Source organism: Carettochelys insculpta, chromosome 2, assembly GCF_033958435.1.
Source record: "Carettochelys insculpta isolate YL-2023 chromosome 2, ASM3395843v1, whole genome shotgun sequence".
NCBI lineage: Eukaryota > Metazoa > Chordata > Testudines > Carettochelyidae > Carettochelys > Carettochelys insculpta.
Window position 1 is genome coordinate 167,692,400 of NC_134138.1, and position 1,153,433 is coordinate 168,845,832.

Genomic DNA, 1,153,433 nt, shown 5'->3' on the forward strand with positions numbered 1-1,153,433 from the left:
CCGTCTTCCAGCAGGGGGAGGGCAGAGCCTGGGGGCCCGACTCCTTTGGGCCAGGCCTAAAAGCCCATATATTGCCAACTAGAGGTGCACTTGATTAATAACACCAGTTGATTATTAGCTTATTATATATTAATTAGTTTCATAGTAGTTTTAATAGTAGTGCTCTTAGTTAGTTACAGTTATCAAAGTAATGTCCTGTCTTAATGCCATATGTCAGCTGGGTAATAAACACTTGGCCTATTGCCGTATGACAATGCCATAAGGCATACTTTAGGTGGTGGGAGCAGAGCCACCTTATTCCCTTTAACCATTTTATTCCCCTCTTTCTGCATTTATCCTGGTGTGGGTCATAAGATCCCCAGGAAACGGTTGGGGTTTTGAAAGAGGTTGACACGGGTAGCATCCCCGGCAGTCTCTACCACCAACCACTTGGGCTGGGAGTAGCGCCCCAGCCTGGATCCTCTTACCCTTTTTCCTTACCCTAATCTAATAACTTGGTTTCTTGCTTTCCGGAACAATAACGTTAATTGCACAGGTGTTCCTCATGGAGCGTGTAGTAATAACTGTAAGTGTTTAGTTGTGTATAGTTAAGTTAAGTATAGTTAAGGGTTATTCTTTATAGGAAACTATTATGAGTTGGTTCACGTGTATATTCTACACTTGTTGTATCTTCGCCTGCTGTTTTTTTGTTAATAAATAGTTCACTAGTTGCACATTTCAATCTGCGCCTAAGCCTCACTTCCTGTTCCGGCTGCTGCCTGCTAAGGGGGTAGGGTGGACTGGACCTTACATGCATTTGCATTGCTCCCATTCACGGCTGCGCTCTCTCCTGCTTGGCAGGGCGGGTGGGTCTGGCCCACTCCGAGAACCAAGGGTCCCAGCACCCGGCTCACCCACACGATTTTGGCCACTGGGCCAGGAGAAACCACCGGTTTGTGCGGCAGAAGCCAAAAAGAGACAATGATAATGTGCAACATTCCTAAAAATCTGCAAGCAACGCAGGAATGGACGTTTTCACAGCAAACCACTTCATTATTGTTAAGGTGACCACATTGCCCTCTGGGAAATACAGGACACTGGCCTCTGGGGTTGGAAGCTACCATTCCATGCAGGGCTCCTCAGCGATGGGGGCAGCTGCTCCACAGTGAAGCACCAGTGATGGGGGCTCCACAGCCTGCTGATGAGGTGGAGGGGAGGTTGGACGTGTCACAACCTCCCAGCAGGAGAGAGCCAGAGAATAAAGAAGCTGCCCTGTGGCAGAGCTCACCAGCAGAGGGAGGCAGCCTGTGTGAGGTGCCAGGGAATGAGGCAGCCACCCACAAGCCCTGTGAAATACTGGACAATTTGCCCATTTTCTTAAAATAAAGGACTGTTCCAGGAAAAATAGTGGTCACCTTAATTAATGTGGACAACTGTTCAGATTTCTGATAACTAGACAAAGTGTCGGACACTACCACAGCAACCACCATAGGAAAATAAGCAATAAAGCATTTCAATAGGCAATGCCCAAAACTGTGTTGTTACAGACAACATACCTTAGTTCACTGGCTGTGAGTTTGTGCATTTTACCTGGAAATGGGAATTCAGTCATATGACATCAGTACCATATGACAGCCAGTCAAATGGCAAAGCTAACTCAGCAGTTAAAAATCACTAAGGCTCCATCAAAGAAAGTGTCAAACAGCAAAGAAATATATGTTAAGCCATTTTTGAATGGGGAAACATCCCACAGACAGAAGCCTAATGCAAGGCTGGGTATTAAGGCAGATGTTTAGTTTGGTGCCTATGACCCCAGCATTACTACAACTAGCAGCTGTTGCAGGAGCAGTAGATAGAAGGGAATCAATACACACTGGTGACTGAAAAAAGCAGAACTCTCAGAACCGTAAATGGGAGACCCTGTTTTCTAAGGACAAATCATGCACTTGGAAGCAAGCTACATGTCTTGAACAGATACATCCCTCATTCACATAGCCTAGCAGTAGATATACATATGTCACCAAAGCCACAAAACACACATGCCCTTTACAGACTGTGGCAGGGTACCCCTGTGTCTTGCCAGGTTCCACGCCTCTCCCTTTGGCTGGAGGGTTTAGGCTACACACACCTCTGTCTGGGGCAGTTGGTCAGTCTATTCCCCTGGGCCATGGCTGGAGGGGGCACAGGCACTTACCAAGGGAGGGGAGCCCAGGTACTCTCTTGTCAAGTTACTCCCTTTCTCCCCTGCTGTCTTTTGTAAACACTGCTGGTCTCCTTATCTGTCTTCCCTCCTCATGATTTATTCCATTATGAGATTTCATGGGACAGACCCACTTCTTCAGATCAATCTCATTGCCAATACAGACTAACATACATAAGTACAGAGGACCGAAAAAAAAAAAAAGGCAATAAAAACCTGACAAATCAAATAGATTGAAGGAAGGGGGTCAGAGGTGTGGGATGTTAATTGTCCTGCCTGAGATCCTTCAAGCATCAAAGGAAGGGAAGCAGTCCTTGTAACATGTGAGGTGGTTGATGGCTCTGTTCCTACCACAGGTCTGTCCCACAAAACCTCATCACCAAATAAATTGTTTTGTTAGTCTTTAAAGTGCAACATTTCTGCTGCTTTGTTTTGTTGGAGTAGAGACTAACATAGCTACCTCTCTGTTACTTCACTCCTCATATCACTCTCCACTGCTTCCCTACCTCATCCACTTCCTCTCTCACTCTCCCCTTCCCTGATTGGGATGGCTTTTTAAAAGCCCAGCCAACACACCAGCTGTGAGATCAGCTAGCCCTCATTGATAAATTAGAGTCCCTCCCTGTTGCTTCCACCTGGGTGCTTAACCAGCTCTCTCTTTTTCCACTAGCTGGGACTGCATCCTAAGCTGCCTTTCCCCCTTCCTACCATGGTCTCCTGGCCTGACCCTGTTACAAGACAAAACCAAACCACAAACATGGAGGACCATGACATGCACTCCTCTGAGACTTGATCAGGACATAGAAGGAACACTGCACAAGGCACAATCAGTAGCTATTAGAAGGGACTCTCAAAACATCATGCTATCAGAGGAACGCAACACAAGGCCATCTGCTACCCTCTCTATTGGAAGGCTCACTCACTGCAAAATCAAACCACCTGCAAGGCAAGTACAAGACTCAGTACAGAACCAAGGCATGAAAGAAGAACCCTCTTCCCTCTCTCTCTTTTTATGCTTGAAAACTCAACACAGGGACTGTAGAACCTATTCTAATCCAAGGGCTGGATTAGCAGCAGGAGGGGGATGCAAAGATACCCTGTGCTCTGCCTTCCTGTTTCTTCTTCTCTCCTCCCCACACCCTGCCACATAGTGCCCTGCAGTCACATGGGCCTTGCAAAGGGCAGTGTGGGAAAGAGTTTCACGCAGGAGGAAGAGTGATATGTTGCTTTTTGGCAGTACTCCCACTAAAGAAAACATAGTCTGGTCTTCAAAGGAGAACTTCCCAGCCTTGGACGACAAAGCTGTGTCTACACGTGCACGCTACTTTGAAGTAGCGGCACTAACTTCGAAATAGCGCCCATCACGGCTACACACGTCGGGCGCTATTTCGAAGTTAACTCCGACGTTAGGCGGCGAGATGTCGAAGTCGCTAACCTCATGAGGGGATCGGAATAGCGCCCTACTTCGACGTTCAACGTCGAAGTAGGGACCGTGTAGACGATCCGCGTCCCGCAACGTCGAAATTGCCGGGTCCTCCATGGCGGCCATCAGCTGGGGGGTTGAGAGATGCTCTCTCTCCAGCCCCTGCGGGGCTCTATGGTCACCTTGGACAGCAGCCCTTAGCCCAGGGCTTCTGGCTGCTGCTGCGGCAGCTGGGGATCCATGCTGCAGGCACAGGGTCTGCAACCAGTTGTCAGCTCTGTGTATCTTGTGTTGTTTAGTGCAACTGTGTCTGGGAGGGGCCCTTTAAGGGAGTGGCTTGCTGTTGAGTCTGCCCTGTGACCCTGTCTGCAGCTGTGCCTGGCACCCTTATTTCGATGTGTGCTACTTTGGCGTGTAGACGTACCCTCGCAGCGCCTATTTCAATGTGGTGCTGTGCAACGTCGAAGTTGAACATCGACGTTGCCAGCCCTGGAGGACATGTAGACGTTATTCATCGAAATAGCCTATTTCGATGTTGCTACATCGAAATAAGCTATTTCGATGTTGGCATCACGTGTAGACGTAGCCCAACAGTGGCAGATAACAGTATATGTTCTGCTGCTACCCAACACGGACTGTCACAGGAGTCAAATGAGTTCCAGTATGTTGTCTCCTCACATTTGCTGCCTCTTTCCTATTCCGGAAAAAAGCATTTCTCAGCCTAGCAAGCGTAAAACACCCTATTGTAGACCCACTCGCACGTCATCGTGCTTGTTTGGCTGCTTGTCCATTACAGACAGGTGCACAACTCGTGGAAGCCTCCAGTTCCTCACAGATGCTTCACCTGCCCACCTGCCCTTCCTATCCTCTTCTCTTCTGCCTTGTCTGCCGTACTCCTTTCCTTACAATTTAGTTACTCTCCACCTAAGTAATCCCCTACTCTCCAAAACTGGATAACTAACAGTCCATCTGCCTCCCTCACAATGTTCACCCTGCTTGTTTGCTCTGCCCTTTCATGCAGTCTGTGTCTGTCTTCTCTATTCAGAATAGATTGTAAGCTCGCTCTGGTAGGAACCATCTGCAGCCTGTGTTTGTACAGTGCCTGGCACAATGGGGACCCAATTTTGAGAGCTGCTTAAGCACTATCATAATAAACATGCAGAAAGGCTGATGGCTGTCTCAGGGCATGGTGGGAGGGAGGCCTGGCGCCATGCCCTGGAGTGGGTGGGGCCAAGAGCAAACAGGGCAGGGCTAAGGACAGTCAGTCCTGGCGCCACCTCCATTCCCTTAGAGCTGTATGCAGCTGGAGCAGCACTGCCACAGAATTTCAAAGGGGCCTGGAGCTCCAGCCACTGCCAAAGTAGCAGCAGCTGGACCTCTGAGAAATGCTGGGTCAGGGGGCAACTGCCTCATTTGCCCAGCCTCCCCACTGTCAGCAGGCCTGTGAACATGATAAATATAATGCTCCATGAGGTTTTCCAAGATTCATAGATCTTAAGTCCAGAAGGTCCCATTAGTCTTGTAGTCTTACCTTCCGTGTGTCACACCCATTAAAGTTCACCTTGCTACCCTGTACTGAGCCTAGTATGATATTGCTCCACAGTGTTTCAGTTTGTTGTCTCTCTCGTCTGACTGAGAATTACCTGTGAACAAATTCAACAAGTTCAACTCAGGACATAGACACCTCCTTCAGCTTTCATGCTTGTTCCTTCTTACTAGCCAGGTTTTTCGTGGTGTGTGTTGACGTTCATATCGATGATCAAGTTCCTGAAGACACAAATGTTGCAGTGTTGTGCATACAGGAGAACCCTCCTCCTGCAAAAAGATATGTCTTGGAGCATTATACAGGCTGCCACATGCCTTGCTTATCACTTATGTCCTAAAGCAAAGCTTCAGCCAACCCTTGATGATCAGTCACTGTGACTTGTAAACTGATGAGTGTTTGTGAAAGCAACAAGACATGTATATGTAATAGTTAGGAGTGTCCAGGACAGGGTTATCTACTGAGAATATTTAAATGGTCATCTGGGCTGAGAAACTGCTCCAATGGGTATTAGGCTGTTCAATCACTAATCAAGCTGTGTTTGCTTTAATTTTAAATTGTATGAAGCTATTGTCTGTTCAGAAAAGGCAAAATGAAGTTCTGAATCAAAATCACTCTCTCACACCCAAGCAGTGGGTATGGTGAGGAGGTTTCCATAGAAACTAGGCAGGGAAGGCATGCTCACCACAAGATCACAGACTGAGGGACAAGCTGCTCTGTGGATGCTATGAATTCATCTTCCTCTCCATCCCTCTGTAGCTGCAAGTGAGAGTGAGGATTATTGTCATGAGGGTAGGATGCCAGTAGAGAGATATTAGTAAGCATAATGGTCCCTTCTAGCCTTGAAATCTAGAATTCATTACAGGGACTTGGCTATTGGCATATTGGGGTACATTAGGAGAAGCATTTCCAGCAGATCTTTATTAGGCACTGGTGAAATCAGATCCAGAGTATTGTGTCTAGTTCTAGGCCCCCCAGTATAGAAAGGATGTGGATGCATTGGAGAAGGTCCAGGAGAGGCCAACCAAAATGATTAAGGGCCTGGAGCACATAGTCTACAAGGAGAGGCTGAGGGATTTGAGATTATTTAGTTTGCAGAAGAGTGAGGGGTAATTTGATAGCAGCCTTCAATTTCCTGAAGGGTGGGGGTGCTCTAAAGAGGATGGAGAGAGGCTGTTCTCAGTAGCGACAGATGGCAGAACGAGGAGCAATGGTCTCAAGTTACAGTAGGGAAGGAGTAGGTTAGGCATTAAGAAAAACTATTTCCCCATGAAGGTGGTGAAGCAGTGGAATGCATTGCCTAGAGAGGTGGTGGAATCTCCACCCTGAGAGGAAAGTCCTGGCTGGGATGATTTAGTTGGGGTTGATCCTGCTTTAGGCAGGGGGCTGGACTTGATGACCTCCTGAGGTCCCTTCCAGCCCTAGGATTCTATGACTCTATGATTTATGGAGGACTGCTCAGGGTGCAGGAAAGAGGAGTCTTATTTAGATGAAATTTCAGCCTCCCAAATGTTTTACCAAATAACTTACAAAAAGTGAGCCTGGAGCATTTCCCCCTGAGCCTGCATTGACCTCAGTCACCTGCATCCTCCCAAGAAGAGGAGCCTAGTGCCAGGACTAGGGGTCTGGGGATGAGGTACTGGTGGGGAAAGGGCAGCAGAGAGTGAGAACTGATGAGAAAGGGAAGAAGAAAGGAAAGTTGATGAGAGGGAGTGGTATGGAATAAGGGAGGGGATAGAGAATTGCAGGGTAGAATCCTTGGGACGAGGGAAATAATTGAAGTACTGTAGGGAAAGGGAAACTTGGTAGAGTGAGGTGTGGGAATGATTGATTGATAAATATGAGTAGGTGAAGTATATTTGTGGGGAGTTCTCCAGTGGGCTCCCATTTTGGAACTATTATGCAAATATGCACACTTACGTGGAAAACTTTCTTGGGGTTTTCATTGAGCCAATGGCAGGTCAGTCCTATTGAAGTGCCACTGACTTTAGACTATTTGCATAAAAGTCCATAGGTGAATAAGAATTTGCACAGTGAATGAACTGAAATATTTCCATGGATGTAAGAAGAGTCATAAGGCTGCAGGGCTTCAGGAAGGCAGAAGTACTAAGACAGTGTCTTCACTCACCTACTTTCTGCCAATAAAATTTCCTAGTTGTGAAAAGTGAAGAGAACCTGACACTGACCCAACGAGGAGTAAAATGAGGAAAGAGCTGATCAGAACAAGAGTTATTCATCACCTGTTCTCTTAGTACAATGTTAGGGAATTTGTCAATAAACCCGTCTCTTTCAAATTAGCTAAAATGAGACACATGTGTACCAAATGGGCTCACTGGTGCACCACTGATCACCTGGATTCAGAGTCAGTCAGTTCTTTCGCCTGGGATGAGCTGTGCTCCAGGGAAGGGATAGTCATTATTCAGTCAGCCCACTGCGTTTCCTCACTTCTGGAGCCTCACTTCTGCTTTCTCTGGAGATGTTCTTTTCTTAGCCTCACAAGCGCAGCAAGCTTCATTTATGGAAATAACTTCTTGGTTGCCACACAGATTTTCCCAGGCTCTCTGCTCTAGTCAAAATATTTGCAGACAAGCTGACTAGGCTGCCCTTTTGGTGCCTTTTCTTCTTGTGTTACCTAAATTCGTCCCTACCTATACTTTTCTCAGAGGTACAGTTTAGTCCAGGCAGTTAATATGATGGCTGCTGGTATGTTTAATTTCCACTGGAGAAACTGAAGAAACAGTCTTGATTGGTGCCTTCTGATTTTACCAGAGAAAAAGATCAAGGATACTTTTTAAATCACATATATGTGTGTAAGCTGCTTGCATATGGATGCATTTAAATGTTTAAAGAGCTAGATATTTCCTTATAATACATTCGTGTTACTATGGCTACGTCTACACGTGCACGCTACATCAAAATAGCTTATTTTGATGTAGTGACATCGAAATAGTCTATTTCGATGAATAATGTCTACACGTCCTCCAGGGCTGGCAACGTCGACGTTCAACTTTGACGTTGGGCAGCACCACATCGAAATAGGCGCTGCGAGGGAACGTCTATACACCAAAGTAGCACACATCGAAATAAGGGTGCCAGGAACAGCTGCAGACAGGGTCACAGGGCAGACTCAACAGCAAGCCACTCCCTTAAAGGGCCCCTCCCAGACACAGTTGCACTAAACAACACAAGATCCACAGAGCCGACAACTAGTTGCAGACCCTGTGCATGCAGCATGGATCCCCAGCTGCCGCAGCAGCAGCCAGAAGCCGTGGGCTAAGGGCTGCTGCACATAGTGACCATAGAGCCCTGCCGGGGCTGGAGAGAGAGCATCTCTCAACCCCTCAGCTGATGGCTTCCATGGCGGACCCCGCAATTTCGATGTTGCGGGACGTGCAACGACTACATGGTCCCTACTTTGACGTTGAACGTCGAAGTAGGGCGCTATTCCCATCCCCTCATCGGGTTAGCGGCTTCGACGTCTCGCCGCCTAACGTTGATGTTAACATCGAAATAGCGCCCAACACGTGTAGCAGTGACGGGCGCTATTTCGAAGTTAGTGCCGCTACTTCGAAGTAGCATGCACGTGTAGACACGTCTTATGACAACAGCACTATTTATTCTGATTCCTTCTGACATTACTGATTCAATGTCTTAAGGTGATTTTTTACTGTACAAAATATTGCTCCACAGATACTACCAACAATAAACACAGGGGGCCAGATTATGTTTACATTTACACAGGTACAAGCCATATTCAGCAGAGGAGTGTGCATCTGTGTAACTGAGAGTAACACTTGCACCTTCAAGCCTATTATTACACATTAGGGTAAGTTGGAAATATCCATTAAAGCCAGGATGAAGCCATGCGTGATTATTTGTTTTACTGAGTTCTGTGATAGAAACAGAAACTTCTGAGGTCAAAAGATTAGATTTTCACCTGTAGAGGACGAAAAAGCAGATTTTTCCTGCTTCCTAGAAGCTTAGTGCTTCAGGTGCCGCGCAGAAAGTGAAACATTTCACGCAGATCTAATGGGATGCATTTATTGATTTATTATTAGGTGTTTTCACCCTAGATACAAAGGCTGCTTTAAAACAAAAACAGAAAATTACCAGGACCTACCCTGAGCATTTTACATTCTAAGTAAATCAAAACACAATAGCATGACAACAGATTGGTGAAAGTGAGTTGAAGGGGAAAGGAAGAAATGAGAAAACAAAGTGATCTTAGCACACTCTAATTTGCCACCCGCAGGCCGTCTGGGAAGTCAATTAAATTGGAATTCGTTGACATGTAGCTTAGACCTGCATCTCTGGCTGATCATCAGTGGAAATGTAATTTACAGAGGAGATGACTGGCACATCAGAACAAGCATTCCAGGCCTGAGGGTCAGCATGGGCAAAGATGACCAGGGGAAAGAGGGAGACCAATCTTAAGGGATTTGGTGGGAGAGTCGAGAGACGTGCCAGCAATGGGAGAGGTAATAAACAAGTGACAGCAGGTGCGGGGAGGCAAGGCTGTAACAAGGGCCAGGCCAGTGAGGCACTTGCCTGGGGTGCTGGGCTGAGGGGGGCACAGCAAACTGCCATAGAGCGGCATGGCAGCTTCTTCCTTTGTAAAAGATTTCAAGAAAATGTGCCTATGATTGTGTTAATTCAGGCAGGGAGGTTCCTGTGAGTGCTATTGGTTTAATCCTATTACTAACTGTATTTGAAAGGGAGCATCCCTTTCCAAGTTTCTCTCATGCAAACCATGCTTGCCTTTTGGGGCCTGCCCAGGTTGCCTTGCTGGACCTCCCCCAAACATGCATTATTACAGGAGAAAGGGGTTTCTACTAACATCGTAAAAAGACACCTCTGGCTGTTCCCTCAAAAGAAACTTGGAGGAGCAGGGGCAATTTAAAAGCAGATTTGACCCTAGCTGGAAACTTAGCTGCTGCCTGAAGTCATACCACAGGCTCCTGCCTCTCCTGGCTTGAGAATACCCCCCTGCAGCCACCATAGGGATTTGCAGGGCCAATCTGAGTGGGGGAACTCCTGCCTCATCTCTTGCTGGATGCACTGCTCGCTGGGGGTGCTAAGTGAAATTCACAAGTCTCCCCACAGCTGTGAGCCAGCCTGAGCTAATGCCTCTCTGCCCCCTCAGCCACCCCCTGCTGAAGGTAGGGGCTGGTATTTTATCTGAAGGGGGCTTTGAAGGCAACACACACAGGGCTCAGGATCTTGGGCCAGCCCTAGCATGTGTCACTTTGTAGGAAGAAAGTGCAACTGACTGCTCAGCCCAAGTCCACAGCACATCAAGCCAGTTTGCAGCCAGTTCCCAGAGGCGGTCCGGGAGTGTGGGGCACATGGCTGAGCAATGTTCTGCGGAGATCATCTCACACGCCCCACACCCGTATGTACCATTTACAGGGAGATGGGACTGGCAGGTTCCAGCAGCTCCTCAAGTTTGAAGGGGACAGTAGAATTCCTCCCCCCATCAGAGGAAGGGCTCCTTTATTGCACTTACACTGTCCCAGGTGCAAGGGGGTATAGAAGACTGACTCTCAGGGTCACTACTGAGAGCTGTAGAAGATTTGAACACAGTCCATCTGTCAGGATTTTGTCAGAGAAACCCTAAAATTCCCCTGCTACTTGCATGAGTAAACGGAGCTAGAATACCCCACCACCCCAAACACTGACACTTCTGCCTGAACTAGTGCCTTGGTGGGAGTCAGCTATGCCAAATATTTTATCTACGACTAATTTGGATCTGCTACAGTTAATGCATGAATATAATCTGGTCTAAGGTTGCCAGATGTCCCACAATCTGTGGGACAGTCCTGGATTTCAATCGGCAGTCCTGTGTCCTGCTTTTATTCAAAAGTGTCCCGCAAGACGATCATCTGCGCCCCAGCCAGCTTCCAGCCATGGGGTTGCCAGGGTCCCAACCTTCTGTCCAGGTTTTTGGAAATCTTTTGCACAGGCAGCTTTGGCTGGGGTCCCATGGGTAGGGGCAGCCTGTCCTGCATAAATTTTTCATAACTCTGCCAACCCTAATCTGGCCAAATCTTACTCAAATTTGGAAATTGCCCTTCAAATATTTCTATGCTATGCTTGCCTGTGACTGTGGCTTCTAAAGACATTTTAGAAAACTAAAATTAATTAAGAACTACCTTTGAGTATCCAGGGGTCAGAAGAGACTATCAAATATGTCCATCTTATCAATTCTATAATTATATGTATTAGTATATAGACTATATGTATACATTATAATTATATGTATTACGATATATGTATTAATTGATTGTTTATCTAACTCTCGTAACTATAATAAATATATTATATTATAATTATCATCCTCAGCACCCTCCTTTATGGCAGCGAGACTTGGACCCTGTATGCCTGCCAGGAAAAGAGGCTGAACTTCTTCCATTTGCACTGCCTCAGGCGCATCCTTGGAATATCAAGGAAAGACAGAGTGCCCAACAACGCCATCCTTGAGCAAGCTGGAATCCCAACCATGCACACCCTCCTCAGGCAGCGTCGGCTCTGCTGGCTTGGCCACGTCCACAGGATGAATGATGGAAGGATTCCAAAAGACATCCTGTATGGTGAGCTAGCCTCTGGCAAAAGACCTCCCAGACGCCCCCAGTTGCGCTACAAAGATGTCTGCAAGAGAGGCCTCAGAGAGGTAGACATCGAGCTGGACAACTGGGAAGAACTAGCAGACAGCCACAGCAGATGGAGGCAGGGGTTACACAAGGGCCTTCAGAAGGGTGAGATGAGGATCAGACAGCTAGCAGAGGAGAAGCGAGCACACAGAAAGCACACTAAGGACTTGCCAGACACCCACCACATCTGCAAGAGATGCAGCAAGGACTGTCACTCTTGTGTGGATCTTCATATTCACAGTAGACGCTGTAAATGAAGTCCTCAATTGAAACTATAAAGGGTGCGATCCATAGTCTATGCAGACTGAAGGATGCCTACTACTATTATAATTATTATGTGTTTTCCCTTTTTCTATGAAATAACTACTATGAACACATAAACATGAGGGGCGCAATGTTATATTCTTGCCTCAGGCGCAAAATTAGCTAGTTATGGCACTCACAGGAGGAGCACCAAAAGGAGTCTCCTACTCACTTCTTTGAGCCTAAAGAGTGTTGTTCAGTAGGTATAACAGAAATGGTCAGAAACTGAAAGCTTTGCCTTCAATTTTTTTTCTTGCAGTTTGCTGGAGCAAATAATTGCAAAGGTACACTGGGAGGTATTTTCAATATGGAGGAAGACTGGAATATGAGACAAGAAGATCTGGATGACCTTGTAAACTGGAGCAATAGAAACTGGAATAAATGTAATAGTGCAAGGACTTGCAACAAGAATTTTTGCTATAAGCTTTGGACTTTGGATGTGACAGAGGAGGAGAAAGACCTCGGTGTGATAGTTGACCAAAGGATGGCTAGGAACCATCAATGTGATGCGGCCATGATAAACTCTAAAGCAGGCCAGATAATTCCAGTAGAGACAGAGGTGTGTTATTAACATTGTACAGGGCACTGGTGAGACCTACTCTGAAATATTGTGTAAAGTTCTGGTCTCCCATGATTAATAAAGGTGACTTCAAATCAGAATGGGTGTAGAGAAGGGCTACTAGAATGATCCAATGAATGGAAACCTACCATATGAGAAGAGACTCAGAGAACTTGCCTTGTTTAGCCTAACCACAACAAGGCTGGGGGGGGTGTGATATGATTGCTCTCTATCAGTACATCAAAGGGATAAATTCCAGGATGTGAGAGGAGCTATTTAAATTAAGCACCAATGTGGACACATGAAGAAATGGCTATAAACTGGCCATCAAATTTAGACTCAAAATTAGACAAAGGTTTTTAACTACTAGAGTAAAGAAGTTCTGGAATGGCCTTCCATGGGAAATTATGGGGGGGGGGGGGCAAAAAAAAACAACTTATTAGATTTGAGATAGAACTTGAAAAGTTTATGGAGGAGACAGTAGAAATGGGACTGCCTACAATGGCATGTGACCCATTGACAACTGCCAGTAGCCAAAATTTCCAATTGCTGGACAAGGCACACTAAATAGGGAGGGGTTCTGAGTTATAATACTACATTTCATTGGTGGTCTTCCTCAAAACACCACCCTGGCCACCATGGATGCAGAGGCCTTTTACACCAATATCCCACATGAAGATGGACTTCAAGCTGTTAGGAATATTATCCCTGATGAGACTGAGGCACAAATGGTGGCGGAGCTTTGAGACATTGTCCTCACCCACAACTATTTCGGATTTGAGGACAATTTGTACCTTCAGATCAGTGGCACTGATATGGGCACTTGCATGTCCCCACAGTATGCCAACATTTTTATGGCTGACCTGGAACAACCCTTCCGTGGTTCTCATCTCCTAGCACCCCGCCTCTACTTGCGCTACATTGATGACATCTTCATCATCTGGACCCATGGGAAAGAGGCTCTTGCAGAGTTCCACCAAGACTTCAAGAGTTTCCACCCCACCATCAACCTTAGCCTGGACCAGTCGACCCAAGAGACCTACTTCCTGGACAGTACTGTGCAAAAAAGTGACGGTCACATAAATACCACCCTATACCAAAAACCCATGGATCGCTATGCTTATCCACACACCTCCAGCTTCCATCAAGGGCACACTACACTATCCATTGTATACAGCCAGGCACTAAGGTACAACAGCATTTGATCCAATCCCTCAGACAGAGACAAACATCTATAAGACCTTTACCAAGCTTTCCTGAAACTACAATACCCACCTAAGGAAGTGAAGAAAGATTGACAGACCCAGACATGTACCTAGAAGCCATCAGCTACAAGACAGGCCCAACAAGGAGAACAAGAGAACACCACTGGCCATCATATACAGCCCCCAGCTAAAGCTTCTCCAGTGCATCATCAGTGACCTGCAACCCATCCTGGACAACGATCCTTCTCTCTCACAGACCTTGGGAGTCAGGCCTGTCCTTGCCTACAAATAGCCTGCCAACTTTAAACAAATTCTCACCAGCAACTATACACAACAACACAGTAACTCTAAACCTGGAACAAATCCCTGCAACACACCTCACAGCCAGTTCTGCTCACATATCTACACCAGCGATATCATCACAGGACCTAACATCAACCATCCCAACAGGGGCTCCTTTACCTGCACATCTACTAACAAAATATATGCCATCATGTGCCAGCAATGCCCCACTGCAATTTACATTCTACCTAAAAGACAGAATGGATACAAATCAGACATCAGGAATGGTAACATACAAAAATCTGTAGGAGAACACTTCAGTCTCCCTGGACACTCAGTAACAGATTTAAAAGTAGCCATCCTACAAAAAACAAAATTCAAAAAATGCAAAGAGAAATTGCAGAGCTGCAATTCATTTTCAAATTTGACTCCATCAACCAAGGATTGAACAGAGACTGGGAGTGGCTGGCCCATTACAAAAGCAGTTTCTCTGCTCTTGATGGTCACACCTCCACATTAGCATGTGACAATGGGCCACATCCCCCTGATGAAGTGACTTGTTTCTTCCTCTTGATGTTCGCTACTCCACATGAACTGCTGAAAATGGGATAATGGGCCATTTCCACCCTGATTGAATAGACCTTGTCTGCTCTGGCCCTCCCCTTTACTGACACCCCCTCTTTTTAAATCCTACTCTCAACCCCCCCCGCCCCCACCACTCATGCATCTGATGAAGCAGGTCTTTACCAACGAAAGCTTATGCTCCAAAATTTCTGTCTATAAGGTGCCACAGGAATTCTTGTTGTTTTTGAAGATACAGACTAACACGGCTACCTCTCTGATATGAGTTATGATACAGAATTCTTTCCCAGGCATCAGCATGGCAGGTCTTACCCACATGTTCAGAATCTGAGTGACTGCCATATCTGGGAACAGGAAGAAATTTTCTCCTAGGTCAGACTGCCAGAGACCCTAGGGGGTCGGGGGAGGAATTTAGCTTTTTTCTGCATCATAGGGTACATACAAGTCACTTGTAGGTTTAAACTAGTGCAAATGGTGAATTCTCCATCACTTAAAAAACATGATTTGAGGACTTCAGTAGCAGCCACAGATTAGAGGTCTATATCAGGAGTTTATCAGGTTCCATGGCCTGTAGTATGTGGTCAGACTAGATCAAGGGTTGGACACTTTCAGCAAACAGCCCATCAGGGTAATCCATCAGGGACATGCTAGTCACTGCTTCCCACAGCTCTCAGGAACGACAAACCACAGCCACTGGGAGTTATATGGGGGAGGTGTGTGCCTGATGGTCAATGTAAATAAAATATCTCACAGACCGCCAGTGGATTATCCCGATGGATCACCTGATGAAGATTGTTGTCCCCTGGACTAGATGATCTCAATACGCCCTTTTTACGTTAAAGTCTATGAGACTTTAAAGATGTGTAGCAGTTTCACCATCTGATCTGTGGTGTCGTAAGACATTAATGTGTATGTAGGTAGTCTAAACTGCACCTTTAAATAACTGTTGGCACAAAATTTACTTAAACAATTATTTGCCCCTGCAAAACTGTGGGTCAAATACAGAAAACTGATCGTGGAAAAATTGGCCTAAATGTTGCAAGTGAACTATTTTTTGTTTCAGAGAATGAGTAACAAAACCTAGTTCAGTCTTTTGACCAACTCAGAAAATTATATCTCGTTTTTAAGTCAATAGTAAAAGCCTTTTGACATTAAATCAGTTTCTAATGTAATAATTAATAATGAATTCATTTGAGCCATTTTATTTGTCTGTGGTAACTTTCCACAATGAATTCCATTTTGTTCTTCCATACTGAACGAAAATGCAGATTGTGCCATGCATATTGGACTCACAGTCTTTTAACTGGGAAGACTTTTCTTGGAATAAAGAGTAGACTGTAACGAAATACTAGCTCCTGTGTTTCATTTGATACTATATACATATTTGTCATATGTGACCAGTGGGTGTATGCAGTGATGTTTTCCTTATATCACAGACAAATAAAATCCTCTGTTAATGGCATTATATAAAAAGACACACATCAACCTTTGAAAACCCTACCTACCTAAGCCACGTAATGTAATTTCAGAATCTCTTACAGACAACAGAAATCATGTCCAAGTTTCTGGTAGAACTTTTAAAGTACACGAATACTTAAACACAGTGTATGAAATATCAATATGTGGGACAGAAACTTTATATACCTAGTGGAACTGTTTAATACCAGACGAGACCTTTGAGAGTTTTCAAGTAAGTTTTCAAACAAGAAAAAAAAACAAAACCTACTGAGCTCATGCATAGCTTCTACTGCTTTTTGCACTGAAAGACGTTTTTAAAGACCCCATAAAAGAGAAGAAAGACATTTTTATTGGGAAATCTGTCTGCATGAAGGAAACAATTCACCAGCATTGCACAAACTATATAGCAGTTAACAAGTATTCACAAGCACTGAGGTAAATTTGCAGTGTGCGGGGTGCCTACCCATTTGAGTTGCATTAACATTAAAGGAAGTTCTGCAGCACCATCCCTGTGCAACCTGCTAAAAACTGACCCCTTGGAAGTTTAAATTGCAACAAAAATATTGTCAGCCTGAAACAATACATGGTAAATTAACAGATGGGAGCGTGGGGACTTAGATGCCAAAATCCTGTTAACAATAGCAAGAGCTATGAGTTTGACTCCATGTGCTCTTAGCAGTAAACACAGCCTTAAATGGCTGTAAGCTCTGCAAAAATAAGAGCCATCATTCAGAACCAGTCCTAGAGATGTAAATTGTGTGCTCACCTGTGACAATTCCTGGACAAGCCATATGGTACTGAAACAAGGCCTCACCGGCAGTCACCACAAGACTGCTTCAGAATGTGCCTCTTCTAGACAAACAAGCACCACACAAACACTGCTGCCAGGGCTGGCCCCAGAGCAAATGGCACCCCAGGTGAGAATTGAATTCAGTAGTCACCCTCCCTTTATTACTCTTTAATACCTTAGATTTTACCGCATTTATTGCCCATTTCATGACTTTGATGCATGATTAGCATGCATGATTTATTCCTGTCTTAAAAGACGGTGCAATTGCATGCTAGAATCTGTAAAACTGTATTCACATCTCGCTGAGGGACTGGTGATGCCTTGCACCTCACATACACATACAGTCATACCCTGAGATACGCCCATTCGGGCTACGAGAATTCAAGTTTACAAGCAGCTTGGTTAAGGACCACTACTTTGCCTTACGAGGCATTTACTTGAGTTTATGAGTGACTCAGTGGGACACGGACACCCCGCAGCTGGAGAAAGTCAGCCCATCCTGGCCCTGCCCCTGCTGCTCGCTCCTCGGGTGGCTGGGGGGCCGCCTCCGCTCGCCCTGCACAGCTGTGCCTTGGGTGCCTCTCGCCGCCTGGCAGCGGTTTCCTGGAGCCCCCAGCCCAACCTTTACCTGGGGCTGGTCTGGTCTCCGCCTCAGCGCTGCAGCAGTGGCATGCCCGGCCCAGCCTGCGGCTGCGGGCTCCCAGGTGCTCCTAGGAGACGTGGCTGCTGGGCGCACAGTCCATCCTGGCCCCACCCCTGCCACTCGCTCCTTGGGTGGCTAGGGGGCCGCTGCCACCTGCCCTGCATAGCTGTGCCACAGGCGCTGCTCACTGCCTGGTGGCGGTTTCCCAGAGCCCCCAGCCCAGCCTTTACCTGGGGCTGGTCTGGTGTCCGCCTCGGCGCTGCAGCAGTCAGCGGCCGCTCCCAGGCACTCCTGGGAGACGTGGCTGCTGGGCGCGCAGGCCATCCCGGCCCCACCCCTGCCACTCGCTCCCCGGGCTGCTAGGGGGCCACCGCCACCCACTCTGTGCAGCTGTGCCCCCTGCCAGGTAAGCGTAAGTGGGTGCAAATTTTGGGGCTCAGAAATGCATAATTTTTTTTCCCATTGAAGTTAATGGTAAGTACATTTTTGACTTACATGAATTCACCCTAAGAGGAGTTTTTCAGAAACGAATTACCCTTGTAAGGTGGGGGAAGACTGTAATGCATTGGCTGACAACATACTAGAAGGTTCAAGGAAAATTTTCTTCTCAGAAACCCTGAAAGGTTCCACAAGATTCCACAAAGGTCCAAAACATGCTAGGAAGTTTGTGAAAAATGAGTCCACATTTTGAATATCAAAAACATGTTACTTCAAAGCTCTATTTTCCCTTTGGTAATGTAGCTGGACAGAATCCCGCCCCCCCCGGCTCTACTCCATCTTGCCCCTCTTAGGTGCTTCGGAGCACAAAGGAGCAAAAGGAAACAGCCCAGTCTTGGAATGCCTGAGAGCACAGATGCGCTAATCTCAAGCACAGTCTTTGACGCCTCAGAGCACAGACTCATCATGACCCTGAAGGGACCGAAACCAGACAACAAAAGACAAACGGGCTAGCAGATGACCAGGGCCTCAGGCTGCCCTTGGCTAGTACCGGTGATTGATGCACCTACACATCATCCCAGGAGAGAAATCTCACGCCCATATGAAAATAATGTCTAAATTATCTCCACCTCGCAGGTGTGAATTAAGTCTCTGAAACTCCCCTGTGAGAACTAGCATCACGAGATGATCTAACACAATTGGCATCTTTAAGATAAGGAAGAGTATATGTGACCCAAGCGGTATAAAGAAGGGTCTGGCAGCCCCCTCTAACTGAGCTCCAATTACCTATACCTGCCGGTCAGGAGGTCTTTGCCTCCCGAGGTCCCAGGAGATGCCCTCCTCGTACTCTTCTTCCCGAGGAATTGAGTGACAGATGCTGGCCATGCCAAGTCAGGCAATGAAGGGGTGAGAATAAGACCTGCTATGTGTTTTTGCTTTTTTGCGTGCATTTAATAATAGATCTGTGAATTAAAGTACTTTTGTTATATGCTAGCTGCTTGTAACCTAAGAAGTGAAATATAAGCCTTGTAACCATAAAAGTTAAGCTTTCTTATCAGATAAATAGTAACTGTATAAGTTGTAACCTGACTCCTCCTGTTACTGTGCAAACCAAACACAAATAAAAGAACCCCAGCTGGTTTTCGGCTGTATTAGTGTGGTCACTGGTGAGGTGTACTGAGAGCTGAGCGCTGAATCATGCCGCCTCCACGGGGCAGACTCTTGGAGCACCCGTCAGCCTCCCTGGCTGCCCACTGTGAAGGGACTGTCTGTCCTAGCAGTCAAAGACTCGGGTGAAGGAGGCTCTCAGTACAACCTTTGGGGCACCCGTCAGCCTCCCTGGCTGCCCGCTGCAAAGGGACTTTCCATCCTAGCAATTAAAGACTCAGGTGATAAATCCTTGGGGCATCCATCAGCCATCCCTGGCTGCCCGCTGAGAAGGGACTGTCTGTCCTAGCAGTTAAAGACTCAGATGAAGTGAGGGCACACGTGGTATCTTGCTCCTGGCCATCGGCTAACAAATTGACAGCAAAAAAAAAAAAAAAAAACCACCAAAAACAGCACTCGAAGCCCAATTCACTCCAGTCAGAACCACAGATGGTTGCTTCAGTTGCCTGCCCCTAAATCCAGGTATGGCTGCTGTCTTTGCCTGCAATGGTTCCGCATAGACAACGGTGAGATTTTTTTTTCCTCCTTATCCACCCATTACTGTTCCTATAGTAGATGAGATCAGATTAAGGCCTGTTAAATATCAGAGCCTTATGTAACAAATAACACACAGTAGAGAGAATGCTGCGGTACTTCTGGTGAGGTTCTACTGTAAAAAAAAATACCCTGTAAATAACCATTGAGTGGCTTTCAGGCATATTACCCTTCAGTTACTTGAACATCAAATCTGAACATTTAACCAGCTAATAGGCAGTGTGTGTTATGTGTTCACACAACAGCATATATGGATCTGTTACACATCTGCCACTTTGCCTCTTCTCTCTCCAGGCTAAAAAATGCAGGTGTTTTATAACATATGGCAAAACTTATAAATCAATTTTTTTGCCAAAAAATTAATTTTTGTTGAATGATTCATTCCTTGAATTGGGCTTGATTTCACTAAATTGTTTAAGTTAAATAAAATAGTAGCTAAAAAAAGCTGAAAAAATGAAACATTTTACTTTGTTTTTTAACTTTGAAACAATTTTGTACTACAAGTTTATTTTGAAAAAAACTAAGTTTAAAAGATATAAAAATGAAGTGAAACAAAAATATATACTTGTCAGCTTTTTTTTCAACTTTTCAGTTCAGCAGAAATTAAAACAAAGTTTTGGCTTGATCGAAAGTTATTGTTCCTTGTTTGAATTTTTCAAAATGGTGAGTAAACTGAAAAATCGGTTATTCTCAAAATTCTAGTCTCTACAACTTCAGCTACAGAACTAGGTGCTCAAGATGAAGCTGTAATACGTTGATAACCTCTGTGGATTGGAAAGTGAGCATAACAGCAGAGGTAACCAATGCATCACACAAACTCAACATAGGACCTGAAGTCAGGCTGTGGACTATGACACACAGATTTCCAGTCAAGATTCTGCAAGTAGAATGTAGTTTACACAAAGTTTGTTCCTGAGGCACAAAACAAAATAGACTGTCACTCCCTCTCTTAGCTATGTCCCTGCATGTTTACAAATACAGGTTGCAACTCCTAAAATCAGCACTCTCTGGTCCAGCAATATCCCTCATCCAGCAGGTCCAGGGATGCTCCTGGATAACAGAGCCTGGGCCCGGTGGCAAGCCGGAGCTATGCCAGAAATAGGACATGAACAGCCTCTTTCGTGGTTTTTCAGTACTTCTGCTTCCAATCACATTCAAATTATTAAATTCAGAGAAAGAAAAATAGTGGAAATGGCTTTTTTTCATTCTTAACAAAATAAACTAAGCTTGAATTGGGTCAACTTTTTATTTTGATCTACTTTGTTATTTATTGTCAGAGAAGGAGATAATATGCCTTTCATGCCAATATTTGATCGCATGCTTAACACCCTGAGAACAGACAACTTCAAGTCGATGGGTGCCATTACCTACCCGACTTGGCCTGAACTAAAACTGAGCCACATCCAGTATGCATCATTTGGCTGAGATAGTTCTTCCTGCAGTTCTTATTGATGAGGTACAAAGACAGATGAAAGTCGAGTATTAGGGTACACTATTGGAAGTGGTTAAGAACTGTAGTATTGGTGTGAACAAGAATAACACAGAATAGCAATGTAAGCAGAAAAGGAATAGCAGGTTGTGAATGTGATGATAGCTCTTGGTACTGAGCCATGCCGTTTTTGCTGGCCCAGTGCAGGGTTGGCACACCCCATCACACCTTTGTCAGGTTTTCCTGCTAATACACAGAGTCGCAGCAAGGTGGGCCCCTCAGGTCCTGGACTGAGACTGACACCCACAAATGGCGTCCTGGCCCTTTGCATGGGGCAGAACAATAATCAGCCTGTAGCTCCTGGGTGGGGCAAAATAGACAAGCATTCTATGGCCCCTAAGCCTCCTAGCTGGCTAGTAGTAATTAAGGGTATTGGCCCTTTTTGGGCAGAGCAGACCAGCACGGTCTCTGTAGCCTCTGGCTGGGGCAAATAAACAGTTTGCAACTGCCAAGCCTCCTGGCTGGGGCAGGCACTAGTAAAAAGGGATCTGGCACCTTGAGAAGAGCAAAACAGCAGTCTGTGGCCCCTGAGTGGTACAAAACAAATGAATCGTCTGGAGCCTTTGCACCTCTGGGCTGGGACATACAGCAGACAGCAGTCATGCCTGGGGGCTCATGGAGCTAATAGGGGAATCCAGCCCCACCCTCTTCACTAAATTCCCACAAAGGGCCCTCCCTGATAGGGTTTCAGACATCAGTTCCTACTCCCCTCCCTGGGTCACTTCCTACCACAAGCCCTGAGCAACTCCTCAGATGGTGGCAACTTGGCTTCCCCAGCAGTCTTCACAGTCAGTGAGTTGCCTGCAATGTAGTCCAGGACCTTGGGTTCTGTTACCCAAAGTGTCACAGGCCCCTCTGCAGGAACCTCCAGTACACATGCTTCCTCTTCCTCAGCCAGCCCCAACTAAGCTGGGTTGCCTCCTTTTATCTGGAGCGTGTGCAGAATGGCAAAGGGGGCGGGCCTCTGAGGCCCCCAGCAATTGGTCTGTTCCTATGGGTACAGAGCAGGGTCAGTTAACCCCATGACACGGGTAAAGGAAAGGAATCAGTGTTACAGGGCTTGTAGCGGAGTGGTGTATGGAATATAGGAAATACAATCATGTTAAACTTTGGAATAAACTACTTGCATAATGAGAAACATGATCATTTGGCATGTGTTGGAGTCAGCAGAGCTTGCTATGAGAGATTTAAAGCTAGCCAAACTTTTATGGATCACATAAAAGATTTGGTTCAGGTTCATTTTGGTTTTTAGGTGAAGGTTCTGCTTTTATGTGCCTCTTGCCTGTGCAGAGCCGTCCTTAGGAATATGCAGCATATGCAGCTGCATAGGGCTCCTGAAAATTTGGGACCCTAAATTTGCAGGTGCCCTTCACAAACATGTGCTTTGTGTATGTCTATGGACTGCCCTGAATATTCCTACTAGTTCCTGTCTGGCACAACCCCCGTGCCCCCCTTGGCTAGTCTGTCAGCAGGTGACAGCAGGGCTGAGTTCTCTTTGCCCTCTCCCCGTCCATCCGCTTGCTTCTCTCAGCCAGCCAGCCACTAGCTGAGGGCTCCCTCCTGCCAGACTGGGGACAGAGAGGAGCCCTCATCCTCTGCATCTCTGCTCCAGCATGTGGGAAAGCCCAGCAGAAGCTATGCTGGACAGTTGTCAGAGGGAAGGGTAGTGCTGGGTGGGAGGATTCTGGGGACTGCAGGCAGGCAACTTACATCAGCGGGAGCTACATTTTAATGTAGATACTTACAGAGTTAGGTCAACATAAGCCCTGTAGTGTAGACCAGATCAAAGTTTAAGAGTTATTGTCTTACCCTCTGTAAGTACGTGTGATAGTCTCAGTTACATTCCTAACATTTACCAAGTTTGCATACATTATTATTTAAAACACCCCAGCTGTTTCCAGTTATTTCCTAGTTCAAGGATAGTGACATACTGTAGCATTTCTGGTACCTTGGCGGGATAATTATTAGCAAATGTTGGGACATAACCTCCACTGATGTAAATCAAGGCTCCATTCATTTACACACACTGAGGCTATGGCCTATTGTCATTTAAATGGCACCCACACTATGCTAATCATCTGTTGTACATTCATCACTGCTGCCTTTGTAATTGTTTATTAATTTGTGTTTGGTCAAGCCTTTACAAACAAAGGGTGTGCTTTGTTTGACTGTGCGTTCCGTCTCCCAGATTTGGTGAATGGTGGCTGAATTTATGTTTGGCCATGTGGACCAGCAAAGTGCTCTAAAATGATATTAGTGGAAAGTCAGGGAGTTTCAGATTAAGAACAAAGAGGAAAAAACAAAAAGGAAAAGCACATTTAAATTTGAGCTGAAGGTTCCTTTTGAAAATGACAGCCTTTCTTGCCAGACAGGATATTCTAATGCTGTTTTTGTGCTGAACTGCATAAAACATCAAACAAGTCACTTTGCAATAACATGGGTGGATCTAATTTTCTCCACATGCACATTTTTCAAGCATCATTGTTCAATTAATATTTCATATTGTAAAAAAGTAACACAAGCATTTCAATTGGAAGTATGATCAAAGATCAATCACAGCACTTGTTGCTGAATATTGTGGTATCATATGAGACAGAATGTCAGCAGACTTCCATTTCCAAACATCTCTTGGACTAATAGTTTGAGTGTCTGTGAAAAGTTTGCGAAAGATGAGGAAATGATATAAAACCTCGAGCAAAACAGAAACTCCATTTTGGAGGAAAAGTAATAGAAATCATGTAGGATTTTTTTTCTTCATCTTAGAATCTGAAATGAGCATGATGTCACACAAATTGTTGAGATGATTTTGAACCAAAAAAAGTTTTATTTTAAATGGGACAAGGTCGTTACTTTTCAAGCAGTTAACATTGTGCACTGTGATAACAAGCAAGGAAATCCTGTTTGCTCATTATATTGTGTCTTATAAAAATGATCAAAGACACAGAGATAACATTAATCTATTCATTTCATTGAAATGCAGGATGTTCTGGCCAGAAAAGTGACTATATATGCAAGTAGCCACTTCTTACTCTGTCTTCACGGCTTTCCTTGTGTATACAGAGTAGTATCTACATACTTTAGACATTAAAATGGGTTATCACTGTGTTTAGCTGCTGGCAATACCATGTTAAAGATAATACCAGTTTTACAAACCTGGTCTCCATGAGCAGGGTGAAAGGATGATCTTGTGATTTAGGCACCAGACTAAGAGTTCTAGGTTCAATTCTCATTTCTGCTATGAGCGCATTTGAAACAAAATTACTGCTTGCTTCATTTCCTTCTTTGCAAAATGAGACTATTACTTTCCCTACCTCACAGAGCTCTTCTAATGCTGAAATCGATTACTGGTTGGGAGGCTCTAGGATGTGTTGGTGAAGTAGACTGTATAAGTAGGTAGAGTTTAATTTTGCTTTCAATTAATGAAGAGTTATATTCTCCTTTAGATGAGTACAGAGAACACTTATTAACATTAATGTAAATGGCATATATCTATTCAGAGGAGAAGATACTGAGATCATGATAGCAAGCACAATGTATTCTGTTCTATTCAGCTTCTTTTCCCATGTCTATTTCCATAGCAACAGAGCATCTATGTAAGATATAACTTAGTATGCTTCCACACAGAGACAACTGATCTTTTGCCGCACAGTTCTGTACTGACAATCATCAGTAACAACACTGGGATTCTAGTCATAGGTCCAAAATGTCCCCTCTGACTCAGTGCCTGAAGGGACAAAATAGATGGAGCCACTCCCAGCATTAGAGAAAGCAGGTATGACAAATCTGAAGCATCATTCATTTCCTTTTCCCCAGACCCAGAGGCAGGCCCCACTTGGGGTTGTGAATCTATGTCTTGTGAGCATTGTTTCATATGTAAAATGCAGTATCTTCCCTCTGGTGCATGCAGCTCCCTTTGGTGTAAAAACATCCAAAGCTTGAATTAATTCATCCAGGTGACAGGATTATATTTTCTGCTATCCAGGAGACTTGGATTCAGAAGTACCTTATTCACTCATTCTTCAGATTAGTGGATGCAGAGGCCACAATGGGCCAGATTTTAGTGAGGTATATATGTGCCTAAAGATGCAGATTAGTGCCTAGTGAGATTTACAAAAGCACCCAAGAAATCCACTTAGCTGCTTTGGTAAATCCCACTTGGCATCTATGTGCATCTGCAGGCACCTAACTACCTATCTAAATCTGGCCTGGTTCTCTCCTGAGGGTGCTGGACTGCAGAGGTTCCACCTGTAGTGTGAAAGTTGCACCTTATAAGTAGGGAACACACTAATTCCACTTGGCTCTATAGGCAGTTCTCTGGAGCTACTTCCTATCCTGTCCTGTTGTGCAGCACTCCAGGCATTTCTGAGGTTTCTGGATTCCTTAGCTGAGCCAGTTCCCAGTAGTTCTTTTCTTTCTGGGGCATCTTTCATTGTCCTGGTGTCTGCCCAGGTCTCAAAAAGTTTGGCTTTTGCGCGTTATAGATTCATCAGTTCCCAATCTTCATCCTCCGTCCTTAGTAGTCAGCCACAACTAAGCTGAGTCTGGGTTGTAACAGAGTCAACAGGGTGTTGCCTTCTTGACACATGGGGTGGGATTAAACCCTGCTGAACCAGTGCAGTGCAAGCACACCCCCTCACTGGCTACTGTAGGATAAAAACTTTATTGATTGCCCCATCCCCCAGTGAAAACCTTACATGCAGGAATGCCTGTCCCATCAGTTGGAGTGCTGCAATAAGGGTATATATGCACATGCTCACATGAAGAAATAGCTAGGGTGACCATCCATCCCATATTTGGTGGGATGGTCCTGTATTTGGGACGCCAAAAAGGAATCCGTACTGATTTTTTTAGTTTTTATTTTTGTCCCATATTTGGCCCTCCCCCCTGACCTTTTTCACCAGAAGCTGCCAGCTGGACAGTACTGGGCTACCGCATCCGTGGCACTTCCCAGGGACTCTGGGGGCGAGAGCGGGTGGCTGCCATTTCCCCAGGGCTGGAGGTTGGGGCAAGTGCCGGCAGCTGCCGCCTCCTTCTTGGCTCCTTGGGGCTTGGTGGAGCTGGAAGGAGCTGCCCCTCCCTACTCCATATCTCTCTGTCCTGTATTTGGAACAGGGAGATATGGTTGCATGAGAAATAGTTATTGCCTTGCTGGTTGAGCTCTCATTGGGGTGGAACTAGGAAACAAAATGAAGAATTACTACACGTCTATTACTTTTTGGAACCATAAGTTGCATAATTAATTTATGCTTCTGCTTCACTGCTTTAACCTGTAAATAATTCTCTCATTTCTTTTTCCTAATTAATACTTAGTTAATTTACCATAGGATTGGCATCCAGATTGCCTTTGATGTGATATCTAAGGTACAAATTGATCTGGAGAAAGTGTCGGGTGTTTTGGGATTGGAAACAACCTAAATTTTTTGTGATTTTTGGTGAAAGTAACAATTTATCAGTAAGTCCAGCTTGCCCTGGGGGCAAGACAGACTGTAAACTCCCAGGGCACTGCCTGTGACTCCATGGTAACATTGTAATAGTGATTCAGGAGTTCACATTTGTTACTGGTTTGGTGAAATCTAATTAGAGACTATAACACCAGTTTGGGGTGTCTGCCCTGCTTTTTTGACAGTGAGCCCTAAGGCTGACACTCACTGTCATGAGCCACTCCCGAGAGCATGACCAAAGGTAGTAGGAGGTAGTCCATCGTGTCTGACGATGACGTCTTGAGCTTGCACAGGCTCATCGGTTGTAGACTCGCATGTGGCTGAGGAGTCCAAGCTTCGAACGGCATGGGCATTCACAGTGGGGGCAAGGGAATTGTCCTGGCTCTGTTGGTGCGGCTGCTGCTGTTGCTTTCTTCCTCTCACGAGCATCAATGAGGCATTCGTGTAGCTGCTCTTCAAAGTTGTCATACGCGTGTCATACGAGAGCACGCCAGCCTGTTTGGTCTTTTTCATGCTGCTCTACCTGATCCGGTTTTAAACCAGCATGAGCAATGTTGGCCTTCGTGCAGTCTTTGTATCTCTTGCAGGGCCTGCCTTGATTCCTTTTGCCCTGGGAGAGTTCACCATAGAGGAGTTGCTTAGGGATTCTTGATTCCCCCATTCGTATGATGTGCCCTGTCTAGCGAAGCTGAGCTTTCAGAATCATAGCTTCAATACTCGTGGTTCCTGCTCTGTCCATGACTTCTAGGTTCGTAACTCTGTCCTGCTATCGAATGTGCAGTATTGACCCCAGGCTGCGTGTGTGGAAGTGCTCCAACAGTTTTATATGTTTTCTGTAAAAGGTCCAGGTTTCACAGCCATACAGGAGACTGGTCAGGATGACAGCTTTGTACATTTTGGCTGTGGCCGTACGAGCAGCTCATTTCAAAAATTATTTTGAAATGAGGGGCAATTTCGAAATGAGCAGGAGAGCGACTACACAGCAATTACTCATTTTGAAATTAATTTCGAAATTAAAAGGCGTTCATTTCAAAATGGTTATTCCACTCCCATGTTGGGAATAACGCCTCCCTTCAATTTTAGTTTCGAAATTAAATGTGTGTAGACGCTCCCTGGCTGCCATTTTGAAATGAAAAGTCTTCCACAGAGCCGGCCCCTCCCACCAGCAGCCGGAGCTCTATGGCTGTCAGCTGCGGGTGCCTTAAAGCTGCAGGGACACAGAAACCCGGTGCAGGAAGCTGAGAGTGTGCTGGCAGCCATAGGATCACGAGGTCATAGGACACTCCCTAGCACCCCCAGAAAGCGACACCCCTCTGTGGCCGGACTGATGGCCAGCAGCCAAGACCCCCAGGATCCCTGTGGAGCCAAGGGGTCCGGGTGGCGAGGCTCCCAGGGCTCTGGGCAACCCCCAAAGAGGAGGGGGGCCCTCTGGCTGGAAGCTGAAGTCTGGGACCTGCTGGCTGTCTGGGGGCAGGAGGACGTCCTGCTCAGGATGGTGGGCAGAAGAAAAACGCAGACACCTTCGCCCGCCTTGCCAGCAACCTCGCCTCAAGGGGCCACCCACTCTGGACCCCCAACCAGGTCTGCTCCAAAGCGAAGGAGCTGCAGCAGGGCTATGCCCGAGCAAGGGACTCATCCCAGCAGTCAGGGGCAGCACCAGCCACCTGCCCCTACTTCAGGGAGCTCCATCAGCTGCTGGAGTCCAGGGAGGCTGCACGACTCGAAGAGACCCTGGACACGACCAAGACAGAGGGGCAGGGTGAGGAGCCCCAGTCAGGACCCTCGATGCTCCCCGCCACTGCAGGCCCTGAAGTACCTGCTGGAACTGGGGACAGTGACACCGGGAGCGAGGGACTGCTGTCCATTGCCAACCCCTCTGAGGGACCTAGCCCGGTTACCTCCAACTGGGTCTCCCCTGAACCACTGAGGAACCCTCAGGTAGGGCCAGGCGTGGGGTGCCCTGGTCATGCGGGGGAGGGGGCAGTCCCTGATGCAGCTGGTGTGGGCCTTGGTACACGGCCATGGGCCAGGGACCCGGGGATGTCCATCATCACTGCCAGGTGGGGCCCGCCTGGGGCCATGGACAACCACACTAATGGCCTCACTTTGACGGACCCCACAGAAGACAGGCCGCTTCACGAGCACAAGCGCCCCCCTCACCACAAGCAGGCTGGGAGGGCGGTGGGGACAAGGCCTCTGGCCCATGGCACTTGGGCTCATGAATGATGGGGCATCACCCTCTCGCCTTATGTCATTACAGCCTTGGCATCTGCTAGCCACCCTAGCCCCCTGGACATGCCCAGGAGCATCGCAGCAGCAGAGGAGAGCGAACGGGTGACAGCCCCCAGGACTGGGTCCTGTGGTGGGAGGAGCCGCTGCTGCAGCTGGGCGGATGATCTGGTGGCAGCCCACACGGCTGCATGGCAGAAGCAGAACTGCTTGCTGTGGGAATGGCTCTCCATGGAGCGGGCAGCCTGAGACTGGGTGGCTAGGTATCTCGACACCCTGACCCAGGCTGTTGCCAACCGCCTAGCCCAGCTGCCTGGCCCATGGATGGCCTTTCCAGCAGCATCCCCCTCTGCCCCAGCCCTCCCCTTCCTCCCTGGTACCCTCCTCTTCCCCACCACCTCCCTCTGCCCCAGTCTCCCCCTCTTCCCCGCTACTCCCCTATTCCTCAGCTCCTCCCTGTTGCCCAGCCCCTCCCGTGCCCCTTCTGCCCCCCTGGCTGTTGCAGCTCTGCTCCCAGCTGACATGACCCCAACTGAGCGGTGGGAGCTGGTGCACTGGCTGTGGCCAGGTGAGCCCTGCCCATCTGTGGCTCTCCCCTTCCTCCCCACAAGTCTGAGCCCCTAGATACCCCAGTCCGGTCCTACCTCCCTGTTCCACCTGCCCCATCCTGGCCTCGCTGTGGTTCCCAGACCTGGGGTGGTCGCGGCTCCAGGGGCCGTCATGGCTCCCAACCAGCCATTCTGATGGAGGATTGAGGGCCCCCGCCCCCTCATGTATATAGTTCACCCCATCCCCCATGTAAATAGTTCACCCCCACCCCCTCCATGTAAATAGTTCACCTCTGCCCTCCCTGTAAATAGTCGTACATTCTTTATGTTCCAAACATAGCAGTTGAATTTATTTAATGGAGCTATGTGTCCTGCTCAGGTGAGGATGGCAAGGGGGGGCAGGTCTGAGAACCGGGGACCGGTTGCGTGGAGTGAGCCGGGCCAGGTCATGAGGGTCCCCAGGCAAAGGTCTCCCGGAGCGCCTTCCACACGCGCACCCCATCCTGGTGCACCTGGCGACAGGGGACCGCACCTGGCTGCTCATAGTGCGGCACAGCCTAGGCTGCCCAGTGTGCCACAAAGAGCTCCTGCTTGCTCTCCATGAGGTTGTGCAGTGCACAGCAGCTGCCCATGACTGCAGGCACGCTGGGCAGGCCTACCTCCAGGTGCATCAGGAGGCACTTGAAATGAACCTTCAGATGGCTGAATGCCCGCTCCACGGTGTTCCTGGCCTGGTTGAGGTGGGCATTGAAGAGGTCCTGGCTCTCATTGGTGTGTCCCATGTAGGGGTGCATTAGCTAGGGATGGAGCGGCGAGGCAGCATCGGCAACAATGCACGGGGGCATGGTAATGTCCCCAACCAGCAGCTCCTGTGGGGGATGTAGGTGCCCTCTGCCATCCTGCATCCGAGCCACGCGTTCCACAGGACCTGGGCATCATGGGCCCTGCCTGGCCAGCCCACACATATGTTGGTGAAATGTCCTCGGGCATCCATGAGGGCCTGGAGGACAACAGAGTGGCAGACCTTTTGGTTGATGTACCATCCCCGGCTGTGTGGTGGGGCCTGGATAGCAATGTGGGTGCTTTCCAATGCACCGATGCAGTTGGGGGATCCCAGCTGTTGGAAGCCAACCACGTCCCCAAGGCGGATCAGGCGGCACAGGAGGATCCTGTTGATGGCAGCGACAACCTGTAGGGTAGAGGGCACAGGCGCCCATGAGTGTGTGGTAGCATATGGGGGGGTCCCCTCCCTGGGGCCCTGCTCTCTGGGACCCCCCCTACCAGTGACCCCACTCCCTGGGGCTCCACACCTTGGGACCCCTCTCCCCAGGACCCCGCTGTGGGTGTGTGGCCCCAGGTGCCTTACCTCAAGGAGGACGACCCTGACGGTGGCCTTCCCCACCCCGAATTGGTGGCCAACTGAGTGGTTGCTGTCCAGGGTGGCCAGCTTCCACAGAGCGATGGCCACTCTTTTCTCCAGGGGGAGTGCGGGCCACATGTGGGTGTCCTGGTGATGAAGTTCTGGTGCCAGCCAATGGCACAGATCCATGAAGGTGGCCCGAGTCATCCGGAAGTTGCGGACCCACTGGTCGTCATCCCACTCTCCAAGGATGATGTCATCCCACCATTGCCTGCTGGTGGGGTACCGCCAGAGGTGATGGTGGGGCTGGAACAGGGGGTGCTCCAGATGCACCATGGGGGGAGCCTACAGGAGGCAGGCCACGTATTGGGCAGCACGTAGCCTCATATGGCAGGCTGTCAGGATGTCCATCAGTGTGGCCACGATGTCCAAGGTGTCCCCGTCAGTGAAGTGCTGCGGGTCCATGGCAGGCAGTGGTGTGGTGGCTAACCAAGCTTTGCCGAGTGCTGTGCTGGAGGTTGTGTGCTGCAAGCAGCCAGGGTCCTCAGCATGTGCACAGGGGATGTGTTTGGGAGGAGCCCTTTAAGGGTTTGGCTCGCCCGTGCTCCAGGAAGGGCCTGTCAGCCATTTAACCCTGCCCTCACCATTTCCTGCCCTGTTATTTCGAAATGAAGCTGTGGCTGTGTAGCTGCTCCATTTTGAAATGACTGGGAGTCTTTTTGATGTTGTGGATTGCAACATTGATCTGCATTTCGTGTGTAGTCGCTTCCATAGCACTTATTTTGAAATAGCTTATTTCAAAATAATGGAGAGGGATAAACCATTTCAATGTCACTCTCTAGTGTGCCCACAGCCTTTCAGTTTAGCAGACTGTTGGATATTGTGCTGATTAAACACTTGCGCTCTCAGATGTCCTAGTGCCCGGCTGGCCTGGCAGATTCTGGCATTGATTTCTTTGTCAAGGGAGCCATCATTGGCTATTACGCTGCCAAGGTACTTGAACGCCTCTACTGTTCTTAACTCTCTTCCTCCAATAAAGATTGAAGCAGGGAGAGCAGCAGATACTGGAGCAGGTTGAAACAGTACCTCAGTCTTTCCTAGGCTGATGGTCAAACCAAAGAGGCAAGTGGCATCAGCAAACTTGTTGACGATGAGCTGGAGATCAGATTCCTTGTGTGCCATAAGTGCACAGTTGTCAGCAAAAAGGACTTCAAGGATGAGCCTCTCCAGTGTCTTGGTTTTAGCATTCAGACCAAAAGCTAAAGCAGGTAATACATACAGAAATGAGATATGTACTCTGAAGTTACAAGATGTGATAGTAGCTGCTATAATATGCAAGCTTTTGCGTGTCTTTTAGGGCTAACCCAAGTTACAAACTTGTGAGACTTCCTATATGTTCAGTTAAACAGAACTTGTTAAGTTATCTTGCCCCTTTACAGCCCAAGCACCAAAAAAGAGAAGTTACTCACCTGTGTAGTAACGATGGTTCTTCGAGATGTGTCCCCGTGGGTGCTCCACAGTAGGTGTCGGGCTCGCCCCGGCGCCGCAGCTCGGAAAATGTTCAGCAGTCTCCGTTGGGTCACGCATGCGCCGATGCACATTGGCTCTTCGCGCGCTTACGGTCACGTGCGCGATCCGGTCCCCGCCAGTTCCTGATCAACCACTCTGGACGCCCTTGAAAACACACAAACAGAGCTCCGAAGTGGGGAGGAATGGGTGGGTAGTGGAGCACCCACAGGGACACATCTCGAAGAACCATCATTACTACACAGGTGAGTAACTTCTCTTTCTTCTTCGAGTGGTCCCCGTGGGTGCTCCACAGTAGGTGACTACCCAGCAGTAACCCCCCCCGAAAAAGGAGTTGGGTACTCGATTTATGCACAGCTTGCCTGTGAAAGGACTGCTGTCGACAGGCGTGTATCCTCATCAAGCATCCTGTGCATGGCGTAGTGCTTGGCTAAGGTGTCATAGGAAGACCACGTCGCCGCTCTGCAGATATCTCTCAGTGCGATGCCTTTGAAGAAGGCCGTTGATGCCGCCATCGCCCTCGTAGAGTGGGCTCTTGGCGAAACTGGCAGAGGAGTCTTGCGACTCTCGTAACACAGTCTTATGCAAGATACAATGTGATTTGAAATCCTCTGCGAAGATAGCGCTTCTCCTTTTGACCTGGATGCAATGGACACCAGGAGTCTGTCCGTTTTCCGGAAAGGTTTAGTTCTATCGAAGTAGAAGGCCAGTGCCCTTCTTACGTCAAGTAAGTGCAACCGTGCCTCTTCATTTGAGTGTGAGGCTTAGGATAGAACGAGGGCAGCACTATTGGTTCGTTGATATGAAAATCTGAAGAGACCTTCAGAACGAAGGCTGGGTGTAATCGTAAGACCACCGCTTCTTTTGAGAAGATCGTGCAGGGTGGTGTGGACATTATGGCCGCGAGCTCACTCACTCTGCGAGCTGACGTGATTGCCAGGAGGAAAGCCGTTTTAATGGTAAGTAGTTGGAGGGGGACCGTAGCCAATGGTTCAAAGGGCGGTCCCGAGAGGGTATGTAGAACTAGGTCTAAACTGCATGACGGCGGTATTGGTTTCCGAGGGAGGTACAGGTTCACCAACCCCTTTAGGAAACGCGAGACAACAGGATGGGCAAAAGTGGTTGATCCATCCTCTTCATGCCGAAACGCTGATATAGCCGCCAGATGCACCTTTATAGAGGATAGCAAAAGTCCATTTTGTTTGAGTTGTAGCAAATAATCCAGAATCGTAGGTATGGTGGCGTCCTGGGGTATTAGTTGCCTGGAGGAACACCATTCGGAAAAACGCGACCATTTGTGCTGATAAGTCTTTCTGGTGGAAGTTCTCCGACTATATTCAAGGACTTGTTGTACTCCCTCTGAGCATGTAGTCTCTAAGGCGCTTAGCCATGGATTAGCCATGCTTGTAGCCGAAGTCTCTTCGGGTGCGGGTGCAGTATTGACCCCCGAGCCTGAGAGAGAATGTCCGGTACTGTTGATAGGGGAAATGGCTGATGTTGAGCCATGCACAAGAGCAATGGGAACCACTGTTGTCAGTCCCAGGTTGGGACTATGAGTATCATGCGTGCTTTCTCCCTTCTGGTCTTCTCCAAGACCTTGTGTATAAGTGTCGTGGGAGGGAACGCATAAAGTAGAGGGCCCTTCCATGGGATCATGAAGGCGTCCCCCAAAGACCCGTGTCCCATGCCCGCTCTGGAGCAGTATTGGGGACATTTCTTGTTTTCTTGGGTGGTGAACAAGTCGATTTGGGGAAAACCCCATCTGCGGAACACTTGGTGGAGTAGGTCTGGATGGAGCTGCCACTCGCGAGTGGGCGCAAAGTGTCTGCTGAGCTGGTCTGCCTTGACCTTGTGGACCCCCAGTAGGTATGAAGCCTTTAGGGTTATATCGTTGGCAATGCACCAGTTCCAGAGCCGGACCGCCTCCGCGCAAAGCGTACAAGACCTGGCTCCCCCCTATCAGTTTATATAAAACATAGTGGTGGTGTTGTCGGTATTCACGCCGACTATTTTTCCGTGCAGATAATTGTGAAAATGCCTGCACGCACTGAACACTGCCCTGAGCTCTAATATGTTTATGTGCAGTGTCTTGTCCACGGGGGACCATAATCCTTGAGTGGTTTTGTTGTCCATGTGAGCCCCCCCCATCCCATATGGGAGGCATCTGTTGTAATGAACACCGTAATTTGCGGTTGGCGGAAGGGCACCCCTGTTAGGAGATTCTTGGGGTTTCCCCACCATGTTAGCGAGCTTCGTGCCTCTGTTGTAAGTGACACCCTCTTGTGGACTGAGGGTTTGTATACGGTTGCCAACCAATGCTGCAATCCTCGCATATGCAGCCTGGCATTTTGCACCACAAACGTGGTGGTTGTCATATGCCCCAACAGTTGTAAGCACGTGAGAACTGTAACAGTGGGGCTGTATGTTAGTAGTTGTACAAGAGATTCAATGGCATGAAAACAAGCCTCAGGTAAATACACCCTTGACGTGACTGAGTCTATCGGAGCCCCTATAAACTCTATATTTTGCATGGGGTCGGTCTTTGATTTTGAGAAATTGATGATGAGGCCCAGTAAGGTAAATGTGTTTGTGGTGATGTGTATCATCCGTAATACCTCCTCCCGGGAAGTTCCCTTTAGCAGGCAATTGTCCAGGTACGGGAAAATGAAAACTCCCTGTCTGTGCAGGTATGCTGACACCACCGCTAAGGTCTTGGTGAAGATTCTGGGTGCTGAAGAGAGTCTGAATGGGAGGACTCTGTACTGGAAATGATCCATACCTACAAGGAACCAGAGGAAAACGCCTGTGGGCTGGATGAATTGCGATATGAAAATACGCATCCTGTAAGTCAAGGGCTGCAAACCAATTGCCATGGTCAAGTGCCGTGATTATTGAAGCCATCGTAGTCATTTTGAAGCGCTGTTTGCATAGGTACTGGTTCAGTGCGTGTAGATCCAAAATGGGTCTCCACCCTCCTGTCTTCTGCTCCGTCAGGAAATACCTGGAGTAGAACCCTTTGCCTTGAAATTGTTCCGGTATTCTCTCCACCGCCCCTATGAATAGGAGGTGGTCCACCTCCTGCCTTAATTCCGGTAGGTGAGAGGGGTCTCTGAGCATGGGTGCGGTGGGAGGATTTGGTGGAGGTAAAGACTGGAAGGGGATCATGTATCCCGTGTTTACGATCTCCAATACCCACTTGTCCGACGTGATGCTTTTCCATTGTGGGTAAAATGGCTTGAGTCGGTGATGGAACATGTACTGAGATTGGCACTGAGGTACAGTCTTGGCTTCACGGCCCTTGACATATCCGTCAAACTTGCTGTCTTGCACTTTGCCCTGCGGAGGCGCTGCCCTGCTGAGGCCGGCGCCTAGGGCCCTTATAATGTGTTTGTTGATGACGTCCCTGATCATACCCCCGTTGAAATTGGGTACGTTGCTGTTGGTAACCATAACGGCGTTGCAGAGGATAAAATTTCTTCCTTCTGAACGGTGGGGTATATATCCCCAAAGTCCGAAGTGTCGCTCTGGAATCTTTGCTGGAGTGTAGGACTGAGTCGGACGATTCAGCAAACAATTTTATTTTGTCGAATGGGAGGTCTGCAATTTTGACCTGTAACTCCTTTGGAATGCTGGATGTGTGAAGCCATGACTCTCTCCGCATTACCACTGCAGTGGCCACGGTGCGGGCCACTGTGTCCGCCACATCCGGTACAATCTGCACGCCTGCTCGAGAAGCCACGTAGCCCTCTTGCACAATTGCTTTAAGAATTGGCCTTTTTTTTTTTTTTCCCTTGGAAGGAAGTCCATGAGGGCAGTAAGCTTGGAATAATTGTCGAAATTGTGATTCGACAAATGAGCGGCATAGTTGGCCATGCGAAGCAACAGAGTAGAGGAGGAGTAGGCTTTTCTACCCAGAAGATCCAGCTTCTTTATGTCCTTGTCCAATCCCCCAGATTTGTACTGGGACAATTTGGACCTGTGTTGGGACGATTCAACCACTAGAGAGCTTGGCTGTGGATGACTAAATAGAAATTCCATACCTTTCGCAGGGACGAAGTACTTTTTGTCCGCTCTTTTGTTGTTAGGAGGAGCGGATGCTGGGGTCTGCCATATATTAGTGGCTGCCTCCATGATTGCATCATCCAGAGGAATAGCAATTTTAGAAGAAGATGGAGGCCTGAGGTTTTTAAGGAGTCTGTGGTGTTTCTCCTGCACCTCCGCCACTTGAATATCTTGGGATTGAGCTACCCGTTTGAACAGTTCCTGGAACTGTTTCAGGTCATCTGGGGGAGAAATGTCTCCAGGGACCACGGGCTCGTCTGGCGAGGATGAGGAGGCATCACTATGGTATCTCTCCTCCAATTCCTCTGGATCCTGGCCGTACTGATGTGATTGCCTTTGTGGAATTTCGAGGTGGGGTTCAATGTCTTTAGACCCAGCCTCTGATTGGGGAACCCGTGGTGTTCCCCCAGGTGGAAGCAGAACACTGTGGCATTGAGGAGTGGTCGACGGGGATCCATAGTGAGACATCGACCTCCTATGATGACGCCCTGCATAATGATGGCGGTCGTAGCAACAGGGACAGGGGCCCAGCGATGGAGACCTGGACCATGACCCAAGGATGTAAGGGTGGTGCCTGGAATGTCGAGACCTCTGAGATGATACTGACGTACGAGGAGAGCCTCTGTGAGAAGACTCGTAGGGATCTCTGCTAGATGCTGGAGAAAAACGTGCAGATCCCTGTGATGGGCTCCGAAGAAAAGGAGAAGGACGTCTATGGCAGGCTGAAGGTGTTGCTGCCCGTCGAATCTCCGGTGGTGATCGTGGTGACAGAGGCAGCGCAATTACCTCAGAAGAGGGGCTGCAGTGCCTGGTCTTCATTTTAGCCTTTACCCTCTCGGGTGGTCCTATTGGTGAACTTGGTACCGGAGCAGGTGTCATGCTGATTTCCACTGCTCCCGGTGCCGTTGTTGCCGGTGCTGTCATCGCTGGTGCCGTTGATCCCGGTGCCGTTGTCGCCGGTGCCGTCGATCCCGGTGCCGTTGTCCTCGGTGCCGTGGATCCCTGTGCCGTCGTGTTCGGTGCCGTCATCCTCGGTGCCGATGTCCTCGGTGCCATCGTCTCCGGTGCCTCTGGGGAAGTCTCGATCAGTGCCACAGTAGCCGGTGCCGAACTAATTAGTGCCCACACGGCTCTCGGTGCTGTCTCCCTGGTAACTGCAGGGCCTTGAGTGGTTGCAAGCGCCGCGGCTTTACCAGTGGAGGAAGCCAGCATGCGCAGGCCCTTTGCTACACTCGTCCCGCTCCCAACAGTAAGAGGCAGGGATCGAGTAGGCGAGGCTCTTCGCGGGCCCTTTGTTACACTCGTCCCGCTCCCAACAGTAAGGGGCAGGGATCGAGTAGGCGAGGCTCTTCTTTTCTTCTGCACAGAGGAGGTCAAAGAGGCAGCCTTCCTCTTGTGCGGTCCTGAAGAGCCCTCCGCATGCGTTGCCTTCGATGAGGCAGGCTGAAGTGCTTTGTCAACTAACAGCATCTTCAGCCTCATTTCTCTATCTTTTGTAGCTCTATTAGTCAACTTGGAACAATGGGAGCACTTCTGGGGAACGTGCGTCTTCCCAAGGCACCGTATGCATCTGCTATGGCCATTCGAAGCAGGCATGGCCTCCGGCAAGATTCACACTTCTTAAGCCGGGGGATGCATTGTTAAAACTTAATTCTGAGTCCTTAGGTGCTAATAGCACACTTAACAGTATGTTAGGTGATGTTAATAACCGTTGGCCTTTGAAGGCCGACAAACAAAAGCAGCGGGCCCGCCCGGAGGCGGCCGCTGCGGTTTTAAGATAGTCTTTAACTTTTAACAACTTTTAACAGAGTAACTAACTATAATAACTATAGGACTGCTAACTATAACTGTTAAAAACTATTAACACGAGAAAAAATAAGACTTATCTGTCTCAGGAATTGGAGCCGGAGAAGATTCCGTCTGCAGCCGTTGGCGGTTGAGAAGAAACTGGCAGGGACTGGATCGCGCACGTGACCGTAAGCACGCTAAGAGCCGACACGCATCGGCGCATGCGCAACCCGACGGAGACTGCTGAACATTTTCCAAGCTGTGGCGCTGAGGCGAGCCAGACACCTACTGTGGAGCACCCACGGGGACCACTCGAAGAAGAAAGAATGATGCTTCTTTTTCTCAGGGATTTTTATTTCCTCTCCGGAGTCAAGGCTGATGAGTTCATGTGTATGGATCCTTGTTCTGAAGTGGTGAGGAACATCATTAACAAAGCGTTTGTACTTTGACGTCTCACAATGGCTTAGCTGATGTCAAAGATCTTGTTGGGCAAGTTTTAACATCTTTCATAAGATGACAAAAAGCTTCTTTCCTCTTTGAGTTACAGAGGTTTACAATGAAAACAGTACAAACTTATGTGATTGACTACAGAGGTTATAAGTGAGGTCAAAACATGCAACGTCCTACAGATCTAAAAACAGTCTTATCAATATAAAATATATATTTAAACATGTATTTTAACCCACAGTTAAGCCAAACTCATTTCCAGCTATGCCTCGGTCAGTGTTAAGTGGGACCTAGGGGGTCTAAGCCTGGACTAGCACCTGGTCAGCCAACATCATGGATAGTGTTACAGTTAACTTTACAAGTTCTGTTTAACTGAACATACAGGAAGTTTTAGACCATACAAGAAATGCAATGCTATTGAGTTAATGTAGAATGCAGAAGTAAAGTTTAGTCAGTGAACATGTTTCTTACTGGTACACAAGAAATTATTCAAAGCTGCTGCGTACCAGAAGCTCATACAAAACCAATCATATTTATACATACAAATGCTTTCCACCACTTATGGATCTTAGTTCCCAGTTGTTTCTTTAAGAATATGCTCTTTTAAGAAGGAAATCTTAACTTAGGCTACGTCTAGATTATGAGATAAATTCAAATTTATTTATATCCATTTTCTAATTCTGGAATTTATACATTCAGTTTTGACCATCCTTACTTCACACCGTGGTCCCATACACACATTGGCTACGTCTACACTAGCCAAAAACTTTTTTCGAAGTTTACTAATGAAACGCTGAAATACATATCCTATCCTATGAGCAGATAGGAATAAGGGGACTTCAAAGTAGCTGGGGTCCTTTCGAAAAGGAGCCCCATTTGGACGAGCTGCATGGTGGCGAGCCGCGTCAATTTCAAAGTGCCGCAACCACCCGCATGCTAATGAGGTGCTGAATATGTATTTCAGCGCTTCATTAATAAACTTCGAAATGGCCATTTGCATGGCCATTTTGAAGTTTTGGGTAGTTTAGACACGGCCATTGGCTAACATCAACTGTTGCAGTAGTGCATTGTGGGAAGCTTTCCCACACTTTCCTCATTCCCGTAGCATTCTGGGTATGCTTGCTGGTCTTTGACATCATCTTCCCCAACTGAATTTTCATCATTCCCCTCCAGGCCCCTGAACATATGTCGATATCTGGAAATAATGCAAAAGACACTCAAAATTAGAAGAAAGAATGTTTGGTTTCCCCCCACGTTACATTGCCAAAATGGGTGCAGTGACAGTATTCTCAACTGTACAGCCACTGATAATTGCATGCCTGTGATCCCTGAAAATAATGCAGGGGCCCAGACTGTTTTTTAATTTGAGAGGAATGTAGGAAGAAAGAATTTTTGATTTCCCCGTTCATTATATTGTTAATGGAAAAGGTATTTGGCTTTCCAGGGCATTATGCGGCTTCTGTGCAGTGACAGCATCCTCAACAGGCCATCCACTGAGTATCCCACCTCCCATCATTGCAGAAATGTGATCCCTGAAAATAAAGTAGGAGCCTGGAATGTTTCTTACATTGAGAAGAATGTAGGAAGTAAAAGTTTTTGGGTTCCCCATACCCTATATTGGTGTTGGGGACAGTCTTGATGCAGGGTCCCGGACAGTTTTTGAAGTTACAAGAAAGGGGGTAGAAAAGTGCAGGAAAAAAAGAATTTTTGGTTTTCCCCCAGTGGCAGCAAGCCCAGATATAGGTCAAGGGGAGGCAGGGTCAGTGGATGACCAGTTGAAGTGGTCCTCCCCCAGCAGCAGAAAGCCCCTTAGCCACCGGGGCAGACTTTTCCCTAGTGGCAGCAGCAAGCCCAGATATGGGCCAAGGGGGAGGGGGAGTCAGTGGTTGACCAGCTGAGTTGTTCTTTCCCTGGAAGCAGAACCAAGCCCTTTAGCTGCCCTAGGAGACTTTTCCCCAGAAGCGACAGCAAGCCAAGGTATGAACCAAGGTGAGGGGGGGTCAGTGAATGACCAGATGAGCTGTTCCTTCCCCAGGAGCTGCAGCAAGCACTTCAGCCGCTGTGGGGAGACTTCCCCATGGTGGCAGCAAAGCCCAGACTTTCTTTCCCATGCAACTGGCAGCATGGTGAGCACCGAACGTCAGGCACATCCTTTTATTGGGTTGGGTTGGGGGCTACCCACATGGTGTGACTGAGCACGGGAAAGACCCAGACTATGTGGCACCTGTGGTGGAAGGAAGGGAGTTTGCACACAAATATAAACCACTGAGAAGAAGTTTCTCAGCATGTTATGCAAGCATGACCCCCAGCACAGCATTGTGGACACATGGTAAAGTGTGACAGGTGCTGGCACCAGGCAGCGCAGAAAAAAATAGCAAGTGTACAGACACAGGCACGAGCTCCCTGCAGGGGATATTTGAACGTGTAGATGCACTCACACCTCAAACAGCATAGAAAAAAAGAAGCCATTTCTTAGGCTGTCATACTAACATGAGCCTACAGCTAAAGGCTCACTTCTCCTGCTCGGAAGTTCAGGCTCTTCCTGTTGCTGGAGAACAGTGGCCAGAGCGGAGCACTGAAAGAGGCATTATGGGTCGCACATGGGGCACCTCTGAAGGCTATTCACTTTTAAGATGTGACGTTTCCACACTTGCATTTAATCGAACTTCTGAATTTGAGCTTGAAGCTATACCCATCAGGTAACTGAGATTTTATAATCTCAAGATTAGTGCAAGCAAAATCAAGCTAATGGTCTTTACAGTGTAGACAGTCACATGGTAAAATTGAGCTAATTGAATTAAATTGAAATTTATCTCTTAGTGTAGATGCAGCCTTAGAGTCAAGAGGATGTTTTGCATTAACTATAAGATCCACTGGCTTACAAAATAAATGATTTTTATATTTTCCCCTCCAGCTGTGGTCCTCCTGACCAACCCAGCAGAATTAATACATGTGCAGTATGTGAGGCAGTAAAACTAAGCCTCTGGTGAAAATATTTCTATTTTTTTAAAAGTACAAATTTCTGATAAAGTAGAAGCTGACGTTGGTTCAAAAATCACAAAGTAAAACCAACAACTGTTTTATGCCTGTATATAAGAATCTCAAGAACTATGGGTGAAATCTCACCAAGTGAAGTTACAGCCAAAATTCCTATTAACTTCAGTGAGGCAAGAATTTCACGCTAGGATTCTAGGTTGTGCCTGAACTGCATTTTAAAATCTTCAGCATCAAAGCTAAGGGCATAGGTAGAATTACTGGGCAATCCACCCTGTCACAGTTAACCTTCCGGGGTTCAGTTTTGCATGCCTAATGGGGACACATGAAATAGAACTCTCAGGAGTTGACAGTTGACCCCTGTACCCCTCAATCTTGCAAGGAGTAAAGGAGATCGACAGGAAAAAGTCTTCCACCTACCTCCATCAGCGAGGACAGCCAAGCAAGTCGATTGTAGATAAGCTGATTCCAGGTACAGAAGTGTCATAGCTGGAATTGCGTATTTGAGGTTGATTTTCAGGTCTAGTGTAGACCTGGCCTGAAATTGAAGCTATGGAATCTCAAATCACAGGTGAAAATGTCTGACACTGTGACCTGTTCCATGATTTTATAGAAATGATTGAACCATAAAGTCAGGGAAGGGACGTAATGGGAAACACAAATCCTTCCCCCACCTCACTACAGAATCCAAATGGGCTTTTAGGGCGCAACTGACAGGCAACTCTCCCCACTTTGAACATGAGCATCCCTGATTCCCCTCATATTTTTCCATGGGTCTGTTGAAGACAGCAGCTGCCTTGCAGGGGTCCAGATATTACTGGCAGTGTCATGTGACCATTTATTTCCTCTGCCAGGGGTCTACTAACAATTTTGCACATAACTTTTAACCTGCTGCCTCCCTCCATGGCAAGCAGCCAAAGGAAACATAGTACCCTTAATGAACAGCAATTTTGTAAATCGATGTCAGAGACAGTTTTGACAGACATTAGGCCTGCAAGTGTTAATGCTCTGGAGATGCAGGGTGGAAGTCTCCAGCTACATATATTTGGGTGTTAAAATAAGAAAAGGGAGAGGAGATACACTGCTATAAATTAGGCTGGGCCATAATAAGGTCAGTTCTGACATTCGTTGCTAGCCAGCCACTAAAACTATTCTGTGGAGAGTATTTGAATAACTGTGTCTCTGTTACCAGCTGTTCACCAGATGTTCTGCAGAGTTACGTATTTACAGGTAGTTGGTATTATTATAATTTCCAGCTACCAAACAGAAAAGGGAAGAAAGAATGCCACAGATTCAAGATACAACCTATACTATTTGTTTTTACTATAATTGAGCATATCAGAAAGCACAGTATAAGAAATATATATTTGCACAGAGAAACACACAGTATCATATCTATATCCATATATATATTTGTATAGTTTCTATGGAAACACACAATATTGTGTGTGTGTGTGTGGGTGTGTGTGCTGGGCTGTTTGCTGGGGAGTGTCCCTTACCCAGCCCCAGTGTTCAGCACCCATGGCTCTCTTCCCCAGGCCTGGCATAGCGGCAGAGCCACAGATGTGGCTTTTTTCCCCAGCCCCAGCATGGCAGCAGTGGGGGCGGGTGTCAGCTCTGGGTCTGTGGCTTTCTGCTTCATCCCTGGTGCAGGAGCAGCATGGGGGGCGGATGGGAGCAGAGCATCTGAGCTGGGGATGAGCCCAAGACTTTTTTTCCCTGGACCCAGCACAGTGGCAGTGAGGGGGTTGGGGCTGTTTTCCCTGGCTCTGGGGAAAGTGGCTCGTGGGGGTACCTGGCCTGGGGCTGAGCCTGGGGCTATGGCAACTTCCCTGGCCCCAGCATGAGCACGGGGAGAGGGCAGGGTTAGGATTTGTGACCCCAGTGTCTTGGGGGTGCTAATTGTTGGGGGGGTTGTGGGGAGGGGCAGCAGGGCACCCTCTGCACCACTGTGGCTGAGTGCCAGGGTAGGGCGTTGGGCAGAGGGGCTCTTACTTCTCTTGGCAGAGTGGAGAGCCCTGTCTCCATGTGACCACTGTTTCCCTGCTGCTGCTGGTCCCAGTAGTCACTCTGCTGTATTGCTGTTCTCTGCGCTCGCTGCCCCCAGTGGTGATTCTGAAGTATGTTGTCACTTCTGTTCTTGTGCATCTCTTCCCATGTTCTGGAAAATCCTGGGGTTTCTGGCATTTCCCACTTTCCAAGCACAACAAAACCCTGACCTTGGTTCAAATTAGGGTAAGAGGAAGCTGTATACCAAATGTCATGGTCATCGCTCTGAGGCTATACGTGCACTACAGCACTCTGCCAACAGAAGTCACTGTCGGAGGAGATTTCCCCACAAAACTTCTGTTGACAGAGTGCGATCACACACAAAAACCAATCAGAAGAGCACTCCGCTCCATCAGCAAAACAACTGGACTGCCTGTCCGCTCTAGCAACAAAACAGGCACCCAGAAGCGCAGCAGACAGGGCTGCCCATTGTTCTGCCTGTCTGTCGAGAGAAGTCCCCCCGAGAGTGTCCACACAGCCTTTCTGTCGACAGAATCTGTTGACAGCAGCATTATGCCTCACGGCTGAGAGGCAGAATGCTGCCAGTGAAAGTGCTGAGTTTTGCCAACAAACTGCCAACAAAATGCATTTTGCGTGTGGATGTTCCACCGATTTTGTTGACAAAACCCAGGTTTTGTCAGCAAAACTCTCTAATATAAGTGTGGCCTTACAGTTTAAGAGGCGTTCTTGAACAAATCTAGCACCGGCAGATAGATACACTCTAAAATATATTGAAGCTAATGTTGAAGTGTAAAGACAAATGGTTGCCAGATTCTGACTAGTCCTTGATAAATGAACTTCTCTGATGACTAGTACACCAAAGTGGTATCGTTCAGTAGTGACATATTCTGAGCGGTTTTCTCACTCTATTTACTTCCATCTGTAACTAAATTATTTGTTCTTTTATATTCCTACTTACATTAAAAGTAGGACAAGTAATGTAATTCATGACTTTTAAAAATGTGTTGCTTTTTAAAGCCCAAGGGCATCATTCTGGAGATTCATCACTATAAAAATGTCTTTCTGCTTTTGCTCTTATCTTGCCAGCTGTAGCTTTAGAAGTTTAATGATCTGAGATAATATTTGACTTACTTACAAATTCCTTTGTGAGAAATATTTCTACATTCCCAATTGAGGGTTTTTTTAATTGAATTTATCATTCTAGAGCATACAACGGTCATCAACTTCTTGAACTGGTTGATTAGGCGCAATCCCAGAAACTAAATCTTAATCATGACACAATCATGTCTAACTTTGTTGTTGCAGTTGTTGTTAAACAGGTGAAGTGATAATAGTAGTCTCTAGGGATGAACATAATAACAGTGTAGGTGCCCTAACACTGTGGTAGCCATTTTACAACCCATCATCTAATGCTCTCTGGAAATGTGGGCAGGACAAGGTAAAAGCCTCCTCTTAATAAATGCACTGTTACCTACTAGTTTTGTGTTTTTGGGGAACCAGAGTATGACTACCTATCAGTCCTGTGCTCTTGGGGAGCCAGGGAGTGACACTCACGGAAAACAAATCCCCTTCCCCCAGGCTTCTGCTTGAATCAAAGACAAAGCACTGAGACTGGCAGGGGTGGACACACCTAAATCCCACCAACAAGGGTAATTGGATTTAGGAAACACTCCTAGCCTCATCTGCATTGAAGATAGAGCAGAAAGACATCTGTATTGGCATAATAAACGGAAAACAGCTCTTCCAAAGCAAGAACCGCACTGAACTATTGGATACCGAAAGCAGAGAAGCACTACCTGATGGGAAATCTCTGTTCCAGATGATAAAGAACCCTGGCCTGCTCATACCCAAATTAATCATTAGCAGATCAATTCTAGTAATGGATCCTACTGATACCCAAAATACTGAAACTTCCTATTTGCATTATGAGCTCATTCAAGGAACATCACCCATAGCCAGGCATGATCAGTCTCTATCGTCTCACCTCTGTTTACCCACAATCAAACCCAGTGTTCTTCTTGAACCATTGTCCTGGCTTTACAAAAACAGCTACCCTTGTTCAAGAAACTGTTCCAATGCCTGGATGTAAACTCTACATCAGTTCCATTAAGCATTCGTCATCTCCTGTCTGACTGTGCTAGGGGCTCTGCTTGTCTCCTGCCTGCCTACCATCACCATCTGGGACTCCTGATCAGTGCAAGCTCCACAGAGTGGTGAAATCTCTCTCTGCCTTTCCCCCCAGAGCAGTTTTCTGGTTTAACCCTGTAGCCGCATCTACACTAGCCCGCTACTTCGAAAGAGCAGGCACCACTTTGAGCTACTTGGAAGATGAAATCGCTGTTAGGTGCCACAGATGTCAAAACCATTATTCCAAACAGCAAATAGGAATAGGGAGCTCCTTTGATGACTAACTTCAAGAAAAAGATGTCGGGAGATGCTCCATATCCTGCTGCTTCGAAAGAGCAGGGTCCTCCATGGTGGCAATCAGCTGGGATGCGGAGACATGCTGCTCAGCCTCTGTGGTCTCTGTGCACAGTGGCTCTTAAACTCCGTGGCAGGAAGCTTAGAGCATGCAGGCAGCAGCTGCTACACGTGCTGCCACTGCATGCCTCAGTGTGACCCCCAGCAGCCCACAAAGAGTGATGGAGACCAGCCAGCTATCTGAGCAGTCCCAGGGCTCGCCCTCCAAGCAACCCAGGACTCTCGAGGGTCCGCCATGGGGAGAAGAAGCGTGGCCCCCTCCTGGAGTAAGGCTGAGCTCCACGACCATGTCAGGAGTAAGTTTAAAGAGCCTGTGGCAGGGTTACACCCAGCCTTGGGACACGGACAGCCAGTCAGGTGCTGTCCCCCACTTCTTGCACCTATTACTGGGAGCTCAGGGCCATCCTGGGCCCCCAGGACACCACCTCCCCCCGGCTGTCCCCGACACTGCGGCTGAGGAGCCCCAGCCAGTTGAAAAGCAGGAGCTGGGACTGGTGGCCAGCCCTGCACCACCAAGGCCAGAGCTGGAGCTGGGCACTAAGGCAGTGAAGTCGTCCAGTGAGGAGGGGGACCTGATCATTGACCTCCCCTCCCACACCTCTGGCTGGGCATTAGCCAGACGGGCTTCCCCCAGCCTCGGAGGTGGACCCTCAAGTATGCACCACACAGGGCACAACCTCCCCGGGTTATGGGGTGGGGGTACCATACAGGGGTACACACCCCTGGCAGACCCCAGCCCACCCAGGCCAAGCCAGACCATGGCCCTGGCCAGCACAGCTGCCAGTGCCTGTCAGAACCCGCCCCCACGGACAGAGCTGTGTCCCACCCCTGGGGGGCGGTGGCCCACACAACGGGGCTGGCCACAGGGCCACCGCATCTATGGATGGGGGATGGGGACCTAGTGCCCACGGGGGGTGGGGGGGCCACAGGGCAGGGGTTGGTATGCATCGCCTTTTTCTCTCTTCCCTACTGTTTCCATAGCCACACCATCCAAGGGCCAGGAAAGTCTTACCCTGTCCGTGGTCCTGGACAGCTCCCTGGAGGCAAGGGACGGTGACCATCTGGAGCCACCACCAGAGCCTGGATGGGCCCAGTGTTGGCAGAGCCTGAGGTGGCTGGCCGAGAACCACCATATCATTGCCTCTATCTGGCACTAGGTGGAGCGAGTGGAGTGGTGCCTCCGTTTTGAGGAGTGGGAGGCCACCTGGCGCCGGGTAGCTGGGGTAGAATTTATGGCTACCTTTAAATATATGGTGGGCTCCTACCAAGAGCTTCTGGCCCTTCTGCCCCCTACCACCATCCCCTGCTATTCCTCCTGCTGCCCTGCTTCCTGCCCCTTGCTGCCCCCCTGCTGCCCTGCCTGCTGCCCCTCCTGTTTTGGCCCCACCTGCCAGTCCCCCAGGAGAGGAGCCTGCTGGGGCAGACTGCTGGTCCGAGGCCGATCTCTGGCCTTATCTCCCCATACTCCGTGCCTCCACCCAGCCTACCCAGGGACCCCAGACAAGGGGAGAGCGTGAGACCTGGAGTTGGCAGGTGTAATGGTTCTCCAACCCCACCCTGGAGTGACGGCCCATCACCCAGGCCACCTAGGTCCCCCTCCCTCTGTGTATACTTATTCCCACCTCCTGTAATTATCCCATAATTATCCCCCCTTCCTGTAAATAGTTGTCTCCACCGTCCTGTAGTAAAAAATAAGTATTAGCCATAGTTTTTGTAGTTTTTAATACACAGGTTTATTTTACCCAAACCACTGTGTGCCATGTGCTCAGTGAGGGGTGTGTGCAAGAGGCCTGCTGGGGATGGCCAGGGCAGCACTCACTGGGGCGCCTGATCGAAGTACTGACAGAGGGTTTCCCTGATGCAGGTCCCATCCTGGTGAGCCTGGCAGCTAGAGGCATTGGCTGGCTGGGTGTAGCCTGTGCCAGCCTCAACAGCCCACCCCTGCATGAAGGCCTCTCCCTTACGCTTCATGATATTGTGGAGCATGCAGCAGGTACCCACAACCTGGGGGGACATTGAAGACACCCGTGTCCATGTGGGTGAGGATGCACTGCCACCACCCCTTCAAGCAGCTGAAGGTGCGCTCAACCCCGGGTAGATATGGCAGAGCTGGCCATTGAAGCGGTCCTGGCTGGGGGTGAGATGGCCCATATAGAGTTGAATGAGCCAGGGCTGGAGTGGGTAAGATGAGTCAGTCACCAGGCAAGGGGCCATAGTAGTGTCCCCCGGTGGGATCTCCCTCTGGGGGTATATAGGTCCCTGCCTCCAGCTGGTGGCACAGGCCCAAGTTGCAGAAGACCCACGCATTGTGGGTGCAGCCAGGCCAGCCCACATGTATGTCCTGGAACCAGCCCCAGCTGTCCACCATGGCCTGCAGGACCACGGAATGGTAGCCCTTCCAGCTTATGAATTGTCCTCCGCTGTGCTCCAGGGCATGGACAGCTATACGGGTCCTGTGAAGGACCCTGAAGCAGTTTGGGAACTCCAGTGCACCAAAGCCCACAACGGCCACATCCAGGTCCCTGATGCAGGTGACCCTCTGGAGGAGCATGGCGTTGAGTATGCGGACCACCCTGCAGGGAGGGGACATAGGCACCCATGAGGGTGTGCTTGGCTCCCCTTGGCCCCACTCCAGCCCCACCACCCTGTCCCCCATCTTGGGCCCCCACCCCGGGCCCCTGCTCCCCCCCCGGTGTGTGTATGCCTGGGCTTCCTTACCTCCATCACGATGGCCCCAACCATGGCATTGCCAACACCAAATTGGTGTCTCATGGAGCAGTAGGTGTCTGGAGTGGCCAGCTTCCAGACAGCTAACATGACCCTCTTCTCCAGGGGGAGGGCATGCCACATCCAAGTGTCTTGGTGTCTCATGGCGGGGGTCAGCCAGTGGCAGAGGTCCATGAAGGTCTACCACCTCATCCGGAAATTCTGGAGGCACCGGTCATCATCCCACTCCCCCATGACCAGTTGCTCCCACCACTTGGAGCTGGTGGGGTGGCTTCAGAGCCGGTGGAGCACACTGGGGAGGGGCAGGAGGGCCTGATTATCTGGGACATTCCCTTCTGCCCCGGAGGGGGGAGGTCCCTTGCCAGGAGCTGCTGGGTAGCCACTCGTGTTGCAGCTAGCAGGGTGCCTGCTCCACTGGTGGCAGTCAGAAGGGCATTGAGCTGCTGCTGATCCATCACTGTCCCTGAGGGCACTGTGTCTGCAGGGCTCGTGGCAGCTCCACAGGACTTGTGCTGTGCAGGCTGAGGGTGTTGGGGAGGGGGCCTTTAAAGGAACTGCTTGCTGCAGCCCCGGAAGGGCTTGGCTACCCTGCAACCCCATCCACAGCCTTTCCTGGCTCCTTTTGAAAGAAGCCACTGGTATGTATAGACACTCTCTTTCCACATCCAGGGTGGCCCCTTTCGATGTGCTGTGTGGCCCTTTTGACGTCACTCATTGAGAGCACCAGCCCCAGCACATGTGTAGATGCTATACATCAAAAGAGCATCATTCAATCATTCTCTTTCGAAAGACACTCTTTCGAAGTAGTGCTCTAGTGTAGACGTAGCTTATAGATAGTACTCGTATTATGCAGTAAGAGTGGTTATATAGGAGCCTATATAAAATTGGGGAACAGTCCAAAATATAGACAACCCCTTTTTCTCTAGAAGTGAAACAGATAAAGTTGTGTTTGAGGTCTTGAAAGAGCCCAGTATACAATCTGAAGATGTAGAAACTTACACAAATACTTCTATCTTGGAAAGGGGCTGAGTCTTATGGCTTTAGTTGGACTTTTATGTTCATGCTTAAGTTTAGTACTACTACAAATAGAAAGGACATTTGCAATTGCATAGCACTTACGTATATTCTCTTTGTGAATAGAAGGGAATGTTCCATTTCATGGATCATCTGCAACTTTTTACAGTCAGACAGTTTTAAGAAAAGTTAATGAAAACAACTACATCAACCAGTCACGGCCTACTTCTGTTCTTAAATTCATTTTTGTTTAGAGATGAGCCTGACCTACAATGCCCATCTTAAAATCCGGATAAGAACTCCCTTAAAGTTTGTGACACCTGAACGTTCGTGGACAGTCTATGATTGGATTCCTGATACTGTGAATGCCAGTGAAAATGAGGTAGGTTAAGAAGTTAAAATAGGAAAAGAACAAGTTAAATTAAATTACTTAGACCGGTTAGATGTTTTCAAGTTATCAGGGGAGTGATGAAATGCATCCTAGAGTACTCAAGGGGCTGACTGAGCCGATATCTGAGCCATTAAATATTATCTTTGAAAAGTCATAGAGGATGGGAGAGATTCCAGAAGACTATCAAAGGGCAAATATAGTGCCTACCTCTAAAAATGGGAAATAAGGACAATCCAGTCAACTTAACTTCTATACCAAGAAAGATAAAGAAGGAAACAATTAAGGACTCTATCTGCAAACATTTAGAAGATAATAAGGTGATAAACAATAGTCATCATTGATTTATAAAGAGTATATCATGTCTAACCAACATGATAGATTTTTTTTATAGGATAGCAAGCCTTATGGATAAGGGAAAAGCAGTAGATACATTATATCTAGACTTTATTAAAGCACTTTGTACTGTGTCACATGAGCTTCTCTTTAATAAACTAGGGAAATACAACGTAGATGAGGCTACTGTAAAGTGGGTGCATAATTTGTTGCATACCCATTCCAGAGAGTAATTATCAATGGTTCACAGTCACGTTAGAAGGGCATAACAAGAAGGATTCCACAGGGCGCAGTTTGGGACCAGTTCTGATCAATGTCGTCATCAAGTATTTGAATTACTGCATAGAGAGTACTCTTACAAAGTTTGCAGATGATACCAAGCTGAGAGGGGTTGCAAGTGCTTTGGAGAATAGGCTTATAATTTAAAATGGTCTAGACAAATTGCAGAAATTATTTGAGGTAAATAAGATGAAATTCAACAAGGACACATGTAAAGTACTTCACTTAAGAAGGAACAATCAGTTGCACACTTTCAAAATGGGAAATAACTGTCTTGGAAGCAGTATTACAAACAGGGATCTAGGAGTCACAGAGGACCACAAGCTAAATATGAATCAATAATGTGAAACTGTTGCTAAGTCAATCTGGGATGTATTAACAGGAGTGTTGTAAGCAAGACACAAGATGTATTCTTCTGCCATGCTTCTGCTTGATTAGGCCTCAAATGGAGTATTGTGTCCAGTCCTGACTGTCACAGTTCAGGTAAGATGCAGATAAATTGGAGAAGGTCAAGAAAAGAGCAACAAAATGATTAAAGGTCTAGAAAATGTGACCTGTGAAGGAAGATTGAAAGAATTGGGTTTGTTTAGTCTGAAGAATAGAAAACTGAACAGAACAACAGAATGGCCAACCGGAAGCTCAGCAATAGGGCTGCCCGATGAACTAGAAGACCTGTCTGTCAACAGAGGCCCCCCAGGAGCATCTGCATGACTTTTTTGTCAATAGAAACTGTCAACAAAGGTGTTCTACCTCATCCCGGAGAGGCAGAATGCTGTCAGTGGAAGTGCCAAGTTTTGTGTATACATGCTCTTCAGATTTTCCCAACCAAAGCTTGGTTTTGTTGACAAAGCCCTCTTGTGTAGACATAGCCCTCAAGGCTGAAGTCTTTAGTTTAACAGTAGCACAGCACCCAGAGTGACAATAATTTTTTTTTCCAGAGCCAATGTATCTAATCACTTAATTTTAGGGACTACGTTTTGGGGCAAGAGCACAGTCTGGCCTCCACTCTCTTCTGTCCTTCATATTGCATATCCTAGGCCTCTTTGACACTGAAGTTGTAAACTCTAGTGGAGTTTTCATGTCCCCACTACATGATTCTTTCACCCAGTTTTAACCAGAAGATTCCCCTCACTTCACAGGCTCAAGACACCATGTCAGGATGACCTCTGTTGCCTGAAATAGGGCTGCTTTTAATAGTCAAGTCAGCACAGAGTCACATGGGTTGCTTCTTCCCCTAGGCAGTCTCCACAGTACTCCTTCTCACAGTCTGCCCTGACAGCACAAGGACATAGTATTGAACTTTGGTCTCCTCCATGGCATTGCGATATGAAAAATGAAAAAAAAAATGGTGGGGAAGAATGAGACCCCCTCAAGGAGAAATATCAGTACAGAATCCCTTCAGGTACGGACCTTGCTCTGAATGTTTTAGGTCTCTGTTTCTGGTATATTTTTGCTCTTGTCACATTGAGGCTAATGATACCTGAAATTCAGCCTGCCTCACCTGAACATAATAGATACACAAACTATCTTTAAAAAGCTTTCTCATAATCATGGCCTCTGTGACAGGCTATCTCAATTTTGCAACATGAACAATTCAGTCAGCAGGGACAGGCTCATTCTTTACTCATTTAGTCTCTGTTCCAAAGCCTATTAAATGCAATGTGAGGTTCTCCGTACACTTTGATAGGGAATAGATTAGCTTCTTGGACAGATCTCTTTACACGTCAGAAGAGAAAACCATTGCTAAAAAAAGACTAGCACATTCATAGGCATGGGAGCAGTAAATTCTCTTTGTGCGGGTTTAGAATCAGGACAAAGGAAAGTCAAAAATTTGGACAAAACACTGGAAAATTTTACAGTAAGATGTTTCACAGAAATTACTTGCTGTTTTCCATGCAGCTCTAGTTGTCATTGTTTAATGTTTTAGGCAGCAGCTTCATATCTTTGGGCGAGACTGTCTCTTACCTAATGCATTTACACAGGACAAGTGTACATCAAGGAAATTATTCCCCTGAGCGGGCAGCTTGCACCACAGGTCACAGCTTAAATGGGGAAGAGTAAATTATGTGGGGTTGCTACACCTCATCTTGAATGGTGGTCCGGAGTGGGAAGGCAGAGCATGGGAATAGGTGCACTTGACAGCCAGGTAAATGTATGAATAATCTACACACACACACAGACACACACAGACACACACGCACACACACTTCGAAGCACCAGGAGAATCAGGGACCTGATCATTGACAGGATAAGGAACTGTGTGAAAGAGAGGGAGGAAAGTGGAACATTTCTGAAACTGCTGTGAATTTTGCCATAGTGTTTGTAAGCAAGTTGTTCACTCAGGAACTGCGTGTTTCACAGAGCTGAAATTTTTGGTGACCATTTTATTCCTGTCCTCTTTCCTAATCTTCAGTTTCCACATATGGATTCCCTGCAAAATAATCTTTTTTTTTCTCTGGGAAACAAACACAAAAAGCAAAATTACGTGGTGCACAATTGTCTTAAGTTTACAATTGGCTTAAGTTTCTTTGTATAAAGAATTATCCCCACACCTCTGTAAAGGTGAAATACAGCTCTGTGTGTAGTATCAGTGCAAGAACTATGTGCCGAGTCCATGTTTTTAAATCATATTTTGAAGTTAAGCAGTGAGGGCCCACCATGTTTGCCTCCTAAGCAGGGCAGACTTTCAAACCAACATGGCTGCTGAGAGTGGATTGCTTTTTCCTAGTTCAAAGTTTCCTGGCCTTACACTCTCACCATTGAAATGTATACTGAAGGAATCTGCCCAATGATCTAAGCCCATTCTAGTTATTCTGTAGCTTTTACTGCCTCCTCCCCTTTTATTATTGCTTCCTCCCTCAGTTTGGTATCTTCAGTAAATCTTTTCCTCTCACTGCACACTTGTTTGCTGTTATCGGCAGTGTCTTAATAAAGGGTCTTGTACAACAGATAGCCATCTAATTAGTACATTGTGAGCTGATTTACTGGAGGATTTGGCACACCCTTATCTGTTTTGCATTTCAAGCCAGAAAAACTTCTTCAGTCATAAAATTTGCACTTGTAGATGTTGCCAAAGGAGTTACCATTGAAGTCTATTTTTTTTTTGCCAAAGTTCCACAGAATTAAACCTTGAAAGATTTTATACAGTAAGGTGGGTTGAATTTTTACTTTTCTCCCAGATTTCACATTAAATGTTACATCTAGGGCCTCCTTGCTCACAACTGTAAGTACACAAAAGTACACTTAATTACACACCCTATTTGTTCATGTCCAAGATGAAGTAAAAAAATCAAGTATTTCTGCATGCAAATGGACAATCAGATGCCTAACTTACCTTCTACATACCTTGTCATCTACATGCACATACACAGTAACAATTCAACACATGGGCAGTGTCTACACTTACAAAAACTTTTGACATGGCCATGCTAATGGCCAAATCGAAGAATACTAATGAGGTGCTGAAATGAATATTCAGCGCCTCATGAGCACGCTGCCAAGTGCTGTGGTTCGCTCGCCCACAGCTTCTGTACACAGGGGTCTTTTTCGAGAGGATCCTGACAACACTGAAATCCCCTTATTCCTATCAGTTGATAGAAATAAGGGGATTTTGATGTTGGCAGGATCATTTCAAAAAGGACCCCTGTGAAGATGAGCCATGGGCAAGCAAAATATGGCACTTTCGAAGTGCCACAGCTGGCAGCATGCTAATGAGGTGCTGAATATTCATTTCAGCGCCTCATTAATATTCTTCAATATGGCCATTAGCACGACCGTTTCAAAGTTTTTTGTAAGTGTAGATGTAGGCACGGTGTCATTTTAATCAGGTCATTACTTTGCTTGCCTCTGTACTAACAGGCAGTTTCTACTGAGGCTACGTCTACACTAGCCGGCTACTTCGAAGTAGCTGGCACAACGTTGAAATAGCACACGTCGCGTCTACATGCGCCATGTGCTATTTCGACGTTCAAATCGATGTTAAGCGGCAAGATGTCAAAATTGCTATTCCCATGTGTCCTGCTACTTCAAAATAGCAGGGTTCACCATGGCTGCAATCAGCTGAGGTGTTGAGACATGCTGGCCAGCCCCTCCAGGGCTCTATGATCTCTGCGCCCAGAGCTTGTCCCTATTACCGGGACCTCAGGGCTATCCTGGGCCCCTGGGGCACCTCCTCCCCCGCCAGCCACCCTTGACACCATGGCCGACGAGCCACAGCCAGCCTCAGAGCCAGGGTCAGGTCCGGAGGCCAGCCCTGCCCCCCATAGAGTCAGGGCCCTCCACCCCAGCCACCGAGTAGTGCAGCGAGGGGGGCGGGGGGAGCTCGTGCTGGACATTCTATCCCGCAGCTCCAGCCAGGTGTCTGCTAGATGGGCATCTCCTGATCCCGGCAGTGCACCGTCAGGTATGTACTCCACAGGCACAACCTCCCTGAGCATGGGGTGGGGGGCACCACTTGACCGGGGGCCCCACACATCCCCACAACATCCCAGCCTGCCACAGCCCAGGAATGGTGCCACAGCCACCAGTGCCCAGCAGCACCTCTACCCATGGACAGTGCCGTGCCCCACCCCCAGTGGGAGGGGAGAGGGGTGGACCACTGGAAGGGGCTACCCACAGGATCACTGCACACACCAATGGGGGATGGCGGGGGACACAGGCCCTTGGGGGGATGGGGGTGGGCCACGGGTCAAGGCCGGGTACTCACGGCCTCCCTTCCTCCTTCCTCCTATTTCTGCAGCTGCACCATCCGTGGTCCCAGACAGCCCTCTGAGACCACTGGACCACCAACGCCCGGGGTTGCCCCCTGCACTGGGACAGGCCCAGCCCCGCTGGGGCCACCGCCGCAGCACACATGACCCGGAGGTGGCTGCAGCCCTCCAGCACCAGGCAGACCTCATGGAGCAGAGGCTCCAACTGAGGAGCAGGAGGCCACCTGGCGCCGGGAGGCCTGGCGGGAGTTTATGGCCACCTTCAACCAGGTGGCCAACACCTTTGAGGAGCCGGTGGCCCATCTGCCCCCACCCAATGTCCTCCGTGCTGCCCTCCCTGCCGCCCCGCCTGCTGATGTCCTGCCTGCTGCCCTGCCTGCTGATGTCCCGCCTGCTGCCCCGCCTGATGTCCCGCCTGCTGCCCCACCCACCAGCTCCTCAGGGCAGGAGCCACCCGGGGCCGAGGAACCACCTCGGCCATACCTGCCCATCATCCCGGCCCCCAGCCGGCCTCACCGGGGACCACGGCTGAGAGGGGCACCGGCCAGCCGAATGCTGCAGGGCTCACGCCCTTCTACCCCTGCCCCAGAATGATGGGCTGATGTGTGGCCTTCCCACATCTCCCCCTGTACATAGTTGTCCCCACCCTGTATATAGTTATTTATAGTTGACCCCCCTGTACATAGTTTATTAGAGATGTCCCCACTTGTATATAATTATTATTATTGTTATTTGAATCTGTTTTATTTGCTAATATTATTATATGCCGAAAAGAGGCGACATTTTTGTTCCTGTAAATAATAATGATAGTTTTATTTTTCCAAAAAGCTGTGTCCCATGTGCTTTTGGTAAGGGTGGGGCATGGGTGCTGGGGAGGGGTTCAGGGATGGCCGGGGGTTGCTCACTGGGCCCCCTGGTCAAAGTACTCCGTTAGGGCCTCCCTGACCTGGACCCCGTCCTGGTGGGCCTGGCAGCTTGGGGAGGCGGCTGGCTGGGGGTAGGCTGTTGAGGCCTTCTGTGCCCAGCCCTGCATGAAGGCCTCCCCCTTGCTTTCCACCAGGTTGTGGAGTGTGCAGCAGGCCCCCACAACCTGGGGGATGTTTGGGAGGCCCAGGTCTAGGCATGCCAGGAGGCAACGCCAGCGGCCTTTCAGGTGCCCAAAGGCTCGCTCGACACTTGTCAGGCATGGTTGAGTCGGGCGTTGTAGCACTCCTGGCTATCAGTGAGGTGGACTGTATAGGGCCACATAAACCAGGGCTGGAGGGGGTATGCCACATCCCCCACAAGGCAGAAGGGTACGGTGGTGGTATCCCCCAGAGGGGGATCCCCAGCCTTTGGGGGATCTCCCTCTGGGGGATGTAGGTCCCTGCCTGCAGTCGGCAGCATAGTCCCAAATCCCGGAAAACGTGGGCATCATGGGTAGATCAGGGCCAGCCCACGTTGATGTCCTAGAAGTGGCCACGGCTGTCGACCATGGCCTGCAGGACCACAGAGTGGTAGCCCTTCCTTTTGATGTAGCACCCACCACTGTGGTTGGGGGCACGGATGAGGATGTGAGTCCCATCAAGGGCTCCAAAGCAGTTGGGGAATCCCATGGCAGCAAATCCCTCGATGGCCACGTCCAAGTCCCCAACTCGGATGACCCTCTTCAGCAGCAGGGCACTGAGTGCATGCACCACCTGTGGGGAGGGAACATGGGTGCCTGTGAGGGTTTGCAGAGTGTGACCCCCCTCACCTGGCCCCCCCTCCCCAGGCCCCCTCACCCAGGCCCCCGCTTCCCAGGGGATTCAGGCCCCGGCCTCCTTACCTCCATAAGGACAACCCTGACTGTGGCCTTTCCCACTCCAAACTGCTGTCCCACGGAGTGGTAGCTGTCTGGAGTCACCAGCTTCCAGACAGCTATTGCGACCCTCTTCTCAATGGGGAGGATGCACCACATCCGGGTGTCATGGTGCCTGAGTGCGGGGGTGAGACACTGGCAGAGCTCCATGAAGGTCTGCCGGCTCATGCGGAAGTTCCGCAGCCACTGGTCATCATTCCATTCCCCCATAACCAGGTGCTCCCCCCACTCGGTGCTAGAGAGGGAGCTCCAGAGTTGGCGGGGCACCCAGTGGGGGGGCGCAGGAGGGCCCAATGGTCAGGGGCGTCTCCTGGTGCTCCTGGGGAGGGCTCCCATTCCAGAAGCTGCTGGGTGGCTGCCCAGGCAGCATCTAGAAGGGTACCTGCTCCACAGGAGGCGGCTTGTAGGGCTTCCAGCTGCTGTTGGATGTCCATGTCTGCGGGTTCAAGGTCTGTGAGGCTTGTATCACCAACGCAGGGCTGCTCGTGTGGTGCAGGCCGAGTGTGTCTGGGAGGGGCCCTTTAAGGAAGCAGCTTGCAGCTGGCCCAGAAGGGCTAGTGTGCTCTGTGACCCAGTCCGCGGGCTTTCCTGGCCCCTTATTTCCAAAGAGGGGGCTTATGTGTGTGGATGCTCCGTGTTTCCTTCCGGGGCGGCTCTTTTCAATGTTCCCCAGCACTACTTCAACGTGGAACGTTGACGTTGCCAGCCCTGGAGGACATGTAGATGATAATCATTGAAGTAGCCTATTTCGATGTTCTTACTTCGAAATAGGCTACTTCGACATAGTGTCCTAGTGTAGACATAGCCTGAGAGTATAGTTTATGAATCCGCAGCATGTTCCTCATGTTTTATCTCCACTCTGCCTCCAAAAGCATTAAGAGATCCTCACAACCTTCTGGTTGAGTGGGGTAGCAAATTAGTTCCCGTAAGTGTCCAGTTTAGGAACAATCCTTTTAAGAAAGCCATTGTGTAGGGAGCAGGGTGCTGTCCTTGCAGCACCACTTATAGACTTTTTTGATTGGTCAGCATGGACATTGGACCACTAAAGCTGATTGGAGATCTTTTTTCCCTCCCACTGAAAATTTACACCAAAGCACCAAAAAAAAAAAAAAAAGTTTTCATCAAAAAAAAAATTTCAGTGGAAAATTTTGAGTTTTCGTTAAAAAAAAGGCAAATATTTTCTGACGAAAACTGAAATAAAAATTAGTTTCCAAAAAAATGGATATTTTTGAATTTAGCAGACATCTTCCATGAAAACTTTTAGTCAAAAATGTAATTTTCCATGAGGTTATGTCTAGAGTAGAGGGTTTTGTTGACAAAACAGCCATTTTGATGACAAAACCCACCGAGCATCCAGCTTGCCAAGTATGTTCTGTTAACAGTAAGTCAGCAGAATGCAGCACTTTTGTTGACAGCTGTACCCCACTCACCATGAGGAAGAATGGTGTCTGGAAGTTTGGGAAGGGAGGGGGTTTTCTGTCAACAGAAAAGACCTCTGGGGCGCCATGCAACCTTGTCTGCTGTGGTTCTGGTTAGCCATTTTCTAATAAAGTGACCTGGCCCTCTGGCCACTCTCTATCGACAAGGCAGATCACTCCTTTGATCTGCTCTGTGGTCTGGGTATGATTTGTTGATAGAAGTTTTGTCGCAAGATATCTTCTGACACAAACTTCTCTTGACAAATCTTTCTAATCTCTACATAGCCCCAGATAAAAAGGGTTTGATGGAAAGTGTTGAACTAGTCCACCTAGCCAGATGACTGTGTGAGCTCTTTGAGACTCAGCATTCTCTACTAGCATAAAGGTGGTCCGACCCATACCCTGAACATCAAGGAAAAGCAGAGCTCAGCTACGTATCCGCAACATCTGGGCTGAAACTACTGACATGAATAAACATCAGGAAGACCATCTTTTCACAGGAACAACATCTGCTACAAAATAAAATAGCACATCACCTTACTTTGTTTAGATGGCAACAGATGACAGAGCAATTGGTGAAAATAGGACAAAGCCACCCAGCAACCTATTGAAGTGGGGTTACTGCCTGTGCTAGACTGTACTGAATGGCTGAACTGCTGTTTGGCATACCCCTGCTCATAATGACAGAGTTAAGAGCAGAGTATTGTATTACACAGTGTTCACAGAAGACTGGACCAGTTGGCAATTTTCATTTGGTTGCTGCTCTGTGTGTAATGTCTGAAATACCCATTCAAAGTGCCAACAAGGGAGCATGCTGGATTGATCGTGAGTTAAGAAGTGACCTTCCAAAATCTTGTGTATAAAATGTGTGGTTGGTTCGATAAAAGATTTCTACACCTAGCCAATAAGGACCATATGAACATAAAGGACTGAATTAACAAATTATTTGATTGGTGAGCTTGGGGCACTGTGTCTCAGGATCTGCACAGTAACTTCTTCTAGGAGTTCTCAGCTGCAAAAAAGGCGTAATTTTGTTTTCTGGAAGTTCCTTCTGAAAACTTAAATAACACCAGCTTGAGCTTAAAGATGAAATGCTAGGATAATATGTATATCACTGTGGCTGTTGTAAGGAGGCAATGCTCCCCACTCACGAGCATGGATTCCAAGGATTTAAAGCAGAACATTCCTAGAGGGAGGGAAAAGGGGGGGAGTGAAAGACTAAACTTGAGAAAGCCAGCAATCAATAAAATAACAATCCCTGTTAGCTAAGGTTTCCTACCCTCCTGGGTGTCTCAGCAATAGTTACAACATCACTCCTCCTCTTGCCATTGTGTTTGGCTGTTGTGGTCTAGAATCAGCTGAATGGGACCTCTCTGGATACAGAAAGGGTTTATTGTTTGATCATTCAGGAAAGGTGGCAGACTGACAAAGTCAGGGAGAGGATTTCAAGAGGAATAAACCTTTCTTTCTTTCTTTCTTTCTTTCTTTCTTTCTTTCAACAAAGCTGAGAATCTCATCCAGTTTAATATACAAGACATGCCTATCTAGCTATTTAGTCTGACAGACATTTGTGCAATGGGTAGGGGGGAGGTTTATTTGATATAATGCCACTTTCTCTCTACTTTTAATACATCTTGTTTTTTTAGGATTATGGCTATATGAGTAATCAAACACAGACATCCCCAAAAGAAAAGAGACTTCCATGACCTGTAAGGAGTGGTACTAAAAGCTGAAGTTTCTGGGACTTGAATGGTGCCCACCTCCCCTCCTCAGTCTTCGCTAAGAGGTGAGGATGAAAGTGTCCTATATCAGTGAGTTGTTACCCTAGGGTTATGGTTGGTGAACATAACAGGAAAGGCCAAAAGCCCAAGCAGGGGTGGGAGTTGATGATGGTGTTATCACAGGTGCATTATAGTCCCTTTCAACAATTTCGGCAAGAATATCCAGAACCTATTCAGTAGGTAACCTGATCACTGGAAATATGGAGAGAAAATGTTGCCCTTATGTAACTCTTTTGCCGGAAGGCCTCAGCAGCAAGCAGGGCCAGGTTCACCATCGAGGGGTTCCTTTTCATCCATCTCACACAGAACTGCCTCGAGCCCCTACCCAGTAGCCTGGGAAATTCACACACCGCTGGACACCTCGGACTAGTGTCCGAGTGTGGAAGATAAACTTTTAATGAAAGAGGCAGAAAAGTCATATGGCATTAGCTTGGGAAAAATACCACACCCAGAGTTCATAACCAATCCTTAAGTAACTGTCCCAGCTCAGATAGATTGAGCAGTGTCCTTTGCCTCTCAGGCTCACCAGTCCAATACTGTGAACAGCCAATCCACACACCCAAACTTTCTTCGTACTCCCCTTTCAAATGCCCCACTTACAACTTGGTCCCATCCATGCAGGCCCTGACACGTCACCCTGATGCATTCCCTCATTGAACCTGAGGCAACGCTACCTTTATGCTGGTTCGGCATTCCACTTGCTCCCTGCCAGCTGCCCCACTGGCCGACCGCCAGTTGCTCCTGCCAGCCACTCGCTGCTTCGCCTGCCGGCCACCCGACACTTCTTTTACCAGCCATCTGCTACTTCTCTTACTGGCCATCCACCAGTCATGCCTGCTGACCACCCACTGCTCCTCTTGCCAGCTGCCTGCTGTTCCTCCTACTGGCTGTCCACCGATTGCACCTGCCAGCTGCTCCTCCTACCAGCCAGCCACTGCTGTCTTGTGGTTTTTCTGTAGGCAAAACCCTGTGATTCCAGCTCTCAGAGATTTCAGCTCATAGTGGCATTCAGCTCTGGGCCTAGCCACAGCATCTCAGTATCCATCAAGGTGGATTCGCACAGAATAACTAGAGACCCATCTTTAGGTCTATTGTTGAACAGTGGGAGAAGAATTAGTCAAACCAGTGTTACAGTTGTATAGCCAAAAGGCTTCCAGCCAGCTGGTTCAACCACTATGCCTCTGCACTTTTTCTTCACAATGCTTTTGGGGGGGAGCCCTCTGCAATTCATGTCTTAAACCGTAGTGATGACTGCCCTGTACACCTCCCCCCAACTTCAAGCATTGTCGAGATTCCACAATTCCTACACTGAATGATAGCATAAATTGTGACTGTACAACATGTTGTTTACAATACACACAAACTCATTGCGTCACCTGCTCCCATCAGGCTTTGTTTACAAGGCTTTGCAAGGTATTATATATGCACAACTTTGTATTTTCATGCAAATGATCTCTGAAGGATACATTCCATAACTCCTTCAGCAGTATTGAGCTCCTGCTGGCGCATGTCTTACACTCATATTTCTGCCATATCAGTCACACCTTTCTTTTTCTTATTGTTTTTTTCGGGATCAAGAACACTGCAGTGTAGTAAGAGCAGGGTAGAGATCACTGTTGTCAAAGGGCTGAATTTCCTAGCTTTGAGGTGTCAAGGGTCAAGCGTTGTGGAAGAAAAATCTGGTTAGCCATCCTACATAGCTCTAGATAGTTTGGAATTAGTTACCAGAAAGTTTCTTTTCTTATGTCATATTGTTGTAATTGAAATCAGCAGAAACATGTGAGCTGGAGTCCCTTTGTTATAAACAAGGGAAGCTGTGGTAAGACAGTCTTTCAGGGTCCTCCCTGTACTCTGGAATTTGCTCCACTTCATCAAGAAGAATCCAAATTTAGTAACATATTGTGCACTGTAATGCCCATCTCTTTCCCCAAGTCTTTGGGGGTAGACAATGCTTGAAGGATCTGTGTGCACTGTGAAAATGTCTTCTTCCGTTATATTTGATATATTTGTTTGGTGGGATGGTTATTGTGAGAAATTATTATGAAAGGGCAGCTAGGGCATATGGTTAGCAACTTTTTTTATTTTAGTAATCTCAAGAAAGGACAAAAAAGAAAGTACGGGTTATGAAGGTTTGCTTTGGATCATAAGACAAGAGTCTCAGAGAAGAGTTATTGGAAGGCACGTGTTATCAGACATATAGTTTATGGTTTTCCATTGTATATTTTAGGAAGATGGGATAGACCAGCCCTGACCATAAGTATAGGCACTATAGAAAACCTAAGTTTAAAGAGACTGTCATAAGGCCAGATTTGATCATGGCAGTAATAAAGAGGAAGCCTGGCAAAAAGAAACTGTAATATTCATCTCAGTGGAATGGTATTATGTCAACAATTGGATGAGTTGACAGTACTGGCATACACTTATGACTCAAGTGTGTGCCTTCACATCCTCTTGCTCACACATTGTGTTCAAACCAGATGCTTAACAGCCTGCTACCCACTTACAGTCACAGAGCTGGAGGGTAAAAACAGAACTGGAGAAATGTGCTGGGTTTTGTCAAATCAATAATATGCCCTAGAAAATAATGCATCACCACTTTCTACGGCCCAAAAGGAAAGAACAATAATTTAAGGTGAAAAGTAACAGAGAGAAAGCCGTGCTAGTCGATATACTATCAAAACAAAAAAGCAATCAAGCAGCACTTTAACAAAATAATTTATTAGGTGAGCTTTCGTGGGACAGACCCACTTCTTCAGACCTTAGCCATAGCATATTGAGTCTGTTCTGGTATAGCTATGGTCTGAAGAAGTGGGTCTGTCCCACTAAAGTTCACCTAATAAATTATTTTGTTAGTCTTTAAAGTGTTACTTGACTGCTTTTTTTTTTAAGGTGAAAAGTAAGAGAGGGTCATGTAGCAGATACAAAGGAGGATGAAGAGTCTGACATGCAGAGATATTCACATTTCCATATTTGCACCTTCTGATTCATTCAGATCTATTTTTACCAGCGGAAACTAGTAAGGACTTCAGAATTTGCCCCATAACTGAGCAAAGCTACATGTCAACTAACAATAAAAGTTAACCAAATTGATATGAAATAAGAAACTCCTCCAAAAAGTGATAGGTGGGCATTGGTGGCCAGGCAGCAAAACAGCTTTGCATAGCCATGTGGCCTCCTACACATGCTACCTGAGTATAGAGGCCAAGTTCCAAATTCAGATCTCACACTCTTGTATGACAGTCAGTGGAGCTGTACTGGCATGAGTGGGAAAACAATTTGGCCCTGAATCTCTAACATATCCAGAAATAGGTACTATAGTAAAGTAATGAATCTCTCCTGCTGACTGGCAACTTACAGTAACATCACATATTTTTCTATGGACAGGTGTAGTTAAACTGATCATGCCATATTATGCAAGTAACTTTCCCAACAGCCAGGTTATAGCTCAATGACTAGGAAATGAAACAACTGGTCAGGCTCTCCCAGAGAATGATGGAGACTCAGGCTACTTTGAGTTTAGAGGACCCGGTCTAGCACCAGTCCCAGGCCCCTAATGTACCTAAAATTTTCATCCACAGGACCATACTAAAACCAAAAGAATGTATGAAAATGAACACTCAAAATATTTATTTGTTAACAATTTAGTCATTATACCAATAGCATGAATATTAAAAATGTAACTTTAATTGTGAATTTTCACTGCAAGCAAAACTTCATTTTAGGAATGTTTTTCTGGCTTTGTTGTGTGCAAGCCTGTTTATTATTGAAGAAAAAGCTACTTTATGTACAACATGATTACTAATGTTATGCAGCGAGTGCCCATTCAAATGCTCGTCCGATTGTAGAATGATGATAGTTCTTTACTTGTTTTAACATGTTGAATGTGCAGTCACATGAAACCACTGATGTAGGGAGACTGACAAAATATGCAGTGCAATAGTGATATTAGGAAATGCACTTAGGAGGCTTCAATCAAATATTTCTTGAAGCGTTCTTTTGGCCTGCAGTACAATTTGAAGTTGCTGGAATGTGCATGTTGGAGGAAGACAATTGCATCACAAAGATCACTTGAAAAGTTGTTGTTGTAGTACCTTGTTGAAACTGTTCAGCTGCTGACTATAGATCTTCATCACTTCATTCTCTGAATTCCCAAGGGAATCCAAAAAGGGTACAAATTTGTCGCAGTAGCTCAAATCTATGTGTAAGGCCAGATTTAATGGCGTCAATAATAACAAAAAATCCCATTCACTCAATAGTGTCTTTCCGCATCAGATTGATATGTTAGGTTGTGATTGGTGGAAAACTTTAACAAAATATCAATACCCTGTGCGACTGATTTGGACTCAGAAAGGATTGCATCCCATTGATCATGAAACGTTTGAATATCTTTAAGAAGATGTGCAGTGTCTTCAACATCTAACAGAGCATTATGTGCTTCAATTTCAAGATAAGTTTTGTGGATTGTTTTTAGCAGCTTCATCCACATGGATAACGTTAAAATGCATCAAAACTTGGATGTATACATCTGAATTGACTTCAGCTCAGTGTGCGCCTACGCTGTGAGAGAAAATGATTCAGACTCACTTGAAGCCTCTCTCACAAGCTGCATCCACACTAGCATGGTCTTCCAAAAGATAAACTGAAAGCCAGAGACTTTTTCTAAAGATCCTGCAGGGCATCTACACACAAACTGTGTTCTTTTGAAAGTAAGTTGAAAGAACACAGCCCTGCTTTCAAAAGCACGTCTTTCAAAGGAGTGCTGTAGTGTAGACGTAGCTACAGAGTGCAAATGCTGTGCAACTGGTTTAACACATATATTTTCTGCTGACCATCTCATTGCTGACATGCCGTGGAGGGAAACAGACATATGCTGCTTCAGAATTTCTCACTTTCGAGAATTACTGCTGAAGAGGTTGTACAATTGCTGGATAGTTCCAAAGTATGTGATTGCTTCTTTGCATGATTCATTGTAGTCAGCGTTGACAAGATTTAGTGTGTGGTTGCCACAAACAGAGAAAATACAGTTTGGATTTTGCTCAAGAAGGACTGCACATACTCTGTTATACTTCCCAGTCACATTGCATCCATTGTGATAGGCTTGACCAATGCAGACTTGAAAATTTAATTTGAAGCTTTCCAGAATTTTAAACACAAGAGCGGTGATTTCTGCCCCTCACTTTTTTTTGTAAAATTATCAAACAAAATTAATCATTCTTCAATTGAAAGCTTTGAACTTGCAATTTTAACATACTGAACAACCAAGGTCATCTGTTCTTTATGAACAATCTGGAGTCACGTCAATAATAATAGAAAAGTACTTTGCATGTCATATCTCTTCAAAAATTTTTGTTTGCACAAATGTCCCACACAGCTCAATAAACTCATTTTGAATTCTGGCAGATAGATAAAGGACTTGCATGCATTTTCACTTTCTTATGATTCCTGAATATGCTTAACATGGCCTCATAAAATGGGTCTTACTTGCTAAGAAGCTTATTGAGTAAGTTTCCATTTGTAGGGTCACTGATACGTTAACTGGAACTAAACAAATCTAGTACAAATTCAGAAGGAAAAAGAATGCCATTCAATAGGAGCCGAAGGATTTTTTTCTAGTTATCAGTTTCTGTGTTTATTTCACTCAGGAGTAAGTTTTCAATTGAACTGCCAGCTAGTGTTGCTCTACCAGCTGATTTCCCTGTAACATCTTTATGTGACGCTGAAGTTTCATGTGCAGGTATTTGGTCTTTCAACTTACTCCATTCTTTAATGATGCTCCAGCCAGATGGATCAGCGAGTATTGATTCATGTGTATGTAGTATTACTGTTAAAAATGAAAGAGATACTCAGTATGGAGCCTTCCTTTCCATGCTCCAGCAGAACCTCTCTCTTGTGTAGATCTCTCCATTTGGAAGAGTGCTTCTCAGCAGAAAAACACAACTTTTATCATCTTTTGGCATGTTACTCGGAATCTGAAAACAGCTAACGTTGAGAAACAACTGCATTTGAGCAACATTATTCTTGTCAAGAAACCCAGTATCAGGTTCTGATTCCACTTTTGTTACACTGTGTCCTGTGCTAGTCATAAGTTCTTGCTTTTGCTGCACAGCATCTCCGAGGTCCTCATTTTTTGCCTGCACAGGCTCTAAATCGAGCATAGATTCTGCGTCTATTGCTCCTGTTGGTGTTTCTGTATCTTGATCAATGACCTGCTCATTTTGAAGCAGTGGCATTGACATGTCATTTGTGAGTACAAAGTTTTCATCAGCGGCACAGGAAGTTTCATTGTGTAATGGCCGAGGCACCTTTTCCATGAGAAATTATGTTATTGGCTTTAAATGCTTAACTACTGCTTCATGTGGTTGCTTTTGCCATCTCTCACTTGCACTACTTTCAAATCTTTGTTTCATTTTTTATAAAGTGGTGCTCTTAAAACATGATACCACACTATAAATTAATTCACTAAAGGCTATTGGTTATACAACATTTTAATTATATCTACTTCACAATGAATATTATATAAGAACAGTTTTGTTCTGTTATTTACTAAGCCCTGATGGCCTTTAATCAAAGTCTTAATATTTCATCTGTTACTTAGGGCTGTGAATTAACATGCATTAATGCCTGAGATTAATGCAGGGCAGATTTAGCACAGTGAAAAAAATTAACGTGTGTTAATGCTTCTTAATTGACAGTCCTACTTTACTCTATCCAATACCTGAGGCTGTTGTAATGCAAAGCAGAGACAAGGTCCTATATGACTGCTTGCTTTGTTTTGTACTGCAGCAGAGAATGTTTTGCATTCCCTTAGCTCATTTAAATGCTAATTTTGCAAGCCCTGATTGGCAGCAAATTTGCTATGCCATTTATCACCTATGGCAAAAAGTTTGTGTGTTGATTGGAAAGTAAGTTAGTAGGTTCTGGGGGACAGACAGAGGGCAAAAAGGTAGAGGTGCCAGAATTAACTCTTGAAAAACTGCTGGCTTGCAGAATGGTAGCCATGGGAATGCTTCCGTGAAGGTGCAATATATTGTCTAGTGAGCTTGAGAGTACTCTCAAGAAACTGATTAAATTTTTTAAAAGGCCTGGAGCATACAAATATCCTTTGTAAAGAAGGTTAATTAATATTGTGCCTCAGGGCACAGGCTGGCAGCTCCCATGTCTCAGGCAGGAATTCCCCTTACTCCTGTCCCCACACATGGGCCAGGTTCATCCTGGCTGGTTCACTTTCCTGTGTCAGAAATTGGCCTCTCCCAGAGGTTCAATACCAATAAAATCCTGGTCCTGCCATGAGAATGGCTTTTGTGGATGCCTTTTCCCCATCCTAGGATTCTGCTTGGGTTACCTTAGCAGATCTCATTGTAGGTGTAGCACTTATAGAAAATCCTGAGCACATTGGGCAAAAGTGCATACTGCACCTCCTGCTGTATTGCTAACCTCAAGCATTCAAAAACTGGGAGATTTGATTTGCAAATCAGGAGATTTATAGAAAAATAAAACTTGGGTTCTGTTTGCTTTCTGGGTTCTGATTCCTAAGGGTTCCCATGTTCAAACTTTGTTCTCAACAACCATAAAGCTACAAAACGATTTTCGCACACACATACCTTTCAGAAATGTTTCTCTTTTGTGAAGAAAATAACCATCATCGACCTATTTCAAAAGTAATTTTTTTTTAAAGTTTCAGCAAAAAAATCCCCTCAGCCATTTGCCTGGTAAGTGTCAGCGAATATTAACCCACAGTCAGACACACAACCACTTTCTATTTTAAAGAAATGTAACCAAACTTTTAAGAGAGGGCAACATCAAAAGTTGTTAGAATGGGAAACTTGAAACTTCACATACACATAAACAATCCTAGTGAAAAAGTGATATGAAAAAATAAAACAATGTTGATTAAACAATATAGCCATGTAAAAACTACATACTGACTGTTCATTTTAGGTATGTGCCACAAGTCTAACAGTTTGAACTTAAACATGGATGGACTCTGTATGCATTCAGTTTACTAAGGCTACAGTTACACAACAGTGCTCCATGAACAGAAGTTACTGTTGGAAGAGATTTCCTGACAAAACTTCTGTTGACAGACCGCAGCCAAGTGCAAAAACCAATCAAAAGAATGCTCCATTCTGTCAACAGAGCTGCCGAACTGCACATGGGTTCTCTCGACAAAACAGGCACCTGGAAGCACAGCAGACAGGGCTGCCCTTTGTTCTGGATGCCCTGTCTCTCGAGAAAAGGTCTCCCCAGAGCATCCACTCAGCTTTTTTGTCAACAGAATTAGTTGATAGCAGCATTATGCCTCATGGCTGAGAGGCAAAATGCTGCCAGCATACGTGCTGAGTTTTGTCCACAAACTGTCAACAAAATGCATTTTGTGTCTGGGTGTTCCACCGGTTTTGTTGTCAAAATGAGGGTTTTATCAGCAAAACTTGCTAATGTAACTAGCTTAAGTATATAGAGAGCTATAGTGAAATGCACTTTCTGGTTTAAGCGATATACAAGATGGCTGGCTCCCGGTTTTCTTTTTTCTCCATCGGCCATGTCGACACTAGCCCAAAACTTAGAAATGACCATGCAAGTGGAAATTTCGAAGATTACTAATGAAGCGCTGAAATACATATTCAGTGCCTCTTTAGCATATGGGCAGCCGCGGCACTTCGAAATTGCTGCAGCTCGCTGCCACGCGGCTCATCCAGACGGGGCTCCTTTTTGAAACCACCCCAGGAACTTTGAAATTCCCTTATTCCTATTTGCTGATAGGAATAAGGGGATTTCAAAGTCGGTAAAAATATGTTTCAAGTCACTTGAATCTGCCATTTGCATCGGGAAAAATTTTGTCTCACAAGTTTTGCCTAATTCTAAATCAGTTGGAAAGCTGGAAGTTTAAGGCAGTTCCAAATTTAAGCTTGCCCTGGCAATCATAACTCAGTCATACTGGGCATATGTTGGATTTTAAGTTAATTTTTCTTACACTAAATTAAACCCTAAACTATTACTTCTTACTTATTGGCGTGAACTAAATGGCCAGTGAATTCAGATGGGCAATGTGTCTAAATGGAAGTTGCTGGAGCAACATTATTTTCTGGAATTACTTGTCTGAAGCTTGCATCTTATATAACTCTAATATTGTAATATCACTAGCTGCTTGCATTTTAAAATGAACTGTGCTAAGAAGAACCTGCAAAAATTACTGTGCTATGCATTCAGTTGTGAGAATCATCTGAATACAAGGGGCCTTGTGGTGACATTAGATGACACTCATGCAACACAGGACACACAACAACCCTCTATAATTCTGAATCTTCAGGCACCATTCAGTCTCAGTACAGAATGCAAACATATGCATATGTGGTGAGAGTTAGGTCTTTCTATGAACATTCGTCTCTCCCACGTATCCCTCGTATATAACAATTACATAATATCTAAGGAGAACAAAATGGACAACACTGTTTGCTGCTGACATTCCCATCAATCTTGCAGCATTACAGTTTTCTTCCTGTTATCCACAGAAGAAATTGCAGGTTTTCTGAGCCTTCCCAGAGGACAGGTGGTGAGTTGAGGTATAGTGACACTTCAACAGCTGCACCCACAGCCATCTGCTGTTTTAATTTGGAAAGATTCAAATAAGAGCAAGAGGGAAAGTTCTTTTTCTCATGGAGGTCTAGTTCTAATTCTGGCAAAAGAAGTGCAAGATATCTTGCTGTGGGTCCAGGTGGAGATGTGAATAAACCCAACATTTATAGCTTAGAGTGATTTTTTACGCAGAAATAAGACTTAGAACACTTTTTTGTAGCCAAATAATGTCCAACTGTTAATGGAATTACTGGGTCTCTGATTATGAATAATCAAAAAGGAGATGAATTTTATGGCCTCACTGGCAGAACAATGTAAGTACTTTCCTGCATTCATTTTGTTATCCTTAGATTTTAAATTTTCTCTTCTCCAGTCCTCTGGGACTTCATTAGTCCTCCCGGACTTCTCAAAAAGAATTGCTTATGGTTTGGAGATTGCTTAAATACTCCAGGAAGACTTTCCTTTAGATTTTCATCCCGTGGGACCTTATTTACAAGTTCAGAGTTTAGCAAAGTTTGCTTTTTATTTTTAAAGCCTATTGTCTTAATTTTCAGCACGCATACCTTGACTCAATACATTCCAAGGACAAACACTGGAAATTTTGTTTTGTTGCTTTATTTTTCTAAGAGATATCTGGGTAGTTAAAGAACCCCATTATTACCAGGTTTTTTTGTTTTGGATTTTTTTGTTTGTTTGTTCTAAAAACCCTCTTTCTTATTTGGTGGTCCAGAGTAGATGCCTACCCCATCACCACTGCTCTTTGCCCCATTTATCTATACCCAGCAACTTGTAATTGGTCTGTCTTTCACCTCCTTCTGGATGTGAGAACAAGTGTGTATGTTACTGATGTATAATGCAATACCACTTCCCTTTTTATCCTTGCTCTGTCCTTCTATCACAAATATTCCAGCCCTGCAACTTATGCCATGGAGTCTCTGTGATGCCAATTAAATCATAATTTTCTGTATATACATTGGAGAGCAGATGAAATCTAACATAGTTGTACTAAGTTTTACAGACAAATATACAAAATCAATGTTCCACACTCCATTCTACCCAAAGTTGCCAAAATATTTTATTTGCCTATAGTAGGCCTATTATCTACTTTCACACTTGAAAAACCTTTCCAATAAGTGGTGGCTTCTTTCTTCTTTCTCCTTGTTTGGATTATTTTATGGGGAGGTGGTGGGTGGGGGAAGCATCAGGAGAGGTACTTGGAAGCCAATGGTTTCACAAACCTTACCTACAAATTCACGGATTCATGGATTCCAAGGCCAGAAGGTGCCATTGTGATCATCTAGTCTGACCTCCTGAATGACAGAAGCCAGAGAACATTCCTAAAATACCTAAAGTGTATCTTTTTAGGAAAAAAACCCTATTCTTTATTTAAAAATCATCAGTGCTAGAAAAATCACCATGACTTGGGGCAGCTGATGAAGACATTCTAGTAATTACTGGGATACTGTTTATATCTATCCAGTGAAGCACTGCAAACAGCTCTCATTTAATTTAAAAGAACTTGACCCTGTACAAAATGTTTACATTATTGCCCCCTCTGACCACCATCCAAAAGTGAATCAATAACAGAAGAGGTTTTTGCTGTTTTTAGTACTAAGTGACTTACTTCTTTAAGGTTTGATATTTTGTGAACCACCAGCTAAAAGCAAAAAAAACAAAAAAAATCTTCATCCGACTGGAGAGCTGGGATTTTGAGCTTTCTAATCATATATCTAGTGTGGCAGATCATAAGGGCTCAGATTTTAAATTCATGACACACATGCACATTAAAGATTTTATTCTATACCATTTTTAGTTTTTAAAAAATGTAATCTAATAATTGCTACTATCTGTTTACAGTTACTAAGACAAACTGGCGTTAGAGACAAGGGATTTAAAAAAGGATCCAATAAAAATATTCCAGCTTTCAAACTCCTTTAAACATTTTAAAAAGGTGGATAAGCAAAACAAAGGTGACAGTACGAAGGTTGGCATAACCTGCCTAACTAACTGTTGGCTTTGCTGTTTATTGGCAATGTAACTTTTCCACATTTCTCCAGTCAAACCTGTTTACAGCATCAATCACTGATGTATAGTCAAAGGCCACGTGCGAAAAATCCTTGCCCTTTGAGTTCATTTGCCATGAATATTTGAGCTATCAAGTTTTATATGCACATGTGGCATTTGATAGGCAATTTTAAGCTTGCAAGCAAAGCCATTAATGGGAATTGAATATCAAATTATCACTAGGAACCTAACTTTTAAATTACACTCATCCACTCAGGGAACAGAAATGATGACTGGCATGAACCAATACCAGCAAGTCGCTACCCCCTTCATTCTAGAGACTCTCTTGTGTCTTGGGGGAACTGTTCCAGAAATTCTCTAAGCAAAAGTCTAAAAACTTCAGTGATTTCATTATAAACCAGATTTATTTAGAAAAAATGATAGAAAATTATATGAAAACACAAGAATCTGCTTTTATGTTGTAGCTAATTTGAGCATTACACAAAACTCGATTTGGCTATGCTTTCTTTAGCTACAGTGCAATAAGAAGAAAATATATTCATTTCAGAGCACAATGTCTTCTCTCTGGCCTTTGACTTGTCAAAATTATTTCCTGGGTTTCTGTTTTTCAAATCCTTGGTCAGTGTGATTATTTCAGCTCACGTGTGTTAGCATTCACTATTATGTCAGTATAGTTACATCACTATTTCCACAAAGTATTGTTGGATGATCCCATGTTGTAACTGGAGTCAGTAAACTAGATTGTCCTCTTCATACTATTAGTTCCTGCTAATATGCCCTCTTTCCTAAGCTCTTGAAGTGTGCCCCAATTTCCTGATTCCAGATTCAGCATGTCAGTGATAACATTGATATTTTTTTTCCTTCTCTGGTGGCCATCTGAAAAATCAAGGTGATTGAATGCTGGTTTGCATACTTTTATTAGTGACTAGAGGTGATGATAGACTGTTAGCTTAGTGTATCTATGAACTTTGGCTGCTTAAGAGACAGGAGTTGGAACTTCATGTATCATGACTATATATTTAATACCTATTGTCAGAAACCAAATCTTCAGTGCAGCTGTATAAATAATCAAGGTGAGTCTGTACACACATAAAGCCACACTGATCTGATACTTGAGAAAGTCCCCAGATTCCATTTTGTATCCCTGGCTTTGGATTATTTTTTACATAAGCAAGAGTCATTGCACCATTAGATGGATGCTGAAGAGCACGTAGCCCTAAAAACCAAACTGGTGGTAAAAGGTGCTAAACAGCCCCTAACCCTGTGAGGTAGGTGGAATATAGGCTGAAGGTCACATAATAGAATAGATTGTTAAAAATGACTGACAGATAACAGAAAAGTGGTGTGATTGTTTGGTAGCCATTAGCAAAGTAGGGTGTAAAAGCCAGTGGGACAGCAGTATGCAATTCCAGAACTGATGGCACGATGTGGAGCTACTGTTGAAGAGAGTAGCAGCCCCCAGAATCTAGCAATGTTTCTCTCACTCAGTCTGGGCTCAGACCAGTAGACCAAGGAATGCTAACTCAGCCCTCAGATGAACTCCACTCAAACTTTCCTTATTCCTCTCAAGCCTGTCCCGCCCATGCTGGGTACTGCTTGACAGTGGGATTGGCGTGTCCAATTGCAGCTAGCTATGCCTTGAATATGCATAAAGGATGTGTCCCCAGCCCAATGGAACCAGAAGCACCTAGCTCCAGAGTTAAAAGGCCAGTGTATACATCAGTAGGACTGTTTCTGTATACCTGCCACCAAAGCAGTGGTTTATGAGCAGCTGCCTGTCCCCAAAGATATCCGTCAAATTCTGTTGAGGAAGTAGTTTTCTGTTACCATCACCTGAAGCCACAAACTAGCCACATATCCCCTAGCTTGAACGCATGAGGAAAAGGTGAAAAGAAGTCACTGAAGTTATTTCTTTCATGACACCCCTAAGTTTTAGGGTGCTTGATGGGGGGAAGGGTAATGGTGGCAGGATTGCTGGCTTGTTTCATTTTGCTTTTCCATTTGATGCTTCTCAGATCTGACTATTAGGGTTAACGGTACAAAGGTAATCAAACTATGAGCCAATCTATCCAGCCCTTCCTCAAAGCTAGAGTAGACTGTAAAGCCTATCCTGGTCAGCTGAGGCTGAGCATCTCAAACAGATGTAAAATCTGTTTTCTCTCAAAATTCAAATCAGAGTGCTGCTGATTTCCAATTACAAAACTGAGGTGGAAGCCTATGAAAAGAACAAGGTGGTTCAAAATACACTATACTCAAGGGGCAGGTTACTGCACAACAGGATCCTAGAATAAATTTCACTCCTCCCATCCCCCTGACTCTTGCTCAAGAGGAATGTATGTGTGAATTGGCTGGGTTTCCCTCCATGCTTCCCACCTGCTGCACTGACATCAGTGTTGGAAGGAGCTGCTTTCTCTGTTCCAGATGAAGGCAAAACATGCCAATAGCATCTGCCAACAAGGAAAGGTAAGGAAAGAATAAGGGGGGATATATAAAGAAAAAGGGGTACAACATAGGAAAGAGGAAAAGGATAAAAATCAGGTTTAGTTAGATAATGCAGTCTATGGCTTTGGGAATCATCAATGCGCAGATTGAACCTCTCTAATCCAGACCACTCTCATCTGGCAAATGCTGTAATCCAGCACGATTTTAGTTAGCTGGATGACTATTTATCATGGGTGTGGCCAAGTTTACAGCAGTCACATAAAATTTGTTTACAGCCCCCAGTGCTGCTGGGAACCCCAAGGAAGTGGCAGGGATGGGGCAGCTGCGGCTTTCCACCCCGCCGCCAACCCCCGAGGAAGCAGCAGGGACAAGGCAGCCGCCCATATGCCCTCCACTTCCCTGAGCCCCAGGGAAGGGGAAAGTAGACTAACCTGCAGGCTGCCTGCTCTCCAGCCAGCAGCTGTGCAGCTGCCGGTGGAAAATACAGGACAATTAGTCCCTTTTCTAAAATAAGTAGGGATGCACTTTTGGTGTTCCAAATTCAGGACCTTCCTGCCAAAAACAGGACAGATGGTCACCCCAATTACAGAACTTAGGCAGTGCTTTTCTCTAGAAAAAAAAAGTGCCAGAACTCAAGTCGGATGATTCCTCACAGGGGTTAGGGTGTTCAGTTGTAAAGCCTCTGTCCCTGTGCTGCTGCAGGGTAGAAGGGGCACATGCCTGGTTCCCACTCCTTCCCCAGTGCCTGTGCTGCTGCAGGGAGATGAGGGCTCTTGCTCTTTCCCTGCACTGCTGTGGGGCAGTGGGGGCTCATGCCCTGTCCCTGCACTGCTGTGAAGCACGGGGGCTCCTGTCCGGGGTGGTGGGGGTTCCTGCCCCAGTCCTCGCACTGCTGCAGGGTGGCGGGGGCTTCTACCCCAGTCCCCAAACTCTTGCAGAACCAGTGGGAGCTCCTGCCCCATTCCTGCACTGTTGCAGGACCAGCAGCGAAAATTCTTCTGGTGTTCTGATGCAAAAAGGGTGCTGGAACTCTGTTCTGTTGTGTTCCACCAGAAAAAAAGCCCTGAGCTTAGGTAACAGAAACCAAACTTACCCCAAATTACTGGGCGTGGGGAAGTCTGACTTAAAAGGTTTAGCTCAGAGCCTTGCCTAAAATTTGATACTGGGTAGATTGTTCCTAATAATAGTATTTAGTTTAGAATTATTAGGAATATATTTTATTTAGGGCTGTAAATTAGTTGTGGTTATCTCACAAGATTAATTCAAAAATTAATCATAATGAATCAGTTTTTAATGCCCCATTAAACAATGGAATACCAATTGAAATGTATTAAATGTGGTTGGATGTTTTTCCATATTTTCCAATATATTGATTTCAATGACAACATACAAATCAAAGTGTAAAGTGCTCACTTTATTACAAATATTTACACAGTAAAAACAATAAACAAAAGTAACAGTGCTTTTAATTTACCTTATATAAATACTGTAGTGCAATCGCTTTATTGTTAAAGTGGAACACTCAAATTTAATTGTTTTGTTACATACCTGCATTTAAAACCAAACCAATGTAAATCTTTAATACTTACAAGTTGACTCAATTGTTCTTGTTGTTCAGCCAATGACTGAGAGAAATAAGTTTATTTACATTTTTGAGAGATAATGCTGCTTGCTTCTTATCTATGATTTAGCCTGAAAACAAGAACAGACATTCACATGGCACTTTTTTAGCTGGCACTGAACAGTATTTACATGCCAGATATGTTAAATATTCATATGTCTCCTCATGCTTCAGCCACCATGCCAGAGGACATGCTTCCATATTGACGATGCTTGTTAAAAAAATGCATTAATTAGGTTTGTGACTGAATTTATAGGAGGAGAATTGCATGTTTCGTGCTAGTTTACCTCCATTCTGCCACATATTTCATGTGATAGCAGTCTCAGATGATGACCCAGGACGCATCCATTTTAAGAACGCTTTCAATGCAGATTTGACAAAGTGCAAAGAAGATACCAACGTAAAATTTCTAAAGGTAGCTCTGGCACTCAAGCCAATATTTAAGAATCCAAAATCTGGGAGGGATGAAGTCTAGCGCATGTTTCCAGAAGTCTTAAAAGTGCAACACTCTGATGAGGAAACTACAGAACCTGATCTACCAAAATGGAAAATCAGTCTTCAGTTGGTGGCATCTGATTATGATAGTGAAAATGAATATGCATGGATCTGCACTATTGGACCACTATCTATCAAAACCCATCAGCATGGACACATGTCCTCTGGAATGATTCTGGGAGCACGAAAACATCTGAATCCTTAGTATATCAGGCACATCAATATTTTGAGACACTGGCTATAACCATATGAATGCCTGTTCTTGTTTTCAGAAGACACTGTAAACAAGAAACAGGCAGTATTACCTCCTGCCAATGTAAACAAATTTGTTTAAGAGATTGTCTGTTCAAGAAATAGGGCAAAATGGACTTTCTAGGCTCTAAAATGTTACTTTTTAATGAAATTATTTTTTAACACAGGTCTGCATTTGTGAGTTCAGCCTTCATGATAAAGCAGTTGCACTGCAGCACTTGTATTAGGTCAAATGAAAAAGACTATGACTTTTGTTTACAATGCAAATATTTGTAATAAAAATAAATATATAGTGAGTATTGTACATCAAAATATTTGAAAATGTAGATGCTACCTAAAATATTTTATTGCTCTCTATTATTGTGTAACAACGCAATTAGTTGTGCACTTTTTAATCATGTGATTCATCTCAATTAAGTATTTCATCTTTTTTCCCCAAGTTTCACTGTTAGTAATCCTCTTCCTGATGACTGTACTCTACATGAGATCTATGAAACAGAAAGCGTTCTTCAGTTAATTCTGTGTGCTAAGCAAAATCTCCCATTTAGAAGGAGCAAGTAAGTGCTGTTATGTCAATTTTGTGCCAGGCAAATGAGCCATTATAATATTCTGTAGTTGGCATTCCATCAATCTTTAAAATTCTTTGTTCACAGACAACTTCAGTCACAAAAAGGTGCAAAATTCCTGCCTGCCTTTGAAAATAGTAGGGAAAACACTTTCAACCTTATCCTTAAAGTGCAAAGCTCATATGTGTGAAGTTATATTGTACAAGACATTGTAGATGGGTTACTAATAAAAAGCAGTTCATCAATATAATGTGGTAGTGATCAGTACAAGCACTGGTAAACACATCATTATAAATAGAAACTAGCTTTTGTGATGCAAGTTTTTAATCATATGCTGAATTGTGTCTGCACATAGTGGTCATTCAAACCAAAGTCCTCCCTAACAAAGTTTTGCTTGGAAGGCAGATTTCATTTCCACGTATCTTTTGAAACCTAAAGCCAAATTCTATCTTAATTTGCATGCCATTAACACTTAATAAAGTCTCACATAATATAAGGTAAGATACAGTCTTGCTCAAAATGGTTAAGCTGAATGAATGGAAAGGGGCACAGTCAGGGAAATTATACATTGTACATATAGGGAGCAACACATTTTTACAGTTTTATCTTTTGCCTATTAAAAAAAATGTTATCACCGAATTAGTACAGTGAATACCATAGTCATTCTGATTATTTGCAAATGTGAACCATAATATTTCTGCTGGTGACCACTGTAAATTAATCCCTATTTTCCCTATAATTTTTAAACACAGATGGCATAGTGCCCAGAATGAGGTAATTCCTTTTTTATCCTCCATAATGAGATCCAAAATAAATTAATCACTGAATTGGAACCTGATGAATGTGTAGGGACCAGTGACTATGACCTGTTTCTAATCTAACATTTAAAGTAACTGAAATTTCAAAATGAAAAGTCATCTTGAACCAAAAAGTGAAACTTTTTATCTGGAAAATGTCAAAACGACATGTTTTTCACAATTCCACAATTTTTTTTGTCAGATCCTTGCAGTTTTACTTGGGACAAACTAGCATATTTCTGATAAAAATAAATAGCAGAAAAATGCCCAATGAACTCTTAAGAAACCTACAGAATCCCTTTCCTACTGCTGTCCCTGTAAATGGCATTAGTGTGCCTTGTGACTGAGTCCAATTCTGGTGCTCACATTTTTAAAAAGTATCAAAAAGTGTACAGGGTGTAAAGAAGAGCCACAAAAATGATTTGAGGACTGAAGACAAGTGCCTTACAAATCACGACTGGATGCCTTTCTGCAAAATATGCATTAGCCAAACCACAAATAATATTTTAATCACAGTTACTGGGCTCAATAGAGGAAACTTAATGGCTTGTCATATAAAAGAGGTCAGACTAGAGCCAGTAAATTCTTCTGTCCTTAATCTCAATCAATTTACGTACAATTTGTAACAATACAATAAAGGAGAAACAGAAGTTTCAGGTGCACCAAAGTTCAGTGGCCTAAATGACATTTAGTGCAGATGATCACAGCAGTGCTTTGTGGAGACAGGCCTCAGTGACAGTTGAGGTGAGATGGATAAGTCAGCACATACCAAGAGCTAATGGAGCTGCCATGTGTGAACAATGATGTCCACAGGAATCAATTTCTATTCGCTTTGCCTGTTGCTTTTTTATCATCTCCACTGCCATGGTGAATGAATATACTGCCAGGGCCTGAAACATCCAATCACTGCCTGCCATGTCATAGTTATTTTGCTTTCAGGTGGTGTAATACACAAATACTCAGTCTAACAATAAGATACTCCCCCAGCTGTTCACTTCTAGGAAATCACAGAACACCTTGGGTGGTTAAAACTATCTGTTTTTGGACTCATGTCTGATGACACATTCCAGCTGTAGTGTTAGATTGGTGAGTGTCCAGCAGCATAAATTGTTGCTTTACTCACTTGTGTACTACCTCACCCAAAGAAGTCTTGATGCAGGTTCACAGGTCCTAAGTGGTACTCCTGTAAATAAACCACCATCTGTCAGATCATTATATTAAATTAGTTAGAAAGAATTTGAATTTGTGCATGTGGTGGTCATTGATTGTTTTCCCAACCCGTACACGTTCCTTTAAAAAAAACAACAAAGAGCAATAAAGTGGAATTCGATAATTGCGACTTTGTATTGCAAACAACTAGCTCTTATTGCCACTGAGCCATGGACGCTTCAGATGGTCAGGCAGAAGAGACTCTTTCACACAATTTCGTTTGTGCTGGTTTTAGCCCATTCAAGGCCCCAAGCCAAATTCTCCCCGTCACACACATATGCGCACACAGTTTCCATTAAAGTGACTGGCAGTTTGCATCTGTAGCTGAAAGGAGAACTTAGCCGCTTGTCAACACCTGGCTGGAAGATAATGTGGCTAGTCTTGGCTGCTATAGCTCCATTGACTTCATTGGCGTTCTGTTGTTTTACATCATCATCTTAGAATCTGGCCCAATATTGCTAGCCCTTTTCTACTAGGTGCTTTATCAGTGTGATCTTTTATAAACCATTCAAGATCTTTCATCCATCACAGAGGATAATAATATATCTGTTCTCTTCCAACAAGCTACAATTACTGTCTGTGTGACATCATCAGTAACCACATTTTTCCTTTTGGACCACTTACATAGCAATTCTTCTTGTGTCTGTGATACTGTGTGTGCCTGAAATGCTTGTTTCATTTAATCCTGGTTACTTGTAAATAGAAACACAATTGGCATACAATTAAACATGAAATCCTTGATCGCATTCATCAAAAGAAAACAATTCTAGGCTTGACAATTTTAAATAAAACATCAGCAATAATGAGTCCATTATTTAGCAGCTTATATATAACTGTTTTTGCAGCCTCACACAGAAACTTTGCAAATTCATACGGAAAGGACACAAAAGTTAATTTAAGAAAAAATGGCCTCCAAAGATTTATGGCCTATTTCAATGTCAATTACCCTTTGGCCATAAATATGTTAATGAAGTTTACCATGGCCAGAAACTGCAGCCCTGCAAGTTGTGAGGGCCATCAACCACATGCTGGTGTGGCATCTGGTGAGCATTGGAGGCAGTCATTGAGGGCTTCACTGTGCTTGGGTTCCCCCAGTGCTTCAGGGCGATCGATGGGACACATATCCCCATCAGAGCCCTGGACCACAGTGGTGGCTGATACTTCATCCCCAAGGGGTACCACTCCATTGCGCTCCAGCCAGTGGTGGACACCCAGGGGAAGTTCACAGACATTTATGTCAGCTGACCAGGCAGGACACATGATGCGCAGATCCTGAGGAATTCCGTCCTGTTCTGCAAAATGCATCCTGGGACATTTGTGCCCCGGTGGGAGCGTGCCGTCGGGGACATCATGATGCCTCTTTGCCTCGTAAGTGACCCAGCCTACCCACTCCAGCCCTGGTTGATGCGCCCATACACGGGCCACCCCACACCCTCCCGGGAGCTGTTTAATGCCCGTCTCACACAGGCCTGGTATCCTGTTGAGCATGCTTTCAGCTGTCTGAAGGTGCGGTTCATGTTTCCCCTCACGCACCTCAATGTGGGGGTAGAGAACGTCCCGCAGGTTGTGGCCACCTCCTGCACGCTCCACAACCTCATTAAGGCACATGAGGGGACCCTGCCCCAGGGCTGGATGGCGGAGCTGGCCCCCCTCCAGCTACCAGCAGCCCGCTGCGGCCCCCCCGACAGGTGGCTCGACCGTGATGGGCTCGAGGTCTGGGAGGTGCTTCATGAGGCATTCAGCCGAGAGGACTACTAACCCCTGCACCCCTTGCCATGGCCCCCCACCAACACACCCCCCCCCACGTGCAACCCCCACCCCCCCAATCCCCCCCACAGATATCAGGGCCACAGGGGGTGCTGAATGCTAACATATATTTAAACCTCAATCACTAACAACTATGAGCAATGTAAATACTAAATGGTGAATTTAAAAATAACAACCAAAACTGATAGGGAGTGAACTATATACATGGGGGGTAAGGGGGCAGGGGCACTTAAACCTGGACAGGGACTGGGGCAGGAATGGTAGGGGGCCATAATTAAGGGAAAGGGTCGAAGGTCGCGAACCCCAGTGCCCCTCCCACCCCAGGTGCGTGGTCCCCTGCAGGGCGCTGATGGGGCCAGAAGCACTGGCAGGTAGGGCTGGTCAGCATCTCACCCAGCCTCAGCAGAGGGGGCTGGAGGTGGGGGGCGGGTTGTGGCTTGGGCAACCCTCCACGTGCCCACTGTGGCCACGAGCCATGCTGTGAGATCCCTCAGCACAGCATTGGGCAGGCCCAGGGGCAGTAGTGTGGCAGGGCCTCCGGGTTGTGGGCTGGGGCACGGGAGCAGCTGAGGGGCCAGTGTGGGGGGGCAGAGAGGGGGAATGTGGGGGGAGCTGCTGGGAGGGGCTCAGGGGGCAGTAGCAGGGGCCTTGGGGGGCACAGCGGGGTGGGCCTCAGGGGGGGACCTCTGGGTGGAATGCTGAGGGGGGCTTTGGGGGGGGTGAGACCTCCAGAGGGACTGTCGGGGGGGCTGGCCTGCTAGGGGCCTGCACACAGTGCAGAGCATCCCCACCATCTCCCCCCATGTGTCCTGCCTCCACTGCAGCTCAGCCTCGTCAAGGGCCAGCCGGCTTCGGCGAGGGCATTCTGGTGGCCACAGCACAGTGGGGGGCTGGTATGGGCCCAGCTGGTGGGCTTCTGGGTCCTCTGGCCTGGATGGAGCTGGCAGGCCCTGGGCTCCTCGTCCGGCTGCCCCGGCCCTCGGATGGTACCGCTGTTAGGGTCGAGGGGAAAGTTACTGCCACATCTGGGACCTGGGAGGCACAGCCCCAGTCTCCTCAGCTGGTTACACCCTCCATGGACCCATGGGACGGGCATGTACCAGAGGAGGCCACCATGTGGGCTTGGCTGCACTCGCTGTGGCAGCCACTGGAGCATGATGCCAGAGCCAGGGAGCTATCCATGGTCGCCCACCCTGGCAATGGGCTTGTGGGCTGGCGGGGGGGGGGTGGCTCAGCCATGAGGGGTTCTGGATGCATCTCTGCTGCCCGGCGGGGGGGCCTCAGCCTGCTCGAGAGGCACTCCATGAGAGAAGGAGCCAGGTGCTGCTTGCAGGCATGGGTGTGCCCTGGGCCCTGACCAGGGACGGGCTTTAGAGCCCGGGGCTGGAGCCCAAGTGTTCCCCTCCCCCCACCACTGTGCTTGCCCAAGGTGGCCTCATATATGTCAGGTGATGTCCAACTGGAGGGGGTCTGGCTGTGGGCGGTGGAGGGCACTGCAATGACGAGGGACCCGTCTGTGGACACCCTGTCAGCTGGGACTTCCACAGTAGCGGGTCCCTTGTCCTCCTCCTCTGGTGCGGTAGGGGACTCGCGTATGGCTTTCTCCATGGTGATGCGGGGTGGTGGGGTGTTATCTGCAGCCAGGAGGTCCTGAAGGTTCCAGCAGAAGGGGCAGCTGGCAGGGGCCTGGCCGGATCTGTGGGCACTGTCCTGGGCCTACATGTACCCCTGCTGCAACTCCTTCACCTTGCACCTGACCTGCTCCAGTGTCCAGGAGGGGTGGCTATGGGCAGTCAGGCCCTGGGTGAGGTGGGCGAACACTGGGGTGTTCCTCCAGTGCCCGCTAGTGTTCCAGAGGACCTCCTTATTGTGCCAGAGCTCCAGGAGGACTTGGAGCTCTGGCTAAGCCCAGCAGGGGGCCTTCCATTTTGGAGCCTGGTCAGGGTCTTGGCTGCCCTCGTCCAGGTTCCTGGGGCTCCGCTGGCCAGTGCAGGGTGCTGGCCGGCTAGCCATCCCTGGGGGTCGGGACTCGCTGGGCACTGCGGGGCCTGGGGGAGTGTGGCAGGCAGCCTTGCACGTGCTGCCTGTCTCACACACTCAGCTTCCTGCCACAGGGTCTCCAGGTCCTTTTAGCTTTAAAGGTTGTAAGGACCTGGGGACCATAGAGACTCTCTGGGGATGTCTACAGCAGCCTCACTCTCCAGCAGGCTGCTGCCATGGAGGACTGCTTCTTCTGGAAGAAGTAGTCAGGGAACATCTACACATGCCTTCTTCCAGAATATTCTTCCAGAAGAAGGTCCTCTTCCTGATTCTGAATTGGAATACAGAATCCGGAAGAGCGGGCACCTTCTTCCGGAAGAAATCTGAAAGTGTCTTGCATGTGTAGGTGCTCCTCAGATCTTCTGGAAGAAGGCACCGTTCTTCTGGAAGATCTTGCCTGTGTAGAAACGGCCTTTGAGAACAACAAAAGTATCCTGCAGACTATGGAACAATATGAAAATATTCATGGTAATTTTAGTTTAAAATGGAGTATTTTGAATGTTTTCCCCACTAGAGTGGTCATTGTTAGAAAATCAACTTTTGCAACAAAATGGGTCTTCAGACTATGTGGCTAATTCCTGGTCTGAATCCAGATGAAAACTCAGGTACCTCAGATACTGCTAGTAGTAACTGTTAGCTCATGATGATTACTTCAGATTTAGTTCTAATTAAAGATTTGGAGTTCTACTGATAAGCCACTTCTTAGATAGGATAGAGAGAGTAAATGAAAATACTTTTTTTACATGATGAACCAGAGGAATTCATTGCCATAAGGTTTAACTGCTAACAGTAGGAAACATAGCAGACAGGGCTGCCCAGTGACCTGTTAAACTTTGACATAGGGCACTGCTCCATTCCTGGGTATGGGGTAAGGACTTTAAAGTTGGCTCCCTACTTTGAAGTAATGGAAAATGTGTGTAGACTCTCTTCTGGATACTTCGATGTAGTGCCTAACTTTGAAGTTAACTTCAGAGTTAGTTCCTAGTGTAGATGCATCCAAAATGTTTAATTTTGGGGAAAACACAAATATGTATGTATCCAAATCATCATAATTTCTTCTTGTAGGTTTTTTATTAATAAAATAAAGAATGTAAACTTCTATATTCTTAACTGGACTTAAACTGAAGAGAAACGTTCTTGTCTTTTGTTTCTCGTTTTGTTTTTGGCTTAAAAAAAGACTTGCTAGCTAGTAAGTCTGCTACTGTGAAAGTGTTATTTGCACATGTGTTAATATCACTTTTCATAGCAGACTTACTAGCTAGCTGGGAGGCCGTGAAAAGTTATAGTAACAATCATACAAATATCGGCATTCACAGCAGACTTACTCAGCCCTGGCAAACCAGAGGTCAATGAAGCCCTGGATGGAGAGGTGGGCAGGGAGACAAAGAGGTCCAGTGGGGATAGACTGGCTGGGGCTGGAGGCAATGGGAGAGAGGCGAGCTCAGGGTCCAGGGTTGGAAGCACAAGTCCGGTGGCTGGGAACCCTGTGAAGGCCAGGGACAATAAGGGGTGGTGAGCTCAGACCAACACCTGCTGCCATGTGGCTGGGGACAAAGGCCAGAGCCCAAAGCCCCACACCCAGAGCCTGCCACCTGCTGCTCCAGGGCTGCAGCCTGAAGCCCGAGACTCACTGCCCCCAGGAAGGTGGGGAACTCACTGACTGCCTGCTCTTCCAGCATTTGTGGCATGGAGGAGTGGAAGCAGGAGGGAGAGGGCCTAACTTCTCCTGATGCACCTCTTTGCAAGCCCCTCAGCCCCATCACTGCCCAACAGTCCATGGCCACAAGAAAAGCCCTCGAGAGCTGCATGTAGCCACAGTGCCTGCGGGTGAGAAACGTTGTTTTAATGCATCAACCGGTTAGAAGAGGGACCAGTTAATAAATGGCTCCACTTTCTGTGGCCATATAATCCTTCTTCTCTCCTCACTGCACCTGATTTACAGTATCCATGTAACTATAGCTTCACCCTTACAATTTTCAAAATTATACATATAGCTCAAAATAAATTTCAAGGTGATAAGATCCACTTGCCTACTGAAGTGCACGATGTCCAGTGTACTGTAACACTGCCGAACACGCACTACAAATAGATTATATCGCTTGCTATGCAGTACAACTAAAAATATCTACTTCCAGCATCCACATACAAACCTCTACCAGGTAATCAAACATTCCATAACCACAAACCAACCAACCATCCCAATTCCAGTTCTAAAAATACTCTCATTCACTACATTGCATCACATGAACTAACAGCACAACACTTGCTGCACCATGGAATAAAGGCCATACAAATCAATGTTGTATACAATCTCCAGCATGGTTCCATCACAGAACACAACAAAGGGACAATGTTAAGGCTGTCTGGATTGTTTAGGTTTGGCTGGGATTGTACCAAGGATTATAAGGTAATGGTGTTGACTAAAACTGGGGCCTACAACCTTTTTAAGCACGGGATCACTGTTTGACTTGCAGTGATCAAGAGCTTAACATACTTAACTATTCATTTCCCCTCCTTACTGAGGCTCAGAAACAAGGTATTGTGGTGTGGGAGGTTGTGTGGATTCTGGGAGAAGGTTGGCATATGGGGGGGTGAGGGGTTGGGAAGGGATCCCAGGGCTGGGACTGGCTGCAGGAGCAGGTGTGAGGTGTGGCACTCTGGGAGCGAGTTTGTGTGCAAGGGGTTTCAGAGCTGGGGCAGGGGTTGGAGAGCAGGAAGGGGTTCAGGATGTGGCTCCTGCAGAGTGCTGCTTACCTCAGGTGGCTCCCAGCTAGTAGCACAGTTGGCCGAAGGTTGGCTTTCAGTCTGCAGCTGTCATTGGCTTTGCTTCCCTGGTGCTGGCCAATGGAGGCTGAAGTGGGGTGGGGGGAGGTGCCTGCTGGTGAAGGCATATTGCTGAGACCATCTGCCACCTCCAAGGCGGCCATAGGGACAAACCAGCCGCTTCTGGGAGAGGTGCTGGGCCAGGGCAGGCAGGGACCTGCCTCAGCCCTACTGTTAGTGGCTGATTTCCTAGTTTGGCTGCAGGAGACTCTGGGCGATAAGCCCAATTCCAGGTGATTCATAGGCAGTGCGAGAGGGTGGCACTCCTAGACTGAGACCAACTGTCAGAGGTTCCACAACTAACCAGTTGATCACAATCTGCTGGTTGATTACCACAGCTCCAGAGTCTCTTTTTCAGCCACACCTGTCAGAGCAGCCTCATCACACTGATGCTCCAAGTGCAGAAAACAGGGGGGGGGGCGCTGCAAAAAAAACAAACCTAAAAAATAACTGGTCTTTAAAGGCTCTGCTTAAAAAGGCTCACCAAGGCCACAGATTGAATGACCCTGGGAGAGGGGGCGGTAATTGTTGCCACCACCCAAGTGAGAAACACCCCTTTAACCCAGGAAGACACACTTAGGATGGCTCCCTGTGGGGGTAACCTCCAAGCTCTTAACCCTCCCTTAGGAGAGAGCTTGGAAACAAAGAGCTGTAATCTGGCAGCTGACCTTTCAGTCTGAGGCATCAATATACACAGACCTTCCTCTAGAGCACAGGAATTAAATAAAAGAAAGTAATATCTTCACAAAATGAGCAAAAACAACTCAAACCATTCTGGGTGCAGCACAGAGAATTACTTCCCTGTGATTCAACTTAGAACTTACTTAGAGAGTATAGGGGAAACAACCAACAAGCCGGAAAAAAACCACACCAATTTCAAAATAATCATAACCTGACTGTGTCTGTCTAAACATTTCCTTTCTACTTCCACATCTATGGCCGATTATGAGACGGTCAGGGAATTTACTGGATTCATTCCAGGTTCCTAGGATCAATCATTTGTGTCTATCTTCTCGATATCAGCCACACAGGCAAAGACCTCTCTGAGTGCAAGTGTTCTCAGTTCAAAAGAGTTTTTCTTCCTCCCATTGGCTTATCTGGCCGCCCCCTGCAGAGAGCTCTGTTAACCCTTTATAGACATTCATTCATGACAATAATGTTTGGGGTTCTTCAAAAGGTGTAAAATGTTTGTAAAATAACCTATTGGTTTTGGGCATTAGCTGGAGTACACTAAGCACATTCTTCATACTGAACTCTTTTCTAACATGGTTTTGTTTTGCTTTGAGAGAAAGTTTTCAGTGTCAGCTTTCCGGCCATATCACACTATCAAGTTTTTAAAGAACTCCCACAATGAAGTCAGTGGGATTTAAAAGCTGTTGGAACTCTGTCAGAGAAATGCTCTAAAACCATCATCAAGTTTATTTGCTAATAGCCAATAATAGAAATTATTTTTGGGACGTGTTCTAACACCCAGTGAAGTCAATGGGGATCTTTCCATTGATGCCAGTGCTGGCTTCTTTAGGCCTTTTCTAATTTGCCACTAGTGACCACTATGTGATATTTACTGTACCTCCCTTATCACTATGCATGTAACTAAATATATTTAGAGCACCACAGTTGATACTTTTATCCTTTAGATTTTAATGTATTGTCTTGACTAAACTTGTTGTTCCTTGTAATTAATAGCTGTGAAATGTTCCAGCCAAACATATTTGAAACCTTCTAAGAGGACAGTCTAGTTCCTAGTCAAATATTCATCTAAATGTCCTGGCATTGCATTTAGCAAGAATAGATTTTTTGACTGTGCTATGAGGTCAGTAATTTTCCACAATTTTATGTGGGGAAAAAGGTTGTTAAAAAGATATGCAGGGCCTCATTTTAACAATCCCTTTCCTTTGCTAGTTCTTGCCAAGATTATTTAAGCCTCCCTTTATGCATTGGATGGGGGCAGGTCAGGGGGAGAGCCAACTTTTCAGTTCTCATTCAGAAGTTGGAATCTTTCATCACTTTATTTAGAAGGAATTTTCACTATGATGTCATTTTTGGATGTGGCATGTACCAACATCATAGAGATCTGAACTTTCACCAAGTGGCTTTTTTGTATACTTGTATTGTGCACCTAGGGTGACATTGGTGGCCTGTCATATTAGATGTGAGTCTTTAGAAAATTTAGGCCAGTATCTGACATTTTTAGGTTTGAAAGTGTGTCACGCCTAAAGGTAAAGCAGAAGAGCCTTTCACAGCAAGGGTGGCAGGGGATAATGGACAGGTAGCTGGGTGGTAGAAAGGAAAAAGTTTCCATCTGAATGTTAGAAGTGGAGTGATAATCTTGAAAACACATCATTCTCCTCTACAGATACACTATGCAGCTGTTCCAAAGCCATCCAGAAAAAGCTAGCAGTGGGGGTAGGGAGTCCTCAACAGCATGGAATCTAATGTAGATGCTTTCCATGCAGGATTTCCCAGCAGAAGTTGGTCTCATCAGAGTGTGGTTTAATACAATACAGCAGTGATTACTTACTTCACATAAAGAAATTCATTAGAAGCAATAATTTCTGAATAGAAAGGAACCTTCTTTTCCAAAGTATATTTCTATCAGAAAATGTGGAGATGTCATAAAAAAAAAAAAGAAAAAAAGTCTTTGCTCAACATATTACATGAATTTTCATGGTGAAAATATTATGAAAGAGCTACAGCAGAGGTAGTCGACAGATCAATCAGGCCAAATCCGGATTGCCAGATGCTTTTGAAGGGATTGTGAAATATGTTTACTTATTTTTCTCACTATTATTTATTATTTTCTCTGGGGTTGGGACCTTGACTATACCTTGAAAATTTGGACTTTGACAAAAAACAATCATTTATCATTGGGCTACACAGCATCACATGCAACTCTGCAGTGGATAAGCTATCGAGACATTTGTTCTCTGACTGGAGTCCAGAGGCTTCCCTCTGACAAAAAATGAGTCCTGAGTATTGAGTCTGAAAAACCTATGTATGTGTTGTCACTGCACATCTGGAATTTAGGATTACTAATGGATATATTGTGATAGAAAAGTGTCTGGCCAATAAACTTCTTTTATATATTTATTTTAAAAAGCATTACCACATTTCTGGCTAGCAGCCTTTTATCCTCCAGACTTTACAACAGCACAGCTGGAATGCTAAGCAGCTCTTTAAGAGATACACGTAGATCCTGTGGGGCACCTTTTGCCCACTCCTGTTGGTGGGCCTGTATTCATCTGAGTGCAGAAAAGTCAGGACCTGCATTTATAAACCATTGGCTCTTTTCACAAGCCATGGGATTCACAGGCTTCTTTAACGACGACTATCTAAAACCCATCAACTACCAGCTCTGCTTAATTTTTGTCAGGGCTGAACCCCAGCACCTCTATGCTTGGGAGTTCATAGCCCTGGTGCCTCTCAGGTCACCACATCTGTTATGAAATGAAAAAAAAAATGCTTGATTCCTGGCACTGCTTTCATTACCAATTAAGCACTGATAGCAAGGTAATGACAGCAAGCAGCTGCCCATCATGCTTGGTGGGGTTTCATATTAGGCCATTACAGTCCTTGAGAACTGAACACACACATGCGCCCACGCACACACAAATTTACTTCACTCCAGATGATGCATTCAGTTCAGTCTGCGAAAGCAGAGGTAAAAGGTTAGCTTTTCATTGCCAGACCACCCAGGTGGTTTCACAATGACATTTGGATGTTTGTGTGGTGGCTTCATGCATGAATAAAGAATAGAAAAATTGAAGAACTAGCCAACCAAGCGCCCAGTGGTTGGATACATCAACAAAATCAGCAGCCAACACAGACAGTGCTCTAGAAAGCTTTATTGCAACATGTGTTTACATAATGCTTTAGAAGTGAGCCTTGTTACTACTTATATCAAGAAATTTTGGACACGGGTCTGAGGTCAGTTTCTCATGTTGACCCTGCATGGCACGGAAAAAAGAGACTGCATTTTGGAGGATGCGAGGAAGGGATGGGGTAGAGGAGGAGAGGCAGAAGAGGGGTGTGTTAAAAAGGAAAAATCCCCCTTGGTTATACACAATGTAGTGACAAAGCTTCCTAAGAATGGATACAAATGAAGGAGTGCTTGTGTGTAGTAAATTCTTAAACAGTAATTCAAGTTATTTTATGCAATAAAACTGAGAAACAAAAAGCAGTTTCATGAACAACTAAATTTAACATGTAACAAAATATCTTTACCTAAAATGAGAAAAACAAACAAATGAAAAAAAGGACCTGTAGATAATACCTTTGACCATGCATGGCTTGTTTTTAAATTACAATTCACAGAATAACACTGCTGAAAAGCCTATTTTACACTATGCTACACACAACATGAAAAAAACATGAGTAGTGACATTTACACAATTTTACAGTATTTGTCCTTTGTCTAACAAACATGTCCTTTTCTACTTTACAATTTTTTACAATTCCCAGCTCTCCCTCTCTCTCTCACACACACACATGCAAAGGAAGACACAGTCTGCCCGGAGACAGTCTTTAAAAAGGAGAAATACACCCATTGCTATCAATAAACCTTTTCTTTCCGAGAAACCTCCAGATTTCATATCAGTTTGATGTAATCAATGGTTAGGCAATAGTTAAACATTATGTACCTCTGTTTGCCACCAAATGTGAAACCAACAAATTGTAAGCATATGGAAGATATATATTTTGCATGAACATAGAACTGTAGAACCCCTCAAACATGTCTGAAGTATTTGTTCTATAACCATTAAACAACTTTCACTTAATATTGGATACAAAATTCAATTTATTCACTTGTCTCAAAACATAAAAATAAAAGGGAAAACAAAATAGGTCTTATATTATCAAGTGTTTACAAACAGGTTTCAATAGTGTTCCCTTATCAAGCATCATTTCCTCTCACCATCAGGAAAATACCATGGGATGTTTTTAATTTTTGCGCCCATTCATTATTTATTTTGTTCCTTCAAAACTCCAAAGTACTTAACTAGAGAAACTTCAGCATTTATACTCCTTGCAGTTTATATGCCAGAAATCCAGAACAATCTTAACTCTATGCTGGGCCAATTTCTATCCTCACACCAAGTGGGGCTGACAGCCACCACAGGACCCAGGGCAAGGTCGGAGAAGGGTCTGGCTTTGCGCCCGCAGAATGGACATGGCCAAGAGCATAAGGGGTGGGCCCTTAGTGCTGCCTGTACCATGACACTGCCTCTCCCAAAGCCACATGTGCGCTGCTGCACAGTTCATAAGGGCCAGGAGCTCAGTTCTCCTCCACTGCCATATTAACACTGGTGGCAGCCAGAGCTCCGGGCCCCTTTGAAATACTGAGCCACTGTACAACTGCCCGCTTGCTTCCCCTCCCTCCATTGGCAGGCCTGCTCACACATGCATGCAGAATTCCCCTTGAAAACAGCACTGGAAGCTGTATGTTCATGGGACAGAGCAAGAACTGGCTCTTGAGTGCTGCTTGTCATGTCCTTTTAGCCACTCTTCTAGCGACAATTCAAAAACCGCAATCAACAAACAAAAGGTGACTCTACATTACAGATTAATAACTTGCTAAATATGGCAGCAGAAATGCAGCACTTTAAAGACAAACCAAATGATTTATTTGGTGATGAGCTTTCATGGGACACACCAAGCTCATCACTAAATAAATCATTTGGTTAGTCTTTAAAATGCTACATTTCTGCTGCTCTGTTTTGTTGGAGTACAGACTAACACGGCTACCTCTCTGTTGCTAAATATGGGCTTTCAAATTTAAGCTGTTCTTAAGTTACTGGAATGCATATATTTTCAGGCACTGGGTGGGGGCAATGGATGTGAAATTGGTAAATTACTACCTTTTCCTGCCCTAATCAGATTTAAAATGATCTATTGCATAAATTGCCACCATCTGTTCTAAGGAAGTATTAATCCTGACTCACATTGTTTGTCAAATGAATCACATTTTTAGTGTTAATTTTTAAATCTCTGTTAAATGAGGGGGATGTAAAGCAATTTGGACAAGCAAGCTAACTGAAGCTATGTCTACACTAGACTAAGAAAGTCGACCACAGATATGCAATTCCAGCTGTGATACCAACTGCATAGATTAAAACGACATAATTGTGCTCTGCTAACTTGGCTGTCTAGACATGGGAAGGTTGACTGAAGAGTTTCTCCTCTTGGTGTCCTTTACTCCTCAGGTCTTGCGAGGAGTACAAGGGTCAACAGCAACCCCTTATAGGTTGATTTTGCACATCTCTACTAGACCTGGCCTGAGAGACATTTAATTTTAATGAGACTTGGGAAATGCCACTAAAATGCAGTCCCCAAACACAGGAATTGCTTCCTATTACTACATTCAACTTGTAGCAATTGTTGCATTCCTCCCTTATTAACTAGATGTGGAGATGCCCATTGTCTGGGGTACATATACAGCACAGTATGCAAGGAATTTATAGTTCAATGCTGCCAAGGATCAAGTATAAGGAATGGGACTTGAGCACCTGGCAGCAGGCCTTCAGCACCCAGCCAGATCAGGACTCAGATTCAGATCTGTTTTTAACTAGGATATGAACTGCATTCCAAACTACTCATTCAGACCTCACTGACTTCCACAAACCCCCAATACCTCCTTCATCTATATGTTTTACGCAACCCGGAGCAGAAATACAAGAAAAGGTACGGAAAGGCAAAATGTTGTTTCATGTAGAGATCCTTTCCAAAACCCAATGGTAACACATAATTTCTTTAAAAATGAGACGATGTAATTCAATAAATTCTGCTTCCTTCAGTTTTCTGGTCAGTCCTTTCCTCCTCACAGCTTTCAGCTCATACTTTGTTTTATTAGCCAACCAATGACTGGCTTCTCCTCTGTTTGCAAAATCCATTTGCTAAACTACACTTACTGCCAAATAGCAGGAAAACAAGTTCACTGATGTCTTTAAATTCAACACAACATTGTAACAACTAGGACTCCTAGCAAGGCCATATATTTACTCGTGGAATGGATGGGTCATGGCCCCAGACAACCATCAGTAAGGACTGCAGTCCAGTGGCTAAGGAAGAGAATTACATAGATGGGAGTTTTCATAATGTATTCAATTTAGTTTGATTATACTGCCTATTGATTGGCTTCCAGATTACTTGGGTGCTATGTTCAACATAGTCCCCTACATATATATGAAATTTTACCTGGGTGGTACCTTATCCTTAGCACTTCTGATCCTCAAAGTGGAACACAATGTAGGCATCAATACACCTTTAGCCCCAGCCCAGAATCACAGAAAGAGCCAGTCTAATCCCACATTTCCTCACAATTCATTCTTTAGTACCATTATAACTAGATATACTTGGGTGCAAAATGTTCCTCTTGTTTTCACAAGATTGCATTCCCCAGGAAATTGTTTTGGCGGTGGCAAAAGCCAGGTAGAAGTGGATTCAGCTCAAATTCACAGAGATGGATGCATTTCACAAGCAAATGAGCTGGTTAAAGGATATTTTAAAATGCTGTCTGGTTTGGACAATGGAGCGTGATATTTTATATGGGGAAGTGCCAAAACAGAACACACACTTACCCTCACATATACATTGAAAATGTTTACAGAAATCAATTAAAAGCAGTGAGATAAAGAGGAATGAGAAAAAAGCAAATTCCTTGTGTGAGAAGAAGAAGGTTCACTGTGGTACCCTTGCTATTTATTTTACTGATGTAAAAAGCTAAAGCATAGAGGAGTTTTAGCAGGGCCATTTCATGTTCAGTTCAGTTGGTTTGAATCTAAATCCCCATTAAGCTATATCACACAGAGAAAAGCAGCATGAAGGGCTCAGGCAGGTGAACAAAGCTTCTTGATGTTGGCAGCAGAACCTCTTTATCTAGCACGTAGATTGTTGGCGTAAATTTCTGAAATTGTACAAAGACTCATTATGCCTAGAGTTCAGCAGTAGGAGGTATTCTGTGCTGTGCGTGTACAATATTAGGTACAGTGTCCACGCATATACACACACACAACAGTCAGAATCCTAAACATTCCACCTGCTTTGCAGGGTATTTCCTGTCCTGCAGGGTGAATTCCATTGAATGGCATTGAGTTCCTGCGAAAAGACACTCCTTTCCTGAACAGCAAGTGGAATTTTAAGGTCCAGGAATAAAATCTTGACCCCTTTGACTTCAGTGGGGCTAGGATTTTACCCAAGGACTCTATATGAATGTATAAAAACACACATCCATACTGTACAAATACATAGGTACACATACATTTTTACATTCTTTGGTGGTGAGATAAAAATAGGGTTATGAAGATTTGTGTATGTCTGGCCAATAAAACAACCATAGGAAGAACATAACAACTGTAAGAGAAGTGATTTTGCCTCTTTAAGGACTGTTCTTTGCACTGACAAAATGCCATACTTTACAATTACTAAAACAGGCCATGAGGAAAGCCAACGTAAACATAGCTCACACAAAAAAGATAACTCAGGAGAGTCCCCTAACACCCGCATCAATGCATCTTGAGATAACCAAGCTATAAGTTCTCACCTACAAACACTCCTTTTTGTATCTGTCAGGTTTAGTGCTGAGCTTTGACACATGCTTCTTTACCCTTTTTGTTTTCTTTTCTTATGTATCTTATCAAAATTAAACTAACAGAGGACGGGATGTCAGGAGCAGCAGATGTGGCTGGTAGAACAATGCCACATTGAATGGTTGTTAGCCCGTGTATCACCAGTGATGGTTTTGCTTGTAGCCACCGCTGAGGCTTTCACACTTGCATCTCAGAGGTGCTGATGAGGCCCAGTGCTTTTGCTTCTTCTGGTGTCAGTCCACTCTTTAGGGTTCTTCTTACTGCACAGTCACAAAACCCAAAGAGAAGCAAAAAACAATTAGGAGTAATATACAGAACTACTGGCTGCAATAGGTATTCTAACACAATAACAGAATCAAACAAACAGCAGCTCTATAAGACCCAAGTTTCAGAACAACTTAGCACTCTCATCTAGCAATTCCATGGGACCATAAGATACCAAAAAACTATGAAAATCTTTCTATAATATAGATCTATGGATCTATACCTATATATAGATATGGATTCAAAACAATCCCTTGCATATTTTCAAGTCTTGTTTTTAAGTAAAATCCCACAGGACCTAACAAAGTCAACTTTCTTCAGAATTCTATTAAATTGCTTTTATACTCCAAGGAAGGAACTGGCATTCTCATATAGCTTTTTACAGAACTTTTTATAGAACCATATGTATTTTTTGTCCCTGTTAAATTTGAAAGGACTTTATCACATGAGGTTTTAATTGTTATTTTTCTGATTCTGTAATAGCATAGAAGTGAAAGACAACCAAAAGTAATCATATTACAAATAATCAGAATCCTTGTAAGTGTCGGGGATTTTTATCTCTAGGACATAATCGCCCCTGTGTGTCAGGGGAAACAAGCCTCTGGCTGAGGTAAAACCTATACAGGGCCATGGACAAACTAAAAGCTTATAGGCCGCCATTTTGTGGCCCCACCTACGGCCATTTTGTGGCAGTTAGCTCCCCCGGTAACTTGAATCCATGAAGCTAGGATCCAAACAGAGCCCTCTGATTGGCCGAAGGGAGTGGGCTTCTGCCAGCTTCCAGAAACTTCGGCCGAGAGAGAGGACCTGATTGAAAACCATAACACAAATCATGAATATGGAAATTACCTTATGAATAATCATGTAAACCCCCTATAAATATAGGGCTCTCAGCCCATTCGGGGTCATTCTGCCTCGCCTTCCCGGACTGAACACTTGTCCTAAGAAGACTGCAATCAAGACCCCTGCAGCATTGGGACCAGGGCTGCGGGGTGAAATCACTGAGGCAGCAAGCCCTCTAGGTGACTGTGCCTCAGGAGCTAAAAGAAATCACTGCGGCAACCGCCCTCTGGGTGGCTCTGCCAGAGCGAAATCACTTTGGCAACCCTCCTCTGGGGGGGGGCTCTGCCTCAAGAGCTAGAAATCACTGTGGCAGCCATTTCCCTAAGTGGCTTTGCCTGAGAGCTGTAGAAATCACTGTGGCCTCAAAGCTGAGGCATTGCTGCTGTGCTCACCCTCCAGAGGGGGCATTGTTTTGAGCTGCTAAAGCAGTACCACTAAAAGAGCTTCACTGCTGCTTCAGCTCCCTATAAAGGGAAGCAAGAAGCAGCGAAGCGGCGCCGCTGAACAAGCGCCTCTACACACCCCAGCACCGCGCTTGCATCTAGGAGTGGCAAGTGGGTCCTCAGGAGTACCCACCGGGTGGCGAAGTGGCCCGTGGCGCCGGCCACGGGTACTGCGTGCCCGGTGAGGGAAACCTAGGACCCACCAACACCATCGCAGCTCCACCTGCCACGCCAACGCACGCAAGCAGCGCCGGTGGTGGGGTACTTCCTAACCACACCGGATTGGACAACTCTTCGGACTCGACCAAACACCGGATTGGACACCACCCCACAGGACACGTAATTTGATTGGGCCTACGGTGCAGCCGGGCCACAAACATCATACTAGGATTAACACATATTCAAGACACTTGGTGGGCACCAGAGCCCCTTAGTGGGGAGTGGGAGATACGCGGCTCCCACTGTACCGTCTCTGTACGGGGGGAGGGTAACACCTGGGGGTCTGACCCCTCAAGGCCAGACTTGCTAAGCCTACCGCGCTTAATTAAGAGTATTTAGTTTAGATTTGTTATAATTATATGGTATTGCAGTTTAACATTGTTTATGGTTTCATACATATATATATATAGATAGATAGATAGATATATCAGTTTAAGGTATTAATAACTTAAATAGTAAACAAAGAGAAGTTCTAACAAGCTTATGAAAACTTCCGTAAGGAAATACCTATAACCCCTTTCCTCTCCCTTTCCCTGTCTATTTTTATTCATACCGAGTGGGCTAAAGGTCCCGGGAAAAAGGGTGGGGTTTGGAGGTTATTCAAGGGCAAAAAGACCCAGTTGCCTCCGTCACTATCCATTTGGGCCGGGAGTAGCGCCCCGGCCCAGGTCTCCCTTCCCTCTTTCCATTTCTCCCCTTTTAATTAATCCATTTTCCTTTGCGGAGAAATAAATATACCACCACAGGTCCAAGGATGGATCACGCATCCATTTTTGTAAGTCAGAGTGTAGTCAAAAATAGAGCTGTTGAACTAGTTTATATGTTTATGTTGTTGTTGTGTTTTGTTTGTTAATAAATTTGTTATTGGTTCCCTTTTATACCTGTGTTGGTTCCTTCTCTCCCTGATTGGGTGCCTGCCTGCTAGGGGGTGGGTGGACCTTAGGTGGAGTTCCATTGCCCTTTAGTGACTGCGTTACTCCTCCTGCCGGTGGGTGTTGGGACTCCCCCTTCCTCGAGGACCCTGGGTTCTGGCCCCGGCTCACCCGCACGTCAGTTGGCCACCACGTCGCGGGGGGAAACCACCGGGCGCTGTCAGTAAGTAATGCTCCAAAACCAGATTTCCTTTCCCCCACATGTTCTGTTGTGCCCCCTTGCTTCATCCACGGACCGGGTCCACAACGTACACTATCAGCCACAGTTCAAAGAGAATTTGCAGTGTATATGACCTCATCTTTCTCATTTTTTTTTCTGTGAAGTGTCTGGGAAATCTGTCCTGCCACAACAATATTAACAGCTGCACTGGTAAGTATAATTTGACACATGAAACTTATATTTGAATTTATTTCTGTTTCATAGACTCAGGGTTTGTCTATATGTTATGATAACATACATGAGTGGGGAGTGAATTCTAAAGTCCACCAACTGTTCCCTACTGGACTTTAACATGGTACTGTTGAAACAGACTGTGATAAGAAGAAACTGGTACTGCATGCCAGTGAGGTTCACATAGCCCAGACAGTGAGTGGCATTTTGGTGTGCTTCTGAATTCACCCCCTTTGTTATGTGTCACTGAACCATGTAGACAGGCCCTTAAAGAAGAGTTTGCCATTTCTTTAATGGAAAATGGAATCTCTGACTGGGCACCTTCTTGGCAGTTTTGTTACTATGGGCTGCAGGTAAACACACCTTGTTTCTGAGTGGGATGGGATGTCTATAGACTGACTGCTCACTCCAATAGTTTGTTGTCTAGGCAGACATGCAGAATGCATATTCATGCATTGACTACATATCCAAAGTTCAAACTATAATTTATTCAGATCAAAAATACTCAGCACTCCAACAGTGAAGTTAGCCAGAAGAAGACACGTGGCTCTGGAGAAAGGAATTACGGAGCATGGTTAGAACTCCTTGGCTTTCAGCATTGTTTTTATGCACCATAATTAAGAGCTACGATTTACAGAAACTGACTGGTCACAGACATGGGTCTAGCAGGAGTGAAAGGACTGAATGGATTGTTATGGAAAACAACTGAGACAAGAAAGAGGAAAATAAAGTCATGGTCACCATGTCACAAATATGGGAGACAGCATGATTTATATTTAAGAGCTAAACATCTTGCTTCAGTTATCTGGGATACTTAGGTGAACTGGGAATATTCCTTCACCTCCTAATCCCTCACCTAAAGAGTCCTTCAAGGCTCACTCCTCTCCCCAATATTATTTAACTTTCATAGAAAGCCAATGGAAAAATGTGAGAAAATGCTGCATGATACCCAGCTCCATATCTCTCTTGCTTCAAATATAAGTCAGCACCATCTCCCAACTTCACCAACAGTTCAGTGAGATCTGTACTGGAGAGCACATGGCTAAAGCTGAATCCAGGCAAGACTAAGAGGATGCTGACAGGAATAAAGAAGTGCTTCACAGGCATCCTCTGCTATTCAGATCACCTGCCTTAGATTATGTGGGGGTCCTTTTTGACTTCTTGGAGTTATTGGAATCCCAGTCATGGCAACAACAACAACCATAACAACAAAAGCACTCCCAGCTGTGAATTGCCAGAAGATTTCACTCCAGCCTATCAGGAATGGCCACGAAAATCCACACACTCATAACTTTAAGGCCTGAGTAACAAAACACACTATATCTAGAAATAAAGTTACACCCCCACTCCACCTTGAAAAGCTGCAACTGAAACAAAATTCTGTCTGCTTGGTAACAAAGGTTGCCATATACTCTTTGCCCCCTAGCTCTGCTCTCAGAACTGGTTTTCTGATGAACAGATAATACAGTTCAAATTCTTTGTCCTCTTATATTCAAGGCTCTCCATGGGACTGGCTCAAGGCTTGGTCTACAATAGGGAGTTAAATCAATTGCAGATTCACAATTCTAGCTATGGCAATTGTGTCGCTAGAATCGATTTATCTGCAATCAACTTACCTGGCTGTCTACACAGAGGGAGGTTGACGGGAGAAACTCTTCTATCAACCTCCCTGACTCTTTGTGTATCGAAGAGTACAGGGATTGACTGCCGACCTCAGATAGTTCGATTCTGCATGACTCTATCAGGCATGTGAAATTGAACTCTGGAAGATAGACCTAGACCAGGTCGATCTTCCCAGTACTGTCGATATACCCCTAGTTAGTTACAAGATCATCTTCCCATCTGTGACCCTGAACTCCAAAACCAGTTACATTCCAACAGAGCCGTAAACCTGTTGACCACCAGAGAGAGGCATATGAATGCAGAAGAGAGAACTTTCACAGACGCTGGACCTAGAATGTGGAACTCACTCCCACAAGAAATGGGAATATACCATTCTCAGAACTTAATGTAAATTTCATTTTTTCATAACCAAAGTCGAACAAGAAGAATGTTACAAACTAAGCAAGCTATTTTTTCTTACAAGATGGCAAGACTGAAGTAAAGACACAGAGACCAGCTGTTATGCCTATTTGTAAATACTTAGTAGATACTTGGACACTGTAATAATGGGGCTAGAACAGCTAGAATAAATTCAAAGCCCACATAAATTTTTAAGTCAATGCAGTTGTTATTCCACATATGCAACTGGGTAGCTGAAAAAGAAATAGAAGGACGAAAAATAAGTGGCTCTCTTTTCGACTGAAAAAAGCTCCTCAAACCAGAAGACAGTGAAATTTCAATTTCCACTTTACTTAGAAGCCTGCACCTTCACCATGAGAACCAATGTAAAGGGAATGCCAAATACATATGTAACAACGAATTGGTCTTTAGGGAAACTATACGCAGAGTACTCAAAAAAAAAGTCAGAATACTGTGGAGGAAAAAGCTTATTATGAGAAAATGTGAAAGAGAAATGCAGATGTAAATGTAAGAGAGAATTATTCATATGCATCTTAATATATACCATGTTCTGAATTTACTGGTGATTCAACTTAATAACATCACTAGATGGCGTATGATCCCAAAATGATGTACAAAAATATTGTAAACTCTTCAGAGGAGGGGCTCTGTTCCATCCTAAGACTATACAATACCTGGCACAATGGAACTCCAGCCATTAGTTGGGGAGGTTAGCTGCTAGGATAGCAAAAATAAATAGTAATAGCAATATTCAATCAGTACTTGGCCACATGTAGAAATAATTGACCAAAAAAGGTTTTCTTTACACATTCAGCAGGATTTTGCTGAGCTACCTCAGGTTTCAGCAATAACACTGAAAGGTAATTTAGATTTAGACATGTCAGTGCCTGGGCCTTTTAATTTAAGCAGACAGGAGGAAGCAGCTCCAAAGACAGATAGACTTTAGGAGATGTAAAGCTATCGTCAAGAAGATGGTTAATAATGGAAAAACAGAGATGTAAAGAACCAATCATTGCAGAAACTGAATGATTCCAATGAACAGGATCAACTGCAATGTGTATAAACTAAGCATATGAGCAAAACACACCAAACGTTGCTCTCATTTCCGTGAGGATTAAGAATGTCTTCCCGGAAAGAAAATCTTGAAGGAACCACTACCTGTGTTCAAGTTTGTGAGTCCTTGACCTGGAGAATGATGAGCCATTCTGCAGCACCATGCACCATGATTAAATTTAGTCCTAGAATTTTGGTATGATAGAGGATTTGTTCATGTGAGCCTTATTTGAAGAGTAAGGGTAACACAATTACATTTCTGAGGCTACATCTACACTTACTGGGAATGTCAATGGCTGCTGTGCAATTTTAGGTACTCCAATTGTGCACCTAAAATAGATTTTGCAGCTGTCAACATTGGTCCCTGACTTCACTGCAGAATATCAATTGGAGCGTTCCTCCTGCTGACACTCCTTATTCCTTGCGGATCGCTAGGAGTTCCGGCTTCGACATTAATCCTGGAATGCGCCGTTTCAAGCATGCATGAAACAGCATCCTGGAAGATCAAACCTATGCATTCAATCTTCCGTGGCTAGTGTAGACCTAGCCTCACACTGCAAATCTAATGAAAAGCTCTCCAGTGGACCTCAATGAAAGGATAATCAGGCCTTAAGCAAAAAGACTCAGCAAATAAGCCTAGTAGGCCAGCACTGAAAATGGTTCTTTATGGTATACTGTGTACTTTATGAGGTACTGTGTGCCTACGTGACTACATGCATCTGACAAAATGGGTCTTTGCCCATGAAAGCTTATGCTCAAAAAAAATCTGTTAGTATATAAGGTGCCACAGGACTTCTTGTTGTTTGTGCACCTACTAGAACACCCAAACTTATTAAATAGGAGAGTGTCTACTCTGGATTTAGGTGGCAATTTTCCAAGCTTTATGGCCTTGTGTGTCCATATGGTAGCAGATTTGGAGGGCTTGTTGCTGTGCAGGCAAACGTGATTTGTATCTATCGTGCCTGTGGACTGGGCAAACCTGAGATCCCTTCTGTGAAAATATTTGCTGTTCAGTGTTAAACTTCTAGTTACAAAGAACCTTGATCCAGACTCTTCCTGGCTTTTAAATGAGTGTGTTGTGAGGACATGGAACTCAAGGAGGCCTTCCTTACCTTAATGTGTCCCTTTAGGAATCAGGTGGAATTTAAGTCCTTCCACTTAAGGAAGAGCAGCCTTAGGCATGAGGAGAGGTGGAAAGAAGGGGACAGCAGAGTCCTGTCACATTTTCCCCTGCTCCTTCTCCCTCTCCCATCCTCCCCACATTGGCCTGTGGAGGTGGCTGAAACAGGGGAAATCTAAGTGCACTATATAAAGGCAAAACTACGCTACTCAAACTAGGTGTTTATTCTCCCTTTTTTGCTGAACTTTGGGGCATGTCACTTACTTGACTAGACATAATATCTCGGCTTGTGAAACTCTTGGCCTGCTGCAGCCCATATTAAACTTAGCTATGGAATGCATTCTGGAGGCAATGGCAATAAAAATAAAGCTTTCTAATGACCTTTTGTGCTCTTTAAGCAATCTTTAAAACATTGGCTAAATAAATATAAAATCATAAAACAGGAAGAAACTAACTTTATTCTTGTCACAAGAAAGCCCTGCTGAGATCTCATAACTCAAAAACCAAATGTTGTTTTTTGGTGGGGGGGAAGAGGGAAGGAGATGATATTCTTTACCAGTCAGGAAATCTAGAACTTAATTTGATATTGTGGCAGAAAGTAACCTGCCGATGATGAACTTGATGAATTCAGCTGAGCACACTGGGTCAAAATACTACAAAGAAAAGCAGAACTGGGAAATTTAAAATATAATAAGAATCCCCAAAGCACAAGCATTTCTTAGCACATAACTATTCTAAAGCACATAACTATTCTAAAGCAGTTGTTTTTTAAAGGGCACCTAGCTTCCTTGATTTCACTAGAAAAAAGGAGCAGTAAAAAAGCCAGGTTGGCTCCACATATATGACTTTTGGCATATAGGTATATACCATTTCCTTGTGAGCACTATTTTCATCGCAATCGTGTCCCTTTACATAAACATGTGTACTTTGTCTGCTTTAGGGATGTGTAATTCCCTGGTATGAATGGACAAAACTCTCATGGAAGTCTGTGGGCTAAATTCAATGATGAATTAAAGGATGACAGTTAGTCAGAAAACAAGTTTAAGATGCTGTAAGTTATCTATGGGGGGAAGGAAGGAGTTTAGTAGGAAAAGCAGCCTATAGGAGGATATGAGACTGAGCAGTATCATGATCCTGTTTTAGCTTATGCACCTTAGTTGCATTTCCCATTAAACACTTCTTTCTGCCCATTCACTTACACCTGTTTTCTAATTAACTTCTTTTTCTTTCCCTTTCTCATCATCTGGAGTAAGGTCATTGTGCAAGCATGTGTCAACTTCATCTGTCTGAAGTCTACCTGCTTAACACATTCTTTGAGGCAATCCATTCATCACTTCTTCAGCTTTCCTCAAGGTCTCTTTTCTAGCACCCTCCCCTTTCATGTTATCTGTCCAGGGTCCTTTTTGTTCATCCTTGCTCTGTGTTCAAACCAGAAAAGCCACATTTCCTCAATTTTACAGCCACGTTATGGACATCAACTTCCATCCTAACCTTGCATTTCACAATGTCTCTTTGTGTGACTTTATATTGTGTATTTTTAGCTATAATGTTCTGAATTCCTTTACTAGGCCTCAGGAAGAACGCTGCATATACCTGAACTCTTTTTTATATTGCACAAATGTCCCATTTCAAACACCTGTAGGTGGTTGAACACCTTTTCTTCCCATGTCGGCACTACTCAGCATTGCAGGGCACACCGTTGGTTCAGACAGGTTGGTTTTCAATCTCACTGACACACGCTTGTCATAAACAACCCCAGTGATATAATTTCACTCTCTTCCAGCTTCCCCCTGTCTGGAATACAGCTCATGGTAAAGCTCACCATCTTCTGTAACCCATCTACCAACGTACTTGAATTGCTAGGTCTGGTTTAGTCATACTCCGTCCATCTTTATATTCACTTTCCGTGTGCACCTCTTTGGACCAACATGACCTCAGTCTTCATGATGTTCATCTTCATTCCATGAAATTTTATTTGGTCATAGCACTAGACCAAATTTTATTTGGTCATTTGGATTATTATTTCTTTCAGAGCTTCTTTTCAGGACACCCTTATTACTATATTGTCTAAATATAAAAGTTAGTACGGTAAAAGGTATTACCACGCCCACCTTGTCTCTCTAATATCTTGGGCCCAACAGGTCTACAACAACACTGCATATAGCAGCTTCCTACTTTTTGCCATTGCGATCTTCCTGCTAACACTGTCTATCAAATATGATAAAAAGCAGTAGACTGAGAGCTGGCCCTGAGGCAATCTGACTTACACTTCAAAGGGGCTTATCTTCTAAAACATGTTCAGATCAGTGTTTTAAGTGAGCTACGTAATCCCTTTCTAATCAACTTACACCCAATATATTATGCACACCGCCATTTAAGTCTTCTCTGATTTTACCCCCATCAGTCAGGCACTGGCAGATTAATTATGTGAAAGATCAGTTCAGAATCTCTTTGTCTCCCTCATCCCCTTCCATTGTTTTCTTACATGATATATTTTTTTTCATGTCAATGTATGCATTAAGCTTCACCAACATTAAATGAGGCATATGTCATTGTTGAGCATGAGCAGAACTAAAATGCCCAAGTGGTGGTGGTGCATAGAGAAAAAAAATTTTATAGGATTTGTAAGTGAATTCCTGGATCTCATCCAGAACCACTTTGAAAATGTACAGACAACTGAAATATGCAGCCTTTTCAGTCAGGACTGTCAGTATCAGACGTTGTCCCAAAAAAATGTCATAGATACGGCCAGTCTCTGCTAACAAATAATTATTTGACTATTCAGCCATCTCCATGAAATGATACAAAGGGGAATCCAAAATTTAAAAAAGAATAAAATATATCTTTATAAAAGAATATTAAAATGTGCATGGGCTTTCAGTGGGTTACGTTCTAGAGAAAAACAAACGTTTTTTCTGAAGAATTTGGGTGAAGAAAAAGATTTTTTTCCTACTCAATATTCAGACTACTTTTTAATTACTAACTAAAATGGTTTGTATCTCTGGCCCCATTTTAAGGTGGCAGCATCTTCCTCACTTATTAACTTGATTTTTATAGTGCCCACAATGACCCAGGTCATTGTACAGTCCTGGATGAAGAACACAAGCTTAATAAGCTTAGAATCTATGGTCCTGAAACAGGAAAGCATCCTGGTTCAGGACAGCACATACCTAAATGCTAAACTGAACTGGGGACCCATGCAGCCAAAGCTGCAGAAAAACTTACTATTAGGAGAAGTCTCCTGAGCAACTCCCTCCCACTTCTAGTAACTTAAGAGTGACTCCGTTAACATTAGCAAGCAAAATGTTCCATCGTTATTATTGCATAGTACTGGGATCATGAGTAATGAATGTAAAGTTCACAGGACACACACACACACACACACACACACACACACAAAGGCTGGGTCTACACATGCCCCTTCCTTTAGAAAGGGGCATGTTAATGAGCAGGTTTGAAAGATGCTAATGAGGCACTGCAATGAGTATGCAGCGCCTCATTAGCATAATGGCAGCCGCGGCGATTCGAAAGTGCAGCTTTTCGAATCACGTGCTGCCCGTGGAGATGGGACCTTCCGAAAGGACCCCCCCCAGTTTTCGAAAGCCCTTCTTCCGATCACAGATAGGTCCTGTCTTCATGTGCAACGCGCAATTCCAAAAGCTGCACTTTTGAATCACTGCGGCTTCCATTATGCTAATGAGGTGCTGCATATTCATTGCAGTGCCTCATTAGCATCTTTTGAACCTGCTCATTAACATGCCCCTTTCGAAAGGAAGGGGCACATGTAGACCCAGCCAAAGAGATAGGGGATGGAAGTTAAAAAAAGCAAGTGGATTTTAGCAGAGATATGAAGCATACACCTTCGATCAATTTATTATTTAATAATAGATGTGTTTGAGGCAAGAGCTAGGGCTTATAAACATAGAACTGTGTGCTCAAAAAGATAATGAGGAAGAGAAGGGCTGTTATCTTTGAACACATGAATTCTATGGAATTGAAATCTCAACCCAATAATCTCTGCCTCTCTTGACTGAAGTCTTTGCTGGGGAATAAAGAGGATTAAAAAGAAGATCTGTAAAACTGACAAGATAAATTGACATAAAAATGGTGCAGATGCTGATTATTCAGGGTTACTCTGGAGAAATTCAGGTGCCAGTAGTGGCGGGATTGTGCCCTCACCACCTGCGTGCTGTGCTGCTTTGAGTCAAAGCAAAATGCAAGGTAACTGCTGTGGGAATTTGTTTTGCTCCTCCAAACAGAGACATCCCTCCAAATGCAACCTCAATACTCTGACCAGTGCTGAAATTCTTGCCCTCATGAATAATCGTGTGAAATTTCTATTATTTCTATTACTTCCCTGAAGCCCCTTCCTCAAGAACTATTAGATCTTAAAAGCCAACAACACACTGCTTCTGATTTCTCTACCCAGATACTGGAAGGAAGATATCTCCTAGAAGGAAGGAAGAGTGATGTAAATACAGGCATATACATCTGACCTTGTGTAAACCAGAAGTCTTTATTAAGATGGACTGAAACCAAACTAAATCAAGTATATTTGAGGCCAACAGTGTAACCAGGCCACACATTATTTTTCAAATACCCAAGCAATATCTGTACTCATTGTGCCAAGAATTCAAAGAAAGAAAAACCTTTTAAACCTTTAAAATATACTACAGAAGAAAGAAAGATTAATGTGATTAAAAAGACGTTTGCTTTGCCAATTCAGAACAAAATAAATAACTAGAAGCAATGAAATAGTTCTATCGCTTGGAAGAGGTAAACTAAAGATGTCAAAATCAACTTCTGCTGTGAATGCCTTATACGGTATTACTTCTCACCATTCATTAGCAAGAGATAACACTGATTACTGATGATGGGGAACCATAAATACATCACCTCCTCATCATTCCTCTACAGAGCTATACTTCTACCTGAATTATCTAACATCCCATCACTTCACATTTTCTATGCATCTTTATCTTGCCAAATCCTGGATTCCCCACATCACCTTCACTTGGTTCTGGCCACATAACTAATATGCATCACTCAGTCAAGAAATCTAAGACCCTGCAGTACCAATGGGCTTTATTGGGCAATATTTTGGAAATCTCCATTCATCACCTGTTCTTTGATCCATTCTGTGTCTGGCTTCTGTACTCACTAGAGACCAGATATACACTTATAGTCAAAAGGACAGGTCAAAAAATTCACTAATGTTCTGGTAAACCCTGTCAGGGATCAAGCTGGGAAGCAAAATGGCTTCTCTTTAAAAACAATAACCAACCAAACCTACTAATACACCCTCAGCCTCCAAACTTGCTTTAACTGCCCAAAAGTCTGGTTAAAGTCACACAGCTCTTTGACTGGATCCCCTCTTTGGGAAATGACTATGGATTCTAAAGGTATGTCTACATTGAAATAAAAAACCCATGGTGGGCATATGCCTGCTGGCTCAGGCCCCTGGGCCTGTTTAACTGAGATGTAGATGTTCAGGATCCGGCTGGCCTGCAGGAGCTAGGACCCTGTGAGGTAAGATGGTTCCACGTTGGAGTCTGATGCCAAATGTCTACACCACAGTTAAACAACCTTTTAGCTCCAGCAGTGCAAGCCCCAGTCAGACAGCACAGGCCAGTCATGGGTGTCTCACAGAAGTGTAGCCAAACCCTAAGGGACAGACCGGACCAAGGAGTCATCTACTATAGGTTGAACCTCTGTAATCCAAAACTCTCTTGTCTGGCAAACTCCATAATCTGGCATGATTTTAGTTAGCTGGATGACTGCTTATCATGGGTGTGGCCAGGTTTGTTTTGTGATGTTATTTAGTGGTAATTTACCCCTAAATGTCTTCTAAGAGCCCAGTAAGCAGTGGAAGTGTTGGTAATGTGTGAGAAAATGTTGACCTCCCATCATCTGGCAAATTCTCTCATTTGGCAACGAAGTCCCATGGGTGCCAGAGGAGAGAGGTTCAACCTGTACTTGCAATGTAGCAGTGGAAGGGCCTGCATTGGCCACTTCTGCTCCCAGTACATTTGGCTGTCCTTGCCTCCCACTGAGCAGCCTAACTCCTAACTGTTCAGGGCCCACTTCCAACCTTTCAGCAGTTGGTCGTGCTGAATGACAGCAGCCCCAGCATGCTAGGAGACCACTCATTTGGGCAGCTGCTATCTCAGGATTGTGAGGGGTTTGGGGACCACAAGACCTAGTGTTACTGATGCCTGAGTCACTTCTGGAGGAAGTACTTGAATATGATTTGACTTGCTGTGTGCTTGGGTTTGTAACATACTACACGTGGGTTTGTGAACATCTATGTATTGCTCTATTCACCCACCCCACCTGTCTTCTCTCCACAAGCTGGAATAAGCAAGCATAAATGCCATACAGTGTTCCATGAACACCAACACCACAGATCAAAAAGGATCTTCTCTTCAAACACTCTTTCCAGCTATTGTATTAACCTACAGCAGACAAGTCCAGAAAAAAAACAGATGCTGTGACATCAATGTACACCAGTATATCAGCTGATAGAAAAGATCAGGATGTGACAGTTCAGACTTAAGCACCTACACGTGAAGAAGGTATTTTAAAAACTGACACTTATTTCATCAAAGACAAGGCTGTTTCCCATTGAAAGCTTAAGGTTATGGAGTCCAACCTAAAAAAATAAGCAATTAGTGCTTGGGAAGAAGCTCAGTGCACTGAAACAATATTCTGGATGTCAGTTGTTCTGGAGCTCTGGCTGCAAAATAAATTTCAGCTACCCTTAACAGGAATACAGGTTTACTAATCTTTTAAACGTAGTTGTCAGAAAACCTCTTGCTGAGACGGAAAAATGCTTCCATTGAACTGTGCTGGATTATAATAATTTAATTTACTGGGACAAAACATCAAATAAAAAAAAAACGCAAATGATACATTGTGCAGAGAAGGATGCATGTTCCCTGACCTTGCCAAACGAGTACAGCAGGTATAAATTTGATTAAAAAAAGAAGTTACTTGCCTGGTGCCAGTGCATTTATTCTTCTTAATGACGAGTAATTTTAGAAGAAATATATCTTTTTAGTATAACATATTTCTATCACTAGATTTTAAGGCTAGAAGAGACTGGACACCTGTGCAGAGAACAAGAATATCCAGAGCAATCATCATAATGATGCTGCAATATTTAGGAGGGATAATAATCTCATGATTAACACCTTAAACCAATGTTCAACTATTAGAGATCAGGATAAGACCTAATATGGGTGGGGGAGCAATTCACCCCATATCTGCAAATTGTGCAGCTCATACATTCTCCTCTGAAGCATTTGGTACTGGCCTTTGTCAGAGACAGGCTACAGAGCTAAGTGGATCACAAAATAGCCATTCCAGAGTTTCTATCCTCTAACCTGAGCTGCTGCATATCATAGGCATATTACATCCTGTAGTTACTACAATGATCTCAATAACACCTGCACAAACAAGATTATTTCTTTTAGAAGACATTGAAAATCTACTAGCTATCTGAGAGTCTATATCCGCTACTAAATCCATCTCCCATCTTCCAGAGTTTTAGCTATTTCATCTAATAGTATATTTTCCAATTCAATTAAACTTTTATTAGCTTGATGCTAACCCCATGCAAATTATTAGGATAAGTCTGTTTTGTTATGATAAATAGCATTTGATTAGTCATAATATCTATTCAATGTTTACTTATTGTAATTGTACGTAATTGTGACTAAGTGTGCATGAGTAACTTGATTGATTTGCTTGCTCTTTCTTCTTCCCAACTCCTTTCCTTACTGGACCCAGCAATTGTGGACATAGCTGTATATTCTAAGCAAAATCGCTTGGGATTTTGAAGTTTATATCATCTTTTTATTGAAAGACATAAAAATGTATAATTTCCATTAATTCCTGGTTTCAGTCAAGCCATAAATATCTGGATAGCAGGCTCTTTTACAGTATTTTGGCACTTTTGTACCTGGCCTTGTCCAGAAAAAATAAGCACTCAGACATATGAAAATGAAACAGAGAGAAAAAAAATTAACTGAGGTGTAAGCTGGTGGAACTCACAGCCAGCTCCAAACAGAAATTATATACCTGAGGAGTCAAAAGGTCATCCCCTTTCCAATTTTTATTCGATTAACATGTGTTATTCCAAAATAACACTGCATGAAATCTCAGCCTAAACTTCCTTTTCAGAGCTGGATCTTTGCAGGATTGTTTCTGACATCCTAGATCCCTTTCCTAGCATGCTATTCCCACCTTGTTTAAATTCAGGGTGGAGTCTAACCAGACAGGCCAACAATGGGATATTGTAGTAGCTAAGGCACTAAGACAGGACTTGTCTCTCATCTTATACTTGTCTTTCATTTAATATCTTCTCTACCAAAATACCTCAATTCCCACCTCTAGTTTTCTCAGATCTTCAGAACCTCTTATTGTGCAACTTCTATTTTTTATTCTTTACAACTCTGTGTTTCAAAGTCTGCAATTGTAACAGTGATCTTCAAATTCCTAAAACTAACTCAGTTATCCTTCTTAACTGGATTATGTTTACTGGAATTTGGACTGACACAAAGTGATTCTTAAAACTTCCTCATTTTTACTTTTCTCTCATATTCATTGTTCATTATGAATAGTGACAGAGAGATAGTGGTGTTTGTCTGTATTCTATCAAAACAAAGCAGCAGTCATGTAGCACTTTAAAGACTAACAAAATAATTGATTGGGTGACGAGCGTTTGTGGGACAGACCATCTGATCTGAAGAAGTGGGTCTGTCCCACAAAAGCTCATCACCCAATCAATTATTTTGTTAGTCTTTAAAGTGCTACCTGACTGCTGCTTTGTTTTGATTGTTTATTATGGTATCATTTCTGAAGTTCATCCCAGTCTGAGAGGAGAACCGGATAATCATAGCTATAGTATCACCTATTTTTCTACCTGGTTGGATAGCTGTACATCAGGGGTCAGCAACCTTTCTGAGGTGGAATGCTGAAATGTGACCTTCTGACCTCTGTGTAGTGTCCGAGGACCAGTGATACTTTTTAAAGATACTAATAGTCCTACTTCCAATTAGCAGAGTAGACTTCTTGTGACCCCAGCATTGCTTTATGCAGGATTAGTTAAAAAGTATAAAGGGTCATTTCTTGCTGAGATCTAAAATGTTTTTTCCCCACAATTATACAAAAGTGCTGACTCCAGGGGGTCACCATGTGCTGGCCTGCACTCCAGCAGGGGCCCCAGCCCTGGCCCCGGCTCCAGCCCCATGTTCCAGCAGGGGCTCCTGCATCCCACCCATGCTGAATGTGGGTTCGGGAGTGGGGCTGAGCTCCCACTGCATGCCAGTCTAAATCAGCTTGGGTGCCAACAATGGAATGTGTGCTGGGGTTGCCTGCTCTAAATGATGTTATTAAAAGACAGAAAGCTGCTGTCAGTGTATGGCAATGCAAATAACACACGTCCACCCTCTCCATTTTTATTTAATGCTTGTGAAACATGCTGAATGGAGAACACTAGAGACTGGAGTCTTCATTTGTATGCAGAACAGGATTATCAGAGGAAGGAACAGTGCAAGCTTCCCATGGCAATTTAACTTTGAGGGCTCAGATCTAGGGATGAGACATGATAATTCAGTTTCTGTGGTTCATTCAATCCTTGCACTTTCTATTAATGCTTCCAATGAGAGTATCAGATGGTGAGGCTGTGTTCTCCCACACTCTCTGGTCCAAAACATATGTCATATTTATTTGTGTCTATTTTCTTTATCTTCTCGTCTATGAAAGATATTGATAGAATCACGGGAAAGGTTTGCAACACAATCATGCCTAACTCATTTATGTTTCTAGTTTTGCTCAAAATACAAACATCCAAGTGCAGATTTATTGAAAACTTTGCTAATCTTTAAATGAACCTGGGCAGATTCATGGTTCTGCATTAAAATCCTGACAATTTTGTGGTTTTCCATGGTTGCTAAACAGGTTGCACCTTCTTTGTGTGGTACTCTTTGGACCTTGGTGGTCCCGGGTGAGGGATTTTGCCAGACCAGAGAAGGTGAATGGTTCCTGGCCACTCCCAATGGCCTGTCACAGTGGGCTCCCTGGCCCTGCTGCCCCAGCTTGGCTGCAAAAAGGGCTGCCTGGGGACACTGTTGTCCCAGTCTGGCCCCAGCTCCCTTGGGGCTGCCAGGGGATGCTGCCTCTGGATCCAGCCTGCTGCCCACTGCAGGGCTGCCAGGAGGCCAGCTTGACTGGTCCAGGACAACCTGTACAAACCATGATGCAATTCAAGTTAGTTTCACTTTGACATTTTGAGTTTGACTGAACACCATCCTAGCTTTTACTGTGAGTGTATGTGTAGGGATGGGTCTCGCTAACCTCTGTGGCTCAGAACAGCCATCTACTCTGTCTTTTGCTCTTTATGCAACAACGATACCTAAAAGTCTACAGTGCCAACCCATCAAAAGCTCTAGTTTCGAATATAGTCATGCAGATCTGTACCACTTTTTACTGACCCTTGACCGTGCACAGTTCAGAACAGCTTTTCCCATTTTTTGATCTTAATTTCTACATTAATATTGATAGGGTCCTGCTTAGTTCCTTGGAGAGAAAATGCAGATTTTTTGTTATCTCTTCAGCTCCATTGTTTTTCAAGCCAAACTATTTTATATATTAATTATCCAGGTATATCAAGTACCACTGAAGCAGTTCAGTTCCAGAAGTGCCTTACCCTAAACTACTGAACTTTAAATGCATTTTCAAATTGTCCTTTAGTCAACTTAAAAGGGAAGCCGAGGCCTTGAAGACAAAACAAGTGAGACACCTGGGATCTATCAAGGCTAATCACAATGGAAATCAATCCCAGCCTAAACATTTACTGAGTCCTTAATCCCTGTTGATGTTTTCACTAAACATAAATGAAAACTGGCCCTATGGAAAATATATAGTATTTTCATTATTATCCCTTTTTCTGTAGCAAGTGGTTCCCTGGAAGAAAGGTGCCTGGCAAAGACAGTGAACATATGGCTTTTCTGTGTATATGAGGAGAGGATTGCTAACAGAGGAAATAGTTTAGCATGGGGTAAACCACAAAAATATGCAAACATACAGGGAATCTGTTTGATATGCATGAGTCACCTACAGCAATCAGCACAAATGGAGAGTGCAAGTGCATTCGGGGAAACAGGTGGTGGCTGTGGATATACTGCTGAGAGCTGTGGTGTACTTTGTGACAGAAAATAAAATAGATAATCCAGTGTCAGCTGATTATCTTTGCTGGAAGGCTTGCTCATTGAACTGGAAAGTCTATTTCATTTTTAATTTCTCTGAGGAAGTTGCCACATGCAAAAATCCTTCTTTTGGCATTCTGGGAAGAGTGAATGTGTTTTTGCCATATGCTAGCTAACAAAAAGCAAGTGCCGTGTGCACAGAATGCTTTCGATCACCAACAAGGTTAACTTAGCAAAAATAATTCTACAGAAAAGTATGCTTGTTACGATCTTTCACTCACTGTTGTTGTTTCTTCTTTGTTCTAACTTCCTGGAAATGCTAAAAAATGGATGAAGAGGTGGTCACAAAGCCACAAACAGTGAATATGATTAAAATCTCACCTTTCCCACGGTACTTGCAATATTCTCCACGCTTAGAATGGGGACTATCACAAATAATATTGTGACTTAAACTACTGCATTCAATAAACATCAAGGCCAAATTTCTGAAACTTGGATGACTACTGCAGTTTTATTCTCAGAGAACAGAATTTCAAGATAATTTCCCTTAATTAAACCAGCTTTGTGGCTGCTTTAGCTGCAGAAAGATGTAGTGATAAAGGGAAAATCAGACAAATGCCTGTCAGGGATGATCTAGATGGTACTTGGTCCTTCCATGAATGCAGCAGACTGGGGTAGATGACCTCTCAAGGTCCCTTCCAGTCTTATGATTCCATGTTTAAATTTGTGAAATAATACATTCAACAGTGGCTTTTAATAGTTCAGACACAATGTCATTTGTTTTTGTAGAAAAAAGTCAAGTACAACAGGGCATATTATGTATTCTGCATATACAGACACAAATAATTTTTTCATTAATATACACTGCCTGCCTGCAATTTAATTTTGTTTCCAGTTGAGTTCTTTAACCGATTGCTGTACCCTTTTGGTGTGCACTGTGATAACAGAAACATTGAAGCACTCCCTCTCATTGGACTCCTTTTCCTACTAAAGACTCTTGAGTTCTCTAGTAGACACCTACTGCCCACCGTACAAAATGGTTATTAATCTTTCTATAACTGTTCTTTGAGATGTGTTGCTCATGTCCATTTTCACACAGGCGTGCCTATGCACTATTGCTGGAAGGTTTCTCCCTCAGTGCTATCTGTCAGGTTAGCTATGGTACCACCTGGAGTCACATCTTCATGGCACTGTATATAGGAGCCCACTGACTTAAGGCCTCCTTGTTGGCAATTCAGAAAGAGAGGTAGGAGGGCAACTTTAGGAATACACATGAGCAACACGTCTTGAAGAACAGCAGCTGTGGAAAGGCTAGTAACTGTGTCTTCTTTTACAATGTGCTTCCTTAAGTCTGTTCCCGTGCAGGTAGTTCCCAGGCAAAGGCTGGAAATGGGTTTCGGAGTTCAGCAACAGACTGTACGAAAAAAAGGAATTGAGACAGCACCGGGTCTGCAGGCACCTATATAGAGTGTCATGAAGACCTATATGGAGTTTTGGAGCTGACCTAGCAGACACCACTCAGGGAAAAACCTTGTGGTCAGAGAGCACATACATCTACATTGGAATGGACATAAGCAAGCACTTGAAGAAGAAGAAGAATAGATATGGACTTGTACATCCAATACCTCATTTTATCATATAGGTAGCAAAACTATCTACATTTTGAAAGCCAGGTTCAAGCTGTGAAATTTTTTTTACCTGATATTAATTCCATAGAGTATTTTTGCCATTATGTTGTATGCTGTTTTGCTCAAGCAAAATATCTAATTCCAAACTTTCTAAATGCTAAGTGGATTTTAAGTCATGATAATAGCCTATCACTTATATGTAAATTTTAAACTGTAACATTTCAGGACAGAGCCTTAGGTGCACAGATTTCAATAAAATCACCAGAGTTAGGTAGATTCACGTGAGCTATGGAACTGGCCCTGTATATTTACACACCTATATACATATAGGTGTGTATATGAAAAGAGATGGATGGACAGATGGCTTTCCTCTCCATTGGTACAAGTTCATCAGTAGTACTCACATGACTTCCTGTTTGCTCGTGACCGTTTCCTCTCTCTAGGCACCGCTCGCTGACTTGGCACTTGGGTGGCTGACTTTACAATGCGATCCATGATCTCATCAGCTGCATCATCTGTAGCATTAGGTGAATCATCGGCAGAAGCGTTCCATGAACTGATACGACCTGGAAAGAACCGAATTCTTAGTAAAAGAATCTCCCTGCACACATCACATTTGTTTGTAGGTGGATCAGGGCAGAATAATGGCAGCCAGCGCACCGATCATTGTTTTGAATTCGTTGGGGTGAACATCTCTACTCTTTGTTGAAAATTTTAGATAACACCCCAGCTACTCAGCAGCATCACCAGAGAGCATGAGCTATAAGGGAATTGCACACTGACCTTAACTCATGGCTCTGCTCTAGATTATGCAGCTGGCAATAGTTTCACAGAGACTATCTACCAGCTGGGGATTGGTGGAAGGCAGTATGCTCTCCTCACATCCCCTTTAGCTCCCTGCACTGGAGTTAGAGTAGGTGGCACAGAAGTCGGTGCCACACCTGTTGCCAAGCTTGTGGCACAAAGAGGTTGTAGTGGAGTAAAGAACTGGGTTCATTATGGTTCCCCCACCCATCCTTTGAAGGGAAGAAATGACCTTTTCACTGCACAGTTGGCTATTTCCCAGCACAACTGTATGTGCTCTATGAAAAGCAGAAAAGCAAAAGTAGTTGCCAGCATGCTAGGACTGAAAAGCTATACAAGCAATTTTGATTAAAACCACATGCACGTACCAAAATCCCACCAGAGAGCCATGTCACTGAACCCAAGAGATCCACGAAATTTTGGCCCACTCTGCTGCTCAGAGGCCTCTTTCAGGCACATCTCTGGTTTCTCCACTAGCTATTACTATTTTTTAATCATGGAGTGGTTAGTTGGTCAGAACAATAATGATGAGGAGCTTTCCAAGAGAGATGGCTCAGTAAACACAGTCAGCTTTGAGAAACATCAGTAGTGAGACCACCTTTTGACACTTCAATGTTCACAGAAAATAGCAGTCTTGAGTAGCAGCATATCCTGCTGCTTATTTTCCTGGCTCCTGTCAACAGCAGTTCCACACACTCTTTCATATCTGGCATTTGATCGTCTGGAACTCTCACATCACTGACACTGTAACCCTAAGTAAATTTTAGTTACATTTTCCAGAAGTACTGTATAGGGAAAATAAATACAAATAAATACAGCAAATACAGTGTAAGTTTCCAGCGTACTACACTACCACTGTTGGTAAATAAAGTACTCCACACACATTTTTGTTTGTTTCTTAATATCTAGTCTTGTTTTCTTCTTTAGTGTTATGCATTGCTAGGTATGCCTCTCTATTATCCAGAATATTTGGATATCTGGCAACCTCCTGGTCCTGGGGTTGCCGGATATGAAAGAATTTACTCTATTAGGACATGGATCCTAACAGGCTGCTGTGTGGCTCACTCTACAGCTGCCTCTATTGTTTTTTAAGCCAACAGGAGCTAAATCTTATTACAGACCACACTGCTCACTAACACTTAATTCATTATGTCAGCTGTTTAGCTTACTGCAGAGCCACTTTGAGTTGTTTATTTCTTTGTAGCTTAGCTACTCTGCCTGTTTTTTAAATGGGGGCTTTTGGAGCCAGGCATCAAAACTTTAATAACATATACACAGAAAATGTTTCATAGAAGAGTAGGGGCTAGAGGCATAGTGATACCAAAAGGAATCAGTAATAGATACCATTTCCATACATGATGAAAAGGATATCTATGAAGAGCAGGCCTTACTGTCAAGAATTAATGACTTAAATTTAGGTGAATGGTGTGTACTCCAGAACCACATTCTGGGAATCAATTAATAAATCACAGTTGTGAGAATAAATGTGAAAGGTAAATTAATTAATGAGCCCACTATCTGTGATACGATTCAACAACAAGGAAGCGGCTTGCTTTCCATGCTTCTTCCAGTCCATTTCTCCGAGGAAGTGAGTTTCACCCGTGAAAGTTTGTGACATAATAAATCTGTTGGTCTCTAAGGTGCCACAGAACTGTTTGTTATTTGTGGTGCATATTATGAGTAGCAATCCCAGCGGATCACATGATGAAGAAGAAATGAAGCCATCTCTTTGTCGGGTATGGTTGAACTACTGTAAGCCTTTGTCAGAGTATTGGGTCTGCACACTGTAAACTGGGATAACATTTGGTTCCCCAGGATTGAGTTGTTAGAACTGAAAAGTGCTGACACTTGCCAACTGTTGGTTTAAAAGGAAGAAGAAATAGCCATGATAGTTGCCAGCAAATCCATGGCTACCTATAGAAGGAAGATGCTCTGCCACCAATCTGCTCTCTCTTTACCAGCTGGTATCACTGGTCATAATAGGGCACTAAGTGGCATCAATATATACATGCATCTGGCACAGATACAAGCCTGGGGTGCATTATGCTTTACCCATGGATTATTAGTGTTCCCTGTGGAATGATTTCCATGATTGGTATGACTGATTCTTCATCTTCCATTTAATTTTTAAACTGGTTTTACAAAAACAATACCAAGCTCGTATATATGGTGTAGACTCACATCTTCACTATATGAAAGAATTCTGTGCGGTAGGATAAATCCCATAGCAGGGAACTATTTATACATTTACAATTATCTTTTCCTTCAAGAACTTTGTGGATTCTTCTCCACTTTCCCCACCATTCCTCATGAGCTTTGATGCCCTTTAAGTAACACTTTGTGGTCTAACACGGCTACTTTTGACTTGCTTTTATTGGACTATATTATGTAGACCTCAAATAGGTTTCATAATAAAAAGAGACTAGAGGAATACAGACTGTGCCTTAAGCGGGAGCGTGACTCACGCAGGAAGGAGACTGTTAATTTTACTTTTGTAACTCCCACTGTCTCAGCTGGAGACCACCTGCCTGATCCCAGACAAACCACCCTAAGTGTCTGTGCCCCATCTGTAAAATGGGGGATAACAAAAATTGCTTTTTCTCATTTGACTCTTTAGATTACCAGCGGTCCACTGGGCTGGTATGACCTCAACATCTTCCTGCAATACACACCGTAAACAATACCAAGGCCCAAAGGGAGTTGAGAAAACAAAAGCATATTGTTTACCTCTGCTGGCTCTGCTTCGAGTACGAACTCCTGGCACAGTGGTGCTTTCCCCACCGACAGAGGAAGTCTTCAGCACAGCCTTCATGTTCTCGTGCTCTGCTGCATCTTCAGCATACTGCAGGCCCTGGGGCTGGCTCTGAGATGGAGTGGAGTTACTGGAGAACTTTCCAGACTGCAGAAGGAAAAATATATGGTTGTTTAATAGACACGCTGTATGTTAGACAGCCAAGTTGGGTGAGGTAATATTTTTTATTGGACAAACTTCTGTTGCTGAGAGTGAAGCTTGTGAGCCTACACAGAGCTCTTCTCTGGGTCTAGGAAAGGTATGCAGAGTGTCACACAATTATAAGAAGGCACAAATAATAAAGTATAAATTGTTAACATGTATTTCAAAGGACCATTCAAGGTTAAATGGCCCTTTAACACTATTCCAGTCATAAGGAAGAAAGGAAAAGGGGATGACAACTGGAGCGAAGGTTATAAGTGGAGTTACATATTGTTGTAATAGACCATCAATCCATCGTCTCTATTCAGTCCATGATTTGTAATTGTAGCAGAGTTATCAGTTTCATCTCCCAGCCTTGTTTTTAAAATTGTTATGCAGTTTCTTCTGAGGATGAGGACTGACAGGTCAGCTTTTGTGTGATTGCTTTGTGAAAAGCATTCATCCACAGGTGACAGGGGGTTTTTGTCTTTTGTCATTTTCCTGTAAGTTCATGCGACAGCTTAGTGATTGTCTGGCTTTATCCCTATACTTGCTACTATGGCATTTAATGCACTGGATGAGGTGTACCATGGACCTTAAAAGATGTGTTGTGGGTTACCGTTCATTGTAGTAACAGAGATATGTCTTCAGGCTTTGCCTCTGTTGTTCCGGCAGGATCTGGGCTTACTTTGAGTTGGTGTGCCCTGGTGTGTGCAGCTTGCTTCTGATGAGTTTGCAGAGACCGGGGAGGTTATATGAAGGCCAGAAGAAGGGATTCAGGAAATATTTCCCTCGGGATGGGGACTTTTGGAGTATGTGTTGTACCCGTTTGACAATACCCCTTATGGATTCCAGTGGAGGGAGTTAGGTGTCAACTAGCAGTGCATGGCCACGGGAGTTCTGTTATTTAATTCCAGAGATTGAAAACAATAAAGAAAATATGCCACTTGTTTAACACTGCACATCACATGCTGAGCAGTAGGCACACAATTGGAGATCCTTGTCTGTGTGGACTCACTTGTAGTACAGGCTGTCTCAAAGAGGCACAATATTCACTTCTCCAAGAGAACAGACCCTGACAGCTATAAGAACAAGGGAATATGAAGGTGCATATAAAGTCCTCAAAAATCCTAGGCATAAGTGTGGACGTTAATGTTCATACTTTTTCCATTAGAGTATAGGGTATGAACAGTGGGGTAGACTCAATGACTTCCTGAGGTCTTTTCCAACCCTATGATTCTGTGAAACAAAGGCCTGCTGTGGGACCCTGTGTAAGGGCCTGCTCTTGGGACTCAAATACCACAGTGATGGGCACACTAGAGGGATGACGTTTGCTAAGCAAGGAGAAGGTAGGGGGTTTTTTTTCTTTCTTTTTTTGGAACATCAATCAACTACTGCTAACTTGGCAGAGCAGTAATAGTTTCACTGTCCATGAAAGGAGACGTTTTCCTGCTGTCCCTAACTTCCCCCTCTACTCCTGCCTCCCACATTTGTATGGACAACCGTCAAGCAGTTCTAACAGCAACTGCATACAGTAAGTTAAAAATACATTAAGAACAACACTGAAGAAATGCTGCCAAATAATTTCATGGCTGGAGAACAAAAATTGCAGGCGGCTGTAAGAAGAACAAACAAATCCTTAAACAGATTTTGGAGTCTGCCCTTCACTCACTGAGTCTGCATATGATTTCTGTATTATCAAGACAACATTAAGAAACAGATTCTAAATTAGCTGCACATAGATAACATAAATTAATGTAATACTAAGCTGAGGTTTTATCAGTTACCAGAGAAACCTGTCTGGGGGATGAAGTCAGACAACATACAGCAGGATCAAATGATCTCTAAGAACTTCTACAGAGCAAAACACTTTAAGAGAGCAAGATGTTTTCAGGGGAGAAGCATGTTATATTTCTATTTCAGACTATGTATGCTAAGGTTAAAATATGCCACTCACTCTCATGGTTCACTGTCGGAAAGAACATTTAAAGTATGTTTCTACTATGAAAAGTGATTACGTAAAAATGGTAACTTGTTACTTAATACTCCTGCCCCAGTGTTATGTTCAGAGTCAGATTTGCAAGCATGAGGGCTAAAATATTTTCACGTTTCTCTCACTCCTGTTAGCCCTGGAGACATAACACAGAAAATGTTGAATACTGAATGTTTATTAATCTCCTATTGTAAGGCCAGTCAGTTAGACTCCAGAAAACTCACTGACCCTTTATTATTGGTTATATTTTTGGAAGGAAAGAGCCCAGCTTGACTCTCAGAGCCTATGTTGAGCTTGCAGGGCTGATTGTAAAGAAACCTCATTGGTTTACCTGAAAATTGAAAATATTTGATCCAGAAATTTCTGGGAGAATGACACTACTTAAACAAAATGATTTGTCAAATTAGACCTGTAAATTATCCAATAAGAAAACAATAATACTTGTGAGGCACTGAGCTAAATACATGAAGTTGAGATGTATTACTGATAGTGCATGCCTAGAATTTGCCTCATAAGTGCTAGAATCTCACACATTAAGATAAAAGTTAGAAAAATATTTGTGATAAACTTCTACTGCAATGCATGCCAGTCTTGGTTTAAAAATAATATTGAGAGTAGGTTGAAAATTCATCAGATACAAAATGTCACAGAAAAACCAAAGAAGACGATCATTACATAACCATTAGTGAGAATACACACATTAATCAAATATTCATGCACAAATGTTCACACAATAGCATGCATTGTTCCAGCTAATGGGTTCAAATCATCACTCCCTTGGTGATTCCTCATGTTCTGCCCCACTTAAATGTTAGGTTATAATCTTTGGGGAAGAAGAAGTCCCACATAAGTAGCTTCCTACCTATTTTTTATTTTCAAATGCTGGTGCTTCACTTATCCACAAAGACTAGTCCCTTGTACAAATGACTGTCATTATGAAGCACGGGGCATTCAGCCAATCAAATTGCTTGGTTAGATAAACTGGGTAAGTCAGTTATTTTTGAATATAGATTGCATTACACAATGAGATGTTGTCCATAACAATAGAGTGTTTCACTGGGAATACAGCAGGTTTGCCAGCTGGTACATTATTTATTTACTTTCAGAGTCGGGTATTAAGAGGAATATTAAGAAGTCCAGAAACTACACCATAGTTCAATTCTTTGGGATTCACAGTGCAGATGTTTAAGAATTTCATGTTGCATTTTTATAGACAGGTATTTGAACTGTTCATAACATAAACATTTGCACATATATACAGGTCAACACTGATTATTTTGTTGTCACAGGAATCTTTATCCAAAACGGAGTGGTTTTCCCCACAACACTCAGATTATTGTGATTTAGGATAGTTATAGGAATTATCAACTTAATTACTAGATTTTGGGAATAGGAGAAAGAAAGTTTTAGATAATTAAGGCCCCCAAATCAGGATTTATAGCAGAGCACTTACGTTCATAAGAAAAAGTACTTTCTAGCTATACTCTTAGGACAGAGTCAAAAAAGCCATGAGAATGAGTCACAGTTTCAGTTGAGCTAATGGTCTTGAACATTCCATACTATCTGAGTTAGAACTGGGTCTCACAGCACACAGGGGATGTGGAAATGACATGCTCTTTCAAAGAATCATACCTCTACATCCTCCTCTTCATCCGTCTACCAGAGGAGACAAAGGAGAGAACAGAGAAGGAGAAAGAGCATTGTTTAGCAAGTACAGTAGAATCAAACCATGGTACTGTTTAAGCAACAAGAAGGATTCAAATGTTTATGAAAACCTCATGCTCCTCACAGGGTTTTCTCAGTGAATGGACACAGAATGCCTCTCATCCTTTGTATTATACTGAAAATGGGTTTTTGTTTCTATGCACAGGTAGGGAAAACTCCTGGCTTGTAGTTTCTTTTTTTACCTTTATGTTTTCCTGTTGTTTGTTATTGCCTCTCATGATTTCTCATTCAGAGTCACAATATTGCATAAGGCCAAATGACTGAGCCCTGATCTGCATCACTGGCCAAAGAGGGCGGGGCTGACAATCCCCCCTTGCTTGAATGGGCCATCACTGAGATATTAACTCTTAGTGACTAACCTCTACTCCCTTTCCATAAAGCATATGGTCAATACATTATTCTTTAACTATTACCCACATGTACATCTCACAATGGTTATAAATCTTGATGAGCTCTCTGTAGATACCTTGTATATTATGCTTTCTGCATAAGTATGATGTATGATGTGTTTGGTGTAGTGAGTTTGGCAGATCTGAAGTGCAAGATGCTTGCAAAGAACAGGGGATCCTATGCTACATAGGTCTTTGTGTCACACTCCTCCCAGTTGATGGAAAGAAGGCTATCTGTTTTTCCCCTTTCTCTATTAGCAATCAGCAGCACTCTCTGTTTTTTTCCATGTTCAAACAGGGAGAGGCACCAAAGGAGAATCTGGCCACTCCTTTTCCCTAAGGAGTGATTGGTTTCTTGGTGGCTCATTTTCTCTACATTTTGCTATCATGAGAAGAAGTTGAACCGGGAACCCCATTGTGTCTTTTTGCTTCATGGTTGGATCTCTTCTGCATTTCTAAAAAAACCACATTATGTTTGGAAGCCAGGACATTAAAAGTTTACCTTTGAAAGAAACCTCTACATTTTGGAAAATGTGAAAAAGGCAGTGTTAATACTCTCTTCAAACAATTCTGCCTGTGTGTTCGCATCCGAACATCCTAACTCCCAATCAAAAAAATGAGATGAAAGTTAGCCTTCGCACTTCAAAACTGGATCTTAAGCTGGGTAGCACAAGCTACACTGGACATACAAGCATAAAAGTTTGCACATAAAAGTTTGTATATCAAACACTGCACATAAAAGTTTGTATATCACTCACCATGTATTTGACTGAGAACACTAGACTGAATTCACTGTCCCTTAGATAACTCCACCACCACCATCACAGTCACTCAGAGAGATGGGCTTCTGGTTCAAGCACAGGAATAATGGTTTGGAGACCTAGAATTTACGGTTGGCTCAGCCAGAAATTTTCTGTGTGAACTTGGGCATGTCTCTTAAACCGATGCTTCTTAAACTATGTTCCACGGACCACTGGTGTTCTGTGAAAAAACTTGCGGGTGTGCTGCGTCTAACACTTTTTTGATATCATAGACGTATGGTCTATATTTTCTGTTATAAAAACTACACACAATGTTACTTCTTCATGGCTATGATAACTGATTAAATTACTTCATTTTGGTTTTGCTGTTTATGTTGCTTTTTTGTTATTGTTGTTGTTTTGGTCTGACAACAATTTTTTTAAGAATATTTTCGTAGGTGTTCTGCATAAAAAATTCTTGTTTCGTGTTCTGTGGTCTCAGAAAGTTTAAGATACACTTTATTAATCCATCCGTGGTTTATTTACAGTGATACATGGTTACCTAACAATGATGCTGTGAAGCTAAAACTTAGACATTTATAAATAACTTTGAGATTCTTGGATGTTATATAAATGGCATAGTCTAACAATAACTATACTTTATAAACAAACAAAAGAGCTATCTTGATGCTACCCAAGACTTCTGAATTTAGGCCCCATCTTAACAAAACACTCATACATGCGCTTAAATTTAAAAAGGTTATTTTTTTTTCTCAAAGTGCTTTCATGGACTCCCTGGCATCAGGCATTGGAAAGCCTAGAAACATATCCATTTCTCATCATGTAGGTGGTGCACTCCCTGCAATTCAAACACTTAAAATGTAGCATAAGCCTGCAGTTAGGCTCCACAGATCATGGTGGATATAGTTTATGACATCTGGAGCCAACTATATGAATTTTCAGATTTTCTCAAATAGGTAGACTTCAGGCCCAATGATCTATGTATCAAGAGTTAAGCTGCCAAATTTCAGGGATAGTAACTGAGAGGGAGCCATGTTAGAGTACAGACTAACAAAACAAAACAGCAGGAATGTAGCACTTCAAAGACTAACAAAATGATTTATTTGGTGATGAGCTCATCACCAAATAAATCATTTTGTTAGTCTTTAAAGTGCTAAATTTCAGGGATGTTTTTCATATACCCATATGAGTCATGGTCCTTGGATAGGCTGCTCCTTCTATGGTCCCTTTCTAGTGACAAGCCCATACCTCCATTTTTCCTTGGGATGGGATCCTGCCATTCAGCCACTGATGGCCGCTCCAGATTATCCACGTCTAGTTGCCAATCAGGATGTTTAGCAAGCTCAATGGTTTGGTGTTTGCAGTTTTTCTTTGGGAGACCACACCTGAGATACGTCTACGTTAGCATTCTTCTTTTGAAAGAGGAATGCAAATGAAGGAAATTGAAAATACAAATGAGGTATAAATTTACATATCTGGCTTCTCATTTGCATATTCTTCTTTTGAAAAAAGAAAAGCAGTGTGGATGTGGCTCTTTCGAAAGTAATCCCCATCTTCAAAAGACCCCTTCTTCCTATTTTTTTTTTTAGGAAAAAGGGTTCTTTTGAAGATGAGGTTTACTTTTGAAAGAGCCATGTCTACATTGCTTTTCTTCTTTTGAAAGAAGAATATGCAAATGAGGTGCCAGACATGCAAATCTGTGCCTCATTTGCATTTTTGATTTCCTTCATTTACATGCCTCTTTCAAAGGAGGAATGCTAGTGTAGACATAGCCCTGGTGTTCCCCTGAAATGCCTTGGTAGATGTGACTTATCTTTGATGTCCCCTTTCTCTTAGTACCTGTTTACTGCAGACATTCTCAGTCTACGTGTCTCCTTGCATCTTCTCACCAAAACTCTCTGGGCAGCCTCTGCTCACCCAACCTGTCTCCTGTTTCTAGGCCCAATGCCCTCTAATGGTTTAGTGTCCTCCCACAGAGGGTGTGTCTACACTGCACTGCTTTGAGTGGCCAGGATGTGTTGACACAGCCCTGTCACTAAAAGTCGGTGCATGGGAATTATTTCTGTTGCCGCTTTTGCAGACAACATACTTTCAACCCCAACAAATGGGTTTCGCTTTGTTGGCAGGAGAGGAGCAGCATTTGCAGGTTCACTTGCCGTGGCAAAATCTTATAATTCACTGGGGGCGGGGCGGGCTTGTTCAGCAAGTGAAGTGTAGATATAGCCTTTGTATTGGGAAGATTGTAGAAAAAAATTCTGTGTCATTTTCTTATAAGCTTGTATTAAGTCTCTATAGCATTTGCTTATTATGTCTTTTTATATTAAAACCTTGTAATTCCTGAGCCATTTTCTTATTAACTTTGTATGTGCATGTAGGTGTATGTATGTATGTGTGTATACACACACACACAAACACACACACACATAAACATTTTCTATTAAGTCCTTTTACACAGAAACTTTGTATTGTCTTTTGTATCAAATCTTGGTATAATACTGTTATCATAGTTGTCATCTTCATCATCAAGGTGCCACAGGACTTCTACTTTTTAATGAATGAAGTGTGAATGAGAGGTGTGGAAGGCAAGCGCCTCTGACGAGCTGCAACAGTCAGAGAGGGGAATAGGACCAGATCTCAGGATCGTAAAGACCTGTCGGGTGGGGAAGATCAGACATACTGATGCCCCTGGGATCAAAAGAAAGCACCTTCTTTTGAAAGCAGATTCCAAAAGCCCTCTTTAAGGATGAAATGTGGCAGCATCCAGAAGAAAGCGCCAGTTATGACTAAATGGCACAGCCAAGAGTGCCTAGGTTTTTGCATATGCATGGGATGACTAACTGGTATAGATCTGCTTGAGAGAAAAGCCACTATAAATCAAAGGTATCTTGCAAGGGGACCCCAGGTTTCATCTTGTCAACATCAGAGCATCGATCTAGATCAGCAAAAACCTGGCTCCACTCCTCCCCCATCTAGCTGATCTAATTAGTCAAGTTAGGGGGAACAACAACTATATAGAGTGTGCTTGTGTGTGTGGGTGAGTGTCTTATATTATATGGATATGATAAAGTAGTGATTTTTATATATATATATATATATATATATATATATATATATATATATATATATAAATGTGTTGTTTTGCTTTATCCCCTGGCAAAAGGTCCTGCATAATTCTTTTAAATGCAACAAGATTAAACCTGGATGAAGTCACCAAGAAGACATTCTCCCATTGTTCCCTGCAGGACTCTTATTCAGGTTACTGTTTTTGGCCTTTCTTGTTTGGTCTTTTTAACCACCTGTTCGATTTAGCTCTCTTCTAACACAAACACAACACCTTCCATTGAAGAAAAACAACACATATATTCCTCACATGAATGGTAGTAGAGAAGGACATTTATGTATTTTATTAATGTATTTAAATTGGAAATTTTGACTTTCTAGTTTTTTATGTATTGTTTTCAAAAAAAACACTGTTCCATAATTCCCCATTCCCTGCAAATTATTAATACATATTTTCTTATCTCTAGCTCAGTAATGATTTTTTGCCTGGGATTGATACATTCTGTTCCCAAAACACTGATCATTAAATATGAAAGCCCCATTTGTTTTGGCACTCATCTAGTTTTCAGCACACTCTACATGACGTGGTTAGCTATATGAGAGTGCTGAGAAGCACATTCACATGGCTTTTTAAGGATATGTTTGGTTCAGGGAATGAACTGTTTGTTTTTCTTTGGGCATAGTGGTACTGAAATTCAGCCAGACACTTTGCAAGGGACCTCAGCAGGTATAGCCATTTTGTTGTTCGCACTATGGTAGGGCTTTTTTTCTTGGTTGTTTTTTTGTTTGTTTGGGAGGGGGGTTCCCCGCCCCCAGCACTGTCTGGAGCATGCTGCTTGGTGCTCTGCAGTATGCCATGCTGGGCTCCGTCAGCAATGTAGAGTGCTCAGGTCTCAGGCTGCTTTGAATCATCGGGACCAAAGGCAACTACTCTGTTTGTCCCCATCTTTCCTCCAACAGCAGGCCTGCTGGGATGTATTAAGAGGAGTTCTGTAAGCAAGACGTGAGAAATAATTTTTACACCCTACTCTGCACTGATTTGGCCTCAACTGAGTACTGTGTCCAGTTCCGGTTGCCACCTTTCAGGAAAGATGTGGAGAATCTGGAGAAGGTCCAGAGAAGAGCAACAGAAGTAATTCCAGTGATAGTAACAGCAACATACTACCAACCACCTGATAAGGTGACTAGTTACTGATAAACACACAGAGAGATTTGAAAGACTATAAAATAAAAATCCTTCAACAGTCATTCATATTGACTAGGTACACATCACCTCAGGATGGGATGCAGAGATAAAATCTCATGACATTTTAAATGAGACAGTCTTGGAACTCACAATAAGACTTGTAAGTGGATCATAAAATCTGGTCTAAGAAGTAAATATGATTGAACTGCTTGGTAATAGTGCTCATAATATAATTAAATTTAACATCCTTATGGGATGGGGAAGCATGCTACAGAAGCCCACCAACATGATTGTATTTAATTTCAGAAAAAGGAACTGCACAAAAATGAAGTCATTAATTAAACAAATTAAAATATACAGTGCAAAAAGCAAAATCCCTGCAAATTGCATGGAAAGTTTTTAAACACACCATAATAAAGCTCAATTGAGATGTCTACCCAACTTAAAAATCAGAGTAAGAGGATCTAAAAAGTGCCACTAAAGCTAAATAACAAAGTACAACAAGCAATAAGAAGCAGACATGTGTCATTAAAAACTGTAAATTAAATCCTATTAAGGATTACAGAAAGGAGCAGAAACTCTAGCAAATGTAGCATAAAAATATAATTAGGAAGGCCAAAAAAGACTGAAGAAAACTAGCTAAAATTAAAAAAGTAATAGCAAAATAATATGTAAATACATCAGAAGCAGGAAGCCCGTTAAACCACAGGTGTGGCCCCTGGAAGACTGAGATGCTACAGGAACACTGAAGGATGGATGATATGGCCACTGTGAAGAAACATTCACTCTGATTTAATTAGCACTGATGCCACTGTATCCCCTCCTTTTTCTCTTTTCTCCTCAGCATCTGAGGAAGTGAGCCATACCTGATGAAAGCTTATATTCTAATAGCCTAATAAATTGGTTAGTGTTTACAGAGCTACCAGACTCCTTGTTTTCCCTGAAACAGACTAATATGGCTCCCCCTCTGAAACCTGGCTATGTGAATTCTATGCATTTAATCATCAGTCTTGAAGAGGCGATGGAAATTCCAAAACATGAGCCATTCTTTTAGAAGACAGATCTGAGGAACTGTCCCTCTTCCTACAACAAGCCCTTTTGGGGAAGACTCAATCACTTTCTCCTCTGTTTTCACATCTTCAGGAAATGGCTCACCTCCATAACTCAGATCTTCAGTGAATGACCACTGGCTTGTACTTACACCCTCTTTTACTGTGATAGGGTCAGCAGGCAGGCCCACTTCCTCTCTCCATCTCTAGATATTTCTGGTGAGAAGATGACTGGCCACCTTTCCCTCATTTTCTGAAGAAGAAGGACTTGAAGAAGTTCCTTCAGTACTGTTACTCCATTTATCTTGGTACTTTAATACAGTAAGTGCTGCAAATGTAAGGAAATGTTTTGCTTACAGCACTCCATAAGCTCCTTGGCATAATGACTTTTCAGGAACCACTCCCCTCTTGTCATTATCTGAACTGGTGGAAAGCACTGATCCTACTTGGCAAATTAAATGTTTAATTTGGCAATTATTTTGGTGATCAACCAAAATAATACTGAGAAATTTAAAGTTTCAGTTCCTTAATACCAGTCCTGAAATTTTGCATGGCTATCTTAAGCCATCTGCATAGAATCAGAGTTCTTCCTTTACTTGAGACTAGTCCAAATGGAAAATCTTTTGAGATAATAATGTGGCTCTAAAATTCTCTCTCAGATGAGGCAGATCTCCAAAATCTGAAAGATTATTGCCAGGAAAGATCTACAGATGACTGTGACTCAACAACTTAAATACAATCCCAATATCGGTCTGATGGATTTTTTTTCTTTACCTAACTTGTCTGAGATGTTTGCCAAAAAACTGTAATCAGCTTTGTGTTTTTCATGCCAATGGCAGGATAGGGGTAGCTTCATAGGTGATGAACCACTCATGTTTAATTGAAACTCCAGATTTGGATTTTGAGAAAGCTGGAAACTTTTATTAAGTACTGGCACTTCTTAAAACTTTATTTGGACTGAGTGAAACTGTGTCACATTTTAAAGGAAGGTAAAAAGAAATCAGAGGATCTTTAAAGATGAAGAGAAAGTTCATCTTATTTTTACCAAATTAGCAAGACCACTGTCAGCAAAATTTATCAGATAACAGGTCAAGAGAATCTAAATTTGTAATCTATAATAAAATCTGAAAAAGGCTGCATTTTACCTTTTTTACCTAATAAGAAAATAGATACTATACATATTCAAATGAGAACCTAACATTATACACTTAAATTCATACATAGACACCTAAACATGTGGTTAGTAATCTGATACATGGTATGATTTGGAAGCCTAATTTTAGGGTTGAGTTGCTATGTTATTGGCAATATTTTTCAGGAAGGTGTCTGCAATTCTTACTTTATTCTTTATTGAAAATGGACAGGATGCATGAATTTGTCTAAACAACAACATGTGGAAGATTTTCTTTATGTACACTTAATTTTATTTTGTTCAAGTCAAGAAGCTGCTATGAATCCAGAAGCATTTATAGTCAATGACAAAGAAAAACATAGTACTGATTTACAAAAGAATACAGAATAGTGGAGGGAATGCTTAAAGGAAGGTTAGTGGATGAAGCATAACATCTAAAGTATGCATTCACTAAAAGGAAAGCTTCACAAATATTTGCCACAGTGGATTTGATTTTGCCACTTACATCTGTGATCATTTTTCCCCTGGTCTTGTTTCTTTCCCTGTGGTTGGCCCGTTTCTGTTTCTGCTGCAAAACTCGTTCCCTGGTAGTGCGATACTCCAAAGCAAATTCACTAATAATTTTGCAGAACTTATTGATATTGACTTCACGGATTGCATAAGGAGGATGGCCCATAAATAACAAAAATGCATGAAACCTGAAAAATAAATTCATTAATGGCAGGTTTTAAAAATGAAAAAAAAATCAAAAACTTGCAAAATTTCTAGTAAAACATATTCCAGTTGATCCATTTATTGTCTTATGAGAGAGCACTCTTTTTTTACTGTGGAGTTTTCAGAGATGCCTTAAACATCACTGGCATGGCTTACAATTAAAAATGTAATGCAGATAAATGGCTAGTCTGTGATAACTTTATCCCAACCCACTTTCTCACGCTGATATAAGAGATAAGATACTTATGGAGCTCCATTCATTTTATTTTACTAATTTGGTATGTGAATGAACAATTTCATTTCAGATACTGGAAAAAATGTTCTGTTTTAATTCCATTTGTTTGTATTAAGCAACTTCAAAGAAGCAGTTAAGAGGCTGGGGAAAGTCTAGACAAGAAGAATGAAGATTTACAGGCTAGCAACACAGGAAAAGAAGTATTTCTAGTTCAAAAAGAAAACCATAAAATGTTGTAACATCCAAATACTTTCAGTCTGGGGCGCTTTGAGTTCACAACTTTACTGTCAACTCAGTTTTATTCACAGCGTTTTTTATTATTTGAAGCTTTGCTGATACTTCTGTACCACATTATTCCCAATAGACTATTGATTGTATGGATCCTTATCCAGTGTGTGCATGTTAGCATTTTCACAATAGAAATGAAATATGTGACTGAGTAAGATATTTTGGAGAGCATTAAGAATAGTACATTATGGAATTTAAAGTAAAGAAAACACTATTCTACAAATTCAATAGCTATATTTGGGGTACAACTTACTTGGTAGTATTGAATTAATCAATGAGGAAACAGATGGGCTGAACTAACATTACAGAGCTATTCAGTCACACATTTGGAGATTCCTTGGTAATTCTGTGTACAAATATATAACATTTACCCATCTGTAAAATGGGGATACTGATGTCATTCTCCCTTGTAAAGCAATTTGAGATCTATGGAGGAAAAGTACTACATACAAGATAGATACTATTATCATTATTGGGCACAGGAAAATCAACAGCATGGGATTCAGAATCTGGAAATATATTCACAGTGGCACTTATGTATATATAAGCACTAGCAGATTGTGCGAGATATGTAAACTTGAAGCTCCAGATACAGATCTTGTACTTAGTCTTTACTATGGCAAACATCTCATTAAAGACAAAAGGAAATTACATGAGTAGGATTTTGGGATTTTACCATAGCATGTAGTAATATGTAAAAATAATTGTCAGTCACCATTTTTGTCAGCAAAAATATATTATCCAGGTGAAGATAGGAAATACCCAGAACAAATGAATATCTGTTATAAAGAACTCACAACAGATATGTTGGTAGACATACTTCTTGGAATGTGGTTTGAAGCACAGTGAAATAAGTCCCTAAGGTTGTTCCCGTCAGTGCCCTAATGCTGTACCTGTTAATTATTCTTCTGTGAACAATCTTTAGGATTATGATTCTTTCTGCACAGTCTTTAAGGAACTCAGACATTTTTTGCTTCAGATTTGGCTTCATTTCATGCTTTGCTACTGCCTTAAGGTGATCCCAGGATGCTTTGCACCTTTTCTCCATCTGACATAAATTGTCCTGAAGTTGTTCAAAGTCAACCTAAAAACAAGTAAAGACATCAGCCACTTAGATATCAAACATCACAGCGGTAACCTTGTGTATCTGAACTGTTCCATCTTTAAACAAGGAGGTGGCTGTGTGTAGGGGGGTGGGTAGGAGATGTAGCTTCAGTGAGACTGATATATACATTAATAAGATATTAATAATTGTCTGTGTCTCTACCCTCAATGTAAGTTACAGAAATCTTAGAAAAATTCTGAAACAAAGAGAAATAGAACAACGTATTGTTGCCATATAGATGCAATATCTCAAGAAAAAGAATTTCTTAATTTTCTGCTACATTTATAAAATATATTTTAGTAGATCTTCCTTTTTACAGTCAATTGCATGAGAAACTATGATAAAATGAGTGCATGAACCAACACAGCAAAAAGGTTTCTTCTTTCTTTCTCATTGCCACTTTACAGCTCTTTAATGTCTGCCAAGCTCTTCAGTGTCTAGATGACAATGCTTCCCTTTGGGTATCTCCCTTTCTAATGCACTTTCTTGTTGAAAGACTATGTTGTATTCCAAATGGTCAGCTCATGTGCCAGAACTTCACGTTTTATTCAGAAGTGTTATCTAGTGATCTCAGTACAAACTTGCATCTCTTGATACACGTTATGACACTGTGAGTTTATAACAAGAACTTTTTAATAACTTTGAAAGTCTGTGTCAACACTGTTAAAATAAGTTATTACATCCTCAATAACACTCATCAGTAGGGAGGCCAATAAATTCCCTAAGAAGGTGAACCAGAGGTTCTCTTTTACTCATCAACCAAAAAAGGTGTTCATATTGTAGTGGTCTATACAAGCCATTTTGCATATGTTAAAAAAAAAAACAAATAAAAAATACCTTTAAGGCAGAGTTTACTGTAGATGGATCTCACTCTGAGCTTTCTATTTTTAATACATTCTTGACCTTGTTTCAAATTAAAGGTTGTTACAGATGGAATAAAGTTTTCAACTATATACAGAACCTACTGCTGAGAGTCATACTGAGTTTAGGCATAAGAAATGTATTATTAAAAAACCTCCCTGATATAACCTGGTATTGATTTGATTAATTTTTGCTCTGACTTACAAAGTGATGAATTTTTCCTCTGCACAAGGAAATAAAAACATCCTTTGATCCATTCTGCTATTCAGAACAGCCCTGCAGGCAAGGCAGCTGTGGGGGGTTATATTTTTGTTAGGGTATCAATGCCTGTTTTTTTAAAAAAAACCTCCCTCTCCAGGTCGGTATTTTGACTGCTGATGACAAACATATTGCAGCTCACCACAGATTGGAAATGTAAAATGCCCAGAGCAGACAAAATACCACTATCCACTTCAGAAAAAAAGGAGACCAGAAGATGGCAGGAGTCAAAATTTGGAGAATCAAAGAATTTTCCAGCCACAGGAGGGAACTCCCCTAATTCCTCCTGTGTACATTGCAGGAATTTTCATTAATTTTCATCTCATGTTGCAACAGCTTGCATTGAAATCAGTGAGAGTTCTGAAATACCAGGTTCGTAGAGGACAAAAAAGACAATGTGTTTGGGAGAGGAGGGCTCCAAAGAGCAGAAAGTCTAGAAAAGGTTGTCCTGAGGTGGGGTGGGCAGGACTCAGGACAACACCCCACTGCAAGTCTTCCAGGCATTGGTATCAGGGTGACCCCTGCATGTTGCATGCCCTGCGCCTTCCCCGCTCCACTCCCACACTGACCCTCGGTCTCCTCCCCAACCAGGCTGGCCAGGGATTACCTTGGGCAGGGGGCAGGCAGCAGATGGCAGCAGCCACGGGGCTTCACCATCCCCCAGTCTCCCACCGCCACTCACCACATGGCACTCCACCACACCCTCCCAGCAAACTGAGTCCCACTTCTCCACAGACAGCTAGGAGTGGAGGCCTTCTAGCCATGTCCAGAGAAGTGGGGCTCAGTGGGCCAGGAGGGAGCAATGCGGTGCTGCAGAGCAGGCTACCGCTCACTCTCTGTGGTGTAGGTGAGGAGGCTGAGGGGTGGTGAGCCCCTGCAGCTGCTGCTGCCACTGCTTGCCCCCACTGCCTGCACCTGGTCCCAGGTAATCCTCCACTCTTCTGTCCATAGGATGGTTGAGGCAGCTTCTGTGGGGCCCCCAAAAGTTCAGAGCCTGGGCTGCCCACCCCACCTCACCCTATGGTGTGGCTGAAACCTGTGCTAGAACCTTTGGTACAGTTTGAGCCTCCCAGTTTCTGGTAGAACCTCTGAGGGAGCACAGCAGTGAAAATACCACCTGCTGTCCCATGGGAAGAACTGAGCTCAGCTCCCCATACTGGTACTGAAAGTGCAAATGACTGAAACTGGAAAGCCAAACTAGGGTACCCTGGCTGTACATTCTGAGCGTGACTGATGCTAACGTCCGAAGGAGTGTTGCCAGGAGAATGTAACAGATTAGCTTGGTCTCTAATGTAGCCTGGGCCACCACCTCTCAAGAAGTTGGCTTGAATGACTGGTCATTTTTAAGGGACAGAAACAGCCCATGTCTGGAAATTTTTCAGCATTTGGATTTGGAATAGTAAGAGTTAAAAGCCCTATGAGACAATCATGTAGATTAGTTTGTTTTTTCCAATGCACTGTTTGCCCAGTTTAAGTTTCTGAAGGTATCATCACTTCCAATGAAACCCTGGGATAAATAGTGCTTATATGCACAGAATCCAAGGCATCACCATAGGATACCTGCAATAGTCTTTAATGCGAAGGGATTAAGCAACGACATTCACACATTACCTGATATAAACTATCTGCTTTCCTTTAAACATGCATCATGATCCAACAAAATGCCTCTCTAAAGAGCTCTGACTAATGAATATGGCTAAGTCCCCAGATATTAAAAACAACACCCCCCCACCCCCAAATTGTACTTTCCAATATGTTGATGGGATTTTTCCTGCCTTCAGCTCACAGAACAATTCACTATACCACCAGACTGGGTAGGCAGGGATACAAAAATCTGAAGTTATGTAGAAAATTTGGACTCTTCTAGAAAATGAGGTCAAATGACTGTGTTAGTATGCTGTGTTAAAGAACCCACTGTGCAATGTTTCAAACCACCATCAAGGGATTTTTTTCAAGTCTCAAACGTAATAAACATGCTGCTGTCTAATGGGCATGACCTGGAGTGACACAAAAACTGTCACCCTCACTGTCCCTTCTTTCCTGGGTCTGTCCCTGTTCTTCTTGTTTCTTGTTCTACTTCCCTTTTCTTCTCTTACTCTCCACTTCTTTTAGTTTCATAGGTTCTCTGCTGCTTCCTTTTCTCTTGAGTACTGTTGTCCCCCTCAATTTCTGTCCCCTCTACTCTCCAATACTTCCCAGTCTTGCTTTAGTAGCAGTTCCTCTGAGAAGCAGAGGACTAATTGGTTACAGTTCACCCCCTAAGGCCATGTTGCTTGCTCCCATCTGCATACATAGCCAATTCCACCGGCACTGTATAGGGAGAACAGAACACTGGCCATGCTTTCTCCCTGCCAGCTTTGGGGTGTCTTTTGCCATACAAAAGCAGCCAATGCTCTCAAGAGATCACCAGTATGGACAGTACTTGGCTGCTATGAGGGAGTGTGGGACTCCTGTCCCTCTGGCTACCTCTACACTACACCGATCTTTCAAAAGAAGGACTTCCAGAAGATGTCTTCTGAAAGAACTTCTTTCAAAAGAGTGCGTCCACACGCTAAAAGGCAGATCAAAAGAGAAATCTGCTCTTTCAAAAGAGAACATCCACACAGCCCCCACTCTTTTGGAAGAATGGGCCAGGGATAGAAAATCAGGCCCCATGAGGACTGCTCTTTCAAAAAAAGGGCCCGTGAAGCATCTACACGTTTTCTTTAGAAAGAAGCTTTCAAAAGAAGGCCTTCTTCCTGAAATGGGAGTGGAAGAGCACTTTCAAAAGGAGTGTTGTGTCTTTTGAGTTAATTTTGAAATAACACTTTTTGTGTGTAGACACTGTAGTGGATATTTCAAAAGAGTGGATATTTTGAAAGAACTTGCTTGTGTAGACATGGCCTCCGAGCACCCATTAGCAGCTGAGGCCAAATATACCCTGGGCAACATCACCTTCTTTCATCATTTCCTACCCTTTCTCAGACCATACAATAACATTTAGACTCATACATTCACCTCAGCTAGTGCTTAACAGGGTAACTCTCATCCATTGAGGGAACTCTAACCAATGTGTTGAGTTGCTGTGGCCATCAGCTCCACTTAGGCCAACTATCCATGACATCAGAAGGCACACAGATAATGATAACAGAAAAGGCCTCTCTGCTACTCCCTTCTGCACACCAATGCACACTATCTCTTTACAAATGTATGGAAGAAGGAAAATCTAATTCCCTTCATCATCTACAACACAAGGTTTGCAGGGGAAGTTTAAATTCTGAAGGACAGCAGATATGTTTGCATACTTCCACGGGCAACATCCAGCTCTATATCACAGATGTGGAAAAAAACAGTCCAGCAACTAGCGTGAAGGCACAATGACTAAGCCCAAGATCCACTAATTACTCCATATCTTCCTCTGACCTGTCCCCTACTGTATGTACTAATCTTTATCAGTACAGAATGGAATTGCCTTAAGTAGTGTTGCAGTGTTGTTGTAGCCATGTTGATCCCAGGATATTAGAGACACAAGGTGGGTGAGGTAATATCTTTTAATGGACAAATTTCTGTCAGTGAAAGAGAAGAGAGAGTCCAACAGAGGTCGGTCCAATAAAAATTATTACTTCACTCATATGTGCTCAGCAATATTATTATCTTTGATGCATTCTTACTCCACTTTGGGGTTAGTATTTGTCTGATATCAGGTGCTATCAAACAATTGAATTATACTCCAAGGACATGTAAGATCTTAAAGGTGCATAATGTAACCTGGGATCAGAATTAACAAGAATAGAAAGGGTACTGATACAGGGACAGTTATAAATAAGGAATGTTTACACAATAAATACAGTACATATATCACATGGTATAAAATACCATACTGCTTCCCTGTGGACTATTTAGTTCACACTGGGTTCCCAGGAGGCAGGGCAGAAATAGGTCCCTACTCACCATTTATACGTCACCTTACTTCCAACATTTTAGTTAAAAAATCAAGTTACATAATGGTAGAGAGTGAGAATGATGATTCATTTTCTTATTGTTGAAAGGAAATAGGAACAGTACCTGCTTCCAGCTGGAAGACAGCACTGTGACTAACATGGCATTTAAGTGGATTTCACATAAAATTGTGGTTCCATGAGACTGTAGAAAAGGTAGTCCTGTGAGAAGATCTGTTCTAATAGAGTTTTCTAATTACATTGCATTGCCTAAAGAAAAGAGAAGGATGGGCATTTCAAATAATCATTCAAGATTCCCTCTTTTGAACTGTGTGCAAGACACATCAATCAACTCTATTCTTCTATCCCAATTAAACCCTTTTCTGGGTCAAGTTCAGCACAGCCACAATATGCACATCTCCTCCAATGCTAAAGAGATTGCACCTGCTTATGCTGGCAATGAATTTGCTCCTTTGCAGTTACCTAGATATTTTGAACAGGGTTGGAAACCCACCTTCATGCCTGAGGTAAAAATAAGATGGAAGGAACTTGATGAAATAAGCTCAACTTTTGTAACGGCATTGAAGTTTCCTAACTGTGCCTGAAGAACTCAAATTGAGAATAAAACAAATTACTACCAATATCACTGTAAGTTATTTTGAGTCTTTTTTGAAGTTTCTGCATAAGTCCTGTTACATATTTTCAACCTCCCTGACAGCTTTCTGTTATATTATTATACTTATGATTTGCTAACTCATCCCAGCTCTTTAAACTCTGTTACTATACTGGTAGACACATAAGCTCTATACATTTTCGAAACAGGAACTGAATGTCTCCCTATCTTTGCCTTGCCCTACCTAGTGCTATTAACTCCAGAACAAACACATTCACAGGTGACATTTTTTCAGTCGAATTTCATAACTGAAAGGATAATTTGGTACACATACACACATTTAAAGTAACAGATATGCCACTGTCACATATATGCCACTCTCCAGAAGGCCCTAGGTGACAGGCCTGTTCTCTCCTATAGACAAATTCCCAACCTTATGAGGATTCTCACCAACAGCAACAGTCTATACCGCAGGAACACCAGTCCTGGAACTTTTCCATGCAACAAAGCTCGATGCCAGGTCTGTCCACATATTTATTCTGAAGATATCATCACTGGACCTAACCAGGTTATTCACAGAATCACAGGCACATTCTCATGTTCCTCAACTAACATCATATATGCCATCATGTGCCAACAATACCCAGATGCTTTGTATATTGGACAGACTTCACACTCTCTTAGACAAAGAGTTAATGGGCACAAAACAGACATAAAAACACTCCTGATCCACAAACCGGTCAGCCAACATTTTAATGGAGTGGGCCATTCTGTTAATGACTTAAAAGTTTGCGTGTTACTGAAGAGGAATTTTCACAACTGTCTGCAAAGAGAGGCTGCTGAAATCTCTTTTATATTCAAATTTGACACATTAACATGTGGTTTGAATCGGAATGCGAATTTTCTGGGTCATTATAGGGGCTCTTTTGCATACTTGGCTTAATCTAATTCTAGACTTCCCCCTCCCCTTCTGCCCCTCTACTCTCTGATTTGCTCACCTTCATAATTTTTTTTCTGATTTGTCAACCTTGACTACTATTTTTGATTCTCTGTGCCTTAAATATCGAGTCTGTTCTGGTCTGGCTGTGGTCAGAAGAAGTGGCTCTGTCCCATGAAAGCTCACCTAATAAATTATTTTGTTAGTCTTTAAAGTGCTACTTGACTGCTTTTTTGTTTTGAACATATAAAGTCAGCTTTTCTCCCTTCTCAGATAGGTCATTTGCTACCACAGACCACAGGCCAGTTTAAGTTGTTTATAATTTAGGTCAGACAGATCATTTCTACATTATTACAGGGATGACTTTTGATGTGGAACATGGCATTCACCTCTTCCTGCCCTTGTTCATAACCAAGGGGAGTTCTGATCATTGATGGAGTAACAAAGAAGCCCAGAATGCTTTCAAAGAGCCTTCAGATTAGGTCTTCTTAAAAAACATTTGTAAAATTAAGGAAGCATATGTTATTGCAGAGCACTGGTGTTCACCTAGTGTTTTCTTACATGTTACCCGTGCACTTACAAACACCATTGTGAAGTTGTGATTCCATATAATATAACAACTATCTTTTTAATCTTGCATTTTTAGGCACTTGTCACAGGATTCATTTCATTTCATTAGTGGTTGGCAGAAAAGCAAGATAAGATGCAGTTACTACACTCCATTTGCTAAGAATACAGGTACAGGAAATCATGTGGTAGATTTGGTAAGTTCTTCTGTCTGCACATGCTATCTTATTAGTAACAAAGAAACTTCTTATATAAAAATTGGGAAGAAAGGCAAGAAGGTCAGTACTAATAACAGTAGATTTTTTTAGGAGGTGTAGCGTTAAAGGACTGGGATTTTTTGTTAATGAAACCTCACTCCTAGTTTGTTTGGTTTTTTTTTGTAAACAGCATCCGCAGTTGGTAAGACTCAATTGTTGATTAGATTGCGGTTGGACATGAACCATGAGCAGAATGTGTATGGCACTGAAGGGATCTAGCATATTTGTGCTAAATAAAGCTTCATAAATATATTTAATTAAACAGAAAGACACCAGAACATTTTATATCTCATAAACCAGGTTAAGAGAATTAGACCCCTGGAGCTTCAGAGCAGTCAGTGAAGAAGGCATGCACTTAGATCCAGCAGACATGATGAAAGGGGTCTTTCACATATGTCATTGTCTGGAATCTGGCCAGGGGGAGGGGGCGTGGAAAGTGAACAAAAGTAATTTTTTTTCTAAAGGTTTTTCAGTGACTGACATGAGATGAGTTGTTGGCGTCAGCCCAAGTTGTTTTGGACAGGTGAGGTATGTATTTGCTTATTCATGCTAATATATGATTAAATGATTACTAACACTAATAATAATCACCCTGATGTGCATCTTTGTCACCCTATCATAATGTAATTCCTTGATATATTAGCTCAGCCTCTGCTCCCATGTGCCCATATACAGCTCACTTCAGTGTGAGTCATGTGAGGGTATCAAAGCATTTACCTTATCTTCGTATTTGTGACCAGAAGTTTAATGTACCTGCTACCAACATATTTAAAAAAAAAAGGTCAGATGCAAGTAACTGATTAATGAATGAATGGATTGCATGACCCTCCTGGTCATCTTACCCATTATTCCCATTTATTTACTGGCCAGCGCCATCGTACCTGAGCACCTTACAAATCTAAAATAAATACACTAAGCAATCTTTTCACAAATCCTACAGAAACCTCTGTGATCAGAAACTGAAGGGAATACTTTGTTGGGGATGGCAATCTAACTCTGGGTTGCTTTAATGGACATTATAATTCTATGGCACCAACAATATTCAGATCACTTATCTGACTTGCACTATCAGCGAATCAAAACAATACTACTAGGAACTTAATTTTTCCAGACAAAACATGTAAATTGCCATCTCTCTCTCTCTCATTCTGTGTGTCCCTCTCTCTCTCTCACACTTCCAGCTGTGGAAGTCATCTGAGATATTGGAGCTAGTGCTTCAACATTGCTCCAATTAACCTGTTTCACTAATTGACGTCCTTGCACATGGCATCATATTTGTCAGAAAACGCACAGTTTTTTTGTCTTACAAATACTTATGCAAAATATACTTTAATAGTAAAGGACATTAGACCACCATTTCTTCCTCCCTTTCCACCACGCAAAGAGACATGAACAGATATCCCCGAGTCTAAGCCTGAAGCACAGTTTCTCCTTCCCTTCCCACCATTACTACCCTGACTATGGTTAATATTTCTCTCTGCTTTTGGTCAGATTAAACAGGAGCCATAACATACGAGAAAAGCACTTGTGTTTCACCTTCCTCCTTTTCTCCATAAATCCAAGCTCAGTCCTTTGGCTCATTCTGCAGCTAGTTGAAGACTTCCTGTCCTCCCAGTGTATGTGTCAGTATAATAATTACCAGTTCTTTCCTGAAAGTAATTGCTACTCCCTTGTGTGCGTTGCTCCCATTTTCTTATGCTTATTCTTCAAAATCACCTGCTTCACCACTGTCTTGTATCAGCAAGTAATTTGAGAGTCTTGCTAGAAGAATCAAACAGAGCCTGGAAGTGTGTAACTGTATACGTAAGTAAGAACAGGACACTTGTAAGTTAGTTCTACGGAGCTGGCTTTAGACCTGATGCATGGAGATAATTAATGGAGATTAGAAAATTCCCCTAATATCAATTGACTCCAAAGAAAACAAAGGATTAAAAAGAGTAGCTACCCACAGGCTGACTTGAACCTGGGACCTCTGGAGCTTAGCATAGGAGCCTCAACAGTTTGAATTACCAGCCAGCTAGCTCTCAGCATAGACTGTAGAGGATACTCATTCTGACTCCGTGAAATGGTCTAGGTATCATTGTGTGGCTTACATACTTCCCCAGCGGAGGAAGCATGTCCCAAGCTTCAGAGACCCAGTTGAAATCCTGGACGAGTCCCCCAGGTCTGTTTTGAAGGAAAGGGTGTGAAGGGCTAGGGGGATATATGTCTGTTGAGTTATATTACCATTACTTTGTATTTAATTGACTATGTATGATATGATTATAGCGTTGCATACAAAGCTTGGCACAACTCCAAGGCCATTTCTACACATGCCACTTGTTCCGAAAGGGGCATGCTAATGAACAGCCCGAAGATGCTAATGAGGCACGGATGTAAATTTCCAGCACCTCATTAGCATATGGTCACATGATTTGGGGTCTGGAAGAAGCTCTACCAGACTCGAAAATAGCTGTGTAGAAGAGTGGCCCTGGAGGATTTCCCAGAAGGAGATTTTCAAGAATACAGGGTTTCCAGAAGGAGGATTCCCTTCCGTGAGCTCCCTGGGGGCCACGCTTCTGCATGGCTATTTTGGAGTCTGGAAGAGCTTCTTCCAGACTGAAAAACATGTGACCATATGCTAATGAGGTGCCGGAACTTTACATCCGCATCTCATTAGTGTTTTCCAGGCTGTTCATTAGCACGCTGTTTTTGGAACAAGTGACACGTGTAGAAATGGCCCAGTAGTTTAAAACGTCAATGGTCCCGTGCTACACAATTTTGTAGGGCAATGACATGGATTTGTTCTGTTTTAGCCTTCTGTAGTGAGGTTCCACTCAGCCAAGTGTGTTCTCATCACCATTTCTGAGAACTGTGACTTTGTTTAGTCCTTTGGAGAGGAGCCATAGGCTTCACAAGAGATTTTACAGCCTTGTTTCATGTCTTTTTAACTCTTTTCAGATGTGACAGGCTGTGGGTTTTTTAAAAATAACGTTTCAGGAATTCTCACATTGATGTTCATCCCTAGGGAAGGGGCATCTCTGTTTTTCTACATGATGGAAATTGTTTAGGCTTTGTGGTTTGGGTCTCCTTGAAGTTTTAGAAAGACACTTATAGATGAACTGGAACCCGAATTGCAGTGTAATCCGCAGTGAAATAATGATTCTTCACTTATGTCACTTTTCCTAAACCAGATTTCACATACTCTCTTCAACCATTCCATTGAAGAAGTCAGGTTGGAAGACTTCCATGTGCTAATACTTTGATTTGTGGTGGCTGAGATAAAGAGGGAATAGGGTTTAATTCAGTAATCCATCACTGGTACAATATGTGCAGGAAGGAGGAAGGCCTTGAGTATCATGGGGAGGATTAAGGCCATAATTTCACTTATTATGATTTTGTCTGACCTTTTAGAATATCATCTACTTTGGGCAGGGCCACTCAGGGTAGCAAACCACAGACTGAAATGCTGGGTGCAGCTCAGTATGGCTTTGGATTTAGAAACTCACAGAAAGTGCAAAAGTAGGTCAGGATTTCTTCCACTTCCCAAAATTGCAGGATACAGACTTCTTTGCAGAGCCCAGAGATACAAAAGCTTATGATAGATTTTGGAGGATTAGTTCTTATGTTTTCAACACTAGTTTTGAAGGTTTTTTTTTAAGTAATTAACTGAGTCACCATTTAAACTGTGCTTCAACTGCTAAACACAAAAATGAAGTGAGAAATATAAGAAACAAACCAGTACTGCTAAATGGCAAGGCATAAGAAAGTTATCTGAGCTGAAAAGAGATCCTTCAGAAAAATCTAATTGTACTGAAGCCAATAAAAAGGAGCATAAATTATGAAAGTTAATATAAGAAGAAAACTAGAAGACCTTTGATGGAATCTAAAGAGTAAGTAACTAAAAGTGGAAAAATAAATACCCCAAATTACTTAAATATATTAGAGGCAGGAATCTTGTCAGACAGTCTATGGGTCTGATGGAGTATGAAGGATGAAAGGCAGAAATTAAGGAAGACAAGGACATTGCTGAGAAACTAAGTGATTTTTCTGCACCAGCCTTCACAGCAAGGGATGATAGATAAGTACCTACCCCAGGCTCTGTTCTTTCCTGGTAATGAAAATGATGTACTTCCAGAGACTGAAGTGTCCAAAGAAAAGGTATTAGAACAAAACAATACATTAAAAATGAACAAACTGCTCGGATTAGATGCTGCTTACCCAAAAATCTGATGGTACTTAATAAGGTGACTGAACTGCTAGCAAAACCAGGCAATCTCTCATGAAAATCAGCTACTATGTTGGATGATGAGAGGGTAGCAAATGTTCCTGTATTTTTAAAAGTGTGAGGGTTGATCCAGAGAATTACAGAGCAGAAAGCCTTACTTCTGTGATTGCTAAACTGGTTGAAATGATATCAAAATACAACTATAAAACATTTAGGCTGCGTCTACACGTGCACGCTACTTCGAAGTAGCGGCAGTAACTTCGAAATAGCGCCCGTCACGTCTACACGTGTTGGGCGCTATTTCGAAGTTGAAATCGACGTTAGGCGGCGAGACGTCGAAGTCGCTAACCCCATGAGCGGATGGGAATAGCGCCCTACTTCGACGTTCAACATCGAAGTAGGGACATGTAGACGATCCGCGTCCCGCAACATCGAAATAGCGGGGTCCTCCATGGCGGCCATCAGCTGGGGGGTTGAGAGATACTCTCTCTCCAGCCCTTGCGGGGCTCTGTGGTCACCGTGGGCAGCAGCCCTTAGCCCAGGGCTTCTGGCTGCTGCTGCTGCAGCTGGGGGTCCGTGCTGCATATACAGGGTCTGCAACTAGTTGTTGGCTCTGTGTATCTTGCACTGTTTAATGAAAGTGTGTCTGGGAGGGGCCCTTTAAGGGAGCGACTTGCTGTTGAGTCCGCCCCGTGACCCTGTCTGCAGCTGTGCCTGGCTCCCTTATTTCGATGTGTGCTACTTTGGCGTGTAGACGTTCCCTCGCTGTGCCTATTTCGATGTTGGGCTGAGCAACGTCGAAGTTGAACATCGACGTTGCCGGCCCTGGAGGACGTGTAGACGTTATTCATCGAAATAGCCTATTTCGATGTCGCAACATCGAAATAAGCTATTTCGAAGTTGGGTGCACGTGTAGACGTAGCCTTAGATGATTATGATAGGATAGGATACAAACAGAACAGTTTCTGCAAAAAGACGACCATGTTTTACAAGTCAACTCAAAGTCCTTCAATGTGCCAAGAAAACAGGGATAAATGAGAACAATTAAACAACATTAATTTAGACTTTCAAAAGCCCTCTGAGAAAGTCCCTCCCAGTAAGTTAGTCACAAAATTAAGATGTCATGTGATGTGAAGCAAAGTACTGTCACTGATCAGAAATTAGCCAAGAGGGAGAAAACAAAGCATAGGAATATATGGTCAATTTTCATTATGGCACAAGATTAGCTCAGATGTCACAAGGTTTTGCTCTATAACTTTTTTGTTTATGCAGCTAGCAGAGGAGAAGCGAGTGCACAGAAAGCACACTAAGGACTTGCCAGACACCTGCCACATCTGCAAGAGATGCAGCAAGGACTTTCACTCTCATGTGGGTCTTCATAGTCACAGTAGACGCTGTAAATGAAGTCCTCAATTGCAACTATAAAGGGCGCGATCCATAGTCTATGTCGACTGAAGGATGCCTACTTTTTGTTTATTACATTAATTGATATATGGAAAAGAAGGTGAGCTCTTAGAAGGCAAAATCTCCAGATAAGAGAAATTTATTTAGACTAATCAAGGACTCAGAAGATCACAAGGAACTGGCAAGATCTAATCAAGCTAATTAAATAGACAACAGTGTGGCAGATACAATTCAGTGCTGATAAACGCAAAGTAATACACAGCAGAGTGAATAACCTGAGCCGCTCAGACACCTAGCTGAGTTCTATATTAACTGTACCCATTTAGAAAAACACCTGGCCGTCATTATGGAGCTCAATAAAGACTACCGTAAAATATGCAGCAGCACTCAAAAAAGCAAACAAAAATGTCAGGATGCTTAATGAAAGGGATGGAAAATAATATGGGATATATTATAATACCACTATATCAATCAAAGGTATGGCGTCACCTGGATTACTGTTTTGAGTTTCTTTCATCTCATGTCAAAAAAGGATACAGAAAGACTTCAAACACAGATGTGAGAATAATTAGGGTAGGGAAAAATGAAGAAGAAAGACTGAAGAAATTAGGGAGTTTGAATTGGACAGTCAGTCAGTAAGTCCCCAGAATGAAACTGAAAGCTGGCAGATTCAAAATTGATATAAGGAAATACTTTCCATTTGATGCACAATTAGACAGATATCGACGAAAACTAAAAAAAAGCAGGTTGCAGGATGCAAAAGAAGATTAGATGTCTATATGCACAACAACGACACCACAACAAAGAAAAAAATCTGTAAGAATTGCATTCTGGATTCCCATGTTGATTTTTATCAGAGAGGCAGCTGAGTTAGTCTGTATCTTCAAACACAACAAGAAGTCCTGTGGCACCTTAAAGACTAACAGATATTTTGGAGCACAAAGTTTAGTGGGCAAATACCCACTTTGTCAGATGCATGAGTGGGGGGGCGGTTCAGAGGAGGATTTAAAGAGGGGGTGTCAGTAAAGGGGAAGGCCAGAGCTGACAAGGATATTCAGTGGATGTGGCCCATTATCGGCAGTTAATGTGGAGCTGTGAACATCAAGAGAGGAGAAATCGAGTCAGTTCAGTCAGGGAGGATATGGCCCATTGTCAGCTGTTAACGTGGAGGTGTGAACGTCAAGAGCAGAGAAAGTGCTTTTGTAATGGGCCAACCACTCCCAGTCTCTGTTCAAACCTTTGTTGATGGAGTCAAATTTGCAAAGGAATTGCAGGTCTGAAATTTCTCTTTGTATTTTATTATTAAATTTTTTTTGTTGTAGGACTACTACTTTTCAATCTCTTACTGAGGGTCCAGGGAGATGGAAGTGTTCTCCTACAGGTTTTTATATGTTACCATTCCTGATGTCTGATTTATGTCCATTTATTCTTTTACGTAGAGACTGTCCAGTTTGGCCAACGTAAATTGCAGTGGCGCACTGCTGATACATGATGGTACATACTATATTTGTAGATGTGCAGGTGAAGGAGTCCCTGATGGTGTGGTTGATGTTAGGTCCTGTGATGATATCGCTGGTGTAGATATGCGAGCAGAGTTGGCAGTGGGTTGTTACAGAGATTAGCCAGACATGTACCCAGAAGCCACCTGCTACAAGACAGGCCCAACAAGGAAAACAAGAGAACACCACTGGCCATCACATACAGCCCCCAGCTAAAGCCTCTCCAGCACAACATCAGTGACCTGCAACCCATCCTAGACAATGATCCTTCACTCTCACACACCTTGGGAGGCAGGCCTGTCCTCGCCTACAGACAGCCTGCCAATCTTAAACAAATTCTCACCAGCAACTATAGACCACAACACAGTAACTCTAAACCTGGAACCAAGCCCCACAAAAACCTCACTGCCAACTCTGCTCACATATCTACACCAGCAAAAACATCAAAGGACCTAACATCAACCACACCATCAGGGGCTCTTTCACCTCCACATCTAACATAATATATCTAAAAGTAACTTAAATTTCTTATTTACTGTTATATTGCAACTCCCCTGGGGGTGTGGGGGCTGTCATAGAACAGCACACCATAAGAAATTGAAGAGAGTGGTAGAATGCAGGGGGGCTCAAAGCAGGGGGTTGAGGTACATCTGGGCTGCAGGAGTTAGGGCAGGAGACTAGACGTGTAGGGGAGCTTAGGGCAGGGGGTTAGTTGTGTGGGGGTGCAGGGGTCAGGGCAGGGGACCGAGTGTGGAAGGGTACTGCAGGAGTCAGGCAGGGGGTTGGGGTGGGTATATTTAGGGTGTTGTTCAGGATGACCCTGCCCCCAGATGCTTCTATTCCTGGCCAAATGGGAGCTGTGGGGGCAGTCCCCATAGGCATGGGAAGGGAACTAAAGGTGTGAGGGATGGGGGTGCTGCAGCAAATATGGATTCCTGGCCCAGTTTCTGGGGTCCTGGCTGCCAGCCTCACATGCCTGGAGTTCTGCTGCTGGCCTCACATGCCTGGGGCTCTGCTGCCAGCTCCACATGCTGGAATCCCATCCCCTGACTGCCAGCCCCACACACCAATGTCCTGCCTGCTCTCCTGATCCCTAACATGCTGGAGGCTCTGCTGCAATCTTGTGTGCCAGGGTCTCAGCTACCAAGCCCCACCTGTTGGGAGCTTTGCTGCCAGCTCTGCACACCCAGGGGCTCTCCTGACAGCCTTGCATGCCAGGGTCTACACTGTCAGCCCCATACACCTAGGACTTTGCTAAAGTGAACTTTGAACTCTCTAGGTCCCACTGATGCAGACAAATCCAATGTTCCCACAGAAGTGACAAGACTCTTCTTATATGGAATGCTATGGTAGCCATGTTGGTCCAGGTGGGAGAGAAGGTGGATGACCTAAGATCTTGTATACATAACAGCCAGTCACTCATATTCCAAAAATTATATTCTGGGGAGAAAGTCTGGGATATGGACTTGTCATGCCTACCCTGTCCCATGCTTTATGAAAACTGGCTTCTGAATAAAAATATGCATAACTCAAAGATGCTGTTTATGTGACATGCTATTTTTAAAGATGTCATCTGATGAATCTGCATATCCTATTTGTGTGCATGTATCTTTCTTGTATGCAAAGTTAGAAATATTAAGTGGAATCCAATTTATTAGGTCAGATATTTTAGTAAAAGTCATTAGTGATACTTTATAAACTTAACAGCTGGGTGATCAAGTCAAAAACCTGTGTATGGTTTTGTTTTTCCTATAAACCTAAACTGTGACTGGTCCTACAAAGACATGTGGCTAGGCCACCTAATGCTGGAACCCATTTTGAATCTGGCATTTTTCTAATCAAGGTGAAAACATTTGAATGTTCCCAGGTTGGTCAACAGGGATATAAAGGAGGAAAACCAAAGAACAGGAGAGTGGCCAGACATAAGGAGATCCCCACTTACCACTCAAGATGCCTGCTGGAAACGTGTAAGATTGGGCCCAAAGAAGGAGGCTTCCTAGCTTGTGAAAGACATGAGTAGAACAGCTGTTAGGGTAAGAATTTTCACGTAACAAGTTTCTAAGTGTATTGTGATTAACTGCTGTACTTCGTTTACATTGGTTTAGTAACTTAATTTGATTTGTCAGTTTTCATTTGCAGTTACTTAGGTACAACTTTTTACACTTAATAAAAACGCATTTGTTTATTATCATGCTACATGTAAATAATTGTTACCTGGTCTTGATAATAAACAAGGAGGTGAACTTATAAGTTTTTTTCTGTACAAATACTTTTATACACAGTAAGACAGATTTATTTGGGGTTTTAGTCCTCTTTGGGGGCTGGATCCTGAAAGCTGTCAAGAGCTTTTATCAGAGGGGTAGCCATGTTAGTCTGGGTCTGCAAAAGCAATGAGGGGTTGACGAAGTGGGTCTTTGTCCACATACATTTCTGTTAGTCTGTAAAGTGCCACATGACCCCTTGTTGCTTTTGAAGAGCTTTATAGTTGAACATTCCTTGGCTGGGGGAGACCAGAGCTTCTGCCCCAGCAGGATAGAGTGGTGGGGAGCCCCAGAGAGCAGGTTAGCAGGCTCAATGACATGACCAGCACACCAGGTGACAATCCCAAGGGGATCTCTGCAATCTAACCTGTCATATACACCTTAACACACTTAAAACCACTGTAGGGTGTGAGAAGACTTTGTAACAGTCGAGAGTGCAGTCCGACCCCTCTGTGAATCATCAGGTGAATTCCAAACAGACCAGTCTGTGCAAGGAGAAAGCTGCAAAACAACTAACCCTGCCATGGCAACAACTGCAAACAAGGCTTGACTGCAAAGACTTCAAGGCTACGCTGGCAGTAGGCCACAAGAGATAGGGATAAGGAATGCATAGGCAATTTTAGGCAATCTTATGTTAATGAGTTCAGCTTTATCAGCTAGTGTTAGGAGGCCTGTTACAGAGTCTCTCCCTGAGTGAAGCTCCGATGCGTCGGGTTTTCACCCCACTGGTGACTACAGCGTCTCCGGGGCTCCCATCGCGGGTGTCACACACTTTCAATAAACCAAATATAGCACTCGCCTTCTGGGTGCAGCCTCGTTTCTGGGAAACCCGAGCCTGGTTGGCTACAACCACCTTCACCAAACTAGGACAGTCTACCAGAGAAGCAGATAACCTCATGGAATGGTCTACCCAAATACCCCAAGAGAACCTGCTTCCACAGAGAAATAAAACCTCTTCGGACTGCACACCTCTATTTGTCACCTACCATCCATCCCATACTGAACCTCCTACAGGGTACCATTACACCACTACAACCCATAATTGATGAGGACCACAGCCTAAAATAAATCTTTCCTAAAACCACTCTTTTGACTTTCAAACAATTCTCCAACATTCCCAAGCTCATCATGAGAAGCAAGGTCCCCACAGACCAGGACTCACCAACTCTAAGCGATATCAGACTCTGCCAGAACAACAAATGCAAAACCTGTACACATATCCCCACTTCTAAAATGATGAACACCTCCCATAGGGGACTTTCCAAGGTCCATGACTTAAATACATGCCCATGACAACACGTGGTGTATGTCATGCACTAAATGCCACAGTAACAACAATGTGGGTACAATCAGACGATCACTTCATTTCTGAATGAATTTACACAAAAGATAAAAGACAAATACCATATCACCCATGGGTGAACACTTAGAAAACTATCAGCTTTTATCTGGCCACTCAGTCCACACCCTCGAAGAAAACCTGTGTGACACTTTGAAAATACGAGCCTGGGAACTTAACTAAGGTCGCTAGACAAAAAAAAATTATGGATGAAGACACTCTGGATTTGTGGCTTACTACAACAATTTGCTAACTGCTAACCTTTCCCATCCCTAAGCTTTCCCCCCCTGCTTCTACCCACTATGAATGGAGAGGTGCTAACTGACCATTTCACCTTGAGTGGTCCCTTGAAATATCTGTTCTTGACCTATGCTAACCAATCTGTTTCATCTTATATTTAGTTTCATTCACGGAACGTCTACATGGGGATTAAATCTATGTGGCATGGCTGTGGCAGGCCGAGATCAGCTGACTGTGCTCAAGGAATGTGGGCTGCAGGGCTAAACTTTGTTGTAGAGACATTTAGGCTTGGGGCAGAGTCTGAGCTCCAAGGCCCCCAACCCTCACAGGGTCCCAGAACTCAGGCTGTGGCTGTAACCTGAATATCTATTAGCAATTTTTTAGCCACAGATCTTGAGCCCTGTGAGCCCAAGTCAACTGACCCAGACCAGCTGCAGACGTTTTAATTCCTGTGTAAACATAACTTGTGAGTACATTCTCCAGACTTGAAGATGAGCTCTGTGTAAGCTTAAAAGCTTCTCTCGTTCACTAACAGATGCTCACCCAAAAAAAGATATTATCGCACCCACCTTATTTCTCTAACATTCTTCTGAAATAGTTAAATTTATAAAAGAAATAACAAACAAGTCCTCTGAGTCTCTTAATAAGTCTGAAATCATTCCATAAATATATTTACTTTAAAAATCGCTTCCTCAATACTAGAAACTAAACATCGGGTGATATCAATAAAATCAAATACTAGCCTGAAAATAGGTACAAACAAACTCACAAAGATATGTCCATAAATACTGTAATAACAATAACGTCATAATAATCACATCAATGATTTCTAGAATATCTGTATCAGAACACATCAAAGGCAATGAATTTGTTTCAGGTTTATGGATGATGTAGTAGTCTGTCTGATGAGGACCACAGCCTAAAATAAATCTTTCCTAAAACCACTCTTCTGATTTTCAAACAGTTCCCCAACATTCCCAAGCTCATCATCAGAAGCAAGGTCCCCATAGACCAGGACTCACCAACTCAAAGTGGCATCAGACTGCCAGAAAAACAAACACAAATGGGTAGACAAAGATACAGCCTGATAGAGCAGATACAGCCTGATAGAGCAGAATGCTGGTATTTTTAAAATTTCATACAAGTGATATGGCAAATCCACAATCATAAGAAGTACTGTGAGGAGGGGAGGAAGAAAAAAAAGAAAAAAACAAACATTTTAATGTTACATTTAAAACATTTTTGTTTGTCATGGAGACTGATAAGATCTGCCATCTGTAGCAAATGCAAGGAGCTTTTCTTCTTTTGTCCTCAGACATACCTTGGCTGACCTAGTGATGGCCCCAATTTCTGAATAAAGATCTGTGCTGTCTGGGAATTTTTCCACCACCATAGTGCAGACATGGTGCAGGAGCGACTGCTTATGCACTGTGTCCTTGACTTCTGGAACCTTCTCGAGGTAGCTTAACTCAAAAGCTTTGGCCTGCATAGGAAAATAATTTTTTTGTTTTTAATGAAAGTAATATATTTTGTCCATGCAGATCTCCTAAAAGAGAACATTTTAGTAAGTTATACAGTGTGTGAGGAGGTGAGGGGAAGAGATTATTCTTTTTAAACAATCCCAGAGCAGAAAGAATACATGGTTCTTTCTGACACAATTTTACATACTTCTGGAGAGTCAGTAGATGGCTAGACCATTACATTTCCAAAGAAAAGAACAAAGGAGTGATTCTGATTCAAGAACAACTTAACTGCAGGCAATGGGATTATGCTGGTGTAAAACTGGTGCGTGAACAGCAGGAAATCCCAAATCTCTTTGAGTTTATTCTGAAAGGGAGAAATAGGGTTCATAAAACTTACAACGTAGGTTTTGTTTTTTTAAAAACATTCCATGTATGTGTTATACATATGTACTGGTTGAAAACTGGGATGCTACATGAGGTACAGAAGTTCATGAGGAAACTGAGAATAGTAGTAAAATAACAAAGCAACAAAAGCTTACATTGGTTCCATTTAGAAAGTTCCCAATGGCTAGCAAAGTAGAAAGGATAAATCCCAAGGTTTTATTATGTTCCAGCTGGTCCATTCCTTCTTTGAGGTCCAACAACGGTTCTGCAACTTCCTATCATTTAAAAAAGTGACAATTTCAGGCTCTCACAGATCCTTCTGACTTATTTCTATGCTTTAAATTACTTATTGCAGAAGTTTTAAACAGTGATCCTGCACTGTCTTTTAGACTATTTGTACAGAGAGGTGGCAGTCATATGGTACTGGCTCTTCTTGTGAAATAACATAAAAAACCCAGAAGAGAAATAAATTAAATATTTCCTAAAGTGGCTTGTTCATGTAAGCGGTTGGTATCCTTGTCACAGGGATGTTAGGTGATTGCAAACAGAAGAAATGTCACTGCTGGGGGCTGCCATATTTGAGTTGGAGGCTTAAAAATCTCCACTGATGGAATGTCCTAACTCTGGCTTTTGTGATCGTCCAAGAACAAAGAAAACCTAGAATATTCGGTGACTTGACACCTTTAACCTGTCTCTATGGGTGCCTATGGATGGTAGCCACCTCTGCCCTGCAGATGTGACTTTTTTTCACTGCCACTTTAAAACTCAAAAACCACTGCAGTGTCAAGCTTTACAAAACTGACCTCTGATTTTAACCTTTTAACTTGCAAACTCTTAATGTGCCTGCTATCCATGCTAGTTATCTGTAAGCAGGCATGTCGACTGACAGACTTGGAAATGTAAATTCTCCTCCACTATCTCAGGAAATGGACTACTTTACATAGTTCAAAGGAAGAGAGATACAGTAATTGAAATAAATGATCTTATTTATGTGTAGCCAAGGGCTGTCTATTTTTGTACATACAAAAGGTACACATAGTTCTCAGTCCTTTCTATCAGCAAATTTAATCTCAGTCATCTGTAACTAGCATTCTTTTTCCACATTATAACCATGTTTATGATCTGAGCAGCCAAAATTAAGCCTTGGTATTTCAGGCCAAGTGGCAAAATAACTCAGAACATCTCCACCTAGATGAAACATGATGGGTTATTTGCAGATTATATGGATATTTTATCATAAACACGTGCAGGGCTCATTAGGAGATTATGTATTAACAATCACGATCATATTACTTTGTTGTGTAAATTGAAAGAAAAGGAGTACTATAGATTCCATTTTGGGCATATTCACAGTGACAAACAAATTCAGAGGTGATACAACTTACACATCAGAACAGGAATGTAAAGGCCTTGCCGACACACAAAAACACACACACACACTGCACCAATTTAAAGTTACGTCTAACTAGGTGAATCTGCAGCTAGGTCACTGTAGCTATGACAGCAGAAAACCTCTAATGTAGTGGTTTTCAGTCTGGGGTCCATGAAAAGTATAAAAAGATAAATGAAAATGATCACAGAAAATAAGTTTTAAATAAATTGCAAAATTATTATCAATTTTTATGTTTAAATTAAATATCTTCTGGTCAGGTTATTAACTGCCATCTGAAAATCTATGGTGTGGTTTCCTTTTTTCATTTAATCAAGTGTACATAGTGCCTAGAATTGGCTTTGATGGGGATCCGCAAACAGTTTGGGGGAGTGATTAGGAGAGCGCAAATGGTTTTGGGGAGGGGGGACTGGTGGTCCACACTAATGAAAAGGTTGGGAACCACTGCCTAGTGCAGACACAACCTCTTCACATAGAAGTGCTTCTTCCATTGGTGTAGGAACACTACTTCCCCAAGCAACAGTTGGTATGTATGCCAAGGGAAGCATTTGCCTGTTGACATAGGTGTATCTGCACTGGGGGGCTGGTGGGTATACTAATTGGTTTGATTTTTCATACCCTTGGCCAACATCATTAACTTGGGCTAACTGGAATGTGTATACCAGGCCCATAGAAAACTGATTTAGTGAAATTGGTTCAAATTCCTATGTGGACACACTTTAAACTGGTTCACAAGCATATACTGACTTAAGATATGTTTATTGTCCTGTGAAGATTGACCCCCATCAGGGTTGATCTTGAATTCGATTTTATGCATCTGGTAAAAACTAGTAAAGACATGCAAACTCAGTCTTTCTGAGGTCAGCAGTCAATCCCTGAATTCCACGCTATTCCATGGAGTAAGGGAGGTTGACTGGAGAAATGCTCCTGTCAACCTTACTTAGTTAGGTTAGTCAGGTAAGTCGATTTGCAATACTTCGATTCTAGCTATGCAATTGCTGTAGCTAGAATTGTCTATCTGAAATTGACTTATTTCCCTAATATAGCCTAGCCATTATCTTTAATTGTTAAATTAAGGAATTACGCTAAATCAGTACAGGCCAATTGTAAACCCATGGATTTTCACCGGTTTAACTAACTTGATTTGAAAACTGATTTAAGATCAGCTGTGTGTATAGACCAGCCTTAAAATGATGTAACTTAATTGATACTTGGCTAGATAGCAAAGTAACTCCTAACAAGTTCATATTACCTATAATAAATTTCATCATCATCATCATCATCATCATCAATAACCGTGGGCAAAATTTGCTTCAGATAAATTAATGCACACCTTCACCCAGCCAATTCATGTGTAGATTAAAACATCTTAGAATGCTTTATACTCATCAGGTGATTATTTTTATCTTTTATTATCTGCACTAGGGCAGTGCCTAGAGGCCAAGAACATGGTTCCTCTGTGCTAGGCCCTGTACAAAGCATATAAAAGACAGTCTGCCATTAAGAATTTACCATGTAAATAGACAAGACACACTTATGATAGGGGAAAGGGCTAAAATACCATTATACAGCTCCTAACACATTGTGACAAAACTTTATAATTTTCATTTTAAAGACTTAAATTTTGTGAAAAAAGTGAAATTTCCTTAATGACTGATGGTATATGGTCTCCCATTTGGCCAGGATTTGGGTGTAACAATTTTACTCCAAAGAGAAATGAAAGGGAATCCTTGTCCTTCCCAGTTTAAGTCCTCTCATTATTACACTTGTTTACACTCATTTACAATCCTTTAAGATTGTCAGTGCTGAAGCACACACTGTTCTGAGCTAAAAGATTTTTCTTTCTTGATTTAGGACAACTATGTGAAAAACTGTATTCCTCTAATAACTTCAGATTTGTTCCAAGATGTGATTTCTTTTAAGATGTCAAATATTTGTATAATTTAATGGTATCCAAAGCACTTATAATTTGGTGCAAAGAACTAGCATCAATGCAACATCCATACTGAGGAGCCAAGCACAGAGATCAGAAAATGAAGACTAAAGTTGAAAATCACACTTAACTCTGCCACTCTCCCCTTGTATTTATGCCTTAAAATATGATCTCACTTTACAGTGGAGAATACAAGACAAAACACAACCTGAGATCAATTTCCCATTTTAAACGCAGTAAAAAACCATTGTTTCTTCAATACTTCTGTGTTATATGTCTGGTAACCTTGGCATATACGGATATTTTAATGGTGACTCCTGTATACATACACAGGTTTTTTTTAAGTTTGACCCTATGGAAACATTATGTATGTATGTATTTAATTGTACATGCATACAGACATCAAAAACAGTAGAATTACTTTAGCTCAGATCTGATAAAACAGGATAAGAATTCAAGAGGTAGCAAATATGTAAAAGGAAGAAACAAACTCTAACTGCTGATGAAATCTTGGTATAGAAACTAAAATGCTAAGATCAACAGAAGAACATTTTTTTCAAATGCTTAAGGAGGAAAATCCTTAATAGCAGGGAATTTGCAAACTCTGTTAGGAAATCTGTATTCTAATACATCATTTCTTGCATTTATTTTCAGCATTGGATATTAACATCTAACAGGGAAATAAAGAGATTTGTTATTGATTGAGCTACCACTTACTAGGATGAAGGTTCAAGCTTATTGTTAAGTATAGCTTCAATTAAAGTAGTTACATCACAGGTGAATTTGCCCAAAAACATTCATTCCAGATTGATATTGTTTATCTCTTTTTTTTACCAGTCATGATCTTTACCAAAGCATAAATAAAAAAGTGCTCAAAGCTAGCAAGTGAATGAATGAAATCAGCTAAGCAATGTTCAATCTTCCTCACTCATCAATCAAAAATATACCTGTCAACAGTTTGCAGAAACAATTCACAAAATACTTCTATACTGTTTGAATGAATAGTATACATCAGAAAGTTCAGCAATGTTGTGCCTGCACACAAGTCAGTCTGTTAATGAGCATAATTAGAAAAACATCTGAAAAGCAATCATGGTTTTTCCACTTTCAAGAATTTACAATAGCAATAACAACTTTGAACAATCCCAGGGATTTTATAAATTAACTAAAGAATAAATATAGCGATTACTTCTCTCCACTGGTCATAATAAGCCACATCCTGATGCATTAACTCTTTACACAGGCAAAACTCCCACTCAGTTTAACAAATGTTTTGCCTGAATAATAACTGGTTAAGAAGTGAGTGGGGATTGGACCCTGATCCCCAGGAAATTCATTGTTACTAAACCATTGTTTCTTAATTACAGGAAGGAACACATAATCCTCAATTTTTTGTTAAAAAAAAAAAGCTAAAATGTTTCCTCTTTACCCATCCCATCCCCTGCTGGTTACCAAAACAAAAGTTAAAAAAATTCGTTCACCTACCCACCATGTTGCCAGCCACATAACAATATAGAGACTTAATGAGCTGAAATAAGGGCTTGAAATTGCCCTTTCCTTTGATTGGGACGTTTACCTTTTCCACTATTTCATAATCCATTTTAAAGGCCCAGAGCTGGAGTCTGGGAGAGAGCTCACTGATGGAGGAGAGGGTGAGGAGGAACTGCTCTGCACTGCCCAGCGGAACATCAGGGTTGGCCATTTGGGCCTCCTGGATCTTCTGCTTTTCTTCCTCCGTGGGAATCATAGTTAAAATTTTCTAGAAAAGACAAAAGACATTATTTTCAATCAGATCTACAAGAGCAATAATTTCACCCTCCTTTTTTTTTCATGGAGGAAAGGAAAAGGCAGAAAGCCAAATACGTACAGCATACATTTGGAAACCCTCTTCCCCCAGTCCCTCAGGAGACTACTTTTAAAAGTATCATACTAAGGGCTTGACACCAGCTTGACATTGTGGTGATGGGATCTGGGACTCAAACAGCTGTTAGCGAGAGCAGAATTGTGTTCTGATTACACGCAGCACAAAAGCTTCACAAGAAACTTAAACCATAACAAGGCAATCTTGAACGCTTGTGGTAGGTCTAAAATTGTACTTAGAATTCCTTTTTTGTTTCTCTTCTTTTGATGCAATGAGAGAGATTTGCCATTGGAACAAACTAAAAAGGCAACTTATAGTTTGTCCATCTACTGGTGTCTTCAGGTTAAGACTTGAGTCCTTTCTGCAAAATATGCTTTAGTAAAATGGAAATTATTGGCTAAAAACAGGCAAAATGGGGTGACATTCTTTGGCTTTTTTTACACGTTGTCAGACTAGATGATCTAATGGCCAGTTTAGAACAACAAAATAATTCAGACACAAGGTACAGCTGAAGATATGTTGTTAACAATGTATGATGAAAATCCATAAAGGTGCCCACATGCCAAACCATTTTTGGGTGAAAGTGGGAAGGGTAAATAAATTATATTAAATGTATGATATTGGAAGATTTATTATCCCTCCCTACTCCACCCTTATATGTTCATTTTTCATGTAAAGTCATAACACTATTTCAGCATGTGTAGGTCAATCCTAGAAATATTACCTTTGTTTCAGACAATTACTCGATAATGAACTATTGTTAAAGTTTTAATTAAAAGCATTCACTGTGTAACAGATCCTATTCTTCCATTCATCTGACAGGTTTATTGTGTTGATGAGAGAGGATTTTAATATGCTCATTTGTGGCTGTTATCAGTATTGGTTGAGAAATTTACATTTTCCTTTTAATTCATTGATTTCATATTTTTCTTTGTGCATGGCAACTTCCCATCTGCTTGCTCACCTGGGTCACTCTTGGAAATGAGATGTTGCTTTGTAATAAGTCTTTAAATAACTAAATGCAATTTTTTAAATAAAAAAAAGTTCAACATAAGCACATCAAATAAGTCAGGACCTGTGCCCCGTTGAACACTGCGCCAATAAAAGTACTATGACAGACTTTCAACAAGACCTATGTTCACTCACTGGAAAGAACATTAGGCCTTTGCTGTACAGTAAACCCTTGAGTTACGGGGGTTGTGTTCCTGCAACCCCCACGTAACTCAAATTTTCGTGCAAGCTGGGGGAGACAGAACCAGGTTGCAGCCTAGTTCCTGGCTCCCCTGGGCTTGCAGGAGCCAGGAAACTGACCAGCCCACCAGGGTTAGTCAGTTTCCTGGCTCCCAGAGTGGCAGGGAGCCGGGAACCAGGGAGCAGCCTGGTTCCCATATTTGGCTGCTTGTGGGACATGGGAAACTGACCAGACATGTGCTGGGCAGTTTCTCGGGTGCTGCCAGTGCAGGGCAGATAGGAACCAGACTTTGGCTTGGTTCCCAGCTTCCTGGCACTTGGGGGACCCAGAATACTGACCAGCCATGAGCTGGTCAGTTTCCCGGGTCCCACAAGCAGCGGGGAGCTGGGAACCAGGCAGCAGCCCAGCTCCCAGCTTCCATCCCCTTGCAGAGCAAGGAAATTGACCAGGGCAGCAGCCTTGGTCAGTTTCCTGGCTCCAGCCAGTGGAGAGGGGCCAGGAACCAGGGGTAGCCTGGCTCCCAGCTCCCCTCCACTCCTTGTAGCCAGGAAATAGCCTGGGTCAGTTTTCTGGCTCTGCAAGCAAAGGGGAGCCAGGCTGCTGCTTGGTTCCCCTCTCCCCTCCACTTGTGAGACCAAGGAAACTGACCAGACCATCAGGGCTGGTCAGTTTCCTGGCTGCTTCTCCCTGCCTTCCCCCCAGCCACACGGCTGTCAGTCTGGCAGCAGAACTGCTGAGGGAACGCAGGAAAAAGTGGTTGCTAGCTTGCCTAGCTGCCCACAGCCACGGGCACTTAGGCAGACTGACAGCTGCAGAGCAGCTTCAAGTTGTGCTTAACTTGCATTAAAGTGAGTTATGTGCAACTTGAAGCCACGTATTCTGAGGGTTTACTGTAGTCTTTTGTCATGGTCGAATCATTTTGGAGTGGTGAAAAAGTCAAAGAAACACAGGCTCTGCCATACCATATAACACCGCTGATCCATTCAATCTAGTGTCTTGTTCCAGAAATGCCCAAGTCTGATGCTTCAGAGGCAACTGTTCCCCCACTCCACTGTTGCATCTGTGAATTCCCATCTACCCAGTGTTACCTGTAGCCTGAGCACTTGGGTAGCCACTCAGGAAGGATTCAGGTGCCACCCAGCTAATTATCAGAGTGCTCAGAGCATGTGTTTCTGCAGGTGGTGCACACCCCATATGCCTTGGTGCACATGGCAAAATTTATTTCACCCAAAGATGGAAAAAAATTAGAGGGAACCCTGCATTCAACCTCATCAGGTGACAAATGACCTTTGATTCATCAAAATATTTTATCTGTTCAAATCCAGCCTTTGATCTCGTCAAATCTAGTCTTTGTCCTGATGACCATCTTCCTACAGCACTGAATTCTGCATAACGGAGAATTTCTGCTGGCTTTGAACATGTTACCTTTCAGTTTAACACAGTGTCTCTGTTCTTACACTATAAAAAAAGGCAAACCTGGTTTCCACCTGCGTTATGCACATGGGAAGCATAAAGTCTATACTCATTTCAACGTGGGAGTGGAATCATTTAGTCTATTTTCATTCACTTGGAACAGAAGAGGGATAATCTAGAATTAAATTTCTGTGCTACTTCCCCCAGTTATTATTACATAGTGTTTATACTGCACTGGAAGACAGTTACCCCATGAAACAGCTTGCAATACAAAAGAGAATATAATCACCATCGGGGGGATGTAAGGGGATGTAATATCCAAAAAAAGGGTCAAGGTGATAACAAGGGTGAGCAGTTTTTGTCCTGGAATTTATATGTAAAATACAATTTGAATCCATTTCCTTTCTTTTGAATTCTAAGTTGTATCTGTTTTTTCCTGACACCCCAGGGGCCACACCTCTACACATTGTTTTGGAGTCCAGAAGAACGTCTTCTGGATTCCAAATCATGTGACCTTATGCTGATGAGGTGCTGCGAATTTGCACCCATGTCTCAATAGCATATTTGGGCTGTTCATTAGCATGCCACTTTCGGAGGAAAGTGGCATGTGTAGAAACAGCCAAAGACTTCAGAAAAAAGAGGGACAGATTAAAGACAGAGAGAGAGAGAGAGAGAGATGGGCAGAAAAGATAAAAACCCTAAATGGAACGAACATCAGGAGAACTCAGTAACTCAGGAAAAGCGAGATCTTCCAACACCTAGTCCTTTCTTTCACTTTTAAAAGATGACAAATTTCAGTGGCGTTGAGAGGCTGAATGAAGGAGCCAGTATAGTTTGCGACCGGATTTATTTTAACATTCTTATATGGCTAATTCAGCAAATATGATAGATGCACAAATGTTTTTGATATTTTCTGGTCCCAGGAGGGAATGTTGCAATACTGTCAATGACCTCCTACCAATAAACAGGGCACCAAGCTTTTGGCAATCCACAAGGATCCTCCTCCCTACTTTGTTGTTGTTGTTGTTAAAATCATCCTCACTACAGGGATTTTCCAGCAGCCTTAGGGCATTTTTACCAGAGCACTGAAACAATACACTGTATATCCAAAGGGACTTGCTTGGTCCCTTAGCTTTGCGTAAACAGAGTAGGCCAGATAGAGCCCACAAAGAGCATTCAGTCCAAGCACTGATACTGCTGAGTGGGTCTATGTGGTATGTGAAAAGGAAGAGCAAATCCAAAATGCCTTATTTGAAGTCTAAGCTTCAAGGATCATCCCGGCCATTGAATTACTGCCCTGATATAATCAGAGCTTCTGCTGACTAACTGGCTGATGTCACACTAGTTGCACTGAGGGTAGAACAAAGCCATAACAACAGGCTTTCCACAACACTTATAATCCACTCCAGCAGTCATTTTTTATCCTGCTGATTATGACCTTCTTTGTGTCTTCCTGACAAAGCAAGAAAATGTTCTTATTTTTGTTGTTCATCGTATGACTAATTTGAACCATTCCTTGAGTACTGAAGATGGATGAGGCTACCATCTGTCATCTTATTATTATTTTTTACACATAACTGACAAAAAAGGGTGTAAAAACACAGTAGGACAGACAGTTACTGGCACAACTCAGAACCTTTTTTTTCCCACCACTAGAGCCTAACCAGCTTTGAACTTAGTAACTGTCTCATAAAACCCACTCAGGCCTGCTTTGGGTAGAGAGCAAGGAAAAGCTTACCAAGCCCCATAAACAGTCTAGGCTCATATATTTCTTGCTGGTAGGGTGTCACAGTCCAGTATAAACTACAGATTCCATGCCCATGCATATCCTTGTAATCATTTGGCCCAGAGTGCATGATTCCAGAGAAAAGTCTGCCCAATATAGTAGTATTTTTATGGATACAAAAGATTGGCTTTGGCCACCTGGTTCATATGACATCATGGTACTGATCATTTTAGTATTTGACTTTAAAATATCCCTCAGAAGCTCATTTTTGAACACCATCAAGAAATCTGTGGAGAGGAGGAATTGGGGGGAAGAAACATTATAAAACCATTACTCTTCTAGGTTCAGTAATTCTGAGTCTGATTTCCAAAGTCTCTGATGAGAATGCTTCATAAAGTTCCATGTCCCTTCTTGAATCTAGGCATTTTACAGACACACATATATATATATTCTGACATCTTACCCATTCTTTCACAGTCGCTTTTGCCTTTCTAACACCCATTAACAGGATAGATCAACAATTTATATAAACTGGAGGAAAAGTCCAACGTTCTACTTTTACTGAGTATGACCACCTGAATTTATTATATTTGATTTGGATTCTCAAAACAACATTCAATTACAAAGAGAAGAAACTTTATCCAAAATACTTTTAATGTCAGTAATATTTAGAAATCAGTAACTAAATACCAGACTTATTTCATTCAAATTGGTTTGCTTCTTCAACTATTTACCAGCTATTAATTTAAAGCTAGGCTCCTATGTACCCAAATCACTTTTGAGAAAAAGGATTTAATTGCTTTTGAAAACAGGTCATAGGCACTTTTGAATTTTCCCCCATCAGTCTTTAATTTCAAGTAATCGTAACCAAAAAAAGGCTAAACATGTAATACATGAGTGATGCAACAAAACATCATATACTATTTTCTAGAACCTTAGATACACACTAAATTGTGACAACCAGAACTTGTCTTCCATTCGTCTCATTTCCAGGCCTTCCCTCCTTCACAGTATGACCATGGCTTTTCATGATAAAATCTTCCCATTTATTTTGAGATTGGCCAAACAGTTGTTTCTGTTCTCATGGGTACTACTCAAGTGACAGTCTTAGTTCACTGATTGTCAGTGATTGTCGCTATGTACTCTGCCCATCACCTTTTACTATGCCTGCTCAGTGGTGATGTTGTGCACTTCACTCTCTTGTCTGAGCACTTCACTGGGGACTCATTCAAGGATTGAAATTCCCAGAATTCTTCTTTCCATTGCTCTCTTCATGACAGACAATTGCTGCTCCTCTGTTTTTGTCAGCACCCATGTTTTGCTGCTGTGCAACACTGCTGGAAGCTCTGATGAACTAAAGAAGCATGCACATATTGCCTTGTGGAGTTTTCCATGGGCCACGTCCTTGATAGAAATGAAGGCACACCAACCTACTTTCTTTCTACAAGAGAGTTCATCCTCCTGATCATGGTGCATGTTAATTTCTCGGGCGTAGATGTGTCGCTCAACTTTATTCTATTTTAATACCTTGATTGTTATTTGGACTTTGGACAAGGTTTTGGACCTCATAAATGTAGTTTTGGAGCTGTTAATTTTCATTTTGACTTGTCTGCCTTTTGGGTGGAATTCTCAAACCACTTTCTGTAGTTTCATAGTATTTTGGGTTGTCAACATAATATCATTCATGAATCTAAGATGGTTTAATTACTCTCTATTGCTGTTGATTCCACCTTTCCAATTCCTTCATCTCATTACCATTTCAAGGCAGGCTGTGAAGAGTTTTGGTGAAATTGTATCTCCTTGTATCACACCTTTAACTGGCATGCAAAGGAGAGTTGCAAATAAAGTTACATTTGTAGCACAGTAAGAATTAATTAATAGTTTGATATAGCTTATGTTGATGCCCTGCAAGAGCTTTCAATACTGTATTGATATCTGTGCTGTCAAATACTCTGTCATAGTTGACAAAGGCAATTCATAAAGAACGTTTGTAATTCCATGAAATAGGTTATGGTGAAAATGGTCTATTGTGCTGAAATTTCTTCAAAAGCCTGCCTGCTCTCTCCGCTGCTGCTCCTCCAGACTCTGACAGATGGTTAATTATTATTTTAGTGAACACCCTGTTGAAGTGTGAGAACAGGCATATTAGAGGACAGTTGTTTAGATCTTCACAGCCACCCTACTTGTAGAGAAGAATGGTATTGGACTCCTTTCCGCTGGATGATATCCTCTGCATTTCCAAAATACAGATAAATCTCTAAGCAAGGATTTTATAATCCTCATCAGTTATCTGTACGACTCCAGTCTTCCCTGGAAATGTTCACTTTCAAGGTTGCCTTGTTCCATATTTTTGGCCGTTTCTTTGATTTGCCATCAACTGCACTCTCTTCTTCAACCTTTTGTTTTACTTCAGTTGTTCTCAGAGCAAGCAATGTTCACTACCAGTGTTAAATGACGGTACTAATAAGACACCCTGTACTACCCGTTGCTTATCAATTAGGGTTTAGTCAATCTCATTCCTGTTCTTTGATTTGGGCACACTCTATGTTCACTTCCTCTTGGGCCTTCTCCTTAAAGCTGGTGTTACTAGTGAACATATATTTCGTCTCCCCCAAAGTTGCCTGTTGCTCTCCTCAAGGATTCTGTTCACTGATGCCATAGCTTCCAATTAACTTTTTACCCGCTTCCATCCTTGGCATTGAAATCTCCCATTTTGATTGTATATGTGAACTTCTGAAAAAGAGTTTCCTCAAGCTCTTGATAGAATTCTTCCACACTGTCCACTTTGCATAGCTCTGAATAATCTTGAGGGTGCTGTTACTGTTCAGTTGAAGGTATAAGTACCCTGATGTGGGACGACTTAAACTTGCAAATGATTGTTGAAGATCATTTCTTGTTGATGATGAACCTGATTCCTCCAATGGTTTACGCACCTTTTCCTTTTCCCAACACAATGGCACTTTCATCTTCCCAGTTTACTTCCATCTCCTTTCGTCACTGTGTGTCACAGAGACTAAGGATGTCACAGGCTATTCTGGTCTTCTACATTAGGTGGTTGACAACCATTTCTTGTTTGTGTCCTGAATTAATAGGTGAACACTGAGAGGCTAGTCCTTTTTAGTGGCTCTAGAGAGCCTCTGCACACTAAATTTAATACACCTGCTTGCTTAAAACCAAGCAATGTCTCTTTGTTGCTCTCTTCTTTACATCTCTGTAATGAAATATTCAAAGCTCATGGGTTTAAAGTACACTGCATACAGCCACTCCTTCTGCTGACTATTTGAGCAGTAAGTCAAAAGGATACCACGATTTGCCTTTATTTAACAGTGCAGAGCTTGCAGACTACTTAATTTTTACCTTTTGATTTTGGTTCTGAGTGTTTACCATTCCAAAGGTTTTTCATGGTCATATTTTACAAAAATCTGCTGCCTCTTCTGCTTTATATAATGCCACCCTCAGAGGGTCATTTAATGGTTCTCATGTGTATCTGATTTTAGCTCAAATCTTGGAATGTACTAGCTGTGTGAGCTACACCTACATCAGTGAAAAGGGAAGAAGGTGCTTTCAAAATCAAATGGGAAGAAGGGGCTTTTGAAATCGGGGATCCTCTTGAAAGGCCCCTGTCTACACAGGCAGCATGCATTTTGAAAGCTCTTGTTTCGAATTGCATGTGGCCACCATTATGCTAATGAAGCGCTGCATATTCCTGGCAGCATCTCATTAGCATCTGCTGAAATTCCTCATTACCATGCCCCTTCCGAAAGGAGGGGGTTAGTATAGACATGGCCATTGAGCACATGAAGCTACACATCACAGCGAATGGCAGGCTGGGGCCATATTGTGGTTTGTAGCTACGTGCAGGAGTAAAAGAGTCTGGTGGGAGGGACACAGTTGGCAACATTTCCAGCAGCTACTTGCTGAGGAAGCCTTTCCCCATGTTTCAGCAGTAAGGAGGCAGCAGGGTGCCATACATCTCAAAATAGCTCTAGGATCCTGGGGCTCAAGATGAGCCTGAACATCTACTTTTCAATTTTACAGAGCTGGAGCTTGAGTCACACAAGTTCAAGTCAGCTGACCCAGGCCAGCCTGGGGTATTTTACTGCAGCACAGACATACCCAGAGTGGCCACGCTGCAAAGCAACAGGAGCGGCACACTGACTGAATCTGCAGCATGCTGACTGGATCAGTGCCTGATGAGTTGTGCCAGCTGGAGTTTATTGGTTGTAACGTACCCATGGCATTACTATCTCAAACACCCACATCACTTGCGTTTTTGAACTAGAAGTTGTGTGCAGTGGAGCTAGTTTAGGGGCAGCGCTCCAATGACACCTTGAGCAAACACTGCTGTGAAGATAAACCCCTAGAAATACAGCATAGACTCTCAGCACCAGGGAAGGAGGATAATCCTGGGCTCGAGAGGACCCTGGCAAACTTCACAACATCTAAGTGAGAGTTGCCTGCTTGGGCTGCTCTACAGGCTGCAGAGCTGCCTAGTTGCCCTTCAGCTCTGCATTATTCACCCGTACCCCAATATATCTCTTCTAGTTTATCTCCAGCACAGCCCCTGGCTCAGGGCTTATGACAAGCCCTTACAGCAGTGTATGGCCATGTCTACAATACAGTGATCTTTTGAAAGATGATCTTTGTTCAAAAGAGCATGCCCCCACACAAAAGAGCAGATCAAAAGAGTTATCTGCTCTTTCAAAAGACAGCATCCACACAGCTCCCGCTCCTTCGAAAGAACGGGCCAGGGAGCAAAAAATCCAGCACCATGAGGACCGCTCTTTTGTGCAAAGGGCCCCTAGGACATCTACACATGCTTTTTTCTGAAACAATCTTTTGGAAAAGGGCACTCTTCCTCATTTGGGAGAGGGAGAGGCCTCTGGAAGAAGTGCTGCATTCGTTTGAAAGGAATTCAAAAGAGTACATTTTATGTGTGGACGTTTCACTTGTTCTTTCAGAAGAGGGTCTGATTTTCCAAAAGGACTTGCTAGTGTAGACATGGCCTATCAGACTATCCCTGCTGGTGGAATTCTCTGGAGATGGGGCTTTGGAGAGTCTCTTATGTCACTCCAGTCTGTTTAGCAGACGTACAGGACTACAGGGAGCATGAGAATTTCAACCCCTTTTCTTATGTGAAACTTTCCAGCAGCTTTTTGCAGTAGTTTCCTCACATGAACTGTCTCTAGACAAATGGAAAAGGCTAAAATTCTTATGTATAAAATGCACTCCTTGATTCTTTTGCAGATGTACAGTTTGCTACAACAGTAAAGGCTTATTTTTCCGAATTTTGCATGGCATGGACAGTCAAAAAACCAACAAAACAAGAGAGCAGCCTCCAATCTGTCATACAGAAACACAAAGTTGACACTGATGAATGGTACAAATTTTGATATTAAGGTAAGACTACTTCTGCAGACAACAAAAATGAGACAGAAGATGGCAATCTGAGTGAGCAGCCTTCATTAAAGTCTGGCAAATTAATACAAAAGACAGTAGCTTGTCTTTTTATAGGCAGAGATTACAGCAACGTGTGTAGACAAGTTACTTCATTTTAAAGGCTCATTTTCCATTGCTTGTGACTTTTTCAAGCTTCAATTTTCTTTCAGAATTTGGCCAGCGTGTTTTCAATCTGTTGGCAATGTGTTTTTTTTTTTTTTTTTTTAAATGAACAGTTTTAGCACAGCAGGGACAGATGGCAAATACTTGAAATCAAGCAGGGAAAAATTCCCTAAATTGTAGATGGGCTTCTCAGAATACCTGTGAAAACTGATTACTATTTGTCAAAGTTGCAGGATTTTAACAATCATATTTTGTTCCTGGCTGGAGTTTGCCATCTCTTACTGGTTAGCCAGTTTTCTGAGGGGCTTGAATGGGAGAGTGTTGATTGGGAAGTCTGTTGGTCATTCAGGCTATGTCTGCACTAGAGCGCTACTTTGAAGCAGTGTATTTCAAAGTAGCGACATCGAAATATGCCACTTTGATGCGTGGCATCTACATACCCTCCGGGCTCGGCACTGTTGCAGTTCAATGTTGATGTAATGATGCACTACATTGAAAGGGGCCGCTCCAGATGCAGAAAGGAAGTGTCTACACACACAGGCTTCCCCTTTCCAAATAAGAGGCCAAGAAAGCCCGGGGATGGAGTCACAGGGCAAACTAGCCCTTCTGGGGCAACAGCAAGCTGCTTCTTTAGAAGTCCCCTCCCAAATGCACTCGGCCTGCACAGCATGGCTACGTCTACACGTGAAGCCAACATCGAAATAGGCTATTTCGATGAATAACGTCTACACGTCCTCCAGGGCTGGCAATGTCGATGTTCAACTTCGACATTGCGCGGCACCACATCGAAATAGGCGCTGCGAGGATACGTCTACATGCCAAAGTAGCACACATCGAAATAAGGGTGCCAGGCACAGCTGCAGACAGGGTCACAGGGTGGACTCAACAGCAAGCCGCTCCCTTAAAGGGCCCCTCCCAGACACAGTTGCACTAAACAACACAAGATACACAGAGCCGACAACTGGTTGCAGACCCTGTGCCTGCAGCATGGATCCCCAGCTGCCGCAGCAGCAGCCAGAAGCCCTGGGCTAAGGGCTGCTGCCCACGGTGACCATAGAGCCCCGCAGGGGCTGGAGAGCGAGCATGTCTCAACCCCCCAGCTGATGGCCACCATGGAGGACCCGGCAATTTCGACGTTGTGGGACGCGGATCGTCTACACGGTCCCTACTTCGACGTTGAACGTCGAAGTAGGGCGCTATTCCGATCCCCTCATGAGGTTAGCGACTTCGACGTCTCGCCGCCTAACATCGAAGTTAACTTCGAAATAGCGCCCGACGCGTGTAGCCGCGACGGGCGCTATTTCGAAGTTAGTGCCACTACTTCGAAGTAGCGTGCACGTGTAGACGCAGCTCATGAGTCCTGCTTTGGTGACACAAGCCTCGCAGACACAGTGCCTGCAGACATGGATGTCCAGCAGCAGCAGCAGCAGCTGGAAACCCTTCAAGTTGCCTCCCGCAGGGCAGGCACCCTGCTAGATGCAGCATGGGCGGCCACCCAGCTGCTCCTGGCAGGGGAGCCCTCTCCAGGGGCACAAGGGGACACCCCAGACCACACAGCCTTCCTGCTCCCTCCCGCTGGGTGCTCCATCAGCTCTGGAGCTACCCCACCAGCTCCCAGTGGTGGGAGCACCTGGTCATGGGCAAGTGGGACAATGACCAGTGGCTGTGGAATTTCCGCACGTGGCGGCACACCTTCATGGAGCTCTGCCAGTGGCTCACCTCCTCACCAACGAGAAGAAGGTCACGATTGCTGCCTGGAAGCTGGCCACTCCAGACAGCTACCGCTCTGTGGGCCACCAATTTGGTGTTGGCAAGGTCACAGATGGGGCTGTTGTGATGGATGTAAGGAGGCCTGGGCACACACCCACTGGGGGCTGGGGAGGCAGGAGTTGGGTTGGGGGTCCAGGTGAGGGGCCTGGGTGAGGGGCAGGGTGCACCCTGCACACCTTTATGGGTGCCCATGTCCCCTCCCTGCAGGTGGTCTGTGTACTCAATGCCCTGCTGCTCCAGAGGGTTGACTGAGTTGGGAGCCTGGATGTGGCCGTCGTAGGCTTTACAGCCATGGGGTTCCCGAATTGCTTCAGGGCCCTTGATGGGACCCACATCCCCCTCCGTGCCCCGGACTACAGTCGCGGACACTTTATAAAGAGGAAGGGCTACAACTAGGTGGTCCTGCAGGCCATGGTGGACAGCCGGGGTCAGTTACATACCATGTATGTGGGCTGGCCCAGCTGCACCCACGATGCCCGTGTGTTCCACAACTTGGGCCTGTGCCCCTGGCTGGAGGCGGGGACCTACATCCCCCAGAGGGAGATCCCGCTGGGAGACACATCTGTGCCCCTCTGCCTCGTGGCAGATGTAGCCTACCCGCTCCAGCCCTGGCTCATGCACAAGCCACCTCAACACCTGTCAAGAGCACTTCAACTCCTGGCTGAACCACACCTGGCAGGTGGTCGAGCAGGTCTTCAGGTGCCTGAAGGGTTGGTGGTGCTGCCCTCTGGACTGCCTGGATGTGGGCCTCCCAAACATCCCCCCGGTTGTGGGCACCTGCTGCAGACTCCACAACCTGGTGGAAAGCAAGCGGGAGGCCTTCCTGCAGGGTGAGCGGTCAAGGCCAGGAAGGGGCTGCACCCAGTCAGTCACCTCCCCTAGCTGCCAGGCCCACCACAAGGTGGTCTGGGTCTGGGAGGCTCTGCGGGAGTACTTTGATGAGGTTGCCTAGTGAGTGCCTCCCTGGCCATCCCTGGCATGGCCCCTGCACACTTCCCCTACCACCCGCACACTGCCCCCACTGAAAGCACATGCAACACAGGGGTTTGGGAAAAATAAAATTGTGAATTCTTGTTAACAAATCAAAATGCTTGACTATGATTTTGGAAGAACAGCAAATATCACAACTACATACATGGTGTGGAGATAACTATATACACAGCGGGGATAACTATATATACGTGAGGGGGAGCACACAGATGGGCTGGCTGTTGGCTCATCACTCCATGGCTGGGGTGGATGGGTGTGACCCCCCCCATGTCCAGGTTGCTGCCCCCCCCCGCTTGTCCGGGGTCCCTGGAATGGCTGGCTGGGAGGATGGGGAGGTACGGCTGGGGTGGGTCCTTGGCCTGGTTGTCGGCCCTGTCGAGCTCCTGCCCTCGGGGGCTGGCAGGTGGGGCAGCAGTAAGAACAGCAGGTGGGGCAGTGAATGGGGCAGCAGGGAGGGTGGGGAGGCGGCCACACTATTGAAGGTGGCCTTATAGTCCTGCCAGGCCTCCCAGTGCCAGGGTGCTTCCTGCTCCTCGAAGCAGAGCTTCCGTTCCATGATGTCTGCCTGGTGCCGGAGGGCGGCAGCCACCTCAGGGTTCATGGAGGTGCGCCACAGCCCAGGCGGGCCCATCCCGGTGCCGACAGTGCCCCCAGGCAGTCGTGGTCAAGGGATCTGGGGAGGGGCTGTCTGGGTCCACAGATGGAGCCATGCTGTCCTGGCCCTCAGATGGTGCAGCTGCTGAAACAGGGGGGAAAAGAGAGGGAGGTTGTGAGTACTGAGCCCTGACCCATGGCTCACGCCCCCCATTCTCCTGTGGGCATCTGGTCCCCATCCTGTGCCCCCACATCAGTGTATATGGCGTCCCTTTGGGCAGCCACTTGGTCCACATCCCCCCCCTCCACCTCTCCTCTCAGGGGCTGGGTGCAGCACTGTTCACATGTGCAGGTGCTGATGGACACTGGCACCTGTGGCATTGTCCCGAGGCCATGGTGTGTTCAGGCACTGGCAGGTCAGGGTCTGCTAGGGGTATGAGGGGCTCCTGGTCACATATGGGACCCCCGCCCCATGCCCCAGGGGTGTATGCCCTGTGGGTTACGTACCTGAAGGTCCACCGCTATGGTCGGGGGAGGCCTGTTGGGTAGATGCCCGGCCGGAGCTGTGGGAGGGACATCCAGTACCAGCTCCCCCTCCTCACTGGACCACTATGATGGTGGGTGGATGGTCCCGGCTTTGGCTCTGGGGGTGTGGAACTGGCCTCTGGTCCCAATTCAGGCTTTGCGTCCTGCTGTATCTCTTTGGCCATGGTGTTGAGGACTGCCGGGGGGAGGAGGTGTCATGGGAGCCCAGAATGGCCCTGAGCTCCTGGTAACAGGGGCAAGCAGTTGGGGCAGCCCCAGACTGGCTGGATGAGTCCCGCGCCTGGGTGTAACCCAGCTGCAACTCCTTGACCTTACTCCTGACATGGTCAGGAGTGTGGGCAGGGTGACCCTGGGCAGTCAGGCCCTTGGCCAGTGGGGCGAATGTTTGCACTGCTTGCTCCCCATTACATGGAGCACCTCCTCCTCACCCCAGAGCCCCAGCAGGTCACGGAGCTCAGAGTCAGTCCAGGAAGGGCCTCGCTTCCTACCCTGCTGGCTGGAGGCCTGAGAGCCCAAGAATGGCCTGGAGGGGGAGTCCTGAGGGTGCCTGGGGGGCTGGCTGGCTGCCATCACCTTGCTGCGGTCTGTGCAGGAGTGCCTCATGGCATGGCTTCTGCCTGCACGGTCTCAGCTTCCTGCTATGGGGTTTCTAGGTCCCTGCTGCTTTAAGAGCCACTGGACACAGAGATCAAAGAGCCCCACAGGGGCTGGACAGCACATCTCTGCCTAACAGCTGATTGTCGCCATGGCAGACCCCAATATTTCGAAGTAGCAGGATGCTGATCATTTACACGTCCTACTTCAACATTAGAAATAGCGGTTTCAACGTCTCCGCACCTAACGTCGATTTCAACTTCGACGTAGTGCACGGCACGTGTAGATATGGTGCACGTTGCTTCGAAGTTGTGGTCTGGTGTAGATGCATCTTCAGTGCTTTTATCTACAATTAGTGAAAATGAAAAGAGGAGGAGACAAGATTCTTCCATATACAGAAGGAGGCCACAAGGATTGTGTGAATACCATAGGATAGAGTATTGTACAAATTCAACAAATAGTTGATCATGGTGAAATTTTTATATTTTCTTTTTTAAAAATGTAGGAAATTCCATTAAAAATCCTCAAACCTCTGTCACCAGAAGGTTAAGATTGCAAAGGGAAGTGCACAGAACTCAGGACATTATAAAAGGTGATTTCCTCAGACTGAGCTCTACCCCAGTCTGAGTATCCATTACAATAGGATATGTTACTAAATGATCATAAACAACTCCCCCATCCCCACGAGCCCTGTTCCACATTCAGGATATTAGCTGGCAATGGACAAAACAGCATAATGGAGAGAACCGCTTTGCTTCGTTCACTGCAGCTGAGATATGCAGCTCTGTGTAGCAACCTGTTGTCCACAGAATTGGTCTCACATTCACTGTAAATTATATGGTGGGAGGTGTAGTAAATGAGGAAGGTCTCTAATGGAAGGAGTGGGAGGGATGTGAAGTAAGTTCATTGGATTGAGATTTAAGATATTTGGGTTCTATTGCTGCTTATTTGACTTGGGGAAGTCACTTACAACTTCTTGCAGCACAGCACCCCATGTGTCCAGGCCTGGCACAGCAGCTCTCGCCCTAGGCCGGTGTTCCCTGCTGATAGTTGCTCTGGTGCATTAGTGGTGTCTGCCATATGACCTGGCCCTCCAGCGGGGTCACTGTATTTAGTCCACAACTTTTGGGAACCCAACCATCCCAAATAAATTCACAAAAGGGGGTAAGAAAAAATCCTTCTGTCATCTCTAGGGCTCTTCCTCGGGCAGTCCTCAACTCAGTCTGCTGCCCTTTCATGGGGCTCAACAACTGTTACAAGGGGCTTTCACACTCCCCCTCTCCTGCCTTGGGATCACCCCAGAAACCTAGTCACTTCCCTGGTTACTCAGGGTCTCTCTCTGCCTGGAGAGCTTTTCAGTCTCTTCCCATATTATTAGCCAGGGTCTCTGCCAGGCCTTCATATCAGGAGAGCTTTTCTTGCTCATTCTGTTCCCTTTCTTTTCCCTCCTCTGCTGAAATAGGGCCTGCTGAGAATCTTTTTGCTCCCTCAGTCTCTACAGCTGCAGATACCTTTTACATAGGAATCACCTGATTTCTCACAGGTGAGTCCCATCCTGTAATCAGAGTTGGCTTAGCCCCAGACTCTCCAGCCCAGAGGGCAAGCAATGGATTTACACTCTCTGAATAACTCAGCTTAGTACACCTCCGAAATGGGGAGTATTTCCCTGAGATGCCGTGAGGATGAATTCATTAAAAGTTTGCAAGATACTCAGCTATTACAAATGGAATGCTGCCAGGGAGGGGGGAGAGACAGACTTTATTCAGAGCAAGGTTTAGATAGTGCAGTAAAAAAACCTGACAGCCACACGTTAAAAAAAGGAGGAATAAAAGAAATACTGAACAGCTGTTTCCTTGAGCACCATCCGATCTGTGCACTGAGGGGTTGACAGCTACCTGTAGGTTACTAGCTTGGAGGTTACTAAGCACTCTGACTCTGATCCAGGAAAGCATTTAAAGGATGAAGTTATCTTCAGGCACATGAGTAGTTGCACTGCAGCCAGTGGGAGTACTCTCTTTCTTAACTTCAAGCTTACGTTGTTGCTGAAATGGGTGCATAGTACTCTGCCCTGTGCTGTTTGTGCCCTAAATTTGTGAAAAAACAGTAAGGGGCATGTGATAAGAGACTGTATTTGAATGCATATGAATAAGGTGAAAAGTAGAGCTTCTGTGTAGGCAACAGTATGTGATTTCTTGACTTGTGAAGGCTTCACTCTGCAATCTTCCCTCCTTTAACATACACTTTGAAAAAGAAACTATGGAGTTCTGGAATAGATCAGTGTGTGAGTGGAAAGGCTACCTAGAAAGGGTGGAGGTGGTCAAAAACAATCACTACCCTACCAGTTGGAGCTAATGTAGACACAACAGCAGGCGGTACTGGTTGGAAATGTGAGTTGTCCAGAGCAGCTGGTGAGGGGTTGAGTCTGCAAGGGAGAGTGGAAATCCAAGGGAGAAGTTGCATTCAAGATTGTTAGCATCTTTGCTATGCATTCTGTTTTGGGACTTCTCTAGAGTCACAATTAACAGAGGCTCAATTATTTACCTGAAGTATATGAAAACCATACTATGGGATTCAAGTAACATGTTACTGGGAAGTACTTGCATTCCACCTGAGGAAAATCAGGCCCTGACATTAAGTTAAAACAATAGTTTTTTTCATTTTACTCTTTGCAGGTCTGTTTTCATATTATCTTGTTTTTCACCTTATCTTTTCTACTAAATATGGGGAGGAGGATGAGGGCAAAAGAAAAGCATAAAACTGAAATATTGAAAGATGATCTGTATGTGACACATTCAGTCTGGTACTGAGATTTTAGACAAGGTCTCCGAGCATTCAGCTGACTCTTACTGTAAACAATAATTATTAAAACATTTAAAATAAACTTAAAAAATCAAAATTAAAAACCAGTAGCAGAAGTTGCTTTATAGACTTCACAAAGGAAATTATGATAAAAGAAAAACAGACAGAGTTCATCTTGGATCATGGTAAAGACATCTGAAAAGTCAAACATGTAATGGTAAAAATTACATCATCTGTAATCTTTTTACCAACTGGCTTACTTCAAATAACTGTAACACAGAGATGCTATTTTGAGGACAACGCGCCATTGCATTTGTTTTCCATTTGATACACAATCTAGAACAAGTGCAAAAGCAAACCACGCATGAACTTTATTAAACCTTGACAGTTTCCAATAGTTCTAGGAACTATGAATTTACCCCTTGTTGATAGCTGAATGGGCAAGTGTTCAACAGTTATTTTTAATGTCTGTGTATGAGGAATGGGATGCAGGATTTTTAATGACTTAAATAAATGTGAAATTAAACTCTGAAGGAATACACAAAGATATGGGACTGCTACCTTTCTGGAAATCTTCACATCAATTTAGGTTAAAATTTTCTAACAGCTAACCACTAAAATCCATATTTTGATTCTTAATAAACAACTCAAGGTTCAGGGAGGCAGAGGACCTTCAGTTTCTCTGGGACACCAACTCGATTCTGAGTAATACGCGCATCTGAAAATCCTAAACATGGAATTAGAAACTACACTTAGTGACTCAAGTCTTCTAAAGAAATCAAACTTTCAGTAATAAAGATGCAGGTTTGAATGCAATAACCCACAAGTATGTATAACCAATTTCAAACCCCAATGATGAAAATAAGGCATATATTTCTTTACACAGAGATGAACTACAGTACATATAATATTTGGGCAAAAGTATGTGCTCACAATTTACCCCAACCATATCTTACCTCTATTCCCTCTTTGTTTAAGGCATACTCATCAAAGTTCAAAATAGCAATCTTGATGGTCCTTGGAGGGGGTAACACGGTCAATCCAATATTAATAGCATTGCTTCGTTTCGAGTCCAACACAATGATCTCTTGTCTCTTTCCATCTGCAGCAGTTTTCTTCATAAACAGGTAAAAAGAATAAAATTAACTCTGATGCAATTCTTTGATAATACAAAGCAAAAATTTACATTGGTTGTCAATAAATTGGCCTTCTATAATGATAGCAACACTGACAATAAAATCTAGTGCATCTATAAATAAACCACGGGGTAAATTCTACTGTCCTTTACACTCAAGCATTCCCACTGAAGTCAATAGGTGGTTGTCAAAGGTTATATGAGAAGATAAAAATTAGTCTTATAACTATACAAAATGAATATAGTATGTGCTTACAGCTATGAGTCTTGGAATACAGAAATTTGGGGAAGGACTCAAACATTTTAAAGTCTGATGTCAGTATAAATTGATAGCTCTGTCCATCTGACAGAAATTAAATGGTGTTAGAAAGTGCTAGAAATTGCAAAAATACTTAATGGGACTGTGTTCTAATGGTTAGAGCTGGGAAGCAGCCCTCCTGAGTTCTGTTCCTGACTGGTTTTGTGACAGTGGATAGTTTAACTTTTACCTTAGTTGATTTATTTATAAAACATAGACAGTAATACCTATCTCAGAGACTATATGTGGCTTGATTGAGGATGGTTCTATTATGGTAGAAAACAAAGGCTCCACACTTGCTCCCAGAAAGAGCTCCAACACCTCCTTTCTGAAGGTGCAGCATGTGTCCTACCTGTGCTTTGGCCGATGAAGACATAACACCATCCCACTGATTGTGGTGAGAGAACTGCAGCCGATCCTTGTGTAGCGCAGTTCTACTTTTCCTTCTCACCCCCTTTGCATGCCCCTGTACGGCTAGACATAAGCTAGTCCTCAATATGTACAAAAGGGCTTTGAGATCGTCAGATGAGATGTGTTAGAAAACAGCGACAATACAGATAATAATGAAAACGCAAAATATATTTTGCAGACCTCAGACAAGTATACATTTTTTTTATAAAAATGTAAAAAACCAAAATTTTGCTACCCAACTGTGACAAAAATGCCTAGCCAACTGAGGGCACTGATCTTCAAAACATGTATAGGAGAATATAAAATGTTCTGTATGGTCTTCTTTTAGGCAACTTGTATTTTATTTTATCATCACACTGCACTGGAAGAGACCTTTTTTGGAAAGCCAAGGATGTAATTGAATATTGAATATAGGATGTAGGACTCTATTACTCAGTGGACTTTGTAAGCATATTTCTTTCTTTTTCACCTTCTTAGCTAGCATACAGTACGAAGTGGGAAGATTCTGTTTTGATCCGTATTTGGATCAAAGTTAGGGGTTTAGGTTACAGACTAAAGTCTCTTTTCAGCAAAAGCATTTAAGCACGTACTTAACTTTAAGCTTTGGCTCCACCCACGAATGCGTCAGTTCACGCAGCTGTCCCTGCAAGGAACAGGAACAGGAAGAGGAAGTAATCTGTGCATGGTATAAAACTGGGGGAACCAAGAACCAGATTGTTACTACTTGAGTCTCAACCTGTTTCCTAGCCTACTTGCAGGTCAATGCAGCTAAGCTCTGCCATAATTTGGAGCTTGTGCCAAAGCCATAACTGGAACAACTATTCTAAAGCCCAGCTTACGCACCTTCTCATACTGACATAATTACATGTGTTAACAGTATGATTCTTTCAGCGTGAATGCAGCAATGCCATTTTAAAGGGGCCTTTTACCGCTGTAGGTTATTTGCCCTTTTGTAAGGCAATAGCTTTAATGAAATAAGCACTTTTACACCAGTATAACTGGTCTACAGTCAGGCTGACGCAATGGTACTGTTAAAGTGATACAACTGCTGTGTGTGCCTAAGAGAGACATTGCTTAGATGAAACATCTAGGGCTCAGGGAATTCCATATATTAAATGCATATAAGATCTTTAACTATATAATAAAAGATCTTGTAAACATTTAAACACGAACTGAAATGGCCCAATTTTGTAATCAGCAACATACAGCTTGTGGTGACCAAAAGTAAACATTGCTCTCAAGTTTCTAGCTCTGTTTTGTCAGATTCATTTTCTTCCTGACATCTGCCAAAAACACTACAAGCTGCCCTTGACCTCTTTTCTCACTTGTCTCTTTGCTGAGGATCTAATTTAAGCATATTGTACAGTCATTTCTAGCTTCAGGACCACAGATCCAGTGAGTAAATGGCCAACCCCCATCGTAAATAAGGCTGTGCTCACCTAAGACTGCTTCCTCTTGGGTCTCAATCAAGCTAACCCTGCTGCAAACAGCTACTTTCTAACTTGTATTTCATTTTACAGAATTCTGTAATGACAAAAAACTTATATAGAGGGACTCAGTGGGAGGAATGGCATTCACTTTAGGCTTCTCACAAGCAACATAACTTCTCCTTCCAGTAGGGACTGTTTTTATCATGGAAGTAGCTGTTTAGTATTAAACAGCAAAAACCAAAGTTACATTATAACACCATTAGGAGGAGTCAGGTCACGTTTTATCAGACCCTTAATGCAGAATGATCTTGAACGATTACAGGCCCAAGGCTAGCTTGCACACAATTTGTGCATGCATGGATCAATATAAAGCATGTATGCTGAACATAAGATATAAGGTGCTGTGCAATACATCCTGCTTATTATTTATTTGGTATGAATAGTGAAATTATAGCTGTTCAAGATACTAGAAAGATTTTGCCTCCTAACTGTATGTTGAGTAGCCACATGAGTACCTGAGTAAGGTAACATTAACGTGAGTAAAAGTGGTAGAAGCAGGCTGAAAAAGAAGGTAGTCTTTGCTTTGAAGAACAGACAATCTAAAACAATGATACAGAGATGACGGTAAACCTGGAAACCAAAGGGAATAACTTGAAGGGACATTTTTGTTTGGTTTTATATTTGTTATGGACATTAACAAAGACATGAAATTTAACATAAGTTTTCTAATAGCTTTTATTATCCAACATGAAGAAAAATATCTTTTTCCCCAAAAGGAACCCCTACATATACAGCATTTAAACTGGCAAGACAATTTGAGATGCTGGACTTTGCCTCAGTTATATGGAAGATGTTGCACTGTCCCTGGATTGTCAGAAAGCAAAGAGAACATCTCATCTACTTCCATCTTGATTAATTAGGATTACTCGGATTTCAAAAGAAAATGAAGGGGATTTGGAGCTCTAACTCCCTTTCACTCCTTTGGAAATCCCGCCCACATGTAATTTCCCCCAGCATTCACCGATGTTATGCACCTGCCTTGGTTATCCTTGTGTATGCAGATGAAAATGTATTCCTAAATTATTATCCTTACTGGTTTCTCAGCCTCCAGGAACAGTAAATTCAGCCATATGCAATAGGAAACGAGACATCAAATTTCTAAACTATGCACTGCAGACAAGAACAGGGTTGCATGATAACATAATTTAGCAAAGCAGAAGTGCATTTCTTTTCATCTCTATGCACAAAAATATAAATAGTTTGGACCTTTTTGCCTGCATATCTGCCCTGTTTGCATTATGAGGAAAGAAATCTTCAGACTTACTCCGAGAGGAAAGACTATCTCTTTTTTTATGCTTGCTAACAATCTGTCAGAACCCTTCGGTTCAGCAAATACATAAACTATCTGCAGTGGAGGATGCTGTGATTCATGTAATCATGCAGTAGTCTCTCTTATGTTCCCAATTTTCTGCTAGGAAACGCAAATATCTCCACATGTTACATTCTGCTGTATAAAGTGTATTTTATTTTATTTTATTTTGTTGTAGTCTATTGTGTTTAATGAAAAACTTATTGTGAGCCAGCATCAGGAAGTGGCTGTTTATAGCAGTGTTTTGTGGAAATCCCTGTTAAGGATTAGAAACAGAAGTAAAATTGGTTGCAGCTGTATCAAGGAGCATATCTTGTAAGACGGAGCCAAACAATGCATGCCTCATCCTCTCTTCTGATCTTAGTTTTAGTCTCTCTTTCAATTTTCTGAACTATTTGTTTGATGAGCAACTGACGACTGCAGTGAAATCTGACTGGCTAAATTTTTATTCATTGGTCTGTACCCTGATTTTAGGGGAATCAGCTGAACTTGTAGGATCTCTGATACTATTGTGAAGTAGAATTAGAATGTAGTCACTGGACACTATAAGTTAGGCACAATGGGAAGTAGTCTCACTGGAAATTGGCAAACTGGTCTGGCAGGAGTCAGAGTTGGGCTAATTTGAGCATAATCATCAAAGCAAAGCTGAGGGAGGGGTACACTTGTGTACATGTATTTTTTTTACAGATGCACTCCCATCATTTTAATTACTCTTACTTGATCTAAGATTTGCCATCCCTGCCCTCAAGAGGTTTGATGATATTCTCACTAACCCAGAGTGAGTCTCAGAAATCAGAAAAATCTATGCAGGGCTATTTTTTGTTCTTCATTACATTTTACATGATCCAGGCTTCCTAGAGTCAATACTCTGTGATAGTTTTGACTCACAAAAGTTCCTGGGTGGTTGCGATTGGAAGACAACTGCTAGCATGAACAAAGGAGAGATTTTCCCCATCCTCTTAACTTAGATTTGTCAGCAGGTGAGGATGGGAAATAAGCCTAATCTTGGACCGGACATGCAGAAGACTGGGATTTAACAGGCAACGCCACCATCAGGTGGGGTGGAGACAGAAGGCCTGAGCCAGTGCCCTTTGAAAATCGTAGGACTCTTGGCACTGGCTTCAGTGGGATCAGGAGCACAGAAAGCACAAGTCATAAAGTACAGCCCAAGAGACTCAATGTACTCTGTAGAAGAAAAGAAATCATGGAAGTGACACAGCATCACAGGGGCTCACATCATAGGTGTTAAGATGCTCTGGATAAAAAGGGGAAAGGAAAAAGGTCTGGTTGAGTAGAAGGAATGATACTGAGTTACAGAAAAAGGGAGATGCAGGCTTCAAAAGTTTGACTGTACATCAACACTTCAGCAGGCTTACTCAAAGTTTGTCCGTTAAAACATGAAGTCTTAAAATATCACTGCGCTCTTCTGTGTGAGGATAATTAAACTAAAATCTTGTATTGCAGAAGGGACATTATGGAAGTTAAACTTGTAATCTCTCATCTAAAGAAGTCCCTACCTTTCACAGGTTGTTAAGAGCTTTGGTACACCATCTGCGGCTTGGCTGGGAAGATGAGTCTGGAGGTTTCTTTGAAGTAAATACAGCTCTGAATTCTGAAGAGTGACTTAGATGACCAGTTTTCTCTTGGAGATAAAGTCACTGAGACGAGCCTCAAAGAGAAAAGTCAACATCTCGATTCCTCTTCACAACTCAAGGCTACACTGATTTTAAAGAAACCTGCTGATTCATCTTGCCAGCTAAAGAGTAGATGCGATGTCAAAGTGCCACGGAAGACCTATCAAAGGAACACCTATCAATTCATGGAGAAGAAGGAAGGAAGTGTGTGTAGGATGGGGATGAGTGAGGAGAGCTTGGGAATCTACCTTTGGAAAGTCAGGTAATCAATCAATTGATTAAAATAATCTCAACTTTTATAATAATTTATGGTAAAGGCAAAAGGGTAAAAGAAGGAAGACCAAGTCATCAAAATATTGGCATTATAATGTTTGCAACAACTTGGAGGGAATGGAAATATATTATAACTCCATATTCAGTTCAGGGAATGATTTGCTTTATGGCTCCTAGACAACATTCTCATTCCTTCTGCTCCAGTCTACACTCAGAACGATAGATTTATATTTACATGGAAGGAGTAGGAGGACTAATACACCACAATTTCACAGTCTCTCCTGAACAGTAGAAAAAGTAGAGGGAGTGAAATTAAGTTCTACATACCCAGAATTAATCATCGATTGGTTTTATTTTAAATTCTACATGAAATAAATTTCAGATGTATATGCATTAAATCATTGAGCTATTCTTGTACCACACATAACTGAATTTAAAAGTACAACGTCTGTGGAATTTACATAGTTCATGTACTTGTACTCCTACTATCTGCTGTGTAAATGTTTTCAAAACCATGGCTGTATTGTCCATATTACCAATAAAATAACCAGTAAGACATCTGTAATTCTGAATATTTTGACTGGAATGATTACACTATCAGATACAGCCCAAGGTTCAATGTCGGCCATACAAATTACTCAGCAGGACCTTTGATTACAATTTTTTTCAGTGGGGGGTCGGGCCCAGTCTTTATACAAAGTGACAGGAAACAGAAGTTTTCTACTTAAACCCAAAAGCAAAAGCAGTGTATGGCAAGCTTCTCTGCACTGATACAACATCTATCAACTCTCACCTGGACGGATAGTCTCTAGGAGTGGGAAAACTGTGCAATAATTGAGATCAGTTGAATCCTTGCCCTATCAGTTGAGTCAGTCAACTATGATGTGTCTGGCTGACCAAGAACATCAATATAGACTGTTAAACTGCCATTTATAATGATTTCAAATATATATGTACCAGTGACCTAGAAATAAAGGACCAGAGATCTAATTTCCAGCACTTTAGGTCATTCAGACTCCTGGAACGTGTTTTTTTTGAACACGTGGCTACTTAATAATTTGTATGAGTTACAGAAAAGTAAAATGACCATGGTACTATGTGGTTTTTCAGAGTTGTTATAAAACTTGTACTAACATGAGAACTTAGGCATATATACAGCAGATACATCGGCAATGAATGAAGGTAAATTTCTTATATGTGTCCATACAGTGTATCTTTTATTAGTACTAAAACTGGAAATGAATTTTGTTTCTCTGATCACAATTACTGTACTTATATTAATGTATCAAAACCAATGTAATCATGAACAGCTAGGGTTCTAGCTAATAACTTTTAAAGGCTAACTTTAAATCCTCATTAAATTCAACCACAAGAGATGTCATAATTTCTTGCTGAGTTCAGTATGAAACAACTATGTTACCAGCCTTTGAGGCTTAATTTTATGATAATGTTCCTATGAAAGAAAGAATTCTTAGCAAATCAAGATTTTCTCTCATGAAATTTTCATCATTAATTTTCTCATCATGAAATTTGGATAGTCACAGAAAGAGAAGTTACTCACCTGTAGTAACGATGGTTCTTCGAGATGTGTCCCCGTGGGTGCTCCACAATAGGTGTCGGGCTCGCCTGGCGCTGCAGATCGGAAATCTTCCAGCAGTTTCTCCTGGATTGCGCATGCGCCAGCGCGTGCCGCCCCCCTGCATGCCCCTGGCCACGTGCACGATCCGGTCCCCGCCAGTTCCTTGACCAACCGCCTCGGATGCTCCTGAAAAACACTAGACAGAGATCTGAAGTGGGGAGGATGGGCGGGTGGTGGAGCACCCACGGGGACACATCTCGAAGAACCATCGTTACTACAGGTGAGTAACTTCTCTTTCTTCTTCGAGTGGTCCCCGTGGGTGCTCCACAATAGATGACTACCCAGCAGTAACCCAAGTAAGGAGGTGGGTAATTGGTTTATGTGCAGCTTGCCCCCGAGAGGACTGCTGTCGACAGACGGGTATCCTCTTAGAATACCTGAGGCAGGGCATAATGCTTGACGAAGGTGTCATAGGATGACCAGGTTGCCGCTCTACAGATGTCTGTTAACGTGATGCCCTTGAAGAAGGCTGTTGACACCGCCACCACCCTGGTGGAGTGAGCCCTGGGCAGGGCCAGCAAAGGAGTCTTTCGAAGTTCGAAGCACATTTTTATACAGGACACAATGTGCTTTGAGATTCTCCGGGAAGAGAGACCTTCTCCTTTTGACCCGGGAGCAAGAGAGACTAGAAGCCTGTCTGTTTTCCGGAAGGACTTAGTTCTGTCTGTGTAGAAGGCCAACGCCCTCCTCACATCCAGGAGATGCAGGCGTGCCTCCTTGCCGGAGCTGTGAGGCTTCGGGTAAAACAAGGGTAAAACTATTGGCTCGTTAAGATTGGACTCCGAAGAGACTTTTGGAACAAAGGCTGAGCGCAGCCTTAAGGTTACCGCCTCCTTTGAGAATACTGTGCAGTGCGGCGTTGCCATCACTGCTGCGAGCTCACTCGCCCTGCGGGCTGACGTAGTTGCAAAGAGGAAGGTTGTTTTTATCGTAAGGAGACGTATGGGAACTGTGGCTAATGGGTCAAAAAGGTGGACCCAACAGCATGCTGAGCACCAAGTCCAAATTCCACGATAGTGGAAGCGGTTTCCGAGGGGGGGTACAGGTTTACCAGCCCCTTCAAGAACCTGGTAGCGATAGGATGGGCGAATACCGTGGGCCCTTCCTCTGTATGCCGAAAGGCTGATATAGCGGCGAGGTGGGCCTTTAGCGAGGATAGAGAAAGCCTGCCTCTCTTGAGGTCCAATAAGTATTCTAGTATTACAGGTATAGGAACGTCAAGGGGAGCTAACTGCTTGGCGGAACACCAGGCTGTGAATCGAGTCCATTTCTGCTTGTAAGTCCTCCTGGTGGAGGTCCTTCGGCTATATTCCAGGACTTGTTGTGCTCCTTCCGTACATGTGCTCTTTAAGGAGCTGAGCCATGGATTAGCCATGTTTGTAGGTGCAGACCCTGAGGGTGCGGGTGCACTATGGACCCTTGAGCCCGCGTGAGTAAGCCTGGTGCCACCGGTAGAGGGAGTGGTGGGCGGTCCGACATGCGCAGAAGCAAGGGAAACCATTGCTGCCGATCCCAAGCGGGACTATGAGTATCATGCGAGCTCTCTCCCTTCTGGCTTTGTGTAAGACCTTGCGGATAAGCTCTGCAGGGGAAATGCGTAAAGTAGGGAGCCCTTCCATGAAAACATGACCAGGGACCCCCGCCCCACTCCTGCCCTGCCCTGGAGCAGTACTGGGGACACTTTTTTTTTTTTTTTTTTTGTTATACTGGGTGGCAAACAGATCGATCTGGGGAAAACCCCCATGTACGAAGAATGCACTGTAGCAGATCGGAGCAGATCTGCCATTCGTGCGTGATTGCAAAGCGCCTGCTCAGCTGATCTGCGTTCACGTTGTGAGCACCCGGCAAGTACGAGGCTTTCAACGTTATGTTATTGGTGATGCACCGATTCCATAATTGGAAGTGCTTCCGCACATAAGGCATGGGATCGTGCTCCTCCTTGTCGATTGATGTAGAAACATAGTGGAGGTATCGTCGGTATTGAATCCCGACTACTTTGCCATGTAGGTAATCTCGAAAATGTATGCAGGCGTTGAACGCTGCTCTGAGCTCCAGTATGGGTATGTGCAGTGTCTGTTCCGCAGGGGACCATAGCCCTTGCGTTACCTTGTCGCTGATGTGCGCTCCCCATCCCATGTGGGAGGCATCGGTAGTAAGAAAAATAGAAATTTGTGGTTGGTGAAAAGGCACCCCCACTCGCAGATTCTTGGGGTTTTCCCACCACGCCAGGGATCTGCGCACCTCTGTTGTGGGCGACACCACCCTGTGGACAGTGTGGGATGCCGGTTTGTAAACGCTCGCCAGCCAATGCTACAGGCTTGACATGTGCAACCTGGCATTCCGTACCACAAACGTCACTGCCGCCATGTGGCCCAGCAGCCGTAGGCACGTTAAGACCGGCACCGTGGGGCTGTATGTAATGACTTGCACCAGCGAACTGATTGCGTGGAAGTGGGCATCGGGTAGGTACACCCTTGCTGTGATAGGGTTTATGCGTGCCCCTATGAACTCTGTATGTTGTGTGAGTTCGGACTTTGACTTTGCGAGATTGATAACTAGGCCCAGCGAAGAAACGTGTCCGCTGTGACGCATATCACGCGTGAGACCTCTGCCTTCGAGGTCCCTTTTAGCAGGCAGTCGCCCACATATGGGAAAAATAAACCCCCCCGTCTGTGCAGGTAGGCTGACACCACTGCCAGGGTTTTGGTAAAGACTCTGGGGGCCGAGGAGAGGTCAAATGGAAGAATCCTGTGCTGGAAGCGCTCCTGGCCAACCGTGAAGCGGAGGAAGCATCTGCGTGCCGGGTGGATTGTTATAAGAAAGTAAGCATCTCATAAGTCGAGTGCTGCAACCCAGTCTCCATTGTCCAGTGCCGTGAGTATCAAGGCAACTGTGATCATCCGAAACCGTTGCTTGCGCAAGTAACGGTTGAGGCCCCGAAGATCTAAGATGGGCCTCCGGTGTCCTGTTTTCTTCCCTGATAGCAAGTAGTGTGAATAGAAACCTTCCCCTGGAATTATTCTGGCACTCTTTCCACCGCCCTTATGAACATAAGGTGAGTCACCTTCTGCTTGAGCCTCGCCTCGTGGCAGCGTCCCTGAGGTGAGGCCTGGTGGGAGACTTCGTCGGTGGAAGTGACTGGGAGGGGATCGCGTAACCCGTGGCTACGATCTCCAGCACCCATATGTCTGTGGTGATCTTTTGCCATTGGGAGTGGAACGGTCTGAGGTGATGATGGAACATGAGATGGGAGTGGCATTGAGTGAGGGTATTGATAGTGCAGCCCCCGACATACCCATCAAACTTGTTGCCTTTGGGCCTGACCCGAGGGCGTACGGCTTTGTTGAGAACATCGCCTAGGAGTTCTGTACTGTTGCCGCTATTGATAGCGCCCTTGGCCATAGCCCCGTTGATATTGAACACGCTGTGGTTGTAAGAGTAGCGTCTTTGCTGACGATAAAATTTTTCCCTCCTGTATGGGGGAGTATAAATGCCTGAGGTTCTAAGTGTAGCTCTCGAGTCCTTACTGGAGTGAGGGACTGAGTCGGTTGAGTCTGCAAACAACTTTTGTGTATTAAAGGGAAGGTCCACGATCTTCGCCTGTAGTTCCCTTGAGATACCCGACGTCTGGGGCCAGGATTCTCTATGCATCACCACTGCTGTAGCCGTTGAACGTGCCGCCGTGTCCACCACGTCCAGGGCAATCTGGATACCTGTCCGCGATCCTGCGTAGCCCTCTTGAACAATCGCCTTTAACACCGGCTTTTTATCTTCCGGAAGTGGATCCATGAGGGGAGTAAGGCCGGAGTAATTATCAAAATTATGGTTTGCTAGATGTGCCCATAATTTGCCATTCTCAATAGCAGGATAGGAGAGGAATATACCTTCCTGCCAAACAGCTCTAGCTTCTTAGCATCTTTGTCTGATCCCCCGATTTGTTTTGAGAAGCCTTTGACCTCTGCTGGGATGACCCGACCACCAAAGAATTTGGTTGTGAGTGACTGAAGAGGAACTCCATGCCCTTTGCCGGGACGAAGTATTTCTTATCCGCTCTCTTGTTCGTAGGCAGAACAGGGGCCGGAGTCTGCCATATAGTAGTGACTGACTCCAGAATGGCTTCGTCCAGCGGAGTAGCAATTTTGGATGAAGCCGGGGGTCTCAAATTTTTCAGGAGTTTGTGATGTTTCTCCTGCACCTCTGCCATTTGAATGTCTTGCGTGAAAGCCACCCTTTTAAATAGCTCCTGAAAACTGTTTAAGGTCATCCGGGGGAGAGACATCCCCGGGGGCCACAGCCTCATCTGGGGAGGATGAGGAGGAACCACTAAGGTAAACCTCCCTCAAACCCTCGGGTTCCTGCGGTCGATGATACACTTGCTCGCTGGAGGACTGTGAAGGAAAGTCTCGGGGTTCTAAAATTAACTCCCCCTGAGACAACTGTGTTTCCGTCCCCGATCGGGAGTGCCCACGGGGGTATTGAGCGGCCGGGGGGGGGAACCTGCCCCTGGGTGTAGGCTTGTGGTTTGTCTATGTCCAGCATGATAAGGACGACCATGGCAGCATGGGCAAGGGTCCGGGGATGGAGACCTGGACCACTCACGGGGTGTGTACCCCCGATGTCTGGGAGAGCGAGACCTCCATGACAACACAGATAGAGGTGAAACTGGCTTGTGATAGTACTCCAGGGGATCCAATCCCAGAAATGGTGAAGGTGGCCCAAGCCATGGTGACATTGGTTGGAGGAACGGAGAAGGAGGTTTTTTTTTTTTTCTTTTTTTCTTTTTTACGGATGGGCCAGTGGAGACACGGGCCTTCGGTGCAGCGTGTGTATCACAGGGGGAGGGCTTGGTGCTAACAGCAGCGCAGCCCTGTCCAGAGATGGACTGCGGTGCTGGGCTTTTGATTTTGCCTTGCCCCTCCCCTGCGGGGCTGGCACCGCCCCCTCCTGTGCCGGGGATCTCGGCCCCGCTCTCAGCGCCGCGCTCGGCACTGTCAGCTGCGGTGCCGCGCGGGTATCCCCCTCCGGTGCCTGCAGGTTCCGTGCCTGGCGTCCCTGCACCGCTGGTGCCGCGGGGGTCTGTGCCGGTGCCACCGGTTCCGGCGCTTGCCTGGCTGACGCTCTAGGCACCGCGCTTGCTGGCTGTTGTATAACCAGAGGCTCAGCCTCTGCCACGTGCGCTGCCACGCTGCCGCTTGCCTGAGTATGCGGCTGGTGGCTGTGTGCTCCGCTCGTCCTGCTCGCTGCAAACGCACAGCAAGGATCGAGCCAGGGAGAGTCTCCTCCGTTTCTGCACTGAGGGGGTCAGAGAAAAAACTGCCCTCCTCTTATGCAACCCAGCAGGCCGTTCTGGGTGAGGCTTCTCCAGCAAGGTAGCCTGGAATTCCCCCAGGCATCGGATGCCTTCACTATGCCCCACGGAGGCCGGCATAGCTTCACGGCATGACTCCCGCTCTGTAAAACCTGAAGAGGCCATTGCGGTGAGTCCTTTATTGTTAATAGGGTACTTAGCACTTAATCTGTGCCTTTCCACCCCAAACAGTGATCACTGGCCTGCGGCAGCGGGCGGCCTAAATGGTCTTCACGTCCGCTCTTCTCTTCTCCGCTCCTCTCTTTTTCCTTTTTTTTTTGATGATATTCTCTTTGTCTTTGCTTTCTCTCCTTTTTTTTTTTTTTTTTAATAACCGAAAACAACAAATTACACGTGGAAAAAAAACCACTAAGTAATCTGACTCTGGCCTTAGCCTGAGTGGATTCCGTCTGCAGCCGATGGCGGTTGAGAAGGAACTGGCGGGGACCGGATCGTGCACGCGGCCAGGGGCGCACAGGGGGGTGGCGTGCGCTGGCGCATGCGCGATCCAGGAGAAACTGCTGGAAGATTTCCGATCTGCGGCGCCGGGTGAGCCCGACACCTATTGTGGAGCACCCACGGGGACCACTCGAAGAAGAATCTAAGTTAAGGGTAAAAGCATTGCTGAGCAAAAGTTATTGAAAAAGGTCACTCATGCATGTTATTTATGCATGAAAAGAGAACCAAGTTGGCTTTCAGATGCTAGGTTATGTTTGCAGGGTTTGGCAATATGACAAAAAATTCTTCTGACATGTAATCTTAACACATGGAACCACAAGATTATTTGCACTTTTCAAAGCAGAACTGCACTTTAGTGTAATATCACTTTCAGGAATAATTTCCAGAATGATTATGAAAATATTATGAAGATATATTACATATATGTTATGAGAATATATTACAATGATTTCATGTGATGTCTAATTATAACAAGCCCTGTTTGGCCAATTTGAATTACCCTTCTTTAGTATGTGATGGGGACAGTATTCTAAAATGTAAGTGCTTTAAGCTTTTAGGCATTTATATGGGTTTGTTTACACTGGGACATACAGAAAAATTAATCCAGATTAATTTAAAGGTATAAATTTGAAGTTTATGCATTCAAATTCTGTGTGAACACTCTTGTTCAGAATTAAAGTGGCCTTGACTTAGCACAGTTTAATTAACTTTGTAAGTGAATTAAGCCAAATCAAATTAAGGCCACTTTAATTCTGAATAACAGCAGCTATACAGGGATTCAATGTGGTTTCACTAATCTACGCCAATTCATTTGAATTAATATACCTGGATATCACCAGATAGATGATGTACATGTGAAAATTTTGGCTATGAAATTTAGAATGCTAATATTCCCCAGGTAAAGTGAAATCCAAAAAGCAGTATAAATATATAAAAGAACACTATGGCATAGGGCTACATAGATATAGGTTGACCCTCTCTCGTCTGGCACCCTTGGGACCTGTCTTGTGCCAGACTAGAGAATTTCGTGGATGATGGGAGGTCAATATTGTCTAATTTGGTGCATTATTAACATTTCCCTTGCTTACTGGGCTCTTAAGAGACATTTAGGGGTAAATGAGAGCTAAATAACAGCACAGAACACTGAGACACAGGACTGGTGGCTGTAAAGAAACTTTAAGGGAGTATGAAAAACTTGGCCACACCCATGATAAGTGGTCATCTGGCTAGCTAACATCGTGCTGGATTACAGAGTCTGCTGACTGAAGCAGTTCCAGATTAGAGAGGTTCAACCTGTCTATTGTTTTGGGTTGAGCTCTTACAGTGAGCTCATAGAATGTCTGTCTCTCTAGCATACTTAACCTATGTCCACAAATATAGAACACATATAAAACAATTTGGTTAATTTCTTTTGCTTTTTTCAAGTTTATAAGCAGAAAATATTATCTAAATTAATCTAAAATAAACTCAAAATTAGTTAAAACTAAAAAAAAAAAATAGAAATACCTTTGTGACGGGCAGTTCCTTGGATTTAGACTCAAAGAGGTGTTCCAGTTTGGAAGTGTCCACCTTAATGGGTTCCAGTTTCGACCACAGGAATTCTTTACAGCGTTTGTTATTTTTACACTGCCACTCAAATGGCCGTACCTCATTCCAAAACAGACGGATGGTCTTCTTCTTCTTCGTGAATGCTGGCTGACCCCTAGGAACCTGGGGTGACCCTAAACCCTGAGGAGTGCTGAACAGTGGAGGAGGAGCCAATAAATTACCCGAGGGTGGAGGTGGACATCCAAAGAGTGGCGGAGGAGGTGGAGGAGGCAAACCCAAAAAGGCAGGTGGAGGCGGGGGAGGGGGCATTAGGGAGTCCCCAGGACCCATATCAAAGTCCAACACATCTACATCATCCTCATCCCCCAAGTCTGTAAAATCCATATCTTTGATTTTAAGTTCCCTAGGATTAGCCATGAGCTGATCCCAAATGTAGTCAGATTCCTTCTTGGGCTGTGCTGGTGTTTTCTCAGGGACCTTTTCATCGAGCTCACCCTCAGGCAATACGGTCCCCTTGGCCAGCTCACCACTGTTGAATTTTTCTGCAAAGGCCTTCACGCTGCCTTGGTTGTCCAGATTTCCAATCTCCATCTTTTTGACACTTTCATCTTTGGCTTGCTTGCTGGCCTGCAGGATAGAGATCCTACTGGCTAGGCTGGTGATTGATTCATCACTTTCCTCCGTCTTCTTCTTCTCCTCCTCCTCCTTCTCCTCCAACTCTTTCTCCTCTTCATCCTTGGGCTTCTTATTATGGGCATACAACATATCCAGCATGAACCGTTTGTTGTTGAGAATGTTGCTGCACTGCTCATTCACACAAGCATCTTGAATGGTCTGTGACCACGGACCTGTAATCACACAAACAAAGATAACGAACAGAAAAACATCAGGGTGTCAGGAATTCTAAAAATAGCACTAGAAATGTCTTTGGTGATGCATATACAGTTAAAGGGTAAAGGGCCTGTCTGCACAAAAACCAAACGTTCAGCAAGCTGTGCTGTTACTCTGTCTCAAGTTGATTGTCCACTGCCAGCATGCACTGTGTATTAGTGCACTTTGATGTACACCATTTTCAAATGGCAGCAGATCACAGTGCGCTAGGGAATGGTTAGCATGGCATCAGCAGATTCTACACACACTGACAGTGTGCAGATGATTTTTACACTGTGCAGGGTAGAGTCACGCTTCAGGTTGTGCTGAACTAAATATTTAGGTAGATAAGGCTAAAGTTTCAGAAAATATTTGGAAATGACATATCAGCAACAGCACAGATCTACAACCTGATTCTGCAAGTCGGTATTGCTCTGCGAAGAGCGTAACAGCTATTCAAGTAGTGTAAGCTGAAGGTGAAAGTGCTCAGAACACCTCAGGAGGTACTCAGTGAATCTAAAGACACAGGCCAAACTGCTTCTTTGAGGTCCTCTTTTAATTAGATACAGCAAAAATAATGGGCTACAGGTTGATAATTGCTCACTGAGGGATTCTGGCCCATGTTATTTTACTGGACAACTAAATGGTCAGATTCTTTGACAGCCCATCAGTCCAAAGGCCACAGAAGGAGGGATGGCACTTGCCACTGTTTCCAAAGTCTACAAACTTTCTGCTCTGGCCTAGGAGCAGAAGTTGGAGGATTAAAACCCTATCAGAAGGGCTGTTTCTGTGGGATTTTTGACATGGCTCGAAACAGCTGTTACTCTAGCTGTTTCCACTTGATTTTGAGGCCAACAGAGTTTGGATATCCATCCACCGTACTCTGAAGCACCACTGGCTAGGGGAAAGCAGCTTTAAACTGTGGCTACTCTCAGCGCAGAACCTGAATGTGTTTGCCATACTCACTGGGGTGACATCCGGGATCCCTGGCAGAGTGCATTGTGCATACAGAGTAAAATTTCAAAAGCACCTGAGTAACTTAAAAGTCAAAGTCACATTTTCAAAAATTAATAATGCAGTTAGGCTCCCAAGTCACTTGGGTGTTTTTGAAAATGTTATCTGCTGAACAAAATTACTGACCCACATTTAAACTGCAATGAAATTGAAATATAGTGACCTCTGCCCACCTTTCAGCCAGATATAGCAATACATAGTGCACACTAGGGTGTACAAGTTGCAAAATTAACTAGGGACATCATCATAAATAATTAAAACCAAACAATGATAAAAATAGATAATCAAGTAGATTGTAGGATGTATTTGCTTCTGACATTTAATACCTCTTAACATCTTCCCCAACCTGTGTGGGATTCGGTGTACAAAGTATGTCCAAAATATATCAGATCTCCTTTTATTAAAGGGCTTTGAATGAGATCTGCCTTATTTCACCTCCAGTATATTTTCTAATTAAAATGGATGATGTAAATAGTTCTTCAGTACTTACCATTATTTGGGTTTTGGATCTTTCTTTTCCCTTCTTACACATGTAATTCTAATCTAACTTTTTATATCAAAATTTAGTTTATATTTTACTCCTGCCTTCTTCTCTTTACTGGTATAACTTTTTAAAGTTCTCTTCCTGCATTTAATCTTGAATTTCACATTTATATTCATTTCTCCTTCTACTGTTCTGTCTTCTCCTTGTTCATGATTTTTATGTTAGCACTTTAACATCTTATTTTCTTTCTGTAATACTAAGGCCCTTCCTTCTGCTCTGGGCACTCTCTTCCTTGGCATTCTCAGTGGCCACATCAACACTATGGGCAAGAAACTCAACCCCCAAACTGGTCTAGCTGAATCATTTGTTAAAATTAAATATAAGTTAATTGGGGTTTAAAAATTCACTATGCCTAGGGAGCAGACTTCCAGCCTAGGAATTCTAGCCTGGATTTCTAATGTTGAATAGTTTATGGCCCTGTCCATATTAGCCCTTACTTGCATTTGAAGTATTACTAAAAAATACTCATCTTACATAGAAATGATTTTGGACCTGGATGCATGAAGTTCTTGTCTTTCTTCACTTTGTACTTTCCTGAACACTTAATCTCTTCCTTGCCTCATTTTTTTCTTTGAGACATATATGGCAATTTCCTGGAAAATCTTTGGGAGACCTAATGTATTAAGCTTATACATCATTTTGGGCCAAGGACTATATGCAGTTCTCTGGAGGAGAGTGACCACAGCTCTTCCAGGAGGTAAGAATAATGGGAAGCAATTAGGCAAATTCACTCCGTTTGTAACTCTCCAGAGAGCTACCACGAGATGGAGAGGCTCACACATCCTAATTCAGACTGTATACTCCAGAGGCCACCAGACAAAGGAAAGTATTTTGTGGTTAGAAAGCTTGACATTAAACTGACTGAAGACTTTGTTCCTGATCCCACAAAGAGACAGGACTTCTGTCCAAGTCGGGCCCCAATCATTCTTATAGAGGACTGGAAGGACTTTGGCCTACTGAGACCCCATAAGATGGATAGGTGAGCTCTGCCAAGCAGTTAGCATGGATATAGGAACTTCTATTGTTTTCATAAGTTTTCTCTGTAACGTTTTTACCTTAAGATTAAATTTGCTTGCTCATAAAGGAGTGTTGTGGTAACTTATAACCGTCTGCAACTGTGCTGCTCATAAGCATGCATGGAAAAAGCACAGGGCAGATGCTGACCTGATTAAGCAGTCTGGTTTGCTCAGGGTTACCAGAGTGTAGGTAAGGAACTGTGAAGCCTGCTCAGGAGGGCAAGAAATGCAGGTTTCCACCCAAATCAGGAGATGGCTGAGGAGCTGGGAGTCTATCGTAGGTACCCTCACGGGACTACAGAGAAGGAATAGAGGGGCAGTTGCCCCAATCTGTTACATCTTTTACTCATCCCTTTACCTCAACACCCCATCTACAGGATTGCTCCCTCACTTCTTCTCACTCCGAGATGTGCTACTTGATTTTTCTGAGGTTGCCTCCCAAGAAAATCTGACCTCCTCCAGACTCTCCACCTCCCTTTCACTATGGACTTCACAAAGACCAGTTTCTCCATCAGATTCAACTGCCTGAAGACATCAGAACTGCTCAAGATTTCCCACAAAATGCTACAGGATTTAGTCCCTCTCCAGAATCTCACCTCCTGTGTCTCCCTAGATTTGATTCCTTCCAATATTACTCACTCGAAATTCTCCAGTAGTGGCTTTACCCCTATTTTAATCTCTCAAAATCTATTCAGTCCTCAACACTCCACAAGATTATCCATGTAAAGCCTCCTGCTGCTGCTGCTGCTGCTGCCACTACTGTACAGATTCCTTCCCTCTGTTCCTTCACACTACTACTCCTGGCTGCTGCACTGCAATGCTACTTCGTAGCAGGGGGACTGGAAGAAGGATATCTCAATGTATTCAAAGCTAAAGGAGGAGGAGCCAAAAACCAAGCACTTCCTTTCCTTGTCCCTGCTGTGTCTGGGCAGGCACCGCAATGTATGCAGTGAATGACACCTTCTTTCCTGGAATCTGAGAACTGCCTGAGAAAGCACAAAAAGCCTAGGGATGCAAAAATAACTCATGCAGACTGAGGACTCTGCATGATGTTGACTTCTGCATTTGCTCCCTTACCAACTAAATGGCAAACTTTCATAATTCACAACACATTGCGTATTTCAAACCAATGAGCCTTTACTATACTGCTAAAGCTTATCAACTTTAAAAAAGTTGGTATTTTATTCAGCTATGGTACAGTCGCCAAATGATAACATAGAAGAGTATGAGATATAGATGGAGTGTGTCAAAAAGTTAACGTTAATTATGATGGAAACAGCCGGGATTAAACTCTGCTGAGTTAGCTCCTCCTTTATGTTTGCATTATGCCACAGTGTAGTGAGCAGCGTTCCCTCTAATTTTTATCGTCCCTAGGCAGAATAAATTTTGTCATGTGCACCAAAGCATATGCAAATGTGCACCAGTATAGAAACACATGCTGCCGGCTGTGGGCACCTTAATCTCTCCTCAGTGGCTGCTCGAGCGCTCATCTTACAGGGTGAGCTCACCAGGGGTGAGAACCATGGTCCATTTCAGAATCTATGCCATTTTCAATGAGCACCATCTGAGTAATCGGTAACCCTGACAGTCTGAACATCTTGGCTGCAAGGAGGGAAGGAAGCAGAGAATAATCCACATCCCCTGTCTAGTCCCAGCCTTTCATCAACTACTCTGAGGCTATGTCTACACTAGAGAGTTTTGTTGACAAAACCTATGGAGCGCCCACATTACAAAGGCATTCTGGCTACTGTAAATCAACAGATCGCAGCACTTCTGTTGATAGTGTTCTGCTGTTCCCCCATGAGGCAGAATGCCTCTCTCAATAGATCTCTGTCAACAGAAAGCCAGTGTGGATGGTCTGGAGGGTCATCTGTTGAAAGAAAAGTCCTCTATGGTGCCAGGCAGCTACCCTGGGGGACGCCCTGTCCACAGCAAGCAGAGCTCTATGGTCTCTGCTTCTGGACATTCTGCAGGACAAGCTGCAGGAAAACTGCAGAAAGCTGAGAGAATGGAAGCAGCCCAGGGTTAGGGTTAGGGCTGTCTGTCCCCTCGCCCTCGGAGCCACTCCAGAAAGCAGAGCTCGGTGAGATGGCAGAGAGCCAGAACCCTCAGGACCCCACCAGGCCATTCCAGGGAGCAGGCTGAGGGGACAAAATGTAAGGCTCCCTCCTGCACCGGGTCCAAGATCCAGGACTTCCTAGACGTGGCACGAGGAACACACCCTCCTTAACCCCTTGGCCAAGAGGAGGAATGCACCTGCCTACACCTTCCACCCTGCGCACACCATGAAGCAGGTGTCGGCAAAAGTCAAAGAACTGCAGTGGGGTACAGACAGGCTTGTGATGCAAGGAGCAGATCAGGGTCAGGGCCGGCTACCTGTCCATAGTATGAGGAGCTGCACGAGCTCCCAGGGGGTTATGAAACCTACCCCTCACCTGCCCCGTGGACACTGTGGAAGAGGCTATCCCTCTGCAGCCAGAGCCCAAGGAGGAGGAGGACCAGGTGCACCCCAAGACCCAACCCCCAGCAGAGGAAGAGGTGGACACAGGGTCTGAGGCCAGCAGCAGCACCCTGGTCATCACCCTGGACTTGGGCTCTTCCAGCCAGGCCAGCTCCAGGGCACCCCCGGAGCTGAATGACGGTCCCTCTGGTAAGTACCCCACGGATCACAAACCCCAAGGCATGGGGAGCAGGTGCAGACAGGGTGTGCTGCGAGCATCACAAGGCTGTTTTGGCTGGGGCTTTCAGCTGCTGTCCAAGCATGTGGAACTATGTGCAAGGCAGTGTGTCCCACCCAGACCCAGAAGACAGCCCCCAGGCATGGCTGTCAGCCTGCTGCCAGCCTCACGGGAAGCTAGAGAAGCCCCAGGCCCTGGGGCAGGGAGGGGCTGTCAGCCCTTGTCATGGCTGGAAGTGCTTGCCATATATACACTGACCTGACTCCAGACATATCAAAGAGTGCAACTCCTGGCACACGGGCATGCCCACAAGTGAGACTCAGCACCCCCACCTGCAGACACTACTGTGAGTCACACGTCTGTGAGGGGGCCCTGGGGAAGGGCAGGCTGCAGCTGGCTCACCTGCCACACATGCAGGGGACCCCTCTGTGGCTGGAAATCCTCCCCCCCAGCCACTAGCTTGTCAAGGAGGCGGGGCCTGCAATGGTCAGCCCAGAGTTCCCGTGCAGCAGGGCCCATTGTGGAGGCTCACATGCCTACCCATCTCCAGTCCCAAGCCCCCTTCCCCACTGGACATAGTTCACTGTTCTTTCACACTGTAAATAGTTTTTTATTACAAGGTTTATTTTCAGACAGTTTATCTTGGTTCTATGTTGGGGAGGGGTCAGGGAGAAGTGAGTGGTTGATGGGAGGGGTTGTGGTGGGGATGGGGTAGGGCTGCAGGCCTGAGGCTCCCCACTGGCAGTGCACTGGGGAGGGTCACTGGGGGCCATGGGTGAAGCTTCCCTTTGGGCCTCACAGATCTGCAGCCCATACCTAGGGGCTTGGTGAATGCAAGCTGTTCCTGGTTGCTTGTTGCCACAGCTAACATCCACCCCCATGCCCTGAGAGGAAGGCCTCCCCTTTCCACTCCACAATGTTGTGGAGGGCACAACACACTGCCACAACTTGGGGGATGTTGTGCTCCCCCCATATCCCGATGGGTGAGGAGGCACCTGAAGCATGCCTTCAGGTGGCTGAAGGCACGCTCAGCCTGCATCCATGCCTGGTCAAGTTGAGCATTAAACAGTTCTTAGCTAGGGTCCATCTACCCAGTGTAGGGCTTCATAAGCCATGGCATGAGGGGGTAGGCAACTTCCCTCACATTTCACAGTTGCATGTGCACATCCCCAACCAGCAGCTCCCAGTGGGGGACGAAGGCAACCACCGCCATCCTCCCACTCAGGCCAGAGCTGTGGCACACCCATGCATCATGTGCTTGGCCTGACTACCTGACATACACGTCAAGGAACTGTCCATGGTGGTTGACCAGGATCTGCAGCATGATGGAGAAATATCTTTTGTGGTTGATATACTTGGCCATGCTGTGGTCCAGGGCACGGATAGGTTGTAGGTCCTGTCAATATCCCTGCAGCAGTTGGGGAACCCCAGGGCCATGACGGCATCCACATCTGCCAGAGACCCTCTGCAGCAGGAGTGTGTTGATGGTTGTCACAGACCTGCAGGGGAGGAGACCAAACACACATCAAGGACTGAGGGAGGGAGCCCCAGAGCCCCGGGAAGGGGTACCCATCCACCTCCCGTCACCTCCAACCCAAGCTCCCTGGGATCTCCCTGGGTCTGGCCACTCCCCTGGCTGCAGGTCTATGTGAGGGTGGGGTGGCATGGTCCCCTGGAAATGGGGCTTCTCCCTCACTTTGCACCCCCCATCCCTAGTCCCCAAGGGCCCCAAGAGTGCCTTACCTGCATGAAGATGGCCCCAGTGGTGGACTTTCTCACACCAATCTGGTTTCTGGCAGAGTGGTAGTTGTCGGGGGTGGCCAGCTTCCATAGGGCGATTACCCACTTCTCCAAAGGGAAGGTGGGCCATATTCAGATGTCCTATCTCCTGAGGGGGCGTGTGAGCACATGTGGGTTCATGCAGCAACAAGGGCACGCTCTTCAAAGGTGGTGTCTGGGTCATCCTCCCTGGGGACGACGAGGACGATGGTCATGATGAGATTCAGCAGAAGCTGAAGCATCTCTGGGTGGGGCCAGTGCAAACCTAAGGGCTGCTCTGGCACCATGGCTATGGGGAAAGCGCTGTGTCTCTCTCAGAAAGCATATGAGTCTTGCTGTAGCAGCTGTGCTGTCCCTCGTGGAGGTTGGCAAGCCTCAGCACGGACAGGGAACGGGCATGGTGGGGTATGTACCTTTAATGGTATGCTTCACCGGAGCTTCCAGAAGGGATTGATGGCCACACGACCCTGTCAGAAATGTTCCAGGGGGCCATTCTGCTGAAAGAGTGGCTGAGCAGTCATGTTGCCCTCTATCGACAGAGTGGATCAAAAGAACGATCTGCTTTTTTGTCTGGCCTCAATCTGTCGACAGAAGTTTTGTGAGAATATATCTTATGACAGTAACTTCTGTTGACAGATCACTCTAGTATAGACATAGCCTGAAATGGAGACTCTAGAAGCCTTAAACTGGTAGAGGAAGATGGTAGGGGGAAGAAGGAGGAAGTGAGTGTGAGTTTTTATGATGTATCTCCTACGCTTGTCTCCTCACAACCCAACTAAGCCATAGCGCTGTAGGTGTAAAGGAAGCATCCAGTCCTAGAAGCTACTTTCCATTATCACATAACCTCTATTGACCTGAAAAAGAAAGGAGCCATACTTATGAGATGACTGTCCTTGAAACTGACTCTGCCCTTCTCAGGTGGAATAGCTGTCTCAAATAGATAGTTTGTTGGGACTAATTCATCAACTTTGAGGTTTATATTTTGACACAAACAATTATCTATCCATCTTCTTCAAGGGTATAATGGTATTCAGAGAGCCATATACCAGCTTGGACCAATGACATCAAGGGGACGTCTACGCACTGAAGAAAAGAATAGGTGACCCTTCATTAGTAAAGCAATTGTGAATCTATAGCATTTTAGTAACATGCTCCTCTTAAAAGGAGATGGGGTTTGCCACCACCAGCAATATAAAAATCAATACTGGATTTTTTAAAAGATATCTACTAGTTCAAAAAGAACTGTTTGGGGGAAATTGTGTGCCTTGAGTTACACATGCAGTCAGACTAATTGATCACAGTGGTCCCTTTTGGCCCTGGAATCTATGGTTAAAAAAAAAATAAACTTCTGAAGGCTGGCTATGATTTCAAACAATTCCTATTTTATCAGGAAAGTATGACTATATACTTCACATGTTACCATATTTAATTTATTTTAACGTCTAAAATATTCTACTTAGAACAATGCAGTCCACGTCAGTGCCCCAGTGAGATTTAGAAGCCACTTTAACCATATTACAGCTATTCATTCCAGAATAAACAACTGCATAAGAATCAAATTACTAAAGGCCAAACTCTGCCATTTAGTCATCAGCATAGGCTGCTGGCCGTGTGAAGAAAGACCTCAAAGAGGGAATTCTAGGTGGCACAACCCTTCTCCACCACTCAAGCAGAGGCAGAGGGTGCATGTGCAGAGTGTGACATCACTTAAATGTGCTAGGAGGTTCACCCAGCCATTACTGTTGGCTACTGGGGAAGTGTTCCTTTTAATACAATGCTCTCCTGATGTCTTCTCCACCCAAAACACGGTCAGGTAGTTCTAGTTCTACAGCAGAAACTTCAAAACAACATCTCCCTGAATTTCTGATACTTGATCAAGACAGGAAATATGGACAAAAAGAATGAAGAGCAGAGAACCACTTCTCCTAAGCTCCTGTAGTATAAACCTTATGGTTACCAGTCATGATAGAGAAGAGCACGAAGACAGGCATTCACATTCTCAGAAACTAACTTAAGCATCTCTTACCATTGTTCTACCACTGGAATATCTGACTGAATTCACTGCAAGCATTGCAGCCTATTGACAGGATCAGTCTTTAACAAACGAATAAATTAATTATTGAAGGAAAAATTGGTCTTGTTGAGAGGGAAATCTCATATTACTGTTTCTTCTGCCACTCTGCGCACACAAACCCCACTGAAGTCAACTGAGTTCCACACAGAGAGCAGCTATGGATTTGGGCCATAACGGAAAAAATACTAAAGAGGGATAGGTTTAAAAGGTTGTTCATTGACTAGCTTTACACCAAAGAACCTGATTTAACATGTTATTTGTGGAAAAGCCTTCATTTATTGAAAATGAACTTCACGTTACCAGTTTCATTGTCACTGGTTAACTTCTCCTCTCTTTCTTCCCTCTCTAAAGTGCTGCTTGCTGAGGATATGCTGGATGCAGAACAGTTGTCTTTTTCATTCACTTCCTCATTCTGTCTTTCTTTTTCACTGAGTATTGCACTTTCTTCTGGCTCTCGCTCAGGACCTTGCTCCACCTCACTTTCTGGTCTCAACTCCGTAGCCTCTACTTCCTGTGGTGACTCCGTTCCCTGCTCAGCCTCTGCCTCAGTTTCCTGTTCTGGTTCTGTCTCTGGCTCAGGCTCTGGGTCAGGTTCACTGGCACTCACTGGTGGAGAGAATAATGGAGAAAAAAATTCACTTAACAACAATTTCTCTTGGTCATTTAGACTCACCCAGCCAAATGAGTGAGATGTGAAAAATTTATGAGTGTTTTGCCCATGGAGAGTCTAGGTTTTGAGCGAGAGACTGCTGATTATTGTGTGCAGACAGAACCAAACATGGATGCAACTTGGCAAGTGTTGCTTGATTTATGTTGGCTTACAATATGAACCTAAATCCATAATGCTTTACAGATAGTTCATCAGAAGATTGGCCATTGTGGTCACAGAAAGAGTCAAGCCATCAGAAAATCAGCACACAGCCTGAGCTATGAGGAATGAGTTAAACAAAAAAATAAGTAGAGAGTGCTTTGTAGTTGAATCCTCTTGGTTTTCTGAAGGAATTTTTATGGTGACTTCTTTTACACCTGATGTGGAGTGCTTCAACAAAAAGATACAAACATTAGTTTTATATGCACAATAAATGGCAGAGTCTGGAAATGACAGTGTCATACAAATTTGGCTGACAGAAAGCATATGTTTTTCATGCACATTTACTTCAGAATAGCCACATCAAAACTGAACTGAGCTTCCAACGGCTTGGCAGATGGCATAAATTTAGCTTCCAATTGGATGGCATATGGCATAAATTTAGCTTGTAATTGGTTGGCAGATGGCATACATTGTTGATGGTGAACTTGGTTTCCTCCTTCTTGCTTTACCACTGACACAGTGAAATTAAGTCATTCACCTAAACCAGCAGATTTTACATGCAAGAATTTTTTTTATGTGGTGAAGACACTGGAAAGCATCCATACATATTCACATCAAGCAGCCCACTACTCTTGGCAAACCAAAATGGCCATGCAAAAGTGTTGAAAATGTACATGCATATTGGGTCTGCACAGTTTGTGCATCACCTGTGTATTAGATCTTCTGCAAGATGGTTGCACTACAATAGCTTATTCAAATTAGTTTCTTTCCCTTGTTGCTTACTTTTCATTTACAATATTGCAAGACACACTTCAGGCCCCCTGGGGATTTCTGGACTCAGCTATGTATGAATGACATTCCGAGAACTAAAGAGATTAGAATTCAGTTGACCCTTTGGGTGATACAGTGTAACAAGGAAGCACAACCTGAAAGTTTCCGTCCTTTAGAGAGTAGGTAAATGGATTTAGCCTGAGAAAACATACGTCCAGAACAACACCCAAAGCCTAGGGTAACCACTACCTCTTTTCAAGACAATCCCGAAGTACAATACTCCTGAGATACAACCTGAAATTTCCTTAAGAAGTCAGGCTGTGTCACACTGAACTAACACAATCCTGAGATATATGAGACAATTTAAGAATCTTCCACTTTGTAATAATAACTGATTATACCATATACAGAGTCTGCTGTCATCAGCTAGCCCTCAAACGACTGGCACATGGACAGAACTTTTGACCTTTCTCTCTTTGATGACTGAAAAGTTGTTCCCTGTTGACTGAAAGAAACAGTCCAACATTTGCCCAGATCTGGCTTTATTTATGATATCATGGTCAGGTGGCTCCATCAAAGATGTTAATTTAACAGGAGAAAGCATTGGGAACATCTGATAAATATTTAGGAGAGGAAAAACTAAAGAGAAAGTAGCTTAGAATACATTTTTACGCATTACATTTGCACTAATAATAGTCCCCATGTAACAGATGGAAGTGTTACATTACAACAAGCCTATATATATAAGTGTAAATAGCAATATACCATCTCGGAGTATGTTATTTATCTTCTTCCTAGTTCAGGGAGTGCCTTGTATTCTGCCCTTTCTAATGCTATGGCACAGCACAGCATTGCCAGAACAAAAGATGGAAGTGCTCTTACTCAAACACTTTGATGGTGTCTCTTCAGCTTCTCACATAATGTCAAATGATCTGAGAGGTACCAAAACAATGTAATCAATACTATAAATCCACCAACACCTCTGGCAATGAAATTCAAAAATATGAAACATTCAACAACAGAGAGAATAAAAATATTGAGCTCCCCATACAACTGTCTCTTGTATTTGCACTCTAAGGGCCATATTGATATTGGAGAGCATATATGCTGATGTGCTAAACTTCTTTCCCCACAGATATCTATTTGGTGATCTATGTGAAATGAATTGTTGGTTTCAGTTCAGCATCTACTGGATCCATTTACCTTTTAGAAAAACCACCATGACAATTGGCACACTGGTTGGCAGGCACACTACGAAGACCAAGACTTTAATCTTCTGATCCCTTTAAGTGAGCCCTCCATATACGTGTTGAAGCATGCTGGTGGGCATGGGGAAGCATGCATTGTCACAAAAATAGCATTGTGCTTATAATTATGCTTGTGACTTGATGGTTTTGGTTCCAAGAGGAAAGAATTTGATTTAAATTTGGGCTAATGGCAGAAAAGTAGATTTTCCTTAAGTACTGGTGGGACATTGCCAATTTTATCGGAGCACTTATCATGTTTTCATCTCAGCAAGATTCATTTTGTGTGTGTGTGTGTGTGTGTGTAAATCTTGCTGAGAATGAGTTGAATTTACTAGAATTTTTGGAATGGTATTGGCAGCCTTTAAATGACCACCCCCTTCTATTAAAATTCGATTTCATTTAATTTTTACAATTAAAACCAAGTGAATAAGTTACTTTCTTTAAATCAATGGGAGTTATGGTTGGATGTACCAGCAGGAAGGAAGCTAAAGAGGTTTTCAGATCTGGTTATTGTTTCTGCTGAAAATTCAACAATACAAGTCTAACACAGGCAAAAAGAAAAGTGAAACACTTCCAGAGTAGTGAACACTGGGGACTTGCAGGGCTCTCTGGAAGTCATGAAACCCCACTATAGGTACTATCTCATTCCAATACAGCTGCGGTAAGTTCTGGGCAGCAGGTGTTCAGATTTACATTGTTGCTGCCGATGATGACGAAAGAGCAATCCGTGTTGTATGTTTCCAAAGCAGAAGTAAAGAAGATGATTTCCTAAAACCTAAACATTGTTAGCTGTACCTGCAGGCTCAACATAATTCAACTTAACTGTAGTGTATAAGATTGTTAGTGTACACCGTCCTACTTTCTGCCACCTATCCTAAGTGTATGTCTAACCTTAGCAACACGAGTCTCACTATAACACACAGACCTCATTCTCTACTGGTGTCTCCTCTCTCTTCAATCTACTCAAACGCCTTTCCCTGTTCATTAAGAAACAGCAAGGGATGTTTGCTGCCCTGCCTTGCTTCCCAATGCTGCTTTCCTGAGGACTGAAGACCTGAGAAAATAGTCCTTTCTGAGGCAAAAATCCCACTGAAGTACACACATTTCAGGGCCCCTATTCTGATACTACCCTAGCTACCTAAAGAACGCCTGGACTTGCCTCCTGCCAAAAGTTGCCTGCTACTGCCCTGCCCATGTGCTATAGGCCTGCTGTTGCTTTGGCCAGTTCCAGGAACTATCTTTTTGGCTGCCCCATGTACCTGTTTTTTGTTAGCTGTTTCACGTCAGATGCCCTGTGCACCTGCTGCCTGTCTGATGAGAGATTCTCAATTGTCCAACGGCCTGGAGTTGCTCTCTGCACATATTCTAAACACATGCTCCATTTTATAATGTCATTGTTAAAATGCTTCCAGGGGAAATATGTTTAAATAATCATCGTAAAAGAGACACTTCTTCCTTACCCAGTCGTGAAACCCTAATGGTGGAAAAATCTAGCTCATTTGCTCTAACAGCAACAATGGACTTGAAGAACTGTGATTTAAAATATTTTGAAAGAAACATTCCAGCTAAATAGCCATATTTTATAAGCAGTTATTCCAGAGAGATTTGTGCGGGCTCTAGTATTCAAAGAAATTGCTAGTGTAATAAAGAAATCATGTAAACTCTAAATAAGCTTGACTTGAGATTTAATGCTATGAGAGTAAATATACCCAAAGTTGGAGTGTAACATCAGTATCTTCTTTCATAGTTGTATTGTTTTACAGCAGGCTTCACAGCTATGATACCCAATAAAACCAAGCAGTGCACATTATAGAAGCATTAATTACCAAGAGCATGTAGCAGGGAATCAAATCAAAGAAAAGAAAATTATAGCAATAATTTATCCGCAACATGCACTGAGGCTCCCAATGTTAATGCAGAGTCACGTGGCAAGAATATACATCTCTGTAAGTTTGGGGGCTTTGGAGAAAGGGACACATGATGCAAGTGGTGGAATGATGTGCATGCATAATAGCACTAGGCACCAATAAATTACATGCCAATAAATAAACCACATAACATACTAAATTCTACTCTCCTTCTTCCTAATTGCATTTGGTCCCCATGACTAGTTTTGCTTCAACTTTAAGTTTTTTTGTGTGCATTAAAAATAACAAAATAATTTCCCTTAAATTCAATATTTCTTCTGTTTGCCAGATTCAGCCTGCACTATGCTGGAAGGTTGTTAAAATCCTGGCATTCAGCATCTGTATTTCTTTCAGAGAACTCACATAAGCAAAATGTGTTGGCAGGAGCAATGTTGTTTTAGTATTCAGTAACTACTGATATACCAGGAACATGATGCTAAAATAAGATCTTCTGTATGTTGCATTTTCTAATTATTTTGTTTTAGTAACAGGCAGTAATAACTATACACAATAACAAAAATGAATTACAAATATTGCTAGTATAAATAGCTCAGAAGGCAGTTAAAAAAGCAAGAAAAAAATTTCACACAGACAGCACAGAGCAAGGTGTCAAATAAAGACCCCTGAAATAAATCTTGGCACCTCGAGCTTACATTCTCGATTTCATGCACAAAAACTCACTAAACAGAGAGGTGCAATGATGAAAGTAGCACTTTTCTCCCCATCCTCCCTTGCACTCACCTTCAGAGGGCTGAGGTGTCCCACGAGGTGTCACAGGGGTTTTCAGATCCTCCTGGGACTCTATAGATGCTGGGCTGATGCACTTGGGAATAGGAGAGGATGGCGCCGAAGGAGAGCTCAAGTTCAAAGACAGCTCACTTCTGCCACGGCATACACTCCGACTTTTCAGCTCCTTCTCATACTCCTCAGCTGCCAACTTCTCCAAGTATTTGTATCTGAAAGTCAAATTCCAAAGGGTTTCCGTAAAGAAAGAAGAGCCAGTGGTTGATGCTTGTTTATGGATGAAGCACCTGCAGAGAATGAGCTGCCTTCCTGACACAGGGGAGAAAGTGCTAAACTGACTGCTGGGTCAGTCTGCCAGGAAATGTGCACCCAAGTACAAGGCATTAACCAAAAAAATGTGAAGATGTTCATGACAAAACAAAAATGGTAACATTAAACAACCCTTAGAGATTGTATCCTGTCTACACAGTTCTGCCTCCCTGTTTTTGAAAGCATTCTCCTATCTTGCCCCCCCCCCAAAAAAAATAAACCACTGAAAAACCCTAACCCCCCTGAACTGATTGGAATAGCCAAAATCCTAGATTTGCTGCAGGGAGTGGGAAATGTGGTTCAATCCAACAGACGAAAGCAGCTCTCCCTGAAAATAATACCAATAATAAATGTTTGGATTGAGGACTATCTAAGGCTCTGAACCTGCTTCTATTTGCTCGAAGAGCAATACACTGGAATTCACTTTGTTCTTTCCAGAGTCTACAATGGAAACTTTTCTCTTTTTTTTATTCTAAAAAATTTCTCTGTCGGACTCAGACATCCAATAGCTTGGACCTGACGTCACATATAGTTTATTCATCAAAGTCAGTTTAAAAGAACAAAGATACATCTGTTTTGCATTTTAGGCAGGCAGAACTCACTAACTGTTTATTAAGACCAGCTACCAATCATATTCTTCATACTGAGCTTTATACATTTGGACCAAAATAACTTTGGACTATGTGCCTCTTCCAGATGTCTGCTAATTTTATCCACCATTATTTGCTCAGGAATATATTTACGAATACAGCTGTAGCATGAGCCTAACTCTGTGCTACCCACAAGTGAACTGTTAAACAGGTTAATCAAGACTGCTCCCTATGTCCCTGAAAGACTATGTGGTGATCCTCCAATAACCCACTGCTGTAAACACATCATAACAAGGAACACCCCATTCCCCAGTCCTGCCTCACTCAAGGCAGAATTACTGTACACGTGTATATTAAATTCAGCAAGGACAAGAAAATCAGACATACATGGTAACAAACATGCCTAGTGTTTACAGTAATCATGCACATTTACAAGTGTAACTATACAGCACATAACGATGTTTTTGAAGAGCACTTCTTGTGCTTGCTGATGCAAGTTGCATTATTATAAACCACAATAATGAAGAACAAACTCATTTTCTTTTATTCCTCTGGAGGTATAGGCATGCTTTCAACTGAGATTTTGCAAGAAAAGGAACCCCTACAGACTTCAGATGAAAATATAACAAGCCACATACTTGTATGGTTATAAAATAAGATCTGTTTACAGTTCTAGCATGAAGCCAATTCTAAAGAATGGTTTTTTTTTCCAAAAGAAGAGAAAGCCCTTCACAAACATTATCATAGTGTTTTGTTACATAGTTAACGAAATCAGCTCTCATTTTAACCACAGTCAGTCAGGTATTCTGCCTTCCCGTTCCCTACAAACTGGGCAGATGGAGCTCTGGACTCATAAAGACACAGTGAAATAGATTGTTTAGCTAAACCAGGTACCGAACAGCTGGTTGCACTGAAGCTTTCTGCAATATGCTAATTTACTACAGAAATTATTTGGACTGACCCCCCTCCCCAGCCCCACCCCGCAATATGGGTAACTACAATATTTTATTGCCCTCTGTTTTCTTTTAGCTGTTTTCACATTATAGCTTTTGTGGTATTTTGTGCTGCAGAATTAAATTTGCCAGGAAAATAGCAGCCTGTCCACATACACAACTGTATCTATTCACAATCTAAAAACTGAATCACATAGCAGTAGCTCTCACATGCATTGGCACTGCAAGTTACCCTGATCTACAGGATTATACAAGAAACTGAAGACAGAGAATATTCAGATTTAAGACTCAGGTCGATACTGGATAACTCAGGACCTTAGTGAGGGTTTCAAAGGTGCTTTTTACTAACAGGCAACAAGTATGAGTCTTGATCACAAGTTGTTTCCATTTCACACGTGTTCAGTGAGTGATGTTAAATGAGTGGGTGGTTTCAATTCAGTTCCCAGTGAGCAGGTATCTACATAAAAAAAACCCACCATCATATAAGATGCCTTGTTAACAGACTTATGAAGACCAAGGTCTGAATATATATAAAGAATGAATAACTGTCTCTCTGCTAAGTGAGGATCCTCCAGTCCATGGCTAAAGTACTGCTGCCATAATACATGATTCTATGTTCCCCTGGATTGGCATAACATGCAGTGCCAGTGCATATGTGGAACCCTGTTCTGCGACTAAAAGGCAGAAATCCCCCCAGGCTGTCAGTTTGGTAAAGCTTCATAAGCAAAAAAATTCATTTACTCTGTTTATGAGAATAAAAATGTAATTGAAAGTTCTCTAGATCTGTGAGCAGTGCCCTGGGAATTGTATGTAACCCTCTGCATCAGCAAAGTCAACAGCTATATGGTGGGATAAGAACAAGAACTGTTTCCATTTGAACTCTAAACATCTAGGAAAGGTTCTGGGAGGGTTCCTTTGCAAGGACCTTTTAAAACTATCATTGCCAACCATCCGCCATCAAACACAATACTACATGAAAATAATGTTGCTGACTCACACCTGCAAATCAAAGGAAATACAGAGTTACACTTCCTCATTCAGGTTCTGATCCAAAGCCCACTGACGTCAATGGGAAACTTTGCACCGACATTAATCAGCTCTGGCTCAGGGCACAAATTAGCCTAGGTGCTGCACATGGAGGTTCATATAATATGTGCTATTACCAGTACTTGCCAATACTGAGTGCTGGCACCTTGGCAGACCTAGCTGCGGTATTGCTTGGGGGCATGGGGAGCCATCTGAGTACCAGCTTCATTTCTTACCTTTTTCTTTTTTAACAAAAAAACAAACAAACAAACAAAAAGCACTGGCTATTATAATACTGCTCCAAGAATCTGGACAAACTTACACAAAGATTTTAACATGGCTTTTGTTATAATGTATGATATAGGTTTGCAAAAATAGCCCATAAAAGTACACTGTCAGAGCATGTCTGATGCAAAGGAATTTATTTAAAAAATTAGATAATGCCAATGCAATGAATGACTGATTACTGATCTCTGTTGTAGGATCTTCCTCCATAATTTGCATAGTACTGAGAAGGAATGTTTCTTTCCTCTTCATGAGAAGGAACTAAAACTTAGCTTCTCATTTCAAGATGCATATACATCAAGATGTATTGCTAATGATTGGTAAAATTGGCCCAGATGGCAAAGCAATGATGCCCTGCTGGTGAACATTTCCAAAAAATACCCCAGCTTACTTTAGTACTTTCCATTACAACTTGAAAATGTTGGAGGACTCACTTCTAATTTGTTTCAAATCTAGCTGACCAGCAGGATTGCTATAGCTTTTACCCAGCTAGGATGAGTATTTGGTATTTATGTGGTCAGATGTGTTTCATTTCACAAGGTGCTTTAAATGGCTGCATTTTTGGCTGTAAAGAGGAAGGAAAGCACATCAGCTTATGTTTGAATTTAGAAATGTCACAATCATTTTTAATAGTGGCCATCTTAACCACAGTAGAATTGCTGCTTGGTCAGGCTCTATGTCTGAAGGAGGAAATTGCCTCCCATATGATCAGTTTTATTGCTAGACAGAAATTCACCAGTTGGATGATTTCTAGGACTCCCTTCACATTAAAGCAATTAAATACAATTTGTAAAGGTTCCATGGGCTACTTTTTCTAGTATTCTTCCAATGGCAAGGATGCAGCATATGCTATGCAAAACAGAATTGTAGCTCTTGATTTTTTTCTGTTATCTACTTAGCAACATAGACATTTTGCAGATGAAAACAGGAATTCCATTTAATCTTTAATAACAACTATTGAAAACAGAGGTTGAACTGCTACAAGACAATTTATTATTTGAACGCTCCTTGAATTCCTTCTTTCATAGGCATAAGAACCTAATTTCTTACTAAAGATTTCTTAACTTTTCTGGTTGGCAATCTTTTAATTGGAGTACAATTTTGTTGCAATTCCCATTATATTTATTATGAATGAGTAAAAAAGTTAACTATCCTAACCATGTTAAGTTTATATAATTTATTTTTGTGGTTTGAGTGGTTCTGAGAAAATACTTGATACTGAAGAATAAGGCTGTGTGAGGAATGGAGGAATGCAATTTTTTTTGTTGTTTGCTAGCCTATTTTCTTTGCTGTTGATAGTAATAAAGTGTGCACTGTCTCATGACCATATAACTGCCGTTCACGACATCCCCTGAAAAGTCATACCCATTGGTTGAGAAACACTGATTTAAATGAACTATAACCATACTAATATTTTGGCAAATTTCTGGTGCAAATCTAATTCTAGCTATTATTTCCCAAATCAACAGATAAAAGTTATGCCAATCAACCAATACCATGCATACCATTCCTGCTAAACTTTTATTTATTCGTATGCCCATGACTGGACTCACTTCTCAGTTAGTGAAACCACAACATTCTTATAAGCTTCTTTTTAAACACAATTATCACTTGCATGCCTGGTTAAAAGTGTACTTAGACAGCCACAAGCCACACAATAATGGACATAGTAAGCAAGAAGAAAAAGATACAAACCTCTCTTCTCTTGCTTGTCTTAGTTCCTCTCTTTTGTCTAAATAATCACGGCTAAAGTTGCAATAAATTGCAGAGGAAATAAAGGAATAAGAAGGAACAGGAATAAGGAAGGTAACAGATAAACAGTAAGAGAACCAAACAGCTAATACCGAGACTATTAAGGGTAATGAAGGTTGACTATCTTCATTGAAAACATTTGTGTCTGCTCTCTGAATGAAAGTGGAAAAGGGTGGATATGTGTTCATATGTATATACAGTATATATCACCATTGTACCAAATATGTAGAGTGGGGAAGGATACTAAGCTTAGAATAAAAATAGGCAACTTTGAATTATAGCTTTAAAAGCCCAAAATAGAATTTCTGGCACATAATTCTATGTTTGCCTATTATTTTTCATGGCCCTGACTTCTGGAAAAGTTGCAAGTCCTTAAATGTCACAGCTTACATCTGTCCTCACATTTCTGCTGTTCTTTCTCCTATAGTTCCTCTTACTCTCTCCTCCTACAACTGCCCAAGTAACTCTTTTCTTTCACTGTTGCCAGATCAATTTTACCTGACACTTGGCGTAGTGCAGTTACTGGGTGTGATTTTTATTCCTGAAATGTTCTTTATTTTATTTGCAGCATGTTTATCTCACAGGGTTATATAAGAAGTGCAGAGGTTAGAAATCCTCTTTGAACAACTAGAACATCGAGCCCACACCCCGATGAAGCAAGATCAATCCCTATAGTCCATTTAACAGAGTTATGTCAAGTGTTTAGACAAAACTGATGGGACTTTCATCACTTCAGATTATTTCTGAACCTGTAAGACCTCAGTGCCAGGAAGTTTTCAAAAAATCTGTTACTTACTGACTACATCCCTTTATTCCTTGTTATAGACTGTGTATCAAATGAAATTACTTACCATCCATGGTGTATGCACTAAACAACTGAACACAGTTACAATATCCCTTCCCTTGTATTCACATACAGAAGTTACCCTTAAAACCTTCGTAAATTTGTACAAATAGATAAAAATACTTAAATATTTTCTTCTCCTCTAGACCAGTGTTTCATAAACATTTTGAGACCATGGAACACCAAACAATACATTTTTATGCAAAACAGCTATGAAAATTTTCTTCAAAAACACTGTCAGACCAAAAAAAAAAAACAAAACAAAACCCAAAGCAACATAAACAGCAAAACCAAAATGAAATAGTTTAATCAGGTATCATAGCAATGAAGAAGTAACATTGTATGTGGTTTTAATAATAAAAAAAAATACCATCAGTGATACCAAAAAAGTGTCAGACACTCACAGCACATCTGTGAGTTGTTCACAGAACACCAGTGTTCCATGGAACATAGTTTAAGAAACACTGATCTAGACCTTCCTTAAAAAAGGGTGAGTCCCTTCCGGGAGAAAGAAACTGATCTTGCTGCCCTTCAATCCTACTGTTAAGGCCCTACCCCAAATGAGCACTCAGAGCAGACTGTGAAGATCTTCCTACTATGATACTTCATTTCTGAAATGCTTTGATAAAATAGTCAATAATGCTGGCATTCATCACCGGCTTTGGAATAAGCACCCTTAGAAATGAAAGATGCAGTGCATATCTTACAACTGATGTTTCAGTCTCTTTGAAACTCAAGGCATCATCAATCTGTTTGTTACAGATTGGTTCACAGGCTCTACATATTTTTTTTTGGTAACCATAGCAGCTAAGAGGTTAATGTTAAAAACAATAGTTGAAATTCTGGAGAAAACTGAGGGTATTTGTACACTGCAATTAAAAACCTGCGGGTTTCCCATTCTAACTGACTCAAGCTTGCAAGGTGCAGGCTAAGATCCTGTTTACTTGCAGTGTAAATACTGGAGTTTGGGCTGGGGCCTAGGCTCTGGAACCTTGTGGGGGATGGTCCTGGAGCTCAGGCTGCACCCCAATTCCAAATGTCTTTACTGCAATTAAACAGTCCCTTAGCCCGAATCCTGCAAGCCCACGCCAACTGGCATGGGCCACTAATGGACATCTAACCACAGTGTAAACATTCCTGAGAGGCTTCTCCATTCACCCCAGGCTACTCCTCTACCTACACCCTTCCCCACCTCGGAAGCATGTGTCCTAGGCTATGTATAGATTACAGTGATTTGTAAACAGAAGTTTTTGTCAGAAGATCTCTTCTGACAAAACTTCCGTTGTTAGATTGTGGCCATACTGGCACGGGGATTCATTTACTGTTGACAGAATGCATTGGGAGTCTGGACACTCCACACAAAATGCCAGTTTGCATGGGTACCCAAAGAAGTTATTTAGTTATCTCAACCTTCGTTTTAGCTAACTGAAAAATTTTAATGGCAACCATTGTATTTAGGAACTCAGGCTGCCCAGCACCTCACAGGATTATAGTCTTGATTTAACAACTTTGAGGGGCTCATGGAATGGATTTAAGATTTTCTTTTTTACTTCAATACTTACATGTTCTCATTTTTCTAACCTTAGAAACTACCTCCAATGGCAACACTACCACTGCATGTTTCTGGTGAGATGTGCAGATCTGTAATTCAAGCTGCCAAATGCTCTATGGCGGCTTTTTTGGTCTGGGAGTTTCCTTTGTGGAAGCTGATGTTGGCTGTCTCATGACTGCAGGCTGTAGCAATATGAAACCATTTGGAGGGAGAGTTTTGGAAGGGGCCAGAGGATGGGGTTCTGATTGCTTCTGTTTCAGAAGAACTTGGACAGCTTTTGGTTGCCAATTTTTCTTTTGTGATGCCCTAGTCCTTGCCTGCCTCCTCTTTTTTCCTTCACTGAACTCTTATGGAGCCAGAAGAACAGCTCCGCTGACTAAAGAAGGCTTGTGGTAACTTTGTTCTTTGTTTCCTATTTATGATTTAATAACCACAGAGAAAGTAACTTCTTTCACAGTGTCACTATAGGCACAATCAATTGTTTCCATTTGTTTAGATGTTTACTAAAACAGAAAATCCTGCATCATAGTACCCAAATTTACATGAAAATTACTGCCAAATTTGTATTAATATATATTCAAGGGGTATAAAATAAATGCTTTAAGTAGGAGATAACATCACTTTCCAGCCTATAGCATGCTATACTCTGACTTGTTTTATGAGAAATGCCCTTTCCCTCGCACCCCGATTATAACATAGAGAAAATTGTTTCTCATGCTCAGTTTGCAGAGAATACTTCATACGTGCCGGTAGACAAGGATGAGATCTGCTATCTGTGCAACTAACAAAGAAAGTAACCACATTTTTATATGTGGTATTTCAAACTTCTGAAAGCTCCCAATTGAGCATACTGAGTTTGAGGTCTTTGGCAGACTATTTAATTTAGAATTATTTGATTTCTGCCTTTTGAGAGAGACTGATATAAATTTTAACTCCATGTGCTTCATCCAAACTGTCATCTTTACATTAATGTCGGGGGCGGGGGTGGATTAGGCCCCATATTTTGTTTGTGTTCTTATTCTGAGGCCTTTGTTTTCTGTGAGTCTCAGGAGGCAAAGTATAAAGTGCAATATTTTGAAAAAGTACCAGATGCTCCTAAAGATGACATGTATTTAATAACTGAGGGCAGCCCGAGACCTCTCCCTCATACCTGTACATCTTATAAACACTGTGGTTTGAGGGAGAGTAAACTGGCTAGTGAATCGGGTCCTGTGCCATTGCCAAGCCTGTGTAATTGGCTGGATATGCACAGGATGATAGTGTCATTAAATGCTACAATTTATAATACCCTTTGTTTTTATATATCAATCTTTAAACATGTTTACATCTTGGGTCACGGAGGAAGAACACTGTAGTGTAATTTCCCTATCATTTAAGAAAGTATTGCATTAAGGCAATAAATCATTAATGAACACTATTATCTCCTACTTGAATTTGTTTCTCTCCTCCCGTTCTATCCTTTGCAACCTCTCTTCTCTCTCCTGCCGTCGCCTCTCTCTTTCTGCTGCCAAGGACTCTTGGTGCTGCCGATAAGATGATGTAAGGAGACCACCCAAGGCTGGCCTGCAGAACAAAGACAGATCACATTTCACAGTGCGACTTTTATTGATTACACAGACAGAAATGGTTAACAGTCATCACTCCTGAGAAATGGAACAACATGGAAATAGTCACTCAGAAATGCATCAAAACACTCATACAACATGCAATTGCTAAGTACTACTTCATTAAGGTGTAGGTATTTTAGAATTTTTTTATGTTAACTTAAATCTCTGAGGTGTATGCAAAATCTTCTTTAGAATTGTTCAGCACATTTTAATTGCAATATGACTTGACAATACACCATCATACCTCTAACACAAAGGACAAACTCCATAATGGGATGTGGAAATGAAAAAGAATGCAAGGCTTTGCTAGCACTTCCAAACACGTTATGCAACATTGCTTATAAAAGTTGCTGTACCATACACACCAAAGGAATACTGTACACCGAGAAGCTAAACTAAAAGAAGATAACAGAACTAACACTTTGGAATCTAAATGCAATTTAGGATTAGGTTTAGGATTAGAAGTGCTAACTGTTATGACCTTGGTTCATTAAAGGCACAAAGGGCTTAGTTTTGCTATATCAAGTTTATGATTTGATTGTTAGACAGTTTACAACCAGAGTGCAACAGTGTTAAACACACTAGGAATAATAGGTATCAAATCCTTAGCTTTTGTTCAACTGCCTGCTAAAATAACATCAAAGGCGCAAGCACAGCTGAGTAAGTTTCCAGCCAAACAACACAGTCCCTTTCATCAAGGATGAACACTAGCTACAGCTACTAGAAACCAAAGCAACCACTTGTGGAGGGTTTATCAGATGCTAGCTTTGCGAGATAGACTGCTGCTGTAATTAGTGGATAAGTTTAACGAGTAGTCACCACTGAAAGCAGATGTGAGTTCTCAAGTCTTTGGCCAGGTCTACATAAAGTTTTTGTACAACTATTTTGGTGAGGGGTGTGTTGTTCTACCAAAGTAGTTATATATTGATACAAATCCTCGTGTGTATGCAGTTATATGAATGTGCCTTACAGCAGAGCAGCTTATTCCTCTACTTATATGGAAATAAGGAGAAGACACATTTATGACAATATAACTGCATTCACACTAAGGGGGTAGCACTGCTTTAACTATACCACTACAGTACAAATGGCACACACTTTTGTGTGGATAAGCCCTTGTTAAGTTCCTAAATGATGGTAAGGTGAGCTTTGGAATAAAGGAATCAGCAGTTGTAAGAAAATGAATCTCTTCTCTGAAAAGTAACCAACCTGCTTAATCCTTTCAGAGTCACAAATTTAGCAGTATAAGAACGAATATACGTCCACTGCCTTTACAAACTCACATACTCTTCTAATTATCATAGCTCTCAGCATGCCTATCACTATACTATCTAGGCACTCAATCACTAGTGGTCACAGCTTCACAGGTGAGGCCAAGAGCAGCAAAAGACCAAATTTTTCCTGTAAAGATTTTTTGTGTGTCTACGTTTAGGCAGAGATGAATCCTGCAGAAGACAACTGTTTCAGTCACGTTGGCAGCAGGTCAGGGAAAGTGTAATTTCATGAAATTCAATTTCAATATGGCATAGGCCATCCAGATAAACATTATGTAATAGGGTACAGAACTTGATATCCTATAAGCCTGGCTTCTGGCACTCTGGCGAAGTTTCAGCAAAAATGCTGGATCATACTCAAAATCATAAAAAATTCCAGTAGTCTCCAGTACTACCTTCACCCTTTTACACTTCCCCCCCAGCCCCCAAAAGAGAGAATCCAGCTTGCACGATACATTTTTCATTGGAATGCATTTTAAACAGCTTATGACCTGTGACCCTTCAACCTGCCTTCAGAAGGAGGTTCAGCAAGAAGTAAAGATTCAAAAGGACACAGCTCTATTACCGAATGGAAATGAAAGGCTCTGGTGAATTATGGCTACACTCAGAGACTACTCTAAGAATGGGCAAACTGGGCAGTGTCTCCAGGTGTAAACGTCTGTAAATCAAACAAGAGAAATGGCAGGAACTGTGAGTTTTGACTCTGCCATTTGTTCAGTTTTGTTTTGTCCAATCACTTGAAACCCCAGGTAGCTGCCTTGAAGGCTGAAGGCTCAACATGCAGCCAAGTGCAGTTACAACTGAATGAAATCTGAAGAAACACTAGAAGCACATTAAGGGAAAAAACCAGACTGCCACCGTGAGACTGTAAGCTTTTTGGCAGGGAGTATCTTTTCACCACATTTTATGTCAGCATAAATTGGAACCCAAGATCTCTGACTGAGGTCTCTGGGCACGTAGTACAAATAAATAATACAATGAGTAATACAAATAATAACTATTTAGAGGATCAGGGACATACTTATGGGGAGACAAAGTGTTTAGTCTCTCACAGAAGATTGAAACCTAGATCTATCCCTGACATTCTTCTGTGAGATCTAGTGCGTTCACAGCCCAGGCATCATTAACATCAACAATTATAATTGTTAAGAACAACTCTTATTTGATGAGTTGGAATTAAGTTAGCTAGGTCAAAATGACAAGAGCTACCAGGCATCATGCTTGAGCGTAAGTTGATCACTAGCTGGGATAAAAAAAAAAGCACTCCTTTCCCCAAAACTATGACATAATATTTCCCAAAAGATGCATGGTGAGTGAGTGTATTATACCCTCTCTGTAGTGTACCAGGTAATGGCCCCTGTTAGACACACTAGTATGCTTCATAGAATGTTGCAGTCTTTTAATATGAAGTTTCCTATGCTCTGAAATATTATAGTCTAGAATTCAGTTGAATCAAACAACAATCCTGATACGAATTGTGACCAGAGGTGAAAGCAAAGGGTGCTCTCTGGTGCACATCTCCAGCAGCAACTGTTTGAGCCGTGACAAAAGCCAGACGAGAACTATATAAAGAGCTATTTAAAGGACCCAGGTTGTAATAGGACAGTGCATGTAAGAAATTTTAAGTTACTTTCACCCCTGCTTGTGACTAATATTTTTATAAGTTTTACTGTGTTTTAATAATCTTGCACTCAATTATGTGTTCAGAACTTGAAACCCTACGCTTCCGGCTTTTATTGGAAAAAAACACTGACTCCATGCAGCATACTTCAACGATGCTACACAGCAATCTGAAGTGATGCATGATGCTCAAAGAACTGTTTGAAAATTAGGTGCATACAGTACATGAATTTGTAGCTTTTTATGTTGGTAGAAAACAGATGGCTTAGCAAGTGGATGGAATAAAAGGGTAGGGTTTGTATGCACTTTGAATAATATTTAAAAATGATTTTAAAATGACAGAATTACTAATTACTAAAGTGATAGAAGAAAAATCTATTTTCATAATTACTAGTGTGATAAAAAGCAAACCTGTCACTTTAGTAATTATGCTCAAGGTAAACTTCTCCCATGCTGAAATCTCATAATGAGGTGTAACATGACCACACAGAATGCTTGAGACAAGTCAATAAATGATACTGGCATTATTACTGTTATTATCCACGTAGCTACAGAGAGGTAGCCGTGTTAGTCTGCATCTTCACAAACAAAAAAACAGTCCTGTAGCACTTTAAAGACTAACAAAATAATTTATTAGGTGATGAGCTTTCATGGGACAGATCCACTTCTTCATATATGTTAGTCTTTAAAGTGATACAAAACTGCTTCTTTATTGGAAGAAGACTTTGATATATAACAGTGGTTATAAATCACAAATACGTGATGGTGCCCTGCATTTTGAACTTGCCTGCCAACAAGCAGAAGAGGACAAGATGCGCAGGAGGAAGGAGAGACTGGCTTTCAGTCATGGTCAACATCCTCCTGCCATACCTGGAAACATCTGTCCTCACTGTAATAGAACTTGTGGTTCAAGAATAGGAAGAAGACAGGGGGGAGACAACAAAAAGGAAGAGAAACCATGGAGACCCTGGAAAATGTAAAAAATTCCACATGCAAGCTAAAACTCCTGTAAAGAAGGACCTAACCTAAATGAACCATTGCATTTGCTACAGTTCAAGTTCAATGCATCACATGCTGTGTTTTGTTAATTGTTACACATATATTTCTGTTTAAACATTTCAGGACAATACTTCTGTGATGGACCCTCCCTCCAAGCTTCATCAAAATTGGGTTATGAATATAAATATGCATATCTCAGGGTCGCAATGGACAAAACACCTCTTGTAACGTATTATTAATGTTATAATCTGCTGAATCTGAGTATCATATTTTGGTGCATGTATCATTCTTGTATGTGAAGTTAGAAATATGGAGTGAAAAAAACCAGAAGCTTGATATTCAAGGATTTTTCAAAATTTAACTATGACCAGAACCATTAATAGCCTTTATAAATGAGCCTTAATTATCTATTTTCCACAATATCCCTGCTTCTGCAGCTATGAAAATGTCATGAAAGGAAAACAGCACCAGACTACTAGCCTGAACAAGACCTCACATATGTCTAAATGTCTCTTGGCTCTGACATAATAAACCCACTGCCCAGCTAGAAAGAGAAAAAAGAGGACCTGGAGCTGCCAAGAGGCACATTGTTCTTCACAGTTACAGATATTATCTGTGTCTGACAGGATGGATTCAAACACATGTTGATATAACAATTTGTGAACAGACTAAACATAACTTTGGAAATCTTTACAAAAATGCTCTTGAAAGGAAACAAAAATTAGAGAGATAAAGCTACACATTAATATTTCCTTCAAAAGAGAAACTTGAGATGCACCAGAAGAAAAGGACTTGATTAATATCAGACTTTTAACTGGCCCGCAAGACGATGTGAAATGAAGCTACGCTGACAGGGTAAGTAGAGTAATTTAAGGTCAGTGACTATCTTTGACAATGGTCTGCAATGAATAAAGAATTTCCTCTATACACGGATGACTATTTAGAATGAAGATCTGGTCTACATACAAGTTTTGTACCAATGTAAATATTTTGTTTAGGGATGTGATTTTTCTACTCACGGTTATATCAGTATAGTCCCTATTTCAGCTGTATATATATAAATATAGAAGCACCTTATACTGATATAGCATATTCCCCTCCCCATAAATAAGGAACAGGTTAGAGTAGTATAAATGCATTCATATTAGGTAGTCTGCACTGCTTTAATTATCCCAGTATCGTTGAAGAAAGGACCACAACCCTGCAGGTGCACAGAGGTGCTTACCTTTAATTTGATGGGACTACTCTTGTGATTAAAGATAAGCAAATATGCAAATCTTTGTGGATCAGGACCAAAATTAGCAATTACATGTGTGCCTGAAATGCAATTTGCTATGCTTCTCTCAATGTACGTGCAGCCCACCTTCATAGCATCAAGACTCAATCTTCAACACATGCTTTTATCTATGCTTTGAGGCACAGGCCACAGCCATCAGACAACCGCTGAAACAAGCACTGTCATGTCCTGATGTTGTTTTAATACAGCAAGTTCAACTAAGCTGTGCCACTGCTTGAGAGAGAGCAGTTGCAAGTCACTGAATTCTGTGAGCAAATACATGCAAAAACAATGTCTTAGAAGATACCATTTGCACACTTGAAACACATGATTTCGTTTTAATTATTTAAGATACAATTACATCATATACGAACTGCAGCAGCACATTTTGCAAAGATAATGAAGTTTGGTAATATTAGACCCCTCTACAGCTTCCAAGCTATAAAATCTCTTTATTAGAAAGAAGGCATTGTCATTTTACATGAATTATAAAATGACCAGAGGAAGGTCAGAGCCTCTACCTCCTTAGATATTATAACAATACCTAGCACATTTCGGGTTTTACCAGACTATGACTACTAGTAAGTTTATTCTGTAAATTGTTCAGGGTTTAATTCAAATAATTTATTTTGAAACAATTTTCCTTCTGTTCTGAGAGAAACCTCAGTAGATTTACCATTAAAAATGGGGAAGGAGGGAACATCTAGTAAATACGGGTCCTTTTCATGCTTTTCAGGGGAAACATTAAAATTTCATGGTTTTGACCTGAAATAAAACTGAACTTGGCTTTTGTGCTTTATTTTTCCGTTCATTTTGTGTTTTTAAATGTGTAAGTTGAAGTTCAGTTGGTTGTGAAGATAAACCAGAAAAAGGCTTGCCCCAGACTCTGCTAACTTATACTACTGAGCTTAGTACACCTCTGCTCCTATCATGCTCTGTTCCAAGCGCTGAACTGGTGTTAAAACTAGAGGCAAAATTCTGTGATGAGCACAGCAGACCACTTCATGTCTATTCAGCTTTCTTGACTAAACTAAATCACTTTCCCCAAATGCTCTTGTTGGGAGTTACACATGAGTTCCTAATAGGAGCATGATAAGGAAGGCTGTGTAACCACCAGAGAAACACTTTCAGATGCTACCCACTGAGGCTACGTCTACACTAACACCTTTTTTCAAAAAGCCGGGCCTTTTTCGAAGAAACCTGTGGAGCATCTACACACAAAACGCACTCTTTTAATATGAAATCAAAAGAACGCAGAGCTTTCTCCAGTGGCCCTCTTCTGCTCCCGCATGAGGAAGAAAAGCTTTTTTCTGAAAGATTCTTTTGGGAAAAAAAGCATGTGTAAATGCTCCAGGAGCCCTTCTTTCGAAAGAGGAGTCCTCCATGGTGCCAGCCAGCTGGAGCGCAAAAATGTCTTGGCCAGCTATATTGGAGCTCTGTGCTTTCTGTGTCTGGCTGCCTTAAAGGCGCAGGGAGCCTTGGAGACCCTGTGGCAGGAAGCTGTGAATGCAGAGGAAGCAAAGAGCTGAGCTCAGCAGCCCCACTCCTTCACAGCCCCCCTGCAGTGATCGAAGTGACCATGTCAGCCAGCCAACTGCCCCGCAATCCCCAGGAAGCCAGCAGAAGGGTCCCAGGAGCCTGCTCAGGCCATCAAAAGGAGGGTCCTATCATGGACTGAACCTGAACTCAGGGACTTGATGGGCCTGTGCCAGGATGAGGACATCCAGAGGGCAACCACAGGCACGAGGCAGTATGTCCCTGTCTATGGCTGGCTGGTCACTGGCCTGGGGGTCAAAGGACATCCCACCCAGACTTTGGAGCAGGTCGCTCCAAGACAAAGGAGCTGCACCACAGGCGTGGCCAGGCCAGGGATGTGGACAGGCGCTCAGGGGAAGGACTGGACACCTGCACATTCTACTGGGAGCTGCATGGCCTCCTTGGGGGCAAGGACAGCTCTCCCCCACACCTGCCTCAATGCAGCACCAGAGGAGCCCCTTGTGTTGCTGGAGGAAAAGCCAGGCCCAGATGAGGACCAGACAGGACTGTCAAGCTGGACCACCCAGCTGGATCCAGAGCCAGACACAAAGGCCCCCTTAAATGAGAAGTAATCTGATAGGACCCTGGTGATTGCCATTCCCTTGGGCTCATCAAGCCAGGCAACCTTGAGCAGGATGTCCCCAGACATATTCAAGGGACGCACCCTCTGGTAAGTGCCCAGTGCATCGCACACTCCGGGGCACGGCGCAGGGCATCCGCCCCTGCCACGTCTAGAAGTGGGCCAGTCACACAGGCAATGGCCCAACCCCAGACACACCATTGAGGAGTGAGTCTCCAGCATGCGAGCATGTCCACAGGTGACAGCACCTGCCCCTGTGGACAGTGCCATACGCCACATGCATGTCGGGGGTGGGGGCCCGGGAAGGGCCAGGCTGCGCCCGGCTCACCTGCCACCCATGCGGGGACATCTCTGTGGCTGAACACCCCTCTTGCGCAATAGCCCATTACCTGGGAACGGGGAGGGGGCCCACCATGGTTGTCAGCCCTATCCCAAGGTATCATGGAGTCCATGTGCAACAAGACCAGAAGGACAAATTTAAGTAACAATGACCAGTTAATTGTTGTTGTGGCTGGCTGAGTGCAGTGGGCTATACTGGGTAGAGGAGAGAGAACCTAAAGTAAGGTAAAGGGGAAACTGCTCTTGGGAAAGCAATATTTTTATAGGGCAGAGGATCATATAATTTGTTTGGTTTCATACATTTCCCGTTTTTCTTTAATATTGAGATACAAGAGTGGCATCAGAAGTGCTGGACTAGAGATTAGCAGGGGAAAACTAGTCAAAAGAAGTTAATTTTGAGAACCTGTCAGGAAATGTCTTCCAATAGCTCTTCCCCAGTGGTGTAGTCAATTACAACAACAGTTAATTTCAGTAGAAAAGCTAAACCAAGAGCTGTTTATCATGCTTAATTATGATTTTTAAGAGGCACTAAAACAGCAGTTTAAAGATGCACCCAGATTGCCAGGAAATCATTTTTGCAGGCACCTGGGGACAGGCAAGTACTCCAGGAGAAAATATTTACAGGCTTTGTCTGCATTTCCTCCTTCAGCTTACAGTTTCACTCAAGGTAGCTGAAAAAATATCTCCATACCATTTTACACCAGCAGACTTGTTTATGAACATCTGTTACAAAATGACAATGGCTGGATAGCTAACCCTGATGACATGTTTTAAATCAACTGTATTTAAATATAGTGCAAATCAAAAAGTCCTAAACTGCTAATGAGACCATTGGATTGAACAATAAATATTCAACACCTTATTTTAAGAAAGTCCAGTGGGAATATGTGTCCTACGTCAAATAGTAAAAACCCACATATTCTAATAAAATTTAGGAATGGGACAGCTTAGTTGATAAAACAAAAATGAAAACTCATTAAAGACAATTACCACACCAGAATATTGGAAAGTAGCAAATTATATATATATAAAGAAGGCATTCCAAGAAATTACAGATTAGTAAACCTTATTTTTTTTTACCTTGTGAACTGCCTGAAATGGACATTAAAACTAGAACTATAAAACATCTAGATCATCAGAACGTATCTAATCAGAAGGGACTCTGGGAAGGATAATTGTGCCTTAAAAACCCTTTGGAACACCTCTCTCATTTTATCTGAATGAGGAGGCAGACTGTAAATAAATTAGAGGTGATGAAATGGATAAAACAGAATCCGCAAGGGTCAAAATCACATTGGGGAAGAAAGGTAACAATGGCTTAAGAGAGTGTCTGGGGGTCGCTACAAACTCTCAGGATCCACTCTGAATGTAGCTGAAGTGTGTGTCACCCTTGGATTCACATTCAGCATTGATGAACTGCTCTGCCCCCTCAGTTCTCCAACCTGGTGTGCCTTGCACAGTGTTTTGCTGTGAGAGCAACCACTCCTTGTGGGCTCACACACAGTCTTCAGCATGTAAGTTATTTTATGTCAAACTGATCACAGTCCTGCGAAAAGGGGTGACCATGGACACAGACCATTACACAGAGACCGCTTTGATGTGGTGACTTTAAGATAGAAGAAGGCCAGAGAAGCCACTCAAACTCTTTGGCAAAGCATACAGCAGACAATGCACAGACACACAAGTGTCACTGAGGAGTGCAGACTTTTAGTAAAGCTGCTGCTGCTGGCTTGTACTGCTCCAACCAATTTCATCTCCCAATCAACACTTGTTTCGATGCTACCCTGTGCCACTGAGCTCCAGTCAGTGTGCCTTCCCATTGGCTGATTGTTGGGAAGGTCAAAGCCAATCAAGTTCTGGCCAGGCCCTCCATCAGTGGTCAGGGCAAGACACACCTCTGTCAATGGGAAAGAATTAATCAGAGCAGTGTGGCATGGGATAGAGCTGGAGCCAAGTGCCTGGGTCTCCATGTGGTAGAGTCTGTGTCCATAGTGGAGGAAAGCAGAGGCCCCAGGAGCCAGGTATCAATGCCACTCAGATTTGGTCACATTGCCCCTCTGTCTTTCCAGGAGGTAACAGGCTCTGTCATTATACCTCTTATTGGCACTGGTTACTGTTCCTCCATCGGAACAGGTGTGCCCTGATCTGCCCTTGGTGGGCCAGGAGGGTTTGGCCACAGTGAGTTTGGCTGTCAGAACATGGAGTCTTTGGGATGTCCACAGTAAGAGCTAGGAGGTGTGTGACAGGGTTTCCTCCCCTACCTGAGTGGTTGGGCCAGATCCCTTCTGCCATCCTGCCAGCCATTAAACTAATTAAATTGAGTTCCATTATTTCAGCGCAGCGGGGCAGGGGGGCCAGAGGAGGAGTCAGCGGTTACAGCATCCAGACTTGCAAATGGCTTCTTAAAGAGCCACATGCTGCTCTAGAGCCACAGGTTGCAGGCCCTGTGCTCCACAGCTGGCTATCAAAATGATGCCACTGACGGCTTCATGGGCTGGCTAAAAATGCTCTGCGGGCCAGATTCTGGCCAGCAGACTACATGTTGGCCACCCCTGGGCTAGAATGTCACACCTTCTTCTGCCTCACGCATGCTCACAAACTGGAAAAGAAGCAATATTCCTTTTCTTTTCATAACATGGTGAGCTTAGAGTGTGCTGAAGTTAGTCTTCCTTCACCAGGATTCCAGAAGATGTAATACACACTTCACACACATGGTTATCCACAGAAGTACAGAGAAATGAGATGGAGGAATAATTTTTTAAGCAGGAGCTGGCAAGATATACAGCTGAATTTGCAAACTGTCAGAGTCAAATAGCTTCTCTTTCCACTGTACAATCACAGCGATGCTACCATTACCACCACCAACAAAATATGCTAAACACAAACTGTTACTATTGCACTGAATTATACAATTGCTTTTATTCAGTATTGACTTTGGGCAACAACTGGTTTTAAAAACACTTCCTTCAAACTCAATCTTGTTTTCATAAGCAAAATTCAGCCGAAGTTTTGAAAACTCCATCAGTTACATCAAACTCAGGCTAAGTCATGCAAGATAGTACTGAGACACACTCTACCAGAAATCATATATGAAGTGCTTAATAGGTAATTCTTCCCTAAGTGATAGGAAAAGACAAGGATAGAGAGGAGCTCAATTACGTAGTCCTTCAATAACTCTAAAACTGTAGAAAACTTGCCTGCCTCTTACCAAGCTTTGTTAGATTCAGTTTTTTACCACCAGGAGATAGGAAGCAGTGTCTACATAAGACAACATATATACCTCAGATGGAGGTCACTGAGAGGTTTTATGGTACCCTAGTTGGTGATTAGTGTAACAGACGTGAAAGGCCACTGTTCAATGAGCAAAATTCCACTCCAAGAATCTTCAGCGTGCACCTCTGCAAGTTATGAATTTCACAAGTCCATCAGAAAAGCCTGAGTCTGCCCTTTTTAGAATAGGACTGTTGCTAGAATTAAATGTCTTGTTCACCTGGAATGACAGTGCACCCAGCAATCATGTGCATGATATGAGATGAATCCCAAACCTTGAAGATGTGTGTATGCTACATCAAAACAAACTGGGGACTCAAAATCCTTCAAGAAGTCGTTGCCTATAATGGTGCATCTAACAATCAAAAGAAAGCTGTTAGATACACACTTTTCACAACTCTCACCTCCACCTGAGGGTCACACATAGAAGTCATAAATCAAGGATAATCACATTGATCTGAAACACTTCGTCAAAGACTTTTATGGCTTCATCCTGTAAGGTCCTGGGCATTCTGGCTACAAACCAGCAAAGCACTTAAGGGCATGTTGAAAGCTAAGTTAGAGTGCTTCGCTGGATGAAGGCCAGGGTGCTCAGGACCTCACAGGGCAAACCCCCATAAACATAAGTTATTCATTCTTTACAGATTCTTTAACAATTTCATCCCTGCTATGTTACCTACTCCTGCTTTTCAGATTCCCTCTGTCTCTTTCTTTCGCTTTGATTTTGGGACAGTGGTTGCTTCACAGCCCCTTGAGTTCAACCTACTGTAAATGTTGTTCTTTTTAATTTTGGTCATCTCCCAGATACATGACAGTAGGTGTTATACACTACATAGGCCTATCCTGGAATCTTTAGTCATATAAATAATGCTTATTCATGGTTATAAAAAGTCACAGGCTCAGGTCCCAGAAAGAAATGTGTGCATTACACTCACTCAGAGAAATGTATTCATTATTATTATTATTATTATTAGTAGTAGTAGTAGTAGTAGTAGTAGTAGTAGTAGTAGTAGTACATATCAGTAGACATTTTGATACTTAATATTTCATTGAATAACTAATCCACTTTTAATATTAGTTATCAATGCACATTTAAAATAATTTTTCCTACTGTTTCAGAAAACCAGATGCCAAGCAGCTTAACAAAATGAAGATTGCTTTCAAAACAAAGGAAGAGTCTACTGTACTTTGTAATGCTTAATTTACCGATTAATGCAATTTCTAGTCATTATATAGCTAGAACTATAGCTCAAGCACAGTACAAGAAAGAAAGACTTAGATTTGGACTGAGATACTTGGCCAAATATTGGCTGAACAATGACCAAAAGTTTCTCATTTGCAGAGCTTTGCAACCCTTCCTCAGCCAGGTCCCCAAAAGAAATCAATGCTGGGCTTAGAAATAAGAAAGAGTTTTGTTGCACAACTTTCTTCAACTGAGCTGAAGTCTGACCTGTATAATCATGGCTCAAACTGAAGGAGAAAATGAAGGGCTGACTGTTGCTTTTATGGCAGAAATTATAATATACATATGCCATGTGTAGAAGAGAAATCCATTTGATGAGTTGCAGAGCCAAGAGATAAAATGAATTCATAGCGTACTCTGAGCCACTTACATACTGCCCCAGGTCTACTTCTAACATATCAAAGTCATGAGCATCTTCAAAGAGCCACTTTACTTTTGGATATCCTGACACAGAACTTTCTTTATCCTCCCAACCCAATTTACACTCATCACAGGCAGTATTCAGTCCAGCATCAGTGACAGGTTATTGCCTGATAGGGCTAGAAATAGATTTATACTGCTGGAAGGTCCAGAGATGTCTTTTAAGTCACAACATTTATGCACAGATGTATTAAAACTAATAAAATAACACTTCAATGTATAAATGTTGTGATTTAAAATATTCCTCTGGATCTTCCAGGAATAGAATCAAGCCCTATAACACTAGCAAAATGGATATACAGCTGGACTCAATAGGCATACAGCTTGACTCAAAGGATTTTACAAACCTACATATAATGCATATGGACACAAATACATAAGTAATTACAGGACAAAAATGAAGGGATGTTCCCTTTGTGAAAGGTTTAAATTTAACCCTAATTTAGCAGTAATTTACTGCTGTACACTACACTTACAAAGAGCTGCTTTTAACTCTTTGAAGTAGCCCAGGTTGGTACCTATGGTACAACTTGGTCTACTAAAATCAAGCTAAAGGCATTACTCTGTGTCTGCACTGGGAAAATGATCAAGTCAGAGTAATGCCTGCAGCTTGATTGACTGTCCAAGTACAAATACATAGGTACCACTTTTCCTAGTCAAGACCAGGCCTCAGAGGGACACACCGAGCCCTAATTCCAAAGTTGACCTAGTTTTAGGTGTGAATAAAGAAGCTTTTCATGGACCTAATCCCAATGTCTACTACATATGCAAGACAAGTATTACCTTCCCTCATTAAACCTGTTCAACAAGCAACTAGAAAAAAAACCTGTAGTTTTTACAGAAGCTTATTACTCAAAAATCCTCAATAGACTCAAAATCACAGGGTTTGTTTGGAGACTTTGGTTCTAGTTAAACATGACAATGATTTGACCCAGACTGGGAAAGACAAATCCAGCAAAGCTGCTATAGGAAGATGAGCAATGAATTACTGTTTCTTTCACCATGCATATATTTAATGTAATTACTCACTTGAAAGCAGGATTAAATCAATACCTTGTGCTTGGAAACATTTACACACGCTAGTCTGACTTATACCAGACGGTGGAAAGATTCAGTGAAATAAGAAATCAAAAATATAACAAAGGGAACACCAATGAAAATTAACGAGGAAATAATTAAATGAAAACCGAGAAATGTAAACTCAGTGGCATGTACACTAAGGACCTTGGGGAAAGATATTTTAGTATGTTAAAGCACAGGTACATCGGCTAATAAAAATTCACAGACAAATTCACAGACGGAGCAAAAATCTGCACTAACCCAAACAGAGGCTAATGGCCAAGTTTATATTTCAGGTTTGGGGTAAACTAGGCCTTTGTAAGCTGCTAACTTGCAGAAGGCTTTGGAAGAATTAGACGCCAATCTGGAAACAAGTGAATCTGAGCCCATCAAGCCCTGTTGGAAATTATTTAAGGTTAACTGGTCTTGACAGCAGCATAATTAAAGTCTCCTACCTCTCTCTCTTCATCCCAGCACGATATCCTTTGGAGTTGTCATTTACTTTCAAGCAGTAGCAGTAAGTTGCTTTCTGGTGGTCTAAACCTCTTGCCAAGTGGCATTTCTTGCACATATCCATAACATTCTTTCTTTCTGTATTTTTCCTACATACCTTGGTGGACCAAAGCTCACCATGGTATTTTGAAAGCTTGTAGACTGACTTTTTTAAAGTTAGTTGTAGGTTACTATGTTATTCCCTGACTTATTCTGTAAAACCTTTTGCTTATGATTTAAAAGCAGTAAGATAAATGATGCATTTTCAAGAAAATTAAGGGCCAAAATTATGCCACCGGGAACTTGGACATTGTAGAGTCTGATGAAGTTAGTCTGGATCTGCCTTATTGTAAATTAAACTAGAATTGTGTAAGATGTTTCAAACATTGGAAAAAATAAAATTTGTTCTAATTAGCTTTTCAAGTATTTAAACTCTCTTGTAACCATTGGAGATGGAAGCAGTAGCAATGGGATGGAAATAGATCTGGTTGTTACAGTAATTTAATAAAAAGCCACTTAGAATGATGTAGGGAGAAAATTTGTTTTAATTAGCCTTTCAAGTACTCAAACTCTCTTGTAACAATTCTAGATGGAAATAGCAGCAATAGAATGCAAATTGATTTGGTCATTAAAATAGCTTCACACAAAATCCACTTAGAATGACTGAGGGAGCAAATTTGTCTTGCTCTGGGTAAATTCTCTCTCCAAATGTTAAGATCTGCCTCGGATAAATATTTTAAATACAAGTACAACCATATACACAGTCACAACCATTATTTCCTCCCTTTCTGTATGTAGGCATAATATTAAATGCAGATTTAATTACTAAGTCCTTTCTTACAAACCTTTCAGATTTGGTCTCCTGAGGTGGTGACAGAGTTGTCCCATAACGAGAAAGAGGTGTTGTAGGTGCACTTAGTCCAGAATAAGGTCTTGCAGAAGAATAAGAGTTGTTGCCATAGCTAATGTTTCTGGTTACCAGAAGAATAGGAGGCAGGAGGAAAAAAGGAGAGAGAAAGAGAAAGAAAATCAGTCAGCAAGCACACGTGGCAGCAAACCCTCTTTACCCATAAATGGGGAGAAAAGGATGTTTTACCCCAGAAATCCACAAAATTTCAGCCATATCCTCATCTTAATAAAGAAGTATATCACCTCACTTTAACATAACCCGTAACAAGGACATGCTTAATATTGGCCGTTTTAAACTGTTGGTATGGAGATTAAAAGAAGGATTACAGTGTTTCTTCACAGTGACAGCTGTTCACTGGAATACCTAATTGACTGCTCAGTTACTCAGGAATTTATTAGCTGGTTTGGAAGCTGATTATCTACCACTAGGAAAGAAACCGAAAAGATCAATGTCAGCAGTATTTGTTCCAAGTGAAATAAAGGAAAACACCAGTACGCCCCAAGTATTGTCAGGACACGGACTCAAATGACTGGCTAATGCTTATGTTATAAATGCAAAGCATCCAAATTCTTTTCAATTAAAACATAAAATATTTTCTTTACCCACCCTTTATTCCCCAACATAAGTCATAGCTTATGTGCCATTTCTTACGATGTCTGTAAGAAATCATAGCCACAGTTAAAAAAGGCTTGTCTCTGGGAGCAGAGCTTTAGGAATTTTTACCATCCATTCATTCTACTAGAAAAAAGTTTGACTTCAATGTTAGTTTGTTGATCAAAGAAAAATTGTTTCCAGGGCTCTTGGAATGGTCACCTCCCAAGAGCCCCAAGTATCAATGTCTTCATCCTGGCTTTTCTACTGAGCAGCAAGGGCGGCTGCACAGCTTTCATGTGTCCTTTAACTGCCCCACCATCATATGTAACCAACATGTTATGAGTACACAAGGGATGCTGTCTTTGGAAATGTTTTAACCTCTCTTTCCACTTTTTGAAGCATACAGCATATAGTAGTTAAATTATTTCAAGAAGCTGACCCACCCAAATGACAAAATTCCATGAACAAAAAGCACATTGTCATTTTCTTTTTTAACCACTCAGAATATTAAATATACATATTTTATTTTATCACTCCTCTCTTGCCTCAAAATGTGAACATTGCACAACTTCATTTCATTCACGTGTGCTACTTGGAAGTCTTGGTGTCTACTGCAGCTCCACTTACCCCTATCATTTGCTTATGGAAAACTTTTATATAAATGTCCAAATTTCATTTGGGCTTCAGCCTGAAGTACTGATTGCCATGACAAGATTTACACTGTTAGAGTAAATTTAAATTAGGAATCTTTTATAGGGAAGGGCCTTGGTATGAACAAAATGTATCATATTCCCTTTCTGTAGCCCCATGTCGATACATATGGTAAATATCTTAAAGAACTTCCAAACACTTATTTGTAAAGGCTTTATATACTACTCCAAGACTACAAAAATACACTACAAAAATTACTTCAAAGTACAACTTTGAAGTAAAGAACTTCGAAATTGAGCATCTACACACCCTTCTTCAAAGTTATACGAAGAAGTAGGGCACTACTCCATTCCCAGGAAAGGAGTAAGGACTTCAAAGGTGGGCACCCTACTTTTAAGTTAACTTTGCAGTGGGATAAGTTAACTTCAAAGTAAGGGAAAATATGTGTAAACTCTCTGCTGGCTACTTCGATGTAGTTCCTAACTTCAAAGTTAACTTTGAAGTTAGTTCCTAGCATAGATACACCTCAAATGGAGCAGGAATCAGAGGAAAAGAATTGAAATTCACCTTTCTAATCAGGGAAATGAAAGGGCCAGTTTGAGAATGCAACAGCTGTCACTGCACCCCTGGCAAGAGAACAGACTGAGAAAGAATATTCTGGGACTGTCTGTATAACCTAGGGCCTCTTTGGTCATACAGGCCTAAAGTTACCACTGGTCTTGCCTCTGATACAGATTAAATTGGCTGCCACAAACCAGTAACACCATCTTTACCTTTTCGTTTTCCAACTAAGAAATCAAGATAACACTACTTACATCTCTCTCATGGGGTGCTGTGAGAGTTATATGATCCCTGTGAAAGGGAAGGGAAAATCCTTTGAGAAAGGGAAGCGCTCTCTATGTTTCAAGTACTCTGCAGTGGACTAGTAAAACACTGTTCCTTTTAGAGTCTTTAGGGGCTACAGACCATATTAACTAATAAAAAGAGACTTCAACATCAAAGGTTCGGTAGTCTGTCAGAAGCAAATGAAGTCAACCGAAGATCGTACACTCCTTATCCCACTGCAAAGATAAACATCTACATAACTGTTAGTATATATCATACAATGGAGGTAAGTAGAGGACAAGGAAATGAAGTTACTTGTCAAATTTAACAATTTTGTACAACAAAATAATCCAAATAAATGTAAATATTTTATTAGGTAAGACTTTTACTATATGCAAAATATTTACCAATTGCATATTGAAAACACATGCATTGAGGATTTACTACGATGCTCAGCAAGGGCAGTATAACCACTAATCAGCTGTTAAACCACAAAGTGTTGTGAATGATCAATTATTTTATAAACCTATAATACTGTAAGTAGCTTATTAAATCTCACTCCAGTGTGTAGCTGGAAATTTTAAATGAAAGTGTGGTGTTTCCTTATTTTCACTTGTACAATAGCATTTTTTTAGGATGAAACCTATGCTAAATCTCTTGTGGCACACAGTTTGGAACTGCAGAAATAAAAGCTACGGCTGTAGCTATACCTAAGCGGGGCAATACAAGAACAGTGTGTGGGGGGGTGTAATCCTGGCCCCACTGAAATTAATATGAGTTTTGTAATTGATTTAATTGAAACCAGGATTTCACCCTACATTATTTTAGAGCCTAATTTTGATCTCACACACGCTTTATATTAGTATAACTCAATGATATCCTTGAAATTACTGCTGTAAATTAGATCTATCAATGAAGCAAAATTGATGCCCATACACGTTTCCCTCAAAAGATGCTTTTATAGTGTTTTTCTATTGTCACTTACAGGATCCCAGCTATTCACTACGCATCTTGAAGAGGAATAGGATGAAATAATAGCATCAAAGACCAAGGAAGGAGAATCAATCAAGTTAAAATATAGGCTTACAAGACTAAAACTAATACAGTATGTTCTAGAAACAATGCGACACAGAAGAATGTAAATAGTACAATAAAACTTTAGAAATATGTTATTAATTCCTCTAAATATTAATGCCAGCTGTACAAAATCTACCTGTTTTCCCTCATAACCTCTGAATCTTTTTCCGCAACAGTTGTTGGAGACTCTTCAAAGTCATAGGAGAAAAGGTGAAAAGGGCTATGTGGTACATAAGGCAACTTCTCTACAGTTGGAGACACCTTTGGAGTAATAGATGCTGATGAATTTTGGGAGGAGTTAAGTGAGATTGATGCAGGAGAGCATGATGATGAATAAACAGAATAATGGTGTGAGACAGATGTATCAGGCACCAAAGATGAGCTGCTGGATGGACTCTTGGCGTTAGAGTACGAGGGAGGCCTCTCGGCTTGAGAACCTGTACTCAAGACAGCTGAAGAATCAGAACTCTGATTCTCATTCTGAAGCATCTCATTTGCAACTTGGTTTATATCTGGGACCTTGCTGTAAAGGAAGGTGTGGAGAGGAGGGAAAGAGAGAAAAGGCAAAGCAGGAAAAGGAGAAAAAGGATTAAAAATCATAGTTGGGGGTGGGGAGAAAGTCCAGAAGAGTAAAATGAAAACTAAAACTCCGCAAATGTAGCCAACTGCCAACACTTTTAAAAAACTAACAAGCTCAAAGCTTTGTATGCTAGAGGGATTCTTCTTAGGGTTGGAAAAAATGTGGACTATTGAGATATGGTTTTAGAGGAAGGGAAGTGCTTTAACCCATGGTAATTCAGAACCCTGGAATTTAGTTTTCATGAGTCTTTTCCGCTACAGTTCTCTGTACTATCCTCAAGTGGCCAATTAAACCCCAAAGCAGCCTCACCATAATGGGTAATCAGCCCAACAGGAATTTATGATGTGTGCCAAAGTTTAATGGCCAGATACTTCAGTACCATCCTGTATTCTGAGACAACATTCCCGTAGAAGTACATTGAGATCTAATGACAAAAAGTGCTATAACAGAGCCAGGTGTTGTTATGTACAACTCATTTACCAAAGATGACCCAAACCAGTTATATACAACTCATTTACCAAATGACCCAAACCAGTTTTCCTCTATCAAAACAAAACCCTACAGTGGATTTAAAAGCCATGTGCTGCCAGTGTGTTTATGAACCTCTTTAGCTACTTTCATGACATTTCTCACTCTCTGAGTGTCAGAACAAGGCTTCCGCCCCATTTAATCCCTACCCAGAGGCTACATGAGGGGACTGCAAGCAGCACAGTTGTGCACAGATGCCTGTGCACCCAGAGCAGTAGAAAGGGTTCTTTGCATTGCCCCTGCACAGTTTACTGTTATTATAATAAAGAGAACCAGAATCAGGATGGGCAAAGAACCACGAGAACTGCATTTGTTCAGGTTGGTCAGCCTCGATATCCAAAGCCCATAGGTTGGAACAGCAACTACAGCGGCTGGTACTGCTTTCTTGAGCTGGGTCACTAGCTTGGTGGGTTGATTTTACCACTCCTGCCCCTCTGAACTTCAACTGTGTGGCACCTGAGTACTCGGGATTTGAGAAACTGAAGTGGATTTCACCCAGTAAATAACATTCGCTACAGTGAATTTGTAACAGATAATCATGGCATTAACCAGTTTTGAAGAAGCATTTCCACAGAGAATTATGAACAGTTAATATAATCCATCTTCTCCACCTCAAATCTACTGACACTAAATTATAGTGAAGATACCAACTTGATCGGACTAGAGCAACAATTTGTGTTTTTCAGGAGCAACTTCCCATAAGACCAACCTCCTCAGCAACCTGGAAATGTTCATCTACTATGCCAGTTAAGAACCAGCTATTCCCAGAATCCCTGACAAAGTGCCCTGGAATAAATTTCCAGAGCATGGGTCTTACTCAGTTAATTTACAATGGCAGTTAAAGGGTGATATTTTGATCAATGATCAGACTATCATTCTAGATATATCAAAGTGCACATTATTTTAAAAATATGAAAGTTACATATGCACAAAACATGCCATGCATGATTACTCAATTACACATTTTTTACATATTGTTTCATATTCAATTAATTAAACACCTGAGTTTTTAGCTCCTACTTTTAAGCCTTGGATTTGAGGAAATTATCACTTAATTTTAAATTTTCAGAAGGCGATTGGCTAGATTTGCAGACTGGAAGACATTAATAACAACATTACAATATTTTCTTTGGAATTTGCACATTAAACAGTTTCCTTTCCTCCTTCAACACTGTAGAAGTCTGTGTGAGTGCGGTTAAGTAAAATACATATGTATATCTCCAATCTCATTTTGCAGAATTGCAGAGCCAAACATTTTAACTTAAATCAAATGGCTGTCCAGAAGAGAAAGCATATTTTCTTTTCCTGATTTATTTATTAGGATAAAGTTACCATTGGCCAAATCCATATGAACCTCAGCAAATAAATGGAAAATATTACATTCGAACAAGTGATATTGGTAGCTAGAGTTTGTTCACATATATACACACAAATACATGTCTATATCCAGCTTTGTGTCTCAGTTAAGTATTTTTCTCCTATCCATTTTTTAAAAAAATCTAAAATAACTAGTTGCCAATATTCCAGAAATGGTAATATTTTTACATAAATGTTCAGAAAAAAAATTACAATAATGAAAAAAAGCACATTTTTGTCCGTGTTGATGGATGATGGAAATACTAACAAAGGATGCTCAGGAAGAGGTGAACAGGGGCCCCAGCTCAGCAAAGGACTTCAGCATGTGATAAATTGCTTTGCTGAAAGGGAAGAAATTAGGCACATGCCTAAAATTCCATCATCAGATCTGTCTGTTAATTCTTTTGACCCAAAGTAGTGTAACTAATGTGCAGCCCATTGGATTTTTATAATTAAATGCATTTCAATATTTTTATAAATACATTCAAGGCTTTGTTGGGTCAAAAGGCTTTCCCTAAGGTATTTTTAAAAAGCACAAATATGCTTTCAAGGCTAGGTGACTACTATAATTCAGTAAGGTGAATTCATGCTACAAATATTGCAGGTGAGGTAAGGAAATGTGAAGGGAGGGACACTGAACCCCGGTACCTGGCTTTGACCTGCCTACTGGCCTCTTCCTCACCCTCATCCTCAGTATTAGGCTCTGTGACTGGTAGCTCCTCTTCCTTTTCTTCATCCTCCTCCTCTCTGAGATCAAACCAAGACAAGAGGCATGCAATGGAATGGAAAGAGAGAACATGGAAGAGAAAAAAAGATAAGTTGCCCCCGAACATCAAACTCAATAATGTTAGAAATGGAAGGAAAAAAAAGACAGAAGGAGTTCAGACACTACAAGAGAAACTATTTTATCTGTACCAAATCTACCGAAAAATAAGTCTACTGCAGAAAGTCAAAGGTATTGTTTGCACTATGTATTTAAACGTCCAGGACATAAAAAGCCACACTGATGTTATCACAAAGGGATTTTTAATTCATTTATTTTCCCTATTTATATCTATTTAAAAATATTTCTACAGACTGTTCCTTTCTTTTTTAGACCTAGGATACAGCGCTGTTGTGGTGTTACTTCCATAGACACCTGCGTAAGTTATTCTCCCATTTCATACAAATGGTCAATTTATGTTGCATTAAACTATGTTCATTTGGCTTAAAGCACCAGACACAATGAATCAATGTGGTATGGCATGTGATAATAATAAGAGCTAAAAATAAAATATGTTCATTAAAAACTGACTGCATGTAATGTGAAAAGCACCTATTCAACCAGAAAAATCAAGGATGTACACCACCAGGTTAAAAACAACTTTAATAAAAATGAACAGGTAACAGTGTAGAATTTTTTAGTATTTATAAAATGTTGTTATATTATTATCCATTAATGGGAAAATGGGGAATCATTAGCATTCCACAAGATATGTATTTCTGACCCAGTGATGAGATAAAAAATTACTAGTCACAAATAAAAACCACTATAAATCACAGCCCAACTATAAACTCATTTGTTACATAACACTCCCTCAAATAAAACATCTATGGGAAAGTTTAAAATAAATTGTTTCAGTTTCTCCTTCTTCTTATATGCCAGTTAGTCCATTCTCCATCTGAGTTACTGAAGAGTGCCATTATGTATATTATGTACAAAAGACACATCACTTGAACCGCAATACCACACATGGCAATGCAATTTCTAATGCTCTCGTATTCCACTTATGTTTCTAATTAAAAGGTTTTTCTTTTTAAAATTCTAGGGTGATGCTCTATGGTTTGGTGCTAGAAAAACACTGAATGCTGCTAATGTAAAAAAAAAAAAATCAGTGGCACTTTTGAGGTGCAGTACAACTGTCTTAATATAAAATATCCAGGTTAAAAATGCGAAATGCTGTGCCACTGGTCAAGAGCGGGAGCAAGATCAGGTCCAAAGTTTATTGCACTCACACCGATTATGTTATAGTCTAAGCTTGTTCTATTAATATTACAGGAAGATGGTTGCAGTTGAAAACCTTTTCTGAAACCTCTGGCAGGCATCCAATCATTCTCAAAGCATGCTGAATGCAACACCAATGCCATCAGCAGCTGTCTTTAACCACTACTAAGGGGTCTTGGTGACAGAAGATAATTAGGATTATGCCAAATATGGAGGGGGTCATTGTTTTCATCTTTTCCTTACGACAGACCTCTCACGACTTCAAATATACAAATCATACAATGCAAGCAGCATGAAAAACAGCCAACTGAAAGCATTCCTTTTGCCTCCTTTACCTTACTAGCTGACAGCTGACCACTAGCTTCAGAACCATCTGACCTCTTGTCCTCCTGTTAAGGGGGGATGCCTATGGCAGCAGAGCTGGACTTGTTGCTACTCCTGCACAAGACTGGCTCGAAGTACAAGAGCAGCTGTTTTTAGACCATTGTTCAGAGATTTCAGTGCAATGATTTACACTGTCAATTCCTTAATGGCATAGTCACTGCTTTCTTTAACAAACTGTTACGTTTTTATGTTATCTTGGCAAGGGGCTTTAACTGTGCCATAAATACTTGTTCTTGGGTGAGTTTTGCAATATATATCATAAGGAATGTACCAGCAGGAACTCAATGTTGCTGAAGTCTGGGAGGAATGTGTCTCCCAGAGATCATTTGCATGAGAATGCAAACGTTTTTTTTTTTTCCCATGGACTACTGACACGTTTAGCCTTCGAACCTGTACAAAGTATGACCTTGGTGCTTCAGTGCATAAACTACATCCATAGTAGTCACAGTCTTCCGCTTAGCATGCTCAGTATAAGTGACAGCATCTCAGACCACGTTCTCCAGAAAGACCTTCAGCACACGCCGAGTCTCCTCGTAAATAAGACCTGAAAAATGCTTGATGCCTCCACAGTGAGCTAAATGGCGAATAGCAGGCTTTGTAATACTTTGAATGTTATCCCTCAACACCTTCCTGTGGTGTTTAGCACCTCCTTTTCCTATTCCCTTACCTCAGCCAGACATGATCTCTGTGATTTCAGACGGAGCTGCACATGTGTGATACCTTGCTGAAGGCTGGGAGGAATGTGTCTCCCAGAGATCATCTGCATGAGAATGCAAAGGTGTGCATATGTGATACCTTGCGTCAATGCAGCATTGAGTTCCTGCTGGCACATTCCTTACAACAGGTTCAACCATAAGGCAAGTTATCCTCTTCATCTTAATACTGTATGCTATAATTGCCTCATATGTAAAGGAGAAAGCAGACTCATTTCTTTACACATACACAGAGTTAGCCCCTGAATGTGCAACTCTTCTTTGGGTCTCTTTTATGTAAGCAGAACCACTGGCATACAGCTGTTTGTCCTAATAAATGCTCACGAATGTGAGAAAGGGTGAGGTTTGTTAATTCCCCTCAGGAGATCTTTGAATCAGTTTTGCCAAATACCTCTTTCAAGAGAAAATGCCTCACATTTCAACAGAAACAGGAACAAAATACATACTGCAACAAATCAATATTTAAATCAATATTGTAAGTACCAGCTTTATGCTCCATGGATTGATTTTTACAGGTTTTGGTCACAATTTTCAAAATGAATAGTAACAGAGAGTAAGCCGTGCTAGTCTATACACTATCAAAACAAAAAGCAGTCAAGTAGCACTTTAAAGACTAGCAAAATAGTTTATTAGGTGAGCTTTCGTGGGACAGACCCACTTCTTCAGACTATAGCCAGACCAGAACAGACTCAATATTTAAGACACAGAGAACCAAAAACAGTAAGCAAGGAGGACAAATCAGAAAAAGATAATCAAGGTGAGCAAATCAGAGAGTGGAGGGGTGATTTGCTCACCTTGATTATCTTTTTCTGATTTGTCCTCCTTGCTTACTGTTTTTGGTTCTCTGTGTCTTAAATATTGAGTCTGTTCTGGTCTGACTACGGTCTGAAGAAGTGGCTCTGTCCCACGAAAGCTCACCTAATAAACTATTTTGCTAGTCTTTAAAGTGCTACTTGACTGCTTTTTAATTTTCAAAATGGATTTCCAAATTTATTTGTAACTGAAGAGGGTGAAATGAATGGGAGAACTCCCATTGACTTCAGCAGGGCAAGACTGCATTTTTCTGTAGTGTACCTTGGAGCTGTCAGTCAATGTAATGGAGCCCAAGCTAAAAGAAAGGAAAAATCATTATCACATAACAGCTATCCAGAGGTCTACAAGTTCATGAACTTAGCCCTTCTAGCTCCAAAACCACCAACGCAGTCAGTGCCCTTACTGGTGGTTTCTGGAGCAAGGCCAAGACCTACATGGGCCTGAATGAGAATTACACACTTTCTCTCCCTGAGTGGTGGGCCCATCAAAGCAGGGTTCAGGAACAGGGACTTATGAAGATCTTATGTTTCCTCTCTCGTTCTACTTCTTGTACATAGACACAGAATACTTCAAGTTTCTAGTGCAAGTCACCTGGCATGTTTTAGAAGCACTGACATCCCTTTAGGGGTTCAAATATAGTCTGTTTTCTTACATGTTACTGCTTGTGTGATGTCTGGGCAGGCCAATCAAAATAGTCTGGGAGCTTCTAGCCGTGTCTACACATGCACGCTACTTCGAAGTAGCGGCACTAACTTCGAAATAGCGCCCGTCACGGCTACACGTGTTGGGTGCTATTTCGATGTTAACATCGACGTTAGGCAGCGAGACGTTGAAGCCGCTAACCCCATGAGGGGATGGGAATAGCGCCCTACTTCAAAGTTGAATGTCGAAGTAGGGCACGTGTAGACAATCCGCGTCCTGCAACATCGAAATAGTGGGGTCCGCCATGGCAGCCATCAGCTGAGGGGTTGAGAGACGCTCTCTCTACAGCCCCTGCGGGGCTCTGTGGTCACCGTGGGCAGCAGCCCTTAGCCCAGGGCTTCTGGCTGCTGCTGCTGCAGCTGGGGATCCATGCTGCATGCACAGGGTCTGCAACCAGTTGTCGGCTCTGTGGATCTTGTGTTGTTTAGTGCAACTGTGTCTGGGAGGGTCCCTTTAAGGGAGCGGCTTGCTGTTGAGTCCGCCCTGTAACCCTGTCTGCAGCTGTGCCTGGCACCCTTATTTCGATGTGTGCTACTTTGGCGTGTAGACGTTCCCTCGCAGCGCCTATTTCGATGTGGTGCTGCGCAACGTCGATGTTGAACATCGACGTTGCCAGCCCTGGAGGACGTGTAGATGTTATTCATCGAAATACCCTATTTCGATGTCGCTACATCGAAATAAGCTACTTCGATGTAGGCTTCACGTGTAGACGTAGCCTCTGTTATCACTCTCTGCACTAAATCGGGCTGTGAACCTATGGACAAGTCATTTTGCAGCACAGCTTCTGGTCACAAAATAACCAGCAATTCAGACATTTGTGTCTTGTTTCAAACTATCGCATGTGTCAAATGATCTGCACCTGGAGCATTCCTGTGGCGGTACTTTATGGTTACAATTGGTTATTAAAACATATGAAGTTAACCTTTTCTAAGCTGCTCATTTCTAAAACAAGAGCTTTGCTTTTTGTGTAAGTAAAATTGAGACAATAAACGAGGATATTAAACTTCTTGGTAAGTGGATACATAGGCGTGCACATAGGCACGTGGTTGCCATGTCCTCTGTGAAGCTCTCTTGGCTTCTGGATTATCCTCAGACAGGCTATTGAAGTAGATACATTATCAGCGCAATTGATCCTGTAAATGTGGTGGTGGGGGGAGTGGTGGTGGGGAGCAGAAGTGAACTGAAGCTGCTACACATGCAAGAGATGCTGAGTGCCTTGACTGAGGCACAGAAAATCACGTCAATGAGTTCTTTCACTCCCTTCCCCCCGCCTTAAAGTAGCCTTGCATTAATGTCAGCTGTGTGTCTCCTCCTAAATATTCCCTCTAGAGATGCAGTAATACCTGTGAGGCTCCAATGGACAATACAAGAAAAGGGATCCTAATTTTTGAGGGAGTGTGAGAGGAAATCTGTTGCAGTGGGTGGATTGGAGAGCTGGAAATTGATGGAGCTGTCTCCTCTTTTCTCCCCAGCCATCCAGTGGTGGTGAAACAGATTGACGAGTCCAAACCGTGCTCCTTACACGATGGCTTCATTTTAAAGACACGAGACAGCTAGAGCTCTTCTCAGATCATGGTGACCCTCCTTGTGTACTCTTCCACAGTGGCAGCAGCCCAGAAGTAATTTGGCCTTCACTGGGATGTTAGAAAGGCTCAGTGACTCTGTTGATATCAGCCCTAGCAGGATGAGCTACATATGGCAGTTGGGCTGTGAAGAAGTGGTTGGTTGTTCCCTTCTCTGTTTTGAAGATACAAGGGGCACTGAGAAAAGAGGATGGAAGAAAATATGCACTGGCTTTTGTAGCAAAGGAGACAAACTGGACTATGCCATCTACTGTGGAATTCACACAGTGTTAAAAACTTAAGTGACATATTAAAGAAGGCTAAAGAGACAGAATTTGACCTCCAGAGTTTAGTTGTTATGAAAGTGGGTCTGATTCATGCCCAAGATGACTGACAATCCAATTCTTATAATAGCACAGAATCAAGTGGCATTCATTTCTAAATTCAGAAAATATGTCCTATGCCAGCTGACTTTTAATATTGATAGAAAATAGATCTTCCCCTTATATATAGCTAACATAACAGCTGAAACAGGATGTCCTCTGCAGATTATTTAAGCAATGATGTAAAAATGGAAAATATAATCCAAAATATTAGTTAAAACTGGAAAACAACTAAAAAGATAGGGAATGTCATGGATATAATAAAATATGGTAGAGGCAAACAGAAGAGACAGATCAAATGGAAAGAATCAACAGATTTCTGAATACACCTGACAGTTCCAACAGAGCCTTCATTATTAAGTATATGTTTATTTTTGTGTGAATAGGAGAAGGAGTAAGCTGGCAATATTTTCTTTTTCTCTGTACATATATATGCAGATTTTATGCCAATACAATAATATAATTAGATTAAGAAAAATGAATCAGTGGAAACTATTCAATGAAATTAAGCTGCAAACCCTGGAACAATTTTCAGCAATGGCTTAGCTTCTTTATTAAGTTGAGCACAAAGCAAATATTTATCTCCACAAAACCTACAGCTAGCACTGTATGGACTGGCATGTTTAACCAACATTAAGGCCACCATTAAAACAAAAAGCAGTCAAGTAGCACTTTAAAAACTAGCAAAATAGTTTATGAGGTGAGCTTTCGTGGGACAGACCCACTTCTTCAGACCATAGTCAGACCAGAACAGACTCAATATTTAAGGCACAGAAAACCAAAAACAGTAAGCAAGGAGGACAAATCAGAAAAAGATAATCAAGGTGAGCAAATCAGAGAGTGGAAGGGTGGGGGGGAAGGTCAAGAATTAGACTGAGCCAAGTATGCAGACGAGCCCCTATAGTGACTCAGAAAGTTCCCATCACGATTTAAACCATGTGTTAATGTGCCAAATTTGAATCTAAAAGCCAGCTCGGCTGTTTCCCTTTCCAGAACGGTGTGACAATTCTTCTTCAGTAACACACATACCTTTACGTCATTGTGGAATGCCCCATTCCACTTATCAGTAATAGATCAGAAATTTTGCAATTAGTGCTTTAAAACTGTAAAAACAAATTGTAAAACAACAGATACATTAAATTTCAGCTTTAAAATGGCTTTCTGTTACCCACCAAAGGGGGGAAATACTTTTAAGAGATTATCATCAGACAAGGGAACTAACAGACTTCTAACAGGGAAAAGTCATTGCTTGGTTAATTCCATGCTGAGAACCCAAAGTTAGACAGGGAAACATTAACAGCCACTTTAAAGTACATGTAGGTTTAGCAAGATTATAAAGTGTAATTTATGGATACAAAATACATCCAGGGAATTGAAAAGCATTGTAGCCACAACTTTAAAAGTAATGGGTAATTTTTCTTTTTATTTAAAAATAAAATAAAATCTGAATCAATCAGATTGTTCCTGTTGCTGACATAAAATAGCCTCCTTAAGTTAATGACGCATAAGCTTTAAAAGCACACAGACTGAAAAACAAGAAACAACTGAAGGCCTACCTGCAAGATTATTTAAATAGGAAAGGCAAAATTAGTAAACTGATACCTAAAGAAAGTAACTCATACACAGACCAACGACTTGAGGTTTCATTTACGGGACCATTCTTTGCTTAAATCCAATTTGTAAATATTCTTTAGTAAGTCACAAAATATTTGTATATTCTATGGTTAGGAGCAATCTCTGAGAATGAAAAGGAAAAGGAGGCTTGGATTACAAAGAATAGCAGTACAACCAGAAGATAACAGATCTGACGTAAAGTATTCAAAAACAAGGTGTTTGAAAATCCTGAAGTCTTTGGCTGCATCTACGCTAGCAATGAACTTTAAAGTTAATTTTGAAGTTAGAGACTGTTTCAAAATAGAGTGTGGGGCGTCTACACATATTTTGTGTTACTTCAAAATTAACTTTGAAGTAAGGGAGCGCAACTTCGAAGTCTTTACTCCATTCCCAGGACTTTGAAGTCCTTACTCCTTTCCCAACACTCTATTTTGAATAAGAGAGGTAGCCGTGTTAGTCTGTAGCTTTGAGAACAACAAGAAGTCTTGTGGCACCTTATACACTAACAGATATTTTGGAGCATAAGCTTTTGTGGGCAAAGACCCACTTCATCAGATGCATGAGTGGGGGGGGTGGTTTCAGAGGGTTATTTAAAGAGTGGGGTCCCAGTAAGAGGAAGGGCCAGAGCTGACAAGGTCTATTCAGCAAGGTGGAAATGGCCAGTATGAACAGTACATATTAAAAGAGGAAAAAAGTCAGATCAGACAGGGGGATGTGAGCCTTTGTCAGAGTCTAATGGGGAGCTATTAGCGAGAAGTCAAATTTGCAAATAAATTGCAGCTCAGAGATTTCTCTCTCCATTTGATTTTTAAAATTTTTTTTGTTTCAGAACGGTCACCCTTAAATCTGCCACTGAGTGTCCAGGGAGATTGAAGTGTTCCCCCACAGGCTTCTGTACATTACCATTCCTGACATCTGATTTATATCCATTTATTCTTTTACGGAGAGACTGTCCAGTTTGGCCAATGTAAATTTGCAAATTTGACTCCATTTACCATGGATTAAACAGAGACTGGGAGTGGCTCGCAGCTTACAAAGGCAGTTTCTCTGCTCTGGCTGCTAATAGCTCCCCATTAGACTCTGACAAAGGCTGAGAACACCCCCCCACTCATGCATCTGATGAAGTGGGTCTTTGCCCATGAAAGCTTATGCTCCAAAATATCTGTTAATCTATAAGGCGCCACAAGACTTCTTGTTGTTTTCGACCTTATTTTGAAGTTTAACTTAGAAATAGGATGTGTGTAGATGCTCTGCAACTGCTACTTCAAAATAGTTGGTTCACCATGGTGGTGGTCCCGCAGGAACCTGGAGATGCTCTGGCCAGCCTAGGTGGGGCTCTACCGACATTGACAGCTGCACGTCAGGAAGTAGCACCCCAGCAAGCCCAGGCAGCAAGCTGAGAGCGTGGCAGAAGCAGGGGAACCATGAGCTCCTTGCTGCATGGCGCCCTCTCAACGCCGGAGGCAAGCCACACACACCCAGCCAGCAATATCATCAAACCATCACATAGGCACCCCTGCTGTGGCCTGGGGCCTGGATCATGATGTGTGTTCCATCCATCATGCCAAAACAGTTTGGGAACCCCAGCTCCGCAAACCACGAGAGGGTCACATTCAGGCCTCCAACGTTGATGACGTGGTAAAGGAGCATGTTATCTATTTCTCAAAAGACCTGCATAGGGTGAAAGAAAGACACGTTCCTGAATGCCAGGCTGGGTGGTCCCCTGCCACCCTGCCCAGCAGGGCCCTCTTCCTCTTCCCTTCGCCCACCAGCAGGGCCCCTTCCCCAGCCCCCCTTGCCCGGTAGCCTCCTCCCCATGGTGGGTCTGTGGTCTGAGCCAGGCTTACCTTGAGTAGGACTGCCCCCGATGATGGACTTTCCCACCCCAAACTGATGGCTGATGGACTGGTGGCTGTCTGGGGTGGCCAGCTTCCACAGTGATATTGCCACTTTTGTCTGCACAGGAAGTGCAGGTCGCATTCCCATATAACGATGCTGGAGACTGGGGTGAGGCAATGGCAGAGCGCCTCGAACGTCTGCCTGGTCATGCAGAAGTTTCTCAGCCACTGCTTGTCGTCCCAGTCCCCCAGCACTAGCTGGTCCCATCATTCTGTGCTGGTAGGGAAGGCCCATCAGCACTGGATCACTAGGGGCTGGGGGCGATGCAGCAGGACGCAGCCCAGAGCCTGCAGGAGGGGGCTTATGTGACCAGCCCTGCCATGCTGCTGGAACACAGCAGCAAGCCACCATGGCCAGCAGGCTGGCTGCAGCTGAGAGATACCCCTTGGGGAGCAGCTGGTGAGGCATCTTGTCCCTGGCTAGCTCTGCTCCCTAGCATGTGGTTTGCCCTTCTGTGTGCAGCCTGACATTCCTGAGCATGTGCAGAGTGGGAGGTGTTGGGAGGGGCCCTTTAAAGAAGCATCTGGCTGCGAGCCCAGAAGGGCTTGTCAGCCATGTGACCCCTGTCCACATTGTTTCCTGGCCTCTTATTTCAAAAGAGGGGCTACTGCTAGGTAGACACTTCCTTTTGAAAGACCAGGATGCTATTTCAAAATAAGGCCTAGGGGTTTTGTGTGTGTAGACATGCAACTTCGAAAGCAACTTCAAAGTTGCTGTGTAGTGTCGACACCGCCTTTGACTCTGATCCTTCTGCATTATGATATGTTAATATAATAAAATGTGAGAACCCAGAGATGAAGAAAACCTGTTTAGTTTATCTACTCCATCCTCCAGTCAGCACAAGATTGCCCCCTATGGTACAGAGTCTAGTACTTCAACAAGCTCAGTTTTTAGTGCCTCAATGTGCTAACAAGCAGCTTGAAACACAGAGAATCTGAAGGAAACAGCTGGGAAGATAGCTGGGAGAGCTGGTGTCCTTAGTAACAACCAGACTCTTCACGAAATAAGGTATTATTCATTATGGATAAGAGTAGCAGGATCTGGTCCACAACACAAAGGAATTGGCAAAAATATGTTTTTGTAAAAATGTTTATTTTGAGTTTTCTCACCATAAATCATCTGGTTTGCATGCGCAGTTATGAACGACTTCCTGAATGAGATCTCTGTTCAATATTTGACTCTTATTCTTTTAGGGCCTGGGTCAACTGTCATTACAGTTAGCAGAGTTTAAAGTCAACCTCTTACTTTAACAGGCATTAGATCAGGGCCTCTGTCATTGATTCTTGAATGTGGTTTGGGGACCAGTGGCCTATAGTCCTTTCTAGACGGCCTGCAGAATTAAGTATTTCAAGAGCCAAGAAAGGGAAGGGCAATGAGATGTTGGAAGATGAAGTAATGAGAGAATCTCTTGCTGATGAAGTGGTCCACAGGAGGATAAAGATGGGTAATCACAGTTAAGTTATAGGATATTGTACTTCCACTTCTCTAAATCCATACGCCTGCCTTTGTGTATTGCTTACTGGTGATGAGGAAAAGCTGGAAACAAGGTGTTTGAAATTCTAAAATCTTTGACTACGATCCTTTGAAAGTATCAATAGAATGTGAGAACCCAGAGATGAAGAAAACCTGTTTAGGTTATTTACTCCCACCTCAAATTGGCACTGAAAGTATAAAAATTAAGGTATCACTGACTCTTCATTTTAATTTCTTCAAATTACCACATTTTAATACTCACTGCATACTTCTGCCCAAGCGCACTGACCTGAGCTAATATAACTACTCATATTGTCTCTCCCAACATTATTTTTTAAACAAAAAAGGTCCTTTACTTTTCAGATGTTTTTCCCCATTCAGATATCAGATCTGCTTTCCCTCTCACAAAGCACTCTGAAAGCAGCTTTTCTGAACTTCTTACAGGTGAATAAATAGAAAATGAAAAATGTTCATCAAGGAAAGACCTTTACAAGTCATAGTGGGTATCAATTTTATTTCCTTCCAGGATTGTTTGCTGCTGTCGTAAATTTATGGCTCAAACTCCATTTTTTTAGGTTAAATATCTCAGTTCATGGTTAACTGCCTCAGCACTTATAAAACAAACAAATGCTCTGAAGCACTTCTGGTCATTAGAGGCTTTCCTTTTCCTCCTTTTATGAGCATTTTGGTATACTCTTTCCTTTCATGGATAGAACAGATTTAATTAGTTTTAGGTGCAAGGCAAAACAACAAAAAACAGAGTTGCCAATATTTCAAATTAATCAAATTATGACTCCGAGAAAAAAGGTTATTTACTAGGGCTATCAAGAGATTAAAAATTAATCTCAATTAATCACACAATTAAAAAAAATTACACTGTTAAACAATGTTATTTTTTTTAAATTTTGCCTTTACGGTTATGGAGAAACTTATGTCCACAAAAGTTGGTTGTGTACCCTAAGTCTTGTTGGGAGAATTCAGTTGAAGTATTTCTGGGGTAGACTTTCTTTGTGTAATAATGATGAAAAGGAAGCACTTGGTCAGATTTTGTGGCAGAGGCTCATTGCTGTGCTCATCTGAAAGATGAGGGAGCAGCAGTTCCTGATGTACTGTTGTGCATAGATGTACCCAGGAAGAGCATATTGCATGAGAACCATAGTGAGGGATTCCACTGCTGTGATGCTGCACCTCAAATTACACGCCTTCAGCTTTCTTAGGCTGCACCGACATTACATTCCTGTTTTGACAGAGGAATGCAAATGAGGGAAATCAAAAATGCAAATGCAGTGCTGACTTACAATCTTGCACTTCATTTGCATAAGCTCTTCCAATCAAGTTTTTGGAAGAGATTTTTTTGAAAAAAAAAAAAAAAAAGGCAAGGTAGATCGTCCATTTTTGAAAGATCTCTTCTTCCTGAAACAAAATAGGAAGAAGGGTCCTTTCGAAAATGGGTGGCTTTTTTTCTGAAAGAACCCCATCTACACGGCTTTTTTTTTTAAATGTTCTAAAAATATGATTGGAAGAGATAATGCAAATGAAGTGCAAGATTTGTAAATCCACACTTCATTTGCATTTCAATTTCCTTCATTTGCCTTCCTCTTTCGAAAGAGGAATGTAGTGCAGAAGCAGCTTTAGTGTGTGAGACCTGAAAGTGTACTTTGGATTCATATGATTTCATAGCACCAAGAAGTATCATCTATTCTAATAGAAAGTCAGCAGAGCATAAAACCCTGTGACTAGAGCTACAATTCTGGCATGATAAATTGGGTGGGGGGGTGGAGTGAGACTTAAGGACTGGTTATAGTCAGAATGTCAGAAACCAATGGATATCATAACAAAAATTGCAAAAAGTCTTAGCTGTACTTTGGGCATTCTTCCCCCTGGAGGCCTGGCTCGCCACAAAAATTTGTGGGCTATTATGGCCAAAACTATGGGCTGTGCAGCTGGAGAGAGTCCAAAGTTAAGCAGAGAAACCCTCTTTAAGATCTCATATTGATATATAGTTTTCTGGTGAAATCAAAAAGTGTTCAGATGTAATCCCTTCATACTGCTGAATGGTTTTCCAACATCAAAACATATTAACACACGACAGTTCTAATGTTCACACACTCCCAGTCCTGTTTCAAGACAGTACACCCCTATCTTTCCTAAGAGGCTTAAAGGAAGTCCAACTCCCTTCTAAGGCTCAGCATCATGTGGGATATCTAGGCTAACTCTGAGTTACTCTCAGCTCACAGAGGCTCTTCCAGGTGGGACTCTGAAAAACCTTGTACAGATTTAACTTCAAAATCCCGATAGCATTGTCTAGCTCAGAAGGGCTTTTGCCCAGTGATACTACAGGGCCAAATGCATCTTGATTGTGAGGTCCTCTTCTACGGGGTGCCAACAGACATGTACACATCTCACAGAGATGGAAGGGACCTTCGGAGGTCATCGAGTCCAGTCCCCTCCCCTCTTGGCAGGACCAAGCACCATCCCCTCCTCCTTTTTTTTAAAACAAAATCTGTTTTCCCCAGATCCCTAAATGGCCCCCTCCAGGATTGAACTCACAACCGTGGGTTTAGCAAGCCAACGCTCAACCACATCACAAGTACATCATGTCTCTTCAGTCTCTAGCAACTGCTTCTTTCCTCCTCTACAGAGTCCTCCTGTAGAAAAAGCTGCTTTAAAACACAATATAAGTTTTAGGGGAGACTTACAACAACATGGATTTATGGGATACACATGGGATGCACTGTTTATACCGTCAATGCTGGTGTCCCCAGTATGGGCATGATAGTTCAACAAAGAGAGCAAGTGTGAACAACATCTGGCAATTTTTGTTTTGTCGACTTCTGGGTGTCAACATAAGTTTTGCCAACAGAAGTTGGTAGTGTAGACATACCCTAAGTCTTGTTGACAGAATTCAGTTGAAGTATTTCTGGAGTAGATTTTCTTTGTGTAATAATGCTGGAAATGAAGCACTTAGTCAGATTTTGTGGAATGGGCTCATTGCTGTGCTCAATGCATGAGAACCAAACCAAAGGATTCCACTGCTACGCTGCTGCACTTCGAGCTACATGCCTGCAACTCTGTCAGTGTGAGACCCAAAATGAAACAAAATCAGTCACTTGACTTGTCTATTAATTCTTCAGTGGCATACCAGGGTGTAAAACAAAAACTCCATTATCATGCGAGAACGTGCCACTTTTTATTGTATCTTTTGACTCATTGGTATTTCTGGAAAAATCTAGAGTCATACATAAAATAAAGCATTACAAATTGAACCACTCTCATCCAGAACTGCCTTGTCTAGCAACATCCACAATCTGGCATGATTTCAACAACCCAGAAGACCATTTATCATGGGTGTGGTCAAGTTTCCCACAGGCCCATAAAATTTGTTTACAGCCACCAGTGTTCTGTGCTGTTATTTAGCTCTAATTTACCCCTAAGTGTCTTGAAAGAGCGCAGTAAGCAGTGGCAGAGTTGGTAACACTGCTAGACAAGATTGACTTCCTTTAATCCTGCAAGTCCTCTTGTCCAGCACTGGTTAGGTCCTGAGGATGCCGGATTAGGGAGGTTCAACCTGTATTAAATTCAGAGCTGGATAGAAAAAAGTTCATAGAGCGCCAGCCTGAATCATTCTAAGCGTCATATTTTAATAGGATTAAAGTATTTCCTAACTTTACTGAGCTCACCTCCACAGTGGAAGGAGAAAGTGTGTAGTGCAAGGCAGACGTGTGAGTGTCAGGCTTACAGCAAAATGTCTGTCTGTAAGTCTCTCATCCTTCAGACACAATTGGTATAATTTTAGTTAAATATTTGTAATGGGTATTTAGAGATGTGTTTTGCCTTCTGCTAAGCATGCTGAAAGAACAGATTTTTTTTCCTTATTAATTTTGAACCACATGGAAAACAGTGGTGCATTTACTTTGGTTGCCAAATTGATGAAAAAGATCTACTTATTCTCCACTTGGTTGCCCTGAAATATATATAGTCTGAGCTTTTCCCAACTCAAAACTAAAACCGTGCTCTCACTTACACTGGTGTAAATGAGAGTAACTGTAATGGTTTCAGTGAGCTTTGCCGGATTTACAGCATTGCAAATGAAAACAGAATTTGGATACTATTGTCTTTTCTGCTTTACTGCCACCATAACTTTCTCTTTTTAGAAGATTCATTTCTATGGCATTGCAGGAAATCTTACCTGTTAACATAAAACAGATAATTCTGAACAACCTGTTTGATATGGTAAACAAAAGCAAAGTAAGTGCAAAACCATGTGAATGAGTCAGATAGAAAGGGAAGAGCAATGCTCTGCAAAGAAGTTGTCTGAGGAATAACCTGGAGTTTGCAGTGATTTAGTGAGCACATCCCTGGTGATATATGTACAATGTACCAGCAGAAGCAAGGAAAAGAAAATTAGGCTGAATAGCAGCAAAGTTGTCCAAACGGTGAAGCAAATTTGGAAGAGTCTCCAAGGAACGTGGCCAAAGCCTCATAGCTGGGGATATTTAAAAACTAAAGCAGACATCTGCGAATACTCCATGAATAGTGATCCTGCATTTGCTAAGGGATATACTCGGGACTGGATCCAATGCCCACTGAAGCGGGGGTCCTTCTATTGACTTCAGTGGGCCCTAGACCTTGCCCCAGGTGAACACTTAAGTTTTTTCCTCCTGTAATTTCTAGCGGGTGAATTAAGGGAAACAAAGGTGCTACCAGGCTGTGGCAGCTGGAAATATCATGTCTGCAGAGCTCAAGCAATGACAATTCTTTTAGAGGGGAAGCGCGCTCATAGCTGGCTTTTGTTATATCTTTGTAGATGCAGGCCCACTAATGATGGTGGCAAAGGGAGCAGTTGCCCCAAGGCTCAGTGTTTCAAAGGGGCCTGGGGCTCTGGCCACTACTGCTGCTACTTTGGCAGCGGATGCACCTGCAGCTCCTGGCCCTTTTGAAGTGCTGTGGCAATGCTGCTCCACCACTGTGTGGCTCCAGGGTATGAGTGCGTGTACGCCCAGCACCGTGGGCCAGGCGGCAATAGGGGCTGACTGCCCTTGGGCCTGGCCCTTCCATCCTTGGCTCTGCACCCTTCAGGGGCATAGAGACAACCCCCCCACCCCACCTTGGCCCAAGGCCCACAGTGGCTGTCGGCCCCACAGTGTAGAGGCAATATGCCTTTTATTAAGACAACGCTCCAGATAGTTGTTTGGATGGGCAGTAGAAGTGGGACTGCGGCTGCATACCAGATATGCTCTCGTGGGGAGTGGGTAAGAGAGCTGGCTGCTTGCTGATGTTTTTCAGAATTGGAACACTGTTTATTGAAATTGCAATATTTTGATGAAAAACAACAAAAATATTCTGAAGACGTTTTTGCAGGGGTTTATTTGCCATGTTTCTACCAGCTCTGTCACTAAACTCAGCTACAAAATGAATAAAGACCTGCTAAGATACTATAGGAACCATATTTCTATACAAATGGGGGGCAGGGGAAGATGTCCCTGTTAAGTTTCTGAGCATAATATTGTTTTGCTTAGTTTTGAGTCCAGCAAATGGCCCATTAGAAAATAACAGCCATACTTCCTAGACAAACTGATTAACCCACAAAATTTTTATTTTGAAACAAAAGTCCATAATATCTTCTCCATATAACAGCCCTGAGAGGGAAGAGAACATGATATTCCTAAGTAGTAGCTTATAAAAGAAAGAGGTCTTGTGCTAGGTGTGGCAAAAACCTGACCCAAAGTTCTAAGGGTCAAAGTTCTAAGGGTCAAACTCATGGCCATTAATCCACTGGAACCTCTGTCATGCTTCAGACCCTGGCAGAGGGAGGAGGAAGCACCTCCGTGCACTCAGCAGTGCAGCACAATGCTTGTCCAAAGGCTTTTCTCCCACCGCTCCCATGTGCCCTGGGGAGCAGGGTGCCTGGTAAATGCTTCACCCAAATCTCTCTGATGCCCAGAGCCCACACGCACATCCCCCTCACGCACTCTCCCTCCTTCACAAATCCCACACTCCACCCCAAGTGTGCTCCTGCACCCTTCCTCTACCCCAGAACCTCTATGCACTTCTGTCTATGTTACATGTGAAAAAAATTCACGACTTTGCAAAATGTTTTAATTTTCACCTTCAAACAAAAAGTACATATGAATATCCATGGTCTGGAAAATTCCATAATCCAGCATAGCCTATTTACCAAATTTGCCAGATTAAAGGGGTTGAACTGTACAGAGACATGGCCCACCTGAGTTTTTGGGCAAAACCAGGCAAATATTCTGCCTTGATCTGAGGGATGAACCATACACCTTAGTCTCAGCCTAATGCTGTTAGTTAAATTTAAAAACAAAACTAAAGTCTGAGACTAACAGATGCGTGGTACCTAGATGTTAGTTTGATGCATTAATGCTTACATCTTGGAAAGCAGGCTGCAGCCAATGCAAACAATGAATCGGCATGGTTAGCTAGGCTTCTAAGTATTTCAGGGCATTCTAAGAACTGTATTTTACATTGTTAGCTTTTAAAAACCCTTTATTCTAATATCACACTCAAGGATACAGGCCACTTCTCTGAATGCCTGGAAAGAAACATTACCATACGGATGAGTAGTCAACAAAGCAGGATACTGAATGGCTGAAATTTTGAGATTTTCCAGGAGTAAAGACACTACAGGTCCAATCTCTGCTATGAGAAAAATCAAGTGGAAAAATTATGTATGGTACCTTGTTCCCACCCCCTGGCAACACATCCAGGACTGGGATCCTAAAACTCACCAAGAGAAGAGTACATCAGGAAGGATGATTCCCTGTACTTGTACATCTTTGATCACAAGAGAAGAATCAGTCCAGGATCATTGTGGAATAAAAATCATTGAAATAAAATGCAGTTCTTCCACCAAATGTACCAGCCTAAGAACTCAATCACATCCACTGCATGTGTTCTGGCCATGCCAATAGGTAACATAAAAGCCCAGAACTCCGTGCAGAGTAGCTGCAATCACACTGGAGGTTCTTGAAGTTCAGCTACCAATGCACTGTCATCCTTGTCATCAGTCTGCAAGACCATGAGGGTGTAAGGCTAGAACTGACGACAGACCCAGCCAAAACCAAGCATGAAGGAGATGTCTAAGGAAAACAGGGAATGATGACACTGGACACAGAGAGCTGGTCTAAATTACTGCTTAAGTCAATGTAACTTACAGTGCTTAGGAATCAGAAAAAAATATCCCCCTGAGCCATGTAAGTTACATTGACTTAAAGCAGGGTTCACACCACTCTATGTTGGCCACCCCTCGTGGAGGAGGAGTAATTATGCCAATGGGAGAGCATTCTCCTGTTAGCATGGTGTGTCTTCATTGCAGCAGCTGTGCTGATGTAGTATAGACTTGCCCTCCATCTACTGAGAAGCCACTATGCAGCATATGACATACCAATAGTACTTAAAAGGCCTGGAGCCTTACATTTTCACGTATTCTGAAGAAAGGTCTCCTCAGGAGGAATGCATTGTTATTCTATGAAATTTAGTAAGCAAGGTATGACGTTTCCTACGTGAATTTTCAGGCAGAATTCTGAGGCTTCTGGTTTGTTAGATAGTATCTTCCATCAGAAATGCTCAAAGAACTTCATTGTTTATCAGCTTTATGTGCTTCAGTTTCTGGTTTCCTATCCTGAGATCCTTGGTATCTGGTCCCCACAGAAGTTGAACTATCTGTAGCTCTAACAAAACCCTGTGCAGATAAATTGGGCTGGCACTAGCAATTAAGAACATTCAAAACCCTACTGATTTTCATTTTTGTCTTATCATGACAATAAATACCTCAAGCAGTACTAGGTACTAACCAGCTAATCTTAATAGCTAATCTTGTTCCCAGGGCACTGATTCCTACCCAGTTGCTTATTTATGCATCTCATTTGTTAACATCATATTTACTCAAAATGGCAGCTCAGCCTTGAAAGAAAATATGAATATATATTTTGGAGCACTGATTGTAAAAAGAAAATGCATCACATGAATTTATTCTAACCACACAACCAATAACTTTGCACACATAATAAATCTTGATGTTTATGATCTCTTCAGGACCTCCCTGTAGAATTTGATGCTTTTACCATATGGATCTGTCAGATGGAAATTCTGTCCATATATTACAACGATGAAAATTCTACCATTAAATGTTATTAAGATCTCACTCTATGAACATTCCACTTCATGCTGTTCACATCCATCCCTATGGGACAAATGGCAACAAGATTGTATTTGTTTATCTTACAGCTCACTTTGAAGGTTTGTCTTTTTTTCTGAAGAATAATGAAATATAGTATTGACAGGTTTCAGGGGGAATATATGTATCTGAAAGTCAGGTGAATATAGTGAACCAGTGATCTACAAATCTTTCTCTTTTTAAACCTCCAGTAGTGTTCTGTTTTGTGTCTACTGAGAGGAACTCAGAATAAAGAAAGAAAGGAGGGGGAGAAGGAAACAACTGAATGGTTTGGCATGATGAGAGTCAATAATGTGCAGTGAGCATAATGGAAAGGCACAGTATTGGGAATAAAGGAATGTTTCTTGTATCAAGTACTTACTTCTCACTAAGATCTTCTATACGCTGCCCGTGACCGAACATGAAGTTTGGGTTTGGGTGACTGCAAGGACTTGCAGGAGCTGATAAAGTGCTTTTGATACTCTGGGCTGAATGTCTGCGACTTCTCCTGCGCTCTAGTCCCCTTCGTTCATTGGAGCCAAGACTTGCCCTTCTTCTGTCTTTGCGCCCGTTAGGTGGGGGATCAGCAGTCTCATCTCCATCCTCATGTCTCAGTGTCATCTGAAGGGAACAAAAGGGGAGGCTCGTCACATGTTACCCCTACGATCCCTATGTTTTCACTCACGTTTTATCAATGAATATATAGCTTCATGTCCTCCCCAACCATGAAATCACTGGGTCCTGCATAACTTAATCTTACTATACTATTCCTCTTTAGCTGCTTCATATTTATCTTACTCATGCTATTCATATGGGCTATGCCTACACTAGCTGCTCCTCTTTCGAAAGCGGGATGCTAATGAGACACTTTGGGATATGCTAATATGCACTGCAATGAATGTGCAGTGCCTCATTAGCATAATGGTGGCCACGGCATTTTGAAAGTGCCACTTTCGATCATGTGCAGCTTGTCTACATGGGGTCCTTTTTGGAAAGACCCCGCACACTTCAAAATCCCCTTATTCCTTGACCCAAATAGGAATAAGGGGATTTCAAAGTGTGCAGGGTCCTTTTGTAAAGGATCCCGTGTAGATGATCTGTGCATGATCGAAAGCAGCACTTTCGAAGTGCCGTGGCTGCCATTATGCTAATGCGGCACGGCATATTCATTGCAGTGCCTCATTAGCATATCCCAAAGTATCTCATTAGCATCCCCCTTTCGAAAGGTGCAGGCTAGTGTAGATATAGCCACGGTGGGATTGCATAGAAACACCTCCCCTGTGCAGCATTTCATGAGCTTTGCAAAAAATTTGGCTGGGATTTTCAAAGCGTAAAGGAGTTAGATGTCTCGCTCCCATTGTATTACAGTGGGATCTGAGCACTTCATTCCCTTAAATCCATTTGAACATCCCTGAGGTGCATCTACACTTGCATTCCTCTTTTGAAAGATAGATGCAAATGAGGTAAATAAAAATGCAAATGAGGTATTGGCACCTCATTTGCATATACTAATTTCAAAAGAGCTTCTTTCGAAAGAAGAAAGCCTGTGTAGACGCTGCTCTTTTGAAAGTAAACCCCATCTTCGAAAGAATCTTTCTTCCCATTAAATAAAGGGAAGAAGGATTCTTTCAAAGATGGATTTACTTTTGAAAGAGCAGTGTCTGCACTGGCTCTCTTCTTTTGAGAGAAGCTCTTTTGAAAACCAGAATATGCAAATGAGGTGTCAAGTATGCAAATATACCTCATTTGCATTTTCAGTTTACCTCATTCACATGCCTCTTTCGAAAGAGGAATGCAAGTGTAGGCACACCCCTGGAGAAAATCTGGCCCTATTCAAGTCAATGGCAAAATGCCTATCCGTTTGAAAGGGGAGAGGATTTTACCTGGAGCCTGATGAATTCCCTACCACTAAAGGTAACAACACACATTCCTTGCTGTATAGATTGAGAAACTGAGCCACAAAGATTTTAAGTGATTCACCAATGCCTCACAGGAAGTCTGGGACAGATCCATAAACAAACCCACATCTCTTGAAACTCAGTCCAGCCTCTAGATTTTTCCCTTCTCTGGAACGAAGTTATGTGAGAACCAAGGAGATATTGTACACAGCGTGCTACTTCAGAGTGGTACTAATGTTGCGATAATTTCTGCTCAACCAAGGAAGAAATTAACAGGTTTGCATGCCAGTGTACTATCTGAACCTGTTTTTACCACTCTTTCAATAAAGTTGAGAAAATCTGTTCATGGTATCATGATGGATTTAGAAAAACAGTGATGTTTTTTCTGGACCACATTCTTTGGTGAGCCACCCAAGTTTTCAGCTAGTGTGACTACATTTAGGCTACGTTTACACTAGCCAAAAACTTCAAAATGGCCATACAAATAGCCATTTCGAAGTTTACTAATGAAGTGCTGAAATACATATTCAGTACCTCATTAGCACGCGGACAGCTGCGCACTTCAAAATTGACGCGGCTCGTCCAGACAGGGCTCCTTTTCGAAAGGACCCCGGCAACTTCGAAATCCCCTTATTCCCACCTGCTCATAGGAATAAGGGGACTTCAAAGAGCTGGGGACCTTTCGAAAAGGAGCCCCGTCTGGACGAGCTGTGTGGCGGCAAGCCGCGTCAATTTCGAAGTGCCGCGGCCGCCCGCATGCTAATGAGGCACTGAATATGTATTTTAGCACTTCATTAGTAAACTTTGAAATGGCCATCTGCATGGCAATTTTGAAGTTTTTGGCTAGTGTAGACATGGCCTTAGTGATGTAATCAGTGGAGCATAAGGACTACATACATATGTTTGGCCTGTCTCATCTATCACTGGTGAAAATCAGGAGTAGCTTCACTAAAGTCAGTAGAGTTACCAGAGGGTAAAGCTGCCATAAGAGAAAAAAAATGTAGGCCCAGTATCCCTGCAGCTGGACTTAGTACTAGAGGCAGTAATTTCACTTCACCATCCCATAACATAAATTCACATGCCCTTCATATTACTTTCAGCCTAAAAAAAAGCAAAGTCTGAAAAGCGTCTGATTGTTAAGTAACTAAATATCCTATCTTTGCACATAAATATTTCACAGGTGGTGAATGTGGAGTCAGTCATTACCCAATCACTGCAAGTTGGGTAGGAACTGATCCAGTATAAACTTTTAAACAAGGACTGACTGGGCAATCAGTTGTAGAGAGAGCTGTGCATGTGAAGTTGATCTAAGCTGAATATTTTTTGTGTGTGCTCTGAATGCTTCTGCATGTGGAAGGAACTTTACTGGCTTAGCAGCTCTGCTGTGTAACTAGCAGTCTGAGAGTTTTAATTGCGCACAGAACTGCCTCTAAAGAGGCTAGTAAATGTGCTGTTTTAACTTGACATATAACCTTCATCTTGTATGAAATGCATTTGTACTGCATGTAGTCATGTACCCAAGTAGGTCACATATATGAAAGAGAACAAGACTTCCAGCAACCAGATGTTTTTCTTTTAAAATGAAATAGATAACCAAGTTTCACCTAGGTTACATTCACCCCATCCCCTGCTTTGAAGTTTGCACAAGTTTCAAGATGCATAAAACAGGGCATGCTATATTACCTCATAAATGTTAAATTGCTCAACTAAGTCCAAGTCTGTTCCTTTCTTGTTCAAGTGTCTCTGTGAAATAGCTTCAATGCCTAGCTCTTCCAGACTGTCCACCACATCATAGAAAGAGTCCTGATCTGGCAATCCCGACAGCGTCTGAGAATCAAAGAGAAAACATTGACATCTAGTCATTTCAAGAAGAGAATTAAAAAAGTTTTACAAGAGTTTGTAAGTGGAAGTGGACATGTTTCTGATTAAACAAAAAATAAAGAAAGGAGTTAGGTGCTGCTAGGAAAATAAAACATCAAGACTGTGTCTACACAACCTCCCTATATCGAAGGGAGGATGGTAAGTAGGGGGTCGGGAGATTATTAATGAAGTGCTGTGGTGCACATGCAGCACTTCAGTAAGCTAATTCTCCTTCACGGCAACTCTGAAGTGTTAAACTTCAAAGTGCCGGCTCGCATGTAGCTGCGGCTAACCTGCTGGTACGTCGAAGTGCCTGGGCAACTTTGAAGTCCCTTTACTCTTCAAAATTTTGAGATTTAACACTTCAGAGTTACTTACCACCCTCCCTTCGAAGTAGGGAGGTAGTGTAGACAAGCCCCACGTGCAGCAAAGTCTAACACAAACTGTAAAAATATGTAAAAAAAAAATAAACAGAATACACTCATATTAGTTCTTACGAAACTATGATATATGTGGATATATATTTGGATACTGCCCTGATTCTGCTTAACTGCAGAACTAAAGACTACATTCTACACTACTGCAGAAGATCGACCCTCTCAGGGTAGATTTTCTGGGGGTTGATTTTGCACATATATGAAATCAAGCTCTCAGGGGTCACGGTCGACCCCTGTACTCCTTGCGAGATGGGAAAAGTAAGGAAGGCTGAAGGTGAAACTCTCCTATTGACCTTCCCCTGTTAAGACAGACGTTAGCCGAATGTAGATACGTAAATTTTAGCTACAAAATTGGCATAGCTAAAATTGCGTATCTGCAGTTGACTTCTCTGTCTAGTGCAAATTTTTATTAAGCTCAAAATAAAAGCAGAGAGACAGAAATACAAAAAAAGATGTGTCAGAGCAAGGTAAGCTGGTCCCCTACTGATCCTTGTCTTTTTGGCCTTATGGAGAAGGGTGCACCACGCAGCTGACTGATGCTCAGCCAGCAACAATCATTTCCAACTATGTGCCTATTGTCTTTAAGTCCTTTGGTAGCGGTAGTTTTCTTAAAGTACAAGTCTAGACAGCAGAAATATTGTCTCCTTCCTTCCTATTCGTTCTTTAAAATCTTAGTGAAGGCAGACTTGCTACATTGTCTAAAGGGTCTTGTTAATAGAGTTCCAACATATATAACATATTTCTAATTATGGGACAAACATTTTCCATGAAAATTAGAGAAACACTTTCACACCCTTGAAAATCAAGACTGTTTAAACAAAAATAATTTATGCTACAATAACTTTTTGAACTCTCATTCCTTTTTGTTTCTGGCTTTGATACAGGTACTTTTCTTGTCATAGTTTAGACTTCGTTTGGTGGCGAATTCACAATGCTTCCGGGAGCCACACACTGCCATTGTGCAGTGAAGTTGTGAATACAAGGTGCTGAGCCAGTGAGAATCAAGCACAAATGCACTTCAGAGCCCAATTCTACTACTTAAGTTGAATAGCACCTTATGATAAATATTGCACAAGACCCTTTGGAGCATGGTTCCACCCAACATGAATAAGTGTGGCAGAACTGATCTCGTAGACCAGATCTACACTCTACACTCTCTTCCTAAAAAAGTGACAGGGAGGAATGATGGGCTCAGAACAATAGCCTCTCTAATTTTTCCCATCCAGGTGAGCAATAAATTTTGTGATGTGCTCTGCCAGCAGAAACACCAGCTGCCAGTGGTGTTGCAGGGAGTGCTCTGCTAATCAGCTGGGTGGCATCTGAATCTCTCCTGGATGGCCACCCACATGCTTAGCTTACAGGGAACACTGGCTCAGACCTAAATAAATCAATTGTGGGATGAAAATAAGTCAGCGTGGAATGAAGTAGTAAAACAAACCCTAGTGGCTGACAATACCCAGACAAGATTAAGAGGTATAACCCCCAGAAAGAGAGAATCCAGTAGAAAATAAAACACGGTATGAAATGGGCCTGAAAAAAGATTCCCACTATAGTGGGAATAACATAAATATGTAATTTGAGAGATGCCTTTCAGAAGGCTTCTTACCCTAATGAAGTCAAGGGGAGCTTTGCCACTGATTTCAACAGGACTAGGGGTTGACTTTAAAAAAATGTCATGACAAGAGCAATGCTATTGGCAGAGCTAGGCCTACCTAGCAGTTTCCAAATGCAATTCCAAGCATTAAAGGAGAAACTAGTTTATCAAAAAGCTTTTACTGTAGCCATGAACAAGAGCTTAAGAAAGTACTAAGCAGTAGGAGTATATTCACTTTCTGATTTACGGCCAGAACTGACAAACTGAAGGCACTTGAACGAATATAATGAATTTAACAGGTCAGAATGTTAGTAACACTCTGACCTGTTAAACAAATCCATAAAGCACAATGATATTTTGGTTCTTAAACACACTCTGGTTTTCCATCTTCTTTAAAAGGTCAGTTTTAAAAACCTGACTCATTTGATGATTGTGTTAGAGGTTAAGAACTTTTTTTCTGATGAGCTCCCCATTTTTATGGACTTCTGGTTTTCTTTTATGAATGTATGTAAATATCTTAGATGTTAGATTTTACAATGGAACAGCTACATGGAATAAAAACCTTTGAAAATGACAAACAAGTAAGGAAAAGTCATGACACTTCTTAGTTATTTCTTTTTGAACGGAAATCTGTTTGTTAACATTCAGACCTGCTAAATTCATTATACTCGGTGCAGACAGAGAAAAAAACAATCAGATGTTTTGGAACCACCAAACAGTGCACAAAGCTAGCCTAAGTTGCCATTGGATCATATTACCATTATATTTGTATGCCCTGTCTCCTAAAGTTTGTCAAACTTCTTGGATGAGCCTTGCTTCTAATTACAATTTGAGCTCTTTGAGACAGGAACTGTCTTGCTCTATGTGTTTGCACAACACCTAGAAAAATGGAGCCTGGAACCTGGTTAGCACTGTTACATGAATGATAAATGACAAGAATAACCATTAGTTTTATTCAGACTGGGAGGTTGGCACAATGCTGTGATCTAATTTCTGAAAGATGCTCCTGAATCTATTGATCCACAAACTGCCACTCCCACCTAGTGCTCACACTACTGTCCTTCTGTGTCAAGTAATAAATCTCCTGCCCCCTCCAAAATCCCTGCCTGCACTATCTCAGCCACTTCAGGCTCTCACATTCCTATTCCTATTCCTATACCCCTCTCTCTCTCTGTCTAAACCTCACACCATCTCAAAGCATCACAACATTCACCTTAAGTGAATATGCTCTCATGCCTCTTCCTCTATCCAATTGCTCAGCCCTTTATCCCTCCAGCAATTGATTTGAAAAGTGACTTAACTTCCTTTTCAGTTACCATAATACCTCATTTTATACTCTAACCTGGAGATCTGGTAGTGCTCTAAGCAATGGAAAGAGAAGACTCGATTCTGAATTTGTTGCATTAAGATTAATTTGTGTGAGGATATTGTATAATATACTCAAAGACATATTTACTACCATGCACCATGGCATCTGCTGTTGTTAATGTTACATTTACAAAAACAGTTTGCAGCGGCAGACAAAGGCACAGCATTAAAGTGACAAGTAGTGCACTCAGGGCTGCTAGCTGGTGGGGAGGCAAAAGGGGAGGATACACCAGGGCCTGGTGATTTAAAAGGGCCCAGGTTTCCTGGTGGTTGTTCCCATTACCACAACAGCAACCAGAGTCCCACGGCCTTTAAATTGCTGCCAGAGCCTTAAGTGGCCTGGGAAGGGCAGTGCTGAAGGGCTGGATGGGGTGGTGTTGCATCGCGTAAGCAAGGTACAAGAAAACATCTACAGAACTTTATTTACACAAGTGAAACCTATTTACAAAGCTGCTGCACCATTCTGTAGCTCTCTCCTAAGTCCCCAGCTCATCTCCCTTCTCCTTCCTGTTTCCTGTGCATCCAGACTCTCAGCAGCCTGTGCTCTCATTTCTAGCAATTACAAACAGTGTTACATCTAAACACCACAGGAGGCTAACCCCAAAACATTTCCCTTCTGCTTGAGACCCTGTCCCTTCTCCCTCAGACCTGCCCCTTCTGCCTGGGATCCTGCCCCTGCTGGGTGCTTGGAGCTGTTTCCCTCGCATCTTGCCCAGTGGCTCAGCAGTTCTGACAACAATGCTGAGGATTGTCAAGATAAAGTTTATCTAGTATGGTGTTATTTGGATTGTTCTGCAAGATCTTGGGCAAGACTTGTCTTGCTATACAACTGACAAATGCCAACGACATCTTCGATGTAACTGTAAATAAGTAAGTACTAATATTGCTAATTATACTAATGTGTTAAAACAAACCTTGTTAACTAGGGTCATTGCATAAACCAGCAGTTCAGTGTCAACTCCATCCTTTTCCTCTAGGATCTCCATAATATTGGACCATGGCTTGGCTCCTAAGAGTAAATCAGAAACCATTGGTAAAGCAGAGGGAAAGCAGTGGCTCATTATGTAAACTAGAAAAATGACAAGTTCAGACATATGTACCAGAGATTCATATTAGCAAATATTTAGATAAATTGGTAGACAGCTAGTTTGTATAGTTCTTTGATGCATCAATATTTATACCTACATTTCTAAGGATAATGTTTAGCTCTGCCATGCGTAGATGATCTCTCAAGGTCATGTCCAGTCCTATGATTCTATGATATTATTGTTGTATAGTATATTAGGAGGGGTGTCTATATCAAGATAAGTACTGATGATTGAAATAAAGAGGACTGCATTGAATCCCAGTTTATTCTTCTTAGATAAAAAAGCATCAGTGTAAGAGTAATCGGTCCTCATTTTTATGTGAATTATTTTACTAACCACTCCTTACATCCCCACACACACTTCAAAGGTAATTCTTTCAGTTTTACTCAGTTTGTTCTGGATCATATATTACAAGATCCCTGAAAAACAAGGTGGATTAATAGTTGATTGTTCCAAATAAAATTATTTTATTAGTCTTTAGAAAAATGGCTGTTGGACTTAAGCTAGAGTTTTTTCTGACATACTCTACAAAAGAATCACATTTATTGGACTAAACCTTTGGTGGATACTTAAGAAAAAGCCAGAACTAATCTACCCAGGAAACTGAACCAGAAGATGAAGGATCAAAGTTCAAACAGTTGTGTTTGAAGTAAATGTGTAGGACAGGAGGGTAATCAGAAAACAATCAACTATTTACAGGACTTGGAAAGACGAAGTCAACTAAATGAGCAGCAAAGAGGAGAAGCATTCTCCTGACTGCAGAGAAATGATTCCATTTCAGACCAATCGTCACAGAAATCCACCACCAACACGCTATCCACAGGATACAGAGTGACAACACAACTCCTATAATGAAACTTCAGAGTCTCTTCATCAGAACCTGTCATTGGCTGATCAGTGAACCCAAAGATAGGATACTGTAGCCTAATAAATAATCCTTTTGTGGCTATCATGTACACCATATGGGTTATCATCATTGCACTGCAAACAATCTCTCATTGACACAACATTCAAATATATTCCCTGCCACTCACATACAGATTTCCCATTTACATAATTGAGAACACTATTAACGAAGTGATGGCGGGTTACAGAGTGCAAAATTCCTTACTGATGAACATTTAGACAGAAGAATTTTTCTTTTTCAGTACCTTTCTTCTGCTGATACCAATATTCTCATATCCTTATTGCAAACAAAACAGAAAAGCTTTTGGTAGCCCATATCATAAGCAAAGGTACAAAATGTCTGGGGATACAGCTTCACAGCTCAATATTTTTCTTATGCATTAATTGGAGCATTATACTGTTCCACTAGCCCTCTCTGCATTTGCCCCTCTGCATAAACAGACATTTTTTGTGCAGGAACACATGTTCAAAAGACATGTGGAACAAATTCCCTCTGCTCAAATGAGATATATGATCAGTACGAATGATATCCCACTACAAAAATGTCTTCCTGTGGTTTCTAATGAAAAAAGGGAAGAAAATGAGAGAGAGAGAGAGAATTATATTATTCTGAATTAGAACAGTGCCATTTGTAAGGAAGTGAACTGCCAGTAACATGACAAATTAATTTCTTAATTCTTGGGTTATGATTCAGTGAAAGATCTTTGGGGGAGGAGGGTGCCTTTAATTCTGTGGCCGGACAGTCCTCACTTTTATTTGAAGAATTCCATTTTGTTTTTAAATGCAGTATCTTGGTATTCTATCATGTCACATTCTCCTGCCTGTTTCCATGTAAAGATGACAACCATAGTTACCCATGAAAGCACAAACTTAGCTAGCCTGCTCCCACTTCTTTGCTGATTTCAGTGTGTTTCATTTTAAACTGTCAGTTGGGCATCCTTATCAGCAAGCCAGTTCAGCAATACTTTTTTATTCAGAAGATAATAGGCTGCTGTTTACAAAAGGCCTGACCCATGACATGGAAATTCCAGAACAGCTGCTTAGTTGGTATAAACTTATGCATCAGGTCTGTCACTGGTGTACAGGGTGACCATTGGCAAATCACTTCAGGGGGCTTAGGACAGGCTCAGTGGTTCGACCATTTGCTTATAAACCTTAAAGTTGTGAGCTCAGTCCTTGAGGGAGCCTTTCAAGGGTCTAGGGCAGGTTAGACAAATTTAAAAAAAATCTCAAGGATGGTAATAGGACCTGCTGTGAGGGCAGGGAACTGAACTCAATGGCCTCTCAAGGTCCCTTCAAGATATGTATAGTTCCATGTTTCACTTCACCTCTCTGTACCCCAATTTCTCTATCTGTAAAAAGAAGGTGATGACACCGAGTCTCTCTGGCTGTGTCTACATTACAGTGATTTGTCGACAGATGTTTTTGTCAGAAGACATCTTCCAACAAAACTTCTGTTGACAGATCACAACCAAACCGCCAAGTGGATCACAAAAGTGATCCACTCTGTCAACAGAAAGTGGCTGGACTGCCCAGCCGCTCTCTCGACAAAAAGGCCATTTGAAAGCACAGCAGACAGGGCTTCCAAGTGTCCTGGAAACCCTGTCTGTCAACAGTAGGGCCCCCTGGAGTATCCATATCAACTTTCTGTATCTCTGTCAACAGAGGTGCTATGCCTCATGGGGAGTGGGATAAGACTGCTGACAAAATCACCATGTCCCGTCAATTTACTGTTGACAGAATGCCATGGGAATCTGGACACTCCTCCGGTTTTGTCAACAAAACCCTCTAGGGTAGAGACAGCCTCTGCAAAGTGCTTTGAAATCTGCTGTGGAATAAGAGGTACATGCTATTATAAGCATGAGATTATAACTTCCATGTAGTTCCAGTAGTAAAACTGATGAGAGAGAGAGAGAAAAAAATCAGGCTGACTGTCTTGAACTGGTTGACATTTCTTTTCTGTTTTGCTACTGAATGGAATTAGAACTCCTCTCCTGTGTGTGATACACTTCCTATTACTGACAGTTGTTGAAGATTCTCCTTTAGTTGAAGTGCTGTGTTTTGGGGGTAGGATCATTTGGTCTTCATCCACATTGCTATCACTAAATTCAGAGTGGCTATGGAAGGCATACAACACAGTGATAACCAGAAGATCCTAGTTCAGGGGGTCAGGAACCCCTGGCACAGTGACAACCAGAAGATTCTAATTCAGGAGACAGCACCCTCTGGCACGGGTGCCAGTAGTGGCACATGAGCTGATTTTCATCGGCACCCAAAGTGGGAGCTCAGTCTCGTCCCTTCCCCATGCAGCTGGGAGCTGGCTCAAAGCCATGCAGCCTGTGGATTGACAAAAGACCAGCTCGTGCTACCAACCACCACCCAAGTGGTAAAGCTCTGCATCTTAATTTATTTAGTAATGAAGCTGGCTGTAAGTAGGGCTATTATAGTGACTTTAAAAAGTATCACCTTCACTCAGGCCACCCACAGAGGCAAAAACATCAAATTTTGGCACTCTGCCTTGGAAAGGTAGCTCACCCCTGTCCTAGATGATTCAGGATACATTAAATATGGTACATAAGCCAAATAGTGTATCTTCCTGAGTTTATTTTTTGGCCTCTCTATAGAACTGTGCATATGAATGTTGTTCAAATCCAGTAAAAAAGGAACATGAATTTGATGAGGTTAGTCAAGCCCTTATGTACGGTATCTACATCACAGGGCACCCATGCGAGGAAACACAGATTTCTGTGCATGAAAAGCCCTAGAGAAGACTATCACAGAGGCGATGAGTAAGGATCAATTGGCACTGCTGTGTGAGAATTCATCCACTGACAGAGATTTATCTGTATTATCTCGAGTAGTCACAAGCACTAATAGGTGACAACTTTTACATCTGGAGATGCCTCTGCACCTTTTATATTTTTTTATCTAAACAAGTTTATTATGTGTCTGTACATACATTCATTCGATCTTGAGAATGCCATTATTAATGTCCTGAACATCGAACTCTGTTTTGGTAAGAGAGCGAAACACGGACTATTCTGATATCACAGGCTGCTTACAAGACATATAAGATCAGCCAAAGCACCAGAAACAAGCATAAACAGGATGCTAGTGTGCTCAGTTCAGACACAATGCATTAATCTCTGTATTAAAAAAAGATGCTTGTGATAAAATGGCAGCTGGAGGCACTGTAGAATTCCTACTCCACTTTCCAGCAACTGCACACATCACAGATGAGTTTTAATTGAAAGGAGAGAGTTTCCCTTTAGCTCAGAAAACAGCAGGAAAAAAAAAAAAAAACTAAATGAGGTAAGCAATAAGGTGCTCTGTATGTTCTAGAGATTGTGCAGTTTCTCACCTATGAGTTGCCTTTATCCATTATTAAGACAGCACCTTTTATGGAGCTTTGTACTTCAGTTTGCATATGGATGTAGTCTAGCAGAGAAACCACAGATGGGATCACTTGGAAAAAGGGTTGAATTATTAAGGGATTTTTTGTTGTTGTTAATCATGTGTGGTACACATGTTCAAGAATTATGTAATATTTCATCGCCTTGCATGTGAATGAAAAATAGGGCTTTTTTTTTTCAAAGCAGCACTGAACTTAATTAGTTAGCTCCAAGATTTATGATGAAATTTCCAAAACAAGGCAAGTAACATATTCTCTCTCTTTTCTTCCATCTGATAAACAAATAGTTTAAAGTAGATCTGCCACTGTTACAAGCCAGCAATTACCAATTTACTTTGGAGGAATTTCTAATATAATTGTGAAGTTTTTTTTTCAAAGCATAGAGGATATGTAAAGATAACACATCATTTGTGAATCCATGATACAATATACTTCCCCACTGATGTGAGGATTCCAATAATCTCCCATTTTACTTCCAAAATAATCTATATAATCATAACCATCCTTTTTTCAAAATGTTATATTGATTTTGAAGTTGTTTTATTACTTTTCGGAGGGACCAAAGTGTAGGCCTAAGGCAAGCCTACAGGATATAAAAAGGGATAGCATGTGGTAGCATGTATCAGAGAGGCAGCCATGTTAGTCTGTATCTTTGAGAACAGCAAGAAGTCCTGTGGCACCTTATAAACTAACAGATATTTTGGAGCATAAGCTTTCATGGGCAAAGACCCACTTCATCAGATGCATGAGTTGTGACTTCATCAGACTCCCAATCTGACAAAGCAGGTCTTTGCCCACCAAAGCTGATGCTTCAAAATATCTGTTAGTCTACAAGGCACCACAGGACTTCTTGTTGTTCACATGGTACCATGTTTTTCCCCTTTTCTCCACACCCCCCACCTTATTCAATGGTGTTTGCTGGTATGGAAACAGATGGTGATTTGAACATATTGAGAATATAAGTGAGTTCAGAGAGCTGAGGAAATTCTTCAATTGGCTGTAAAAATAAATCACGGAACTCACTATTACATGAGCACTATATGTACATTTCTGCTGTACAGCATTCTAAGGTTTATGGCTTTTAATTCAAAACAGAAAACCAACCTGAACAGCCTACATTTTTAAAGTATCCCTTTGCCTTCCAACTAGCCACAGAGGATTTATAGCTCTTGCTTTAATCTTTTCAACACACCCATACTGATAGTTAAGAGTGAAAACTGGTAACTTTCACTTCTCTCCCCAACATCATGCACCCTATGTCTGTCCCCACCAATCATTTGTTTTATTTTAACCATAAAGAGTCATTTGAAGACGTTCAGCAGCAAGGCAAACATTCCAAGGATGGGAAATTTGTTTTAATCTCCATGTGTGTGAGACCACAACAGTAGATCTGCAACCTCCCAACCCTTCATGGAGTCAAAGGAACAGTTCAAACCAAAAGAGCATGCCCTTGGAATTTAGCAATACTTTTGTGGGAAGAAACACACAAAAAATCCCATCACTACATTTTTGTTGTTTGCTCATATGCAAATTTTTAAATTCAAGTCTTTTTTCCAGGAAGTAAAGAATGATAGGTCTCAGCATAATGTCTGCTGGAGATTTAAATGTGATGTAACAACAGTACATTTTTTTATGTATATTCCATACTAGCTCTTACGCTTTTTTGGACTACAAAAAACAACACCGATGACATTTTTTCTTCATGTTAGATGGCTGCTTCTAAGTGTGAAAAGAAAGCACGGTCCTGCTAAGGTGTTTGCTTACAACTTGGGAGACCAGTGTTCAATTCTTTGTTTGCCAGACTTCTTGTGCTACCTGAGACAAGTCACTCAGCCTCTCATCTGTAAAATGGGGATAATAATATTCCCTAATTCACAGAGGTGTTGAGGAAATTATTCCTGAAAATTAGTGAGGCCCCTTGACACCTCAGAAATGAAGGCCATAGACATACATGTGGGATCTTAGACTCATTATGGAGAAGTTCCATATAGAGTTAAGAGTCTTAGTAACGTCTATTGGCTGATTACATTGAAGACAGGTTTGACCAATGTGTTTAATGTATATTTTCAGTATATGCCAGATTCTGATATGCTTATTCATGTCAAATAGTCTCTCACCCCACCAGCAACCCTAAGAAAACCCACCACATTATTTAAAGAAAGTACTTCTCACAGTGGCTACGCCTACACAAGCCCCAAACTTCAGAATGGCCACACAAATGGCCATTTCGAAGTTTACTGATGAAGCGCTGATATGCATATTCAGCACTTCATTAGCATGCGGGCGGCCGCGGCAGTTCGAAATTGACGCGCCTTGCCGCCGCGCATCTCGTCCCCACAGGGCTCCTTTTCGAAAGGACCCCACCTACTTCGAAGTCCCCTTATTCCCATCAGCTCATGGGAATAAGGGGACTTCGAAGTAGGCGGGGTCCTTTCGAAAAGGAGCCCCGTAGGGACGAGATGCGCGGCGGCGAGGCGTGTGAATTTCGAAGTGCCGTGGCCGCCCGCATGCTAATGAAGTGCTGAATATGCATTTCAGCGCTTCATTAGTAAACTTTGAAATGGCCATTTGCGTGGCCATTTCGAAGTTTGGGGCTCGTGTAGACACGGCCAATGTCTCCTGTGCTGTATTAACACTTTAAATATATTTTTAAAAATTAATCAGCAGTTTCATGAAAGTAACATGGGACTAATAATTATTGAGGAAGACTCTTTTGGGATGAAAAGACAAACACATCACAGGTGAAAGCTTGGCCTCAACAGGATCAATGGCACAACTCTCAGGTGAGCCAAGAGTTCACCCTAAATTATCAGCTACTCACCTCTCTTATCATCTACTGTGGACACTGCCTGAATTAAAAGTGGTGCATTGGATTCCGTATACTCCACAAACACCAGCAGCAATTTCAGTGCTGTCTTTACCACCAGACGGAACTGAAAGAAGAGAAAGTAACTTGTCATTTAGCAGCTCGCAGTATTTCCAGATGTGCTGCATGCCACTGTACCAGATGTAAGCATTGCATTTTGGCTTTAGGCAGCAATAGCAACAATATATAGAGAGAGAATAAAGCTTTTGAGACTTGTTGATAGAAAACACTCTCACAATTAGCTGCAGCTAAGCTTTAGCTCCAAAACTGGTCCTCCAAAGTCCATAACAGATGTGACAATACATTTCTCACAACCTTTTAAAGTCCCTGGCCAAATCATGGCAGATACTGAATGTACTGATCTGACAACCTAATTTTCCACCACTGTATTGCTAATTGCTTGTGAGTGTTTAACATAGTCAGATTTCAAGCTCTTTTTCCTTCTCCTATAATAGGAAATAATTTTTCCCTGGTTTCTTTTTTCATTTCGTATAATGTCTCTATTTATGAGATGGAAGTTCATTAAGCCTGGGAACTGGGAGAAGTGTGTTTATTCTTAACTGTCCAAGACAACACTCACATAAAATGAATACTTTGTACTCCATGTGAAGAGAGCACTGAGTTTGTAACCTACTAAGAAGGAAACCAAAAAACTATTTCAATGAGTGGGTTCTCCCAACATTTATTCTCTGAGATCAAAGAAAGTTCTACTTTAACTCTGAGGGTGAAATTCTGATCCATCTGAAATCACTTGTAATTCCCATGGACTCCAGTAGGGGCAGAATTTCATCCGTATCGTTTTCAATAACAGAGAAGAAGATTTGTCTATGAGATAACATCTAAAGCAGCTACATGCTATCATATAAACATGGCTTGTTTCCTGAAAGGTAAATTTCAACAAATAAGCAAGAGAGTGTGACATAGACAGTGAAAGAAGGAGAACTTTTGAACAGATAGGACTGTGTACGGCTTATGGATAGGAACTGTTTCAGGATGGCTATCATGGGTTAAAACTATTGGAGAATAATTGACACAGAGATTATCCCATTTATTAAACACATTTGCCTCATTCCAAGAAAAATCATTGCCCCAACAGCTATTGCTCCTAGGAAATAAATAAAGCTGGTCTGTCCTAAGTTGCCCAGCCCTGCTGCAGAAACATACATCTCATACTCACTGGCTCTCTTCAAGGTAATACAAATTCACAAACACTGTCATTTCATTAACAGAAAATTATATACACAGCTCCTGTTATCCCAAGTGGAGTTTCTTAAACATTTTGATACAAACACAAAGGTTTAGATAAATCAGTAAAACAAGTTTATTAACTATAGAAAAACAGAATCTAAGTGACTACAGGTAATGATATGTCAGAATTAATTATCAGAAAAGTAATATACATATTACTCTAATATAACAATCTAGGAGAATTCAAAGTAAAGCCTTTCTTGCCTTGTTTCATTAGTTTTATTGGCTGAATCGCTTTCATTCAGTATCCCTCCCCTAGTTCAAAGCAGTCCCTTTGCTCATCCAATGCCAATCGTAGAAAGAAAGAGAGGAGCAATTTGAGGCATCTCATCTCTCCATTTATAGTTCTTTCTCTTTGTGAATCTTCTCCACTTGAGGTTAAGAAGACAGAAAGTCTGAGTGGACAAGACACCCCAGCCGTTTCTTTGTCAAAATGTAGATTTTCACACACATCCTCTTTCCTGCCAAAGAATGGCCACTTAACCAGGTGACAGTTCATTTTATTTTATTGATACATCATTGTCCAGCCTCTTGGGAACTGGTTTCTGGCTACTGCACCAATACGCAGAACACTTTTAGTAAAACCATACAGAAGAATCCTATAACTTTGCATGCAAGGCTACCACACATATTTTACCTGGACACTGATGATCAGCAAACTATGAATTTTCAAATGACAAAAGGGTTACTTTTACCAGACTGTTCTAAATTTTGTAAAAGGGTGAACATAGGGGTACAGACTGTCACACTCAGGCACCTAAGTCACTTTTGAAAATGAGACTCAGGTTTCTAAGACAGTTGGAGCTGCAACTCTGAACAGTGCAAACCTACATACCTTTAAAAACCTGTATGCAGTGCTGTGGTAGCTGGAGGAGCAAGGCATAAGCTTGAAAACTTGTCTCTCACTACCAGAGGTTGGCCTAGTAAAAATATTTTCTTACCCAGCTTGTCTTTTTAAAAAATTTAGGCCTATGTTACTTTCCTAAGGTTGCTCGAACAGTTCATGGAAGAGCAGGTTAGCTGCCTCATCCTGTCTAGTGTCCTCCTAGTTTCAAGAAAGCAGTGAAAGGACTAACAAAAATCAGACGGTTAGCAGTAGTCTTCTAATAATGTGCCAAACTCAACTGGTTATATAAGGCACATTGGGGAATTATTTTTATTGCTTAATTATCATTTAAAGTTATCAATTCATTTTATATTGAGTTAATCCCCAGATCAAGGTATGTTGAGCTATGTACCACACAAACATTTCAGCAGAGTCTCTTCCCTGAAAAGCTTGCAGCTAAAGAACCCAGGAAATCTTACTTTAGACCATAACTTTTGGCTTTCCTTAGAACGTCAGGCTCAGTCACATGGGTCATTGCTAAATGGATACATCAGCAGATATCTGGGATCAAAACCACATAGGCTACATCCACACTACAGGGATCTGTCAACAGAAGTTACTGTCAGAAGAGAACTTCTGGCAAAATTTCCGTTGACAGATCAGGTCCACACACCACACAAGTGGATTGAAAGAGCAATCCACTCTGTCAACAGAGAGGGGCTAGACTGCCCAGCTGCTCCCTCAACAGAACAGCTAACTGGAAGCGCAGGAGACAGGGCTGGCCAGTGAACCAGAAGTCCTGTCTGTCGACAGAGGGCCTCCTAGAGCATTTACACAGCTTTTTTGTCAACAGAGGCATTATTCCTCATTGCAGAGAGGCAGAAGGCTGTTGGCGGAAGTGCTAAGTTTTGTCAACACACTGTTGACAAAACGCATTTTGTGCATAGATGTTTTGCAAGTTTTGTTGACAAAATTCCAGTTTTGTTCACAAAACTCTCTAGTGTAGATGTAGCCATACAGTTTCCAATAGACAAAAACACAGTGTGAGGTTTTGAGCTTTAAAAAAATATCCATCTGTAATTCCACTATCTCCTCCAAAAAGCAGAGGAACATTTGGTGATCGCAGCACGCTAACTATTGGTCATGGCAATCCACAGTAGTCCAATAAGTCCATTTATTCTTCCATTCAACTTCCATCTGCTATGCTACAGATCTTGTAAATCTTTGGGGCCAATGTGACTGTGTGAGACTAATAAAGTTTCTGTAAGTGGGTTTATTGAAGCACAAGGAGCCTAACTTTCTGAATGTTCTTTGCAGCTGTTAGCCGACTGTGCTTCATTGGAGACCAGACCATCATATGGCTGCTGGGCACAACCCAGCAAGCAAGACCAGGAGGAAGAGGTGGTTATGAATTTTTTCCCTTTCAAACTGTAGTTTACGGCCTCATATAATTTTAGCAGTGGGAGGATGTTTTAAATTCAGTTATAAAATTGCACGTTTTCTCAGTTCATTTTATTCCTAACTGAGTAAAGACAAAATAATTAATAAATATTGGGGAACTGCATGAAACCACATGCCCAAACTAGTTGGTGATACTACTCACTTTAGTGGACTGTGGATTTAAATGCTATTAACTGCATTCTTCTCTTTGTCACCAAAATTTATTGGCAGGAGAGGAGGCTAAGGGGGTAATGCACACTTCAACACTGAATTACACTGAAACCCTTTAATTGCTGATTTGCCCCAATGCACAATTTTTATTGAGAATGGCCAACTTGCCCCCCCAAATAAATTGTTGGGAAGAAAAGAAACAAATCATGAACTGTAATCAAATCTGCATGAACTAGAAAAAAATCGGATTTTTAAAAAAGCCAAAATGGCTGGGTTTTGCCATTTTGAAATGAATCGTTGTAAATTGTTATGAAAGAAAAAAGGGTACCTGCATAACTGTAGTTCTTGAAGAGGCAATGAAGATATGTTTGTGAGTGGGCATGTGCTTGTGTGAACCCAGAATACTGGAATCAGAATTTTTTGCTTAGAGGGATAGAGGGGCAGTCATAACACCTCGTGGCCATAACCCCTCTCCAGGTATAGGAGGTGGCACCATCATCACTGTGTTCCTCTGCATCAAACACACAGAGTCGGATTCAGAGATGACAGAGATGATTTTGGACTACACGCTTGCATCATGTCTTAGAGGACCACAACTACAACAACGAACACTTTCCTCTTCTTCAAGTAGATGTAACCATGTATTCAAGTTAGGTTACTCACAGATAGTAGCACTAGGAGGTGAGGAGGTCTACGATCTGTTTAAATGAGGACTGTAGGACTGCTTTCCCTAAGTTTGCACATAGTCTGATGTCACAATAATGACATAATGGTTTGTAAACAAATGTACGGATGACCATGTAACAGCCCTGCAAATATCCAATATGGAGATGTCATCCAAAAAGCTAATGATGAAGGAAATTATCCATGTACAGACTGCAAGGAGACTGCCTGGTTTTTCTTCTGGTCTGCAGACAACACATATAGATGAGACCAAGCCCAAAAAAGGTTTAGTCTTGTGCACAGAAAAGACCAGATATTGCCTATATGCAATGTGTGAAGACATCACCTTCTCGAATGTGTCAGAACCCTAAGGGAAATATATCACTTCGTTTAAATGAAACTGAAAGACCACTTCAGACATAAATTTCACATGCAACATCACTTTGTCCTTGGAAAATTGCATACAAGAAAGCTCCACCATCAAAGCTTGCAACCTATTCACTCTCTTTGTAGACGTTATATTCACAAGGAACGCAGATTTTTGTTAGAAGAAAAGAAAAGAAGAGAAAGTCAGATGATCCAAAGGCAGTCTCATCAGAACCGCTAAGACCACATTAAGATCCCATAAGTGAATTGGTTTCTGCAACAGTGGATGGAGAAAAGGTATTGGAAAACACCAATCTTCCATGAAAGGGCAGATGAGGGACAGAGATCGCATGAGCTAAGCGTAGGCCCAATGATTGCAGAGGCAGCAAATACTTCAAGATATCATGGATATTAGTCAGCATTGGCTGAACTCTGTGGGCCAATGGCCACATTGAAATTTTTTTCCACTTGGCCAAATAGGCCTTTGTACTACTGAGTAGGACTACTGAACAACTGCTAAACACTGCTTATCATCCTCATTCAGCCATGCAGCAGTCTCACGAGGAGGTGTAGAATAGGCCCATGATTCTGCCTGACCAGATCAGTATGGAAAGAAAGGAATATGGGAGACTGAACTGACAGAGCAACAAAGCTGGAAACCAGCACCATCTTAACCATGGGGGAAAATATCAGTTTCTATTCAACCAAAACTGCTCCCACCTTTCCCTGCCTCCACTTGGCTCCAATCTGCGTACTTTGGTACAGCAATGCTCTGGGAGTGTCTTGATAATTCTGGTTCTGCATTTTTATATATTACACTGCTTAGAAAGTTGCTAAAGTACACAGCCAAGTAATAGATCACAGAACTACAGAGGCAATAATTAAATTACTACCCATAATGCCTAACTTTTTTAGTGCATTGATGCTTTGCAGACATAAAGAATTAGGCTTTTTGTATCTTCACACAATGAATGCATGGTCCCTCCCAAACCACTCATGAGAATGTAATGACAACATGCAGATGATTTTTTCACACCAAGAGTTAGTATCAGATAAATAAACAGGAGGATGCCCGGGTGGAACCTAGAGTCCTTTCTGAAATGATACAAGAGAAACAGACACTGAAGTAGAATGAAGAATGAAATTCAGCCTATCTGGAACACTGGTTTCAGGGCAGAAGTCAGAAACAATGACTTAGAAGCCTAGCACAATGGCAATTCCAACTTCAGTGCCTTCCACTTATATAAAAGTATAAATGCATTCCATAAAAATGCTCACTGAAGGAAAAAAAAGCATTCCAACAGCCACAGCTACAAAGAACACTAAATTAAATCATCTCACTAAAGCTGTGTCTACACGTGCACGCTACTTCGAAGTAGCGGCACTAACTTCGAAATAGCGCCCGTCGCGGCTACACGCATCGGGCGCTATTTCGAAGTTAACTTTGACGTTAGGCGGCGAGACGTCGAAGTCGCTAACCTCATGAGGGGATCGGAATAGCGCCCTACTTCGACGTTCAACGTCAAAGTAGGGACCATGTAGATGATCTGCGTCCCGCAACGTCGAAATTGCCGGGTCCTCCATGGCGGCCATCAGCTGGGGGGTTGAGAGATGCTCTCTCTCCAGCCCCTGCGGGGCTCTATGGTCACCGTGGGCAGCAGCCCTTAGCCCAGGGCTTCTGGCTGCTGCTGCGGCAGCTGGGGATCCATGCTGTAGGCACAGGGTCTGCAACCAGTTGTAGGCTCTGTGTATCTTGTGTTGTATAGTGCAACTGTGTCTGGGAGGGGCCCTTTAAGGGAGCGGCTTGCTGTTGAGTCCGCCCTGTGACCCTGTCTGCAGCTGTGCCTGGCACCCTTATTTCGATGTGTGCTACTTTGGCGTGTAGACGTTCCCTTGCAGCGCCTATTTCGATGTGGTGCCACGCAACGTCGAAGTTGAACATCGACATTGCCAGCCCTGGAGGACGTGTAGACGTTATTCATCGAAATAGCCTATTTCGATGTAGGCTTCACGTGTAGACGTAGCCTAACAGAGGAAACCATGAGAAAGAGGAAAAATGATCTATCATCTGATGAGAATTTAGTCCATCAGAACCCCGGGTAAAGTATTTTTAGGAAGTAGCGTAAGGCATGTTTCATAGAGGTACCTGTGCAGGTCTGTTTTAGCAAAACACCTAAGGAGTCCTAATAAATTTGTTAGTCTTTAAGACATCTCTGGACTCCTTAGTGTAAAGCACATTTGGTAACACTGGATTTCAATTTTTCCATAAAAGGCCCGGGGTAGGATTTTTTCCCCAACCAAGGGGTGAACAGAGTTGAAGCAGGGACTGCACAGATTGTTGGCAATCATTTTAATTGATTTAATGCCTCCGGATACTATACTGATGAGTTCAGTAGAAGAAGTCCTGTGTTCCAGTCCCAACTTCCTGTACCATTAAATTCCAATGAAAACTGTGTTTAAATCATTGAAGCTGTTTCTGAGATATATTGGCCTTCTTATACTTTACAATAAAAGAGGAATAGTTGTTTCCTGTAGAATTTTAAGTAACTAGCCAAATTAATGGAAAAATCTGTAGGATACTTACAATTTTGATTTAGTAGGCCGTGGTGCAGTAATAAGAATAATAAGCATAAACAGACTGCACAGGTACAACTGTGGCTTAAAGAGAGACAACAGAATCAGCACAGTGTAATCAGTTTGCATTTGATTAATTCCATATTTTTCCTGCTTTTCTTAGGGAAAAAAATATCAGCCCGTCAGGATTACAATTATATCCACAGAATAACCCAATAACCCAAATTACACGTACTACATGATGGGGTCAAATTTAGCTACGACAGATCAGGAAAGGGATCTTGGAGTTATAGTGGATAGTTCTCTGAAGACATCCACGCAGTGTGCAGCGGCAGTTAGTAAGGCAAATAGGATGTTAGGAATTATTAAAAAAGGGATCGATAACAAGACAAAAGATATCATACTTCCCCTATATAAAACTATGGTACGCCCACATCTCGAGTACTGCGTGCAGATGTGGTCTCCTCACCTCAAAAAAGATATATTGGCATTAGAAAAGGTTCAGAAAAGGGCGACTAAGATGATTAGGGGCTTGGAAAGGGTCCCATATGGGGAGAGGCTAGAGAGACTGGGACTTTTCAGTTTGGAAAAGAGGCGATTGAGGGGCGATATGATAGAGGTATATAAAATCATGAATGGTGTGGAGAAAGTGAATATAGAAAAATTATTTACCTTTTCCCATAATACAAGAACTAGGGGACACCAAATGAAATTGATGGGTAGTAGGTTCAAAACTAATAAAAGGAAATTTTTCTTCACACAGCGCACAGTCAACCTGTGGAACTCCTTGCCCGAGGAGGCTGTGAAGGCCAGGACTCTATTAGGGTTTAAAAAAGAGCTTGATAAATTTTTGCAGGTCAGGTCCATAAATGGCTATTAGCCAGGGATAAAGTATGGTGCCCTAGCCTTCATAACAAGGGCAGGAGATGGATGGCAGGAGATAAATCACTTGTCTTCTGTTCTCCTTCTCTGGGGCACCTGGCATTGGCCACCGTCGGCAGATGGGATGCTGGGCTTGATGGACCTTTGGTCTGACCCAGTATGGCCGTTCTTATGTTCTTATGTTCTTATGTAACCAAGGAAACAATGTTTCAATAACTGCCAACCAGGTTTTGAGATTGAGCCTGGATTCTTAAATCACTGAACTCCACAATGTTGATGTTTTTGTCAAGGTTGCTGGAGGGGACTGAGAGGGGGAAGTGATGTTCACAAACTATTCATTTTTTATCACTTGCCAGCCAATCCACAGAGAGGAAATGATATTAGCATTTTCTGGCTAAAGATTAAATGCAGATACCATTGTACAAGGGAGGAGGGGAAAGCAAGGAAGTGAAGAATAATAAATGTTTCCTTTTTAGTGTCTTTTACACTGTTTAGTGAGTTTGGCTGTTCCTTCCTGTTTTCTTTCTTACATTAAAACAACAGGAATAATATGTTACAAAGCTGGCCAAACATACCATACAACAGAGATTGCAAAATTATTTGTCCAATGAAGGATCTCATTCCAAATATTAATCATTCCTCTAGAAAAAACTTAAAACTAACAGGGGAGGATGAGAAAAGGTACACTAACTAGGACTCCAAATAATGTTCACTTTGTGCAATTTTTAGCTATTTAGGATTCTTACTTTTTGAAAATTTTAAATGAATTTCTAACAGCCACTGTAAATTTGGAGTGCTCATTGGATGCAGCTAGAATTATACCAAAATAACTGAACTATGAATTTAGTTCATGGCCTTTTGTAACTTGAGGGCTGAGTCAAATTTTGGCATACTGAAATCATTGGGTGCCTTTCCAGTGTGTCAGGCATTCATCATGTTACCATGCTATATAACAGTTCAAGTTGTCCCATGAGATGTGTAACTCAGACCAGCAGGTGGCAGGAGTGTAGAAAAGCTAAAATTCTGTTTTTAACTGGGGAGGTTTACCTCAGAGTTAGGAATACCAAAGTTTTGAACTGACTGACAACCATGTCTCATTTAGAAGTGGAAACAGGCAACTGGACAGCAGCGTGCGCGCGCGCGCGTGCACACACACAAAATTGAAAGGCAAAGGTTTTAAAGAAGACTTGACAAGTTGAGGAAACTGTCCGTGTGTTTGCTTCATTTAAATTAAGAACAGTAAAAGCAGAAATTTTCTTCTGCATGGTAAAGTTTTCACAGCCATATTAAGCCAATGTTCAGTTGTAAACTTCTGACAGGACAAAGATAATGTGTTTTTTCAGAGTTACAAACTTTTAAAAAATATGAACAACCTCCATTCCCAAGGTATACATAACTCTGAAATTCTTTACTCTCAGCACTTTCTAGCTCCACGAAGCAGTTTCCAGAAGTGTTGCAATTATGTTTGGCTGCAAGGCTGCTGTGGTAATAAAGGTGCTAATTATGCAAAGCTGGAGAGAACACATTTGAAATACAGTGATCTAGAAGTTATACTAAATAGCGTAGCCCCCCTTCAGGAAAAACTGCCTCTGGCATGTAGAGGAGATTTGCTTGAGTAAAACTGCAGTATTAGATTCTCAGATGATTGGGGAAAGGTTCTCAATAACTTTGGTGCAAAGTGGAGTAGAAGGAGAACAAGTCAGATGTTGGGGTGGTACAAGTGGGAGACTGCATCTCAGAAATAGGTGGAAAATAAACATGTTCAGGAAATAGTATCAAAGGGTGCCATGTTAAGTCTGTAGTTTCACAAATATCAATCTTCCCATAGCACCATACACACTAACAAATGTATTAGGTCATGAGCTTTTTTGGGTAAGACCCACTTTTTCAGACAACTCACTGTGATGTATCATCTGAGAAGCGGGTCTTACTCAAGAAAGCTCATGACTTAATAAATCTGGTAGTCTCTAAGGCAGGGGTCAGCAACCTTTACAAGGCGCAGGGACAAAATTTGACCTTTTGACCTCCATGTAGAGTTTGAGTGCTGGTGATACTTTTTAAAGTCACTGATACTCCTACTTACAACAGCTTCATTTAATAAATAAATTAACACACAGAGCTTTACTGTTTGGGTTGTGGTTGGTAGCATTAGCTGGTCTTTTGTTAATTTACAGGCAGCATGGCTCTGAGGAAACTCCTGGCTGCAAGGGAGAGGAAGGGAGGTGCTGAGCACCTGCCTTGTGTGCAGATGAAAATCAGCTCACATGCCACTCTTGACATCCATGCTGAGGGTTGCTGATCCCCACTCTAAGGTGCGACAGGACTTTTTGTTATATATTATGGGAATGTAAAATCAATGTTTATCGGTTACACGGTACACTTTTATTATTATAAATATATAAATTATGCCATTTAAAAATGCATTTGAATAATTTTTATATCCAAAGGTCCAACTTCAAATTGCAGCTTCTACACTAGGAAGACAAGCACTAAATAGAATATTAAAGACAATTCTCTATTATAAAATGATGGCAGGACAAAAATGTTCCATAGACAATAGTCCAGTTTACATCCACAGTTTATTGTTTTAATTTTATTTACTCTAACTATACACTTGTTTATGTGAGATAAAATGGAAGGGGAAGACCCGAAATGTTCTATGATGTTAACTGGCACATACTTAGAAAGACAAATTACAACATACAGTTAGGCTGTACTATCAGAATTAGTGCTGATTATTATACTGCCCACTGTTTTTCAAATCCACTAAAGACTATCAGCTAACAGTAAAAGAAGAAAATAATTAATTTGTTTTGCAGCAAGCAAGAACCCAAAGGCAATTCATTATTTATTAAAATGAAGTGGAAGAGGAACTATAAAATACTTGAAGTCAAAGGACAAATTGCTAAAATATTTGCTTCATGTGCAACTATTTCTGAGTCTAACAGTTTCATGGCATCAAGGTCAAAATGATATTATTTGCATGCTGTAGCACTGAGAGGCCCCAGATCTACTGTGCACTCTGCAAAGGTAAGGAGGAGCTGGATTCCCAAAGAGTTTCTAATATACGGAAAATACCAGACACAACAGATGGATACAGCAGATAGAATTAGATGATAATTGTCAGCTTCATAAGCAGCAGTCAAAACCGACAAGACCCCATATGTTTCAGGAGTTTGTAAGCATGATGGTGGGGAAGAGTTTCATATATTTGATCCTAATCCTTAATACAAAGAATTCTGCTCTCCATATAGGTTGAAGAGTCAGCTTTCACTATTAATTCATGACTGTTACTAATTAAAAACACCACAGGTGTGCCAGGTGCTTCACAGGCATATAAGATGCGTAGTTCTGAAGATCTTACCACCTGAATAATTAATCCTAGAAGGGCATTTTCCTCTTTTAATTAGTCATAGGAAGGGGGACTCAGCTTCCCTCTGCTTTAAGGAAGGACACCAGCCTTGGTATATAGGGGCAGGTATGGCTATGGGACCTGAGTTCCAAAGCAGATTCTTGAAAACTCCATCACGAGTCCCAAAGCACTGTTATGCCACACACTGGTTCATGTGCACAGCTTGCATTTTTTACTGTAATGAGACATGAAACATACTCTGCATTTCTGCTGACACAGCACTTTGCCCTTTAGAGATCAGAATGTATACAGAAGACCTAAGTTACTCATGAGAAGAAGCTCAAGCTAAAAATAAAATGTGGCAACAAGCTAGCAGACAACACCATTCTTTCCAGAGCAAATAATTTACTCTCTCTGCACTGGATTCTCAGCTGGTGTAAATTGGTGTACCTGCATTGATTGAATGCCATCTGATGACTTCTTCCAGCTGAGAATCTCTCTCACTGATTTCTCCTTTTTCAAAATGAACAAGTTGGGGGGAAAAAATCTTGAGTTTGATACTCCCCTATGTTATGCACAGCAAGAGCAGACAAGGATAAACTGTTGGTGGATTTGGATGCACACTGGCACCTCCCACTGAATTCGTTAGGAGTGGTCAGAGATGATGACCACTGAAAATCTGGGAGACAAGGTGGGTGACCTAATATCTTTTATTGGGCCAACTTGTATTGGTCTCTCTACTACTCTAGGAATAACACAGCTAGAACTATACTCTATACTATACATTTCAAAACCTGATCATTTTTTACAGGTGACTAAATACTGATTTAGGCAGCTATTACTATTTATTATAAATTATTATTTGAAGTATTGTAGTAACAAGGAGCTGAGTCAGGGAAAAAGACACCATTGTGCTAGGTGTTGTATGAAAGCAGAACTATAAAGTTCACGGCCCCAAAGAGCTTAAAATGTAAGTCATTTTAAGCATAACCATTGGAAGTATGTGTGTGTGTGTATGAACAAACACACACACATAAGTCCACACATGTCCAAGCACAGGAGGCCGTTAATGGTTTTCTTCGTGTTTAATTTCATCCTAGCCTTTTGTTGCGTTGCTGAGATGAAAAAAAAGAAAAGCATTACATTTTAGTTGTGTTATTTTTGTGATCACCTACAGATTATTGCTGTATAACAATTGTAACATTGATGGAAACTATAAAGCAGATGATTTAAAGTAATGAAATGATAAATAGCTATTCTAGTTACCCTTTTCTTTTGAAGAGGTATAATTCTGTGGTTTCCGTAAGAGCTTCCAAGAAGAACCACAAACACACAGACCAGAAACAGAACAGGAAAATGTACCCCTTCATTAGGATATGCAAACATAACAGCAATCAGCTTGGTCTTATAGCAGCTATACGCAAGTTCATCAAACATATCTACCAAGAACAGAGTACACCCCATTCACAACTGTGCTGGTTTTCCTTATATTCTCTGGATTATAAATGTTCCTATATTCCTGCGCTCTGTCATTCATATGATGTCTTGTCTGCTCAGTTAATTAAGTCAGAGCAACCCTGTCCATAATCTACTACTTCTCTTTAGGATTATGTGCCTCTGATAGAAATTCAGATGATATATTCATAGACAGAAGACAGTAAAGGAGAACGAAAGGATTTTATACACGGATCTGGGAAAATAGTGGTGAAATTATTTTCGAACATGTTTGCAACTCACTCACAGACATTGGTTTACATAAGAACATCCAAACTGAGTCAGACTAAAGGTCCATCGTAGCTCAATAACCTGTCTTCTGACATTGGCCAAAGCCAGGCACTCCAGAGGGAAAGAACAGAAAAGGTAATCATCAATGATCCAGTCCCCTGTCACCCATTCCCAGACCTGAAAAAGAGAGGCTAGAGACACCATCCCTGCCCATCCTGGCTAATAGATATTGATGGACCCATCCCCCATGGTTTTATCTAGTTCTTTTTTGTTAAATTCCTGGCCTTCACAACATACTTTGGTAGCGAGTTCCACAGATTATGCACTGTGTGAAGAAATACTTCTTTTTGTTTATTTTAAACCAGCTAGGTATTGATTTTATTTAGTTACCCCAGTGCTAGTTTTATAGGAAGAAGTAAATAACTTTCCCTTATTTACTTTCTCCACACCAGAAATAATTTTATAGACCTCTATCATGTGCCACTTTAGTCACCTCTTTTCCAAGCTGAAAAGTCTCAGTCTTATTAATCTCTGCTCACATGGCAACTGTTCCACGCCTCAATCGTTTTTGTTGCCCTTTTCCAAACCTTTTCCAATTCCACTAAATCTTTTTTGAGATGAGGTAACCACATCTGCACACAGTACAGGCACTTATATTGCCATGTCTAAATTTCAGCAAGCATTTCCCAGTACGAGCAATTATAGATGCTTGCCACGTACTAAATAAATTCAGCATCTAATGATCCAATCCTGTCCTACAAAACACCATGCAAATATATTATATTAGTACACTTGTGTAAGGTGCCTACATTTTGTGTCTATGCCCAGAATTGTGTCAAGATTTTTATTAGGGATGTAAAATCTCATTTTATGAGTTAAACACCAAATTTAACCAGTTAAATGATTAAATGGGGCGGGGGCTAGGGAGGCTGCTCCAGGCCATCTGGGATGGAGTAGCTCCACTGCCACAGACAGAGGTTTCTTCATTTGGACTGGATAATCCCCGTCCATGGCACACCAGGGACAGGGGTTGCTCCGGCCTGTCTGGAGATTCCCTGCCTGCAGCGCTGCCACAGGTGGAAGGTGCTCTGGTGTGGCTGGAGCCGCCCCATACACAGCAGCCCTGCCCAGAAGCTTAGTGGGCAGAGGCGCTCCAGCCCAACCAGATAAGACCCTGTCTGTGCCCGGCGTGGGTGCATTGCGGGAGGGAACACACCAGCTAAGCAGGAGCAGCCCACATACCCAGCATGCTCCAGCCCCTACCTGTTAATTGTAACCTGTCAGCCTCATCCATTTTGAGTGAGCCTTACTGCGTAACTGGTTACACAGTTGAACATTAATGTCCCTATTTTTTGTTTATTTGTACCTGGAACACTCCTTTCCTTGTTCTCAGAGAAGCATCTAATCTCTAATCTTCTCCAGAGGGAAACGCAGAATGACTTCTTTAGCCTGCTCTTGGCACTAACTCAGATTACTGTTGCACAAATAAAGATGATAAGATTTAGTGCCGGTGTAATATGAATTGCTACCTGGGAACAGGAGAACTCATTGGCCTACATTTCCCAATCAGTTAATCAATGCCAGGTACAAACATGTTGCATCTGAATGCCCCATGCCAAGGATGCATCTCTGACCATAGTATAACTGCCAAGCTTCCCAATTTAATAATGATCTGGACAATAGGCTGTTTCTTTCATGTGAAGAGCACAAAACACTTCAAAAAACATGAGTTAAGTCACCTGCAAAACACCTCTGTGTCTTCAGGTAAGTGTAATTATACTCAGGGTCCCTATTGTTATGAGATAAAACTCTGATATTGAATGGCTTGCTGACGTTCCAGCCCCAGTTTTACGATGCATGCACAAGTCCTCACCTGAGGCAACATTTTACTAGCCCCCTTTCAGATCTGTGTGTGCTAGAAGGTAGATTTACTCTGATTCCAGTCAGTCACCAACTTCTTTAAGGTTCAAAGGTTGATCATAAAAGGTGTTTTGCTTTGCTGTTACAAATATTTCCCTGAAAAAACACTTCCTTTTACTGATCACAGAAACAAAACAGCCTTTGTCTTCGCTTTATTCAAGCTATCATGCCACAACAGCACAAATTAGAGCATTTGTATCACCTTTGTTATGCTAGTAGCTGAGACACATCAGTTGCTTCAGTTAGTTGTCTTTTTAAGCAACTCCTTTTTGTTTAAATAACGTTAAAGTAGATGGCTTTGTGGTGAAGGCTCTGATTCAATAAAGCATTAAATATAAACATAGCCTTCAGTGTGTGGAACAGGACTTCTCATGTACTTAAAGTTACACACAGGCTTAGCTAGTTTGCTGACTCAGGACTTAAGACACAGAATTGTAGTCATGAGATCCAGGTTCCAGACATTTGTAGTGACATACTGTGGGTCTGCTTGGACAAATCATTTTCTCTGACAGTGCCTTGATTTCCCCAGCTAGGAAATAGGGACAACACCACCTAGCGCCCGGGGTGGGGACAGGCAAAGTAACTTAGGAGGCTGTACGCCTTAGTGCTGGAAAAACAATTTGATATTCTCAGATGGGTTCTGAAAAACTATTAAGAAAAAGCTTTTGAAGTATGCATGTCCCTTTCATCTTGATTTCTATGTACACTGATGGAATGGATGACAGGGCAATGCACACATATACTGCTCTCAACGTGAATGTTTCCAAACATTGCTAATGAGCCCCATAAAGATTCCAAGGCCTGCAGACAGTCGCGTATGTGGTGCGCAGCTTTAATTTATCTGCTGTGAGACTTCAGACATTCAGAGAAAGAGGGAAATTAAAAAATATGTACTCCTGGCTTACCACCAGAAAGTAAGAGCAAGTGGTGATCAGTGAGTGGTCAACAAAAAATAAATAAAATAAAATGGTTCATGCCTGGAAATAATTATTTCCATCATCAATCATGGTTGAGAGAGAGGAATAAAACAAACCAGAGCAATTCCTACATACAAGGAGGCAAGTTATACAAAAAACCCAAACAAATTATGAGTCAATTCTGCCCTGAGATAAGTATGTACAGTTTCAATGGGAGTTTTCCATGAGCATCTGAGGGGTGGGGGGAGACTCTGAGCCTAATTTAGGATGCTTTTTTGACTCTGATCAAGTCTAGATACACTTCTAGACATCATATGACAAACTACGGGCTCAGATTTAATTATCTAGGAAGGAACTGCTGCACCTCTTTTGTAATAAAAGGTGTTCTCTCACTAAATCTTGATGATTATCTTTCAGGAGAAATACTATAGACTGAACCTCTTGAGTCCAAATATATTATTAGGAATGTCTGTAATGTAATTTTAATAGGATTTAGGACCTGGAAACACATAGGAAGAATCAGCACCCGTCTGACCAGCCAGCTCTTCCCCGACCACCATCAAAGGACATGCCACTGGCCACTGTTCCAGAACTGATGATCTACAGAGAGCATCCTAAAGGTATCTGTTAATCAACAGAGATCTTCAAAATACATCACACTTCTACAATCTTTCATTTTTGATGATCGGAGTTCATTCAAGATCACGCAATGCAAGTCATACACTGTACAGCAAACATCTGGAGTAATTTTGAAGTAATAATCAACAACCGCATGAAAAGCAATAGGAATGACATGCTTCTTAATATGCAATCCCACACACAGAAGAATTTGCTAATTAAATTTAACAGTAGAATCCAGCTATATTTTGATCCTGCTGTTGGGTGTGTGTCTGAGTGAGAGACAGATGTGAGCAATGTATATTTCACCTCCCTTTAAAAGCTGTAGCTGTCAGATGCACAGTTTTCTCACTCTTGCTCACACATTAGCCTTGAACTCTGTTGCCCCACACATCTTTGCAGTCCAAAAATGCACTGGGTTGGACCTCTGGGCTGTCATTTTCTGGCAACAAGGGGAGATGTAGAGAAACAGCAGTTTCAGCAACTTTTTCCGTGGGCAGGGACAAGCTGATACTTCCTTAGTTGAGTTCCAGAAAGCAGAGGGGGAGAGAGGTTTCTGTGGGACTATTCTATGGATAGATTGTTTTGCTCTCCCCTTCCCAGTAGTCAGGATCACACTATAGCATCTTCTCTTTTGTTATGAAATTTTTTGTCATGTTTTGAGGGCTTTTTTTTAGGATGCTCAATATAAGACAATGTGCAGGAACAATATGTACTAAATATTAAGTTCAATGGGATCCAAAACAATACTAGTTCAGAGAAGTATTACAATATTATATTTACATACTCACAATACTGATATAGCAGCATTTAGTTAAGGATCTTAAAGTCCTTTGCAAACAATTAATGGTGTTTCCGAACACTAGTGAGCGGCAGGCACTATTATCTTCATTTTGCAGATAGGAAAACTGAAGCAATGTGCTTTAGGGGACATAGCTATGATCAGAAGTAGAATACAACATTGCTTTCTCTCAAATGCCTACTGTAGCCACCCAATCAGAAGTCTGACATTAATATATTTTCAGGATTATTTCACATTTTTTTAAAAAAATGTACATGAAAATTACAGTTACATTATTATTTTTTTAAATACCATCCCTACTTAGCAGACTAAACTGACTTTTTTGGGGGGGACTTTGTTCTAGATTGCATCCCTTTTCTAAAACAAATCCCTCTTACTAGCAATGTATCTGTGATGGGTTGGAACAAAGAAGTCCCCTTTGGTGTGCTGATCAAGCTACTGAGCCCACCTTCCTCACCTGTACCCTTTCCCTGTTGGGCCAGAAGTTCTGCCCCCGCCCCCAGCCAACGTACAGAGTTGGGGTAACTGCCTCTTGCCCAGAATCAGACACTGAACCAGCTCAGTTATGGGAGGGTTCAGCTATAGGCCATTAACAGCAGCCAGGAACTCAACCCCCCCAAAAGGTATCTAAAACACCAAACTACTCTGTATAAAAGTTTTACTCAGAGAAAGCTAATTCATTTCACCCTCTCCCTCCCAAAAGAGATATAAACTGTGGCTGTTCTCTCCCCTTGGCCCAGGTAACAGTTATTTATGCTGGGCTTAATAATAAACAAGATTGTTTTTATTAAGTATAAAAAGTAGGATGTAAGTGATTGCAAGTAAAAATAGACAGATCAAAGTAACTTATTAAGCAAAAATAAACAAAAGGTATCAGCTAGTCCTAATACACTAAGAAACTGGTTAAATGCAAATTCATACTGTAACAGGTGTTTTAACTGTCTCTCACAAGCTAGGCAGCATCTTAGCTTGGGCCCAATCCTTCCCCTTCTTCAGTCGTAGATGTTTCCAGCAGGAATCTTGGGTATTAAGCAGGGTTGGTGGTGGGTTTGTTCCTAGAGGGAGGTCACTCCCTCTATTGTTTGGTGTCCCCCTTTATAAACCTTTTTCCCAAGGTGGGAATTCTTTGTGTTCTTTTCAGACTTTCTTCATCTTGAGTGGGAAAGGACCAGATCTAAAATGGGTTCCAGCATCAAGTGGCCTGGCCACATGTCTTTGTAGAACCAATGACTATTTGGGCTTAGAGGAAAAACAAAACTATTCACAGGCCATTGACTTGATCACCTAGCCATTACATTACAAAAGTATCACTAATACTTTTACTAGAATACCTGGATTAATAAAACAGGTTCCCACTTAGTATCTCTAAGCCTATGGCTACACTGTAGCTGTAACTCAAAATAACTTATGTAATTTGTGCAACACAAATGGCGTAAGTTATTTTGAGTTAACTTATTTTGAACTCATTGCCAACCAAAGGGAAGAGACATTTGAAATAAGGGGCTATTTCAAGGTTTCCGCTACCCCGCTCATGACAAGGAATACCATGCTTGAAATAGCAACAAAGGGTCCTGTGGCACCTTATAGACTAACAGAAAAGTTTTGAGCATGAGCTTTCGTGAGCACAGACTCACTTTTTCAGATGTCTGTGCTCATGAAAGCTCATGCTCAAAACTTTTCTGTTAGTCTATAAGGTGCCACAGGACCCTTCGTTGCTGTTACAGATCCAGACTAACACGACTACCCCTCCGATACTTGACACCATGCTTGAAATAGGCGCTATTTTGAGCGTAGTGTTTAGCCCCAGAGTTGCTCTTTTGGGATACATTTTTATTCCAAAATAACAACAATAGTGCAGCCATAGTCTAAGTTCGTAGACAACAAATATAGATGAAAACAATAGAATTCACAAATTCAGGAGATTACAACTTTTAAAACATGAGGGGGATATGACAGTATACAGAGTGAGTGTGCAATACGGATGAAGCTTAGTCTTCTCATAACTGTGGCCAGACCATCTACGTTCATGCTCCACACAAAGGACAAACCTCATAATGGGGTCAGGTTCCTCCTCTGGCCAATGCACGGTCAGGTTTTGATGGGGTACAAAAGGACCCAGAGACTCTGTGGTGCAATGCTTTCAAGGGTTACACTCATGTTAGAAGAAAAAGAGGGAAAATGAGAAGAGTACTTGAGTACATTCCACTGCACCCTCCTCAAAAAAAGAAGTCAATCATAGGACAACTGTGAAGATAGCTCCATTTCTTAGATTGAAGTATTTTAAAAGCATGCTAGTTAAATAATGGCAAGGCTGTGTTCAAGGGTTTTGGGGAGGAAGGAAATATTTGAGCCCATAAGTATAGTGGAAAACTATTCTGTGGTTTTATGCATATGACATTTGTTCTTTCAACACTTCCATTAAAACTCACTCATATTAAGTACCCAAAGGGAAAAAAAAAGACTATGTTTAAATAACTTTACCTGAAAACACTAGTAAATTTAAAGATACTGTAGAAAAGCCTTTCTTAATACTATGCCATCTTACAGACAACGTATTTCAACATTTTTTTTAAAAATAAGTGCATCTGAAATAGTGAAAGTGGTTAAAAGTAGCATGCTATCTAAAGTTCCAAACCAAAATATATTCACTTTCACAGCAGATCTTGCTTAAGCAAATTACTAGTAAGAGGTTAACCTTTCTGTGCACCCTAAAAAGCAAAGTACTTGTGGTTTTATCATTCCAACAGTTCAAACTGTTGAAAGAACAAATGTAATAGGTATAAAACCAGGAACAAAAACACTACAAACCCTTCTCATAAGAATACCTAATAAAGGGAAACTGGGGAAAGGATATATTTTTCCACTTATTAATTTAACTATTAAGCGAACAGTATTTCACTGTATGTATGGACTAGAATATTTTCTCCACACTCAACCCCCTAAACATTTCAGTGACAAAAAAGAATGGCCTGACTACAAAAACAGACCCATCCTTTTTATCTTCGGCTTACTTGCCGAATGAACTCAATGAAAGAAGCTGGCTTCTGAAACTCCTAGGTATACACTAGAACATTTTCCAGAAACCAGCCACATGACATAGCTTTCCAAGTCATAATGCTAATATTCACAAAATCTTTAGGCCATGTTCATGCCTTGCATCAAAAATGTTATTGGTCTACATAAAGATACTACACAAGTGGATTCTAGGCTGCATCCTACTTTTTACGGTCTAACATGACAGGTCAGCAAAAAACATTCTCAGAATAATGACAGAACATAAAATTTTGCTCTTATATCACGCTTCATTGAAGGCTTTTATGCCACTTTGTATAATACTTTCATTAAATCTCAGATTGCCTTTGAAAGGCAATATACATTTTATTACGTGACGTTTACAGGTGATTAAATTGAGGACACAGAATTTTAGTATTTTGCTCAAGTCGACAAACAAGTAAATGGTAGAACTAGGAATACTGCTCAAGAGTCCTAGTTCCCAGGCTTCAATTTAATGCATTAGATATCAGCATCTCATGAAGGCCCTAATCCTGCAACATTATCTACATATTTAACTTAAACTTGAAGTCAACAGGATTATTCATAAATTTTAAAGTTCAGCACATGAATAAGTGTTTGAAAGAATGAGGCCCTGCAATTCTTTGATCTTTACTGGACAAAACATGCAAGAAGTGGCCTGTCAATAGGAGCTGATCATCCCTCTCAACTTGTCAAGTTTCAAATGTAGGGCAACATGCGGTTGGAGTACTGAGATCACAGTTTACCATGCTGATCATCTTGTCTCTGTCTGTTGTCTCTTGACTTACACTTAGATCATAAATGTTTTGAAGTAGGGACTATATTTTTGTTCTGTGTCTCTAAGGCCGTGTCTACATGTGCACGCTACTTCGAAGTAGCGGCGCCAACTTCGAAATAGCACCCGGCATGGCTACACATGTTGGGCGCTATTTCGAAGTTGAAATCGACGTTAGGCGGCGAGACGTCGAAGTCGCTAACCCCATGAGGGGATGGGAATAGCGCCCTACTTCAAAGTTGAACGTCGAAGTAGGGCACGTGTAGACAATCTGCGTCCCGCAACATCGAAATAGCGGGGTCTGCCATGGCGGCCATCAGCTGAGGGGTTGAGAGACGCTCTCTCTCCAGCCCCGGCGGGGCTCTATGGTCACCGTGTGCAGCAGCCCTTAGCCCAGCGCTTCTGGCTGCTGCTGCTGCAGCTGGGGATCCATGCTGCATGCACAGGGTCTGCAACCAGTTGTCGGCTCTGTGGATCTTGTGTTGTTTAGTGCAACTGTGTCTGGGAGGGGCCCTTTAAGCGAGCGGCTTGTTGTTGAGTCCGCCCTGTGACCCTGTCTGCAGCTGCTCCTGGCACCCTTATTTCGATGTGTGCTACTTTGGCATGTAGACGTTCCCTCGCAGAGCCTATTTCGATGTGGTGCTGCCCAACGTCGAAGTTGAACGTCGACGTTGCCAGCCCTGGAGGACGTGTAGACGTTATTCCGATGTCGCTACATCGAAATAAGCTACTTCAATGTAGCGTGCACGTGTAGACGTAGCCTATAGCATCTAGCACAAAGGGACTCTGGTCTATGATGAGGGCTCCAAGGCACTATGACAACACAAATAATAATGATCAAAAACATTCATGAAGAAAATGTAAAAATGCTGTGGAAGTTGATTCTTTAGCATAAGTACCTACTCTCTCAGTTTCCCAGTACACCCACATGTTCCACAATCTAGCTTTCCTCCTCCACTGCCTCTGGTTTCTTGGCAATGATCACCTGAACACAAAATCATTAGATGTATTTTAGTTCTGTCACTGCCCCCTCATCTTCCATCCTTCTGCTCTCTCCTATATGGCCTGGTCCTCCCTCCCCAGCCCTTTTCCTTACAAAAAGATAGGCAGTGGTAAGAACCCACACAGTGAGGAGCTAAGCAGAGGATGACAGAACTAAGCAGAAACTGACACTGAGTCACTGAAGGCATAATCTGAAGTGGGGACACAAATGAGGAGGTTTGGACAAGGGTGGAAATAGCGCCTCAGAACTGAAGCCCCCACCCCTCATTTCTGAGTATACATTTTTGACCCAATCAAATTCTTATGCACTGACTTTGACTTCTTCTTTCCCCATATATCTACAGTATTGGGGGGCAGGTGAGTGCCAGGTATCTCTTCCCCACCTGTAAAAGGCAGCATGAAATGAGGTCATTTTGGAAATCCCCTGTTTCAAAATTACTTACACACACAATTTCATATGCTTCCTATCCTGATGTGTATGTTGTATCATCAATATACTTCAAATCTTTTACTTAAGATCAACAAAACCACAACCATTCTAACTTCCCAATTGCAGAGACTTTTTTTTGTTCAGTAGCAACATATTTCTAGTTATCAGGGGTTAATCCTTGGCCAAAATGTGGCCTAAATGAGTTATGTATATCTCAACTAAAGGGCTGTTAAAATGTAAGAATTATGTAGAGAGAGCAAGTTTCAAAAGGTTCCAATTCATCCACTTGAATCTCCAAAAGATTATACTGTCGTTCACTGAGCATCTGCTAGGGTTCATGTCCCACTGAAATATGACAGAAACAAATAGATCTTAAGTTTGGGATTTTCAAGATTTCCCCATGCATGCAGCTCCTGCATACAGCTGCCATATAATAAAGGAATAGCCAAAAACCTTTTCTTTGCCATTCGTATCATTTGGTATCCTTAGGAAAAGCATGGCTATGTCTCAGCTACAGAAAAAAGGCTGGGGAAATATTCAAAAAAAGAAAACAGAATCCAGTATTCTAGCCCACCTCCCCTCACCAAGGCCCACAATCACAGCTCTCAGTTGCTACAGCAATCTAAATAAGCAAACAAACAGGGAAAGGTGGATGTTTTGATTGGACTCACGCAAAGGGGAAATAGATACAGCAGCATCCACCAGTTCCTGTTCAGATAATAAAACTGGAAAAATGTTTCTATCAGACCCTTATCTAGGCTTTCAAAGCATGAATTAATTCACATCCAACACCTGCCACTGTGTAAAAGACTTGCTGTGAGGAGACCCCATCAACTTCAGGGTCTGCCTTTTCCCTATCAGGACTGTAGTATTAGTGGCCAGATGCAGCACTATTACCCTCTGAGCCTTGACTCACCCCAAACCAATTTATTAAAATTTATTATCCACTTGATTACAAAACACACAGAGGACTACAGTTATTACATTTTTCTTCTTAGACCATGCACTAGGGCTGCAGCAGAGAATGAAAGAAGAGAATCAGGAGAAATAAATTTATACAATCAAAGCTACATCAGAAGAGGGAGAGATATTTGAGAAAAGTAGGGGGGAAAAACAAAACCCCAAACCCCTCTCTTTTATTTTCAAGAAGTCTTGCACCCTCAACACAGTTACTCACTCTCTTTGTCAGGTTTGTGTGTTTGCACATTTGCGTGCATGCACATACATGAAAAAAATCCATAATCTTTGCTACATTCACAGGATTAGGATGGTTTCTTAACCTAGGAATAACAGGTCACAACTGTATGACAGTGTACTGGGATACTGTGGCACTGACCCTGCACAAATATCTGAAATGTAAATTTTGGTTAAGCACAGACCCACATAACAGCAGACTTCAACTTCCTGAAGGGAGGCTCAAAAGAGGATGGAAGGAGGGTGTTCTCAGTAGCAATGAATGGTAGAAAAAGGAGCAATGGTCTCAAGTTACAGGGGGGGAAGTCTAAGATGGATAACAGGAAAAACTATTTCCCTAGGACGGTGGTCAAGCAGTGGAATGCATTACCTACAGAAGTGGTGGAAACTCCAACCCTAGAGATTTTTAAATCTCGGCTTGACAAAGTCATACCTGGGATGATTAGTTAGGGTTGGTCCTGCTTTGGGCAGGGGGCTGGACTCAATGACCTCCTGAGGTCTTTTCTCATCCTAGAATTCTGTGATTCTATGATAATATTCTCATATGGACAATAGAGCATTACAGTCTAGATGAAATTACTGGAAGGCGGGTATACAACTGGTTGTAAGACTGTTCAAAAACTAGTTATCAATGGCTCACAGTTACAATTGGAGAGCATATCTAGTGGGGTCCTGCACTATTCAATATTTTCATTAATGACTTGGATAATGGAGTGCAGAGGATACTAATACAATCGGTATATGACACCAAGCTGGGAGGGTCTGCATTCATTTTAGAGGACAGAAATAGAATTTAAAACAACCCTGACAACTTGGAGAATTGGGCTGAATTCAATATTTAATTCATTAAAGACAAATGTGTCATACACATCCACTTGATGACAATTCCCCGTTTACAACTGCATTTGAGATCTATCAATTACCCGGTTATTAATCCATCCAAGCTATACTAATTAGTGCTAATTTTATATTGATTGATTTTTTCAATCAAAATTATGATATCAACTGAACAGCATTACAGGCTCTAAATACATACTGTAAACACCATGACCTTTACAAGTGAAACTTATTATATTATCAAAAATTATAGTAAATTAGTTTGGTAGGATTTATTTTTCACAAACCCATGCAGATTTTTATTAATTGCAATACCCTCTTCTAATGCTATATTGAGTCCCTTATCAGTCACTCCATTACTCTGCCTGGGATTAACATCAAGGGGACTAGTTCATAATTACCTGAGTAATCCTGTTTACATATTTTAAATACTGGGATAACAATAATTTTTTCAGTCTTCTGGAACTTCTCAAGTGCTCCAAGATATACTGAAAATCAATAGTTGTACCAGAAAGCTCCTCAGGCATCTTTTATAGAACTATTGTATGCAACTCATCTGGATCTGCTTATTGCAAGGTAGGCATTGGATCCAGCCCTTGTAGCTTGACTGACTCTCAAAGGTGCTGAGTGTCCTCAGCTCCTGCTGAAATGAAGTGCAGATAATCACCGCCTCTGAAAAATCAGGCCACTAATATTTATATGCCACAGTTGGATCAGCCGCAGAATGAGTTTAATAATACTTAGCTTAGGTCAGGTTTTTATTCAACTGATTATATGCACTTTGAAAAACTATGGTTGGCATCCACCAAATGGAAAGATGAATGAGGAGGAACTTTGCAACCGATCTAATGCAGAGGTCTCTAAACTTTTCTTATTGTGTGCCCCCTTCCAGATATACCAGCTGCCCACATACCTCTACCTTTTATTTGTTCTTCTTAATACTGCCTGTGAACATATTTCACTGACACGTACATGTAAAGTTATAATGTGATGTAGACAACCAAAAACCAAAACCCTCCATGCTGAGCTCAGTTAGACTGAACATCTGCTGGGCAACTGAACCCACACTGTATGGTGAAGATGAGGACTCTGTACATCAGAGTCTCTGGGTTTGTGTGTGCTCCCTGGCATATCTTAAAGTAAATTAACTATCATATTTATATAACAAATTCCCAGAGCGTTTTAAAGCTTCATCAGTGTAGCTTATGAACATGCAATAGATAAAACAATAAATAAAATCCACCATTATACTATTTCTCCCATGAATATGCCCCCCGAGATGTCTTGCGTGCCCCTAAGGTGCAGGTTGGGAACCCTGATCTAATGCTTTGAACACCCTAATGTATATAAACCTGGGTTCTGCCACTGACTCACATGTGGCCTTGAGGCACTCACAAAACCTCTGTCAATTTCCCATCTGTACTATGGAGACAACACGTATTTACTTACCAACGGGTTAAATTAGTTAATTTTTTTAAAGTGCTTTAAACATACAGCACCCGTCAAACATACAAATGTTAAATATTATTGATGGCTCGGAGGCACTCTATTGTCAAATTTCAGAAAGCTAAAACAGCAACAGTAACAAAGAAAAATGCTACTAAAAATACATCCGTCTCCTCCACTTAGGATGAAAATGTCTTGTGTGCTCCTGAGAATATATTTGGACCTATTGCACATATCAGATTAATTTCAAAAGGTCATGAAAGTCCACAGTGCAAGTCACAAAGAACTCTCTATATCAGAAGCTATTAACAGAAAAATGCTTTGGAGTCCAGATGTCTCTTCATTTGTTCCTTTCCTTCCCAATAGCCATGTCTACTTCAAATCCAAGCATTAAACACATTTGACCAGCTTGCTGCAGTTTTGGATGTGCCTTTATTGTGGTATTGTTTAATATACATTTCAGTTTCATTCTTGTCAGAATGAAATGTATTTGAGATGTGCTGTTTGAAATTTATTTTGCATCTGGGACTTGTATAAATTTTAGCCAAGTAATTGCCATGGTCATTCAAAAGAGCTGAATTCACTGAAGCATGAGATCATAATCAGTAGTGATTTGGCTTACATCATAGATCAATCGAGAGTTGTTTTTTCAGTTCTTTGGAGTGGTATATGACCAAAGGAAAAAATAAAAACCTTTCCTGTTTCTAATGTAACCACAACAGATTACCACCTATGCTTTTTTAATTTTTTTTCCTCAAGTCTACAGGAGCTCCAGGCAAGGCGAAATCCAGTAAGTATACAGATACTCTAATGAGGAGCAGCAGTTCATGAAAGTAATAAAATAAATGGATGCATAAAAAGAGCCTTCATATTCCAGAAACCAAACCAAAAAATACTGGGGTAGTTTTATAATGTCTGATGGGAAAGGATTATGTACATTCAGCCAAAAACCTATTTAACTGAGTTTTGACCCTTTCAGCTCAGTATCGTATTGTCTTGGAAAAGTGGGTTTATCACCATTTAAATACATCAAGATCTCTTACCTGTCATGTGCAGGACAACTGATGGAGAAGGAGCGGGGGAAGGGACAGCTGCCCCCAGGCCAAGTGTTTCAAAGGCGCCCAGAGCTCTGGTCACCACCACTGCCACTTTGGCAGTGGCAGCAGCTGCAGCTCCAGGCCCCTTTGAAATGCCATGGAGTACTGTGCTGTTGCTCCACGTGTGGCTCTGAGAGAGCATAGGGGGAGCAAGGGCTAACTGCCCTAAGCCCCACCCCTTCCACCTTTGGCCCCACCCTCTCCCACCTTGCCCTGGGGTCTGCGGTAGCACCACTGACCTTGTGAAGTTGTTATTCTTACTTTTCACATTTCATGGAAAGCTCTCAAACTGCTTTGCTAATGGTATTTAACTGTCAATACACTTCTGTCTGACAGGTAAGTATCAGTATGGGGAAACTGGCCTGGAGACTGAGTTAGAAATTCAGAGCACTAGTGTCCCATTTGGATGTCTGAGGATAGGCATTTAAATTTGACCAAAAGAAATCCTTAGTTTGTATTGGGCATGGGATACAGATTAATCCTTTTATTTTCAGTTTTTATTTTAATTTCCTGGGGTTTGATCAGTGTTCATTTAAAACAAAACAAAAAAACAAGTATCTCACAGTTCAGGGTAACTGCACCTGTATTTTCTGCAAATTATTCAGCAAAGGCATGTGCTCTTCAGCTTCCATTTCCCCAGCCATGGCTTTTATAGAGTGTAGACTCACAGTGTCTCTCTCAGTCTCTCCCCACCACCCAACTCTTTCCCCAAGGTATTTTCAAGATGAACAGTTTCCTGTCTGCATTATGTTATCCCCAGCAAGAAAAAAGTCTGCCTAAACAGGCCTGCTTACTTCTCCCTTCCAAGTTGGAAGAGTGTATTTGCTACAGTTATAAGTTACCATGCATTGCTTTAGAAGCAAGCTTATTTTATTCCTAAAGTAGAAAGCATTTCAGAGAAAACATCTGAAACAATAAAAGAACCTACCCACGTGTTAATAAGCTTACCAGAGATTAACCCCGCCGCCCCACCCCAAAGCACCGCCATCAACCATTTCTACAAGGGCTTTAGTCAGTGTCAGTCTTTCCAAGCCCTTCCTTTAGGACCGGGACCCTCCATGGAGTCCATCTGCTGAATCAGAACAGAATTCCTCAGTCTTTAACGCTAGGCTATTTAACCCAAAAGCCTCTTTTGTGGTACACGGAAAATCCAGTTTGAACTAGAAATGAGGTGGCTTTCAAAGGGCTCATAAATGGAGGAGCTACTTGAGCACACCTGAAGTTGCATACCATGTCACAAAAACACATATAGAACTGAATTTTAATACAATGGACCCCTGACTCATATGTAGAAACAGCTCTAGCAAAACAACACCCAGTCACTAGGGTTTATCCAAAACATTGCACAACATTGTCACAGGTTGGAAATCGTTAAATGGAAAATGAAAGGCCAGTGGGGGGTTGGGGTGCATGTGTGCTGCCTCGCACTCACGGGAGGGAGTTAGCAGCAGGGCAAAGGGAAGCCCCTTGTTCCCGGCAGGTCTGTCGCTGCAGCACTAGGTAGCCTCTGCTACCAAGATGCAGCTTTCTGCTCAACCCACTCCCACACTATGCTGGGAAGCCGACAGGGCAGCACTGAAGTGCTGGGCTCAGGAGGGACTCTGTCTGGTAGGAAAAATGGATGAGGGTTATGACTAGGGAAAGAAATGGGAAGCAAGTCCCTCTCAGTTGTTGGCATTGAGCTCATGGTCAACCTCGCTCTCCTACAATGCAGCTGTCACCATCAAGCATCAGCTACCATCTTCTGAGCAGGCGCACTGTGTCCTCCAGAGGGAGATCTGGAGAGGTCCAGCATTTGCAGAGTTCAGGTTAAAGCATGTAACTCCTGAATCGGTGCGGTTTTTTTTTCATAACCTAAGTGTGTGTGGCGGGGAGTTGCGAGGAAGGTTAGTAAAACCAAAAGGCCCTAGGTTTAGACAGGGGTAAAGGTGATCTAATTTTCAGCGATGATGAACAGACACACCTATTGACTTCAGTGGATACCACAGTAGCCTAGCACCTCTAAAAGTCAGGCTACTTTAGGGTGCCATTTATGGAATTAGTTGTCTAATTTTAGTTTTGAAATTTGTGTCTTAAAGGACTTTCCTAAGGCCATGACGCTTTCTCCCTGCTTTAACCCACCTTTACTGAGGGGCAACTCAGAGTAGCTGTTGTTCAGCAAGTCTTCATAGAGGTCCTACCTTTGGAGTGTTTCTTTGACTGTGTCTGAAACCTACCCACCCACCTCCTAATTTTGGGCAGTCTCCCATGAGTCCGTATGTTTCTATTTCCACATGTGCAGGTGATTTATTCATTTACTGGGGTGATATTTGCAATGTGGAAATTGAATGAGAATAAACAAGAGTAAAGGAAACGAGGAAAAAAAAAGGGAGTTGGACTGGAGTTTACTGAAGTTTTACAAATAAAGGCCTCATCGATACTGCAAAAGTAACTGAGTTCCAGGACCCATCCATGCTAGGAGGCAACTGAGTTTAACAATGGGTTTTTAAGTCAGAACATGCCAGCAGGTGCAGCTCCACTTGGTTCCTCATGTGTTGGTGGGTGGGTTGTGAACTGGATTATACTCAGTTTTCAAAATCAGTGCTCTATCCAAACACCCCATCATGTCTTCTAAACCTGAATATAAAGCCCTTTGGCTACAGTTACACTAGAAGCATCTTATGTTTCTGTCACAAGAGATTTTTCAACAAAATGTCTGTTAACAGAGTGAGGCCACACACTAAAGTGGATCAAAAGAGAGATCCACTCTATCAACAGAGTGGTCAGACCACCCGTCCACTCTCTCAACAAAACAGCCAACCAGAAGCCAGCAAACAGGGCTGCCCAGGGTCCTGGAAGCCCAGTCTGTTGCCAGATGGCCTCCCCCAGTGCATTCACACAGCTTTTTTTGTTGACAGAAAATGTCGACAAAGGCACTCTTCCTCATCTGAGAGAGGTAGAAGGTTGTCAGCAGACGTGCTGAGTTTTGTCGACAGGCTGTCAACAAAACTTATTTTGTGTGTGGACATGCAGCAAGTTTTGTCAACAAAACTCCAGTTTTATCAAAAGAAAACCCCACTACGGTACCCGTAGCCTTTGTGACCACGAGACAGGACAGACCTACGTGAGAACACCGGGAGTTTAACAAGTGTTGTTGACAAGACGAACAAGTCACTGAGTTTAAAAAGACAAGTTACTCTTAACTGGGCTTGTAGTAAAGGTGGGGCCCAGAGACTCTTGTTCAAAGAATGAAATATAAAAATGAAGGACTCAGTTCATCACAGTGTAGCAGCATGTGCCAAAACTTAAGTTGGTACTAAGGTTGTCAACTTTCCCAAAAGGATAGACTGGACACCACTGCTGAAAATGGTGTCTGGTCCATCCAGCAGGAAAAGTTAGCAAGCCTAATGCAAGCCTTAAGCGTGCATCAAAGGCAAGTGTACCGAGGACAGTGGAATATAATAACCTGTTTGAATGAAAGGCCCATTTGGCCTGCACCAGATACTAAAGAGAAGAGTTACTGTGTGGCATGCAACTCTCCTTCAGTGTTACATCGTCACATCTCATTTTATTCTCCCTCATCTTCAGTCTCAAACTTTTTTCTATCTCAATTCAATTTTATCTGCTAGATGGCGCTGTGGGATGATTTTTCCAATGCAGACAAGGGAGGGGAAAAAAAAACCAAAAAACAAAAAACCAAACCCTCTTCTTTCCACATTTCATGTGCTGTGTTGATCTTTCTCTCCTTGAGAAGCACCCAGAGGTCTTTCTGCTTCTTGGTGGCACCAGATATATGCTAGTCTGGTTTGGCTTGATATTTCCTTGGCTGCCCCCTCAGTAGATTCACACAAAATAAATGGGAGGGAGAGAACCCATGGGAGCAGCTTGTAGGTGTGCGCGCAAGGGGATAGGTGGGGAAACAGAACGTCTGTCAGGATTTTTGAAAGGTATTAACTTTTTTTCCCCTTTCCTTTAGGACTACTACAGTGCCAGTAGCAGAGGACTTCCTAGCAACTAGATTTTCTGAGGACTACAACAGGCAATGACTGGCAGCTGGAGTTCGGGTACGGGTTAATTCTAAAGCCCTCTGAAATCATGCCCCTTTCTCTCCACTAAACTGGAACTCACTCTCACTTCCTCTGGGGCCAGCTGCTGCTGACTGCAAAAGCCCCTCCACCAAGCTCCAGCCCAGGGCCCTGTTGGTAGCGGGCGCATGGCCCTGGCCACCTGCTCAGCGAGGATTCCCAGACACAACGCGCTGAGCCCCTGAGTTTACTCTCGGTTTTCTGACCTGGGCTGATTCCTGCCCATCTCTGATTACATGCACTGCTCCAGCTCTGGTTGCGCCTCCTCGGAGTACTGCACACAGCTGTCACTGTCACTGCTCCTTGGGCGGCTGATGCTGCTCAGGCTGCTGCTTCCAGCTTCCGTCAGGAGCTCCTTCCCCCCTGCTGGCCAGCCCCAACTGACTGGTGTCCTTGGCCTTTATACTTCAGCAGCAGATGGAACATGCCCAGCAGGGCTGTGGAGAAGGGTCTTATCCATCCAGCAGGCCTGGCCCCCAGCGCTTTGGTTAGTGCAGGGTTGGTACACCCTGTCACACTCAGAGTGACACTTTTTTGGCACGTTATGCCTGCAGCTTAAGTAACTCATCCAGTGCTGGGAAATGCTATGCATGGTTCAATATTCATTGTATTATAGTTGGTTTAAATCAGGATCCAGCTGCTCAGACTGAGACCACATGTTGAGCTAATGACTTGAGGAAAATTAGGTAAAAATAAAACCACAGCCCTTATTTGTTAGGCTCGTTATGTCCATTTGTTCTGTGTAACAATCCTCCCAGTTTAGCTAAATAACATAAATAATTACAGCTTATTCTTGTGGACAAGAACAGCAGTCCTGCTCCCTACAAACAAACTCAAATAGCTATCATCTGACAATAACTCCTGTGTTCACTTTACAAGTGCTGTAAACTATTTCTGTTTGCAGCTATTTTCTATACAGGGAGCTGCTGCTACTTCTTAAAGACAAACTTAGCTAAATGCAAAATTTTGCTCTTTGATCCACACCACAGGTCTCTTCTAGGCGGTACAGTTTTCTGATGGGTGATCCACATTCATTCTTATTTAGCTCTTCTGCTAACAACAGAGGAAAATCTGACAAAAATTTGATTACTGTATGGTGGCACTTGTCCATATTCTAGACATTGGAAACACAGAACAGAAGAACACAGAAGATAGGTTCATGTTCTGCAGAAACTGTTCTAAATGATGGAACTGATGGATAAGTGGGGACAAACCATAGACCAGGGAAGGGAACTGAGGCTGTGAATAGCAGAAATAACATTGGACCCAATCCTGTGATCACATCTGCAATTGTGCAGATGGATGCTTACATCTATGCAGAGTCCAAAGTGAAGTCAGTTGGGTTCCATGTAGACCCCTGGGACTACCCTAGAAAATCCAAATGCCAGATCAAGATCATTGACTACTATGTCTAGATCAGGAGTCTGCAACCAAAATAGCGACAAGAGCCATTTTTTTTCAAATTCAGTTACAAAATCAATCGTTCAAGAGCTGCAATACACATGAACAACCAGATGGTCCTTCATAAATATATAAAAATAATAAAGTCAGACTGTACTTTGTGTAATCCCTATTTTAAGAACTGCGCACACACAATGATTTGTACCAGATAGGAAGTTGTTATGCCACTGCCAGCTTTACCCCCCATCCCACAAATTGACCCCCCCATCAGCACCAAACTGCCCTCCCAAACCCAGGATTTACTAGCTCAGATGAGGAGCTCGGTGCACTGCTTACCACTGCCACCTCTTACTCTGTGCAGCTCCACCACAGCAGGCTCAGCAGCCCCTCCTCGCAGCTCTCCTGCAGGCTGACCTTACCCCAGCTTCCTCTTCCAGGGCTCCCTGCCCTGCCACCTCCCCCTCTGCCACAGCCGACTGCTCAGCAGCTCTGGAGGCTGCCACCACTTAAATAAAAAAATTAAGTGGTGGCAGCCTCTGTAGCCACACATGGAGTCAGCGGCAGTGCCTGGGAGCCGCAAGTGGCTCCTTAAAGAGCCGCAGGTTGCGTACCCCTGGTCTAGAGATTGATAATGCATGTAAGCCATGTACAACACAGAGTCAGGAGCAAAATTTTGTGCTAAAAGACAGTTAGTGTCCTTTCTTGCATGTCCACAGAGACCCTTTAATGCAGCAGCCCCAGTATGCTTCTACTACCTGTAGGAGAAGAGTCAGGCAGCAAATTAAAGACCACAAAATGTATGGCGGCAGTGACTCTGCAGACTGAGCACCTCAAACCACTACTCAATTACAACTGCACTGCAAAGGAGATAATGAGGCAGAAGCACTGTGGAGAGTGTCTACACAGATGGCCAATGAAGGTTTCAAGCAAGGTAGGAGGATTTGGGATGAAATATCAAGTCACTCCATGGAGAAAGAATCCTTGCTCCCCTTGAATTATTTGGGGGCAAGATCACTCACGGATTTCTGCAGTTTTCCCTTCTCACTTGTCTCTTTTAATAAGATTTTTGTGGGAGATTAAACTCAAGGCCCTTGTAGCTAAGTCTACACGTGAATGCTACATCGAAATAGCTTATTTCAATGCAGCGACATCGAAATAAGCTATTTCGATGAACAGCGTCTACACTTCCTCCAGGGCTGGTGCCGTCGACGTTCAGCATCGACATTGGGCAGCACCACATCGAAGTAGGCACTGCAGGGCAGCGTCTACACGCCAAAGTGGCCCACATCGAAATAGGGGTGCCAGGAACAGCTGCAGACAGGGTCACAGGGCAGACTACCACTTCTGGGGCAACAGCTAGCTGCTCCCTTAAAGGGCCCCTCCCAGACACACTCAGCCTGCACAGCACGCGGTCTGCAGAGCCATAGGCACGCACACCTCGGCGAAGCAGTATGGACCCCCAGCAGCAGCAGCAGCAGCAGCAGCAGCCAGAGGTCCACACAGCCGTCCCTGAAGGAGCAGTGCTCGCCCTGCTCAATGCCACGCAGGAGGCAGCTGATCACCTTCTAGTCACAGAAGAAGAGGAGCTACCCCCAGGGGAGGAGGAAGCAGCCCCAGACCCTGCTGTCCTCCGCTTCCCCCCGCCGCACACGCCGCCGGCTGTGGAGCTACCCCATGAGCACCGACTGGTGGGAGCGGCTGGTGCTCGGCGAGTGGGACAATGACTGCTGGCTCCAGAACTTTCTCATGAGCTGGCAGACATTCCTGGAGCTCTGCCAGTGGCTCACCCCCACACTGAGGCACCAGGACACCTTCATGCAGTGCCCTCAGCGTCAAAAAACGGGTCGGCATCGCTGAGTGGAAGCTGGCCACTCCAGACAGCTGCAGATGCGTGGGGCAGCAGTTTGGCGTGGGCAAGGCCACCGTCGGGGCTGTCCTCATGGAGGTAAGAGGACCCACGGGGAGGTGGGGGAAGGGAGCCCTGGGGGGGAGGGCCAGACACACCCTACACACCCCTCACTGGTGCTCTCCCATGTCCTTCCCCTGCAGGTCGTCCGCGCCATCAATGCCCTGCTCCGCCACAGGCTCGTGCGGCTTGGGGACCCGGATGCTGCCATCGCGGGGCTTGCCACCCTGGGCTTCCCAAATTGCTTCAGGGCTCTAGATGGGACCCATATCCCCATCTGAGCTCCAGAGCACAGTGGAGGACACTTCCTGAACAGAAAGGGCTACCATTCGGTGGTCTTCCAGGCCTTGGTGGACAGCCAGGGCCGCTTCCTGGACATTTATGTTGGCTGGCCTGGCAGCACCCATGACGTCTGGGTGTTCAGGAATTCGGGCCTGTGCCACTGGCTGGAGGCAGGGACCTACATCCCCCAGTGGGAGATCCCTGTGGGGGACACCACGATGCCCCTCTGCGTCGTCGCAGATGCAGCATACCCCTTCCGGCCCTGGCTCATGCACCCTTACACGGGCCATCTGTCAGCCAGCCAGGAGCGCTTCAACACACGCCTGAACCATGCACGCCAGGTGGTTGAGCGCACTTTTGGCCGCCTCAAAGGGCGCTGGAGGTGTCTCCTCACCCGCCTGGATGCAGGCCCCACCAACATCCCCCAGATTGTGGGCGTGTGCAGCGCACTCCACAACCTGGTCAAGAGCAAGGGGGAGGCATTCGTTCAGGGCTGGGCTGTGGAGGCTGGCAGGGCTGACGTGCAGACGCCCGCTGCCCCCAGTCACCAGGTGGACCCCAACGGGATCCAGGTCCGGGAGGCCCTGCACACCCATTTCGACCAGGCCACGGGGTGAACACTAGCAGGCCCCCCACTGCACCCCCCCATCCTCCACAACACTCCCTGACCCCACGCCCACACCACAGAGCACCCAAGAGCACCCCCCCCCCCACTTTTCTTGCAAATAAAAGGAGACCTGTTGTTTTTGAAACCACAAAACAGTGAATTCTCTTAATATTAATACAAATATATATATATAATAAATAGTGGAACAAAGGGGGGAACTATTTACATGGGGGGGCAGGTATCATAAAAGAACAGGGGTCTAACACAAACTGTATACAAAATAATGGGGATATGTACAAAGGAGGGGGGGGCCACGTCCTGAGCCCCGCACCCCCTACTGTCCAGTGCCTGGGGTTGGCGGGCGAGACCCTCGCCTTGGCCGAGGCTGGCTGGGGGCCGGGCAAACCGGCAGATACGGCTGGCGGGTGTCAGCAGGCCCCAGGTCCCCCTCGGCGGAAGGCCCCGGGGTGGCGGATGGTGGTGGGACGGCAGGTGGAGCAGCGGGTGGAGCGGGCAGAGTGGTGGGCAGCGCGGCATGGGGGGCCAGGTAGTCAGCTATGTGCTCAACAGTGCGCATAAAGGCCCCCCATGCCTCCTGGCGCCAGGCCAGTGCCCGCTCCTGCAATTGCAGGCGCCGCTCGTCCACCCACAGCTGCCGCTCCAACCCCTCCAGCTGCCGCCGGAGGGTCGCGAGCAGCTGGGGGTCTGTCGTCATCCTCTGATGGTGCTGGGTCCGCCGTCGGCCCCACCCTGGGGCTGGTCGGTCCTCTGCTGAGGGGCTGGCCTGCAGCGATGGCCCCAGTGGGCTGTCCGGGACCACTGACACCTCGCCAGTGCTCTCCGGGCCCTCCGATGGTGCAGCTGCAGAACACGGGGGGGAAGAAGAGTGGAGACAGCTGTTAATGTGGCCCCTGAGCCGTGGCCCTTGTCCCCCAACCCCTCTGCTGCTGGTTCCCCATCCCCGTCCCTGGGAGATGCTGCTGCTGCTGCTGGGTGTCCCACCCCACTCCCGGGGGACCCTAGGTTCCACTTCCCCCATCTCCAGGGATGGGGCATGGCACTGTCCTGCTGGGGGGGCAGGGGCTGATGCACTCTTCTGAAGGACATGCCACTGCTGTCCTTGAGGCCACGGTCATCTGGGCATGTGGAGGGCCCTGGTCATGTCTCTTGTCCCCGCCCCTCAACCCTGGGGGTGTGCACTGGGGGCGGTACATACCTGACGGTCTGCTCCCATGGTCGGGGGACACCCTCTGGGCGGACGCCCTGCTGGAGCTCCGGGACGGCAGGATTATTTGGAGCCCCCCGTCGCTGGAGGAGGAGTCCCCCTCCTCCTCCTCCGGTGTCTCAGGGGTGGGCTCCTGGGGGGGCTGCTGGGGTGTGGGGCTTGCCTCCGGGGTGGACTGTGCCTCTGGGGCTTGCTGGGGCTCGTCGGCCGATGTGTCAAGAGTGGCTGGCAGGGAGGAGGTGTGCTGGGGGCCCAGGATGGACCTGAGCTCCCTGTAAAAGGGGCAAGTGGCGGGGGCGACCCCAGATCGGCTGGCCGCATCCCGGGCCCGGGTGTAACCCTGCCGCAGCTCCTTAAGCTTACTCCTGATGTGGTCAGGAGTGCGGGCAGGGTGACCCCGGGTGGCCAGGCCCTCGGCCAGCCGAGTGAACGCATCCGCATTCTGCCTCTTGCTCCCCATTACCTGGAGCACCTCCTCCTTGCTCCAGAGCCCCAGCAGGTCCCGGATCTCGGCCTCCGTCCAGGAGGGGCCCCGCTGCCTCTTCCCCAGCTGGCTGCCAGCCTGGGAGCCCTGGCTCCCCTTGCGGGGGTGCCCTGGGGGCACTTGGGGGGCTGGCGGGTGGCCATTGCAGCGGGGGGGTGTCTTGGGGCTGCAGGGAGGCATGCAGGCTGGCCGCGTGTTACTGCTGCTGCCTGCACGTGCTCTCAGCTTCCTGCACAGGAAGGCAGGGGCGGGGAGCTTTAAGGGGCCGCTGCACGCGGTGACCATAGAGCTCAGGGGCTGGAGAGAGCGTCTCTCAACCCCTCAGCTGATGGCTGCCATGGCGGACCCCGCTCTTTCGATGTTGCGGGATGCGGATCATCTACACGTGCCCTACTTTGATGTTCAACGTCGAAGTAGGGCGCTATTCCCATCCCCTGATGGGGATAGCGACTTCAACGTCTTGCCACCTTACGTCGATGTCAACTTCGAAATAGTGCTCGCCACCTGTAGATGTGGCGGGCGCTATTTTGAAGTTGGCGTGACTAATTTGAAGTAGCCGGCATGTGTAGATGCGGCTTGTTAGAATACTGAATCTGGGAAAGTGTTAAAATGACAAGTCTGGAAGTAAGTTGTAGTTTTCTACAAAATAATAACAGCAACAATTGAACTTAAAAAACTATCAGAGACAAAAGGGGGATAAAGTGACTTCATAACTGAGAATTTTAATATCTAAAGGGGGAAAACTAACTAACTGAGTCACAAACAACTGTGCTAAACAATTGTGCTGCAAATGCAGGGAAAACATGAGGGCAACAAAGTATGAAATGACCAATGTTAATCAAAGGGGTTTCAGGCTTTTGCCAGTATATCAAGAGAAAAAAATTCTTAGAAAAAGAGAGAGAGAAGTCTAAAAAAGTGGAGGGAAATTAAATTAATGATTACAAACTGGCTGAGATATTGAACTGTGTTTTGTTGTCTTTAGGAGAGAGAGAAAAATAGGTAACTAAGTAGTAAGCAATTAAGCTCTTGATATTCTGTTGCTATTGACACAAAACAGATGAGACTACTGGAAGAACTAAAACAGGCCCAGATGAAATGAATGTGAGTGTCTTATGTGAGCTAGCTAACAAATTTACTGATACAGTGGATATTATTTGAAAAGAGCATGAAGCTCTGAAATGGATTGGAAAAAAGCAGTATTGTAAGAGTCTACAAAAGTTTTTTGCTCTTTGTGCCTGATAATGTCAATCCCTAATGAAATAATCCAGGACTGCAAATTTCATCAACCACTTTTTTAATGAAATGACCAAGCAAGCTATCCAGAGGAGGATGATACAAAAGATGTAGGAGACACCTGAGGTAAATGGTTAAAGAACCATTAGCAAAGGATAATGCTGAAGGAAAAGAATGGCTTGATGAACACAGGGTGGTCAGGCACAAAGAGTTATCATTTGTATAACTAATTATGCGTATAACAAATAGCAGCTTTGTACTTACCAGGTTTTTATGTGTGCTTTTCACTTTTGTCTGTACATTTTTTATATATTGCCAAAGTGTCTTAAGCTAAAAGTAGATGCTTTAAAGAAGCTGAAGTCAATAAATAAGTGATGATGAGTTATGGGAGATGTCCAGTGCAGTTTAATAAAATTAGTGTTATGACCAGTTTTAGTGTATATGCATTTGTTGTATAAGGCTATCTATCTTTCCTAGGTACTTATTGCAGTAGCTGAGCATCTCACCATCTTTTATGTAGTTAGCCTCACAACACCTCAGTGAGCTACTGAAACATCTCATTTTAAAGATTGGGAACTGACACAGAGAGTTACAGTTACAGGGAAATAAAAAAAAATTAGCAGCACTGAGTCTCCATCTGGATCAATTAACTTGGGCTCACAGGCTGCAGGGTTTGGGTTGCAGGGATAAAACTAGCAATGTAGACTGGGCTCTGAGACTCTTCCCCTCCCTACCTATGGAGTTTTGAGTCCAGGCCGAAAATCTACACTGAATTTTTCCACTCCTGCAACCCAAGACCAGTGAGGTCAAGTCATCTCTACTGGGCCAGCTGCTTCCATGCTGTGGGTCTTTTATTGCAGTGTGTCTACACACAGAGAGGTTACATGACTTGGCCAAGATCATGGAGAAAGCGATGGTGGAGAAACTCCCTAACCACCCTTGGTCTAGAGTCCAGTCAAGTACTGGCACTTTAATCATTATGTCAGCTAAACTTGCTCAGAGCAGGTCTACATGTCACTTGCATGGAAATATTGGGATCTGACAGCACCTTTTAGCTGCGTCTACACATGCACGCTACTTCGAAGTAGCGGCACCAACTTCGAAATAGCGCCCGTCGCGTCTACACGCGTCGGGCGCTATTTCGAAGTTAACTTCGACGTTAGGCGGCGAGACGTCGAAGTCGCTAACCTCATGAGGAGATAGGAATAGCGCCCTACTTTGACGTTCAACGTCGAAGTAGGGACCGTGTACACGATCCGCGTCCTGCAACGTCGAAATTGCTGGGTCCTCCATGGCGGCCATCAGCTGGGGGGTTGAGAGATGCTCTCTCTCCAGCCCCTGCGGGGCTCTATGGTCACCGTGGGCAGCAGCCCTTAGCCCAGGGCTTCTGGCTGCTTCTGCGGCAGCTGGGGATCTATGCTGCAGGCACAGGGTCTGCAACCAGTTGTCAGCTCTGTGTATCTTGTGTTGTTTAGTGCAACTGTGTCTGGGAGGGGCCCTTTAAGGGAGCGGCTGGCTGTTGAGTCCGCCCTGTGACCCTGTCTGCAGCTGTGCCTGGCATCCCTATTTCGATGTGTGCTACTTTGACGTGTAGACGTTCCCTCGCTGCGCCTATTTCGATGTTGGGCTGAGCAACGTCGAAGTTGAACATCGACGTTGCCGGCCCTGGAGGACGTGTAGACGTTATTCATTGAAATAGACTATTTCGATGTTGGCTGCATGTGTAGACGTAGCCTTTCTGTGCTAAGATGACAATCACCAGTGACAGTTGTAGTATAAAATTTTTCAGGGGAAAATCAAAAAGACTAGTGTAGTCAATGTCTGAAAGACAGTACTGTATTCATTGAGATGCAGTTCGCTTTCAGAAGGCAGTCTTAGCTACGCAAAAGAGAAGCTACTTAAAAACAAATTAGAAAAGTATTGATTTTGGAGTGCAGGAATAGATGTGGATTCTGAGCTATTTTTCAGAGCTGCACACACTACATGGACCTGCTAAGAAGGGTCTTGTGAAAATAAATTCATTCTTACTCGTAGACAGCTTTAAAATCCTTGGATAGACAAATCCGCTGAGGTATTATTATGTATAGACAACATTTGATCTTTATTAATGTTTTATGCCTAAAATCAGCAAACTGAGAATTCTTTTTCTATATTTCTACAAACAGCTGTTTTCCTTAGAAATAAAGTCCTAACAAACAAAAAGGTTCCAGTGTGTTGTGGAGAGAAAAAAATAGCATGAGAACAAAGGTGAGTTTTCAGTAGCCAACATGTAATTGTCGTCAATGGGAAAAATATAATGATAAGGGAAAAAAACCACTTTGGCCACCTTTATATTTAATACTTAAGACTAGGCCGTCATAATCTCTCTTTTAATGTATTTTATGTTAAATATAGGGGGTAAAGCTGGTACCCAAAGCTTTGATAACAAAAGCAGAGATCATCAACCTGAATCAGATATCAGTGAATATGACAAAATTAACTATACTGATGTGTAACAGCTGTACAGAACCAAAACTTCTAAAATCACAGGAGAGAATGTGAATGTTAACCAACTCTCTTCTTCCAGAAAATTGCATAACTCATCCCTACACTCACACCTGCAATCTCTGCTGGCGGAGCAGGCAATGTCCTATCTAAAACTCAGAACACATGATTAAAGTTTAGGGTCTCTGGAAGCAAGGTGAGGGTCAAGGAAAATTAATTTGTGTTTTTATACTGAGCTTACCAAGACGGGGGAAAGGGAAGATGGAATTTCTTTAATTACCTGGTCATAAGTACTGGATTGCAGAAGTATAGAGACTTGGCATGTTCTGGAAGATTATTCGCTCAAGATTGGCTTGTTTTGTTTTTCTTTTTAATTTGTTATGTGCATTTTTTACCTTCAACCAGTGAAGCAGCAGAAAACAACACCCAGCTCTGAGCCACTGGGGGCCTCTCATTCCATAGAATTACATCTACTAATTGCCCATTGAAAAGAGAGAACAATCAGGACTTAAACAGTGGTTCACAGGAATGGAGCATGTGAGGTCAATGGAACGGGGGATAAAAAGAGAGAAGTGCAAGATACATTTATTACTGACATGAGCCTAGCCAAAAATCAACATTCTTTATTATTCATTGCCCATCTAATCCCTAGATCATGAGTGTAATTGTATAAACTAGAATAAATTGTCCCACTGATTGGCATAGCAGATGGACTTAACTACAACCATATTTGGAAACGTGCTAGACTGTCTCAGTGTGAAAATGACTGAGAATCTACTCATGTGCTCCCCTATCATTTTTCTTTCAACACCAGAAACTGTTAAGTTTGGCAGTGCAAACTGCTGGTCATCAAGGGTAAGACAGGAGAGGAGTTGATTAGTAACTCCAAAGCAGAGTGACTGTGCTTCTGCCCAAACACTATGTAGCTCTGTGGATAATCAGTAGCCTTCTCTTGTACGATTCACATCCTATTTCTGCAACAGTGGAAGTTCTGTTATTGTCATAAAACTCTGTGAGTGAAGGAAACCATCTTAGATAGAATACATTTTCATTTTTAAATAGGAAATATTTTTGCAGAATAAAAACATACCACATTCCTTATTTATGGCTAAGACCATTACTATAGTGTACAAGCACATGCACATTGGCAATAACTATACTGACCTTCTTTGTAAAGTACTTTGAGAGCTAAAGATAGAAAGTATTGCATAAATGGCATTGTTACTATTATTTGTGAACTTCTGCATCTCCTAAATGATTTTACAAAATGACAGAAGCACAGAGAGAATGTTTTCTATTGGCCAAGCTGATTTCTAAATTCAGATACACCAAAACAGCTTATGAAAGCATATACTGTGCATTTTATATTCTGCACTGTAAACTTGGACTACTGTAATCTGCTTTTCACCCTGAGAGCAACATTGGCTTGTTGCTTCTCTCTTTCTTTTATCTAGCCTGATGTGTCAAATTTTTCTCTGGAAATTTGCATTTTTTTTTTCCTTCAAGAAATTAGATTCACAGTCAAAGAATCTCCAGATATGCACCTTGCCAGAAGTTTGATGGGTATAAACATGAAATAAGACATGCTGGTTCCATTTCTTTCTTCTGGTACTGTGATAATATGGACAGATAGGCCAGACAGTGGGATATCCATGCCCCTTCTTGCAGCTTCCAACAGGCAAGAATGGTGATCTGCAGCCAGTTGGAGCTGCAAGTGGCTGTAACTGTGGACATGTTGGTAAACAAAGTGCTGATGGCCTGCCAGGGACTAACCCTGGCAAACCACATCTGGGCCATCTCTGGGATGGATTAATGTGAATGCATCGTGCGCTCTACACTGGCTGCTTATCCAATTTCAATCTGATTCCAACTTCCTGACCTTTATCATCAGACCACTAAAGCAATATGTACAAAATACATTATGTTCATGCAACATCACAGACACAAATTTAGGGCTTGATTCAAAACACTATACAAAGGTTCTCATTGATTTCATTGCGCATTGGTTAGGCTCTTAAATATCAGGAAATGAAAAGTTAAGGGGAGGTGTTTGTGTTCATACCGCACAGATGCATTTTGGTTTTTTTTATAGAAGTTAGATAGCTAAACGTAATACCAAAACGGGTTGGATCCTGGTATAAATGGATGTCTTTCCAATGAAGTCACAGGAGCAGCACATTTCTACATCAGCTGAGTATCTGGTGCAAAGAGTGCGGAATGGGTAAGTGGTTATATTTCTTTTAGGACTTTGTGTGAGAGTCTCACCATTGCTCAGAGCCCCTCTGGCCAGGCAGCGGGGCCAGACAGAGATTTAAACATCTTGATAGAGGATTAATCCAATGCAGTAACTTATGAAGACAGAGACAAGACTTCTTTGTAAAGCCTGATGTAGCAGAGCACTTTAGGGTCCCGGCCAGAGAGAGGAGAAAAATCCTCATGGCCTGCATTGGGCTGCAGAGATTCTCAGAACTTACGATAATGTACACTATGGAGGTATGACTTCTAACGCACACAAATATGGTGTGCATTTATTGGCACTCTTCTGGTGTGCCCTAACTGTCCACTACTGCGCTTCCTTTAGTTTGCATCACCAGTCCCTATACAGATCAATTAATGCGTAGCATGTTGGTGCACTTCGGAAATCACCCCTGCAGCGTGTATTACCCCACCAACTACACAAGCATTGCAGGTTGCAGAGCAGCTTATTATCCACCTGGGGGGAGGGTGAGCATGAGAAGTAATTTACAGCAGCTCTCAGAGCTGCCTAATTTATTTAGACTACCATGCCAGGCCCTGCGGCAGTCCAGAATCCAGCAAGTGTGAAGCTACCTGAGATGCTTTCCCTCTGAGCTACAAGTTCTGTGCTGTGTCTCTTGGACGCACATTGCAGTTTCTCATCTTTCAGCTTTGGCCTCACCACCTGGCAGGCCTGCTCCTCTCCCCAGTTATGCAGTAGCAGGAGCACCATACACTTCTGCTGAGGGCAGCAGCTGGATCCTATTGAATAGCACAGACACATACAATGTTATGGATACATGCCAACTGCTGGACATACACTACACAAACAGAGGAAACAAATACCTTCATAAGGAAACAATGAACAATCACAGATAACCAGGGCTTTAGTTCAGGTTAGTAGGAACACACAGAGTATATTTTGTGTTTTGTGTGCCATTAAAATTGAACTGTATTAAATGTTGTTATAAAGTATTGTAAGTACCTCTTCAAACAGGAAGAAGACCAAACACAAACTGTACTATCTGTATATTGCAAGGGCATGGCAAGTCAGAATAAGATGATATAGAATTAAATCCCGAGTTCCTTATTCATATAGATGCCAGTGATAAATGGTCTAAGTAAGAACTCAGTGATAAGTGCTCAGAAGCAGAAACAAAAGTCATTTTGTTTGAGGTAGTGCATAGACAAACAGCTCCAAAGATACATAACAACTGTTAGATAAACCAAGCAGAAACAAGATTAGAAACCAAACTTCTACCTTAGTAATAAGGAGGTTATGTGGAACATGGAAATTCCATCGAAGGAAGATATCAGTATTTGGTTTTGGTTCAAATTGGAAGGAAACCCAAACATTCAAAACTCTCTAAAAACTTTGTGTTGGATCAATAAAGGCCTGTTATAAAAATCACTTTTTTATTTTATACTAATTAAAACAATTCAAAACCAAAGTAATTTAAAAAAATTGTTCTAAAAATGTTTAAATGGCCCATTTCTGTATGTTTAAATCTATTTTTTGCTGTCTGCCATGCCTCCAAAATGAAATGTTGGCAAAATCAAAATAATTTCATGGTAAATTTCAAATTCTGAAACAAAACATTTCTGTCCAAATTTTTCCTACCAGCGCTAGTGACAAACTACTATGCTAGCATTTATGTCAACTCACCAAACAATAATTTTAAGAATGAATCTTTATATCTTTCCTGGGAAATACCAAATAAAGTATTATTAGACTCATTTACAAACTGGATCAGCAATAGCACAGAAGAATTTAGGCCCCAGTTCAGCAAAACCTTGAGCACAAGCTTTAAGTCAAGCCAGGTCCAGTAATGCAGTTAAATATGTGCTTAACTTTAGTCAGAAGGAGGGCAAGAAAGAAACCTTCAAAGACTTGACGGTTTGACTTCTCTAACTGAGCCCATCAACTTCAGTGGATTTAAATTTGGCCCCTAGTGAGGAGTGAAATATATTTACCTCACAGTCATGTGACTTCAATTCAGAAGTCAGTAGCAGTTCTCCAGATCTCAGTGGGTTTGTCTACACGAGCTCCCTACTTCGAAGGGAGCATGGTAAGTAGGGTGTTGGGAGTTTATTAATGAAGTGCTGCAGTGCATAGGCAGCTCTTCATTAAGTAAACTCCCTGCCCCCGTCCCCATGGCAACTTCAAAGTGTTAAACTTCGAAGTTGCTGCAGGGGGGAGTTTGCTTAATGAAGTGCTGCCTATGCAGTGCAGCACTTCATTAATAAACTCCCAACACCCTACTTACCATGCTCCCTTCCAAGTAGGGAGCTAGTGTAGAAAAGCACAGTGTGTCTCCAAATCTTTCTGGGACATTTGGGCATACAGCACCTTCAGAATACAAAATAACTCTGTCTTCTAACAAATATGAAGCCATACAAGACAAAGGGAAGGCCACAGAGTTAAGATTCATCACTGCCCATACAATATTGGACCCATACAGAAGCAAACTGGGAAACAAATTAAAACAATGTATGAGAAATAAATCTTTACTAAATCTTGCGATGTCAAACGAGCATTGTACTTGGTCTTCTGAAGTTACACACATCATTTTAAAAATGGATTACTTTTCACCAAAAACAATGATAAGGGCTTTCAGGTCTCCTGGGTGGAAAATTAGAGACACTGGCGTCATCAAATAGAAAAAAAAAAAAAATCATGCTTAACATTTGCACTCAGAAAAAACAAAACAAAAAACAAAACAGAAAACAAAAAACCCCACAAACCCAGAACTGCACTAGAGCTTTAGAAACACTTAACGCTGTTTTATGTACAAATTCTACAGCATGAGGTCAGTGGTTGAGATCTGTGGGTTTGCAGAGCAACACAAACTGTATAGGATATTTTTTCCCCCAAAGGCCAATGACTTATTCCAGTGGTCTGTGAACAGAGACAGGGTAAAACATCTGTATGAAACTGGTCCTCCAACATTAGCAGTCTTATTCAGAATTGTGGCTACTGCAGGCATTTAGAGTAAATATACACACGTGCAGATTTATATACAATTTATATGTACATATGTTTATTTCAACCAAAAAATCATTGTGAGTACTTTAAGTTATTCAGTACATATCCCTTTTACTCCATACCATAAAATAAATTAATATTAAGTTAACAGAAGCATCTCCCACAGTCCACAGATATCACATAGATATTGTAGGTGATGCACTACAGGGAAAAAACACTTTCACCAGTATATACCCCAGAATCCTTCACAGCCAATCTGCATGTAACTTGAACTATGATGCAAAGGCTTAAACTCTGGCCTCAGTGACAAGAGACAGAGTTAGCAGAAACTTGGGGACAGTGCCATGGCTTGACTTGTTAGAGGTCTGCAACAATTTTTACATATGTTGGAATTCAGGTTTTGCATTATAGAAAAAAAAGGAGAAATCTGGCAGAATCATTTAAATATTAATCTCTAGGGGTTTTAATTTTATTTTGAAGTTGCAGAATTGTTGTAAACGAAGTAATTTGGAGGGCAGTGCTAAGAGGAGTCCACTGAAACACACTTTCACTACTTACTCTGGCATGACATTGTTTTAATGACTGCCAGAAGTTTTAACCATCAGCTCTTCTTTGTTTATGATAAAAATAATGGACCCCAGCTTTGGCCCCAGTATTACTTCTCTCCATCATTCCAGAAGTATTTAGGCACTAGAACTTAGCTGCTGGGGCTATCTGCATATTCTCCTGGTACAGTGGGAATCCCCATGCCGTGCAGAGCCACAATAGTGGCTCTATATCACTCCCTTCATGAGCTCTAGCACAGGGGATGCTGCCAAAGAAAAGACAAGAGTCTGAAATGTTGCTGTACTCTGGTGATCCCCAGCTGCCAGAATAGCCCATTGTCGTATGGTTATACAACAACTGAGACCAGCTTCCCAGAACAGGTAGATAGACTCATGTTGACTCCACTCAAGCTAGCACGCTAAAAAATAACACTCATCAACTGAGTACTCTCTCTGCGCTTCAGCATGTGGTGGGACTTTTGGACACATGGAAACAATAGTAGAAGTGCTGATGCAAACTACCTGCTGGAATTTTAACCACTGTGTCCTCTAACTCTTTACGCAGCACTTCTAGGCAATGCAGCGATAAAAATGCCAGTGATGGAACTGCAGTACTGTAGTAAGAGCAATGGCAAGGAATATACACTCATCCCTCGCTATACGGGCACAATTGGTTCCCATCTTTCTCCTCGTGGTGAAAAATCATAAGGGGGGGCACTAAATTATCATTAAAATACACATAAAAGTCTCGGATTGGGTCCTAGTGCTCCTAACTCAGGGAAGGTGCAGCAGCACATGGCGCTGCTTTGGAAAGGTGAGTGAACCTTGGGTTTGGGAGGAGGAAGGCTGGGGAGGGTTTAAAGGCTGGGGGCAGTTTGGGGCCATGAGCGGGAGGGAGGGTTAAAATCTGGTGGCGGGTTGGGTCCGTGGGGTGAACGGGGTGGTTAAGGCTGCTGCAGGTTGGATGTGTGGGGCTGGTGGGGGGGGGGTCAGGCTGCAGTGGTTTGGGGCTGTAGGGCTGGTGGGGTGGCTCAGGCTGTGGCGGTTTGGGGCTCCAGGGCTGGTAGCAGGGGAATGTCAGACTGCCACAGGTTGGGGCCATGGGGCTGGCAGGGGTTTCAGGCCGCTGCAGGTTGGAGCCACCGGTAGGGGGGTAAGGCTTATATTAGTGGGGAGAGTTCACTCGTCTAGTGAACAAAGGTAAGTACATGTGTCCCTCATTGAAGTGAGTATTCATAAGTAAAGTATTCATTTAACGAGGGATGAGTGTAATAGAAAAACAAAAAAACAATGCAGACAAGTCTACAGGGTAATACTGTTCAAAGTGAGTAAGAAAGCCAGAACCACAGACCAAATGAGCAGAATTTAACAAATAATATCGAATTTGTCCAAAAAATTTTCAGTGAAAATTATTCAGTGATAATTAGCTGATTGAGCCTCTGTGAAGCTTTTAGGTAAAGCAAGAAACAACACCCAGTCATGCTAAAGTACTGCACTAAATGATATGTTGTTTACCCTTCCCATTCCTTCCAAAAGGAATTGTTTCAATAGCTACATTGCAGCTTTAGCAACTTCACCATCCTTTTTTGCTCATAAATGTTAAAACAATTTCCCCTTTGTTGCAGAAAAAGAAGTAGTTTAGCTGGCCTGTAAATTAGACTATAGGCATGTTGCAAATTCCACAGATTGATTTTCATGGAGAGCCAAATTCACATTTAAGTGCATAAAGCAGCCATCATACCACACATTCTGCTATTGAGCTTGTTATACCTTTGATTACCTTTTGGCACACAAACAGGGGCCCAGATCTCTTCCAAGGCAGTTAAATAATAATGAAACAAAATCACTTTGATGCTACCTTAAACCAAACTATTCAAAACACATTGCCTGCATTCCCTAGCCTCAGGCCTTGAGCCAAGATATGGCTGAAGATGGGGGAAAAGAGAAACTTGAAGACTGGAGTGTTATGTACAACCAACAAACTTCATATCAGATCTGTAAAATAATGCTATGGAATTTCCCACACTGTGATAGAATTATGACAAGTATCAGAGAGGTAGCCGTGTTAGTCTGTAGCTTTGAGAACAACAAGAAGTCTTGTGGCACCTTATAGACTAACAGATATTTGTTAGTCTATAAGGTGCCACAAGACTTCTTGTTGTTGTGATAGAATTAGGGGATTAGCACACTCAGTGACCTACTACTTATTTTTCTTGCTTGTTTTTTACTTTTATATGTTTCATAGGAAACTAGAATCCATATCCACTGAACGATCCTTACATCTATATTGGTATCCTCTCTCTGAGAGTGGTCAGTCTTGGAACATCGAACATCTGGAATGATCTACATGGGGGAGGGAACAATCTTTTCTGATCATTCACCCAATTACAAGATGCTCAGGAAACCTGAGATTAGTCAGCCTCATCATTATCTTACTATTTATATCTACCAATACTGTTTGCCCTCTGAAGATGACCCAGAATTTACAGTAATCCAACCCTTGTTTTTGACTCAGTCTCTTGCAGCAATGAACTTTGTGCAATGGAGAGTGCATCACAATGGTTAAAGACAGTCTGGGACTGAGGCCTACTATGCACTTCTTTATGCTGCACAAATATCTGGAAACAAGTAAAGAAAATCCCTTCTGTATAGCCTCATCATATCCAAAGAATTTCCCCTCATTTCCCACTGCTACTAACACCGGTTCAGCTTCACCTAGTGTTAACAACTTTTGGTAGCCTCAGTGTAGAGGGGTTACTAATGCCATTCCAAGCATTGTGACAGTCTTATTCTGAGCCGGTACAGGTTGCATCTCTCTAGTCTGGCACTTTCTTATCCAGCAACGTCCATAATCCGGCATGATTTTAGTTAGACAGAGGAACATTTCTCATGAGTGCAGCCACATTTCTCATGGTCCCATGAAATTGGTTTACAGCTACCAGTCCTGGCCCTCAGTGTTCTGTGCTATTGTTTATCTCTAATTTACCCACAAGTGTCTTCTAAGAGATACTTCATATTTCATTTTATTTTTGTTTTCTATCTCTGTTATATATTCATCATGCCAGTTCATTTTCAGCACTAATTTCTGATCTGACGAAGCAGGTCTGCCCCACAAAAGCACATCACTTAATACATTATTTTCTTAGTCTTATAAAGTGCTACAGGACTGCTTTTTTGTTATGTAAAGATACAAACTAACACGTCTACTTCTCTGCGGCTTTCCAAGAGTCTCGTGAGCAGTGGAAGTGTAGGTAATGCTGCCAGACAACTTTGACCTCTCATGGTCTGGCAAATTATTTTGTTTGGCACCAGTCAGGTTCAGAGGGTGCTAGACAGGAGAAGCCTGTATAGCTCTTACACATCAACCCTTGCTTTATGGGGAAGCAGCAAATATTGTGGCCTATCACAGATCCTATTGAGGTCCTGCCTTTTCTCCACCCTGTCTTTGAACTCCCATATAGGAAGATTCTATAATGCAGGGCTCTGCACTTTAGAACTGATCTACCTCTCATTAAAGTTAATGGGAATCTTTTCACTGACTTTAACAGGAGCTGGTAGGGACCTATGGAAGCACTGATATCCATAAGCAACCCCCTACTGGTTCCTGCCTCCACAGCCTGAGGAACTTCACTGGTTCCAGATCAGGGGACCCTTTGCATGTATAGAGACAGGGAGAGATATTGACCCTTTCTGCATCTTTTATTAGGAGAATGCAGTGATCAGGTTCTTCTATGGTGGCAGTTCACCACCAGGGTAAGATGACAGGACAAGATGCAGCAAAGAACTTATGCTTGTAATGAGGAGAGAGATTTCCACATACCACCCCGGCAAGATGAACATTATGCCAGAAAAGAAAAATGCTCTCCCCATGGTCAAATGTACACTGGCTACAGAAATGAAAGCAATAGAAAGACATCCCTTATAAAATATGGAATTTATCAATAGCATGAAATACCAGGAATGAAATTATAATCCAACCCACACTGGGATTCTAAACAGATACTTACTAAGTGTGTTAGGCCTAATCCAAAATCCACTAAAATCAAAGGGAAGTCTCCAATTGATTTCAAAGGATGTTGGATCAGACTCTGAAACAGGTTACCACTTATATAAGCTTGCAGTAATCGTATTTTGATTGCCTCTACTTACATATAGTCACTATGTACAATATGGGCCTGAATTCAAATTTAGACGAGAGTAAAAGTCCTATGGTTAACTGCCATATAAGGTTGGTGGAAGAATTAGCTCAAGTCGCAACATTCTTGCTTGACGAATGAATGATAGGGTGAATGATGCCTCCTTTCTCCAATCTGCTCCAGTTTGGTCTGAAGATGCTTTCGCTTGGAGTCTTCTAACTAGGAATGGATGTCATTAGGAAGGACTGGTCTCATATAACTACAATTTATTTGATTGGGCACAGGAATTACTGGATGAAAATCAGTCAATATGATCAGAATGGTTCCTCAGACCTTAAGAGTTACAAGTCTATGAAAACTGGCCATTCTGACTGGATGCTGAACAATGGATGTAATTATACACAACAAATCCAGTATATTTTGCCAAAAGACAAGATGATCTCAGACTAAGTTAAAATATATGATACAAACCACTATTGCTGTAACAAATTATATTAATATAATGGACAAAATTATATTTAGGAGAAGGCAGAGATCTCAGGCTCCTGAGTCTTCTTACAATTTATTTTGCTTTATGAACACTGCAAATCTCTAAATTATCTGTAAAACTTCCTTGTATCCTTCTAGCCTTAGTTTACAAAATGGCACAAATTCATTTCAAGCAATCAGTATTTAATTTTCTTACTGGAATTCCTACAGCCTCCCCACCCCCTGCAAATTCATGCACAACTATAAGGAAAAATGTTCTTAAAACAGTTCTGATGTATAAAACAAATAATCTGCAGATTGTCTTACCTTTGACCCAATGAGAGTATATAGCCATTGAATGGTTTCATTGTGATTTATTACTCCATTCATCCCATCTACATACAGCATAATCTGTCCCAAAGCTATAGTAAAGAAAAAGACACAGAAAGTAAATCAGACCTAAAGTCCTGATATTTACTATCATTATTATTTACATAGGTTCATATTGCCAAAAACTTTACTGACAAAACACTCAGAACTAAAGTCTGGTCTAGATTACACTGGTACTAATTTGAAGTAACTTCACCGACTGCATTCACTTCAGATTTGCACAATGTAATTGAGGGCAGATTATAGTTATCATCAGCCCTTTCCTGAACGTTTCTACATTGTGTTGGCCCAGTCTTGGAAACTTGCTTAGTGTTTACTATCATCAATGGTCCCATGATCTTCAATGGGCTACACTTTACCAGTGTGAGCCAATGAATATATTCATGGTTGGCAGTAGTATGTTGTGTATTGAATGTTTCAGATTTGGAACCTATGTGGATTAAAGCTATCTTTTATTAAGACAGCCATTCTATTTGCCAAATTTCAGCAACTCACAATTCTAGCATGGTAGTTACTGCAAGATAGCACAGTGGAATGCTACTATTTCAAAAAGCTAGCCTGTGAGTCACTGGATTTTGAATGTTAGTCAGGGAATTTAAAAAAAAAAGATAGGAGAAAACATCACATAATATGCTTCATGATAACATTTCATATTTTGTTTGTACATACTTTGTACATACTTGATCAACTGGCACCATGAATAACTCGCATAACTCACAGCCATGTAGCTCTGGTCAGTGGACACCACGGGAGAGTGGAGAGAGCAGAGGAGCTTGCCGGCTGCACTCACAAGCAGCACAGAGGGATGCAGGGCAGAGCTGAGTCCCTTCTCCCCCCCTCCCCACAAGGGGCAGGGCATTGCCTTCACACTAAGTGCACAAACACCAGCCCTGGTGTCCCTTCTCTTCTGCTCGGCGGACACCGGGTGGGAGTGTGGAGAAGTGGTGTCAGAGCTGGGGTTTGTGCACAGAGCATGAGAGCAATACCTTCTCCCCTTGATGGGGGGAGGCGGATTGCTCAGCGCTGCCTTGTGTCCCTCTGTGCTGCGTGTGAGTGCAGCCGGCAGGCTCCTCTGCTCTCCCACCCAATGTGAGCTACTCACGCTGCCCAGAGCTACTCAGCCAAGGTCATGTCCTGGTGGCATTGGGTAACAGTCTTCTAATGTCTGTAGATGCTAGTGGAAAAAGTCTGGGACCAATATTCTGCATATATTTTCATATATTTTTGCTTGTTTCTTAATATCAAATCTTGTTTTTCTTCAGTGTTATGCATTGCTAGGTATACCTCTCTATTATCCAGAATATTTGAATATCCGGCAACCTCCAGGTCCTGTGGATGCCAGATATCAAAGAGTTTAGTGTATCTCTCAGCAATCAAAGAAAGGTCTTATTTCTTATATTTGCTTCTTTTCAGAACTAAAACATTTGGCTACAGATGAGGGTGAGATCAATCCATGATAACATCACCATACCATTCTTTTGTAGTGAATTCCTTGGTTAAGGGGTGAAGGGATTTAATTTGAATGTGAAACAAATGTGCAATGAAATTTATTCCTGGCACACAATTTCCAAATTAATAAGAAAGAAATGAAAGACAGCACAAAGTCCGCCTTTAAAACAAAAACATTCAATTTTCCAATGAAACAACTTTCCAATTTGTGCTCAAGTTTGACTGGATGCCTAGGTGAGATCTGGGCTACATTACTTCCCAGATTTTTAAAATATGACTGGTCCTAACAACACTTAGTTAAGGCACATTAGCAGGTAACATGGAAAGAAGGAGCATCGAGATTCCTGACAATTTTTGTCTGCTACCACAAAACCTTTGTGTGTACGTGTGCACCTTATCAGCCACTTCTCCAAGACTAATAATATCTGTTACAGCAATGGGACAGTTCTTTGGGATCTTAGTGGAAAATTCTAAACACATGAAAGTAAATCCACTAGACACTCTGGCAAAGACTGACAAAAGCAGTACAGGATAGAAAATATTTTACAGAATGACACTGAGCAGTTTAGACACAAGATAACTTTTTGCTGGTGCCAGGCTGCCTGTATAGAATTCATGTCTACAATGATTATCTGTCACACATCAAGTTATCAGCTGCTGACAGTCTCTGGAGCGGGGCTTCGCAGTTTACTTGCTGAGTAGTATGTTATTTCCTGTCTCTACTGGTCACAAGAACAAAAGTGACACTCGGGGAAGGTGGGGCTGGAGTGAGGCATCTACTTTCTGTAGGCTGAGCACTGAAAATACATAAATTTAACTGGTTTCGTGGACTCATGCATTTTAATGTTGCCTTAATCTTTCTGTCCTCAGATTGAATTCCTTAAAAAAGAAACAAAGAATTCTTCAAAGAAAAACAACAAACAAACAAACAAACCGCACACACAATCCCCCAGACTTGCACATGTTCCATTTCCAAAGCTAAGTCCTGCTTATGTTGCTTGGGTATTCTGATGGAAAAAAGAAAACACCTGAAGAGAATGGAACAGAGTGGAGGTGTAGCACGAACACTATCCTGGGAACCAGGTTAATGCACCTGCTGCTGCTACTTCACGGATTACATCTGCTGGACCATCCATGCTTTGCGTACTACACAGATGGCAGATTGGCCATCAGAGTGCTCTTTATCGAGAGCAGCAGCGTGTGTTCCTGTCAGATACTCTAAGGAACTTCACCCAATATCAGCACAACAGTTTATGTTTCGCTGACCAGCTGAAACCACTCCACGCACAAACTCGGCACATCAGTGGCACAGCGTGGTGGGCAGGAAGTGACTCTCACACCCCTCTTTGGCCACATCAAGGTGAATGTGTGTGGTGCCTTATCTAATTAATAGATAACACAGAAGGTGACCTGTCATCTCCTGGCCCCAGCTCTGCCACTGTTCATAATCTGGCTTTGCTACTGCCCCGCACTTGAAGGAAGAGCATGGTTTTATGCTGTGGAGACAGGTTCATTTTAAAAGGGCTCCATTAAGCCAATAAGTCTGGTCCATCACAAACAAGCTCCCCACTTGCACATTCCTCTAACCAAACTGGCACTCTCGTTGAAAAAGTGCAGGTTATTTAATCACATTTCTGTACTAACTGGAATTCTACTTTGGAAACGTATCAACAAGGAAAGCGTGCTATTGAGCAATGGGGGACTGGCAGGAGGGGAGGAGGTTAAGATGAGCAGGCTTAATTTGAAATTCCTCTGGTTTTGATGGTTTAAGTGAAACTCTTAATCATTTTGAACATTGTGAATCTTAATCATTGTGAATTTACCCAGGGCTATTTTCAAGTGGAACACTGCTGGATTTCTTCAGTTAGGTTTATGTTGGAAAAGAATGGAATAGGCAGGAGTTTCATAGATTTGTAAGTAATCAGAGCTTTGAAAAATTTCTAAAAATCTTGCCAGTATTGAGACTTTTTTGAACTACAGATAAGAAGGGTTTACAAGACTAAACAAGCAAAAAGCTAGCATAAAAACCTCACCATTCCAATCATTTTAATAGACATCTTATAGTTACCCACCTATCATTTCAAGCTTTTCAAAGATGTTTCCAACCTGTCATGTTCAGACATTTTAAGCCTCTCTGGCTTGCAGCCTTACTTCTTCTGTCTAATTCAACTTCACACCACACTAATATCCTAGTTAAAATACCAGCATCAGAGTCAGCAGAATTTCTATTTTATTTCTACTTCCTCCAGTCAAAATATAAGTAATCGTGCCAGATTTATGGTACAAATCTACTCACTGGCTGTGTCTACAGTACCCCCTCTTCAAAGGGGGCATGCTAATCAGCGTGAGTGGGGCATTATAATAATAAAGTGCTGTAATGAATAAGCAGCACCTCATTAGGCTAATTCTCCATGAGGCAACTTTGAAGTTGCAAATTAAATTTTTGGGAGTAAGGGCACTTCAAAGTTGCATGGGTACTTCAAAGTGCCCACGGCGACATGGCACGCTTCAAAGTTGCCTCAGGGAGAATTAGCCTAATAAGGTGCTGTGTATTCATTGCAGCACTTCATTATTATTCCCCGGTCAGGCTGATAACTGTGCCCCCTTCAAAGGGTTTTTTTGAAGAGCCAAAGTCAGACCTTGTTTAAGAGGGTTCAACTCTGACAGAAGTTTCTGGGCAAAGTTCAGTGGGGATGTCATACACAGTGGTAGTGGTGCAAGTTACATATTGGATATAAATTGGTAATAAAATAGGTGGTTTAAGTAGGTGTAATAGAAATAGCATTATCTGGCATTCTGAGATTTTCAAAAGAAGAATAAATCATTCACTCCCAGTGCAGAAGGAGAAGATGGCCTGGAAAATAAGCATCAGGGTGTAAGTTTAAGTAGAGTTGTGATCCTTTATATTATACCTCCTGCAATTCTTTTTCTTCCCTGCCTTTTCTTCTGACTCCTTACAATAATTTTACACATCCCATGAATGTCATACAAGTAGAAGTTATATTAGTTTATCAATTGAACTTATGTTTTGAATAATTAGCCAAATTCTGAACTTGCTGGAGAACATACTCATTAAGAGTACTGCATACTCAGCTTTTATGAGAAAACTGCTTTCCAGCTGGCTAGAGCTTTATCTTATCTTTTACCAACAAAGCAGGGTCAATTAAACTACAGCTACCTTGCATTCAGTTTTGTATAGTATATATAATTATTACATAGCCCACTCTTGAGTCACCAACTTTGCCAGAGACTATTATAAAGTCTCCCACAAACACATCAAGTCCCTTATCTAGTAAAAGCACCTTAATATATGAAGTGTATGGAGATACTGAAAATATATACAGGCTTTTATCCAAGATGGAAAGAAATATATCTTGGCTTTTCTTTGGAAAACATTTATCTGTGTAAGCTTTTTGTTAGGTCCCTAATATTATTATCCAAAGTGCCAACAGTATCTCATGATGAAATAGGTTATTTAGAAGAACAGTATCCACCCCAAAATTCCTGGCTCTTATTTCCTCCCTGCAAAGGAGATGGTATTAGGTTAGAGAAGTAGATTATTTAGAACAGTGGTTCCCAAACTTTCCAGCATGATGCCCCACTTTTGATTTCTGAGAGACCCTCATGCCCCACCACCCCTTCTTTACCATCATCCAACCCCCCATTAACAAAAAGTCAATTAATAAGTTAAAATAAACACAAAAACTTGATATAAAATGTTATTTAATAATTAAAAATAAGCACAAATAGTTTTTCTTGACCCAAAAATCTAACAAAAATGTAATTTATCAGAAACAGCAGAAACAAAATGAATTTAATGTGAGGGACGACGCTGCATTTTCTTCACAACTTCTGAAATCCTAGGTTTGAAAGATGAAAGTGTGCAAGGCAAATTGGTTTTGATGTCCAGTTGATTTCTTTGCTTTGTTTTTAATGTGACTAAACTCAAAAAGCTTTTTTCCACACAGGTGTGTTGACAAATATGGAAGAATAATACATAGCACTTTTATCAACTTCAAGTATGTTGGGAAATATTTTATCCAACATTCATCCGAGCTTCAGTTTTCAAAATTCTTTTGCACTTGAATCATATTTTATTTCAAGTGCTTGTTCTTGCAAAACTTCTGGCAATGTATCGACATTGTCACTGAATGGATTGCTTACTAATTTATGAATGGGGTTGCCAGAAAAGTTGTCTGGAAAATAGAGGATAGCAAACGCAATAGAGCTGTGCTGCCCCAAGCTGCACACCAACCACCGAAGCCTTAGTACCTCCCCCATCCCTGGGACCCCCTTACCTCCTGCTGGACCCTGACTCCTGCTGGGCTGACACCAGTCCAGACACAGGCTGCAACAGCTGGTTCCAGCCCCATGCTGGACATGGCCTAGGCCCTCTGGCCACCAGCTCCACCTCAAATGGGCTGCTGGCATGGCCCCAGAGCTGCAGACACAGCCCGGGCCCTGCAGAAACCAGCTGGAGCCCTGGCTGGGGTGCCAGACACTGCGCTGACCTCTTTCCAGCCCAGAGTCTTACTATGGACCAGCCAGGCTAATAGCACAGCCCCCACCTTGCGGATGCTTGGTGCAACCCCAGCTGGCTAGCTGCCTGAGCCCCATGCCAGCTGCCAGAGCTGCCTACACCAGCTACCCACCACCTGATCCCTGCACTGCCAGAGCTGCCCACCCTCCCAACAGCCATGGGGGTCAGCTGCCCACTTGACAGCCTTCCAAGCTGTTCACCCAAACAGCGGGTCAACCCCCTGAGCCCCGCACTTCTGGGACCAGCCACCCACCCACCAACCCAAGCTGTGGCCAGCTTCCTGAGGCCCACAAGCCACCCACTTGAACCCCTCCCCTCCCCCAAAGCCAGGCACCACCAGTCCCCCATCTAACCCCATCCTCCTCCTCCTCCATCCCCCACAACTCATACTCCTTTGCAGGAGGCAGCTAGCTCCATGTGGGTCTTTGTTGGCAGCCTGCTTTTTCTAGCAGCTGTGCCGGGTTGCCCACATAAAGTAGCAGGGGCTGAGAACTGGAAGCAAAGGCCAGCTCTTTCTTGGAGTAGGGGAATGATGTAGCCGGGGGAGGGGAGAGACTGTGTTTCCTGACTACCCACCCTCTGGAATTTCTTCACACACCCCAGTTTGGGAAACCATGATTTAGAAGAACAGTATCTACTCCAGAATTCCTGGCTCTTATTCCTTCACTGAAAAGGAGCTGGTATTTGGTTAGAACAGACAATTTACGGTTAAATAACCCATGAAGTTCTGCAACTTGATCTATGGAATTTCCAGAAAGTTTTGCTCATAACCATGTTTGGTGCCCAGTGCTGTGTGTTGAAGTATAGGATATTACCAGCATAATTCCCACAAGTGGCAGGTCTAGAGTTATTTTAAAAAGATGTCTAAAGTATCATTGTTAATGCTTAATATGCATTTCAAGTTGGTAATATTTCCACTTGGCTTGCCATTTACTACAGACATTTCCCTTTCTTTCTTAAACAAATCACTATCAGGAACGGAATAACACAAATAAATAAATAAAATAAAAGCCAGCCCTCTGAAAACAGTTATTCAGATCCAGGTGTGAATGAGTTAAGGTAATTGTTACCAGTCTGTATGTACAGGTTTTGTTCCCAATGTAAACACACTGCATTTTTAAACACACTTTTTTTGCCACTTGGCTCTGTGAAAAAACACACAAAATCATACTAAAACTTCTCATCTCTAAAAAGTAAGATCAGAGACAGCAGTTATTGAGGTGGACTCACTGTTTCCTCTTGTAAAAACAATCATGCTAAGCAATAGCTTGCCAGCCTATGGACAATGTATTTATTCAAGAGGGAGAAACTTGGCTCAGATTTTTCAGATTTGCTTTTACCGTGTTTTAGAGATATGGTCAGGTTTAGTCTGCAATACCAAGTCAGTCACTTGTGCACATATTCAAGTCATTTATCACAGCCAAGGATGTCAGCAATGCCTTACAGGAACCTAAAAGAGAGTTTAGTGATGCTTAGAAATGTGTGATTGTTCTGCGGCTCAACAAATCCTTCTTACAGTTCATTTCCTTGTCTAATCCTTTTGTATAAGGTCTGGACATTTGTTCAGAATTATAGAGCTGAAATGCAAATAGTGCTAAGAGATTAGCTTTTTAGGACTCCTTTTTGAATCCATTATCTATGGCAGAGTTACAGTTTTCTAATGAACAGCATAAATGTTGAAATAGATAGACAGTTTTATTCCAAATATAAATGTATCATAATATTAATGTGTAATGCCAGCCACCTTGGTAGTTGTCATTACTGGGGATCCAATCTGGCACCTTTTGAGCTTAATGCATGTGCCTCTATTGCCTGATCTAAAAGACATACATCTCTTACCAAGGCTATAGCAGGTTCATGAATCGCTATCTAGCCTAGCCATCATTAGAGGCTCAGAGCCACATTGAACAGACAAGAGATACAAATGTAAATCAGCAATTTTTGTAATAGCTGACCCTTCCATTTCTAAGATCTAGCATTCACTTCCATGTCTGGCCAGGGAGTACTTTCCTCAAACCAATAGTTGTGTGGGAAACGCCATACCAGGAGTCAGCAACCCCCAGCACGGGTGCCAAGAGTGGCATGAGAGATGGCTTTCATTGGCACATGAAGTGGGAACTCAGGCTTAGCCCTCCTTATCCCACGCAGCCGGGAGCTTGCTCAAAGACATGCTGCCTGTGGATTAACAAAAGACAACCTAATGCTATGACCCACCACCTAACTGGTAAAGCTCTGCATCTGAATTTATTTATTAATGAAGCTGTTGTAATTAGGGCTATTAGTGACTTCTAAAAGTATCACTGGCACTTGGACACACATAGAGGTCTAAAAGTCACATTTTGGTACTCCACCTTGGAAAGGTTGCTGCTCTATACAGTAATTTCAGCTCTTTGGCAATATTTTAAGTTTAGGTCTTTTTGCAGTGTTATGGTTTTACTCTTCAGGAAGAATATACAGAAAAGGTTTCAAGATAACCACCATATGCAATTTTTATTCTTCTAATTTCTTAAAATCCTTACCGCAAAGCATACAAAATATAATAAGAAAATGTTGATAACTTGAGAACATACTTAACACAGTGGTTTTCAAAGTGGGGTACAAGTCCTGCTGGGCTACACGAACTATCTCCAGAGAGTACAAGAGAAAATCCTTTAACAATGGCCAGGCCAGAGTCAGGAGGTGAGTGGGAAGATGCACATTTGTGCAGACTCACCTGCACAGGCTCTGGAAGGCAGGGAAGTGGATGCAGCATTGGCCTTAGGAGAGGACCACATGAGCTACTGTGAGGGGCTCTGCTGTCAAGAAGTAAAGGAGCAGGAAATACTTGGGGCGCGAGCGCATGGACGTGAGTTTGGGGCAATGCGCTGGGCGGGAGAAGGCAGTACTTAATTTGTACTCTGGGGCGGCTGGCCAGGAGCCCAGAGGCAGCAAGTGCCCAGCTCTGAAGGCAGCATTGTCACCAGTAGCAGTGCAGAAGGGTTGCAATTCAAAACAATGCGACCCTTACTTCTGCACTGCTGCTGCTGCTGGCGCTGCCTTCAGATCCTGGCACACAGCCAGCAGCCATGGCGCTCTCCTCTGCCTTTTGACTGGTTGAAGAGTGAAGGCTAAGAGTCCAGAGCTGATGGATTTGAAAGCCAAACCAAAGAATGTTAGTCAAAGATTTTTCTCTTCTGGAGCATCATGAGCGTTAAAATGCTAAACTGTATTTCAGCAAATATAAAAGGTCAAATTGTCATTCAAGTGCATGCCAAAAGCATCCACATTTAAAATATGCACCAACAAGTATGAGAGTATTTTCACAGATATATTATGACCCTATCTCAGGTGTGGGGGGGGGAGAGGGAGGAGGTACATTGTAGATGAAGGTATTTGAAAGGGGTATGAACCCTAAAAAGTTTGCTCCCAGATCCTGCAGGCAGTTGGAGAACAAAGAGAATCCCTTTAAGTTGTTGAGTAAACAAGACGGGCAACTAAGATTTTTCACCTGACTACTGGTTCAAATGAAGCTGCTTTCCAGAGATTGACTCGCAGGATACCAAACAAAACAGGAGGCTGAACATGCTGTTCTTCAGCACAACCAATTCATCTTTCTGCTGCCCATACAGGCAGTGACATTTAGAGTGGGTACTTCAACATGCCATAAGTTGCAATTAAAAATACAAATTAGTTGAAAAAAGCGAGGTCAAATTCATGAAGAATAAAACAAACTTTCTTTACTGAACAGCTCAAATGTGCCAGTGCTAAGGCCTTTTGACATTATTTTGCTTTTGAGGAAAATACAGCTCTATTGTGGGACTAGTTCAGGTTGTTAGAACTCCACTCCACACATTGTGTTAAAATATGGCAGTTTTTTTTTTTCCTCAGAAGCAAAAGCCCACAGGAAATTCGGAAAAGAGAGTTATAATTCTGACATTTCTGGCACAAAACAGAGACCTTCAGGACCATGTTATTATTATTCTGTTACACCTAATTATCTGCCTTTAACAATAACCTCAGTCTCAGCATTCCCCACAGACCACTGTCAAAGAAAAGCTATTTCACTGCTGATTATGGTAAGAAAGTGAAGGTTAACAGGCTGCCAATTCTAGACTTGGGACAGGACATTGATCTGCAAAGAGGCTGAAAACAAGATATCACATTTAAGTCTTCCTTACATTCACAATGATTTTCAGTGCAAATACCCAAAACTATTCCACACATACAAAAATGATAAATATTTTCCAGTCTCAGGTAGCTGTGCCAGTAACAAAACATCAACAGTAAATAAGAAAAGCCTTATTAATTATTTTCAAGGGAGAGAGGGAGGTCCAAGGACCTTCCTTTTAGAAATGTACCTGAGCTGTCAGCTGCCCTTCTTCCACAGCACTAAGAGAACCCCCTGACAACTGAAACCCTCATAACCATATTATCTAACTCAAAAAAGCCAGCTTTATAGCCTCTTTCTTTAGGGCCTGATCTTTTCTCCCCGCTTACAGAAATCCAGAGCATTCTTCTTCTTCTTCTTCTTCTTCTACAAATGTCCAGCACACTGCAACATCAGGCCCTTGAAAGTGCAAGGAATACCCTTGTAATACATTCTCCTTCAGCTAATGTTTGTCATCGCTCCATTTTTAAAAACAACACAGTGAAAAATTCAAAGGTAATTTTAACCAAACAAAATATTTCTCCCACCTTAAGGCCTTTGAATGGAAAGAAAAATATTAATTTGTCAAATAACAGTAGATGACAGTGCAAAACCTGCAGCAGCACATACATCAGCTACATGAATGCCAAAAGAATTCATCACAGTCATAGCTATTCCAAGAAGTCACGCACACATTCCTAGAGATGGGGACTTCCTACATTGTACCAGCTCTCAGTAAAAAACAACAATCGATCCTTGGTGGACCCTGCCAATAGTGAACAAGTTAGTGAAAATATTTGTATAAGAAATGGAATCCAGTAGCAACCATTAGGTAAAAACCTTATAAAATCTTTGCAGGGATAATAATCACCATTATTTAATGTAGCATTCTTTACTTATACAGCATGTACAATATTATAACGTTTTACAGAATTTACAGAAATAGATTTACAAAATTACCCACATTAAGAAAAAATAAAATTATTTGACAATTAAAACAATTCTCTAATAAAACAATCCTACTTAACAAATGAACAAACCCACTTTAGCCTGTGACTACCAATTTGCAGGCATAATAACAGAAACATATGTACCAGAGTTGTGTGAAGTTATTTTTTTTATTAAAAAGCCAAAAATTTAATTCTTTAGTCAACCCTAATTCTGGGATTTCCTAACTTTGGAGGGTTCGATTTTGCAAACTTCAAAGTCTTCATATGATGTAGTAAGTGTGTAATTCATACGCGGATTGAGTCTCCTAAGAAAATGTTTTTTTTAAACTCTTGTCAAAGGAATGTTTCACGGTGGTCTGGATTTGAGGAACCCAGGAGTAGGATATTTTGAACCAGAAGTAGGCATATGAGAGGAACTCACTATTGTGAAGAGGTATGGAAAGGGACGAAATAGATGATGGGCACTGTCATGTTTTTGCCCAGTGCTCTTATGTTTGCAGCTTGAGCTACAGTTTTTCCAGGCTGGGTGTTCTTTCTGATGATGCAATCAAAGACTAGGCTATTAATTATTACAGATGCAATTACATCACATTTCAGGCCTGGTATTCTGCCCCACTTTCACATGAACGAAATCAGCTTCGAGTCTGATCCGTTATGAAGAGATTCATCTCCAACAAAATCTAAACTTTTTCCAGTAGATTTATCATTCTGAATCATCACACAGTGCTTTGTAATATCAGTAAATTATATAATCTACTCTACAGAGGTAATAGTTAGTTAAACTCATATAAAAGCAAGTAAACCAAGTATACTATAAATGTAGAATTAAATGAGGGATAAGATGGTGATACTGCCTGTTTCAATAGGCAATGAGTTCCACACACCACACGCATAGTGGTGAAACAAACAGCAATCCAAAGGAATGTATTTCAGGAGTGAAGACACAATGAGAATCATATGAATGATCTTAACTGGCAACTGAGTACTCAGTTCCAGTTATGTGTTGGATGGAGTGGATTTCAGTGCATTCCACTCCCCACTAATCATCATGAATGTAAACCTTTGTGGGGAAACGCCACTAATCCTGACTTTGGAGGAACAAAGCCAGGAACATGATTTGCCAATCCAAATTATAAGAAACATAATTTTAATACCTCTCCTTCTTGAACTCTTTACAAAGCTGTTTATACAGCAGGAAGGAAGGCCATGCAGGTGCTAGCTGTCTTTTATCAATCACTATCAATTATGTACAACACATCAACTTGGAATTCCAATTTCTCCTTTAAATACTAGAAAGCTAAGCTGTTTGCCTGAGATTTAAGGAAGTACTCAGCTTGAGACTCACCAGGAAAGACAGATGAGTGTTTTGAAAAACAGGCTATCTACATTCAGTTATAACAAGAACTACAACTCTCCTGGATTGGCAATCTCTGTGAGCATCTGAACTGGGACACAGAAAGTCTGAGGAATGGTATGAAACAAAACTCTTGCTACTGTATGAAAATAGGAAATTAATTGATTTCAATCCAGTACTTCAACATTAAGAAGAAAAAAGGAGGCCGTCATGAGGTCACTGACTCTTGCAGTTCACGTAAATAAAGAAAATATAAGCAGAGCTAGCACAGCTGGGCTGCTTAAAGAGGCAGGAAAGAAGTAGCCAATACAGTGAACCGTTTTTTATCCTCAGCCACATTATCTTGTTATGACAAAAAGTAAACCTTCAAGGACAAAACTTGGGCATTTGCTGAGGGAACAAATCCTGGAATCATTGTTTTGTTAAAATACAGACATATGTTACAAAGGATTTAAATATTTGCATGATTCCTAAACAAAGGGCAGGATTCCCTGAAAGCAAAAAGAGAGGAAACAAATGGGGGTAAGTAGGTGGAAATGCCCAAAACCAATTTGCAATAGAAAACACTAGGAATTTGTCTTGTGTATGTGAAATCCTGGCCACTGCCTACTTGGTTTATAACGGTCTCCACCCAGAACTATTGCTATTCTAATTAATGTTTTTATTACTTGAATTTCTATACCACATACAGTGAAAGTGATGCTCCCTCACTGTAATCAGCATCAATATTTCCCAGATCCTTATCACCTCCTACTCAAATATCCTAACCCAGTGACACCTATCGGCCGACTTAATCCAATGCTCATTTATATCAATGGGAGTCTATTGATTTCAAAGGATGTTGGATCCTAGGTGCACTTAGGTGATGGACATGAGATGAACCATTCCTGTTAGAAGCAATCAAAGCCTGATCATGCAAAGCACTTAACCATGTGAGCAGTGCCACTGATTTCAAGAGAATTACTTGTGTACTGAAAATTAAGGAAGCAGCACAGTACTACCAGTCCTTCAACATTTTATCATATGCTGGTCCCTCCCCCGGCTCCCCCCAAATACCTCCCAATTGGCTTAAAAACCATTAGAGGGTTCTATAATAAAACATTTAGGGTTCTTTTTTTGTTTGTTTTCTGGTCTCTGAGCTTCTATAGTGGACTCAGGTCACTTTTTTAAAGCTCTGCTCTCCACTCACAAAAGCTAGAAATGTACTTTCTTTGAGAAAAGAATGACGAGATTTTCATGCAATCGCTTGAGTACAAAAGCTGACAGGACTGCAGAAGTTGGCAACACTGTGACATCTGCATAAATGGATTGCTGGATCAGGATCTTAGCAAATGACTCAATTACACATGGACGATGCTGAAGAAGGAAACTAATGACTGTACACAGAAGACACTTCTCTGTTTAAAGTACTGCACTTCTTTGGGTAAATAGAGATCCTGAGAAAGGTGTGTGCACATGGGTGCATGTGTGTGTGAGAGAAGCAACGCAAGAAGAAATGGCTGAAGAAGCAGCAAATGATGAAAATGACAGCCTTGCTGTTGTTATCTCACATAATTTTCCCATTGCAACTTTTATGAGACAGAATAAAGGAGCATTGGTGTCAACCCACACCACCCTCTACCTTCAGTCAAGAGCATGAGGGAAGATACTGCACATCTGCAGGTCAGTGGATATTGTTTGGAGAAAATTGTGGACTGAGGTGCATGGCACACATGAACTACGCATATGACAAGCACTCACAGAAGTGGTAGTAAGTAAGTAGATCTCATTTAGTCTAGCACCTCACTAAAATAGTTTGCTTATCCTAACTAATTACACAGTGAGAGTCTGGGGCATAGGTGACTCATTCCTGATAGCATTTTGGAGGTCCACTGCCCCCTATGGTTCTGCAAAAATTTAAATTGCTATATGGGATGTCCCACATGCTCCCTTCCTGCCTCTCTGGGTGGTGGACGGTCCTCCAACTACATCCTCTTCTTGCAAGCACCAACTGGAGGGCTACAGTTAAAAGCAACAGAGCGAGAGAGAGAGAGAGATCACTTCACTAGATAATCTTGCTTTGTAGGAACTAAGACTCGGGAAGCCTTTAAAAATCAGCAAAGTACTTTTTAAAGAAAAAAAGGGCATGGCTTGTAAAGACAAACTTTTACAAAATCAAAATTAAAAGTATTTCCAGGAAACACAACAAGTGCCCCTAAAACAGTATTAATTTTAATATTACTCTACAGTATTTCCAGTGAAATATTACAGCTGGTGTAACATTATGTGACCCAGAAACTTCCAGAATGGTAGATGTTGCAGGCCTCGGAGCAAGATGTGTGGGCAGAGGGCTGGCTCTGCACCTTGAAATGGGTGGAGCCAAGAGCTGGGCCTAGCGTATTCAGCCCTCAGCATCACCTGTAGTGTGACACTGGCCTTCCCCTCATAGCTGTGCTCAGGAGCACTGAGGTGGCAACTCAAAGGGGGCCTGGAGCTCTGGCCACCACTGCTGCCAAAGTAACAGTGGCGGTGGCTGGAACTCTGGGCATCTCTGAAACACCAAGCCTGGGGCAATTGCTGCCATTTGCCCCATCCACCTTCATCAGCGGGTCTGACAAAGAGAAACAAAAGTAAACCGATCATCTACGTTCATTGTCTCAGCTGAGAGAAATGCAAGAAGTTAAAAAAAAAACCAGCAGTAAATTATATTTATTATATTTTCTGAGGCATCATAATATTGAAATATAGTTAATAACAGAGGTGAAGAAGTTTGCTTTTCAGAATAATGTCAAATTGCATACAACCTTTCTTTGTTTGGTAGATGCGATTGCCACTGTGAAACCAACGTACTGCACTCTCATTGTCAAGAGGGATGTAGAGAAACATTATGACATAAAACTTCTTTTTCCAAACATCAGCTGCATGACAACACACATCACATTCACCATGAGCTGTACTTTGGTAGCCATATGCTCTGCTTACATGGAGCTTAAGGATAGAAAGCATAAGAAAGGGAAAGAGTTAAATAGGGTTTGGGTCAGGCTGTTTTCACCAGAGCAAGATGCAGAGGCCTGAAAGTGCCCTGGCCCCAAGCAAAGCTCTTAAACCTTCATTCATTAGCATATGAAATTTACATCCTAAAGCTTCAAAAACAAAGAAAAGGCAGGGAAGTAAGGCACTTTTCTAAGAAGTTTCCCAAGTCTCCTTTCCATGAATGGTGGCTTAATCAGGGGCAGAATGCAACAGCGAGGAAATACGCTTGCCTGAATGAAGATCCATAGCATTATGCATTCAGGGATGCATTCCAATGTAAAGTGATGTTAAATAAAAGTATTCGTCATTAATGATCAGCTGAGCTTTCATAACAGAAATACAACTTTAAAAAAATGATTATGCCCTTTTTTCGGCTTATACCATTTCTCTAAATCATAATTATAGTCTAACAGACAGCACAACTGAACCTAACATTCCTGATATACAAAGACTTCCCATTTTTTATTGCTATGCAACATACTCTGCTTGTATCTAATATCTCACAGAGACTCCACCCTGTATCTGTGGTACTGTATGTGTCATCAAGGAATTCACTTTCATCTGCTGAAATTATGCTTTTTAGGGCAAATTAATGAAAGAGGCTTTTCTTTACATACTGGCTACACAAAATCAGCACCAGCAGGCAAACTGGTACATTTATTCAATGGACTTTTCTTGTTGTTTTGTTTTGTATTTGTCCATGGTCATGTAGAATTTACGGTTAACAGGTCTCCTCAGAAATGTCTGAGAAAAAAAATGTGCTGGTATCACAAGTTCAAGTCTCCTACCTGGAATGGACTTCTAAGTAGGGCTGGCCAGCCATATAGGCAAACTAGGTGATTGCCTAGGGCCCCAGGCTTTAAGGAGCACTGAATTAGACAAAAGTGATATTTTTTCTCTATTTAAAATGCATTATTATGTTATCACTTATAAACAAAAATATCAAATATTGTACTTGTAAAACAGTGTATTATTGCCATATTGAAAGCTGAGTTATATTATTTATTACACATCATGGAGCATGGCTGTGTATGTAAACACAATTAAAACGTGTCATGGTAGAGCTTCAAAAGAGCACCACCTGGATTTTCTGCTTGGGTATAAGATCTGGCAGTTCAGTCAGTCAGCACTGGCCAGTCATGCAGTTGAGTTAGTGTTGCTCGCTGCTTAGTGAAGGCTGATCACTGACTTGCAACAGCTGTTCTATTGTGTTACAGTCTTTGATCCCCACAAAAGTTGTATCCAAGAAGAATTTGTTTTGTGTTAGACTTAAAAAATTTGGTAAGAGGCTTTAACAAGATTGTATAAGAATAATCACAAGTACTTTGTTAGGTTGAGATTATTATTTCACATTGTTCATTTTGAAGGCAAAGTAAATAAATGTAAAATTTCATTCTAGAGGTCTCATTTTCTCTATATTGAATATGGGTCTGGAAGGGAGCACCAAAGTCATACGTTTCCCAGTGTGCCAAAGACCCTTGGGCTGACTATGCTTCTCAAAAGGTATAAAAAGAGATGCCATTGGAAATCTCTTTCAAGTAGGGAGAATGTGTTTTTCCCAAACATTCTTATTAAAAGTCCTTTTCTGCCACTTTACTTCAGTTCACCTCATATAATGAACAAAGATTACTTCCAAATTAGCCATAATACTCCTCCAATTCCTTCATTATTTTCCATTTTTTTAAAAAACATCCACATTTACATCAAAATTATCAGGAACATGAGTCTCCTTACAGGAATTCTGAAAGCTTTTGATAGTGTCACAATTAGGAGATTTTTCTGTTCCCTCATAACTTTCAATCGGTTAATATTATTCCACTGTTGGCTCCCTGCCCCAGACTTCCACCCAGGATTCTCACCCAATCCAGGATGTTGATGAATATATGTCCCATCCCCGCTCCCTAATAGTTCCCTGTCCCAGTCATCTTGGCCAGGCAGTTACTGTCTCTCCCCACCACCAGAACACTTTCAGGCCCCTCTTTCCCTCATTCACTTCCATATCAGCCTCCCTGCCCCTCCCCACAGTCTCTATCTTCTTCCTCTCTCCTGTCTGAATCTTATCGAGTGTTTGAACCAAATTACTCCTTTCCTTTCACCCCAGTTGAGGTGTTCTCTCCTATATATTCAAGTCAGGCAGATCCCTCTCCACGCTGTCTGGGTACCAGCTTGCAATCAATGAGAACATAGGAGACACAGGCTTCATATTTCCATTTTGGTGCCTGGCACAATCCCAGCATGAAGGAGCAGTACAGTGTGGTTGTATCCTTGTAAACCCTGTTTTGTTGCATACTCAGCTGTTCTCTGGGATAGCAAATGTTAAGTCTGGTTTCTCTATGAGCTGGTTTCTCTATGAGACAGAGGCATACATGGTGATGAAAAGCTCTTCAGAATTTTGAGCTGCTAAACTCTAAAGCATCTCTAACTGAGTAATAGCCAGCGTGAACTGAGATTTTTTTAAAGGCTTAAAATTTGACCAAATTTTGGCAGATATTTACAGTTACTGTCCATACCTGCCAAATTTTAAGTCCTTGCTTGAAAGCATGGGAGCAACTGAGCTTCCAGAAAAAGAAGTTTGCAAAAAACGTTTGTTAACGACAAAACAACCTTAACTTCATTCTCTACAGTGGTAGAGAATTTTGACTGAAAGGTTCCAAAAACTTCATTCTGAGGCAGACACCCAGCATGGAAAATTTCAGTCCAAAATATTTAATTTTCGCGAAGTTAAAATTAACTGAAAATAGGATCTCATAATGAGAAGCTTCAGACAATCTTATTATTAGATCGTGCTACTAGCCTCATATTTAACAGATGTTGGGGTGCTTAGCAAAAAACTCCTCAAAATATCTAGTTAAAGGATTAAACACAATAAAACTAAACAGCAGAAATGTAGCACAGATGAAGTGGGTCTGTCCCACAAAAGCTCACCACCGAATACATCTTTTGTTAGTCTTTAAAGTGCTACATTTCTGCTGTTTTGTTTTGTTGGAATACAGGCTAACACGGCTACCTCTCTGTTACGGTTAAACACAATAGTAACAGAGAGGTAGCCATGTTAGCCTGTACTCCAACAAAACAAAGCAGCAGAAATATAGCACTTTAAAGACTAACAAAATGATTTTTTCGGTGATAAGCTGGCGTGGGACAGACCCACTTCTTCAGATCAATTTAATTTCCAATACAGACTGACATATGTAAGTACAGAGGACCAAAAATTAAAAAAAACAAAACAAGTAAAACTGACAAATCAAATGGAATAGAAGGAAGGGGGTGAGAGGTAACATCCCCCCACCTCTCACCCCCTTCCTTCTATCCTATTTGATTTGTCAGTTTTTACTGCATTTATTTTTCCTTCTGGTCCTCTGTACTTATGTATGTCAGTCTGTATTGGAAATGAAATTAATCTGAAGAAGTGGGTCTGTCCCACGCAAGCTTAGCACTGAATAAATCATTTTGTTAATCTTTAAAGCACTACATTTCTGCTGCTAATGGCCAAATTGAAGTGTACTAACGAGACACTGAAATGAATATTCAGTGCCTCATTAGCATGCCACCAGCCGCGGAACTTCTAAAATGCCATGGTTCACACACCTGCAGCTTGTCTACATTGGGGTCCTTTTCGGCTGATAAGAATAAGGGGATTTCAATGCTGGCAGGGTCCTTTCGAAAAGGACCCCGGTGTAGACAAGCCGTGGGTGAGTGTACCACAGCACTTTTGAAGTGCCGCGGCCAGCGGCATGTTAATGAGGTGCTGAATATTCATTTCAGTGTCTCATAAGTACTCTTCAATTTGGCCATTAGCATGGCCATTTCAAAGTTTCCTGTGAGTGTAGACACAGCCAAAGTATGCTGCCAGGTTATTAAATCTCACACTCATTTGTGAAACAATGATCTGATAAGTTTAGCATCTAGGCCTGAGTGCACAAAAGAAATTAGATGTTGTGAGGCTCTGTATGAGCTTAGGTGTCAAAACACTTATATGCCCCTGATTTCTTAATCACTCTTGGGCTGAGTTATGAGATGTGTGCCTGGGCTTATAGATAGAAGCAGAAACATAGGTGCCTAGGGAATTTTTACTTCAAAAAGCTCATTGATTGGTGCATACATCTTTGTGCATGCCTTCCAGCAGAACGATCCAATCACACACCAGTTTGCTGTACAAATGCTTCAGCCATTATCTCGGTACTGGTGATTTCAGACTAAATTTCAGACCAGAAAGAACAGCTGCTGTACGCTGCCACTGACTGTAAATCTACAGAGTCCTCCTTTGTCTTATGCACAGAGAGATAGAAGTGTATGAAATGTAAAGGAGCACAAACATACAAAATCCAATAACATATATTTTGTGCTCATACTGAAGGGAAACAACAGGAAACAACAGGCCTCAGCTGTATAGGAAAACTGACAGGAGCTGTTCCTTCTACCTGTTGAATAGTGACAGAGAGATAGCCATGTTAGTCTGTAGTCTATCAAAAATTATTCATAATTTTGTTAGTCTTCAAAGTGCTGCATGATTGCTTTTTTTGTTCTTTCTACCTGTATAATACTTTGAATGAAAATCTGAAAGAGCTTTACAAAAAACAACCCCTGATAAATAAGGCTGAGCAAAATGAGCAAAAAGTGTTTCACAATGATATTACACAATAAAGTGTCTCCAAATTGTTTTACACCTTTAGAACACACTTTTAGCCTCAGAAAGCAGTATACTTTGACATTTTGGGGACTGAAAAGTTCCTCCCAGATTTTTGTAAGCTAACCTCTGAAATTCATGTGTTGTTCAAAACCACCTGATTTTTCTATTTTGCACTCTCAAAACTTCAGGCAAAATACCATGGTCACTATTTTTAGCAGTTTAGGCTTGTACATAGAAGATCTGGAAGGACAAGGCAACACACATACATATTTTATATTTACTTACACACACACACACATAATGTGTCACTGCAGGGACGGAATGCCTCGACAAATATAGATATCAAGTATTAAGGGCAAGAAGAAAATGAATATTGCTGATGCAAAGGAAACAATTGTTTTATATGTTGATTAATCGTCTCTGAAAATTAATACACGGAAGCCAGGTTCTTAATATTCATCTCCAGAAAAACCTATAGCTATGTCCCCACATAATCTTCCAAACTTTTCTGATGTTGACTTTTTGCAAGGAAATACTAGTAGTCTCTGGAACCTCTGGAGTATTGACTGCTTTCCCTTGCAAAGTCTTCATGAAGGGGCTGCTGGTAAGGACACTAGCCTTATAAAGCCCTGGAGGCTAGAGAGTGGAGATGAGAAGTGAGTCTTCCCACAATGTAAGAAAGAGCCCCCCACCTTGCTGTCAGTGCCTTTGGTTGTGGGGAGGAGGGGAGGCTTCTGTTTCTCCTTCTGACCTCAGGAGGAAGCCTCAGAGAGTCTGGAAAGTAGATTCAACATCATGTGAGTAATCTCAATCAACCAGCCCAGATGGAAATGTAAAAAAGGAAACCTGTAACACCTGGGAAAAGTCACTTTGGTAGCCTTACCTTTTTGTATAATAATTAGTTGTGAGGGTTTTTACTTATTTATTTATTTATTTATTTATTCATTCATTCATTCCTTGATGGGTTGGCCTCAGGCATAAAGTTCTTTTACTTTAGCTTTTGTTTATACACTGCATAGAGGATAACACACAAAGAATCCTTTGCAGGATTTCCAAAACATAAAAGAGTATTTCCTGAGCTTTTAGGAATGTTCTAGTTTTTCAGGATGATACATAATATGGTCTCTTATTTATGAAAAGCCAAAGGAAGCACTTAATAAAATGTTCTCATAAGTTAAAGGGCTAAGAGAGCACTAAAGGAAACAAGCCAACTAGCAAAATAGGCCTGATCTCCCTGCACTCTGCAGGTGCTCCAATGAGAGCAGAAGCTTTGTGCAAGTAGCACCTGCAGCACAGCTAACAGTTCAGTGTGAGGTCTTTTCACCATCCGCCTAAAAACCCTTGTTCATAAATTCTGCATGGAATAACTGTGTATCTGTTCCAGGCACTAAATAACACACTCCACTTGCTTTCCCCTCACCCCCACTATTTCTAAACACTGGAAAGCTCCACAAGCAGGAATGAAGAAAATAACAGTGTGGGTAAATTTCTGAGATCTAAGAATTACTGTCAGTTCCTCTGAGGGTTTGAATAGATGATACTTTGTAGCCTTCTAAAGTAAACTCTAAAGCAAAGCTATGGTAGAGTGCTCACATCCCAGACAGATTTCTGAAGGTTGGTTCACATTCATGACATACCAAAATGATCTGTACGTGGAGTTTTTAATAAGTACAGGGGTTCAAATATTTCAGCTTACCACGTTTGCCTCCTTTTTAACCTGCCACCTTTTTTTCATAGGGATTTATCATTGCGATGTGATTTGCAAACTAAATTGTGTGAGCTGGGCTTCCAGTGATGCCACCTACTAGTTAGATCACCGAGTCCCAGCTCTCCAGCCGTGTCTACACTTGGCCAAAATTTTGAACTGGCCATGCTAATGGCCAAATCAGAGAATACTAATGAGGTACTGAAATGAATATTCAGCGCCTCATTAGCATGCTGCTGGTCACGTCACTTCAAAAGTGCTGATAGGAATAAGGGGATTTTGACGTTTTCAGGGTCCTTTTGAAAAGGGGCCCATGTAGGCGAGCCACGCACGAGCAAAGTGCAGCACTTTTGAAGTGCCACAGCTGGCAGCATGCTAATGAGGTGCTGAACATTCATTTCAGCGCCTCATTAGTATTCTCTGATTTGGCCATTAGCAGGGCCATTTCGAAGTTTTCCCATAGTGTAGCTGTAGCCTACGTATGAAGAGTGTCTAAATTAATCCACATGGTTCTGGCTCACATATTCCTGGAGGTTAAGGCTACAAGGGACCATTGCTTCACGGGCAATTTTGAGGTTGTTTGATTAAGTAATCAGAATTGAGGAAATAAGAAAGTCAAGGTTGCACAGTGACAAGTGACAGAAGCAAATCTACATATATATTTTAGAGAGTTTGTGCATCTGTCTGTCTGTGAGTCCATTTCTTCAAGAACTCCTCCTAAACAGGAAGAGCTAGGACCATCAAATTTGGTATTCAGTTTCCTCTTATCCCACCTTAAATTAAGGTCAGGGTTTGTGCCAGGAAGACTGGATGGGCCTAGAATGGGATTGTTTTCCATAGAACAGAAAGTGAGGGGGCTTACAGGTGAGACAGTTAAATTGCAGAGCGACCACAGGAAGGTGGCTGCACCAGGAGGAGAGTGGTCAGCTGTGGGTCTCCATATACCCCGCCAGTGGCCCAGATAAGTGGACCCCTGACTCCCAACACCCCCCGCCCCAGCTACAGTCCCACCCCCTGAATTTCTCCTGGAAGAACCCTGCCAGTGGCTGGTACTGAGCTACTTAGGCCCGTCCCCTCCACCCCCTGCCTCTCGCAGAAGAGTCCCACCAGCAGTTGGGGCTGTATTCAGCAGTCCGCTCCCACCTCTGTGCCCCACTGGTGGTTGGGCTAGGCACCACATCTCCAGCTACTGCTGCACAACGAGGAGACCACAGTCAGGCAGTGCAGTCCTGGCTCCCAAGACCTTCCAGCTCCCTGTCCTTAGCCCCCTGACCTGGGCTCCCCAAACCTCACACCAACTGCCTTGACTCCTGCACCCCCTACCTGCTACCTTGAGCGCCCCCAAATCCATGTCCTGACTCCTACACCTCCCACATTGCCGCCCCTGCATCATCTTGAAGGACCAGAGCAATGCTGGGTAAGTCTTCTGGTACATTAATATGACATAAATTTCAAAAACTACCAGGGATAAAAAGTTTAAGACCAATGGCTTTGTTATCTCAATTTCTGGGTGTCCATCATGATGGAGTTTCAGACTGAATTTCAAAACAGCACATAACCTGTATTTTAACGTAACAGTTCTGGTTTTTGTTCTGAGAAGATACACTTCAAAGACACTATCACAATAACAAACACACAGAACAGAACTTCTAACAGACTTTAAAGAAAAATGAAGATTCTGAAAAAAAATATTATTGGCCATATTCACTGATTACAGACACCTGCTTGTAACATTAAGTAATCATGAATGTTATAATTTAATTGTTTGTCAAGGACCCCTCCATTTCCAGGAAGGAAAGAGTAAATTATTTCCGATGAAGTTTAAATTTACACATTGCAGCATCAAAGCCTTCACTACTTTAAGAGCAGAAATAATTATAACAATAACAGCAATGATGACATTCATGGCCTGGTGAAAAGACCCATATTTCTGCAGATGATGAAATCTGAATAGATACTATGATCAAAATTTATTATATAAGAAGCACTTAGCTTCTTGTTTTTAATGCTTTTAGCCAGAGCTTTATAGAGATGTTTGGCAGGAGTATCGTGAGCAAGACACAAGAAGTAATTCATTCTTTCACTCTACTCTGCACTGATTAGGCCTCATTTGGAGTACTGTGTCCAGTTCTCAGCATCACATTTCAGGAAAGATGGGGAGAAATTGGAAAGGGTCCAGAGAAGAGCAACTAAAATGATTAAAGTCTAGCAAATATGACCTATGAAAGATGATTAAAACAACTGGATTTGCTTCATTTGGAAATGAGAAGGCTGAGGTGGGACCTGACAGCACTTTTCAAGTACCTAAAAGGGTGTTACAAGGAGGAGAGAGAAAAATTATTCTCCTTGGCCTCTGATGGTAGGTCAAGAATCAATGGGCTTAAATTGCAGCAAGAGAGATTTAGGCTGGACATTAGGAAAAAATTCCTAACTGTCAGGATGGTTAAGTACTGAAATAAGTTGCTTTGGATGGTTGCAGAATCTCTATCATTGGAGACATTAAAGAACATGTTGGATAAATACCTTACAGGAATGATATAGATGGTGCTTGGTCCTACCATTAGGGCAGGGAAAAGGACTTCGTGACCTTCAGAGGTCCCTTTCAGTTCTAGTATTCTATGATTCTATGACTGATTAACTAAAATAATATTTTTAAAAGCCTGGCTGAAGTTAACCACTGAAGCAACATACAACTACCATGCCTTCCTATTCTTTTTGTCTGAATGCTGTTCTGAAACAATCTGAAAAGAAGCATGCAATAGAGCAAATGTCAAAACCACTGTGCTCCTTCCTAATAACTTATAGCCACTTCTCTTTGCTTCTGGGGAAGAAAATTAATTATAGTAGCAGAGCAATTTAGCATGACTATTTACCTAAACTATGCCAGAGTCTCCAATACATTAGAAAACAGATTTCCTGGAAAATAGTGAAGGGACTTTCCCTTGGACAACTTCCAGTATTGTCAGCCTGCTTACATTTTCTCCCTCAAATTTTCATGTATTTGTAAGGAAGCAAGACTTTCAATGTAAAATCTCAGCCAAAGCACTGAATTGACTTTTACCTCCCATGAGGCAGAAATTCCTCTTTTCAAGGCCACAAATTAACAACGACAACAGATGAGGGCTCTGTGATGACTGCTTCTCCAAGAAATCTCACAGACATATACAGATGCACAAATAAATCCCAGCAATAGCACTGAATAAAAGTTAGTATTATCAAGGTCAGAGGCACGCAGTCAGAAGTTTCAATAAGCGGCGTCTCAGTTGTTTGAGGTCCTTTCTATAATGAAGGATCATTACAGACAGACGTGGTAAACATAGAATCCACTTGTCTGTTTAGTACTGAAGTGGATGATGATTAATCCAGATGCTACTGTTTCCCTTTAGTATTGTGGTAATTAGTATTGTGATAACATCTGAAAAGATGTTTGTTTAGTTTCTGAAACAATTCACCAAAACAAGGCCTTAAACTTAGTTGATAATAACATGATGCTTCCCAGAGCTGTACATCAGCATAGCTGCATTGTCAGCATTATTATCCCACCACTGGAAGAGGTGGAAGCTATGTTACCCACTGACACAGCGCCAGTGTTGACAGTGCTTAGGCTGATGTCACTTGTTAACATTCGTGATCCCGAGCCATGTAAGTTACATCGACTTACGCCATCTTTTAGATCAGTCTTAAGTCTCAGGTTTTTGCAGTTGGGCACTGTTCTACAATAAAACACAGTTTCAGTTTTAAGAAATACTTGTGACAGGATAATCCAGTTAAGTTTTATCCCAGATCAGTGCCCTGTCTGAAGTTTGAGCAATTGTGAATGACAAAGGTGTCCGCTGCAGAGGGCACCAGTTAAATATTACTTCATTGTATTTTTGGGGATGATGTTGTTCTATCGTTGTATGAAGAATAAAAATAGTTAAAATACCTTTTCTTTACTTGCACATTTACATTTACATGTCACAACTACTATCCTGTGCAAACAGATTGGTACACAAAACCTTAAAGGCTGATCACAGTAATATCACTGTTTTGTAAAACTGAAGCAGGCTCTTTGACTAGTGTATGATGAATATGGTTTGCTGGAAGTTATGGCAATCTAAAGATGATTTGAGATATCAAGGGGTTGAATTCTTAACACTGAAAAGATCTGAAGATTAAAATCATTTTGTCTGTGGAATCAAAAACCTCCCAGTTTTGCTTGACAAGAAACAAAGCAAAAATCATTTTGGGAAATAAGAGTACAAGGCTTTTCTTCGTCAACAGCAGGCAGCTTGATTTAGGTTCAGAATTCTTCCAAGCAAGTAAAGCATATACAAAGCCTTCAAGCAACCCCAATGTGGTTCTTTTTGGAAACATTGTAGTTTGGCGGGGAGAGGGGGAACACTCAGGAAGAAAACAAGAGCTATGCTTGGAAATACCACAACCCTATATATTCTTGTTAAAATACAGTGAGATGCATAATGCCATTTCAAAATATGCAGTAATGTGTTTGTGGTTCTCACAGATAGCCCAGTAAGCAGGAAGTTTTCGTTTGTACAGTAAAAATGTTTAAATAAGCAAGACTGAACTCTGTTGAAAAATGAGAGCTTCAGAGAAGGCTCTCGAGCAACACTGCAGTGCTCCACAGAACGCTGGTGTTCATTCACAGAGGGATCACAGTTTTTTCCAGACTGTATGTGTACGGAGCTGTATGTTTGAAGGGTGATTATTGTGCTTCCACTGAAGCAATGGCTAGCTCCCGTTAACTTCAACAGAGGCAGTATCAGGTCTTCAGTGATTAATGACACAAACCTCATTACTTCTAAGGATCAACACACTTTTCTATACTGTAGCTACATGACAGCCAAACAATGCTGGCAGCTTGTTTTGTTAATAAGCCTTCTAGTTTAGATGTACGGGCCTGATTCTCCTCACAGAGCAATGTACATCAATAGAAACTCCCTTTGAAAACAGCAGAGTTACAGTGGAATGAATGAAAGGAGAAACTGGACCCACTGTTTCTGCACTTTGTGTATGATGATGAGGACGTCACAACCCTCTGCATGAAAGACTCATTCCAGTTTAGAGATGGAGTTTGCCTATTTCTGGCATGGTATAGATGTGAATATAAGGGAGTGCATGCAAGCTGCGGACATGCTTCAAGTCAACAAGGGAGGCTGCTGTAGGGAATTCCCATCTGGAGCTGGTAGTGTTTGCACCACCACCCTGTCTGGGGTTCTGCTGGGAAGAGCAGCTTCAGTGTTGCCAACTCTTGTAATCTTATCAAAAGTCTCATGGTATTTGGTATATAGCCCCTTGAAGTACAACAAAGTCCGCAACCCTTTCAAGGAGAACTGTCGAAATTTGACCTTTTGACCTTTATGAACTGTCCGAGTGCCGGTGATACTTTTTAAAGCTTTTACAACAGCTTCATTAATAAATAAATTAATGTGCAGAGCTTTACCATTTAGGTGGTGGTTGGTAGTATTAGCTGGTCTTTCGCTAATCCACAGGAGGCATGGCTTTGAGAAAGGAGGCATGTCTTTCATACGGGAGGACAGGTGGCCTCAGCTCCCACTTTGTGTGCTGATGAAAATTGGCTTGTGTGCCACTCTTGGCACCCATGTAGGGGGCTGCTGATCCTTGACCTCCAGTGTTGTAATTACTTTTGAATATCAGCTTTCATGTAATAAAGGAAAAAAAAACGGTTCTAGCCCTAATGGTTGTGGAGTCAGACTTGAAAGTCATCATCCAAATTCAGCCTAAAAAAATTTCAGAGACCTATAAAGAGCCCAGTGCTTATTATTTTTAACATGTGACATTTTGAACCAATCTCATGATTTTGGAACATTTGGGCTTGACAGCACAGCAGCTTGGACATGTAGCCAGACAGCATCTGCCTAAAAGACATGTTGAATAAGTGCACCCCCAGGCACATTGGTCATACTCTCACCCCCACCCAGCATTGTTCAGTTTGTGGTGATGCTAGCTGGCTGACAGCCTCCCAGAAAACTGGAGTTACAGATGCCTCGCTCCACTGCAAGAGACCTCAGGGCAGACTTTGTGTTAGTGGAAGCTTGGGATTACATCCAGCCCAGCTAAGTGAATTGTTCAGAACACTAATCTGGAGCTGTAAATCAACAGTACAGTCAGTACTGGTAGGCAGTCGTCCCCAGAACCAGCCAAAGCTCTCCACCAGAATTACAAGATGTTAGGCAAGTAAAGGCAAACAAACTCCTCCCTACAAAGAGACCAAATGCACTACCTAGATTTCCTTTTCTTTCTAAAATGTGTAGGGCAAATAGCTCTGTAAATGAGAGGAGAATCTGAATCAATAACAGTATGTGCAGTCATGCTTTGACCAAAAAATGAAGATAATTTATATATTCTATTGCAAAGAAGCAATTACTCTCCATAACATGGCACACAAGCTCCATATTTACTAATAAGAATAGTATCCAAGCATTCTTTTTGTTCTTTATCCACATATAAAGTAAACATACAGACCAGCATTATTTTATTCCTCTTTCCTTGTCATGGCCTTGGCAAGAATAGAGAGAAACAAATTGTCATACTGAAGCAAAGACTGATTACTTTTACCCTTGAATAATTGTGGGTCTTCAAGATACTGTAGCTACTGTGGGTCCCATTACTGGTGTGCATGACACTGGATTTTTTTTGTAGGAATGCCCGTTAGGGCATGTGTGAACCCTGTGCCCGCCCTAATAATGGACAGAATGGCAGTGCTCTCCCTCAATTCCCTCCCACTTCAAAATCCATGTTGTGGAGGGCTCTGAAAAGTAGGAAGGGATATGCGGTCATGGAATCCACATGAGTACATTACCATGAAGAATCACAGTTACTATAAAGTAAGTAACTGTTCCCTCTTCTTGGAGTATGTCAGTGGCAATTCCAATGCAGGTAAGCAGCATCACATCCGGGTGGTGGGGATGAGGAGTTTCAGCTGCATCTGTCACATAGGGACTGTAGTACTGCTCTCTGTCCCATCAGCTAAATCCAAGACAGTGTTTGATAAATGTCAATGAATAATTCCACATTTGTGCCTTTCAAATTCCTGGTATTGGCAAATTCTGGTAGCAGGCTGAAGATATTGCTCATGCTCTGGAGGAGTTAGCCTTGGTGTTTGGTGGGAGAGGTACAGCAGCCAACTAGTAACACGGCAAGATGCACTCTGTTACCTGTTTCAATATTGTATGCAATAAGATGATCTGAGCTTTAGAATTCCAGGCCACAACTTAAAACAGATGGGACAACAGTTTAAATGGCTTAGTCTTGTCACTCTTACAAAGCAAACCCTGGATACATACAGCTTGTGTTATATCTTTTTTCCCCAATGCCAAGTCTGGGAAAAGTGGGGAAAGTTAAGCCAGGTGAGGTTCCTGAACCCTCGGGGCCTCTACAGAATGCTGCATGAGGGATCAGGCATAACTGCTAGAAGCTTACTCCTTCCTCTGGCCCACGTGACAGCCGGCAGAAAGATAGCCTTTACAGTGAAGTAGTGCAAGACACAATCTGAGAAACGCCCAGTGGAAGTACCATGACTAAATTGTGTTTCTAGGCAGGCATTTTCTTACCTATGGATAATCAACATTTGCTCTCCCTTTGAGAAATTTCTAACCATAAGTGAATGAGCACGTCCTACTCAAGGTAGATGTTTTCCTGCTCTGTATCAGGAGTTCCTGGACCTGAAAGAAGTGCCCTCAGTCTGTGGTAATCAGTCAGCCAACAGATATATATCAGGTGCAATGTCTTTGGGTTTGAATCTATCCATCGTGGTGTGACATGAAGTCTAAGTGGTCTGAATCGGCATGTATATTCTAAACACCAACAAAGCAAAAAGAATTCTCATAGTCACAACTACGGCCAATACCAGATGGTTTGTCAAATGGAAACAACGCTGCCTGTAGGACTTTGCTGGCACACATTTGGCCTTCTTTACTTCTGTCTCTTAATTTCATTAATGTCCTGCACTCTTTTGGCAGTAAAGAAGTCACCATTCCCATATCAGGAAATATTTGGCAAATATTATTGATAGCTTGCCACATGGAGTTGCAGTGAGTCTGATGAGTAAGCTTTACACTCAAAAGGTCTGTCTTTGGGGGTCTTTGTCCCTAGGTGTGACATTTATCAATTTTGACTTTTCCTGCACTGCTGCAATAACCAATGACTTTGGGTTGAGTGGAAGGGTGTAATGGTACTTCAAGCTATTCAGAAGTACTTGAAAATGTTTCTCCACAGTTTTAAACAGGAGCTGATTGGTATCTGGGATTTGCCAGTATCTCTTAGCTGGCTGAGATAAGCTATCACTGATGAGGAGAATGATTATAGCTGAGGCTCCTGCAGTCAATATCAAACAGGTTATGAAATTTCTCATGCATGACCACTGTTTCAATATGTACAATATCTCTACAATGTAAACTAGCAGATCCTGAAAGGCTTTAAAATAGTCAGCTGCCAGGTCAGCTATTGGTGCAATGTTTTTTTTCCCCTCAAGCAATGATGACAATTCTTCTGGCAGAAACTGCTATTCTTCTGGTGTTCCCAGCTCTTAGATGTTGACAGCAGGTTCTGGTGTTGCTGGCCTGCATAGTGATGTCATAGGTAAGGTTGATTTTCTTCTCTTTCAGGACTCACAAGGACAGGATCTGCTGCAAGAAATCTGAGGTGATAACCCCCAGTAGGGCGAGGATTACCAGGTAGTATGTTTTATTGGTACTGACCTCGTTTTGGATGGTCGTCCCAATGCCACTCATATTGCTTCTGTAGTGGTGCAAGAGGGACCCCTACTAATAGTTCTACAGATGCTCAGCACTGAAGGCATTATCCAACAACCATGGATAAGAGTAAGATTCTTGGAATGGCAGTGCCATAGAGTGTGGTTCCAGTGCTGGGTACCATCCTGGTATCAATGACTTCCCCAAGGGGATGTTCCATAAGGGTATAACCTGGGCTCATAATCAATCCCCATTTTCAATGTTAGTATCTTCACTGATTAATGTCATTTTACCATGCATTGCTCCTTCCTTAGTGCAGGATAGATACACCCTGTCCTTGGAAGATTGATGCATCTTCTACTTACAGGTCAATGTTGTCTGATGCTTGGAGATATATTTGGGTTCTGCTTGGTCCTGAATTTCAGTCTCTCCCTTGTTTTGGTGTGCTGTTTTCTTCCCCATGATGATACCGTCAGTTCTGTGACAAGTGCGCCAGACGTGTTGGTAGCAATACAAGTGAAGCTGATGTCAGTGTAGTTGTCACCAGTAGTGTCAATGTAGCCAATGCAGATTTTTATGATATTGTACTTCATGCCTTCCTTTCATTGCTGGACCTCTTAGGGGTACAATGTGTGTTCATGGAGTCACTCACCGACAATGACCCTTTTGTATGTTATTTGGCAGTGGTCGCCTCTTCTGGATCTGAAATGATGCAGATCAATTGCTTGAGTAGGTGTGGCTTCAGTCATGTGCTTCTAGGTTTGCAAATCCTCAAAGAGAAGCATGGGCACATCAAATATCTGTCAGGAATGGGACTCTCCCCAGGAAAAACAGAGTTCATTTATGCCAGGGATGGGAAACAGAGTATAAATTATGAAGGCTTGAAGTCTGCCATGAGACTAGTAGTTGCCATAAAGCATCTTGCCCCACCTCACTGAATATGGGGCTTACCTACAGGGGAGGGGGGGCTGGGGCGCACCGATTACTTTTCTTCCCTGTGTATGTGTGTGAAAATAAAGATTTCTTTACAAAGTGGCTTGAAAAGAAAGGAATTAAAATCTCAAAGAAGTGTAGCAGGATGCAGATTCCATGAATTAGGTCTCAGTGCCATGGAAGCAAAAGGAATCTCAGGGAAGGTTATGGCTGCTCTGTCCTTTAAGACCTCAGGTAGGAGCACAAAGCATCATAGGGCAGGTGTACAGCTACTGCAAACAAAATCTCATGCACATCAGGATAATATGCACCAACAGTGAAATTAAAGTGGACACATATTCAAAGAAATTCCTTTACAGATAAAATTATTCTGCTCTGCATAAGCATATCCATCCAAATGTGATAATAATCAGTGATGCTGAGCTGTGCAGTCTGGTAATAAACACATTACAGTCTGGTAATCTCTAGCTATGAGGATTGTTCCAGCACTAACAATGGAGCAATGATCTCCACTAATCATGGTTTGCTGTATGTAATCCACAGCACAAAGAGACTCTTTTAAATTACACTTAAACAATTAACTGTACAAACACACTCCAGGGACCCATTAGTACTGTAATCAATAAAATATTTTTAAATGCATACATGTTTTTGGTACCCTTCTAATACATTACGTCAGATCAATATTTTGCACTACTAATTCATTCTGAAGACTTTAGGAGTTGGTTCTTTCCATTACAAGCCCAATTAGTTTGATATTTTATCAAGGCCAATAACCAGCACCTGTCTTACCTTTTCTTTTTCCCTTAAACAAAACATTAACAGCAAATTAGTCCACTTCTTCAGATCAAGAAGCTTTTTCATTAAAATGAAAAAATATTTAACTGGAATTAACTTAACAGTCACCCCATTAAACTCACATCATTTCAGTTAGCAAATGGAGCAGAGCCATCATCAACACAGCCTTTAAATCATGTATTCACTCTTTTGCTCCTGACTAATAAAAACAGCACTTCTATCCGCATTTTCCCTCATTAAAAGAGAGAGTCATCAGATCCATGGAAATAAAATGAACTCATCATTATTATAAAGAAAGACAGTATTATAACCTGAGTCTGAACAGACCAAGCATGCAAAATGATTGGTTAATGAAGACTTCAATGTACTTATGTAGTATCTCCTGGACCTTGATGTTCTGTTTATGTTTAGCCTAAATTCTATGGCATTCTATACCAAGCTTGTGTGACCCAATACTGACACATGCACCAAAGTGCAGCACATCAAGAAACATTACAAATAATGTTTTTTTTTTAAATGGTGTTCTTTGATAGGAAAAATTGCTATAATTATGGCTACTTAAAGCCATATTCTGATACATTTTTATACTTTAATTCTTGTTAAGTAGACTTTTAATCATTGAAGTCAATGGAATTACATATTTTTGTTTTCACAAGTGTCAATAATAGTTACACAAGCTAATCCATACTGAAAATATTATCTCTATAACCCTCCATTTTCACTTCCTCTTTACATTTTGGAATATATTCCTGTTGGGTTACAACTTTCCCTCACTGGTCAGAGACCTAATCTGTTGTTTTAAAAGAAGTTTGAGAAAAAAAATGTATTGGGCTCCTTGCTGTATGGGAAATCAACAAAACAAAGCACACCCTTAGGGGAAAAATAGATGTTTTATTATAACCAACAACTCAAAAATGCTGATTTCAAAAGCCACTCATTTTTGTGTGAAACTTGCATTTACAAGGGTCTCTGTGATGGCTTGTGGGATGAATTTTTTAAAGATATGAACTACTGAAAAAAAATTCCTCCTGAGTAAGGCCACTGGTATCTGCTACTAATCTCAGCGGGGTAGCCATGTACGTCTGAAGCTTCACAAATAACAAGCAGTCCTGTGGCACCTTAAAGACTAACAAATTTATTTATTAGGTAATGAGTTTTCTGAAGAAATGATCTTACCCATGAAACCTCGTTACCCAATAAACAAATTTGTTAGTCTTTAAGGTGCTACAGGACTGCTCGATGTCTGCTAACGTTTTAGCAGCCCAATGAAGACCATGTCCTATATCACATCACTAGGGGGCAGGAGAGCTACACAGTTTCTTAGCTGGCTTGGCTGCTGTGATTATTTAATTCTTTTTGTTTTAAAATCTGTGACAGAAGTAAAGAGCTGCTGTACAAAAAAAATATACAGCCTCTCAACTTTGGAATCTCTCCACCATTTCTTCTGCAATTCACAAGTTTCATATTATTTTCTGGACAAGAACACAATTCTACAATCTGCCCCAAGTAAGGGGCAGTGTATAACTGCACATTCCCAGGAGCAGACAAGAGAATCATGGTACTCTCCACAATCTTGCTCTAGGGACAAAGCAATCTTTGCTACTGGTCTATACTTACAGCATCTTATCGCCTCCTCTACGTTGGCTCAGCTCGGCTAGATAGCGCATCCAGGGATCTGCCTACATCCCTCCCTTGTCCAACTACTTGCAGGGGGGCAGAGAACAGCAATTGCAGCAAGACTGCTTTCCATCTGTTATTGCACCCAGCATGGGTCAGCTTGTTTGGGGTGATATGCGACAGCAGATTACAATCCCATTCTCCATATTTTGGTAAAAGATGAACACGTAGAGTGTGTTTCCTTGTACAGACTCAATAGCTATGTCTACACTAGCCCCTTCCTTTCAGAAGGGGCATGGTAATGAGGGAGTTTGGATGATACTAATAAGGCACTGACATGAATATGCAGTGCCTCATTAGCATAATGGCAGCCGTGCGTGATTCAAAAGGATGGATTTGAAAGGATTCAAAAGGACCCTCTGGACTTTGAAAGCTCCTTCTTTCCAAAACCAAATAAGAAGAAGGGGTTTTCAAAGTCGGGGGGGGGGGGTCCTTTTGAAAGGCTCACATCTACATGGGCGGCATGCGTTCCGAAAGCGGCACTTTCAAAGTGCACGTGGCAGCCATTATGCTAATGAGGTGTTGCATATTCATTGCAGCACCTCATAGCATCTTCCAAACTCCCTCATTACCATGCCCCTTCCGAAAGGAAGGGACTAGTGTGGATGGAGCTAGTGTGGATGGAGTAATTATACGCTGATGTGCCCAGGTCCTGGTAACTGAGCAAAACATCTACAGCCAAACAGCAGCACCCAGGAAAAGACTGAATTCAGCACGCCTCCACCTGTTCTCCTTCACAGAATTTAAATGTCAAAAGATCATGGCAATGATTTTTATCCTTACACTATTAATCACTGGATATTTATTTAAATAAAGAACCAACTATTAGATGGAAAATAATATTCAAATTTAAAACACTCAAGTCAGGAAATGGAAAATACATTCTCATTCTCTCATTAACTTGAGCTCTTTGAAAATACTAAATATATAGGCTGATATTTATTTAACAACCTAGTTACTAACCAACTTGTTCCATATACACTACATACACCTACTAATGTGACTAGCAGCACCTTCTTGCTTTCATTTCTTAACCCTTTCCTGCTTGAATTCATTATTCTCTTGAATGATTTTATTAAGAAAACAATAAGAAATCCCAGTAAGGACTGGAGCTCTAGTTGTTGAGCAGCACACAAACCTGAAATAAATAATAAGCTCTTCCTCAAAGACCTGACAATATAATGCTCTGATTCTGCAGTTGGATCCATGGGAGCAGACCCTATGAAAGTGCCAATGTAATGTATTTTCATGTAAGATTAAACTCTGAAAAAAAACAAAAACAAATTGAAGTGTGGCAATGGACACTTAAGAAACCCAAAGCACTTTAAGTTTGAGTAATAGTTATGTCATGCAACGTCTAGAAAAGAGGTCAGCAACCTTTCCAAAGTAGAGTGCTGAAATTTGATCTCTTGACCTCTATGTTCAGTCCAAGTGCTGGTGATACTTTCTAAAGTCATTAATAGTTCCACTTACAACAGCTTCATTAATAAACAAATTGAGACATGGTGCTTTACCGCTTAGGTGGTGGTTGCTACATTAGCTGGTCTTTTGTTAATCCACAGGAGGCATGGCTTGGCTTTGAGCAAGCTCCCAGCTGCATGGGGGAGGAAGGGAAGGGTGAGCTCACACTTCATGTACTGATGAAAATCGGCTCTTGTGCCACTCTTGGCACCCATGCCGGGGGTTGCTGACCCCCGGGCTAGATGGTTAGAAATGGTACATAAAGGTGTCTGTAGTCTTCAATTATTTTAAACTGGTTTTAAAAATACTTTTGAGATTTGTTGTTGCTGTTGTTGTTCATGGTGTCTCACGGGGTATAACTAACTATTTCCCCATCCCTGAAAATTCCTAACTTCTTCCACTAGCCATGATCAGGGTATCTTCCTCCTAAAGGCAGCACTTCAGTCCTGAATATTTTTTGAGATACCATACCTGTTCTAGAAGTGTATCAGAGCCCTTTGCTTTAAAGTGGCAGGGATGGCCAGAGGTAAATCTGTTGTTTTCCCAACACTGGCCAGTAGTTTATGGTTTGGAGTATTAACAGTTAACACCCTACACAACTACCTACTACAGGCATTTGGCACTGTGTGTATGAGCATACCCTTTACTCCACGTATATACCCACTAACAAGTCATTATTGGTATCCAGCAAACTCAAAGATTATAGGAAAAAAAATCCCCAAACAGAAAGCCCCACAGCAAGAGGGGGAGAACTGCTCTCATGCCATGCCAGTTCTACCTTCCTTCCCCAACCCCACCACTCACTATCATCAGCACATTGCTAGCAAAACTGGTTCCATCCAAAATGGCTTTAAAGACCCCAGAAACTGCTTTTCAGGACCAGTTACTCTTTGCTCAGTACTTAAGGATGTGCATTTTTTATGGTTCAGTTCCTCATTTTTACAAGGTCTGCACAGCCCAAAGTGTTGCATTTCATGGGAATTTCACAAAGTATAAAATTACACAAAAACTGATGATTAATTTTCATGCACACAGAAACCAAATCGAAGCCTTCCAGCCCCAGTCAGCTTTAAAAACAAGGGAAATCCATAATTTTATGTTGTTATTGCTTAATTCCATGTAGAATATCAGAACCTCATATCTTCCCCATCAGTAGTCATAACATGAAAGGGCATTTCATATTGTGCACAGAGGAAGGAACAGCACAGTTTATTTGTAGACTTGTAAATTACTAGATGGAGGTTAAACTTATGAACTCAGATTTGTTTCAGTGCCAATTCCCATCTCAGACTAGGAAGACAAATACTTTGTACAATCTGTATTAGGATAAACAGAGTCATTTGCAGATGGATCATAGATCAGAATCATATCTAGGGATGAGAAAGGCAAAGATCATTTTATAACCTAAAAGATATTTCAAACTTTTTTGGGGGGAAACTTGTCATGAAATGTGTTAGTAAATCAATTTTAATAAAACGTAATTTAAAAATATTCAGATATGAACTGTAGAAAGGAAATGGTTTTATAAGCATAGGGGAAAGGGAAGAAGAATGCTTTCTGCCTTTTTTTCTAACTACTTTTGTACAAATAAACAAATTCAAATAGTCTTAAAGAGACATTCAGAGTGGTGCCAGAGGGGCTCAGCTACTGAACCAAGATAGCCCACTGTACCTCTGAGTAATCACACTGATGGTATAATGTGCCCTCTTTTTAGCAAAGCAGAGTATCAAATTCACATTTCTTTCTAAAGCAATGGACTGATGAAACTCTGTCCTTATCTCATGCACATTAGCCAGTCTCAGAAGCACATAAGACATAATGGTAATGGATCAACTGCAGTCACACTACTGTAATATGTTCAAATTAGAACACAAATATCTTGAAGTCCCCCTTAGGATATAGCAATAGTAGGCTTTGAGACCACATCTGTCTGCTTGTCTTTCAATCTCTCCACATGACTATTAGGTAATCTTAGAACGATAAAGACTAAGATGTCACTCATCATAGGAGTCCAGGTATGGAAAACATCTGTTTCCATGGAGAGCTCTTCTGTGTTAAATCCAGGAGAAAGTAATACAGTTGTGCCAGATTATTTTATTATATTGTATCTTTCATGCTGATGATTACACTCAGGTGGTCATGTTATGATATACAAAGATCTTGTGTTGGTGGTTTCATTACGGTTGCTGTTTGACAGCCTTTAATAAAAAATGAATAAATGGTACTCTCGTATAATTTCCAGCAGACAAGATTCGACATCTCTGAAATTACTGGCATCCTTGTTAGCAGGCTCAGCAGAGGAACCAAAAGTGGAACCCACCGTAAGAATGAACTGTCAACTCATACTTGGTGGTGAACTTCCTACACAGTCAACCTTTAAGAATGTTGCTGAGCGTTTGTTTTTTTTTGGTTTGGTTTGTTTTTTAGCAGCTAGTAAAGACACACTTGTGTTGTGTTTGTTCTGTGACCAGAACTACTCATTGTAGGAGACTTGAATACTTAGGAGAAAAATGGTCAACTTCACAATTATGCACTGAATAGAATAATGAATGCTGTAGAGAGTCACAGAATGGAAACAGTAAGATTTGATATCAGGCCCTATAATATGAGAGATGAAGGCAGGCTTCTGCCAGTAATGTGCTGAATTCTCCCAGTATGCTGTTTGGGGTATGCATATCATTCTAAAAGATGCTAGACAGTTTCTGGTATCCAGGTTTCATTTACAAGGAAAGGGGAAATAAGAAAATGAGATTACCGCTCCAAGATATTTGCCTGTACTTTCACTAATACACTTGTATTTGTGACTATTGGTTTGTCTCCTGTGGTCAGCTGAGTCACAACATGGTGAGACACAGCTAACTTCAAACCAGCATGCTTTATGATGTAATTTGTTTATTGATCATCCATATACAAAACAAGCATCATGCACGAAGCTAACACAGCAGTGGGCAAATTTTTTTGATGGGGAACCATTCCAAGAATTTTATAAGTGGTCAAGGGCTGCACTCTTTCATAATATTAATGGAGGAGGCGCAGGGTCTGGGATGGAGGCTGGGTACAGAAGGGAGCTTGGGTGAGGGACTGGAGTGTAGGAGGGAGTGTGAGATCTGTGAGGGAGTTTGGGTGAAGGAGGGAGGTTGTGATCCAGGGCAGGGGACTGGGGTGCAGAGGGGCTGTAGGGTCCAGAAGGGTATATGAATGCTGGACAGAATTCCGGTCTGGGGAAGAAGTGTAAGAGGAGGTGCAGGGTCTAGGAAGGAGTTATGACTTGAGGGAGGAGGGGTCCAGATGTACTGAGTGGTGACTGGGGCAGGGGATTGGGGTGCAGGAAAGGATTCTGGGAGGTGGTTGTGACCTGGTGCAAGGGTTTGGATTGTGACCTGGGGCAGCAATTGGGGTGCAGGCTCTGTCAGGTGGTATGGGTACAGGAAAGGATTTTGACCTGGAGGAGAGGTGAAGGAGGGGATACGGGGTCTGGCAGGGCATTGTGACCTGGGGCAGGAGTGCAAGTGGGAGTGCAGGGGTTTGGGTTGTGACCGGGGAAAGGGGATTAGGGTGCAGGGTCTGGGAGGGTGTTGTGACCTGTAGGAGGATGTGCAGGGTCGGGAAAGGAGTTTGGGTACAAGACCAGGGTGCAGCGGGTTTGGGTTATGTGAGGGAGGAGGGTAAGAGGGAAAGCAGAGGTTTTGGGGACGCAAGGGCTGGAGTGCCAGAAGCAGACTCTGGCCAGGAGGCACATACCTGGGTGACTCTTGGCCAGCAGTTTCCTTAGCCAGACTCAGGGCCCCATATGCTTCTCTGAACTGAACATTGTGAGTGGGAAGGACTGGTACTTCACATGCCGTCCTGCAAACAGGCATCTCCTATTGGCCAAAAACCAGCCAATAGAAACTGCAATATTCTTCTTGAGGTGGGGACTGTGTGAGAAGCTTCTCCTCCCTCCTCCAGGCTCACATCATTCACAGATTTTCTGAGTGCTGAGCAGGGGCGAGGCAGGCAGGGAACCAGCTACGGCTCCTGCAGGCCAGATCCAGAAGCTTGGTGGGCCAGATTTGGCCCTTGGGCCATATTTTGCCAAGCCCCAAGCAATGGTCCCTCTAATCTTTTCCATCCACGTGCAGATTTTTTTCCAGCCATGTGTGGGATAAACATTTTTATGTGCATCAAGATGTGCAAATGTGCACCATTGGCATAAAAAAAAATCCTAGCCGTGAGTGCTCTGCTAAGTCTGGCACTTGAATTTCTCCATGAGTTGCCACCCAAGCACTAACGTTATTGGGAACACTGGCCCTGTACTAATGTAATTTGTTTCAATGCTTCACTCAAATTAGAGAAAGAGTTGCACTGTAAAAAAGCAAACATTTCACGCAGCACTTGGGTAAGAGCAGAAATGTTCTCAGCTAGCAACAGCTAATGTTTCGATTCTGAAACAAGATCATTTTAATCATTTGTTTCCATTGTCTTCTAACAAAACTCCAACCCTCACTTTTTGCTTCCACAAACCTCACCTCAACACCTTCAGGCATGGCATGTTCAGCAACAGATATTAACCAGAGGTTGTTCTACAGCAGACCCATGGCCCAGAGTAGTTTCTAGAATTTGATTTCCCAGAATGTACAAGAATAGAAGTTTGTTCTAAAGCTGCTGTGCAGCTGACATTACATGCCTCTTCTTTTATAAACTGACGTAACCGCTGGGGGCATTAGTACAAATTCTGAGATTAAACTGATGGGCTGCTACTATCAGGATCCATAAAACATCAGATGTTTGAGTATCTACATGAAATTCTGGCTTATGGAATTGCTGGTAAACCAGACTACTGTATTCAAAATTCATCACCAGTTGCGAAATCTGTGTTCTGCCATTACAAATAATCATAATGCAATTGATCTTGCATATTTTGCTCTTTTTGCTTTGATAAGCTAGATAATATTATTTCACTGTTGTAAAAACAAAGATACTAGAAATACACTGTGACAGCATTAAGGCAGTACCTGAATCTGAAGCAGGCAAGATTTATCATTTCATAATAAATATTTTCTCACATTTACAATATGCTTTTTTATCCAAGAAGCTCAATGCTGAGCTTTGCAAAGTTTAGTCTCATTTACATCTCACAAAACTGAAGCAGAGAGTTCATTGGCATCATGCCTATAGTTTAAAATCAGATTTAATTCAGTGTAAGTACTTGGCAAGCACAATTTTTGGCATGTAATATAACTACTTTTTGCCTAAACAGTATGAATTGGGGACCAGAATTTGACTCATTGTGTTACTTTCTCTATAAGGGAGGATAGTATATTTCTGGGTTTCCTATAGTCATTTCACACTTCTTTTCAGGGCTATTGGTAAATTTTCTAAGACAAAGGCTATCGCCACACTAGCCCTCTCCTTTAAGAAGGGGCATATTAATAAGGGATTCAGAAGATGCTAATGAGGTGCTGACATGAATATGCAGTGCTTCATTATCATAATGGCAGCTGCACTCGATTTGAAAGTGCCGCTTTTGGATTGCCGCCACCCATGTAGATGGAGGCCTTCCAAAAGAACCCTCCCTACTGACTTCAAAAGCCCCTTTTTCCTATTTTGTTTTAGGAAAATGGGCTTTTGAAATCAGGGGGCTCCTTTCGAAAAGTTCCCGTCTACATGGTTGGCGGCTTTCCAAAAGCAGCACTTTGGAATGATGTGTGGCTGCCATTATGCAATTGAGGTGCTGCATATTCATGTCAGTGCCTTATTAGCATCTTCTGAAATCCCTCATTAACATGACCCTTCCAAAAAGAGGGGGCTAGTGCGACCACAGCCAAAGTGATTTAAAATTCATGGAAGGCCTTCTAAAATTAGTCGGATAAATACAATAGTCAATTATGAAGCCTTATCACTTCCACACAATGTATCTCACCCATAACATTTCAAATAAATTCCCCAAGTTTACAGGACAGATGGGTACAACATGTGAGTATCAGCTATTGTACAAGATTGAAGTGGTACGTTTATCAGGATGTTCAATCGGGTTTAATCTTATTAATCACTATGTCACCATGTCCAAGAGTATTTTAGTTCCTTATCCCATTTCTGTCACAACAACTTAGTGCTTGATCCCCAGTCCACTAACATCAACAAGACAACTCTGGTTTACTTCAGTCAGTGAGCTCTGGATCAAGCCCTATCACAGTGACTTCTGCGGCAGCTCAACTCCTCTGACCAAGTACCTGTATTGAGCACAGGAATTCAAGCACTAGAAATGACACATCTTTGGTTTTAGATGGTGCTTAGTACTTTTTTCACCTCCTATATGTAACTAGTTTGACTATATTCTAAAACATTCTCTGTGGGTTATTTAGAGCACCAAAATAACAAGGTCTGGCAACATGCAATCATGGGCAATCTTATATCTCTGTTTCAGACTAGAAAACAGCCCTTTCAGGTTCATTGCAAATTTATTTTCAGGGGTATTATTGTTGACCAGAAAATACAAATTGGTCAATTCAGGACATTTTCTTTTTATAATTTGTATTACAGTGGGACATAAAAGTGTCAGTCAAGATAAGGGAGCCACTGTGCTAGATACTTTATAACCTAAAGTGGGACACGGTCTTTGCTCTGAATATTAGAGCTTGTCTTTACATAAAGCACTGCAGTGTTGCTGCTGTTGTACTGTAGTCCTTTAGTTAAGTTGCTTCTGTGCTTATGGGAACACTTTTTCTCTTGGCATAGTTAATCCATATCCTCAAGAGGTGATGGCACTGTGGACAAGAGAAGTTAACAAAATAAAAAATAAAATAATTTATAAATAAAAAAAAAGTTGACATAGCATGCTCTACAAGGGGGATGAGGTGAGAGTTAGGTACATTTGATTACGTTGCCTAAGGTGTGGATTTTTCTCATTCCTGAGTGTTATAGTTATACCCATATAAGTCTGTAGTATAGTAGGGTGTCAACATTCATGAGGGTTCCATGTTGAGAACCCTTGTAAATGTGGAATTTCATGCTTATGTCAACCCCTGGCGGCTGGTGCTCCTGCCCAGGGAAGTGGCGGCTGTCAGTGCTCCTGTCCAGGGCCCTGGGGAAGTGGTGGCTGCCTGTGCTGCTGCTCAGAGCCCCGGGGATGTGGCCGCTCATGGCTGCTCGTGAATAAAGTCAGGAAAAAGGTGGGAGAGGAAACAGAGCCACGGGGGGCAGAGACGTTACCAAAGGTCACATATGAAATCAATGGCAGAGCTACAAAAAGAACCGGGTGTCCTAAATCCCAGCCAAATGCCACATCCACTGTACTACATATTGCCACTCAGAGCTCACCTTCTTTGACACTTACCTTGTATTTGTGCACTTGAGCTGCTACACACAAGGTTGCTAAATTCCAGTGAGAGTGACAGAACGTAAATATAACACTGGAGTTACACAGCGTGATTTATAAACAGTCCTGCAGCACCTAACAAATTTTTAGGTCATGAGTTTTTGTGGGTAAGACGCATTTCTTCAAATAATTAGCGTAGACAATTAGAATCCAGGGTTTATATAGTGAGGGGTGGGGAAGAAAGAGGGGAAAAGGGGTTATCTGCAACTAGCAGGACCAGTAGATGAAGAAAATTAAGTTAAGTACAATGTGTGCCATTCCTGCAAATATCAAAAGTGGGGAAATTGCCCTTGTAATGCATAAAATCGTTGAAATCTATGGTAAGGCCAAATTCAAATGTGTCAAATTGCCAAATGAATTCCAATTGAGACATCTTCCTCTGTAATCTTGCAGTGAAATCCTTTTGTAGAAGAATGGCTAATTTAAACCCATTATTGAATGTCCAGGGAGGTGAAAGTGTTCACATGCAGGTTTATGTGTATTCCAGTTCCTGATGTTGGATTTGTGTCCATTCATTCTTTGGTCCAGTGACTGTCCAGTTTGTCCAATGTACATGGCAGATGGGCACTGCTGGCACATAATAGTGTATGTCATTTTAGTGTATGTGAAGGTGTATGAGCCACTGATGGTGTGGCTGATGTGGTTAAGTCATGTGATGGTGTTGCTAGTACAGATATGTGGACAAAATTGGCACTGGGGTTTGATGGAAGGATAGGTTTCTGGATTAATGTTTCCTGGGGTCTGTGTGTGGCTGCTGGTGAGTATTTTCTTGAGGTTAGACAGCTGTCTATATGAGAGTACAGGCCTGTCATCACCCAAAACCTGTGCGAGTGAAGGATCATCTTGCAATATAGGTTGTAGTTGTCAATGATGCACTGGAGGAGTTTAAGCTGAGGACTACGCATGATGACAAATGAAGTTCTGTGTTCTGCCTATTGTGAAGGTGACTTCTGTGTACTCATATGGCTTTATCAGTCTGTTTCTTTACTTGCCCAGGTAAGAAGTTTTTTGAATGCTTGAAAAAGATCATGTAGGCTTTTGTCTCTGTCTATGGGATTGGAGCAGATATGGTTATATTTTAGAGCTTGGCTGTAGACAATGGATCATGTGATGTGTCTTGGATGGAAGCTGGGGGCATGTAGGTATGAACAGCAGTCATTGGGTTTCCAGTGTAGAGTGGCATTAATGTGACCTTCATTGATTTCTACTGTAGCGTCCATGAAATGGATCTCTTGTGTGGACTGGGCCAGGCTGAGGGGTTCATGCTGTGGTAGATATTGCTGAAATCCCTGTGGAATTCTTAAAGGGTCTCTTTGCCATGAGTTCATATGATGAAGTCATTGATGTAACATAACTAGAGGAGTGGTCCTAGGGAACAGGAGCTGAGGAAACGTTGTTCTATATCAGCCACATAAATGTTGACATATTGTGGGACCATGAGGATGCCCATAGTAGTGTCGCTGATTTGAAGTTATAAATTGACCTCAAATCAGAACTAGTTGTGGGTGAGGACAAAGTCAGATAGGTCAGCCACCAGATGTGTGCCATGGCATCATGGGGGATGGTGTTCCAGACAGCTTTGTAGTCCATCCTCAGGTGGAATATTGGTGTAAAGAGCTTCTACATCCATGGTGGCGAGGGGTGTTTTCAGGTCAGCTCCCAAGCGGATTGGCAAAGGTGCTCAGGCTACAATTATCCATGAGCCTTTCCCAGTTCTGACTGTGCCATGCTAACAGGTACCTCAGCTCTCCCCTGGTGAAAGAGAACATTTCACAGGGCATGGCAGCAGGGCAGGAAACTGGTTTCCCTCTGTGAAAATGCAGCAAACAAGACACTGCAGAGACTGTGAGGCTCCTCCGAGCCACACGCTTTGGGAAGTGGTGTGGGGGAAACCCACGATATGGCTATTTGTGGTCCCTCTGAGGCTCCTGTTAGCATGGTGCAGGCACCAGGGTCTGCGGGGAGGGGGTCAGCCAAAATGCAGCTATGGCCAGGGCCAGCTCCCAAAAATCATTGTCATGTGGGGAGACTTCCCCCAGCCACAGCCAACCCGCAAATCTTCCCGGTCTTTGAAGCCTTCACTGCGCATAAGCCAGGGCATGCTGCTGTCCGGAAGCATGGACCACAATGCGCAGCAGGTTTTTATTGGGTGACAGACTAGCCATGTGGTGTGATTGGGCTGGAGATAGACTCCCGACCACATAGCACCTGAAAGGGACAGGGGTTGCTCTGTAACAAATGTGACCTGCAGAAAAGAAGTTTCTTGGTCTCTCATACAAGCATGACACCCATAGTCTAGGTGCCATATGCTGTGTTGGCATGGGGGATAGCTCACAAGAGGAAATAAGTCCCCGGCTCTCCTGATGGCTCCATGATGGAGCTCTATAAAGTAGCTACCTGCGATCAACACACTGATGATAAATGAATTCAAAATGCCAGGCTTCCTGTTTCCTACTTCCTGCTCACCTGGGCTATGTCTACACTAGCCAAAAACTTCGAAATGGCCATGCAGTTGAAATACATATTCAATATGGTATTCAATGGCCATGCAATTGAAATATATATTCAGCGCCTCATTAGCATGCGGGTGGCCGCGGCACTTTGAAATTGACACAGCTCGCCACCGCGTGGCTCATCCAGATGGGGCTCCTTTTCGAAAGGACCCCGGCTACCTCGAAGTCCCCTTATTCCTATGAGCAGATATGAGTCCTATGAACAGATAGGAATAAGGGGACTTCGAGGTAGCCGGGGTCCTTTTGAAAAGGAGCACCATCTGGATGAGCCACGCGGTGGTGAGCCGCATCAATTTCGAAGTGCCGCGGCTGCCCACATGCTAATGAGGCACTGAATATATATTTCAGCACTTCATTAGTAAACTTCAAAATGGCCATTTGCATGGCCATTTTGAAGTTTTTGGCTAGCATAGACATGGCCCTGGAGTGATGACGTGAAAGGACACCTTGAGGTGATTTTAACCCTGGTTAATCTACACTGTTTTAGCTCAACATTGCAAATTTGATTTTTTGAGTAACTTCATTGGGAAGTCTGCAGTACAGAAGTCGGTGTTACAGCCACTTAGAATCAACTTATTGACTGCTGGGGTATAGACAGAGAGTTTATAAAATCAACCACATACACTTACATTCGACTTTATCTCTTAGTGTAGACGAGCCCTTAGTGAGTTATATTAGCTACTGCATTAAGTTCCTGTAGAATCCATATTGTCCAAAAATAGTTAATTCCATTTTAAAAACATGCTTTTAAATAACTATTACCACTGTAGGGATCCATGGGAAAATTTTACTCAAGGTTATTATGAAGATTTTGACTGATGGTCCCACCTTTCCTGTCACCTTAGTCTTTTATTCTACTCTATGGGGATATATATTTTGACTAGGCATGGCCTCCCATTTAACTACATATTTTATGCCTATATAACGTGGTATCACAGTCTACCTTACTTGACCTTTATCACCCAGGTAATGATTTCAAACCAAAGTAGACAGTTAGGGATACAAGTCCCTGCTCCTATACCAGGTGCCGTGCGATGGACCCACTGCCAGCTCCTGGCCCTGGCTCTTCACCAGCCTCTGGCCTTGCTCCAAGTACCCAGCCACTTATACATAACCAAAGAAAGAGATTAGAATTTGAGGCATCAGCAAAATAAATATACATTTATTATTTACACATACATATTTATATCTCAGTGTTGCAAGGTTTTTGTATATATATGCATGTGTGTGTATATATATAACCTTACAACACTAAGGCTGTGTCTACACTAGCTCCCAACTTGGAAGGGAGCATGGTAAGTAGGGAGTTGGGAGATTACTAATGAAGTGCTGCACTGCATATGCAGCACTTCATTAAGCTAATTCTCTCCCGCGGCAACTTCGAAGCTGTAAACATCAAAGTGCAAGCTTGCATGTTGCCGCAGCTAACCCACCAGTACTTTTGAAGTACCCGGGCTACTTCAAAGTCCCCAGGAGTAAAGGGACTTTGAAGTAGCCTGGACACTTCAAAGTACCGGTGGGTTAGCCGCGGCTACACACTAGCCAGCACCTCGAAGTTTGCTGCTTCGAAGTTGCCATGGGGAGAATTAGCTTAATGAAGTGCTGCATATGCAGTGCAGCACTTCATTAGTAATCTCCCAACTCCCTACTTACCATGCTCCCTTTGAAGTTGGGAGCTAGTATAGACACAGCCTAAGATTTGCTCAACTTCACCCAAAAAATTCAAACACCATACTATCAAGGCTAGTTTTGTAGCATTCAAAATATATTTTCAAATTTTAAATGGCCTCTATTAACTGGTAATCCCCCACCAAAATCATGATACTTGCACTGCTTCTTCTGTCCTCCGGTCACATACCATTGGACTCAATATACTGCTAAGATATAGAGTAACAGCTGTATTATCTGGCACTTTACCAACTGGAAAGCTCTGGAAATGCCTGATCTTCATTGAAAGTTCAGTTTATAGTGTAGTTGGTGCGGGGCTGGCAGGCTCCCTACCTGGATTCCGGTTGCTCCCCAGAAGCGGCAGCATATCTCTGCTGCTCCGGAGTGGAGGAATAGCCATGACGGCTCCATGCACCATCCCATCCCATAGCTAATGGGAGCTGCAGGGGCATTGTCTTAGGTAGAGGCAGCATGCAGAGCTCCCAAGCTGTACCTCTGCCAAGAAGCTTGCAGGGACATGATCAAGATGGGCGCTGCCTGGACCCAGCATCCCAAAACCTCACCCATGCCCCAACTCCCTGTCTAAAGCGCTCTCCCATATGCAAACTTCTTCCCAGGGCTCATGCCTCACACCCCTCCCACATCCCAACCCTCAGCCCTCACTACCTTCCAGATTCAAACTCCCACCCTCTTAGTTAACTGGAATTTTTTGATTTACTGGAACTCCCCATTTTCCCAACGTTTCAGATAACATAGATTTTATTGCAGCTGGAAAACTCAACAATATAACAGATGTTCTAGTATATTCAGCAAAAAAATAAAATAATAAAATGCCATATCTTTTTTTATTATTTTTCAGGTATGCCCCAAAAGGAGACTTTTCTTGTTCAGTGTTTAAACGAGTGCTCTATTCTTGAGTATATTTCATATCTTTAGTATTTAACAACTAGTGGCATTATTTCTTCAGCGTCCATCCATTCAAGCTCTCTATTGACTTTGTCAGGTTTTTAATAAGGCCCCTATTGTGTAAAAGTTACTATTTCTGATGATAACAAAAAAAGACAGCCATGCAGCACTTTAAAGACTAACAAAATAATTTATTAGGTGATGAGCTTTCATGGGACAGGCCCACTTCTTCAGATCTATAGCATTTCCAGTCCTGACTCACCAACTTCTGTACTGCTGACTTCCCAATGAAGTTACTTAAAAAATCAAATTTGCAATGTTGTGTTAAAACAGTGTAGATTAACCAGGGTTAAAATCATTGTATATATGACTACCTTTTTGTTTTGTTAGAATACAGATTAACACGGCTGCTTCTGTTTCTGAACATTATGTTTCCAACTAATACAAAGGAACACTTTCAAGTAACTGTAGCTCCAATGGTTGTTAACTGAGAATGAATAATCACTACAGCTAAGTAACCATTAAATGAGAAGTAAACAAAGAGAAAAGGCACTCGCTATTATTGTTTCCGGACTTCCTGGAAACAAAGCAGTTTTTAGTGCGCCAGTGCACAGCTCTTTGAAGGATGAAAACAAAGAAAATCCATTTTATTCAGAGACAATGTTGCTTTGTGGGGTACCAGCCAGCAGATAAAACCAAATATTTTTACTAAAACTGTTGCTGGTTCATCTGTATTCTGTGCAATACACACACTTTTATTGGCTACTCATATACTAAATACAGATAAAACTCTTTCGACTAGTGGCAGTCATTCTTCTGGCAGCATCTTCTGCCTTGAAATGCAGTAGACTATTCTAAACCGCCCAGAAAGGGAAACCCACAGAAAGGAATCTTTGGGATGAAACAGCAAATAAATCTTTTTTTAAAAACAGTTTGTCCCCATGAAATTAGTTCCAGAAAGCAAAGACTGCCATTAAACAACCTAACAATGTTAACGTGATTTTTGTACTTTCACTTGCTTCTGGAAAATTAACGCTTGACATGGATGCAGGAATCCAATTCTACAGAAATAAATGTCTCTGGGTAACCCCTCTTTATCTCTTCCATCAAAAATTACTAAGTTGATGTTGCATGCATATGCACTAAAAAGTCAGGAAATGTCCTGGTTGGAGTTGGAGTTAATAGCAAGTTAGTTGAAATATGAAACTTGGGCCAAATCATATCCTTTCTTTGTAAGCTGAACACTCTCCAGAAGGAGGGAAAATTTTTTAGGGGACTGATGCATGCTGTGTGTATTCTCGAAGCATTCAGTGACACACACTATCTCATTATATTGACACATTTGCATCACTTAGCGTGATGTCCAAAGCCATGGCACTGTCTCAGCTTCTCAGGTTCTTATTCTGATCTGATGCATTTTTAAATCCTTATGTTCAAGCAAAACACTACATCTGTACATTTTAAAACATCATATTCTATTTATATTACATGCCTAGCTATCATGAAAAACCTTAAACCATTTCCTACCGTCATTCAAAAATGATAAATCAGAAAAAATACTATTCTCACAAGATGTATACTTTATGTTTCTTCTCAACAGCCTCCTCATATTTTTGGATAGGACTGGATGCACTTTACTTGCAAACCTATCTTTATCTCACTCCACATACAGAAAGCACATACTGGTTCCTGGAACTAAAAACAGCTGACAAAGCCTCAAAGAAGGAAAGAAAAAAAAAGGAATTTAAGCAGCTTAAAAGTAAGTTAGGATTTAAATTCAATTTCTAAAGAAAACACAGATACAGGAGAATATTAAAAGACACTTAGTTTTTTTTCTTTTTAACTGTAGGCTGTGTCTACAGAAGCCCCCTCCTCTTGGAGTATGAAAGATGCTAATGAGGCGCTGCAATGAATATGCAGGGCCTCATTAGCATAATGGTGGCTGCGACAATTCGAAAGTGCCACTTTCGAATTGTGTGCCATCCGTGTAGCTGGGGGCCTTTTGAAACAACCCCCCTGTCTTCAAAAGCCACTTCTTCCCAAAACAAATGGGAAGAAGGGAATTTCGAAGACTGGGGGAGTGTTTTGAAAAGCCCCCAGCTGCATGGGCAGTGCACAATTTGAAAGTGGTACTTTTGAATTGCTATGGCTGCCATTATGCTAAGGAGGTGCTGCATATTCATGGCGGTGTCTCATTAGCATCTTTTGAACTCCCTCATTAACATGTCCCTTCCAAAAGGAGCGGGCTTGTGTAGACACAGTCTTATAGACATAAGGGTAATTTGATCCACCCGCAAAACATTAAAACATCCTAACATCAACCCTACTTTAAGATGTGCCTTGCATGGCTCATAGTCCTACAACTATTTAACAGCCAAGATTTTCATCCATACATACACACAATGATATTTTATTAGAGGTTTTTTTTATTTTTTTTTTTTCGTTTTGTACCGGCCTACTTAGTCACTGGTTAATAACAAAGCAGTAGGCTGGGATAACAATTTTTTGCAGTCACGGAAAAGAAAACTTCATATACTCACGCTATGAATATCAGTGTTATTGGTCTGTAGTAGGACAGCTGTCCCACGCTGCTGAAGGGGCAAAAGCAGCTTAAGAGAGGCTGCGGAGAGCCCTGACAAGAGGGAAAAGGCTTACTGGAAGTCAGCCAAGTGAAGGCTTGGAAGCAACCAATTGGGCCAGGCAGGGCCCTACAAGTAGGGCTGCTGGGCAGAGAGGCACTCAGTCTCTTCATGGAGAACAAGGGAGAAGAACTGACTGCTTAGAACAGTGTTAGGCAGGGTCAGGGGAGCAAGTGGAAGCTCCACCCTGACTTGGACTCCTGATACAAAGTGCCAGGAAGGTGCTGTGGTGAAATGGTCCAAGGAATCAGATAGAGGGGTTTGCAGGTAATGTAGCAGGCGGCTGCCACCAAAAGGTCCCTGAGTTGGGACATGGAGTAGTGGGCAGGCCTGAGGTGAGACTTTGGGCTACAGTTGCCTGCTGAGGCTGACGCAAAGAGTGAGCATGGCCGGTTCCCTTGAAGTGAGGGAGAACAGAGTTGGGCATAGTCACAAGCCTATGTGCTGAAGAGAACATTGCAGTCTGGGAGAGACATGGGTCCCAGATCCTGAAGAACGTGGAGAAAGGGAACAGACAACTGGCAAGACACCATCTGAAGAAGGCACATGAGTGCTGGACTAAGCTAACTCCCAGAAAGACCAGCAGCAGGCACCACAGTTGTGAGCCCTAACCCTGTCACAAGATCTGATCCAAACACAGCCCACTGAAATCAATGTTTAAAAAAAAACAAAAAACGAAAAACAAACCTCAGGCTAATTAACACATGCAGCTTTCCCAAATGAAAATATAGAACACACGCACCAAGAACTGGACCATTTAACCCTCCTAAATCTGATGGCATTGGAATGCCCTTCTGGGAATACATATTATTTAGTTATTGTTGGAAAGCAGATGCTTTGAATGGATGTGTTACTGACATTCATTCAACCAGTGAATGTCAATGACATTCCAACAAGATGAGGGGTAAAGAGAACATGCTGTGAGCTTCCATACCTGAGGCCACATCACACAGTAGTTTTTTTTTTTTTTAAATCTGAAACCCTTAACTCCACTTCATGCAAATATCTTCCTCAAGTATGGAAGACTTGCTGTAATCCCAAAGGAAAATCCATGTTCCTCACTAATTTATTTCGCAACTACTCTTGGATATTTCCTCAGTCCAAAATGCTTACCCTTTGTAAAGTCTCTAGAGACAGAGGGCCAGACTGTTAGCTAGTGTTTATTAGTGAAGCTCCATTCCAGTGATTCTCCACCAATTAACACCAGCTGAGAATCAGATTTTTTCCCACTGTATTTATTTTCTTTTTCCCTTTTCTATTTTTTCCTCAGTATAGTTCTAGCTAACTGTTTCTGCATAACTTGTTCTTGGAGCTTTAAAGAAAGGATCTTAGGTAGTTTTGTTTTTGGGTTTTTTTTTTGTTTTTTCATTTTGTTCTGTGAATTTCTTCAGCTTCACTTGTACTATCTCAGCATGTACTTCACCTACTCTCCATCCAACAAGTACAGTTAGTGTGCCTTTACTACTACAGAAACCGGCAGTATTTGTTTTTTAACACATGATGCTGTTTTATCAGGCCTATCTTCAAGTGTCATGCTGAAAGGGATACTTTCAATTCAAATGCACTATTACAAATAACATAGATCTAGAATCCCTTGCTCTTAAGCCATCTTTCTGTCTATTCATGTGTTTAATTCTTATTTGGCTTCTCCCTGTGTGGTTTTGTTTTCTGTTGGAGTTTTATGGAAGGTAAATGAACCACGCTGATAATAGCAAAGACTCTTGTAAACAGCAGCATGAGAGTATTTCAGTGGAGCATCTACCAAACATGCACTTTTCCTCAGCCTCCCAGTTTACCAAGAGAGGCTGCTGCTGGTGGAGACATCAAGATTGTACAGGTCCTCTTATATGATCACTCTCCCAGCTACCCCTTTCACCTGAGAGGGAGGCAAGAAGAAGCTATAATTGACTGGAATGCTTATTTGGTGGCTAAAAGTATAATGGGGTAACCATGTTAGTCTGTATCCACCTTATAGACAAACAGATATATTGGAGCACAAGCTTTCGTGGGTAAAGACTTGCTTCGTCAGGTGCAATGGCCCACAAAAGCTTATCATGCAATATATCTGTTCTTCTACAAGGTGCCACAGGACTTCTCAAGGTTTTTGGTGGTTAAAGAAGAGCAAAGACAAACTGGAGTAACTGACTGCTTACAACATGAGCTGTTTTGTAAAGGGCAAGATGAACAACTGCTACTTCTGAGACAGAACAGAGTGAGTTTTAAATTGATACTGTGAGTGATATGGCACCACACACAGAGCTACAAAGCCTTTCCAACTCAACAGGTTAAATTAAAAAAAGATCCTGTAAAATTGTGTCTGCAATTATTTGTATCAACATTGGTTCAAGAGTGAAGAACAGAAGCTGACCTGATTACTCCAACAAATCAGGTAGCTGAAAGTTGTTTCCATGAAACCTAATTCCAGAGATAAGGACTCCTTGCTGCTCGTCCCATGGATTGTAGGATAAAAATCCCACAACCTAAGGAGAATAACTTTGCTCTGTTCCTTTTTAAATTTACAGTCACCTGATCCAGGACAGGGCATTTCTTTTTGATTAGGACTGACGTATTCTAAGAGAGCTTAACACTTAGTCATGGGAAATGACAGAAGGAGGAGAGGAGAGAATACAACTAGCATTGTTTAAATTTTCCAGCTCTCCCAGACAGTGATATGTTCATTTCTTGAACTGCATCCTGTGGAATTTAGATCACTTCTCCAGTTGGTCCTGGTCATTTTGACTTATATTTCTGTTCTCCAAAGGCCAACCCGTACCAGCTTGGTGTCATCGGCAAATTTGATAAGCATGCTCTTCAGTCAATTATCCAAGTCATTAATGAAAACATTGAATAGTCCTGGACCTAAAATTGACCCCTGTGGGATGCCACTAAATACACCCATCCACCAGCAAACCACTGATAACTATTATTTAAATATAGACTTTCAGCCAGTTGTGCACCCCCTCTCCCATGTAAATTCATCTAGACCATATGTCTCTAGTTTCATTATGAGACTGTCATGTCAGACTGATGATAAATTTGCATGTAATCTGTTCCACAGTTTTAAAGTAACTCTCTTTCACAACATATAAAAACTCACACGCTGGAAGGTCCACTATGAATAACTAACCACTGCAAATTATTAATACATGTCCGAGTCCTTGATGTAGTAGGTCGGAGCAGATTTGTCAGTGAGATTCACCACAACAAAAGCAGCTTCTGAATTCACTTACTGTACCTCTTAAGATGTAGTTCTGATAGTTCTGGTCTGCCTCAGCTCCCACTTTTATCAAGCAAGTCAGGCCTTCAGCCACAACAAACTCATGAACCAAATCCTTGTCATCCTGCCAGAGGAGAAAAAAGGGAGAGAAAACAGATTCTACATTACAAATCTCAAAGACAAGGAAACATTTTTTGTCATAACATGAACTAAAATATACGGTCTGTGGTTTTTACTTTCCATTCAGATTAAATCAAATAAGCTTACTCTTTCCTATGAGTCGGAATTAGACCAAGAATTTTTTCCATCAACCATGGTCACATTCTTACTGGAGGTTGGGTTGGCCAATCCATGTTACTCAAGATGTGACATTTTTCACAGCCCAAAGCAACACAGCTAGGTCTATCTAATTTTTAGGTGTAGACCAGACCTTTATTGTATGTCTACATTACAGTTGAACAACTGGAGCTGGTCCATGGGTTCACAGGGCTTGGGCTGCAGGACTATAAAACTGCAGTGTATATGTCAGACTTTGGAACACACAGCCTCTCAGAGTCCCACCGCTCAGGTGCCAGTCTGAGACCACACAAGTACTCTGTAATTTTACAGGCCCATAGTCTGACCCCTTCAAGACCAAGACCACCACTTCTGTCTCTTGGCGTAACTTCAACCTAAGAATTTATAGTAGGTGTAATAAAATATGGCCATTTACTACACTATAATACTTACTTTTATCACAGTATTTGTTGTATTCAACTTTAAGTGAGTAAGACCAACACTAAATTTAATGAAGGGGGAAGTTAAATATGCTTATATTTTTGTGAAAATTCACATAAAATATCATTCAAAATGATTTTTGTTCTTGTCAATAACCATTCTTTAGCATTTACTAGATAAGTATATCTCTCCTATGAAATTTTTGTAGACTACAAAATGAGTAAAGATTTCAAAATCTGACCAAAATTTGCAATTGGTTGGTTGATCCCTTTAGATCGGAATATAATATAGAGAAATGAGGAAATGAAAGAATCCAGGGAAAAAAAATTTAGGTCTAACCAGAGTTAGATTTTTCCATTAAAATTTCTATCTATTTCTTAGACTATTAGCTTAGAAAGTTCTTTTTCTCAAAATGTAGGGATTGAATGAAATCCATTTCAAATTGTAAAATTTTGCATAATGCAAAAATCAGTGTCACATATGGTGGCTACCACTGAAAAAGTCCTCATTTACAGTTACCTCAGAATAGTACTGCATGACCTTAATATTTATGTTCCTGGCACTTAAAAAGTCCTTCCCCCCTGCAAGGGAGAATCCTTTTCCCAGGAAATCATCAGAATTCACTCTACTGCCGACGCATAATTTTAAATTACATGATTCATGCATTTAGTGGTAGTTTCATATTCACCTTTAATAAATTGTCTCTATGACACTATACTGGTAAGATGAACAGTCCAAACTTAACAGAAACTGGAAAAATAGTAAGTTCTAACATCACAAGTTCTTGTTGTTAACCATTAATTATTATGGCAACAGTAATGTTTGTTGACTTAGGAACCAATACCCATAATTATGAGAATAATTAACTATGCCTGTGCCATTCTGGTTAATACAATACCACTCCTGGACAGTGGTTAACAATTTGCCATTAGTTAAATTTGCTTGTGGTGATTTATGCAAGTCACAAGTCTCTTATTCAGCATAATCTAGTGATTATACTACCTGCTGCTGAAGAGATGCAGGCAGTATTTAGAACATCATGCCCATAGAACAGGGAACCAGATATGTATACATAATAAAAAGGAAGCCATTCAAAAACATGCCCAAATTTGCAGTAAGCTTCTGGACACTTAATTAAGTAGCAGTTGACAGCTGACTAAATCAATTAACCATGGAAGTTGGTGTGGGATCTTCTCACTTGTGGGCTGAATCCAGCCCCGACTTAATTTCGTCCATTTTACTGCAAATCTCAGTACCACAGACTGGAAGACCCAGTATGTCTCCGGAGCTCCAAGGCACAGGGAAAGCAAGGCAGCTCTGTGGGCGTCAGTCCTCACACCCAGCACTGACTTTGCAGCTCCCATTCAATGGGAACTGTGGGATGGAGCTGCTGGGTGCAGGTGACATGCACCATGGAGTGCCACTGGGCCCTCTGCCTAGGGCTCAAACATGGCATAAAGAGATATTGGCATAGAACGTACGCTTATTAAGTTTGCAGATGATACCAAGCTGGGAGGGGTTGCAACTGCATTGAAGGATAGGGGCATAATTCAAAATGATCTGGAAAAAACTGGAAAAATGGTCTGAGGTAAACAGGATGAAGTTTAATAACGGCAAATGCAAAATGGAAGGAACAATCAGCTTCATACATATAGAATGGAAAAGGACTATCTAGGAAGGTGTACTCTGGAGAGGGATTTAGGGGTCATATGGACCACAAACTAAATATGAGTCAACAGTGCTGTTGCAAAAAAAGCAAACATGACTCTGGGATGCATTAATAGGAGTGCTGAAAGCAAGACAAGAGAAGTCATTCTTCTGTTCTACTCTGCACTGATTAGGCCTCATTCGGAGTACTGTGTCCAGTTCTGGGCACCACATTTCCAGGAAGGTGGAGAAATTGGAGAAGGTCCAGAGAAGAGCAACAAGAATGATTAAAGGTCTCGAGAACATGAGCTCTGAGGTGAGACTGAAAGAATTGGGTTTGTTTAGTTTAGAAAAGAGAAGACTTAGAGGGGACATGATACTGGTTTTCAAATACCTTAAAGAGCGTTACAAGGAGAAGGGATAAAAATTGTTCTCTTTGGCTTCTGAGGATAGGACAAGGAGCAATGGGCTTAAACTGCAGGAAAGGAGGTTAAGAGTAGACATTAGGAAAAACTTCCTAACCGGGAGGGTGGATGAACACTGGAATAAATTACCTAGGGAAGTTGTGGAATCTCCATCACTGGAGACTTGTAAGAGCAGGTTAGACACGTACCTATCAGGGATGGTCTAGACAGTGTTTGGTCCTGCCAAGAGGGCAGGGAATGGGACTTGATAACCTTTCGAGGTCGCTTCCAATTCTAGTGTTCTATGATTCTATGGTGGCTGCTTCTGGTGGTGGCATAGGACCAGGGCAAGCAGGGAGACTGCCTTAGAGTACCTCTTTACTTATCGAAAGATCAACTGGGTCAGGGTCAATCTTATCAGGTTTAATAGTGCACACCTAATGGGGACATGCAAAATCAAGCCATTAGGACTTGATAGTTGACCCTGGTACTTCTCATTTTTGCAAGGAGTAAGGTAGATCAACAGGAGAGTGTCTCCCATCAACCTCCCTCTGTGGGGATGGCCTGATAAGTCAAGCTTAGATATGTCAGTTCCTGCTTCACAATTGTCATAGCTGGAACTGCATATCTAGGTTTGACGTTCAGGTCTAGTCCTGTTGCGTCACTGACCAGAAGTCACCTCCCCAGGAAAGCACCACCTAGCCAGAGTCCAAACTCCCTGTCCCGGTTCAGAACTCCCTCTTGCAACCCAAACCCTTTATTGACTCCCAGAGCCTGCACCCTAGCTCTGGAAACTGCCATATGGAGTTCTTAATTTAACCTATTAAAGTATAAGTGCAAATAGCATATTTGATGAAGGGGACTAACTTTTTTTTACAGACTTTTGTTGACGTTCAAAGTTTTAATGTCATTCTACTTCTGTGTTCAGCTCAGTGCTAATGGTTGAATCAAGAGGATACTAAGGGATTGGTCAGAAAGGAGGACCTTAGAGTACAGAGAAGTCTGCTTGGTAGTACTGGACGAGAGAATTTGACGGATGAGAGAGTGCTGGACTAGAGAGGTTAATTGCCTAAATTATGAGACCGTGTGCAGTTAACTTTGAGATCAAAGATGCCAAATATTGCAGGAAACTAATAATATTATCTACTTTGTCTGATGCATAGGCATCTCTGTTATAATGGAATACTGACTAGGTGCCTTATATGAATGAGTGTAACTTCTGTTTATCTGTGTATGCACAGGAAATAAAAGATAAATTTCAAAGAAACAGTCCACAGGCAATCTGCACTGTCAATTTGTTCATGAGGAAGGCCCTACTGTGACAATTTCTCTGAGGAGGTTTGTCAGGCTGCGAGAAGAACTATAAAAGAGAAGCCTTGGGCCTGATCCTGCCATCTCAGCTCTGCTTAAATTTTAAGAGGGAAGGTATAAGCCATATGATTGAGGTCTCCATGTAGTCACCTGAATTATCGTGGAACGCCCATGGGCCAACTCTAATAGACTCTACACCTGAACTACCTATAGGATTCTAACCCATTCAACAAATTCCAGAGAGACTTTTGCAAGCTTCCAGATATACATCACTATTACCATCCTGATCTATGAATGGAAAATGTCATTTATATGTATTTTGACATTCTAACTATTTATAAATCTCTTCTTTCGCTTTCCTTTTTTAATAAATATTAGATTTACCTAAGGATTAGCCGCAAGAGTATATTTGGAAAAGATCTAAAATGTTCATTGACTTGGGGAATTGTGCGGCTGATCCTTTCCATGGGTGGCGGGGGGGGAATCTCGCAGTTTATGGTGACTATGACTTTAATGACTTCTCACTAGACTAGACATGACTGTCTAGCTAGGAGCCAATAGATAAAATGCCTAAATGAAACTATGTTTGGCTTCGTGTTAACCAGTGTGGCATGAAAGAAACTTTCTTCTTACTGGCTTTCTGACTCCAATTACAGAATAAATCATCAGCTCTGGCGACGGTCTGCACTACTGCCTGCAGTCTGCCCATCCAGCCACAGCTGTCGCATAAGAGAGTTACAAGAAAGGAGGAATGAAAAGACACGGTTGCTGATCAGCGAAGGCTAGTGCAATGCATGATGTTCATATGAGTGAATGAAATTTCTTCATCAGAAACCCAGCCTTCCTTCCAAATACACAAACCTATGTGATTGTTTATAAGGCTCCATGCTGGTGTGACAGAGAAAAGAGAATACACGTACCTATATAACACTTCTTCTCTCCTGACTTCCCTAATATAAAAGCAACAGAAAAATTCAATCTATATCCATACACACTCAGTTACTTATACTCAAAGGAAGCAATTGGAGTAGCCTCTAGGTCCTCTAACATTCTCAAAATTGTTTTCCAGAAAGTTATAAAGCGGTTGAAAAAAATTAGCAATAAGCGCTAGAACACATCTGCTCAGCTTTCTGTAAGTTTATCCATGATTAAAGCAAAAATATATCTTCTGAGGCCTTTCTGATTCACTAGAGGGTGAATACCATTCACAAATTTTGGCAAGCAAATTATCTGAGTTGCCAAAATCAATGGTTAAACAAAGCTTTGTGGTACTTCAACATACTGCAAGAATTCAGGGCCCAAGCCTCACAGGGGGAAAAAAAAAGGCGGAATAAAGGTGTTACTCAAAATTAGCAGTGTAAGAGTAGATTTGCCAAAGGTGCAAAAAAGAAACTTGTTCAAAATATTTTTCCGGCAAACTTTTTGACAAATGGTTATTGCTTTTATTCAAATTAATAAAAAATAATATTAGAATCTTAGCATTAATTTAGAGACAACTGACATGCAAGAAACACAGTAACCAAATACATGTTACCAATAGCAATTACAACTGAAATCAGTTCAATTGGTGGTAACTATCTTTTCCAGCATGCATGTCTTTTCTGTTAGAAATATCTTACGGACATCTTCCTAGAAAGCTTGGTAAGAGATTGAGCCTTTCCTGAACAGTTTCCAATGGCTATGTCTACAGATCCCGCTCCCTTCCGGAAGGGACATGATAAACAGCAAAGGGAAATATTCAAATGAGATGTGGATTTAAATATCTAATACCTCATTTGCATACTCCACAAGATTTCACTTCCGGAAGAGCCCTTTCTGGAAGCTACAGAGCCATGCAGATTGGGCTGTTCTGGAAGGAACCCTCCCTTCCAAAAGCCCCCTTATTCCTCACTTCCAGAAGTGAAATCTTACAGGATTATGCAAGTGAGGCATGAAATATTTAAATCCGCACCTAATTTGAATATTTCCCTTTGCTCATTATTATGCCCCTTCTGGAAGGGAGGCAGCTGTGTAGACACGGTCAATGTGTTTGAGCTGAGAGACAAAACAATCCATTTTGGATTTGGTAAAGGACAAAATAGCACAACTAGAAATACTGAAAAATATGGCTATTACATTCCAGTATTTATAGAATATATTTAACATGTCAATTTTGGAAGAGCTATAACATCCAATAAAGATACCAAGAAAGCCCAAACCAAATCCCACAGAACTCAATAGGAATCTTTCTACAGATGTCAGTAAGCTATAGCTGAAAACCTTCAGGTGCATAAATAAACAGAGATCACCAAAGGCAAAATATGGCAGTTAGGTGCCCATCTCCGATTAACTTTCATTAGAAGATGGGCACCTAATTGTCCTTTATACCTTAGGGCAAGTCCACACTAGAAACATGACTGATGTACATTGTAGCATATCAGGTGAAGACATACTAAGCTGATAGGAAGGAGTGCACACATTAAAATAATAAAAATCAGCTTCATGAGAGGAGATATCTATGTTGGTAGGAGACTTGTGCATGTCAGCTCTTAGGTTAGTACAACTTGGAGCACTTAGGGAGGTGGCTTATTTGCACCCTGAGTGACATAAGTCCACATTAGAGGTAATGTGTACAAGTCCTTAGAAATCTCCCTCTATATCTTTATTGGAAAGGATGCATAGATATTTTGTGTGTGTGCTTCTAAGGGAATATAATTCACAAGCAAGAAACCTGACAACATCATTCCACTCTCAATGTGATGTGCAGTATGTATTCTAGTTTGGTGGTGCAGCTTTTTCTTTTATAAACGAAATCAAGAAAGCTGTTTTTTTTAATGTTATCAAAAGGGCTGAAGTAGTAGGGCTGTTCAAAGGGGCTGATTACCCTGTAGCTTCATCCTTGACTGAAGTGAGACATTTTGGGACTGCAGAGGAAATGAAGGGGATGAGGAAATTTTAATAAGACTACTTTAAAAAATACTGAATAAACACACCAAAACTGAATGTAAAAAAAAGAAAAAGGCTTCTAAGGAATTTCTCCTTTCTCCAGTAAAAGGAGAAAAGGTGTAATGAAACAGAGTATAAACACATCATACTGTAGAGGTATTTAAGATGTAGGGAAAGAAGGGAAAGAAGCAAACATCTGGGATGTGCAAAGAAAGATGAAAGGAATCCAAAACCACATATCCTAAACTGAAAGAAAATGTTTATATCATTGCTCTGCTAGGGTAATCTTTTCAAACCCATTAACTCACTGACTTGCCAAGTCAGGTGACCTCAAGAATAAAGGCTGTGCTACCAACGGTAGATGGTTTGCTGTTTCCTGAAAAAAGAGCATTCATTCTGTAGATTATAAGGAGCAGCACCAATGCCTGACAAGTAATTGCAACATGTGCGTGATAACAAGTAGAGGGGATAGAGGAAGGTTTGTCATTTGGTAGGGAAATATTGCTAAGATTTATGGCCCCTTAATCAGCAGACACTAAAGCACTGATGAGAAAAGCAGCAAAATACCATCAAAGCTCCATAAGCTTCCTTCTAAGCTTCTAGTCGTAAAGATTGTGCAGGAACGTGGAGATCAGCTACTTATGGACTTTACAAAAAGATGCTGGTGGCCCTGTCAGCTAAATATATTTTAAACGCCCATTAATAAGTATGGAAAAGATAAAACCCTAAAACAAAAGCGAGGATTTCAGGATCAAAACCAGGATCAATTATATTTACATACCACTTTTTAATTTTACTGTACTTTTTTCCAATAGGGCATCAAACAGAACACTGAATGTTTTTAAACTATTTAAAGTTTGTTTGTTAAGTGAGTGGTGGGTAAATGCAATACATAAATATTTATAAACAAATTCTTCTACTTAAACCTTTCCAAAGCCTGCTGTTTCCATAGGCCATGTGTTTTAAAAGTTCCTCTATGATGTACTCTTTTATTTCTCTCCTAGAAAATTTGTTTCTTAACAGAGATTTTTTCAGAAAACAGAATATAGTAAACCTTAAAAAAATTCAGCTCTAACAAGCGCTGCAAACAGCTGTTTTCTAAGCATTTGGGGATGTTGGATTAGTTATTTGCTAATCACATTCGGATGTACACATTTTTGTTTTACATGACCAACAGCTGTGCAATTTACTAAATGCCTCCTTCCCACAGGAGCTTATAAAAAAAGAGAGTGAGTGATTGAGAGCTTGTGTGCATGCCAGGAGGATTTCCAGCAAAGAGCAACTCATTTTTATGCCTTTCCTTTCTCTAAGACAACTTCCTTATCCTGAGGACTCCCATCTCTATTCCGTTCCACACATCTTACTCCCGCTGCCACCCATACAAGAAAACAAAGCTTGCAATTTGTCCTTTCCCTGATGAGGTATCACTGCATAAGCAGGCAGGTGCACTCTGTACCAGCCAACTTTCCAGTTGCAAATGTACAGCACATTGTGGCAATGTAGTCAGGAACTGGCAAAGACATGGATAGTCATGGGGATGACCACATCAGAAAGAAAAACCTTGGAACCTGTTAGCCAATCACAAATGAAAAAAAAAAGTCACTTTCGATTACTGTTTACAAGACAGGGACTTTTCTAACAAACCTGACCTGGCCATATATACCCATTCTCTTTCTCCACTGTGCAAAGCCCGAACCTGGTTCTTGTTAGGGGCAGACTAGGGCTGGGAATTAAACCCCAGTTTAACTACATGTAGGCTGTCTTTGTCATGGATGTTGCAGAAGTCACGGATTCCATAACAATCTGCAACCTCCATGACTTCTGCGGCAAGCAGTGTGTCTGACCCCAGGGTTGCCTGAGCAGCTGGCTCTGGGCCCAGCTTCTGGGGTTCAGCTTCTTTTAAGCTGCTGTTCCAAGGGGTGGCCAGAAAAGCCACGGCTCAGTGACATCCTGGAGTCCCCACAGAGCTGGGGAAGCTGCTTCATAGCATCCCACAGCTGCTGGGACACTGGCTCTCCCTCCCCAGAAGTAGCCCACCCCACCTCTCTACACCCTCCCAACAGCAGACCCCAAAGTACCCGCAGAAGCCACCCTCATGAAATTTAGTCAGGGGTATACAGTATGAGTCATGGACAGATCATGGACTGTGAATTTTTGTTCACTTCCCATGTCCTTGTCCATGACTTCTACTGAAAAATATCCCTAGATAAATGGTGGCCATGACTATAGTTCCTGTCATACAGGATAAAATCTTCATGTCTGAACACGCACTCTGTCTCTTAATATCATATTTATTCACATTCCCACATTGTAAGATGTCACTTTGTCCTGCAAAGTTCTCATGCAATGTTTTGCTGTAGGGAATGTGGCAGAAGGAACGCAGTGCTGCTAAAGGCTGGGAGAAATGAGTCTCCCAAAGGTCATCTGCATAAGAATGCAAAAGGTGTGCATGTGTGATACCTTTTCAGGCAAAGCCTAATGGGTAGCAAGTAAGCCATGAGATCTGGTCTATTGTAAACATGTAGTTGTAAAATCACAATTTAAGCTGACACTTCATGTGGAAGTTGTGAGATCTCACCAATGCTCTGGGTTGTTGTGGGGGACAGGCCAGTTGCCTTAGCTGTGTAAGACATTGATTACACAGGGCTCCCTGGTTTAAAGCATTGTGAGAGAGGAGGGGAGGGATACTGGTTGAGCCAGCTTGCTGAGTGCCTTGGCCCTGCCTATGCCTTGGCCATATAGCTATAAGCCTGGCTTGACTAACCCTCCCCACCTGTTGAAAGATAGAGCTGGATACTAGGGTGTTTGTGAAACCCCACACTAAAGATACCAAGAGCTACAATCACAGAGTGGCAGCTGAGGCCACACAGAGCTGAAATCACTGGGTTCTGCCTTAGGGCAGTCCCAAGCAGTGGGGTTAGGACCGGCGGACAACAGCAGGACCAGCAGGTGGCTGGTAGGAGCGGCGGCAACTGCTGGGCGGCCGGTAGGAGCGGCAGCGAACGACGGCGACTGGCGGGCGGCCGGTAGGAGCGGCGGCAGCGGAGCGGCGGCAGACGACGGCGACCGGCGGGAGGCTGGTAGGAGCGGCGGCGGACAACAGCGACCGGCGGGCGGCCGGTAGGAGCGGCGGCGGACAATGGCGACTGGCAGACGGCTCGTGACAGCAAGGGGAGGCTACAGAGAAGTGGACAGCTAGTATTGCCCTGGTAATGTATTTGTGGGCTTTGAGTTTGGGACTGCACCGCAGAGGGTACACCCTGTAACTGTGTGTGTGTGGAAAAGGGCCAAGAGCCCCAGCAAGAGACTGGGTTCTACTGCATATGGGGATGGTATCTGGGTAAAAGGGGTTTTGTCTCTTCTGTGCTGAGATATACTGCATCTGTCGCTGTAACCTTGGGGTAGGGTTACGGTCATTAAACAAGCCATTTCTATCTCAGACTCTGTGCTTGCGAGGGTGGGGAGAACCGCCTTACAGGCACCCAGCACGGGGGTGAAATTGTCCCAGGCCACTGGGTGGGGGCTCGAGTTGGTTGGTTGTATCCTTGATAGGAAAACCCCACAAAAGTTGAACCTGGCCCTTCTGGCAGGCATCTGGCGTTAACAAAAGGGTTACATTGCAAAGTGGGAAAGTTAAATCCTACCTGAAACAATTCAGGAATTAGGGGCAGACTTACTGTCATCTAACAGTTCAACAAGATTTAGTGTGACTTGGTAAATGTAAAGACCTACAATTAGCTAGTGGTGTTGCCTACTCAGAATTTAATGTGACGTGCTATTGAATTTTCTACTTGTAAGACAGGGGGACCGAAGGAATCGTTGTTAATACTTGCGCTCATTAACAGTACTCTTGCAATTGCCTCTCACACACTGCTGCGGTAGCTAAGCTGTTCATAGAAGAGTCAATGGCACAGTCTGGAGCAGCTAGGCTCTGAATAGGGGACGTTAGGTACTTCCACAGTCCAAAATAATAATATTAATAATACATAGATTCTTGCATCTGCTCTGAAATGTTATTCCATCAGATTTACTTGGGGGTGGGGGTCCTGTGTCTATTATTCCTCATTTACTTTCATATCAAATGTTACCAGTTTAGAAGTAAAATGATGTGTTTTCTCTAACTGCTGACCCTACACATTCAACCTAGGATCAGAACGTTGAGCTGGGTTTAGGAGGATTAGGGCTGAGGATAAGGATTTTCTCACTGGAGATATAAGTGAGCTCCAAGAGAGCTAGAGATGACTGGTGAAAAAAAGGGGAAGAAAAAGCACAGTAAGTAGTACAATGTAATGAATGCTTTGTTAGGACAAATTATCTAAGTGAAGAAAAGTATACAAGGCATGTATTTGCCCTATAATCCATTTACTGTTAAGTGTGAGAATTCCACTTTGGAATAAAATGAGATACTATATTCCCAAACAACTGAGAAAACTTTTGATATTAGCGTCCAAATGAGGCTGAATGGTGGGATTCAGTCTTTTAAAAAAGATAGTAGATAGCAAGCTCCTTTGGCCCACTCTGCCCCCATTGTGCATTTCTGTAGCACACAAGGAACAGACGTAACCATGTCTCCCTTCCTGAGGATTCCTGTTACTTTGAGCAACCCCAATGCTTGCAGAACCATCATAGGAGGCTCCTACGTGACTATTCCCTGTAGACCCCAGTGTAGTAGGAGTGTGAGGGCGTGGACCGATTATACAGGTTGACTCTCTCTGGTGTGGGACTCTCTTGTATGTCAACATCCTTGGTCCAGCAAGACAACAAATGTTGCTGGACCAGAGGCCATGGGGGCTGGGAGTGGGGGCTAGTTGGGAGTCCAGTGGCCAGGAGCATACCCGATCCAGTGGCTGGGGGAACTGGCACCCAGGAGAGGAGCCGGTGCAGTGGCCAGGAGCCTAGCTAGGGAGTTGGGTGCTGAGCTGGGCTTACAGTGTGGTGGCAGGGAGCCTGGCTGGGACCAACAGCAGGGACTGTGAAGGAGCCTGGCTGAGAGGCTGGTGACTGCTCCTGAGAGAGTCTGGAGGCTGGCAGCTGAAGGGCTGGAATTGACCTTCCCTGGTCCAAACAACTCTCTCACTTGGAAATGAGCAGAGCCTGAGGGTTCCAGACCAGGGAGGTACAACCTGTATTGTACTCTGACTATCTCTAGCTGGTGTATATCCCCTTTGTGGTCAAGAAGCAGCTAGCATAGGTAACAACAACCTATGGGGTTCTCTAATACTGTATATGCTGAAGTCTGTGCAGAACCAGCAACCAATTCCTTTTTGTCCTCCCCAATTACACAGCTAGAAATTTGCCCCATAGACTCCTTTAAAATGCACCACAGAAGTGTCAGCACAAGAATAAATATTTGTAATTACCCTTATCTGCTCCCAGCATACCTTGTGTGCCAAATCCTCTGAAGTTACTGACAAAATTAACCCCGTCAACTTCGCTACACTCATGTTGAAACCAAAGAACATGTTGGGTTCAGTTCTGTGTCATATATCACTTTCAAACTTTCAGGTACATCCCAAAGTCCAGAGTTGCTGTTGGTTCCATTTTTTTTTAATTGTGTAAGTGTGATGAGGCTGTTACCCTATATTGGGAGTAAAAGGGTTCAAGCAGCCCTCACGAAAGTTGTGTGAATACTAACCAATGGAAGGAGAACTTGTAGAGAGCCATTCAGGAGAAGGCTTGTTGGAGGAGCCACTTAGGACCACATAAGAAGGGCTGCTCAACAGAGCAAAATCAGTTCCTCCCTAGAGTGCAAATTAGAAGGACTGCCTGCCTTAGAGGAGTACCTCAGATGGAGCAGCACCAGGCAGGGTCAGGGGAGCAACAGGGAGCTCCAGCCTGAGATGTGCCAGCCTGAAGACCCAGCTACGAAGGGCTAGGAGGGTGCTGGGGCTACCAGGATGCGTCCCAGGGAAACAGATGGTGGGAGTAGGAGGAGTGGCGGTATGTAGCTGCTACCTATAGGGTTCTTGAGTCGAGACCTGGATTAGTGGGCAGGCATGGGTCACTCCTTACTCCTACTTGCCACTGGGATAAGTGGCTGGACTGCGGACTATGAAGTCTTTGAGGAGAGGAAAAGAACTGAGTGGGGCATAGCTAGAGGGCTGTGCCCAAAAGAGGACGCCATGAACTGTGGAGCAATGCAGGTCCCAGTGGTGGCAGAGGTGACTGTGGGTGAGACAACATTACAGAAAGGCGCATAGTTGGACTGCAAGGCTACCTTCCCAAGATGACTAGCAGGAGGTGCTAGGGGGTGAGTCGTGTGCCCTGATACAATATAAAACAATTGTATTTTCATATATATTTATGAATTTGAATTTTCAATTCAAGTTTAATTTAGAAAAAAAACCTCATTGACTGAAGTAGTATCAATATGGACTACCACAATATATTTTAAAGTCACCTCGTATTTTATAGTTATATTTTCTGGATTATGAAATTACAAGTGTAATTAAAATATCATATCACTAATCCAAAAGTGCCTAATACCGTACACCTGTAATCCAATCATCACTGATTGCTTCAGTATATTTTAGACTGCTTCCTGGCCATGTCACCTACTACACAAGCTCCTTGAAGCAAGACGGAAATCAAGAAGTTTTAAAGTTCTGTGTGATGTCTTGATGACCTGCTGGTTGAATCTAAATTATATAAAAAGCACCAGAGATAGGCTTTTACAAAGGGACCACCTGTCCTTAACTAAATCACTGATTATAGGATTCATTATTGAAACCTGTGTTTTGCACTGAGGCAGATAATTAGATTTAAAATACAAACAAAAATGTGAACATAGAGCCACATATGATCAGTTACTCACACTGTCCAGAAGAAAGTAGATCTCTAAGTTCATGTTTTTTAGTTCTGTACATTATATGGCATTGGTGAAAAAAAAATTCTCCTAGAAGGGTCTACTGGGAAAATGCTAGTAGTGATTCTCGTTGTTTTCTACTTCTGTTTTTATAGGCATTTGTTAATATATTCCCATGCAACTACCCTGTTTATTTTCTGAGACTGTCATCAATCTTCTCATAACTACGGCCATGTTTTAGTCACAAGTATTTTTAGTAAAAGTTATGGGCAAGTCATGTGCAGTAAACAAAAATTAACAGCCCTTGACCTGTCTATAACTTGTACTATATACCCCTAATTAAACTGTGCTTTCAGGGAGCCATGGGTGCTTTGCAAGGGTGGAAGAATGGGCTGTGGCCTAGGAATACTTGCTGGTACTGGGAGAAGAGGAAAGGGTTAGTGTGGATGGCAGAATCCCTGCCCAGCTCCACACAGTTCCCGGGAAGCAGCTGGCATGTCCATACAGCTCCTAGAGGGAAAGGCCAAGAGTTCCTTGTATTGCCTGCACCATGCCCACTGGCACTGGAACTCGCATTGGCTGGGAACTGCAGCCCACAGGAGCTGCAGAGACGGTGCCTGCAGGCAGAGGCAGCACACAAAGACCCTTGGCCCCTCTGCCTAGGAACTACAGAAATATGCCATACACTTCCAGGGATCCTCCCCACCACAGCTTCACACCCCAACTACCTGTCGCAGCCCTGAGCCTTCTCCCACACCCAGCTGCTGCTCCTGCTGCTCGGGTAGGGTGCTGTGGCCTGAGACCTCCACAACAGCAGCTGATGAGGCTGGCCTAGAGGCTTGCTGAGCTGCTTGGGCAGCTCCAGAAGCCAGCGGCTGCAGAAGTCATGAGGTCACAGGAAGTCATGGAATCTGTGACCTCTGTGTCAGAAACACAGCCTTATTCATAATGTACACCGCCAGGAGTTTTGAGCCATTTGTGAATTAGATGGTTGATTGTAACTTTCCAGGGGGATAAAACTGGATATTGGCAGGAAATAGTGTGCTTATGTATATAATTGAGAACTAAACTGTGACTGCTGCAGTATAGCCTCTTAATATATATCATTACATGTAATGACATCTATGAGTTTGAAAGTAATTCCCTAGTCATTTTATATACAGGCTGTGGGAGAGTTTCTCAGAGGAAATGGTAGAAGACCTATTTGCTCAAATCATTTACATATCTTATTTATGGAAAAGAGATGAATAATAGGATACATACATACAAAATAAGGAATGGCACAGAGAAGGTGGAGTTGTTACTCCTATTTGTCTTTTTGTTCCTACGCTATGATAAAGAGCAATCTATGAACTTTAAAGACCATCATATCAAAACTATTTAAACACCAACCTGTGGAACTCTTTATCACTGAGTATCATTGAAGACAAACATTACAGAGGATTCAGGAAGGATGAGATATTTACACAAACAATGAGTGCAAACACAGGTGTATTAGAAAATTTGTGTAACATAAACTTTCAAGCTTTGATACATAAGCCAGCCTCAAACAGAAAGGGCTAGAAAGTAACTTTGCCTACTGACAGAGTTGTTTATAACTGGCCACTATTGTGTATCTTGAAATTTCTTCTGATCGGACCACTGGTAAATCCATTATGACAGTTTCTATTTATGAGTTATTACATTATTTATTGCATCTTAAAGATTAAATTTAAATCTGAGGAAATGGGTCTTACCCATGAAAGCGCAATACCTAATAAAAAATGTGTTAGTCTTTAAGGTACTAAAGGACTGCTTGTTAGTTGTGACATTACAGACTAACATGGCTACCCTTCTGAGTCTGCATTATTTATTATTAATCTGTAACTCATCTGTACAAAATACTCAAGAATCTACTGAAAAGAATGAGTATGAAGGGAAGTGGATAAGATGACCTAGCTTTGCCTTCCATGCTTCTGTAATAAAATGAAACATGAATAATTGAAAAACAGCCAATTTAGAAAAGGTCTTAATCTTCCCTTACCTGTCAAACAATGCTTGTCTTGGAGATGGAGCAGTAAAAATGCCTCGTAACTCTGAGTCAAACACTGTGTCCCACGTTCCCCAGGGCAGTAAGTCTTTAATCACAGCACAGTACTATGTTGTTGCTATGCAAAAGTGAAGAGGCCAGGCAGGGGTACCATTCGAAATGTGGAACTGTGCTGTCCCTCGCTCAGCAGCACGGAGGAAGAGTGTATTGGGGATGTCATCAGAGCAAGCTGGGGAAAAGCAGCTCTCCACATCCACAGGGCTAAACCCATTACGAACACACACAGGGCCCAACAGTTATCACACAGACTAACAGAGCAGAATAGTGACAGTAGAGGAACTACAAGATGACTTTTAGCCAGTCTGCTGGCTTGGAAAAGGACACTTCCTTTCCTCCAAACTCTTAGACCCCAGTTCCAAGAGTTCTCCTTTTAGAGATGTTTCCTGCAGACAGGTATCCAGGCCCTTGTGGTTAGCCCCCACTTAGCCAGCCCTCTGAGCGAGGTGAAGAAGAGACAACCCTAGAGGCAGGGCCAGCATCTGGGAGCAGATATTTAACACATTTCAGTTAGGGACTGGGAGGAGCTGGGGCAGGAGCAGAAGCAATGGGATGTGTATGGGAAATGAGGTGGCAGGAGTGAAGTCTGCTTGGACACAGGATATGTAATCAGGCTTTGATTTAAGCTTTGGCTCATGACCTCCCTTTCTTCCTGCTGTTTGGCTGTTTTTTTACATTATGTTCCCTTTCCCTACTTGTCTGTTCTACTTATACTATTTATTTCCTGGAAGAGATCACCTATTCTTGAGTGTTCATACCGTTCCTAGAGCATATACCAAAATGGGGCCCTTACCCTAGCCAGTACCTTTGGGAATGGCTGAAATAAACATAATAAACAATAAGTTCTTCCCTTCTTCAGGTATCATAGAATATTTAGAAGCAAAAGAAAAAAATCTGCTTTATTGCTAGATCTTAGATACCTATAGGGCCAAGTGTAAATTATAAACAGTATTTTGACCTGCTTTAATTAGGCTTTTCCCCCTTCTTTTATAAACACCCATGAATAAAGTAACATTCTGTACTCACATCTCCTGGAAGTTTGAAGGACAAGGATGTTCAGGACGGTCTCGCAAAAGAAAATTAAGCTCTAAACAAATGGTGACTTGTGACATGTTTCATTTTCCCTACAAGCCACAACACTACCCCAGGGTTGGGGGGTGGGGGAGAGGAGAACCTGCTACAACACAAAACAGCATTTTGTCTTAGTATGTGTTTATAGCTAAGATATTCCCAACAACCACTACAAGGCAATAGGTACATCTCTAACACAGGTAAGCAACTCGTACTGGGAGCTGCAATCGTAGATCCCAGTACACCATACAGAAAACTTATCCTTAAAATATCAATGTCCCAGCATAGCATTGCAATGAGTCAACTGGCTAGTTATCAAACAGCAAATGACAGCGAATTTCTTTCCCAGTCTTATAAATATCTCCAGAGTAGTTCTGCTGCCAGCTAGTAGAACAATCTGACATTAATATATTAAAAGACCCGAAAACTTCTTGCCAAGTTGAGGACACTTTAAATATACCACACTATTGCCGGTAACATATTTCCATCTTGCAATAAATGAGTGGGCATCAAAATTTGCTGAAAAGTAAAACATTGTATTATAGCCATTAATCCCACATATCTGATTTCCCACTTCAGGATAGCACATGAACAACAGATTGTTTTAAGGACTACATTTTGAAATGCACTACAGAAATATCATAAAACCCCCCCAAAACATAAAATCTGTTGGTGTGGGATACTAACAAATACATAGAACAAAATACAATTCTTGCTAACTTCCATATTCCATGCTCTCCACCCCCAAAAAAGGTATGGTGTTCTCTTAGCTATTTTCAACTGTTACCAAATATGTCATTTTACATAATATTTTGGATAAATGTGGTTGTTTTAATATTAATCACTAAAATACCAGGAGGAATGCAAATGAAGAGTTCAGTGTAACAGTTAAGACCCAGAATGTTGATTAAAAGCTAGCTAAATTATGAATGCCTTCCTAGCCATTTTCCAGTTTGTATGTGTGCAACTGATAGTTCATTCCCAACTGGAGTGTTTCGCATGTGCCCTTTGCATTTCATCCTATTCACCTCAGACCATTTCCCCAGTTTGTCTAGGTCACTTTGAATTATTGTACTATTCTTCAAAGCACTTGCGACTCTTCCTACCTTGTGCAAACATTATGAGTATACACTATAAGCCATTATCTAAACGATTAATGAAGATACCAGACAAAATTACTGCTATTTATCTGAACGTGAAATAATATTTACAACTTTGAAGAAAAGACATTCTTCCATGAAAGTATTCCTTGTGTGTTCTCTGGAAAGGATGTATGCCAGGATGGAACTGCCAGACATTTAAATGATACAATCACCAAATATTAACTATCCGGCCATCCTAAAAGCCACCAAACATCACAGAGAAAAGCCATATAGCTTGGCACATTACAAGCAAGACTCCTTCTTCTTTAATTTTTCAAAACAAAAAAGCAGTCAAGTAGCAATTTAAAGACTAATAAAATAATTTATTAGGTAAGCTTTCATGGGACAGACCCACTTCTTCAGACCACAGCCATACCAGAACAGACTCAATATTTAAGGCACAGAGAACCAAAAACAGTAATCAAGGTGGACAAACCAGAAAAAAAGGATCAAAGTGAGCAAATCAGAGATTAGAGGGGCAGAAGCGGGGGGGGGGGGGGGGGAGGAGCCAAGAATTAGATTAAGCCAAGTATGAAAACGAGTCCCTATAGTGACCCAGAAAATGCCAATCTTGGTTCAAACCACGTGTTAATGTGCCGAATTTGAATAAAAAAGAGAGTTCAGCAGCCTCTCTTTGAAGAGTGTTGTGAAAATTCTTCTTCAGTACCACGCAAACTCTTAAGTCATTAACAGAACGGCCCACTCCATTAAAATGCTGGCTAACAAGTTTGTGGATCACGAGTGTTTTTATATCTGTTTTGTGCCCATTAACTCTTTGTCTAAGAGAGTTTAAAACCTGTCCAATATACAGAGCATCTGGGCATTGGTGGCACATGATGGCATATATGATGTTAGTTGAGGAACATGAGAATTTGCCTGTGATTCTGTGAATAACCTGGTTAGGTCCAGTGATGGTATCTCCAGAAAAGATATGTGGACAAAGCTAGCAGCGGGCTTTGTTGCAACGAAAAGTCCCAGGACTGGTGTTCCTGTTGTATAGACTGTGGCTGTTGGTGAGAATCCTCATAAGGTTGGGAGGCTGTCTGTAGAAGAGAACAGGCCTGTCACCTAGGGCCTTCTGGAATGTGGTATCCTGATTAAGGATAGGTTGTAGGTCTTTAATAATTCGTTACAGTGGTTTGAGTTGGGGGCTGTAGGTGATGACCCGTGGTGTTCTGTTCTTGGCTTTTTTGGCCTATCCTGGAGTAGGTGGTCTCTGGGTATTCGTCTGACCCTGTCGATTTGTTTTCTTATTTCTCCTGGTGGGTAGTTCAGGTTTATGAATATTTGGTAAAGATCTTGTAGCTTTTGGTCTCTGTCAGTAGGATCAGAGCAAATGCGATTGTACCTAAGGGCTTGACTGTAAACAATGGACCTAGTTTTGTGTGCAGGATGGAAGCTAGAAGGGTGTAGGTAAGTATAGCGATCAGTGGGTTTCCGGTAGAGCATGGTACTGATCCGGCCATCCTTGATTAGTACTGTAGCACCCTGGAAATGTCTCTCTCGTGTGGAGTAATTGAGGCATAAGTTGATGGTGGGGTGCAGATTGTTAACAGAATTTTCACAACACTCTTCAAAGAGAGGCTGTTGAATTCTCTTTTATATTCAAATTTGACACATTAACACATGGTTTGAACCGAGATTGGAATTTTCTGGGTCACTATAGGGGCTCGTTTGCATACTTGGCTTAATCTAATTCTTGGCTCCCTCCCGCCCCCTTCTGTCCCTCTGATCTCTGATTTGCTCACCTTGATAACTTTTTCTCTGATTTGTCCACCTTGATTTCTGTTTTTCGTTCTCCGTGCCTTAAATATTGAGTCTGTTCTGGTATGGCTATGGTCTGAAGAGGTGGGTCAGTCCCACATAAGCTCACCTAATAAATTATTGTGTTAGTCTTTAAAGTGCTACTTGACTGCTTTTTTGTTTTGATAGTATATAGACTAGCAAGGCTTTCTCTCTGTTCGTATTTAATTTTGCAATGTGATTGGTTAGAGGAGAGCAGAAAGAGAAAAAGAAGCAAGATCAGTCATCCCATATACTGGGTATAAACAATGTAACTGGTACATCTTCAGGCTTAATTTAGGGTAACATAACAGCATTGCCAACTAAAAGGAATTGTTCTGTCCTATTTAAGGAGAATATAGATGTCTTCTGTAAGACATGGAAACGCAATATGATTTGAAATACATATGAATTTGCCCAACAAGCATGCAATCCACAAATTATTTTTTCCCAAAAAGCCCACTACTCTTCTGTTTACTAAGGACTGTGTTACAGCTTTAAATTGAGGGCTGAATGTAAGTCCTACTGAAGTCACTGACACAATTCCCATTGGTTTCAGTGGAGCTGGTGCACATACTTGGAAAAAGATCATGCTAAATGTTTACAGGGATTTTAAATTTAATAAGTCAGTAAGTGAACTCTTAAGGGATGCCTGGACTATGAAAACTAGTTGATATATATTTTAGGGTTATCTTGAGATTTTCCCTAGTATAGACATGTTAACATCTTGTGCCTCAGTTTAGCTGGCTAAGAACTATGCTGAGGTGAGTGTCATCCAGCTAAAATTGAGATACAAGTGTTAACTCATGTCTGTACTAGCAATGGAGTCAACCTTTGTCAAAAGTTGGTAAAATGTGTGACCTAACTCCAACCACTTTAACTGATCTAGACAAATCCTTAGTGTGATAATACTACAGATATTGCATATTGGACTTCGTTATAATTTGGTGTTGTGTATGAATTCTTATGTATGCCATTACTCGAAAAATTTAAACAAAACTAAACCAAGTATTAGAAAGTATCCTGGAGGGCACAATCCTTCACTCATTGGAGTGCAAGTAGAGTAGATAGAAATGCTTTACAAAAATATGTAATGTCTAATTCTGTAGCAATGGAGAGGAGATAGCTTAATGTTCAGTAATATGCTGTAGACAGCTATAAATACTTGCAGTAACAGCAGATTAGCAATCCATGTTTAACAGAGACATATAAGGGAATATTTTGACATTGCGGAAAGATTCAATTATCTAGTCTTTTCTTTGCCTCCTTTGCTACGTGAAGCACTTAAGTTCATCCAGCCCTTCTTTCAGAAGAGGAACATGGGAATAGAGGACTGGAACAGAGTTTGTGGGTCACCAAATATAGTCCCCTATTGTTGCAGGGCATCTGATCACATAATGTCACTCATAAACCTATCAAGCTGCAACTTATTAGGTTGTTTACTACCACTACTTTTAAGAGAAGTCTGTTTCAGAACTTCAGTTCTATGATGATCAGAAACCTTCTAAGTTCCAGACTAAATGTATTCGTGGACAGTTTACATGGCCCCAAATTGAAAGGCAAAGATAATGTACTGGATAATTTAATGTCTTCCCAGAAGATGCTCCAGTACTCATTCAATTACTGATGGTGGAAGTGCAAAAATTATACATAATTGTACTGCTTTAGATATTTTATTGCCTTGGCAACTTTAGTTGTTCAAAGCCTTTCAAATCAACAGGAATATTTTCTTTTGTTTTGTTTTTCCCCAATCCATACCTCATTTCTGACATATACAGTTGAAGGCGGGGAAAATAAAAGATACCATATTTCAATCTGAAATTAATACTGTTGCCTCTTTTTAATACAAGCAGCTAATCAAAGTTTAGGACTCTGGATTTTCCAGCTGAGAGTAGAAATTGATAGTAGTCCAGAATTGCTTTGATGTGGACCTGTTTATTTACAAGTAATGTGCAAAGTCCATGTCTATGAATGCACTGGATCCAAGAACAAAAAGGAGCAGTTACTTAGGTTACCAGCTCTCCCAAGTTCCTTTAACCAACACCACACACACAGGCATTCTCTACCTTTTTCCAGTGCCACAGTGTGCTTAAAAGCTTGCGCTTGGCTTTTTCTCACCTCCTTTTCCTTTACCTCTTCTCCGTTCTTGTCTGTTTACAGTTCTACATTTAAAAATGTTACAGCAACACAGATACATCGGCGCAGCTCCACCTTTATAGTGCTTTAGTGAAGACACACTACTATGTTGATGGGAGTGCTTCTCCAGTCAGCATAGCTGATCCTCCTCCATAAGAGGCAGTAGCTTTGTCAATGGGAGAAGCTCTCCCAATGACAGAGCACCATGTTCAACATGGCTTAGAATCATAATACACCAGAACTGGAAGGGATTTTGACAGGTCATAAAGTCTGGTCCCCTATCCTCACAGCAGGACCAGGTATTGTCTTAGGTCATCCTGATTGTGTTTATCCTTAGATGTTTATCTACCTTGCTTTTAAGTATCTCCAGTGATGGAGATTTCTCAACCTAAAGCACCACCTTCACAGATCCTTACCAGCTTAAGTGGTATACCTCAGCAGCAGGCCGGAGCTTCCTTCTGTACCCAAACTCCATCGGAAACCCCGCATCCCCTCCACTAATACAGTAAAAATGTGGGTGGCTTACCAAAATTTGTGAAGTGCCCCTCTCATGAAAATTACTGCGCACTTCTGCTATTGCTGCATTTCTCAGGAGTGTGGATTTTTCACTTTCTTGAGTGATGTAGTTATACTGGTATAAATTTACAGTGTAAACCTGGTCTAGGTATCAGTTTGTTATCTCACATATTCACATGATACTACCCAAAATAGCACTCAAACCAACAGCTCTATCTTAGGTAGGGAATATGTTTTAAATTAGTTGTTCACTCACCTTTCAGTTAACCTCATTGATAGATTTGATTTTCCACACAGCTCATAACAATACATATCCATTAAAATCTGATTAGATGGGGTTTCAAAAAATATTTACAATGATCTGCTCCTAATGCAGGCAAGTGTTATACCTACACCATTCTGAAATGAAGTGAACCAAAAGTAACTGTTAAACTGTTTCTATTTCTCACCCCAGTCCATGTACTCTGAAGACCAACACTTCATTCCTAAGGTAGATTGTGGATCCCTTGAAAAATATGGCCACTGACTTTAGTGGTACCAAAATTTCATCCCTTGGGTCTTAAATGAAATTGTAAGAGAGGTTCTATATTGTGACTCTTTTTTCCCTTCATTCTGTAGAGCAGACGGCTGCTAGAAAAATATTTCACTAAGGAACAGGGTTGCAAGCCATCAGTAAATTTACGGACAGTCTGTAAAAAAAAAAAAGAAAAAAAAAAAAGGCAGAAATTGAACCTGTCCGTAAAGTCCATAAAAATATTTAGGTGTCCGTAAATTTCGCAAAAGTGCAATAAAATTTGAAAAAAACAGAAATTATTCTATAGCAATTAAATTTCTTCTGTGCTGCTTCAGCCATTTTCCTGTTCTTGAAGGATTAATGACTGTCAGAAATGGGTCTGGGACAATTACTTCAGCTATGGTTAATAGCATCAGTGTTCTGACATATGATCACAAAATGGAAAACTTCCAGGACCATGACTAACTTAATGAAAGGGAGTTAAATAGCACATTGTTCTTGTGATGTATGAATTATAATGATTACATTTCACTTTTGGCCATTTATATTGTCTTAATATAGTATAAAAATTATGCCCATAAAAAAATTTGTCTGTAAATTTTTCTCATTCTGTCTGTAAATGAAATTTCTGTAGATTGGCAACCCTGCTCAGGAAGCATGTGGAAAAACATTCTCAGTGCAGCTTATTAATAAGTAATGCCAACTCATGGGACAGTAAATGCATAGCAAATCAACTAATAATTTCATATTGAATTCCAAAGGAATGCAGAATAAAGTAGGTAGAAAACATACAAAATTAGTTAACCTGTGCTACATTATTACAATTCAAATAGACATGAATATGTCAGACACAAAACTTTGTGCGTTTTAGGACCGCTGCCCTAACCCTGATATTTTTATCAGAGAGGTAGCCATGTTAGTCTGTAGCTTCGAGAACAATAAAAAGTCTTGTGGCACCTTATAGACTAACAGATATTTTGGAGCATAAGCTTTCATGGGCAAAGACCCGCTTCATCAGTTGTTGTATCCCCTTGGAAGAAAGAGCACAACTGTATAAAATCTCTTACTGTGTAATCTGATAGCCAATAATACCGCTGAGGCCAGAGTAAGACTTCAGCTTTGGATGTGATTTTGTTAAAGGAACTTCTTTTACACTTGGGGTTATACAGGTGATTTTTGAGAGCAGTTTTTTTTTTTTTCACATTTGGGTGAATATGAATGAGCAAACTCTGGCCTATGAGACTGAGAAGTCAGGATAGGGAGAAAGGTTCTCATATATTGATGATTTCTTGCAATAATTTTAGCTCTAAATGGGAGGTCTCGAGATCTGAGTTTAGGAAACTGTCTCTGAGAAATCCACAGGGCTTTCCATGCCATAACTGTGGCTCCTAAGCTAAGTGTCACATGTTTCAGTCCCTAAGAAATCATCAATCACTCTTAGAAGAGCAGAAGGATTACTCTCCTTGACACATCTGCTTCCTCAGATCAGTGAGGCAAACAGTATACTTCTTCTACTCTTCTAAAATTGATTGATGATTTCCTTACAGATACCCACCTCTTTTAACATTTTAAACAAAGCTCCAAGGTTATACGATAAATGAATTTGTGACAAATATACATGCAGAATTTATAACTGAGTATGCCCAACATGCAGAAAATATCAAATAAAAGTAAGGATTAATCAAAGAAGATGCAGTGTTAAACACTTCCTTGATTTGAACAGTAGCACTTTTATGGAAACAATTCTTTAGGTAAAATATTACTTTCTCTAAGCCAAAAACTGATGCACTATTCTACCATTATCCTCTACTAATGCTTGCTTTCCACAAAACCTAGTGCACTAGTGGATCAGCATCTCTTAGTTTCTCTGAGCATAATTTTTTCAGTTTCGTTAAGTGTTGCAGTACTGCTACTCCTATGAAATAAAATTCCTTAATAGAATATAAAATAGATATACTATTATACATTATTTATTTTTGCCTTTAAAACTGATAAAATATTAATAACATTTTTAAATACAGCTATGTTCCCATTTTTTCAAGTCATGACAAAAACTGACTTGTTATTGTCTTATGCCATGTTTTGCTAATTTTCTATTTAATTTAAGACCAGATTTTGATACACTCCCTCAACTGACTACTAGCATACTTATGTCACAAGTGTTCCTAGTGAAGTTAATAGGGATATTTGTGGAGTATGGCGATAGTAAAGCAGAATCATTTCAAAGGTACACCTTACCAAGACCTTGTTGGAAATAGACAATAATCAGCAATAGAGCTAGTCCTTCCTAAGAGGATAATACGTAGACACTGAACACATAGCTACACAATAGCCATTACAATGACACAGCTAAAGTACTACATGCTCTCAAAGATTGGCTGCCCCAAAAAATTCATTAGCATCTTGAGGATGCTTCATGACAACATAAGTGCCACAATATTGAGCAACAGAGGATCCCAAAGTGACCCCTCTGAGGTCAAAATTGGAGTCAAACGATCCTGAGTTATTGCCCATCACTGTTCAGCATCGTCATCTCCATGGCCCTTCACCTCATTGATGGAAATCTTCCAGATGGTGTGAAGATTGTCAGTAGAATGAATGAGTAGCTTTTCAATCTCAGGAGACTGAAGGCTAAAAGCAAGACCTCCATGACCTTCATCATGAAGCTCCAGTAAGCAGATGACAACATGGGTGATGCTCTTTCTCCCACAATCCTGGAAGATCTTAAGTGCTTCACTGGAGCATACGAAAATCTTGGCCTCACACTGAACATCAAAAAGACCAAGGTGCTCTACTAACCCTACAAAATCTACTAACCCTCACTGAAGGGAAAATCTCCTGTACCTTCTACTGAAGTCAATGGAGGACTGCTGGAAAATTTGCAGCACTTCCCATACCTTGGAAGTCACCTTTCTGCTAAAGTTGGTATTGATGTGGAAATCCAGCATTGTCTGAGCTGTGCAAGCTCTGCTTTTGACTTCCTGAGACAAAGGGTCTTCAAGAGCTGGCATATCTATCCCAAGACAAAGCTCCTTGTATACCATGCAGTGGTTGTGCTAATGCTACTGTATGCATGTGAAACCTGGGCAACACACAAGTGTCATCAGAAGGCACTCAAACAATATCATCAATGTTGCCTCAAGAGTATCCTAAATATCTCTTGGGAGGATAGGTGCATGAACACTAGCATCCTGGAAGAATCAAACATGACCAGCATTGGAGTCATTATCATTCATCTACAACTTTGTTGGACAGATCGCATGATTCAGATGTCTGATCAGTGCCTCCCAAAACAGCTTCTGTTTTCTGAGTTGGAGGAAGGACAGAGGAGTGATGGGGGGCCAGCAGAAGCGATATAAGGACATGCTGAAGGTACGTGTGAAAAAGTGTAACATCGGTGTCGAAACTTGGGACAACCTCGTCCAAGGCCATCCCCAATGGAGAATGGTAATCTAGGAGCCGGTGGTGCAATTTGAGAGGTCCCACCGCAGTGCAGATGAAGAGAGGTGGGGAAGAAGAAAATAGTGTCAAAAACTGCCCTGTGACTCTCTAAGCTTCCAGATGGTGTGAAGATTGTCTATAGAATGAACCGGAAGCTTTTCCATCTCAGAAGACTGAACAACATCTATCAACACCTGCCCCTTCTGTAACAAGATCTGCAGCTTCAAATAGGACTGTGCAGCCATCAATGGACTCACAAATAAGAGGGTGACATGAAGACATCCTACTTATTATTGAGTAACTGCCAAGAGAGACAGCTGTGCCACCTGGGTAGACAGGTAATATAAGAACTGACAGGTAATATCAGAACTATCAATCTTGCTTGTCTACTAGTTCTGAACCTCACCTCTCCTGCCTCAGGCAACAAGTAGCCCTAGGGTGACCAGATAGCAAGTATGAAAAATCAGGACCACAGTGGAGGATAATAGGAGCCTATATAAGACAGAGCCCAAAATCTCTGGACTGTCCCTACAAAATCTGGGTATCTGGTGACCCAAAGTGGCTTTACAGAATAAATTTCTTAAAATAGAAGACATGGCACAGGTATACCTTTTAAAGACTTGTTTAATATACTGAGCCTCTGTCTCAGCTCAAAGTGCCTTTTCAGGCAATGCTCCTAAGGAATCTGAATATCACCTCAAGGTGGAACACCAGCTGGCAAGAATAAGCTTTAAAGGTAACCAGTGCCCATCTTGTATCACATCCAACAGTTAAGCCTTCTCATTTCTATCTTCCTCACCAGCTTTGGGTAAAGCTCAATCACTTTGATAATAATAATACTTTGATAATAATACTGGCCCATAATATCTGGAATGATCAGATATGCTGCTACTGAATCTATTCAAATGGTGTGGAATATTATTTAAAGTGATTTAAAGAGTGGTCATCAGGAAATGTGCGGGGGGAGCATAGAATTGATAGACCTGCCTTCTCTCCACACACACCTTGCAGTTTCCTCACCCCCTCCAAATTTCAGTGAGTGTTGGTGTGACTTGGGTCACAGAGTTGCTGCAGTGTTCTGGTTTGATCCATGGTTGGGCCATGAATTAGGAGCCCCCCACCTCCATGTCTCTGATAAGTGGAGTCTTCACAGCTTCCCTGCTTCCTACTGTGGCCGCAGAACTTGCTAGCTGAACCCACAGGGGCAAGGAGTACCTAGTTCTCTCTTGTGTTTGACATAATACCTTTCCTACAGATACCAAATGGTTGAAACACTTAGACTAACACACTTGACATGATTGTCAATGTGTATCCAATCACAATCTATAGTAAATGAAACTGATGGTATCACAATTCACCCCCCAAAAAACTGATTGGAAATGTTAATGTTTTAAAATAGATAACTAATTAATAGGAATGGTGTTTATTCAAAAGAAAAGTCCCCCTTTACCCTTTGAATGAATTCAATCATCATCAGAAACACAATTGAAATTCCTGCTCTGTACAAGTCATATGAATCATTTTTATTTATGATTTGAAACAATGGCTTTGTATTTGCCAAGCCTTGCTTTATTTTGCTGAGGCCTTACATGACAAACAAAAGCATTGGTTATTTTGATTTCATATTTATGTTCTGTTGAATGACGTATAAAACCTGGGCTCTTTCCTTCTTACTGCAAACAAGAGATGCATACCATCCTGAAACTTTTTTGAATGGAAAAAAAAATGGGCACAGGCTCTTTCGCCAAATTAACTCATTTCTAATTACATCATTACAAAAAGATGCTGTTCTGAGATCTTCTGGCACTTTTCTTGGAGAAGATGAAATCTCTACAGTTTTCTGAAAATTATCACAAATGAGCACTGCATGAAAATAAAAATAATGGCACTAGCCTGTAGGCCCAATTTTTTGTAACACATTCTAATAGGGCGGGGTATTTTTTTTTTCAGCAAGTAGCTCTAAAGGTGTTTTATTACTAAATCCAGCAGATGGAAGATGTATGCTGAAGATTAACTTTTTCTTAATTTTAGCACAATTACAGATATAACGATTTCTAATACTACCATGTTTTCATGGCACTGGTGCCACAAAATTATGTCTCCTGGCATCATTTGGAATATGCACTTTTGAACAGAATTATCTTAATTCACACACTTTCCTTCAATGTTTTTAAATTAACATTCAAATACACAAGGTTCTCATCTTTCGAGAAAAGTCACAGAACATGTGTTTTCTCCTTGATGGTTCTTTTTAAAATATTCTGAAGGCACCATTGGACTATATCTTCACAATATTTGTAACTAGTGGGAAAAGTGACAGAGATAATATAGAAATATTGTAGTTAATCTTCCAAAAAGTAACTGGTAAAACACAAATCATTTACTTCACAATGTTTTCTCCCGCATCTTCCATTTTGGTATCAGAACAACTTCAGACATTTGATATAGATCCTCTCTACTAAAAACTGTACTATTTCTCTCCAATCTCCCAGTGACGTGTCATTAGGCTGACCATATTTCCTTGTGCCAAATATAGGGCACCTTGTGGGGGCAGCTCCCCAGCTGCAGCTGCCAAGCAAGTGTAGCTTCCTGGCTGCCACATGACTTGTACTGGAATAGGGCTGCCACCTCACAGGAGAGATCGCAGGGGTGGTTGCCCTATGTAAGGTGGGGGGTGTTAGCTGGCTGTCCCACACCGCCAGGCTCCAGGAATGCTGCAGAGATGCTCCTGGGCTCCAGTGGTGGCTACCCTCGGGTGGCTGCCACCCTGTATGTGTGGTGGGGGGGTGTTCCTTGGCTGCAGGGAGCAGCTGCAGCTCCCGGATGCCCCTTGTCTCCAGGCACTGGGAGTGGGGTGGCAATGGGCCTGCTTTGGGGCACTGGCAATGGGACTGCCACCCTGTGGGAGGCGTCTCCGGCTGCCCCACACCTCAGGGCACCAGTAACAGGGCTGCTGCCCCACGGGGAACCTCCCCAACTGTTCCACACCTTGCAGCACTGGCAACGGGGCAGCTCCATGGCTGCTGGAGCCTTGGGGTGCTGGCAACGATGCTGGTGCCCCGCAGGAGAGCTCCCTGGCTGCAGGGACTCCTTAACAGTAGAGGTGGCTGCCCCATGGGGGGTGGGAGGCAGCTACACAGGAGGCTGTCCTGCAGCGGGGATTGGGCTACGTGCCCAGCATTGCTGGGGCACTAGTTCCCCCTTAAAATTTGGAGGGGGGGACAACAAAACATACTACCTTACCCGCAACACACCCTATGGCAGGGCCCCTGGCTCCATCTCCTGCTGCTGTCTGTACTAGCCACTCAGTACATGCTGCAAGTGCTGTCCAGCCAGCTCCTGATTAATTTTACTGGCAGCTGCAGATGTTATGACTTGGGGAAAAGGCAGCTCAGCAAGGGGGAGTGAATATACGGGACAATGTGCTTTTTTGTGAAAAACAAAAAAACAAAAATCAAACAAAAAAAAAAGGTAGGATGCCTGCCTAACATACGTGACTGTCCTGGTAATAACGGGACGGAAGGTGACCCTCCGTGTCATTGTATTATTAAAATTTCTGTGCTGAAATGTGATGGCAATTCTTCTAAGTTCACCATCATTCAGTAAGACTCCATAAATGAAATGGCACAGATAGTTCCCAACTTGCTCTTTGGAATGAACACATAATAAAGAAGGAAACCCAAGTTCTCTATGGAATCTAATTCTCTCACACCATTAGACTGCCTCAGTCAGCAAGCTAGCTCCATCCTTAGTGGAACTACAATGATCTAGCTTAATTTTATATTTAGTTTAAAAGTAATTTTATGTTTCCATCACAAAAATAAAAAAAAACCTCTTCCCGTCTTTTTCTGTGCTTAATTACACACAAAAAGTGCATTAAAAGAAAATTGTTACCCTTGCAAAGTAAAGAACTCAACAGTTAAGAAATGCCAAAAATAAGGTTCTCTGTGCATATGCATTATGATTAAATGTGGTTGGGAATTTTCCAGCTAGACAGTTTTGCAATTCATCAAAACAAAACATTTTTGTGGGAATATACCAGGCTTGACAAAATTTTAACTCAGGACAGTTTTGCTGGTTCAGGATGAAATGTGTTCTCAAAAGCAGGGAAAAAGAGCAACCCCTCCAACACAGAATGAGATAATTGGGTGGTTCGGACTCTTATCTCAGATGTGGAAAACCCAAGTACAAGTAATTGCTTAAGTCAGGGACTCCACAAGCAGGTCTTCTCCTCCAAAATGAGTACTGTATGACATTATTGATCTTGTGGGATGGTTATCTCTAAATATTTTCTATTCCCTTTGTCTTAGTTTGTATAAATAATTACATATCATTGGAAGAAGGGTTATAATGAGCCTTTCACATCCGTGTCCTGGCCAGCAGGTCATAGCATTAATATAAGTTACACAATGTAATATTGTAGAAAATGGAGCTGCACCAGTAATATATTAACTTACCTGAAATATTTGTTTCAAAGAGAAAAGTGCCCGTCTCAGCTCCCGGCCATTGGAGTTGTAGAGTTTTTCTGAAATAACAAAAACCAAAACCCCATCATTAACAAGACAGCCAAAACGGAGCAACATAGAAGGGAGCAGGTGATGGATGGTTGCTCTGTCCACTAAGTCTCACACTAGCCAACCTTTTTTCATAGCTATAATACTGGCCCATCATAAAGCACAAACAAAACAGTTAACTATTCATGTCCTGGGTGAAATTTCCCAAAAGAACTTTAAAAAAGGTCATCGATAAGTGAGACTATGAGACTTCTGCGGGTGTAATTGGGTCCAGCTAACTTCCTTTCCTTTTTAAGGTAAATTTAGAGACTATGAAAGGTACCGGGCTGGAAGCAATGAAGACTTCAGAGCAGGGGCCCTGTAAGCTTCTCCACGATGCCCCACTAATGAGCCTCCATCCTGTCCAGTCCTCTTTCAGGGAATGAAAGCAGACTTCAATCCTCATGCCTATGCAGTCTTTGACCATTGTTCTGTAAAGGTTAATGATCGTGCTAATTAGTGCTTGATGATTTGGAAAAAAATCTAATGGAAAGTAGTTTGAGGGGACATCCCTCGTTTTATACAGCCTACCAACCAATGGTGGTGAGTTTATGTTACTACCATTCCACCTATACTTGAGCTAGAGACTTACAAATAATAGCACCTATCACCCTATTATAAATCTTTGAACCACTGAATTCCCCAGCTGTTCCCTTACTGAGTCTATGTGAGGATATGTAATACCAGAAATGTCAGGACAGTTTGTTCTGAGTAGAATTCAAAACTGTGTTTTTCTCCCGTAAAATAAATCTCCATTTCTCTCTCATTCATTCTCCAAATATATATCTATATAAAGAGATAGAGACATACAGCACAGACACTCTTTTAATCATCCAGTAATAAAACATATTACGTGGTTTGTGCTCCTATTAAGTCACGGTCACAGAAAAATAGTGAAAAGTGGGAAAAATCATCAGTTTTTAGGTGTATTGAATTAACCTGTTATAAAGGCAATTAATAAGAGAAGCTAAGGTTTTCTGATGATCTTCTACGATGCTCTTAGCTTTTCCCACAGGCTATCACATAGAGCCTAGCCCTGCAAAGGATGGGTCTGAATGAAGCTCAACAGATTTAAAAAGGGACTCAGAGACTCATAGGATGAGGACTAAAATGACTGCAGACTGTGGATTCAAGAGTGTACAAATGACTTCAAAAAATCCCCCCCACCCCTTGTCCCAATTCCCTTTGCCTATTTATGTACAAAACAAAATAGTGTACAAAATTCAATCACCATATTTTCTTTTCCTTTCTCGGAAGAATGCAGAAACAATAGACATTTGAGGATTTCTTACATTTTTGCTCAGAGATTCTCCACTTTCCCTTTAACTCTAAGAAACTTAATCTGAGAAGACCAGAGTGTTAGTGTGATTAAACACCTTCTATTCCCAATAATCTCATCCAACCAGAAAGTAAAACTCAATCAATCATTTATAAGCTTCATAAAGCATTTTGGTCATCCCAAACTTTGGCTTTCAAGGAAAAATGTGTACAGCTGACGTGACTATTTTAACTGTTATAACCATTTCTCTTCCTTGTAGAACTTATGGATTCCCAACAAAAACACGGGAGGAAGGGATTTCACTTAAAACTACAAACTGCAATCTTTGATTATTTTACCTCAAAAATGCATAAGTGCATGAAATTCTTGGCTTGATAAAGAGTCTTGTTAGGAAAGTTTAAAGAATAATATGGGTTTCTTTAAAAGACCTTGCTTGCTGACTTTACATGCTACATAGCACAACATTATTTGTCTGTGAACTATACTTCCATCTGACCTTTGTTATACCTAACTTCCCTCCATTAATATAAATCACTGGTATCTTTATAAACAGAGTCCCTCCAAATGAGGCAATGCAGCATCATCCTAATTAAGAGAGGCACCATTTCTTGTAACACTGGCAACTTCATACATAAATATCAAATTTGTACATAAATATCAACATTTTAAACAATGCCATCTGTTGGCCCATCTTTACAGAGGACAATTCTTGCCATAGCCAGCCTGGAGGAAATAATCAACAATTCTTAAAATACAACAGTGTTTGCCTCCATGGGTGCATGAAGTTTTTGGTACTTCTCTGAGAAGTGTACAGTTGAACTATTTATCCTTGTTCTTTTGTTCTCTCTTTTCACAGATGTGGTGTAAGAACATCCAGGGCTACAAGGAGACACAATGTGTCTGTCAGTTGTTTAAGTGAGGTACTGGAGGCAGAAGTCAGTAACTTCTCTTCTGAAACTAGCGGCTTGAGCTAAACCTCTCTAATCCGGAATTCCCTCTTCCAGCTACATCTGTAATCTAGCATGATGTTAGTTAGCTGGACAACCACCTATCATGGGTAAGCCCAAGATTCCTGTGGTCCCATAAAGTTTGTTTACAACCACCAGTCCTGGCTCTCAGTGTTCTGTGCTGTTATTTAGCTCTAATTTACCGCTAAATTTCTTCCAAGAGCCCATTAAGCAGTGAAAGTGTTGGTAATATGCTAGACAACATTGACCTCCTGTGGCCCAGTAAATTTTCCTATCTGGCACCAGTCATGTCCCTAGGATGTAGGACCACAAGGTAACCTAATCTAACACATCAGCAGATCTGACTGCACTTAGAGAGACTTAACAATACATATTAGATGAGAGTCAGAATGTCACATAGGCCATATGCAGCAAACTGCAGCAAACAGGCTGACTAATGTTCAGACTTCTCTTCACTCATAAGATGAGCTTGTCTGTTTAAGCTGATGTAAGCTATTCACTCACAATTCCAACTGCTACAGTTTATTCTGACAAGATTTTATGCACACTGGAAATACATGGATGTTCTCCTCAAGACTTGGTCCCCCTCAAGGAACCAGGAAAAATAAGAAACATTTACAGACCCATAATCCAGAGGCTAAGTGAAATAATCATATCTTTCAGAGTTATGCTACAGTAGAAAATTACATGTCTTGGTTTGTACACAAAGTAAGGATGTAACTCACCCTCAGCAGAGAACTCTGTATAAAGCAAGTTTTACAAAGCTTTTCTTTTCCCTGTGGTACTATGCGATTTTCTCCAAAACACTAAATATAAATTTATCTACAAGATAAACATTTAGGTCTATATACAGCCCTTAGGGCACAGTAGAACTCCCGCAGATGTCAAAAGGAACATGAATTCCTCATGTGAATTAACAGTGTGTTTCGATGCTTACCCCACAAGCTTCATATATGAAGAGTGACTGCAAACATTAAAATGACAGTAGATTCTCCACTAACCAGGTATCTCAAACAGCTGAATCTTTAAATGCAATATCATATATGGTAAAACTTGTGATAAAACTACTAGAGTTGGCAACACAGCCACCATCTGTGTGCTAAGAAAGGGTCAGATGTACAGAAGCAAGCTAGCATTTATCATCCATTCCCTCTAACAAAGGGTCACCTAAAACCAGGCAAAACCAAACCAATGAAGGTGGATTTCTCTCAGGTGAATACAAATAACAGTAGATCACTGAAAGGAAAACTCCAGTTATTTATTCTGCAATTAGCATATTTTACACTGAGAAAATGAGCACTAGGTGTTCTCGCGCATGACCTTTGGAGGCTTTCTCTTGTAGTACAAAGGACTTACATTTTTTTTCCTTTCAGCATTATGAGAAAAATAAACTAACAAATAAAAAGTAATTCTATGTGTACGTGATCAATTAAATTTTCACTTTCTTTTAGTGTCTACTATGGAAATCACATTTTTATTCACAATTAAAAAATAATACTGTAGCTAACATAGTCCCAAGTGTAATGCCTAATCTGTGAATATAGAGGTATACATCTCCTCCTCTCTCCATCGATCACCAGCTGAATTAGTCCCTGGGGTTCAGTAATTTACGAAGCAGCAGCCTTTTGGTTATTGGCAAAAGGCAAGCAAACATCTGGCTGAGCACAAATGGGAGTTACTCTGCTTCACTTGCTACTTCCTGAATGACCTTCAGTTTTCCCATCCATGTCCTCCTCCTTCACACTCAACTTTCAGAGATGAAACATCTTTTGTTACAAAAAATGAGAAGTACACTACACTTTATACTATATTACATTACCAGAGGCCACACTGTTGACTCAGGAAGGACATTTGAAATAATTCCTGTTATTCCTCTGTAAAATCCCAATACATGAAGTAGGAATAGCAATATTCTCTGGCTTCCATACAACACCCAAAATCATACCAGCATTTAAACCTAAAAATCATTTCTCAACCTAAAAACTAAGCAACCCAAATGTCTCAGAAATGCATGTATTATCCGCACCTTCATTGGCGCTGAACTATTTGAATCAAAGGCAACAATTTGAATTTTTCCACAGAGAAAAGAGTCGGACTTTTCTTGTTTTATTCTAAGAAAACACTTCATTCTTGCTGTGAGTACTGACTATCATATAAAGTCTGATCCACCAGCCTGTTTCATGCCAATGAGATTCCATTTGCCTCAGAAGCAGTACATTAACATAAAAACAGAACAGCTACAGTAAATTAGGCCCATGCATCCAGTGCTCAGGCAACTTTGCTACTGACTTTGATACAAGTCTAAATTGGGCCCATGGGTACAAACAGATTCTCAGATCCATAAATTTGCTGTTTATAAAAACTAATTAGTGGAACACTCCATTCCTTCATTGCATGTCAGACAAATTAAAGTGGCACACCAAGACCTGGAGTAATGCCAAAAAGGGTCGTCTTATTATTGTTTATGTTCACAAAAGCCGATAATAAATGTGTTAGCAAGACAATATACTTTCTTTTTCCTCCCAGACCCCTACAAAATATATGATTTCAAGAGGGGAATCATTCAAAAGCAGACTGCTCACTATTAAATTAACATAATTGCTGTTTCTGTTAGTCACTCAGTTTTGTATATTACAAATCTTGGATATTTTTATCTAAGTATCCACATATAAATTAATAAGTTATTAACTATTCATTTGTGCAATATTTGTAGATTGTAAACTGAATCTCTATAGTCTGTCATTATTCCAACTGCAAATGGTGAATATTTGGTGAGGAAATGCAGTTTTTGACAATAAAGCGCAGCCTGATGAAAAGCAACAGGACAAGAAAGGACAAGAACAAAGTTTAGTATTGGCTTAAATGTAATCTTCCTATCACATGTACCTGGGACAAGGTGGGTTATGATGCATTAACCAAGTTCAGTGCCCATTATTTGCCCATTACTGTGCACTGCATATGACTTACGTGTTTTATTTCATACCCTATGCAATTCGGCTCTTCATTCATTGTAAACATTCACTAAATAAAACTCTTCAAGCCTATGTGGCTGCCTGCACTGATTGATTCCAAAAGAATTTTCAGACTGCTTCAGAAGCAACTCATGGCAGAGTAACAATAAGAATAAATTCCACTTTTGTTTATTTTTATTCAGACACAGCTGCATTGTTAATTGGGGCGGGGGGAAATGTGTCACCTCCTAAGGCAGAGAAAAAAGGGATGTAAAAAATCATGATCTATCAGGCCTAGGTAAGGGAGTGCTCTCTTGGGCATTATTTCCCTACTTCCCAGCAGAAACTGTTCTGTAGAGATGCTGTGAAATGCAGCATTTACAGGTGGGGAGGAGGAGGACAGCCATCAAGGTAGCATTTTATAAGCCCCACCCCCCTCCTCAAAACACATGGGACCTTTGTAAATAAATTAATCCTAAATCCTCCCCTCCCCCTGCCAACTCCTTCAGGCCCCTGCAGAAGCCAAGCTGATCAGGAACAGATGGTAAGTGCAGGGAGCCAGCGCAGAGAGGGCATTGGCAGATCTTGGGGGAATTCATGGATTTAGAGGACGCAACCCCAACAGGTTCCACAGCATGGACCAGGCATGGGAAGGAAGAGTTTCACTTTCCAGAATGCAAGAATTACAGGGCAAGTCTACACATCTCAAGAAATTTCACATCTGTACATGGTAGTTTTGCAGTCCTCCCCCTGAATACTCTGCTTTGGAATAATCATCCACTGGGTCTCCCTCAAGGAGACTCTATAAACAGAGATAGTGTGTTTTGGAAAGAGAGACCTCAAAGAGGAAGGCTCTCTGCAAGGACTTTTGATAGGCTTCCTGGGTTAGGATAGGCAACCAAAACAAGAAATGCTTACCCAAAATCCAAAACTTTGGTTATCTTTCCAAACATTACAATTTTTGTTATTTTTACAGTATCAGTTAATGTTTCATACAGCGCTAACATCTGCAAATTATGTTTCACAGTCAAAGTTACTTAAAATTCAACAGAAAGTACATCCAATCCCCAGGAGCTAGTGAACACCAGCTGCACCTTGACTCCCACCCCCTACAGTGACACAGGGAATGAGGTCACTGACTGAGGGGATTAAATGATTTGGGGAGGATAGACAGGAAAATGAGAGAGGACAAAAAGCAATAAAGGGATACAGTACTGCAAAATGACAGACAGAGGATAAAAATAAGGAGCTAGAGGATTAGGAGAAGCTGATTTAATCAGGTTAGATAAAGAGAAAATTTGGGGAGGACAGTACAGAAGACAGACAAGAGATAGCTATCAAGAAGGGAAAACAGGTGACAAGGCAGAGAAAGGTAGACTACCCTTGTGGTCAGAAAGCAGCATCTCTTGTGACACACACAGGAGGGGCTTGTGGCAAGAGGAGTAAATTTAGGAATTGGAAAATGGAGGAGAGATAAGGCAGGAGATGGAGAGCAAAGAAGGAAGTCTTCAGAAGGGTCCTATCTTGCCACATAATTCCTGTATTGTATACCATAGGAATCCACACTCCAGGTTCATTAACGTACAGAAAAAAAATTAAAGTGATACCTAAATGGTCCAGTTGGATGTGAAAGCAGGATTTTTTCCATATATTCTTGGCAGCTGGGGTTATCACCTTCCACTGCTGAGGCCTGAAGGGATCATATCAATCCCTCCTCCAATGATTTCTATCAAATTCCTGCTTATTCAGACTGACTTTTTGCAAGTATAAATATGCTGTGGATAAATCAATAGCAAGAGTCCCTTCTTTACAAAGTCCTTTAAATTATTACTCCCCTCCCTCCCATATGCCCCTCTATATGCATGCAGAACTAGCAGAAAGAACCATTTATCACACTATCCCTAAATACCAAAGCAAATAAATGCCAGGAGTTTACAGATTTACAGTAAAAGGATGTGCTGAAACTTGGTACGTGTTTATACACTTAAGTGAAATGGGAAACCTTTGTTTTTCATCTGCTGAGGTTGGGGAGAAGAAGATATAGAACCCAGAGCTTTGCACACTCTGTTCCTGCATCACACTGAGAATAATAAATACTTCTGCAAACTGACAGCATAACAATTTCCTTTGTGTATTCCCCCTTCTCATTCACCTTTGTCAAGCGAGGTCCTGCTTGCTAGTAGAAAATGGAAGGCAGAAATCATAACACTCGTGCCAAGAAAAGGCAAGAAGACTGTCTTGGACAGAGCACTCCTATTTCAGTCTTAGTTTTGTACTCACACCTGAAGCAGCAGTGTGTGTATTCCCTATTCTATGCTGCAGAAGCCTGTCTCAATCTACTCCTGCTGTGGCCTAGAACAAGTGCAGAGGTGAGAAATGGACCCAGCATGAAGTGACAATAGCAATGTGGTTTGTACCTAGATGGGTAACAAAAGAACTAGAACTGGAAAGACACTGTCAGAGTGAATGCGTTAAGGCAGAGCACAGTACTGACTTTACAAAAGAATAAATAAAGAGAAAGGTGGGCAGAGTAAGCAGAGCAACAACAGCCTTGTGACAGTTGTGTGGTCTAAATACGGCATCTGTAATAAAAAGTAGGTTCATTGAGCTTGGTTCCCCATAACACAGGTGCACAGAGTCCAGGGGAAGGGGGGCTCCAATGCCAAAATATTCCATGGAGCTGGCTTTTGTGGCTGGACGGTCGCTGATAAGCCTTCACAAGTTACCAAAAGGCCAAAACCACAAACTCACTCTGAAAGCTGAGAAGTAGGAAGAGCAAGGAGAGCAGTGCACTTTCAGATGTGCTTCTCTATTTCAACTCATTACAGCATTTCTCTGTATTTCCAAACCTCTTCCCCTTCCTACTTTCATTTACAGTTTCGAGTTATGAAAGCTACAGTTCAAGATCTCTGCTATTCAGCTATAATTAGCAGTGGTATGTGAGGGACTGGGTGAGTATGTGCGTGTCTGGGGGAAAGACAGCTGCACGCAAGTAATGAACATTGTAACATACTGACAAAAGGAAATAGCAAATACATTACTTGCTATGATGGTATCCCCACTGTAAAGAACTACGTACAGGCCGGGAACGAATTATACACGGAGACTTTATACGGGCTTGTGAAGACATCCCCATTACCAGAAAGCAAGTTAAAAATTTGCTCACATATTGACTAACTAAGGCTTCTTTTACCATTCAATGGAGTTACAGCAGTGATTAAGTTGGCTCTTTGACATGTCCTTCTGTAATAATGTATTCACACAGTGCCTCTTGACTTGAATGCAAAGGAATCAGTTCTCATTTTAATTCTTGAGTGTAGGAGATGAACCTGGGTTCATTTTAGCATCATAATTTAAAAAAAGAGGGATATTTTTAAAGTGTTTGAATGTTGTGTTGATTGTTCTTTTGAAAACTTATGTGCATGAAATAAAGTGTTTGAGAGGGCAATAGGGAGTATGGCGTTAAAGTAACAAAAGCATATATTGTAGCATGATATTATAGAAGGTGGTGATGGAAAAGAATTAAGAGGTCATCTTGTTCATCTCCCTAATAATGCAAAATTGTTCCCTAGAGAATAACACAGTAGGAAGGCAGTAGTTATCCTAAAACATGGGTTACATGATTCAAGAGAATGAAGCCAGAGAAAATTGCCATAAAAATATAGAGCAGCTCATTGTTTTCTTTAGAGATTATTGTAACCAATCTGCGGCTAAAAATATAATTATCAAAAAAATATGTAAGTCAAGGCAAACCTTTAATGTTTGTTTCAGTTTACAACTTGGTCTCTGAATTGCTGAACTGTACACTAGTATAAGCACAAAAAACTACACCAGTGCCTCCTGGTTTTGAGAATTTAACAATCTCATTCTAGAGTGCGCCAAAATGCTGCCAGCCCTTGCTTACTCTCTAAATACTACTAAGCCAATGGTGAAGTGCAGCTTTAGCATGTTCTCACTAAGAAAATTCAAAATAATCAAGCCACATTACTGCAGATCTTCCAGTTATGATCATATTTTTTATCTTTGCTGACGTCTTGGCAAGAAGTAAAATAACAAAGTGCAAAGAGAGCTCAGATTTATGGAAACAAGTTGGATTCAGTCCTGGGCTTCAGGGTCAACCCAAATTTTAGCATTACAGTAGATGTGCCAAAGTACGTCAGAGGATAAGGGTACCTCCAAGGCAAGTAATCCTTGCATCCTTTTCAGGCAATGTACTTGTTCACTAAGTTAATCCCCTTAGCTTCAGCTGCCTTGTCTACAATTGTGCCTTCTAACCCAAGGGTTCACATCCTTTTTGGGCCCAGAACACATTTGTAAATGTTTATGGCCTGTCACAACCTGCACAAATAGTCTGATGGTGTGTTTCAGTCAGATCCTGCCTCTCAGAAGAGTTAGGTCTTGCACAGCATTCACTCCTGTGCTGTAGGGCTAGCTGAACTAGGCTTTCCACTCCGGGCATGACAACATCCAGGACTGCAGGGATGCTCAGGTTTTGACGCTGCTTACCTGACCAAATCTATGTAAGAATAGTTGCAATAAGGCTCACAGGGTTGCAGTATCACTCACTCAAATTTGACCTACGAGGATGCCTGTTATCATGACACTGGGCCAAATATGACTGTCACTGAGGCCGCGTCTATACTACAAGATAAAATTGAATTTAAAATAGCTCAATATTAAAATGTCACTGTCTTCACTGTAAATACCATTAGCTCAAATTAGTGAGCCCTACTACCGATAACAAAATATTGACATTACCAGACAGGTATCACGTCAATTTCAAATTTCAAATTTCAAATAAAGGCTAGTGCAGAAGCATCATGTTTTTAATTTGAATTTTTTGCCTCCAGAAGTGTCCCGTATGTATCCCACAATGCTATGCAGTGACCCTCCATATGCGGTTGCTTCCTTTTCTGCTGCTCTCCATCCAGGTGCACAGGAAGAAGGTTTCAGGAAGCCTGTGAATTTTTGATTGAATTAGAATTAGAATTTGAATTCTATAATGCCCTGGCCTGCAAATATAAAGGTCCAGATGCATGGCTGATGGAACCGGGTGAGGGTGGACAGGGCTGATAGCACAGCTACCCACCCCATGCCAATGTCTGCAGGGGACGTGCAGCACAGGGGACCTGGGCAGGTTTGGGGGAGGGCTGTACCCACCACTATGCCAATGTCTGCAGCGAATGCACAGCTGACGGAACCAAGCAGAAGTAGACAGGGCTGATAGCACAGCTGCCCTGCACTATACCAACATCCACAGCAGACATGCAGCAAAGGGAATCTGGTTTGGGGGAGGTCTGAATTCTGTTACTGGGTGCCCTATATTCTGGAACGGTGTTTTGCATTATGGGATTCTAGCATGAAACACCCACAAGCAACCAGGGCTAAGGCACTGTGGGATAGGTACCCACAATACACCGCTCACACTGTTGAACTTGCATAGGGCAATGGGGATGCAGAAAGTCGACATGGAAAAACTATGGGTCAAATTTCAAGAAGGTTTCTGGGCACATAAATTCGAATTCATAAGAACAAGTTTAAAAAATCAAATTTATTAAACATTGAATTTATCTTGTAGTGTAAACAAAGCCTGAGACTACAGAAGTTGCAGTCCCTGGAACAAGAAGGCAAGTCCAGCCAACCCTGAGGGAAAGGAGCTGCTATGTGACCCTTTGAAACATTTTGGCAACTGAATTTGGGGTTCTAGGTCCTGGGTTGAGAAACCCTGTTCTATCACACCATGAGATGCTCAAAAACTCAGACAGCCAAAATTAGCACACACAATTGGCAGTCAGTAATCATCAACCCACCAGAGAGTAGTACAGAACCTCAACATTTTATCTGCTATGATGTTGTCAACTCTCACAATTTTATCATGAGACCTACTGTGTTAGCCTCAAACCATCAGCTCATGGAGTTATGTAATTACAAATGATCATCCATTTACACACACATGCACACACACAAGATTCTAACCTTCATGGTTGGGAAGAAAAGTTTGAAAGCATGACACATAAAGGAAAAGAAAGCAAGACAATGAACAGGAAGATGCAAAACAACATTCTGTTTATGAATTCTGATTATATTTATGTCAAATTCATGATGTGGTGTTGGTCTGACTCATGAGTTTTGAACACTTGTGCTTGGCAGTTCCAAGTATTCATCAAAAAATCCTGATGTATGAGTAACAGTACATGACTCTGCGGTTGAGAATCCTGGCAATCATACACAAAATCATATTTATTTATATTGTGGTAGCACTCAGGTGCCCCTCTCCTCATTTTGGATGAAGATCCCATTGTGCAAGGTGCTGTACAAATGCAGAACACTAAAACAATCCAAAAGAGTTTATGATCTATGGGGAAAAAATGAAACAGGAAGTTGACTAACCTTCTTGAACAACAAACCAAACCTGATCTCTCTCTCTATATATAATGGAATCTTGCTGTGGTTTCTTTTGTATGCAAGACTGAGAGCTTGTGAAGAAATCTCATGCCAGTTTGCCTGTGGCATTTGTTTCTTTGTTACAGGTAATGCATCCCTTAGACAGCATTTTGTATTAATTATAAAGTCAAATTCAGAAAAATGTATTATGGAAAGGAGGAAAGAGTACCTGGGAATCTAAAACACAGGATAAAAATGTTAAATTTTAAGGAAAGCTCAAATTATGTTTGTATTAATTTTAAAAAGCTAACAGAAACTGGTTTGTGACAACATGAAAGAAACACTGAAATATCACAGATGTAGGAACAAATGGAGAGAATGTGGTGTGAATGGTTTAAACAGATGTCACAACACCTTCTGGTAAGTAAAGTAGCACATCACTCTGAACAATAAAGCTGACAGTTCTGAAGAAAAGCAGGCATCATCCTGAAGACTGAAGGGCAGTAATCTTGTTATTGTATTTACATCACACTACAAGAATTTACAAGGAAACAAGAAGGCAGAATTTCTTCTTGTGGTTATTTCTATTATTATTTTCTATCTGTATCATGGCAGCAAGAGGAGCCCCAGTCAGGCTACAATTTCTCCAACTGGTTTGAACTCACCATAAAATTATCTCACAAGAACAATGTGTCAGGCTCAGGAAGTTTAAACAGGTGTGTTAGGGTGCTAAATCCTCCTGCTTAGCTCTCATCTTTACAAAATTGAGAGAGGCAGTTTGCCTTTTTTGTTATTTGTATGTTTTCTTCCACTTCTGCAACTGCCACCACTGTGATCAGTGGAGATTCCCAAATATAGCCCACTCAGGTTGAGAGAGAGAGGAAGCAGCTGGCAAGGTGTTATCTCTGAGGGGGCCACACATTTGGAATTCCTTTCCTCCTTACTCTGACTAAAATATAGCTTGGGATTTCAGGAAGCAACCGATATGATGATGGTTGGCACTCTTCCTACTGATGTTCAAGACAGAAAAAGAAATGGTGGACTGCTTTTTTAACTTAGCTTGGAAGCCAGGAAGGGAAGCCAGTTCTCACTTAGCTGCTTGTTTTCCTTTTTAATATTTGTAAAAATTATTTTGAGCTTTGCACAGGAACTTTTCTTCTTATTTAAACTGAGTGAAAGAACTTGTCAGAGTTGTTGTTTTAATTGAATCTTGAGATATAAATAAATATATTGTGCTATATTTTTTCGTACACTTGCATGACCTACTGATGTCAGTGGAGTTGCATGGACGTAACAACATTTGTTCCATATGGCTACGCCTGCACCAGAGGGTTATTCTGACATCAGCCTTTAGTTGGAAAAACCCACAGAACATCTACACACAAAATGTGCTTTGTCGACAGACGATTGACAAAACCTGGCACATCTGCCAGCAGCATCGTGCTTCCCCCCATCCAGATATAACTCTTTGGTGACAGTTGTCTGTTCACCAAAAAGCCATGTAAATGCTCTGGCACCCTTTTGTCAACAAGACAGGGCTTCTGGTTCCTTGGGAAAGCCCTGTTTGCTGAGATTCCAGTTGGCCATTCTGTCAAGAGAGGGCCATGTAGTCTGGTCGCTCTCTGTCGAGAGAATGAATTGCTCTTTCAATCCTGTTTTTATGTGCGGACGTGATCTGTTGACAGAGGTTTTGCTGGAAGATCTCTTCCAACAGTAACTTCTGTCAACAGACTGCTGTAGTGTAGACATAGCCCATATCTTTACATTTCTGCATCAGTGGAACTTCAGTAGAGCCCAGGTTAGTGCCTAAAACACATGTGGAGGAATTCCATGAATAATGAAAAACACCAGATACTCAAACGCACAATCCAGCTGTAGTCCACTATGAGCACTTTAGTTCTGAATATAATGCTCTGTAATATGGTTAAGATCAACATAGGCTGAGAGGAATGATGATGGAGCAGAAAGGGTGTTAGCCTTCGACTCAGAATACCCATGTTTAATTCTCTACTACACCAGATTTCCTATTAAACCCTAGATGAATATATTTTTAACATATTTATGGCATGTATGTTATACTTTGTGACATCTTCAGTTCAGAGAGTTCTATTTTATAGTGTTTTCATTGATATTTCGCCTGTAATTAATCTGTTCCTCTATTTCACTTCTGTAAAATGAAGATAATAGTACTTTGCTACCACAAAGGCATGTTAAGAGGAGATTTTATCCATCTATAATCTGATGTGCTCAGATACGAAAATAGTGGGATCATACAAGTACCAATGATGAAGAGCAACATTTTAGTCAAGACTCTAATCAGAGTTCTCAGCTTCACTTAAACTGATTTCCTGACTACATTTTAATTTAGGATGTCTGCAGTGTTTTTCTATCACACCTGAATTTAGCAACAGCTTACTCAAAAAAGGCTTCAAAACCACACGCTTTGAGAGCTGATTTAAGTCAAGTTAGATATCTATGTTCAACCTCTGAGTAGGCATCAAAGGTGCACTTCATAGCTAAAAGCTGAAGATTCCAAGCAGTCTTGTGAATGAGAATGAGTAGCAATGAGAAGTCCACAGCTCTGTGTTTAGAAAGACTAGAGTGAAAGGTTATTCTTGAAGCTGGGCATATCTTATGCCTATTTTTCTCACATTTTAATAGAAAATATTTATAATACAATGGCTCTGGTTATAAATACTACAATGTGCTATGCAAGTCATTATTTGTTCACTTTCTCCCTCCCCTCTCTTTCATCCCCTACCACTCCCTGGTGGTCTTATAGTTTGAAACTAAAAGTTTCAAGTACTTATTTCAACCACAGAAAGCCAGAGGGCTGGACTGAAATCAGACGATTGAGCTACATTACATGTCTACTTGAGGCTTTATTTTTTCTCCCTATTATATAACAGAGAGGAATCATAAGAGCTTGATGAAAAGGTCTACAACTTGGCCTACCATTTGGTGCTCCCAGTGGCACTGATGTCACTTAGCTCTTTACCTGAATTCTGAACACCGTCCATTGCCCCACACTGTTGTCCTCAAAATCATGAGCAGAAAGCAGGGAGGTAGCTTTTACTAGGTATCATGAAGGCCAGAATCTAGGTGAATCTAAGTCCACTTTAAATCCATTAGTACATCATAGGGTTTTATTTATGCACTTTGAATACACCTGAAGCATCGTAAATGTGGATTCTTACTGCCATGGGTGATTCACTACCAGTGCCCAGTGCAGATCACTGACCTGTCTCTGACACAACTATTTTAGTGATACATGCTCTGAAGACTATTTACTCTTCATGCACCCAGGCCCACCAACTGGGAGCGGGGGGGTGTGGAGAAATGAATAAAGGCAGCAGCTGCCCCAGAGCCTACTGCTTCTGAAACAAATGGAGCTCCTGGCCTCTGCCACTTCTAATGGAGGAGTGGCAATAGCTGGAACCCTGGGCCTTTCAAATTAATACTGGAACGCTGCATGGTGCATGCTGGGAAGCTTTAAAGGCTGGAGAGAACTCAGCACAGTGTACTCATGTGACGCTGAGGATCAGCTGCCCACAGCCCCGCCCCTTCTGGTTGAGGCCCTGCCCCATTCACAAACATGGAATAAAGCCTCACCCACATTTTGCCCAGGGGACCAGCATGTCTGTCAGCCCCACTGTGTGCGCTATGTCAGTGCCTATAGTTCTCTTGTTCCATTCTGCTTGGTCAAACAGATACTTCATTGTTGTCCCCTTTGCAGCCTTTCAGACTTAAATGTGCAATTCACAGAAAGCATCAGAAACATGATTTCTTAACCCTTGAGCACAACTCACCCCAGAAGCAGGAGCTGTGCTTAGTATCCACAGGAAAATGAGCAACATTTTTCATGACAATGGTGAAAAATACACACCAGTCAGTGTTTTTTTTTTATTTTTGAGAACATCCAAATATGATGCTTAGTAACTTTTGTCCAAATCTGTACTTGGTTTGGTATTTTTTCTAGTTACCCTCCCCACCCATGCCACTCAGAAACTATCTGCTACATTGCTGGCTCCAGGACTGCTGAAGTTCAACCTCCCTGGCTGCTAAACTAAGCTAATGAGCAGCTCCTGACTCCAGCTGATGTTTCTAGTTTTAAGCCCATTAGGAACGTTATTGGCCTTTTCTTAAGTCTTTCTGCCAGCAATAGCATTTGTAATGGGAACTTCAAACTAATTTAATAGGTCAATAAAATGCTGCACTTTTATACTCCATGGCTACATCTACACTTGCCCTTTTTGGGGAGTAAAGGCTTCCTGAAATTTTGGGGAGTAAAGGCACTTCAAAGTAGAAGGGGGGAATTAGCCTAATCAAGTGCTGCATATTCAGCACAGCACTTCATTAGTAATCTCCCATCACCCTGATTACCATGCCCCCTTCGAAGTATGGGGCAAGTGTAGACATAGCCCATATTCGTGACATCAAACACTTAAATGCTGAACTCCATTTCAGAGCCTCAAAACCTCAGAACAAAAGTACAAAGGTAAAATGGGCTGTTTGTGCTTAAGTCTAAAGTTTCCACCTCCCCGCAGCCTCTGTCTCCAATACATTTTTTACTTTGTATTATTTGTCTAGATTGTCCTTTTGACTTCCATATTGCACTTTGGGCATAAAAAATACAGGAATTAGTGCTTCCTGAACATCCAAATCCACCGTGATATCAGTTTCAGACAATGTAATAAAATTATTCAGAAGTGAAACTGATAATTAACTCCATAAATTTCCTTTTTCAGTTCTTCTTTCTTCCTATTCTATCATTCAGTGTTGATAATTTAATACTAGAAGTGAAGTCACTGCCATTCTCCAAGCTGTCTAGGATCCAGTGCCCCTGAAATGTGATGATTAGAGCTGGCTGTCAAGTCCTCCACCACGAAATAAATCCTCAAGGAAAACATAGACCCTGAATATTTATGTGCACGTTTTCCACAGATCAATGTTTTTCTCATTATTTGTTCAGGGTGCTGACAGCCTGCAATTATTCCTATTAGAAGGAGTTACATTGTATCAGGTGATCCATTTAATGTATTATATGCATCCAGCACGGTATACAGTTATACCCACTCCATGAAGATTCCTGAATACATAATATGCCTGGGAAAGCTACCAGAAAAGACAGCAAGTTATAGACAGCCAAAAGGCAGTCACTCAATTCAAGTGATTTTTGAGATTTTGTTGCTCAGATATGAATAATTTCTATAAGCACTGTGGTCAAGGTTTATAATCACTGCCAAGGATGAGTCAGTTTTAGGTAAGTGATGAGTTGTCTTCAGAGAGGCCAACTGAGAGTGGCATGAAGACACCCATAGCAAGAGAAACAGCTTGCAGAAACTGCATTGCTCAAAAGAACTTACAGTTTCAACTAAACTCAGAATACTCCTCTTTCATATGCTGTAGCCAGAATATTGTAGCGCTTAATGCCCAAGGCATGTGCAGCAATACTGTCTGGGAGAAGTCCAGAGGCCATTACATGTGGCTGGAATGAGTAAAGGCAAAGGACACATCATCCTGTAGGTCTTATATAAAGAAAATTAATCCTTTGGCTTGCCAGACCTATCCTCAACTTCCTCATTCAGTGCTGCTCAGATCCTGCTAAATTTCATCCAGCAGAATGGGCTGTAATCCTACCATGGGTGCCTAGATCAAGTAATTCACTGAGGCAACAAACTCACAATTCATACTTCACACTCAGAAATTAGTCACTTTATTCCTAAGTGCATCATCATCTATGTAAACTTGAACCATAAAACCAGCTCAATGAAATACGTTAGTAAGAGTCTGACTGCAGCAAACACAAGAGAGTCACCAAAATTACATCTTCCATTAAGCAAAAATGTATACTTTGACTCATCTTCCTTCAATGGCCTGGGAAAAATAGCATGCCTATTTCAATCAATCATTTATGTAGCTATGCTAATTCACAGGAAAAATCTGCATGGAATCTCTTTTTTGAAGTGAAATTTCTTATTTGCCTAAAATGCCATTTGTGACAGCATGTAATAATTGGTTCTTTTCACTCTAACAGCACCCAAAATGTGCTAGGCTTTATACAGACGTATGGGAGATACAGTTCCTGTCAGAGCTTACAATCTTAAATGATCTCAGTGTCTTCTCTGAAGGCTGTCTCCACCTTTCAAAGGCAGTCTGCGGGTGGCTCACAACCCTACATGTGGTAACGGATCCCCACGTAGCCAGATACTCCTCCTGGATGCTGCTGTCTGGGAGGTGTGCTTGGGACAGATCCCTGTATGGTTCCTTGTCCAATCACACTCTGTTATGGAAGAAGTTCAAATTCTGTAATCTAAGCTCTGTCATCAATGGAGATAAGGATTTATATGAATGAGTCCCAGTTCCAAAAGAGCACTGGCTCTTCTGCCTTCCTGGGAGAATAGGCCCCGTACCTCTGGGAGGTCTGGCTTCTCTTCTCCCACTCTGTGTCAATTCACAAATGTTTCCATAATCAGCACAGCATAGCTTTTAACTGTCCCTAGACTAAGGGTGAATATATATTTATAGGAAGATTGACGTGCTGCAGTCAATCTTCCAGAGTTCAGTTTTGCACATCTGGTATAGACACAGCAAACTGACCTCTCACATGGAGTAAGGGGCATCGGCATGAGATTAAAGAGGCTACATTATGGAAAAAAGTGAATTCTGATACATCAATTTGAGCTACGCGAATGGTGTACCTAGTATTACGGATCTGACATCAACTGCAATGCCTAGTGTAGACATCACTTAACATCTCTTTCACAGTATTTAAGATGCTCTACCAGTAGTTTTAGTCTATCAGTCTATCAAACTCTATATGACAACACCCTAAATTATTATTGTGTTCTACATTTCATTCAGGATAAATCCTCTCAATATTGATCTCTCATGAGCTATTACTTAAAATTGATTTAACGTCTAGCTTGCAGTATTTCAATGTAGGTCAGTTATGGAAATTGTTAAAAAAAACCACACAGTCAGTGTGGTAGCAGGTATGAAATCTCTTTTGTATTATAAAGGGGACAACTACATAAGGCTAGGAAAGAGCCTCTGACAGTTTCACAATGAGTAGGACCCTGGAACATGTAGTAGAAAACTCACACAAATAGACTGTTTTTCTTCTAATAGAAAATTGATATTATGCACATATATTTCTTTTACAGTTAAAGGGAATGATATGTTCAGCCACTCTCTTCACAAAGAGGAGACATTGCAAGTTTAACTGGCCTTCCTGTTTAAGCTTGCAGTGAGAGTAATTACTGTTCACAACAAACTTGTTAACTAGAAGATAGCAAACAAACACAAAACAAAGCTGAAGGAATGATGAGCTTAATCATCATTCAAAAGCAATATTTGTTTTGTACGTCAGTTGCATGTTAGTAAGAGTGAAGGCGTGAAATGGCACGTAAGGCCAGGCATGGTGCAGGAAGCAACTGCATAGCTCTTCCAGTGCAGCCCAGTTCATTCTTGACTTGTAGCTACATGTTAGCTACAACTGTGATGAGCCTTTGCTCAGGGCTGCTGATGGAATGGTGCAAGGGAGGGTAAAAGGTGATTTAAAGGGGTGCAGGAATCCCAGCCACTGCAGCTGCTACTTCAGCAGTGGCATCCACCGGAGCTTCACACCTGTCAAATAGCCACTGGCGGCACACACACTTTGGCCCTGATGGTGCTGAAGGGCTGGCTTCCCTCAGTGCCTGGTGAAATCTCTTGTCAGCCCTGCCTCTGCTAAGAAGAGAATGACAGCAGAGCATTAGGTTATAGTGGTTTTGCGAAGCACAAAAACAAACTATAGGGTTGAGGCTAACATCCCAAACTCATTTGCACTTCCAAATCCAGGTGAGAGTTTAAAATTGGGTCTCCTGAAATAAAATAAGCCAAACCCATGTAAAACTCCAAATTAGGGCCTAATATCACTCCTTCAGATGTCGCAGTTTTGCCAGTAGGTTCAGCATCAGGCTCTTGAAATACAAGTCTTATTGTGTAACTCTGTGTACTCTGTCAGCATAAGACAGTGATGTATAGTATTTCTTTTAGTGTTTTGTGCAGTCAGTTTAAATGATGAGGCATCTTTTATTTTTATTGGCATATTATTCCACACTATTATTCACTATTAAGAAAATTTCCCTAACATTTAACCTTAATTTTCCTTTGTTCAGTTGCATCTTCTTGCTTCTAGCTACAATTGAACTGTCTTTGGGTTTTATTCTCTTCCCATTATGTGTACAATTATCTTACATTTCCTGGTTCTAAAAATCTGTGTCTCATTTGGCCACAGTTATTTTCCACATCCTTCAGAAGTTACTGGCAAGATGATTTTCCATCTGTTGAATTTTTAAATGTACATGTTTGGTTTCTGCAAATCATTCCCTTGGACATGCCAACAACTTTAAATGGATTCTGTTCTTCGAACAAGCAGTGGACTGTGTTGCAAACCCTAATTATGTTTTTGAAGCATTTAAAATAATTTCAGGATTCAGGATTTTTAGAGATATTGTAGCTTTTTTTTATGTCCTATACTTCAAGGGCAACAAGACCTGATTCTACAGCTCATTTCACTGCTGCTTGATAGTGGTATTTCCATTGTACTAGCTTATTTACTTGTGTCATAGATCAGGGAAACTATATCTGTACTCCCCTTTTATGGTCTAAGAAGGACACACAGTCTAGGTTCTCACTTCTTCTCTTGGGTGGATACCTGTGAGTTTTTTCTCTCTGACAGGAGTACTTCCAGATTGCCTAAAATGAGTTTTCCACACCAACTCAGATTGCCTCAGGTGTGGAATAAATCCTTCTACCAAATATGTCTCATGTCTTTGCATCTTTGGCCTCTGGGATAGAAAAAGTCCATCCTTGATTCATCTTTCATTTACTGCCAAGACAATTAAGGACACTTGCAAAGGATGTGTGCAAAATATTCATAGTCTTGAGGGTGGTTATGGTTCCTTCTCTTAATCCTCATAGCTGCTGGAAGCAGAAAGTCTGGCATTTGCCATAAAGGTTCATAAGGTCTCAAATGCATCATTTATAGACAGAGCCACTGTAGAATCACATAAAATTAAGTGACATTTTGTTTGACAGAAAATCAATTGCACTCTTCTGCACAAGTTCCAAAACGGTGCCCCAAAATACTGCGTGAGTGTGTGAAAATCTTGTCACTTCTCAGTCACTGGAACTCAGGGGTTTGCATGTCTGGAACAATCTTATTTTTTCCGGTATTTTATTAGCAGCCCATTTCTACTAAATGCCAGGTGGCAAGATGCCCAGAAATCATTTGCCAACTAATCCTGCAGGTTTGGGCACCATGCCATTCAGACAAAACCCTCAAATGTTTTAACTCATTGATAATGGGCTCATAAATCAAATTCAGCAACCGCACTACTAGGAAGATTTGAAATGTATAGCTGTAAATAACTTTCATACTGAAATATGCAATACAGGTAGTGAGGGGGAAAAAAGGCTTTCCTGCCCCTTTTTCTCCATAATGTGGACCAGATTAAATAAGAATCTGCAGTGATTTCACAGACATTAAGAAAGTCGGAGACAAAAAATAGGACTTCTGGATCTCTGTAAACATAACCATTGCATATTTGTCTACTGTGGTTACAGTACAAATGGGTTTCATTTTACCAGGAAAATCGCAAAGTGCAAAGATAAACTCAGCTTTCTTCCTCCCAGAATTGCACAGTTCTTTGTAACAGTGTGCTAAAATTTAGGACAAGCTCTGCTATACCATCATCATACTAGGGAGAGAGAGAGAATTTACATATGAATAGCAGTCACTGAAAACCTTCTGTTTCTATGACAAGCTTTAAGTTTTGATAGGTTAGAAAAACTCCATGTAACAATGACATTAATCCAGCATTTTACAACCTTCCTTTAGGACTTTAAGGCAACACTGAAAAATTAAGGTGATCCAACTACATACCCCAGGCACAAGGCATGGGTTTTCCACGCTGACAAGAGAATGCCTCCCATCAGTGTAGGCAGTATTGGCTACGCTGACGCATTATAATGGCATTAGTTAATAAGCAATAAAATTTCAAAACTCTTTTCCTAAGTTCCCATAAAACAAATGAAGAAGAGGAAAAGGAAAACAAGGGAGGCAACCTTGGACAACTCTCCAAATGCTGTCTTTAGAAGGCATATCTCTCTTATTTACAGACTTTTCTATTCTTTCAAAGAACAGGATCCTGTAGAAGGGAGTATTTTTCCTTAGCCTTCCTCTTAACTCTCCATGAAAGACCCATAAATCCTACATGCACATAATTATTACATCAATATGCTTTGTATGATGATTCAATTCTTTGGCTGAAGCTGACTGCATAGTTCAGCTCTAGTTTGGTGCTCCTAAGTGTCATTTATTTATTTATCTTCACTACCACAGTCGCAAAGCAGCACAAAGGAATTTAGTTGTGCAACCTTTCTTAGCATCTTACATGCAACTGCCATTAAAATTTTGGAGACTGTGAATTTGCGCATCTGTGTGTGTCAGTGGTTTCATCCACAAATGTGGGTAACAACAATCATTTTCCTGCTTCACCCAGGTGCTCGAAGGATAAACCTAATTAAGCTCACAGAGCAGAATCACAGAGAAATATATTTAAATGTTATGACTAAATAGTAATTTCTGACTGTTACTCTGTGCATAGCAGTTGGTAGCGAGTGTAGGAAACAAAAGTGACACTACACTCTTTCACTGATCCTAGATCTAGGAAAACGTGCATATTCGTGGCAAGATTTAAAAGCATGCTTAAAGGCTCTCCTCAACAGGGATGGATTTAAGCATATGTTAATTTGGAGTGATTAAGATTCATCAAATAGCAAAGGATTATGGGGTCTCCAACAGATATTCATGCTAGCTGAGAGGATTTTATCTTCAATATTTCAAAATGCCGGGTCGGAGTAGGACATAGATGTCCAAAGAATATCAAAATGGCAAGGAAATTGTTCTCTCTTTTCCTTTGCTGATTCAACTTTATCCCTTTTATTCATGCAGTCCCTGTTTCTCGGAACAGCTAATGATCACGAGAGCACACTCCTCTGTACCACCACACAACTTCAGAAAACCCTTGTATGGACTTCTACTGTTTACCCTCCTGTGGCTTTATGGCTTATTACCATTGACTAAAGACTGCACAACTCCACTGGCTTAAGCGCGTAGCCTTTCCTGTTTCCCACATCAGAGATTTTGGCCATTAGAGTATAAACACTGCAGGGCATGCACTTTATTTCTTCAATAGATTTGACACTGACATCACCACATATATGATCAAGTCTGAACAACAAAGACAAGTCGAAATTTCTGCAGTTTTCGTTCAAGTATGAACGTTGTCTTGCCTTAATACATTATGGACAGTGTAACTCCCTCCCTCCCTCCTCATACACATTTACAACTTTTGCTATCTGAAAAAGTCATCTTAGATCACATTCCAGAGGACTCAGTTCTAATAAGAGGCTCTCCAAAATGATATAAATATTACAAAAGTGATGAAATAGTGTGTCAAAATGAGAATCTTATTATTGTATCCATCAGATACAAAATAGCTTTAGTGATGATCCAAAGTTGATATCCTTGAAGCTTCTAGCCATGCAGCTCATTTAGATAAAATACCCGAATAAATTAACTTCTGTTTTCATGCCATTCTCAACAAGCAGAACTGCAGTAAAGATGCTCAACTCCTATTTCATGTGTGAAGTCTCTGCTTGAAAGCCATAGGGACAACACCTCATGGGTGGCCTGAACACCACAGCTGCTATAAAACAAAGACTTTCTATATTAGACGCAGTTCATAGGAGTTAGTCTGGAAAAAAAATATGCCTCGTAGCAATAAGGAAAATAAGGAGAAGATGGGGAGTAAAAGATTGGTTCTCCAGCCTAAAGTGGCATTTGAGATTGTTTTACTGAGGAGTCTTCACCATTGATAATAGGAATAGTGTCTTGGAAGTGCTTATTCACTGCATTCCAGCAACCCTCCAGAATTTATACTTTGGATGTCACTAACTGAACTAGTAACAGCGAGAAGCATTAGAATAGGCAGCAAAATGACCAGAATTAACGGCATGTCTTTCTTCACATTTCCACCTATCAACCAATGGTCTTAAAACAATAGGGATCACCTCAGTAATGTATAATGAAGGTGGTGATGTGGCAGAAATTCAGACCACATTTCCTCTATGAATATTTCACTGCTATTTTTTTCAGGGCAAGTTTGATTTTATTAAAACAATGAGCAGAAGCAAATGTCTGTAAACCCCCTAACCCATTCTTGTCAGTGTGCATTACAAAGATCAAAATAAGGGAAACCTTAATTCCATAACCACATAACTCCACAGATTATGATTTTTGGCACAGTACAGAAACCCTACAGCTTGCAGATTCAGCAGCTGATTTTGCAAAGGGTGTTTATTATCAAATGGCTCAGCTGTACTTGAGGTTTATGACTGTCTTCCTTATTTAACCTATTTGTTGATGTTAGGACTGTGATATCTGAGAGACGAATGTTAGTTATTTTTTTCTGGAATATGAATATTGGACCTGAAATGGACAGAACTTGATTTGGGAAGTCTGCACTACAGCCGAAGGTGTAATTTCCAAGTTGAAAAGACTACACCACTCTGACTGAGCTGGTGCATGGCAAGTAGTAGCCTAATTACACTGCTGAAAGTATTGTGTTTGGGGTGGCTAGTCCATCACAACACTCGTGCCACCATGTGTACACCTTCATTTTTTTCACACTAGCTTGATCAGACCTAATGTGGTTATGATTACCTGAGCTGGGAATTACTCCTTCTGCTCCAGTGTAAACACAGACAATGATGATTATAAAATTCATATGCAAAAATGTAGCACTGTAATGTATGACAGTCCTATCTCATAAAGCTGGAAGGGACCTGCAGAGGTCATCAGCTCCAGTCGCCTGCCCTCACAGCAGGAACTATCACTCTCCCAGACAGATTTTTTTTTTAAATCTATTTGCCTGAGGTCCCTAAGTGGCACCCTCAAGGATTGACCTCACAATCCTGAGTTCAGGGGTGCCAATGCTCAAACCACTGATTTAGCCCTCCCTATTTAGTGTCCTTTTCTGACACTGTATTTTGTTTCACAAAACTTTAATGGTAGTAAGAAACACTCTCAGTTACTGCACCACAAATGTACAAATACGGTGATGGACTGATATAATCTAGTCACAGTAGTCTAGACTTCAGGTTCTCCACAGAATACCCTCATATTTCTGATATTCATGAACACATTTGGGCCTGATATACTTGCAAGAGCCATAAAGATACATCTATCCCAGAAACTGACTGTTTTCTTCCACCCCTGAGGAGGCCTAGAGCACCTGTTAATCGTTTAAATGTCAGTTGTAACTAATGTAAGATCCACTTGGTTTGGACAACAACATACAGCTGACTGACAGCCAGGTCACTTCATATTCTCCTTGTGGAAAATGGGGTGGGGGTAGGGAAGGTGTGAACTTTAGGTACCATTATGAAAGGAGAAGAGAGTTTTCCCCACTGTGGAGCTCTCAATGCTACTGGGACCCAAAACCTTTGGATCCTGCTAGGTCAATGAAGAATTGGAGATACTTGTCCCCATGTGGCTCTCTAGTTGCAGGGGACTCCTCTGTCTTCCACTGCTCCAAGAAGTCTTTGAAGGGGATATGCCACAGGAAACAAAATGAATAAAATAGGCGTTGGGTTCCCTGCACGCGCAGGTCACCAAGGTACAAACTAGTCCCATAAGATCAGACCACATGCTGAGGACAGGATTCATTCTTCTAAAAGAGTAGCAGAACAGCAGCCAGAGACACACAGTGCAGATCTGAGAACAGAACTCAGACTATGAAAGCTTAGCTCATACTCTGATGGAAAAGTTGCTTTCCTGTCAAATACTAGGGCAGAGCAGTGGAAATAGGTCAGCAGTAAAGCTATATAGCAGTAAAGCTATATTACTGCATGCGAGACTGCAGCATGCTGGCAAAAAAACATCACTTTTGGTATTGGTATATTTTATTCATTTGTACCCAGAACAGTCGCAGCTGAATGAGTAGCTGATCCTATCTTTTTTGATTTGGAGAGGCTGCATGGGTTAAATCACGAAAGCTGCATCTAAACTAGCCAGTTTTTACAAAACAGCAGGCCCCAGTTCGAAGTCACGTGTGACGCATCTACATACGCCTCGTGCTCTTTCAAACATGAAATCGACGTTAGGCACTGCGAGATGCAAAACCAATTTTCCAAACGGAAAATAGGAAGAGGCCCCTCCTTCAACGTCTTTTTCGAAAAAGGATGTGGGTAGATGCTCTGTGTCCCAGTTTTTCAAAAAAGCAGGGTCTGCCATGGTGGCAATCAGCTGTTAGGCAGAGACGTGTTGCCCAATCCCTGGGGTCTGTGCGTGCAGTGGCTCTTAAAGCTGCTTGGACCAGGAAACCCATTGCAGGAAGCTGAGAGTGTGCAGGCAGCAGCCATCACATGTGCTGCCCCTGCACACATCAGCCAGACCCCCCAGCAGCCACCAGAGTGGCATGGCCACCAGGCAGCCATGCGAGGAGCCCCAGAGCCACCCCCTCTGAGTGCACCCAGGACTCCCAAGGGTCCAGCCAGGTGGGGGAAAAGCATGCCCCCTCCTGGATGGAACATGAGCTCCAGGACCTGCTGCGGCTCTGGCAGGAGGAGGAGGAGGTGCTCCAGGTCATGGGCACGAAGGGGAGGAACAAGGCCACTTTCACCTGGCTGGCTGAGGGCCTGAATAGCCAGCATCACCCTGCCCATACTCCAGGCCAAGTGAGAAGCAAGATCAAGGAGCTCCGGCAGGGTTACACCTGGGCTCGGGACTTGACCAGCTGGTCGGGGGCTGCCCCGCTTCATGCCCCTACTACCAGGAGTTCAGAACCATCCTGGGCCCTCGGGACACCTCCCCGATGGCTTTCCTGGACACCTTGGCCGAGGAACCTCAGCCAGGACAGGAGCAGGAGCCAGGACCATTGACCAGCCCCACAGTACCAGCACCAGACATGGAGGCAATCTCAGTTGGGGACTGGTCCATTGAGGAGGGGAACCTGGTAATTGACCTCCTCTCCCACACCACCAGCCAAACATCAGCCGGATGGTCAACCCCCAACTTCGGCAGTGGACCCTGAGGTGCGTACCCAATAGGGCACACGTCCCGGATCATGGGGCAGGGGCACCAGACAAAACCGGGGGCCTCACACACCTCCAGCAGACCCCAGCCCACCAGGGCCCAGCCAGACCATGGCCCCAGGATGGTGGCACAGCCAGCAGTGCCCATCAGCACCTGCTCCCACGGTTAGCACTACGCCCTGCCTCCAAGGGGGGGGGGGGCGGCAGACCATACAAATGGATGCCCACAGGTTCACTGTCCCCACAGACGAGGGACAGAGGAAGGGGACCCCATGCCCATGGGAGGACAGGAGGTGTGCACAGGGTTGGTACTCATGGCATGTTCCTCCCTTCCCCGTTTTCCACAGTAGAACCATCCGAGGGCCAGGAGCGTCTCGTCCTGTCAGTGGTCCCGGACAGCCCCCAGAGGCAAGGGACAGTGACCAGCCAGAGCCACCACCAGCACCATGACAGGCCTGGTTACGGCAGAGCCAGAGGTGGCTCACAGAGGACACCTCTCCTCACTGCCTCCAACCGGAGCCAGGTGGAGCTGGTCGAGAGCCAGCTCCTGTTGGGGGAGGGGGAGGCCACCTGGAGCTGGACACCCTGGGGGCAGTTCCTCTCCACATTTAGGGATGTGGCGACCATGTACTGGGAGCTGCTGGCCCAGCTGCCCCCTCCTGCCACCCCCGCCACACCCCTGGTGCCTTCACTGCCCCTCCTGCTGCCTCTCCCACCATGGCCCCACCCTCCAGCCCCCCAGAAGAGGACTCCGCTGCCCTGGATCACTGGCCCGAGGCCAATCCCTGGCCCTACCTCCCCGTACTCCCCGCCCCCTCCCAGCCCCACTGGGGAACCCGAGGGGGGGGACACTGGACCTGGGGCCGGCACAGGTCGCACCGCTCCACCCCTGCCCCGAAGTGATGGCCCACCTAGGTTCCTCTCCCCCTGTAAATAATTAGGGCCCCCCCACAAAATAGTTGGATGTTCTGTTATGTTTACCATGAAGTATTACCCACACATTTTTTGTAGTTAACAATACACACATTTATTTTTCCAGTATCTCTGTGTGCTGCGTGGGAGGTGTATGTGTGTGGGAGGTGTGGATGCAGAGTGCGCAGGGTGGGCGGGTGTGTGGAAGGCTCACTGGGGCCCCTCCTTGAAGAATCAGTGTAAGACATGGATCCCGTCCTGGGGGGCCTGGCAGCTAGGAGCGGTGGCTGGCTTGGGGTAGCCCGTGCCACTCTTGACCACCCATCCTGTGGGTAGGCCTCCCTCTTACTCTCTACAATATTATGCAAAGTGCAGCAGGTGTGCAACACCTGGGGGACACTGAGGATGCCTACCTTCAGGCAGGCCAGGAGACAGCGCTGCCTCCCCTTCAAGCAGCCAAATCGGGTGTGGGTGACCTGGCTGTTGAAGTGTTCCTGGCCTGGGATGGGGTGGGCCATATAGGGCCGCATGAGCCAAGGCAGAGGGGCATGGTCGTGTCCCCCAGTGGGATCTCTGTCTGGGGTATGTAGGTCCCTGCCTCCAGCCGACGGCACAGGCCTGAGTTCTGGAAAACCCATGTGTCTTGAGTGCAGCTGGGCCAGCCCACGTGCACGTCCTGGAACTGGTCCCGGCTGTTCAACATGACCTGCAGGACCACCGAATGGCAGCCCTTCTGGTTTATGAACTGTCCTTTGCTGTGCTCTGGGATGCGGATTGATATGTGGGTTCCATTGAGGGCCCTGAAGCAATTTGGGATCCCCAGTGCAGCAAAGCCCATGAAGGCCACATCCAGGTCCCCGATGCAGATGACCCTTTGGAGAAGCGTGGCATTTAGGGCACATACCTCCTGGGGGCGGGGAGACATAGGCACGTGTGAGGGTGCGTGGGTGTTCCCAGAACCCCATGGGCCCCACCCCAAACCCCTGCCTCACTCCCGGGCCCTACTCCAGAATCCCCAGGGCCCAAGCCTATCCCCGCCACCCCCCACTAGTGAGTGTGTGGCCCGGACCTCCTTACTTCCATCACAACAACCCCAACTGTGGCCTTGCCCACACCAAACTGGTGTCCCATGAGCGGTAGCTGTCTGGAGTGGCCAGCCTCCAGAAAGCTAACATGACCCTCTTCTCCACAGGGAGGGCACGCTGCATCCAGGTGTCCTGGTGTCTCAGGGCTGGGGACAGCCACTGGCAGAGCTCGAGGAAGGTCTGCTGCATGAGGAAGTTCCGGAGCCACTGGTTGTTGTCCCACTCCCCCTTGACCAGTTGCTCCCACCACTCGGCGCTGGTGGAGTGGCTCCAGAGCCAGCAGAGCATCGTCAGGGGGGAGAGCAGAGGACCCCAGGGTCTGGGACTTCCACTTCTGCCCCTGGGGGGTGGCCCTCCCAGGAGCTGCACGGTGTCTGCCAGTGCTGTGGCCAGCAGGGCGCCCACTCTGCTGGTGGCAGCCAGCTGGGTTTCCAGCTGCTGCTGGTTCACATCTGTTCCTTTGGACGCTGCGTCCGCAGGGCTTGTGGCAGCTCCACAGGTCTCGTGCAGCACAGGGCAAGGGTGTTGGGGAGAGGCCCTTTAAAGTGGCGGCTTGCTGTGGCCCCAGAAAGGCTTGGCTGCCCTGCAACCCCACCCGTGGCATTTCCTGCCCTGCTTTTTTTTGAAAAAGGGCATGGGTGTGTGTTGATGCTCTTTTTCAATGGCCTGGACAGCCCCTTATGACGTGTCACGTGGCCCTTCCAACAGCGCTCGTTGATGGTACCAGCTTCGGCCAGTGTGTAGATGTTCCCCTTCGAAAGGGCGTCTTTCAACCACTCGCTTTCAAAAGGTGCTCCTTCGAAAGAGTGCTCTAGGGTAGACTTAGCTCAGGTGATACTATGAAGGTGCCGGTAGCAATTCTCATAGTTAAGAGCAAGACTAGGTATCCATTATAATTCCCATTTTCTTTCTCTCTTACTCACACACACACATACTTTTTGATTGTGTGAATTGGTCACTCCAATCTGGGATACACTTAAGCTAGGACATGGAGGGTTTTTATTTTTTTTCTTTTCTTTTGTTCTTTTTTTCTTGAGAATTAAGAAAGTGCAGCGTTGATGACATTTGCTATTTTAAAATTGCTTGCTTTTTCATTCCCTGTCACAGGCATTATGCTTTTGGGGCTTCTGTATTTCCTATGGAAGTAAGTCTCTCCTATCAATATTTCCCACTCACAAGCTGTGTCTACACGTGCACGCTACTTCGAAGTAGCGGCACTAACTTCGAAATAACGCCCGTCGCGGCTACACGCGTCGGGCGCTATTTCGAAGTTAACTTCGACGTTAGGCGGCGAGACGTCGAAGTCGCTAACCTCATGAGGGGATCAGAATAGCGCCCTACTTCGACGTTCAACGTCGAAGTAGGGACCGTGTAGACGATCCGCGTCCCGCAACGTCGAAATTGCCGCATCCTCCATGGCGGCCATCAGCTGGGGGGTTGAGAGATGCTCTCTCTCCAGCCCCTGCGGGGCTCTATGGTCACCGTGGGCAGCAGCCCTTAGCCCAGGGCTTCTGGCTGCTGCTGCGGCAGCTGGGGATCCATGCTGCAGGCACAGGGTCTGCAACCAGTTGTCGGCTCTGTGGATCTTGTGGTGTTTAGTGCAACTGTGTCTGGGAGGGGCCCTTTAAGGGAGCAGCTTGCTGTTGAGTCCGCCCTGTGACCCTGTCTGCAGCTGTGCCTGGCACCCTTATTTCGATGTGTGCTACTTTGGCATGTAGACGTACCCTCGCAGCGCCTATTTCGATGTGGTGCCGCGCAACGTCGAAGTTGAACATCGACGTTGCCAGCCCTGGAGGACGTGTAGACGTTATTCATCGAAATAGCCTATTTCGATGTTGCTACATCAAAATAAGCTATTTCGATGTTGGCTTCACGTGTAGACGTAGCCATAGTGCCCTCCCTGACTTTTTTTTTTTTTGGCCAATTATGATGGCTGAAGATTTGTTGATAGTAAAAGCAGATGTTTATGGCCAAATGTGGAATGTTTCCTTGTATACAGTGGCTTCTACTTTACGCTGCATTAGTAAGTCCATGACCTATACCATAAGTATCACTTTGGTTAGTAGGTGTTTTAAATCACATTGACAGTAGACGGCAATTATTAAAAGTCACTTTAAAATTAAGAGGGATTTTTTTTCCCACACATGTTCTACAAAGTTTGTTTAAAAGTGGTTTTTAAAACACCAGTTTTACATTACATATTCCCCATAACCAACATATGCTATCTGCACTTCCTAGTGAGTATTTATGGACAGAGTTAGATTGTTTGAAGTATGTAGTTGACTAAGGATGCACAGAGATGTTTAGTGGGATTTTTAAATTGCCTAGGCACCTAACTCTCATTGAAATCAAGCAAGAACACGGGCTTCTCAAAACTGCCCACAACGTGGGAAAGACATTTGTTTAGTACACGTGACTGAAGTTCAAGAGCTAGTACCTGTACCACTGCTTTTGAACAACAACCGATTTTATACCACAATCATTCCACATGCACTGGGTTGGCAGCCATCTTTTTAAATCACAGGGTAAACAAAGCATTCCATCTGACTAAAAATTGAATGAATCCAAAGGCCACTCCCCAGTCCAACTCTCCAGCAATGTACTGTGCAATGACATTTTGCCACACGGTCAGCCTTGAATCTTAGAGTGAAACCATAGGGACAAAATGCTGGTTAAGCAGAATATGAGCTTCTGACGTCACTTTTGGAAAGCACTGGCATCTCTCTCTGGTGCATATTTTCCCTACCTAAATTACTTATTACTCTTTCTCAATCTCCTTATTCAGTTAATGTCCATGAGGACATCATTTGATGAGGTCCATCATTTTCTAACATTATTCCATAAAGCTCCACTGGGATTTTAGTTTAAACTTCTCTATTACTCCGTAGCAGTCACATAAACATCCCATTCATTTCAATTTTTGATACCAGAAACCTGAGTTTGGAAGTTCTGTCCGTGAATGAAAATCCCTACTATTCTAAAGCTAAAAGGGAAATCAAGGTTCCTGCTTATGCCCACTAGGAATCATGAAGAGTTACAAAATAATTTAGAAGCCAAGAAAGGACAAAGAATGAATAATGTTATTGCTGAGGAGGAGCGTGGCTAGTAGGGGAAATCAACTGTCACTCAAGGTGGAAAGAGATGTGGGGTGAATTGTGAGCTGACTGAGGGGCTCTTGCTTTATCAGACTCAACAGGCTTCTGGAGCACATGGTATTTTGAGTTTGGTCTGAGATTACCTTACCACTGCATGTAGCAGTGTGTAAATGGCAATAATTTATTACTGTACTTAAAACATAAAGATAAGGAATTGATAAGGAGTGAATGGCCACGTCTAATTGATGCCAGTGCTTCGAGCATGGGTGTCTCCACGACCCACTGTGCTGTGGCTTAGTTTGGAAGAATGTGTTTGTGACGCACAGATTGTGGTACGTGCACAGTTCAAGGAGACGCTGTCCATTGTCATTCATTTTTCCCACACCGAAGTGTCCTAAGCAGGAAGGCCATGAGGCCCAATCATCTCCAACTCTTGCACTGAAGTCACCCAAGATGTACAGTTGTTCATGAGCAGGTATTTGCGCTACAGCAGCACTAAGTACATCACAGAACTTGTCTTTTACTTCTGGTGTGGCGTACCCAGCAAGCACTTAGAGTGGCCAGAAGAACAGTACAGCAGACAGCCAGGCACTGTTGGCACTGTGCCAACAACCACTGGCTCCAGCTATGCAGCAGCATCCAGACCTGTGCTGACTTTGGTAATCTCAGAGGAATGTACGAGGGTATGAAAAAGGCATTAGGACCCACCCAGAACAAGATGGCACCTCTGAAATCCAAATCTGGTGAAGTCATCGCTGATAAAGCCAAACAGATGGAGCGCTGGGTTGAGCACTACTCCGAGCTGTACTCACGCGAGAACGTTGTGGTTGACACAGCCCTCGATGCCGTCAAGCTCCTACCAGTAATGGACGAACTGGATCAGGAACCGACTGTGGATGAACTGAAGAGAGCCATCAACAGCATTGCAGCAGGAAAGGACCCTGGCCAGGATGGTATACCACCAGAGGTAATCAAGTGTGCTGCGGACACACTCCTGGAACCCCTACATGAGCTACTGTGCCTGTGCTGGAAAGAGGGTGAGGTTCCACAGGATATGCGCGACGCTAACATTGTAACATTGTATAAGAACAAAGGAGACAGAAGCGACTGCAACAACTACCATGGAATCTCCCTCCTAAGAGTCACTGGTAAACTGTTTGCTCGCGTCATCCTTGGCAGACTCCAGAAGATTGCTAAGAGGGTGTACCCCGAATCGCTATGCGGATTCCGTGCAGAGAGGTCTACCGTTGACATGGTCTTCTCTCTAAGGCAGCTGCAGGAGAAGTGCAGGGAGCAGAGGAAGCCACTCTACATAGCCTTCATCGACCTGACCAAGGCCTTTGACGTGGTCAGCAGGGATGGTCTGTTCAAACTGCTCCACAAGATAGGCTGTCCTCCACGGTTACTCAAGATGATCCAGTCATTCCACGAAGACATGAGAGGAACCATCCAATATGACGGCGCATTATCAGATGCTTTCAGAATCAGGAGCAGCGTCAAACAAGGATGCGTGCTTGCTCCGACATTGTTCGGGATCTTCTTCGCACTCTTCCTGAAGCATGCCTTTGGATCTTCAACAGAGGGCATCTTGCTGCACACAAGATCTGATGGGAAACTGTTTAACCTTGCAAGGCTGAAAGCTAAGTCTAAGGTGTAGGAAGTCCTCATCAGAGACATGCTGTTCGCAGACGATGCTGCTGTAGTGTCTCACACAGAAGACCTGCTTCAAAAACTGCTGGATCAGTTCTCCAAAGCGTGCAAGGACTTTGGGCTTACCATCAGCCTAAAGAAGACAAATGTACTTGGTCAGGATGTTGCTGAATCCCCATCAATCAGCATTGACAACTATATGTTAGAGGTCGTCCACGAGTTCGTTTACCTGGGGTCCACCATCACTGACACCCTGTCATTGGACACTGAGCTAAATAGGAGGATCGGAAAAGCGGCCACAACTCTGTCCAGACTCAGCAAGAGAGTGTGGAATAACAACAAGCTGTATACTCACACCAAAATGCAAGTCTACAGAGCCTGCATCCTCAGCACCCTCCTTTATGGCAGCGAGACTTGGACCCTGTATGCCCGCCAGGAAAAGAGGCTGAACGTCTTCCACTTGCGCTGCCTCAGGCGCATCCTTGGAATATCATGGAAGGACAGAGTAACCAACACCACCGTCCTCGAGCAAGCTGGAATCCCAGCCATGCACACCCTCCTCAGGCAGCATCGGCTCCGCTGGCTTGGCCACGTCTACAGGATGAATGATGGAAGGATTCCAAAAGACATCCTGTATGGTGAGCTAGCCTCTGGCAAAAGACCTCCCAGATGCCCCCACTTGTGCTACAAAGATGTCTGCAAGAGAGACCTCAGAGAGGTAGACATCGAGCTGGACAACTGGGAAGAACTAGCAGATGACCCCAACAGATGGAGGCAGGGGTTACACAAGGGCCTTCAGAAGGGCAAGATGAAGATCAGACAGCTAGCAGAGGAGAAGCGAGCGCACAGAAAGCACACTAAGGACTTGCCAGACACCCACCAATCTGCAAGAGATGCAGCAAGGACTGTCACTCTCGTGTGGGTCTTCATCGTCACAGTGGACGCTGTAAATGAAGTCCTAAAGTGAAACTATAAAGGGCGCGATCCATAGCCTATGTAGACTGAAGGATGCCTACTACTCCTAAGGAGTGAATAGCAACTTGATACCAGAAGTGTTAATCAAAAATTGATTACCAACTCATTGCTACATACAGATCCAGCTCCCTCACGTCATTCTTTTTCAAGTCATGGAGTTTTTACTATATCTTCTCATTATTCTCCTGAAATCCCAATTTTGTTTGCAATCTTCTTCCTTTCAGCAACAATGAGGTATAGTATTAACTTCATAGGGTGGTTTTCAGCACATTAGTCAATGAACTAGAAGAACTCAAATTGACCAAACATTTCAGTTATTCCAGGGCTTTGCCCCTCACCACTGCCCCAACCTCTCTCTGCACACATATTAAAATCCCAGAATGCTATCATAATTCAATCTGTCATCCAAATTCATATACCAAGCCCAGCACCAGGATCTCTGAACATCAAAAAAAAAAAAAAAGGATCAGGGAACTCTGTTGTAGAAAATACCTCTCCTGGTAATCTGAGACCTACTACTAAAGAGGATTCTTGGTTCGGGCCCACAGGTGGGCTAAATGAATGGTAGTTACACTGAAGTCCAGCACCCTCTGCTGACAGCTTCATTGACATCAGTTGGAAAACATATTGCATACATTTGCTTACTAACATGAATAATAATTAAAAATAATATATAATAAACAAAAACGCACAAAAATGCAGTGAAGAATCAGGTCTAGGAAAAGATCTCACCGCCCTATCATGAGTCAAAGTCAGGTATTATGCAAAAAGCATTTATAAAAGAAAAAGTACTTATGTCAGAGGAAAACACTGAGAACATCGAAATGCTTGACTCAGAACACAGAGCGGGAGAAGTATATTCCAACTAATATTGATTTTCATTTTGGCATGATGACAACTTGCCACATCTCTTGGCCTCATGGAAAATTACTGACCTCCATGAAACAGCTATAGTTCAAGCAGCTCCACGACAGAACCATTAGTCAGAGGCTAACATTCTATTATGGTGGAAGGCCCAATAAGAGCTTGCAGCTGTTAATATACCTCAGGCACAAACATTGATATAGCTCATCCTAATGCATCAAGATAGGTTGTTAGATGCTAAAAGTGGATATTTTTCTATCTACTGGTTAGTATATAGCCCTGAATTTACAGGGGAAAATAGTATTATATTGTGCATCGTCATGCCTGAACTGTGAATAATAGCTGAGCAGGAAGTGATTTGAAATAAATTTCTGATGCTGAGAGATGGATTGATATGCAAGGTCAAGTTACAGGAAGAAGGGAGAAACCAGAAGAGACTAAATACTCTTGAGTCCCAAGCTTTATGACAAGATGACTAAATGATTTTAAAATATAATGATTCTGCTGGTGATAATGACTGGTGTTAAATGTGCATTCGTTCTTTGTTGGCAGTGTGTTCCAATGGAGAGATTACACAAACTCTGTCTTGAAGGTGGGCGTATTTCTTATGAGCGGCTGAAACAAGGAACACTGTATCACAGTTGTCTCAAGTATACATGTGAGTATCTTTAAAATGCTATTAGTTACATATTGCAGTGCTCTAGTCTGGCTTTAAAGGCTTTCCCCGAGGAAGTGGTGCTATCCAAGTAAACTCAGTGTGAAAGACAGATGCGAACCAAGAGATCAAATCCTGCTCTCACTGAAGTCAATAGCAAATTTCCCACTGATTTTACATGGAACAAAATCTGGGCCCATGCATATTTTATCTACTTAAAAAAAAGATGCCTACCCTGTCTGCTGCGAGTGACTATTTGAATTCTTCTGGATAGTTTTACACTACTTGGCTGTGAAGTATGTTAACTGCACTTTACCTTGGATGACAAAATGGCTGTGGGAATACAGTAAGCTATACCCTCTACTTATTATAGAAATAGACCTTGTGACTTTCTCCATGAATAAGACACATCACAATCTCCTGTGAAGACCTCACATGTACCATATAATTAGAATAGCCCCAGTCGTCTCTATCACCGTGCCAACTAGATTCCTGGTCTGGTTTCTCATTTAACCTTACTGTGTGCCTTCCACTGTCAATAAAAGGCTTACAGCTCAAGGCTTCTTACCGACTCAGAAAATCCGGTCACTAAGGGTTAACAAGCTTAAATGTTCACAGGCCTGGTTCTAAACAGGGTGAGTGACACTGCCTATAATTAATACCAAATTGTAAGTCCACCTGTTCTATTAAGCTTGTTGGTGCTCTGGTGTCTGTTAACAGAGAAGATTTCTGGGACAACATATGTAGCACATGAAATCAAAAAATGCCCAATTGCATAATTCTGTACATGAAACGAGTCTTTTACCATTCAGGTTTAGCCATATCAAGCAGATGCTAACGGAACAAAAATAGTTTGGCACTGATAGACAACAAGAAATACCATCAATGTTATCATACATTACATTATAAATAGCACTGGATAAAATATTACTGGAAAATGCTGTGCCAACAACTCTGTTAGGATGGTACATTCAACTGTAACAAGGCACTGAAACAGAATATAGCTATTTAGCTCTTGTTTAAATATGTGCTTAGGAACCCAACTTTATAAAGGTCTTCTCAGAACATTGAGAGATCAACTATATATCACTGAGGTTGCAATTGGAGGGAATAAAACATTCACAGCTATTTGAATCCACACATTTATAAACAATCATTATTCCCATTGCTTATTATTCCCATTGCCCAACTGCTGCTGCTTCTCTGCAGGAAATAAGGATGCTATTTCACTGGAAACAGCCTAAGGAGACAATGTCTACATGAAAGACAAAGTTACAGAGTATAATTTTTCTACCCCCTTAATGAATGACTGAATGATAAAACATAGTTGAGAAACTATCTGGATAACCATTCTGTGTTAGTAGTTGTCATATAAAGTAATATAATATCCATTTTGGGGTATCTAAAATAACCCCACTACCTTTTTGATCTACTAGATTTATGGTATCTGAGATTAAACAATTTAAGTAGTTGGACTGAGTTTCATAAAGTACCCTACCTAACCCAAATTGAATTTATTTTATTCACCAATGAAAAAGGGGAATCTGTTATCTACTCCCATCGTCTCTTGCATTCCTTAGCTAACTGCAGGTCCTTTCCAATTATCTAAGTCAGTTTCAGTTTCTGCAATTCTCACATGCCTCATAACTCCACAGTTCTTAGGCAGACGTTTTTGTTTATTCAGAACCAAAATCTAAATGTTTGGGATAATCTGAGAAACATTTGACTAATCAGGGTTTACTTGCCACTGCTTATCATAAATCTACCCCTAACTTGCGAATCATTTTATGGTGATTTGGTGGCAAGTCCACCGTTAACGTCAAAGGGAGTCAGTGTTCTAGTGCTGAAGTCTCTGAAAATAATATATAAAATATACATCACTTTTTCTGATCCTATTAAAAGCCATATTAATTAATACACATGACTCAGGTTTTATCTTCAAAAATGGAACCTTCAAATCTCAACTATTACAGCATTTTGGACACCTATATTGTTCTCCAGCAATTTAAACTCTACATGCGCACTACAAAAATGCTTTTGGAAACCACTGTAAAAATCAAGTTGCACACATTTCTGAGCAATAACTCATCTTAAATCAATTTTCTTCCAAAGTTACAATCTGCATAGTGTAACTATTTTATTTTTTTTCATGTTATTCATTTCAAATTAATGTTCAGGATATCACACCAGGGAATTATGCAGATTTAAGGCTAAATTATGCCTCTTGGTAGATCTGTGGGTGTCACTTGAAAATTTCAGCTCATCCAGCAGTTGACCATGGTAGTGAGATACATACTGTACTTTGCCCTTCAGAAGGGTCCTATCTTGCCACATAATTCCTGTATTGTATACCATAGGAATCCACACTCCAGGTTCATTAACGTACAGAAAAAAAATTAAAGTGATACCTAAATGGTCCAGTTGGATGTGAAAGCAGGATTTTTTCCATATATTCTTGGCAGCTGGGGTTATCACCTTCCACTGCTGAGGCCTGAAGGGATCATATCAATCCCTCCTCCAATGATTTCTATCAAATTCCTGCTTATTCAGACTGACTTTTTGCAAGTATAAATATGCTGTGGATAAATCAATAGCAAGAGTCCCTTCTTTACAAAGTCCTTTAAATTATTACTCCCCTCCCTCCCATATGCCCCTCTATATGCATGCAGAACTAGCAGAAAGAACCATTTATCACACTATCCCTAAATACCAAAGCAAATAAATGCCAGGAGTTTACAGATTTACAGTAAAAGGATGTGCTGAAACTTGGTACGTGTTTATACACTTAAGTGAAATGGGAAACCTTTGTTTTTCATCTGCTGAGGTTGGGGAGAAGAAGATATAGAACCCAGAGCTTTGCACACTCTGTTCCTGCATCACACTGAGAATAATAAATACTTCTGCAAACTGACAGCATAACAATTTCCTTTGTGTATTCCCCCTTCTCATTCACCTTTGTCAAGCGAGGTCCTGCTTGCTAGTAGAAAATGGAAGGCAGAAATCATAACACTCGTGCCAAGAAAAGGCAAGAAGACTGTCTTGGACAGAGCACTCCTATTTCAGTCTTAGTTTTGTACTCACACCTGAAGCAGCAGTGTGTGTATTCCCTATTCTATGCTGCAGAAGCCTGTCTCAATCTACTCCTGCTGTGGCCTAGAACAAGTGCAGAGGTGAGAAATGGACCCAGCATGAAGTGACAATAGCAATGTGGTTTGTACCTAGATGGGTAACAAAAGAACTAGAACTGGAAAGACACTGTCAGAGTGAATGCGTTAAGGCAGAGCACAGTACTGACTTTACAAAAGAATAAATAAAGAGAAAGGTGGGCAGAGTAAGCAGAGCAACAACAGCCTTGTGACAGTTGTGTGGTCTAAATACGGCATCTGTAATAAAAAGTAGGTTCATTGAGCTTGGTTCCCCATAACACAGGTGCACAGAGTCCAGGGGAAGGGGGGCTCCAATGCCAAAATATTCCATGGAGCTGGCTTTTGTGGCTGGACGGTCGCTGATAAGCCTTCACAAGTTACCAAAAGGCCAAAACCACAAACTCACTCTGAAAGCTGAGAAGTAGGAAGAGCAAGGAGAGCAGTGCACTTTCAGATGTGCTTCTCTATTTCAACTCATTACAGCATTTCTCTGTATTTCCAAACCTCTTCCCCTTCCTACTTTCATTTACAGTTTCGAGTTATGAAAGCTACAGTTCAAGATCTCTGCTATTCAGCTATAATTAGCAGTGGTATGTGAGGGACTGGGTGAGTATGTGCGTGTCTGGGGGAAAGACAGCTGCACGCAAGTAATGAACATTGTAACATACTGACAAAAGGAAATAGCAAATACATTACTTGCTATGATGGTATCCCCACTGTAAAGAACTACGTACAGGCCGGGAACGAATTATACACGGAGACTTTATACGGGCTTGTGAAGACATCCCCATTACCAGAAAGCAAGTTAAAAATTTGCTCACATATTGACTAACTAAGGCTTCTTTTACCATTCAATGGAGTTACAGCAGTGATTAAGTTGGCTCTTTGACATGTCCTTCTGTAATAATGTATTCACACAGTGCCTCTTGACTTGAATGCAAAGGAATCAGTTCTCATTTTAATTCTTGAGTGTAGGAGATGAACCTGGGTTCATTTTAGCATCATAATTTAAAAAAAGAGGGATATTTTTAAAGTGTTTGAATGTTGTGTTGATTGTTCTTTTGAAAACTTATGTGCATGAAATAAAGTGTTTGAGAGGGCAATAGGGAGTATGGCGTTAAAGTAACAAAAGCATATATTGTAGCATGATATTATAGAAGGTGGTGATGGAAAAGAATTAAGAGGTCATCTTGTTCATCTCCCTAATAATGCAAAATTGTTCCCTAGAGAATAACACAGTAGGAAGGCAGTAGTTATCCTAAAACATGGGTTACATGATTCAAGAGAATGAAGCCAGAGAAAATTGCCATAAAAATATAGAGCAGCTCATTGTTTTCTTTAGAGATTATTGTAACCAATCTGCGGCTAAAAATATAATTATCAAAAAAATATGTAAGTCAAGGCAAACCTTTAATGTTTGTTTCAGTTTACAACTTGGTCTCTGAATTGCTGAACTGTACACTAGTATAAGCACAAAAAACTACACCAGTGCCTCCTGGTTTTGAGAATTTAACAATCTCATTCTAGAGTGCGCCAAAATGCTGCCAGCCCTTGCTTACTCTCTAAATACTACTAAGCCAATGGTGAAGTGCAGCTTTAGCATGTTCTCACTAAGAAAATTCAAAATAATCAAGCCACATTACTGCAGATCTTCCAGTTATGATCATATTTTTTATCTTTGCTGACGTCTTGGCAAGAAGTAAAATAACAAAGTGCAAAGAGAGCTCAGATTTATGGAAACAAGTTGGATTCAGTCCTGGGCTTCAGGGTCAACCCAAATTTTAGCATTACAGTAGATGTGCCAAAGTACGTCAGAGGATAAGGGTACCTCCAAGGCAAGTAATCCTTGCATCCTTTTCAGGCAATGTACTTGTTCACTAAGTTAATCCCCTTAGCTTCAGCTGCCTTGTCTACAATTGTGCCTTCTAACCCAAGGGTTCACATCCTTTTTGGGCCCAGAACACATTTGTAAATGTTTATGGCCTGTCACAACCTGCACAAATAGTCTGATGGTGTGTTTCAGTCAGATCCTGCCTCTCAGAAGAGTTAGGTCTTGCACAGCATTCACTCCTGTGCTGTAGGGCTAGCTGAACTAGGCTTTCCACTCCGGGCATGACAACATCCAGGACTGCAGGGATGCTCAGGTTTTGACGCTGCTTACCTGACCAAATCTATGTAAGAATAGTTGCAATAAGGCTCACAGGGTTGCAGTATCACTCACTCAAATTTGACCTACGAGGATGCCTGTTATCATGACACTGGGCCAAATATGACTGTCACTGAGGCCGCGTCTATACTACAAGATAAAATTGAATTTAAAATAGCTCAATATTAAAATGTCACTGTCTTCACTGTAAATACCATTAGCTCAAATTAGTGAGCCCTACTACCGATAACAAAATATTGACATTACCAGACAGGTATCACGTCAATTTCAAATTTCAAATTTCAAATAAAGGCTAGTGCAGAAGCATCATGTTTTTAATTTGAATTTTTTGCCTCCAGAAGTGTCCCGTATGTATCCCACAATGCTATGCAGTGACCCTCCATATGCGGTTGCTTCCTTTTCTGCTGCTCTCCATCCAGGTGCACAGGAAGAAGGTTTCAGGAAGCCTGTGAATTTTTGATTGAATTAGAATTAGAATTTGAATTCTATAATGCCCTGGCCTGCAAATATAAAGGTCCAGATGCATGGCTGATGGAACCGGGTGAGGGTGGACAGGGCTGATAGCACAGCTACCCACCCCATGCCAATGTCTGCAGGGGACGTGCAGCACAGGGGACCTGGGCAGGTTTGGGGGAGGGCTGTACCCACCACTATGCCAATGTCTGCAGCGAATGCACAGCTGACGGAACCAAGCAGAAGTAGACAGGGCTGATAGCACAGCTGCCCTGCACTATACCAACATCCACAGCAGACATGCAGCAAAGGGAATCTGGTTTGGGGGAGGTCTGAATTCTGTTACTGGGTGCCCTATATTCTGGAACGGTGTTTTGCATTATGGGATTCTAGCATGAAACACCCACAAGCAACCAGGGCTAAGGCACTGTGGGATAGGTACCCACAATACACCGCTCACACTGTTGAACTTGCATAGGGCAATGGGGATGCAGAAAGTCGACATGGAAAAACTATGGGTCAAATTTCAAGAAGGTTTCTGGGCACATAAATTCGAATTCATAAGAACAAGTTTAAAAAATCAAATTTATTAAACATTGAATTTATCTTGTAGTGTAAACAAAGCCTGAGACTACAGAAGTTGCAGTCCCTGGAACAAGAAGGCAAGTCCAGCCAACCCTGAGGGAAAGGAGCTGCTATGTGACCCTTTGAAACATTTTGGCAACTGAATTTGGGGTTCTAGGTCCTGGGTTGAGAAACCCTGTTCTATCACACCATGAGATGCTCAAAAACTCAGACAGCCAAAATTAGCACACACAATTGGCAGTCAGTAATCATCAACCCACCAGAGAGTAGTACAGAACCTCAACATTTTATCTGCTATGATGTTGTCAACTCTCACAATTTTATCATGAGACCTACTGTGTTAGCCTCAAACCATCAGCTCATGGAGTTATGTAATTACAAATGATCATCCATTTACACACACATGCACACACACAAGATTCTAACCTTCATGGTTGGGAAGAAAAGTTTGAAAGCATGACACATAAAGGAAAAGAAAGCAAGACAATGAACAGGAAGATGCAAAACAACATTCTGTTTATGAATTCTGATTATATTTATGTCAAATTCATGATGTGGTGTTGGTCTGACTCATGAGTTTTGAACACTTGTGCTTGGCAGTTCCAAGTATTCATCAAAAAATCCTGATGTATGAGTAACAGTACATGACTCTGCGGTTGAGAATCCTGGCAATCATACACAAAATCATATTTATTTATATTGTGGTAGCACTCAGGTGCCCCTCTCCTCATTTTGGATGAAGATCCCATTGTGCAAGGTGCTGTACAAATGCAGAACACTAAAACAATCCAAAAGAGTTTATGATCTATGGGGAAAAAATGAAACAGGAAGTTGACTAACCTTCTTGAACAACAAACCAAACCTGATCTCTCTCTCTATATATAATGGAATCTTGCTGTGGTTTCTTTTGTATGCAAGACTGAGAGCTTGTGAAGAAATCTCATGCCAGTTTGCCTGTGGCATTTGTTTCTTTGTTACAGGTAATGCATCCCTTAGACAGCATTTTGTATTAATTATAAAGTCAAATTCAGAAAAATGTATTATGGAAAGGAGGAAAGAGTACCTGGGAATCTAAAACACAGGATAAAAATGTTAAATTTTAAGGAAAGCTCAAATTATGTTTGTATTAATTTTAAAAAGCTAACAGAAACTGGTTTGTGACAACATGAAAGAAACACTGAAATATCACAGATGTAGGAACAAATGGAGAGAATGTGGTGTGAATGGTTTAAACAGATGTCACAACACCTTCTGGTAAGTAAAGTAGCACATCACTCTGAACAATAAAGCTGACAGTTCTGAAGAAAAGCAGGCATCATCCTGAAGACTGAAGGGCAGTAATCTTGTTATTGTATTTACATCACACTACAAGAATTTACAAGGAAACAAGAAGGCAGAATTTCTTCTTGTGGTTATTTCTATTATTATTTTCTATCTGTATCATGGCAGCAAGAGGAGCCCCAGTCAGGCTACAATTTCTCCAACTGGTTTGAACTCACCATAAAATTATCTCACAAGAACAATGTGTCAGGCTCAGGAAGTTTAAACAGGTGTGTTAGGGTGCTAAATCCTCCTGCTTAGCTCTCATCTTTACAAAATTGAGAGAGGCAGTTTGCCTTTTTTGTTATTTGTATGTTTTCTTCCACTTCTGCAACTGCCACCACTGTGATCAGTGGAGATTCCCAAATATAGCCCACTCAGGTTGAGAGAGAGAGGAAGCAGCTGGCAAGGTGTTATCTCTGAGGGGGCCACACATTTGGAATTCCTTTCCTCCTTACTCTGACTAAAATATAGCTTGGGATTTCAGGAAGCAACCGATATGATGATGGTTGGCACTCTTCCTACTGATGTTCAAGACAGAAAAAGAAATGGTGGACTGCTTTTTTAACTTAGCTTGGAAGCCAGGAAGGGAAGCCAGTTCTCACTTAGCTGCTTGTTTTCCTTTTTAATATTTGTAAAAATTATTTTGAGCTTTGCACAGGAACTTTTCTTCTTATTTAAACTGAGTGAAAGAACTTGTCAGAGTTGTTGTTTTAATTGAATCTTGAGATATAAATAAATATATTGTGCTATATTTTTTCGTACACTTGCATGACCTACTGATGTCAGTGGAGTTGCATGGACGTAACAACATTTGTTCCATATGGCTACGCCTGCACCAGAGGGTTATTCTGACATCAGCCTTTAGTTGGAAAAACCCACAGAACATCTACACACAAAATGTGCTTTGTCGACAGACGATTGACAAAACCTGGCACATCTGCCAGCAGCATCGTGCTTCCCCCCATCCAGATATAACTCTTTGGTGACAGTTGTCTGTTCACCAAAAAGCCATGTAAATGCTCTGGCACCCTTTTGTCAACAAGACAGGGCTTCTGGTTCCTTGGGAAAGCCCTGTTTGCTGAGATTCCAGTTGGCCATTCTGTCAAGAGAGGGCCATGTAGTCTGGTCGCTCTCTGTCGAGAGAATGAATTGCTCTTTCAATCCTGTTTTTATGTGCGGACGTGATCTGTTGACAGAGGTTTTGCTGGAAGATCTCTTCCAACAGTAACTTCTGTCAACAGACTGCTGTAGTGTAGACATAGCCCATATCTTTACATTTCTGCATCAGTGGAACTTCAGTAGAGCCCAGGTTAGTGCCTAAAACACATGTGGAGGAATTCCATGAATAATGAAAAACACCAGATACTCAAACGCACAATCCAGCTGTAGTCCACTATGAGCACTTTAGTTCTGAATATAATGCTCTGTAATATGGTTAAGATCAACATAGGCTGAGAGGAATGATGATGGAGCAGAAAGGGTGTTAGCCTTCGACTCAGAATACCCATGTTTAATTCTCTACTACACCAGATTTCCTATTAAACCCTAGATGAATATATTTTTAACATATTTATGGCATGTATGTTATACTTTGTGACATCTTCAGTTCAGAGAGTTCTATTTTATAGTGTTTTCATTGATATTTCGCCTGTAATTAATCTGTTCCTCTATTTCACTTCTGTAAAATGAAGATAATAGTACTTTGCTACCACAAAGGCATGTTAAGAGGAGATTTTATCCATCTATAATCTGATGTGCTCAGATACGAAAATAGTGGGATCATACAAGTACCAATGATGAAGAGCAACATTTTAGTCAAGACTCTAATCAGAGTTCTCAGCTTCACTTAAACTGATTTCCTGACTACATTTTAATTTAGGATGTCTGCAGTGTTTTTCTATCACACCTGAATTTAGCAACAGCTTACTCAAAAAAGGCTTCAAAACCACACGCTTTGAGAGCTGATTTAAGTCAAGTTAGATATCTATGTTCAACCTCTGAGTAGGCATCAAAGGTGCACTTCATAGCTAAAAGCTGAAGATTCCAAGCAGTCTTGTGAATGAGAATGAGTAGCAATGAGAAGTCCACAGCTCTGTGTTTAGAAAGACTAGAGTGAAAGGTTATTCTTGAAGCTGGGCATATCTTATGCCTATTTTTCTCACATTTTAATAGAAAATATTTATAATACAATGGCTCTGGTTATAAATACTACAATGTGCTATGCAAGTCATTATTTGTTCACTTTCTCCCTCCCCTCTCTTTCATCCCCTACCACTCCCTGGTGGTCTTATAGTTTGAAACTAAAAGTTTCAAGTACTTATTTCAACCACAGAAAGCCAGAGGGCTGGACTGAAATCAGACGATTGAGCTACATTACATGTCTACTTGAGGCTTTATTTTTTCTCCCTATTATATAACAGAGAGGAATCATAAGAGCTTGATGAAAAGGTCTACAACTTGGCCTACCATTTGGTGCTCCCAGTGGCACTGATGTCACTTAGCTCTTTACCTGAATTCTGAACACCGTCCATTGCCCCACACTGTTGTCCTCAAAATCATGAGCAGAAAGCAGGGAGGTAGCTTTTACTAGGTATCATGAAGGCCAGAATCTAGGTGAATCTAAGTCCACTTTAAATCCATTAGTACATCATAGGGTTTTATTTATGCACTTTGAATACACCTGAAGCATCGTAAATGTGGATTCTTACTGCCATGGGTGATTCACTACCAGTGCCCAGTGCAGATCACTGACCTGTCTCTGACACAACTATTTTAGTGATACATGCTCTGAAGACTATTTACTCTTCATGCACCCAGGCCCACCAACTGGGAGCGGGGGGGTGTGGAGAAATGAATAAAGGCAGCAGCTGCCCCAGAGCCTACTGCTTCTGAAACAAATGGAGCTCCTGGCCTCTGCCACTTCTAATGGAGGAGTGGCAATAGCTGGAACCCTGGGCCTTTCAAATTAATACTGGAACGCTGCATGGTGCATGCTGGGAAGCTTTAAAGGCTGGAGAGAACTCAGCACAGTGTACTCATGTGACGCTGAGGATCAGCTGCCCACAGCCCCGCCCCTTCTGGTTGAGGCCCTGCCCCATTCACAAACATGGAATAAAGCCTCACCCACATTTTGCCCAGGGGACCAGCATGTCTGTCAGCCCCACTGTGTGCGCTATGTCAGTGCCTATAGTTCTCTTGTTCCATTCTGCTTGGTCAAACAGATACTTCATTGTTGTCCCCTTTGCAGCCTTTCAGACTTAAATGTGCAATTCACAGAAAGCATCAGAAACATGATTTCTTAACCCTTGAGCACAACTCACCCCAGAAGCAGGAGCTGTGCTTAGTATCCACAGGAAAATGAGCAACATTTTTCATGACAATGGTGAAAAATACACACCAGTCAGTGTTTTTTTTTTATTTTTGAGAACATCCAAATATGATGCTTAGTAACTTTTGTCCAAATCTGTACTTGGTTTGGTATTTTTTCTAGTTACCCTCCCCACCCATGCCACTCAGAAACTATCTGCTACATTGCTGGCTCCAGGACTGCTGAAGTTCAACCTCCCTGGCTGCTAAACTAAGCTAATGAGCAGCTCCTGACTCCAGCTGATGTTTCTAGTTTTAAGCCCATTAGGAACGTTATTGGCCTTTTCTTAAGTCTTTCTGCCAGCAATAGCATTTGTAATGGGAACTTCAAACTAATTTAATAGGTCAATAAAATGCTGCACTTTTATACTCCATGGCTACATCTACACTTGCCCTTTTTGGGGAGTAAAGGCTTCCTGAAATTTTGGGGAGTAAAGGCACTTCAAAGTAGAAGGGGGGAATTAGCCTAATCAAGTGCTGCATATTCAGCACAGCACTTCATTAGTAATCTCCCATCACCCTGATTACCATGCCCCCTTCGAAGTATGGGGCAAGTGTAGACATAGCCCATATTCGTGACATCAAACACTTAAATGCTGAACTCCATTTCAGAGCCTCAAAACCTCAGAACAAAAGTACAAAGGTAAAATGGGCTGTTTGTGCTTAAGTCTAAAGTTTCCACCTCCCCGCAGCCTCTGTCTCCAATACATTTTTTACTTTGTATTATTTGTCTAGATTGTCCTTTTGACTTCCATATTGCACTTTGGGCATAAAAAATACAGGAATTAGTGCTTCCTGAACATCCAAATCCACCGTGATATCAGTTTCAGACAATGTAATAAAATTATTCAGAAGTGAAACTGATAATTAACTCCATAAATTTCCTTTTTCAGTTCTTCTTTCTTCCTATTCTATCATTCAGTGTTGATAATTTAATACTAGAAGTGAAGTCACTGCCATTCTCCAAGCTGTCTAGGATCCAGTGCCCCTGAAATGTGATGATTAGAGCTGGCTGTCAAGTCCTCCACCACGAAATAAATCCTCAAGGAAAACATAGACCCTGAATATTTATGTGCACGTTTTCCACAGATCAATGTTTTTCTCATTATTTGTTCAGGGTGCTGACAGCCTGCAATTATTCCTATTAGAAGGAGTTACATTGTATCAGGTGATCCATTTAATGTATTATATGCATCCAGCACGGTATACAGTTATACCCACTCCATGAAGATTCCTGAATACATAATATGCCTGGGAAAGCTACCAGAAAAGACAGCAAGTTATAGACAGCCAAAAGGCAGTCACTCAATTCAAGTGATTTTTGAGATTTTGTTGCTCAGATATGAATAATTTCTATAAGCACTGTGGTCAAGGTTTATAATCACTGCCAAGGATGAGTCAGTTTTAGGTAAGTGATGAGTTGTCTTCAGAGAGGCCAACTGAGAGTGGCATGAAGACACCCATAGCAAGAGAAACAGCTTGCAGAAACTGCATTGCTCAAAAGAACTTACAGTTTCAACTAAACTCAGAATACTCCTCTTTCATATGCTGTAGCCAGAATATTGTAGCGCTTAATGCCCAAGGCATGTGCAGCAATACTGTCTGGGAGAAGTCCAGAGGCCATTACATGTGGCTGGAATGAGTAAAGGCAAAGGACACATCATCCTGTAGGTCTTATATAAAGAAAATTAATCCTTTGGCTTGCCAGACCTATCCTCAACTTCCTCATTCAGTGCTGCTCAGATCCTGCTAAATTTCATCCAGCAGAATGGGCTGTAATCCTACCATGGGTGCCTAGATCAAGTAATTCACTGAGGCAACAAACTCACAATTCATACTTCACACTCAGAAATTAGTCACTTTATTCCTAAGTGCATCATCATCTATGTAAACTTGAACCATAAAACCAGCTCAATGAAATACGTTAGTAAGAGTCTGACTGCAGCAAACACAAGAGAGTCACCAAAATTACATCTTCCATTAAGCAAAAATGTATACTTTGACTCATCTTCCTTCAATGGCCTGGGAAAAATAGCATGCCTATTTCAATCAATCATTTATGTAGCTATGCTAATTCACAGGAAAAATCTGCATGGAATCTCTTTTTTGAAGTGAAATTTCTTATTTGCCTAAAATGCCATTTGTGACAGCATGTAATAATTGGTTCTTTTCACTCTAACAGCACCCAAAATGTGCTAGGCTTTATACAGACGTATGGGAGATACAGTTCCTGTCAGAGCTTACAATCTTAAATGATCTCAGTGTCTTCTCTGAAGGCTGTCTCCACCTTTCAAAGGCAGTCTGCGGGTGGCTCACAACCCTACATGTGGTAACGGATCCCCACGTAGCCAGATACTCCTCCTGGATGCTGCTGTCTGGGAGGTGTGCTTGGGACAGATCCCTGTATGGTTCCTTGTCCAATCACACTCTGTTATGGAAGAAGTTCAAATTCTGTAATCTAAGCTCTGTCATCAATGGAGATAAGGATTTATATGAATGAGTCCCAGTTCCAAAAGAGCACTGGCTCTTCTGCCTTCCTGGGAGAATAGGCCCCGTACCTCTGGGAGGTCTGGCTTCTCTTCTCCCACTCTGTGTCAATTCACAAATGTTTCCATAATCAGCACAGCATAGCTTTTAACTGTCCCTAGACTAAGGGTGAATATATATTTATAGGAAGATTGACGTGCTGCAGTCAATCTTCCAGAGTTCAGTTTTGCACATCTGGTATAGACACAGCAAACTGACCTCTCACATGGAGTAAGGGGCATCGGCATGAGATTAAAGAGGCTACATTATGGAAAAAAGTGAATTCTGATACATCAATTTGAGCTACGCGAATGGTGTACCTAGTATTACGGATCTGACATCAACTGCAATGCCTAGTGTAGACATCACTTAACATCTCTTTCACAGTATTTAAGATGCTCTACCAGTAGTTTTAGTCTATCAGTCTATCAAACTCTATATGACAACACCCTAAATTATTATTGTGTTCTACATTTCATTCAGGATAAATCCTCTCAATATTGATCTCTCATGAGCTATTACTTAAAATTGATTTAACGTCTAGCTTGCAGTATTTCAATGTAGGTCAGTTATGGAAATTGTTAAAAAAAACCACACAGTCAGTGTGGTAGCAGGTATGAAATCTCTTTTGTATTATAAAGGGGACAACTACATAAGGCTAGGAAAGAGCCTCTGACAGTTTCACAATGAGTAGGACCCTGGAACATGTAGTAGAAAACTCACACAAATAGACTGTTTTTCTTCTAATAGAAAATTGATATTATGCACATATATTTCTTTTACAGTTAAAGGGAATGATATGTTCAGCCACTCTCTTCACAAAGAGGAGACATTGCAAGTTTAACTGGCCTTCCTGTTTAAGCTTGCAGTGAGAGTAATTACTGTTCACAACAAACTTGTTAACTAGAAGATAGCAAACAAACACAAAACAAAGCTGAAGGAATGATGAGCTTAATCATCATTCAAAAGCAATATTTGTTTTGTACGTCAGTTGCATGTTAGTAAGAGTGAAGGCGTGAAATGGCACGTAAGGCCAGGCATGGTGCAGGAAGCAACTGCATAGCTCTTCCAGTGCAGCCCAGTTCATTCTTGACTTGTAGCTACATGTTAGCTACAACTGTGATGAGCCTTTGCTCAGGGCTGCTGATGGAATGGTGCAAGGGAGGGTAAAAGGTGATTTAAAGGGGTGCAGGAATCCCAGCCACTGCAGCTGCTACTTCAGCAGTGGCATCCACCGGAGCTTCACACCTGTCAAATAGCCACTGGCGGCACACACACTTTGGCCCTGATGGTGCTGAAGGGCTGGCTTCCCTCAGTGCCTGGTGAAATCTCTTGTCAGCCCTGCCTCTGCTAAGAAGAGAATGACAGCAGAGCATTAGGTTATAGTGGTTTTGCGAAGCACAAAAACAAACTATAGGGTTGAGGCTAACATCCCAAACTCATTTGCACTTCCAAATCCAGGTGAGAGTTTAAAATTGGGTCTCCTGAAATAAAATAAGCCAAACCCATGTAAAACTCCAAATTAGGGCCTAATATCACTCCTTCAGATGTCGCAGTTTTGCCAGTAGGTTCAGCATCAGGCTCTTGAAATACAAGTCTTATTGTGTAACTCTGTGTACTCTGTCAGCATAAGACAGTGATGTATAGTATTTCTTTTAGTGTTTTGTGCAGTCAGTTTAAATGATGAGGCATCTTTTATTTTTATTGGCATATTATTCCACACTATTATTCACTATTAAGAAAATTTCCCTAACATTTAACCTTAATTTTCCTTTGTTCAGTTGCATCTTCTTGCTTCTAGCTACAATTGAACTGTCTTTGGGTTTTATTCTCTTCCCATTATGTGTACAATTATCTTACATTTCCTGGTTCTAAAAATCTGTGTCTCATTTGGCCACAGTTATTTTCCACATCCTTCAGAAGTTACTGGCAAGATGATTTTCCATCTGTTGAATTTTTAAATGTACATGTTTGGTTTCTGCAAATCATTCCCTTGGACATGCCAACAACTTTAAATGGATTCTGTTCTTCGAACAAGCAGTGGACTGTGTTGCAAACCCTAATTATGTTTTTGAAGCATTTAAAATAATTTCAGGATTCAGGATTTTTAGAGATATTGTAGCTTTTTTTTATGTCCTATACTTCAAGGGCAACAAGACCTGATTCTACAGCTCATTTCACTGCTGCTTGATAGTGGTATTTCCATTGTACTAGCTTATTTACTTGTGTCATAGATCAGGGAAACTATATCTGTACTCCCCTTTTATGGTCTAAGAAGGACACACAGTCTAGGTTCTCACTTCTTCTCTTGGGTGGATACCTGTGAGTTTTTTCTCTCTGACAGGAGTACTTCCAGATTGCCTAAAATGAGTTTTCCACACCAACTCAGATTGCCTCAGGTGTGGAATAAATCCTTCTACCAAATATGTCTCATGTCTTTGCATCTTTGGCCTCTGGGATAGAAAAAGTCCATCCTTGATTCATCTTTCATTTACTGCCAAGACAATTAAGGACACTTGCAAAGGATGTGTGCAAAATATTCATAGTCTTGAGGGTGGTTATGGTTCCTTCTCTTAATCCTCATAGCTGCTGGAAGCAGAAAGTCTGGCATTTGCCATAAAGGTTCATAAGGTCTCAAATGCATCATTTATAGACAGAGCCACTGTAGAATCACATAAAATTAAGTGACATTTTGTTTGACAGAAAATCAATTGCACTCTTCTGCACAAGTTCCAAAACGGTGCCCCAAAATACTGCGTGAGTGTGTGAAAATCTTGTCACTTCTCAGTCACTGGAACTCAGGGGTTTGCATGTCTGGAACAATCTTATTTTTTCCGGTATTTTATTAGCAGCCCATTTCTACTAAATGCCAGGTGGCAAGATGCCCAGAAATCATTTGCCAACTAATCCTGCAGGTTTGGGCACCATGCCATTCAGACAAAACCCTCAAATGTTTTAACTCATTGATAATGGGCTCATAAATCAAATTCAGCAACCGCACTACTAGGAAGATTTGAAATGTATAGCTGTAAATAACTTTCATACTGAAATATGCAATACAGGTAGTGAGGGGGAAAAAAGGCTTTCCTGCCCCTTTTTCTCCATAATGTGGACCAGATTAAATAAGAATCTGCAGTGATTTCACAGACATTAAGAAAGTCGGAGACAAAAAATAGGACTTCTGGATCTCTGTAAACATAACCATTGCATATTTGTCTACTGTGGTTACAGTACAAATGGGTTTCATTTTACCAGGAAAATCGCAAAGTGCAAAGATAAACTCAGCTTTCTTCCTCCCAGAATTGCACAGTTCTTTGTAACAGTGTGCTAAAATTTAGGACAAGCTCTGCTATACCATCATCATACTAGGGAGAGAGAGAGAATTTACATATGAATAGCAGTCACTGAAAACCTTCTGTTTCTATGACAAGCTTTAAGTTTTGATAGGTTAGAAAAACTCCATGTAACAATGACATTAATCCAGCATTTTACAACCTTCCTTTAGGACTTTAAGGCAACACTGAAAAATTAAGGTGATCCAACTACATACCCCAGGCACAAGGCATGGGTTTTCCACGCTGACAAGAGAATGCCTCCCATCAGTGTAGGCAGTATTGGCTACGCTGACGCATTATAATGGCATTAGTTAATAAGCAATAAAATTTCAAAACTCTTTTCCTAAGTTCCCATAAAACAAATGAAGAAGAGGAAAAGGAAAACAAGGGAGGCAACCTTGGACAACTCTCCAAATGCTGTCTTTAGAAGGCATATCTCTCTTATTTACAGACTTTTCTATTCTTTCAAAGAACAGGATCCTGTAGAAGGGAGTATTTTTCCTTAGCCTTCCTCTTAACTCTCCATGAAAGACCCATAAATCCTACATGCACATAATTATTACATCAATATGCTTTGTATGATGATTCAATTCTTTGGCTGAAGCTGACTGCATAGTTCAGCTCTAGTTTGGTGCTCCTAAGTGTCATTTATTTATTTATCTTCACTACCACAGTCGCAAAGCAGCACAAAGGAATTTAGTTGTGCAACCTTTCTTAGCATCTTACATGCAACTGCCATTAAAATTTTGGAGACTGTGAATTTGCGCATCTGTGTGTGTCAGTGGTTTCATCCACAAATGTGGGTAACAACAATCATTTTCCTGCTTCACCCAGGTGCTCGAAGGATAAACCTAATTAAGCTCACAGAGCAGAATCACAGAGAAATATATTTAAATGTTATGACTAAATAGTAATTTCTGACTGTTACTCTGTGCATAGCAGTTGGTAGCGAGTGTAGGAAACAAAAGTGACACTACACTCTTTCACTGATCCTAGATCTAGGAAAACGTGCATATTCGTGGCAAGATTTAAAAGCATGCTTAAAGGCTCTCCTCAACAGGGATGGATTTAAGCATATGTTAATTTGGAGTGATTAAGATTCATCAAATAGCAAAGGATTATGGGGTCTCCAACAGATATTCATGCTAGCTGAGAGGATTTTATCTTCAATATTTCAAAATGCCGGGTCGGAGTAGGACATAGATGTCCAAAGAATATCAAAATGGCAAGGAAATTGTTCTCTCTTTTCCTTTGCTGATTCAACTTTATCCCTTTTATTCATGCAGTCCCTGTTTCTCGGAACAGCTAATGATCACGAGAGCACACTCCTCTGTACCACCACACAACTTCAGAAAACCCTTGTATGGACTTCTACTGTTTACCCTCCTGTGGCTTTATGGCTTATTACCATTGACTAAAGACTGCACAACTCCACTGGCTTAAGCGCGTAGCCTTTCCTGTTTCCCACATCAGAGATTTTGGCCATTAGAGTATAAACACTGCAGGGCATGCACTTTATTTCTTCAATAGATTTGACACTGACATCACCACATATATGATCAAGTCTGAACAACAAAGACAAGTCGAAATTTCTGCAGTTTTCGTTCAAGTATGAACGTTGTCTTGCCTTAATACATTATGGACAGTGTAACTCCCTCCCTCCCTCCTCATACACATTTACAACTTTTGCTATCTGAAAAAGTCATCTTAGATCACATTCCAGAGGACTCAGTTCTAATAAGAGGCTCTCCAAAATGATATAAATATTACAAAAGTGATGAAATAGTGTGTCAAAATGAGAATCTTATTATTGTATCCATCAGATACAAAATAGCTTTAGTGATGATCCAAAGTTGATATCCTTGAAGCTTCTAGCCATGCAGCTCATTTAGATAAAATACCCGAATAAATTAACTTCTGTTTTCATGCCATTCTCAACAAGCAGAACTGCAGTAAAGATGCTCAACTCCTATTTCATGTGTGAAGTCTCTGCTTGAAAGCCATAGGGACAACACCTCATGGGTGGCCTGAACACCACAGCTGCTATAAAACAAAGACTTTCTATATTAGACGCAGTTCATAGGAGTTAGTCTGGAAAAAAAATATGCCTCGTAGCAATAAGGAAAATAAGGAGAAGATGGGGAGTAAAAGATTGGTTCTCCAGCCTAAAGTGGCATTTGAGATTGTTTTACTGAGGAGTCTTCACCATTGATAATAGGAATAGTGTCTTGGAAGTGCTTATTCACTGCATTCCAGCAACCCTCCAGAATTTATACTTTGGATGTCACTAACTGAACTAGTAACAGCGAGAAGCATTAGAATAGGCAGCAAAATGACCAGAATTAACGGCATGTCTTTCTTCACATTTCCACCTATCAACCAATGGTCTTAAAACAATAGGGATCACCTCAGTAATGTATAATGAAGGTGGTGATGTGGCAGAAATTCAGACCACATTTCCTCTATGAATATTTCACTGCTATTTTTTTCAGGGCAAGTTTGATTTTATTAAAACAATGAGCAGAAGCAAATGTCTGTAAACCCCCTAACCCATTCTTGTCAGTGTGCATTACAAAGATCAAAATAAGGGAAACCTTAATTCCATAACCACATAACTCCACAGATTATGATTTTTGGCACAGTACAGAAACCCTACAGCTTGCAGATTCAGCAGCTGATTTTGCAAAGGGTGTTTATTATCAAATGGCTCAGCTGTACTTGAGGTTTATGACTGTCTTCCTTATTTAACCTATTTGTTGATGTTAGGACTGTGATATCTGAGAGACGAATGTTAGTTATTTTTTTCTGGAATATGAATATTGGACCTGAAATGGACAGAACTTGATTTGGGAAGTCTGCACTACAGCCGAAGGTGTAATTTCCAAGTTGAAAAGACTACACCACTCTGACTGAGCTGGTGCATGGCAAGTAGTAGCCTAATTACACTGCTGAAAGTATTGTGTTTGGGGTGGCTAGTCCATCACAACACTCGTGCCACCATGTGTACACCTTCATTTTTTTCACACTAGCTTGATCAGACCTAATGTGGTTATGATTACCTGAGCTGGGAATTACTCCTTCTGCTCCAGTGTAAACACAGACAATGATGATTATAAAATTCATATGCAAAAATGTAGCACTGTAATGTATGACAGTCCTATCTCATAAAGCTGGAAGGGACCTGCAGAGGTCATCAGCTCCAGTCGCCTGCCCTCACAGCAGGAACTATCACTCTCCCAGACAGATTTTTTTTTTAAATCTATTTGCCTGAGGTCCCTAAGTGGCACCCTCAAGGATTGACCTCACAATCCTGAGTTCAGGGGTGCCAATGCTCAAACCACTGATTTAGCCCTCCCTATTTAGTGTCCTTTTCTGACACTGTATTTTGTTTCACAAAACTTTAATGGTAGTAAGAAACACTCTCAGTTACTGCACCACAAATGTACAAATACGGTGATGGACTGATATAATCTAGTCACAGTAGTCTAGACTTCAGGTTCTCCACAGAATACCCTCATATTTCTGATATTCATGAACACATTTGGGCCTGATATACTTGCAAGAGCCATAAAGATACATCTATCCCAGAAACTGACTGTTTTCTTCCACCCCTGAGGAGGCCTAGAGCACCTGTTAATCGTTTAAATGTCAGTTGTAACTAATGTAAGATCCACTTGGTTTGGACAACAACATACAGCTGACTGACAGCCAGGTCACTTCATATTCTCCTTGTGGAAAATGGGGTGGGGGTAGGGAAGGTGTGAACTTTAGGTACCATTATGAAAGGAGAAGAGAGTTTTCCCCACTGTGGAGCTCTCAATGCTACTGGGACCCAAAACCTTTGGATCCTGCTAGGTCAATGAAGAATTGGAGATACTTGTCCCCATGTGGCTCTCTAGTTGCAGGGGACTCCTCTGTCTTCCACTGCTCCAAGAAGTCTTTGAAGGGGATATGCCACAGGAAACAAAATGAATAAAATAGGCGTTGGGTTCCCTGCACGCGCAGGTCACCAAGGTACAAACTAGTCCCATAAGATCAGACCACATGCTGAGGACAGGATTCATTCTTCTAAAAGAGTAGCAGAACAGCAGCCAGAGACACACAGTGCAGATCTGAGAACAGAACTCAGACTATGAAAGCTTAGCTCATACTCTGATGGAAAAGTTGCTTTCCTGTCAAATACTAGGGCAGAGCAGTGGAAATAGGTCAGCAGTAAAGCTATATAGCAGTAAAGCTATATTACTGCATGCGAGACTGCAGCATGCTGGCAAAAAAACATCACTTTTGGTATTGGTATATTTTATTCATTTGTACCCAGAACAGTCGCAGCTGAATGAGTAGCTGATCCTATCTTTTTTGATTTGGAGAGGCTGCATGGGTTAAATCACGAAAGCTGCATCTAAACTAGCCAGTTTTTACAAAACAGCAGGCCCCAGTTCGAAGTCACGTGTGACGCATCTACATACGCCTCGTGCTCTTTCAAACATGAAATCGACGTTAGGCACTGCGAGATGCAAAACCAATTTTCCAAACGGAAAATAGGAAGAGGCCCCTCCTTCAACGTCTTTTTCGAAAAAGGATGTGGGTAGATGCTCTGTGTCCCAGTTTTTCAAAAAAGCAGGGTCTGCCATGGTGGCAATCAGCTGTTAGGCAGAGACGTGTTGCCCAATCCCTGGGGTCTGTGCGTGCAGTGGCTCTTAAAGCTGCTTGGACCAGGAAACCCATTGCAGGAAGCTGAGAGTGTGCAGGCAGCAGCCATCACATGTGCTGCCCCTGCACACATCAGCCAGACCCCCCAGCAGCCACCAGAGTGGCATGGCCACCAGGCAGCCATGCGAGGAGCCCCAGAGCCACCCCCTCTGAGTGCACCCAGGACTCCCAAGGGTCCAGCCAGGTGGGGGAAAAGCATGCCCCCTCCTGGATGGAACATGAGCTCCAGGACCTGCTGCGGCTCTGGCAGGAGGAGGAGGAGGTGCTCCAGGTCATGGGCACGAAGGGGAGGAACAAGGCCACTTTCACCTGGCTGGCTGAGGGCCTGAATAGCCAGCATCACCCTGCCCATACTCCAGGCCAAGTGAGAAGCAAGATCAAGGAGCTCCGGCAGGGTTACACCTGGGCTCGGGACTTGACCAGCTGGTCGGGGGCTGCCCCGCTTCATGCCCCTACTACCAGGAGTTCAGAACCATCCTGGGCCCTCGGGACACCTCCCCGATGGCTTTCCTGGACACCTTGGCCGAGGAACCTCAGCCAGGACAGGAGCAGGAGCCAGGACCATTGACCAGCCCCACAGTACCAGCACCAGACATGGAGGCAATCTCAGTTGGGGACTGGTCCATTGAGGAGGGGAACCTGGTAATTGACCTCCTCTCCCACACCACCAGCCAAACATCAGCCGGATGGTCAACCCCCAACTTCGGCAGTGGACCCTGAGGTGCGTACCCAATAGGGCACACGTCCCGGATCATGGGGCAGGGGCACCAGACAAAACCGGGGGCCTCACACACCTCCAGCAGACCCCAGCCCACCAGGGCCCAGCCAGACCATGGCCCCAGGATGGTGGCACAGCCAGCAGTGCCCATCAGCACCTGCTCCCACGGTTAGCACTACGCCCTGCCTCCAAGGGGGGGGGGGGCGGCAGACCATACAAATGGATGCCCACAGGTTCACTGTCCCCACAGACGAGGGACAGAGGAAGGGGACCCCATGCCCATGGGAGGACAGGAGGTGTGCACAGGGTTGGTACTCATGGCATGTTCCTCCCTTCCCCGTTTTCCACAGTAGAACCATCCGAGGGCCAGGAGCGTCTCGTCCTGTCAGTGGTCCCGGACAGCCCCCAGAGGCAAGGGACAGTGACCAGCCAGAGCCACCACCAGCACCATGACAGGCCTGGTTACGGCAGAGCCAGAGGTGGCTCACAGAGGACACCTCTCCTCACTGCCTCCAACCGGAGCCAGGTGGAGCTGGTCGAGAGCCAGCTCCTGTTGGGGGAGGGGGAGGCCACCTGGAGCTGGACACCCTGGGGGCAGTTCCTCTCCACATTTAGGGATGTGGCGACCATGTACTGGGAGCTGCTGGCCCAGCTGCCCCCTCCTGCCACCCCCGCCACACCCCTGGTGCCTTCACTGCCCCTCCTGCTGCCTCTCCCACCATGGCCCCACCCTCCAGCCCCCCAGAAGAGGACTCCGCTGCCCTGGATCACTGGCCCGAGGCCAATCCCTGGCCCTACCTCCCCGTACTCCCCGCCCCCTCCCAGCCCCACTGGGGAACCCGAGGGGGGGGACACTGGACCTGGGGCCGGCACAGGTCGCACCGCTCCACCCCTGCCCCGAAGTGATGGCCCACCTAGGTTCCTCTCCCCCTGTAAATAATTAGGGCCCCCCCACAAAATAGTTGGATGTTCTGTTATGTTTACCATGAAGTATTACCCACACATTTTTTGTAGTTAACAATACACACATTTATTTTTCCAGTATCTCTGTGTGCTGCGTGGGAGGTGTATGTGTGTGGGAGGTGTGGATGCAGAGTGCGCAGGGTGGGCGGGTGTGTGGAAGGCTCACTGGGGCCCCTCCTTGAAGAATCAGTGTAAGACATGGATCCCGTCCTGGGGGGCCTGGCAGCTAGGAGCGGTGGCTGGCTTGGGGTAGCCCGTGCCACTCTTGACCACCCATCCTGTGGGTAGGCCTCCCTCTTACTCTCTACAATATTATGCAAAGTGCAGCAGGTGTGCAACACCTGGGGGACACTGAGGATGCCTACCTTCAGGCAGGCCAGGAGACAGCGCTGCCTCCCCTTCAAGCAGCCAAATCGGGTGTGGGTGACCTGGCTGTTGAAGTGTTCCTGGCCTGGGATGGGGTGGGCCATATAGGGCCGCATGAGCCAAGGCAGAGGGGCATGGTCGTGTCCCCCAGTGGGATCTCTGTCTGGGGTATGTAGGTCCCTGCCTCCAGCCGACGGCACAGGCCTGAGTTCTGGAAAACCCATGTGTCTTGAGTGCAGCTGGGCCAGCCCACGTGCACGTCCTGGAACTGGTCCCGGCTGTTCAACATGACCTGCAGGACCACCGAATGGCAGCCCTTCTGGTTTATGAACTGTCCTTTGCTGTGCTCTGGGATGCGGATTGATATGTGGGTTCCATTGAGGGCCCTGAAGCAATTTGGGATCCCCAGTGCAGCAAAGCCCATGAAGGCCACATCCAGGTCCCCGATGCAGATGACCCTTTGGAGAAGCGTGGCATTTAGGGCACATACCTCCTGGGGGCGGGGAGACATAGGCACGTGTGAGGGTGCGTGGGTGTTCCCAGAACCCCATGGGCCCCACCCCAAACCCCTGCCTCACTCCCGGGCCCTACTCCAGAATCCCCAGGGCCCAAGCCTATCCCCGCCACCCCCCACTAGTGAGTGTGTGGCCCGGACCTCCTTACTTCCATCACAACAACCCCAACTGTGGCCTTGCCCACACCAAACTGGTGTCCCATGAGCGGTAGCTGTCTGGAGTGGCCAGCCTCCAGAAAGCTAACATGACCCTCTTCTCCACAGGGAGGGCACGCTGCATCCAGGTGTCCTGGTGTCTCAGGGCTGGGGACAGCCACTGGCAGAGCTCGAGGAAGGTCTGCTGCATGAGGAAGTTCCGGAGCCACTGGTTGTTGTCCCACTCCCCCTTGACCAGTTGCTCCCACCACTCGGCGCTGGTGGAGTGGCTCCAGAGCCAGCAGAGCATCGTCAGGGGGGAGAGCAGAGGACCCCAGGGTCTGGGACTTCCACTTCTGCCCCTGGGGGGTGGCCCTCCCAGGAGCTGCACGGTGTCTGCCAGTGCTGTGGCCAGCAGGGCGCCCACTCTGCTGGTGGCAGCCAGCTGGGTTTCCAGCTGCTGCTGGTTCACATCTGTTCCTTTGGACGCTGCGTCCGCAGGGCTTGTGGCAGCTCCACAGGTCTCGTGCAGCACAGGGCAAGGGTGTTGGGGAGAGGCCCTTTAAAGTGGCGGCTTGCTGTGGCCCCAGAAAGGCTTGGCTGCCCTGCAACCCCACCCGTGGCATTTCCTGCCCTGCTTTTTTTTGAAAAAGGGCATGGGTGTGTGTTGATGCTCTTTTTCAATGGCCTGGACAGCCCCTTATGACGTGTCACGTGGCCCTTCCAACAGCGCTCGTTGATGGTACCAGCTTCGGCCAGTGTGTAGATGTTCCCCTTCGAAAGGGCGTCTTTCAACCACTCGCTTTCAAAAGGTGCTCCTTCGAAAGAGTGCTCTAGGGTAGACTTAGCTCAGGTGATACTATGAAGGTGCCGGTAGCAATTCTCATAGTTAAGAGCAAGACTAGGTATCCATTATAATTCCCATTTTCTTTCTCTCTTACTCACACACACACATACTTTTTGATTGTGTGAATTGGTCACTCCAATCTGGGATACACTTAAGCTAGGACATGGAGGGTTTTTATTTTTTTTCTTTTCTTTTGTTCTTTTTTTCTTGAGAATTAAGAAAGTGCAGCGTTGATGACATTTGCTATTTTAAAATTGCTTGCTTTTTCATTCCCTGTCACAGGCATTATGCTTTTGGGGCTTCTGTATTTCCTATGGAAGTAAGTCTCTCCTATCAATATTTCCCACTCACAAGCTGTGTCTACACGTGCACGCTACTTCGAAGTAGCGGCACTAACTTCGAAATAACGCCCGTCGCGGCTACACGCGTCGGGCGCTATTTCGAAGTTAACTTCGACGTTAGGCGGCGAGACGTCGAAGTCGCTAACCTCATGAGGGGATCAGAATAGCGCCCTACTTCGACGTTCAACGTCGAAGTAGGGACCGTGTAGACGATCCGCGTCCCGCAACGTCGAAATTGCCGCATCCTCCATGGCGGCCATCAGCTGGGGGGTTGAGAGATGCTCTCTCTCCAGCCCCTGCGGGGCTCTATGGTCACCGTGGGCAGCAGCCCTTAGCCCAGGGCTTCTGGCTGCTGCTGCGGCAGCTGGGGATCCATGCTGCAGGCACAGGGTCTGCAACCAGTTGTCGGCTCTGTGGATCTTGTGGTGTTTAGTGCAACTGTGTCTGGGAGGGGCCCTTTAAGGGAGCAGCTTGCTGTTGAGTCCGCCCTGTGACCCTGTCTGCAGCTGTGCCTGGCACCCTTATTTCGATGTGTGCTACTTTGGCATGTAGACGTACCCTCGCAGCGCCTATTTCGATGTGGTGCCGCGCAACGTCGAAGTTGAACATCGACGTTGCCAGCCCTGGAGGACGTGTAGACGTTATTCATCGAAATAGCCTATTTCGATGTTGCTACATCAAAATAAGCTATTTCGATGTTGGCTTCACGTGTAGACGTAGCCATAGTGCCCTCCCTGACTTTTTTTTTTTTTGGCCAATTATGATGGCTGAAGATTTGTTGATAGTAAAAGCAGATGTTTATGGCCAAATGTGGAATGTTTCCTTGTATACAGTGGCTTCTACTTTACGCTGCATTAGTAAGTCCATGACCTATACCATAAGTATCACTTTGGTTAGTAGGTGTTTTAAATCACATTGACAGTAGACGGCAATTATTAAAAGTCACTTTAAAATTAAGAGGGATTTTTTTTCCCACACATGTTCTACAAAGTTTGTTTAAAAGTGGTTTTTAAAACACCAGTTTTACATTACATATTCCCCATAACCAACATATGCTATCTGCACTTCCTAGTGAGTATTTATGGACAGAGTTAGATTGTTTGAAGTATGTAGTTGACTAAGGATGCACAGAGATGTTTAGTGGGATTTTTAAATTGCCTAGGCACCTAACTCTCATTGAAATCAAGCAAGAACACGGGCTTCTCAAAACTGCCCACAACGTGGGAAAGACATTTGTTTAGTACACGTGACTGAAGTTCAAGAGCTAGTACCTGTACCACTGCTTTTGAACAACAACCGATTTTATACCACAATCATTCCACATGCACTGGGTTGGCAGCCATCTTTTTAAATCACAGGGTAAACAAAGCATTCCATCTGACTAAAAATTGAATGAATCCAAAGGCCACTCCCCAGTCCAACTCTCCAGCAATGTACTGTGCAATGACATTTTGCCACACGGTCAGCCTTGAATCTTAGAGTGAAACCATAGGGACAAAATGCTGGTTAAGCAGAATATGAGCTTCTGACGTCACTTTTGGAAAGCACTGGCATCTCTCTCTGGTGCATATTTTCCCTACCTAAATTACTTATTACTCTTTCTCAATCTCCTTATTCAGTTAATGTCCATGAGGACATCATTTGATGAGGTCCATCATTTTCTAACATTATTCCATAAAGCTCCACTGGGATTTTAGTTTAAACTTCTCTATTACTCCGTAGCAGTCACATAAACATCCCATTCATTTCAATTTTTGATACCAGAAACCTGAGTTTGGAAGTTCTGTCCGTGAATGAAAATCCCTACTATTCTAAAGCTAAAAGGGAAATCAAGGTTCCTGCTTATGCCCACTAGGAATCATGAAGAGTTACAAAATAATTTAGAAGCCAAGAAAGGACAAAGAATGAATAATGTTATTGCTGAGGAGGAGCGTGGCTAGTAGGGGAAATCAACTGTCACTCAAGGTGGAAAGAGATGTGGGGTGAATTGTGAGCTGACTGAGGGGCTCTTGCTTTATCAGACTCAACAGGCTTCTGGAGCACATGGTATTTTGAGTTTGGTCTGAGATTACCTTACCACTGCATGTAGCAGTGTGTAAATGGCAATAATTTATTACTGTACTTAAAACATAAAGATAAGGAATTGATAAGGAGTGAATGGCCACGTCTAATTGATGCCAGTGCTTCGAGCATGGGTGTCTCCACGACCCACTGTGCTGTGGCTTAGTTTGGAAGAATGTGTTTGTGACGCACAGATTGTGGTACGTGCACAGTTCAAGGAGACGCTGTCCATTGTCATTCATTTTTCCCACACCGAAGTGTCCTAAGCAGGAAGGCCATGAGGCCCAATCATCTCCAACTCTTGCACTGAAGTCACCCAAGATGTACAGTTGTTCATGAGCAGGTATTTGCGCTACAGCAGCACTAAGTACATCACAGAACTTGTCTTTTACTTCTGGTGTGGCGTACCCAGCAAGCACTTAGAGTGGCCAGAAGAACAGTACAGCAGACAGCCAGGCACTGTTGGCACTGTGCCAACAACCACTGGCTCCAGCTATGCAGCAGCATCCAGACCTGTGCTGACTTTGGTAATCTCAGAGGAATGTACGAGGGTATGAAAAAGGCATTAGGACCCACCCAGAACAAGATGGCACCTCTGAAATCCAAATCTGGTGAAGTCATCGCTGATAAAGCCAAACAGATGGAGCGCTGGGTTGAGCACTACTCCGAGCTGTACTCACGCGAGAACGTTGTGGTTGACACAGCCCTCGATGCCGTCAAGCTCCTACCAGTAATGGACGAACTGGATCAGGAACCGACTGTGGATGAACTGAAGAGAGCCATCAACAGCATTGCAGCAGGAAAGGACCCTGGCCAGGATGGTATACCACCAGAGGTAATCAAGTGTGCTGCGGACACACTCCTGGAACCCCTACATGAGCTACTGTGCCTGTGCTGGAAAGAGGGTGAGGTTCCACAGGATATGCGCGACGCTAACATTGTAACATTGTATAAGAACAAAGGAGACAGAAGCGACTGCAACAACTACCATGGAATCTCCCTCCTAAGAGTCACTGGTAAACTGTTTGCTCGCGTCATCCTTGGCAGACTCCAGAAGATTGCTAAGAGGGTGTACCCCGAATCGCTATGCGGATTCCGTGCAGAGAGGTCTACCGTTGACATGGTCTTCTCTCTAAGGCAGCTGCAGGAGAAGTGCAGGGAGCAGAGGAAGCCACTCTACATAGCCTTCATCGACCTGACCAAGGCCTTTGACGTGGTCAGCAGGGATGGTCTGTTCAAACTGCTCCACAAGATAGGCTGTCCTCCACGGTTACTCAAGATGATCCAGTCATTCCACGAAGACATGAGAGGAACCATCCAATATGACGGCGCATTATCAGATGCTTTCAGAATCAGGAGCAGCGTCAAACAAGGATGCGTGCTTGCTCCGACATTGTTCGGGATCTTCTTCGCACTCTTCCTGAAGCATGCCTTTGGATCTTCAACAGAGGGCATCTTGCTGCACACAAGATCTGATGGGAAACTGTTTAACCTTGCAAGGCTGAAAGCTAAGTCTAAGGTGTAGGAAGTCCTCATCAGAGACATGCTGTTCGCAGACGATGCTGCTGTAGTGTCTCACACAGAAGACCTGCTTCAAAAACTGCTGGATCAGTTCTCCAAAGCGTGCAAGGACTTTGGGCTTACCATCAGCCTAAAGAAGACAAATGTACTTGGTCAGGATGTTGCTGAATCCCCATCAATCAGCATTGACAACTATATGTTAGAGGTCGTCCACGAGTTCGTTTACCTGGGGTCCACCATCACTGACACCCTGTCATTGGACACTGAGCTAAATAGGAGGATCGGAAAAGCGGCCACAACTCTGTCCAGACTCAGCAAGAGAGTGTGGAATAACAACAAGCTGTATACTCACACCAAAATGCAAGTCTACAGAGCCTGCATCCTCAGCACCCTCCTTTATGGCAGCGAGACTTGGACCCTGTATGCCCGCCAGGAAAAGAGGCTGAACGTCTTCCACTTGCGCTGCCTCAGGCGCATCCTTGGAATATCATGGAAGGACAGAGTAACCAACACCACCGTCCTCGAGCAAGCTGGAATCCCAGCCATGCACACCCTCCTCAGGCAGCATCGGCTCCGCTGGCTTGGCCACGTCTACAGGATGAATGATGGAAGGATTCCAAAAGACATCCTGTATGGTGAGCTAGCCTCTGGCAAAAGACCTCCCAGATGCCCCCACTTGTGCTACAAAGATGTCTGCAAGAGAGACCTCAGAGAGGTAGACATCGAGCTGGACAACTGGGAAGAACTAGCAGATGACCCCAACAGATGGAGGCAGGGGTTACACAAGGGCCTTCAGAAGGGCAAGATGAAGATCAGACAGCTAGCAGAGGAGAAGCGAGCGCACAGAAAGCACACTAAGGACTTGCCAGACACCCACCAATCTGCAAGAGATGCAGCAAGGACTGTCACTCTCGTGTGGGTCTTCATCGTCACAGTGGACGCTGTAAATGAAGTCCTAAAGTGAAACTATAAAGGGCGCGATCCATAGCCTATGTAGACTGAAGGATGCCTACTACTCCTAAGGAGTGAATAGCAACTTGATACCAGAAGTGTTAATCAAAAATTGATTACCAACTCATTGCTACATACAGATCCAGCTCCCTCACGTCATTCTTTTTCAAGTCATGGAGTTTTTACTATATCTTCTCATTATTCTCCTGAAATCCCAATTTTGTTTGCAATCTTCTTCCTTTCAGCAACAATGAGGTATAGTATTAACTTCATAGGGTGGTTTTCAGCACATTAGTCAATGAACTAGAAGAACTCAAATTGACCAAACATTTCAGTTATTCCAGGGCTTTGCCCCTCACCACTGCCCCAACCTCTCTCTGCACACATATTAAAATCCCAGAATGCTATCATAATTCAATCTGTCATCCAAATTCATATACCAAGCCCAGCACCAGGATCTCTGAACATCAAAAAAAAAAAAAAAGGATCAGGGAACTCTGTTGTAGAAAATACCTCTCCTGGTAATCTGAGACCTACTACTAAAGAGGATTCTTGGTTCGGGCCCACAGGTGGGCTAAATGAATGGTAGTTACACTGAAGTCCAGCACCCTCTGCTGACAGCTTCATTGACATCAGTTGGAAAACATATTGCATACATTTGCTTACTAACATGAATAATAATTAAAAATAATATATAATAAACAAAAACGCACAAAAATGCAGTGAAGAATCAGGTCTAGGAAAAGATCTCACCGCCCTATCATGAGTCAAAGTCAGGTATTATGCAAAAAGCATTTATAAAAGAAAAAGTACTTATGTCAGAGGAAAACACTGAGAACATCGAAATGCTTGACTCAGAACACAGAGCGGGAGAAGTATATTCCAACTAATATTGATTTTCATTTTGGCATGATGACAACTTGCCACATCTCTTGGCCTCATGGAAAATTACTGACCTCCATGAAACAGCTATAGTTCAAGCAGCTCCACGACAGAACCATTAGTCAGAGGCTAACATTCTATTATGGTGGAAGGCCCAATAAGAGCTTGCAGCTGTTAATATACCTCAGGCACAAACATTGATATAGCTCATCCTAATGCATCAAGATAGGTTGTTAGATGCTAAAAGTGGATATTTTTCTATCTACTGGTTAGTATATAGCCCTGAATTTACAGGGGAAAATAGTATTATATTGTGCATCGTCATGCCTGAACTGTGAATAATAGCTGAGCAGGAAGTGATTTGAAATAAATTTCTGATGCTGAGAGATGGATTGATATGCAAGGTCAAGTTACAGGAAGAAGGGAGAAACCAGAAGAGACTAAATACTCTTGAGTCCCAAGCTTTATGACAAGATGACTAAATGATTTTAAAATATAATGATTCTGCTGGTGATAATGACTGGTGTTAAATGTGCATTCGTTCTTTGTTGGCAGTGTGTTCCAATGGAGAGATTACACAAACTCTGTCTTGAAGGTGGGCGTATTTCTTATGAGCGGCTGAAACAAGGAACACTGTATCACAGTTGTCTCAAGTATACATGTGAGTATCTTTAAAATGCTATTAGTTACATATTGCAGTGCTCTAGTCTGGCTTTAAAGGCTTTCCCCGAGGAAGTGGTGCTATCCAAGTAAACTCAGTGTGAAAGACAGATGCGAACCAAGAGATCAAATCCTGCTCTCACTGAAGTCAATAGCAAATTTCCCACTGATTTTACATGGAACAAAATCTGGGCCCATGCATATTTTATCTACTTAAAAAAAAGATGCCTACCCTGTCTGCTGCGAGTGACTATTTGAATTCTTCTGGATAGTTTTACACTACTTGGCTGTGAAGTATGTTAACTGCACTTTACCTTGGATGACAAAATGGCTGTGGGAATACAGTAAGCTATACCCTCTACTTATTATAGAAATAGACCTTGTGACTTTCTCCATGAATAAGACACATCACAATCTCCTGTGAAGACCTCACATGTACCATATAATTAGAATAGCCCCAGTCGTCTCTATCACCGTGCCAACTAGATTCCTGGTCTGGTTTCTCATTTAACCTTACTGTGTGCCTTCCACTGTCAATAAAAGGCTTACAGCTCAAGGCTTCTTACCGACTCAGAAAATCCGGTCACTAAGGGTTAACAAGCTTAAATGTTCACAGGCCTGGTTCTAAACAGGGTGAGTGACACTGCCTATAATTAATACCAAATTGTAAGTCCACCTGTTCTATTAAGCTTGTTGGTGCTCTGGTGTCTGTTAACAGAGAAGATTTCTGGGACAACATATGTAGCACATGAAATCAAAAAATGCCCAATTGCATAATTCTGTACATGAAACGAGTCTTTTACCATTCAGGTTTAGCCATATCAAGCAGATGCTAACGGAACAAAAATAGTTTGGCACTGATAGACAACAAGAAATACCATCAATGTTATCATACATTACATTATAAATAGCACTGGATAAAATATTACTGGAAAATGCTGTGCCAACAACTCTGTTAGGATGGTACATTCAACTGTAACAAGGCACTGAAACAGAATATAGCTATTTAGCTCTTGTTTAAATATGTGCTTAGGAACCCAACTTTATAAAGGTCTTCTCAGAACATTGAGAGATCAACTATATATCACTGAGGTTGCAATTGGAGGGAATAAAACATTCACAGCTATTTGAATCCACACATTTATAAACAATCATTATTCCCATTGCTTATTATTCCCATTGCCCAACTGCTGCTGCTTCTCTGCAGGAAATAAGGATGCTATTTCACTGGAAACAGCCTAAGGAGACAATGTCTACATGAAAGACAAAGTTACAGAGTATAATTTTTCTACCCCCTTAATGAATGACTGAATGATAAAACATAGTTGAGAAACTATCTGGATAACCATTCTGTGTTAGTAGTTGTCATATAAAGTAATATAATATCCATTTTGGGGTATCTAAAATAACCCCACTACCTTTTTGATCTACTAGATTTATGGTATCTGAGATTAAACAATTTAAGTAGTTGGACTGAGTTTCATAAAGTACCCTACCTAACCCAAATTGAATTTATTTTATTCACCAATGAAAAAGGGGAATCTGTTATCTACTCCCATCGTCTCTTGCATTCCTTAGCTAACTGCAGGTCCTTTCCAATTATCTAAGTCAGTTTCAGTTTCTGCAATTCTCACATGCCTCATAACTCCACAGTTCTTAGGCAGACGTTTTTGTTTATTCAGAACCAAAATCTAAATGTTTGGGATAATCTGAGAAACATTTGACTAATCAGGGTTTACTTGCCACTGCTTATCATAAATCTACCCCTAACTTGCGAATCATTTTATGGTGATTTGGTGGCAAGTCCACCGTTAACGTCAAAGGGAGTCAGTGTTCTAGTGCTGAAGTCTCTGAAAATAATATATAAAATATACATCACTTTTTCTGATCCTATTAAAAGCCATATTAATTAATACACATGACTCAGGTTTTATCTTCAAAAATGGAACCTTCAAATCTCAACTATTACAGCATTTTGGACACCTATATTGTTCTCCAGCAATTTAAACTCTACATGCGCACTACAAAAATGCTTTTGGAAACCACTGTAAAAATCAAGTTGCACACATTTCTGAGCAATAACTCATCTTAAATCAATTTTCTTCCAAAGTTACAATCTGCATAGTGTAACTATTTTATTTTTTTTCATGTTATTCATTTCAAATTAATGTTCAGGATATCACACCAGGGAATTATGCAGATTTAAGGCTAAATTATGCCTCTTGGTAGATCTGTGGGTGTCACTTGAAAATTTCAGCTCATCCAGCAGTTGACCATGGTAGTGAGATACATACTGTACTTTGCCCTTTCATTTCTGCTGATCTCTGTGTGGCTATGGGCATGGTCTGTATGTCTGAACTTCTGCCAAAGATTATGAGTATTCAACACACAGACAAGCTTAAATATGATCTCTGCTTTCAGATTTGTGTGGCTATCATGTGCCCTTTTCTAGCTGTCCAATCTAGAAGAGACAGCCCTCTTTTTTTTCCCCCTACTGCCCAGAACACAATAATTCATATGAGCATTCCACAAAGAAAAACAGTGAGCTGACAATGCCTTGGATGTATCATAAAAACAAATCTGCTCACAAATTGTCTCTTGTGTACATAAGTAACCAATATGTGCATGCAAACATGGGTTCTGAGGTCACAACATCAACTTCAAATGCAAATTTTCTAGACATGTATAAGGTAACCAATTCTGAAAACGTGACCCAGTATATTTGCAACTCAAAAGAACTGCACCAAAAACTGTGGTTGTTCATAATCTCAATATTCTTCTCTCAAGCTGCTCAGCACTGACAATTATGACCTCATTGTCATAAGAGCAAAACTGGGAGGCCTCTTTCATCCAGTTTTCAGTTCATTTGCTTCCTGCAGTCTTCTCTTAAATCACTGTCTCACTTCAACTAGCTTTAAGTTTTGAAACATGTTCTGAGACACCTGAAATGAAGGATGCTATATAGGTGCAAAAGTTCACTTGACACCTGTGTTATTGGAAACTGCCCATCCTTGAAACGTTACTGGAGGGTAACCAATCCTATGCTTTACTCGGACTAGTTTCTCTTAGCTCTCAATTACACACTATTTTTGTCCTCTTCACAGCTCACAGAAAAAAGCAGCACACACACATTTCACTATGTTCCATATATGGGGAGCCTGCAAAATGCCTGTGGTGGAATCCATTTGCTCTTATGAGGAGTCAGCATCAGAACCGTCATTAAAATGTACCAACAGATTTCAAAACAAGCAAAGGTATTCATCAGCAAAATCCATTACAAAATTATCTTCCAGTACAATGGCGAGGTACTCCAGGGTATTTCAAAACACATTTCTGCATTCCCAATGGATTGTATTAACAAACAACTGGGCAGCAATTTCAGCAGGTAGATGACAGGATGAGTGCACATAGAGAGTGAGGTATGCTGAGCAGAGATCCCATTAGATCAGAGTAGACAACTGAGTCATGTAGTCAGGGGTGTTTGGAGAAGCTTTTTCTACTATTGCCTGGGTTATACATATTATGGTGATAAACAGGATATTTCAGATGCCAGCGTTCTCAATGTGAGCAGTCTTTGCAAGTACTCAGCTCCACACATATAAGATTGAAAAAACAAAACAAAACACTTTGCCCATTGTACTTTGAATAATATAATTTGGCAAAACAATGGACAAGAAGCTAAAACATTACACATATTTGTACACCTTGGGATAATCATTTCTAAGGAATGGATGAAACTGCCATTACAGCCATCAAAGGCCACAGCTGGCCGCTGACTTAAAATTTTTCAGACATATCTGAGACCAACACCATAACGAAATGTTAGTGTAGATTTTGGGTAAAATTTTCCAAAACAGCCAAGTGACTCAGGAATCTAAGATCCATTGTAAGTTCCATTAAGTAAAATCTAGGCTTGCAAATGCCTAAGTTACATTGGAAAATGGGACATAGCTATCTAAGCCACTTAGGCCATGCAACACTTTATAAAACAATCCCTGAGTACCTTTAAAAATCTGGATCTTAAGAGTAAATCACATCAGTGCTTTTAAAGTTTTATTCTTTTATCCTTTGTACACGCACCAATTTTTATAAATATCTCTGCTGTGAAGAGTTTGCCTCACATCTTACAGGTATGAGAAAATGCAGACAAAAAAGATTCCCTCCTGTCCTCATTCCTTTAGGACATAGTGCACTACAGACAACTCTCAAAAGCACCTGATGCCTCAACCTTAACTACTGCAATCAGCATAGGTATAATGGATTTGTATTCTGATAGAAACAGGGCTTTTTCAGTGAGTACCAGCAGCTCGGCAGCCCCAACCATTGGGTTGTCTAGGGGTGGGAGGTGGGGAGCTGTCTGAGTACTGGCTCCTCTTCATTTACAAAAATAGGAATGGGATAGAATTACGAATAAGCCCTTGCATTGGTACATGGGTACAATGGGAACAACCTCCAATTCAGATGTCAGACAAAAAAAAAATCTCTGACCTTTATCTTATTGTTGGAATATGTATAGAAATTGTCATTGACTCCTATTGACAAGAACACAGAACTAAAGTCCATGTTGGCTAGTTTTGCTTAGCAGCAAGCTAGTCAACAAGAGAGAATTTTGTTTGTTTTTGTTTCTGTTTTTTTTATTTTGTTTAGTAATACAAGTTAGTATAGTAGCAAATAAATAATTTATATTATACTTTCTGTTTGGATAAACTGTGTTAAATTTATAGTAAGAAACCACAACCCACGATCAGGGTGAAGATAAATGAGAAGGTTTAAATCTAACAGGGTATGAAAGTTGCAGTCAATAAGATTATAATTAATATTCTCAAAGGGCAAGAGATTATAGAAGACTCTAAGAAGAGAACATGTCACATGCTGTAGGAGATATCTAGAGCTGTGAACTGGTGTGTTACCTCTTTGCCTCAACAGGAGTGAACCTAGCTGGAGATTAGATTGCGTGTCAGCTCCCTGCCACTCCAGTCTGCCTCATCAGACAACTACTACTATCAGTGTTCACCTGGTCTGGAAGATAACAATCAATAAACTCCAGCCCCTAGCTCCTCAGAGATACATCTCTGCAATGCACTCCAGGGCTACATCAACACTAGCAAGTTCTTTCAAAAGATTTTTCAAAAGAAGCGGGCTCTTTCAAAAGAGGCTGCGGAGTATCCACACACAAAAAACTTTATTTCAAAAGTACGCAGCACTCCTTTTGAAAGCATTCTTCCTTTCCCATTTCAGGAAGAACACCTTTTGAAAACTTCTTTGGAAAGAGAACGTGTGTAGATGCTCCGCAGGCCCTTCTTTCGAAAGAGCAGTCCGCATGGCACCTGATTTTTCAATCCCTGACCCATTCTTTCGAAAGAGCGGGGGCTGTGTGGATGCTCTCTTTCAAAGGAACAGATCACTCTTTTGAGCCACTTTTTTGTGTGTGGACGCACTCTTCTGAAAGAAACTCTTTTGCAAGAGATCTTCTGGAAGGGCTTCTTTCAAAAGATCGCTGCAGTGTAGACATAGCCCCCATCAGTGTACATTCACAGAAAATACTAAGTGTATCACTTCTTTAAAGAATCAGTATGCTGCAGTTCATTAATTTAACTGGTGTTTGACAAAGACTTTTATGTCAATCACAACATTTAATTGGTTTGTAGTAAAAATGAAACAAGTCTGTTAAGAAAAAAGTTTAGGTTTAATTGATTCCAACGATATAGTGTAAAGACAGGAAGGATTACAAAGAAAGTATGGTGAATATGTTTTCTAATGGCTAAGACTCAAACAAGTCACAATCTTTGTTCAAGGTACTTTTCTCACCAAACTTCCTTTTCCAGCAATGGCTGACTAGCTTTTAACCAGGGTCCCCACGGAGTCCAAGACACTGGCCTTCCTCATCTCCTCACATGAAGGATAACCCAAAGTCTTTGTGTATGTACTGGGATATCTTAAAACTGCCTTTGTTTCAAGGGTCAAAGTGATCCCTGGGGTTCTGTCACCTTACTCCTCAGCGGTGAAGGGACAACACCATGCTGATTAAGATGTTGTCTGGTATGATTCAATGTAATGTTTCCTGCTGAATTTTTAAAATGCATATGCTCTACTGCAGTTCTGGGTGCCATATGACTAGGAGTTGTTCTTTCTTTCAGATCCTTGCATGCTGACTTCCTAACCACCTTGTTAACTTTGTTGGTTCTCTTTACCACATTCAGAAATTGTAATCCCATTGTCCCTGGTGAGCCTTGCTTTACTTGCTTTTGAGACTTCAGCTGATCTGTTTTTTACTTTGTTCAAATATGGACTTTAGAACATAATACCAAAGGACATCTGTAACTTGATATATAGAACTGTCACTTATCCTTCACAACACAATTAGTGATCAGAATATGGTTAACTCTCAATTGGTACCTCATAAGGCATATTTTATACAAATATCATTACAATAGCATGTACGTTGTGAACACCAGTGTGCTAGGGTCCCAGAAGAAATGCGTACGAACTAATATTTACAACACAAGAAAAGACTGTTTAGGATTGTTTGCTTGTGTTGTGACAACTTCTTTACGTATTTTTATCAAAGCTGTTTGTGTTTATTCTCTTAGGCTGTGTCTACCCTTGCATTCCTCTTTCGAAAGTGGCATGCAAATGAAGGAAATTCAAAATGCAAATTAGGCACAGATTTACATATCTGGCACCTCATTTACCTATTTTCCTTTTGAAAGAGCTTCATTCAAAAGAAAAATAGCAGCATAGACACTGCTCTTTCAAAAGTAAACCCTGTCTTTGAAAGAACCCTTCTTCCTATTTTGTTTTAGGAAGAAGGGCTCTTTTGAAGATGGGGTTTACTTGTGAAAGAGCCACACCTACACTGTTTTTTTTTCTTTTGAAAGGAGAATATGCAAAAAAGAGGCCAGATATATAAATCTGCACTTAAGTTGCACTTTTGATTTCCCTCGTTTGCATGCCTCTTTTGAAAGAGGAATGCAAGTGTAGACACAGCCTTAATGTAGTTCGTTCTTTCCTAATTGGTCTTCTGAAACAGCTGTACTAGCAAATATTTGCATCCTCACAACATGGAAGCCTCAGTTCCTGCTCCACCCAAATCAGAAGAAACTTAAACTTCCTTCTCTCTCTACAGCTGTCAGCCTCTTAGCCACCGCAGCTCCACGTGCTCTGATTAAAAAAGATCTTGAAATCCTACTCATGCAAGAAGCTGTAGTTAACTCCATATCAGTGGCAGGTCTTAGGACTATACTTCTGTGCTGAGGTATTTAGCAAAAAAACCTAGTAATGCTTGGAGTGGCTCGCCTTTTATCATCACCTTGGGAACACTTCAATAGTTGGTTTACTGGAGAGATTAAATCCCAGGGGACTCAGGTTTTTTTTTTTTCCTCTCCAAGTCCACTGTCTTTTCCTTCTGCTTGAGGAACACTTCCTTCCTGACAAGAACGGAACTAATAAACTGTGGACTCTGTCTGGTCCTTTTCCTCCCCTTGTCCAATCAACATAGAACAATCTATTCCCATATCACAGCCAAGACAAATTTGGTTAGATTATGATATCACTATCACAGATATGACTGAGTTGATCCAACACACTTGTGATGGTGTGACAGAGGAACTTAAATACATTAAAATAAAACATAACAAGAAGCTCTGTGGAGGGAAGACACTGAAATAAACACCAACAAAAATAATACAGAAAAATATGTATTTTCCATTTAGAATAAACTTCCTAATTTTTGCATTTTGGTGAAAATCTTCCTTTCAAGATCTCAGCTACAGACTTAATGTTAATATAGCAAAAGAAAAAAATCATTTTCCTGTAGTTTTAAGTGTAGATGTTCTGCAAAAAAAGACCACAAAAGGAAGAAAATAATGAAAAGAACATGATGCCTGTACATTCTCTAATTGCATTTCAGCTGTTGTTCGATTAATTTCCTCACATTTGAATTTTCAAGTAAAAACAATACTGTATTAAAGGCATGAAAAGTCAAGTAATTTTATAAAGTTGGCAAACCAGATTTTTAAAAAAATGTACTGATGGATAATCCTGCGCTTTGTCAGGCACTGGAGAAAAGCATACCAATGACTGATCCTGGCTCAGCACATTTAGTTTTAAAGATAATCCCCACGATGAAAACAGTGAAAAACAGAATGGTTTTGGTGAGCTGTTTGGTAGCTTCATCAATGTGGTAACACCTTAATAATTCTTCTTCACTAACTATTGACGGGTGATACAGGAATATTTCTTTTGTGTCTCATGAATTGTTGCTGATAAACCATTACTGTCATTGCTCGAAGAAAACACAGGCATTTCTAATAGCAAAACATGACTATAATTCCTACATTGCTTTAAATAATTTATGTTTTATTTTTGATTGTCTGATTATGCTGGAGCCCACCACGAATCTGGACATGTATGACAGCAGCAAGACTCAAGACCAGGATGAACGCTCATAAATGTAGATGAATGGAAAAATCACCCACTGATGCCAACTGGGAATTCAAGGTCAATGGAGGGTCCAAGAGTTCACTATACTGTCAACTTCGTTGGCAAAAGCTGTGTAATTTATGTGTAAAGTCCACAGATTTGTGTGGATACACCGGAAAAAAAATCTTCTGAACAGAAAAGTCACCACTATCAAGTCAGGATTCATGAGAAATACAATAAGAAATATATGTGCTAACAAAGAAAAAAATGATGATGAAACATGGCCTTCAAACACCCAAAGAAAACCTCTCTCTCTCTCTCTCTCACACACACACACACACACACAGATAACATTCTATCAAAACAAAAAGCAGTCAAGTAGCACTTTAAAGACTAGCAAAATAGTTTATTAGGTGAGCTTTCGTGGGACAGACCCACTTCTTCAGACCATAGCCAGACCAGAACAGACTCAATATTTAAGACACAGAGAACCAAAAACAGTAAGCAAGGAGGACAAATCAGAAAAAGATAATCAAGGTGAACAAATCAGAGAGTGGAGGGGTGGGGAGGAAGATCAAGAATTAGATTGAGCCAAGTATGCAGACGAGCCCCTATAGTGACTCAGAAAGTTCCCATCACGATTTAAACCATGTGTTAATGTGCCGAATTTGAATATAAAAGTCAGCTCGTCCACTTCTCTCTCTCAAACGGTGCGATAATGTCTCTTCAGTAACACACTCTTGTTAGTGTTAGTTGCTGTTAAGTGTTAGTAACTCACTCTTGTGTTACTGAAGAGACATTATCCTAGTGTCTTAAATATTGAGTCTGTTCTGGTCTGGCTATGGTCTGAAGAAGTGGGTCTGTCCCACGAAAGCTCACCTAATAAACTATTTTGCTAGTCTTTAAAGTGCTACTTGACTGCTTTTTGTTTTGATAGTGTATAGACTACCACGGCTTACTCTCTGTTACTAGATAACATTCTAGTTTGTGTGATTTCTGAGTTTCAGAATTTAAGATATGTTACAGTGGACTCTAGTATAAGAGCTTCCAGTACAGAATATTTTGTTCAGTTCAAAAGTCCCATTCCAAAATATTTAGCAGACTACAGTGAGTTGAGTGTTGTAAAAAAAAAAAAAAAAAAAAAAGACAGTTTTTTCCCAAAAAGAATGGGCAGCCAAATCTCCATCTGTAATTTAAACATGACTGTTGCCCTGTGGCTTATAAATCTAATCTTACTGCCCACAGATCAGGCTTAGCTGTCACATATTTATTTTTAAAAATTCCTCTCTTTCTCTGTTCTTCAAAGACTTACTCTTCATTAGCCACTGTTCATGTGCTTCTTAGGTGCCAAAGGGAGCATTCAATCATTGAAAATATCTTCAGAATATACTGCAGTGCTCAAAAATTTACCTTTTTTCCTTCTACTGTGTGGTATCTCACCATATGCTAACTGAATCTGCACCAGATTATTGTGGCAAGTATATTATAATTGTCTCTAGGGTGACAGTAATCCCTCCATTGGCCCAAATATAGAAATGTTTAAGATGCAGACAACTTCAGTAAGGTCACGAGAGCTGCATTCACTTACACAGAAATTGAATATTTCTCAGTCTTTATACTGAGAGACATGGGACTAGATCTTAATTTTAAGACTGTTCCTTCATTTTAATCCAAGTTTCCTGAATTTTTATTCTTACGGTGTTGTGCTAAAACAGAGGTGGCAGTAAGCGGCAATCTGCAGCCAATGGGCCCTGCAAGCAGCCATGCATGCAAACGTGAAGGTAAATAATGTGCCTGGCATCCCATCAGGATAACCGTGGCAAACCACATCTGGCCTGTGCCCACTGCTGTGCTAAAAGAAGACAAGTAACTGTTTCCAGGTTATGGCATATTGTGTGTGCACATAAGCACTGTGGCTGATTGGGGTTTTCTGCAGAACCCAGATACAGTAAACTTTTGCATATCCAACATTCTATTAGCTGGAACTCTCAAATAACCAGTCTAGTGTACCAACATGTTGTACACATCTGTGCTAATACATTCTAAGATCATGCACACTGTAGTCTCCACATCTATCTAATTTATGAAAATGAGACCACAACTCAGTGATGACAAGGGACCCTGGAGTATTCAGTATCATTCCTGGATAAATAAAAGAATAACCAAATAATGAAAACATAGGCAATCCACCGAACCACTTTTTTTTTATCTTAAGCTACACTGCACTTACATGGATTAACCAGAAACAAAATTCTGTCTTCTATTATTTCCAAACAATGGTTTCCTGTGGTCAACAAATAGAATAGTACTAAGGATTAGGGAGCTCTCTCACAGAAATCAGCATGAGTACTTATTTACCATAAGAGACTGACGCAGAGGAAAAAAATTGAAAAATCTGACATATCCTACTTCTCCTACCTCAGCCGGCTATGTGGTTTTCCCTACTATCCAGCAAAAGTATCACACTATTTGGAACCAGAAACAGTACAGCCAGTAACAGACACTTGCAAATACTTGCTCTCTGTATGAGTCATAAAACAATGTCCAACAGTGAGCTTAAGGATTTTCTGCGCTCACAGCTCTGGAGATGCACTTCTCTAGTGCTGAGTGAAAAAGACAGCTACACTGACAGGAGAGATTCTTCCACTTCCAGAAAGGCATTAGCTAGCTTGACAGGTGAAGCCCTCCTATCAACATAGTGATGTTTATACCTGTGGTTAGGTTTATATAACTAACCACAGGGGTGTAGAACATCTGAGTGATGTAGTGATACTGACATAAGGTGGTAGTACAGATCAACCCTGAGGCAAGGGTGTGTTGCTAATCCTAAAGATTTTTCTACAGGCAATGCAATTTCTTCATCATCTTTTACCTCACTCTGGCTACGTCTACACGTGAAGCCTACGTCGAAATAGCTTATTTCGATGTAGCAACATCGAAATAGACTATTTCGATGAATAACGTCTAAACGTCCTCCAGGGCTGGCAACGTCGATGTTCAACTTCGACGTTGCGCGGCACCACATCGAAATAGGCGCTGCGAGGGAACGTCTACATGCCAAAGTAGCACACATCGAAATAAGGGTGCCAGGCACAGCTGCAGACAGGGTCACAGGGCGGACTCAACAGCCAGCCGCTCCCTTAAAGGGCCCCTCCCAGACACAGTTGCACTAAACAACACAAAATACACAGAGCCGACAACTGGTTGCAGACCCTGTGCCTGCAGCATGGATCCCCAGCTGCCGCAGCAGCAGCCAGAAGCCCTGGGCTAAGGGCTGCTGCCCACGGTGACCATACAGCCCCGCAGGGGCTTGAGAGACAGCGTCTCTCAACCCCTCAGCTGATGGTTGCCATGGCGGACCCCGCTATTTCGAAGTTGCGGGACGCGCAACGACTACACGGTCCCTACTTCGATGTTGAACGTCAAAGTAGGGCGCGATTCCTATCCCCTCGTGGGGTTAGCGACTTCGACGTCTCACTGCCTAACGTCGAAGTTAACTTCGAAATAGCGCCCGGCGCATGTAGCCGTGACGGGCGCTATTTCGAAGTTAGTGGCACTACGTCGAAGTAGCGTGCACGTGTAGACACGGCTTCTGAGTGTATTCTTCCCTTTTTCCAAAACAATAAGGTTTTCACATGCAACTTGTACTTCCCTCAGACTCATTAATGAAAAACAGCTGCATTCAGGATAGCCCTTAAGCACATCTTAACTTAAAGACTGAGCTTTAAGCAGATGCTTATTTTCTTTCTTGATTCAGGCCATACGAATATGTCTACATTGTAATTTAACACTCATGGCTGTCCCAGGTCAGCTGACTGGAGCTTGCAGGGCTCAGCCTATTAGGCTGTAAAACTGGGGTGCAGACATTCAGGCTCAAGCTGGAGTTAGGTTCTGGGACCCTGCGTGCCAATTAGGAAAGTTCACTAATGTCTTTATGCCATACAGCTGTAAGTACTTTGCACTGAGCACAAGAAGAGTTTCAGATTATTATACTCTAAAATCTAACAAAACCAAAGTCAAGGAGCATTCAAAATCATCAGCAGTTTGGTTCTGGGAACTGAATGAACAGTTCATCTCATGATTCCATGAACAGTTTGAAGGAAATAACTGTAAGTCAAAGGAGTTCAAATGAAAAATAAATAAATAAATAAATAAATAAATAAAGTAGGTTCTTAGGCTCAGGAAAAACTCCAAAAGCTAATATAGCTAAAAAGGGCAGTGCTATTAAATCCCAAAATATACTGAGCATCAACCCACAAATTAAGTTTACAAAATCATAGGCAGGATTTTAAAATCAAAACAGAAAGCTACTGGGAGCCAATGTAATGACTCAAACTCAGCAGTACCATACCGAGGGCTTGGCTATGCTTACTGGAAGATCAACGCACTGGTGGTCGATCTTCCAGAGTTTGATTTTGTGCATCTGGCGAAGACACGGAAAAACTGATCTTGCTGCCCTCAGTCGACAAGAGGCCACAGAGGCCAGGTCTTAACTAGGGAAACAAGTCGCTTCTGATATGTTCATTACAGCTATGCAAAAGCCATAGCTAGAATTGCACATCTGAAATTGACTTATTTCCCTAGCATAAGCTTACCCTGAGTTGACATATTGCTGTAGCGAATCCTAGTTGCCAGTTTTCAATAAACTGTAATCTAACAGATCAAACCCACACATTCTGTCATCTGTTTGTATGGTTGGACTAATAACCCTCCATGCTTTGCCAAGCAAGTAGGAGTAGTAGCCCAAAGGCATAGTTAATAGGACCAAGATGAAGCCAGGATTTCAACAAGAGCATCTGTCAGAAAATAAGTCTGATCAGCATAGCAAGATTGAGAAATGAAGCACTGAAGTAAACAAATCATGGTGTCATATTTAAATGTCTATAATAATGTGATGGATATTCTTGATGTTATGCTGAATGCTACTGCAGAAGAAAGCTATTCTAACTACAGAATTTTCTGCATTCTACCTCCATGCAACAAATCCATGAAAGAGACCATCTTACTTGGCAGAATATGAACCCAGATATTACAACTAAAAATTCTGCGAATTGGCAATAAGGCACAAAAGAGCGTGACTTCTGTATATCTAAAACATCTATTATATTCTCTTTCCTTTCATTCAATTTACCTTACTGATATAGTTTCCCTCATCTGTCTTCAAAAGAAATGGAAAGACAAAATTCACTTCTCCACATTAAATCTCACACCAAATAAAAAGGTATTGTCGCTACATGAAACTCATATACTTTGGGACTGGATCTTTAGCAAAACTGCAGATTCAGAAAGCTTACATATCTGAGGCTATGTCTAGATTGCAGGGTTTTGTTGGCAGAAGTTTGTGTCAGAAGATATTTTGCAACAAATCTGTCGACAGAGCTCATCCAGACAACAAGGTGCATCGAAAAGTGATCCGCTCTATCAACATCCTGGCTGCTCACTCAACAAAACTGCCACACAGAACCACGACAGCTAGGGCTGCAGGTCACCCCATCCTTCCAGGAGCCGGTGCTGGACTCCTGTGAAGATGAGCGCTTCAAGGAACTCCTCTGGATAGCCCCTCCCTGACCCTGCTGCGGGCTCACCTACACTTGTAAGGGACAGTAGAACTCTGCAAGTGCTCGCTGTGCTTGCCCTGCATTTGGAAGTGACACAGTCAGTCCCTGGATGCCATGCCATTGGAGCTGCCTCTGGGATTGAGATGGCCCCACACAGACATTCTGCAGCTTGCGCTGAACTTTCTGGAAGATGTCCTCCTGTTCCTCTATTAGGGTGAACGTGAGAGCACCTTCAGGGCTGGCGCCCTGGCTGCAGGACTTGCACTCCCGCTCCCCCCGCACCCTTCCCTGGTGCACAGGAGGCTCTGGAGGCACCACAACACTTCAGACTGGTAGGACCAGCTGGTCATAGAGCAGTGGGACAATCAGAAGTGGCTCCAAGACTTCTGTCTGTGGAAGACCACCTTCTCGGAGCTCTGTGCCTGACTTGCCCCTGCCCTCCTGAGAAACGACACCCAGCTGTGGCCCACCATTCCCCTGGAGAAGCAGGTTGTAATTGCCCTCTGGAAGCTCGCCATCCTCAACAGCTATCAGTCAATGGGCAACCAGTCTGGCATGGGGAAGTCCACTGTTGGGGTCCCCCACATGGAGATAACACGCTCTCAGGCAGTGGTCCCTGCATAGGGAAGGGGCATCCCACTAAAGAAGGACCTTTGGAAAGGAGTTGAGGGGTGGGCTTGGAGGTATTAAGGTAGGTCAGGGTGGAAGCCTTGTCCCCAGGAGATCATGCCATCCTGCCCTCACACAGCTTCACTACTGGGGAGGGGAGCAGCCTTAAGGAGGGCTACAGGGAGAGGCTGGGGGGAGCTGACAAAAGGGGTCCAGTACTTCCTCCCTCAGTGCTTGACTGAGTCCACCACTAGGATGAGGCTACTTGCCTCGGAGTCCATCTCCTGCGGGGGTTGGCCCTCTGCTGGTTGCTGCTCCTCCACCTCCTCCATGGTCTCCTGCTCCACTGGGGGGTAGGCTGAAGCCCCCTGTGGAGGGTTAGGCCATGGGGTGAGGTACTCCCCCCCAGGATCTGATTTAGCTTCTGTAGAAGGGGCAGGAGGGTGGTTCTGCGACCAACCAGCCCGCAGCATAGACCTGCCTCAGTTCCTTTATTTTAGCCCTCACTTGCTCAAGGATGTGACGGGGTGGCCCCGTTCAGCCAGGTCCGCAGCCATGCAATCGTAGAATTTGGCATTGTGGTGCCCAACTCTGAGGTCCTCCAAGGTTTCCTCCTCTGCCCCCAAGTACAACAGGGCCTCAATCTCAGCCCCGCTCCAGGAGGAGGCCCATCTCTTGTAGCCCCAGGGACGGTTCTGGGAGCCCTGAGGCTGCTCCCTCGAGGGCCCAGGGTGGTCTTGGGCTCCCTGCTGCTCTGCAGTGCTGCACAAAGGATGCAGCTGTGATGGCATGGGGGGAATGCAGGTGGTGGCTCTGCTGTTTGAACACTCTCAAATTCCTGCCAAGAGGTTCCCCATCTTTAAGAAGAGACAGAGTCAGGAACAATAGAGGACTGATTGCTGTGGACAGGGTGTCCCCTGGTACACCTGCACAGTATCCTTGGAGGTCTTTACTGGTGCCAAAGAATATAACAGCAAAGTTAAAAGTTATGGAGAAATCCCATGGTCCCTTCCAAAGCCTTGTAAGACAAAGAACCCAAAACAGTCCATATTATAAATGTGGACTATGATTTTTATTTAGAAATGTGAATAAAAAGAGAAAATATCCAAAAGCAATTATCCACTCCAAAGTTCTACACTATCTTCGGAGCAGAAACAGACCAGATGCAGGGCTGAGATAACTCACAAACGCAGCACACCCATTAGCATACTCAGGCACTGAATGCAGCATTTCTGAAATGGCATATTGTCTGCTGTTTGCCAAATATTAAACGTCGGACAAAAGCTAACACCCAGCGCTAAGGTTTTTGAGAAGAGCCCCTGAGCATTAAAATCTGGAGCTGATTCAGGCTGGACTGTGAGATTGCAATTCAAATTAAAAAAAAATGGAGACTACACAGCTCCACATATCTTCAACTACTTGTTTGGTATGCAGAAAATCTCATTAGCATACCTACCATTACAAGATTTCAGCTGTATCTGAAATAGAAGGTATACTCTTATCCAAGCCAGGCCTGAACTGAAGTAAAACAGGAGTGAGATCTCATTCAAGTACAGTATGGATTTGAAGTTCAGTTCCCAGACAATTTCTGACAAGCATGACTATTTTCTGTTCTCATTACCAAAACCCCTTCTTTGTAATAAGCACATGCCATATTTTCCTTGGGCATTTTAACCAAATTTCAAACCACAGATCTATTGTGTAAAAGCAACAAGAAGTCCTGTGGCACCTTAAAGACTAACAGATGTTTTGGAGCATAAGCTTTCGTGGGCAAAGACCCACCTTGTCAGATCAACAGTTTTGACAAAGCAGGTCTTTGCCCATGAAACCTTATGTTCCAAAATATCTGTTAGTCTATAAGGTGCCACAGGACTTCTTGTTGTTTTTGAAGATACAAACTAACTCGGCTAACCCTCTGATAATTGTGTAAGAGACAGATGAACATTTTGATGCAACTGACTAAGTGTCTTTAAGGTAATATTTCATTTTGAAATTAACTAGATTTTCTGCACTCATTAGCTATATCTACACGTGAATGCTACATCGAAATAAGCTATTTTGATGAATAGCGTCTACACGTCCTCCAGGGTTAGTGCCGTCGACGTTCAACGTCGACATTGGGCAGCACCACATCTAAGTAGGCGCTGCTGGGGAGCGTCTACATGCCAAAGCAGCACACATTGAAATAAGGGTGCCAGGAACAGCTGCAGACAGGGTCACAGGGCGGACTAGCACTTCCGGGGCAACAGCTAGCCGCTCCCTTAAAGGGCCCCTCCCAGACACACTCAGCCTGCACAGCATGCGGTCTGCAGAGCCATAGGCATGCACACCTCGGCGAAGCAGTATGGACCCCCAGCAGTAGCAGCAGCAGCAGCAGCCGCCAGAGGTCCACCCAGCCACCCCTGCAGGAGCAGTGCTTGCCCTGCTCAATGCCATGCAGGAGGCAGTGGATCACCTTTTATTCGTGGAAGAGGAGCTGCCCCCAGGGGAGGAGGAAGCAACCCCAGACCCTGCTGTCCTCTGCTCCCCCCCGCCGCACACGCCGCCGGCTGTGGAGCTACCCCATGCGCACCGACTGGTGGGAGCGGCTGGTGCTCGGCGAGTGGGACAAAGACCGCTGGCTCCAGAACTTTCGTATGAGCCAGTAGACATTCCTGGAGCTCTACCAGTGGCTCACCCATGCACTGAGGCACCAGGACACCACCACGCGGCATGCCCTCAGTGTGGAGAAACGGGTCGGCATCGCTCTCTGGAAGATGGCCACTCCAGACAGCTACCGATCCATGGGGCAGCAGTTTGGCGTCAGCAAGGCCACCGTCGGGGCTGTCCTCATGGAGGTAAGAGGACCCACCGGGAGGGGAGGCAGCCCTGGGGGAGGAGGGGAGCCCTGGGGGGGAGGGCCAGACACACCCTGCACACCCCTCATTGGTGCTCTCTCATGTCCTTCCCCTGCAGGTCGTCCGCGCCATCAACGCCCTGCTCCTCAACAGGCTCGTGCAGCTTGGGGACCTGGATGCCACCATTGCAGGGTTTGCCACCCTGGGCTTCCCAAATTGCTTCGGGGCTCTGGATGGGACCCATATCCCCATCCGAGCTCTGCAGCACAGCGGAGGACGCTTCCTGAACAGCAAGGGCTACCATTCAGTGGTCCTCCAGGCCTTGGTGCACAGCCGGGGCCGCTTCCTGGACATTTTGTTGGCTGGCCTGGCAGCACCCACGACGCCCGGGTATTCAGGAATTCGGGCCTGTGCCACCGGCTGGAGGCAGGGACCTACATCCCCCAGCAGGAGATCCCTGTGGGGGACACCACCATGTGTAGCCAGACATGAACTCCCCATTTGGCCTTTTCTTCTTCCCCCCCCACTGGGAGAGACAGAGAGAGAAATAAGCAAGGGAGACAGGCGGCCTTTGATGTCCTGGGAACACAGGTGTGCTGTCTCGCCCAGCCTCTCTACTATACACAAAAACCAGACAGTGGATGGGCTAGCTAATGGCCACCCTTCTGGCTGATCTCGGTAATTGACACGCCTTGATCACTTCCCCAGGAAGGACGGGGAATCCCCGCCCATCATCTCCAAAGGCGCCCAATTGTCCACAATTCACACGTGCAAATTGAGCCTTGCACCTTCCCTGGGAAACCTGGGGTTCAAACATATTCCTCCCAATTGGCCAGTTGAGACCAGGAAGAAGCGTATGTGACAAAAGGAGTATAAAGGGGCTTGGCAGACCACCTCCTCCTTTGAGTTTTCAATAACCTACACCTGCTGGTCAGGTCTGGAATTAACTCCCGAAACTGGGGACGCCTGGTTCGTATCTACTTCTTCCCGAGGGACTGAGAGAAAAATTCTGGGTCACACTGGATCTAGGAGGCAGGGGTAAGAATTACAGCTGTAGTACACTTCTTTCCTATAGGAATTGAGGGAAAGACTCTGGTTCCACCAGGTCCAAGAGGCAGGGGTGAAAATCACACCTGCAACTTGCCTTTCTTGTGTACACATTAATTGTATTAGTTTAAGCTAGCTAGTTTGTCTAAAACTTTTCTTAAGTTAAATTGTGTTGTTTCCCCTTTAAAAACTGCGAGTACTAACTTGTACTTAAATCATTTGTCTTACTTAAATTGTTTCTATCTTTGTATAAACAAAAAGTAACTGTTAAAGCCTCTCTAAGTGTAATTTTCCTCTTGCTGCTGTACCCGAACTAAACACAAACCAAAGAACCCAGCCTGCCCTGGTTGCTTAGCGTGGCTGCTGGTATGGCATCACCCCCTTTGCCCCTCCAGACCCTTAGCTGGCACCTGGGAATCGGCTCACACCATGCCCCTCTGTGTCGTCGCAGACGCAGTGTACCCACTCCGGCCCTGGCTCATGCACCCTTACACGGGCCATCTCACAGCCAGCCAGGAGCACTTCAACACGCGCCTGAACCATGCGCGCCAGGTGGTTAAGTGCACTTTTGGCCGCCTCAAAGGGCGCTGGAGGTGTCTCCTCACCCGCCTTGATGCGGGCCCCACCAACATCCCCCAGATTGTGGGTGCATGCAGCGCACTCCACAACCTGGTGGAGAGCAAGGGGAAGGCATTCTTTCAGGGCTGGGCTGTGGAGGCTGGCAGGGCTGACGTGCAGCCACCCGCTGCCCCCAGTCGCCAGGTGGACCCCGAGGGGACCAGGGTCCGGGAGGCCCTGTGGGACCATTTTGACCAGGTCGCAGGGTGAAAGCTGGCTGGCCCCCCACTGCACCCCCCCATCCTCCACAACACTCCCTGCCCCTACACCCACACCACAGAGCACCCAAGAGCACCCCCCCCCAACTTTTCTTGCAAATAAAAATAGACCTGTTGTTCTTGAAACCACAAAACGGTGAATTCTCTTATTATTACTACAAATGTATATATATTATATGATAAATAGTGGAACACATGGAAGGGGAGAACTATTTACATGGGGGGCAGGTATCATAAAATAACAGGGGTCTAATACAAACTATACACAAAATAATGGGGATATGTACAAAGGAGGAGGGGGGCGCCACATCCTGGGCCCTGCACCCCCTACTGTCCAGCGCCTGGGGTTGGCGGGCGCGACCCTCGCCTCAGCCTCAGCCCTGCTGGGCGAACCGGCAGATACGGCCGGCGGGTGTCAGCAGGAACCAGGTCCCCCTCGGCGGAAGGCCCCTTGGTGGCAGACGGTGGTGGGACGGCAGGTGGAGCAGCGGGTGGAGTGGCGGGTGGCAAGGGCAGGGCAGGCAGCGCGGCATGGGAGGCCAGGTAGTCTGCTATGCGCTCAAAAGTGCGCATAAAGGCCCCCCATGCCTCCTGGCACCAGGTCAGTGCCCGCTCCTGCAGTTGCAGGTGCCGCTCGTCCACCCGCAGGCGCTGCTCCGATACCTCCAGCTGTCGCCGGAGGATCGCCAGCAGCTGGGGGTCCGTCAGCGTCCGGGGGTGGTGCTGGGTCTGCCGTCGGCCCCGCCCTGGTGCTGGTCGGTGCTCCACCGAGGGACTGGCCTGCAGCAATGGCCCCGGTGGGCTCTCCGGGACCACTGACACCTCGCCGGCGCTCTCCGGGCCCTCCGATGGTGCAGCTGCGGAACACGGGGGGGAGAAAGAGTGGAGACAGCCGTTAGTGTGGCCCCCAAGCCGCAGCCCTTGTCCCCCCACCCTTCTGCTGCTGGTTCCCCATCCCCGTCCCCGGGAGATGCTGCTGCTGCTGATGGGTGTACCACCCCCTCCCCCAGGGGGACCCTAGGTTCCGCTCCCCCCACCCCCAGGGATGGGGCATGGCACTGTCCTGCTGGGGGGGCAGGGGCTGATGCACTCTTCTGAGGGACATGCCACTGCTGTCCTTTGGGCCATGGTCATCTGGGCATGTGGAGGGCCCTGGTCATGTCTCTTGTCCCCGCCCCTCAACCCCGGGGGTGTGCACTGGGGGGGGTGGGTACATACCTGACAGTCCGCTCCCACGGTCGGGGGACAACCCTCTGGGCAGACGCCCTGCTGGAGCTCCGGGAAGCCAGGATGATGTGGAGACCCCCGTTGCTGGAGGAGGATTCCCCCTCCTCCTCCTCCAGCATCCCAGGGGTGGGCTCCTGGGGGGGCCCCTGGGGTGCAGGGCTTGTCTCCAGGGTGGACTCTGCCTCTGGGGCCTGCTGAGGCTCGTTGGCCGAGGTGTCAAGAGTGGCCGGTGCGGAGGTGGTGTGCCAGAGGCCCAGGATTTCCCTGAGCTCCCTGTAAAAGGGGCAAGTGGTGGAGGCGGCCCCAGATCGGCTTGCCGCATCCCGGGCCTGGGCGTAACCCTGCCGCAGCTCCTTGACATTACTCCTGACGTGGTCAGGAGTGCGGGCAGGGTGACCCCGGGTGGCCAGGCCCTCGGCCAGCTGAGCGAACGCATCCGCGTTCCGCCTCTTGCTCCCCATTACCTGGAGCACCTCCTCCTCGCTCCAGAGCCCCAGCAGGTCCCGGATCTCGGCCTCCGTCCAGGAGGGGCCCCGCTGCCTCTTCCCCAGCTGGCTGCTGATGGGGATAGTGACTTCGACGTCTCACTGCCTTACGTCGATGTCAACTTCGAAATAGTGCTCGCCACGTGTAGACGTGGCGGGTGCTATTTCGAAGTTGGCGTGGCTACTTCGAAGTCGCCGGCACTTGTAGACGCGGCTATTATGTCCTATTTCATTTTATAAATGTTGCTTACCTATGGGTATGTCTATGCTTCCAGGAAGATCAAACTGGTTAGGGTCTATCTTCCAAAGTTTGATTTTGCGCATCTGGTAAAGACATGTAAAATCAATTTCTCTGGGGTTGGCAGTGAAGCCTTGTACTCCAGGGAGGTCGATGGGAGAGTATAGAGGCTAGGTCCATATGACAGAAATAAGTCAATTCTGATATAAGTCAATTCTGGTCCTACCATTGGGGCAGGGGGCTGGACTCGATGGCCTCTCGAGGTCCCTTCTAGTCCTAGTGTTCTATGATTTTATGATTCCATGATATGTTGATTCTAGTACACAAATGCCACAGCTAGAATTCTGTATCTGAAATCAACTTATTTCCCTAGTATAGACTCAGGCTATGCTGTTTCAGACATAGCACAGGCTACCATGAATGCACAGTGTTTGTTCTGCTGTAACACGAATGTTAGTTATGAACATACAGATAAAATCTGCAGAATTCTGGAGTCAGGGTGTCTTAGTGAAACTATGCTATCTGGTTGTCTGCCACAGAAGCAGAGCAAAATATTACAAGATCTTTCATTATGGTCAAGTATACCTGATTTGTCACCTGATCAAGCATTTCTATTCATAACAAGACTTAAGCAGTCTCTTGCCTGTAAGTGTGTACTTAAGTCCCACTGAACTCAAGGGGACTAAAGCACATGTCCCGAGTAGGATGTAGTTAAGCATTTCATTAAGTGCTTTATGGAAATAAATGTTTGACTAGCTGAATGGGCACTTGGGATAAATGATGTAGAATAACTGTCAGGCGATAAAACAGTGGAAATGTCACACTTTAAAGATGAACAAGATGATTCATTCAGTGATGAGCTTTCGTGGGACACACCCACTTCATCAGCTCAATCTCATTTCCAATACAGACTGATGTTTATAAGTACAGAGAACCAAAAAAAAAATTGCAATAAAAACTGACAAATCAAATATATAGGACTGAAGTCAGTGGAAGAGGGATGGGGGATGTTAAGTGTCCTGCCTGAGATAATTATGAGCATCAAAGGAAGGGAAGCAGTCCTTGTAATGCTTGATATAATTGGTGTGTCTGTTCATACCACGTGTTAATGTGTCAAATTGGAATATAAATTCCAACTCACAAATTTCTCGGTGTTACTGGGTGTGTACAATTAGAAACTTTTGTTACAGTAGCAAATATCAGCTGTGTTGCATGTTTTCCACCTTGTCACTCAATGTTATGGAACTAGTAAACAAAACATTCTTTATTGATTAGTTTGTTTTCTCAGTTTGTTTCCATCCTCCAAACAAACTTGTCATCTCCTTATCCTAAGCTGTATCACTAAAGAGTTGGCAACAATGATTAATTCTCTGCACTAAAATAGCTGCTATTTTTTTCAAAGTAAATAAAAATATTTTCACATACTGTAAGTACTAGAGCATCAATGCATAAATTCTCCAGCCAACAGCTTCTTTCTATAACACTTCCTCTTTCAAGAGAAAAAAAAAGGGTAATTAAAGTCTGAAATACTACACCTCCCATGCTATTCATCCTGGAAACCTGCCAGCTTCTATTTTCCATCACAGTCCATTTATTTTGCTTCAGGTTTCCAACAATACTTTCTACAAAGACAAGTCATGGACAGAAAGAGAGTATTACCACTAGCAGAGCTGTGTTTGGGTATTGGTGAATGTACATACTCCACTGTGGAGGAGCTTGCAGCTAAACCCTTATCCGTTTGATCAATCAAGATTAAGGCACCTGGACAATTTCTCCAATAAAGTTTAGAACGTGAATTATGATGCTGGATTTAAGGGCACCATAATGACAATCCTGTTTTTCTCAGGGCTTAACAGCTCTTTCCCCAGAGCAGGGCTTTACCGTAAGGTTTTTCTGCTGCATACTTGATCCATCAAAATAGTCAGTAGACAAGCTCTCTTGTCTCTTCTCTTAATGTTGTGTGTATGTGTGGGTACCTAGCACACTGTGAACTGTGCAACTTTCCATTTCAGCCAACCACTACAAAGACAAAACCCAAGTTGTGATTCTGACAGACCAAACAACTTGGTTTGGTGGAGTCTGTAGTTGGATCAGAGACATCTGAAGTATATCTACAAGCTGCAGAAAAAAAATTGAAAAAGATTCTGTAAACGTTTCTCTTTCCTCTGACGCATGACTGAACCAAAGCCTCCCACATGGATAGGACACCATGCTATCCTTCTTCAGATCATTAAATCAAAGTTCAACCACATATGTGGTCATGAAAAGTTCAGTTTTTGAAAGAGAAGAAAAGGCTGCTCTTTAAAGTGGTGGATGACAAGCTTCTGTAAGAGCTTTTGGACTAGTTTGGAGGATGCTTTGGATCTCTGGGGACCAGAAGGTACTGTCACATTTATAATAGTATAATATAAAGGAACTGCAGTGCATTCTGGTTAGAAGGAGTTCTGATAAAATGCTCCCTTTGTTACAGAACTCCGTTTGAATTAGTGTACACACACTACCTTGTAGGACACAGGATCCACTTGGGAGTAAAATAAGAGGGCTCATAACAGTTACAATCTTCTTTTTAAAAGAAAGAAGAAACAACATTTGTATCCTGATGTACTGGCACCACCAGAACTCCGTAAAGAATGGCAGCTCTGCTTCTTACTTTCAGCTTTCTTCACAACACAGCATAGATGCGGAACACCGCATATTACTGTCATTAACATGGCTTCACAAAAGTGCACCACTAACACAACAGTAAGTCATGGCGGTCAATACTTCTTTCAAGCATTCAGTATAATCAGGGCTTCTTAGGAGTGCTGAAGCTTGGAAATATGTTTAAGCCTCGTACAATCTTTGTAAAAAATTTCACCATAGCTTGGTAAAAGAAAAAAAATTAGATTGTATATCCCAAACAGTACCCTCATTTGAAGAGGCAGTTGAAAGCCCTTTCATATTATGTTTGTACAGAGATTAAAAAAAAAAACAGCCAAGCTGACCTGGAACAGCTGACTTGGTTTTGTAGAAACAACAGAGAAGTCCTGTGGCATCTGACAGACTAACACAACTACCCTTCTGAAACTTGGTTTTGTAGGGCTTGGACTCTGGGTTGGAAAAATTGCTGTGTAGATTTTCAGGCATGTGCTGGTGGCCAAGATCATGGACGATGTAAGGGTGGAGGGTCCCCAAGATCAGGCTCCAACCTGAGCCCAAATGTCTACCCAGTGACTTTCAGTCCCACAGCCTGAGTCCAGTGAGGCTGAGCCAGTGGACCCATTTGCAGCCATGTTTTGTATCTTTTATCCCTGCGTAGATGTACCCTCAATGTCCTCCTTTCACTGGTTCTCACTCTGTGTTAGTTCTCTGCCCTTTCCTCCACTCTCTGCAGTTCATTATCTAAAACCAAGTTTGAGTGCAACCATTAGACTGATGCCCTCTATGGCCCATTAAACTCTTCCACTAACTTGTTTTCCCCCACTCAGCCCTTTCAAATGAGTTACTCACTGGATCTTGTTTAAGAAGAAAGGCAGTTCTCTACTTATTTTTCATGAAGAACCCTTCTCAAAAGTTTAGTTAAATCAATGGTATCCCCCTTAATTTTGACTTGGGCCTAATGCTTTTCAAGCCTTAGAAACTCCCACAACAATTAAAAAACTATCACTCACAAACATCACAGATTTTGTTTGATTCTTTCATTTATTTATCAAACGAAAAAATGTGTGGACACAAGAGAACTAGTAACATCTTGGACAAGCTGTGGCCAGAGAAAGGGAACTGTAAAAAACTCTCTTGTAAAACAAACTCACTCGATGAATGGTGAATAGATAAGTATGTCAAAGACAAATCAATGGAGCCAACAAAGTGTGTGTACATTGCGATAATTGTCATTATTTAAATTGCATTATTGTGACTCTGAGGCCATTTCTACACAGGCCACTTTCTTTGAAAGTGGCATGGTAATACATAGCCCAAAATATGCTAATGAGGCATGGATGCAAATTCCCCATGCCTCATTAGCATACGGTCACGTGATTTGGAGTCCGGAAGACCATTCTTCCAGATTCCACAACGCTGTGTAGTAGCACAGCCCCGGAGGAGCTTCCGGAAGGAAGTCCTTCCGGAGGCCCCTTCTTCCCAAAAATTTTTTGGAAGAAGGGGCCTCCAGAAGAAGGACTTCCTTTCGGAAGACCCCCCTGGGGGGCCACACTTCTAAACGGCGCTTTGGAGTCTGGAAGAACAGTCTTCCGGACTCCAAATCACGTGACCATATGCTAATGAGGCATGGGGAATTTGCATATTTTGGGCCATGTATTACCATGCCACTATCAAAGAAAGTGGCCTGTGTAGAAATGGCCTGAAAGTTTCTACGCAAGAGTGGCAAACATAATTCTCAGAACTGCATGTTATATTGTTTTAAATGCAACAAAACAGACAAGGTAAAGTCAGAAAATATCAGCATTTACAAAAATGACACGCAATCAAGAACAACAACTTTTATTTTACTAGGCCAGCATGGTAAGACTTCATTTTTCCTTTTCCCCTTTTACACTGACTGTTATTTCACTAAGCAACCCTGAAATCATTTGTTCCTGATTCTGTGAACTAAAAAATCAGAAAGCATCTATTTGGACTTCCTTAACCAAAGGCATCACTTTATGGTGCAAATATTCCAAAGTGCAACGTGTCATAAAAGCCAATATATTTTTATTCATCAGGTCTAAAGTTTTCAACAGGGGAAAAAAACACAAAAACAGATTAGCCCACCAGTGCTGGTAGATTACAAGTCAAACAGCCGAGGGCCAGCAGCGGGTGGCCAAGGACAAGATCATTAACTTCCCATTGTCCAAAAAAATCCCTGATTCAGGACCACTGAGGTCCCAAGGGTGCTAGACCAGGGAGGTACAATCTGCACAAGAAAGTGAAGTCAGCTACTTCCTCCACTGATTCCTGAGGATGCTGGGCTATGGGAATCATAAAGTGCAAAATTAAACTCAGGTTTTATTTTTGCATATTCATGTGGCTCTAGGGCATGCTGGAACATTTCCATCATCTCATGTCCCAGTTTACAGCATTATAATAAGTGAAATCCTACTGCTCCTGTTTCATTTATTTGCTGCTTAATAAGATTTTTCTCCTGTACCTTCCATAGCCACCTCAGGAGCAGCTACATTCTGTGTCAGTAAGAAACTCACGTCTCTGAAACACAATGCTCTCATTCCAAGATCACATGGGTCAATATTAGTTCCTGATCTAATTTACCACTTGTCCTGCCTTAAACATTTTGGCACTGCTTAGGCTGCATCTACACTATGAGATAAGTTTGATATATATTAAAATCACATACTAAATCTCGATATCATGAATTCGAATAAAGTGTCCACAAAGCTTCTTGAAATTCAACCCACCTTTTCTCTGTTTTGAATCTTTGCATCCCCATTGCCCCGTGCAAGTTCGAAAGCATGATTACTCCATCGTGGGTACCTAGCCTACAGTGCCTTCAGACTGGTGGGGTGTTTCTTGTTGGAATCCCAGAATTCCAATCACTATCCCATAATTTACTGCATCAGTAACTGTGCAAAAAAAGAATTGGAGCTCACGCCATTTCCTGCTGCAGCATTCCAGTTCAAGCATGGATCCACAAACGCTCCAACTCATAGCACGGATCATTTCAGCAACCACAGAACATGTCATGCAATTTGTCCTTCAATTACAAAGCTCAATGATGCTTCTCTACCCTAGTGCTGCTGCTGGTGCTGCTGCTGCTGCTGCTGATGATGATGATGGTGTTTTGGGACAGCAATTGTGCCAACTGCAGACTAAGAACGCCAAGCTGGTGGCTGCAAAGACTGCATTCATGACAGTGGAGTGGCGTTTTTGGACTCAAGAGACCCGCACGCGCTGATGGGCTCACATCCTATTGGAGTCCTGGGACACCCAACAGTGGGTGCAGAACTTTTGCATGTGCAAGTCCACCTATAAGGAACTTTTGTGATGCACTGACACCTGCCCTGAAGTGCATCAACAACAAAACAAGGCAGGCTTTAACGGTACAGAAGCAAGTGGCAATTGCACTGTGGAAGTTTGCAAACCCCAACAGTTATGGGTCAGTGGCAAATCAGTTTGGGGTGAGCATATCTGCAGTGGGGTCCATGGTGATGGAGGTGGCCCATGCAATCTGTCAGTGTCTCTTCAGGAAGACTGTGAGCCTGGGGATGTACAGGCCATAGTGGATGGCTTTGCTGCCTAGGGCTTTCCTAACGGTGGTGGGGCAATAGATGTCACGCACATCCCCATCATGGCCCTGGCACACCTGCCATTGGACTATATTAATCGAAAGGTGCAGTTCTCCATGGTCATGCAGGGGTTGGTAGACCACAAAGGTAATTTTACTGACATTGACATTAGATGGTTGGGGTGGTGTTCACCAGGTGCGTATATTCCAAAGTTCAGGACTATCCTGAAAGCTCTTGGATGGGACTCTTTTCCCTGATCAGAAAATCAAGACTGGCAACATGGAGATGCCCATTGTTATATTGGACAACACTGTTCACGCTCTGCTTCCCTGCCTGATGAAACCCTACACATGAGCCCTGGACCCCAGTAAGGTGGAGAATGAGCAGGTGCAGAATGATCGTGGAATGTGCCTTTGGATATCTGAAAGGGAGGTTCAGATGTTTATTGACCTGTTCGGACATTTCTGAAGCGAATGTCCCCACTGTTATTACAGCATGCGCTATTCTGCGCAACATATGTGAATCAAGGCGGGAGAGTTTCCTGTCTTTACGGCATTCTGAAGTGGAGGCAATAGGCATCTATGTGCCATCCACCAGCAGCCACATGCAGCCTGCAGCAATAAGGGATGCTTTAAAAACCAGCTTTATGAATGATCTGTAACACACATGATACCCATGTATGTCTCTGCCATAATACCAATAAATCAACCATGCCATAACGAATGAATGCTCTTTTTTGGTGGGACAAGGGAGATTCACTGCCCCTCCCCACCCCCATGCCCCACCTGGTTCCCTCAGCTGTGTGTCTGCAACAGACCAGGGAGTTTCACTGCCCAGCTGTGCCTTCAGCAACACTCACCCTTCACTGCCCAGTTCCCTCAGCCGTGCGTCCCCGGGGACCAGGGAGATTCACTGACTAGCTGTGCTTTCAACGGCACTCCCCCTTCCCCCAACTGCCCGTTTTGACTTGTGTCCCCTCCCCCCGCACTCCTGCAGGACAAATAATCACACAGAGCTCAAAGGAATGATTTTATTATGGGGGGTAGGAGAGGTTTAAGTGGTCGAACAAAGAAGCCTTTTCAAGGGTGCTTGAATAGCCTTTTGCAATGGCCCTTGAAGCTGGAGCGGCAGGGTAGCCTTGCCCTCCTTCCATACATGACGGGACCCCGACGACAGTGGAGGTGTGACCTCCCCTCAGGGTACTTGTCACGCAGATCACAACGATGGGGAGCGGGTGCCCTCTCCGCAGGGGACTCTGGCCAGTGGGTATCAGCTGATGCCCTTCTGGTTTGGGAGTCCCTCTGCAACTCAAGCAGGGAGTGCAGGATCTCTGTCTGCTGAGTAATGGTCGTTACAAGCTTTGCAGCAACCTTGGTCTGCTTTGTCATGACCTCAGTATGCTTTACTGCAGCCTCATTTCTTTTGGACAACTGCTGCTGCTGCAGGTCAAGTATTCTCCCGTTGAATTTTACTTGACTCTGACGCCACTCAGCAGTGTCCTTTGTCAAGTTCTTACACTCTGCACGAGTGTCTTGCATGTGCTGCATAATCATATCTTGTTTTCCTTTTCTGCGCCCCCTGGTTTTTGTGCAACACCAGGCAGAGGGTCTGGAAAATGAAGGTCAAAATTAAGATACAATTGACCTAATGTGTTTTGAAGTGCAATGAGTGAGTCTTTCTGTGTACTATCACTGAAAGTATACTCTTGAAAGACACATGGGTTATTAAGGATGGGACAGTAAGTGTGCATTTCACAATACCTCACTTGCCATCACTTCTCCAGCACATTGCTTTGTGGATATTGTAAGTTATAAGCAATTGTCCTCTTCTGGTGGGAATGGGAAGGTCTGCAAAGCAGGGGCAGCCACCAGCTGTCCTACCTGGGTGCCCTGTGGCAGTGACAAATGGACGGCTGCATGTGGGACTTTGATGCACAATAAAAATAACGTAAAGAAAAAAATATCCAAAGAAAGGCTGGATGTAAAGGGACATGGCAGAGGAAAAGCACAGCAGACAAATGCCCCACGTGGCACAGGGGGATTCCTGAGAACTGAAAATAAATGGTGCTTGGTAAGGGACATGGAAAGGGAAACGCCCAGCAGAGCCCTGCAGCCACTTGGCACCTGGGAGTTCTGCAAAATCCAAAGAAACACTGGGGAAAGGGGGATTGGGAGAGGAAATGCCCAGCAGAGCCCAGCAGTAGCATGTCATGTGGGCCAGCATGAAAAATGAAAAGAATTGCTGGTTGAAAACAGACATGCAGGGGAACCCCCCTCCCTCCCCAGAGCCTGCAAACCATCTTGTGGCGTGGAGAACAGAGCACCCCTCCTCCCCCAGCTGTTGCAGGCCAATATAAAGGGGCAGGAAGCATGTTACAAAAAAAATAAAAATATGCGAATTCCCATACTTCCACAGGTTACTAAAGAAGACATCACCCTCCTAAAAGATATGGAGAAAGAGCAGCTACTCTTGCTGTGCGACCAAAAGCCTGAAAAATTTGCTAAAACGCTGTGTGGCACCGTGACACCAGATGGTTATCTGGTTGCCTGGCGTGGCAAGGTGTACTACCATGGAAGCTGCAACAAGTCAGGCTCACCCAAGAATCTCCTGAAAAAAATACAAGACTGCCTGGATGAGGCCTTCGAGGAGATCTCCAAAAAGGAGAAGCGCTCCATTCCAAGAAATATTAATATGCTGTTCTGAGGGGCACAGAAGCACAGGTTGCAAACTTGTTCCTATACACAACCCTATAGCTGTACCTACCCCCAACCTGCTTCTTGCTTGCAGAATAAAGACTCACCCGAACCGCTTGCTCCAGAGGGCTCAGGGACTGGCATGGAGATGACTGCCATGGAGGGCACCAGTTCCAGGTCTATGGTGAAGAGCTCAGGGCCGCCTGAAACAGCTTCCTTTGTCCCCTGCTCATTGCTCCCTTCTTCCTCTCCATTGCCCTCTTCCTCCAGGCCATGCTGGTCCTCCATGCTCAACCTGGAATTTATACCAGAGCCTCCACAAGTATTGTAATTCATTTCAGGCTCCAGGGCGCGGTTGTTCCCTATAAGCATGTGGAGATGTTGATGATAGGGGCAGGTCAGTGGAGCCGCCCCATCCACTGGTTGGCTTCCCAGACTTTTTGATAGGCCTGCTGGAGTTCTTTCACCTTCACCTGGCACTGTATAGAGTCCCAGGAGTAACCTCAGGCTACCACCTCACGCACCATTTGATTATAGATGGCCGCATTTTTTGTGGCAAGCCGAAGTCTGTTTGCCACCAATTGGTCTTCCCAAAAGGCAATGAGATCCAAAATCTCCTAGTGGGTCAAGCCGGGGCTCTCTTGCAAGCCTGAGAAGTGCTAATCAGATCACCACCCTGAGTGCTCATGACTGCAGTACAGGGCTACTGATAACTGCTACCAATGCAGTGCGATGGCTACTGATCCAGTGCAAAGTGATGGGCAAACGGATTTTTCATACTGCACACTCTTTTTATTTGCAAGGTTGCGCTGCTAAATTCCAGTTCAAATTTTCATTCAAATTCAAATTTAATCCAAACTTCGTGGGCTTACTTTGACCTTCCTCCTGCACACCTGACAGCAGTGCACAATGAAGCGGCCACACTTGGAGAATCACTGCGTATCTTTGTGGGATAGATACAGGACACTTCTGGAGGCCAACAAATTCGAATTAAGGACATGGTGCTTTCACACTAGCCTTTATTCGAGATTTTTAAATTTGAGATAGATGCTACATCTGTTCCGCAATATAGTTGTTCTGTAATCAGCATTATGTCTCAATAAATCGAGTAAACAGGAATACTTGTGAAGAAAGTCACGTTTTAATATCCAGCTAAAGCCTTGAAATTCAACTTTATCTGTCAGTGTAGACGCAGCCTTAGCATGCGCAAGGAATGTACAAACACCTAATTAAAAAAATGATAGAATGCAACAGGCCTATGAATTGGATTCAGCTAATAAGGTATTATATCTCAAGTTCTTCATCTCTGTTCAACCTTGACAAGTGAATATTTGCTGCAGAGAAACCCTAGACGTCTCTGTAAAGTTCACATGTTTTTAGACATGGCGAAGGCCTTGAGGAACTTTAGGCTTCAAAGTTGGGTTACATGGGCCTAAGGCTCAGTAAGCAGAGGTGTGCAACTGATTTGTTTTTCATCTATCTTAGTTCAAGATGGGCCTTTCCTTGCAAGCAACATAACTGGCCTGAGAAAAGATCAAAGCAAAATCAAAAGAAAATTATATGAAAATGATGGCTTCTTCTACCAAATCACAGAGATAATTCCAGGAAGAGTCTCCATAGTTTAGTATCTAACCTAGTCCAGTTAGTACCTAACCTCTATAGTCTGGCACTCTCTTACCTGGCAACACCCAGAATACATCATGATTTTAGTTAGCCAGATGACCTCTTAGGTGTGGCCAAGTGTCCTGTGGTCCCACAGTTTTTTTGTTTTGTTTTGTTTTGTTTTTTTACAGCCACCAGTCCTGATTCTTAGTGTTCTTTGCTGTTATTTAGCTGTAATTTACCCCTAAATGTAAGAGCCCAGAAAGCAGTGGAAATGTTGATAATGCTGCTGGATAATATTTACGTCCCATGGGCCATGTCTACACTAGCCCCAAACTTCAAAATGGCCATACAAATGGCCATTTCGAAGTTTACTAATGAAGCGCTGAAATACATATTCAGTGCCTCATTAGCATGTGAGGGGCCATGGCACTTCGAAATTGACGCGCCTCGCCGCCGCGCGGCTCGTCCCGATGGGGCTCCTTTTCGAAAGGACCCTGCCTCCTTCGAAGTCCCCTTATTCCCCTTATGGCCATTTCGAAGTTTGGGGCTAGTGTAGACACGGCCATGGTATGTCAAATTCTCTCATTTGTCATTGGTCAGGTTCCAATGTGCTGGACTAGAAAGGTTCAACATATAGGCTATGGCTACACTAGCACAAATCTTTGAAATGGCCATGGAAATAAGGGGATTTAGAAGTTTCCGGGGTCCTTTAGAAAAGGACCCCTATCTGGACGAGCCGCATGGCAGCGAAACGCAGCAATTTTGAAGAGCTGTGGCCGCCGGCATGCTAATGAGGTGCTGAATATGCATTTCAGCACCTCATTAGTAATCTTCGAAATGGCCATTTGCACCGTCATACATATATACACAGAAACAGACAGAGAGAGGGAGAGAGAGAGAGAGAGCATAAATAAGAAATAAAGGGAAATTCATATTCTGCAATATTGGAAAGATAAACTAAAATGCTTTTTTTTTTTTTTTTTTTTTAAATAAATAAACCAAACCACCTGAGATTCTAAATCATTAACGGAATACAGGAGCAGAAATTACAAAAACACAAATAAATGCATTTATAATATCAACTCAAAGACTTTCATCTGCAAAGAATTGACCTGAAGACTATGTATTTATCCTGGAGCAGCTGATGACATCATTAATGCCTCATGGAATGTAAGGAATGCAGCTTTCTGCATATTTTCAGTGTCAGTGATTATACCAGCTCATACAGGGGAAAACAAAGATCCCTGAACTTGAGAACTGGCAGGTAAACAAGGATCTAACTATGGGAGACGTTAAGTATGTGCAACTCATAGAAGAGTTAATGAGGACCAGGTTTCCAAGGGCTCAGCACCCATAACTGGGACCAGATTTGCAAGAGAGCTCAGGACCCAATCGTCTAAAATCCTTTCACAAATCAGTGTGCTACATACACAGGAGTGGAGTAATTTTGGAAAATCTGGCCCTCTGGTTTAAGGTTGTACTGCATAAAGCCCAAAGGAAGGAAATAATTCTTCAACTAACTTTTTTTTTCTTTTGAACATACCATTACACTCCCACTTATGATTCTAGAGCTATGTATACTAATGATATGAGATCTTAAACAAGTTTTATAATGTAGGTAATCCGCCGTGTCTGATGATGACGTCTTGAGCTTGCACAGGCTCATCAGTTGTGGACTCGCATGTGGCTGAGGAGTCCAAGCTTTGAACGGCATGGGCATTCACAGTGGGGGCAAGGGAATTGTCCTGGCTCTGTTGGTGCGGCTGCTGCTGTTGCTTTCTTCCTCTCACGAGCATCAATGAGGCATTCGTGTAGCTGCTCTTCAAAGTTGTCATACGCGTGTCGTACGAGAGCACACCAGCCTGTTTAGTCTTTGTCATGCTGCTCTAGCTGATCTGGTTTTAAACCAGCATGAGCAATGTTGGCCTTCACACAGTCTTTATAACTCTTGTGAGGCCTGCCTTGATTCCTTTTCCCCTGGGAGAGTTCACCGTAGAGGAGTTGCTGAGGGATTCTTGACTCCTCCACTCATATGACGGGCCTTGTCTACAGAAGCTGGGCTTTCAGAATCATGGCTTCAGTGCTCGTGATTCCTGCTTTGTCCAGGTTCGTAACTCTGTCCTGCCATCAAATGTGCAGTATTGACCTCAGGCTGCATGTATTTCTTTAGAAGCATTTTAATTCATCTTTAAATTTCAAGCACAATAAAACATTTCTGCAACATTTACCACTGAATCTACTCATTGCTGCAAAATTGTGCTCTGGAATATATTTTTCCCTGTTTTATTCAAACTGCATTTCTAGTTTTCCTGGTTGTGAAAACAACCTTGATAATGTGAGCAGAGCAATGATCAATGCAGTGTTGTCTTTTCAGGCTGTTAACAGCCTGAAACAATATGCCTGAAACATGTCAGTCATAAATCACTGGAATGTTAACTGGGTAGCCTATTGATGACTCCTGCACAGATGAATAATTTTATATCAAATATAACAGGAAGTATTTTGTACTAATGTATTGTTTCATATTTATTCATTCAATTTTTTTAAATTAAATAAGGTTGTCATGGAGTTTCCTATCAGCTGCACATGAGTGACACAGAATTTAGACTCATAACAAAAAATCAGTAAAGTAGCACCTTAAAGACTAACAAAATAATTTATTCGGTGAGCTTTCGTGGGACGGACCCACTTCTCCAGACCATAGCCAGACCAGAACAGACTCAATATTTAAAGCATAGAGAACCAAAAATAGTAATCAAGGTTGAAATATCAGAAAAAAATTAACAAGGTGAGCAAATCAGGGAGCAGAGGGGTGGGGGTGGGGATGGGTGTCAAGAATTAGATTAAGCCAAGTGTACAAAAGAGCCCTTATAGTGTCCCAGAAAATTTGCATCCTGGTTCAAATCATGTGTTAATGTGTTGAATTAGACTCAATGTTCATGAGGTCTTGTTTATAAAATTCAGAGAGGCAGCCGTGTTAGTCTGTATCTTCAAAAACAACAAGAAGTCCTGTGGCACTTTATAGACTAACAGATATTTTGGAGCATGAACTTTCATGGGCAAAGACCCATTGCATCAGATGTGTGAGGTGGGGCAGGGTTCAGAGGAAGATTTAAAGAGTGGGTCTCGGTAAAGGGGAGGGCCAGAGCTGACAAGGTCTATTCAGTCAGGCTGGAAATGGCCCAATATCTGCAGTTAATGCGGAGTTGTGAACATCTTCTCTTGATATTCACAACTCCACATTAACTGATTTTGCTTTGATCTTTTCTCAGGCCATATCCACCCTGACTGAACAGACCTTCTCAGCTCTGGCCCTCCCCTTTACTTAGATTCCCTCTTTAAATCCTCCTCTGAAATGCCCCCACTCATGAATCTGACCAAGTGGGTCTTTGCCCATAAAAGCTTATGCTCCAAAATATCTGTTAGTCTATAAGGTGCCACAGGACTTCTTGTTGTTTATAATATTGCTTACCTTAATATTAGGTGGTGTGTCCAAGTCTGAATTGCTAACTCGTAAAGTTTATATCAGAAGCTTCCATAAGACAGATGCTTGTATCCCAGGTTTTACTTGACCTTTCATGTCGCTGACAATTACACTGTAACCTGAAGGGATTAGAGAAACTGATTTTTTTCCTGATTGTTTCTGACTGTTTACGTGGTGTTTCTGAGACTATTTGGGGTATATATTCTGTTTCATGGTTGTTGATCTTTAGTCAGTTTCATTCTGTTGTTTGTGTGGCTCTTTCACACAGCAAAAGGAAGAAAATTTGATTTTAAATGAATAAAATATAATGGAAAAGACACTAAATTTGCAACAGGGACTCAGATATATTAAGTACTTGAAAAGATTTTCAACTAACTATTTTTATTTGACTAATTTTCACATTATTGCTGTTCCTTTAAATTTCTAACCTAAGGTGCTTTCCTAAGTGGTACCAAGCTCACTCAGTTCCTATTTACTTCAATGGGAATGGAAGCTATTCAGTGTTTTGCACAGGACACATACATACACCTCTGGGACCAACGAACAGAGAAATGAAAGCAGAGCAAAACAATATCCTAGGCAGTCCAGGTTTTAAAAAAGTGTGGGGGGGAGGGTGTACACTCTACAAGTCCTAAACAGAGATGATCAGTAAGGTTTGAATCCTAAAGTAAAAATCCTGAATTAACAATTAACTTCCTAAAATGATTCTATGTTAGAAACCTGTCCACTCGTATCAATCAATAGGAAATCTTGATTAGACAGTCATGCACCCTCAGAAGCTAAACTGCTGAAAATCTATCTGCAGTTAAAAGGACTGAGTCTGAGGCTCAGCAGTTAATTATAATGCTGCCAGCAGCCCTAGATTTTTGCTTTATGTCCCAATCTGTTGTCCTATATAAGAAAGTCCCAGAAGTCTCACCCCATCAGGCACCACTCATATAAACACCTTTCTCTCAGCAGGGGGTCTGACAAACACTCCAAAGGCCCAGATAAGCAAAACAAACTTTAACCAGCAGAGACTTCTCATGGCACAGCTGACCAAACCCCCTAGGGAGAATTCAACTTATCATCCTTTAGAAATATACAAGTAAAACCAATACTATGTGGAGGAGGCTAGAGGCATTTGCTTAACTATTAAGTGATCAGAATAGAGGAAGAAAACAATTTAAAAAAGTAATTCAAAACATGCCTGTAAAACTCTCAAACTTGGCAAGGAGACACAAGAATGGTTTAGTACTTGAAACAACCTTTTTAACAATATTCCCCTCCTTGTTTTTTTTGTTAACCTAACTGAATCTCAAACTCACACAGGCCCTTTAACAATGAGGTGTAATGACATGTGGCAGAAGGGGTAAAAATGACACAAGGATCTACCTATGGAAAGCAAAGTGCAGGATATGGCCTTAAAAATCTGAGGCCCCAAATTCTGCAATGACCATGCCTAACTAAATGTCTGTGATTATTCCTACCACATTCAGCATTTGTTTTGTAGGATCAGAAAACTTTTACTACACAATGGCTGTGTCTAGACTAGCCCCCAACTTTGAAGGGGGCATGGTAATTAGGGTGTCGGGAGAGTACTAATGAAGTGATACAGTGCATATGAAGCATTTCATTCAGCTAAATCTCCCCTCCACCCCCCGCTGGCAACTTCGAAGTGTGAAACTTTGAAGTGCCAGCTTGCATGTAGCCGCGGGTCAGCCGTGGGTACTTCAAAGCCCTTTTATTCCTCAAAATTTTGAAGCACTCGCGGCTGACCCACGGCTACACGCAAGCTGGCACTTCAAAGTTTCACACTTTGAAGTTGCCACGGGGTAGATTTAGCCTAATGAAGTGCTGCATATGCACTGAAGCACTTCATTAGTAACTTCCCAACACCCTAATTACCATACCCCTTTGAAGTTGGGGGCTAGTCTAGACACAGCCTATATGGGAGTAAAAACCAATAGCATGGCTGTGTCTACACGTGCCCCAAACTTCGAAATGGCCATGCAAATGGCCATTTCGAAGTTTACTAATGAAGCGCTGAAATGCATATTCAGCACTTCATTAGCATGCGGGTGGCAGCCGCGCTTCGAAATTGATGCTTCTTGCCGCCGCGCAGCGCGTCCAGACGGGGTTCCTTTTCGAAAGGACGCCGCCTACTTCGAAGTCCCCTTATTCCCATGAGCTCATGGGAATAAGGGGACTTCGAAGTAGGCAGCATCCTTTCAAGAAGGAGTCCCGTCTGGACGCGCCGCGCGGCGGCAAAGAGCGTCAATTTCGAAGCGCGGCTGCCGCCCGCATGCTAATGAAGCGCTGAATATGCATTTCAGCGCTTCATTAGTAAACTTCGAAATGGCCATTTGCATGGCCATTTCGAAGTTTGGGGCACGTGTAGACACAGCCCATAAGAAATATATTTGAGCTTTTATGTCCCAATAGCTGTGTCTACACTACAAAAATAACTTCAAAGTTGCTTACTTCAAAGTATAACTTCAAAGTTGCTTACTTCATAGTATAACTTCAAAGTAAGCAACTTTAAAGTAGAGTGTCTACACACACCCTAATTTGGAGTTAAACTTCAAAGTAGGGCACTACTCCATTCCCGGGAATGGAGTAAGTTGGGCTCCCTACTTCGAAGTTAACTTCAAAGTAAGGGAAAATGTGTGTAGACTCTCTACTGGCTACTTCAATGTAGTGCCTAACTTCAAAGTTAACTTCAAAGTTCCTAGTGTAGATGCACCCAGTGGCTATGTCCACACTAGCCAAAAACTTCGAAATGGCCATCTCAAAGTTTACTAATGAAGCGCTGAAATACATATTCAGCGCTTCATTAGCATGCGGGCAGCCGTGGCGCTTCGAAATTGACGCGGCTCGCCGCCATGCGGCTCATCCCAACGGGGCTCCTTTTCGAAAGGACCCCCCCTACTTCGAAGTCCCCTTATTCCCATCTATTCATAGGAATAAGGGGACTTCGAAGTAGGCGGGGTCCTTTCGAAAAGGAGACCCGTCTGGATGAGCCGCATCAATTTCGAAGTGCCGCAGCCTCCAGCATGCTAATGAAGCGCTGAATATGTATTTCAGCACTTCATTAGTAAACTTCGAAATGGCCATTTGCATGGCCATTTCGAAGTTTTTGGCTAGTGTAGACATGGCCAGTATGATTGGGTAGGGCTAGATGAAGTGTAATGGACTTTTTATTCATGCCCTCTTCCTGTGGTTTACCTTACCTTTTCCCCCTCTTCTCCTTTGTTCTTTGCTTTCCTAATCTTCCAATTTTGGCCTTTCTCAATTGTACCTGATTTGGACATTTGTAATGGAAGAAACTGTTTTTCTCCTCTTGTGACAGGAAAAAGACATGCAATTGTATGTATTTGTTTGCATTATTATCCCAATAAAACTGCATAGAAAAAAAAGCAAACAATTGTACAGTACCTAAATTATATTGAAGAAATACTCAATACACTACTGCGAAGGAAATTACTATACTGCTACATCATGGACTAGTGAGGCCATGTTGGGAATTTTCATTTCTTCATCATAGTTCATTATTCCATGTGTCTCAGGCCTCATATAACACCAGCAACATTTCCTTTATATTACCTTCAATACTCTTTGCCATATTATTTAGAAAAAAGGCTTGGCCACCAACTTTGTGTTAAGATACTATACATGGATTACTCAGGTTCTACTGAGTATGCATATGTATGAACAACTTGAAGCAGTTGTTGAAGACATGCAATTTTGACTATCATATTTGACACTGACATCCTTAAGACAATGTACCACTCTGATACATAGTACAGGTTGCACCTCTCTGGTTCGGCATCCTCAGGACCTGACCGGTCCTGGACAAGAGAATTTGTTGGATTAAAGGAGGCCAATATTGTCTAGCAGTGTGACCAACACTGCCACTTCTTACTAGACTCATAGAAGATATTTTGTGGTAAATTACATCTAAATAACAGCACAGTGCACTGAGAGCTAGAACTGGCGGCTATAAACAAATTTTATGGGACCACAAGAAATATGCCCACACCCATGGTAAATGGTAATCTACCTAACTAAAATCATGAGGAATTATGCAGTTTGCTGGTCAAGAGACTTCTGGATTACAGAGGTTCAATCTGTGATTTTGAAAGTGACCTAATTTAATCATCTCCACACAAACCTCCAAAATTGAGACGGAAGATGTCTTTTTGTTTACAGTCAACAGTTTAGCAAATTATTATTTTACATCTGGACAAAGGAGAAATGAAGAAAAGAGATCAGAAGGGGAAAAAAAAAGGAGACCGCCCACAGAGGGAATTCAGTAGGGTTGTCTGGGGAATTTCACTGAAATAAACCATTCTAAAACCATAATCTGCCAAAACAGAAAGCAGGATCTCCCCAAAGGACAGAGACAGTCCAGAGCTAAGGGGACAAATTCTTCCCCGGTGTAATCCCACTGACTTCAGAGTTACATGAGGGATGCGTTTTGCTTAAGGAATGTAAAGATGGACCCTGACCAGTTTTCCCTCTAAGTAGGATTCAGATCTGTGGCTTCCTGTGTTATAACATTGCTTTGGCTTTGTTACACAGTTACGTTCTTCATCAGAATTGTTTTACTCATGCAGAACAGTTAAAGAACTCCAAACCAGTAGCATCACCTGATGAATATCAACTGCTCTTCAAAGCATTTGTCTTAATATCCAAAGTTGGATCTGTTTCCTCCCCTACTCCAAGCTGGTATCCTAACACAGATGAGTTCATTGTGTGGTCTGTCTGGTTAAATCTGCTGCTTAAATCCAGCCATTCATAGCTCAATGGTAATATTTTCACCAAGTAGAATTTGATTTCTTCCAGTGTGTATGTTTCCTTGCTTCTTTTGAAAACTTTACACTTCCGTGTGCAGTGTTCCTGTTGCTGGCAGATAGATACACTGTTGACTTTTTATGAGACAAAAAATCCTTGTCACATATCAAAAGCTAGGCGGTGAAAACATAAACAGCCAAAAAGCTGTAATTAATTCATATTTATCAATTCAAAAGAATCAAATTTTGCAATGACTTATCATATTACAGCATCTCAGAGAGACAGTGCATAATTTTTCACTCTACCCAGTTCCCCTTTAGTTCTCCTATAATGAGATATTCATGCAGGTTTAACAAAACACAGTCTTTATACACTTTGCCAATTCCTAAATTTTCAAAAGTAAATTGACTACACTGGTGGTGGGAGGCTGCAGCTTGGGTCTCAGTTTGCATTCACTTTCCCTTTGCTTTTTTCATTCCATTTTATAAGTCTGATACCTATTTTTCTCCATCTCTTGCAGGATGTCTGCTTTCTATCAAGCACAGACACACAGTGGGACTGGGCTGCTGCAACTGCACTTTCTGACGGAGCCACATTTTACAAAAGAATTTCTCTGAATGCAGTGCCAAACAGTGCAGGCAGGTGATTATGTCTGCTTCAGCCTTAGTTTCAGCTTTTGTTCTCTTCTCTCTTCCATTCACCCATCCCAAACCCCACCCTGGTTAGCAAAATGATTTCTTGCTAAGGAAAGACTCGTTCACTAGGCCAGGGGAGAGCAAAATAGAATCCACAGGCTGAATTTGGCCACCAAGCGTTTGGATCCAGCCTGCAACCCATTAGGAACCCCAGACATGTTCCCTAGGACATTCAAAGTGACCAGCTGCTAGTCCTCTGTGCCTTTCCGCTCTGAATGCCAGTGGGCAGCAGCAGCAAGAAGAAACTTTGTTTGCTGCCCCCACCCCCAAAACAATCCTTGCCACTCTGATTGGCCAGAAACCAGTCAATGGAAGTGGCAAGGGTTCTGCTGGGGGCAGGTGCCATGTACAAACACTCTCCCACCAAGGTGCACAGCATAGAGAGGCACATGGCCCCAGCAACTAGCTGCTTAGAGTGGTCTAGGGCTGCAGAAGGCAGAAAGCCTGCTTGAAGGTTCCACTGAGCTGTTGGCCAGGAGCTGCCTCGGTAAGCACTTTCTGACCACAGCCTGAATCTGGGACCTCACTCCTTTCTGCACCCCAATAGCCTGCTCAGGGTCACCACCCAAACTCTCTACAACCTCCAACCTCCTCTCACAGGTTGCTGTGACTCATACAGAAGAGTTAAAGAACTCCAAACCAGTAGCTTCCCTTCCCAGATGCCATACCTCCTCCTACACCCCTCCCCCCAGACAGCATCCTCGCCTGCATCCATATACCCTCCCTGACTCTGGAGCACCTACCCATCCCTTAAGCCCCTGCCTCAGGTCACAACCCAAACCTTCTGCACTCCCTACTACACTAGCCCCCACGTCACAACCCCCCCCTTCACTGAAATTCCCTCAGACCCCAACCTCCTTTCCTACAGCCTAGCCACCTACCTCAAGCTCTCTTCTGGACCCAGCTTCCATAGAAAAATGCAGTCCTTGATCACTTTTCTAACTCTTGCATTCTCCTCTCATCAAAAGCTATTGCTCATCCCTGCACTGGGCCATGCACAGAAGTTCAGTATCCATGTTTAGGGCTGTCAACATTCTAATCACACAAAACTGAACACTCTTTTCCCAGCCTTTCTTGGAAGCCATGTTCCCTGTTCATTCCATCCACTGTTCCCTCCATTGCTCACTCTCTTTCACCCTCACTCCCTTTAACTGGGTTGGGGCACAAGCTGGGGTATGGAAGGGAATGAGGGCTCCATGGGGGGTGCCGGCTTTGGCGTGAAGCGAGAAATGAAGGGCTCAGGGTTGAGAAGTTGGTCCCATCCTGGGGCAAGGGATTGGGGTGCGGGTTCTGTCTGGGCAGCACTTACCTCAGGGGCAGCTCCCAGTCAATGTGTGTGGTCAGGACCATGTTTTCCGGACACCAGCTCCCTGGGTCAGTGGGGACTGCCCTTGCTGCCCTCCTGTGGTCATTCTGAAGTATAACTGTCCCTAATATCAGAGCTATCCCCTGATGAGAAACAAGTGCACTACAGGCACACCCCATTGTCCTGGCACTACTAAACCCTGACCTTGCTTTAAATTATAGTAAGAGGAAACTGCCTACAAATTTGATGGCCTCTCTCTTACCATTTAGGAAGCATTCTTGAATAAACAGACTCACAGACAGATGGACGGACAGACAGACATACAAACTCTCTCAGATACATAGTAGATAATTTTACTGTGCTCCCCGTTATTGGTCAGTCTAAAGTGAACAATCTAAATCCTGTCAGTCTCTTATCATAGAAGACTTCCCCCCCCGCAGGCCACTAGCCATGCTCATCTTTCTGTGAACCACCTCTAATTCTGCAAAATACTTTTTGAGATGCAGTGACCAGCACAATAAACAATATTCCAGATAAAGTTGCACCACTGAGTTAGGTACAGCACTGAAATAACATTTTCCACTTTATTCTATTCCTTATGCATCTCCTCACTTCTTATTTGCTTTTCTGACCAGTTTCACCCACTGAACAAAACTCCTGATTGTTACCTGGCTCCATTTCGTGAGCTGACTGAGCTCATTTACAAGTTTATAGGCTTGTGCTTGATCAGTTTAATTTTTCCTATCAATGCCCATTACTTTGCAATCATCAGCATTAAAGATTTTCTCTGTCAAAGATAACGCATATGCTCCTGAATAGAATAACTCTACTCCAAGAAAACAAACAAACCCAGGTAAATTCCCAGGCTCAAAAGAAGCACAGCAACTACTAACAAACATATGTATTCTGGAAAGGGAGAACATCAACAGCTCCACCTCCAAATACAAATACAACTCCCCACAGTTAAGAGAAAGGGGCATTTCATTACACCCTCCTAATGTCACCTCCAGCGCCAGTGTGTATGGGGGGATCAAGGAAAGAGTGCATTCAACACCTGGCAGCAGTAAGAAGTTTCTTTGCTTACATGCTACAGAAATACAACACCTATTACACTCTTCTGTTCCCACATAAATAGGAATGATAGAGGATAACAGAGAACACTTTCAGCAGTGAGCTCAAGAAATGAATTTCCTTTCCAGGATAACTAAGAATCACTATGCAAACCATAGCTCAGTAGTAAATAAATTTGTCTGAATAACCACTAGTACAAACTGCATATTGCCCAGTGCTGCATTGCTGGGTATCAAGATGTTCATCTACCAATTGCTATAACACTCTTTTTCTACTATCTAAATGGTATGAAGAATTACTACTATCTCTACACCAGTCTAAGTGCATTATCTCTATCAGGAATAATTACTTGGCTTCATGTATATAACCTCAGTAAGCCTCTGGAGTCTATGTCAATGTGCAATTAACATCAACTGAAAAGACAACAGCAATATAAACAGACTGATGAAGTGAGTCTGCGCTCACAAAAGCTCATGCTCAAAACTTTTCTGTTAGTCTATAAGGTGCCACAGGATCCTTCGTTGCTGTTATAAATAGACTGTTATCTTCCTTGTGATAACCACCAGTAAATCACTAAGAGGCTTGTGCTTCTCACAGCTTTTGTTTAGGATGCCAATCACAAAAATGTGCTTGGGAAAAAATACAATTTCCTACCCCTAATTTGAATATTATTGAAAATGTAGACTGCAGGAATATTTAACTGGTGTCTAAGAATTTGATGTCGTGGAAGACTAATACGGATGCCCACACATTTTTGGAACAATTAATTGCGAAGAGACCTCTGCCAAACTTTGTAACAATAGTTTCTTGAAAAATCAAGAAGAAACTTTGCAAATCAGGTATGCCAGAGAAAACAACCATAATACCATGAAAAGTAAAACGTCTACTGTAATAACGTGAGCACTGTACTGCATCTGAATTTATTCAATTGTTTAACTAGATGCTTTGAGATTCCAACTTACTATGGTTAATAATTACATTTCATTGCTCTTTATGATGGTTCCTTTACATTTCTTGATAGTAAATGCCAAATATGGGCAAGGAAACCAAAACCAACAGCATTTGGGGTGGGGCGGCGCATAGTGTCCATTGATTTCTACAGGCCTCACTGAAGTCAATGAGAATCCTTCCACTGACTTCACTGGACATTAGATCTAACCATGACCTCATTCCTTCTCAACAGAGATAGAAATTCTGCCTATGAGTAACTCTCTCACTAAGACAAGAGTGAGGAATGCCTGGCCCACGGTCTGGATCCGGCCACAGCTTGCCTGGATCCGGAGTCCAAGCTCGAGGCTCCCTTCCCAAGCATCCAGCCTGGGAGTGTAGAGTGGGAGGCACTCGGATCAGGCAACTGGGGCCGGATGTTGCCCATGGGTTCTGTCAGGGAGTCAGTGGGGATGGGGGAGAGGGCAGGAGGTGGCTCCATGCGGCACTGCTGCCTCTCACTGCCATTCCCCCAGCCAGGAAAAGAGGAGACGGAGCAGCAGCTGCCCAGACATTTTATTCAGATGCTCTGATTGGCAGGTCCTAAAACGGAGGATGCACCTTGCCTAGCAGAAAACCATAGCATTAACTACACAAAGCATAAGGTATAGAATGTAAAGATACATGCAGCAATGTTCAGATGTTTGGAAACAGACTACAGTAAAAGCCCAGTTATCCAGCACCAGGATAATTGGCATGCCAAGGGGCTGATTGCCCAGCTGGGGCCTGCGGCCAAGGGACCAGTTACCCAGCTGGGGTCAGCTACCATGAAGCCAGTTATCTGGCTGGGGCCAGCAGAGTGGGGCCAAGGGCCAGACCCAGATCAAATAACTGGCAAATTTTATTATCCAGCATCCCCAGTTCCCTGTATTTTTAGACATGCCTAAAAAGTCATTTATTTTATTATGCTGATAGGCAGTGAATGGAATAAAACACATCTCCATGATAGTTTTGCTATAAAGAGTAGATTGCCAAAAGTTGTGTTATCTGAACAGCACAAAAGATCTTTTAAAGTCTGCCTTACATCAGTGTATCAGCAAAGTAAAAATTCAAATCTGTGTCTGACTAGTGGTGTGGCTATTTTTGTTGGCTGAGGTTTTCTTTAATTTATTTGCATTAGGAAAGATATTTAAACTTGAAGACAAAATAGGAGACAAATGGATTCCCAGTCATTTCTTGCGGTCAGACTCAGTCCAACATAACTCTGTTACTATGTTTCAGGGCCAGATCTTCAGTCAGGGTAAGTCAATGCTGTTCCAATGAAGTCAACAGAGCTCCAGTGATTTAAACCACCTCAGGATCTGGCCTTCAGATACCACTTCAGAAAAAACTAATTTGCATTCCAATTTATCAGTCACATAATAATCATAAATTTTGCACTAAGGCCTCCTACACATGGACCATTCACCCTGAATTATAGCAGAGCAAGGAAAAACACAAGATTACATTCTCAGTGCGAGCAGGCCTTAAATCACTGCCTGAAGGGAGGATATTGTTTATATTTACATGGCCACCCTGAACAAAGCTTCTATCCCCCTGCTAAGCTCTTAGTAGGAGGTGATGAGCTTTGTATTCTGGGTTACTGGCTTACTGAATGGTAGCAACAAATGTTCATATAAATTAAAAGGAAAGCAAAAGCACTCATTAGTTAAATTCCCTCTTTTCTGTAGTTACCTCAGTCAGACTACACACTTTGACAGCCAGTAAGTCTTTGTGGAATACCATGAAGTACTAAAAGTATTATATTTAAGTAAAGTCTGGAGGAAACTATGATGTCTTAAGCTGTCTAAACTACCACACTGCTGAGGAACAAAGCTAATTTGTCTTCTCTTGAAGGACACTCAGGAAATTGTGTTGACATCCCCAGCTGTGCTCTCTGCAAAAAAACTGAAGCAAGAAAATGCTTCACACAGGTGACACAGCTGGAAACAAGTAGAAAAAAATGACAGGTTGAGTCTGACACACAGTGAGCAGGCACCTTACAAAGGTAATTACAGATGACTGCCAGGCACCCATATTTATTTGATACCCCAGAAATCAATGTGTTTCACCATGGCGCCAATTCTAATATTCTTTCTTTCTTGCCATCAAAACACCATATGCGGAAGTTTTTACAGGTGACAAGTTTATTTAACTTTGAAGGTGCAAATTAAATTGACAGAAAAGCCCAGAAAAAGGAATTTCAAGTACACCTGGTTGACATTCCTTCTAATCTCATCAGTAGTTTTAGACATTGGCAAAAATTGGCACATTGTTCATCTACCTCTCACCTCCTTCCTTGTGTGATACAAAATGGCAGCATAAGTGCTGGAGGATCCTCTAAATTAGCAATGAAATGCTGCATTCATCGTAAGATCTTCAGCACAAAGAAGACACAATGATACCTACACCTCTCCGTCTGCCACCTATATATGTATGCATTACAGTAATGTGCTTAGTGTGGTGGGAGTTACAGTCTCAGCTAGTTATTTTTTAAGTTACTTATTCCACTGGTGGATCCAGAAATCCACTCGGCTTCTGTTAGCTCTTCAGGGGAGCCAGATGTTAAAGCTATGGCATGCTCCCCTGAGGAAGCACATCCCTGCATGTTTGTTTGGGTGTTTGTTTAACTCTTGACGGGCATGTCAAATAGCATTATTTATTTTCACTGTAATCATTAGCTCTATAAGGAGGCAATTTAATGAAATACCAAAAGAGAATGTGCAAATTTTCATTTTCATTTTGAAAACCTGATACCCAGGAGTTAGCCTCTTGCTGCAATGGAAATTCCAGAGTTGTTTGATTTAGAAATGCAAAGTAACATAAAACAAGATAAAGAGAACCATAACCAATTCTTCAGTGACTTACGCCCATATTTAACTTAAAGCAGATGAACAAATCCTCCCAGGATTGGGGCCCATATCAGTTCTACACTAAGACAATGAAAGATACTACACATAACTACAAAAATAATTCCTTACTTCAAAGTAAGCAACTTTGAAGTTGAGCATCTATGCAGACCCTACTTTGAAGTTTAACTCCCAGTTTAACTTCAGAGTAGGGCACTACTCCATTCCAGGGAACGGAGCAGGGACTTTGAAGTTGGGCTCCCTACTTCAAAGTAAGCAAAAATATGTGTGGACTCTCTACTGGCTACTTTGAAGAGGTGCCTAACTTCAAAGTTAACTTTGAAGTTAGTTCCTAGTGTAGACACATCCATACTGTATAGTATTCTAAAATATGTAAATGGTAGTGCAGTGTGCATTTCAAATTTCCAAACAATGAGTGGATTATCACAAATTAAATTTGCCAAGAACCCGAATGCTATGAGGACTCCACTAGGCTGTATGAGATTTCCCAAGTTCTTTATGTAGGGTTTGGGGAAACTTTCAGCATGAAGACTCTTTCCCATAAGACTCTTTTCATATTAAAAGACCACCAAAGGTAAATATAATGTGTCATTATTCTGAATGAGATAAGAGTTCCCATAATTATGAGACAGTCATATAAACCCCAGGAATATGGTGTGACTGAGACTGAAAAAATACATATTATTAAAAAAGCTCATACACATTACCTTATGGAATGCAGATATTTTGTGCTACATTAACAGAAATGACCCAGACAGCTATACACATGTATTTCATTGCAAATATATATGGGATCATGCACATTTTTACAACTGATACTCAGAGCAACTGCACTGTTCAAGGGAGCAGCTTAATCTGCTATACTGGGGAGACTTTGGGTATAAACCACGATACTGGGCTTGCAAAACTCCAAAAAGCTGGCCCCGACACCCTGGTGCCCCACATCCATGAAAAGGAGGAGGGGAAAGGGTCACAACCCCTCCACCCCCAGAAGAGGGTCTTGCAGCTGGAGATCAACACAGCAGGCTGACATCACAGAAGCACCCTATCAACTCATGGAGGTTGCTGAGCAGTGCCCCCAAATGGACCATGGCACTCAGGGATGTCACTGAAATCCTGAGGGAACACACTTGGCTCCTCAGACAAATCCTGCCCCCCACTGCACCTGCTCCCACTTATGCCCCCTGACAACGCACACCCTTCCGAGCAGGCTCCCTCCTCTCCGCCCCCCGACAACCACCCTGCAGAGCCTGATGCTGCTAGATCATCTCCTAGCCCTGCCTCCCCATGCTGCCTGCCCCTTCACAGCCCCACCATGGACCCCGTATCAGAAGTGGGAGGGTTACACAGGGCCAACAGGGCTTGCGGCTAACCAGCACCACCCCAGAGTAGTTTACCCCTCCCCCCTCCTGATTAAGGTCCCCATTCACCACCCATCATATTCCCCCCTCCACCCTCCCACTTAAGTTGCCCCCTACCCACCCATAATATTCCCTCTTCCCTCCTTCTGGCTAAGCTGCCACCTCCCCCCATAATATTGTCTCTTCCCACTTCCTGGTTAAGGTCCCGAATTCCCCCCATCCCAGTTGAAGTCTCCTCCTCTCCATTACCAGTGAAGTCACCCCCCTCCAAGTTTAGGTTCCCCACTCTCCAATCTGCCTTGAGGTCTCCGTGCTTTTTCACCGACCGCACCTGTGTAGGACAACCTATATAGTTTTCCCCCTGTTGTTTTGTATAAAATGTTTTTACAATTTTAAATCAAACAGTTTTTATTGAAACATAAATTGTTAGTTTTGAACCATCCCAATGTCCCACAATGTTGGCAGAAGGGACAGTGGGGGTGGGGGGGGGAGTTGTGGATGTGGGTGCACGATGGGGGGATGGTGAGGGCATGAACAGGAGGGCCTGCGTAGGTTGACTGTGGTGAAGGTCACTGAGGCTAATGGGCAAAAATCTCCCGAAGAGCAGCCCAAATGCAGACCCTGTCCCATTGGGCCTGTTGGTTTGGGGTGGGGACCAGCTGTTTGAGGATGGGACCGTACTCAGCCACCCACCAATGGGGGGAGTGGGGAGGCATCTTGCCCTCTCCATCCACAAAGTTGTGGAGGACACAACAGGTACCCATCACCTGGGGGATGTTCCATAGCCCCCCCTCCAGGTGCGATAGGAGGCACTGCCATCAGCCCTTCAGGCACCCAAAGGCCCCCTCTACCAGGTTTAAGGCCCAGTTGAGGCGAGTGTTAAATGCCTCCTCGCAGAGGTTGGGGTGGCTGGTATAGGGCCACATCAGCCAGGGCAGCAGCAGGTAGGCAGCATCTGCCACCATTCAAAGGGGCATGGTCCCACCCCAACTCTGATTTTCCAATGGGGGACAAATGTCCCGGCCTCTATGCGGTGGCAGACCCCTGAATTACAGAAAACACAGGCATTGTGTGTCTGTCCCACCCAGCCCACAGAAATGCCTGGAGCACTATTGAGTGGCAGCCTTTTCTATTGATCTATGTTCCGGCGCTGTGTTCTGAGGCGCAGATGGAGATGTCCAAGGCACCAAAGCAGTTTGGGAAGCTGAGCATGGCGAATCCTGCGACAGCTGCATCCACACCCCCCACGAGGATGATCCTGTGCAGCAGCATTGCATTGATGGCACACAGAACCTGCACGGGAGGAAGGGCTTGGAGTCTCATGAAAGCTTCATGGGGCTTTCCTGGCCCCTGGTCCCCATAACCCTGCCCCCACCCCCTGCTGGCCCCTGGCACCCATACCCCTACCCCCCCTGCCCATTCCACCAAGGTTCCCCCTTTCCCAGGATACAACTTCACACTCTGTGGCAAGTGCCTGAACCAAACATGCCTACCCTCCATGATGACAGCCCGGATGGTGGCCTTGCCCACTCCAAACTGGTGGCCCACGGACTAGTAGCTGTTATGGGTGGCCAACTTCCAGATGGCAATCACTACCCATTTTTCAAGGGGGAGGGCAGGCCTCATGCAGGTGTCCTGGAGAGGCAAGGTGGGAGTGAGTCAGTGGCAGAGCTCCTGGAACATCTGCTTGCTCATTCGGAAATTCTGTAGCCATCGAGCATCATCCCAGTCCCCCAGCACCAGTGCTTCCACCAGTCATAGCTGCTTCAGTGGCCCCAGAGGCACTGGGATGCCCTGAGAGAATTCCAGCACCATCCTGGGTCAAGCAGCTCCATGTCCTCGGTGTAGGCGATCGACCACAGGAGTTGTTGCAGGGAGGCAGTGACCACCATGGCCAGGTGGCCAACCAGGGTATGGAGGATGTCCAGCTACAACATAAGGAGCTGCTGCTGGGGATCCATCAGGGACAGGCTTCCAAGTACCATATGGTCTGTGCAGAGGCTCTGCGTGGCTTGTGAAACCTCTGCAAGCCTGAGCAGCTGAAGGGCGTGGGAATTTGGGAAGGCCCTTTAAGGGAGCAGCTGGCTGCCAGCCCCAGAAGGGCTTGTCAGCCATGTGACACTGTCCATGCTGTTTCCTGCTCACCTCTTTTGAAAGAGCGCCTGTGGCTGTGTGAATGCTCCCTTTTGAAAGAACTGACCCATCTTTCAAAAAAGTGGATCACGGGTTTGATCCACCTTTTGTTTGTGGACGCGCTCTTTCAACAGACGATCTTCCAAAAGGGATCGAATGGAATCATTCGAATGTTCGTATTTCGAAAGAGAGCTGGAATATAGACGTAGCTCGCTAGTGGAGATGGTGCATCTTCAAATGACAACTCCCAACCTTGCCTTCAGTAATTTAAAAATCCATTGTTACTCCGGCTCCTCAGGACAGCACAGTTCATAGAATTTGGTTCTCTCTGTAAGAATGTTCGTGGCAATAGATTAATCCAAAGTTGCTGTTGTATTGTAAAATCCCTTGTTGTGCAACAATTACCCTAAACAAAATCTTCCCAATAGACAGAAAGTCTCATATAATCATCATTGTAAACTATGCAATCAGGAAGCTCTCTTCCCTATAATTGCAAGTTAACGTTCTTTCCCTAACACTTTTCTGCGTTAGAACAAATTTCTCTCAGTTGTAATAGAGCTTCATCAGAGATGAATTCTGCATATTATTTAACTCCAATATTTCAAGCAGAACTTAAATTTGTGTATATATATATTTCATTGCTCCTATTTCATCATCATCATCATCACTGTTAGCAGAACAGCTCCACTTGCAGTTAAGCAGTGATCATTACAGCGGCATTCTGAGACTGAGAAACAATCTTGTTTGCTCTGTGTCTGTTAATATTTTGCCCTTATTTTATTTCTCAGTAACAGAATGGTATAATTTTAAATAATAAAAGTGCAAGATAATCATGGTTTAAAGGTAGAGAGTTAAGTAGTCTATTAGCTTTGCTTATGTCTGATCAGTGTCACTTTCCAAAGAAACGTCATCAATTTGGCAGAGTATTTCAAAAATTAATAAAATAACTGTCGTCTAAAAGTAAAATAAATGAACAGTAATAAAAAAGTTAGCTTGTAAATCCAGCCAGTACAGGTGTGCCTTTGTACTCATTGTTCATTACTGTAGACATGGTATGTGGTTGGGTGAAGACTGAGGAATGTGGATTAAAGCAATTACAGATCAGAATTCTACTGTGCTTTTAGTCAACCTCTGTTGACACCACTGGAAAACCTTTGAGTTATATTCCTGATCACATGATTAAAAATTATTTCAGCTCCTGAAACATGTAGGCTGTGACCAGAGTCATAAAAGGCTGCATGCTTAGGAGAGTCAACTCACCAACCCAAAAAGCTTCCAACTTTACTCTCAGAGGCTCAATATCTGGCAGTCTCTCCTGACATGCAAAAGTAACATGTTTCCAACTGACAAAACACTCTGGGTAAAATTCTGCTCTTGGTTTTATTCTTATTACATTTTGGCAGTTGCAGGCAATTTCTTTTTATCCTGTTTAATCAAAAGAGGGATTTCAGAGGCACAAAGAAGCAAAGATTTGGTTCCCAGGTTTTTAATTATAGATATAAATTGTTGGTAGTGTTAGCATATTTGCACCATAGAGTTAGTATGTCACAGAAAACACTAATGTGTAACAGTGTCTATTTTATCTTGTGTACTGTGTATTTGAGCTCTTGAGGGATTTGCTAGTGATTTGTAATAATTATTATTACAATACCTAGCACTTACGCAGATTGAAGCTCTCTAGTCCGGCGCCATTCATGGTCTGGTATGATTTCAGTTAGCCGGATGTCTATGTATCATGGCCAAGTTTCCTGCAGTCCCGTCAAGTTTGTTTACAGCCACCAGTCTTGTCTCTCCATGTTCTGTGCTGTTACTTAGCTTTAATTTACCCCTTAATATCTTGTAAGAACCAGTAAGCAGTGGAAGTGTAGGTAATCCTGCTAGACAATACTGATCTCCCGTGGCTAGGCACATTCTCTGGTTGGGCACCATTGATGTCCTGAGGGTGCCAGACTAGAGGTTCAACCTGTGGAATTCTTTTCAACAGTAGCTCTCAAAACACTTTCCAAAAGAGATCAGTATCATTATCCTCCTCCCAGATTAGGAAACTGAGGTGCAAAACAGGGAAAGTGATTTGCCCAAGATCACCCAGCAGGCCACTGGGGAAAAAAGCAATAGAACCCACATCTCCTGAATTGTAGGCCATTGCTCTAGTCACTAGATTGCACATCTTCAGAGTAGGATATGTTCTCAAAAGGAAGTCTGAAAATAGTTAATAAAATGGTTGAACTATTTAATCTGTGTGTGAACAGAAGTAAAAAGCAGCTGCCAGCCAGAGTTGGTTTGGCTCTCAACCAGAATTCTTGGATTCCGACCTGGATCAGATTTATTTATTTACAAAACTGGAGACTTCTCTAATGCTCCACTGGCCTCCTGGACATTCAATATTTCTTTAGCCTTCATCTGGCTCTCCTGGCTCCCTCCAAAATGCCTCAAGGCCTTTTGGCTCCCTTCCAGCTACCTCACACTCAGATGGCCTCTGACTGATTACCTGGCCTTCTTGGAAGGTCCTCAATAACCACTCTTCAGTTCTAGCTGTCTTCCCTTCCCCCACACTGCTTTCCTTCTCTGTTCTCCCTTAACTACACCTTCCCTCCGTGCAGTGAAAGAGTCAGATCTTAGCCTCTGATTTCAGTTCATGGCAGTTCTTCTAGATGAACTAAAATGTCACTGGTGCTGTAAGCAGAAGCTTCCTATTTGCTATTTTTAGACTGCTGTTAAGCAGAGAAAAAAAAACATGAACAGTTTGCTTGTAGTTTTCCATTTTCCATTATACTCACGTGGCTGAAACATGAATTATCTTACGCATTACATGGACAGTTTCCCCAACTTTGACGTATGTAGCGATCTCAGGCAACCCATTTAAATTAATAGACAGTTGAGGTAAACAATTTTCTTCCCCCTCTCCCCATCTCCTTCTGTCCTATGTAGCTGACTTGTCAGTTCTCATTTAAGCTTTTTTCTATCTTTCTGTTAAATTCTCTTCATGTTAGTTTACAGTTATCAGAATTTTCCAGATCTGAAGAAGTGGGTCTGTCCCACGAAAGCTCATCATCCGATAAACTATTTTGTTAGTCTTTAAAGTGCTACTGGACTGCTTTTTTGTTTTGACAAGCAACCATGAATGTCATGAACCACACACGTTATCAGTCCTTCACATGAGATTCTGGCCACAGCTAAACTAGAACTGATTTAACTATAATCAAACGACATGGATGGGTTTGAATCCTGGGATGTGAACCTAAGCCCTTCCAACCAACTCTGAAATATAAGACTATGTGGCTTCTAGGTCCCAGTTTTGGCTCTACATTTTAGTAACAGAAAATCAGGTTTTCAAAACCCTTTAACAATTGTTCCATAAACATGAATGAGACAAGGTACATTGTTCTTTTGTTTCCTTTCTTTCTCCTTTTTCTCTGAGGCATGAAATACAGACCACAGCAGATGGGAAGACAGTGGTTAATCTAGTAATCTAGGCAGGAGGGCAATAGAGTGCAAATAAATTACAACATTCTGTCAGCCTGGTTCCGAGAGAACATTAATCTTACTGGCACCCAGTCATTACATAACTCACAATGTCACAATTTGAAAATGCCATGTCAAGATGTCATGACATGTTCCACCTCTTTTATGGATGCATTTTACCAGGACTGCCGTGAACAAGTGGATCTTTGCCAGTATAACGAATCTGATGACAAATGTTACCCAGGCTACATCCACACTAGGACACTATGTCAAAGCAGTCTATTTTGAAGTAAGAACATCGAAATAGGCTACTTCGATGATTATCATCTACACGTTCTTCAGAGCTGGTGACATCGACGTTCAACGTTGAAGTAGCGCCAGGGAACGTTGAAAGGAGCTGCTCCAGAAGGAAATGCGGAGCATCCACACACACAAGCCCCCTCTTTCAAAATAAGGGGCCAAGAAAGCCCACGGACGGGGTCACAGAGCAGACTAGCCCTTTCGGGGCAGCTGCAAGCCGTTCCCTTAAAGGGCCCCTCCCAGACACACCCAGCCTGCACTGCATGAGCAGCCCTGCATTGGTGATACAAGCCTCGTAGACCTCGAGCCCACAGACGTGGACCTCCAGCAGCAGCTGGAAGCCCTCCAAGCCACCTCCTGCAGAGCAGGCGCCCTTCTAGATGCTGCCTGGGCAGCCGACCAGCAGCTTCTGGAATAGGAGCCCTTCCCAGGTGCACCAGGAGACGCCCCAGACCATCGGGCCCTCCTGCTCCCCTCCCGCTCCCCTCCCACCAGGTGCCCCACCGACTCTGGAGCTACCCCTCCAGCACCGAGTGGTGGGAGCACCTGGTTATGGGGGAATGGAATGATGACCAGTGGCTGCAGAACTTCTGCATGAGCCGGCAGACCTTCATGGAGCTCTGCCAGTGGCTCACCCCCGCACTGAGACACCACAACACCCGGATGTGGCGCGTCCTCCCCATCGAGAAGAGGGTCGCAATAGCTGTCTCAAAGCTGGCCACTCCAGACAGCTACCGCTCTGTGGGCCAGCAGTTTGGAGTGGGAAAGGCCACAGTTGGGGCTGTCCTGAGGGAGGTAAGGAGGCCTGGGTCTGAACCCCCTGGGGAGGGTGGTCTGGGTGAGGGGGTCACACTCTGCAAACCCTCACAGGCACCTATGTTCCCTCTCCACAGGTGGTGCGTGCACTCAATGCCCTGCTGCTGAAGAGGGTGATCCGAGTTGGGGACCTGGACGCAGCCGTCGAGGGATTCGCCGCCATGGGATTCCCTAACTGCTTTGGAGCCCTCGATGGGACCCACATCCCCATCCGCGCCCCAGACCACAGTGGTGGCCGCTATATCAACAAGAAGGGCTACCACTCTGTGGTCCTGCAGGCCATGGTGTACAGCCGTGGCTGCTTCCAAGACGTATACGTGGGCTGGCCTGGCTGTACCCATGACGCACACATTTTCCGGAATTCGGGACTATGCCGCCGACTGCAAGCGGGGACCTACATCCCCCAGAGGGAGACCCCTCTGGGGGATACCACCACTGTACCCCTCTGCATTGTGGGGGATGCGGCTTACCCCCTCCAGCCCTGGCTTATGCGGCCCTATACAGGCCACCTCAATGCTGGGCAGGAGAGCTACAATGCCCGACTCAACCATGCCCGCCAAGTGATCGAGTGAGCCTTTGGGTGCCTGAAGGGCCGCTGGCGTTTTCTCCTGGCACGCCTAGTCCTGGGCCTCCAAAATACCCCCCAAGGTTGTGGGTGCCTGCTCACTCCACAGCCTGGTGGAAAGCAAGGGGGAGGCCTTCATGCAGGGCTGGGCACTAGAGGCTGGAACAGCCTACCCACAGCCAGCTGCTGCCCTGAGCCGCCAGACCAACCAGGATGGGGTCCGGGTCCAGGAGGGAGGGAATACTTTGACCAGGTGGCCAAATGAGCGACACCCAGCCATCCCTGCACCCTGCCCCAGCACCCACACCCCACTCTCACCAAAAGCACATGGGACACAGGTTTTTGAAAAATAAAACTGTCATTATTTACATGCAAAAATTTCGCCTCTTTTCGGCATATATAAACCAAATAAAACAGAATCATTGAAAATAACTATATACAGATGGGGACATCTATAATAAACTATGTACAGGGGGGTCAACTATAAATAACTATATACAAGGCTGGGGACAACTATATGCAGGGGGGAGACGTGGGTAGGCCACACATCGGCCCATCATTCCGGGGCGGGGCTGGAAGGGTGCGACCCCTGGCACGTTCGGGTGGCCGGTCCCCCCCGAGCCGGGGTCCCCATCAAGGCCGGCTGGGGGCTGGGAGGACGGGAAGGTATGTCCGAGGCAGGCCCTTGGCCCGGTCATCGGCTCCGGGTGGCTCCTGCCCTGCGGAGCTGGTGGGTGGGGCAGCAGGCGGGACATCAGGCAGGGCAGCAGGCGGGACAGCAGGGAGGGCAGCATGGAGGACATCAGTGGGGGGGTGCAGATGGGCCACCAGCTCCTCAAAGGTGTCAACCTCCTGGCTGAAGGTGGCCATAACCTCCTGCCAGGCCTCCTGGCACCAGGCGACCTCCCGCTCCTCAAATTGGAGTCTCTGCTCCATGATGTCCGCCTGGCACCGGAGGGCAGCAGCCATCTCCGGGTCATGTGTGCTGTGGCGGTGGCCCCGGCGGGAGTGGGCCCGTTCCAGTGCAGTGGTCTCGGGGGGCTGTCTGGGACCATGGATGGTGCGGCTGCAGAAATAGGGGGAAGGGGGGCCGTGAGTACCCAGCCCTGACCCGTGGCCCACCCCCCATCCCCCCAAGGGCCTGTGGTCCCCCCCATCCCCCATTGGTGCATGCAATGATCCTGTGGGTGGCCCCTTCCAGTCGTCCGCCCCTCTCACCTCCCACCGGGGGTGGGGCACGGCACTGTCCAGGGGTGGAGGTGCTGCTGGGCACTGGTGGCTGCGGCACCATCCCTGGGCCATGGCGTGCCCGGGCCATGACAAGCTGGGGTCTTGTGGGGATGTGGGGGGCTCCCGATCAAGTGGTGCCCCCGCCCCATGCTCAGGGCATCTGTGCCCTGTGGAGTACGTACCCGACGGTGCACTGCCAAGATCAGGAGAGGCCCATCTAGCGGACACCCAGCTGGATCTGCGGGATGGGATGTCCAGCACGTGCTTCCCCTCCTCACTGGACCACTCGATGGCCGGGGTGGAGGGTCCCAGCTCTAGCCCGGGGGGGGGTGCAGGGCTGGCCTCCAGACCCGACCCTGGCTCCAAGGCCTGCTGGGGCTCGTCGGCCATGGTGTCAAGGGTGGCCGGGGGGAGGAGGTGCCCCGGGGGCCCAGGATAGCCCTGAGCTCCCAGTAATAGGGGCAAGCAGCGGAGGCAGCCCAAGACTGGCTGGCCGAGTACCGGGCCTGGGTGTAACCCTGCCACAACTCCTTGACCTTACTCCTGACATGGTCAGGAGTGCAACCAGGGTGACCCCGGGGAGCCAGGCCCTCGGCCAGCTGGGCGAATGCCTCCACGTTCTGCCGCTTGCTCCCCATGATATGCAGCACCTCCTCCACACCCCAGAGCCCCAGCAGGTCACGGAACTCAGAGTCAGTCCAGGAGGGGCCCCGCTTCCTAACCCACCGGCTGGAGGCCTGGGAGCCCTGGGATGGCCCAGAGGGGGAGCTCTGGGGGCGCTCAGGAGGCTGGCTCGCTGCCATGATAGCGTCCGTCTGGCCTGTGCAGGGGCACCTCGTGGCATGGCTGCTGCCTGCACGGTGTCAGCTTTCTGCTACGGGGTTTCCGGGTCCGTGTAGCTTTAAGAACCGCTGGGCGCAGAGATCATAGAGCCCCGCAGGGGGTGGACAGCATGTCTCCACCTAACAGCTGATTGCCGCCATGGCGGACCCTGCTATTTCAAAGTAGTGGGACGCGGATCGTCTACACATACCCTACTTCGACGTTGAATGTCGAAGTAGGACGCTATTCCCATCTTCGGATGGGAATAGCGATTTCAACGTCTCACCGCTTAACGTCGATTTGAACGTTGAAATAGCACACGACGCGTGTAGAAGTGACACGTGCTATTTCGACGTTCTGACGGCTACTTCGAAGTAGCCGGCTAGTGTAGACGCACCCCAGTGTTTAATATTTTTAACATAAATGTTTTGGCACTGGGGGCATTCACAATCTTTAGAGACAGTCACTCGTTATTGCCGACCTTACTCATCTGCAAATCATGAGCTAGGCCCCAAAATCATGAGAGTGCCTTAAAGAGAGAGATTTTATTAAATCAGGTGGTTTTTGTTTTCTGTCTGGGTCCTGGAGTCTTTAGGTCACATTTTCAAGTACTTCTCTGCAACTATGTGGGTCACACACCACAGGCTGCACCTTCTCTTGGCCACTCTGTGGATTAGCTCTTTCTAGGTCTGATGTGCCTTGCTGCTGATCACTGCACATCATGCTGCTTCTTTCTCTCTCACGCTCTGCAACTCAGAGGGCTCCTTCTTTGCGACGGGCCCAATGGACATATTACTATGGGTGTTTCCCCATTCCAGAGTACCAAAGTCTTGGGCAGTCTTCCTATTCACTGCCACTATGTGTGATGGCCCCCATGGATGATAGGGAACCCAGACCCAAACCCCTATTCTGTGTTCCAGTTCAGGAACCTGCTACCCAGCAGCCAAGGTATGGTCCAATCTGGACCCTACTGCCTTTTCCCTGAGCATTTCCTTCTTTCTCCTTCTTTGCATTTGTCAGTCCCACAACTCCTTCCTCTCAAGAAGCAATTGTAGACCACTTTAGTCTATAGCCCCAAACATACTTTCCTTCTCCTAGGCTGAGACTGGAGACTACTTCACAGCAGCCTCTCTCTGCTATCAGCTCCTTAGTTTTACAAAAGCCCTGCCTCATCCTGCAGAGGGGACCTTCCCATGATTAGGGCCTTTTTCTCAGCCTTAATTTCCCTGGCTTGCAGCCTAATAGGTTGATTAGCCTATCTGGCCTCCCTTAATTCCTTTTAGGCAAGTGTGGAATGAGCATGCCATCACAAATATGCCTCCATATAGGTCTCATCCCTTTCTAAAACCAGTCATTGGCGATAACGAATGTGGATATTTTTGATAGGCATATTAATATCAATCCTTTTTTTAATGTAAATGTTTGGCCTCAACCAGGGGAAAATTCTGGACCACAAGTCTAATTTCTTCAAGGTCTGCTCTGATGGAAAGAAAGAAGAAAAAACAAGAACAAAACCTGGGGAAACTGAAATACAGTGCACTCTGGCTAATGACAGGGAAACGAGCCCTTTCTGAGGTGTATCTGCTCACCTAGCATCTCCAATGCTGAGATAGGAGACATTCCGTAAGGTTGTATTGTCTTTTTCTTGTTTCCTTAAGCAAGCTCCCTCCACAGAGCTCAGCATGGGGGGAGAATATATAAATGTGGAAGAGCAGGAAGTGCCAAGTGAATTTTGGCTGTGTCTGAGCAAAGTACTATTTTCTAGCATGATGCAAAGTACTGTTCAGCATAATTTTCTTAGTTGTTCAAAAACAGGGAATCGTTTGCAGCATAAAGTGCTTTCCATCTCAAAAATAAAGTCTGCTTTATCGTGCTACTTTAGTACAAAAGAAGGAATGTGATGCCTAATCAGTATGAAGGTGGGACATGTACTGCCACAGCACCCTGACTACCCAGAACAAAGACTTTTCTTCACCTGTCCACAGAGTAACACATTACCAAACTAGAAAATGTAATCCTAGTCCCATTGAAATCAGTGGGTATTGCAGCATTGAGTTCAGTGGGGCCAGGATTTCATCCTGTCTCTTAGGGCTGATAATACTTACATCTCAAACCAGGCACTGGTTTTCAGTCAGGTCTCTCTAACTTATTTGTCTGTTTTATGTACCCAGTTCAAACCAAATAAATCTACACAGAATTAGAATCTGATAGTTACTAATCTAATCATTGTAAACTCTGTGAAATAATTCAAGCCTGGAAAAAATAAGGATCAGATTCCAATCACAATTTCACCAGTCAAAATCTGGAGTAAACCTATTAAAGTAAATGGCATTATTCATGATTTATGCCATTAGAAAATATATCAGAATCTACCTGAAATAGCTTGATCCATTCATCCTAATAAGCAGCTTTTAATTTTAATAGCCATGCTTAAACAATTGTACTAAAATATTTATCTTTAACTGTTCTTTCAAACTTGGCAAGGGAGATAAAGATCATCCAACTCAACTCCTGGCACACTGACTTAAATGAATAGAGAAATTCTTAAGTAAACAACTTTCTGGCTTTACCATAGGAGGAAAATATCTCCTAAAATGGGATTCAAGTAAATGTGACACAAATTTGATTTGTTACAGCCACAGTACAAATGAGTATAAAAGGAAAGATAAAGCAATACATGTTTAAAAAGCTCCTTCCCGCACTTTTGAAAGTCACAGATCATGTAATCAATTAAGACATTGATATTACCATCACAGGCACTCTGCAGTGATCAAGAACTTAATGTGATTGGGAACAACCACAACAGAAAGAGATCCTATTTTTTGTGAACGAGGGCAGATTTTCAGGATGATCTGAAGCAACAACTTGACCACTCTGGGTTACTTTTTTGATCTAGACAATGACACACAATCTCTGCTTACTCAGTGCTTTACAAAGCACACTCAGGCAGGTCCATTTTAGGATCACAAACACAAAGGAGAAAACTTAAAAATAACCCCAGGCAGAAGTATAATCCTCAATCTGATTCTCTCCACAGTCGAGATAAAAAAAAGAATAGTGAAGGACGAATGGTTCGCTGATGAGACTGCTACCCTCCTTCTTCCGCCAGAGGCGTTCTGTGTGACCTCGGTCAAGTTGTTGAGCCCCTTTGCCTCAGTTCCCCATCTGTAAAACTGGGAACAACAAAAACTTGTCTGCTGGAAGCATGCTGGAAGGATAAATACATTTCAGGTTGTGAAGCGCTTTCAGGTCTATTGTTGAAATACAGGTTGCATCTCTCTTGTCCAGCATCTTTGCGACCTGACCAGTGCCAAGCAAGAGAATTTACTGGACCATGAGAGGTCAACATTGTCTAACAGCATTAACAACACTTGCAATGTTTATGGGGCTCTTAGCCGACATTTAGGGGTAAATTACAGCTAAATAACAGCACAGAACACTGAGAGCCAGGACTGGTGGCCAGCAAAAAACTTTATGGTACCAAGGGATACTTGGCCACACCCATGATAAGTGGTTTTCTTGCTAAATAAAAACATGCCACGCTAGGGACGAGCGCACTGCGGATTACAGAAGTTCAGCCTATACTGTGTTTTCTCCTGTTTTGCTAGCCTATCAGATTGCTACTGGAAGTGTTTTGTTTTTTCCCCACACACTGCAAGCAATATACTGAGGATACTGGTAAGGAGACCACCTATTTATACTTTTGTATGTCTTCATTTTCTCTCACTGCACAATGACAACGTGTCACTGTAACTTGATTTGGCAGATGTTTTTATTTTTATGAAGGCAGCACTATCTCCAAGTGATAATACATTCTGGCACGGGGAGCAGCAACGTATATAATTATGGAGGATAAAGACAAATATACAGTGCAGTTGTTTGTCTATAGCTCTCCATGGAACATGTGGTACACCAAAAGAACCGTAGTTACTTATCTGGATGCACAAGGTCTTTGAAAAGAAAACAAAAAGAATCCCTTGACAAACACCAAATTGGAATACTGTTTTGATAGCCACTGGAGCGCTTATTATAATACTTCATCTTGAAATCCATGCACTAATTGAGGGCAGAAGCAACATGCAAAGTATGTGTATACATCAAGAGTTTCTAAAATCTTTTTTTAAGAAAACTCCCAAGACAGAACAAGGTAAAACAAAGGTCATATTTGTTTCAAACAGCAACTTACAAATGCTGACATCTTTATGGTGATGACTATAGGTGCATAATTCACAGCAAGAGTGAAAACTAAGATTGCAGGCCAGAGACCTTTAATTTCACGATAAAGGAGAATTAAATAAAAATCAGCTTCTCTTTCCCTTTCAATGTTTCCCTCCCCATCAAAAACAGAAGCTATAAAAAGTGCTCTAGGATATATCTAGTTAAAAAAAAAAGCATGCTTTCAAGTTCAGACTGGAAATGCCTGTTTCTTACAGTTCGAAACAGAAAAATATAGGCTATCTATGATAACACACTTTATCCTTCATATTATACATACAGATAAGCTTGCAAGCAGTTGGGCCAACACTTTGAAACCTAAGCAAATGAAGTTAAGCACAGTTTTTCCTCTTAAATAAGCTGTCTGATTTTCAGAGGTGATGAGCCCACTGGAGTCACTGAGAGTTATCTGTGATAAGCACTTCTGAACTTCAAGTCATTTATTTACGTGCCTTACATTTGGCACTAAACATTTAAAAATGTACTTAAGAACATAAAAACAGCCATACTTTGTCAGACCAAAGGTCCATCTAGCTCATTATCCTGTCTTCCACCAGTGGCCAATGCCAGATGGCCCAAAGAGAGTGAACAGAACAGGAAATCATCAAGTGATCCCTTTTCCTTTCATCCATTCCCAGCCTCTGAAAAACACAGGCTAGAGACACCATAGGTATTCTCCATGAATTTATCTAGTTCATTTTTGAACCCTGTTAAAGTACTGGTCTTCACAGCATCCTCTGACAAGGAGTTCCACAGGTTTAGTGTGCTCTACATGAAGAAAAACTTCCTTTTGTTAGTTTTAAGCCTGCTAACCATTAATTTCATTTGGTAACCCCTAGTTCTTATGCTATGGGAATAAAAAAACCCTTTTCCTTATTTACTTTTTCCATACCTGTCATGATTTTATAGACCTCTATCATATCCCCCCGATACTGCTCTCTTCTAAGCTGAAAAGTCCCAGTCTTTTAAATCTTTCTTCATACGGCACCCGTTCCAAACCCCTGATCACTTGTGTTGCTCTTTTCTAAACCTTTTCTAATACCAATATGTCTTTCTTGAGATGAGGTGACCACATCTGTGCACAATACAAAGAAAGAGCAAGAGAAAGAAATACTGTATACATTCAAAATCCTCAGGGCTAGGTCCACACTGCCGTGGAAGATCAACCTGCTCTGCTCAGTGAAATGACACTTTGGGGGTCAAAATGGCGCTTTTTTGGAAATGCTCCCATCAACCTTCTTCCATGTAAACTAACATTAAAGTTGATCCCTGATAAGTTAATTTTAACTATGCAATTGGTGTAGCTAAAATTGTGTATCAGCAGTTGACTGCCATGTCAAGTATAGACACAGCCTTAGATTTCCTATGGTTTGAATTGCAAAACATTTGCATTGCATTGGTTGACAACTTGCACATTTGTTATATGACAGCTAAAATCTCATTCTTCATTTCCACTGCGATTTATGAAAGCAGTAAAACTATTTTACTGATATGTCAAAGAGTTGTCATACCCTATAACACATATTCTGTAATTCTGCAAAATACAGGTTGCACCTCCCTGGTTTGGCATGGTTGGGACCTGACAGGTCCCAAACAAGAGAATTTGCCAGATCAGGGGAGGTTCAGGACTTCTCCCTTAGGCAGCCCAGCCTCCCACTCCCCTGGGACTCTTGCTCATGCCCAGGTTCACCCAGACTTCCACAAGGCACCAGCCCCAACCCCTGCGTTGCTGCAGGGCCAGCAGGGGCTCTGGTCCTAGCCGCACTCTACCTCACGGCAGGTAGGGGCTCCAGCTCCAGCCCTGGCCAGGGTGCTGTCTGCCACTCTGGCCCCAGACCTGCAGACACTGGTCCAGCCCCAGGGCTCTTTGGTCCTGGAACAGCCATGATCCGGCAGGATCACAGATGTTGCTGGAGAAGAGAGTAGCACATTTAACTGGTGCAACCTGTACAGCATAATTTAGGTTGAGGCACAGGTGTACACACAAAACACAAGCACAAAATCTGACTCATCCTTCTTGCCCAGTACCTAGTCAAAGTGGAAGGTATAGGGAGGAATGACTACAGACAGAACTCGTAGTTCTAAAGAACAGGTAGAATGGCCAAGGAAGGCATATGGAGAGATAGCTAAACCAAGGAATCTTTTGCCCAGAATACAAAACAGAGGAAGGAGTAGAAAGCTTTTACTTTTTTCAGAAAATGTTCACAGAAAACTATATTGGAGGTAGACTAAACATAAACAAAAATATGGAGGTTAACCACTAACATAACTTCTTTAACATTTCTTTACACTAATAAATGGTCATATTGAGTTTTACTGGATAAATGCAAAGGTTAAAGAGTTAAATGCAAATTTTCAGGATGCAGAGAACTCATCCAAGTGGCTTGTGCAAAATGTCCTCTAACCCATGCTCAGTGTCTTCCTTTATTCAACAGTTCAAAGTTTCATTCCTCTATCAACATTTGCAACATTTGCAATTCCCTTTACCATTTTAAGAAAAGTCTGATGGGAACATTTAATGTATTTTAGATTAATGTAACTTAGATGACTGTGGTAACAAATACCATTCCTACCACTGCCACTTTGTTAGAAAATGGCAGAGCATAAAAGAAATAACAGAGCATTAATTGACTCTTTTACAGAACTATTTTGATTAGTAGTAATATATGACTGATCAGGCAATGAGGATTAAAAGCTAAAACTGCTCCAAAGGGAAGAAGCTCTCACTACACACAGGGCTTCTAATTCTAAACTCTTGGACCACAGTACTGCTTACTACTGCTGATGACTGACCCAGTTTTCTTCCAGCTAAGGCCCAACAACATTCTCTTTCACCACAGAGGGCTAAATGTGATTTCCTCTGGAGCCAATCATTCTAAATGCTGGCCAGCGCCATCTGATGAAAAGCAATGGAAAGGATGCTTAAAAGCTGAGTAAGCTGTCTTCATAGCATTTTCAGCCTCTCCCATACCAAGCTGATAGAAACAGAGCTTAGGGTTGAAAATGAGATCCCTTCTGTAGCTGCACAAAATTAGTGTCACTAGACTACTCGTTTGTCGCAAGTAATAAATCTTCATCTATGAATACTAATGGGGCCCTGAAACAGAACACTTTACTCAGCCTTTTTCTCTGTTCCCCCAAATGTTTCAAAAATTGGGAAAATGCAGGTCTCTCTGGCTCATCACTAACACATACAGTCACATGTATTTATCTGACACAGTGTAAAACAATGCAGAATAAAATGTCCACTAGATAATATTGTACTATATTCTTATATTTTGAAAAAGGCTCAACATTTTTCCTTGCAAGCAACTTCTACTTCTTGTTTTACCCTCTGCCTTCTTCTAGGAAAGTCCTGTTGTCCTGGAGTTTTTAACAATTTATGCTTTGGAAGTTGGAGTCCATTACTGTGCTCCCTAAAGGAATTCAAGACTTCAGCATACCACCTAAGAATGATTTAGGGAGTCTATGATCTCCTGAAGCACTTCACAGCTACATATCTCAAACCAATGTACCAAGTTAGCGATGGGTTAGTATAGGGACCCAGGCCAAGCCTACAATTTTGTATTTGGTTATCAGACCTAACACATACTATCTCTGAATCTAATTGCTGGATAGTGACAAGAAAATGCTTGATTTACTTTCTGCTTAAGGTGAGCCTCTTATTCCCAATGGGTGAAGGATAATTTATTTCAATAACACATTTCCCAAACTACTATTATCCCTACTTCACAACCTGGGAACGGAATCACAGTAAGGCTGTGTGACTTGCCCAGGGTTACGTAGGAAGCCTATTATAAAGCTAGGACATGAACCCAAGTCTAATATGTCCTAGCTTTGTACCTTACTCCCTTGACCATCCATCATCTCTTTCTGTGTTCTCTTCCACTCTCCTCTGTGGCCTGTCTTTCTCTCTTGTTCCTCATTTTCCTCTGGTACCTGCCATGCTTCCCTTTTTCCTTTTCTCTCTTACAGCTTGATCCAAATGATCCAATGGATAGGTTTCCTCCCATACACTTAAATGGAATTTGCATCAGACTTTCATTTTTTTTGTCTCTGTTCCCACCTGATTGCGTACTTCTGGTTCTAAATAAGGTATGTGATTGAGTAGTCTCATCTTTCCTTTATGTAGTTCTCCCAGATTAATATGAACTTCTATGTGGGGCGTAAACTGATCTGTGTAGTGGTACTCAAACTGAAATCAGTGGGAATGATGTGTGTAGACTGAGGTAAGCACATAACCATGTGTGTGTTCGAGGCAACAACTTAAAAAGTTTAGCAACAGTACGGTGGAATCACATGAATGAACTATATAAGGGAAGAAGGAAATCACTGAAGAAAAAGAATGGTAAATACAATAAAGGAAGGTGTAGAAGAGACAACTACACAAACCAGTATGGGAAAGCTATATACAAAGATCCAAATATGTAAGATTTAGGCTAACCTTCCAAAAGTTCATTTGCATGAGCTGGTTCCCTGAAAAATGTCTCTACAGCCAACTGGAATTTCCAGTTCGGGAAAATAGGGAAGACTCTGTCCACACAGACAGCCAGTCAATCAGGAGTCTGGGGCATCCCAAGTTTATACTGAGTTACACTTACAAATCATCAGATTTCTGCAATACAGCCCAAGAAAGGTGCACAAAGCACAATTAGTTAACAACAAAGAAATTAAGGGGAGATAAAAAGTTGTTCTATAAAGAGATGAGAGAAAACTTTAAAAGATGGATTCAGCTGGCCCACTGCCTGGTGGGCTGAAAATTATAGATGAGAGTAAAACATCATGGGCAAAACTAGAGAGTAATCAGGACACTCTTTAAAAAAGAATAAAAGAAGAAATGTGAAACCAACCAAGCTATCCATAAAACCGATAATTCTAAGTGGTTTCCATGCCAGCTATAATTTCTGCATTGCAAAACATGTTTCTCTTAAGGATACATATTTTCTCTGTGAAGTCTGTGCTATTATTATTGCAAAACGGAAATGGCAGAAAGGGGATCACTAAACAAAATAAGATTTAAAAAGTATTATTGTGGAAAGAAATACTGGCTTATGGAACACTGAACATAGTCCACATCAATGTTAATGCCACAGATATATATTTATTACACCATCTTTTTCAATGCTGAATTTAATTTCAAAGGGAGATGATTGGAGCTGCAGAAATATCCAAGCCTAGGTCACTTTTTGAAATGGAAATCCAATGCTAATCGGGTGCACATAAGAGAATTTGCTCTCCTAACATGGATAGATTGTTCAGGAGAAGCATGCACAGATAATTACCACAGGGGGAAAAACACAAGCATGGACATTACAGTGCAATGAACTATCTTCCTGATATCTCCTATTATAACTCAAATCAAGTACTAAAAGCATCAAAAAGTTTGATTTTATTATAAACAAAATGGTAGATTCCTGGATAACAGCTATGGAGCCAACCATATGCATATGTATGCATTAGCTTAACAGTGCCAGGGACTTATTCTACATTGTCAGATTCCCTGAGCCAAATTAATCCTTGATGTAAATTAAGGTATATTTTAATTTGACCTTTTCTAAGGTGTGTGGGCTGGCAGGCAGCAGGCCATGCAAATATCAACAACTACCTGTCACCAAAGCTGGAAGAAGGAATTTCATGCTCACAGTAATATATTTACTTAGTACGTAGTATTTAGAATTCAGATTATCTGGGAAAACATAAGTAGAAAACACGATTAGGGTTCAAGATAGCTTTGTTGATGTGCTGTATGTTATCTAAATGTTTGCTGAACATTTAATCTCCCCTATTCACCTCCGTGCTCCCCCACCTTGTTTTAACATGGTATCATGTTCACAGAACCTATTCAAGTAACTCCTGAGAGTATTTTTTTTTTGCCTTTCTTTTGGAAAGGAATACATAAACTAATTCAAGTCTGTCTAGAGAGCTGCTTTTTCCATTGCAGTTCTCTTTAATCTCTCACCTTTTATTTTGACACCTCAATCCAACCTATACAAAACTTTTCTTTAGGGGTGTGAAAGGGAGACAAAGTCTCTTCTCTGATTAACAATGAAATTCTTATGTCAACACTACATATCTGTACCGCATGTTCAGCACTTCTTTGGTGCCTGAAACTTCCACAGATATGTCACTTCTCTTTGCGAACCTCTGGCATGCAGTATTGTCATGAAAATCTTATAGTGGTGTACTCACACTATAAAGATTAGATAAACACACACAATTACACACAGACACACTAGTTTCAATCAATGAGGGGGCTGAGCCCCAAAACTCACTCAGATCAGAATTTCTAAAAACTCAAGGGTCTTCAAATTCAGGGTTTGGATAACCCATCCTAGGGATAGAGGCCAGTTGCAAAATTCAGATCTGTGTTCAGGTATCAATCCACCAACCCCACTAACAAAGATTTGTGGATTTTTAACCCTCAGTTTTAATTTGGGACTACCCCTAGTCCCAAATAAAGCAGCTGGAATTAATGGGTGTGTATCCATAACAGAGCTTGCATCCTAGCTGTGAAAAAAGGAGAAAGAAATCCAGCTTTTGTATTTGTTCATGAGGCAAACAAAATGAGCTGTCATCCTTTCACACAGTTGGAAAAGTAAGAACAGGTTAAATGGAAGTTTGGGAAGTCCTCGGACCTGGCATCGCTTGAGGAGACCATTCAGGCTTTGTGCTAACAGAGAACCCAATTCCTCAATATCAGGTACATTCATTTTTATTAGGTCAGGTTTATACCCAAGCCTTTACTTCACATGACTAGGATAGATTTTTTTTCCTTTGTTTTCTGAACACTTATGAAAGAACAACTTCTGGAACAAGAAAATAAAAGTCTGGCATTACACTGAAGGGAATGCTTGTTTTTAATGTTTATTTCCTAGCCTATGTTCTAGTGAACAGCATGTCTGTATCACATGCTGATTTGTGGTCCAAACCATTACTAGAAAGCGTGCTGCATGCTGGAGTTCTCATGTTCTCTGGAGTTTCTTGCTGACATACCTAGGTAGCCACCAAGCACAGGACAGCTTTAATAAAAAAAAAATTTGCTTTCCAAGATACTCAGTCTACATGGACTGTTCAATTTGAATAGTATCATAAAACAAACCTGATGACGATCTATTCTGTTCATTTCCTCTGAAGCGCGTGGCATTGGCCATTGTCCGAGGATAGCGTACTAGGCTAGATGGACATTGGTCTGACTCAATATGGCCATTCTGATGTTTCTTCGTAAACAGGCTCTGGGAGGCATAATACCCATTACTGCATTAGAAGGTGGTTTGTGAATGTTCTAGCTATCAGAGAGGTCAGAAAGGTGAGTAAAGTGGTTCTCTCTTTTGATAAAATGTGAAAACAAGCATTTCAGAATTCAGTAAATGTCCCCTAGTATCTGCTCCTCACACTCGGGCAAATCCTACATCAGCTCCCAGGTCTGTAAAGGCTCAAGGACTGCAGAAATGCTGTAATATTGTTCAAAAGCCATGAATTAGGATCTCCCCAAAACACGATCAGGTCAAAAATCATGAACATTTTTTCAGTTGCTGGTTTCTGTTAATTGCCTTCTGATTTCTCAGTTGTTAGGGCCCATTCAGTTCACATTTTTCTGACTTTTCTCTACAGCTATGAGGACTAGAAATTTACTTGAAAAAACAACTGAGATTCCCATTGAATCACTGGTTTCCAGGAGCTGGGGCTTTAAGCAAAACGTCAAATAGCATGCCAATTGTAAAAAAAAAATGTCAAGAGTTGGCGACTCTCTACTATGTTTTCAATGCCTCCATCAGCAAACAACCCACATAGGCTTATGCAGAAGCTTCTTACAGTGTGCAGCTAAGGGAAGTCAAAGAAAGGGACATGTTGGGGCCAGGCTAGTTGGATCAAAAAGGCAAAACCTTGGAACAAAAAGAGGTAAATCCAGCAGAGTAAGGAAACTGCAGGCCATGTCCCCTAATCTCCTCTACTCCAGTAGCTGGACACAGACAGCCTAACTTACATATGTTAAAGAGCCTAAAGTAGTGGTTCTCAACCAGAGGTAAGCGTACCCCTGGGCATAAGCAGCCCTCTTTCAGAGGGTATGTTAAGTCAGTGTCTCTCAACATTTTTTTATGACTAAAAAAGACTGAATAATTTTATATGATCATCTTTTTTTTATTTATCCTTTTTGCATAATTATAAGTATGATGGCAAGTTTATTGCCTATACGAAATTTCTTCCAACCAACCAGTTAGGATTAAGTTGTTTAAACAAATGTGTTGCAATGGCAGAAGAAAAATGTGTCTGAAAATTGTATAAAAAAGGTTGAGGAACACTGGCCTAAATCAAGGGTGCACAAAGCAGAGTGCAGCGCTCCTGGGGAGGCGTGAAATTTTGTAAGCGGGGCACTGCACGTTCGGCTGTTGGGTCTCAGGTTCATCCATCTAATTAAAAATGTTGAACTGCATTGCTGTTTTTATGTCTGTGTATTGACATTTATATACTGATTAATAAAGTTTTTATATTCTACATCCTTATTTTCTTATACATGCCAAAAGGTTTTTGGTATTTTTTTTTTGTTTTTTTGCATATGAACTTAATCAAAATTTCCATTGGTTTGGATTACATTAGATGAGTGGGAGGGGCCTGCTAATTGCAAGGGGCCCAACATAAAAAGTCGGCTCATCCCTGGCCTAAAGAATAGTATACAATGGATGAAGAGACCACACACTTGCTCAGAGCAAAGCCTCCTCCCTTTTGAATTTTTGTTGGTTTATTCCAATGTACACAATGTAGGCCGCTATTTGTTTTATTATTCAATTCATAAATTACACTAATAAGTGAAAGGCTGGTAAATATAGTACCTAAATAAGACATCTAAGACAGAGGAAGCTTTTAATGCAGAAATTAAAATATGACTCAATTGAATGACCCAACAGCCAATTACCTAAAAATATGGAATGATGGGAATGGCAGAGGAGTATTGTAATAACAACAAGGTATACGTATGGGCAAAGTACAGCCAAAATGGTTAAAAAGGAATCGATCTGACCAGAAAGACCTTGCCCTGAGCTTTCAAGGCAGCTACATACGGGTTCTGGACAATAGTGAGGGACATAGTTCCAGAAATAGTGTCCATTAACTTAGAAATGTCTCTCCCTTAGCCTAACCCAGCTGATTCTCTTCATGGAGAAAGTGTGACTGCTGCTTTCATTTGTCCTGGGAAGAAAGTTCAACAACAGAGGGCATTAAACACAAAGATATATTTGTTTAAAAATTGAAGAATCTGAGTGTTCGTTTCTCTTCCCGCACCTCCCACTCTACATCCCTTTAGGAAGCAAGAAGCAATGGACCCTTTTGCAAGACATCACACACAGAAGCAATAGCACCAAACAAGCTGCACGTTTTAGTCAAACTGTTAGTCGCATGAACATCCCCTGTCTTCCGGGCATGACGAAAGACACCAGAAAAACCTGAAGAACACTAGAGTCACACAGTAGGGCTATGTGTTTTTGAAAGTTATTCCAGAATAGCTTACTCCAGGGTTATTATTACAATATAAGCTATTCGGGAATGACACGTTGACACTACAGGGAAGCCTCAAAAATAGCAAACCTTATTCTAGAATACTGTATCCACACATAATAGAGCCTATTTCGAATTAGAGCCCCTAAAACCTTATGACACATTCAACTTTGCTATAAATCTGGATGTGTTGAGCAGCAAACTTCTACAAAAAAAAAAAACCAGTGTTCTTTGCATGTTGCCTTTAATAGTCAAACTTATGCAAATGAATAAAGCAGGTCTTAAATACAAAAGCTCATTATCTAATAAATAAAATTGTTAGTCTCTAAGGTAGTACAGGACTGCTTGTTTTTTGTAAAGCTACAGATTAACACGGCTACCCCCTGAAGCTATTTAGGCAAATGAATGACATCTAGTTGCATATGAAAGAGGACAGGCAAAACTGGCATGAAATGATGGCTCTGGGAGAAGCTCTTCCACAGATCCTTAGTTTCTGCATCAAAACTGTAAATACTAGACTAAGAAAATGTCATCATATCAGTCAGAAATCAAAATGTCCATAAGTTATTTTTAAAACTAAAACAGCAAGGGCTGCAATTTTTACTTGTATGTTATTTTCCAAATCATGGGCTTACAAACACATTTATGATCACAAGTGAAGTCATGTTCTTTGCTCAATGAAGTCTGTAAAGATGGCTACAAAACTGCCTTTTAGAAAGACGGGGGAAAAGCAACAGCTCAAAGGTTTGAGCAATGAAGCGGGCTATACAAAGCCAGCATCATAATCTTCAGCTCATCCATGTGCAACTATTCAGAAATTAACCACTTCCTTTGCTGATGGTTCAGTGTAATTGCCCTACCTAGTCAGTGACTCTACAGGAGGCTTCAGCTGAGTTCACAGGGAAATAACTTATGTCTTGCAGGTAAGCATCAAATACTTCCAACATTTTCTAGATGGAAAAAGAAAAAAATCCTCCTCTCTCATCCACAATGTGCAATTACCCACAATGGAACTAGGGTGGGTTCTCCTAGATCAATGCTCTCAACTTCTTTTTATAGAGTACCCCTTTAAAAAATTATAAGTACTCCCAGTACCTACAATTTTCGGACACATTTTTTTTCCTGGCCATTGCAGCACATTTGTTTAAACAAATTAATGGTAAGTGGCTGGTTAGAAGAAATTCCTTATATGCCAGTGTTTTCCTAATGGTGCTCCATAGAACCTGGGGGTCCACAAAGTGAAAATAAGGGTTCCGTGAGATAATTCCATTACAATAACATTCTGTGATTTAACAAATTAATTAATATTTAAGCATCTATGAATTTTATTTAAAACAATTCCCATTTGTGTTTGCCACCATTAGTGTCCCTGCATAACGCCAGCTTAGCCAGAGAGTGGGGACAATGATGTCACTACTCAGAACTGCACGCACAACAGTAAGTGGTGCCATTGCCTGTTATATACCATCGTAAATCCCCATACTCACTCTATGAAATCTATTTAATTATATGTGATTTTTGTTTTTAAATATGTGCAAGAAAACTGAATGTTGCTCTCGCGACCTCGTTTAGTATTTGTTTTTAATTATCCTGACTTATTTGTGGTCTGTTTTTTTCAGCTCTATATATGAGTGTTATTAAGGGTTCCACAAAATTCTTTTGAGTTTCAGAGGTTTTGTGGCCAAATAAAATTGGGAAACACTGCTCTAGGCAATAAACTTACCATCATAGTTATGATTGTGCAAAAAGGATAAATTAAAAAAATGAGATGAACATAAAATAAGCCACATATTTTATTCATACAAAGGTTGAGAAACACTGAGTTAATGTACCCTCTGGCAGAGCTCTGCATACCTCAGGACCACACCTACCCCTGGTTGAGAACCACAGTCCTAAATGAGAAGTAGGCGGAGGGTGGTAAGACAGCTGCAACATCCTTGCATTGCTTGGACCTCTGCTTCACATGCTCCTGCACAGTTGAATGCAAGGGACAGGGAGTGCTCCAGGGCATGGACTGGGACTAGTAAATCACTTTCTATTCAGGTCCACCAGTCACTGCTCTTGAAGAATCAAATCTGAGGCTGTGTGTGGGCAAAACAGTGGCAGTGCAGACACTTTGAGCTTGGTCTTTAAAGAGTCAAGCCTTATTCTATCTGACCACTGAAAGGATGTGGTCAAGCTTGGGAGGCCAACAATTTGAACTTTAAATTGGATGGTGGGAACTTATAAAACTTTCACCTAACTATGTAAATCTTTCCTGTTAGAGCTAATATTTGTTTACAGTATTTCTAATCTTGTATACATTTATTTGGCTCTCATGGTCAGTTCTCATTCTGAAAGACAGCCAGATCTATGAACATTACACCACACACACACACACGCACACACGCATGCATGCACACACACACACATACCTGCCTTCCACCAGATAATACTTCATTCATTTATTCAGAAAAAGAATCACTAAGCATTTTGCAAGCTGTATGTCCAAGAATTGCATCCCCATCCTGTCCCTTGTGCGGAACGCACAATCTGCATACACACAAATGAGCACAATGAGAACACAGCAAACTTGGACTGGTTACGATAGGGTGCAAGCTACAGACTGTTGCAGGTGGGAGAGTTGTTTGTGTTTTTTTTAAATTCCAGCTTGCTGCCTTCCTTCTCCTTTTTTTAAATGAAGTTTATATGAAATTTATCAGCAAGACACATGGAGTAAATTTTGCTTTCTAACTCTTTTCTTTATCAGTATTGACATTTGTGCACTATGGGTTACAAAAGTATTTCTCCTTAAAAACAAAACAAAAATTTGGTGGTGCCACTTACAAAGTGAACTGAGAGCGAAGGAAGTGAATTAATCCACAAAAATGTTTCAAACCTATTTTAACACTGTTTTAAGATTTTTTTAGCTGGCTGTATTGAGACATATTTCCCCCTGGGACTTCTCTGATGGGCTGCCAACCCTTGTGCTGCAACAGGTTCACCCTTGCAGTGTCAGGAGAAGGAAGAACTGTGAGCTCCCTGCTGTTGCACTTGTTTAGCATCTTCCTCATCACTTCAGCAGATGTTTCTGCTGTCTCACAACAACAGGAACTCTGGGGATTTTTTATATCCTCTCTATTCCTAAAAACAAACATCACTCAAACATCTCCTGATAGCCACAACAAAAGCACCGACCTGAACACCACCACAATACAACTGGAACAGACCCAGGAGTCCTTGGGAGCAGGAGGATTGCTTCTAACGTCATTAATGATTAATCTTTGGCAGCTCATGTGAGAAAAGACTTGAAGTAGTTGCCGTGACAGAACACAGCATGAAAACAAATGTATGATTCAGACATGAAAAATATTGTTTAAAAGAGAAAATATAACATTATCCAATCTTTTTCCACCAGTGTTTTGCACAGTGCTTTCACAACTAAGAACATAAGAATGGCCATACTGGGTCAGACCAAAGGTCCATCCAGCCCAGCATCCCATCTGCCGACGGTGGCCAATGCCAGGTGCCCCAGAGAAGGAGAACAGAAGACAACGATCAAGTGATTTATCTCCCGCCATCCATCTCCTGCCCTTGTTCTGAAGGCCAGGGCACCATACTTTATCCCTGGCTAATAGCCATTTATGGACCTAACCTGCAAAAATTTATCAAGCTCTTTTTTAAACCCTAATAGAGTCCTGGCCTTCACAGCCTCCTCGGGCAAGGAGTTCCACAGGTTGACTGTGCGCTGTGTGAAGAAAAATTTCCTTTTATTAGTTTTGAACCTACTACCCATCAATTTCATTTGGTGTCCCCTAGTTCTTGTATTATGGGAAAAGGTAAATAATTTTTATATATTCACTTTCTCCACACCATTCATGATTTTATATACCTCTATCATATCACCCCTCAATCGCCTCTTTTCCAAACTGAAAAGTCCCAGTCTCTCTAGCCTCTCCCCATATGGGACCCGTTCCAAGCCCCTAATCATCTTAGTCGCCCTTTTCTGAACCTTTTCTAATGCCAATATATCTTTTTTGAGGTGAGGAGACCACATCTGCACGCAGTACTCAAGATGTGGGCGTACCATAGTTTTATATAGGGGAAGTATGATATCTTTTGTCTTATTATCGATCCCTTTTTTAATAATTCCTAACATCCTATTTGCTTTACTAACTGCAGCTGCACACTGCGTGGATGTCTTCAGAGAACTATCCAGTATAACTCCAAGATCCCTTTCCTGATCTGTCGTAGCTAAATTTGACCCTATCATGTTGTACGTGTAATTTGGGTTATTTTTTCCAACATGCATTACCTTACACTTACCCACATTAAATTTCATTTGCCATTTTGCTGCCCAATCACTCAGTTTGCTGAGATCTTTTTGTAGTTCTTCACAATCCCTTTTGGTTTTGACTGTCCTGAACAACTTGGTGTCATCTGCAAACTTTGCCACCTAACTGCTTACCTCATTTTCTAGATCATTGATGAAGAAGTTGAACAGGATCGGTCCCAGGACTGACCCCTGGGGAACACCACTAGTTACCCCCCTCCATTGTGAAAATTTACCATTTATTCCAACCCTTTGTTTTCTGTCTTTTAACCAATTCCCGATCCATGAAAGGATCTTTCCTCCTATCCCATGACCTCCTAATTTACATAAAAGCCTTTGGTGTGGGACCGTGTCAAAGGCTTTCTGGAAATCTAGTTATATTATGTCCACTGGGTGCCCCTTGTCCGCATGTTTATTAACCCCTTCAAAGAATTCTAATAGATTAGTTAGACACGACTTCCCTCTGCAGAAACCATGCTGACTTTTGCCCAACAATTCGTGCTCTTCTACGTGCCTTGCAATTTTATTCTTTACTAGTGTTTCTACTAATTTGCCTGGTACTGATGTTAAACTTATCGCTCTATAATTGCCAGGGTCTCCTCTAGAGCCTTTTTTAAATATTGGCGTTATATTGGCCGTCTTCCAGTCATTTCGTACCAAAGTGGATTTAAACGATAGGTTACAAACCACTGTTAATAACTCCGCAATTTCACATTTGAGTTCTTTCAGAACCCTTGGGTGAATACCGTCTGGTCCTGGAGACTTGTTACTATTCAGCTTATCAATTAACTCCAAAACCTCCTCTAATGTCACTTCAATCTGAGAGAGTTCCTCAGATTTGTCACCTAAAAAGGCTGGCTAAGATTTAGGAACCTCTGTAACATCCTCAGCCGTGAAGACTGAAGCAAAGAAATCATTTAATCGCTCCGCAATGGCACTGTCTTCCTTGATCGCTCCTTTTATATCTTTATCGTCCAAGGGCCCCACTGCTTTTTTAGCGGGCTTCCTGCTTCTAATGTATTTAAAAAACATTTTACTATCGTTTTTTGAATTTTTGGCTAGCTGTTCCTCAAAATCTTTTTTGGCTTTTCTTACTACATTATGACACTTAATTTGGGAGTGTTTATGTTCCTTTCTATTTTCCTCACTAGGATTTGACTTCCACTTTTTAAAAGCTGCCCTTTTCTCTCTCACTGCCTTTTTAACATGGCTGTTTAGCCATGGTGGTTCTTTGTTAGGTCTCTTACTGTGTTTTTTTATTTGGGGTATACATTTAAGTTGGGCCTCTAGTATGGTGTCTTTAAACAGTTTCCATGCAGCTTCCAGGGATTTTAGTTTAGTTACTCTACCTTTTAGTTTCTGTTTAACTAGCTTCCTCATTTTAGTGTAATTCCCCTTTTTGAAATTAAATGCCAGAGTGTTTGACCGCTGCGGTGTTCTTCCCAACACAGGAATATTAAAAGTTACTATATTGTGGTCACTATTTCCAAGCGGTCCAGTAACAGTTACCTCTTGGACCAGATCCTGCGTTCCAGTCAAGACTAGATCGAGAATTGACTCTCCCCTTGTGGGTTCCTGTACTAGCTGCTCCAAGAAGCAGTCATTTAAGGCATCAAGAAATTTAATCTCTGAATCCCGTCCTGAGGTGACATGCACCCAATCAATATGGGGATAATTGAAATCTCCTATTATTACTGTGTTTTTTATTTTGATAGCCTCTCTAATCTCCCTTAACATTTCAGCATCACTATCACTGTCCTGGTTAGGTGGTCGGTAATATATTCCTAATGCCATATTCATATTAGAGGAATGAATTGTTATCCATAATGATTCTATGGAACATTTTGATTCCTTTAGGATTTTTGCTTCATTTGATTCTATATTATCCTTCACATATAGTACCACTCCGCCACCCACATGACCTGTTCTGTCTTTCCGATATAATTTATATCCCGGTATGATAGTGTCCCACTGATTGTCCTCATTCCACCATGTTTCTGAGATGCCTATTATGTCAACTTCCTCCTTTGATATGAGGTACTCCAGTTCACCCTTCTTATTAGACAGACTCCTAGCATTTGTGTAAAAGCACGTTAAAAAACTACCACTATTTATATGTCCGCCTTTCACAGACGCGTTGGATTTTTTTATATGCGATTGTTTCACATCTGATCTTGCCCATATATTATTTCCCACGTTCCCTATCTGACTAACTTCTAGGGAATCCCTATCTATGGAGCCTCGTGTAAGAGAAGTCTCCGTCCGATCCAGGTGCTCCCCCGCACCAATTGGCTTTCCCCCACCTCTTAGTTTAAAAACTGCTCTACGACCTTTTTAATGTTTAATGCCAGCAGTCTGGATCCACCTTGATTTAGGTGGAGCCCATCATTCTTGTATAGGCTCCCCCTACCCCAAAAGTGTCCCCAGTTCCTAATAAATCTAAACCCCTCTTCCCTACACCATCGTCTCATCCACGCATTGAGACTCTGAAGTTCTGCCTGTCTATCTGGCCCTGCGTGTGGAACTGGAAGCATTTCAGAGAATGCCGCCATAGATGTTCTGGATTTCAGTCTCTTTCCTAGTAACCTAAATTTGGCCTCCAGAACATCTCTTCTACCCTTCCCTATGTCATTGGTACCGACATGTACCACGACCACCGGCTCCTCCCCAGCACTTCCCATAAGTCTGTCTAGATGCCTTGAGAGATCCGCAACCTTCGCACCAGGCAGGCAAGTCACCATACGGTTCTCCCGGTCATCACAAATCCAACTATCTATATTTCTAATGATCGAATCCCCCACTACTAAAACCTGCTTCTTCCTAACAGCTGGTGCTCCCTCCCCCGGAGAAGTATCCTCGGCACGAGAGGATACAATAGCACCCTCTATTCCAACTATGGGATGGTTTCCCTCTGCTCCCATTGACTGCTCTCCTTCCCTGAGCCTTTCATCCTCCGTAACAGCATCAGGACTGTCAGATTGGAGGTGGGACAGCCCTACTATGTCCCGGAAAGTCGCATCAACAAACACCTCTGCCTTCCTTAGCTCCTCCAGTTCAGCCACTGTTGTATATACAACTGTTGTATATTTTTGAGTGCAGAAGCTTTTGGGGTTTTATTTGCTGGTTTGTTTTGGAAAATCAGGCTGGAGCAAATGAAAATTTCCACCCTGATACACTATCACTCTCCCGTCGAAGGCGCCATCGTACTCCCACAGAACTAGATTGGAGTAAGGGAATGTCGAAGTGGGGCACTTATTTCGAAGCTGCCCCCATCTTCACTGTCAATCTGCAATTCAAAGTCTGTTTGTACAGCTGCCATCATGCTAATGTGGCACTGAATATGCATGTTAGTGCCTCATTAGCATGCTTCAAATTGCCTCCTTACCATGGCTCCTCCAATGGGAGAATCGTAGTGTAGCAGCAGCCTCCTCAGTGTGGAAACAGCTAGATTGCATGGAGCCACAAAATTCAAATGCCAGATGTGCCACTGAGTGCCAGATATTTTGCTCTGTCTCTCTCCCTCAGCTGAGACTGTTCCACTCCCGTCTCAACAGAGGCCATGCCTATTCTATCTGGAGATTAAGAATCTCAGGGTGCCTTTTATGAAGATTCACCTTTCACTGCATCGCTGCTGTGAATTGGGTACAATGCCTGCTAGGATAGATATTCTTGTACAGAAGAGGCAATACCATATCACAGCATAAGGCAATTTTACGCAAGTATAACTATTTGCATACTATGTTTTTTTATCGGTATAACTACTTCAGCAAAAAAATCACATCCCTAACTTAAATAGTTAGGCCAACCAAAATCTGTGTGTGTAGAGCAGGCCAAAGAATGGGACTTTCCCCAAACATCCTTAGAATAAAAAGTGCCCTCCCTACATTACAGTACTGGATGTAAATTCTTACCTAGTCATCTAGCAATTTGGTGTCTTCCTCACTTCACTGTGTCAATGGATCTGCAAATCATTCCCGATTTTTTTTTTCAGTTTACATTGCTCTTACTCATTAACTCCAGCTCTCATTGTTTTATTAATTCACCACAGCTGAGCATATAATTCAAAGAGAACAACTTATTCAACAACTCTAGCCTCTGTTTGTTCAGGCACTGTCTATGAGTACATCTCCATTTTCTCGACTGTATCTATTACTGAATTTATTCACTAAATGATAATAGATGACTAGCAGTAAAATGCTCTTCCCACAGATTGTCCAAGAGTAGTTCAGTGCAAATATGTATATTTCAAATCCCCATCAAGAAAGTTCACTTATAAGAAGACTTAATGGTAAAATAGTCTGACTGAATACATATAATGCTTATTATAATCAAATCTACTTATTGTGGTCATCATCCAAACAGTTTACTTCCAGACAGATGAGAGATTCTGGACTGAGTCATCCTGTAAAAGTCAACAATGGAAATAATCTTAAGATTTAGGCCCCCAAACCTTTCTCAAGCTCCAGCTCGTATTTTAGAATAGGGTGAGGAAAGGGGAGGAATGCTAAAAGGCTACAGCTACACTACAGTGATCTGTCAACAGAAGTTACTGTTGGAAGAGATCTTCCAGCAAGTTTTCTGGCGACAGATCACATCCATGTATAAAAGCGGCAGACCGGCCCAGCAGAGGCTCAGCAAACAGGGCTGTCCTCATCACTTTCTCTTTTTCTTGCATTTTACACCTTTTTCCTTGCACTTGGTGACCTGTGTACCTACCTTGCAATTAAACCTCCAGGGCTGCCCCACATCAGCTGGTTCAGGCTCACAGGACACAGACTTGGGGGCGCGGGGAGTGCTGTAAAACTGCAGTGTAGGTGTCTGGGCCTGGACCATGCAACGGGAGAGCATCAAACAACCTTGGCTCCCCTCAAGCCCAGATGTCTGCACTGGAGCTCTGTAGCTGTGCAGCCCGATCCCCGTGGCCCTGAAGCAGCAAATTTGGGTCAGCCTCAGGTGGTTTGTTGCAGTGTAGAAAAACAAGAAGTCCTGTGGCATCTTATAGACTAAGAGATATTTTGGAGCTGCTAAATGCTCGAACACCCTATATCAGTGCTCCTCAGACTGTAGGTTAGGAGCCCAAATAGGGTCAGCAGGGCTGGTGTTAAGACTGGCAGGAGAACGTGTTAAAAGCCCATACTTGAGTCCTACTACCTGGGTCTGAAGCCACGCAAGTTTTGACTTCAGCCCTGGGCAGTAGGGTTCAGTTTACAAACCGCCTGCCCAGGGATGAAACCCTTGAGCTTTGCACCCCCATGATACCCTAATCAGGGCAGTGGAGTTTGGGTGGGCTCAGATTTGGTCTCCACTCCTGGGATTGTAGTAATTTGTTTTGTTGTCAGAAGGGGATTGTGGTTCTGTGACATTTGAGAATGCATACCTTAGATTATCCAACGTGAAAGCAACCCCACAGCATCTACAAACTAAAGAATAGCCAAAATGACAGACCTAGATCAGCAGCCCTATTCCTCCATACAGGCTAATGGCATCCCAAAGGTCTGCTCTAAGAGCATCTTAAATCTTTGATATTCCCTCTCTCTGAGGCAACCACTGAGATTTATGACTGCTTACTCCTCAAAGTAAAGCATGTGCTGAAGGAAGCAGAAAGAAGCTTTGGGCATTTAACCAAAATATGGGGACAAGTAGCAAAGGACAGTAGTTTGGCTAAGAGCACACCAAGATACCTTTCAGCATGCAAAATGCTTCCTTCTTGCCCAGCTCCGGGACATGACATCTATCTTCATGTGTTATTAGGCAGTGAAGCTGACAGCATGCTACGAAGTAGGGCTGTGTTCCAAGCTGCGCATTTCCCTCAAAAGCACACACCTAGAATATGCAAAACCAGCTGGAATGTCTGGTTAATGTTCAAACCACCTCACAGATTTTCACATGAGGATTCCTTGATGCAGAGATTAGGAGCACTGCAAATAAGTGCATGATCTGGAATTTAAATTTGCCCGCATCTGGCATTAAACACACATAAAAGAAAAGTTCATGTGACATGCACCCCCCTTTCTTTCCTTGGGACACCACTGGTAGAGATGCCCTGCAGTGAGGTGTCAGAGGCTCCCCATAGTAGCAGCACTTTCCATATCCTTTCGGTATGGAGAGGAAGGAATCAGCAGGGCAGCCAGCTGGTGGCTGAGCTCTTCCCTCCACCCCTACAGTGGCTGCTTCTCCTTCCCTGCTGTTGGAGTCCCAGCATTACTTCCTGCTTTGCAGACAGCCCTCTGAGGTGAATCACGGGGGTGGAGACAGATGCAATAAGGCGAATGCCAGGAACAGGGAAGCAGCAGACTGCAGCAGTAGGGGTGAAGAGATGAAGAGCTCAGCTGGCAGTCAGCCACCCTGCTGCTTCCTCCTGGGATACAGGGAAACACAGAGATATTTCTGGGGGTTCTTTGCCCCAACCCCCACCACTACTGTGAATGCACCTGAGCAGTAATGTAACAAAAACAGGAATTCTGGTGCACTCATGACAGCAGCTTCACTTATTATGTTAATTAGATCATGCACGGTTCTATCAGCAGTACACTGTTGGCAATAACAACATTACTCAAGGTTTACTTCCACTCTAATCGCTAGACAAAAGTGCCAGAGACAGTTCCTTGACTCCAGCAAAGAAAAAAGGAAAAAAAAAGTTCAGTACATCTATTCAACATACACGATGTTGATGGAATTTTCCCTACCATAGGTTGAATCTCTCTAATCCAACACTCCTATGCCCAGCAACATCTGTAATTGAGCATGGTTTTAGCCACCCAGATAACCACTTACCATGGGTGTGGCCAAGTTTCCTGTGATCCCATAAAGTTTGTTTACATCCACCAGTTTTGGTTCTCAGTGTTCTGTGGTGTTATCTAGCTGCAATTTACCCCTAAGTGTCTTCTAGAGCCCAGTAAGCAGTGGTAATGTTGCTGGTAATGTGCTAATGTTGGTAATGTTGCTAGACAATATTGACCTCCCTTAGTCCGGTAAATCCTCTTGTCCTGCACCAGTCATTCTCTGAGAGTGCCAGACTAGAGAGGTTCAACTTGCAGTTGAATGACTGGGTATTCAACCAAATAGTACAGTAAATCAATACATCACACTAATACACCTATTCATCTTTGTAACTGCTTCAAGTAGCAGCATGCAATAGTTGGTAAATACTTGTGAATTCAGTCTTCTCTTGTTCTAGCTACATTAAATATCCCCAATGTAACATGATTGCTCTTTCATGGAGAAGATAATACATTGCCTAGAGAGGTGGTGGATTCTCCAACCCTAGCGTTTTTTAAGTCCCAGCTTGACAAGGTCCTGACTGGGATGACTTAGTTGGGGTTAATCTGGCTTGAAGCAGGGGGCTGGACTAGATGACCTCCTGAGGGCCCTCCCAGCCCTATGATGCTATATGATTCTAAGATGGTTTTACATCTGCTGAAACATTGCTTATGTTAGACAGATTTCAGAGTTCATCAAGAGGCGTGTGTTCATCTCCTTAGCAATGTTCCCCCTCATATTTTTGATCCATGTGCAGATTTTTTCCATCCATGTGGGGAATAAAAAAATGTATGTCCACCAAGGCATGTAAAATGCACTACCACTAAAAACCAAAAACCTAGCTGTGTGCGCTTTTTTAATCATCTTGGCAGCATCAAAATTTCTCAGTGACCACACAAGTGTACAGCTTGCAGGGAACACAGCTCCCTTGTTTGTTTGTTTGTTTGTTTTCCCCAGGTTTTCTTTTTCAGCTCTACCTATTTGTTAAAGCCAACATGAAATTATCTGCATATTAAATGTAATTTCCCCTACTGAAATTTATCCCTGCAAATATAAGGAAACTGCATCTCTCTCAAAATCTGTATTAGGCAAATACTTAGCATGTACAGCTAGTTCTTTTTTAGGTAAAAGTGTAAAAGATAAATGTACAGGCCTCTGTTATGCCACTCCACATTAGTTGATAAAAAGACTTGTCGGATGTGTCATCCATCTGGCACCAATATCAGTGAATGTTATTTCTTGGTGTCTGAACCTTCCCCTCAGAAATTCATTCGCAAATAGCTGGATAATATAAGATGCTGAGCTTGTCTTTTCTAGGTCAGTGATTCAAATCCTTTCTGTGTAGGCAATAAGCAAAAGATATTACCTAATGGTTAACCCATGGCCTTCAGGAAATGAGTTGGTGGTCTCCAATCTTCTGTGAACCTCAGACTCATTTTAGTCATGATGAGCAGCTTATTATAGAATAACTCCCAGCCAAGAAGAGACAAGCTGACACAAAAAGTGAAAAGTACAAATAGTCAGGTATCATACAGAATACCAAAAAATATAGAGGATGTTGGGACATCTACGGCTCCTAAATATTCCACACTAACCACAAAACAGTCTCCGGCCAGTTTCAAGTAGGTAAGAGTCCATATGACAAAAACTCATGGTCAACGGTTACCTTTGTTTTGAAAACTCAGCAAGGACAGATGTGAGGCCTGAGCTATGTTACCACCATCTACTATCGTCCCCTTTAGTAGAGAAGTAAGGCACACCGGCAGACTGGTGCGAAAGTAAAAACTTGGCCTGCAATATGTTTATTCTATCGAAGACTTCAGTTTTCTGATCATACAGCTATGTCCCCAGCACAAAGACGGTTTTGTTTGCTTGTTTTCCAGTTCTTAATATCACATTTAAAAACACCTATTTCCTGTTGTCAACTTTCTTGTTTGTATGGTTTTCTGTAGGACACCTAATTATTTTTCAACTTCTGCTACTACTAAAAAAAAATACTTCATATTATAAGACGCCTCCATGAGAGAGCCCTGAGAGGACTGTTTAAGTTCTTGAAATCATAGTAGCCATCATCATGAGCACGTTCTGTTATTATTCATAAATCATCAGCTGCTGTCTTGCTTACTTCAGCGGTAAAGTATTATCATTCTTTGAGACCTTGAGCTGAGTACTGTTATTTTTTGTATGCCTTTATATCATTCCCTAGTAGGTTGCATCAGAACTGGTTCTGTAAGCAAACTTAATGTAATCAATTGGTAATTTCACAGCGTTTACAGTGCACCGTGAGTCACAAAGACAGTACATTTGGCTACAAAATAAAAAACTTGGTCAAAATTATTTTTAACATTTATGTTATAAATGAAGAGGCAAAACAAATCCAGATAAAGTTGTATGGAAATGTAACTAAATATTTTAGAATCATTTGGGCAGTCAGTATTTCTTCATCTGCATTTCTGTACGAAGGACTTCTCTCCACAGAGAATCCTGTAACAAAAAAGGATGATTTTAAACTGGTTTAATTAAAACTGGTGCAAACTCCTTGGTGAACATGCTTATTTTGTTTCAATGGTGGCATAGGTCAATGTAACTTAAGCCAGTGGCAAACTGGCTTGAAAAATACTGAAAAAAAGCCAATCAAAACAAAATAAATATGTCCACTTAGAACTCTAAACCACTTCTAACTGAGGCCTGGTCTACATTTACAACCTAGGTTGATGTAGCTACAGTGCTCAGAGCATTGGTAGCGTAGACATGGCCTAAGCCAGTTTAAAAAGCAACTTCAGTTAAAGCTGCACAATTTTCTCATGTACACAGAGCCTAACACCTGCCCACTATCCCACATGAATAAAAAACATGAGCATTAGAGCTCTTGCACTCTTAAATTCCCAATACACTGACAGGCAAGAAATACTTTTGATAACCTTAAACATATCCATAGCCCCCGGAATTTCTCAAATCTCTTGCTCTATCTTCATCCATATTGAACTGCAATGCAAAATACATACATTAGGTACATTTTCAAAAAGACTATATTTTATAATGCCTGTACGTGTGCACACCATCAGTTAGCCACGGATACTGCTTTGCATCTTCACTTATACTTAACTTAATCCTCATACTAAAAAGTGGACTTTATCAGAGGTTTTCTGGATTTTTTTATAGAAAAACGGTTTGCAAGTCTCTGGCGCAGGCACCACATTGGCCGTAACACTCAAAGCTTAACTATAAACTTTGTCAGGATCCGAAGGTATAAAATAGGATTTCCAGGTTAAGAGACATATTCTGTCAAATGAGAGTAACTACCAAAGTGCCTCTCCCTGCCCAGTCCTGTTGGCATTACTGTTTATTAAAATTTATTCTAAATGTCTCACCGGAAAAGGAAACAAAGACTTCCCACATGTGCCTTTTAAGATCACATCATTTCAGTACTGAAGTATCAAACAGAACAAAACAAAACATGTTTATGCTCGGAACTAATTGCCATACCAAAATCTATTTATTTTTTAATTGTCATACATATGCAACAGGCTTGGTGAAAAGAAAATGAAGTAATTCACTCATAAGTTAGACTATTTTCCTTATCCAAAGCTCAGTACATTTATATTTTATTCAAACAATAAATCACAGAAAGGACTGCTTGTGCTATTCTTCAACCAGTACTGGTCATCAATATAACTTGCTGGCACATGATTCTCTCTCTCATGAAAAATAAACTTTTCCTTACAGACAACTCCTACAAACAAACAAAAATAAGTTGTTAAAAGGAAAATTGTAACAAACTGAATAGCCCATATTCACTATCATCTGTGTAATTTTTAGATCTGCTTTAAAATAAAAGGTCAAAACCCAAATCTCATCATAACTACAAAATACATTTTTGAAATAAAATATCTCCCTCATCTAAAAAGAAAGGTTTGTACATAAGAATAAAGTAAAGCTAAAATGTAGAAAGGCTTTGAAATATGCATTCAGCACTCGTGTCTGAAGCGAGTAGGACACCTCACTTTTTTCCGAAGCAAGTAGAATACTTCAATTTTTAAGTTTATAATATTATGTAATTTATGTAGAGCACCAATACTTATATAAAACATTGATGTTTGAAGTCAAAGATTTTGAAAAAAAAGAGCCTAGAGAATGAATGAATATATATATATTATAAAAATAACTCTCTCTCTCTCTGTGCCCTCATGTGCACAAACACAGACATTGTTCTCTTGATTAACAGAGGTCTAGTATTCTACTTCTTCCAATATAAAGCCAGAGAGCTCCATATTAGCTGTTCTGCATGAGGGTATACATGCATGCACATACTTCTACCACCTTCGAGAATGTACAGATGAGTATTCTGAATGATCAAATTAATAAACTATGGTTTTAACTCATTTTTGTTGTGCTGAAAATCTCAGAAGATCTGCAAGAACAAATAGGTCTAAAAAATGCATTGCCATGAGCCACTAAATTGCACCGAATGCACTTCATTACGAGTGATGACTGATGAGAGTGCAGTGTGAAATGTGCTGGTACAAACAATAAAATTAACAATAGGAAGCTAAGTGTTTTGAGCTATTCAGTTAATGAATGGCTTTGGCCAAACTCTTCAGGACTTTTCTGGTGTTCATTATTTTGGTTTGTTCCTCTCCATTAACACCTATTATGGACTGGCCCAGGAAACACAATAGCACACAGGAAGTTGCAAGACAGAAGTCCTTTCAGCATTCTTTAGTACTACCATGGTAAACTTTTACACTGTAGCACAGGCGTGTGCATCACTGACAGATCAAAGTGCCTAACGCACACCCAATAGGAACCCATTTAAAGCTACAAACTCTCTGTCCTTCTGAATAGCACAAAACTGCCATATTTCAAATATCTGAGAAAGAAAAATCAACAATGCTGCTGTATCTGACATGTTATTTTCAAAAGTCTAAAGTCTGATGCAAACTTTAATTTTTCAACTATCTTAAGAAATGATTTTTAAGGAGCATTTGTGCTTCATTACACTCAACCATGCACCTTCACTATTGCTGAGATTTCCCAATATAGAAATTTTTCCATTTTCCAAGAACTGACAATTGGCATCATGGCATCATATTCCTTTTCTAGCCTGAGTTCAAACAAAATCAGAATGCATTCAAATTAACTAATCCATTTCATTTTATACTAAAGAGGTAAACTAAACGGAATATTGAAATAATGCTAGAGCTGGTTGGAGAAGGAATTTTATTTTGCAACAACTTTCATACAACAGTGGAAGAAAAAATCCCCTTTCATTTCTTTTTTCTCTCTTAAGTGAAATTGTGTCAAAAACATCAGATTTTCTATTCCACCCTCTTGCTTAGTGATTACAGAATCCTTTCACCCAGTCTGGGCCTTAGAAACATTCCCATGGAACATTTTCTGAAAATTAATGCATGATGATGAAACAGGATTATTCATCAAACAAAATGTTTCATCAATTTTTTTTTCTCACTGGCTTTAGTTACAATGTGCTCCAGAACAACAAATCCAGGAAACACTAAATTACAGCTATCACGAAACTTTTATTTCATGCCAAAAAGGAGAAGGCAGCAATGTCCTAAGCTATTATTAGTACAATTAGTTATACAGAACCCATTGAAGTAATTTTGATACAGCTTAAAGCGAAATATAATACACTCCTATCCTTCACCCTTCTCAAGGCAGGGAGACCCTTGCAATCTGCACACAAAGTAGCTTTCAAAACCAGGGGCCTTAGCTTGTCCTACCTTCTTGGTTTAAGTTATACTTAAAAAGGCAGTTGGTCACTCTGTATACTCTCATTTTGAAGTGTTTAATATCCTTTATTAAAGGATATTAAAGGAAATTTATTGCCTATTTTGTGGTACTATTAAAAATTAACATAATTTTCTATTCAATTTCTTTCTATTGCACTACTAGTACCAACACAATGACAGTACAGCTTGCCAGGCCTGAGGGGGGTTTTTCTTTTTTTAATAATTTGTCCGCCCTATGTAAACATACCCTGTGTTTGGTATGCAACAACAAGACATAAGGCAATGTAGGTCCTACATAAACTTTCGGTTTTGTCCTCATTTCTTGTCAAGAGAATTTTTTTTCCTGCAAAATGCGAGATTAGATAAAATGAAGAGACAGTTAATACTAATGAGCACTCATGGAGCCAGGTACTAGTCCAAGTAAGTAAAAGAACGAGCCAATAAAGTATGTCATACTTCGAAAGACCAGGCTCCAATATGTTGAGCAGTTACTTATTCAGCGAATTGCCCCATTGGTTTCAAAGGGACCACTGGTGGACCAAGGTGCTATTCAAATTGACTAAGGGTATCTGGGTCTAAACATACATTACGGCTACGGTTACACTCGTGAGTTTTGCCGACCTACAAAACTCTAGTTTTGTCGACAAAACTCATGGAATGTGCACACACAAAATGTGTTTTGTCCACAGATTTTCAACAAAACAAAGCACTTTGGCTGGCAGTGGCATAACACCACTGTCAACAGATTCTGTCAACAAAAACAGCTGTGTGGATGCTCTGGGAGGCCTTCTCTCGACAGACAGGGCATCCAGAACAATGGGCAGCCCTGCCTGCTGTGCTTCTGGGTGCCTGTTGTGTCTGGCCACTCTGTTGACATAGCAGAGTGCTCTTTCAATCCACTTTTAGTGCGTGACTGCACTGTCGACAGAAGCTTTGTCGGGAAATCTCTTCCAACAGTGACTTCTGTTGACCGAGCACTGTAGTGTAATCATAGCCCTCAGGTCCCATTAATATGATTCCAAATCAGGATGGACTTTTTGTTGCTGTTGTGTTTTTTTTTTTTTTCATGTGAATGTCATGGTGGTTTGTCTTTTTTTGTTTTGTTTTGTTTTAAGGAGGAAAGCCTGCCAAAAACTTATGAAATAAGAACCAAACAATAATCAAATATAATATGCCATAATGCAGCATAACAAAGATTGTGTTTCACTGGGCGACAAAGTGTAACAAAAAAATATAAATTTGCTACAGCACATCGCTGCTGCTTCCTGTTAGCCAGAAATCTGGATCACACGTGAGTTCCTATGGTTCACTCCTGGAAGGATAGGAAAGAACAAGTAGAAACAATATATTCATCAAGAGAAAAACAAGTATTTATTCCTCCAAATTAAAAATCTGTTTACTCTAACAGCAGCTGGTGAACAACAAAATGTCATAGTAAAGTGAACTCTGCTTCTATAAGTGTTATGCTCTCCAAAAGGGAGGGAAAAGGGGAAACAGTCAGTGGAAAGTAATTGGTTGATCCTGAGGATGCAAAAGGAGCTATGGGCAGGAGTATAGCACATGTTCAGGTGAACCAAATACATTCACATTCAGAAGAGGCAAAAGGCCAAGAAAAACCAACTACTTCTTAAAGATATCTCAGTAAGGTAGGCAAACACATAATCCACTTGCTGTTCATGCACTAAAACCCACAGGTTATATATAGGTCAAAAAATGACCTTCCAAACCAGTACATTTGTGTTAAAGTAAGAGGCATGAAGCATGCTTCCACCTAACATGATTAAATGAATTAGTCATATGTTTCGAGCAACATTCAAGAATAAGAGCAAAACAAATGGTTAGATCCTAAGAATGAGTGAGTCAAAGGAAGGGGAGCGCATTTCCTAGCTGAAGTGTGGATATAGCTTTCCAGGGAGCAGGAAAAAAATGTAAAGAATGATCATGATCTGCTGTAATCAACTTCCATGCTGAGAATATACCCAGGGGCTACGTCTACTCTAGAGGGTTTTGTTGACAAAACATGCAGAGCATCCACACTAAAAATGCGTTCTGTCGACATCATGTTGACAGAACTCAGCACTTCCATGGACAGCTTTCTGCCTCTCCCCCATGAAGCAGAATGCCTTTCTTGACAGAATCTGTGGATAAAAAAGCCATGTGGATGCTCCTGGGGACCCTATGTCGATAGACAGGGCTTCTCAGGTCACCAGACAGCCCTGTCTGCTGTGCTTCTGGTTGGTTCTTCTGTCGAAAGAGTGGCCTGGCTTGGAGGGCTCTTGCTTTTAACAGAACATATTGACAAAACAAGACACTTTTGTGTGTGGCCAAGATCTACTGATGGTAACTTCAGTCGACAGATTATTGTGTAGACATAGGCAGGTACAGTCAAGAAATACTTCTCCAGAAAAGCCTGGCATAGCTAGATTTCAATGCCACTAGCAAGTCCTTCCAGAAAATCAGGTGCTCTTCTGGAAGCACTACACATAAAATGCACTCGTTCGATCAGAAATTGAAAGAACACGGCTCTTCTTCCAGAAGTCATCTTCCGCTCCCGGATGAGCAAGAGTGCCTTTTTCTGAAAGCTTCTGTCGGAAAAAAAGGGTGTGTAGATGGTCCAGAGGCCTTTCTCTCAAAAGAGCAGTCCTCATGGCATTGGATTTTTTGTTCCCTGGCCCATTCTTTCAAAAGAGCGGGGCCTGTGTGGATGCTCTCTTTAGAAAAGATCATCTTTTGGAAGATCACTGTAGTCTAGACATGGCCAACGTGAAATTTTCTAAATGTTCTATATAGAGCTGCTGCCACATTGTGACACCAGTGCATGTGTTAATTGAGCACTTGCTGCTATTTTGCTGCTTAGAACAGATTTTCAGAGACATCTACAGCAAAGCTATAGTCCTGCCATTGTGCTAAGGATGAGAAAAGGATCTGGAAAGGAGAGAAGTACCTCACCCAGAAGATGACCATCACTACTTTCACACAAACACATGCACGATCCAGAATGCAATGCGAATACCCTCATTGACTCAGCTATTTTCAACAAAATACTGATTTAATCACAGACCTCTTGTAAGCATTTACAGAAAGAACTCTTCTCTGCTCACACACACGATGAAGAGGTGCTCTTCATAAATACTCCAGAAAGGTACTCTTTGCTCTTAGTCACCTCTGAATTAATGCCAACCCATGATGCTATGGGCACTTTTGCTGCTAAGGATTCTGCTTGCATATCAGAATAAAACTGAGCTTTTGACTCCTGATTCAAAGATTCCATGGCTCTATACATAAAAGAATAATCATGAGAACAGCTGTCATAACTGTGCTGCAGCAATTAAACAGAAGTGCTTACAGCCAGCTCCTTCTCCACTCACAACATAAATACGCATTTCTTAGCTAAAAACTAGCAGATTTCCCCCGTGATTGCTCAGGTCCTAAATTAAATTATGATTTTTTTTAAATAAAAGGAAAATGCATATGCTTTATTTAAATGATTTTATTTTTTCAAAAATACGGTGTTATTTTTATGAACTAAATTTTTATTTCAGATTTCTTAAAAAAGGATTTTTAAATTTTTCTGTTTGAATATTTCTAGTAATTTTTAAAAATGGTAATTCCATCAGATGTATTTTTCCTCATCCCTATAAACTCTTATCGTTCACCATATTTTAACAAAAAATGGCTATAGTTTCATTTTCACTAACAGTTTCTTCTAGTTTTCAAACCTTAAGCATTGATTTAGCTGTGCCAAAACAGAGTATTACTCCAAATTTCTGCATTTTTATCTCTTTTCTGTATGATTTATTGCGAAGCAATCCTAGTTCAGATTCTGCCTCTTTTCTGGCTCATCTTAGTTCAGTCTCTTTCAATATTCAATTATGTCAATTTTGAAGCCTGTACTTGATTTGGTGATTCTGACTCTTTTCTGTTTGGTTTATGACAGCAGTTCCCAACCTCTTCCAGGCTGGGACCCATTTTGATAATTCAGGAGGATCGCTGACCCAAGGCAATTCAAATAAAAAGGGAGGGGGCAGTGACATAACTAGCTAATTTTGCTCCTGAGGCAAGCATATAAAATTGTGCCCCTTCATGCTTCTTTATTTAGAATAGTTACTTCATAGAAAAGGGGATATGTATTAATAAAATAATAACACTACATTTACTATGGTTAATCAGAGATGTGGTGGTGGAAAGACGCTCATCTGCAAACTGACCCCCACGACATAAACACTACAATCAGGGGCTAGGGGAGTCGCACTCAGGGGCTGGAAGGGGCTAAGGGAGTCACATTGAGGGGCTAGGAGTCACACAGGGGCCGGAGGGAGCTAGGGGAGTCACATTCAGAGGCCAGGAGTCACTCAGGTGCTGGAGGGTGCTAGGGGAGTCACACTCAGGGGCTAGGAGTCACGCAGGGGCTAGAGGGGGCTAGGGAAGTCACAATCAGGAGCTAGGAGAGTCACATTGGGGCTGCAGGGGGCTACGGGAATCACACTTGGGCTAGGAGTCACTCGGGCTGGAGGGGACTAGGGAAATTGCACTCAGGGGCTGGAGGGGGCTGGGGAGACATAGGGACCCCCACAGCTGGAAGCCAGCTGGGACGCGGAGCCCTGGGCTGTCAGCCCCAGCCACAGGACCCTCATCAGGGTGCAGGGGGACCCCCAGCCCTGCACCTGGAAGCTGGCTAAGGCGCAGAGCCCCGGTGACAGTACTAGCTTCAGAAACCCCAGCCCATATCGGGGGACTCCCCATCCCTAAGACTGGAAGCCAGCTGGGGCACATAGCCCTTGGCTGGCAGTACCAACTGCGGGAACCATGGCTGGGTTTTGGGGGGAACCCCTGAACCCTGCATCTGGAAGCTGTCTGGGGCAGAGCCCTAGCTGGCAGTGTCAGCTGCGGGAACCCAGGCCGGGGGGACCTGACCCTGCGGCCGGAAACTACCCGGAGTAGGGAGCTGATTGGCCCTCAGCCCTCCGTCCCTCAAGCCTCCCAACCACTGACCCTGGCCATCACCTCACCTGAACAGTTGCTGCTCCTTTGGCTGTCTAGCTCCCTGCCTTTTTCCAATGCAGGTATCCACTTCTCTGCCTTGCAGTGCTGAAATGGGTCTCTATTTAATTGATTGGTTTAACTGCCCAACAGCTGTTAATCCAAGTAAGAAGCTGAGTACCATTTCAGTGTGAATGGCTTCTTAAGAGCCACCTGTGGAGCCTCCCAGAAAACCTTTTTCAAATGTAAGCGCAACCCATTTTATGGGTTGCAACCCATAGGTTGGGAAACCCTGGTTTATGAAAAGTGACCCCATGCTGTTTTCTAGGCACAACTAAATCCTTACATTGCTTTAAGTCAGTGTTTCCCAGTTTCATTTGGCTGGTGAACACTTTTAAACTCAAAACAATTTTGTGGAACACCATTCCCAAGCCCTAACCCCCTCAGCCCCCAAATCTGCCCCCTATCTCCAAGCTTTAGTCCTCATCCTACAAACCTGTCCCTCCATTCCCACGTTTAACCCCTCTCAGCCCCAAACCTGCCCCCTCAGGAATAACCCACCTCAGCCCCAAACCAGCCCCCTGCGACTAACCCACCCGTGGCACTAGCTGGGGAGCCTACGCCAGGTGGCCATGTGTGCCCAGTGCAAGGAAGGCTGACATGGAAGTGTTCTGCTGGTGGGAGTAAGTAAGCCATGCTCACTGGAGGAGTGTGATTGCTCAGGTAGCAAGGTAAGTGAGGGGTGCTCTGTAGCTCCCTGCCCTGCCACTGCTGACAATGGAACTAAATTCAGTGGTTTAACAGCAAGATCCCCCTGCTGCCATACTGGCCATTAAACCAGTTAAATTTAGTTTTACTGTTTCAGCGGCATCCGGGCAGGGAGCTGCAGAGGAATCAGTTATAGTAATGAAATTTTCTCACAGAACCCTTATTTTCACTTTGTGGAACCCCAAGGTTCTACAGAACACCATTTGGGAAACACTGCTTTAAGTTATGGTGAGAGGAAGCGGTGTACTGAATTTTGTGGTCTTAGCTCTTATTGTAGTAGGATTTCTTGATCAAACAGGTAAATTCCACAAAATAAATAGTATACAAGGAAAACAGGATTATCTTTTTTTTCCCTTTTCACATCCATTCCAATATACACCCAGTACTAGCAAGAATTCTCCCTCTTTCATCCCCTCTAGCCAGTTACAACATGGTAAGTCCCTGAAACTTTTTGATCTTTTCATTTCAGTCAATGCTGTAAAGGCAAACTTTGCAACAATCTTTGCGGTGGACAACTATTTTGTAAGTAAGTGTTCAACGTAATACCTGATACAGTATAAATGGGATTTCTGTCCATATTACCCTTCCTCTTACCAGTCACCCTCTTCACATTCACCCCATTCACCTTCTACAGAAGATGTACCAAAAATAAAGTCTGAATTCACGCTGTGGAACCTTTGTCACCTGATCACAGATTACTTAAAATATTCAGTTAAACCTTTGGGGTTCACAAGTCCTTTGTCCCAGGATCAGGCCCTGTATTAGAATTATTCTAAGGTTGGGAACCCTGATGAGCATAGCTATACCTATCTCATAGAGCTGGAAAGGACTCTCAGAGGTCATGGAATCCAGTCCCCTGCACTCACAGCAAGACCTCTCACCATCCCTGACAGATTTTTTATTTTATCATCTATTTGCCCCAGATCCCTAAATAGTCCAGCCTATTGATTGAAGGATTGAATTTGCAACCCTGGGTTTACAAAGGCAACACTTTAACCCCTGAGCTATCCCTCTCCCCTTAGCCTTATGTGCCACAGACCCTTGAAAGGCCCCCTCAAAGATTTCACTCACAACCCTGGGTTCACAAAGCCAATGCTCTAACCACTGAACTACCCCACCCTGAGTTGCAACAGTCACCAAAGGAACTCTCATATATTTACAAATATACTTCATAATGGATTTAGGATAGTCACAAATCCCCCAACATCACAAGATAGATGTTGTAATGAAGGTACAAGGTAATGAACATCTGTGTCACTATATACTCACAACATTCCTTCTAAAACAACCCCATCATCTTCCTCATCCTCACCCCCTTCCACCTCATCCCCAATGGCCACCTCATCCCCAAGGACTCCATCTCCTTTTCCTGCCATCGGTAGGCTGGAATGTCACTTTTAAAATGTGTTACACTGACATTGTGATGTTTGATACATTTTTAGTATTCATAAAGTTCATACACATATTCTCAATATTTGTATTTTTCACCTTACTAATGGCAAAGTGTCTTTTTCCTGTAGGTCAGTAGATCACTGATCTCAACTTACTATGTTTATTCATTACCATGGCCTTTTGTGGTTAGGCGTCAGATTTGGTTTTTTGTGCTTCCCAGAAATTCAGTCTGGTCTTAACCTTAATTTTGAGTTTTTCCAAGTAATGGCATACCTGCTAAGTCTGAGGGTACTCTTGGAAGCCCCTGTGTGATGGAAGATTTCTTTAAGTTCCTGAATATACGTGCCTTGACTTTGCTATCTGAGCAAAAGGTCCCAGGCCTACGTATTTGCTTTAATTCAACATAACAGGATAAGTCAAACTGCCAAACTGTTTACAATACACTGTAATTTATTACAGGTGGCACCTCCCTGGGACATCATGGTCAGGACCTGACTGGTCCTGAATAACAGAATTTGCCGAACCAGGTAAGGTTCTGTCCCACCAACCCCTCTCCTGCCTCACTGGGCTACTCACCAATCTGTTGCTGTCTGGGGGCCCTGCTGTTGGGGTTCCTGCTCATAGAATCATAGAATCATAGAATAGTAGGACCGGAAGAGACCTTGAGAGGCCATCGAGTCCAGCCCCCTGCCCCAATGGCAGGACCAAGTACTCTCTAAACCATCCCTGATAGACATCTCTCAAACCTGTTCTTAAATATCTCCAGCTATGGAGATTCCACAACCTCCCTTGGCAATTTATTCCACTGTTTGACCACCCTGACAGTTAGGAACTTTTTCCTAATGTTCAACCTAAACCTTCCTTGCTGCAGTTTAAGTCCATAGCCTCTTTTCTATCCTCAGAGGCCAGAAAGAACAAGTTTTCTCCCTCCTCCTTATGACACACTTTTAGATACCTGAAAACCACTATCACGTTGCCCCTCAAGCTTCTCTTTTCCAAACTAAACAAGCCCAATTCTTTCAGCCTTTCTTCAAAGGTCACATTCTCTAGACCTTTAATCATTCTTCTCACTCTTTTCTAGACCCTCTCTAATTTCTCCATATCCAAAATCCTCAATGAATCAAATTGTTCCATATAATCATTATGAATAGCAATTCCTTCCTCTAGTAGGACTGTGGCACTAGAAATATGTTATCAACTACCTAACCAGGACAGTGATAGTGATGCTGAGATGTTAAGGGAGATTAGAGAGGACATCAAAATAAAAAATTCAGTAATAATAGGGGATTTCAATTATCCCCATATTGACTGGGTACATATCACCTCAGGATGGGACTCAGAGATAAAGTTTTTCGATGCCTTAAATGACTGCTTCTTGGAGCAGCTGGTACAGGAACCCACAAGGGGAGAGTCAATTCTCGATCTAGTACTGACTGGAATGCAGGATCTGGTCCAAAAAGTAACTATTACAGGACCACTTGGAAATAGTGACCATAATATAATAACGTTTAATATTCCTGTGTTGGGAAGAACACCGCAGCCGTCAAACACTCTGGCATTTAATTTCAAAAAGGGGAATTATACAAAAATGAGGAGGTTAGTTAAACAGAAATTAAAAGGTAGAGTAACTAAAGTAAAATCCCTACAGGCTGCATGGAAATTTTTCAAGGACACCATATTAGAAGCCCAACTTAAATGTGTACCCCAAATTAAAAAACACAGTAAGAGACCTAAAAAAGAGCCACCATGGCTTAACAACCATGTAAAAGAGGCAGTGAGAGATAAAAAGGCATCCTTTAAAAAGTGGAAGTCAAATCCTAGCGAGGAAAATAGAAAGGAACATAAACACTCCCAAATTAAGTGTAAAAATGTAATAAGAAAAGCCAAAAAAGATTTTGAGGAACAGTTAGCCATAAATTCAAAAAACAATAGTAGAATGTTTTTTAAGTACATCAGAAGCAGGAAGCCCGCTAAAAAAGCAGTGGGACCCCTGGACGATAGAGATATAAAAGGAGCAATCAAGGAAGATAATGCCATTGCAGAGAAACTAAATGACTTCTTTGCTTCAGTCTTCACGGCGGAGGATATTACAGAGGTTCCCAAATCTGAGCTGTTCTTTGTAGGTGACAAATCTGAGGAACTGTCCCAGATTGAAGTGTCAGTAGAAGAGGTTTTGGAACTAATTGATAAGCTAAACAGTAACAAGTCTCCAGGACCAGACGGCATTCACCCAAGGGTTCTGAAAGAACTCAAATGTGAAATTGCAGAGCTATTAATGGTGGTTTGTAACCTATCCTTTAAATCAGCTTCAATACCCAATGACTGGAAGACAGCCAATATAAACGCCAATATCCAAAAAGGGCTCTAAAGGAGACCCTGGCAATCACAGACCGGTAAATCCAACGTCAGTACTGAGCAAATAAGAAGAAACAATAGTAAAAAATAAAATTGTCAGACACGTAGAAGAACATGATTTGTTGGGCAAAAGTCAGCATGGCTTCCGTAGAGGGAAGTCGTATCTTACCAATCTATTAGAGTTCCTTGAAGGAGTTAACTAACATGCAGACGTGGGGATCCAGCGGACATAATACACCTAGACTTCCAGAAAGCCTTTGACATGGTCCCTCACCAGAGGCTCTTATGTAAATTAGGTGGTCATGGGATAGGAGGAAAGATCCTTTCATGGATTGGAAACTGGTTAAAAGACAGGAAATAAAGGGTTAGAATAAATGGTAAATTTTCACAATGGAGGGGGTAACTAGTGGTGTTCCCCAAGGGTCAGTCCCGGGACCAATCCTGCTCAACCTGTTCAATGATACAGAGAAAGGGGTAAGCAGTTAGGTGGCAAAGTTTGCAGATGATACCAAGCTGTTCAGGATAGTCAAAACCAAAGTAGATTGTGAAGAACTTCAAAAAGATCTCAGCAAACTGAGTGATTGAGCAGCAAAATGGCAAATGAAATTTAATGTGGGTAAGTGTGAGGTAATGCACATTGGGAAAAACAACCCCAATTATACATACAATGTGATGGGGGCAAATTTAGATACAACAGATCAAGAAAGGGATCTTGGAATTATAGTGGATAGTTCTCTGAAAACATCCACGCAGTGTGCAGCGGCAGTCAGTAGAGCAAATAGGATGTTAGGAATTATTAAAAAAGGCATACGGATTAAGACGAAGAATATCATACTTCCCCTATATAAAACTATGGTACGCCCACATCTTGAGTACTGCGTGCAGATGTGGTCTCCTCACCTCAAAAAAGATATATTGGCATTAGAAAAAGTTCAGAAAAGGGCAACTAAAATGATTAAGGGTTTGGAAAGGGTCCCATATGACGAGAGGCTAGAGAGACAGGGACTTTTCAGTCTAGAAAAGAGGCGATTGAGGGGCGATATGATAGAGGTTTATAAAATCATGAATGGTGTGGAGAAAGCGAATACAGTATTTGTTCCCATAATATAAGAACTAGAGGACACCAAATGAAATTAATGGGTAGTAGGTTCAAAACTAATAAAAGAAAATTCTTCTTCACACAGCGCACAGTCAACCTGTGGAACTCCTTGCCGGAAGAGGCTGTGAAGGCCAGCACTCTAACAGAGTTTAAAATAGAGCTTGATAAATTTTTGGAGGTTAGGTCCATAAATGGCTATTAGCCAAGGATAAAGTATGGTGCCCCTAGCCTTTAGTCAAAGGCTGGAGACAGATGGCAGGAGACAAATCTCTTGGTCGTTGTCTTCGATTTACCTCCTCCGTGGCACCTGGCACTGGCCACTGTCAGCAGACAGGATACTGGGCTGGATGGACCTTTGGTCTGACCCAGTACGGCTGTTCTTACGTTCTTATCTTTCTTGAACTGTGGTGCCCGGAACTGGACACAATACTCCAGCTGAGGCCTAACCAGGGCAGAGTAGAGGGGAAGAATGACTTCTCATGTCTTGTTCACAGAGCTGTTAATGCATCCCAGAATCATGTTTGCATTTTTTGTAACAGCATCTCACTGTTGACTCATATTTAGCTTGTGGTCCACTCTAACCCCTAGATCCCTTCCTGCTGTATTAATTCCTAGACAGTCTCTCCCCATTCTGTATGTGTGAAACTGACTGTTCCTTCCCAAGGGGAGCACTTTGCATTTGTCCTTATTAAACTTCATCCTGTTTACCTCAGACCATGTCTCCAATTTATTCAGATCATTTTGAATGATGACCCTATCCTCCAAAGCAGCTGCAACCCCTACCAGCTTGGCATAATCTGCAAACATAATATAATAAGCATACTTTCTATGCCAATATCTAAATCAGAGAGGTAGCCTTGTTAGTCTGTAGCTTCAAGAACAAAAAGTCCTGTGGCACCCCACACACCAACAGATACCCTGGAGCACAAGCCCCCGCGGGCAAAGACCCACCCCACCAGATGCATGAGTAAGGGGGCGGCCCTGGCTCCAGACCTATGGGGACCTGGCTTCAGCTCCATCCCCACTGGGCTATCTTGGATGCAGCTCCAGGCCTGTACAGCTGGCCCTGGCCCTAGCACTGCAGAGCATGGCTCTGGCACTGTGGGACTTCCAGGAGATGCTGTCCAGGGCTCTGCATGGCTGCTCCCGCTCCATGGAGTTCCTGGGGGATGTGGGCTCCTTCCAGTGCAGGTGCACCCGTGGGGCTATCAGGGACATTGGCTCCATTTCCCCCCCAGAGCTGCATGAGGATATGGGCTACAGCCTGCTCTTCTGCCTGGCTCTCTGGGCCAGGAATGTCCCTTGTCCTGCCAAATGAGGGATGTTACCAGACGAGAGAGTGCCTGTTTTAGGAGGTCCAACCTGCATCATGAACATATAATGAAAACCATAAAGAAACAATAAATGTATCAGAATATATACACCTATAGACAAGCAAGTAGGCTATACTCTCTCTTTTGCCCCATCTTAGCTTTTCAGTTTTTGTTGTTTAAAACTTCATCATCGTATACTTTTCCACTCCTCCAACATTTCACTGTTCACCCTTATACCAACCACCCTTGGTTAAATAGCTTTGCCACAAAATAAATAAATGTGCTACATAGGGAAAAAACAGAACCCTGGGTTATTACGTGTCAAATCCCTCACTCGGCATGCTCATAAATGTACTGCTTTAACACATAAAACTCAATTGCAGTTTATTTTTATCTTTTTTGAGGTATCTTGGGTGGTTGTTAGATGAAATATGACCAACATTTACCAATCAGAAACAAAGAACTATAAATTTAAAATAGTTCAGTGGATAATTGCCTGAACATTTGAAACTGGGCATTTTTTCACTTCAGGCCATCATCAACAGAAAGTTGCTATGATCAGCTAACAAAGTGAGTATCCAATCTCATAGTTATTGGCACTTCAATAAGAACTGGGGCAAAGTCTTCCAAGCCACTGTTACTGAGGTCGTGTTACTTTTATACAAGCAGACTGGCTTAACTCCTTTTTACTACATCTTCTTAATCTCCTTCCTCTCTGCATAAAAATTTAACTTGTTAAATATGACAAGCAAAGTGGGGAAAATACATGTGTGCCCTTTATTTTTATTTTTGGCACCGTCAAAATTTATATAAAGAAAACAGATTTCCCTTTCCCTAAAACAACTGAGGTTGGAGAAGGTTCTGGTTGTTGTGTGAGGGGACTTGTTGGTCTGTTTGGTTTGGGCCGAGGGGGATTTTTGCTTTGTTTATTTAAAGATCCTCTCCACCCAGGAGACCTTTTTGGCAACTGGAAATCAATGAAATGAGAACATTACAAAAATCTAGAGACTGAAAGTTAAGCAATCAAGAGGGGATGAGATTTTCAGTTTGGCTGTTTAAAACTATTTTTTGTTAACACTGGTTCTAAGACTAATGAACATTTTAGTTAAAGGCTATCTTTGTTCAAGAAGTAGCACAGGTTGAACCACTCTAATCTGGAAGTCTCTAGTCTGGCAACATCCATAATCAAGCATGATTTTAGTTAGCTGGATGACCACTTATCATGGGTGTGGCCAAGTTTCCCATGGTCCCATAAAGTTTGTTTACTGCCATCAGTTCTGGCGCTCAGTGTTCTGTGCTGTTATTTAGGTGCAGTTTAGCTCTAAATGTCTTCTTAGAGCCCAGTAAGCAGTGGAGGTGTTGGTAATGCTGCTGGACAATATTAACCTCCCATGGTCAGGCAAATTCTCTTGACTAGCACCAGTCGGGTCTGAAGGGTTCCAGATTAGAGAGGTTCAACCCTGTATCCTCATCTCTTCTTCAGTTAAGTATGAATATGCACAATACACATGCCGAAGTAGCACGCCTCTGTTCCATCACCAAAAGACCCTTCCAAAAAATCAAGTAATTTGATATTACTGATATTTTCTAGGTAATAAAAAAGCAGGAGGAAGCATGCATAAAATAAAAACAAACAAAAATGCTTACTCTTTTTACATCATAAAGCAGAAAAAGATATCACACCCAACTTTATGTTCATAGTATTCCTTTAGTATAAGGAAAGCTGACTTAAATAAATACAACTGTTCCTCACTCTGTCTTATAAAGTTCCTTACTCTGGCTACGTCTACACGTGCACCCAACTTCGAAATAGCTTATTTCGATGTTGCGACATCGAAATAGGCTATTTCGATGAATAACGTCTACACGTCCTCCAGGGCTGGCAACGTCGATGTTCAACTTCGACGTTGCTCAGCCCAACATCGAAATAGGCACAGCGAGGGAACGTCTACACGCCAAAGTAGCACACATCGAAATAAGGGAGCCAGGCACAGCTGCAGACAGGGTCACGGGGCGGACTCAACAGCAAGTCGCTCCCTTAAAGGGCCCCTCCCAGACACACTTTCATTAAACAGTGCAAGATACACAGAGCCAACAACTAGTTGCAGACCCTGTATATGCAGCACGGACCCCCAGCTGCAGCAGCAGCAGCCAGAAGCCCTGGGCTAAGGGCTGCTGCCCACGGTGACCACAGAGCCCCGCAAGGGCTGGAGAGAGAGTATCTCTCAACCCCGCAGCTGATGGCCGCCATAGAGGACCCCGCTATTTCGATGTTGCGGGATGCGGATCGTCTACACGTCCCTACTTCGATGTTGAACGTCGAAGTAGGGCGCTATTCCCATCCCCTCATGGGGTTAGCGACTTCGACGTCTCGCCGCCTAACGTCGATTTCAACTTCGAAATAGCGCCCAACACGTGTAGACGTGACGGGCGCTATTTCGAAGTTACTGCCGCTACTTCGAAGTAGCGTGCACGTGTAGACGCAGCCTCTGTCTTGTAAAGTTCTCATCCACTCAAAGGCCTGACATTCATTTCTCCAGATCCTGTAATACAACTGTGGAAAGGGTGTTCCCTTAACAAGAGACACTTGACTTTCTCCTAGAGCTTCCCAAACTATCCCAAGAAGACAAGTGTATACATTTTTACCATAATGGTGTATGGTCAACATTTGACATACTACTTCTACATTGAAATGAAGTGATAGCAACTGACAGGTTGCTTATCTACCACTGTTAACTTACATATTCCGTGTTCAATGACTGAGCTTCAGAGAGCTGTAGGGACATGCTACAAGAATACTATATTTGCTCTGAAGCCCATAAGGTAACTCAAGCTGCACTATAATTCTTTTCAATTAGCCTTCCATCCCTCTGAGAAATGGAGAAGTGGAGCCAGCACGATAGCTCCCAGGCTCAGGAACAGAAGCTTTGTTTTCTCACTACAATGTTTTTCCTTTACTGAGCATCAGAACTGAAACCAAAACATTTTGGAAGTTCAAGAAAGCATACGTGTAACACCCTCCTTCTACCTCCTATTATTTTTTCAGTTTCATTTTCCTCTGCATTTCTTGATACCATACCAGATTGCCAAAATACTTCAAGGCAAGCAGCTGGGAACCACAGGAGATCTTGAGAAAAAAAAGCCTGTTCTTCTGAAGAGCCTAGATTTCTCTCAAGGCACTTGGATAATTTGGATACTGTTTGGATAATTTTAGAACCTGAACTCAATTACCAGACTTTTAGAGGTTCAATCACTATTAGATTTTATGAGGGTACAGACAGTTAATCTGAACCCAAAACAGTTACACTGCTATTTACACTGGCATTACAAGTGAATGTGTTATATCTGCATCAATATTATTTTTAAGAAAACTGTTCAAAAATTTTAATGGGTGTTTTAATTACTTTAATTTTATTTTATAAAGCAATCACTGTTTCCATATGTTTGGCGACCATTTCCTTTACAAAGTCAAAGAGATACATTTCTTGAGATCTCTTTTTTGCAACAGACTTTTGCACATTGCCTTTTACTTGTGCTGAAATAAAATATCTTCACTGAAAATGTTTTGCTCCCAGTGATTGACAACGGCTTCAGTCTTCAGCAGCTGCATTGCAAATCTATTGGCCTAACTCACAGTGGCTATGTATACACCCACCCTTTACTTCGAAGGGAGCATGGTAATCAGGCAGATGGCAGATTACTAATGAAGTGCTGTAATGAAGATGCAGCACTTCATTAGGCCAATTCTCCCCCATGGGAACTTGGAGATGTCAAACTTCAAAGTGCTGGCATGCCATGTAGCCGCGGGCACTTCAAAGTGCCCATGCTACTTTGAAGTGCCTTTATACTCATGCCTTTACTTTACTTCAAAGTGCCCTTACAACATTTTGGGGAGTAAAGGCACTTTGAAGTAGGGCGGGCACTTCAAAGCGTCCGTGGCTACATGGCATGCCCGCACTTTGAAATTTGACACTTCGAAGTTGCCACGAGGAAGAATTAACCTAATGAAATGCTGCAGATTCATCGCAGCACTTCATTAATAATTTCCCATCAGTCTGACTACCGTGCCCCCTTCAAAGTACAGGGCAAGTGTAGACTCAGCCGGTATCTAGTATTTTTAGGGGATAAAATCAACGTCTCTGCTAAATGTTTTTACCACAAAGGAGTCTAGACCTAATAACTGACTTCTAAGGTCTATGGATGCTTGCGATTTGTTTTCCTCCCAACATACTAATTGGATTTTAATGAAGTGAACTTTTTCATTAGGAAAAGAGATAAATTATATTTTAAAACCTGCTGATAATGTGAGAATGCTGGAGAGGAACTGAGGCCAATATTTTCAAACTTGGGCACCTAAAGTCAGGGACCTACAGCCATATATAAGCACTTACGTAATGTTTTTTTTTATTTTCAAAAGTGCTGAGCGTTTGACTCTCCCATCAACTTCAAAAGGATTTCCCCATTCTCAGCAATTAAAAAAAAACACCAGATTTTGCTGAATTCTGTTGAAGATATATCTTAGCTGCTTTCAGTAGTTGCAGACACTTCTTGTTAATCAGTGGTGACTTCATCAATTGATGACACTAAAAGAGCCATTCAAAAATAATAGAACATTTTATGTAAGTTATATGGAAATCGCTCCAAAAAAAGTTTTCCAAAAAGTCAAACAAATGAAAACATCTTTTATGGAAATGCAAAATTGTTCCAGTTCAATTCTTTAAAACCTACTTTGAGACTGTCAGCAGAGCTCAAAGCTCTGTGTGAGGAGATTTGTATCAGTTTTCCCATTTTGCAGATGGGAAAACAAGCATAGACTAGGGAAGTGAGTTACCCAAGATCACCAAGCAGGCCAACGGCTGAGCCAGAAAGAATCCTAATCTCGAGTCCAGTCCAGTCCTTTTGCCACTAATCCAGTAAGTATCAGCATCCACGTAGTTTACAAATAAAGACAGCAATGATAGAGTACTTTGGATTTGCCAGTCTTAATTTTCATTGATAGACATTTGCATTTGGTCAGAAATAATAATATGTTACCATAGCATTGGTGCTCTCTCTCTTCTTCCACCCACCCCTTTTCACTCATATGAGGATGTCTCCACCCTTGCTCTGAGATTTGTCAGTTTAACAAGCAATAAGTAATCTTATATAAGCATTGCAACGGACATTCTCATCTACAGCATACTTCTTCCAATGCCAAGGTACTTTTGTGAGGGATTAATTTGGCCTAATGTATTCTGGCTTCCTCTGCCCCACTTCTCCATTCAAGAAAGCTGAGAAAGACGCGGCTCTCTCTTTCTTTCCTCCCTCATTCAAAGAAATTGTTAGACCCTAATCCAAAGGCAATTGAAATCAAGGGGAGTCTTTCAGTTGACTTCAACAGGCTTTGAATCTAGCCCTGATTGTATACACAGAATCATAGAATACGAGAACTGGAAGGCACCTCAAGAGGCCAGTAAGTGAAGTCCTCTGCCCCAACACCAGGACCAAGCACCATCTATATCATTCTTGTTAGATATTTATCCACCTGTTCTTAAATATCTCCAATGATGGAGATTCTACAACCACCTAAGGCAATTTATTCCAGTACTTAAACACCATGGCAGTCAAGATTTTTTTCCTAATGTCCAACCTAAACCTTCCTTGCTGCAATTTATGCTCACTGCTTCTTGTCCTATCATCAAAGGCTAAGGAGAATAATTTTTTTCCTTCTTCCTTGTAACCCTCTTTTAGTTATTTGAAAACAGCTGTCACATCCCCCTCATCATTCTCTTTTCCACATTAAACAAACCCAATTCTTTTAATTTTCCCTCATAGGTCATATTTTCTAGACCTTTAGTCATTGTAGTTGTTCTTCTCTGGACCCTCTCCAATGGCTCCACTTCTTTCCAAAAATGTGATATCCAGAACTCAACATAGCACTCCAATTGAGACCTAATCAGTGCAGAGTAGAGCAAAAGAATTACTTCTCATGTCTTTCTCACAGTGCTCCTTTTAATGCATCCCAGAATCCTGTTTACTTTTTCTGCAACAGTGTTACACTCTTGATTCATACTTAGCTTCTGTTCCACTATGTCCCCTAGATCCCTTTCTGCAATACTCCATCCTAGGGAATCACTTACCATTTTGTATGCATGAAGCTAATTATTCCTCCCTAACTGAAGTACTTTGCATTTGTTTTTATTGAACTACCTCCTATTTTCCTCAGACCATTTTTCCAGTTTGTCCAGATCATTTTGAATTTTGACCCTATTCTCCAAAGCTCTTGCAACCCTTCTAGATTGGTATCATTTGCAAACTTGGTAAGTGTACTCTGTATCTCATGATCTAAATCATTGATGAAGATATTGAACAGAATTGGTCCAAAAACTGACCCCTGTGGAGCCCCTCTTGTTATTCACTTCCAACCTGTTTGTGAACCATTAATAACTATTCTCTATGAATGGTAATCCAACCAGTTCAGCATCCACCTGATAGTAGCACCACCTAGGTTGCATTTCCCTAGTTTACTGATAAGGCGACCATGTGATATCAAATGCCCTACTAAAGTCCACATACACCATGTCCACCACTTCTCCTTTATCCACTATACTTGTTATCCTATCAACAAAAGCTATTAGATTGGTCTGACATGATCTGTTCTTGACAAATCCATGGTGTCTGTTACTTATCACCTTACCATCTTCCAGATGTTGGCAAATGGATTCCTTAAATATTTACTCCATTAGCTTTCTTGGCACTGAAGTTAAGCTGACTCGTCTGCAATTTCCTGGGTTGTCCTCATTTCCCTTTTTATAGCTGGGCACTATATTTTCCCTTTTCCAGTTTTCTTGAATCTGTCCAAACTTTCATGACTTGTCAAAGTGGCTGACGCACCAGCTCTATCAGCTCCTTGAACATTTTGGCCGTGTCTACACTAGCCCAAAACTTCAAAATGGCCATGCAAATGCCCTTTTCCAAGTTTACTAATGAAGCGTTGAAATACATATTCAGCGCCTCATTAGAGTGCCAGCAGCTGCATTCGAAATTAACGCGGCTTGCCACCATGCGGGTCATCCAGACAGGGCTCCTTTTCGAAAGGAACCCAGCAACTTCGAAATCCCCTTATTTCTATCTGCTCATAGGAATAAGGGGATTTCGAAGTTGGTGGGGTCCTTTCGAAAAGGAGCGCTGTCTGGATGAGCCGCTCAGCGGCAAGCCACGTCAATTTCAAAGTGCCGCGGCTGCCGGCATTCTAGTGAGGCACTGAATATGTATTTCAATGCTTCATTAGTAAACTTCAAAATGGCCATTTGCATGGCCATTTTGAAGTTTTGGGCTTGTGCAGACGTAGCCTTTATGACGCAATTCATCCGGCTCTGGTGATCTGAAGACATCTAAGTTTTCTAAGTAATTTTAACCATTTTTTCCCCCCATTTTAACTTCCTGACCTATCCAATTTCCAGTAGCATTCACTATGTTAGGCATCCAGTCTCCATCAACCTTCTTGCCGAAGAATGAAACAAAGAAATCCTGAAATATATCTGCCATTTCCACGTTTTCTATTATTGTTTCTCTATCTTCATTAAGCAACATGTCTACCTTTTCCTTGGTTTTCCTCTTGCTTCTAATACATGTGTAGAACGTTTACTTGTTTCCCTTTGTCTCAAGCTAGACTTAGCTTGTTTTGTGCTTTTCCCTTTTTAATTTTGCCCCTACATTCCTGTGTTATTTGTTTATATTCCTCCTTTGTGCTTTGATCCAATTTCCACTGTTTATACAATTCCTTTTTGATTTTTAGGTCATTCAAGATCTTCTGGTTCAGTCACCCTGGTTTCTTGCCACACTTCGTATCTTTCTTGCACAGAGGAATGGTTTGCCCTTACACCGTTAGTAATGTCCCTTTGAAAAACTGCCAACTGTCTTCAGCTGTTTTATTTCACAGTCTTGCTTTCCCTGGGACCTTACCTACCAACTCTTTGAGTTTACTAATGTTTGCCTTCCTGAAATCCATTACTATATTTTGCTCTTCTCCCTTCTAATGCTCCTTAGACTCATGAACTCTATTATTTCATTCCCATATTTGCTCAAAGGAGGTAATGTAAATTATTTGGTGTTTATGAAATAATAACTTATTAAGCAATTAACCCCTATTTTCTCCACATGCACCATTCAGACTGAGCTATCCCTATTTTCAGTGCTGAACGGAAAAGGATAGGCTCTCAAGATATCTTTTTCTTTAGTCACTATGTCACCTGGCTTTCCCATAACAGAAGGCTGTCACCGTGTTTTTAATATTTATGTTCTTTCATAAAAAATAAAAATTTAATGATGAAAATGTGTAAAACGAAGATATTAACTTATTACTGGGAGGGGGAAGATGGTATAAGGGAAAGCAGTCCAGTTCATAGAAACAAACAAATGAAATAATAAAATAATAATAATAATAATAATAATAATAATAATAATAATAGTGTGTAATCATGACAGCATAATGTCTCATCACAGCAGAAAGAAATGAGACACGTGTACTACTTGAAAATGATTTATGTCAATACAGCCAGAGGTTGCAGGGTGATCCATTGAAAACTAGGGACAGACATAAACCAGCTGCAGAAAACGTGAATCAAGTTACCTCAGAGACAACATTTCATAACTGTAAAAGTGGATAAGAGTTTACAGTGTGACAAGTGCTTATTTTGAGTGTAGAAACATGGCAAGGAGCAGGAAAAGCTGTTTCTTGGACACAGGTTAGAAGGTAAGCCTGACTTTACAAAGCAAACGGGTTTTCCATCTCTTGCACCACAGCTCATGGTGGTAGCATAAACTACTTTTCATAGGAACCAGTATTATTTCAAAACTGGTAAACCTCATTTCACGACCATTCATTTCAAGACCATTCCCACAATACTTAGCAAGAATTTTTCCACTGAGACTGGTGCCTAAGAATAAAATGGAACTCAATTCAATTTCCGACTAGAAAGGAGTGTTCATATCTGACCCAATTTTATTTTTGCGACAAGTATGTCCTTTTGCAACACTAAACTACATTATTAATCTTGCTGTGATCTGACCGGCTTGTTAAATTAGAAAGAAAAAAAAATCTTTCCTTCTTTTTGTGGGTATGTTATACTTAAGTACACCACAGATCTGTGGGATTGCTACACAAACTTTCACTTCACAACAAACTGGGGTGTGAATCTGGAGAGCATTAAGTATTAATTCTGCTGCCATGCGCTAGCACTTTTTTCAGAGCTTTGATCTACCCTGCTTTGAAATGGAAGTAGATCAAAGCCCACGAGGGAGTTTTGAACACACAACAGCAGGGTCCGCATGGACACTTAGTGTGTGGCAAGCTAATGTGGGCTAGACTTACACCCTAGCTCACCACTGCCTAAATGTTTGTGTAGACAAGCCTCGGAGAACTTTAGTACAAAGCGTGTTTGACTGAGGCCTGATTACCAGCCTGTTGCTGGTCTGTCTGACATCAGTTTTATACTGGCATAACTCCAGTTCTGTCCATGAATGTATGATTGTAGTCATAAATCATTTATATGGACTTTCTGTTATTCTTTCCTTTTATAAGTGTTGGAGTCTTTTGGTAAGATAGAAAACTGTAAACCTCTTAAAACTCTTGTGTTTCCTGTGCATCACTGCAGATTTCAGTTCATCATCAGATTTACCATTACTCGCCACCTTCCATGTGCAGAACTTGAAAAGATATAAATAGGAGTTTTGTATGAATATCATGTCCCTGGTCCTTTTGAACGTTTCCTACATTTGTTCAGAGAAAAATTCTTCTGTTCACGTCACCTTCTGGAAATGCAAGGGATTTCTGTAGAATCAGGACAAGGAAGGGATTAAGAAGTTAAAAGTAGTAAGTAACATTCCAGGACCTGTAACCTACAAATTGTTATTTCTTGAGGCCCCCAAAAGGTTCTTGCTCCAGCTAAGTATTATGATGGATGGAAACAAAAAAGAGATAATAGACCCAGATTGCCTGTTTTGCACTCCAAATCTATCAGAACTCCAGAATGCTTATCAATTAAATAATTACTCAAGAAAAGATAGGACATTTTTGCTCAGGCTGACTTCAACTGCCAACAGCCCTAACCGACAAAACAACCCCAGCCCATATGTTTTTGTCATGTCAACAGTTTCCAAAGATAACAATTGCTCTTCGGTATCATGCCGGGCATAACTAAGTCTGAGAGCAGGTTGCTAAAATTAAATGCTGTACGTACAAACTCGGAGTACTTCTCTAATGACTTCAACTAAGAGACAGTTTAAACAATATTGCTTTCAGACCAGCATAACCAAGGGATTCAGAATGGAATGTAGACTATACAATAGACATTTGTGAACAGAAACTTCAGTGTCACGCCAAACATTGGAAGAGAATGCACAATACTGCAGAGGGTATACTATCTCACTGAAATGTATATGGCTCCTGCAGCTTATTGTTACAAATAATAGAGTAACTATAATAACTCTAACAATCATACTTACAAGTTACTTCAGCTCTTCAGTGAAATGCTTTCTTACAAAGATGGCACAGCTCTTTTGTTTCTTTCTGAAAATTGCTGATTATTTTTGAAAAAGCTGAAGTTATAATTCCTTAATTGGCAGTGTAATCTTATTCATCTATTGACATGTGATATGCTACACAACTCTAAATGCTTATTTGCCCAAAATAACATGTATAGGAGTAACGGATTCTAAGCTAAACCAGTGCTGCAGGTCCTAAGGCTAATGGTGATCTCTTACAGGGAGTACATACAGACTTTGCTGCCAAAGACAGGCCATATAAGGGGACTATATATATATATAATCTGAAATTCAGGCCACTGTTTTTTTTTTTAATCTCATTTTAATCATATGTAAAACAAAGTTGAACTGTGCACATACAAGAAACAAATATTTTACATATACACTAGAAAAATACATCTGCAATAACTTTTAAATCGAACTCTAGGTGCAATTAAAGATTTTGCTATTGAGCTTCAAAGGTCTCCTGACTTTGGTACTGGCTGCCTGGGACACTGACTCTGTTCCCAAGTATCAGTGAAATCGGCAAGGTTAGCTCATGCTCTCTCTCTGGCTGCATCTACACTACAAGATAAAATCAATTTTTAATAAATTCGATTTTTAACCTTGTTCTTATGAATTTAAATTAAGTGTCCACAAAGTTTCTTGAAATTTGACCAATCATTTTTCCATGTCGAATTTCTGCATCCCCATTGCCCTGTGCAAGTTCAACAGCATGAGCAGTGCATTGTTGATACCTATCCCACAATACCATAGCCCCAGCTGCTTCATGTTTGAATCCCAGAATGCAAAGCACTGTGCCAGAATTCAGAGCACCCAATAACCATATGAAAATGAACAGGAGATCGTGCCATTTTCTGCCATGTTATTCCAGCACAAGCATGGATCCCCAAATACGTCAACTCATGGCACACATCTCTTCAGCAACCACACTGGCTGTCACACAATTTTGCCTTCAATTACAAAGCTCAATGACAGTTCATTATCATAATGATGATGATGATGATGACGACAATAGTTTGAAAGAGCCAATCTCCCAACTGTGGTCTAAGAACTCAAAGCTGCTGGCTGCCCTGGATGCATTGCTGACAGTAGAGTAGTGGTTTTGGATTCATGAGACCAGCACACACTGGTAGGACCACATCGTTTTGGAGTCCTGGGATGACCAGCAGTGGTTGCAGAACTTTCACATTCACAAGTCCACTTTTATGGAACTTTGTGATCTGCTGGCCCCCACCCTGAAGCACAGCACCACAAGAATGAGACCAGCTTTAACCGTTCAGAAGTGAGTGGCAATTGCTCTGTGGAAGTCTGCAACACCTGACAGATATCGGCCAGTGGTAAATCAATTCAGCGCAGGCAGATCTACAGTTGGGTCTGTGGTGATGCAGAGGGCCCATGCAATTTGTCGGTGTCTCCTCAGAAAGATCGTGACCCTAGAAGATGAACAGGCCATAGTGGATGGCTTTGCTGCCCAGGACTTTCCTAATTACGGTGGGGCAATAGATGGCATGCACATCCCCATCATGGTCCAGGACCACCTGGCCTCTGAGTACATAAACCAAAAGGTGTACTTCTCGATGGTGTTGCAGGGGTTGGTAGATCACAAAGGTCATTTCACCAACATCAACATTGGATGGTCAGGGAGGTTTCACAACGCATGCATCTTCCAAAATTCTGGGCTATACAGAAAGCTCCTGGATGGGACCTTTTTCCCAGACCACAAACTCATGATTGGTGATGTAGAGATGCCTATTGTAATATTAAGAGACCCTGGTTACCTTCTGATCCCCTACCTTATGAAGCCCTACACAGGAGCCCTGGACCCCAGCACGGAAAACTGCAGTCACAGACTCAGAAGGTGCAGAATGGTGGTTGAATGAGCTTTTCAGTGTTTAAAAGCAAGTTTCAGATGCTTATTGACCCAATTTTGGATTTTTCCAAAATTAATGTCCCCACCAGGATTACGGCATGCACTATTTTGCACAACATTTGTGAATCCAGGAGGGAGACTTTCCTGTCTATCTGGAATTCAGGCCTTAGGAAGGGCTTACTCACAGCCACCTACACAATCCACCAGTAGCAATGCTGAGGCAGGAGTAATAAGGGACACTTTAAAAAATAGCTTCGTGAATTATCTGTAACACACGTTACCCATGTATTTCTCTGTTGTAATGCCAATAAATCATACCATGTGTTAATGAATGAATGCTTTTACTTGGTGGGAGGGGGTTAAGTTGCAGTAAGTAGAATGGATGTGGCAGGTAGCTGGGCCTTCAACCCTCCCCCACCCTACCCGCTCCTGTCAGCTGTGCGTCCACTGCACACCTGGGTGTAGCGGCAGGCAGCTGCGCCTTCAGCTTTCCACCAACACACCCAGTTTCCCTGTGCCACATGTCTACTGTGAACCTGGGCGTACTGGTGGGCAGCTGTGCCTCCAGCCCTCCCCCAGCTTGTCCCAGTTCCTTCAGCCGGGCATCCGCTTGGACCTGGGCGTAGCGGTGAACAACTGTGCCTTCAACCCTCACTCAATGCCCCCCACACCCCGGGTTCCATCAGTTGCACCTTCACTGCGAACCTCTCCCAAGCCACCTGGTTTCATCAGCCGCATACCCACTGCAGACCTCGGCATAGTGGTGGGCAGCTGTGCCATCAGCTCCCCACCACCTGCCTGGGTTCCCTGTGCTGCAAGTCTGCTGTGGATTTGAGTATATTGGTGGGCAGCTGTGCCTTCAGCCCTCCTTCAATCCAGCTGGTTCCGTGGTGAGGTCGCTCCCCACAAACGTGCAGCTGTTGATAATAGTAGCAGGTCCATAGAGATGCCTTAACTGCTGGTTGCTTCCTGGACTTTTTGATAGGCCTTCCAGAGTTCTTTCACCTTCACCAGCATTGCACAGAGTCCCAGAAGTAACCTCGGGCAGTCATCTCGTGTGACATCTGATCATAGATTGCCACATTTCTCTTGGCTACCCAAACTGTCTTCACCACTGATTGTTCTCCCCAAATTGCAAGAGGATCCAGAATCTCCTGGTGGGTCCATGCTGGGGCTGTCTTGCAACCCCTGAGAAGTACTAGGGAGATCACTTCTGTAGGCTAATAAATTCAAATTTAAGACACGGTATTCCATACTACCCTTTATTCAAGATTTTAAATTTGAAATTGACGCTATACCCATCCCATATGATCAATATTCTGTTATCAGTATTACAGATCAATAAATTGAGCTAGTGGTATTTACTGTGATGACAGTGACATTTTAATAATGAGCTAACTCCTTTAAATTTGATTTTATCTAGTAGTGTAGATGCAGTCTCTCTCTCTAATTGTCCCTACATTTAAAGGCTTGAAGGAAGAGATCAGAGCTATGTACGCTCAATGACCAACCCTTCATTACACCACATGCTTGTCCTACTGGTGTGACAGAGAGTATCTGACAGAGCCACTCTGGCAGATCTCTTTTGCCCAACATGGCAATGTAATTTTCTTAAAATAGCCTATTCAAATATCCTGACTTGCTTTCACTAGCCACCAGCAAACCAAAGCTGGTCCCAGAAGACTCTAAGCCGAACCTTGCAACCCTGCCGAATAGAAACACAGGTTCTACTGCTCTAATCTACCACCCTTGGAACCTAACTGGTGCTGGATAAGAGAATTGGATGGACCACAGGAGGTCAATATTGTCTAGCGGCAATACCAACACTTCCACAGTTTACTGGTTCTTAGAAGACATTTATGTATAAATTACAGGTAAATAACAGTACAGAACACTCAGAGCCAGGACTGGTGGCTGTAAACAAGCTTTTTGGGACTGTGGGAAAGGCCACAGCCATGATGAGTAGACATCCAGCTAAATAAAATCTTGCCATCCATGGAAGTTGACAGACCAGAGAGTGCCAAAGTAGAGATGTTCAAACTGTTGGGTGTTAGCAAATTAAAATGTAAGTAATAAAATCAACAAACCACAGAGCTACCAGTTCTCTGGACTTCCCTGACAGTACATATCCAATGGTGATCTTTTTAAGCTCCAGCTCCCAGAATCACGTAATTACAAGGACTTAGGTTTGGGATTTTTTGCTTTTTTTGTTTTGTTTTGTTTTGTTTTTTGTTTTAAGCTGAGCACTGCTAGATTTCATAGTCAGCAAAAAGAGCTTGAAATGAGACCTGATACAGTTTGCTGTCTGAGAAACAAGAAGGCAAATAAAAAAGACTCTAAAAATAAATCTCATGATGTTTAAATCAGAGACTTAACTCATGGGGCCTGGCTCATGGTTTGTGAATACTTGGAGTTGGCAATACCCCTTACCTGTTACCTCCAGAAGGCATAAATGCTACATATGTTTGATCCTGATCTCACCATTACGCTTTCATAGCGCTGTTAGCTTCAAAGGAGATAGTCCAGATGTGCACCATGAAAATAAGTTCTGCGTCCACCCACGCTTTCCACTCTTCACCATGGTTACAATTAATCTCTCTGCAGGCAGCTAGTATAGGCCTGTGCCCAGTTTATATCATATGTAAACCCATTTCTGAGGGCTTAAATTGGAGTTGAGTGATACCTCGACCTTTTAAGTGGAGCCCTCTGCCCAAGGATGAATTGTACTGTATGAGCACTTGTGTTCCTGTGACATTCAGGTCTTTTTGCCAACATTATCAGTGTAGCTTATAAACACAGTGCCTTCCACATTAAAGTTTTCTCAGGTTTTACTGTATCATTCTTATGAGCACAGTTTTAGGGTATAATCTAAATGCCCAGAATAGAAGACGGGCAGACACAATGGTGGTCCTTGGATCAATTCAATAATCACATGGGCTATTTCTAACTAAAATCAACTGTTATATTAAACACAGTACATTCAGCCAGCAATGAATCATATGTTATCCCACTTAAAATAAAAGTGCAGCTTTGAAAACCATTATTTTATAATGAAACATAATTTATTCCATGCTGAGGTAATAGATACTGAATATGCTGCTAAATGTGAATTTCACTTTGGAAATGTGCTGTGAAGTTGTGGTGAGATAAAAGCTTTATTGGTTTATGTAGCCAGAACTGCTAAATTGTATTTGCTGGTAAATCCCATGTCCATTTCTCACTTTTTAATTTCATATAAATTCATGCAACCTTGCATCAATCACATTAAGCGACTGCAAAAACACCTCTTTTGTCCTTTTGCCCTTGTTCATTCTTTCTTTTTTCTGGCAGATTTCTGCTTTTTTTGTTTTGCCACAGTCCCATAAAACATCCATCCAAAACTCTTTTAAAAGCCATCAGCAGTTGGAACTCTTTACCGTATTTCACAGGTCCTCATAACCAAAATTAATTAGTAGCAGGATGATAGCTTAGTATGAAAAGAGTAGTATTTATATCTACAAGTAAATAATTACCATTACTTTTCCCATTTCTTTCTGAGAACTACATACTAATCTCTTGGGCATAAAACAGCCACAATAACTCTTCACCAATTAATTTCTTAATACAAGACATGCACCGTGCTAAGAATTTGTTTAAATTGTTCCATGTTTCTGAGAAATTCTGTGATGGACTGTTTCATCTCCAGACTGAAAAACATTCTCTTTAAAAGTTCATGGGCCAAATTCTGCCTTTACATATATATATATACACACACACACACACACACACACACACACACACCCCACTCCCAGTCAATCAAGCCCATAGGGACAGACTTGTTCTGGGATGCAGCTGCACCATTACACAAAACTGAAAATACGAACATTAATTTCATTACGAAGCAAATTACTCTTCTACAAGTTTCTGCAAAACCATATCACAAATCACTGGAAACTGTAGCAATTGGTAGTGTTTCATCACCTTCCTGTTGCCTGGGAAAAAGACAGTACAAGACTTCTGTCTGTAATCTGTTGTTAGGAACAAAACCTTTTAAATTCCATGTAATGGCTTATCCAAAAATACAGTACCAGGAAAACTTATTGTAGTTTCAATGATAAATATGTGACACACAATAGGGACAAATGTTTCAACCTAAATGTAATGGACAGTGTATGCCTTAGTGGAGATTACCAAAGTGAACACTGCAGAGGTTACGATTAACAAAATAAAATCTAAATTTAAATAGACTTACTGGATGAAGTGGGAAGAGAATGGAATAATCTCCGTTTATTTATAGAAAACATCTCAAAGAGCATAAAAAGGGGGAAACATTTGAAGATCATGGAGATTATATTATATTATATAGGGGTTAGTTGAGAATACTTGCAGAAGTGTTACTCATTTGCAAGTCTCAGAGATGCATTATATTGGCCAAATGAATGAAAGAGATTTTTAAGAGATTTTTTTCTGGAGCACTTTAGTCAGTTGCCTAAAAGTTAGTATAGTTAATTCACAAGTTTCAGAAAAAAAAATATAATATAGGTGCAAGGATGTATGATTCCCTCTACAAAACCTTGTATTTATTGTCTATATGAGACAACACGAGTGCGTCTACATTTGCATTCCTCTTTCGAAAGAGGTATGCAAAAGAGGTAAATCAAAATGAAAATGAGGTATAAATCTGCATATTTGGCACCTCATTTGCATATTCTACTTTCGAAAGAAGAAAGGCAGTGTAGACGCTGCTCTTTCAAAAGTAAACCTCATCTTCGAAAGAATCTTTCTTCCTATTAAATAAAGGCAAGAAGGATTCTTTCAAAGATGGGTTTACTTTCGAAAGAGCAGCATCTACACTGGCTTTCTTCTTTCGAAAAAAGCTCTTTTGAAATTACAATATGCAAATAGAGGCCAAATATGCAAAATTATGTCATTTGCATTTTTAATTTACCTCATTTACATACCTCTTTCAAAAGAGGAATGCAAGTGGAGACGTACCCCACTTGTGGAAATTCTGTGGAAAAATACTCCCCAATATTTTTTTCAATAAATAAATACAGAAAGGTGGGGAGTAGTTATCCTGTGCCTTTCAGAGCTCTTTCAGAGTTGGATTTTGCCACGAGTGCAAAGATGCAGTAAAATCAACCTCTCTGGGCTTTCCATTGACCCTGGTCCTCCACACAACTGCAAAAGAAAGGGACTTTGGCACGAGTCTGAAGAGCTGCAATGTATACCAGGGAACAAAGTCGATCCCGATACACTGATTCTAGCTACACTAATGATGTAGCTAGAACTGCATATCTGTGATCAACTTTGTTTCCCAGTGTAGTCCAGGCCTAAGGGACGTCAGCATAAGCCTGAAGAGCCCTCATCTATATTAGCACAGAAAGTTGATTCCAATCCATCAATTCTAGTTATGCTAAGGGCATAGCTAGAGTAAAATATCTGGGATAGACTTTGTTCCCTATCGTAGACCAGGCCTGCAGTTTTAATACCAAGTGAATCTGATGGCAACTAACACAATGGAGAAATTCTAAACTTACGTTCTAACATAAAAGATAGAATGTCTTAAGAAATATTGAATTAAAAATACAGTGCAGAAAGTTTAGACTTGAGAGAGATGAGAGATATTTTTCACAGGAACAGCTCCTGCTGTAACTTGCAGCCAAGTCAGATCTTTTCAACTTAAACATAAGTCAGGATGAATACAGGAGCAAAACTAGAAATAATCCTGTGATGGACTTAGCAGCTGTCCAGTGGGACACAGATAAATCATTTTACATGCAGGTTCTGCTATAAAAGTCAGTGTTTTATACACCAAATTATAAATTTTAAAGATGTCTTGGTTGTAAAATGTTACAGGGGTATTTGTTAGTCAAATAGCCATCAGTTAGGATATCAAGGGAATAACTACTATTTCCTAAAGTTTAATCAGGACTTCAGAAATGACCATTGGAACCTCCCATGTGCCTCACTGTGTCATTTTCAAAGCAAATTTAAATATAAATGGATTTTCCCTATAACATTTATAGAAAAGACTACAAAGATATGTCTCTGGCAGTACAGGTATTTGCTCAACAAGAGAGAGAAGATTTCAGTGCTGGTCTTTGACCAAGAATTCAAAGCCACAGACCAGCTTTTATTTCTATAATTTATTTTAATTAATTTTATATGAATTTTTACCTTTTTCTGACAGCTTAACCTAAGAACAATTAAAAAGCTTAGACACTTGTATCTACACAATTTTTCTTAGGCTATAATCTTTTCATTTCTAGTACAGTCAGGTCACCACTGCAGTGACTCCAGCTTTAACAAAGACAGCAGCACAAAGCCATCACAGCTATTGCTGTTTTCCCACAACCTACTGTGACAGTGGTGGCAAAGGCCTTTCACACTAGAGCTTCAGAACTCTGAGCCCTTGTTTTACATGTAAATTACATCAAAGATCTTTCAATCACACCTCAAGGATGGAAAATAAAGGGCCTGAGCTCACTGGATTTGCTCTGGAATTCTGTTCACAGAAAACTGTCTTAATCTCTTTAAGATGTTGAGATCTCTAACCATACAAAATGATCCTGGAAATTATTTAAAAGTATTTTAAAAATGAAAATAGCGATGGGAGTTGTAAGACTGGGAATTCTTGTCGCTCTATAAAAACAGATGTTCTCAATAACTGTAATTTTCATCCTCATCTTTGTGAAAGGTCCAAGAAATAAACAAACAAATAAAATAAAGAAAATATAAATATAAAACTAACATTTCCATATAAGTTGGGACTCAAGTACAATGACAAATGATACCTGTTAATCACAGGGTCTGATTCATCACCATGTCACTTCATTTCACACTGGTGTAAATCAATTTACTTCAGTGAAATTAACACTGCTGTAAAACTGTACTGCAGCAGTGAATCAGAACCATAATTTCTACTTCCTCGACAGTTAACAGCCTAAATTTTTGCTGTGTTTAGTGATATTGAAATAACTTGTATTACCCTCTTATTACAATATGCGCAACATCTAACTGTATGTTTTTCCCAGCAGAAGACAAGTCTGACGCCAACATTTTCTAGTGTGGGGGGCCCAGAAAACCACAGATCAGCTGTGTAGAAGTTATTTCAAATTCAGTTTATAGCTAAGCGGCATCAGGGAAGCAGGGCTGATTACAGAAGTAGGATAGCACTTAGTTAGAAAGAAATATTTGGAACATTTTTACTCATAGAAGTGCAGTGACAGGTAGAAATATTTTGATTTTCTTTGTAAATACCATGCTCAGTGAAAGTGAAGGTATCCACTCACATTTGTGCAGGTCTGATTTTGAACGTCTGGCCTTCAGCTTGCTGCCACTGTATCTACACAATATCCTTAATTAATGAATAAGGTTACTAGATATGACCTACAAAAATAAAATAATATAAACTACAAGAATGCAGTCATGATTTGCAGCTTTACTATTGGGCACTAAGGAAATACAGACACAGTCAATGGGGAGCTCAAATAACTCTCCAAAAGGAGAGGTACATTTGTGCAGATTTCAGACCACTTGAAGGTGGAGAAACTCAATTCCCTATCTGCTAATCAAACCTCTACAAAACTCCCCTTCCTTTGCCATTTGCCTTAATGCAGCTGGCAAAGGGTAATCACTAGTAATGGCCTGAAGAAGCAAAATTTTGATCTAGACTGGGGCTTAAATCCTGGCTCATTGTAGCAAACGGCGTAACTCCCCACTGTCTTCACTGGAGTCAAGATTCCTCTCCTGGGTTTCAAACTCTCCAGCATGTCAGTATGTGGATCAAAAGCTTTGGGACAGCGCATTACAGACACATGGCCATTACTGAGAACTGGTTCAAATTCTAAATTTCCGGCCCAAAATTCAGTGGTTTAGGTTCACCTGACAACTATTCAGGTCACAAAACATTTATTTTGTCAGATATTCCATACTGTACTACACCACCATTCTTCCATCCCAGGTCACACTCAGACACTCCTCCCACCTAACTAGAGGCCCACCCCCCATTTTGCAATATAGTAAGGAAAGGTCTGTGATGACCTCCCAACATCTACTCTCAACCCCAACTCTCAGAATTCGTGATACACAGGAAAAATCAAAGGAAAAGATACTGTAAAGTAGGAATTATCCTGTGTAACACTGCAGGCACGTGAGCATTTCTCTGAGGGAAACTGCCGAAGTAGCCAAACTAATAGTAACAACGCAAGTCTTCCTCTTATTCCCATTGTTTTTCTTTCCAACAAAATCAAGGGCTGAAATGGTTTCTGAAATGTAGTACGTGGATCCAGGCCACATTACCAGATATATCTGCCTACTAGCATCTTATGGACTATTAGAAAATGACTTCTGAAACTAACCACTAGTTTCTTGCTATCGTATCAATAAAATTAAATACTCTCAAAATTGGCATTGTTTCAGTAATACGGGCTGGGTCTATACTTCAGGATATGCTAATGAGTGACTGCAATGAATATGCAGCACCTCATTAGCATAATGGCAGCCGTGGCACTTCAAAAGTGCCACTTTCGATTGCGCGTGGCTCATCTACATGGGGTCCTTTTTGAAAGGACGTGGCACACTTCAAAATCCCCTTATTCCAATTTGGTTATTCATTACAGTGCCTCATTAGCATATCCCAAAGTGTCTCATCAGCATCCTCCTTTCAAAAGGGGGGGGGGTGCTAGTGTAGACCCAGCCATGAAGTCTTAATGGTACAGAAGAATTTAGCCTATTTTTGTGTATGCCACAGTGATTGCTGACAGAGACAAGATTTCAAGCTCTTCTTCAGCTCCGTGTAAGCTTGAAAGCTTGTCTCTATTGCTACAAGAAGTTGCTCCAAAAAAAAAAAATTACCTCACCCACCTTATCGCTCCAGTATCCTGCACCCAACACGGCTACAATACTACACCATGCAGCTATTACTGTGTTTGGCTCCATATAAATATTATCCATGTATGTAATGGAATATCTTGAAATTCTGCATAAGTATATCAGCACTCCTTTCTTTCAGTAAACAACATGCACAGTATGCATTGTAAATTAAATAGATACTGGAGTTAGCTAATAAAACTGATGAAACAAATGTCACATGTAAGATCATCCATACAGGGAATCACACACAAGCAGTGCTGATATCAGGGACTCCCCCAACATGATTAAATGTTGAAAGTATTCACAGTACCACTGCCAGGTGGCAGGACAAAGCTCCAGGAAGGAATAAAGTGATGGAGCGACTACCAGGTGGCCAAGAACAACTAAAGCATCTTTGCAACTTCTTTGGGATAACTGGTCCCTAAACAAAACCAATCAGACATACAAGAGCCTATCTCCTACACACAGCACACAAGCTTACATAAACTGTTCATATCAGATTGAAATACTTGTTTCTCAGTACAACAGAACAATATGTCTTCCACGTATGCAACAGACCTGCAATACATTACACTTGTTCTTAGAGTTCTTTTGTGCCCTCGCAACACTCTCACTATTTATTTGGCTTCATTCTGATGGCTTTTTAAATCACAATTTGTTCTCTGACAGCAGAGTCTGAAGGTCAGTTGTGAGGTCTCTATTTATCCTGCGGTTAAAATTCAGAATTAACTCAGTGGATGCAAGTAACAACAAAGCGTGAAATCAGTCAGCCAGCTATAGGTTATGCTCCTCTCTGTAGAAGTGTTGAACTGTCAAACTCTCCATTAGAACCTGTGCTCATATGCGGGCAAGGTGTATGGACAGTGCAACCCAAAAAGTCAACAGCTCAAGGACACTGCATAAGCCACTGTGAGCCACTTTCCCACACAGCTAAAAGCACTACCAGAGCACTTCCAGTTCAAAAGGAAAGAGGAAAAAAAGCCTTAATTCTGCCACGCTTACTATCACCATCCACTGCTCTGAAGATCTTCCCTGTAATAGAACTGGAGGGTAGATTATTAGTTATAGGAACTGGTAAATAAGAGAAGCAGAAACAAACTGGACTGAGGGTTTCTATACCAGCTGACAGGCAAAAGTGTCAAAGACAATGGGACATCAATGCTTTTGATACCAAATTTTCAGTCTCTGAAAAAAAATACCTCACAAAGCACTCAAAAGATGAAACCACAGATTAACAAACCGCCATAACAGCAACAATTGAATTATCATGCAAAGCTCTAAGATCTATCATACTTCCAAACTCTAAAAATATGTCCACATGAAAATAATAAGGTCACACATTTTTACCCTGTCCCTTACGGACAAGAGAGGAAGGCTTTTGTTTAGTTAGCAGAACGTAACCAGGAAGCTTTACTGTCAGGCCCTTGTAATCGTCTATCAGCTTTCCTAAGTAACTTTTTCCCTTGTATTGGGAAAAGAGCAGGAGTCATTCATCCTATAGAAGATGGTTGCTGGTCCTTCTCTCTTTGTTCAGGCATGTGGTATTGTCACAGCAATTTTTGGAATTATGTTAGCACCTACTACAATCAGAAACACACTTCTTACTGGCATTATGAAACAATACACTTATTCTTTTTTTTTCTTTTTTAAAGAATAAATGTACAGAATAAGTTCATTTTCAAAAATAAAGCTTTTTGCCTTTCTGTCTGCTCCTGATTCCAAGTCATACAGACCTTTCCCTCTAAGAATTTGATATTGTGTAATTTAACTGCCTCATTCACAGCTCACACCCTTCAATGTGCTGCAACTTTGTGAGAATTAGGAGACACAGCCTCAGCTGTTGTATATCTGCATGGCTTCACTTACTTCAACAGAAGCACAACCCAGCACACCACCTAATTCGGGTATCAACTCTTTATTGACAAACAGGAAAGTATTCAGAATAATTTTCCTAGGAAGGAAAAGATTTCAGCAAAGTACTTATTTTTGATTTATTTTCTTTATATTCCACAGTTAATATCAGCAAAAAACAGTGTATTTCTTGAGACTGACTTAGCATTTCTTGCTTTTTCTAGACTGCTGCTAATGTGGCATGTTACATAATTCTGGAAATATACCAGAATCATAGTTGTTCTGGACATTACAGTACATTGCCTAGATAGAATAATCAATTGGCTTATTTGTCTTAAGATTTGTTTTCCATATATTCCAGATGTTCAATATATGGCAATTTTTGTATGTCTCCTCTTTTGCTTTAGTTCTTTTTAAAAATGGACCCCAGTAACACAGCACATGGGAAATACTTAGGCTGTGTCTATATCAGAAATAGAAGTCGACTGCTGATCCGCAATTTTAGCCATGCAAATTGTGCAGCTAAAATCAACTTATCAGTGGTTGATTGCTATGGGTGTCCTCACGGAAGAAGGTTGATGAGAGCATTTGTCCCATTGACCTTCCTTAATGCTAACAGCTCGTGAGGAGTTCCGGGCTTGACTTTGACCCCAGAAAGCACCATTTCACACACGCGTGAAACAAAAACCACAGAAGATGACCCTGAGAGGGTTGATCTTCTGTGGTAGTGTGGCTATAGGTTTAGTCTCATTATTAAAAGAATTTCAACATCATATATTTAAAATAAAAGTGGATTGTTTTCTGACTAGCAAGTCAAAGGACAGAAGGGAAAGTTCTACACACAAATCCCTTCAATCTGCTGAACAATTATCACAGAAGTTCATACTGAGGATAATAATGTTGGATAACGGGCGTTTCAGAGACTTGCCATCTTGACTCAGGCGTGGTCTACACTAGGAGGAAAAAAAATCTATTTTACATATGCAAATCCAGCTACAAGAATTGCGTAGCTGGGGTTGATATATTTAAAACTGATTTTTGGTGCTATCCACAAAGGGTGAGGTTTATCGGAGAAACTATCCCACTGATTTCCTTTACTCCTCATGACTGCCAAGAGTACAGGTGTTGATGGTGGCACCATGACAGTTCGATTTAGCACATCCCCTTTAGGCACGCTAAATCAAACCAGTGAAGATCAACTGTCAGCATGCTGATCTTCCCATAAGTGTGGACATAACACTCGGGACTGAAGCGGGGCACTCCAGAGCTAAAAGCATAAGCTGCTACCACACAAGCTAAACAGCCAACTCTCCCTACCTGTGGATGTAACATACGCATCCTCTCAAATGGGAAACAGCCATACATCTAATACATACTCACTAATGAGTTATACAGCATACATGTATTAGGAAAGAAAACAATGGGATTGTCAAGCTTTGCTCTTTAGTCATGAGTAATTCATTAGTGTTAAATATGTCAGCAGTTAATGAAAGAAATTGTTTTAGATGGTCAAGAAATAGTTTCACAAGAATATGGTTTTAATAATAAATCTAAAGTTAACATAAATAGTCAAATTGCAATAAGAGATTCTGGAGAATATTGGAATGACAACATTTTTGATTTATGATGTCATCAGTATCACAGAAAGTAATTTTGTCTTTCCAATCTTGAATTCACTTATTTCATAGGACCCAAGGGTGAGCCAAGAGCCTATTTTAATTAATGAAAAACTAAGTTTATTTAAAAGGCACAACTCATTTATTTGAAAATATGAAAATGATCATTAAATTATTAAGTACTATCTTGTGAAAATGTAACAATATCACTTACTAGTCAAAGTGATATAGTACAGGCTGAACAAAGATTCAGAGAAGACATTAAATTTGATCCAGGAGGAGGAAGGATTGAATTATAATGAAATTTTAGAAGAAACTGGCCACACAACTATTAAGTTGAGAATTAAAATTCTCCCTTTATTGAAAATCATAAACATAATAAGAATGCATAAGTTGTATGACAATAGAATGACATTAAGAAAGTAAAAGTATATTACTGTCAGATTAGTTTCATAAAAAAATAGTGGAAGCTCCATCACTTGGGACTTTTTAAAATGAGGCTGGAAAAATAATAGAAAGGAGACTCTGGGGAACAATCCTACGTTGGCAGGGCAATAGACTGGATGATCTAATAGATTTTTTTTTTTAATCTGTAATGTTTATGATTCTCTGTATTGCATGATTAAACATGACAGGAAAAGTGAAAAAAGTAAGTGAGAATTTGTGTGCAATTCATAAATGTCTTATATTTATGAGTAATATTAACATACAAGAATTTTATACTTTTTGTAGTGTCATGGTTTGGCAGAGTCATGATTCAACCCAAAAAAAAGACTACCAATTAATTAAACAGGATTTTAGTAAGATTAGTGCTAAATTAGTCTTAAAGGAGAAAAGATAATCCTCCTGTTCTATGGGTAGTATTGGTAACATAATAGGGTAATCAACACTGCCTGATATTGATGAAAATAGAAAGGTACAAAGACAGGAGCATATTCCTCAAAGACACACTCCCCTTAAAGAAGAAACAATGAGAGATTAAAGCTTTGTCCCTGATCTGATTCAGTGTTCACAGATGTGACTGGAAAGACTCCCATTCATTTCAATGGGAATTAGAGTCAACCCTATGGTTATGTCTACACTAACTCCTCCCTTTCGAAAGGGGAATGCAAATGCGGCAGATTGAAAATGCAAAGTAGACACTAATTTGCATATTCAACACCTCATTTGCGTAACGTCAGCCACACACTGTTCCAGAAGTGTTGTTTTTGAAATGTAAACCAGATGTTTAGACAGAGTTCCTTCAAAAGGAATCCCCCCTTCCAAAAGCACCTTTCTTGCTGAAAAAAATTAGAAAGAAGGGTGCTTTTGAAAAGGAGGATTCCTTTCGAAAGAACCCTGTCTACATGGCTGTTTGGCATTTCGAAAACAGCACTTCCAGAATGGCGAGTAGCAGCCACCATGCAAATGAGATGCTGAATATGCAAATGAACGCCTCATTTGGATTTTGATCATCACATTTGCATGCCCCTTTCAAAAGGTAGAGGCCAGTGTAGGCAAAGCCTGAGAGTATCAAAACATTAAAACAGGGATAGAGCAGGAGGATGTGCATCTAATTTCTAGTAATCTGAAAAATTAGAGTCAAAAAATAGTTTTATCACTTTCTTCATTTCACATCTGTTCTGAATTTTTGGCATGGTTATGGTCATATAAAAATTTCCTCACACTTGGCTTTAGAAAGAGGATCATGGAGCTTGTATTTTTTTGTCCATCTTGTATGCAGCAAATGTTGGCTTATTGACTGTCTTTATGCCTGTTTCAGATTTCAGTTTTGGATAGTCCTGGTCCCACTGCATGTTTATATCTTATGAACATTCTCACCAAAACAATACAATTGAATAATGTCACAGACTTACTAATAAACTTACAAAAGCCAAAAAATCCAAAGAGTTAAAGAATACATGACTTCATATTGTGTCTAGCTGTAGTTCGTATGGAATGCTGATTCACCCACTAACACCATGATCTCCTAAGGGACCAACTCAGTACAAGATCTAGTAATAACTCTGTTACCAGTTTCACAGCCTGCTCTTCCATTCTTTCTGCATTTAGCTTTCTCTAATTCCACCAAAATCAATGGAGCTATAAGAATACCAAACTGTTCATAATCAGATCCTCAGTCTTTGTGTGTTTCCCTTAAAAAAAAAACAAAACAAAACAATCTCTTTTTTCACTAAAGCTGTCTCCTTATAATTATAACAGCAACAAAGGGTCCCGTGGCACCTTATAGACTAACAGAAAAGTTTTGAGCATGAGCTTTTGTGAGCACAGACACACTTCATCAGATACGAGTGAGTCTGTGCTCACAAAAGCTCATGCTCAGAACTTTTCTGTTAGTCTATAAGGTGCCACAGGACCCTTCGTTGCTGTTACAGATCCAGACTAACACGGCTACCCCTCCGATACTCATAATTATAGAAATTCTTAATCTGCTATGCCCACATCCTACTTGTAATGCTGTATACCAGTTGAATGCAACTCTGCATAGTCTCATGACCATATTTAACATGTTCTATTGTTTCCATCAGCATCTAGCTGAAGAACACACCTCGTAGCATGCACGAAAGGAGAAAGAGATGAATTCTGCACTACAAGAGTTGATCTGATAAATCTTCCATGCCATATTTCAAGAACATGGTGAAGCATCAGAAGGGTAGCTGAGTTAGCCTGTATTTTCAAAAACAACAAGAAGTCCTGTGGCACCTTATAGACTAACAGATATTTTGGAGCATAAGCCTTCCTGGGCAAAGACGAAAGCTTATGCTCCAGATGCATGAGTGGTCAGATGCATAAGTGGGGGTATTTCAGATGAGGCTTTAAAGAGGGAGTCTCAGTCAAAGGGAGAGCCAGGTCTGTTCAGTCACAGAGGATGTGGCCAATTATCAGCAGTTCGTGTAGAGTTGCGTACATCAAGAGAGGAGAAAATCAGGTCAACTCAGTCAGGGACGATGCAGCCCATTATCTATAGCGAAACTCTGCTCTTGCTCTTGGATCTGATGAAGTGGGTCTGTCCCATGAAAGCTCATCACCAAATAAATCATTTTGTTAGTCTTTAAAGTGCTACAATTCTCCTGGTTTGTTTTGCTGGAGTACAGACTAACATGGCTACCTCCCTGTTACCATTCCGCTCTTGATGTTCACACCTACACATTAGCTACTGACAATGGGCCACATTCTCCCTGACTGAACAGACCTTGTCACCTCTGGCCCTCCCCTTGACTGAGACTCCCTCTTTCTCACAAGCCTACATTTAAACCCTCCTCTGGAACCCCCCACTCCTGCATCTGACAAAGTGGGTCTTTGCCCACAAAAGCTTATGCTCCAAAATATCTTTTAGTCTATAAGGTGCCACAGGACCTCTTGTTGTATGGTGAAACAGAAAGTACTGTAATGTATAAATGATTAACTTACACATTGCAATCCATGGCAGTTCACACCAAAGTGAACAGCTATAAACATGTAAATCTCGTAGAATGTGCTAAATGTATTTAACATATAATATCCAACGGAGTCCACTTTCTGAGGAACTTGGTAAAAAAAAAAACAGGCTTATTTAGGGCTTGTCTATACTAAGCAGAAGATAAACCCTGACTGGGTTGATTTTCTGGAGTACAATTTTGAACATCTGGTAAAGATGCAGCAAAATTGATATCTCTGGGGTCACCAGTAGACCCCTGTACTCCACGCTATTGCTTGGAGTAAGGGAGGTTGATGTGAGGGTACAGAGCCTAGGTCTTTACTGGGGATATCTCGATTCTAGCTAAACAAATGCTGGAGCTAGAATTGCGTATCTGAAATCAACTTATTTCCCTAGTATAGATTTAGCCTTAGGTCCTCATTCAAGATTCTACTTAACTGTGTGTATCTCTGAGCACAATGAGTAGCATCATTGAGTCAGACAAGCTAATCATAGGATTAAAGATACATACATACAGGTTTACCTGCTTTGGTGGATTGAGGCCATAGTGAAGATGATTTATAGTTTACTGACTGATATGTAAAACATAAAGAGCAAAATAAGTCTATGTAGATGGTACAGCTAGTCCACATAACATCTAAAATTTTCAAGCCCATATAAGACAGCTAAAATGTCTCTCCCAGAGAGGTTTCCATCAAAAATCTGCCTGGCTCCCTGACAAGTTGCCTAGCAGGATGCTAAGGCTTCAAGGGCCCATGACTCCATGGCAGACCTACCACACAGCAGCCATGCTCCAGGGCCAGGGACTCTAGAATAGCTCTACTTGCCCAGCCTTCCGGGCTCTCTGCCACAGAGCTGAAAGCCTGGATCCACGGCATGAAGCCTGGCTATCTGAAGGGCTTAGAGCACCTCCTCCAAACTCCTTCTTGCTCTTGAAAGTCAGACAGCCTATGGAGTCAACTGGCCCAGGAGTCTGAAGCCCTGGGCTCTGGCCCCAGAACCGTTCACATAGCAGGGCTGCCCAGAGCCACAGATCCCAGGGAAGCACCATGCAGCTGCAGGCTGAAATTGACATGCCTTCAAGAATGTCAATTTCAGTTGTCAGCTGCCAGTTCTGGGGCGCATACTTCATTGGGGAAACACCACATGTTAGTGTTTCTGAAACCAATTTATTTTCCCTCCCAGCACTTGTAGTTTGTGAAGAAATTCAAGAGGTTTTTGTTTCAATTTGAGTCAGATGAAACCAAATTATGAAAGATCAGAATTTGGCGCAAACTAAAAATTCTGAGTTTCATCTGGGTTCAATGACGATGCATACACAGTACATAGAAAAAAAGAAAGAAAAAAAATATGATGATTTTAACACATTTAAGAATCTTTTGTGACATAGCCAAAATTAACCAGATCCACTTAAGAACATATATTAGCAGCATACATTGTTCTATTGTTACTGACATCATCTAGTTAAACATAGTACTCTTAATTACAACTAGAATTCAAGATAGCTGAATCAGATTGCTTAATACTATCATGGACTTGACCACAAATTAAACTAAGGTCTTCATGTACAATTTGATACAATAGACTAAGGGTTTGTCTACACTACCTGCCTACTTCAAAGGGAGGATGGTAAGTAGGGTGTCAGGAGATTATTAATGAAGTGCTGCACTGCATATGCAGCGCTTCATTAACCTAATTCTCCCTCTTGGCAGCTTTGAAGTGTTCAACATCGAAGTGCCAGCTCGCGTGTAGCCGTGGCTACCCCAATGGTACTTCAAAGTGCCTGGGCAACTTCAAAGTCCCTTTAGGAGTTAGCCGTGGCTAGACGTGAGTCGGCACTTCAAAGTTGAACACTTCAAAGCCGCCAAGAGGGAGAATTAGCTTACTGAAGTGCTGCATATGCAGCGCAGCACTTCATTAATAATCTCCCAACACCCTACTTACCATCCTCCCTTTGAAGTAGGGAGGTAGTGTAGACACAGCCTACGGGTAGTCAATTTAAGTCATGTTTGATGATGCTTTTTGGCATATATTACTCATATGAAAAGTGTCTGCAGAGGGTTTGTGTGCTGATATGTACTCGGATTCCTTCTGAATAGCATGGTAAGCATGCAAAAAACACTGTGTCTTAAATAAAACCTCATCTTTTGCATTCACATTTCCAATCATATTGTCTAGTCAGAAAGCATGACCTGCTAGCATACCACTAGAAATAAAGATCCACCTTTTAAAAATGTATCTCTGGCAATAAGCCAGGAGACAAAAGTAAAAAACTGAATGAGTGGATTTTTACTACACAGAATTTACAAATAACGTACCATTTTTATCAGTCTTTGAGAAGAAGGTTAGCCTGTTGAATAAAATATAACTGTGACTGACCTGCTGGATAATCTTAGGCAATTCACTTCCCCACCCTGCGCCTCAGTTTCCCTACCTGTATAATGCAGATAACACTGACTGCCTGGGGAAAGAACTCCGAGATCTAATAAGTGCTAAGTGTTCCTTTTATTTTATAGTAATCTCTTACCATTTTTTTCCCTCCCAGAACAAAAGGGATATTGGTTAAGCTTTTGCTTATCTGTTTGGTTTTTAATTTTTCAAATAAAGGAAGGGCCACAGTGAAGCCAATGGACTACTTGCATAAGTAAGTGTTTGCCAAGTGTTTTGCAGCAGGGACACATCAGCCATACATCCTTCATGGAGAGGTAAGCTGAGTATCATGTTGTGAAAGCCTCTGTAATAATACTAGACAGGAGTTTGAAATCCAGACTTCTGTCCGCTTTGTGGAGTCATTAATGTTCCCATGACACTATTCATCAGAAAAAAAAAAAAAAGGTTATCCCCAATGTTTGCAGAAAAATTTTCTCCTCCCTTGTTGTTGTGCAGAATGCTTTAAGTGCATTTGTTGCTGCCCCTGCCCCCGTTATTTCAGAGGTGGCTGCACTTCATGGAGGCTGAATGTAGCCAATAGTGTAGTGCCTTGGGATGAATAGCACTATATAAATTTAAGCTGTTAGCATATTTACCTTCACACAACTTCAAGTCCTAGAAAGGCTGAAAAGCAGCCAAACTCTGTTTTCAATTATATTAAACAGGTATCTTCTGCACACACGATCAAGTAATCTGCTTTCATTCTGATTTCTTTCATAGTTTGGAAAGCTATGCAAAAATGAATGGGTCCCTTGGCAATGCCTGTTGCAGCTCTTCAGTGGGCCAGTTTCAGTTGTCAGTCAATGAATGTGTGAAATAACCAGCTTCCATACAAATCCCTACACAGCAGGCAGCTTTAACACAGACAACTTCACCAGAGGGTATGTGCAGCCTGAACTCACGTGCAGGGATTGATCCAGAGTTAGTTCACAGGTAGAATTCAACAGGGGCAAAAACTGAGACAGTGTCTCATTAGCGAGACACAACAGTGTAAGTTTCCCCAAAAAACTCAGTCATATTTGATCCTGGAACCTGAAAACATAAGAACTCTAAGGCAGGCTGAAATACCAACCCCAATGAAGTCAATGGGATTTTTGCCATTGACTGCAGTCAAGCTAGAAATTCACCCAACATTCTCTTATCCTACTATTCACATTAAAAGTTTATTGACAACAATATAGTTTTGGTATAGAGTGAGTGGTTATCTTTGGTTTTAATTCCAAATCTATTGATTCCATTCTAGCTATCTAAATGCCCCCTTCAGATTCAATTATCTACCTCCGAAAGTCTTTCAGAAAATATGGCAAACACAGAATGCCTCTGTATCCCAAACAGAGCTAACTATTTCACCAGTGAGTGGAGCGATCCCTAAAAATACATACTGCAATTTTTCTTTTTCCCTGAAAGCAAAGAGCGACTGTCTCATAAGCTGTGCTCTGGAACCCATCAACAGAGGAAATCATAATGGTATCTTCCAACCTTAAAATCTATTATCTGGATCCTCCAGTGTGCTAAGGTCAGAGTGCAAAGTGGACTTGAAGCCTTCATGTGCAGTGGAACAGTCCACTGGTGGAAATCTGGAGGAAACAATTCAAATATCTTCTTAGTCAGCTGTCCCACAGCCCCAGAATGAGTGGGAAAGGGGCATTCCAGAGACAAAAGAGGACATGACTGAGCATACTTCAGTTCTCTCTTATCTTATACCTGGCATCAAGATTCTGCGTACCCCTGCAACAGTGCCATAAGTAAAGACTGCGCCTGTGCTCCCCTAACTTTTGCCATGGTGGAGAACCCCAAAATCAAGGAGCCATAACCGTCTCTCTTTTATCTTCTTACCCTGTGTGTGGACACTCACATACCTGGAGAATTAATCCATATGACTATACAAAAGGGGCAAAACAAAGGGCCACTGTAACACTGGTTCAGATAATAAATATGAAAACTGTAATAAGTAAGGCATGTCTAGTATAATATGAACATCACCGATGCTTCCATTTTTGATGCATACATTATGTTTCATCTCAAAAAGAGCTTTGTGCATTTACTTTTTTCTCTATTGATGATTGTTTGCTTTTCGAAAACAGTCACCATTTTGTTTTAAGGTAGTGACTTCTTTAAATAATATGTATGGTCATTGCATTCCTTCGTTCCCCCCAGCTGTGGCTGTGTCAATTTAACCAAATCAAAGTGTTACAATGACAAAAATGCATAAGGAACCAGATACTACGTACTATTACTTAACCCTTGTTCTCCACGTGGAGCATAGGTCATCTACAAGTCACCTCCACTTCACTCTGTCTTTGGACAAAACTTCTCTCTGTCTCCAGGAGTACCTCAGTTGTTGTCCTTCAATCTCAGTAGACCTTCTCCACATCATCTAAGGTCTTCCCCTTATGTGTTTTCTTTGCAGGTTCCATGTGAGAGCTTGACGGAGTATGTTGGAAGATGATTTTCTGAGAGTGTGGCCCAGGCATCCCACTTTCTTCTCTTGATTTCAATATCAAATGATTCTTGCCCTGCTCTGTTCCAAAGTTCCTCATTTGTAATGAGGTGTTGGCATTTGACGTGAAGCATGTACCTCAGGCATCTGTTTATGAATGTCAGTTGCTTGTGATTAGAAGACTTTTTTAGTATGCCTGGTCTCATATCCATACAAGAGCACATTTTTTTCATTTATGTTGAAGATCCACAGTTCTGTCTTTGCAGATATTCTTTGTGAACTGCATATGGGATGGAGAGTCTTGAATGAAGCTGTTGCTTTCCTTATCCTGGCATTGATACCTGTGTCTGTTCCTCCATCTATGCCCATAATACTCCCCAAGTAGGTAAACTGCTCCACACCTTCCAAATCATCCCCTCTCAGTGTGATGACAGTGTTGTTGGACTGCTTGATCTTCATTGCCTTTCCCTTGTCAATGCTCAGTCCAGGCATTGAGGCATTTTGTCTAGTGTTGTGACCTTTTCTTTCATGTTGGTCTGAAAGGAGGGTGACATCATAAGCAAAATCAATGTCCGCTGTTTGAAAAGTGTCCACCGAATGCCTTGTTGATGGCCATCTGTTGTCCTGTTCATAATCCAGTCCATCACGATCAAGAACAGGAAAGGTGACAATAGGCACCCTTGTCACATTCCCGACAGTGAGCTGAAGGACTCTGTCAAGACACCATTGTGAACAACTTGGCATGTTGACAGTTCATATGTTGAGCAAATCAAGTTAATAATTTTGGATAGGATACTATAATGTTGGAGCAGTTTCCACAAAGAAATCAATTGCAAACAAAATGAAAGGGACTTCACTACCACAAGTAACTTAACATTTACAAAGGCTACATCTACACGAGAAGCATCTGTTGACAAAGTGACTGTCAGAAGGGATTTCCCAGCAAAACTTCTGTTGACAGATTGCATCTATACAGAGAAGCAGATCAAAAGAGCAATCCCCTCTGTCGACAGAGAGCAGCCAGACTGCCTGGTCCTCTCTTGACAGACCAACTGACTAGAAGCTCTGCAAACAGGGCTGCCCAGTGAACCAGAAGCCCTAACTGTTGACAGAAGGGCCCAAGAGTATTTTTATGCCTGTTTTGTCAACAGGAAACTGCTGAGAAAGGCATTATACCTGAACGCAGAGAGGTATAACACTGCCAGAGGATGTGTCGAGTTTTGGTGACAAACCATTGATAAAGCACAATTTTGCATGTAGATGCTCCATGGCTTTGTCTGACAAAAGATCAGTTTTGCCAGAAAAAAATCCCTTGTGTAGACATAACCAAAGTGTTTTAAAAGTTTTCTGATTTGCAACCCTGTAAAGCAATTATTTGATAGGTGACACCAAAGGAAAAAAAGGAACTCAGATGAGCACTAAAAACTATGCTGGGATTTACAGAACAAATATTTGCAACTTCTTTGAGCTGCAGACTGACTAGGAATAAGAGAATAAAAACCTGAGCTTAATTTTTCACCCTTGAAATGATCTCCACCACACCTTTTAGCTAATGCTGCACACAGATAAACTTTGAAAGGCTACTGCACTGTTCACACTATCCAAATATTTGCAAACTGCTGCAAACACATTGTAAACAGCTTTCAGATTAATTAATAAAATAGCATAACACTACATGCCCTCCTCTTCAGTTTTCACAGTGCCCACATAGTTGGATATTTTATAATTACATATATATTTGTATGGTGAACAATTCTCTTTTTTTCTGAGGATCGTAAGGAAGATAAGGCCACTGACTAATATTCAAAGGCTGTGTCTACACTAGAAGCATCTATCTAAGTTACTGTCAGAAGAGATGTTCTGACAAAACATCGTTGACAGATCCCATCTACACATAAAAGCAGTTTGTCAACAAAACACAATTTGTGTGTAGATGCTCTGAGAGTTTTGTCTAAACAGATGGTTTTGTCTACAAATCTCCCTAGTGTAGTCATAGCCAAATACTGTAAAGTTGCCTACCACTGCAGTCTAGGCAGCCATTTTCTCATGTACAGATATATTAATGAAGCTTACGCTTATGAACTAATGTGGTTCCTGAACTGAAGACTGCTTATATTGCCTGAGAAGCTACCAATCTTAAAATTATGAGGAACACTATGATCTACTAGGTCCCAAACAAAGTCTTCTTGGTAAACATAAATTTCCAAAACACATACAATAGAAATTAATTAAATCAATCTTAAGGATGCAAAATACCCTTTGTTCAATAGGAAGGGGATGTCATTACCTTTATTTGCAATATATTTTGAAGTATTTGTGAAAAATTCTGGGATGAGATTTAAACATGACATATTACAGCATATCACAACACTATCTTGCCAGTGCAACAGCATCAGGAAGAGGTTATTCACCAAGTGAAACTGATGCATTTAATTTCACTGTCAGAACTGAGTGGAATTAACAAAAATAAACAGCATAAATTGTGAAAAGTAAATTAGATATATAAAGTTCTATCTGCCCTTTTTCTGCTTCTTCAAATATGAATTACTGGTATGTATATAGTCTTGTAGTATCCCTTTAAAACTTCAAGAATCCCACATATAAGCATCACTGATCCTTTTCAAGTATTTTTAGGAGTGAGGAAGGGGAACAATATTAGCTTTATATTAGCTATGTACATACATGTTTGTGTACACACACACGCGCACACACACAGTTAATCACTGATGAGGTGCTGCAAGCACTGGCACATTAAAGGCTTCTGCAAAATGTGCTATATTGCTCAAATACTTCATTGTGAAGTGGGACAATAAAGACTGCCATTTAATCAATATTGTCCACTCTCAACCATTTCTTAATTACTTTACACTTATCAAATTTGAGAGGTAGGATTCCTATGCTGCAAATATAGGCTCAGCCTGGTATCCTCTAGCTGAGGGTGTCACTGACAGCAAGATACAAATCTGATTACCCTACTTTTGTGACCCAAATCTCTGGAACATTAAAGGTTTCAAATATCTCAGAGAAGAAAGAGAAAGTACTGTAGAAAACCTGACTGCTCCAGCCTTCAAATGCTAATTCATGAACTACTTAATTACTACTCTGAAAATGTAGAAGACAACCCACCAAGGAAAGCAACATATGTCAAAACAACTTAATGCGTACAACTGCTCCATCAGAGAGACTATTAGTTAATTGGTGACCCACAGCCAAAAAAGTCTACAAACTATTGTTCTGTGTGAACTACAGAAGATATTATTACTTATTAACATATGCATTTTTACTATGTCTTCTTGGTGTTTTCAAAAGTTTTCACTAGTCATGATTTCAGAATTGTATGAGACCATTTAAAAAAAGCCTTTATTATCTCTGGGACAGATTATTGCAATACGGTGGCTTCACTCAGGCCATGCGCAAACAAATGATTCAACAAACAGCAGTGTAACTGCTACACAGCACATACCTACACCAGTAACTCCTACACTCTACACTGCATGTAGATCTGACTCCAGAAACAATTCAAAGTCCCAGCAAATATCTACAAAGCTCTTGGTGGGCTAGAATTGAGCATTGTAAAAAAGCCACCATTCTCTCCAGCTTCCTGTATGGCAGCTAGATACCAGAGAAATACTCTGCCTGAGAGAGCACATGTTTGACCTGAATGAATCTGAGGAAGGATGTTCTTGTAGGAAAGCCTGCAGAGCTATGGAATGCGATTCTAACCAAATTCAGGCTGAATCTAAATGTGGACACCTGGCTCCATTTAAAACAATGCGTTTCATGCAAGGATTTCACCTGAAATCATGCAATTAGTCACCTGTGGTGCAATATTTATCATCCTTGGCAGGCATTCCTTTAACAACTATGTTGAGAACATTTAATTTCGACAAAAAGGAAGTGCATATCTTACAATTTGGGACAGAAAAAGGAAGAACTGGCTTCTTCCACTGAAAGACTATTCATGGCTCCTATACTATGGTGCCTTAGAAATGCACATACATGTAATAATAAATACTAATATAGACAATGCGTATAAAATTTCAGAAAATCTAATCATAATGCAATACAGTTTAATTCCAGACACAATCTGACTAGTTCAAATTTTGTTTCTAAAATCCTCAATAACATCATCCACTCAAAAATTTATCCATTTAGGGCTGCTTAATGTGGCTTGACATAGACAGGCTCAATACAGTCCCATATGGAACAGTACAACATTAAAACACACTTTCTTTAGAGCAAAATCACAGGGTCTGAACAGAGGAATTTATGCATAATACTTCAGAGCACTCTACAATTTACATATCTCTGATGTGCCTTGGTAGGCTACGTAGATAAGCCATTATTTCTCTGGAAAAACATCCATTTTCATAGTAATTTAATGATATTTAAAATATAGCGAGAAAAACATCATTTTGATATATACCAATACCTCTACTTGCTGGTTTGTCATTAACAGAGGAGACTGAATAAGCTTTAATAACCTAGGTAGGTCTACACAGCAAAGCTATTTGGAAATAACAGCCTATACAACACAACCATTATTTAGAAATAATTTTAAAATAGCGGCTGGGTTATTTCAAAATGCATTTTGTGTGTAGCAGCGTTATTTCGAAATAAGCTCTTCTGGTATAGCTCTTCTAGAACAGCTTACTTTGAAATAAGGCTGCTGTGTAGACATACCCCTCGGCTGTGGCTACACTGGCCCTTGCCTTTCGAAAGGGGTACACTAATAAGCCACTTCGGAAGATGCTAATGAGGCACTGCCATGGATATGCAGTACCACATTAGCATAATATCGGCCATGCGCGTTTCAAAAGCAGCACTTTTGAAATGCGCACGGCCGCCATTGTGCTAATAAGGTGCTGCATATTCATGGCAGCGCCTCATCAGCATCTGCTGAAGTGGCTCATTAGCATACCCCTTTTGAAAGGCGGAAGTTAGGGTAGCCATGGCCCTAGAGAATATTTTAACTAGCACGTTCTGCTTGCTCATCAAGGCAGAGGAGAAAAAGCTTAAGTAATTATCTGGACTTTGACTCAGATCTGAAAATACTGCAGGTTAAAAACGCAGGCATCTATTTACCCTAGGTAACCAGTACTGACATTCTGAAGCAATAACTCCATGTACCTATAACTGGAAACAACAATGCAATTCAAAGTCAAGTTCTTTGCAATTGACACAGGGATGGCAATGAAATACCTGTTGAGGATCGTGTGGTATTTCAGCACATGCTTAAGAACTTCATCACAGTCCCATTTCAGAATAAGATCTATGAGCGGTAGTTTTACTTTCAGAGTACATATAGACCCTATTGTCAAAACACACAAGCTGCACCAATGCTAGCCTGTTCTTTTGAAAGAGCAGGCCCCGCTTCAAAGTAGCACGCTGCGTGTCTAGACACCGTGCGCACTCTTTCAAAGATGAAATTGACGTTAGGTGCCACAGGAATCAAAACTGCTCTTCCAAACAGAGAATAGGAAAAGGCTGCTTCTTCAATGTCTTTTTTTGAAAAAGGATGTGTGTAGACGCTCCTCGTCCTGCTTTTGTGGAACAGCAAGGTCCGCCATGGCTGCAATCAGCTGTTAGGCAGAGATGTGCTGCCCAGCCCCTGTGGGGCCCTATGGTCTGTGCGTGCAGCACCTCTTAAAGCCGCAAGGACCAGGAAACCCCATTGCAGGAAGCTGAGAGTGTGCTGGGAGAAGCCATCGCACGTGCTGTCCCTGCACTCCTCAGTGCAACCCTGAGCAGTTGCCATATGGCTATGGCCAGCACCCAGGCAGGTCAGGAGCTGCAGAGCTCCCTCTCCGAGTGCACCCAGTGTTCCTAAGGGTCCAGCTGGGGGGTGGGAACTGCACCCCCTCCTGGACCAAGCATAAGCTCCAGGACCTGCTGGGGCTCTGGCAGCAGCAGAAGGTCGTCCAGGTGATGCGCGACAAGGGGTGGAATATGGCCACCTTCACCCGCCTGGCCAAGTGCCTTACTATCCGGGATAACCAGCCTGCACTCCTGACCAGTCAGGAGTAAGGTGAAGGAGCTCCTGTAGGGTTATGCCTGGGCTCAGGACTTGGCCAGCTGGTTGGAGGCCGTTTCCACTTCCTGCCCATATTACAGGGAGCTCAAGATCATTTCTGCAGTGCTCTCGGTGGTGGAGTGATGTGCAGGAGGTGGGGGAGTGGCCAGTTTCCAGACAGCTATAGCAAACCTCTTCTCCACAGGGAGGGTGTGCCACATCCCAGCATCTTGGAGTCTCACGGCCAGGGACGGCCAGTGGCAGAGCTCCAGGAAGTTCTGCCACCACATCCGGAAATTCCCAGTCGTAGTCCCACTCCTCCATGACCAGTTGCTCCCACCACTCGGAGCTAGTGGGGTGGTTCCAGAGCCAGTGGAGCGCCCGGGTGGGGGCCCAAAGACCCCATGTTCTGGGGCATCTCCTTCTGCTCCTGGGGGCGGGGGGTGACCCAGCCAGGAGCTATAGTGTGGCCACCAGTGCTGCAGCCAGCATGGCACCCACTCCACTGGTGGCAGCCAGCAGAGTTTCCAGCTGCTGTTGGTCCATGGTCTTTCCTGTGGGCACTGTGTCTGCAGGGCTTGTGGAAGCTGCACAGGCCTCATGCTGTGCAGGCCGAGGGTGTCGGGGAGGGGCCCTTTAAAGGAGCAGCTTGCTGCAGCCCCAGCCACCCTGAGACCCCATCCACTGCATTTCCTCCCGTTCTTACGGAAGAGGGTGTGTGTGTGTGTGTGTGTGTGGATGCTCTCTTTTGACATCCTTGACAACCCCTTTCAATGTGGTGTGTGGCCCTTTCAACGAAGCTCAGTGATGGTGCCAGCCCCGGCCCATGTGTAGATGCTCCCCTTCGAAAGGGTGTCTTTTGACCACTCTCTTTCACAAGGCACCCTTTGGAAAGAGCGTTCTAGTGTAGATAGAGCTAGAGTGTGATTCCAATTTCCTTTTTTTGGGGGGGTGGGGCAGGGGGGTGGTGGCTCTGGTAGGAATGGTAATTATTCTTCCCGGTAGCAAAGCAGTTGATTTTAAAATGAAATTTTAGCATGGAACACTGAAACCGCTTAGGACAGTAAACAGTATGAGAAAGTAGCATGAATGTTTGGTGGTTTGTGAATTCAGTTTGAGCTTATTCCTGGGTTTACATACTGACTGAGGAAGCTCAGATGAGTGCTTAGGTAATCATTTACTCGCAAAATGTGAATAGTTTTTGATGCAGAAATAGATCAGTCGATAAGCTACCAGTATTACACGTGGGGTAACGTTACCTATACCTGTGCCAAACACTTCCTATGACAAGGCCTTGTTTTTCAGTAACTTATTACTGCCAAACTTTAACAATTTCTCCTGCAGTTTTCCATACTGATTAGCTGCCTCAGGGGATATCCAGGCCTGTACACAGGAGTTGAGATGTACGAACCCATCCCCTCCATAGGCCGCTAGGCTCTATGCACCCCTCGCAAACTGCTGGCCCCACCTCTTCCCACTCTGCTGGCCTGACCCCACTCGAGGTCCCCAACAAGCCTGTCTGGGAATTTTATAGTATGGGAGAAGGCTGTGGAAAGGAACTTAGCGAGGCTGCCATTAACATCCGCCATCTGCCCCAGGGCAAGGGACAGGTCTGGGATGTCAGTGGCAGCCTCAGGAGGTTTTTCCCCATGGCGGTCCTAGCACACCAGGCAGTGCTCCACCAGCCCTCCCAGCCACCTGCGCCCTGATTCTCCACAGGTGGCTGGGGCTGCCCGGAGAGATACAGGGCTCAGCTGGCCAGGAAGGCCAGCAGAGCACCACCTGCTGTTCTAGGGAGGTCACGGGAGTGATTACCTGCAGCTAGCTGCCACCTCCTGTCCACAACTCCCTGGACCAGCTGTGGTGAGGGGAGAAGGGCAGGGCATGCTTGTGGAGGAGGGTCCATATTTTCAAAAAGAGCAAGCCCCACCCCCCACCAGAAATTCCTGCGTACAGGCCTGATGTAGTTGTTGGTGATCGGATTCAGGAAAATAGTCTAGTCATTTCTAGGAACAAGAACACACTGCCTTCTCTGTAATTTCACAACTGTTTCACAGAGAAGCAGTGGTGTTTCTGCTGTTTAAAGCAGTGGTGGGTTACCTCCAGTACAAGGGCCAGATTTAGCCTTCCGTTTCATTTGATCCACCCCATGGCCCCATGGGGCTGGAACTGTGAGCGCTGCCCCACTGCAGGCGAAAAATACAGTTTCAGGTTGGTTGTCTGTGCACATGGCCCCTAAGCACAGGGACAGACAATCGGAGAAGTCCTGACCCTGTATACTCTGGCCCCACACCACCCAGTGGCTGGGAACCAGGGCCAACAGGATCTGTGGAGAGTGGCTGCAGACATGGGCTGTGAACACCATGCAGAGCCACCTGGACACATCATGGCAGCTTCTGAGAGCAGTGCAAAGCCTGGGCAGTAGGAAATCTGCCTTAGCTCTGCTACTGGGAGCCACCTGAGGTAAGTAGCACCCAGCTGAAGCCCACACCTATCACTCTCTCTCTCTTACCCTGAGCCTTGAGCCCTATCCTGAGTCCCCTGCCCCAGCTATCAGGCCCCACCTGCACCTCCAAAACCCTGCCCTGCCCTAAGCCAGCACCTGCAGCCAATCTCCCACCGAGAGCCCAAAAACCCCTCCCACACCCCAGCCTTCTCCCAGAGCCTGCCCCAGCATTTCAAACCTCTCAGCCCCAGTCTCTAGCCACCTCTTCAGCCTGAACACTTTATTTCTGGCCCACCCCGGTGCTCAGGGAAAGCCCAGAGTCTCTGTGCCCCCAATGGGGTTGTGTGTGGCCTGCAATTGATTTTATCTGTGGATCAGTGACCTGCCATCCCTACATAGAACGAGGACTTGAAATTTGCATGGGGGCATCCCTTGTGCCTTCTGCTATTTTAAAAGAATAAATGTGGCTCAATTACAACTTAAAATCTGTTTGCATATTCTCAGTGCACACTTGGTAGTGTTTGCAGGCTAAATTTTGTTAAGATTCAATCTTACAGAAGGGTCTGGGACCACAACAGCAAACTCCTCTTCCAAAGTTTAAATCTCAACTCTCCTCTGCTGCCAGCAGATATCTGTGAAACTGACTGAAGTTTGTGTTCACTCAGAACACCCAGTTTGCCTACACTGGCAATTGAGTAACAAAGCTTTTGTCATTCACAGGTGCTTTAAAAAAACAGTCTAGAAGGAGAAAAGCTTTACCACAGCAAGTGTTAGTGTAAACTGTACTTTGTTGGCAGGAACACTGTCCTGCCAACAAAGCAAATGTGCCTCATCTTAGTGGGCAGATGGAAGGTTTTTGTCAGCAAATGTGCTGACAGTGTTTGCACTGCCTAACTTTCAGCAACATGGCTGTATCGACAAAACCGTGTTGCTGAAAGCTGTGTAGTGCGGACAGATCTTAGTTAGCTCACATGCCAGATGTCTACACATTGGATCTAAAGGTTCTACCCACTACTCGTGTGGTATAAGAGGGTCATTGTGATACCGCATGATAGAATTTAGATGGAACTTGCTTGTTTGTTTTCAGTTTCCTTTTAAAAAAGCAACCTAGTAATTTAGATCAATTTAATTCAAGGTTTCTTCAGTCAACTCTTATTTTTCACTGATGCTCATTTCAGACTTGGATATGACAGACACCACTCAAATGTGTGTTTATATCTCTGTGAATGCTTCTTTTTCTCAGGCAGCAGGAACACCCTCAGAGATTAGGAGCAATGTTATACAATTTAAAGAGTGAAATGTATCATCTTTCCAAAGGCCTTAGGGACTTTTTTCTTTTTTTATTAGCCTGGATCCTCAAATGTATTCCTGAATCCTCATATTTCAGACTCGCTGTCAAATAATCTGCTGTAACACCAGTAAAAACCATTGCTTAATTTAACTGCCTTCGCAACTGCTCTTTCAGAGTCTCCAACTCTTCAGCCTAACAGCAATCCCTTCCATTGTAATTCTCTCAAAACTAAACTGGGGAGAATCATAAATATGTGGAGATATAACTATCTCATAGAGCTGGAAGGGACTGTGGGAGGTCATGGAGTCCAGTCCCCTGCACTCGCAGCAACACCTATCACCATCACTTACAGGGTTTTTTGTTTGTTTTTTTTTTTAAATGGATTGCCCCAGATGGCCCCTTCCAAGAGTGAACTCACAACCCTGGGGGTAGCAAACCAATGCTCAAGCCACTGACCCATCCCTCCCCACAGTTCTAAACAAACTCTCAGAAGCCATGATCAAGGTAATGCTCTGCTTTTGTGTAGCAGCTCCTTGACGGTTTTTTTTTAAATTGTGATGGTAATGCTGACATCTTCAAGTCACCGGCACCAGGGATTAAACCTGAGATCATAGAGACTAAAGCCCTGTGCTCTGCCGCATGAGCTAAAGGCCAGCTGACTCTCCATCAAGGCTGCAGAGCAGAGACTTCACTCACACTAGTATGAGATCTCAGTGCCTCTGGGTACTACATAATCATACGGGCATCATCTGCAACATGAGAAATTACATTTTAAAGAATAATTGTATATTAGATTGACACACACAGGAGGAAACCAATTTTACAGATGTCGCAAAACAGACAGAAATGGAGTCTCATTTTTGATCTCCTTGGCTCTTGCCCAACATCATATAAATATTTTTAAGTTTAATTCTTTGTTCAGTTTCATGGGTAAACTCCATGTGAGTTCATAATTGCTGTCAATCCAAAGGTGGGGATGATAATAGTGGAAAAACAAACACATTAAATAGATCATATAGGATTTCATTACCAAATGAGAGCTGTATAAAGCAACAAGTGATATATATTGCACGAGCTCCCCAATTCCATTGACTTCAAGACTCAGTTTACATGAGGTGACAATCTAGCTCAACACTTGCAGTTGAGCCTTAACCACCGCAGTGTTCTATTCCAATGAATATCAAATGAAGACTTAATGGGGAAATTCCTTTTTTACTAGCTATGATATAGTAAACATGCTGACTTTAACACAGATCACCACCACATAATAGTAGTTTCCCAAAAGCACATTTATTTACAACACATTTTTTCCATGGTCTCAATAAACACGCAATAGCAGTTTTTTTGGACTAATGTGGAAGATCCATAAACCCTGCTGTGATAGAAACCACAGCTAGGGAAAAAAATTCCCAGAGAGCAGAGTTATGCTGTGTATCCTGGGTGGCTCCATAATTATGAAATATAAAAGAGATTTGCTGATTTTATTTATTTATTTTTGCAGTTTGACATGACAAATTGACTTTTCCTGCTAATAGGGCATTTCCTGCCCTGCCCTGCGCTACCCTTCCCCACCACAGGCATCATTTATGGTACTCAAAGATGGCACAGAAGGCTGTGAATTATTTGAACTAGATAAGGCTTGTGCATACATCTTATGGTGTCTAGAAGCTCAAATATCATCGTAGAAGATTGTAATTACCAAGAAACATGTTCAGAAAGCTTCCAGTCATCAGGAAAATGTGCAGTGTATTAAAGGATCATCATGAATTTTAAAATAACATTAAAATCGCATTCTGCAAACTTTTATGCTTTTTCTATTACAATTAAAAGGCACAAAACTGTGAGTGTGGAAAGGGGACTCTGGCTTTTCTCCTTAATTTCTTTCTATTATATATTTGTGATTATGGCTAGTTAGAGTCAATGTTTTTTTTTTCTTTACAGATAGTCTTTTAGTTACTTTCTCTAGCTGGTGCAAGTCTCTGCTACAGAAACAAGGGTAATGGACACAATTATGTTTAATTTTGTTTCTGATTATGATGACAGGTGATATAAACTGGATCAGACATAAAGGTATCAATCAGGAACACTGAGGTAAAAAAGAACCTTGAAATAAATTACCTGTGCAGCTGGAATTCACAATGCCACTGTAGAAAAGTATTCATCTTTAAAGTATCAATGGTTGTGTCTACATGTACTAAAAACTTCAAAATGGCCAAGCTAATGGCCAAATCAAAGAATACTAATGAGGCACTGAAATGCACATTCAGTGTCTCATTAGCAAGCCGCCAGCTGCGGCACTTTGAAAGTGCAGCAGTTTACTCGCCCGCAGTTCGTCTACATGGGGGTCCTTTTCGAAAGGACCCCGCCAACATCAAAATCCCCCTTATTCCTATCAACCCCTTGCCCCAGATCATACCTCCTCAGCACGCTAACACCCTCCCAGAGTCCACACCCCAACCCCTGTCCCATTCTCCACTCACAGCTCACAAATTCAGCTCGAGCCTGCACCCCACAAGCCCTGAGCCAAATACTGCATTCCAAGCCCCTTGGGCCCAGTCCAGAGCTGTGTGTTGATCCCAACTGATCTCTTTTGTGGGTCAGTGGCCTCTGATAGAAAAAAAGGTTCTCCACCCCACAAGAATGATAGAGGACAGTCAGTCAGCAATAGGATTGTGGGCCACTGCTACATCAGCTGAGGACCCCATCTGGTGTGCATACACCTTGCATATACCCGCTATAATTGCTGGCAAAATATTCCTTTTCAAATAATTTTTTTTATAAATAGAATTGAACTATGCAATACAAAGAGAAGCATGGCTGTCAAAGAAACAGGAATGATTGCTTCAATTATCCAGTTACAAAAAATAATAATAATTAATTTGACTTACATATGATCCTACCCATGGAATATGGTAATATACTTAACACTTATAAAAAAAAAAAAGGCTTCTGGCATCCTATAGCCTGGGCTGTCTGGCTGATGGAGAAGGGAAGACATTCAGAATTTTTCTAGACTATGATAAGCAAAGATGGACAAGGCTGGAGAATGGTGCTCTCCAAAGGGGACTGCAGATCATTGGGACTCACGCTCTGCAGGAGGATGCAGAAATTACATTTTGGCTACCTTACTTGTACCTCAGTGAGGAAGGGGAAATCAGCTGGAAAAGAAAACATCCCCTTAAGTACTAGCTTCTGGCATCAGGGTGGTAGCACAGGAAAGATAGAAACAGATGGGAATGTAGTTCCTATTTTAGATAACCTAATGAGTTTAGAGTTTAACATCTGACTTGTGTTAAGGAAAATTATTAATTGTTGCTGTTATAGCAGGAACGTGAGCAAGACCTCTCAAAGAACAACAGTTACAAGAAGTAAGAAACTGTTTTTTCCTCCTTGAGTGATTGCTCACCTCCATTCCAAAAGGTGATTTACTAGCCATAATCCCAGTGGATAGTTTAGAATTCAAAAGGTTGCCATCGGCAGGACTGCCCCACCGATGGCTGCATCATCTCTGGCCTGTTGCATGATGGCATAGTGAGCTATCAAGGTGTGAATCAAGGTCTATGTTTCTGCCCTGTAAATGTCCTGCACCAGAACCTGTGCAATGAATTCTGCCAAGGATGCTTGCACCCTGGTGGAATGTGCTGTTAAGCCCAAAGGTGGCACTGGCACCGGCTCATAGCACATCGGTATACACAACATGATCCATGATGATATATGTGGGGAAGATATAGATTGTCCCCTGACCATTTCCACAATGGGAATAAAAAGCCTCTGACATCTTCACAGGGCCAGCTACCTTCTGACAGGCCCTCACAAAACATTTTCACATATGCCTTCTCCTGATACTATTCCTTAGTCATCCACACCTGAGAAATATTATTCTACAGAATAATAAGATAAGGCAATCACCTTCATACTTTTTTGTCATGGAAGTAATGTAAATTTACCCTCCACTTACTTGTAGCACACCTGCTATCCATATGTGTTCACAGTTCTGTATTTCATTATAGCACAACAGCAAGGCAATTTATCCACAGTTTGCTTACAAGATGCTTGCTCAAGACATTAAAACAGTTATTTCCCATTAAATAACTACTTGTTTATTTTTCCTATCTTTTATATGGATGTTAGAAAGTGGTTTCAACCTCTTTTTAACAAGCAGAGTAGGTTTTAATATTTTCCCCTTTGCTTTGTTACTACAGAAGGAATATGATGAGCCCATTCTTAATCTTTTTGAAAGAGGGACAAGATAAGACTCATAGCTAATGTGCCTGCCCTGCAGCACATCACCGGGGGGCATGGTCTGAATCTGAGGGGAAGTGTCCCACAGGCTCTCTAACAGCGTAAGCAGCAAGGACTAGTGGGCACACCTTGTGATGGGTGTTCTTCTGACCACTAGAATGGCACCTCCTCCCAGCTCTTCTGGGAATCAGCTTTGTGAGGTTAACTTGCTGTCTCTCTCTCCCACCATTCAGCACCTCTCTCCTGATCCATGAGTTGCTGCGGCCTCTGAGTCCTAGTTCTGGCTAGGACACATGCATTTTCTCCTTCCAGAGGACGAAGTCTTTCTTCAGCAAACTTGGGCAGTCTTCCCATAAACTTCCTCTGTCTTAGGCTCTATTCCCAGGTTTCTGACTCTTTATTGTCCAGCCCCACCCATTCCCCTGCTGTTCACTCAGCTGGCCTCTCTCACCAAAAGAAGTTTGTCCAGTAAATGATACTACCTCACACATCTTGCCTCTCTAATATCCTACAATCCACACAGCTACAACAATCCTACATAGGCACAGTGTGTCCATCTACTCCACTGAAAGGAGCAGTAAACAGTGCTTAATAACAAATGCCCTTGAAATGCAGAATAGTTAATGCATTGGATGTTATGTAAGTCTCCTGGATTTGGGGTGGAGTTTGCGGGGGGAGTGGACCATAGACTCTGCATATAGGTAGGATGGTTTGGACTAAGAAGCATGAAGCCCTGCAAGGAGGTGTGTCTATACAGAATGAAAGAGAACTCCTGGAGCACTGGAGTTGTCAACATATGCTCATTGGAACTAATCCTGCAGCAACAATTTCATTTTCTGCATTGACTTCAATTATTCTGGACTTGAATGCAAAAGTGAAGGACTGTGAACTATGGCATCATAATATTAATTAAAAAGATGGAAGTAGGGTGGAACTAAATTTGAAAATCCCAGGCCAAGCAAAAATTAACATTTAACATTGATGTACAGAATAACATTCAGGCTTTGGCAGAGGAACAATACTTCAACTTCCAAAGTAACATGAACAATTTCAAAGTGCTTTATATATATTAAACTTCAAAATGATGGGGTGAGGTATATATATTCCATAAGAAAGGAAACAAAGGTACAGAGAGATTAAGGATCAGATTTTTTAAAGTCAGGAAAGATTCCCATTGTCCGCAATGGGCTTCAGCTCCAATATCATGAGCCAGATTCTCAGCTGTTAGAAATCAGCACGTATTCATATCTGGTATTCTACCCACAAATTGTCTAATAGCCTATATAAGCAAATCCTCAATTTTTCATACACTTCAGCTATTTATGTGCATACAAAAGTAAACAGACAACTCTGCCTAACTTTAAAAAATGTACTAGGGAAGAAACAGGGAGGAAAGGGTCTTTCTTTCAACCACAAGACTATATTTCCTCAAAGAGACATCACCATCCCTCACAACAAATACCAAGACTGGACTTAATACAGTAGTAGTGGTGAAGTAAAAAAACAAAAAGACTGAGTGAAAAATTAATTATATCTCGTTTATACTTGATATATAGAGGGCACTACTACAAGTCCCCAAGAAAGATATAAACAGGTCACTGGAAGTTGTTTTTTCTGTCACTACAATATCCTTTAAAGCAGATTCACTGAACAATGATGGCATACATGAATCCTGAAAGACACTAGTCTATTATTATCATGGGATGAGGTATTTTGAGTTGACTGCAGGCTGCTGTGTGCCACAGTGGAAGCAAATACTGCAGCGCATTTTTTAGTCACTTACAACATGTAGCGGCAATGATAGTACAATATTTGATTCCTCAAAAAAAAACAGATATGGCTGTAGCTTATACAATGATTTCCTCTTCCTTTTAGTGCTTCTCCTAGAAATAAAGGAAAACTTCTTTCCATCTGGAGTTTTAAAGCCAAAGTACAGCAGACCTGACCCTCACAAGGAGGGATGTATTGAGCGCTTCAGTTGCCTGACTGTTTGACATTCATCTGCCTGTCAATACACAGCACAGGCACTCACAGTCAGTGGCTGAGTTTGAAAACTCCCAGGTATGTGGCATCTTGAGAGAAGGATCAGGAAATATAAAAAAATCAGCAAAAGCAATAGAAAAGATAACTTAAAAACAGCTGCAATTTCTCTGTAAAATAACTGGAAAAAATGGCTTTTCTTCACACAGCCCTGTGCATACTTAGCAGGCTCTGCGATTTAGGTAGTTGCATGCTTCTTTGGGGATTGCAGGGTGAATTCTTTTGAGAGCTGAAGCAAACTTACAGCATTCTTCTCATGACAGGAAAACATGTATTTACAGTGTTACTGAGAGAAGCACCCACACCACATATTGGTGCTGATTATCAGGAAATGTGTCTAGCTCATCACAATATTTAACACACACACACGCACAGTTTGACACCTGCCTAAAAATCACACACACGGGACAGAAGAAATTGGCTGCAGTAAGATCCATCAACACTGATGTACTAAATTTTTGCCATAGTTCCATTGGAATCCTGCCGCAACAGCAGAGGGCAAGAGGCCAGGCATGGTCTTCAATTACCAGGAAGGTTGCAGATGCCATTGATCTGACTGTCAATATGCAGCACAGACACTGACAGGCAGTGGCGGTGACTGAAAATTCCCAGAAGACCCAAAGTATCTTACCTTAAAATATATATATCTAAATTTGCTGGTGTCTTGTTGATCATGTGCATGAGCAAAAGCAGATTTGAAACATGAGCATTCTGAGCTAATGCAGGACAATAGTAAATTGGGAACACAATGTCCCTATTTCCGGCCTCTTTCTTTGCTCTGAAATTATTAGCTCTGATAGACCTTCATGTGATTCCTTTAATGAGGAGATCACAAACTGAATTGGGGAAACTAATTCTGCTATGGCCAGCATTAACTTCTACAGCAATTCATGGTATCTGACACCTCAATATGAGACAGAAACATGCCCCCTTACAGCTTTCCCTTATTCCTCCCCTACTGTAGCTGCCCACAACACCTTCTGTGTGTAATATGTATTTGTGACAAAGAAGGTGTTACATCACGATCTGGGAAGATACTGGACAACGTGGGCTTTTCTGACACTTTCACCTGTCAATTTGTTTCCCTCTGCACTGAGTAAGGGCATGAAATATATGTGCCAGACAATTGTCCCTAAGTAACTCATTAGAGCACAGTACTGAATTCTTAGGCCATTTCAGTATTAAGGAAATTTGTAATGGCAAACATCAAAGAAGTTACCACAATGCAAACGCTACTTCTTATACCAGTGCAATTTAATCCCATACCATACTAATATTCAATAATGTAAACAAGACAGAAACTATTTTACCTAATTCACTAAGCAATAGCACCTCCAAAATATTATTAGGTAAAGGCACCCTCTCGTATAGTGAAGTGTATTGCCAGAAATAAAGATAAGGATCCAACAATATATCTGATGTTAAATAAAATATAACACAAACAAATATTCACACCAGTGGAGCCTTGCAATAAAATACTATCAAGGTAATTTTTCTGTTTTCTGATAAACAAACATAAGTAAAAGAAAATGGAATACGATAAACATCAAAGCACATAAGAAAGAATATTGTAAATAATACACTGCCTTGGTAAAACCAGAACATTTCCTTTTCAGGGGAGTGTCCCAATTTGGTAGCACTCATGATGGTGAACTTGGCAAGTAATAATATAGTAATAACAAAATAAGGTTTCAAAAAAAAAAAAAAAAAAGCTGGAAGCATTACAGCCACAGGCTTCAGAATCTTGACAATCATATTCATGCATTCCATGAGCCAGAAATGGCAAAAGTACACTACTGTGTGCTGAGATTCCAATAATACCCTGTTTATTCATCTGCTATAGGAAATTTTGGATTCCAAGGATCTGTGTGCAATGGGTGCAAGCTATACAACATGGCTATTAAAATACACAGAAACCTACACAAGAGGGAAAAAACAAACAAACAGAAAACTAAATTAAGGAAATCATTTAGATTTCTATTTCATGATCTATTTCCCCATAACTAAAATGAATCATAGAAAGTAAACATTCAGAGCGTTACTGTTTAGCATTCTAATCTCATAATCAGTTAATTATTCACAGAGAGTGGGCCTCATTCAGCCCTGTGGAACCTCAAGGGAGTTACACCAATATGTAAATTCACCTGCTGAACAGAAGAGGCAGGACATACATGGGAAAAATCACCGCGGGGGGATGGAGCAGGGGGCGGGGAGTAGATTTTTGCAGCCCAATTGCTTTCAGACCATGGCAAAAGGACATATTCCACAAGTAAAACTACAGCCATAACTGGTCATCATTCAAGATCTAGACATGCAAACAAAAGGGACAAAGAGAAAAAGGTATTATTTATTCATAAATATTGTTACTGATATATGGAACATGCTGAACATCAAAGGACATGTGAAGGAGTGGAAGTTGTAAATAATATTCTGATTTAACATTTTAATTTAACTTCTACATAATCAGGGTCTGAATGAACTCTCCCCTACCAGATAGCTGGGACAGGGAGAGACTTCAGGAGCAAATCATATCTGCATGAGCACACCAAAGACCTGACTACACTTAGCACTGGGTCATCGCACTGGAGATCAATCTTCTGGGATTTGATTTAGCAGGTCTAGTGTGGACCTGCTAAATTGAATGCTGAGGACTCTTCCATCAACCCTGGTACTTCTTGCAGTCATGGGGAATAATGGAAGTCGATGGGAGAGTTTCTCCTGTCAACCTTCCACTGTGGAGATGGCCGAGAAATTCGACCTAGGGTACATCAACTCCAGCTATGTCAGTCTCATAGCTGGAGTTGTATGTCTTAGGTCAACTTTCTCCCCTAGTGTAGATCTCAGATATCCAGCAGACAGAGTGGTGTTTCTCAAAGAGATCAATTTTGGCTGGTGTTGGCTTACAACTGACTCTGGTACTGATTTCAGAGGCAGTGAAATGCTGTTATCAATGTTGTTGTCTTTACTGCTTGAATGAAAGCAAGCAGAACTGTGCTTAATCTGTCCCAAATGTCCCTCGGCTGAAAGGACCTCATAAAGCCAGAGGTACAAATTGCAAATGCCTGTGAAAGAAAGCAGGATGGAGATGGGTATTCCAGCCAAGAGACGTGGTCTCTTCCTAACTGTCCCCTCTAGTTTAACCTGTTCATCCCCACTGTTCAAGGACAGAGCTAAATAGGCTTCATTGTGAGTTTTGTGGGTAGCAGTGTTTCTGCCCAGCCTACTGATAGCTAAAAGTCATTATGAGACTGACTCACAGAGACCACAGCAGAGAAACAGTTGGCAACCCAAGGTAATTAATTAGTGGCCAGTGAAAGTGGTAAACAGTTGTCCAGGCAGCAAAGAACATTAGCTGATAGGGTGGCCGGGAGCAGTGGCTGGCAAGGCAGCCAGCCAGAGGAACTGCTCAGTTGGAGGAGCAAGCTAGTTGTCTTCTTCCATGGGTGGGGCAAGATTCACTGATGCAGGACAACCACTGTGAATGGGGTATGGTGAGGGAGGTAGAGAGAGGCACAGTAAAGGGACTTTTGGTTGTAGACCTAAAGAACATGAGGCAGAAGACTCTGTCCCATGCACTCTGAGGTGAACATCCTGCTCACAGTTTTAGGTTTATCAATCCTGCTTGCAGCATTTTCCGTAATTGATGCTGGGTAACTTCTTTCCCTTCAATGAAAATTTTCCTCTATGCTCAGACTCTGTGCTTGTGAGTGGGGAAGTATTGCCTGATGAAAGTACTCAGTTCAATATGTGCATGTGTTGTGGGTTCAAGACCATGTAAAGACCTTGGAAGTGTAGCACTTCCATTTTCCCCACTGACTGAGCACCGAAAGGTCTGGCATTATTTTTGTAATGATTTTTTTTTCTTGCCAGACAAAAACCACAAGAGGTCAGATTACAAAATCAACAAAAAAAGCTTGATCTCATCCTACTTTAATGATTCTTAATTATGAAGAGGTACAGGTTTGCAATAAAAAATGTTATTTATATTTTTGTGCATGAGTAGACGACACAGACACAAAACATTGGGAGAGTTACAAAAAACAAACCTGTGTTACATAAATACCTTGGTAATGGTACTGGTCATTTTTCCACCAAAGCTTTGCTCATTCATTCCCTTGGAGAAGTCTAGATACGACATTCCTAAAGAAATATTGTGTAAGTCTTGTGTGTTTATATTGCCTGAATTTTCTCTGAGGCATGTAGAAGGTGGAGGCTCCTTATGATTGTTGGGAATAACACCTTAATACCACAAGGTGATTACAGTTCGAAGGGACTCTGCCATCTTTGAAGAATGGAATCCTTGGAAGAAAATAGGCCTCATTTTTTGTGGCTATATTTAAATTAATTAAAATGTATAAACAAAAGGCCAAATCCTAAAGTCTTTACTCAGGAACATTCCCACTATTGACTAACTTGTGTAGTACTGACTGTGAAAACTGATTAAGGATCTTCAAATTTGGTACCTTAAGAATAAACAACAAAGCAGCCACACAACACATATGATTGAAAGCTATAAATAGGATAAAAGGATAATGCTAAAGGCACCCGCCTGTGGCTAATGATGGTGTGGAACTGCATCACCCTCAAGTGAACCCAACAGGGCATAAAACAAGAGCAAAAGTTACACCTCTGAAGAGTACCTTCGTAATGTGCTGCCATACATACTAAGAAAGATGATGCTTATAAATCATGTCAGTTTGCATACAGTTATGAAGACTTCAAGCTGAATCTCAGGCCGCTGCTGCTGGTATATGATAGTATCTCCTTCAGGGGCACCCCAGGGAGCAATGAGCCTTGGCTTCTAGAAATGCCTGGACAGGAGGGGGAGACAGCATGGACAGGAGGGCAAATTTTATGGTCCATTCCATGAGTCCTCCTGTTGCTGGGAACGCCTACTGACCAGCTGAATGGGGCTGCAACTCATTTTTCTCTCTCCACCCAGAGAGATTCCTAGGATGCTAGTGGGGATCAGGAGAGCAAAGTGATTGCAAGTGCACTGACCCTTGGCATAAGACCCAGGGCCAGACAAAGGGTACAGTTGCCGCAGGGCCTAGAAATGTAATGGTCTGGGGCTCTGGGCCCTATAAATTAATATCAGAGCTCCTTATGGCATTGTCCATTCTGCACTGAAAGCTCTGCTGTCTAACCCCACCCCTTCTGCCTGAGGCCCTACCCGTCAGGGGGCCCAGAATCCAGCTCTCCCCCAGCACTGCCCTTTGTCTGGCAGTCTGTCACTAACCCTGTATAGGAAGTAGAAAGGTTTTTGAACCCTCACACAGAGGACAGGGATGAATCAGACCTAAAATATTTTGAATATGCTGGAAATCACTAAATATTCAAGCGAACGATATAAGAAATGAATCATTAGGCCAGGGTGGCCAACCTGAGGCTCTTGAGCTGCATGTGGCTCTTTGAGCAATGAAACATGGCTCCTAATCAGTGACATGTACTGGGACTGCTTACTTCTGCTCTGTAAATGTGCCCCACCCTAGTGCTTGGAGGGAGAAGTGCACGGTGGTGGCTCCCATGACTACCAGGCATAATGGCAATGGGTTAGAGCTGGGGTGGGGGTAGGGGGGCATAGCTGGGGGTTCTGGCTCTGGGGGAGAGGGATTGGGTTAGAATGGGGAGATTCAGGGTTTCTGGTTCAGGGGAAGGCATTTGATAGACCAATATGTGGCTTTTTGTACTCTCTTCACAGTTATTTTGGTTCTTAGACTCTAACTGGTTGGCTACCCCGTATTAGGCCAAGGTTTTAATCAACGAGGTTTATCGTTTCCTTATATATCTAATATGCTAATCCATGTATGTAACCATGACCATCATATTTTCTTCAGCGTGTTCCTTGAGTTTTACATCAAGCACTTTGGCTGAACCACTAAAGAAAGGGTTACAAGCCCACTCCTGTATGTCTGATGCAGCCACTAAGAACTAGCCTATTTCTAGCAGAGAGATAGAAAAACAATGATAGCGGTTGCCTCACTGGGATTGTCCTTGTCTTCATCTGCTAACAGTGGCTCATATGTTCCTCATACCGTGCAAAATAAGCTCTAATGCCACAGAAGAACTGAGGTAAGCTTAGGCCCAGGGCCATAGTAAAGAGTGACCTTTTGGAACCCCTTCTGCACCCATTAAGCCAAGAAACTTTCCACAAGCTGAACAAGACCATACAAGAGCAGATGTCTTTAGCAGGATATTGAGAAGGATTTCAAATGGCCAAAGGGCTTAAATTTAGGAATATAGCAGCAGTTTAGAACTGGTCCAATATTTATGTTTTCCTTCCCATGGTATTATCAAATTAATTTAACATGTCTGTTTTAGACATGACAAAATTACACTGCACTTCTATTACTGAAGTATAATCATGCATTTGGGAATGAGGAGAATGGACACTTTAAAAAAGCATAGTTTGCAAACACAAACTCAAATGCAACTTCTAATAATACTTGAATGATCACATTAAGTATCTCAAAGACAGCAAGTAAACTGATATGGATTTTACATGCACAACAATCAATTTAAATGCTTAATGACAGTAAACTGACACAGTTTATGAGCTCCATCTTCCTTAATATGTATGGTAACACATTACGAAGCTACAATTCAGATATTTAACTTCTGATTTTGTTTCATTTTAAGGTTATTTTGGCAATTGATCAATATGTATTACTCTTGCTGAGGTGTATAGGTAAAATGTAAAAGGGGTGATTTCAGATTAAAAATCATACAGCCTGTTATTCATAAACACAAAAACTTTGTTTAGTGACAGTCAAGGTGGCACTTGGACACCCATTCATATAGTTGAAAACCATAAAACTACCTGTTTATGAATGAAAACATAATTGCCACATGGGAAGCAATATGGCGAGGAAAACAGGTGGTGTTGAGTGTTTCTACAACCTTCTGTTGTGTTCAAAAAAAAAAAAGTTCTGTGAAAAATCTTTGACTGAATTCTCATACAATCATAATGAAAATTAGAACAGTACTCAAAAAAAATCACCTGACAGTGATCATGAAAGAACTATCAAATCTCAGGGGCTTGCTAAGTGAGAAAGAAAGGTAGAGAAGAAAAAAGGAATTCCAGCATCAATGCCAAGGATTAGAAAACAGAATAGTGTACAACATGAGAACCCCACAACTGATGCTTGAGTAATATGCAACATCACAGTAGTATCATGTTATAGGTAGGTGTGGCAAACTAGAAAATAAAGATGAAACATTTTCAAAGTTTTAATATACCGTAGACCCCTGAGTTATGCGCGAGGGTTGCGCTCCTGCGCACCCTCGCATAACTCAAATTTCATACAAGTTGGGTGGCAGGGGGGACATGAGCTGGGAACCAGGCAGTCGTCTGGTTCCTAGCTCCCAGAGTGGCGGGAAGCCAGGAAGCGGGGGCAGCCTGGCACAGCTAGAATTGCATATCAGAAATCAACTTTCTACTCTACTGCAGATGAAGCCATAGTGCCCTTCCTAGGTGCCTAAGTTGTTGGGGTTTTTTGTTTGTTTGCTTTGGGGCTTTTTGTTTGTTTGTTTTTTTTTGGGGGGGGGGTTGGGATGGGGGGGATAACAAGTTTGGCAGAGTGAAATTTATGCTAGGTGCAAAGCTTCAGGAAAGTATTCTGAAGCCAAAACATTTATAATGATTTGTATTTTCCATATGGAAAATGGGAAGAATACAGGGAACAAAATGATCATTTAGCTTTATTCTAAACACAAGGCTAATTTGTTTTTAACAGATTTAGCTTTTTTCTTTTCCAACAAGGGGTTTCACTGTTTTGTGATTAATGCTAAAGCAAAATGAGATTGGTGGTCTTAACCTAGTCCTAGTAGCTTAAAACCTCATTAGCTTTTTTTGCACAAAAAGCTATAATAAGCAAACAGAATTAAAAGGTAATTTTTTAAATTTTTTTTCCAGCTACTGACACAGGATTATGAAACATGGAGAAGAACATGATAATGTCTGTATTTTATAAAATAATGGAAGCTCTTCTCTACATTTCTGAAAGATATGATCTAATACCAAGCTGTATTGTACTGTATTGTATTGTAACAGTTTTTGAGAGGCTAAACTCAGTTGGAACACTACACTACTCAATCCTGGCAATTCTATGGCAGCCTCACCAGACTTCAGCAGAACTTAAATTTCATTTAATACAAAACAGATTTTAAAAGTCTTTATATACTATTTTTGCACAGAAAATCTAAATAAAAATCAATATAGTGCAGTCATAGGCTTGCCTGTAAGAAATAAACAACTATGGGCATACTTGCGCAACTACCAAAGAGCATGATTTCTAAATCTGGTGTGGGGTGGTCACAATTCGCAGAAGATGAGCCAACAGGTGTTTGTAACCATCATTCCCTTTCCGTAATGCTAAGTGGCAGGAGCATCGTGGATAGATCTCAACTAGATGGGATGGGAGTGCAGGGGGCATGATATGGAAAAATTTGAGAACAAACATCACACACAGGGTATGGCAATGACCATGCTCAGTAAGAGACCCAAAAATGGGGGAAAATTTAAATAGTGAGAGTTTCTACCCTGATTTCATTTATAGGGGAAAACCTTTTAAACATCAAAGTCAAAACTAATATTTGTTCGTAAATACACCAGTTCAAAACAATATTTATAAAGTCAGTAGAAACAAATTGTTTTTTTTTCTTTTTAAACCAGGAGAATAAAGTAGTCACAGAAATAAATACTACAACTTATTAGTAGTTATCTGCAGGGCCAGAACCTTATCCTGCTATTTGTTAAAAACAACACACACACACAAACACAGACACACACACACACACCCTCTCTAGGTTGTCTTGACTTTAAAATGTTTGTTTCATCTTGATTACACTTTTCAAAGATTGAAATTACTGCATTAGTCCCTTTACAGATTAGATAGCTTTAAGACTTCATGGTTATGTTTTGGCCAGACAATTGCAACACCAGTCATTTAGATGTGACATGTTAGACATTTTAATTATAGTATGTCAGTAGGCACAAGACATGCCAATTAATTAATTAATACTCAACCTATTTTCATGGAGCTTTTGTGAAACATTATAAATTATAGGATGTAAAGTCATTTGAAATCATTGGAATGAAGGTGCTATAAAAGCAGCAAGCAATACTGGTTTTTGTACTTTTGTTGTTAATCCCCAAAGAGAATTAATGTGAAATTAGACTGCATGTCCAAATATAAAAATAAAAAATTTATTTATTGCTATTTATTTATTGCTGTTCCAGATTACAATAAAATATAATAAGACTGCCTGTCATTAAAGCACATAAAAATCTATAATAAGTTTTCAAATAGCAAAAATAAAGATGCCCTTATACCCATTTATCTTGCTTTGCATTGCGTGCTGCAGATGATCAGCTGTTTCTTCTCAACATTGTTTTACTGCTCAACAGTATTTGCTACTGGGCAAAATAGAGTTTCTCTCTCCTTACAGTTGTTAAAGCGTATGTCTACACATCAGCCTTATATAGAAATAAGCTATTCCGGCAGAGCTCATTTTTAAATAACATTGCTAAACACAGAAATGCATTTGGAAAAATCACTTCGCTATTTCAAAATACAGCGTTTGCACACATAGAGCCTATTTCGAAACAGAGCCATTGGATACACTGACCTTGTCTACACTAGCCCCCTCCTTTCAGAAGGCATGGTAAAGAGGGATATCAGCAGATACTAATGAGGTGCTGACATGAATACGCAGCACTTCATTAGCATAATGGTGGCCACGCACAATTGGAAAGTGCCGCTTTCTAAATGCACACCACCCTTGTAGACGGGAGCCTTTCAAAAGGACTCCCTGGACTTTGAAAGCCCCTTCTTCCCAAAACCAAATGGGAAGAAGGGGCTTTCAAAATCAGGGGGTCCTTTTGAAAGGCCCCCATCTACAAGGGAGGTGTGCATTTAGAAAGCGGCACTTTCCAATTGTGCGTTGCTGCCATTATGCTACTGAGACGCTGCACATTCATGTCAATGCCTCAACTGCATCTTCCGAAATCCCTTGTTACCATGCCCCTTCCAAAAGGAGGGAGCTAGTGTAGATTTGGCCACTATGGCTTATTTCAAAATAGGTTATATTCCCTGTGGCCATGTTTACACTTACAAAAAACTTCAAAATGGCCATGCAAATGGCCAAATCGAAGAATACTAATGAGGCACTTAAGTGAATTTTCAGTGTCTCATTAGCATGCAACTGGCTGTGGGTCTTCAAAAGTGCCACGGTTCACTCGCCCATGGCTCATCTACATGAGAGTCCTTTTTGAAAGCACCATGCCAACATCGAAATCCCCTTATTCAGCTAAATAAGGAATAAAGGGATTTTGATGTTGGCAGGGTCATTTCGAAAAGGACCCCTGCATAGATAAGCTGTGGGCGAGCGAACCACAACACTTTCGAAGAACTGCGGCTGGTGACATGCTAATGAGGAGCAGAATATTTCAGGCATTTCAGTGCCTCACAAGTATTCTTCAATTTGGCCATCCGCATGGCCCTTTTGACATCTTTTGTAAGTGTAAACATGGCCTGTACATACAGCCCCTATACTGAAATAACTATTTTGAAACAGTGCCATTCCTCATGGAATGAGATTTACCTATTTTAAAATAAGCCAACTGCAATTTTAAAATTATTTCAAAATAGCAGTTGTGCAGAAACTAGCAAAGTTATTTCAAAATAAGTACTGTTATTTTGAAATAACTTTGCTATATAGACCTACCCAAAGCTGTAATAAAAAATCATTCTAGAAATAAAAATAATTGAAAAATAGTTTGAAAAATGATAACCTGACTCAGAGATGCCCTGTTGATCACTGCTATATTTTCAGGCACAAGAAATGAAAGAATAACTTTCAAATGTTCAGTCACAGCAATCCTTTCAAAATTAGAACTACCCATCTTAAAATAGGAAATGCACAGCCAGCCCACTGCTAATCGAGAGTATGGTTTTTTTGCTTCTAAACTTTCATGTTGCTGCAGCTTTGAATTCAGGGCACAACAAAGAAGAGGATTTTGAATAGGCTTGCTGGGATAATCATCAGAGATTTCTCCACTTTCTCTAAAACTCTCTCTGAACTAACACATCTCTTGCTTGAGGCAAAGCTTGAGTATTTTCAAAACAAAAGCCTCAGTTTCTAAAGAGAGTAAAGAAGAATGGGGGTGGGGGCACAAAACAAAGCTTAAAAGGGAATGAGGACTCTAATTGTTGACTGAAAGCCATCCAGGTCTGTGGTTCTATAATACAATGTTTCTTTGCTGACCATAAGCAAGGACAAAAATAAGCTGTCAGGAAGTGCTGTGGCTGATCCAGAGAAGCAGGTTGTCTGAACATATGCATTTATTTTAACAGGAAAATCTAACACTTTTTTTCAAGAAGACTTTTTGAACCAAATTATTAACTATTTTATTTTTGTGAAGCAGTCTGATCTGGGAACCATTAGAGCATCTGTGTTCCAAAGCCTGCATAAAGTTAGTTTAAATAATTTTGAAATGCTCAGATAGGCATTTTTATTGCACTGCTTTGCAGCCATTTCATGTTCCACACAAACCGAAAAGAAGTTGAATCAGATATCTCCAATTGCATCTGGAAACAGACATAGGATAGTGCGTGTGTTGTGCTAACTACTACTCAAATTATGCTATTTAGAAGAAAATAATACAGTATAAGCTTTACTATCCAGCACCCCTGGGGAACAGGTATGTTGGATAATCAAATTTGCCTGTCAGCCGTTGGTGGAGCAAATGCCGGTTAACAGAGAGTGCCAGTTATCCAAATTCCAGATAACACGGCTTTTACCATAGTGGAGTCCCCCACAAAATCTGGAACTCCTTTTCCCTTCTTTCCTTTTTCTCTGATTGTAGTTTACTTGTAATAAATATGTTGTTTATTGTCTTCTTTTAAATGATGGCTTTCATTAAAATACAGCAGGAACCATGAGGAGTATATCTCGACTGTAAATCAATAATGGACAACCCTCTTCTGGCATCACCACTGTAACCAATTAAGAATGGAATTCATCTTTTCCTTTCCAGTTATACTGAAAAGATATTTAATAAAGCATTTGCAACTCACCTCTTCTACAGTTCTGTTACCATCAGCATATGAACTTGAAACCACAGCACTTCCGACAAATTCTCGAGGCACCTCTATTGTTCCCTTTAAATTAAATCCGAATTGGTTGCACGTTTTGCTGAGCTGCTAATGCTCTCCACATGTTCTTTCTTTCAAGATTAAAATGTTTTCCATTAGGTATTTCTAACACTGAACAGAAATCTGTAAAATGCCCCTTAAAGAACCTTTTCTGTTTAAGCCTCTCATTTGGGCCTGTAAATCACAAGTTACAGGCCCAAATGAGAGACTTAAAGAAAGAAAATACCTAAACTTCTGGTAAGCCTCCATTACAAAAGGTTTTTACAGGACATTCTGTCTTTCAATACTTTGGAGATCCCATTTTAAATTACAAAAGGTCTCATTTCGTAGAAGATAATTTGTTAGCCTATGAAATCTTAAAACAGGGAAAGCAGTTTCTGTACATCAAAGGATACTTGACAGGATTTTCAACTATTATCATACCACTTACCATTGACCAACTGTCAGTACAGTATACATGTACACATTCCAAACAAATGCAACATTAAGAGAACATTAAGACTGCATGGTTAAAAATTAAAGATACGCCAACAGTGCAGTTAACTCTGCCCTCTCGTGTCTTCTCAGATGGATCAATGGCTTTTATGCATGTGTGACTTCCATGTCAGGCCTTTTGCTTTCTTGTCTATCTACATTAATTTCTTCATAAGTAGGTACCAGATATCTGGACTGGTTTAGGGTAAGATTCTGCCACTAAGACACCAATGCAGAAGCAGCAGAGGGAAAGACTTGAAGCTCAGGCACTCAGTGAGAGTATTCACACAAATGAAGCTAATCACGTGAAAAAATGACTGCAGGAGCAGACTCGAATATATAACAACATACACAACAAGTTACTGTAACCAATAATAAGGAGGAAAAGGAGCAAGGAAGGTGAGGATTAGCTATGCGTGCTAACTGGTGGTTCTGAATCACTTTGAGATAAAGATAGCTTTTAACTCAGCAAGCCCCTCTACCTAGAGTTATCATCAGCTGACACTTTCTCAAAGTCATCGCAGTACAGGTGGTTCTTGAAGAAGGACTTATGGATCTATCTGCAGAGAATGTTTCATGCAGAAGTAGCAGCATGGGAAAAACGCAAAGGAGTTAATGAGGGAAGGGGATAGCAGGTATTAGCATTGATATTAAACATGGAAGGTAAAAGGGACAATGCAGTGAAATTCTCAAAAAATTACGAGTGATTGAATACATATGGCTAAAATAAATGCTGTGTATTATTATTATTATTATTGCTGCTGTTGTTATAACAACATAGGGGTGCTATGAGGTTAAAGGCATTAATGTCTGTAAAAACTCCATATAATCATTAAGAATTATTTTTATGTATATATGTTACTAAACTAGAGGGGGATGGTATTTAGGGGGAGAGGAACTATGACTCTGCAAATACAATCAGTATGAACTTTAAACTCACTGTTTGAGGATATTATAAGTAGAATGTTAATCCTTATTGAATCATCCTCTTCATTCTACATCAATCACACAGCCAAACAGGATGGCTGATTTAATCACATTTTGCAGCTTTTGTTAAAATGAAACATTACTTCCGACAAAGATTTGCTGTTCATCAAAACTACTGTAGCTTGGCAGAAAATCATCAGTTGACGTATATATCTAAATTGATGTACATTAATGGATTGAACTGTGATGAAGCCCAGAGGCTCCACTCAGGGACCAGGGCCCTCTTTTGCTAGTGTTATACACACCATATAAAAAAATGATATCACTGCACCAAAGAGTTTATACTCTAAATATATGTTGTGAGACAATAGATAACCAAAACAAGAAGATATGGGGAGTACAAACTACTAATAAGATATTTATTTGTGTAAGTGTAAGCCAGCAGCAAGCAAAAAATTAGTTTATACCACACAATCAAATTAGCACACTACTATGCAGATTAGAGACTTGGCCAATGGCGGTGGCTAATAAAAGGAGATTGGAGACTGTCCCTGAGACACGGCCAAGAAAGATATGTACATTTCATGAAAAGACTACATAACAAATGTGAGAGTAAGGTAGCTGACAGAGCAAGACATGTTAGAAAATGCAATCAAAGGAGAAGTATCAGGTGGTCGCGACATGCTCAACAAGCACTGAATTGGGCACATGAAGAAGGAAAGAAAAAGCAAAAAAGGACCAAAAAAACTGGCAGAAAACAGCAACAGAGGATACTGAGTGTGCTGGCATCACTTGGAACGTAGCACCACAACTAGTGAGCAACCATCATACATAGAGGAATCGGACTATCTGTTGTGTCTGCAGCACAGGAGGAAATAAGATTAATGGTATTAAGCAGAGGTCACAGCATACCAGCTCTGTGGCCACTCTCATGTAAAAAAAGTAAAGTTAATAGTCAAGATGTAATGAAAGAGTGAAGCAAATTTCTTATTCTATAATAGTAGCTCTAACTCAAAGCTTCTACCCAACTCTCCCAAACAAAAAAGTAATACGTCTTTCAACCTTGAACCCTAAATGCTTATCTTTGGGAAAAGGTACAATATGCAGTTAATTTAGACAGCTGTGCAAGATAAAGACAGATACTCATTACCAGTGAAACACTCTTCCTAGTTTCTGACCCACATAACTGAAATGTTCCTAAAATCAGATCCAGATCATGAAGTTATACCCTATATCTATAATGCACCTAGCCAAATGGGCAGATTCAAATATAAATTCTGAATATTTAATATTCAAAGCATCGTCTATGCACAGGCAATGATGCTGACAGCCACAGCGGGCCCCAGGACAAGTTGGGACGCAAGTCCAGCTCCATTACCCAGAAGGAGAGGGGCCAAGGACAGAAGGGGCAGGGCTTAGGGCAGTCAGCCCTGGGGCTCCTCACATGCTCCCTCAGAGCTGTGTGGAGTGGCAGCACAGGACTCCACACTTTTTCAGAAGGGTCCCGGACCTCTGTCTGCCACCACTGCCGATGTAGCAGTGCTGGTGGCTAGAGCTCCGGGCACCTTTGAAACACTGGGCCTGGAGGCAACTGCACCCTTTGCCCTCTGGCCCCGTTAACTTCTGTCCACAGAACGTTATAACAGCCATTTACACTGAGTGGCATGTTTTTTGAAAACGGAAGTTCATGTGTTCAAGGACCTTTGCCTATATCTATCGGTAATCGCAAATGAAAACCTAATGCACTCACTCTTTGCACTCTACCAAACTAAAAAGCTGACATGAGAAAATAATGCTTTGTGGCTCTAGGAAACATAAGAGCTTTTCTCTTGTGTTAATGGTCTGTTGTAGAGATAAAATAGCCAGCCAGAACAAGTCTTTTTCCAAACTGTTTTTAATTTAATTCATATTTATACAATCATTCTAGTCTTGGCATCCTTGCTTTGTCTCTAATAGCAAAGCACATACGTTTAATAATGGTCGTCTGTTGTTCTTTAATCAGCTAGTATAGGGGAATCTGTTTCTACATGATGCTGTCTAGAGACAGCTCTCAATGGGAGGCATTTAAGGAATTCTGTAGGTTGGTTATACTCAGTTCAAATTCCTATAAAGTCTGTTTCAGCATGTGCCCCTACATTAAGAAGAAAATGTAATTGTTCCAACCAATGGGAGCTGTGAGGATGGTGCAGGGGAGGCAGAGACAGTGCACGAAACCCACTGCCCCCTCACCCCAAGAGGTGGGCAGAAAAATGACAGCAACAGAAGGCCGCTTCTAGGCATGATATGAGGCAATGGCAGGCAAGCAGCATACCTGAGTGCCCTGCTGCACTGCAAGCCAGACAGAAATATTAAATGGGCTGAATTTGGCCCATGGGCTATATTTTGCCCATGCCTGCTATAGATCCTTTACTAGAGGATATAGTTAGCAGGTCGGGGGATCTCTAGGAAGCTGATATTTTGTCATAAGATGAATGTCTTTAATATTTCCTCCCAAAGCCATCTAGTTTCTGGGCACAAGTACCGTATGTGGTAGTATGCTCCTCTTTCTCCAAAATCCCTTCAACAAAGCAACTCTCTAGTAGCAAAAATAGTCAAAAGCCATTTATACAATAATTTATAAAATGTTCTTTAGAACCACACAAATTGAAGTTTTATATTTCCCTTGCCACACAGAAACCCTCTAATCCAGACTTTCTTTATTCAAATCCTTTTCCCATATTTCCCTCTAGGTTATTTTCTTATCAAAATCTTTTTCAATCAAAAATTGCACATAACTTAGAAATTAAGCCTTTTTGTTCCAGTTTGCTCCTGGGACAATTCCTCAAATGATTAAAGATTTTGCTACAGCTATCTTGTATCCAGAGTTCAAAAGAAAATGTCTAACTTTTAAATACTGAAAATACAAGATCTGTACATTAGGAACATTATTACACATCCCCTACTAAGTTTCAAATCAGGATTCAGGAAGGGCAGTCCAAATTGAATAATGTCGGCTCATGCTCCCAGTGCCTTGTCACTTTGATACTGCCTAGGGCTAAATACTTGATTATTTATGAAAGTAGAACCCTCTTCACTTTACATTTCCACCAATCCCATTGAAATCAGCAGGAGGTATTTTTTTTCCCAAGTATTCACTTTAACTTTGTCGAAAGCAAATCCATATCACAATCCTAAAACTTGTTTCCCAGAGTACTCTGTTTTGTTATTCAGAGCCTCACTTACCAATGCAGGCATGGACTCTCACTGACAGTTGAGTCCTCAGAATTATACTGTGCTTCTTGCCCCTCCTGGGGATAAAAAGAGGAAAACTTGTTGTGAGTATTGAAATCACAAAAAGGTCCTTAAAAGCTGAGTCTCATCTATTTATCACTAGAAATCCCACATTAAAAGAGCTCCCAATAATGATGCAAAGTTTTTCCCTTCATAAAAATATTACATATTATTTGTGTTATTGTAGTTTCCAGGAGCCCCAATCATGAAGCAATGCTTAGGCATTAAAAAAAAAAAAGACTATGCTAAAGTAAAGATTACATACACAGCCTTAACTCTGCCCATTCCTGCTACATATGCATTTTGATGCACCTTTAAGTACATGCTCACATTCCATTTCTGTAGCATTACAATGAGCCCTTTTTCCTACAACCTTAAGCAGGCCTTTCCTTCATTCATTAAGGCTTATACAGAATCCTAATCTTTCTGACACAGCACACGTGTAAAACTACACCTCTGTACATCTGCTGTACTGACAGGACAGACTTATGAGGATCTTCAGTCCGCTCAAAAACACAGTCCCTGATGTCTGGACACTACGTTCCAAGCATGTGACTGGGGAGTGGGCAGAGCTTCGGGTTTCTACATGTACACAAAAACACCATTTAACAGCCAGAATAGCTGGCCAGAGGCAACACGAAAATAAGTCATATCCTTTCAAGGTCTAGAGTAACTTACTCTCTTACCAGTACTACCACCACTACCACAACACTCACACGCATGGAGCAGCAAAAGAGCATTCGTGGGAAGGGCCTGTATCTCAACGAGGCACTTAAGGCACAGTGGCTCTTCGGAATTGTTCAGGGTTGTACCCAACAACACATTCTTGCTTTAATGTTTCCGTTATGCATACAAGTTAGCCATAAGTTCATATACTACACAGCCTGCCTTAGCTTCAGTTTACCATGCTAGTGAGAAATTTCTGTGCAGTTTACTGCCAATGCACACACCCATTCAATGTGTCACAACTCAATCAGATCAAAACCACTTCTCAGCAGGCGATACAATGACTCTGATCTTCAATAAAAAAAAAAAAATCACACCCTATTTCAATTTCTTTCCCATAGCTGTTCCAGCAAAACAGCACGACTTTTATTTTAAACAACAGTGAAACAGTATTTTTTCACTCTCCCAGGACAATGTGCCAGAAAAAAAAAATCCTAATTCAAGCAAATTCCAGGCCTGCAAAAATTAAGAAATACATAAGTGGTTGAAAACTGAGGTTAGAATGGAATTGTTTATGTACTAGTAACTGAAAAATTCACTGCCACTTTTACAGTAATATGCTTTTTTTATTAGTTTACATCAAACATTTAAATTACATTGGTTTTCAAATGCTCTCTCCTTACAGTGGTATGCAACAAAATTTCATAATATAAAAGTTCTTTTAAGACTACTAGATTTACAGGTCTTTTGAAATTCCAAACACTAGCATACTATTACCTCGCATGTCTTCTGCATTAACCCCAGTTTTCTGGACAAACTCCAACTTTGATAATGACAATCTGTGTATCTAAATTACTCCTGAAACTTCTACTGGACATATTATTCTTCTGCACTTTACAGCCTGTGCATTGCCAGCACAAAAGTGCAATGACTGGTGTGAAATATCTAATTCACAGTATGCTTTTGGATCCTTTGAGATAAGAGCTAGCAAATAAATGTGAGATATTCATTTTAGTACCATTCATTGATGACAAATGATTCCATTCACCAGATTTGCACTGTTTCTTAACTATGGTGTATCCCAACTTGATGGCTCCTCTAAAGGTGAAAAATGTGTCTTTGATGCTCCTTCTTCTGCACTACTAATACTTTGACACAATGGATGGCCTTTCTCTTATGAAGAGTTGGTAATTCTAACTTGGGGTATAAAAGTCAGAGGTTAAATTCTCTGCACCAGTACAGAGTTCTACTGTGATCCTGGCCGTGTCACTAACTCTCTCTGTGCCATACATCACCTCTTGAAAAACAAAGATAATAGCACTGCCCTACCTCAAAAGAATGAGGTGGAAACAAAGGTATTGAAGCCAGTGAGTTGATCACATACTACACCAATGGAGCCAGGTAAGTGCACAAGATAGATAGAAAGGGTGGTTATGAGAACAAAAACAATGTACTCAGATGATGAATGCTCAAGATAGTCATGAAGATTTATTCTCTTCTTTCTCTGAAACATGCCATTTTAAACCAGACCAGCTGTCGTATTCATAAGCTTTCTCCGAACATCATGCACAACGCCAGAAAAAACATTACCAAAAATAAAAAAAAACTGAAGCCTGGCAATAATGCTGCCAGCAAAATGGATTTCTAAACACAAATTGGCTTTTTCGCCTTCAATCAGTGGTTATTGGATGAAGGTTTTTTTTTTTTTTTTTAAAAAGCAATTTGTTATTGAAAGCAGACCATAGCTACACTTTTTGCTGGTAATGATCTTATTCTACAGGCAGTCATTGGGGTTAAAGGAAAACTGGTCATTAAGTTAACTATTACCAGCCATGTTGATGACACCAGTAGGCAGAAATACTGATATTGATACTTGGGTTTCATTTACATGCCAGGAAATAATTTCATTCAGCCTTTTGTTAATACTATAAATTAGCAATTCTGAGTAGTAATGGGAGTTTTCATTCCACACTCTTCCCTATCAATGCTCCTCTTCATTTTCTCTCAGTTCTGGGCATATTAATTCAAGGCTTGTAGAAATCCAAAGCACTCAGTCATCAAAAGAAAACAAAATACTTCTAAGTAATATGAAGTGTCAATCCAGTAAAGTAGTTAAGCATCAGTAGTCCCACAGACCTTGATAATGGCATGCTTAAAACTACATATAGGTTTTAATGCTTTGCTGGATCTTGGCCATAGCAGAAAAAGAGCCTCTATTTCCATTGCTGCTGTACAGAACAATCTGAAATCTTTTGTCCACAGGTAGCCTGACTATAAAAACTTAACAAAGGTAACAAACAAGTAAACATCAAGTTACTTCCCAAAAAGATACAAACAATGCAAAGAAAGAGAACAAAACAGCTTTCAGGCAGAGCATATTTCAAAACAGCAAACTCATGCTCATCCTCCAGTGACTCTCTTACATGAGCATTTTAGAGAGACCAAAAAAAAAAAGAAAGCAAAATAAAATGAAAGGATGGAGATAAACAAAATTTGAAAGAAGAGGTGACAAAGGACACAAAAAAGAACGGCATCAGGACAAGCTGGGAGGCTGATCAGGCTCAGACCCCCATCCTACTTCAGGTTAAAGGGCTGAAGTGGCATACAGAAGTGCTAAAAATCCCATTTCCAATTTGGGATGGATTCTTTGGGGGCAGGCACTGATGGAGAAAGACATAAAGGCTAAAGCCAGGGAATGCATGTCTATAGCACACAATGCGGCAGAGATTGCAGGCAGCCCAATGACCCTGACGGAACCTTCAAGAGGCTGCTATAACTTGGGACTTGTCTACATGATAGGGTGCGAAGTATAAAGCATTCATTGGCCTGCGGTGACTACTGCTGCACACTAAAGGTTATCCAGTGCACTTTAAAGTTAAAATGCACCAGCAGCAAGGTCTATATAGACCAATTAATTCACAACATACTCAGGAATCATATGTCTATAGAGCATGTTACCCCACCATGTAAGACAAGCCCTGAGATAGATCCCCAGGACTGAATAAGTTATGCTGGAGCCTCTTCAGGTTTTCAGAACAGCCCATGATCAATGGTTGAAAAGGTGGCTAAAAGCCACCACAGCCCTACTTCCTTCTGGGCTGAGAAATCTGCACTCTACTGTCTAGAGCCAAAGTGAGGAATCTCACCGCAGGCCTGTAATGGTGTGTCTATGCAAAAAAATTATTTTGAAATAATGGCCACTATTTTGAAATAACTACACAATGCAACCATTATTTTGAAATAATTTCAAAACAACAGGTACCTTATTTTGAGTTTGGTAAACTTCACTGGATGAAGAATAGTGACTATTTCAAGATAGGGCTTGTGTAGACAGGAAATAGGGGCTATTTCAAAGTAAGCTATTTTGGAATAGCTTATTTTGAAAGACAGCTACTGTGTAGGTGTAGTATTTTAATTTAGAGCCCCTGGAAGCAGTGCCCCAGAAGCAACAGTAGTTGTAGCATACATGTGTTATTCTAGAATATATTATTTTGGAATAATAACTTTGGAACAAGTTATTCCAAAATAATTCTGTAGTGTAGACATATCCGAAGTACAGCCCCAGTGACAATAATTTTAAAAATATCAGTATTTTCTCCCCCGTAGTAACATAATGCTTGCCTGTGGGGAACGAGGGGGAACATCAACAGAACAAACACCTTACAGAAATTTAGGAAATTTACATTCATGGGGTAATGTAATTTCATATACAAATTTTTGTTTCATTGTGTCTGACCTTTGAATGAATAAGACTACCAAGTATCTGCCAACATTCGTCATCTGTGACAATTTTGTGGTCAGACACGTGAGAAACTTTTTACAACCCACTGCTTCTCAAAGGCCCCACAGATTACCAGGACAAAGTGATGGGAGGGGCAGGCTGTACATAGAACACTTTCACCGCTGCCAGGTGTGCAGGAGCAGGCCACCTCTGATATTCAATTTGAAACAAAGGAAACAGTGTATTCCCCATGCAAACACATGCATAAAAAGGACTACATCAGCCACTGGAAATAAAGTTAATAAAACTGATAAACTAATGCTTGCTCTCTGATATGTCAGTTTAAGGGAATCACTTGAAGTGCCATTTTTCAAAGTGTACAGCAAACCATTCTCTGGAAATAGATAAAACCTCAGATTCCTCTTCCTGCCCCCACCACCCCCGACCCCTTAACTTACAATTAAATAATGTAAAGAAAAATGTAATGTAAGGGATATATTCTAAAGTACAGAAATGCATAGTTGAGACTGAAGATAACACTTCATTGCTATATACTGATTTAAATATCCTCAGTATTCAAGGACTCTGCCTGCTTGCAGCAGTACAGTTGTTATTCAAGAGTAGAAGGTGGGGCATGAGGGGGAGAAGAGAGCATGCCTTTTTCTTCCTTCCAACCCAGAAGAGTTAGATGCTTTCCTATTAACAATTATGCAATGATGCTTCATATAGCAGTTACAACAGAGGAATATGTGAAATATACATGTTCTTCCTAGCCTAAATGTTAATATGAGACTAGCTATAGATTAATCTTTCTCTGCTTTTATACAGCAGTGTGTTTTTAATAAATCCAGTGTGGCTAGGATTAACAGTATCTGGAAAACTTAATTCCAAATTTTTTGCCATGACTGTCAAACATATTTACATTTTCAATGAGACTGGCCAATAGTTTACACTGTCATTTATAATTTTCTTGGCTTCACAAGTAATGTAATGAGTTCTAGGCAGACAGGTTGCAATTAAATTACAGCATATATGTATTTGTAAGAAAGGTTACGAATACACCTTTATAGTTTATAGATCCAGAACTTCAGGTTTTCTATCTGGACTAGATTGTCTTTTTTTCTTCTCCCCTATCCCAGTTAGATTTGTGCTCCTCCACAATGTGTGGGAGGTTTAATAAACCAAAAGACCCACCAAATGCTTTTATAGTCAGACACTTTTCTCCTTCATAGTTTTCTTCTAAACTCCTTTTTATCAAATAGGGATCATGGTAGCTGGAAGTGCTATAACTTGACTGATGGTGAAATAATCCAATTTGAATGAGGTTTCCCTAAATTTCTATATGGTTTGCTAGAAAAAAAAAATAGCTTTGCACAGTTTTGCTATTTTAATATATATATTTGCAGCTTCTAATAATAAAGAATCCCAAATTATTGCTGGGAAAAGAATCACACTACTAATGAAGAGATTTGACTTCCTAAAACTAAAGTATATCACATACTGATATGTGAGGAATAATTTTTGATGGGCAACCACTCCAAAAATTTGGGAAGTGGTCAAGGGCCACTCTCTTCCATGGTATGGGGTCTGGGATGGACATTGGGTGAAGAAGGGAGCTTGGGGTAAGAGCTTGGGATGCAGGTATGAGATCTGGAAGGGAATTTGGGTGGAGGAGGGGGTTATGACCTGGGGCAGGAAACCAGGGTGCAGGGTCTGGGAGGGGGTATGGGACATGAGAGGGGCAGAGGATTGTGTTATGTGGGGTAGGGGGACAAAGAAGATGGGGGAGAAGGCTGCGGGGTGGGAGAGGATGCCAGAAGCAGCCTCTGACCAGGAAATCCTTACCTGGGTGACTTCCAGCCAGCAGCCCAGCAGATTCCCTGCCTTCCATGCTCTGGCAGGAGGCTCAGAGCAGCCAATCCAAGGTGATATGTGTCTGTGGGAAGCCAGAGATGAAGAGAGGAAGGGTTCTTCCAGAACTGCCCATTTTTCAAGTGGCCAATGGGGGCTGAAAGCTTTTCTGGGCAGGGGAGAAATATGAAGCCTCTTTCCCCCTCCCTCTGGGCTCACAGCTATTCTCAGATCAAGTCCTCCAGACTGCTGCTCTGAGCAGTTTTCGGGGGTGGGGCAAGTGTCTCCTGCTGCACCTGCAGGCCAGTTTCTTCAGCTTGGTGGGCCAGATCCAGCCAACAGACGCATTTTGTCTTGTTTTAGTTTAAAGAGAAGAGGAAAAATCACAATGGGACACAGTCTCTACTGCTACAGTAGAGATACAAAGATTCAAACCAGCTGAGAATTTGGCTCATTACTTTATCAACTATTAAGTAACACAGAAAGTTAAGGTTGTTGTGGTGTGCCATCCGCCCATGTTTTTCTCCAAAGCATGTTGAAGAGGATGAGCTGAGATCGGGGTGTCAATAGATATTAATGGGCAAAATATTTGCAGTATGTGTACTTTGCAATGTCATCTAGTCCAGTCCTCTGTACTCATTGAAGGCCCATGTACCATCTAGACCAGCAGCTCCCAACCTTTTTGAGACAGGGACCCATTTTGACAATTCAGGAAGACCTTGTGACCCAAGGTAATTCAAAACAGTGTGGGGGAGGCTCTCCCTGGGAAAAATGCACCTTCCCCACCACACAGACCCCTCTGAGTTCTAAACAGCCCCTCATCAGCTACCTCACATGAGCTCCTCACACTGCTGCTGCTGCCCCTTCTCTGGGCCACTGCCACCTCCTCCATGCAGCTGCCTCCAGCCCTCCTATTCCCTTCCCCCACCTGCACTGTGGGCAGTTCCCTGCCCTGACACACTGAAATGGGACTCAATTTAATTGGTTTAACAGCTGGATCCCTCCTCCCGGCCATTAAACCAATTAAATTGAGTTCCATTTCAGCACAGTAGGGCAGGGGCTGGGAGCCAGAGGTGTGAGGGTGGCAGTGGTGGGACCGACAAACGAATCCATAAAGAGCCACATGCAGCTCCGAATTGCCCAGCTGGTAACCCTTAGAAAATCTAATGGCGACGCATAGGTTGAGAATCCCTGATATAGACTATCCCTGACAGGTGTTTGTCTAACCTGATCTTAAAAATCTCCAGTGACTTCTGGAACTGGACACATTCCTGTAGTTGAGGCCTAATTGCTTGTAGTAGAACAGAAGAACTACTTCTTGTGTCTCTCTACAAAATTCCTGATAGTACATCCCAGAATGATGTTCACTTTTTTTGCAATCAAGTTTCACTGTTAGCTCATATTAAGTTTGTGGTCCACTATGACCCCCAGATCCCTTTCTGCAAACTTTGTAAGTATATTCTCTATATATCATTACCGAAATTACTAAATAAAATACTAAACAGAGCCAGACCCAGAAATGATCCCACTCATTATGCTCTCCCACCATGACTGAATCATTATAACTACTCTCTGGGAATGGATTTCCAACCACTTTATATATCCAAGGAATTATAGTAGCTCCATCTAAGTTTTAGTTCCCCAGTTTGTTTATGGGAATGCCCCACAGGACAGTATCAAAAGTTTTGCCTTTCTAAATAAAGATACATATCAAAAGCCTTACTAAAGTCAAAATATACTACAGCTTCTGTCCAAATTGCAATTTGTGAGGGAACATTGCAGACAAATATTTTTATCATCAGCTGTGATGGCAATGGAAATATGTGGAATGTTTAGCATCTTTTTATATAATTAGAAATTAGAATATTTGCTTGAGTGTGCAATTAGGTCTTCAAAGTTTGCAAATTATATATTTGTTCAAGTACACAAAACTACATTCAGGACCCACATATCACTTCACAGAAACAATAGATATAATTAGGCAGTAGCAAGCCACTATTAAAATTCACGAGTATCTGCATCTTAGTCCTGTACTCAGCCCTCCCTAAGCCACAGAGAATTTCCAAGCTTTCATACAGGCAAGAAGGGAGAGTTAATATTGCCGGTGAAAATTAATTCTGAGCTTCCTGGGCATTCATTAATCTGAACAGAAGAGCCTCAGACCCTGCATTTGTGGGGCCCTGCTGCAGCTGCTCCAACTGTCCTATGGACAAAAGGGACCTGTGGGGTTATGGGTCCTGGCATAGCAGCAGCAGGGTTAGCCTGCCCCCTCCCACAACTTACCACACTGGGAAGCAGGATCCAGAGTGATCCAACAGCATGCTCTGCCCTGCCACCCTCTCATGCCCTGCTGCATACGGCTTCTCAGCTGTGGTGGGAACTAGAGTGCTCCAGCTCCAGGTCACTCTACTTCCCACTGCCACAAAGAAATGGCACACAGGGAGCCAGTAGAGCACTGCAGTGGTGATTGAGGGGTGGGGGTTGGCAACTCCTGCTGCTGCTGTGCAGTGAGCCCCATAATCTCCTGGGGCTCAGAGAAGGGGAAAAGGAAGTGGAGCAGGGGCAGAACCTGGGGAAGGGGAGAGACAGGGCCTCCAGCAGGGGGGTTGCCCTGGGCCCAGTGGGGGGTGAGAAGTGTCCTAGGCCCTGCCACCCCCTTCAGGAAGGCCCTGATAAATAGTCTTAAAAGACCATAACAGAAAAATTAGATTTGGAGAATGACTTTGTATGTACATTTTCAAACACAGCCCAAAAAATATAGCAAGGAGAGTTACAGAATATTACATTAACTGACCTCATTTAGAGCCCAAATCAAAGCATGCTGAAGGCAATGGAAGTAGCTTTTAGCTTTGTTGACTTCAAAGATTTGGATAGATCCTTTCTGCAAGTCTCTAACTAGAAAGATCAGTATACTTGGACAGATGAGGGAGAGTTATAAAGTGCAACTACATTTGTTTTTAAATGTTATCTCACTACCATGTTTATGTTCTCACATTCACAATCAGTTCTCACATTCATAATCAGCTACATGTGACAGAAAGCACTTCTTAAATTATTACACCTCCTCAATGATTTGTCAGCTTTCATTCATTAAGTTCCTGATGACCGCATATTACCTGGCTGGGATGAGTTAGTTGGGGTTGATCCTGCGTGAAGCAGGGGGCTGCACTAGATGACCTCCTGAGGTCCTTTCCAGCCCTATGATTCTATGTGCTCTAATGGATTATCAGGAATCCATAAAATGCAACATGGTCCCCATCATATTGAAAAGTCAGGTGCATTCTACACCTTGAGACTTCTATATATTAAAAAATCATACCAGATCCAAAAAATTACAAATGCTTTTGTTTTCTTAGACAGCAATGTTTTTATTATTGATGGATTTCTGTTGATGAAGTACAGTGCAAATGTCATTTACTGGGTAGACACATTGTTGAAAATAAGCTAAACTGCTCTGAATTGGTCCTTTCCAAACACTACTGCACCACTGAGACAAACTCTTTATCATGTCTCCCTTTTCTGATTTTCCAAATCTAGGAGGGTTGGTATATTGTAGGGGGATTAGAGTTCAAAATTCTGCTCACTTGAGGCTCTGAAATTTATGATGAAGTAATACAAATGAAATGTAAAGGCTGCAATAGCTCAGTGGCCTGAGCATGAACCCTTTGACATTAGAGGAGCATGGTTTGGATCCCAGAATGGTTGACATGGTGTTTCATCTGACTGGGTGGAGTTAGATAAAATGTTTTCCACACAATAAGAGAGTAAAACAGTCTATGGTAGATTTTTGTGTGACACTTTTGACATGCTCTATTATCCAATAAATTGAGTCTCTCTCTGTGGCTTTAATTGTCCAAAGCTGCTAAGTGGACTGGACCCTGAAGCCCCCCGCTGGAGGCTCATGGCCTTGCCAAACACCATCCCAGGAACCATAGAGGAATCCTTCTAGAGAGTCAGAAGAAGAAGGCAGCCAATTAGAGGCCAGGAAGTCCCTATAAGAAGAGCTACAGCACCAGAACCAGCTCAGTGCAGCAGAAGAAGATCTACAGGACTGGCTGCCAGAGTTCAAGCAGCACTTCAGAGGGTTCATTGTGGAGAGGTGCTGAGAGACTGAGAAGGGCCAGTAAGTGTTAATAGACCCTGAAGAAAGGGCAAGGATTTGGCAGGCCCACAGGGAAGTGGTCCAGGGAATCGGCAGTGATAAAATGAACGTGATCTGTATCTGCTATCTATAGGGTCCCTGAGCTGGGGCACAGAGTCAAGGGCAGAATACTCTCCATCCCCTTGGGAGGACTGTGCCTGGACACTGCCATCCTGGGGGGAGGGCGGAAGTGGGATGAGGAATGGGATACAAACACTCCAGTTAGAGGGCTGGAACTAGACGTGACGGGCAATGACCCAAACACTCTTTCCAGGAGGGAAAACCTTGGAAATGCCACTTGGTGCAGAGGGGGGGGACAGACTATGGTGAACTGGAGATGACCCAGACACAGTCTCCACAGCCCTCTTCTCTCTCTTAGTGGGGAAACCACCAAAGAGACTACAGACAAGGCACAGAGATATGCCCTATGAAATGTGTGCCCTGGAAGGAGTTTGCTGTCTTCCTGCATGACTCGGCTGGAGGGCTGAGCAGCCAAAAAAGCAAAAAAAGAATAGAGGCAGTGCAGACACCCATTTGCATACAAACTTTCAAGTGAAAAAGCAAAGCCATTTTAGAGCATTAGTCCCAACTGAAAGAAGAACCAAAGTGGCAGTCAGTAGAACGTGTGTCAGAGTTAATCGCGAGGCTTTGGGCACTCTGTCACAAGAGGGACATACAGGCTGTGTTAACACTAGCAAGTTCTTTCAAAAGCTTTTTTGAAACAAAGGAGCTCTTTCAAAAGAGCCCATGGAGCATCTGCACACAAAAAGACGTTCTTTCGAAAGTAAATCAAAAGAATGTGGTACTCCTGTCAAAATCACTCTTCCTTTCCGGTTTCAGGAAGAGCGCGCCCTTCTGAAAGCTTCTTTTTAAAGAAAATGTGCAGACGCTCCACAGGGCCCTTCTTTCGAAAGCACAGTCTTCATTTTTGATTCCCTGGCCCATTTTTTCAAAAGAGCAGGGGATGTGTGAACACTCTCTTTCTAAAGAGCAGATCACTTTTTGATTCACCTTTTTCTGTGCAGATGCTCTCTTTTGAAAGAAGTTCTTTCAGAAGAGATCTTCCAGAAGAGCAACTTTCAAAAGGTCTCTGTAGTGCAGATGTAGCCAAAGTGTGCTGCAAGATTATCTGATTCTGCAACAGCCTGGTGTTGCAAACTGGAAGTTCTGCAGCAACTTTCAATTACAATATATGAGAGATTTTTAATTAATTACATATGAAAATTAATAGTAGAATGAGTGCAGTGGCCCCTCTGGTGTTTAGTTTGTGATTAAATTCACTCTGTTTTCACAATCCAAGTATGTATACACATATTTCTTCAATGTGCCAAACAATTCTTGCTTTATAAGCATATATAACTATCACAGAAGTTGAAAGAGGGAAGCTGATGTTTTGGCAGTTGTGCAGGGCACAGTTGGGGATTTTGGCACCTGGATTACCATGCAAGACAGTTTGAGACTGTGGGAAGAGAATATTAGTCTGCTAAAATGCTGACAGTGAAACTGTAATAGCTAGATTTCAAAATGGATGACCCATTGTTATATACTAGCCAGGCCATAGCCCTTAAACTACTTGTGCCCTTTGGAAAACACCGCAGCACTGGCTTACGCTCACTTCATATTTTTAAAATTACTCTTCATAACTGTGATACGAAACCTAAGGAAAACAATAAAGCTCAGTCACTGGAGCACAATTCTTTGGCAAGGGATACATTGGGCAGTCCATTCTGCACTTGCACAATCCTGAGGCGCTAAGCCTCAGCATAAAGGCCCCAGCTCAGGCAAGCACTTAAGTACATGCTCTAGCTCTTTCTTGAATATGAGCCAGAGTACACAGTAATTTTAATACCTTTTTGATAGCACACAGGAACTGGGGATCAGCCCTCTTGTTCCTCTCCAACAGCCTGGGAGGCTGAAAAGAAATTGGCTTTGTATTACTGGCTTGACTGGTTCTATAAAAGTATATCCTTATAAATAGCTCAAATTTAAATCACTGTTCTTTATACCTCTCCTCTGGCAAAGGCCAAGAGAGTGCCAATGGTCTAGCTTCTAGCAAAAGACCAAGACTGGAATGGCCACTTCCTTTCTACCTCTGCTCAGTATAAATATTGCATCCTTTACTAAACAGGTAATTATTTTCAAAAGAGCATCTATTTGGGTTCACTTTGCTTTTTTCCTATTAGAGACATATCAGTCATGTAAAATCTCATACTCTGCACTGAGAAATTTGAGGGTCATTTCCCAAAAGTTGTAACTCCACTGTTTTAGTTTAATTTAGAGATTTTAAATTAACCTTCTTCTCTTTGGGATTGATCTATGCATGGACTGAAATCTCACATAATTAGCATCACCTTTATTAAGCTGGCTTTACAAGGCCTTCACACAATACATGACTGCACATATTTATTCCTTGTAAGCTGTTCCAAAGGAGGGACAAGCAATGCTAGCTACAATATTAATGATCACATATTAATTATGGCTAAAAGCCTTCAGTCTCAGACGGATAGCTGTGTTAGTCTGTATCTTTGCAAAACAAAACAAGCAGTCCTGTAGCACCTCAAAGACTAACAAATTTATTTATTAGGTAATGAGCTTTCAGGGGTAAGATGTGGATCTTAAACATGAAAGCTAATTTACCTAATAAATAAAACTGTTAGTCTTCAAAGTGCTGCAAGACTGTTTGCTTTGTTTTATTTAAAAAAGCCTTCAGTGAGACAAAGATATTTAAATCTACTGCCACGTAAAACTTATTCACTAACACTTTCTCCTGCAAAACTTACTTGAAAAGTACAAATGATACAAATACATGTTCTATGAAGCCATACATTCCATTATTCTAATCTTCCATCCTCTCTAATGTTTGCCACACTCACCTGCTTATATTTTTTTTTCAATTGGCCTGTAAACCCTTTAGGAAAGGGAACTTTTAATGGTTGTTTGTAGAGCACCTAACACAATGGGGCTTTGATCCTGAGTGGAGTGTCTAGACACTTCTGTAATACAAATAACAAGTATAAACTATAATAAATTACCTTTGTAAAGGTTCAAAGAATTACATGAATTGTCAGCAGCACTAGACTCTTGAAAGTCAATGAGCACAGACTTGTTAAAACCAAAGATTAAAAAAAATCTGTGGTGAACTGGAATTTTTTTCCGGGAGAGACTAGGACTTACTATTGATTGGTGATGCTTTTAAATTTTCACGTGAAAAAGAAAATGAAGCTTACAGTCCTTAATGTTATGAACTCAGCCATCCAAATACCAACTGAATATAGATCCATGTCTTTGAATCAGGCCCCTGAGGTCAGTACATTTAGTGGTGTAAAAGATCCTAGGGCTCCCAATTCTCCTTTCACTGGTGGTACTGTGGATGCATCAGCCTATGTTTGAAATATTCAAAAGGAGGGGGTTAGTGTAAATGTAGCCATACAGCCTCTTTCAAAATAGGCTCTATTTCAAAATATGGCACTATGGCTTATTTCAAATTAGGCTCTATTCCCTGTCTTAACAGCCCCTGTTTCAAAATAGGCACTATTCCTCATAGAATGATGTTTGCCGATTTCAAAATTATTTTGAAACAGTGATTGCATTGCATAGGTGCTAGGATAACAGCTATTACTTCAAAATTACTTGACTTTGTAGACTCACCCTTATTCAGAAGGCAAGAGCTGCATCCTACTCTCATGTAAGGCCAGTATGCTTTCAAGTATTCACAACATTAAATTAGGTAAGCCTGCTCTGGTCTGTGATGCCAACCTTAGACTGTTTTTGCATTAAAAGTGCTACACAAATTCATAAGACTTTTTCAAGGAAATATCCCATCAAAGGGTATTACATGATAATAGGTCTCCTGCTATATGTAAGTCATTACTGCAACCATATTAAGGTCTGTACTTTCTCTTCATATATATTATTTACAAATATACCCTCACAGAGATGCTCAGCATTGACATACTTGAGACCTATGTTACATTCTCATTCCTAGGCTCTTGCTTCCCTGCAAGTCAAAGGCTTGATAAGTATGGAGAGAGTGCACTCAGTCCATGCTAGGAGGGAATACCTCACATTGCTAGAGTAGCCTACTTGACTAATGGGGCGAACAATGGTGATGAGGTTTGGCAGGAGCCCTCACTTACTCTCCTCAGCCAAAGAGGAGATCATGATGCAGGGCCTTGAGAAAGGAAGAGTTTTCAAAGAATGAGCCCTTTCTTAAGGGTTCCCAAGAAAGAAAATCCTGAAGATTGATAAAGAGAAACATATACAAAAGTTGGAATATACACGCATAAAAGCAGCAGAGTACTTGCAGAGTGAGTCAGTGGGCTCTGTCACTGACACACTGCAAGGTCTGGGCCAAACAGGTTAACGCTTCTCTCTCACTTTGGCAGCTACACAATAGGAGTAACTCCTTAGTTACCTGCTTCACATGAGTGCTGTGAAGATTTATTAGCTAATATCTTTGGGGCTATAAAATAGGGATACTAATTCACCTGCCTCACAGGAGCACTGTGAAGATTTATTACCTAATGTAAGCACTTGCTCCACACAGATAAGTATAATTACTGATAAAAAATCAAGGCTTGCACTAAAATCTAACTTCCACGCTCATTTAGCAAAAGGACAAAGGAGTTAAGGATGTCGTGGTAAACCCAGCACAGATCTATATTTTTTGTTAGCTTAAGTTGTATTATAGAGTGGGGTTGTTTTGTTTTGTTTTTTTCTTTTCAATATTCTGGTCACTGCTATCATTGTGTTTTGGCTCAGTATCTGCTTATCATTCCCTGTTTGCAGGATGGCTAAGAATCAGGTAACAACAACAGAACAGCCAGGTATCAGTTTAGCTTGACCAGAGCCTCTCTTGGGAGAATCAAATGTGACTTCCATCATGCTTCATGACCACTGCCAAAGGAAAAATGGTGGGTTTCTGAATCAAGCTGTCCTCTGGCATAAACTGGCATGAGCCATGACTTTGAAGGGTGTGTGTTTAGGAAGAGAAATTACCTATAATTAACCCTTCAGTAACGTATGGTACACAAAGAAAACATTTTTACTACAGGCCAGTATGTGAAGCCCATTTAATCTGACAACACATCATATAACAGTTACACATTCATTACTATCTAAATGCCATGGAAACCCATCTAAAACAGACACTGAACACAGGAAAAAAACTTCCAAGGTACACATGCACAGCACCACTTTGCATTGTTATAAGAGCCATTCAGAGTACTCCGGTTTCTCAGTGTGCACTGCCCTTCTCCTGTAGCAATGTTTATTGTTTTCAATGAGACCAGCTTAGTGAAACAGCATCTTCTGATAAACCCCATTGTCTAGGGAATCCACTGGCTCCCAAGAGAGAATATTTTACTATGCGGACAACATGAACTGCTGCAACACCCTGCTTGAAACAAGTTTCTTGCAACAAGATATCAATAGCCCATGGAGAACATAACATTTGCTCTCTGGTACATTCTTTCAAGATGTTTACGTGCTGGATTATACATTGTTTAATTTAAAGCTCATAAATCTTATATCCGGGGCCTTTGCATCACTCACCTAACTGACACTCACACTTTGAGTAGGTGAAAATGTTGCATTCCATCCAAAGGGAACCAACTCGCAATCCGATTAACTGCATACTCTAAGGTACTCCATGTTGTCATCAAAAAACTACCTATTCCCTACTGAGTTTAAAATATGGGAATGCCTGACAGAGTTCAAGTGCTTGAGGCTATCAAGTGATCCTTGCAAGAGGGCTGAAAGCCGATGCTCAAACAAAAAGCAAAGTGTACCCAAAACCTGCCGTTAATCAGGCAGCATAATCCTAGCCTTTGATTTCAAAGCTGTTAAAGAAATGGTTTGACTGAAGTTTCACAGTAACATGTTTCTCCCACTCTATCCTGCATTCAAAAGATGTGATAACACATCTGATGTTTGATACAAAAAAAGTGTTTTATGAAAGCCAGGCCTTTTTAGGGGAAGGAGGGGGAGAAAATTAAAAATCTCTGCAAAAGCCACCAGAAAATCTTATCAAAACAAGTAACCTTTTTGAAGCTCTTTACAGCTTACCATATCACAGTCCAGCTGTCTCTTCTCGTTCCTAACATTTTTGTTCCATAAGGAAACAAAGGAGCTTGAGAAGTTCCATTAAGTGCCAGGATTCAGCTTCCAGGCTCTGAAGTATATTACAAGATGATGCCCATTCAGCATCAACGACCTCTTCTGTCACCTGCTGGCTATCACGTTCCAAACACATACAATCATCTTTAACTTATTTTAACGAGGCTCTTCTTTCTTATCTAACCTCTTCATCTGAAGGTTTGCAATAGAAATAGTCCTAATATGTCTGTATCCTCTTCTTGTCCCACTCTTGCAACAACATTCCTGATTTGACAGAAGCAGAAGAGGAGAAAAGAATCTATTGTGACTTCCTGGACATGTATGTTTCTGTGAATAATTTTCTTAAAGCCAATTAGGAAGAAAAGAGATAAATCACTCAGGCAGCATCCTACATTTGCAAAGGATAAATCATACACTGCAAGGAAAGAAAAAAAGTAGCAATTTCGATTCATCAGGATATTGTATATAAGGATAAACTGGCAAGCTCAAGGTGAATTAATCAAGCAAGATATTTGCATGTTTTCTTCCAGCATAATCTTAAATGCTCAGCAGCCCTAATATGAATTCTTTTTTATTTAGCATATACTCTAGTTCAGGAGTTCTCAAATTTCATTGTCCAGAACATAGGTGATACATAGGCGTGCACAGAGAGCCACATGGCCCCGACTCACCATCAGTGTCACACTACTTCTGGTATGTGAAGGGGAAGTCCTGTCCCTCCCACGAAATGGCATGGCCCAAAAGCAGTACTCCTTGGCCATGCTGCTCGCGGGGGGCGGGGGAGGAACTGCCCCACACAAACTGGAAGCAGCATGGTATTGGTGTGGGAAGAGGGGGCAGGGACAGAACAGGGGTGGGGGGATAGGAGGGCATGGGTGGGGAAGCAGCAAGGTGTGGGCAGAGCAGGGGAAGGGTGGGGCATGAGGTGGGGTGTGGGTACATGGCTGGTGCCCTCCCAGAATCCACGAACCAGTTGCCTCCATCCCCAGAGCTCCTTTCTGACAACAAAAATTATTACAGGATCCCAGGAGGAGGGGGAACTGAAGCCTGCCCAAGCCCTATCACCCTAAACTGGGGTGGGAAGAGAGCCAAAGCCCAAGGGTTTAGCTTCTGGTGAAGGTGGGGGATGGAGGCTGAAGCCTGATCAGTATCATCTTTGGCTGAAGACTTTGAGCTTCGACTGCAAGAGGTGAGGCTCAGGTTTTGGCCCTGGGCAATGGGACTGGGGCTTCGGCTCTGGACCCCAGCTAGTCTAATGCCAGCTTGGTGGGCCCATTAAAATGGAATTATGACCCACTTTGGAGTCCTGACCCACAGTTTGAGAACCACTTCTCTAGTCATACAAAGGTTGCACAGCAAGCTTTATGCATAAATGGGACTGAAAGCAAAATGGCACACAGTCATGCAGATGAAATACATTTTTACTGCATATGTAAGTGTCGAGCAAATTTGATTCTATATCGCAGCCTCATCTACTGGTGATGTTGAAGCTTACACAGAAGAGAGACTGTCGGCCCCCTCAGACCTACACTAATTGGCCTTTATAAAAAAAAATAAAATAGCTAGGTCAGGGCCCTTTTCTTTATGGGGGGAGCAACGAGGGTGGAGGAGGATAGGAGAAGAATTCCAAATTAGAAAGTTTCACAGAATATGTTTTGTAACACATATGCTACTCTGCTAATCGCTCATTATTACTGACTATTGACATATTAATTCAGGACAGGGTCATTCCCATGCTTCACCACAAAGTGATGATTTTTGCCCAAAAAGAAGTCGTTTCCCACGTCACATATTATGAAGAATGACACTGAATTCAAAAAGGTTGCTCACTTGTTGCATTTATTCTCTGATGAATTCTGTGCTACAGAAATCTGAAATATGTGCAAGGCCTTCCCACTCTACCCCCAGCTTCCTGCTTTCAGAATCACCATGATTGCCACTTCTGTGTTTATGGCATATCTTCCCTTTCACTAATTAGTTACCTTCCAATGGACACCAAAACATATTCACATTCATTCACTGTGTATTTTTCAAAAATCATACTTGTCAGGAGTGGGAGCATCATAAAAAATTGTCCCTGGCATAACGTTCATGCAGTCATTTTGAATGAAATTTCTTTTAACATCTGATAAAATTTGCCAGGCTAGGTTTTCCCATTTTAGAAAATGGAACAATCTTACAGCTGGGAATGGAGAAGACTGATTTTAAAGGTGTTATTTTGACTAAAATATGGCCCTAAAAGAAGCACAAACAGGGAAAGCTTCTCTCATTTTTCACTGCATTTTTCCTAGATTCATAGATTCCAAAGCCAGAAGGGATCACTGTGATCATGTAACTTGACCTATACAAATACACAGAATTTCCATGAAATAATTCCCAGAGCATACAAATTTAGCAAAACATTGAATCTGAAAAACTGGCAGTGATGGAGAATCTACAACTACCCTGGGTAAGCTATTCCAACAGTTAATTACTCTCATGGTTATAAATTTTCTAGGGCTCTCAACCAAGTAATAAAATTATTTACAATTAATTGCTATACTGAAAAAAGTTGCAAAGCACAGTTTTAGTTATGCTGTTAGGCCATAATAGAGCACCATTTATTTAATTTTTTGGATGTTTTCTACATTTTTAAACATGTTATTTTCAATTACTACACAGAATATAAAGTTCACAGTGCTCACTTTATATTTCTGTAAGTCTATAAGGTGCCACAGGACCCCTCGTTGCTTTTGCAGATTCAGACTAACATGGCTACCCCTCTGATATAGTGCTCACTTTATTTGTTACAGTACAAATACTGGCAATAAAAACAATATAAACAAATGATATAGTATTTTTCAGTTAACCTCATACAAGTACCATAGTTCAATCACCTTACTATGAAAGTGAAACTTACAAACATACAATTATTTTTACATAACTGAACTCAGCCCTATTCATTAAGCCAATCATTGAGACAAACAAGTTTGTTTACATTTACAGGAGATAATGCTGCCTACATTTTATTTATAGAAGATAGGACAGGAACACAATGGATTAGTGCAGTGTAAGAGGGGAGAGGAGAGTATCATAGAAGTCACCATAGGAGCGAGGGCCAGCACTGCTGGCTGCGAAGCACCCTTTCTTGACTTCACCCCCTGGTGGCTGCTGGTGATTGCCCTCACTCTGTATATTTCAGAGCCTCTTCTCCCAGCTGCCACCTGCTCACTGACACAGCTAGCACTTTCCTCCCTAACAAACCATCAACAAGTCACATCTCAGAAGACGTATGATTAACACTTGTTTAAAAACAGTAATTTGTTTTGAAGTAATTGCATGTAGTAACTGTGACTGAGATCCCTAAAATTTATTTCTTATCTCCTGTGAATTTTTCTAGCTTCAACTTCCTGCAATGGATTGTCTTTTACCTCTCTCTACTACACTGAAGACCCCATTATTAAAGATTTGCATTTCCATGTATTAGCATTAACAGTCTTTGCTAATAGAAATCGACTGAGCTCGTTGAGTTTCCCAGTATAATTCATATCTTCTGACCTTTTAATCATTCTTATGGCTCTTCTTTGAACTCTCTCCAATTTATCAATATCCTTCTTGAATTATGGTCACCAGAACTGGACACAGCATTCCAGCAGTGGTAAATGCAGATTCTGCTGTTTATACATCTTGTCTTTTCTCTTTGTTGTTTTTTTTTTTGCGGGGGGGGCACAAAGAGTCAAACTGTGAGCTCACATTGGGTTGATTATCCACCACCATCAAATCTTTTTCAGAGCCACTGTTCCCCGAGACAGTCCTCCATTCTGTAAGTGTGGCCTAAAATTCCTGGAGGTATACATTCATTCCAGCACTATTAAAACACATATCACAATTCTCACATTATAATTTTTGTATTGCTGTCAACCCCAGTCATGAACTTGGTTGCATATTGCTTCCCAGCCTCAGGTACTACTCAAAAACATTAACAAGTACCCAGCTCTACAGAGTTCATGATACACACCAATTTCCATCACAATCCTTTCTTTTCATGTACCTGAAGCAACTGCTGATGCCTTGAAACAACTCTTAGGATTCCAGAAAATCAACAGTATTACTTCTGCCATAGGGACACAAGGGGCACTGTCTCACTCTGAAAACTGGGAGAAGTAAAATAAGTGGAACTTTAACCTAAATATATCAGTCTTTCATAGTGCAGTGATGAGCAGCTTAAAGCTTCCATCTCACCAGAGGAGGAATCCGTACAGGTACCCAGGGCTCCAAACTACGTAGTGTGCATTCTTGCTTCCACAGCAGAAGCATATCAGATAAAGTGCCTGAATTTCACTGAACAAAGCAGCAGTCATGGCACAGAACTTAAGGGATCTTTCAGAAGGGATTTTAATTAGTCAGCGCATGTGAGTTACAGTTCATTATATGCAATTCTGAGTTCAAATATTCATTGGTGCTTCAGAAAATTAAACCAAGTAGGGGAAAAAGTTACTTGGATAAGCTTTCATAAACTTTCCCTTTATACTTCAAATCATCCTGCAATACATCAAGAGAAGGACTAATGTGTTAGCATTCTTCAATTAAGTTGATAATTTCCCAGGAAATAAGATATGAAGTACAGAGCCCCAAATGTTGTAGACCAAATATATCATATAGACATCAGTATTGTCTTAAAAAACATTAAATTACTTTCCTCTTCCAAAACATGATCAGCTTAAATAGCCTCAATCAGAACACCTGGTTCTTTCCCATCTGAAGTCATCAAAAATGCCTTATAAATATAAATTTGCCCTTGCTTCTGATTTGACTCAGTATGATTCTCTTTAGGTGAGAGAGTTGAATTTTTTGGTTTGGTGGGCTTTTCTTATGGCAAAGGGAAGTTGTCTTTGAGCACCATATTTGCCACAACTTCTTCTATGATTAGACAGTGCTAGTGATGCTTCTCTGCCACCTCATGCGGTCTCTTCTAGTCCAGTTCTATTTGAGGGATGATCTTAGTATATATTCATCAGACAACTTATAGCTCATAAAGAAGCAGCAGCAGGCACAGGGCAGTAGGCAAAAAACAGATAAAGAGTATGCTGAATTGATTTGGGTTTGTCAGCTCCTTCCCAGAGAAATAAACTGCTCAACTCATATGGCACATGATTAAGCTCTACAAATTCAGTTTTTTATTCATACCTTGGCTGTGATGTTACAAGTAAATTCCACTTTCTGCTGATTTACTAGTGGCCTTCTCCACTCAGAGATTTTTTTATCAGTTTAAGAAAACTTTTAGTGCTTTTTGTTATACTGGAGCAAGTTTATGTGTAGACACCTATTTCAGTTAAAGAATATGTTATTTCAATTTATCTTAATCTATCTTTAAAAAAAGAGTTAAACTAACTTGAAAGACATCATCACTAAACCAAAATGTGTGTGTCTGAAAAAGATTTTGCACTGATTTAACTAAATTGGTTTAAATATCATCAATTTAAGCTAACCTGGTTCAGCTTTTCTTGGTATACAAGTCCTAAATTATAATTTTATCAGATCAGGCTTGAACTCTTTCTTCAACCTGAACTGGCATTTATACATCATAACAAAATAACAACTCATCCTGATGTCAGGTGGGTTCTGAGTTCTTTACAAACTTTTTAGGCAGCCCTATATATACAGAATTTAGAATCGTGATTCCAGTGATCAAGGATTGCTCATACAAACATGCCAAATGAAAGATTCTCCAGTAGAGTGTGGGATCAGAACTAGGGAGACCGACATTGTCCAGTGGAAATAAGGGAAAACAACATGAAAGATAAGGGAAAGAGCTGTGTTTTAAGGAATGTTTTAGAGAAACACTCTTCCTCTAGCACTGCAGGTATTTCTCTCATATGCATACATTTCTGTAGCCCTCAATCATATAGTGTAGTCATCATAAGCTTCAATGTAATATTTAAAATGGTATTTAATACATTTCAACACATCTTAAAATAAGGCCAGGTGGTCACCCTACAGGAGAGACCTATAAAATAGGGACTAGGTGGTCACCCTAGTAAGAACACAACCACTAAGCCAACTCTGCATTAGTGATACTATCTCTTTAATTTATATATATATATATATATATATATATATATATATATATATTTTTTAAATTCCAGTCTGTGGTAGAGGATTTTTAAACAATTTTCTTACATAAAAACTTGAATGTCACATCAGTCTTCACCTCAAAAAATTCTAAAAATACTGACAGGAATATTAATGCATTTTTGGTCTGTCAGTGATTTACAATGAGTAAAATGCCTAAGTAAAGTAATAATTTGTAGGCTGTTTTACTATGCAAATGATACTGAAGAAAAGCCATTTATCTGACAGACATTATTTTGTAGGCTGTTTTCCATTAACTAACTAGTGGCAATCAGTAAAAGTACAGGTAGCAGCTTTTAAAAAACAAAGAAAAGAAGGTTTTCAGCAGGGTTTTTAGATCTTTGAGTAAAAGATGCACCTCCACCGTGGGAGCACTGGGGAAGATAGCAAGAGAGCACCACTGAACCTTGACTGTCACCAGGCTCTCCCTCAACCTAAGCTATTCTCAACCGTCCATCAGCAACTGAGCTGCACAACCTCCTCCTGAACATAAGCAGCACACAGATTGGAACTTTTTCTTAGACACTTCTCAATAGGCCAGCAAGAACAGGATTGCAAGCCCTTCCATAGTGTGGAGTGTTAAGTGGCCAGTTGGCTGAAATGTTTACTGGAGCAGATTTGAAACCTCCTACTCAGTCCCTACGGGACTTCCCCATCTGGCACAGACTGAAAACTTCAGGATGGCTTTAAGCCTATCTCTACATGTCTGAGTTATCTTGAAATAACAGCAGTTATTTCAAAATGACCTTGACATTGTCTAAATGATGCACATGCTATTTCAAAATGAATTTGAAATAACAGGTGCATTATTTTGATTGCAGTAAACCTCATTCCCTGAGGAATAACACCTATTTTGAAACAGACCATAATGGGCTCCAATGGCACTATTTCAAAATAGCCCTATGGATACAGAAATGATATTTTGAAAGAGGTGGGTGCTATTTCGAAATGCATTTTGCGTGTGGTTGTGGTATTTTGAGATATCCATTTTGATATAGGGCTGTCACATGGACATAGCCTACAAGTTCATGAAACCCATGACTCCACTCAGCTTTATCCTCTTCAAGAGAGTGCTCAACTCAACAAAAAATATAGTCACCTACATATAAGGGACTGTCTGATCTCCTCAATTTTAAGTGCTAACTCTCTCTTCAAACCTTTACAAGTTGTTTGAGCACGAGGTTGAACTCGCAAAAGGAGATGCATATGCCTGTGCCCTGACTGGTTTGGCATCTAAATATCAATTTTTACAGAATATCTAGTTGCCAGACTAGTCTGCGGGTGTTATGACTGGGAATACAGATCAGAATCAGATACCTTGTCCACTTGTATCACTTTAATTGAGTTTATTACAAGTTATTCACTTGGTTGGTTCGGAACACAAATTGCAATCACACACAATGTGGTTGGTTAATTAATAACTGCAAACAAGTAGCTGTGTTTCACTCCATAAAAGAAACTAAATCCAGCACATGATCATCTTCCTGTCACCTGTACTGAATTTTTTCTTGTTATTTTTACTGGCAGAGGAAGGAGGAAAGGAGTTGGTGGTTGCTTTGTGAGTTTGTTTGTATGATTGCTTCATTTGACTGTTTGTAGTGCAGACAAGAGACCATAACACATAATTGATCTGGCCAGCAATCTGCTATAGGAAATCATTGAAATATTGAGCTGGAAGGGACCCTCAAGAAGTCACCAAGTTCAGCCCTTTCTACTAAGGCAGCCCCTAGAAAACCTACTTCATCCTCGACAAGCTGCCCAGTCTGTTCTTAATAGCTTCCAGTGATGGAGTTTTCACTACCTTCTTTGGAAGCCTATTCCAGAGCTAAATTCTTCTTATAGTTAGAAAGTTGCTAAATATCCCTTAATGCAGATAAAGTCCACTTCTTCTCTCAGCAAACATGCAAACCAGTTCATCACTGTACTCTTTATATTAGCGCTTAACATATTTGAAGACTATTAGGTCCACACTGAGTCTTCCTTTCTCAAGACTAAACACACACTTTTATTTTTAACTTTTCCTCGTATGTCAGATTTTCTAACCTTCTACCATCACTGTTGCTCTCCCTTGACCTTTCCCCAATTTTATTCACATCTTTCCTCAACTGTGACATCCAGGATTGGACACTACTTTAGCTGAGGCTTCATTAGTGCTGAATAGAGTGGGACAGTTACCTTACATGTTTTACATGAAACATTGTAGAATGATATTGCCCTCTTTCACAACTATGTCATGTTGACCCACATTCAGTTTGTGATCCTCTCTAAATCTTTTCAGCAGTACTACCACCAGATCAGTAATAATTCCCCTTTTCTAGCTGTGCATTTTTTAACTTCCCAAGTATAGTACTTTGTATTTGTCTTTACTGATTTTCCATCTTGTTCATTTCAGACCAATTCTCAAATTTCATGATAGTTTTGAATTCTAATCCTGACTTTCAAGTGCTTGCAACCTTCCAGGCTTAATTTCCTCTGCAAATTTTGTAAGTATGATCTCCATTCCATTATCCAAGTTATTAACAAAAATATCAACCCCATTAGATATACCTTCCCACTTGGACCAAAAAAAACACGAATAACTACTCTAAGTATAGTCTTTCGACCAGTTGTGCACCCACCTTTCATAATTTAATCAAATTTCCTTATGAAAATGTCATGTGACACTGTGACAAAAGCTTACTGAACTCAAGGTATATTATGTGTAAGGCTACATTTCACCATAGATATGTTTAGTAAAAGTCATGGCAAGGTCACACACAGTAAATAAAAATTCACAGCCTGTGACCGGTCCATGGCTTTTGCTATCTACACCAACTAAAACTAGAAGATGGCTCTCAGGTACCTTGGGGCACCCTGGGTGCTGGGGGAAAACCCAGCGGATGCCATGAGTGTTCATGGGGGAGGGGGGATGCAGATGCTCAATGGTCGGAGAAAGGGTCAGGGCCCAGTTAAGGTCCCATGGATGCAGGGAGATGGGGACTGAGAGTACCCCAACAGCAGCCTTTGTACCTGTCCCTTTCCAAACTCAATATATCTTTTTTTTTGAGATTAGGTGACTAGAACTGCATGCAGCATTCAGGTTGTGAGTGTATTCTGTACGCACACATGCATGTGCAAGCATGCATGCACACACACACACCATAATATGTTCTGTTTTATTATTATTCCTTTTCTAATGGTACTAAATATTCTGTCGGCATTTTGGACTGCTGCTGCACCAAGAATGGATGTTTCAGGAAATCATCCACAGCAACTAGAAAATCTCTCTTGAGCTAAGAGTCTTTCCACCTAACTTATTCCTAACAGGTGACGTTACTTGAAATGCTTGAAACAGATCAGTCAAGTTCTGCTTTCATTTACACAAGTGTAGATCTGAAAGTAACATCTCTGAAGCCAGAGGAGTTACGCCAGGTACACACCTATCTAGAAGAGAGAAAAATATGTCCTTTTGTTCTAGAAATGTTTTCTTTCTAACATCTTATTTTGCTGCGAGTTATAATAGTGAATGTTCAGCAAGACACAATCCTCAGCTAGCGTAAAACAGCATTTTCTACTGAAACCAGCTGTGGACTTGGCCCATTACATTACATTACAACCTAACAAATTAGTTAGTTGCTTTCATACTCTCACCACTATTCAAAGTATTCACATTTGTTTTTCTCAGAAATGTTTATGATAGTTTACACTTACACAGCATTTTCTATCTATAGCTAGGAACATGCTCTACACATATTAATCAATCAGTGGCCCTTTGGAGGTAGATATATCTAATTGTCCTCCTTTTCCAAGTAAGGGAAAGAGCAATATCAAAACCAAGCCTTTAGTAACAGCTGGACAGGACAAGGCAAAGTAGAGCAGAATGTTAAGTGGCTGTTTTGTACTGCCTCACAACTGAGAGCAGGTTCCGTTATGAAATAGGAGGTACTGCAATAACCCTAATTTTCTAATCAAAAAGACATGGCAGGCTTGTGACTCCAAGGGACACAGTTTGTTCTAAATGTTTTCCCACTACAGACATGTCAGAAGAATACGTTCAATTGAATCACTATGTCCAAAGTGGGTAGGAGTTAAAAGGTGGGAGGCTGTGGTTCAATTGTGAATGACAAAAACACGCATGAAAGCCACTGGCAGGCCTCCTACTCACCAAACTGCTTATCTGTGTTATCAGCAGATAGCAGCTGAAGTGGGGTTAAGTCAGTAAAAGTACAAAAGAGAAGCCAAAGGGAGGCAAAGAATGCCTGGGGAAAACTGACCTCACAACCCACACAAGAAGAGAACTCCAGTGAAGCCCTAGATAATCTTGTATTTCCCTTGAATTTAAGTTTTGCGTTGTATGCAAGGTAATTACAACCCTCTTGTTAGTACACACAATAGTATCTTGGGATAAAGTAAAATGCAGCAAAGAAAGAAATCTTTAATATTTTGAGTGCAACAGCAAATAAACTAAGTTATATCTCAATCACATAAATAACCAAGTGGCATTTCTAATGTTCAATGCTTTTTTCAGTGAAGTTATCACTGCTAATGTTATAAGATTTTAATGTGAACAGTGCCAAGAAAATAGTTTAAAAAGATGAAGTTAATTTGAAATTAGAATTACAATTTAAATTAAATTGTATTAGTCATATATAAAGAGACTGACAAGCCAGAAACTTTTATCTCCCAGAAGTAAGCTAGTTATTTTACTAGGGAATGGATAGGTAGAATATTCCAACTTTTGGGACACCCAGAATGAAAAAAAAAACAAAAAAACAAACAAAAAAAATCACTCAAAATAACAAGGAGCAGAAATGAAGCAGAAATAACTATCTTGTCTTTTTCATACATATCAGTTTTTGCATACATATGTAATTTTTTTTCTGGTAAGACGAACACCATTATAGTGTCTCTTTTTGGGACACCAGCAAAAAATATCTCCAAATATAGTCATTAAAATTCTCTTCCATATTTAAGAGAAGACCACATCCATTAATCAACTGATTTTTGTCAATCATTTGGTTTTGCCTTACTGTAATCAATGAAAATGCAATTTAGATTAGTAAAAAATATTAAACAAGACAAAGACCATATCTATAATCCTTTGTATAATATCAAATAATGGATAACTAAAAAATGAGCAAACTAACCAAAGAGCCTCTTGGTACTGCCAATGTAGTGATATATTTGAAGCCTATACTCAGAACACTAAGAGTGCAGATCTTCCCTCCTGTACAACTATTTAACCATAGTAAAGAAACTGCGAGTACAGAAATGGAACAGAGGAAAAAACTGGTTTTAAATTGTACACTTTATAACTTGAATAAAAACAAAGATGACTGTCATAAGCTACCATGCAAAGGCCCAGCAGAAATCAGGTAGACGCTAAACTTTGTTTACTTACTTACTAAAAATAATCAGTAAGTTTCTTTGTTTTCAGTTTCAACTGTTATAAAACATAATCAGTTTATTAAGAGTAAGTTTATAAACAATATGTCAAATATAATCAAACATAATCAGTTTATTAAGAGTAAGTTTATAAACAATATGTCAAATATACTCAATTGAGCATTGCTCTGTAAGAGAGAGAGAGAGATTTTCTCTCTCAAAAAATTTCTTAATGGGAATTTTCCATTGATTTCAGTGGACTCTGGATCATAGAAACTAGGTCACAGACGCCTACGTCTCAAAGTAGGCTTATACGGTAACAATCAGCTTATATCGAGGTTCTTTGTGAGGCTGCAGAGGAAACGTAAATATTGCTGAGTTCCACACACTAAAACTAGGGTAAACTAGAGAAATTACGTAGGACTATAGATTGAACCTCTCTTTTCTCGCATGCTTGGGACCTGACCAGTGCCAGATGAGAGAATTTGCCAGATGACAGGAGGTCAGTATTGTCTAGCACATTACCAACATGATCACTGCTTACTGGGCTCTTAGAAGACATTATGGGGTAAACGACAGATAAATAAACAGCACATAACACTGAGATCCAGGACTGGTGGCTGTAAAACACACTTTATAGGACCACGGGAAACCTGGCCACACCCATGATAAGTGGTTTTTGGACTAACTAAAACCATGCTGGATTATGGATGCTGCCAGACAAGAGAGTTCCAGATTAGAGAGGTTCAACCTGCATTTGAAAAAAGATTCATCCTTGAATATTTGACACTGAACAGTCTGTTCCCAAAAAGACACAAAAGTGAAGCATATTAAAAAAAACATTTTGCTTACAGAAAGGGAGTTGAATGCAAGTACTTTGCAAGGGAATTGAATGAAAGCAAAGTGAAGCTTAGACTTTTCTGATTTCTTATTTGACTCTCAAAGCACTCGTTTAAGCACCCTCAACTGCATCATTTCAACATGTCCCAATAAATATGTCTTTCCTTCAAATCTAATAAATGTTTTACTTACCCAGCATCCTCCTGGAAACCTTCCAATTCATCCCTTTGCTCTGCTAAGGTGGATTCTAAATCCAGATAGGTACCATTATGGGACAATTGCAGTGTACAGTCATCAAGCTGTAAGAAAAAAAGCAAAATGGTGTAATTATTTGCATGAACAAATTACAAAACACTGCCCTTATTTTGGATATTCAATGTTTTTTACAGCAGAAAAAGGGAAATCTTACAGCACATGTTCCTGGTGAAGTACTCGTTCTCTGTCTTTTCTCTTTTGTTTTCTTTTTTTTCTTTAACTTTTTCACCAAATCCTGAGGTCCTTATTGCACTCACAACTCTTACAGCAAAGGAGGATACAACAGCAGTCTCTTATTTGGAGGCCAATGTAACAGGAAGTACATACTATAGCCCCAGGCTAAACTCTGGTACTAATTCCACCCCAGGCTAATTAAGACACATAGAGGCAATCTAGAACCTGCTAGAATACACCTGGAGGCAATCAAGGACTGACAGAAACTGGTCCCTCCCCCTTTTGGCGGTTTAGTAGTATGCCAGGAGTGGTAGGAGAACACCATGCTGCAGGAGACCAGAAACTGTAGAGACATAGTCGAGTACCAGGAAGGGACCCTGTAGGTACAGAGGCAAGTGGCAGGGAGAGCCCTGGCTAGAGTACAGCCCCTCTGGGCTCAGAAATCCAAGAGTAGTAAACCTCTGCTACAGGGGGAGAGACTGAGGGTAAGAAATCTAGTCTGTTGCCTCCACTCTAAAAGGGCCACTAGAAATTAAGAGATTTTTCCCCCTCCTTTTCCCTCTGTTAGGCCATTGATGAAAGTTGTTAAATCAGACTATGCCTTGCCCCTGAAATTCAGGGGTTAGACTGAGCACTCTAGTGAGCCATTGAGGCAATCAGACCAGGAAGTTATATTTTTCCACAGATGGGGAGAGAGACTACTCAGCCTACCTTTGTCCTGAAGCACAGGACCCACTGTGTGACAATAGGCACTTTGTCACGATAGACAAATGGATACGCACACATGCACACTTCAACCCCCCAATGACGTCCATGTTATTGACTCAAGGAGAAATTCAAGAAAAAAATGAGAATACTCAGGCTAAGGATAATGTTAGGTTATCACTTGGATCAGGAAGCTAAACGATTTTTTTTTTAAACTTATGCCAGAATAACTGAAATCACAACAGGTCTACAATCATAGTTCTACTACCGAACCAAGTGTTTGGAAGACCTGTTTACTTCAGTTTCGTTTCCATCCCCCTCCTCCCTCAGGAAAAAACGCTTTAAATTAGTCATTCACAGTTTTCTCACTACATCCTTCTGGGAGGGTGACATTTAAATAGCATGGCACATGAAGAAGGCTCAGTTTACTAGGAATAAAAATGTAAGTAAGTTCATGTTCCTTGGGGATTTAATAAACCTACATTAAGATCAGTAAGACAGGTACTACAATATTAGAGCACGTATGATATTCCTTCTTAGTCAAACACAATCTACCCAAACTGGAACTATACTCTTTAGAGGGGAAAACAAAATGAGGCTAAACAGTACTTCGGGAAACTTTTTCCCAGTAGCCCTGGATATCAACTGAAACGCTAATTTATTCACAGCAATGCCAAAAGGCAAACTACTAATTAGATAGATATTCTGCTGTCACTATGGGGACTGGGAGATTTGCCCACAATCTCCAATTCTGCTGCCTAAGTAGGAAGAAGGAGCAGTGCTTTACTAACATCTGATGACTTTGGTCTATAAAAGACCTGACAAGAACAGGAAGAACCTGATGTGCTAGATGCAGGAAAATGGCACATTCTGCCTATTTTCAATTCATCACCATACTTTCAGTTGAATATGGTATTATTCATTCCTGTCTGAAGGCTCTGTATGATGTACGTAAGAACTGAAACTACAGTAAGCCCTTGATATAACGGACTAATGGAGGGAGGGGTGTCTGCTATTCCTGGAAGTCCATTGAATGCGAAGGTTTACTGCCCACCCAAGCCTGCCAGACTCCCCCTGCCCAAGTCCCCCTCCCCACGCCCCACACCCCCAAAAAACCCAACAACTCTACCACTCACCAGAGCTGCTGCTGCTGGAGAAGCCACTGGACCCCACCATATGTCTGGGACCACACTGTGCACAGCCTGGAACTGCCCCACTGTGTGAGGCCTGGAGGATCCGCTACTCGAGCTGCCAGGCCCTCCTTCTACCAGGGGTGGGAGCTTACACGAGTCGCAGTCTGCCTGTGCCTGTGCCCCACCCCTGGCAGGAGGGGCATACGGTGGGTCCAGCAGAGGAGGTAGTGGCTGCACCAGGCTGTGGCAGCGGTCTTTTTTGGGGGGGACAGGAGGAATGATTGTACAGACGCAAGCGGACTTCAGGAACAATGGCGGGGTGGGAAGCTGTTGTTCCCGCAGTCCGCTAAATCGAGGGTTTACTGTGTGGTGATGGAGGCGTGCATACAAGTAACTATTAAGCTTCAGTACTTTAACTATTTCACTGAAGAGGTTGCTCCTTTGGTGTGGGGAAGTGGGAAGCAAGATGAGGCAAGAGGGCAATAAAGTAATTCCTGATTAAAGGAGCAAGTTCTCAGATAACCTGTGTGAAGCGCCCATGAAATACTAAAACAGAGAGATCATCTCACATGTAGATTCACCTGTCCTCCCTTTGCACACACTCTCTCCCTGCACATGCCAAGTAGGGGAGCCTGGATACTGCCAATTCCCATTAATGAAGCTTCTGCTGCTTATTCACTCAAAAGATAAGGGGATTACCTCCCTGATATCTGACGTGACATGGATTTATTGCAATAAAACATGCAGCATTCCCAAAATGTGTGTGTCTTTCCAGTGCTCTGCCATTTGTTGACTGACTGTACAAAAGGCATGCTCTTCCACACAGCTTTCTCTGGCTCACTCTTGTGGCACCTGTAGTTGGCCTGCAATAGCAGAGCTGAAATTGGAGAGAAAGTCCTATTTAGTCCCCTGAAACCCCTGCTCAGACATACCCAGAGCAGATGGATTTTTTTAGGGAATTTAGCTGAGAAGGCTCTTCTAAGCATGTGCAAGAAGTTTTGGAAAACTGCAGTTACCATGGCCAAATTTGGGCAAATTGCCCTAGGCAGAGCAAAAGGCACATCCCTATGCAAAGGCCACCCCACTGCCAAATTTCAAATCCATGTGTCAAAGCATGGGAGTGCTAGAGCTTCTCAAAATGTCATTAGAAATGTTTAGCATAGGCAAACAGTGCATTTTTTACCTAGCCTCTTTTCAGAAACAGATGAACTCTTTTGTTGCTGTCATTTTTAACATTTCAGCTAGAAGCAAGTACCTGGAAAGGAAAATTTCAGCCCAAATGATTAAAGCTTGGCAAAGTTATAAGCAGCTGAAACAGGTTCATAAATAAGAAATGGTGATGATCTTGAAAATCTGTCTGTACAATCTATTAATTCAGTGAACTCTCTGTATGCATCTTTACCATGTTGCAAATTCCATGATGAATATGGGGACTAGCTACATTCACCATCAGCTTTAGTGTCACATTGGACTGCTGTTGAACCAAATGTCAAATCACTCATATGCAATAGCACTAGACCAGGGTTCAGCAACCAAAACAGCAAAAAGAGCCATCTTTTGCCAACTGGGTAAAAACCTCAATAATTCGAGCAACAATGCATGTGAATACGAGACAGTCCTTGATAAATAATGTCAAACCGTACTTTTTGTAACTCCTTTTAAGAACAGTGCAGACACAATGGCTGGGTCTACACTACAGAGTTCTGTCGACAGAGGTGGCTTTCTGTATACAAAACTAGGGAGTGTCCACACTACAAATGTGTTCTGTCAAGAATCTGTCGACAGAATGCAGCATTTTTCCCAGCAGAGTTCTGTCCTGTCTGTTCAAGGCATAGTGCCTCTGTCAACAGATTCTGTTCACAAAAAAACAGTGTAGATCCTACAGGGAGTCCTCAGTCAACAGAGAGGGCACCCAGTTCATCAGTCAGCTCTGATTGCAGAGCTTCCAGTTGGCTGTTCTGTCAAGAGAGGGCTGGGCAGTCTGGCCACTCTCTGTCAACAGAGGGTGTCGACAGGGGGAGCCTCTATTAGGTGTGGTCGCATTCTGTCAACAGAAGTTCTGTCAGGATATATTGGTCAACAGTGACTTCTATCAACAAAATACTGTGGTGTAGACACAGCCAGTGATTTGTAATGCAATGCCGTGTACTGCAGGGTGTTCACAAGCTTTTTAAATATTCTGTTTCCTCATACTTAATGTGTGTGTTTGTACCACTTTCCTGGCTTTCCCAAACCTTCTCTTTCACTTCCGAACGTTCTCCCTCTCTCTAGGGAATGCTAGGGGGAGTTATCCAATGTTTTGAGATCACATATTTGCTATTTAGAAATGAGTTTGGTTTTGGGCTTTTAGACATTCACCATTCATAGAAAATAATCAGGATACTTAGGGTTTTTTTGTTTTTTTGGTTTTGCTTTTTTTTAACTTTGCAATTATAGCATTAGGAGCCACAAGAAGTCCTTCAAGAGCTGTAGGAGGCTCCAGAGCCACAGGTTGCAGACCCCACATTACATGACAAAAAAAAAATCAGAAGACTGGTTTACCAGGCGAGAGGTCACAAGATCACTAAGTTACCTTGCAGGATCCTGTTGAGGCTAACCAGGGAGTAATACCCTGCCAACCAGAGTACCTGCCAACCAGGTTCTCCAAGGACTTGCAAGGAAAGGGAGAAACTCATATCAGGTTTATTGTTTTCATGTGGATCTCTGAGTTACTGGTATGATTAAGTAAAGTGCAACAGTGTTGCAAAACTGTGTGCAAAATATATGTGATCTATTCTACTACTGTCATGTAGCCCCAGAAAGACTCAGCACTAAATTGTTGTGTTAGGCAACTCATAGATTAGGCAACCAGGGCACATCAATGCAGGTATCAGGAAAAATTGTTACACACAAGGGCTGCATTGAGAGAGTCTTCCTACAGATACCAAGTCCAGGACAGTGCCTGGGCACTGTTCAGACCCCAGAGCCTTAAAAACAAACAAACATGGGATGACAATGTATTCCTTTTTTTCTATTTTGCTGATCATCTTTAAAAATTAGTTTTGGTACGACTCTATTTTATTGTGCTAAAATGATTTTTACTGCAAAGCTACTGAGAGCTCAGTAGGACCCATCAACGCAGCTTTAACAGCAGCACAAAGCCAGGGAAGATTTCTCAGTTGGTCAGTTCTTGAAAAAAAAAGCTGTGCCCCACTTCTCACAATGTAGGTCTTATTGCTAAGCAACAGGAAAAGCTCAGTTTCCTTAAACTTTGCAGCTCTTTCTAAATGAAGCACTGAAAGGAAAAAGGAGCAAGTAGGGGAAAAACATAATAGGAAGGAAAGCAGCCCATTAGCCAGCTACCTGAAGACAATTAAATGCCTAGTGTCCCCTTTGGAAATGATAATGGAAACTTTTTCCTGCTTTGAATAAAACTCAGTCTTAGCCTGTTGTGGTTTTGTTTGTTTGCTTTCCTTTAGCTCCTTATTTTCCAAAAGCTGAAAATGAAAGGTGGGGAGAGTGGAAATAGAGCCCTTGCCTCTTGCCTCTAACTCAGTGGTTCCCACCCTTTTCACTAGTGTGGACTTCCAATCACCACCCCCAAACCGTTTGCAGACCCCCCCCAATCACCCCTCAGACCATGTACAGAACTCCAGCAAAGCCAATTCTAGCCACTATGTACACTTCATTAAATGAAAAAAGATTTTCAGACAGCTTTAGGGAATTTGATTTTCTGCAGAATACTTAGCTAGGTTATAGAACAAGGGTCTCACACGCAGTTTACCTTAGGCCTAGTGCCAGTCCTCAAATCCTCCTAGCAGGCCAATGGGCGTTCCCCTCTGTCGAGGGGTGGGGCTTGTCTCTTCGCTCCCCCTCTCACATACATTTCCTTGCCCTGCCAGCCAGACCCCAGGCAATTAGCGCCCCTCCCCACCCCGGGGCTCTACCGCCATCACTAGAGAACAGCAGCATTAGAGTGACTTTTGACTGTTATCTCTATACCACTGCCAGCATATCTCTGTGGCCCGGGGAAAGTGTCTGCAGAGCCATTCCTACCATAGGATGGGTCAGGGCAGCCGTCCCAAGTCCCATGTTTTGCGGAGACAGGGGGTTGGGATCCCCACTCAGTTGGTGACAGGAGCTGCAGGGCAGCAGAGCAACACAGCTCCACTCCTCTGCCGAGTGCAGAGGGGCTTTTGCCCTGTGCCAGGTCCCCAACAGTAATCCTCGAGGCCTCGTTCCTCCAGGGAGAAGGTTTGAGGGAAGGGGTGCAATGGGGGAGAGGCCAAAGCAGGATCAGGAAGAGGTGGGGCAGAGAAGGAGCTGGGCTGGGATGCATGAGGGAAGAGACAGACACAACCCCCAGGCCACAGGGACTCGTGCTGGCATTCACAGAGGCATCAGACCACGGAACTCCTCAGGCCATAGATGCCCTCAGGACCATGAGTACGAGACCCCTGTTATAGAGCCTGAGTGTTGGGACTCTCCTGGGCTTGTTCTAATTGCTCTGTCCCAGGCTACTGACAGTCAATTTGGCAAGAGACAACGTGCCTTAAATCAGGACTAAACGAGTCTCCATTTTATTTTTTAAAAAGCAAGCAAGCTGTCCCCAATTCTCACAGACGTCTTCTCCCTCCCTTCTGTTCTTTCACTCAAAAAAAAAAACTGGGGCCATAGGATTGCGTTTTTCAGCAAGCAACTTATCAGATGACCTCTGCACACTCTCCCTTTCCCACCCAAACCCTCCCCAAGCAGTTTTTCATAGCTGTTTGCAAAATCCATGTATCTCAAATGATTGCCAGGCATGCTCTGAAGTACTAATCTGAGCAAACAGTCTCAGAGGGGTAGCCATGTTCAGCCTGTATCTGCGCAAAACAAAGCAACCAGTCCTGCAGCACCTTAAAGACTAACAATTTTATTTATCAGGTAATGAGGTAATCATTACTTAATAAATAAAACAGTTAGTCTCCAAGGTACTATGGAACTGTTTGCTTTGATCAGAGCAAACCACTCCAAAGATTTTATTTGCCGTTTCATCTAATGAGGGACAATTTCCATAAGATTCAGCTCAGATAATCCCTGAAGATTCAGAAGTCAAATTTATACTGAACCTAAGCTCACTGATGTTTATGGAATTTCAGCACAGGTGAATTTATTTCATGACATTTACACAAGCTACTTGAACAACTTGAGTCTGCAAGACATAACTGGAAATATCACAATGACACACACTCATCAGATTTCTGATAGTTCCAGATGGAATTGTCACAACAACTTGTCCTGCTGCATTTTGTCATTTCCAGTCAGGCATGTTACTGAGATGAATAGAAATGGTGAATAAAAGGAAGGGGAAGACTTTATTTTTTAAATGTACCTGTTATCGTCTTGTGTGTGAAACTGACTCACATTGCTAGTTTTTGAAAAAGGTTCACACTGTTCTTACTGTAGTCAAACCTCTTCCCTCATCCCTACTTTAAACCATTATTGAGTGGCAACTGCTCATTTAATTTTGATATATTTTTTATCCATTTAATGAGTGATATTTTAATGGTGGGGAAAAAAACGTTAACTGTAACAAACACAATTAAATGGCTTTACTGATGTCTTTCTTATAAAACATTTTTCAGTCTCATTGACTGTATTACACGCCTGTCATGTTTGCACGTTTCCACTTCACATTTTTTTCATTATTCATTTTTCTGGATCAGTTGTTTCTGCAGTGGAATGACGATCCTGTTACTGGGCCCTGCGAAAGCCAGTTTTGTCCTTGCCTGAGCCATCTCTCTGGCCACCTCCTTTTCAAAACCATGCAAATGCCCCACAATAACTCATATTTCATATCTATATTATTTCAAATTTTGCAGTCATCTTACATCATAGTATGATTTGTTAACAGAATTTTAATGTCCTCTCTGGACTTTAAGATAAAATTGGTTGTCATCAAAGAGTTAGAACAAATATATAATGAAGATTTCTTTTTTCCCTATTTAGAAAGAGCCGTGTTTTGATCAATAAACTTTTATTAATATTATTACAGTTCATCAGATGTGCAGGTTTTCTGCAGCTGCATATGATCCAGCTTTTAAAATATGACAGATGATTGCTACTTTTACAGATTCTCAGTGAGTAAACTAGAGAGAAGGAAAAAATGTATTAATTTAAATCAACGGCAAGTGCTACAGATTCTGCATATTTCAGCTTTGACAGTTGCAGATCTGATAGCAAATCCATATTTTTTAACTTGTAACTCATGATCTATGGAGGATGTGAGGGAGATTCCCACATCTGAGCCATTCTTTTTAGATGACATGTCAAAGGAACTGTCCCATATTGAGGTGTCATTAGAGGAGGTTTTGAAATAAACTGATAAACAGTAATAAGTCGCCAGGATCAGATGGCATTCACCCAAGAGTTCTGAAGGAACTCATATGAAATTACAGAACTATTAACTGAAGTGTATAACCTGTCATTTAAATCAGTTACAATACCAGATGACTGCAAGATAGTTAATGTAACAGCAGTTCGTTCGTTTTAAAAAGCTCCCAAAGTTGATCCCAGCAATTGCAAGATCATAATCCTAACTTCAGTAACAAGTAAATTAGATGGAACTAGAGCAAAGAACAAAAATTATCAGACATCTACGTCAACATGATTTGCTGTAGAAAAGTCAACATCACCTTTATAAAGGAAAATCATAACTCACCAATGCCTTAGAATTCTCTGAAAAATTCAGCAAATAGGTGAGCTGGTGAGTACAGTATACTTAGATTTAAGGAAGCCTTGGACAAGGTCTTTCACCAAAGGTTTTTTGGATAAGACAGAAGGTTCCCTCATGGATCAGCAATTGATTACAAGAAATAAAAGGTAGGAATAAATTGTCAGTTTTCAGAATGGAGAAAGATAAAATAGCGCATGGCCTATACTGGAACCAGCACTGTGCAACATATTCATTAATGACTGGGGGAAAAAGAGTAAAGAGTGAGGTGGCAAAATTTGCACATGATAAGAAAGTACTCAAGATAGTTAAGAAAAGCAGAATACAAACAGTTACAAAGGGATCTCACAAAACGGCAAGCAACAGAATGGCAGATGAAATTCAGTGCTCATAAATGCAAAGCGTGTATATTTGCAAACATAATCCCGACTATAATTATAAAATGATAAGGTCTAAATTAGCTATAATCATTCAAGAAAGAGATCTTGGAGTCACTGTGGCTGAAAATACCCATTCAATGTGTGGTTTCAGCCAAAAAAGCTAACAGCATGTTAGGATCCTTTAGGAACCATTAATAATGAAATAAATGCCTTCAATAATTTATAATGCCTCTATATTAACTCACAGTATATCCACTTCTTGAACACGTCATGTAGGTCTGCCATCCCATCTCAAAAGATATAGTAAAATGGGAAAACGCACAGTGAAGGGCAATAACAATTGTATGGAACAGCTTCTGTACAAAGGGCAATTAAAAAAACCTGCAACTTTTCAGCTTCAAAAAGGGACAGCTAAGGGGGGATATGATAGAGATCTATACGAACGGTGTGGAGAAGGTGATTAAGGAAATGTTATGTTGTTTACTCCAGTATATACCACAAAAAGTAGGGGGTGGACGGGCTGTTACCCAGTGAATTTAATGAGAAACAGGTAGAAACCAAACAACAGGAAGTAGTTCTTCCCACAAAACACGGTCAGCCTATGCAACTCTGTTCCAGGATACGTTATCAAGACTAAAACTGTACCAAGGTTCACAAAACAATTCGTGCATTCACAGAGGATGGGTCCATCAATGGCTGTTAGGCAAAAAGGACAGTGAGGCAGACCCATGCTCTAAGTAGCTCTAGTATCTGTTTTTGAGGGAGAGCTTTGTAGTGGCTAAGGCAGTGAATTCACATAATGAAACAGCAGGAACAGTATCTGCTTTCATATTTTTAACTGCATTTCAGTAGTTTTTATGTGTAAATATTAGTAACACACTAATATCTACTGAGTTAACTGCTAATAGCAGTTAAACAGCTGTTTTCATCCTTGAGCTACTTTATAAACTTTGCAGGAATAGGGCCTTAAATGTACATATGTGCTTAAATTTACAAGCTGCGACTAGCCAGCCACTAAAGTCATTGTGACTACCCACAGAACGTAAACTTCACCACTAGTGTAAGCGTTTGCAGGATTCGGTTAAGGGATCAGAGTCAAATTAAATTAAAACAACTTGCTGCTGTGATACGAAAGTTCCTGATTTGTAACATCATTCTACATTCCTAGCTGATCACAAATTCCCACATCTTTTCCTGCTTCCTGCACTATAGCCTCTACAGTACTAATGTTTTTGATGATGAAATATCAACGTACAAATCTTTACATCAATAGCACACTACAACCAAAGGAACCACTGGCACAGTACAATGACAATAAACGATTCCATTACCACTCAAATAAAGAAATTAAATAAAAATAAAAAACATATATTATTGATCTGACTTTAAACAATAATGGAAGGACATTCAAAGTTAAGATTGATACCTTGTACCCTGCTATTTCATTCTGTTGTTTGCTGTAACAGAAGAAGATCCCTCTGTGATGCTGACAATTCAAGTACCAGCACATGACAGAGTCTCAAGACAATCCACTTGTATGTGAATATAAAAGAAGTGTTAGCATGCAACAAAACTAATTCATTTATATAGTAATAGAGATCAAAAGAGATGACAATTTTATTATTTTTGTCTGTTATATCCTGTAGTTTGCTGCGCCATTATGTATACTCTGTAATTAAATAACCCTAGATCAAAGGTGTGTTAATGAAAAATATATTCAAACATTAGAAGTTCATGAAAACTAATAGAATATTACTTGTATTGTTCTCTATTATCTATTCCTATGCAATGATAGGAATTCATATTTTATAATACATCCGTGTCCCTAAACAACCTTGAAATACAGATGAAGCCACGGGGAAATGCAAATGAAGAGGCCTAACTTCAAAGTAAATATTTTTGTGTGCAACAAGGGGGTTCACAGACTAAGTGGACCTCTCATTCATCATCATGAAAAGAAATGCCCAAGTAGGTAGTGGGACTGTCAGCTGGTTGTCTGTGCAAAGAAGCTATATAATGGATTAAAAAGGAACAGTCCTGCATCTCAGGACGGTTTGGATTCCAACAGGGTGGAAATCCTGAATAAGTAGACATAAGATCCACAGAGTTATTTGTATCAGAGGTAGCTGAGTTAGTCTGTATCTTCAAAAACAACAAGAAGTCCTGTGGCACCTTATAGATTAACAGATATGTTGGAGCGTAAGCTTTCGTGAGCAAAGACCTGCTTCGTCAGTTATTTTGGGTACTCTCACACTTTTGCAACTGGCAGATTACTACTTCACTGCTATCATTTGGACTTACAAACATTGAGTCACACATTAATGTGTTTTACCTGCTTTAACCTCTCAGTAACTCTCATTTTTTTCTTATTAACAGATCATTAGTTAGTTCTCTAGAGAACTGGCTGCCAGTGTTGTCTGGTAAAATCCAGAGTACCAACTGAAGTGGGAGTAAGTGGCAAATCCTTTAGGTTACTTCTAATCCCCATGTGATATAAAATTTGGAATAGTGATCATTATCACAAAGTTCAGTTTGTCTTTATGAAGAAAGAAGCTAGATAGCCTAAGGGGACTGACTGGAACTTCAGAGTAAGTCTAATACAGCGATCCAGGAGGTCATTTGTTACTCCATGGAGAAATCTAATCACAGACTATACCATTAGTTTTGAACATCTGCCCTGTTTTCTGATAGTCTGAAATGAGACAAACTCACAGTTGTGAGCTGCTGTAGATGGCATGATATTTTGTTTTCCTAAATCTCTTCTTTGCCTAAAAATTCGGTTCCTTCTAGTGTCGATCTCTAAATGTTTTATTCTTGAGACTAACAGAGAATGTTCCAAGGTCTACAGTCTAGGATTTGGTAGGCTATGTTTTAATAAATGTGAGAGCTACAGGATTCCTGAATGTAACCACCTTAGCTTGATTACAAACTGTATTCTGAAGCATGGAGAAAGAGGCTCAGCCCTGACCCTTCTTCACCATGCAGCCAGGAGCTTGCTCAAAGCCATGCTACCTGTGGATTAACAAAAGACCACCTAATGCTATCAATCACCACCTAAACAGTAAAACTCTGCATCTTAATTTATTCCTTAATGAAGCTGCTTTAAGTAGGACTATTAGTAAGTTTAAAAAGTATCACTAGCACTTCAACCGTACATTGAGGTCAAAAAGTCAAATTTCAGCACTCCTCCTTAGAAAGGTTGCTGACCCCTTATGTCGAGCATCAGTAAGTAACTGGAATTTAAAACTAACCCCCTAAAAAGCCAAACCTTCCATATGATTTTTAACAGCAGAAAATGGCATACAAAATAATAGGCTACATTCATTTGTAATACTAATGCTGGTATTCATTGAATACAATGCTCCAACGTATACTGTAATTTTTATAGGAGAAAGATAAAAACAGAGATGGTTATGGGAAAAATGGAAAAATTGAGAGCACTGAAAATACTGCAGACTGCATGTTTTCACCTGAATTCTCACTTCCAGGTTTTCAAACAGTGCACAAGGGATCCTGAGAGGGATTATTTTTCCCCTCCTGAACATATATTTGGCATCTATGCTTAGTCATCATGCGCATTTTCCTTCTGTTTTATTAGCTGCCAAGAGACCTTAATCCTTAGTATTACAAAAAAGTCATTTGCACACTGTGGAATAGGTACACAAGTAAAGAGAAACTCTGTGTTCCTTAGGGTCTCATCTACACTACTAATTATACTGAGTCAGGAGACCACATGGGTGTTCTTAACTTGGTTACAAGATAGCTCCTACAAACAAAATATACGGGTGCCTAAGTAATGAGTGAATAATATGACACTGTTACATGATCCATGTTATGTTCTCCATGTGTCTTTCATTCTGGCTAATTTTTCTAAAAATGTATGTAACAGAAAGAGAGGAGTGACAAAAATCGTTAGAGAACAAGAAAACTTCATGCTTAGAACATTATCAGTCCCCACTGAAATAAATAAAAGACTCCAACTGATTTCAATGGACATTGGATCAAGCCTTAAGAAAGGCTGAAAAGACAGACTTTAGAGAGGAGGTGAGTGAGAGGGGAGAAGGGAGTATACAAATGAACTTTAAAAACAAAGTAAAATCAGTCTCTCCTATTTAAACTTGTTCATAACACAACTACAGAACAAACTAAAAGGAAATTGTTTTTTTTACATAACACATGGTTAGCCAGTGCTCACTGCCACCAGACACTGTTGACTTCAAAAGCCTTTTTTTTTTTTCCACCGGAGGTGGGGGATAGGATTAGGGTATTCATACGGATAATGAGAATACCCAAAAATCCCAATAGATAAGGGTTTTTAATTAAGAAATAAGCATACCCTCATGCTTAAGGACATCAGCCTACCATCAATCACTATTTCCCTGTAATTATTAATTACATAATTTTGGACCTTCCTCTTAAACATCTAGTTTTATCTACTATTGGCAACAAGATACTAGTCTGTGACAGTATGACAATTCTTTTTACACATCATACCTTTAGTTGAATTTGAGAATTGGTAGCTATCTAAATTAGAAAGCGAAACTTGAGAGTACACGGGTCAGGGACAAAAGACCTCTTAACTGAGTGTATTTATAACAAAGACAGGGAACTAGAAGCTATCCAAACTACACATTTTAAGCAAGTTTAGTACCAGTTAGTTGCAGGACAGGCTCTGCAAACACTCTGTGTTGACACGATGTAGTTGATATGCAGTTAGTAACTATAGCAGCTAGCAGCATTTCACCCTTAACAAACAACAAGCAGTCATTCAGCACCTTAGATATGAACAAACCTACTAGGCCATGAGCTTTCATGGGTAAGACCCACTTCTTCAGATGACTGAAATAGAAAACAGTAGAAGGGAAGGGAGGAAAGGGAAGGTTATCTGTTGGTAGTAGGACTGGCTGATGAAGCAAATTATGGAAGATGTATCCCATTCCTGTGAATATCAAAAGGAGGGGAAATTGCCTTTGTAATGCATAAGAAAGTTGAGATCCATGTTAGGACCAAGGTTAGATGTGTCAAATTTACAAATCAATTCTAATTCATATGTCTCCCTCTATAATCGTGTGGCAAAATTCTTTTGTAGAAGAATGACTTCTTTTAAATCCATTATTGAATGTCCAGGGAAATTAAAGCGTTCTCCTATAGGTTTGTATGTGTTCCCATTCCTGATGTCAGATTTATGTCCATTCATCCCTTGGGTCAGAGACTGTCCAGTTTGTCCAATGTACATGGCAGAGAGGCATTGCTGGCACATGATGGCATATATCACTATAGTGGAAGTGTGGATGTATGAGCCCCTGATAGTGTGGCAGATGTGGGTAGGTCCTGTAATGGTGTCACTTGTATAGATATGTGGACAGAGTTGGCATCGGGGTTTGTTACCAGAATAGGTTCCTCAGTTAGTGTTTCTATGGTATGGTATGTGGCTACTGGTTAGTAATTTTCTTGTGTTTGGATAGCTGTCCATAGGAGAGGACTGGCCTGTCCCTCAGTGCCTATGAGAGTGAGGGATAATGTTCCAGTATAGGCTTTAGTTTGTCAGTGATGTGCCCGTTTGGCGCTGTCAATCTGTTTCTTTACTTCTCTAGGTGGGTAATTAAGTTTTAAGAATGCTTATTAAATAACAGGTAGTTTTTTGTCTCTGTCAGTGGGACTGGAGCAGTGACTTTCGTATCTTAGGATTTCGCTGTAGACAATGGATCATGTGATGTGTCTTGGATGGAAGATGGAGACATGTAGTCAGAAATAGAAGTCATTGGGCTGATTATTTAGGTGATTATCATCAATTTGTACTGTAGAATCCAGGAAATTGATCTCTTATGTGGCATAGTCCAGGCTGAGGTTGATGTTAAGGTGCAAATTGTTGAAATGGCTGTGGAATTTTTCAAAGGTCTCCTTACCATGGGTTTATAGGATGAAGATGTTATCAAAGTAGCGTAAGTAGAGGAAAGGAGCCAGGGAACAGGCACCAAGGAAATGTTCTTGAGAATGGAGTAAGGGCTTCAAAGTTGGGAAGTTAACTTCGAAGTAAGGGAAAATGTGTGTAGACTCTGCTGGCTACTTCAAAGTAATGCCTCACTTCAAAGTTAATTTCGAAGTTAGTTCCTAGCATAGATGCACCTCAAGAGTATTATATATGAACATAATTGCACTTGTAGTGAATATTGGACCCTTAGTATTAAACAGATGACGGGATACAGATTTGCTTTCAGGAAAGTAAGGTACAGAGAAATTACGAGCTTTATCCTGCAAGATCCTGAATAATTTGGCTCTGACCCAGCACAGCACTGAAGCATGCATTTAACTTTGAGCACTTCGTAGTTACATTGACTGAAAAATCACATTAAAAGTGGCTCAGCTAGGTTCATACAACAAGTCTTTGGCACAGCCAAAAATTTAACCCAGATTTCCTGAGTCCTAGTTTAGAAGATATCATCCTTCTTATTAGAGCAGAGTCTATTAGGATACATGTTGCCCTTTTGAAGGCAAATACCTGGAAATAATATAATAGTGTTTTCATTCTCATAGCAGAAAGGAAATAAATACATACTGATCTTTGCTAGGTCTATAAAAGCCCCTTGCTGGTTTATGATAACTAGTGAACTAAGTAAAAGGCTTTCACTGGGAAGGAATTGCCTTTTTGATAAGTAGTCTAATTATTAGCAGGTCTTCAAATTTACTTTATTTAACCATATTTTTAAACCAACCTTTATGTTAAAAAAAATCTCTTTAAAAAGTAACCGTTTATGTACAGTGAAATTTTCTGTGGTGTATCCAGCTATCACAAGATGTGCTTGTAACTGAGGAATGGGAAGGAGAAAACAAGGTAGGCTTTGGTTCATTTTGACAGGTCCTCCTCCAAATGCCAGCCCTTTTGTCATCTCAGTTACTGTACCAAACTACCGTACTGTAAGTTTATGGTAATATTATATCTAAGTTGGGGTAAGAGAACTACCACTACTAACTCTGTGGCTCAACACTGAATAGGAATTCTTGGGTATTGTTACCACACATTGAAAACCTATTTTTGAAGTACAGTACAAGCTTAGTTATCCAGCATCCCTGAGAAATAGGAGTTGCCACATAATCAAGATAGGGCTGCCAACCCTGTTGCAAGCAGCCCCACGCCTTCAGCCCTAACTGGGCAGCTGACACCTGGCCCGGCTCTGCTGGCCACAGCAGATGCCGGATAACAGAGCGTGCTAGTTATCCAAGTGCCAGATAAAAGGTTTTTACTGTATAAGCATTAATCACTAACCTTATACCAATTCCGTAGTCATAATAAAATAACAACAAAAAACTGCACCCTGGAGGTCCAGACCTTCGCCATCCAATTTTTATTCATTAAAGGTAAATGATTCATGTGCCTAGCAATAGCAGGAATCCAGCTATAATCAAAATCTCCAAAACAAACGTGAAGCATGGGGCTCAGCTTTATTTCAAACAACAGCTGGTTGCCAACTAATATAGAAGCAGTTTTAAAAGTCTGGGGATTGCCTAGCAGGAGAAAGCTGCTATTTTTTTTGGATATACTCTACTACTTTCAGAAAAAGGACAGAAGCTAAATATTTAAAAATTCCTTTTACTTTTCTCGTCTGCAGAGTATCAAGATGTCTGGGTCTGATTCACAAGTCACAATGAATACACCAAAATGACTTCATTGTCCTCAATGGGACTGAATTCTCATCTTCAACACAACCGGTCCCAATTTTAAACTGGTGTAAATGAAGTAAGTATCAGGTCCGTTGAACCCATAAGAAGACCCAAATCTTTCATTTATTTCCGGAGCTCAGACCCACCCCAGCCTCTTGTAGACAACCTAAACAAAGAGGAATAAATACTGGGGTTGCATTCTATATGCAGTCACTGAAAGAAAGCTTCTCCAGCCTCTTCCCTGTTGTACTTGCGTGACACACAGCCATAGCAACCATGTATTGAGGGGCACTCTTGTAACCATGGTGATGAGCACTTGGGATGCCTCTAACTGCTTTGGTTGCATTTTTAATTCAAGGAACAAAAGCAGAAAACTCAAGAGCAAAAATTCAATGGTAAAATGTGCTTCCAAAATCCATGACAATTTAAACAGAAGAATATTTTCTGGTGACTGGAAAATTATTATAAATTCCACTTGAAAAAACTAGGAACACTGGGTTATTTCCTTCTGCCAGTCAGGAAAAAAGCTGACAAAATCATTAAAACCAAATAATTGGGGAAACAAACACAAATCACAAAAATGAGAAAACAACATGTACCTTTTTTAATCATGCACACAGAAGGGTGAAAGTTGGGGAAAAAAATCCCTAGATCTTTAGGAAGTAACTTTTCCCAAACAAAATTACAAAAAAATATTTCTGTGCAGATGACGACTATGAAGCACTTCTACCCTTCTTTCAAACTGCTCTTTTGTTACAATCATGACATGCACTAGAAAGAGATACTGGCACAGGTTTCTTTAAAATTCCTTTTTTTTTTAAGGATTTAAGTACTGACACCTGCACTCTTGCACTAGAAACGGTACCATTAACAGGGCTAACACTCTGATAGGTTTTGAATATGTTTAAACACATGCTTCAAACAGCTTTTAAGTTGTTTGGTTTTAGGTAGAGGAATAAACAGTTCCAGCTGTTTCAAATGTGAATGCTTTGGCTGAGAAAGTCATTGAACTTCCAGATGGCTTTGGTATACAAACTTATTTCTCGTGTATATCTGCCACAAATGTTTCAGTTTATCCTTCCAATAAGCTACCCTCACAATGATATTGATGTAGCATGGTTTATGGATATGAACTGCATGAGCTGGATTTCTGATTACTGAACAGAATGGGGTAATGCTTAGCTCTTTTTAGTCCTTTAAATCCACTTAGTCTATGCTCCTACTGCATGGTTCTTTCAGAACATTGTTAACCTGATCAGTTGTAGAAAAGCAAAATTATTTAAATTGATACTGTCCCATATTTGCAATTCAGTGCAACAGGGCAGAAACAAGTGGTGATGATTTTAATGACTGCAAAATCAGAAGAACCTAATTTGCAAGATGCCTTGTAAGACTGGCTGGAGAATTCTTACTAGGCAGCACTGGACAGTGAAACTAATGCCACATTTTTATAAACAGAAATGAAGTTCACTTGCCATTCTTAAGCCGTGTCTACACGTGCACGTGTTGGGCGCTATTTCAATGTTAACATCGACGTTAGGCGGCGAGACATCGAAGCCGCTAACCCCATGAGGGGATGGGAATAGCGCCCTACTTCGACGTTCAACGTCGAAGTAGGGACCATGTAGTCGTTGCGCGTCCCACAACTTTGAAATTGCGGGGTCCGCCACGGCGGCCATCAGCTGAGGGGTTGAGAGATGCTCTCTCTACAGCCCCTGCAGGGCTCTATGGTCACTGTGGGCAGCAGCCCTTAGCCCAGGGCTTCTGGCTGCTGCTGCGGCAGCTAGGGATCCATGCTGCATGCACAGGGTCTGCAACCAGTTGTCGGCTCTGTGGATCTTGTGTTGTTTAGTGCAACTGTGTCTGGGAGGGGCCCTTTAAGGGAGCGGCTTGCTGTTGAGTCCACCCTGTGACCCTGTCTGCAGCTGTTCCTGGCACCCTTATTTCGATGTGTGCTACTTTGGCGTGTAGACGTTCCCTCGCAGCGCCTATTTCGATGTGGTGCTGCGCAACGTCGATGTTGAACATTGACGTTGCCAGCCCTGGAGGACGTGTAGACGTTATTCATCGAAATAGCCTATTTCGATGTCACCACATCAAAATAGGCTACTTCGATGTAGGCTCCACGTGTAGACGTAGCCTTAGTGATCACCTTAACATTTGACAGGCTCCTCAGGTTTGTTTATACCATTTATGCCCTAGTTGTTCATAGTGAAACTTGGATTGATTTGCTGGTAGAGTGAACTCCTGTGTAATTCAAATTTTCACACAAGTCACGGGGAAATGGGAAACCAGGCTGCAGACTGGTTCCTGGCTCCCCAGGCTTGCAGTTTCCAGAAAACTGATCAGCCCACTAGGGCTGGTCAGTTTCCTGGCTCACAGAATGTCAGGGAGCTGGGAGTCAGGGGCAGCCTGGTTCCAGTCTACCGGCTGCTTGCTGGACCCAGGAAACTAATAGCTGGTCAGTTTCCCAGGTCTCACAAGCAGTGCTGGGACCCCAGCTGCTTTCCAGCCATGGGGCAGCGGGGGGCCCCACCCTCCACCCAGGGACCCTGCAGCTGACTCTGCCAGTCAGGCACTCCCAGCCAGCTTCCAGCCATGGGGCCTTGGGGTCTCCCCATCCCCACATGGCACTACCCTCCCCCATCCTGTAGCATAAAGGCAAGATACACACATTTTGAATGTGCGTATATCAGGGAATTACTGTACTGTACTGCTTTGCTTGGTTTGAAGGCTGTTCTCTGCTCCATTAACTCTCACCTTTGCCTAGGTCAGGGGTCAGCAACCTGCAGCTTGGGAGCTGCATGCAGCTCATTAAGGAGTCAGTCACAGCTCCAGGTGCTACTGCTGCTGTAATAATGGAACTAAATGTAATTGGTTAAACAGCTGGCACAGAGGCAGAAGGGATCCAGCCATGAAACCAATTACATTTAGTTTCATTATTTCAGCAGTAGCAGGGCAGGGAGCCACCTACCCTGCAGGTGGGGGAAGTGCTAAGCCCGCAGGCGAGCTGGGGGGAGGTACGGATTTGGGGGCTGAGGTGAGTAAAGCCTGGAGATGGGGTGGCAGGTTTGGGGGCCCAGGTGGATAGAGCCTGGGAATCTGGGGGAGGGAGAATGGAAGGTTGATGTGAACATTACTCCTTCCTGCTTAAGAGCCTATCCCCAGGCACAGCATTTTCCTTGTCTTCATGTGCTCTCCAATACAGGCATGAAAGTAACTTAAATTTCTAACTGGAACAAATATTGTGTGCACGCTGCTCTTAAACAGAGGTTAGAAAAAGTACAGTTTGACTTTATTTATTAAGGACTGTTTCATATTCACATGTACTGTGCCTCATGAAGTATTGATTTTGTAACTGGCTTTGAAAAAAATGGCTCTTCTCACTGGTCTAGCCAGATATCTGAATGGCGCTATGATAGTAATCTATTATGGAACTATAATAAACTAACCATATTCCCTAGAAAACCTGAGCTTTAATTTCAACATTAGAAAAGTTTAAATTTATGATTATCACTAACTATTACTGAACTGACTTCTGCCTGGATCCTCTGAATTAAATGGACACTTTTGGAATAAAAGAATATGGGATTTTTGTTCACTGAATATTAAACAAATAGTCTCAATGAATGAATAATGTTTTACAAGCACAAACTGCATTAACAAATACTAGGATTTATACATGCAAAGTCCCATACATTAACCAAAAAAGTCAATAGACAGGGTCCGATTGCCACAAATTCCGTTCCACAATGATGTGAAACTATAGCTCAGCAGCCAATAAATGTGTTACTTCCTCAGGCATTATTAAACAGTACAAAGTACAAAGAGTACCAAGGGTAGACTAATGATCAATACCTGCTCCATTTTTCAATTAATTATGTTTACTTTTAATTCCACAGCCTAAGTAAACATTTTAGAAATCAGCTTAGTGTTGCATACAAACAATTGCTATGGCTAGCTCATTCAGCATTAATGACAGAAATCAGGAAGCGATCCTAAAAATCCAATCCTCTCCACTGAAGCTGAAGCGGACTCTCTGATTACTGTAATGCTAAGATCTCTATTAGCTATAGTACACTGAAATTCCTGTACTCAGAAGATCAGCCACAGGAAAGCAGAAGTAAGCGCTACACACAAACTACAAGATTGCACGTTATCTTTTTTTTAATAACCACATTCCAATGACCACTTTTCCTATAGTGGATATAAATGGTAATGTAGAAATATGGTCATTCTGTGCCAGATTCTGCCACTTTCATGCTGGATAAAATCTACATTGCACTGATACTAATGTAAGCTTTACAATTAACTCCAGAGAAAGCTGCATTCCACTCACTGGGTAGTACAGGTTGAACCTCTCAATCTGGAAGGCTCTCATCTGGCAACATCTGTAGTCTTGCATGATTTCAGTTAGTCAGACGACCACTTATCATGGATGTGGCCAAGTTTCCTCTGGTGCCATACAGTTTATTTACAGCCACCATTCCTGGTTCTCAGTGTTCTGTGCTGTTACTGAGCTGTAATTTACCTCTACATGTCTTCTAAGAGCCAGTAAGCTGTGAAAGAGTTGGTCATGTGCCAGATAATATTGACCTCCTGTGGTCTGGCAAATTCTCTCAGCCAGCACTGATCAGGTCCTGAAGGTGCTGGACAACAGAGATTCAACCTGTGTCTGTCTTTCTGAGCAGTCCTATTGACATCATTGGGATTAAGTGAGGAGTAAGGCACTAGTCAACACAAAATCAGACACAGTTACTGGATATACTGAGATACTTACTTTAACAATGTCTCAAAATCAGTTTTATAATGCTGTATGTTATAAAAAGAGCATACAAATAAGCATAAGGCTTAGAAGCACAGAGAATAGAGTTGCACAGTGGCATGTCAAAACAAACTAGCCATATTAATCTAAAATAAACTTGAACATCCCACAAGTTCCTGATCTTTGCCACAGGTTTAAAAAACTGTCCCTGATCCCATCCAATAGAGATGCACATTCTGCATTTCTGAACAAAAGGTATATTTACCACAGTGACCTCCAAAAAGAGTTATTCATATTTCTTTCAAACTAGTTGATGGCTCTCATATAATTCATATTATACTTCAAAAAGTCTCTATCTTCTAAAGGAGCATCTTATAATTATTATGATTTTGCCATGTGCTATATGCTTATCTGAGAGACAATGATACACAGTGCTCACATATCAGGAAACTGATCCGGCCTCCACTGTAAACAATATAGTAAGTGTTGAAACATGAAAAGGCCAGCAAGTGAAAGGAATCTATATTCATCACTGGATGTGTTTAAACCTGTGTTGGAGGTACTTTTGGAGTACAAATCATTTTGGTGAGTTGCCCTTGAAAATATTAGCTTCACAAAGCGCTAACCTCTAGAAACTATTGTTATTTCTCAGAGACCAGCAAACTCCCACATGCCCACAAAGCCCAGAACAATGTAAGAGAATGCAATGTGCCCTTTTGTAAAGCTTTTGTGGTTAGTGGGTTGACACCAATAAAAGCTAAAATTAAATTATGGCCCTTTATAAAACAACTATTTTCATATCAGGTAAAGACGTATTTTTCAATAAAAGCTTGAAGTACATCAGAGTTTGGATAAAATAGAGTAGTGATAAACAAAAGTATATGTTATTAAAATTAATCAGTACTTACACTTGACAGCATGATCTGAGAGAACTACTACTAAGGGATGGTAGACAACAGAGCTACAGTCACAAAAAAAAACAGTTTAGGGTAGCCAACTGTGCAGATTTAGATCTGTTGCCTCATGTTTGAGACATCTGTATGGACTATTAATATACAGCAAATTATAAAATAATCCAGATCAATATCTTTGGTTTGATAATAAAATAGTTCATCAAAATTTTGCTAATTATTATAAATGCATTGTACTTTAGCTTTGTTTAACAGAATCAGTCATTGACCAAGGACCCCACTGTGGTAACAGTTTTCAAACATTGAACAAAAAAGACTGGGTAAGTAGAGAGAGTCAATTTAAAATCAACTGGAAGTGTTCTTTGATGCAGTGCTGGGATGTTCCCAATGGATTTCCTGTACCAATACATATTCTCCTGGACACTCAACTCTCCTAAAAACTGCCTCTTCCTCTCTGACCCACACACTACAGCTGTGGCCACACTTGGCCAAACCTTCCAAATGGCCCTGCAAATGGCCAAATCAAAGAATCCTAAAGAGGCACTGAATTGAATATTCAGTGCCTCATTAGCATTTGCACACTTCTGGCTGTGGTGCTTTGAAAGCGCCACTTTTGAACGCGTGTGGCTCGGCACGGCTACATGGGGGACCCTGCACATTTCAAAATCCCCTTATTTCTCTGGGAATAAGGGGATTTCGAAATGTGCAGGGTCCTTTTCAAAAGGACCCCGTGTAGTCGCGCTGAGCCGCCCGTGTTCGAAAACAGTGCTTTCGAAGTGCCGCGGCCAGAAGGATGTGAACGTTAATGAAGCGCTGAATATTCAACACAGTGCCTCATTAGTATTCTTCAATTTGGCCATTTGCATGACCATTTCGAAGGTTTGGCCAAGTGTGCCCACAGCCTACCAGTATTAACCCAGGGCATTTAAGCAAATACTTTCAAGGGAAAGGTTCCAGGGCAGGTGTTGGCAACCAAAATAGCAAGTAGAGCCATTTTTTTCAAATTTGGTCAAAAAACCCTCAATTCAAGATCCACAATGCACATGAATACAAGACAGTCCTTAATAAATAACGTCAAACCATTCTTTAAGAAACCCATTTTAAGAACAGTCCACACAGTGATTTGTAATGCAATACATGTTTACTGCAGGATGTTCACAAACTTTTTACATATTGTCCGTGTCTACACTAGCCAAAAACTTCGAAATAGCCACACAGATGGCCATTTCGAAGTTTACTAATGAAGCGCTGAAATACATATTCAGCGCCTCATTAGCATGCGGGCAGCCGCGGCACTTCAAAACTGACGCGGTTCGCCACTGTGCGGCTCGTCCAGATGGGGCTCCTTTTCAAAAGGACCCCACCTACTTCGAAGTGCCATGGCCACCTGCATGCTAATGAGCACTGAATATGTATTTCAGCGCTTCATTAGTAAACTTCGAAATGGTCATTTACAAGGCCATTTCGAAGTTTTTGGCTAGCGTAGACATAGCCATTCTGTTTCCCCACATTTTGCATGTGTATGTTTGAACCACCACCTTCCTCACTTTCACTCCTGAAACTATTTTTACTATGCTAATTTTACTTCACTTTTAATTTCAGTTTTCTTTCTTAAAGTGTGTGTTGCCCAGGAATGCCCGCAAGCATCCTTTGCCTTTTCAAAATCAAATCACTTTATTAGCAAAATGAACAAAACACAGATACAGTATCACATCCCATAATGCACTGCACATATTAAAGGAGGAGTTATCCAACATTTCAAGATCACATACCATTTGCTATTTAGATACGAGTTGTTTTAGATTAAGTAATCAGGAGCAGATGGCGGGGGGTGGGGGTGTTGTTATTTTTACTTTACAATTATAGCATTGGGAGCTGCAAAGAAGTCCTCAAAGAGCTGCATGCAGCTCCAGAGCCACAAGTTACAGACCTCTGTTCCAGGAAAAGGAGAAAGGGCATTCTTGGTAGCAATCCTTCTCCTGTTTAATTCACTTACATCAGATACAAAGCTAAGCTAGTGTCTGCACTTGTGCACTACAAGTATAGCAATTACAGAAAGTAAGGTAAGATTGCACCTCTGCCAAAGCTTTTAACTAACTGCTAATACACTTACCCCAGTCATCACCTTTCCCTAGGAACATTTATGCTGCTTCGACGGGTCATGGGACATTGTCTCCTTACATAATGGAAATGTTAACCTTAATCTAAAGGTAGGCCCAGGGAAACTTTTTTTGGCTTGAGGGCCATTCTCTCTCTCTCTCTCTCTCTCTCTCTCACACACACACACACACACACACACACACACACACACACACACACACTGGGAGTCAGGTACAAGAGTGGGCTGGGGGGTGCAAGAAATGGGCAGGAGCAGGGTGCAGAAGAGCGCTAGTATGGAGAATCTGGGCAGGCAGGGGGAGGGAGGTCTGAGCAGGCGAGAGCAACAAATTCAATATTGACAAATGTAAAGTAAAGTACATTGAAAAGCATAAAATATAAAATGATGGGGTGTAAACTAGCTATTGCCGCTCAATAGAGAGATATTGAAGTCATTGTAGATAATTCTCTGAAAACAACAGAGCTACATCCGCACTCGCATACCTCTTTTGAAAGAGGAACGCAAATGAGGGAAATCAAAAATGCAGAAATCGAGGTACACCATGTATTTATATAGTGGCATTATGATATTTACTGTCTTATCATCTGTCTCTTTCTTAATGGTTCCTAATATTCTCTTAGCTTTTTTGACTGCCACTGCTCATTGGAGGTACATCTATACTTGCAGTCCGCTTTTGAAAGAGGAACACAAATGAGGGAAATTGAAAATGCAGATGAAGCACTGATTTACATATCTTGCACTTCATTTGCAGAAACTATTTTCAGAAGAGAGTCTTTCAAAAGAAAAAAAGCAGGGTAGGCAGGGCTCTTTCGAAAATAAACCCCATATTCGAAAGAACCCTTCTTCGTATTTTGTTTCAGGAAGAAGGGTTCTTTTGAAGATGGGGTTTATGTTTGAAAGAGCCCCATGTACACTGCTCTTTTTCTTCTAAAAGTATCTCTTCTAAAAAGAGATTATGCAAATGAAGTGTAGGATATGCAAATCAGTGTTTAATTTGCATTTTCGATTTCCCTCATTTGCATTCTTCTTTCAAAAGAGAAATGCAAGTGTAGACGTAGCTCCAATGTGCAGCGGCAGTCAAAAAAGCTAAGAGAATACTAGGAACCTTAAGAAAGAGACAGATAAGGCAGTAAATATCATAATGCCTCTATATAAATCCATGGTATACCCATACCTTGAATATGAACAGCATGAAGTTGTTTCACCCCTTCTCAGAAAAGTTACATTAGTAACAGCAAAGGTACAAGAAAAGAGGAACAAAAATAATTAAGGGTATGGAACAGCTTCTCTATGAGGAGATATTAAAAACGTGGATTTTTCAGCTTGGAAAAGAGAGGACTAAGACCTTGTCTACCCTGACAAGACTTGCGTAGCTGAATTTGATGTGCCTACCATAGTGTCTTCCATATGGTAAAGTCATGGGGTCTGCTCTCATGCTGACTACAGCTACTCTTCTCATCCTGTTACAGTACCAGAATCAATGAGAGAGTGGTCTGAGATTGTTTTATTGCATCTGAAGCATTGTAGCTTCGATTCGGAATCAAACGTAAAGTTTTGCTTGTACAATAATCTCCAAGCCTCTTTTGTGCCATGTTCGTTCAACTCTCACTCAACACAGCCTGAATCTCTACAGATCATCTCAATTTGCACATCCATGTTCATCACTCTGGCTTGTCGAAGATTATGACAAGGGTGTTTTCACATGTCTAGTGATTGATGTAGTGTAGACATACCCTAAAGATTTGGCAGCTCCCTAGGATTTCTGAAATCCCTCTGTTTCAGGTGGCAACTTAGGGAGGCAACAAGAGACGTTCACTTCAGGGCAGATCATAGAACCTCATATTATCTTCAAATACAAGTATACTGTGATCTTCTCTGACTTTCCCTACCTCCATTTTAGAGAGTCAGCTGAAGTTGTTTTTTCTTCCACTTCGTAAGCTCAGGCTCCTCTCCTGTTTCTGTTTCACCACATTCCAACTGAGGTGAATGGCTGGCCACCTCCAGTATAGAGAAGACCATCTGGATGCAGGCGTCTCTGAACACCAAACTATTCTCTGCCTCTGGGTTGCCTTCACCACCTTCACATTGTCATCCACGATTTCCTTCTCCTACTTCACACTCAACTGGCCCTTGAGCTGCTGAAGTATCCCCAGAGGTCCTCACAGTGGCGGTGGAGTCACCACCAACCATTGCATACAGCTCTTTGTAGAACTAGCAGCTAGTGGATATACCACCAGAGCAGTGGTTTGCCTCCCAGCCTTGTGGTAGGCAGTTTTTGTTCCTCCATGTTGATCCTACACTGCATTGTGTCCCAACCATGGCCCCTTTCCATCATGAAGCATGATACCTGTCCATAGGTATCATAATTCCTGTCACTGGATAGTCTTTTCTTCCCACATACTGATGAGATCCAACACCTTGACATTGCTCCAAGTAGGGATTGCCTGGTGCAGGGAGATCATCAGCTTCTGAAGGCCACAGGCAAGGTGTGGGGATAGCCCAGCTCCACACTCCTGGAATGGGTGGAGCCTCGAGTGGAAGGGGTGGGGTTAGGAAAGCCAGCCCTCAGTGCAACTGGGAGCACAGAGCTGGGGTCCCCCACCTTCACATTCACATGGAGCGTGCAACACAGTGCTCTGGTACTGATTTAAAGGGTCTGGGACACTGACTGCTGCAATAGCAGCAGCAGCAGTCAGGAGCCTCAGGCCACTTTGAATCACCAGACCCCGGGTAACTGCCCCCTTTTTCTCCCCTCCCCCTCCATTGGCAGGCCTGGCATGGTGCATGGAGCAGCCATGGCCTCCCAGAAATATGCACTGAGACAACTGCACATGTCACTGAGCAAATCGGAAGTGGATCTGAGGGCAGGGCAGTAGTTTTCAAACCGGTAAACAGAGAGGTGAGATCAAGCGTTGTGGGCCATGTCTGGAGACCAGTTGCAAGGGTGCACTAAACAAGGGTGTATACACTAGCACCTCAGTGTTGCAGCCCTGACGCAGAAAGCTGTACTCCTCTTTTTGGGGCGGGTTTTTTACAGTGCTGCTACTACTCAGTTATTGCATACAAAGTAGTGTGCACACCTCTGCAGTTGAAGCGCAAAAAAAAGCTAATTTCAGGGCAGAAATTTACCAGTGTAGACGTACCCTAAGAAAAGCTCTAAGGACTTAAAAATAGACACACACACAGAAACCACCCCCCCACCCACCCTCTACCCCTGTAAGGGAATGGAGAAAGCACTGCATATTGCAAATACTAGCATATTGTTTACGGGCAGCTGACAGATACCATGGCGATGGCACAGTATAAAGCCCCAAGTAGATTACTCAGATATCAAAACTTCTAAATTCCTTGCTCAGAAAAAATCAGTGAGAGTACAGCTTAGTGGTTAGTGGTAAAATGGGAGACAAGACTTATTTTGTGGCAGGACTGGGAAGGTAAACCTACCCTTGTAGCCTTGGACAAGTTAGACCTTACCTGCCCTGAGGCTTTTACACCCATGTACACCAATATAGCTGCACCATTGCAAACACTTTTATAATCCAACTGCTGAGGGGCAACATACACCATTTTCAAAACTAAGGTCCTCATGCCAAGGGACCAGCTCTACGCAGTGATTCCAAGATCAGGACCATTATTCAACTTCTGTACATGCTTACAAAATTTGCACTGTTTTACTCCACTGTGGCCAAGAATCTGGCCTATGTATCCGTGTCTCTCAGTCTATGGTTATAACGCGTGGCCCAAAGCTAGTGATTAACATTAAATTCTATCAGGTTCAATAGCAAATGAACTGCCCTATTTGGTGCTTTGTTACCCTAGACCTGAGAATATGCTAGAGTGCAATAACACCATTTTCAAGTGGCTACCCAGCAAAGAGTCTAGGGACAATGATAACAAATGAACAATAGTGTAGCATTACCTTTTTTATGTTTTAACTCGATATGCCCACTGGGCACATGATTGTTCTTTATGTATAAAAAGTGGAATCTCTCTGGGCTAATTTTCCTGCACAATTACCTACAGCGACTGCTGAGATAGGATGGCACTAGTTGCTAGAGATTTTACATTCCGCTGCAGCAGGTTTCACTCATTGTGAGTTCATGGATGAGCAATAACTGTTCATGTTGGTATCATGAATGGCAAAACCTATATCATTCCTGGAGGAGACGGACCCATGCTGAGCAGCCAGTCAGCACTGCTTGTAACTGGAGCTGGATTCTCCTGCTATACTGCATGAAGGAAAATAAATAATAGCTGAAAATGAGAGACTGACATGAACATTGTCTGCTACCGAACACAAGTCTTTAACTGTTCCTGAGTTCCTTGATACGTTGAATAAACATTCTGAAGCTTGGCATTTTGATTCTCCTACCTGTTCTTCCAAAGGAGAAAACAAAACAAAAATAAGTAGTTTTATTGGTGTTTGAATAAATACATTGCTTTTTCATTTAAGTTTCTAACTGGGAACCAGGTTATAAAGTCTTTATTCACACTGGTATGCACTTATCTCACGTGAGTACTCTCATTGAAAATAATTGCACTACTCAAGCGTGTAACTGCTCACTAGTATGAGTACAGGCTCCACAATCTAGCCTGAAACACTTTAATTCCACTGAAAACAGCATATGCGCCAAGTTAAAATAAATATTCTGATAGTAAGGTCACAAGGTTATACTATTTGGCTGTTGCGGGATGTACCGGCAGTAGCCATGCCAGCTCACTCACCCATTTCCCCAACAGCTAATTAAAATCTCTCAAGACAAATCCCAGTAATATTTTGCAGAGATGCTTGAAAACATAATGGGTATGTGGCTTGCCAGAACAGATTCCCCTATGAACTGAATCCCTTGATGGAAATTCCCATTGACACCTATTCATGAAGTCAGGGCTGATAAACTGCAGGCTCCAGCACTGCTGAATGTGGCTAACAATCTGCTCACAACTGAATTCCTGTTTTCCAAGCCAATAAAACTTTATAGACCTTTCCCTCTTTTCCTTCCCCTGCATTTTCCTCTTTGCTATCACCCCTCAGCTCTATGGAGGGATATTAGTTGCAAGAGTAATGCAAACCAAATGCAAAAGCGTTATTAATTACCCCCCCCCGCCCATGGAGAGATGGCTTTAGATCAGTTATATTTCTCAAAAAAGATAGAAGTTTAAAAGAGATAGCTAAAACTACAGTCTGATATTAAAACATAACATGCAGAAAAAAAATCAATTCCAGTTTCAACCTTCTGCGACTTGTCAAACAAGAAAATTTCAACACTGACTTGACTCATTTGGAAGAAATGGAAAATAAGTAATAAAAGAAAACAGAAGGAGAAATATTTTTCTTTACACAAACAGAAAGTGAGCTTCAAAAGCAGGTTCTTTTTACATGAACTGTCATTTGAATTTTACTCTCCATTCCCTGAAATGTAACAAACGTGAAAGCTAAATAGATTACAGTCCACAACAGTTTTGGGATTGGTTTGTGTGGAAATGATGCTCTCATGGCTCTAAATCAGAGTGAAAAATATAGCTATAAAGAAAATTAAGCACAACTTTGTCTTAGTATCTAAGATTATGGGTTTGTGCACATGGAAAGACATTGAGGGAATGAGTGTCAAACTGGATTATTTCACGTGCATTAGTCAACTCACAGTAAGAAAACCATAGTAACAGCATGTATATGGGAAGCTAGCCTTCTTTCAATACATGTTTATGTACATACTTAATGGGTGTGCTGTGTATCCAGCGTGCAGCAAGTTTGGAGAGAATCACTGAATCACTGAATCCTAGGGCAGGAAGAGAACTCAGGAGGTCATCAAGTTCAGCTCCCTGCCCAAAGCAGGACCAACTTTAACTAAACCATCCCAGCCAGGACTTTGCCAAGCCAGGACTCAGAAACCTCTAGGGGCGGAGATTTCACTGCCCTTCTAGTGAAACAGCTCTTCCTCATATCCAACCAAACACCTCCCCCACTGTAACTTGAGACTATTGCTCCTAGTTCTGCCATCCACCATGACTGAGAACAGCCTTTCCCTATCCTCTTTAGAATCCCCCTTCTCTCCATCCTCTTTATAACACCCTTTCAAGAAGTTGAAAGCTTCTATAAAATTACCTCTTACTCTTCTCTTCTGCAAACTAAATAAGCCCAAATCCCTCAGACTCTCCTCATAGGCCATGTGCTCCAGCCCCGCCAATTATTTTGGCTGCCCTCCACTGGATCCTCTCCAATGCATCCACATCCTTTCTATGCTTGAGGGTCCAGACCTGGACACAATACTCCAGATGCAGCCTCACCAATGCTGAATAAAGGGGAATAAAAGTTTCTCTAGACCTGCTGGAAATGCTGCTCCTCTGCACTTGTGCTTGTCGAACCTCATCAGATTTCTTTTGGCCCAATGGCTACAATTTGTCTATGTCACTCTGTACCCGATCCCTACCCTCCAATGTATGTACTTGCCCCCAGTTTAGTGTCATCCACAAATTTGCTGAGAGTGCAATCCATTCCCTCCTCCAGGTCATTACTGAAGATGTTGAACAATGCCAGCCCTAGAAGTAATTCTTGGGGCACTCCACTTGAAAACAACTGACAATTAGACATCGAGCCATTGATCACAACCATTTGGCCCGACCATCTAGACAGCTTTCTATCCTCTCTCTAAGTCCATTCATCCAATCCATTCTTCCTTAATTTGTGGGCAAGAATATTGTGAGAAAATGTATCAAAAGCTTTGCTAAAGTCAAGGTTTGTCATGTCCACTGACTTCCCCATGTCTACAGAGCCAATTACCTCATCATAGAAGCTTGGATGCATTAAATCTGGGCCCAGCTCCGAAGGCAGTGCAGAAGTAAGAATGGCAACACAAAGATTCTCCTACAATAACCTTGTGACCCCTCTGTCATCCCCTTTTGGGTCAAGATCCCCACTTTGGGAAACAAGTGAAATCGGCATACTTTTGAATAAAAGTACACAAAGGACCAGATGCCATGGTCCATGAAATGTTTTTCATGGCCATGAATTTGTTGGGTCCTAGCTATCAGTCTATTGATATGCCCACACTGCAAATAGAAACCCACAGTTAGCCCATGTCAGCTGACTCAGACTCACAAGACAAAGTATGGGACTGTTTAATTGGGATGTAAATATTTAGAGTCAGGGTCTGAGGACCCTCCCGCCTTGCAGGGACTTAAAGGCCAGAGTTCAACAAGAGCCCAAATATCTACATCATATTTAAACAGCTACTGAAACCCATAAAACCAAGACAGCTGTGAGCCGCCAGTATTAGGTTTTTAATTACAGCATAGACATGCCCCATAACTTGACTAACATTTAATTGACTTTTTTAATCCTACTTTCTGTCACTGAAGTTACATGTAACAATAATTGTGTTCAAATCTCATCAACTATTTGCAGTGTCTTTGAAACAAAAACAACATGAATCAAAAGAACTACTCTGAAGCAAGAACGTTGTTTCATAGGACAATCAGAACTCATAAAGGATTTAACAAAAATAGTGGGCACCAATTTGAAATGTAACAACACTCGTCAAACTTCCCCAAGTTAACTTTATTTCTGTGTTCATAACAATCAGAGAAAAAGCACTCTCCATACTACCTTCCCAAACCTTTATTTATACTGTTACCAACATCTTATCAAAGAAGAGAGCTACTGAAAGAATACTGCATGCCTGAGTAAAGGCTATTTTTATCCTCTGATTCAGTCAGCACTCTTACAATGGCTAGGATTAAAGCTACAGGGCAGCCAAGTTACTGTATATGGGCCAATGCAATTACATGTTGATACATGTTCAGAAAATGTCACTGTACACTGCAATCTTGCAATCCACACGGCAAACAAAAATTACATTTTAAAGATAGTCATCTCTATGTAAACAAACTTGTTAACAAACACAGTATGCCTTCCTCTTTCTTTCTTTCCCCTTGACTAAGTAGCTCACTGGCACTTTCATTTCAACTCCTTTTAATGAGATTTTAATGCTCACATAAAGTGTTAACTGACAGGCCTGTAGACTGACATCCTCCTTTTACCCACTGAGCATACATCATAGGCAGGGTCAGAGCAGACCTGTTCAGGACGTTCCAGCAGTATGCTTCAACCTTCCCCTGCAAAGACTCCTAAAGGACAGTGGGTAATGAGTCTTCATGCCCATACAATCCTTAACCTTTTAGCTGAGTCTGTCAACAAGAGCTAGTAGAGTGCTAGTAAAGCTTTCTCAGTAGTGCTAATGCCAAACATTAAAAGATTACGAATCTGGCAAATTGCAAATCATGAGATTTTTAAAATATTGGGATCTTTTTATTTGTTTTGGGATCTATTTCTATCCTTGAAACTTTCATGGTCATGTGCTCAATTTTCTCTCTGTAAAGCTGACATTTATTTACATGACCCCAAGATCCAGGGCTTTAAGAAAAATAGCAAATATTGTCAAATTCACAATCAAAGTGAGAGTTGGCAACACTGTGATGAGGGCACATATCCACTAGGAAACAGTTTGAGACTATCTACTCACTTTACATATATCAACTAGTCATCAAATAGTAATGACTTTCAGTAACAAGAGGTGGGGCTGGAATCTAACCAATGAACTGCAGTAGAATGGCTCTTTTATCTCATTACCAACCTGCCAGGCCTTCCAGTCACTTTCAATTTTTCTTTTTTTTTATTAGTAAAATAGGCAGTTTCTTTCTTTCTTTCAGTTGATCAGTCTGCACCTTTGTTCTGAAAATCTTGTCTAACCAAGTAGATTCACGTTCCCCTTAAGAGGTCTAACCTCACATTCATGCACAGAATATTTACTTGGACAAAAAATAGTTTACTTGTAGCTCACAAAAGTGAGACACACCAGCATGGAAGAATGACATCTGCATCTTTGAATGGTGCTGCCCAGATAACTAAACAGACCCCTAAATAGTAAGTTTTACCAGCCCAAAGCAAACTTTTGCTGACTTCGTCTTGCTCTTTTTCATACAACTTTTTTTGTGTGTTGATTACTTCTCTGAGATAAATTGCATAAAACATCAGAAACATTCTTTAAAATCACAATAAGAAAACCATAACTACTCCACAAATGCACCAACCTATCTTGAGCTCGAACTTACTATGCTCATCAATGCAGTTTTATTTTTTCTATTCTAAAAGCCCAGGGAGAGTTCACCAAGTGTGGGGCTACACTAGCAAGTACATTCGAAAGTGAGGTCAAAAGATGGACTTCTTTCAAAATAACCTGCAGAGCACCTATGCACACTGCGTGATCTTTCTAAAGTTAACTTCAAAAGAACAGGGCCATTCTGTTGAAGCTGGTCCTCTGTTCCCACAGTATGAAGAGCACCCCGTCTCGAAAGATTATTTTGAAAGAGAGCAAGTGTAGATGCTGCACGGCCCACTATTTCAAAAGAGAGAGTCCTCCGTGGTGGCGATCAGCTGGCAAGCAGCAGTGCTGCTCTAAGCACAAGCGGAGCTCTACGGCTCCAGTGTCCAGCCATGTTTAAGGAAGCAGCCTCCCACAAACCCTCAGGCAGGAAACTGAGAGCGTGTAGGCAGCAGGGAGCCCACGCTGCTGCACAGCCTGCTCCCAGCTGCGAGCCCCCACCAGCTCTCCCTGCTCTCCAACACCCCAGCCAGCACCCCGGACTCCCGCCTATGCCAGGGGCCCCCCAAGGACACCAGGGAGTCCTCCCAGGAGGAGCCAGGCCCCAAAGCACTGGGTCCCGTCGTGGACCAAGGCTGAGCTGCAGGACCTCCTCACCCTCTGGGAAGACACCCACACATCCCCACCCCATACAAACAGCTTGTGCTTCGCCTCCATAAGGTTGTGCAGGGTGTAGCAGGCTCCAACCACTGCCAGGATGCTGTGGAGGCCCACCTGCTGCCTGGTGTGGAGGCATCTAAAGTGCCCCTTCAAGCGTCTGAACGCCCACTCAACCATACTGCAGGCCCAGTTGAGACACTCATTAAAAATGTCCTGGCTAGGTATTGTGTGTGCCCCCTGTATGGCCTCATCAGCCAGGCCTGTAGGGGGTAGGCCGCATCCACCACGATGCAGGGCGGCATTGTGATGTCCCTGACAGGGAGCTCCTGCCAGCGGATGAACCTCCCCTTGGCCATGTGGTAGCCCAGCCCCGAATTCCGGAAAACTCTGGCGTCATGGGCACAGCCGGATCAGCACACACGGAACACCTGCAGGACCACAGACTGGCAGCCCTTCTGGTTTACAAAGGCCCCGCCGCTGTGCTCTGAGGCCCAGATGGTGATGTATGAGAGTTTGGGAAGCCCAACTCCTCGAAGCTCCAGACGGAGTCAGCTAGGTCTCCAATGTGGATCAGCTGCCTCAGGAGCACCTTGTTAATGGTCCAGATGACCTGCAGGGCGTGTGGAGGGCACGCTCATGAGTGTGAGGTGGGGTGTACTGTGCCCACCCATCCTCACCCTTATCCATCCCTGTCCCCAGTGGGGGTCACCCCCCCAGTTCCCTAGACTGCCTCTTGCTGGGGTGCCCTCTGACCCCTGCATGCCATCGGGTTGTCACACAGGCATAGCTTACCTCCTCGAGGACGGCCCCAACGGTGGCCCTGTCCACCCTGAACTGGTGACCGATGGACTGGTGACTGTCCAGGGTGGCCAGTTTCCAGACAGCAATTGTCACCCTTTTCTGGAACGGGAACTCCAGCCTCATGTGTGTCGTGGTGCTGGAGGACTGGGAAAAGCCAGTGGTACAGCTCCAGGAATGTCCCTTTGGTCATCCTGAAGTTCTGTAGCCACCAGTCATCACCCCAGTCCTCCAACACCAGCCATTTCCACCAGTTGCTGTTTGTGGGGAAGCCCCACAAGTGGCGGATGACCCAGGGGACCAAGTGGGGACATCACACCCTGCAGACAGCCTCCAAGAGGGTGGCTAGTAGGGTGGACACCTGGAGCCACTGGTGCACGGAAGCCAGGACCATGGCCCGTGCACTGACCACAGCCTCGATGGGAGGTGGGGAGCTCCTCGGGGTCCATGGGGGCTGGGGTGCCTCCTCTTCTCACTCTCCCTGTGTGCCTGAGGACAGGTAGATGGCCCTCTGCATGTGCAGGCTGAGACTTGGGATGAGGGGCCCTTTAAAGGAACATCAGACTGCAGCCCCAGAAGGGCTCGTCCACCATGCAACCCTGCTCGTGGCACTTCCTGCTCCTGTACTTTTGAAAGAGCATCCTGGGACTGGGACATCTTGAGTACTGTGTGCAGATGTGGTCTCCTCACCTCAAAAAAGATATATTGGCATTAGAAAAGGTTCAGAAAAGGGCGACTAAGATGATTTGGGGTTTGGAATGGGTCCCATATGGGGAGAGGCTAGAGAGACTGGGACTTTTCAGTCTGGAAAAGAGGCGATTGAGAGGCGATATGATAGAGGTATATAAAATCATGAATGGTGTGGAGAAAGTGAATATAGAAAAATTATTTACCTTTTCCCATAATACAAGAACTAGGGGACACCAAATGAAATTGATGGGTAGTAGGTTCAAAACTAATAAAAGGAAATTTTTCTTCACACAGCACACAGTCAACCTGTGGAACTCCTTGCCGGAGGAGGCTGTGAAGGCCAGGACTCTATTAGGGTTTAAAAAAGAGCTCGATAAATTTTTGCAGGTTAGGTCCATAAATGGCTATTAGCCAGGGATAAAGTATGGTGCCCTAGCCTTCAGTACAAGGGCAGGAGATGGATGGCAGGAGATAAATCACTTGATCATTGTCTTCTGTTCTCCTTCTCTGGGGCACCTGGCATTGGCCACTGTTGGCAGACGGGATACTGGGCTGGATGGACCTTTGGTCTGACCCAGTATGGCCATTCTTATGTTCTTATGGGACATGTGGGTGCTCTCTTTCGAAAGTGCTGTGGGGGCCGTTCGAAAGGGCAGGTCAAACTTTTGCTCCCCATTTGCCTGTGTGGACGCTCCATTTTGAAAGGCTCTCTTTCAACGCTGAGTTTAGAAAGCTGTCCTTTCAAACAGAGCTGTAGTGTAGATGAAGCCCAATACAATGGGAAAGAAAAGAGACAGTAGCATTCAAACACACAAAGCAAGCAGAGGCCTTGTTACTCTGCATCCTACCCTCCCTAAACCTCAGGCCAGGTCTCCACTAGACCTGAAAGTTGATTTCAGATATGTAGTACTGGGTATGGCAACTGCATAGCTAGAATCGATGTATTGGAAATCAACATAGGTGACTGTCTTCATTAAGGAAGGTCAATGGGAGCATTTCTCCAATCGACTTCCCTTACTCCTCATGACAGTGTGGAGTACAGGGGTCGGCCACAACCCCAGACAGATCAATTTCACACGTCTTTACCAGGTGCATGAAATTGAACTGTGGAAGATCAACCCTCACCGGGTTGATCTCATGGAAACACAGACAAGCCCTCAGTTTAGAATTTTCTCTCCTGTATGCTCTTCGCCCTCCTCAGAAACAACAGCTTCTATTGCCTTTCTTATCCAGGATCCAACCTAAATGCAGGTGGAAAATCTTTTTAATTTAAAATAAAATGGCCATATCTATATCCATATCTATATATAACAGAATCTAGAAAACCATGGCAAGAGATCAAACAAAGAGAACGTAGCACAATGTCTGAAACAACATAACCAATGAGCTGTTAAACTGTTTTGTTAGTTCGAAGGAACAGTAACTGAACTTTCCACCTAAGCAGTATCCACCTAGCATCTACAGGGCATTCAAGTAACAAAGACTTAAATGCACTAAGTATATAGGTGTGCACTTGAATAATTCTACCTGAGCAAGTCCATTCTTCCTCCCCAGTACATGGAAGGGGTAAAATAAATGTTAACTAGACACTATAGTAAAAAATAAAACAGACTTCAGAAGAATAAACTGAACACAAAATTATATATATATTATATCAAAAGAAGCCCCTGACTTGCAAAAGACAATTGTTGTCACTATTTATGCATCATTTAGATTAACCCAGTCCTGTCTGTCTGAAATTGAACACCAAATTCTTTCACTCATGCTGTTTTTCACTTGAGAATAAAGATAGCATACCTCACTTGTGGTCACTGGAGAGTTATGGCTCTTTTGCATTAGTAACAGAAATTTGATTCCTGTCCTTTAATTAGCAGCATGATATATTGTATCTGAAAGGCACTGAGAAGGAAATGTGGAAATAGCTGGAATAAATGGAGACTGAAAAGCACAGAGCATGGTTTAATTACCTCTTTCAAATATTTGGTCTGAATACCTTGTTTCTTTTCCTTTTCCTAATATACAATATACACTGTTTGAAAAAAAGACATTCTACCAATAAAGCTGTAATTGCCAGATCTTTTCTCATTCCACACAGAGTAGCAGATTGTACTCTCATGGTAACAAATATGTAGAAGAAAGCTAAAAAGCGGAGGAAAATTCAGCAGTATTTGAAGTTTCCTGACCCATCCCCTCAGGTGAAAGGAGCTTGACTCCTGCAAATTCCCCTTCTCCTTCCAGTCCTGTGGATGTGGGGAAGAGAATCTCTTCTGGTACGGTGCCCGAAGCCATGCTATCAGAACAGCTCTGTAAGATATCAATTAACTGAGGTTGTAAACGTAATACAGTTTGATTTTTTACCTAGGCTACATCTACATTACGTAAAAGTTGAATTTAACAAAGTCAACTTTTTAACGCTAGATTTTGTACAGTCAAATTTGACTTTCCACAAATGTTCAGAAAGTCGATTTAGCACATCTGCATTGTCTTACCTATCTTCAACTGCATGAGCAATGCATTGTGGGTATCTATTCCAAAGTGCCTGTCACCCTACTGCATTCTGGGGTTTTGTGCTTATGGGCAAAAAAATGCTCCTCAAGTGCTGCCATCATCCCAGAGTGCAAAGCACCTATCCCCAGCCCCACTGGTCAGCCCAAGTGATTTTGCAACATTTTTCAGGCCAGTTTCCCAAAGCCTGCCCCTGGTTCATGCTACTGCACAGTGCCAGTGTGGATCCACAATGGCTTACGGCTGTTGCACAGTGTGTTACGTTATTTATTTAGACAAAGTCAGTGGGAGAGTGCAATGGAAAATATGCTAATACTATGTGAGCACAGGGCAGGAAGATTTGCCAGAATGCTGTGTCGTGACATGATACCAAATTACTGACTGGTGGCTTCACATGGCACCGTGTGTGAAAGCCACAATGAGTCAGGCCTCCCCAAAAACTTTGTGCAAAAAATAAGAGAGTGCCTGGCTGAGACCTTTATGCAGATCTCCAGAAAGGATAAGCACTCCATCCCCAGAAATATGAACAAGCTGTTCTAAGAGGCATAGATGCACCATGCCTGAGCTGCAACCTGCCTGCAGCAGTTTAAAAAATGTGCTCCACAGAAGTAAACCTACACCTAAACCAGCCACAACCTACTTGTAGCATTCTAACAAAATATTCACCAGAAGACCCCTCTGCACCACTGTTTGACCGCAGAGCTTCAGGTGTTGATGAGGAGGGGACTGGGTCAAGGTCAAGGTTGATTAAGAGCTCCAGGCTGGCAGCTGGCAGGATCAGCTTCATTGGGCAAACTGCTGGTGACTGTTGGCCTCCACCTCCTGCTACCCTTCTCGGCTCCCACTGGAGTCCTGAGTACAGCTTCCTGAAGAGCCCCAGTTAAGACTGGGGGCTATGATTGGGTCCCTCCCAAGAACGGCATCCCGCTACTCATAGCATCGACCCATCTTGGGAGATGACCCAGATCGACCATTGGCTTCTTGGACTTTAGATAGTTCTGCTGCAGAAACTTTTCTTTTATCCAGCATTGCTGAGTTCCCAGGAGAAACCTTTTGTGATCATCCCCCACAAAATCTTTTCATAAACATCTGCATTTTGCTTGCAGACTCACAGTTTGCTCAGCACTGATTCCTCTCCCCAAACAAATGAGATGCAGGATCTTGTTATAGCTCTGTGCAAGAGCTCTCATGGGACCCTGAAAACTCAGATCAGAGGGACCCTGAGCATTCACGATGGCAAGATGGCTAGATGCAATGTGATGGATGGCTCCTGAGGTGTGCAAGCCATGCTGGTCAGAAATAAAATGAACTCAAATTCCTCTTACCTAATTTAATTTTCTGGACTTCCTGTTAGCTGCTGCTTGCACACCTGGAGAGCAGCAGAGGTGAAAGCAGCCAGAATGGACACCTGTGGGACACCTCTGGAGTCCAATAAAAACAATTTAAAGAAATCCTGTTTCCACACTAGCATTATTCTGACCTTTTAAATGCAAACTTGGTCTTATGCTGTATTGGATGGTCAATGCAAGAACGTCAACCTTAGCGCTCCTTAAAATCGACCTAATGGTAGTTGCAGTGAAGACAGTCACATTGCAAAATCAAGCAAATCACCTTAAAATTGACTTTATGCTGTACTATAGATATAGCCATAGAAGCATACGTTATCAGTTCCTTCACAGTGATGCCCTATTCTTTTACTTCAACAGCAGAACACTTTCTAAAAGGTCACATGCCCAAGACAATCAGTGCTTTGGGGACAATTCTCTGCCTTGTTGTGCTATGTGCCGCTCAAGCAACACAAAAGGAGTAGAAAGCACCCTCATGTCTTCCTGGCACACAGGAATTTCTTGCTGGTAAAAAGCTAGGGCAGCCAGCTCCTACATTTCCTCCCACAGCTGTTAGTACAGAAAGGCATCTCGGGGGGAGATGGGAAATGGCTGCAGCATGCTGCTTTTCAGCTACCTTCAGTTGGACATATGGTGCCAAGATGACCAGGGCCAGCTGGCACAAGTCTACCCTAACTTGCACCAGTCCTGCAACAGTGAATCAGGGCTGTAAAGGATTGTTGGTCCTCCTCTTTTTCCTTTCTTGGACTGCCCTGGGTGTCCATGAGTGGGAAGGGAGAGATCTTTTGTTGGATTGTTTCCCACACTCAGGTATCTATCCTGTTTTCCCTAAGCTCGTAAGGAAGGAGGCAATGGAATAGACAAAGCTACTCTCCCTTCCTTCCCGTGAATGCACCAGGCAGCCTATCTGGGACTTCCTGAGCAGCTACATCAGGGATAGGAAAAATGCACTGTGCTCTCCTGTCTCACACCACAGCACTTCCTGCTACTGAAGAAGCAGCAGCCAGAGTAAGATGGAAAGGTGATGTCCCCAACGTTTTCCGGTAGCAATGAGGTTGGTTGAACTGCTTCTGTTTAAAATTGCTGGGTGTGGCTCTAACATTTTTTTTCTCAATTCATACTCAAAAACAAATTCTTTTTTTTCATGACATAATTCTTGATGGGTGCAAGAAGCCCAGGCCATAACTAATACATCACTACTTCAGACCCTCGAAAAAAGAGCAGACATTCTAAGGCCTGATCTTCTCACCATTTTTGTACTCATACAGGCTACGTCTACACGTGAAGCCTACATCGAAATAGCTTATTTCGATGTAGCAACAGTGTCTACACGTCCTCCAGGGCTGGCAATGTCGATGTTCAACTTCGACGTTGCGCGGCACCACATCGAAATAGGCGCTGCGAGGGAACGTCTACACGCCAAAGTAGCACACATCGAAATAAGGGTGCCAGGCACAGCTGCAGACAGGGTCACAGGGCGGACTCAACAGCAAGCCGCTCCCTTAAAGGGCCCCTCCCAGACACAGTTGCACTAAACAACACAAGATACACAGAGCCGACAACTGGTTGCAGACCCTGTGCATGCAGCATGGATCCCCAGCTGCCGCAGCAGCAGCCAGAAGCCCTGGGCTAAGGGCTGCTGCCCACGGTGACCATAGAGCCCCGCAGGGGCTGGAGAGAGAGCATCTCTCAACCCCCCAGCTGATGGCCGCCATGGAGGACCCGGCAATTTCGACGTTGCGGGACGCGGATCGTCTACACGGTCCCTGCTTCGACGTTGAATGTCGAAGTAGGGCGCTATTCCGATCCCCTCATGAGGTTAGCGACTTCGACGTCTCGCTGCCTAACGTCGAAGTTAACTTCGAAATAGCGCCCGACGCGTGTAGCCGCGACGGGCGCTATTTCGAAGTTAGTGCCGCTACTTCGAAGTAGCGTGCACGTGTAGACACAGCTACAATGTCCTGGAGGAATGTCATTTTTTTTTAAACTGATAAGGTTATATTGGTACAGCCTCACGAACATGGAGCTGTATCTGTCTAACTCAGGCACAGGCAAATATGGCCCACAAGCCACTGGATCCAGCCCACGGCCCAGTAGGAGCCTCAGACAGGCTGCTTGCCTGCTGTGTCCCTGCACATCACTCAAAGTGGCCAGGTGTGGGGTTCATGTGTTTCTCTGAGCACCACTGAGAGCCTGAGGGATGGGGAGGGGCTTTGCATGCTGCCTCAACCCCCAACAAAATCTGGCAACTCCCACTGGAGCAACCAGCCAATGAGACCTATGAGATTGTGCGAGGGAGGGGAGCGGGGGAGGGCCAGTGAAGACAATACATGGAGTCTTACTTCCCACTCCTTCGCCTCTCCCTGGCTCAGCTCCAGGCGCTCAGAGAAGCACATAGCCCCTGCAGGTGGACACCTGTGTGGTATGCAAGGACAGGGCAGGCAAGGACCCTGCCTGAGACACCTGCTGTGATGTTGGCCAGGAGCCATGTAGGTAAGTATCTATTGGCCAGAGTCTGCCCCTAGCCCTCTCCCCTCCAACACCCCCAGTCACAACCCTACCCCTCTGTACCCCCCAATCGTGCCCCTATATTACTTGCTCTATTTTATTCCCCTTCCCATACAGGAATAAGCTATATGGCTAGAAGAACATTTATATTGGTATAACTGGCAGTTCATGATTTTACTTGTGCCTTTAAAACAAAATCTAAGTCTCAACTAATGTTTCCATCCAACAATAAATGTAATTGTGTGTCTCTGATTTGATTTTGGAACCTTCCTTTTCATACAGAGTATCTTTCACGGTATTTGAGAAGTAAAAATCTAACGCTAACTCATCATAAGACAATACACTTTTAGTCCACTCTGTCCCACTCTTAATATAGATACACATAGCTGCCTCGAAAATACTTCAATAGTCTGACCACAAGAGATGAGGGTACTTGTTCAGTCATCCATTCATTGCTACTCTAATCTTATTAAACACTGACATGCAAAATGATGATGACTGATGTGAACAAGTGATTACTTGACTATTACTGCCTTATCCCTGTTTAACAATGACAGACACCCAAGATCAAAATCAGCTGTTGTTCAAGATGCTAGAATTAAAATAAACACTCACTAAGACCAGTCTGATGGCTGGTGGGTGGTACAACAGAGGCAAAATATCTTATTAAAGTTACAAAAAAGCCTAGAGCTGTTTTAAAGAGCTTTTTTAAAAGCTGATAATGACAAAATTAACTTCTTTTTTTAAAATTGTTGGAATGAGAAATTGAAGTGCATTTTTGACATTATAATTGTGTTCAGCTGATGACATGAGGAAAGTTGAACTTTAAGCCTCATATTCATCTCCTGCTTAATAATTTTTCAAGCCAGATATTTGCAGATGTTTCTGTGTAGCTGGGTCCACTGGAGAACTTACTGCTACTTTTGTCCAAACCAGTTCCTTCACTAAGAACATTCAACAACATTCCTGGCTACATTATTAATAAACTGTAATATAATATAAAGTTAATACAAGCATAATGCAATCCAGGTGTTGTAGGAAATAGTTATGGTGATTCAGTAGGTGGCACTCTTTCCTCCACGTCAGGACAGAACATATATTCCAGCATAGTGTTAGTGGCTATCATGCTTCTGTCTTTCAAATAAGACATACAACTCAGGTGCTGACCACTTGTGGTCACTAAAAGTCTCATGACACTTTAAAAGAACTATAGTGTTAACCTGGGTAGGTCAAATTCCAATACATGTAATTACATTCTGCCAACCTCAGTTCCCCTCTGTAGTTCATATGGTTATGATACTCTTCACTTCCAGTCCTGAAGGGCCACATTGTGTTTCTGTGGATTTTTCAAACAGATGCCATGTAGTCATACAAGCATTTAACTTGGGAGCTAAAGGGTGATAAAAGACCCTGGGCCCAGCGGCGCCTGCCTCGGCTCAGGCTGAGGGGCTATAAAATTGCAGTGTAGACATTTGGGCTTACACTGCAGCCTAGGCACTGGGACCCACACCCCCTTGTGGGATCTCAAAGCACAACCCTAAATGACTACAATCTTATAGCTACGGAGCCTGAGCCTTATGAATTGGAGTCAGATGACCTGGACCAACAGCAGATCTTTTACTGCAATATAGACATGCTCTTAGAGATAACATTTACTAGGCCTGGCCAGATGGGAGAAGACAACAAACCAAGAACCTGCCTTTGCTCTCTCACTGAGCCCTGCAGAGCTTTAGACTTTGGTTGTAGCATGTAGAGTGGGACAACCCACCTGATATACAGGTTGCACTTCTCCAATCTGGTATCAAATCTGAGAGCAGGAGCACCTCAGTGGGACAGGGTAGGTGCGGGAGCCCCCTGCCTGCCATGTGGCAGCGAGGAGGCAGGGGCTGGAGCCCCATAGCAGCTCCAGGGAGACTGGGCTGGGGCCAGAGTCCTGGAGAAAGGAGGCTGGGGCCACAGCAGCCAGGGGAGTGAAGGGCTGTTTGGGAGCAGAAGCGCTGGACCTCGCCTCATCCTGCAAATTCTCTTGTTCTGGACCTATCAGTCCCCAGCCATACCAGACAAGGGAGTTGCAACCTGTACTTCCCTACACACAAATGAGAGGGAAGGGAAAGAAGCCCTGACTTAATGTCCCTCTTCCAGTCATGCAAAGAAAAGAAATACGTAAGAGATATTTAGGCACCTCACCTGGGACTTAGATGCTCAAATAACTTTAAGAAGCTGGGCCCTGATCCCTCCCCAGATCAAGGGGGGAAACACAGAAAGAAATGGGATTCTGAGACCCCTGCGTTCCCTAGTCTGCTCCTACTTATTCACTGCTGAGTAATTCTGTGAAAGCACTTTTAGAAGAGCCTGGACAAAAATTGATACATAAACTTATTTTTTAAAATAGAAAAGCTGCTTCTTTGATGTCAGACCTGTAATGTGATTACTGACTCATTTTATATTTAAATCATTGTTAGCGCTTTTTCCTGGTAGTGTTCAGGTCCTTAACTCTATTAATTTTTGCTTTTGGAAAATAAAATGAAAATGTACATGCTTCATTGGAGGGTGGGGCTGGGGATGAGGGTTCAGTGTGCAGGCTGCCCCAAGGAAAGAGGTCTACCCCCAGCCTTCTCTCGCTACAACAGTTTGAGGATAGGTGAGAAGTGCCTCTCCGTGGTCACTGCAGCTCCAGCAGGCAGAGTCAGGGGAGACTGACGTGTTTCCTGTTGGGGGTGGGTTCATCTGTCCCCCTGGAGCTCCCCAGCCAGAGAGAAGAAGGCAGCAAACTATGCACTTTCTCCCTCACTTCCTGACAAAGGGGAACAGTCAGCAATATCCTTGTACAAAAGCCCCCCCCAGCCCTCTTTAAAGGGTGCCTGGGAAGTGAGAGGCTCAAGCAGTCCCAGATGGAGGGACCTGATCCTGGCCCGCCCCTTTTACCTACTGATTCTCTTTTCTGTATGGTTTTAAAGAAGCAATCCCATTCTAGATACACCCCATTTCCTGGTACAACCAAACACTGACCTTGCTTTAAGTTATGATAAAAGGAAGCTGTATAATTAAGTTTTATGGTCCTAGCTCTTACAGAGTAGGAGTCAATCTTGAGAGACATAGAAATGGACAGCATCTTTCAAATATGTAGTAGATGAATGAATTGACAGGTACTGCATATGGATAAACGGACCACAATCGGAAAAATTAATGCTGTTTAAAAACTGGTGGGCTTTGGATTCACCCTTCTTAAAGCCAGGATCTGCAAGGACTGTAAAGGCCTATTAATAATTTAACTAATGACTGCCTACTTGAAAGAAACATCAATAAATTACAGATTTCAGAAGCATCTACGATAAGACAAAAAGATAACGTAAAGGAATTGATTAAACTTGTTCTCTGCAGTTAATTTAAAATATTCAGTTATAGTCCAAAACAGGAAATGGAGAGGGAATATGTAACCTTACATATCAGGGAAATTGTAGACTTTAAGAAACTAAACTTGCCAATTGCAGAAATATACAGAGTGAAAGCCAAACGATCTAATAGTAAAGATATGATTCATATCCCCATAGCAGAAGAAAGAAATCTGATAAATGAGGCAATGTATGAAAGGATAACAGGGTTGGGATTTTAGATTATTACAATTTTCCTAACTGGGAAATTTTTGAAACGTGGCACGCTGAGCTAGAAGTGACAGAGTAACTGTCTGTACCAGTATGTTAGGAAATTTTATTAAGAATAGGTCTACTACATGTGTACATAAATGGACACAACTGCATTTTTAGGCATTAGAATAGACAAACCCATCTTCCTGTAACTGATGTCCACAGTTTGAAAGACATCTTGAAGGCCCGCAGGATTTCTAATGGCACCAAACCTAACACCTCTGTCCTGCGTCCTGCCCCCTTTCCTTCTCTGTGACCCCCCTCTCCACCTCTTTCCTAAAGCCAAAGTCCCTCAATCCATCCTACTCCCTGACTTTCACCAAGCGGGGGCAGGGGATTGCAGTGTGGAAAGGGGTGAAGTCTCCAGCTGGGGGAGAAGGCTCTGGGGACGAGCTGGGTATGAGGGGCTTGGGGTGCAGGAGGGGCTCTGGGCTGGGCCAATGGATTCAGGGTACAGGACAGGGGGCTGAGGCATGGGAGTGGATGCAAGTCTGGACCATGCTTATTTAAGGCAGCTCCCAGGAAATGCTTGGCAGTTCTTTGCAGTTCCTAGGATGGAGGGGAGGGACATTTTGTGCACTGCCTGCACTTGCAAGTACAATCCCCAAAAACTCCCACTGGGAGCCTGCCTGAGTCCCCCATGTGCCACCAGCCAGACTTTTAAAAGCCCAGTTGGCGGTGCTAGTCGGAGCCATCAGAGTTCCATTTAAATCAGGCTTTCCAATGGAAAACCGGCCACCTGGCCACCTTAGCTGCGTCTTATTTGCATAGAATGGACCACAGGAAGCCCTAGCATTCAATGCTCATTTTCAATTTGTATTCCTGAGATCTCTATTCTTTGAGACCCGTGCCCCCATACAAAAAAGATCAATTGCCCTTCTTAACATGAACACCTTCTGACACCCGTCCCATCTACCATCTCTTTAATTTTACTCACACTAACATTTTCCATACAGATCACTGATTTTACTCAGTTTTCATTTTGTTTTTTAAATCCACAGTTAGGGTCAGATTCTGCACTCATTAAAACCAGTAACAAGTACCTGTACCAGTATCCAGAGTAATTTCACTGACTTCATATTCAACATGACTTGCATAAGTATAGAATACATAAAGGCTGAAGCTCAAGAAATAGGCATGTGACAAAATGTGATAGCTCTCTCTTAATTACATGTAAACACCCCTTTCTGAAAATTCAAACACACACACCCATTGACAGGGTAATAATCTCAGGTTGCTTGTAATTACGGATCAGTGAGCCTCTTGGCATTTGAGAATTTGACAGTTTCTGGATTTACCTTGTCAAATGAATTGTGTATCACAAAATGAGCTTGAGTTTTGTGAAATCCAGAACACCTGGAAAAAATTTCTGCAGATACCTATGCCCATTGCCCCAATTCCTTGGTCCCAATTGCACGAAGGACAAAGATTCTCTACTCTCAACTCCTCTTCCTCCTAACGGAAGGGCAGTGAAGATTCAAGCGCTACCTAATCCTGTACAACATCCTTCTGCCTCAACAGCTCTAATTCCCAGTGTTCCCACCAACAGCTTAAAGAGGATAGCAACAACCATCCTCTCTATCACATTTACCTCTCCTCGCTTTGGGGGTATTGCTAAGGAGACCAACAGACCAGCCCAAAAGTTGCATCTTGAGGAAGAGATGGCTGACCCCCAAACCACACACTGCACTAGCAGAAACAAAAACACACACCAATCTCAGCCTACAGATTTTTTTCATAGATGCATAAATCGCAAAGCCAGAAGGGACCATAGTGATCGCCTTGTTATCTGACCTCCAACACAACATGGTAACAAAACTATCCCAGAACATTCTCCACATCATTTCTTTTAGAATAATACCAAAGTTTGATTTAAAAATTGCCAGAATGGCAGAATCCAAAACGACGCTCGATAAATTGCTAATTAACTCCTGTGCTGAAAATGACACCTTATTTCCAGTGTGAATTCATCTCACTTCAACTTCCAGCCATTGGATCACATTATACCTTTCTCCTAGAACAGGGGTGATGAACCTAAATCCAGACCCCAAGGCTTGTGGCCCTGCTCCCCAGCATTCACAGCCCATGGTGGGTGGGCCAGTGGAGGCTCAGCCTCTGAGGTCAGATCAGGCAAGCCAATGCCAGACCTGGTCCCCAGCTCTGCCTGGAAGGGACAGGAAGCAGCTGAGGGCTCTGGATGCCCCTGCCACTCCTCCTCCTCCCCTGCTTGGGGAAACAGCAGCGTAGCACCACCTGCAAAGAGCCTTTCCCCACTGCTCTGATTGGCCAGAATTCCAGCCAATCAGAACAGGGAGGGCATTGCCTGGCTGCAGCCAGAGAAAAAGTTCCCTGGAGAGGTTTTCTGAAGCCACGGCCATTTCCACAGTCGGGGGTCAGAGCAACAGCAGCGGTGCATGGAGGTAAGCAGCTCCCACCATTGCTCAGGCCCCATCTCTAGCCTGCTCCTGCACCCCTCCCACCCTGACCCCCCCAACCTGCTCTTGCACTCCCTCCAACCCAGAAGCCCCAATCCTCAGCCTCTTACTGCATCCTTCCTCCTTGCCCAGACCCCTCATCTACAGCTCACTCCTGAACTCCATGCTGCTGTCCCCAGCCCACTGAGGCATCTTACCTCCCACCTAGCTCTCCAACCACAGCCCACTCCTGCACCCTCCTTCCCAGCTGTACCCCAAACACCCACCTTCAACCCACTTCTGCGCCTTACCTCCCACCCAGACCCCACACCTGCACCTTGAACTCTGAAACCTCTATTTCTGTTTCCAGGCAGGGCTCCCAGAAAAGTTACTCTGGCCCAGAAGAAGCCCTGAAACTCAGTCCCTATTTCTTCACCTTTCTGACCATAGTGCTGGAGCATGAGGTGCCTCAGTCAGGGTTTTTTTGTTTTTTTTTTGCTTTTCACTTTTATGTGGTCTCCGACTGATATTTGTGGGTCTGCAGCCCTCAACCCCTGAAGAGCTCATTAGAGTGAAGAGCCCATCATCAAATACTTGTTCTTCATGTAGCTACTTTTGCACCATGATCAAGTCACCCTCAGCCTTTTCTTTGTTAAACTAATAGACATTGAGCTTGAGTCTATCACTTTAAGCAATGATTTCTAATCCTTCTAATCATTCTCATGACTCTTCTCTTAACCCTTTCCAATTTATCAACAAGTTTCTTGAATTATGGGCACCAATACTGGACAATATTCCAGCAGTGGTTGCAGCTGTGCCAAATATAGAGGTAAAAAGCTTTCTCTACTTTACCTGAAATCTTTTTAACAAATTCAAGGATCATATTAGCCCTTCTGGCTACAGAACTGCAATGGGAGTTTATTGCCAGCTGATTATTCAACACAGTACCAAATCATTTTAGAACTAATGTTCCCTGGGATAGAGACCCTCTTCTGGTAAACGTGGCCTACATTTCTTGTTCCTGGATGTATACATTTACATTGGATTTACTTGACTTGAACCCTTGTACCCTAAATAAAGCATAAGTCATCGATAAGTCTCCTCCACTTCATTCCATCTTGGCATAAAACTTCTAGCCGACTCCAGGAGTATCTCAGTTGTTGTCCTTCAATCTCAGTAGACTTTCTCCATGTTGTTTGAGGACCTCCTCTTCTGAGTTTGCCTTGCGGGTGCCACTTGAGAGCTTGATGGACTACGCTGGATGATGATTTCCTGAGAGCTGGCCCAGCCATCCCCGCTTTCTTCTCTTGGTTTGAATGTCCAGTGGTTCTTGTCCTGTTCTGTACCAAAGCTCTTCCTTTGTGACAAAGTCTTTCCATTGGATGCGAAGGATGTACTGTCAGGCATCTGTTTATGAATGTCTGTAGCTTGTGATTTGAAGTTGTCACAGTGAGGTGGCTTGTGTGTCTCAATGACCTGGAGAGCTACGCCAGCAGGAGCAGCAGCTCCCGGAAGGGTCACCCTAACTGGACAGGTCAAAGGGTAGAGACCAGATAAATGTGGATACATTTACCTTTAGCCCTATTAAAATGCATAGTGTTTTCTCTCACCCGATGCTCTCCAGACCCATCTGTATCAGGAAACTGCCCTCTTCAGTATCTACCACATCCCCAGTGTTGGTGGTCATCCGCAAATAGTACCAGAGATGATTTAATGTTTTCTTCCAGGCCATTGATAAAAATGTTAAATATCATAGGGCCAAGAACTGATTGCTGCAGGACCTTACCAAACACATATGCACTTGACACTAATTCCATATTTATAATTACATTTTGAGACCTGTTACCCAATTATTCATCAGTTTAATGTGTTCCATATTCATTCTGCACTCTTCAAGTTTTTTAATCAAAACGTCAGACAGTACCTTATGTCTTACCTTAGAAAACTGTATCCTCAATCAAAATTGAAATCTCACCATAAATGACAGCACTCAAGTTTCACAGGATCTATTCTTTATGCCAGAACACTTCATAAGACAAGTGGGCTCAGGGGAAACTTTGAGCAGGAAAATTCTCCCCACAGTGTTCCAAGCAGGGCTTCCTAAGTTCAATGGACCATACATCTCTGTTCCACAGTGCTTAAAGAAACAGGGCAGCAAGTCAGGGAAGTATGCTTCCCTGGTCCTCCTGCTGCCTAACAATGGTAGCTTATCATCTCTGAATTGACAGGGGCAGCAGGGTCCTTCCTGCCCACTCTTGAAGTCAGAAGGAAATCTGCTTAGAAATGACTGAAGGGAAATGGGAATCCTCCCCATGAGACAACTTAAACATGAAAATAAATCAACTTAAGTCACAGATTTATAGTGTCAGCATCATCATTCCACTTCCTCTTGGGATGGAGGACAGGATGAGCCAAGAATCTCATCATAGAATCTTAGAATCCTAGGGCTGGAAGGGACCTCAGGAGGTCATCTAGTCCAGTTGCCTGCCTAAAGCAGGATCAACCCCAACTAAATCATCCCAGCCATGACTATGTCAAGCCAGGACTTAAAAACCTCTAGGGATGGAGATTCCACTACCTCTCTCAGTAACGCATTCCAGTGCTTCACCACCCTCCTGGTGAAACAGTTTTTCCTAATATCCAAACTATACCTCTCCCTCTGTAACTTCAGACCACAGCTCCTTGTTCTGCCATCTGTCACCACTGAGAACAGTCTCTCTCCACCCCCTTTAGAGCTCCCTTTCAGAAAGTTAAAGGCTACTATCAAATCACCCCACATTCTTCTCTTCTGCAAACTTCTTCTGTGTCTCACCCTCCTTACAAACCACATGGGAGGATGACATATAACAAGCAGTCCTGTAGCACTTTAAAGACAAAGTTATTTATTAGGTAATGAGCTTTCACGGGTAAGACCCATTTCCTCACATTTGTGAATCTACAGACTACCACAGCTACCCCTCAGCCTACTAATCATGAGAGGGTGGAGCAGCTGGGGAAGAAGCACCAGAATTATCTTTGCCTCATATGTAGGAGAATCAGATGGTGTCTCCTCCATGGAAGAAGCAGGGAGCTTGGTGTTTCAATAGGTGAAGAAACTCAAAAATATAACAAATTACTTACTAACAGTAAACAAAAGCAAACAATTTGAAGTTCTGATCCTAATTTTGTGAGGGTTTTATTTAAAAAAAAAAAGAAGAATCAGGGAGGATGTGTTTACTGAACTCTAATTTTACTATGATAATCATTTATTTTATTAGCACACAGTAGCCGTGTCTACACATGCACGCTACTTCGAAGTAGCGGCACTAACTTCGAAATAGCGCCCGTCACGGCTACACGCGCCGGGCGCTATTTCGAAGTTAACTTCGACGTTAGGCGGCAAGACGTCGAAGTCGCTAACCCCATGAAGGGATAGGAATAGCGCCCTACTTCGATGTTCAACGTCGAAGTAGGGACCGTGTAGTCATTGCGCGTCCCGCAACTTCGAAATAGCGGGGTCCGCCATGGCGACCATCAGCTCAGGGGTTGAGAGACGCTCTCTCTCGAGCCCCTGCGGGGCTCTGTGGTCACTGTGGGCAGCAGCCCTTAGCCCAGGGCTTCTGGCTGCTGCTGCGGCAGCTGGGGATCCATGCTGCAGGCACAGGGTGTGCAACCAGTTGTCAGCTCTGTGTATCTTGTGTTGTTTAGTGCAACTGTGTCTGGGAGGGGCCCTTTAAGGGAGCAGCTTGCTGTTGAGTCCGCCCTGTGACCCTGTCTGCAGCTGTGCCTGGCACCCTTATTTCGATGTGTGCTACTTTGGCATGTAGACATTCCCTCGCAGTTGAACATCGACGTTGCCAGCCCTGGAGGACGTGTAGACGTTACTCATCGAAATAGCCTATTTCGATGTAGGCTTCACGTGTAGACATAGCCAGTTTGTTGTTCAGTACTATGATAGTTACTCCCATGTCAAGGTCCTTCTCTGGTTACAGTATTTGAACTTTTTTCACTGTACAGTACTCTCCTCCTTTATGATGCTTTGCATATATTTGTCTACATAGTGAAGGGAGCTCCATAACTCCACATGCCAGCAGAACTGCTGCGAAGGCCTCTGGTGTCCTGACTGACTAGTCTTGACTTCCTGATGCCAGTTCTCCTGCCATTAGAATTGGGGCATGCCTCCAGAGAAGAGAGGGTCATGCTTTTCCTGTTGTAAAGACATATCAGGCCTTGATCATGAGCTCATGAATGAGAAACAGGCCAAGCGAGCAACCAGAGAGTGTGGCCTCTACAGCCCGCACTGCATGTGAGATGCAGCCATTATTTAATGGGAAAGAGGAGACCTAATACGGGAATGAGTGGCTGAGCCTGGAAGGGCAGTTTGGACTATTTGTTTACTAAGGGAGATAAGTGTCCCTTTGTTAAGAAAGCATCTTGGACTAATTTCATTACACATGGATTAGCTGTTCCTTTCAGTGACAGGGTAATTCTGTCCTTAGTGATAAACATGCTGGAAACGATTTGAAAATGGGCATGGCTCCTGGGTGAATTCTTGCCTCCCCAAATGTTACAAACATGTTCTACAAGGCAAGGGGGTGAGAGTTTAGACTGATTTATCTCTGAGCCCTGCATACACACATTGACACAATTATATTATTATTTGGAAAGAAAAATTAATGGAAAATAACTGCAATTTCATATGTATTTCACAGTAATTCACTCCATAAAGAGCTGCTGTCACACCAAAAGGTACAGTGGCAAATTTAGACATGGAATACGGTAAAACACAAACATGTTGTAATGAAGTGAATAAGAAAGGGCAATCACTTAAAAAAATACCACTTGACATTGGGTGTATGCATATGTATATATATAACCACTTGCCTAAATGACTTTAGGTCAGCAAGTCAGAAGCATCAAGTAACGTAAAGCAATTCAAAACCAACAAATCCAAAGTACCAAATTAGATTCAAACAGCATTATTAGAGTTGGACCTGAACCATAAATTTAGATGCACATCTGAATATTCCCAAGATTTGGGAAAAAGTGGAAGGGAGAGATTTGGATACAGAGGTCCAGCTTGGACCTTCCGTAACTGATATGACAGATAGAATGAGAACATATTCAGAACACTCCAAGCTCCTGGCTTAGGTAGATATGTAATTTCCTAAAAGATCAACTCATACAACCAAGATTCAGAAGGGTAGCTATGTTAGTTCAGAACTGCAAAAATAACAAGGAGGCCTGTGGCACCTTATAAACGAACAGATTTATTTGGGCATGCTGTCCATTGGCCTGGTGGTCCTGAGGGATCCCAGGCACCTGGGGGTCCTTGCATTGGTGGGACATATGCCGGATGCAGTCTGCACCTCTGCCTCCCTCCCCAGGTATGCAGGTTGTGGTGCTATCCACAGGTGCAGGTGCTAAGTGCCATGCATGGCCCACTCTGTGGCCTGGTGGACACAGCCGTCCGGGGTACATCTGGACAGGGTCCGGCAGTGGTGTGGCTGGCCTGCTGCCAGCTATGGCAGGAGCCGCTGACCCACCCTCCATGCCCTGGGGTGTCTGAAGTGCCGGTTACCTACTGGAGGGTCCCTCAAGGACTTCGGGGGAGGCCTGGGTGGAATGTGCCCAGCTTGAGGATCCAGATGGCAGTGCAATGATCAGGGACACCACCTTGTCCAATGAGGGCTCCGGCTCCAGCTCCTGCTCCAGGGTCCCACCGATGGTCCCAGCTGTTCCTCTGGCTCCTGCTGGGGCTCTGTCTTGGGCGCTGCGGTGTCAATCACCATCCCAGGCTTAGCTGTGTCCTTCAGCCACAGCTACTTTACTTTTGAGCAGACCTCATCAGCAGTTCAGGGGGAGGGGTGCCCCCAGGCACTCAGGCTGGTTGACAGGTGCCCGAATGCAGCAGTTTTCTGGTGACAGCTGCTGGTCTGGGGGAGGTCCTCCTCATCCCACCACAGCCCAAGGGGGTCCTTCACCTTGGCTTCTATCAATAAGGGGACCTCTTCTTTGAGCCCTGGCTGGGCTCCAGGGAACCCTCCATCAGCTCGGAGGAGGACCACTGGGTGGGTGCAGTGGTCCTGGCCACTGGCCATGGTGGAGTAGCTGGTGGTGCTGGAACATTGCTCGGAAGACATACTGCTGGACGCATGCTCTCAGCTTCCTGGCGTGGGGTTTCTGGGCCCCTTGCATCTTTAAATGCAGCCAGACAGGAAACTAAAGAGCCCCAATGGTGCTGGCAAGGGCATTGCCATGCTCCACTGGCTTGTGCCATGGAGGACTGCACTTTCAAAAGAGTAGCCCGCAGAGTGTCTACACACATTTTCTTTCTAAAGAAGGCACTCTTCCTAACACAGGAGTAGAAGTGGAAATGCACTTATGCTAATCATGCTTTTTACCCTTCTCTGAACCTCTTCCTATTCTAATATATATATTTTTTTTAAGATGGGGAAACCAGAATTCCATGCAATATTCAAGCTGCAGGCACACCAGGGATTTATATAGTGGCATTATGATATTTCTGTGTTATTATCTATCTCTTTCCTTAACCGTTCTGAAAATGCTGACAAATATTTTACTTCAGCTGCACACTGAACTGATACTTCTGAAGAACTATCCACAAATACTCCAAAATCTTTTTCTTGGGTGGTAATTTACAAACACTATTTTATATGCACACTAGAAAACTGACTTGGCATTGCTCAGCTATTTAAGTGAAATAAGTTCTTTTTCTGTTTGGAAAATAAAAGGAAAAGGGATATGGTTTATGCAAATGATTGGGGGCTAACTGTGTGGGCAAGGTGTGGAGAGGCAGCAGGACTCTCCTTTCATGGCACTGTGTCTGAGTGGCTGGAGTAGGGGTCAAGTTAGAGAAGAATAGAAAGAAGGTATATTGAACCATGATCAAACATGCTGATGACATAAATCAGTGGAGAGATAGCAAGCAAACAGGAAGAAAAAAACTAAACAGCAAAAATACCTAGCAAGAATAAACTGGCAAGATTATTCATCATCAAACAGCTAAGAGAATGCTTGGCAGCATAACTATAATATACTGGAATTGTCCATAACTACACTGTACTAAAAACACATACATAACTTTAAGTATGTGCATAATCCCACTGGCTGGGTCTACACATGCCCCTTTCGAAAGGGGCATGTTAATGAGCGGGTTTGAAAGATGCAGCAATTTGAAAGTGAGGCTTTTCGAATCGTGCGCCACCCGTGGAGACGGGACCTTCCAAAAGGACCCCCCCGAGTTTTTGAAAGCCCTTTTTCCGATCATCGGATAGCTGTGGCTACATGCAAGATGGCACTTCAAAGTTTAACACTTCGAAGTTGCTGCAGGGGAGAATTAGCTTAATGAAGTGCTGCATATGCAATGCAGCACTTCATTAATAATTTCCTCACACCCTACTTACCATCCTCCCTTCAAAGTAGGGAGCTAGTGTAGACACAGCCAATGTGACCCAAGTATCTGAATTTAACCACGACCTATATAAACAGCATATGACCCAATGCACCAGAGAAGTCAACCACATTTTTTGTGCACTATGCAGAGCTCTATCCTCTGGTTTCTGTAACCGTGGCAAGAAAATGTTCTACGAATGTTAAACTTCAGCTGAAAGAGGTTCTCTTTGAAATACTTTTATTGGTCTTTTGACAGCCTTAAAGCTAAGGGCACACACAGTTTTTTTCCATCCTCCAACAAGCTCCTGAGTGCAGGCCCTAACACAACAAATGATGTTAATATAATATTTCCTTCCCCCTTTATGAAAGAATGAACAAAATGGTCTCTTCCTATTTTGTTTTCTTCAGAAACACACATATTGGTTGCTATTTTCCCCTCTGACTTCTTTTCGGAGTTAATACAGACTAGAAGGATTATTAAATAACAAGGTAGAAAATCATCAAGGAACGTATTTCATAACAACAAACTGTGGTATTGCTTTGGAAAGCCTTGAATGCCAAAACCAGACTTGGGTGTCTGACCTCTAGTGAAGAGAATGACAGCTATATTAAAGTAAATATATAAGAGGTACCTACGTTTTCAAAAAGGTTGGGATTTGCATTAGTGGCATATTCATGTCACCCTTGTGAAGAGGTACAGTATCAATTGTTCCAAGGACAGCAGACTTGCTGCTATTTTTAACAAAGCCCTCACTGCAACTGTTCAGCTCATAAAACCTCACAACAGCAGTAGCTTAAACCCTGCTCTGCATGAACATGTTCTTCCCACTTTAGCCAACCTTCGTAAACAATAAATGTTTTCTCAAAATCCCACGACAGTCTGATGAGGTTACTAACAAGAGGCAGACATGTCAAATTTGTTACAGAGCTGGACTGTTTTCAAGGCTTCCAAAAGGCAGCTGTTACAAGTAATGCATCAGCCATGCCTGCCCCCTAGGTATTTCTGGAAAGGAGAAATGACATCTCGTGAAGGTACAGTGTGTGTGACCTGGCTATTCATAAAGACATTCTTTAATAAATATGTTTACTTGTAAAGATGTAACTGCATTCTGTCCCAGACGGACCCTCATTAAGACTGACTGACACCCATTCTACTGACACACACACACATGCAACTTACTTCTGTGAAGGGCTTACTTATTAAGAGCAAATACTTTGATAGACTCTCATGGGAAAACAGCATTGCTAACCAAAGTCCAGCACCACTAGTTCTCAAACACCTTCCCCCTGCACTTCGGAAAAAAGCTTTACAATGACCTTATGCATAATGTGAAGAATAAAGTGAATGAAAATATTAGGCATACTTTGTGGTCTATTCATTTAGGAGGGATTTTCAAATGTATGTAAGAAAATTAGGCACTCAGCTTCCACTGACTTTCAACAGGAGTAAGGTTCCTTAATGCCAGTTGAGCCTTTGAAATTCTCATCTTTAACCTACACATGTAAATACATAATGACAAATGGATTATTCATTTTTGTAGGCCAGTTATTCTAAAACACCTCATTTGTAGACACTAGGGACAATGATGGTGGTGAGGTCTGGGGTATCATTTCTTAAAGTATTGAAGTTTAGGAGTATTCATAAAATCAGGCAAAAGGCAAGTTCGATTTAGGATAAGAATATTACTCATTCTACAGTCCTGTTGAGTACAAAAATGATATGCTACTGGGCACATCACTATTTATTTCATCCTCAGTGTTTCCAATTTGCCAAACTCTTCAGCTGAGTATACATGGTGCGGCTTTCCCTGCAGGTCCGTGCTAATGAGCAGCCTCAAAATTGCAAATGGCTGCTCATTAGCATGATCCCACAGCTCATTAGCATAGCCGTGCAAGAGCCCGGTCTCAGCAGAGGTGGGTGCTGACAGTAAAGAAGCTGTGTGGACATGCCCCTGCCGGCAAAAAGCCTGCATGTCCACATGGCCTCTTTACTGCCCCCACCCTCCTCTGCCAAGACCAAGCTCTCACACAGCTATGCCAATGAGCTGTGGGACCATGCTAATGAACAGCCATTTGCAATTTCGAGGCTTCTCATTAGCATGGACCTGCTGGGAAAGCTGCGCAGTGTAGACCCAACCTTCTTGTACAGAGTCTGGATCCAACCCCTTTTCACAGGACACCTGTATTCCTTGGACATGTAAGGGGCTTGTGATGTGTTCCTCTTCAAGTATGGGCAACAGCTCTGTTCCATCTATACATTTGCTACGCTATTTCACAGGAAGATTCACATAACGCTTGCATCACTGCTGTGTTTGTGGCATTAACGTAGAACACTATGCTATTTTATAAGAAGTACACGGGATGCTAGCCAAGCATCTGAGTCCTACTGCACAGTCCACTCCTTCTGAAAGCAGACTTAACGCAGGCCTACACTAGAAGCAGTATATCAATACAGCTGCATCGACACAGCTATGCCTCTGTAGCACAACCAGTGAAGACGGTCTCTTCCATTGGTATAACTACTCCACTTCCTTGATTAGGGGGAAGCTATGCTGGCGGTGGAGCATCTCCCACAGACATAGTGCCAGTGTGGACAGGGCTTACTTCGCTGTAATGTGCATTGTTCAGGAAGGTGTCTTTTTCACTCTTAAGATAAATTGGCTTAAGCAATCGGTGTCGACCTGTTCTTAGTTCTCCCTAGTAAAGAAGTTTTACATCTTTTATTTTTTTCATTTGTGGACTTGTAAAACATTTCAAACAACGGCACGGATCCTTTCGGAAATTTAAGACAAACTCTGGGGACACCCCCAGCATGTGCATGAAAATCAGCATTCTGGGGCAGGAACCACATTTCACCAACCACTCACACATAAACCCCAGGGGTCTAGAGACCACAGGCTGAAAACCACTGCTCTAGCAATCAGAGAGTGGGGTTGGTGTAGACCAGTCACCCTCTCCCTACAGAGCGCCCCCTCCTGCTGTAAGGGGAAAGCCCTCAAGTCTCCCTCCCCAGCCCTACAGAATCACAAGACAGCCCCCTCCTTCTTTCTAATGGCTAGTCTCACTCAGATCAGCACATGTTCCAGCACCAGTGGCACGGGGCAGCAGCACCCACCGTGCCCGCGACCACATCCGCCGCTGCTTTGCTTGCTGGTGCTCCCCATCACCTCCAGCCCCGGTTCCCTCCCCCCCCACAACCACGAAGGGAGAGTTTCCAAGCGCCCCCTTCCCTCCCCAACGCTGAGCCGCTGGGTCCCGATCCCCACCCCCAGCAGCGCGGGGATGGTCTCTCCCCCGCCCAACACCCAATCCTGGCGCTGATGTCCATGTGCCCCCCCAGGGCAGAGATGGTTTCTCCCCCCGCCCCATCCCAGTACCTTATGCGGGGCTCTGAGCAGGCGGTGCACGCCGGCCAGCTGGGTGATGAGCGCGATGTCCTCCCGGAAGGTGTAGAGAGGGGGCCGGGTGGGCTCGGGGAAGCTGGTGCTATTGAAGGGGTCGGTGTCATCTAAGAACTGTACCCTGCAGGCCAGCGTGGCCATGGTGCCTCCATGCACGGCCCCGCGGCGGCACAGCGCAAGGGGGGCGCCCCTCTCCCCCGCAGAGAGCAAAGTTGGAGGCCGGCAGCGGGGCGACGCCGCGGCAGGTTGGCAGCGACCAGGCTCCTCTCCCCGGGCCCAGGCTGAGCCGCAAAGCCGAGCGCTAGCACGCGGGGCTCATCGCCCGCTCCCCAGCCGGCTCCACGCGCTGCGGGCGCCCTTCAGGCGGAGGCAGGGCAGAGCCCCGGGGCGGAGCGGCCGGCGGCCGAGGTGCGCGGGCAGCCCGAGAGCGGCGGCGGCGGCAGCTGCTCCCCCATGCTCCGCCTGAGCCGCTGCACCGAGCCGGGCCGGCGGGCTGCTGCCTGTGGGAAACCCTGGCTGGCTCAGTCCGCAGCGAGAGCAGCCGGGGCCGCAGGCGCCCCCCAGCGGCGCCGGGGAAGAGCGTCACGTTCCCCGGCCCGGGGAGAAGGGAGGGCGCCTGCCCAAGCCCGGGCACTGGGGCGGGGGCAAACAGCAGCGCCCAGGCCGCCAGGAATTGGCGCCTGGCGGGAGGGGGGCAGCGTGCTGCACTCTCCGGGGAGAAGCGCCTGGCTGAGGGCACCCCACTCCTGCCGCCCGGTCTGCCGGGGTGGGAGCGCCCCAGCCAGGGAGCCCTCACACTGCCGGAGCAGGGAAACACCTTCCAGCCTCAGGCTCAAAGTACCCCCAGGGTGGGCAGCAGCAGAGCCCTAGCCCTGTTAGTCGTGTGTATTCCAACAAAGCAACCCGCGCTCCTGGGGCACTTTAAAGACTACAATCTGGTGCGGTTCAATAAGGAGAAGTGTGGAGTCCTGCACCCGGGTGGAAGAATCCCAAACATTGTTATAGGCTGGGGACCGACTGGCTCAGCAGCAGTACAGGGGAAAGGGACCGAGTGGTTACGGTGGATGAAAGGCTGGATATGAGTAAACAGTGTGCCCTTGTAGCCAAGAAGGCTAACGGCAGACTGGGGTGCATTAGGAGGAGCATTTCGAGCATATCTAGAGAAGTTGTTATTCTTCTTTATTTGGCACTGGTGAGGCCACATCTGGAATGTTGTGTCCAGTTTTGGGCGCCCCAGTATAAAAAGGATGTGGATTTGCTGGAGCAGGTTGAGCGAAGGGCAACAAAAATGATTAAGGGTCTGGAGCACAAGACCTATGAGGACAGGCTGAGGGATGTGTGCTTGTTTAGTTTACAGAAGAGACTTAGAGGTGATTTAATACCAGCCTTCAACTTCCTGAAGGGGAGCTCTGAAAAGGAGGGTGAGAAACTGTTCTCAGTGGTGTCAGATGGCAGAACAAGGAGCAATGGTCAGAAGTTGAAGAGGGAGAGGTGTAGGTTAGATATTAGGAAAAACTACTTCACCAGGCGGGTGGTGAAGCACTGGAATGCGTTGCCTGGAGAAGTGGTGGATTCTCCATGCCTTGAGGTTTTTAACTCCTGGCTGGACAAGGTCCTGGCTGGGGTGACTTAGTAGGGGTTGATCCTGCTTCAAGCAGGGGGCTGGATTAGATGACCTGCTGAGGTCCCTTCCAGCCCTGTGATTCTGTGAACATCATTTATTAGGTGATGAGCTCTCATGGGCCAGACCCACTTCTTCAACTCACTAGCATGTCCACTGCAGACTGACAGTTACACTGCACAGAGGTCTGAAAAATTGCAATAAAACCTGGCAAATCAAATTCAGTAAACCTTCGATTTAACACACCCTGATGCAACGGACTCCAGAAGTAACTGATGCTGTCTACCAGCCACCCAATAAATGCTGGAGACTCACCAGAGACACTGCAGTGGCTGGAGAGACCATTGCAGTGGCTGAGGCCACCAGGGCCCGGAGAGCTGCTGCGGGGCTGCAATGAGGTTCAGGAGCTCTCCTCCCCCAGCCCCACATGTGTGGAGCATGTCGGTGGCCGCCTGCTGCTGCCTACATTGGCGCTGAGCAGCAGCCATGATATTGGAGGCTGCTGCCTGCTGGTAGGCTGGGGGTGACCATGCTCTACCTTCACATGGACGGCTTGGAGTCAGAGGCTGGAGGAGACGCAGCGCTGAGAGCTGCAGGAGGTGGAAGGAGCCAGGCCACCATTTAGCTTCTGTTCTGGTAACTGGGAGAGGGAGATGGAGGTGTGAGGGGAAGAATGGGGCAGGAGAGGGGAAGAGAAGTGGGGCAGAGGACAGCGGTGAGTGAAGGGCTGGGAAGGTCAGCATAATCATTTGGATATAACGCACATTCGGCATTAACGGACACCCCTTCTTCACTGTTAATACATTAAATCGAGGGTTTACTGTACATGGAACTGAAGGAGGAGGATGAGGAGGGGATGTTAAGTGTCTTGCCTGAGATAATTCCAAGCATCAAGGCGGGAGGGAGAGAGAGGAAGGGGTTCAGCTGCCCAGAGACTACATTCAAATCTCCAGATCTTTCCGGAACGTGAGACAGCACATCACCACACCCAAATCTCTAGGTAGACTTCCAGTCTCCTTGTCATCCCTGTCCTGGCACCAGCTAGTGACAATTTTTGAGGTGAAGCTGGAAGAAGGCAATCCAGGCCCCAGGCACAGTGCAAGAGTGCCACATAGGAGCCATCCACTGAGAAACAAATTCTGCGCAGACACCTGTAGCTGTATGCTGTTACTTCAGATAACCTGTGTTGCTTCTTAAGTTCAAGGGGAATTTAAAATAAAGTCAGTAATTTGATCCTCACAGCAAGTAATACAACGATTCAAAGTTTGGCCTGCTTTCTTTCATGTTTGTGTAAAGTCTATGCTTGTTTTTTCAGTGTTTTTGTTTTCCCGCAAACTGAATCAATGCTATTGTTTTTTTTCTGAGCAATAAATAAGTAAGTAAATAAATAAATAAAAGGGCTTACTTATATATTTCTTTGCCTTTTCCCCTAATACTTTAGGCCTATATTTTCCTCCTTTAGAAAATTTCCACAGGAGAGAAAATTTCCATCTGGATCAAAATAAACTAAGGCCCCAGATTTGTATGGGATCATCCCCTTGGATTGCAGAAGGTGGGCAAATATCTGTTGTGTTCTCCATTCAAATGGATGGAACTACATTAAAGAGAAGGATGGGTCCAGTGATTAGGGCTGTAACATAAGTTGTATAAGTTTGTTTCCTTGCTTTATCACAAACTAGTCCTATCTTTCATGGTACTAGACTGGAGGGAAGAATCTTTTTCCAGTCAGGGGTCACTGATCACAAAATCAGCCAGGGCAAACACAAATAAGAAGCAAAAAAACCAAAGAAACACACGAACAACACCAAACAAAAAAATTCCCCAACCCCACACTGGCTCCTGAAAGGCTTGCAAGTGAGATCCAAGTAAGCTGGGGGCAAAGCCAGCCTGTTCTTCATCTCTCTTCCTGTATTAGGATGTTTCCAGCAGAAACCTCTGGTTAATGGGGCTCTGGCAACCATATTCCCAGCATGCAGTTGCAAGAGAGAGTTTGGCAATATGTTTCTATTCATGTAATGATGCATTCCCCCTTTTGATTTTGGTAATTAAATACATGGCACTTCCACCTTGGTTCCACCTGTGGTTCTGAATCATACTGAGGACATTGAAAAAGTTAACAATGATGAAAATATTCATGTTGCTACTGTGCAAGCAAAAAACTTTCTGACAAAATGTGTCTATTACAAGTTTTGCCTACTTGAGATGGGAACACAGAAGAGCTAAGCTGCGTCAACACTAGCAAGATGTTTTGGATAAGCTGTGCCTTTTTCAAAAAAAAACAAACATAAAGTATCTACGCACAAAATGTGCTCTTTCAAATTTTAATTGAAAGACTGCATCCTTTTTTCCAGTGGCCCTTTTTCTCTCCCAGTTGAAGAAGAGCATCTTTTCCCAAAAGAGTCTTTAAAAAATTAAAAAGCATGTAGATGCTCCGTGGGCCCTTTTTTCGAAAGAGCAGTCCTCATGGCACCTGATTTTTTGATCCCTGGCCCATTCTTTTGAAAGAGCAGGCTCTGTGTGGAAACTCTCTATCAAAACAGCAGATCAATCTTTTGATCTGCTTTTTTGTGTTTGGACGCAATCTTTTGAAAGAAGTTTTTTCAGAAGATCTCTTCCGGAAGAACTTCTTTTGAAGGATCACAGTAGTGTAGATGCAGCCCTGATGGAAGTTGAATGTTTATTAATAAAGAGACACTCAAATATAAAAGAGATGTGAAAGTGTATGACATGAACATGCATACTTAGCTGGATTGTGTTACTATCAAGTTCAGGGGTGAGGAGTTTTCAGTGTCTATAATCTTGATAGGCTAACTGATTAAGAAAAGCTTGTGATAACAGTGCAATTTCAATACCAAAAGTGAAGTTGTGGAGAACAAAATGGTTGATTTGAATGGAACTTTGCTACAGGACTTTTATCACTAATCATGATTGTCTGGAATAATGGAACTATGATTTATACATAAAGATCATATGGCACACAGTTGACATTAGATGTAACTTTGTTGAGCAACGGCATGTCCATGAGCTGTGTGTAGTACCCAGAGGTACTGAGACCTCATCTGGAGTGAGTGACATCTCTGCTCTACAGCCTTGGCTGAGAGCCAGCTGGCCTTTAGCTTGTGTGGTAGAGTGCAGGGCTTTAGACCCTATACTCACAGGTTCTATGCCTGGTGCTGGCAACCTGCATCTGTTGGCATTACGTGTGCAGGGGATGTTTTTCAGGATGTTGGAAGTGACCGTCAATTAGTGCTCATTTGTTAGAATGGGAAGACGGAGCTTTCAGTTAAAAGGCGGAATTTCCATAAGGTTGTCTCCTCCTATTTAACAGTTACACGTGAGAATAATATTTCTTAAACACCTATGAAACATAACCTTGAGGAAGATCTTACAGCTTTTGAAAAAAAGACCATCTCAAAAACCAAGAAGAAGAAGGGGGCTTCCCAGTGAAATTATACTGATATAAAAATCATATTAAAGAATTGTACTAAGTTTAATCAAAGGTTGACCAGAACCTTGGAGATAAAGGTGCAAGTCAAAAATGGAATAGCCTCAAAAGAGGCAAGATACCGGGAAAAGACTTATGAAAGGCTGAGTCCTCAGATGAGAAAGATTTATGGATGATACTGAAGTGAATTCAGAGCAGACAAACCAATACCCCAAAAAGTGGAGCTAAAGAGGTGTTTGATGGCAAAGAGTCCAGGAATGCTTTGGTGGATCATTATTCCAAGATTACTAGGCTCATGTATAATGATGAGGATAGGCCTGTTTGTTGCAAAACACTCAAGATAGAGTATTCAAGAGGAAAAACAAAGATAATTTAAAAGCATGCACACAGATTTTACTCAGTATCTTGACTTTACAAAGATCTTTCTCACATGTTAGAAAATGCAGTAGAAAAGCACGGCAGGTTCCCTGGGCTGGGCCTCCTCTCTGGCCATGTAGTAACAGAGAGGTAGCCATGATTGTCTGTATTCTAATGCAACAAACCAGCCGTCATGCAGCACTTTAAAGACTAACAACATAATTTATTAGCTGATGAGCTCTCATGGGACAACCCACTTTTTCAGATCATATGGCCCTGTGATAAAGCACTTTAGGAAGATGGCTAACTCCAGGTGGTTGGACTTTATGAACTATAGATAAAAGGGAAAGCACCTACTCAGTGGAAATTAGCGGTGAACATTCTGCTTATGACTGACAAGACCTTGTCTCTGGGCAGCTATCAGCCTCTAAACACCAGAATTTAAATACCTTTCCAAGATAATGGCACAATCAAGGCTGCCACTATTTCTTTACAAGAAGGGAAAATAGAAGCTACCCAAATGACATACAGGGCCTTGCCTTCAATTACAGACCCTCTGGTGACCTTCTGTCAGCCTATTATTGAAAGATTCCAACAAAAGCCACCACAGTGTTCCCAGTAAGCTGAGCTCTCAGGCAACCACCCAGGAGAGATTCATATGCCACCCAGATGATGAGCAGAGCACTCACAGCCATCTATAGCTGGCAACATGTGTTTCTATTGGTGGTGCACATCCACACATGCCTTGGTGTACACAAAGTTTATTATGCCCAATGGATGTTAAAAATAGAGGGAACACTGGCCATCACATTCATTAACAGGAGTCTATTTGAATTTCATTAGTAACTTTTGATAGTTTGGCATGATGAGCTCTTAATGAAACTGAGATGGGAATTTGTGGTCAAATGAGCCTTTGGATAAGAGATTTCTTACAGTGTAGGGAAGAACTGTCAGACTAAATGGTTCTTTTTCAAAAATAAGGCTTCTTCAGGTGGGAGTTTTCAGACCTCTTCTTTTCCTGGTGTGTACCTCTGGTCTGTGAAACCACTTGAGGTCATCTGTACAGCTGCATGCAAACTATACTGTGTTTTGTATCATAGGTTATGAAATAAATTAACTGAAGACTGAATGGAATGAGGACTTGAAAATTATAGTGAAGTGGGCAGATGATGCATCCTCCTAAATTTTGAAGAAGTACACTCATGCCTCATTGTATGAACACAATTGGTTCCTAACTTTTTGCTCGTAGGTGAAAACTCGTAAGAGAGACACTAAATTCCTATTAAAATATGTGTAAAAGTCTGTGATTGGTTCCAAGTGCTTGGAATGGCGGCAGGTGGCACTGCTTTTGAAAGTAACAGAGAAAAAGCCGTGTTAGTCTGTATACTATCAAAACAAAAAAGCAGTCAAGTAACACTTTAAAGACTAACAAAATAATTCATTAAGTGGTAAGCTTTTGTGGGACAGACCCACTTCTCCAGACCATAGCCATACCAGAACAGACTCAATATTTAAGGCACAGAGAACCAAAACAGTAATCAAGGTTGACAAATCAGAAAAAAATTTAGCCCCTATAATGACCCAGAAAATTCACATTTTGGTTCAAACCACGTGTTGAAGCTCAACTAACAATATTGTTAACCTTTCCAGCTACCAACTCAGCCCAGCAGAAGAGTCTCTCTTATCCTGGGGTCTTTCCTTCTGCCCTACTTCCTACTGCCCTACTTCCTCCACTAACTTAATACTATTCTGTGCTGACCTTGAAGCCTTCTTTCACCACCTCTGTCTAATCGAATTCTTCCAGCACACCTATGAGCAACAGTCTGACTCTCTTGACCCCCTCTACCAACACTAAAAGAAGAACTCCATGTGGACTCCCCCGACAGTCATAGTGAAAGTCTGGATTTCTTCGTACAATGCTTTCACAACCGTGCTCAGACTGACATTATACGCAAACAATGCCAAATGAGACACAATCTTAACTATGCTCTCCAGCGTCTCAAAAATAACCCAGACATTATAATCAAACCAGCTGACAAAGGGGGTGCTGTTGTCATCATGAATAAGTCAGACTATGAGCAGGAGGCAGCCAGACAACTCTCCAACACCAATTTTTACAGACCTCTCCCTCTGATCCCACTTTGGAATTCCAAAAGAAATTACAACTACTTAAGGAACTTCCTGCTGTTACTCGCGACCTTGTTTACTCAGATGCACCATCTGAACCCCACCTGGATTATTCAATTTACTTCCCAAAATCCAAAAACCTGGGAACACCGAATGCCCAATCATTTCAGCTATTGGCACCCTTACTACTGGACTATCCAGTTATGTGGACTCCCTCCTCATATCCTATGCCACCAACACTCCCAGCTATCTCTGAGGTACCACTGACTTCCTGAGGAAATTACAAAACATCGGAAAAGTTCCTGACAACACCATCCTTGCCACTATGGATGTAGAGGCTCTGTACACTAATATTCCACACAAAGATGGATTACAAGTGATCAGGAATACCATCCCTGATGTCACCACAGCCAGTCTAGTGTCTGACCTCTGTAACTTTGTTCTCACCCATAATTATTTCTGATTTTGGGACAATTTATACCTTCAGATTAGAGGAACGGCTACGGGCACCTGTGTGGCCCCACAATATGCTAATATATTTATTGCTGACCTGGAACAACGATTCCTCAGCTCTCGTCCCCTATTACCCCTCCTCTACTTAAGATACATTGATGACATCTTTATGATTTGGACCCATGGTATACAGACTCTAGAAGAATTCCACTGAGACTTTAACAATCTGCACCCCACCATCAATTTATGCCTTGATTACTCCATGTGAGAGAGACATTTCCTGGACACTACAGTACTAATCAAGGATGGCCGGATCGGTACCATGCTCTACTGGAAACCCACTGATCGCTATACACCCTTCTAGCTTACACATAACTAGATCCATTGGTTACGGTCAAGCCATTAGGTACAATCACATTTGCTCTGATCCAACTGACAGAGACCGAAAACTACAAGATCTCTACCAAATATTCATAAACCTGAATTACCCACCAGGAGAAATAAAAAAGCAAATTGTCAGGGCCAGATTAATATCCAGAGACCAGCTACTCCAAGATAGGCCCAAAAAAGCCAAGAACAGAACACCACTGGTCATTACCTACAGCCCCCAACTCAAACCACCGCAACACATTATTAAAGACCTACAACCTATCCTTAATCAGGATGCCAGACTCCAGAAGACCCTAAGCGACAGGCCTGTTCTCTCCTACAGACAACCTCGTAACCTTATGAGGATTCTCACCCACAACCACAGTCTAACCGCAGGAGCACCAGTCCCGGAACTTTTCCTTGCAACAAAGTCCGTTGCCGGCTTTGTCCACATATCTATTCTGGAGATACCATCACTGGACCTAACCAGGTTATTCACAGAATCACAGGCACATGCTCATGTTCCTCAAATAACTTCATATATGCCATCACATGCCAACAATGCCCAGATGCTTTGTATATTGGACAGACTTCAAACTCTCTCAGACAAGGAATTAATGAGCACAAAACAGACATAAGAACTCTCCTGATTCACAAACCGGTCAGTCAACATTTTAATGGAGTGGGCCATTCTGTTAATGACTTAAAAGTTTGTGTTTTAATGAAGAGGAATTTTCACAACAGTCTGCAAAGACAGGCTGCTGAACTCTCTTTTATATTCAAATTTGACACATTAACGTGGTTTGAACCAAGATGTGAATTTTCTGGGTCACTACAGGGGCTCTTTTGCATACTTGGCTTAATCTAATTCTTGACTTCCCCCTGCCCCTTCTGCCCCTCTCTCTCTGATTTGCTCACCTTGATAATTTTTTTCTGATTTGTCAACCATGATTACTTTTTAGGTTCTCTGTGCCTTAGATATTGAGTCTGTTCTGGTATGGCTGTGGTCTGAAGAAGTGGGTCTGTCCCACGAAAGCTTACCACCTAATAAATTATTTTGTTAGTCTTTAAAGTGTTACTTGACTGCTTTTTTGCTTTTGAAAGGTAAGTGAATCTGGGGTTGGGAGGGGGTTAAAGGCTGGGTGCAGTTTGGGTCCATGAGCGGAAGGGAGAATTAAAACCTGCAGATGGCTCAGATGGAGGAGGTGGCGGGTTGTTCCTCCTGGCTGCAGCAGAGGTACCTGGGGAGTTTTGGAAGGGGATGGGGTGGGAGTTGGGAGTGGGCTGGGGGGGGGCTTCTGCAGGGAGCTGTGGGCTGGGGGAATGTTGGGACTGAGCAGGGGGTGTATGGGGGGAGTTGCCACAAGGGGAGTGTTGGGAGCACACCCTGCAGGGCTGTGAGTCTCCCTGGCCAGGGACCCCGTGGCTGGCTCAGCTCCAGCCGCAGGCTGTGGGTCTCCCCACTCCCTGGCCAGGCACCCCGCAGCTGGCTCAGTTCCAGCTGCGGGTCCCGCCGTGCCCTGGCCAGGGACCCGGGGACTGGCTCGTATAAGTGTGGAAATTCACTCACATTGTGCACAATTGTAAGTATATGTGTCCCTCCTTTTAGCGAGTACTCATAAATAGAGTATTTGTTAAATGAGGGATGAGTGTACATTACTTTGTAATGTAAGGCTGAAAGAAAAAGCATTAGGTATTGTGGGGTTTTCCACCAGAAATAATGTGGTTTTAACAAGCGAGCAGAACCACCTGGAGGGTCTGTTTTTGGATTCCTAGGAACTTCTGTCAGCAGAAGGACCATTTCACATAGGTTCCTCTCCATTTCTTCCATGATTATGATGTCCAATTTTTCATTATTAGTTTATTCAATTTCAAGACATGCTGTGGGATGGGACATCTGACTCATAGATTGTCAAAACTGGAAAAATTCTACAAGTGTTTTTATTCACATCTTGCAGTTCACTCAGCTTTGATAATCAAGGGATTAATTAATTTAATTTCCATCTCTACTCTGACTCGCTTTAATTTCCATCTCTACTCTGATTCTCATGCTATAATACAGGGTTGGCCAACCAGTTAGAGATGAAGAACCAAAATAGCCGTGGGTAGAGTGCAAAGAGCCATGTATTATATATTTATGTTTATCTATCTATTTATAGATAGATAAACATAAATATATAATTTGTGGCTCAATGCCCTCGCCCTCCCTCACAGCCAGGCACCTCCAGCCCCCTCCCCCCAGCTCTAACTGAATGCTGTCCCCCTACCTCAGAACCAAGCACCCCCAGTCTTCCTGCTCTGACTGCATGCCCTCCCCCAGAGCCGGGTATCCCCACCCCCCTGCTCCTTCACCTCCCACAGGGGCAGGCACCCCCCAACACCAGCTACACTGATCAATTTTTATGCCTGCGACTCACCGGAGCTGCCGGAGCCACCGCCACTGCTATGTACGTCACCCACCAAGCAGTGGGGTGCATGTACAGAGCAGGTGGATAGCACTCTCGGTATGCAGCTCTGAGGGGGAGCTGCAACTAAGGACTCAAAGAACTGCAGGTTGCCCCCCCCCACTTTAATGGGAAATGTTTGTAAAGAAATAAAAAATGTTTTGATTTTATTTTTTAATAGTCATAAAAAATTGCTGTCATACTAAGTTCTGTAATACTTTTTAATTAAACTGATTCTAAACTTGAGGATTAAAGTATATAACTACTATCACTACAAAGGGAAGCTGTCAACTTACAATTCGTATAAAGCAAACAAACAGTCTTCTTTGCCTCTTTTATTGCTGATTATAAAAAATAAGAGAATGTTAAGAATTCAGTTTATTCGATTTTTTTTTTAATTCTTATTTACATTCTATTCTATACTGGTGCATAGTGAAAAAATCAAATCTCATTGACATTTTGATCATAGTTTGTTTAATCAGTATTAAATAGTGTTTTTAGGTTGTCTTCTGTTAGTCTTGCATTTTGTAAAATCTTGCTATATATTTATTTTTAATTTATGGCCATTATTAGATTTTTCAAGGTTCCGTCGCCCCCTCCCCACCCATTTGAGTAAACAGCCCTTACACAGCATACGCATGCAGTTCCATTTCATAAGAGAATAAAATTAAGCATGTACATATTCATACATCAAACAGAGATGTCTTGATATGCTGGATTTTTTTTAAACATGTCATAGAATCCAAACTTATTTATAGCCTTTAAATGTTTGTTATCAACTAGATCATTTTCTCCTATTGGGAAAAGCAATTAAGAGAGGAGTTGCTGTCCTGGGCATCTCCTTGATCAAACCTCAGAAAGTCCAATCATTGACTGATTTTTGAGATGAAAGTTAGGGATCTAAATGTAACACACTCCAATTGAATTTCCAGATGCTGAAAAATAGTATTTTTCCAAAAAATGACACCTATGGAACACAATGTTATGCAACCCCCTTTTTACATCAGGACATGAATGCCTATTGAGGGAGTATGACAGGGAAGGGGCAATTGCCATGGGGCCTGGTGGTTCAAAAGGGCCTGGGGTTTCAACTGCTATCATTGCTACTACAGGCGTGGCAGTGGCTGCTGCTGTGGTCCCTTTAAATTGTCACAGTGCATACTGGGTGGCTGTGAGAGCTGCTGGGGGTCAGGAGGAGAAGGGGAGCACGGCAGTGCCACACACCGGGAGGCACTGAGGGCTGACTACCTCCAGCCGCACCACTTCTGCCTGAGGTCTTGACCCGTCTGGGAGTGTGGAGGTGCACCTTCCCACATTTTGCCCAAGGACCCCGACATGTCTGTCTGCTTGATAAGGAAACGCAAATGGAAAAGAGCATACCAGGCATTCCAGAAATAGACATAAAGTTGTAATGCTTATCTCCTGTCATAGTCCTAATAAGACCATTTAAGACCGTTGTTCTGAAAGAGCTGTGATATTTTTAAGAACATACAAAGGAATCAATACCTAATTCATGAGCAGCCTCAAAATAACAAAATTCACATGTGCTCAAAAAAAAAAAACAGGTCTGTTTCAAGCTATCAAGTTCTTTAGGAAAGAAAAATAAAATTCAAGAGTTTCCACTTAAGACTGATATGTTCTTCTTAACTCATCTCATTTTGGACCATTTTTTATTTCATGAGTTCAGATGGTTAGTCAAATTTAACTTTGAATTTCATTATTGTTGAAACCTGAAATGTTAAAATAATAGTTTTTTGTCTTTAATTTCCTCCTTTTTATTCAAAAATATTTGATGGAAAGTTACTTAGAAGCATATTCTTTAACCAAAATACCACCCAGACTCCCCTTAAATATATATTTAAGCATTTTTTGAAAAACAACTATTAGTTATATTAGATTTTCAGTAAATCTATATCTAGAATGCAAGGTCAGCCTAGTAAAACTCCTCATGAACTTACAGTATAAGTAAGTGAAATGGCCAATGTTTTATCTTTTTATCTCCATATTTTTCATACAAATTAATTGGACAAAGTAAAAAATAAATGGGATGCCAAATTTCATTTTTCATCTTGAAGCCAATTTAGTTATAGGAGGACAAAAGCAATTTAAATCACCCTGTATTTACATAACATTAATATAGCTAAAAACAACAAGACATTCTTTTTAAAAAAATATTATAATAAAAATGGTCTGATTAACCACTGGAAATAATGCATTATAATGGAAGTGCTGACAGATCCTTTACTGTAGTGATGGGAACTGTATTTCTGTCTTATCTACACTTTAATCTGTAAATAAAACCTAAATCTCATTTAAGAAATTGAGGATAATGATAACAGTACAGTTAATGTGCAGCTGTAAACATAGACAAGTGGGGAGAAGGGGGAGGAAAGACTCTCCAGATTACAAGTGAGCAGATGAGCTGTAACCCCTGCCACAGCTGGCGCACGGGTTGATTGCGGAGGCAGGCACTCACAGCTCCAGCCAATAAAGGAAAAATGGCCTGCTATACCAATGAGAACACTCCTGAACCATTCTTTATAGATGACAGATCTGGGGATCTCTCTCAGTTTGTCAGTCGCGGAGGTTTTGGAACAAACTGACAAACACTAAGTCATCACCAGGACCATATGGTATTCACCAAAGATTTCTGAAGGAACTCTTTTATGAAACTGGAGAACTACTAGTGTTACCTATAGCTTAAATCAGCCTCTGTACCAGATGACTGATAGATAGAAAATATAATACTGATTTTTGAAAAACAGGTTCCAGAGGAGATCCTGGCAATCACAGGCTGTTCAGCCTTACTTCAGTAACAAGCAAGCTGACTGAAACTAAAGTAAAGAACTGATGGATGAATGCAATTTGTTGTGAAAGAGTCAACACATCTTAGGCAAGGGGAATTGTGCTTCACCAACCTATGGCAACTCTTTGAGGGAGTCAAACAAATTCACGGACAAGGGTGACAGTGGATAGAGTATACTTGCAAAGCCTTTGACAAAGTCCTATACTAAACGGTTTGAAGCAAAGTAAGGAGTCATGGGTTAAAAGGGAAGGTCTTCTCACAGATCAGTAACTGATTAAAAAACAGGAAACAAAGGATAGGAATAAATGGCTCATTTTCAGAATGAAGAGAAGTAAATGGAGAGGGACCTTCAGATGTCTGTATTCGTGAGCAATATTGTTCAATATAGGACAGTACAATTGTAGTACTGGAAGGAACTTAGAGAGGTCAGCTATACCAATCCTGCACTCATGGCAGGACACGCAGATGATCATACTCAAATGATCTATAAAAGGAGTAAACAGTGAGGTGGTGAAGTTTGCAGATGATTGATAATTCTCAAGATAGTTAAATCCAAAGCACACTGCAAAGAGTTCTGCAAAGGAAACTTATAAAACTGGATGACTGTGAAACAAAGTGGTAGATGAAGTTCAGTGTTGATAAACACAGAGTGATGAAGAATGGAAAACATAATCCCAACTATGCCTATGGGGATTAAATTAGCTGTAACCACTAAAGAAAGGCACCAACAGGATGAAGTTTAATAAAGACAAATGCAAAGTGTTCCACTTAGGAAGGAACAATCAGTTTCACACATACAGAATGAAAAGCGACTGTCTAGGAAGGAGTGTGGCAGAAAGGGATCTAGGGGTTATAATGGACCACAAGTTACATATGAGTCAACAGTGTGATGCTGTTGCAAAAAAAGCAAACATGATTCTGGGATGTATTAACAGGTGTGTTGTGAACAAGACATGAGAAGTCATTCTACTCTGCACTAGTTAGGCCTCAGTTGGAGTATGGTGTCCAGTTCTGGGAGCCTCATTTCAAGAAAGATGTGGAGAAATTGGAGAGGGTCCAGAAAAGAGCAACGAGAATGATCAAAGATCTAGAGTACATCACCTATGAAGAAAGGCTGAAAGAATTGGGCTTGTTTAGTTTGGAAAAAAGAATATTAAGGCGGGACATGATAGTGGTTTTCAGGTATCTAAAAGGGTGTCATAAGGAAGAGGGAGAAAACTTGTTCTTCTTGGCCTCTGAGGATAGAACAAGAAGCAATGGGCTTAAACTGCAGCAAGGGAGGTTTAGGATGGACATTAGGAAAAAGTTCCTAAATGTCAGGGTGGTCAAACAGTGGAATAAATTGCCTAGGAAGGTTGTGGAATCTCCATCTCTGGAGATATTTAAGAACAGATTAGATAACTGTCTATCAGGGATGGTCTAGACAGCACTTGGTCCTGCCATGAGGGCAGGGGACTTGATGACTTCTCAAAGTCCCTTCCAGTCCTAGCATTATATGCAGACAGGGTCACAGGGCGGACTAGCACTTCCGGGGCAACAGCTAGCCGCTCCCTTAAAGGGCCCCTCCCAGACACATGCAGCCTGCACAGCACGCGGTCTGCAGAGCCATAAGCACGCACACCTCGAGCGACGCAGGCATGGACCCCCAGCAGCAGCAGCAGCAGCAGCAGCAGCCAGAGGTCCACCAAGCCGCCCCTGTAGGAGCAGTGCTCGCCCTGCTCCATGCCATGCAAGAGGCAGCTGAGCACCTCCTTGCCACAGAGGAGGAGCTGCCCTTAGAGGAGGAGGATGCAACCCCCAACCCTGCAGCACCCCCCCGCCCCGCTTCATACGCCGCCGGCTGTGGAGCTACCCCACCAGCACTTACTGGTGGGAGCGGTTGGTGCTCGGAGAGTGGGACGACAACCACTGGCTCCAGAACTTTCGCATGACCCGGCAGACATTTCTGGAGCTATGCCAGTGGCTCACCCCCACACTGAGGCACCAGGACACCTTCATGCGGCGTGCCCTCAGCGTGGAGAAATGGGTCGGCATCGCTGTCTGGAATCTCGCCACTCCAGACAGCTACCGATCCATGGGGCAGCAGTTTGGCATCGGCAAGGCCACCATCGGGGCTGTCCTCGAGGTAAGAGGACCCACAGGGGGAGGGGGAGGCGGCCCTGGCAGGGGAGGGGGGCCCTGGCAGGGGAGGGCCACACACACCCTGCACACCCCTCATTGGTGCTCTCCCATGTGCTTTCCCTGCAGGTCGTCCGCACCATCAACGCCCTGCTCCTCCACAGGCTCGTGAGGCTTTGGGACCCAGATGCCGCCATTATGGGCTTTGCCACCCTGGGCTTCCCCAATTACTTCGGGGCTCTGGATGGGACTCACATCCCCATCCGCACCCCAGAGCACAGTGGAGGACGCTACTTAAACAGGAAGGGCTACCACTCAGTGGTCCTCCAGGCCTTGGTGGACAGCTGTGGCCGTTTCGTGGACATTTATGTGGGCTGGCCTGGCAGCACCCACGACGCCCGGGTTTTCCGGAACTCAGGCCTGTGCCACCGGCTGGAGGCGGGGACCTACATCCCCCAGCGGGAGATCCCTCTGGGGGACACCACCATGCCCCTCTGCATCATCGCAGATGTGGCATACCCCCTCCGGCCCTGGCTCATGCACCTTTACACGGGCCATCTGTCAGCCAGCCAGGAGTACTTCAACCTGCGCCTGAACTACGCGCGCCAGGTGGTAGAGCGCACATTTGGGCGCCTCAAAGGGCGCTGGAGATGTCTCCTCACCCACCTTGATGCGGGCCCCACCAACATCCCCCGGATTGTGGGCACATGCAGTGCCCTACATAACCTCATGGAGAGCAAGGGGGAGGCCTTCTTTCAGGACTGGGCTGTGGAGGCCGGCAGGGCCGATGTGCAGCCACCCGCTGCCCCCAGTCGCCAGGTGGACCCCGAAGGGACCCGAGTCCAGGAGGCCCTGCGGGCCCAGTTTGACGAGGATGCGGGGTGAACGCTGGCAGGCCCCCCACTGCACCCCCCATCCTCCACAACACTCCCTGCCCCTACGCCCACACCACAGAGCACCCAAAAGCACCCCCCCACACTTTTCTTGTAAATAAAAGCAGATATTTGTTTGTCACGTCAAATATCTGTAGAACTATTATTATTATTATCAAGACTAACTATTTACAGGCAAAATCAAACTTATATATATATATGTATTATAAATAAGGATAAGATGAAAGGGGAAGACAAGGAAGGGGAGAACTATGTACATGGGGGGGCAAGGATCAGCACAGCAACAGGGGTCTAATGTAAAAACTATTTACAAAATAACATTAAACTGGGGGGAATATATACAAAGGGGGGGGCACGTCCTGGGCCCCACACCCCCTAATGCCCAGCGCTGGGGGTGAGCGGCCGCGACCCACGCCTTGGCCTCAGCCCTGGCCGGGGGCTGGCTAGGGGCCAGGTGGACGGGTAGACATGGAGGGCGGGTATCAGCTGGCCCCAGGTCCCCCTCGGCGGAAGGGCCCTCGGTGGCGGGTGGCAGTGCAACGGCAGATGGCGCAGCGGGTGGTGCAGTGGGTGGAGCAGTGGGTGGAGCAGGCAGGGCGGGCGCAGAGGCAGCCAGCGCGGCATGGGGGGCCAGGTAGTTGGCAATACGGTCTAAGGTCCTCATGAAGGCCCCCCATGCCTCCTGGCGCCAGGCCAGTGTCCGCTCCTGCAGCTGGAGGCGGCGTTCCTCCACCCGCAGCCGCTGCTTGGCAACCTCCAGCTGCCGACGGTGGATGGCCAGCAGCTGGGGTTCCGTCGCCTTTGGGTGGTGGTGCTGGGTCCGTTGTCTTCCCCGCCGTGGGGCTGGTTGGTCCTCCGCCGAGGGGCTGGCCTGGAGTGATGGCCCTGGTGGGCTGTCCGGGACCCCTGACACCTCACCGGTGCTCTCTGGTCCTTCCGATGGTGCAGCTGCGGAACACAGGAGGCGGGGAAGAAGAGTGGAGACAGCCATTAGTGTGGGGCCCAAGCTGTGGCCCTTGTCCCCCCACCCCTCTGCTTCTGGTTGCCCATCCCCGTCCCCGGGAGATGCTGCTGCTGCTGCTGATGGGTGTCCCACCCCCTCCCCCCGGGGGACCCTAGAGGTTCCGCTCCCCCCAGCCCAGGGGATGGGGCATGGCACTGTTGTTCTGGGGGGCAGGGGCTGATGCACTCTTCTGAGGGACATGCCACTGCTGTCCTTGGGGCCATGGTCATTTGGGCATGTGGAGGGCCCTGGTCATATCTATTACCCCCGCCCCTCAACCCCGGGGCTGTGCACCGGGGGGGGTACATACCTGATGGTCCACTCCCATGGTCGGGGGACACCTGGTGGGCGGACGCCCGGCTGGAGCTCTGCGATGGGATGGCGATCTGCAGGCCGGCGTCGCTGGAGGAGGACTCCCCCTCCTCCTTCTCCTCCTCCAGTGCCCCAGGGGTGGGCTCCTGGGGGGGCCCCAGGGGTGTGGGGCTTGCCTCCGGGGTGGACTCCACCTCCAGGGCCTGCTGGGGCTCTTTGGCCAAGGTATCAAGCGTGGCCAGAGGGGAGGTGGTGTGCCGGGGGCCCAGGATGTCCCTGAGCTCCCTGTAAAAGGGGCAAGTGGCTGGGGCAGCCCCAGATCGGCTGGCTGCATCCCAGGCCCGGGCGTAACCCTGCCGCAGCTCCTTCACTTTACTCCGGACATGATCTGGAGTGCGGGCAGGGTGACCCCGGGCAGCCAGGCCCTCAGCCAGCCGAGTGAACGCATCCGCGTTCTGCCTCTTGCTCCCCATTACCTGGAGCACCTCCTCCTCACTCCAGGGCCCCAGCAAGTCCCAAAGCTCGGCCTCCGTCCAGGAGGGGCCCCTCTGCAGCTTCCCTGCCTGGCTTCTGGGCTGTGAGCCCTGGCTCCCCTTGGGGGGGTCCCCTGGGGGCGCTTGGGGGGCTGGGGGGCGGCCATCATGGCAGGTGGGGGTGTGTGGGCGTGGAGGAGCGTGCAGGCTAGCCGCATGGCAATGCTGCTGCCTGCACGCTCTCTCAGCTTCCTGCACAGGAAGGCAGGGGGCGGGGAGCTTTAAGGGGCCTCTGCACGCTGCCACCATCGAGCTCAGGGGCTGGGCAGAGCGTCTCTCAACCCCTCAGCTGATGGCCGCCATGGAGGACCCCGCTATTTCGATGTTGCGGGATGCGCAACGACTACACGTTCCCTACTTCGACATTGAACGTCGAAGTAGGGTGCTATTCCCATCCCCTCATGGGGTTAGCGACTTTGACATCTCGCCGCCTAACGTCGATATTAACTTCGAAATAGCGCCCAACACGTGTAGCCATGACAGGCACTATTTCGAAGTTGGCGCTGCTACTTCGAAGTAGCCAGCACGTGTAGACGCGGCCCTAGTCTCCTTTCAACCCAGCTACATCTACACTACAGCAATCTTTGGAAAGAAGTCCTTCCAGAAAGATTGCTGTGTTAGTCTATGTTCTATCAAAACAAAAAGGCAGTCCAGCCGCACTTTAAAGACTAACAAAATAATTATTAACAAAACACTTATTTTTAAATACTAGCATTTTTAATATAAATATAACATATTTTAATACTTATTTAAATAATTATTTTGTTAGTCTTTAAAGGGCTACTGGACTGCCTTTTTGTTGTTCCAGAAGATCTCTTCCAAAACAACTTCTTTCGAAAAAGTGCCTCCACACACAAGAAAGCAGATCAAAAGAATGATCTGCTCTTCCGAAAGAGAGTGTCCACACAGCCCCCCTGCCCCACTCTTTTAAAGGAACTGGACAAGGATTGAAAAATCAGGTGCCATGAGGACTGCTCTTTTGAAAAAAAAGGGCCTACAGAGTATCTACATGTTTTCTTTTGAAATAAGCTTACCAAAGAAGGCACTCTTCCTGAAATGGAAAGGAGTGCCATGCTCTTTCGATTTAATTTTGGAAGAGCACTTTTTGTGGGTAGATGCTCCTCTGGATATTAATAAAGTGCCCCCCGTCTTTTGAAAAATATTTAGAGAGATCTTTCTAGTGTAGATATGGCTCCCCTGTTGAAGAGAGCCTTTAAACAGTCAACATTTCTTTTCTTCCAGGTCACTGCACAAATGAGTTTCCCTTGTATTTCTGACTATTTGATGAACTAGTTTACGAGAACTTGCCACCAAAATCAGTAGCTTTCTAAGGTATATAATCCTTTGATATGCCTTAGAATCTTTGCAAACATATTTTAGCATAAACATATAGGCTACGTTTTCACGTGAAGCCTACATCGAAATAGCTTTTGGCAGTTTGGAGGATCTGCAGCCCGGATTCTGCGGAGGAGGAGCTCCCCTCCTCCTCCTCCTCCTCCTGCCGCGATGGCCCGGGGGTGGGCTCCGGGGGGGGGGGGCCCCGGGGTGCGGGGCTCACCTCCGGGGCGGACTCCGGCTGAAGGGCCTGCTGGGGCTCGTTGGCCGAAGTATCAAGGGTGGCCGGAGGGGAGGAGGTGTGCCGGGGGCCCAGGATGTCCCTGAGCTCCCTGTAAAAGGGGCAAGTGACGGGGGCGGCCCCAGATTGGCCGGCCGCATCCCAGGCCCGGGCATAACCCTGCTGCAGCTCCTTCACCTTACTCCTGACATGATCAGGAGTGCGGGCAGGGTGACCCCGGGCAGCCAGGCCGTCGGCCAGCCGAGCGAACGCATCCGCGTTCTGCCTCTTGCTCCCCATTACCTGGAGCACCTCCTCCTCGCTCCAGAGCCCCAGCAGGTCCCGCAGCTCGGCCTCCGTCCAGGAGGGGCCCCGCTGCTGCTTGCCAGCCTGGCTGCCCGCCTGGCTGGGCTGGCTGCCCTGGCTCCCCTTGGGTGGGGTCCCCTGGGGGCGCTGGGGGGGCTGCCGGGTGGCCATTGAGGGTCCTGTGGCTGCTGAGGGACGTGCAGGCGGGCTGTGTGTCTGAGCTGCTGCCTGCACGTTCCCTCAGCTTCCTGCACAGGAAGGGAGGGGGAGGGGAGCTTTAAGGGGCCGCTCCACGAGGCCACCATTGAGCTGAGGGGCTGGAGAAAGCGTCTCTCAACCCCTCAGCTGATGGCTGCCATGGAGGACCCTGCAATTTCGACATTGCGGGACATGCAACGACTACACGGTCCCTACTTGAACGTTGAACGTCGAAGTAGGGCGCTATTCCTATCTCCTGATGAGGATAGCGGCTTCGACGTCTCGCTGCCTAACGTCGATGTTAACATCAAAATAGCGCTCAACACGTGTAGCCGTGACAGGCGCTATTTCGAAGTTAGTGCCGCTACTTTGAAGTAGCGTGCACGTGTAGACATGGCTATAGTGAAACTTCATAAACATGTCTTGTTATGAAAAAAATAAAAGCACAAAATTAAAATAAAACACAATAATTTAGTGTTCCTTTTTCTGAAAGCAATTCACTTTGTTATGAACACACGAAACAGCTCCGACTTATTAATTTAAAATAGTATCTTTGTTTCAATGAGTTTAAATATGTAGTAATCTGGAATGATTACTTTATGAAGGCTTAAGAGTATTTTTTTTAAAATATAAAATCATCTTAGAAATACTGATGAAGAAAATTTAAAACAGAAAATGGCTGCATCTTGTATTCCATAATATTTTATGTTGTATTCAGCAGAACAACTGACTTGCCCTTCTTACTAACTTTTTGCAAATAAATCTCTCCTAAGTATCAGGGTATATCAAAAACCCATGGCTGATATTTTTATCCCCAAATTTAGTGCATATAATTAACTACCTTCAGTGTGTCTAGTCTTCACAGTCTGGCATGATGTGGAAAACATGCTTCATTTTCTTTAGAATGAAATTTTAGAAGCGTGTTTCTTTCCAAGTGTCATTTGCTATGTTTGGGTTCAGGGATTTGTCTGGAATGGATGAGCAGAGGGAAGAGGGAGAGAGTGGGAAGGCAGTGGGACAGTGAAAAGGGGGAAGGATCTTGGCAGAGCAGGGCTGTAGTATGGGTGGATCCGCAGGCTGGGGAGTTTGTCTCCACAAGCAGCAGCTTCACCCACTGTCCATGACACGGAGCACACTAACCCTGTGGAACTCTTTGCTAGGGTTTGTTATGAATGCCAAAAGTATAATTAGGTTAAGAAAATATTTCATGGAGGATAGGTGTATCAATGGCCATTTTCCAAAAGGGTCAGGGACACAATCCCATGATCTGGATTTCCCTAAACCTCTGACTGCTAGAAACAGGGACTGCATGAAGAGATGGATCATTCAATAAATTACCGTGGTTTGGTCATTCCCTCTGAAGCATCTAGTACTAGCCAGTGTTGGAAGACAGGGTACTGGGACAGATAGATCATTGTTCTGACCCAGTATGGCCATTCTTATGTCCACAGAGCCATTTCTGCTGATTTTAGTGATGACAGTTTTTTTTCCCATTTTATTCCAGTTAGGCCAGTTAATGCAACTAAGGCTGGGTGAATTCTAATTTATCTTATGTATCAGAAGAACTTTTTGTTAAATTTCAGTTAATTTCATCTGCAAAACCTACTGCAGTCAATGTGGCCACACAAGTAACTCTGAGGGCATAATTTGGAAATCAGGGGATGAATGGGCATCAATCATGCCTTATTTTAGCACAGTGATGAAACACAAGATGGAAAGATCCCAGCTTGATTCTTGGACCAAAAGTTGAGTCTGAAGACTTGATCATGAAAATAACTTAACAAGTAAAATATTTGGTGGTAAAAAGAAAATTTGATTGGAAAGGAAACATATGTAGTACAGAGCAATGAACAGAAATGCACTTTAAATTGATCACACCTGAAAAAAGAGAAAATGTCTCCTTTTTCTCCTCCAACCGTGTAATTCATTATACAACTGGACACATGTGACTTTGTCTGCCACCCCCAACATTTTTATGGAAATATGTGTTTGAATATGAATATACCTAACTCAAATATGCTTTATGTAAACAGTGGCATGTAATGTATCATTAAAGAGCTATAATCCCCTGAATGTGTATCTTCTAATTGAATACATGTATCATTCCTGCATTTAAAGTTAGAAGTATGAAGTGTAAACCTGTTTATATATCTAGATGTGCTAGTGAAAGCCATTAACAGTATTCAAGGAACTTAATGGCCCAGTATTCAGGACTATGATCTGTAAATAGTTTTGTTTTCCCTGTAAGCCTAGATTTACATTCCAAGACATGTGGCCAATCTCTTTTTGAATGTGGTACTTTTTATTGAGGATGAAGTAGGGTTGAAACTGAACACAGAGGAGTCCCACTTTGAGCAAAATCTATTTATAGGCAAGGAAACAAAATAGGCTTGGTGGCACTTGCCAGCTATGAAGATGCTCCCTGCTTACCTCCAAGATGACTGCTGGCACATCTAAGACTGAATGGAGCCCATGAGGCTGCCTACCATGTAAGAAAAGATAATTAAAACTGCTGTAGGGTAAGAAATTGCATCAAACAGGTTTGTTAGAGTATTAAGCTTAGCTGGTGTGTTTTGTTTTATTTTGCATAATAACTTACTTTGACTTGTCTGTTATCTTTTGAAGCTATTTAAATCCTACTTTACTTACCATCACTTTTGTTTATTATTAAACTGAGTGTACATTATTGCTATGTGGGGGGAGGGATAACAGCATATCTCTCTTTCATTGATAAAGAGGGTGAACACATTATGAGCATGCTCTGTACAAAACTTTTAGGCAGAGGAAGATGGTTTTATCGGAGGTTCTTGTCCCATTGGGGCTGTGCACCTGAGTGCTGTGTCTAGACCCTGTGACTGAGCCTTCCCAGAGCTGAACTGCTCTCAGTGTCTGTGTTACTCGGTTGGGGGCTGTGACACCAACTCTGTGTCTTGGCTGTGCGAGACCATAGGTTCTGGCTCAGCAGGACAGACTGATGAGACGCCTCAGAGGTCAGGTTAGTGGGTTAGGTTAATGCCCATAAGGTGACTGTCTCAAGGGGATTCTATGACTGAAGCCATCACTGCAAGATCATTTCAGGGATTTTTATCTTTTTTAAATTGTATGATGATTCAAAAATGTCTTACTTTATATTGGTACCGATTAGTTGAAAACAGGGTCAAGTTGGAAGTTATGGCTTCAGCGATAGATAATGAAGCTCAGGGATTAGTGGATTAAACATTCTTTTTATGAATGGCATCCTATGTAGTAAAACTTCTTTAGTACTCCAATGATAGTGACCAGATCTGTGCATTAGCAAGTAAAGTCAACAAATATAAGAAGTATGGACAATTCTTGGCAAAATGCAGCTATGTTATTTTGACATTTGCATTTCATAAGATACTAGGGTATGCACTAAAGTATATTTTGTAAAAGACAATTCAGTCTTGCTAACATGAGACCTCACTGTGGCCCTGGGTTATACTCCTGGGACATGGAAAAAGAATGCCAATTTTAGCATACCTGTTTTGTGTGGTGTGCATATCAGTGATATGACAATTAACAAGGTTTTGTTGTATTCTGAATGTTAATTATTTTCAGAAGGAATTTAGTTCAGTGCTGTTTTAACTTTTGTGAAAACCTTTTTGTTTTAAACCAAAGGTTTGATGTTTCACACTGCTTTGTGCAGAAAATTTCCATCATTAAAGTGCTAACCAGGAACCATTTAATTAAAATGGAAGTAAAGTAACATACAACCAATAATGCTTTAACGGCAGTTGCTTTTTGACTTTCTCAGTTTAAACAGTAATAGAAATAAGGGCCAAAATGCACAACAGCAAGTACTGCACACCCCAAAAATATGAGGCTTCAAGTTGCGTGTAACTTGCTTTAACACAAGTAAAACACAACATGAAGCTGCTCTGCGGTTGTCAGCCTGCCTAGCTGCCATAGCTGGGGGCAGCTAGGCAGGCTAAGAGCCCTGTCCACCCGCCTTCCCCCAGCTGCACTGCTGCCCTGGTGAGTTTCCTGGCTTTGCAAGCAGAGGGGAGCCAGGAGCCAGACTGTTGCTGGTCATGGCTGGTCTGTTTCCTGGGTCCCACAAGTGGCAGGGAGACCGGAACTAGGCTGCCCCTGGGTTCCCAGCTCCTTGACACTCTGGGAGCCAGGAAACTGTCAGGGAGGTCAGTTTCCTGACTCCTGCAAGCCCAGAGGAGCCGGGCACTAGGCTGCAGCCTGGTTCCCATCTACCCCTTTACTTGCATGAAAATTTGAGTTATGAAGAGATTGCAGGAATGCAACCCCGTGTAACTTGAGGGTTCAATGTATATTAAAAAAACAGGAATGGTGTATCTATCTGCTGGTTTGCTCCTTACTCCAACAATTTTGCAATACTGACAAATTTTAATTTAAAATATGTTTGCCTATGAAGAAGCCTTGTCTTGTGAAAAATTTCAAGTTTAGGTTTCAAATTCACATATATGAAATTCTCTCTAATTTATATTTTACCATTAAGAATAACCCTATGAATTAATAAACCTTGCTTTCATATTACATTACCTTGACAACAAGAAAACATAATAATACTGAACTTTGCCTTAGTGACATGTATTTTAAACTTTACTGCGGAAGAGATAAACACCTTGTAATGTGATAATGGATTTCCACTTTGCATTGTATATAATACCCATGTGCAAATTGAGCTAGAAAATATGCCAGTTAAAATAAACATTTTTAAACTGACAGCCATTTATGGAGGGGAGTGGAAGAAAGAGGCTTAAACCTTAGCTTTAATTACACTTGTAATGGCTAAATGAGTTTCTGTGAACATTTTTTGGTCTTGCTTTCACTAGACTTTTGTGCAGCAAATTAACTGACTGCCAATTAACACAAAGTACTTACTACGTTTTAAACAGCTAGCCTGAACGCTGCTAGCATACTTATTGCAGACTAGAGTAGAAAATAAATGTCTGTAGCTTGGAACAAATGTGGGAAGTAGCCACACTAATTTTAAAGCTGTTATGCAACTCTAGTTAATTGGCTATAAGCTAACTTGCAGTACAAAAGACCAGCGTAGATGTACATGCACACAATGCAAAGCTGCTAGATATTAATTGTCTCAACACAAGAACACACACCCAGGCCAGATGAACCTCATCCCTTTGTGGTCATGGCCACCAGTACCACTTACTTCGGAAGAAAGTGTTAGGAACTCTTCTGAACACAATCTTTCCCCAAGGGGAAAAAGAAGATTAAATCCCACTATTTAGAAATTGGCTTAGGCCCTGAAGCATAAGTATTTTTATCCCTTGCTTTTAAACCCTATTTGTATTTTAATATAATTTTAGCTGTTTTTTTTTAAGGAAAATATCTAATCTTTGTGAGATGCCTGCTAAGTTTTTGGTCTAAGTGACATGTGGTAGCAACAAGAGCAACAGGCTTACTGACAATTTTGTTAAAAAAAAGTTTCTTTTTCTCAATTTGGAATTATTCAAATTCCTTAAACTGAAAATTAGACAATGGGTCTTGTATTATGAAATATTACAGTGACACTACCATTCATTCTCTTTACAACTTTCATTATTTTGAATATTTTTATCAGATCCTTCTTGTACATGTCTGTGGTAAGGTGTGACTCACTATTGCAGCACCTCCAGCTGGTCACACCAAGAAGTAGGTGTGACACTCAGCAGGGTGCTCTCTTCTGGGCACTGGCTTGCTTTTCATTTCACTGGCTCTCCTTGGACTCATGTTGTTCTGTCCTCTTTGGGACACTGTGCTCTGGTATAACTGCCCATTACAGTAGACCTCTGACTTATGTGGAGGTTGCATTCTTGCACAACCCCATAAAAGTCAAATTCACATTACTCAGAGGATCCAGAAAACTGACCAGCTTCTGTGAGTGGCAGGCAGCTAAGAGTTAGGAGCCTGGAAACTGACCAGCCCGAATGCATTGGTCAGTTTCCTGGCTCCCATGAGTGGCAGGCAGCCCAGAGCCAAGTGCCAGCTCCCTGCCACTCAGAGTCGTGTTAACCTGAGATTCACACAACTTGAGTGCATGTATCTTGGGGCTCTACTGTACTCTGGTGTCTGTCCACTTCCAGGGGTATCAGCAGTCCTCCGTCTCACCCACTAGTTTGGCCAGCTGCAGCCCTACAGTCTAGCCCCTTGCCTCAGGGGCAAGCAACTGCCTGTATAGGCCACTCTCCCAGGTGACAAGGTGTGATCCAAAGGGGAACAGTGCGGAACTCAGGCCCAACCACTACTTTGGGTCTCTGCCCGGGGCCCTCTGGTGGTAGCCTTGTCTTGCCCTCCTTCACTCCCCATCTACTGCTCACTTCCTTCCCCTGAGCCACTTCCCTATGTATGTTCTCAACTCTGTATCAAAGCCACAGCCCGGGGTGGGTAACAGGTTGGAGCCTCCCAACCACTTCCCTGAGTCTGCCCAAAGCTGCTCTCTCTAGGTGCTTCTCCCTGCACAAGTCCTGCCCGCCCCTGCCCCCCCAGTCAGGACCCAACTGTCCTTACGATAGGGCTGCCCCAGCAAGCTCCTTTCTGATTGCCCCTTATAAACCCTTTTTCAAATTGTTTGGAGCTCTGTGTAAGCCGTCTTCAGCTTGATTTAACCCCTTCCTCTCCAGGAGTAGGGCAGCCGCCACACTACTATGCCCTGTCTAATGTAAACAAGTTGATTATTTTCTTTCTTTACACATAAAAGCTTTTCTAAATCTCCCCATTTATGAGTCTTCTCTCTTCCGTTATGTCTTTTTTTTAAGTTGGAGGGATCAAAACTGGACCCAAATGGAGACATACATGTAATCTATAAAATGCAATTGTAACATTTTCTATATTCTCCCTCCCATTCCCTATGCATCCTCATGTTTTGTTTTCATTTTGGACCACTTACATATATGGAGCACAGGTCCCATTTATCTGCCCACAGTAAAAACAAGATCTTTTTCCTGAGCTGATACAGTTAATTCAAAAGTAAGTGTAACAGATGCACACCAACTCCTTGAATATATGGCAGATAACTTCAAATAAGCAGTATTTCTGTATAAATCATCCGAGAGACACTTTACCTCATCTCTCTTGCATAAATCAATATACATGTAAATCCCTCCACAAATACCTGCATGCATCGGCGAAAAAGGAATTTGGACATAACTATGATTGAGGGAGCAGTAAAGATGTCTCTCTCGGGCTCCAGGAGGCTGTTTTGAATTTGGCAATCTTTGAGAAGTCCTTAGTAGGACTCATAGCTGAAATCTCAGACTCCAGAGCTGAGTGGGATGAGAGCCTTGCTGTCTTTGGGCCAATCAGTTCTTTCCCTTTACTCTTTCCCATGTAGCTGATTCTCTGCATTGAAGTCAAGTTACATTCCTGGATAACCCAGCGCATGCTTGAGCTCTCAGAAGACTTCCTTATTTCTTTTCCTTTGGGCAAAACTGAAATGAGACACTCCAAGGGCTAGAAGCATGTTGCCGGCGCGAAGCAGCCTATTTCACTCATTGTACACTAAATCCTCGAAATGTACGATTTCGAGTTGCACTTAACTCACTTTAATGCGAGTTAAGTACAACTCAAAATCCCTCTCCCCCTGGCCCTGCTTCAACCCCACAGATCCCATGCACTCCCAGTTCAACCCTCGCAGGCTGGTTCAAACGCCGCACAGCCCAGCTACTCCCCACCCCACCACGTGTGGCTCCAGCTCAACCACCTGTCCACGTGTGGCTCTGGCTCAACCGCCTGCGCGTGGCTCCGGCTCTGGCTCACCACCCTGGCCTTGGTTCATACCCCGCGAATGGCTCACCACCCCTGCATGTGGCTGTGGCTCAATCCCCCTGGCTGAGCCCACCCAGCTCAGTTCTGGGTCACCGCTCCTGCGTGGCTCTGGCTCAACTCCACCCCCACCCCCCTGCAGCCCTAACCCACCCCAGGCTTAATCCTCCTGGCCCCCTCCCACAGCCCCAGCCCACTGCCAGGCTTAACCCTCCGCAACTTCCCCCTAACCCCAGGACTTACATTTCAAAATGAGCTCCACTTGCTCTTCTTGCTTCCCCAGCTGCAGAACATGCTTTCTGCTGGGGAAAAAGCCGCCCCCTTGAGGTATGTGAAATTTGAGTTACATGAGGGTGCATGGGAATGCAACCCTTGCATAACTCAAGGGACTACTGTAGACTCTGGGGATATGAGTGCACAGCTAAGTTATTTTGAAATAAAAGCTGAAATAACTTTGCAAGCATCTACACAATGCAACTGCTATTTTAAAACAATTTCAAAAGAGCAGTAGGCTTATTTCGAAATAGGTAACCTCATTCCATGAGAAATAGCACCTACTTCCAAATGGTTATTTTGAAATAGGGGCAGGGAATAAAGCCTATATCAAAATAAGCTATAGTGGGTCCAATGGTTCTGTTTCAAAGTGCGCTCTATAGCCCTCTATGTAGATAAGGGCTATTTTGAAATGCATTTTGTGTGTAGAAACATTATTTCATGATAAGCTATTCCAGCAAATCTCTTCCATGATATATTTTGAAATAACACTGCTATGAAGACATACCCTAGGACTGATTCTTGGAGCTATGAAGATTACTTCTTAGCTTGCTGATTATGAAGCTGATTTTTTATTCATTTTAGCTCTTTTTGATTTGGTGCTGACTAAATAGGGGTGGAATCAGTACAGGCCCTTCATGAAAATGTTCCTATCAGTCCACTTGAACTTTTTCAGATAAAAAGGAAAAAGAGGAAAGTTCACATCTCAACCCTTCTCTATTCAAAGACTCATGTAGTGCCACAGGGACAGAAGAAATACGCTATTCTGAAAACATACATTTTCCAGCTTTTACCTAGAACAAGAATTTGTACAAGGTCAGCTTTATCCTTTGTCAGTCTTGAATCCAGATACAGCATCAAAAAACATTGTGATATGCTCACAAAAAGTAATGATTGAAAAACTGACACTGCAGAGGGTCTGTTTAGATCAAAAATCCCATTGACTTTAATGGGACCACCGTGTGCTAAACATGCAGATAAGTGTTTGCAGATTGGGCCTTAATGATGCCAGGATTTGTCTTCTTACAAGAAAAAATGACATCAAGAATTAAGAAATGTAAGTTGTTGGCTGTGCAATGTTCATCCCTATGGGAGAACATCCCAGTTTTGGAAGAAACAGCTAGTGACTGCAGTGGCAGTTTAACCAAGGAGGAGCAAATCCTCGAAGAAGAATAGTAACAGAGGGATAGCTGTGCTAGTCTATATACTATCGAAACAAAAAAAGCAGTCCAATAGCACTTTAAAGACTAACAAAATAATTTATTAGGTAATGAAGTTTCATGGGACAGACCCACTTCTTCAGATCATAGTCATACCAGAACAGACTCAATATTTAAGGCACAGAGAACCAAAAATAGTAATCAAGGTTGACAAATCAGAAAAATATTATCTTTTCCTCAAAGAAGAAATGTATCTTTATTGTAGGATTCCTAGCAATACCTCTGGGTATAGAATGGAATAATAATATCATACAAAAATGGCCACTGAGTTATTAGATCAAAAGACCCTATCATCCCTTATTCCAGTTTGATGGGGTTTCTTCTCTCCCAATTTACAAAAGAAAAGAAAAGTAGTCAAACTTCTATTTACAATTCTGTTGAACTATGCCTAACCATAAGAATGAATTCAATATGAAATCTAAGACAAGCTGCAGAAATAATCTATTAATAATTCAGTAAGAGTTGTCCTCTTTCCTGGTAAAAAGGACACAGAGCCTTTATTGATTTTAAAAATAGGCTGTGATCAGAATGTTGTCTGTATCAGAATGCTGCCCTGTACTAGTTAGATCCAGAGTTTACAACTAAAACTACCGCTTGTTATTATCTATGACTGTATCTACACTGGCAAGTACTTTCAGAAAATCAGGCCTTTATTCTCAAGAACATGTGGAGCATCCACACACAAAATGCACTGTTTTGATCTGAAAGTGAAAGAAAGCGGCTCTTTTTCTGGAAGCTGTCTTCTGCTCATGGATCAGGAAGAGTGCCTCCTTTTGCAAGCTTCTTTAGGAAAAAAAGCATGTGTAGACACTCCCCTTTTTTCAAAAAAGTAGTCCTCATGGTGCAGGGTTTTTTGATTCCTGGCCTGTTCTTTTGAAAGAGCAGGTGCTCTGTGGCCACTCTTTATTGAAAGATGTTTTTTCTGAAGAGATCTAGTTCTGAAGAGATCACTTGTTTCGGAAGAAATCTAGTTCTTCTGGAAGAACTTCTTTCAAAAAATTGCTGTAGTGTTGATGCGGCCTATATGAAAAGTTGAGTGTTTGTTTTGTTTCCTCATCAGAATCCAGTGTTGGAAGTAAATAGGGAATCAGCACATGCCTGGTGAGGTTAGGCATTGTAGAGGGGACTTGTCTTCAAGGTCATTTAGTTGAAACAAATCTCAGAGCCTGAGCAAAACAATTTGTTCACGATTCATTGCATGATCTTCTCTTAACCCCTGATTCAAACTCTAACCCCATTTACATTGCATGACGGGGGTGTGGGATCTTGCCAAGGGTTCAGATAAAATAAGTAAAAGTTACAGACTGGGACATTTGATTATGAAAGACAATAATGGAACCAATTTTGCAGTTTCAGAATAAGATAATGGAACCTGCAACAAGTTCCTTCCAGCTACTAAATGATGGATAGTTTGGCTTAGTGGTTGAAGCAAGTGACCAGCCTCTAGAGTTAGCATATAAAAGAGAGGAAACCCCTGAGAGGGAGTGTATCTGTATCAGTATCTACCAACTCACATTGTATTAATGTATTACAGTATGTATAGTACATTAATACAACATAAATTGGTAGATACATATACACTCCCTCTCAGGGGTGTCATTTTCCTTTTTTGAAAGTCAAATATGGTAACCCTGGCAACATCCCACTTACAGATAAATCCAGACAGGACAGATCCAGAAGTAAAGCCAAAAGTCATAGCGGGATGCCAAAAACCAAAGCCTAAGACAGAGGCGTAACCAGAATTGCACTCAAAGGACACAGCTGAGGGTGTGCGCTGGGAATCAAAAGTCCGTAAGCAGATGGAGGTAAGAACAGGAGCGAGAGCAGGTACAGGTTGGTGTGTGAGCAAGGCTAGAAACCATGGCATCAGAGATAGGACTAAGAATGGCTACAAACTAGAAATGCAGTAAGTAGAATTTGGATTGCTGCTGCTACTGAGCTTAAGAAGCAGCCTGTTGATCCTTCAACTATTTGGGTGATGTAATTAATCACACTGCTCTGTCAGGGCCAGCAGAGCTCATCAGGTTGCTAGGAGACTGGCTTTGCTTCAGGCTAATCCCCTGACAGGTCCATACATGTCCACAATGAAGAGGGGAGAGGTCTTTATTCCGAAGGGGACACAAATTGTTTATTGCTTTAGAACCGACAAATTGCACAAAGCAGCATCCGCCCGCGAGGAGGCCATGCAGCTCTGTGTAGTGAGGAAACGTGACTGGCCCTGCCCCTGAGTGCTTGGCAGCCTCTCTTGGCCATGCATATCCCTGCTGCAGTTCACCTTGGAGCAGAGCTGCTCCAAGCTGTGGTTGGGGTTTCCACAGGCCTGACAAGCCAGTGGCCAGCCAGGTATAGGCAGCAGTGTTCTGCCTCTTCCCCGTCTTAGCCCACAAGAGGTCATCATCTGCCCACACAGCCAGGAAGTCCTGCAGCTTGGCCTTTCTCCATGAGGGCGCCCTCTGCTTAGAAGCTGGTGTAGGCTCCTGGGGCCCTTCTGAGGGCTCTGTGGAGGGCCCCTGGGAGTCATGCAGTGGCTGGCCCTCAGCAATGGTGTGTGCAGTCTCTTCATGGGGAGGTGTGATGGAGTGTAGTGCTCGGCTCGTGTGCTCCATGCCAGCACGCTCTCAGCTTCCTGCCATGGGCTTTCTGGAGACCCCTGTGCCTTTGAGTTGGCTGGATGCAGGGAGCATAGAGCTCCATTCACACTGGCCAGGTCATGTCCATGCACCAGCTGTCCAGTGCCCTGGAGGAACCCTCTTTAGAAAGAGAGGCCCACGGGGCATCTACACACTCCTTCTTTTGAAAGAGTCTTTCGAAAGAAGGCACTCTTCGTGGTCTGGGAGCAGGAAAGGGCTTCCAGAAGAAGCACCACATTCTTTTGCAAGGAATTCAAAGAGGGCATTTTGGCCATGTCTACACTGCAGCAAACTTTTGAAAGATGATCTTCCAGAAGAGATCTTCTGTAAGATCTTCTTTCGAAAGAGCACATTCACACACAATAAAGCAGATCAAAAGATTGATCCACTGTTCTGACACACCGTGTCCACACAGCCCCCACTCTTTCAAAAGTGATGTGTGCAGTTCCTAGGTTTCCACCATCACACACACAGATTACTAGGTTCGTGTAGTGCTCTCTAACTGGTATGGATTGGTTGGAATAAGGGGTTAACTAAAAAGGGGTTAACTGAAAGGGGTCCTGGTAGTGGGTCTACTCACAGCCCACCTGTCAGTACTGACAAACAAACACACAACATTTAGCCGTTTGAAATGGAGAACACTCTGTCCTGTAGAACACGGAGGTTCAGCGGGGCATGCTTGCCAGCGGAGGCAGCTTGCTTTCAGAACTTCCCGGTCAATGAGCTGGAGCCCTTTCACGGGTCTTGCGCCATCTTTGCCTCGGTCTTACACGTGGCCCTTACAGGCTCATAAGCTAAGACATAAACACACCACCATACACAGTTAAGGGTACCTTTCTCTCTGACCACTTGGCAGGGTACTGGGTAAAAGAATGGATATGGGTAATGAACAAATAACAAGATGGAGACAAATTTAATACAAGCAATATTTTTACTTATACAATTTAGCAAGTACAAAAATAAAACAACAAACTGTTGCATTATGTTGCTAGAGCTATACTTCTACAGGTTTCTTTGTGGTACTGGTAAGTATTTGTGCACTACTCTATCTAACTCATGAGCAGGCGGGTGTGGGGGTGGCATAGGGTGATCAGTCCTCAGCTCAAGCAACACTCAGCTCCTCCAGAGCATTGGGAGTTCCCCCATTGGGGGTTGCTGTTATGCTCCTTTATAGGATTTTTGATGTCACTACTTCCTGGGGTTAAGTACGCCTATACACCAATAATTTTTAACATATTTCGTTTTTGCCCTTATATGGGATATATGAGGGGGAGGGTATTTTAACCCATATTTCACTTTGTCCCTTATTTGGGATGTGGAATGGGGAGGGATCACCAGCCTTAGCTTGATTATCATATTCTTTAAGTCATGTGTTAGTAACCGCTCCTCCAGGCTCTGTGTTTGTTGCATATGGTCAAAAAGGCCCCCCACTTACCTTTTTCTTGTCTATTTTGAGACACTTCCCCATTTTCTTTAGTTGAGGTCAAAAGATCAGAGCCTGAGCTATGCACCCGAGGTCAGCCATGCTGATCTAGCCCAACTGATATTTGACAAAAAGAAAAGGCAGGGATCAAAAAATCAGGCCCCATGAAGACTGCTTTTTCAAAAGGAGGGCCTGCAGAGCATCTACACATGCTGCTTTCGAAAGGAAGTGCTCTTCTTGATCCAGGAGTGGAAGAGGACTTCTGGAAGAATAGCTGCATTCTTTCAATTTTGGATTGAAAGAGCACATTTTGTGTGTGGATGCTCTGCATGTTCTTTCGAAAAAGGGTCTGAGTTTCCAAAAGAACTTGCTAGTGTAGACATGGTCTTAGTGTACTCTCAATACTTCCATGTCCAGTACTTATTACAGCAGGTTGTCCCTTTATAATATACCAATCCCTTTACAACAAGCCAATTCAGTAAGGACCAACACAAAGTGCTCTGCTTGGGAAGGAACAATCAGGTGTGCGCATAGAAAATAGCTGCCTAGGAGTAGTAATACTGAAAGGACCTGGGCTATGGTGGGTTACAAACTAAATATGAGTCAACAGTGTAATATTGTGCAAAAAAAAGGCAATCATTATTCCGGTATATTTTACCAAGACCATAGTAATTTGAAGTAATTACTAGAATTCATGTGTGGTGGGTATCATAGATGGGAGAAGGCAATGACTTTCCAAACTGCCTTCACCTGACACCATGCTGTATCGGAGATCCCCAAGGTCTCTTCCCCAGCTTGCTCTGTGGGGTTCACCCATCGCCCGTGCCAGAATTCTTCTGCCATACTCAGTGCTGATTAGGCCTCAGAGGGAATACTGTGTACAATTCTGGGTGCCATATTTCAGGAGAGATGAGGACAAACTGGAGAAAGTCTGGAGAAGAGCAATACACATGATTAAAGGTCTGGAAAACATGATCTCTGAGGGAAGATTGAGAAAAAATGGATTTATTTATTCTGGTAAATACAAGGGTTTTATAAGGAGGAGGAATTAAAATTGCTCTCCTTGAACTCTGAGAATAGGACAAGCAGCAATGGGCTTAAATTGCAGCAAGATTGATTTAAGTTGGACCTTAGGAATTTTTTCCTAACTGTCAGGGTGGCTAACCACTGGAATAAATTTCCAAGGGAGGTTGTGGAATCTTCATCACTAGAGATTTTAAACAGCAGTTTAAACAAACACCTGCCAGGGATGGTCTAGGTGCTGCTTGGTCCTGTCATGAGTGTGGGGGGACTGGGCTAGATTACCTTTTGAGGTCCTTTCCAGTCCTACAATTTATGACTAATATTTGGAGCACATGTATTGTTAAGAAGATGACTATTTAATTTAGTTGCATCCAGACTCAAAGGCAATAGATTACTTGCCCTTATGAGTTTAACAGATAAAGTTGACTTTGAGTGATTTCCCAGGTCCAATCATACTTCTTCCAAATCTAAACATAAGTGGAAATATCTGAAACAATATGATTTTGTAATTCTAGTATAATGTCTCTATTTAGGAGTCTACTGTAATTCTATTGAAGCCAGTGGGAGTTTTCCAATGGGACTACACTTGGAGCAGAACTGGGCTTAGCCTAAGGTGTTTTACAGTTTAGCCTCAGGTGTTTTACAATCTATAAAGAACACCACATAATGTTAATCCTTTATTAATCTGTATTAGCAAAAATAATTTGTTTTAATCCTGGCATTATAATCAGCGGGCCTAATCCCAAGCCTCCTTATATGGGGTATTAACATAAATGGAAAACTGTGTTTTTTCAGAGACAGAGAACAAAACAAAACTCTGTTCATGACAGGGGACAGAGGTATCGGTGTAGTGTAACAGTACATTTTATTCTAGTACTTGCTGGTGCTGAGTACTGACACCTCGGCAGCCCCAGCCATGGCATTGGCTGAGGGGAGGGTGGCAGGGAGCTGGGCAAGTGCCAGCTATTTTTTTTGTTTTTTTACAACAAAACAAAACAAAAACAAAAAAACAGAGGAAAAAAATCCATAGATGAGTATTTGCAACTGTGCTAGGGCATCTTCTTTAAATCTTGTAACTAAATTAAATAAAACACATACATTGGATTAAACAATCATGTAGAAAGGCAGCATAGAACGTGCATGGGAGGTAATTTTTTTTTCAGAGGTAGAGTGCTGTTTCATGATTTACAAGTTGCATTTTTACTCACAATGCTAGCACCATCTGCTATTTCTTAAACGTAAAACTTTAGCTAAAAATCAGCAGCTGATAATTCCCATGATGGAGAGAAACAGTAAATATATTTTATGTTCAAGTACTTTGAAAACTATGGTATAAAATAGAACATACTGAAACAATTTGTGATACCATCCAGTTTAATTATAAAGAGTTGCTTTATATCTGAGTTCATGATCCGTGAATGCTATTTCAATAGTTGTAAAGTTACATGGCAAGCAATTTAGCTTCAGTTGTTTTACAATTAATAAAGAACACCACATAATGTTAATCCTTTATTAATCTGTAGTAACAACAAAAATACTTTGTCTTAATCCTGGCATTATAATCAGTGGGCCTAATCCCAAGCCTCTTTATATGGGATATTAACATAAATGGAAAGCTGTGTTTTTTTCAGTGGCAGAGAACAAAACAAAACTCCGTTCATGCCAGGGGACAGAGGAATCGGTGTAGTGTAACCAATACATTTTTTGTCCTGGTACTTGCCGGTGCTGAGTACTGGCACCTCAGCAGCCCCAGCCATGGGATTGGCTGGGGGGAGAGGGGCAGGGAGCCGGTGGAGTGCCAGTGATTTTTTTTTGTTATTTACAACAAAACAAAACAAAACAAAACAAAGATGTCAGAGGATATATGAATGGTGGTGGTGACACACAGTGGATACATAAAGGCCAGTACCAACACAGGAGGAGACTAGCAGGCAGAATTACCTCATGTCCACTAGTTACCATGCAGACATGACCCCAAAGCCTGCGATATGTTGGAGGTCCCTTTCACACATTCTTAGCATAGTAAAGCCATTTTTTCAGACCTTTCCACTTTTTACAGGATCAGGCCTATCAGTCATATCTGTCTCTAGACTAAACAAGGAAGAGTTCCAGAGCCAAGGGCATTACTGTATTTATCTTGTGTCTAGGAATCACCAGATTTAACAGACTGCAACAATTTATGGCCCTGCATCAATATTTAAGGAATCAAAAGATCAGTAAAATGTGTCAAACTGGCATCTTAAGTATCAACAAAAAGCAATTTTATATGTAATATGGAATTCTATAGGAAATCAATCAGAGAAATTATTGGAATGTTCAAGCTTTCTGGTAGTTGAGATAGTTGGAAACATTTCTAGCCCACATTTTTTCTACAACATACAATGTTTCATTGATACAAACATTTCACAGTAACAAATCAATTTTAACAAAGCTTTCAGTGGGACAGTTCCTCATGTCCAGGGTGGACTTTCTGGAGAGAGGCCAAGACTGATAATAAGCAATTAGTTTTTGTGAGAATGCTCTAAATGTTTTGTTCTTGTTACAACGTGGAACAGAAACAAAAATTCAAAATCTCAAAAGTTACAAAATGCAATTTCTCTCCTACGTGTACAGTGTGGTTGCAACTGTGCTGGCACCAGGATGCTAGACAGAAGGTGCATGGGATAATATCTTTTACTGGACCAGCTTCTGATGGTGAACAAGACAAGCTCTGTGGAGTTCAAAAGTTTGACTTGGTCCAATAAATGATACGACTTCACACACCTGGTTGTCCTCCAGAACAGCTCTACTTCATGGTAACAAACTGTTCAAACTTAAGACAACATAGTATCTGCTAGTCCTTGAACAATGAATTACAAGAAAACAGTTTATAATTTACCATTTCTGTGTTTGCCAGAAACAAAGATCAAATATCTGCTTATATTCCTGGGGTGGTAAAAGCTGACTGGTTAGAGCAGTCTGTCTCTAGTACAAGAAAAAAACTGATCCAGGATAACAACCTGCAGATTTTTTTCCAAAAATAAAATAATGAGTACTTGAAATGAAATTGATATCTGTATTGACAATGACACCTCAAGTACATACAGGCAACCCTCCTCCGCACCCAAATAGAAACCAAAGCAATCCTCTTCTCAGGTCATCCCTCAAAAATCAGGAGCAAAATTTATATTTCTAAGTTCATATTTAGGCAGCCCAGTGGCTGGTGTGATTTTCAACAGATCTGAGCACCTGGTAGCTCCCATCTACTTTAAGGTTTAGGGAACTCATTGTAAGCCACTGCGTATTCATCATTTTTAAAAATCACACCACCCTTCAGGCACCTAAATGTGGATTTAGCAGCATAGCTTTGGGATTTTTTTTTTTAAATCTTGATAAGAGAGTCAATTGCTATGAACTCGGTTATTTCAGTTATTACAACGTAAACATTTGAAATGCAGATCTGGACCTCTGAGAGAGAAGACACTAATACCAAGACAACTCAGTTCCATCTGTAATCAGAGAAAGCTAGAGCTGAATATGATCGACAAAATAATAAATTCAGACTTGACAAATAAATAATTGAATCAAAAGAAAAACTAATTAAACTCTTTCTTATCCAGCAGCCCCGGGACTGGTAGATTGTTGGATATTCAAATGTTCTGGATGATAGCGAGGTATACAAAGCAACATATAAGAAGATTAGATATTAAGAAAGAAACAAAAATGTATGCAGAGTACTTTGTTTTCCAACAACAGTAGTATCGTACACTGGAAACTTCTACTGTGTTTGCTCTATTTATTTGTATTTACTTTCACTGTACTGTACTTATGGAAAATGTAACTAAATTTAGCAATGGTTAAAAAGCCGATTATTTGAGAGTTCTGGATGATACAATGCTGGATATGAAAGAGTTTACTATAGTGTGTTCTAATTTGGCAGTTGGAATTGTTGCCAAGCTGGAATTTGGCAATCCAGGACTCAGGAGACATGCTTCTTAACAGCTTATTATAATAGGTTGAATAATGTTTAAATGATAAAAGTGCAAACGTTTAAATGTAGTATTTCAGGCATGGCCTGAATGCAGAGAATCTTGAGGGTTTTTGTTTTTCATGCTGCACAGGTCTTTTTGCCCTTCATTGTTAACTTCATTCTATTAGAGGCTAAAGGTTAAAATGATCAGAAAACAGATTGTGGAAGAAATTTTAATGCCTAAAATCTTGTTTTAAATCGGATTAAGCCTTGTCTACACTTAAAACTTTACTGGTAAAAATATGGTGTGTGTGTGTGTGTGTGTTTTAACTGAAATTCTTCTACAAGCACAATGCCCAGTGTGAACACAAATATACAAATAAGATGAAAGAATTCCAGTTTAGAGAAGTTTAACCTGTAATATGCAAAAATCTTTACAGAAATCACTTTATACACCACTGAAATATAGCCAGCCACCTCTGGAGTAAAACATAAAAACTCTAATCATATAACATTGCACAACGGTTGAGTGAACACTTGAGAGTTCTTTAGGGTCACTTGAAAGAAGCAATCAGAAAAAGAGAAAAACTGATGTAACAGAGCGCTATTCCGTCTAATAATGTCAGCAAGAGTACATGCAGGAAGTAGAGCTGTTACTACCTCAGGGGTCAGCAGCCTTTCTGAGGCTGAGTGCCAAAATTTGACTTTTTGACCTCCTGTATGGTCCAAGTACAGATGATACTTTTTAAAATCACTAATAATCCTACTTACAACAGCTTCATTAATAAATAAAGATGCAGAGCTTTACTATCTTGGTCTTTAAATCTCCATCCGGTTGGGATTTTTAAATATCTAAAAATGTCCAGGATTTTAATACAGGTTGAATATCTCTTTTCCTGGATTCCCTCATCTGGCAACTTCCATGGTCTCAGCTCATCTGGCACGCAGCCTCACAGGCTGGGAGCAGAGCTGCTGGTGTAGGGAGCCCTGGCAGCCAGAACAACAGAATTGCTGCAGACCCCAGGCAGAGGGGCCATCACCTGCTGGGAGACGGGGCAGCGACAATGCTGCAGGAAGATGATCACCCTCACCTTCACCTGCCTGTTCCTGCCCCCTCCTACTGCCCAGACCCTCCCTTGTCCACCCTACTCCTGCCCAGAACCCCACCCTTCGCCTGTTCCTGCACCCTCCCTCCCACCCAAGCCTCTCACCTCCAGCGTGCTCCTGAGCTCCCCACTCACTGCGGCACCTCACCTCCCACACAAAACCCATCCCATTCCTGCACTCTCCCACCCATACAGACCACTCACCCCCAGCTTGCTCTTGCACCCACCCTACCAGTTAGAGCCCACACCCACCCCCAGTCCAGGAGGAGAGGGAGAGAAACCAACCTGTGGTAGGTTCTGCAGAGGTCCATGACAGGGGCTCTGGCCCCAGCCCCATGCAAGCCCAGGGCTCTGGCTTCAGTCCCATCCTGAGGTGGAGGTTCCAGGGGCATTCCAACCTCAGCCCCAAACCACACCGTGGACTCTGGGACAGGGGGGCTCTGGCCACGGTGTCAAACACAACTGTAGCCCTAGCTCCCTGGTGGGTGCTTGTGCTGCAGGGACCTCTGTGGTAGGGCTCCAGTGTCAGCCCTGTGCCGCGACAGACGCTCCAGGGAAGCTTCATCCCCAGCCCCATCCTCTGGCGCTCCCTCCTGTGCTGCTTGAGGGAGGAGGAGGGGTGGCGCTGAGCTCCCGTAATGTGCCATTAAAAATTAGCTCATGTGCCAACAGTGGTACACATGCTGGAGGTTGCAGACCCCTGCCCTAGCTTATATACAGGGTTTACAGTTTGGTTCAATGACTCTCAGAATTCCTGCCATCAGCAGTATAACTAGTGATAAACACTCCTGCATAAATGAAAACTGAACCATTTAAACTGAGTTTTCTTTTCTCCTTATTCACCAATAGTTGGCCTAATACACTAACAAGCTGACAGAAAACACAAGGTGTCGGGGATCTCAAAGACCCATGTTGTTGCAAAGCATTAGATAGGATACAATTCACTCTTTCATAAAAAATGCAGTAATTTCCATGTCACTCATTTGTATTATGTTACTTATTTGCATACTGATAATAGATCTGCTCTACAGCCAACACAGAGTAACTTTTGTTTATTACATTTGAGAACATTGTAACTTGGGAAAGTAGCTACTAAAAATTCTTTTTTTTACTTATGCACAGCTGTAGGACTGTTCTACTCAACATTCTTGTTATTGATACCCAAGTGCTAATTTCTCCCTGGCTGGGTCTACACTTGCCCCCAGCTTCGAAGGGGGCATGGTAATCAGGGCAATGGGAGATAACTAATGAAGTGCTGTGGTGAAAATGCAGCACTTCATTAGGCTAATTCTCCCTTGTGGCAACTTCGGAGTTGCTGTGGAGGAGAATTAGCCTAATGAAGTGCTGCATATTCACCACAGCACTTCATTAGTTATCTCCCAGTGCCCTGATTACCATGCCCCCTTCAAAGTTGTGGACAGGTGTAGGCAAGCCCACTGTGTAACATTTTTTAATGCAAAATATATGGGGCACCCAATCGGACTATAGTACTCTAATGCTGCTGTTGTATGACTATTATGAGTATAGTTTTCTGTGCAGTTGTAGTTACTCTACTTCAGCTGCTTCTGCGCTCGTCCCCTCCCTTCGGAGGTGTCATGGTAATGAGGCAGTTATAAGCAGGCTAATGAGGTGCTAACGTGCATATTCAGCACCTCATTAGCATGTGAATTTCAAAGTGCAGACTTCGAATTACAGACTGACAGTGTAGATGCAGGCAGCCTCGAAAAAAGCTCCCCACTTCAACATTCCCTTACTCCTACAAAACTAGATTGGAGTAAGGGAATGTCAAATGGGGGCACTTATTTTGAAGCTGCCCTCATCTTCACTGTCAATCTGCAATTCAAACTCTGCACTTTGAAATTCGTGTGGCTGTAATTATGTTAATGAGGTGCTGAATATGCACATTATTGTCTCATTAACCTGCTTTGAATTGCCTCATTACCATGCCACCTCCAACGTAGGCGGGGAGGGGGGCGCAAGCATAGAAGCAGCCTTCCTTTCCCAAACCTAAATAAGAGCTCTTTGTTCCTTTCATCAGCACAAATTGGTCCAATAAAAGACACTACCTCAGCTATCTTGTCCCTTTACTATGAATATGTCCAGGCTTGAGTTTGTGGTCTTGTTTTACCTTGAGTTAACTGCTTGTCAGTTAACTCAAATTAATTAACAGAACTGTGAACACCAGCCTAGATACTTTATATAAATTTGTTCCAGGACAGGTTCAGCCCTAGAGTAAACCAGAAATATTTCAGTATGGGAACATTTATTAGTGTTTACTAAAGGACTAACATTTATAGTCATGGTGGTTAATCATATGAAAAGGTAATAAATTAACTTGAGTTAAAACGGGACCAAAAGTTCTCGCCTAGATATACCATATTTGAGGTTGGAGTTCTGGCATGCAGTTGTCAAAGAATTACTACTATTCTCAGGATGTTGCCAGTTTAAGTACCTTTACAAGCACCTGAAATTATGGAACTCAATGCATAAGTCTACAGTTATGTATACGTGTTGGGTAAAATAAACATAGCTACTAAAATATTAATATTTTATTTACTTTTTAATGTAATTTAGACACATTATCTATTCTAAAGTATTGCTGGTGTATTCATGTTAAATCTGTCTTAAGGTATTTAATTAGTCAAAACCCAACAGTCACAACCCACCAGGAATATAATAAAAATAAGCGTTATTTGCTTTATCATAATTTTCCACACTTTCAAATTTTATACAAGTTTAATTAACATTTTATATTCTTCTGTTTTTCCCATCTTTTAATTTTTCTATTTTGTCTTAAGTGTATATTCTTTACAGGCAGGAACAAGCAGTTCCAACTTTCAATTAGTTTCAATCAAGTGGACTTAGAAATTAATTTACAATATTTACTTTCCTGCCCCACTCCCTCTGGAACAAAAGGTTAAGATCAAATGATTAGCCAGTTCCTGGCATAAGTTGAGTATACTTGCATTATTAGTTGGTTCTCGAACTATACAGTGGCTGATTTCTCCCCTCACCCCCATTTGAGGTGAAAGTGTTCTCACGGTCTCTTGATTTTGAAAACTTTTTCATTTTTATGTCTGGGGACACCGCAAATCGCCTGTAGATACTGTATCTATAACTTTTCAAATGTTTCCTCATGGTTGCTGTGCTAAAAGTAGTATGAAGAAAGGGGTAGGGATTTTCATGAAATGAGAGCAACAAATTTAGTAAGGAGTGCTTTAAGTGGTGTATGAGAGATTTGATGTTGTATTCTCAAGGATCAGGACTCTCAGCTGTTGGTGAAAGGCTTTTATTTAACAGTTACATAAAAAAGTGGATGAAACTGGATTTAGTATTTTACTCAGCAAATCCCTGAACTTGGCCTGTCTCCATGGCTCTCCCTAGCCTGATTCCTGTCAGATAACTGCAGGGTTTACAAGGGGCATGATGTCACATGTAGCTTGCAGGGACCTGCCCAGGAGGCAGCACACAAAACTATTGAGCTGCTAACCTTAATGACCTCCATCACAGTAAAATCCTGGCTACCGAAGAGAAATAAATTACAGTTGGTCTCTCTGCTTAGCTTCCAACTAGCCTGCTTGGAATGGATGTACAGTGTTGCCATTTCAACTTTTTCATTTCTTTCACTGAGCACATTTCGTATGTCTCCAAATTTAGGGGAAAATTGTTACTAAGTAAATACAAGACAAATACTTTGACAACATGATGTAAGTTAAAGGAGCACTTTTGCACATGGGGCAATACTTTGTAATATTTTAAGGAAAAAATCATGAAGATACTTTCAGAAATGATCACATTGTTTACAGGGGTACTCAATACTGTTTAAGTTTATTTACACTTACAGATTCCTGATACAAATGTTTGGAAGTTGTAACTATATGGACCAACTTGCTCTTTTGTCTCTAAAATTCAGTTTGAGCTTCTATCACCTTTTAAAGGACTGCAGGTCACAAACATTTTTCAGTACAGGCAGATCTTCAATGGTTCAAATACATGACCATTTATATTAGGTCTACTGTGGCAATATTGACCATTATAGTCTATGACACTCATAAATTTGCTTGGACTGAGCCGTCGATCAATGGATCTCACCTTCTATGATGTCACTGGTGAGCGACTAAGCCAATCCTTGATCGGCAGATTTGATTACAAATGTCATATAAAAAACCTCCAACTGCAGGCATTGCATGTTTTTTTTTCAGATTCTGCACTTTTCCTGTAGTGCCTGGATATGCTGACCCTCAAAGCAAGTAAGAGCCTTGTACGTAAGTGGTCTGCCACCAGGACAATCTGTCCTGAACCAGAGTTTCCAGATCATTGGGAGATATGCTGCATGACTTCATGTTAGGAGATTTCAATTATCCCCATATTGATTGGGTGCATGTCACCTCAGGACGGGATTCAGAGATTAAATTTCTTGATGCCTTAAATAACTGCTTCTTGGAGCAGCTAGTACAGGAACCCACAAGGGGAGAGTCGATTCTCGATCTAGTCTTGACTGGAACGCAGGATCTGGTCCAAGAGGTAACTGTTACTGGACCGCTTGGAAATAGTGACCACAATATAATAACTTTTAATATTCCTGTGTTGGGAAGAACACCGCAGCGGTCAAACACTCTGGCATTTAATTTCAAAAAGGGGAATTACACTAAAATGAGGAAGCTAGTTAAACAGAAACTAAAAGGTAGAGTAATTAAACTAAAATCCCTGGAAGCTGCATGGAAACTGTTTAAAGACACCATACTAGAGGCCCAACTTAAATGTATACCCCAAATAAAAAAACACAGTAAGAGACCTAACAAAGAACCACCATGGCTAAACAGCCATGTTAAAAAGGCAGTGAGAGAGAAAAGGGCAGCTTTTAAAAAGTGGAAGTCAAATCCTAGTGAGGAAAATAGAAAGGAACATAAACACTCCCAAATTAAGTGTCATAATGTAGTAAGAAAAGCCAAAAAAGAGTTTGAGGAACAGCTAGCCAAAAATTCAAAAAACGATAGTAAAATGTTTTTTAAATACATTAGAAGCAGGAAGCCTGCTAAAAAAGCAGTGGGGCCCTTGGATGATAAAGATATAAAAGGAGCGATCAAGGAAGACAGTGCCATTGCGGAGCGATTAAATGATTTCTTTGCTTCAGTCTTCACGGCTGAAGATGTTACAGAGGTTCCTAAATCTGAGCCAGCCTTTTTAGGTGATAAATCTGAGGAACTCACTCAGATTGAAGTGACATTAGAGGAGGTTTTGGAATTAATTGATAAGCTGAATAGTAACAAGTCTCCAGGACCAGACGGCATCCACCCAAGGGTTCTGAAAGAACTCAAATGTGAAATTGCGGAGTTATTAACAGTGGTTTGTAACCTATCCTTTAAATCCACTTTGGTACCAAATGACTGGAAGACGGCCAATATAACACCAATATTTAAAAAAGGCTCTAGAGGAGATCCTGGCAATTATAGACCGATAAGTTTAACATCAGTACCAGGCAAATTAGTAGAAACACTAGTAAAGAGTAAAATTGCAAGGCACATAGAAGAGCACGAATTGTTGGGCAAAAGTCAGCATGGTTTCTGCAGAGGGAAGTCGTGTCTAACTAATCTATTAGAATTCTTTGAAGGGGTTAATAAACATGCGGACAAGGGGCACCCAGTGGACATAATATACCTAGATTTCCAGAAAGCCTTTGACACGGTCCCACACCAAAGGCTTTTATGTAAATTAGGTGGTCATGGGATAGGAGGAAAGGTCCTTTCATGGATCGGGAATTGGTTAAAAGACAGAAAACAAAGGGTGGGAATAAATGGTAAATTTTCACAATGGAGGAGGGTAACTAGTGGTGTTCCCCAGGGGTCAGTCCTGGGACCGATCCTGTTCAACTTGTTCATCAATGATCTAGAAAATGAGGTAAGCAGTGAGATGGCAAAGTTTGCAGATGACACCAAGTTGTTCAGGACAGTCAAAAGCAAAAGGGATTGTGAAGAACTACAAAAAGATCTCAGCAAACTGAGTGAGTGGGCAGCAAAATGGCAAATGAAATTTGATGTGGGTAAGTGTAAGGTAATGCATGTTGGAAAAAATAACCCAAATTACACGTACTACATGATGGGGTCAAATTTAGATACGACAGATCAGGAAAGGGATCTTGGAGTTATAGTGGATAGTTCTCTGAAGACATCCACGCAGTGTGCAGCGGCAGTTAGTAAGGCAAATAGGATGTTAGGAATTATTAAAAAAGGGATCGATAATAAGACAAAAGATATCATACTTCCCCTATATAAAACTATGGTACGCCCACATCTCGAGTACTGCGTGCAGATGTGGTCTCCTCAACTCAAAAAAGATATATTGGCATTAGAAAAGGTTCAGAAAAGGGCGACTAAGATGATTAGGGGCTTGGAAAGGGTCCCATATGGGGAGAGGCTAGAGAGACTGGGACTTTTCAGTTTGGAAAAAAGGCGATTGAGGGGCGATATGATAGAGGTATATAAAATCATGAATGGTGTGGAGAAAGTGAATATAGAAAAATTATTTACCTTTTCCCATAATACAAGAACTAGGGGACACCAAATGAAATTGATGGGTAGTAGGTTCAAAACTAATAAAAGGAAATTTTTCTTCACACAGCGCACAGTCAACCTGTGGAACTCCTTGCCCGAGGAGGCAGTGAAGGCCAGGACTCTATTAGGGTTTAAAAAAGAGCTTGATAAATTTTTGCAGGTTAGGTCCATAAATGGCTATTAGCCAGGGATAAAGTATGGTGCCCTAGCCTTCAGAACAAGGGCAGGAGATGGATGGCAGGAGATAAATCACTTGATCATTGTCTTCTGTTCTCCTTCTCTGGGGCACCTGGCATTGGCCACCGTCGGCAGATGGGCTGCTGGGCTCGATGGACCTTTGGTCTGACCCAGTATGGCCATTCTTATGTTCTTATGTAAAGCACTTATACTGACCACTGATAGAGTGCTTTCCATGAGCAAGCTGGCCAGAGAAGATTATCTTTGGTATTTGTGTATCATCCATCTTCATCACATGACCAATCCAGTGAAACTGTTCATAAGCATTGTTTCCATGCCCATGACACTGCACAGCTTAAGAACCTCTGTGTTAGGAATTGTCCCACCAATTTACATGGGCAATTTTCCTCAGACAGTGCATATGGAACTGATCGAGTTTCAAAACATGGTGGCGATATATAATCCAACACTCCGAGCCATAAAGCAGTATATTCAGGACAACTGCTTGATAAACTGCTACATTGACAATAAGATGCAAATTTCTTCATGTCCTCAAACTCATAGGTATGGGAACTAGGAGTGTCTGCAGAGGAGTGTCTGCAGTGCACGTTTTATGTGGGGCTCTACTGCTGTCCTCACCTGTGAGTTCAGCTTCTGGCATTGAGCCTGGGGTCCTGGCTGGCAGCCTTGTGCCCTAGGCTCTTTTCTAAGCCCCATGCCCAGTTCCAGTTGTGGACCAAGCCTTGGCCCTCTTAACCCTCTCCAGATCTCCTTCTCTTGGATACACTGAGTTACTCCTAGACCCAGCTCTGGGGTTGAAGGTTGACTGGGTAAGGGGGCTGATTTTCACTACCCCCACTAGTAAAAAAGTTCAAGTGCTACTGTGTCCACTACGTGAATTTTTCATTAAGATGTTGAGACAGGTACATAGTTAATACGTCCATGTTTGACTGACTTCAGAAAAGAATGATGAGCCCTCACATCCATTGTAGTGACAACCTATAAGCTTCTTAGGCTATATCTACACTTACCCGGAAGGTCAATGGCTGCTACGTGATTTTTGGTAAGTCCATTACACACTAAAAATTAACTTTGCAGCCGTCAACTTCTGTGGCTGTCTTCACAGCAGAAGGTCAATAGGAGCACCCCAATAGGAGTTCTGGGGTTGACATTGACTCTGGAATGCGCTGTTTTGTACATGTGTGAAATGGCACCCAGTAAGATTGAATCTAAGTGGTCAATGTTCCACAGTCAGCCTTATTTCACTTCTTATTTTTTATTTTACAATATTTCTTAATTTACTTCTTATCATCTGCTCTTATTTTGCATATGAGAGCAACAGCATCATATGAAAGATGGGATAATGTTCCACATGTTAAAACTACTTGTAGTGTTTATTTTGCATGCAGGTCTCTTACATTATGAAGTACACGAAGTCTGAGGTTCATTGCTCCATTCGCATAATGGTGACCACTTGCCATGTCGAAAGGGCTGCTTTCAAAATCTGAAATAGCCATGTAGATGGGGTTCCTTCGAAGCAATTAGGAAAAAGGGTGCTTTTGAAAGCAGGGCTTCCTTTTGAAGGAACCCCATCTATATGGCTATTTTGCACTTCAAAAGCAGTGCTTTTGATGTGGGCTGCCATTATGCAAATGTGATATTGAATATTCATATCAACACCTCATTAGCATTTTCAGTCCCCTGCATTTACATGCCCCTTCTGAAGAGATGGTAGGGAAATGGATATAACATACAGAAGACACACCTTCTTTGATGGTCTCCCCCACCTTCTTCCATAGTAGGAAGAATGAAATAATAAACTCACATGGAGAAATATTCAAGAATCAGAATATTTATGGGGAGCATTAGGGCTGCTGTGTAGGACAAAGTTTCAAATACAGAAGTTACAGTTTTATGGATTTGACTCCAGGTGAATAGCCTATATATCATATAGTACAGAGTGCATGACTGAAAGTTAGTAAATTGTATTAAGTTATAATTGCATTTGACATTTTTGAGCCATTTCATATATTTATTCCAGATGACTGTCTGAGGGATATAAATCAATTTTTTTTGTTAAATATTCACTATCACTTGTATTTTATTTAGATTCTTACAAATTAAGGTACCATATAGTATTTTGTATGTGGGTGTGTGGGTGAAAAGGATATGATGGCAACTGTTCTCTGTTGTGGATAAGCTGCCCTGTTTATGAGTTTGTGTATTTTAGCTCAGTGGCTTATAAACCCATGGTTATGAGTTTAATCCTTGAGGGGGCCTTTTAAGGTTCTGGGGCACTTTAAAAAAATCTGTGTGAGGGATGGTGGTAAGTCCTGCTGTGAGGGCAGGGGACTGGACTCGAAGACCTGTCAAGGTCCCTTCCAGTTCTATGAGGTGTGTGTATATTTGGTATTTTTAAACAGGTAAACTATTATAAACCACACTGTGAAGAATGCTGTGTGTAACTTGAATTCCTCTTTGCTGATTACTAGTTTCATTAGTAGACATATAGTGCCACCTTCAGTATGAAGAAGAAAGTGAATTAGAGTTTAAAAAAAAATCAACAGAGACATAAGAAAACAAGGCATATTAAATTCTGCCATTACAATATCATGACTGACAAGTTCACACCCTTGTAAATAATTGTCCCCTCAGGCATCAGAAAATAGTTGATTTTTTCCCTTTAAAAATGAAGAATGAAACCCCACAAATTTAAAGAGTGTGCAGAACTCTGCTTCACTTTTACTTTAGGGCATGATGAAGAAACCAGCCAAGAATCAAAATAAATAAAAAAATTATAAGTGACAGTGAATAATTAATAAAAATTAATGTGATTTATTCCCCTCACACATTCATCTGGAATAAATAAATATATGAAAAGGTTCATAAAAGTCAAATGCAAGTTTGAAATGGGCCCAAACCCAAACCATAGACAGCTATATCCAACCCATGAGGAAAATTTAGATCTGGATTATTCTTTTTAAGCAAAGCTATGCCACTCACCATGATAGTTCCTAAGAAGCTCACAAATAAACTGGATCTGAGGTCCCTCCCTGTATTACAACTAAAACCTTTATCTGAAAATTCTTGAAAGTTTCAGAAGTTCAAAGCCAGAGTGAATCCAGACTTTCAAGCCCAGCTCATCTCTAACAGTTACATATTAAAGACTAACTGAAGATGCTACAGGACTGCTTGCTTTTTGTGAAGCTACAGACTAACATGGCTACCCCTAAGACTAAAGATACATTCATTCCTTGCTACACGAGCACAATTGGTTCCCAACTTTCTACTCGTAGGCAGGAACTCATAAGAGGGACACTAAGTTCCTATTAAATTACAAGTAAAAGTCTTTGATTAGTTCCTAGGGCTCCCATCTGGGAGAAGGAGTGGCAGCAGGTGGCATTGCTTTTGAAAGGTGAGTGAACCTTGGGTTGGGGAGGGTTAAAAGCTGGGGATAGTTTGGGACTGTGAGTAGGAGGGAGGGTTAAAATCTGGTGGTGGGTTGGGGGTGGGGGTTCAGGCTGCTGCAGTTTGGGGCCAGCGGTGTGGAGGGGAAATCAGGCTGTGGGGCCGCAGGGGTCAGGCTGCCTGGCTGCGGGCTGGTAAGGGAGTCTGGCTGCCACGGTTTGGGGTCGCAGGGGTTACAGGTGGTTGGGGGGAGTCAGGCCACAGGGGATACAGGCGTCAGGCTGTAGGGCCACGTGGGGTACAGGTGGCCGTACAGGTGGCTGTAGAGGGGTCTGGCTGCGGTGGCTACAGGTGGCTGCAGGAGGTACAGGCGGTGGGAGGGTGGTCTGGCTGTGGGGCACCAGGCTGCCATGGATTGGGGCCACTGGGCTGGTGGGGGGGTCAGGCTGCGGGGCCTCAAAGAGTGTCAGGCTGCGGGGCCAGAGGGGGGTCAGGCTGCAGTGGGTTGGGGCTGTGGGGCTGGGAGGGGCAGACTAGGTGGGTTGGAACAGTGGGGAGGAGGGTAAGGCTTGTACGAGCGGGGGAGTTCACTTGTAGAATGAACTAAGGTAGGTAAATGTGTCCCTCGTTTAAGTGAGTACTCGTAAATGAAGTACTTGTTAATGAGGGATGAGTGTACTTGAAACTAAAATACTATAGTGAGGAGAATTTTGTAAATACCATGCAGTTGATGAAATTATTATCACATGTGAATCAACTCTGTTCAGGCAATATGATATACCTGTAGGTTCTGTAATTGGAAAGAATGAAAATACAACTTGTGATGCAGGCATTTTTCCTAAGAGTAGGCTATGCTTGTCAAAATCAAAGCGTCTCTGGCTAGTAGTGAAAGGCTAGTACGCTAAGAGAAATTTCCATAATATTATCATGATGTTTATTTCATGTATTTCTAGAGAATCTGTGAATGTTAATCTGATGATGATGCCACTGAAGCAATGGCTTTTTGAGGTAAAAAAAAAAAAATGGATTTCTTTTTTTTTTTCTAGGAAGGGAAAATTGAGGCCCAATTCAATGAAGTATTTAAATATACATTAAACCTTCGAGGTACATGAGGGTTGTGTTCCATGCAACCCTCGCATACCTTGAATTTCGTATACATTGGGGAGGGCTTGGGGGATGGGTTGGGGCCCGGGGGTTGAGGGGGCAGGACACACCCTTGGCTGCCACATCTCTGGGCCTCCGGGCAAGGAGCACCCGCAGCAGCTGCTTCCACAGGGCTCTGGGCAGGGGGAAGGAGGTTTTAGCCTGCCTGGCTGCCCACAGGGGCATGCAGCTAGGTGAGCTAAGAGCCTTCCACCTAATTTCCCAGAGCAGTACCTAAGACCTCTCTGGGAAGATCTTTCTTCAGGTGGGGGGAATGACGGCTGGGGCTGCGTCACCTTGTCGTCCCCCCCCTGGAATTTCTTCATGCCCCCCAGTTTGGGAAACCATGATCTAAGTAATATATCCTGTAGCCTGGGTGAAATGATGTTAATGATTTCATTCTGCTTCCTGTTGGTACCCATGTGCAACGCCACCAACAAAATTTGATGGTCTCAGCAAATTGTAGGGAAACCAGTTGTTTGGATCATCAGAGCAGCTATCGTCCTATAACAGACTCAGATACAGGTTAGGCAGCATTGCCTTATGCCCAGGAGGGGGAACCAATGTACACGATTTGTGAGCATAGTCATTCAAGCTCAGTGATTATCATGAGGTTGTCAAAACCGTTCTAAGGTATTTCTATTTATTTAGTGCCAATTTAAAAAGGAGAAAATTTAATTTAAAATTCCTAAGGAATATTATCACACTTCAAGGACAAAGGAGAGAGGATAACTAGTATTTCAGGGATAAATGAATTCATGATTTTACTTCTTCAAAGGGGAAAAACCCCACTCATTTATGATTGGAGTCTGTGTTTGTACAACTAATTTCTGAAGCAAGGATATAATAAAAAAATTACACAAAACCATGTAATTATACAGGGAAATATTGCAGTTTCTAAAATCAAGGATGCAACTTTATGTTCAGCACAAGACGTCGATTATCTCTTACTCATTAGGCTCACACATTCAGCAACAGTCCTCTCCCAACTTTCCCAAATATTATTTGCCAAATATTTTGGATGTAAAGAAATAAAGCGAAACCCACTTTAAAATAGCTTCTGAGTTTTGGTCAAAGGTCAGAGAAGAAGTGTTACAAATTCAAACTTCCCCAGAGGGAGAGGGAGCAGTTGCCCAGGGCTTCAGGTGATTTTAAAGGTCCTGAGGCTGCTGCTGCAACAGCTGTCTCTGCTCTATGGGAAGGCCTCTCTTGATTCCTAAACACTTTTGATATGCCCAATGCAGGTTCTGGAGTGGGCTTACCCAGCATATCAAAAGTGTCTTTGAATCAAGGACACTGCTGCTGCTTTCCTCCAGAGCAGAGAGCGGGCAGGCTGGGTCCAGGGGACGGAGTGTTGCTGGAGGATGGCTGTTCTGGGACTCATCCAGGAAGGTGTGAAACTGGGCTGGACTGGCCCAGGACTCCTCTGGCAAAGGAGGCACTTGGGCTTCCCCAGATGGGATGGAAGAGACTGGCAAAGGGAGGGAAGCAGGGGGCCCATTGATTTCTGCCTGGGGTCTTGAATTGCTATCAGTGGGTCTGCCTAGAACATTGGAAGTGCAATTACTTCTGGTACCAAAAGCATTATGCACTGCTTGAGAACAAGGTGACAAATAGGCACGTGAGGTTTCTTTTGTCTGGATGTCTAATTTTGCAATCACAACAAAGAATATAGATAATGGAAAATAAGGGATAATAGAAAACAAAATCCAAAAAGTAAATGTGTTTTTAAAAGTGGGGGAAATCCAGGAGTCAGCTATAAATATCACCAAAGTGACAGAACGCAAGCCCTTTGAATGAAGGTTGAAGGAGATGGATATATTTAGTATGGGAAAAAGAGGAGATTAAAAAGGGACATAACAGCCACAAAGGCTGTCATGTAAAAAGACAGAAAAAAGTTGATTTCCCTTGCCACAGAGGGCAGGACAAGAGGCAGTAGATTTAAACTAAAACAGAGCACATTTAGATTTAGACTCAGAAAAATTTCCTAACTGTAAAAAACAGTAGGATAATGAAACAGAGCTCCTGGGGCATTTGTGGAAGCTTCCTATCTGGAAGTTTTTAAAAAGACTCTGGATAGCCATTTGTCTGGATGGATGATTTAAACACACCAAATTCCTGCATCTTGTCAGGGTGTTAGACTAGAAGATCCTCACAGTTCTTTCTAGAACTATGATTTTATGGTGATGGAAAATGTTGAAAAAAAAAGAGACATTGATTTAATCCAAACCAAAAGGCCTATTCATGCAAATTGGGGGCCAGATTAAGATTCTGCCTGGTAAACAAAGACATATTGGATAGGAAATCAATGAACCAAAACTGGTGTGTAGGAAATTAGGCCTAACTGCCGAACAAAAGAATGAGTGGATAGGGCATCCCACCCATCGCTCCCAATAGGAGCCATAAAAAAGAGAATTTTGCATTAAAACTGGCTACTGAGGTGAGCTTCATCAACATGTCTGCCATGCCCAGCATCCCTTGGGACTGTGTGCCTTTGTCATCCTGGTCCTGAGAGATATACTAACCAGACTGGGACAAAGAGAGGGACTTAGAGGACATCAACATTTCTACTGGTGCTGGTAAGTCCTGAATTCTATGTGGCATGTGAACAGAGGAGCTGACAGGATTGCTGAGCCCCTGAGCAGTTTGTGGGACGGACCTGGCTTTATGCCCCCTGGAAGGGGTGGAGTCTTAGGTAGAAGGGGTGGAGCTCAGGCAGTCAGACCCCCAGCACTGCCTGCATGCTATGGCACCCCACCCCTGCCAGCCCTAAATGCTGGCCAGAGTGTGCGGCGAGGCACTTGGAATGTCGGCAGTGATTCTAAGAGGCTCCTGGCTCTGGCTGCCGCCAATGATGCAATTGCATCAGCCAGGAACCCCAGGCTGCTTAGAATTGCCAGGCCCCAGGGCATTTGTCTCCTTTGCCACCCCTCCACCCACCTGGTTAGAAGACCTGGATGTAAAACTTTGTCTCCCCCTCCATTTATTCCTTACTTTCCCGACCTTATTTCTTCTCCTTCCTACCTCTCTCCTTTTCCTTTCAGTTCAAGAAGAGTATGGCTGAGCAGGTCAAGACTGAATATTTTGAAACTCTGCTGTAAGCAACTGATCAGAAAAGCAGCTAAATGAAGTGCCCTACCTGATGTGGTATGAGTTTCACTGCAGCACTTCATTAGTAATCTTACGTTGCCCTGATTACTGTGCCCCCTTTGAAGCTGGGAGCAAGTGTAGACCCAGCCTTTGTCTTCTAGGCAACAGGATCAGACTTTAACAATAGCATCAACACCAGCTCCAGCTCTTAGCTTTTCTTTTCCTCAAAAGGATTGTTATTATTATCTTTACTACCACCTAACAGACTGTCAGATAAGGGCCTTCCCCCCCACCAAAAGATTATCTACAGCTAAAGAGAAATGGAGCAAGCCATGTTAAAATGAAAGCCTTGCTTACTATTTTACCTTTCAAATTCCTAGCTATGGGTGTTTGCTATGATACTATGCAAGTGAAAGTCTCAGTATTTCCAATCCTGAACCTTGCTTAATACAGTAGTTGGATACTTTCAGGATAGTGTTAACATCTTTGACTGTTGGGGCCTATTTACTCCCTCTGAACAGGAGCCTTCCTGATTTAAATGGGTTAAAACTGTAAAAGAGAATTTCTGCTTTTATTTGAAAAAATGTCCCCACCTCTTTTCCTTTTGACTGCAGCATTGAAATCACGGTACCAAATTCTCAGCTGGTATAGACGAGCTTAGCTTCCTTGAATTTTTTACTTATTTTCAAGTGAAGATGGATTTACAATGGTGAAAAATGAAAAAAAAACCACCACATTTTTCAATGTTTTCAATGTAAAAACCAAGTGTCAGAAATTTGCATGAACCATATTGGGGGGAATGCAAATTCTGCAAACTGCAAAAGAAAGTGTCTGTGTATGAAATCCCAGGAAAGAAGTTGAATTTCACACAGTTCACAAATTAGGCTGACAAAGAAAAAAATAAAAGACAAACTAGACTTTGTAGCTTTTAGATGCTGACTCATAAGGCTTTTTTGCTCCCTGTAGCAATTCTGACATAACCTGTCAGCAATAAGGACCTGCAGCTACGCAGCTTACCTGCTAGCTTAACTGCTAGACAGTTTAATAAGCACAGCTCAGCCCCAGCTGGGAACCCTGATTGACTCAGTCACCTAGTTAGATGGGAAAGGGGATTAGCAGTCCTGCTCTTAAGACCAGGGCACTAGTTGCTCAAAATGCTTGCCTGTAGGTGCATTAGCTTCTTCTTCAACCTTGTTCAGCCCCAGCTCAGCCCCATTACTAGCTGCCTTCCTTGATTACAGGTAACTTGGTTTGGACCATCATCTCTGATTCCTGGCTCTGACTCTAGGTGCCCATTAGCACTGACTCCCCTGGTGGTGACCATCATAGCTCTGTTGGCCCAGATTAAGGTCCCTAATGCAGCCTCTGTAAGACCCAGGGCTGTCAAAACTCTTAAGAATGTGCTTAATTTTAAGCCTATTAGTAGCTCCATTGAAGCCAATGAGACCAGAGAGGTTTAAAGTTAAGGATGTTCGTAAATGCTTTTCTGGATTGATGCCTATGGCACTTAATTATGTCCAAATATGTGAATGGCCCCAATGGCATGATATGATGGCTGTGATACGGTGATGCATGACTCACCACTTCAGTGACTCCTTCTAATTGTTTTGGGAATTAGGTCTGTGCCCTCTTCTTGAGGTATCTTGCTGGCCATCACCTCTGCTTCTGGACCCATGTTGTCCCAAGGACTTTCAGGACTGTGTCTGGCTGTGTCACACCCTATTCTACTCATTTCAGCCTTTGGCGCACCTCCTTCAGACTGCTGTCTCTCTCGCTGTTACTTGTCTGTTCTGCTAGTCTCTGGACCCACATCCCTTCCAGCCCTATCCTCAGGCTACTGCCCTGTCCCAGTGCCCCACACTCTGAGGTCCTCACTTTCCAAGGAGCTCCAAGCCGTCTATGTTTGCCCTGCCTCAGTGACTAACTTCCAGTTGTCATCTAGGCCCTTACCTTAGGGCAAACTGCAATCAGAAATGGCCACTCATCATTGGCAAGAGGGTGGACCTGCAGCCGTCACCTACCCTGTCTGCATTCCTCTCAGGCCCGTGTTGCTAGGCAGGCTGGGCTTATTCAGGCCTGAGCTCCCCTGGTTCACTCTCCCTTTTCCCCAGGACTGCTCTGTCCCTGGTACCCGACTCTCACAGGCAGTTAGGTCCCTCTGCCTCCAGGGATGGAGCAAGAGTCTTGCTTACCCTGGCTATGGCTACACTACAGAGGTATTTAGAAATAAGATATTTTGAGACAGCTATTTCAAAATATCTTATTTTGAAATGACACAGCTACACACAAAATGCATTTTGAAATAGCACTCAGCTACTTTGAAATAGCATTTCCAGACACATAGTGCTATTTTGAAATAGTACCATTGGGCACCATTAAGGCTCACTTCAAAATAGCCCTATTCCGTGTCTTAATGGTGCCTATTTTGAAATAGGTATTTTGAAATAGGGGTTATTCCTCCTGCAGTGAGGGTTACTGATTTCAAAATAATACACCCACTATTTCAAATTTATTTTGAAATAGCACATGCATAGCGTAGATGCTAGCAGAGTTATTGTTATCTCTAAATAACTCTGTAGTGTAGATGTAGCCCCTGGCCAGCCATCCTTTATACAGCCCTCCTGGGCTCTGATTGGCTGCCACAATCCTTCCCGTGGATTGGCTCCCAGGGCAGCCCTCTCCCAGGCCTATTTTTCACCATTTCCATACCAGTGTGGGGCAGATGCCCCATCACACCTTTCTGTATGAGATTGCTGAGCCATGATTGGCTGCTCCTCTCATCCCTTTCTGCTTGGCTGCCTCTGGTGCAGCTTCCTTAGAGTTCCTCTTAACCCCTTTTCTGCTAGTGAATGGCAGCAGTTCCTTCAGTTATGAGCACAGAAAATTAGATTATAGTGGAGCAGGGTAGACTTAAAAGAATTATTAATGAGAATGAATGATGCTTGCAGATGCAGATTGTGAAGGTCATAGAAAATAGGGTAAAGTAATAGTAGCTATAAATTCACCACGGGGAAAACAAAAGCTATTATAACCTAAGAAAATATGAGATATGCAGCTTCATAGTGACAGTAATACACACACTGCTCTACAGTACAACTGAATGTAAGGGGAATGAATAGTATCAAAGGCTATGTCTACATGGAAGGGTTTTGTCTGCAAAACATCAGTCAAGAAAACCTGCAGAGCATCCAGATTACAAAGGCATTCTGTTGACAGTAAATCAACAGAACTCAGAAGGTTTTTTGACAGACTTTTGTTGTTCCCCATGAAGAAGAATGCCTCTTTTGAGAGAAAGCCATTCTGGACATTCCAGGGGGCCTTCTGTTGACAGAAAAGGCCTCCAGGGCAATGCCCACCTGCCCTGGGGAACACCCTGTCCACAGCAAGCAGTGCTCTATGTTGCCTGCCTCCAGCCATTCTTAAAGCCACAGGGAACCCAAGAATCCCTGGGGCAGGAAGCTGAGTGTGAAAGCAGTAGAGCTACAGACTGGAGTCCCCCACGTCCTTGCAGCCACTCCCTGAGACCCAGCCCACCCAGATGGCATACAGCCAGCACCACAAGACCCCTCCTGGGCCCTTGAGGGACCTGCCAGAGGGGTCCCAGGACCAACCCCAGGGCACAAAGCAGCAGGCCCCTTTGTGGACCGGGTCAGAGTTCCAGGCCCTGCCGGACCTTGGGGTGAGAAGGAGACCCTCTTTGACCCCAAAGCCAAGTGCCAGAATACCCTTGTGTATGCCAGGATGGCCATCACACTTTCAGAACAGGCCATCCTGCCCACACCATGAAGCAGGTCCAGGTGAAGGTAAAAGAAATTTGCCAGGGCTATATCCAGGCCCAAGATGCTTCCATACACTCCAGGACAGCACCTGCAATCTCTATTACAATGAGCTGCACCACATCCTGGTGGGGTGGGGGGGGGGTGGAGGGGGCATATCACCCCTGAACCACAGTGTGGATACAGTGCTGGAGGCCCCCCACTTCAGCTGGAGCACCACTAGGAGGAGGAGGAAGCCTCTGAGCCACACACCCTGCCAGAGCCAGAGCTGGACATGGTGTTGGAGGAGAGCTGCAGTCTGGTCATCCTCCTGGAGCTGGTCCCTGCCAGCCAGACAACCTCCTAAGCTTTGCCAGTGCTGGGCGAGTGCCCATCTGGTGTCACACACCCCAGGGCATGGGAAGCAGGTGCAGATGGGGCGTGGTGTAAGCACCACCCGGCTGTCTTGGGTGGGACCTTGAGCTGCAGTCCCAGCATGTGGAACTCTGGGCATGGGCACCAGCCCCATGGCAGCCAGATGAGCCCCAGATCCCAGCAGATGGGAGGAGATGCCAGTACCTGCCCTGGCTGGAGGTGGGCTAACCACAAGGGTGAAGGCCTGACCCCAGACACACCAAGGAGTGCAGCTCCCTGCACACAGGCAGGCCCACAGATAAGAGTCAGCACCCGCTCCCTTGGACAATTCTGCAAGCTGCAGGGGTGTATGGAGGCTCCCGGTTCAGCCCCAACCCAGGAGGGGACCTCTCTGTGGCTGGACACTCCCCTTGGCTGTTAGCCCATTGACCTGGGGGGACCCTGTTGCGCAGGCCACACATGGCTCTACTCCCAGGACGTCCTCATCCCTTGGCCTGGGGGGTGTTGGTTACTGCTTCCGGAGCGGGGAGGTGGCAGGTGGCAGGGCTCTAGGGGCTGTGTTGCATGCATGACTCAGTGTCTCCCCTCCGTCTTCCTTACAGCCAGACCCACACCATCCAAGGGCTGGGCTGATCCCACCTTCGCACCACGGTGCGTCTGCCCCGCCCCAGCAATGGAGTGAGCCGGCCCAGAACCACCACCAGAGTGGGCCTGCAGCCGGAGGTACCCTACTGCTGCCCTCTGGAGGATGATGGAGCTGGTGGAGCAGCAGGTGCAGAAGGACATGGAGTGGTGGTTGCGGGCCGAGGACCAATTCATGTCCTGCTTCGAGTCTGCCACCGGCGTCTGGAGGGACATAATGGCCCAGCAACCCGTGGCTGCCCCCACCGCCCCGATCCTGCCCATGCCTCTACTCTCCCTCTGCTGTGGGCCTTTCCTGACAGCCATTCCACAGGGCATCCTAGACCTCATGCACTGTCTGAGAGTCATGGCTGCCCCTCCTCCTCCCCAGTCTCCCCCGGCCCACCCAGATCCTGCCACAGCCCCACCACCTCCATAACTCCCCATGCTCCTGACCACAACCCAGCCCTGATGGAGGCCCTGATCCTGCGGTGGGTGTGGATCCTGAGGCTGATGCTGCTCAGGATGCCCTGTGAGACTGTCCCCCTTGGCAGCAGGGCTGTGTGAGGGTGGAACAACATGGTCCCCCCGGGGATGGAGCTCCCCCCCATACCTCCTGCCCTGCTTCCCAAGGGTCCCCCCAGGGAGGGACACTCACCCCCATAGTGCAGGGACTGCAACCTGAGAATGCCTTTCCTCCATGATGAGGGCCCCGATGGTGGCCTTCCCCAAGACAAACAGGTTTTCCATGGAGTGGTAGCTGTCAGGGTGATGAGCTTCCACAGGGCAATGGTGACCGCTTCTCCACAGGGACACATGTCCTGTCTCCAGAGGGCCAGGGCGAGCCAGGCGCAGAGCCCCTGGAAGTTGTCCTTTTGCATTCTGAGGCTCTGGAGCCATTGCTGGCTGTCCCACTGTCCCATCAGCAGCCAGTCCCACCTGTCAGAACTGGTGTGGTGCCTTCAGATCCACCTGTGTATCTGGGGCATGGGTGGTGGTTACCAATGGTGAGTTCCTCAAAGCTGGTGTCAGGCTCACCCTCCCAGAGGAAGAGGAGGATTGCCATCAGGAGGTGCATCAAGTGCTGAAGCACCCCTGGAGTGCAAGCCCGGGGCCTGCTCTTGCAGCATGGCCAGCTGGAAAGTGCTGTGTCTCTCAGTAAGCATTGAAGCCCCGCTCTAGCAGTTGTGCTGTCACCTCATGGAGATAGGCAAGCCTCAGCATGGGCAGGGAATGGGTGTCTGTGGGGGTGGCCCTTTAAGGGCCCATCAGTTCCCAGAAGGGCTTGCTGGCGATGTGAACCTGGCTGACATGGTTCCAGGTGGCCTTTCTGTTGACAGAGCAACCAGGCAGTCTGGCCACTCTCCATCAACAGAGCAGATTGAAAGAGAGATCAGCTCTGCGTTGTGGCCAAGATCTGTCAACAGAAGTTTTGTTGGTAGATATCTTCTGACGAACCTTTCTGTTGACAAATCCCTGTAGTGTAGACATGGACAGATTCTTCCCATCAGATGTTACTCCTAGATAATTTTCTGGTTTAAGTGGCCTTTAACACTTCCATTCTTCTGACTAGATCCTTTTTACTTCTTTGTTTTATAATAAATAGGTAGGTCTAAGAGTTTCTGCTGACTATGGAAGTCTAACTCAAGCCAAAGTAACTATTTGTTTTGTGAGTTTCATTCTCAGATGGTCCCTCTTGCCAAGAAGTTCCCTAAGCTTCAAGTATTATTACTTAAAAAATTAGAACAAGAAAAGCCTGCAAAAGTGATCAGAAGTCTTAAAAAGGCAAACATATGGTTGACTCTCACAAATTCTGTGAGCAGAGAAACTGTTTGCATAACTATGAAAGTGTTACACAATTATATAAGCAAACAAGATTGTCCCATCAGAAAATGGGGGTGGGATTATTAATGCCATTAATATTTTCAAAATATATCACTCATGCCACATGTGAAAGTAATGGCCACGTAACCAATTGCAGAACCACTTGATAAATCACCTTCTGATGCATCTTTCACCCCCTCACCTTTTCTTTGTCCATGCTTCCATCACTTGCAAAGCCCTACTCTTAACAGTCCAGAGCAGCTTCAAACAATGGCCATTTAATGTTTTTAATCAGCCTGCCAGATGTGTTTCCCTCTCCTCCAAACTGTGAAAGATTTACACAACCCCAACCTTACCCCTGCCTGAAGCCTAAGATGGGGAAGATTCAGTCCTGGATCGGAGACCATTTTTGCTCTACGTAAAATGTCACAGTTGTAAAGTATGGTATCTCAAGACCTCACAGGAGTAGGATGTGGAGTTAGGATCCAGTTTCTTCATGGGATCTGGCACTTGCCTCTAGCCCTGGCAGTGATGAATTAGCAAACTTCAACATCAAAATCCTTTCATTTATGAAAAAGCTATAAAAGATCGTTTTTATAAGTTTATGGATCCCTTTAAGATCTGTATAATCGAAATCACTCTATCTGATTTGAGACACTTGAACTTAGAACTGGAGGGATATAAAAATAGATCCAATAAACTAGCATAAATAAAAAACACTAAGCATAACACTATGCAGACATTTACACAAAATCTAAATTTTATATGTGAGCAGGCCCAGAATTAAGTTAAGCACATTCATGAATGTTTGCATAATCAAAATCTCAAGTATTTCTCAGGACTACCTGCACTAGGTAATTAATTCATTATTTTGTTATTAATGAATAATGAACCCATCCCAGATTCATGCTGCTAAACCCTTTGTACGTCAGTACATCTCAATGGGTATCTTGTCAGAAGTGCTTACTTCTCATTTTGAGATATGTTGTGGGCTTATAAGCCCTGGTCATGCAAACACTTAAGCATGTGCTTGGTTTTACTATGATGAATAATTCTTGGAATAGTCCAGTAAATTAATGAGATGCCTCAGTCTTGCTGTAGATTTTGGCCTAAGCATGTATGTAATTCCTGAAACTGTGACAGGCATGTCTGAAAATTTTACCCAGTAGGTATATACAAACATATAAAAAAGTCATTATAATACACTTTTTGCATATTATATGTATTTTGCAGTTTTAAGTTATTTGCAAGCTATACACTGAGGGAATCTAAAGGGGAATAACAGTTCAATTCAAACAGAAAGAGGGACTATGCTTTAAAAATACAAATGGGGAATTGAGCTTGTTTTCAATTTAGATCTTAAACTGGATTCGCATTTCACCAGAGGTTAGTGGTGGAATTAATTCAAAGCCTTTGTTATTTAAACCAAAAGAAAAACAAAAACAAAAAAATAGAAAAAAAAACCAACCTAAACACACTTCTGAAAAGATTCTGCTTTTAAACAGCCATTTCCTGGTATATTACTCTGATGTGCCAGCAAATGAACACTTGAATAGCAAGCCAAATTCAGCTCCTGCAATGACTTTAGATGGCACTGTTACCTCAGAAAATCTGGTTATGATTTTGCTTCTTTTTGGGAATTCCTTTTTAAGGAGAAAAAACCCTGCTACTTTGTGGAGTGCATCAAGATTCAGAAGTCAAGGCTGTTACCAGATTTCATTCGAGGTTAATTTTCTTTCCATTTTTCTTCTCATCATTCGGTGGATTGGTCTGCAGATGTTACATTGGGGGATGACCTTGGTTGTCTGCCATTATAACATTCAATTTGTTAGAAAGTCAACAACAAAGAGAAAAAATATTTTAGATTTGTTAGGGCGATGAGCAGAGTTCTGAATACTAAGTATGTGTGTGTGTGTGTGTGTGCGTGCATGTGGGTGTGTATGCCCATGCAGGGGATGGAGCTGTTCAACTTTAAATCTAGTCAGTTGTCTAACAAACATATTTAAAAGTGGTTTCAGGAGTTACATGGCTCTATGACCTTCTCTGACAGTTGTATGGTTTTACATTTCCCTAATTAAAAAAAAATTCTCTTCCATGTTCCTGAGTAAAAAAAAGTAACAAGGGAAACTACCTAGACAAGAAACAATGAAATATGTTAAAACTTCAAGTGCTGTCAAATATGCGAAGTCAACAAAATTTAAAAATATAGACAGAAAACTGTTTCCTTCTAATATTTTGCCATTGAAATTACATTGCAGCATACATACCTGAGCCAAACAGAGAATATCCCAGGCTCCCTAGTACCCTTCTCAAATGTGACTAGTCTAACACTTTGATTCTAGTGTACACTGGGAGGACTTGACTGTCCAGCTTCAGCCACCACAAGTTAAGCATTTTATAATTCATTACTCAAAGAATTAAATTTAAGCTTAAGAGAATTTTTTATAAAATCATAAACTAGTCAAAACACTAAAATAACACACCTAGAAAGAATATAATTACAGAGGCTTTATACACACTGCAAGAAATACCAAGAAGTAATAGCAACAATAACACACAGATGTGTGAAACAGACTCTGCGTGCGCACATGTGGGTGGATGCCTGTGCATGTGTGTGTGTGTGTATGAGAGAGAAAGAAAGATAGACAGAGACAGTGTGTATGTACTGGCTACTGCAGCCTTCTGGGGAGGTTTCTGAGAGATGCCAGGCCCTATCTCCTCAGACTCTCACTGAAAGCACTCCTCACTGTTCCTGATCCCCTGGTCATTGTCTCCCTGTCCCATGCTTTGTGTAGATATTAGATAGGGTACATGGGCAGGAGGAGAGAGAGAGAGAGAGAAACTGTGGGTGCTGGCTGTGGTGAAATCTCAGAAGCTGAACACTCTCTTTTAAAGAAAGGCACTCAGTCACACCATCGGGAGTAAACCTCAGATGGCAGTGGGTCTGTGTCGTCCTGAGCCAGATTGTGTCACCTCCCCCGGGGCTCTGCAAAGATGGAGTGGCAGTGCAGGAGGAGCGTGACACCTTGATATCAGCAATCCCTTACCCACTGCTCTGCACAGGAGGATCCCAGAAGTAGCAGTTGAAAGGAGCAACATGGAGGCAGAGGCACCTGAACACATAGCGCTGTCTGTGTACGCTCTGTTAATCAGCTGGGTGGCATTTGAATCTCTCCTGCATAGCTGCCCAGGCACAGCCTTTCCAGGGAAAATAGCTGGTTACCCCAGACTGCTATAGTTCTATTGCCACCCACCTCAGTGTTGAAAACTCAACAATGAGTAAAGTGGTGTCAGAGGTTTCTGAGGAAATCCGGAATAGGGTTTTACCCCAGGGTGACAGACATAAAAGATACTCTTTCAGTAACTACTGATTTTAAATGAATGGGTTTTCAGACTGCACCAGGACCACTGACAGGAGCCACGTGTCCATAGTTTGCTTTCCTCAAGGAACACAAACTGCACAGGACACGACTCTGTTATTACACAGGCCCTTGTGGACGACAGAGGTCAATTTATAAACATCAACATAGGCTGCCCTGGGAAAATTCATGATGCCAGTGTTTTGTGCTGAGTTGGAGTTCACATTCATGGACAGACTGGAACACTAGTCCCATCAAATGACATTGCCATAAACAGAGTTACTGGTCACAGCATAATCCTGGGAGATGGAAGGAAGCCCCTTTTGTCTTGGCATATGAAACCATAAACTGTTTCAAGAGGCCCTGGGAAAAGACTTTAATGACACCTTCAGCAAGTGCAGAGTGGTTACTGAATGCACTTTTGGCAGACTAAAATCCTATTGGTGGTGTCCACAGGCCTGATTGGTGGACAATGTCCCGAGTGCTGTTTGCTTTACCATATCCTTTATTGTCTTTGCAAAGGTAGAAGTGAGTCATTTTCTCCTAAACGGATCTACAACAACTAAGGACCATTGTATCAGTACCCTGAGCCAGGAAGTGGTCTTATCGCAGCGAGAGCTAGATGCACTTGGGCAGCAGAGGGTGGGGAACCTTTATACTCCTACCTTATGGACTTGCATCGCTCAAAGAAAAAGGGTGAACCGTTCCTTTACCAATGTGCTGGGGAGGTTCATTGATAATGGTGGGTTTCTGTGCCATGCAATGTTTTCACGAATGACATGGCTGCCTATCAAATGTGCAGGGTTGGGTTGAGTCACAGTAAGCATTGATGTCGTTAACTGTCGTGAACAGTGTTTGCATCCTGATTTGTAATTGCACCGGATGATGTGTTCACCTTTATTAATCTAAATACACTTTGTATGATGTGATGCAGTGGTACCAGTAAACTCTTGACAAAATAAAAAAAGAAGCTTAATTTATAACCAAATATTGGAAAAGTACAAGATTAACCCATTGCCAAGCAGTTCACACCAGGAACAACTGCACCATAAACAATGACAAGCACCATTTCATGTTCTTATTTGCTCTTTGCCACATCCTTGGTGCAGGAGAAGGGATAAGGAGACTTGTTGGGAAAGGGGTCATTATGGAGGGCTGCATGCAGTAAGGCTGGGCAGTTTTTCTTGGAGCCCAACTGCATGGGCCACCCAGCCATGGAGTTTTGCAAACAGCAGGTACTCTGGTGGTCATTAGTCATATGAGCCCCTCAGATTTCTTTCAGATGAGCTCTGTCCTTAGCTATTGTTTCTGTCCCAGGAACTGTCAATTAAGGGCCAACTCTGATGCTCAGACCCTGTTTTCATGCTGTGCCGACAGTCTGAGCCTCTAGCTCTCCCCAGGCCTTTCCTCTGGCTGTAAGGTCCTCTGTCTTTGGTACTGGACATGCGTGTTGACCTTATCCAGAACTTCAACCAAAAGTTTCATAGAAACTTTCATGACAGAACAGTGGCCCATGCTTCTGCTGCAGTGTGTGTGAGTGGAGGAAGTACTGTAGCAAGTAGAGGCTAAGGGTCCTAGAAGACGACAAGACACAGAGCATGATTATTTCAAATAGCTCAGTGCAAGGAGCGGGCTGGTCAGCTACGGAGGTGGTCCTGAAAAATACACCCATCTCCAAAATGTGACTACCTAGCTGGAGTTCTTGCTTTAGGCAAAGTCTGTATTATCGGTACCTAGTATTGGGCCAGAATGCATGAGGGAATTAGCAGGATGAGGTGATGGCTTCCATATCACTTAGCCGCTTATAGCTGCATTCAAACAAAACTTCACAGCCCTCTTCCCTCCACCCTCAGCATATTTCTAGACAACATTTCAACTCCCATGTTGAATTTGGAACAAGTAATTAATTTGTCACCTATGGGCCGTGTCGACACTAGCCCAAATCTTCAAAATGGCCATGCAAATGGCCATTTCAAAGATTGCTAATGAGGCACTGAAATACATATTCAGTGCCTCATTAGCATGCCGCTGACTGGGGCTGAAACATCTGCTGATAGGAATAAGGGGATTTTGAAGTTCCCGGGGTCCTTTTGAAAAGGAGCCCCATCTGGATGAGCCGTGCGGCAGCGAAAAGCGGCAATTTTGAAGAGCTCCAGCTGGTGGCATGCTAATGACACACTGAATATGCATTTCAGCACCTTATTAGTAATCTTCATAAAGGCCATTTGCATGGCCCTATCAAAGACTTGAGCTAGTGTAGATGTAGCCATGGACAACCTTTATGGTTTGTCACACTACTGAGTGGTTGCAGAGCAGTGTGCTTACAGGCACAGCACTGTAAGGTTATTTTAAAGAAACAAGAACACTCTAGGAAAAAGCTGTGCTACCATGAAGTAGTGTGCTTTGCAAAAGTCTTCCCTTCAGTCTCCATTGCACGCTTTGAAGGCTCTGTGATGGTGTGTTCATAGCTCTATGTTCAGAAGACAAGAGAAGAATTAAACATTGACTCACCGAGCTGCTACACTACACCAAGGCAGGTTGCTTCCATTTTCAGTGAAATTAATTGGAGCTTCCTGGGAGAGAGGACAAAGAAAATTGGCCAATGGGATTGTGGGATACTTTGGGAGTCTCCCAGGAAGTGGGTAGAGGTAGACTGTATATACACTGCAAAGCAATAGGGATTAAACTGGGATCCCTGCTTGATTAAGGCTTGAACACTCTATGACTATGGAGTCTTAGGACCCTGGATCTCAACCCAACTCAGAAATTGGTGTCTGGATGGAAGTGGGTAGTGGTTGGGCTCAAGCATGAATATGAGCCTACGCTTACATTGAAATATAGACATAATCTACAAACACGGCCTGTCCTCCCTTCTTGCAACTCCTTTCATCTAGATTTGTATTTAGTAGTAGGCATCCTTCGATCCCAAGGGATCATGGGTTTGCACCCCAGCTGGACTGAGTCGAGCAGCGTCTTCTGTGGCTGTGCAATCCAATCTGGGAGTGGCAGTCCTTTCCGCACTCTGAGCAGCAGTAGGCAGATGTCGCTCTGGTATCACGGGCACAGATCTTCCTGAGGGCTCTCCTGTCTTCCACTTCCTTCACCAAGGTAGTTTCATACATAACAAGAGCTTCCTTCACTCCCTGTTTCCAGGCATGCTTGTCTGAGGCGAGCGAATGCCAGGTGTTCACACTGATAGAGACAGCGCTGAGGGCACCCTTGCATGTGTCCTTGTAGTGCAATTTAGGTCGCCCTTTCGGCCTCTTTCCAGACGCCAGTTCGCCGATGGGGAGGTCCTTTGGTATTCGGCCATCTGTCATGTGTGAGACATGGCCCAGCCAGTTCATACGCCTCTGTTTGAGAAGGGTGAACATGGAGGTGGTGCCTGCCCTCTCAAGCACTGCGCTATTGGGGACCTTGTCCTGCCATGAGATACCGAGTATGCGCCTAAGGCAGCGCATGTGGAATGTGTTGAGCCGCTGCTCTTGTTTTGAGCGCAAACTCCATGTTTCACTGGAGTACAGCAATGTGCTCAAAACACAGGCTGTGTAGACATGCACCTTGGTGTGTACAGTGAGCTTATTGTTAGCCCATGCTCTCTTCGTCAGCCTGGAGAACGTCGTGGCGGCTTTTCCAATGCTCTTGTTGATCTCGCTATCAAGTGACAAGTTGTTCGAGGTCGTCGAGCTTAGGTACACAAACTCATGGATGACTTTCAGTTCATAGTCTAGCACACTGATAGATGGCTTGTTACCCATGTTTTGGCCCATCACCTGGGTCTTCTTTAAGCTGATTGTGAGGCCAAATTCCATGCATGCATCCGCAAAGCGAGTTATGAGTGACTGCAGTTCCTGCTGAGTGTGAGCATCAATAGCTGCATCGTCAGCAAAAAGGAAGTCCCTTAGAGGCTTTGTAAGCACCCTGGTCTTCACTCTAAGCCTCGACAGTTTGAAGAGGTTGCCGTCCGTTCTCGTGCGGAGAGAGATGCCCTCTGTAGCAGTTCTGAAGGCATATTTGAGCAAAACTGCAAAGAAGATGCCGAACAGTGTTGGAGCCAGCACACACCCCTGCTTCACTCCACTGAGAATCTCAAAGGGTTCGGATGTGGATCCATCATATACGACGGTCCCCTTCATGCCTTCATGGAAGGCCCTAATAATGCTGAGCAGAGTTGGGGGACAGCCAATCTTAGCCAGAATCGCGAACAGAGCTTTTCTGCTGATGAGGTCAAATGCCTTGGTCAGGTCGATGAAGGCAATATACAGAGGTTTGTTCTGTTCCCTGCACTTTTCTTGTAGTTGCCTAACAGAGAAAACCATGTCTATGATGGAACGTTCAGTTCTGAACCCACTCTGAGACTCAGGGTAGACTCTCTCCACAAGAACATTGAGCCTTTTCAGAACAACACGTGCAAATAGTTTCCCCACGGTACTGAGAAGGGAGAGGCCACAATAGTACCCTAGTTTCAGAGCTGCATGGAATACTTTGCCAATGCTGGAGAGAAGGCAGCATATCGCAAGATATGAAGGATGCTGACATTGTTACTGTCTACAAGAACAAGGATGATAAAAGCAATTGTAACAACTATTGCGGCCTCTCCCTTCTCAGTACCGTGGGGAAGCTATTTGCACGTGTTGTTCTGAAAAGGCTCAATGTTCTATGCTGAGCCCACCTTGGAGGAACTCAGCGACACGCAAAAAGCACTTTCTTCTGGAAAAGCCCCAGGGAAAGATGGTATTCCCTCAGAAATGCGCCAATGGTAGATTTGTATTTAACTCTTTGAATAATCCACATTAAGCCTTTAACACACTGAAAGGTCTCAAGAGGTACTTAATATCAAGAGATGTTTCAATTAATCTAATAACTGACAAAAATGTTTGAAAACATTTAAAATTTGTTTTCAGCATACCCCTCACCAGGAGCTTGTGGAACCCCTGTCCTCCATGCTCTCTCATCAGAAGGCTGCAGAGATCCCATCTCCAGTTGCACACCATGGTGTAGTAGCCCCATAGCAAAGGAGCCCTGACATGGAACAGCAGCCCCTCATCCCCAGAGGCTAGTGTCATATTTGCCATAGGGCAATGTGGTCACCGTAATATTTTGTCACCAAGCCCACAATAGTGTAGGGATCCATCAATATTAAAGAGCTTGAAAACCACTAGCGTAAGGTATTATCTTAAAAAAAAGACAATTCAGATTATGCTAATTATCACACCAGTATCTTCCTGTCCACCATTAGCTCTCTAAGAACTACTCTCACAACTTGCATTATCTAACACCTTGATCCAGGAAACTGCCTTCTGAATTTTCACAGTAGTAAAATTGCCTGTTAACTCCCCCTTCCATTTGCACTGGTATTGTAAAAGTCACGGTGTATGTAGGTATTTCATCTTTGCTTTCCACATTATCATAGCAGAAGGCTTTGGCTAGTTACCAGAACACTGCTTAACTTTGACCTATAGCAATTGTAGGACTGTGAATTTGCCTTAAGAATCATGCTGAGCCCTCAGAATCATATTTTCTTAGGACGGAAGTAATAATAATGGTTTTGCAAGCTTTTAAGGTTCTTTTTTTCAAAAGGTTAGAAAGATGCCTTATGGTGACTGAGTCCTTTGAGTCTTTCTATTGAGTTTACCAAAGATACTGTTAGGAAGTGACTTGATCCAAATATATACATATTTATGCAGGGAACAAATATTTAATAGTGGGCTGTGAGATTTATCAAAGAAACATATAACAAGGTCCAATGGATGGAAGTTGAAGCTTGAGAAATTCAGAATGGAAACGCATTCTTCATAGCAATAGAATTTAACCATCAGAACAACTTACTAAGGTTTGTGGTAGCTTTCTGTTAGCGGCATTTTTAAAATCAAGATTGGATTTTTTTTAATGAGAGATGTGCTCTAGGCATTATTGTGAAGAAATTTGTTACCTATGTTATACAGGAGCTCAGACTAGATCAGCAATCGGCAACTTAGGTTGCTGAGTGGGCTGACTGAGGGGCCTTTCATCTCAATGAGCTGCAAGATTATTATAACCAAGAGGGACTCGTAGGATAGGGTAGTTTTGCTAATTGTGCTTGCCTACCTAGAATTTACAGGATGTGCTTACAGAATGATAGCAGTTCTTTGCATGCAGAGGGAGTCAATGTTGTATACAGTCAATTGTTGTTATGGCAGTCCATGTTGTGTAAAATCAGCACGCTCCTCACTTCACATGGCCTTGCTTTAAGTTCATGTCACTTTGTTAATACTAGCAGGAAAAAAAAATCTTCGTGGGCCACACATAGAACCCCAATGGGCCACAGGTTGCCCGTAACTGAACTAGATGATCACTTCTAGGTTTGACATCTATGAATATGTGAAGTTGCCAATGTTTTCTATCATATTGTTCTATATCTAGTTTCATGTTAAATCATTGTTTAGTTCAATAGTTTGATATTAAGTTGAATTATAGTTTTATCTAGTGTTTTCATTAGAGTTACAGTTGGTTATATGAGTTGGTTATATGGTGCTAATTTTCTTAAGTTTAGCTGTTAGATTGTTAATACAGTAATGGTTAGCTACTAATTAATTTGAATTATGGTGAACAATCTTAATACAGTCAATGTCCCAAAATAATGAAATAAATAATACTGTGCTTGATGCTCGTAGCTATTTGCATTTTATACTTAGTTTTATAATAGTTCATTCAATACAATTAATCAACTTTATTTTAGAAGTTTATGTCTAATAAGAGGTTATTTAAACATATTGTTATATTGTATCATGCATGTTGCTCATGTTTCTACCTGGCATAGCTCATCTGTATAATGCCTTTTGATTTAATTGTTTATTGGTTTCATTTATTACCTAAACACGTTTTCTTTATTTCAAAGTCAAGTTCAATTATATATTTGGCATATCCTTTGAGATAAAATTCACAAAGGGACTTAAGCATCATAATGCTGAGCCTCATGGTGTCTAACTTTTACATACCTAGAAAGTTACAGGAATACCACCATGACCCACAAAGCCTGAGCTAGGAGCCTAGGCTCCCTACGTAATCCATCAAGAGAGCACAGCACCTTACATTGCAATCCAGAAAGGTTAGCCTTTAGCCAGAGCTAGCCCCTGGGTGATACTAACAGCAGCAGTATCTGCTATTGCGCCCATGAAGACGGTGCTTCCCTGAAGCCTGGCCTTAAGTGCCTCATCTTTGTGCACCTCAGCTGGGAGCCTGGCTCCTGGACCAATTGCTTGTTGCTGTAGCCATAGGACATGATACCCTCTTCTCTTTCAGAAGTTTTTCTTCAACCTAAGCCCTAATCAACACAAAGCAGTTTGTCCTCCTATCATAAGTCTAAGATCCTATCAAATTTTCTCCTTGTTTCAATACTGAATGGAGAACAGACCCTTTCCTTCATGCCCTCTACATTAGAGCTAACTACAGAAGTCCATATTTCTCTGGAGTATCTTCTCAGTTGAGCCAAGTAGTAGCTTTTATAATCACATATTACTTTCCATCTGGATCTGATAACTGAACAGCTCTGTCTGGTGCCTGCTCCCTGCCCCTTGAAGGAGTGGACCACCATGTTACACCCTCATTTTCTAATAAGCTTACTAAACAGATTCTAAGCTCACAAATAGTAGCTTCTTACAAGTATACAAGAGACTAGGGAAAGAATTTCTTGAAACCCTAACCCTCTGTTGCTCCTCAGAACAGGAAGCTTTAGAGCACTTCAGAGGAGAGGGTATTCTTGAATTACTTCTAAACTATGTACAGAAGCTGTTTCATGCAGTCATTAAATACTAATGAGTGTATATAATACAATATAAAAGTCCAACATCCATAGGAGAGGAAAGATATGAAAACTCACTCTTTATTCTGTTTGTTAAATGATTTTAATTTCCTTACTGTAAACACCATTCTCAATCCTTCAAGAATAAGTCTCCCAGTAGGATTTTCCCATGTTTTCAAAGGCATTTTCTCCTGCTGCCTTCCAAACAGGCACTCTTTCAGCTTTCCCCTAAGTACCAGTGGAAAGGACAGCTCAGTCAAAATTAACTTCTTGTTCTTTGGGGGATGGAGGTAGTTAGGTCCCCTGCATCCCTTTACACTGGGAATAGAGTTAATGGTAAGAGGTGTTGTTTTTCTTTGTGCAAGAACACAATAAAAAACTGAAAGAAATTGGTGCATGATTATGTCATTTACAAGAAAAGTATCTGTTTCTGATGCTTACTGTGGATGACTTTTTCAGTGCATCTAAAGTATAAATGTACCATCTTTATGTAAGACACTTGATGATAACATAAAATTTTTAGGCTTCTAAACCAAGCCCCAGAAAAGTGAGTTGCTAACACATGCTACTCTTCCTGAAAATAAGAGTATTTGGAGTTCATGTGTCCATAGTTACGTTATCAGTGTGCTGATAGTGGTGTGTTTTCAAAGAGGCATGTTTTGGGAGTCTAGAATATTTATTTATCTGTTTCTTTTATGGAATCAATTGTTACAAATCAGGGGTTTTAAAGTCCAGGGTGAACAAAAGAGGAGAAAAAAGCCCTCTCTTCCATAATAGTGAGGGAAATCCTCTAAAGTAAAACACAAAGGAAAACTGCAAAGCAAAGGCTTCTACATACAACTCTCACCATCTGTAATGCTCGAGGCAGAAATGTCTCTGGATGGATATTCATGGGCTGTACTTTGTTTAGTTCTTCTTTGCCCTTACCTGAATTATTTTGGATACAGAAACAAAGGAACTTCAGCTTGCATATAAACAAAGCTAGTTTAGATTTTTAACTGGACCTGTGTTCTGATAGTGTTTATTTTTGAGATCTCTCCTCTTTTACTAAGTGGTCTGCTTTTAATAGGACTAATTCTGCTCCCACGCTAGTTTTACAATAGTGTATATCAATCAATTTTAACAGAGTTACTTTTGGTTAGGCAGACTGGCATTTACCCTGATGCTTATATAGGTTTGTTTCAAGTATCCTACCATCTTCACTTCCTCACTTGTGTCTTTCATCTCTTCGCAGTTGTTGTGCAGCCTCATATCGATGCTGTACTGTACTCAAATGCACTGCTGTACTATAGCTGAGGGCATGGTTATTTGATCACATTGGTCATAAAGAGTATATTACATCAAGGCTTTCATAGTGATTTAGCTTCACTAGCAATAGGACAAGCACAACAAATTCCATTCATTTAAGCACCTGAAAGACTGGATGTTTATCTAAAATTACACAGACTAAGAGGATGTTTAGGGTAAAATAACGTATGACGGCTAGTGTTTGCCATTAAGAATCCCCAGCCTTGGGCAGGAGTGAACTGTAAAAGGGCGATTGTACGCTCATTTTTATACAGTTCTGCAGCAAGGCAGCTGTCCACATTTTCACTCATGTTGTCCATTTCAATAGTAGTGGGATCAGAGGTCTGAATGGTGCTTTTTCGAACTGTATCCTTAAGTACCAGTCTCAGAGAGCCACTGACATGTATTTCAGCTGAGATCTTCCACATGCAAATATGTGCACATTTTTTTAAAGTAACAGCTTTTTTCTGACATTAAATATTTTCAATCCTTAGGTATTACCTTCTTTTAAATGTCTTGATGAAGTCCTCCACTAGTAACTCAATCAACTGAAGGAAGGAGAAAAATACTAGATGTTACTAGCAGAGTAAAAGAGGGAACAGAAAACAGTGTGTGTCCAGCAAGGTTAGTACCAAGTGTCATATAAGAACACAAGCAGGCATGAGGGACAGGATGAAAGTTTCCATTCCTGTAGTACCACCCAGTTTCCATCCCTATGTTACAGCCTTAAACCCCACAAACATAAACACTAGATAGCCATATTAGCCCTGACACCAGCACTTGAGCTGGGAAATCAGGATAAAAGGTAATCTTGGCTTCAGCCTCATGAGAATGCTGAGTGGCACTGAGCCAATAAATACCCAATAAACAGCTAAGGGATAAAATCATTATGAAGTCCCATCCCTGGTGACTCTCGCCAGGGGCTTCAGCCTGAGGGGTGCCCTGGATTCCCCCAGCTATAACTGCATCTGCTGTGGACCTGGTGTGGAGGCAACAGGCATGGGATTCTCTGTGGCAGAAGGGATGTAAGCATTCCAAGTGCCTTTTACTCCATATACACATTGCTCTGTGATGCTTTTGCTTGCTAAAGTGTGCTAATTGTAGTAGGAGTGAAGTAGAAAGCTTAATTAACTAATTAACTGTAATTGACTCTGTATGGAAGCAAATCTATAATCCTGTCTGTCCTTGGGCCCTGTGAGCTAACATCAAGGAAACTTAACAATGGCAGTGAGTGGTGGTGACCATACTGACTTCAAAACACTTTGATGCTGGAGAACTATGTAAAAGTACATTGTGGGGTTTTACAGCCACCCCACAACCTATTGATTTACTTGTACGCTCACTTTGCCTGAGGCACTGAGCTCAGTTACTTCTACAAACTGAGCCAGGGTTACCAAGGGCACATGGAGCTCACCCTCTAACGTTTACATGTACACGTCACTCTGATGTTACACACCCAACTGTGCTTTTCAAGCGTTATGTGGCAGTTGGGTTTTATCTGAGGAGCTTGTGTCTGCAATGCAAGCCCTGGTCATTCCATGTAGACCTGTCCAGGAATAATAAGTGACCACAGCTGTTCCAGGTAAATGGATGGTGAACTGCCTGGCAAGGCATGTGTTGTGTGCAGCCAACTGCACACACTGCCTAGTCATTGGCATGATGATTGTTCTGTCACAAGCCCCCTATTGTCTAAAAGCCACAATAATGGTGTCTAGCTAGAGATGCTCCTCTTTGCCTCTGGCAAGTGGCTGTGAACTTACTTCTGGAGATTGGTCAACAAGTACTACAATATCCAATACTAGAGACTTGTAAATCCCAATGTTTTCTGTGATGTAGCTACTTGAATTCTACTCTATTCGGCTGTGAGACAAACACCTACACTCCCTCCAGCCCTGCTGCATGTGCTTTTCATGAAGGCTGCCTTCTTCCCCATTTACACAGCCTTCAACTACTGGCACTCTCCAGGAGCTGATTCAGCCTACCATACAGCTTGGAGAAGCCTTAGGGCTGTGCTACACTGCATGCAGCTCCAAGGAGCCATTGGTTGTCTAGCAGAGCACAGTGAGTACTCCAGATAGACCTCAAAATACCTGTTACAGCAGGGAGGGGGGAAAGCTCATTATGCTAATTTTGTGGCTGGCATGTCTGATGCAGAGTTTGTTGGTTAAAAGTACAGCAAACTGTCAGGATTAATGTGATTTGTGGCTCTTGATTCATGTAGTCTCATGGTCAATTATGGCCCAGAATCTGATTTCAAGGAACCAAAGTTAAAACAAGATTTATTCACCTGCACTGTCTTCTAGACTAGCAGAAGCCCCACTAAACTGTAAGCTTGGGGCTAGGAGTTCAAAGCCCACTAACTACTGTTAGTAATACTATGTTCTTCCCTACTACTGAAGGGGAATTCATATTGTTATTGGGGAAAGGCTCATTGCTGGAGCACTTCCTTAAGTCAACATGCAGTACTGGAGGGGTTCTTCTATGCTAGAACCCCCATATTCTGTTATTCTGGATCCATAACAGCCCAAAATTTGTATGACCCAGCCCTTCTGGCTAGGTGCCTTTTAAGCTCAGTTGTCTTTCAGAATAAGAGGACAACTAGAACTTTCAAATAAGAGATTCTTCTACACTGCTTGGATTACCTTCAGTCCCCCTTCCAGGCTCTTTAAGGCCCTGACTGCTGTTACAAGGCATTGATTCTCACACTACATTCACTAGCATCCACTCAAAGGTTTTCCCCTCCCCTCACACCTAACTAGCATTTTCTGATTTTCATCCCATCTCCCAAGGCCTGCAAAACTCTCATATAGTCTTCTAGCTGAGCATTTCTTCCTTTATGCCCTTTTCCCTAGCAGATTAGCAAGCACTCCTCTTTCTTACTTCATGCAAGAGCCTGAACTACTTCCTGCAGTTCCCCCACCTGAGTCCTTTTATGAACTAATAGGTCTAGTTAACATTTAATCCTATTAGTTCCAGCCTCTCAGGCTGAGAGGCAGCTAATCATGGCACTGATGTGCTTGGAAAGCATTTGCACTAGATTATAAACTTTTCTGGGCACTTTTACTATATGTTTCTACAGTGAAGAAGAGGGCCCTAATCTCAGGGGAATCTTCCAGCAAGCATTCCAGCTGTGGGGAGCCCCAATGACCATTTTTATAAATGTGTGAGAGTTAACAAGACTAATTGTGTCTCACCCTGGGCATGGGGAATTCAAAAACCAAGAATGACCAGAACTATGATTTAGAATGTAAACATCTCAAATTCTGAGCTGAATTACAACTGCTGAACCTGACTCCTGCTGGCTGAACTCTTGCAGTTAGTGTTATTGTGCAGATTCCAAAGGCTTCACAGGGTGAGTTTACTCAGCTTTGTTTATGTGAGTTCACAATATTTATTTGTTAGTATTTAGATGACCACATGTTTACTTGTGAAAATGTTTATGAATCCTGAATGTTTCATGAACACCAGAAGGTTAGTTGCAGAAGTACGTTTGTGATCCACTCTTTGATATTCTTCATTCTCATGCTTTAGAGTTTTAGGCTGTGCCTACAATACGAGATCTATACTGGCCCCATCCCCCAGCATAGCTGGAGTACACACCAGTAGAAGGTTGTAGGGAAAAGAACTTTTCCCCCTGCATAACTGTCTACACTGGGGATATTGACAACATAGCTATGATTGTGAGGGATGTTTTTTCACGCCCCAGCTGATATAGCTACGTTGACATATTTTAAGTTTAGACCAAGCCTTTGTCATCCTATGATAAATTTAGGAATAAAACTAAGTTAGATTTGCTCTGATATGTGATATTGTGTTATTCATGACTATTCTGGCATCCACTCAGTGTTTATGAAAATATTTACAAATTTTAAAATTTTCATGAATTTTAGCAAGCATTTTTTTAAAGTATCATGCAGGAAGTAGCTATGAGTTATTCGTTACTCATGTTATACTTTTAAAGTCCGCTATATAATTAAAAAATAGAACAAATGGTATATGGCCTGCATTTCTGTTCACATTATAATGATGAATAATACATAGCAAATAGAAGTTTGCAGATAAAGCCAGAAAGAATTTCATCTTAATCAACCGTTGAATTATTGGGAATACATGCCAAGTAGTTATGATTGATTTGGGAATAATTGCTAGATGGCAGGGGGGAAGGTTAATTTAGATCTACTAATTTACACAACTCCAAATATTTATCTTGAAGGATTTGGTATGATTGGAGTAGAAATGGGATTTTTAGACATGCAGTTCCTTTTAAAATCAAACTGATCACACTAAAGGTGGAATGTGAGGACAAATGCAATAGGATAAAACTTCCTATATGAGGAAGCCTGTGAGAACCACTAGGTCCTCCACTGAGTAAAGTGTTATGCTTTAAATTTATTGAGGCTTAAGCACTTGCTTTGTATGCTTTGTTGAACTAAGATGAATTAAAGTATAAGCCTAAATAATTTCCTGAATTGGGATCTCACTAAATAAAAAGACACTGAAGCCAAGAGTCCTTAGCGTGTGGATTTTTTTAAAAAAAGAGTAGGCATTTTTTGCTAATAAACGGAAAACTATAGGAAATAAGAGGTATAGTGTTCTTGATGAATCAAAAGGATTTTGTTGTTGCTGTGTTCTGAGACACTAATCACCCTCATCCTGCTTCTCTTCTTGTCTTTTAAATCTTTGTGATGGTATCATTAATTGCTGATAGTTGTTTAGATGATAATTTGAGATCTGTGAGCTGGAGTTCTTTGTATAAGGGTGAGTGCCCTTCTGGACTTCTGTTGTAACTATAACAATATATATCAGACGCTGTAATTATAGGGATGCTGCCTTCTTGGCAAGGACATAGGTGGTTGAAGGGGAAGCTTTCAGATTTGAATCTTTCAGCTGAAATGAAGCATACCTAAGCATGCTGAACCTTCTTGCTGAAAAGATTTTTAAAGAATGACAGAGAATGTAACTGGACTGTGCCCAAATCTCGAGCAAACAATCAGAGGTGGCTGGACATTGTTTTGTTTTTCTTATTTACATTAGAAAGTGACTCTGTCATCAGTGAATACCCCCATATTCAGTATGCTCACTAGATTTTGTGCAGCTTCTTTTGATCACTTTCGATAGATGGTCTCATTTATTTTCCACAGTTTTTTAAACTAGCACTGTTGATTTTCAAACAATGGAAAGGAATGCCAGATAAAGATGCATTTTCCACTGCCTGGCATCTGCTGTGCCCATCTCTAGGCAGGCAAAGGAATTGTAGAGTTCTGAAACACAACTGAATCACTATTCTCCACAGCCTTGACACTCCTCCTGCGCTCACTTTTCAGGTATAAAGTGGAGAATCAGGCTCATTGTAGTTTGCATCACACTGATGGTCACATACTAGCCCCACTGAATTGTTGTACGATCTAAGAAATGACATGTTTCTATTCATACGGCAAAGCTGGCTTCTGGCTTGGGGTGCCAATTTGATTGCACTTTTTCCTCTGGGGGAAAGTTTACATCCTACTGACTGTTTATAGCATGACAGCTTAGAAATGCCAGAGACTGGAAATTCGCCCAAATGTGCCATTCATTGAGTTACTAACGGGAATAATTTAAAGCTCAGAACACCTCCTGTTTTTCCCCAGCCCCTCTAAAGGTCAAGCTATTTGTAGAAACATGAAGGCAGTTGTAGAAGGATTGAAAAACCATTTAAAAATCCACACTGTGATGTGATTTTTCTATCCCACTCTCACAGGCAATGCCAATCATAATTCAGTATGCACACATTCCTAGCTGGGATGCAGGCTTCATGTGACATGGGGCTAAACTGTGTTGATTACTGCTCTTGATTCTGTGGTTTCAATTAACAGCTTCAAGGCTGAAAACCCACGGTCAAAGAGGTTATTTGTTACAGCAGCTGTCATCTGAAGGGAGAAAATAAAAATGAGGGATGTCTAAATGACCTGACCCAGGACATTACTTCTATGAATAAGAGGTCAGCAGTGCTGAATTCTGCCATAAGGTCTCAGAAGAAAAAGTGTTGTCAGACCAGTATATCTCCAGTTCATGACGTTATTTTTTTGTTTTAAGCTTCCTAACGCTGAATGGATGCACTAATGATGCCCAGATAAATCCAGCAGTAGTTTGACTCTCTTGTATTCATGAAGTGTGTTAGCATGAGGTTGACTAGCATCCCTTTCTGCTAAGAGATGCACATTATTTGAAGCAAAGTACAGTGATATCCACACATGAAACAAATGTTGCATATTCCAAACCACAAACACCAATTTACCGCAGGGTTCCAAGTAAATGATCATAGTTGGTTTTCCTTTTATCGTCTTTGGAACTCAAGCACTGGAGAAACTATTAAAAAGGCTCTTACTTTTAATAATAGCCCACACCTATTTTTCTTCTAAATGTGATTACATTTTATCCTTTTAAAAATTGCACCTATTACAAATTCTTCCGTAGGGAAAACCTGTATGGAGAGCGTTAAAGACTGACTGGAATGACCTTATTTAGAAATGATCATTTTTTTTCTCTTCATAGTCTGTACTAGTTTGGAGCCTTCAGGCTTAGCCTTGTTTTGAATGTTTGGTGTAATTTAGTGTGTTTGTGACCAAAGTATAGATGGTCTGCACATGGCTTCCTCTGACTGCAGCATGCAAACATTCCATGGTCTTCAGACAAGAGTCATAACTACTAGAGAAAACATGCATATGCATCCCTGGAGGAGCTGGGCTTTGAAACCTGGTCCCTTTGCTCCAAAAGTAGACATCTAGCTCTTGGTCCAGTGTGAACAGACAGGCTCTCCAGCTGAAAGCCCCACGGAATAGAAAAATTTGCACTGAGTCTTTTCCATCAACTCTGCTCCCCTGACAGGACAATGGAGGAGGAGAAAGCTCTCTCAGCCAATTACTAAAGAGATTTGCTACCCAGAGTCCCTCCCTGTGGGCTTTAACATTAGAGGGGATGATCTGGCTCAGGATAAACATGAATTACTTTCCCGAGTGGAGGGCAAGACATAACACCCAGCAAAAAGAAATAGGGTAAAATTGGCTTAAAAGAACAGTGAGTATATTAATGAAGCCAATCTTAAACAGATTTAAAATGTTTTTAAAAACTTAAATAATTTTTCTGGTAACTTTGCAAAAGAAGTTTGGCACATGTTTTCAAGCAGGCAACATAATGACCTGTCTAAAAAATACAATGTGAGTTGTCGTTGTCTGGAAGATGGTGGTGCCACTGTACGTTTGTGTACATTGAAAGGATGGGATGTCACTGCAATGTTTCTAAGCTGAGGAGAGATGTCAGTGGTACAGAATTGTTCACAGCCCTCTCCCTTCATGCCATATTCCAAATCCAGGGCTGACCACTTGTTCTATGATAGTATTAAACTATGAGTAGATGCGGAACACAGGGTGATGACCTGGGAGTGTGGAAATATTTTGGATTGTTTCATATCTGTAACAATGCAATATTTTAACAGACTCTTCTGGAAGAAAAATGTTTTATGTGAAAACTTTCTTTTCTGATTCATAGATGATATAGTGAACAAGAGAAGAATGTTAGTGTGATTGTAATGATTGCACTATATAAATCAACCAATGAGAGAGGAGATAAAAACCGAAAGTTTACTTTGAATGACATCTGAAAATGTCCAACATTATACTCTCTGAGCCAGAAAAGCCTTTTAGCTTTTCCTTAGGCATGTGTGTTCAGTGGGATGAGTTATCTGCCACTAGTTAAGTTGGGCAGTGGTGGATTAGGGCCTAAATGCAAATAGTAAAGAGTAAGAAGTAAATGTAACCCAGTCTGAATGATTTGGAAGAATTGGGGCGGGGGGAAAAGAGAGAGCTAGGACATGGAGAAGTTCCAAGTTCCTCCATCTTCTCCTATTCCCACTTCTTCTTATAAAATTCTGTGATCACCAGGAAGCTTCCTTTTGTGTCGGGAAATTCTTATGCTTTACCTTATCTTAAATTATTTTATTATACCAGAGAGAAATTTACCCAATATGCAAAATATTGAATAAATAGGGAACACTGCTAGCAATCCTTACATAGCAGTAGACACCATAAGAGTGCCAAATGTATGGATAACGATGAATAGATTATAAAGAAAAGAGAGCTCAAATTTTGATCCACAATTACACACTAGGGCTATGTCTACACTAGCCCAAAACTTCAAAATGGCCATGCAAATGGCCATTTCGAAGTTTACTAATGAAGCGCTGAAATACATATTCAGCACCTCATTAGCATGCCGGCAGCTGTAGCACTTCAAAATTGATGCGGCTCACCACCGTGTGGCTCATCCAGACGGGGCTTCTTTTCGAAAGGACCCCGACTACTTTGAAGTCCCCTTATTCCTATCTGCTGTTAGGAATAAGGGGATTTTGAAGTTGCTGGGGTCCTTTGGAAAAGGAGCCCCGTCTGGATGAGCTGTGTGGTGGCGAGCACGTCAATTTTGAAGTGCCGCGACTGTCGGCATTCTAATGAGGCGCTGAATACGTATTTCAGTGCTTCATTAGTAAACTTCAAAATGGCCATTTGCCTGGCCATTTTGAAGTTTTGGGCTAGTGTAGACATGGCCCAGGAGTGACAGTTAAGGAGATTAAAATGAAATTCTTATCAACATAATCCCTAAATATCAAAATGTAGAGGGGCATCTGCCCCCAATTCTGCAGGGAAGAGGTAAAATCAGGCTGGAGGAACACTGAGGAGTATGCCCAGCCAATAGGAGAGAGGCTTGTGAAGAGCCAATCAGAAGACAGCTTGCTGCATATAAGGAGTCCTGTATATAAGGAGCTGCTCAACAGGGTAGGGTCAGTTCAACCCTGACTAGAGGGTACAGGATTGGCTCCCGGCAGGGGAGCAGCACCTGGAGAGAGCAATGTTGGGCAGGCTGAGGGGAGCAGCAGAGAGGCTCCAGTAGCCTGCTGTACTGTTGGGCCTGATACACAGGCCAGTATGGTGCAAGGGATCACAGGGGAAGTGGCCCAGGGAGTGAGAGGCAGTTAAGCAAGGGAGGAGGAGGACAGGACAAGGCTACTGTCAGAGGGTGCCTGAGCTGGGAGTCGGAGTTGTAGATGGAGCTGAATCCCTCCCCCTGTACCTGAGTGGTGGTTATGGACGATGGCTTGTTATCAAGGTGTGGAGCCTAGACTGAGGCTGCATTTGACCATGGTGAGAGGTGTATGGAGGTAGGACTGTAGATACCCCTTGAAAGCAGTGAGTGACTGGAGTCAGCCCTGCTGGAGGACAGTGTTCAGAAGAGGATGCTGCAATCCTAGGAGAGACATGGGCCCAAAGCAGAGGGTAAGTTAAAGCATGGAGCAACAATACATGATGCATTATCCAGAAGGGAATGTTCTGCTGAGAAGAGAGCTAATTCCCGGAGTGACCAGTGGGAGGTGTTGTGGCAGTGAGTCACACCTCCACAAATTCAAAGTGAGTTGTGACCCAGTGAACCCACTATTTTAAGTACAACTGATATCGAGTTCAGACGCCTTACCTTTCACACAGTAATATCCAAAGCACTCAGAGCCTTGTCATGTATACAGAAAATTCCCTTGCTTCAGGCATATGCCCATTAGCAATGTGTGCAAGACACGTCTCTAAATCACAGGCTGTACTCAACTCTTGAAATATTAATATCCTGTTGAACTTTGTAGCCCATTACTACCCTAAACAAGATTTGGCCAGATCCCAAAATGTGTCCCAGCTATGAGTGTGTGTGCCGGAGCAGGCAAGGGGAGAAATGAGCTCTAAGCTGAATCCAGTTATGAGTCAAAAGGGTCCACAGTATAATTCAAGGAACCCATAGGCTTTTCTTAAATTATGCCATATACAACAGTTCCTTACTAATCTCTTTGCTGGTCAATCATCTTTGGAGAGCTTTGTGCTCTGACTCTGTGCTGCCAAGCCCTCTATAGCCAGATCATAGAGAACTCACTATGATGGCTTTATTCCCTCTCCAGAGGAATGACCCTGTACCTTCCTAAGGAAGCTCTCTGGTTATGAAAGGATTACCTAACTTGGGGCCTGGATCTGGCCCAATAATTGGCTTTTGAAATGAAAGCGCTGTGTTTCGTTTGTTTTTGTAACAAATATTTTAAATAAAGAAACAAATACTGGAGTGAAATAACAATCTTCTGTGACTGTCACAGGCCCTGGAACACCACTTGGAAGTCTATAGTTTGCGATCTTATGTTTGCCTGTTATATGTGCCTGTGTTGGTATAACTGCAAAAATGAATGATACACTTTCCAAAATAACTGCATAAGTTTCTGCCACATGGCAAAACTGTTCTTCCATCAGGCTTTTTTTTAACGTATGCTGTGGTGATACCAAAAAAATATCACAGGCAGCTTGACAAAACTGTAGATGATGATCAGCAAGGTGCAAACTTCCACACACAGCAGCAGACGGCAAAAAAAACAAACAAACAAAAAAAACCCCCCCAGAAGTTAAACACTGGGGCTATGTCTAGACCGTGCCCTAACATTGAAATAAGCTACGCAATTTGCGCTACACAAATTGCATAGCTTATTTTGAGTGGATTCCAAAATTGGCTTTTTTGGCATGTGGCGCCATCTAAACGGTGCCACATGCCAAAATAGAGTCTTATTTTGAGGCATCCCTGTACTCCTCATGCAATGAGGTGCACAGGGATGCTGGAATAACAACATGCCCATTATGTTGAAAACTGTTTCAAGACAATGGGCACATTGCATGAATGTGGGCAGCTATTTTGGGATATCTTTGTACCCTGAAATAATGCCCACTGGCTAGATATAGCCTCAGTGACCTGGTTTCCGGTAGTCTGCTGTGGTTGATACTGAATTAAAAAGTGGAAGGAGAAAGGTGATGCTATATTGAGCTTATAAAACAGCCATGTTAGAAAGTTGAAAAATGCTAGAGCAATGTCTTTTGAAGGCAGTGAGATACAAAGTAATGGCCAGGAGAATTGAGCCCTATGCTCTTACATAAAAGAGACCCAGGATGCAAAAGCTCCTCAGTAATATGACCTATGGAGAAGGGATGACACACCTCACTATAAGATTCAGAAATTGTCTACAGAGTACAATTTAGGATGCAGAGAACATAGTGGTTTTCAGTGGAAATAGTTTGATCGGAAAAAGCAATCATTTCAAATGTACTTCATTATCATCTTGTTTTCATCTCTGAATTCTCTGTGCATCTATGAGGGTAATTCTTGAGATGAGTATTCCAGGTCATTCAATCAAAAACATAAAACTTCTATCACTACTAATATTTGCTACTGTGAAATACTTCCAGAACTCTTACAATAAGTGACCAAGAGAACTATATATATTTATCTTTTACCTTAAAATCTGTGGTTTAAATGCTTCAGAATATTCACCTCCCATTCTGACCCTGGCCTTACTATTTTGGATGAGGTTTCCAAAATCCAAATGAGTCAATTTTCTGGATACAGCTTGACTATATCAAAAGCAAGTAGCCTTGTAGTGAGCGTTCAAGTCAGTGAAAATATTGTGGCTGAAATGATTTTGTGAGATTCCATGGCCGAAGCTAATTTGAAGATATTTTGAGTTCAGCCTGGAGTTAGTCTTGATCCAACCTCAGTAACACAGGGAAATTCTATGGTAACAGATGAATATTTGCAGTTGTGGGTGTGTTAAGTTAAGCTCTTAAATCTACATTTAATCACTTTGATTTTATCTGGTGAGCCCCATCTCCACAAATCAGGCCATGTTTATCAATCTGGGAGCTCAGCACCCTGAAAATCAAATGTCCATGTTTTGTAAATTTTAGCTATTGTGCAAGTCAATAACAATCTCGCTACAGGTAGTTTTATTTATTTAGTCCATTGTTTTAAAGTGCTAGAAAGTGTGCTTATCTGCTATGATCTAGATGTCCTGGCATAAGTTTAAAAATATACCTGTAGCAAGTTCAGTTAACCTACCACTAATATGCTTCCCACTTAACCATTTATCCACTAATACAGTTGAAATCCTTCCTCTCCCCTCTCTCCAATTTTTAAATGTAAATGGTAAAGACTGCAGTGAACCCTGAAGGTCATGAGGTTTGGGTGATCTTTGTCGGCCCAAATTGTGAGGAGTACGACGTATTTGTAAGTCCGGTAGAATGTTCCAAACACCAAGGTCGTAGCTGACTGATGAGAGAGAACTATACAGTAATTTTTTCATATTCAGCAGCTCCACGACTGAGAGGTTACCAAATATGCAAATATTCTGGATAACAGAGAGGTATACCTAACAATGTATAACACTAAAGAAAACAAGATTAGATATTAAGAAACAAACAAAAGTGTATGCAGAGTACTTTATTTACCAACAATAGTAGTATAGTATACTGTATTTGCCGTATTTATTTGTATTTACTTTCACTATACTATAATTATGGGAAAAGTAACTAAAATTTACTTACTGTTAAAATGCTGGTTATATGAGAGTTCTAGAAGATAGAATGCTGGGTGTGAAAGAGTTTACTATATGTCCTTTTGAGGGACATTTAACATTGTCATAGAGGCCAAATAACTCAAGTAACCAAAGAAATGTTATAGCTGCCAGGTTCTCTTTAGGAGGCTGGCAATAGTTCAGTCAGCAATGACCTTGACATTTGAAGATTATCTGGAGCATTTTCATGATCAGGGAACTTCTTGATTTTGGTTCGTGAATACCCAGTTGCCTTTAGAAACAATGAAGTAAGGTAGTTTATAAGATTGGGATGGCTTTACATTTGGGTATATTTTTAAATATTATGTTGGTCCAACACAGAAAAGGGGTCATCTGAATGGTGGATGATGGCTATACATCAACTTACTCCTCAGTGGTACTGTTGGAATAAAATTGATAAATGTTTGTGACAGCATTATTATGTTAGTGCCTAAGACAGGCAGGAAAATGAGCATCTCAAAGGTAGGTGAGGACTATAATTCTTGCTTAAAAACAAGAATGCATTTTAATCAAATACAGAACTTGGCACAATCTACAGTTTGCTACAAGAAAGAGGGCAAGTAGCAAAACTAGTAGAACAGATGAACCTGTCTGATTAACTGCCTAAAATTAAATAACAATGAAGCCAGGTAAATCAAGCACCCTTCTTTAATATTAATGAGCAAAATATAAATACTTGCCTCACCTGTGTGTAGTTTGGTCATTATACATTAATCCCTTTCCTGGATACTTTAATGTCAGAAAGGCACAGCCAGTTAAATTCACATGAATGGAATCGTGAATTTCTCCAGTTATATTCTTTTTAAATAAAACCATCTCAAGGGTAATCAGTTGTCTACACTTTGATCATAAAGCAATTCTAAGCAAGGTGATCTTGTGATTTATATGAGTCACAGCATTTGCTTTGCATTATCAACAAATGTTATAAAGGGTAAATGCATAAACATCAGATGCTGAGGATTATAATGCTTTTCTGCTGATTTATTTGCTCTTCCAAATATTTTAAAGTATTTTTTATTTGGTTAGATAAAGTTAATATCAGAGCACTCTTGCATTTCTTATTTTTACTGTTAAGGTAATACATTATTACTGGAAAATATGAACAAAATGTGTTATTTTCTTATTCCTGTTATACTTTCCCTCCCCCCAGTTCCACTTTCTTTATTTTTAAATGATAATTTCATAACTTACAAAATCATTTATGGAACACCTTCTGGAAACTGAAGATTGAACTGCCTCTGTACTTTTGTTTTTTCTGCTTCTCCTCCACTTTACGTACATAGCTTCTGTCCTATAATTGCTCATGTGCTATCTTCATTTAGCTTGCAGTAGAAATAAAAGCATGGTTTGGTTGACAAGTTATATTAAAAACATTACTTTCATTATATATAAATGCAGCTAAAGTAGGTCAAATCTGAGGGCCTGAGACACTTGACAGTATTCCTTGCAAAATGTAAGGGAATTATATATTCTTTTGCATTATACATAGTTTTCTTTGTTTGCACAGCAGCTGTATTTAACTGTCACCTCACTGCATGCAAGCTCTATTAAAAATAGGAGCAGCATTTGTTTTTACTATGAAGCATGTTTACAATCCAGCTGTGGTGGCAGTAGACTTTTTTTGCTAGATAGTTGTCCCATACATTTCCCTCTTTCTAACAAAGCTGATTTATTCATCGCCTTCATCGTGACGAAACTCAAACATACTCGCTTCCCTTTCAAGGGGGCTGAAAGGCAATTGTAGGAGAAAATCAAAGATGTGTAAGACATAGAACTTAGCTGTTTTCGTATTCAGTAGTCTTCAAGGGATGTCATACCAGATGTCTGATTTTTCCTTTTCCAATATTGTGAACTTTTGTCATGGATCTGTGACACTAAATGGTGCCTATGGCATTTGTAGATCTTTCCCCACATGCTTATGCGCTAAGTTTTATGTACTGTTAGAGGAGAAATGGTGTCATTAAGTGCCAGCATTCTTCCTTTCCAGGGTATCGGACATGCACCATTCTGGAAAACAAGAACAGAAAGTGAGCATTTGAAAAATGAAACAGAATTTGGACTGTGCTTATACAAATGGAACTTGAGAAAAATAGCAAACTCTCTGTTTAGTTTGGTGGGGGCTTGTGAAGTTCTTTCTTTTGCGCTGCATTCCTTACACTGTAACTGATCTCATGTAAATTACAGAATTTGGGATAATGAGATCCGTAAATCTAGAATATAAACTGTCAGTTAGCTGTGGTTTTTGGAGAAGGCAGGCATGAAAAGTCACTAGGTGGATTAGTAATGTTGTTACTACACTCTTGAGTTCTGGTGTCCTGCTTTAGCAAAGCTTCCTCCATGCTACAGATGTGTATGCTTTCATTTAAAGATGAATGGCGGCTTGGGTAACAAAACAGACAAAATAGCTCAGTGGCTTCTGGAAGCAAACAGATTTTTATAAATCTCATAAACTGCTCAGTTCCCAGCATAAAGTCTTACAGAAAGGGTTGTTCTATTCCTGGTTACAGACATCTGTTCACGTTTCCTGCTGGGAATTCTGGGATTTAGACAGCCATCTGCTGCATCTTTACTGTGGCAGCTCTATGACAAAAGGAATTTTTGCAACTAATAAAGCCTTTAACTAATAAAAAAAAAAAGTATTGCTGTGAGCATATGCTATTTTCCCTTTAATTTAGTCAATATATTTTTAAGTCTGTTTAGATTATATTATCAAAACAAAAAAAAAGAAGTGGGAGGCAAGTTGCTGAAAAGTACTCATCTGTGAGGTGTTCTGTGTAAATGAAACTCAAATTAAATAAACAAGCAGGTGTTGTCCTAGTGCATTTCTAGGTGAGTGCATTGCAGCATATTGGTGTGGGGTAAAGGAAGACATCTTCAGCTGGTGGGACTACAGCTGTATTTGTTCATGTAAAACATAAACAAAACAATATTGCATTCTGCTTTCTGCACTTTAGTGATCTGATTACCTGGATTGGGGATTTATTATTTGAATAAACTAATATACTTCAGGGAGCAAACATGCACCATTAAGAAATGGGCAAGATGAGCAACTAATATAGGAGAGATTCTCTCATTTATTTGATTCTAACCTTTGTGGTATGTATTCTTTATTAACTAATATTCTCCCCATTTGGCTGCTGTTGTCTTCAAGGAAAAAATCTTTGTGCCTCTTTTTTTGTTCATAATCTAGATAGCAAATGCAAAGGAACCCTCTATTCCTTGGCCTAAAATACATTGGGGGAGGGGGGATGGTACATCTGTGTCCAACTGTGAACTCCATTTTGTTTTGTGACTTTAATTTTTACATTTTTGTCTTCCATTTTGTGTTCTTTAGTGGTAAACTCACCAGACCTTGACAAAACCAATGAATTCCAGATATTACCTGGCCAGGGAGTAGTAAGACATTTTAGAAAGGGATACAACTGAAAAACTCAGCAAATCCCAGTAACTTTGAATGACTATCATTGACTGTCCCATTTCAGGAGATAATGATCTATCACCACATACCAGAAGATTGGGAAAGAGAGAGAGGCTGTGTCTACATCTACCACCTTCCTTCAAAGGAAGGATGGTAATTAGGGTGTTGGGAGTTTACTAATGAAGTGCTGCCGTGCATAGGCAGTGTTCCATTAAGCAAATCCCATGCCCTGCCCCCACCCCCGCGGGCAACTGAACTACCATCATGCATCTAGCCGCGGCGCACCCGCCGGTACTTCGAAGTGCTGGGGCAACTTTTGAGGAGTAAGGGGACTTCAAAGTTGCCCCAGCACTTCAAAGTACCGGCGGGTGCGCCGCGGCTAGACGCATACTGGTACTTCGAAGTTTAAAACTTTGAAGTTGGTGTCGGGGGTTGGGGGGGAATTTGCTTAATGGAGTGCTGCCTATGTACGGCAGCACTTCATTAGTAAACTCCCAACACCCTAATTACCATCCTTCCTTCGAAGGAAGGTGGTAGTGTGGACAAGCCCAAAGTGTTGGTAGGCGATAGGGTTACCAACCCTCTTATTTGCAGGAGCGTGAGCATACTTTGGAGGTGTATGTATGTTCCGTCTCAAGCTTTTGGTATTTTGCAAATATAAGTAACTCTTTGGCGGTTTGTTGAAAGTAAAAGAAACTGTGGTCTGTGACAAGGCCATGCAGGCATTATGGTTGTGCAAATAATAAATCTTCACTTTGCCTGTCATGTTTTTCTCCTGAAGGGATTGATTAAAAAGTTCTCATCCATTACTGCAAAGTGGAACTCTGAGGAGTTAGCATAATCAACTGAGGGGGCAGGAGAGCTGACAAGCTGGTTTCAGGGTTTTCAGTGGTTGTGCTGAAGAGTCCCATGTTGCAAATAAGGGCAGTAAACGTAAAATGTGCATATGGGAACATGTTTTAGAGACCCACAGCTAGGAATCTGGTTGTTTGCAGAGGTGGCTAGCTCAGGAGTATGAAAGATCCAGAAAGTTGGGTCCTTTCACACCAAACTGGTGTTCTTCCAGAGCAGGACTGAGCAGCTTGTGAGAACTTCCTCCTGCGGGTCTTTCCGTAAGCAGAGGTCTGAAGCATGGATGGTGAGAAACTTCAAAATACCTTTTAGCCTTTTGAAATTCTATTGGTGTGCCTAATGTCTTTGTCCCATTACAGTGATTTACTCTGTGTCAGGTAGATACAGGCTAATCACAAACATATAGTTTTATGAAATCTAAAAACCAAGAACAATGAGGAGTCCTGTGACATCTTAAAGACTAACAAATGTATTTAGGCATATGCTTTTGTGGGCTGGACCCTTATCTGCACATCTTGCCCTCTGTCAGGTGGCACCAAAAGGTCCTTAAGTCAACCAAAACCAAAGACCAGATCCTGAAATGGACTCCTCAAGGTACATCACTGCAGCATCCTGGAGGTCACTGGATGATCAGCGACTGTCCTATTTCTATTTGGCTGCTAGTTTCATGTCTTTTGTTGCTTGATCTTCACATTCTTTATTATCCTGCAAAAATTATACTTGACTTTGCCATAGTTATGCACCTTTCTATTTTCCTTTTTGCCTCTAGCTACTGTTACTCTACTTCTTAACCATTGTGGAATTCCTTTTTTCTTCTGTTAGTTTGAGCCTCTAGTTAAAACATTTTAAAACTGTCTCTATGTGGTCTGTAGGCATTTAACTCTTGCGACTGTTCTGTTTCATTTCAGCTTTACTCCCTTATTTTTTTTAGTTTTCTTTTTGAAGTTAAATGCTACTGTGAGGGGTTTTGTTTGGCATTTTTCCCTGTACAAAGAACATTAAATATATTGCGGTCAATATTACTGAACAGTTCAGCTACGTTCACCTCTTGGAGCAGCTCCTGTGCTCCATCTTGCATTAGTATATTCTATCAGTTTTCTGTTGCTTGCCTTAATGTGTTGTAAGAGACTCCTATTTAAATATTTCTTCTCTAGATCTGGCCTGTGCCCTTCCTATCCTCTCTTTAAGGGTGTAGACCTCCCACTTTAATAAATTCATCAATAAGGGATGTCTCCAGCCAAATCAAGTGGTCCCTCATGCCAGTCAGCTTTCCTTCAGCTCTTATTTAAAAACAAATAAAACCTTCTGAGGCATTTTTAGTTTCACATGCCAACAGTCCAGATCCATTTTGGTTTAGGTGGATCCAATCCTTAGTTTCATCCATGTGAGGCTGCCTATCTTTCTCGCCCTGCATGTCTGAACTAGAAACATTTTATGCAATGCTATCATGAAAGTCCTGGGTTTTAATCTCTAATCTAGCAGCCTAAATGTAGCCTTCAAGATCTCTCTCCTACCTTTTTCTTCCCTGTGTCATTGGTACCTTCAGGTATTGCAACCAGCAGCTCCTCCATAGCACTGCATGTACAGCTGTCTAGATGTCTTGTGAGGTTGTCAGGAATAAAGCTCTCAGCTGTGCCTGCTCAGGGCTTTTGATGCCCCAGGTTGCCATTTAGGCTGTCAGAAGGACCATCCTGTACCTGATTTATCTGAGAAAGCCAGCAGGTTGGTTCTTAAATTTAGCAACAGTTGTGGTTCACTGACTGTTTGATGGATAGGCCCATGGACTGTCTGCCTCCCAGTGCCCATCTCTCCAAGCCCTATTCCTGGTTTTGTGTTCCATGCCTCCAGCCCAGATCCCCCCCTGCACTCATTTTTTTTTTTTTCCTTTCAGCCTGTTCCAGCCTTGCTCTTGCCTTCCGACTTCTTGTAATCTGCTTCTGATCCTTGGCTCTGGCTGCAACTCTGTTTGTTTCAACCTTTGGTTCTGGCATTTGGACTCTGGCCACCAGGCCAGAACAGCTACGATCCAGTCTACTGACAAACACCTGAAAATGTTGAACCTGGGGGCCAATTTACCATCAGTTTCTGCAGGTAGTTAGGAAGCTTGATGTTATAGATGGGGTTGCTCAGAAGACTCGCAGGGTGGAGTGCACCCATTGCTATCCTGCTTCTGGGCAGCAGAGCCCACAATGGCTGAGAGGGGATTGCTAGTGTTGCATGTAGCTGAGCAAGCATGAGGGATTGACTTTTGCTAGATACAGACAAGGCATTCTAATGCCAAGGACAGGTAACAGCAAAATGCTCACAACTCTAGATCCCTTTGGAAAGCATCACACTTGAGGACAAACTTCCCAAGGGATTGAACCCCAAAGGTGGGAGCCTTCAACTGAGAGCATTCTGCCACCAGCTGTTCGTGAACATACTTCCTTTCAATCCAGATCACCAAGCATCCCTTGCAGTTTATCACTAGTGTTTTCTACTGAAGCTCAGATACAACTACCCCTGGAAATGACACAGATGTGTACACTATTCTTTGGGCTGGCAGAATGGCCAATACTTTGAAAAGTAACTAGTAATCCTTGTGTGTTTCAATAATTGGGCACCCAGCTTGAGACCTTCAAGAGACCTGAAGTTCAGGACATTTGGAAAATCGGGTCCCTTCAAGCAGTCTGAAGTTGGGTGATGTAAGTGGCTAGTCACTTTTTGGAGTGTCTTGGGCAGTAGTATATCTAATGAACCTTTTCTTAGGGGAAAGATGTTCTCTCTCTAACCCTGGTAGTCTTTATGCACTGAATTATGTTCTCTCAGACTGAGGAGAGCCAATTTCTTCCAGAGTCAATTGACACCAATCAGTACATTGGCCAGAGACCCTGTAAAGTGTGTGTGTGTGAGAAAGAGAGATCCTTTTTCACTGAATGAGAGTTGTTTGTTGAGTTCCAAGTTAAATGTGTGTAACATCACCAGGTTCCTGTACGTGCAAAGATATTTAGTGTGGTTATAGCAGTGAGTATTTTGTAATCAGTCACTCTCTCTCTCAACATATTGTGAAACTGTGCTACGGAATTACCAAAAGAGCAAGCAAATCATCATCTCAAGTAGCGTTAAGTCAGATGGATAAGCTCTTAGAAATGAATCTATAGTAGAGCGTAGATTGTCTGAGAGAAATTATTTTCAGGAGCACTGAGTAATGCTGACTGTGTGAGTGCCCAATAACCCATGCATTCACTGGAGTGAATATCTTGTACTTGTCCTTTAACTGGCCTTTGTATGACAGAAAAATTACACAATAGCTAGAGTTAGGAACAAGCTAAGAGCAGAGTGAAATAATCTGCCTTCGCTCTGGTAGTCTTGATTGTGGGCTTGATTTACCTTATGCTAGAGTAATGGTAACAGCTTATGTGTGGTAAGTTTAATTCTTCTATACCTTGTGAATTCATCGAATAATCTTTGTATTTGCAAAGTGAAATTTTTTGTGTGTCAGTTTCTATTTAAATATAAATTAAAGCAAGAAGAAAAGGGGAAGAAAATCCATACGTAGAAGAGCTAATGGTCCCACTTTATGGTGATACAAATACTGGCATAGGTTTCAGTGTGTTGCTTTCAGAGCCACTATATTTGCCAAAGGAAAGTCATATTAATATCTTATGTGATCTATCTAAAACTCAAGAGCAAGACAATATTCATATTGTTAATTAAAATGCATGCCATCTCTTTTTGAAGGAATAAATTTTTTACTGATTTCAGAGGGAGCTTGCTCGAGAAAGAATTGAGCAACACTCTTAGCATCTATGCCAAAGTAAGAAACAATAAGTAGAGGAAGGCTAAAAATTTTATTTGAAGTCCACATTAGTTATGTTAAGTGGTTCTCCTTAATCCACTTTTTTTTTTTTTTTTTGAAATGATCTATTGATCCTGATTGAGAGCCCACTGTGACGAATGGGGGTCTTTCCCTGGACTCTTAGGCTGTGTCCACATTAGCAAGTTCTTTCAAAAAATCAGGCCCCTTTTTGAAAGAACACATGGAGTGTCTACACACAAAATGCATTGTTTCCAGTCTGAAATCAAAAGAATGCGTCTCTTCTTTCAGAAGCCCTCTTCTGCTCCTGGGTCAGGAAGAGCACCTCCTTTCAAAATCTACTTTCGAAGCTGGGGGCGGGGGAAGGGAAGCATATGTACATGCTCCACAGGCCCATTCTTTGAAAAAACAGTCCTCGTAGCACCTGATTTTACGATTCCTGGCCCATTCTTTCAAAAAAGCGGGGGTTGTTTGGATGCTTGCTGTTGAAAGAGCGGATGGATCTTTTGATCTGCTTTTTTGTGAGTGGATGTGCTCTTTTGAAAGAAGATCTTCCAGAAGATCATTTTTCGAAAGATCACTAGCGTAGACATGGCCTTAGGGTCATGCCTTTAGGGACTCATGCTTTTCGTTTACAAAGATTCTGTCTGTATCATGTCATTATTTTCATCTAGGTGTCCCATTAAAATTTAATTATTACTTTTAATCAATTGGTATCTGATTCCAAGGATTACTTTCAGAACTTTTTTCAAGTTAGTTGTAACATCCTTTCTATTCCAGCCCTCTAATATAGATACTGATCTCAAAGAGAGGTATACATTTCTCATGACAGTTTAGCAGTTTATCTTTAGTTTAGTTAGTTCCTTTAAAACTCCAGTATGTGTACTCTGCTTTCAGTGGCTTGCTCCTCTTATATGTATCATTTTGTTCAATATCTCTTATTTTAACACATCTGTCAACAAAAAGGACTCATAGTACCTGTCCCAGATACATTATTTTCAAGCTGTCATCACTCCCAAATCCTTTTGCCTAATTGAGTACTTTTTTGGGAAAAATCTAGCTCTTAATTTTGCAAAAGTTCTTATCCAAAGATACTTATCCAAAATTATGGATGAATGGACTGCAAAATATACTTGTTATTGAAGAATCATAGAATACTAGGACTGGGAGGGACCTCGAGAGGTCATTGAGTCCAGCCCGTTGCCCTCATGGCAGGATCAAGTACTGTCTAGACCATTCCTGATAGACATTTATCTAACCGGTTCTTAAATATTTCCAGAAATGGAGATTCCACAACCTCCCTGGGCAATTTATTTCAGTGTTCGACCACCCTGACAGATGGACATTAGGAAAAATTTCCTAACCTAAGCCTCCCTTGCTGCAGTTTAAGCCCATTGGTTTTTGCTCTGTCCTCAGAGGCCAAGAAGAACAAGTTTTCTCCCTCTTCTTTATGATACCCTTTTAGATACCTGAAAACTGCTGTCATGTCCCCCCTTAGTCTTCTCTTTTCCAAACTACACAAACCCAGTTCTTCCAGCATTTCTTCATAGGTCATGTTGTCTAAACCTTTGCTCATTCTTGTTCCCCTTTTCTGGACCCTTTCCAATTTCTCCACATCTTTCTTGAAATGCGACGCCCAGAACTGGACACAATACTCCAACTGAGGCCTAACCAGCTCAGAGTAGAGCGCAAAAATGACTTCTCGTGTCTTCCTCGCAACTTACCAGTTAATGCAGCCCAGAATCATGTTTGCTTTTTTTTGCAACAGCATTGTACTATTGACTCATAGTTAACTTGTGGTCCACTATAACCCCTAGATTTCTTTCTGCCCTGTTCCTTTCTAGACAGTCATTTCCCATTCTGTATGTGTGAACCTGATTGTTCCTTCCTAAGTGGAGCAGTTTGCATTTGTCTTTATTAAATTTCATCCTGTTCACCTCAGAGCATTTCTCCAGTTTGTCCAGATCATTTTGACCCTTTCCTCCAAAGTAGTTGTAACCCCTCCCAGATTGGTATAATCTGCAAATTTTAAAAAGGACTTTCTATGCTAATATCTAAATCATTGATGAAGATGTTGAACAGAACTGGTCCCAAAACAGACCCCTGCAGAACCCCACTTGTGATACCTTTCTACAAGGATCGAGAATCATTAATAACTACTCTCTAAGCATCTGATGAAGCGGGGCTTTGCCCATGAAAGCTTATGCTCCAAAATATCTGTTAGTCTATAAGGTGCCACAGGACTTCTTGTTGTTCTCGATGACACAGACTAACACAGCTACCTCTCTGATACTCTCTGAGTATGGTTATCCAGACAGTTTTGCACCCACCTTTATAGTAGCCCCATCTAAGTTGCATTTGCCTAGTTTATTGATAAGAATATCATGCAAGACTGTATCAAATGCCTTACTGAAGTCTGGGTATACCACATCCACTGCTTCTCCCTTATCCACAAGTCTTGTTATCCTATCAAAGAAAGCTATCAGATTGGTTTGACATGATTTGCTCTTTACAAATCCATGCTGGCTGTTCCTTATCACCTTACCTTTCCTGGCACAGAAATTAAAGTGACGGATCTGTATTTTCCTGTGTTTGTTCTTATTCCCCTTTTTATAGATGGGCACTATATTTGCCCTTTTCCACTCTTCTGGAATCTCTCCTGTCTCCCATGATTTTCCAAAGATGATAGCTAATGGCTCAGATACCTCTTTTATCAGCTACTTGAGTATTCTAGGGTGCATTTCATCAGGCCCTGGTGACTTGCAGACATCTAACTTTAATTGATTTTTAACTTGTTCTTTTTTTATTTTATCTTCTAAACTGACCCGTTTCCCACTAGCATTCACTAAGTTAGGCATTCCTTCTTCAGACTTCTCAGTGAAGACGGAAACAAAGAAGTCATTAAGCATCTCTGCCATTTCCAAGTTTCCTGTTTTACTGTTTCTCTCTCCTCACTGAGCAATGGGTGTACCCTGTCCTTGGTTTTCCTTTTGCTTCTAAAGTATTTATATAAAAAGACTTCTTGTTACCCATTATGCCTGTAGCTAGTTGGAAATCATTTTGCGCCTTTGCCTTCCTAATCTTGCCCTGCATTCCTGTGGTGTTTGCCTATATTCGTCCTTTCTAATTTGTCCTAGTTTCCATTTTTTTATATGATCGTGCAAGATCTCCTGGTTAAGCCAAGGTGGTCTTTTGCCATATTTTCTATTTTTCCTACACAGCGGAATAGTTTGCTTTTGGGCCCTTAATAATGTCCCTTTGAAAAACTGCCAACTCTCCTCAGTTGTTTCTCCCTGAAGTCTTGCTTCCCATGGGACCTTACCTACTGTCTTCCTGAAATCCATTGTCTCTATTTTTCTGTCCTCCCTTCTACCCTTTCTTAGAATTGTGAACGCTATAATTTCATGATCACTTTTACCCAAACTGCCTTCCACTTTCAAATTCTCAATCAGTTCCTCCCTATTTGTTAAAATCAAATCTAGAACAGCTTCCCCACCCCCAGTAGCTTTTACAACCTTCTGAAATATAAATTTGTCTCCAAGGCAGTCCAAGAACTTATCGGATAGTCTGTTTGTCACTGTGTTAGTTTCTCAACACATATCTGGATAGTTACTCCCTCACCACCACCAAATTCTGGGCTCTGAATGATTTTGTTAGTTGCTTCTTTTAATAAAAAAAAAAAAAAAAGCCTCAGCCACTTCTTCCACCTGGGTAGGTGGCTGGTAGTGGACTCCCAGCAGGACATCAGCCTGGGTTTTTTTTTACCCCTTTTAGCCTACACCAGAGACTCTTGACACATCCATTTCCTATGTCCATCTCCACCTCAGTCCAAGTGTGTACATTTTAATATAGAATGCAACACCTCCTTCCTTTTTCCCCTGTCTATCCTTCCTGAGCAAGCTGTACCCTTCCGTACCAACATTCCAATCACATATTATCCCACCAAGCTTCTGTGATGCCAGCGATGTCATAGTTGTATTTATTTATTAGCACTTCCAGTTCTTCCTGCTCATTACCTATACTACTTGCATTTGTGTATATGCATCTAGGATATTGATTTGATCTTGCCTTCCAGTTTTGCCTGGACCCTCCTTTTACTCTGCTATTACAGCCTGTGCTCCCTCACACTTCCAACCCATCTCCCAGGTCTCCATGTTCTCCACTTACTCACGGGCTTTGCTCCCCTGTCCCCATCAAACCTAGTTTAAAGCCCTCCTCACTAGGTTAGCCAGTCTGTGCCCAAATAAGGTCTTCTTTCTTCTCGAAAGGTGAACTCCATTTCTGCCTAGCCGTCCTTCCTGGAATAGCATCTCATGGTTGAGGAAGCCAAAGCCTTCCTGACAACACTATTTTCGCAGCCAGGCATTCACATCCAGGATGCACGTGTCTCTGACCGGGCCCCTACATTTGACAGGATGAAACATGTTGCTGTTGAAAAATTTATTTCTCTTTGTAACCATTCAAAGCTTTGTCAGTAAACTTAAATATGACTTTTTTAATTCAACAGTTTCATTTAAGCTTACAACAAGAAAACTAACTGTTCAGAGTTTTTATGTCCTCTTCTGCTTTGCACTAAAGTCAATGACAAAACTCCCATTGACTTCAGCAGGAGCAGAACTGGACCCTTAGTTAGCAAGACTAATGTGGTCCATTAGGCTGAACTTTTATTGATCCTATTAAGATACAGTACTTCATGAATATTTATGCCAGCAAGTAAGCTACACACTTAGTTGACTCAGCTGGCTTTCAAGTTATATTAACTAGATTTAGTTTAGTGATTCACAGACAGAAATATGGCATATATTGAAAACCATATATTTACTGTAAATAAGTCTCTAGATAAATACACAGTGGTACATTTTTGCATCTTTCCAGCTCTATCTTCAGCTGAGTAGGTTGCATTAAAGTGAACCCACTGAAGCTTGCACTTCAGTCAAATTCCACTTTGCTTACCAAAATATAATCCATGCTCTCTTTCAGCTGTTTCCTTTGGGAATCTCTAGTGTCTGGAAATAAATTATAGCATTTCTACACGTGCATCAATTTCTACTGAGGTAATAGATCATTCTCGTAATCTCCATGTCTGTGTATCAAGGATTATCCTGTTTTGAAGTCTGACTCTAACATCCAAATTAGGAGCCGTAGCTGCAGAAGCATCCAAGGAACAGCCATTGCAGCTAACAAAGGGCAAGGGGTACAAAGATGGCACATTCCTGATCCTGAGACTACTCTGGAATTTGGACTGGTAATTCTGAATTAGACTGCAAAGCATTTGGGATAGAGGCCATAATGTTCTATATATAGCTGTAGAGCCTGTCATAACTGTACCACACTCCAGATTAAGGTCTTAATGGTACTTGTACATAATTTTAAATTACAAGTGGCATTTTGCTTTTCTAATACAGTGTTTTCTCCTATTTTACTTGGCCACTGAACCCCTTAAAACTCAAAAAAAAAAATTGTGGAACCTCATTCCCAGGCTTTACCCTCTTTAGCCCCCAAACCTGCTCCCATCCCCAGGCTTTACTTGCCTTAGCCCTCCATCCATGACACTGTCTGGGGAATCTATGCCTGCTGGCCACATGAGGGTGTCTCAACAGCTCCCTGCTCCATTGTCTCTGAAAATAATGGAACTAAATTCAGTTGATTTAAAAACTGGATCCCTCCCAGCACCCTACCAGCTGTTAAACCAATTAAATTTAGTCCTACTGTTTTCAGCGGCATTGGATTGGGGAGCCACAGAAGAATCGGCTCTTGTAAAGGAATTTTCTTGCAGAATCCTGATTTTTTCACTTCATGGAATCCTGGGGTTCTGAGGAACACCATTTGGGGAACGCTGCTCTAATCTATGTGAATAGTTGATAGGGCCTGTGTAGTGTCTCAGAAAGATCCTAATGCATACCATATGTTATTTCCAATAGCGAGAATAAGTAAAATAGCTGTGAAAATATCTCCCAATGGTATAATGGCCTTTATGGCTACAGTTACAGATCAGTGTTATCTCGATACAAGCCATTCTGGAATAGCTATTCCAATGTAGTTTATTTCAAAATAACACCGCTACGCACAAGAATTAATTTCAAAATAGTGCCCAGAAATTTCAAAGTCACATGTCTAGAAATGTAGTGCCTATTTGGATGACATTATGGCTTATTTCAAAATTAGTGCTGTTCTGTGTCTTAACGATACCTATTTTGAAACAGGCTGTACCCCTCCTGCAATGAGGTTTACAAAATTTGAAATAACTTTGCAAGCACCTACACTACAAACGTGATATTTCAAAATAAATTCAGAATAGCAGGCATGTTATTTTGAAATAATAGTTATCTTGAAATAACTTTGCTGTGTGGCCGTAGCCTATTTTAGCTAATCCAGTAGTTATTCTTTGCTTGTCCCACATGAAGATCTCTATTATGAAATTTTGCTGCAGTACATTATGACTGCTAGAGTTCTGGCATACTTGGAGGCACTGACAGCCACCATGGGCTCCAAGGCAAGGTGGGAGGGGGTCTCAGTGCTGCACCCCAGAAAGGTCAGGGCCAAGAGCCGAATAAGGAGTAGGACAGAGCCATCAGCTTTCAGCACTGGCCAGACCATGACACTACCCCCGCCCAACCCCCAACGTCCTCACAGCCACACACAGCTGGAGTAGTGCTGCCTTGAGCTCTATGACCCCTTTGAAAAGCTGGGCCCGGGGCAACTGTCCCCTTTGCCCCTCTACCCCATTGGTGGGCCTGGTCATACTCATTGCTGAGTCACCTTCATAGGAATTGCACTTTGGAGGTTTTTTTTTTTTTTTTTTGCACTGTTGGAAATTCAGATTTTACTATTAGGGCTGAGTTGAAGGGATAAAACCTCTGCCAAATTAAAAGGAAGGAGTTGCTGCAAATGTAATCCGTGGGCGGTTGCCTGGTATTGTGGTGCTTTCATATCAGACTGTGTAAGTGTGTCTCTAACTCTACAGGTGAACCTTTTGAGCTCTCTTTCCCATTCAGATACAGCAGTAATCCCATGTAGCTTTGCTTCTTTTATTTTAAAGAACACTTATTAGAAATGAAACCTAGGTTGTCTCTCTTTTTATTTCATTTAATCATCTTTTTATCACAGAAACATTACCTTCTTAAAAACCCCTTCTGATTACTCTCAGCATGTGGTTGACTGGTACAAAATTTTGGCCAATAGCATCTATGGTCTCAAAGAGGTGCAGATAATAATGATGAGATGAAGACCCTGAAATCTTGGGAAGGAGTAAGATATTGGGTGCTGCTGGTGTTGCTGAAGTCTGTCGTTCTCTTGTTTATGGTACAGCAGATGGACCAAATTCGTCTCAGGTATAACTGAACTGACCTCCATGGCTGCATGGTGGGGGGTGTAATGTCTATGGACACTTAATGTAAACAAACTGACGGGCCGTGTATCAAAGGTTGCCGATCCCTCAACTGCTGTATATCATAGCACAGATGCGTAATTGGCTGAAATAAGATTACCTAGGGAACCTTAATTATAGCACTTCTTAATTGTTGAATGCTTGCTATGTAATCTTAATGTTCTTTAATGGTAATTTTTTGCATGAGATTATTCAAGTTTTTAAAAAGCAAACTTTAAAAAAAAAATAAAGGGCAGAAAATCTACCATGGGGAACTATACTGATCACAGCAGACATGGGACCATTAGATCTACAGCACAGAGTTCTGCTGCTTGTGCTAATGAAATAATTGTTATCGGTGGTCGTTGACAATTATTTTCAATGCAGACTAGTCACTAGTCAGGGAAAATACTCATGAATTATCTGTGGGCTTCACAGCTATTTCCTAGAAACAGAATAATGTCAGACTTAGAAATCCTGGGTTCAATTCTAGGTGCTGTAGGGCTGTGTGTTCTGGTAGTTATAGGTTCTTCTGCCTATGGCTCCCCTAGCTTGGACTATCTTTAGTCCTCCTCCTACTCCCATCTCTGCCCACTGTTCCTATTCCTCCCCCTCCCCATCACTTATAGCCTACTGCATTTCTCCATCTGCATTCAGTCAGGCTGCCTCATGTGCCACTAGCTCAAAGAACATGGTGGGAGAGTCTTCTTGCTTTGTTATGGTACCTGGGGCCACAGTGGTCCCCTGACAGATGAGAAGAACAATGGCAGGGGAAGTCCAGACCAACCCTGGAACCAAGCCTGTTCAGTGGGATCCCCAAGCACGTGGGGATGGCACATGAACAGTTTGAGCTTTGGGAATGGAGTGCACTCATTCAAGGAGCTTAATTTTTCAAGTTGCTAAGCACTGTGAATTTCCATTGAAGGTGTTTAGCACTCTATATCCTCTATGTCCAATATGATCGCCACTTGCCACGCATGGCAACTGGCACACTGCACTGTGGCCGTTGGCTCTGGAGCCACATGTGACTCTTGGACTCTTTAAATGCAACTCCTCCTGGAGCTGCATGTGAGTGCTGCCTGCTCATGCGTGCACCCCACCTCTGGTGGGAGAAGCATGTGGCAGCTCTGGCAGCCCCAAGCCACTCTAAGGCCTCAAGGCCCTCCCCCTGCTCTGGCAGCACCTGCGTCCTCAAGGTGCCCCAGCAGCTCCCACAGACCGAAGTTCCTCCCCCTGCTCTGGCAGCACCTGCGCCCTCAAGGTGCCCCAGCAGCTCCCGCAGACCCAAGTTCCTCCCCCCTGCTCTGGTGGCTTCCGTGACCCTAAGCTGCTCTGCCAGCTTCCATGGTCCCAAGGCCCTCCCACTGCCCCATGGCCCCAGTCACTCCTCTGGCCCCAGCGGCAGCTCCAGCAGCTCTGGTGAGTCACTGGCATTTACAGTGTGTGTGTGGGGTGGGGGGGTGTATCTCTAGGGGTGCCTGGCTCTGGGGGTTGGGGAGGGCATTTATTTACAGGGAGTGCGGGGAGCCTGGCTGGGGCTGGGGCTGTGGTGAATATAGGAAGATCATAACCACAAGTGTGGTGCTCTTTCAGTTCCCATTGGACACCAATCCTTTTATAGAATCAACTTTATTATGTCCTATTATGGAACACAGAGGGCTTGCCTACACTGCCACCTTCCTTTGAAGGAAGGATGGTAATTAGGGTGTTGGGAGTTTACTAATGAAGTGCTGTCATTAAGCAAATTCCCCTCACTCCCCCCCCAGCAACTTCTAAGTTGCCCCGAGACTTCAAAGTACCGGCGGGTGAGCCGCGGCTAGACGCGTGCCCGTATTTAGACGTTTAAAACTTTGAAGTCCCCTTGCTCATTTACTTTTGAAGAGTAAGGGGACTTCTAAGTTGCCCCAGAACTTTGAAGTACCGGTGCGTGCGCCGCCGCAGCTAGATGCATGCTAGTACTTCGAAGTTGCTGCGGGGGTGAGGGGGGAAAGGTTGCTTAATGAAGCTCTGCCCATGCACAGCAGCACTTCATTAGTAAACTCGCAGCACCCTAATTACCATCCTTCCTTCAAAGGAAGGTGGTAGTGTAGGCAAGCCCAGAGTGTTGTTCAATTTAATTATAACAGTGACTATGGGTTTCTGCAAATAATACCTGCAGTGAATAGTGACAGAATCCAATACATAGCTGGTTTAGATGCAAACACAACTAATGGCAAGAGACTTTCCATTGTGGAACATGAGACACAGCCATCATTTAAATTTTTTCTTTTCTTTGTCTGGCGCTCTGCTGACATAAGCCTGCTGGCATCCCTGCCTACAGAAAAGTCTTGCAAATGACGAGCAATGCTTAGGATGCTTGGAGGTATCATGTGACTTTTCTTCTACTGTAGGAGCTTAGCCCTTCATCCAGTGCACTAAATGCTCCAGTAGTTATGTGGACAAAACCAGACAATAGCTTTGAGCTCACACAGAAAAATGATAAAGACAAACACCCTGTTCCCTGTGATTGGGCATTTTCACAAAATGATCACTTGTCTCTGTCCCCTTCCTCAAAGAAAAGTTGCACAGTGCCTTCTAAAGATGAGCCTGGGAATGCAAATTTCTAACTTTGTTAGACACTAAAACTCATGAATGGCATAGACACACTGGATTTATGGCTTATTACAATCAACTAACAATGTCCCTCTAGCTGCCTTTCATCCCCTTCCTTCTTTTGAATAGCACTTTGTCTTCAGCTGTGACACTATGTTCTCAGACCTGAAGAGCTCTGTAGAAGCTCAAAAGCTAATTTCTGAGAACTAATAGAAATTGGTCCAATGAAAGGTATTCTCACCCACTTTGGCTTTCATTTTGCCCTGCCTGTCAATCATTACAGTATTGATGCAATGTGGTGTGTGGTGGGGGCAGGGCAGAGCAGGGCAAGGGGGTTGAAAATGGCTGGCTTCGTAGCTTGTCTTTTCAAGATGAAAGCTGACTGGATAGTAGTGAGCTAGGGGATGGGGAATCCTTTTGATATGACCAACATATTTAAACCTAGTTCTAGATCAGCAGGATCAATATCTAACTAGGATTTTAGCTATGCTTTCTAGAAGATACAAGCTGTTCTTTCCTCAAGAAGCTTACAGTTTCCACCTAATTATTACAGGGATAATTAAATTAAATGATGGATTATGCCTTTAATGGCAACCATATATCTGTCATGAAGAACTCGCTTCAGACATCTTAGATATGTTGCATGCTTTTTAATACCCTTATTCTGTTCTCCTATTTTAACAATTTATTGCACACTTCACAGCACAATGATCTCATTATTAAGTCTAGTCATTATTGTGTAATTTGAGCAATTAATGGGGTAATTCAATTAATGGGTAATTGTTGACTCACTAGTTTGTTAATATAAAGCCCTGATAATGTGTGCTTTTTTTTTTCTTTAGGACTAGCAGGTTTTCTAATAGCTGTCTTTTACAATGCACTTGTTCTGATTACATGTGAATGTTCTTGGTAATGAGGCTTGGTAAGGAAGCTGGCAAAAAATCTATTTCCTCTGCTGCAGCCTTCATAAAGTATCTGTTTCATTGTAGATCACTAGTAACTTTAGTTGCTGATGTAATCTTCACTGAGTTAAGATTTTTTTTCAGGAGGAAGTATTATCTATGGCAGTGTCTCTTAAGCTATGTTCTGCGGAACACTGGTGTTCCAGGAACAACTCACAGATGCCGATTCGAGTCCGATGCTTTTTTGACATCACACATTGTATCTGGTTTTAATAATAGAAAATACATCAATGTTACTTGGTAATTTAATCAGGTATCATAGCAATGAACTTTTTTGCTCTACATATAGCTGTTTTGTTTTTGGTCTAACTATCTTTTGAAGAAAATTTTTCTAGCTGTTCTGCATAAAAAATATTATTCTTTGGTGTCCTGTGGTCTCAAAAAGTTTCAGAAACATTGATCCAGAGGATATAACATTGGACAGGGTCTCAGAATTATGTTAATTTATTGCCTCTGCCGCTGGCTTACTGGGTGATCTTGGCCAAGTCACACTGCCTTCTTGTGTCAGTTTCCCCACCTTCAGAATAAGGGTGACAACACTGACCTTTGGTAAAGCATTTTGATGATGAAAAGCATCTATAGAAGAGCAAGGTGGTATGATTATTTTATATCTCAATTAGCCATTTTCTCCTGGTCCTTCATTCCTGAGTGACATCTGCCATATTTTGATGTAACTATAATGATAACTCTTGTGCTTGTCAACAACGTTTTATCTAATTGTAAAACAGAGCAGATAGTCTATCTCAGTAAACAAGATGACATTTACTATGTGCACTGTGATATTCTTCTTTTGAGAGTAAATTGCCTGTGGAAAAGCTAAACCTGAAGGGATCGAATAATATCTTGCTACAGAATTTCATTTTTTTAGTGATGCACAGTTAACATTTCTAGTTATAAGTCACCATCTTTATTTGGGACCTTTTGGTGTGAAAAAGGGTGTTTTGTGATGCATGCAAATGTAAAATGCTGCAGAAAGTCCACACTCCAGAGGCTCGCTTGATCTTTTCTGCAACAGTCATTTTATTTCTATATTACTGTCACGTGTTGAACAATGTCACACAAAGTATGCACATTGCAAAAGGGGAAAGTGGCACCTTTTAAAATCTTTATTCATTAGGAATATTTAAAAATAGTCTCTAAAACCTGGATAAATTATGCAAAAGTTTAATCTACTTGCGGACCTCGGCAGTTTTCTGGACATCTAATTGAAAGCTATATGTTTTATTACTGACAATGTATCAGATGGAAATCCTGCATCTCTGCTCACATGATTTAAAGTCTTTTGAAATCAATAAGAGTCTTTTCATTGACTTTAATGGGCTCTGGATCAGATATACAGTAACTTATGCTTCTTCCAAATATTTCAAGGTTATATTTGAGACTCTCAGAGCCCAAACATACATAGATCAAGATAAAATTACTCATTTGATCTCTGAGGGAGAATTTGCACCCAGCCACTTGCAGTTCTTTGCTCTAAGCAGGCAGATCCTAGTATGATTATTGTTGAATCTGTTGTTTACATATGGTAAAGAAAATGTACCTGTACAAAGCTCCATTACATGCATCGAGCTGTTAGTGCTGTTGTGTAAGAGCTTAATTCAACGTTCATCCGTCAGTTCTCAATATGCAGTACGTTGTTGGATGGTGACATGAACACATGTATGCATACAGTTTTTAAACAATAAATGAGTGTTTGTCTATAACATCTATAAGTGGCTGACACAGGTAATAAATTCTAAAAGCAAGGTTATCCTATGAAATAGTGAAAATGGCCTCAGAGGCTTTGAAGTTTGTTGTGTCTCCATGACTCCAGAACAAACTCTTAGGAAAAATATTTATTAGCCCCAAAGACTTTCTTAGGGACATGAAAGTCAAGATGAATCTTTCTTTTCATGAATCATCATAAAAACTTTGCAACCCCATTACCTACAAATTAAACTTTCAGCTGTGTGGAATGTGTAGATTGTTCTTATTATTACTTGTATTTAGTCTTCTATATTGTCTGCATTTTTTACTTGATGTTGTCGCTTCAGGCAGTCATTGTGAGGCAGAGGTCAGTGAAAAATATCAGCGGAGGCCCATGCTGTGTTCTAAGATGGAGACTTTACTTTCTATTATGTCCTTGTTTTGTTTATATAAATGAAGGCATGGAAAGGAGGTGTTTTGGTGGATGACTTTCTGGCTGAGTTCCTGCTGAACTGATTACTTGAATAGTGTGATTTCATTGTATTTATTGCATTGTTCATTATTTGTTATTTGTAGAGTGATAGCCTTCCCTCCATGAACTTATCTAGTTCTTTCTTGTGGTCTTGGTCTTCACAACATCCTTGGGCAAAAAGCTGCACAGATTGACTGTGGGATGATCACTTGGTGGTGATGGGAGATTACCTGTTCTGTTCATTCCCTATGTCACAGCTGGGAAACCTATTTTCTAGTTGGAGGCCATGACCGAGAGAAAAATGAGTGAGGGGCCACATAAAATTGAGAATCGGGGGAAAAAAACCCACCAAGAAACCTTACTGATGTACCCTTGACTAAGACATCTCACGCTTCAGTCCCATGAGCTGGGAGTGTAGAAGGTGGTACTGAGGTTCATTGCTTCCCCCAGGCCAGATTCACTCTTCTGGGAGCCTGTGGCAGGACTATAAAAGAAGGGCTCTGTGTGCAGGAGGGGGCTGCTGGGGAGCAGGATGAAGGTCTGGAGGCTGGGTGGGAGGAAGAGGGCAGGAGTGGGCTGAGGACGTGGGGTGTGGGTGGAAGGCAGGAGTGGGCTGGGGGCCCAGGGTCAGGGTGAGAGGTTTGGACAGGTAGTAGGGGCAGACATAGGATGCAGGTAGGGATTTGGGTATAAGGGCAATCCGGGGTGGTTCATATATTGTACAGATCCCTGGAGGCACACATGCCTTCAACCCCCATCCTCCTAGGCACCATCCACCCATTGCTCCCAGTGGCCGTGGTTGGCCAATGGGAGCAGCAAGGGAAAAGCCTCCCGGGAGTGCTTCCCTCTGCTGTTGCTCTTCAAGCTGGAGAGAGGGGGATGCTCCCCACCCCTACCAGGCAGAATCCAGCACTAGTGATGGGGAGACACATCATTGAAGCATCAGCCTGGCCTCTCCACTGTGGGGAGGTGAGCCATGAGCCTCATAGGCCAAATGTGGACAAGCCATGGGCTATCCATATGTTCCCCACTCCTGCCCTATGCCATTGGCCAGTGTTGGGAGTACAGGGCACTATGTTAGATGGACTGTTGGTCTGACCCATTATTGCCATTCTTTTATTCTTTATATCTAGGAGCCCTAGTCATTGACCAGGATCCCACTTTGCTGGGGGATATATGCACACAGAAGAAAAAAAGTCCCTGAATTTACAAGGTATAATTCGTTAGGGCACTAGAGCCCTGGATATAACTTTTTTTTCTTCTTTTAAATCTAATTCAAGTATTGTTTTCAGTCTAAAATGAAAATTATCCAGAGTGCATCGTTTGCTCTTTATCTGTGGAGAGGCAAACAAGGCAGAACTATGGCACTCTATCTTGACGGCATGTTCTCTTTGTGGCCCAGAATCTCTCAGAAGCAAGGGGGTGACAACACCATCCCAATCCTGCTGTGTGCAACCTGCTTCACCAAAAAAAAAAAAAGTAAAATCTTAAATGGAAAGCCATTGTCCCTCTGTGGGAAATTTGTATGAAGAGATGCTGCATAGTGCGTTGTGCTTATGCTAAAGATGTGTGCTAAGGCCTGTATCAAGGGAAAGTTGACGAGCTGATTTTCTGTCACACAGAAGGGGTTTGCTCATCTGTCTCTCTATCGACATGTTAATGAAGCATTGGAAGTCAGTTTGGTGGCTGAACCTCTGTATATGAAGTCTGCAGAGCAAAGTGAAATTGAGAGGAGAGAAGCAGAACATGGGAAAAGCAAGCCAGGGAAGTGTTTATTGTAGCTAAGCACAGACAATGAACTTTGGGGATGTAAGTAAAAGGCAAAAAGACACCTCATAGCATGCACCTAACAATAGACAGAGCCTTTATATTTATGAAAATAGTCTCTCTGCTTAACTTGATGAAAGATGCTACAATAGATTTTGGGTGACATAAGACTTACCTGGATATGAGCATAACCAGTTTAGTCTGTGATTTAGTTTAGCGTTTCTTAAACTACGTTCCATTGAACACTTGTGTTCTGTGAACAACTCACAGGTGTGCTGCTAGTATCTGGAAAAAAGTCAGAATTTTAGAATGTATGTTCTATATTTTCCTATTATTCAAACCAGATACAATGTTACTTCATTGTTATAAGTGATTGTTTACTTCATTTTGTTATTGCTGTATTTTTTAATTTTTTAAAGAAAATTTTCATATGTGTTCCGCATAAATAAAAAATGATTTTGGTGTTCTGTAGCCTCAAAAAGTTTAAGGAACACTTATTCAGTCTGTTTTTGGTTTTGTTTCGTATGTATCCGTTTTGTTTCCATTACCCATATTCCCTGTCTCTTAATAATAACCTTATTATATGTATAGTGTAATAGAAATATTTCACTCCTGTGGTATGTGACAGTGCTGATCCAGAGTCAAATCATGCAAGCTTGTGTGTATGCTGTCCCTTTTGGGACAGCAGTCCTGGTATTTGAGTGCTCAGTGAAGAGAGGACTGGACTTGTGGACTAAGGTACATCAATTGTTAACACATGCGGCAAAGTCAGAGGTGGCTTAGCTCAGAGGAGATCGTTTGGGTGGCTAACAGGCTGATGGTATTGGGAGCTGATGGCCAATTAAGCATAAATCACTAGTCTTGCCACTGGAGGTGGCAGAAAGGGGAGGAAGGGAATGATCCATATTGCTGGGTCTTTCAAGAACCCCCACACCCTTTCACCTCTGCAAACCCTTCATGGCCTGTGAGGTTGTGTAGTTATATCCCATTGTCTTGTGTTGCATAGTTATTACCAGAGAGTCTAATTTGCTCCTGAGACAGAGATTGAAGCAACACATTTATTGATGTCTGAGTATGAAAAAAGCCCAGTTTACCCATCTCTGTATTGACTTTGCAGTACTAACAGGATTTAAATGGAGAAACTTCAGTCAGTCAAGACAGAAGAAATGATGCTGAATATTTTCAGGGAGCAGATCTTTGAAGTAAGAAGATGGCAGTTTAGCTTAGTGCGATCACTTTTCAGAACAGAATAGCACTTAAAGTTGACAATATTTCTGACCTAGCCTAAAATGGTAATGTTGTATGAGAGCTCATGCGTGCAACAATCTTACTGAGCTTCTGTTCTAGCTCACTAGGTAGAGTGAGTTAGCTTCCTGGCCAGTTTCTCAAAGTGAATTGACATACTGGAAGCATGTAGTTAGATGGTGAGTAAGTTCTAGAGGTTTATGAGTGAGGCCCGGATTTTACACTTGTGTAACTCAGTTGGCTACACTGTTATTCCCAGTTTGAACCCAGTGACAGTCTAGGAAAGCTCTCATGAAGTGTGTGCCTTTTGACTTCAATGGTTAAAGTTAGTCACAGACGTGAATGTTTTGCTTCAGAATAAGGCCCTTATTTTTAGAAGCACTGTTTGACTGATTGCCTTCTTTTACTTGAAGGATGGTGCCTACTGTACTTTCATATGCAAGAGAATCAAGATAACAGGAAGTAAAATTTGTGGCTCAAAATTAAGGGGCAAGTAAGGTCATGTCTATACAGAATCCAGAACTGAGCGAATCCTATAATTTAGTGGTCATTTGCATGGGTCATGGTCCGTGGGATTTTCTCAATTCATTTTCACATGTGGAAAGGACAGATCAGTAATTATTGTATTAAGAGGTACTTTAAGAAGAAAGTATACATAGATAGTGCTCAGTCAAGATTTTCAGGAGTACTACCTGCCTTGTACATTTCACACTGATGGGGCATCCACCTTTTGACACTTCAAAGGAATGCTCTGTTCGCTCCACAAAATATATTGGTAACAAGCTGGAAATAGCACTATTTTTGTATTTCCATCTCATCTGTGTCTCTCTGGGAACTGTACATCAATAACATATCTACAAAAACATCCTAGCTGCTTTAAAGATAAACCATAACCTTTAATCCCCTTGTGTTCGAATGCAGCATCTACATCTGCACATCCAAATTTCTGAGTGAACTGCTGCCATTTGTGTGCTCAAATGAAGTAGACATCTATGGAAAATCATGACCATTATTTGCCCCTGCAAAACTAAGCTTGTCCAAACTGTTATATATTGTTTGAATGCTTCACACCAACTTCAATCTATGGGTTACTTATGAACTGTTCTTTGAGTGTACATTTGTGGATCATTAGCATTCCTATGCACTTCTAATTCATATTTTTTTAACTTGGATGGGAGTGGATAAAATTCTATTACAATTGTGCATTTTGGTGATCCAATTCTGGTATACGTTTCTCACTTCCTGGAGGCACATACAGTGTTTGACATGAATATGTATTCTTGCAGAACACTCAGACCTGTGTCAGGACACGCATATTTGAGTGAACAAATGTGTTAATAAATTAACAAGCCTGTTTTTAGGTAAACAAGCACATTAGTTTTCCTCTCAAATGTTTGTGCATTCAGAACCTTGCCTGTGCCAAATTCAAATACAGCCTTTCAAACTCTCCTAAATACAATTAATTGGTTTTATTTGCATGAATATTCCTGAATGCGATTTTTGCTCTAGCTACCAACCATCACCCTCACCTTGTTCAGTGTTTAAATAAAATGCTATTAGCACATTTCCTCTTGAAGATGTTTCTGTTTCCACATCAGAATCTCGACTTCCTAGTGTTCCTCCTTGCAGCCTGGGCTAGCACACAGACGAGCCCTCTTCAGCTGTGTCTTTTTGAAGCAGCAATATATGCCAGCAAACTACATTAAAGTACAATTGTACTCTGACAAGCAGAATTGTGGTGTGTTTATTTATTGCGCCAGTTTGTTTATTGCACCTGAATGACTTCCATATCGGAGCTTTTACCTCAGACTTCCTGTGGGATTTGGGCAAAGTATTCATACTGGGATTTTCAAAAGTACCTAGGAAGAGTAGGCGTTGAGTTCTTAGTGAAATCATCTGGAATTAGACATGTAACCCATGTAGAAACCTTAAACCCACCCCACCCCCTTTGTAGTGTATCTCTATACTTCAGTTGTCTTTATGTGCAGTGGGGTTAAGGACACTTCCCTAGCTCACATGGGCGTGGCAAAGACAAAGGTCTAAGCCCTGCCCCTCACTGGGACTTAGATATCATCCTTTGCTTGGGACACAAGCTGTGAACTCTGTCCTACATTTGGGTGTCTAAACCTTTTTTTTTTTTTTTTTTTTTTTTTTACAAGAAATGCTGGAGGAGCAGTCAGTGGTACCTCCCTAGTAACTTTAATCCTATAATTAGGGTATTCCAGGATGTGACTGACCAGGGTTCTATCACCACTTCTCCCTCCTGGGACAAATGCCCAAGCATATCTATTGGTTTGGGCCCTACAGAGGGCTGTATTTACATATTATGCATGCCTAGGCATAACCTCTTTAGCACACCCCTGCCTCCAGGTGGTTTTTGTGTTTCCTATAAAAAGTGAAACATTTAACCCGCTTCTAACTTTTAGGCGCACACACGCTATATCTACGGGTACCAGCATTCTCTTCCCCTGTGGTCCCACCCATGCTGCTCCTCTTCCTGCCTCTGCCCCACCTTCTCACTCCTGCCCCCACCCTTGCTCCTCCTTTGTCCATTCCCTTTGTCCCTCTTTCCCAGAGGCCTCCACTGCCCGCTGTGCTCACGACTGTGTTCCTTGTGTTTCAACCTCTTCCCCCCGCCCAACTATACGTGTTTTGGTCCTAGGATGGTGGAATGGATCCATACTAATCTTTAATGACAAGCTGGGATATTTTTTTTTTTTTTTTTTTTTCTGCTGGAACAAATCAGAGCAGTGTTCTGGCTCTTTTCCCCCACCCCACCCCACTGAGGGGATCCTGTGGCTGGCGCTGCCAGTGGGGCTGCATGTCCCAGCCAGCTCCCAGCCATGGGGTTAGGGTCCCCCATTCCCCCAGCTGGGATTCCCGTGGCTGAGGCTGCTGAGAGGGCTCCTAGCCACAGGGCTGTGGGGTTCCCCCCGTGCCCTACCGCCCTGGCTGGGGATCCCATAGCTGGCACTTCCAGCAGGGCTCCACACCCTATCCAGCTCCCAGACTTGAGGCTGCAGAGTTTGTCCCTCCCCTTCCCCCATCTCTCCATCTGGGGATCCCACAGCTGAGGCTGTCAGCAGGACTTGAGTTCTGACATCTCCCCCTCCCCCCCTACCGCAAAAAACAGCACTGACTACAAGTGAACATGGGTGGCAGCTGTAAGAGGCCAGGCCTCCATAAACAGGATGTGGTGCACCGCCCTCCAGAGCACCACTGCCAAAAAGCCACAGCCTCACCGATGCTCCACATTGAGCTCCCACTTGTACTTTTCCATTTCCCCTGTGGCCTCCCCATGCTGCTCCTCTTCCTGTTTCTGCTCCATCTCTTCCCATACCTGCTTTACCTCTTTTTCCCACAGACCCCCCCCCACTTCCTATTGATCTCACATCTCTGCCCCCCTCCCCAGTGGTCCCCCACCTGCAGGTGCAGGGAGGCATGGGCAGGCAGAATCTCAGGGGAGGGGATGGAGAGGTACAGGCTGGGGGACTTTGAGGGTTGGGTGATGAGAAGAAGCAGGCCAGAGGTAGGGTAGGGGTTGAAGCCACAATCTGGGCACTGGTGCTCCCCCTTATTCCTAGGGAGCTTCTGGCACTCCTGTTCAGGCTCCCAAAATTCAGGACTCATATGCTGTCCATACAAGCAAGTCTGAAGAGTTTAAACCTTTGCTTTTACAAATGTATTTATTTATTGCAAATAGAAAGTGATATAAGTAGGAACTAATTGTTAGGAATGTGTAGAGATCAGAAGAAATTTTCTAAAACAAGTGTAAAACCTACTGATGGATCTATGATCAAATGAGAACAAATCTTTAGGTAAAGATCTATTGTCTAATTTAAGCGCACACAGCTGTTGCCCAGCATAGAAGAAACGATTGAACGTAGTTCATAAACAGATCTAGTATGTGGAAAAGAATGAATGTTTCAACATAGTGCATTTGGCAGCCACAAACAAATATTCTTTTCAGGACATCTTTTGACATATGGAGAGAATGATTGATAGGGTTAGTTTTCAAGAAGTGCAGCTTATGAATATTGATAGAAATAAACATGGGGAGAGTGATTGTCCTCCATGTTGGAAACCACCTTAACTGTACTGTGGTAATTACGCAAATATTAAACAGTTTTGAATGCAGCTGTAACATATGATTGTTTTCTAGACCGAAACTCATTTGCAAACTAAAACAGCCCAAAGAGTTCTCCCTCCCTCTGACCCCTGTCCCCTGCTTCTCTATTGCTAGAAGAGTCAATTATCAGAGCTTGGAACACTAACTTGATAGGAACATTAGATTAACCTTTAAATAAGCAAGCAAAAAAATCAAACTTTCCTGTTTTGAACAAATAATATAAATGTCTTACATGACTGTACTGACTGCTTGTGAAAGGAAGGTGGCAAAATATAATGTGCAGTCTATACACAAAACATGGCTGATTTTATTGTCCTAAATGTATGTCATTGTCAGAATGCTTATAGCTGTAACTCATTTTCTTCTTACATTACCTTTATGCCTTAAGTACATTCTTAACTGAAATGGTTTTGTTGGAAAGAGACGGCAGTTTAGTTATTTATAAGAGATAAATAAGACACTCATGCAGATTAAGAAATTTACTGGGTGAAGAGGGAAGCACAGACCCATGATGGGCTTTACTCAGCACAGTGAATACCACATTTTCAGAAAGATGAGGACAAACTGGAGAGAGTCTGAAGGAGAGTGATAAAAATGATCAAAGGTTTTGGAAATCTGACTTATCAAGAGAGGTTTTAAAAATGAGGGAACATTTAGTCTTGAGAAAAGAAGATGGAAGGATCTGATCATGGTTGTCAGATATGTTGTGGGCTGTTATGGACAGAATAGTGGTCTGCTGTTGTCTGTCTGCACTGTAGATAGGGTAAGAAGAATCAGCTTGATCCACATAATGGAAAATTTAGGTAAGGTAGTAGGAGACTGTTTCTCTAACTTTCAGGAGAGTTAAATACTGAATAGGTTTCCAAAAGAGGTGGTGGAATCCCTCCCATGGTGGTTTTTAAGAACAGGCTGGATAAACAAGAGTCCAGGATGACTGCATGCTGATGTAGATTTGGTCTTGCATCAGTGTAGGAGACCAGATGACCTCTCATAGTTTCTGCCAGTCTTACATTTCTGGAATTCTATTACACTGCAAATGGTTGATTTAAATGTACTGTTTAAACTACTTGTCTGTGTGGTCTACTGCTCAATAATGTACCAATTTAAAACAGCTTGGGGGGCAACTTTGAGTCCTTTCCAGTTCATAATTTCCTTTTGCTCCAGAGGGAATCCCAGACCCTTAGATTAGAAGGTAAGAGTCAAGTTTTCAAGTTTTGGATGTGTAGCGAGGTACAGTGGTCTCCCTTTGACTCAGCAGCTGAGGAGGCCTCTCAGAGACCTTGGTGGGCAGGCCCAGAACACTTGTGCCTCGCCCCCCAGAGAGCAACACCTGTGGTTAGGGGCAGGGCTCAAGGCTCATTAGAAGGCTGGCCTCTGAGCAGGGCAGAAGCCTCTGACCAGGCTTGTGGGAGCCAGATCGGGGAACCTGGGCCAGACCACCAGGCTGGTGTGAGCCACCGGCTAGTTACCCTGACCAACTCCGAGGGCCGCAGCCAAGCCTGCCATTAGCCAGGTACCTGGACTTTTCTGATCTACCAGAGCCCTTGGGCCTGCAGCCAACCCCAGACCCTGCCAGAGCTGGAGAGCCTACCCATGGCCAGTTCCCCCAGGGACGCTGCTGGGCACAATCCTGGAGCCCTGCCTGCCACCTGCAACACTGAGGCCTCGGACCTGCCAGAACCTATGGTCCTGCCCCCTGCATGTTACCCAAACGATGTGGAGATGACTGAAAGGCCAGACCTGCCCACTGCTGCTTACTTGGAGAAGACCCACTTTCTGGAGCTGGCTGAACACTCTGAGTGGGACGAAACGCCCATGGAGGTGGAGGTAGGAAGTGGCCTGGGGAATATGTTACCTGAACCCAGGATAGTGTATTGCAGCCTGGATCCCCACTGTCGCTAGGGCCCCGGGCTGGGATGCAGTGGAGTGGGAGGGCCTGAACTAAGGGCTGGGCTCCCTGACTGTTTGCCTGCTGTCCAGACCAACCATGGCCTGGTTACATACCCTGCTGGCCAGCAGCACTGTAAAAGGGGACAAGCCTCCCAGGGAGATGGCTGTCAGCCCCTAGGTCAGCCATACACAGACTGGGGCAAGGGACACGGGACAGCCAGTGGAGGGCCAGTTGAGAAGACACACCTGATGATTTTTATAAAATCTTTCATAATTCAGTTACAGCTACAGTTTAAAAAGCAATTCAGGTACAGAGGAAAGATTTCTGTGCATTTGGTGATCTTTGTTGATAAACTAGTTTTCCTTTCACCTGTAAAAATGGACGTTTGCTTACCACAGGAGGGGAATGACAGCAATGCAATGTGGGAAGATGATGTCAAATACCAGCAAAAATTCCCAGAATGCTACAGGGCTGAGGTTCCCACAATGCACTGCTGTTTACCGATTGAGTGTGGCAGCAATAAATCAACTTTGTGAGGAGCACATGGGGAGGTGAGGATAGTCAGATTCAAATTCATAAAATCCAGCATTATGTACCCTTAGTCTACGAGCTGCCACAGGGCTTCTTGTTATTTTTGCAGATACAGACTAACAAGGCTACCCCTTTTGATACTTCCGAATCAGATCCTATCAACACTTAGACATGTGACACAGTGGAGAGAAGACTTGTGAGAAAATCACAACACTGGGAATATTTCCCATTGTCGGTGGGTTTATTTATATGTATAGAGTGCTCATTCCTGTTCTCTCTGAAGTCAACAGTAAAACTTTCTTTGACTTTAATTTGGTACAGGATCAGACTTAAAAAAAAAAAAAAAAAAAAGGCATATTCCTAAGTATTTCTAGCATTGTGTTTAAATCAAACTGGTATTTGTTCTTAAATTTACTGCTAGACACACAGATAATGGTATTTCTTACATATTCCTTTTATATTGTTGGAGAGAAGACTTTACTTTCTATGTGCTTGATTCAGCACTGGGTTATGCCTTGAATGCAAAAGCTCCTGTTCATGGCCAGGCGAGTCAGAGATGTTTATTGAGGTAAAAGGTGCTTGTGCAACACTCCTTGTAAGTGTTGTGCATCTGGCAAAGGTGAGCAGCACTAGTTAGTAAAATGTAATTGCACAGATTCAGGGTATCTCCCAAATAGCCCTCTGGTTTGCAGAATCTGATCGTCACAGGGGGCCCAAAGATAGTGACTTTATGTAAACTGGAAATTACGCATTTACAATGTGGATGTGAGAAACGGTTTCAATGTCTGGCATTGTTAGTCCCTCATGCGGGTGCCTTATGAAACAAAGGCTTCTAGTTCGTTCCTAGTGTCAGAGGGTTAGCCACATTACTCTGTATCTTTGCAAAACAAAGCCAGCAGGCGGGTAGCATCGTAAATATTAACAATTTTATTTGTTAAGTAATGAACTTTTTGCTCCTTTTCAAATGGGATTACATTAATGCAAGTTAGGAACCATTTAGCTCATACCTGCAGCGTCCATACAGGGGAGTTACAGTCCAGTATTTTGGTGAGCACTGCTATTTGTGCTTCTGTTGGCCAAACTGAGGGGCAGTGTGCACATGACCTTTACTGATGCACCTTACAACTTGAAGAGGCAGGAAGAAGATGTAAGTTACCCTAGCTGAAGAGTCAAAACTAGAGGAACTAGAGTCACCTAAGAATTTAAACCCAAAGGTAGCTTAAAAATGTCACTCAGTGCATGTCAAGCACCATTCTGTGTGAGTATGACTTTGGGTCCTATGGCTTCCCCACCCTGGCAGGAAATCATGTGCCTATCAAAAGACTTACCTAAGGAAATGAGGCCAGTTAGCACCAAAATCTCCAATCCTGCAATGATCTTTGTACAGGTGAACACTTGCACCCATGTGGAGGCTTGCTGACCCCTCTAGTGTTTTGAGAGAGGCTCTGTATAGGCACAGGAGACAGCGAAGAGCTTAGTTTTGCTGTCAGTTAAATTTTGTAATTACTTATTAATACAAAATAACTTAGAAGCCATGTTCATATTTATTTTACAGATATGTTTATTGCAGATATAGAATAATTTTGGCCTCTAGAAACAGAGAGCCTAAAATAGTGAATCTGCTCTGAGCTCATGTCCTCTGACACACATCATGATGTAATGCAACTGATCAATTCATTAACTAAAAGGAAAACACTTCAAGCACACTACTGCATAGTCTCATCTTGCAGGCAACTCTGAACTACTTAATCTCGATAACTAATAGATTGCAACTTGCTTTGGGTACTTAAAAGATGTTTAGATCAGTGTTTTCCAAATGGTGTTTCACAGAACCCCAGGATTCCATGAAGTAAAAATAAGGGTTCTGCAAGAAAATTCATGATAACAGCTGACTCCTCTGCCACTCCCTGCTCTGCCACAGCCTACGGAATAGAACTAAATTTAATTGGTTGGATGGACAGCAGGGTGGTGGGAGGGATCTGGCCATTAAATCAACTGAATTTAGTTCCATTATTTCAGCAGCAGCAGGGCAGGGGGGCAGGTTTGGGGTTTGAGGGGGTTACAGCCTGGGAATGGGTTTCTGCAAAATGCTTTCTAGTTTAAAAGGGTTCCATAGCCAAACAAAATTGGGAAACACTGCTTTGGATACAAAAGTCCTGCAGGTTGCTCTTAAGATTCCTAATCATTAAATGAATGCCTCTGAAAAGCTAAATGTACCAGTGTATCAAAATAAACAAACAGGTGTGATTACCAACTATCCACAGCAAGGGCAATATGATGTTCTTTCTGATTCTCTGCCTGGATTCAAAGATATAGTTAGGCTGGTTGTTGGTAGCCTAACTAGGATTTCTCCTCAGCTTCCTGAATTTCTAGTGTCTGCTGTGGTGAAACTGTCCCCAGTCCCAGAAATCCCCAAAGGGCTCAGAATCTTCTCTTGGACAGGAAGGTAGAAGGGGCCTCTCTGTCTGCAATGCTTTTCTCCTTTCTGCAAGTGAAAGGGATAACCAAAGGCATTGTCTCTGAGTTCTGGCTAATGATTGACTCTGGTGGTGATGTGAGCTGATTGTATCTCCACCCAAATGGGAAAAAAAAATCTCTTTTATCAGGCTATGTCTACACTATGAGATAATATTGATTTTAAGTCAATTAGTCAGATTTTTCCAAGTGCCTGTCCCCACCGTAAATCCCATTAGCTTGATTTATGGAGCACTAAAATCAACATCTCAATATAATATCATCATAACCCGACTGGGGTGGTGTTCACTTTGAATTTAAAATTGGGAATGAAGGGTAGTGAGGACGTGCTATGTCTTTAAATCAAATTCATTAGCCTCCAGACATGGCCTGTATGTGCCCCCACTATGCCCCACAGTTCTCCATTCTGACCACCTCCATATCAACCACTCTCAGGTGCGGAAGAATTAGGCAACAGGAACGCCATTTCAATATGGCACCTGGAAGCATGTGGCTGAAAAATCTTCTTTCTTTTGGTTTACTAGTAGCACAGCTGTGGTGTCTGTGGTCCTGTGCATACCACTGCTTGCTGCCTTTTTCTTCTGTGCTGCCTGGTGCCAGCTGCTGTGCCGCCCCACACCCCCAACCCCGGCACCCTGTGGCAGCTAGGCTGTGGGTGGGGGGGTTGTGCTCGTCTGATAGGATGAGAAACTTCTTTTCAGCGGTTTACACATTGTCCTGCCCCTCCACATCCTGTCCCTTCCCTTCCCCTGAGGTCACACGCAGCCTGTAACGCTGTTAATAGGAGCAGGTGGTGGGTCTCCCTGGACAGTCACTGTTTTTGGGCTGGGTGTAGCCAGAGGTCTTTTAGCCACCCCAAGCAGTTACTGTTTCAAAGATTCATTTCAGTTTCAGTGTAGCACCCATGTCTCCTTAAACATATTTTTCCTTTCAGGGTCATCTTTGCCAGGAGGTCTAAATCCAGATCTGAGCCTGCAAAGATGCAGTGCTTTTGCATCCTGTTTTCAAAAACCTGTTGGGTGGGATAGGTTTACTATCCTTCCCCTCCCCTCAATTATAAAAAGCACATCCCTTACAAAGGCAAGCCAGACCCTCGTCTGGAAAAGGGGATCTTTGTTTAACATGGCATAGGAAAGAGGGGAATGAAATGTGGCAAGATATCATCAAATACCCACATCTACTTGTGGGGCATTTTTTTCCCATGCTGCACCAGTGAAAATAGCCAGAATGCTGTGAGGCTGCAATACTCAATTTAAGCTACTTGTGTGTAGCAGCAGTAAGTTGATTTTGTAGGGAGCATGTGGGAAGGTGAGGGTGGTCAAAATCAAATGGATTAAACCCAGTGTTAACAAATTGATTTTAATAAATTTGATTTTGGCCAGTAGTGTAGGTGCAGCCTGAGTCGTCTACCTGGGTTGCTATGGGAGCTGTAGATAAGGGGCAAGCCCTCTGAAGTCTGACTAATGGGGGTTACATAGTAACAGAGAGAGAACTGTATTAGTCTATATTCTATCAAAACAAAGAGGCAGTCCAGTCGCACTTTAAAGGCTAACGAAATAATTTATTAGTATAATCAGTTATAATTATATTATAAAATTATATATTATATGCTATTATTAAATTAAATATCTTAAATATTTAATCTAATAATAGCATATATAATTTTATAATATAATATAATTATAACTGATTATACTAATAAATTATTTCGTTAGTCTTTAAAGTGCGACTGGACTGCCTCTTTGTTTTAATGGGGTTATAGTTTGCAGGTAAGTAAACAGGATGCTGCTTTTCAAACATCATATTTCGAAGTGGCCTGTCCATAAAAACGACTGCATCTTTTGGTATTTATGTCTTCATTAATTGGGTTAACTGTTGTTTTATGAAGTTTATATTACAGACTTGCAGTTCTTGTCTTTAAACAAACACTCTGCATATTGTGCATAGCATGCTTCACAGAATGCTTTCATACTCTGAAGTGAATGGCCTGTTCGTACAAGGGCACTGGTACTCTGAGAGGCCAGTGCTGCAGTAATGAATTTCGTTAAAGTGCTCTCCTTGTTGACTCCTTGAGTTTTCTGAGTTGAACCGTGCACTTTTTTAGGTCTTAGCTTTCCACAGTAATGGCTTTAGACTGCACTGATTAACACTGACCTTGGTGAGCAGGGAGGTTAAAATTACATGAAATGTTTTGGAACACAGACTTTGTCACAATCCTCATTACGAGAAATACCAATGTATAAGTCAACTAAGGACACCTGGATTAGCCTGTAATGTCCTTCTGTTAACAGGTTTTTCCGATGATAGATATTTATTAACACTAAGGATCTAATGAAGATTTATTCCTTACAGAGCTATCTACGTGCTCTTTTAATTTTGATTATGTTGCAACTTTCGAACTGATGGTAAAAGACTTATGATTTAATTGGGGAAAGTGTGCAGAGTCACATAACTTTGCCAACTCTGAAGGCAGCACGTCGTGTTTCATTCCAATCCTAGTGCTTTAAATATAAATTTGTTGAGATGATGAGTTATAATACATATTTAATTGTCACTATCTCAAATCTATTTGGTGTGTAGGTCACAAGTTAGTAGATCATACATATTACAATGGAGACAATGTTGTTCTGAGTAGTAAAATCACTGATAGTTAATGTGTGTCTCATTTGCTTGCTCGTTTTATAGCACTCTTTCTGCCCTTTTTCATTTTAGAAGCCTGACATTGTGCTTTGGATGAAAACTAAAATACAAATTTGTTCCTAAAAGCATAAGCTGGCACTCCGTGCAACCACAGCTAACCTGGATTTTAATAATTCAAAATAATAATAATAATAATTCAGAATAGCATGCAGTATTATATTTCCTTTATCTCTCTATTATTATTTATTATTTACTACTACTACTACAGACAATCGGTGACCAAATCATGGTTTGTACACCATTTGGATCATCCAAAATAATCCAGGGACCCAAGTATCCCAGGCCCTTATCTCATATAGAATGAGTGGGCAGTAGCCTTGTTTGATGGTGGGCTACATATGCCATGCCATAACATTGTCATCAAGCACTTGTGCTCTTGTAGTTGGGACAAGGGATGCCAACCAGTGCCCCTTCACACCCTGGTAAAGTTGCCTCTGCTAGTCTGCAGCTTCATGGTCGCACAAAAAGTGCGCTTAATTTACAGCAAACCTCTCAGGAGAGGTCCCCTCCTACTCACCACCCGGAGATGTGCAGGGCAGCATGCAGCTCTGCTCTCCAGCCCCTGCATCACAGCCTGGCCCACTGTGCCCTGGTCCATTCCCCGTACCTCCTTTGGCTCGATTGATTGCAAACAGCTCCCGGCTCCTGACAGCCCCACACTGCTCCCTGATCTATGCAGCCTGACCTGGCTCCACCTCTGCCCCAATCCCGCAGTATGGGTCGGCTTGACCCTCCCCGCCACTGCCCACTCCCCTGTTGCTGAGCTCCTGTCCCTGGCCTGAAGGCCTCCCCTTGCACCCCAGTCCAGCCCACTCCCAACACCCCCCTGGCCTGCTCCCAACACTCACCTGAGCCTGCTCCCTCAACTCCCCCAGCACAGTGCTCCTGGCACCCCCCCAGGTAAGTTAAAGGACTCACTGCTTGTGCAGCCTGCAGGAGCCATTACCTTCTCCGCTGAAGCTGCCACGTGTATGTGGGGAGCTCCGGAGGTGGCCCCTCCAGTTGTGCAAAGTGTTGTGGCTCCCACTGAGCGGCAGGGTGACTGTGGCTGCTTGTGGTGAAGTGGCTCCAGCCGCACAGCTGGCACCTGCAGCCATGTGGTGAGGTGCCTCTGGCCATAGCCTACAGCTCCTCCTGCACCCCCCAGACTGGCTCTCTCCCAACACCCACCCAGGCCGGTCCCCAAATCCCTCCCAGCCCACTTCTCCCCTCCCCCCCCACCCGGTGCTGCTGGTGCAGCCCGGAGGAGCCACCATGTCCTCCACCGGAGCTGCCATGTGTACGTGGGAGCTCTGGTGGCAGCTCCTTCAGGCCATGATGCTATGGCCCTTCCTGCGGTGAGTGGTGAAGCGGCTCCAGTGTATGAACTGTGATTTGGCCACCAACATCCAAGGCAGAGTGACTTCTTACACAGGACAACCCTGTCAGAAAATTCTCCACTGCCTTGTGGGCTGGTTCAGGAGATCCAAAGGCTATAGGAGTAAACCCAGACTGAAAATCCAGAGTGGAGACCCTAAGGCGGTTAGCAGAGAGGATTAGTCAAAGCTGCTTTCCGGCATCTCCTTGCAGTCACCTCCATTCCAAATGTACTGGCTTCTGTCTTTCCTTTGCATTCAGCTGAGGCCACCAAGAGGGGGATATTGCTGCTTGGGCAATGCACTTGCTCCAAACACTAGCCCAGTTAATGCGGCAAGTAAAAGGGTGCCAAATGGAGAGTGGTAGCATGGAAATAACACAGGAAGTGGCAGTTATGGGTTATAAGCCCTCTTCAACTGGTGAAGAGGTGGATGCCATGGGTCACTTTCATTGATGGGAGGAGTCATTGCATTCCCCTGGTCATCTACCAGCCACCTCAAACCAGGCAGCCCCCCTGGTCAATAAGGTGCTGACCCACCACATCTCCCTTCCCCAGTGGGTGCCTGAGGATAGACCAAAAAATGAAAAGTTGATATAAATAACATACCCACCATAAAACAAAATAATAAATCAACTTGCCTCTGACTCAGTAGCTGGCATGTGCGGAACATGTGTCGGGGACTTGAATCTGCCCATGACCTTACAAACATGGACTCATTGTGCAAAACAGCAATCCTAGATCAACAGCTGCACAAACTGAATGTCAACATTGTTGCTGTCCAGGAGACCAGGCTGGCAGATGCTAGGTCAGTGAAAGAGATCAACTATACTTTCTTCTGGAAGGGCTTGAGTTCAGAGGAACACCGCTTCTGTGGAGTTGGAGTTGCTGTTCAGAACAATCTGCTGAAATCTATCAATATTCCCATAGCTGAATCAGAATGCATTATATCCTTGAAGCTCTGCACCAAATCAGGATATGTCAACATCATCAGTGCTTACGCACCCACGTTAGTGTCGTGCACCAAAGAGAAGGACAGCTGTTTTTTATAATCTTCAGAAAGTTATTGACTCCTTTCCAACTGGTGAACAACTGTACAGCCTTGGCGACTTCCATGCAAGAGCTGGACATCACCATCAGTGCTGGCCCATCTGCCTTGGTCCTCATGGTATTTGGAAAATGAACAAAAATGGCCAAAGGCTTCTAAAATTCAGCTCTGTGTCAGCTCTCAATCACTAATGTTTTCTTTAACTTGAAAGAGTGTCACAAGGTTTCATGGTGCCACCCCAGATTTAGTCAGTGGCATCAACTTGACCTTTTACTGGTATGCAGGAAATATCTCAACACCATCAAATTTATACACGCGTACCACAGCGCAGATTGAGACACTGATCACTCCTTGACCATCATCAGAGTGAAAATCATCCCAAAGGAACTATATATGGCAAAGGAATGCAGTAAGTAAAAGATCAGTGCCCTCAATACCAGAGATGCCCTGAAATGCTCAGTCTTTGCAGATGATCTCACTCACAAAATGGAACACAAACCAGACCAATCAACCATTGATGAAACATGGTCCACGCTGAGAGATGCAGTGTACAATTGTGCCGAAAGTGCCTTTGGAACGTGTAAATCCTCCAACAAAGACTGGATCAATTAAAATGCTGACATTCTTAGGCCTCTTCTCAAAGAAAAACACGAGGCATATCTGAATAACAGAGAGAACCCATCTCCAAGCACAAGAGATTAACTTTGACATGCAAGATCTGCTCTTCAGAGAGAATCCAGGTGGTGTGCGAACAAGTATTGGGCTGATCTGTGTTCTAATATTCAAAAGACGTCTGATTTGGGTGACCTGAAAACTGTGTATGATGGATTGAAGAAAGCACTCTGACCAAACATTACCAAAATCACCCCACTGAAGCATTTAAATAGTGAGGTGATCACAGACAAAAAGCTGCAGATGTCCAGATGGGTGGAACCCTACTCAAGTCTTTTTATTCCCATGAGCATATAGTACAACCTGAACTTGACAACCTCATCCCAGCCCTTCCAGAAATGTCTGAGCTAGACCTGCAAAATATGTATGGAACAGTCCTAAGCTGACAGTGAAAACAAAGATACTAATCTACCAGGCGTGTGTATTGAGTATATTTCTATATGTTCTGAGGCATGGACCACCTACTCGAACCAGGAGAAAAAACTGAACAGCTTCCATCTTCGCTGCCTTCACAGAATTATGAATATCAACTGGCAAGGTAAAGTTTCAAATGCAGATGTCCTGTGAAGATCTGGCATAGCCAGCCTCATGGCGATCCTCAAAAGTAGGAAGGCTATGTTGGCTTGGTCATGTGAGAAGAATGGGTGGTGAACATCTTCCCAAAGAAATCCTCTTTGGTGAACTCCCATGTGGGTTGAGAACAAGAAGACAACCAAAGCTAAGATTCAACGATACATGCAAAACTGCTATGAAAAAATTTAACATCAGTTCAAAATCTTGGGAATCTACATCATTAAATTGAAATACCTGGTCACAACTACTATGACATGAGCACATCATCCTTTGATAGTATATGTGCAAGCCACACAAGAGATTTTCATCTTAGAAAGAAAAGCTCTCAGATTCAAAAATTTGGAAATAGACTGACATGTGGTTATTGCAATTGATGGTGCAAATCCAATATTGGACAGATAAGCCATGAGAGAAGCTGCAGATTCAAACACTGCCCATAGGTCCTCACCGCTGCTACTAACCACCATATCTCAAGATGAGAAGGGGGCCATATATATTTTGGACAATGAATATGTTTGCCATGAAGAATAACTATGGTAACAAAAACATCACACTTCCTAATTTTTCTCAAATGAAGGGTTAGAAATGACATTTTCCAGAACTTTACCTGAATATTTTCATATTCCTCCATTCAGACAGCATATAAAAATGGGGCACCACCTATACCCACATCATAGGTGGTAAGCACTTTATTGGTCAGCACATGAGAGAGGCCCACCAACGACTATTAACTAAGAGGGACAGGGATGCAATCCTGTGTTCTGGGAGCCTCTAAACTTCTGACTCCCAGATGGTTGGACTGGATGACAGGACATTTATCACTTGATAACTGCCCTATTCTGTTCATTTCTGCTGAAGCACAGCACACTCGGCCACTGCCAGAAGCTAGGATACAGGGGTATATGTGCCACAGGTCTGACTCACTGTGGTTGAGTTTGTTTCTTAATCACTAACCCTGTATTAAAGTGCATGAAGTGTAAGGAGGATCATTGCCTACAGTCTGATAGAGAACTGTATAAGAAACCATGGGACCAAATTTAACATCTTGATTTTGGCTTACATCTTGCATCAGATTTTTTTCTTGCTTTGTAACAAAAGTTTGTTTACTCTCTTGGGGTCTCTCTCTCTTTTGAGAGCTTCACTTCTTTGCAACCTTCCTGTATGTCTTTATCTGGTGCTGTGACAGTACAGACAATCCCTTCTGGGTAGCTATATACTCTCTGGGAGTGTTGTAGTTTTATAAAGCTTTTTCCTGGTACCCAAATGTGGATAGGTGGTGTACCTTCTCCATGGCCCACTGCCACCAAGATCAATGCCCCCAGCTCTGTATATAGGAGCCCATTGGTGGTGGTTTACTTTCTGTGCTTACTATAAAGTGGCCATTGGAGGGTTGAAACAGTTATAGATGAACATCAGATAGGACCTCCAAGGCAGGCCACACCGATTTCACCAATGTAGGTGATTTGTCTCCACTCCTCCATCCCTCCCAAGGTCAGGCTGCAGGGGAAAAAATGCATTTCATTTTAAAATTTAATCAGACAGGTTCAGACACTTCCTAAAGTCAGGGTGTAGCTGTGGATGTAGTTTATCCCAAACACCTCCAAAACTGTGAGTATGCCACGGCTGCCTTTCACACTGTTATTTTGGGAAGTCATGTCATTCTAACACTCACTACTTAGCACTGTTGTGTTAAGGCAGGGATGCCCTCACAGAACCAATCTTGAAACGATAATTTTTACTTCATGATTCCTACATGGAAAGGTGGCTACCCCCATCAGTCTCTCACACATATGCCTGAATTGCTCATTTGGAGGATATGGAAGAGACATCTGACTCATCTGGATATCAATTTTGTGCCCACTCCTTATCTTTGGGATACCCACTGACTGGTTTCAACCTTCACAAGGTATTTTTTTTCATAATCCTCTTTCTTGTTATTCTATTCTTCAAAATATATTCTTGTCAAATTGTAGTTGCAAAGAAATGGATACGTTATTTATCAGCTGGGTCCCGCTGGTAATAGCTCAGTACAGTTGTAGCTCTATTAGGAAAGAATTCTTACTCTACTGGCCGCACCAGCTCCCAATCCCTAATCGTTTTTCTGCACTTCCACATGTTTTGTTCCACCTTGCCGTAGTTCCCGAAACTCTTAAATAAAAGAGATGCTGAGAAATAGCTCTTATTGACTCCTGATCCTGAGCTAGGTCTTTCCCAGCTGTACTGCATTAAATGTTTATGCCTAATAGAGAAGATATTGAAAAATATTCAGAGAAAGATTGAATTGCTGATACGTCTAGAGAATCTGTAATGTAACAATGAGCCATGTATTTAATAATAAAGAGGGATTGCCAGAGCAATCTTATTCTCTCATCACCAGACAAACTCATCTACATGTATTTAATCCCCAGTTCGAGTCAAATAAGAGTGGCAACAACACATCGGTTGTAAATGATGGCTTTAATAACTCACAGAATAGATTAAAGCTGAAAACACAAATGGCTGTTTTTGTCCAGCTCTAACTCTTGAACCCCCCTGCTTGAGTTTGGAGAACACACAGGTTTCAATGTCACTGCGAAGAGTCTTGAGCAGTATTCACTTGTTCGGTAGGCTTTTACTTCAATGTAAGTAGTCCAGTGAACCCTATGTCCCGTACCAGAGGTGACCGGAACTTACTGGAGCAAGACAGTGCCATGTCTCCACTAGTCTTTTATACTGAGAACACTTATTTTTCAGTGACAACACAAATTAAGCTACTTGAGCTTTCCATCCTCAGAAATGTTTTTCCTGCAGCAGAGTAGGTTTAAACAAGATTGCTATCTCAAATTTTCTACATTGGACTTTATTTTTCCACGTGATGACAGGTGATGGATGACTTGATAATTTCCTACTCTGTTCATTCTCTGTGAAGCACCTGGCATTGGCCACAGCTGGAAGCAAGGGTATTTAGCTATATGGATCATCCGTCTGACTTAATATGGGCATTCTTATGCAACACCTGCCAATCTACTGTATTTTAATAATCATTTCAATGTAGGTTTTCTACTTCCTGTAGTTTTAGATTTGGTCACAAGAGCAAATTTAAACTCTCACTGGCATAAGCCAAAGCCAATTAATGATGTTGGAGAGGCACAAAATATTTTTGATTTGCAATGGTTCATAAATGTTATATAGTTAATGAATTCTGCAGCACAAAAAGTGCCCCCCCCATATGTGATTGTGGCCTGCTGTTCCTGGGGCAGAATCCTGAGCAATCTCAAGTGCAGTGCTGAGGGATAATTTATTAGATGTTTTCAGGTCTGAGTTTTATAGGCAACAGTAAAAGGAGAAATGCACAAAAATGTTCCTCTGAGGATAATCACAAAGGAAGATTTTTGCTGAAGATTTTGCTGTTTGGTCTGCCAGATAATTCCACCTGCTTTAGTAGGGAAATATCCCTTTGATGTTTAGTTCCATTTTAAATAAGAAAACTTAATGGGCTGAAATTTACATCCATTTGTATTTATAAATGACATTAAGTGTGTTGAACTTCCCTTCCATCTCACAAATCATATTTTAATGCAAACTCTAACTGCCATAAGTGCTGTGGCTTGGAAATAATCTTGGCTTCCATGTCTTTGAAGAGATTTTTTAGGTCTGGACTGAATACATAAATCACTGTAGGTTTGCTAAGATCAAAATTCTGAAAAAACTTTGGGTCTTTTTCTCTTTCTTTTCACCAAAGCAAATTAATTTAAAAGCAATGCTCCTTACATTTATAAAGATAATTGGAGTTGGAGCTGTAGCAATTGGTACATTTAGGCTATGTCCACACGTGAACACTACATCGAAATAGGCTATTTCGATGGAGCAACATCGAAATAGCCTATTTCGATGAATAACGTCTACACGTCCTCCAGGGCTGGTGCCGTCGACGTTCAACGTCGACGTTGGGCAGCACCACATCGAAGTAGGTGGTGCGAGGGAACGTCTACACGCCAAAGTAGCACGCATCGAAATAAGGGTGCCAGGAACAGCTGCAGACAGGGTCACATGGCGGACTAGTGCTTCCGGGGCAACAGCTAGCCGCTCCCTTTAAAGGGCCCCTCCCAGACACACGCAGCCTGCACAGCACGTGGTCTGCAGAGCCATAGGCACGCACACCTCGAGCGGCGCAGTCATGGACCCCCAGCAGCAGCAGCAGCAGCCAGAGGTCCACCCAGCTGCCCCTGTAGGAGCAGTGCTTGCCCTGCTCAATGCCATGCAGAAGGCAGCTGATCACATCCTAGCCACAGAGGAGGAGCTGCCCGCAGGGGAGGAGGACGCAACCCCCTACCCTGCAGCACCCCGCCCCCCCCACTGCACACGCTGCTGGCTGTGGAGCTACCTCACGAGCACCGACTGGTGGAAGCAGCTGGTGCTCGGAGAGTGGGACGACGACCGCTGGCTCCAGAACTTTTGCGTGAGCCGGCAGACATTTCTGGAGCTATGCCAGTGGCTCACCCCCGCACTGAGGCACCAGGACACCTTCATGCGGCGTGCCCTCAGTGTGGAGAAACAGGTCGGCATTGCTGTCTGGAAGCTGGCCACTCCAGACAGCTACCGATCCATGGGCCAGCAGTTTGGTGTTGGCAAGGCCACCGTCGGGGCTGTCCTCATGGAGGTAAGAGGACCCACGGGGGGAGGGGGAGGCAGACCGGGGAGGGTTGGGGGGGCCCTGGCAGGGGAGGGCCACACACACCCTGCACACCCCTCACTGGTGCTCTCCCATGTGCTTCCCGTGCAGGTCGTCCGCGCCATCAATGCCCTGCTCCTCCACAGGCTTGTGAGGCTTGGAGACCCAGATGCCGCCATTGTGGGCTTTGCCATCCTGGGCTTCCCCAGTTGCTTCGGGGCTCTGGATGGGACCCACATCCCCATCTGCACCCCGGAGCACAGTGGAGGACGCTACCTGAACAGGAAGGGCTACCACTCAGTAGTCCTCCAGGCCTTGGTGGACAGCCAGGGCTGCTTCCTGGACATATATGTGGGCTGGCCTGGCAGCACCCACGATGCCCAGGTATTCCGGAATTTGGCCCTGTGTCGCCGGCTGGAGGCGGGGACCTACATCCCCCAGCGGGAGATCCCTGTGGAGAACACCACCATGCCCCTCTGCGTCATCGCAGACGCGGCATACCTCTCCAGCCCTGGCTCATGCACCCTTACATGGGCCACCTGTCAGCCAGCCAGGAGCGCTTCAACATGCGTCTGAACCATGCGCGCCAGGTGGTGGAGCACACATTTGGCCACCTCAAGGGGCGCTGGAGGTGTCTCCTCACCCGCCTCGATGCGGGCCCCATCAACATCCCCCAGATTGTGGGCACATGCAGCGCCCTCCACAACCTGGTGGAGAGCAAGGAGGAGGCCTTCTTTCAGGTCTGGGCTGTGGAGGCTGGCAGGGTCGATGTGCAGCCACCCGCTGCCTCCAGTTGCCAGGTGGACCCTGAAGGGACCTGGGTCCGGGAGGGCCTGTGGGCCCAGTTCGACGAGGCCGCGGGGTGAACGCTGGCAGGCCCGCCACTGCACTCCCCTGATCCTCCACAACACTCCCTGCCCCTACGCCCACACCACAGAGCACCCAAGAGCACACCCCCCCACACACTTTTCTTGTAAATAAAAACAGACATGTTTTTTGTGAAACCAGAATATATATGTTGAACTCATTATTATATCATAACTATGTACAGCCACAGTAAATATTATATATATGTATTATAAGATGAAAGGAAAAAAAGGGGAAGACAAGGAAGGGGAGAACTATTTACATGGGGGGGCAGGTATCATCATAACTTAACAGAACAGGGGTCTAATACAAACTATTTACAAAAGATAGGTGAAGGGGATATATACAAAGGGGGAGGGGGGGCCACGTCCTGGGCCCCACACCCCCTAATGTCCAGCGCTGGGGGTGGGCAGCTGTGAGCTGCGCCTTGGCCGCAGCCCACGCTGGGGCTGGCTGGGGGCCGGGCGGACTGGGAGATAAGGCCAGCGGGTGTCAGCTGGCCCCAGGTCCCCCTCGGCGGAACGACCCTCGGTGGCGGACGGCGGTGTGACGGCAGGTGGAGCAGCGGGTGGAGCAGGCAGGGCGGGCAGAGCGGTGGCCGGAGCGGCATCGGGGGCTAGGTATTCTGCGATGCGCTCAAATGTGCACATAAAGGCCCCCCATGTCTCCTGGCACCAGGCCAGCGCCCACTCCTGGAATTGGAAGTGCCTCTCCTCCACCCACAGGCGCTGCTCGGAGACCTCCAGCTGCCGACGAAGGATGGCCAGCAGCTGGGGGTTCCGTCGCCGTCCTCGGATGGTGCTGGCTCCGCCGTCGTCCCTGCCTTGGGGCCGGTCGGTGCTCCGCCGAGGGGCTGGCCTTGAGTGATGGCCCCGGTGGGCTCTCTGAGACCACTGACACCTTGCCGGCGCTCCCCAGTCCTTCCGATGGTACAGCTGCGGAACACAGGGGGGGAAGAAGAGTGGAGACAGCCATTAGTGTGGGCCTCGAGCCGTGGCCCTTTTCCCCCCACCCCTCTGCTGCTGGTTCCCCATCCCCGTCCCTGGGAGATGCTGCTGCTGATGGGTGTCCCACCCCCTCCCCCCGGGGGACCCTAGGTTCCGCTCCCCCCACCCCCAGGGATGGGGCATGGCACTGTTGTGGTGTGGATCAGGGGCTGATGCACTCTTCTGAGGAACATGCCACTGCTGTCCTTGGGGCCATGGTCATCTGGGCATGTAGAGGGCCCTGGTCATATCTGTTACCTCCGCCCCTCAACCCCGGGCGTGTGCACTGGGGGGGGTACGTATCTGATGGTCCACTCCCACGGTCAGGGGACACCTGGTGGGTGGGCGCCCTGCTGGAGCTCCGGGACGGGATGTGGATCCGGAGCCCCGTGTCGCTGGAGGAGGACTCCTCCTCCTCCTCCGGTGCCCCGGGGTGGGCTCCTGGGGGGGCCCCTGGGGTGCGGGGCCCGCCTCCGGGGCGGACTCCACCTCCGGGGCCTGCTGGGGCTCGTTGGCCGAGGTATCAAGAGTGGCCGGAGGGGAGGAGGTGTGCCGGGGGACCAGGATGTCCCTGAGCTCCCTGTAAAAGGGGCAAGTGATGGGGGCGGCCCCAGATTGGCCGGCCGTATCCTGGGCCCCGGCGTAACCCTGCCGCAGCTCCTTCACCTTACTCCTGACGTGGTCAGGAGTGCGGGCAGGGTGACCCTGGGCGGCCAGGCCCTCGGTCAGCCGAGCGAATGCATCCGCGTTCTGCCTCTTGCTCCCCATTACCTGGAGCACCTCCTCTTCACTCCAGAGCCCCAGCAGGTCCCGAAGCTCGGCCTCTGTCCAGGAGGGGCCCTGCTGCCACTTCCCAGCCTGGCTGCTGGGCTGGGAGCCCTGGCTCCCCTTGGGGGGGGTCCCCTGGGGGCGCTTAGGGGGCTGGGGGGCGGCCATCGCAGCGGTGGGGGGTTGGTGTGGCTGCTCAGAGACGTGCAGGCTGGCCGCGTGGCTGGGCTGCTGCCTGCACGCGATCTCAGCTTCCTGCACAGGAAGGCAGGGGCCGGGGACCTTTAAGGGGCTGCTGCAGGCGGTGACCATCAAGCTCAGGGGCTGGAGAGAGTGTCTCTCAACCCCTCAGCTGATGGCCGCCATGGCGGACCCCGCTATTTCGATGTTGCGGGACGCGCAACGGCTACACGTTCCCTAATTCAATGTTGAACGTCGAAGTAGGGTGCTATTCCCGTGTCCTGATGGGGATAGCGACTTCGATGTCTCGCCGCCTTACGTCGATGTCAACTTCGAAATAGCGTCCGCCACGTGTAGCCATGACGGGCTCTATTTTGAAGTTGGCGCGGCTACTTCGAACTAGCCGGCACGTGTAGACGCGGCTTTAAGGTGACTTTTTTTTATTCTAACCACCTGCTTTTCAGCTTTTCATTACTTTCCAAAATGTTCATTTTGCAAACTGAAATTTCACAAGCTTTGTCTCTGCTTAACGGTGAAATATTTTCCAAAAGATAGAACAAAAAGAGCTGTGCCGTTTTTGAGAATGAGGAAAGTGGGGAAATTAAGGGACAGTGTATATTAGGGGTCATCAACTTTTCCAAGATGGCATACGGAAATGTGACTTTTTGACCTCTAGGTGCAGTCTAAATGCTGGTGATGCTTTTTAAAGTCACTAATAGTTCCACTTACAACAGTTTCATGAATGAATAAATTAAGGTGCAGAGCTTTACCGTTCAGGGGTGGTAGGTAGCATTAGCTAGTCATTTGTTTATCCTCAGGCTTTGAGCAAGCTCCTGGCTGCATGCGGGAGGAGGAGTGAGGCTGAGCACCCACCTTGCATGCCAACGTACATTGACTCACATGCCATTCTTAGTACGTGTGCTGGGGGTTGCTGACCCCTGGTACATACTTGGGGCAAATGAAGGAAGCTGCTCAGTTCTTTGCAGGCCCTGCCCCAAGAGAAGCAATTCTGTGTGCCCCTTGCAAATGGAACTGAATTATCAATCCTTCTGGGGAGAGCACTTCCTTTAAGAGCTAAAGGGGAATAGATTATTTTGGATTAAATATTTCCCCTGAGATATGACACACAGACTGCTGTTTTTGAATGGCATCAGATTGTGGAATGAAAGGGAGTAAAAAAAAAACTGTGTGGGTCACTCGCCTGTGGGTGAGGTTCTTCCTCCATAGTCAGAACTGGTCCGCAGAAGCACTAATAGCTCCCTTAGCTTCTGCCACAGCTTCACTTGCCCCTTATGCCTGGTGCTTAGCCTGCAGCTCACGGCAGGTTCTGTGTAGTCAGTTGGGGGATGTATCTTGCCCGAGCCCACTGCCCTCCTGCAGTCCTCTGGGCACTACTGATTCATCAGGGGTACATTTCAGATTTAGGTGAGAATGGGAGAGGCAACTTTAGCTGTTGATTTCACTCTACACACACGCATCCAGAAATATTTTCATCAGTAATAATTAAATTATTTACAGATAGGAAAAGCAGGAAACATGCTATTGGAGAACTTAGAGTCAAAATGTCATGATCGAAATTTCCAAATTGGGCTTGTTGCAAACTGACTCGTGAATGAATAATTAAATCAACAAATCACGTCTGGATTTAGGGTATTTATTTTGTATCTCTTGATGTCATATTGACACTTTTTGGGTTTAGCTATTTTGTTTGTCATGTTGGTACCAGGATGAGACCACAAGGTTGAGTAAGGTAATAGCTCTAACTGGACCCAATACGATTGGTGAAAAAGACAAGCTTTGGAACTCCATAGTGCTCTCTCTTTCTCCCCCTCCCACCTCCCAGATCTGTGGGACGCAAAAGGGCTGTTCTCTTTCAATGACCGAAGTTGATCCAAAACCAAAAATACATATTTTCTCAGCCTGGCTTTCTCTCTCTCTCTGTGTGTTAACAGATTTACAGCTTGAATTCTTTGAAATTTATCTTCTACTGTTTATTAAAAAAGATCTGACCTCCCCCCAGAATTTCCCACAACTGTGGAAAATTAAGTTATAAAAAGACAAAAAGCTAAAAATCAATATTTTACACAAAGAATGCACTTCTACCTTTTATAACTGTCAAAGCTTACTTATATGCCAGAGCAGCAGGGGTGAAGCATTGCAGCAGCAGAGGATGTGGTAGAGCCTGTATTTCCCACTAATGTTCTCTCAGCTTAAGGGCCCGATTGAAACTGTGAGTCACAACAATCACACCTTATTCTCAGCAGCTCATGCTAACTTCAGGAACCCTAGTGACTTCCAGAGGATGAATGATGTTGTGGGATTAAGGTGGGAGTGAAGAAAGTTTCCTTATTCGTAATCTTGATGCAGCATAGAAATGGTACAACTCTGTTCCTTACAGTTCAGACAGGCCCCCCTGCCCCAAGGAATTTCAGTGTATCATTAAGTAAAACTTACAGTGAAAATAGAAGCTGCTGGAAAAGAAGAGCATGAGGGTGTGGATAAACAATCCAGGCATCAAATGGGAGCGGAAATATAACCTTATTTCCCACTCCTGTTGCGGTGGAGAGGAGGCGGCACATGGGAAAGCAGATGTGAGTCGCTCACGTATGTCTTGTGCACTCACCCACCTGCCTCACTTAGATGTCCTGGGGTGCAAGGAGGACAGGACCTTCAGTTGCTGATGGTGAGCACAATTTAAATGATCCCCTCCCCTGCAACTTGAGTCTCATGCCCCTCTCTCTCTCTTTCCCTAGCTGGTATGCCCAGCTTTCCCCCCACCCTCAGTTCCCCTGTGGGAAAGCAGCTGTTCCTTCTTCCCCCATCTAACTTCTCCCAGTAGAGCGAAATCATCATCAGCAGCCCTTCCTTCCTCCCTACTACTCTCAGCTATTTGGTGCATATGCTATTTGTCTACCTCTCCTGTCCTAGTCCCAGGCTGCCTCCAGCAAGCAGGGGGAAGAGAAGGAAAGATCTGGGAAGGAAGATCTTGGCAGAAAACTGGGGGGGTGTATGTGTGGGGTAATGTGACTCAGTGCAGTGCAGTGCATGGCCCCGTGTGTGTCACCTCTCTGCAAGGAAGGGATGGGATGGGTGCAAAGGGAACCAGCAGGCTGCAGCAGCAGCAGCCCTGGTTAGCATGGTGCTCGCTTTGCATAGCTAAATGTGTTCTCCAACCCTGCCAGCAGAGCCAGAGGAAAGAGCAAGCCCTTTTCTGGACAAGTGGGGCTCTGAGAGGGGAAGAAAAGGGTGGGGGGCAGACCTGCTCTGTGCTATCACACACCCAGATAACAGGGCTGCTCCAAACCCCAGCCAGTCAGAACATACAGAGAAGCTGAACATGCGAACACGCATGCCTCCTTTACCCCTCCCTACCAACTCAGCTGTGCATTGTGAGCCTTTTGCAGCACAGCCTGCTCCACATGGCTTCTACAGGTGGCCCTCTGTCCTGGGGATAATGGGGAGCCTTCTCCCAGACACTCATTCCTCTTGCTGCTGCTCTCACCAGATGGAGGAGTTACTGGAGATACACGTGTGCTTTTTTTGACCCTGGCTGAGCTTGGCTGCAGTATTTACCCTCTTGCCCAGCTGGGTGACTGCAGATAAGGTCATGTGGGAAAGGACATCTCCAATTTGCCCTGTGCAGCAGTCATGCTCACCCTCGTCAAAGGCCAGCTGTGGGAGTACGTCTACATGGGCAGCCTCTGCCAACAAAACTGGACTTATGTCGACAAAACTCACGGAGCGTCTACACGGTTAGAGCACTCTGTCAAGAGCTTGTTGATAAAACCCAGCTGTTCAGCTGGCAGCATTATACCTCTCCCTGGTCAGGTAAAGTGCCTCTGTCAATGGTGTTTTGTTGTCCTGATAAGTTTATAACCCATAAAAGTCTTAGGCCCTGATCCAACAGTGACTTAAGCATGCAGGTAAGTTTTTAGGGATGTGTGTAGTCCCCATGAGTCAAATGCTTAATATTACCTGTGCTTTAGTGCCTTGCTGGATCAGGGCCTTAAAGAAGGATCCTTACTAAAGATAAGCCTGGAGAAAGTTTGTGAATCTCCATTCCCCAAATGATGGTTAAATCTAGATATATGAGAGCTCTGAAGCTCTGTTGCATTGTTAACAATTGCTTAGTACTCATTAATTGCCATCTTTGAATTTTTGCTGTTAGATTTTTCTCTATTTTGGTGTGCATTTTGCAGACAAAATACTGAAGAAGTCTGTCACTATACTTCAAACATTCACCTCTTTATGAAGTATAATAGCCAGCCAAGACAAAACATTAACCTTGTGTCACCTTTGCATCAGAAGCTTCATTCTGTGTCTGAAGGAAAAGAAGAAACACTAATGCACCACACAAGGCTATAGCTAATTTGCCATCAAAATATGTATTTTAAGGACTAAAAGGATGACAGTCATGTTGCTTATTTAGCTATGAAAAGACTCTGATCTTATTTCTCCATTTATCGCATTGTCCCACTGTTTAATGTCGGCTTTTATACTATTGCATTTTGAAAGGTTGCAGCAGAAATAAAATGACAGAATCTTCTTATAGGAACCCTGGGCAAATAATGTATTAGTTAAAAGTGTATACTGATGCTGTGCTATTGAAAGAAAAAGTAAAAGCTCTACTGATGATGATTTGAAAATGAGAGAAGCACGTTTCTCTTTAATCAATGGCTTATATATTTTCCATTTTTAATGAATGTGATGTAATGTAAGAAGTAAAATGCAAACAGTTTAGTGGGAAGTAGTTGTAAGAGGATATTTGCCTTAGTTTCATGAAGGGGTTAGAGTACATAGTCCTCCTGCCTCTTATGTATGCATAAAGTGGGGAAAATGCTTTTCCCTCTTCTAAAGCAGTGGGTTAACTCTACGTTCAACACCCTGCTTTGAGTGGGAGTCTGAATGCTCCAGGCATTTCTTTATTTTGGGCTTCTGTGTTTCCCTAGGAAATCAATTGATTTCTTTTTGTCACAGCAGCCATAGTGGTTATATTCTCCATTTAAAGCCAGGAGATCTGCAAAATGGCACTTTTGGTTTACACAAGCTGTTCTTCAAGGGAGGAAAGGATCCATGCTGCATCCTCCAGACAAATGGCTGTAACAGCAGTATCCTACAATCCAAAGGATGACATTTTCAATGGCTGCTAAATCCAAGTCTCTTACTGTCAGTAAGTATCTTATGCAGTCTACAAGTCCACTGTAGTTCCACGAAGATCATTGGTGTATGTGGTTAAATGAAATGTCTTTCGTCCATCCCTCCATCACTTTTTGATGCTATAGCTCAATACCTGAGATAGGATTCTTAAGACTATCCTGTTCCTATCATTGCATTTACAATGGACCTAAACGGTAAGAAATTCTGCTTGGTATGTCAGTAAAAAACATTCCCATTGACTCCAGTGGGGTAGGATTTCATCAGTAGGATAGGGTATGCACTGGGAGAGCAGGCTGTCAGGGAATTTACTTACCTCCATGGTTCTCGAACAGTACTCAGTGAACAAGCGGTGTTCTGTGAAACACTGCCAGTTGGTATTCAGGACTCATGCTCTTTCAGAGATAGGAAGCATCTGTAAGGTTACAGGAAGTATCACTTCCTGCTAATTGTAGCCACCTCCTTGAGGGTGACCAGAGGCTTTTTAGACCAGCTAAAAGGGGCTTAGGAGTGTGTAGGTAAGAATGAGGGGAATATGCATGGTATTATGAGTGGCTCTAGGACATGGAAATGGAAGAACTGACCAAGCCTGAGTTCAGCTTAGTGAGAGGGGATGGCACTGTCATGGGGTGATCCCTGGATTCAAAATCTATAGGAAGAAGAAGCAAGCTCCTAGGGAGTTATGAGGCTCATGACTTAACAGGAGTCCCCTCGTGCTACCGTATTGTTTGCAGGTTGTTCGTGTGTTAGAGGCAATAAAGTCAGAGAAACAGTTAATTATAAGCATGGCCTAGAGAGGCAGCAGAGGAAAATTGCTTCTTGGGCACAGGACGCATTGCAGTGGCATTCTTTGTGATTTCTGAGCAGGAACTGCTTGCTGGCAGTATTTCCCTGAGCAGTTTTTTTTTTTTTTAAAGGATTTTCTGTATTTTTTTTTTTTGGTAAGTAAATGAGGAAAAGCTCAGCATTTATCTAACTTGTGTAACTGACTTCTCATCCTAATGGAAACAACACTGGAAAGCCCTGAATATGGCTAACCACTCAAACCAGAGGGGCAACAACTGCATTTGGTGGGACACTTCCATATCTGTGACTGCTCATCAGTGAGGTCCTGGATGGAGTGGGTGGAACTTCTGAGTTGCTTTTTTGCAAGATGAACCTTTCTAGTCAAGCCCAGGAGGATCAAGTGCGAAAGTAAAGTTTCACCAGAAATGCTATACTCAGCTGTGAACTATTAAGCGTGTCTGGTTTTTATCTTCATGGCTATATGTTGAACTCCATATTTCTCCAAATATCTCTACATATCTCCAAATTTCTGATATTAATCTACACTTTCTTTTCCTTTACTTACAAGAAGCTGATGCCCCATTTAAAAGTCTAATGCTATGCATTCACGAAGGTTGCTTTGATTCAGTTTGAGATCTGGGATATTATAATGCCAAAAGCCAGTCATACTGGAGAATCTGAAATGGTGCTGTGCTTCACTTTTTGAAGATTCAAACTTATACCCCCCTGCATGTTCCATTTGCCTCACAGTCTGGAAAATGCAGTATTCTAAGGGAATGGTTTTCACTTTTTGACATGTACGTAGTCAAATATGGTTTATATTAAGTCACTGATTTTGTGTCTTTGTACTTTTTCGGTGTGGATAGTTATTCCCATATTAAAACTACAAAAGAATCTGGCACAACACAAACCAGTTTCAATATATGCTCGAGTGAAGCGAGCTACTTGATTTGCACAAACTGCAGGTCTGGTGGACATACCTTACAAGACCTCTGAAGAAGTGGTAGCATTGTCTTTCCTCTCAGTCTAGTTGACTCTGCCAGTTGTGCAGAGAGCAAACTGGAAATCTAAATTTTGCACTCATTTGGAGGAAAATTACATATATTTTAAGAAATATTACTGTGCTTACCATCAAAAGGCCTGTCTTGCTATCAGCAAGGATTTCTTCTGTAAAGAACGGCTGAGAAGATAATGTTGTACATAATCATGAAATCTTAATGCACAGGAGCCTCCTTGTATGAAGTCTGTGGGACTGGGTAGCTCATGAATAACTGGGACTATTTAAGATAGCAAGCGTTGCACATGTGGTGTTTGTAGAATTACATCCCAATCTAATTCTTGCTAAAATGTAGATTTTGTTATAGATACTTGTGACAAGAGAAATGCTCCCTTTTGATTCTTCCTTTTCTTGCCTTGCTTGTTTCAACAGGCAGGTAGGATTTTAAATGTCCCAGGTAGAATTTAAAAGTCCCAGGCTGATCTTGCGCTGTCATAAATAATGGTTTATGATTATATCTGAAACTGGTATACAAAGAATGTAAATAAGTCTTTGAAACTTGTTTTGGTGGTGGCAAAAGGGAAGCTATTTTTCTATGAGATAAAAGCTAACTGTCAAATACTAAACTCATAATCTAGAAATTTTTAAAACATCCTGTTAGCATGAGGAGAAAAGAAGTCTTGTATGACAAATGACTTTAAAATATAATGAAATGTGTATCGCTAATTGAATTGTAAATACCTAATACAGAATTAAAAATATTTTCAACTTGGATATCTGAAGTTAGGCATCTGTACCTATAGTTAATTTTCCAGCTACCATCTTTGCCTTTCAGGCTTCTTTTATTTAGGGCCCTAAATATGGATACAGTTCCCTTACTTAAGTCTTCCAAGCTGAAAAATGTTGTTGCAGTGAAGTGCTTGGGTCTTCAAGTCCAGTGCTGTAACAACTACACATTGTCACTTATTCCATTTCTCTTCTTCCCCTCCCTATTGAGCAACGTGCTTTGTGATGGCTGGCCTTCTAATTATCATCTTTCCACCCTAGAGCTGTCTGCATTTCTGTGGGGGGAGACCTATGTATAGGAGCCAATTCTGAGGTCTTCTAGATGGGCAAAACACCCATTAAAGTCTCTGGGAATTTTGTCCAAGCACTGCTAGATGGGTTGGAAAGGGCTAGATTGTGGCCCAGGTTTTGTGCTGGAGTTAGACACTCTGATTACCCCTCACACCATACTGTTCTCAATGCATAGGAGTAGATTTCACTGGCACTGCATTCCCAATGCCTGCCTAACGTGCAGTGCTGTAGCTTGGTAAAGGTATAAACAAAATGAAGCTCCGTTCTTCGTAGGATTCTGGGGAGGTCCTGTTGAGGTTGACCAGGACACACTGAAACATCTATTCATTTTGATATAATGCCAGTAGATTCTTATAGTTTTTCATCAGTGATAGAAAGCAAAAGCTGTATTGTAGGGGTGTGTGCGTGTGTGTGTGTGTGTGTGTGTGTAAGTATCAGAGAGGTAGCAGAGTTAGTCTGTATCTTCAAAAACAAGAAGTCCTTTGGCACCTTATAGACTAAAAGATGTTTTGGAGCACAGGCTTTCATGGGCAAAGACCCGCTCTGTTAGATGCATCAGATGTTGGAGTCCATCGCCAGGCAGAGGTAGTGCTCTGTGAAATGAGGTAATTGTGTTACAATTATCTTCATAAACACCAGCTGCTATTTCAATTATTAAACTAATTAACTTCCAGCCATCATAGTCTGACCGCTGTCAGTGCAACTCCACAGATTTCTATGCCTGGTGAGTAGTCACATGTAACATGAAACTTTAATAGAATCCAAAGGTCCTGAGGGCCATAATATTGCCACCCATTTGCAAGTGTTTCTGAAAGTTGATAGGACATCCAGGGTGTTTATTTTACTAACATAAAATGGACTTACAATAAAGATTCACAATAGGACTTCAGAATGACAAACACCAAAATAACACACAAATTGGTCAACCACACTTCTTATTTGGAACCAGCAGTAGCAGGAACAAAACAAAAGGCAAAGACTGTGTAGTACGGTGTTAGAAACTTAGTGTGCTTGTTCATTTCAAGTGAGATTAAAATCAGCTTTTTTCTTCTGCATAGTGAAATCTCAAAGATGTATTGAATCAATGTTAAGTTGAAAACATTTGAAAGAACAAATGCAACATTTTGTTGAGAGTTATGAACATTCTGGAGTTGTCTACAACCTCCATTCTCACAGTTCATAACTCCTGAGGTTCTAAAGTATTTTCTGTAGTAACAGAACAAAAATTGATGTAAAGAAAAATGTGGAAATGTAGAAATTGCACTTTACCATATGAACACTTGGTGCTATGGCACCCATTATCATAGGGTTAATCTTCCTCATCTTCCAGGCATGGAGGCTCCCTTTGTTTACATCTTTCTAGTTTTGCAGTACAGCACAAACCAATAGGTCTCTGAAGAGCTCTGACTGGCTTGTAGGACTCATGTTATAGTATTAAAAAGAGAAATACAGTTGTTGTGTCTTGGGCTCTGAAGCCCCCTGCCCTCAGGCTTAAAAGTCTGAGCTCCAACCTGAACTGCAGTATCTGTCCAGCTTAGTTTCTGCTTGAGAGCCCAAGTCTGTCACCCTAGACTCTGAGACTTGCTACCTCACACTGCCAGTAACTATGCAGGTATCGGAGAGGTAGCTGTGTTAGTCTGGATCTGTAACAGCAACGAAGGGTCCTGTGGCACCTTACAGACTAACAGAAAAGTTTTGAGCATGAGCTTTCGTGAGCACAGACTCACTTCATCAGATGCTGGTCTTCGAAATCTGCAGGGCCAGGTATAAATAAGCCAGAGCAAGGGTGGGGATAACAAGGTTAGCTCAGTCAGCAAGGGTGAGGCTCACTACCAGCAGTTGATCTGGAGGTGTGAAGACCAAGGGAGGGGAAGCTGCTTTTGTATTTAGCCAGCCATTCACAGACTTTGTTTATGCCAGAGCTGAGGGCATCGAATTTGCAGATGAATTATAGCTCAGAAATTTCTCTTTGGAGTCTGGTCCTGAAATTTCTTTGCTGTAGGATAGCTACTTTTAAGTCTGCTACTGTGTGGCCTGGGAGATTGAAGTGCTCTCCTACAGGTTTTTGTATATTGCCACTTCTGATATCTTATTCGTGTGCATTTATTCTTTTACGTAGAGACTGTCCAGTTTGTCCGATGTATATAGCAGAGGGGCATTGCTGGCACATGATGGCATAAATTATATTGGTAGATGTGCAGCTGAATGAACCCACGATGGTGTGGCTGATCTGGGTAGGTCCTGTCATGGTGTTGCTGGTGTAGATATGTGGGCAGAGCTGGCAACGAGGTTTGTTGCATGGATGGGTCCCTGAGTTAGAGTGACTGTGGTGTGGTATATAGTTGCTGGTTAGGATTTGCTTCAGGTTGGCAGGCTGTCTGTGGCCCAGTCCTTGCCCAGCTGCACCTGCTGGCCCTGCTCCCCAGGTCCCTTATGCTGGCCCCACTCCTGCAGTTGCCAGCACTGTGCCTGATGCCCTGGCTGCTGGCCTTGGCCCCAGCTCAGGCTCTGCTTCTGTCCCCAGCTGTGTCCTCTGCCTAAGTCCCCTTACCTCTGTCCATGTTCCCTTCATCTGGAGCTGGGGGTCTGCTCTTGACCCAGGTTACAGGAGTGTGTGCGGGGTTGGTGTATGGAGTAGGATAAAGAGGGCTGAGGTAGAAAGTGTGGGGACTACTCCTCTATGTTCTTAATATTTTACTCTGAGCCTGTTTCTCCTCGTCCAGATGTGCAGTGGTGCTCTGCCCCTGTCATTCTACAGTAATGCAGCAGTTAAGCTGTAAGCAGCTTGGGGTGAAAAATCAGCAGCAGGCCCTCATGTTTGGAAAGCAACAGGCCATGGTCTCTGGCTGTTTGATTTAGGATTTTCTTTTCCAAATGGTACAAAATATGGAATGCCTTCAAGAGACTGGTGAGTTAGGCTATGTTGACACTAGAGAGTTTGTTGACAAAACCCATGGAGCACCCAGATTCCCGAGACGTTCTGCCGACAGTAGATCGACAGAATGCAAAACTTTTGTCAACAGTCTTATCCCACTTCCCACAAGGCATAACACCTCTGTCGACAAAAAGCTAGTCTGGATGTTCCAGGGGGTCTCCTAGTGACAGGAAAGACCTGAAGGACACTGTGCAGGTGCCCTGGGGGACACCCTATCCACAGCAATCGGCTTTCTATGCTGCCTGCCTCCAGCCATTCTTAAAGCTGCAGGGAGCCTAGGAAACCCTGTGGCAGGAAGCTCAGAGCATGGAAGCAGCAGAGCTGCATACTGCAGTCCCCCACACCCTCGCAGCCACTCCCTGAGACTGAGCCCTCCTGGATGGAACACAGCCAGGCACTTGAGACTCCGATCTCCTCCTCGCTACTGGGCCCAAGAGGGATCAGCTGGAGGGGTACCAGGAGCCACCCTGGGGCAGAAAGGGGAAGTCCCCTTTGTGGATCAGAGCTGAGGTCTAGGCCTTCCTGGACCTGTGGGGTGAGTGGGGACTCTCCTTGACCAAAAGGCTAAGTGTCACAATGCTCCTGCCCATGCTCACATGGCCACCACTGTCACAGAACTGGGCTACCCCACCTGGAGCATGGAGCAGGTATGGGCAAGAGCTAAGCAGCTCTGGCAAGGCCATGCCTGGGCCTGGGCACATGATGCCAGATGCATCTCTGGGGTAGGACCATCTTCCCCTACTACAGGAAGCTGCACCAGATCCTGGGATGGAGGTTACACATCACCTCCAACCTCTGAGACCCACCTCCCGCCAGAACCAGAGCCAGGGTCATCGGTCAGCAGCAGCACCCTCATGATCATTCTGGAGATGGTCCCTGCCATCTAGGCCACCTCCAGGGCATCCTTAGAGCTGGTTGAGGGTCCCTCTGGTAAGTAGCTCACACATCACACCCACCTCCCCACCAGGGTGAGCCAGCCCCACCTAAGCACCAGGCCTGGCCCACAGCCAGAGGTGCCATTGCTACATGCACAAGGACCTCTAGAAGAACCACAGTGCTTTCCTCTGGAGGCTCATGGACCTCCTGGAGAAGTGGCTGTGGGACAACTGGAAGTGGTGATCACAGGCCTGAGACCAACTCCTGTCCTACTTGGATGCCGCCACCAGTATCTGGTGGGACGTGTTGGTGCAGCCACCCATGGCTGCTGCCTCAACCTCCCTTCCCTTCCCTTCCCCCCCCCCACCCCCCTGCTGCCCTCCCCTGCCCCGCTGGACATAGTTGACCTCTGGCATTTCTGGGGACCAAGCCTACACCCTGATTCCCAGGCTCGCCCTGCTCCTCCAGCTGACCCAGACCCTGCCACAGCCCCATCACCTCCACACCTACACCTGCTCCCACCCCCAGTGTAGACCCTGAACCTGCAGCAGGAAGGGATCCTGAGGCTGACCCCAGTTGGGTCCCACTCCCCCTTGGGTTCGCAGTCCCAATCCCTCCATGGACCGAGGTCCCCCCCACCTGATGCCCCCTCTATGTTCTGATGTCTCACCCCATCCAAGCCCCCGCCATACATAGTTCATTGTTTTGCGCTTGTCTTTGCTGTAACTAGTTCTTTATGGCACCATTTCTGTTTTGTACTGTTTTTTGTTTGTTGACGTAAAATAGTTCTTTGAGCACCACTCCCTCATCCCTCTTTTGTGGGCATGGGTCAGGGAGGAGTGCAGGAAGGGGTTGTCAAGGGGATGAGGTAGCACTGTGGACCTGAGCCCCTCACTGGGGGTGGCCCTGGTGAGGGTTACTGGGGGTCGTGGGAGAAACTGTCCCTCAGGGCCTCATGGATCTGCAGTCTGTCCTGATGCGCCTGGAGGATTGGAGCTGCACCAGGCTGTTCATACCCAAGGCCATCATCTGTCTCCCACCCCATGAGGAAGGCCTCCCCCTGCCCCTCCACAATGTTGTGCAGGGAACAACACATGACCGCAGCTTGGGGGACATTGTGCTCCCCCACACCCAGGTGGGCTCCTCAAAGCTGCTCTCTGGCTTGCCCTCCCAGTGGAAGAGGAAGACAGCTGAGGACAGGTGTAGTAGGTGCTGAAGAACCTCTGGGTGGGGCCAGTGCAAGACTGGGGGCTGCTCTGGCACCATGGCTACCTGAATGGCACTGTCTGTCTCTCTCAGCTAGTGTCGAAGTCCTGCTCTAGCAGCTGTGCTGTCTGTTCTCAGGGTAGGCAAGCCTGGGCATGGATAACGAATGGGCATTTGGGAGGAAGCCTTTCAGGGAGCATCTTGCTGTGATTCCTGGAAGGGATTGCTGGCCATATGACCCTGTCTAATGGTGTTCCAGCCAGCCATTCTGTCGAGAGAGCAGCTGGGCATTCTGGATGCTCTGTTGACAGAGCAGATCGACAGCGTGATCAGCTTTGCTGTCTGGCTGTGATCTGTCAACAGAAGTTTTGTCAGAAGATCTCTTCCGACAAAAAAAAGTCAGTCAACAGATTGCTCTGATCTAGACATAGCTTCAGAGTGTAGGAAAATCTTCACCTATCATTCAACCTACTGTCAAGAGGCTGCCAGAGAACTGTAAGGAAGGACCTCTGGGCCCTGATCCTGTAGTCTCAGATATTCTTCTGTTTCATCACTTGATGTTTGAGTTGCAAGAAAGAGGTCCCCAGCTTTAGTCTGGGTCACCCTGACATTGGATTCTAAGCTATGAAATGTGTTCTGAAAGAATTCTTTGCAGCTCCAAAGCTCACTAGCTCTTCTGTGAACTGTCCTAAGAATTTTATTAATGTGTGTATGTATAGTGTGTTTTCTTTTTTAATAAATCTTAGTTTAGTGAATGAGTATTGGCCATAAGCATGTATTTGGGTAAGATTTTAAATATTTATTGACCTGATGCATAATATGTCTGATCCTTTGGGAATGGTAGATTTTTTTTATAAGATAATCAAGATATTCAGTCTCGGGGAGGTAGCTTTATTCGTCTGTGTCTTCACAAAACAAAAAACGGTCATGTAGCACTTTAAAGACCACCAAAATAACTTATTAGGTGATGAGGATGAGCTTTGGTGGGGCAAACCCCTTCTGTTTCCAGATCTGAAGAAGTGGGTCTGTCCCAAGAAAGCTCATAACTCAATAAATTATTTTGGTCATCTTCAAAGTGCTACATTACTTTTTTTGTTTTGTGAAGGTATCCAGTAATCATCATCATGATATTTGAACTGGCTGTCTGACTGGGAGCCCAAGGGAATCATGCTTTTGACTTCTGGGTAACTAGTAAAATATTGTAAAAGCTGTTTTGTTGCTGGCTTGGTGAATGTAACTATTAGAAATAACCACCAGGTTTGGTGATTGTTTGTTTGCCCCGGTTTTTGCAGTTCGCCCTGACTGAGCAATCTCAGGCTATTTCTACACAGCAGATCTATTTCAGGATACCTTGGAATCCCAAAATATTTACCCCTTGCTGTGAAATGTGCTGTTTATTTCAAAATATTTTCCCAAAATAATGAAAATGCTATTTTGGCATCCCTATCGTCCTCATTGCAGGGGGAGTAACAAATGTTTAGAAATAGCACTTTATTTTGACATTTGGTGCTGTTTAGACAGCCTGCAATTGCCTGTTCTGAATTACACTCAAAATAAGCTATGCAGCTTGTACAGCAAAATTTGCGTAGCTTATTTCAAGTTTAGGCTGCTGTGTAGACATAGCCTCAGCGAGGCCCCCTTGGCAACCTGATCACATCTCCTTTGTCTCCGAGCTCTCCTCCAGAAACATATATACTGGAACGGCCATTAACACCATCATTGTCTTTCTTCATGCTGTCATGTCTGCTTGGAGAGTAAGCGAGCTGGCTGAGGTAATGGCGATCCTGCCCTATACAACTTTCTCCAAAGATTCAATAATACTGTGTTTACACCCTGCATTCCTCCCAAAGATCTCTTCAGAGTTCCATATCCATGAGCTGATAATTCTGCCATCCTTCTATCCTAAGCCACATACCTCGAATACAGAATTACAGCTTCATGCACTTGATGTAAGAAGGGCACTGGCCTTCTATATAGACAGAACCAAACCCTTCCGAAAGATGGATAGACTGGTGGTGTCTTTTGTGTGCAGATCAAAAGGAGAAGGCCTATCCTCGCAAAGAATTTCAAATATTATTACATCCTGCATAGGGTTAGGGTTGCATTACATAAGACCCCTTTACCAACTCCGCTCAAGGCTCACTCCACCAGAGCAATGGCGGCCTCAACAACCTTCTTTAGAGGGGTCTCCATGAAGGACATTTGCAGATCAGCAACCTGGTTGCCTATGACTCATTCGTTAAGCACGACGTGATTCGTCAGATGCTGGAGGAAGATGCATGCTTACTGACAGCAGCCCTCTCAGGGGCAAGCTACACATAATCTGGTACCCACTTCCATGTTTTGGGTCACTGCTAGGTAGTCGCCTAGTGTGGAGCACCCACGGGGACCACTCGAAGAAGGAGAAGTTACTCACTTGTGTAGTACGATGGTTCTTCAAGATGTGTCCCCGTGGGTGTTCCACTACCCACCTGTTCTTCCCCGCTTCAGAGTTCTGCTTTGTTTTTCAGAGGCATCCGAGGTGGTCATTTCAAAGAACTGGCATGGACCAGATTGCGCACGTGACCAAAAGTGTGTGAAGGACCACCGCTCTTCTGCGCGTGCGCAATCTGACGAGGTACAGCTTGAAAACCTCCAATCTGCGGCACTGGGGCAAGCCTGACACCTACTGTGGAGCACCCATGGGGACACATCTTGAAGAACCATCGTTACTACACAAGTAAGTAACTTCTCCTTCTCTGAGGAACTGGTCTAATAAGGATTTTTGTCTCTCTGGACTTTATCAATGAAAAATATTTTTTTTAATTGAATGCTGGTTCTAATCACGTTTTCTAAGAAAAATATTTCACAGTTTGTATGTCTTCTGGGTAAATCTTTATCATTTGTTTGTGCTCTAGGGACTCTAATTACTTGTGTGACTGTGACCAGATGCAGAAACTGTTACCTACTGGATAGGTACTTCTGAACTGAGTAAATGTTCCTTATTAGTGCAATTTCCAGAATGAGGAACCAGATGATCGGCACTCCAGAGGGAGTTTAGATAGACCCCATTTACTTTAATGCAAACTCTTGTCCTAGGACTGTGGTGTGACTAACGGGGCTGCTTAGTGTGGCGAATGTGGCTCAGGGGAGCCACACATGTGGGGCACCCCTCTGGCCACTCCATGCATGTGCCCCTGTGTGTGGCAGCAGTGGCAGAGGTGGCTCTTTTGGCCTGGGGTCTCCAGCTGAGGTGCAAACAGTTGAGAGGGTGGTTCTCTCCCCCATTAAGATTCCCTCTGGATCTTTTGCCACTCACCTGGAAAGCAGACTCAGAGGGGTAGCTATGTTAGTCTGTAGCTTCACAAATAACAAGCAGTCCTGGAGGACCTTAAGACTAAAATTTATTTATTAGGTAATGAGCTTTCAGGGGTAGAACCAATCAGGAAGAACTCCATGATATGCTGGGCCAAGAAAGTACATGCTTAAAACCCTGAATGAAGCAGGAGAAGTTTTCTTGCTCCTGGAGCAGGAAGTTTATATAATAAATTGTATTTGTTTTCTGTAGTGTCTACTTGCCAAGCTGTCACTGAATCCAGACTCTTATGCTGAGAGCTCCTTGTAGCAGACAGCTAATGAATTAAAACCACCTACATTTGTGTGAATGAGCAATGTATAGGACACCTGTCTTAACAAAAGCCCATTGGATGCAAGAGTGCAAACTCTGTTATAAAGGTTATGACTAGAGGGGACCATCAGATCATCCATCATATCATTCCTCTATGTCACCAATTATCAGCAACTTCCACACACCAAACTCCACAGTCAAAATAAGACCAAAGTAATACAGGAGATTTAACTGTTATGTACCACATACAGAAAATAGCAGGACTCTGGTGCTGGAGCATTTTCAGTGATGGATGTGCTGAAAGCCAGCCCCCTTACTTTTGTGCATCCCACCCTATTCCCAGAGTTAAGAATGGGAGCAAGGCCATGTCTCTAGGAAGGGAAAAGCTGGACTGTGTGAGCTGCCTGAGGCTGGAACCAGCTTACAGGACACTAGGTATGGGGCCAGCAGCAGCACTCTGGTAAAACATGAGGGTAATGAAGCATTCCTTGCACTCCTAGTTTCCATGCCTGCAGACTCAGCGGCTCCAATTCTCAAGCCTTTTAAATGACTGTGGATTTATCATGTGATCTATATCTAGATAATCCCAACAAGCTATCTGCACCCCACTCTGCAAAAGAAAGCAAAAAAACCTCCACTGTCACTGCCACTCTGACCTGGGGGAAATGCCTTCCTGACTGCACCTTCAGCAATCAGTTATTGCAAGATGGAGAAAATTCAGGCTGGAAAGCAGAAACTAGGGATATCTAGGTCGAGCACCAACAAAACACATGCTCCAAATGTGATGATGTGGCTAAGCACATCGTATGTGATCCTTGGATGTATAAAGAGGCGAATATTGATGAGGAGAAAACAGTAACTCTGTATATGGGTTTGGTGACACCATTGCGTTCAATTCTGGAATCAATACTTCAGCTAAGAAAAGAAAAAATAGGAAAGGGCTCAGCGGAGAGTGGGACAGGAATGATTCTGGATCTGGAAAAACCTGTCTTATGGTGAGAACTATAAGAAGCATAACTTATTTAGCAACTGAGAGAGGAGGTTGTGGTAGCTGGTATTACATAGTCTTTAAAAATGACAATATTTGGTGATCTTGATCAGGAGGCAAGTGTTCTGTTGCAAGTAAGATATTGACCCTTGAGATAGGACATCTGTAGTCCTCAGGAACTACAATGTATAGAACTTGCCTCAATGGCTTTTTTTCCCCTAAACTTGACTGAGACTTTTGCAGTTCTAGCCACTTTATTCCAATGTCACATGAATAATGAAATCCAGGCCTGTTTCTGTTGGCTGTAAAACATTTAAGGTCTGATCCTGTACTCATTGCATGGAACAAGAATTTTGCCACCAAGTGTAATAGGAGCTGAATTTGGATGATACACGCTTCAGTTCTGTTGCAGAATCCAAGATATGGCAAATCTTGAAATGGAAAAGATTGGCTATATTGGAAAAATACCCCAGTGGTGTTACTTCCACAGTTAAGTGGTAATCATACAATCATAGGGCTGGAAGGGACCTCAGGAGGTCATCTAGTCTAGCCCCCTGCTTCAGGCAGGATCAACCTCAACTAAGTCATCCCAGCCAGAACCTTGTTAAGCTGGGATTTAAAAACCATGTGGCAATACAGATTCTTATAAGTCTGCTACTCGCCCTTAATAGCCCATAGTAAAAGTGTCCGTTTATCCTCGTACTTTATAAGCAAAACAATCTTAAATAAGCAGGCTTATCACTTATTCAGAGGCCATTACCAAACAACCAAGAGCAGTGATGAATTCTGGTCACATGCCACCTGAGTCACACTGAGCATATGCAAAGACGACGAGAATCTTCAACACAACACAGGACTGAAACTTGAGCTAACCTATACATAGGGCTCTGCCAAATTCATGACCATGAAAAACACATCACAGACCACAAAATTTGGTCTTTTGTATGCTTTTACCCTATACTGTACAGACGTTGAGGGGAGATCAGCGTTTATCAAAATGAAAGTCTGGACCCTAAAAGGAACTCTGGAGAGGGGTCACAGGTTATTTTAGAGGGATTGTGGGATTTCTATGCTTACTTCTGCGATGCCTTCAGGAATGGGCAACTGGAGAGTGTAGACTGATGACCAAGAGCTCAGCTCTACAGGCAGCAGTGTAGATGTAAGGGTGGCAATACCATACCCAGCCATCCTTATTTCTGTGCCTCTGCTGCAGGTGGCTCTTGCTTCAGAGATGTGATTCCTGCCAGCAGTTGCCACACGCCAGTTGCCCATCTCTGAAAGCAGCGCTACCGCTAGCCAGTACCACAACCCTGCCAACAATAACTTTGTGGCCCTTCTACAACTTCTTTTTGGGTCAGGACTCCTACAACTACAAGACCATGATATTTCAGATTTAAATAGCTGAAATCATAAAAGTTATTATTTTGAAAATCCTATCATGTGAAATTGAACAAACTGGACCATGAATTTGGTATGTGCACTTGCCTAAGGGAATGCACTGTCTTCCTTCTCCTGTATGAGATCTACCCTTTAGGCTGAACTAATAGTGCACTGTAAATCTATACCTTAAAAATGGGCCAAACCCTGGATTTTTTTTAAACTTTAACCCTTACACTAAAAAGATTGATTACCATAACAATTTTCTCTGAATAGACAGAATGATAATTAAGGAAGCAGCTTTCAATTTGGCCTTATAAATCGGAACTGTACATGTGCTAGAAACCCACCTGCATTAACACTATTACAGCCCCACATATCAATTTCATGGTCAGCACAATTTTCCATGTGTTGCCACTGACATTCTCATTGGAAACAGCACTGCATGGTTGTGGGAACTCTGCAATGGCATCATATTCTCTCCTGATGATAGCACTGTTACTTATCTCACCGTATGACCCGATTTACAGTCTGGACACATTTCCTTAGTGGATAAAGGGATAATTGGCTGAAGGCCATCTGAGAACTAAAGAAGGACTTCATGTGCTGCTTTACATGATGAGAGGAATGTAGAGAATGACCACATATATTTGTCTTGTTGGAAGATTACTCACTACCTTGGGTAACTCCTTAAATGAAATATATCTGAGGAACTTGGATGCCTAACATAACATCCTTAGGAAATCCCACTATTCTTTGTCTGGTGTTAAAAAAACAATTATGAGAAACCATTTAGAGGCTCAGTTGCTAGCTAGTCAATCACGGTCAACTCTACCACTTAACCAGAAGAAAATTGAAGACATGTTTAGTGTCCCTGTTCTGTACAGATATTGAAGTGACAGTCATAACCAAGGTGATTAAATTACCCGGTGTTCACATACTAACCAAATCATAAAGAGCATTAATGGTGTGTGCCTCAGCTAGGTTGTAGTTAAACCTCAATAATTAAGTTTCTCATAACCAATTTGGTTTTATTAATACAAAATATTGATCTAGAACACAAACAATTGAAACATGAATTTGAGAGGCTAGGCCTTCCTGCATGTAGAATAACTGCTTTGGGGAGCTTGCTGGGAGAGGATGATTAATAGCAGAGATTCAACCAGGAAAAGTTAACCACAGTCTGCCACTCACCATGTGCCCTCTGCACACATCTTACACTCTCAATCCTAAAGAGACTAAAACCTAATCTGGCCTTTTCTCATGGCTGAAATGAAAGATTTATGCCAACTGACACCTTTGTGGCAGACTGCAGCCCAATGAGTGACTTGCAAAGGGTTCAGGTTTTATTCACACCCCTTTTTATTCATGTGGGAGTAGGATTATCCTACTTATGGAAAACTTTTTGAAAATTTGCACATTTTGGTGAGTTCCATTGGGCGTATGGTCTCAGAAGAGGATGAGCCTACTCCAGGAACCCAAGTACTCTCTCTCTCTGTTAGAAAGTGTGTGCACACATACACAAATGTGTCTGTCTATACCATGTTTATCACAGTGGTATTTGATAAGACAATGGTATTTGCTGAAAAGCTGCAAATATGGTTTGTTTTTCCTTGTTCTGAGGCCGGCTGGCTGGCTGGACTGTGCCTTCCTTCATTCTGATTTTTACTAGGATGAACATAGGGAGAGGATAGAACTGAGGTCAGGGTAGTACGCCGTCCCAGATAGCCACCCTTCTTCCACAGAAACCGGAGGAGGCTAAGCAGGCTGCTGGTCTTTTTGACCTCTGTAGAGCAGGCAGCCAATTTCCCATGTTTACAGATCTCTGGCAGGCAGCAGCACAGTTGGCTGTACTTCTCCCAAACCCATGTAAATTCTCCTACATATTTAATATTTTTCTGCTCTTTCTGTCAGCTCTTCTCTCCCCTCATCTCCCAAAAGCTTCAAACACTGAAATCCTCCTTCTGTAACTTTCTAACTAGTGTAATAAAACTTGTGATGGTTGTGCCTGGAAATGTCACTTTTCTGCTTGAGAACTCTTCTTTAGGAAAATCCTGCTCCAGTACGTAATAGAAGGATTTATGCTTGCTGACAGAGGTGACTACTGAGGCATGGAAAAAGCACCTTTACCTAAAAATTCATCAGTTTTTCAATGTGAAGAAAAGAAATATCTGGAGCAAATGGAGTGAATACTTTTTATGAATCAGGTGTGATTTAAAGAATTGAATTTCTGACTCAGCAGTTTGAATCACTGCAAGTGTTTCTGTATTAAGTGCATGCCATGGATGTCCTTGGAAAATGCTTAAGACAGTTTTTGTACCAGTATGACTACACTATTTGGAGGAGTGTGGATTTCTTTTACGCCAAAGTAGGCATACTGATATAGTCCCTTGTCTGGACACAATTATATTTGTCCATGGATTCCTTATACCAGTATTTCTCTTTCCATATGAGAATAACTATATTGCTATAAATCAGTGTTTCTTAAACTAAGTCCCGTGGAACACTGGTGTTCCATGAGCAAAGTTGCAGGTGTGCTGTGAGCATTTGGAAAAATACTCTGAGGGCATATATATTCTGTTATTAAAATGAGATTCAAGTTAGTTCTGTGCTATGACACCTGATTAAATTAATTCATCTTGCTTTTGCTGTGTATGTTGCTGTTTTGTTGTGGTTTTTTTTTTGGGGGGGTGGGGGAAGGGGGTCTGACAATATTTTTTGAAGAAAATATTCCTGGGTGTTCAACATAAAAATAATCTTGTTTTGTGATTTCAGAAAGTTTAAGTAGCACTTCTCTAAAGCATGTTTATCACAATATATCTGTGCCCATGTAAAGCTTTTTTACCTCTTTAATGGTACTGGTATATGTAAAGCAGAACTACATCGTGTGCAAACAATACCCCAAAATGCATCTTATTGTTGCATGCATGTCAGATGACATTTTCAGCACATTTCATTACTTGCCCTCAGGAGTAATGCTATTTCTCTTGCTGACACTTCAGACAGCTGTCTTCTACTACATCATAGGGTAGTGCCAACACTGCCAACTTCAAAGTGAAAAAATCATGATTCCATTTCCAATTCACCCCACCCCCCCACTACAAAATCATGAGATTGGTTGTTTGTTTTTTTAATTTCAGTTTTTAAGTCAAACAGTTCTGCCCACAACTATGGGCTATTTATTTGCCTTCTGGTTTTTGAACATTCCCAGTGCTCACAGGAAAGAATAAGGTCAAAACAAATGGCTGAGTGGGCAGCCCAGCCACCAAACAGAACTTAAGGGGAAAGAAAACTAAGGAAGACTGTACCAGAGAAATGAATCTAGAACTCGGTTCTCTAGGGAGTCGAACACCTTTTGCCAGATGCAGCGTTCTGTGTATGCAATTCATGGCATCTTACATGGTCTGTCTTTGTCTTCCACTCATGTCTGTCAACAGCTGTGTCTACACTAGCAAGACTTCAAATTCCCTTAGACAAAGAGTTAATGGGCACAAAACAGACACAAAAACACTCCAGATCCACAAACCGGTTTGTCAACATTATAATGGATTGGGCCATTCTGTTAATGACTTAGGAGTTTGCGTGTTACTGAAGAAAAATTTTCACACCACTATTGACAGGGAGACAGACAAACTGTCTTGTATATTAAAATTTGACACATTAACACATGGTTTGAACTGGGATGGGAATTTTCTGAGTCATTATAGGGGCTCATTTGCATACTTGGCTTAATCTAATTCTTCACCTCCCCCGCCTTCTACCCCTCTACTCTCTGATTTGATCACCTTGATCATTTTTTTCTGATTTGTCCACCTTGATTACTCTTTTTGGTTCTCTGCGCCTTAAATATTAAGTCTGTTCTGATCTGGCTATGGTCTGAAGAAGTGGGTCTATCCCACGAAAGCTCACCTAATAAACTATTTTGTTAGTCTTTAAAGTGCTACTTGACCCCTTTTTTGTTTTCATAGTATATAGATTAGCACGGCTCCCTCTCTGTTACTATTCATCTATTGCAGGGTATTGTTTGTTTCAGTTGTGATTGGTGTTCCAAATAAGTTGTGGGGCTGTGAGGGCAATTAGATATCTCACAAATAATTCTATCTATTCCCACCACAGCTACACTGACCTTCCTGAAGTCAAACACAGCCTTCAACTACCTTCATTCCCTTCTCCTGTAGGAAACAAGCCCAAGGCCTCTATCTCCTCAGTAGCCTTCCTTCCTTGCCTGCTTACCAGATGCCCCCTGTTATCTCTTTCATCCATCTTCACTGGCTTCAACTTTCAACTCTAATCACTGGGGCACAGACTGCTTCTGCTCCTGATTACTCTAGTGAGTTATGAGTGCCGACTTCTTGCAGTTACAGGCCAGGCAGCTCCTCTCTCCTGCTGCCTCAGCTTCTCCCTACTTGAGCCTCTGAAGATGTTATACTCAGTTCCAAGTGTATCTTCCTCCCACAGATGTCACTGTACCATGCTTGCCATTTGGTGCACACAATCCATTAAAAAAATCACTGGCTTTCCCTAAGGCATCATTTGCATTTAGGGATCTTTTGCATTGTCAAGAGAAGAGGGAGTGCAGGACCTCCATTGCAGGCGTGGATGGAGTCACTCTTCCTTGAATGCAACCTTCCTTTCAGAGATGGAAGACCAACTGTAACAAGAGGCTCCTGGGATTCTCACCTCGTATGTCCCTGGAGTCAATTCAGTACTGAAATTTTTTTTTTTTTTAACATAGAAAGTACTTGAACAATTGGAGTTAAATTTCCATTATGGGTTTTCTGTTTACTTATTGCAAATCACTCAACTTGACTGGTGAAACAGAACAGACTGTCCAGTCAGTTTTACATTGTATTTCATTGTCAATAGCACAGTGAGGATGTGCATCTGTAAGGGGAGGTTAAGTACTATGGATTTAGCGGGAAATATTTTACCTGAAATATTAAAACAATATTGAATACATTTAGATTCACATTGGCTTTACTTTTATACCAAATTTGGCAATTTATTCTAATAGTAAAGGATCAGTTCACCCTCATATAACTCCATGGGCTACCTGGGGGTTTATAACCACAGAGAAATTTAGCCCTTGAGCCTTGTGGTTATTTATGTGTAGCTGTTACATTTATGGGAGTCTGTGAATCATTGATTTACTTAATTGTCGAATAATTCCTGAACCTTAACAACTGTCCTAACCATACTTGACTTTTATTATATGCTGTCATCCAGGCTAGTGAGGGAATGGAGTCCTGCCTCTTTTTCAGGGCTCCAGTAAACTCCAGATCTGCTGCATTATTACAGCAATTTCATGCTGGCTACTTAGTACATTTCAGGAACCCTTAATACCATAACCAGAATCAATAGCTGTTATTTGCCATTCTTTCAGAAAGGATTTGAACAAATTGGCTCACAGTAGATGTGCCTGCAGGGTAACTAACCTGCTTGGCACTTGTATTGCAGCAGAGGGAATGAGAAGAGGGAAGAGAGGAAATTTTGCAGGTGGGAGATAAAAAGGGGAAGACCTTCATTTCTTCAAAGCATGAAACAAAACACCTCTTGGCCCCTTGTATTGTAAAGCTGCAAATGGCTTTCCCTCTAAATATAAGAAAATGGATGATTGATAACCTCTGCTCCCACCTAATAGAATGTTAGGCGATCAGAATTTAATACCGCTTGGGTATCAGGATACACAGGTCTAGTTATCCCAGCCAACACAAACCAAATGCAAGTGAAGACTTACAGGGAGAAAAATGATTCCTCTTAATCAGTATGCTTTAATCCTTGGAATTCCTCTTGGCCCTGCCCAAACAAATTATTTCTCAAATGGTTTGAACTGCTGTGTGGAATCAATAACTCATTGCTCTTAATGTCCTTCATGCACTCGTCCTTTTATTCCTGGTTCACCAATATCTCAGGTGAGAATGCAAATTCTGAAAGGAAATTAGGATGGTTGAATTTTCCAGATATCACGTTGGTGGGGAGGATTCTGATAACAAGAAGAGCAGGAATATTGCAGTGAGAGGAGAAACCTTGGCTGAACCTTCCCCAAATTATGTGGGCTGAATACACACTACAGGTTTCTGCATTTGCTAGCCAGGCAGGTGAAACAAAGTACTGTTTTACTCTCTCCTTGCCCAGCAGATTCGGACATACAGTAAACTGTCAATTTAACAGACTCTGGTTTAACAGACAGAAATAACACACACTGTCTGCCAGCTCTTCCTACCCCCACATGAATGCTGGCGACCCACCAGAGCATCCAGAGCCGTGGGGGCTGAAGGAGCTGCCACTGGGGTTAGGACTGCAGGATCTGCTGGGGCTGTTGGGGACAGAAGAGCTGCTGGGGCCACTGATACCTCCTCCCAGCAGGGTGGGTGCCTGGACTGGACAGCTGAGAGCCCTGAGCAGAGGCATGTCTACTCCAGGGAAACTTAGTTTCTGTGGGCGCGCCCAGCCTTGCTGAGCAGCTCGTGGCAGGTGAGCCCAAAAGCTCTACTCTGTGAATAGCACAAAGAGCCCCTTGCTGAGCTCTCTCTCCCAAGCCTGCTGCATTCCTCCCGGGTCTTGGATGGCGAGCACCCTAGTGCTCCTTTCAAGGTGCCTCCAGTTCTGCAGATTTAGATTTAATGGACTTTTGGCATTAACGGACACTCCTTCCCCCCACCATTAATTGGTTAAATTGAGGGTTTACTGTATACTAATTGTGCTGATAAAAAAACTTGTTTAGAAGTATACTGCTTAACACTGATGTTTGGTGCTAAAAAGTTAAGACAAAGGTTTTTTTATATAACAGTGATGTTATAAGCTGGTACTCCCATTAATTATAAGGCACACTAGGCCAATTTTAGAGGCAAGATTTAAATGCAACATTAAAAGAGAAATTTCAGAAAGTGTACACTGAAAAATATTCAAGAAAATAAATGGGGGGGGAAGGAGACTATAAATCCCTCTGAAAACTATTTTTATGACTTCTGCTGTACTGTATATGTGTAGAGAACAGCCTGAGACACAAAGTTTAGATGCCCTGATGTCATGAGTACTAAAATTGTGAGTTTTACGCTTTTTGAAAATATTATTTTCCTTTCCACATGAGCTGCCAGGAGCAGCTTTTTCTACAGAGCCAAGTTCCTTTGTTGTTAACTGATCCTCCTTATTCAGTACTGCTTAGATATATATTGAAGGCTGGCCTTTTAAAATTGAGAGAGATCTGAACCAACATCCTTAGGCTGGGTTTATACATAAGCATGATGACTGATATCTTCAAATGTATTAAGGGAGCTAACTCTCATTCAGGTCATTGGGAGCTAGTGGCTGAATGCTTTTGAGGGTTAGAGTCTAGGGACCATGACTTCTGGTGTGGCTATAATTTAATCTGAGGGGATTTTTAAGTGAAACTTTTTGAAAATGTGTTCTGGATAATATTGGTGTAGCAATGTCTGTCTGAATTTGCAGCCTGTTTCAGTCCAGAGGATTAGACACATCCAAATGTATATTAACAGATTCTGAAAGTAAAATTTTATGAAAACTTTTTTTTAAAGCAGTAGATGTATTTGCTATTTAAACACCAGTGTCTCGTTCAAAGTTTCCATAAAAATTAATAGAGATGCAGGATTTAAATCAGAATGGTAGATTTAGGGCATGTCTTTGTTTGAAAACTTGCCCCCTCATAGCTAAATTCAGTTACTTAAGCTGATTCAAACTGTAATGTAGATTTACTTACAGATGTTTTGGTCATGTTTAGGCTGTTCTTGTGTAGTCTAATATCCTGGATTAAGTTAAATGAAGTCCAGCACAATTACATTGGCAAATCCTGAGCATTGAAAAATCATGAGTTAGGCCTCCAAGTATCATGAGATGAATTAAAAGCTAGGAGGGGGGATTTCTTCTGTCTGCTGAGGCTTTAGAAAGTATACTTAAATCAGCTATTCAGTCTTCTGCGGCCATGAAGGCTAGAAACTTTTATTTTTAAATGAAATCTAAGAATCACATGTAACCATTGACTGAATCACCAGCAGCATTAAGAAAAAAAATAAGTATTTCAATGGCAGCATTGTGCAGTTTTACTTTGGTTTAAACACTGCAGTGTTAGGAGTGTGAACACAGCACAGCTAAAATGATTGTTATCTGGAAGAAAGAAAGGCATCTGCAGACTGACCAGCCTTCAGCACAATATAAAAATCCCCAAGAGGTATATGTTCAAAAGAGTGAGATCCTGAGAGGAGCTTGGGATCTACACATGTCCATAGAACTTGCCACTGGGAGACATAATGTTAAGTTTAGACCAGGGGTGGGCAATAATTCTTGATGGCAAATCCACTCCAAGGTTTTGGTAAGTGCATTTTTCTATGGAGGGAGTGTGCAATCCCCTGAGTTGGAGGTGGGGGTGCAGAAGCGAGCTTGGGGTAGGTGACTAAGCGCAGGATAGAGTGTGGGGTCTGAGAGGGAGTTTGGGTGAAGGAGGCAGTAAGGACTCAGGGTGGGGTTGGGATGCAGAGCCTAGGAGGGGTTATGGATGCAAGAGTGGATTCTGACCTCGGGAAAGGATGTAGAGCAGATGCAGGGTTTGAGAGGCAGTTGTGGCCTGGGACAGTATGAAGGATCATGCAGGGGATTTGGGTAGTGACCTGAGTCTGGGAGAGGGTATGGGTACAGGAAAGGATTCTGTCCTGAGGAAGGGGTGCAGGAGCAGGTGCAGGGTCTCAGAGGGAGTTGGAGTTCAGTGCGACAAGCAGGCTCTGGATGGGAGGCGTTTACCTAAGCAACTCTTGGCCAACAGACAGTCCTGGACAGGCTTCCCTGCCTGTTCTATGTAGCTGTCTGCTCTGAGGGAGGAGGGCTGCATGTGCTGATTGAAAACTGACCAATGGGAACTGAGAAATTTGGCTACACTGCCTCCACCACCATCAAAATCTCTCAGCTCCCATTGGTTAATTTTTGGCCAATAGGACCTGAGAGATTTTGCCGGGGAGAAGGACAGAACTTGAAAATGGCCAATGGGAACTGAGAGACATTGATCGGGGGAGGCCATACCTGAAGCTCTCCTGCCTCCACAACTGTAGGGACCAATTGTGGGCTGGATTAGGAAGCTTGGTGGGCCAGATACAGCGCCAGGGCCACATCTTGCCCCCTGCCCTGCCTGGCTTAGACTGTGCTGTCACCCAAAGATTCTGCTGGTGCTCTTGCTGCTTTTGTCATGAAGCCAGTCCACAGGAAAAATTATAGGGCTGGACAAATAATTTGTAATGAGTAGAACATTAGTTAGTAAGTTAGGCAGTTAGTAAGGCAAATAGGATGTTAGGAATTATTAAAAAAGGGATCGATAATAAGACAAAAGATACCATACTTCCCCTATGTAAAACTATGGTACGCCCACATCTTGAGTACTGCGTGCAGATGTGGTCTCCTCACCTCAAAAAAGATATATTGGCATTAGAAAAGGTTCAGAAAAGGGCAACTAAGATGATTAGGGGCTTGGAACGGGTCCCATATGGGGAGAGGCTAGAGAGACTGGGACTTTTCACTTTGGAAAAGAGGCGATTGAGGGGCGATATGATAGAGGTATATAAAATCATGAATGGTGTGGAGAAAGTGAATATAGAAAAATTATTTACCTTTTCCCATAATACAAGAACTAGGGGACACCAAATGAAATTGATGGGTAGTAGGTTCAAAACTGATAAAAGGAAATTTTTCTTCACACAGCGCACAGTCAACCTGTGGAACTCCTTGCCTGAGGAGGCTGTGAAGGCCAGGACTCTATTAGGGTTTAAAAAAGAGCTTGATAAATTTTTGCAGGTTAGGTCCATAAATGGCTATTAGCCAGGGATAAAGTATGGTGTCCTAGCCTTCAGAACAAGGGCAGGAGATGGATGGCAGGAGATAAATCACTTGATCATTGTCTTCTGTTCTCCTTCTCTGGGGCACCTGGCATTGGCCACCGTCGGCAGATGGGATGCTGGGCTCGATGGACCTTTGGTCTGACCCAGTATGGCCATTCTTATGTTCTTATGTAACACAGAGTGAGAATGGTAAGCAGTGGGAGGTATTGATGTTTTTTTGTCAATGGAGATATGTGCACAAGTTTTGCATCTGTTGTTTTGGAAATATCTGGTGCTGCTTTGTGTTGGTTGTTCCTGGTATGTAGGGAGCTTGCTTCTGATGATATACTTGGCAAAGTTGGAGGTTGTTGGGGAAAGATATATTTCAAGATGTGGCCCTCATCAAATATGTTTTGTAACTGCTTAGTGGTGCCCTGCAACAGTATCAGTGAGCAACGGTAGGTGACAACTAGTCATGTGGTCAGTGGGTGTGGTTTTTTTCCCCATATTGAAACGTGTTTTCTCAGACCATTCCATGACATGATCTACATTGTTCATTTCTGTTTGGTGAACGTGTATTAGGATATGTTTCTCAGCCTTTCTCTTCAGACCATATTCTGTGGTACAAAAATCTAGTTGAGGATAATAGATGATCTGTGGGTTTTGTTGGGAGGTACAGATGTCTGTTGGGTTTCACTGTTAAAGCTGATTGTGGTGTCTAGAAAGTTGATGTTGGACTCCTAGTTGAAATTTGGGTGGAAATCTGAGGGAGTTTAGTTGTCAGAGAGCAGTGAAGAAGTCCTAAAATTTTGAGGAGGAAAGGGACTTTGAAGTACCAGCAGGTTAGCCATGGCTACACGTGAGCTGGCACTTCAAAGTTGCCCTGGGGAGAATTAGCTAAATGAAGAGCTGCATATGCAGCACAGCACTTCATTAATAATCTCCCAATACCCTACTTACCATCTTCCCTTTGAAGTAGGGAGCTAGTGTACACAAGCCCTGAGTCTCTCACATCTCGGGTGAATTATCTAACCAGTGGGCTGTGGGATAAATGGGGGCTCCTCCTTTTCCTGTGTGTTGTGACTTGAGTGCTTCATTTCCATATTTTATTTGTTTTTAATTAGACAAATATTTAAAATGCCTCAAACGTAAATCAAAATGCTTCATTTGAAAAGTTTCCTGTCTCTTTTTTTTGTGGGGGCATGGGTTGTGTGTGTGAAAATTCTGAGTGATATCAGTGGAATCCAAGATAATTTTGTTTTTTAATTTTTCAAACTGCCAGGCAAGTGCCAAACCAGTGATTTGTACAGCTGAAGTCACAGATAGCTTAGCCAGGTGTGTCAGCCACCCCTTTTGGGTACCTCCCATTGCCTGCCTGAAAGCACAGGATGAGGACTAATGGCACTGCACAGCTGCTCTCGGGCCATGTTGCTACCCACAACACAGTTAATAGTTATCACAAGGTAGAAAAGGGTATCCTTATACTTCCTCAGAACACTTCTAGTCATGTAGATGGTCACAAGCTGGCCTGTAGTGGAGAATCCTGGCAGAACAGGTAAAGACCGTCAGTTCCATGACATCTTTGGAAGCACGGACACTGCAGTGCTGTGTGTGCATGCTATTCTTCAAGCTACTCTGCACATTTTAAATACAGAAATTTTTGTAAAATCACAAAAGGATTGTGTAGCAAACAAGTTCTGAGCAGAATCCACTGTAGCCTTTTCTTTTTAAGATGGTCAGTTTGCAGGGCTGTATGTTTTTTTTAATTTTTTTAACTTTAGGGAAAGGATGTTGGACACGATCCTTTTTGTTTTTTTTTTTTGGCAACTAAAAAACAAAAACTTTTTGTTAATTGTTGACTGTTTCTGAACTACTTCTGTTGTGGAACAGATTCCCAGTTGAAAATGGATGTTGTATTCTTGGGAGATTATCATTGCAGTTGTGAGACTTATTATGGTTCTTTCATTAGTTTTATTAAGTTAATTGTCACCAGTGCTGTGTGAACTACCTGTTCAGCAATACTCTGCAGAATCCAATGTGATCTTACAAATAAATGATTGTTTCCAATTTATTAATCCAGAGAAATTGCAAGTGTGAATGTTCCACTAGTTTTGCCCAGTGGGTCTGTCCATTGTTTTTTTCTTTAGACAGCTACTGTTTGAGAAGCAATTCATATATTGCAGATTACTGATGTGCAGAACAAGAGGCGATCCATCATATTGACTTAGAGTAAAAGGTTGGGATAAAGTTTTATTTAAATTTCATGTGAGAGCCAGTCAATAGCTCACTTGTCATATTTCCATTCAAAATTGTTTTACAGGAGAACCAAATTTTATAAACACCAGGCTTACAAATAACCTGTTATATGAACCATATTTCCCAATGGGGGGGAAGGGAGCAAGTAATGAAAGTGATATTAGCAAAGAATTTCCAAAGCCTTCATTACATTGGAAATATGTGGTGGTTTCATGGATAAGAAAGTGGTGCTTCCATGCACCACAGAGCAATGTATGCCCTCTGCCTATGACAATTGTGATGTTCTTTCCCCTGATTAGTTCATTAAAACAGGGTCTGTACTGCATTTTTCTCAATTTAGTATTTTAAAGAGATGTTTTCTAGATTAAAAAAGTGTTTCTGTTAAAACATTCTGTGTGCCAAATCCATCCTATTTAGGGAGATAGGGGTGGAGGAGCAGAGACAAGATATGGCTTTTTCTGTGCACTTGCATACATCAGCTGTGAAATTACTCCTGGTATTCAACTCAACTGGTTTCTGAGACTAATTTCCTCAATGCTTGCACAATTATAAAGCATTTTCAGTGACACAATTTGGGAATCTTATTTGGGTTTGACAAAAAGAATTGCCGGGTTTAACTGATAATTGTAATGAAACACAGTGTGGAACAGCAGTTAACAGTTGCCATCACTATGATGATGAGGAAAGGTCTTGTAATGCTAATCATTTCCTGCACAGCTGGGACTCCCCATCTGGATTTCATTAAAGGGGTTAAGTTTAAATGTAGACTTCCCTTGGTGTAGCCAAACACATTGCTGGGCCTAAGGTTGCAACTGTGGGTCCAATTAAAATGTCATCTGAACAAAAGATAGGCAGTATCACGTTTCGGAGGCTAGGTGGGAAAAAAATACCCAAACATGAGAGAGAACTGAAACCCTCAAACTTTTGTTTGGCAGCTTTACAGAGAAATTGGGTGATTACGCATCAGTGAATTTTCTGTCAGAAGGTTTATCTGCCATTGTAACTAAGGCCAGACATCAGCTGTTCAGTCACAAACATAATATAAAGGGAGAAATCAAAGGCTATGTCCACACTATGAGATAAATTTGAATTTATAAATATTACTTTATATCAATAAATTCTGGAATTTATACGTTCTAATTTGACAGTCTTCATCTCTGATGTGCTCCTCACAAAGTCAATTCATTGCTACCACACTCAAACTTTGGCAAACAGTGGCTGTTGCAGTAGTGCATTGTGGGAACCTGTCCCACCGTTCCCTCATCCCTGTAGCATTCTGGGAATGCTCGCTGGTCTTTGACATCATTTTCCAACATTGCATGTTCCTCATTCCGCCCCCGTGCGAAGCAAATGTCCATTTTTCCTGTTGAAAGGAAGAAAAGTAGGGCATTCATGCAGACAGCAAAAATGTTTACAGAAATGTCTGTCTTCTGTAGCTGAATTCTCACTGACTGTCCCCACGCCCGTGATTGCATCTGATACCTGAAAATAATTTAAGGACGTCAACTGTATTCTCAAAGTTAGAAGAAAGAAGATAGAAAAGTCTAGGAAAAAAGATTTTTGACTTCATTGAAAATAATACAGGGACCCTGAAAAGCATGAAAAAGGAGAAGATAGGAAAGTTTTTCAGAAAAGAAAGTTGCTAATGGGGAGAGTCTTTGGCTTTCCGGTGTGCTATAAGGCTTCTGTGCAGTGATTGTGTTCTCAACTGTATCCCACCTCTCATCATTGCGTGTGATCCCTGAAAATAATACAGGGGCCCGGATTGTATTTTGAAGTTAGAAGAAAGAGCATAGAACAGTCTAGGAAAAAAGAATATTTGACTTTCTCTTACAGACATTGCCATGGCAGTGAAATATCATACACTGAACTTATAACGCAATCAGGAATCTCAACTAGCCCCACCCCTGTGTTTCTGAGAGGGTCAAAGCATGGAGACAGATAGCAGATATTAGCAAAAAGATTTTATAACCAAAATATAAAATCAGCAGCTGTCTGCAATGGACAGCAACCACCTGAAAATGTTTTTGGGTGTGTGTGTGCGGGGGTGCTGTGCTCTGTGGCTGTGGAAGTAGCTCCCCCAACTATCTTAGCCACTGGCTGAGACTTCTCCCCTGGGGTCACCAAGCACAAGTGGTCCCACACTATGGTTGTGGGGGGTTCAGTGGGTGGCCATGAGGTGGTCCTCCCCAAGTATCTTTTTAGCCACTGGGGGGAGACTTCCCCCCAGCATCAACAGGCCCCCAGGTATCTGTTGGGGGAGGCTTCCCTCCACCCCAGCAGCTGCAAGTCCCAGAATATCTTTGCTGCCCTTGGAGCCCTAACTACTCACAATCTATGACATGGTGCTGCCTGGCAGCATGGTCAGCCTTGAACAGCAGGCACATCATTTATTGGGTGGGGGGCTACCCATGTGTTGTGGCAGAGTTCAGGAAAACCCAGACTGTGCGTGTGGCATCTGTGGGGAAGGGAAAGTGGTTTGCCCACAAAGTAAACTGCTGAGAAGAAGTTTCTTTGCATCTTATGCAAGCATGGCCTCCACAACAGCCTGGTTGCCATGTGGTGTGGCAGGGTAATGGCTGGCACTAGGCAGTACAGAAAAAAATACCAAGTGTAGAGACAGAACCACAAACTCCCTGCAGGGCTATTTGAATGGGTAGATGTGCTCATAGCGCTAGTAGCAAAGAAAGAAAGATATTTAAGTCTCTCATACAAACAGACCTGAGCCCACAACCAAAGACTTACTGCTCCTGATCTGAAATTCATGGTCTTCCTGTTACCTAAGTAACTGGGAGCAGTGGCCAAAGTGGAGCAGCGAGGGGCATTGCGGGTTACATATGGGACACCTGGAGGCTAATGAATTTGATTTTAAAATATGGCGCTTCCATGCTGGCCTTTAGCTGAACTTCTGAATTTGAGCTTGAATTTATGCCCATCAGGAAATGGCAATATTGTAATCTCAATATTAGTGCTCTCTACATTTCAGCCAATGGTCATTAAGTGAAGACAGTCACATGGTAATACCGAGCTAACTGCCTTAAATTCAAATTTATCTCATAATGTAGATGCAGCCAAAGTGTTGAATGACACTGCTCTCGGTTCCTCTCTTATGTGCTCTGGGCTGCCAGTGGGCCAGCTGCAATTGCCATTACTGTGTATGTCAGAATGCAAGGGTTGTTCCTGGGGTGGTTATGTTGTGCCTCTAAGAGGCAGGAAAGAGCCTAGTTTATGGGCCTACATCCCTGAGGTGGCTGGCTGAGGGGGTCAGGTGCACTGTAGCCTTTGCAGAGCAGGACATTCTGGACTGTCTGAGTTCCCTCTTGGATTAATAATGCAGCTGCTCACTACCACCAACAAAGGGATTTGCTTGAAATGCATGGTCCAGCCCCTCTGTGTGCTCCTGGTCATTGCCCAGACTTTATACCTTTGGTCATGTTGTTTGCCAGGCTTCTCATCTAAAACACCAGAGAAAGTTACTTTACCCTTCCTGAGTTGAAAATATTTTGGTTATTGGAGACTGATAGCCCTTTCCCTTCCCAGTCTTTTTGGAGAATATATAAAGGCTCTGGGGAGATCTGCTGAGTGCATCCATGTCATGATGCTGTCAAGATGTTGCTGCTAAAACAGCTGCTCCCCCACAATAAATCTGCAGCTGGGAACCTGGAATTTGACTCCTGCTGCATCTGTGCTGTTTATAAGATGACATCTCTTCCATGACCAGTTGCTCTGAATCCATTTCTGCTGTGGCAGACTGTCAATATGCCCTTTAAGGAGGCAGTTTATGGACCAAAATGTGTGGGTCCCACATGTAATTCTAGGTTGTAAATAAGAAACCTTACACTGGCAGGGGTATTGGTGGCTAGATTCACTTCTGTCTATTTAGATATATAACAGCTACAAATTGCTGTCTTAACTGCATAAGCTGTGGCATTTGTAAATACAAACAAAGACAAGACTTTCCAATTTGTAAACATGAGAAGAGATGGAAAAAAACCTTCCTCCCTCACTTCACCATGTCAACTAATCATGGGGAAATTGGACTAAATTTGTAATTCCGTTCAGAGACACCCAGCTCTCCAAATTTTTTGCCTGACATCTCCATGCTGACAGGAAGACCTCTCCCATGTCCTGGCTTATCTTGCTCCTGATCTTGTGGTACTCAGAAGACACACAAAACTGGGAAGATTGAATTGATAGCTAAATTCCAGGTTGGCACAATACTCCTCAAATCCCTTTCCAGGAAAGTGCCTGTGAGAGTTGTGTGAAGAGTTCCACAGCCGATAAGGTTTTCAGTTATGGAAAAGTCATGGTAGCATGAAGGAGTTTAAGATTAATTCTCTTCTCTCCTGGTGAGGAACCCCAGCTGCTTTAAGGGCAGAGGATCAGAAAAGTACAGGAGGTAGTAAAACAGAGCAAATATTTTGCCTTTGGAAGGCCAAGTTTGCCCAAAGCATTAGGTATTTAAAAATATAATGCCCCTGGAGAAGAAAAGTCATGTCCTCCACTTTAAATTGTAAAAGCTGAACGGAGTATGAGCCTATGGACATAGTCAATGTCTTTTTTCAGGGTGTAGGTCTGAAAATTTCCAGGTGTGTGCAGCTTAATAACTTTGTTTGCCTAATGTACTACCTCTTCTGTGTTAAAGGTAAAAAAGAATTTGTTTTAATGAGAAAATGAATGCATAGAACTCTGTCCTCCTTGAGCATGCTTCTTATAAAGGTTGTGGGGACAGGACTGTTGGACACACTTGTCAGAGTACAGCAGCTGATAACTGTGCAAGCTTCCTTATAAAAAGTGGGATGGAATTATGAATCTATTCAAGAAAATCTGCAACTCACAAGTCTCATCTTTAATCAGGTATTTGTGCCAATATAATATGCAGTAAAAATAGCAGTTTTGGCTTGACATCACTGATGCTCACTTGTTGAGTGATCAGAATCTCTTCCTGAATATTGGGCAAAATATGGAATCATATTAACAGGGCAACGAGTGATTACAAAGACAATTGATAAACCAAGATGTCCAGGAAGCCATTTTATTATATCCATTCCTTTTCTTTCATTCTTTTTTCTTCTTTATCTCATGTATTTAGATCATATTTTGCTGTTTGTGCTTGTGACATTACTTTTTGTCAAGTTCTTGTCCAGCCATCCTATAGATAATTCCTTGAAGTTACCATGTACCATGTAGATTGTGCTACATCGATTACCTGCAGATTTTTGGTGGTACTAACTGGTTTCAATTATGCAGATGAGGTGTACTTTAATAGGTTAACTGGTGTCCCCAGTGAAGCTTTTCACTGGCTAGTAAGGGATGCATGTGACTTTAATTAGTTCAATAATAGTTGAAGGTAGGACTCAAACCAATGGACAAGCGTTCATAAGAAATAGTAAGACCTCTATACTACTGCTAGGTTCAAAGTCTTTTGATTTCAGAACTCACTGTATGGAACTGGAAGACCAGGGCAAATCAGGAACTCCTTGTACCCTACTGGTAAGATTTAGGTAATAGATCAGATAAAGTCGTGCCATAAGACAAACCAAATACTTTCTTTTTCTGAAATGAACACTGTTCAGACACTGGAAAATAAATATTTTATTTGGTAAGTAGTTGAGCCTCTTTCAAAAAGGCTCAACAGGATGCTCTTAAATTAACTATATTGCATTGTTTGATGTTGCTTGACATTTGAGTGGTCTTTCTGTAATGATCATTGACATTAAAGTGTAAGGCATCATTATTGTGCTCCAGCAACAGACTCATTTTCTTGTCTACTGGGGAATTATGTAGCTTATTTGTAAAAGTTGTTACTTGCATGGTTACAATACTCCTGTGATCTTCTTGTGACCCTAACTCTATGCAGGCCAAACCAAAGGAGAAATAAGTTTTTTCTGCACAGCCTTTCTGTTTAGTATTCATCTTGAAATTCAGGATCCTAACTGTAGGGTATCTGCACGGATGTGCTGCTGTCTCATACAGGTTAAACCTCTCTAATCCAGCATCCTCAGGACCTTGTCAGCACTGAGCAAGAGAATTTGCTGGACCACAGGAGGTCAACATTGTCTAGCATGTTACCAGCACTTCCACTGCTTACTAGGGTCTTAAGATATTTAGGGGTAAATTATAGCTAAATGACAACACAGAACAATGAGAGGCAGGACTCCTATAAGCAAAGTTTATGGGACCGTGGGAAACATAGCACACCCATGATAAGTGGGAGTCCAGCTAACTAAAGTCATGACAGATTATGGATGTTTTGGCTTAGAGAGGTTCAACCTGTAGTCATATAAAGTTGTGGCTGTGCATACATTTGGAAGGTGTGTAGTAGGAGCACTTTCCTCTGTCTCTATGAAGTATACTTTTCCTAATCAGTCGGGGCCAATGAGGTGAACGTGACCATTAGGTTACACAAAGTACCCACATGAAAATCATCAATCAGGATACGCTACCTAAATGTAACATGTTTTGGCAGCAGTGAAATGGGAGGAGGAAATTCTCCAAGCTGAGTACTTTCAAATCCAGAGTAGCCTGACTAACCAATGCTAATTTCAGCAAAGAATTCAAACAGCAGGGTGACCATATCTCCCCATCCCAAATATGGGATAGGGAGCTATTGGGGGAGTGGCTCCCTGGCTGTCTGACCACCCTGAGAGACAGATGTGCAGATGGGTCCAGGGGGGTGGGAAGGGCAGGGGGCTGCCGCACAAGGTGGTTGGAGTGCAGCAAGGAGGCTGTGGGTAGCTGCTCCCTGGGAGAAGCTGAGAAATGCTGGACAAGCAAGGGGCACTCCCTGTGCTATCCAGGGAGCTGGACCCCACAGGGTGTCCTGGACACATAGGTGGAACAAGGTGGGGCAGGGGCATGTGACTGCTCCTGAGAAGCTGATGGCAGCACTGCCCTGCCCTGCCCAGAAGCAATGGTCCCATGGTAGGGTGCCATGTTGGGGGCACCGATACCTTCACAGACTCACTAGAGCTCAGAGAAGAGCCCTGTACCCTGCCCCAGCCCCATTGTCCCAGCCTGGAGCTCTGCTGCTTCTGCCTTTGCCACCTGCTGCACAGCCCATGGGCACTGGGGCACCGGGCACCCCTGCTAGCATCCAGGAGCCTGCCAGCTCAGTGGGGCACTGCACCCAGGGCAGGGCCAGAGGTTGCCTACATGCAGGGTGGGCTCAGCCAGGCTAGGGATGTCGCACCCTGCAGGTGTCCCAATGGGATAGGCCCTGGCCTCAGCAGGACACATGTGCGGGGCCCTGGCTTCAAGGACCTCCAGGAAGCATGTGGCCCTCACACTGTCAGGCTGGGTGCTGGTCTTCCTGAGCCCTGAGCAGGGCTGTCAGATGTGCAGAGCCAGACAAAGCAGCCAGAGTGCCCTGTCCCCGCAGGCCGGTGTGTGCCTGGAAACCTCTGCTTCCCTTGCCAGAGCTGCAGAGCTGGACTCCTGGCTTCCCCTTGCTTTGGGGAGCAGGGAAGAAGGAGGCAGCCTTCACCCCTATACCCCAGCATACCTCTGTCTCTGCAGTGCCTGCTGCTGGCTCCCTCTGTTGTGATTATGTGCTCTCCAGCCAGGAGCTGTGCTTATGCACCAGCGGGGGACTGAATACGGGGCAATTAGCCCCTTTGTTAAGATAAGTCAGGACACCTTTCCAGCGCCCAAAATGTGGAGCTGTCCCACCCAAAATGGGATGGATGGTCACCTTACGTGACAGATTTTCACCATGATATCTAGCAATGGCTTGTAGCCTTGTGCCACACTCCAAAACTTTTAATTCCACAAAATCCCTAATTTCCCAAAATGTCAGTCCTCTGAAAGAAAAAAAAACCCCATAAAGTAGTGTGAGTGTTACCCCATTTATTGAATAGATCCAGTCTGCTCAAGTCACCTATACCTGTTCCATCCACAGCCATTGTCTTCAGTGACTCTTTTTTGTAAGTTAGGCATGTCCCTTTGTCACATGTTGACTGTCACAATCTTAGGGCTGTTCAGCAAGAGGAAAAGATGGCTAACCTTATGATATCAGCCATTTCCAAACATGGCCCTTAGCATATGAGATACCTGGCAAGGTGAAGAAATTAAATATTTTCTTTTTTGTGATTGATTTTTTGTATGCTTTTAATGTTTTTTCATATTTAATTAATGTTTATTACAGCAATTCAATTTCTTTTCTCCCAGAGCTGCTCTTTTATTGTGGGTCCTTTATCTGAATATGGGCAATGATCATATCTGGGAATGTTGAGTACTCAGTCTAACACAGATTAAAAACACTTGGTGCTGGACCATGTTGCAAAGATTTCAAAATAATTAATGTTGCATAGCACACATAGCTTTTGAGTTGATTTACCTTCCCTGTCCCAAACTGTAAAATAAAATTGGATGTAGCAAATGCCAACAGTTATCTCTTATAAGCTGTGTCTACATGTGCACGCTACTTCGAAGTAATGGCACTAACTTCAAAATAACGCCCATCATGGCTACACGTGTTGGGCGCTATTTCGATGTTAACATCGACGTTAGGCGGCGAGATGTCGAAGCCGCTAACCCCATGAGGGGATGGGAATAGCGCCCTACTTCGAAGTTGAACGTCGAAGTAGGGACCGTGTAGTCGTTGCGCGTCCCGCAACATCGAAATAGCGGGGTCCGCCATGGTGGCCATCAGCTGAGGGGTTGAGAGACGCTCTCTCTCCAGCCCCTGCGGGGCTGTATGGTCACTGTGTGCAGCAGCCCTTAGCCCAGGGCTTCTGGCTGCTGCTGCTGCAGCTGGGGATCCATGCTGCATGCACAGGGTCTGCAACCAGTTGTCGGCTCTGTGGATCTTGTGTTGTTTAGTGCAACTGTGTCTGGGAGGGACCCTTTAAGGGAGCGGCTTGCTGTTGAGTCCGCCCTGTGACCCTGTCTGCAGCTGTGCCTGGCACCCTTATTTCGATGTGTGCTACTTTGGCGTGTAGACGTTCCCTCGCACCGCCTATTTCGATGTGGTGCTGCACAACGTCGATGTTGAACATTGACGTTGCCAGCCCTGGAGGACGTGTAGACGTTATTCGCCACATCGAAATAGGCTACTTCGATGTAGGCTTCACGTGTAGACGTAGCCATAGTGGGACAGTTACTTCTTTGTAGAAACATATTGCGTGGCTGGCACAGGGAGACATCTCTCACTTATATTTTTGCATGCCACTGATGTTGGTTGTGCTCTGTTAGGAAATGGTTAAGATCAACAATTACATCCAGTTGCTCTTAAGAAAGGAACACATTTTCATAAAAGAATTATTTTTGTAAAATTAGCATCAATAATTCATTGGGTCTTGGGAAAGAGAGGAGAGAAAAGAGCAATTCATTAAAATGAGACTAGAGTACAAGGTTCCTTATGTAACCTCCACACTCCCTCTGTTCAGTATGCCCTGGTCACAGTACTGACCACTGAAAAGTACAATATCCCTAGCAGGGGCATGAATGAAAGATTGCAAGAAAAGTTTCCCATGGAGTTCAATAAGAGCATCTCAATCTCCTTTTCACCCCTGAGGGAGCACTTTACCTTTCAGTGGTCAGGAATGTATAATACATGAGGATTGTCATATGCATTATTCTGGAAAAAAGTTCTGTGTTGGCATTTTCCAGGGTAGTTTGGGCTACCTTGGCATCACGTGGTTTAGGTAAAAAGATTTCAGCACTTTCTGAAGAGCCATCCCTTCAGAAAAGCACAATTCTGCATTGATGGTATGTGGTCATATGTGGAACCAAGAAGATTTTTGTGCATAAGTTAAAAGATTTATATTTAGATAATTAAATGTGAGGGAGAGTGCCTCATTCTGCAAAACGATATGGAGGCAATGGTATTACATGTGACATTCTTCACCATTACTCTTGTGCAGGTTCCATCAGATCTTTCATTTCTTGGGTTCCACGGTTCAGTGTATCCCATCCTAGCATCTGGATGTTCATGCCTTGGTTTGCCTTCATTCTCCAAGGAACATCTCTGTCCATGTGTTTCTGATAGGACTCCCCTTCTTGGGGTGTAGCTTCTTGTAACAGAATACTAAGGAAATCGTTTATGTGGCTTACTATAGTCTTGTGCAAGCAATTCCATCCTGGGGAGCAATGAGTCCATCCATCTTTTCAGGCTTAATTCTCAATGTGCCTGGGCACCAGTGGAAGGTTTGTAGAGTTCTTCCTGTTTCTGACTTTGCTACACAGCCTTGCTTCACACAATCCTTGTTCTGTATACCAGCCAGAGGTTCCCTCAGCACTACCTGTTCCCTGCAACTCTTTTCTCACTGTTTGAACAAGCAGACACATTTGCAGGCGAAATATATTTTGGGCTGCCATGTCATTATTCTTGATCACCTGATGCAGTCTCAGGCACTGCCTAAGCTGTAAGTGAGCTCACCCTTTGATGGGCAGTTTAATCTGCCTACTCTCTTGAGGATGAGCAATAATTTGTACCCTAACTCTGAAAGCTCCAGGAAACTTGCTACTGGTACACAGTCATCTCTTGGGAGATTTAATGTTTTATACATGAGGTCCTCAAGCTTCCTCTCTGTCTGCCAGCCTGGATCAGGGACTGATCAGCATGAAGAATATGGAGTTCAAACAGTAATATAGAGTCAAGTTGTGTTATCTTTGGGGTGGCTGCATTTACACTAGAGTTTTTTTTTTGTTTGTTTTTTTTAAACAAAACAGGCATTTTGTTGACAAAACTCATGGGCCGTGTCTACACTAGCCCCAAACTTTTGAAATGGCCACGCAAATGGCCATTTCAAAGTTTACTAATGAAGCGCTGAAATACATGAGCAGATAGGAATAAGGGGACTTCGAAGTAGGTGGGGTCCTTTCAAAAAGGAGCCCCATCGGGACAAGCCACGCGGCCGCGAGCCACATCAATTTCGAAGTGCTGCAGCCGCCCACATGCTAATGAAGTGCTGAATATGCATTTCAGCGCTTCATTAGTAAACTTCGAAATGGCCATTTGCGTGGCCATTTCGAAGTTTGGGGTTAGTGTAGACGTAGCCATGGAGAGGCCACACTAAAAATGTGTTCTGTCCGCACTTTTGTTGACAGACTTCTGCCTCTTCCCCACGAGGCAGAAAACCTTACTCAACACAATCTGTCAACGAAAAAGCTGTGTGGATGCTCTGGGGAGCTGGACAGGGCTTCCAGGTCACTGAGCAGCCCTGTCTGCTGTGCTTCTGGTTGGTCGTTCTGTTGAGAGAGGACTTGGCAGTCTGGTCACTCTCTGCCAATGGAGCAGATCACTCTGATCCGCTTTTGTAAGCGGCTGCGCTCTGTTGACAAAAGTTATGTCAGAAGATACCTTCCACCAGTGACTTCTGTCAACAGATTGCTGAAATGTATCCATAGTCTTACTGTCTAGGGAAGTTGCATGTTATTTTCCTTGGTTCTACTCAGCCAGCCTTCTCCTGTGAATACGTATCCCACAAAGTAGCTTCAGGCTACATCTACACTGAGAAATTCAAGTTTATTAATATTGATTTTGTAATTCTGGAATTTATAAGTTTGAGTTTGACCATCCTCACTTCCCTCATGCTCCTTGCAAAGTTGAGTCATTGCTGCCACACTCAAATTAGCTAACATGGACTATTGCAGTATTGCATTGTTGGAGCCTATCCCACAGTTGTCTTATCCCCACAGCATTCTGGGTGTGTTCCTTGGTGTTGACATCATCTTCCTACATTGTGTTTTCCTCATTCCCCCTCCCAATTGGTGAAAATATGCTGATCCTTGGAAATAATGCAGGGACCCTCAAAATTAGAAGAAAGAGGATAGAAAAGTCTAGGGAAAAAAGAATTGTTGGTTTTCCTCCACATTACATTGCCAACACGGGTACAGTGATTGTATTCTCAACTGGCCATCCTCTGAGTGTCCCACGTCCCATCATTGCATGTGATCCCTAAAAATAACACAGTGGCGCGGACTGCATTTTAAAGTGAGATGAAAGAGGATAGAAAAGTGTATGAAAAAAGAATTTTTGCTTTCCCAACTCACTATACAGATATTGCCAACACTGGTGCAACAACTGTGGTCTCAACTAGCCATCCACTGAGTATCCCATCTCCCATCATTGCATGCATGTGATCCCTGAAAATAACATAGGGTCCTGGACTGTATTTTAAAGTGACAAGGGAAAGAATAGAAAAGTCTAGGAAAAAAGAATTTTTGGTTTCCCCACCCATTGTATTGCTCACACGGGTGCAACAATTGTGTTCTCAACTGGCCATCCCCAGTACAAAAGCAATGGCAGATTTGTACGTGGAGGGGAAACTTTCCTGTACAGTGCCAAAGGGGACAAACAATCTGTTGTTAATATGTTGGAATTTAGCAGTCAGATTACGTAGATGCTTAGAATATGATGAGGCTCTGAAAAATGGCAGTTATGAAGGCCCTGCAGATCCATTTGCCATTTGGCGGAAAATTGGTGATGCAGACTCAGGGTATTTTCTTAGTGCTACTTATATTAGTCACACAATGCATTTTGAGTTTGTTTTTAAATGCCATGAGGAAAATCCTTTCTATATTGAATCTTAGTATACTTTGGTTGTCCTGAAACCATGGATTAAAAATGGATGTAGGTGCCAAGAGGTATTCAGTTGGCAATATTGTGTGATTTGTCTGTAGCTGCAACTACAAATGTTGTGCATTCCAGTAAATGGTGCTAATCAATTATTTCTATGATTATTTTTGTTTTGTGACTGCAGCCAGGAGCTTTACCATGTGGGGCACTGTGTAAATGCCAAACAAAAAAAATGGCCTCAAGGAGCTAACAGTGAAAGCAGTACATTTTATCAACTGAGGCCAGTACTTACTACAGGTTGAGCCTCTTTCATTTGGTATGCTTGGCACCTGACCTATGCTGAATGAGAGAATATGCCAGATCTTAGGAAGTCAATATTGTCTAGCACATTACCAACACTTCCACAGCTTACTGGGCTCTTAAAAGACATTTGAGGTAAATTACAGCTAAATAACAGCACAGAACACTGAGAACCAGGACTGGTGGCTGGAAACAAACTTTATGGGACTATGGAGAACTTGGTCACACCCATGATACATGGTTCTCTGGCTAACTAAAATCATGATGGATTACATATGATGCTGGATGAGAGGATTCCAAATGAGAGAGGTTCAACCTGTACTACTTTTTTGCAGTTTTGCTTTCTGGAGGTAGTAAAGATAATATGTGAACAGGGTTGATAAGAATTCTGTTGTGCTTTGAAATGTTAAAGTACAGTAAAAGTGCAACCGATGAAGTGTGTATTTCAGACTTTATCCTCCCAGTGAGCCTACAGAACACACAACTGTGAATGGCAAGGTTATTAATGTTTTTAGGGAGAGCATCAAATTCACACTGCAATTTTGTGCACAATGCACAGCTCTATTGGATGTCAATTCAATTTTTTTCTTGAATGTACTAGAGGCTCTTTTCTTGGAATGTGTAGTTAACTATAATCAACATTAGTGGAGGTTACAAAACAATCAAGAACAGATATGATCCTTTCGTTTATGGTGTTTTAATTCCTTTCAGTGGGCATTGCTTGCTCTCTGTCCTTGTTCTGTGGTGAACAGGCAATTCAGAAATAGTGAAAGATAATTTGATCCTGCAACAACATTGATTGAAGTTGGTCCACCATCTTAGTACAGCTAGAATAGCTGCAGAAGGTTAGTGATGATGTATTATTTCCAACTGTGTTACTCTCTTCTAGAACAATATAATTTGTTTGGGTATAACAAATATAGTCAATTTGTATGAGAGAGGGGAAGGGGCAAGGGGATTTTATGAACCCCAGGAAAATATAATCTTTGTTTGAAATGTTTAATTTTTTGACTGAAAACTGACTGGAGGATTCTTAATTTAAGTGAAAAGATGAAGTATTGACTGGTGGCACTCATAACATATATTCATTGACCATACACTTTTGAAATTGCTGGTGATAATAAAAAGGCAATTACTGAAAACATTAGGGAAATACCATAAATGTTCCAGAACAAGTATCATAGGTGGAAAAAAATGAGTTTTGAATTGTGAAAAATGCAAGCTGACATGTCCAGACCCAAACCAGATTCAATGAGAGTAGGAATGCTTAAATAAGCCTACAATAGGGGTGATAGTGGATAGCAAATTGGATAGGTGCTTGTACTCTAGTCTGGTAGCAATAAAGCCAATGCGACTCTGGAGTCTGAAATGCCCACCAGTATTTCATCCCACCCAAATGGGTACAAGGATTTTCATTTATGCAACATTAGAGAGTGGGAAACATTGTGTAAAGTGCTTTATAAAATATCAATCAGATGGGGAATTTAGTGAAGAGAGTAAAAATGATGAAATAGTTGAAGGAATTGATTCGAGATGAAAGACTAAAACCCTCACACCCTAAAATATATTCAGTAATTTAGCCGAGCAGAATTTAAGGGCTGTTTCATAACCATCTGCCTGAAAGTTGAAAACTATCCACCATTTGAAGTCTGGTTTGTAAGTGCTTTCAGGTGATGTGGAGATGTTAGGTAAAATGAGTGAGATGAAACCAAGCAGATTAGAATATAGAGTATAAGGGGAATTTTTCCTAATAGTGAGATGCATAAATCAATGGAATATTTCTCAAAAGGAAGTCTTTGGTGGAAGCTGCTTGTGTCATTTTAAAATAATTAACTGGAATGGTCAAAGGACTTGAGAGTATTCTTACTAACAGTCCTTCACATTCAAGGGCATGTTCTTAGGGTGAAAATATCTTATATGCAGATGGCCATCAAAAGAGGCCTTCAATGTAACTTAATATTTAGTCTTTGAAATAACCTTCTAGACATGGAGGAATTTCATCCTAAATGAAGGTCTGGGATACATATTGCCTGCTTCTACATTTCTATTGGTCTTCCTTCAATGCATGTTGTTGCTGCTGCAATGCAGTGAATAAGTCTTTTTCACCATAGATTGTGAAAGAAACTCTGCTTTAGTTTTGTAAGATTGGACATTTGTATGCTGGGCACGGTAGATGTAGCAAAGACCAAATTGTGCAATTTTAAAAGGAAAACGTGAAACTTGAATCTCCCCTGACATACAGTTGACAGCTCATCGCTTATTTACTAAGGTGTACCTTTTGGAAATTGAAATAGACCCAATGCAATTAACATTTTCACCATTAAGTTTTAGTGCTAGATCATGATTTTCTAGATGCTGTATCGGAGTCATAAACAGCACTGCTTCGACCCAATTACCAATTAATCAGGCAATAAAAGTGCCTAAACAAAGAGTAAGAGTCTCACAGGAGACAGCAGTCTTTTCTAGATAAAGTGAGAAGACAGGAAGACTATAATACCTCACTGGTGTGTATTCCTGTTCATACTGATATTTTAATTAGTGTTATTGATAAAGTGCATCGTATTTGTGCCAGAGCCTAATTTAATTTGCAATTAACAAGAATAGGAGAACTCTTGAAAGTGATTTTAACCTCAAAAGGTCAGACTCTGCAAGACCTCAAGTCACTAAAAGTACAAGTAGGTAAAATGTTGTATGATCAGGCACAGAGAAAGCATGTCCCTGTCTGGAATAAAAGTATTTGCATCTTGTGTTTCTCTTGTACGTAGCCCCTGCCTGTAGTGCCTCATTTTACAATTATGTTGTAAGCTCGGCAAGGGCAAGAACAGTCTTTTTGTTTTGTACTTTAACAGTGTCTATTCTGATCCCTAACTGGGGTGCATAAGAACTATTGCAATTCAAATTAAATAATTTCTTCTAAAATGTGTAAATGGATTATTACAGGTAACATAATGCTAGAGGATTTGTCCTTTTATTTAAAGAGAGTCCTTAGGATATGAATCGTCTAAATATTTTAGTCAGAAAAAATAGTTCATTAAGGCTGTGTCTACACTTGCATTCCTCTTTTGAAAGAGGAATGTAAATGAGGGAAATTGCATGATCTCTTTTCGGAAGAGATTCTTTCGAAAGAAAAAAAGCAATGTAGATGGTGCTCTTTCAAAAATAAACCCCATCTTTAAAAGAACACTTCTTCCTATTTTGTTTCAGGAAGAAGGCTTCTTTTGAAGATGGGGTTTATTTTCAAAAGAGCCCTGTCTCCACTGCTTTTCTTCTGTTCAAAGAATTTCTCCAAACAGAGGTTATGCAAATAAGGTGCACAATATGTAAATTACTTCCTCATTTGTATTTTTAGTTTCCCTCATTGCACTCCTCTTTCAAAAGAGGAATGGAAGTGTAGACACAGCCTTAATGTATTCCTTTACAAAAGATCAACCACTGGTGTGAGTTGTCACAGCACCCCTGAAGCTAGTGGAGCTGTGACAAATTTACACAAGCCGAACAGTTCTGCCCCAGGTTTCAAATAAAATATATTTAACATGAACATACCACAGGTTGAACTTCTCTTATCAGACATCTCTCATCCGGCAACATCCATAATCTGACATAATTTTAGTTAGTTGGTCACCCCTCATCATGGGTGTAACCTAGTTTCCCTGGGTCCCATAAAGCTTGTTTGCAGTCACCAGTTGAGGTTTTCCGTGTTCCATGCTGTTGTTTAGCTCTAATTTACCCCTAAATATTTTCTAAGAGCCCAGTAAGCAGTGGATGTATTGATAATGGTGCTAGACAATATTGAACTCCCATGGTCCGCCAAATTCTCTCAATTGGCACCAGTCAGTTCCCAAGCATATCAGATTAGAGAGGTTCAACCATTACTGGAGCGTTTTTTTTTGGGTATATATGCAATACATCAAATCTATCTTGATTAAATGACAGCTTGAGGTAGAGGGTGATTTTGTGATTGGTTTTAAATGCCTGCATTGCTCCAAAGTGGTGATTACACAGATCATCTCAAGTGAACGAGGATCTCTTTGTTCCACCCCACACTACCATATTCTTCACACATTTTTGATAAAATATTTTACAAGTGTTTTTAGAGAGCTTTAAAAGCTTTTATTGGTACTTAAATTTTTTTATCCTTTGTGATGTGAGTTCAGTACATTGACATTGAACTTGGCAGCCAAATTACCCATCATTGGATGTTAAGAAATTTAAGCTACTCTGATATTTGATAAAGACCAAACATTTTGAGAAATCAACCCAATTGACCATAGTTTTTATAAAAATGGCCAAGCAGGGTGCACCTATCGCCCCTTTAGCTATTGCTTTTCCTAAAGTTCCTCAGCTCAAAATTAGACACATTCTATGGACTTGCTGGTCAGTATAATCTGAACCCTAGTGACTGATAAATCACCATTCTTCTTAATCTGAAATAATACTGTCCTAACTGATTCTGATCACAGTTAGAATCAATATTACTTAAGATTGGCTGGCACAGAAGAGGAAGCATAGTTATTCGACAGTTGTATGACAGCTATTTGAGTAGAGTTGTGAGTTCTACTTGATGTCTATGTCTACGCTAGCCCCAGAACTTCGAAAGGGCATGATAATGAATCTAATCAAAATATGCTAATGAGGTGCATCCATGAATATGCAGCACCTCATCACCATAACGGCAGCTGTGGCACTTCGAAAGTGCCACTTGTCTACATGGGATCCTTTTTGAAAGGACCCTGTACACTTTGAAATCCCCTTATTCCTATAACCAAATAGGAATAAGGGGATTTTGGAGCGTGCGGGGTCCTTTCGAAAAGGACCCTCTGTAGAAAAGCAGCACTTTTGAAGTGCTGCAGCTGCCATTATGCTCATGTGGCATCCAGGGCATTTACACTTTCAATGAAGCTGTATCTGATCTGAAATCATCTGAGGAAGTGGAGAGGAAAAATGTCTTAACAGATTTCACTCATTTGCATTTCACCATAGCATTAATAAAGCTGCCATTTTTAGATGCTGAGCTCTCCTCTTGTAGACCAAGGAGGCTCTAGCTGAGTCCAGTTAAATAGCAGGAAAACAAAGGCAACAGCTACGCAAACCTCCACAAAGTCATGGGGAAGTAGTGTTCAGATCTTTGCTTCAAAAGCTGCCAAACCCAAGATCCTGTTATGTTCATATTTTAAACCTGATATTCTTAAACTAAGTAAATGGGTTAGTATGCTCCATGATGACGAGGCTGTTAACAGACACAAAAAGGAAAACTCACTCACCATGCATAATCCTGTCAGATGGTTAAGGTAAAATCAAACAGCTGTGTGAAGACAGATAAAAATGAGGCATTTTCAAGTTCTTTTTTTTTTTTTTCCCCACTCAAGGGGAAGATGTTTGACATGCCACAGGAAAGCTAAACTCAGTGGGGCATTGTGTTTTAAATTAACACACTGTAAAGCTTGCCAAGTGGAGCCTGAAATTCCATAGGAAATTCAATTTGCCCTATGTTTTCCCTCTAGCATTTCTAGGGAGGGGCTGTTGCTGCAGAATTTATTCTTCAGGTTGATGATGGGTAAAGTGTTTGAAGACTCGCTGGGCAGGATGGATAGATTTGTGTCTTAATTTAAGCAAGTACATAACAGTACATCTCTGAAATCTACCAAGGCAAGCCACAATACAATTACTTATCTGTTGCAAGCAATCTGGGGCTCAGGGAGAATGTGTTTCTATTTTAAACTGAGTCTCTTCACTGCTATACGGTAGTTGGAGAAATTGGCCAGCTCACACACATCAGGAGCCTGTCATTTGTTGAGATGCCTCGATGTTTGAGAATATTATGAAATGTAAAGTTTGAGGTTTGATAAAGCCTTCCGATTTAAACATCTGCCTTTGTTCCACATTCTCCAAGGGAAACAAAATCTCATGAAATGTGTCACTATTTAGGTGAAACAGCAAGAGCCCATCAGTATTTGAAACCAATCCACTAAGCAAGGAAAATGGTATTCCAATGTCTCACCCCATGACATAAAATTTATCATATTGTTCGTTTGCCTCTAGGAGATTAGACCATAAGATCAAAAGAGGTTTAATTGTTCCCTTTTAATGCTTGTCATCATTAACGGGCATCAGTCACTGCATTAGCAAACTTTTACTGCTAATGCACATTCCTACGCGCTTTGAAATGTTCAAATATTAAATTCCTTGTTCTGTCTCGCCATCTGAAAATCATTGCAACCATCCCTCCTTAAGTACCTTCTCATCACCTCATATCATAAGATACTGTCCCACTGGCCTTCTTGAATTTGCATAATATTTTACTTTCTGAATTAGAAGAATAAAAAGTCATGGTAGGAGTTTTTCCTTCTGGTCACGCTATACTCCAGAGTCACTCATGAATTCATATTCAGAGGACAAGGAGGACCCTTTGTCACCATCTCTCAACAACATATAATTGTATTAACAATTAAGACAGTTGAAAGTAAAACATTTCACCAGGCCATCCTTGTAGGTGATGGTGGCTCCTGTAACTTTGTTCAGAAGGTGAAAGACAAACTGGGAGCTGGTGGCAGGTTGTATGAAAGATATACTGAAAGAGAAGCAGCACCATTTGAAAAGTCAGAAGACAGAGCGCTAGAATAAAGGTTAAGAATAGAATTTTAAGGTTTACAACTGCACCAGGAGTCACATGACTCACAACAAACAGGCTCCGTCTACACTAGCCCCAAACTTCGAAATGGCCATTTCGAAGTTTACTAATGAAGTGCTGAAATACATATTCAGTGCCTCATTAGCATGCCGGCAGCCACGGCACTTTGAAATTGATGCAGCTTGCCACCGTGCGGCTCGTCCAGACAGGGCTCCTTTTCGAAAGGATGCCGGCAACTTCGAAATCCCCTTATTCCTAACAGCAGATAGGAATAAGAGGATTTCGAAGTTGCCAGGGTCCTTTTGAAAAGGAGCCCTGTCTGGACAAGCCATGCGGCGGCGAGCTGCATCAATTTTGAAGTGCCATGGCTGCCGGCATGCTAATGAGGCGCTGAATATGTATTTCAGCGCTTCATTAGTAAACTTCAAAATGGCCATTTGCATGGCCATTTTGAAGTTTTGGGCTAGTGTAGACACAACCACAGTGTTTTAAATCTGGAAATGCTAACCTTGTGTGACTTCCCTAGCGGCTTCCAAGAGGCAGGGTTCATGGAAATGGTATGGAATATTCTGATGTGCTGTGAGTCTCTGTCAGTATGTGACTTAGCTTTGTAGAAATACACACCAATATAAATCCATAAGGCCAATTGATTTTCATAAATGCTGTTAATAGGGCATGGAATGCTGAAAGATAGTACAGAACCGTCAAAGTTTAATGTAAAGATATGCAAGAATGAAAGATTTTAAACATTTTTAGGCCACCTGAGTACACTAACAGTGACTAAACAAACTTGTGGTCTTAAGTTAACAAGGTTATGCTATGGAAATCAGCCAACCATAATACAAGTCTAGCATGACACAACACTGTTTTCTGTGCTGCTAACCAAGACTTGCAATATAAACAAGAAGAAAAAAAGCAAAACAAAAAATGTGCATTAGAAGCTTGAGTATAAACTGACATAATTCTGTTAAAACTGGAAAAGCGTAAAAGTATTTATTCCAGTTTCACTGTTACATACATTACCACACATTATCAAAACAAAAAGCAGTCAAGTAGCACTTTAAAGACTAGCAAAATGGTTTATTAGGTGAACTTTCGTGGGACAGGCCCACTTCTTCAGACCATATCCAGACCAGAACAGACCGGTCTGGCTATGGTCTGAAGAAGTGGGTCTGTCCCATAAAAGCTCACCTAATAAACCATTTCACTAGTTTTTAAAGTGCTACTTGACTGCTTTTTGTTTTGATATTGTATAGACTAGCACGGCTTCCTCTTTGTTACTATTACCACACATTGAAATACTTAAACAAATTCTGAAGGAATATTACTTGTTCAGGCACCAATTCACCAGAGTACTTAAATACATACTTAATTTTAAGTATCTGACTGGTCCTAATGAAATCCCTTTCAGAGATTACACTCTAGACTTTGCCCTAGGTTGAAACACTCTTCATGGTCTCACTCATGTTAATTTTAGCTCACTCAATATTGTTGCCATCATATATTGAATGCGATGGTATTATGATATCCTGAAATGAAAATCATGAGGTAAAGAAATAACTAGAGAGCTGATCCTGCAGGAGGAATGCAGTGTGTCTATGAATTAAATTATTTAGGGGATACTTGACTCCAGAGGCTGTACAACTAATTTACAGAAATGTGCAAGTTTAGCAGCAACCTTCACATAGCAGTCCTAGTTTGTGACCTATACACTGTGGTTTCCAATGACTTAAGTTTAATTCCAGTGCAAACCCAATTTATGTCCTTTGAGGTAGCCTCCTGTTTCCTAATCCTCCTTAGCTTTATAGCTCCTAAGAGAGGAAAATCTTAAAAAAATCGCAAGAAACTCATTTCTAATGGGAAAAAAATCTTTATATGGCAGTTTAATCTGTTTGTCCTCTTAGGTTATGTCTACACAGTGGTATTATTTTGAAATAAGTTATTCCAGATGAGATTTTCTGGATGAGCTTATTTTGAAATAATGCTGCTCCACACAAAATGTGTGTAGAACTAGCGTTTAGCTATTTCAAAATAGAGCATCCAGACACAATAGAGCCTCTTTCAGATTAGAGCCCGCATTTCCTGTCTACACAGCCCATACTGTGAAATATCCTTGTATTCCTTGTAGACTGAGGTTTACCAAATTCAAAATATAAGTTGCATTGTGTAGATGCTCATAAACCTATTTTGGAATAGCAGCCATTATTCCAAAATAACTTTTCTGTATAGACACACCCTTAGGCCACATCTACACTCATGCCCCCTCCCCACCTTCCAGCAAGGTGTAGCCAGACAGCCAGCCCCCTCTCAGACCAGCATTGCTGGGAACACAAGGGAGCCAAAACAACAGGGCACTTAACATAAATTCCAGCACAGCCTTTGAAGCTGTGAGAAAGCACAGGTGTGCTGCTACAGGGTGCCTCTGGGAACATATACAACGATTAGGCTCACAGCAGACAGAGAAGCTGTGACAGACATGGCTCTTAGCCCCTACTAAATAACGTGATGCACACACACCAACATCCTAGGTGGGAAAATATTTACCCTAATAAAAGAATGTCCAGTAGTCGAAACTTATTGTTTCTCTCCCTTGCAAGTGTAAACTACTCTTGCGAGAGCTGGCGTCGCCCAGACAGACCAGCCCCAATTTGGCATAAGAAAGGAGAAAGAGAATAAAGGAGTACAGAGGTATAAGTATGGGACCTACAGCACCATGATTTTTGAGTGCTTTTCACTATCTATCTGCTGGTCAGATAAGTGACAGCCTCCCAAGGCTTCTGCAGCTAAAGGGGTCCCTAAGCCTTGTCCCTTATTCGTCTTTCCGCGGAATTGAGTGACCGATCCTGGCTTCGCACCGCTGGAATCGAGAGATGCAAGGAGGGTAAGAAGCACCCACACCTGATCTCCTATCTTTAGTGTACACATATTTTGACATAGAGCTCTATACTTTGTTTTCTTTCTTTGGGATCGTGGCTTCAGTTGTGTAACTTGTTTGTGTGTGTAACATCTATACATTTAAATAAGTAGGCACTAGCAATTTTGTAACCACATGATTAGAATCTAGTTTAATAAATTTTTGATAACCGTTTGTGCATAAGCCTGACTTGTTTTCTCTGGGTTACTGTAAAGCAGCCAACACAATTAAAGAACCTCAGCCGTTTTGGCAATAAAGCCTGGCCATTAGGTGAGAGTACTAAGAGCCTAGCGTTGAGTTGTGCCGCCTTCACAGGGCAAACTCTTGGGGCGCCTGTCAGTCAATCCTGACTGCCCACTGCGAAGGGGCTCTGAGCTCTAGCAGTTAAAGTCACGGGTGTGGAAAGGCTCTTAGTGCTGCCATTGGGGCACCTGTCAGTCAGTGTTGACTGTCCACTGCGAAGGGGCTCTGAGCTCTAGCAGTTAAAGTCACGGGTGGTTAGAACCTTGGGGCATCCGTCAGCCTAGCCCGGGCTGCCCGCCGCGAAGGGACAGTGCGTCCTAGCGGTTAAAGTCACGGATGGTATAAAACGGGCATAGCTGGCACCTCACCAAACATCCTTGGCCATCGGCTAACACAAGGGCAGCATAATGAGCAGATCGAAAGATGCTAATAAGTTGCGGATTAAAATATCTCATGCTTCATTAACATATCACTGTAAGATCTGGCTTCCTGAAGAACCCCTTCTGGAAGCAAAGCTGCCATGTCAACGGGGCTCCTTCAGAAGGACACATTTCTAGAAGAAGGGTCTTCCAGAAGGGGGTTTCCTTCAGAAGGACCCCCATGTCCTTGAGAACTCACAGGGATATGCTTATGACGCATGATATATTTTAATCTGTGCCTCATTAGCATCTTTCAGTCCGCTCATTACCATGCCCCTTCCAGAAGGAGGGTTAGTGTGAGTGCAGATGCAGCGTCTGTGGGACATAAAAGGAGTAAAGAAATCTATTACAGTCAGCATTGCCATAGATTCACTCGGGCTACAATTACACTAGCAGTTTTGTTGACAAAACTGGTGGAACATCCACACACAAAATGCATTTTGTCGACAGTTTGTCAACAAAACTTAGCACTTTCACAAGCAGCATTCTGCCTCTCAGCCATGAAGCATAATGCTGCTGTCAACAGATTTTGTCCACAAAAAAGCTTTGTGGATGCTCTGGGGGAGGTTTCTCTCAACAGAGAGGGCATCCAGACCAATGCTAAGCCTGTCTACTGTACTTCTGGGTGCCAGTTTTGTCGAGAGAGCAGCTAGGTTGTCTGGCTGCTCTGTTGACAGAGCAGAGTGTTCTTCCAATTGTCTTTTGTGTGTGGCCACACTCTGTTGACAGAAGTTTTGTCAAGAAATCTCTTCCCACATTGATTCTGTTGACAGATCACTGTAGTATAACCATAGCCTCTTTTGTCTTGCCCTACTATCATCATGAAGCATGAGGAAATGCGAGGTATCAGGCATGAGGAATCTGGATTCCCCTCTGAATTTTTTTAACCAATCTGAAGGATGGGCTTGAGGAAAAACACCTCAAACTATCCTGTCTCAAATGCCAATGAGGCAATTTTTCTCTTATTGTTGTTAGCCGGTGGCCGGGTAATGTGTGGTGAGGTACCAACTATGCCCTTGTTACCATCTGAGTCTTTAACTGCTAGAGCCAGAAGCTCCTTTGCAGCGGCCAGCCTGGGCCAGGCTGACGGATGCCCCCGGGTCCTAAACACCCGAGTTTTTTACTGCTAGAGCAGGGAGCTCCTTCGCAGCAGGCAGCCAAGATTGACTGATGGGTGCCCCAGTGGTAGCACTAAGAGCCTTTCTACACCCGAGACTTTAACTGCTAGGACGAACTGTCCCTTCACAGCAGGCAGCCAGGATTGACTGACGGGCGCCCCAGGAGTCTGCCCTGTGGAGGCGGCACGACTCTACACGAGGCTCTCAGCACTGTCACCAATGGCCAGGCTAGTATAGCCAAACAGCTATAACGTTCTTTTGATTGTGCCGGCTGTGTCACAGTAACAAAGAGAAGCAACAGTCAAGTTCAAATGCTTAACTAGTTACAGGTTTATTAAACTACAATTTCAAGCGTGTGATTACAAAAGGCTGTTGTCTACTTCTTATATGCTAGCAGAGTACAGGTGTTAACAGGTTACGTTACAGACCAACAACATCAACTTATAGAGCTCTAATTCTCAAACATGTGCACTAGAGAAAGGAGACCTTAATGTGGGTGCTTCTTACCCTCCTTACGTCTCCCCATACCAGCGTAGCCAAGCCAGGATCGGTCGCTCAATTCCGTGGAAAAACCACATACGAGGTTGGGCGTCCCCAGTTGCGGACCTCGGGAGGCAATCACCTGACCCGACCAGCAGGTAGCTGGTGAAAACGCGCTCAGAACTAGTGTGCTGCTGGGCCCATCTTTATACCCCTTGGGTCACGTATTCTCTTTCTTATCTATGGTGCCAGATCGTACTGCTCTGTCTTTGTGATGCCAGTTCTTAAAAGAGCGGTTTCTGCTTAATTTGCACTTGTAAGAGAAATAGATAAGTAATTTAGAAGTACAGGACATTCTTTTACTTGGGCGGGGATTTGTCTCCTGGGATGGCTGTGTGGGTGCAACACTTATCAGTACCAGCCGGAGGCAGTTTTCGAGGTCCCTTTGTTAACAGTTAGCCTGCTAGCCCTCTTATCTGTGTTTTCAGTTCCTCAGGGTCATGATGAGCCAGCACATCTGGGTCCCCTCAGGAAGGCATCAATGACTGTGCTGTTTGCTGCTATTTGGTGCCCTGTGTGCTCTGAGGCACCTTAGAGGGGCAGCAAAACTGGTCTGTAATGGGGGAGACATTATCTGGCTACAATTGTACAGGGTATCTTGCCTCCAAAGACTTCAAAGGTGCTATTTTCCTACTGAAGGGGAATGAGAAGGTTGCCGCAAGCAAAGGAAGCCTTTAATAAACATATTTAAAAAGAAAGTTTAGCTTTATTATGTGAAGAGGTTGAGAATCTAAAATCCTAAATCCAACCCTAATCAAGACAGCACTTAAATGTGCATTTAACTTAAAGTGAAGTACATGATTAAGTGGTGTCTGGAATATAGGGATGCTTTCTTGAAGTGGGACCCAAGTTCTTACCGGTAATAAGATAGTAGATCATGTTGTTATTCTGAGCTTAATCTCCTCACTGATTCTAAGTCAATAATATAGGCCTAACTTTGTTTCTGATTTGGTCTCTCTTCTTTACTGCTTGTTCTTCGGTCTGTCTCTGAAGGTGTGTTGGTTTGACTGAAATATAACCTAGAAGCCATAGTGGAAGAATCCATTTTATCTGTGCAGCATGAATATGGAAGCAGTTTTCCAATGGTATTTGTCTAGGAAATCTAGCATTTTAATTTAAAAATCATAATTCAGAAAAAATGTTCTTGTTGCTTTTAACATGGTAAGTTGCCCTGGAACTCTCTATGAAGTGCACAATATTTTTTAAATGTTTCATATTGCTGGTAAAAATTGAGTAAACAGTCCAGATATTATTCAAAAATCAGTTTGAATTTAAAAGGGGAATCCACTTTGACCTATTTGTCAGAAAAATGAGTGTAATTAATATTTTTAATACATTGGTGATGTTCACTCACTTGGCTCTTATTGCTGTTGATCCAGACCAAAGGTAAGCACCTTGGTATCTCTATACTTGAGGCAGGGATTTATATTAGAAGTTCTCAAATCCCAGCTTTGGAATTCGCTTTCAGCTCTGTAAGTATGTTAAAGAAAAACCCAGCTCCAAACACCCTAGAACTAAAGATTTGTTCAAAAACTGGAATAAAATTTTATGGCTTGAACTCTTTATTACTTATGAGTATAGAAATGTGCTAAACTAAAAGCTAAGAAGTGTAAAGGCTACCTAATTGTTCCAACTGGTATTCTGATGCATTGTGACAGTTTGTAGATCTCACACTATTTCTGACTGTCCAGATGGAAGGTCAGAATGTGCTAATATGGTAGATTGCGTTCAGTGTTTCATAATGTGCCATTAAGAACTATGAAGTGCCATTTCTTTTATTCTTTCAGAATTAAGGATGAGTGCAAGCTATTTACTACATAGACTGTGTTTGTTTATTTCCTTCATTTTAAAATGTTTTTAACAAGTATGTTGACCACCAGCTGTCTCTTTTCATTGTTACTCCTGAATTGGAGCACTGCAAATTAATGCTGTGCTCTAACCACATCTTAATGAAAATCAACTGCCTAGAATTTTGTCAGAGTGACATAAAAATCAAACAAAACATGCATACACCAAAGTCTTAATGATAAGGATGGATCAAGAAAAGGTTTGGTGCAAATCACAGTTAAAGGGCAGAATCATAAAACCAATTCTTCTGTCTAACAAGCTTCACAGGGGGCATAATTTTGAAAAATTAAGTAAAAGAGGCCAACGTTTTCAAACTGGTGTTCCAAAAGTCAGACAACCCTTTCTGTATGTGAGTAGTTAAAAATATCATGGATTTTCGGAGAAGCTAAGCTCCCACAGTTTCATTGACTCCAGAGAGAGTGAATGTGGTGATCTTTGAATGTTGTAAGCCGCGTAGACTTTTGTTTGTGTTTGTATAGCACTTAAATTATTTTCAGCAGACTGCTTTGTTCTGATCTGTCTGTCTAGAATACAGACAGTACAATGCAAGTACATCTACATATAAGGTTTTTAAAAAAAGCGATCAAGCAAATAAACAGCAGAGGAGACAACATATTAAGCAAAGTGGAGAATAGAGTCAGCACCCTAGCAAATCTGCCTGGGTGTTGAGGCTGAGACAATGGTCTTTGGCTTGTTCAAGGGAAGTAAAAAAAAAAAAAAAAAAAAAAAGTTTGAATTAGGGGGGCATTGGGTACATCACCCTTGGAGCCTGTGAAAGTTGGACTACCTGGTCTGGAAGGCTAGATATGCTTGGAGGTTGATATAAGACAGAAAAAACTAGTTTGGCAAAGACTGTAACTTGCTAAAATTAAGTTTTAGTCACTAGAATGTGCTTTGTATTGTTTGTAAGCACATCTGTATTTTTCTTATGTCACAGAAATCATGGTTGTTTAGCAATAAACTTTATCCTCTTTTCTATTACAAATTAACGTGCATTTTCTGCTGGCCTAAGAGCCTGATATATGCTCTGTCTCTTTGGAAGCAGAAAACTTAATAATTTCTATGAGTGTCAGAGGAATGTGGGGAGGGGATGCAGCAGAGACATGTCATTGGGGAACTTGGGTTTGCTGACTGTTATATGCAAGGCAAAATTTAGACTTAGAGCCCTGACGAATATGCTGGTGAGATTGACAGGCTGGCCAGGCAAGGAGCTGATACTCAGTCTGATCTCCAACAAAGCTCGACCTTGCTGAGGCAGGGAGGTATAGAGTGGTTTGCAGTTTGGGACATTCTGAACAGAATGCCACAAGACTCCATTTTGTCAGACCTTGTAGTGTATAACAAAAACAAGGGAGAGGACAGTGGAATTCCTGCTGTTCTCAGCACCTTGTGCTTCAGGTCAGAATGAATTTGTGAGGATAATTACTAATGGGAAACACTCCAGATCTACAAGTAGCAAAACAAAAATTAGTCAATACTTATCACCACCTGGATGCAGCAATTAGTATTTAAAAATGTCTGGTAAGCATTTGTACTGGGTGAAATCATGGCATGGTACACAGATGGTACAGGCAGAGAGGTGGTCACTTTGTCATATCACAAGGTCTGTTGGTTGCAAAGCAGGGAATAGGATTCAATACTACTGAGTCCCTGTCTGGTGCATTAATCACAAAATTGTGTTATTCTTCCCTTTTTGCAAACCCATTTTACTTTTCTCCACCTGCTGAGGCCTGCTGCATTTTATCACCAAAAATTTACTGTGCTGTGAAAGATCAGGGGTTGCAACTAGTTACTCAACAGCACATGAACTTGAGCAAGAGATTATATTTTAAGAAAGAAAATGCAAAATCCATGAACACCTGAACAGACTATACATATGTCATAATGGAAAGTGAAAATAAAGAGAGAACAGTCTTCCCCATGCTGTCAGAAAAGCAGGATATTTAGTAATTGATGCTCATGTGTATCAATTTTATTAAATTATATCAAGGAAATGCACTATTAATTTTTATTACAAATTGTGCATATATCTCTTATTATTAGAACGCTAAAATGTTAGTTAAAGAATGGGTTGTTTATTCTCTAGCTGTCTTCATGGAATTTATTTTTTTAAGGTGGCGCTTTTCTAGTGAATGCAGTTCTGAGTAATTTGTTTAGAATGAGCAAGTTTTACATTCAGTCATGTCATATAGGTAAAATACATGTTTGCAGGGAGAAAAAGACCTTTAAATAGTACTTGCAAACAAATGCATATATTCCTCAGTCCGTTGAAGTCTATTCAACAGCAGGATAGCATAAGACGGAAGCCATTATCTAGTTCTCTATAAACATAAGCTTGGAAAGTTTACATTAAATGAACTCCATTTACCAAAGCGCAATAATCTGCCTTAATATTCCAAAACCTGAGGCTTTACTTCCTGTGGCAAACATTCACTGAAGTATAGCACTAAGATTAGTGATATCTTAGAATCAGCTGGCAGAATGGTTTATTAAAACAGTGCTCTGCAACTTGTGTGCTGTGGCACACTGCTGTGCCATGAACTTATGCTTAGTGTGCCTCAGAGTTGTGTATAGGGAATGACATCCACCATTCTGGCACATGTCCCACCACTTAGTGGGAGAAGTGTGTGGCAGCAGCCGCGGCTCTTGGGTGGCAGTGGCTCTAGTGAGTTGCAAGCATTGAGTTAGAGTGGGCAGGGCTGTGGGTGTCTGGCTCTTGGGGAGGGGTGAGGGATTGAGTTTCAGTGGGGAGCTGGGCATGCCTGGCTCTGGAGGAGGGATGGGGGACTGGGTTAGAGAGGAGGCCTAGGGGGGCCTAGCTCTGGAGGAGGGGAGGGGGGTTGGGGTTAGAGCAGGTGTTTGGGGGTGCCTGGCTGTGGGGAAGTGGGAGGACATTGAGTTAGAATGGGGGAATGGTGGTGTCTGGCTCTGGGAGAGGCTGAGGGATTGGGTTAGAGTGGGAGGGACTGGGAGGGACTGGGAGTGAGTGGCTTGGGGGGAAAGGGAAGGAGATTGGGTTCTATATTTGATTGGGTTATATATATTTGCTGTGCTGTGAAATTGTAAGCAGTGCTGAAGTGTGCCATGAGGTGATAAAGGTTGCTGAGCACTGTGTTAAAATATGTTGCACTAAAAACTGTAAATGCTACATGCCCATTAAGTGATCAAATAGGAATATGTCCCATTGCTGCTCAAGGTGAAACACAAAACTATATATAGGAGCATAACGAAAGTAAGGCAAATTGACAGTAATACATTTTTTCAGTTTGTTGGCCAGGTCAGAGAGAGAGCAAACTGGACAAAAGACAGGCTATGTGATTACTGGAATCTTTTAAACTGATATCATCATCATCATCATCAATAACCGTGGGCACAGCGCCTGTTGGTGTCTGATGCCTCCCTCACTATTTCCTTCCATCTTTTCCTATCCAGTGCGGAGTGGCTTCGTTTCTGTAGACCAGCTCCACACCAACCTACTACATCATCTATCCATTCTCTGCGGGGTCTGCCTCTCCTATTTGAACCATCCATTATGCTGAATACCGGGGTCTTGATTTTTCGTTTGTCGTTCATTCTGCAACTATGTCCAAATAGTTGTAGCTTTCGTTTTATAACCTTCTGCAGCAGGTTCTTTTTTGGTTGTATCTTCCTATATAGTTCCTTGTTGGTGACCTTCTGCATCCATCCTATTCTCAGAATCTTTCTATAACAACTCCTTTCAAACACCAATATTCTTTTTGAATCTTTTGTTATCACCCATGTCTCACATCCATACAACATGCTGCTGAATTTTGCATACGTTTTCAAGGCGCCCAGCTTCATTCTTAAGCTAATTGCTTTGCTTTTCCAGATTTTATTCATCGCCTTAAAACTAACTCTTGCTTTTGCTATTCTAGTTGCTATTTCCTTCTTACAGTCTAAATCATACGTTATGTTACTCCACAGATATGTGAACTTTTCAATACCATCCACACTGATCTTCCTTCCTATTTCCTTATCTCCAAATACCATTGTTTTTGTTTTATCGATGTTCATAATCAGTTCATACCTCTTCCCTTCTTCATTTAACACCCACACTGTTTTCTCTAGCTTCTCTTCATCTTCCTCAATGATAACTATATCATCCGCAAACCTCAAGTTGTTAATTCTTTTCCCGTGGACAGATATCCCTTCTATCTCTTTCTTGATCTTGTCCATCACTCTCTCTAGAAGTGCGATGAAAATACTTGGAGATATTGGGTCTCCTTGCCTCGTAACTCTACTTGTTTTAAACCAACTTCCCAACTCCTGGCAGGTTCTCACTGCTGCCTCTGCATTATCATTGATATCTTTCAACAACCGTATTAGTCTGCTATCCACTCCATATGACTCCAACACAGCCCAAGTCACTTTCTGATCTATACTGTCAAATGCCTTTTGAAAATCGACAAAGCAAGTGTATACATTTTTGTTCTTTCGTTGAGCTTTCTCCGCTATCAGTCTTAGTGCCAATATCTGCTGTATGGTACTTCTATCTTTTCTGAACCCTGCTTGCTCATCTGCTATATGTTCTTCTATCTGCGATCTTAATCTCTCAGTTGGTATCATCATCAGCACCTTACCTAGATGACGCAGTAGGGCAATCGTTCTGTAGTTCTTGCACTCCAGTGTACTTCCTTTCTTGGGTATTGTCACTAGCACAGATCTTGTCCATTCCTTAGGCGCCTTCCCTTCTTTCCATGCTATATTACATAGTCGTTGTATTTCCTGAATCATGTTTTCTCTGCCAAATTTAATCATCTGTCCTGTGATCTTATCATTTCCAGGGCTCTTGTTGTTGTTTAGTCGTTTCACTGCTTTTTCTACTTCCTCCTTTGAAATATCGGTCTCGCTCTCGATGCTCGGGGGGAGGATATCTCTTTCAATTCTTCAATCAGTCTTTCTGAGACACTCGGGTCCAATTGTGCTTTGTGTAGATTGGTGTAATATCTCATTCATTGCTGCACAATCTTCTCCCTGTTCATGAGTACTTCTTCGTTCTCATCTTTGATCACCATCTGCTTCGGTTGCCATTTCCTATTAATATTCCTAATTGTTTTATACACCTCCCTGGTCTTACATTCTCCATAATACCTCTCAATATCTTCTCATTGCTCCTGTAACCATTTCTCCATATCCTTTCTGGCTGCTTTCCTTACCTCATTGCATTTCATCCTATATTGCTGTTCTGCCATCTCAGAAACATCTCTTCTGATCTTCAACACTCTTTCTTTTCTCTTGAACCAACTGCAGTGTCTTCTGGGTAATCCACTTCTTATTGATCTTTGATTCTTCTGGAACAGTCTGCTCAATTGCCTCTTCTATAGTGATGGCTATCAGTCGATAATTCAAAAAATGAAACTATTTGTCAAGTATGAGCACAGACAGTTCCACTGAAGACTGCTTTCAGGAAAAGAGATGTACTTTGTTTAGGGCTGTCAAGTGATTTAAATAAATCACAATTAATCACACCGTTAACTTTACAGTATCATTTATTTAAATATTTTGTATCTATTGTACATTTTCAAATACATTGACCAGTTACAATATGGAATACAAAGTGTGCAGTCCTTATTTTATATTTATTTTCATTTACAAATATTTGCACTGTAAAAAGAAACAGAAGAAATTATGTTTCAGTTCATCTAATACACATATTTTAGTGTACTCTCTTTATCATGACAGTTTAATGTACAATTGCAGAATTATGTACAAAAATAACCATGTTCAGATATAAAACAATTTAACTCTTTAGAGCCTAAAGTTCACTCAGTCCTACTTTTTGTTCAGTCAGTTGCTCTGACAAACAAGTTTGTTTACATTTGTGCAAAGTAATTATGCCATTTCTTGTTTACAATGTCACATAAAAGTGAAAGCAGATGTTCTTATGATACTGCTGTTGTCAATGTTGCAAGATATTTATGTGCCACATGTGCTAAAGATTCATATGTCCCTTAATGTTTTGACTGCCATTCCTGAGGAAATATGTCCGTGGTGATGTTGGGTTCTGCTCATTGACAGTTTAAAGCATTGCAAAACTGCTGCATGATCATTTTCCTCATCTGAGTCAGATACCACCAGCAGAAGGTTGATTTTCTTTTTTGGTGGTTCAGGTTCTATAGTTTCCACATCAGATTGTTGCTCTTTTTTGACTTCTGAAAGCAAGTTCCACACCTCATCCTTCTCAGATTTTGGAAATCACTTCAGATTTTTAAACTGTGAGATGAGTGCTATAGCTATTTTGAGCAGTCTAACATTGGTATCTTCTCTGTGTTTTGCAATGCAAGTATTCTTAAAATGAACAACATGCTGGGTCACCATCCAAGAATGCTGTATCATGAAATATATGCAAAATGTATGTAAAACACAAAGCAGGAGACATACAATTCACTTCTAAGGAGTACAGTTACAAATTTAATTAATATGATTTTTTTTAAAGGAGCATCACCAACAAGGAAGCACGTCCTTTTGAATGGTGGCCAAACCATAAAATATCATACAAATGTTTAACATATTTGACGTATACTTACCTTGTATGCCTGGCTATAAAGGTTGCATGCAAATGCTTGTTCTCACTTTGAGGTGACATTGTAAATAAGAAGCATTGCATTCACAGCCTCCCATAACTTGAATTTTGCATAAGTTGGGGGGTGGCTTTTTTCCCAGCAGAACACATGTTCTGCAGCCAAGCAACAGCAGGAGCACATGGAGTTCCTTTTGAAAGGTAAGTTCTGGGGTTGGGGGAGCAGTTGGGGAGGGTTAAGCCTAGTGGTGGGTTGGGGACATGGCAGGAGGGTGGGGAGGTAAGCCTGGAGTGGGTTAGGGCTGCAGGTGGTTGAGGGTGGAGTTGAGCTAGACCCATGCGAGGGGGTGGATTGAGCTGAAGCCATATATGGGGGGATTTGAACCGGGGCAGGGGGGATTGAGCCAGAACATGCATGAGGGTGGTGAGCCAGAGCCGTGCTCAGGTGGTGAGCTGGGCTGTGGGGGTTTGAACCTGGGGGGGCTGTGGGGGTTAAGCTGGGCATGTGTGGGGGAGGGGAATTGAGCCAGGGTGCAGGCAGTTGAACCAGGGTGGGGGTGGTGAGCCAGAGCTGCACACAGGTGGTGAGCTGGGGCTGTGGGGAGGGTGGGGGTTAAACTGGGGCTGCAGGGGGGTTGAACCAGGGCCAGGTGGAGTGGGATTTTGAGTTGCGCTTAACTTGCATTAATGTGAGTTAAGCACAGCTCAAAATCATGTATTTCGAGAGTTTACTGTATCTTTTATTGAAAGAACTCAGTGTAGCTTGAAAGCTTGTCTTTTACACCAACAAAACTTGGTCCAACCAAAGACCTTCCTTGTCTCTGTGTAATAAAATGGCTTTTAGCATTCTTCTGTTATAGCATTTTCATACACTATTTTATAGTCAAATACGTGACAAGTATCTAATAGTTAATTCCAACCCCCACTACCAACATAACTAACTTGGAGTTTGGGTAAAAATGATTACAGAACTAATATGTAATACACACACACACACACACTTCCATTATCCCATCCTTTTGTCTTGGTAAGGCTGGATCTGAAAACAGGTTTGTGTGGCTAGAAACCTCTGCTCATACAGAGTCCCACTGACTTTGAGGATTTATGCATGTATACAAAGTAGTGGCCCCTATCCCCCCACTGTAAATTTCAGAAGAGAGGATTTAGACCTTGATTTTCCAATAGGACTATTCAGAGTTACAAACTGACCAGTCATGCACAGATCTCATTCAGAAACAGAATTATGCCATCAGGGACACAGCCCCCATCCCACCCTACCCCCAAAAAAGAGAGAGAGAGAGAGAGAGAGAGAGAAAATGAAAAAGAGCAAATACTGTACAATACAGTTAAATAAAGGGACAGTTTTTTAAAAAAATTGACAAGGTAAAGAAACTGTTTCTGTGCTTGTTTCATTGAAATTAAGATGATTAATGTCAGCATTTTTCCTCCGCATAGTCATGTTTCAAGCCTGTATTGCATCAATGTTCAGCTGTAAACTTTTGAGAGAACAATTACAATGTTTTGTTCAGTGTTTCAAACATTTCAGACTTATAAACGATTTCCATATAAACGATTTCCATTCCTGAGGCGTTCATAACTCTAAGGTTTTACTGTATGCGTAAATTGCTACAAGATTGGGTCCTTTGATAGTCAGTTCTTGTGGCACAGGGACTACTTTCCAAGCAATTTTGTAATATAGGTAACAATAACAAATTGTTAGTGTTGCGATATTTGAAAAGCAAAAGATCTCTGGTCTCCATAGACTCTCATCTGTGTCTGCGCTTCCTCTTGTGTGTTAGATCAAGACCCCAGGTAGAGACCAGTCTGTTTGAGGGCAGAGATCCATTCTAGTGGATCCGTATGCAGTATTGGGACACCACAGTCTAATTCTTAGCTGTCTTATGCTTCAGTTTCTCCATCAGTATAATGAAAATTCCATTAGTTATCCACCCCATAATGTTTTTTAAACTTTTGAATGAAAGACTTCACAGAAGTATGAAGTATTTTATTAAATATATTAAAACACTGGTCATTATCTGTGTGTTAGAAACGGTGGATGAAATCGTATGCAAAATTACATAATAGATATAGCTATTTATAAAAGAGTTAAAATAATAAATAAATAATACAAATAAAAATTACAAGTAATAATTTGTAAAAGAGTTAAAAAGGGACAAGGAGAGACCAAAAAAGTGAGTAGAGAGGCACAATCTCTGATCAAGAATACAGGAGAAAGAATTCAGTTGAATAGGTTTGTTTTCGGGTATAATTATGTGAAATTACAATCCCATTGTGCATATTTAGGGGTGTGTTATTTTTCCTTTTTAGGAGGAGACAATACTGTAGTGTTGACAGATATAAAGAATTAATCGCACTAAATAACAATACTGCAGTCTTAATCAGGAGCAATAAATGAATAGCGGCGCTGTAGGAGAATGTGGCATGCTGTTAAAATGTGAATTTTCACAATGTGTTGCCACTAGGTTTACCCTTACTGAGAAACTTGCAGATGTAAATTTACCTGTGTAATCATAGGATAATTTAGTGCAATTAGCATGTGAAATATTTCAATATCTCTGTATAGCTACCTCATAATTACAAAGTAAATGTGTACTTATCAAGATGTTGCCATGCTCCGAGAGGTCATGTAATGATGCTCTCTACCTTGTCATTAAGCATATGTACTAAGGTACTGTGTTAGCAGTGCCACAGAAACATTAACTCAAAATGTTGAGAAATGCAAAGTAATATACAATAGAAGGAAAAATCAGAATTACTCACATGCCTTAGCATGTTCTAAATTAGCACCATTAAATCAGGGAAAGGACCTAAACTTTACTATAGACATCTCATTGAAGCCTTCTGCTCTTTTATGTGGAGCAGGCAAACCAAAATACTAGGACGTGTAAGGACTATGATGAACTGTAACATAGAAAATTTGATGTTATAGAAATCAGTATGTCAGCCTAATCTGAACTACTGGGTCCAGGACTGGTTCCACTCTCTTGGAAAGATTATTGCAGAATTAGAGTGAGTGACAAGAATGATCAAGGCCCTGGAATGTCTCCTGTGGAAAAAAGAGATTGAAAAGATTGGAGTTGTTTAACCTCAGAAACAAGACAAATAGGAAGGAACAGCAAGAAAACATATAATGAATAATGCAGAAGAGAGCAGAGTCTTATGGTTTTTTCCCCTTTTTATTGTACTGCAACAAGTGCACATTCAATAAAACTGAAATGTACTCAGTTAAAAACTGATAAAAGGGAATATTTTTTCCCACTTGGTATGTAATTCCACTGAGGAACTCATTGATGTAGGGGAGTCCTGAAGCTAAGAATGCGACAAGGTTCGAAAAGGGATTGGGTGTTTATATTGCTAAGGATATCCAACATTAACATAAATACTTTTTAGATGGAATAAAAATATCATGCTTCCAGGAAACTTCTTGGGGAGTTGATTATCCACTCCTGCCTATTTTGGTCTTTTCTTCACTTTCTTCAGCAGCATTTGGTAGAGGTTGCTGTCAGAAAAGGAATACCAGACTAGATGGACCACAAGTCTGTTTCTAATAATTACTAAACTTTGGACGATTTAATTTCTGTATAGAAACAAATAACTTGTCCTGTGTGAGGTTGATTGACCCCATTGCAGGGCAGTATGCACTCAATGAACAACACACTGCATGCAACAGGGAGGAGAAAGAGGTTTTGGGATGAAGACTGGTGTAAATCTTTACTGTTATGGCAAGTACTATAGAAGCAACAGTTGCTCCCTTCTGCCCTAGAGGTGGGGAATGAATTCAAAAATCAAAGGTTCTCCAGAGAAAATGCTCTGTTACTAGTGCTCAAATATTTATACCTAGGGTCAGTCACCTTGAAAACCTCCACTATTATTTGCAAGTATGGGGACAGAATAGGAGTAAAGTAGTTTCCAGTGTAACCCAGCTTGGTTGCAAATATTTTCAAAAGTTCAAAACCAACACTTGTGCAGCCAGTGCAGAGTCTGGAGATGATAGGATGTATTAGTAGTCACTCTTATTCTGTAGTAATTGAAGCTTCTGAATGGTTGTCAGGTTTTGCTCCAAATAAAGCACATGACAGAAACGATCTTATTTTGAAATAACACAGCTACACGCAAAGGCTGTTTCTACACAGGCCACTTCATTTGAAAGTGGCATGGTAATACACAGCCCAAAATATGCTAATGAGGTGCAGATGCAAATTTCCTGTGCCTCATTACCATATGGTCACGTGATTTGGAGTCCGGAAGACTGTTCTTCCGGATTCCAAAACGCCGTTTAGAAGCATGGCCCCCGGGGGAGTCTTCCAGAAGGAAGTCCTTCTTCCGGAGGCCCCTTCTTCCCAAAAATTTTCTGGAAGAAGGGGCCTCCGGAAGCTCCCCTGGGGCTGCGCTTCTACATGGTGTTTTGGAGTCTGGAAGAACGGTCTTCTGGACTCCAAATCACATGACTGTATGCTAATGGGGTGGGGGAAATTTGCATCCGTGCCTCATCTGCATATTTTGGGCTGTGTATTACCACGCCACTTTCGAAGAAAGTGGCCTTTGTAGAAACGGCCAAAATGTGTTTCAAATAGCACCCAGCTATTTTGAAATAGTATTTCTGGACACATAGCACTGTTTCAAAATAGTGCCATTAGATCCAGTATGGCTTAGTTCGAAATAGCACTGTTCTGTGTCTCACTAGTGCCTATTTCTAAATATCCCCTATCACTATAACTATTTAGAAAACAGCATTATTCCTCCCCCACTGAGGCTGTGGCCACACTTGGCCAAAATTTTGAAATGGCCATGCTAATGGCCAAATTGGAGGATACTAATGAGGCACTGAAATGACTATTCAGAACTTTATTAGCATGCTGCCAGCCGCAGCACTTCAAAAGTGCCACTTTCGATCGCGCATGGCTCAGCTACACGGGGGTCCTTTACGAAAGGACCCTGCAAATGTTGAAATCGCCATATTCCTGTCAGCTGACAGGAACAGGGGATTTCAACGTTTGCAGAGTCCTTTTGAAAAGGACCCCCCATGTAGCTGAGCCTTGTACAGTCAAATGTGGCACTTTCAAAGTGCTGCAGCTGGCAGCATGCTAGTGAGGTGCTGAATAGTCATTTCAGTGCCTCATTAGTATGCTCCAATTTGGCCATTAGCATGGCCATTTCGAAATTTTGGCCAAGTGTGGCCACAGCCTGAGGGCTACCAATTTCAAAATAACTTACCTGCTATTTCAAATTTATTTTGAAACAGCTCATGTGTAGTGTAGAACTTGCTTAGCATTTTTCTAAAAATGGTGGCTATTTTAAAATAGCAGTGTAGTGTAGACATAACCTAGGTGATGGAGGAAAGAATGGGTACGGTGAAGTGTCTGCATTTAAGGAAAAAATGCCAAAAGTACATGTTAAAAATGCATGATAGCTTCCTGATCTCACTTCATTGGGGATCTAAGATTAAAGAATTTATTAAGAAAAGATGGACAACACGTGGAGTAGATCTGTGTGAAATATCTGCTTTAAATCACAGAGTCAATCACATACTACCTTGGGTTCAAGCTTTAGAAGTGAGCCAGTGCCTCTGAACATCATTTAATCTGGTGTTTAGTAACACTGGGACGGAAATGTTTCCTTATCTTTGATTCCTGTTTCTGTTCAGAAACACACCTGCCGAGGAGGATCTTCACCACTGCTAGCTCCGCTGAGCCATCTCAGTACAGTGGTGTCATGCTGCCCAGGAAAGGAATACATTATAAACAGTTCACACAGGGATTTAAGATGCCAATGTCCCCTGAAACTTGTATAATTGAATCATCTCTACCAATGAGATGTACCATTCAAACACCATCCTATCAATCCTTTCTCATGGCAAGCCATGTGGCAAGCGGGTTTCTCTTCCACAGGGTGCCCATGATTAATGGTTTAAAGGCAGAGCTGCCATTGCATTAAGTGTGCTGGCAAGCTCTTCTGGCTACTAGAAATAACCAGCAGGAAGTGTCTCATCTCTTTCAGTGAAAGTTACGGGAGCAGGAATTTAGAGAGAGCATATTAAGAGACTCTGCATGTACAGGACTAAAGCTGTGTGGGAACACACCTTTTGATGGCTCCAAAATTATTGGCATTTCAGGGCCCTAGGGCCTCATTATAGTATTTTGGTGCAGGGTCTGTAACACATCCTGTTCCCTTTCCCTCCCCATCCTCAGCTGGAGGCCCTTCCGATCTGAAACTCTCTGATCATTTGCTTGACACATCATTCAGGATAGATTGTATTGTATATCTCCCATTAAGACTTTTTTTTTAAATCATCAAAGAGCACAATCTTTGCGCTATGTGGAAGGTCTGTGGCTGATTTCCATATTGTACTAAAGGGGTCGGGGCATAGGAGGATTTGCTGCTGTTGGCTTTGACCAGCGGAAGGTGGTATTGCTTGCAGTGAATCCAGCAGAGAGCATCTGGCAAACCCATCTGGGTTGGCTTGCTGTACCCAGATGGAGTAGTTTACTCTTTGGCAAGGTCTGCTGCATTATTCAGTTCAGGCTGTAGGGATTTGCTACAGTTTTGTTATTTATAGCGGTATGTTGCAAGGCTTTTCCAGCCTTAGAAAGATTGTGTGCACTTCAAGTGTCACACAAGTCATGCAGGATCAGTTTGCAGTGAGACTAGACATTTGCAAAGAGAGGGGGGAGAGTTGTACACAATGTGGTCAGCCTTTCTAAAAAAAAAAAAAAAAAAAAAGCCTTTGCAGTTTTTTGATGAAAGCTTCTGCACAGATGAAAAAGCAACCTGGTTTTTGGTTTTGCTGTTAACGATAACATTGGATTCTATAATGAAGCCCAGCAGGTGGGAAGATCCTGCACAGATTTCAGCAGCAAATGCGCATCTGTGCAGTAAAGCATATTGTAACATAAAGCTGCTGCTTCATTGCTTATTCCAGAGGTGGTGGGGATTAGGATAAATTTAAGATGATAGAAAGAATGCCAATGCTGCAGAATTATCTCCACAGGAGCATACATGCAAACAAAGAGAAGGCTCAAATTCCCCATAAAGTGTAAACAGTAATAAACATTTGAATGTGAAATGAATGATGAAATTAATTTAGTGTGTCCAAACATCACAGTTTTGCTCCCGTTCTTTTCCAACTTGATAAGCTATCATAATGAGCTTTTTAACTGGTGTAGGACTCTTACCCCTGAACAAGTTTACTTCACTGAGTTGGGACTTACCAGCACAGCGAGCAAGTCATAGTAGCAATAGCAAAACTGAATATTTATGATGCGCAAGACAAGTATGGTGCTAAATGTCTTCCACAATTCTAGCCTGCCAAGCAGACAGTTAAGAAGTCAGTGTACCTGAAAACCCTACGCAGACCTTTTATGGTCTGTGCAGAACATTCAACTCCTCTCTAAAGCAGACCTCACACTGAATGGAATTTGAGAGGGAATAATGTGTTCCAAGCTAGTGGAAGAAACAAACTGTGATTTCTGGAGGCACATGTTTTTGAGCAGGTTGTCAAAATACCATAATAGTAATTCAGTTTTTGTCAGAGAGATGCACATGCAGTAATTTAGAAAGCAAAGTCTAACAGTTAATTGGGAAGGAAAAAATAAAAAAACAAAACCAAACCTAGTCTGTAGTAAATGCTGAACAAGTGCAAAAGCTGGAAAAAAGAAAACTCTTAATTCATTGTATCGCTATCATAATGATCTTACTGGCTCCTCCCTTGGGGAATTTGACCACATCAACTCACTGTTCATGAGGGGGATCTGTTCTTTCTGATGGGACACCAAAATGAAAGTCACAAACCATCACAAGCATTCAGGGATGCTCCTTTTCTGTGGTTCCAGCAAAGTGGGACAGTGAGTCTACAGCCGTGGTTCTCAACCAGGGGTATGAGTACCCTTATGGGTATGCAAAGATGTTTCAGGCAGTAATCAACTCATCTAGATATTTACCTGTTTTACATTAGGCTACTTAAAAAACGCTAACAAAGCCAGTACAAGCTAAAATTTCATACAGTGGTTTGTTGATACTGCTCTATATACTATACATTGAAATGTGAGCACAATATTCTTATTCCAAATGGATTTATTTTATAATGATATGAGAGAAATGAGGAAAAAAGCAGCTTTGCACTGTGAAATGTCTGTATTTTTATGTCTGACTTTGTAAGCAAGTGAGATGTATCTTGATGGGAAGGCAAGACAAACCAGACTCCTGAAAGTGGTACAAGACTATTGAAAGGTGCTGCCAACCATCCAGTGCCAGATCAGTGGGTTTGGGTGTATCACTCTGGTATCTATGGCAGACTCAGTTTGTCTCTATGGCAGACTCAGTTTGTCTTACGCTGGGAGCGTGCTCTACTTTCCCAAAGGTCTGGGTGAAGGTCTCCTTCCTAGTAGTTTCTTCCACAGCTCAATGAATTGGTTCTGCAGCCTACCACTTAAAGCAATATAGTTCTCTTCTCCCCTGTTGACTTCAGTATCCTTCCTCTGAAAGGCCTCCTGCCTATTGTGTATGATTGACAGGGTCAGAAGGGGTAGAACTAGCCTGGCAGCCACACCTCTTCCTGATTTGTGTGGGGCCTATACACCTAGTCACAATCACAGTGGGTTGTTACAAAATACCTCAAGTGATGAAAGCTCCACAAAATAGAGGGTATCTTGTGTGGCTGCACTATTAAAATAGAGAAGAATTTTGGCCAGTTTTAAGAATGTTTTAAAGAGGAGGATCCATTGGCCAATTTTTATTTAAACATCTTCCTCCAGGTCACATCTTTCCTCATATAGTCATCACCACTCTTCCTGCGCCCCTCTCACCTTGTTCCTCGTTGGTATGTTCACAGAATACATACAGAGATGTTAGAGACTCTTGCCATCAGGTTGCAGCATTACCCTGCTTTTATTCTTAGAATCTGAATAACAATGTCAAGGAACCAAACCAGAGAGAAAGAAAGCAGGATGCTTTCGAAGGCAAATAAATGCACCAGTCTCACCCTACCTTATTTACACTGATTCTTTCCAGGCTGACTCTGATATCAGGCTTCCTAGAAGAGCATCCTAGCTTGGAAGCAGGACTAGGAAACCTTCCCCTCTCCCTTTAAAGTGAAGCTCGGCAGCCATACTCTCCACTTTCTTTTCCTCTGTTCCCTCTTCAATGCCTGTGCCATCTCTAATATGTCTAACTTTCTCTTCAGCTCTCTGTACCCTTGCTGAAACTTTGCTCTCATCCTCCATCTCCTTGATTTCTCTTCTTTCAGTAGAATCTTCTTCCAAACCTCCTCACCTATTTAGATTGTGTCAGTGACAGACCCTCAGTTCTTTCTTTTGCTACTGACAGCATATTCTTCCTCCCCCTCATCCACACAACTGGTTTTCTTTCTCTCTGTGGCTGTCACTTGCCCTCTTCCCTGAGTTGTTGACTTTGTTGGTCTCTCACTGTATTGCTCTCTGGCAGTACTACCAACAAGATCTGCATCTGTGGCATCTCAACCTGGGCCCATGCACCAGGCTACAAGGTGTACTGCAGCAGCCCTCCTACTCACGGTGCCACTGCTCTAAAGGCTTTCATTGCTGGTGACAGCTGGATATGGGAGCAACCAATCCATTGTGGGGGTAGTTGATTCAGCAGATGAGTTGTTACACATTCCTTAGTGGATTCCAGCTTCCATGATCACTGTCCTTCTGTTTTTATCAACCCATATATTTTCAGGGGTGTAATGTGTGTTGGAATTGGGCAACTTCACACACCATTTAGTTCATCCTGCAAGACCTTTAGGTACTTGCATTCCATGCCTGGCTTCTTGCCCACAAGCTGGGCTCCTTATCTACTTGACGTTTGAGAATTACCCCACTAAATGTTTTGGTCACTCTCATGGCCTGATCATAAAAGTATTGTCCTCTCATTTCCTTGTTCCCACTCTGTACTTTCCATGTTTCCTCATGGCTTCTCAATTTTCAGCAGTGTGTCCTTGTAGCCAAAAAGACTAATGGCATATTGGAGTGCATTAGTAGGAGCATTGCCAGCAGATCTAGGGAAGTGATTATACCCCTTTATATGGCACTGGTGAGGCAACATCTGGGGCTTGTCTACAACCACCTTCCTTTGAAGGAAAGATGGTAATTAGGGTGTTGGGAGTTTACTAATGAAGTGGTGCGGTGCATATGCAGCACTTCATTAAACAAATTCTCCGCCCCCCCGAAACTTCAAAGTACTGAGGAGTAAAGTTGCCACTGGGAGGCGGGGGCAGGGATTTACTTAATGAAGTGCTGCATATGCAACGCAACACTTCATTAGTAAACTCTCAACACGCTAATTACCATCCTTCCTTCAAAGGAAGGTGGTAGTGTAGACAAGCCCCCGGAGTAGTATATCCAGTTCTAGGACCCCTTTGCAAAAAGGATGTGGATGCATTAGACAGAGTCCAACACAGGATAATAAAAATACTTGACTTATGATGAGAGACTGAGGGATTTGGGCTGTTAGTCTACAGAACAGAAGAATAAGGGGGGATTTGACAGAAGTTTTCAACTACCTGAATTGGGGAATTCAAAAGAGGATGGAGAGAAGCCATTCTCCCAGGTGACAGATGACAGACCAAGGAACAATGGTCTCAAGTTTCAGGGGTGGAGGTCTAGGTTGGATATTAGGAAAAACTATTTCACTAGGAGAGTGGTGAAGCACTGAAATGTGTTACGTAGGCCGTGTCTACACTAGCCCCAATTATTCAGCACTTCATTAGCATGCGGGCGGCTGCGGCACTTCGAAATTGACGCACCTCGCTGCCACGCAGCTCATCCCGACGGGGCTCCTTTTCGAAAGGACCCCACCTACTTCGAAGTCCCCTTATTCCTATGAGCAGATGGGAATAAGGGGACTTCGAAGTAGGCGGGGTCCTTTCAAAAAAGAGCCCCGTCAAGACGAGCCGCGTGGCGGCAAGGTGCGTCAATTTCGAAGTGCTGCGGTCGCCCGCATGCTAATGAAGTGCTGAATATGTATTTCAGCACTTCATTAGTAAACTTCGAAATGGCAATTTGCATGGCCATGTCAAAGTCTGGGGCTAGTGTAGACACGGCCCTAGAGAGGCAATGGAATATCCATCCCTAGAGGTTTTTAAGTCCCATCTTGACAAAATCCTGGCTGGGACGACTTAGTTGGGATTGGTCCTGCTTTTAGCCGGAGGTTGGATACGATGATGTTCCTTTCTGACACTTAATTCTTTCTTGGCACTCAGTCAGCAGCTCAGACCCAAGTGTTTAAATAATTTGATTTACAAGATAATGTTTCTACTTGCCTGAGAAACTATAGTTTCATCCCTAGGACACAGCTGTCCAGAAAAAAAAAGTCTTTGGCTACTCCAGTAACCAACTGAGAACTCCAATAGATCAAAACAGTGTCTCGGGAGGTAACAGAATGCAGCCTCATGACTTGAGAACTAACCTACTCTTTCTTATTTTGTTGTGCCTTCAGAAGCACCCTTGCTTTCGTAGGATTTTCTTTGTGATTGATTCTCTCAAGGTAGCTGTGTTCTGGACATTGACATTTTGAGTGTGCAGGGGGCTTAGTGCTTGTCCAGATAAAGGATACTCCTGCCTCTGAAGCAGGTGTGAGCTGTGGCCCTGTAACTTGGGGGAAAATCAGATTCAGAGGTGTGATATTTGGAAATCAGTTGTGTTTGTCATTTCCCTTGTAAAGGGCCAAAAATAATCTTTGGGACTCTGAAGGCTGTATGCTTGTTTCACAAAGTTGCAAGATATGCCAAATATAATCACTCAATTATTTTGCATCTGAATCCTTTATTCTAATCATTCACATGTTTTAGGTATTCCAGATCTGGACCATGTCTTCTCACAGGACTTTAAAACGCATTGCTTACTCTAGGTACCTATATATCAAAAAGAATGATACTCTTAGGACAGCACCTAATTTATGTGGTTGATGTGAAAACACTTGAATTAGTTCAAGCATTTTTTATTTTTGTTTATTTAGATGGCCAAACTGTCAAAACAACCTCAACCCAGCAGAAATTTGTCCATGCACAACTTTAGCTGTGCAGATCATTTAGCTTCAGTTTTTGCTCATGATCACTTATGTATCTAACCAATAAAATTTACTGGCAATTAATTTGGGCACAGAAATGAGCTTTTGTTTTGAAGAGGGTGCAATTTCAGATCACTAATACATAAATATTATCTTTCTAAATGTATTTCTCTCTCTCTGGACTTAAACTGCAGCAAGGGAAGTTCAGGTTGGACATGAGGAAAAAGTTCCTAACTGTCAGGGTGGTCAAACAGTGGAATAAATTGCCAGGGAGGTTGTGGAATCTCCATTGCTGGAGATATTTAAGAACAGGTTTGACAGATGTCTGTCAGGGATGGTTTAGACAGTACTTGGTCCTTCTATTGGGGCAGGGGGCTGGACTCGATGGCCTCTCGAGGTCCCTTCCAGTCCTACTATTCTATGATTCTATGATTCTCTCTACCTATCTGTCCATCCATCCAACCACAGTTAGGATGAGTAAGGCTCTCCATCTTCCATTTGTGACTAGACATCATATAAATGCTATTGTCTTTGATCAAATGGACCAAATCCTTTAACTGAATCTCAGCAAGGGCCATTGTTTCTTGTGTGTGTGCGTGAGACAGAGAGAGAGAAAGAACTGTCTTCAGATGGAAAAATATAATAGATTTATCACAAACATGTTTTAAACAATGGTTCACGGGGCAGTAAGCACCATTGTTCATGCAGAATGGTTCAGTAGCAAACATTCTGAAGCAGCACTACTAAAATTTGAAAGATATTGAATATACTAGTTATTTCCTAACCACACCCTCTGTTTCCTCAAGTTACCAACCCATACCACCACAACACCAGCTCTGTTTCCAGGGTATTTTCCATCCTATGTATGAAGAAGTCTAAATAATACTGAAAAACTAAGAGAGAAGCCTACTTAAATATTTGCATTGAATGTGGGGTTTCTTGTGCAGTTTTTACAGGGCAGGTGAGTCCTGGGCATAACTGCTACTTTAGTTCATTTTTGTGCTGCTGGAATTAATGTAGTTTAAAATGTGACACTTCTGTCTAACAGCTGCCCAGGAAGATCTGAGATGAAGCTACTGCAGGCAGTGGTGCTGGAGCAACTTTTAGGGTAGGGGTACTGAGATGTGCCCCCTTCTCCCTGCTTTACCCTGACTGTACCCCTCACTGCCCCAGTCTGGTGCCACAGCAGGGGCTGGCAGTGAAGCAACAGGCTGGGCAGCAGGAACCAATGGACCAACAGGAGAGACTATGGGACTGACAGCCAGGAGCCCTAGAGGCAGGAGGGCCTACAGTAGACCTCCTGGCCCAGTGGCTGGTACCTTAGGTGATAGGAAAGCCCTTTCCATTTCCTGGCAGCCTGGACTCTGGTGCTAACAGCTGAGTTTACAGGGCCAGCAGCCAGGATCCCCTGGAACTGGTAGCTGGGACCCCAGGTGGCAGCAGGGCCCCTAGGAATAGGCTGGTGGCTGGAACTCTGGCACAGGGTGCAAAATCAGGTTGGGGGGGGAGTGGGTGCTGCTGCAGTACCCCCCTAAGCGCCTACTTCACGTGCCTCTGACTGCAGATGAAAAACAAAAAGTAAAGATAAAATTTGAAAGAGGAGGATGGGTTTTAAGCTGGGATTAATATCAAGTCACCATTGCTGTTGGTTTAGCTCCATCCCCCCTCATTACTTATGCAATGGCTCAGCTGTCCAGCTTTATTCTCCTTATCCAGTAAGTCTCTTATCCTCTTTTTGAACCTTCCCCCACCCATGTCTCTCCTCACTCTGTTGTCCTCCCAGTTTACCTCCCCTTTGGTTGCCCTCAGAATTCTTTCCCACCATTCCTTACCTGCACGTCAGCCCAAGTGAGAGATCCCAGAGGAAACCAACCTCTATAAAGCCCTGATAACATAAAGAAGCAGGTGTCAGCAAGATGGTTATACTAATCCCTTCTCATTTGAAAATCTATGAAATGTGGGTCTCACAAACCACACCATGAAAGAAAGGTAGTAGCAAGATGTATGTTTCTTATTGCCTGGCCAGGCTGCATGTGTGTCTGACCTGGCCAGCGAGACTGGCACAGCAGATTAGGGCCAAAGCCTGGGGTGTGGAAAGAGGTTCCACAGTTGCACTAGAATAGCTTTGGCAGGCAGCCCCAGCTTTTTTGAACCAGCCCAGGGGGCAGCCAAATGAAAATACCATCTTGTCACTTTTCATTAAGTCCTCTAAAAAAACCATCACCTGCCCCCCCCTCCCCGCCCCAGTTTTCCTGTGCTGGGGTCTCTCTAATTAAAATTCATTCGTCACCTGCCAGCAAGGTTAATAGCTTTGCTAATGTCCATGTGTTGCTCATGACATCTGCCATCCTACAGATTTAAGAGTTGCATCATCTGTCCAAGTCTATTCAGTAATCAGCGGTGCTGCTGGACTCAGGCATGCTCCTGGCAGAGCTCAACGCATGCAGAAGTGAGCATGCCCTCAGACAGATTGCATAATGATTAGAGTAACAGCAACTGCTACATCTCACATAGATAGAACAGGCACACAATAGGAACGCACGCTGTCTAAAATGGCAATACACTAACTTAAAATGTATTTAACAATTAATGGATGCATTTTGAGTTTTAGTTCTGCATGTTTGTCAGTTACCATGCAGCCCTGTGATGACGTGAAGCCCACATCAGAGGTGAGAAAGGGGAAAGTTAGGTTCATTTATTTCACCTGGGTGGTAATTGGGCAGTTGCTTGTCAGGCAGGGAGAGACTAAAAGGGTCAGGTGGTACCTCAACAAACGTCTGAGCCTTATAAATACTGAGAAAGATCAGTCGGGGAGAAAGGGAGAGGCCGGAAGGAGCCAATAGCCTGGCTTTTGAGAGAGACTGAAACAACAGAGTCTGTTGAGATGTGCCTGGCAGCTGGAAGTAAACTTTCCAACCCAGATAGACCGATTTGAGGGGTCAAGGTAGCATGCTCAAAACTGCAGCTTTCACTCTCATCCCAGGCCCCTAAACTCGTGAGCCCAAGCTGGAACATCTACACTGTTATTTTTCATACACTAACTCCAGTCTTTCTGCCTGGACTGGGAAGCTCACCACCAACAGTAGTGTCAGCATACTGTGGGACCCTCAAAAAGACTGTCATGCCTAAGTAGTTGGTAGCTGGGCTGGAAAAAGGGAGTGTGGCGCTCCAGAGTAGGGTTGAGCACAGGACCCAGAATTCAAGTTGATTTTCTGGGACTTAATGACTGAACCTGGGTGTTTAGTTATCCTGTAAAGTAACAAAAGTATGTTAAACTACTGGCCTCTCAGCCAGAGGGCATAATGGTGTGCAGAAGCATGGCCTGCAGGGAGTATTGGAGATGAACCTCGTCCTGAAACATCTCAGCTGGCACATAGGGGCATGATGGTCATTAAAATGCCTCATACAAGCACTCCTTATTAACAGATAATTGTGAGGAGCTGCACTGGCAGTAAGGACATATGCTGACATATCATTTGCTGGAATGTGAAAAAAAAATGTTAAGTGTGATGTTGAAAGCCATCTTGTAACCTCATCATTTCTTCAAATTACAACCCTGTAGGGTTTTGTTTCATGGCATATCTGCTGGATGGGTGTACTGTCATTTTCCCTCCTCCTCTGCAGGGAGAACATTTGTTGTGCATGGGACAGGCAGGGAGGGAGAGAACAAAGGTAGTGTGAGAAATTCTCCTTTGTGCTCTCTGCATTCTGAAGCTGTACATGGTTTCACCCTGTTCCTGCCGTGTGCCAGAGTACTTCTGAGATGTCTCTAGCTTACTCTGCGTACCGTAGTCCCTTAAGGACTTCAGGAAGCAGGGAATAGGGAAAGAGTAAGGTAGCCCTACAGTACCCCTGATCCATAGGCTCTGATGAGGCTTGCATTCAGGACTGGTGAAGAGCTGTCATCTCAGTTACGAGTTAGCCAGGAATACCCTATACACATGGGTATCCTTGAGGAGTTGTTTAACCCCCATTTTATGCTGTTCTGGTAGTGAGAAAGCTGCCTTATTGTACCTGGTGTTCAGGCCTTCTGAATCCCTTTCTGGTTTGCTAGTGGTAGCATCTGAGATAAATCTTCCGGTACCTTCTTCCATCTGCATTTGAAGGGCAACTGTGTCGGGAACTTGAAGATGAGCATAAATTGAGAGAGGTCTACATGTAGACAACGTGAGGAGATAGAGACTGCAAGAAGTAGTATATTGTGCATCTGAATTCCACTGTGACTTGCACCATCAAATATGCAAAGTGACTCAATGAAGTTTCAGTGTAGTAAACAGGGCTGGGCAGGATGTACAGCGGTGTGACTGAGTAGAATTTGGTCTGAAGTATTAGTTCGTATTGCTTAAGAATGTGTTTTGAGCACTGAGTCAATCTGGGATTTAGCCCTTTCTTCAATCTGAGAAAATAATAGCATGGTTAATTCTAAGGAGGAATGAAAATGTTGTCTTGCAACTATTACTGAAGCAATGCTGGCTAGATAGTTTTAATCAGATTTTAGAACTACAGTCTAATTTTTTACCACCGGTAGGTGGTGCTCCAAACTCATCATCTACTTGTGCGGAACATAAGGACCAGAAAAGAAGAAAGCTATGTCTAAATACAGTATCAAATTGTAAAATTTTACAGAAAAAGCTGCTTTGAATTTTATAACAGAATGCTTTCAGCATGAGAAATAATGAGAACTGATAGCAGTTTTATAGTTAGAAAATCATGTTTTTTATTTCCCTTAACTCCTCAATCTTATCAGTAGAAGCAATTTCCTCCTTTTCAAGCACCTTATTTAGCCTTTTAAAATTGTAAATCTAACTTAGAAAAAGATACAATAGATATTTTCTTTTTAAATAGATGATATAGAATGAATGTTTAGCATCTCAGACTTGTTGCTGTTCCTTACTTCCTACTAAAAGAACTGTACAGGACGTACCTTAAGCTGTGAAACTGTTCCATCTGCATTGTTTAGATTAGTCACTTTCTTTTGTGCTCTGAAAGATTAAGGCTCTGGCTGTGGTGAAAGCCTTGATTGTCTGTTTACACAGACACGTGCATTGCACAGGGATTAATTGCAGGGCCAGCATTCTCTCAGGCTGCCCTGAGAACTACTACAGCCTTAGCCTGCAAGACCGGTGTCTATCGTGAAAAGAAAGAATACATACATTGTTAGTTGGCTATTGTGCATATCTCTTCAATTGAGCCCACCTGACTATACAGTCGTGGTGTTTGAAATATTTGGAATATTATCACTTTAGGCCACAGACAACTGAGTTTGTTCCGTAAAATAGGATTGTTCGGCTGAGTGCTTAGTTGCACATGACAGGTACTTAGTGAGCACTTTTGTGTTCCACCATTTTTTGTCATACTTAATCTGAGGAAATAAAAAGATTTCTCTTCCAAGTGGATGTATGCAGCAAATCTATAATTTTACATTATGTGTTTTGTGGCTGACACAATCATTTCCGCATATCTAGAGAGAGAGAATAGAGAAGAAAGGAATGTCTCCTTCCATCTTCTCCCTAGCTCGCAAAACCAAAACAAAACAAAAAAGCAGTTTCAGGTGTGCTTGGGAAAATGCAGATGAATAATTCACCATGCTCATAAAAGGAGGGTGATGAAGCATCCCCGAGATTAAAATTGACAATCCAAGTACAGTCCAGGAAGATACATTGGTGGTTCCTCCCTTGTATTGAACTAGAGAGAGACTGCAATTCCTATAGTGCAGAGATCTGCAGAAAGCAATTTGCACTGTAAAAACACAGGTTTGTTTCTTTTTTTTTTTTTAAAGTCCAAACACAGAATATACTTTTAAGTGATTGAGCATGACTGAAGAGTGCCCTATGTGTATTGGCATAGTCAATTGAACACTGAATTAAGGCGCCAAAATGCATTCCATGTAGGGTTTGATTATTTTTAATTCTTTACACATTATGGTGGTGCATTTTCTCATCCAGAAGTGGTATCGGATTGATTCTAGGATAATCTGGGGGCTGGAATAAAAGACCCGATGACAACAGAATGTGCTACCCATTGAGCCCCACAATGTGGCGAGGACCAGTGTGAGAATAATGAAATTGAAGAAAGAAAGGGTTCAGGGAAAGGCAGCAGTGGCAAGGGCTGAAGTAGCTGAAACCAAAGAGGACTTTGGAAACAGACTTGGAATTGTGTGAGGTCTGCAATGTGAGGAGAGAGAGATTAAATTCTAGTGGTTTTCTGCCATACAAATTTGCTAACCTAACCGAAGGAGAGAGGCCATTTGAGTCATGACTCAGATATGATATGGTTGCCAGACATTTGGGCATTAAGCAATAATGACACTAAAGGCACGATTAGAGTTGATCGTTTCAATGACATTGTTTCCATTCAGGGTGCTGAGCATTGAGATTATAAATGTTAACTGCTCAGTAGGACCCATTTTTATTGTGACAATGAGATTGTTTCAAGTCAGTGGAATTGTTTTTTGTCAAGTAAGGATAGATCAATCAGTTGGGATTAATCAAGAGCCTTCTCCTGCCACATGGCCTTACTCAACTTCTGACGTGAACCATTTTGAAAGTTCAAAGAGTTTGATTTAAAGACTCCTATCAACCAATTCCTTGAATTTTCTGTAGCCAATATATATTACCCCCATCACTGGAAAGGGCACCAAAACCTGATGCCATTTTAAAATACTATTGGCATGAAAATTCCCCTTGATTTATGTCACAGATTAAATCATGGGATTACGAGGTCTTGGAGCTTATAAAATAACTCAATTTCAATTAAATTAATGGCAACTGAGGATTTTAAATTGGAGAAGACAAAAAGGATTCTTCAACTGTGCAGTGTGCTTGGTGGCATAAATTGTCCTTAAACCTTACATTGCTTCTGCTGTATGCTGCAGGATGGTAAAGGAGCAGGGTCCCCACAGAGGAGCTTTGAGGAGGTTTTCAGTTATCTGTAATAACACATCACATGGACCCCAGATATTGAATGGTACTGACAGGGGCTGTGGCAGAACACCAGAAAGGGACATATATCCAGCATAGACCCATGAAGAGTCTTTCTTCCAGAAGAAATGAAGTGTGCCTCCCATCATCCCACTCACCTTATATTTCAAGAGGATAATAAAACAGGTAGTGGGACTTGAAGCCTGATGGGAGGTTGAAGTGGTAGGGGAGCTCTTGCCATAAATTCAGATATTTCCCTCTCCATTCAGAAAATTTGCCATTTATGCCTACCCTCTGTTTCCTGTCTTTTAACCAGTTCTCAGTCCATGAAAGCACCTTCCCTCTTATCCCATGAGAACTTAATTTACAAAAGAGCCTTTGATGAGGTACCTTGTCAAAGGCTTTCTGGAAATCTAAGTATACCGTATCCACTGGATCTCCCCGTCTGCATGTTTTGTTAACCCCTTCAAAGAACTCTAACAAATTAGTAAGACGTGATTTCCCTCTGCAGAAACCATGTTGATTTTTGTCCATCAAATTATGTCCTTCTACATGCCTGACAATTTTATCCTTTATTATTGTTTCAACTACTTTGCCTGGAACTGACATTAGACTTCCCGGTCTGTAATTGCCAGGGTCAGCTCTAAAGCCCTTCTTAAATATTGGTGTCACATTAACTGTCTTCCAATCATTAGGTACAGAAGCTGATCCAAAGGACAGGTTACAAACGAATGTTAATAGTTCTGCAATTTCCCATTTGAGTTGTTTCAGAACCCTTGGATGAATGCCATTTAGTCCCAGTGATTTGTTAACATTAAGTTTATCTGTTTGTTCCAAAAACTCCTCCAATGACACTTCAATCTGGTTCCTCAGTTTCATTTCCCACAAAAACCGGCGCAGGTTTGGGAATCTACCCAACATCCTCAGCCGTGAAGACTGAAGCAAAGAAATCATTTAAGCTACGTCTACACATGCATGCTACATCGAAATAGCTTATTTCGATGAGTAATGTCTACACGTCCTCCAGGGCTGGCAACGTCGACGTTCAACGTTGACGTTGCGCAGCACCACATCGAAATAGGCGCTGCGAGGGAACGTCTACAAGCCAAAGTAGCACACATCACAATAAGGGTGCCAGGCACAGCTGCAGACAGGGTCACAGGGCAAACTAGAGCTTCCGGGGCAACAGCTAGCTGCTCCCTTAAAGGGCCCCTCCCAGACACACGCAGCCGGCACAGCACGCGGTCTGCAGACTCATAGGCATGCACACCTCGAGCGACGCAGTCATGATGGACCCGCAGCAGCAGCCAGAGGTCCACCCACCTGCCCCTGCAGGAGCAGTGCTCGCCCTGCTCCATGCCATGCAGGAGGCAGCTGAGCACCTCCTTGCCACAGAGGAGGAGCTGCCCGCAGGGGAGGAGGACGCAACCCCCAACCCTGCAGCACCCCGCCCCCCACCGCACATGCCGCCGGCTGTGGAGCTACCCCACGAGCACCGACTGGTGGGAGCAGCTGGTGCTCGGAGAGTGGGACGACGACCACTGGCTCAGGAACTTTCGCATGAGCTGGCAGACATTTCTGAAACTATGCCAGTGGCTCACCCCTGCACTGAGGCACCAGGACACCGCCATGCGGCGTGCCCTCAGTGTGGAGAAACGGGTCGGCATCGCTGTCTGGAAGCTGGCCACTCCAGACAGCTACCAATCTGTGGGCCAGCAGTTTGGCGTCGGCAAGGCCACTGTCGGGGCTGTCCTCATGGAGGTAAGAGGACCCACGGGGGTCTGGGAGGGAAGGGGAGGGCAGGGGAGGGGAGGGGGGCCCTGGCAGGGGAGGGCAGGGCTACACACACCCTGCTCACCCCTCATTGGTGCTCTCTCATGTGCTTCCCCTGCAGGTCGTCCGCGCCATCAACGCCCTGCTCCTCCACAGGCTCATGAGGCTTGGGGACCCGGATGCCGCCATTGCAGGCTTTGCCACGCTGGGCTTCCCCAATTGCTTCGGGACTCTGGATGGGACTCACATCCCCATCTGTGCCCCGGAGCACAGTGGAGGACACTACATAAACAGGAAGGGCTACCACTCAGTGGTCCTCCAGGCCTTGGTGGACAGCCGGGGCCATTTCCTGGACATTTATGTGGGCTGGCCTGGCAGCACCCATGACGCCCAGGTATTCCAGAACTTGGGCCTGTGCTGCCGGCTGGAGGCGGGGACCTACATCCCCCAGTGGGAGATCCCTGTGGGGGACACCACCATGCCCCTCTGCATCATCGCAGATGCGGCATACCCCCTCCGGCCCTGGCTCATGCACCCGTACACGGGCCATCTGTCTGCCAGCCAGGAGCGCTTCAACCAGTGCCTGAACCACGCGCGCCAGGTGGTGGAGCACTCATTTGGCCACCTCAAAGGGCGCTGGAGGTGTCTCCTCACCCGCCTTGATGCGGGTCCCACCAACATCCCCCAGATTGTGGGTGCGTGCAGTGCCCTACACAACCTGGTGGAGAGCAAGGGGGAGGCCTTCTTTCACGGCTGGGCTGTGGAGGCTGGCAGGGCTGATGTGCAGCCACCCGCTGCCCCCAGTCGCCAGGTGGACCCCGAAGGGACCCAGGTCTGGGAGGCCCTGCGGGCCCAGTTCGACGAGGCTGCGGGGTGAACGCTGGCAGGCCCCTCACTGCCCCCGCCATCCTCCACAACACTCCCTGCCCCTACACCCACACCACAGAGCACCCAAGAGCACACCCCCCCCACTTTTCTTGTAAAAATAAAAGCAGACAGTTGTTTGTCAAATCAAACATCTTTTGAACTCTTCTTATAATGGAAATTCTAACTTATATATGTATATATTATAAAAACAGGGATAACATGAAAGGGGAAGACAAGGAAGGGGAGAACTATTTACATGGGGGGGGTAAGGATCAGCATTGGAAAACGGGGGTCACAAATACAAACTATTTACAGGAAAAAAATAACTTAAAAGTGGGGGGAATATATACAAAGGGGGGGGCACGTCCTGGGCCCCACGCCCCTACAGTCTAGCACTGGGGGTCGGCGGCTGGGATCCCCGCCTCGGCCACAGCCCTGGCTGGGGGCCGGGCGGACTGGGAGATACAGCCGGCAAGTGTCAGCTGGCCCCAGGTCCCCCTCGGCAGAATGGCCCTCGGTGGCAGGTGGCGGTGCGACGGCAGCTGGAGCAGCGGGTGGAGCAGGCAGGGCGGGCGCAGCGGCAGCCGGCACGGCATGGGGGGCCAGGTAGTCCGCAATGCGGTTGAAAGTCTGCATGTAGGCCCCCCATGCCTCCTGGCGCCAGGCCAGCACCCGCTCCTGCAAGTGGAGGCGGCGTCGCTCCACCTGCAGGCGCTGCTCGGCGACCTCCACCTGCTGGCAGTGGAGGGCCAGCAGCTGGGGGTCCGTCGCTGGTGGCTGCTGGTGCTGGGTCCGCCGTCTTGCCTGCCGTGGGGCCGGTTGGTCCTCTGCCGAGGGGCTGGCCTGGAGTGATGGCCCCAGAGGGCTTTCCGGGACCACTGATGCCTCGCCGGCGCTCTCCGGTCCTTCCGATGGTGCAGCTGCGGAACACAGGGGCGGGGAAGAAGAGTGGAGACAGCCGTTAGTGTGGGCCCTGAGCTGTGGCCCTTGTCCCCCACCCCTCTGCTGCTGGTTCCCCATCCCCGTCCCTGGGAGTTGCTGCTGTGATGGGGGCCAGGGGTCCCCCTGCACTGCACTGCACTGCACCCCGTCCACTGGTAGGAGTGACTCTCACTCAGCAGGTCTGACAGGAGAGGTTTATTAGGCAACAGATGCCCAGTTTCTCCCAGAAGCGACAGTACAGCAGTCAGAGACGGTCCTTCCAACCCGTCCTGGGGAGAAGATCCCCAGGGGTGCCCCTCTGGGGTGTAGCTTTCCCCCTCCTCAGGCTGGCTGCCTTCTAGCTCTCCCTTCCCCTAGCCTCTAACTGCTGCCCCCCCAATTCAAATCCAGCTCGGCTCCTCCCTCCTCTTTGCTCAGGGCAGAGGTGTAACCTGCCAGTTGTAGCCCCAGGATCATCCTTAGCCACTGGGAGCTATTCAACTTGTTTCTCATATCTAGCCTGAGTCTTGCATTTGCACTCCCCCCACTCCATCACATGCTGCTGCTGCTGCTGAGTGTCCCACCCTTCCCCCCGGGGAACCCTAGAGGTTCCGCTCCCCCCAGCCCTGGGGATGGGTCATTGCACTGTCGTGCTGGGGGGGCGGGGGTTGGTGGACTCTTCTGAGGGACATGCCACTGCTGTCCTTGGGGCCATGGTCATCTGGGCATGTGGAGGGCCCTGGTCATATCTATTACCCCCCCCCCTCAACCCCAGGGGTGTGCACCAGGGGGGATACATACCTGACAGTCCACTCCCACACTCGGGGGACACCTGGGGGGTGGATGCCCGGCTGGAGCTCCGGGACGGCATCATTATTTGGAGCCTGATGTCACTGGAGAAGGAGTCCCCCTCCTCCTCCTCCTCCTGCTCCGGTGCCCTGAGGGTGGGCTCCTGGTGGGGCCCCCGGGGTGTGGGGCTTGCGTCTGGGGCAGACTCCGCCTCCAGGGCCTGCTGGGGCTCCTCAGCCGAGGTGTCAAGAGTGGCTGGAGGGGAGGAGGTGTGTCGGGGGCCCAGGATGTCCCTGAGCTCCCTGTAAAAGGGGCAAGTGACAGGTGCGGCCCCAGATCGGCTGGCCGCAGCCCGGGCGTAACCCTGCCGCAGCTCCTTCACTTTACTCTGGACATGATCCAGAGTGCGGGCAGGGTGACTCCCAGCAGCCAGGCCCTCGGCCAGCCGAGCAAATGCATCCGCATTCCGCCTCTTGCTCCCCATTACCTGGAGCACCTCTTCCTCGCTCCAGAGCCCCAGCAGGTCCCGAAGCTTGGCCTCCGTCCAGGAGGGGCCCCGCTGCCACTTCGCTGCCTGGCTCCTGGGCTGGGAGCCCTGGGTCCCCTTGGGGGGGGTCCCCTGGGAGCGCTGGGGGGGCTGCCGGGTGGCCATCGCGTTGGGTGGGGGTGTGGGTGGCTGCGGAGGAGCGTGCAGGCTAGCCGCGTGTTACTGCTGCTGGCTGCATGCTCTCTCAGCTTCCTGCACAGGAAGGGACGGGGCAGGGAGCTTTAAGGGGCCGCTCCATGCGGCCACCATTGAGCTCAGGGGCTGGAGAGAGTGTCTCTCAACTCCTCAGCTGATGGCCGCCATGGGGGACCCCGCAATTTCGATGTTGCGGGATGCGCAACGACTACACATTCCCTGCTTCGACGTTGAACGTCGAAGTAGGGCGCTATTCCCATCCCCTCATGGGGTTAGCAGCTTCAACGTCTCGCTGCCTAACGTCGATATTAACTTCGAAATAGCGCCCAACACGTGTAGCCGTGACGGGCGCTATTTTGAAGTTGGTGCTGCTACTTCGAAGTAGCGTGCACGTGTAGACGTGGCTTTAGTGTCTCTGCAATGGCTTTATGGTCCTTGATTGCTCCTTTTGTATTTGTATCATCTTGGGGACTCACTGGTTTCTTAGCAGGCTTCCTCCTTCTAATGGATTTGAAAAATGATTTGTTTTTACTTTTTGAGCTTTTGGCTCACAATCTTTTTGGCTTTCCTTATTACAGTTTTACATTTAATTTCATAGTGTTTATGTTCCTTTCTATTCACCTCACTAGGATTTGCCTTCCACTTTTTTGAGATGAGTCATTCCCACCGCACAGCCCCTAAGGCTTTGCCCCCCATCCACTGTGAACAGCAGACCCTACCCCCACGCTGAGGGATGGAGATGTCCTGGGAGCACAACCATGTGTGCCCTGCATGGCAGGCCCTGCCACACAGGGACCCGTGCTGCCTTTGGGACTGGGCTGACTGCTCTACCCCTCTGCTAGTGGCTCAGGGCAAGTGTCTGGCCACAGAGGGATTCCTGCATGGGTGGTGGGTGTGCTGACCACAACCTGCCTGTCCCCTGGGTCCTTCCACGCACATGTGGCTCATGGCATTATCCACAGGGGTAGGTGCTGACTGTCACCTGTGGGTGTGCTTGTGAGCCAAGATCCACACTCCTAGGAGGTGCCTCTGGGGTCAGGCCATTGCCTGTGTGGCTGACCTGCTCCCAGCCCTGGCAGGGGAAGCAGCCTCTGCTCTGGGGCCCTGGGGCTGGTGGCAGGCTGGCAATCATGCCCAGGGCCTGCCTGCGGGGTCTGAGTGGGACACCCTGTCTTGCACATGGTTGCATGTGTTGGGACTGCAGTGTAGGGTCCCACCCAGCTGGCCTGGTGAGTTTCATGGCATGCCCTGTCTGCACCCACCCTTCAGACCCTACAGTGTGTGACCCATGGAGTACTCAACAGAGGGTCCGCTGAAGAGGCTCAGAGGTGGTCTGGACATTGCCTCACCAGAGCACCTGAGTCCAGGGCAATGGCGAGGGTGCCCTGGCTGGAATTGGGATGTTACTTGGGCTCTGGGCTGTGCTTCTGGTGGGGCCCCAGATGCTCCTGGTCTGGCTCTGGTGGTGCTGGTGGTGGGGACCTCCTTGGTTGTATCAATGGCTGATGTTCTGGGGGTGCCATCCTTACCCCCCAGGAGCTGGTGGAGCTTGGCATAGAAGGGGTAGGTGGCCAGTTGTGCCCCAACCTGTGCCATGCATCCTGGGCCCAGACATATCCCTGCCTCAGCTCCTGGAACTTGGCATGCACCTACTCCAGGGCTTGAGCAGGGTGTACTCAGTCAACCAGGGCTGTGGTGAAGCTGGCACATGCTGGGCCATTGTGCCTCTTTGCAGAGTGCCATAAATGCATTTTTAGTGTGGACACTCTGTGAGATTTGTTGACAGAACACCAATTTTGTCGAGGAAACTCTCTAGTGTAGATGTAGCCATAAAATGCTAGGTAAGGCAAAATACCACAACATCCAGTCCTAGATAATTCAAACAGGATGTCTACATTTAGTATATATTTGTGACCTGAATTTCTCTATGGCATCGGTCTTGGGTAAAAACCTGATTAGTATCACCTCCAGCACTCTGGAGTACTGAGAAGTCAAATTTAATGAATGCTTGTGATACATTCAGTCACTATAATAATAAGCACCATAAGATTCTATGGACAAAAGACATTTAATAATTCTGTCTTCAACATAAATCATTAAGACCTGGGGTCATAAACAGAAGAGTAAGAAAAGAACAAAAGACGGAAGAGCTGCTTTCATTAAGTGAGCAACATTCCTCCTATTTGTTGAACGAGGCAGGGTACCTGTGGGGAGAAAAAGTATGTGATCCTATGTACCCATTGAGATTGAATGGAAAGTTAAGTAGTTTATTAAAAAAGCTCTCTATTCACTGTGAACCTCTCTAGTCTGGCACCCTTGAAACCTGACCAGTGCCGAATGAAAGAATTTGCCAGATACCAGGAGCTCAATATTGCCCAGCAGCAGCAACTTCCACTGCTCACTGGACTCTTAGAAGACATTCAGGGGTAAATTAGAGCTAAATAGCAGCCCAGAACACTGAGAGCACAGGACTGGTGGCTGTAAACAAACTTTATGGGAAAAAACAGAAACTGGGCCACACCCATGATGTGGTCATCCAGCTAACTAAAATCATGCTGGATTACAGATATTGCTGCATGACAGCATTTTAGATTAGAGAAATTCAGCCTGTATATAGTAACAGAGAGATAGCCGTGTTCGTCTATATACCATCAAAACAAAAAAGCAGTCCAGTAACACTTTAAAGACTAACAAAATAATTTGTTAAGTGGTGAGCTTTCATGGGATAGACCCACTTCTATCCCACGAAAGCTCACCACCTCATAAAATAATTTATTAGCCTGCATATAGTTTCTGAGCCTATGAGCAAGACAACTTTTCTGAACCCAAATCTCAGCATTAATGACATGCATACCCTCAAACAGTTTTACATAGTTCCAGCACTTGTACTCCATTGGAAAAAAGAAAGAAAAGAAAAAAAGTACCTTTTTCTACCATCATACAATATAAGATATAGACTTGTAACACTTTATTTCTTCCTTGCCAATTTTCCTGTGCTTGGCATTTTACATTAAAATTGAAAGGAAAATCTCATCCTGACTTTCCTTCTGTTTCCTGAAAGGTCCTTACAAGCAGAATCAGAGCCATAGCTCTCCCAAATGAGAGGGAAAGTATCTGAGTCTTAGGGCTCCTCTCCATTGGCCCCCTCCTTCGAAGGGGGCATGTAAGCGAGCCTGATAGGAGAAGAGCAATGAGCTTCTGTACTGTATACGTAGCGAAGCACCTGACTGATATTCTCCAATCAGGCTTGTTTACATGCCCCCTTGGAAGGGAGGTCTATTGTAGACAAGACCTTTGACTAACTAAAAATCAACCTTCCCCAGTTCTCTTAGTTTGGACTAGAGACTGCAGCAGATACTTTACCTTCCATGGTTTGCAAAATCACCTTTTCCCACCCTTCTCCCTCCTCTTGTCTGGAAATCACATTCTACTCTATTGAGTCGCTCAATATTTGTCAGAAACTCCATCCTCCAGGGACAAGGCAAAGGTTAAGCTTTACCACGCTCACCCTACACATCCAGGATGCAGACTCCATCCCTCACCCCACCCTTTCCTGTTGTATCCTAAATACTTTTGCATTGCAAGCCTGCGATTACTGGCCTGGTGGGTGCAGGTTATATCACCCTATGTTAAAGAGCACACGATTGTCATCTATTTGTGAAACAATAAAACCTCTCATGTAACAACTGGTGGGGATACTGTCTGAAGAAAGAAGATAGCAGGACTAAAGGAACAAAGTTCAAGATATAGAATGAGGCTTTCTAGTGATTTGATGTCCAATATTTTTGATCTAAAATTGTTCTAATGAGACTGTGTTAGTTTAATGTGTATATTTATAACCATAACCTTGCTTTAATGTGATTTTTGTATGGTAATTGGGAAATATACACAATTACCTTTCTAATGTGATAGAATTATGCACAGTATACACTGGGGCTGTTTGCCAGCATCAGACGGATGGACTATGACAGCCAAACAGTTATACTGCTATACAGCTAAGGTGCTTGACTTTCAAATGAGCTCAGCACCCAGTAGTTCTCACATAGGCATCTAAATAAGTAGTCACATTTCCCAGGAGAGCTACAGGCTCCTGAGTTATGCTGCTAATCTAGTCCTAGATTAATATGACCTCATTCTCCACTGCCTCACACTGTGGGTTGGCACAGCTTTGCAAAGTAGGAGTGATACAGTATTACCCCAGCAGCTTGATGTTGTTTTATGCCCTCTTCCATCACTTAACCTAGGGGAAAAGAGGGCACAGAGCAGAAGGCTGTGCATAATCAGGCCCTTGGAATTAACTGCTAAGATACTACATTGTTAGTCTTATACTACCCCATAGTGACTGACATCTGGTTCCATAGTTTCCTGGCACTTTGCAGAACAGAAGGTTTAATACAGAGATTGAATGATTTGGGGAATTACGATATCGGGGTTCTAGATTTTTTAAGGGAAATCATGGAAAAAGAAATGTAAATTCTAATGAGGTGTGTCACAAGTATATTGAATATATTATGGCTTCTGACATGAATCAGATCTTCATGTGTCAGCATTGGGAATTTATGCATAAATTCAGAATAAGCATAAGAAATCCACACTGCAGGTAGGAGATCTTCATTTCAGATTTTACTTTTGGTCAAAAGCGTAACAAAAATGAAAGTTCTTTGCATAACCAGCTTGTCATTTTCAATTGCTTATATCTAGTTCAACAAAATGGCATTTTAGAGAGTTACACTTGTTTTCTAAGAGCAAGAATATAGGTTAAAGTAATTTTGCTGAAGATTATTAGTCATGGGCTGTTTCTACACATGCCACTCTCGTACACATGCCACTTACTTCGACAGTGGCATGCTAATAAATGGCCCAAAATATGCTAATGAGGTACAGATGCAGAGTCCCTGCACCTCATTAGCATAAGGTATGTGATTTGGAGTCTGGAAGATGTTCTTCCGGACTCCAAAATGCCATTTAGAAGCATGGCCTCCCGGGGATCTTCCAGAAGCAAGTCCTTCTTCCGGAGGCCCCTTCTTCCCAAAAATTTTCAGGAAGAAGGGGCCTCTGGAAGAAGGACTTCCTTCCAGAAGACCTCCCCTGGGCTGTGCTTCTAAATGGCGTTTTGGAGTCCAGAAGAACGTCTTCGGGACTCCAAATCACGTGACCTTATGCTAATGAGGTACAGAGAATTTGCATCCATGCCTCATTGGCATATTTTGGGCCATTTATTGGCGTACCATTTTCTAAGAAACTGGCATGTGTAGAAACAGCCATGGTGAAATAATAAAGTGAAGTTTTGTGCCAGTTCAAACTTCAGTTATTAGAAGAATCATGGCACATTAATATTGATATTAACAAGGTGAATTTCTGTTACTGATCTGATGTGTTTTGCATGGCAAACTTCATTTTGGTTATTGCGTCTATCAGTTTGTTTTAGTATTTATTTTATTTATACAATGTAATGCTCTTGGCTAATAGCATTGTCATACAAAAGAAGAGTAAAAACAATCATAGAAAAATAATTCAAGTCCTGATCCAAAGCTGTAGAAAATAATGGAAAGAATCTAAAGAGTTGAACTGTCTTTGATTTGGTCCCCAAAAGAAAAAGAAAAAAATGTTATGTGTAAAAACCTAAACACAAGTCACCTTTAATGTCAGTTGATATAATGAACTTTCCTGTAAAAATTAGCATAATAATTGTTCCTATGTATAGATTTGTGTATCCTATAGAATTCTGTAACAAGGGTATGAAATTCTACTGCTTGTAAAATATCTTCTAGAGACACCTGTTGGAGTGCTATGAATTTCTAGGATACTTGTGTATGTGGCAAGCTTAGTAAGAGGTGATTGGTATTTTTATTGATATTTTCGTGTTAAATGTGGTGGCGATAGACCATTGTTTCCTAATGACAAAGGTAATTAGTGCTAAGGCATGTAAATGGCTGTCTGTCATCAGAAAATAATGTCTTCATTAATGCATAGCTGTACTCTGCCTAAAATAAATGTGTCATTTGAGTTGCCAGTGGATTAAATGTCAGTTTCTGTTTCCTGTACGCTTTCAATTGCTCAAGTTCATTAGCTGCATAAAACTCAGTCCTACATGCAGGCCCACTGATGGGAAAGGCTGGTTGGGAAAAGGGGCAGTTGCCCCCAGGCCCTGCATTTCAAAGGGCTCAAGAGCTCTGGCTGCTGCTACTTTGGCAATGGTAACAGCCAGAGCTCTGGAGACCTTTGAAATGCTGTGGCAACGCTGCTCCAGCTGCATGCGGTTGTTGTGGGAGGGGAGATGGGCAGCGCTGTGGTCCAGGCAGCACTCTTGGCTCCACCCTTCCACTTTTAACCCTGCCCCTTCCAGAAGTTGTAGTTGGGACCCTTAGAAGAATGAAGGCTCACCATAGGGAAAGATAAGCAGTCCTTCATGAGTGTTTGTGCTGGTACCTTCGTGTGGGTGCTTTTTTAATTAAATAAGTATGTATTCCTTATTATTACTCTTTTTAAATGAGTTCATTTGCTATTTATTAATTAGCATTTGTAAAGAGATTTGAACATTTAAAAGTTCTATATCAGTGCTAAGTATTATTGTTAGTTTTGAGATTCAATAGTAGGTGACATACAGGGATCTCGCTTTTCTGATAAATTTGGGGGAAAAATGGTGTCTTTGTTAATCCTTCACAAATTCAGTCCACTGACTTTCACTAATGTATAATTAGAGCTGGGTGAAATATTCAAAGCAAATTATTTCCACCTCTGACTAATTTTATGGATATTTATTTGCAATGCTTCTGGGAAAGCTCCATATTTTTGCATAAAATAAGAGGGATGAACATTGTGATAAGAAGAAAGAGTGAATATTTGAGAATAGCAACCTTGCTCCCTGGAGGAGGAAGAACCTCTTTGGAGGAACAAAGACAAGGCTTGAGCACAGAACTCCCAATCTTATTTCTAACTTTGCCACAGATTAGCCACTTGGTGACATTTGTTTGGCTGCACCATGATACCATTTGAACTCCACATCAGATGAATTCCAAAACAAGATGAATTTCTCTGAAAGCACTGAAATGAGAGATAGGTGGAGCCCCTGCCATTTATTTAGCAGAACAACTGCATCAAGTACTTCTGTAATGTCTATAGATCAAAGAAGTTGATGACTCTCCACACCTTCAAGCATAACAATATCTCATCCCATCTTTTCTTGGCCTTCTAATAGTGTTTAAACTATGGACACCCTATGGGTATGTTGAAACTGGAATTAAGCCTGGTTCTCAGCTGGATTTAGCTCAGCCCAGTGTAGTCTATACATTTTTCAAAAGATCTTTGCTCTGGGTTTTAGTGACTTGTCTAAGCACATTTGTTGCTTTGTTGTAAGTCATGCTTGAACTTGCCTGCCTCACAGTGAGGATGTAAGGAAAGAATCAATCAAATATTGGTAGTGTTCTACTGGCAATTCCAACAATTCCCCCCAGAAGACAGACAGGTTCTCTCACTGTTGGCTCAATTGACTAGAAAAAGGTATCCTATGGTGTCGCAGCACAAAGAACCAGGGAATATGCCACAGACACAGAAAAGTGAGTGCAGAAGAAGGATGAGAATGTGGTAACTTGATTAGGACTTTGCAGTGGGACATTCCCATTGGAGTTGAATGCTTATACAGATGCTCAGACCTTGGTGCTAATCATCCAGGTCAACTGGACTGTGCAGGTATTCTCTGAATGACTTATCTTCCAGTCAGAAATAGGAAAAAATACAATGGAGAATCGGAGGGATGAGGGGCACATACATGGAGCCCCTGGCATAGGCGCGGAACTCCTGGGAATGGGAATAGGGAGACAGAAGAACGGGGGACAGTGGTATGGTGGGAGGGTGGTGTGGGGGAGGTGAAACATATGTCAGAGAGGTGAAGGTGGGGGCTGGAGGGTCACAGAGCCTCTGCCATGATGGGTAATAGGAAAATATGGAACATGGGGAAAATGAAGGGGCACATGGAGTCCAAAGTCCCTCTAATCCTTTTCATCCACATGTGGATGTTTTCCAGCCAAGTGCAGAATAAATGTTATTGTGAGCATTGAGGCATGTGTGAAAGTGCTCCTCCAGTGAAAACTAAAGGCTAGTTGTTGGGGTTCTGCTGATCAGCTGGGTGCCATTTGAACTTCTTCTGAGTGGCTGGCAGAAGGAAACATGGGTGTAGCCCCTTTAATGCCAACAAAGGCTTTTCATTCAAAATTTCTTGCTGGAAAAACCAGTTTTCCTACTGGCTTCAGTAAACCATTCCGAAAAAGCTGGCCTTGCTCTCTCATTTTCCCTATCTGTCCAATAAGGATACTATGCATTTACCTACAGGTGGCTGTTGACTGGGTGTTGAATATTTTCAGGTTTCACTCAGAGCAAACATTGTTACATGTTGTACAGCAAGGACAACTGATATGTCCAGAGGTGAAATTATTCACCTCGAAGGCAGTGCAGGCTTGTGGATTAGCCATGTAGTCTGATGAAGCAGAAAACCTGTGTCTCTATCAGTTTCCCCGGCTGTACAATGGTGGTGATAACATTTATCAAGTTCATAGGGGTGTTGTCACACCTAAGTGATGCTTTTTGGTTCAAAATATCATTAAGCAAAAAGCAGCAGTCCCGCAAGAATTTAAGAATTCTGAGATTGCACCTCTGCATTCATTACTCTAGGTCACTTACCCACTTTGAAGGTAGTGGCAATGGCTGTGAAGGTAAGTTTATTACTATATCCAAACTGGAGGGGATGGGAGAACAGAGAGGTTTGTTTTATGTGAGGCAGAAAGAGAGACAGTAACTTTAGGGGTGACATTTGCTTTTCCTTATGCTGCTAAGATTCATATTCAGTGTTGAAAGAAAGTCTCTGTTAATGCTTTATCAGTTTAATATGGCACCCACTGTTATTCCATTCTCCTTAAAAATTTGCAGTGTTGCTCTTAGTGAAACTTCTGCTTGGAAAGAGCTTTTGGGGTTGTGTGTTACATGAATTCTGATGAGAATTTTTCACCAATTTCATGCAGCTCTAACGCTACTAAATAGTGTGTCTTTGGTTTATTGACTAATTTGCCCATTGAAATAGACTGTGATATTTCCTTAGAGTATAATTTCTAGGGCCAATGTGTTCATTCATAGATCATCCTTGTGTTACATGAAATCAATGGAAAAACTCCCATTGCCCTCAATGCAAACAAGATCACTCTCCTAAAGGGGTTTTGGACCAGAAACATGGATGTACCACTTAAAACATCAGAAACAATATTGTTTAGTCAGTGTTCTCTGGAAAGTCCAGAAAAATGATGCAATTCTCAGCGAAAACAAAGGAACATATGAGAAAAACAAGTTTTTGAATCAGAATTAGGAGGGTCACAATGAGTCTCAAAAGCTAAAAAAAGCTTTTTTACAATGAATGTATTCAGATTATTTTTTCCCCTCCAGCATTGCAGGATTCTCCTCTCCCAGCTATTTCTATTATGTTTGGGTGAAAAAGAAAGGAAAAATGTCTTGTGCATAATATCAATTCTGTCATTTCAAAGATTTTCTATCTTTTGACAGAAACAAAGCATTTTTTATAACATTATGTACTGCTGTGTTGTTGTTTTTTACGCTGTTCATACAGCAAAGACTGACTAAATGGTTCATGAAAAGCTGTCTTCCCATTAAAAACATATCACTTAAGTTATTCTTAATTGTTTATTGGCATTTGGGCTGTAATTGGCTCTGTTGTTGGAAACAGAACAGTTTGTAGTTCTCACTGTAATCAACCAAGTCTTTTAAAAACTCCTATTGAGGAAATGATGAAATATTCATATATTTTAGTCGTTCTTTAATACATGTTTGTTGGGATTCTTTTTTAACCTCTAGTAGAACAGGTTACATACTTAATGAAGAAGATATTTGTGAACTTGAGGGAGGAAATGATTATGGGCTTGTTTATACTATATAATCTGGAATAATGTTGAAAGTAAATTAAACTAGAAGACGCTCTTATTTGGAAAAAATTCCGGAGTTATTCCATAACAGCTACTGTACTTTCAGTTCACACCCTACACTATTCTGGGATAGTTTTCATGTGGAGGCAAACCTTTTGACAATTTTATAGAATGATAGAATCCTAGGGCTGGAAGGGGCCTCAGGAGATCACGAGTCCACCCCCTGCCCAAAGCAGGATCAACCCCAGCTAAACCTTTCCAGCCAGAACTCTGTCAAGCTGGGATTTAAAAACCTCTAGGGATGAAAATTCTATCACCTCTCTAGGTAACGTATTCCAGTGCTCTACCACCCTCCTGATGAAATCATTTTTCTTAATATTCAACCTCCACCTCTTGCTCTATAACTTGAAACCACTGCTCTGTGTTCTACCATCCATCGCTACTGAGAACAGCCTCTCTCCATCTTCTTTAGAATCTCCCTTCAGGAACCTGAAGGCTGCTTCCAGACCATCCTTCACTCTTCTGCAAACTAAATAAGCCCAAATCCCTCAGCCTCTCCTCATAGGTCATGTGCTCCAGCCCCCTAATCATTTTTGTTGCCCTTCGCTGGAACCACTCCAATGCATTCACATCATTTCTACTCTGGGGTGGGAGTGGGGGGCAGCACTTGACACAACACTCCAGATGTGGCCTCACCAGTGCCGAATAGAGGGGAATAGTAACTTCTTTAGATCTGCTGGAAATGCTTCTCCTAATGTACCCCGATATGCCATTAGCCTTCTTGGCCATAAGGGCACATTGTTGACTCATATCCAGCTTCTCATACACTGTAATCCCCAGGTCCTTTTCTGGGGCACTGCTATTTAGCCAGTCAGTCACCCACCAGTAACAATGCTTGGCATTCTTTTGTCCTAAGTTCAGGACTTGGGCACTTGTCCTTGTTGAACCTCATCAGATTTCTTTTGGCCCAATCTTCCAATTTATCTACATCACTCCGGACCCTATCCCTGCTCTCCAACATAGCTACCTGTCCCCCTAGCTTAATATCATCTGCAAATTTGCTGAGGGTGAAATCTGTTCCCTCATCCAGGTACTTAATAACGATGTTGAACAATACCAGCCCTAGAACCGATCCCTGGGGCACTCAACTTTAAATCAACTGCCAATCAGACATAGAGCTTTATTTTACCTTCTCTACTACTTTATCCTGGATTTCCCAGGACTATAAAAGTGTAGAGTGGTGTTGGTAAAATTATTAATTTCAAACAATTTATCTGAAGCATTTAGGTTTTTTACTGTTCAAGGGTGGTTAGGGAATTGGTTTTTAACTGAGTTGTCCAGTATTTTTCAGACGTAAATGAAGAAATTTTGGTTCTGCTGAAATCAATGGCAGCTTTGTCACTGATTTTATTAGGCTAGGAATGTATACAGAGTATCTGAACCCATGAATTATTTATGAGAACACTTTCAGGTATTAATAATTCATGATTTATTATTCTAGTTGTATGGTTGGTCATGTCAATCTATGTTATGGCTTCTGCTCTGTGAACAGATGTCCTAACCTTTATAAATGGGAGAAGGAGCAGCAGAAGACATCACTGCAGTGTTGAATCTCTCCAGAAGAATGTGGGTGAGGCTCAGATAAACTTACAGAATTTCAGGACTCCCTAAATCAGTGCTTGTCATTTGCTCAAGAAAGAAAACTGTCTGGCCATGTGTGTAGATTGCACATATTCAAATACGGACAGATCTTTGTCTAGCTCCTTTAATGATGAAAGATTCAGAGTTCTCATTGGGGCTTAGGTGTCTGGTGTTTATTTCTGCCAAGACATGTTCCCAGTCCCATGTAGAACTCCACGCTTTCAAATATAAGTGCAAGATATATGAGATAAATCCAGTGGTCTCAGTTTTATATTGCACTTCCATTTTATATTGTACTGCCAGTTTTCAGTGCTTAGCAGACAAGCATAGAAGTTAGATTGGCAATTTGAGTATGAACATACTTCTTCTTAAAAATGCTTGTTTATTGTTTTTAAGTAAAATAACTGTACATAATAAAACAAAACATCTATACAAACACATACAACATGGAAATATCGTATAAATAACAAAATTCAGTGATCGTTATTTGTAGAACTTGGAAAAAACAAAAACAGCCTCAACCCAGAGAGCTCATGCAAGGCACCAGTAATTACCATGACTAACTAGATAAGTAAGCAAGAACATAACCTATGAATAGTGTGGACTAATGTAAGCTAAACTGCAAAAGTATGGACAATTTTATATGTGGCTGGGCATTTTCATATTTTTCCAGATGTTGCTACTGAACAGAAACATTTTTTCCCATTAATGATACAGTAGAGAGATCACTAAACGAGATTTCATGAGACTTGCAGATTTAAATATTCATAAAATAACTATTGGCCATTACAATAGCTATTGAAATCTATTTCTTAAAACAGGTAATACCAACTCATCCAGCACCTTAAAATATACAAACGGGGAGAAGGAAAGACAGTGACTTTTAAAGTTTTTGAAAGATTATTGAATATGATGTTCCAGAACACATGCATTTTTGACAGGCAAATGGGATGTGTGGAAAGGTTGGCATGCGTCTGTTCATGTCTAAAGCATTGTCTGTGTTGCCATCTAGCCTAAGCATTCTGGAACCCAGTAGAACAGGAAAGAGCCACAGTGGTAAAGAACTTAATGTTGCCCTCACATTAAGCCAGATTTCCTCTCAAGTTTCTTTTGTGATCATGAGCCTGAGTTCTTTGAGACTGAGACTGGGAGTATAATTCAAGAGTCACCTATGAGTAGTACCTACATGTCACGGTTGTTTCCACATTTCTATTTTAGAGGGGAAAGTTGAAGCAGACCAATTGTCCACTCTTCTTGCATGAATACTTGAGATTAGCTCTCAACAGGGGGAGGGATAGCTCAGTGTTTTGAGCATTAGTCTGCTAAACTCTGGCTTGTGAGTTTAATCCTTGCAGAGGCCATTTAGGGATTGGGGCAAGTAGATGTCAGGGATGGTGCTTGGTCCAACCAAGAGGGTAGAAGACTGGACTAGATGACCTCCTGAGGTCCCTTTCAGCTCTAGGAGTTATATATCTATAATTAAACAGGAGGAAAACTGGAACAGTGATAGCACATGTAATCAAAAGAGGCCCATCTATAATTCTGCATTATATCTTTGATTTTGTTAATCCTTTGTCTATGCAACTTGTCTAAAGGAAGATGTTGGCCTTGATCCCAAGGAATGGATTATCCTCCAGCAGTATGAGAAAAGAAACAGTAAGATCAGATGCTGCAATCAGTTTAACATATTATAAAATGCCCCGTGGAGATGGAAAGATTGGAATTTTCCTCAAGGGTGTGGATAGATTCTTAACAAATTTAAGAGGGGGAGCCAAATGGCATAGCTAAGCTTATAAAAGCTCAGACTTGGCTTGTGTGTATACAGACCTGCTGTGCGGAGGGCAACACCTTACAGTAGGACACATTTGAAATACTAAGTAATATAAAAACAAATCTGGCAACCCCAGGTTTCCAGGATTGTTTTCATGTGAACAGCAAAGCTGTTTATGATCCCATACAAATTGTATGATAAATTTATTTATTTGAGCAAAGGAGAGGGCTAGAAAGGAAATAAGCTAATGATATATGTTATTCTGGGGAGCTATCCATTTTGGCTATGTTTGTTCTTCCACATGAGGACAGAGGGAGGAGAGATCACTTCTTTACTTCCCGGACATTTATTTTACTATAAAACACATGTTTATTAAAACAATTTTAATACATAAAGAAGTTATGTCCTTATTCCAATTAATGCATAAAAACAAAAAACAAAAACAAAAAAAACCCCCAGAACAACAACAACCCCAGAGATTTTTCAAAAATGTCAACTACATTCCATAATGATGGGATTGATGAGGATGGAGTCTTCAGCAGCAGATAAATGTCATTGGCATATAAAGTGATTCTTATATACTTTTCCACTTCAAAGCTTAATCACTGATATGATGTTGCCATTAGTTGAAGGGATACATTAGAAAAGGAGGGAACAGCCCTGTTGTGTCCCTCTTCCTAGCTGAAACATGGGAAAAATAATTCTATTATTTGATAGTGAAACAAGGGAGCACTGTATAGTACATGCACCCAATTTGTTGACATTAGGTTGAATCCTGGTTTTGTTTTAAGACTGACAAAAGCCATTCAAACCTATCACAAGCAATTGTTCTCTTGCAATCAGCAGTGCATTTTTCTTTAATAAAGCCAGACGGATCTGTTGGTATATAACTGATGGGATGATGGTGGTCAGCTCTTTCATTTTTTTCAATTATTTTGCATTAGGTGTTAAATAGAGATATGGGGTGGAAGTCACCTCAGCTGCAATCATCTTTGTTCTTCTTTAATATTAAAGTGAAGCAGTTAGGTCATGAGCCATGGTTCCTTTTTGAAATGTATCAGTGTGAAGAACTTTGAAAGAATAGAAGATAATCGATTGCAAAATGTTTTGTGGTAATCTGTTGGAAAGCTATCCATTGCATGGGGTCTTGTCGGAATTTATATTTTTATAGCCTATGTGATTTCGGGTGTTGCAGTAGCTTTGTCCATAAATAACACTTGTCTGATTTATGTAAACCTTGATAGAACTTCTGAAATAGTTTGTATCTATTGGTTCAAGGATGTCCTTGTAATAAAGAAGAAATGTTGTTGGATAGTTTCATCTTCAGTCTTCTGGCAAGTAATGTACCTGTTTTATCTCCCCATTCATAATATCTTTGTTTGACCCTGTTGACTGAAAATTCTCATTATTGCACAAGAGTTCCTTATATTTATATGTGGCATTGCTTAGCAAATGTAGGATGCTTTCATTGTTTGGGTCCTCTGCACCTCATCTATTTACTTGTCTAGAGAGTCTAGCAACTTGAGTCTTTCTCTCTTATTTTGGAGGGCAGAGGATATTTTATGCATGAATTCCTAACTATAGCTTTTAGCACTTCCCAGAAGATGGTAGCTGACGTAAGTAAATACTTATTTTCTTATAGGAAGTTAGAGATGACTGAATCAACCATAGAACAAAGTTTTGCCTGTGGCTGTGGAAGTGTGTTCTGCTTCCAAGAAGTCATTTCTGAAGGAAGATGAAGGTGCTATAGACAAATATGTATAGACATGATTCCCAGGGTACCTTGGTTTCCTTATATATCTTTTAAAACAAATTAATAAATTAATAATGAAAGTTGTCTTTTTGTGCTTTGAGAGCTGGGTTTTACGTGATTGGATTTGTCCAGAAGTCTATCTAGTGTAATATTCCAGTTGCCTGCTAGTATTACAGGACTGTCTTTTCGGTTAAAAAGAATGTCTGTGATGTCTTTGAAAAATTCAGAACTGAATCCATTTGGATGATAAATGCTTCATCAAATTAGCTTTTCTCAGTCAAAACACTCAAGAAGGATGCATCTTCTTTTAGTATTAGACCAAGACTGTACAACTTACTCTTAGAATTCAATGATGAATGATACTCAACACCTAGCCACATCATTTGATTCTATCATTTATTTCTGATAGATGAATTTCCTTCAGTAAAGGTACTTGGCGTGCGTTTGTTCTGAGGTGACTGAAGATTTTAATTCTTTCAGCCGGTCAAGCCCTCTCCCATTCCAGAAGCATATACTAAAGCTATGTAGAGATTTTTTCTTTTTTTTCTGAGAGATTTGTTGATGAAAGGAAAGTGCTAAAAGAAAAGCACTGGTCTGTGTTCATGTTGTTTTCCACAGCAGTCAGAGTATGTTCGCATATGCAGCACTAGCATCACTGATGAGAGGTGCAAACTGTGGTTGCTATCTCAGTATGCACCTCTCTGGAACACAAAGTAAATTATTATTGAAGCGGGGTGGCATGTGTGATGGAAAACCTCCAGAAGCAGCAAGTCCTGCGGTAGAGAGGGGAGAGCCCAAACTTCAGCCTCCACCTTCTTACTGACTGCACAGAACATTGCCTGCCTGCCTCCCTCTATGCACATTGTGGGAAGAAGTAGGAGCACTCCACCTTGATGATTTGTGTCCCAAACCAGTAATAGAACTAGCTGTCAGAACGGAGCTAAAGGAGAGGCACACATAATTTCAGGCAGGACTGCTGAGTATCCACTCATGGACACTTGTGTGCTGCATTGTGGGACACCTCTGGAATGCAATTAGATTAGTAAAAGCAATCAGGTGTCTTCCTTGGCACATCAGTGCAAAAGCATAAAGTGTATGACACAAAAAGTCTCTCATTGGGGTGATTGTTTTTGCACAGAAAGTCTGTGGTTTTAGTGCATAATGTGAATTTCCAGTAAAGACTCCAGTGTGTTTTTTGAACAATACCCTGACTCCCTGTGCTAAAAAGAGTTGAAGTTATAATCTGCTTAACATGTCAGGAGTGTTGACTGTTTCTGTGGGTTGTGGTTTCCATAATATGATCCATCAGAGGCAGAACAAGTAAAGAGAGCAAGGTGTGATTATTAGTGTAGATAATACTTCAGTCAGGATATGGAGCTAGGAGGCCCAACTTAGGACTCTATATTGCAGTGCTACACATTGTTACTGCTCAGTTTTAGAGGAGATCAGCAGAAGAGTTCAGCCTAGTTGCTTATCTATCAGACTGGAAAACAAACTGGTATTTAAACTTGTTGAGGTGTACTTTATATCCGCCATGTCCAATACACTCGCCACTTGCCACAAGTGGTGAATAGGACACTGCATTGTGGTGAATAAGGCTCTGAAGCCGCATGCCACTTTGGGAGCCTTTAAATGAAGCTCCTCCTGAGAACTGTGCTGAGGGAGTGCCATCTGCCCACTCTGCACACGCCTCCCACTGTTTGGTGGGAGAAGTGCACGGTGGCAGCAGAGACTGATCCAGTGGTGGTTCTGGTGAGTCACCAGCATTAAATTAGAATGGGCAGGGGACTGGGTGAGCCTGGCTCTGGGGGAGGGGAAGGGGATTTATTTGGGGGGGTGGGGCTTGGAGTGCCAGGCCAAGGCTGTGGGAGAGGGCATTCAGTTACAGTGGAGGAATGGGGCACATATGGAAAGATGACAACCACAAGTGTGATGATCTTTGAATTCCTATTGAACACCACTGCCTCACATGATCAAACCTTTCTGCTATTTTTTGGTCAAATCTGGCTTTGAATTAAGCCCACTTTTTGTTGAGTTTAGCTGAAAAGTCAGGTTTTTGTGACTCTTGTACCGCAGGGGTTTAGATGTTCTGACAGCATTCATAGCACTGCTTTATCACGGAATTTCAACAGCTTGAAGATGAGTCTGGGCCTGTCAGACTCTTGCCTTCCAATAACAAACATTGTATGAGCCTTTTAAATATCTAATGGGGACAGCCAGGGATCCAGTTGTGTATATCAGGGAGCAGCTTCTCAGGAAAGCTGATAATATCCTTTAGACTCAGAGCAATACAAGGACATCCCTACAGTACAGCAGAAGATTGAATGTTAATTTCATAGCTTGAGTTGAAGCACCTTAACTTGAGCTTCCACGCCATGGCCAGCACGGGAGGTTGATGGGAACTATAGCGCCCAACAACTTTCCTTACCCCTAATGAGGGGAAGGAAAACTGGCACTGATATAGGTGCCCTGTGAATTCAATTTAGTGCACCACTACCTGCTCCCGCTAAATCAATCTCCAGATCAACTGCAGTTGTGTCGATCTTCTCAGAAGCGAAGACAAGGCCCAAGAGATGAAAGTTGTTATTTTAAGATCTATTTTCTAAATCATCCTGTTTTACTGCCAGTTTGTCTAGCCTAGGCTTACAGAGGCAGTTTCTTCTTTAATTTCCCTGGTTTTAGTAGCAGTCTTTTGTAGCTTGTTTTTCAAGTGATGAATTCCTGTTTAGAGAGGCCATGAACATCATTTCAGATTGAATCCAGTCTATCTCTGAGGAATTTTTTCAGTGCTGCACTATCCCAGGCAAGGTGCTGCTGTGGCATTAGGGTTTACCCTTTTGTTGCTTAGATGATTCAGGTTTGGTCTTTGATGCCATGCTCAACATTGGGAAGTTTATCCCGCTGATTAATTTAAACTTTTATCACAGACACTTATTGCCGGTTAGTTAGGAAAGTAATTTTTAGGGACAAATTAATATGTGAGGAGTGAGGACTAGGCAGACATCTGCCTGACAGTTTCTGTGTGACCATGGATATACTATGTTGTGTGAATACACAAGTTTGAGCAAGTATTTTTGTACTTAAAATCCTGATTGCTAAAGTAAGTACAAATAAAGAATGGCTACTAAAATGGTCCTGCAGAAGAGAGAAAAAAAAATGTGAACACAGTTGGATTGCATTATTTGTAACTTGCTAATATGTTCAGGAATAATTTTCCCACTATCCACCAGCACTAGGGTACATCAAAGATGACAAAAATTAGCAATGACAAATAAGATCTTCTGTCTCCCGCCAAGTTAATTTCAGCTGTGTATTATAGCACAAGTGAAAACGGTACAGTGGATATTTGTGTTTATATAAAAACAACACTAACTGTGAGCAGCCTGCCCTTAAGATAAAGGCAGTTGTCAGTGTTGGTGAATGTGGCATGCTAATCTGCTTGAGATGCGCTTTGTTCAAATTGGATAAAATAGCTCCTTCAACTCCTATACTGGAAATCTCCTACCCCTTAGTGCTCTTAATGTAGGGTGACCACCTTGCCCTGTTGCAGATATAGGACACTGGCCTCCAGGAATGGGAGCTGCTGTTGCGTGTCAGGGCTCCTCAGTGATGGGGGCAGCTGCCCCACAGTGAGGCACCAGGGACTGGGGCTCCACAGCCTCATGATTAGGGGGAGTCAAGGATGGGGATTCTGCAAACTCACAGCAGGGGGGCACCAGGGAATGAGCAGCCACCCTGTGGCAGAGCTCACCAGCAGTGGGAGCTGCCTCTGTGGGGGTGTCAGGGAATGGGGCAGCCTCCAGTGGAAGAGCTCCCTGGCAGTGGTGGCTGCCATCTTGAGACACCAGCGGCCAGAGAAGAGGAGCCCTGCAAAATATGGGACAATTTGCTCATTTTCTTAAAAAAAGTCAGGACATCTTTGAGGCCACTTAAAGAAGGGAGTGTCCTGGGAAAAATGGATGAATGCTCACCTTAGTCTAATTCAAAACTTTATGTCAATGGAAATACTCTTCTTGAATTCTGTGGAGCTGAATGTTGCTCAATACACCTATAGGGTGCATCTACACTAGCACTCTATTTTGAAATTAATTTTGAAATTGGGCCCAATTTCGAAAGAGGCTGCAGAGCATCTACGTGCCCAACAGCCTCTTTTGAAATTGTTTTCAGTGAAAATGGGCCTGAATTTCGAAACTGCTCTTCCCATCAGGGATTGGGAAGAGCAGCCCCTTTTGAAATAAGATTTCGAAATAGTGCACGTGTAGACGCTCCGGGCCTGCAATTTTGAAATTGCGGGTCCACCATGGAGACGGCTCCAGGGAGCTTGGGAGACACCCTAGCAAGCCCCAGCGGGGCTCTACAGTCCCTGGGCCAGCCCCTGAAAGCCTCACAGCTCCAGAAACCCTGTGCAGGAAGCTGAGAGCATGCACAGGGCTAGAGAAGCACAAGCTCAGCCCTATACATGCTCCAGCAGCCAGACCGACACGCCACCCAGCCCATCAGCGGGATGGCGAGCTCCCACACTCTGGGGCACCCCAGGAGGCCCCCTATTCCCCACCCGAAGGGTCACCGGAGGAGAGCCAGGGCCAGAGAAGGAGGGGCCCATCCTGGATGAAGGCTGAGGTAAAAAACCTCCTCGGCCTCTGGGCAGAGGAGGAGGTGCTGCTCCACAGCACAGGGTGGCCCTGCAACGCAGCTGCCTTTGGGCATCTGTCCCTGGGGCTGCGGAAGTGGGGACACACTCTGCGCACGGCTGCTCAGGTCCGCTCCAAAGTAAAGGAGCTGAGGCAGGCCTACAGCCGGGCCAAGGATGCCCACAGCCAATCGGGGGCCAGGGCTGGCCCGAGGTGCCCACACTACCGGGCACTGCAACAGCTCCTCAGCCCGAAGGACACCCCAGAGCCTTCGGTGGTGGTGGACAAGTGCAGGCCGGACACTGACCGGGAGACAGACCCGCTGGAGCAGCCGGGACCCTCCAGCCAGACCACACCTGTGGGGCTCGGGAGCTACTTGGAGGAGGGTGGCCCATTAGTCATTGCAGTCAGCTCTGGTACCTCTGGCCAGGTGCCCTTGAGGCCAGTGTCCCCGGACCTGTTCTCTGGAGCCCCAGGTAGGTGATAGGTGGATCGGGCGGCCTGGGTGGGGGGGCCTATCCCACAGTACCCTGCCCCGTCCCAGACCCAAGCACGGCGCCATCCAGCACCCACACCCATGGACAGCACCCTAGCCCTCCCAGCCGGGGAGGGATGCGGGGGCCAGGATGCAGCCAGCACTTGCCTCACAGACAAGGTCCCAGCGGGCATACGGGAGCCCCAAGGGGGGATCGGCAGGGGAGGCGCCACCTCGGCGGATGGCCCGGGGATGGCGGGGGTGGCACAGGTGGAGCCCCCGGGCCTGGGCGCAGCCCCTGGGCCCAGGAGACAGCACTGATGGGTGTCCGCTCTCTCCTTGTGTCTCCACAGCATCATCCTCTGAGGGCTGGACCACACCCGCACCACCATCGGACGGAGCCAGAGAGCCCTCTTCCCCATCTCCCTGGCTGCCGCCTGGCCAGACCCAGAGGGCCCAACACTGGTGGCGCTATGACCACCAGGAGGCAGCGGAGGCCCACACCGCAGCCATCCAGGAGCAGACCACCATGCTCCGGGAGTGGCCGCTCATGAAGCGGTAGGACAGGGCCTGGCAGAGGGAGGTCTGGGCCGAGGTGGCTGCAGACCTCCAATGGCTGGTCCCCTGCTGCCCCTGAACCTGCTGCCCCTGGACCCATTCCCACTGCCGCCCCCAAACACACTGCCCTCATCCCACCCACCCTCAGCCCATCCGTCCATCTTGCCCTGGGCCACTAGCTGATCGTCAGTGCCAGCCAGGAGGGGGATCCCCTCCCTGGTCCCCCCCAACCCCCACCCCGTGTCACTCAGCCCATCCCGTTCTTCAGCCCATGGCTGACCCTACCTCCCCGTCCTTCCAGCCCCCTCCCAGCCCCAACAGGGCCCCCACACCAGCGGCGGCAGGGGCACCCACACCCACTGGGGATCTTGCCCCTCCACCCCTGTGGGGGACTAGGCCTGTCCATGCCTGTGGCCCTGGCCATTGTATACAGTTCTCCCCCTGTTCCCCCCATATTTAGCCCCAATAGGAAGACCCCATGCCATTGTTCAACAGCCGTTTATTTACATATAGTTAGTCCCCATTTAATAAACCCTTTTGTGCACCCCAGTGTCTCCTGTGTGTGTGTGGAAGGGGAGTGCTGCAGGGTGGGTGTGAGCCATGCGCCAGGTGGAGGTCAGCGTGGCTCCCGCTCAAAGGCCTCCCAGAGGGCTTCCCGGACCCTAACCCCTTCACGATGTGCCTGGTGGCATGGGGCCATGGGCAGCTGCTCACAGCCAGGGCCATGGTCCGCAGCCCACCCGGGCATGCAGCGCTCCTGCTTTCCCTCCACCAAATAGTGCAGAGCGCAACAGGCCATGACTGCCCCGGGGATGTTGGGCAGGCTGACGTCCAGCTGCGCGTTGAGGCATCAGAAACGCCCCTTGAGGCATCTGAAGGCCCACTCAACAGTGTTGTGGGCGTGGCTCAAGCGGTTGTTAAAAACTTCCTGGCTGGTGGTGGTGTGCCCAGTGTAGGGGCACATCAGGCACGGCTGTAATGGGTGCACCCCATCGGCCACTATACAGGGTTGCATTGTTGTGTCCCCCATAGGGTTTGCTGGTAACTTGGTATGAGTAAGAAACTGCTGAGGAAAAGATTGTAACTCTCTAAGATTAAATATTAATCACTAGAAAGCATGGTTTTGTTTTGTTTTTGTTTTTATAGCCAAACCTGTCTCTATTTTTGTTGCTTGGTATCATTTAAATCTTTGTCAATAAACTTATGCTTATTTTATCACAAAAACAAAAGCATCTGAGTGCTCTGCATTAAAGGGATGTTTTAGTCCTCAGCTGTGCAACAAGCTGATGCACTCTGTCTTCTTGTGACAGCAAACCTCCCCCCCATTTCAGATTTGGTATGCGTTCTTTCTGGGAACTCAATAACTGGGATTTAGTGATTGTTACCTGCAAGGAAGATTTTAGACTGGCTGAATCTTTAAGATTTTGCTGGTGACTCAGATTGGGAGCAGACCCAGTTTAGGAGTTGCGACACATTCTGACTGGATGAGGAGGGGGTTGCATGTTGAATAGTAGCAGAGAGATGGCTGTGTTAGTCTGTATTGTAACAAAACAAACCAACTGTCATGTAGCACTTTAAAGACTAAGCAAATGATTTGTTAGGTGAAGAGTTTTCATAGGACAGACCCACTTCTTCAGATTTATAGAATTTCCAGTCCAGCCCCAGATATATAATAGAGGTCCAAACTGGGCAAACACTCTTCTCCAAAGAATGAATGGACACAGAGCAGATGTCAGGAATCTCAATACAGCCATAAAAATGTTGGCATACTGCTGACAGACAACATTTTTATGTCTGACCTGGAACAACACTTTCTCAGTTCTCGTCCCCTAGCGCCCCTCTTCTACCTGTCCTACATTGATGACATCTTCATCATCTGGACCCATGGGAAGGAGGCTCTTGAAGTGTTCCACCATGATTTCAACAGTTTCCACCCCACCATCAACCTTAGCCTGGACCAATCCACACAAGAGATCCACTTGAGATACTACATGTGAAGATAAGCGATGGTCACATAAATACCACCCTAAACCGAAAACCCACGGACTGCTATGCTTATCTTAATGCCTTCAGCTTCCGTCCAGGGCATACTACATGATCCATTGTATACAGCTAGGCACTAAGGTACAACTATATTTGCGCTGATCCATCAGACAGAGACAAACATCTACAAGACCTTTACCACGCTTTCCTCAAACTACAATACCCACCTAAGGAAGTGAGGAAACAGATTGATAGAGCCAGATGGGTACCCAGAAGCTACCTGCTACAAGACAGGCCTTGAAAGAAAAACAAGAGAACACCACTGACCATCACATACAGCCCCCACCTAAGGCCTCTCCAACGAATCATCAGCAATCTGCAAGCCATCCCGAACAATGATCTTTCACTCTCACAGACCTTGGTAGGCAGGCCTGTCCTCACCTACAGACAGCCTGCCAACCTTAAACAATCCTCACCAGCCACTATAGATGACAAAACAGTAACTCTAAGCCAGGAGCCAATCCCTGCAACAAACACCGCTGCCAACTCTGCTCACATATCTGCACCAGTGAAATCATCACAGGACCTAACATCAGCCGCACCCTCAGGGGCTCCTTTACCTGCACATCTGCTAATATAATATATGCTGTCATGTGCCAGCAATGCCCCACTGCAATTTACATTGGCCAAACTGGACAGTCTGTATGTAAAAGAATAAATGAACATAAATCAGACGTCAGGAATGGTAATGTACAGAAGCCTGTGGGAGAGCACTTCAGTCTCCCTGACACTCAGTAGCAGATTTAAGGGTGGCAGTCCTGAGACAAAGAAATTTCAAAAATCAAATGCAGAGAGAAATCTGTGAGCTGCAATTGATTTGCAAATTTGAGTCCATTAACCAAGGATTAAACAGAGACTGGGAGTGGCTCGCACCTTACAGAAGGAGCTTCTCTGCCCTAGGTGTTAACATCTCCACATTAGACTGACAATGGGCGATATCCCCCCTGTCTTTTCTGACCTGTTTTTACTCTCTTCATACATACTACTAATAATGGACCTTTTCCACCCTGACTGAATAGGCCTTGTCAGCTCTGGCCCTCCCTTTTACTGGGACCGCACTCTTTAAATACCCCTCTGAAACGTGCCCCCCACCCCGCAACTCATGCATCTGATGAAGTGGGTCTTTGCCAATGAAAGCTTGTGCCCCAAAATATCTGTTAGTCTATAAGGTGCCACAGGACTTCTTGTTGCTCGCTTAGAGGTTCAGGGCCTTAACTGATCATCACATTTGAGAACCAGAAGGGATTTCCTCCCATATCAGGTTGCCAGAGATCCTGGGGAGGAGTGTAAGTCTTTTGCATCATGGGGCATGGATACTTGCTAGTTTGAGCTAGAGGAATAGGCTGATTTTCTGTAACTTGAAGACTAAATCAAGAGTTCAGAACTTCAGTAATTCACCCGGAGAATACAGAAGTGGGTAGTTGAACTTCTATGGCTTTTGATGTACAGAAGGTCAGATTGGGGGTGATCATGATGATCATTTCTGTCCTTAAAATATGAGACTATGAAATCCTTTCACTTGCAAAAATTTGGAAGATGTACTAACATTGGGCCTATCACAATAGGGCCTTAGTCTCTGCTGAAGCCTGTAGGCTCTATTGCAATACAAAAATGTGTGCTTGACAGAGTACCATTACAAGTGCTATTTGGTTTATCTGTCTGGAACATAGACATATGCATACATGTAGGCACATATAAAAATGAACATTGTGTCTAAGTTTTGTGTTGTCAGTTCATTATTTCCTTTTTTCACATTCATATGTCTTACATATAAAAAAGATTCTGTCAATGTAAATAATTCTTTCAGTAACATGTCAAGTGAACTGTGTCACATCTACCAACTCACTGTGTATCCTAGTTAACATATTTGTAAATCAGGCACTACCAGTGTTCCTGGTAAGCTCAGCCCTTGGGCGGCTACCCAGGACAGATTCAGGTGTTGCCCAACTGATTAGGAGAGCCCCCACCACTGGCAGAATGTGTTTTTATCGTTGGAGTACATCCACAAATGCCTTGGAGCACACAGCTAAATTTATTCCTTCCAGGGATGGAAAAGTGAACATTAGGTGGCACTACCAACAATGGGCGAAAGTCTGTAGGGCACCTCTGTAAGCAGGAATCATGCACAGTATTTTAGAAACCTGCACTTCATTGACTGGAGCCAATATGCGGATGAGATGCTAATGGTCACCCATTACTGTGAACTTCAATATACAAGATACCATCCTCCTAGTTCATGCCTTGTTTCTCCACTGTAATATAAATACACAAAATTACAAGGCCTTGTCTTCAGCTTTTGAGGAGATGCCCTTACCCTGTGAACTGCTGACAAATTGCACTTTTTTTCTGTTAAGTGAGAAGTCTTCCACTGCTGTACTGAGTCGTTTTACACAGTAGTAGTAACCAGTATAAAGTACAGCAGAGTATTCCTTAGCTTGGGTATCTCTGCCAGTTGCAGATGCACCAGGGAGTGTCATACAATTTTCATGATTAAGATGGATAAGTCTCTCGGTGAAGCTCTAAGTGAAGTTGATAATATATAGAAAAAGGAAGTTAGTAGCATTAATCAGACTTAAAGGGCATGAAAACAAGAAGAGAAACATGACAACCTTGAGATGAGAAAGTGATTCAGTAAAAGATAAATACTTACAGCTAATCTTATAATGGGCAACTTGACAGAAAAGACTACATGATGGTTTTCTGTATGTACAACCCGTGTTTACCAACAAGTTCCACATTTTATGCTTCACAGTTGCATGAAATCTAATACTCTAGTGCCTTTGTTAGACTGTCAGGCAGGTAGTCGTTGTCGATTTGTTATTTGCAGCTTGACATTTAAATATGTTTTAAAAAAACTTTTTATAAGCACCTAGCTGATTTCCAAAACACTGATAAAATTTTACATTAGTATGTATTTTCTTGTACTGTGAATTTTAGAGAACCATGTCTGTTTTAGACTAGAAGAGACTATCAGTGCTTCGTTAATCAAATGTTCATGATGTGAGGACTTCTGAATAGGTCTCAAAATCTAGCTTCTTATTTTATATTTTCATTAGCACTTACCAAGCAGAGTAAGTGTAATCATTGCAAGATGAAATCCTAATTACATTGCAAGCGGGGCATTGCTTTTCTATGTTTTCATTAAACATTTTATTTTTCCACCTTCCCTGTGTCTTGTGTTCATGGATGGGGGACAGTGAGGGGTATACATGTGTGTGGAGGGGGATGGTCATGGTGGGGGGACTGTGAGGTGTGTACCCATGTGTGGAGAGGGTGGTCGTGGTGGGGGGACAGTAAGGGGCGTATATGTGGGGGAGGCTGCGTGAGGTGGCTGTGGATGGGGGTCACTGGGGTCTGTGAGCAAAGGTCTCACAGAGGGCCTCTGTGATGCGGGACCTGTCCCAGTGGGCCTGGCAACTCAGGGTGGTGGCTGGTTCTTTGTAACCAAGCCTGGACTTGGCCACCCACCCCTGGATGAATGCCTCTCCATTGCCCTGCATGATGTTTTGGAGGATGCAGCAGACACCCACCACCTGTGGGGTGTTCTGCAGCCTGACCTCCAGGCATGCGAGAAGGCACCTGAATCATCCCCACAGGCACCAGAACATGCGCTTGATGACATTGCAGACCTGGTTGAGCCTGACATTGAAAAGCTCCTGGGTGGAGTCCAGGTGGCCAGAATAGGGCCATCTTAGCCAGTGAGGCAGGAGGTATGCAGCATCGACCACCATGCAGAGGGGCATGGTGGCATCCCCAGTCGGGAGCTCCCAGTAAGGGGTGTAGGTTTCATCCTCCAAGTGCTGGCAGAGGCCAGAATTCTGGAACACATGAGCATTGTGTGTGCGGCCTGCCCAGCACACTTAAACATCCATAAACTGGCCTTTCAAGTCCAGAAGGCTCTGGAGCGCTACGAGTGGTAGCCCTTTCTGTTAATGTAGTGGCCAACACTATGTTCTGGAGCATGGATGGGGATACATGTCCCATTCAGGATATCGAAACAGTTCGGAAAGCTAAGTATGGTACATCCTGTGACAGCTGTGTCCAGATTGCCCATGCAGACGACTCTAGGCAGCAGCGTGGCATTGATGGCCTGGACATCCTGCGTGGGATGGAGGGCATGTGCTGTCATGAGGACATCACAAGGTGTGCCCAATCCCCACCCCCCATGCCCTCTTCTGCCCCCTACCCTCATGCCCCCTTGGCCCCCTGCTGGCAGGAGTGTATGGCTTAAGCATACCTGTACTTTATGAGGACAGCCCTGATTGTTGCTTTGCCCACCCTGAACTGGTGCCCCACAGAGTGGTAGCTGTCTGGGTGGCCAGCTTCCAGATGTTGATGGTGACCTGCTTCTCAAGGGGGAGAGTAGGCCACATGCAGGTGTCCTGGTGTCTGAGAGCAGGGGTGAGCCAGTGCCAGAGCTCAGGGAATGTCAGCTTGATCATATGAAAGTTGTGGAGTCATCTGGCATCATTCTACTCCCCCATCACCAGCCAGTCCCACCAGACTGAGGAGCTGGGATTGCTCCAGAGGTGCCTAGGCTTTTTGTGTGTAGACATGCTCTTTCAAAAAACATTCTTCCAGGGGATATCTTCTGAAAGTTCTTCTTTTGGAAGAGTGTTGTAATGCAGAGGTAGCTCAAGTGCTTTTCAAAATAGCACTCAGCTATTTTTGAAACACAGCGTCTACACGCATAGAGCCTATTTTGAAATAAAGCCATTGGACTCACTGGCCGTGGGTACACTAGCACCCCCCTTTTGAAAGGGGGATGCTAATGAGCCTCTTTGGCAGATGCTAAATGAGATGCTGCCGTGCATATACAGCTCCTCATTAGCATATTAGCAGCCATGCGTATTTCGAAAGTGCCGCTTTCGAAAAGCACACCGCCACTGTAGATGGGGAGCTTTTGAAAGGAGCCCTGGAGTTTGAAAGCCCCATTTGGTTTTGGGAAGAAGGGGCTTTCAAAATCCAGGGGAATCCTTTTGAAATGTCCCCGTCTGCACTGGTGATGTGTGTTTCAACAACAGCGCTTTAGAAGCGTGCATGGCTGTCATTATGCTAACGAGGTGCTACATATGCATGGAAGCACGTCATTAGCATCTGCTGAAGTGGCTCATTAGCATCCCCCTTTCAAAAGGGGGGTGCTAGTGTAGCCACAGCCACTATGACTTATTTTGAAATAGGCTCTGTTCCCTATCCCTGTGTCTACACGAGCCCCTTCCTTTCAGAAGGGACGTGTTAATGAGTGGGATCAAAAGATGCTACTGAGTTGCCTCCATGAATATGCAGTGCCTCATTAGCATAATGGCAGCTGTGGCCATTTGAAAGTGAGGCTTTCGGATTGCATGCCGCCTGTGGAGACGGAACCTTCCAAAAGGACCACCCCCAGTTTTCAAAAGCTCCATCTTCTTAACACCAGATAAGAAGAAAGATTTCAAAAACTGGGGAATCCTTTCATAAGGTCCCCATCTCCATGGGTGGCACACGATTCAAAAGCTGCACTTTCTAATTGCTGTGGCTACCATTATGCTAATGAGGCACTGCATATTCATGGAGGCAACTCAGTAGCATCTTTCAAACCCGCTCATTAACATGCCCCTTCCGAAAGGAAGGGGCTCATATAGACCCAGCCTATTTTAACAGCACCTATTTTGAAACAGCTGTTTTGAAATAGGCTTTATTTCTCATAGAATGAGGTTTATCAATTTACAAATAAGATAAATGCTATTTTGAAATAACAGTTGCATTTTGCAGACACTCACGTAGTTATTTTGAAATTGTGACTGCTATTTTGAAATAACTTTGCTGCGTAGTCATACCCTAAGTCTACATTTTTTGAGAATATGATTGTTTGTACTTTCCTGTGTGGTGTTTCTCATTTTTAAGTATAGTTCCTAGAGCATATCCATCTTTTTTTCTTTTCCCTGGACCTTTTTCATAGTTTTGTAAGTACGAGCAGGTTATTGGGGTGAAATACCTTTAATCCTAAGGAGGACATAGAAAAGTGAATGGCACTGATTTTTTTTATCCTTTAAATCACATTAACAATAAAAGACTCAAGAACAAGGTGTCAAGTGGCTTGTTGACTTAACTTATTTTTGTGGCCTGTATGGCAAATTCAGAATCTCCACTTTCATCAGTGTGGGTCAGAGGAAACTAATGAAAGGTTTGAAATATATTCTTCCAGACATGAACTGAATATAAGCTCAGTTCTGTCTTCTGGTAGCCACAGACAACCAGGCACAATGGCAGCTGGTGGTCTGAACTCTAGTGTTTTGTGTCCCCCACACCACTTCATTTCATTGGGAGAAATTAACTCTAAAGACTAACTAACCCATGTTTCACTTGTTTTAGTCCACAACTTTGAATCATAGAATCATAGAATTCTAGAGCCCAAAGCAGAATCAACCCTAAATAAATAATCCCAGCCAGGGCCATGTGAAGCCACGACTTAAAAACCTTTGTCCCCAGTTTGATTCTCACTTATCATTCTTCCTATGCGTTAATTCTGTTTTCATGAATCCATGAAAATAAATAAGGTTCCTGCAGTGAAGAGCTCCCTTGACACAGATGGGGGAGAGGGTAAAACATTGAAACAAGTTCACAAAGTGGATTTTGAAGAGGAATTTGAAGGAGGAAATGGAAAGTCCTTGTTATGGAAGGAGGCTATTCTCAGTTTATTGGTCAGTGTGGTAGGAGAAGAAAAAGAAAGCAATTTGCGGATTATTTTAGGAGGAAGATAAAAGAATGAGGACAGTGGATGGAGAGGCTTGGGCAAAAGTGGCATTGTGTATATTCTTGAAGGTGAGGATAATTATTTTTGAATTATTTGATGTACAGAGAGACCCAAAGAAGGGATGTGAATTTTCTCATGAAAGAATAAAGATTTGTCTTCATTTTCTAGCTTTCTTAATGACTTTTTTTAGAGAATGGTGAATACCCATTTCCACATATCTGTGTCCCTTGAATCTGTAGGTGTTTGCACTTCTGCAGAAGCCTTCTTTATTATCAGCATAACTGTGAATCTGTATTATTTCATAGGCATGAACAATAAACTTGGCCTGATGCCCTCATATCTTGACAGATCTTGTGGTGGTTGGTAGGTTTGCTCTAGGTCTCCTGCGCTGGCTTTCTGTGCAAAGCTAGGGCAGCACACAAGGAACAAACACACATAGATGAACATTTAGCAACACTGGTGACCAACAACATCTAAGAATAAGTAGGTTGTAAATTGCTGTAATAGGCCATGAAATCAGTAGAGTAGAACTTTAGAGTTATAGACACCAGAATTACGAACTGTCCAGTCAAGCACATGCCTCATTTGGAACCAGAAGTTAGCAATCAGGGAGCAGCAGGGACAAAACCAGGTTTAATACATATACTGCAAAATGCAAAGTGCAAAATAAATAAGTAAACAAATAAGTAAATAAAGGGAAAGTGGCATTTTTCTTTTTCCTACTAAAATTTCAATGCTTCTTTAAGCTAATATTTAGTTGCAAACTTTTGAAAGTACAGCCATAATATTTTATCATTTTCACGTCAGTGTTAAGAAGAACCTCCATTCTCGAGGTGTTGATAAATCTGAGATTCTACTGTATTTCTGAGTCCGTGATTTTTAGTATCTGTCAGAGTTAGGAATTTAAGCTCCCAGACTTGTCTTCTGAAAGTTTTGTGCAAGTTTCCTTTGGGCATGAGAAATGATAAGTTACATATGAAGTTATCATTTTGTGAAAACTATTCACTGCCCCCTCCCCCCTTTTGAAAGGGGCATGAAAAAACAGCTGAATGAAAATGCAAACAAGAACTAAATTGAATATTCAGCACACAATTTGCATAATGGCAGCCACTTGTCATTGCTGAAGAGCTGCTTTTGAAATGCAAAACAGCTAAGTAATGGGGTTCCTTCAGAAGGAATCCCCACTTTTGGAAGCACCCTTCTTCCCAGATTTTTTCAGGAAGAACGGAGCTTTTGAAAGGGGGGGCGTTACTTTCAAAGGAACTCCATCCACACAGCTGCTTTGGCTTTCAAAAGCAGCTCTTCTGGAATGGTGAGTAGCTGCCATTATGCAAATGATGTACTGAATATGTAAATGAGCACCTTATTTGCATTTCAAGTGGCCATTTTTTCATGCGCCTTTCGAAAGGGAAGGGCCAGTGGAAACATAGCCAAGGTGTGTGTGTTTGTGTTTTTTTTTTTTTTTTGAGATCATTTTTCACTTCACTAGAGAGAGCACAGGGTTTGCGTGGTTTCCCTCACAGGATTATTACTGAGGTATTTGATGGACTGGATGAAATACACCACAATTTGTGATGTGCATGTGCTAGGACCCTTGATTCTTGAAGGATGTGTTGTGGGAAATGTTGACCATCATCAGAGTGGAGACATAGCTACAGGTTTTGCATCTGTTGTTTTGGCAGTGGCTGGTCCTGCACTGAGGTAGTGACCTGGTTTGTTGGGAGTGTATGTCTGATGATAAGCTTGGAGAGGTTTGTGGGTTGTTTGAAGACCAGAAGAGGGGGGTTGGGAAAGATTTATTGAAGAATGTGGATCCCGTCAAGCTCAGGTTGTGTTTATTGGTACCTCATATGAGTTCCAGTGTGGAGGGGGCAGTGCAGGTTGTCTCAGGATATTTGGGTGGCCCATTCTTTAGCTGAGCTAGCAGTCCTCATTCTCCAAGGAAACCTGTGAAACACTTCCAAAATCTGAGCCTAGGAATTTAAATTCATAACTCTGCTAGACACTAAAAATCATGGGCTCAACAGAGACACTTGTGTAGTGGGTCATTGGCGCAATTTGTCACCTCCCAATCCTATTCTCCTATTATTGCGTGACTCTACAAGTCTTAATTTTTCATTTCATATAAGTGCTTTGCTGCAGCATGCATTAATCCTATCCTTAACAATCTGTCCTTTCTGTGACACTCTGGTTACCCTTTCCAGATCTGAAGAAGAGCTTCTTGATGAGTGTTCATCTTTTCCACCAGCTGAAGTTGGCTTTATAAAAGATATTACTTCATCCACCTTTTTTTCGTTTACCTAGCAAGCAGACAAAAGAGAAATACAGAAAAAAAAATGATTCCCAATGTCATATCCTGGAAGGCTCGTCCAGTGGTTAGGATATAAACTGCAGATATAGGTTCAGTTCTTTGTCTCTGAAGACTTTCAGTGTGAGCTTTGGCAGGTCACTTAGTTGCTGTAGGTCTCAGTTACCCACCTGTAACAAGGAGCCTATTCATGCCTCACATGGGTGTTGTGAAGTGTTTCCAGATCTCGTGATAAAAAGAACCACAGAAGAATAATGTATTATTATTACTAACTATCTTCCTCCAGAATCCTACCAAACAAATTACTTTTCCCCATATATTAATATGTTCACTGCATTTGGGATACTTCGCACTAAGCATCCCAGAGCACTCTCTGTGACTATCCTATTGGCATCACCTTCTTTCATTAATAAGGAGGGAATGGCTCAAGTGACCTTCATAATTGCAATAGTGACAGTGCACTATAGTGAAAGAACCAGTCTTAGGTAAGCAGGGCCCCGTCCATTTAGGGATTGGTAGGTCATAACCAATACCTTAAATTCCACCCAGACACCAATAGGCATCCAGTGCAGATCCCAACATACCAGTTAGTCATATGGCAGTAATTTGTGAGCTCTTGTTTTCCATCTGCATTGCTAATGTTGTTTCACAGTAATGTTGTTTGCATGGTCTGTAAAATCTTTTTTTGGATAACATTTTATGGATTTCACAATATGCCAACCATGCGTAATGTGGGAAAAAGAGTAATTTTGATTGATAAACTTGAGTAAATTGCAGTTTGGTCATGGCCAGTGAATGCTCCTTTGAGCATGAGAGTCTACACTAATTGGGGAGATATTAGATATGAAGTATTTGCTCGGCTCCACTGCTGAGAATCCATCATGCTTTATTACTTTTTATGTTTTTAAGTAGATACACGCTTCTTCCTTCTAAATATTTTGCATAGTGTAGTCTATCTGGTATTTCCTGTAGAAAGGGAAATAAACAGAACAACTAATAGAGGACATTCCATACCCAATGTAAGCAATCCCTGAAACACTTACACATAGGAATATTCCCATTTAATTAAGTAGCTTAGATACTCGTCCACATGTTTGTGCAAGCAGGCTTTCCCATCTCAGCCCTGCAAGATGCTCCATTCAAACAGAACCTAATGAAGTCAGTGAGGTTATGAGCAGATGTAAGGATCCATTCGAATGAAAAGGGCTGTAAGATCTGGACCTAAACATGTGTATTAATGCATTGCAATGTATCGGTATTGTCAGGTAAACAATAGCTGAAAGATCTGTGATTGATTTATAATATATGGGGATTTAGATAAATTCATGTGAAATTTAGTAGATATTCAGTTTAGAAAAGAAACATGCTTTTTTTTTTTTAGAAACGTCACTAACAGATGAAAAGAGTGACATGGGTCATGTGATTTTTAATTGGTAGACCATTGTTGCAATCACAAGTTATCTCAGGTTTGACACTGGGTTCTCTGAGTACAAAATATGCTGCCAAGATATCTGCTACCCACAAGCCATTTATTGCCATGACTGGCTTTATTAATAAACCCTTAACTAAAAAGCAAAAGCATGATAGGAAAGCATGTCCCTTCCGCGAGCTGGGGACCCCGGTTAGCTGCACACAAGTGGGAGTTCTCCAGTCTTCTGAGGCACCGGCACCACGGCCCATCGGTGAGGTCCAAATTGCATGGGTTTCTGTGTTGGTCATACACAGTTTTTCTGCCTCCTTCTACAGTTCGGTTAGGTCACTCGTTGCCATTTACATTTCCTTAGATGTCGGTTATTGGTCTGTTATTGGTTCTGTTACTTCTTGTTCTTTACCCCTGCTTATGTGTTTATCACAGCTCATCATACAAGGTTGTTGCATGTCTGTGCCCTTCATCTTATCTCTATCCCCAAATTGTTCTGCTACAGTTCCACCGCTTATCTTGTTATGTAGTTTTTCACCAAGGCTTGTTGCTGGCTCATTATACATGGGGTGAGAGGATGCATGCCTCATCACCCCTAAGCTTTCACATACAAAATTATTCTACAAGTTACCACTACAACCATTTGTATGATTTCCTTTGGAATTTTTAGAGCAGCTTGGAGCTGTATAATAGCTAAAAATGATAGACTTAGTTGGAATAAAAGATGACGTATGAAAAGATGGATGAAATAATGTTTTGATTCCTTTTCTTCATGTGGTGGAGTTTCCACTTCAAATGGCAAAAAACCAATGACTTCCACAGCTGCACAGCGTTGTAGCTGTGTTCATCCTAGGATATTAGCGAGACAAGCTGTGTAAGGTAATATTTTTTACTGGACCAATAAAAGGCATTACCTCATTCACCTTGTCTCTTTAATGTCCTAAGACCAACATGGCTATAACAATGCATACAACCATGGTGAAGTGTGTCAGTTGCATTGTATTATCACTGATAACAGTATAATGTATTGCTGCAGAAAAGACTAATTAATAAATAAGCCACTTTAGGTCAATTCACATAGGCTACATCTACACTAGCACATTACGTCGAAGTAGCCTATTTCGAAGTAAGAACATCGAAATAGGCTACTTCGATGATTATCATCTACACGTCCTCCAGGGCTGGCAACATCGATGTTCAACGTCGAAGTAGCGATGGGGAACGTCGAAAGGAGCCGCCCTGGAAGGAAATGCAGAGCATCCACACACACAAGCACCCTCTTTTCAAATCATGGGCCAGGAAAGACTGCGGAGTGGGTCACAGAGCACACTAGCCCTTCTGGGGCAGCTGCAAGCTGCTCCTTTAAAGGGCCCCTCCCAGGCACACCCGGCCTGCTCAGCACAAGGTCTGCGGAGCAGTAGCCACTCTCTCGCAGACCAAGTCACAGCAGATATGGACACCCAGCAGCAGCAGCAGCAGGAAGCGGAGGCCCTCCAGGTAGTCATCCAGAGGGCAAGCGCCCTGCTAGGTGCTGCCCGGGAGGCCGCCAAGTGGCTCCCTCCAGAGAAGCCCACCCCGGAGGCAGACAAGGACACCCCTGACTACTGGGCTACCCTCTTCCTCCCTCATCGGCTGCTCCCCCACCTCTGGAGCTACCCCACCAGCTCCGAGTGGTGGGAGCAGCTCGTCATGCGGGACTGGGACGACAATATGTGGCTCTGGAACTTCTGCATGCGCCGGCAGACCTTTCTTGCACTCTGCCAGTGGCTCACCCCAGCACTGAGGCACCACGACAGCCAGATGCAGCGCGCCCTCCCTGTGAAGAGGAGGGTCGCAATAGCTGTCTGGAAGCTGGCCACTCCAGACAGCTATTGCTCCGTGGGACACCAGTTTGGAGTGGGAAAGGCCACTGTTGGGGCCATTGTCAAGGAGGTAAGGAGGCCCGGGCATGCACCCACTGGGGGGCGGGGGGGCTGGGTGAGGCCGGGTGTGGGGCTGGAAAGGGAGGGGTACCGGGGAGGGACAGGCTGGGCAAGTGGGGTAACTGGGGAGGTGCCTGGGAGGGGGGCCTGGGGGAAGGGCCCTGGGGCACCCTGCACAGCCTCATGGGCACCTGTGTTCCCTCCTGACAGGTGGTCCGTGTGCTTAACGCCATGTTGCTCCAGAGCGTCTTCCAACTCGGGGACCTGGACGCAGCCGTTGCCGGATTTGCCTCCATGGGGTTCCTGAACTGCTTTGGGGCCCTGGATGGGACCCACATCCCCATCTGTGCCCCGGACCACAGCGGAGGAAGACACATCAATCGCAGGGGCTACCGCTCCATGGTCCTGCAGGCCATGGTAGACAGTCGGGGCCGCTTCCAGGACGTGTACATGGGCTGGCCCAGCTGCACACACAATGCCCGTGTTTTTAGGAACTCGGGCCTGTACCACCGGCTGGAGGTGGAGACCTACATCCCCCAGAGGGAGATCCCTCTGGGGAACACCACCGTGCACCTCTGCCTTGTGGCAGACGCAGCCTACCCCCTCCAGCCCTGGCTCATGTGCCTGTACACCAGCCACCTCAACGCCAGCCAGGAGCAGTTCAATGCCCGCCTGAACCACGCCCGGCAGGTGGTGGAGAGAACATTTGGCCATCTGAAGGGCCGCTGGCGGTGCCTCCTTGCCCGACTGGACGTCACCCTCCAGAACATCCCCCAGGTTGTGGGCGCGTGCTGCACGCTCCACAACATCGTTGAGAGCAAGGGGGAGGCTTTTGTCCAGGGGTGGGCGGTTGACGCCGGCACGAGCTTCCCCCAGCTGGCCGCCGCAGCAAGCCGCCAGGCCCACCATGAGGGGGTACGGGTCCATGAGGCCCTGCAGGCCCACTTCAATCAGGGAGACCACTGAGCACCTCCCTGGCCTTCCCCAGAAACTCCCCCCCCCACACACAGCCCGCAATGCCCACACATCACCCCCAACACCCGCACGCCACCCCCCCAATAAGCACACGCCTCCAGCTTTTTGGAAAATAAAACCTTTTTTTTTTTTTTTTTAAACCAGATAACTTGTTTGATTCAACAAAGAAACTGCAACTAATCTACAAAAAGGGGGACAACTGTATACAAAAAGGGGGACAACTATATACATGGGCCAACAGCCGAGCCGTCCGCCGGGACCCCATGAGTCCGGGGTGGAGGTAGAGGGGCGCGAGCCCTGGCGGGTACGGCTCGCAACGCCCCCTCCCCATGTCCGCGGCCCCTGGCATGGCCGGCTGGGGGCTGGAAGGACCGGCAGATATGGCCAGGATGCCTCCACTGGCCGGTCTTCAGCCCCAGTGGGCTCTGTGGAGCTTGCTGGTGGTGAGGCGGGTGGGGTGGCAGGAGGGTGGAGCGGCAGGTGGGGCAGCAGGCGGCAAGGTGGATGGGGTGGCGGGGAGGGTGGCCTGGGAGGCAGCAGGGGGCAGGAGCCGGGCGACGGCCTCCCGGCTTGACTCAGCTATGTCCCTGAAAACCCCCATAATGTCCTCCCATGCCGCCCACCGCTGGGTGGACTCCTCCCACTTGAAATGGAGTCTTTCCTCTGCCACCTCCATCTGCCACCAGAGACCTGCCAGGAGCTGAGGGTCCACCGGGGCCATCCCCAGAGTCCAGCGGTGGTGGGACTGTCCCGCTGGCCTTGGGGGTGTCTCTGGGCGCTGGCAGTGGCTGGCCTCCAACGGGCTGTCGGGGACAACAGAGGGTGCCTGGCTCCCTGGGGCGTCAGATGCTGCAGCTGGAGAGAGGGAGAGAGGGAGAGGAAGGCTGTTCGTACAGTGCCCTGGCCCATGGCCCATTCCCCCCACCCCCTCTTGGGTGCTGGGTCTCCGTCCCCATCGGTGGGTGTCATGTCCCTGTTGGCTGTCACCAAGGCATTCTCCCCCACACCCCCGGGGTCAAGACTGAGTTCTGTCCATGGGTACGGGTGCTGACGAGCGCTGATGGCCGTGCCACTGTCCTGGGACTGTACTGTGGCTGGGCATTCACGGGTTGGGGTCCGCTGGGGGTGTGTGAGGCTCCCAGTCATGGCTGGTGCCCCCGCCTTGTGGCCCATGGGTGTGTGCTGTGTGGGGTATGTACCTGACCGTCCATTGCTGCGGTCGGGGGAAGCCCGGTGGGCGGATGCCCGGCTGGTGCTCTGTGAGGGGAGGTCGATGAGGAGGCCCCCCTCCTCGCTGCTGGACATCTCCTCTGCTGTCCCGAGGGGGGGCTCCTTGGGTGGGCCCCAGGGTGCGGGGCCGGCATCTGGGCTGGACTCCAGCTCCGAGGCCTGCTGGGGCTCATCAGCCATGGTGTCAAGGGTGGCCGGGGGGGAGAAGGTGTCCTGGGGGCCCAGGATGGCCCTGAGCTCCCTGTAATAGAGGCAAGTGGTGGGGGCAGCCCCAGACCGGTTGGCCGAGTCCTGGGCCCGGGCATACCCCTGCCACAGCTCCTTCACCTTACTCCGGACATGATCCAGAGTGCAGGCAGGGTGACCCTGGGTGGCCAGGCCCTCGGCCAGTTGGGCAAACATTTCTGCATTCCGCCGCTTGCTCCCCATCATGTGGAGCACCTCCTCCTCGCCCTAGAGCCCCAGCAGGTCTCGGAGCTCGGCCTCCAAACAGGAGGGGCCCCGCGTCCTTTTGGCCTCCCGCCTGGCTGCTGGGGGTGCCTGGGTCCCCTCAGGAGGGGAGCCCTGGGGGTGCTTGGGGGGCTGGCTTGAGGCCATAGGTAAGGCAGCGGGGATTGGGGCCTCTGAGAAGTGTGCAGGGCTAGCATGTGCCTGTGCTGCTACCTGCACGCTCTCAACTTCCTGCCACAGGAAATCTGGGTACCTGGTGCCTTTAAGGCTGCTGTGTGTGGGGACCATAGAGCCCTGCAGGGGCTGGACAGTGTCTCTCAACCCCTCAGCTGATGGTCACCATGGAGGACCCTGCAATTTCGAAGTAGCGGGACATGGATTGTCTACACACACCCTACTTGAACATCGAAGTAGGGTGCTATTCCCATCCTCGGATGGGAATAGCGACTTCGACGTCTCGCCACCTAATGTCGATTTCAACATCGAAATAGAACCCAGTGCGTGCAGACGCAACGGGTGCTATTTTGACATTGTGCTGGCTACTTTGAAGTAGCCAGTGTGGGGGAAAAAGGGAAAAAGAAAAACTGCTGTAGGGGTTAAAATTTTTACTTTTCCACAATAACCAGATCCCACTCTGTGAGAGGAAATTAGGGGGTCATCTGCACCTCTTTGAAGTTGTTACCTTGTCACTTAGAGACAATGTACCCTGAAGACTCCTTTGTTTTGGTCATCATGTACCTTTGTTGGGTAAACTGAAGTCAACAGAGCTGGTGTTTGCGGACAGATCTCAGGATAACTTGGCTGAGACTTTGGTATGTTAAAGAAGACAATTAATTACCAAACTATCTGAACAAACTGTATAAAAAGGCCTGAAAACTAATTCTCAGGGCTCCCACTTCTCTGGAAGCTGGCAGCCTGCATATATGCAAATAAACTTTCCTTTTGGATCTCTCTCTTGCCTCACTGCTTTGACCTCCAGCCTCGGACCTTTGGGGAGTACTGTTCCCCAGGGGAAAGTGGCTTCCCCGACACCGGCTAGTGTAGATGCACCCATAATGTATTTATCCCAGGCCCTGGCGACTTCAAATTGCTTAAAATTCATATAAAACCATAGTAATCAATTAAACTCTTGTCAATTATCAAACACAGTCCAGTAAAACAACAGTTATGATATTAAACTTTAGGAATTTCAAGACAGGCTAACTAAATTGAATTGCTGGTTTAAAATCATGTCCCACTTTTTATGACTGATTCCTGCTACAACAAATTTTTTTAAATATAAATATCAGCTGAAAATACAGTCCACAAAATGAATGATCAATCACATTGAATTGGATATACAGAACAGAAACATAGGAGGAAGTGATACGACTGACTGGAGCCAAAAGGACAGTAGTATTCTGTGCTGCTTGAAATATACTAACTTCACTAAATGTACTAATATACCATACTAATTACACTGTCAGTGATTTCTTTTTTTTCAGTCTGAATAATAAAATAGGAAGAATCAAAATTCTGGAACATGGTGTGCTTATGTGAACTCAGCCAAGCATGCCAGTCACACAGTAATTTAAAATGCTAAATGTCTTTTCTCATAGTCCAGCAGTAAAACTCTCAGAGCCTTTTAGGACAGTGTGTGCTCATGAAGCTGGGACAGAAGAGTGATACAGTTTATGACACCTAAAATATGACTTCCGGTCCTCATGATTTATTGGATTGTTTTACGGGAGCAGACATGTTTATTGACCTAGAGACTGAGCAATACAATGACCAATCTCTGCACTGTGGACAAGTGAAAAATGGTGATGGATTATCTGACAAGACTTGTTTGGCTTTGCAGGGACTGATACACCTAAGCAATAACTGCCAAATAATTCCTCTCTCCCAACAGTTGACATGTAATCTGGTAAACCATATATTCCCAACCACCCATGTCTCATTTTGCAGCAAACAACATAGCTTGGTGTGTGCTGAGGAAAGTAAAATAATAAAAGTCCCTTATTCCTTAGCGTTCTTCAAGTAAAGATTCAAATATAAGTGTAAATAATTTGTAAATAACAATGTGTGGCTATAATGTCATTTTATTCATGTGTGTCCAGACATGCATCTGAATTTGGTTTTACATAACACTCTTCATTATCCAGGCGGATCCAGCTCTTGACAAGGTGATGAATAGCAAGGTAGTTGCAAAGTAAACAGAGCAGACACTCCCTACCTCTCAAAAAGACACTGTATCAGAATCTGATACAAAGAACAACTGAAATGACAGCTAAGCATTTGGATTATACCAAACTCCACTCAAAATATGCCATTGGATGTTCTGTTTGGAACAGCCATGGAAGAAAAAGCACAAAGGGGGCTTTGGCTTAAAATGCCATGTTTATTATTTAAGTCTTGAGTATTATTGGAATCTCGTTATGCTCTGTGATCCTCCTTTGATCCATTCACCTTTCACTGTATCTCAAATTAGGGGAAGGATGGAATTCTGTGGCCTTGCTCTTGTTGAAACAAAATCATTCACAACATCAGTATACATTATGTTTATTACATTATATTAATACAGAGACAAGAAATGCATTGACAATGTGTTATGCTACATTGAGTTATGCCATTGGAGGGTCTGCTCCAAAGTATTTTCATTAACTGACCAGTCCATCTTTGATCAGTTAACAGAGAAAAGGCAGACTCCATTTATTTGATAGTAGCTCAGGTTTATACTCAGAATGACCATGAAAGCAGGCATCATGTACCAGTAACCCAGGTTCTTGCTTCCAAAAATTTGGATTCCATACAGATTGGTTGAGTTATCCAGAAGTGAGGGAAAAAGAGGAAAAGATAAGAGTAGGAAGGGGGAAGATTATGAATCAATGAAGAAATGCGTATGAAAATTTTCTCAGCTGGGAGGTAGCTCTCTAAAAATACAGTACATTCTTGTGTAGACTGAGAAAACCAAGTAAAATTCACAAGTCTACTCTCACAAGTATCCTAATATTGCTTCCTTTGCATATCCAGCCTGCAGCAAGTTGTGCCAAGGGACAGAAGCCCCAAACTTTGGTGTCCCCTCCTCCTCCTCATGGCTGGAGCCTGAGTGCCAAATTAAGTGTAAGTGAAGAGTAGGGCTGTGAGATTTTTTTTGTCTTCCCACATTGGGCTCTGGATTTAGAAGAGTTTCCTCTAACTTTTTCCACCCTTGTGCTGATTAAATTTTGTTATGTGCACCAAAGCATGTGAACATTTGTGCCACCCATAGAAACATATGTGGGCAGCTGTGGGCACTTACAAATCAGTTGGGCAGCACCTGAGCCTCTTTGGGTGTCTGTCCAAGTGCTCACCTTATGGGAAGCACTGATAGTGAGAGTTTTGTGGATTTTTGCTTGTGTGTGACTACTGACTGATTTTTTCTGTGGGTCAGCAGCCCCTGACTGAAGAAAAGTTTCCCACCCCTTGGTATGGCAAACAAGATGCCTCTGGCAATTATTCTGCCTAAGCATGAGAAATTCTCTTATGAGTCTGTTTTTTTGAAGTCTGTCTGTCTGTCTGTCTATCTAAAGCTTAGGTGATCACCAAAGACTTCTGTAATTGTTGGGTTCTTGGTGATTGGGAGAAGGAAATTAAACTGCTTTTATTACTGGGGTGTGGAAGAAACTGTTTACGTGGATAGGGCAGAAATCTTTCCTTTTCTTCCCGACTCAAAGTTTATTTTCTTAAAGAAAGCACATTTTATAATTTTTTCTACTTGTGAAGTGTTACAAGTGGGAAAGTAACTACTGCTGAAGAGCTGCTTCCCCTTTTTGATCAATGCTGTGTTTGCTCTTCACTCTTTATTTTTCCTTTATCGAATGCCATATGGCTTATTACTCCAGATATACAGTCACTGCAGGTAATAACAACAGCAGTGACCTCTGGCATAAAAACAAATGTCTATAAAAATGGGGAACAGCACAATGGGAGTAATTACCCCTTTGGACTAACTTGCCACAGGAAAAAAATACACTATAATAAAGCTCATAAAGGCAGGATTTGGCAGAGTTTTTGAAACATAAGGAACAGCTGGCATCACAGTCTAAAATAAACCATACAAGCATCTGTTGTCCGAATCAAATATTCCATTGCGTTTCTTTTAAAGAAGTGATATGAAAAAGACAATGTCAGAAAGAGAGACTCAGATGCAGATAAGTCCTGCAAAAAGCTATAATATTTTTTATTTATGGTTTGAAAGCTAGGTTTAAAACATAGGCTTTAGGTTTCTTTGATTTAGATCTTGTTTGACTTTAGATATGAATGCAGCCTTCACTTGTTATCATCATGCAGATTATGGGCTACAGCCTGGTCTTACATTAAATTGCCTTCCAATCAGTCAGATGTTTCTGAAACTCTATTTGCCTGTGATATGTCCATCAGCAGCCTAATGCAGAGGATGCAGTATTAGGGATAATGTGAATGGGATTGGGTTTTCTGGTTTTGTGTGAGAGTGTGTGTGTTTTCAGACTATGTGGGGATCTTTACTGGGTCCTGAAACATACATTCAGAAATACATACCCGTGTCCCCTGACAACAAATCCCCTACACAAATTTAGCTATGGAAGACCTGTGGATTGATATCTCTGCTCATTAGGAGGAGAGCTGCAATCAAGTCTCCAGAGCATTCTAGTCCACATATGTACATTAACATTGAAAACACAAAAAAACAAGCCAAACAAACAAAAAAAACCTGGCAGTGAGTCTGAGAACCCAGGTCACCTTATATGAGTTTGTGAAGCTCATGTAACAGCATTACAAATAGCAGTTCTTGCTGGAGCTTGGTCTCTGATACCCAGCCACTTGCCTCGTGTCATCCCTTTTACAAAACTTTATTAAAACGTTTTACAAAGAGATATCATTTAAAATGTCATAATTTTCTGATCATTAGTCTCCTGGTAAAACATGAGTAGCAATATTGTTTATACAATTATGTTATGATATGACATTGCTAAGACATGGATAAAGTTTAGAAAAGCAGAGACAAACTGATGCTTCAGCCAGTTATTGTCAAAATCAACAGGATTATCACCGGGGAAAGGGGCCAATTTTTTGTTGAAAGAAGGGTGTGTGAGAGAGAAATTTACATCTCAGGTAGACAGACTCATTGTTGCCTGAACCCCAGTGGGAGAGGATTTTCAAAGAGAAATACTGTAAGGAGAGAGAACAGAAGACCCAACTGACCTCTCAACTCTTGTACTGGATTGGGTTGGACCCAGAGCCCATCGGGGGTCAGAATGAGGTCAAGCTGCCTTACTACCAATAGGTGGAGCAGGTAAACAGCTTAGCTCAGTCCCTGCTTCTCTGCAGGACAATAAACAGCTCCAGGTCCCAGGCCAGTACTCAGGCTGAACGAGCAGTCAATATGCCCTAGCCCTGGTTCAGAATCGACAGCAATTAGTTCCAGTTATCAGGCCTAGGCTCAAATAGAGCAACAGTCAGTACAGCCTGGTTGTATCACCGCATGGGGCAGTGAACAGTCCATGTGCTCAAACAGCAATGGTCACTATGCCCATGTCCTGATTCAAGCCAGAGGGGCAAATGGTTCTAGTGCTCCAGCCTGTGTTCAGGCTTAGCAGGCAGTCAATATGCCCAGGCCCTTGTTCAGGGTGCAGAGGCCTTTGCTTAGGCTGAGCAGCAGTCGGGTCTCCTAGCTCTGGTGCAGAGCAGACAAGCACAGGTGTTTCACCCCAAAACAACGAGACTGAAACTCATAGACTGATGTGGAGGTGGGGGTGGGATGGCAAACCCACCCACTCCACTGCGTCCCAGCCTAGGGCCCTAACAGTGGCATCGTAGCTGCCAATGGGTCAGCAGCAGGGCCCTGACAGCAGCATGTTGACTCAGCTCATGCATTTCTTTAGCTGGATTAGGGTCAGATATCCCTGGGCCCTGTTCCCCTCGTGGGCATACCTGGCTTGGGGCCACCTCCTCTGGGTCTTCAGGGAACAGATTCTCTAGCAGGACTTCCAGCAGCTGTGCTCCTGGTATCAGCAGTGGTCCTGGCGGTCCTGGCCAGTCTTCCTCTTTTTGGTGGTGTGGGCCAGCCTCCTACCTCAGGTGCTGGGGGAAGGTGTCTGGCTTTTTCAGCGGCTGGGACTCAACTGAGTTCTTAGCTTCAGCCTTTATATTTCCAGTTCTGCCACTCTGCTTCCTGGGGTGTGAGATAGGAATGATCTGGATCTGCCCACCAGGATCTCTTCAGGAGTTCTTTCCCATCCAGGGCAGAGTGAGGCCAAGCTGTCTTGGTACACCCCTCATTTTTACTCATGACATCAACAATATTTGAAAGACAAAAGGAGCACCGTTGAATAGGAGGACTGGTCCTAAAGTAATCCAGCTAGAATACTATGAGGATGCAGTCAGAGGAACCTTTTTCTTAAAACTCATTTAGTTTAAGTTTTGGCAGCAATGGAACCAAAAAAAAAATGAAAACAATCTGATTTGTGTGGTTATCATATGTAATCACTTACATTGTATATTTCTATAGTTAGTAGACTTGTTTTGCTATTTTGTCAAAAGCAGTGTGTGCTTGGATTGAAGAATTTGGGCAAGTTTCGTGGAGATAAGAGGATTTGTGCATATCATTTTCTATCAATGAAATGATTGACTATGAATTTGTGTTGTCTAGAAGGAAAATGCCAGAGGTTATGGTTACACTACCACTGTTGACAGAAGTCACTGTTGGACGAGATTTCCTGATACAAATTCTATTGACAGAGTGCAGCCACACACAAAAGCCAATTGGAAGAGTGCTCTGCTCTTGGCAGGGTGGCTGGACTGACCAGATGCTCTCTTGACAACACAAGCACCTGGAAGCACGTTGTCCTGAATGCCTTGTCTGGAAACTTTCTTGGCTAAGGTTCCAGAACTGTATGTTCTATACATTAAAATGATCGCAATTATTTTGTTATTTTTCACTTCCCAAGAGCAGTTTTGTGAACTTTCAAGTTCACATTAATTAAAAATTAAGTCTCATAAAAGGAATCAAAATTTGTCTTCAGCTCGTTCAACTGACACACAGTAAGAATTAGCCTTATAATTTTCTAAAAAGGATATAGAGTCTCCAAAGATACACTGTATTTTGCTTCATTTGTTTCTATTTGAAGACTACTAATTTTGTTCATTATAAAGCAAGATTGTTTTCAAGTTTTACATAATGGGTTCTTGTGGACAAAAGCCATTACCAAAGAGTTGATTGATATACAATGATTCTGTATGGGTTTTCCCGGCATTTTATACACATTTTCAAATTCTCGTTGTTGTTTCCACTTACTGCCAGACTGGGGAAAACCGATCACATACTAGAAATCAAAATCTTTGTTGAAATCAGTAAAGTGTATGGCAGGCAACCAAGGATTATTGATAGATGAATTATACAGTGAGTTGTTTTCCCCAATTTGTCCATTTCCATATGTGCACAGAAGAATGTTACAGTGTTCTCATTCCAGAAGAATAGGTCTTGTCAAACACGACAAGGCCTCCGTGGCAGAATAGTTGCTACTGTTGCTTACAGAAGCAAAGGCTGTAATATTTGGCACATATTCTAATTTTCCTCTGGTCTTGCTTTTGTGGGCTGAAGCCTTTACCCATGCTGACTGATGGACTGTTGCATTATGTAAATATTTAAGTCCTTTGTGAATTTTGAATACCATCTTTTCTCACAGTTTGTAGTATTTCTAGCTGTTGCTGGGTCTTGGGTTATTTTCTGTAACAAAGTCACAAGACACATAGCATACTTTCTCAACCTCTTATTGCTCCTTTAACAAATATTATGTTTTGTGGTGCTTCCCCAAAATATGCTGGCAGACATGCACCATTTTTGACATCTGTGATAATTCTTATAGTACAACTGTAGGTGTGTCAGGTAAATAGCTCTTTATTCTAGGCTAGCCGGTCACAAAATAATTTTGATCTGAAAGTGCCAAGCAAAGCTTACACTCGTACACCTAGACAATAAAACAAAACTTATTGACAAGCTCTTTTGTATCTCTCCTCTCCCCTTCCTCCCTCCACATTGTTCACACACCATTGCTCAGCTTCTGTTAGGCCACAGTAAATCCAGGCAAGAGGTTCTCTCCCTGCCTTGTTTATTGAAGTGGCCCAAGAACTACCTTCAGGCCATACTGTGAACGTTTCGTGGGACAACTAGTTTTCTCCAGTGTGTAGGTGGGACACAAGATTTTGTATGCTTGGTGAATTTTGGTTGGGAGAAGGAGATTTAACAATATAACAATATCCTTTTTTCTTCTTCTTTATACCACACAAAGGCCGTGTCTACACTAGCCCCAAACTTTGAAATGGCCACGCAAATGGCCATTTTGAAGTTTACTAACGAAGCGCTGAAATGCATATGCAGTGCTTCATTAGCATGCGGGCGGCTGCAGCGCTTCGAAATTGTCAATATGCATTTCAGCGCTTCATTAGTAAACTTCAAAATGGCCATTTGCATGGCCATTTCACAGTTTGGGGCTAATATAGACGTAGGCAAAGTGTGAAGACTGTAACTTTATGGTCTACCTGTGTGTTTGTGCTGGGCTACAGTGCTTCAGGTGTTGGAAGAATTTTTTTTTCATAATTTTTTCAATGCCAAGGGACTTGAGTATTATTTTTCTACTGTGTATGAATGTAGTTTGTTCTTTTGCTGTTGCAGTGAACTAAGTTATGTGTTGGAATATTCACTTTGACCAGTGTACCATCTAGCCTAGTGTCCTGTCCTTCAACAGCAGCCAATAATGGGTGCTTCTGAAGGAATGAATGGAACAGATAATCATCAACTGGTCTATCCTCAGTAATCCCCTCCCTGAATCTGGCATTTAGAGGCGAGGGTCTATGCATGGGCTACATAACATTCTTGATCAGCTTGGCTAAAGCCATTAATGAATCTATACTTCATGAGCTTATAAAATTCTTTCTTGAATCCAGTTGTTATTTTGGCCTTCATAACATCTCCCTGCCGATGAGCATGAGGTTACATGGAGACATCTGTTCCCACCCCATCAAACAGGAGCTGCACTTGGTGAGTGCCCCAAATGCCTACCATCTGCCACAGTCCTGATCCCCCTCCCACATCCTAACTGCCCCCCAGATCTTGCACTCCAATCCTGAGCCTGCTCCTGCACCCTAAATCCCATCCACCCTGCAACCCTCCCTATCTCCTGCCCCGAGCCTACTCCCTTGGCCCTATGCTGGAGCCCCCTATACACCCCAAACACCTTATCCCCATCCCTACCCCACAACCCAATTGGAAAACTCACCCCCTCTCACACTCACACTAGTGCCTCAACCTTCTGCCTTCTCCTGCATGCTGAACCTTTCATTTTGGCCCCAACCTGGAGATGAGGGCTTCCCACAAAATCTAATAATGCCAAGCCCCTAGAAGATTTAATCTGTCTCTGGGCAGGGTAGTAAAGGATGGTGAGAAAGGATGCATTTGAATGCAGTTCTCACTGGCTTCTGTCTTGCTGCTTCTAACAAATCCTCAGTGCTGAGTCTAGCTCTAAGGTCTTCAGCTCATTTCAACAGGCAGTAGTTCCCAAAGTTTAAGAAAGTTGGTTCCTCTGGGTAGTCTATCAAATATAGCAGCAATAAATTACATGCATGTTATTGCCTGCCTGGTTTTGCACATACAGTTTATAACCCACACACCTCCTATGAGGGAAATTATTACTGTACCCTGTTAACAATTAATCGTGCCAAACTACTGTAGGAAACATGCAGGTCATAAAAAAAATCAGAAGTCAGCAGAGATTTTAACAGTTGTCACAGATGGCAGATAAACACAAATAATATGCTGAAGTGTTATTTGCAGCTGGTAGCAGTGAGTACTATACAGACATTGAAGGTGTTAGGCTCATATATTGGTCTTTTGATTACACTTCTTGCAAAATTCCAGAAGAAAATTGCTGAATTAGACCATCTGATGCACCTTGTCTCTCACTTTGCTTTTCCTGCCTTTCATTCATCCAGTGTGCTTCTGCCTCAATGGCTCTCCACTGTAATTCAAACTTTCTCTCTCAATTAGAGCTGTGGAACATGTGCATGACGAAACACTTTTGGTTTCAGTGACAGGTTCAGAGATTATCCCAAAACTGGGCTTGTCCACATTTAGTTACAGGAGGAACATGTAGCACATACTTGGTCAGATTGGATTTACCTCATATACTTTAAAAAAAAAAAGACATTGTGCAACTTTTCTCAAATTTTCCTTTCGATGTGAGTTATTTTAATTTTACCTATGTGAAACCTGCATTGAAATGAATGGTATGAAAGGCACTAATTGTTTGTTTTCTTACAAGTCATTAAGTACTCTAGGGTCATGAACAGATCTCCAAATGATGCCACTGAAAGCAGAGTCTATTCAATGACCGTTTCCTGTTTGGTTACGTTTTGAGACTTATTAGTCAGTTTTTAATCCAGTTAACATGAGCCATGTGATTTTTATATTATTGTAAGTTTTTAATCAAAATATTATCTGTTCCCAAGTCAAACTCCTTGCAGAAGTCTGATATAATATCTCAATTATGTTTATCAACTACACTTATAAATTCAGTTTGAGAGGATCTCTTTTTAATAAATCCATGTCAGTGCACGTTAATTATATCACCCTTCCTTATTTTTCTACTAATTGAGTCTTGCATCATTTACAAAATTCGTTTCAGAAAAATCTCCTTTTCATAAACTCATGTCAGTATGGATTAATTACATCACTCTCCTTTATTTCTTTTTAAATTCCATCCTGTATCAGATTTTAGGAAATATCTGAGCCACTAGCTATTATCTCTGAAAAATTATGGAATCTGGGAGAGATTCCAGAAGATTGGAATAGGGCAAATATCATGCCTCTCTATAAAAAGGGAAATAATACAACCCAGTCAGTTTAACTTCTGTACCAAGAAAGATAACGGAGCAAATAATTAAGGAATTCATTTGCAAACATCTAAAAGATGGTGAGAAGGTGATAAGTAATAGTATGTATTTTCAAGAACAAATCATGTCAAACCAACTTGATAGCTTTCTTTGACAGGGCAGCAAGCTTTATGGATGGGAGTTAGTGAAAGATGTAGTATATCTAGACATTAGTAATGCTTTTGACACAGTCTCGCATGACCTTCTCATTAACTAACTAGGGAAATACAACCTACATGGAGCTATTCTACCATGAATATATAAGTGGACAAACTGAAGAAATGGTCTGAGGAAAATAGAATGAAATTCAACAAGGAAAAATGTCAAGTACTCCACTTAGGAAGGAATGATCAGTTTCACACATACCACATGGAAAATAGTAACAGAGAGTAAGCCCTGCTAGTCTATACACTATCAAAACAAAAAGCAGTCAAGTAGCACTTTAAAGACTAGCAAAATAGTTTATTAGGTGAGCTTTCATGGGACAGACCCAAAATGGGAAATGACTACCTCAGAAGGAGTACTGAGGAAAAGGATGTAGAGGTCTTCGTGGACCTCAAGCTGAATATGAGTCAACAGTGTGACATTGTTACAAAAATCCCATCATTCTGGGATTTTTAGAAGAAGTAGTGTAAACAAGACACAAGAAGTAATTCTTCCACTCAACTCTGTGTTGATTAGACTTCAACTAGAGTGAAGATATGAAGAAATTAGAGATGCTCCACAGAAGAGCAACATTAAAGTCCTAGAAAACATGACATATGAGAAAAGAGTGAAAGAATTGGGTTTGTTTAATCTGACAAAGTGAGGGGGAGAGGGAACATGATAACAGTTTTCAAGTTTATAAAAGGTGGAGGGATAAAAATATTCCCCTCTGCCTCTGATGATAATACAAGAAGCAAGGGGCTTAAACTGCGACAGTGGAAGTTTAGGCTGGACATTAGGGGAAAAAAAAACAAACAAAAAAAACCCAAAACTTTCCTGACAGGTTGGTTATGCACTAGAAAAAATTGCCTAGGGCAGTTGTTTTCAACCTTTTTACTAGTGCAGACCCCCAAATCAACCCACTAGGTTTAGTCCCTGGTGGGTTGCCACTGCTATATTTACCTGCGCCTCTGCAGGTGTTGATTGATTGCAGTTCTCATTGACTGGGGATCACCATTTGTGGTCAATGGGAGCATCAAGAAGTGACGCAGACTGGGCCACTGCTTCCTGCCACTACCTTTGGGTGTGAACAGCAATTTACACCTGATAAGAGGTATGATTACCTGATACATGTGGAGGCACAAGCGAATATAGAGGTGGGAGCTTGCCCAAGACTAACACTGTGGGAATGGATCCAGCCTCTGCGCTGCCATTTGCCCACTAGACAGTGTTAGTCAAGGGGACTTGGCTTGATGAACTCGAGGTTCCTTTCAGTGCTCAGCATCTATGATTTTCATCATTACTATTGATAACTCAGTTTCTTGGTGTACCTCAGTGCAAAATTACGGGCCTGCTCCAAACCCAATTGAATTTAAAAGAATACCGCTGACTTCAGTTTGATTTGGATCAGGATTTTAATGGAATATTTTCAGACAGCCCTGATTCTTGGGTCCAGATCAAATGTGCTTAGCACACAACAGGAAGCAAGATGGTTTTCTGTACTTTTTACAGCTCCCTAACTTTGGGCTTGGTCAGAGGAATGCTAGGGCTACAGAAGAAATTACAGCTGCCTCATGCCAGGCCAAGGACCACATTTCTCCAGGCTGACTCCTTTGCAGTGAAGGGGATAGTCTTCTTGAAATACTGCTTCTTTCCCTCTCTCCCTCTTCCAGCTTTGCTGCTCAGTATCTCCAGTTCAGAACCTTCCTGCAGTAGTAAGCAGTACCTCCAGTGGGAGATTGCTATCTCCATAGTAACATGAGAGGAAATTTGTGTTGAAGCAGTTATTAAATACATTCAATAAATACCAGGCTAGATGGAGAAATGGTCTTGGACGGTGCTGACGGCTTCTTGTCCACTGATATGGAAAGATTGTGAGATCCATATTCTTATGAAATTCTACTAATAGGGGAAACAAGTGCAACTGACATGATTGCAAAGCGTAGTACATTGATTGTTAACTGTAACCTCCAGAGGAGCTCTCAGATGATGATTCCTCTGCTATATGCACATTGTTCTGACTCCTCCCATGCTCCCTGATGCTTGTAAACTGGGAACATATATGAAACACCTGTTTACATGTGAATAACCATACTTGCAGCTGGGGTGGAATGTTACTGCTGGCTAACTCTTGAATATTATATCTTGCCCCGGTGCCAGGGATGTCTGCTGTGTCTCAGTGTCAGATTAGGAAAACAATAATACTATTTGACACTTCTAGTAGCCACTTTCATGTGAAAATCTTACAGTGTTTTGTTAATATTAATGAGCTCTACCTCATAGGGTTGTAGTGAGGCTTGCATTAAGAATGCATGACTTTGTTAAATAAAAAGGCCTAAAATATACTGTACACTAAGCGACATTCAACAAAACCTATATCTTTTTACATGCAGTATTAAATTTGATTTTGTGACATATTAAGTAAACAATGGCTTCAGTGAAGATAGTGCTTATTTTTTGTTTTTGTTTTTTTAACATTTATATTTATATTCCAGATTATTCTCAGATAGATCCAGTAAAATCTCACATAAAAGCTATTAAAATTTTATGCTTTATGTATGCATCAGAATATATAAATGTACATTACTGTAAAGGTGGAAACATCGTGAAGTCAATTAAAGGTGTGCCATATGTTAATATTTTAAATGTATAACATTTTAATGTATACCAGTGGTCAGCAAATGGAATTTAAAAGCCATAAGGAGCAAGGGCTTTTGTACCTGAACATTTAGTTCACAGAAAGTTGTGATTTGAATTTACCCTGTACCAGACTGCAGTGCACTATCTGTCCCGAAGGACCCTGCTGATGTGCATTAACAGTTTGTTAATGCCCTTTGATCTTTGAAACAGGACTAGATCAAAGTACATTAACAAAATGTTAATGTGCTCAGCAGGGTCTGCACAGTTTGTCTGCAGCAGAGTAGTGCAGGGTAGAGTCACATCTGAGCTTGCTGTGAAGTAATTGTGTATGCAAGCCCTAAGCATTTCACAAGTGTGTATTGGTTCTATGTGGAATGGCACATCACACACACATATTAAAGGGCAGTCTCAAAGGGCTAGCTGTGTTAGTCTGTAGGTTCACGAATAACAAGCACTCCTGTAGTACCTTAAAGACTGACAAATTTATTAGGTTATAACCTTTTATTATAATAATAACGATAATTGGAATAGACCATTAGAATCCAGTGCTTATATAGTGGGGAGGAAGGTGGTGGACTCGCCAAGGGAGATGGTGGAATCTCCATCCCTAAAGGTTTTTAAGTCTCAGCTTGACATAGTCATGTCTGAGACGATTTAGTTGGGGTTAATCCTGCTTCAGGCAGGGGGCTGGATTAGATGACATCCCTTCCAGCCCTAGGATTCTATGATTCTATGAAGGGGGAAGGAGAAAAAAAATTAAGTAACTTCCTCTTTTTTCTTTCTTCCTTCCCTCCCCTCCCCTACTATATAAGGCCTGGATTCCAACTGTCTACTCCAATAGTCTGAATAAGTGGTTCTTACCTACAAAAGCTCATGACCTAGTACATTTGTTAGTCTTTAAGGTGCTACAGGACTGTTTGTCACAGTAGAGGACAACAGTCTTAGTGGGCTAGTTATTCAGTTGTTTCAAGAACTTTCTCTTCTCAAGGTATGTCTAGTTATTTCAAACTTGCTCAGCCAGCTGCTTCTACCCTGCAGGAGTATAACTAGCAGTGTGCTAGAGCTTAGGTCTCTCACAAAGAGGCATCAAAGGCTGCTCAGACATCTATAAAACATCATGTCGCTATGCTTCTCACCAACATGCCCAAGAAAAGGTGCCGGCCCTCCAGAGAAGATAAATGTGGCTGCCAAGAAAGACTCAGACAAACAACTTGAAATGAATACTGGAGACTGCATTAACTGGGGCCCCAGAGAGCACCACGGAGACTGAGGTAACCAAGTGGAAGCAGCAATGCAACAGGTAGTGTGGCGTCCTATGTTCTTGACTTTGTAAGGCAGAAACAAGGAGACTGGTTTGAAGAGGATGATCCTGAGACAGACAGGTACGGTTCTGTTGTTTTCTTGCTTTATTCTGAAGTTTATTCTGTTGCACTGGCCTGAGGTAAGGTTTACAGTAAGGGACTAAAGGATGTCTAGGGTAAGAAAAGAAAGAAAAGTGACTTTCTTAGAGAATGCTCTCGGGTGTTTTTACGGGATTGTTCAGGAAACTGTCATTTTCTTATTTCCCTGCCGACACATCAGCTTGTGTGATTTGTCGCAAGGGTTGTGTCTGTCATATTATGTGACATGATGCAATGAAGCTGAGAATATGTGATGTGACAAGCTACCTAATGCACCAAGTCAGTAGGGAAATTTAAAAAAGCTGTGTATATCTTAAGAAGAGAAAAAATAGAGTCAGCTTCATTGAATGGCTTCTCTGCAAAATGTTTGGGGTCAGCTGTTTGTGCACTAGCTGTAGTTCAACAGTCAATTCCCTGATAGAATTGCCTGTAACAAACAAGTATTTCTTCATATAGTGAGTAGTGGCAAGCAGTTGTATTTTTTGTTTTGCCCAGACTCTAAAGTCAGATAAGCAGCAGATTTCCTGAAATGAATAGCTACATTTGAAGAAGTTAGCTGCTGGAAAATAGTGATTGCCTAATACAACCTCTCAGGTGTATATTATGAAACACTACTTTCTAGTAAATGTTACACTGGAGAAAATGGCGGCACATGGGCAATAGAAGGAAGTAGTGATACTGCAGTATTTCTTGGCAATAGTATATTGCGAAAAAACAATGAGGGATGTATTCAGCCTCATAACAAGAGGTTTGTTAAGTGCTAGCCCTCATACATATTACACACTAGCTGAACGTGCTCAATGCACTAGCATTCTGGTGGGTGCTCCCTCTACCTCACCAGTCTTCTTGTGGAAATGAGAGCCCTCAAATACTCCAGGGCAACCTTCAGGGGTCCAGGATTGCACACATCAGCCTACAAGAGAAAAGCCTGTAAGCTTCAATCATGGGAATGCCAGTCATTCTTCCAGTATTTGCTGCCTGAGCCTCTTGCCTTCAGGGATAGGTCCTTGAGGTGAAAAACCGTTGGATTGTCCTCCTTGCAGTCACCTCACCCCTGCCCACCAACACCCATCCACAGCAGCACGTATAACTCAATGCCCGAAGCCAGGCTGTCAATTTAACATGTTAGCTGGTTTAAATGCTCCCAGGTATTCCCACTACAGTTGATGGCAACCAGTGAATACTTGTAGAACAAAGTAATTCTATCTGGCCTTTCTGTGTTAAAGTGTTACCATGTATTGAATGCCTTTTTAAAGGAGTGAAGACAAAGCCCCTGTGGGAGTGCAAATGGCTGTGTTCAGAATTTGCAGAATTTTTAAAACATGTTGATAATGCTCATCAGCTTCAAACCTCAGAAAATTTATGCTATTATCTGCTCCCACACATCCTATAATGACTTCCTGTTAATTAACACTGCTTGTAGGCTATGGAGAGTTAGGTGAGAAAATGATGTTGAATCTTGTGGGTTTTCCAGCACTTTGAGAGCAATTATTATTTCATCAGCATCAGAAAACTCTCCAGGTGAACCATATTCCATAAAATGCATTTGAGACTTTTTTGCTCCTGGTACTATTATTACAGGAAAGGGCATTATAGTAATGGGCATTCTACAAGTGCCTTGGCATCTGAAACATGCTCTACAGTATGACATAATCAAAGTAATGTTGTCTATGAGTTGAGTACATAAAATAAGCTTCCTTCACAAGTAAAAACGAGTTTGCTTAAACTCAGTACAGGTAGTAGCATGATATGGAATGAAATGAACAAAATTTTCTAATGTGGGTGCAGAAAGTTATGCTGATTAATCATATTTAGGCATACAAGTAAAAGTGGCCTGATTTTCAAAGTCACTGACTTTCTATAGCTTTCACTGACTTTTAATGGTATTTGTTTGCATGTGGTCAGCATCTTAGATACTTTTATGTTTTGGTTAAGGTCTTCACTAGTGTTTGAAAAGACTTAATTTTCAGTTTGTAAATGTTGTATTTCCTTTAATTACATTTTTAATATGTGATTTTGGAGGTAAAACAGTAGGTACCGTGTTGTTATCTGTATATTTGTTTTAAGAGGACACTACATTTTGTACATTTGTATTTATAAGATTCAAATTTTGAAACTTTTGTACATATATAAGGAGTATACTTAGTATAGCATAAAGCACAGAGGAAGTTACTGAGTAAACATACAGGTGGAGAAAACAGAGCTACTTTAATTTGGCAATACAGACTGTTCTAGAGAAGTCTCCTGCCTGTCCCTTTCTTACAAACAATAATAATAAAATGTACTTGTATGTTCGTGGAACACACTTCTTTAAAACAAAGGATCTAACACGAGTTTTTGTGTGCAATCTGAACAGTCCAGTACCTGTCCCCAGGCAAGTGCTGAAACTTTCATGCACAAAAATAAGAAGCTTGCAGCAAGTATGAATATTGGAACTTGCATGTATACATCTGTGTTCTAAATAACAGCCCATTCTTGTGCAGAAGTTGGAGTAGGCACTGGTTTCTTTGTTTTCAGTTATCCATGCATAAAACTGAAAGGTAGCATATGGAAATTTAGCCATAAATTACTGTCCTTAGAGATAAAAACATTAGATAATGACTACATCTACATGGGAGCGCTACGTCGAGGTAGCGTTTTTTGAAGTAGTGACATCAAAACACGCTACTTTGATGCGTAGTGTCTACACACGCTCCAGGCCCTGACCATCGGGTCCTCCTGCTCCCCACCACCAACCCCCGGCTGGGTGCTCTGCTGGCATTGGTGGTGGGAGAGTGGTGAGAGCACCTGGTCATGGGGGAGTGGTACGATGACCAGTGGCTGCAGACCTTCCATATGTAGCTGCAGACCTTCATGGAGCTCTGCAAGTTGCTCATCCCCACCCTGAGGCAACAGGACACGTGGGTGCAGCACGCCCTCACCGTCGAGAAGAGGGTCGCGATTGCTGTCTGGAAGCTGGGCACTCCAGACAGGCACCACTCCATGGGTCAGCAGTTTGGCATAGGCAATGCCACAGTTGGGGTTGTCGTGATAAAGGTAAGGAGGCCTGGGCATACACCCACAGAGGGGTGGGGGGCCAGGGAGGGGGGCCCTAGCTGTGGCGGCAGGGCAGGGTCCCTTGATGGGACTCACATCCCCATCCATGCCCTGGACCACAGTGGCAAATGCTATATCAACAGGAAAGGCTACCACTTCGTGGTTCTGCAGGCCATGATGGACAGCTGGGACCACTTCCAAGATGCCTATGTGGGCTGGCCTGTCTGCACCAACAACTGCGTGTTCCGCAATTTGGGCCTATGCCTCCGACTGGAGGTGGGGACCTACATCCCCCGGAGGGAGATCCCTCTGGGGGACCACCATGCCCCTCTGCCTCATGACAAATGCGGCCTGCCCCTTCCAGCCCTGGCTTAGGTACCCTTACATGGGCTACATCAACACCAGCCAGGAGTGCTACAACACCCGGGTGAACCATGCCTGGCTGGTGGTCTAATGGACCTTTGGGCACCTGAAGGCCAGTGGCACTGCCTCCTGGCCTGCCTGGAAGTGGGCCTTCCAACATCCCCCAGGTTGAGGGTGCCTGCTGCATGCTCCACAAACTGGTGGAAAGCAAGGGAGAGACTTTTGTGCAGAGGTGGGAGGTCGAGGCCGGAATGGGCTACCTGCAGCCAGCCACTGCCCCAGCCGCCAGGCCCACCAGCATGGGGTCCGGGTCCGGGAGGCCCTGTGGGAGTACTTTGATTGGGGGGCCCAGTGAGTCCCACCCAATTCATCCCTGGCGGCCCTCCTGCACACTGCCCCCACCAGCCACACACTGTCCCCACCAAAAGCAGAAGTACCATGGGGATTTTGGAAAAATAAAGCTAATTTCTTGTTAACTAATCAAAATGCTTGTCTATGATTTTGGAACAATAAACAAATACTGTAACCATGTACATGGGGGTTAACTATATACATAGGGGGTGAATTATAATACATGAGGGGGAGCACATGGATGGGCCAGCCATTGAGCCACCCCTCTGGGGTGGGGGTGGATGGGTGTGACGCCCCTCCCCCATGTCCAGGTCACTGCCCTCTCCTTGTCTGGGGTCTCCAGTGAGACTGGCTGGGGTCTGGGAGGATGGGGAGGTATGGCCAGGGTGGGTCCTTGGCCTGGTCATTGGCCAGAGTTGGTTTCTGCCTGTGGGGGCTGGCAGGCAGGGTAGCAGGCAGTACATCAGGCGGAGCAGCAGGGAGATGCAGCGGGAGGGGGCAGCTGGGCCACCAACTCCTCAAAGGAGGTGGCCACCTGGTTAAAGGTGGCCATAAAGTCCTGTCAGGCCTCCCGGTGTCAGGTGGCCTCCTGCTCCTTGAAGCAGAGCCTCCGCTCCATGATGTCTGCCTGGCGCGGGAGAGTGGCCTCTGGCCCTGCTGGTGGTGCATCTGGGCAGTTGCGGTCCTGGGATCCGGGTGTGCTCTCTGGGGCCACGGATGTGGCCAGTTGCTGTCCTGGCCCTCAAATGGGGTAGCTGTGGAAACGGGGGAAAAGAGAGGGAGGCGGTGAGTATCAAGCCCTGCCCCCTCTCCCCCGTGGGCATCTGTTCCCCATCCCTTGTTCCCCATCAGTGCATGCGGTGTCCCTGTTGGCATCCCTTTCATGTAGTCTGCCCCTCCCACCCCTTCTCCCTGGGGCTGCACATGGCACTGTCCACAGGTGCGAGTGTTGATGGGCACTGGCGGCTGTGGCACCATCCCAGGACTGTGGTCTGCCTGGGTCCTGGAGGGCTGGAGTCTGTTGGGAGTGTGGGGGGCCCCAGTCATGTATGGTGCCCCTGTCCCATGCCCTGGGAGTGTGTGCTCTGTGATGTACTTACCTGATAGTTCACGACTATCAAGGGAGGCCTGTTGGGCAGATGCCCTGCTGGAGCTGTGGGAGGGGACATCCATCACCAGTTCTCCTCCTTGCTGGACCACTTGGATGGTGGGGCGGATGGTTCCAGCTCTGGCCCTGGGGGTGTGGGGCTGGCCACTGGTCCTGATGCCGGCTCCACATCCTTCTGGGGCTTCTCAGCCATGGTGTTGAGGATGGCAATGGGAAGAGGTATCCCAGGGGCCTAGGATGGCCCTGAACTCCTGTTAATAGGGATAAGTAGAGGGCGTGGCCCCAGGCCGGCTGGCCGAGTCCTGTGTCCGGGTGTAACCCTGCTGCAACTCCTTGACTTTACTCCTGACATGGTCAGGAGTGTGGGCAGGGTGACCCTGGGCAACCAGGCCCTCGGACAGCTGAGCGAAGACTTCCGCATTCTGCTGCTTGCTCCCCGTTACACGGAGCACCTCCTTCTCACCCTAGAGCCCCAGCAGGTCGTGGAGCTTGGAGTCAGTCCAAGAAGGCTCCCACTTCCTGTCCTACTGGCTGGAGGCCTAGGACCCCTGGGATGGCCCAGAGGGGGAGCCCTGGGGGCACTTGGCGGGGCTGGCTGGTTGCCATGTGCTTCTTTTGGGCCATGTAGGGGCTCCTGATGGCACAGCTGCTCCCTGCACAGTCTGAGCTTCCTGCTGTGGGGCCTCTGGGCCTGTGTGGCTTTAAGAGCTGCCGAGCACAGGGATCATAGAGCCCAGCAGGGGCTGGATGGTATGTCTCTGCCTCACAGCTGATTGCCACCATGGTGGACCCCGCTACTTCAAAGTAGCGGGACACGGAACTTCTACACATGTCATACTTCGATGTTAGACATCAACATAGGGCACGATGCCCATCTTCTCACAGGAATAGTGACTTCAACGTCTCCGCGCCTAATGTCAATTTCACCTTTGAAGGAACGTGTGGCGTGTGTAGACACAGTGCACACTATTTCAAAGCTGTGCCTGCTACTTCGAAGTAGCGCTCTAGTGTAGATGCACCTATTGGCTACGTCTACACGTGAAGCCAACATCGAAATAGCTTATTTCGATGTAGCAACAGGCTATTTCGATGAATAACGTCTACACGTCCTCCAGGGCTGGCAACGTCGATGTTCAACTTCGACGTTGCGCGGCACCACATCGAAATAGGCGCTGCGAGGGTACGTCTACACACCAAAGTAGCACACATCGAAATAAGGGTGCCAGGCACAGCTGCAGACAAGGTCACAGGGCGGACTCAACAGCAAGCCGCTCCCTTAAAGGGCCCCTTCCAGACACAGTTGCACTAAACAACACAAGATACACAGAGCCAACAACTGGTTGCAGACCCTGTGCCTGCAGCATGGATCCCCAGCTGCCGCAGCAGCAGCCAGAAGCCCTGGGCTAAGGGCTGCTGCCCACGGTGACCATAGACCCCCGCAGGGGCTGGAGAGAGAGCATCTCTCAACCGCCCAGCTGATGGCCACCATGGAGGACCTGGCAATTTCGACGTTGCGGGACGCGGATCGTCTACATGGTCCCTACTTCGATGTTGAACGTCGAAGTAGGGCGCTATTCCGATCCCCTCATGAGGTTAGCGACTTCGACGTCTTGCCGCCTAACGTCGAAGTTAACTTCGAAATAGCGCCTGACGCGTGTAGCCGCGACGGGCGCTATTTTGAAGTTAGTGCCACTACTTCGAAGTAGCGTGCACGTGTAGACACAGCTATTGTGAGTTATAAGTACTCACGCACACACACACTGTTGTTAATTTCATTTTTATGTTACAACATGGGAATACTGTATTGTGCTAAAAAAAAGTAGAGGTGGGAGGTCACCATGCCTTCTTCACTTGCATAGCAATGCCACATATTCCTTCCTGTGAATCATAGAAAACATACAGGCCACTGACATTTCCCTGAATTTCAGTTGTAGCTATTAAACAACTCTCTCAGTTTAAGCAGCTGGAGGGCAGGACTACTAGGGTTTTTGATTCTGACATTGCCCTGGAGTGGCTTGAAAATGATTGTGCCTTTGTTCTTGTGAGTTGAATGTGGATGTTGACTCCAGGTCTCTGTTGGAGTGAAGAGGTTCTGGAATATCTTGTGCTAAATCAGCAACATTGTCAGGTACTGTCTGTTGGACTCCCTCTTCCTGCTACTGTCATGCAGTTGCATGTACTTGATCTTACACTGAACTCAGAAGCTCAGTGAGGGAGCTTGCCATTTAAATATATACTTTCCTCAGTTTTGAACAATGGTATTACAATGGTTTTTGTGTTACTGTCCTAGTCTTATTGTTTGTAGTATAATTCTCCTCCATAATAATAGTAGACAGATATGAACAGAATTGCTGCAGTTCAGTAGTAATGTGGGTCTGCAGAAGAATTTACATTTGCCTGATCGTCTCTTTCCAAGCTATAAGAAATAATACATTTAACAAAAGGGAAATTTCTGCACATTGATTCTTGTTTCTTCTTAAATCAGCCTGTTCTTGTCAAATCCAAGAATGTTTTTTGAGAAGAATATCTATTGTTTTTGTACACATTGCTTTACCTCAGTCATTGTTTCCTCCCACTCTCTGGGTAAGAGGCGCTGTGGTGAAAATCATGCTGAGTCGCTTAATCATATCAGTGCTTTCACACAGTGTTTTTTCCATTTGGAATAATGCAACAGCAGACACGAACATAATAACATCCCTTGTTGCTCTCACCTTTATTTTGGCTGTTTGAGCCACGTGATTTTTTTTTTATCATTTGTGCTGTGCCAGTATTTAATATTGTAAAACCAGTTGACCTTCTCTCACTCTGTATTTCAAGACAAATAGAGAGATAACTTAAAGGAGACAGCTGGTTAAGAACCTTTGCTGTAGCATGAAATAAAGGTCAACTAAAGTCACTTTCTACTTTTTGTTGTCTGAATCACTGACACAAAGGCTGTGGCCACACTAGGAAGTAATTTCGAAAGTGTTTTTGAAAGGAGGGATGATTTTAAAACAACCAGCAGAGCGACTACACACAAATTGCTTGCTTCAGAAGCTACTTCGAAATAAAAAGGTGGTCATTTTGAAAGCATTCCACTCCAGTATTGGGAACAATGTCTCATTTTGACATCAATCTCAAAAGGAAACATGTACAGTAGCTCCCCGGCCCCCATTTCTAAATTACAAGTCCTCCACAGTGCTGGCCCCCCTGGAGCACAGAGACACCCTGGCTAGCACCTGCAGGGCTCTATGGCTGCTGGCTCTGACTGACGTAAAGCTGCAAGGACCCAGAATCCCCGTGCAAGAAGCTGTGTGCACACAGCCACAAATTCATGTGTCTGCATCTGCAGCAGCACCCCTTCCAGCACCCCCAGAATGATGGAAAATCCCCCAGCTGGAGCCATGACCAGCAGAAAAGACCCCTGGGAGCCCCAGGAATCCCAAGACATGGGGTAGCAGAGCTCCCAGGACCTCACACTGCTGGAAAAGAGGAGGGGCTCCCTATGGCTGGGGCCAAGGTCCATGATCTTCTGGCCATCTGGGGGATGAGGAGGTCCTGCTCCACATGAAGGAGCAAAAGCAGAACTTGGATGCTTTCACTCAGCTAGCGGACAATCTGGCTGCAAGGGGGCACACCCCTGCAACTTTGACTAGGTGCACTCCAAGATGGAGGAGCTGCACCGAGGTATGCGAAGGCCAAGGACTCGGCCAGGCAGTTGGGAGCAGTGCCTGCTATCTTGCCCCCACTTTGAAGAACTGGACTAGCTCCTCAGACTGGGGGAGGCATGACCCCGGAACATGCCCTGGATATGGCTGAGCTTGAGGGGGAGGGGAAGGAGCCACAGCTGGGGCCCTCTGCAACACCCCCGACCCTGTGCCTGGAGCACTATCAGAAGGAAGGGGACAGTGATGGGGTGAGTCTTAAGTGCCCCTGGGTGAAGGCATCCTGGAGGGCCTCCCACACACACACCCCATCCTGGTGCACCTGGTGGCACGGGACTGTGCCCGGCTGGTCATAGTGTGGCACAGCCTCAGCTGCACGGAGCACCATGAAGATCACATGCTTGCTCTCCACAAGACTGTGGAGCGCACAGCATGCATCCACAACCATGAGCATACTGGGAGGCCCACCTGCTGGCATGTGAACAAGCATCTGAAGCATCCCTTCAGGTGCCCGAACACCTGCTTGACTGTGTTACAGGCCTGGTTGAATCAGGCATTGGCATGGTCCTGGCTTTCATTGGTGTGGCCCATATAACGGTGAATTAGCCAGGCTTGGAGGGGGAAGGCTGCATCAATGACTATTCATGGGGGCATAGTCATGTCTCTCTCTGGGAGCTCCTGTGGCAGGATGTAGGTCCCATCCACCATCCTGCACCCAAGCCAGGAGTTGCACAGGACGCAGGCATCATAGACCCTGCCCGACCACTCCACACAAATGTCCGTGAATCATCCAGTACCATCCACAGGGGCCTGGAGGAGGATGGAACAATAGCCCTTGCAGTTGATATAATGTCTGTGGCTGTGTGGTGGGGCCCAGATAGCGACATGGTGCTGTCCAATGTGCCAAAACAGTTAGGGAACCCCAGCTTTCTGGAACTTGGCCATGGTGGTGACCATGTCCCCACGTGGATGAGCCAGCATGGGAGGGTGTGGTTGATGGTGTTGACAGCCTGCATGAAGTAGAGGGCAAAAGTGTCTGTGAGAGTGTGGTGGGATGCATGGGGGCACACGGCCCCCCTTCAAGGACCCATTGTGGGTGCATGACCCTGGCTGCCTTACTTCAAGAAGGATGACACCAATGGTGGCCTTCACCCCGAATTGGTGGCTGACTGATGGCCACCCTTTTCTTCAGGGGGAGCGCAAGCCACATGTGTATGTCATGGTGGTGTAGTGCTGGTGCCAGCCACTGGCACAGCTTCATAATGGTGGCCTTGCTCATCCAAAAGCTTCAGAGCCACCATTCATCATCCCACTCCTGCATGATGATGCAGTCCCATCATTCCCTGCTGGTGGGGTACCTCCAGAGGCGACAGTGGGCCCAGGGAAGGGGGTGTTCCAGTTGCAGGGGGCCCTGGAGGAAGCCAGCCATGTGGCAGGCAGTCAAGAGCCTGAGCTGGACTGCAGTAAGGATGGCCATCAGGCTGGCCATGATCTGCAAGACCTCCTCATCCCGGAGGTGCTGCAGGTCCATGACATGCTGCAGCGTTAAGGCTCCCCTGGTGCTGTGCTGGAGGAACATAAGAACATAAGAATGGCCATACTGGGTCAGACCAAAGGTCCATCCAGCCCAGTATCCCGTCTGCCAACAGTGGCCAATGCCAGGTGCCCCAGAGAAGGAGAACAGAAGACAATGATCAAGTGACTTATCTCCTGCCATCCATCTCCTGCCCTTGTACTGAAGGCTAGGGCACCATACTTTACCCCTGGCTAATAGCCATTTATGGACCTAACCTGCAAAAATTTATCGAGCTCTTTTTTAAACCCTAATAGAGTCCTGGCCTTCACAGCCTCCTCCGGCAAGGAGTTCCACAGGTTGACCGTGCGCTGTGTGAAGAAAAATTTCCTTTTATTAGTTTTGAACCTACTACCCATCAATTTCTATTCATTTGGTGTCCCCTAGTTCTTGTATTACGGGAAAAGGTAAATTAATTTTTCTATATTCACTTTCTCCACACCATTCATGATTTTATATACCTCTATCATATCGCCCCTCAATCGCCTCTTTTCCAAACTGAAAAGTCCCAGTCTCTCTAGCCTCTCCCCATATGGGACCTGTTCCAAACCCCTAATCATCTTGGTCGCCCTTTTCTGAACCTTTTCTAATGCCAATATATCTTTTTTGAGGTGAGGAGACCACATCTGCACACAGTACTCAAGATGTGGGCGTACCATAGTTTTATATAGGGGAAGTATGATATCTTTTGTCTTATTATCTATCTCTTTTTCAATAATTCCTAACATCCTATTTGCTTTACTAACTGCCGCTGCACACTGCATGGATGTCTTCAGAGAACTATCCACTATAACTCCAAGATCCCTTTCCTGATCTGTCGTAGCTAAATTTGACCCCATCATGTAGTACGTGTAATTTGGGTTACTTTTTCCAATGTGCATTACCTTACACTTACCCACATTAAATTTCATTTGCCATTTTGCCACATGCTTCATGCAGCCTGAGTCCTCTGCATATGTATGGGGGCCGTGTTTGGGGGGCCCCATAAGGGGGCAGTTGGCCCATGCTCCAGGAAGGACTTGTTGGCCCTTTTACCCTTCCTGTTCCATTTTCTGACCCATTCTTTTGAAAGGAGTCTCTGTGCTGTGTAGCTATTCCCTTTAGAAAGGATGGTGTGGGGGAGAAACCCTTTCAACTTTGTGTATCGCAGTGTCGATCCGCATTTTGTGTGTAGTTGCTCCATGTCGAAATGACTCTTCAAAATTAGGTATCAGAGGTTCCCCTTTTGAAATGCCTTGCTTATGTGGCCACAGCCTAAGAAGTATTTCAAGAAATTAAGTCCAGCCAACAATTATATTGTTGGACAGGTTTGATCAGCTGTCTGCATCTGACAATCTTTGCTGTTCACCTACAACAGAATACAAATACCATGTTTACATAATGGAGGTCTGTTGATAACTAACCCTGTGGCATCAAGCTATGAGTCCCATAGACCAGTTCTTTGAAGCTCCAAGATTAGATACAATCAAACCTTCATGTACACATGCACTGGGGAAGGTGAAACAGCAATGTACTGTAAGTAGGAAGGTGCTGTATCATGTGATATTATTTCAGAGGCATCTTGTTTATCATGGGTGTTCACTCAGTTTGGTAAAATTGTGGCTAGGTTTTCCATCAAGGTTTCCTTTTCTATGTCATGGATATTGGTTTTCACTTTATGGTGATACTAGCTATTAGTATGGGGTTAAATTGACAAAACAATTTATGTCTCATTTCATTTGGTCTTTTGACCTTCCATTTTCTGAATTCTCTCCTTTTCTGGCAATGTGTATGTCATTTGAGGTCTTTACCAATACTGTGCTTCAATTGTCAATTTTGACAATTATTTTCACACTTCATCCTACTCTTTATGGCTACGTCTACACATGCCCCAAACTTCGAAATGGCCATGCAAATGTCCATTTCGAAGTTTACTAATGAAGCGCTGAAATGCATATTCAGCGCTTCATTAGCATGCGGGCGGCAGCAGCGCTTCGAAATTGATGCGCCTTGCCGCTGCGCGGCGCGTCCAGACGGGGCTCCTTTTCGAAAGGAAGCCACCTACTTCGAAGTCCCCTTATTCCCATGAGCTCACGGGAATAAGGGGACTTCGAAATATGCGGGGCCCTTTCAAAAAGGAGCCCCGTCTGGACGCGCCGCGTGGCGGCAAGGCACGTCAATTTCGAAGCGCTGCTGCCGCCCGCATGCTAATGAAGCGCTGAATATGCATTTCAGTGCTTCATTAGTAAATTTCGAAATGGACATTTGCATGGCCATTTCGAAGTTTGGGGCACGTGTAGACACGGCCTATGTCTGTCTTTAATAGTAATTGTGATGGGGTGTCCACTCTCTGCAAGTGAGAGTGGATTAAATTCTGATCATACCTAATAAGATACACCTGAGGAGAAGCCAGGGCTTGAAAGACAAATTGAAGACGGAACCTGATAGGAAGGAAGGCGGTGGGCAGGGGCATGGTATAAACCAGAAATATGGCAGTTGAAAGGTACTGAAGGGGATCTAGGTTGATGTCACCTCCTGGTCACAGGGAGATGTTTGAAGCTACAGAGTTCTGTAATTTGCAGTTACTCCCCAGGAGGAGGGAGTTTGTACTGGTACACTTGGCAGGGTTTTCACAGAGGGCCAGAAACTGTAGGAAGGAGCCCAGGGAAACAGCACCAGGTTCTGATGGAAAGCATACCACAGTTATCAGACATAGCATCTATGGACTGGAACCCAGAGTGGTGGGTTAGCTTGGGAAAGCAGCTCTGGACCTGGCCTTCAGTTGGAAGGCTGACTGGAATGAGAAGTGGGCCACTGATCCAATGGGACATGGCTATTCCAGAAGAGGTAGAACACACAGTGACCTGGCTGGAGGATCAAACCATGAGACAGCACTATCATTCACCAGGAATGAGAAAGTGAGTAACAGCCAGGCACTCAGTCAGCTGTGCTGACCGTGGAGGAGCAGGAGGCATTTGCATTGTGGAAACTTGCAAAGTTGGATTGCCACAGACAGTGGGAAATCATTTTGTGGTTGGCCAGAAGCCATTACAAGAGCAAGATTCATGTCCATTTTCCTCCAAAATATTAAGGGGATGGAAAATATCTAATACTTGCCTGGCTTCTCCTACAGCCTGTTTTTCTGTCAAATGGTCAAAGATAGGTTTTTATGTGGGTCCTTTCCCTCTCCCCTGTGCCATTAGAGGTCACAGTCTCCATCAGCTGCTGAAGAAACCTGGCTAAAGGCTGCTCTGGTCTCTCCATTGGCCCCTCCCCTGGGAGTTAAGCATGTTAGGTGTTGTCTGAGGAAAGCACAGCTTTTGGAGTCTGGGTCAAAACAGTTGGAAAGAATGGGAGAGGCAAGAGATTTTTAGGGGTTAAAATGAAGAGTAGGTGAGCGGTTTACAGAAATGAGATAAGTCAAGAGTGAGGAAACACTGAGAAGAGGTGGAGTAACTCTCAGCGTTCTAGCAGCTGCCCTCATTTGTTCCAGAAGAGGTGGAAATTAAAAAAGGAAAGGAATCATTTGTCAATAGTCGATTATATGTAAGTAAGCACGTGATTTTAAACAAATTGGAATGCAGATTTTTGAGGGACTACTGTAGTATGCATGTAGTCAGTATGGCAACGGACAGGGCATTTACTTATTGATCTTCTAATGTTTTCTCTGTAATACTTCTACTTTAAGATTAAACATGCTTCCATGGCAAGTGCTGTGTGGTAATTTATAAATGTTGGCAAGTACTGTGTTGTTGCTGTCTGAAGAGAAGCCTGCTTAGTTAGCCTGTTTTGCTTGGAATAGCACAGAGAAGGCAGAGAATGGTTCAGCCTGAAGATATCCTGGTCACAAGGGAGAGACAGGCATAAGTTTGCATGTAAAAGGCTATGTCTACACTGGTCCCTCCCTTTCAAAAAGGGCATGCAAATGTGGTGGATCAAAATGCCAATAATACTAATTTGCTTATTCAGCACCTCATTTGCATGATGATGGCCACTCCCCATTCCAGAAGAGCTGCTTTCAAAATGCAAAACAGCTGTGTAGATGGGGTTCCTTTGAAAGGAAGTACCACTTTCGAAAGCACCCTCCTTCCTGAAAAAAATTAGGAAGAAGGGTGCTTTTGGATGCGAGGTTTCCTTTTGAAGGAACCCCATCTATATCGCTGTTTTGTATTTCAAAAGCAGTTCTCAGGAATGGAGAGTGGTCATTATGCAAATGATTCATTGACTATGCAAATCAGCATCTTATTTGCATTTTGATCCACTACATTTGCATGCCACTTTTGAAAGGGAGGGACCAGTGTAGACGTAGCCAAGAGATGTTACAAGTAGGGAAGCTGGAAAATGGATAGTGGGTGCTCTTGCTAAATTAATCAGAGAAAGTACAAGAATAGTTGCCCTGAAGTACCCCAGGCATCCCCAAGGCTTTGAAAGAGGATATAAACAAAAAATGCTTCCAACTCCAAGGCAGGTGAGGGAACAACTATGAAAAGCAAAACTCCAGAGAAACACACAAATAGAAGTTTGACTTTCAGAGGCTTGGAAGGGCTAGGGTAGAAAACTTAATATATTTGTTTTGATTTGTTTTAAATTTCTTTTGACTTTTCACATCCGTCTTTCCAAACAGAATAACTGATGCGGCTAGAAATACATTTGTTGTACAGGATATTTCTCAGAAAATGTAAATTAAACTAAAAAAACCCTGCACATTTTATGAAATACAAGAATAACTTTTTTAAGTTGGCATTTAAATTACAAAATATAAAAATTCCAGTTTGGGATAGAACCCTTGGTAAAAATATGTTCTGAATTTAAAAAACAAATATTTTTCTTAAATAGTTCTAATTGTATTATGGTTAATTAATATAAAAGGGAAACTAACTTACTGACATGAAATAGTAAAAAAGACTGCAAGCAAGGTGCCGTCAAAGATAGCAGCTGCATTTTTTTTGTTAAGAAGACAATTTTTTCCTAATGGCTACAGACTGGGTGACATGAAAATGTTTCATAAATAAGTGAGAGTTTTACCCAAATGATGGAGAGTGGAATCCAAAAAAAAAAAAATCAGTATTTTGTTTCAAAATTTTCAAAATGAAACATTTCAATTCAAAACAAGTTCTGTTTGAAATTGCTTTTTGATAATTAGGGATAGGTTTTAATTTGGAAACGTAAAAATGCTTGAAATAAAACAAAATGTTTCATTTGAGGACAAACAATGTTTCATTTGATGCAAAATGAAATGTTATTTTCAATATTTCAATCTGCCAATTTTCTTAAATCATTTTTTGTTTACAGGAAAACAATTTTTTTTCCTTTTCTGGAGGGTGAGGAGGAGTTGTCAGCAAATAAACTATCTTCTATTCGCTCAGCATGTGAGTGCTGTATATTTACTCTCCATATCTACTAAAGGTTGGTCAAGACGTAACAGGCTTAATCTCTGGCATGGAAGATTTAGGTTAGATATTAGAAAAAGCTTTCTAACAAAAAAGGATATTTCATCTGTACCAGTCTGTATTGTTTTTCAAATAAACAAACAAAAAGTATGTCAAAATATTACACCAGTTTTATTCATGTTGACCTCTCTAAGGACTTATGTATACTTACCACTATGTTGATGCTCTGCAGTTGATGTTCCAAGGTTGTTTTAGCATGCCGAGTAGGGCTGTGCTAAGTTAAATGCCCGGGCACTGCCTTTGATCCCAGTACTCCTCACAATTTCAAGGAGTAAGGTAAGGTGATGGAAGAGTTTTTCCTGTTAACCTCCTGCTGTGGGGATGGTGCAGAAAATTGATGCAAGCTGTGTCAACTACAGCTATACAATTCATGTAGCTGGCAATGTGTATCTTACATCAGTTTTGTCCAATCATATGAACCTAGCTTGAGTGTGGGAGCCATGAAATCTTGGTCCTGACCAAGACTTCTGAAGTATACCATAATATAAATATGACATAATAATCTAGTAGAGCGCAGTTCACTCAGAGGCAGTCTCTGGTAATAGCTGAATGTAAAACAAAACTCATAGCTGAGTGACATCTGAGTTATACATTTATTTCAACATTATTCTATTGTTAACTGATGATTTTGTTTCAGTTGTTATTTCAGCTCCATCCTCCATCCCCTGATACATACATGTGACAAAATGACCACTTGACCACTGTCTGCTCAATGCCATCCAGGCAGGGAAACCTTTATGCAATACACAAGGCAGAAGCCATAAACAAAGTCACCTGTGGTTTGCCGACGGTAAGATTCCTGTCTGTAAAAGAGTGGAGAAAGAGTATTGCAGTGCAATCCTCCAAAAGTGGCGGATTTATTTTGTTTGTTGTTGCATTTTGCATAACATTGCAAATGCACAAAGGGGTCTCCATGGAGATGAAAAGGATGCAAAATGAAAATGTAAGCCACTGGAATGCTGAAGCAAACCTTGAAAATAAAGACAGTACATGTTACTGGGGAAAAGGACACATTATACAACTCAGAAAAACAATAATGCAGACTTGACTAAAATACCTAGTGTTAAAATTATTCAATGCAGCCAAATTAAGCAGCATAACAGGGACAAAAATTCATTAGGAAGCCTGGAGTTAATTTTATAGTATGGACTGCAATGAACAAATGTTTACTTGCAACAGAAGTCTCTCTCATAAATCACCATGTGCAAAAAAAGTTTTTTTTTTTAACAATTTTACTAGTATGGCCAGGGAACAGTCTTGTTACTAAAGGATTATAAATCATATTCAGCGTGTCATATTCAATGTGTCTGCATTTTCCCGGTCTTAACATTCCTCAGATTACTAAAGACAGAGGAAAGCCTCTTGTGCATTATTTGCATACGTAAGGCTGTTAGCAATTGATTCAATTTGATTCTGAAACTGTATTAATAATTTTTCTTCTGCAAAATTAATTTCTAAAATCTTCATTTCATCATGAGTGGTTGAAAGCAAATTCTGGGTATCAGTACATACAGACTCGCCGTAGCCTATTCTTTCCATGCAGCACTGAGATAATTTTCCCATTCCTCTTGCCACAGAGACATTTAAGATTTTTAAACAACAGAAGAGAGATCTCTACTATTTTCTTGCTCATTTTGCATTTTAGTAGAAAATAACTAGATATTTTTACCATCAGTCTTCAGCCCCTATTTGCTTTGAGTAGTTTTGAACTTCACTGTGCTTTTGATGAAGACACAGACCGGTGATTATTTTTTATTTTTAAAAAGCCTCTGAACCCTTCCCTTGCTTTTTTAATCTCCTTATAAATGTGGTGTGTGCCTTAATTGTTTAAGTATATTTGTCCCTGCAGTAGAATTGGTAGATTAAGCCCAGATTTCCTTTGCATTAAATTATTAGAGAATTAGGAATGATTTTTTTCTCAGCCAGCTGCCCTGTTTGACTGCAAACTGAATTCTACTTACAGTTGTCCTAAGGCAGGGAGAAGGGCCTGGAGCAACACCCCCGCTAGTGCCCCAAGTGCAGGGCCCCAGACAACCCTCCTGTGCCCCAGCTTCCTCCCTGCTTCCCCAGTATGCACATACCTTGCCCCCTGACTCCCTTCCCAACCAACCGGGCAGGGATTACCTGGGGCAGGGCACAGAAGTGGTGGGCATCATCAGGAGGGGGTTGTCTGTTCTCTGCACCCCCCCAGCACTCACCACATGCTGTGAGTGGCAGCCTGCTTCGACCCCACCATGGTCTCCTGACCCACTGAGCCTGGCTTCTCCGCAGGCAGAGGGGAGTGGAGGTGGCTTCCCACTGCTGCAGAGAAATGGGACTCAGTGGGCTGGGAGGATGTGGCATGGCAGAGCAGAGCAGGCTGCTGCTGGAGCCACCCACATAGTGAGTGCAGGGGGGGCCAGGAGGAAGTGACCCTGTGCTGCTGTCACCTGCTCCTTCTGTCATACCCTGCCCCAGGTAATCCTCTCCCATGCTGCCCGTAGGCTGACTGGGGTGGTCCCCATGGGGTCCCCACATTCAGGGCCTGGGGTGACCATCCACCTCATTCTATGGGTAGGATGGCTCTGCTTAGAAGATGAAACTTGACCACCCAGTTAAATACAAAATGTAAAAATGAAAAAAAGTATTCACTCATTCCTTAAGAACAGCCATACTGGGTAAGACCAAAGGCCCATCTAGCCTAATACCCTGTCTTTCAACAGCGGCCATTGCCAGGTTCCCCAAGGGGAACAAACAAAACAGGTAAACATCAAGTGATCCACTTCTCGTTGCCCATTCTCAGCTTCTGACAGACAGAATCAACCCTGATTATCCTAGCTAGTAGCCACTGACGGGCCTACCTTCCATGAATTTATCTAGTACTCTTTTTTTTTTCCTTACCCTTCATAAAATCCTCTGCTAAGGAGTTCCACGGGGTGATGGTGAATTGTGTGAAGAAATGCTTCCTTTTGCTGGTTTTAAAATTGCTGCTTATTAATGGACAGATAAATTAGGTGCCAGTGTGTTAGGCACATGATTTTTCCATTTTAAACAAAAGCATGAACAAGACCAAAAGTAAGCCCAGCATATAAGAAACACCACTAAGGGTAGGTCTACACTAAGGGGAAGATGGACACTGCCGTGGTTGACCTTCCAGGTTTCAATTTAGTGCTCCTAGTAGGAACAAGCTAAAATGAACCCGGAGGGCATCCCCACTGGCTATGATACTCCTGAATATCATGAGGAGTAAGGGAAGCTGAAAAGAGAGTTTCTCCTGTTGACCCTCCTGCAGTAAGGTTTTGCCAGAAATTTGACCAACGTTCTGTTAACTCCAGCTACGCAATTCTCGTGGCTGGGGTTGCGTATTTTAGGTCAAATTTCTTTCCTAGTGTAGACCAGCCCTCAGGCACACGAGAAAAAGAAAGCAAAAAGGTGGTTGAGTAAAAGCAATTAAAAGCAATACAATGCAGTATGAACTCCTCCCTTGACCAAGGAGTGGTTGGTACAGAGGTTTAATAGCGGACTATGGTGTTCTCATCTCTTTCACTAGTCAGAACTAAGGTAGGTAATGGATAACAGCTTCTACCACGTTAATTGCTGCTTATAATCTGTGTCTATATCACAAAAATTGGCACCAAATGACAGCTAGCACCCTCATCAGAATCTGGACTACCCTTCGGAAGGAGGGAAAAGTTTCTTAGCAGGCCTCAGAAATCATTTCTTCTTGTTACTTTATCATGTGTCCATCACTTTCAGTGAAAATTGTCCTCTGTGAAATGACACATTGTGACCTTGATTCACAAGCTTTGTAAAGGGACAAACACACATCAGGATTAACTACCATCATCCCTCTCCATGCTGTGCAGCATTTTAGTGAACTACCTAATTGCTTTTTCCCTCTTTAAGAGTTGGCTTTGTTCATGATTACATGGTTAGTATGTTTGTGATTATGATCCTTTTGTTTTGCTTTTACTGCAATTGCTCAGTCACTTGTCCTTCTAACAAATCGGCTTCCGCGTGAGTTGCTGCTTCACCCAATATAGAAAGTTTTGTCTCAGTAAACACATGTTTTCACAGTCAGACAATCAGCCCTGGATAATCACCATAGTCAGCAACTCTGAGAAAGAAGTGACATTATATCTGGTACAAATAAAACAAAGAAGCAGCAATCCATTACCATATCTGATTTCAGATATCATCCAAATTTAAGAGGCAAAGCATTCCTACAAACAAAGATCAAGCAGTGCTGTAGCACCTTACAAACCAATAAATATCATTAGTCTTTAAGGTGCTACAAGACTGCTTTATTGTTTTGTGAAGATACAGACTAACATGGCTACTTTCCTGGGAAAAATCAAGCTGAGCAGTTAAGTCAGTGTACAGGAATTAAAACTGAAAAAAGAAATATTGCTGTAGGAAAAAAAAAAGCATCTGGACCAAAAATGAACAAAACTCATTCACCCCACTGTGATACCATAGCATTACAAAGGTGGCAACAGTGCAGTCCTAAATATAGATAGAGAGACCTATATTCAGGTCTGACTCCAGCTAACGATGAATTCCGGGTGAGGAACTTAACTGACATTGCCTGGTGAAACACATGACTGATCAACAGTGAAAGAAAGGAGAGAAGCAAAAAATGTATTGAATGAAAGCAAAACAGAACGAAAGAGAAGTCACATCTACACTAGGAGATAAAATCAAATTTAAAGGAGCTAGCTCTACATTAAAACATTATTGTCTTCCCTGTAAATCTCATTAGCTTTAGTTTGCCTTAATATTCATAATGAAATGTCAATAAAAACAGATGGGTATAGCATCAATCTTGAGTTTAAAATATCAAATAAAGGCTAGTGTGGAAGTGCCATGTCTTTGATTCAAATTTATTAGCCTCTACAAGTGTCTCCTATGTATCCCACCAAGTTATGTGCTGTACCTGGCTCCCAGCTCACCACTACTAGTGGGCGCTGGGAAACTGAGCAGGGCTTCTGCACTCCTGCCACGCGGGGCCAGGCACCCCATATCCAGGTGGCTCCAGCCTCATGGAACCAGGCACCCAGGCAGTTCCAATCATATGGCACCAGGCACCTGCGTCCAGGCAGCTCCAGCCATGCGAGCCCAGACACTTCACAGCCAGGTGGCTTCTGCTGCAGAGGGCCAGGCAGTTCCAGTTTCATGGAACCAGATGCCCATGGACAGGTGCCCATCCCTCAGGTTCCCTTGGCCACCTGCAACCAGGCACTCCCTGTCTTCCATTGGAGCCAGTGAGTGGCAGGGGTTCGGTATTTTTGGAGAGGGTTTTTTTGAAGGGGGTGTTTTTTGCTGGCGGTTGTTTTTTGGGGGGAAGTTGGGGTGGAACTGGGACTGGGGGAACCTGCAGGGAGTGGGAGTAAATGTTCGCATTTAATGGACTATTGAGAAGAAGGGACAGCCCTTCCCCCCATTAGGACTTTAAATGGAGGGTTCACTCTACTAGCGGGAGCCAGGAAACTTAGCAGGGCTGCTGCACTGTCAGTTTTCCAGGTCCCCAAGCTGCGGACCGGGAAACTGACAGCATTGCTGCACCTGGCTCTTGGATCAGAATGTGGGGCTGCGTGAACTGTGGGATAGGTTCCCACAATGCACTGCTGCAACAGTCAGTGTTCAGTGTTTTCACTGTGGCAGCAATGTGTTGAATTTGTTGGGAGCCTGTGGGAAATGAGGATACCCAATATCCAATTAAAATGGTATTATAAAACCAATTTTAATAAATTTGAATTTATCTTGCAGTCTAGAAGTAGCCTGAGAGACAATCCTACATTCTAGTGAGCAACAAAGCAGAGAAAATGCATGCATGCTCACACACACTAAAACAATGCAGGCCGGACCTCAAGAAAATTAGGAGTAATTAGAGACTTCACCTAAAGCAAGAGCCTAGTTAATATCTGAAGCCTCACAAAACAGCACCTGGAGGTTTTGGATGTGAAAGCTGAAGTAAAATGTTAGAAGCAGCTGATCTCTGAAAGGGAGCAAAATTGTCCTTCCAGTTAAGAGTATCTTGTAAGTGGAACCAATTGAGAACAAGTCTGTTCTATGGAAAATAAATTTTTCATACATAGATTAATGCATATGATATACATCCCTAAAATCAGTCCTGATTTGTGGTCAGAAATAATACAGTAATATGTATGGTGAGTTCACGACGTGCCGCAAGACACTAAAAATAATATATTTTCCCCTTAAACTTGTTTTTTATGTATTTAGGTTGGCATGACAATATACTAGGCATATTCCAAACATTCAGGAAGGGATATTTCTTGCCCTCAGGATTCTACAAGAAAACACATCTTTGTGGAAGGGGAACAAGTAATCTCTAAGGCTGCATCTACACTAGCAAGATCTTTTGGAGAACCTGGGGCTTTTTTTTAAAAATCCCATGGAGCAGCCACACACAAAACGTGTTCTTTCAAAAGTAAATTGAAAGCACTCTGCTCTTCTAGTCCCAGATCACGAAGAGTGCCGCCTTTTGAAATACTTTCAAAAGAAGATGTGTGTAGATGCTCCTCAGGCCATTCTTTCAAAAGAGGAGTCTTCCATGGTGCCAGCTAGTTGGCATGCAGAGATGCCCTGGACAGCTCTATGCTCCCTGTGTCTGGCCATGTTTAAAGCCGCAGAGGCCCAGAAACCCCATGGCAGGAAGCCGAGAGCGTGGCTGGAACAGGGACACAAGCTGCTTCCCAACATGTCCTCAGAGCCATCCTCAGAGCTGACGTGGGCCTTGAAGCCCCACAATGGCCAACAGCCAGCAAACCAGTGACACCCAGGGGACCCCCAGGGAGCTGGCTGAGGGTTCACAGGAGCTCACTTGGGCCACCAAAAAGAGGGCATCCTCCTGGACTGAGCTGGAGCTCTGGGACCTCCTCAGACTCTGACGTCCAGCCATCATCTGCTGGCTTCTGCGTCAGACACCTGAGGACACCCTGCCCACACCCAGGAGCAGGTCTGCTCCAAAGTGAAGGAGCAGAGGCAGGCATATGTCTGGGCCAGGGATGCATTCGGCCGGTCAGGGGCAGGACCCACTATCTAACCCTTCTACTAGGAGCTCAACTGCCTTCTCAGGGCCAAGGACACTTCCCGCCCCCCATCCTGGTGCTGGATACCTCCCTGGATGGGCTGGACCCCGAGGCAGAGGCAGACAAGCAGCTGGGACCCTCCATCTGGACCACCCTCCCAGAGCCAGAGCCATCCCCATCCCCAGATGAGGAGGGAGCCAGAGATGGGGTGCTGCTGATCATGATCCCATTAGGCTTGTCCAGCCAGGCACCCTTGAGCAGGGCCTCCCCTAATCTTCCTGAGGTACCCAACCCATTACAACCCCAGGGCATGGGTAGATGGCACCTGTCTCCACCACCACAGCCACATGGCCGGTGGTCCCAGTCCAAATACACCCAGGAAAGCATCCCCGTGTACCTAGTTATTGGAGATGGGGTGAAGGGTTGTGTTGGGGTAGTAGTGAGAGGTGGGTGGGTGGGTGGGAGCGGCTTGTGGGAGGGTCACTAAATCCCTTGAGGAGGTCCTTCCTGATCTGCCTCTTGTCCCTGTGGGCCTGGTGGCTCGGGACAGTGGCTGGTCTTGACCACCACCCCTGCACAAAGGCCTTGCCCTAACTCTACTGCATTATGGAGGGCGCAGCATGCACCCCCCACATGGGGGATATTGTGCAGCCCCACCTCCAGGCATATGAGGGTATACCTGAAACAGCCCTTCAGGCACCCGAATGTGCACTCTACCAGGCAGCAGGCCTGGTTGAGCCAGCTGTTAAACAGCTCCTGGGTGGAGTCTGTGTGGCCAGTGTAAGGCTGCATTAGCCAGGGCTGCATGGGGTAGGCTGTCTGCCACCATGCACTGGGCACAGTGATGTCCCTCACCAGGAGCTCCCACAGTGGAATGTAAGTCCCTGCATCCATCTTCTGGCAGAGGCTAGAACTCCAGAAGAGAAGCACACGTTGTGGGCCTGGCCCGACCAGCCCACACAGATGTCCATGAAGTGTTCCTTATGGCCCACCAGGGCCTGCGGCATCACCAAGTGGTAACCCTGGTGATTTACAAAATAAGTCAACCGCTATTTCAAATTTATTCAGAAATTGCAATTGTGTTGTGTAGATGCTAGGTTTGCTATTTTGAAATAACTGTGCTGTGTAGACCTATCCTAATATATAGACCTCCACTTGTGCACTGATAGTGCCACAGAGCCATATGGATTGTCTCACTCGGAATGAAAAAAAAATCATATGTTTCTTTTCTATTTGTGAAAAAGCTCTTCCTGGAAAACTAGAGTATCCGGTACCATAATAGAACGCTGGGTAAATTATTTACTGGAAAAAGCAAAAGGTGATTTAAACTCTTGCATAACCAAACAATATTTTCCTGTAGCCAGATATGGTAGCTCTTTGCACGTGCACTAGGGAACATAACTATCATTACCATATCCTTGATTAATCAAGTCCACCCTCCGATTAAAAAAAAAAAAAGTCTGTAATATAATCCAGTTCTGGATCTGAGTCAGTCAGCCTAGAGAAATTTGAAACCCTGTGATGTCTTGGTGTGACTTTTCCTGTTTCTTCTTCCATTATTTTACAGTATTTTTCTAATCTTACCTATTTTTTGTTATTTTCTTGCCCACATTTTCTCCTGTTTCCTATTATTATCGTTCAAGCGTTTCATGCTGACTTTTCAAAGCAATGTAATCAATACAGAATATCATTAAACAGGCACTGTATAATTAACTCCAGGTCTTTGTGAATCTTGCATTTTGTAGGGTATGCAAGATTATTTCCTTTATGAATTTCAATACGTTGACATTCTAAAGAACTTAATTAAGTGTTATCCCTGAAATTATGGGTGCTCTGCACATGGCACGTTCTTCCACCCAAGATATTTTAAAAAGGGAAAGGCAACAAATGATCAATGTGTTAAATGTAACTCGTTCAGTTCCAAGAGGTCTCAGGGAAAATGTGCTATTAGATAGTCTCTTCTCACACACTCACAGTGACTTAAAGTTGTCTCTTTGCACCGATCAGAACAAGTATATATCATTCTCATTCAGAAGAATTACACTCTTACTTATTTAAATACAAGCATGAGGGACTGTCTGAGCTTCCATCTCACATCCCTTTTAAGGGCTGTTATTGATAGAAAACAAAATGTTGGAATTAGTTATTATGACTGGGATGAATTCATCCGAGCTAGTACAAAAAGCGGTAAATTGTCCCTCCCTGCAACAGCTGTTCCCACCGTTGACCTTAAAAGAGAGCAGGTGACGTTGCTACTGCCTGTTCTCCCTCAGTTTTCCACCAGAAAGGTGCAGTAGGAAATTATAGCCATGACTCCAAAGAAGCTGTTTAGGAGATGCACTTTTGGAGCTATGCCTGTGGCCTGCAGGGTCTTCAAGCAGAGTAGAGGCTGCAGCTACTTCCATCTCCCATGACCATAGATATCCTGGTTTCTTTTCATTTAAAGAAGAATTGTATTTTAAAGGTGGATGTGAATGGCATGGGAACTACAATGTAGCAATGGGAAAATATTAAACTTTTGGATGCAAAGTAATTTTATTTTTAAAGTTTCTAAATACATGTTGCCCAGAGAAACTTCAGCTCTTACTCTTCATGCCAAATCAGAGAAAAAACAAATTCAGGCTGCTAATGAGTTAATCTCAGGAACTCTGACTCCCCCTAATAAAGTCATGGGGTTCTTTTATGGAACTTATGAGACATTATAATCCAGACGAAGAAAAAGCAGTTAAAATATTATATCTGACCAGTGTTAATTAAAGAGGATAATAAATAAATGTATATGTCTATAATAGTAAATGTATTACTTTTGAGTGAAGATCTTTAGCAAAGATTACATCTCTGTGAGTGAACTATCTTTGGGGGTACTCTTCATCCATGTGGGCACTAATGATACTGTGAGGCGTGACGCTGAGCAGGTCAAGAGTGACTTCAGGGCTCTGGGGGGACGGGTCAGGGAGTTTGGGGCACAGGTGGTATTCTCTTCAATCCTGCCTGTCAGAGGTAGGGGCCCAGGCATAGACAGGTGTATCCTGGAGGTGAATGTTTGGTTGCGTAGATGGTGTCGCCAGGAAGGCTTTGGTTTCTTTGACCATGGGATCCTTTTCTGGGAAGGACTGCAAGGCAGAGATGGCATTCACCTTTCAAGGAGGGGGAAGACCATATTCGGACACAGGCTGGCTAACCTAGTGAGGAGGGCTGTAAACTAGGTTCGACGGGGCAGGGGAGCAAAGCCTGCAGGTAAGTGGAGAGCATGGATACCTGGGAGATGAACTTGAAATGGGAGGGAGTATGGGCTACACTGGGAGAGTAAAAAGAGGGCCAGGGCAAAACTGGGAGGCAAGACCAAATCAATGTCTGAGATGCCTATATACAAATGCAAGAAGTATGGGAAATAAACAAGAAGAATTGGAAGTACTAATAAATGAATACAACTATGATATTGTTGGCATCACAGAAACTTGGTGCGATAATACTCATGATTGGAATGTTGGTATTGAAGGGTACAGCCTGCTTAGGAAGGACAGGCAGGGAAAGAAGGGAGGAGGTGTTGCCTTGTATATTAATAATGTACACACCTGGACAGAGGTGGAGATGGACGTAGGAGATGGACGGGTTGAAAGTCTCTGGGTTAGACTCAGAGGAGTTAAAAACAAGGATGAGGTCCTACTAGGCGTCTACTACAGGCCCCCTAGCCAGGTGGAAGAGGTGGATGAGGCTTTCTTTAAACAGCTAACAAAATCATCCAGGGCCCAGAATTTGGTGGTGATGGGGGACTTCAACTATCCAGGTATATGTTGGGAAACCAATACAGCAGGGGACAGACTGTCCAATAAATTCTTGGATTGCATTGCAGACAACTTTTTATTCCAAAAGGTTGAAAAAGCTACGGGGGGAAGCTGTTCTAGATTTAATTTTAACAAATAGGGAGGAAATTATTGAGAATTTGAAAGTGGAAGGATGCTTGGGTGAAAGTGATCATGAAATCATAGAGTTCACAATTCTAATGAAGGGTAGAAGGGAAAACAGTACAATAGAGATAATGGATTTCAGGAAGGCAGATTTTGGTAAACTCAGACAGCTGGTAGGTAAGGTCCCATGGGAAGCTAAACTGAGGGGAAAAACGGCTGAGGAGAGTTGGCAGTTTTTCAAAGGGACATTATTAAAGGCCCAAAAGCAAGCTATCCTGCTGCATAGGAAAGATAGAAAACATGGCAAAAGACTGCCTTGGCTTAACCAGGAGATCTTGCATGATCTCAAAATAAAAAAGGAACCTTATAAGAAATGGAAACTGGGACAAATTACAAAGAATGAATATAGGCAAACAACACGAGCGTGCAGGAGCAAGATTAGAAAGGCTAAGGCACAAAATGAGCTCAAGCTAGCTACAAGCATAAAGGGAAACAAGAAGGCTTTTTACAAATACATTGGTAACAAGAGGAAGACTAAGGAGAGGGTAGGGCCATTGGTCAGTGAGGAGGGAGGAACAGTAACAGGGAATTTGGAAATGGCAGAGATGTTTAATGATTTCTTTGTTTCGGTCTTCTCTGAGAAATCGGAAGGAATGCCTGACATAGAGAATGCTGGTGAAAAAGGGGTAGGGTTAGAAGTTGAAATACGAAAAGAACAAATTAAAATTTACTTAGAAAAATTAGATGCCTGCAAATCACCAGGGCCTGATGAAATGCATCCTAGAATCCCCCTCAAGTGGAGGATTTGATCATTAGAAATATAGATAGTTGGGTTTGTGATGACCGGGAGAACCGTATGGTGACTTGCCTGCCAGGTGCGAAGTTTGCGGATCTCTCGAGGCATCTAGGCAGACTTATGGGCAGTGCTGGGGAGGAGCTGGTGGTCGTGGTACATGCCGGTACCAATGACATAGGGAAGGGATGTTCTGGAGGCCAAATTTAGGTTACTAGGAAAGAGACTGAAATCCAGAACATCTATGGTGGCATTCTCTGAAATGCTTCCAGTTCCACGCGCAGGGACAGATAGACAGGCAGAACTTCAGAGTCTCAATGCGTAGATGAGACGATGGTGTAGGGAAGAGGGGTTTAGATTTATTAGGAACTGGGGACACTTTTGGGGTAGGGGGAGCCTATGCAGGAATGATGGGCTCCACCTAAATCAAGGTGGATCCAGACTGCTGGCATTAAACATTAGAAAGGTCATAGAGCAGTTTTTAAACTAAGAGTTGGGGGAAAGCCGATTGGTGCGGGGGAGCACCTGGATCGGACGGAGACTTCTCTTACACGAGGCTCCATAGATAGGGATGCCCTAGAAGTTAGTCAGATAGGGAACGTGGGAAATAATATATGGGCAAGATCAGATGTGAAACAATCGCATATAAAAAAATCCAAGGTGTCTGTGAAAGGCGGACATATAAGTAGTGGTAGTTTTTTAAAGTGCTTTTACACAAATGCTAGGAGTCTGTCTAATAAGATGGGTGAACTGGAGTACCTCATATCAAAGGAGGAAGTTGACATAATAGGCATCACAGAAACATGGTGGAATGAGGACAATCAGTGGGACACTATCATAACGGGATATAAATTATATCGGAAAGACAGAACAGGTCATGCGGGTGACGGAGTGGTACTATATGTGAAGGATAATATAGAATCAAATGAAACAAAAATCCTAAAGGAATCAAAATGTTCCATAGAATCATTATGGATAACAATTCATTCCTCTAATATGAATATGGCATTAGGAATATATTAGTGACCACCTAACCAGGACAGTGATAGTGATGCTGAAATGTTAAGGGAGATTAAAGAGGCTATCACAATAAAAAACACAGTAATAATTGGAGATTTCAATTATCCCCATATTCATTGGGTACATGTCACCTCAGGACGGGATTCAGAGATTAAATTGCTTGATGCCTTAAATGACTGCTTCTTGGAGCAGCTAGTACAGGAACCCACAAGGGGAGAGTCAATTCTCGATCTAGTTCTGACTGGAACGCAGGATGTGGTCCAAGAGGTAACTCTTACTGTACCGCTTGGAAATAGTGACCACAATATAATAACTTTTAATATTCCTGTGTTGGGAAGAACACCGCAATGGTCAAACACTCTGGCATTTAATTGCAAAAAGGGGAATTACACTAAAATGAGGAAGCTAGTTAAACAGAAACTAAAAGGTAGAGTAACTAAACTAAAATCCCTGGAAGCTGCATGGAAACTGTTTAAAGACACCATACTAGAGGCCCAACTTAAGTGTATACCCCAAATAAAAAAACACAGTAAGAGACCTAACAAAGAACCACCATGGCTTAACAGCCATGTTAAAAAGGCAGTGAGAGAGAAAAGGGCAGCTTTTAAAAAGTGGAAGTCAAATCCTAGTGAGGAAAATAGAAAGGAACATAAACACTCCCAAATTAAGTGTCATAACGTACTAAAAAAAGCCAAACAAAGATTTTGAGGAACAGCTAGCCAAAAATTCAAAAAATGATAGTAAAATGTTTTTTAAATACATTAGAAGCAGGAAGCCCGCTAAAAAAGCAGTGGGGCCCTTGGACGATAAAGATATAAAAGGAGCGATCAAGGAAGACAGTGCCATTGCAGAGCGATTAAATGATTTCTTTGCTTCAGTGTTCATGGCTGAGGATGTTACAGAGGTTCCTAAATCTGAGCCAGCCTTTTTAGGTGACAAATCTGAGGAACTCTCCCAGATTGAAGTGACATTAGAGGAGGTTTTGGAGTTAATTGATAAGCTGAATAGTAACAAGTCTCCAGGACCAGACGGTATTCACCCAAGGGTTCTGAAAGAACTCAAATGTGAAATTACAGAGTTATTAACAGTGGTTTGTAACCTATACTTTAAATCCGCTTCGGATTTAAACCCAATGACTGGAAGATGGCCAATATAACGCCAATATTTAAAAAAGGCTCTAGAGGAGACCCTGGCAATTATAGACCGATAAATCTAACATCAGTACCAGGCAAATTAGTAGAAACAATAGTAAAGAATAAAATTGCAAGGCACGTAGAAGAGCACGAATTGTTGGGCAAAAGTCAGCATGGTTTCTGCAGATGGAAGTCGTGTCTAACTAATCTATTAGAATTCTTTGAAGGGGTTAATAAACATGCGGACAAGAGGCACCCAGTGGACATAATATACCTAGATTTCAAGAAAGCCTTTGACACGGTCCCACACCAAAGGCTTTTATGTAAATTAGGCGGTCATGGGATAGGAGGAAAGATCCTTTCATGGATCGGGAATTGGTTAAAAGACAGAAAACAAAGGGTTGGAATAAATGGTAAATTTTCACAATGGAGGGGGGTAACTAGTGGTGTTCCCAGGGGTCAGTCCTGGGACCGATCCTGTTCAACTTGTTCATCAATGATCTAGAAAATGAGGTAAGCAGTGAGGTGGCAAAGTTTGCAGATGACACCAAGTTGTTCAGGACAGTCAAAACCAAAACAGATTGTGAAGAACTACAAAAAGATCTCAGCACACTGAGTGATTGGGCAGCAAAATGGCAAATGAAATTTAATGTGGGTAAGTGTAAGGTAATGCACATTGGAAAAAATAACCCAAATTACACGTACAACATGATGGGGTCAAATTTAGCTACGACAGATCAGGAAAGGGATCTTGGAGTTATCATGGATAGTTCTCTGAAGACATCCACGCAGTGTGCAGCGGCAGTTAGTAAAGCAAATAGGATGTTAGGAATCATTAAAAAAGGGATAGATAATAAGACAAAAGATATCATACTTCCCCTGTATAAAACTATGGTACACCCACATCTTGAGTACTGTGTGTGCAGATGTGGTGTCCTCACCTCAAAAAAGATATATTGGCATTAGAAAGGGTTCAGAAAAGGGTGACCAAGATGATTAGGGGTTTGGAACAGGTCCCATATGGGGAGAGGCTAGAGAGACTGGGACTTTTCAGTGTGGAAAAGAGGCGATTGAGGGGCGATATGACAGAGGTATATAAAATCATGAATGGTGTGGAGAAAGTGAATATAGAAAAATTATTTACCTTTTCCCATAATACAAGAACTAGGGGACACCAAATGAAATTGATGGGTAGTAGGTTCAAAACTAATAAAAGGAAATTTTTCTTCACACAGCGCACGGTCAACCTGTGGAACTCCTTGCCGGAGGAGGCTGTGAAGGCCAGGACTCTATCAGGGTTTAAAAAAGAGCTCGATAAATTTTTGCAGGTTAGGTCCATAAATGGCTATTAGCCAGGGGTAAAGTATGGTGCCCTATCCTTCAGTACAAGGGCAGGAGATGGATGGCAGGAGATAAATCACTTGATCATTGTCTTCTGTTCTCCTTCTCTGGGGCACCTGGCATTGGCCACTGTTGGCAGACGGGATACTGGGCTGGATGGACCTTTGGTCTGACCCAGTATGGCCATTCTTATGTTCTTATGTAAGGAGCTGATAGAAGAGGTATCTGAGCCTTTAGCAATCATTTTTGGAAAATCATGGGAGACGGGAGAGATTCTGGAAGACTGGAAAAGGGCAAATATAGTACCCATTTATAAAAAGGGGAACAAGAATAACCCGGGAAACTACAGGCCAGTCAGCTTAACTTCTGTGCCAGGAACGATAATGGAGCAGGTCATTAAAGAAATCATCTGAAAGCAATTGGAAGGTGGTAAGGTGATAGGGAACAGCCAGCATGGTTTTGTTAAAAACTGATCATGTCAAACCAATCTAATAGCTTTCTTTGATAGAATAACGAGCCTTGTGGATAAGGGAGAAGCAGTGGATGTCATATACCTAGACTTCAGTAAAGCATTTGACACGGTCTCACATAATATACTTATCAATAAACTACTCAAATACAACTTAGATGGGGCTACTATAAGGTGGGTGAACAACTGACTGGATAACTGTACCCATAGGGTAGTTATTAATGGCTTTCAATCCTGCTGGAAAAGTATAACTAGTGGAGTTCCGCAGGGGTCTGTTTTAGGACCGGTTCTGTTCAATATCTTCATTAACGATTTAGATATTGACATAGAAAGTACACTTATTAAGTTTGCAGATGATACCAAGCTGGGAGGGGTTGCAACTTCTTTGAAGGATAGGGTCATAATTCAAAAGGATCTGGGTAAACTGGAGAAATGGGCTGAGGTAAACAGGATGAAGTTTAATAAGGACAAATGCAAAGTGCTCCACTTAGGAAGGAACAATCAGTGTCACACATACAGAATGGGAAAGGACTGCCTAGGAATGAGTAGAGCAGAAAGTGGACCACAAGCTAAATATGAGTCAACAGTGTGATGCTGTTGCAAAAAAAGCAAACGTGATTCTAGGATGCATTAACAGGTATGTTGTGAGCAAAACACGAGAAGTCATTCTCCCGCTCTACTGTGCGCTGGTTAGGCCTCAGCTGGAGTATTGTGTCCAGTTCTGGGCACTGCAGTTCAGGAAGGATGTGGAGAAATTGGAGAGGGTCCAGAGGAGAGCAACGAGAATGATCAAAGTCTAGAGAACATGACCTATGAAGGAAGGCTGAGAAAACTGGGCTTGTTTAGTTTGGAAAAGAGAAGATTGAGGGGGGACATGATAGCAGTTTTCAGGTATCTAAAAGGGTGTCATAAGGCAGAGGGAGGGAACTTGTTCTTCCATGCCTCTGAAGATAGAACAAGAGGCAATGGACTTAAATTACAGCAGGGGAGTTTCAGGTTGGACATTGGGAAAAAGTTCCTAACTGTCAGGGTGATCAAACACTGGAACGAATTGCCAAGGGAGGTGGTAGAATCTCCATCACTGGAGATATTTAAGAAGAGGTTAGATAGATGGCTTTCAGGGATGGTCTAGAAAGGGCTTGGTCCTGCCGTGGGGGCAGGGGGCTGGACTCGATGGCTGCTCGAGGTCCCTTCCAGTCCTACTATTTTATGATTCTATGATTCATTTGGTAAATTAAGATCTAAGTCTATTGCTCCCCAAAATTTATTGTGTATCCTCTATTAGAATCGTATTTTATACTTAAAATGCCTTATGACTCTGCAAAGAATTGGTTTAGGGGAATCCTAGTTGGTTATTCGTAATAATCTAAACAGTTTATAGTTGGACAAAGTAAGCAATTGAAACTAAATTCTATAAACTTGAAGAAAATATTTAAACCAGTGATACACAAGAAGCTATTTAAGAATATCAAAATAAAAAGCAGTAAGGTAGCACTTTAAGGATTAACAAAATAATTTATTAGGTGAGCATTCATGGGACAGGCCCACTTCTTCAAACCATAGCCATACCAGAACAGACTCAATAGGTAAGGCATAGAGAACTAAAACAGTAATCAAGGTTGACAAATCAGAAAAAAATTATCAATGTGAGCAAATCAGAGAGCAGAGGGGCGGGGGGGAGTCAAGAGTTAGATTAAGCCAAGTATGCAAAAGAGCCTCCGTCTAAAGGAATTCTTCCAACACAACTATGAACAACATTCTGACTCTCTCAACCCCCACTACCAACACCAAAAGAAGAACAGTTCTATGTGGACTCCCCCTCACAGCCATAGTGAAAGTCTGGATTTCTATGTACAATGTTTCCACAACCGTGCTCAGGCTGACATTATATGCAAACAATTAGATGCAAACAATGCCAAATGAGACACAATCTCAACTATGCTGAATGCTATGCTGTCCAGAGTCTCAAAAATAACCCAGACATTATAATCAAACCAGCTGACAAAGGGGGTGCTGTTGTCATCATGCATAAGTCAGACTATGAACAGGAGGCAGCCAGACAACTCTCCAACACCACATTTTACAAACCTCTCTCCTCTGATCCCACTTTGGAATTCCAAAAGAAATTACAACAACTACTTAAGGAACTCCCTGCTGCTCTTCAGGACCTTATTAACTCAGACACACCAGCTGAGCCCCCTCCTGGATTATTCTATTTACTTCCCAAAATCCACAAACCTGGGAACCGTGGACGACCTATCATTTCAGGTACCACCAGACTATGCAGTTACATGGACTCCCTCCTCAAACCCTACGCCACCAATTCTCCCAGCTATCTCCAAGATACCACTGACTTCCTGAGGAAATTACAAACAATTGGAAAAGTTCTGACAACACCATCCTTGCCACCATGGATGTAGAGGCTCTGCACACTAATATTCCACACGAATATGGATTGAATGATGAAGCTCTATACCAGCCAGCTGGACCCCAGCCCAGAACTATTCAACAAGCACGTAAACCATTCCAGGATGCAGGCCAAGTGTCACTTCAAGGCATAGTTCAGGTGCCAGCTCACCCACCTCAATGTGGGGGAGCACAGCATTCACCAAGATGTTGTGTCCTGTACAACGTTGTGGAGGGGCAGAGGGAGGCCCTCCTTCTGGGGAGAGGGACAGGCACCAGCCACGAGGGACATGTCCATGAGCAGTCGAGCACAGCCGCTATCTGTCAGGCCCATTGGGATAGGCTGCAGATCCAGGCGGCTGTGAGGTGAAGATTCTCTCAAGGACCCTAGTAACCCTCCCTTAGCCCCTCCCCCCCAGCATTTGCTTCAGGCCCACAGCCCTAACCTATCCCCACCATGATCCCTCCCTTTACTTCTCCCCACTTCACAACCCCCACACAATAACCACAGACCCATGTGTGGTGATCAAATAAGTGTGTTTTACTGAACAAAATAAAAATCCATGCAAAACAAAAACAGTGCAAATGAAAAGTATTTACAGGACACATTGGTTTACACAACAAAACCAGTGCAAAAACCTGACTATGTTCAAAATTGCTGTGAAACCAAGACTGTTTATGGTGGGGCTTGGGACAGGGAGTGAGGGGGTGTGAACCTGTGGGGGGTAGCAGGACCCTGAGCATCATCACCCTCAGGAACCCCCCCCGTGGTTTCATTGCCCCCATTGGGGCTGGGCTGGGGCAGGGACTGGGGGCAGATAGAGATGGGGAGGGGCTGCAGTGGGGTCTGGGTGGGCAGGGGTAGCTGGGGAAACCTGGGGAGCCTGGGGGGGCCCTGGTGGACCTGGGACCAGGGAAGGGACCATGGCCATCACCCATTGCAGCAGGCAGGGTTCCAGGGACCTGTGTGGAAGGCTGATGGGTGCAGAGTGGTGAGGAAGGCCACAGGCTGCTGCGATAGCATGTCCCTCCAGATGCTGGTTACAGGACCTCAACCGCCAGTCCACATTGACCCTGAGTGGAAGCCTCATGATCCCATGTTTATCCCCAAGGAAGCAAATTGCTGTTTTATGAGATTCTTGTGAATGTGTCATTGGCTCCTCCAGCTGCAGCGGACATCCTGATGGCATGTTGGGGGAGGCCTGGCCCTTGGATGACATAAGGTCCACTTGTACAGAAGACAAGGGGAGACACAGTGAGTCATTCATGCAACACAGCCCTGAAGGTCCTGCCCCCCACTGTGAGTAGTGACCAACACCTGGCAGGCCAAGGGATGGGGATTTCCTTGGCGCAAAGCCATGTGTGGCCTGCACAGGGGGCCCTGATGCATGGGGCTGTGTGGTACTTCTAGGACCACATTGACTGCTGCACACTGTCCCCCTCACTTAGATAGACTACCAGCCCGGGGAGTGTCTGACTACAGAGGGGTCTCCTCATGGGTGCTGGGTGACCCAGGAGCAGCCTAGCTCTCCTCGGAGCCCACTCACACACTTACAGCTCTCAGCACTACCCATGGAAGTGGGTGCTGCATCTTGCCTTCAGGCATACCCATGTGCTGGGGTGCCAGCTGTGTCTGGGTGCAAGCCAGTGCCCTTGTGGCTAGCTCACTTCCACCCATGGCAGGTGTTGGGAGACACCCCACCTCCCAGGCCCGATGCTTGTCTCGGCTCCCATGAGCCTGGCAGCAGTATGCTGCCTGTGCAGGGGGCTGTCTCCTGGGTCCTGGTGGCGCACACTCCTGCTGCATGTGTTTCCACGTGCTGGTACCACAGTGCTAGGTCCCACTTGTGCTGGCCGAGCAATGCTCACAGCACTCCCCTTCTGCATGCCCTCCCATGCCATGGGATGTGTGATGCGTGGGGTACTCACCAGAGGGCCTCTTATCCAGCTTGGACAATGCCTGGGATGTGGTCTGGCTTCCAGGGCCTGGGTCCATCATGAGTTCAAGGGTGCTGGCCTCTGAGTCTGGTGGAAAATGGGCCTCAGCTGCCTCCTCTTCCTCCTCCAGGGGGACCTGCTGTGCAGGGGGAACCTCAAGCCCTGTGTCGAAGCTCAGACAAGGGGTGAGTTGTCCCCCCTCCAGGATGTTGTGCACCTCTGTAGTAGGAGCAGGAAGGCGGTTCTGCCCCTGGGTGTTGGGCAGTGTCCCAAGCCCAGATGTACCCCTGCCACAGTAGGGTGTGTCCGGGGTGGCCCCCTTTGGCCAGGGTGGTGGCCATGCAGCTGTAGATTTTGACATTTTACTGCTTAGCCTGGGGGTTCTGGAGAGTTTCCTTCTCAGACCAGGTATCCAGGAAGGCCTCAATCGCTGGGCTGGACAAGGAGGCGGTCCACCTCTTTGAGTCTCAGGGGGAGGGTCCCAGAAGCCCTGAGGCTGCTCCCTTGGGAACTCATGGGGGTAGTCTTGTGGGGCTTGTTGCTCTGCCATGTATCTGCTGCAAGCAGAAGGCGTGGCTGTGAGGGCAATGCAATGAGCAGCCTTTAGGTCTGATGTTCACATGCTCTCAGCTTCCTGCCACAGGGTTCCCTGGGCTCCCTACAGATTTAAGAATGCCTCTGGAGGGCATGGACAAGCCATAGAGAGCTGATTGGTTTGGACAGGTTGTCCATAGGGCACCTGTACAGCATCCCAGAGATCTTTTCTGTCAACGGAAGGCCTCTTGGAACATCCAGACTCATGTTTTGTCAACAGACCTCTCTCAACGGTGGCTTTCTTCCTCATAGCAGGCAGGGTACAGATGTCAACAAAAGTGCTCTGTTCTGTTGACTTAATGTCAACAGAATGTGCTTTGCAATCTGGACACTCTGTGGGTTTTGTCAACAAAACCCACCAATCTAGACATCGCCTTTGACTTTAAACCTAGTCACTGAACAGTGTCTTAATTCATTTTCTGTCAGCAATTCATACTCACGTCTTGGTTTGGATTTTCCTTAGGGTGATGTCCCTTGATCCTTCTGTCTCTGAAATCTGACAGTGGCAGCTAGCTAATAGTGATGCACATGATGAGTTTGAACATGGTAAGAGAAGGTGTGTGTGAGGGGTACTCATTTATGAGTTTTTTTTTTTAATAGCATTCTTCTTCTTATTTCTATGAACTTATAGGAAAATAAACATCCTTCAGGAGTGTCTGTAAAATTGGCTGCTGTCGTGGTTTCATTGGCTCATGCTCACTAGCTCCAGGATTGACTTAGGTGGCATCTTCAGCTCTTGAAAGTACAGTCTTCCTAGTGAATAAGCAAAATTTCTAATTCTCTTTGTGAGATGGGAAAGCCTCAGCTAAAGTTTAAAGTTTTGTTTTAAATTTGTTTTTGTTCAGTCTATTTTTCCAAGTCATTCTTTCAATTATACTAGTGTTTAATAGGAAATTAAATCCTACTTTCAAAAAGCTCAAACATTTTATAGTTAATGCTTTTAATTCTTAAAATAGTTTTTTAAATGAATAACCTTTAGAATGCTTTAGCTTAAATAGTTATTAAAGCAGTTACTTGTACTGTATAACAATTTGAGATAGGCGCTTTGTCTTCCTGAGAGGGGTGAGAGTTGCTTGAGTACAGACAGTAATTAATTAATTTTCCATTAGCATAAATATTCTTTATTTAAATGGCTTCCTACATTTCTAATTAATTTAACGAGTTGATTAGAAATTGTGTTAGCATACACAACTTTTTATAATAGCAATGTTATTAGGAGACGTGTTCGGAAGTTTGCATTTAAATAACTTTTTCTAGTATGCATTTCACAAAGATATTTGCCATATCAACATTCAAGAACTAAATAAGGTTTAAAACATTTTTAATGACCCATTTTTCTCTAAAACTTTAGAAACACAAACATATTTTAAAGAAAAGACCAATATAGCATCCTCTAAAACATAGATTTACTAGTCTGATAACACACCCTACATTCCATTTTCTTTCAGGTCTCACCTAGAACATTAGTAGTATACATGGTTTTATGTCCAAGGAGGTTATCGTCCTGACATTGCTTCTCCTTGGAAGACAGAAGCAGAAATTGCTTGGAATTTCTTTGATTAGCTGTAACGTTTTGTAACATATCTAGCAAAATGTATGTATTGTTGTATTTCCAAGCATGCTGTATATAACATTCAGTAAAGGCACAAACAGGTGTGTAACAACTAAATATTAAAATTAAATTCTAATACATTATCAGTACGATTTTTGCATTAATACTGAGGTTAGCCACAGTGAAGATATAGCCAAGTTAGCCACAGTGAAGATATACCCACGGGAGACACAGAAGAAATGAGGTAGGCCTACACAGCAAAGTTAATTCAAAGTGTCAGCTGTTATTTTGAAATAACAATCCTAGCATCTACACAATGCAACTGCTATATGGTAATAATTTTGAAATAGTGGTTGGCTTATATCAAACTTGGTAAACCTCATTCTATGAGGAATAGCACCTACTTTAAAATAGCTATTTCAAAAATAGGTGCTGTTAAGACAGGGAATAGTGCCTGTTTCGAAATAAGGCATAGTGCGTCCAATGGCTCTGTTTTGAAATAGGCTTTATTGTGTGTAGACACTCTATTTCAAAATAGCTAAATGCTATTTTGAAATGCATTTTTGTGTACAGTAGCATTATTTGAAATAATCTATTCCAGAACAGCTATTCTAAATCAACCTTTTCAAAATAAGGCTGCTGTGTCAACATCCCCATGGAGAATTTGTAAGAAAACAGAGAAGCAAAAGAAGAGAGTCATGAATGCAGAAACAGGAAGAGATATAGGACTGTGTATTGACTTTGTCCATTCTCCATGATCTTTCTAATGCTTTTGACAAACAAACAATACAGACTGAAAATCTTTATATATTTTTAATTAGTCATTTACAGTATACCTGCCATACCTGACAGGTTACAAGGTTTTCTTATGGGAAAGAAATATTGATTATTTTACACAAATCACTTGCTTCACTAAGGAATTTTGTGGTCAAAGCCGTAGAGATCAAGTGAGTGGTACCTAACTAAAGTTTTCATTGACTTAAGTGAAACTAGTTGTGTGAATAACAAAAACAGGACTTGGCCCTGAAGCATGTCTGCACAGTCCCCTGAACGTAAAACATAATGTTAATTTAATTTTAACACATTTTTCTTTGCTGTTATTTAAATACATTTGTTTTTAAAGAAGGTGTCATCTTATGAGATTCCGTATAGACCTGTACAGTCTTCTGTTCATGAGCTTCATCTGTCAAAAATCACCATCTTCAGTATATGAGACAAATCACATAATTGAAAACACATTGTAATAATTTTATCCTTATTCCACTACAGTGTCAAATAGCAGGAAATGGTGCTGGGAGGAAGCATGTTCTTCTTTTAACATGAATAGCTTAGGTAATGAGAAAACACAATAAAAAATTATGAAAAAATGTGTGATTTACTTTTATGTCAGAAATTTTGTAAACTTTTCCCCAGCATGGAATAACTTTTAAAAGCATATCTGGATTTTGTTTCGATACATATCCCCTAACTTAGTTAAGTACATTTGCAAAGCCAATCGTAAAAGTCCTGGACTGCTAATCACTTCTCTAATAATGTTTTTCAAGAGTTTGATTACTACTTGACTAATTATCAACAGTTTCTTTTGTTTGTATTTTCTTGATATACAAGGGGCCCTCGCTATAAGTCACTGTGAGGTAAGTTGTTTTGCATGTAAGTTGTTAATTAATTCAGGAAAGCAGATTCATTATAAGTCACACTAATCTACACCTATGTTGTTTAGGGGCCAAGGGACCAAAAGCCAGGAATATAGCTGAGCTTTGTGGTACCTGGGTGGCAGGCGCTGTAGCATAGGGGTCCTGGAAGTGAGCCCTGAAGTCATGGGGGACCAGCAGGAAGCTGCAGAGAGCTAGGAGGAATCATGGTGGAGCTGGCAGATAGCTGGGGAAGCTGCAGAGAGCCAGTGGGGACCAGCAGGGAACTGCAAGGAGCCGACAGGAAACTGGTGGGACAGCAGTGGGGAGATGCGGAGAGCTGGTGGGGACCGGTGGAGAGCTAGCAGGGAGCTGGTGGGGAATCAGTGGGAAACTGCAGGGAGCTGGTAGATTGCTGGCAGGGTACTGTGGTGAACTGGTGGGGGATCAGTGGGGATCTATGGAGAGCTGGTGAGTTGCAGGGACTGGCAGGGAGCCGGCAGGAACAGGCAGAGAGCTGGCAAGCTGTGAGGAGCCAGTGGGAAGCTGCGGAGACAGACATGGAGCCAGCTGGGAGGTGGCAAGGAGTTGCAGAAAGTCATGGGGAAAGAGGTAGAGAGCTGGCTGGGAGCTGGCGGGGAGCTACAGGGAACCGGCAGGGAGCTGACTCATCTTTTTCTATTTATTTTTGATTGATTGATTGACTGAAGATTATTATTTATTATTTATTTATTAATTTATTGTATTTATGTATTTCTATTCTATTTCTATTTATTGTTTTTTGTGGATTATAGGTACATTATATGAAAATGTAACTTTGTGAGATGTCTGTGTTGGGAACATATATCGCAAGCTAAATACATTATTCCTTATGGATATTACCTCTCCTTTATAAGTCATTTCACTATAGGCCTGGGTCTACTCTTACGTTGAATATCCATGGCTGCTACGCAATTTTAGGTACGCCAATTGAGTACCAAAAATTGATTTTACAGCCGTCGATATTCGTCCCTGTCCTCACTGTTGAATGCTGCATTCCTTAATCCTTGTGGCTTTCAAGCAGTTCCAGGGTCGACATTGACCCTGGAATGGGCCATTTTGTGCATGCACAAAATGGCATCCAGGAAGATCAAACCTAAGTTCAATCTTCCACAGCAAGTGTAGACCCAGCCTAAGTTGAATTATTTAGGAATATAACCTGGCCTTATAATGAGGACTCCCTGTATTCTTTCTTGAAAGTGATGAAGTGTGAATGTTTTTCCACAGTAGCAACACTTTGGATTCAAATCCTCCTTTCTCCACAAAGAAGTTCTACTGAAGTCAATGGAATTCACTTGTGTGTGTAAAGCGAGGAAACTTTGTTCCTGAAAAGATAATACTTCAGCTTATAAAAAAGCAAAGATGATGGACTAAGCTGATTGAATGAAGGTTCCGCATGCAGCTAGCTTGCAGGAGTTCACTCATAAATAATATATCATTTTATGGGTGGTGGATTGAGATGATGGGAATGAGGACTAAACATTAAGTAAAAACATAGACTTATATAAAGCAGCACATGGGTTTATCCTAGCTTCATATTAAACACTTATCATTTCATACATTCGTACTCTCTTAAAGTGCGAATAAAAAGTTTAATGGGTGAAATGACCTATGTGATATTAAAAAGTTTAATACTTGGTATATAACATAGTCAACAGATAGTAATCCGAAAGGAAGTTTTGTTAATATTGCCCTATATGGGATCACATCAGTCTTTCAATATGTGTGCATATTTAAATAAATAAATTTCTGAAGAACCTACAAGAGCATCTAAAGTACACTGCAATGTAAACTGTTTCTTAACCTTCTTATAAAACATTGTTTTCAAGTTATTTCTGATTCATTTGAACTGATGTTTCTGGTTCCTTAATTTGGTAAATCTTTGTAACAAACGAGGATGAATATAATCACTACTGTGTTTTCTAAGTCTAGATAAGATTTTTTTTGTTAGAACCAATTTGTGGTTTTAATATAATTCCACTACAGAAATAATGGTGCCATACTTTGAAGAAGAGCAGATTTTAAAATGTGCTGATTGGCAGTTATTTTCACTTCGAACAGACGTAAATATGATGAAAATCAATGGTACTGTTTTCTAACCGCAGGTTTCTGTTTAAAAATAATTGTTTCAATTACTGTTAAAAAGTAAACTCAGAAATGCTGCCTATAAACGATCTAGTTATGGTCTACTAGATTTAATTAATTACATTTTTTTTAAGTTATCTGCGCTGGGAAGATAGCTCCATTTCACTGTTAGAAGTATAAATTAAGAACCCTTGACAAAGATCCTGAAGCTCAAAACACAGGTATGTTCTTTATTCTCCCTTCATCCAATCAAGAATGTAAGCTTGTCTTTTGAAGTGATTTGGTGTTCTGACCTTCACTCATGATTTTTAGACTAAAGGTGTTTTAATTTTTGCTTCTTGAAAAAATTCATACTCATAGATTAAATCTTTTTCTGATTAAGATCTTAACTCAGGAAAACATTCAAACTTGTACTTAAATCTGTCCCTATTCAGCACATGCTTAACTTTATAGTTATACCTCCATCCAACTGATGGAGTGGTGGTGTATTCCCAAAAATTTCAACACAGAATAAAGTTTAAAGGGAAAAACAGTTATACATATATATATTAACATAGTGCAACAGTATTTTAATTTTGCATAATGACACCTTTATTATATTAAATTACTTAATTTCTCACATACAATACTGTAGTCATCTATCTACAGTGGAACAACATTTTTGATATGTCTTAACCATGCAATAACCTTACAGTTGTGATTAAGGCATTTTTCTGCTTATGGTCCAAAAGTAGAGAAAACTAATTTTAAAAGAGAGATTTTCTCTCTTCTCCTCTTAAGCTGTCAGTGAAGGGCAAGGTTAAGCTTATCTGAGAGCCCCAACTGGGGATTTCCATAGATTAATAGGTCTGGAGGTTAAACACTAATTCTGAATTCTCTTGTTTTATAATGCTTGTTTTTGGAATAATTACAACATTCTTGTATAGTTTTAACTGTTAAATTACAGGGAGGTACTCTTAACCAGCGTTGCATAGTTTTATTTCTGTGTGGCTGAATTTTTTATCTGAAATATATAGTAAATATAAGAACATCAAAATCCATAGTGTTATATGTATATGAAGAATATTTTAGAAGGTTTTTTTTTTTAATTCAGAAGTATGTATTGGTTACAAAGCATAACTTTTCTCTTAAAAACATTATTGTGTCATATTACTGGAATCAGCAAGGGTTAAAGGAACAAGCATATCTATCATCGATTCATACAATTCTAGGGCTGGGAGGGACCTCAGGAGGTCACATAGTCCAGCCCCCTGCCTAAAGTAGGATCAACCCCGTATAAATCATCCCAGCCATGACTATGTCAAGCCAGGAATTAAAAACCTCTGGGGATGGAGTTTCCACCATTTCTCCAAGTAATGCATTTCAGTACTTCACCCTCCTGGTGAAATGGTTTTTCCTAATATCCAACCTACAACTCTCCCTCTGTAGCTTCAGACCTTTGCTCCTTGTTCTGTCATCTGTCACCATTGAGAACAGTTTCTCTCTGTCCTCATTAGAGCCCCCTTTCAGAAAGTTGAAGATTGCTATCAAATTGCCCCTCAGTCTTCTCTTCTGCAAACTAAATAAGCCCAAATCTCTCAGCCTCTCTTCATAGGTCACATGTTCCAGACCCCTAATCATTTTTATTGCCCTCCACTGAACCCTCTCTAATATGTCCACATCATTTCTATACGAGGGAGCCCAGGCCTGGATGCAATACTCCAGATGAAGGCTCACCAGAGCCAAGTAGAGGGGAATAATAACGTCTCTAGATCTGCTGGAAATGCTTCTCCTAATGCACCCCAACATACCATTGTCCTTCTTGGCTACAAGGGCACACTGTTGACTCATATCCAGCTTCTCATCCTCTGTAATCCCCAGGTCCTTTTCTGCTGCACTGCTACTTAGTCAGTCAGTCCCCAGCCTGTAACACTGCTTGGGATTCTTCCATTCCAAGTGCAGAACTCTGCACTTCTCCTTGTTGAACCTCATCAGATTTCTTTGGGCTCAATCCTCCAATTTGTCAAGGTCATTCTGGACCCTATTCCCACCCTCCAATGTATCTACCTGACCCCCTACCTTCGTGTTATCTGCAAATGTACTGAGGGTGCCATCCATCCCCTCATCCAGGTCATTAATAAAGTTGTTGATCAGTACTGGCCCCTGAACCAATCCTTGGGGCACTCCACTTGAAACCGACCACCAACCAGACACTGAGCTATTGACCCCTACCTGTTGGGCCCATCTGTCAAGCCAGTTTTCTATCTATCACACAGTCCATGTATCCAATCCATACTTCCTTAACGTATGGGCAAGAATATTGTGGGAGACTGTATCAAAAGCTTTGCTAAAATCAAGGTATATCACATCCATTGATTTCCCCATGTCCACACAGGCTGTTACCTCATCATAGAATTTTATAGTTTGAAAGCCCAGTGGTCCCGGCAGCACTGCTTGCTCACTCTTGGTGTTTTGCACTGTATAGTAGAAATAAAAACAAATATTGTGCTGATATAGAAATTATAGAAAAGATAGTGAGAAGAAATTTAAAAAAAATGAAAATGGATAAAAGAAGTCAGCAGAATATTCAAAGGGTGCAAATAATGTATTTCTACTGTGGTTGTTAACCTTGTCACATTTTCTAATAGCATTGCCTTTTGCAAGATACAAACATATTGAATGCTGGCAAAGAGTTTAAACAAATTGTTTGGACACCCTTATTTTGTGCCTTTTGCAGTCACTTAGAGGGGTGTATTACACCAGGCTTTGGGAGAGGATTTGAACAGTGTGTGGCAGTTAGTTCATAATGAGAAAAGGTCCTTTAGTGAAGTCCATATTTGGTAACCATGAGCATCAAAAATAATTTGGTGGTTCTAAGAAACATTTGTCATCTTTCTGCTAAAGTTGACATTGGCGTGGAAATGCAGCATCTTTTGAGCTGTGCAAGCTCTGCTTTTGCCCACCTGCGACAAAGAGCCTTCAAAAACTGGGACATCTATGCCAAGACAAACCGCCTTGTATACTGCTCAGTGGCTATTCCAAAACTACTGTATGCAAGTGAAACCTGGAAAACATACAAGCATCATTTGAAAGCACTTGAACAACATCATCAATGCTGCCTAAATATCCTAAATATATTTTGAGAGGATAGGCACGCAACCAGTAGTGTCCTAAAAGATTTGAACATGACCAGTACTGAAGACGTGATCATTCACCAACATCTTCACTGGACTGGCCACATGGTTCAGATGTCTGATCAGTGCCCCCCAAAACAGACTCTGTTTTCTGAGTTGGAAGAAGGATGGAGGAACACTGGGGGACAGTGGAAGTGATATAAGGACATGCTGAAGGCAGACATGAAAAAGTGCAGTGTCGGTGTTGACACCTGGGAGAACTTTGTCCAGGACTGTCTGTGAGGGGGTGGTGCAATTTGAGAGGTCCTGCTGGTGCACAGATGAGGAGAGACAGAGAAGAAAAGAGCAGCAAAAACTGCACTGAAGACCTCCAACAGCTACCAACACCTGCCCCCTTCTGTGATAAAACCTGCGTCTCCAGAAGTGGGTTGATCAGCCATCAACAGACTCACAAATAAGAGGGTGAAATGAAGACTTCCTACTCATTATCAAGTAACCACCAAGGGAAAAAATGTTTCTTAATGTATTTTAATTATTATTAACAACTGTGCCATTACTTAATCACTACATGCAGATTTTATAGCCTTTCAGTTACACAAATGTAGACCCTGACCTTGCAATCACTTTGTCGACAAAATCCTTGGAGCATCCACATTGCCGAGGCATTCTGTTGACAGTAAATCGACAGAATGCAGCACGTTTGCTACAGTCTTAACCCACGCTTCCATGAGGCAGAGTGTCTCTGTTGACAAATTCCGTCAACAGAAAGCCAGTTTGGGGTTATGTCTACATGGCGCTCTGCCCAGCACCACTACTGGCAGAGCTATGCAAAGTGAGCTTCTTGAGACTGCAAATAGCTTCCTGTTTGCATACTCCTGAAGCTCATTACCAAAGTCACACAAGAGTTTGGAGCCAGCAGAAGGGGGTGTCAGCTGCAGAGACTGTGTGGACATGCATCTGCCAGTGAAACCCCCCTCTGTCACCAGTCTCTTATGCCTCAAACATATGTGTGTGATGGTAGGAACTGGCTGAAGCTAATATTCCTATGTTCAAGAACAGAGTGTCACTTAAGAACTGTCTGATATAAAAAGTGTGAAAAACTGAATAGCTTCACGTGCATACTGTTTGCTCACCTAGCGTGTCGTCTGCGTATGAAGCAAGAGGATCCTTGCTCAGTTCTTGGCTACAGTGATATTCAAGTCAGACACAGGATCTAACCAGTTTTAAGTGGGTTTAAGCCACTGGTGGCATTTGCCCAGCTGGAAGAGTATGGCCGGAAGAGAACATCCGGGAGCAGGGAAGTCTTACTTATTTAAAGATGATAGCCAAACTCTGCTTCCACATAGAACAGCATAAATCCATACTAATTAATTTGATTAATTTCAGTGGGTGCAACAGAGATCAGAACTTGGACCCTGTGTCCCTCGGACCTTTTCATGCATTCTCACGGAGGGTACAGGGTATGCATAGGGTATTATAGGGAACCCCTGGGTCTGGTATATAGTTAATACTTCACTGAAAGGTGGCATGTGAATCTTTCTAAAAGTCAGTAACCTAACAATTATCATATTTTTTTGAAATGTGTATGTGGATATTATTCAAAGTGTTATTTATCTATGCTGTAAATTAAGTTCTCCAGGTCTTGGTGTCAAGGCAGGATGGATTGGGAGGGTCTGGTGGGTTCCTTCCAGGCATGGGATAATCTGCTTGTCTGGTCTTAACATAATTGATTGAGAATTTTTGAAAGGGACATTAAAACTCATATTTCAAGTTTTAGGCTAATTTCTAACTTTTATACATTAGGATGAGAGCTAAGGTGGTGGCCAGAGGGTACCACACAATGATGTGGGTCTTAAATCTTCCATTAGGCATTGAATGCTGGACACAGTGAGAGACAGGTTTCGGAATACGAGGCTAGAAAGACCTAAGAGCTGATTCAACTTGGAAATTTCTGTGCTCCTGTAGATATATCTCTAGACATTAACTATCCTGATTCTTTTGCCATTTTATCATTTCCAAGATGAGTATTATATGTTAGCAAAGGCATGACTCTCAAGAAATATCAAACATTTATTTATTAAGGATTAATGGATGTGTTACGGTTATCTTAGCCCTCATCTTCCAAACATGAAGGCAATTTATCAATTACTAAGGCACATCAATAACTCTGCGGGGGCTAGTCTCAGAGGGGTAGCCATGTTAGTCTGTAGCTTCACAAAAACAAAACAAAACAAAACAAAAAGCAAGAAGTCCTGTGGCACCTTAAAGACTAACAATTTATGTATCAGATAATGAGCTTTTGTGAATAAGACCCACTGCTCCAAAATCTGCTGAAGCGGGTCTTTCTAATGTTTTCACATTAACTTCAGTGTGGACGAGATTTCAGCCTATTATCCATGACTGCAAAGAAAACCACATGCCATATTATGCAAAAGAGCCATATTTAACATTTACTACTGTTATTTTGTTTGAAGACAAAGTCTTTTTTTGACTTTAACTCTTGCATGCACCAATGTGTGGTGTGTTATTTTCATGACATTGCTTTGCTTACCAGTGTATTGGGCATCAGTATTGGGTAGGATTCCAAAGGAAAAATAGATGTTAAGTATTTTCATATAGTAATATTTTAAATCAAAGGGCATTAGCAAAGAGGAGTGCCCCAACCTAGGTAGTAGCTCCCAGGTGCATCATGCTGACCCGTGGAGCACTATGGTCCTGATCCACAGCCCATTGAAAGATTCTTTTAAGAACAGTAGATTTTGTATCAGCTCCAATGTTAGCACACACTGCAATGGTTACTTGTTAAATCCTTTAAAAATGCATCCTTACTGCATCCCCTGTGCCCATGGAGCTTTGCTGATCAGTATATATGGGAGGAAGTAGGAGGTCATGATCTTACCTGCATCCCAAACTATCACATTTGGGTATTTTCAGCAGTTCATTTTCTAGCTTTTTAAATTGTTTAAAAATTCCAATATTGTGCTAGATTTTTAAAAAGAATGTATTTTCTGTTTTCAAAAAGTGTATTCATAGATGTTTTCCACATCAGACATTCTGTCAGTCTGTCCAACTACAGGGCTATTAGTTATGAAAATATCATGTAGTTTGACATATATAAAATGTCTTTGTCCCCTGAGCTCGTGCAGACTTTAGAAAAGAAAGTTATAATCCCCTATTTATATGATCTTTTAAGAGTTTCCTATCATGTTTAGACTGTTTTGGGGGCTCATTTTATGTTTTTATGTTTTCTAAACTGATGGAATGATATAATTGGCTGAAAATGTATATTGAACTAATAACCACTAACAGAAATAAGTGTTCAATATACATTTTCATCCCATTTTCTCCATCATTTATAGTGGCTAACACCAATTTTCATCCCATTTTCTTCATCATTTACAGTGGCTAACATATATTTGAAGGGAATTTGCATGAATCTGAAAGAAACAATGCACCCTATTTGTAGTAAAACCCAGTTCTGAAATCTGTTATCTTTGATCCCTTTACCAAAATATGGTTATTCTGCAGTTTTATTACCATATATTTGAGAAAATAAATGATGTATTTCTATATTTGGGGTCTGCTCCTAGTCCCCATTTACATGAAAGGCTAAACTCTTATTAAGTTGGGTGACAGGTATCTCAGTGGTTAGAGCAGTGGCCTTGTAAACACAGGGTTGTGAGCTCAATTCTTGAGGGACCTTTCAAAGTTCTAGGACATATTAGCTTAAAAACATCTGTGGGGGTTGGTGATAGGTCCTGCTGTGAGGGTTGGGGGACTGGACTCCATGGCTGTTTCTACACATGGTACTTTTTCCGAAAGAAGGATCAGGGCACATGACGCATGGATCAAGGGATGGGGTGGAAGGCTGTGAGCCCTGGTGCCTACGAGTGTCCCTCCCACCCTGGGTGCACAGTCCCCTGCAGGGCACTGATGGGGCCAGAAGCACAGGCAGGTAGGGCCGGTCAGCACCTGGTCCAGACTCAGCAAAGGGACCGGAGAGGGGCGGGTCGTGGCTCTGGGTGCGCCTTTTGACGAGGGTGTTCTGGTGGCAGAGGGCCATGGTGTAGGCTGCTATGTCCTCATGGTGGCTGCTTTTTGGTCTGGTGCACCCATGGCCACTGCGAAGTGGGAGCTGGTGTGGGCCCAGATGGTGGGCTGCTGGGTCCTCCAGCCTGGATTGGGCTGGAGGGCCCCGGGCTCCTCATCTGGCTGCCCTGGCCCTCAGATGGTGCTGCTGTTAAGAGAGAGAGGGTGGAGTAGAGGGGGATGTCAGTGCCACATCTGGGACCTGGGTGACATGGCCCTAGTCTCTCCAGCTGGTTACCCCCTCCATGGACCCAGGGGATGGGCATGTGCCAGGGGAGGCCGCTGTGCAGGCTGGCATGCACTCGCTGCTGCAACCCCTGGAGCATGATCCCAGGGCTCGGACGCTGTCCACGGTGACCCACCCTGGCAACAGGTTTGTGGGCTGGGGGGGCTCAGCTGTGGGGGGTTCTGGATGCAGCTATGCTGCCTGGGGGGTCTCAGTACACTCGGGGGGTGCTCCATGGGAGAGGGAGCCGGGTGCTGCCCGCAGGCATGGGTGCGCCCTGGGCCCTGACCAGGAATAGGCTTTAGGGCTTTGGGGTCTGGGGTCCAGGGCTGGGGCCCAGGTGTCCCCCTTCCCCTACTGCGCTTTGCCTCTATGTGCACTTACCTGAAGTGCCCTCGTATATGTCGGACGACGCCCAACTGGAAGGGGCCTGACTGCTGGCAGTGGAGGGCAGCCTGATGACGAAGGACCCGTCTGTGGACTCCCCATCAGATGGGATGTCCACAGTGGTGGGTCCCTCCTCCCACTCCTCTGGTGTGGCAGGGGGTTCAGCTGCACCTGTATCCACGTTGGCGCAGGGTGGAGAGGCATCATCCACAGCCAGGAGGTCCCGAAGCTCCTGGTAGAAGGGGCAGCTGGCAGGGGCATGGCTGGATATGCAGGTGCTATCCCAGGCCCACATGTACCCCTGGAGCAGCTCCTTCACCTTGCACCTGACTTGCTCTGGTGTCCGGGGGGAGGTGGCCACAGGCAGCCAGGCCCTGGGCAAGGTGGGCAAAGGCTGGGTCATTCCTCCAGTGCCTGCTGATGTCCCGGAGGACCTCCTTATTGCACCAGAGACCCAGGAGGTCCTGGAGCTCTGGCTCAGTCCAGGAGGGGCCCCTCCATTTTGGAGCCTGGTTAGGGTCTTGGCTGCCCTTGTCTGGGTTTCTGGGGCTCCCCTGGGCAGTGCGGGGTGCTGGCCTGCTGGCCAGTCCTGTGGGTCAGGACTTGCTGGGCACTGCAGGGCCTTGAGGGAGCGTGGCAGGCAGCCTTCACATGCTGCCTGTCTCACACTTTCAAGCTTCCTGCCACGGGTTCTCCAGGTCTTTGCAGCTTTAAAGGCTGCAAGGATCTGGAGACCATAGAGGCCCACCTAGGGTGTCCAGAGTGGCCCCACTCTCCAGCAGCTGCCACCATGGAGGACCGTTTCTTCCAAAAGGACACCCTGACTGCCCTGGTAGCAGCATCCGAATTAAAGTAAAGGAGCTGCGCCAGGAATATATTAAGGCCTATGATGCTGCCAGCCGATGATGGCCTGTGCACTGCCCCCACTACCAGGAGCTGCACGGGCTCCTGGAGCCGAGGGAGGTGGCCAGCCTGGAGCACCTTGTGGACACTGCCATCCCCCCCTGCAGACAGGGGAGGCGGGCCCCTCCAGCACCACCAGTAACCCTTGCGGAGACCGGCTCGCTGAGACCAAGGGCGATGATGGGGGCTTCATCAACAGGACCCTCTTCATCGCCTTTCCCTCCAGAACACTGAGCCAGGCATCATCCAGCTGGGCTTTGCCGCAGCCTCAGGAGGTCACAGCTGGTACGTTTGGGGCAAGTAGGACATCGCAAAGGATGGGGATGGGGCCCCTCCCAGAATAGCCCCAGAGTCCACACACACATCTGGTATCCCATGGGCCATTGGGTGGCAGGGAGGTGGGGCAGGGGGCAAGGTTGCAGGAGATTCAGCCCAACCCCACCAGCTTGGAAGCCAGCACTCACGGTCCATCCCCCCATCCCCTCCTGTCTCCACACGTCCCTCACCAGCCAGTCAGCCCTGCAGTCCTGAGCAGGCCACAGTTGCAGAAGGCCAGGAGGCCACCCCATTGCCCTAGCCCGCATCCCCCCACAGCCGTGGGCAGGCCCGTCGGAGACAGCAGTGGAGGGATGAGGAGGCACTCCTCCAGCCACCACCCAATGTGTGGTGGACCTGTTGCCAACTAAGCACCTAGAGCTGGCCCGGTGGCTGTTGACAGAGGTGGGTGCTCCTGACCCAGCCCCAGTGGCCCCTCCTGCATACCCTGTGGGGGCAGAGCCTGCAGCACCTCCACCCTAGCCCTACCTCCTCATGGTCCTGGCCCCATCACAGCCCCGCAGGGGACCCCGGTCCTGGGGTGGTAGGGGCAGCTGTGGCCAACATGGCTCCCGGCCCCCCATGCCTCAAACCAACCCTCATCCCGGCCCCCCCTCCAGTCCAATCCCCTAGCTGAGCCCCCTCCCAGTTTGGCCCCCCATCCTGGCGCACCTCTCTAGTCCAGTTCCCCACCTGAGCCCCCGCCTCCCCACTACCAACCAGTCCCCCCATGCACACGAAGGTTTCCACATTCCATTCAGTATTGTATGTTACTTTATCCCCCCATTAAAGCTTCCCATTCTCACCCTAGCCCATGTCCCTGATGCTTCCTGGAGTGGGGATGGTGGTAGTGGGGGCATGAGGGGTGCAGGGTGGTGTGGCATGTGGCTGGAGTTCAGGGCTGGCCCTGTGCGGTGGCCCAGCACAGGGCATCCCAGACCCTGACCCCATCCTGGTATGCCTCACGGCACAACACAGCAGGCAGCTGCTCATAGCTGGTGCAACTGGTCCACGGCCCAGCACTTCATGTAGGGCTCCCAGCAGCACTCCACAAAGTTTTGGAGGGCACAGCAGGCGGCAATGACCGTGGGGACGTTCGGGAGGCTGGCATCCAGCCTAGTGAGGAGGCAGCAAAACTTCCCTTTCAGCCTCCCGAATGCCCGCTCGACTGTGCCCCTGGCATGTTTCATGAGACCATTAAAGATGCCCTGGGCTGGTGTGGTGTGTCCGGTATAGGGTCGTGTGAGCCATGGGTGCAGCGGGTACGTGGCATTGGCCTCGATGCAGGGGGGCATTGTGATGTCCCTGAGCCAGAGCTCCCGCAGGGGGACATATGTGCTCTCCAGCATCCCAGCCACTAATTCCGGAACAACTGGGAGTCATGGGCCCTGCCCAGCCATCCCACACACACGTCCAGGAAATTGCCCCTCACGTCCACCAGGACCTGGAGTACCACTGAGTGGTACCCCTTCCTGTTTATGTAGGCGCCCGTGCTGTGATCCGGAGCCCAGATTGCAGCATGCGTTCCATCCAGGGCTCCAAAACAGTTGGGGAAGCCCAGGTCCATGAATCCAGCAAGGGTGGCGTACATGTCCCCTAGGGTCACAACACGTCACAGGAGAACTGTGTTGATGGATGACCTGTAGGTGGAAAGGGGGGATGTCCATGACCACTGGACTTGGGGCCCCACGCCCCCCACTGGAAGCCCCCTGCCCCCCATTGGGAGCCCCCTGCCTCCTGCCTCATCGCCTCCTCCCCAGAGCGGGTCCATGGTGAAGGCTGGCCATGCCTCCTTCAGCACTGCTCCGACGGTGACCTTACCTACACCAAATTGGTGGCCGACGGATCTGTGGCTGTTGGCGGTGGCCAGCCACCATAGTGCGATGGCCACTCTCTTCTGCACTGGGAGTGCTGGCTGCATATGGGTGTCCCAGAGCTAGAGGACTGGGGTGAGCCAATGGCAGAGGTCCTCGAATGTCTGCCAGGTCATCCTGAAATTCCTGAGCCACCGCTCATTGTCCCAGTCCTCCAGCACCAGCTGGTCCCACCATTTGGTGCTGGTGGTGTATGCCCACTGGCTCTGGCTTGGGGGAGAACTGGGGAAGGGCAGCATGAGCCTGGTAAGGGCCTCAAGCCTGGGTCCCAAGCGAGTGAGCCGCCTACACTGCTGGTGCTGCATGGTAAGCAGCACAGCCAGAAGGCTGAGCAGGATTGTGAGGGCATCATCCTCACTGAGGTGGGGAGCTGGCATGGTCTCCAGCTGTTCCCCTGTGTACGTGCTGCTGCTGTCTTCAGCCTTTCAGCCTTGAGCATATGCAGGCTGTGGGTGCTGGGAGGGGCCCTTTGAGAGGTTGGCTGGCTGGGATCCCAGAAGGGCTTATTGGCCATGTGACCCCCATGCCTTCATCATTTCCTGTCTCCTTACTGCAAAGTAGGGAGTATTTGTGTGTGGATGTTTAACTTCGAAGTAGGGGAAAGCCTACTTCGAAGTAAGGAAGTGTGCGTTTTGTGTGTGGATGCTGTACTTCAAAGTTGCTTACTTTGAAGTTATTTTGTAGTGTAGACACAGCCTAGCAGTATTGTCTTGCCATTAATAAGTGAATGTTCAATATTTCTGATTCTAACAGGGACTGGATCATATGAGATTGCTTTTTCTAGTCATTTCCTTTGTGCATTTTGCATTGGTCACTGTCACAAGACAGGATACTGGGCTAGCTGAACCTTTGGTCATTCTTACATTCTTATTCTTACATGTACAGTTTTATTAAGTATCATCTTTATCCATTTTTGCTAATTACAAAAAGAAGAAATAGAATCCTAACAATCCTATTGGTTCATCACTCCTTGGAAACAATATAATTATCAATACCATTACAGAAAAGGCAGACGTGTTCAATATATTTGGTGTATAGGAAAATGTCACTTACCCTTTCATAAAACAATATATGATCTTGACCCTTGTCATCCTGTTTGCATTTTGACTAGCAAATGGGTAAAATACTATTTGATGGTAACAAGGTTGGATAGGGTGAAGCGGGGGGGATAGTGAAATGTGGCTTTATATGCTAAATGGTTTTCAGCCACAGGCAATCATTGTAATTGTTGCTGCATTAAGGTTAAAAGATATCACAGGATTTCAGAGAGTTTTTTTCTTCCAGGAGAGCAATCTAAATGCAAATTCTACATCTGAATAAAATTCAAGAAGCATGTATAAATGACACTCAGGGAAAAAAAGTTCAGTGGTAACGACACTCAATAAATTAATCTGTCGTAAACTTTGATTGTGAAAACATCATTGTTTTTCTGATTCCCATTAAAGCCCCTTTGCATTTGTAAAGCAATGGTCTGGAATGGGTTCTTCAAGACATAATAACCTAAAGTGTATGCAGACAGTCTGAACTAAAATCAGGAAAGAGATCTTATCTGATTTCAGTTATGAATGAGTTCTGAATCAAGTGTTCCATTTATTTCATTCAAAATAACATTGAAAAACACATGAACAGTACAAGTCAGAATAAAGAAGCATAATGATAGCTTAGGTACAATGATGCCTTGATCTCGTTTTTAATGTGGAAACAGAAAAAAAGTAATGGAGACATATACAAACACACACACGTTGCATATAAAAGGCCCGTTTCACAAAGCTGAAAACAATTATAAGCCAAATGAGCAGGGCACATGAATTTAATCAGAAAACTGAATGTCAATTAGGAATTATTTAAGAACCTTATACTATATACCCAAAAAGTCACAATCAAATAAGAAGTTTCAATTGGTTAAAAAAAACCTGACCCTTTTTTGGAGGGGAAATGACGGCAGATGTAATAAATAAAAGAATAAATAGAAGAAAAGGCAACTTGATATCAGTGAATATAAAGCAGAAGTTACAAACTGTAGAAAATTGATAAGGAAAGCAAAGGAACACAAGGAGAAATCTTTGGCTATTAGAGTTAAGGACAATAAGAAGTAGTTGTTAAACTATATTATTCTGTTCATAGCTGGAAATCACAGAATCATCAATAATAATGCAGACATTTTCAATATATGTTTCTGTTCTGTAACTGGGAAAGTGTTGCAATTATAACATATAATAATACTCTTTTCATTTTATTGTCTCAGGAGATATTAGGTAGTTACTATTAAATTCAGACATTTTAAAAACAGCAGGTTTGGATAACTTGCATTCATGAGTCTAAAAAGAGCTGGCTGAGGAACTCACTGAATGATTAATATTATTTTATGCTAAATCTTTCAACACTGGGGAATGTCCAGAAGACTGGAAGAAAGCTGATGTTCTGCTAGTTTTTTTTGAAAAGAGTGTAAACAGTGCAACCTGACATCAGTCCTGGGTAAGATAATAGAAAGGCTGATATGGGATTTAGTTAGTAAAGAATTCACAGAGGATAATATCATTAATGGTGATCAACATGTGTGCATGGAAAAAGGACCCTGCTAAAGTAACACAATGTCTTTTTTGATAAAATTATAAGCTTGGTTGATAAAAGTCATAATGTTGACTTAGGCTTCTGTAAGGTGTTTGATTTGGTACCTCATGTAATTTTGGTTAAGAAAACCTAGAATAATATAAAATTAACACAGCAAATACTAGTTTTATTTAAAAACTGGGTGACAGTTCTCCACACATAACTGTAAATGGGGAGCCAGTGAGCAGGTCTGTTTCTGGAGGTGGGGAGGATGCAGAGATGAATTCTTGGCCTTATGCTTTACAATATATTTAGCACTGACCTGTCAGAAAACATAAAATAATCACTGATAAAGTTTGAAGATGACACAAAAATGGAGAACTGATAAATAATGAAGAGAACAATAAATGATTTCAGGTCAGTCTGGATTGCTTGACAAACAGCACACAAGCACACGTGTAATATAGCTAAATGTAAAGGTTCACAACTAAGAACTAATAATGTAGGTTATATTTACAGGATGGACTCTATGATGGGAAGCAGTGGCCCTGGAAAGGATTTTGGGGTAGTGATGACTTATTTGCTGATCATGAGCTCCTAATGCAGTACTACAGCTGAAAGGACCAATGTGGTCCTTGGATGCATAACCAAGGGAATACTAAAGAGGAGCAGTGATCCTCAGTGACCACATGAGGTCTCTTCCAGCCCTAGGATTCCATGATTCTATTTTAGCTTTTCAGTTGGCATTGCTGGACCATTCTTTCCCATTCTGGTGTCAACAGTTCAAGAAAGATGATAAATTGGAGAAGCTTCTGAGAAGAACTATGAGAAAGTGTGAAAAACAAATCTTACAAAGAGCTCTTTGTATTTAGCTTAATAAAGAAAAGTTTCAACACTGACTTGATTACACTCTATAAGTATGCTCATGGGGAGCAAATATTTGATAATTGGTTCTTCAATACAGTGGAGAAAGATGATAGCACCGTTCAGTGGGAGGAAGTCAAAGATACACATATTCAGCTTGGAAATAAAGTGTACATTTTTGGAGTGAGGCCAGGATTGCCAACAGGGGAGGGTCCAAGAGAGTAGCTGCCCCGGGCTCTGATGATTTAAAAGGGTCTGGGTCTCCCATAGGGTTACTAAAGTAGCAGCAGTGGCCAGAACACCTGCCCCTATAAATCTTCACTGTGGATTGGTGGGCTCCCAGGGGCGTGAAGGGTTGGCTCAGGGAGCATTGCCTCTGTTCTGCCCTTCTGCTGGAGGCCTTACCATGGCGTCAAACCCCACAATCCCATTTTTCCCTGGGGCTCAGCAGGTCTCTCTGGAGCTCTGAGTGAGTAATTATCCTTTGGAACAATTTCCTAAGGGTCAAGGTGGATTTTCAATCCCTGACAATTTATAAATCAAGACTGTTTTGTTTTGTTTTTGGTTTTCTGAAAGACCTGTCCTAGGGGATTATTCTGCAAATGTTCTGTGGCCAGTGTTATACAGGACGCCAGGGTGATGGTCATATAGTCCTTTCTGGGCTTGAACTCAATGACTCTAATGAGAACAAAAGCATCCAGGTCAGTTGTACTTCAGATTTTATGAGTAATTCTAAACATATCAATGTAATGGTATTTAAATTTGTTTCTGGGCATAATGGATACAACACATTGACTGTATTACAATGCTTCCTATTTCCCTCTGCCTCACACAGTCTGTGACACCAAATGAAGCATCTAATTTGAATGCGGCATCCTATGACGTTACTTTATTTGGTAGAAATAAAGACATTTGTACACCCACCACTCTCGAACTGTGTACAAATGACATTAACCGATAAAACGCTAAAATAATTTTAAATCCTCAGTTCTATTTTGCTAAGTGCTAAGTTCACCTGTACAAATGGGTTTGAAAGGCTCTTTGCTTGGTGCCTCCCAAGGACTCCCAGAGTAAGTGTACTCACTTTACAAACAAAAATACTTTCTCCTAATTTCAGCTCTACAAGCTGAGAATGTAGCTTGAATCCTCACTAGTTTTGCAGAGGTGTAAATGATTAAAAGGTAGTGAACCACAGTATTGAAGGATTGCAGAAGGCCTAGAATCCAGCTCCCTATTATCTGTGTTGACTTTTGTAGGGCTAAAAGGCTCAAATGAAAACAACATCATATTTTGGTCACTAAAGTGAAATGTAATATAGCACATTCAAAATTGCCCATTTTAATGCTTTCCTATATTCCTGCCACCCTTAAATTATAATTCAGAACACTTTACACCTATCCATTTTATCTCATTTGTATTTTCAGTGTGAGCTACAAAGCCTCACAAAACCAGCTCATGTCCACAACACATGGCTCGTACGCAGATGCAGCTGTAGAACCTCCTTCAGGTCACTGCATTATAGAGGCGAGAGACACCAGTGCATCATCTCTGACCCTGTGTGTAAAACTCAAATAGTCAAAAGACTATTTTGTGGAATAGTATGGAATTTGGCATCACTGTGGCTTCAAGGTCAATTCTGACTGACAATACATTTCAACACAGTTTCAGGTTTCTATTTTATTAAGAGCTGGTGGCAGAGCAGCTGAGCTTTTTGTCTAGCCTGCTTTTAAATTAGAATCCTAAATAGTTTGTGCCCTGCCTTCCTAAGAGATCCTCTCCTTGTTTGTTAAAGACCACAGCTGTACTGTTTATTAATATTCATCTAGTTTAGTGCCTGATTGTAATTAGCTTCTGTGAGTTTTGCGTTAAAGCTTTTACATTTTTCCTCACAACTGCAAGGTCTGTGTGTATCATGAAATGGTGAAGTATATAGAGTAACATCACTCACACTCTATCCACTGATGTTGTGACTTGGCTCTATGGTATATTTTTAAAATTAATGGGTGTGCATTTTTGTATGGAAAGGGTTACACTGAGGAAGTGGGTTTTGTGGCAGATCATATTATCTGGTGCTCAAGTGGATATGTCTGTCATATAATCATGAAGGTGATGCCAGAAAAGCATTTTCAATTAATCTCTCTCATCTTTGAAACCAGCTTCCCACTTTCCTCTGATAGAGCCTAAATCTGTTGGCTTTTTGGGTATGCTGAAAAACCCACCTGCTTTCCCAGGTTTTTTAAAGACAACACAACAGTTATCTGGAGGAATTTAGGTCCTAATGGGACCTGTTTACTCCTGGCAGCTCAGTGCAAATGGAGAACTTACAGTTTCTCAATTTAAAGTTAGTTCTGCTTCATGTTTTACTATGTGAGCAACCAGCATGCTGCCTGGGAACATTTTTATAAAACTTTTTGTCACTGCTCCAGGGTGAACTCTTTACCCCTCATCTAACAAGCTTAGCTTTCTACACTTTACCCTGGGAGAACACTTGTGATGCAGTAGACTGGATCTCTGGGCTTCAACCCTCTGGTTCCTACCCATATTAATAACACAGGCTCAAGTTTGTTTACCAGCTGTAAGTTTTCCTTGTGTAGCTGGTATCCACAACATTTGCAGGGAAACAGCATTGTCAAAAGAAAGTATTGTTTTGTTCATTCCTCAAGCGTGTAAAACACATTGGCTATGTCTACACAAGAAGCATCTGTCTTCAGAGGTTACTGTCAGAAGAGATGTTCTGACAAAGCTTCTGTCGACAGATCATGTCTATTCATAAAACTGGGATGATCTTTTGATCCACTCTGTTGACAAAAGGCCCCCCTGGAGCTTCTACACAGCTTTTTTGTTGACAGTTTATGTCCACAAAATGCATTTTGTTAGTAGATGCTCCTTGAGTTTTGTTGACAGAACCTCAGTTTTGTCTACAAAACTCTTTAGTGTAGACATAGCCATTGAGTAAAGGCTAAAAATAATCAAAGCCCTACACTCATGAATACTACTTACACCTTCTTATATTTCCCTCAGACCAGCTAGCTCCATCTCTATCAGGAAAAAAACAAGGCACCCCGGCTTTAGTTTCTACTTCTCCCTCTTCCTGTGTGTGCCAGCCTGCTTGCTTTCCCTCTGAAACAGACTGGACAGCCTCTCCAAGTTCAGCCAGCCACCCCTCCTTTTTCTAGGTTAGGATCCTCTTTGCTAACAGGCTGTTGGCTTGGGAAGAGTAAACTATACTAGCCTTGATGGAGCTGGGCAGGCAGTTGGTTCCATATTGATGGACCAAACATTGTATCAGCAAGGAGTCTTATCTTTGCATTGTTGAATTTCCTGTGGGTCTCTCCATCAACAACATCCTTTGATGTAACTCTGGTGGGTCAGACAGGTTGCTATCACCCAAGAAACCTGAGTGGCATATGATATTTATAGAAATAATACATGTAACTTCCTTATAGTCCTGATGCATTTGGTTTTTGTGGTTTTCATTATTCATGCTCATCAAAGAATCTCAGTAATTAAGAGAAGACTTAATGTATGTCTACACCGGCAGATGTACAGTGCTGGCAGTCAAAAGCACTGCTCACTGAATGCTGCAAGGAAACCGCTGTTGTGTGTCCACACTGTGCTCCTTGTGATGTTGCAGTGCAACCATAATAGCAACTCTTGCACTGTGCTAGCTATCCCATGCTACAACTGTCTGCAGGGCATTTTGGAAATGCCGTGAGTCAGGTATAGCTCCACATGATGCAGGTTTCTCAGGCTCATAGCTCTATGGTCATCCTATTACATGCACAGCTCCTTTTCAGCTGAAGTGCAGGGGGAGGTGGAGAGTGTGTGAGACAGGGAGACTCTAGGTATTATATGGGTTGAGAGATAGTGTGTTTTGGGGATGTCAGCATGTTATCTTGCATTAAAATGCTCAGTTGCTGTTGCACCTCTGAAATGAGCAATGCTGTTGAAACCACGTTATCAGAATATATAGTGGGTATATCATATGGAAGGAAAACCAGATGAAAGATAAGCAAGACAGATACAGGTGTAGATCTAGAGGAAGATGATATACCTGAAGCTTTCTGCTCTCATTAAAACCCTCTACTAACATAAAGAGAAAACTGAGTTTCCTGAATATTTTTGAGATTCAGGACTGAAGCCCCTATTTACTAAATGGGATTGCAGGCCACAGCTTCTAGCTATGAATAAGATGCATTTGTTCCTTAAGCTAATTGGTGCTTCTCTGCATCTTTCTTTTCTAGTACAGATTGATATCTTGAAGTTGATAACTTGATAAAGTTGATATCTAAAGTTGATAACTTCAAACCACTTCCTTTCATGTGAGAATGTTTTGTTCTTACATGACAAAGAAAATAGTAGTGCAGCATGCAGATTTTAGCATAGATATACTCACTGTGCTTTTCAATAAATGTAACTTCAATGAAGCTATGATCAAAGCAATAGTTAGTCGTGACTCAGTGTGCTTTCCTGAGGAACAATACAAAATGTCAATTGTCACAGAAAATTGGCAGACTTTTGTTTCCTAAGGGAGCACTATTATAGAAGGATAATTTCCCCATGCAAGTAGTAAAACACATGGACTTGAAGAACAGTTCAGTCTATAGCACTTCCAAGGTACTTGCTACTGTATGTATGCAAGCACAACACAATATTAGGAGGTTAACTGCAAACATTTATGGCTGACTGTAAGAACACAAGTGCTATCATATTGTATCAGCTCAATAATCGCTTTGTTCCAATGTCCTGTCTCCAACAGTGGCCAGTACCAGAATTTCAGGGCAAAACTGGACAATTTTGGAGAGATCCACCTGTGTCTTCCCTCCCAGTCTTCTGGTAGTCGGAGGTGTAGGGTCTCTACAAGCATGTGCTTACACCCCTGACCATCTTTGGCTAATAGGCATGAATGGATTTGGTTTTTTCCTGTACCCAGTTACACTTTTAAGCATCACAACATCCCAGGACAGTGAGTTTCTCAGGTTAAGTGGGTTTTGTGAAAACATACTTCTTCTTGTTTATATTAAGACTGTGGATTTCATTGGATCACCCCTAGTTTTTGTATCATGGGAAAGTATTGTAGAAAATTAATCCTTCTCAATTGCCTTTTTCCATACTATTCATGATTTTATAGACCTCTGTCATAACCCCCCCACATTAACTGTCTCTTTATAAACCGAACAGTCTTAGTCTTTTCTCAGTCTCTCTCTCTGTGAAAATTGTTCCACATCCTCAATTATCTTTGTTACTCTTCTCCAATCCTTTTCCAGTTCCATCATATACTTTTGGGACCACCAGAACTGGACACGGTTTTCAAGGTGTGGGTTCACCATGTGTTTACATGGTGGGACTGTGATATTTTCTGTCTTATTTTGGAGTCATGTTTACTAAAATGATCAGTTCCATAAAAGAGTCATATTGTTTAATGCTGGATTTTAAAAAAATGTTCAAATGGAGCTTTGCCTGCATAAGAAAATGAAATTTGTCATAATCTCATGCTTATTGTTGTGAATCTGTGGTAGTCCTTCCGACTTACTGAACCCCAAAGAATTCTTTCTTATTCCCCAGCTGATATTTCTCTTGTTTTCTAGGTTTTCATAATTTTATTTTGTTTTTAGCATATGGAATTGCATAAATGCTTCTGTGTTTATTTTATTTTACTAATTTAAGATGGATTGATTTGCTGTGGGAAAAGTCTTGTACAATAGTGAACCCCTCTTGAATGTCAGGATAGCAATTAGATGGAGCTGAAAAAATAATAGTCTTCAGTTTTGAGACTGTATCAAAATACCAGGAAAAAATCTGGTTTAATTTGAATGGAAACAATTTTGAAATTGGTTCATGTAAGTAAAAATAAAACAGCATTCTTTGTTTTGTCATCAGCCACAATATTTCCAATAGACTCACAATGACTTTTTTTTGTTTTTAAATTAGTTTTGAACTGACTGAAACAGTTTGAACCACTTCTCCAGATCTGAAGAAGTGGGTCTGCTGTATGAAAGCTCATCACCTAATAAATTATTTTTTTAGTCTTGAAAGTGCTACTTGGCTGCTGCTTTGTTTTGTTAGAATACAGACTAACATGCCTATCTCTCTGTTACTATGAAACAGTTTGAGCGTGTTATGTGATAACATCTGCATGGACATTACCGTCCCCGTTGGCTGGGATTTAGCATGATCCTGTTTATTTAGGACTGAATTGATGGGGGGGAATCTCAACATTAAGGAAACCTAAAGTATTTTATCATTGCCTATTGGCATACATTGTAAACAGTTCACTTTGTCTGTTAACTCCACCGAGAACTTGAATTGTTCCATGCGCTCATCCATATTCATGAGTCGGGGTATTCAGATTTGCATAAGGGCAATCTGATTGAGTGAGCCTGGATGCCTTCCAGAACTTTCTATCAGAATGTGGTCCTAGTTGAGGACTTTACCTATATGGTAATGATTTCATGAATTATTCATGAGGACCTTCTATAAAAGAACAGCCCACACAGGGCTCTGGAGGACATTCCACAGTTCACTATCCACTGTTCACTGTCCACTCCACTGCTCAGAGCTCAAATCACTGAGGACTTGAATGGAAGCGGCTGGCATACCCCATTCAGGTAACAGCTGGTGCAGTCCTGGGGCTTTACCCCAAGTCCTGAAGACCTTGGTGGCAGAGATCAGCACCTGAAGACACACCTGGCGCAAGACTGTCACCTTACCTTGATTTACGAGAAGACTTTCCAGAGGTGCAAGACTGTCGCCCAGCTGCGCACCCGCTGCAGCAGTGGCAACTCTGGCAACGGTCCTTACAGCATACAATGACTACAGAACCTGCAGCAACTTCCAGCGGGCAGCTCCTGCCCTCTGGCTAGCGGTCGAATTGGCCCCTCTGGGGGTACTGCACCAAGCTGGTGTGCGTAGCAGTAGAGCCCCCAGCTGTCTACAGCACAGGGACTGAGGCCACAGCAAAAGAACTGTGGCCCAGTCGCCTGTTATATCCTTCCTGCTTAAACTGCGTGTACTGTTTAATGACTCTAACCATTCACTTTATAAACTCAGTTTAGTTTCCTTACCTACAGATTGACAAGAAATGACTTCATGTTTTTGAGTAGTTAATGTTAAGTTAGTATTATAGTCAGCATATTAATTTTAGTTAGCGTTATTAATTGTTATTGTTATGATAGAATCTATTTAATTGTGTACCCTATTTACCCTATTACCTGAATTCACCCAGCTATCCAATCCTGCTGAAGGGCCTCGAAAACCCTTCAGTAGGTGTCTGGACCACAGAGGGACGGCCTAGCAAACCGTTCCTGGTAAAGTGGAGAGGCCTAGCAAACCTCTTCCTTACCCGGGATAATCTCCCTTCCAGAAATCGATTCCTGGTTCCTCTTTCCCAAAAGGTTTCCTGAAGACTATAGTTCTACTTATTGAAGATGGCTTTATCAGCCTTTATCATTGTGAGTACTTCTTAAAAAATCAAAGCTTGTTAATTTAATCCCCGTTTAGTTATTGATCTTAAGTTTTAAAATTTGTCTTTGTTATATCCTCCTTTCGATTCATGGACTGTCTTTTAAATAAAACAATTACAGTTGCATAACTTCTTCCTGTGTGCTCATTCTCTCCCCTCTGGTGTGGTGGTGTATCTCGAGGCTCATTAGGGAGTAGAGGGCAGGGACGGAGCCACCAGAGGCAGAACTATGGGACAGGGAGCAGTACTGGTATGCCTGGCAGGGATAGGTGGGCTCTGTGCATGGGCCTTTATCGGTGCACGGGCATACTCCTCTCCCTGCTGTGGGTTCCTGTGCCCACTGGCCCACAGGACAGAGCGGTGCTAAACAATATTGTTGTTTAGTTTTTCATTACAGCAGAAAGCACACCACTGTGTTCTCTGGATCAGCTCTGGTGACAGGCCTGTCTGTTCTTATTAGGGAGTCACCAGTCACATAGACCTGCCTTCTCCTGATGTTGGTGTGAATCTCCAGTCTCCTCCATTCTGTTCTTTCAGTCCTCAAGTCCCCCTTAGTTCTGACTTGCAATCTCCATCCTCCTGGGGTTCCAGATTTTGGCTATCTCCATTGACACTTCTCTCTTGTTAGAACTAGCCACTGCTTTATTCTTTCCTTTCTGTCTTGCCTTCTATTACTTCCTGCAGTGTCCCTTCTTCATTTGCCAACTTGGCAAACTAGAACTTTACCTCGGTTTCTCCTTCATTATCTGGTCTTTTTAGCTGTGTCTACACGTGCACGCTACTTCGAAGTAGCGGCACTAACTTCGAAATAGCTCCCGTTGCGGCTACACGCGTCGGGCGCTATTTTGAAGTTAACTTCGACGTTAGGCGGCAAGACGTTGAAGTCGCTAACCTCATGAGGGGATTGGAATAGTGCCCTACTTCGACGTTCAACGTCGAAGTAGGGACCATGTAGATGATCCGTGTCCCTCAACGTCGAATTTGCCGGGTCCTCCATGGCGGCCATCAGCTGGGGGGTTGAGAGATGCTCTCTCTCCAGACCCTGCGGGGCGCTATGGTCACCGTGGGCAGCAGCCCTTAGCCCAGAGCTTCTGGCTGCTGCTGCGGCAGCTGGGGATCCATGCTGCAGGCACAGGGTCTGCAACCAGTTGTCGGCTCTGTGTATCTTGTGTTGTTTAGTGCAACTGTGTCTGGGAGGGGCCCTTTAAGGGAGCGGCTGGCTGTTGAGTCTGCCCTGTGACCCTGTCTGCAGCTGTGCCTGGCACCCTTATTTCGATGTGTGCTACTTTGGCATGTAGACGTTCCCTCGCAGCGCCTATTTCGATGTGGTGCCGCGCAACGTCGAAGTTGAACATCGACATTGCCAGCCCTGGAGGACGTGTAGACGTTACTCATCAAAATAGCCTATTTCGATGTTGCTACATCGAAATAAGCTATTTCGATGTTGGCTTCACGTGTAGACGTAGCCTTTCTCTGACTCAACACCATACATCTTTTCTATTATACCTAAACTTTAGTAAAGCGTTTGATACGGTCTTGCATGATATTCTTATTAAAAAAAAACTAGGCAAATACAATTTAGATGAGACTACTATAAGGTGGGTGCATAACTGGCTGGATAACTGTAATCAGAGTAGTTCTTAATGGTTCTCTATCTTGCTGGAAAAGTATAACAATTGGGGTTCTGCAGGGGTCTGTTTTAGGACCAGTTCTGTTCAATGTTTTCATCAATAATTTTGATATTGGCATAGAAAGTATTCTTATTATGTTTGCAGATGATACCAAGCTGGGAGGGGTTGCAACTGCTTTGGAGGTTAGGGTCATAATTCAAAATGATCTGGATAAATTGGAGAAATGGTCTAAGGTAAACAGGATGAAGTTTAATAAGAAATGCAAAGTGCTCCACCTGGCAAGGAACAATCAGCTTCACACACACAGAATGAGGGCAGACTGTCTAGGAATGACTACAGCAGAAAGGGATCTAGGGGTTATAGTGGACCACAAGCTAAATATGAGTCAACATTGTGGTGCTGTTGCAAAAAAAAACCAAACATAATTCTGGGATGCATTAACAGGTATGTTGTGAACAAGACATGAGAAGTCATTCTTCCGCTCTACTCTGTGCTGGTTAGGCCTCAGCTGGAGTATTGTGTCCAGTTCCGGGCACCACAGCTCAAGAAAGACGTGGAGAAATTAGAGAGGGCACAGAAAAGAGCAACAAGAATGATTAACGGGCTAGAGAATGTGACCTATGAAGAAAGGCTGAAATAACTGGGCTTGTTTAGTTTGGAAAAGAGAAGATTGAGGGGGGACATGATAGTGGTTTTCAGGTATCTAAAAGGGTGTCATAAGGAGGAGGGAGAAAATTTGTTCTTTTTGGCCTCTGAGGATAGAACAAGAGGCAATGGACTTAAACTGCAGCAAGGGAGGTTTAGGTTGCACATTAGGAAAAAGTTCCTAACTGTCAGGATGGTCAAACAGTGGAATAAATTGCCCAAAGAGGTTGTGAAATCTCCATCGCTGAAGATTGTTAAGAACAGGTTAGATAGATGTCTATCGGGGTGGTTTAGACAGTACTTGGTCCTGCCATTAGGGTAGGGGGCTGGACTCAAAGACCTCTCGAGGTCCCTTCCAGTCCTAGTATTCTATGATTCTATGATTCTATTACATTTCTTAGGCTTGGTCTACATTAGGCAGGTAAGTCAATTTCAGATACACAGTTCTAACTATGGCAATTGAGTAGCTATAATTGATATATCTGAAATTGACTTATCTGGCTAGCTTCACTGAAGCAGGTCAACAGGAACATTTTTCCCATCAACCTCTCTTACTTCTCATGATAGCATGGAGTACAGGGACAGATCAATTTTGTTCATCTTTACAAGACATGCAAAATCAAACTCTGGAAGATCAACCCTGACCAGGTTGATCTTCCTGGAAGTGTAGATGTGCCATAAGATACTTCTGTCATGATTCAGGAGAACTGCCTCTGTATTTCCACATTATGTTTCAGCAAGGGCACCATGATGCTTCCTTGGGAGCACCAGGACTATAAATCTCCCTGTTAATCCCCTGCCTCCAGTTTGAGTTGAACTGGCTGTCGGCTCTCTGACACCACTAGTCTGTTGGCTAATCCAACAGTCTCTGCCAGCTCCAACTTTGTTTTGCAGGTTGATGAAAGCTTCACGCAAGTCCCTGAGCCCCCAAAAGTGTTCCTCTGTACTGTTCATCCTTTAGCCATTGAATAATCTCAGAAATTACCAGGTATCGTGTTCCCACAGGAGCAGGGTACGCACTAGCTTTTTCCATTCAACTGAACACCAGCTCCAGTATAACAACACAACATTGAGGTATAATTATAGGGGAAACAATCATAACTAAACTCTTTTATTAAGAAATAATGAATAGGGATACTGATGGAAACAGACCTGATTATAGATAAAACAAGAAGAATGTCATGCTTCCCAAAATTGCCTTATCTGTCACATGTTTGTCATGAGTATATGTTCATTTTGAAAAAAATAATGCAAACACTAATGAACGTGATTTCCTGCTGCAGTGACTTGGTATAATAATGTGCATGTAGTGGAGCTTAGGGGACTGTACTGAGCAGTGACACCCATCTTTCCTTTTTCAGAATTTTTGTGCCCTCCTTCTGCACCCACTCCATTCCACCAGCTGGTAGAAGGAGGCAAGGTCATTGTCCCCAGCTTGCTCCCGCTGACCCAATTCAAAGATTTCACTGACACTGACATGATAAATGCTATCTCCCTTCTTATTGTACTGGATGAGATGTGAGAGGATGTCCTGGGTGTAGAGATGACAGCACCAGGGGGTTGCCTTCCTCTGGTCCCCCTGAATTCATCACACAGTGCCAGTGGCAGCCTGCACCACTAGGCTTCTCAGCATCCTCCTGGCCAGCTAAGCCCAGCTTCTCCCCAGAAGTGGGAGGTGTCCACTACTCCCCACCACACCGGGGTCTCAGTTGGCTGGGAGGGCATTGTGGAGCAGGCTGCTGCTGATACCAAATGGTGAGTGCAGGAATGGCTAAGAGGAGGTGACTCCCTGGCTGCTGCTGCTACCACCTGCCACAGCCACACCCTGCCCTAAGTAATTCCTGGGCCCCATTGGGAAAGGGAAAGGGAAAAGCAGCAGGGTGTGAGTGGAGAAGGGCAGGGATGGGGCCTGTGGCATGCGGGGTGGATGGGGACAGTCCTGTGTACTACTTTAACTCCAACAAAGTCACATTATAATATACAGAGGATGGCAATTGCTAAAGACAGAATGGAGTTCGTAGTTCAAAATGGATATTGATATTATGGTTTTATTAAAGTGCGGACAGCTTGTGTCTAACTACTACATTTTTTTTTATTTAAACATCTACATAACTAACACAATAGCAACCAGAATCTTGAACTGAATGAGGCCTCCAGCTAACTGCAGTCCAGAACCCTGTCTTCCAAAAGAAGGATGACTTTGATCTCCACATCTCCCTTCACACGCTCCTATAATACCAACATGGTTACTTTACACCAATGACTGATTTTGAAACTGATGGTTGAAACTGATGGCTGAATTTTGAAATTGATCATTTCTGTGCACAATACTACATTTGCTGAGAGGAGCCTTGAAAACTTCCCAAAGAAATATGTTTCTGACCACTTATTTCTTTAAAGAATGATTGCTGGTGACCAAAACATCATCAAAAATTCACAAATGCCCTATAATCAGTGTTAGCTCTTATTTTTAGTTCCAGAGAAGTCAAAATGAAATTTGTGCTGCAACCTTATCAATTGAGCTAACATTGTTGTTTTTGGAACACAGATGCAATTACACATTCCATGCCTCATCGATAGTTCTGAAGGCCCAAACTAGAAAACGAGAGGTTTGGTACCTGTTTACTGGTACTGTGGATCACAAAAACAACAGTTTGTATGGAAAAGGCAGTTTTACCAGGCGTAACATTTGCAGACCTTACACTGCATGAATGTATTAATTGAAACTACATTAGCAAATTCCCTAAATCTCAGACCTGTTTGATTCTTTAATTAATCTGTAGAACAGCTACACAAGTGATATTTAAATTTGCCAGAATAATAATCTATTTCAGAGTGCAACTGTTTCACGTGCGGCTGATCAAATAAAACTATCTCAGTCTGACAGGCATTAATCTAAAATTCCTGTATAAACCTAATATGATGATATACCAGATACATTTTAAGGAATAGGGGGCCAATTTATACTCTTTACTAACACACTGAGCCAAATTTTCTCCAGAGTTATATCTGTGCAAAACCACTGACACCAGTAATTTTCCTAGGTCTATCCAGCACATAATTTAACCGACGGTGGGGAAGCTGAAGACATTTTCAGAGCATCTGTGGCCACAATTGGCCAAACCTTCGAAATGCCGATGCTAATGGCCCAATTGAAGAATACTGATGAGGTGCTGGATTGAATATTCAGTGCAGCATTAGCACGCTTTTGGCCGCAGCACTTTGAAAGCACCATTTTTGAATGCATGCAGCTTGGAGCATGTACATGGGGGTCCTTTTCAAAAGTATCCCACACATTTCAAAATCCCTTTATTCCCCTTAGCTGAGAGGAATAAGGGGATTTTGAAATGTGCGGGGTAATTTAGAAAAGGACCCTCATGTAGCAAGCACCAAGCCATGCGGGTTTGAAAGCGGTGCTTTCAAAGCACCACAGCCGGAAGCGTGCTAATGCGGTGCTGAATATTCAATCCAGCGCCTCATTAGTATTCTTCGATTTTGCCATTATCATGGCCATTTCGAAGGTTTGGCCAAGTGTGGCCACAGTAAGCCTGATCTGAGGCTCACTGAAGAGAGTGGCAAGACTTTCTAATGATTTTGAATGGGCACTAAATCAGTCCTTAAGGGTATGTCTACACAGCAAAGGAAAACTCAGTTCTGGCCTGTGACAACCAACTTAGGTTTGCCAGGCTCAGGACAATGAGGCTATGTCATTGCTGTGTAAACATCTGTACGGAAGCTGGAGCCCAGGCTCTAGGGCCATGCAAGGAGGCAGGATCTTAAAAAGCCTAATAGCCTGAGCCCTGCAATCCCAAATTGGCTGGTGTGGGTCAGCTGCAGTTTTTTTCTTTCTTGTGTGGACATAGCTTATGAGTTCTTGGCCTTGTTGCTTAGTAATTCCTGTTCCTGGTCAATGATGAGCAGTATCATTACCTGTCAGCCTGCTCATGCTGCATTTCTCTGGGAACAAACAAACAAACAAACAATTCCACTTCTAAAAAGGGGTTAGGAAAAGAATTAGCGCAATGCAGAACAGGACTGGGCAGGAGAAAGGGAGAGAAAAGTGTCTATGTAACTAACTTAATTCAGTAGAGGGAACTTTTACTAAGAAATAGTGAAACCATTTTAACAGGTTTATCAGATTATGTAAGGGTCCAAATAGCACACCTGTGAGTTGCAGGACAGAAGCTTAAAGCCATATGAGAGTTATCCTTCAGCCTTATACAGATAAATACTTTCACTAAGCATGATGGGACTGCTCCACAGAATAAGGGCTGCAAGACGGGACAATGAAGTCATATACTGAAAATAGTTGTTTAATATTCAACTTATGGAAACATTGTGTGGAAGATACAGAACCACTAAAAGCATTGTGCCCCGTGTTACAACCTGTCTCCTGCTAGTCCAGGCTTTGCAGAGTGGCTCAATGAGACCACCTGGGCTCAGAACATTTCCTTAACCTTGTGATGGCCAATGTGCATTTTTTATGCCCTCTCACAGGCCCTGATCATGATCAGTATTCTGTTATGCCTGGCTCTGTAGAGACTTAGAGGTATGTATACACTTAAGAGTTTACAGTCTAAATCAGGGTCAACAAAAGAAGCTAAATTAGGTCTGTAAACACATGCATTTTCATTCAGGTACATGGCTAGAGCAATTGTAATAATTATTATTGCAGTCTGTAGCCAAATGTGGCATCATCATCTTTTTGCTTTTATTGCTTCTGGAGCAAGTAAGCCTAGAATTATCAGTATTATAGTTAATCTTTTCAAAGAGATATTTAAAATAGAGTTCATAGAAGAAACTTGAATTTACTAGGTCTATATTTTCCATATTCTTTTAGACTGCTGTTGTCTAGAAGGATATTTTCAATTTAATGCTTTATCTCTTTGTGGTAAACACATAAGACCTATTATTTCTATTATGACTCAAGGAAAACATTGATCGTAGGCAGCCATAATAAAGGAATGAATGTAAGTTAAGCATAATACATGCTATTATTTTGTATCTCTAGCTAAGCCAAATTAACATTTAATACCCGGTTAAATAATATAACTCCTTTTACACTGAATTAAATTGCTAAGAAGGAAAAATCTTATTCCCTATAAGCCAAGAGTAGGTAAATGGATACATAAACACATGAGAAAAGTACATTGCTTAACTGACTGTCTGATATACTCTGAATCATAAAGCCGGGTGAGAAGTACATAGAAATTCATGGATCACTTATGATTTCAGGCTCCGTTCTCATTTATGGTTGCTATATTCCCATAAAAATATTAAACAGAAAGAAATAACATGCCATGCCAGGGAGAGGGGACAGTGAAATGGGGACCTGAACTACTAGTAGAAATAATGAAAAATAATATTTTGCCAGACTCTTTATGGAGGGGTGGGGTGCACAAATTCTTAAGCTTTTTCATTCCTGGTTTTTAATGTCTATCAAAAGCTGTTCTTTTCTTTTCTTTTCTTTTCTTTTCTTTTCTTTTCTTTTTGTTTTAGTAAAGGCTTTAGATGTTAGACATGAAATAATAAATTTTGGTAGTACACTAATACTTGATGGGTAAGTGAAAGGGGAACAGCTTCTTTCCTTATATTGTATGTATTTGTATCTCTATATATCTACCACTATCTCAATAGATAGATTGGATGCATGTGATGCAAAGGTAGGTAGTCCCTGGGAAGCTAGGCAGTTTGACTAACTTCCAAAGTTAAGAGCTATAGACTGTGCAGTTCTGTGCAAGGATGAGGGAGAACAAGTGGCTGGGACGAGAAAATCATGCCCCGTCTTGATTTATCACATTGGGAATCACTTATCCCCCTTTGCTTTGTGTTACTAACATAACTCACCTTCTCATGCTCATGGTCTTAATTTGCTTGTCAGGCTGGTAACTAGCAAGACAAGTGAAAGGTCGTTTTGAAAGTGGAGTTCCAAGGTGTGGAGGAAATCGCATTGAGCTAGGGAGTGCTGGCAACCAAGAGAAGACAGGTGGGCACAGTAGCTAAGTGCTATCTGTTTAGGCGTAGACAGGGGTGTTGTGAGATAGCCGGGGGGGCGGGGTGAGAAGGGACTAGGCTGGTCACTGATGCCCAAACACAGTCCCTCAGTTTCTCCAATACCTCCAGTGATCCCCTCCCCAAGTCTGCTCGCTGTGATCGGGAAAAAAAAACTAGTTTTACATCAATACTGGATGGGGAACAAACCTGACAGATAATGCCAGAGCCATTATACTTAGAACTAGACAAATGGTCTGCCCACATGGCAGAGAGATGGTGGTTAAAAGAAGGATGAGAAAAGGGGAGGAAATTCTTGTTCCCTGAATTTTATTTCTGAGGACAAATTGAATAAGAGAGTGATGATGGACATAATCATCTTGTCTTTTGAGTTAAGTATTCTAATGACATGCAATGGAGGAAGTAAAATGAATGGCTGGTGAAAGATTGATACAGGCACATATAAATTGCATATTATTATTTTCCACCAATGCTATACCTAACTTCAAGATTGTAAAATGCATTCTAAAAATGTGTGAATAGTCCATGTTTTTGGGTTCACTGGACGTACTGAACAAATTTAAATGTGTGTTTGGGGGTGAGGTGGGGTTCTCACTGAAACAAAAAAATAAACCAAAAGAAAGTTAAATGTTGGGTTTAATGAAACATGTTTCCCCTGAAATTTAATGTTTCAATTTAATTTTAGGCATTGTAACCACTTTTTTATTAACAAGGAAAGAAAATTCAGAATTGTCATTCACAACGGAGGATAAGCAGTTGTGCTCCTTCTAACCCTTGTGATTAGAGCATTCACTTGGGATACAGGGAATCCGTTCCAATTCAGAGACGGGATTTAATATAGGACACTGCAGGTAACTTCTCTAACCCATGGCTATGCTGTACTTTAGCATGGATCTCTATTTCACGCCCTCCAGGTGAAGCTATTCCACTTTGTATAAATATTTCATGGGAACAGAAATTGGAACTCAAGTATTCCCCTTCCCAAGTTAGAGCCCTAACAACCCAGGCACCACCAGGGCAATAGAGCCATTCTCATTCTCTGAGTCAAAGAATCACAGAGTCCTAGAACTTGATGGAACCTTGAGAGATCCTCAGTTCCAGTCCTCTGCACTCATGGCAGGACCAGTCACCATCTAGACCATGACCATCCCTAATCTTATTTTTCTTTAGTGTATTGCATTGCTATTATCCAGAATATTTGAATATCTGTCAACTTCCCGGTTTACTGTGTATACTTCTTGCAATGATTATGATGACTGCCTCTCAGCAGAGATCTCACATGCTACACTTTGGTGAAGTATTATTCATTTATCTCACACCATGGATCCCTGTAAAATCTTATGCATTCCCAGAACACTCTGCCCATTGACAACAAGGGGTCTGTGATCAGAAATGCCCTAACCACTGGGCTATTGGGCATTAATGGTTGTGGGGCACCCCTTCCTTTTTCCATGGTGGTTTAATGAAAGGCACAGAGATTCTCTTGTGACTCTAGCTCAAAAAACTAAGGAATCACAAAACTATTCAAACAATTCATATTGAATTTGTAAACAGTTTTAGGTTGGCTAAAACTGTCCTATTTAGCAAATAAAACAAATGTATGAAAAATGTGTCCTGCACTAGCAGGGCAGCAATCAGTCTGTGCCCATTCTGGAAACATTGAAAGGGGATCAAAACAACCCTCTTTCAGTTTTAGACATAACAAAATTGAAGCAAGAAGAAATCAGGCAGGATTTTGCAAGCAAATGCCCTTCCTTTAAAGCTCTGAACAAAATACAAATATAGATGGACACTGGAATCACTTTAGGAATGTGTCAAAACAAACTGCAAGAAAGAAGGTAAACTAAGTTTGAAAAAAAGCCCTGGAAAATGAAAAAAAGTGACAAACTATTCAGACCCTGAAACAAAAAGATAACAATGTAGAGGACAATGATTGACTGAAACAGCATTATAAAGCAATAGATAAGGAAAGCAAAAGATAAGAGAACTGGATCAATAAACAGGTGGAACAACCAGGAACTTGAGCAGCTAGAAGAGGTGTAGAATATAAGTATGCAGAAGGGTGAATGGAAGGTTTGAAGGCAATTTTCCTGACTCGGGACAGGAATGGATAGAAAATCAGAATGGAAAAGAAGAAAACAAGGTAAAAAAAAATTGACTAGGGAAGTTGAATTTTTAAATAAATTATGAGTATTTTGGAGATGTTATTAAATGAAACAACATCCCCCATTTTAAGTAAAAAGAATATCATTCAAAATCTTTCTAAGTGGAAATAACTGATACTATCAGATATGACCCTAAGCAGATAAACATTGGCTATAGACCTCTAGGAGGAAGGGTGATGGAGCTGTGGCTACAGGTCATGTTCTCATCCATCCTCCACCTTGAAGATAAGGGCCCAGGCAGGGATATGTATATTTTAGAAATTAACACATGGTTCCAAAGGAGGGTTTTGACTTCTTCAAACACAGGCTGCTTTTCTTAGTATGAGGAGCCCATTCTTTCTCACAAGTGGAAGAGCATTTTTGTACACCAACTCACCAACCTAGTGAAGAACCTCTTAAACTAAGCTTTAAACTATAGGAGAAGTGACAAAAGCTCACAGATACACATAAAATGAAAGCCTAAAGGAGGGGTAGATGTAAAATTATTCTCTGGTGACAGGGACAACAAGAAAGAAATCAGCACAGGGAATCTCTTACATGTCTATACACAAATACAAGGAGCAGGGGAATAAACAAAGAAATATGAGTATTAATCCATAAGCTAATATATGACAACTCACATCACAGAGATTTGGTGGAATAAACTTCATTACTGGAATAATGTTACAGAGGCATGTAGATTACTCGGGAAAGACAGGCAGTGAAAAAATATTGGAGGTATTGCATTATACATCATGATCTTGTTCTGAGATCCAGAAGAAGGTAGAGACAGATCAACTGAAAGTCTCTGGCTACAGAAGTTGATGTTGGAAGAGATGTTCCAACAAAACTTCTGTTGACAGATTGCCCGTAGACATAAAAGCAGATCGATCTTGTGATTCACTCTGTGAACAAAAGGGCCCCAGAGCATCTACACAGATTTTTTTGTGAACAGTTTCTGCCGACAAAATATATTCTGTGAGGACACTGCACGAGTTTTGTCTACAAAACCTCAGTTTTGCCTACAAAACTCTTGAGTGTAGACACACTCATTTTGTGTGTGCATGCTCCACAAGTTTTGTCTACAAACCTCCAGTTTTGTCTACAAAATTCAGTAGTGTAACCACAGCTTCTAGTACAGATCAAAATGGAAAATAGTGATGATGTCTTGCTAGGGCTCTCAAAGGCTACGTCTACATGGGAGAGCTATTTTGGGATACTGAAGTATCCTGGAAGAGCTACTCTGCATCTTCCAAAATAACAGGCACACTATTTTGGCATCCCTGTACTCCTTGTTGCAGGAAGAATAAGGGATGCTTTGAAATATCACTTTATTTCTACATTTGGTGCTTTTTAGACAAGGCCAAATGCCAAAATAATCTATTTTTGCATATCTTATTTTGAGTTTAGGGTTCCATTTAGACAGAGCCAAACAGACCACCAAATGAGGAAGATGAGGTAGGTGAGGCATTTCTAGAATGAATAAAAGAAATATCCAAAACACAAAAACTGGTTGTTATGGAGGAGTTTAACTACAGGACATCTGTTGGAAAAATAATATGGGAAACACCAACACTTCTCAGAAGTTCATGGAAAGTATTATTTCAGAAAATGGAGGAAACAGTCAGAAGGACAGCCTTTTTAGATTTTATTCTGACTTACAAGGAGGACTTCATTTTGAATCTGAAAGTGGAAGACCATTTGGATGAAAGTGACTATGAAATGCTAGATTTCATGATTCTAAAAAAAGGAAGGATGAAAAGCAGAATAAGGACCAATGACATAAAGAAAAACAGACTTGAAAAAACTCAAACAGCTAGCTATTAGTAGGTTACATCCCACAAGACAAAAATCTGATAGAGGAGTTCAGGTGAGGGAGCAGTTTCTTAAGGAGGCAATATCAAAAACACAACTATAAACTATTCCAAAGTGAAGAAAAGATAGGAAGAATAGTAAGAGATCAATATGGCTACACCAGGAACTCTTTAATAATTAGAAAGTCAAAAAGGAAACCTATAAAATGTAGCCACATGAACTAATTGTTGAAGAAAATTAAAATAAATAGAACAAGCATGTAGGGACAAAATCAGAAAGGCGGAGGTACACAATGAATTACACTTATCAAGAGACAAAAAGGCAACAAGAAATGATTCTTAAATATATGAGGAGGAAGAAAAGTATACTAGCAAAGGAGTGCTGATAACTAATGACATCAAGAAGACTGATGTGTTTAATACCCATTTTGCTTGCTTATGATAAATGTTAACTGTGATCAGATGCTCAACAAAATTAATATTAACACAAAAGGGGAAGGAACATTAGACAAAATAGAGATAGGAAGGGTTAAGGAATATTTAGTTGTTAGGTGTATTTAAGTTGATGGAATCTGATGAAATTCACCCAAAGGTATTTAAGAAATTCTCTGAAGCAATGTTGGACCCATTAGTGATTATGTTGGAGAACTTCTGCAGGATGGATAAGATGCCAGAGAACCAGAGAACAGAAAACACAGTACTTACCCTTAAAAAGGGGACTGAGATGGAACAAAGAGAACCAGGGAATTATAGACCAGTCACAGCCTAACACTGATATGCAGAAAGATACTGGGACAAAATATTTAAAAAGTCAGTATGTAAGCAACTAGAGGATAATTGTGTTATGAATTAATACCCAACATATAATTATGCACAACAAATAATGCCACACCAAGCTAATTTATTTATTTGACAGGGTTACTGTCCTACTGATTGTGGGGGGTAGTAGATATGATATACCTTGATTTTACTGAGGCACTTGACACAATCAGGCAGAGAAGTCTCCTAAGCAAACTAGAGAAATGTGGTTTAGATGAAATTACAGTAAAATGAGTGCACAAAAGATTTAAAGACCATACTCAGATTATAGATATTAATGGTTTGCTGTCACACTGAGTGGGTTTATGTAGTGGGATACCCTTGGGTTAGTCCTGGGTCTGGTATGCAGTGTTTTCATTAATGACTTAGATAATGAACTGGAGAGTAGTCTTATAAAACTGATGAACGACATCAAGCTGGGAGGGTTGAAAACACTTCTGTACACACAATGAAGGTTTAGGAAAATCTTGAGCAAGATGTAATTTACTAAAGATAAGTACAAGGTATTCTACATAGGCAGAAAAAAAAGGAATTACTGGCTAGATATGTATCAGAGAAATAGTCGTGTTAGTCTGTATCTTCAAGAACAACAAGAAGTCCTGTGGCACCTTATAGACTAACAGATATTTTGAAACATAAGCTTTCGTGGGCAAAGACCCTGGAACCCCACCCCCCCAAAAACTCATGCATCTGATGAAGTGAGTCTTTGCCCACGAAAGCTTATTCGCCAAAATATCTGTCAGTCCATAAGGTGCCTCAGGACTTGTTGTTCTGGCTAGATATTAGTACTTCTGAAAAAGATTGGTGTGAGGAATAATGGAACACAAATTGAATGAGTCAGCTATATGACAATATCAAAAAAGACTAATATAATTCAGTGGTGTATTAAAATGGTGTTTTAGCTAAGGATCTGTCACACTATGGGGTGGATCAACAGGGGCTATGATCAATCCAGTGAGGCCTGATTTATGGCGTCTAGTATAGTTGCAATAAATTGACCACCAATTGCTCTCCAGCTGACTTCATCAGAATGAGAAGAGTGAGGGAAGTTGAAGGGAAAGATTTTTCTGTTGACTCAGTCTGGTGTAGACCCCTTGGCAAATAGATCTAAGCTACATCAGTTTGAGTTACACTACTAACATGACTCAAATTGCATAGCTTAGCTGGAGCTGTCCGCGTAGTCCACACCTGCTCTTGGACACAGGAGTCAACTGCACCACTCTACTTGGCGCTGGGGAGGCCACAGCATGAGTACTGTGTCCTGCTCTGGGCCCCACATTTTAGGAAAGCTGCTATTAAATTGCAGAAAGTCCAGAGGAAAAACAATAAAACTAAAATGATAAAACATTTTGAACACCTAACTTAAGAGAAAAGTTCTGACAAAACTGAGCTTTTCTAGTTTTGAGAACAAACAAACAAACAAACAAGGAGGAAACTGAAGACAGTCTTCCAATATGTTAATAGCTGTGATTAACAGTGTGTGGGGCAGGGATAGCATGTGGGTCAGAGCAAGGCAAGTTTAATAGTAAGTTGTCAGGCTTCCTATCTGTGTCATCAGCCTCATTTCATATTCACTAAACTTTCTGAAGCATTGTGTAAGGCTTATGAATGCATTGAACCTTGAATCCAAGAATCAGTTTGAGCAAGTTTGTGACTAGATGTGAATAATTCACACTGCACTAAGGTTAAATAAGCAGAAGGGATTCCAGTGCACTCTGCTTATGCTTACAAGATGCATATGAGGCAATATTCTTTGGTACCATGCTGAGACCATAAGGCTATGTTCATTCATCTACACATCTGTCATACTACTGTGATTTTCCTATCACTTTCTTGACCACATACTACATGAATATGTATTTGTTCTTCTTGATTGACAGAGACTGCCTGAGATTTTCCTAGAGGTTATTATTCAGCAGGACTAAAATAATTTGCATTTGTTAGCCCTGCTACCATTTTGTAGCTTCATTGCTAATGCATTTATGCTGGTATCGTTAGATAGATTTTTTGAGGATAATTTCTCTGTGTGGCAGCATTTTTCTTTCTTATACATTACATGAAATACTCTCAAAAGCTTCAGGTTTTTACAACAGTAGCCTATGAAGATTTCATAGATGAAATTTCAATCAAGCTAAACTCATGAGATTTCTCACACCATTGATTTAATAGCATTTAATATAGGATACAGAAGCATCAGTAGTATGATTCCCCAGCTGTCTCATAGCTATTAAAGTGGTGCTGCATGTTAACTCCTGTTAGAGAAAATAGCAGTGTTGAGACTCCATGACCTACACAATATAACTAAATCCAGACACAATCTTGATGCATTCTTAAGCCGAAGATGACTACCTACACAGGTACATTCCTGCATTTTTATCCCAGCAGTACTGATTTCTGAGATTTCATTATAAATAAGTTCAGAAAACAATACTTAAGTCAATGCATGATGCACATCAGCCCAGATAATCATGACTCTACCTGTCTCTGAGCAAGTAAATGGAGTTGTTGGTGTTGTATAAGGATTAATACATCTGCCTAAAATATATGTTGATGTAAATATCAAGAGTTGATCAACTTTAGTCAAACAATTCACCTGAACCAAATCCTATTTGTTCACATACTTGAGATCAAGAATCAAAGAAAGAAAATTTCTCTCAGGTTCAGGTTGGTGTGTCTGTTTTGGGAAGCAGCTCTCATCAGTGTTAAATATGCAACTTCTCTGCATTTTGATTTGAAAGTGTCCATTGTTGTGAAGAAGGAAATAGGCAGCACTAGCAAACTCACACTTTTATGACAATTTTACCCTTGTAACACTGTGGCCATGTCTTCACTAGTCAACTATTTTTGAAATGATCTAAATGAAACAGTTCTGTTGACCTGAATCAAAAACATTATTTATATTTTTTAATTATTGAACATTTGACTTTTAATTCCAATTTGGGGACAGTGAAAAATCTCAAATTCTTGGAAATATTCACGTGATGGGAAGACAAGCTCTGTTGCTAACAATAAATAAGGTATTTTGGTTGTGGCTTACAGAATGTGAAATCATCTTTTTTAAATTTTATTTTATTTTGGTGATGGACAATTTGAACAATTTATGAAATACCTGAAAACAGATTCACCTTTTAAAATAATAGACAAACCTGCTCTTTCCTTAAGTCAGTGGTAGTTTAAGATGCTGCTTTTAAATCCATAGAGAAGATGAAACAAGCCTTTTCTCAGCAGCTTACAAAATTTAAATAGGCATAGTGTAAAAAGCAATAAAAGTTTAATAAGGCTGGTACTCAAGAAAGCAATATAATTTTTATCAATTTGTGTGATTGCATGATAAAAAGCCCAAATATTGGTTGGGCTATATCCTCAGGCCTGTGAAAACGTGTAATATTCTTTGTTAATTAAAGATCCTATCAAAAATGATAGTTTATTCTATCTAACTTGGTTCTGAAAATTTAAATTGGCAAGACAGTGTTTTAATGAAAGTTTGCAGCACAAAGAAAAAGTTACACTAGGCATAAAAGCATACAGGTATGGGGACTTGATGACTCGGAGGATACCGAACTTTCACAGCTGACTGTATTTCATAATGAACCAATATGTGGTTAAGCAATTTGACTATGCAGTTTATCAACAACAGTTATTGGCTGTCTAGACTTTGCTTAAGGATATATCAGTTATATTTAATTGTAACTAAATATACCTTGTTGAGACAGCTGGAAAGACTAGATTCCACTGAGAGATTATAGGTGTTAATATAGGCTGGCTAAGTAACAAAAGTCCCATTTTGAATGGCTACATGCTAAGGAAGGAAAGGAATTATTTAGCATAAGAAAATCAGGTAATAGGTAGAAACTGAGATGAAGTTAAAGGGAATACTTGGATTGTAAAGAAAATTATTTGAACTATGAGTGCTTTTAAAATTATTTGATGTGTTTAAAATTAGAATACATAAAATATTTCAAAATGTATAATAGAGATCTCCTACCTTGGCACAGAGATGAACTAGGTGACCTTATATATATTTTCTCTTTCTTGAGTCTATAAATCTGTTAAATTGGAAGGATGTTTGATTTGGAAAAAAAATGTCCTAGGCTCCATGGGAAAAGATAAGAGAATAGAAAAATGTCTCCTATCTAATTTTGGCCATCTATAGAAGTAGATTGACATAACAATGGGTGAAATACATTGTCTATGTATGCCACTGTATTTACCTAAGGTCAATCATTTGCAGGAGATATATTATTTGGCAGTAAATATTCTCTGCATTTAAACATTGTTATTGTTGTTATAGGTATTAATACAGAAGTGACTATGATTCCCAAATGAGATTGTAGACCCATTGAACTACACGGGCATGCAGAAAAAGAGTAATGGACAGTCTTTGACCCCAAAAGCTTACTATCTAAATGGATGAGTTTGAGAAAGGATAGAAGGGTACACAGGTACATTATCTTTCCCAAAGTTATCCTGTAGGTTAATGGTAGTTTGTTGTCCTTCCATTATTCTCATTAATGAATTATTAAATGCAGCCATTTTCTGATTTTCACTAAACAGAACCCATAGTCATTTTTATTTTAAATCAATGGGCAGCAAAACATGAAATAAATCACTACAAACAGGAAACGAATACCAACCTCTAGATCAATAATGTCTGTTGGGAAGAAGTCTTTTATTTTAATATATAGCTTATATATTATATATAATGAATATGCAGCGCCTCATTAGCATAATGGCAGCCGCAGCGATTTGAAAGTGCAGCTTTTCGAATTGCCCGCTGCCCGTGGGGATGAGACCTTCTGAAAGGACCCCCCCAGTTTTTGAAAGCCCTTCTTCCTATTTGGTGATCGGAATATTCATTGCAGCGCCTCATTAACATCTTTCAAACCCGCTCATTAACGTGTCCCTTTCGAAAGGAAGGGGCATGTGTAGACTCAGCCTTAATGTATAATGCGTACCAAATCTGCCCTTGTTTAAAGATGTATTTAATCCACCATTGCATTGTCTCAGTTCAAGGCATCCTATTTGGACAGTCACTTAAAAATGTTCAGTGTCTTCTCCCTGTGGTATAGTAGAAGGCAAAATGAACTCCAGATGTAGCCAATGCCTTTCTCATGACAGGTCCAATAGTCCAGCCTACTGGTTTTGACACTCCACGTCATCTTTGGGTAAAGACGTGGAAGTGAGCATATGAGCTAATGATGTTCTGTATATTGTAATGACAATTTCTATATTGTTACTATGGCAAATTAGAAGATTTAGACCACTTACTTGAAGGCTTTAATCCATCAGCAAGAGTCACCTAGTTTCCTGCATAATGATCTTTCTTCAGCTATTGAATGGTTAAGACACTTATGGTGGTTCTGCATTTAAAATGCAGCATTGCTGCAGCTGTGCCACTGCAGCGCTTATATGATGATATCCCAAATCTGATGAGAGAGCTCATCCCATTGCTGTAGTTAATCCAGCCCCCTGGGAGGTGACAGCTGTGTTGATGGAAGAAAGCACTCCCAATTCACATAGCACTATCTATACAGGAGGCTAGGTCAATATAACTATGTCACAATGGGGTGCAGATTAGATATGGGGTGGCTCAGGACCCAGAATAGTGCATGTATCACCTGATGTGATCATCTGTGTAGGAGGAATGGCAATTTATGTATTTAGTGTATGACCTAGAGAATTTTTGTTTAGTGGTTAAACAATAAATCTAGTAATAAATACAGTAATTATGGAACCAAAGTGCAATAATAAATTATTCAACCTTATAATTAACCTTTAGGTTATATATATATATATATATATATATATATATATATACATATATATATATATATAAGTGCTAATAAATTGTCAAAGAGCATAACAAAAATATTAGTGTACTAGGAGACTTATCCCTGATATTGCTCGGGTCCTTCAGGACAGGGGGCTGGCCGTGGGTGTGGGGGTGCAGGAGTCAGGGCAGGGGGTTAGAAGGAGGGCTCAGGGCAGAGGGTAGGGATTCAGAATTCAGGGCATGGGGGCTGGGAGGTCTCAGGGGAATGTCTGTGATGGGTGAGGATGGCACTACAGCTTTCAACCTTCCCAGTTCCTCCTAGGGGAGTGGGGGGTAGGCAGAGTTGTGGTGCCCAGCCTCAGATGCCAGCTCTCCTGGCATGGAGAGAGCAGGATGGTGGGGCTATATGGTTCAGCCCCAGCCCATGAAGGCATTGATTTAGGGTAGCAGGACTACTCACTGGGTTGTGGGGAGGGAGAGTATATGTCCAGTGCTGCAGCCAAGGGCCAGGGAGAGGGGTTTGGCGAAGAGGGGTCACTTACCTAGGCCACTGGCGGGGCAACATGGAGAGTCCTGGTGTGGCTGCCCACCCCCACCCCCGTGGTCATTGTGTAATACTATTGTTATTGTTCCTAGTGGTCACTCTGCAGTATAACTGTCCCTCCTATCAGCTGCCTTCCTTTCCATGTTATGGAAAACAATCTCATTCCAGGCACATCCAATTTCTCTGGCACAACCAAACCCTAACCATGCTCTAAGTTGGAATAAGAGGAAGTTACATACCAAATTTGGTGGTTCTAGCTCTTACCGTTTAGGAGGAGTTCTTAAACAAACAAACTCACACATGAATGGATGGACTCATGGACAGACTGATGCTCTCTGTAAAATAGATAGATAGATTATAATTTTAATGAGATAAAGAGTAACTGGAGCTTGGTGAATAACTGTGTTTTTTCAGCTTAGGGGCTGAACCAGAAAATCAGTTCATTTTAGATTGAAATTAATTTTTTTTCCTTGCTGAAAAGTTTGTGTCAACTGAAATGTTGATTCAAAATGATATTTTTGAAAAATTTGGACTATTTTTGAATGTATCCTTTATTTTTTATTCAGCCAAACTTATCTGCCAAATTCAATCCAACTGTGTTAATAGATTCCATTGCTGTGTGACTGCATTTTCCAGTGAATTTACTATTTGACCTGTAGAGGTCTGTGTGCGGGGTTCACCCCCTCTGGGGTGGGGAGAGTCACAGCACCTTATTAAAATACCCCCACTACCCAGTTCAGGTAGGATGGTGATCACTTTAAGGCTCAGTGGCTTCAGCCAGACCGAGTTAATAATGCCACATTTCTCAGGCCCCTCACCCTGCACAGGGCAGGGCAAGAGTTAGTAAGGCTTAGCACAAGGCAGCAGGGCTGAGCAAATCAGCATATAAGCCCTGGCCCTGGAGCAGGATGAGGCAGCAGTCACTCAGGCTCAGTGCCTTGCATGAGGGCTGGGCAACAAAATCTGTAAGACCTGGCCCTGGAGAAGGGCAGGGCAGCAACTGATAAAGGTCAGCTCTGGCTTGCAGGGCTGAGCGCACACACAGTGAGTGAGCCCTGGCCCTGGTGCACAGCAGGGCAGCAGTCACTCAGGCTCAGCTCCCTTTAAGCAGGGCTGACCAGTCCGCCATTAGCTGTCATTTGCCCTGGCACAGGGCAGAGTGGTTGGCACATAACCAAGGCAGCGTGGGTTTGGCAATATGACAGACTACCTATCCAGGGGGAGGGGAAGAGGAGTGCAGGACCACTCAGTCCACTGCAACCCAGCCCAGGGCCCTACCAGCAGCTCATGTCAACATCCGGTCAGTGGGGATCCAAGCCACAACACACTGACATGGGCCCTGGCAGAGCATTCCCTGGGCCGCTTCCTACCTTTGCCTCCATCAGCATGGGGTCCCACTCTGGCTCCTCTAGGAGATTGTGCAGGTCCATGTCCTCTGGGTAAGTAGCTGTGGCAGGTCTGGCAACTTGGGAATCATTGGGCAGGAGACGGATGGCAGGACCTTAGTTTTGGACAGGTCCTGAATCTCCAGATAGCTGGCAACTGGCAGGTCCATGGGTTCAGGCAGGTCAGGCACCTCAATGTAGCTGGCCGCTGGCAGGCTCATAGTCTCAGGCAGGTCTGGGACCTCTGGGTAGGGGGCTGTCAGTGAGCGAGAGGACTCAGGTAGATCCAGTAATTTCAGGTAGCAGGCCAGCAGCAGGCCCATCTATTCCACAGGGGTCTGGCCAGAGTAACTGGCTGGCTAGTCTGGCAGTCCAGTGGGGCTCTTCACCTCCTGCTCTCAGAATCCGGGCCAACAGCTTCTGCTTGGCTTGGTAGCTGCCCTTTCAATGATCCCAGGCCCTGCCTCTGGCACGTCCTGCTGCAGGTGTCACTCTCTGCCAGGTGGGGCATGGGTGCTCTGGGCCCATTCACCAAGGCCTCTGGGAGGCTTCCTCTGGTGCTGGGTCCGGAGAAGGCCACTGCACCTTGCTACAAACCAAAAAAATGTGCCCACCTCTTAGTGTAATTACTGTCACCATATTATCACATCACTAATTTTAAACCTACAATACAGGCAGCTGAATTTTATAAACGGAAACATTACTTTTCATAAGAAACAAAACATGAATTAGAAAGAAATGTGGCATGTACATATGGGTGTGTGTCTTAAAGATACTGTTACAATATATGGTTTTGTTATCTTTATCCCTGCATGAGAGACAGTTCCATGGCCTATACTTGTAATGTATGTTGATATGTTAGCCTTGTGTCTGACATTGCTATGCTAGCCTATTTTATATACCTCATTTTTGTAGCCTAAGCCTATTTTATGTATTATTTACCATTTCCTTCACCTTTCACTGTTATTCTATTTTAGCTGTAATACAAGAGACCTACAGGGTCATACTCTGTAAGAGTAGCTTCAGCTAGGTAGATATGGGTATCCGGACAAGTCTAGGCATATAGCTAAGGAGGCATGCATCTGCGTTTCCAGACTTTGGTTTAGTTAGCTCACAGCCTTTTTATCTTATGTGGTGCCAAGATGTTATGACCCCATTGGATTAACCATCCTGTTTATTGCAAAGTAAAGGTCAAGGTGACCAAAGCTGTTAGAAGAAATATTGCCCCAAAAGCCCATTTTTGGAGGTTGTTAATGAGGCTGCAATGTGATACCTTATGCATAATCAAAGGTGTTACCATTCCCCAATCAGGTATGGGCCCCCTGAAAATCTTAGGGTGCAGAGATCTAGTTTTGACTTTGTAAGGGTGGGCTACAGTGATGTAGGACAACCTATAACACCCCATGACCAAAGGGGTTCACTTCACTTCTCTTCTATCTATTTCTCCTGTTCACTTTTTCTTTTCTTTTTACTCCCTCTGTTTTCAGTTCTCTGTTTTTTTTTTCATGGATGTTACTAGTACATGTGTTTGAAAAGATTTCCTCAGATCTAACACTGTCTCACATTTCCCCACCTTTGGACTGAGCCTGGTGCTTCAACTCCTTAAATCCATCAAGAGGGAGTGTAAATATGGCATTAGACTACTATAGTTGTATACTCATTATATGTAACTAATCAAAGTGAACTAATCTGTAGGTAACCACTGTAGATATTTGATTGTAAATTCCATTATTAAGTGTGATAAATTCTGTGCTATCATTACACCAGTTGCAGAGTTCATATGATACCTGCAGGCTCTGCAACCTTCCTCTTGGTCAGTGCTCTTACAATTTCTCATAGGTGTGCCTGGGGTGGAGGGCAAGCTTAGGGATTCTTAGGTCAGATTGGTGAGCCATTACCTAAAATCCTACCTAAATTCCCATCCCCTGGTCAACAGACTCTAAAACTGATTGCAGAGTTGGGGATCAACAACAATGGATTTTAGTCTCGGCTGTGACAAATCACACAACTCCTCTGCCACATTTTTTACCTGCATTTAAAGGATTCTGATACTTCTGCTCGTACAAGTGGGTAGTTAAATAATGTATCCATAGTATTCTCTGGTCTACATTGGGGAAACAGTAGAAAATATTTTGATGAACTCAGATATGTCACCGAGAGGCCCTCTGTACTACATGATATGTTGACATGTTACATTTGGAAATGTTTTGTTGCTGGAAGTAGAGTTAATGCCAAAGAGACACGAGAGGTAATTCTGCCATTTGAGGGGAAGCTGGTGCATAGCAGGGTGGTCTTCCCCTTTATGTGCCAGGGATGATGGGGACCAGTAAAGATCAGGTCTGAAGAAGAGCCTGGCAAGCATGCACTGGGAACCATTTGACCCAAAATCAAAGTGATTGTTTCAGATGATTGACAACTAGTGAATCAGCTGACCAAATGGGAAGCATGTAAATTTCCAGGGTCATCATGAGGCAGCCTGAGACTCAGACAGGGCTGAGATTATGGTCTCCTATGGTTGCAAGAGGAGGCTTCATCCCTCAGTGTCAAATATGCCCTGCTGACCCTCTGTCTTGAGAAAGCCCCCAACTATTAAGATGCCTGAGGCCAAATGCCCCATTGTCCCGGTTGGGAATTAAATTACTTCTTGTTCCAGGGCACTGAGGTAAAGGCTACATAATTAACTGGTGTTTTTGAATATTTTTTAAAGATTAACAAATTATGGATTTGTTATGTGGGCAACACTGTGAAACCCATAGTGGCATATAGAAATGGGGCAATCCGGTGACCTACTTATAATTGGTCTATAGTAGCTTCCATGGAATTCCTAAAATTTTAATTTGTTTCCCGTGCATCTGTTCTTCACTGTGCATATTAAAGCATGGATATTAAAAGTTATCAGACAGCTTTGATAACATGTATCACATCGTGCAAAGATGAATGAATACACAAGAGAATAAATTCTAAATCAATTTATCAGAGATCCCTAATAATGAGGCAGTTAATTTAGGACAGGAAAAAAGATGTCACATGTCATCTGAAGTTGACAACTTGTAATCCAGTTCATCACCCCTTAGTTCTGACTTTCTTCTTTTTTTCTAGAACAAAGCTTTCACTCACAGTAGTGCATGTCAGACTCACCATCTGCTAGAGGCCTAACACTACATGAAGAGATGTTACACAAAGCTATGTACAAAAATAGATAACTTGGAACAAATTGCATACAAAACATTGTAATAACGCTATTCAAATCTGTTGTTATTTTATGCTATGCCTTTTCCAAAGTAGTAGTGACAACAACCAAGCAAATGACAGCAAAAAGAGCCAAGCAGTGTGGCCTCAGCATACATTACAGTTCCAAGTAAAGCCAATAAAAATACACAAGTGAATTTGATTATGTTAGTTTAGGTGGTAATGAGATGATTGTTTTGTCAAAGCTTAGAGCATGATAACATAGAAACCCAAAGACTAAACTCTACAAATAAGATGTGATAAGGAAATGTAAAAGGAAGGAGTGAAGCATGAACACTAATTCTCTGGGCAAATAAAAAAAAACACTTTATGTAGATGTATGTTGTGTAGTCAACATAGTAAAGCCCACTATGTCTGCAGCATAGTGTAAAATTCAAATAGTGATATGCTTTCAAAGACAAATTATAAAAAGCGGGTGTCTGTAGGGGACCTGAGAAATGTCAGTGAGAAATTCTCAAGGCATGCAAATCCAACATTTTCTTCAGCAGACTGAGAACTGCTCATTCAAATGGGTCAGCTGCAGCTGAGGAGGCTGACTGCCTGAAGAGGCACTCAGGACTTCTCAGGATCACACCTACTCAGCAGAACTCCCATTATAGTCAATTTGCCTCCAAGCCTATTAACACTGTGGAAAACTTCTTCAGCTTTTCTGTTTTCTAAGCTCAATCTTCCTATTGATTTTTGTCTTTTATTTCTAATCTTTCTAGCCCTTCAGCATTTCAAACTTCGAGACCTCTCTATATAATAAAATGTAATGTGTGTGGTGTTATGTAGGTTTGCCTTTTCATTTGTATCTAACTGTTGCTTCTACAGCTGAAAAAGTGTTTGTAATGCTGTAAGACATGGTAATGTAATTTTATTTTTTACTTTAAAAATACTGACTAGCCGACAAAATTAAATCACTCCAAATAATGCTTTCTAGGGAAATAGTTATTAAAAATCACAGCTTCACAGTCCAAATTCCAACTCATCTGAAAATATGGGAATTTGTCATCATTTTTGTTAGCATTTTGATACCTGTGAACTACATAGAGTAAACTAATACAGATTTCTGAGTGTAATGGCAGAAACTATGAACAGTGTGTTTAAAAATCTCTTAAATGTATGTGCTGTTGATTCTTTTTTGCTTATAAAAGAAGATAGACACCAAATAAATGCATTTGTAGAAGTGACATACTCTATGGCTGGGTCTACACTTGCCCCCAGCTTCGAAGGGGGCATGGTAATCAGGGCCATGGGAGATTATTAATGAAGTGCTGTGGTGAATATGCCGCACTTCATTAGGCTAATTTTCCCCACGGCAAAGTAAAGTGCCCGCGACTACACGCATGCCAGCACTTTGAAGTTTGAAGCTTTGAAGTTGCTGCGGGGGAAAATTAGCCTAATGAAGTGCTGCATATTCACTGCTGCACTTTATGAGTAATCTCCCATGGATCTGACTACCGTGTCCCCTTCGAAGTTGGGGGCAAGCCCTATAGGTATAAAAGCCCTATAGGTAGTAGTGTATAAAATTTTGTGATATGGAATGTACAAACATATTAATCTGGGAAACCACTCTGATTTTCCACAGTACTGTACATTGGCCTCCCTTACTGAACGGCAGTGAAAGAGGGTTAACTGAAATTCTTTCTGACAAACAGCCTCTCATTGTTTCCAGATGAATAGAGATACAGCTCTTCTTCAGCTGTAAGCAACATAAAAGATAACCTCTTCAGTGATATTTGTTAAAATGGGGGAAACCTGCCTAGGTTTAGCTAATTAACATGTGGTGAAAAAAAAAGCCATTAGGAGTCAGACTGTGATCAGTATTTGTGCAGATGCACAGGAAGTATGAGGATACAAGGAAATTCTGTTCACTGACTGGCCCATGCAAAGGTCAGTCTCAATGGTTGTATAATAAGAAAAAATAAAAAAGTCAGTTTGAATAGCTGCATAAGTTTGTAGTGGCATAAAAGAAAGAATACACAACATTTATTATTTGCAGATTTGGGAGTATGAGCTAATGAAGACAGGAACTTCTCAGTGTTTACAAGACACTGAGACTGAGAAGGTTTTGGAATTAGAAGAGTCTTAGATAACTGCAATAAATGATTTGCAATAATATTTTTCCTAAAATTGAAATGTGTCCAATTAATATCATATTTTTGGATTTATATATATTAGCAGAGGAACCGAGTAGCAAATTTTTCTTTTCATACCAAAGGTTTAGTAAGATTTGGCATAGTCTGCTTGAGGTTTTCTTTCAGTCCATTAATAAAAATTAGGACTATTACTGCACACATTTCCAAAGAGCCATTGGTATCTTTGACAAATCACTCTGTGCCCTTTAATGTGTGATTTTACCTGAAACAATTACTTTATAATATGAAAATGAGAAGGTAATTTTTTTCTTTCTTTGAAGTAATTCAAAATCAGGTTTATTCTGCTTGCAAGTTAAAAGATTTTGCTTTCTAAATACCAGCCCTGGAAGCTCAACCAGGGATTTGTGAGCCGTGTGTGGGGAGCAAAGGAGTGAGATTTCTTTCTATTTCCTGCATTATCACCAATAACAGAGGTTCTGTCCTTATTTTGAACCTGTTTAAATTTTAGTATATTCATCTTAGGACATGTCCCTGGTCTGGCACCCGCAGAATCTGAGTGGTCCTGGATCAGTGATTTTGCTGGACTGAGGGGGCTGCTCCCTGACCTTGGTCCGGCCTTGTCTCTCCAGCCTCTGCCCTGGCTCACTGATTGCAGCTGGGCTGCTGCTTCCTTCTGGCTGCCCAGTTTGGGATGGGATTCCCAGCCCCGGACTCCTAGCTAGCCCCTGCTCCTACCTCCAGGGCTTTGTGGTCCAGCAACATCCATGGTTCTGCGGGGACGTGGATGCTGCCAAAACGGAGAGTCGTGGTCAGAACCTGTAGTTCACGCTGGAGATGTCAATTCCAGCTTGAGGAAACATAGCAATGCTAGCTTTGATTAAGCTGGCTCGACATACATAGAGTGTAGCTTCAGTGGTGGGAACAGATAGCCACTCCAAGCACACATCCATCCAAGGCAGTAGGTGCATATTCAGAGTGGCTAGTTCCTATCACTGCTCACACCACTGTAGCAACCCTGTCTTTAGCCCTCTAACTTGATCAGAGCTAGCAGGGTATGTCTCCATAACCTGAGAGTGAATATCGGAGGGTGTACTTGCTTGAATCCTTCAGAACCAGTACAGCGAAGGAAGTAGCTTTGGGGCTTGGGAGAAGAGAGGAACTGGGTTAATCAGCTTCCCTCAGTCATGTAAAGTCAAGCTGATTAAGGAGGAAAAGGCCAGCAGAGCCAAAAAAAAAAAAAAGAGAAGAAAAAATCCCTAGAAGGCTGTTTTAGTTCTGAAACCATGACAAGAACCTTTTTAGGCCCAGGAAGGAACTGAGTATCTTTGGGTATGCTGGGTGTAGTCCAAGCCTTGTTGCTGGCTATTTTTAGCCCCAAAGATAATATTTTTTATATCTTAAACATAAGGTGCCAGTACAATTTTTCTTCAGCAATCTGACCTTCACTGGGGGCAGATTTCTGTGGCCAGCAGACTCTGTTGGAAAACTAATATTTAAACCAACATTATGAACACAACTACACGCAATAAAAAATCAACCTGTCAAACAACTGTTGAGGACTTTTATGTTCCAATAGAGTTTAATTAGAACCAATGGCTATTATTTATGATATACCAGTTTGAGAGGACTCCACTCTTATCCATCTGTGTGACACCCATGTCAAATTCGAAATCAGTGAACTTTAAAAGTGAACAGACTTTACAAAAACACTTCACTCAGCTATACCTTAGTGACTATGCTGAAGTGTTACTCCTGCAAAGATTAAACCTGATTCTGTGCCAGTTGAAATCAATGTCCTAGCTCCCCTTAGCTCCCAGGGCAAAAGATCAAAGCCGTAGACTGCACAGCTTTCCAGGCCTGGGTGTTGGTGGTGAAGCCCCACTCTGGGTTCCCTATTCTGTCCAAGTTCCCTCCCACCATGTCCAGAGCACTCAGCCCCAGCTTCACTGACAGAGAAGCCTGGGCCAGCAGGAACTACCCCCCCAGTTGTGCTACACCTCCCCTCATGAGATCCCAAGTTGCTCCATGGGAAATGTTCCTGTCTTTTCCCAAGGAACCTGAGTTTTTTATATGTGCAATGTAAGCTCTGCTGAGGAAGTAGTATATGCTATTCAGCTTCCTTTGTTCTTGAGTCATCTGAGCCCAGGAAGCTGAGTAACACATACTGCCTCCCATGGCACAGAGTAAAATACAAGAACTTCCTGTGCAAATCCCACAACCAGTGGCCACAGCTGTCCCAGGGGATAGGCCTCGCTTGGTCTGGTCGATTACACCCACTTCCTACGAGTACCAGACAAATTGAGAATAAGGGAATTTTGAAGTCTGGGCTTTATTTCAAAGCGCTCGTGTCTACACGGCCAGTTGGCATTTGGAAAGCAGTCCTTTCAAAGCACAAATGGCTGCCATTACACTAATGAGGCATTGAATAATCATATCAGTGCCTCATTAACCAGTTCTGATCCATGTCATTTAAGTACCCTTTCCCAAAGGGAAGGGTAGTGTAGACATGGCCTGTAAAAAAAATCAGGCAAATCTGAATCAAAATTGCTTATGACTTGTATGGCCTGTGCTCACTTCTCCTCCTTTCAATTTCCTGGTACTGTGGCCAAGATCAGCCTCAGAAGCAGCACCCTGCATAAGTCAGAGCTGTCAGGTCTAGGACATGATCAAAAGCCAATGCAATTAATGGAAAAAAACTCTCATTTATTTCAGTGAGATTTGCATCAGGCCCTTAAAGAATTCATGGCAGGAAAAATACCAAGAAGTCATCCTTGATTAAATCAGGGCACTAGACTACAAGATGTCAGACAGGCCTGCCGATGGGAGGCAGGGCAAAGGGGGCAGTTCCTACCTGGCCCACTGTTTCAAAGGTGCCTGGAGCTCTGGCTGCTGGCAGCAGCAGCAGCTGCTGGAGTTCTAAGCCCTTGTGAAATCCCACAGGACTGCTGCTCTAGCTGCATGTTGCTGTGGGGGAGTGCTGAGAAGGTGACTAGCCCTGTGATCTGGGTGGTTCTGAGGGCTGAGTGTTCTTGGCTCAGCCCCTTCTACTCTTGGCCTCACCCCTTCCAGTACACATAGCCAGGTCTCCCTCCCACATTGTACCTGGAGCCCATGACTGCTGTCAGCGCTACTGATGCCAGATTATGTTTACTTTATGAATGACAGTAAAATACACATGAAGCTGGCAAATATCAAGGGCAGTCTGAGAAGCGATGAGACTTGCACACATAGTAGAAAACTGGGAACCATGATAGACTTAAACGTTGGTCAGGAAACTCATTTCCATTCTGACACATGGCCTGCATTGCACTCTAAATAGTCAGAAATTCTATGATGGCAGGTACCACTTTATTTCATATTTTTTCCTGATGTTACTACTAGAGTTTTTCGAAGGAATTACAACAGCAAACATTCTGTTGTGCATGAGAGAAAGTACACAGTAGTTATGAAACTTCAATGTCCAGATCAAACCACTGGCCTGAATGTCTCTTGGGGGATATGTTTCTCTTTTCTGTATGTACACCAATAACCTTTGTTCTTGCTGCTACTTCTTTAGCAATTTTGTTATGTGTGGAATTGCTCTGATACTTCAGGAAAACAAACAAACAAAGAAAAAAATTACAGTGTGATTTTTTAAGGTGCTGTTTCAAGTACAAATCTGTAAAGAACATGTGTAGAAGAGAGGAGAATTTCACAGGATTATATTGTAAATTTACAAGGGTAGGCCTCATAGGGCTTATTTACACTAGCCCCCTTCTTTGAAGAGGGCATGATAATCAGCCCGAGCGGGGAATAGCAACGAGGTGCTGCAATGCATATGAAGCACCTCATTAGGCTAATTCTCGCTGCTGGAACTTTCAAGTTAGCAGCTTTGAAGCATTGGCAAGCCATGTAGTCACAGGCACTTTGAAGTACCTGTGACACTTTCTGGGAGTAAGGGCACTTCGAAGTCGTGTGGGCACTTCGAAGTGCCTGCAGCTACATGGCTTGCTGGAGCTTTGAAGTTGCTAACTTTGAAGTTCCTGTGGTGAGAATTAGCCTAATATGATGCTGCATATGCATCACAGCACCTCATTGCTATTCCCTGCTCAGACTGATTACCATTAGTGTAGACAAGCCCAAACTGACAGAAATACATCCACTTATATAGCTGCTTAATCAGGATGTTTAAATATGCCTGTAGGCAGGTCCCACTAGGGCTAGGTCCCCCATGGTACCTAGGGCCCAAGGTATAGAACTTCAGGCCACTTACTGGAGGCTGTAGGTTAAGTCTGGGGTATGCCCCCAATGGTCTAATTTCCCCCTGCTTAGTGGGAGAGAGTTTGGAGGCTATGTCCTTTGGTGGCCGACCCAGGGACAGCTCTGGCTCAGGCCCTGTGAATGTCAGAGCCAGCTCCTGCCTCTTGGCTGTTCAAGCCTGAACTGGCCTAGCTTCCCTCCTTTTATTCTGCCTCGAGGCCTGACACTGGCAGCAGGTGAAACAGGGCAGGGCTAATTGAGCTAACAGGCTCTGTTTAGCCCCTGCCCTGCCAGGCCTTCCTCTCACTTCCTTACAGTGCCACTAAACAGCAGTCAGCTCTCCAGATGAGTATTCAAGGGGAGATTAAATTGGCACTAGTGTAAAGGCATGCTATTTTCATTTACAATTTAGGTTTTGTTCATGAGATTGAGACTCTAGGTCTGCAATAGTGACATGGGCACCATAGGACAGACTCTCTGTTGCCATTTGGGCCTCGCACTTCTATCATTTAGCTAACTTAATTTGAAACAATGGCAAACAGAGGAATAAACAACCCATTTCCATTTGTATGTTAAGGGGTTATATTTGAAGTTTGCTGATCTATTTGATATTTTTCAGACCATGGTCTGCCTGTGTGCTCTTTTTCTAAAGTGGACGGAAGCGCACCTGCAGATCTGTGGATTTTCAAACTGGTACCACTAATATTAATTATATGGTGTGGCAATTACATATTAGGGTATTCTTAGTTGACAGAACTCATGCTGTTCTGACTTACTGAGAGCAGCTTTCCTTCTGTCTCTCCCTCAGAGCTGCTGACCTTTAAAGGAACACACTTAAAATGTTTGTTCTTTCAGTGTCATGGCTAGCATTTCTCAGCGCTCTGCTCTGGAAATATCTTAACATCTATTGCATTTGATCTTTGCTTGTGTAGGCCCAAAAATCTGAGGTTTGGATGCTGTGGGTTTAGTTTGCAGGCTTTTTCATGGTGTATTACAGTTAAGGAGGGGCCTAATTCTTTGAGATGGTGCACATCTCTTCCATGACAATTTGCAGTGGTATATGTGAAAGCCCTTATCATCCAATGAAGTCAGTGGGAGTTGTTATGCATGCGCAGTGCCATGAAGATGATGATCAGCAACTTGATAGGCTGAAGTCCACACTACAGAATGGTTTCTCTTCTCAGTCTTATTCAGTCCTTTGTCCTATTTGAGAGAAGCCCAGACCTGAAATGTAATGAGATTAGTCATATGCATTTTAAGCAAGGTAATTCAGACTCTCAGAATACTTTCAAGAGGACTGAACTATCCCCCAGCTATTGTGCCTTCTGTTGAGTGGAGTAAGAAAAGCTTTTAAAGTACAAAACATCAAATACCTATTTGTTCATAGTGAATCCCTGTATCATGTATTCAAACACTGAGCAAGCAACATACAGGATGTAATCCTAGACTAACTTCATGGCATTTTTTATCGTAAAATAATTCTTGCCAGTTCAGGCTAAATAATACCTTGTTCCTAAAAGCTTTTCCACATTAGACCATTAGTCTGTAATGAGAATAGCTGTACTTTACATACAAATATTGTCATAATTTAACAGTGAAGGAGTAAGTCAAGCATACACAGAGGTGGAACTAGTTCCAGCTTCTGACAAAAAAAATGACAAAAGCTTATTAACTCATTCTGAATAAAAATGAGTCATTTTTGGTGCAATGTTTCTTTGAATGAGGTAAGATAACAGATATTTAATATATTGGGCAACCTACCATTTAAGTATTCTGGATAATGCTGTATGTTTTTGAATCTGTTGTGACCATATGGCAGAATACTCTTTTTTCACTGCGGGATAATCAGCCAAGCATCTCATCCATAATAACATAGTGTGTCTGTGTAAGGAAGCAGAATGAAACAGTTTTGTTTAAATGTGTGTTTTGCCTTGTTATTGAAATTCACCTTGCTATTAACATGGCTGAGAATTTTAGAAATGCACTTTTGGATGTTTGAGTTACCCACACTTGAAATATAAAGGAAATGGAGAACATTATGAAGAGACAGGAGCTCTTGGTAAGTCAGTAATCAACTTTTCATCTGTTTAGTTTGTTTCACTCCACACCTAAAATAATTTGAGAATGGGCCTGCTTGTACAATGGAAATTTGAAGCTATAAATAAAAGATTTGGGATAAATTTGAGACCTTCTTTCTGAGACAAAGGCCATGGTCATACTCCACCTCCCTTTCGAAAGGGGCATGTTAATGACACAGTTTGGAAGATGCTAATGAGGGACTGTCATGAATATGCAGCACCTCATTAGCATAATGGCAGCTGTGCACAATTCAAAAGAGCCGTTTTCAGAATGCACACCTTCTGTGTAGGTGGGGGTCTTTCAAAAGGACCCCCTGACTTTGACCTTTCTTCCTATTTGGTTTTAGGAAGAAGGGGCTTTTGAAGTTGGGGGGGGTCCTTTCGAAAGGGAGTGCCTCATTAGCATCTTCCAAATTGCCTTATTAACATGCCCCTTCCGAAAGGGAGGGGTAGGGTGGTCGCAGCCAAACATTAGAAACACGCTCCAAATCCTATTAAGAAAATGTTATTAAGCCCTTTTCTGTATTTTATCTCAAGACTGGTGCCCCTCCCCTTTATGTCCTAGGAAGTATCTAACAGCTGCGTGAGCTGCTCTGTTTCGTGGGGGCAGGAAAGAGAAAATCACTGGAATGCTCTTGTTCTGCCCTGCCTAAGAACACAGTGGTGGGCAGATGGCTGCTGCAGAGAGTCAGGGAAAGACTGGTGTGCTTCTTCGACATTCTTCACTGGAGAGAACTCACAGAGCTACTCATGATGCTGCTCTTGGCAGCTGAGGAGGCTGTGGGAGAAGTCGGAGGGAATCCCAAGATGCGCAGCAATCAGCTCCAATTTCCCACAACACTGAACCGTGGGATAAATACCCATAGTGCATTACTCACACTGTCCATGATGGTGCCCCCATTGTGGACGTGATCTGTTGACAGTGGGAGTGAGTGTGAACACACTTTGGAGACTTTTGTTTTTTTGACTTAAGGATGTCAAGGCCCTAGGAAAGCATGATGAGTTGCACAAATACAACATGGGTAAATGCTGCCTGGGGAGGAGTACTGCAGAAACTAAACTGGGAGTCATAGTGTATCATGAAATAAATAGGAGTCAACAAGGTAGTAGTATTGCCAAAAACCAAACACTTTTCTGGAATGTATTGGAAGGAGTGTTCTAAGCAAGACATGAAAAGCAATGCTTCTGCTGTACTGAGCAATGAGGCCAGCTCTGGACACCACACTTTGGGAAAGATATGGGCAAACTGGAGAAAGTCCAGTGAAGAGAAACAAAATGATTAAAGGTCTAAAAAACTTGGTCTGTAAGAAAAGATTGAAAAAACTGAGTTGTTTAGCTTGGAGGAGAAAACACTGAAGAGACAACAGGCGAGAAAACCACCTGTAAGGGATGGTCTCGAATTAATATTTAGTCCTGACATAGGGAACAAGACTGGAATAGATGACTTATTGAGCACCTTTCTAGGCCTTCACACTCCATCTCTTTCCTCATCAAGGTTTGAATGAGCTTTCGCCAAACATCTAATCATGATTCAAAGTGGGGAGAAGACTTGAGGAGCAAACTCTATTTTCATAGACACACCTACTCTATCTAGGAGATCAGCAAGCAGGGTTTGTGAAAATGATCATTTTTGGCTAGTTTGGGCTTACAGTTCACCTTTGTATTGAATGCAAAGATAATTAACTGGTATCATACACTGTTCATTTTTACGTACACATACACTCACTCACCCAGATAACAAAACCCGCACATCAGCCTATGTTACATTCTACTCAGTGTATTTTTCAGAAACAAAGAATAACCGCATCCAGAATGGTTGCTTGGTTGTCAAATTATGCTTTCTCCTTCCTAGGTTATTAGTCTGGAATGTGTTTCTGCTGAAATGGGAAAACAAAAAAATTCTTGTCTCTTGCTTCTCCTTTGCTTCTAGCAAGTGGTCCCTTGATTACTTTTCTGTGGGAGCCTTTTGTTCAAATATTCTTACAGAACACCACTGATGTTCTAGTGATGATTCTCTCTGCATTGACAGAGAGGTGCTATCTAGGTTGATGCACCTCTTTTGCCAGGATGGATGACTCCTTTACTATGCTCTGATCTCAGCTGGAAGAGATCCTTGTTCCAGGTCACCAGAGGGGTGGAGCCTCGGGCCTCTGGCAGGGCTGGAGGTAGCCTTCCCCAGTCAGCCCTTCAGTGCCACCGGATGCATGCCATTCAGGGCTCTGTCTGCTGTTGTTGCAGCTGTAGTGGTGGTGGTGGCTTGGAGCCCTGGGGCTTTGTACATCACCAGGTTATGGGGCAGCTGCTCCCTATTTCCCCACCATTTCTGGGCCTGTCCATTGACTTAGCTTCATCTACACAGGGAGTTAGACCAACTTAATTATGGTTCAGGTTGAACCTCAGTAGTCCAGCTCTCTCTTTTCCGACAACATCCATGGTCCTGCATGCTTTTATTTAGCTGGATGTCCACTTGTCCTGAGTATGGCCAAGTTTCCTGTGGTCCCATAACGTTTGTTTATAGGCACCACTCCTGGTTCTCAGTGTTCTGTGCTACTTTTTAGCCGTAATTTACCTCTGAATGTCTTCTAAGAGCCCAGTACGCAGTGAAAGTGTTGGCAGTGTGCTAGATGACATTGACCTTCTGTGATTTGCCCAATTCATTCAGGACTCAGGTGCTGAAGGTGCTGGGCTAGAAAGGTTAAAACTGCATTTAGCAGTATGTCTACAGGGGTCACTTCTCATTGTTGTTCAGTGTATACAAGTGAAGGCTCCAGAGACTTCAATCCCTTATGATGGCTTATTCCATCCACTTTCTTTAGTTCAGTGTTATTGTCTTCCATATTGCCATCATCACCATGATTCACAAATTCTATTATGTCAGTTCTAGTTGTTCATCTTTATTCATCCTTTCCTGTATGTATCTGTTGCTCACATTTTCACAGCCTGATATCACTGACATTGTCAATAAAGGCAAAATAGTTTCACAGTCTTCTTGTACTGTTTCTTGGGTAGGCTGATCTTCATTTATTCTGTTTTCATCTTCTGGAAGTAGCTTTCTCCATGATTTTACAAGTGTTTTCTTTTCTTTCTCCTCCCCCACCGCTCCCAAAAACATGCAATCCAGTAGACAACATCTTTTAGGGTTTTTTTTTCATTTATCTGCTATGCTATCTCCATTATCAATACTTCTATAAGTGATTTAAGAAGCCTATTCTGGTATATTTTCTTTAATGCTTCAGTGACACCCTGGTTCATAGGTTAACACACTGAGGTGACAGTCTTCACTCTTAAGTTCATCTTCATTAGGATGCAATGGTGTGTTATCTAAAAGAATTGCTTTCCTTTGCAGGTTTTTGATTTTTTAAAAAAAGCTTTCTACTGAAGGAATGAATCTACTTAGAAAGCAAGTTCTAAAAATTTCAGAACTAGTTCACACATTGTTTTTTTTTGGTTTTTATACCAAACTAGCAGTGCTGTAGGAGAAATATTTTTGAATGTTTATGGTTCTTTGGATTTTCAAATTAAAACAAGTTCAAGTTTATGGTTACCTGAAGTGTAACTGCAGACAAGAATAGTCACTCTTCCTTTGCTTTTTTTTTTTTCTTTTCTTTTAAAGCAGGAGATGAAGCTTCTTCATGGGAAGTCAGAGGTTTTGATGGAAGCGTTTTAAAATTTAGGCCAGTTTCATCACAATTGTACATCTTTTCATTTGATAGCCTTTCATTTTTTTGTGATTCTTCAGTTGTTCTCTGAACTTTCTATATGATTTTGCATCTGCTGATAATTTTCCTCCACAGATGTAGAGCTGCCTAACTCCTTAATGTCTTTTCCAGTGATCTAACCACCCTGAGCTAGCAATAAAACTGGATTCTCCTTCATTAAATTGCTTGTGAAAAGCCAACACTTTTTGTTGTAGAAGAGGTCCAGTTATTGGTGTACCTTTCTCTCTTTGTTGTGTGACCACAAAAATAAAGCTTCGGTCACCTTTTCATACTTGCATTTTTTCATTGTCTTTCTTATTTGTGACCTTCTTTGCAGCCTTAACTGAGCACCTCTTTTCAATTTCACTTCTATTCCTCTACCAGATACATACAGTAACAGGCCCCATGCCATATTCTGCTGCCCCTTTTTGCAGTTTCACATTTATCTAGCCTTTGTAAAGCTTCAAGTTTTTGTTCATTGTAAACAACAATTTTCTTTCTCTTTTCATATAATACGCTGATAAAAAATTAAAGTATTCTTTATGAAGCTACAGGACACCTGATGCCATGTTAATACATAAACACACCATGCCTCCAATCCAGTGGAAGCACCTGCACAAATATGTCATCTGTGCACATGACATCACTTGTGACTCTTATGTTAGATAATATAGAGGGTTGGTTGAGCAAAGGTTGGATAACCGAGGTTTTCCTGTATTTACTTTCACTATATTGTTCTTATGGAAAACATAACTAAAATTTACTATGATTAAATTGCCAGTTATGTCAGAGTTCTGGATAATAGAATGCCAGTTATGAAAGAGTTTACTGTACTACTTTTTCAGCTGCTGACAGTAATGGCCAAATAATGAAGTCTGTGTAAAATGTGTGTTCAGGATTCATTTGTTAGGCTATAAATAAAATGGGCCAGGTTCTACAGCATGCTTTCATCTACCCTGTGTCACATCAGCTGTGCAAACCAGACAGAAGGTGCCCTTAATGGGTTAGCTGATCCCCTGGCAAATGAAGCTTTCCTTTGGTGGCATAAAGCTGCCTCATCCAGCACTATGTTGTCTGCTGTGTCTCTGACACATATGGGGGTAACTTAGTGTGGTGAGGCGAGGGCATGCTGGGGCAGGAGACGGCAGGGCAGAACTCATAATGCTATGCTTCTTTCACAGTCCACTTCTCATCTGTGCCAACAGCAGGAAAAAAAATCTGCCCCTATCTGTCCTTTGTGGATGTACTCCTCTGCTTCTGCCAGGGATCCCCCACAGAGGTGTGACAGGACAGTCTCTTTGCCACCTAGCCTACCCCCACCCCGGGCTTTCCTGAAGTGACATATATAGCTCAAGTAACATCTAGCCACAGAGTGAAAAATACAGTGGAGGTAAAATAGCCTCTTGTCTTTTTTAGGTTCTGTGGGAAGAAATATTATTAAGGAATTATATCTCCCAGTTGTGTGATAAGTGAAGCTTAAAAAGCCTGGTGCTACACTATGTGCAGGGAATGAATAATGCACACATATTTCTCTGTCTTCATAATGTCTGAATTACTATAGATGATCACTCACAGGACATTATAGCTGTCTCTATGCATGAGCGCCCCTTCGAAAGGGAAAAATCAAAGTTCGGCTGTCAAAATAGTGGCCATCGAAATAGAGCACCCACCCCCATTTTTCGGATCGGCACATCAATCTGCTCTTTCGAAGTGCCGCCGCAGGTCTTTCGAAAGAGAGATTCCACACGGCTCCAAGACCTCTTTTGAAAGAAGAGAGGCAGGAAATGCTGTGGACGGGGTCCCATGGCCGACAAGCCCTTCTGGGGCTGCAGCCAGCCGCTTCCTTTAAAGGGCCCCTCCCTCTGCCCTCCCCTCCACATGAGCTGAGTGCTGTCCACCCTTTCACAGCCCAGCAGAGCCCACTCGTGCCCACCATAGAGGCCCAGCAAAAGCTCCTGCAGGAGGACACCCTCAGCATGGACGCCCTGCTGGCAGTGCTGTGCACCCTCGCTGCAGCTGCACCTGATCTCATTGGGTGGCTTGGTGGTCCTCCTGGGGTCGCAGGGCACCCCCCGGGTGCCCTGACACCTCTGGACCCACCCCAGCAGCACCAACTGGTGGGAGCCTGTGGTGCTAGGGGAGTGTGGTGAGGAAAGGTGGCTGTGGAACTTCTGCATGTCATGGCAGACCTTTGAAGAGATCTGCCACTGGTTCGCCCCTGCACTCCGGCACAAGGACACCCGCATGCGGCCAGCCCTCACCCTGGAGAAACGCGTCGTGATTGCCATCTGGAGGATGGCCACCCTGGACTCCTAATGCTCTGTGGGACAGCAGTTCAGAGTGGGCAAGGCCACCATCGGGGCTGTACTTATGGAGGTGAGGTGGGGCCTGGTGGGTGTGGGGGGTTGGGGCAAGGGGAACCCTCCACTGCAAGGGGCTGGATCTGGCTGGGAGGGGGACAGAACAGTCCTGAAGTAGGGGGAGACGGCCACCACACCCGCCCTAGAGCACATGTCCCACTTCCCCCCCTGCAGGTCGTCAGAGCCATCAATGCAATGCTGCTCCATAGGGTCGTCCACCTGGGGGATCTGGACAACACCGTCGCCGGCTTCCAGGATCTGGGCTTTCTGAACTGCATCAGTGCTTTGGATGGCACACACATCCCCATCCGTGCCCCGCCACACAACACTGGCCAGTACATCAACCAAAAGGGCGACCATTTGGTGGTGCTCCAGGCCCTGGTGGATGTCAGAGGCCAGTTCACCGACTTCTATGTGGGCTGGGCTGACTGCACCCACGATGCCTAGGTCTTCCGGAACTCTGGCCTCTGCCAGCGCATGAGGCCGGCACCTTCATCCCCCAGTGGAAGATCCAGGTGGCAGAGGACATCACCATTCTGCTCTGCATGGTGGCAGATGCGGCATACCCCCTGCAGCCGTGGCTCATGAGGCCGTACACTGGACACCTCACCCCCACCCAGGAGGCATTCAGTCGGCACCTCAACCACGCCCGCAATGTGATGAAGTGGGCCTTTAGGCACTTAAAGGGGAGGTGGAGGTGCCTTCTCACGCGGTTGGAGGTCAGGGTCCTCAACGTGCCCCAGGTGGTGGGTGCCTGTCGCGTCCTCCACAATGTTGTGGAGGGAAAGGGGGAAGCCTGTGTCCCCAAGGGAGGCCTTCTGCTCAGCACCATCTATGAGCAGCTGGGTGACGCCCCCATTTGCTAGGCCCACCGGGACGGCCACCATATCCAGGAGACCCTCAGACAGGCCTTTGACGATGGCCACCTCTGACCCACATGCACACCCACCCCACGCACATCCATCACCCACTGTGTCCACCACCCCCACCCCCACAAGCACTGCACCCGCACAGCCACCACCTACCATCCCCCTGAGGAGCACAGCAGGCAGTGATGAACAATAAAAGAAACATTTATCTAACTATTTTTGTTGGTAACTATGTATGGGGGGAACCTAACTTGGAGGGGGACAGGAGGAACCTAACTTGGAGGGGGTCAAGGGGCTCAATCCAGGGCAGGGGTGGTGGGCCGTGAGCCCCCTCAGCCCCTGGAGCCCCTGCCTTCCCTGGTGTGGGGTCCCCGGTGGGGAGGAGAGGGTGCGGGTATCACCAGCAGGTATTGCTGGTGATTGGGTGCGGGCTCAGTGGGGTGGAGAGGACAGGCTCAACGGGGGCAGGGAGGGCAGGCTCGGTGGGGGCAGAGGGGGAAGGCTTGGTGGGGGCGGGGGGGCAGGCTCAGCAGGGGGAGCTGCCAGGGGAGCCAGGAGGCAGGCAACAGTGGCTGTATGGTCCCGGAGGGCATGACCAATGCCCTCCAGGGTGGTCAGCAGCCTCTCCCAGGCTGCCCTCCTCCAGTCCATGTTGGTCTTGGTGAGCCACAGGTATTGCTTGGCCACCTTGGCCTGGCGCTGGCTGGCTGGATCCTCCTTGGCCCAGCAGGGGAGCCCTCTGGCTACAGCCTTGATGGTGTGCTGCCTGGAGTGGCATCCAGGCACCTCTGAGGGCTGCGGGAGGGCTCTCCCAGCCCATGGATGGTGCAGCTGTGTGGAGAGGAGGAGATCGTGTCAGTAATGTGCCCCAAATGGAGGGCACCAGGATGTGGACCATCCACCCAAGCCCACCCCCTGGCGTCTCCCCCCCCCAAAGGACACTGATTCCCCAGGGGGCACCGATCTGCCCCCCACGGGCTGGGCCTCCCAACCTGTGGGTGCATCCAGGGGTCTCTCCTGCAGGTGGCCCTTCTCAGCCTGCGGTGTGCGGGACCCAGGCACCGTCTGGCACTGACTGGCTGCCATCCCTGTGCGGCTTGCAGCGCTGTCCCCTGAGGGCAGGTTCTGGGCATTGCTGGTGTGCCACCGTGGGGTGCCGCATCCCATGTGCGGGATGGCCTGTGTGTGGTTCGGGACCACCGGTCCTGTCTGCAGGTGACTAGCCTTTGCCTCACCCCCACCCCATGGAGTGGGTGTGCACTCCTCCCTGTATGTACTGGAGGGGCCCTCGACAATGTCTGGCTCCTGGTTGCTTGGCTGGAGGAGGGGGAGGGGATGACTATGGTGAAGTCCGCCTCCTCACTCAACCACTCAGTGGTCCCCTTGCCCTCCTGGGTTCCCGGTCCAGGCTGCTCCTCATCCTCCTCCAACTGCAGCTGCTCACTGGAGGTGTCCAGGAACGCTGGGGGTGGAGAGTTCTCCTGGGGCCCCAGGATGTGCTGGAGCTCCCTGTAGAAGGGGTGTGTCACTGGAGCTGCTCAGGAGTGTCCGGCCTGGTCCCTGGCCTGGGCATAGCCCTGGCACAGCTCTTTTACCTCGGAGCATACCTGCTCCGTGGTACGCTCCGGGTGGCCCCTGGTGTGGAGGCCTTGTGCCAGGCGGCCGAAGGCAGTGGCATCGCGCTGCTTATCCCCCATGTGGTGCAGGACCTCCTCGTCCTTCCAGAGGCCGAGGAGGTCCCGCAGCTCCTGCTCCTTTTAGGAGGAGGACATTTTTTTTTCTCCCCCAGGAGCCCTGTGGGGGCTCGGAGGCGGGGGGCGTGGGGCTCGGGGGGAGGGCTGGCTGCTGGCCATGCTGGTGCTGGAGCATGCAGCTGGAGCATGTGGGCAGGCTGCTCCTAGCACGCTCTCACCTTCCTGCCACGGATTTCCTGCATGCATGTGACTTTAAGGCAGCCGAATGAAGGGACCATAGAGCTCCGCTGCTGCCAGCTGGAGCGGCCCCACGTTCCAGCTGACTGGCACCATGGAGGACCTGTATTTCGAAAGAGAGGACTGTGGAGCGTCTACACATGTACTCTTTCGATTCAGTATTTCGAAAGGGAGTGATCTCCCTGATACGGGATTGGGGTTTGGATTTTGAAGTCTGCACCCCATTCTTTCGATTTTCTTTCAAAAGACGGGTTTACACATGTGGACGCTCCTCCCCCTCTTTCGAAAAAGGGCCACGTCTTTCTAATTTTTCTGCATGTGGAGACATAGCTTATGATTGGTAAAGATGCTCCTTGGAAATTTAAATAGTAGGGGGAACAGAGGATTCAGTGACAGTTTTCTCTTTGCCAAGTAAATATGGGAGATAGGCATGCATCAGTTAAAAGATAGTTAAGGAAAAAGAAAAGCAACTGACCTGCAGTTGCATATCCCTGTCTCTAACTATGAACAGGTTGCTTAGCAACACATCAGGAAAATTTTAGGTGCTAGTCAATTGAAGGTGATGGAGAGAGAATACTCCTCTAAGCTCTCCAATACGATGCTATTTTACAAATATCTTTTTCTTGCCTTACCTTAAAGAAAAGAACTTCCAGAACCTTTTGAGGGAACAAGTTCCTCTGCAAAGACAACAGAGCTGCGTCACCTGAATCTTTCTGTGATTATTGGTGAGGAAATGACATCTTTTCAGAGTATCTAAAGCTGCATAAATCATTTCCACTAAATATCCTCTCTTTTATAATGTCATCTTTCCTCACAAGATTCCTAGCTTCTAGTCAGAATGTTAATATTTCAAGAAAAAGCCTTTCTGAAGGTATTTTCATATTTTCCTTTAGTCTCAAGCAGACCCAGGAAGTGTGAGGTGCACACAAATATTGCAGGAAAGTAGAAGTGAAGCAGAAATATTTTCAAATTCATATCGAGGTTTGCAAGGTGAAAGTTTGAACTCGTTATTATTGTATCAGAACTGGGTTTTCCCCCGTATACCATCTATATAGCCTCCCTGGTAATAAATGGAACTGAGTGTAAAATGAAGTTCAGGATTAATGTACTTTACATAATCAAATGTTCCACAGACTGGGAGCTGTTGTTATACCCAAGGCATCTTCTAATTCTCTGGTTAAGTGAGATTAGTGCAGAAATCTTTTCATTTCAGTTAAAAAAAATCAATTGTTTTAGGGAGGAAAATGGCTTTAATTAATGACTTAAAATAACAAAAAGTAGGTCCCAGATAGCTAATTTACATAGCAAAAAGCAGAAATGGTAGATGTGGCCTCCTCAGGGGGCATAACATTTCACATGATTGATGACATCTATAAATAAGCTAGTTTCCCCATGTTGAAGAGGAACTGTTTGTTTAGCAGTGCATATGTAGACGCTACCAGTAAAGGAAGATACTAAGAAAACATTGTCTGGGCATGTATAAAACTGTAACTCACATTTAGGCTGGATTTTCTCTGCTTTTGCGCATAAACCAAAGCATTTTGGGATGAGGCACTGATTATATTCATGTCCACTTAGATATTAGGACTGTGGAAGAAAACTGAATAATTTCATTTTTCATAGGAAATACTTTCTCACACACTTAGGGGCTAAAATGTGGCTCTTGTAGGCACAGGATTAGGATCTTTCTAGCATGGCTGCATTACAGGTCATAGTTCTCCTTTACAACGAGCTTCGTGCTGGGCTTTGATCACAAATGTGTATATCTAAGCAAAATGTGGTGTTTGCGAGTGTTCTAGAATCAGAGGTACCATGCAGGCTATAAAGTACAGTCTTCCCCTGCCTTACGAGGTTCATTTGTTCCTGAAAAACTCCTCTTAGGGCAAATTCTTGTAAGTCGAAAATGTTATTACCATTAATTTCAATGGGAAAAAATGTGTGTGTTCCTGAGCCCCAAAATTTACATCCACTTACGCTAAAACACCAAATCCCATTAAAATGAACACAATTATTTAATAGTTAACATTAGTTGTCATAACACAACCTAACAAGGAATTTTCCCTTTATTAATTACTCTGTAATATGGCTGTTCACCTGCTCTCATTAAGCTCTTTTGTAGCTATTACGCACCGTACACTTAAGACTACACTCACAAACAAAACATACATATGATACTCAATATTTATGTAATTCAACCTTTAATGCAAAAAAGAACAGAATAGTAAAGACAAAAAAAATCAATGAAAACAATGCAAATGGTATCACATTCAGCGAAGAAGTTGACATTGTGTGGAAAGGCGATAAGATGAGGTGAGGGAGTCTGTGAGGAGAGTCACTGTTGTTCGTTGGTTGGTGATGGTGGCATTGGTGTGAATGGAGTAGAAAATGAGGGCAAAAGTGAGGAGGATGAAGAGTGGCCTAGTTCTTCATACTCCAAAATTTCTGGATCATCAATGTCGTCGTCTTCTTCCTCTTGCATTGCAATGGGAAGACGAGAGATGCCAGAGGTTGAAGGTTGAGGCTCAGAAGCAGCAGAAGTACAAGCAGCAGCAGTAGCAGGGGTGGCTGGAAGAAAAAATGATAAAACACTTGTCTGCTTGCCTTCTTGCACCTTTGTATCATCCAGTTGTTTGTAACATTCAATTGATTCTCTCATGAGAATTTTAGCTTTCCAAGCTCTTTCAAAATTTCTATTGTTTTCATCCAACAAAGCACAAGCACTATCGATAATGGAGGACAAATTGCGTAACTGTTTTGTGCCAAATTCTTTTACTGGTTCTTCCTCTTTGTCAAATTTCTCTTCTTTCAAATGTTCAGCCTCCTCCTTCAAATGCTCTTCTTCTCATTGAATTAGCTCATCATCCATCAGGTGTTTAGAGTGAGACTCCAACACCTCTTGCACATCTTCAATGTCGACCTCGTCAAAACCTGCTTTCGCTGCCAGCTGTACAATGTCATCATAGATTATCTTGTTCATGGATTCAAAACCTTGAAAGCCATTCACAGCCTCAGGAAGAAGTTTTTTCCAAACATCATTCATAGTGTTTGCTGTCACTTTGTCCCAAGCAGTTGCTATGTTTTCAATGGCCATTTTTATGTTGTAATTTTTCCATAATTCCCTGACTGTCACCTTATCACTCTTGTCCAAACCATCAACAAGATACTTCATCACGAGCTGCATATAGTAAGCCTTAAATATAGCAAAGACACCTTGGTCCATTGGCTGTATCAAAGATGTTGCGTTGGGAGGCAAAAATACAACCTGAACATTGCTACCGTAATCAAGAATTGTTGCTGGATGGCCTGGAGCATTGTCGATGATTAAAAGTGCTTTGTTGTCTAGGTTATTTTCTTTGCAGTATTTTCTGACAAAAGGACAAAAGTAACTCTGCATGTAGTCTAGAAACACTTGTTGGGTGACCCATGCACTTCTATTTGAACGCCAAATCACTGGAAGGCTTATCTTATTGACACCTTTCGAAGCCCGTGGATTTTCCAAATGGTATACAAGCAAAGGTTTGACCTTTACGCTGCCCTCAGTGTTGCCACCAAGCAACAATGTTAACCTCTCTTTAGAGGCTTTATGTCCTTTGGCTTGCTTTCCATATTTGGAGATGTAGTAGGTACGAGACATCATTTGCTTCCAAAACAAGCTAGTCTCATCCATACTGAAAATCTGCTTGTTAGCGTAGCCGCCTTCTTGAATAATTTTCTTCAGCTTTTCAGGAAAAGCACTGCCTGCTGCAAAATCGGCGGATGCTATCTTGCCTGTAACCTTGAGGCTATGCAAGAGTCCCCTGTTCCTGAAATGGTCAAACCATCCATTGCTACCGTTAAAGTTCAAATCCTTGGCCGTCTCATCACCCTCCTCAATTGCCTGTGCCTTCAATCGCTCAAACAATGATAGTGCCTTTTCTCTCATGAGAAGAAAGCTAAGAGTCATGTGGTGTTTCGCTGAATATTCTATCCATTGCAACAAAAGTTTCTCAAGTTTCTGCATAATGGGGTGCCTACTCAAAGACAATGTTGTTAAACTTGAACTGCCAACAGCAGTCTCAGCAGTTTTCAATATTTTTTCCTTTTGCATGTAGATAGTACGCACAGTAGATGAAGATAACTGGAGTGCCTGCATCACATCTTTGTTATGCTGTCCTTCATTGATACACTTCATCACATCCAATTTTACACTTAGAGGTATGGCTTTTCTGCCTTTTTTTGGCTTTTCTAGCTTATTACTTGTTTTTTTAGCACTTTCTTCATTTTAGGGGACATGATGCACAAGATTATCACTGCTATAAACTATCAAACCACAAGTACTCTGAGAGGAGAACTCAATGCAACATGCACCAACTATACAACTGTGAAGCTCAGAAAAATCCTCCTGGTAGTGTGGCCTGGGGAGCAGAGCCCAGGGCTGAGGTGGCTGTCCCAGGTGCAGAGACAGGGGAATGGAAATTGAAGAGCGCCTGGGAGGGGGGCGCAAAGCTGGGTAGCTGCATGCGGGGCTGGGGACTCGTGTGGGGCTGCATGGTAGAGAGCACAGCTGCACAGGGCAGGTGGTGGCGGCCCCCTAGCCGCCCGAGGAGCAAGAGGCAGGGGCGGGGCCGTGATGGGCTGTGCGCCCAGCAGCCACATCTCCCAGGAGCACCTGGGAGCCTGCAGGTGCTAGCTGGGCTGGGGCACGCTGCTGCTCTAGTGCCAAGGCGGAGACCTAGACCAGCCACAGGTAAGGGCTGGGCTGGGGGCTCCAGGAAACCACCTCCAGGTGGTGAGTGGCGCCCGAGGCACAGCTGTGCAGGGTGGGCAGCGGCGGCTCCCTAGCCACCCAGGGAGCAAGCGGCAGGGGCGGGGCCAGGATGGACTGCTCATCCAGCAGCCACTTCTTCCAGGAGCACCTGGGAGCCTCCAGCTGCCAGCTGGGCCGGAGCATGCTGCTGCTGCAGTGCCAAGTTGGAGACCCAGACCAGCCATAGGTAAAGGCTGGGCTGGGGGCTCTGGGAAACCGCCGCCGGGTGCTGCTGAGAGATGTGCTGGGTGAGATGCAGCTGCCGGCAGCCGTTGCCAGGACCTGTGTCCTTTCCGTCACTGCAGGGTGTCCGCGACCCACTGAGGCACTCGTAAATTCAAGGAAATGCCTCGTAAGGCAAAGTACTGGTTTTAAATCTAGCTGCTTGTAAATTTGAATTCTCATAGCCCGAATGGGCATATCTCAGGGTCTGACTGTATTGAGTTTAGTCATGCTTCAGGCTACATTTACGGAATATTGCAACAGATACTTTATCACTCTATAATTTGATGTTTTAATTTTTCCTTTCCCATTCAGTATTTTTATTCACTTTCAAAACAATTGGGAATTTTCCTTTGGAATGATTTTTGTCCCCCTCTGTAGGCTCCAGAGTCAAACCTCCAGCCTGAGCCCATCTTCAAAATGCTGTCTATAATGCTACTTTGGAGGACTAACTGAGCTGGTTGACCCAGGTGAGAGGCTTTCTTTTACTTGTTCCAAACTACTGCGTAGGTGTACCTATTTTGGCTGCACACATTATAGGAAGCATAAGAAATGCCATACTAGATCAGACCAGTGATCTATATAATCAAGTATCCTGTTTCTGACTTCAGCCCAGACCAGATTCTTCAGAGGAAAGTGCGAGTATCAGGTGTGGGTAATTAGATTTTCAAATTGTTTCCATCTAAAAATCTCAGGACTGGTTTGAACCTGGAAGCATTGAGAAAGATTGTATTACCCCTTTAAGGGTCAGACAGCAGCTCAGAATCAGAACAGCTAGACTCAGAGATTCCCTGTCTACCGTAGGACTGACTCTGTTTAAGCAAGAAGCTGGACAAGCAAGAGAGGGGACACTAATAGCTGTCCAGTTGTGTGCGTGTGCATGCACGTATGTTTAGACTTCAGCTCTGGAAGGGTAAACTGACTAGGCATAAATACTTTGCTTTTGACTTCAAACTTGGAAGCTCTGAACTGGGGTTTTGGGGTAGCGGCCTACAAACTGTTATTCTGGATGTTCTTCCCATGGAGCTCCGTTAAAGGAGACAGTTTCTTTTGATTTGTTTCAGTTTCTTTTTGCAAGCAGATTTATAGACAGCATATTAGGGGGAAAATAAAGTGGGGTTCACTGGCAGTGCCACATCTGGCTGGGGGGGGGGGTGCTGATTGGGTTAATCCTTCAAAAATGTGCAGTTTAATATATCTTCCAAATTTAATTAGCATTAACTATACCAACTTGGATTTTCTTCATATCCGTATTCTTGTTCAGTTTTGTTTCGAATCTTACTCACTTGCCATCAGCCATCCTGTGGCAATGAGCACCAGGCTTCATGTGTAATTACATTTTACGTGCAAAAAAGATTTCTTTTCAAATTCGAATCTTCACCATTTTAATTTCCTTGCATGGTCCCTTGTTCTTGTGTTATGAGAATGGGAGAACAGAACTGCTAGTCTATCTTCACCCTGCTATTCATTATACACGTGTCATGTTTCCTATTATTTGTCTTCTTTTTAAGGTAAAATATGCTCATTTTCTTCATTTCTCTTCATATGAATGTTTTTTCCCTGCCCCTTATCAGCTGCTGAGGGACATATTGGAGAGTAATGCCCTATATCTACTCATCTGTATGGATTTCCTGCATCGTGGTCATAAGCTTTGGGAGAGAGAGCAGAAGTTTGTGCAGATGGGGAGAAAAGACTGAAGAATGGATGAGGCCATGGCTCCTACCCACTCAAATGTACTTGCAAGCTGAGCTGAGCCAGCAGGGATGTGAAAAATGCTGCAACTCCTGTGCTGCTTCCTTCAGACTTCTGCTTAGTGATAGGGCATATGTTGGTGTAATGTACTTTCTTTTAGTGTCCTCAGTCCAAATGCAAGGGTTTCGAGACAGCTGTCTTTCACCATTAACTTGGGGTTTGGAAAGCATTAGGGAAGGGAAGAAAAGCAAGCAGAGGAGCACTATGAACTGGAACCAAACAATGATCAGAGCAATGTTGTCAGATAATGAGAGTAAATACACTTTTTGCCAGGTTAATGAGCCTAAGATGGCCTTTCACTTTGTTTTATCTCAATCTGTTTATATGATTTTTAAGTAGGATGGGTGGTGCCTTTGAACAGGAAACAGGTGCTTACTGGAACTGTCAAATGTTTCCTGTTCACCTACAATTAGCCTATATGGTAACTAAATGTAATTGTCACTCCAATCTGATACCATTGAATAATACTTCTGGGACAGCGAAAAACATGCCTATTAATGACAGCAACTTGACAATGACTATTTGGAGGAGGCCACACCTCTTCACCGATCCTAAGGAAGGATACATAAGCCAGAATACTGATTACTGTGGTTCATACTGACAGTATCGGAAATCACTTACAGTACTTTACAAGAATATATTTTAAAAGCTCTGATATTTATTTACAAGGCTAAAGTGACAATTTACTACAGTTTGGCAAAGCAGCAATGAAATCTTTGGTGATCTTAATTCAAGGACCTGAAAAGAATTCAGGCCATAAAATCAAATTTATTTTTGAACAGTTATAAAAATTCTATAGGTGATTTTACATTTGAGGAAAATGATCCAGTATGAGGACTTCTCATTAACTTTTAAGGGCCATTTGGGAGATAATGGATTTCATCCACTAGAAAAATTAATTTTTCTTGCCTTACAGGAGCATATCTACTTATCACTGAACAACAAGATCCACTGTAGGAGGAAAAAGCCTGGTCTTCATGACAGGGAAAAAAAAAGTGCCAGGAGGCAAAAGCAGAAAAAAGAGAGAGAGAGAGAGAGAGAGAGGAATAAAAAATCAAATTAAACCAAAAAAGTATATATTAAAAAAATGGAAATTCCTTAAGGAATACATTTTTTTTGAGAAAAGAATCCACTGAGATTCAAATCAAACTGAAAGCCTGCCTTTTCAAAGCTTTAACCTATGTATTATAGCAAAGCCTGTGGTGATGTTCCGCTAGATTGTGCAAAAGGCTGTAGAAACCCCACAACTGTTGAATTTTTCAGTTCTTACACAGTCGGTCAGTTTGGGACATCCCAATGTACGGCCTACATACTCTGACATTTACTGACTGGAAAACTTTTCAAAGGCAACCAGATTTTCTTCCCTTCCAGGAAGTTATTCCAGTTTGAAACTTACTATAATTGTCAATGTTAAATCACTCTCTACCTACAGTGCATTAATGTAACTTGGTTTATTACTAAAGTGGGTTGGTGGATGGGGAAAATATAAACACGTCAGACTTTGGAACATAAAAACAACACGGCACTTTGGGACCATCTTTACGACAAAAAAAAAAATTAAAAACAAACCCAAAAAAACTTCCACATAGTAGCAACTGTCTAAATATTGAGTATTAATATCAGCTTAAATCTTCCTGATGCTAAAAACAAAATCCTGCCTTTCTCTTCAGAAAGAAGAGTGGGTAACAAAGACTTCCAGGAAAAATAGTCACATATTTGTTTTTAAATTTCCAGCTGCCTTAGTTACCATGGGCCAAGTTCAGCAGTGATGGGCAAGATAGTGAAAATAGATCTAATCCTCACCATAAATTGCACTCCCTTAGACCTGTTTGCACACACTGTGCCAGGAAGACTAAGGTAGTGTAAGTTACTCACCAAGCAGCCAGAGGAAGATATAAAACAATATAGTTTCAAGTTTCATAAACATCAGTATTTTGAAAACAAAAAGCAGTCAAGTAGCACTTTAAAGACTAGCAAAACAGTATTTTGGTGTATCTGATTGAAGTCTCTTCTTGGAACAGTGTTGCTTCTTGGGCTTTGCAGGCTGAGACCCAAGGCATCCTTCTGTTCAAACTAGTAGAGGGTGCATCACACCATAGTTCAGATCAGGCCTTACTCATTCATGGCCCCAAATCATTGTCACAGCTTATATGTATACAGTATCATGTAAGGTATCAGATGCAAACTGGTAACATACCAGTCATTACTAGTATTGGGTAATGAGTGTATGAGCAGTTTATAAGGAATTATAGATGTGTACTGGATATAGTTTCCTAAAATGTGACTGGCAAGCAGTGCATGAACTTTACGTGCCCCAAACAAAGAAATATTTTTTCACGTGCTTGCCCTCCAGGGTCAAGGCAAGGTGAGGCCAGAATCAGTGGAAGTATATTTACTCAGAACGTAATCAAAGCTATCAAACTAGCAGGAGTGGGAGATATCCACTTAGAATGACAATGGGAATGAAGGCTGTACCTCCAGAAAGTCTTCTTGGAACAGAGACAATGGGCTTTGGAAAATATACTTTGGAACAGAAACCCTTTTTTCCATCCATCACTTCGGACTATGGGAGGTCAGAGCTCTGGAAATCTGAAATAGATGGTTCCTTCTAACAAAGGGCTGATGTCTCTGGAAAATGTCTATATGCATAAAACCTGCTTGGGCAAAGGTTATTATTACTTGTAGACTGTGATGGATATAACCTGAGAAACAAGACTCACAGGCCTCTAGTATGACCAGTGAGCAAAGCGAGGCATTACCTATCAGCTGTGTGGTCTTTAGGAGCCAGTGCCATTGCCCTGTACTCATAGTTTTATGCAGCCGAGCAACTCTCTTCTAATTTCTCTTACCCTGGTGCAGTGAGCAGTGTCATGCAAGAGCACTTGGAAACAGATGTGTCAAAAAGCATGTGTCAAGGCAGTTCCCCACTCTGGCATTTTGAGTGTACAAGGTGGGTACTCATAACAAACAGACTTTAAAATGCCTTCCTGCTAATGGCTTGTGTTAAAAAATTCTCATGGTTACAGATACTGTGGCCTTGGACTAGTGTTGCTGCCACCACCCAAATGCAAAAAAAAAAAAAAAACCTTGAAAATTTCTTCTTACCCTCTGGAGAGAGCTTGGATAGTTTAATATGTTTTAGTAGTTTGGCTTTTCAGTCTTAGCTATGTTCACAGAGAACGTTCCTCATTCCCGAATACAGGAATCAGATCATGAACTTAAAAGGGGTGATTTTTTATTAACAAAAAGAAAACATGCTTGATGATATTTCTTGGTTGATAGGTGTTACAGAGTAATTAAAAAAAGGGGGGATTAAAAAAACAGAGAATTGCTTCCCGGGGATGCAGTTTGAAAAGTTACACTGTAAATGGGTATTTACTTAAGCTTAGCACAGACAAGCCCAATAAACCCAAATATATCATGGTGGCTACATCTACACTAGCCCAAAACTTGGAAATGGCCATGCAAATGGCCATTTTGAAGTTTACTAATGAAGCTCTGAAATGCATATTCAGCGCTGCATTAGTATGCTGGCAGCCGTGGCACTTTGAAATTGCCTTGGCTCGTCTAGATGGGGTTCCTTTTCAAAACGACCCCGGCAATTTTGAAATCCCCTTACTCCTATCTGCTGTTAGGAATAAGGGGATTTCGAAGTTGGTGGGGTCCTTTCGAAAGGAGCCCCCTCTGGACGAGCTGCGTGGTGGTGAGCCGTGTCAATTTCTAAGTGCTGCAGCTGCCGGCATGCTAATGAGGTGATGAATATGTATTTCAGTGCTTCATTAGTAAACTTCGAAATGGCCATTTGCATGGACATTTCCAAGTTTTGGGCTAGTGTAGACATGGTCAGTATGTCTTGTTTAAAATTTTAGTGGAACAAAGAAGAGAGTTTTGAACCTTAACTTTCACTTTCAGTTGTGTCTTTATTGACACTGTTAGCTTCTTTTTGTTTTATCTGTAGGGCTTTCATTGCAGCCTTGAGGTGTCCCCACTCCGCTTCTGTAATATGCTGAAACCAGATTAAAAGGGGAAAGAAGAGAACCTGGGGTGACTTGCTCAGCGACATCCTGCAAGCTGGTTCTGCGTGAGACCAGGAGCAGAGATTCTGGACTGTGAATTCTGCAGACAGTGTAGAGTGTACAGAGCAGACTGGGTAAAGCACCAATTTACAGTAGTCCCTCTGGTTATGTGAGGGTTGAGTTCCCATGCACCCTTGCCTAACTCAAATTTTGCATAAGTAGGGGGGTGGCTTTTTTTCTTGGCGGAATACACATTCTGCAGCTGGGGAAGCAGCAGGAGCACCTGGAGCTCCTTTTGAAAGCTAAGTCCTGGGGCTCAGGGGGAGAGGGTTAAGTCTGGTAGTGGGTTGATACTGTGGGATGGGGGCAGTGCGGTTAAGCCTGAGGTGGTTTAGAGCCACAGTGTTGGTGACCATAGAGCTAAGGGCTGCTGCATGGGGTGACCATAGAGCCCTGCAGGGGCTGGACAGAGAGTCTCTCAACCCCTCAGCTGATGGCAGCCATGGAGGACCCCACTATTTTGATGTAGCAAGATGCAGATTGTCTACACAAGCCCTACTTCGATGTTGAATGTTGAAATAGGGCGCTATTCCCATCTTTGGATAGGAATAGCGATTTCAACGTCTCACCGCCTAACGTCGATTTCAATGTCAAAATAGCGCACAGTGCTTGTAGACGTGACTCATACTATTTTAACGTTGTGCCAGCTACTTCAAAGTAGCCAGCTAGTGTAGATGCATGCCCTGTGTCCACCTTTGGCTCTGGCAGGCATTGTGTCCCAGGGTTCCACTGGTCCTCCTCCTTTCTGGGGTCCGGCTGCAGGGACAGGGGGGTTCCTCCCCCATGGTGATGGGGGAGGTTGGTGGAGAGGTGCCTTCTACCCCCAAGAGCTCATGCAGTTCCTTGTAGTAGTGGCACGTGGCAGGTCCTGTCTCTGACCTCTGCCTGCTCTTGTGGGCCCTGGTGTAGTAGTAGCAGAGTTCTTTAACCTTCACCTGCACCTGCATTCACACCCACTTCATGGTGTGGGCAGGATGGCCCCATGCTGCCAGGGTGGTGGTCATTCAGGCATAGGCAGAATCATTGCACCTCTTTGTCAAGGGGTCAAGGATGGTCTCCTCATTGGCTTACAGGCCCTGCAGGTCCTGGATCTTGGGCCTGGTCCAGGAGGAGGCCTGATTTTTTGTGCCCTGGATTGGTTCCTGGAACCCCAAGGCTGGTTCCTAGAAGGCCCTGGGTTGGGTGGTCACATGGTGGTTGGCTCTCGGCCATCTTTTGTCAAGTAGCTGAAAGGATTGGCTCTGGGGTATAGGGACATACAGACTATAGCTCTGCTGCTTCCACATTCTCACTTCCTGCTATGGGGTTTCTGGGGGTCCTTGCAGTTTTAATAATGCATGGAGACAGAAACCATAGAGTTCTGCCTAATGTGAACAGGGCTTCCCTCGGGGCAGCTGCTCAGTGCCATGGAGGCCTTTTCTGTCTACAGAAGGCACCACCCAGAACATCTAGACTTGCTTTCTGTCATGGGGGGACAGCAGAAGACTGTCAACAGAAATGCTGCATTCTGTCAATTTACTGTCGAGAGAATACCTTGGTAATGTGGACGTTCCATGGGTTTTGTCAACAAAATGTCAGTTTTGTCAACAAAACTCTCTAGTGTAGACGTAGCCCACCAGTGATAATTACCGGTCAGAGGGGAAAATCCCTGATTGCAGATTTCTGATCAGTCCTGTGTTCGTAAAGGTGTGAGTGTCAGGCACCTTCCCTGATCAACCCACACTGGTGTCAGTGAAGCATCAATAGTCTACTAGTGCTTGAATAACCATAGAGAAGTAGCTCTTTCTCTTTATGAGAAGGTGGCCTGGTGCCAAAGTAGGGATATACAGGCCATTTATTGTTCCACCAGAACTCTGCAAGCCTCATTGGTGAAAATCCATCCACTATGTCCTGCCCGTTGGTGAGAGTCAGAGTACTGCATAGCAGGAAATGATTACTGGACATGCACTGTTGTACGTCTACAGCCTCTACAGGAGAGTTTGCAATTTTGAAATAATTTCCCACTGACCAGTCATAATGTGATGTTGCAAATTTTCACAGCATTTTCCATTCTCAGTGAGGCTCTCTTTCTGGTGTATCTGCACTGTAGGGCTGGGCTAACCTTAGCACATGGATTCAGGATTGTGGCTTTGCTCATCTGAAAATTCTACTGCTGCCTGTCATCTTTCCAAGCATTCATTATGATGTGATGCTATCAGTCAGCGGTTGTTTCTCAGGCCCAGAAAAAGTCTCCCACCATCTGCAGCTACTCTGTGAATGCTACCAACCATCTGGAATTAGTTCTTGCTACATCTCACAGCAGGCTGCTCTCCAAAAAATTGTCATGTTCCCTGTGGCTGTTCTTGTGGCTCTCTCAATACCTGAGGAATGCATGCAATGATCTTGATAATCATGCAGGACCATGAAGACCCTATGATTCTGTCTGAGTTAGTGGACAGTGGGAAGTCCTGCATAGATTTTTGGAATTTTCAAAATAGGTGTAGAACAGAACTGACAAAGAAAGGAGCATGTTTGGAACCTAACCTTACAATTCCCGTTAACCCTGCATCACATGTTTCTGCCCCGCAGACAGTGCAAGAACTTTCTGAAAGACTCCATACTGTATGGTGTTGAGTTGCACACTGAGATACCTACTCATGGTGCATTGCACTGCACTGCACAATGAAATAAGCACTATTGGTGAATATATGTATCACTGATGCAAGGAGACAAGTGTGCACTTGCACAAGCACTATGTTAATTGTGATGGTTTTGTGCTGGTATTATTGTGTCTGCAAACATTTGTGGTGTTGATGTGCCCAGAGGCAGAAAACGCAGTATAAATAGAGCCATTTGATAGTAATGTGAGTAGATCATGCTCTAGATCACGCACATGTGAAACAGAGGTGGCAAAATTTATTTTGAGGCCCTCTGTTGCACCTTGAGAAGTGATATGATCCTATTACTTTGCTAAACCCAAAGAAAGATCTTATTCAGAAACTTGCTGGAATACATTACCTGTTTACCAGATTATGTTGAAATTCTACTCTTTCTTTCTTAAATACCCAAAATCTCTCTCTTTCAGCTTTTAATTTTGAAATATAAAAGGATTTATTCTTATAGAAATTCAAATCTTATGTGATTTGGAGCTTATGTCTCTTTAAAATTCTATTTCAGTTCTTCATGGGTGTTTCTGAGAATGGAATTTGCGTGATGAATATAATGTGTTTATGAAAATTGCAGCAATTTCCTGACCTTTCAATTCCGAGGGAACTGTTTTAAGCCGTTTCCAATCAAAGTCCATTTAGACACCAACCTGCTGATAATAAACAGTTACAGTATTTATCAAAGCATAGTCCATGAATTAGCTTTGCCCTTTACTTATTTTGAAATCCATAAATCGGTGCTTCTGAGTCCCAGGGTATTTTTTAATATATGTAGTGTGTGCAATATTTTCTTTCCTCTTTGTATTTGCCTATTAATGTTTATTCTATGTTAGAGATCTTTGGCTGTAATTTTTTTCTGTTCTTTTTGATTGCAAAATCACAAGTAATCGTCACATTGGTAAACAATACTGTGAATGATGTGTATGCTTTTAGTAACAGAGAGGTAGCTGTGTTAGTTTGTATCTTAACAAAAAAAAGCCATCATGTAGCACTTCAAAGACTAATAAAATAATTTATTAGGTGACAAACTTTTGGGGCAGACCCACTTTTTCAGATCTGTTCCCAGTACAGCACTACCTCTAGATCTGAAGAAGCGGGTCTGTCCCATGAAAGCTCATCACCTAAAAAATTATTTTTAGTCTTTAAAGTGCTACATGACTGCTTTTGTGTTAGGTTTTTTTTTTGTTTTTTTTTTTTTTATTAGCAAGGTATATGTCTCCTTCCCAGATCCAAAAAAGATTTGAAAGGCCTATTCGTTTTTGGCAAGTCAGGTAGCATACTTTTATGTGATATATTGCTCCACTGAATTGTGTCTATCTTACATTTCATTTCCCAAATGAAATCTTATAATGTCTTGTTTATTGTACTATTTTAGTAATCATGTTGGTCTCAATATAAGAAGACAACGTGGGTGCAGTAATGTTTTTAGTGGCTCAACTGCTGTTGCTGAATAAGAGCTCTATGAATCTCATAAGATTGTCTTTTTTACCAATTGAGGTTTGTCCAACAAAGACATTACCTCATCTACCTTGTCGCTATCAATGCTGAGATTAGTCCTGTTCCAAAGTCCATTGACATCACTGTATGTCTTTCCATGGGCTTCAGGGGGTTTTGGATGAAGTCCTTGAAATATAAGGACTTGATCCTAAAAACATTTATGAGTGTGCATGGCCTTGCCACCCTGGGTATTCTCACAAACCACAGTTTAGGAGATCACTCAGCATCACTTTTAGATGTGTCTCAGGAAAGTAGAACTTTTACTCAAGTAATGAGCTAGAGGTAAGACACAAACTGTCGACAGAAGTTTTGCTGGGAAATCTCTTCTGACAGGGACTTCTGTTGAGAGAGGCTTCTTGCATAGACATAGTCTTGGAGATAAGGCCTTAAGGTAAAGGCAAGAAAGCTGTCTCCAGGAGGGGAAGCTCTGGAGGCACCACTCTCCATAAGACTGGGGAACAGACTGATGGATACTAGCAGATGGACAGAGGGCTGAGTTGCTGAATTTATCAGTTCCAACTCATAAGCAGTCACGTAGCAATTTAGAGACTAAGAAATGTATTAGTTCATGAGCAAGACCCATTTCTTCAGATGACTCTTCCAACTGAGAGAGTGCAGGCACACACACTCATCCAGCTCGGAGTGCTTGTGAAAGGTGATTGCTCTTCCTTTACACAACCTTAAAGTGAAGTTTGAGTCAATGGCCGTGTCTACATTAGCCCCCAACTTCGAAATGGCCATGCAAATGGCCGTTTTGAAGTTTACTAATGAAGCGCTGAAATGCATATTCAGCACTTCATTAGCATGCAGGCGGCCACGGCACTTCGAAATTGACGCGCATCGCCGCCGCGCGGCTCGTCCCAATGGGGCTCCTTTTCAAAAGGACCCTGCCTACTTTGAAGTCCCCTTATTCCCATCTGCTCATGGGAATAAGGGGACTTCGAAGTAGGCGGGGTCCTTTCGAAAAGGAGCCCCATCAGGACAAGCAGCGTGGCGGCGATGCGCGTCAATTTCGAAGTGCCACGGCCGCCCACATGCTAATGAAGTGCTGAATATACATTTCAGCACTTCATTGGTAAACTTCGAAATGGCCATTTGCAGGGCCATTTCGAAGTTTGGGGCTAGTGTAGACGTAGCCAATGTGTTTTATCATAAACCTTTTCAAGACTACAGTGATTGTATTCTCTTTGCCATTGGAGGATTCTAATATATGTGTTCTGGAAGCTGCAGAAAATTCCCTTAACCATGAAAATTTTAATGGCATATGACAGAAAAAACAAATGGAATTCTTCTGAAATCGCCAAGATTCTAGGAGCATTCTCCATAAAGATTTGAATAGAGTAATATAATATTAGACTACACTTTATTGCCCAGCTCAGTGTTTCTCAACCTTTTTTATAAAGTACACCTTCTTCCAGGAAAAAAAAAATTCTAAGTACTCCCATACTTCTCTCACATAACCTTAAGGTTATGCATACCATTCATTGAGAAATGTGATCCTAAGGTCAGAGGTCTTGAAACAAGCACCATTCATCCTTTCCAGATTACTGTACGCTTTTCAGGAGTCAGATTTGTTTTGCATTCCACCAAGTTACACCTCACTTAAAAACTATTTACTTACAAGAACATGAAAAAATATCACAGAAGACTATCACCAAAAACTTGCTGACTTTCTACTATTGTATTATCAAATAAATGAATTGGCATAGATATATTGTACTTACATTTCAGCACCAAGCATAGGAGGCAGTAGAAACAAGTCAGTGTCTGAATGAACTTTTAGATTATGCTGACTTTACTAGTTTTTTATGCAGCTTGTAAAACTAGGCAAATATCTAGATGAGTTGATATATCCTGTGGAAGATCTTGGTGTACCTCCAAGGGGACATGTACCCTTGGTTGTGAAACTCTGGTCCAGCTTTCTTATCTCCCACCTATTGCTACCTATCTGATTTCTCCTCTTTAATGCTGGATATATAACAAAAGAACCAGTGGAAAAAAATTAATTCTACATCTGGTAACAGACCACAGACAGAATGCTACAAGAGTCTAGTATTAGGCAAATAAACTGAGAGCTAGGTCAGTGCCTTTTTGCTCTCCACTTATGCTCACAGATTGTGGTCCAACAGCCAAGGCAGGCAGCTGTGGCTGGTTAAGAATCAGTGTGCAGAAAAAAAGGCTAATAAGACACCTGCTGCCAGTTAAGGCCTTCTGTTTCACTGTAAAACGTTTTTCCCCTGGCAGGGGGCAGGAAAACAGGATAGGACCAGGAAGAGAGGCAGGAGAACTGAGATTGGGAAGAAAGAAGAGGCTCAGCCATGTTCAAGTGGGAAGGTGTTAGAGAGAAGTGGCCCAGGGAAAGGCTGCTGTGTTTGGGGTGGGAGAAAAGCCCCATCAGCTGCCCCCCATCTAGGGTCCCTGGGTTGTAACCAAGAGTAGTGAGTGGGCCTGAGCTTCCCCACCCTACCCTTGGAGAGCCACCTTAGCAGAACTATTGGAGTCATCTGAAAAGATCTTGCCCCACTTCTTGTGACTGGCCTATGATGAGTGTAGCTTGGTAAGTGGCAACCCTTGCCTCTGGAAGGATCAAGGTAGTGGAAGAGCCACCATGAGTCTCTGAGGAACACAATAAAAATCAGCAAAAAACGCAGGAGGTGACAAGAGACTTGTCACAGTACAGGCTGCAATGCATGCTTTGAGCATTGTCTCTGCACTTCCTGATTAGCAATTTTCTATAAACCTTTTCTTGCCAAAATATAGATCTTTTGAAGACGTAAAAAATTTATCTGAAATGCCTGATGTCTTTTAAAAGAATCAACAAAACATTGAAAAGTTTGGGTTACACTGTAAACTGAAGTTTTCCATTTCAAATTTTCAACAAAAATATGGAATTTTCAATCTTTGTCAACAAAACTGGTGGAATGTCCAAACACAAAAAGGCTTTTTGTCAAGAGTACATCAGGAAAAGTCAGCTCTCCTGCTACCAACCTTCTGCCTCTCCCACATGAGGAAGAATGCTTTTTATTGACATGTTCTGTCAACAAAAAAGCTGTGTGGAGGCTCTGTGGGGGCCTTGTCTTGACAGACAGGGCATCCAGGTCAATGGGCAGCCCTGTCTACTGTGCTTCTGGCTGCCTGTTTTGTTGAGAGAGAAGCTGGGTAGTCTGGCTGCTCTGTCGACAGAGTGGAACACTTTTCTGATTGGCTTGCATGTGGATGTGATGTGTCGACAGAAGTTCTTGGGAACTCTCTTCCAACAGTGACTTGTGTAAAAGATCACTGTAGTGTAACCGTAGGCCAAGAGAATTATACTGGCTATGTTTTAAGTGATGGTTATTTTTTTAATATCTGCATTTTTGTGTAGTGCAGTAAAAAAAAAATGTTCGCTACAGAACTGTGCTTGATACTCTAATTTGTTTCCTCACTCCACCAAACTGTTTATGTTTCTCTGCTTTTTCCGTACATCCTATGCAGTGAAAAATGTTCCTATCTCACTAACATAGAAGAGGATGCCAACTGACTGTTCTTATTGGCTACGTCTACACATGAACCCTACATCGAAGTAGCCTATTTTGATGTGGCGACATCGAAATAGGCTATTTTGATGAATAACGTCTACACGTCCTCCAGGGCTGGCAACGTCGATGTTCAACATCGACGATGCGCAGCACCACATCGAAATAGGCGCTGCGAGGGAACGTCTACACGCCAAAGTAGCACACATCGAAATAAGGGTGCCAGGCACAGCTGCAGACAGGGTCACAGGGCGGACTCAACAGCAAGCCGCTCCCTTAAAGGGCCCCTCCCAGACACAGTTGCACTAAACAACACAAGATCCACAGAGCCGACAACTGGTTGCAGACCCTGTGCCTGCAGCATGGATCCCCAGCTGCCGCAGCAGCAGCCAGAAGCCCTGGGCTAAGGGCTGCTGCCCACGGTGACCATAGAGCTCCGCAGGGGCTGGAGAGAGAGCGTCTCTCAACCCCTCAGCTGATGGCTGCCATGGCGGACCCCGCTATTTCGAAGTTGCGGGACGCGCAACAACTACACGGTCCCTACTTCGACGTTGAACGTCGGAGTAGGGTGCTATTCCCATCCCCTCATGGGGTTAGCAGCTTCGATGTCTCGCCGCCTAACGTCGATGTTAACATCGAAATAGCGCCCAACACGTGTAGCCGTGACGGGCGCTATTTCGAAGTTAGTGCCGCTACTTCGAAGTAGCGTGCACGTGTAGACACGGCTATTATGTGTTTTTATCCAGTTAAATTTCATGTCATTATTTTGCCCAATGCCGTAATGTATTTAGATTCAGTCCCTCACAACCTTCAATAGATATGACAAAGTGTAAGTTATGTTACAATGTAGTGCCCAAGTTATTTCTTATGAGGTACAAGGCCACAGGTCAAGCACCTTTATATGCACATTTTATTAAGTGTCATAAAGTGAATGATTACTATAACTCACGCATTGAAGCTCTCTGTGTTTAACCAACAATTCTGTGCAAATATTATTTTTAAGATGTAATGAAAGAAAATAGTAAGGCATAAATTGTTTTCAAAAGCAGTGAACACCCAGGAAGTCCATGAATTTTAATTGAATAATATAAAACATACATTAAAATTAAACAGTAGCACATTCACATAAAAATGTAGGTTTCTGCACTATTTAAAATTATCATAAAAATTCTGCTAGAGCAGTGGTTCCTAACCTGTAGGGGCATATGGAGGTCTTCCAGATGTACATCAGCTCATCTAGATATCTGCCTAATTTTACAGCAAGCTACATAAAAACACTAACAAAGTGATTTGAAACCTGAGGAAGCACACCACAAATCATACTGCTGAAAGGGACACAACAGTCTGGAGAAACTGAGGGAGTGTATAGTAGCAAAACAAACTTAGGCCTAAATTTTTAATAGTAACTTGTTTTCCTGAGTGCTGCACATTTTGGTAAACTCTCTCTAAACTGCGACTTTCTCCAGAGAGATCATGCCCTACAGGTTTTCAAATTTCTGAATCTGAGTCACATAATCATTGCTCTATTGATTCTACATAAATCTACAGATCTTTTGTTCATCTTATCCACTATTTTTTTCTTTGACAGTGTCCAACACCACATACTTCAGAAGAAGGTTCAAGAAGCAGCATTGCAGGTGAATGTGAAGTAATTTTCATTCCTTGACATTCGCATCCTGTTCTCTTATATTTGGGATATGGTTACAATTATAGTGCTCTGTTAGTAGAAGGCACTGTCAGAAGAGATTTCACAATAAAATTTCTGTTGACAGAGTGTGACCACACACAAAAGCCAATCAGGAGAATGCTGAGCTCTGTCGAGAAAGCAGCTGGACTGCCCAGCTGCTCTCTTGACAAAACAGGTACTTGGAAGCACAGCAGAAATGGTTGCCCATGGTTGTGGATGCCCTGTCTGTGGAGAGAAGCCCCCCACCCACCAGAGCATTCACACAGCTTTTTTTGTCAACAGAATCTGTCAACAACAGCATTATGTCTAAAAGCATAACTGTAGCATATGAGTCTAGTCTAAGCACTGAAATACAAGGGCGGTGTCTACGCTAGAAGTGCCTGTCTAAGGAAGTTACTCTCTGAAGTGATGTTCCAAAAAAACTGTATTTACCTTTGTCTACTTATCTTTGTCGAAAGATCATGTTTACGCCAAAAAGTGGATTGATCTTTTGATCCACTCTGTCAACAAAAGGGCCCTCTGGAGAATCTACATGGCTTTTTGTTAACAGTTTCTGTTGACAAAACGCATTTTGTGTGTAGGTGCTGTGCAAGTTTTGTTGACCCCCTCATGTCTCTCTTCTGGCTTGATCATTACACTTTTGAAATGGTTTCTCTGCTCATGGGTGTAAATTGTTTTGATGCTTGCAAGTTAGCTTTTCACGTGAAAGCGAAATACTGTAATCAAGCAGAAGTCATTTTTGAGGGACTGCAGTCTCTGGAGGGTAGGTTGGAGCGTCAGTGTAGCGTGTTTCTTTAATGTTTCTCAAAGCAAGAAGTGTTGGTGATGACAAGCATCCAAACTTCAGAGGGCTTTCTGGTCTTCACCCTCACTTACTCAGCCCAAGTTGCAGCACCTCAAAAGCAGCATGTCTACTGCCAAGTTAAGTTTTATAAGAACATAAGAATGGCCATACTGGGTCAGACCAAAGGTCCATCCAGCCCAGCATCCCATCTGCCGATGGTGGCCAATGCCAGGTGCCCCAGAGAAGGAGAACAGAAGACAATGATCAAGTGATTTATCTCCTGCCATCCATCTCCTGCCCTTGTTCTGAAGGCCAGGGCACCATACTTTATCCCTGGCTAATAGCCATTTATGGACCTAACCTGCAAAAATTTATCAAGCTCTTTTTTAAACCCTAATAGAGTCCTGGCCTTCACAGCCTCCTCAGGCAAGGAGTTCCACAGGTTGACTGTACGCTGTGTGAAGAAAAATTTCCTTTTATTAGTTTTGAACCTACTACCCATCAATTTCATTTGGTGTCCCCTAGTTCTTGTATTATGGGAAAAGGTAAATAATTTTTCTATATTCACTTTCTCTTCACCATTCATGATTTTATATACCTCTATCATATCGCCCCTCAATCACCTCTTTTCCAAACTGAAAAGTCCCAGTCTGTCTAGCCTCTCCCCATATGGGACCCGTTCCAAGCCCCTAATCATCTTAGTCGCCCTTTTCTGAACCTTTTCTAATGCCAATATATCTTTTTTGAGGTGAGGAGACCACATCTGCACGCAGTACTCAAGATGTGGGCATACCATAGTTTTATATAGGGGAAGTATGATATCTTTTGTCTTATTATCGATCCCTTTTTTAATAATTCCTAACATCCTATTTGCTTTACTAACTGCCGCTGAACACTGTGTGGATGTCCTCAGAGAACTATCCACTATAACTCCAAGATCCCTTTCCTGATCTGTCGTAGCTAAATTTGACCCCATCATGTAGTACGTGTAATTTGGGTTATTTTTTCCAACATGCATTACCTTACACTTACCCACATTAAATTTCATTTGCCATTTTGCTGCCCAATCACTCAGTTTGCTGAGATCTTTTTGTAGTTCTTCACAATCTGTTTTGGTTTTGACTGTCCTGAACAACTTGGTGTCATCTGCAAACTTTGCCACCTCACTGCTTACCTCATTTTCTAGATCATTGATGAACAAGTTGAACAGGATCGGTCCCAGGACTGACCCCTGGGGAACACCACTAGTTGCCCTCCTCCATTGTGAAAATTTACCATTTATTCTCACCCTTTGTTTTCTGTCTTTTAACCAATTCCCGATCCATGAAAGGATCTTTCCTCCTATCCCATGACCACCTAATTTACATAAAAGCCTTTGGTGTGGGACCGTGTCAAAGGCTTTCTGGAAATCTAGGTATATTATATCCACTGGGTGCCCCTTGTCCGCATGTTTATTAACCCCTTCAAAGAATTCTAATAGATTAGTTAGACACGACTTCCCTCTGCAGAAACCATGCTGACTTTTGCCCAACAATTCGTGCTCTTCTACGTGCCTTGCAATTTTATTCTTTACTAGTGTTTCTACTAATTTGCCTGGTACTGATGTTAAACTTATCGGTCTATAATTGCCAGGGTCTCCTCTAGAGCCTTTTTTAAATATTGGCGTTATATTGGCTGTCTTCCAGTCACTGGCTACCGAAGCGGATTTAAAGGATAGGTTACAAACCACTGTTAATAACTCCGCAATTTCACATTTGAGTTCTTTCAGAACCCTTGGGTGAATACCGTCTGGTCCTGGAGACTTGTTACTATTCAGCTTATCAATTAACTCCAAAACCTCCTCTAATGTCACTTCAATCTGAGAGAGTTCCTCATATTTGTCACCTAAAAAGGCTGGCTCAGATTTAGGAACCTCTGTAACATCCTCAACCGTGAAGACTGAAGCAAAGAAATCATTTAATCGCTCCGCAATGGCACTGTCTTCCTTGATCACTCCTTTTATATCTTTATCGTCCAAGGGCCCCACTGCTTTTTTAGTGGGCTTCCTGCTTCTAATGTATTTAAAAAACATTTTACTATCATTTTTTGAATTTTTGGCTAGCTGTTCCTCAAAATCTTTGTTTGGCTTTTTTTAGTACGTTATGACACTTAATTTGGGAGTGTTTATGTTCCTTTCTATTTTCCTCACTAGGATTTGACTTCCACTTTTTAGAAGCTGCCCTTTTCTCTCTCACTGCCTTTTTAACATGGCTGTTTAGCCATGGTGGTTCTTTGTTAGGTCTCTTACTGTGTTTTTTTATTTGGGGTATACATTTGAGTTGGGCCTCTAGTATGGTGTCTTTAAACAGTTTCCATGCAGCTTCCAGGGATTTTAGTTTAGTTACTCTACCTTTTAGTTTCTGTTTAACTAGCTTCCTCATTTTAGTGTAATTCCCCTTTTTGCAATTAAATGGCAGAGTGTTTGATCGCTGCGGTGTTCTTCCCAACACAGGAATATTAAAACTTATTATATTGTGGTCACTATTTCCAAGCGGTCCAGTAACAGTTACCTCTTGGACCAGATCCTGCGTTCCAGTCAAGACTAGATCGAGAATCGACTCTCCCCTTGTGGATTCCTGTACTAGCTGCTCCAAGAAGCAGTCATTTAAGGCATCAAGAAATTTAATCTCTGAATCCCGTCCTGAGGTGACATGCACCCAATCAATATGGGGATAATTGAAATCTCCTATTATTACTGTGTTTTTTATTTTGATAGCCTCTCTAATCTCCCTTAACATTTCAGCATCACTATCACTGTCCTGGTTAGGTGGTCGGTAATATATTCCTAATGCCATATTCATATTCGAGGAATGAATTGTTATCCATAATGATTCTATGGAACATTTTATGTTTAAAAAGCTAAACTGAGAACATTGTAAACACATAGGTAAAGGTAAAATTGGCAGAAAAATGTGATTTCTGTCCAATGGTAAATTCTGAAATTTTATTTCATCCTGAATTGAGGAGAAAAGAGTCTGAATCTCAGAATGAATTGAAAAATGGAAATATTCCAAAATAGTTTGCTTTAATGAGGTCGAATGTTTTGTCCTGACTTAATTGACTTGGCATACAACCTTCCATTAATATGTATAAAGTGACAACAAGACTCTGAGAAGATATGATATAGGTTAGACCCATTTTACAATTGTGGAAATTGAGACACAGGAAGACTTAGGATAACATTTTCAAGAGTATCTGCAAGCATGTCTATACATCAAAATACTGTGCATCAATCTGGCATGTAAACCTACAGAGCTCTCATCTGGTGGCACAAAGAGACCAAGTGAAACGATGTTGCACACTGAAAGGGCTATGGAGACCTTTCCCCTACTCCTGCTTAAAGTCACAGATGGTCAAAGCATCCCATGGAACTTTTAGTACACAGATAAGATTAAATAGCTATATCGAGGGTTAAAGTTTAATGTGTTTGAGACAGTATGTGCACTTTGCAGTTTATGTAAAATGTAAATGGTTAGCAAAAGTAATAAGGCCTTAAAAACAAAAGGTTCAAAAGCTAGAAGAAATGAGGCATTGTATATCAAGACAAGCTCTGAGATGCTGCTGAACTAGGACCACAGCTTTCTAAGCAGGTGGATAAGGTTTATTAACTTCTCCTGTCACATTCACTATTAGCCAATTAACACTCTTTTCAATCCTGCCCATTTTATAACATGATACTGAGTGCAAAACATTTTCTTCTTGTTTACTTCCCCTCATCTCATAACTCCTATCCTCTTAAAAATATCCATGGAAATCAAGTAACACTCATCAAACATTTTAGATAAACACTCAATGAACATGTTCCAGTCACTGATGTTAAATTACTGTCAGAATTATTATTAAAGGCCAAGAATAATTTCTCTGTGGGTCTGATGCAGAGAAATCTCTATTTGATCTTTTTTCTTTAACCCCAGGGAAAAAAACAGCACTCAAAACCTATTAAGTTTCTTTAGGGATGGTAATAGCTATGATTCATTTTTATGAGGCTGCTCTGTGAATTTGAAATGTTTAAGTTCTGTTTAAATAGTAGTATCATTGCTTTCCTGACATTTGGATTTGGATGGAAATGGCTCCAGAGCTCTTCCTGTAGCTACTTGTCAAGGCCTCGGAGTATAGTAGTAATGGAGTCTTGTCAAGTTACATCTCATTTTTCTTTCTTGCATGCCAATCTACAACAAGGCCAGAGTACTTCATCGAGCTCTGAAGACACTGTTTTAATTGTGGTGGCGTAAGCTTCTGAATACAGTTGCTTGCATTACAAACAGATGTAGGAAAATAATTTTGTCATGAGTTAACATTGACTGCTTAGGCAATATTATTTCATGACAAAATTATTTTCCTACATCTGTACATTGACTACATTCCAACATTGACTGCTTAGGTAACAGTCCCCAAGTTTTCACACAGCACCTGGCCAAAGCTTGACAGATGCTTAGCATGGAATCCAATGGGAATTTCAGATGCTCATAAATGTTCATTACCTCTTAGGATTTGATGTGTAATATTTCATATTATGCACTGTGTAGTCTGGAAAGATTATTTGGGTACTCAGAAAATCTCTGTGTTGCTCCTGTAACTGCAGTGGTATCTGCAAATAAGGTAAGACTAGGTTTCTCATTTGCACTTGCAATTGCAGTTTTATTGGCAGCTCTGGAACTAAGGTTCAAAGAAAGTAAGTAAGGACCAGTCCTTCCAAGGTTTTCAGGTAACTAGTGATGCAGATACACGCCTAATGGGATCTTGAGACATGTCTAACTACATTGCATTCATAACTCCCTTTCTTTTCATTTGGAGTTAGGTGCCTAACCTGTTCTGGATCTTTAGGAAAATCTCATGATGTGGCTATCTGTTTTTCAGGTTCCCACATACCTTTGTAAATCTGCCTGTAAGTGACTGTTCTGGCAAGTACTGTGATAGGTAGAAATGCTGCCCCAGTTTGGGTGCTGACTTCTAGTGACTTTGGAGATGACAACCTATCCTATATTCCTCAGTTTAATCATCTATGAAATTAAGGAAATTAAATCCAAAGGATTGAAGTGTCCACAGCTGCTGATATGTAAACATTATTAACCATAATTTGCACATCATTAAACAGTTTCTGATATTGTGGGATAGAGGTTTAAGCCTCCACATGTCAAGCAGAAGACCTGGGTTTTAATTATGCTGCTGATAATGACTTGTTCCCTTGGATTTCTCACATCAAATGGAAGTGGCAGCTGCCTAGCTGAATAATGTTTGAAAACTGCTATATAAGTACATAGTATTATTACAGCTAATCATTGACAGAAACAACTCAAGGACCACATATACATAGGCAGCTTCTGTCGACAGAGCAGCCCTTTTGTTGAAAAAAGCTCTCCAAGAATCTACATGGCTAAAGCTCTCTGTCAAGAGTTTGTCGACAAAAGTCAGCTATTCAGTCAGCAGCGTTTTCCCCATTTCCACTCAGGAATAGCACCTCTGTCCACTGTGTTTAGTGTGCCCATGTAGACTGTTCTGTCAACAGAGAGGACTTACAGTTCTCCAGGCAGCCTTGTTTGCAGAGCTTCCGGTTAGCTGTTCTGTCGAGAGAGGGCAGGACAGCATGGCTGCTCTCTGTTGACAGAACGGATTGCTCTTTTAAGCTGCTTTTATGTGCAGATGCTATCGTAGACAGAGGCACTGCCGAGGTTTTCTGTTGACAGTGATTCTGTCAACAGAGCTTGCCCGTGTGGATGTAGCCAAGATGTTTGTTCTAGTCCTGTCCTTAAATTTTTTCACCATATAGCCTTTGAATACAAGAGCCCCAATATGTAACATTTTTCCAATGTAATGGTCAATGTTTGACTACAGAATGCATGCCTGCCTCTTGGCATGCTTCACCATTGGTGTAACTGAGTACGGCTATACATATTCCCCCCGGCTTTTACTATCATACAGGCCGTAGAACAATTAGTAGTGAACGATGCAAATTTTGACTATACTTTTAGCATGAAAAAGTCACCATTAGTACTTGGGTTTATGCAAATTGAATGGGAAAACAGTTTCAATGAGTTTTAAATAAAGAGATGTTGCACTTTAACATCTTCAGCTGCTGATGGCAATGAACAACACACTGCTGGGAGATGAACACATGCTGCATGTTCTTCAGATGCTGAATTAGTAATAATTCTTATTCCTCCTCTGTGTAGTGAACTGCTGTTAGAAACGAGCAAATAACCTTCCCAGGTGCTTCATGGAACTAATCTTAAATGAAATATCTTACTCTATTTTATCACTGATCTAATATGCTGTATGAAGGGAATTAAGAGCTAGCATTTCAAAATTGCATTCTCTAAAGCACTTATAAATGTTTTAAACACATTATTTCTCTTTTATTTCTCTGTGATGCATGCACAGGAAACTTATCAATTGCCCAGATAATGATTTCCACTATATACTTGTGGTATGAGAGTTTGTAATTAGATATTCAGATTTGTGTGTGTATATTTGCAGATGATAGCTTTTGTAGGGAGTAAATATTTGCACTGTATTTCACAGATTGGAGGTCATGGGTGTGGGAAAGATAACCCTAAAGCTCCAGTGCTGTGAATACTCTGATACATGCTTAACTTCCTTCATGTGAACAATCCCATTTGCTTCAATGTGGGCTTATTTATGTGCATAAAAGTAAGTATGTAGGTGAGTGTTTTCAGAAAATGGCATAAATCATGAATGTCCTTCCACAGCATACTTGTTCAAGTATCCTAAGCCTACGTCTCCACTCGGCAAAGCAAGTCGTCCACAGATACGCAATTCTAGCTACGGCAATTGTGTAGCTAAAATCAGTGTATCTGTGCTCAGATAATTTGGCTGACTGCTGGGGAAAGTTGGTGAGAATTTCTCCTGTCTACCTCCTTTACTCTTTGTGTCTCACAAGGACTAGAGGGGTTGACTGCAACTAGTGGCGCATCCATGGCAGATGTGGGGAGACAAGCGCTAAAAGTGCAGATACCCGTAAGTTCTATTTTCTGAATCCTGCTGTTTGTACATTTGCCATTTTTGGAGTACTTTGTGATGATATTGTCTGTATACATTGCAAGTGGATGCACAGCTGGTTGAAATTCAAAAAAATCCAACCATTTGTAAGTTTCCTTTCTGACGTCATTCTGATTCTCATAAACAAACTAGGAAAATGTGACCTAGATGGAGTTAGTTTTCCAGCCAGTTGTGCACTCACCTGTGCCCAGAGAAAACAACAAGGAATCTTGTGGTGCTAAAAAGACTAACCAATACATTTGGGCATAAGTTTTAGTTATGTGGTGCCCACTTAGTCAGATGCATGTGGAAACATCAGTTTGGCAGGCATACTTACATGTGTAAAGACATATATCCCTGCCAAAATGAAGTTTCCGCTTAAGGTGCCACAGGACTCTTCACTGTCTTTGCTGAAACAAACTAACACAGTTACCCCTCCAAAACTTTTTCCCAAACAATAGATATCAGTGATTCAAAGTCAAACTGTAATGGACTATAACATGGGGTCCCTCAGTGGTCATTCTTGGGCCTATTGTCATTCCATATCTTTATCAATGATTTATATAATGGTATAGAGTGCACACTTACAAAGTTTGTGGACAACACCAACCTAGGATAGGTTGCATGTGCTTTAGAGGGCAGGTTTAAAATGCAAAATGATCTGAACAATCTGGAGAAAATGGTCTAAAGTGAATGTGGTTAAATTTAATAAGGACAAATGCAAAGTACTCTACTTAGGAAAGCTCAGTTGCACACATACAAAATGGGAAGGAGTAGTTGGAAAGGGATCTGGGGTTCATATTAGCCATGTCTACACTAGCCTTGCACTTCAAAAGAGCTGACCCCACGTCAAAGTAGTGAGTGTCACATCTACACACACCGCATGCTATTTCAAAGAAGAAATCAATGCCAGGCACTGCAGACATTGAAACTGCTATTCCAAACAGAAAATAAGAAGAGGGCACTACTTCGGCATCTTACTTAGAACAAGGATTTGTATAGATGATCCGCATCCCGCTATTTTGAAAAAAGAGGGTCCTCCATGGAAGCAATCAGCTGGGATGTGGAGACATGCTGCCCAGCTCCTGCAGGGCTCTATGGTCTGTATGCACAGCGGCTTTTAAAGCTTCATGGACCAGGAAACCCTGTTTCAGGAAGTTGAGAGCATGCAGGCAGCAGCTGGTACACATGCTGCCCCTGCATGCCTCAGTGTGACCCCCAGCAGCCCCCTGCTTGAGATGGTCACCAGCCAGGCAGGTCAGGGGCCCCAGGGCCCCCCCTCTGAGCAAACCCAGGGCTCCCAAGGGTCCAGCTGGTGGGGAAGAAATCCAGCCCCTTCTGGAGTGAGACCGAGCTCCAGGACCTGCTGGGGCTGTGGCATGAGGATAAGGTCCTCCCAGTGATGGGGAGCAAGTGATGGAATGTGGCCACCTTCACCCAACTGGCCGAGGGCCTGACCACCTGGGGTCGCCCTGCCTGCCCTCTGGACCAAATGAGAAGCAAGGTCAAGGAGTAGTGGCAGGGTTATGCCTGGGCTCGGAACATGGCCAGCCGGCTGGGGGCTGCCCCCACCACTTGCCCCTATTACAGGGAACTCAGGAGCATCCTGAGCTCCTGGGACTCTTCCTTCCTGCCAGCCATCCTGGACACCATGGCAGAGGAGCCGCAGCTGAGCAAAAAGCTGGAGTGGGAAACATTGGCCAGCCCCACACCACCCAAGACAGAGATGGAGATGGAGATGGGTGCAGCAGCAGACTGGTCAAATGAGGAGGAGGACCTAGTAATAGATCTCTACTCCCGCACCTCCAGCCAGGCATCAGCCAGACTGCCATCCCCTGACCTCAGCGGTGGACCCTCAGGTATGTACCCAACAGGGCACATGCTCTGGATCATGGGGCAGAGGCATCATCCATTACCGGGGGACGTCCACACTCCCAGCAGACCCTGGCCCATGAGGGCCTAGCAAGACCATGGCCCTGGGACACTGGCATTGCCACCAGTTCCCATCAGCACCTGCTCCCATGGACAGCACCACATCCTGCCCGCAGGAGAAGGGTTGCGGGGTGGACTGCAAAAAGAAGCAACCCACAGGGCAACTGAACCCATGGATGCGGGGGGGCAGGGGATAGGGACCCGGCACCCACAAGGGAAAGGGAGGCACGGGCCATGGGGCAGGGGTTGGTACTCATGGCCTTTTTCTCTCTTCTCCCCATTTCCACAGCCACACCGTCTGAGGGCCAGGAGAGCCTCTCCTCATCCATTGTCCTGGACAGCCACCTCCACTACCAGGATGGGCCTGGTTGAGGCAGAGCAGAGGTGGCCAATGGAGGAACCAGGTGGAGTTGGCCAAACGCTGGCTCCATTTTGGGGAGGGGGAAGCTGCCTGGAATTGGGCATCCTTGGGAGCCTTTATGGGCATTTTCAGGGACATGGCAGCCTCCTACTGGAAGCTACTGACCTGGATGAACCCTCCCAGTGCCCCACCTACTGCCCCTCCCATCGTGGCCCCACTTGCTAGCTCCCTGGGAGAGGACCCTGCTGGCCCAGACCACTGGCCCAAGGCCAATCCCTGGCCCTACTTCCCTGGACTCCCCACCCCCACCCAGTCTCTCTGAGGACCCCAGATAGGGGAAGCTGTGGGACCTGGAGCCAGCATGGGTTGCACCCCTCCAACCTGCCATGGAGTGGTGGCCCACCACCTGGGACACATAGGTCCCCCTCCCCCTGTATATAGTTAGACTCCCTTCCTGTAAATAGTTAGTCCTACCATTCTGTTTAACAATAAGCATTACTCACAGTTTTTGTAGTTTTTAATACAATGTTTTATTTTTCCAAAACCCCTGTGTGCTGTTTGCTCAGTGGTGGGGGGGGGATGTGTGGCGTGCAGGAGGTGGTGTGCAGGAGACCTGCTGGGGATTGCTGGGGTGGTGCTTACTGAGGCCCTGGTCAAAGTAGTGGCACAAGGCCTCCCACACACGGATTCTGTCCTGGTGGGCCTGGCAGCTGGGGCAGCGGCCATATAGGGCCATCCTGTGCCAGCCTCAGCTGCCCACCCTGGCATGAAGGCCTCCTCCTTACTCTCCATGACATTGTGGTGTGTGCAGCAGATGCCCACATCCAGACAGGCGAGGAGGCAGTGCCACCGCCCCTTCAAGAGGCCGAAGATGTGCTCAGCCCCCTGGTGGGCATAGTTGAGCTGGCCCCACACCACCAGGTTTCTACCATGGCCTGCAGGATCACTGACTGGTAGCCCTTCCTGCTTAGGTATTGTCCTCCGCTGTGCTCTGGGTCACGGATAGGTATGTGGGTCCTGTCCGAAGTAATTGGGGAACCCAGTGCGGTGAAGCCTGTGATGGCTGCATCTGAGTCCCCAATGTGGACAACCTTCTGGAGGAGCATGGCATTTAGAACATGACCCACCTGGGGTGGGGCGGGACATAGGCACCCGTGAGGGTGGGCGGAGTGTGCCCAGCCCCTCTGGACCCACCCTAGGGCCCCCACTCTGGGCCACCTCACCCCAGCTGGTGCATGCCCGGCCCTCCTTATCTCCATCATGATGGCCCCAGCTGTGGGCTTGCTCACACCGAATTGGTGTCCCACAGAGCAGTAGCTGTCTGGAGTGGCCAGCTTCCAGACAGCTATCGCAACCCTCTTCTCCAAAGGGATGGCGCACTGCACCCGGGTGTCCTGATGTCTCAGGGCAGGGGACAGCCACTGGTAGAGCTTGAGGAACGTCTGCTGCTGCATCCAGAAATTCTGGAGCCACCACTCATTGTCACAGTCCCCCATGATGAGTTGCTCTCACCACTTGGAGCTGGTGGGGTGGCTCCAGAGCTGGCAGAACACACAGAGTGGGGACAGGAGGAGTCCATGGTCTGGGGCGTCCCTTTCTGCCCTGAGGGTGGGATTCCCCTGCCAGGAGCTGCTGGGTGGCCACCAGTGCTGTGGCCAGCAGGGCACCCACTCCGCAGGTGGCTGCCCCTGGTCTGTGGTCTTTCCTGCAGGCACTGTACCTACAGGGCTTGTGACAGCTCTGCAGGCCTCGTGCTGTGCAGCCTGAGGGTGTTGAGGAGGGGCCCCTTAAAGGAGTGGCTTTCTGTGGCCTTGGAAGGGCTTGGCCACCCTGTGACCCTGTTTGCAGTGTTTCCTGGCCCTTTCTTTTTAAAGAAGCTGCTGGCAAGCGTAGCCGCTCTCTTGCCACATCCTGGGCAGCCCCTTTAGATGTGCTGCGCATGGCCCTTTTGATGGTGCTCATCGACAGTGCCAACCCCAGCACGTGTGTAGATGCTCCACTTTGAAAGAGCATCTTTCGACCACTCTCTTTCGAAGGTGTGCTCTAGTGTAGATGTAGCTTGTGTGTCACAAGCTGTATATGAGTCACCAGTGTAATACATTGTAAAAACAAACAAACATCATTCTGGGATGTATTGACAGGACTGTTCAAGTGTATGAAATACTACAAGGAAAAAAGACAAGCATTGTTCTCATTATCCTCTGAGGATAGGACAAAAATAGACTTAAATTGCAGCAAGGGCAGTTTACATTAGACATTAGGAAAAACTTCTTAACTGCTAAATTGGTTGTGCACTGGAATAAATTTCCAATGGAGATTATGGAATCCTTGTCATTGGACATTTTAAACAAGTTAGTCAATCATTTCTCAGAGATGGTTTTGATCACAAATGGGGAACCCACGCCTACCTATGGTTTGGAAGAAAAACTTGACATTTCACACTTTCCCATTGAAAGGAAATTCTGATTTTTTTCATTTAGGAAAAATTGTTTTTTTTTTTTAAAAAGCAGCCATCTGCCCTAATTCTATGGGCTGATATCCAGGTATTGGAGGCAGAAAATATAGCATCCCAAACATGGGAGAGCCCCCTACATCAGAGGGGAAGCCTAGAAAACTCTGACAGAAGCTGGATTTCTCAGTCTCAAGAGAATCTAGAACTCCTGAGATACAAAACTCTGGCACACTCAGTGTGGAACAGCTGCCCCAGGGCCATGGACCCTGTAAAGCCTGTTTCTCCAGCAACCAACCTTGTGAGCTGACAAAAACCCCAAAATTGTTTTGGTTGAAGTTTGTAGAAAAAGAACTGTTTCCATAAAATGTTTCATTATTATAAAAAAAATAGCTTTTAAATTCCTGAGCAGCTCTCAATGGAGGTAAATCAATAGGTTGGGTAGCTTTTTTAACTGCAGATATTCAGCCACACCTCTATGCTCAACCATTTGTTGTTTGTCCAGTTCAGTCTCCTCTTTTTCTGCAGAAAGCAGATTAAAAGGCCTTTAATATTGTTTGCATTGCTTGGCTTAAGTGAGCAAATTATCAAATCAATAATCAGTTAGAAAGTAAATTATATTGGCTTTGAATATGTGTCCAGCCTCTAAAAGAACTTTAATTATCTAAGGCACAAATGCAGTTCAATAGCTTAAAATATTGTTCTGGATCAATATAATTTGTTACAGAATTTGAGTAATGTGATTTAGGAGCTAGTTCATTTTTTCCACAGAGCTAATCTTATGGTAAACTAGATAATGTAAGAGAATAACAATGCACATGACAGTATGTGCTACATTGCATGCCTGTACTTACATCACAATGGGGAAATCTGGGTTCATAAATTTCACTTACATCTGTATTTTAAGCAGTAAAATGAAGAATGATTTAGGGTCACCATCATTCAGAAGATAATATTTTGAAATCACACACAGTCTTTCTCCTTTTCCTCTAGCTATAGTAGAGAGATGATCCAATGGTCAGAACAAGAGCCTGGAACTTGATAAACCAGTGGTGAGTTCCCTTTTCTACCACCGTGTTTATTAGGGTTTTTTTTAATTATTTATTTTATTGTGGCATCTTGAGCCTCAAATATTTAATCTTTAGACAGAGGGGCAGGGGATTAGATGATTGTTTTAAAAATCAGCCTGGGCAGTTCTTGTACTGCTTTGCTGGTTAAAAGATTTCAAAGAACATTTTCTTGTGTTGGGTTTTTTTCATGTGGGACACATTAATTTGCTTGTGAGAAAGTGTGGAGAACTCATAGCTGTACCAGCCCTCTGATGACTTTGGTCTCAGTTTATTTCCCCAGCAACCACAGATTGAGTAATTTATTAATCATGCAGGGAGGCTGGGTGACTGGAGGAAATAACTTGCCCATCAGCTGACTATATTGATGTAAAGAAGGGAGGAAGTGTTATCAGTAGAGAAGAGCAGGGTTAGCTGTGCTCAAGCTGAAGATTCCTCAAAAGAAAAGAGGAATGGTGTTCCTGCTCTTCTAGAGCCACATAATGAGTAAGGGCTGAAAATAATAGGATCGTAGGCAACAGAATTGTTACTCTGCATTATACAACTGTTAGTGGCACTATCTTTTATTGGACTAACTTCAGAAAGAGAAGATCTGTGTGGCCTGAAAGTTTGTCTTTCTCAGAAATATAAGGTAGTCCATGGCAGCATTGTCAACTAGTAGACCAGGGCAACATAACTCAGTTTTCTGGAGAATGAGAGACTTTAACCTTTTTCTTAAAGTTAGTGTTATTTCATTGGCTAAAAAATTAAACATTTTTCCATTAAAATCTTGATTTTTCATCTTCATAATTTAATCAGCCAGTTACAAACTTCATTTTAGCTGAGGTTTTTTTTTTTCCCTACAAAAGAAATATGTATTTGAGCTACAGGAAGGGGATCATTCAAAGAAGGGCTTTTGTCAAGAGCTGCAAGTGCTATGATAGGTTAAAAGGCTGGTTACATAGGTTTTACCATGGTGCAGCAAGTCATGTGGGGTAGCATGGATAGTTGCAACCTACATAACTACTTATTAATTGGAGCAATTGCTTAAAAAAAAAGTAACAAACAGCTTTTGTTTTTTCATTAAAAGCTGTTGAAGTCTTCTGAGACAAAATACTGACTAGCTCAGGCCACTGGTTTAAAAACAGCAACTTTTTTTTACTTGGAAATGTTTACATTTTTCATCTAGCTCTCGTAATAACCCAACAGGTGTACAGATAGTAAGTGCTGCTGCTGGATGTGGTAATGGGACCTAGAGTGTTAACTCTTTATAAATTTCTTTCCAGCACATGTCCTTTTCACTTTCAGAAGTATCTTTCTCAAGTCATGACCTCTTACACTTGATGCTGTCTTGTGACAACTTATATTAATACTGAAAAATCAACCTCAGTGCAATTAGCTTATACCCAAAGAAACTTATTAGCCTTTATGATGGCACAGGACTCCTCATTGTTTTTGCTGAAACTGACTAACAGGGCTACTCCTCTGTAGATTTACACTGGGGGCAGGTAGATGACCTATAACTCTCCCTTTGTTAAAAGTAACAGAGAGGAAGCCGTGCTAGTCTATACCTATCAAAACAAAAACTAGTCAAGTAGCACTTTAAAGACAAGCAAAATAGTTTATTAGGTGAGCTTTTGTGGGACAGACCCACTTCTTCAAACCATAGCCAGACCTGTTCTTCTGTTGTGCTTTAGGCTTGCTCTTGTACATTGTCTGGCTATCCCAGAAGGCCAGGAGACCCTGGATGTGGTTTAATTAGGCTGCAACTTTATTCCCAAGTGTCAGGGAGTGCCTGAGAGATTAGTGTTCAGTTTAGGTAATTTCATAACCAATTACATATATGTGAGGAAGCTGCTGTCGGCATATCCTCTTTACCCATTTTGGTTCCCAGCCAATCCACTGCTGTGACTTCACCAGACTATCCTCAAATTCAGATTAAAGTGTGGGCTAAAATGATGAGGAGTCATAGGAGCACTGAACCCTCCCATTTCTGATCCTTTGAATAACAACCCCTTTAATTCTTTCCCAAAACCTTTTTTGTTAATATGACTACTGTGTACATTCCCTATGGATTACCAAGCTTACTTAATGAGTTGCAACATTGCAGTTATCTTCCCCCATTTCCTCTTTACCCCAACCCTCTACCTCACCTTGGCCAATCTGTCAGCAGGAGGGAAAAGTTCCTTCTCAGAATCCTGAAAATGGAGGGACTAGTGTGATGCCTGCACCAGATCACAACAAAAGCACGTTTTAGTAATTTCCAAGGGTGGGTGCTTTTCTGCCTGATCCAGGTAAAAGAAGGATTTTCCTGCACTAGTGTGGGCCTCTGTGTTTATCCACACTCTGATCTTGTCTGAAGTATTACTGCAAATCAATCTGACACTCATTAGTCTATCTAGCCCTTAAATGGGCCACACACCTTCTCCTACAAAGCAGACAATAGCCCTCCCCCCCGCCCAATGCTTAATGTGAAGTGAAGTCATTTTTAAAAATGATTGTAGACTAGCTTTCTTGTTGTTTTGCAGCATTATGTTGGGCCTTTTTTCTTGTAATCTTCAATCTTCACCTTTCTCTTCACTTTGGCTACATCTACACTACAGACGATCTTTCAAAAGAAGCCCTTCCAGAAGTTCTCTTCTAAAAGAACTTCTTCTGAAAGAGAGAGTCCATATAAAAGGGAATGGATAAAAGAGTGATCTGCTCTTTCGAAAGAGCATCCACACAGCCCCTGCTCTTTCAAAAGAACACGCCAGGGATCGAAAAACCAGGCCCCATTAGGACTGCTTTTTTTTGGGGGGGGGATGGGAGGGGACAGCCTGTGGAGCATCTACACATGGTTTCTTTTGAAATAAGCTTTCAAAAGGGGTTATTTTCCTGAAATGGGAAAGGAAGAGCAATTTGAAGGAAACAGTGCATTCCTTCAATTTACTTTTGAAGAACACTTTTTGAGTGTAGATGATCCACGGGATCTTTTGAGAGATCCAGGATTTTTTGAAAGATCTTTTGAACGAACTTGCACGTGTAGATGCAGCCTTTGGATTTAGACAGTATTTCTTATATTTTGTTTTGTTTAAGTGCTTGGTACATATTTTCTTTCAGGATATGCCTTCACAATTTGAAGAATCCTGATCAAGCTCCCCAGATAGTCATCTTAGATCCTGAACATGTAAGGAGGAGCCAGCTGGTCAAAAGAGAGAGAGAGTTTGGCACCACCAAATATCCCAAGTTCTTCTCATCCAAGGGCTAGTGGTCCTTACTGGTGGTTCAGAGGAAGGATATATATATATATACATATATGTATATATGTGTGTGTGTGTGTGTGTGTGTGTGTGGAGTGAAATTCCTTTCTGACCTCTTCCATTGGCCAGCTGAAACCCTGAAGCTTGAACTTTCAATAACATAAGACATTGACAGACTGTTCCAAAAGCTCATTCCTTAGATGTTTAACAATTTCTAATTTCTAAGCCTGAATTTGTTCATGACCAGCTTATATCTGTTTGTTCTTGTGCCAGCACTATCCTTTAGTTTAAATAGCTCTTCTCCCACTCTATTTACCTCCCTAATGTATTTATAGAGAAATACCATGACACCCTCAACCCTCTTTTTAGTAGGCCACGAGTCACTTTATTCCAGTTTCCTTTCAAACATAGGCCTTCCATTCCCCGATCATCCTAGTATCTTTTCTCTGCATTACAATGAATATTTCTTGAACATTGTTGACAGTATACCAGGATCTTCTGCAATGGTGTAAATACTTCTCTATTTCTACTAGAAATACTTTTCCTAATACATCCTATAAATGTCTCTGACTTTTTCCACATCTTCATCACGGTGATGACTTATAGTCATCCTGTGGCTGATCCACACACCCAGTCTTCTCTTCTTCTCTCTTAACGTTTCTAATGGATAAGCCCACAGCTTAAAGAAGAAATTCTTATTACTGGAGCCTAAATCTATGATTATTGTCCTATTGAATTGCCTCCCATTTGTCTCATGCCAGTCTTCAAGGTCATCTAGTTCTTTCAGGATAATATGTTGAATGTTGGTATTGGTAATATCTTCTGACACTGTAACATCAGGGAACTTCTTTAGCACATTCCTATTTTTTGTGCCAGAACCATTCAACTAAGATGGGACTTTTGGCTCACCCTTAAAGAGGTACACTACTTACTTCCTTACAATCTAATAATTCCCCATCCAGCACAACCCATTGTGTTCTAATTCTAGCTAGTTCCTTATCTACCTTGCAATTCTTGTACTAATTTGCCCTCTTCCTCACTTTAACTAGTTTCCCATGTGACACCCTATCAAATGCTTTACTGAAGTCCAGGTATGCTACATCTACTGCATTTCCATTATCTAACAAACAAACAAAAACTTAAAGAAGGAAATTGGGTTAATCTGCCATGATCTACCTTTGGTAAATCCATGTTGGATTACATCCCCTTTCTTTCCATGAATTTATTAGTCTTTTTGTCCCTAAATTATTTTGTGAGGTCAGACTAATGGATCTACAACTGCCTGGATCACTTTTTCTCCCTTCTTAAATGTGTGTTCTGTCCCTCTGTAATGTGAAGAAAGTAGATATTGAAAAGGTATTTTTCCCTTCACAGAGATGCCCTCTTTCTTGTAAATGCCTTACTCACAGGGGCACCTTGTTGGCAGCGAAAGGCCTATAACTGTGCAAGTGGATAATCAGCATACAACAAATCAATTAAAAACTATCACTAGATTACCCTTGATGGTTCATTTAAGGAGTAAATAAACTGCAGTGATGCTGCTACTGCTATCCTAATTATTATGTGCTGGTCATATTTATATCAAGAGAGCCAACTGGCACTTCAATAAATAGTTTCACTGTTGTTCCAAATTGAGAACAATATTGTCCTAACTACTAGTGATGAGTTAAGCCACACAAAATGCTTTGGATACTGCACTCAGATATTTTGTCCCTTAAAAGCCGGTGTTAAAACCATGCAAAGTCAGCTGATTACTTAGTTATACATCATTTCCATTATCACCTTCCAATTACTCTACCTTGTTAGAGGAGAATTGGTGGTAAATAAGGGTGTGCTTCCTCTTACTGAAGAACAGGGTGACAAAAGGAGTTAACTGGTACAGTGAGGCGGGGAAAAAAACTACTAAGTGGGAGCTCATTGCACCACTGGTTCTTTTGGGGTGTGTCTACACTTCCCTTCCTCTTTTGAAAGAGGTATGCAAATGAGGCACAAAATGCAAACGATGTGTAAATTTGCATGCTTGTCACCTCATTTGCATATTCTAATTTCAGAAGAGCTTCTTTCAAAAGAAGAAAGCCAGTGTAGATGCTGCTCTTTCAAAAGTAAACCCATCTTCGAAAGAATCCTTCTTCCCTTTATTTAATGGGAAGAAGGATTCTTTCGAAGATGGGTTTACTTTCAAAAAAGCAGCATCTACGCTGGCTTTCGTCTTTCGAAAGAAGCTCTTTTGAAATTAGAATATGTAAATAAGGTTCCAAATATGTGAATTTATACCTTATTTGCATTTGATGTACCTCATTTGCATACCTCTTTCAAAAGAGGAATGCAAGTGTAGGCACACCCTTTGTGAAATAGTATTGTTAATGAGCGAGTAGCCATTAATAAATGGTAACCCTAAATGTGGGCACAAGATCTTGAGGCTGAGTTTTCCCAAGAAGGTTCAGTCTTCAAGAAAGTTCATGAATCCCTTTCATGCTTCTTTCCCTGCTTCATAAACTTGTGAATACTTCTTTAGCATACTTTCTTTTAGTCCATAGCCTTTCCTAATATATGTCACAGTGGCGAACAAGAGATATTTAAGACTCAGGGCTAGATCCTCAGCTGACAAAATGGATATAGACCTACTGAAGTTAACTAAAGCTATACTCATTGTGCTCAGCTGAGCATCTGGCTTCTTGCTCTTGTACTGCATGTAATCAGAATTTCACCCTGTGAAAAGTTAGCCAGTTTCCTAACAATGATAGGAGTGATTGCACAGAACCTTGGCCTTTATCTAGCCTGTGTGTTACTCTGAGCACAGTTAGTCCATAGGAAATGTTATGCACATAATTAAGAACTTAGTTGGACTGAAGTCCTCATAAGGCAATTGTTCAAGTTTTCCTTTGAGTTGTTGGTGTTTTAACATATTTTAACATTACATTAAAATAGGATGAGAACAAATTTATCCTGACATAGCCTATAAAGTGACAGTTTAGTTTTCTGTCCATTAGCCATAAATGAAGTTCATATCCTGTTTAGATTCAGGTTTAACAATAATTCTAATCGCAGAAGGGCCCATTATGATTATCTTGTCTAATCTCCTAAGTGACACAGCCTATGCAATTTCACCCCATGAAGCTTAATGTCATTCGCTAAAGATCACAGGTTTCTGTTTTGAAAACTATTATATGTAAATTACAAAATTATTCCGTGTAGAGAAAGGTACTGCTTGAGATCATGTATCAGACTGAAAAGGTCTAGTAGATGCCTAGACTGACACTGTCTGATTTACTTGTGCCTGGTATGAATTATAATTTTTTTGATCGTGCTTATTTCTGCCATTTTAGTAATCTACATAAGGCTTGGGACTTTATCTTCTAAGAGTTTATCTTATGGTTCTGAATAATATGGAGATCCATGGTGTGAGAAAATCTGACATAGGTCCTAGAAGACTTTCAAGTATCTGGGTTTTCTTGTTGTATGAATCAGATAACTACGTATTAAAGGTCTATATGGAAATCCCCAAATAAGGCCCTTAACAAATGAGGATGAGTTGCTAATTTGTACAAAAAAGATGTGATTTAATTATCTAGCTAGTAGTCATCCCTCAATTCTCCAATCATGGACCAGTTTCACATTCTGGTGGGAGGTACACAACCATATTATAAAATGATGGTACCTATGCCCACAATTTATAATCTGCCTGCTCTGGAATTACTGTGAAGCCTTTTGAACAGCAAACCCTAATCATTTCTCAAACAATGAACACATTATTTATTTCATAAAAGTGATTAGTTTGTGGGTTATACTCTTGACTGGTGTAAATTGATATAGCTCTGTCAAAGGAGCAACACCAATTTACACAAAGTGAGAATCTGGCTCAACATCTCTTCATTGTAGCTTGATTGGAAATAAGAAATAGAACCTGGTGACTCTTGAGCTACATGCTCATTGCAAGCTACAGGTAGGACTTCCCCCTTTCCCCTGCTTGTGTACATACACTCATGCTAACTCTCATTGACCTACTATGAGATGAGTACCATGAACTACTATAAATAACACTGTAGCCAGTATGGTATGGGTAGTGGCATAGCTGTGCCCTGTATGTTCCCGCTAATTTCCAGTGGTTTATGCTAACAGCTGTTGCTCCTGCTTATACTACTGCATTTACTTAAAGTAGCATGAATATAAATTGCAGGGGAGAGCTAGTGTGAGTGTGTACAGAAGAAGGGGAATCACACCCTTTGCTTGTAGGACAGACATAGCTTCAATTTTGTTTTTCTACTCCAGCTCAGATACGTGCAATGAAATAAGATACCAAGTGATGGATAGTCAATGTGATGTCATGAAAGGAGTATGTGTTTTTAGTGTAGCCCTGTTCCTAGAGAACAGGTGTTCACACTATCAACAGCGTGCTGTCTGGCAGTCTCAGCAAAGAGGACAAGGTCTGAATCACTCTTTGATCTTTAGAGGGAACCTCTTCAGATCCAAGTTGACAGGACCGTATGAGGAAGCTTGCACTGGTACAGCTGATGCAACTACTTTCCTGCAGGTAAAATAGATGATTCCACTCTGAAAGTCTATCAATCCAGCACTAAGGGTCAAATCTTCAGACATTGCTTGAGCAGAAGTTCCAGTTAACTCTATGATAGTTTGATCTGAGTAAAGGCTGAAGGGTTTGGTTTATGTTCCTATGCTGCAACAGCTTTAGCCAAGCTAAAATGATCTGCACAGAACTGCAGTGCCTCTCACAATATCAAGTTAATTCATCTTAGGTTAAAGGATGTCATGTAGTATGTGATGTGGCAGCAGCATAATGGGATTAATAGAATTCAGCTTGACGGGACACAAATCGATGGGTCAAATAAGGGTTTTTTTCCCTGTTGCTTTAAAGATTTCTTGTCCCATTTCTTTTCAATTCTAGGCATACAGGCTGCTTCTCTAAGAAATAATGTAAGCGAAAAATTGAAATTTTGAATATTTTCAGGATGAGTAAGAAAGTATATTTGTTCATATTAATGACATAAACTAGTCTATCCATCTTAAGGTGACAGGTTTAATATTATGAATATGTATTTTTGAGTGTGCTGTTAATCTCATTTGACTCAAATGATGCCCCTTTTCAGTACTGAAAGCCCACTTTAGGTTGGGTCAGATTAAGGTTTGTCATGCACCATTACATTGAATAATGTCTTTTTCACATAAGGGCTGTTTGTGTGGTCATCTTAATGAGCAATAATTAAGTGAATTGAAAAGTTGAGTTCATATAAGCTGTCTCTACATGTGAGCGCCCTTTCGAAAGGGCGAAAATCAAAGTTTGGTGGTCTAAATAGCAGCCGTCGAAAGGGCGCACCCACTGCCATTTTTCAGATTGGCACTTCAATCCGCACTTTCAAAGTGCTGTTGAGGTCTTTTGAAAGAGTGTCCATGTGCCTTCAAGCCCTCTTTTGAAAGAAGGGAGGCAGGAAATGCCACGGATGGGGTCCCATAGCTGACAAGCCCTTCTGGGGCCGCAGCCAACCACTTCCTTTAGAGGGCCCCTCCCTCCGCCTTCCAAGCCAAACGAGCCAAGTGCTGCCTAGCCTTTCCCAGCCCGGCAGAGCCCACTCGTGCTCACCATGGAGGCCCAGCGACAGCTTCTGCAGGAGGATGCACTCATTGTGGATGCCCTGCTGGCAGTGCTGCGCGCCATCGCCACAGCTGCACCCGATCTCATTGGGTGGCTCGGCAGACCACCTGGGGCTGAGGGGCTCCCCACCCGGGGCACAGCTGGGTGCCCCTCCAGGTGCCCTGATGCCTCTGGACCCACCCCAGCAGCAGTGACTGGTGGGAGCACGTGGTGCTAGGGGAGTGGGGTGAGGAAATGTGGCTGCAGAACTTCTGTGTGTCGAGGCAGACCTTCGAGATCTGCCACTGGCTCACCCATGCACTCTGGCACTAGGACACCTGCACGTGGCCAGCCCTCACCCTGGAGAAACAGGTCGCAATCACCATCTGAAAGCTGGCCACCCTGGACTCCTATCACTCCATGGGACAGCAGTTCAGGGTTGGCAAGGCCACCGTTGGGGCTGTACTTATGGAGGTAAGATGGGGCCAGGTGGGTGGGGGGGCTGGGGCAAAGGAAACCCTACACTACCAGGGGCCGGATGGGACAGGGGCTGGAAGGGTGGGGGGCAGGGGTCTGCACGGGACGGGGGATGGATGGGAGCGGGGGTAGAATGGGCCCCAGGCAGGGAGAGATGGCCACCACACCCACACTAGAGCACGTGTCCCTCTTCCCCCTGTGCATGTCATCAGGGCCATCAATGTGATGCTGCTCCATAGAGTTGGCCAGCTGGGGGATCTGGACCACACCGTTGCTGGCTTCCGGAACCTGAGCTTTCTGCACTGCATCAGCACTTTGTATGGCACGCACATCCCCATCTGTGTCCCAACACATAGGTCCGACGAGTACATCAACTGAAAGGGCTACTATTCAGTAGTGCTCTAGGCCCTGGTGGACATGAGGGACCAATTCATTGACCTCTGCATGGGCTGGGCCAGTTGTATCCATGATGCCCATGTCTTCCGGAACTCTGGCCTCTGCTGGCACATGGGGGCTGGCCCCTTCATCCCCCAGCAGGAGATCCCCATGGGGGAGGACTTCACAATGCTGCTCTGCATGGTGGCAGGTGCAGTGTACCCCCTGCGGTCATGACTCATGAGGCAGTACTTGGGACATCTCGACCCCACCCAGAAGGTGTTCAAAGAGTGCCTCAATCACGCCTGCAACGTGGTGGAGCGGGCCTTCAGGCACCTAAACTGGTGGTAGAGGTGCCTCCTCATGTGGCTGGAGGTTGGGTTCCTCAATGTGCCCCAGGTGGTGGGCACCTTGTTGAGTCCTCAACAGCATCATGGAGGGAAAGGGGGAAACCTATGTCCCCGGCGGGGGGCCCTCCCACCAGTGTGGTCTATTAGCAGCTGGGCGCTGCCCCCATCCACCAGGCCCACCGGGGTGGTCACCACATCCGGAAGGCCCTGAAGCAGGCCTTTGCCAACAGCCACCTGTGACCAACATGCCCACCCACGTCCCATGTTCATCCTCCACCCACTGTCCCCACCAGCACCCACCCACACATCCACCACCCACCATCCCCCTGAGGAGCACAGCATGGAGTGATGAGCAATAAAGAAACATTTATATAACTGGTTGTGTTGGTAACTATGTACAGGGGGAAACCTAACTTGGAGTGGGGCAAGGGGAACCTAACTTGGAAGGGAGTGAGGTGCTCATTCAGGGGCAGGGGTGGTGGGCTGTGAGCCCCGTTGGCCCCCGGAACCCCTGCCTCCATGCGTGCAGGGTCCCCGGCAGGGAGGGGAGGGTGTGCGGGTGGTGCAGATAGCAATGGCAAGTATTGCCGGTGAATGGGCCTCACGGGGGGGGAAGGGGAGGGCTCAGTGGGGGCAGAGGGGGCAGGACCAGCAGGGGGAGTCACCGGGGGGCCAGGAGGCAGGCGACAGTGGCTGTATGGTCCCAGACAGTGTGGAGAATGCCCTCTAGGGTGGTGAGAAGCCTATCCCAGGCTGCCCTCTGCCACTCCGTATCAGCCTGGGCAAGCTGCAAGTGTTGTTTTGCCACTTCGGCCTGGTGCTGGCTGGCAGGGTCCTCCTCGGCCTGGCAGGGGGGTCTCCAGCCATGTCCCCAACAGTGCACTGCCTGGGGTGGTGTCCAGACACCTCCAAGGCTGCTGGTGGGCTTTCGGGGATGAGGGATTGGCCCATGGATGGTATGGCTGTGTGGAGAGGAAGAGAGAATGTCAGTAATGTGCCCTGGACGGAGGGGACCCAGCTTGGGCCCACCTGCCCAAGCCCACCCCACAGGGCCCCCGCACTACCCCAAAGGACACTAACCCCCCAGGGAACACAGACCCACCTCCCACATAGGCTGGGCCTCCCGGCCTGGGGGTGCATCCAGGGGTTTCTCCTGCAGGTGGCCCTTCCTGGCCTGCGGTGTGCAGGCCCTGGGCGCCATCCGGCACAGCCCAGCTGCCACCCCTGTGCACTGTCCACTGAGGGCAGGTGCTGGGCGTTGCTGGTGCACCACCGTGGGGTGCCACATCCCTGTGGTGGGGAGCTTCCCTGGGACCCCAGGATGCCCCAGAGCTCCCTGTAGAAGGGGCATGTGGCTGGAGCTGCATCGGAGCGTCCGACCTGGTCCCTGGCCTGGGCATAGCCCTGGCGCAGCTCCTTAACCTGGGAGCATCTCTTCTTTGTGGTATGCTCCGGGTGGACCATGGTGTGGAGGCCCATTGCCAGGCGGCTGAAGGCAGTGACATTGCGTCGCTTGACACCCATGTGGTGCAGGACCTCCCCGTCCTTCCAGAGGCGAAGGAGGTCACACAGCTCCCATTCTGTCCTGGAAAGGGGCCCATTCTTCTTTTTCTGCTCCTGGGAGCCCTGCGGAGGCTTGGGGGGGGCGGGGCGTGGAGTTTGCGGGTGGGAGTTGGGGGGTTGGCTGCTGTCCCTGCTGGTGCTGGAGCACATGCACAGGCTGCTCCTAGCATGCTCTCAGCTTCCTACTACAGGTTTCCTGAGTGTGTGCGGCTTTAAGGCAGCCGAATGCAGGGACCATAGAGCACCCCTGCTGCCTACTGGAGTGGCCCCGTGCTCCAGCTGACCAGCACCATGGGGGACCCGTATTTCGAAACAGCAGAGTGTGGAGCATCTACTTCGTGTACTCTTTCAATTTAATATTTCGAAAGGGAGTGATCTTCCTGATATGGGATCAGGGTTCAGATTTCGAAGTCTGTACCCCATTCTTTCGATTTTCTTTTGAATGACGAATTTAGATGAGTAGACGCTCCTCCTGCTCTTTCGAAAAAGGGCCACTTATTTTGATTTTTTTTTGTGCATGTGTAGACACAGCCATAGTCTTTTCTATTAAAACATTCTTAACATCATTCAAAAATGCATTAGAAAAAATACAGGTGCATAAAAGTGTCAATTTTTTTTCCTGATTGCAGGTACTGCATCTTTTCCAGATATTCATTATCTAATAGCTGCCATATTGTTCTTTTTGATGAGTAGGTGGAATTTTCAGCATCTCTTTTTATGTTTTGTATTATTATTTATTTTTATAATTACATGGATTCTTAAGGTGGCCATCTGAATATCTGGTCTTGGTGAATACATTATGTGTGTGTAATTACATGTTAATATTCTTGGAAATGCAAATTTGGCGATTCACTTGACTGATCATAACAAACCTTTTTATTTGCTTATTCATGAACATTCAGGTGAGTGAGCTTACTCCTAAATGATCTCTGTGGAAAGCAGAAACACATTAACCCCAGCAATGCTCATGTGGCCGTTTTGTGAAACTTTTTATTAACCACCCAAGATATTCTTCCAGATATTGCAAATTCAAGTCTCTGTTTCCAAAAGTCAGAGCCTAACACATGATACTGCCTTTGGCATTGGTGCTGCTTGCCAAATTAGAGTGATCACCATGAAAATATCAGCATGTGCTAAAAATATTGCAAAATAACCTCAGTTAATTATTCCATTTT

At 43.0% G+C, this 1,153,433-nt stretch overlaps 2 protein-coding genes across 7 annotated transcripts; both read right to left on the bottom strand.

Annotated features, from left to right (window-relative positions):
• Positions 1-90,064: 90,064 nt before the first annotated feature.
• Positions 90,065-729,084, bottom strand: FHOD3 (formin homology 2 domain containing 3). 6 transcript variants are annotated; one of them, XM_074988016.1, is made up of 29 exons: positions 728,549-729,084; positions 669,511-669,617; positions 640,460-640,524; positions 406,942-407,009; positions 376,006-376,111; positions 322,276-322,370; positions 270,530-270,641; positions 263,217-263,311; positions 258,727-258,870; positions 255,528-255,766; positions 236,088-236,186; positions 233,112-233,498; positions 229,764-229,889; positions 214,632-214,766; positions 210,751-210,801; positions 205,890-206,104; positions 200,713-201,018; positions 190,396-191,285; positions 175,851-176,009; positions 157,424-157,606; positions 152,680-152,799; positions 151,999-152,160; positions 132,106-132,296; positions 130,481-130,673; positions 122,306-122,329; positions 118,476-118,647; positions 115,349-115,510; positions 113,598-113,635; positions 90,065-95,079 (listed from the first exon to the last, which is right to left on the bottom strand). In XM_074988016.1, exons 1-28 carry the CDS (start codon positions 728,711-728,713, stop codon positions 113,619-113,621), a joined length of 4,788 nt encoding a protein of 1,595 aa, XP_074844117.1. In that variant the 5' UTR covers positions 728,714-729,084; the 3' UTR covers positions 90,065-95,079; positions 113,598-113,618. The 6 variants fall into 6 exon arrangements, with proteins under 6 accessions (XP_074844117.1, XP_074844115.1, XP_074844118.1 ...); XM_074988014.1 differs by lacking the exon at positions 113,598-113,635; XM_074988017.1 differs by lacking the exons at positions 113,598-113,635; positions 200,713-201,018.
• On the bottom strand, positions 238,185-238,487 carry LOC142009657 (histone H4-like). Its single transcript, XM_074988020.1, is given in 1 exon segment — positions 238,185-238,487. A coding segment is annotated over 1 exon segment (303 nt).
• Positions 729,085-1,153,433: the final 424,349 nt, after the last annotated feature.

What these genes read in the sequence shown, in the direction of transcription:
- FHOD3 (XM_074988014.1), bottom strand. Translation starts at nt 728,713, where the DNA reads ATGGCCACGCTGGCCTGCAGGGTACAGTTCTTAGATGACACCGACCCC. An exon ending in CAATGACCCTAGTTAACAAG is followed by an intron (nt 258,871 to 263,216) that starts GTTTGTTTTAAC and finishes TTTGATTCTCAG; the next exon opens with ACGCTGTCGGGATTGCCAGA. An exon ending in CAGGAGACCAAATCTGAAAG is followed by an intron (nt 214,767 to 229,763) that starts GTTTGTAAGAAA and finishes TTTGTTCTGCAG; the next exon opens with GCCAGCCTTGGGTGGTCTCC.